The sequence below is a fragment of the Anomaloglossus baeobatrachus genome, chromosome 1 (genome assembly GCF_048569485.1).
Source record: "Anomaloglossus baeobatrachus isolate aAnoBae1 chromosome 1, aAnoBae1.hap1, whole genome shotgun sequence".
NCBI classification, from domain to species: domain Eukaryota; kingdom Metazoa; phylum Chordata; class Amphibia; order Anura; family Aromobatidae; genus Anomaloglossus; species Anomaloglossus baeobatrachus.
The window spans coordinates 298,546,842-299,522,016 of record NC_134353.1 but is presented as its reverse complement, the minus strand read 5'-3'; the positions used below and the strand labels follow the sequence as shown (position 1 = coordinate 299,522,016).

The 975,175-nt window shown below is 43.1% G+C and overlaps 1 protein-coding gene across 3 annotated transcripts; it reads right to left on the bottom strand.

Moving 5' to 3' along the window:
* Positions 1-14,650: 14,650 nt before the first annotated feature.
* Positions 14,651-571,395, bottom strand: UNC5C (unc-5 netrin receptor C). Of its 3 annotated transcripts, XM_075350963.1 has the most exons (19): positions 571,243-571,395; positions 570,820-571,145; positions 439,484-439,519; positions 230,656-230,877; positions 191,371-191,514; positions 170,631-170,734; positions 138,749-138,929; positions 134,115-134,282; positions 133,717-133,881; positions 107,807-107,872; positions 97,135-97,326; positions 92,990-93,334; positions 85,484-85,571; positions 67,665-67,833; positions 45,132-45,365; positions 35,557-35,706; positions 32,175-32,339; positions 29,932-30,113; positions 14,651-23,160 (listed from the first exon to the last, which is right to left on the bottom strand). In XM_075350963.1, the coding sequence occupies exons 2-19, from the start codon at positions 570,932-570,934 to the stop codon at positions 22,995-22,997; spliced, it is 2,892 nt and encodes a 963-aa protein (XP_075207078.1). In that variant the 5' UTR covers positions 570,935-571,145; positions 571,243-571,395; the 3' UTR covers positions 14,651-22,994. The 3 variants fall into 3 exon arrangements, with proteins under 3 accessions (XP_075207078.1, XP_075207071.1, XP_075207082.1); XM_075350956.1 differs by having other exon boundaries at positions 570,820-571,395; XM_075350967.1 differs by lacking the exon at positions 107,807-107,872 and having other exon boundaries at positions 570,820-571,395.
* Positions 571,396-975,175: the final 403,780 nt, after the last annotated feature.

The following is a 975,175-nucleotide window of genomic DNA, read 5'->3' as shown; positions in this document are numbered from 1 at the left end:
TAAAGCGGCGGTATTGTGTAATGGATGCGACAATTCTGGGCAGCTGCACGCTGCTATTTTTAGGCTGGGGGGCCATGGTTATAGAGAACTGAGAAAGTGGCTAAGGGGGTGGAGGACTATTAAAACTAGGGACTGGTGGGAGAGAGTTTACTGTACATTAGGGGAAGATAGGGTAAATAGTGACCTTGGCATAAGTATTGAAATTGGGGATGGCTTGGGGGGAGGGGGGAGGACAATCGAAACACTAAGCAAGAATAGACATACAGAGAAATACATACAGTGCCTGTACAGTGGGAGTTCCATTTCTTGCCTTATCTGGAAAGGTAACTGCTGCAGGAAATAATAATGATGGATTCTGCTGATAAATGTCTGTATGATTGTGAGATGCCCCTTCCCACCCTAATAATACCAGCCTCTAGCTGTCTGATTTACCTTGGCTGGTCATTAAAAATTTGGGGGACCCCACAACATTTTTTTAAAATCATTCATTCATTTAAATATTTAAAAAAAAAGGCATTGGATACCCTCTATTTTTGATAACCAGCCAAGGTAAGGCTGACAGCTTTCTGTTTTACCTGTGCTGCTTATCAAATATAGGCAGAGGCTCAGACCATTTTTTTTTTTCATTTATTCTATATCCATATGTTTTCAGGCCAATTGCCTCCATTTTGCTTCCTTTTGCAGTCCTCTAGCAACCATTTTACAGCATAGAAGTTCAGGTCTTCATTGACTTGTATGGGATTCAGGGTCTACGGTGAAGTCCGGGTCATGAACCAAACTTTTCACTAAAGTTCGGCCGAACCCATTGACCCCGAACTTCCTACTGGTCTGCTTACCCCTACTGTTTCTTAAAAAATGAATGGAAGAAAATAATCTTATCGTATGAATAAAGACCAGCATGTACCAAAGCATATGATTATTGTATATTTGCTTGCATTCATTGTTTAGCTCATGCAGATGAACTGTTGTGTGCTATAATAGATTACTATAGAGTGCATGATAGACTAACTGCTATGATGAGCACTAATGCAGTGAGGACAGAGCTGTAGACTGAGACAGCAGGTCTATTCTTTTGGGAAAACTAGTAGCTTTTTTGATTGAAAAGAATGTATTGATATTCACATTATTGTGCTTTAGGTCATTGACTTGTTTCAGGTTTTGCTTTTTTTATGACATCTACACATACTCTGTTTTCTTACACTAGAATAAAAGCCGTAGAGAGTAGGTTTATCTTGCCTGATCTCCAAAAATGTGCCTCCAGGAACACTTTCTCAATTTGACAACGATACACTATAACCCCAATTCATCAAGCAGTTTTTGCCAAAAAAGCAGCTTGAAATATCCAAACTTGAAGCTGTGAAAATGTTTTTAGAAGAGTACCTATGGCTTGAGTGGGATGTGGCATGGCCAAGTGCAGCTAACAAAATCATTATATTTAACAAAAAATATGCAAATCTCGCTTGAGTGTATCATCTAGCCCTATGAATAGAATAAGATATCAATCAGCATATACTACGCAGAGGGACATGTGTCCTTACTAAGCGTGATGAAAGGCCAACTTGTAAAGATGTCCCCAGAAGTAAAATATGCAGTGCACCTGATTTCCCATAGAAGCCGGGAGAGAAAATAAAGCTATCGGCTCGTCGGCTCTCAGTTTCCTGGTGTGTGGATAATAGGTCGAATGCAGTATGTAGATGATAGGCGTGTGTGGTGCTCGTACAGTGCTCCGGCAAACTGACAACAGTCAATAAAGGGATCTGCACAATGCTGTAATATTACCCACTATGGAATAGCTGTATGTCTGAATATTCACCATTGGGCGGATCCCTTTATTGATTGTGGTCACTTTGTTTTAGCACTGCCGGCTGGAGCGCAGTACAAGCACCATGCACACCTATCATCTACATACTATGTACGCCTATTATACACACACCAGAAAACCAAGAGACGACTTTGTGAATATCTACATTTTCTCTCTCTCCTTCTATTGGAAACCGAGTGATCAACAAATTGGACTTCTAGGGATATCTTTAGAAGTTGGATTTTCACCAAACTCAGGAAGGGCACATGTCCATCTGCATAGTATATGCAGATTAATGTCATTATTCTATTCATAGGATTACGTGGTACACTCTAGTGCGGTTTGCATATTTTATGTTTGATTATTTTATCTGTTTATTATTAAGTATTAGCAAATAGCTTGCTGCTCACTACAGCTGTGTGATCCTAGGGGTAAAAGTGCCAGTATTGGGTTTATATAAATGTATATATCCATCACTAAAGTGATGTAAATTAGGACAAAAATGTATGCCAACCCTTGTGTGCACTTGCGCACAACAGTTGAAAGATGTGCCAAATTCCTTAAGAGGTCATTTCCTATTAATGGATTTGGCGCTTCTTACTCCAGTGTTCCCTTAGTGAAGAATATGAAAAATGCCAGCCTTAAAGTTTTTCTGATGGTGAAAGTTCTGTTGTGTACTTAATTGAACACATTTCTAGTAATTCAATTTTAATAATTTTTTAGAACTTTTTGTGGCTTTCTCGTGTGATGTTCCTAACAGAACAAATGGATCCTCTATACTGCTAATAGTTTAATGATAATTGTATGGAATCTGAGGAATCATCCAATTTTTAATCCTAAAGCCTTGGAATGTCGGTGTCCTAGTTTGGAGTCCAAGAATAGTTGCAGACTCACATTAAGTGCATAAAAGAGCTACACTGAAGCCAGGAATATAGCCAGGTGTTCATCTACTGAAATGTATTTAGGATGCAGCAAACCAGAGGATAAGAGTGAATCAGAGTCAGAAAAAAAGGCAGGAGTTGATGCCTAGAGTACAATCACAAGAACTAGGTGATCCATATAATGAGACAGGAACTTAAAGGGAACCATCCAGCAGTTTTTTGCCATATAAAGTGCAGCCAGTGCCATATTGGTGCTAGGATGCTGATTCAAATCATACCTTTAGTTTAGAGATTGTAAGCTTTATTGCTGAAAAATCCTTTATCAAACCTTCAGAAATTATGTAATTGGTGCTCTGGCTTGAGGATCGAGGCGGGACTTTGTGGGCCGGGTCCTCAGGAATGCTTCCTCCTCCTGGGTTGCCTCCTCTTCTTTATTGAAGTTATGCACCGCCATTGCCATTAGGCTGTTGGCGGCACGTGTGCATTGCTAGTGGGATGGTGTCTTCAATAAAATGCTGCCAGAATTGGCGTATGTGCATACCGCAAACTCCAGCTTCATTTTATTGAAGAGACGAATATGAGCTGATTGGATTTTTTTTGTCCATCAGCGTATACGCTGCCATCGCACTCAGCAGGGCCGAGAGGAGTGTGAGTATGCTGGACTGCAATTGAGGACTTTAGGACACTTCATCCACATGGAGCAGGGAAGGAGAAAGACTTTGACTAGAAGATAGAAGACGCCGAACCGAGACCAGCGACACCCATCGGACCTGATCGTGCTTCAGGTGAGTCTAATAAAAGCTCTTTTTTACGTTACACAGATCAGCCTGGGCTCTTATACAGTGTGTCCACCCATATCCTGTCCACCTCCATTAACTTGAGAATGGCGGCAGCTATAGGCATAGAAGGGGTGTCTAGGTATAGTAAAGTAGCCATGCGCTACCCAATGAAACCACCTACATGCAAGATGTCGATTCATATTAAATTTATGATAGCGTACAATTTTTTAATTCACTTTTTTCTCTATCTTGTTCCGTTTTCAAGATAAAAATGCTAACTCCGTTGTTTTCCACCAGGTGGCGCAATAGGTGGTTTCATTGCGTAGTGTATTGGTATTTTTCTATACTTAGACACGACTTTTATGCCTATAGCTGCCGCCGTTCTCAAGTTAATGGCGGTGAACAGGATATGGGAGGACACACTGTACACAGCATGTTAGAATGCTATATATATGGTCTCACTGATGGTGGCCGCAGCTTATAGTGGACAAATCTGGTGACAGGTTCCCTTTAATGCAGAACAAAACTCTAAGCAAAGGTCAGAATCAGATTCTGTAAGAGTAAAAAAGTAGCAGGAGTAATAGTCAAGCAAAGAAGGAAATTTTACTGTTAGGATGAAGGTGTCCTGATATATTTTATGCTGGTGATGAATAATGTGTACTTATTAGTAGTGATGAGCGAGTATGCTTGTCACTACTCGGTACTTGCATGAGTATCACTGTACTCGGGCTACTCGGCGGGTACCGAGTAATTTCGCAATACTCGTGCTGTACTCGTGGTCTTCATCCCTGCATGTTGGTGCTGTTTTGAGAGCCAGCCCTCATGCAGGGATTGGCTGGCAGACCACTGCAATGCCACAGCCCTGTTAGTTGTGGAATTGCAGTGATTGGCCGGCCCGCACAGTGTGACCGAGCCTTTATACCGGCGGGCGCGCTGTGCTCTGCACACAGCCATCTCATATTCCCTGCTTTCCCCGCCCACAGGCACCTATGATTGGTTGCAGTGAGACACGCCCCCACGCTGAGTGACAGATGTCTCACTGCACCCAATCACAGCAGCCGGTGGGCGTGTCTATACTGTGCAGTAAAATAAATAAATAATTAAAAAAACGGCATGCTGTCCCCCCAATTTTAATACCAGCCAGATAAAGCCATACAGCTGAAGGCTGGTATTCTCAGGATGGGGAGCCCCACGTTATGGGGAGCCCCCCAGCCTAACAATATCAGTCAGCAGCCGCCCAGAATTGCCGCATACATTAGATGCGACAGTTCTGGGACTGTACCCGGCTCTTCCCGATTTACCCTAGTGCGTTGGCAAATCAGGATAATAAGGAGTTAATGGCAGCCCATAGCTGCCACTAAATCCTAGATTAATCATGTCAGGCATCTCCCCGAGATTCCTTCCATGATTAATCTGTAAATTACAGTTAAAAAACACACACACCCGAAAAATCCTTTATTAGAAATAAAAAACAATAACAAAGTCCCTCATCACCAATTTATTAACCCCGACAAAGCCCTCCATGTCCGGCGTAATCCACGGACCTCCAGCGTTGCGTCCAGCTCTGCTGCATGCAGGTGACAGGAGCTGCAGAATACACCGCCGCTCCTGTCAGCTTCACACAGCAACTGAGGTGAGTAGCGCGATCAGCTGCTGTCAGTCAGGTAACTCACGACCACCGCTGGATCCAGCAGTGGCCGCGGGTAACCTCAGTGACAGCTCAGCTGATCGCGATACTCACCTCAGTTGCTGCGTGGAGCTGACCGGAGCGGCGGTGAGTAGTGCGATCAGCTGAGCTGTCACTGAGGTTACCCGCGGCCACTGCTGCATCCACCGCTGGATCCAGGTAACCTCAGTGACAGCTCAGCTGATCGCGATACTCACCTCAGTTGCTGCGTGGAGCTGACCGGAGTGGCGGTGAGTAGCGCGATCAGCTGAGCTGTCACTGAGGTTACCCGCGGCCACCGCTGCATCCACCGCTGGATCCAGGTAACCTCTGTGACAGCTCAGCTGATCGCGCGGCTGTCTTCAGTTGCTGTGTGAAGCTGACAGGAGCGGCGGTGTATTCTGCAGCTCCTGTCACCTGCATGCAGCAGAGCTGGACGCCACGCTGGAGGTCCGTGGATTACGCCGGACATGGAGGGCTTTGTCGGGGTTAATAAATTGGTGATGAGGGACTTTGTTACTGATTTTTATTTCTAATAAAGGATTTTTCGGGTGTGTGTGTTTTTTAACTGTAATTTACAGATTAATTATGGAAGGAATCTCGGGGAGACGCCTGACATGATTAATCTAGGATTTAGTGGCAGCTATGGGCTGCCATTAACACCTTATTACCCTGATTTGCCAACGCACTAGGGTAAATCGGGAAGAGCCGGGTACAGTCCCAGAACTGTCGCATATAATGTATGCGGCAATTCTGGGCGGCTGCTGACTGATATTGTTAGGCTGGGGGGCTCCCCATAACATGGAGCTCCCCATCCTGAGAATACCAGCCTTCAGCCGTATGGCTTTATCTGGCTGGTATTAAAATTGGGGGGACCGCACGCCGTTTCTTTTAATTATTTAATTATTTATTTCACTGCACAGTATAGACCCACCCACCGGCTGCTGTGATTGGGTGCAGTGAGACACCTGTCACTCAGCGTGGAGGCGTGTCTCACAGCAACCAATCATAGGCGCCGAAAAGCAGGAAAGCAGGGAATACGAGATTGTTTAATGAGCGGCCGGCTTTTTCAAAAGAGGAAAAGCCGCCGGAGTTTAGTGAACAGCTGTGCAGCGCCGCGGCAGTGATCGGGGAACGGTAAGTAAGAGAGAGGGGGGAGAATGACCGACAGACTGTGAGAGGGGGACAGACAAGACAGAGAGAGACAGACAGAGCGAGACAGACCGACGGGCGATAGAAAAAAAAAAATGACCGACATAGCTAGTAAAAAGCACAAAATGTGCGTTTTGGACATCGGAGTGCCACATAATGTTTTTACGTAAAATCTTTCATGTAATAATCTCAAAAAGTAACATACACCAGCTCTATCTCACTATTGGGTATGTGCCCTTAACATTTCCGCCATGAAAATTCATTTTGGTGTCATTTTGGAAGGTTTTCTGGCGAGTCCGTAAAAATAGCGTAAAACTCGGACAAAATTGTTCACAGCTGTGACTTTTGAGTGATAAATGCTTCAAGGGGTCTTCCCCATGCTGTTGCCATGACATTTGAGCACTCTTCTGAGACTTTTGTGACATTTTTAGGGTTTCTACATGCTGCCGGGGGTCATTTCATAAAAATACTCGGGTCTCCCATAGGATAACATTGGGCTCGGTGCTCGGGCCGAGTACACGAGTATCTTGGGATGCTCGGCCCGAGCCTCGAGCACCCGAGCTTTTTGGTACTCGCTCATCACTACGTTATTAGCTAATTCCCTAGAAATAAGCACATGAAATGATGGTGAATAAGTATTGTGCAGTACTGTATATATATTCATTACAATGCAGTCATGTAGACGGCAGAATGCACATGCAATATAATACCAACTTTTGGCAATGTTCTCTAAATTATCCTAATTTAACCTAAAGGCAGAAATAAAGTAATTCACTATGTTCCAATTTTTCTTACTATTTAGCTGTTTTGAAATAATTTTATTTCCACCCCAATAGAGGAACTCAGGCTCATAAATACACCCATTTACATGATCACGTAGAATAATAACATGAGCGGTATCCTAATATTTTCTAACTGAATTCTTATGAATTTTTAATGAAAGCTGCAGGTTTAATCCTCCACCTTGTTCTTTTTATATTTTACTATGTAACACATATCATTGATTTCTCAGGCACTAAAATATTCAGACCCACAGCCAAGTATCGAAGAAATAGAAACATTACAAGGTTATTTTTGAACTTTTTAACTGCAATTTGTCTTTTGTAAGGAAAGCAGGGAAGCGGTTCCTACACGATAGGTTTATGGCATTTGTGTTGAAGTCACCGTAAGCACTAAAATTGTATCTATTGATTGAATGCATGAGGTCCTTTTATCTTCCAAATCTTTGTAGTTATCTTTCTTCTTCAAGACTTTCTTGACCCTACAGTTCTATATTGTTCTCTAATGAGAAATCAGGGAGCTACATGGAAATCTTATTTCCTGCATCTTTTTCCTGCCTGTCAGCAAAAATGGGATGTTTTACAAAAGTGCCATAGGCAGAATATGGGTTACCATATTTTCAGGATGGATTCACATGAAACAGCAGGGAATAATTTGTCTAACAGTAATAAGAAGTAAATGGCACATAGAAAGAATGGGGACATGTGGTATCCCGGTGCCCGTTCTACTACTGCTGAGTGAAACATTTGGTATGTGGCAGTAGATCTGTTCTAGTTTGCCAGGATTACTTTGGGCACTGTGAGTTAGGCCTCTGCCACACTCACGTGGAAATCACGCACGTGCCACGAGACACGTATTTTCCCTGCTTGTTGCGGCTGGTAAGTACGTGTCTCCGGTACGTGCGGTCCACGTGTGTTCTCCGTGTGCTATCCGCGATAACACATGGAGAACCGGTAATTTACATACTCAAGTGGTCCTTGCTGCTGTCCAGGGTACTGATCTTCGGCTCCAGCCCCGCCCACTCCCCACTGATGCTGCTTCCGGCCGAGTGGAGGGGCGGAGATTAGAGCCCATGACAGCACGCCCACCTCCTTTACACGCTCATAATGTGCGGCGGTCGGCAGCAACTGTTTGGAGTGGAAGATTCTGCAGGGCTGGTGGAGGTGAGTATGTGTTTTTTTTTATTTTAAAATAATGACACGTCAATATATTTTCTCTGTATTGATTCCTAATTGTTTAATAAAAAAGATCTGATTTTAAAAAAAAAAATGACACATATTTCTCCGGCACATGTCACATGGGATCGCATCCACACTATATCCGTGTGGTACGGGTGCGGGCCGTGTGACACCCGTGCTGCCAGAGAAAACGTGGACATGTCGGCGTGAGGAACACACGGACACATTTTTCCGTTCCAAAATACGTGTGTCCAAACCATTATGAAATCATATGTCCACGTGTGTACGTGCCTCCGGTACGTGAAAAAACTGCCCAACACGTACAGGAGGCACGAACGGGTGACAGAGGCCTTAGGAAGTATGTAATGAATTATGTGCTGTAATGTGCGTACACTGAGGACTGATAAATGTACTTTCTGCTTTGTACTTTGCTGCCATCTACTGGTCAATTTATGTGCATGAAAGTTAGGTATTCAGTCTACTCACCGCAAGCTGCCATAGAAATGGCTGGGAGGAGGCTCCCACCTCAGTGCTGACTTCCTGTGAGCTGGGACAAACCAGGCCAGTCTTGAGTTTTGTCCAGGGAGAGGTTGGAAGCATTATAACTCCCAGAATTTCTATTCCAGTCCATTCTGGGGGGACATCATTCTCCATATAATTGCCTCCACAAAGGAGTGAAGCTTTTCATAGTCAGGAGAGATAAGGCTGAATAAGTGCTCTCCTGCATACTGGTTTTTCTATACGCCACCTGTGTGTCTGGCTGCTTGTAACTGCATGAAAATTACGGGCACTCCAACACTTGCACCCAAACACCACCTCCATAGGAGCGTCCTTGGGGTGTCCTATACCATCTCCATAAGTGCCACTCCCCACTCTAGACATTTATTGTGGACACAAAGGAAGTGTTTAGAAGTCCAGCGATATACTTCAACTACCTTGACACTACCATCTGCTGCCAGTTGAAGTACATCTCCCAGCTGATCCTTCTGCAACATCTGGAGCCTTCCCTATGGCTCCATGCAGAAGCGTCTTCTCAGTCCCTGCTCTGGTGCACAGCATTACTCCATGTAATGTCTGGGAAGGCTATAAAAATTGTTTAAAAGAACTGAGAGTACTCAGTGGTTGACACCTAATGGCTAACTGAAAAGATGATAATATATAGCAAGCTTTTGAGAATACGCAGATCTTTTCATCAGACTCAGTATAACACAAAATCCGAAGAGTCATATATATACACAACAGGACATAGAATGGAGCAGTAAAAAAGACAAGTTATGTGAAGCAGAATGATCACTATGGCAAGAGGACAAACTGTTGTGTCTGTAAATATTGCAGCAGTTCATAGATAAGCAGCGTGAAAGTTTTATTGTCCTCTGATTTAGGTTTGGTCCAGAGTTGTGATGCCCCTAGAAGCTCTGAAGAGCACATTTCTTAATTGATGTAAAAAGACATGAATCCATGGGACACATTCATTCCTGCTCTGAATGTGTCAAAGGCCATCATAAGTTTGTATTCCCATAGTCTCCAGTCTCTCTGGGATTTGAAATTTCCTTTCAATGCCAGAAAAGGTATTGGGAAGGCTATAGTTACACTTCCGTGAAGATTGCATCGCATGTCTCGGACTGGCCGCCAGCTCTCCTGACAGGAGCTGGTCAGCTGCATAGAAATACATGAAGCTGACATGCCCAGGTCAAGAGAGCCGGTGGCCAGTCTGGGCAGTGCGATGTGATCCTTGTGCGAGTCACACTCAAGTGCTACTCCAGTCAAATGCTGACACTCAATACTTATACCCATTATGATTAAAAAAAGAGGCATTGGTGCTTGGGTCATTTGTATTATAGTATGGGCAGGACAAATGCATTTGTTCTTACTTGGCACTTGTCTGCCTTATAGTAGACTGATCATATTATACATGGAACGTTCTTAGTTATAATACAAGAATATCCAAATATATCAACTACCATTGTGTACTAATTTACAACACATAGTATAGCCATGATAACACTAAATAGGGATATCACCACTGACTTAGCAGAATTACATTGCAATCATCAACCACTAGACCTGCTCAGCCCATTGTAATATGATTTATTACTTATTTTATATAACACCACAGAATTTCCCAATCCTAATGACTGACAACCACTCACACACCTACCAACCATGGTTGCCCAGTATCATGAATGCACACAGATAAGGCTGGTATTTGGTGCTAGTCAGACAGACATGTGCATTTACATTTGCGTTTAAAATAATAAGCAACCCCACGATGATGATGATGATGATGATGATGATGATGATGATGATGATGATGAGTGATTGCTCATCAGTACTTTGTACCTGTGCTGCTTCTGCCGTCCTCAAGGTGAATTAGTATTCTGTCCTGTTATTGGTGGGTTTGACTGCATTTTTATCTAAAAAAGGTCACAAAATGAATACAATGCAGCCGCCCCATTGATAAACTCCAGTTCATGAAGGGGTTAGTTGTTTAGTTATAGAATTGCTTGTATGACCCCCATACTATTAGATGAGGCGGCCAGCTCAGCACTATATAAGTGCACCCCATAAGAACAGGCACCCTAGTTTATAAGGTCAACATAGATGTTCTTGGCTGCATCCGCCACAGAAATGAAAAGATAAAATATTTGCACTATGTATGAAATATTATTCGGCATTTTGGCCCAAGTACGCAAGCTCATCATTGTCTTGAGATTCCCTACATAAAAATCGAAAAGACAAACACAGCAAAAAGGCACAAATTTATCAAAAAAGCAGAAAAAAAACAAGTCACGAAACGAATGCACTGAAAGGATGTAGGAGCCCATTGGTAGATGTGAGTGGCTGCTTCATCAGTAACTTGCATCTGTGCTGCCTCCGCCTTTATCGTAGGGGGTTGCTACATTCTGCAGTGTATTCATTTTGTGACCTGTGTTGGTAAATATGGCTGCCTTTTTACTTTTTTTCTATGTTTTTCTTGCATTTTTTGCGTCCTTTTGCATTTTTTCTGTGATGTTTTTGGGTTTTGATGTCCTTTTCAGTGAGTTTCTTTCAATTTTACTGTGAGAACTTGTAAGACAATGAGGGCCATTTGTGTGTTTTGCGAGGTTGCCTGTTTTGGCCAAAATATCAAATAATACCTCATGTATTTTTTACATAGACCCAGATCCTACATCAGCAGCAGGTGTCAACTCTAAACAAGTTAAGATCCCAGATATTTAACCCATTAATTACAATTAATAGTGACTCTGTCTTATGTGGTTGTACAGAATTAGTGGACTCCCTCTGTAAGCTCATCAGCAGCTCACAATGCATGCCTTGCCCATGGCAGGCGGGGTCTAATAATGGCCATCAGGTCTGTTATGTGTGTAAGGTTTAGGCCAGAGTCACACGTGCGAGTGACTTGCCGAGTCTTGCATCGTATCACCCTGGCACGGTGGCACACTCTTCTGACAGGAGCGGGTTGGCTGCATGTATTTCTATGCAGCTGAAATGCTCCTGTCCGGAGAGCATCAGGCCGTGCTGGGTGATGCGATGCGAGACTCATGCAAGTCACATGCGAGACACTCGCAAGTGTAACTCCAACCTTAGAGAGTACCTGTCAGTATAAGGTTATGTTCAGTTGAATATGATCAGTGCTGAAAATAACCATAAGTCTTTACATTAGAGATGAGCAAACCTGTGGAAGTTTGGTTCAGCAGGTGCAGACGGACTTTATATTTGGTTTGGGACCTGGACTTGATCTGAACCCCAATGGAACTCAGTAATTGGGCAACTCAGGTCTCTGGCCACATGCAGCCAGCCATAAACAAATCACTTCTGGAGACATGAGGGTGGGCTTTTTACATTTTTTTGTTTGGTGCACACTACATCTGATCACATTATTTGTGATCATGTTATTACCCCCAATGAGAGCCACTCAAACACTGTAAGTGGCTGGCACTGGGCTGAGCATCGAGTGTACCCGAGCACAGCGATGCTCACGTGAGTGGTTTGCATACGTAAAACACGTGAATTCCAAGTCCATACTCAATTTGTTTTGTAGTCTGTATTTGGTATGAACACTGAACTTCGGGTTTGCCCATCTCTAGTCTTTATCCAAAACCATCTATCTTATCTGATCAACATGTCAGTGAGGAGGGAGCAGGTCCAAAAATTGTCTATGGACCATAAGAGACACTCTGCTGGTCAATAAAAGGACATGTCAAATATGATATTTAGATTTTTCCAAATGGTGATATTGATGGCGCTGCTCGATACTCAATCAAATAAAAGATCAAGAAGCTCAGCACTCAAGGAAGCTTGGTCCTCAATCAAGTATTGTGTGGGTGTTTGATATGCTCGATTTCTGACATGTTCTTTTTGTCAATTTTCTGGAAGTCTCTAACTAGAGGGCTGTTCCGGGCCAGAGAGAGTGAGAGATCATTCCCTGCCTTCTTGTTAGGTAATTCCGGATAATGCTCGGGTTTCCCATTGACTTCTACTATACTCGTTACTCAAATTGCACCCTCAAGCGTTTTCAGGTTTTCCTCATTATTAATCAATACTTTATTACAGTGTTCAGTTGAACAAATCACTTTTGTAACAATTTGAAGGAGTTGAACTAAAGTAGAAACAAATAGCACATTTGTTTAACCTAAATCAGAATTTCTAATGCCTATGGGCTTGTCTGGTACCAGTAATCCCTCTAAGCTGAGCGATGTTGAAAGGGAAAGAGCTAAGACTAACTAATAATGAGGTTAAAAGCCCAATTACCAATAAATCTCTCTGCACAATCTGGTATTTTTTGACGCTATCATTTCCAGAGCTAATGGTGAACAGTAGCTGATATCGCAGGTTAGGTTTACTATTAGAGATAGGATAATTGATTTAGAGGACCCTGGTCCCTCAAGCAAGTCAGTACTCCATAACCACTGCCCAGTGAATTACCATTCATCTGCTATCATCCCTGGCTCTTCTTTTGATTAGCGGCCATTCATCTGCCATCATCTTTTGCTCATCATATGATTAGCAGCCGTTCACCTGCTGTCATCGCTGGCTCTTCTTTTGATTAACGACCTTTTACCTGCTGTCATCCCTGGCTCTTCTTTTGATTAGTAGCCATTCACCTGCTGTTATCCCTGGCTCTTCTTTTGATTAGCAGCCATTCACCTGCTGTCATCCCTGGCTATTCTTTTGATCAACGGCCTCTTACCTGCTGTCATCCCTGGCTCTTCTTTTGATTAGCAGCCATTCACCTGCTGTCATCCCTGGCTATTCTTTTGATCAACGGCCTCTTACCTGCTGTCATCCCTGGCTCTTCTTTTGATTAACATCCTTTTACCTGCTGTCATCCCTGGCTCTTTTTTTGATTAGCAGCCATTCACCTGCTGTCATCCCTGGCTTTTCTTTTGACTAGTGGTCATTCACCTGCTGTCATCCCTGGCTCTTTTTTTGATTAGCAGCCATTCACCTGCTGTCATCCCTGGCTTTTCTTTTGACTAGTGGTCATTCACCTGCTGTCATCCCTGTATTTTCCTTTGATTAGCGGTCTTTCACCTGATGTCATCCCTGGCTCTTTTTTTTTAGTGGCCATTCACCTGCTGTCATTCCTGACTCTTTTTTTAATTAGCGGTCATTCACCTGCTGTAATCCTTGGCTTTTCTACACATTAGTGGTCATTCACCTGCTGTCATCCCCGGCTTTTCTTTTAATTAGCAGTCATTCACCTGCTGTCATCCTTGGCTCTTCTTTTGATTAGTGGTCATTCACCTGCTGTCTTCCCCGGCGCTTCTTTTGATTAACGGCCATTCACCTGCTGTTGTCCCTGGATTTTCTTTTCATTAGAGGTCATTCACCTGCTGTCTTCCCTGGCTCTTCTTTTGATTAGCGGCCATTCACTTGCTGTCTTCCCTGGCTCTTCTTTTAATTAGCGGCCATTCACCTGCTGTCATTCCTGGCTTTTCTTTTCATTAGCAGTCATTCACCTGCTGTCTTCCCTGGCTCTTCTTTTGATTTGTGGCCATTCACCTGCTGTCATCACTGGCTTTTCTTTTGATTACTAGCCATTCACCTGCTGTCATCCCTGGCTTTTCTTTTGATTACTAGCCATTCACCTGGTGTCATCCCTGGCTCTTCTTGATTAGCTTGGCTGATACAATGTTGCCGAAATGGTGACGTCACACCAGCTCAGCTAATCAAAAGAGGACCTGGGGATAACAGCAGATGAATGGCAATTTACAGAGGTAACAGATTACTGACCTAGCTGCTGGATCTGGGTCCCACGGTCAATTCTCCCTTTTCTGATAACTACCTTTGTGAAACTCTCCGTCCAGTTTTAAATATCTTGGTCTTGGAAATAGTTTTTCACTCACTTTTTTAATCTTTATTTTATTTTGTTTTCATACAAAGAAAATGAACACATCCAGACAATGGGCGGTTGCTTATAAATATAATTTATTACCTTTTTAAAAATTTTTCTTACACTTTGTACATGTCAGATCGACAGAATAAATGCAGGCATTTACAAACAGTGAAAAAAGAAACCAGGCTAAGGATAAGGAGGATCGGGGGAAATATGAGGCACACCTAGAGAGTAAACTACATCTCACTGTACAGGAATACAAAGAATGCAATGGATAGCACTTCTTTCTTAGTACATCTTTAGAAAAAAGGAATTGCATAGTAAATACAGCTGGAGGGAAATAAAAGACAAAAACTAAATTGGTTTCTATATTTCTATAGCCAAAAAAGTAAGTAACACTTTTGCAGTAATACTGCTTTAGTAAAAATACTTGAGAGACTAAAATCCTCAGCATAAGGAATCCATTGGGTCTGTCATTGCCATTACAACTCACACTGTTACCCATTAAAGATCTCTGGACTTTTCATTTCTGCTAAATCCATGAAAATCAGGAATTGAGGTGGCCAAAGCATGTCACAGGCATAATGCACATGAACGTTCGCTCAATTTCCCTCACAAGTCTACTCGCCTCTGAGAGATACTGTCTGCCACCTACTGGTCACTTAAGTAATTGTAAGACAGCAGTGAATATACTGTATATATATATATATATATATATATATATATACGGTATATATATATACATATATTTATATATATATATATACAGTATATATTCCTACCGTATATATATATATTTTTTTATATATATATATATATTTATGTATATATGTATATATATATATATATATATATGTCAATTAGCTTCATAACTATATAGTTAGCAGGGCGTTATCAATGAATAATGTACATGTAAAAAGTAATGCAGGAAGCTAATGTAAATTTTAATTAGAAAAGTAATAAGTATTTTATGCTTGTGTTTTTGTATTTTTAAACACAACTGTAAATTCTTCAGGTATCATTAATTATGCAATCTAGCTACCATAAATGACTGTAAGCAATGTGCACACTTATATATATAGAACCAAGACCATTTTTTACAGGGATTACCTGTGCAATCAGTTACTTTTTCTATTGCTTTCTATTTCAGAATGAGTGTTTAGTGATCCAGCGATAACACACGTCAATCTCCATTCACATACTGTAGGGAAATCAATGTACTTTTTTTTCTCGCCGTGATCAGATTCCTATACAAATTTTAGATTGCAGTGATTTTTACGCGCTGCTCATGGATATCACCATGCTCCGTGGGCGGCACGGTGGCTCAGTGGTTAGCACTGCAGTCTTGCAGCACTGGGGTCCTGGGTTCAAATCCCACCAAGGACACCATCTGCAAGGAGTTTGCGTGGGTTTCCTCCGGGTTCTCCAAAGATATACAGATAGGGAATTTAGATTGTGAGCCCCAATGGGGACAGTGTTGCTGATGTATGTAAAGCGCTATGGAATTAATAGCGCTATATAAATGAATAAAATTATTATTATTATTATGCTCCTTAGTTTTAGGGTTTTATATTGTTTACTAGTAGGGATGATCGAATACCTCAAATATTCAGCTGCCCCCATATTTGACGAATAGGTCATCACTATTCGACTATTTGCTAATATTCGATGCGCAATGTAAGTCTATGGGTAACCCAAATAGTTGTCGAATAGCAACGATTCGGGCTTCCCATAGACTTACATTGCACATCGAATATTCGCATAGCGGCGACATATTCGTCGAATATTCGTGAAGCCGAATATTGCCGAACATTTGTGATATTCGATCATCCCTATTTACTAGTCATCCTTAGCTATATTTCTGATATCTAATCTAAAATATTCCACATTTAATTCCATTATTGAACATTTCATGGGTCTAATACATGATCATTTCACAGTGCGGTCCATAAAACAGAACCCATAGATTTGCATAGGCTCGTGTTTTTGGATATCTTTTCTTGCCTCTGATTTTTTTCATATAGGTTTTCATGAGAATTTGTAAATAAAAAGTATTGCGCTACATTGTGTGCCGTAATGCAGAGATCCTTATTCTCCGCACACAGAGGTGCGTCACCACATTGTGTTCATGCAAACAATGCCATGGGCAGAGATCCATAGACCCATCATTGCAATTTGAGATTTTATTTTTCATTTCTTGTTTTTTTTTCTGGACCTGAAACAGTGTTATTTAAACTAGACCTTTTATAATAAAAAGGTGATTTTTCCAACTTCTCTAGAATTTGTAGGTGACATGGACAAAGAGAAACTAAACTTTCCCTTTATTAATAATGTTGGCCATCATGACAAGTTATAAAATTTAGCAAATTATTTATTTATGGGATTTGTCTTAATTCCTGTAGAAATTGCAAATAAATCCTACTTTTTCCCAGTTGCTATGTCTGCTATCAGCTGCCTTGATATCAGAATGGACTCCTTTGCAGTACTGATGATGGCAGTGAAAGGGTCAGCACAGTATACTGTGCAAGATTATCCCCAAAGTTAGTGAGACACTGATGCTGACCCTTTCACTGCCATCATCTGTACTCCAAATGCAGCTAAAGGCAGGCAAATAAACAGGGGAAAGTAGGGATGTGGAATCCACTTGCATGCAATTTATTTTACAGGACTTCCTTGATAATTTAACTTGCAAAGTTTCAGACCTTTCATTGTTAGACAACATTATTGAAGAAATAAGGGTAACTGTCATTTTAATTTTTATTTCATAAATCAATAGTACAGATGAGAATAGTCAGCTTTTTAATATATCTTAGAGAAATCAGCTTTTTTTCTATTCAGGCTTTATTGTTCAGTGTCAATTCATTGATAAAATCTGTATTCAGTGTAAACTAATTTTCCCATTACTGCAAAAGTACATAGAAATAGACAGTTAGTGTATGCAGCATTATATGGAGGAGCTAAAGCCAGAAATAGATAGTTAGTGCATGTAAAATTCTATGGAGGGAGGAGCCAAAGGCTGAAATAGACAGTTAGTACATGTAACATTCTATGGAGGGAGGGGCTAGAGTTAGAAATAGACAGTGCATGTAAAATTTTATGGAGGGAGGAGCTAATGGCAGAAATAGACAGTTAGTGCATGTAACATTCTATGGAGGGAGGAGCTAAAGGCAGAAATAGACAGTGTATGTAACATTATATGGAGGGAGGAGCTAATGGCAGAAATAGGCAGTTAGTGCATGTAACATTCTATGGAGGAAGGAGCTAAAGGCAGAAATAGACAGTTAGTGCATGTAACATTCTATGGAGGGAAGAGCTAAAGGCAGAAATAGACAGTGTATGTAACATTATATGGAGGGAGGAGCTAATGGCAGAAATAGGCAGTTAGTGCATGTAACATTCTATGGAGGAAGGAGCTAAAGGCAGAAATAGACAGTTAGTGCATGTAACATTCTATGGAGGGAGGAGCTAAAGGCAGAAATAGACAGTTAGTGCATGTAAAATTCTATGGAGGGAGGCGCTAAAGGCAGAAATAGACAGTTAGTGCATGTAACATTCTATGGAGGGAGGAGCTAAAGGCAGAAATGGACAGTTAGTGCATGTAACATTCTATGGAGGGTAGAGCTAATGCCAGAAATGGACAGTTGGTGCATGTAACATTCTATGGAGGGAGGCGCTAAAGGCAAAAATAGACAGTGCATGTAAAATTCTATGGAGGGAGGAGCTAATGGCAGGAATGGACAGTTAGTACACGTAACATTCTATAGAGGGAGGAGCTAATGGCAGGATGTGACAGTTAGTACACGTAACATTCTATAGAGGGAGGAGCTAATGGCAGGAATGGACAGTTAGTACACGTAACATTCTATAGAGGGAGGAGCTAATGGCAGGATGTGACAGTTAGTACATGTAACATTCTATAGAGGGAGGAGCTAATGGCAGGATGTGACAGTTAGTACACGTAACATTCTATAGAGGGAGGAGCTAATGGCAGGATGTGACAGTTAGTACACGTAACATTCTATAGAGGGAGGAGCTAAAGGCAGATACAGACATCTTTCTGCAAGGTTTTCCAAAACGGCAGTTCCAGTTCTCCATCAAACTATATGTTATTGCCTTTCTTAGTAATGGAAAAGTCTTCACTAAAGACAGATTTTGAGAATGAAAGATCAATCCAAGAGGAGAAAGAAGCAGATTCCTCCGATAAGATATATTACAAAGTTTCAGATTTTGATGTGTACTATTGAATTATGAAAAAAATAAAATAAATGCTGACTACTCTTAATACCAGTGGCTGCCATATTTGCAATCATGTAGACGTTTTTCTAGTCCTAGCCATATAATGCAGTTGGTTATAGTTTTAGACTATATGTAGCTTTAATAATAAAGGAATAAGAAATACTAAATGACACTGATAAATGTCAGCATGATAAATGGACATGTATGGTACAGAGATTAATGGCGATGGTGTCCCCGGTCTGATAGTATAACCCTTTATACCAAAACACGTAAGATCTCTCTGTCTTGTGATATATGGAAGCCATGTGTATTTCTGGTTTATTACTTACTATATCTAACAAATGACTAAAAGAAAATGCTTTCATCCTTTCCATACTGGTTGTGTCTATGGATCCCATTCTGTATAGGAACACAATGTGGTATACGGCTACTTCCCTGGCAATCACTTTTAGTATTCTAGATACATACAGACGATTGTCATTGTGATCCATTCATCTACTGTACCAGGCTTACTATTGATTGCATGTAATACGAGAGATGGCATATAATGTCTTAATGTCCTCTGCCAGGAACTTTTACTTTATTCTTTAGACAGGATATATTTATATTTAGGATTTCCAGTCTTTTCATAAATCTGTACTTCTGATTAAACTCCAAAGTGCGCCTTGTGTTTCCCAGAGTGAATGTACCTTTAATGAGTGTATTAAGTTAATGAGCCCAATTTGGAAAGGCAAGATAATACCTTGATTCTATTACTGTATCCTGTCACAAAGCATTGATCGTTCCTTAATTTTATGAACTCAGACAGAATCTCTCGTAATTAGTTAACTAGCCTGTTAGGACGCCTAATGAATAGCTGTACATACAGGAGCTTTTTATTTCAATGCTATGTTAAGACGTCGGGGTGGCGGCAAGAAATACCTGAAAATAAGGTGGTTTATTATAACATTGGAAAAGCTCTTTTTTTCCATTGCCTTGTATATTTCCAAACTTTATCAGTCTTTTAACGAACTCAGAAATCTATAAAAAGCATATGCTTACAATCACCACAGCCCCAGATATGGCAGGTAGCAACCATGGAGAACAAGGTGCCCACATACTATACATCTGTATTAGACATACTTTCCAGGAGATGACATATGCAAACCTCATATTGGAAAAGCACAAGCATTGTTTAATATAGTACACACTTAAATAATAGATCAGGGTGATAAATTAAAGTAAAAAATAAAAACGAAAAAAAAAATAAGAAAATACACAACATAAATGAAAAATATATGTATATTGGCCCCACATGCCTGCTAAAGGTATTTTTATACATTTTTTCCCATTTTATTAGCAAATGGATTTATAAAGGCAAGCAACATGTAACAGCGTTTCCAATGCAATACGTTGTAATAAAATAACATATTTGGCATAATGTGTAACATAATATTAACTGTGAAGCCAGATAATGTGATAAAAACCTTGTGACAGGCACACCTAAGGTATAAACAAGTCTAGAAGAGATGATAATAAAGAATGTAATGGCACCCTATCACCACTAGAGGGCAGCCTGTATATAAAATGTCCTTGGACAGTTCGCAGTCTGTAGACTGTTCCAGTTTGGTCAGAATCCTGTTAATCCCACACTGCACAAAATTTGCTTGTCTAAAATCCTGCGGATCAGCATGTCTTTTCCACTACCCTTCATAACGTTGCCATATTCATTGTGGTCATAATGGCTTAGTACAAGCAACAGGAAAGGATTCCAAGAAAACGTCTATCAACTCCAATTCCAAGCCCAATTGCTATCTGCTTGTTGCAATTTGGAAACATTTAATTGATAACACTTCTAGGGAATGATGATTCACTGCAATACGGCACAAGTGATGCATATACGGTAATACTCGGTTTTCATAGTTTTACTGTCATCTACTGTAGGGATTTCACTGTACCAGATTTTATCTACGGAGAAGTAAATTGTAATTCTCCTACCTAAAGGCCCCGAAACATGCAACGACATCGCTAACGATATGTCGCTGGGGTCACGGAATTCGTGACGCACGTCCGGCCTCGTTAGCGACGTTGTTGCATGTGACACTTACGAGCGACCGCTAACGATCCCAAATACTCACCAAATCGTTGATTGTTGACACGTCGTTCATTTTCAAAATATCATTGCTCGTTCTGGATGCAGGTTGTTCGTCGTTCCTGAGGAAGCACACATCGCTACGTGTGACACCCCGGGAACGACGACCAACAGCGTTCCTGCGTCCTCCGGAAATGAGGTGGGAGTGTCATTAATGCGGCTGCTCTCCGCCCCTCCGCTTCTATTGGTGGCCTGCTGTGTGACGTCGCTGTGACGCCACATGAACCGCCCCCTTAAAAAAGAGGTTGTTCGCCGGCCACAGCAACGTCGTTAGGAAGTTAAGTTGGTGTGACGTGTACCGGTGATATTGTTCGCCACGGGCAGCGATTTGCCCGTGATGCACAAACGATGGGGGCGTGTGCTATCGCTAATGACATCGCTAGCGATGTCGCTGTGTGTAAAGCGGCCTTAAGAATCTGATATTTGCCAATCTCATTGAATGTTCATTAGGCGTAATAAATGATATTTGTAGGTTCGGAACATAGGAGTCCTTTAAGGATTTGTCCTTCACTTAGAATATCCTTCCCTTCATCGAGGGCTACTATCATTGTACGTGAGGACGGACCTGCGATAAAGATATTCACTGTCCTATCGACATATTTTTAATTTTAATTGGACAACATTAATTACAGTATTCCTTTAGCTATCTCATCAATTCCTAGATCATTTATGAAAGTAATATGGTCAACTATGGTCACATGTGGTATTATTGTAAAGATCTGTAATGTGGCACACTTAGAAGTCTAAGGACCCAAGCCATGCGTCCAAGTTTGTCGAATGTCCTACATATGAATCTGTGGGAATACAGAGTGACCACTTCTATAACATGCCATATTGTGGAAGCCTTCTCTACAGGTATTGCTTCTGATGGAGAGTTCGTAACCATAATCTTGTGGCAGAAGGAGAAATTAAGAATATAATATAGACTCATAGAGATTCTGTAGGCCACCTTGAAGGCTTTGTGGAGCCTTACAGAGTCCATGACATCACAACTAACTCTCCAAATCATAAAGAATTGCCTAACATCTTGTCATTACTTACGTTCTGACCAACTGGAAGTCATTTACTACAAGTGAACACCAAAAAATTAAGCCAAAGCTCACAAAGGCACAAAGAGCCTGAAAGAAACAATGTCCTGTCACTCACTGGCGAAGACCGTACCTGACCAACGATTATTATTGAAGAATGGATCTGACTTTTCTAGTAAGTGATGAATTGATAAAGAATAAAAAAAACAAACATTGCGTTAATAAAAAAGCGCTTTTTGTAGAAAGATGATTAAAGCAGAGGATAAAAATACCAATAGTCAACTACTGCCGGCATTGCTAACACTGCCGATGAATACTGTAGAAGCACGTTATTAAAACGTATGGGTATTCAGCAATGACAGCTTTTGCCGTATCCCCCCTAAGATGTTAGCGGCTGATTGTGATATCGCTGAAATAATAATAATAAAAAATATAATCAGGTTTTGCCACCTACATTGGCACCGACTTACTGCTAAGACTATTGGATTTCCTGCTCTTTGTGTGAATGAAAGAACTTGGGACGGACGACCAGGACACGGGATTAATGGACAATCAGTGCACCCAATCTAAACACTGTTGAACAAAAAAATACTGTAGCTTTCCTTAAAATACCCTGGAAAAGCACACTATTGTCACTTAGATGGCTTGCACAAAATAGAAATCGTCTCGGGACAGAATCAATAACCCCTGTCCATTAGTGGATGTAAACAATGTCCATTTGAGCTGGGATTGTATAGAAAGTTTATCCATGTATCTGGATAGCAATAAATTTCGTTTCCTAGGAAACTGTAAAATCCTCTAACAAGCCACACACTGAATGTACATCAGGTTGGTTTATAATATTTGAGATACAGCTTTGCATGTTTTCTTCCCTTTTCGTTTCATGTTATTATACAAGAAAGGTCCATTTTCTACAAGTAGTGAAACTCATTGGTCAGTATTCTTCTTGCGTAGGTCGTCTTTATAACTTGGTAACTTGATCTATTTATTACTTCCTCCGTCTTCATCTTTCCTACTTATCATCAATATTTATCTTCTCCTGTCAAAGATACTACTGTCTCGTGTCTGCCCATCGCCTCTAAGACGGCAGCCAGGGTGCTGAGGTTTCCATCAGGGTAGTTCTGCGCCTCCCAGAGATCTAGGATTACTCCGGTTGGGCTAGGTTTTGTGGCAAAATAATTCAGATACCTGTACAGATAGAGAAAGAGAGGCAATGATCAGATATGTGAATCTATGGACACATTTTTTTGGCACCAAGCACATTATACCACAACCTCAATTATCATGGACTATGGTCACTTTGAGTGAAGAGCAGCAACCAAACATGGATACTGGTATCCCCACATAGTACTGCCTGAAATGAGTGCAGGGGAATTCTCAAGTTGTCTTTTGATCAGCTATAAGTTTTCCTTAATTTCCTTCCTTCTTGCTTTCTGGTAGGGCAGACACTATTTCTTGAGAGACATTTCTGGTGAATAGTACTGTAGTATTAGTAGAACTATAAAGCTCAGCACAAGTTCTGCTGTAACCCTTTCCAGTATCATGGTTTGTTTTAAGTCTACACAGTTATCCCTTTATTTACACATATGGGACACTTAAACAAGAACACAGCTCCAGACATCAAAATCAGAGAACTGTGATTAGTAGACCTGCTGTGAAAGCTATTGGACTGGAGATTTATAACTCCATCTCTCCAGAAGATGAGAGGGAAGGGGAGGGAAGTGAGCAGCTAACTGCTGTATAGAAATCGATAGGCTGGAGAAAGCTGACTGGAATGTTACGAGTTAACGCCTCTCTTCGAATGTAATTACTGCACGCTATTGGCGAGAAGGCCCAGCTCCATGGAAACCAACCATATACTATGTAAGATAAAAGCTCAAGCTCACATTGCAGGAGAATGACAGTAGTTAGAGAACGCAAGTCAATTGCAAAGGTACATATTTTTATGCTGTGTAACTAATAAAATCAATTTAAAAACTCTAGAATACCACTTTCAATAAAGACCCGTAATGGAATTATAGTAAGTAGCTATAAAATGTGATTATGAAGTAATACAGACTTGTGTGTTCTGTATGCTACTATTCCCAATATACCAATGGAAAAAAAAATCTGATATTCAATAGTTTGCATCTTTTAGATCTAAAACCACAGGGAGTAGTATGGTTACCAGTTTTTATGGCACTAATCGGACATATGAATTGAGCTGTGTATTAAAATACATCAGGCAGATGCAATTCCGATTCATTTTGCACTACATCAAAATTGTATGTATTGATGTAGAGGAGAAAGGTAACATTTCAGCTGCCTGATGTCTCCAATAGAGGGAGCTGAGGAGCTTAATGCTTACTGTTTGACTATAGAGTTTTATGCATGCACAGTATTCAACATGATCCTAAGCTCCCTCTAGTGATGACTGCATGAAGATAGAATGTTAGGATTCCCTCTAGATATGTTCAGAGTATTTGGAGATCTGTTAGGAATAAAGATATACTAAGACATTTATCAAAACAGTATCTTAAATTATTTAAGATAAAAAATATTGCAGATCCAGGTAGTGTAAAGGACACATTGAGTAGTCTATGTTAGTGCAATAAAAATTACTTACGGCCATAGGATGCTATAACTCACTTCTCAAGTTTGTTTTCTGCTACTCAATCATCTGCCATTCATTACATTATTGAATAGGAATAATAAATAATGGGAATAAATATGAAATATAGAGATAAAATAATCAAATAATTTAAGTTCATTTCTGCGCTTGCCCCAAAATTGAATTGACCAGGGCAGGTGCAGTATTCATGATAATATAATCCTATTTCCTAGTAAATGGATTGGTTTAGTATTGGCTCCAAATAGTAAATTGCTTTCTATTGTGAGCACCTGTTACATTTTAATGTTTGAGTGCCAACAAGTCCCTTTTGCAGGAAAATGACAGAATATACGGTATTTCATAAATACAAAATAAATTTAGGCTGTAGAATGGTTACGCAGACAGTGGTGCTTGGAAGTTTTTAAAGCCAACGTTTTGCATATGCTGCTTAAACTAAAAAAGATCCCAATAAAACAAATTAATAAAAAATATTGCCTCCTCCCTGATGAAGATTTATACAAAGAAAGTTGAAACGTACGTAGGTTTATCTTTGAGGTCCTCCCAGTGACGTGGCCCCCCATACTAAGTCTATTTGCACTTGCTGACAAGCTACAGCAAGGTTCTTTGCCTGTGCACCCTTGCTTGTATATATGTCCTCATGGGACTGTTGGTGATCTATAGTCATATGTATATACATGTTCTGGTTGGTTTGTCTTTCCTGGCCTCCACATGGAATCTAATGATATTATGGATAGCTAATATCGCAGTAAGGGTCTGTATATACCTATGGACCCTATAATACATATTCAAACTTTTGATCCAACATGTCCCAATATGGACTATTTTTGACTCCACGGGGGTGCTTTTGTCCTTGATTCTTTTAACATGCTTTTATGATATTTGGATGTTCACTCTGTGTCTTGTAATATGAATAAAATTATTTGTACTTTTTTGCACTAAAAAAACTCTTGTCTCTTGCTTCTTATGACATGCTTTTGAGTTTGTGCCTCATGTGGAGATTCGGCAGAATCAAGACCCACAGCATTCCTTGTATGGTGCTGTGGAGCATTTCCTTTCTAATTGTGGTGGAAGTAGTATCATAGTTGGAGCCTGTTTTGTTACATCTGGGCCAGAATGTCCTGCCATCTTTGACGGAACTATGAATTCTGAATTATACCAGCAAATTCTAAATTAAAATGTCAGGACATTTGTGAATGGGCTAAATCTGAATTAGCTGTCAATGAGAAAATATGAGTCATGTAACAAGACAATACCCCAAAAGCACTTGTTATGAGCGCACCATTAGTAGTCACCTGGCGGCTCCAAAATAGCTACCACAAACAGGCTTGGCGCAAGTTATTCAGTTTCCCAGAACCAAGGGGTTTGCCCTGGCCTTCACCCTTTAACCCCTGTACATAGATCTGGAATTAAACAGAGGTCCCTGGGTCAGGGCCATAGAGTCAACTGCTGCTCAGTGGTGTATACTGGCAGGGCCGGCGTTAGCACCCGGCAAACCCGGTCAAATGCCGGGGCCCTGAGCTGCCGGGGGGCCCACTCGTGGTGGCAGGAGTGGCGCATCGCTACTCAGGGGGGCCCGGTGCCCGCACTGTCACCGCCCCCCTGCCGGGGATCGTGCTTTCAATTGCATCGGCATCGCAGTTGCCGATACAACTGAGAGCAATGATGAGAGAGTGAGCGGCGCACTCCCTCTCTTATCATCTCTCTGCTGTAACTGTCGGCGTTCTGACAGCTCTGCAGCAGAGCGCGGTGACGTCATCACTGCGCGCCTGCTGAGAGGTCAGAAAAGCGACAGCAGTGGATGCGCCGAGGAGACCGGATCAGTGGGGGAACGAGGAGAAGTGAGTATTAATCACTGTATCCTACATGAGGGTGCCTAATGCTCTCTGGCTCTACACTGTGCTGTATACAGCTGTGCTATATACAAGCTGTATACTACATGAGGGTGCCTACTGCTCTCTGGCTCTGCACTGTGCTGTATACAGCTGTGCTATATACAAGCTGTATACTACATGAGGGTGCCTACTGCTCTCTGTCTCTGCACTGTGCTGTATACAGCTGTGATATATACAAGCTGTATACTACATGAGGGTGCCTACTGCTATCTCTGGCTTTGCACTGTGCTGTATATAGCTGTGCTATATACAAGCTGTATGCTATATGAGGGTGCCTACTGCTCTCTGGCTCTGCACTGTGCTGTATACAGCTGTGCTATATACAAGCTTTATACTACATGAGGGTGTCTACTGCTGTTTCTGGCTCTGCACTGTGCTATATACAGCTGTGCTATATACAGGCTGTATACTATATGAGGGTGCCTACTCCTATCTGGATCTGCACTGTGGTATATAGGGGCTGTATACTACATGAGGGTGCCTAATGCTATCTGACTCTCCAAACAAGAAGCCTCATGGTTAAACCTTATGGTCTCAAAAGGGTCATACTGGTAAAAGGTATGATTTAACCCACCAGAATGTCCCAGAGACAGCACACTCCAAAAGGACTAGTATATAAACAAGAGAAACTGAGTATTTGCCTGCAATTATTTATTAATTTTAATATGGACAATTACAAATACATGTAGAAAACATTTAAGAAGCATAGATCCAGGAAAAAATACATGTGGTCCCCGTGAATCACCCAAAATATTAAAATGGACGTAATTGGGAGAAAGTCTCAGTATACAAAAAATATGGCAACTGGCTGCGGCTATATACAGTGCAGTGTAGTAAAAAAGATAGGAAGGCTATATCAAGAATCTCATATAATATATATTGAATTATAATAGCCACCTATTTTTAGTAAATCTATATACACCCACCCAGAGAGTACTAAATAGGTGCATGGCCACATATGAAACAAAGTGCAAGGGGAGTAGAGTGTTTCATACTAAAAAGATCAGCTCCATAAGGGACCAAGGCAAATGGAGACAGCAGAATTGCTTACCAATAGGTCCCCTCTCACTGGTCCCCCTGAACCACCTATATATTGGTAAGCAATTTTTTACTGCACCGCACTGTATATAGCCGCAGCCAGTTGCCATATTTTTTCTATACTGAGACTTTCTCCCGATTACGTCCATTTTAATATTTTGGGTGATTCACGGGGACCATATGTATTTTTTCCCGTATCTATGCTTCTTAAATGTTTTCTACATGTATTTGTAATTGTCCATATTAAAATTATTAAATATTTGCACGCAAATACTCTGTTTCTGTTGTTTATATGCTATCTGACTCTGCAGTGTACTATATAGGGGCTCTGCACTACATAAGAGTGCCTAATGTTATCTGGCTCTGCACTGTAGTATATAGGGGTTGTATACTACATGAGGGTGCCTAATGCTATCTGGGTCTGTACTGTGCTATATGTGGGCTGTATACTTCATGAGGGTGCCTATTGCTATCTGGGTCTGCATTGTGCTATATGTGGGCTGTATACTACATGAGGGTGCCTATTGTTATCTGGGTCTGCATTGTGCTATATGTGGGTTGTATACTACATGAGGGTGCCTATTGTTATCTGGGTCTGCATTGTGCTATATGTGGGCTGTATACTACATGAAGGTGCCTAATGCTATATGTTTCTGGATTGTGCTATATAGGGGCTGTATACTACATGAGGATGCCTAATACTATCTGGGTCTGCATTGTGTTATATGCGGGCTGTATACTACATGAAGGTGCCTAATGCTATATGGGTCTGCATTGTGCTATATGGGGGCTGTTTAATGTTATATGGGGGCTGCATAGTGCCATATGGGGGCTGCATAGTGCATATCGGGGCTTCATAACACTATATGGAGGAATATGGGGGCTGCATACTACTATACCCCCAGAGTTGTATGTCCCCTCCACCCAGGTGCTGTATACCACCTCAGAGCTGTATGTCCCCCCACCCCAGTGCTGTATACCCCCCAGAGCTGTATGTCCCCCCCCACCCCAGGGCTGTATACGCCCAGACCTGCATGTCACCCCCCACCCCAGAGCTGTTTGTCCCCCCACCTCAGAGTCACTGCCCTCCTCTACAGCTGTATGCCCCCCATTGCTGTTACCCCTTTCATCAGTAATATGTATTCCCCCAGTAATGTGTATGTCCCCAGCCTTGCTTGTGATGTATATACAGCAGTGTTAGTGTGCTCTATGTGCGCCCATGTCTGTTAGACAAGCGGGGAGGTGAATGAGGCTGTTGCCAGCTTCCCAATATTAGAAATATATATACAGTATAAATATATAAAAATAATGTGTGTGTGCATGTATGATGTGTATCTATGTATGGCAGTGTATATGACTGTGTACAGATTTATGTCTGTTTATATGTGTGTTTGTGAATTTCTCTTTAAATAAGTATGTGTATGTATGCCTGTATGTGTATGTATCTGTGCATGTCTATGTGTGGATGGGGCCCACTGAGACTCTTTCGCCCAGGGCCCACAAAAACCTAGAGCCGGCCCTGCATGCTGTCAACAAGGATAGTCATGAAGCAGGGTCAGATCCAAGAGTTCACATCAGGAAAAGAACAAAAAAGTGAGTAGTCAAATGTCAAGCCAAGGTCAATGAATGATAATTGGCAGGTAAAGCACAAACCAAGATAGAATATCTATTGACTGTCATTGGGAGCTGGCTCTCTGAGGTTTATATGAACAGCCCCACTCAGTGCTGGCAGCAGGTAGAAATCAAAATATCATATTAACCCCATAGCTTCCAGACTGGACAGAACCACAAATCCCAGGAATAAAATTAGATTGATGCTATCAAGCATCACTCGCAACAACAGGGTGCTGCCGCATAAACCGACACAGGTATTAGAGCACTCAAGTAGTTCTACAAAAACAAAATAATGAAGAATAAAGTTTTTGATTGGCCATGTTAATGTCTTGACATAAATCCTAAAAAATTTTTTGGGAAGGACCTGAAGTAATAAGTTCATAAGAGACAATCCACCAGTAGTTGACTTTGTTTTGTAGAGAGGAATAGGATAAAATTCCACCAAGTCGCCATGCCGGACTAATGAGTAATAACCAGAAATGTTTAGATTCAGTTATTGCTGTAGTAAAAGCAAAGGTTCACATACTTGCTAAATACATACACAAATAATATTAGAATATTTTCCTGAATAAAAAATGACTATTTTTGCCTCAATTTTTTCATTTGGTTCTCTTTATTTACTTTTAGGACTTGTGGAAAATCTGGTATAATTTTAGGTCAAATTTATGCTGTTAAAAGGAATATTAAGAAGGGCTCACAAATGTTCATACACCACTGAATATATGTTGTGTGTAATGTGTTTTGTCAACATTTTAGAGACAAACAAAAGGTTATAAAGAATTGCTTTTCGGCTGCCATGCTGACCTGTCTAAGTTGAGCTTATGGGCTAGCATCCTCCAGTCATGGCCTCGTGTCTGAGGGGCATCTAAGCTGCTGCACAGTTTCTGTCGAATAGTCAGAGGAATGCTGAAAGCACTTGGTCCTATGATGGTTGTTATGGTACTCGCTGAATCCATGAGAGGATAATCAATAATACAGCTCGGTTCCTGTACAAAGAACAAACAAATAATTTATATTGGAGACGATTTCTGGATATGGATTGGTGCACGTAGTTTATTTCCACTTTATCAGAGTCCCAGAATTAAATTCCAATACTTTCTCGGCTAGCATCATATTTCTAGTCTGAAGAAATTAAATCAAATATTTATAGCCGACTTACCATTAAACCATACCGACCTATGTCCCTGGATACCAGGTCTATGTCTGGCACACAGGCCTGATTCAATTAGATCCGCCCTGATGTATGGCAGGGTTAATTGCACCAACAATACATAGAAAGACGCGACCAGCATGGGCTGAATCTGTTCACTAATTTGTCAGCAGTACAAAAATAGATTCGTAAACTTACTTATCAATTTTTTCATAAATTTTCAGTAGGAATAAGAAGATCTGTACAAAGTGCACAGTTATGATATCATCTGGAATAGCTATTTCTTAGAGAATACAAGTGTTTACTAAAACAGACCTCTTAAATTTACTTTGATTTGTTTTATGACTAGTGATGGGCGAGTATGCCCGCCACTCTTCGTTACTAGTGATGGGTGAGTGTGCTCGACAATCTTCGTTACTAGTGATGGGTAAGTGTGCTCGCCACTGCTCGTTGCTAGTGATGGGTAAGTGTGCTCGCCACTGCTCGTTACTAGTGATGGGTAAGTGTGCTTGCCACTGCTCGTTACTAGTGATGGGCGAGTGTGCCTGCCACTGCTGTTACTAGTGATGGGTAAGTGTGCTCGCCACTGCTCGTTACTAGTGATGGGTGAGTGTGCCTGCCACTGCTGTTACTAGTGATGGGTGAGTGTGCCCGCCACTCTTCGTTACTAGTGATGGGTGAGTGTGCTCGCCAATCTTCGTTACTAGTGATGGGTAAGTGTGCTCACCACTGCTCGTTACTAGTGATGGGTGAGTGTGCTCACCACTGCTCGTTACTAGTGATGGGTAAGTGTGCTCGCCACTGCTCGTTACTAGTGATGGGTGAGTGTGCCTGCCACTGCTGTTACTAGTGATGGGTGAGTGTGCCCGCCACTCTTCGTTACTAGTGATGGGTGAGTGTGCTCGCCAATCTTCGTTACTAGTGATGGGTAAGTGTGCTCACCACTGCTCGTTACTAGTGATGGGTGAGTGTGCCTGCCACTGCTGTTACTAGTGATGGGTAAGTGTGCTTGCCACTGCTCGTTATTAGTGATGGGCGAGTGTGCCTGCCACTGCTGTTACTAGTGATGGGTGAGTGTACCTGCCACTGCTGTTACTAGTGATGGGTGAGTGTGCCCGCCACTCTTCGTTACTAGTGATGGGTGAGTGTGCTCGCCACTCTTCGTTACTAGTGATGGGTGAGTGTGTGCTCGCCACTCTTCGTTACTAGTGATGGGTGAGTGTGCCTGCCACTGCTCATTATTAGTGATAGGTGAGTGTTCTCGCGTCTGCTCGTTACTAGTGATGGGTGAGTGTGCCTCTTACTGCTCATTACTAGTGATGAGTGAGTGTGCCTACCACGCTTCGTTACTAGTGATGGGTGAGTGTACCCGCCACTGCTCGCTACAGATGATGGGTGAGTGTGGCTGCCACTGCTCATTATTAGTGATGGGTGAGTGTGCTTGCCACTGCTCGATACTAGTGATGAGTGAGTGTGCTCGCCACTGCTCGTTACTAGTGATGGGTGAGTTTGCTCGCCACTGCTCGTTACTAGTGATGGGTAAGTGTGCTCGCCACTGCTCGTTACTAGTGATGGGTGAGTTTGCTCGCCACTGTTCCTTACTAGTGACGGGTGAGTGTGCTAGCCACTGCTCGTTACTAGTGATGGGCAAGTGTGCTTGATTGAGCCTCCAGCATTGAAGTTTAAAAATGCTGGAGTTTTCCATTGACTTCTATTATATTTGGTACTCAATTTGCATCTGAGAACCCCCTATGCTCAACAAGTAACAAGTGGTGGTGAGCACGCTCGCTCATCACTATTTATGATGTCTTATAATTTGGCGCTATCAATGTTTTCCACTATGATTGATCAAATTTACATGTAAGTATGCATTGTTTGAAACTGTACCTATACATACCTCTGTGGCTGTACAGTTCAGCTGGAAAATTTGACCTTCACCCTCCACCTGCCTGACACACAGCTTACAGGATAGGTCGGTGGTGCTAAGGCTGAAGCGTTCCAGAGTAAAGGTGCAATGAAGATTCCTTTGGCATCCACTCCACACCTGATAGAATGGAATTTCCTGTGAAATACAACCAATCATAATAAATTATTTTCTTGAAAAAAACAATTTCTTCATCTTTATATAGTCATGGTGCCAATATCTTAGCATGGACTGTAGTGAACAATTCTGGAAGGTGAAAACTCATGACATGTTCTTCAGAAAAGATATATGAAGTTTGGGGGACGTGTGACTAGAAGCTCAACCTAGCTGCTGGTATTACACAAGCAACTAAGTGGCAGACACCATTCCAATAAAAATACAGCTTGTACTACAAGGGCCATCTCTTGTTATTCACAAGGAGTCTGCTCCTCCGTAGTAGAGGCAATCTTCTACTTCTGCCTTCAGCCTGTATTACTTTAGCACATTACGAGCACAGTGCTCAGCTCCCCTGGGAGCGATGGGCTACGGAGTGAAACCTGGTTAATGGAAGCTGAAAGCACTGAAGAGAAGTTGTTCAGCCTTCAGGCAATGGGAAGAAGTTGCTGAACTAGCACTATATCTAATCCATACTGAGCTTCTCACAAAATGCTGCTGAAGCCTTGCCAAGGGTAACTGCTTTGGCCAGGCCAGCAGAATTATTAAACATGATTGTGGGAAATAAGGAAAAGAGGTAGCTGATGGTGAAGACAGGCACAATCAGGTCCACTAAGTGATGACAAACCCAGTACTTAAAGGCTACACCGAAATGGGATGAACATTAATAAAGTCCAAGTCAAAAGCCTGTTAGCAAAAGATAAAGCTTGATATGGTAGAAAGGCCAGACCGTCTACAATGCAGATAGGGAAGGACTCGGAGTCAGTTACAAATCACACTAGGCACTTATGTCCTTCCATTATCGTGATTGGCCTTCTACAGAAGTGCTCTCAAATAATGGCGGCTCATATATCACGCCTACTACATACAGTCATGTCCAAAGTGTTGGCAACCTTGATATTGTTCCAAGAAATTAAGTATTTCTCCCAGGAAATTATTGTACTTACATATGTGTATTTCCTTTGTATGTACTGAAACAACACAAAATAAAGAAAAAACAAAAGGCAAACGCAACACGTGGCCAAAACGTTCCAACATGACTCAAAGTGATTGATTTTTTTGTAAATATTTATTGGGAGTAGCACAGTGAACCACATGTAGCTACAGCCTTAATAGTGCCCAGTAACAATATTTAGCCAGCCTAGTGCTGATTTCTTACATTGTAAAGACCTGTCAAATCATTTTAACCAAATGCAGCAAACAAACTGGACTGAATCAGCAACCAATTTGCCGGTTGAATCAGTACTAGAATTGGAACAAATTGCTTCGTTCAACTTTAATATTGCGCTTGGGCTACACAAAGATCTGACATGATTAAAGGTCAGAATGGTCCTTGGACATTTCCTGTTTATCTTCTGGGCTCTATAATTAAGGCATGATGCACTGGTATATGGAGATGTTTGGAAAGTACTTTGTGAGCTTCACTATAAAGGTCATTTACATTGGAAGAATACTGATGCAGCATATTGTCCATTCCAGTCAGTACATGGCTAGCTTGGCCTCTGTCTACCACCAAAAGAACAGTACTATAGCCTGAATCATGCATATTGGCATTGTACTCTAGAAGCTCAATGCTATCAAAGACCCCATAACATCAGACTTACATCAGCCGAATCCACTGATATCAGCAGGATCCGCCTATGATCTAATGTCTATGGCAGGCTTCCGACTCTTTACCGACAAGAGAGGATTTACAATGGCTGTACCTTTTCTTTTCTGTGAGATGACCCATTCCCAGAGAAGTCTAGAATTGGCTCTATCATAGAGAATACTGGAATACTTGGCCAAGCTGAGCATTCCTGTGTATGGGAAAGTTGTGGTAGATAGCTGTCCACCACACGATCATTCGGCCAAGAACTATCTAATGTGTATGGGGCCTTAAGAATCTGTCAAAATCAGAGACCCCATTGGATGCTTTAAATGAAATCTGTCACTAGGCTTTTACCACAAAATATGAGAGCTGCTTAATGTAGAGACAGAGACACTGATTCAACAAATATATCACTTACTGGGCTGCTTGCTGCAGTTTTGATAAAATCATTGTTTTATCAGCAGTATATTATCACTAGAGGACTAATAAACCTACTGCCATGTACTGTAGTCTTCCATATTAATGAGCTCTATATATTGTAACTCTACCCCACCACTGATTGGTAGTTTTTTGCCTATGCACAGTGTACACAGAAACTTGTCAAACAGTGTTGTGAGGGTAGGGTTAAAGAGAGCTCAGCATTCAGAGAACTGCTATATCTACAGTAGAGAAAACTATAATTTTACTAAAACTACAGCAAGCAGCCTATTAAATGACAAATTGTTGGAATCCTCCTACATCATGCTTTTCTAAGATGGGGTAGCAAAAGCTTGGTAACATATTCCATTTAAAACCCATTTCTCCTTTGAAACACTGAGCAATAAGTGGTGCCAAGTAAAGGAAGTGTCATGGGAGGTTCTTAAGAGAAACAATCTTTTACTTGTACAGATGATATGTCGACACTATAATGATATTTATAAAAATAAATCCACATTCTTTTAGATCATCTGGTTCATTTCGCCAAGCCTCTATCAAATATATGTGTATGATGTGATTTAAGCGGGCTTTAAACACTATGATATATCTAATGAGATGTCGGCGGGGTCACGTCGTAATTGACGCACATCCGGCATCGTTAGTGATATCGTAGCGTGTTACAGCTATGAATGAGCAGAAATACTCACCTTCTCATTCATCGTTGACACGTCGCTCATTTTCTAAAAATTGAACGTCCTGTTGTTCAATGTTCCCGAGGCAGCACACATCGCTCCGTGTGACACCCCGGGAATGATGAACACAGCTTACCTGCATCTCGCCGGCAATGCTAAGGGAAGGAGGTGGGCGGGATGTTTACGCCCCGCTCATCTCCACCCCTCCGCTTCTATTGGCCGGCCTCTGTGTGACATCGCTGTGACGACGAACATCCCTCCCCCTTCAGGAAGTGGATGTTTGCCGCCCACTGCGAGGTCGCGTGGAAGGTTTGTATGTGTGACGGGGGGGTTACAACATTGTGCGACATGGGCAAGAAATTGCCTGTGCCGCACAAACGATGGGGGCGGGTGTGATCGCAAATGCGATCGCACGACATATTGAAACGTGTAAAGCAGCCTTTACAGTGGAAGCCTGTTGATAACCGATTAGGATAGATGACAGTATGTAGCGGAAAGTTACCTGATATTTGGCTAAGAGTTTGCTCTTCCATTGGGAGTGAGGGATGTCATGAACGGAGAGGCGAAGGTTATGAGTGCTCCCTTTAAAATGAAGAGTCTTCGGCTCGTCCAGTAGCTGTCCTCCGACTTTCCTTTCTTGCTGTAACACTTCCTGCAAGTTTTGGAAATGAAAGTTTATCAGTTGCCTTGGAAAGCAGAGAGTATACCCAATTTTCCTTTCTATGAAATTATAATGAGAGATAATGTTACAACAGATCTTTCCCAGCTGAACGATTCAACTAAAATATTCATTAGTGTAATTTGCCAGAAGTAACAAACTTGGAAACAATTTGCAGATAGTAAAAGTGCGTGTAAATTTCAAAGCTCCAATATTAAAGGCTGGGTTCATATCATCGCTTTGTTATCTGCAGCAATAACACCTACAAGATGCTACACTCAACGCTTTCTGAAAAAAAAAATCCTGAGATTCTAATAAAAACTAGTATGAGGGATAACTCAGTAATTTAGTAATTGATTGCAAACCTAATGTATTGCCTCACTGGCAAAGCAGGGCTGAAAACAGATGAAGATTAGTGATGAGCAAACACAAAAGTGCTCAGGTGCTCAGTACTCGAATCGAGCATGTCGGATGCTTAGAAATGCTTGACATGAGAACCGAGCACAATATGAGTCAATGGATGTGTGGCGCCCCTGAGCTTCAGGTGCCACAGGGTATTACACCTCATTTCAGGGGTAATATCCATCCCAGGTTAGGAGGGGGTTAACTGCTGGTGCCTTCATAAACTTACACACATCAACAGTAAGGTGCTTTCCCACAGGGGGTTGGATTAGGGCAGACAGGGTGGTTAGCTATCATAATGCATGGGACTTTGTTAGTCGCTAGGACAACCACTGATGGTGGGCACCACTTGGCGTAGAAATAGGTGCAACCATCACACTAGAGCAGACCTTTCCGGGAACAGCTTGGGATAACATCTCACACGGACAACGAGAGTTTAGTGTTTCACTCTCTTCGTGGGACCCGTGGCTTGGAGCTGGAGGCTCAGCCCAGGTTCCAGATAATAACCGAGGGACACTTCTCTAGAAAAACTTTCATGGGCCCCGGAGTTACCGCCAACTATCCGGGATCAGCTGGAGCCCATCGTGGTAGAGATCGGTACTCTGGGGCAGCGCCTGAAGTATCAGTGAGTAAAAGACCTGGAACTGCAGCCCCTGCCTCTGCCTCTCATTTGCCGGTGTCGTCGCCCAGCGCTGCGGTGCCAACGGAGACTACCACCACCCCCGTCCATTCTCCATCATCCTCCCTGGGGTAATCCCGCTCCACCTGTGGGGAGCGACACCATCCCAGCTACAACTTTCACCATCAGCCCTGGAGAGCAGCACCTGCAGCGACGGCCTGTCCCTGGCCGCGTACCACAGGTGGCATCATGATCATAAAAGACTTTCCTATCCGTCACCCCCATCCTCCACCTCCAACTACCACCACCATCTGTCCTACTACCCTCCACCCTCCTTTTCTGTATGCCTCGGAGCAACGGAACCAGGCCAGGCCACCCCATGACATTGCAGAGGATCTGCATCCACGGCCCAACAATGAGTAGGTTAAAACACCTGGTCCGTGGGGCGCTACAGATGACTCGAGGGAATGTTTCCCAAAGACTTCGGCTGTTTCCTGCTCTGACACAGCCCTCAGCCACCAAAGTCCTCACAGTCCATGTGAAGCAGGCAACAGACATCTCCCAGCAATGTCTATTCCATATTCCTGGCCACCACTGTCCCTGCGCAAGTCCCAGTTCCATGAAATAAATCTTTCTCGTTTCCAGAACAGGGACTCGAGCGTAACTTATCGTACAGTTACTTTGGCATGGCGAGAACATTTGGACTACGCACACAGAACAAAAATTGCCGGGCGATGCCAGATCCAATTAGATGATAAGGACTATGGTGGACGGGAAGATGAAACAGTCGTTGCTGGGTGATGTTTGCTGCCTGCTGCACACAGATGTTGGGGCCTGTGGTTTCCAGGAAGATGAAACAAAGGTTTCTGGGCAATGTCTGCAGCCTGGTGCACATGGATGATGGGGACTGTGGTGTCCAGGAAGAAGAAATGGAGGTTGCTGGACAATGTCTGCAGCATGGTGCACATGGATGGTGGGGACTGTGGTGTCCAGGAAGATGAAACAGAGGTTGCTGGGCGATGTCTGAACCCTGGTGCATAAGGAGGACGGAGTCTGTGGTGTCCAGGAAGAAGAAACGAAGGTTTCTGGGCAATGTCTACTGCCTGCTGTATGCAGATGATAGGGACTTTGGTGGCCAGGGGCTGTGTCAGGGCAGGTAACAGAATGTGGACTCAAGTATTTAGTTTGAGCAACCGCAGTCCCCTATGCTCGATCAAGTAACAAGCAATTCCGAACACGCTCACTCCTCACTAGTGAAGATACCCAGTGGTGTGTACAGTCATATGAAAAAGTTTGGGCACCCCTATTAATGTTAACCTTTTTTCTTTATAACAATTTGGGTTTTTGCAACAGCTATTTCAGTTTCATATATCTAATAACTGATGGACTGAGTAATATTTCTGGATTGAAATGAGGTTTATTGTACTAACAGAAAATGTGCAATCCACATTTAAACAAAATTTAACCGGTGCAAAAGTATGGGCACCTCAACATAAAAGTGACATTAATATTTTGTAGATCCTCCTTTTACAAAAATTAACAGCCTCTAGTCGCTTCCTGTAGCTTTTAATGAGTTCTTGGATCCTGGATGAAGGTATATTTGACCATATATATATATTTGATTGTTTACAAAACAATTCCAGTTCAGTTAAGTTTGATGGTCGCCGAGCATGGACAGCACTCTTCAAATCATCCCACAGATTTTCAATGATATTCAGGTCTGGGGACTGGGATGGCCATTCCAGAACATTGTAATTGTTCCTCTGCAAGAATGCCTGAGTAGATTTGGAGCAGTGTTTTGGATCATTGTCTTGCTAAAATATCCATCCCCTGCGTAACTTCAACTTCGTCACTGATTCTTGCACATTATTGTCAAGAATCTGCTGATACTGAGTTGAATCCATGCGATGCTCAACTTTAACAAGATTCCCGGTACTGGCATTGGCCACACAGCCCCAAAGCATGATGAAATCTCCACCAAATTTTACTATGGGTAGCAAGTGCTTTTCTTGGAATGCCATGTTTTTTTGCCTCCATGCATAACGCCTTTTTGTATGACCAAACAACTCAATCTTTGTTTCATCAGTCCACAGGACCTTCTTCCAAAATGTAGCTGGCTTGTCCAAATGTGCTTTTGCATACCTCAGGCGACTCTGTTTGTGGCGTGCTTGCAGAAACGGCTTCTTTCGCATTACTCTCCCATACAGCTTCTCCTTGTGCAAAGTGTGCTGTATTGTTGACCGATGCACATTGACACCATCTGCAGCAAGATGATGCTGCAGGTCTTTGGAGGTGGTCTGTGGATTGTTCTTGACTGTTCTCACCATTCTTCTTTTCTGCCTTTCTGATATTTTTCTTGGCCTGCCACTTCTGGGCTTAACAAGAACTGTACCTGTGTTCTTCCATTTCCTTACTATGTTCCTCACAGTAGAAACTGAAAGTTTAAATCTCTGAGACAACATTTTGTATCCTTCCCCTGAACAACTTTGTTGAATAATCTTTGTTTTCAGATCATTTGAGAGTTGTTTTGAGGAGCCCATGATGCCACTCTTCATATGAGATTCAAATAGGAGAACAACTTGCAAGTGGCCACCTTAAAAACCTTTTCTCATGATTGGATACACCTGTCTATGAACTTCAAAGCTCAATGAGGTTACAAAACCAATTGAGTTATTTAGTAAGTCAGTAAAAAGTAGTTAGGAGTGTTCAAATCAAGAAATCAGTATCAGCAGATTCTTGACAATAATGTGCAAGAATCAGTGACGAAGTTGAAGTTACGCAGGGGATGGATATTTCAGCAAGACAATGATCCAAAACACCGCTCCATACCTATTCAGGCATTCATGCAGAGGAACAATTACAATGATCTGGAATGGCCATCCTAGTCCACAGACCTGGATATCATTGAACATCTGTGGGATGATTTGAAGCGGCTGTCCATGCTCGGCGACCATCAAACTTAACTGAACTGGAATTGTTTTGTAAACAGGAATGATCAAATCTACCTTCATCCAGGATCCAGCAACTCATTAAAAGCTACAGGAAGTGACTAGAGGCTGTTATTTTTGCAAAAGGAGGATCTACAAAATATTAATGTCACTTTTATGTTGAGGTGCCCATACTTTTGCACCGGTCAAATTTTGTTTAAATGTGAATTGCACATTTTCTGTTAGTACAATAAACTTCATTTCAATCCAGAAATATTACTCAGTCCATCAGTTATTAGATATTTGAAACTGAAATAGCTGTTGCAAAAACCCAAATTGTTATAAAGAAAAAAAGTTAACATTAATAGGGGTGCCCAAACTTTATCATATGAGTGTATGTAACTACATGAATTACACATACATAGTGATCCCTAACAGAGATGGGAAAAGAAAAAAAAATGCTGGAGAGGTGCTTTAAGACTAAATCTTCAAAAATACCTGTCCTATTTTTTATAACTATCAACCACTTACTTAGCACCCTGTGAAGAGCTCTTCCAGGCTGGCATCAATATACAGTATGTATATATGTATAACCATAACCCTATGTATTTATTTATTTATCTATCTTCTTATTCTTTATTATCTTTTATTTACACTATGATTTTTATGGTGATACACGTTGGTAGATGTTACTATCTTATTAGCTCTCATCAGAAAGGATTCACTGCTTGCTTGGGTCTGTGGACATTCTACTGCTTGGTTAGCTTTAAGAACCAGATAAAAGATGTCACCTGCCAATATCTTCCCTGATGAGCACTAATAGGATTGATCTTTATGCACGTTAAGCTGATACGGTAGTTTCATGTTGCACTGATTTCATTCTTGAGAGTAAATGGTTCCAGCTCAATAGTCAGTTGATGATTTGTAGACTAGAGCAAAGAAATAACACTTCCAAATAAAAGTCATGTTTGAATAATGTTTTATAGTATTTTTCAATTTGTTGCAAAACTAACAATAATTGATTCAGATTTAATAGGCTTAAAATTTCAATAGCATTGCGCACAAATTAGGAAGAGACATCCCCAGGACAAAAGTGACAGCAAGAGGCAACTGCATCCCATCAGTATGTAGCACTCCTCAGTATAAAAACCCTGATTTTTAGATATTTACATGATTTATGAATGCACCTACACCAGCAGTGATACAGTAATCTGGTAGATTTCAAGAAAATTAATATGATGCAGCTGTCATGTGATACCCAATCCAAAATATCAAACAGCCGCTTCTTGACAAGGTTTAAGGTCACCCATTGATTAGGTTCACCCAACATATATAAAATATATATATATATATATATATATATATACATACAGTGCCTTGCTAAAGTATTTGGCTCCCTTTTAGACATTTCAGGCTTTAAACAAAAATAAAAAAATTGAAATTTTGTGGTGAAGAATCAACAACAAGTAGGACACAATTGTGAAGCTGAACAGAATTTATTGCTTATTTTAAACTTTTATAAAAAATAATAAACTGAAAATTGGGGCGTGCAATATTATTTGGCACCTTTAAGTTAATACTTTGTAGCGCCACTTTTTGCTGCGATTACAGCTGCAAGTTGCTTGGGGTATGTGTCTATCAGTTTTGCACATCGAGAGGCTGAAATTCTTGCCCACTCTTCCTTTGCAAACAGCTGGACCTGAGTGAGGTTGGATGGAGAGCGTTTGTGAACAGCAGTTTTCAGCTCTTTCCACAGATTCTTGATTGGATTCAGCTCTGGACTTTGACTTGGCCATTCTAACACCTGGATAAGTTTATTTGTGACCTATTCCATTGTATATTTTGCTTTATGTTTTGGATCATTATCTTGTTGGAAGACAAATCTCTGTCCCAGTCTCAGGTCTTTTGCAGACTCCAACAGGTTTTATTCAAGAATGGTTTTGTATTTGGCTCCATCCATCTTCCCATCAATATTAACCATCTTCCCTGTCCCTGCTGAAGAAAAGCAGGCCCAAACCATGATGCTGCCACCACCATGTTTGCCAGTGAGAATGGTTTGTTCAGGGTGATGAGCTGTGTTGCTTTTACGCCAAACATATCATTTGGCATTGTGCCCAAAAAGTTCGATTTTGGTTTCATCTGACCAGAGCACCTTCTTCCACATGTTTGATGTGTCTCCAAAGTGGCTTGTGGCAAACTTTAAACAACACTTTTTATGGATATCTATGAGAAATGGCTTTCTCCTTGCTACTACTCCAAAAAGGCCAGATTTGTGTATGACTGATTGTTGTCCTATGGACAGACTCTTCCACCTCAGCTGTAGATCTCTGCAGTTCATCCAGACGAATCATGGGCCTCTTGGTTGCATCTCTGATCAGTCCTGGTAGATTTGCAGTGGTATGATACTCCTTCCATTTCAATATGATCGCTTGCACAGTGCTTCTTGGGATGTTTAAAGCTTTGGAAATCCTTTTGTAACCAAATCTGGCTTTAAACTTCTCCACAACAGTATCAAAGACCTGCATGTTGTGTTCTTTGGTCTTCATGATGCTCTCTGTGCTTTAAACAGAACACTGAGACTATCACAGAGCAGGTACATTTATACGGAGACTTGATTACACACAGGTGGATTATATTTATCATCATCAGTCATTTAGGATAACATTGGATCATTCAGAGATCCTCAGTGAACTTCTGGATTGAGTTTGCTGCACTGAAAGTAAAGGGGATGAATAATATTGCACGCCCCAATTTTCAGTTTATTATTTTTTACAAAAGTTTAAAATAAGCAATACATTTCGTTCAACTTCACAATTGTGTCCGACTTGTTGTTGATTTTTTACCATAAAATTTTAATTTTTTATCTTTATGTTTGAAGCCTGAAATGTGGGAAAAAAATTTGAAAAATTCAAGGGGGTTGAATACTTTTGCAAGGCACTGTATATATATACACACACACACACACACACACAGTTTTAGTCAGTTGTTGGAAAATGCTGCAATATAAGAATGTTTTTAATAAGTTGAAGTTCTTTTTTCATCAACTAACAAAATGCAAAGTAAAAGAACTAAAGATCAAACTAAATCAAATCAATAATTGGTGTGACCAGACTTTCCCTTCAAAACAGCATTAATTCTTTTATGTGCACTTGAACAAAGTCAGGGATTTTGCAGGATTATAGTCAGGTGTATGAATATCCAGTTATACAAAAGAGGTGATAATGGTCATAATTTTAATATGTAAGTTGTCATTAATTGAAACAGAAACCGCTACAGTCTGTTGGAGGCTTAAAGCAAGGTGAGGAACAGTCAAACTCTGCTACAGTACAAAAGTAAGGTTGTGGAACAAAGTTACTTGTCACATGTCATACATTATAGCAAGAGTTAACAGCAACAAGCTGCAAGGTAGTTATAGTGCATCACCAAGGTCCCTCCAGGACAAGGATTTCAAAACATACTGGGGTTTCAAGGTGGCTGTTCCTGCTGAAAAGTACCAAAAATAGGCAACGTTGCTGAACTTAGATGCCGTGGTCAACCAAAGATCCTTATTATTCCTTTTTGAAATCAGAAAATGTCCAGCAGTGCCATCAGCTCAGAACTGGCAGCAACCAGTGAGGGCCAGCTACACGAATCTACTGCTCAGAGAGTCATTACTAGAAATGGTCTTCTTGGAAGAAATGTGGCCAAAAATCCATACTTTTAACATGAAAGCAAGTTCAAGCAACTCAACTATGCATGAAACCATAGGAACTTTTCTGCAGAAAAATGTTAGCAGTTGTTCTGTTTTGATGAGTCAAAGTGTAAAACATTTGGCCGTAACTCAAAAGGCAAAAGACTGCTGCAATGTGTCCGCTGGCAACAGAGAACATGGTGGATGTTTCTTGCAAGTTTGGGAGCATTTCAGCAAATGGAGATGGAAATTTGATCAGCAAGGATTAATGGTGTCCTCAATGCTGAAAAATGCATGTAAGTACTTATCAATCGTGTAGTGCCAACAGAGAGGCATTTGATTGGCTCCATGTTTATTCTGCAGGAGGAATACAACCCCAAACATACAGACAATGGCATTAAGAAGTAGGTTTAGCTAAAAATAAAACGACCTTGAAATCATGACGTGAACCCCCACAAAACCCTGATCTCAACAACGTCTGTCTGGGATGGAGTGTTTACACTAAATATTCATTTGACATGAGTTTCTCTTCTATTCATTCATTTACTTTGCATTTTAATAATTGGTAAAAGTATACTATTCAGACTTCTATTTTTGAATGCATTCTTGTTTTGCAGCATTTCTTCCTCGCTTACCTAAAACTTCTGCACAATGCAGATATTGCATCATCCGTTCACTTTTTTTTCTTTAGTATGTGCTGGTCAGGTTTATTTTTTGGTAACATATGTTTGGGGTTAGTGACTGGTTCCAATTTTGGTTGACCACTCCTCCTATCAACCGAAGAGGCACTTTGCACACTACGACATCGCAGGTGCGATGTCGGTGGGGTCAAATTGAAAGTCACGCACATCCGGCATCGCAGGCGATATCGTAGTGTGTAAAGCCTTTTTGATACGATTAACGAACGCAAAATCGTCATAATGGTATCATTGGTGTAGTGTCCGTCATTTCCATAATTTGGAAATGACCGATGTTACGATGTTGTTCCTCGTTCCAGCGGCATCACACATCGCTGTGTATGAAGCCGCAGGAGCGAGGAACATCTCCTACCTGCGTCCTGCGGCTCCCACCCGCTCTGCGGAAGGATGGAGGTAGGTGGGATGTTTACGTCCCGCACATCTCCGCCCCTCCGCTTCTATTGGCCACCTGCCGTGTGACGTTGCTATGACGCCGCACGAACCGCCCCCTTAATAAGGAGGCGGTTCGCCGGCCAGAGCGACGTCGCAGGGCAGTTGAGTGCATGTGAAGCTGCCGTAGCGACAATGTTCGCTACGGCAGCTATCACCATGAAATTGCAGCTGCGACGGGGGCGGGGACTATCGTGCTCAGCATCGCAAGCATCGGCTTGCGATGTCGTAGTGTGCAAAGTGCCCCTAAGGCTATCATTAATTATCGCTGGGTCTTACCTGCCTTTTAAATTTGACCAAGGAAAGGTAAGTCTGAGAGTATAGCTCATCATCAACAGGGTCATGGCTGATGGGTACACAAGAATTGGATAATTTCTGCAGCAATTCTATAAGTATATTCTATATAGCAATAGAGCAGTTCAAAATTCAGATGTTCAATGCTTGCGTACATCTTTGTGCACACAGAACACATTTTTTTACATGTATAGATTTGAAGTCCCTGAAGCTTGTATCTATTAACATTCTGCTAGGCTGTGCTGGTCAGATTTTTTTTAAGACATAGATAGATAGATAGATAAATAGATAGATAGATAGAGAGATAGATAGATAGATAGACCACAATAGTGTGATTACCTAGGGTAGCGAAAACTTTCCAAGATGAAAGAAGTATTTACCTTTAGTGCATCCTGAGTATCATCTAAACAATAAACTCGAATGTTGTACTCCAGAGATGTGCAGGATGTTGGCCCAAAAATAGCTAATTTCAGTCGTTTGGCTGATGATTTGCTAGTAGATTGTCCCACTAGTGCATAGGTGCTTAATGTTTCTGTGAGTATGTGACAGGCTTCAGAGTCCATCTGGATGTAGCAAGGCGTCGTAAAGTTCTCTTCTCCGACAACCACAACATCCTAAAATAAAATATAGTTTAATAATTGATTAAGTGCAAAGTAAGAGCTAATTTATAAAGCAAGGAGACTAAAGGCTGGAAAAGAAGGCCAAGTACAAAAAAATTCACAAATGTGATACGGTATCATATATTGCTTTTGAACTCCAATTTAGAGTCCTAGAAGATACATATGCTTTACATTGGGCAAACATGACTTGAGAACTGCCACTCTCAATAGATATTTCTGTAAAAGAATATAAGAGAATATATCAAAAATCTTTCAAAAAAAGTACTGTATTTTTTAGTTTATAAGACACATCGGATTATAAGACGCCCCCTAAATTTACAGGAAAAAAAAGGTAAAAAAAAAAGAAAGGTCCGTCTTACAATGCGGTGGTCTCTTATCGGGGGGGATGGCAGCAGTGGTGGAGCAGGGTCACAGGAGGCAGGGGCGGTGGTGGAGCAGCGCGATGCTGCGGGCAGTGAGGGTGATGTGGGTGTCGGGTGTCCCAGATGCTGTGAGGTAGGCAACTTCCAGAGACTGTCGGCGGTGTGGGCTTCAAAAAAATGACGCCCGGAGTTGGAACGTACTCAGATTGTACTTTTGGCTCAATGACAAGCTGAGATCTCATCTGTGCACGTGCCACCTCCAAGCACCATTTTCCTTAAGTCCACTGCTGGATAATCAATGGGTCGGAGACGGCGCTTGCGCAGATGAGAACTTGAGCCGAGAGCTCCATCTGCGCATTAGCCACCTCCATGCTCCGTTATTTGAGCCTCGCACCTTCAACAATTTCAGGCTGCCCTTGACTCACAGCCCGCCGCTTCACAGGCCCCGTCACAGCCTGCTGCCACACAAGTGCTAGCACAGCCCGCTGCCGCACAGGCCCTTACACAGCCTGCCGCCGCACATGCCTCAGCACAGCTGATCGCTGCACAGGCCCCAGCACAGCCCGCCACTGCATAGGTCCCAGCACACCTCGCTGCCACACAGCGCCCCAGCACAGCTGAAATTTGAGAGCACCTCAAATTTAGGGAATTCTGTGAAAGAGTTTAATAAGTTAAAGGAAAAATACCTAAGAAAAGAGTGCATTTGCATTTATTTCTAAATTTGATGCTGCATGATTTCAACAAACCATCCAAGCCAACAATGGTAAAATATAGACACCCACATGGATCTGAATATTCACATTGCATACAATAGAAGCTTTAATGAAAGCAAATCAGAGGAAGTGATTTTGAGATAGCGCTTCTTCCTTTTCCACCGATACATTATATTAATTCATGAAAAACAACACAAGCCTTAATGTATTCAGAAGTCAATCAGCGACTGCTCCAAGAGTTTACAGATTAAATTTAGCTCACAAGCAAAACGACATTAGGAAACGAGATAATATCTGCAAGTCGTGGGAGAGACAGATATAATTCAGTTCTAAATGTGAACTCTGTACGTAAAAAGGAAAATATTCCCCAAAAAATACATTGTATTTTGCATAAATGCATTGGGTAATATGGAAAATGATTTCAATTTAGAAAATAATAGATGCCTACTAGGAAAATGCTGCACAGAGTATGAAATTCAATTAAGAAGCCTTTCTCCAATAAAGAAGTCATACTCAGTAATTCAGGTGTTTCGTCATCATATCTGTTAATAGAAAATGTAAGTGACAGCCTATATACATATCAGTGCTCTAGAAAAGGTTTATCACTCACTTAAAGAGGAATTGTCACCAAATTTTTCATGTTTAACTGGACACAGGATGTAACAGTGGCTGCAGAATGGAATGAAAACTTTCTTTTTGTTTCTAATTTTACCCCTCTGTTGTGGAGATATTAACAAGCAAAGTATTTGGCACCTAATAAGTTAACTTTTTTGAATTCCAAGTGAATGTTATCAGAGTTTTTACTGGGGGCGTGGAATTCTTCTCCCTGTATGATGATGACCAATCATATGCAGGCAGCAAAATCAAAGGAGAGAAGAACACACCCATCATAGCTAAGTTTTCTCAGTGTGTGAGATGTATTGATAATGCTATGGTATTAGGGTCTAACCTCCTGCACGGGGAGGGAAGCAGAATTTAGCAGTGTCACACTTCTAACCCTTCAGCTCAACTCCACCCCTAGCACTGTTAGCACAGCTGTAGTACCCCTCACCCTATATTGTTTGTCCAGAGATGTGTCAGTTATTAAAATAATGTCTGTTGTTTTCAACTTGTACTCGCTCTTGTAAACCTGCTCTGAGCTTTGGTGGGGGCGTGTTCTTATTCCCTTGAGTTTTTCTGCCTGCTTATGATTGGTCAGCATCATACAGGGGGAAAAAGTACACACCCCCAGTGAAAACTCTGATAACACCCACTTAGATTTTGAAAATGTTAACTAATTAGATGCCAAATACCTTGATTGCTAATATCTCCACAACAGAGATGTTGTTACGGTTGCTGTGACACTGGAGACTATGTTCGGATTTCTTGCTACTGCACATGTGCAAGCACTGGAGACTATGTTCGGATTTCTTGCTACTGCACATGTGCAAGCGCTGGAGGTGCTAATCCAAAAGTCTGGTCTACTGAGACATCCCAGGCTTTTGAAGCAGTAAAAAGACACTTTTCAACTGCTCCCGTTCTTCAATGACCCGATGAGAATAAGCCCTTCCTCTTGGAGGTTAATGCCTCTTCAGTGGGTGCTGGTGCGGTCTTGTATCAAAAGAATGGTGTAGGTAGAAAAAGGCCGTGTTTCTTCTTTGCTAAAACCTTTTCACCAGCAGAGAGAAACTATACCATTGGGGATAGGGAACTGCTCGCCCTGAGATTAGCCTTGGAGGAGTGGCGTCACATGCTAGAAGGAGCGAAACATCCTTTCCAGGTCTATACAGACCATAAGAATCTGACGTACTTACAAACCGCTCAGCATCTGAATCCTCGCCAAGCCAGCTGGTCCTTGTTTTTCTCCCGCTTTCACTTCTCCATCAACTATCTGTCTGGGAGTAAGAATAATAAGGCAGACGCCCTGTCTCGCTCTATGGTTTCTACCCAGGAAGAGATTGACAAACCTCGTCTTATCCTTCCCTCCAGGGTTTTTCATACGCTCTCCCCTGTGACGTTAGACCAAATCCCACCGGGCAAGACCTTTGTTCCACCGGATCGACAGAATGATATACTGTAGTGGGCCCACACCTCAAAGGTGGGTGGGCATTTTGGTATTAGACGGACACGAGAGTTACTCGAGAGGTAGTATTGGTGGCCACACTTAGCCAGCCACGTCAAGAGATATGTTGGTTCCTGCTACTCGTGTGCTCGCAACCGTCCATTACGGCAGAGACCGGCTGGGCTCTTGCATTGTTTACCAGTGCCAGATAGACCATGGGAGGTGGTAGGCATGGACTTTGTGGGTGATCTTCCGTCTTCACAGGGACATAGATTTGTGTGGGTCATTACGGACCATTTCTCCCGGATGGTTCATCTCGTACCGTTATCGAGAATCCTGTCTTCCAGGGTACTAGCCAAACTATTCCTCAAGCATCTCTTTAGGCTTCACGGGATGCCAGATCGTATCATTTGTGATAGAGGCCCGCAATTTGCTTCCCGTTTCTGGCGAGATCTTTGTAGCCTTCTGCAAATTGAGTTGAATCTCTCTTCGGCATACCACCCGTAGACCAATGGTTCGGTTGAGCATACCAATCAATCCATGATTATATACCTTTGACACTTTGTTGCTGAGAACCACGATAACTGGTCCTCTCTCCTACCCTGGGCAGAATTTGCCCTTAACAATTCGCTGGCTGAGGCCACTGGGCAGACACCGTTCGTACTCAATAATGGGCAACACCCTAGGGTACCAGTACCGTTTCCTGCTGCTGTACCTCCTCCTCTTGTGGCCAACTGGGCAACTAATGCCAGAGAGGTTTGGGATCAGACTCAAGAGTCGATACAAGCAGCTAAGGACCGTATGAAGACGGTGTCCGATCGGTTTCGTCGCCCGGCTCCTGTCTTTTCTCCGGGGGACTTTGTGTGGCTCTCTGCAAAATACGTGAAACTTAGAGTGAGCTCTGTCAAATTTGCTCCTCGCTTCCTGTGTCCTTATGAGTAGAGTTGAGCGCGGTTCGTGGTTCGTGGTTCTCCAGTTCTAGGCTCGAGTGATTTTGGGGCATGTTCTAGATCGAACTAGAACTCGAGCTTTTTGCAAAAGCTCGATAGTTCTAGAAACGTTCGAGAACGGTTCTAGCAGCCAAAAAACAGCTAAATCATAGCTTGGTTTCTGCTGTAATAGTGTAAGTCACTCTGTGAATCAAACTATTATCACATTTCAGTGTATAGTGTGCGTGAACAGCGCCTTCAGATCACTGCTGTTTCTATAATGGCGATCGCCATTTTTTTTTTTTTTTTCTTGTCTTCCTTCCCTAAGCGCGCGCGTCTTGTGGGGCGGGCCAGCATGTCAGCCAATCACAGACACACACACAGCTAAGTGGACTTTGAGCCAGAGAAGCAACGGCATGTGTGATAGGATCTGCATGTCACATGTCCCTGCATTATAAAACCGGACATTTTCTTCACGGACGCCATTATCTGCCTTCTGCGTCTTTGGTGTCAGACATCACTGTCGCAGCTCCGTCTTGAGTCCTATCGCTGATACAGCTGTATGCGCTGCATACACAGCGTTAGACAGCATAGGGAGAGCACTTTATAGCAGTCCTTTTAAGGGCTCAAACCGGCAGGGTCAGAGTTAAGGTGACAGGTCCTGAAAACAGCGCCAGCGTCTGTGCAGCCAAGGTCAGGGATTTCCTCCCTGCATTTCACCATTAGGAGGGAATAGAAAGGCAGGCTTCCATTCCTCTACCCAGAGCACCACAATCCTGCCACTGTACCCTCTTGTCCTCTGCACACTCCAACTCATAACTAAGCCATTATACTAGCAAACACTCAGTGTACCTAGTGGCATCCTATCTGTGGCTATTGGACTTTGCTATAGTCCCACTAGTGCAAAGACATTTGCAGAGCATGTCTGCCTGCATTGCACACTACAACTAATTATAACTAAGCCATTATACTAGCAAACACTCAGTGTACCTAGTGGCATCCTATACGTGGCTATTGGACTTTGCTATAGTCCCACTAGTGCCAAGACATTTGCAGAGCGCATCTGCCTGCGTTGCACACTCCAACTAATTATAACTAAGCCATTATACTAGCAAACACTCAGTGTACCTAGTGGCATCCTATACGTGGCTATTGGACTTTGCTATAGTCCCACTAGTGCCAAGACATTTGCAGAGCGCATCTGCCTGCGTTGCACACTCCAACTAATTATAACTAAGCCATTATACTAGCACACACTCAGTGTACCTAGTGGCATCCTATACGTGGCTATTGGACTTTGCTATAGTCCCACTAGTGCCAAGACATTTGCAGAGCGCATCTGCCTGCGTTGCACACTCCAACTAATTATAACTAAGCCATTATACTAGCACACACTCAGTGTACCTAGTGGCATCCTATACGTGGCTATTGGACTTTGCTATAGTCCCACTAGTGCCAAGACATTTGCAGAGCGCATCTGCCTGCGTTGCACACTGCAACTAATTATAACTAAGCCATTATAATAGCAAACACTTAGGGGCACTTTGCACACTGCGACATCGCAGCCCGATGCTGCGATGCCGAGTGTGATAGTCCCCGCCCCCGTCGCAGCAGCGATATGTGGTGATAGCTGGCGTAGCGAAAGTTATCGCTACGCCAGCTTCACACACACACTCACCTGCCGTGCGACGTCCCTGTGGCCGGCGACCCGCCTCCTTGTTAAGGGGGCGGGTCGTGCGGCGTCACTGCGACGTCACACGGCAGGCGGCCAATCAGAGCGGAGGGGCGGAGATGAGCAGGATGTCAACATCCTGCCCACCTCCTTCCTTCCGCATATCCTACGGAAGCCGCAGTGAGGCCGGTAGGAGACGTTCCTCGCTCCTGCGACTTCACACACACAGCGATGTGTGCAGCCGCAGGAGCGAGGAACAACATCGGACCGTCGCGTCAGCGTAATCATGGATTACGCCGACGCTGCACCGATGATACGATTACGACGCTTTTGCGCTCGTTAATCGTATCATCCAGCCTTTACACACTGCGATGTCGCATGCGATGCCGGAAGTGCGTCATTTTCAATTTGACCCCACCGACATCGCACCTGCGATGTCGCAGTGTGCAAAGTGCCCCTTAGTGTACCTAGTGGCATCCTATACGTGGCTATTGGACTTTGCTATAGTCCCACTAGTGCCAAGACATTTGCAGAGCGCATCTGCCTGCGTTGCACACTCCAACTAATTATAACTAAGCCATTATACTAGCAAACACTCAGTGTACCTAGTGGCATCCTATACGTGGCTATTGGACTTTGCTATAGTCCCACTAGTGCCAAGACATTTGCAGAGCGCATCTGCCTGCGTTGCACACTCCAACTAATTATAACTAAGCCATTATACTAGCAAACACTTAGTGTACCTAGTGGCATCCTATACGTGGCTATTGGACTTTGCTATAGTCCCACTAGTGCCAAGACATTTGCAGAACGCATCTGCCTGCGTTGCACACTCCAACTAATTATAACTAAGCCATTATACTAGCACACACTCAGTGTACCTAGTGGCATCCTATACGTGGCTATTGGACTTTGCTATAGTCCCACTAGTGCCAAGACATTTGCAGAGCGCATCTGCCTGCGTTGCACACTCCAACTAATTATAACTAAGCCATTATACTAGCAAACACTTAGTGTACCTAGTGGCATCCTATACGTGGCTATTGGACTTTGCTATAGTCCCACTAGTGCCAAGACATTTGCAGAGCGCATCTGCCTGCATTGCACACTCCAACTAATTATAACTAAGCCATTATACTAGCACACACTCAGTGTACCTAGTGGCATCCTATACGTGGCTATTGGACTTTGCTATAGTCCCACTAGTGCCAAGACATTTGCAGAGCGCATCTGCCTGCGTTGCACACTCCAACTAATTATAACTAAGCCATTATACTAGCACACACTCAGTGTACCTAGTGGCATCCTATACGTGGCTATTGGACTTTGCTATAGTCCCACTAGTGCCAAGACATTTGCAGAGCGCATCTGCCTGCGTTGCACACTCCAACTAATTATAACTAAGCCATTATACTAGCACACACTCAGTGTACCTAGTGGCATCCTATACGTGGCTATTGGACTTTGCTATAGTCCCACTAGTGCCAAGACATTTGCAGAGCGCATCTGCCAGCGTTGCACACTCCAACTAATTATAACTAAGCCATTATACTAGCACACACTCAGTGTACCTAGTGGCATCCTATACGTGGCTATTGGACTTTGCTATAGTCCCACTAGTGCCAAGACATTTGCAGAGCGCATCTGCCTGCGTTGCACACTACAACTAATTATAACTAAGCCATTATACTAGCAAACACTTAGTGTACCTAGTGGCATCCTATACGTGGCTATTGGACTTTGCTTTAGTCCCACTAGTGCCAAGACATTTGCAGAACGCATCTGCCTGCGTTGCACACTCCAACTAATTATAACTAAGCCATTATACTAGCACACACTCAGTGTACCTAGTGGCATCCTATACGTGGCTATTGGACTTTGCTATAGTCCCACTAGTGCCAAGACATTTGCAGAGCGCATCTGCCTGCGTTGCACACTCCAACTAATTATAACTAAGCCATTATACTAGCAAACACTTAGTGTACCTAGTGGCATCCTATACGTGGCTATTGGACTTTGCTATAGTCCCACTAGTGCCAAGACATTTGCAGAGCGCATCTGCCTGCGTTGCACACTCCAACTAATTATAACTAAGCCATTATACTAGCACACACTCAGTGTACCTAGTGGCATCCTATACGTGGCTATTGGACTTTGCTATAGTCCCACTAGTGCCAAGACATTTGCAGAGCGCATCTGCCTGCGTTGCACACTCCAACTAATTATAACTAAGCCATTATACTAGCACACACTCAGTGTACCTAGTGGCATCCTATACGTGGCTATTGGACTTTGCTATAGTCCCACTAGTGCCAAGACATTTGCAGAGCGCATCTGCCTGCGTTGCACACTCCAACTAATTATAACTAAGCCATTATACTAGCACACACTCAGTGTACCTAGTGGCATCCTATACGTGGCTATTGGACTTTGCTATAGTCCCACTAGTGCCAAGACATTTGCAGAGCGCATCTGCCTGCGTTGCACACTCCAACTAATTATAACTAAGCCATTATACTAGCACACACTCAGTGTACCTAGTGGCATCCTATACGTGGCTATTGGACTTTGCTATAGTCCCACTAGTGCCAAGACATTTGCAGAGCGCATCTGCCTGCGTTGCACACTCCAACTAATTATAACTAAGCCATTATACTAGCAAACACTTAGTATACCTAGTGGCATCCTATACGTGGCTATTGGACTTTGCTATAGTCCCACTAGTGCCAAGACATTTGCAGAGCGCATCTGCCTGCGTTGCACACTCCAACTAATTATAACTAAGCCATTATACTAGCAAACACTCAGTGTACCTAGTGGCATCCTATACGTGGCTATTGGACTTTGCTATAGTCCCACTAGTGCCAAGACATTTGCAGAGCGCATCTGCCTGCGTTGCACACTCCAACTAATTATAACTAAGCCATTATACTAGCAAACACTCAGTGTACCTAGTGGCATCCTATACGTGGCTATTGGACTTTGCTATAGTCCCACTAGTGCCAAGACATTTGCAGAGCGCATCTGCCTGCGTTGCACACTCCAACTAATTATAACTAAGCCATTATACTAGCAAACACTTAGTGTACCTAGTGGCATCCTATACGTGGCTATTGGACTTTGCTTTAGTCCCACTAGTGCCAAGACATTTGCAGAACGCATCTGCCTGCGTTGCACACTCCAACTAATTATAACTAAGCCATTATACTAGCACACACTCAGTGTACCTAGTGGCATCCTATACGTGGCTATTGGACTTTGCTATAGTCCCACTAGTGCCAAGACATTTGCAGAGCGCATCTGCCTGCGTTGCACACTCCAACTAATTATAACTAAGCCATTATACTAGCAAACACTTAGTGTACCTAGTGGCATCCTATACGTGGCTATTGGACTTTGCTTTAGTCCCACTAGTGCCAAGACATTTGCAGAACGCATCTGCCTGCGTTGCACACTCCAACTAATTATAACTAAGCCATTATACTAGCACACACTCAGTGTACCTAGTGGCTTCCTATACGTGGCTATTGGACTTTGCTATAGTCCCACTAGTGCCAAGACATTTGCAGAGCGCATCTGCCTGCGTTGCACACTCCAACTAATTATAACTAAGCCATTATACTAGCAAACACTTAGTGTACCTAGTGGCATCCTATACGTGGCTATTGGACTTTGCTTTAGTCCCACTAGTGCCAAGACATTTGCAGCACGTCTGCCTGCGTTGCACACTCCAACTAATTATAACTAAGTTACATTGTCAGGGATATTTATTCTTTATTATTCTGCTGTTAATAAAGCTAGACCACCACTGCAATCTTCAACACCTCTCAATTTTTACTACCACATTTTCAGTCCACAATCTTGTCGCAATCAACATGAGTGGCAAAATGACAGATGCTGGTGGAAAGGGGAAGAGGCGTGGTGGAAAAGGCAAAAAAGGTTTTGTCAGTGGGGAAGGTGGCAAAGCTCCATTATCATCTGCTGCAGATAGACCATCTACTAGCAAAAGTAAGATGTCTACTACTTATTGTGGACAATCCGATGTGCTCCCTTTTTTACGGACACGAACAAGAGGAACAAAGGTAGATGATGGGCAAAAAAGGAAAATGCTTGAATGGATCTCAAGTGGTCCAACAAGTGCCCTCTCAGCCACTTCAAGTACCGCATCCAAAAAACACCAGTCCTCTGAGTTGTCATCCCAATCACACTTGATTTCTCCCAGCTCTGAAGTCTCCATCAGCCCTGCACAGTATGGTGGAACTGAGATGGCTGAGTCTGCAGAGCTGTTCAGTCACACTATAGCCTGGGAATCAGAGGTCTGCTCCCAAGCTACAGTGAGTACAGAACAGGAAATGGTCTGCAGTGATGCCCAGAACCTTTGTGACTCTGATTCATGCCGTGAGGACCAAGTTTCTGAGCATAATGTTGACCCTTTGTCACAAACTGTAACACCTGTGGTTATAGACAATGAGGAACATACTGATGAAGATGAGACGCAGATACCCGATTGGGATGACAACTTAAATATTCGGTCAGGGCAAGAAGAGGCTCGGTCTGAGGGGGAGGGGAGTGCAAACACAACAATTGATGATGACGTTCTAGATCCCACCTACTGTCAACCCCCAGTCAGGCACTCGAGGAGGTCAACAGAGGCGGTGGAGGAGGATGCAACCGACGACGAAGTTACCTTGCGCCTTCCTGGACAGAGTCGGAGCACTGGTAGCACGTCTACAACTGCATCCTCAGCCACCACTCTGCCTATGAGCATTATTCGGGGTGGATCAACAGGTCGCATGGCCTCTAAGCCTTGCCTAGCCTGGTCCTTTTTTCACATCGAAAAAGATCGCCCAACTCATGTGATATGTAACATTTGTCATGATTCTGTTAGTAGAGGTCAAAACCTCAGCAGTTTGACAACTTCTTCCATGAATCGTCACATGACTAAATATCATAAGTCCCGGTGGGAAGCTCACCGTGCTGCAATGCGGCCTAGCGGAGCGAACCATCCACCGCCCGCCCCTTCCAGTGCATCCGCGCGCTCTTCATCTTCTAGGACTGTGGGGACAGCTGTCACACCTGTTTTTCCACGCAAAACTTCCACCACTGTAACCGCAACAGGCAGTTTGCTTGTAAGGTCGTCAGTTGGTTTGGAAGGGGAAACAAGTGAGTGTGTACAGCTCTCTCAGACATCGATAGCACCAACGTTGGATGAAGGCAACATCATGTCTCCGCCTGCACTTTCCTCACAAAACTGCATTTTTCCAGGGACACCCTACTCAACACCGTCTACACACAGCAGCCAGATCTCTGTCCCTCAGATGTGGTCAAATAAAAGGCCACTTCCTCCGACCCATGACAAAGCTAAGAGGTTGACTCTATCCCTCTGTAAGCTGTTGGCTACCGAAATGCTGCCTTTCCGCCTAGTGGACACACAGGATTTTAGAGACCTTATGTCTGTCGCTGTGCCCCAGTACCAGATGCCTAGTCGCCACTACTTCTCTAAGAAAGGTGTGCCCGCGCTACACCAGCATGTCGCACACAACATCACCGCTTCCTTGAGAAACTCTGTGTGTGAACGGGTGCATTTCACCACCGATACTTGGACCAGTAAGCATGGACAGGGACGTTACATGTCGCTGACTGGGCACTGGGTAACTATGGTGATAGATGGTGAAGGGTCTGCTGCACAAGTCTTGCCGTCCCCACGACTTGTGTGTCAATCCTCTGTCTGTCCAAGTTCCGCCACTGCTTCTGCATCCTCCACCTCATCTGGGTCCTCCACCTCCGCCCCAAGCCTGCCTGGTCAGGCCACCAGCGTTCTCACTGCGCAGAAGGAATCACGCACCCCTCATTACTATGCTGGCAGCAGAGCGCAACGGCATCAGGCGGTCTTTAGCTTGACATGTCTTGGTAATAAGAGTCACACAGCTGAGGAGTTGTGGTCAGCTCTGCGGTCCGAGTTTAATAAATGGTTGTCTCCACTCAACCTGCAGCCTGGTAAGGCCGTGTGCGACAATGCTGCAAACCTGGGTGCGGCCCTTCGCCTGGGCAAGGTGACACACGTACCTTGTATGGCTCACGTGTTGAACCTTGTCGTGCAGCAATTTTTAACACACTATCCCGGCCTAGATGGCCTTCTGAACAGGGCACGAAAACTGTCTGCTCACTTCCGCCGTTCAAGCGCCGCAGCTGAGCGACTTGCATCGCTCCAGAAGTCTTTCGGCCTGCCGGTTCATCGCCTGAAATGCGATGTGGCGACACGCTGGAATTCAACTCTCCACATGTTACAGCGACTGTGGCAGCACCGCAGAGCCCTGGTGCAATACGTCATGACGTATAGCCTGGGCCAACGAGATGCAGAGGTGGGGCAGATCACCCTGATGGAGTGGTCTCAGATCAAGGACCTATGCACCCTTCTGCACAGTTTCGACATGGCGACGAATATGTTTAGCGCTGACAATGCCATTATCAGCATGACGATTCCAGTCATTTACATGCTGGAGCACACGCTAAACACTATTCGGAGTCAGGGGGTGGGACAACATGAAGGGGAGGAACTACAGGAGGATTCATATGCGCAAGGGACAACAACATCACCAAGGTCCAGACGTTCATCATCACCAACGCAGCAGGCATGGGACCAAGGGGGACAGGGATCGACAAGGGCGCATAGTAGCAGGCGAAATGTTGAGCAAGGTGCAGGAGAACATGAAGAAATGGAGGACGAACTGTCCATGGACATGGAAGACTCAGCGGATGAGGGAGACCTTGGTCAAATTTCAGTTGAAAGAGGTTGGGGTCAGATGTCAGAGGAAGAAAGAACGGGTAGCACCTCTATGCCACAAACACAGCGTGGACTTGGTCCGCATGGCTGCGCAAGACACATGAGTGCCTTTTTGTTGCACTACCTCCAACATGACAGTCGTATTGTCAAAATTAGAAGTGATGATGACTACTGGATTGCCACACTATTAGATCCCCGGTACAAGTCCAAATTTTGTGACATAATTCCAGCCATAGAAAGGGACGCACGTATGCAGGAGTATCAGCAGAAGCTGTTACTAGATCTTAGCTCGGCTTTTCCACCAAACAACCGTGCAGGTGCAGGGAGTGAATCTCCCAGTTGTAACTTGACAAACATGGGACGGTCTCGTCATCTTCAACAGTCTACCCGTACCAGTAGGACCGTATCTGGTGCCGGTAACAGCAATTTTATGGAATCTTTTCATAATTTTTTTAGACCCTCTTTTGCAAGGCCACCAGAGACAACAAGTCTGACACATAGTCAACGGCTGGAGAGGATGATACAGGAGTATCTCCAAATGAACATCGATGCCATGACTGTGCAACTGGAGCCTTGCTCCTTTTGGGCTTCAAACCTAGAAAAATGGCCAGAGCTCGCAACTTACGCCTTGGAGATTTTGTCGTGTCCAGCTGCCAGCGTTGTCTCTGAACGTGTATTCAGTGCTGCTGGGTGTGTGCTGACAGATAAGCGCACGCGTCTGTCCAGTGACAATGTGGACAGACTGACGTTCATCAAAATGAACAAGTCATGGATCCAGAAGGAATTTACTACCCCTGTGTCATCCTGGGGAGAGTAAATGCTTGTTGATTTGGAATGTGCTTGATGCAAATCAAAACATCCTGTTTGCAACTAGGGCACAAGTGCTGCCACTGAATGGGTGGGTGTGTGGGGCCCAATTTTTGGAAAAAAAGGGAGACTCCGCTTGGAGTAACCCTTGCTTACATTGTTTTTAAAAGAAGCCAAGATGAACAGAGCTGGGATCAGGAAAGACTTTGCTACCTACCCTGGTGTCATCCTGGGGACGGTTAATTATGGCGTATTTTTGAATGTGCTTGATGCAAATGTAGCTGTGAAGTGTACAACTTGGGCACAACTGCTGCCACTGAATGGGTGGGTGTGTGGGGCCCAATTTTTGGAAAAAAAGGGAGACTCCGCTTGGAGTAACCCTTGCTTGCTGTGTTTTTAAAAGAAGCCAAGATGAACAGAGCTGGGATCAGGAAAGACTTTGCTACCTACCCCGGTGTCATCCTGGGGACGGATAAGAATGACGTATTTTTGAATGTGCTTGATGCAAATCTAGCTGTGAAGTGTACAACTGGGGCACAACTGCTGCCACTGAATGGGTGGGTGTGTGGGGCCCAATTTTTGGAAAAAAAGGGAGACTCCGCTTGGAGTAACCCTTGCTTGCTGTGTTTTTAAAAGAAGCCAAGATGAACAAGTCATGGGTCAGCAAAGACTTTGCTACCTACCCCGGTGTCATCCTGGGGATGGATAAGAATGGCGTATTTTTGAATGTGCTTGATGCAAATGTAGCTGTGAAGTGTACAACTAGGGCACAACTGCTGCCACTGAAGGGGTGGGTGTGTGTGGGGCCCAATTTTTGGAAAAAAGGGAGACTCCGCTTGGAGTAACCCTTGCTTGATGTGTTTTTAAAAGAAGCCAAGATGAACAGAGCTGGGATCAGGAAAGACTTTGCTACCTACCCCGGTGTCATCCTGGGGACGGATAAGAATGACGTATTTTTGAATGTGCTTGATGCAAATCTAGCTGTGAAGTGTACAACTGGGGCACAACTGCTGCCACTGAATGGGTGGGTGTGTGGGGCCCAATTTTTGGAAAAAAAGGGAGACTCCGCTTGGAGTAACCCTTGCTTGATGTGTTTTTAAAAGAAGCCAAGATGAACAGAGCTGGGATCAGGAAAGACTTTGCTACCTACCCCGGTGTCATCCTGGGGACGGATAAGAATGGCGTATTTTTGAATGTGCTTGATGCAAATGTAGCTGTGAAGTGTACAACTAGGGCACAACTGCTGCCACTGAAGGGGTGGGTGTGTGTGGGGCCCAATTTTTGGAAAAAAGGGAGACTCCGCTTGGAGTAACCCTTGCTTACATTGTTTTTAAAAGAAGCCAAGATGAACAAGTCATGGGTCAGCAAAGACTTTGCTACCTACCCCGGTGTCATCCTGGGGATGGATAAGAATGGCGTATTTTTGAATGTGCTTGATGCAAATGTAGCTGTGAAGTGTACAACTAGGGCACAACTGCTGCCACTGAAGGGGTGGGTGTGTGTGGGGCCCAATTTTTGGAAAAAAGGGAGACTCCGCTTGGAGTAACCCTTGCTTGATGTGTTTTTAAAAGAAGCCAAGATGAACAGAGCTGGGATCAGGAAAGATTTTGCTACCTACCCCGGTGTCATCCTGGGGACGGATAAGAATGACGTATTTTTGAATGTGCTTGATGCAAATCTAGCTGTGAAGTGTACAACTGGGGCACAACTGCTGCCACTGAATGGGTGGGTGTGTGGGGCCCAATTTTTGGAAAAAAAGGGAGACTCCGCTTGGAGTAACCCTTGCTTGATGTGTTTTTAAAAGAAGCCAAGATGAACAGAGCTGGGATCAGGAAAGACTTTGCTACCTACCCCGGTGTCATCCTGGGGACGGATAAGAATGGCGTATTTTTGAATGTGCTTGATGCAAATGTAGCTGTGAAGTGTACAACTAGGGCACAACTGCTGCCACTGAAGGGGTGGGTGTGTGTGGGGCCCAATTTTTGGAAAAAAGGGAGACTCCACTTGGAGTAACCCTTGCTTACATTGTTTTTAAAAGAAGCCAAGATGAACAAGTCATGGGTCAGCAAAGACTTTGCTACCTACCCCGGTGTCATCCTGGGGATGGATAAGAATGGCGTATTTTTGAATGTGCTTGATGCAAATGTAGCTGTGAAGTGTACAACTAGGGCACAACTGCTGCCACTGAAGGGGTGGGTGTGTGTGGGGCCCAATTTTTGGAAAAAAGGGAGACTCCGCTTGGAGTAACCCTTGCTTGATGTGTTTTTAAAAGAAGCCAAGATGAACAGAGCTGGGATCAGGAAAGACTTTGCTACCTACCCCGGTGTCATCCTGGGGACGGATAAGAATGACGTATTTTTGAATGTGCTTGATGCAAATCTAGCTGTGAAGTGTACAACTAGGGCACAACTGCTGCCACTGAAGGGGTGGGTGTGTGTGGGGCCCAATTTTTGGAAAAAAGGGAGACTCCGCTTGGAGTAACCCTTGCTTACATTGTTTTTAAAAGAAGCCAAGATGAACAGAGCTGGGATCAGGAAAGACTTTGCTACCTACCCCGGTGTCATCCTGGGGACGGATAAGAATGACGTATTTTTGAATGTGCTTGATGCAAATCTAGCTGTGAAGTGTACAACTAGGGCACAACTGCTGCCACTGAAGGGGTGGGTGTGTGTGGGGCCCAATTTTTGGAAAAAAGGGAGACTCCGCTTGGAGTAACCCTTGCTTACATTGTTTTTAAAAGAAGCCAAGATGAACAGAGCTGGGATCAGGAAACACTTTGCTACCTACCCCGGTGTCATCCTGGGGACGGATAAGAATGGCGTATTTTTGAATGTGCTTGATGCAAATGTAGCTGTGAAGTGTACAACTAGGGCACAACTGCTGCCACTGAAGGGGTGGGTGTGTGTGGGGCCCAATTTTTGGAAAAAAGGGAGACTCCGCTTGGAGTAACCCTTGCTTACATTGTTTTTAAAAGAAGCCAAGATGAACAGAGCTGGGATCAGGAAAGACTTTGCTACCTACCCCGGTGTCATCCTGGGGACGGATAAGAATGGCGTATTTTTGAATGTGCTTGATGCAAATGTAGCTGTGAAGTGTACAACTAGGGCACAACTGCTGCCACTGAAGGGGTGGGTGTGTGTGGGGCCCAATTTTTGGAAAAAAGGGAGACTCCGCTTGGAGTAACCCTTGATTGCTGTGTTTTTTATAAATGATCCAAGCTGCACAGAGCTGGGATCAGGAAAGACTTAGCTACCTACCCTGGTGTCATCCTGGGGACGGTTAATTATGGCGTATTTTTGAATGTGCTTGATGCAAATCTAGCTGTGAAGTGTGCAACTGGGGCACAAGTGCTACCACTGAAGGGGTGGGTGTGTGTGTGGCCCAATTTTTGGAAAAAAGGGAGACTCCGCTTGGAATCACCTTGCGGTGTTTTACATGATTTTAGAAGGGCGTGCCATGCCTATATCTGTGTGTCCTCCTCTTTTTCCTTGTCCAGCTGTTTTGTTTTCGCATGAGTATATGTCCTTGTCACTTTCCAATGTGTTTGAGTTGTTTGTCACCTTTAGGACACCTTTGAGGGTGTTTTCTAGGTGTTTTTCTGTGTTTGTGATTGCCTGCCATTGTTTCCTATGCAGTTCGAGTTCAGTTCGTCGAACGTTCGACGAACCGAACTCGAACGGGAGGTCCGTTCGGCGAACCAACCTCGAGCCGAACCGCGACCGGTTCGCTCATCTCTACTTATGAGGTTCTTCAACAGGTAAATCCTGTAGTCTACCAATTGAAGTTACCCGTCCATCTTTTGATCCATGACAATTTCCATGTCTCACTGCTAAAGCCGGCTATTTTACCTCACACTCGTGAAGTGCACTCTCCTGCCTCTGATTCCTCTCACTCTAGCTATGAGGTACGAGCCATAGTTGGCTCTAAGATGGTTAGAGGGCGCAGGTTCTTCTTGATAGATTGGGAGGGCTACGGCCCGGAACATCGCTCTTGGGAGCCTGAGGAGGCTGTCCATGCTCCCGACTTAGTTGCGGATTACCTGCGTCGCCGGGAGGGGGCCCTTGAGGGGGAGGTACTGTTACGGTTGCTGTGGCACTGGAGACTATGTTCGGATTTCTTGCTACTGCACATGTGCGAGCACTGGAGACTATGTTCAGATTTCTTGCTACTGCACATGTGCAAGCGCTGGAGACTAAGTCCTATCTTGGAGCCATTGCACATGTGCGGCTGACATCATCGCTAACACGAGGTCACTTGTCTCTGACACCTTCTAAGCTGATTGGCCGCTGGTCATGTGCTTGTGACATGTGGTCACATGTCTCTGATACCTTCTATGCCGATTGGTCCCTGGTCATGTGCTTGTGATGCTTTGCTCGGTGATAGGCCAGCGTGACGTCATTGCTGTCGTTCTAGCAGCGGATTGGCTCTGGTGTCCTCCATCTTGGATGAGGCACAGAGTCTATATAAGACCCTGACGTACGCCGCCCGGCGCTCAGTCCTCTTGGTTCATGCATGAGAGTAGACGCTCTGTGCACGTCCCTCTAGGCATCTCTATGTCTATGCTGGGTGAGCGCTACCGGCAGGGTAGCGTTCTTATACCTTACAGCTTCGGCTGCGGTCCGTATCCTTACATCTTAGTGGAGCGGACATAGGCAGGTGCCTGAGGCACATGGTCCGGCTGGGCCTTGTGATTCTACTCGTAGGTGGACGTTGCCGCTAGGGTAACGTTCCTTATACTGCGTCTGGCAGTTGTTCGTATCCTCGCACATTACGGGAGCGAACATAGGTAGGAGCTTTGTGCGGCTTATGCTGCTGTCCGTCTCTTTTGCACCACTAGTGGAGCGGACCTAGGCAGGTAACATATCTAGTGGTTCGTGTCCTTACACACTAGTGGAGCGAACGCAGGTAGGAGCTTTGTGCGGCTTACGCTGCTGTCCGTCTCCTGGCACCACTAGAGGAACGGACCTAGGTAGGTGCCATTTCCCACTCACTGCTTTTGTCTCTGTGACCATTAACAAAGACCATACCACACACCCTCCAAGCAAGGGAGGAATTGCTTTATTTCCTAATTATATTCCTCTGTGAGTTTAACAGAGGTATTGCACTCTGCACTTGTGCTATTACTATTTACAGTGGCACACTTATATACCCCTTATCCTCTGCCATAGTCTGCAGCAGATTCTTTGCACGGTGGACCCTGACTGTCTGATATTCCTTTGGGTTTTATTATCAGACAGCCCCCTGTAACAGATGTAGTATTAAAAAACAAACAAAAACATTTTATTCTGCCTTACAGCTACTATCGCATTGTGTGTCCAGTTCAACATGAAACATTGGTGAAAAGTCCTCTTTAACTTTGTTAAGACCCTGAATAGCAGCTACACTTTTCTCTAGTAACATTGTCTTAGATTGTTTATATTGTTGAATATATTGATTGACCGTGATTGTTAACGGAGGGAACAACTTAAGCGGGCTTTACACGCTACGATATTGCTAGCAATTGCTAGCGATATCGAGCGTGTAAGCACCTGCCCCCGTCGTGTGTGCGATATCATGTGTTCGCTGCCGTAGCAAACATTATCGCTACAGCAGCGTCACACGCACTTACCTGGTCATCGTCGTCGCTGTGACTGCCGAACAATCCCTCCCTGAAGGGGGAGGGACGTTCGGCAGGACAGCGACGTCACCGCTGTAACCGATGTAACATCCCGCTCACCTCATTCCTTCCGCATTGCCGATGGAGGCAGGTAAGGATATGTTCCTCGCTCCTGCGGTGTCACACGCTGCGATATCGTTAATGACGCCGGATGTGCGTCACTAACAACGTGACCCCGACGATAAAACATTAACGATATCGTAGCATGTAAAGCCCCCTTTACAGCTGGATATGTAGAAATATTAATTAATAGAGAAGGGGTAAGTGGCTGCCAGACAATATCATTATCTGACAAAAATCTCCAGCATGGTAGACCTGACTTGGTGCTGAGAATGTATGGGCGGTAGCCATATATAAACTACTATCACAAAGTTGATGATTGCCAGCTTGCACCAGCAGCATGGCTGCGCTGCTGCCCCAAGCTGTGATCTCTCTTAAGATGCTTGAGATTGAGGTTTGCCTCTGCAGCATCAATGAGCACAAGGAACCTGAGGTTGGCTGGATCCAGTTATCTGGCTGGATCCATTGATCCAGCCACCACCGAAACAGCACTTACAAACTGCATAGCATACAGCTTGTAAGTGCTGCACTACTTGCCTTGAAAATCAACCACCAATAGTAGACTCTAGATGAAACCCATGCAACAAGCAGTAAAAAAATGAAATAAAAAGATCCCTCTATTCTTGAGAACATTGATTTTAAAAAAAAATAAATAAATAATAATAATAATAATTGCAAAGTGGCTTGTTTTTAGGAGCACTTTGCTCTTTTACCTATTAAAAACAAAGATTAGACAATGCCTTTAAGTTATTGATGTAATTCATTGCACGTTTGCAAATATTGAGCTAAATTTAATATCAATCAAACATAAGTAAACAAGCCATCAATAAATCCTCACTTACTACAATTATACACTATGGCCACTAGGTGTCACCAGTGGCAAGTACACCAGCCTATCTATACCTATATAGTAGCTCAGATGTAGTAAATCAGCCACTAGATGCAGGGAAAATCTAGAAATAGTATTTAGATTTTTTTTTCTTCTGAAGTACATGGAAAAACATTTAAAAATATAGCAAAAATATTTGAGGAAAGCACAAATAAACATATTCTCAACCTATATATTCTAACATTTACAACCACCAAAATGTACCATGGGGCAGGAATAGCCATTATTTGTTACATAGGGGTGATTCGACTTCTGTGATTCAAAATCTGAACATGTGGTTATAGATTTAGGTTATAAAAAAGTGTCTTCTGATTGGCATTTGTTGGGCCAAGTACAGGTGTGATATTATAGCTAGTATTAGGGCTGAACATTTGGACAAGCTGTGTTTCTACTGAGCGGAGCTCGGATTATCATATGGTTGTACTGTATAGTGATCTGAGGTCCATCCAGCAGAGTTGTGCAGGGCATGTGTAATATGGAGCCTAATGAGATGCATATTAGGGATTAGCTGCATATACAGGTAATTTACCTGGGGAAAGGGCAGACTAGAACAAATTAAAGGAAAAAAGGAGAAAAAAAGGATACTGACAATTCATACATACAGTGTGTCCACCCATATGCTGTCCACCACCATTAACTTGAGAACGGCGGCAGCTATAGGCATAGAAGTGGTGTCTAGGTATAGTAAAGTAGCCATGCGCTACACAATGAAACCTACTACAGTGCCACCTGGTGGAAAACTCGAAAACGGAACGAGACAGAGAAAAAAAGTGAATTACAAAGTTGTAGGGCATCATCAATTCAATACGAATTGACACTTTGCATATAGAAATGCTATGATTAGAATGTGTGAAACTCACAAGGCTGTGGACGTGAAGCAATACCTCATGGAGACCTTCCTACAAATCATTGGGTATGGTGGCTGCATGGAGTGGCCTCCACGCTCACCTGACCTGACCCCATTGGACTTCTTTCTGTGAGGTCACATCAAACAGCAGGTGTATGCGACCCCTCCACCAACATTGCAGTACCTACGACGACGTATTACCGATGCTTGTGCAAATGTGTCACCTACTATATTGCACAACGTGCAGCAAGGTACAGTATGCTGTCCAGAGTCCAGATGTGCATTGCAGCTGACGGTGGCCACTTTGAGCATCAAAGTTAAATGAGCACCATATGCGTGACCAGCATTCAGTGTTTTGGGGGGGGGTCATGGGTTTTATATCATAGCATTTCTGTATGCAAGGTGTCGATTCATATTGAAATGATGATGCCCTGCAACTTTGTAATTCACTTTTTTTCTCTATCTCGTTCCGTTTTCAAGATAAAAATGCTAACTCCATTATTTTCCACCTGGTGGCGCTATAGGTGATTTCATTGCGTAGCGCATGCCTACTTTACTATACCTAGACACCACTTCTATACCTATAGCTGCTGCCATTCTCAAGTTAATGGCGGTGGACAGGATATGGGTGGACACACTGTATATAAAAATAAAATGCAATGTATTCATGTACAGTATATATACTAGAGATGATCATATTGATTCTCAGGACCCTGGCCAAGTGGTCATGTCAGTAGTTCTTTGCTACCCGATGGGAGACCTGCAAACCACCTTCTACCTGCTGGAAGCCCTGACTCCACTTTTGATTTTTAGGTTGCAAGTAGTGATGAGTGAGCACTACCATGCTCTGGTGCTCAGTACACATAACGAGCAGTTGATGCTCAGATCGTTGTGACTGAAGTACCCAAGTATAATAGAAGTCATTGGGGAACTTGAGCATTTTCCCACTTTTCCAGGAAAAATGCTTGAGTTTTGCATTGACTTCCATTATACTCTGTACATGAGTCACGCTCATCTGAGCATCCAACTGCTTGTTACGAGAACTGAGCACCCAAGCATGTTGCAAGCATTTGAAAAGGGTCCAGTCTTATGGCCACAGATTACTGACAAATCGGTTTAATCATCGCAAATGTATACCAATGATAGGCAGCCTGACAAACAGATGGGAGATACACACAGGCTAGAGATGTGATAGAGAGATAGATAGATAGATAGATAGATAGATAGATAGATAGATAGATACATGAATAGATGGATAGATAGATAGATAGATAGATAGATAGATTGATAGATAGATAGATAGATAGACAGATAGATGGATAGATAGATAGATAGATAGATAGATGGTCAGACGGATAGACAGTCAGATAGATAGATAGATAGATAGATAGACAGACAGTCAGACAGACAGATAGATAGATAGATAGATAGATAGATAGATATAGACAGACAGACGGTCACATAAATAGATAGACAGTCAGATAGGTAGTTAGGCAGATAAATAGATAGATAGATAATAAACAGGTTTCTCACCTCCCACTCTCCTTGTATAGACTGCTCTTTTAGCTGGATCTTCCAGTCTTCTTCGTTGATTTCAGTACAGTGGTGCATTGTTATAATGACCGGTCTTGTCATCAATGCACCTGGAGGTCCACAAGATACTACTGTGGTCAGGAGCGTTTGACTGTCTTCTATGGGTGGTCTGTAGTAAACAATTCACCAGTTAAAATCCATCAATCAATTGACAACTCTTATATTTACTACTTTGGTAGTGAGTGGCAGCTGTGCCCCCAGACTAATTAGTGAGATATGGCACGGGAGAATTTTATTTCTCTATAAAGCAGGATTTTTCTGTAATATTCTATTTTGTGTAGAAATGAATGGTATGTATGTCAGCAGACACTCAATGGAAGTATCCATCAAGGATGGATTCCGGGGCAGCACCCATCACAAAGACTTTGCCTATCTGAGGCAACCATAGAAGACTCAAGTCACCGCACCTTGAGCGGAAGGGTATAAGATGATGGCATTCCTGGCTACATTAGTAATTCTCAGACTGGCACATGCCATGATTTACATAAGAAGCCAAGCATCAGTAGTATGTAAATATGATGGAAGCCGCTGCAGATCATCACTACCATCTCCATTCTGCAGTAGCATCTCACATCTGAATACTTTTATCTAAAATGTGACTATTGTCTGGAAATTCCTTTGCAGACAAACACTATCTTGTAATTTTGCAGCCTTTTATTTCTCCGTGAGTCATACATTAGGCTTCCTGCTTTCATTTATTTTGTCTAGACCATAATTAATTCTGTGTTTCTCCATAGATAATAAGACTTTCTGTCTGACTCCAGTAACTTTAGTGTCGCAGGAGCTTTCCTGTTACATGCAGCAAAGAGAACAAATCTGAGAGAGCATCTAGTGTATCTTGTGTAATCGTGAACTGTGACTGCTATACCAGACATAACACAAACATCAATATATCCCAGAGGTCATCTAACCAGTGCTAAGGAGAAATGATAAAAATGTGTGTAGACATAGCAAATATGGATAAGCCGTGGCGTGCAGAGCGGAGTGACAACCATGACTTACAAAGCGGCACAAAAGTGGCACAAATAGACTTGAAGGATAATACTAAAAGCAAAACAATATATTATCACGTTAAAGAGGCCCTGTCCCTCGCCATAATTCTAACATTTTACCTGGTATAAATGCTGCTGATCTCTTAAATCTGGCATGTTTTATGTTATGCTCTTGTGCCTTCCTCTTCCCTGTATATAAATGGAGTCTTCTCAGCCCAGGAGGCATGATCTTCAAGTTTCTTACTTCCTTAGGCCTCTTTCACACGTCCGTGTCTCCGGTACGTGTTTTGTCCTTTTCCTCACGTACCGGAGACACGGGCCCATGTAGACCCATTAAAATCAATGGGTCTGCGCTCACGTGCGTGTTCTGCCATGGACCGTGTGTACGTGTGGAGCATACGTGTGTCTGTGTGCTCCACACATCGACATGTCCGTTTCTCTCCGGCATCACGGGTGTCACATGGAACGCAAATGGACAACACGGAGGTGTTCCGTGTGACGCGCGCCGGAGAAAACACACGTGTTTGAGAAAATAAAAAAAAAATTAACTCACCTTCTCCAGCCCTCCTGTCTCTGCCGCTGCTGTCACTTGCTTCCGACCGCCGCTCATTATGCTCATTGAATATTCACTTCACTGCGGCCAGAAGCAGCAGCAGCGGGGAGTCAGCAGGACCGGAGACCAAAGATCAGCACCACGGACAGCGACGCCAGGGACAGGTGAGTAGAAAGTTCCCGTTCTCCGTGTGTTATCACGGATAACACACGGAGAACACATGTAGGCCATAAACACGGCTCACGGAGGGCAAAATGCACCTTTGACACATCCGTGAAAAACGTGCGTGGTTTTTCACGAATGTGTGAAAGAGGCCTCAAGGGGTTTTCCCCCAAAACAAAGTTCCTTTTAATCAATCTAACTTGGAATACTAATAATTTCCACAATTGGATGTGTTTTAAAAATGTTCCTGTGCTGAGATAATCTTTGACATGTGTCCCTGCTATGTACTGTGTAATGGCTGTGTCTGACTGTACAGGGACATGGCCTGATCATACCACAGCTCTTGGGCAGGGGAGGATGTAGAAGAGTATAATGACATTACAGCATGGGATCACAGCTGATTCTTTTTGTGAGGTAACTGCCTGTTTTTAAAAATTGTTTTACTTCAAAGAAAGAATTATTTACGATTCCGCACTGTAATATCAGTTTATATTTTTACTTACTTATGATCAGACCATCTCTCTGTATGGTTAGACACGGCCATTACACAGTACATAGCAGGGACACATATAGAAGATTATCTCAGCTCAGGAACATTTTTTTAAACATATCCAAATGGGGAACTTATTATTATTCCAAGATCTATTAATTAAATGAACTTTGTTTGTGGGAAAATCCCTATAAGGACTAAGCTCTAGAAGAAAGTACCTAAGATGTTCAAGATATGCAGGATCCTACAGGATTGCGAGTAGTGGGTTAATATTCCAACCAAGTCAACAGTGTATATGGTGGGGTTCATAATCCTTACATCTACAGGAACCAAAGCTGACTGTGTGGTTAAAGAAACACTGTGACACACTGTGATAGGCCTCCTTAACATGTCCATGTTTCCAGTATTAGTGAAATCTGATTTTTTTTTTCATTTGTACCATACATATGCATTATAACCTCTGCTGATAGTCACATGTCAGTGTTTTCATACAGACTGTTTATCCGTGTGAAGCACATGGAGACATGTTTTTTTTTCTGACAGCATGGATGACAAGGGACATTAAAAAAATTGCACAGCACACGGATGGCATATATGTGTCCTCTGTGTGCCATCCGTGTGCTGTATGTGTTTAACACTGCAAAGTATAGGAGAGGTTTTGTAATTTAATTAATTATTTTCTTTATCCGAAAAACATGATGAAACATGGATGACACAGTGATGACACAGAGGTGTCGCACTGATGATAAACTGATGACCCATGTAGGACACACTGATGACACAAAAATGACACATTGATGACACACAGGTGACACACTGATGATACCCTGATGACACACAGATGACACACGGATGACACACGGATGACACACAGATGATACACTGATGACACATGGATGACACACAGATGACACATTAATGACACACTGACAATGATGAAACACGGATAACACACTCATGACACATGGATAACACACTCATGACACAGATGACACATTAATGACACAAAGGACACACTGATGATACAATGATGACACACGGATAACACACAGATGACACACGGATGACACAGTGATGACACAGTAATGACACATGGATGACACAGTGATGACACAGTAATGACACATGGATGACACACTGATAACACAGAGGACACACTGATGAAACACTGATGAAAGATAGATGACACACTGATGACACACTGATGGCACACTGATTACACATGGATGACACACAAGTTACATGCAGATGGTATACGGATGACATACAGATGACACACAGATGACACACGGATGATACAGTGATGACACACAGAAGACACACAGATGACACATGGATGACATACAGATGACACTCGGATGACATATGGATGACACACGGATGACATACAGATGACACACTGATGGAAAACACTGATGACACCTGTACTGTTTTTTAATGTATATGTTTTATACGTATGTGTGAAGAAGGCCTTACACAATAAGAGGGGGTAAATGGCACAAGGATACTTCTTGAATCTCGGTGTCATGCATCATCCCCTGGACCTTGCACTTGGCATAACACAGTAAAGTAATTTTATGCAGAATATTCCTTTTAGTTCAACACTTCTGTCCACATACCAGTAACTTGTGGCAAGTAAATTCTATAACATTTGTCTAATGGTACAGATTTAATTAGATGTAATACAACAGGGACAATCAGCATGGGGTATGTATTTTCTCTATGTGACCCTCATGGGTTTGTTTCTTAGATTTTGTCCCTTATTGCCTAAATCATCTATGGGGACATGAGCTGATGTTAATGAAAAAATCCATTTACAGCACACCAGCAGTATATCAATAATACAATATAAATAAATTATACAGGAGCCTATGTTGCCTTGCAGGTAAGATATGAGCGGCGTTGCCATATTTTTACAGAAAATGTTTTCCACAAACTAAGTCCCAGAGTTGTATCTTCCTTAAACCCCCCCAATATGTTATATATATTTAATTGACCAACTGTGTGTACACACAATTTCCAATAAAGGCAAAGCATGATAAAGCAGAGGCTCTTCGTTCTTTCCGACATAGTCGATATATAATATAAAAATACATGACTTGAGATATATCCCTATGACAACTGAAAGAATGCAAAGGTTATCTCTGTAGAATGGATACTATTGAATATATATCTCCTTTTACTATATGGAATATTATGAACAAAGGCTAATTGTGGGGAGATAAAACAGGACGTGGCTTTAGTGTTGTGTTATGTTTGATGTGTCGTGTAGAATGCCCTTTTTGTCCTCTTACTTTTATGTGTATTTTATGATATTTTTAGCTCAAGTGGCTTTCTCTCTCTTTGTTATAATCCAAATAGTCTTTTTTTAAAGACCATTATGACCCTAACGCCACTTCTACAGTAGAGGCGGTCACTTGAGAGATCATTTTGACAAGTGCATAGCAGAGTGATCACCAGGGATCGCATTCAGTGGCAGCCACACATTACAACAAGAACATGAAATTATACTGAGACATGAGTCTGCAGAAGAATGTCAGAACTGTAATGCCTTGAACAGTGAAGCCTTCTTCTCCAAAGATGGGAAAGCAAATAAAAAAAACTATAAAATCATGGTCAAATGGAAAACTAAAATGGGACTGTGCCACTTGAAGCATATTTTCTGTCAATTTATAAGCCTTTGTAGTTTTGTAGTCAAGGAAAAGTATTGTAAGGCTATGTGCGCACACTGCAGTTTGGTATCTTCAGCAAAAAATGCACCCTTTGGCAGAAAAACGCACCTTTGGCCATAAAAATCATTAATTTTTGCCGCGTTTCAGTGTGTTTTTGGTGCATTTTTGTCACTTTTCAATGCATTTTTTAGTGCGTTTTTCTGTACGTTTTTCACTATAGTCAATGGAAAAACGCAGGTCAAAAACGCAGAAAGAAGTGACATGCTGCTTTTTTTCTGAGACCAAAACGGCAAGGAAATAAGAAGCAACGTGCGCACAGCCTTTCTGAATCCTCATAGACTTTGCTGGGAGGAGAGACATGCAGTTTAGGGCAACAAACTGCACCTAAAACTGCACCAAAAACTGCACTGTGTGTGCACATGGCCTAACCTTTCTTTTCGAAGGCCTAACATGCATATTGAAAAATTGGAAATAGAAATGAGTGAATCAGGCAAAATTAAAAAATTTGTCTGTGTGGATTTTATTGGGAAATTCGAGTAGCGGAGAAATTAATATATTCAAATGTAATGTCCCTTATTATGTTTTGGGGTCTCTGGAGACCCCAGGGTAAAATAAATGTAAGATGTAAAAAATAAAAAAAATACTTAAGAGTCATCTCACAGCTCATGTATCTAGCCACTCCTGGTCCTTCGTCTTGCCACATGTCCAGTCCAATATTCACTCTATGGCTATGCTCACACTTGCGTATGACTCGCACGAGTGCAATGTGACAAAATCTCACATTGTACTTGGCCCCATGTAAGACAATGCTGCAGCTCAGATCAGCGATTTTTTCTCAGCCCTAAACGGACTGAGGAAAAAATCGTAGCATTCTGCGATTTTCTGCAAGAGCCATATCACTCGCACCCATTCAAGTGAATGGGTGCGAGAGAAACATCGGACTGCAGTTGGATGTTATCCCAGTGCAGTGCAATATACGCACAGACTAACAATGGAGGAGATGGGGGGGATTAACCCCTTCCTCTTCTATGCAGCGCCCATCCTCAGCTCTGCAGCTGTGACCCGATCGCAAGATCGGGTCACAGTCGCATGACACTCGTCTCACGCTCGCAGCAGAGCCTGAGCCGTGGAACATTAGCATATCCCTTCCATTCCGTTACTCTCGCATCGGATGCCATATGCTAATGTGTCTGCAGCTTTAGTCCGGATGTCCAGCTGTATGTCCCAAAGCATGCACGTTCACCTCCAAGGCCTGCTCATTGTTGTACGCACAGACTAAGGGGCACTTTGCACACTACGACATCGCAGGTGCGATGTCGGTGGGGTCAAATTGAAAGTGACGCACATCCGGCATCGCAGGCGATATCATAGTGTGTAAATCCTAGATGATACATGATTAACGAGCACAAAAGCGTCGTAATCGTATCATCGGTGTAGTGTCGGAGTAATCCATAATTACGCTGACGCGACGGTCCGATGTTGTTCCTCGCTCCTGCGGCAGCACACATCGCTGTGTGTGAAGTCGCAGGAGCGAGGAACATCTCCTACCTGCGTCACTGCGGCTCCCGTAGGATATGCGGAAGGAAGGAGGTGGGCGGGATGTTTACATCCCGCTTATCTCTGCCCCTCCGCTCCTATTGGCCGCCTGCCGCGTGACGTCGCAGTGATGCCGCACGACCCGCCCCCTTAATAAGGAGGCGGGTTGCCGGCCAGAGCGCCAGGTGAGTACATGTGAAGCTGCCGTAGCGATAATATTCGCTACGGCAGATATCACAATGATATCGCAGCTGCGACGGGGGCGGGGACTATTGCGCTCGGCATCGCAGCATCGGCTTGCGATGTCGCAGTGTGCAAAGTACTCCTTAGAATGAATATTGGGCTGAAGGTGAGACGTTAGACAGTAGACGAAGAGCAGTAGGTGCGGCTGGAGAGGTAAACCGTTTGATGAGTATGTTTTTTTCTTTTTAACCTTTAGCTGGAAAAATGGTGGCCGCAATAATGTTTTGAATGCAAGCATAGTGAATGGAAAAGAATTCCGTATTTGGAAGAGTGCAAATTTTTGTAAAATTCAAGTAGAATTCAATTTCACTCAAAGTCGCCCATCTATTTTACTGGGAATTATTTGCTTGCTTATATTTAAATGTCAGATTTGACTATGTAAGTCACATTATCATTAACATCAGCCTGATATTTGTCCAACGCTCATATGAGACCAATCCTAAACAATCCAGTATCCAGATCATATCCTTGATCAAAACTTTGTATTTATTTTAGCAATTTAAGAACCACAGTAATCACATGTACCAAAAAGGAAAACATCTTAAATGCATTTCACAACACATGAGGACATTTTTTAAGACTCTATGTTGATATTACTGGTGCATGAGTGCATTACGTGCACCACAAATGCAAATCTACCGCAGCCATAGATTGCGCTACAGTTTGTGCTACTTTCTGGTTTAAACTATAATAAAATTGTTGGGCCGTACAGGACCCAGCCCTATCCACTAAAGTTTACCTACTTTTTTAAAGTGACATAAGAGGCATGAGCGGCAGAGAAAGTTTAAAAGTAGCAAATTATGGTGTACAAATGCTGTGCAGCATAATAGATATATTTTTTTACACTAGATTCCATCATATTCGCAATAATTAACGTCTGCTAGTATTTTTAACCTCTTCACAACATATGAGGAACTGTTACATCATATGTCATGTCCCTGCCTTTGACGTGGGCTCGCACACAAGCCCGTATCTTTCCCGACATATAATGACTGAATTATTCAGCCATCATCTGCCCCTTACAGCCGTGGTTGGAACACAGATCAGCCCACTAATATTAACATGTTAAATGCTGCTGTCAATCTCAGACAGTGCCATTTAACATGTATAAGCAGGGAGCACCCCATTCTAGGTACCCATTGGCGCACAAAATGAGACGTCAGGAAAGTTAGTGCTGAAGAACCCCGTGCTTGCCATGATGATTCTTCTGTTAGCGCCAGTGTTTAGCTGGCATCCATAGGAGACTGTGATTTATTTATAAGCACAGCTGTGTTGAAGCATTGCTATGTATAGTAAAAGCGATCAGATGATTGCATGTACAAGTCCCCTAAGGGGACAAACAAAAACAATAAGCATTGGAAAAAAATATATAAAAAAAATCTAAAAGTTCAGATCACCAGCCTTTTGCCCCATTAAACATAAATCATTTTTTTTTTTTAAAAATGCACATATTTATTATCGCTGCAGTTGTAAAAGTCTGATATATCAAAATATAAAATAAATGAACCCGTAATTAAGCATAATGAGAAAAAAAAATCGCCAATACTATGTTTTTTTGGCCGTAGCAACATTGCAAAAAAAAAGGGGAGAACAATACATTGTATCTACTATAAAATGGCATCAGTAAAAATGTTAAATATATAAATGATAAAATAAATGGTGTCATTCAAAAGTACAACTTATCCAGCAAAAACAAGCCCTCTTATAGTGTTGAGGACAGAAAACTAAAAGATGTATGGCTCTTAGAAAAAGAGTACAAATTTAAAAAAAACCAAAACAAAAACCTGTAAAAAAAGCCCGATAATGAAGCCGCTAATCATTGCATGGGGATGTCCCTGTCAAGAGGTGGAGGTACTAAGGTAGCTCTGACAGCAGTGTCATTTTTAGTGAAGGTCCCAGAAGAAATATTGAAGGGTTCATCTGATCAATATATTCGAATAAAAGGTACCAAAAAAACAGGTATTAATGTTGTTTGCATACACATTTTCCATAATTATACATAGTGGGGCTGTTCATTTACTTTATGTAGCAATGGCAACATTACATGAATTGCATTGGGCCAAAAAAAGTGTGGTTAGATTAAAGGTAATTTTACAATTGCCACATCTGTATGTCAATACAAAAACCATAGAGCTGTAAAATAGTGGTAAAAAGTGTTAAAAAATAACACCACTAGATCAATGGGTATACTGTACCCCAAAAAAGTAGTGCAGCATATACAATGGCTATATAGTATATTGCTGATACAACAGAATACATGTAATTTTTAATGTGAAGCTCCATTCTATAGAATAGAGAATTACATTACTAGCAATTCTCAAATATAACAGTATTATAAAAATCACACCCCTTACAAGACTCCATTAATAACCATGGTGGCCTGCGGAGAGGTCCGTAGCATGTAAATATCTCAATTATATTGCCTTTGAAATAATGAACTGCTCTGGTGTGCAAAAGTCTCCTACGAGAAGCGGTTAATGAAGTAGGTCAAAAGGACATTATCTGGGGAAGTTTAGTGGCACATTTCACTATTGGATTGGCTCCCATTGCAGTATATGCTTCGATGAGATGTAAGAAGATTAGACTGTGTCTATAAACCAATTCATTGTGAAGAATGCATCTGTACTACACAGTCACATGAAAATAATAAGTTTTGGCAGGACTGCCACTTGAATAATAATTTGCCGCATTGATCTAGTTGAATAAAAATAGCCAAGCATATAATTCTGTTACTGAACATGAAGAAGCCGAGAGAGTACAGTTTATACAGCGGAGACATACGGGAGAAAGTTCATCTGGTTAATGTAGTCACTGAGACTTCTATTAAAGGAACAGGTGTGATTAAGAAACAGTACAGAGATATGATACTTACGGTAATGGGGTTGGCCATTTCCTTCTTATTTTAGCCTATACCCTATGTTATGGATATTATTTTGTGGCACTTACTAATATATATTAGAAGTTCTCTTCCTTCACTTGTAAGTGCAGCTTTCCACAGACTGCACTGCTGACATAATGGCTGCTGGTGGGTTAGCATTAGAGATGAGCGAATCTGAGGTTCGATGTTCAGAGTTTGGATTCGGAAACCAACTTCCAAAAAAAACAAAGTTTGGATTCAAAGTTTGAGTGAGGTACAAGTGCAAACCACTCAAGCGAGCATTGCTGTGCTTGGGTATGAGGGATACTCAGCCCTGTGCGAGCCGTGTGCAGTGATTGAATGGCTCACACTAGGGGTATAATCAGAATGATCAGATGCAGTGTGTGCACACACAAGGAAAAAAAAAATTGAAAAATACTGCCTACCTTCCCCCAAAAGTGATCTGCTTATGGCTGGCAGCATGTGGGTGCAGCCATGAACTGCCCAATTACTTACTTCCATTGAGGTTCAGATGAAGTCAGTGTTAAATACCAAAACGTGCATAACACTCTTCACTAATTAGAATGTTAAAAAAACGACTTACTGTCCCTATGCTAATTAGGCCTTTGACTAGTCACGGGGCATTGTTTCCCCTAGCTAGTCAGCCCTCTCTCCATCTTATCACACCTCTGTGGGCATTATAACATGATTTCCATGAGCCGGCATCACCTACAGCTCCTGGAAATCTTGCGCATGCGCACGGTTCATTTTGATGTCGTTTTTGTGCACTTCAGAAGCAGGATGAATGCTTCCCGGATTCATTAGAAGCACTGCGCATGACAAGAAATTCAGAAATGTCTCAAGTACACGTATTCTGAACTTCCGATCATGCGCAGTGTGCCTAATGAAGCATTGAAGCATACACTCAGCTTCAGAGGCGCACTGACATGGCCAAAATAAGCCACTTGCATGCGTGAGATTTTCAGAAGCTGGCAATGACAATCATTTTGACACGTCCACAGGGGTGTGATAATATGGCAGACTAGTCATGTGAAACAATGCCCCTGCAACTAGTCACAGGCCTAATTAGCATAGAAAAGCAAGGTTTATAAGTAGTTCTTTCATACTAGCAATATCATTATACAGGGATGGTTTGAGTATATACAGCCATGAATGTTGCTGGGTTGGAGGGTATAGGGGATCTGATAGATTCCCTTTAAGGTTTCCTTCCCTTTAAGGGAAATATATGTAATTTTGGTAATCCTAATTGAAACGGGAAAGGTTCTGGTTTCAACTGTATATATACATGTATGGTCAATATCAAGGACTAGCACATTCCTTCCAAAGACAATACTAAGGACCACGGGACACTTACTGCAAGTGGAAGAAAAGCGATTCCGACAGCTAAATAGGAATGGGTTCTTTACAGTTAGAGCAGTCAGACTGTGGAATGCCCTACCACAAGAGGTAGTAATGGCAGATACTATAAAAGCTTTTATAAAAGGGCTGGATGATTTCCTCAGTACACACAACATTGTTGGTTATAAATGATCTAATGACAAAATGTATAATTGGTGGAGGAAGGTTGAACTAGATGGACCTAGGACTTTTTTTCAACCTCTGTAACTATACAAGTATGTAAGAAACGAACAACAAGTAACATTGAGAACTGTAGATGGTCCGCCAAGGAAACTTAGGGCAGCAGATGAAAGACACATTATTCTTACCTTCCTCAGCTTAAAAATGGTAACAAGCAATTGTGAAGGCAAAGGGTGATCACACCAAATATTGATTCATTTTTTTTATTTCTTCTATTCATTCATTCTCTATGTATTTTGTGAATTAATAAAAATAAACTAATAACACCTCTATTTTTGAAAGCAGAGCTACTTTGCAGCATCATTTCCACAGCTGCCTAAAACTTTTGACCAGAACTGTAAATATACAAATGTTTGGGTCATGAGTAGTTTGCAAATGTATTTTAGTCCAAGCTAATGTCATGGGAATGACACGTTAACCAGGGGTATGGGCACCTAGACTGATCCTCAGACCAGGGGGCCATAAACTGTCCCTTATTCAAGGGGAAGCCAGACCTGGACCGCCAACTGACTCCTGAGCAGCCCTGGTCTAAAGGCCCCGTCACACACAGAGATAAATCTTTGGCAGATCTGTGGTTGCAGTGAAATCATGGACATATTGTTCCATTTGTACACAGCCACAAACCTGGCACTGATTGCCCACAATTTCACTGCAACCACAGATCTGCCATAGATCTGCCACAGATTTATCTCTGTGTGTGACAGGGCCTTAACACACCCTCTCTCCTACCCCCCAGGGAGGGCTGGGATCGTAGTAAAGAATCCCACAAATACCAACAGACAACAGAAAAACAAATTTTAAACTCACTGCAAGCACACACAGGGAAATGACAATAAGTGCTCAGGAAGAAATAAAGTACAAGGACAAAATAAACAAACAACAAGGATATTTCCACCGCACACCAAATAGCATACAACAGTTCACCAACAACTGGATCACCATGCACAAAGACTGCTATCGCTGGAGCAAAGGCTAGAGCTATCTTTGGCATTTGAGGCAAGGTTTCACCATCTTTTAAATGGCGGGGGTGGCTGTGATAGGATGTCCGCAACCTGTGACCCCAGCAGCCATTCATCAGCCAGCAGGAATTAACTCCTGCTAAACCGAAGATCAGAGAGCACAAAACAGTCGCCGCTCGACTTTGGTTGAGCAACTAAGAAGCATCAGGTTGCCTGCCAGACTCTGTAATGTGAATAGACTCTGGAGTCACTATGACAGCTAAACACTCAAAGCTGCCATGCAATAGGGTCAAAGAATAAAAAAAAAAATCAAAAAAGGTATTGCATACAGTTGTCCCAAACTTTGATGAGGTCGTTATATGATATTGTTGCGCATATGCACTGATGCGCTATGCAATAATATGAAAGGTAGGAAAAAAGCCAAATTAATAAATGTTGATGGCAGTAATAACAATCCTAAAGCAATCTTTAGATAATAATCACTAAAGTAACCTTGTTGTCATATTTTCCCATATTTTTTTTGTTAAATAGGATGATCTTTCCGTATTGGAGATAGAATATATAACACTAAATATGCGATAAAAGCGAGCAGTAATCCAGAAGTTCATGGTCGTACATTATTCCGAGCGATATGACTTTGAGCTTGAAATGAACATCTGTCCAGGACTCACACATTGAAGGTGATGTATTCATCATGATGCACATAGAACACATTCTAAAAATAAAATGTCATCCTGTAAATTGTTACAGAGAAGGTATAAATTGCAGAAATACACAGGCCAAATTATAAGAGGAAATATAATTAAAAACATAGCCTTTGAGATTTGAGGTTGTCTTTTGAGATTGAAAATGACATAGCAAGGCTATCGACTCATCAGCACTGTGAGTCTTGAGAAGAAATCCTTTAATCAACAAGTGCATTGTGTCAATGACTGTGAAGGTGAACTATAGTGTAGATTAATTTAAAACATTTTTCTTTCTCGGATGCCTCTGTTCCCATGGACACATGACATCAAAAGTTTCTATCTTCCTTTCATTCACTCAGCCCCAATCACATGCTTCATTTAGAGGTGCAGACCCTTAGTCCATTTTCTTTATTTTTCCTTGTGATTGATAGCATTTCTATCTGACTGAACTAAATTCCCGGCTGTAATCAGTGAACAGAGACTTAAATCATGTATTATATACCATTCATTCTGTGTCTACTGTATCACTGTAAAAGCTTATTCAGCTATGTAAAAAAAATACAGAGGTTTTACCTGACCATACTTATTAAAGTTGTCCAAACCAGGAGATTTCAGCAACAGTATGTATAGTGTATTAACACACCACATGATATTAGATGTCGTGGCAATGAAGGATCAGACATGCTGAATTTCAACATGCCCAATTCTTTGTTAGCCATTTATTTCCTTCTACTATTGAAAAACATGCAGCAAATGCATTGTCAATGAAACTAATATAATCTATGGGAATTGCTTATAATGATCCTAGCGATCAGACAAAAAAATCCAACTGTCGCCAATTTTTCTTACAATTTGGGAGACTAGAGCCTGCTTTACATGTTACGATTCTGCATACGATATCGTATGCGATCGTAACCGCCCCCATCGTATGTGCAGCACGTTCAATTTTGTTGAATGTGCCGCACAAACGATTAACCCCCGTCACACGTACTTACCCGTCCATACGACCTTGATTTGGGCGGCGAACGTCCACTTCCTGGAGTGGGAGGGACGTTCGGCGTCACAGCGACGTCACCCGGCAGCCAGCCAATAGAAGCGGAGGGGCGGAGCTGAGCAGGACGTAAATATCCCGCCCACCTCCTTCCTTCCGCATTGTGGGCCGGGAGCCGCAGGATGCAGGTAAGATCTGTTCATCGTTCCCGGGGTGTCACACACTGCGATGTGTGCTACCCTGGGTACGATGAACAATCTGATGTTCAATTCATGAGGAATGAACGACGATTAATGTTTTACCGTTCAATCGCAATCCCACGTAGCTGTTACACACTGCAATGTATCTTACGATGCCAGATGTGCGTCACTTACGACGTGACCCCGACGACACAATTGTAAGATACATTGTAGCGTGTAAAGCGGGCTTAGGTGAGTTGCTGGTGCACCCAATGCACACATAGACATAAATGTACTATTGCCAGAAAACAATCTTTTAATATCAGTATACCTTTATGGTACAGAATTATATTTTCGTCTGGACTGAAAATTTTAACCTCTGAATAATCTTAGGAGATTGCACAATTATTGATTGCAGCTCCATATTGGAGTATACGACAGCTGCAGGCTTGTGCAGAGGTAGCTGAAGGAAAGAACGGAACCCTAACTGAAATGATCAGATATATGCTAACAGATTATTGACTACCTGAAGATGCAATAACAGTAATTTATTTACAAAACAGACTCTTCTACAAGACAATGGAGAATCCTTCCTATGAACTGTGGCATGGGGAAAAGTCAAATGTAAAGCTCATAGGAGTTCTTGGTTGAAGAGAAATTACATATATTCCAGAAGAAAACATATCAAACCAGAAAATAGCCCTGAAGAAAGGATATTAGTCAAATACAGTGAAAAGTGCAAAAGCTACAGAATCCTAAAGGCTGCTTTACACGGTACAACCGATTGTGCAATTTCACAATCAATCGTACCCGCCCCATCCTTTTTGCGTCACGGGCAAATCGCTGCCCGTGGCGCACAAAGTCGGTAACCCCCATCACACGTACTTACCTCCCGTCCGACCTCGCTGTGGGCGGTGAACGTTCACTTCCTGGTGTGGGAGGGATGTTCGGCGTCACTGCGACGTCACACGGCCGCCGGCCAATGGAAGCGGAGGGGCGGAGATGAGCGGGACGTAAACATCCCGCCCACCTCCTTCCTTCACATAGCCGGCGGCGGCCGCGTGACGCAGGTGAGCTGCTGTTCATCGTTCCCGGGGTGTCACACGGAGCGGCGTGTGCTACCCCGGAAACGATGAACAACTAAATTAAACGATATTATGGAACCTAGCGAGCAGTACACGACTCACGATTTGTGAGCGATACTGCGTCGCTAGGAGGTGTCACACAGGCCGGCATCGCCAGCGATGCCGGATGTGCGTCACAAAAACCGTGACCCCGATGATCTATCGCACGATAGATTGTCTGGTGTAAAGCAGCCTTCAATCCCAACACAGATAGAGTTACTATTAGCAATAGTCATCTGAACAATGTGATGCCATCATTAGAAATAGCAAAACTGCCAGTGATCATACTACTTCTATAATCAAAAGGTAGAAGCCCAAATATTACAAATGAGCAGTTATAACTGAGGCATTCAACAAGAGAAAACACAGGTAAATCATATGTACGTCTCTCATTAAATGAAGCTGCAGTCAATATATATGACTTCACAACTTGGTAAGACATATCTCATCTCTTAGAAAAGGAAGCCAAAAAATGGATAAAGGCCGAAGAGGAAGAAATGAATTCCATGCATAGAGATGGGCGAGTAGTGAAATATTTGGGTTGGGATTATGCTATCTGAATACCCAGCACAGATACAGCATATGGCTACAGGCTGCAGCCCCCAATGGCTGTGTATCAAAATAATAGAAACCTCATACGGTTTAAAAAAATAAATAAATAAATAATTTAAAAAAGATGTGCCTTTCCCCCTAATTTTGATACCCAGCCATAATAAAGCCCGTTAGTAGGGTATGGTATTCTTAAGCTACGGAGACCCATGGTGATTGGACCCCCTGAGCCTAAAAATAGCAGTCTGTAGCCACCCAGGATTATCACATCCATTAGATGTGACAATTCTAGCTCTTTACCCAGCTCTTCCCTATTGCCCTGGTGAGATTGCAATCGGGTTAATAAGGGGTTGATTAAGGCTCACAGCTGCCACTAAGCCCTAGATTAGTAATGGGAGGCATCTATGAGACCCCCCCTTACTAATCTGTAAGTGGAAATAAATAAACACAAACACCCAAAAAATCCTTTATTTGGAGTAAAAGACAAAAAAAACACATACGGCTACATGACGATTCAGCTCTGTTGCATCTGAAATTACAGCACATAATCATGGAAAATGTCCACATGCTATAACTTCAGGCAAAGAATGAGCCGCGATCAGCGGTGACGTCACTCAGGTTAGTTGTGGTCACAGCTCTAGGTTCCCACGGTCCTCCATCTGTGTCCATGGGTAACCTGAGCTCAGGTTACTTCATTAAACTCAGTGGCCCCACCTGAGATCAGGTTAGCTGCAGTCATGGGTGGAGGACCATGGGAATCTCCAGCTGTGACCGCAACTAACCTGAGTGATATCACCACTGATCGTGGCTCATTCTCAGCCTACAGTTACAGCATGTAGACATGTTCCATGATCATGCACTGTATTTCCAGATTTAGCAGAGCTGAATCAGTGTGGGACCTCGTGTGGATTATGTCAGACCTGCAGGGGTGTTTTGGTGGTTAATAAAGTGGTGAAAGAGGGTGTTTTTTTTTCTTTTCCAAATAAAGGATGTTTTGGGTGTTTGTGTTTATTTACTTTCACTTACAGTTTAGTAATGGGGGGTTTGCATAGATGCCTGCCATTACTAATCTAGGGCTTAGTGGCAGCTGTGAGCTGATATTAACCCCTTATTACCCCGGTTACCACCACACCACACCAGTGCAATCGGGAAGAGCCGGGTAAAGTCCCGGGATTGTCACATCTAAAGAATGTGTCAATTCCGGGCAGCTGCAGGCTGCTATTTTTAGACTGAGGGCCAATAAGCATGGGTCTCCCCAGCATGAGAATACCAGCACCCAGCTGTCTGACTTTATCATGGCTCAGTACCAAAATTGAGAGGGACCACATAGCGTTTTTTTAAATTAGTGTTTTAAATAATTTAAAAAAAGCTGCATGGGGTTCCTCTTACTGTGATACACAGCCACAATAAGCACATGACTAAGTGGCTGCAGCTTGTAACTGTGGGCTTTATCTGTGTTGAGTATCATAATTTGGGGGGACCCTACACCAAATGTATTACTTATTTATTTTTACTGTATGATATAGACCTGAGACCAGGTCTGTGATTGGAAGCATCAGACTGCTGTCTCTCAGTGTGAGGGTGTATCTGTCTGCAACCAACCACAGACTCTGATGGGTGGGGAAAGCAGTGCATATGCATGAAGGCTAATACGTGGTCTCGGAAGTGAATGAGTGGCTGAGGGAGCAGTTACAGACGCATCGGAGGCTTGGTAAGTATTGCGTTACTCAGTTTATTATTTTTTTCTTTATTTTTTCTTCATTTTTTTGTATTACCCGAGTTTGGATCATTAGTTGGAATTCCCTGAGAATTTGGGCGTGAGGCAGTCACTTTGGTACGTTTGAAACCGCGCAGTTCCATACTTTTGCAGTCTGGGTCTGCATTTCACTAGGCTTGAGCCTAGTGGACAGATGTGGCACTGTTTCAGGGATATATCAGCTCTTTTTCTCTACTCCTGTGTATTAGGGCTAGGGTGTCAAATTGAGAGTACCAAGAAGGTGTAAAACAAGTACAAAGAAGTCAATGTTAAAAAGTTAAAGGTACAACTGACTAATAAGATCTTTCCTGTCCACATCAAAGTAACAGATTTGCTTTTGTTTTGAGAAGAATTGACCACCAATGTAGCTGCAATGATCTTTTCAGATTAGCGAGACGTCTGAGCAGTTACCTCATGTTCTCTCTCCGGTGCACTGTCACATACATTTCATAGACTCTTCCCTGAGGGACGGCACCAGCAGGAATCAGCAGGCTCACTCCTACAGAAAAATAAGATAAGAGAAGCAAATAAATGAAGAAATCAATTAAATAATAAGAAATTATATTTGTAAAGAGAAGACAGGCAATGTATGTTTGAAGCTCGCATTCATGTTTCCATAAAAAGAATTCATTTTACAGGGCAATGTTGGGTTTAAGTCCTCAAAGCCAAGATGAGAAATGTTGCCATGGCAATAGAAGTCCTACTTATGGCTCTCAAAAGCAAAATAATTGGTAGAAGGTGAAATGGTAGGAAAAGGCTATAAAAGAAACATAGTCTTTTTTTTCTTTTTAGAGAAATAAACATTCGCTCTCGTGTTCCAACAACAAGTACAATGAAAGTGAATGGCAGAGAAAAGTTCAGTTTGGGAACTATTTTTATTTTCCTAGAATAAAGGAGAGATACATTGGTTTTATGTTAGACACAGCCATCATGGTTTTTCATTTGTTGGTCAGTATCCAAGTTTATTTTTATCTGTCAATAGGAGGTGTTACAGAATATTTAACACTTTGCAGAGAAAAAGTTTATTCTTGCAGAAGGCACATTTCTGTAATTTTCTAAAGTGCCCATGCAAAGAAAATAGCTTTTTAAAGATGACTTGTCAGCAGCCTTGACATGTCAGTATTTGTAAGTACCTGCATTCCCCATGGAATAACAATTCTGGAAAGTCTTTTCTTACAACTATGTATTGTGCCATTGCTCTGTTATTGCGCCTACAAATTTATCACTAAACTGACAACCGGGTGTTACCAGTAGGGGGTGTGTCCTGACAGTCTATAACCGGCAACTCTGATAGGACGGTATTAGAATTTAGCGACATAACCAAAACTAATAACACCCAATTTTCAGATTATTAACAGAGTTCAGCGAGTATCTAACTATTCGTACTTGCTATACTCATAACGAGTACTGTCTAATAACCGCGTATTCATTCCGAATAGCATGTGCAATGCAAGTCAATGGGGAATAATCGCAATGTAACAAGTAACCTCAATGCTATGTGAGTAGCGAATAGTGCGAAATTCCAGTTACTCGTTACTTTGCGTTTTTCCCCTTGACTTGCATTGCACATGCTATTCAGAACGAATACGTGAGTAATAGACTGTACTCATTATGAGTATAGTAAGTACGAATAGTTAGGTACTCACTCAACTCTAATAATTACTACATTTCTAGGAGGATTGACAGAAAAATGGTTCAGCATAAAGTTCAAGATGCTTCAGAAATGATAGTATATGGGAATATAATGATTTGCTAACATGGGTAATTCCCATATTAACATGTACAATCAGTTTAGGAAGTTGGACCTTCCTGCCAAAACAAGCTAAGAGCAAAACCTGAATTTCCTAGGGAAATCCAGAACACAGGAACCACTAAGTCAACTAAAATCTCCTGGTATCATCCAGAGGTGAATGCGGTATTATTTAGAAATTGAATTCCATAACTACATGGTAAATGTATTATTATTATTATTATTATTACTACATTATTTGGGCACTTGGTATAATTATTATGCAATGTACATGGCTGGATTTTCATTGCATTTTATTGTGTAACTGCAGTATTCTATGGGCTTAAAAATTAAGAAATATTAAAAATGGTAAGCAAGGGGAGGTTAGGGGGTGGCAGTTTTCAACACGTTTAGGGACTTACTTTCTTTAACTCTTTCATGACCTAGTATGTATAAATACATCCTAGGTCTCCTACCCTTCGTTTGATGTTGGCTTGCAAGGCAAGCCCACATATTTCTCCATACTTGTCTGCTGATCTGATCAGCAGACATGTGCAGCTAACATGTGTGGCTGGAACTCCAATTCACCCGTGTCTTTTAAACACCTAGACCGCACTGTCAAACTCTGACAACATGATTAATGCGCTCCGGCGGGGATCGCACTGTTCCCTCACCTTTGTGGCCCCAGGACTCGATCCTGGGTCACCAATGGGATCTCATTACAGCATGGGGTCAGCTGATGACCTTTGTCACTGCCATGACTCACTTCCTGTGAATGCCAGCAGAGCGCTGGCACTCACAGTCAGCATTTCTGCTGTTCAGAGTGTGACGCCCTGGACCCCAAGGGTCACAGGTAATTACACCAGCCACATACACACACACCCCCACCCCCTGTGAGGTCACACACATGTCACCCGATACGGAGACCTGATGCCCCCCCCAGGGCAAGTAAAGCACACCAGGTGGGCGGAGTCAGGCAGAAAGACATGCCCACCGAGGAGACTACTGTCCTGGGGCAGGAAGTTCAAACAGTTTAGTGAGGAGAACAGTTGAGAGAGGAGTTTGAAGTGGTAGTAGAGCAGCTGTCAGGGACCCGGGTAGGAGCCTGGGTCCATTGGAAAATGTCAGGCAGGCAGGTGGTGGTGGCCAGCTGCAGGAGTACCGGTACAGCAACCGGCGGAACCATACGGACCAGGCCTGGGTTGTGGCCCGCTGGTCCCGAACCGGGGAGTCAAACGTGTACCGGAGCACCAAACAGAAGGGTACTCAGACCCTGTCCTAGCTTAGAAGCCACTGAGTATAGGCGAATTGACTGATTGCTGGCTGGCCCTCAGCGATTCATCCACAACCAAAGTCCCGAAGGAAGGCAAAAGCCCACCGAGACCGGGTGAGCGCCACCGCCAAGGGCCAAGCACCCGATGGGCCAGTGCCTGCGGGCAACCGAGGGCTCCTCCGGCAGCTCAACGCCGGGGAGCAGGCTACCACTGCTGAAGCAGGGGGAGCGGAAACACAAACATCCAGAGGTGCACAGGAATAGGGGCCACCATCAACCCCACAGGGGACATCAGCAGCCGGCCACGGGGACCGACCACTACCAAACTTTGGTTTACCAGTGACTCAGTGTGAATTAATCATGAGTACACTAGTGCCATCCGAGCACGACGCACTACACCGCGGCACGGCGCCCTGCACCCCGACTACAACAACCACCAACCCGTACAGTCCCCCACTGGGCCCCCATGGGGGGGCTAACAACTCAGCTGCGGCCACAATACCGATCCCGGACGAGCCTGCCATCACTTCAGCCACAGCGGTGGTGCTTCTCCCTTCACCACGACCCGTGGGTGGCGTCACGACCCGTTACACGACCACCATCCTTCCACCGCCTAATCCCCTTAACAAGAGTGACGTGGCCCCCAGTCCGGAGGCGCTCGTGCCACCGACAACCCGAGCCCGGACCTCGAGCGGCTCGGCCCGAGCAAGCGGAGGAAGCGGCCCCTCTCAAAGCGGTACAAGAGCAGTACTCAAGCATTGTTCTGATCAGCAGAAGCGATCAGACAGTGTAGGTGTACAGCTCTCAAGGTGGACTAGTAAAATCAGTAAAAAATAGAATAGAAAAGGTTAAAAAAATGAAAAAATTAAAAAGACCCTAAAACTTCAACAAAACAAAAAACACATATTTGTTATCTCTGCTTTCAGAAATGCCCAATCCATCAAAATATCAAAATACCACAATTCCGTTTTTTTGGTCACTGCAACATTGCAAGAAAATGCAATAACAGGCGATCAAAACATCATATCTACTAAAATATGGTATAATTAAAAATGTCAGCTCAAGATGCAAAAAATAAGCCATCACTTTTACTAAGTAGTTAACACTATAAATAAAAAAAACAAAAAACAATTGAGTACTTGTTATGCAATTTCTCAGCACTTGGAATGTTTATCATTTCCCTGTACAATATGGGGCAGAATGAACGGCATCATTAAAAGTACTGCAAAAAACAAGCCTTCATATGGATATATTGATGGACAAATTACAAAGTTATGACCCTTGGAATAAAGGGAGGAAACAAATGAAAAACAGAAAATTGTTGTATGGGGATGGGGTTAAAACTGTTCCTGCTTGTAGCCTCAATACACATTAGACCAATGATGTGGTGATGGATATAGTAAAAATAATGGGATATACCAGCATTCTTCCAATGGAGACTCTAAATGTATATGGGAAGTACTTAACTATTCATACACCCTGTAGTCACATAATTTATGTGAATATATTAACTAATCATTGCATAATCTATATATATAATTGCCTTATTCTGTCTGTCTGTCTGTCTATCTATCTGTCTGTCTGTCTGTCTGTCTTGCTCCAAAATTGTGTCCTTACAGTGACACAAAGCTGATTGGCCGCTGGGCTCGCCATGGCCCCGCCCCCCGCACGGATTGGCTGCTCACCCAGGCTGCGCCCCCACACGTATTGGCCGGCCGCTCGACCAGGCTCCGCCCCTCCCCCCCAGATTGGCATCTCGCCCCGGCACCCTGCAGGCATTGGCAACTCGGCCACGCCCCGCCCCCCTCACGCAATGCACGCTAGCTCTGGCCCCGCCCCCCCACGCATTCCCCGAACGGACACGGTCACGGAGCCACGACTCCCAGGTGAGTACTGTACCCCCGGGAGCCCACATCAGCGTACGCCGCAAACTCAGCCGACACATACCCTCGCATTGCTGGGGCTGGCCGGCGTATGCTGGTGTGGGCTCCCGTGCGAGCGGGGGACAAGATACCATGCTAGCATAGTTACAAGCGCATCAAGGTCCTGCAGCGGCGGAACATACACACACGCACGCACATAACAGCACACACATAACAGCACACACACATCAGATCACACTCACTCTCACACACACCTCACACACACATCACATTGCATCCACACACACATCACATCGCATCCACATACCCACAACATCCTGGGATATCACTTGCTTCTCGGCGGCGATACTGTGCTGTGAGCTTCCAGGACCTGCCGGAGGATCACATGGCCAGAAGCATGTGGTATCTCCAGATGTTGTGAGTGTGAGCGCGTATGTGCAATATCGTCAATGTGTGTGTGCGTGAGTGTATGCGATCAGGTGTGTGTGAGTGTATGCGATCGGGTGTGTGTGAGTGTATGCGATCGTGTGTGTGTGAGTGTGTGTGTGTGTGAGTGTATGCGATCGGATCTGTGAGTGTCGGCAGAGGAGCACGGCGTGCTGGAGGAGGCTGGGAGGAGAGAGGCTGATCCTGGGGAAGGCTGGGATGGGGAGGCTGAGAGAAGAGAGGCTGATGCTGGCGAAGGCTGAGGCTGGGGTAGGCTGGAAGGAGAGAGGCTGATGCTGGGGACCGAAAAGGCTGATGCTGGGAGGAGAGAGGCTGATGCTGGGGGAGGCTGAGGCTGGGGTAGGCTGGGAGGAGAGAGGCTGATGGTGGGAGGAGAGAGGCTGATGCTGGGGGAGGCTGAGGCTGATGCTGGGAAGAGAGAGGCTGATGCTGGGAGGAGAGAGGCTGATGCTGGGGGAGGCTGAGGCTGGGGGAGGCTGAGGCTGGGGTAGGCTGGGAGGAGAGAGGCTGATGCTGGGAGGAGAGAGGCTGATGCTTGGGGAGGCTGAGGCTGGAGTAGGCTGGGAGGAGAGAGGCTGATGCTGGGGACAGAAAAGGCTGATGCTGGGAGGAGAAAGGCTGATGCTGGGGGAGGCTGAGGCTGGGGTAGGCTGGCAGGAGAGAGGCTGATGCTGGGAAGAGAGAGGCTGATGCTGGGAGGAGAGAGGCTGATGCTGGGGGAGGCTGAGCTGGGGGAGGCTGAGGCTGGGGTAGGCTGGGAGGAGAGAGGCTGATGCTGGGAGGAGAGAGGCTGATGGTTGGGGAGGCTGAGGCTGGGGTAGGCTGGGAGGAGAGAGGCTGATGCTGGGGACAGAAAAGGCTGATGCTGGGAGGAGAGAGGCTGATGCTGGGATGAGAGAGGCTGATGCTGGGGACAGAGAGGCTGATGCTGGGAGGAGAGAGGCTGATGCTGGGAGGAGAGAGGCTGATGCTGCGGGCAGAGAGGCTGATGCTGCGGGTAGAGAGGCTGATGCTGGTGCAGCATGGGGGATGGAGCACGTTTGGGAGTGCGCAGCATGGCGGATGGAGCACGTTTGGGAGTGCGCAGCATGGCGGATGGAGCACGTTTGGGAGTGCGCAGCATGGCGGATGGAGCACGTTTGGGAGTGCGCAGCATGCCAGATGGAGCACGTTTGGGAGTGCGCAGCATGGCGGATGGAGCACGTTTGGGAGTGCGCAGCATGGCGGATTGAGCACGTTTGGGAGTACGCAGCATGGCGGATGGAGCACGTTTGGGAGTGCGCAGCATGGCGGATGGACCACGTTTGGGAGTGCGCAGCATGGCGGATGGACCACGTTTGGGAGTGCGCAGCATGGCGGATGGAGCACGTTTGGGAGTGCGCAGCATGGCGGATGGAGCACGTTTGGGAGTGCGCAGCATGGGGGATGCAGCACGATGGGGAGTGCGGAGTATGGCGGATGGAGCACGTTTGGGAGTGCGCAGCATGGCGGATGGACCACGTTTGGGAGTGCGCAGCATGGCGGATGGAGCACGTTTGAGAGTGCGCAGCATGGCGGATGGAGCACGTTTGGGAGTGCGCAGCATGGGGGATGGAGCACGTTTGGGAGTGCGCAGCATGGGAGATGGAGCACGATGGGGGGTGCGCAGCATAGGGGATGGAGCACGATGGGGAGTGCGCAGCATGGGGGATGGAGCACGATGGGGAGTGCGGAGTATGGCGGATGGAGCACGTTTGGGAGTGCGCAGCATGGCGGATGGAGCCCGTTCGGGAGTGCGCAGCATGGCGGATGGAGCACGTTTGGGAGTGCGCAGCATGGGAGATGGAGCACGATGGGGGGTGCGCAGCATAGGGGATGGGGCACGATGGGGAGTGCGCTGCATGGGGGATGGATCACGATGGGGAGTGCGCTGCATGGGGGTTGGAGCATGATGGGAAGTGCACACCTCCCCCCAACACACACACACACACACACACACACGCGCGCGCGCACTGCACAACACACCACACACACACACTGGGAACCACAAACAACTGCCCTACACAGACACCCACATACACAGACAACGCTGCACACACACAACACCCAATACACAAACACCGCGGCACACACAAATATTCGCACATACCGCACAACACACACATTGCACAAAACATACCTCCCCCCAAAACACACCACACACACACAAACCGCGCAACACACACACACACAACGCTACAGACACACAGCGCTCCACAAACAACGCAACACACGCAACACACATACAACACCTCTCTCACCCCCCGTCACACCCAGACAACACCCAGAACATGTACAGCGCCCTACACAAACACTTGGTAACTACACACAACAACATCTATATATATATATATATATATAACAAAAATAACAAAAATCATACATGAACTACACAATACGTAAATTCTAGAATACCCGATGCGTAGAATCGGGCCACCTTCTAGTAATATTATAATGATTTAAAAATATTTAGTATACATACAATTTTATATGAAAATATTCTCCATTTCCAATTTGTAATTGTTAATGAATATGCTTGATATTGTAGGTGTCATTGCTGTACCTACCAGAATTGGGAATGATCAGGTGTCCACCTAATGAGTTGAATGTTCCAAATGCAGTACATGAAGGATCCGTTTGCCTTGCAAGACTTTGGTTCTTCATATTTAGGGTTTCATTTTCCAGTAAAGATTGTGTAATCTGAGGAGAAAGTTTTGACGCATAGTCCGACAGATCATCTTGAGGTGTTACGGCACCAGAGGAGTTGTATACTTTGATTTTCAAATTAGGAAGAGGGTCAAGGAGAGGAGAATTGGTCATTGGAATCTTGTCAGAGACATCATGTAGAGCATAAACAGGCCCTCTGTACATTGCTGCTGCAGATGTTAGATCTGGGGGAATTGCCAAGAGATCTGAAGACAAAACGAAAATTTTGATGAGCGGTTAAGCACATGTATTAGAAACTCATGCCACGAGCAGTATAAAGATGACCTTGTGGCTGAAAATACCAAATTTGTAAAAATACTAATAAATATATACTTTGATGTAAAGTAGTCACTATACAGCTTGCATAGTGGTGTAAATTTGGTGTGCCTGCTAAATAATTCAACACACATCCATTAACCCCTTCACGACCTTGGACGTATAGATGCATCCATAGATTGTGTTCCCCCGGTTACCTTGGGCTCCGGCAGCGAGTCCACAGTAATCCCTGAATATGTCTGCTGATCCAATCAGCAGACATATGAGCCTAACAGGTACGGGTGGATCTCTCCACTGAGATTGCGCTGTCAAAAACTGACAGTGCAATTTAAATGGTTGCGGCGGGGATCGTGCCCTTCTCCGCCCCATCGGCGGCCCCATGACACTTTACAGGGCGCTATGGTGTTGCTGATGACCCCTGATGCTACCATGACTCTTTCCTATGAGATCTGAATGCAGCATTGCTCTGATCAGCACAAGTGATCTGACAGTACAGTGATACAGTCCCCTAAATGGACAAGTAAAATCAATAAAAAAAGTAGACAAGGTTTTCATTCAAAAGTACAACTTGTCCTGCAAAAAAAGCCCTCATATGGGTATATTGATGAAAAAATAAAAAAGTTATGGCTCTTGGAAGAAGGGGAGAAAAAATGAAAAATTAAAAATTGCCGTGGAGTGAAGGGGTTAATGCCTAAACCACTGGCAACAAAAGTGAGTACACACTTGGATGAAAATGACCAAATGGTGCCCAAAATGTCAATATTTTGTGTGGCCATCATTATTTTCAAGTACTGCCTTAACTCTCTGGGGAATGGAGTTCACTAGAGCTTCACAGGATCCAGTGGCATTCTCTTACATTCCTCGATGGTGACATCACAAAGCTGGTGGATGTTAGAGGCGTAGCATTCCTCCATTTTCCATTTGAAGATGCCCCACAGTTGTTCAATAGGGTTAAGGTCTGGAGACTTGCTTAACCAGTCTAGCACCTTAACAGTCTAGCAACTAAGTTTTTTTAGCGTAGCAAAGCACTGGTCATCTTGGAGGTGTGTTTGAGGTTGTTATCATGTTGGAATACTGCTCTGCAGGACATTTTTCGATAGGGGCATCATGCCCTGTTTCAGTATGTCACAGTGCCAGTTGGCATGTATGGTTCCTTTAATGAACTGTAGCGCCCCACAGACGGCAGTACTCATGTAACCCCAAACTATGACACACCAACATGCTTGATTGTAGGCAAGACACACTTGTCTTCATACTCCACACCTGGTTGCAGCCCCACATGCTTGACACAATCTGAACCAAATAAGATCATCTTGGTCTCATCAGACTAGAAGACATGGTTCCAGTAAACCATGTCAATAGTCTGTTTGTCTTCAGCAAATTGTTTGGGTGTATTCTTGTGTATTATCTTTAGAAGAGGCTTTCTTCTAGGATGACAGTCATGCAAAACAATTTTAAGCAGTGTGCGTCATATGGTCTGAATACTGACCGTAAGCCCTCCACTCTTTTAATCTCTGCTGTAATGCTGGCAAAACTCATACATCGATATTGAAAAAACAAACTGTGGATAAAACATGTGCACTCAACTTCTATGGTCAACCATGGTGGCGCCTGTTCTGAGGGGAACCTGTCTTGTTAAACTGATGCATGGTCTTGGCCACTGTGCTGCTGCTCAGTTTTAGAGTGGTGGCAATCTTCTCATAGTCCAGGACATTGTTATATAGAGCAACAATTCTTTTTTTCAGGTCCTCGGAGAATTCATCATGAGGTGCCATGCTGAACTTCTAGTTCCATTATGAGAGAGTGTGTGAGTGAATTTAACACACCAGCTCCCCATTCACACCTGAGATTTTATAACACTAATGAGTCACATGACACTGGGGAAGAAAACTTGGGAGCTTAAACTCACACAGATTCTACAGTACAGAATCAATTGGAAAAAGATTGGTATTGTTTTGCAGTAGGAGGTCCAGGGCAGGGGCAGAGACTGCAGTCCCAGGGACACTAATGTTATCAAGTTGTGCCTGCCTGGGCATAAGTACACTGTATGTGCCGTATGAGCAGGCATAAGCCAGTTATGTGGGAAATAAGTAAAGTAAAGCTGGTTAGCTGTAGTTTATATAGAGGAGCTTTGGTTGTCTCCAGTAAACATATCTTCTTTGGAATGTCACCAGCACATTGAAGTCAGCAGTTTCCTAATAGTGTGCACTACGGGAAAGAAAACCGACAGCAAGATTTAGTATTTGCTGTTCATCTTCAATTTACAGTACTTCCCCTGAAAGCCATTATGTGATGAGGAAATGTAATTTGCTTATTAGACCTTTCAGCAATGAAGCGGATAACATTTTGTGGAGCTTCTTCATCGTAGTCTTATTCTTTTCCTGTGTGATGGCACATGTGGCCCATATTCACATTTCATCTCTTCTGCATGTGGAAACTGAGAGTTATTTGCTTTTCATATAAGCACTATGCGGGAAGAGTGATGCAGAAGCGGTGCTGTAATAGTCACTGGCTGTTCCTCTCTTTTGACAATGACATACACACACAAACAAGATACAGAATTGTGTTTGGAAAGGAAAAAATATTCTTTATTCAAATTTTGGACCAAATTGATTGTTCTGTCAGATGTAAGCAAAATTTAGCTGTCAAATCTGACACAACTGGAGTCAATTTAGAGACACATTGCAACAACGCAGCATGGCATCTTCAGACAACACCAATAATTTCCACAAACATTCTTTTCAAAGCCTTCCGCTCAGCCTACTTTATAAGGAAAGCTGGCATAACAGTTGATGACTGGCAGATATAATTTCCTTGAAATCATATGTAGAGTATGCCATGAGCGTTCACTTTAGTTCTTGGTTTCTTTCTACTGCTCTAGCGCTATAAATCAAGCCAGTGCAACACCTGAACGCCTACATATTAGTCCCCCTTTTTTATTAAAGGGCTTGTCTCATTATATGTTTTCAGGAATATATAATGTAGAATCACTTACACAGTTTTAGGCCCCCTTCACACGTCAGTGATTCTGGTACGTATGTGCTTTTTTTTATACGTACCAGAATCACTGACATACGCAGACCCATTATAACCAATGGGTCTGCTCACATATCAGTGATTTTTCACTAAACGTGTCTCCGTGCAGCATACATGCGTGTCCATGATCTGCACGGAGACAAGTCCGTTTTTTTCTGGCATCACTGATGACCCACGGACCACACTATGTTGTGATCCGTGTGTGATCCGTGAAACACGTACCAGAAAAACACTGACATATAAAATAATAAACATTTTCAACTCACCTTTCCAGCGATTCGCTGTGCAGCCTCCGCTCTCGGCAGCTCCTGCCTGGCTCATGAATATTCATGAAAGCAGGAACAGCCGACCTGGAAGTAGCTGCAGAGAGCGGTGGGCGGATGCTGCAGAGCCGAGGAGTTCAGCACCATGGACAGCAGGAGCGAAGGCAGGTGAGTAATGTCCATTTGCAATCACGGATCACGAATCACGGTTCATGGATTGCATATGGACAACCCACGTGTGCCGTGATTCACGGAACACGGAGGGACATGTGCGTGTTTTACACGTCAGTAAAGAACGTCAGTGTTTTTCATGAACGTGTGAAGGGGGCCTTAGAACTTTATTAGTAACTGGTAGACAAGCTACTAAGCTAAAAAATAAGAGAATAGAAAAAATGAAGAATACTATAACTTCGGCAATTCCTAACACTCACCTTGTCGTGCGGCTTTAATGTTGACTGCTTGGAATCCACCATTCAGTGCAGAAGTGTCGATTATGTCAGACTCAAAACCTCGATGGTTCTTCCGATAGACAAATAAAGCTACGATGACAGAGATGGCGAGGCATACGATCACAGCAATGACGATTCCAACATAGAGGGCGACATTGTCTGAGGTTGGAGCAGCTGGAAGAAACAATGATGCTGCTGTTACCACAAGGTAAAATGTATCTTTACTGGGAAGATAATTGAGCATTAACTTTAAATATTATGAAAACCTTTTGGGACTTTTTTTTTACTTAAATTAATGTATTTGGGTTAAACAATATTTTTTGCTGCTGGGTTTCAGGAAACATTTTCCACTGTTTGGCTTTACAGGCACTTTGTCTATTTCGCTGGCTACAGAACAAGATAACTGAGAACCCAGTAGTTAGCTGTTTTATGGCCACATCAAAGCTCTGCTTCACTTTTATGTGGTCTGTGGTCATAAATCAAGAGTTCAGAAAAAGACAGATGAAAATGTTATTATATGGTAGTATACTGGCAGAGGATACCTTTGTAAAATAGTAGAATTGACCCAAAAAATTAGTGTTTGTGGGCAGTGAACCTTCTACTACATGTTTGATTTTCCTCCAGAAACTGGATGAGACTCACCCATACAAGTCTATGGGTGTGAGAAAAAAATACAAAAATGGCACAGTATGGAATCCAACTTTTATGGAATCTTTGCAATTCTGTAACATAAGAGGCTATAAATGGTATTATAATAATAATAATCAGAAGTTACATAATAAACTGTTCGAGATGGGATTTGTAAGGAGAATGCGGGGTCTAGAAGGCTCCATCTCCATTGGTGTTGGGATATGTTAACACCATCTTTTTCTGATGCTTTGTGGCTGGATCTACTCATAAAAGCACCAGAAAAAGCCCTAAAAATACTAAAAAGAATTGTTCCTTTCATTTGTGGGGAAAATCACTTGCTATTCATATGTATATAGGTGTACGGCACTCCTGGAGTTATGATTGGTGCTTAGATAGGGTCCAACTCCGAATTCATGTAGAAAGAAGAATCCAGCACTCAATATTTTATGATGAAATGAAAGATCCCTTTAATTAGTGTAGTGTGTAATAACAATATCGACATTTCGGTCTATAGACCGAAACGTCGATATTGTTATTATTCACGTTTTAAAGGGATCTTTCGTTTCATCATAAAATATTGAGTGCCAGATTCTTCTTTCTACATTGCTATTCATATGTTCAGGCTTTTTGTGCATCTTTTAAATGCTTTGGGCTTTCAAAAAATACAAAAATACAAGTATTTAACCCATGACCGACTCTGACCTGGGCTTGCAAACCGAGCCCACATTTTTTCTGGCACATGATGGCTGATATTCAGAAATAATCTGTTTCTTACTGCCGTGTGTAGACAGGAGCTCCACATATGGCTGTTAACCTGTTTAATGCTGCTCTCAATTGCTGACAGCTGCTTTTACTGCACACAGGCATGGCGAGCATCATTGTATCGACCCATCTGGGCACCCATGACGTGATTGTAGCTTGCCAATAGGTTGACATGATAACTGGTGGTCTGCTGAAGACCCTTGTGTCTGTGATGATGGTACTCTTGTGAAAGCCAACCTATCACTGATATTCAAAAGAGACCATAGTTTTTATTATTGTGGCGTCCCTGAGGCTTCAGTCGCCACAGAGTATTGCACCTTATTTTAAGTTCGATATTTGCCTTGGGTCTGGAGGAGGTTAATCACTGGTGTTCCACATTCACACTTTCCATAAAGCTCAGGAGCCTTCTCCCAGGGAGGCATGGCTCTGAGTAGGCAGGGGGGTGGCCATTATGAGTCATGGGATTTGTCCTGTCTCTGAAGCCAGCCACCTGGGGGGCGGGTTCCACTTGGGGTAGAAGTAGGAGCACACTCACACAATCTTCGTTCAGTCTACCCGGGACACCTGTTCTGGGACACCATCTCTTCCTTCATCTCTCTTCTCAGGGCTTGGGGCTGGGAGCGTAACGCTCAGTCCAGGTGCCTCACAGATAAGAGGGGCAACTCTGAAAAAGGACTTTATTTTTCCTTCAAACAGTGGTGACGTCTTCTAACTTTTCCAGGGTCGATGGAGCCCATCACAGCAGGTGACCAGTACTATCCGGGCGAGCGGCACAGCACAAACAGTCTGTAAAGACACCTGGAACCACAGCCATTGACTCGAACTCTTATAACTGGCACCGCTGCCACACGCCTCGGCGCTTAAACACCATCACAACTCCATTCATCATCCTCCCCGAGGCCCACTCCACCTGTGGGGAGTGATACCATCTCTGGCTGCTACTACTATCCACCCTGGAGGACAGCGACAGCAGTGGTGGCTAAATCCCTGGCCGCATACCACAGGTGGCATCACGGCATTCATCCTACTACTACCCCCACCATCTTCCCTTCTTGTTGGTGTACACCTCAGGGCATGAAGCCGGGCAGGCCACCGTGACATCCCGGATCATCACACAAGCCTGACAACGAGTAACTCAGGTACGAGACTCCCTGAGCCTGATTCCCCCTGCCCCCTGGGTGCTACATTTTGCACAGCAGTACTGTAAATACATTGGGAAAATAAAGAACCATTTTGGAACACAAAAATCTTTACCGTGATATCATCCTCCTCTATTAGTTTTTACAATTTTGATGCATTGGGAATTTTTAAAAAATTAATGTTGAGACTCAAAAGTACAACTCATCCTGTGAAAAATAAGCCCTCATAAGGCTATGTTGATGGCAACATATAAATGTCATGGCTCTTGGAAGAAGGAGAGGAAAAAAATGAAAACTCAAAAACAGAAAATAGTCATGGCGGGAAGCATTCTTATAGCGCTTTTATGTTAGGAAGATGCTCAATATTTTTTATTATAAGTCAATGGGAAAGCTAAGAAGATGCCTGGGCATTTTTGTCAGTATTTGCAAGACACCCGGGGATCTTTTTCAACATTTAGTAGGGATTTTTCCCTGAAAAAAAAAGATCATTTTCTTCATTGCTTTATGGATTTTAAAAACCACCTGGAAAATGCCAGTAAAAGGAGACCCAATGACTGCTGAGAACAAAATGTTCAGGAAAGAATAAAAAAATGTGAAAAAAGATGCTTTGGGATTATAAAATGCCATAGAAAAGGAACAATTTCTGAAGTGTTTTCTACTTGAAGTACAGACATTTTTGACCACCGGAAAAAGACATAGTGTGAACTTACGCTTACATAATAAGCCTATTTTTACAATTGACGGGATTCTGCCAATGAAAACAGCATCCACTTGGCAGGTATATGTAGAGCAGTATGGTTTATACAATCAGAAACATGAGCAATGATTTCAAGCGGACACAACATATGACACAAGTATCATTAATGAACATGTTGAGCAATATGGAGCGCGAAGATGGCCGGAGCTTAGTAAAAGCCATCTGAACTTCATTTGAAACTGGTTTATGACCATGCCTTAGAGAATATAATCCGACGGCTATTACTCTGCATTTCCTTCCAAAACTAATTCAATGCAAATGGCAGCTGGCACATTTTAGATCCATGTGTTGATACAGTTAAAAACCGTCTCTAATCTATGCCTACTGTAATCTAGTTTATTTCTGTTGTGGAAACTCCTGCAGGGAGAAATCATAATGAAGGCTGATACATCTAACTGCGCTAAACTGAATGTAGGTGATCATTTTAGGAAATAACCTCCAAATATTATAAATGATATAGAAAATGTATAATTTTGCACAAGAACAGTTTACTAGCTGAACTCCGGAATATTTAGAAATGAAGCACAAAATACTAGACTTAGTTAGGAATGATCAGACCCGTGGATGTTCAGTTTCACCAGGTTTGGCTGAACTGAAGTCAACTGTTTGGTTCGGTACCCAAACTTGATCTTGAACGCCAAACCCCATAGAAGTCAATGGGGATCAGAACTCTTGTGCTGTAAAATGGTCATAGTATAGGGTAGGGGGCTGCAAAAGGAAGCAAAATGGGAAAAAGAGCAGGTCAATTACCCTTCAAATAAATGTGGATAGGCAAATTACTTAAAGGAGTATTCTCATCTCAAAGATCCAATTCCAATATGTAGTAGGTATAATAATAATTATATTAGCAAATATCTTGAATTAGAAATTTATCATAGTTCTCCTGATTAGCTATGTCACTTACCTCATGTGCAGGGCATTACAGTAGTTTAGGTATCCATGGTTACAGCCACACATGTAGAGACAGTTAGTTGCCAGTGGTCGCTATGCCTGCACATGAGGTAAGTGACATAGCTTATCAAGAAAACTACACTACATTTCTAATTGAAGGTATTTGCTAATATTCTTATTATTACACCTAGTACTCACCCGTGCCTGCGGCAGCTGAAGCTCCACTATTGCCTACTGCTGCTTACACAGTCTCTTCAGCATTTGCAAGGTGGAGTTCCACCATGTGGGTACATCACATATGAGGCACTGAGTGGGAAGGCAGAAGTGATGCTGCAGCGCAGACAGGCGACCAGCAGCAGGGAGAGAATGCCAAAAGTGATATCCCACACTTACAGTAGCAGCTCTGACATCTTGGGGAAATTTTTCAAGAACCTCTACACCACCAAATTCAGCACATGTGCCAGGCAAAGAATGTGCGTTAAACCGGCTAGGGCAAGAGCTGCTAACAGATTTCACCTGTTATTGCATAACACCAGGCCAGGATTGAAGTTCAGCTGCACCAACCATTGATCAGTCTGTTGTTGGATCTTCATCCACAGCTCCTGAGCAGTGTCGAATGTTTCCACTGAACAGATGAGTTTCAGAACAGCCTGCTATTGTGTTCCCCTGGTTGTGCTGAAGTTGGTTATGCAGGTGTTACGCTAACCAGATGAGGAGATGGTGGACGAAGTGGTGTATGAGGGGTAGGCAACATGGACAGAGAAGCATTCAGAAATCTTTGGTATTGGTAGGACGCGTGCCTTCCGCCTCAGGCCAGGCCACCACTACATTTAACCAGTGGGCAGTTAAGGATATAATGTCCCTGCCTTTGCTTACTGGTCCATGTATCGGTTGTCATGTGGAACTTGCCGCTGATGGTGTTGCACACTGCACACCTGATTTGGTCAGCAACATGTGTGTGCAGGGCAGGGATGGCGGCTGGGAATAACGTAGTGCAGGATAGCCAAGGCCATTATTTTTTTAAGTGGCCAGGAGTTTTGAAATACTGTTATTCAGGACTAGGGCTTATGAGTCGGTTGGGGGGTACATTCTCTTTTTCTACAGAGTTTGAAGGTTGGATAGTTGAATGATTCCATAGGACGGTGTAGAGATATTTGGTGACACTGCTGGTGGTGGTGCTGTCACATCTTCTCTTTGTGGGTAGCAAGGTAGCCCTGCTGCTCAGGAGCAGGAAGAAGAGGCCATCACTACAGCAGAAGAGCTAGCAGCAGGAGCCTCAGCTTTTCCTGATTTTTCAGGTGTCTACTTCACTGCAGCTTGTGCTTTGCATTCAGATGCCTCATCAAGCCTGTGGAGATCAGGTTTAGAACATTTATGCCTAGCTTAGGCTGCTTTCACACATTAGTTTTTTGGCATCTTTTTTTTTTGCCGTATTACACCGGATCCGGTGTCCATTGGCTTCCATTATAAAACACGCTGTATGGCGCCGGATCCGGCGCAATCTGTTTTTTAACCGGAGACAAAAAACGTTCACTTCAACGTTCCATCCGGCCGCAGGACAAGCAACTTTTGCTGGATCTGGCAAAAGCTGGATGGAACGTAAGTCCATCCGGCACAATCCGGCACTAATAGAAGTCTATGGGGGAAAAAACGGATCCAGCAGCAACAGACGCCGGATCCGTTTTTTCATGTTTTTGCCGGATTGTGCCTGATGCCAAAAAACTGATATGTGAAAGCGGCCTTAAGGCTCTGATGGCACAGTATGCAAACTACCCGTGTCTTGTCATCAGCACATTGGATGAAGAAATGCCATGCCAGGGAGATCATTTGGGCTGTCTTTGGTGTGCTCAGTTTGACAGTGTGGTGGGACACTGGCTAGGGGCCTGACGCTGGGCTTTTGCACACTACTCCCTCTTTTGCTGTGCAGCTGGGGAAGTGAAACCATCTCCTATTTTCCGAACTGAGGACATCACTCTGATGGCATTCATTCCATTTGGAGTCTAAAGGGGGCTTTACACGCTACGACATCGCTAATGCGAACTCGTTGGGGTCACGGAATTGGTGACGCACATCCAGCCACGTTAGCGATGCCATTGCGTGTGACACAGATGAGCGATTTTGCATCGTTGCAAAAACGTGCAAAATCACTCATCGGTGACATGGGGGTCCATTCTCAAAAATCGTTACTGCAGCAGTAACGAGGTTGTTCCTCGTTCCTGCGGCAGCACACATCGCTCCGTGTGACACCGCAGGAACGAGGAAGCTCTCTTTACCTGCCTCCCGGCCGCTATGCAGAAGGAAGGAGGTGGGCGGGATGTTACGTCCCACTCAGCTCCGCCCCTCCGCTGCTATTGGGCAGCCGCTCAGGGACGTCGCTGTGACGCCGCACGGACCACCCCCTTAGAAAGGAGGTGGTTCGCCGGTCACAGCGACGTCGCCGGGCAGGTAAGTATGTGTGACGGGTCTGGGCGATGTTGTGCGGCACGGGCAGCGATTTGCCCGTGTCGCGCAACAGATGGGGGCGGGTACCCACACTAGCAATATCGGGACCGATATCGCAGTGTGTAAAGCCCGCTTAAGACTTCATCCCAGCATCATTTTCACTCCTGCCCTCCTTGACAGTCTGCATACTGCAAAAAGCCGCAGCAGTTGGCAAGTGTGTTTTGTCATCATCAGAGATGATGGCTTAGGAAGTGACCATAGCTGAAAAGCTTGCTGACTAGTTGCACTGCAGTCTTTCAACAAACTTTATTCTGCATCCAGTCTGTGTTCGGAGTTCAGAACCAAACACTAGGTGTCCAGTATGAACCCCAAACTTTACAGTTCGGGTTTGCTCATCACAAGTCTTAAGGCGGCATTATACGCTACGATTTATCTGACGATATGTCGTCGGGGTCACGGATTCCGTGACGCACATCCGGCATCGTTAGCGACGTCGTTGCGTGTGACACCTACTTGCGACTGCGAACGATCGCAAATAGGTTGAAAATCGTTGATCATTGACATATCGTTCACTTTCAAAATATTGTTCATTGTTTGGAACGCAGCAGACATATTGGTACGTTTGACACCCTGCCAACGACGAACAACATCCACACAACCGCCTTGGTCGAACGATATATCGCTGAAGGATTTTGCGTCGCTTGTTAGAGCGTTACGTGAGACCACTAATAAACGACCTATGTGCGATCTCAGCAAATCGTAACTATGATCTGGGCGTGTCACATCACTAATGAGATCGTCAGATAAATTGTAGCGTGTAAAGCGGCCTTTAGTAAATACTTTCCCAAAAAAAGTACTAAATAATCTTTGTCAAAGAATTCTATATTTTAATATCCCTCTGTTATTCCTCCTAAAAATGTATGTATACATAGACACCTGGTCAGTTCCATTCCATTTGTTATCTATGACTAGTCTGACAATGACAGAAAGGCATGCCTAGTGGACAAGAGCAATGCTGTTAAAGATTGTACAAATTCTTGACTGATTTTACATGAGGAATAATAGAGGAATGCCACATTGCAGAGTTCTTAGAAAAGAGGCTCCACATTTTTTTTAATGGGAAATCCAATTATTTACTAAAAACAAGACTTATCCACAACCCCTTCCCACCACTGCCAATTTTCATTTTTGCACTTCCCACCCCGGCCAATTAAATCTTTACATTACTTTTACCTCATAGGATAAATCTACTCACATTTTTATATTTTCATACATTGGACTTTGTAGATGTGGCAATAGTTAAAATTCTTATTTTTAAAATGTCTTTATTTTGGAGAAATGTGTACATTTGAATTTTTATCTTTTTATTAATATTTTTATAACTTCTTTTACTGTACACTTTATTTTTTAGCATTCATAGGTGACTTAAACCTTTAATTGCTTTATCACTTGCTGTGTGTTATAGAATATAGGATATTTTACAGAATCCTATTTTAATCTTCTAATCCTCTAATTTACAGTCTCTTTAGAGTACCAAGGTGGCGGTGATGGCAACCCATCGAGACTCTGAAATCATATCAGAGAGGGCTAATGGGCCCAGAGGGAAAGTGACTGACAGCAGCCTGTAAGGCTTTATGCACATGATGAGCTTTCAGTGAGTTTTTGAATCTGCTTATTTTTGCTGCATCTTACATTTCTAGCAAAGGCTGTTTCTAATCCACAATATGTCAATTTTTTGGGGGTACATACTGTTTTATGGGCAGATTTTTCCCATAGAATGTCCTTAGATGTGAGAAATCCGCAGGTAAAAAGCGCATATGCATTTTTAGCGTATTTCCACTGCAGAAACGCACCAAAAAAAGCTTGTAATACGCACATGACTGTATCAATTAGGTTTCTCCAAATACCAGGGAGTTTCTAAAACAAATTAGATTTATTTAAAGCATGACAAACAAAAAAGACACAAAAATCACAGTGTCACAAAATGAATAAAAAAATGCAGTGAAGAAAATGCAAGTAATCTGATTTACATATCAGGTGCAGAAATGTCTCAGAATTTCTGCAACATCAAAAACATCACCAAAAGCTCATTGGTGCAATGTTGTCTAAGGCCACAAGTGCACGTTCTGTATTTGGTGAGTTTTTTTACCTCAGTATTTGCAAGCTAAAACTAGGGATGGGTGAAAAAATTCAGAAGTGGTGACATGTTCCTATTATACTTTTCCTCTGATTGTTCCACTCCCTTTTTTGGCTTACAAATACTGAGGTAAAAAACTGTCACAGGTGACAGACAGTCCTGTGGTGTCCAGCTATAGAAGGTCACAGTGTTTGGATGCACAAACTGCTCCCTGACCTTCTATAACTCCAGCTTGTTTTTCATCCACTTCCTTTTAGGACCCTGTTGTTCAGCCTGTCCGCTGCTGTTCATCAGCACTGGCCTGGTGGCTTTATATACCGTCACTTACTATTACTTGGTGCTGGTGCTATTTGATACATCTATATCAAGTCTTCAGTACAAGCAGGCGACTTGCATACATCTGGAAAATCTTGGTGGTTGTTGCAGTTTCTCTCCCTGAATCAACTAGAGATAAGTTGTTTGTTGTTTTCCCTTGTTTGTTAACTCTGTGTGTCGTTTAGCGCCTAGTAGGGTTGACAAAGAGCTCATCCCGTCTGCTTCCTATCTAGTGCCCAGTTCAGGGTCAGACTAGAGTCAGGTGTCTGGCTTAGCACATAGGTGCGAAACCTATCTAGGGCAGTGAGAAAACCAGGGCCCAGTGGTAGGCTTGGTCAGGAGTCACAATTTCTCCCTTCCCTAACCACACGGTTTCCCTTCCCTTTTGCTGTTTTCTTGGTACCTCCCTGTACCTGGCATGACAAAAACTCACCAAATACTCAATGTGTGCACTTGGTCAAACGAGCTTAAACAGCAGCTCCTTTGTTGCTGTTAAAGGCAGATGCTGTCTGTATAACACAGTTGGCACATGCCCTGACATTTTTTTTCTATCTCTTTTCACATAACCCGCTCTTTTCTTTGGGTTTTAATGTTACATAAAAAAGGGAGTTGTGAAAAATAGTGATCTCATATTTAGGATCATGTGTTTTCATCATTTGAAGCACAATTTGTAAAAATCTTCATTTTTAGAGGCAAAATGCTTTGGTTTTTTTGAATTCTTGAACACTGAGATGATAAAAAACTTGAAAGAACAGCATAAATATTCACTATCTCTGTCTCCAGGCTAAAAACATAAGTGGTCATGAGCCTTCTACATCGCCCACGTGTACCTCCACTCAACATATGTCCAGTAATTTCAATGGTCATGTATAACCATTGCAGATAAAATAGAATATTTCAGTTCCATAGTAACCTTCATTTTTCATAATGTAAATGAATGATAACTCAAAGCAATATCAGTGCAGGAAAGCTATGGTTGGCCTAAGGCAGGAAAATGTGAACATGCTTGATGTAAGAAATGATAAATAATGAAGCCCGCTCCGCTTACATTTTCAGTTCCTGACACAATATAATGTAAATGTAGGATTTACCATATAATATACAATATACTTTATTCAGTATTTAACCCCATTTCATGTGTTCTTTCCTCTACAAAGTCCATTGTGGACATTGTCTATAATGACTTACAGCTCCATCATGTTTCTGTCCTTAATGCATTCCGTATTTACAGTCACATTATCTGCAGTAAACATCCCGAAGCTTTACATGTTGGCTTGAGGTGACAAGAAAGGTGCTAAAAAGATAAGGCAAACCTATGGATGTCTAGGAGTTCTGCATACTTCATTATATTAGTAAGATTACATGACTGGGAGTGGTGAAAATAGGCAGAAAATGATCTTCTCGTGTACTGCATAGTAAATGCAGAGGGAAAGTTCGGAGATGTTTGTTGGATAGCCCAAGTCTGCTCAGATCTTGTTTTCCGTCCCTCACATGTACAATCTCTTTTAACACAATAAAAATCGTAACATAATCATAATAATTATAACAGAAAAAAAGGAAAAAAATCAAACAAAAACTTACAAGGATATCCAAACTCCTTCTGTGTTTTCTGCTCATTGGTTCGAGGTGAAAGAGGTAAAATCGGGCCTTAAAAAGGAAGAAAGAAAAAAAAACAAACAAAAGAAACAAAAATCATATGAATAAAATAAAAATTGTAAAATAACTCAAATGAAAATAAAAAGATTGACATAAAAGGCAAATAAATAATAGAAATACTAAATGTTCATTGTTGACATCGAGTCCCAAGAACCAACGTACAAAGTTTAGTGCTAGAAACATTCAAAGGTTGTGTTGTGGATCCCTGGTATAATGTAAAAGGCACACACACAGGCACACTTCGGACACTCGGGTAGTGTATAGAAATCAATCAGAAATCTGGTTTAAAAGAAATGGAAGATAGACATAGAGTGGTTGGAATGATTAAAGGGAATGATTAAGAAGATATTCTATTACCACCAACCCTTTTCATTATAAGAATGACCTACACGATGTTGCAGGGAAAAGTTTCCTTCTATAATGTCTACTATATAACCAGTATGTAGTACACCCTTTATGTATACTTTTATTCCTTTTAAGAGATTATGGTCCATGGCTCATGTTTTTTTTTTTTTTTTTTTTTTAAAGCTTCCAAAGACTGAGCCAAGTAAAAGAATATCCATGTTAATATTCAGGTACTGTTTTAGGTGCCTTCCTCAATTCCACCATCGTCAGAATGATATCAAACAGGCTCCCTGTTAGGTATGACATATAGCAATGTTCATCCTCAAGCTTTCAGCTCGGGAATAGAGTGACAGAACAACATTAAAGTCTGATACATAGGTGGTGCATTAAAAGAGACAAAAAGGGGGCAGAGGATGATATATGACAATATATTGTTAATATCACATTGATGTGCCGATAGCTGTCATTTAGGGTTGTCAGCCAAATCGCTACCTGTCTAGCAGACTATGCCTATAGAAAAGGTTGAATAGAATATTAAAATATAATGATTACTATGCAGGGCAAAGGTGCAAAACAGGACACAAAATATACTGAAGCCATTTTTAGAGATTGCAAGAAAAGGATAAAGGATTTCCACACACTGTTCCTCATAAAATTCTTCAAGAAGACAAAAGGACAAGGACAGAGAAGGGCAGTACCTGATAAAGGCAGACACGGCCGAAACACGTAGTACAGCAAGCAATGTTTTTAAAAAATGTTTAAAAATTTTAAATTTATAATAAAAACAAGATTAGTATAAGTGGAACTGGTCATTTCGTACCTATACGTCTAAGCCACCAGATTGTGAGCGGACCACCCTTCTTCTTCTGTCTTTTTGTTTTCTGCTAGGAACCCAGTTAAGGACTCTGATTCAGTGGGCCGACCAGCCGCCGCCAAATAGATGGGTTCCGTGGATTACATGCACGATCCATTTTACCCCAAGGTAAGTGCATTACCAGTCAAGCACACCTTGTGATCATAAAATACTACACCCAGAAAAGCGCTGCCTTTCTCTCTTCCTTTCTAGGAATTTATTCTCACTCTAAAAATTCTTCAAGACTTTATTAACACATTAAAATCCTTCTTTAAAATTACGTATTCCGGGCATCCAGTCCCGCCTTATGCATTTCGGACATATGTCCTTACTCATGATGCATGCATGATCAGTAAGGACATATGATCAAAACGGGTAAGGCGGGGCTGGATGCTCGGAATACGCAATTTTAAAGAAGGATTTTTATGGGTCCATAATGTCTTGAAGAATTTTATGAGGAACGGTGTGCGGGATTCCTTCAGCCTTTTCTTGTATTGAATTGTGGACGCCAGTCACTTCATCCCATCACCTTTGGATCCAGATCACTGAGTGGTAAGCCTGATAATTTTTTTTATTTTAAAAATTGTAGTCACCAAGGTTTAGTCGCTGAAGAGCAATGAGAGATATATCTAGTCTTGAGTTTGATCTCAGGGTCCAGGTGAAATCACTTTTCGAGCATTTACATGATATTCCATGCACAGACGTTTCTCTCATTACCTGGTAATCGCAGCTGAGCTATCCGCTCATCTCAGCTTAAGGCTAGCCATGATTATACTGTTATTAAATATGTCAGTGTCTTTACTGTGCCTGTAAAAATATATGTTTAATCTTCAAAGCACTACATACTGTGTGCACATCCATAATTAATGCACACATAATAATTCTATGATAATTACAACTGGGAAGTGACTTAATCATATACATGTGTAGAAGGGTTAGGAGGATCTTTACTCCGCTAAAGCAGATTCATGACTATTCTGTCGTGCACCTTTTATCAAATTCATGAACAAGTATGGACAAGGATGTCACTTAGTTGCTAAAACAGCAGAAATATGACAACCTGGAAAGCTAATTGGCTCATGCTAATTATATAAAAATGGAGCAGCTGCTCTTCCTGTGATAACAAATTTAGGGAGAGTGTTGTCACATTGCACTCAGCAATAGGTAATGGGGTCCATCAAATGTTTAATACTCATTAAGACCTTGCAGACTATACCTGCCGAAGAAGCCCTAAAGGTATAAAGCATAAAAATATAAGCAGCTATCTTACCACTTTATTGGCCGTGTCTACAAGAATCAACTAGACTAACACTCACCAGTCAGTATAAATTATGCTTTTTTTTCCTATTGGCACAAATTCCATCCCATATCTTTCAGAAGAATTTTGAAAGATGGTTGGCAATATATCCCACTGGTATGCAAATTACCTCTCAAGAGAGGAAGAGGACTTGAACTCTAAAGTAATCTATTGCAAGTAGAAGGTCTAAAAGTTAATATTCACAAACACAATTTGCCCAAAGGGCAACTAGAGGTACCCTAAACTAAAGATAAATAAAACGTAACTTTTAATCCTAACAAATTAACACAGATCAATCTAAAATTAGTAGCAGGTAGAGCAATCAAACATATACTAAATCACGTAACCGGCCGCGGACCGGACTATATGAGTAAGTGAACAACTGTCCTACAATAATTGTCAGAGTGATATTGCCCTTCTCTGCCTAATAAAAGCTAACTAATAGCCTCCCCAACATGTTTCACCATGTCTGGCTTCATCAGGGGGCTAAGGCTATACTGAGCAAACAAAATGGCTGAAACCATAGAACAAAGAGAGACAGGGCAGCACTCACCAATAAACTGGGACTATTTTATTTTTCAATGCTGACAGGTGAAACAGACATGAGGGAATGCAGGGAGGGGAGCACGAAGACGACGGTACCGTTTCGCACCACTAGGGGTGCTTTCACGGGTATGGACCCGTGAAAGCACCCCTAGTGGTGCGAAACGGTACCGTCGTCCTCGTGCTCCCCTCCCTGCATTCCCTCATGTCTGTTTCACCTGTCAGCATTGAAAAATAAAATAGTCCCAGTTTATCGGTGAGTGCTGCCCTGTCTCTCTTTGTTCTATCGTATGGACCCGTGAAAGCACCCCTAGTGGTGCGAAACGGTACCGTCGTCCTCGTGCTCCCCTCCCTGCATTCCCTCATGTCTGTTTCACCTGTCAGCATTGAAAAATAAAATAGTCCCAGTTTATCGGTGAGTGCTGCCCTGTGTCTCTTTGTTCTATGGATATACTTGTTTAAATTGGGCAATAGCACCTCGATAAGGGACTTTGTTGGATCCATCAAGATGAGAAAAAATGTTTTTCTGTGACAACTGAAATCTAATGGATATAATCAAGGAAACTTCACACTGAACTGTGTTTGGGACAGAAAACACTACCTCCAGGTTAGGTAAGCAGTGCGGTGCACAATCTTTTCTTATTTTTCAAAGTGAAAATGGCTGAAACCCCACTTAAAGGTTCTGTTGATGATGTCAGACACAGAACAACCAATCACCATCAACCAATCAGGTATTCCCTCCTATAGGATCCCCATAGTCATTGGTTTATCATATCACAGGACCACATTAGTCACATATCAATTGGTCCTCAAGATGCCATTCAGGTTCAGCAAGCGGACTCAGCCAATCAATGCACATATTACAGTCCAATGCATACATAGTAACCCACCAATCGTTCCGGGATGAAGATACATTGGTCAAGAGAAACTTCCATCATGCAACATAGCCAATAAGCATATAGACACACCCACCAATCATTAAGGGCTAACAATATATTGGTCAAAAGGAGCGTTCATCATTAATCAGTATCAAATTAACAGGCATCTTCACCCAACTACTCACATTGCTATTCCTCCCTCACGTCCGGGTATCAGCTGTTCACATGGGCTGTCACATGTCCAACAGGCATTAATGCACCAGCACCAATCAATTCAACAGTCATTAATGCACCAGCACCGATCAATTCTGGCTTCCATAATAAGCGGTCATGTCATGTAAACACTACACCACATGACCAGGAGAAGTCATACAGCCACTACTGCGGTGCTAAAGCTATTGTCATATGATGCGCACATACTTGGTACAAAATATGCTGTGGAATAGCATTATACATGCTCGTAATCCAGAGCTTAGCATTTCCGCCTTCCTGTTTCCACCGCCGACCCCAAAAATAGCTGATTGGCAGGGGTTTCAGGTGTCGGACCCCAGCCAATTAGACATTGGGACCTATCATAAGGATAGGACATCAATATTAAAGTAGTGGACAACCTCACCTAGGCCCCTGCACATAATTTGTAACAGGGAGTGCATGAAGAACCATGTTTTTTATTATGGAGCATTGAAGTCTTTGATCCCCATTGGATCCAAGACTCTGTTGTGGCCATACCCTCTGCACCTGCTACAAAATTTGCGAAAAGCCCCATTTTGCTGGGAGAATCCCATGGTTTCACCCTCGAAAGGTACAAGGCTTATGTTTACTCCATTACTCCATTCAACAAGCCGTTTTGAAGGCATTCTAGTGTGTATTGGGAGAGTTATTAGACATTTCAAGGGTGAGGCTTAAAGGCATTGATTTTAGACATTAAAAATATTGATAAATATTCTTAGCTATGCCACTGGTTACTTCTAGGACAACTCTTACATGGGTTACCACCTAGGTTGTTTAGGTGGCAGACTTGTGCAATGTGGAAATGCAGGTGATGCCTTACTAGAATATTGGATTACATGGTGAAAGGGAACAATTTTCATATATTTTCCTTTGGCTTTAAATATAGCACTTTCCTTATCTTGCTCCCCCTTCTCTTTCAGTATTGACAGATTGGATTAATGCTGCATATAAAATTGAAAAATGTCTGGCAGAGGTAGATTTGCGGCAGGAGTCTGACAAATCAGCATGACAATCCCTGCAGGAGGTTTATTGACAGCTGTAATGGACAGCACGAAGTTTTTCCAGAAACACATATCAATAGAAAGTTGCTGAAAGAGAATACTTTCTAAAATGACAGAAGAGGACAGTTTTAGGATTTATTATGAGATTTAATGGTGATTCCTTCAATCTTTGGAGACATTTAAGTCCTCATGCAGTTGGCTGTATTACTGTTCTGTTTTGTAAGGCCATGCTTGTGAATCTAACAAACTTACGGCATTCTCCATGGTAAGGGAAAATATTTCCAGTGTATAGCATTTGACTGAACATTGTATGGCGGCACACGACTTAGGTCTACCAAGCACATGCGAATTAAATGATTTTGTAGAATAAAGAAAACATGGCTGACTTCTTCTAGAAACAAGGCCAAGCCATGTTGTTTGTGTCTGGTTTGGTGCTCTTATAGGAATTAATCAATAATATTTATATTTTAACCCCTAATGGCCCATAATAAATATATCCAACATGGTGTGGGTTGGGATGTGTGGAGCGAGCACACGTTAAATAGCCAGCATCTGCCTCTAAAATAATTGAGCTCTAGTTATAGCTGTTAACCATTTAGAAGCTGCTGTCACTGTCTGATATGGGTTGGTGGCCACAGCGCACATCAGCTCCCACCGGCTCCCCAACACTCGATCATGGAGAAACAGGTAGGTGCTACTGAAAATCCTCACGGCTTCCATATTGGTACTATTTGAAGCCCAGCCACAGACTGAGCTTCATAGCAGACTGCAATTTATATTTTAGACTGCAATAAATTTGTTTACTGTATATAGTATAAGCAATCAAAATAGCACAGGTTACAGTCCCCTGAGATGACTAAAAATAAAGTAAAAATAAAAAAAGGATATAACAATATAAAAAGGAAAAAAATAAATACAAGTTTTGAATCATATACAGTTTTCTTCATTAAAAATAAAAAAATGCAAAAAAAAACCATATTTGGTATCACAGCATGCGAAATTGTCCAATCTATGAAAATATCAAATTAACCTGATCAGTATATGCCATAATGAGAAAAAAATTGAGACTTTGGCACCACGGACAGCAGTAGCTTGGACAGGTGAGTATAAGTGCCTGATCTTCGAGTATTATCATGGATCGCACACGGAGAACACACGTATGCCAAAATCATGGCACAGGGAGGGACATATGCATCTTTATTACGTCAGTGAAAAACATGTGTGTTTTTCACTGACGTGTGAAAGGGGCCTTAAGGTTGTAACGGCAGACACTATAACACCTTATAAAAAAGGGCTGGATGATTTGCTCAGTACACACAACATTGTCATAGATGATTTAGTGACAAAAATGTACAATGAATGATATAAAAACAGAACCCAAAAAACGATGAGGAAATTGCATTTTTTTTTCACCATTTCATCCTTCTTGAAATTATTTTTTTCCCCATGTTTCAGTATATTAAATGGTAAAATGGATGGTGTCAGTCAATGCTGTAACTCGTTCCATAAAAATAAAAGACCTTAATATGTCTTATACCACTTGGAAAAAGAGGAGGATAAAACAAAAGCGCACAATCAAAAATTACCCAGAATTAGTTTCCTAATACTAACACGATTTATAATGAGTAATAGTATTAAACCTTTGGAAACTCACGACCTTACTGCCTGTCACTCTGAAATAATCTTATTAACAAATCATCTATAATCATAAGAAGCATGAATAAAAGTATTCCAGCAAATTAACACTAAATGCCATATTAGTTAACATTGCCATGATTTAGCTCCCTCCACTTTCCTAACAGTGTGCGCTAATGAATTGTTTAATAACACCTAATTACATAGAATAAAGTACAGCTTGTCAGATTACTGACAAACACTCTATAGCAAACACCAAACTCTTTATTTGTAATAGATTATCAAATGCGAATGTTACAACGGAAATAACAGATGTTCCAAATATCAGTTGTCAAATTACTTCTTAAATTTAGATGCAAATTGTAAATTTTTAATGCAAAAGAACATAATGGTAAGAAAAGCTTATGTGTGAAGACTGCGCATGGAAAATGCTTTGTGATGAAGGCTGCACTGATCAAAGAGAATATAAGAGGGTTTGTCTGCCATTTTAGCTAATTCTACATGTAGTTGGGCAATGTCTCGTCAGTCTCAGTCTAGATGTGAATTAGAAGGCTTTTCTCATTTTTTGTCTCCTGACTTTCTGCTTGCGGGCCCTGAAGCCAGGACCAGAACCAACTTGAGCTGGTTAATTAACCGATTGAGGCCAGGACTAGAGGTCCTGTCCCACCCAAAGTCCCTCATAGAAGACAACAGCCCACCGATTAGGGATAAGAGGTCACCGCCAGGGCCCATAGATCCCACGGGCCAGCATCTGCGGGCACGGCTCCTTAGGCCACATCCAGTCCATCTTACATATAGCAGTGTAGGAAAAGGATAGAAAACACCAGCCGGGTGGGAGACCAGAACACAACTGGCCACGGCACCGGCCACCATCACCTTGGTTTACCAGAGACTTGTGTGTTTTACTAACTGTGAGTACACCAGCACCCTCTGCGGTCGCCATCCCCTGCACGCACCAACCGGGTCCCGGGGCCACCATCCCTGCCCATGGAGGGGTTAACAACTTGCTGCACAACATCTCCCCCGAGTGCCCCGTAACAGCAGCGGTGGTGTCCCATCTCACCACACACCGTGGGTGGCGTCACAAACTTAATACGGCCCAGCCCGTACATATATGTCCCCCCATTTATTCGGCGTGTCCGCGAGACCCCTGGGTCCGGAGACCCTCGAGCCACCACCCCTGAAGGCCCGGATCCGAGCAGCGCCGGCTGCTGGCACGGGGGCGGCACACTAACCAGGACCACAACACGTTTCCTGTAAAGTGGGGCCAGGGCACCTACCAGAAAGAATCTCTTGCCCGCAACTGCCGCCCCTGCTTTTTTTTTAACTAAAAACAAAAACTTGCTTTTTTGCTTGCTATTTCATCCTTGGGCAAGTTTATAAAGAGAAGTAATCAAGAATGAATAGTCACATGAATGGTCACATGAGTATTGCCCTATATTCATGAACATGAAGTTGGTCAAACTAGGATAAATAATTTAGCACATGAAGGAGCAATGAACTCCCTCATCATTTGTATGTCTCTATCTATCTATCTATCTATCTACAGTATCTACAGTATAATACCATTATATATATAAAATATCATGGAGAGGAGTGGCTGGTTTCATGCTTGCTTACTTCTACAATATAAAGAAGTCACTGGTCTCCCAGCCATACACAATTACCTGATTTACGGACACGCATATAGGGAGTTGGCATATGCTGCTTTGCCTAAGCTTTTAATTGATTAAATGATAAAATGATTATTAATCATTTGCTATTGAGCCACTGAACATAAGTTTTAATGGTCTGCCATAACTCAGAAAAGTACAGCAATTATCATTAAGCTGTAGTTAAGAAGGAAAGAGAAAATGCAGCTCTCTGTCCTTATACAACTATACCCTTCCACATTCATATATTATAATATATTCCAGGTTTGAAGAATATTATTCACAGACCCCTCACTTAGGTCATAATAAAGCCGTGTGCCATAATACTAACAAAGGATCCTGTCATAAGAGTCACTTGTAAAATCCAATACAGAGCCTGTCATGATTGCTTCATACTAAAACAATCAAGATGGAAGGGAATGTATGTTCATGAAGGCAGTGTCAAAGGGTCTCACAGCTCAGACAATGGTGAGACCCCTGCCTGTCATGATTGTAGCATGCAGTGGAGACTTGCTGTGCGTCTACAGCTCTACATATTCTAGAAGTTATGAAAATGTGTTTAAATAACAAAGGTTTATCCAAAAATTATATATGTTCATTTATTGTCTTTTCTAATAAGAATAATACTATTAAAATATACCTTTTATTATTTCTTTAAAACAATCTACTTTATCTATGAATTTTAACTAAATTATCTACACACTGCCAGTCCCTGGCGACTCAAAGCAGTATCCAACTATTGAAGAAACGCGTAGACCACCTAGCCCCTCCTTAATCAGGTAGTGGAACTCCAAAGTAGGATTACTGCTCACTGACACTGCTCATCTGGCTAACTGATCGATCAAATAAAAACATAAAGCTTAAGGACACCCGACATGTAAAACAGAGCAAGTGGAATGTGAGAAAAATTTGTATTCCACTCGGAGCAATGTTACTCTATGGGGCAGCTCCCGTGAGCGATTTTTTTCTCAGCCGTAATCGGACCGAGAAAACAATTGCAGCATGCTGCGGGTGGAATTCAATTTGTTTTCACTCATACCCTTACAAGTCTATGGGTGCCAGAGAAATATCGCACTGCACTCACATTAAAGCAGAGTACAGTGCGCTATTGTGACGCCCTGGCAAAACCAGGTAGTCACAGATAGGCCCCCGCATAACACCCTTCCCTCGCTTAGGAAACACACAGCCGACCTGAGACCCCCCCTTAGGGAAAAATAGGCACACCAGTAGGCGGGACCAGGCGGTTGGACACCCCCACCCAGAAGTCTAGACAGCCCGGGGTGGGAAACAAGGCAGATAAGTTTGTAGTTCAAGTTGAGAGGAGTGGAGCTGGGGCTAGGTGTAGTCCCAGCAGGAGGAGAAGTTCAAGTTGAGCGGTGCCAGGGTTGGAGCCCTGGTACCTTGGCTAGGTAGCAGACAGTGGTCTATGTCAGCAGGATACAAGAAGACGGCTCAGCAGAACCGAGGTGGACCGGGACAGGGTTGTAGGCCGCCGGTACCGACCTGGGGAACCGACCCGGAAACCGTAGCACAGAGGGGGTACTCGGACCCTGAAGCCAGGACCGAAACCAGCGTCCTAGCTAATTAACCGATTGAGGCCAGGATTATAGGTCCTGTCCCACCCAAAGTCCCTAAGAGAAGACAACAGCCCACCGATAGGGATAGGAGGCCACCACCAGGGCCCATAGATCCCACGGGCCAGCGTCTGCGGGCACGGCTCCTTAGGCCACATCCTGTTTGTCATTCATGTTTCTTTGAATACAGAAGTCATGTGATTGCTGGATACAGAATGAAAGAAGGTGCTCCTGAGGAAAATATACTATCCACAGTTACAAGAAATATCAAATAAAAAGTATGTTAATGTTGAAATGCCCCCAAAAGGTCTTTTATGATCTGAAATAAATGAAAAATAAATAAAAAGCAGGAGGAAAAAAAATAATTATACAATCCAATGCCAATCTAAATCACTGTAACTATCCCAGCTCCTGTTGAAAAAAAAAGGTAATCTTTTGTGGTCATAAATAGGGATGATCAAATATCAAAATATCCGAGTTAGCGAATATCCGACGAATAGGTCACCGCTATTTTCTCTCTCTCTTTCTCTCTCTCTCTCACTCTCTCCCTCCTCCGTGGTGCTGGAAGCCGGAGCAGTAAGGACTATATATATGTATTGTTCCCGGAAGCTGCGTCAATGTGTATGTAGATGACGCTGTGCGGACAAGCCAGTCACAGTAACACCACAAAAAAGATGGCTGCAGAATTACTATGAGAGCAAGCAACATCAGATGTGTTCATTGGCTGGAAAACAGGCGCCAGGAAGTCAGAAATGAAAATGAAAGCATTGGAGCGGATGTTGTTTTATTCATCGGATACCAAATGGCACGAATAGCCTGTTATCCGTCGAATATCAATAGTGGCGAATACATTCGCTGATCCCTAGTCATAACAAAAAGAGAATATGAAAATAACAAAAATTAGGCATCACATGCAAAAAATATTTGGAAATGAATTTTTTTTTACCACTCTTTAAACCAGAGGCACAGAAGATCCCGAAAATGTGGCTGGTCACGAACGGTGGAAATTACCTTGATCTTGCACTGGTTAAAATAGCTTTTTATGGCTATTTTATTCATTATATTTGCTATCAATAAGACATGCTGCCATTATTTATAGAATTTGGAAATATATTCAGAATAGTTTGCTATATACAGCTAAGACACAAAAATACAAATGTGGCTCTGATGTAAAATCTAGAGAGCGATGTGATGCTGGCTGCAACTAACATGCCGCATCCTACAGTATTACTTGCTTTATTAGATCAGTGAGTGCGATAATAACAGGAGGAAACTGGAATAATTCATAAATCATTTTAGAGAATAATTGAAGTGTGATCAAGGAGACGAGGAAGATAATTAGGAGCTCAATGTTCTTGTGTACGAGCCACCGCTACATTATAATGAAAATGTACATTAACAACAACAATTCAATATAATCAAAACTGTCAACCTCTGCGGAGCTGCAGTAAATGGGCCAAGATGTTCAGGGAAACCCAAAGCATTCGCTGAGGAATTCTGGAGTTAATTCCAAACTATCTGAATTTTTAGTTCCAAATTCATTCTCTGCATGACTACAGCGCACGACCGGCCAAGAGCTGTAAAATAGGATGAGAGCTGCACAAGTCGATTTGTGATGTGGCAGCAGGCAGAAAACAAAATCTCTCAATATATACTGCAAATTCATGCAGAAATTCAAAATACATCCAATTTCTGTCTAGGATAAACCTTACGAATAATGACAAAGAGCCTCGTAAAGGTTTCTGAAAAGCATTGGGATTTAAGTAGAGAAAAAGAACACCCCAGATATTTAGAGTAATGTGGCTAGCATAAGTAATAATGATTTAAAGGGAATTGTAAGATTCCAAAATTTGTACTATGTTCTCATAATATTGTAATTTGGAATGTAGGAGTTGTTAAAAAATAATTGTTATTGCTGCACTGGATAGTGGATGTTGAAAATAACAAAAGCAATATCTATATCCCTTTGCAAGGTCCAGTGATAACTCCATGTTACTGCACACATCTCTGTTGATGAGCTGCAGAGGTGGCATCATGATGACACCACCACTGCAGTCAACCGCTGGGTTCAGTGGGGATGTAGATAGCATGAGTCACTGATTGATTGCATCGGTCAAGTGTGCTATGGTTGTAAAATTATCACTGCAGCCAGTCATAAAAGACCATAGTGGTGGTGTGCCATTAAGACATGTGTAGTAGTGGGAAGGCAAGTTAAGTGAATCATTCATTGACTCATGAGTGAACACTGCAGAATTGTGCCACACAGATTGAGTATAGAGAGAGCTTACTGGTCAGAGATGGCCTAACAAGGATACAATGAACCATGGAGTATATTTATCAGAAAGTCGTTAAGCTATAATGCGCATGATCAGAGTTTGGAGCAAGGATGAGGATCCATGTTTGAATTGGGCCTGCTGAAAGGAATACTGACCATTTGACCTCAAAACAGTAGTTTATACTGCCCTGTTTTAGGACAGTGGCTTGAGATAGTCTGCTTAACCCTAAAATTATCTTTTGAAAGTTACATTCTCAATTGTGCCAAGAGACAGTTCCTATAACCCTGGTAATTGCCAAGTTATGTGCCTCAACTCTGATGAGTAACCACCACTGTGTGTAATTGCCGGTAAAGGTGAAGTGTTTGCCGAAACCTCAGGCAGTTCTTAATTGGGATGGACAGATCGGCACACTTTATGTAAGTCACTCTGTTAAGAAGGTCCAAGAGATATCCTTTAACCTCTATGTAGGAAGTTGGATGAACAATAGGCACTACCGAGTTACACCCCTGAAATAGCTGCTGGTTAGCTGAGTGAACTCCCAGTGCAATGTTGTCTAGCTAGATCCAAACCAGAAATTGCAAATAAAAGCTAAAATCAGAAAACAGAGACAAGGTCAAGAGGTAGCTGACGTTAGAACTAGGAGGTCAAAGGCAAAATCATCAGACAAACAGAGAGTTAAAGGCCATATCTCACTAAGCAACATCGCTAGCAACATCGCTAGTTGCTAGCGATGTTGCTGTGTGTGACATCCAGCAACAACCTGGCCCCTGCTGTGAGGTTGCTGGTTGTTGCTGAATGTCCTGGACCATTTTTTAGTTGTTGCTCTCCCGCTGTGAAGCACACATCGCTGTGTGTGACAGCGAGAGAGCAACAACTGAATGTGCAGTGAGCAGGGAGCCGGCTTCTGCGGACGCTGGTAGCCAATGTAAATATCGGGTAACCAAGAAGCCCTTTCCTTGGTTACCCGATATTTACCTTCGTTACCAGCGTCCGCCGCTCTCACGCTGTCAGTGCCGGCTCCCTGCACACATAGCCAGACTACACATCGGGTAATTAACCCGATGTGTACTCTGGCTAGGAGTACAGGGAGCCAGCGCTAAGTGGTGTGCGCTGGTAACAAAAGGTAAATATCGGGTTGGTTACCCGATATTTACCTTAGTTACCAAGCGCAGCATCGCTTCCACGCATCGCTACACGTGGGGGGCTGGTCACTGGTTGCTGGTGAGATCTGCCTGTGTGACAGCTCACCAGCAACCCATGTAGTGACGCTCCAGCGATCCCTGCCAGGTCAGGTTGCTGGTGGGATCGCTGGAGCGTCGCTTAGTGTGACGGTTCCTTAAGTCAGTCCAGGGTCACCAACTGTTATTAAATAAGATGGGTCATGTAGCATGGTATAATAGGAGCCACAAACCAAGGTCAGTATAAAATTCTAACTGGCAACTCTTAGCATACTACAGGCAGATTAAGTAAGGTGTGGTGCAGGACCTACAGATCAAAGCAGTGAATCTAACTACAACTATGGAAAAGCTTTTCTGGAGAACTATACACATTCCATGGCTGGGTGGCACCACAAGTCCTTGCCAATACAAGTTGCTGAACTGTGCCAACGCTAACCAGTGATGATGGTATTACCACCTTCTCCATTGTCAGCACCACCGATTATTGTGGCAGAGACAAATGTTATTGGAGCAGAATCTAACATGAATGTAACACTGAATAATGGTAATAGACAGATGCAAAGTTTACCTACTTACAAACATACTGTACTTCATAGATACTGTGATGCTAGACACTACGAGCAGTATGAATAGAAGAGTAGTCAGACAACCCGGGATCATAAGCCAGGAGGTAACGTCTAAGGTTCAAGGAGCAGACAGAGACATGGTCAGGAAGTGGTCCGAGGTCAGAAGTCGGGAGGTAACATATAAGGTTTAGGTAGCAGACAGAGACATGATCAGGAGGACATCCAAGGTCAGAAGCCAAGATCAGAACACTTACACCAGACAGGAGGCAAGAGCACACAGAGCAAACCCAGTAAAGAACAGAGCAATCACCAGGAATGTGGTGCATCTATGAAGGCACCTCCTAATACCAGCCTGCCTGGGCCCTAGTGCTGAAAGACAACCTATCAGCAAGTGCACAAGACACATAGCAGAGCATTTCAAATGCAAAATGCTCTGCACAGCGGAACTGTGACACAGGCATTTCAAATGCAAAATGCTCCACACAGCAGAACCGTGACCGATACATTACTGGTACAGCAGGTACAGGCAGACCACTGGTGGCATCATAAAGACAAGGCTGGGTGACCTGTCAGTGGGTGCTATTACACACTCCTGTATAGTTTTGTGATCTTACACAGGCTCTAATAAAAGAGCACTAACAACAAAAAGAACATTCATCTGAATTATAGCGATATTAGCGAAACACCACAGTAAGCATGAGACAAAAACTACAGCTTCATGGGTAAAACACTTCTCCATGCAGAAATCAATGCTTCTATAGATTGTGGATTTATGGCGGAATACACAGCCTAATAAAAGGCCATATTGATCTGTCGCAGTGATATTAATGAAGCCCTGATGGATCCGCTAATCAGGAGCCAAAATGCGGCAATAATCCAATTAAAGCTTCCTTACAACTGTGCTGCTATATTCTGTATTCCAGAGAACGTTACTTCCTCCTGCGTCTGAGGCATTACTGTCAGTAATAGTTTAAGGAACATAGATCAATAAAAACAAAAAGTAATAGGGGAAATGAAAATGTAATTTCATGCAGGATTTTGATTCTATGCAGTTATCAAAATAATCGTTCACACAGGCATAATACACATGCTGAGCAATTAAACAGACTGTGAGGGCACACGCTATTTCCAGGGTGTGGAGAAATTAGTCCGCGGATTAGCATTTTTTTCAGTTTTTTTGCTTATAAATTGGTTGAATAAATAATTTGAGAACAGGAGTGTGAGTTATATTAATAGGCTTCACTTCTAAAGACATCTCTGCTGGCGCAGTTGGCAAACGATGAGGAAGCACGCTGGGTTTTAAAACGTTAATTATTGTTATTGTGCTATGGAATTTATAATATTGCGGAGAGTGTATCCTTCTCTTAAGCATTGGTAATATCTCTATATACAGAATTTACTCCTGTCATCACAGAAAATGGAAAATGTTTCATGTTAAGTATCTGGAATTTCCTTTTAAGTGATGAATAAAAGTCATCCTAAGCATAAAGATAAAACCAGAAACATGGCATTGCTTCTATGAAGAAATCCAAAATACGGATGACAATGCATTATAATATAATGAATCAGAATGTCTTTTTAGCCTCGATATCAATCTGAAAGTAAAGTATGAAATGTTGTTATAGAATAAGGGTAAAGGATAAACAAAATACAATAGGACCCTATGGACAAGGTAGTCCATTATATGTCAGTACATCAGGAGTACAATAGGACCCTATGGGCACTACAGCCAACAATAATAGGACCCTATGTATGGCAGTACACTAGGAGTACAATACGACACAATGCGCAATGTAGCCCAATATAAGTCAGTATATCAGGAATACATTAGAACCCTATGGGCACTACAGCCCACTATAGGTCAGTACATTATGAGTAAAAAAAGATCCTATGGGCAATGTAGCCCCCTGTATGTCAGTACACTAGGAGTAAAATAGGACCCTATGGACAATACAGCACACTATATATCAGTACACTAGGAGTACAATAGGACCGTATGGTCAATATTGCACACTGTATGTCAGTACTTCATGAGTACAATAAGACCCTATGGGCACTACAGCCCACTATAGGTCAGTACCCTAAGGCTGTGTGCACACGTTGCGTTTTTTACCGCGGAAACGCTGCGTTTAGAACCGCAGGGTTTCAGTGGCAAATTGCATGCGTTCAGATTTCCCAGCAAAGTGTATGAGAAAGCCAAAAAATCAGTGCACACGCTGCGTTTCTAAACGCAGCGTTTTGGATGCCAAAAATCGGTGCGGAAAGAAAAGCAGCATGTCACTTCTTTTGTGCGGTGTAGCTGCGTTCTCTCCCCCATTGAATCAATGATGTGGGTCAGAACGCAGCTACACCGCAGTGAGCTGCTTTTTTGTTGCGGTCCGCGGGCTTTGTCGGCATGCCAGAACGCAGGCATTTACCTGGAAGTGAGGTCAAGAGGTTTCCTGTTGACCTCACTTCCTGGCAAAGTCCTGGAAAGCCCCCGGTGTCGCCAAAGTGCCCGCCCCGACCCCCGACCCCGCTCCCAAAAATCCAACATGGCCACGCGCACAGCAGCGCACCGGCCGCAACCTACTCCTATGATTTCTGTCGCATGTGCCTTGAGACATGCGACAGAAAAATGCCCCCCAGGCCCTGCCAGGTCACCCCCTATTCACCCTTACCTGTCCCGTCGCACCGCTGATCCCCCGCGGCCCCCTCCTCCTTCACAGCAGACGCCGGTCAGTGCGGTCACATGAGCAGAGCAGCTGACAGCCAGCGCTGTGTTCAGAGAGCTGTGCTGGCTGCTCGCACTCTGCAGCTGTGACCCGGGGAGAGTGGGTGCAGATTTTTGGCACCCACTCTCCTCAAATGGAGGGTCTGCCCTCCTAGAAAATGGAGGATACGTTCCCTGAACGTGCCCCCATATTCTAGAAGGTCCAGAGCCGACGTGGGACGTCCAAATGGATTTCTGCGGACCCATTTTTTTCAAATTTTTTGATTAAATTGGTGAACGAGGGAATGATTTGGGGAGTGTTTTTTCTAATAATTTTTTTTTTGTCATTTTTTTTGCTTTTGTTTACTGTCAATTAGTTATGTCTGGTATCTGATAGACGCCGTGACATCACTAATTTCTGGGCTTGATGCCAGGTGACATTACACATCTGGTATCAACCCCATTTATTACCCCGTTTGCCAACGCACCAGGGCGCGGGATGAGTTGGGGCGAAGCGCCAGGATTGGCGCATCTAATGGATGCGCCACTTCTGGGGCGGCTGTGGCCTGCTATTTTTAGGCTGGGAAGAGTCCAATAACCATGGCTCTTCCCACCCTGAGAATACCAGACCCCAGCTGTCAGCTTCACCTTGGCTGGTGATCTAATTTGGGGGGGACCCCACGTTAATTTTTTTTTTAATTCTTTATTTATAAATAAAAAAAAAAGCCTGGGGAGCCCTCCAAATTGATCACCAGCCAAGATGAAGCTGCCAGCTGTGGTTTGCAGGCTACAGCTGTCTGCTTTACCCTGACTGGCTATCAAAAATAGGGGGGACTCCACGCCATTTTTTTCATTTTTTTTTTGGATAAATACTAAGCTAGGCACCCTTTAGTGCCACATGAAAGGTACTAAAGGTGCCATCTTAGAATATGCAGGCGGGGGTGGGACGTTATATATATTTGACATCCATTCATCCATTGACGCTTTTTTGGCTGTGTGCCCACAATCAGGTTTTGCAGTGGTTTGGGCGCTGAGTGTTTTCCTTGCGTCCATAATGCTGCGTTGTGCAGAAGAAGCACAGTGGAAGGATTTTTGGAGATCCCATGCCCACTGTGCTTCTTTTCTCCGCAGCATAAACTGTCCGGTGGCGTGGCTTCCCGAGCCTCAGCATGTCAATTTATGCTGTGGAAACGAGAGTGCTCTCTACAGGTAGAATAGAACTAAAGTCCACAGCAGCCTGAAACCAAATCGTGGGCATGGGCAGCTGAGTTCTCCCGTGGACAACACTCACATCTCTGCAGGAAGGCTGACACTGTGTACTAGACGCCGTGTCACTGGATCATGGCCACATAGCCTAAAAGTGAGAATATTGTTGCTACAGCAACATTTTGGGTGAAGTAGCTGTGGATTTAAAATGCTAAATATACTCCTGAATAAAATCCTTGAGGGGTGCAGATTCCAAAATGGGGTCACTTGTGGGGGTTTTCTGACGTATAGGTACCCAAGGGGCCCTGCTAATGTGACATGGTGCGCGAAGTTTATTTCAACTTTTCCAAAATTCAAATGGTGCTCCTTCCATTCCAAGCCCTCCCATTTATCCAAACAGAATGTGGAGAAGGAAATAACATCACAGGTTTTTTTTTCCAAAAGGTCTGTGTTCAACCAACTTTATTAACACTGACAAGTCTTAAAAAACGCACCTAAAAAAACGCATGGAAAACGCATGAAAAACGCATGCGTTTTCGATGCGTTTTTCTCAAAAAGCATTGTTTACAATTCTCCCCTCTGCCAGAGGGTGCGTTTTTTTCCGCGCAGAAAAAAAAATCAACGTGTGCACATAGCCTAAGAGTACAATAGGACCCTATGCTCAATGTTGCGCACTGTATGTCAGTACATCAGGAGTACAATAGGACCCTATGGGCAATACTGCCCACTATATGTTAGTATACTAAGAGTATAATAAGACCCCATGAACAATGTAGCCCACTGTATGTCAGTACATCAGGAGTGCAATAGGAGCCTAGGGTCAATGTTGCCCATTGTATGTCAGTACATTACGAGTACAATAGGTCATAATGGCACTACAGCCCACTATATGGCAGTACACTATGAGTGCAATAGGACGCTATGGGTAATACAGCCCACTATATATCAGTACATCAGGAATACAATAGGACACTATGGGCAATGTAGGCCACTGTATGTCAAGACACTAGAAGTACAATAGGATCCTATGGGCAATACAGCCCACTATTTGCCAGTACGCCAGGAGTACAGTCAGACCCTATGGGCAATACAGCCTCCTGAGAAACGTGCATGCGAAACGTGCATCATGACTACAGACTTACACACAAAAACACACTGTGACATGGTTGAGCATTATACTTCATATGTACTGCTGCTGTTTCCACTCTTATATCTATTAGATTTATCAGTTATCATGTCAGTATACTAGCAGTACAATAGGACGCAATGGACAATGTACACTGAAAAATGAAGCTCTGCTGCTACCATAAAAATACTGGTGCCCAGAAAAAATAGGACAATTGTATTAAAGATTTCTGGCACACAAGGGAAGTACGAGATAAATGGAAATTTTGTTTATAATTTTTTATTCTGCAAAAAGGGTCAACCAAATGCCAACGTCTCGGCTCACATCTGAGCCTTTCTCAAGGCATATATCATGGGGCAGGTAGATATGAGTATAGATACTCAGCAGAATACAAATTACAATCATAAATACCAGAGGATGGAAGGAGGTAGAGGTGAGTCATAAGAGACCAGTGTAGATAAGTAAATGGTGCCTGGAAAAACAGCGGGGTGTAAATAGGACTGTGTCCAGTGGGCTAGCTGTCTAGCGGCATATATGATATATGCCTTTAGAAAGGCACAGATGTGAACTGAAACGTTGGCATTTGATTGACCCTTTTTGCAGAATAAAAAGTTATAAACAAAATTTCCATTTACCTCGTAATTCTCTTGTGTGCCAGAAATCTTTAATCCAATGGACAATGTAGTCCGCTGTATGTTGGTACAGTAGGATACACTGTATGCTGTATGTTGAGAGCTTCTACTAGGCAAACACTCTAAGCAGAGATTCTTGTAGGGGTTATTCTCTACATTAAAAGTTTTCACCAATCCAAAACATATCAATGGGGGTCCAAATGCTTGTTTACCACTTATACCAAGAAGAGGGTTCTGCAATCCATGCCACCTCATGTGCACCACTGCTACATTCATTTTTATTGGACTGACAGCACTTGGAGGCATTTTCAGAGGGGCCATTTCCAAGTCTCGTTATCCTTCCATCCTTGATATCCCCACAGATGCACACGATATCATTTATTCTATTGTTTGGTGATATCTTTCAATGTTGGGAAGAACCCCGTTTTCTGATCATAATCAAGGCTAATGCATTTGGTCCTAGTTTGAAGTCCTTGGGATCCATCCAATTATGGATTCATCTATTGATCCATAATTTAAAAAAAAAACAAAAGCAAAAAAAAAGCCAAAACACTGCAAAAATGCAGATGTGAATTGCTCCCTTTTTCACATTTCTCCTTTCTTTAGATCTGCAATTTAGCTGTCCACCAGGAGAAACAACACGTTCTACTCAACCTGATGGTTTCTAAAAGGAAAACATTACCCCCCAAAGCTCCTTTCGACAGAAAATGGATTTAAAAAACATTTATTTATCATTTTTCAAATCAGTAACCCTGATTTTATGAAAAGTAATAGAGTACACAGAAAGAAATGTCAGTACACACCACCCCGCAAGCATGGCATTAATAGCGGCACTCTGTCCTTTAATCTGTACACAACAGTGCGTGCAATCTCCTATAACCTATTCTTGATGATTACTGTTACCCCCTTCAGGAACCGAGTAAATATGAAATGCTGAACTTATTATATAAAAGTGACAAAACTAATGACAGAGCCAAGAAATAGAGAGGAGGAAAAAAAAAGAAAGACAGAGAAAGAGCGAAGCAACTTGTTAGTTTCAGACAGAGCTATAAAGCATGACAAATCAATCTTCTCAGCAGTGATGGATCATAGAGCAAGATTATACGTTCCTGACTTGTATATAGCAAACCATTAAAATATTACCATTAAACCCAGACGCTAAGGAACTGGAAACACCCTAGGGCTAAGCGTGCCGAAATTCAACTGGGTTTTTCATTATGGAATTCTGTGTTACAGGGTTTTATGAAAGAATAATGGTAATGGGAAGCGCTCTTTCTCTCATGTCATGTAAATGCATTCAAAGAAACAGGCAAACCTAGAAAATACATAATACATTTCCATAAATAGTCTCCCCTTACAGTATGTCTTTTATTACATTCATCAAACACTACCAGACACTCCTGGGGAAAATCAACTTGGAGAAAGGTTTGAAGACTGGAAGTAGATTTTATCATTTCTCATTACAGGGATTGTTTCACGAGATGACTAGGGTGTGCCATCAGTGCCCGGTTGGCAGTCTCTCGCAGAATAAAGTATGGCAGTAGTATTATACTACATGAGATTTTGTCTTCTGTGTGCGGAAGTGTAGCTTTTTCCAAATGCTAGATGATTGAACCCTTTAGGCTGAGGCAAGATGTGATGTTGGCTATGACACAGGACAAGAAGCCAGAGATTCCTCTGTGTAGATCACAGCATAATGAGAGTCAATGGGGTAACATTAATAAGACAAGCAAGTGGAAAAAAGTCAGAACAAGTTCAATGTTTTCTTACTTGCTTGTCACAACCTTAGTACCTTGTAGGTTTCATTGTGACCCCTTTCTGTGCATTATGCTACGGCACAGAGACACCTTTGACCACAGGACCTGTATTGCAGCCAAGTTCACCATTTAGCCCCAGCCTTATAGTCAATGACTGATTATGCAGTCTTTCATAGACAAAGCGTGTTTATAGTTCTCCTTCCACTTCATTGTAGAGCAGCATCACAGTGGTCGGACCAATGCTGATAAGACATTCATAGCATATCCAAGATTTTAGTCCATGTACATGTGTTCAATGTGGGTAAAATATTACCAGATCCAAAATTCAATGATAATGAGTTATTATATCCTTACTGTGGTTGGTTAGGGCTCTATTGTTCTGATACATGGTGTCAAATTCCCTAGAAGGCTATAAAGTATAAGTGGTTGTCAAGTGAAAATAAGTTATCACGGATCTTGAGCGTAAGGGGTAACTTGCTGATCAGTGGGAGTTCCACTGCAGGGACACAAGCCAATATCCAGATCGGGAAACATTCATCCCCGTTACAAACTGTTGCGACAGGCTGGATGTCCTTCCTCTGCTCCATGCATTCCCTATGGGGCTATTGGAGAAAGTCAATTGCAGTGCTTGTCAGCACCACAGGATAGAATGAAGCAATGGCTGAGCATACCTACTGCTGCTCCATTCTAGCAGGGACAAAATTTTCCACTTTGTCGAACGGGTCAGATCCCAGTGGTTGGACACCCATGGATCAACAAGTTATCACTTATCCTGTGGATGGGTGACAGCTGTTTTTGATTGGACAACCTCTTTAAAGGGGTTGTCCATTACTACACAACCCCAGTAAATCAAGTCTGTCTAGTTTAATCTATTCAATCTCATATAAAATAAAAACAGTGTATACTCACCTCCTGAATAATGCTGTCTCCGCAATGTCAATGCTGTTGTTCCTGGAAAGTGATATGGTATTAATATGTTGTGCAAGCTGCAGCCAATGAGTGGCCACTCGCCAGCTGCAGCCATTACTATAATTTCAGAATGGAAGCCAGCCATGATGAGATATTTGAAAGCTGAAGCTGATGAGCTGCTGCTTATTGGCAACAACAACAAAGTTGCGTCAGGCACGTCAGTCTCCGGAAACAGTGGCACAGACATCACAGGAACAACTATGGAAGGTGAGTGAGCAAGGTGAGCATATACTGTTTTTATTTTATTTAGGGTCCTGAATTGATTAAACTATGGGTGTCCAATAGCATAAAAGATCCTTAAAGGGGTTGTCGGGTCCAAAGATACAAGTTTGCAGTCACTGTATGTGACTGTAATTACAGTCGAGCGAGTACCTAACTATTCGTACTTGCTATACTCATAACGAGTACTGTCTATGTCGCGGGCGGAGGAGGGGACGCTGCGCTCTCCCACTGCTCGGGTACGGCCGCTGCTCGGTGGTGGCTCGAGTGGTGGGCCGGATCCCGGGGACTCGAGTGGCGTTCCTCGCCCGTGAGTGAAAAGGGGATTGATTGTGGGGATTTATTGTCCGTGACGCCACCCACGGTTGTGGTGATATTAGTGACACCACTGCTGCTCTGGACGGGGATCCCGGGAGCGGTGACAGGGAGCAGCTTTGTTGTTAGTTCTCCCCTCCGTGGGTAGGGGGTTGGTTGTCCCGGGGCCCGGTGATGGGGTAGGGATGGATGGCAGGCGGGTTACGGGGCCTGGTGAGGTGCAGGGTCGCAGGGGCAGCACTGTGCCGCACGGCACGGTGGTACTCACTCAGCCCAGAGATGAAGACACAGTTCTCGGTAAAACACTCGGCTGGATGGACGGGTCCCACAGACGGCTGTGGTGTTGTTTTCTCCCGGCAGGTTGATGGTGACTGCCTTTCCCTGCACCTATGTACGGTTGATAGTTCCGATGGGTTCCCACCGGTAGCCCGCTCCCCAGCTTGGATGTGGGCTGGAGGAGCCCTTTCTTGCCCGCAGGCTCTGGCCCTGAGAAACGGTTGCCTTGGCGGTGGCGGTGTCTCCCTATTCTGGTTGGACTGTTGCCTTCTGTCGGGACTTGGCTGTTTGGAAACCCAGGAGGTCCCCTTCACTAATGGATTCGGCAAATTCACGGCGACTCCTAGCCTTGCCGGGGTCTGTAAGCCCCTGCCAGATGGTGCTGACTTCTCTTCGTGTACTGGTCCGGTACCGCCCGTCCACGGTCCTTACGGTAACTCTGATAGGCCACTCCTGCAGACGGTCACCACCGTCTGCCAACCTTGCTGTCTCGCCCGGGCCACACACCCGGACGCTGTCAGTCAGTTGCTCCACTACTACACTTTCCTCCTTCCACTTTCACTGTCAAAACTTATCTGAGCTCTTTTCCCGCCTCCATGACTGTGAACTCCTTGGTGGGCGGGACCAACCGCCTGGCCCACCCCCTGGTGTGAACATCAGCCCCTGGAGGAAGGCAACAAGGGTTTTTGTCTGACTTCGGTGTGCCTGCGGTGAGTGTGGGGTGTGTAGGGTGTTGTGCTCTGTGGCCCCTGGCTTGTCCAGGGCGCCACATCTACTACTCGCATATTCATTCCGAATAGCATGTGCAATGTAAGTCAATGATGAAAAACTTGCAATGTAATGAGTAACGCGAATTCCACCCTGTTTGCTACTTTAGTACAGCATTCGGGTTACTCATTACTTTGCAAATTTTTCCCCATTGACTTGCATTGCACATGCTATTCGGAATTAATACACGAGTAGTAGACAGTACTCGTTATGATGAATACAGCGAGTACGAATAGTTAGGTATTCGCTCAACTCTAAGGGGTACTTTGCACGCTGCGACATCGCTAGCCGATGATAGCGATGCCGAGCGCAATAGTACCTGCCCCGTCGCACATGCGATATCTTGTGATAGCTGCCGTAGCGAACATTATCGCTATGGCAGCTTCACACGAACTTACCTGCCCTGCGACATCGCTCTGGCCGGCAAACCATCTCCTTCCTAAGGGGGCGGGTCATGCGGCGTCACAGCGACGTCACACGGCAGGCAGCCAATAGAAGCGGAGGGGCGGAGATGAGCGGGACGTAAACATCCCGCCCACCTCCTTCCTTCCGCATAGCCGGTGGAGGCAGGTAAGGAGAAGTTCCTCGCTCCTGCGGCTTCATACACAGCGATGTGTGCTGCCGCAGGAACGAGGAACAAAATCGTACCTGTTGCTGCAGCGAAATTATAAAAATGACCAACACTACACAGATCAACGATTTACGAATTACAACGCTTTTGCGATCGTTTATCGGTGCATCTAGGCTTGACACGTTGCAACGTCGTTACTGGCGCCGGATGTGCGTCACTTTCGATTTGACCCCGACGACATCGCAGTAGCGATATCGCAACGTGCAAAGTACCCCTTACTGTAATGCAAGATATATGCTAGCTGAAAGGGTTACAATGTATATAAATGGTTGTTAAGACAGTTCTGTCAGCTACAGAATGCAGGGGCAGAAATAGTTAAGTGTGAGATAAGCCCACCCTGGGAAGGGTTAGTGTGCAGGGACAGGAGTTCCAACCAATATAAGGATATATTAAGATAATAATCAGTGCTGCTGTATATGTATGTCCCAAAATTCACCTAGTGACAGTGTTACAATGTGTGCGTTCACTTTATGTTTTCCTCTCAGAAAGACTGAGCAAAAACCATTCAGACTTAGAGGCGTAATGTAGGACTTTTGTATTTTTTCTAATGGTGCTAAGAACGTACAAACAAGAAGTTACTAACTACCTGCTTGGTCTGCCCAGCACAGATCTCTGCCAGCTCAAAGTGGTCATGTATCCCTCCTGTCGGTGACTTTAAGGCTCCTCATGATGTCATGTGAACAGAGCAGCTTCTCCTTCTTCCCTTAACTATGGAGAGCCGTCTGTAATCACCATGATGTGGGCAATGATGCCTCGACGACAGAGCAGATCAGAAAAGGAAGAGCAGCTCTGTTGACCTGAGGTCAAACGAAGCAACAGAATCACCGGCACTAGCCGTTTGTGACCATTCTGAGTGGGCAGAGATCGGCACAACAGGACTATAGTTAGCAACTACATGGTTGTAAGTTCTTACCCCATAATAGAAAAATACAAAAGTCCTGAATAACCCTTTTAAGACTAAGAAAAGAAAGTACTGGAATAAAACAACTTTATTTCATCTTATATTACACCAAACTGAGAGGGAAAAATGCCTTTTAGTTATATTGGGCTAATGTAAAACATATTTAGAATGACTCCTAGCTTAGGCAGAGATACACAAAAGGATTTTAGAGTAGGAAAACTAAAAATCCAGGGATTAATAAGGATCTATGGTATTAACAAGGAATAAACAAGTCACTCAGCTAGTATTTAGCAGTCATGCAGTCTTGTCCTTACTTTGCATACATAATCCATCAGTGCAGTTCTTTGACTGTAATACAGGGCCATCACAGTCTTTCCCTCCATTTCTTGGTGGAGGGTTGGCACAATCTCTACGGCGCCAATGCGTGCACTCTGTCCCACAGGTTGACCATTTGCTCCATGTTGTCCATTCACCATCCTCTGAAGGCGAAAAAAAAAAATAAAGATGGAAAATTTGATAAACTAATAAGGGGGAATATACTTAAAGGGGGTAATTGAAATTAAAAATTGACCAAAAATGGTGTAGGATTAGTTTTTGTACTGTACTATTCCATTTAGGGTGCTCGGTATTGCCGCATTACGCTGATTAATGACCAGCAGGACCTTTCTAACCACACAGATGGGGTTTGGTTTCAATGTCACATCACCTTTACCTGGGCAGAGAGTAGTACAGCTCATCTTCTGGACACTTTGGCCATCACAGACAGATCCTCCATTAAGTGGGGCAGGATTTGTACACATTCTTGTACGCTTCTGGTAACCTTTGCCACATCGATTACTGCATGAAGACCACTCTGTCCATGTGGACCAACCTCCATTCACTAGAAAAAGCATTGCAACACACTATTAGATATAATACAATAACACAGTAATACAGTTTTTTCCAACTTTTTTCTACCATAAAATAAGTAAAATGGTGGGGAATGTCTTCATATACCCATTTACCCAATTTGTACTTCAGTTTAAAGCAGAAACTTGCCACATTTATATGTAATATAAAGTAATTTAGATATAGGATAAAGCGTTCCCTGACATCATATATCAACATGTGTAAATTGTCATGTGGGTCTGTAACCATATAAAAGAATGGACTGGAATCTGTTCATATGGCCAAACGCTAGACCTCATCTTCACTCAAATCTGTTTCCTATCTAACCTCTCTAACTCACCTCTCCCCATGTCTGACCACAACCTACTTACATCCTCCTCCCTCTCTTCTCCAAGTACACAACCCTCCCTCCACAAACTGTCACATTCTCGCAGAAATTTCAAGCACCTTGACTTATGTTTGCTCTCTGAGTCTCTCCTCCCTCTTGCTGACATTGCTTCCTTATATGATGCAGGTGCTGTTGCCACTTTATATAACACCACAATCTCTGCAGCTCTCGAATCATCTTCCCCCTCATGCATATCAAATCCCACTCGATCAACAGGCAACCTTGGCACATGAGCCAGACTAAAGAACTGAGATGAACTTCTAGAATTGCTGAGCAGTGATAGAAGAGGTCTCATTCCACTGAGCACTTCATTGCATACAAACAATGCCTCACCTCAATTTCAAGTCCACACTCACTGCTGCAAAACAAACCTACTTCTCATCTCTCATACACTCCCTGTCTCACAACCCTAAACAGCTATTAAACACTTTAAACTCTCTCCTCCACCCCCCAGCACCACCTCCCTCTGCACGTACCTCAGCTGGAGACTTTGCCTCTTTCTTCAAGCAAAAGATTGATGACATCAGAGCAAGCTTTGGCCGACAATCCCTACAGCCCCTCTTCATAACTACTCAGCCCTCTTCCTCCAATTCAGCTTCTCCATCATGACAGAAGATAATCTTTCCACTCTACTCTTAAGATCACATCTCACCACCTGTGCACTTGACTCGCTTCTTTTCCACCTCATCCCCAACTTCACCGCAGTCCTCATTCCAACCCTCACCCATCTTTTCAACCTATCTCTAACAACTGCTGCTTTGCTTTAAACATGCCTCCATCATGTCAATCCTAAAAAACCCCTCCCTTGACCCATCCTCTTTGTCTAGCTATCGCCCTATATCACTTCTCCTCTTTTACTCAAAACTACTGGAAGAGCATGTCAATCTTGAACTGTCCTCCCACCTCTCCTCCTGCTCCCACTTTGACCAGCTACAAGCTGGCTTCCAACTGCTTCATTCCACTGAAACTGCCATAACTAAAGTCACCAATGACCAACTAACTGCCAAAGTCAAGCAACACTACTCTTTCCTCCTCCTGGACCTGTCCTTTGCCACAGTGGACCATTCCCTCTTATTACAGATTCTCTCATCTCTGGGCATCACAGACTTAGCCCTATCTTGGATCTCTTAATACTTATCAGACCAAACTTTCAGCAGCTCCCACTCTCACACGACTTCCTCATCTTGCCCCCTATCTGTTGGTGTCCCCAAAGGTTCTGTTCTTGGACTCTTCCTCTATTCCATCTACACTTTTGGCCTGAGACAGCTCATAGAGTTCCACAGCTTTCAGCATCACCTCTACACTGATGATATGCAGATCTACCTCTCTGGACCTCACATCTCCTTTCAACTAACCAAAATCCCACAATGTCTGTCTGCTATTTCATCTTTCTTCTCTGCACAATTCTAAAGCTTAACATGAACAAAACTGAATTAATTATCTTTCCTCCTCTTTCAGCCTCCCCAACAAGCCTATCCATCAAAGTTGATAGCTGCTCACTCTCCCCAGTCTCGCAAGCTCGTTGCCTCAGAGTAACCTTCGATTCTGCTCCATTCCACACATCCAAGCCCTTTTCACCTCCTGCCAACTCCAACTCAAAAATATCTCCTTGATTCATGCATTTTTTTTAACCAATAATCAGCAAAAACACTAGTGCATGCCCTCACTTATCTCCCATCTCGACTACTGCAACCTGCTGCTCTGTGGCCTCCCTTCTAACACTCTTGTACCCCTCCAAGCTATCCCAAATGCTGCGGCCCAATTAATCCACCTTTCCCCCCGATATTCCCCAGCCTTGCCACTCGGTCAACTCCTTCACTATCTTCCCATTGCCCAAAGACTCCAGTTCAAAACACTAGCCATGACATACAAAGGCATTCACAACCTGTCTCCTCCATACATCTGTGACCTATTTTCTCGGTACCTACCTGCACACAACTTCAGATCTTCCCAAGATCTCCTTTTCTACTACTCCCTTATCCTTTCTTCCCACAATCGCATACAAGATTTATCCCGTGCCTCCTCCATACTCTGGAATGCTCTACCCTGGCATATCAGTCTCTTAGCTACCATGGAGCGCTTCAAAAGAAACCTGAAGACACACTTCTTCTGACAAGCCTAGAACCGACAATAACCCTCAGTCCAGTACACCACTGCGCAACCAGCTCTGTCCTCACCTATTGTACCCTCACCCATCCCCTGAAGACTCTGAGCCCTCACGGGCAGGGTTCTCTCTCCTCCTGTACCAGTCTGTGACTTTTATTGTTCATAATTATTGTACTTGTTTCTATGTATACACTTTTCACATGTAAAGCGCCATGGAATAAATGGCGCTATAAAAATTAATAATAATAATAAGAATAATATGGAGTCATATAACTCTGGTGTGATTCTTTATATTATGCTACTCAGCACCATTGATAGGGCATTCACTATCTATGTATGTGCCTATGTCATTGCATATGAACAACATAATTAGTGAATATTAATACTATCTATTAAGTAGTTAATAAACAGATAATACTAAATATGAGCAAGTGCCGTTAATATTGATTAACCCCTTCAGCCCCCGGGCACTTTCCGTTTTTGCGTTTTTGTTTTTTGCTCCCCTTCTTCCGAGAGGCGTAACTTTTTTATTTTTCCATCAATCTTGCCATATGAGGGCTTGTTTTTTGCGGGACGAGCTGTACTTTTAAATGAAACCATAAGTTTTACCATATAGTGTACTGGAAAATGGCAAAAAAATTCCAAGTGCGGAAAAATTGCAAAAAAAGTGGGATTGTACAATAGTTTTTGGGATATTTTATTCACCGTGTTCACTATATGGTAAAACTGATGTGTGGGTATGATGCCTCAGGTCGGTGCGAGTTTATAGACACCAAACATGTATAGGTTTACTTGTATCTAAGGGGTTAAAAAAAATTCACAAGCTTGTCCGAAAAACGTGGCGCACGTTTTGCGCCATTTTCCAAAACCCGTAGCGTTCTCATTTTTCAGGATCTGAGGCTCAATGATGGCTTATTTTTTGCGTCTTGACCTGACGTTCTTAACGGTACCATTTTTGCGCAGATGCTACGTTTTGATCGCCTGTTATTGCATTTTGCGCAAAATTTGCGGCGACCAAAAAACGTAATTTTGGCGTTTGGAATTTTTTTGCCGCTACGCCGTTTACTGATCAGATTCATTGATTATATATTTTGATAGATCGGGCATTTCTGAACGCGGCGATACCAAATATGTGTGTATTTTTTATTTTTTTAACCCTTTAATTTTCAATGGGGTGAAAGGGGGGTGATTTGAACTTTTAGGTTTTTTTATTTTTTTTAAATTTTTTAAAACTTTTTTTTTTACTTTTTTTTTTTATTTTACTAGTCCCCCTAGGGGGCTATTGCGATCAGCAATCTGATCGCTTTGCACAATCTGCAGATCTCAGCTACAGAGCTGAGAACTGCAGATTTGCTGCTTCACTTTCAATGCCGGCTGTATTCCGGCATTGAGAGGAAGTGACTCATGTTAGCCACAGGCGTCATCACATGACCCTGTGCTACCATGGCAACCGCCGAAAGTCACGTGATCATGTCACGTGACTTCCGGCGGGGGCGGGGTAAGTCACTGTCATGGCGGTGCCCATATACATATCGCTGCCAAGACTTTGGCAGCGAAATGTAAGGGGTTAATGGCCGCGGGTGGAAGCGATTCCACCCGCGGCTAGCAAGCACACATATCAGCTGTTGATAACAGCTGATATGTGCGCCGATCGCCGCCGCCCGCCGGCGGCAGGGGGCGGGGCTTACCGGAACACGATCCATGACGTATCTAGTACGTCATGGGTCGTTAAGGGGTTAACAGTATAATGATTCTGCTCTATGCTTTGGCACATTGTGTCTGACTATAGTAGTGCATATTCACAGGGGTCATGCTCCGAGCCCATAAATATATAGCTCACTAATGGAATTTAATAGATGGCCCCAAAGATTCATGAATCCTATATATATATATATATATATATATATATATTCTAATCAGCTTACTACAAGATATTATTTTCAAGAAATACATCAACACCTTACCATATACTATTACAGTTGCTGTAGTACTTCTTCTTTTGGCCACAATATTTTTGGCAACGCATGTATAATTGGCAGTGTCCGAAAGCCGCGCTTGTTTGATGATGAGGTTATGATCAATTGTGATGTAGAAATTCCGATCTTCTACCGGATCAATGATATCCTCATTTTTCAACCATTCCACCTAGAAAAGAATGCATTTGAATATATTATTATTGCCTACTTGTCATTTCCATCAAACTTTTCTCAGTAAATGAAACAGTTCTAGAGCAGATTTTTCACTTTATAAGAATATTATATTTTGGAAACAATTTAATGATCACTGTGCATGTAATTGCAAAACTGAACGGCTCTCGGCTCAGTACTGTGGCCAAGAGTGCACTGGTGAGCAAAAATCCATAAATGACTTCTTCAGTCTTGTCATAAGCCATTAATAATAGCCCAATGTCCTGAAGTAGATTGATACCAGCAGCACAAATAAAGGCAGAACAAATAGATGCAGAGCTCTCGAGTCATAAATAAATACCTCTCCCTTCCTTAAATTGGTTAATTTTATGTATTATCTGCTGAGCTTTGTGTGACGGATCAGCCGCTATCTGGAAAGGTCCTATCTATGTAAATTGCATCCTAAAAAGAATGTTTTAGTATTAGCAATAGATGAAACTATTAATCTAAAGCACAGGAGAAATAAAAACAAGGAGCAGAAGGATGCTCACTTGTCTAATGAGAACATTCATCCAGCTTTTATTTCTCTTTCTTCATAGACAGTTTTCTATTATATTACAGACACTTGGGTGAAAAAAAGAAACGTCGGCTCAATTAGTTAAATGTGTAAGCAAAGTCTTGATAAACTGATCCAGGCCAGCCTGCCTTTAGAGACCATTTAATGAAAAATTACCCTGTAGATGTGTTTTCCTAGTGTTTCTAAAAATGGCCTTGTTCATTCTAATATATTGATGAGAATTGAAAGAGTTCTGGAACCCAAGCTATAGGATATATTAAGCTAAGTGTGTCAGGACACTGGGCCCAATTAATCAAGACCGATGTTGTTCTTGCCGGCCGGTCTTGATGAGGGGATGTGCTGGAGTCAGGCGCTACTGATTCATCAAGAGGTCTGATGAGTGGTGTGGACCTCTAAGCATCACGCCAGAAATGTCCCCTTAGTCAGGCACTGAAGTGAGATTTCTGATGTAAGGAACACTACAGCTAATCATGAATTAGATGAACTGTGGCGTCTTGAAACCGCAGCACCTCTGTCCAGACCCAAGTCTTACCATTTTGCCAGAGCTGGGTGAAACTGGTATGGTGGCTCCAAAAGTCACAACAATATTGGCATAACTCTGCGTCACTCCTACATTTTATGACTTTTCACAGTTTTTCTGACAAAATTCAGTGTGAAAGCTTTGATGAATCAGGGCCTATTGTCTAAAACATTGATTTATATATCTTAAAGCACATTTTATAGAAAGTTTTTGTGAGTTGTATATTAAAGAAGTGGTTTAGAGAGAATAAGGGTATGGCTTTGTCAAAAAGGTGAAACTTAAATCAAGAAGCAGGGAGGGAGAAGAAGAAGAAGAAGATAGGAGGCGCTGGACCAAGACCAGCGACGCCCATCAGACTGGACTGCGCTGCAGGTGAGTATAATTAAAGTTGTTTTTTTACATTATACAGATTGGGCTGGGTACTTATATACAGTATTCTAGAATGCTGTATATAAGCGCTCACTGGTGATGACCGCAGCTTATAGCGGACAAATCTGTGACAGATTCCTATTCAAAAATCATAAGAGTGAATGGGGACCATTGATTAATATCAAATTCATCATGACTTCATAACCAATATCTTAATTTTCACAAATGCAAAATCCTTCCAGAAGGCATCCATTTCTTAGGTCATATACAACCCATTCTCAGCATTATTGGAGCGTGAGGCAACACTAAATGGGTGTAATGACCTCTAGTATCTAAGAAACTGAGGCATAACAGGTCTAATGGCCCCCATGCACTTTAGATAACTGTCAGTCAAACGAATATTCAACCATCAGCTACGTCGCCCAACTGTCCCATACACTGGATTACTCTACTCAGTATTGAGCTGATTGTCTATGAGAAATCCTCTGGCAGTAGCTTATTTCAGTGCAGAACAAACGGAAATTCAACAGTCTGGATCCATCTCTCCTCCAACATCATGTTTTGAGCTTGCATACTTTGACCAAAGTATCAACCAATTGAGTATTTTTTCATTTTTTGAAAGATACAGCCTGGCCTTGTTGTCTTAGGCCTCTTTCCCACGTTCGTGAAAAACCACACACATTTTTCATGGACGTGTCAGAGGTGCGTTTTGCCCTCCGTGAGCCATGTTGATGGCCTACGTGTGTTCTCCATGTGTTATCCATGAAAACACAAGGAGAACAGGAACTTTATGCTCACCTGTCCCTGGCGTCGCTGTCCGGGGTGCGGATCTTCGGTTTTCGCTCCTGCCGACTCCCCGCTGCTGCAGCTTTCGGCCGCAGTGAAGTGAATATTCAATGAGCATAATGAGCAGCGGTCGGAAGCAAGTGACAGCAGCGGCAGAGACAGGAGGGCTGGAGAAGGTGAGTAAAGTTTTTTTTTTTTCTCAAACACGTGTGTTTTCTCCGTCACACAGAACACCTCCGCGTGGTCCATTTGCGTTCCTTGTGACACCCGTGATGCTGGAGAAAAATGGACATGTTGACGTGTGGAGCACACGGACACACGTATGCTCCACATGTACACACGTCCATGGCTGAACACGCACGTAAGCGCAGACCCATTGATTTTAATGGGTCTACATGTGCCCGTGTCTCCGGTATGTAAGGAAAAGGACCAAACACGTACCGGAGACAAGGACGTGTGAAAGAGGCCTTAAGGCCGCTTTACGCTCTACGATTTATCGTGCGTTCACATATGCGATCGCACCCGCCTCCATCGTTTGTGCGTTACAGGCAATTTGTTGCCCGTCTCGCAAAAAGTCGGTAACCCCCGTCACACGTACTTACCACCCGAACGACCTCGCTGTGGGCGGGGAACATCCTCTTCCTGAAGGGGAGGGACGTGCGGCATCACAGCGACTTCACACAGCGGCCGGCCAATAGAAGAGGAGAGGCGAAGATGAGCAGGACGTAACATCCCGCCCACCTCCTTCATTCCCCGTTGCCGGCGGCCGTAGGTAAGCTACAGTTCATCGTTCCCGGGGTGTCACACATAGCGATGTGTGCTGCCTCGGGAACAATGAACAACCGGCGCGCAGAAGGACGATCGATTTTTTTGAAAATGAGCGACGTGTCAACGAGCAACGATAAGGTGAGTATTTTTGCTCGTTCACAGTTGCTCGTAGCTGTCACACTGTACGATATGTCAAACGATGCCGTATGTGCGTCAATACCGATGTGACCCTGACGACATATCGTTAGATATATCGTAGCGTGTAATGGGGCCCTTAGTGGAAGAAATTGGTGTGTGAATTGGCATCACCAATAGCCTGTAACTAGCACTTTATAGAAGCCTTAATTGTGTGCATTTATTTTACTAGACAACCCCCCACACCCACACATATGGTAGTGAAGTGAGATGTAATTTTATCAGAATTTTGCACCTACACTGTCCTATTATCATGGGGCCTTTTGCATCCTCTAGTATATTGGTATTATAAGTGTGGCTGTTTTATTCTGTGATTTGTTTTGGATTTGACGTGCCTTTCAGTCAATATCTTTTACCTTCTAATGATATAGTAGCATTGGCAGCAATAAAAAACTAGAAGCGTCAATATAAAAATTAATTACATCAAAATTTGAATGTACACACTATGATTATTTCATAGGTTAGAAAGTGGTGACATTTCCCCTTTAATGCATTGTTCCCGTTTACATTAGTAAATATTACATTGCAATTAGGAAAAAAAAACAACAACCCAGTCAGATACTGAACAAGACATTCTCATTAAATCCATGAAAATATGTGGGCTGAACAGTACCCAGTGTGCTTCTTTGGCAAATGAAGGGTACAGAAGCACAAATTTCACACAGTTGTTCCAAGTACATTTGTCTGCGCTCACCTCCTTCCTCCATTCAGAGACAGATGTGTTATGTCTAATTATTCATTGATTGGTATCAAGAGATGAATCTCCATAATTGGCACATTTGTTCCAATTAACAAAGGAAAACTGCCACATGCCACGAAAATGAAGTGTTATATAAGCATACGTAACTATGAGAGGTGAAAACGGCAGCTAACTGTCTACTGCGGGCTCGTGTAGCCCTAGGACATGTACAATCACGGCATTGAAACAAGAGGGGAAAAAAAAGAAAGGAATTGCAATCCAGAACAGAATTTCATTACATAAATAAACGCGAACAGAGTACATTAATCAAACAAGTGATTATGTGAATGAGAAGAGCAATTATCAGATGTAAACTCCGCCACGCCAAGCTAATGTCATCTTGAAGTTGAGCACTTTTGGCAGACGCCCCGTGTTTAGAAACAGAGACCTGTAGGGTTTGTACGAGTAATTACAGAGTTTCATTTTCGACATTAATGTTAATTGAGACAGTTCTTCATGTACTAGGGAGATGGCACTTGTCTGCGCACTCTGCTGTCTGTGTACGATCTCTTCAATTTGACCAATAAAGTTATTGAAAAGCAGCCAGGACTAAATGCAATCAAAAGCAAATTTCATTAGCTGTTATCCAGCAGGCGCTAACTAACTTCAGAGCTGGAAAGACGGGAGTTCTTTATTTGGGAATGGTTGTTGCAAGGTATCAAAAAAAACCTCATAACCAATCATGAAAGGTAGAAGGAAATACAAGGCCAAAAAAAAGTTGACTTGCACATTAATACAGTATTGGCACGCTGCCTCCCTGTGCGGAATTTACCAGAAAGTCGATGGCACGATATATGAAGACAGATTACACTACAGGAAGAAGCAATACTCCAGAATTTACATAAACAAATCATTCCTCAACTTCAAAGGCAGCGTATGCCGTTATTTTCCCTAACACAAAGAGGAATTTGCACCTTCCCTCTCGGGGGATCAAATCCGATAGTAACAATGCGGTATATTCCATTTAAGTGTGATATCCATTATCACTTGCTAACAGACAGTCACTTAAATGTCCATTAACGAGTGATAATGGCATCAACGCTTTAGAGGATATGTCTGGAACATGGATTATTTGGATTGTTTTAGGTTGCAGGTGAAAATGTAATAAAGTAGTCAGTGCGGCCTGCCAGACAAAATTCCCAGCCAAACACATATGTATTTATTAGGTATCAGTCTTCAAATGGTATCTGGATGAATATGACATTATTGGAATACTGTTCAGGGAGTATATAGCTAAATAAAGTCTATTAATGTCTGATATTTATACTGAAGCCAACCTAGATCCATAAATTATAGCATGGGTATAGCTTGAATATATTCACTATCTTTTCAAGAATGCTTTTTTTTTTTTTTTTTTAGAAGAAACGTTTTGGTGACATCTTTGCCATCAATCTGTACAGTAAACTAAATACCTCTCTGTCGGCGACCCCTTTATTAGCCGACCCTAGCCCAGTCCCCAGTGGGAACAGGGCAGCCTGGTGTGTATTTGAGTGTGTAATGTGGTGAAACCGGAACTGACTTCCTCAGGAACCGGGTTTAGCATTACACATAATTTGGGTGGAATACTGTGTGGCGACTGAAGCCTCAGGGGCGCCACACATATACTTAATTAACAGCATGATCTCATTTCAAAAAGCCCTTTGGATAATCTGTAATTGTCACTGGTGACAATATCTTGTGAATGCGCAGTAGATTTCTTGCCAGGAACATGTGCAATAGTCTCACTAGCGAGGGAAATAACCTCCCTGAAATGCAAGGAACATGCGCGGTAGAGCTATCAATGAAAATGACATAACGGAGCTTTAGAGACATTGATTCTAACAGTGAGGTGTTAGACAGAATTTATATGAACCCTTGGAGTGTTTGCCAGCTTATTTGTATAAAGTTAATTTTCTCTAAATGTGGCCAAAAAGATATGCTTTAATTTTTTTTCTTGTTTTTTGTACGATGTTACTTAGTGCAGTTATTACTTTCGTAGCTAATACTAAATAAACTCTACATCCCTACCAAAATACACTTTGCTCATGACATGATTCATTCTCTAAGTGATAATTCGGCATCTGCTCCATCATCCCTTGATTGTCAAGAATTGTATATTTATGAAAGTTTTTATTTTAGATCTTTCCACTTGCATTTTGAGTTTACCATATCTTCTAGGAAATCACAGTCACATATTGTACGATCTTATATGTGTCACTCGCTTTTCATTAACACTCTTTTTATCACTGGAAATGTGATCAGCATAACTAGAACGGTTCTGACATATTAATATTTCTTTGCTTCGCCCATCAAACTCTGACAATACTTAAGCATGCAGAATACTAGGTGTTTGATGCTAGGGTTTTTCCAAAACTTGAGCTCTTTATAAATCCTGAATTTTGCATGCCAATATATCATAATATAGTCTTTCAGGCCTTATGTGGGGAGAGGGTCCATGACGATTGAGCAGTGAGTCATCAACGTTGGACAGCATGTCAGGTTGATAATAATTTCCAAGCTGTTGTAAATGTCAGCAATACTAAATAATGATCACAACACTGCAAAAGAATATTCACTATGTCAAGAGAGGGAATGTGAAGACGTGCAACGTGGCAATTACCCAACTTTTAGTCCTTGTGTTGTGGGCATCTCAGCCTGGCATTATATTGTTTTTGTAGGGTCATAATTTATAGGCATGTCCAACGTATAGTTTTCTTAATAAAAATATTAAATGAACTGTTTAGAAGTTCTTACAGTAGGACGTCAGATTTATTTTATTGCCTCTTTGCCATTTATCAAATGTCAGCCATGGGTGCACTAGTTACTAGTTAGTGTAAAATGATAATAATCACTTACCATAATGCAGAATTACCAGATTTGCGTATCAAGAGCTTACCAGTACAGTATGTCACCACTGATTATCATAAAGTCACTCTTCACCCCACATACTACATATGACCATACATTACTAATGCATAGTTAATATCCTGAAAGAGAACCTGCCATGTTGAAAATGGGTCTTATACTTGATAAAAAGCATAAAAGTGTATTTGTGAAATAGCTCACCTGGATCTGTTGGGAAAGGTCACAACCACCACAATCGCATGTAGACAAACAGCTACTGCAGCCCCCAAAAGACAGGACAAAGCAGATTGGAGATGAAAGGGTTAAACAACTGTGCTGCCGTGGACAAATACAGTGGAATCAGGATGGCTTGATCTTGCTTTATTCTACATGTTTTGGAGACCACAGCCGCCTCCTGCATCAAATTCCCACGTATATAAAGTATCTATACTATCGACATACTGTACTTGTGTTATCTCCTGAAGAAGGAGACTGTGGTCTGCGAAACATATAGAGTAAAGCACAATCAAGCCATTCTGGTTCCACCTTATTTTTCCATGGCAGCGCGGTTGTTTAACCCTTTCATCTCCCACCTGTTTTATCTTGCCCCTTGGGGGCTGCGGCAGCTGTTTGTCCACATGCGATTGTGGTGGTTGTGACCTTTTACAACTGACCCACGTGAGCAATTTCAAAGATACACTTTTCTCCTTTTTTATCAAGTATAAGATCTTATATGCACCATTGTGTTTTTCCAGTTATCACCTTTCATGTTGAAAATGGTATCTGATCTTCAGACAGGATTATGTAGAACAGGAAGAACAGATCAGAGTGATACACATTTTTGAGGGAGAACTTTCAGTAAAGCTGGATTTTATCTTGAAATCCCTAGTGCATTCTGCATATAAGTCTAGTAGGCGGTCCTACTCAGTGATTGACAGTCTTTCCTATGTGACTGTGCATGCAGATAGCTGTTAATCAATAATATGAGCACCCACTGAACTCATATCAAAAAAGGTCCGTGGAGCATCTCTTAGGAGTCTCGACATGGAAAATAGCCAGATATCTCTCCAGGAAGGACCTAACCAAGGAGTGGCTCTTTTTAGGAGACCACCATAACCACCATATTATGTGGCTATTTTAGTTAATATAGCAGCTCTTGACGAGTTTAAAGATATGACAAGGGAAATACCAAGGCCAGGTATCCATCCAGAGACAGCTGTTTTGGGGTGTTGCCCCTCATAAGTGTGGAGTAGGATTCTGGCCAGGTGGGAGCAATGCCTAGTAGACAAGCAAGACAAAACAATCTCTGATCACGGGGAGACCAGCCAGAGAAAACACTGCCGGCAGCCAGCAAAGGCGCTCAACACAGTGAAATCCTAGGTGCATTGATCCCTGGGAAGCATGTAAATCAAAAAAGGTCCATGGAGCCTCTATTAGGAATCTCGACACGAAAAATAGCCAGATATGCCTCCGGGAAGGACATAGCCAAGGAGTGGCTCTTTTTAGGAGACCACCATAACCACCATATTAAGTGGCCCTTTTAGTCAATATCCAGCTCTTGGCGAGTTTAAAGATATGACAAGGGAAATACCAAGGTCAGGTATCCATCCACAGACAGCTGTTTCGGGTTATTGCCCCTTATCAGTGTGGAATAGGATTCTGGCCAGGTGAGAGCAATGCCTAGTAGACCAGCAAGACAAAACAAACACCCGGATTTCAATGGACAAAATCTGAGTTAAACTGTTTTCTAACAAACCTGTAAATCATTCTGCTTAGCTCCTCGTTCTCTATACCATGCTGTCCACAGATTGTACTATATCTACAAAATGACAGGTTCCGTTTAAAGTCCTGTGTTTTTCATATTCAAAATGGCCACTGCAGTGGCATGGAAAGCATTGCGGAAAGTCTGAAGCAGTTCTCCGCTGCCTTTCCATTGGTGGGATGGACTAGCATGATGATGGTTCTGTTTGCATCCCATGACAGTAAACAAGCAAAGGAGGCGTGGTTCAGCCTTTCCATAACAGTCCCCAAGCCTCTGCTGTGGCCATATTGAAAATGAAGTCACGGCACTGATCTCAAAAATGGAGACAACAATAGAACAATGCAGGACATTAGATATAGTGACTATACGTTAGAATGTAGTCACATTTAATATAGGGGTGGAGGGTTACTTAAAGTAATGTATAATGACTTCAAAATGTTTCTCCGATCCAATGAAATAATACAGAACCTCCACCCCTTTCTGTCACCTTCCCATTGCCCTTCCCATGGTGGCCTACTATTGCTCTCCTTCTGCACATAACTACACATTGTTCAGCGTATTCATGTGTTTCTAAATATATATGGGGATGACTGTGAGGAAAACATTAATATGTACTTAAACCCAATTGGAGAATGTATTAATTAATTAATACCAAAAATCTCAAATATTAGTGGCTGCTATACCTAAAATAAAATTTGCTATTATTTCTCTCGATTTTTAACCCCTTCCGTTTCTTCTGTATTTACACACTAGCCTCCACCATCTGACATACCTTAGTATGAACCCATATAGCCATTATCCAAAATCTGGAAGAAGGTTTTAGTAGAAAAGTAGAAACCCATTCCTTAAAAATAGAGATTCTAATGTTACAAATACACATATGATACTTGGGTGACCAAAACGTTAGGCCATTTTTGAGATCCTCTGATCCTTGGTATTAGTGTCAAACTGAGCTCTACCTCTCTACAGAAGGCACACTCACATATCAAATTAGTTAAATAATTTATAAGAAAAATATATAAATTGTCGCAAATCTAGCTCCAAATTAACCAGACTGATCTTTCACAGTACCAAATAAAAACATCACCATTCCATCAGACCGTTAAGGTCTTTGGAGATGTTGTGAAACCCTATTGACATCGAAGGCAGGTATGTAATATCCCTTCTTCTCATTCAGTAAAAACAAGAATAAAGTTTGTTCCATTTTCTTGTATCTTTAGCAAGTTTAGTTTTCATGAAATAAATGGGCTAATACCTTTATACATCTTAGCACATTTATTAAACTTGTAAGCCATTGAGTACGGTGAGGATGGGTTGATTAAGGCGCTAATTTCATCTTCACTTTAATCAAAGTCCTATTTTATGAAAATAATACACTTTTAACAACCGCAATAACAGATTATGTCAGGTACAAACGCATTGGGGAATTCTTTTGGAGGCTCTGCAGAAACTTTGCCTTTAGGTGATAAAAGGCAGAAGTTCCAATTAAAAGTCTTCTAACTGGAAGAAAACATAAGCTGTTCTCAATAAACACATCTAACAGAAGTCATATTAATAATCAATTACATTGAAGAGCCACCTGACACTGCCTGTTTGAAGGCGTTACCATCTGCCCATGGCATTTTATACTCCCAGTAAAACTGCTACCAGTTAAGTACACGCTCGTTGTCCAATTTTCCCTGCAAACACTGGAAAGCAGACAAGATTCATTTCCGACAGAGAATGAATGTATCCTTGTAATGTACCATTTACTCTTTATAGAATGATCCAGTAAACTTTATTTTATTAAACCAGAGAGTTTTGGGCTACATAATGTTCCAAATGAACTAATAAAACAGCTCGTTGCTTTTATGTGTGTTAAAGTAAACCTGGCAATTATCAAATGGTGCTTTTTATGATGGGAGCCCACTAGAGCCATTTTTGTTTTTTTATAGCTTACAATCACATTTTCTGGTAGTGTTACTGTAGAGTCACAACACCCCAAAAACCATAAATTTCCATAGAACTTATGACGGATAAAATGACCTGCTATCAGCATCGGACTGGCTACCGGAGAAACCACCAGTAATACCAGGCCTGGCTGCGTTACCTACATTGATCTCCGGAGCTCTCACCTGAGCTCCAGAGTACAGACTGGACTGAACTCAGGGTTTGCAGGACTGAACCGGGAGCGCTGGGTGATTCCTCGGCAATTGTAGTTCAGTTCATGACCGCTGCAGACACGCTGGGCTGAACTCCGGAGCTCTCACCTGAGCTTCGGAGTTCAGCCTGGCCTGTCCGCAGCTGTGACATGAACTGAACCAAAATAGCTGGGGAATCAGTCGGCGCTCACGGTTCAGTCTTGCATACCCTAAGTTCAGTTCAAGCTTTTCTCTGGAGCTCAGGTGAGAGCTCCGGAGTTCAATGCAGTTAACCGCAGCCAGGCTTGGTATTACTGTTGGTTTCTCCGGTAGCCAGTCCGACACTGTCTGCTATGATCCAGATACATTAGACTTTGTTGTTTTTTTTTTTAATGAGACAGTGTTGCCAACTTGATTTTTTATTTTTTTCTGGACATGTAATGAAAAAATATAGGACAGGCAATATTTTTTTCTGGACACATTCAAAGACCATAATAAATCATTATGATTTTAAGTGATCCATGTATACAGTGTCAGGTTTGGTTTTTTGAATCTTGGTGGGCATCATTGCAGGTCTCCAGGGGTCGGGGGGGTTAATCCTTTTCACACCTCTTCACACAAGCAGATCCCGCCCACTCCTGTGCGTACTTCAGCTCTCCATCGGGTCACCTGTTACCCTCACTTGCCATGGATAGCAGGGTGTCGCATCTGAAGCCAGTGCATGGGTGGTGGTGGTGGTGTTTGGTGCTCTAAGATACTTATTTTAGGTTGTGGTATTGTTGGGATGCGGAGCACTGTCACTCCCACCAATTATGCGGTGCAGTGGTCCCAGGACGCTGGGTCCTCTAGCGTCAGCAGTTGCCAGGGGATGTGGGCAACTGTCTTCTGGCTCAGCAATGTGGTGGGAGGTTCCTTACGCCCAACCTTGCTCACCTCCTCCTTTGCCACTCAGGGTTGAAGGTGGAGACTGGGCTTTGTCTCAGCAGTGTTAGCTGATCCAAGAGAGGGATATTTAAACCTGCCATCTCCTCTGGGTCAGTGCTGATAATTTTCATTTGTGCTTGGGCAGTAAGATTAGTAGTTATTGGGTTTAATCTGGTTTGTTCTCTTGCTTTGGTTCTATGGTCTTGGCATTGTCCATAGGCTTGTCTAATACTTGCCTAGTTTAACACACCTTCTCCTGTTTGTATTGATGTGTTTGATCCAACTGTGGTCTGTGTGCCAAGCTACCAGCCACCCCGCTATTGTCTACTGGCAAGGGCTCTGCCTAAGTCCCCCCTCTAGGACCAGAAGGTGGGTGAAAAGTACCCCAGCCCTTTTAGGTGGACAGCTGCGTGTCGGCTAGTGCAAAATGTGTCTGGCATACTGCGTTTGCTGGCCAGCACTCAGCTCATCCAATCACTACCTTACATTACATAAAGCCCATAATTCTCATATGAAGACATCAGCTGCATTTACTCTAAGATGTAGAATGATGATAATTACAGTCACAATATTCTACAATTCCAAAAAAATCATGCATGCCTTACATTTTTTTATGGACAGGGTAAAAAAGTGCCCTATATTTATGGACTGTCCTTGAATTCTGAATGGTTGGCATTTCACATGGGAGCAGAGTTCCAATCTAATATTTCAAATTCCCGGTGATCTTTCCTCTGCTGTATCCCTTTTTTTAGCTAAATAGAATATCCAAAATACTACCGCACACGTTTCTGACGTTAAAAAGGCAATAGAAACCAAGAAAAAAAAATTACTTGTCATGCTTTTTTCCCATGGACTTTAAAATTATGCGCAAATGTCAATAATATGAGTGGTTCGCAGGAGCAAATAAAGACGGTTTAGAAGCTGCGCTGTGATAAGTGAACAGGACTTCTTGAAAATCACTTCAATAAAACATCTGGCTGTAGCAGTAAAGTACTCCATGTGATTGTTTCCTTAATGTGTTTCTTATTCCCTATCCCATACTTAAAATATATAGCTGAACTATCATGAGATCTCAGTATCATTACCGCCAGAAGTGTGGTAGACTCTGAATGTGGATCAATGAATATTTATGATGGAACCATAATGTTTACAAACAATATGGCTCCTTCTTCTTCCACTTATCTAAAGCTGCTCATAGGCAGACATGGTTGTCTGATGTAGAGACCAGCCATACCATAAAACACATGCTAAGATTGCAGTGCATTACACTAGGAGTCCTACCTCTCCTACCAGTGTACACTTTATGTACAGCCCTATGGTGTCTATATTATATAGTATCCAATGGAACATATTTCTTCCATTCAAATCTATAGCCTAATATTTCTGTTTGACATCTTGAAAATCAGAGACATGACATTATTTCTCATCGGCAAAAATTGATGACAAAAATCTAACATATGATCACTTTGTATGAGAAGTCCTGGTCAATAAGGAATGATGTACAGCAAAAAGTAGCTAAAATATATGGTCATCTTTATCCGGAATGTAATAGCTGACAGAATGAATTAAAGGGGTATTTCCATCTCCAAGATTCTATCCTAATATGTAGTAGGTGTAATAATAATAATAATAATAATAATAATAATATTAGCAAATACCTCCAATTAGAAAGTAGTAGTAGTAGTATAGTTCTCCTGATATAGCTAATGTCACTTACCTCATGTGCAGGGCATTGCAGCTTAGTATATTCATGGTTATGACCACTCATACAGTGACAGTTAGTTGCTATTGGTTATAACCATGGATAACTGTATCCATGGTTATAGCTGCATCCATACATCCTTTGGGCATCAACCCTCTCTTCTGGCCTCTTGATCAACCTTGAAAGGGCCATGCTGTAGGGTTAATTTCTTAAGTGAATAACCCACTTAATTTACTGGTTCTCTGACTTACCATGTACTGGCTTTTGGGCATATTTTAGGGACATGTTTAATTATTGTGAATAGCCTATAAAGTCTTATGAAATCTATGTGGATTAATGAACTAAGGGATGATAAATAGGAATGATCGAATACCTCAAATATTCGGCTTCGCAAATATTTTTCGAATAGGTCGCCGCTATTCGACTATTCGATTAGCAATGTAAGTCTATAAGAAACCCGAATAACAACTATTCGGAACTATTCGGGTTTCCCATAGACTTAGGGGCCCTTTGCACACTACGACATCGCAAGCCGATGCTGCGATGCTGAGCGCGATAGTCCCTGCCCCATCGCAGCTGCGATATCATGGTGATAGCTGCCGTAGCGAACATTATCGCTACGGCAGCTTCACATGCACTCACCTGCCCTGCGACGTCGCTCTGGCCAGCGAACCGCCTCCTTCCTAAGGGGGCGGGTCGTTCGGCGTCATAGCGACGTCACACGGCAGGCGGCCAATAGAAGCGGAGGGGCGGAGATAGCGGGACGTAAACATCCCTCCCACCTCCTTCCTTCTGCATAGCTGGCTGGGACGCAGGTTGGAGATGTTCCTCGCTCCTGCGGCTTCATACACAGCGATGTGTGCTGCCGCAGGAGCGAGGAACAACATCGTAACATCGGTCTTTCCCAATTCATGGAAATGACCGAGGCTACACCGATGATACGATTACGACGCTTTTGTGCTCGTTAGTCGTATAAAAAATGCTTTACACACTACGATGTCGAGAGCGACGCTGGAAGTGCGTCACTTTCGATTTGACCCCACCGACATTGCACCTGCGATGTCGTAGTGTGCAAAGTGCCCCTTACATTGCGCATCAAATATTCGCATATCGGTGACCTATTTGGAAAAAAATTGCGAAGCCGAATATTTGAGGTATATGATCATCCCTAATGACTAACTATGGATTCTCATGTTTCAGTCACATACTTTATATGAACCACATGGATTAATCGCTACCGCAAGGCGTCAACTAATGGACCCTGGATTGATATCATATATATTGAGCCTCTCATCCAGGAACTAGGGGGTTATACAGAAGCTATTTGCTGTTGGTTATGCAGTTTTTCATAATTGTTTGTTTATTGGTCTTTCAGTATCATCTTCGGTTTTCAGGGTTTTAGAATAGATAGTAAAAATTAAGCAGGAGCACCATTTTGTGCTTATTTTTTTGTGTGCCAACCTTCGCGGTCAAGTAGGACATATCCCTAGGGTCTTTTAGGGTCAGCATACTAGGAAATATATATATTCTGCTGCATCAATTATCCTGTAAACCCTGTTACACTGTTTGATAACCATCCTTACCAATTTTCATTGGAAGTTCTATTTTTGCATACTGTATTTTTAATGCATACCTAATAAACTTTGTAATTTTATAGGCCATTTTTTCCTTATGGATACCTAAGCTGCTGCAATGCCCTGCACATGAGGTAAGTGCCATACCTAAACAGGAAAGCTATACTACATTTCTAATTGGAGGTATTTGCTAACATTATTACGCCTACTACATAATGGGATAGGATCTTGGAGATGGGATTAACCCTTTAACACCTTCAAGATTAAGGACATACCGGTACGTCCTAAATCATGAAGTGGTGATCACTGCCAGCTGCTGCATTGAGCCGGTGGTGATTCCTGCACATGTCTGCTGATTGGAACAGCAGACGTGTGGAGCTATCAGGCACATGTCTGTTAACCTCTTAAGGGTGTTTTACAGGCTGCAATATCGCTAACAATTTAACATCGGGGTCACGGTGTTTGAAACGCACATATCGACATCACAGCGTGTGACACGTACGAACGACCTTCAACGATCGCTAAAGTGGTACAAATAGTTGCTTTTGGAGAGGTCGTTCAAACACCAAATATCGTTGTCTGGTGAGTAGTGATGTTGTTTGTCGTTCCTGCATCGCTGTGTGTGGCACCGCAGGAGTGAGGAACATCTCCTTACCTGCGTCCCGCTGGCAATGAGGAAGGAAGGAGGTGGGCAGGATGTTATGTCCCGCTCATCTCCGCCCCTCATATGCTATTGGGCGGCCGCTTAGTGACGTCGCTATGATGCCAAACGAACTGCCCCCTTAGAAAGAAGGTGGTTCGCCGGTCACAGCGACGTCGCTAGGCAGGTAAGTCAGTGTGACGGGTGTAAGCGATGTTGTGCGCCACGAGCAGTGATCTGCCCATGATGTACAACCAACGGAGACGGGTAGGCTCGCTAGCGATATCGATACTGATATTGCAGCGTGTAAAGTACCCTCATGATCGTGCTGTCAAAATGTGCAGCTGTAACAGGAGAGCAGCATTTCTGCTGATCAGAGCTGTCCAGGTCTGATCAACAGAAATGAATGAGTGATCAGACTCCTGATCCTTATGGTCCCCTAGGGGAACTAGTAAAATAAAAGAAAAGTAAAAAAAAGTTCAAAGAAAAATAAATAAATAAAAAACCCGAAAAGTTCAAATCACCCTGCTTTCGCCCCATTGAAAATTAAAGTGTAAAAGTACAACTTGTATCACAAAAAACAGCCCTTATACGGCAAGATTGATGGAAAAATAAAAAAGTTACGTCTCTCGGAAGAAGGGGCGCAAAATAAAACAAAAAAAAAAACGGAAAATCACCCAGGAGTGAAGGGGTTAAAGCATGTCTGTAATCCTGTGCATATGTGCAAAGATTACAGAATGAGCTTTTACCACCACTGTTATTAAGCTTGCAAGTACTGAAGAGCCTGGCAATTGCTCCAGCCCCCCTCAGTAAGTTCATGACCAACCCTCCGGAGGGGCGGAGATGAGCGGGACGTAACATCCCGCCCACCTCCTTCCTTCCTCCTTGCCAGTGGACGCAGGTAAGGTGAGGTTCCTCGTTCCTGTGGTGTCATAGGAATGACAAACAACATCGTACCTGCAGCAGCATTGATATTTGGGAATGGAGGAGCATGTCAACGAGCAACGATAAGGTGAGTATTTTTGCTCGTTAGTGGTAGCTCATTCGTTTCACACGCAACGACATTGCTAACGAGGCTGGATGTGCGTCACGAATTCCGTGACCCCAACAACATAGCCTTAGCGATGTCGCTGCGTGTAAAGCGGCCTTTACTCAGTGTTGGTATTGGTCAAGTAGCCGTAAACCATTTGACGAGCTTCCCTAATAGAGACACTTAGCAGTAAGGGTACCGTCACACATAACGAGATCGCTAGCGAGATCGCAGCTGAGTCACGGTTTCCATGACGCAGTAGCGATCCCGTTAGCGATCTTGTTATGCGTGACACCTACCAGCGATCAGGCCCCTGCTGTGAGATCTCTAGTCTTTGCAGAATGGTCCAGGCCATTTTCTTCAAAGGCGATGTCTTGCTGGGCAGGATACATCGCTGTGTTTGACTACTAAGATCGTTATACAGGTCGCTACTGCGACCTGTATTGTTCTGCATCGCTGGTAAGATCTGGCTGTGTGACATCTCACCTGCGACCTCTCAGCGACTTACCTGCGATCCCTATCAGGTCGCATCGTTTTCGGGATCGCTGGTAAGTCGTTGTGTGTGACTGGGCCTTAAGCCTTTAAACCATTATTTATGTTATCATGAGAAATAATAGTGTTGAATACATTCTGAATTCTAATGTGCTAATTTTATTGCATCAATAATGACTATACGGTTATCAGAAATGTCACTTGTATGGCTTTAACAGATTAAACTTGTATCCTGCAATCAAAGGGTTGTTTTGCTGGGAGACATCCACCCAATTGACACAAGTCACTTGGTTGAACGAACATGGCTCATAAGGAGAGGAGATAACTTGACTTTCACTGGTTGTCAACCCTCAGGGCTTACTATGAATAACTACCCATGATCTTACTTAATTCTTATAACCAGGAGACCCCTGGGGCCCAGTGCACTACTCTGCAAATTAACAGTGTGAGAAATGAATTGCAGCTTCTGCAAATTTGTTTTGTTTATACCTGAAGCCAAGTCTAAATGTAGCCCGACTCATGGACATGCGACTGCTCTTCACGTACTGTATGTATTTTCGCTAATTTACCGTCTTTAAATCCAAGCAGTAAAGAATCATTTCTAATATTGTTTCCTAAACAGAATTTTTCAGTTAGTAAATTTAGTGAAATGGTTATTTCATCCTTAAATCCTCCAAGTTACCTGACATCTTTTTTTATTTAAATTGCCTTCCTAGCCTTGGCGCACTGCATTAATAAGAAGCGTGTTACGGGATTCATATTCATTAGTGTTCTCTCCTTTGTGTTGGTAATAGTATTGAATGGATTCTACAAGGAAGAACCATTAAGCTGCTCTCAAATCTGAATGTTTGATCTTCTGCATGACTTCAAAAGTTAGAAAGAAAAAATGAGAATAGCTCTTTTGAAAGTCAAATGTGCATGCATTTTTTAGTTTGCCAAGTGTTAATTGGTGCCTGCTCTAAGCCCTGGTACAAATGCAATTCGAAGTCAATTAGCTGGCAATCAGGAACCCTTGCTTCTTGACAAAGTGTACTAGTATGTTATAAAGTATTAAAGGAACAATCATTACCACCTCATATAAGTCTTTACATCCTGATCTCCTTTAGATGCACTCACCAGCCACCTGGGCCACACTGACACCGCAATCATAGCCGTGCTGACTAATTACCACACCAAAGGAAAAGCTTTATCATTTCTTATTTTATTATCAAAGAGTTTGGTGGCGCATCCTGAGATGTCCCTGCCGTGTGAATCTGGGACGCCTTCATTTGAACAAAGTTCTTTTCAAGATTTCCACCTGTGACGCGCACATTGGGGAATTATGAAGGAAAACAAATATGATACACTCATACATTAATTTCTTCTTCAAGTCAATTTGGCATCTCAGCTGCTGCTATTTATCATGTGCTCATACATTACGGTTCTGTTCGGAAAAGATAAAGTCAAAGCTTAGAATAAACTGGGCAAGTCACACTGGTTCTACTAGTGATGTGTACAGGGACTACTGAGAGCTAAGAGAACACATATTGGGCAGATAATATGAATGCTGTATGCTACTGTGTGCATAAGAAATGACGTTAGAAAAGATGGCACTCATTACTAAGGGAAATTCACACAATACATTTCTGTGGCTTATGGTGAGTCTGTCAGCAGTTTTGACCCTTCTAAATAGAAGAGGTATATAGAAGATTAACCCCAATCCTTTTATACTGCTTTAGTGTCAGCAGAAGAACAGAAGAAAATTTCATTCAACCTGCTCCTTGAATGATCTAAAACCGGCCCCTAAAGATGAAGTGTTCCTGGATCTCTGCTTTATGGGCTGTACTACACCTCTGCCATGCTCTTGAGTGACAGTTGTAGTGTCCAATCAAGAACCCATTATAGTCATAACAGGCCAGGAGCACTTCAGTCATAGTGCTTGCTGGTAAAACAGTTGAGAAAGGTATGTGAAATACAGGTCTTCTATATAGCACAGTCAGCAATTTTTCAGGGTCAAAACTCCAAGAGAAAAACCTTTTGAAGGCCAATTAGCTTTATTATTTCTATCATGATGATTTTAATCGCTTCACACCATTTGATGTACCTATACATCATAGTCGGATAGGGAATCCTGACCAATGACGTATAAGTACATCAAGGCAATCATGCAGAGTACAGGAACTGTGCCCCTGCGATTGCTGCCAGGAGATCGGCTTCAATGACAGCTGAGACCCAGCTTTCACAGACAGGGGGGCTGATTAACCTCTAAATGCCACCATTAATTTCGATTGCAACATCTAGGAGGGAGGGTGTTCTGATTGACAATTCACAGTGTCATCGCAAAGGCCCTATAGTTGCCAAGACAACTTGAGGTTGTGATGTCGATCTCTGGGTCAATCAACTACAGCAAGCCTGGTAGACCATGTCTGAAGCATGGTCTGAAAGGCTTCTGTCAATATCTTACTGCCAGGCATAATGTATTGCAATGCAATTAAAAAAGTTATATTAGAGATTCTTAACATTAATGTTCCTTCCCAGGAAACGTTTACACTACAAGGTTCACTTCCCTTTTAATGGTGCTCCTTCTCAATGAAATACTTATGCGTACATTTAGTACCAGATGTCTCTCAACTTTATTATTACAACCACAAATTGTTGCTTGCTCAGGTCGCAAATGATCTTAAATTGTATGACATAACGCACCTGTCATGGTTCGATAGAATTAATGTGCTAAAGATGAATATACTCCCTAAAATGCTTTATCTATTGCAGGTGGTCCCTATAGCACTACCCAGTATATTTTTTCAACAGCTCAACTCAGCTTGTTACAACTTTATTTGGAGAGCCATCACGGCTCGATTAGCATGCAGTATCTTAAATAGATCTAAGCTCAGAGAAGGCGCTGAACTTTTAAATCTTTGGTCTTATTACTGACTCGCATTTTTGGTACATCTTGTGCATTGGCTTCATGGAGCGTAATAGAAGCAGTGGGTCTCGCTGGAGTCCTCTCTTTCTCCATTAACATTGACCTCCTTGCCCTAGATTCCCAGACACTCTTGCCCTTTAATATTGTCTTTTCACTAGTTAACTCATGATCTTCTTCGAATTTGGGACCAACTTATTTTAAAGCTTAAACTTTCTAAAATACCGATTCCTCTGACTCCAATTTTTGATCATCAAATTTTACCCCAGGAATACGAGTTAAAAGATTTGGGCATTTAATCATAAAACTAGACTACAACATTTCCTCATATTCACTTACTCTACTGACCCTAGCTGAACTAAAAGATTCTTCCCCGCATCAACCATTATCTTGGTTCTGGTACAATTACAATCCTTCATCTCAACCTTCCAACCGATCTTAGAGTTCATACCTAATCTAAAGGCTGCTTTACACACAACGATATCGCTAGTGATCTCGTTAGCGATGTGACACACCCAGATGGTTGTAAGATTTGCCGAGATCGCTCATAGGTTGTTTTGTAGCGGTCACACGTACATATCTCACAAACGACGCTACATCGTTCAGCGATATATTGTTTGACTAAGGCGGTTGTGTGGATGTTGTTCGTCGTTGGCAGGGTATCAAACATAGCAATATGTCTGCTGCATTCCAAACGACAAACAATATTTTGAAACTGAACGACGTGTCAACGATCAACGATTTTCACTCTATTTGAGATCGTTCGGAGTCGCACGTAGGTGTCACACGCAACAACGTCACTAATGATGACGGAAGTGCGTCACGAAAACCGTGACCCGGACGATATATCGTCAGATAAATTGTAGCGTGTAAAGCCGCCTTAACTCTCTTCAAATTGATTTTGCTCCAGGATACCTCACCAGCATGTGCAATTTCTCAGATTTATTCAATCCTCTCCCCATAGTCTAGTGAAGATTGACCCTGGTTTATTAATGATTGAAGAGGGAGATCGGTTTTCACAGAAGAGCAATGGAACAAAGCCTTCTTTTGTGCACATAGACTACCTTTAGCCTGTAAGGCACAGGGAAAAGCTACAAAATTATTACTAGGTGGTATAAATGACCAGCTGACCTGCATAGAATTTACCCGTCAGTCTTGGACTTCTGTTGGAGATGTGAGTCTGCAGGGGGCACTATGTCCCACATCTGGTGACAATGTCCTTCAGTTTTATGTCTGTGGAATCAAGTTTTTGATGTGTATAAATGCATTTCTGGAGAACACCTGCCCAGATCTCTTCAAATTATAAGTTTTTTATGATTCCAGGTTCTTTCAAATCTATGAAACAGGGTGTTACGGGGGGGACCAGCAGATTAGGACCAGGGGGTATATATCCCAATCGCCAGTCAGGGCCCACCGTGCTCCAGATGGCAATGGAGCTGATGGCACCCTGTGGGTTAGGCGGAGACTATAGAGCTGATGACTCAGAGATAACCCAGGAGACCTGGGAACCGGTCACGTGTGTAGGGACACGTCAAACCGGATGACAACCCAGTTAGCGTTTCGGTGGAGCAGGCACTACTCCGACCACGTGTGTAGGGAACACGTCAGGCCGGATGGTACCCAGTTAGCGTTGACCAAAAAGACCGCTGCAACAGCACCCTGTCGGCCACGTGCGTAAGACATGTCAGGCCGAGCGATCCTTCAATTAGCGTTTCTGGTCACCACTCGACTGGCCACGTGTGTGAAGGACACGTCAGACCAGGTAGTCACACCAGTAGCATTTAACTGGGAAGCCAAGGAGAGAAATAGGGTTCACACACCCAATCCAGGAACACCCTGTTAACTCCACAGGGGTTCTGGAATACGCTGTCCGTGCGCGTAGAGGGCACTCTCGGACAGGTGACGCAGCAGGTATGCTGTCCGTGAGCGTAGAGAACACAACCGGACAAGTAACGCAACAGGTATGCTGTCTGTGTGCCTAGGAGGCACAAACGGACAGGTGACACAGCAACCGCAGTCCAGTTAACGCCACTGGACTGCTATAGCATAACGGGAATGGCAGCAAGGAAGCACGGCGCCTGACCCTGATGTGCCGCGCCACGAATCTTGGCGTGACAGGCACCGCTTCCAACAAAGCTTATGCCACCATGAACTCTAAATGAAGACTGCGCACCTCCAAACCTAGGGTGGAACCACCAAAGTCCAATAGCAGAGTGCCATGTCAGCAGCAACGTCACCAGCGGCCTATCCGGAACTGCCACGTCATTGATGACCTCATGGCAGCCACGCCCCAAACACTTCACCAGTCATCGTCTGATGACCAATGGTGAGGTGCCAGATCATAGGGGCGGGCCTCTGCGAGCCAGTCCGGAGTGGCTATGTCATCAGGACACCTGACACCCTCTGCCCTATCAGGGACTGCCACCTCACGGACATGCTCAGTGCGGTCCTTACCGGACCTAGCCTCGGATGCACTAAGTGCCTGAGCATGCTCAGTTGCCTGAACAACAGACTCAGAAATCAGACTATCTGCCTGAGCATGCTCAGTAGGAACATCCCAGAACTTAGACACAGCACGAAGTCCAAGTACCTGTGCAAACAGGCTGTTAGGATTAATTGTGGGAGCATGCTCAGTAGCCTGAACTGAGGACTTAGTCTCAGAAATTACACAATCAGGCTGAGCATGCTCAGTAGGCAAAACACCAGACTTAGACTCTGGCTGGGGTAAATTGGCACATGCATGCACACTAGCCGCCTCTCCACACTTAGACGTGGTGGAAGGAGCAGCCAACTGGATGACCCGAGGCACGGCCAAGAACAGCAGCCGGTGCCTGGGCGCAACAGGAACCGCAGCAGGCTGCTTGCGGCTATGACGGCGCCGGTTCGTAACATAATGGCTGCTGAAACATTGCCTGAGAGCTAATCGCTCCATTATTAAAAAAAAAAATGAAAAATGGTGCATTAAAATAAACCTTTCCATACAGGAGTGGGCAGCAGAAATGGACTCAGTGTGAAGAATGGAGAGAGTTTCAGCACATAATAAGGCAAAACCTGAGAGCTTCTTTCAAATCAGGCAAGATTGGATGATGTTTAGGAAATCCACGGATCCAAAGAAGACTACTTTATAATATGATAATTATTGACACTCATCCCCTCCCTTTCCCCCTCCTCATTTTTTCTTCTTTCTTTTATTTTATCTTTTTTTTTCCATTTTTTTCCTTTGTTTTTCTTTATTTTCTTTTTTCTCTTTTACTTAATAATTTCATATAACCAGAAATCGATGTGTTATGAGTTTTAGAATGATATCCACGTTTTGATAAGTAACTACAGTAAGTGACATTATAGATCTTGTATATCTTTGAAGTGATTTTATATGGAATATATTGCATGATATGTACTATGCATGACAAGATTTTCTTCCTTACTATGTACTTAATTTATTCTAATTAATAAGCAACTTTATGGAAAAAAGGTCAAGTGTAAACAGGTACCTATCAAAAGACACTACACACACCAGCTAATGTGGTTTATCATAAAAACATGTAGATATGTAGATATCAAGCTTGCTGACAACTACTGTACATAAGAAAGAGAGGATAAATTATGTTTCAGTTAAATTAAAAGACACAATGATCAAAAGAGATTAAAGGCTGCTTTACACCAGACAATCTATCGTGTGATAGATCGTCGGGGTCACGTTTTTTGTGACGCACATCCGGCATCGCTGGCGATGCCGGCCTGTGTGACACCTCCTAGCGACGCAGTATCGCTCACAAATCGTGAGTCGGGTACTGCTCGCTAGGTTCCATAATATCGTTTAATTTAGTTGACCATCGTTTCCGTGGTAGCACACGCCGCTCCGTGTGACACCACGAGAACGATAAGCAGCTCACCTGCCTCCCGCGGCCGCCGCCGGCTCTATGTGGAAGGAAGGAGGTGGGCGGGATGTTTACATCCCGCTCATCTCCGCCCCTCCGCTTCTATTGGCCAGCGGCCGTGTGACGTCGAACGTCCCTCCCACTCCAGGAAGTGGACGTTCGCCGCCCACAGCGAGGTCGCACGAGAGGTAAGTATGTGTGACGGGGGTTACTGACTTTGTGCGACACGGGCAGCGATTTGCCCATGACGCAAAAAGGACGGGGGCGGGTACGATCGATTGTGAAATCGCACAATCGGTCGTACCGTGTAAAGCAGCCTTAAGCCTCAAATCACCATCAATGTATGGAGACAGGAGCGCTTGGTAAGTAGTAGAGAATGTACACAAAAAATATGTTTATCGTAAGTGATCAAAAAAAGATCAAGTGTGAACATGTACCTATCCAAAGACCCCAACTAATATGTTTTGTCATTACAGCATGTTAACATATAACTACCCTGTCAACGGACAATCTAATATATAAAGCTGAGTATATGTGTGTGTGTGTGTCCGCTACTAAAGGAATCCGTACTGTCGCATTTATAATCACAAAATTTTGCACAGACATCCCATATGACTCAGGGAACGTCATAGACTATGTTTTGATGGGAAAATTTAACCCCGTGATTTACAGTTAGGGGCACATTGCACACAACGACATCGCAAGCCGATGCTTGCGATGCCGAGCGTGATAGGCCCCGCCCCTGTCGCAGCAGCGATATCTTGTGATAGCAGCCGTAGCGAACATTATCGCTACGGCAGCTTCACATGGACTCACCTGCCTTGCAATGTCGATCTGGGCTGCGACCCACCTCCTTATTAAGGGGGCAGGTCGTGCGGCGTCATAGCGACGTCACACGGCAGGCGGCCAATAGAAGTGGAGGGGCGGAGATGAGCGGGACGTAAACATCCCGCCCACCTCTGTCGTTTCGCATAGTCGGCGTGAGCTGCAGGACGCAGGTAGGAGATGTTCCTCGCTCCTGCGGCTTTACCCACAGCGATGTGTGCTGCCGCAGGAACGAGGAACAACATCATACCTGTCGCAGTCGCGTAATTATGGAATTCCCAGGCACTACACCAATGATACGATTACGACGATTTTGCGCTCGTTAATCGTATCATCTAGGATTTACACACTACGATGTCGAGTGCGATGCCGGAAGTGCGTCACTTTCGACATGACCCCTCCGACACCGCACCTGCAATGTCGTAGTGTGCAAAGTGCCCCTTACTCTCCAAAAAAACTGCCTCCATTAAAGTCAATGGAGCTGCGAGCTATAGGTTATGAATAGCAGCTGGGATTGGTTGCTATAGGAACAAAATAAATTGTTAGTATAAGAAGCTTATGTGTAAGGTAATAAGATGTTGGTGGGGGGACGGATAGAGAGAGACAGAAATAGACAGATAGACATAGACACAGTAAGAGGCAGATAGGGAAAGAGACAGAGAGAGAGAGAAACAGACAGTCAAAGAGACAGACAGAGGCAGACAGACACAAACAGACAGGGAAAGAGACAGGGAAAGAGAGAGACAGACAGACAGAGACAGGCAGACAGGGAAAGAGACAGAGAGAGACAGACAGTCAAAAAGACAGAGGCAAAGTATAAAAAGATAACTTCGGCACTCAAAGGTAATAGAGAAACATAAACAAGAAAATTTGTGTTCTTATTTTATTATGAGCAGAAAAAGTTTTTTGAAAATAACATTCCTATATGTTACCAACGTTTCGGCCCTAACAAAAAGGCCTTAATCACGGTGATAGGAATCTGTATGTAAATGAAATAATCACAATTAACAGTGTACAAAGTCATGGAACAATCCAATGTCAATAAGAAATACAGAAAGAAATCACAAAAAGTATAAGTACTCAGTACAAATGCAAAAATTATGTATATAAGGCGGCAAAAGACGAGCATACAGGGAAAGAGACAGGGAAGGAGACAGGGAAAGAGACAAAAAGGAAAAGAGACAGACAGGAAAAGAGACAAAAACATAAAAAGAGACTGAGACAAGGAAAAAGACAGGCAAAGAGACAGAGACAAGGAAAGATACAGGGAAAGAGACAGAGACAGATGGGAAAAGAGACAGATGGGGAAAGAGACAGACCTGGAACGAGACAGAACTGGAAAGAAACTGACCTGCAAAGAGACAGACCTGGAAATAGACAGACGAGGAAGGAGACAGACGGGGGAAGAGACAGATGGGGAAAGAGACAGATGAGGAAAGAGACAGACCTGGAATAAGACAGACAGGGAAAGAGACAGATAGGGAAAGAGACAGACAGGGAAGAGATAGACGGGGAAAGAGGCAGATGGGGAAAGAGACAGACGGCGAAAAAGACAAACAAAGAGACAGACACAAAGAGACAGACAGGTAACGAGACAGACAGAGACAGACAGAGACACACAGAGACAGACACGCAGAGACAGACACACAGAGAGAGACTGAAAGAGACAAACAGAGACAGACAAAGACAAACAGACAGAGATGGACAGAGACGGACAGAGACAGACAGACAAACAGACAGAGACTGGGAGAGAGACAGAGAGACAGTTACTATCCCGGGCAACGCCCGGGTACTATAGCTAGTTTATAATAAAATTTGATAAATCATAAGCGATCAGAATAAGTTAAATGTGTAAAGGTATTTATCAAAGAAACACTATAAACACCAGCAAATGTGGTTTGTCATTACAGATGTAGATATAGAAATACCACACTTACTGGAAAGTAATGTACGGCAAAAGAGGAGAAATAATATGTCAAAAAATGTAAAAATCACAATGGTCAGAAGACTTTATAACGAAACTTACTAGACACATATATACCAAATTGCAACGGCTTCGCTCTTACCCATAGGGAATAGCATCAAAAAGGCCACCAGAACTATCCCCTCATTAATAGATCCTTTTGATACAAAGGGGTTAAACATATGTGGTACATAGTGACTTTTCACTAAAATTGCACCTATTACTATACCCCCTCTCCATAAATCTAGCCCTCAAATCCCTCGCTTGATCCTCAAATCTATCCTCAGATGAACATGTCCCCCTCATCCTGAGGAAGTGACCAACTGGGACAGCTTTGATGCTAGAAAAATTGTGTGCTGATGTAGTGTACAGTTATGAATCAACCAATGTTGCCTTTCTAAATGCATTTGTATCAATAGTCTATGGCCATCGATGGTCCTCAAACACTATACAGATGACTAAGAACTCAATTTTTTTCACATCATGTTGAAAGGTCAATTTAATATTAAAGTTAATAGCGTTGAGTTGGTCCATGAACTCCCACAACTGTAAAGTTGTACTCTGCCACAATATCAAAAAGTCATCTATCTACATTATCCACAATTGGACATGGACCACGGCCTTCCTGCCTCCATCACCCAAATTTTCCCTCTCTTAGAATCCCAGAAAGAGGTTAGTGTACTAAGGTGCACATGGCGTGCCCATCGCAATACCTCATCTCTGTAAATAAAAAAATGTTCTTAAAAGAAAAAAATATTATTTTTCCAAGATCTATTTATTAAAATGAACTCTGTTCATGGGAAAAACCCTTTAAGAAACAAAAAGATACCAAAGGTGGCTTTTAAGGCTTGATTTAAGTATTGTTTAAAAAACTAATTTTGTTATGTCATTTTAGGGGTTTTCTGTTTATTTTTTTTTCAGGGAATCTGTGTAAGCCCAGCCTCACCACTGATTGTCAGCTATCCTAGACTGCAGAGTGTACATAGAAAGTTGCCAATCATGGGTGTGGGTGGGGTTATACACAGCTCAACATTTTTAGAACTGTTACAATTACAACAGAGAAAACAGGGTTTTTATAAAAAGTTCATCAACCAGCCCAGGAAGTGATACATCGCTGGAATCAGGGTATGTGCCCCTACACCATTATGTTCTCAGATTACATAGCAAAAAACTGCTGAAGGATTCCCTTTAAACTGACAGAAAGGAAAGATGTACATATTACTCCTTGCTCCACACAACTCTTCACAGCACAATGCTGTAATATTCTGCTAAATGTATTACTTTATGTTACTTTAGAGACGTTTCCCAGCATAATTTTATACTTGATATGATGATGAAAAGACAAGACAAACCACCAAAATACGCTCCCTACTCTGACAGTCTCTGCTGGACTGAAGCAATAATATCCTGACCACCAACAAATTAGTGGCCTCAGCCATCATGCCACTGGTAGTCATGGGATCACCACTTCTGGTCTGGAGAGTGTCAAAGCATCAGCACTTCAGCGAGGAGTGGATTCTGGCGGTAAACATGTCTGTCATCAAGCTGGATTCCCCCTGTGATGCATAAAAATATACCAAAGAAACAGTTCCAATAATTCCTTAATAAATTGTATATAATGTCCGCGTGATTGGATATATAACAAAGTTCTTGAAGGATGAAATTAAAAAGTCTATAAAATAGAAAAAAAATACTTATGACAGTCCAAGTGGACTTTTACTATTCATAGTTTCACAGTGTTTAAGGTTGAAGGTAGACTTACGTTCATCAAATTCAACGCATGACCTAACATAGCATGTTGATCTAGAGGAAGACAAAAAACCCACGGGACAGTAAGTGCCACATTAGGGGAAAAATCCCTCCTGACACCACATACGGCAGTCAGACTAGTTCCCTGGATCATCGCCCCTTCACAGAATCTAGTGCACTTAACCTGTAATATTATATTTTTCAAGAAGGTCATCCAGGTGTCTCTTAAATTTTAGTAGTGAATCAACCATTACAACATTATGTGGCAGAGTTTCATAGTCTGCGTTGTGATTACGATTAAACCTTCTTTCCTCTAGATATAGTGGATGTCCCCTTGTCCCCACTGCATGTCTAGGTGTAAAAAGATCATTAGAGAAGGCTCTGTATGGGTTCCTCATATATTTGTATATTGCAATATAATCGCCCCTTTGCTTTCGTTTTTCCAAACTGAATAACCCCAAGTTTAATAACCTGTCTTGGTATTGCTTGCATTCCTCCCATTCCTTTAATAACCTCGGTTGGTCTTTTCTGCACCTGCACTAGTTCACCTAAAGCTATGTTCTTCTCATGAGCATGTAGGCCTCCCATTATCTTATTAGACATGGCAGTAGCTGCCCGATACTGGTCAGTAAAGATAAGAATGCCATCTACCCATACACCCAAATCTTTTTCAGTAACAGTTTTACCCAGTGTTTTATATTTTTAATACATAGTTATACATTTTATTACCTTTAGGCAAGTGCATGAGCTTACATTTATCCATATTAAACTTCAATTACCATTTCTCAGCCCAAGTCTAAAGCAATTCCCAAAATCCCTCTACAGTATTAAATTATCCTCCTCTGTATTGATTACTTTGCTTAATTTAGTACCATCTGCAAATATTGAAATTCTACTCTGAATGCCCAAAACAAGTTTATTAAAAAATATGTTAAAAAGAAGATGGCCCAATACTGATCCCTGTGGTACCCCACTGTTAACTGTGACCCAATGCAAGTGTGTTCCATTAATAGCCACCCTTTGTTTCCTATCTTTGAGACAGTTCTTAACCCAGTTACACATATTTTCCCCTATTCTTATTAATCTAATTTTATGTATCAACCTTTTGTGTGGCACTTTATCAAACACTTGTTGGTCATCTGTAAGAGGTGAGGAATTGATCCACCTTGTTACTTCAAAGTTCTACTTAAGTCCATTAGAAGCAATTTTTGGGAGCGTAAAAAGTGTATTTCACAATGCCTTTAATATTCCCAATAGAGACTATGTCCTAAGAAGTCATCTGCGCCTTAAATGCTCACAGCATAATACTTTTTTATAACAGGTGAACATGTCCCTGTATGTGGAGATATAGAAAAGATCAGACTACAGAAGAGATTAACATTACAGCTGTTGTGACGATGACCTGCTACATAAAATGTATTAAGGATCAGCGACTATATTAGGAATAAAAAAATACTCCTTCTATAATCTGCTGGTGAGTGTTTTCTTACATATTCATCTAATCCATGCGCTTAGATAAGAGCTTTAGCCTATTTCTATGACTTTCATTATATACATGCAGAAAGTTAGATATCATCAGAATAGGCATGACAACAGTAAACTAAGTAAAGGAGCAGCACATGTACAGAAGAAAACCTTACAAACAAGGTGAATTATACTAATGATTATCTAACCGTCTCTGCTTATTCTTCCCTGTACTTCAAAGGGGACATAAGAAAAGTATATCACTTTGAAGTGGATCAAAGTTTGTCGTGAGGCCTGGGAATTTTCAGTTTGGTAGAGACGGAGAATTTTTCACTTGTCATTTAACCCGTACTTATTTGGGAATGTACTTCTAAAAGTTAAAGTTGAGTTTTCCACAACTGATCCTGATAATATACATAAAAATAATAATTAAAGGAAGTTTAAAAAAAACCCTCGTTTCCACTGGGTGAGATTTGTCTAACTCACCCTCCCCAGGTCCAGTGCTGATTCTCAACCATCATTGCTCCCAGTGACTGTCACTGTCTCCAGCTCTTACCTCACTTATATAGCAAAAAATCAATTAATCCAATCAATTAACAACATTTAAAGTGAATATTATTATTATTATTATTATTATTATTATTATTGATTTGGTTTAGATTTCTCTTTTGTCCATTCACTTTGCATTTTGTGAATTGAAAAAACAAACAAACAACAAAAAACAGTAACACTTCTATTTTTAAAGCATTCTTACGTAAGAGAATTAGTTGGAACACCTGCCTAAAACATTTCCGAAGTACTCAAGCAAGCCCATATCAAATTTCAAAAGCACTTTATTTGTTAAAAAAAAATAATAAACACATAAAAAAACCCTGATTGGACCACCCCAATTGACGGATGGTATGGGGTATGGGGTATGGGGAGCCAGCACTCACAAAATAGATATCAAAATCTACAATAGTATTCAGTAAATTACACCCAATTTATATAAACAATGCATGTCAGAGGAAAAAGTTGCCTGTTGTAGATTTATATATGACAAAAATTATTATCCATATGTGTAGAGAAGATAGAAAGAAATATAACAAAATCATACAAAGGTAACCAATATTAAAAACAGACAGCTGATCCAGGCGCTCCTGGATGAAGCACGCATGTTGCGAAACGCGCGTCAGTGTTAGGGGCTGCCACACCACTCTTGGCACTGGATCAGCTGTCTGTTGGTTATATTGGTTACCTTTGTATGATTTTATTATATATCATTCTATTTTCTCTACAGATATGGATAATCATTTTTGTCATATATAAATCTACAACAGGCAACTTTTTCCTCTGCCATGTATTGCTTATATAAATTGGGTGTAATTTACTGAATACTATTATAGATTTTGATATCTATTTTGTGAGTGCTGGCTCCTCATATCAATACCATCCATCAATTGGGGTGGTCCATTTGGGTTTTTTATGTGTTTATTAATTTTTATTGAACAAACAAAGTACTTTTGAAATTTGACATGGGCTTGCTTGTTGTTCATCGGTGTTGATATCGTTTATGCATATAGCCTTCCATACTAATTGTGGCATTGGTGTTAATTTCCGAAGTACTGTCAATTCCATCTATCTACTATCTCTCATATATATCTATCGATCTATCTATCTCTCATATCTATCTATCTATCTACTCTATCTATCTATCTATCTATCTATCTCTCATATCGATCTATCTATCTCTCATATCTATCTATCTGTCTATCTGTCTATCTATCTATCTATCTATCCATCTATCTCTCATATCGATATATCTATCTCTCATATTTATCTATCTATCTATCTATCTCTCATATCTATCTATCATATACACATAATTACTTAAATCAATCCAATTAGACGTTAGCTGAACAAGTTGCCCGTTACTTACTTCAGCTATCGGGATACCTTCAGGTGGTCGACATTGTAATAGAACTTCTTGTTCCAAAGACACCTCCTTTCCGAGAGGCTCCTGCTCGAACGTTTTCCTTAAGTCTAAGAAAACAAGACAGATGTATAAAGATTTTTTAGCTATGTTTTACTTATTGGTTATTGTACTCATTGATAGTACCTTATAAAAAATGCTTCTGTTTAATACAGTTTTTCTATTATTCTCAGCATAACGTGCGCAATGCAAATTAAAGATCTAAACTTGCTCACTTTATGTAAAAAAATGTTATTTATAAAGTAATTAAAATGCTAGTAAATATTGAGAAAGATTTTCCTAATAGTAAGTGCTTTTATCCTCAATATTAAAGGGGTTGACCAATGTAAACAATCCCTTCTCCAAAAACTGCAACTGATCTCATTATGATGGGGTTATTACCAATTTAATATAGGATCACACTAAGTAATAGTTGTATTTTGCTGATGCTCTTTGTTCTGCCTCCTAGAGAGTGAACCAGATTGGGTCATATACCCCTTATATTATATAGATGAGAACAAATTGAATACTTGTTTGGAATATTAGGTTTTGCATAGCTTGGAGTCAGTGTCGGGTGGGGTGCCATTGGAGTAACGTTAGCTCTGGAGTGCCATTGGGGTAACATTAGCTCTGGAATGCCATTGGGGTAACGTTGGCTCTGGAGTGCCATTGGGGTAACATTGGCCCTGGAGTGCCATTGGGGTAACATTAGCTCTGGAATGCCATTGGGGTAACGTTGGCTCTGGAGTGCCATTGGGGTAATGTTGGCTCTGGAGGGCCATTGGAGTAATGTTAGCTCTGGAGTGCCTTTGGAGTAACGTTGGCTCTGGAGTGCCATTGGGGTAACGTTGGCTCTGGAGTACCGTTAGGGTAACTTTGGCTCTGGAATGCTTTTGGGGTAACATTGGCTCTGGAGTGCCATTAGGGTAACGTTGGCTCTGGAGTGTCATTGGGGTAATGTTGGCTTTGGAGTGCAACTGGGGTAACATTGGCTCTGGAGTGCCATTAGCGTAACGTTGGCTCTAGGCCCCCTGTTTAGCCGTATGTGAATATTACATTACAATCATTCACAAATTGCCTATGCTTCTGTATAATAATATGCTGGGAAGTTTGTGAAATGATTGATAAGATGCTGACTTTTCTGTGCATGGTGAACGAAGTATATTGTGCCCACTGCTGCTCATGTGAATTGGTGGGGGGCTACCGGGGGGCTCACCTGTTCCCCTGGGGGCCAGTCTGAACTTCCTTGGGGTAGTGGAACTTTTATGTTTTGTAGAAAGTATGAAAAATGTTGAACGGTAAATGGATTTTTTCTTTTCAGAAAGCAGTCTTTAATAAAGTGCACGAGTTATAAACAGTTTATATCATTTTTTATCATTTCCAAACAGTGTCAAAACCCATATGCTTTATACAGAGGGTTTAATTATGAAGCCTAGGAAGCCGAACTATAGATGTGTCAGACAGAAGTTAAATGTCAATTTTGATAGTTTACATTAAACAAAAAGTCAAATGCCACAACTGTGCAATCCTTATTGAATTCTCCATGGATGGTTGGAGAATAGATATATAGCGGGTTATGTGCAAACAGTATGAGACCTCACAAAGGGATATGACACTCTGTGCAATGTTAGGCATCTACAACTAATCTTTTATTATTATCTTGTATAGATGCAAAAATAAACAAATACTTGTATTTTTATCACAATTTTAATGCGGGTACATCCTTTCATAGATCCCTACAAGATCCTCTGCTATTGCTCCTGGAAATATATGAAATCATTGAACACTGGGGTAACAACAGGAGTGAACATATCATTGGTGGAACCTGTGCAACCGCACAAGGGCCCAAGAGGTAAGGGGGGCCATTTCTCCTTCCAAAACATGTGGAACTGTGAATTTTGATGAATTATTGGACTGAAAAGGGCCCATATATTGTTCTGGCCCAAGAGCCCTTTTCTGTGTGTGTCCACCAGTGGGTATCCACTAGGGATGTTCGAATATCACAAATATTCGGCAACATTCAGCTTCGCGAATATTTGATGAATAGGTCGCCACTATGCGAATATTCGATGCGCAATGTAAGTCTAGGGGAAGCCCGAATAGTTGCTATTCAGCAACTATTCGGGTTTCCCATAGTCTTACATTGAGTATCGCATATTCGCGAATAGCGGCGACCTATTTGTCGAATATGGGCGAAGCCGAGTATTTGAGGTATTCGATCATCCCTAGTAACCATGTCAATGGATGTGTCCATTCAAACTCCAAAGCCAACCAATCAGTGTTGTCATCCAATTGGCAAAGGGATTGGTAAAACCCAGTCGTCAATTTCTTCATACATTAAGGAGAGTTATCACAAGACAATGGTCTAAGAAATGGTCTTTCTATATAATTTCACTGGAAATGCAATATTTTATAATAGGTCCTCTATAACGTTACGTCAAGCAATGGAAGTGCACATTTCTGTATAGTCACTGTGGAAAAGAAATAACCAGATGGCACTAATTTGGAAGTTACATGTTGAAATTCCAGTGGTTTCTCTCCATCTGTATGTACAAAAGGTTAGTGCCCGTAATGAACTATTTATTAGATTTACATTAGGGCCGTCTGTTTACTTAACTGCCATCTGCAGGTCAATGATTTACACCGGCGAGGAATGACCTTCTGACCCACCACTGGCACCCATATTTCAGCTAAGTAATACCTTCTCAGATTTACAGATTCCAGTCATTAGGAACACATGGTTTTGGGATCAATGAAATATAATATCCTTTCTTGCCTGGGCTTCTGATGGTTTACTGGTACATGTAATATTCCCATTTACTCATTACACATATGATACCAATGATCATGTTTGCACATGTCCTTCAGACCCCTAACTGACAACATCATCACTGATATTCTATCCATTTTTATTCATGGCCGTCGTTCAGTAATTCCTCCATGTAATACAATGATACATTTGTACAGGAAGGCATGGTAATTTTGATGGAAGTTTGTGGAAAGGTTACAGAGTTTGTAAATATTCATTGTAAACAGGAGCATATATGTAATATTTATGTTGTAGCCCCTCAAAGGACCCCTTGGAAAGTTTTCTGTTCTGTTTGGTTTGTATAGAGGATTCTCTGAAGATCTCTTCCCCCAAGCAAATATCTATTCTTCTTTTAGAGATGTACAGAGAATGTACAGCAAAAAGCTTCAATACAGGAAAATAAATGCATAGAAACTGTATGTTTTGTGTTCACTATGTGGCACACAATACCTTTGATATTCAGTATATAAAATAGTTGGATGAAAGAGAATATACGCAAAGGGGTCATCTTTACTATAATGTTCCCACTAATAAATCAAGAAGGGTGATTAATGCACTGCTGGTATATTATAAAATTAAATCCATATATTGGACATACAGTATTTCTGCCAGTTAGGGCTTTTGCATACAAACAGTTTTCTCTTCCGAGTGCTATCCGTGGCTTTCCCGGATAGCACTCGAACCTATGATATTCCATGGAGAACTGCTGATATCCAGTTTTTGCCCCAGGTCACTTCGTGGCATGTCTGATTTTTTCCCGGGAGCACTTGGTGACGTGTCAACATTTTTCCCCAGACCACTTGGTGACATGTCTGATTTTATATGCTAGACCACTTGTTGACATTTCCAATTTTTTCACCAGACCATTTGGTGACATATCCAATTTGTTTTCCCTAGACCACTTAATGACATGTCTGATTTTTTTCCCCAGACCACATGGTGACATGTCCAACTTTTTCCCCAGAGCACTTGGTGACATGTCCGATTTTTTCACCAGACCACTTAGCGACATGTTCGATTTTTTCACTTGACAACTTGGTCACGTTGTAATTTTTTCCTGGAACCACTTGGTGACATGCCAAAATTTGTCTGCAGACCACTTAATGACATGTCCAATTTTTTCACCAATCAACTTGGTGACACGTCTGATTTTTCCCCCAGATCTCTTGGTGACATTTAATTTTACTCCCAGACCACTTGGTGACATGCCCTATATTGATCCAAGTGTTGGATCAAACTCAACAATGCAAGTCTATGGGTCCAGAAAAAAAAAAATCGGACCACATTCGGATAACATCTGAGTATGGTCTGATTTTCATGAACTGCTATGTAGAGTGATACCTCCGTATTGCACATACAGCACACTTCTGGTATGTAGAGTGATACCTCTGCATTGTGTGTCGCCCGGAGACCAGGGGGTACTCAGATCTAGGCCACGGGGTCACTTCTGTGGGTATCACGGTGGCGTGACCCGGTCTGTGATCCCAGGCTCCACAGTAAAAGGGGATTTTGTAAGGGAGATTGTCCGTGACGCCACCCACGGTTGTGGTGATTGTGTGGACACCACCGCTGCTCTTTATGGGGATCCCGAGAGCGGTGACAGGGAGCAGCTTGGTTGTTATTTCTCCCCTCCGTGGGTAGGGGGATTGGTTGTCCCGGGGCCCGGTGATGGGGTAAGCAGGGAGCAGGGCGCAGTGCTGCGGTGCGGTGCCCGAGGGCACGGGCGTACTCACAAGTATTTCACACAGAGTCACTGGTAAACTAGGAATTGCCGGTGTCCGCAGCCTTCGGTACGGGGGTGTTAGTGTCCCACACACGGTGCAGCAGCTCCTGTTCTTTCCCTGCAGCCAGGTGCCTTTCTCTCCACTCTCTTCCTCTTTCTCCTCAGCTGGGAACGGGGAATCCACTCCCCTGCAGTGATCCGGGTCACCCTAGGTACCGTCGGGCCACTACCCTGCTCCGGCTACCTCTGGCCCCTTCCTCACTGCAGCCTGTCCTGGCCCTTTCAGAGCACGCTTCACTATCAGCCTGGGAGCTACAACTCCAGACTCCTCTTCTGTCTGTCTCTCTAAACACTCTGCTCCAGCCCCTCCCCTCTGCTCTGCTTTTCTCTTACCCCGGGGGGATGTGGTTTGTCCTGCTGCATCGGTGTGGGATCAGGTTACCAAGGAGGATTAACTCTTTCTGTGACAACCTGGCTTTGCCAGGGCGTCACACACCCCCTTGGTAAAACATGGCCCGTCCTCGGGCCGTCTGGACACCAACATTTATTGAAACTGGAAAAATCAACACATTACAATCATACATCTTCCCACATCGGGAGGTACGTTTTCTAAAACTTTAAACCGTTCTGCCACCCCACACCTGCGGAGCAGATGGCCTCCTCCTGAACTTGAGGGCGTTCAACAGGGGTGACAGTCCATAAAACAGTCAACTTTTTAACTTGTGGGTAGCCGTCCATGCTCCACTACCACTGCCGCTGCCGCCACTCCCAGTACGGGGCACGGGTTCCGTGCTCTGCCTCCTGCTCAGAAGCCAGGCCCACTTGGATGCCCTCGGTGCCGGCTACAACCGGCTTCGCTAACTGCCGAGGGCTCCATCTCTCACTGACCTGCTCCTCCTCTCTGCAGGTGCACTCCGGCTGCTCCACAGCCGTGACGGGGTACCTGGGAGCGGCTGGTGCCACATCTGGGGCAGACTTCCAATCGGGTGCCACCTCCGTTGCTGCCGGGCGGACTGCCGGAGCCGACGTCATCACTGTGGCGGCTGGGCGGACTGCCGGAGTCGGGTAAGATGTCATCGGTGTTGCGGCTACTGCTTGTCCAGGAACGGAATTAGGCAAAGTCCTGGCGTCCCTGCCTTTACAGTCCTGGTCACATAAACTGCGGTTCCTTCCTCCTGCTCCCCCTTGGTACTCGGAAGCAGTCCTTTCAGCAACTTTTAAAGTCTTCCTTTCGCTTCCGGTCCTCTGGAGCTTCACTTCCGCCCGCGTTCTCAGGGGGCGGAGCCTCTTTTTTGCGCCCACCGCTTGGGGAAGAAGGTGCTGGGCGGGAGATTTTCGCGCCCAAAATGGCGGCAAAGATGGCGACTTTCAAAATTTTTGCAGCGGATCACCGCTGACAGTCCAGAATAAGGCGCACTTCCTCCAGGTAACTGGATGGGTTTGATCCTGTTCGTGATGCCAAATGTGTCGCCCGGGGACCAGGGGGTACTCAGATCCGGGCCACAGGGTCACTCCTGTGGGTATCACGGTAGCGTGACCCGGTCTGTGATCCCAGGCTCCACAGTAAAAGGGGATTTGGTAAGGGAGATTGTCCGTGACGCCACCCACGGTTGTGGTGATTGTGTGGACACCACCGCTGCTCTTTATGGGGATCCCAGGAGCGGTGACAGGGAGCAGCTTGGTTGTTATTTCTCCCCTCCGTGGGTAGGGGGGTTGGTTGTCCCGGGGCCTGGTGATGGGGTAAGCAGGGCGCAGTGCTGCGGTGCGGTGCCTGAGGGCACGGGCGTACTCACAAGTATTTCACACAGAGTCACTGGTAAACTAGGAATTGCCGGTGTCCGCAGCCTTCGGTACGGGGGTGTTAGTGTCCCACATACGGTGCAGCAGCTCCTGTTCTTTCCCTGCAGCCAGGTGCCTTTCTCTCCACTCTCTTCCTCTTTCTCCTCAGCCGGGAACGGGGAATCCACTCCCCTGCAGTGATCCGGGTCACCCTAGGTACCATCGGGCCACTACCCTGCTCCGGCTACCTCTGGCCCCTTCCTCACTGCAGCCTGTCCCGGCCCTTTCAGAGCACGCTTCACTATCAGCCTGGGAGCTACAACTCCAGACTCCTCTTCTGTCTGTCTCTCCAAACACTCTGCTCCAGCCCCTCCCCTCTGCTCTGCTTTTCTCTTACCCCGGGGGGATGTGGTTTGTCCTGCTGCATCGGTGTGGGATCAGGTTACCAAGGAGGATTAACTCTTTCTGTGACAACCTGGCTTTGCCAGGGCGTCACAATTGCACATACAGCACGCTCTTGGTATGTAGAGTGATACCTCCGTATTGCCCATACAGCACGCTCCCGGTATGTAAAATGATACATCCGTATTGCACATACAGCACGCTACTGGTATGTAGAATGATACCTCCGTATTGCACATACAGCACGCTTCTGATGTAGAGTGATACCTCCATATTGCACATACAGCACGCTCTTGGTATGTAGAGTGATACCTCCGTATTGCACATACAGCATGCTTCTGGTATGTAGAATGATACATCCGTATTGCCCATACAGCACACTCCTGGTATGTAGAGTGATACATCCGTATTGCACATACAGCACTCTTCTGGTATGTAGAGTGATACCTCTGTATTGCACATAGGGCACACTTCTGTATGTAGAGTGATACCTCCGTATTGCACATACAGCATGCTTCTGATGTAGAGTGACACCTCCATATTGCACATACAGCACGCTCATGGTATGTAGAGTGATACCTCCGTATTGCACGTACAGCATGCTTCTGGTATGTAGAATGATACATCCGTATTGCCCATACAGCACACTCCTGGTATGTAGAATGATACATCCGTATTGCACATACAGCACTCTTCTGGTATGTAGAATGATACATCTGTATTGCACATACAGCACGCTCCCGGTATGTAGAATGATACATCCATATTCCACACACAGCACGCTTCTGGTATGTAGAGTGATACCTCCGTATTGCACATAGAGCTAGCTCCTGGTATGTAGAGTGATACCTCCGTATTGCACATACAGCACGCTTCCGATGTAGAGTGATACCTCCATATTGCACATACAGCATGCTTCTGGTATGTAGAGTGATACATCCGTATTGCACATACAGTACGCTTCTGGTATGTAGAGTAATATCTCCGTATTGTACATACAGCACGCTTCTGGTATGTAGAGTAATACCTCCGTATTGCACATACAGCACGCTTTTAGCATGTAGAGTGATACCTCCATATTGCACATACAGCACGCTCCTGGTATGTAGAGTGATACCTCCGTATTGCACATACAGCTAGCTCCTGGTATGTAGAGTGGCTATGTATTGTGATTTCTTCACTTGCTTTATTTTTACCTGACTATTTACAGTACATCCCAATGCATTCTACCATCTAGACTAATGGAGTTATACCTAAGCTTTTGTGTGCTGATTTAGACAATCATACGAGCTGTGATCCTTATGTACTTTTTGCCCCTGTCCCTTCATGTGCAGTGACACTTTATGGGCTTGTAGCAATGTCTCTGTGATCATTTGAATGATGTATATATTTTTTTTCATTTTTGAATGCGCTCCACAAATGACTCTGCACAATTTTCCCAATATGTGTTTTTAAATTGCACCATGTTTCATCTGTTTGTTCTCAATAAATGTATGACTTTTTGCGCTATACTCTGTTTTTCTCCTATTTTCACATCATGGATGGAGTGATTGCTGTACCATCAGTACACGTTACCAGCGTTCAGTAGGACTATTTTAAGCATATTTCTTATGGATCTAATCATCATTAAGAGTGATACCTCTGTATTGCGCATACAGCATGCTGCCGGTATGCAGAGTTACAGTATATCTATATTCTACTTATTGTCCTGCTAAATTGTGGATAGGATTTTAAGTAATGTCGATGGAGTCTCCCTAGGGGTTAAAAGTGTCTAGAGAGGTATTTCATGGCATGTGGCTGACCTCCTATTAAATAAATATAAGCATCTTCTGCGGCAGACACATTGTTCACACATTCAAATTACTCCTCGGTTAATTCTATTACATGCTCAATGAACAGAAATGTTCAATACATTTTTTCTGTTTTAATGGACTATAGTCGTAGAGTGCTCGGCGCTCTGGAGGGTAAAATAATTTTTTTAATCCTACACAATAGTTGGTGATCAGTAAGGGAAAAGAAAAGTTTTAAAGCCCATGATAAAGGAAGCTAATTACGTATGTCATCAGACTGAAGTAGCCTGTACTGAGCAAGTAATATTCGGCAATTATTGATGAAAGAGCCATGGGGAAAAGCAAAGTCCTATTTTTAGAACAAATTAATTTTAGTTTTTCTTCTACTTCCGAAGATGAATAATACTGCAGAGAGTAGTAAATCACTCTCGACTAATTGTGCGGATTTCTAGGAACTGCTCTTGTGTATTAGTTATATTTACTGAAGATACAAACTTAGAAAAGTGGCTAGGAAAAGATAGATATCTAACGTGAAATGTTCATGGTGGTCATTAGAATAGATACAGATTATCAGAATATAGAACCTTAGTGTACGTTGCATGTACTGTTATTTGTTTTTGATCTGGGACTGTAGATTTGGCAGGTTTTATGGTATACAGAGTTCTAAAGCCTATTCTCAAGACTGGAAGAGGCTTTTGTAATTAAATGGTGGTTAGTAAACATGGGCATCAAATCAGCGCCAGCTTTACGAGTTCTCTAATTTACTCAGCGACATATCAACAATGGGTGCAGAGGTTACAAATGCACCCAGACCTAGATCATACACCCAGAGTCTAGGGGGCCCCAAAAGTCCCTTCGGCCTAATGAAGAGACCTTTGCAGTAATTGGGGCCCCCATTAAAGTTTTCACATTGGGGCCCATGAGTGCCTAGTTACGCCACTGAATATACTGTTAATAAAATAAGCAATTCAGTACTTCCTACTCCATTAATTTAGGCATGGAGCAGATGTGTAATTTAAGATTCCCAGTAGTTCCCCAATTATAAATGTAAATTACCTTTAGTAAATCAACTAGTATGGTTTACAATATATATAGACATTAAAGAGTTTTTTCTGATTCAAGCAGTGATGTAGTTCTGGCTTCATGCAGTCACCAGTAGTGGGATATAACTGTGCAGGGATTTATGCTGCACCTGGTGGAAAATTTTAAGGGAACCTGTCAGCCATTGCATGCTGCCTAATTTACAGGCAGCTTACATCAGAGCCTGGCTGGATTTCTTTGAATCACATTTCTGAGAAAACATAGTTTGAAGAGCCATCTGGAGACTATAGAAACAGACCTGACTAGTCCAGCGTTAGTCCACCCCCAGAATGCTACTTTCCGCAGTGTTTTAGTTGATTGGTAGGTCGCTGTTGTGTATGTAGATCAGGAGAAATCTGTCCATCAACTAGAGTAGTGCAAAGAGAGGCCTGAAAGGGGTGGCACCGGACTAGTTGCAACTCTGCTTATGGTCCCCAGATGGCTCGTTAAACTATGCTTTGTCTCAGAAATATCATTCAGAATATAATGGTAAAAGTAATTTTTAACTGGTGAATCACAAGACTTTTAGTTTTACAGCTAAGTATTTGTTTCAGTTATAATATACATTATGGGTATGTGGTAATATTGTAAATTTTGGTATTTTTCTATAAAGCAAGAATGTTTAAAATATATTGGAACTACTGTATATAGGTCATTTATGAAAATTCTCCTTAACATCAGTCAGGTTCTTGGAAAAGGGCACATGCTGGGCATTAGAGAAACCTCCCAAAACCCCCAAGTAGCACTCCTAGAAGATTTCCTGGGTCCTTCATTATTAAACTGAGTCCCAGTATCTTGGCGCATATTCAGGAGAAAGAAAATTGGGCGTGCCTGGGGATGAGGTCTGCATATATATAATTCTGAGACTACATAATCTATTGGCTCAAAGACATAACTTGAAGATTTTGTGCCACAGTGCGAATCTATAAAACCTCCCTACATACAGCATGAGTCCTTAAAAATACGTGTGCCCAGTAGCGTTGCGGAGGGCCCTTTAAGCTCTCTTAGGCATTGGAAGACAGGTGTCGCTCTTACCTCCAAATGCCTTATTGGCTAGCACCTTTGGACACTTTCATTTATTGGTTTCAATTCACAAGAACTGTAATGATTTTTATACTACACAGTATAGTGAATAACTCAGAGGCACATGTATCATTGATGCCTGAGAGGTAAGGGGGCTAGTAGAATTGTGCATTAGGATGGCTTATTGGAGAGCAGAGGGTCCACATATTGATACAGGGGCTCTCATCTGTCTATGTCTGAAAATTGAATAATTTACATATGTGCACCTGGTACACGTACAGACAGGAGAAACTAAGTACACGGAGATGACTAAAGCCTTACGAAACTATTACTGTTGGCTGGCACCATTGGCGCTTCTTTTAATTAGTAGGCCTGGCATGACGTCATCTGTACATTGCGCTACAACTTATCAGGTGCAATATGCACCCAGAACCACGAGCAATTCTGGGTGCATATTGCTAATCCCTGCCTAGCAATCCTAGTATCTAGTAGCTTACATAAAGAGATCTTTAGAAAAAGTATTTCTAAAGATCCTTTATGATGTGCTAATTAGGCCAGCGACTAGTCGCAAGGGTGTCAGTTCCCTTGGCTAGTCGGCCCCCTTAGCATGTAAGTATGCCCTTGTGGGTGTGCTAATATGGTAATGAATGTGCAGCGTCAGAGACATGGTCCCGCTCACCTCTGCTGCTACCGCGCCAAACGTAGGAATTTGGCTCAGTGCGCATGATCCCCGGACTTCCGGTCATGCGCACTATGAAGCCGGGTGTACGCGTCCCGGTTGAAAATTGGTGTAGTGCACATGACTGAAAGTGCTGGGGACTTCTGATTATGTACACTGACCTTATACCTGAAATCTAAGGCAGTGCAGACACAGGTACACGTGTCACTGCTGATGATGATGCTGGGAAGTGGCATTGAATAGCATCTTAGCACGGCCCTGTAGGCATGCTAACATGCTAAGAGGGCAAAATGAGCACAGGAACTAATGCACTTGCGACTAGTCTTTGCGCTCATTAGCATATCCTAAAGGATCTTTAGAAATACTTTTTTTTAAAGATCTCTATCTATGCTAGTGTATACAGGGATGGTTAGGCAGGGATTAGCAATATGCACCCAGAACTGCTCGTGGTCCTGGGGGCATATTGCACCTGACAGGTTCACTTTAACGATGTTGCGGGGGCCTACTGATTAAAAAAGGTTTCGGGGATTCCGGAACAAGGTAGGAAGTTTGCCTTTCTCTACTCCTGTGGTCAGGGACTCAGTTTACTCTACTTTAATATGTCTGAGTTTTCTGTTAGTAAAAGGAAATAGTGAAAGACTTGATAGAAAAGCTGTGATTCATCTTTTTATTATAGCAGTGGCTTTGCGTCAATGAGACTTGTTTTCATGTATTAAATCCAGCTCTTCAGACTGTTACAAGCATTTCTACAAAAGGACAGTGTAGAGTAGATACCAGTGAGGCTGGACAATGGCGATGCAAATGAGAGCATTATGAATTCAGACAAAGGAAGGAAAGCCGCAAAAATAATGTTCCTTAAGCTCCTGTAAGAGGAGATATCTACTCTGGATTGAATAAGTAAAGTATTTTCTCTGTAATTCCAAAAACAATAAGATAACTGTATATATCTCAAATATTAGCACTTTTCATATTAAAATAAAGAGTAGGATTAGGAAGAATTTGTATAATGGAAATGCAGCAAAAATTACATTTTATTTTTCTCCAGGAGAAAAATAAATTTGAACAAGTGAGAATCGATATAAGTAATGTGTATCTTGCACATGCCCAGACTGAAACAGACTCCAACATTATTCTATTTACTATCTGCATTGTTGTTTTATATATATATATATATATATATATATATATATATATATATATATACCATCCGTGTGCATTTTTTTAGTGAGCGATGTCAGTCAATCTATTTTTTATGTGGTTGTCAGTCAATATCCCTTTTCTTCTGTAGTTGTCAGTCAATATCCCATTGTCAGTCGGTCTGTATCTCCCCCTGTCTCATACTTACCGATCCCCGATCACTAGTGCAGCAAAAACAGCTGTGCAAAAGATACGGCGGCTTTAACTATTTTGAAAATGCTGGCCGCTCATTATTCAATCTACTATTCCCTGTATCCCCCGCCCACCGGCGCCTATGATTGGTTGCAGTAAGACACGCCCCCACGCTGAGTGAGAGCTGTCTCACTGCAACTAATCAAAGCAGCCGGTGGGCCTATCTATATTGTGCCATAAAATAAATAAATAATTTAAAAAAACGGCAGGCAGTCCCCCCCCAATTTTGATACCAGCCATGGTAAAGTCACACGGCTGAATGCTGGTATTATCAAGATGGTGATCCCCACATTATGGGGAGCCCCCCAACCTAAAAATATCAGCCAGCAGCCGCCCAGAAAAGCCGCATCCATTAGATGCGATATTTACGAGACTCTACTCGACTCTTCCCAAATTGCCCTGCTGCGGTGGCAATCGGAGTAATAAGGAGTTAATGGCAGCAGCCCATAGCTGCCACTAAGTCCTAGGTTAAACGTGGCAGCTGTCTCCCCAAGATAGCTTCCATGTTCAACCTGTTATTAAAATTAAATAAACACACACATTCAAAAAATCCTTTATTTATAATAATTAAAACAAACAAACACTCTCTCGTTCACCAATTTAATAAAACAAAAAAACCCATCCAAGTCCGCCATAATCCATGGATGTCCCACGATGCTTTCAGCTCTGCTACATGAAGGTGACAGGAGCGGCCACACACAATGACCACTGAAGTGAGCTGCGCGATCAGTGAAGAAGTAACAGGTGAGTTGTGGTGTCGGGTGGGTGACTCCAGCTAGCCGCGGGTAACCTGAGTGACGGCAGCACTAATGTCGCCGCTAACTTCAGTTACTCAGGGGTTTAGTGGACACCGGTGATTACATCACGGATGTCCACTAATCAGGACGCCACACACAGACAGAGCCATGGTATGACAATGAAGTCGGGTGAGGTTCACCCGAGTTCATTCTTATCACTTGTCTCTGTCTGTGTCGGCTGTCAGCGGGTATGTAGCAACGACATTTTACAACACACACAGATCAACACATACGGACACCACTCGGACAATACACGTACGCATACATGGACATTCCACACGCACACACGGCAAGCATACGCACTCACACGGATGTCACACGTACCGGAGAAATGCCCATAGCAAAACGGAACACGGACCCGAAAAACGGAACGTGAGACACATACGTTTTTTATGCGGAAGTGTGTTTCAGGCCTAAGACACTCTTCAAATCATGAAGGTCCCGTGAGCTCAATCTATGAACTCTGAGCATTAGTTTCTTCCATAAATTTCCTATTTCATTCAGTTCAGGTACCATAATTCTATGGCTCAGTCATTCTAGCAGCTTTATTTTCTTTCTCTAAAAACAAGTGAGAGTTTCCTTGGCTGTGTGTTTGGAATTATTACTTTGCTGAATTGTCCACCTCAGTTTTATCTTCATCATCCTGGTAGAGGGCAGCAGATTTTCATCAAGAATCAGTAGGTACATTTGTCCATTCCTCCTTCTCTTTTCTTCCTATATGAAGTTTGCTAGTGCTGTATACTGAATAAGAGCCCCACACCATTATGATCCCACCTTCAAACTTCACTGTTGGTAGTTTGTTTTTGGGGTAATATGAGTGCATTTTGTCCTCAAAACATGGTGTGTATTATGGCATCCAAAGAGTTCAATTTTTGTCTCATCTGACTAGACTATATTCCCCCAACATTTCACAGGCTTTTCTAAATTTTGTTTAGCAATGGAGTCTTGCATGGTGAGCGTGCATACTGACCATGGAGGTTGCGTGCATTACTAATTGTTTTATTTGAAACAATTGTACCTGCTGACTCCAGGCCTTTCTGTAGCTCTCGACAGGTTTTTTTTTTGGCTCTTGGAAAACTCTTCTTATAATTTTTTTCACTCCTCTGTCTGAAATCTTGCGGACAGCACCTGCTCATGGCTGAATTATGGTAAAATTATGTTCTATCCACTTATGATTTATGACCACTATCAGTATGTCTTTGGAGTATGGGAGGAAACTGGAGTAACAAGAGGAAACCCACACAAACAAGCAGAAAATATATGAACTCCTTGCAGATGTTGTCCTTGGTCGGATTTGATCCTAGGACCCCAGTACTGCAAGACTGCAGTGCTAACCACTGAACCATCATTAATTTAAAGGACTAATTAGGATTTGAATTGCTTTTCTTTTATTGGCCTTTGTTTTATTGGGATTTCTCACCCATTTTCAGGCCTGATTGATTGAGCTGCTAAACCAAAATGTGTGCTTTCCGATGTTGCAAGCAAAGGCAGTGATCCGGCCAGCTTCACAGCAACCTGTAAAGGTACCGTCACACTAAGCGATGCTCCAGCGATCCCACCAGCAACCTGACCTGGCAGGGATCGCTGGAGCGTCGCTACACGGGTTGCTGGTGAGCTGTCACACAGGCAGATCTCACCAGCAACCAGTGACCAGCCACCAGCCAGCAGCGCCGCGTGGAAGCGATGCTGCGCTTGGTAACTAAGGTAAATATCGGGTAACCAACCTGATATTTACCTTGGTTACCAGCGCACACTGCTTAGCGCTGGCTCCCTGCACTCCTAGCCAGAGTACACATCGGGTTAATTACCCGATGTGTAGTCTGGCATGTGTGCAGGGAGCAGGGAGCCGGCACTGACAGCGTGAGAGCGGCGGACGCTGGTAATGAAGGTAAATATCGGGTAACCAAGGAAATGACTTCTTGGTTACCCAATATTTACATTGGTTACCAGCGTCCGCAGAAGCCGGCTCCCTGCTCACTGCACATTCAGTTGTTGCTCTCTCGCTGTCACACACAGCGATGTGTGCTTTACAGCGGGAGAGCAACAACTAAAAAATGGTCCAGAACATTCAGCATAACTAGCAACCTTACAGCAGGGGCCAGGTTGTTGCTGGATTTCACACACAGCAACATCGCTAGCAACATCGCTAGCAAGTTGTGCCTCAGCAGCGATGTTGCTTAGTGTGACGGTACCTTAAGCTGTAGAGCTTTTAAAGTTTGAGCCACTTGCCTCGGAGACCGGCCACTGCTAATAGACTGCAGAGGTAGCAAGTAGCCTTGGAAACTATTGGGAAACAATACAATGAAAAATGCCTTTGTTCTTTTGTTCTTGAGAATGCATAGCATTTTTAATAACAAGTAAATTGCAAAGTTGCTGATTTTTACAAGCACTTTGTAATTTTAATAATTTATGATGTTGACAAAACCCCTTTAAGTGGTTATTGTACTATAACATAACTTTATATCTGATTGTATAAGCACTTTTTTTTATTTTATGGTTTGTTTTCAGCCTGTATATGGCTCACTTAGTTCCCTCATAGTATAAAAGAATATTCCGCAACCGGTGACTCTACAGATGTTGTAAAACTACAAATCCTATCCTTTCATGACCTAACAGTGCCTGGCTGGCTATCAGGGCATGATGGGAGATGTAGTTTTGCAATAGCTGGAGAACCATATATTGGGGCTTGTGGAACGCATACAAAGTTTACATGTGGCCGCAGCCAGACAGGGGGCAAAAGGTAATTAAACATGCTAAAAACATCATAAAACAGAATAAAAGAAAGAGAGTGTTAATTACAATCAACTATGAAGTTATTTTAACTCAACTAAGGTTGGACAGTTCTGGCCAATAGAAAATCCCAATCTCCTTTCATTTACGTCTTTTGATCATAGAACGACATGCAAACTGTACACAGCTATCATTATGGATTAGATTAATGGCCCGTCACTGCGGGCTAGAAATCGTAGCCACTGTGCCGCTGATACACACTGTGACCTTGTGTAACCATATGTTTAAGTGTTTATTGGTAAAATGCCAAGCTGCAAAAAAAAAACCCAGCCGAGTCTATTACACAATAAAACTGTTCAGCCAGCAGTTTATTCTGGCCGTAGAGTTTACAGCTTAGGTAAATCACCATGTTTATGCACGGCAAAATGTTTTCTTTTTTTTTCCGCTTTCTTCCCATACAAAAATCCAATCAGTTTCTGTCTGCTATCAGCTACTTCCTAATTCAGTGATACTCAGTAAGAAATATGCTGAAAAGCCAATGAAAACAAAATGTGGAGAAAAAAAATTCCATTGATTCTTCTGGATTTTTTTGTTTTTTAAAAAGTATCTATCAATTTGTAAATGTTTAAAAAATAGTGAAAAGAACAAAGTCAATCTGCACCTACTGTACTACTTTTTTGTAATAATCTAATATAATCTAACTATACTGTAAGGAGCTAATTCATTTTAAAAAAGTTGTTTTTTTCTCTTTAATGTGCAAATATATATTGCATACATGTTAATATATTCATAGGTGGAAGAATGTGAACTTGTCACCTCCTGTGAGATCGTGAGCATGATGCAGAATTTTTCAACAAAGGAACAAAAAAGTTCAAACTTTTCCTCTACTTATCATTACATATCAAATTGTTGCAGTCATATAACTTGCCCCGATACGAAATACATGCCTCCGGCATTATTGACTCTAGTCTAGTGAATAGAGGGTCTACAACATGGAGAAAAGGAATCTGTCAGCAGGTTTTTGCAACTTCATCTGAGAGCAGCATGATGTAGGCAATGAGATTCTAAAAGTAATGATGTATAACATAGATTAATTACTGTGTGTAGCTGTTCTGAGCTTATCAAGAAATTCAGTTTAGCAGAGCTGGGAGCTGTTCCTACCCACACCAGGCTCTCAGTAGAGATTGTGCACTGACTGTAAATCACAGCAGGGGGTGTGGTGGACTGCTGTGCACAAAGCATGGAGTCACACCAATGTTAATCGCAGAGCAATAAACCCTTTAGTTTAAGTAAACATTAGTTTGCACACAGATAAGAGAAGCACAGTTGTGTTTTTTTTTTAACTTTTGCAGCATGCTGTCCTCAGCTTACATTGCAGAATCCTGCTGACAGATTCTCTTTAATAGAGAAGCTCATGCCCACTTTTTAACATATGAGATTTTGCAAACGTAATGAACCACTTCTTCTTTTCTCAGCAAGACTCCCATAATGTCTTTAGCAGAAATCCAAGCATTGTTTTCTGTATGGTTTAGGCAAGTTCAGCAGAAAGTAGTGCCTCAAAAACTTATTTTATTGGATAGTAATCAAGTTTTTATTATGGTTCAGAAATGTGTCATTGCCTTAAATTTAGTTATATGTCTCTTTTGATGAAGGAGTGCCACTAGCGTCAAATATCCTGGGCGCTGTCCCCAAACCTCTTGCCTGGAGCCCTGGATCTCCTGCAACCGCCCATTTGCACAGTGTTAGTGCCACTATGATACTAACACGGTTTAGTTCCATGATAGAGCATAGAGCAAAGGTTCTCTGCTCTATCACTGTCCATCTCCTAAGCCACAGCCTGCTTGCCTGCTGCTTACGAGATGTCAGCATGCCCTCAAAAGAAATATATAACACATTTAAGTTTCTCAGGACTTTATCCAACCCCTTTTTGGTTCTGTAACCTAAACACATCCTTAGTATTGTCAAGTTTACCTTACCATAGAAACAAATGCTAATCTGTTAGTAACAAAAAGCCCATTTAGTAACAATACACTGACAGACTTTTCATGTTGGTTTGAAATTTAAAAAAAAAGTTTAAAAAATTATTCCTTGTAGTCATTTGTGATCAAGCAGACCATTCTTTGCAGAAACATTGCAACTGATGGTGTTACTGTTAGAGGTAACCTCATTCTGTTCTGTCTGAGACAAGCAATGGGCCAAATTTCATAATGCCTTCCGCTTCCTCTCTACTAATACACTTGCTACAGGCAAGCTGTGATCTGTGTTTGGTAGTACTACTGGTTGTGCTTCTGCTGATAATAGTGGCTCCAACCTTCTTAGCCATGTTATTTACTTATATATGTTTTACATTACTTTTCCGTTTCATACATTTTTCACAACACCGTAATTACATTTTGATAATTTTTTTAACCTCAATCATTTGACTTTTATCAAAAAGAACATAAGAAAAAATGCTAAAGAATCAGTGGGCGATTTTACTGCATCAGCATTTTTGCTGAAATTATAGAAGCTGGGACTTTGTTTCTTTCACTTCTAAACATATATAATTCCTAGCATTGTCCATTGGCTTTGCCTACCACAAACTGAAAGCTCTACTGTCTGTTACATCTCTAAGTTATTTTGACTAACAGGAGACCAATAGAAAAGAGACAAAGTCTCCCGCACACTTTCCCTGTGTCTATGCTGCTGGAGACGGATTACACTTTACAACTGCAAGTGAAAAAAGGGAAAGACAAAGGGGCCAATTCACTAACAATGGTGCTGGTGCTGCACAAGCCAGTTTTAATGAAGAGGCTTGCTGGAGTGAGCCTAATTCATGTTGCCTATTGTGTGCTTCTGCCCAAAATGTACTCCAGCCAGTGACCGGAGGACATTTCTGGAGTCAGTTATGCCACTAATGTAGTGTAACTTATCATGAATTTGATGGGTGAGATAGCCACGTGCCATCCCACACATGTCCCATCCAAGTTCCGGTCCTATTAGAGTACTTTATTGGGAATGGAATGTAAATGCCAAATGTCACAATATTTTGCCCAATTTCAGAATTGTGTAAAAATATTGTAACTTATACTCCAGAATTCTGGTATAAACACCTTACTGAATTACCTCCCTAGTTTTCAGCTTTTTTGGGAATTATTTTTTTCAGGGGTAAAATAACTTTTTCATTTTTAAACATGATTTTCAATTTGAATGTATAGCTCATAAACAAATGAAACCAATTTGTGTGACAGTACAGCAATCATTTAAATGTTTTAACCAAAAGATATAACATTAAAAAATAAATTAGATGAGTGTAATAAAAGTCATCCTGGGTCATGTATATTGCCAAGAACACAACAGAAAGCAAAATATAAAGAGGTTGTCAAAAATTATAAAAAGTGTTTTTTTGTTCCAATAGACATTACCATTGTGATCCATTGGATGTGTTTAATGTTCAATAATTTCCTTATTCACTTAAAAGGAATATTGTCATGATCTAGGCTTTTCCCTGCTGTGGTTACACTCAGCTCCGGTTCTGGTCATGTCAGGGGTTAACTTCCCTTGCCTCTTTCCGGATCCCAGGACACTATATCTTGCCTCTCTACCTATGGCTCAGTGCCAGTGATATTTCTGCCTTGCAGCGTGTATACTGGCTCTGGTGAATGTTCCCGATCTATTCTGCCTCCCCGCCACTGTGTGCTGACTTGTACCCTCCCCCATTCATCTGCCTGTCCTGGTCCCTAACTATGAATTCCTGTCTGCTGTTTTCCCCTTTCCCAACCTGTTTGTCCTCCTCCTTTATCTGTATTTGGACTTCCTTGCCGCTGTCCTGTATCCTCGCTCCTGACTCCACCATTCGTCTCTCCCTTTTGGTTTTCACATTACTCTTCGGCTCCTGACTCTTTGCTAGCTCCTGACCACGATTTGTCTCTCTGCTGACCCTAGTGGTTGCTTGCTAAACTGCACTCTGAAGCTACATTTCCTGTGGCTCAGTAACTTCAGTAATGCAGTGTGACAAATATGTCAGGTAAAAAAACAAACATAAAAGGTTAATGTGCAGGTAAATAGTGTTCTGAAGCTGCTTGGTGTCTGCACTGAGAGCCTCGCTGCTTGGAGAAAGTAAACTTTTTCCCTCCCGGCAGCCTTAGGATTCCAGTCAACAGAGTGGCTCTGGCAGATATTCAGTAACTATTCTATGAATAGTGAGCGGCAGCTGTAACCGCCTTCCGCACTGACTGACAGCCGGCTCTAATGCTGAGGTCTAAATTTCATTCACTCCCAACAGTGGGGCTCTACATGTGGACACTGAGCAGCTTCAGAATGCTTTAAACCTGCAGATTAACTCCATATTTGAAGGTAATAGCATTTTATTTTTACCTGAAAGGTTCCCTTAAAATCTGCAATGTCAAACATAGCCCCTGGATCACTGTGTCACTGTTATTGGACAAAATTAGGACATATGTACACCTTAAATAATCATGAGCTATAACTGTCACTATACATAGTGAAATTCTTGGCAATACTTACATGCTATTCTAACATACGCTTTTCTGCTTTTGGTGGTTCCTGCGGAGCTCCAGGCAACACATTGGCACCAGTAATCTTCTAGGCCAAACAACTCTTCTACTTGTTGTCGTGAGATCTCAATACTCACTTCTCGGACTATGAGACCTAAAAAAATATAGAATAGATATTATAGCATATAACTATAAGAAATACATACATCAATAGTAGTATATAATCGTTCAGCCATGATTGCACTAAGAAATGCTATCTCATAAAAATGTGTTATGCTTGGCTACAGAGGACACCCTCATGCCTTGGGATACGGGATCATTTCTACACATCTGCCCCAAATTATAGCAACAATTCATTCATTTTAGTTACTGACTAGACATGAACAAATTTAGAAAATTGTTCTCCTCCATTAATTTGCAATTTGTGATTATCTCAAATTCACCCCTATGATATGTTTCTGCGTTATCTCTTCTTGAGTTACAACATCTTCCAAACGCAGTGAACAAGTTAAATGGTTTATCCAGTATTAGAAGAAACATTTTCTACCTTTTTATCAGACTGAAATAGCACCACACTTGTCTATAGGCATTGTCCAGTAATGCAACCAAGCAGCATTTAAAGATGTTATCCACTACTTTTACATTGATGGTCTATCCTTAGGATAGGTCATCAGTGTCTGATTGGCTGGGGTCTGACATCCCAACATCCCCACTATTCAGCTGTTCCTGGTGCCAGTGGTGGTAGGCAGCCATAAAAGCTCAGTTCTGGATCTTTCCTGTCACCTGTTAGTGGCCATGGCTAGGTGCTGTAAATCCATCTCCCATTCAAATCAACAAGAGGAGATGTGCAATAACTGGCTGCGGCCACTATCAGAAGCTCCAAATCTGAGCATTTCCGGCAGCCTGCTGCCACCGGTGGTGCCAAAAAGAGCTGTTCGGTGGGCATGCCGGGTATCGGACTCCAGCAAATCAGACATTGGTGACCATCAATGTAAAAGTGGTGGTTAACCTCTTTAAAGAGGTGGTTCACCCCTTTTAATTACTAACTACATCAATATTATGTTGAGAAACAAGGTTTCTCTCAAATACCTTGTGTTGGCAATTCTGCCTGTGAGCTGCGCTATTACGGTCTGCTCATCCCCTTCGCATGACCCTTGGGCTCTGTGACCTCTGATGTCCAGTGATGTAACATCAACTTCTTACTGCCTTGACATTACTGCCGTTGGCTATAGTCTCCATGAGTCACTAGGCTGTGGGGGGACTTTCACTGCTCGTCACAGCCCAGCATCGCTCCTGCTTGTGGCTCTCTGCAATGAAGAAGGGAGAAGAGAGGTGCTGGGCTGTGATGAGCAGTGAAATGCCGCCCACAGCCCAGTCACTCAGGAAGACTGCGGCCCGCCTCAGTTGATGTGACATCACCGGACATCAGGGGTCATGGAGCCTGGTGGTCATACGAAGGGGGTGAGCGGACTGCAAAAACGCCACTCAGGCATTATTGGCAACAAAGTATTTGAGAGAAACCTAGTTTATCAGTATAATATCGATGTAGCCATCAATGAAAAGGGGTGAACCACCCCTTTAAGTTAATGAGCCGAGCTGCATTACCAGGAACAAACCTTACACAAGAGTGGCACTCTTGGACAATTTTTTTAAGGTTTTGCTTTTTGTAATACTTGACAGTCATATTTATTATTCAGTCATCAAAAATCAGTTTTTTATCAATATACTACAACAGAAATCAATAGCCATGAGTATAATCTTAGTTTTATAACACTAAGCTCTTGAAACTTTCCCGATAGAGATGTAAATTGCGGTGTGTTAATATAACACCGTTATGTATCACACTTTGAACTTGTTGATCAAATACTTGATTTATAAAAAAAGAAAACCCAACAGAAAAGTGGATATCAACAAGGATGAAAGGGCTCTTTCACAGTTTTCAGGATACCGCGTCATGTAACCTAAGGCTGTAGCTACACAAACCTTGGATTCAAGGGATGAATGATCCTATTTGTGATGCACCAAGAATCCTAACAGCTATCAAAAGCCAAGCCAATCCTTTGATTTCTCTTTAGCCACATAGAGAGCTCCTATTCACAGCGCAGGCGATTAATTGCTGTTTGTGCACAGTTGTATACGTACATTCATGTTGCATGCTGTTTATTTCTAAAGTGCACTTCCAAGCATAACAGCTAATAGAGCATGTAATATGTGAAAGGCTTCTGGTGGGAATATACTTTAATGAGATGCATAGTACCTATAACCTCCCTGCATAATTAACCAGGATATTATATTTGCAAATAAGGAGATACATTTAAAAAATATTAAAAAAAAGACAATAAATAAATAAAGGTAAAGTATTATCTTGAGAAATTATGGCAAATTATCGAAATAGCCTAGGAAAAAAAGAACATAAAGGAAAAAATGCATCTCCGGAGTGAGCCTCCATGCATCCCAAAAGATAATTTGAAGTCAATTTGATGCCTTTTGTGAAGAAAAAGTAGAAAAACAGTTGATAACACAAATATAAATTCAAAGAGCATGTGTGTTTAACCTGCCAACCTCCCTAACAGCAAGCATGAGAAACAAGCTTCTCCAGCATGCTATGGGAATGTTTTAATAATGAGGGTAACAAGCAAGTTCAAAGCAGTTTGGTGGTTTGGGAGTTGAGGTACTTAAATATCAGAGTTACATTAGTAGCAGTCGAATGCACAGTCACCTTGCATCAGAGATTTACATAAAAGTGGAAAACTCGAAAACTGTCGCTAGAAAAGAAATAGGCCTGTGTTCTGAATAAGATAGTGCTGGACCGCCAAACTTTTAATGACCCTCAAATACGGGTTATGGTTAAATGTAATAAAAATAAGATGATGAGAATCAATTATTTAGGGCAATTTACTGTATTCAGTACTTCAATTATGAAAGCATCCCCTATTTTAGGAAAGTTTGCCAAGACTAGTCTGTGTTTTTGCTATTCTACACTTCTGCAGAAGGGGGACTTGGTGAACAAAACTAGAGTACTGAAAAGTGTCTATGGCACTAATAATAAAGTCATAGCAGTAAGTAACGATGGAATATAAATGGTCACAGCAGCCTTTATTAAGTACAATATGTAAATTTTACCTTAGGACATTCTGAATGGCCAACCAACACTGAACAGTACAAGAACACCAAAATCCCCAGTCGTACCACTCCATCTCGGGGGTTGACAAACCATCATGGTACTGTTCAAATTACAACTTCCTTTTATGCAGGAACCACCCCAGCAGGAACTAACCACTTGTTAAATAGTTGACACCTAATGATGAGTGAGCTTTGAAATACTCGGATTCGCGAAACTCTTAACGAGTACTGTCTAATACTCGCGTATGCATTCCGAATAGTGTGTGCAATGCAAGTCAATGGAGAATACTTGCAATCTACTATTCATGTGAGTAGCGAATAATGCGGAATTCGGGTTACTCATTACATTGCGAGTATCTCCCATTGACTTGCATTGCACACACTATTTGGCATGCAATCGCGAGTATTAGACAGTACTCATTACGAGTATCATGAATCCAAGTATTTTGAAACTCGCTCCTTATTATCCAAGGCCATCCCTGACCTCCTCACTTCCAACTGCTATGACAAAATTTAACCAACCACTAAATCCTACCCCCACCACCAAAGTTTAGTCGTTACAACTAAACCTAAAAAAGGGAGGGCGAGATCTTTGGTGGTCCTGGATCCCAACTGTAGGCTCTTAAACAAAGCTCTTGCTCATTTAAGGCAAATTGGTATATATCTCCCCTAAATCTAAAATGGGTAATGCTAACCCACTCTCTCCCATGTGACCCAACGTCCTGGCCCCTTACCCTCCAACAGACCCCTCTAGTGTATGTGTCAATTTCCTAGTTAACCCTCTCCTTGCCTTTTACTTTCAAATCCCTGTGTTTTCGGGGTTTCCACTAGCTGCTCTTTTTCCAGCCTTACCTTTATGCTTATACTGTTACACGTTTAGGACATGTTTAGTGAGATAGGTATTCCAGTACTGAGAACAGTTAGCTGTCTTAGGCACGCTTCTGACAAAGCACAGTGGCTTTTTGGTGCTTGCCCTTACACCCGGTATCCAGAATACATGTCTTCCATCTAGCTGCCTTGTTGCCTACTACTTACACTGCCTGCAATGGACAAGCTTAGTCAGTAGAGTCTCAGTGGAGTCTCCAAGTCAACCAGAGCCATAACATTAAAATTATTGCAGAGGCTTAGAAAGTAGTCTGCTTTTTTCAATAGGTACTATATACAAAAAAAGGCTTTAAAGAGGGTAGTGCTGTTATGTCAAATACAGTAAGATAACTTCCTTCTAATTCTATGAAATCTAATTTTAATACTTTGGGAGTTCTATAGTTCTGGCCCTTTAGATCACAACTATGATCAATCTGAAATACTTTATTTTTAGCAGAGATTCCAGCTTTTGATCACACTTCCTTAATCAGTTCAGGACTGGGACATTTTCATTACTCCTGACCAGGCAAAGTTTTGGGTTTTATCTTACATGGTGGTCTGAAAAAATGTTCTTTTTCAAATATTCGATTCATTTCTGCCTATTTTCTTCACAACACATGGGGCTGAATGCTTATGTCATTCTTATATTCCAATTTGTTTTCCTTACAGTATATTAAGGAAAAAAGAAAAGAATAATATAAAATAAGTGTCTCTTTTTTATTTAGTTTTTCATATTTAATTATTTTTTCAAATTTTATTTTTTTTCATTTATTTCACACAGTGTACCTCCATAGTTTTTTAAAAGACCTTTAGATGCAGGAAAGGGGCATTTTAATACATTGTTTTTATTGTTTTTTTTCCTCTGTAACTGGAGCTAACAAATTCATCTTCCTGTCTGCATAGCAAAACTGATAGGATATCCTAGACTCAGCAGCTCTTGTTCTCTCCTTATTAAGGTACCATCACACATAACGAGATTGCTAGCGAGATCGCATCTGAGTCATGGTTTCCGCGACACAGTAGCGATCCCGTTAGCGATCTTGTTATGTGTGACACCTACCAGCGATCAGGCCCCTGCTGTGAGATCTATAGTCGTTGCAGAATGGTCCAGGCCATTTTCTTCAAAGGCAATGTCCTGCTGGGCAGGATACATCGCTGTGTTTGACACTGTGTGACAGGGTCACAGTGACTGCTGAGATCGTTATACAGGTCGCTACTGCGACCTGTATTGTTCCTGCATCGCTGGTATGATCTGACTGTGTGACATCTCAACTGCGACCTCCCTGCGACCTCCTTGCGATCCCTATCAGGTCGCATCATTTTCGGGATCGCTGGTAAGTCGTTGTGTGTGACTGGGCCTTAAGTCGCTACGTGGTCGCTGGTGAGATGTCAAACAGTAAGATCTTCCCAACGATGCAGCAAAGATACAGCGACCGTAGATCTTGGTCACAAGAGGTAGGAGCAGTGTCGTCACCGCATGAGTGGGACAATGCTGCGAACCCTGGGATAGGGAGAGGTGGGGTCCAGCTATGCGAAGCAAGGGAGGCAGAATCGGAGTATGTAACTTTTATTACTCTACCTTCTCCGGTTTTCTTGCTGTAAGCTCCAATAAATTCAGTGTCACATGCCAGCTAGTGAAGCAGATGTTGGTCAAAAAATATTATTCACTGCTCCTCATACCCATAATCCTGTCCACATCTTTGCGTTTGCGTCAGTGACAGTCCACAATTAATTTTCAATGCTTCCCACGCCCATAATTCTGCCCACCACTCGACACCGAGGTCAGTGATAGTAACTGACTTTGAAGATTTTTACTATCATTGAAACCTGAGCCTAGAGGTTTATGCAAGACGCTGGCAGTAAGAAGTAGCCAGGAATATGGGCAGTGGGAGCCAGTGAATATTTATTTTGGATTAACATCTACTTGACTAGCTGGCAAGCAACACTGAATTTACTGGAGCTTACAACAAGAAAACCAGAGAAGGTAGAGCAATAAAAGTTACATATTCTGCTCCTGCTTGACTTGCTTCACACGGGGTATGCCCAAGCCCTATTTCAGGATACCATTAGTATAGTACTAAAAAGTCATCTAAAAGATTCCCTTTAACATAGGCAAATTCCATGCAGGGCTACCTGTCAATGTGGCCATGCAACAGTTACAAAACAACAACTCCCATTGACACGCAGAGGCCGGGGCCGTGGGGCACTCCTTACCTGGCTGCAGTTCCATTTCTGGGACGCTGCAGTGGCAGCAAGGCCTGGTTCCATGACCCTGGCGGTGTCAGTTGAAAGGGGAGATGTGATAATAATAGTTTGTGACACCACCTACGGTATGTGGCAAGTTAAGTGCCACCTCTGTGGGATGGGGACCTCTGGGGCAGATGGTGACACAGCTTGGTTGGTCTAGCTCTCCACAGGTAGAGCCCCCAGGGCAGATGGGAGTAGTAGTGATGGTGGGGATGCAGGGCCAGAGGCACAAGCAAATAACGGAGCAACACAGGGACGCAGTGTCAAGGTTTTTACTCACTGTAGCAGGTTCCAAGGTAACACGACTAGTCAGTGACCGCCTTTGGAGTTCTGGGTTCCACTGTGATGGGCTCCATTCGATCCTGGTAGTAATTCGGAGGTCAAGACTGGTGCAGTGTACCTTTCTTATTTTCCCTCCCTGGTCGTCTTCCTTTGCTGACTTCTCTCCCGCCTGTCCCACGCCTATGCACACAGTGCCCTGAGCCAGTGTTCGTGGGCCCTGTCAGGTGGCTTGACGCTTTATTTTTTGATCCTATGTGGTCACCTTCCAGTGGATTTGTGTGCAGAGTTGGCTTCGGTACTAGATGTATCCTCAGCCTCTGGTTTTACTAGTGGAGCATGTTGATTCTTCTACTCTAGTCTAGGGACCAAACTCGTTCTGTGGCCAAGTCCCTCCACTCCAATATTTCAATAGGAGTATGGTGCACTTCCTGTGGGCTCTAGTACCCTTTCTGTCTTGTGTCTGGGTCGAACTGCACCAGCTCCAGACCACAGGTCTTCACTCCTCCACTGCTCCTTCTCGACTCTCTAACTTTCTGTCACAGACTGCACACACTAACTAGACTCCACCCTCCAGGTGTCAGATTAGGGGGAGGGAGATGCCATCACAAGTGGTGTCTATACATAGCATTAATGGCACCAAACCCCAACCCTGACCTGGTGGTGTGCTATTAACTAAGAGTGTTGTATGTTTTTGTGTTCAGTGGATGACCTCTTTCATACCCAGGATGGGATACCACACCTCTGGATAAGGTGCAGTACCTCTGTGGCGATTAAAGCCTCAGGGGTGCCACAACATCATGATTGACATGTTAGGATTATGGAAGCTCTAGTATGACAACAGCTACAGAGCCACACAGGGTGTGAAAAACTGCTGTCCCCATACAAGTGTTGAACAACATGTGGCCCTCCAGCAGCAGACCACCCTCATAACAGTGAATCAGCAGCATATCCCCCCCAATAAAAGTGTCTGTAGACCACTCCCATAAAAGTGCATCAACAGACCACCCTTATAACAGTGCATCAACAGACCACCACTATAACAGTGCATCAACAGACCACCCCATAACAGTGCATCAATAGACCACCCCCTTTACAGTGCATCAACAGACCACTCCCATAACAGTGTCAGCAGCAGATCCACCCATAACAGTGTCAGTAGAAGATCCCCCATAATGCTGTCATCATCAGCTCTCCCCCATAATTGTCAGCATTATTAAATATTGTACTACATTTTTTGCTTCAATTTTTTTCCTATTTTCCTCCTCTAAAGCCTAGATATGTCTTATGGTCCTGTGTGATATGTAGTTTGAAAAATACTGAATATTAAATAGCATAAGTTCAGTTCTATATAATTGCAACCTTTATATGTAGTTTTTATTTTGAACAATTTACTAGAGAAAATAAATACAATATTATCCTCTCCTTTCCACTTACTTTTACCCATATGATTAAGGAATAAACAATAGAACATTATTACAGAAAATTCAAGGTGAAATTGCAGTCGATATTAGCAAAGTTCACACAAGCTCGGCCTTAGAAATTCATTGAATACCAGAAACTGCATCACCAAGGTTAAACAAAGTGTTTTTCTCAGCATTTGGCAACATAATACAATCATATGAGCTTCTGGCTATAATTCTGTATACATAAATGTGTCATTAAGATGTAGCACAAGAAAAATTAAAATACAGAATGTCTCAGCTTCTCAAAGTCCTAGAATAACTGTGGCCTTTTAAATGATTTTTTTACAGTGGATTCTGCAATTATCGATGCCACTCTAAAAGCATTTTGATGTACTTGAAAATTTATGTCATAGACACAAATAAAATGTACGTCGTAGGCCAAAAGTGACAAGCCAAGTATGGCAATTGGTAAATCAACTAAAGCCATTAGAAACAAATGTCACAGTCTGTTGGTTGATTCTAGTCAGGAGAGGAAATGATCTATCATGCTGCAGTACAAGTACATTATGCAACCCAATGAGAGCACTAAATGCCAAAGAGCAGCCTACTGACCAAGCTGAAAAACAGAGGAGAGCCAAAAAAACAGTGCTAGCGCTAGTTGAGTTGTTCCTAAAAGTAGTTGTTTGGTCTAATTTCACATGTGTGCAGTCACTCTACTCTATGGTACTGCAGACTTGTGAATCCTCACATCGCGTGCCCTGTGAATTGTGAGGATTCGCTAGTATCCAAGCTCATTCTGACTCCAGATCAGAATCTGACTAGATGGGCACAACTTCACTCAATACACTTGCATTGGGCAAAGCTGTACATTTCTAATTGGATTCTGGCCAGGAGCATGCAAATCATGTGCTTGCGCCCACCTGACTGCCGTTCCCAAATCTGACACTGTATCCTCACAGTACACAGTGAGCGCAATGTGAGGATTCACAAGTAGAGATGCACGAACCCAAGGTTTGGTTTTCGAACCAAACACCAACTTAAAAAACAGAGCTCAGATTTGGAGTTCAGTTGCTTTACATGCAAACTTAACTCATGCAAGCAGAACTGTGCTCAGGTACGCTGGGTGCCCAGCCCTGTGTGAGCCGCTTGTAGTGTTTGAACGGTTCATACTGGGGGTAACAACAGGGTGATCAGATGTAGTGTGTAACAAACAATAAAATTGAAAAAGATAGTCATAAAGTTTAGGTAGCCATAAATTACTTGAATCATCAGGAAAGGATACCTTTTTTACCATGTGCTTTTGCAGGAGTTCTCAAAGTTACAGAGGAAACCTCATCTTCCTCTGTAACTTTGCTGCAACCAGATATCTAAATATCCTTTCAACTCTTGTTTGTTTTCCAGAATCACTATTTTTACTTTCTTAACTTTTCTTAATCTGTCTACAAGTTGAAAACTCCTTTCTGATTGAATAAATTGTACTGTGCTGCTAGTGATTAAATGGGCCCCACAGAGGCCTGATATCAGCATAATCAAGTTTGTCTAGGATTATACGAAGTGATAGAAAGATTTATGCAAACCTGCATCTACAGAAGATGTGGAGTTTGTTCTCCAAGATGTTTGGAAAAATGTTACTGTTGAGTTCCTCCAGAAATTGCGTGCAAGTATACCTAGGAGAATAGATGCTTTTCACGCTGTTTTAAGTCAAAGGGTGGTCTCTCCAAATATTGATTTAGATTTCATTTTTGTTCATTCACTTTGCATTTTGCGAATTAATAGAAATAAACTATTTACTTTCTGTTAATACTTCTATTTTCTAAAACCATTCTTACTTTGCAGCATTTTTTCCAGAACTGCTTAAAACATTTGGACAGTACTTTATGTCTCTGCAAAGCCTGCTATGAGTTCCGGATTGCACATTCATCTCTGCAAATCTTGTGGTTAAGCAGATCCCTGCTGCAAGTTCCTATTTGCATATTCATCTTTAACAATCCTGTGGTTAACAATTGCTCTGCTGCATAGTTCCTGACTGTTCCTGAGGTTAACCTTAGTCATGCTGCAAGATACCTAGTTGCATATAACTGTCTTCCAACTGCATCTACTGCTTGCAGATTTCCTTGCCCATCTGCCATTCTACATGTCCTGCTGTCCTGGTCCCCTCGTATCCATGTGCTGTTAATTTCATCTGCATCATTGCCTCCGGGCCATGCAGTTCTGACCCTGAGAACCCATCTTACCAGTTTAACCCTTAACATTAAAGACCATCAGCCATCACTCTGCAAATATAGCACTAGGATAAATGGTAAGTGGTCAATGGACTATCTTTGGCACCAGATTCCATGTACAATCCTCATTAGAGATTGATGGATATTTTTAAATTTGAATTTGCTGACTTTTTCAAATTTTCCCCACAAAATAATTTTTTCCTTAATCTAAATACTGGAAAACTTGTAATTGCTCAGAAAATACACTGAGTGGAGAGGAGAGAGAGAGAACTTAAACTGACCATAAAAGCTTACATTGTACTAGAGAGAGACAACCCTATTAACCATAAGAGCTTACACTCTACAGGAAAGAGAAAACACTACTGAGCAAAAGAGCTTATACTCTACTAGACATAAGAGACAGAGGACATCAACAGGAAAGAGAACCTTGCTGACATTCTAAAGGCCCCGTCACACTAAGCAACATCGCTAGCAACATCGCTGCTAACGAACAACTTTTGTGACGTTGCTAGCGATGTTGCTGTGTGCGACATCCAGCAACAACCTGGCCCCTGCTGTGAGGTCGTTGGTTGTTGCTGAATGTCCTGGGCCATTTTTTAGTTGTTGCTGTCCCGCTGTGAAGCACAGATCGCTGTGTGTGACAGAGAGACAGCAACAACTAAATGTGCAGGCAGCAGGAGCCGGCTTCTGGGGAGGCTGGTAACCACAGTAAACATCGGGTAACCAAGAAGCCCTGTCCTTGGTTACCCGATATTTACCTTTGTTACCAGCCTCCGCCGCTCTCACTGTCAGTGCCGGCTCCTGCTCTGTGCACATGTAGCTGCAGGACACATCGGGTTAATTAACCCGATGTGTGCTGTAGCTAGGAGAGCAGGGAGCCAGCGCTAAGCATTGTGCGCTGCTCCCTTCTCTGTGCACATGTAGCTGCAGCACACATCGGGTAATTAACCCGATGTGTGCTGTAACTAGGAGAGCAGGGAGCCAGCGCTCAGTGTGCGCTGCTCCCTGCTCTCTGCACGTGTAGCTCTGTGCGCTGGTAACCAAGGTAAATATCGGGTTGGTTACCCGATATTTACCTTAGTTACCAAGCGCAGCATCTTCCACGCGGCGCTGGGGGCTGGTCACTGGTTGCTGGTGAGCTCACCAGCAACTCGTGTAGCGACGCTCCAGCAATCCCTGCCAGGTCAGGTTGCTGGTGGGATCGCTGGAGCGTCGCAGTGTGACATCTCACCAGCAACCTCCTAGCAACTTACCAGCGATCCCTATCGTTGGTGGGATCGCTGGTAAGTTGCTTAGTGTGACTGGACCTTAAAGGAAAAAGAGAGCTAGAGGACTCTTTTGATCATAAGAGCTTGAACTCTTCTGAAGAGAGAGACTTACCCATTGACTTAGCAGATGGAAAACAACTCCTTCGTACATACTGTACTCCTCTAGGAACCATAGCTGCAGGGCATGATGGTGAAGCCTGTGCATCAACAAAAAATGACATTAGCCCACTCTCTCATGCTTCAGTAGTATGGGAGATGGTGCCTGTCAAGGTTTCTTTGGTGAGTCAGATCTCAAATTTTTTGAATTTGTGTAAAGCTGCATATTTCAGGAAATTTTACTTGAACGCTATCCTTTGTGGATCAATCTGCTTAACTCCAGTTATAATCCTTGTGCACTCTATAGCTATGAGCTACTATATACTAAGGGATCCAGGGAAATATTTGTTCCTTGGACCTTAGGGAGCCAAAATGGGTCCTGGAACATATGAGAAGATGAAAACTATTGAAAGCCACTTATAGTTGGGTGCCTTGTTGGAGACTTTGCATTGACACCCATAAATGTCAAGTTAGGCTACAAAATGGATGTTTTAAAAGAGAAGAGTTAGCATTGACTTCCTTGCTTCTCATTATAAGGAATTTTTTGTGCTATTTATCTAGGGTAGTGTTATAAAATTCTTGATATTTAACACTTTTTATACCCTTACCACTGGCATAGGATCTTTTCACAATATTTGTGATTTTTTTTCTTTTGTTACATTCTAAAATAAATATAGTAACTCATTTTTACTATGTCTTTTCATAACCTGATAAAACAATATATTGCCATTTTTAAAATATCAGTTTCATTGTTTTCGGCTTGAAATTTCCGCAATATTATTGCTGCTTGTTAATATTTCTCTACTTTTTCACTGTGAAGCAGATTTAGGTCTACGGGAGTGAGGTTTCTTTAAATGGTTTATTCTAGCCCATTAACCGGGCTTTGTAATTGTTATATCTCCTCCAGCGTTAAAACTGACACTAGTTTAAAAGGATCAAATTAAAATACTTTCACGCCTTTGGCAGGTGTTATTTTCATAAAAAACACACGCACAGATGAGAGAAAATAAAAAATAATAGGCTGGATAATAGCGGCCAGTGGTTTGAGCTTTGCATTAAAACTGTAGTAACCGGCTCACAAAGAAAATCTGTGCACTTTTTACTTCTGGTTCAGAGGATTTACATGCTCTCTCTAATGATCTGGGCTGTCAGCACTCAGTAATGCTTCCCAGTCTTCAGATTACTGCTCATGCAAAATTGAAGCACTTTTGAGGCCGCTAGAAGCAGCAGATGAATCTCAATGCACAGCACAAGGTGTAACGGCACTACAGCACTTGTTAGACAGAGGGTAGGGGAAAAACACCCCAAAACTGATAGGAAACTGTCATCATATTGTCATTTTATATAAAATATACATTCATATATGAGGAAAAAACCTAATTAACAATTACCGATCATTTTTCACTAATACAAATGTGACACACTAAACCGCAATCATAGCACAACTGTGCTGTTTACATAAGCCGCCACCTATTTATGTTGTATGCGCAGCTACCAGGCAATATACAAATAGAACACGTCATCTGTGAAATAATGCTATCTTTGGCCTATTTATTATGCAATATTTTTATTCAATTATTGTTTTTCTCCCCCCAAAAATGCCACCAATGTTGTCCACAGGCTGTGTACAGCATAGCAGCTTATCCGCATTCATAAGACTGTAGCTTATAGACATAAGTGATTCTGCTTCAGCAGGTTTAGCATGGCCTAGAGTTTTTGATACGAGGAAGCATTGAAAAATATTCTGTTGTCTCCTAAATAATTCACAAGACATGCAGGAAGGTATGGAGTATTTTATCAGCAGTGCTTAATGCTGATGCATTAGTGGATTGCTCCTATATACGGTATTAAGGAATGCATAATCAGATAAACAGTTGTAGACATTTTGGTGATGTTTTCTTTGTGTGCCTATATAAAGTATAATAAAAAAAATGTAGAAATGTTCCATGTTTCATTAAACCTCATAATATACCAACAAACATTATTATATATTGTTTACATTATTCTACAGTGATCACTTATTCAGCAGCTGACTTTCTATCATTACAGACAGGATTTCAACAAATTGTAACACACACATTATATATATGTGTATATGTACAGTATATATATATATATATATATATATATATATATATATATACATACACGGTATATATATATATATACAGTTAGGTCCAGAAATCTTTGGACAGTGACACAATTTTCGCGAGTTGGGCTCTGCATGCCACCACATTGGATTTGAAATGAAACCTCTACAACAGAATTCAAGTGCAGATTGTAACGTTTAATTTGAAGGTTTGAACAAAAATATCTGATAGAAATTGTAGGAATTGTCACATTTCTTTACAAACACTCCACATTTTAGGAGGTCAAAAGTAATTGGACAAATAAACCAAACCCAAACAAAATATTTTTATTTTCAATATTTTGTTGCGAATCCTTTGGAGGCAATCACTGCCTTAAGTCTGGAACCCATGGACATCACCAAACGCTGGGTTTCCTCCTTCTTAATGCTTTGCCAGGCATTTACAGCCGCAGCCTTCAGGTCTTGCTTGTTTGTGGGTCTTTCTGTCTTAAGTCTGGATTTGAGCAAGTGAAATGCATGCTCAATTGGGTTAAGATCTGGTGATTGACTTGGCCATTGCAGAATGTTCCACTTTTTTGCACTCATGAACTCCTGGGTAGCTTTGGCTGTATGCTTGGGGTCATTGTCCATCTGTACTATGAAGCGCCGTCCGATCAACTTTGCGGCATTTGGCTGAATCTGGGCTGAAAGTATATCCCGGTACACTTCAGAATTCATCCGGCTACTCTTGTCTGCTGTTATGTCATCAATAAACACAAGTGACCCAGTGCCATTGAAAGCCATGCATGCCCATGCCATCACGTTGCCTCCACCATGTTTTACAGAGGATGTGGTGTGCCTTGGATCATGTGCCGTTCCCTTTCTTCTCCAAACCTTTTTCTTCCCATCATTCTGGTACAGGTTGATCTTTGTCTCATCTGTCCATAGAATACTTTTCCAGAACTGAGCTGGCTTCATGAGGTGTTTTTCAGAAAATTTAACTCTGGCCTGTCTATTTTTGGAATTGATGAATGGTTTGCATCTAGATGTGAACCCTTTGTATTTACTTTCATGGAGTCTTCTCTTTACTGTTGACTTAGAGACAGATACACCTACTTCACTGAGAGTGTTCTGGACTTCAGTTGATGTTGTGAACGGGTTCTTCTTCACCAAAGAAAGTATGCGGCGATCATCCACCACTGTTGTTATCCGTGGACGCCCAGGCCTTTTTGAGTTCCCAAGCTCACCAGTCAATTCCTTTTTTCTCAGAATGTACCCGACTGTTTATTTTGCTACTCCAAGCATGTCTGCTATCTCTCTGATGGATTTTTTCTTTTTTTTCAGCCTCAGGATGTTCTGCTTCACCTCAATTGAGAGTTCCTTAGACCGCATGTTGTCTGGTCACAGCAACAGCTTCCAAATGCAAAACCACACATCTGTAATCAACCCCAGACCTTTTAACTACTTCATTGATTACAGGTTAACGAGGGAGACGCCTTCAGAGTTAATTGCAGCCCTTAGAGTCCCTTGTCCAATTACTTTTGGTCCCTTGAAAAAGAGGAGGCTATGCATTACAGAGCTATGATTCCTAAACCCTTTCTCCGATTTGGATGTGAAAACTCTCATATTGCAGCTGGGAGTGTGAACTTTCAGCCCATATTATATATATAATTGTATTTCTGAACATGTTTTTGTAAACAGCTAAAATAACAAAACTTGTGTCACTGTCCAAATATTTCTGGACCTAACTGTATATGCAGACATATTCTATCACCATCTATAATCATCTCCTCTGTATACAGAAATATAATAATGATAATAATAATAATTAATCAGATTAGAAGAATAAATTCTTAGTAACAGGTAGAGATGGAGACTCACTGGTTCTGGTAAATATGAATAACTTAAATTTTATTTTCAGGAATGACTAAAAATTTCATTTTTCACCAAGCAGCAGTTTGCATTAGGTTGGAGTCATACTGGCGAATGACTCGTGCAAGTCTTGCGTCGCATCACCTGTCAAGGCCTGATGCTCTCCGGACAAGAGCGTCTCACTTGCATAGAAATACATGCAACCAACCCGATCCTGTCTGGAGAGTGTGCAGCCGTGTCAGGTGATGTGAGACTCAACGAGTCACTCGCAAGAGTTACTCCAGCCTAAGTCAAACAATGATCCAATAACATCAAGTGCAGCTGTGTGGGATTCTCCATAATGCTTTGCAGCTATCACATCACACTGCCAGGTTCAGCCATACCTAGACTGCTTCCCTTCTCCCACAGATATCCTGACTCCAAATCTCATAGACTTCTGGTTCAGCAGATTGGACAAGTGCCAAATAATTGTCCAAGTTTGCTGTGGCCAAACTTTAGGCCCCTTTACACACTGAGACTTTCTAGCGATCCCACCAGCGATCCCAACCTGGCCGGGATCGCTACAAAGTCTCTGGTGAGCTGTCAAACAGGCAGACCTGGCCAACGACGCAACAGCGATCCGGACCTGCAGAACGACCTAGCTAGTCATTGGGGACGTTGTAAAGCAGCTTTTTGAAAGGGAAGTTGCTAACGAAGTCACTGTAAAGTCCCCTTTACACACTGAGACTTTGCTGCACAGCGGGAAACAAAGGACCAAAGAATGGTCCTGAACGATTTGTAGCGATCAGCAACTTCACAGCAGGGGCCAGGTCGCTGATGTGTTTCACACACTGCAATGTCGCTGGGGAGGTCGCTATAACGTCACAAAACCGGTGACGTTACAGCAATGTCGTTTGCGTTGTTGCAGTGTGTAAAGCCACCTCATGTACAGTCTCTAGTGTATTGTCAAAGAGGGTAATCAGCACAGCAGGAGACCTTTCATTTCTCAGTGGACCAGACTGTCCTCCACAAGTATCAAAAACATTACTTTTTTCCAAAAATAAACTTGCATGGTTATGTGCTAATTTTCATTCATCTATGTTCGCTACTATCAATAATTAGATCAGCATAACATTTTGGCTACTGTACCTTGTGATCTATAATATTGATCTATAATATTCTGCTGCCAGCAAGCCTAAGGCTGGCATCACACGGGACGATCTATCATTCGATCGCAGGAGCAATCGTACCCACCCCCGTCGTTTGTGCGTCACGGGCAATTAGCTGCCCATGGCGCACAAAGTCGTTAACCCCCTGTCACACGCACTTACCCCCTGTCACGTCGCTGTGGGTAGCGAACATCCTCTTCCTGAAGGGGGAGGGACGTTCGGCGTCACAGCGACGTCACAGAGCGGCCGGCCAATAGAAGCGGAGGGGCGGAGATGAGCGGAACGTAACATCCCGCCCACCTCATTCCTTCCGCATTGCCGGCGGGACGCAGGTAAGCTGTGTTCGTCATTCCCGGGATGTCACATAGAGCGATGTGTGCTGCCACGGGAACGACGAACAACCGGCGCGCAGAAGGAGGAACGACATTATGAAAATGAACGACGTGTCAACTAGCAACGATAAGGTGAGTATTTTTGCTCGTTCACAGTCGTTCATAGCTGTCACACACTACGATATGTCTAACGATGCCGGATGTGCGTCACTAATGAAGTGACCCCGACGACATATCGCCCGATATATCGTAGCATGTGACGCTGGCATAATTCTGCATGCAGCTGGGCATCTCCTGTCTGTCCATCATATTATAAGTACTGGTATGCTTCTTCTTTACTTTCTTAAAAGCAAACCTCTTTCTGCTCCCAAAAAAGGGATAATTTCAGACCACCTTGTTAAAAAGTCATTGCTTATTCACTTTCCAAACACCAAACCTATTGTTTTACCAAAAAATGATAATTTAAAATGACTTGTTGCAAATGTATTGCCTCTTCAATTTTCAAACAGTAAACATGTTGCTGATTGCAAAATAGAAATAATATGTGGATGGCTTGTTTAAAAGCCATTGCTTCTCCACGTTACAAAAAGAAAATCTATTGCTTCTTCTAGAAAGGGTTCATTTTTTTAAGTCTTGATAAAAAATATTGCTTCTTCATTTTCCGCAAAACAAACCTGTTGCTAATTAGCAAGATCTACCCTCAAAAATGAAAAATTGGGGCTATTTTTACATTTTAAAAATAATAAAAAAAAGTCTTCTATCCAGTGTATTACTAAGAAGCTGTTGGATACTACTGGTTATGATCCAGTTACCCATAGCCGGCTGTCTCGAGGTTACTTTGACAGTACTAAGGTTGTAATTGCAATAAAAGCTTGAAAGGGGTCAGTATAGTCTTAGGAGACCTCAAAGTGTTACATATGTCTTTTCAGAGCAGTTAGAGGCTTGGCAGTATTTCCAATTTACAGATAATTGTCTCGCTCTCTCGCTAATCAATTTTTTTTCTTTTTAGCTTTAAACATTTGACAAAGTTGTCAAATCTCAAAAAAATTCACTCATGTCTGGTAACTTGTTATAGTTAAGAAAAGAAAATAAAGAGGATAAGTTCCTGTTAATATATTTATGTAAGCACATATACCTAGACATATATATTTGTCTATAGCCTTAGATTTTGCTGAAACAGAACATAGATCATTACTACATACCATAGTTGTTGAGTGTCCCAGAAATAAACTTACCAGAATTGATTAAGTTTATATTGTTGATTCTCTTGTTTTTGCACCATAAAGTAGTAAGAATATTATGTGTTTGTCTTCATCTTACAATTAGGACCTGCAGAACATCATGCCACATAACAGGGAACGTGGCACGTAAAAAAAAAAGATCTATTTTGAAAGCTCTTTTGTCCTGGTTGCTGTCAAATGAAATATCATTTTGACAAGGACTTCAGGTGTTCTGCCAAAGTGTATATAAGGGCTCACCTCTCATTGAGAACGGCATGTATTGTTCCAAGAACAGTAACTGACAATAACTATGACAACTGGTTATATAACAGTAATGTTCTACCATTATATTTCAAAGCAAAGAGACACAAAGTCATCAGCACAAGGGTTTCCCTAGATTACTGTGGCTTTATCTAGGAATATATAATACTGCAAGAGCTCATGTCTGTCCGTCTAACTACAGTATCTATTTATCTATCTATCTATCTATCTTCAAAAAAAGCAAAGGCAACACTCCAGGTTCAATGCAAAAAAAGTGTGAACTTGATTAGAGATGAGCGAACCTCTTCGGTAAAGGTTCAAAGTTAGGTTCAACAAATGTACCACTTGTTTGGTTGGGCTCGGCGAATCGAATCTTGAGATGCTCTCTTATCTTTAGACTTTATTAGCCCAGACTTTGCATCAGATTTATCTGTTCTATCTATCTATCTATTATCTATCTATCTATCTATCTATCTAATATCTATCTACCTACCTATCTATCCATCCACCCATCCATCCATCTATCTGTTTGTATCCATTCTACTATTTGTATTTATTTACTAGTGCCTATCTTAACATGAAGCCTGAGCTATATGAAGCATAGTAGTTGCATCAATCAACATTACAAACAAAAAAAAGCCCTCCTCCAAAAATAAGTGGAACGCACACCCACACACATCAGATTGTGCACACAATCAGATTGCACACCCACACACATCAGATCACACACCCACACACATCAGATTGCACACACACACATCAGATCACAATCAAAATCACACATCAGATCGCACACACAATCATAATCGGCTTGCACACATGCACTCACCACACACGGCGATACCAATTCCTTCTGGCCGGTAGGTGAGCCTTGGACACAGTGCAGTGGAGCACGGGGACCTGCCGTGGAACGTATGAAGGACCTTTTGGTGGAATGCATCGAAGTGTTCCACCGCAGGTCCTCACACTCCAGTGCACTGTATATCTCATCTTCCCCTGCCAGCTAGAAACAATCGGTATCGCCAGATGTGGTGAGTGTGTGTGTGCCATCTGATGTGTGATTGTATGTGCGATCTGATTTGTGTGTGTATGAGTGGGTGTGTGTGCAATCTGATGATATATGTGAGTGTTTTGGCCAGAAGCAGGGGTGGACTGCATGAAGCATACCTGCTGGGAGCACCAGCTGAAGATTGCAAGACTACCTTGGAGCTAAGCAGATGTACAGGGTCTGTTAAGTATGAGCCTCCTGTTTAGGAGGACTCTGTTTTTTGAGGGGTACCCTTACCCCAACAGAGTTTACCCAAGAATAAGATCTACCTGAAAAAAAACCCTAGTGCTTTTTTCGGGGCAAAAAAAAATATAAGACAATGTCTTAATTTTGGAAAACACAGTATGAGTCCTGTGTCATATCAAAAGTAAAAAACCCTGAAAACATTCATGTATGTTGTTGTGTTTAAGTTAATGAGTGTGGGCTCACTCCCTAAGAACACAGCTAAAAATAAAAAATGGCATCTAAATATTCCCCAAGAGGAACTTCTACCAACAATTTAGGAACAATTTTATGATGAACAATGCTTTTTCCAGCATGATGGAGATCATGTCATCAGGCAAAAGTGATAAACTATATGGGTCAGTGAACTGAATATTGAAATTGTGAGTCAATGGCCAGAAAAATCCCCTGGTCTCTAACCTATTGAGAACTTGTGGTCAATCCTCAAAAATCAGACGGACATATAAAAACCAACAGAAATAGTGATTGTGTCCAAGCACTGACTAGACAATAATGGGTTTGTAATAAATGAGGATTTGGCCCGGAAATTGAAATCAAGCATGCAAGGGTGAAATGCAGAAGTCTTGAAAAATAAAGGTCAATACTGTAAATATGAGTCTTTGCAGAAACTTGATATATATACATATATTTTTTAATGAAATGCTCATAATTGTACTTCAGTAACCATAGAAACATCTAACAAAAGATCAAAAAACACTCTAGAAGCAAAATTTGGGAAAAACAAAATGTGTGTCAGTCTGAAAATTTTTGGCCATGGACTGTACAATAAAAAAAAGCGATATCCATTCCTCAATCAATTGTGCTCATATATTTTTGAAGATTCTCATATAAACCAGCAAACATTGATTAATATGGATTCATGTTGAGCAAATGAAAGGGATGATGCATATAAAGAGGTAAAATGTGCTGCTTTCCATGGGTGACCTTCAGCTACACTGGCAAGTTTATGGATAATACAAATTCCATATACTGTGTATAACCTATACATCTACACATGTCATTAACAACTTTGTATGTATACCAGGTCAAGGTAAAATGAATCAAAAGAACAGTTTTGTCGGGAAGAAACCACAGGAACCACTTCTTAGCAATTCAGAAGAGCACAATAAAATAGCAAACATTATGTGTATGTCTGAGTGTGTGTAAGTCCCTTGGTAACCATGTTTTACGGGCTGGTGGCTGTCTGATGCTCAATATCCAGACAGTAAGTTAATAGGAAAGCAATGAGTCACCCCATGTCTCCAGTGGTTGGCGAGCCTAGTCTCTGTCACTTCCTATATGATAGAGTAGGGTAAGGGGCATCTCATGCTGGAGTCTTCAGACCTCACATGCTGGAAACATCAGCGTCACCTTACCACACCTTCTATTGCCAATTGGGGTCTCCTAGTCTCCTACTGGTAACATAAAATTAGGTGATGGAACACATGCATAAATTATATTATAGCATTTTCTTCTATGTGACCTGATTTTCTAATCTACACAAAAACAAACAAGGCTAAGTCCTTGTTATCGAAGCTTACGTCTGTTGATAGAGTCCATTATTTTACTTTGCTTATAGCTCCAGGGAAATAACATTAATCTATGTGGGATTCTGCACTGGATGGCAGTACATGACAATCTTTGAATATATATGTTGTTTTAACCGGTTTAGGAACAGCTGCATCCCTTTTTTTTCTCGTAAACCTATTATTCTACCAGATAGCTTATACTGCACTCTTGGCAGGTAAATTAACCTGCAAAACCCAGGAGACATGAGTTGACTACATTATTTTACTTAAGCCAGAGAAAAGATACACTCATAGTGAGTTAGGAATGACAGATGGTAGCCTATGTGCGACACAACATAAATACACAATGAAAGCGGATCTTTTGTAGTATTTGTGGAGTAGTTTAACCAAGTGCTGAGTTATGGTAATACTTGTCAAGTTTTCTCCACTATCACAAAAATTTCATACACTTTCACCTAGGGTAATTTCTAAACTGACAATTCACTGATCTATACATATACATTACAATGACCATTATAGTATGTTACACTCAAACTGCACACAAGGAAAAGTGTAGTAGGATATGGTGATAATACATGAGGCAGTTTTTGGGGTCATGTAATTCCAACTTAGGCTCACATCAGCGGTATTTTGCCGCAAAATCGTATCCGTTACAAATGCGTTTCAGTTGATTTCACTTCCAATGGAATCGGGGCAAGATGCATTTGTAACGGATCCGGTTTTGCAGCAAAATACCACTGATATGAGGTGAGCCTAACATGAATGAAGAATGAAATTTGACTTATGAAGTCACCATGACTTGTTTCTAATGTATGTTGGTATATAACGTATGATTTACAAAACAAGGGCTTAAAGGAATTGTCTACTACTGTACAACACCTTATTAATAGACCCAGGAAGGTAAAAATAAAAAATACTTTCCAAACAAGGTCTACTCCTTAATATTTCTTTAAAGAGAAATAGTCAGCTCTCCTGATTTCTCTAGTTGGGTAAACTTATATTCTGAAGAAGAGTGTATTATTAGAACTTTGTACTGTACTAATGTTACTTCTCCTAGATGTTTATGAATTAATTGACAACTGGGTGTTTCCTGATAGGGGTGTGTCGCCACACACTGTAAAACTGTCCAATCCGCCCAGCTAGCACCAGACTGTGTAAAGAGTGGCACACGTCTTTTAAAATGGGAATAGTAATGGCCAGGATTCTGTCATAAATAGCTTTGAAAAGTTGCATAATGTTGGCATACTTCGACGCTGTACTAATATTTTGCGACTTTTGATGTTCTCACTCCATTTTCACCCAGCTATGACAGAGTGAGCAAAGCTTTGGTGGGGTTCGGATGTGTGTCGCCTACTGCTTATCAAAATCATGATGATTGGTGGTGTTCGCAATACAATATATAGTGTGTCCACCCATATCCTGTCCACCGCAATTAACTTGAGAATGGCGGAAGATATAGGCATAGAAGTGGTGTCTAGGTATAGTAAACTAGCCATGCGCTATGCAATGAAACCACCTAATGCGCCACCTGGTGGAAAACAACGGAGTTAGTATTTTTATCTTGAAAACAGAATGAGATAGAGAAAAAAAGTGAATTAAAAAATTGTAGGGCATCATCAATTTAATACGAATCGACACCTTGTATACAGAAATGCTATGATAAGAAACCCATAACCCCCCCAAAACATTGAATGCTGGTAACGCATATGGCTCTCATTTAACTTTGATGCTCAAAGTGGCCACCATCAGCTGCAATGCACATCTGGACTCTGGACAGCATACTGTATTTTGCTGCACGTTGTGCAATATGGAAGGTGACACGTTTGCAAAAGCATCTGTGATACGTCGTCGGAGATCTTGCAATGTTGGTAAAGGGTGTCGCATACACCTGCTGTTTGATGTGACCTCACAGAAAGAAGTCCAATGGGGTCAGGTCAAGTGAGCATAGAGGCCACTCCACGCAGCCACCATACCCAGTGACTTGTAGGAAGGTCTCCATGAGGTATCGCTTCACGTCCACAGCCTTGTGAGTTTTACACATTCTAATCATAGCATTTCTGTATGCAAGGTGTCGATTCGTATTGAATTGATGATGCCCTACAACTTTGCTATTCACTTTTTTTCTTTATCTCGTTCTGTTTTTCGATATAAAAATGCTAACTACGTTGTTTTCCACCAGGTGGCGCAATAGGTGGTTTCATTGCGTAGCGCATGGCTACTTTACTATACCTAGACACCACTTCTTGCCTATAGCTGCCGCCGTTCTCAAGTTAATGGCGGTGGACAGTATATATGTGGACACACTGCATTTTAATTCAGAAGGGACTTGTCAGATGCTCCTGATTTATGAAGAGGTGCATGCCTCTTTATAAAATAGAAGCATCCGATTGCAGCACATCTTCTTATCAAGACAACATCGGTCTTAATGAAACGGGTCAATGTTATGAGAAAATATATTCTTAATTCAGGCTCACAGCTCTTGACTAGAGATGAGCGGACCCATGAAAGTTCGGTTCTGCGCGGTCAGACAGGCTTTAGCTAATGTTCGATTTGGGATTTGGACTTGACCTGAATCTCCATGGAAGTCACTAATTGGGTTTGAGTCTCTGCATGTAAAGCAGACAGCCATAAACAGATCACTTCCAAAGCAGGGTGGGTGGGGTTTTTCTCTTTTTTTGGGTGCACACTACATCCAATAATGCCGCTGTTACCCCCTGCGAGAGCCGATTAATCACAGCAAGCGGCTTGCACTGGGCTGAGCAGTGAGGGTACCCGAGTAGAGATTAGCCACCCCCCTAGAGTTCGAATTCGGTTCGCCGAACGGTGCCCCGTTCGACGAACAGTTCGTCGAACCGTTCATCGAACTCTCGAACCCCATAGGAAACAATGGGAGGCAATCACAAACACATAAAAACACATTATGAATGTACACATACAGTTAATAAACATTGCCATAACACTTACCTGTCCCCGCGATCCATCCTGCACTCTGTCTCCCGCAGCTTTTCCATCGGATAATTGCTGCGTCCTCCCGGTAACCAGCAGTGATGACAGGAGCTATCGTGACGTCAAAATAGCATGTGACCAGTCACTGTCTATTATCTCATTGGCTACAGACTGGTCACATGGCTTGGATGTCATGCTAGGTCCTGTCATTGCATCTCTCCGGTACACGGTGCACGTTTGTGTATCTCCGTGTATCAGCGACATGCTCTGGCACACGGTCGACTTCCCGTTCTGCTTCCCCGTTCCCTTATTGACCGGCTGACACAGCCGGTAAATAACGGAGATCACCGTTGCCATAGCAACGCGCCTGTTAGCAGTGACGTCACCGCTAACAGCCGCAGCGGCACCGGGAATCACGTGATCGGAGCACCATTGCTATGGCAACCCGTCTGTTAGCGGTGACGTTACCGCTAACAGCCAGCAGCACTGATCACTCACGGAGTGAAAATCCTGCACGGGGAGCAGCGTCTTTCTCCCATGCAGTGCTGCTGATGGAGCAGAGCTGCATGTGTTGAAGGAGAAAGAAGACAGAAGACCATGGATCGTGGAGGGATAAGAGTAATAAACATGGAGTCTCTAAGTGTGTCTGTGTATTTATTTCTATTAAAGTATTTTTTTTCTGTGTGGTGTCTTATTTTTTAATCCTTTATTGGAGATTCTTAATGGCTTGGTCAAACTTGCCTGACATGAAGAATATCTGGCTTAATACTAGCTAGTAAAACAAAGCTAGTATTAACTCATTATTACCCAGCAAGCCACTGTCACCAGGGCAGCTGGAAGAGTTAAATACAGCGCCAGATGATGGCGCTTCTATGAGAGCGCCATATTCTGGGGCGGCTGCGGACTGCAATTCACAGCAGAGGGGCCCAGAAACCTTGAGCTAACCTGTGCTGCGGATTCAATCCCCAGCTGCCTAGCTGTACCCGGCTGGACACAAAAATGGGGCGAAGCCTATGTGGTTTGTTTTTTTTAATCATTTCATGAAATTCATGAAATAATTAAAAAAAGGGCTTCCCTATATTTTTAGTTCCCAGCTGGGTACAAATAGGCAGCTGGGGGTTGGGGGCAACCCGTACCTGCCTGCTGTACCTGGCTAGCATACAAAAATATGGCGAAGCTCACGTCATTTTTTTTTTATAGTTTTTTGGACAAAAAAAATAAAAAAAGCATCCCTGGATTTTCCATTGACAGTGAAGGTAACACCAAGCAGTGGGGGTTAGCAAGCAGTAGCTACTTGGATTACCCTTATCTAGCAATACAAAAAATGCAGCGGGAGCCCATATATTTTTTTATTAATTATTTAAATAAATAAAAAAAATGGGCTTCCCTGTATTTTGATTGCCTGACATAACAGTGCTGTAAAAATAAATCATTAAAAAAAATGAAGTAGCGCCCCGCGGTATTTTTGATTCTCAGCGCAGTTAAAGCAGACAGCTACGGGTTGCCACCCCCATCTGCCTGGCGTTACCTTGGCTGGCAATCAAAATACAGTGAAGCCCATTAATTTTTAGTTAAAAAAAAACATGACGTGGGGTTCCCCCATTTTTGATAGTCAGTTAGGGTAAAGCAGATGGCTGTAGCCTGAAAACCACAGCTAGCAGCCTTACCGTGGTTGGAAATCCAATGTGGAGGTCACCTCAGGCTGTTTTTTATAATTATTTTATAAATAATAATAATTACAAAAAAAAGTAGGGTCCCCACCAAATTGGATCACCAGCCAAGGTAAAGCGGACAGCTGTGGTCTGGTATTCTCAGGGTGGGAAGGTCCAAAGTTATTGGCACTTCACAGCCTAAAAATAGCAGGCCGCAGGCGCCTCAGAAGTGGCACATCCGCTAGATGCGCCAATCCTGGCGCTTCATCCCAGCTCATCCCGTGCCCTGGTGCAGTGGCAAACGGGGTAATAAATGGGGTTGATACTAGCTGTAAGGTCACCTGACATCAAGCCCAGCAGTTTGTGATGTCATGGCGTCTATCAGATACCCAACATCACAAACTGTCAGTACTAACAAAAAAAATAGACAAAAAAAATGTATTTGAAAAAACGCTCCCCAAAACATTCCCTCTTTCACCAATTTATTGTAATGAAAAAAAATAAGGGGGTCACACGATGACTCTGGACCATCTAGAATATGGGGGGACACGCTCAGGGAACGTATCCCCCATTTTCTAGGAGTGCACCCACTGTCCCCGGGTCCACAGCAGCAGAGTTCCTGTCGTAAGTGTTGCTACCAAAGCTGCAATGCCCTGCTCATGAGGTAAGGGCATGCCTAATCAAGAGAACTATTCTACATTTCCAAATATTGGTATTTGCTGATAATATTGCAATTCCACCTACTATATATTGGGGATAGGATCTTGGAGATGGAATACCCCTTTAAGTCCAGTTATCCAGCTGAATGAATACTAAACAACAGAGCTTGCTATTTAGACATGTTTTCTTGTGGCGTATAACAGACTCTACCATTTGGAAATATTGTATAGCTCTCCTGATCAACTATGTTCCTTACCTCCTGAGCAGGGCAATGCAGTTGCTTACAGATGCATGGTTACCGCCACTCATTGTGTCTGAAGACAGGAAGCTGAGCTGACAGCCGCTGTTTGCATGCGGCAGCATATATTGTGAAGGAGGGGCCGTGGGAGATCAACGCTGCACAGGTACAGGGGTCACTGGGGAACACCGGTGGGGTTATAGGGGGTGACCTGGCAGGGCCTGGCGAGGAGTTTTCTGTTGCATGTGTCATGGCACATGCGACAGAAATCAGAGGAGTAGGGTGAATGTGACCGGCGCTCTGCTGTGCGCGTGGCCATCTTGGATTTCTGGGAGGGGGTGGGGGGCATTTTGGCAACACCGTGGGACCGGAGGGGATCGGGGAGGAGATTTATCTCCCATCTGACATGTTTGTTCATGCCAGATGGGAGATAAATAATTTTTTACCGGCGCTGTGATTTACTGTAACGTGATCATCGGTATATGGTGTATACCTGTGATCACGTGAGCGGGGACCGGAAAAAACGGCCTGAATCATGATCTCCAGGGTCTCAGCTACCCCCTGAAACCCCAGAGATTTTCTGACGCTGGGGGGCGCTATTCACTTATTTCTGCCTGCTGTTTATAAATGGCAGATCAGAATAAGGCTACATTCACACGACCGATCCGTTTTTGCGGTCCGCAAAAAACGGTCCTTTTTTTTCACGGGTGCATCCATGTGGCATCCGTTTCCGTTCCATATACAGTCCATATGTCATCTGTTTGTCATCCGTGTGCTTTCCGTTTTTTTGCGTACTGCAAAAAAAACTGAAGGAGGGAAAATACATAAATTTACCCAGGATCCATAGCTTCAATCTGCATGAGGCAGTCACATGTTCCCTCCAGTGCCATTTTCTACTGCTTTTCACAGCATAGAGCTTTCTGGTGATTTTCTTGTGCTTGTACACTTGATAACAGTATTTTCTGTCATTATAATGGCAGAAAGACACATAATGTCCCACTCTCCTGCATTTTGTAATTTTTCACCCTTTGGTGCCTTTCATGTGGCACTAAGGGGTGCTTAGCCTTGTATTTATCAAAAAAAAATCAATTTAAAAAAAAAATGACGTGGGGTTCCCCCTATTTTTGTAGCCAGCTAGGGTAAAGCAGACAGCTGCAGCCTGCAGACCACAGCTGGCAGCTTCACCTTGGCTGGTAATCCAAAACTGAGGGCACCCCACGCTGTTATTTTAAATTAAATAAATAATTACAAAAAAAAAACACGTGGGGGTCCCCCCAAAAATGGATCACCAGCTAAGGTAAAGCGGACAGCTGGGGTCTGATATTCTCAGACTAGGGAGGTCCATGGTTATTGGACTCTCCCCAGCCTAAAAATAGCAGGCCGCACCACCCCAGAAGTGACGCATCCATTAGACGTGCCAATCCTGGTGCTTCCCCCAGCTCATCACGTGCCCTGGTGCAGTGGCAAACGGTGTAATATATGGGGTTAATACCAGATGTGTAATGTCACCTGGCATCAAGCCCTGGGGTTCGTGAGGTCAGGCATTTATCAGATACCCGACATCACCAACCCAGTCAGTAATAAAAAAAAATTGACGACAAACACATTTTTATTTGAAAAAACACTGCCCAAAACATTCCCTCTTTCACTAATTTATTAAAAGAAAAACAAATCCAGGTCTGCTGTAATCCAAGGGGTTCCCATGATGATCCATACCATATAGTCAATGTCCCAGTCAGTGAAGAACAGAATGTTCCCCATTGACTGGGAGAGCAAAGCAGTGACCTGAGCTAACATCAATAGGTCAGCCCAGGTCACTGCAGGGCATGACGAGTGCTGCTGTCAGGAGCGAGGGACATTACCTGCGGTGACGATCTCCTGCACTAGTGACAGCAGACCTGTCACTGCCTTCAATGACCGCCGCCTTCACAGCCAATTATCGCGGGAGCCTGTGACATCACCGCTAGTCACAGTCTCGGGTCAATAGCGAGAGGAAATGTGAAGCGGCGGCCATGGAAGACAGTGACAGCGCTGAGGTCGGGAGGGCAGAACTTCATCACCGCAGGTAAGCCGAGCGGGGTAATGTGTGCGGAGTGCAAGGTGGGTGGAGCCAAGCGGGGTAATGTGTGCAGAGTGCCAGGTGGGTGGAGCCAAGCGGGGTAATGTGTGCGGAGTGCGAGGTGGGTGGCGCTAAGTGGGGTAATGTGTGCAGAGTGCAAAGTGGGTGGAGCCTAGTGGGGCCATGTGTGCGGGCGGCGGAGTGCAAAGTGGGTGGAGCCTAGCCGGGCCATGTGGCGCTGAGGACGTCAGTGCCGGGGACTGCGTGGCTGGGGACAGGTGAGTGTGAGTGTGTGTGTGTGTACATGCCGAGTGCAGGAGGAGGCGGAGCCTAGCGGGGAAGTGTTGGCTCCCTGCACACGTAACTAGGGTAAATATCGGGTTACCAAGCAAAGCGCTTTGCTTGGATACCCGATATTTATCTTGGTTACCAGCTTACCGCAGGCTGCCAGCGATGGCTCCCTGCACACTGTAGCTGTAAAAAGCCCTGCTTTTGGTGATCAAACTGTTCTCGAACGTAATTCGAACTGTCGAGCTTTTAGCAAAAAGCTCGAGTTCGAGTTCGATCTCCAGCACCCCCAAAATCACTCGAACATGAAATTGGCGAACCTTGAACCTCGCTCAACTCTATACCCGAGCACAGCGATGATTGCTTGAGTCGTCAACATACGTAAAGCACTCGAACTCCGAAACCAGACTCTGGTTTCTTTTTTGGTAAATTCTGTATTTGGTATGAACACCATAGTTCGGGTTTGCTCCACTCTTGTCGTGACTAAGTAGGTTGTCTTTGATTTCTGAAAAAGGTCCCTAGAAAAAGTGTCATATTTGTCTATGGGTTTTATCTGCTCCTGCAACTGCCATTCAATAAATAAAATGAACTTTAATGCCAGAAACAGCTGATGTATGCATGTATGTAGCTCAGTTTATGTTTTTGAGTTTATTGAATCTCTTTTATCTAAAATGCTTCAGTGACAAGCTTCCAGAATCTATCTAAGGCCCGTTTCACAAGTCAGTGAAAAACACAGACGTTTTTCACTGGCGTGAAAAACACGCACATGTCCCTGCGTGTGCCGTGAATCTCGGCACACGTGGGTTGTCTAAGTGCAATCCGGGCTCCGTTCTCCGTGGCCCGTGATTGCACTTAGAGATTCACTCACTTGCGCCCGCTCCCGCTGTCCATGGTGCTGATCGCTCCTGCGACCCAGCATCCGGCCGGCGGTGACCCCCGCAGCAGCTGCTTCCAGGTCGGCTGTGTCGCGCATAATGAATATGCGCAACAGTAATCAGCCGGCTTAGAAGCAGCAGGGAGAATGGGCTGCAGAGGACATCGCTAGACGCCGGGTGAGTTAAAATGTTTTTTATTTTAAAAGCACGTTTTTTTCTGGCACGTGTTTCACGGACCACACCACTGCGAGGTCCGTGGGACATCAGTGATGCCAGAAAAAAATGGACATGTCTCCATGCAGCAATCACGCACACGCGGGTACGCCGCACGGAGACACGTGCAGTGAAAAATCACTGACGTGTGAGCAGACCCATTCATTAGAATGGGTCTGCGTATGTCAGTGATTCTGGTACGTTTTAAAAAAAGCACAAACGTCCCAGAATTACTGACATGTGAAAGGGGCCTAAGAAAAATCTTTTCAATGTAATCTGTTCCAGATGCCCTACTCCAGACAATACACAACACTATTAGCAGCGATATCTGTGATATGGGCCATAGGGCCTAACTGCTTTAGGAGTGAAAAGTTCTTCCTCACAATGCACATTACATACGTCCATTCCATGCTTATTCCATCTGGACTGGCTCATAACGGCATCCACACAGATCCAGATATTACTTTCTTGGCCTCATTAAAAAAAATTGGGTACTGACTCAAATGCTTCCACACTACTAGATGTTTTTACCTACCGAGCCTTATGGTTTTTCATAGCTTAGCTTTCTTATATAGAACATAAAGTCATAAAATGTGAGGTCTCAGACAAGAATGCTAAAATACCTTTGGTTTTTACTTGTGCTATACTTTGACATCTGGTTAGAATGAAGTGATTTACCAAAAATGTGCAATTGTTGTAGTAAAACTCATACAGAAAATAATTCCTGGCTTGTTTAGGAGCTTTTACTTTGCTTGAAATAGATTTCTCTTGGATTTAATTGCCTAAAATTCTGCAAGTCTAAATCATACACGTATAGCAAACATGCAGATGTTAGAGTTTTCCCATATAACCTACTTTTTATTCAGTATATCAAATTTAGGCACAACTCAGTTTGAGATGCGGCACTAATGAGGGCTGAAATGACAATGTTGGGTAAAAGAATAAGCAACGTTTTAGAAACAGCTGCATATAAGTCTAAATCAAACTAATGGGGAAAAAGCTTTCCAGTCTAATTGTCTTCTTGTTTTTCAGTAGCCTTGTGTGATACCAATTACAAAAACAGTTTACTGATTTAGTGGCAACACTTTCTTAGAATTCAGAATACTTACAGTACACACAACTCATAGCGTGTCTGACGGCTGCGTACAAATAGAAGGAAACAGGCGCAATGTGCTCAAGACCAGAAGCCTTTCTTATGCTATTTCTCTGAATAATTATACTTATTGGAGGTGAAAATCCCATAATAAGGATCTACCTCCTTGCAAACAAATCGTGTTTTTAAAACATCAGCAGAAATGGAGAATGGTACAAGAAATAGCCTATTCATTCATTGCATACAACATAATATTCATATTTATTTTCTGGACAGGAGTAAAGGGTATAAGCCTACTCCAAGCCGAAACTGCCAACTAGACTTCTACAGTAATCTATGTTCTTAGAAGAAAGAAATTTGCTGTTAGATAAGGTAAGTAATGTAAGTAACATAGGTTTGAAAACTAGTCTTAATTAGAGATGAGCAAACCCAAGGTTTGGTGTTCGTTGTTTGTACCAAATGCCGACTTTACAAAAAAACAGAGTTCGAGCTTTTAGATCAGTTTTTCAGGTATGCAAATGAGAGCATTGCCGTGCTCGGGTACACTTGGTGCTCAGTCCAGTATGAGCCATTTGCACTGTTTGAATGGCTCGCACTGGGGGTAACAGCAACATGATTGTATGTAGTTTGCACCAAACCTCCTCAAATTGAAAAGTCCCAACACCCTGCTCCAGAAGTGTTCGGTTTAGGACTGGCTGCATGTCACGGAGACCCAAACTGCCCAATTAATGACTTCCATTGGGGTTCAGATCAAGTTCAGGTCCCAAACTGAACTTTATCTAAAGTCCAGTTGAACCTGCCGAACCGAACTTCCGCTCATCTCTAGCTTTAATATTGTTAATAATTTAATTATTTATTGGAAAATATAATTTTTTAAATATATGATATGGTAAAGAGGTTGCCTTAACTTCACCTATTTATGTGATCTTTTAAGATATACAGTACTGTGCCAAAGTTTTAGGCAGGTATGAAAAAAATTATGCAGATTAAGAATGCCCTAAAAAATAGATGTGTTAATTTTTTTAACCTTTAAAAAGATAAAGTGAGTGAACAATATATAAATACTCCCCCCCCCAATATTTAGCCAACAACATAGCATCAATTCTGCCAGGCACATAGATTTGAAGGAACTTGGCAGGGAGGTTGTTCAAACATCATGAAGAACTAACCACAGATCTTTTGTGGATGGAGGTTTGTGCAAAAACATCTGTCTTTTTGTATAATTTCAGGATTTCGGCAAGCCTACATCCACAGGTTATTACTACTTCAAAAATTGTGTCCAAGAATTGATACTTGAATACTGAACTGCAGTTTTCTTAGCTCCAGCATTACAATAGAAGAACAAGTAATGGGAGTTCCTCTAGCCTGTGCAGTCGACTGCCATTAGAATATAAATACCAGCATTGTGTTACATATCAAGGGCCATATACTATATACCATCATTCCTCATTGATTTAACAGAACAATGTAGCTTCTGGTACTATATAATGAAAACATTACAATCCATAAGGATTAATCCAGAATTTCAGTGATGTCAGTGATGATAATTTACAGCAACAAATTCTTCTCTTCTTCAACCCCTTTTTTACTTGCAGAATAATGAAGGGATCAAAACTGGAGCCGATAAAAAGATTGGTAATTGTCAACCAGATGGTGTGTTCTATGTTTAATGCATAGATATAACAAGTGCATAATAAACTAAGTGAAAAGTACAATGATTACAATTAGGCTCGATGTTTTTCTTTTTTTTACATAAAAAATCCTAAAAGATTAAACGTTATTTCAGATTAACTTTTTCCCAAACTAATAATATGCAGAGATAAAAAATAAATAAAAATTGCTTTTTGCAATTCTCACTGCGGTGTGATGCAGCAAAGTTTCTGGTTTACTACTTGGTGGAAGAAGGAAATGTGTCGATGCTTAACAATAACAATATAAAACAGCCAAGCAAGTGGTATGAACGATAGTGGGGTGACAGTTAAAATATAACTTTTAATAACTAATAATTAAAATATTTTCCACACAATATAAACCGTTGTATAACCAACCTAAAATTCTGATCGGAGCAAGTGTAATATAAAGCTCCCACTATTACCAAAAAGGACAAAAACGGTGAGGGATGCCATGCCTGGACACACTATGCTGGAAGTCCGTACTATACTGAAGCCTTTGATTTCTTGACCACAGTCCCCTGATGACTACGTGAATTAAGAAACGCATTGGGAGGTCTAAGAAGGTATAAGGTCAGACAGTTGCCACTTGAGGGGTATTGTGAGGCTGTTGTTTCTGCCCCCTCCTCTATTGGACAACACTTATTTTTCTATATTAACCGCAGTGATGTTTAACCAATGGTTTTGGTGATATTCTGAACACTGTAGGGTATGTTCAATGTGAATTATATCTTGGTATCTTGGCGTACACATTGGTGTGACAATTATCTAATTTTTGTCATCTCTAATAGTTTCATGCAGAGTGAGTGAGTCCCTCACTGTTTTTGTCCTTTTTGGTAATAGTGGGAGCTTTATATTACACTTGCTCCGATCTGAATTCTAGGTTGGTTATACAACCGTTTATGTTGTGTGGAAAATATTTTAATTATTAGTTATTAAAAGTTATATTTTAACTGTCACCACACTATCGTTCATACCAATTGCTTGGCTGTTTTATATCTTACTACTTGGTGGCTCCAGAACAAGCCTTTGCTGTTCCTTTGAAGATAGTCATGTGTATAGCTTCCTACTGTGCTAGCGGTAATGTGTTGATTTTGAATGGGTGATCTAAAGCTTCTGCTGAATCAGGAAGGTGACAGCGTTCACTCGATTTAGGTAATGTAGTGAATGGATATTGGTGTAGAGGAATTGAATAGAACTTAAATAGATCATCTATTTCTCATATTAGGAAAATATTATTTTATTTACGCATTAGATTATGACAAATACGCCAAGTCAAAAGCAGAAAAGTTAGGATATGTCTCTCACTAGCCAATTATAAGGAAACTGCAGATAAAGCTACTCTTGATAGGGGGGAAATGGTTGATAACCAATGGTAACCAACAATGGTTTTCAGTGCTATGTGGGACTAATATTTGACTATTAAAAAAATAAAGTGTGCAAAAAATGTTTTTTCTGTCTGAGGTAGACAGTTGTGTTTACAATTTTGGAATGTGGAGATTTTGCTTTTGTCTATTTTAAAATAAAAATATGACTTGCCCATATCATAATTCAGAAAGCACACTTTCTGTGACACACAAGTCTTGCTTTCAGGATTTTTCTTTAGTGGCAAAAATATGACAAATGAGTATTATATTGCTCTCTTTCTCATTCAGTTTAAGATGCTGTTAATGCAGTATACTGTAGATCAATAAATTCCCATTTACACTAACTCTACAGTTTCGGTACCTCCCTATCCCTTGAATCTTTGGCGTATTATTCACAGAGTGAGACTGTCCAATCAATTGTCAATTAGATTTAGCAATGAAGGGTTGCATCACATTTAGACCTTTCTCAATCATTATTGTGAAATTAGGTGTGACTTCCCATACCTAGGTTCTAAAACCTTTTAATGGCATTGCTTGGCCAGCCCTCACCTTTTCTAGTGTGTGTGTCCCCCCCCATTGGCTGCACTAGACCATGTGATGTAATAGCTGCAAGGCATTATTGGAAGCTGGCCCAGCAGTCTTTGACATCATTAGCTTGCGTTGTGGCTGCTGTATTCTTAAGCAGAGTGTAAAATGGTGTCATGCAGTATTTCTTTTGATCAATGTGAATGGATTACCAAATTGTTCATATTTATGGGAACCTGAAAATGTCAGGAAATTTGACTCCAAATCAATCCACAGCAGATTGATCCATAGAGCTCTGTTCATTGCATATAACATCACCAGGATACTTGTGTTTAGTGAATGGGAAATGACTAGGGTGTGGCTGCTCTTCATGGTTTTTCCCTGTAAGGTATACACATTAGTTCTGTTTCCATGTTTTTAAAGCACTACTACAGCATTTATTTGTTTTTCCAGTGCTGGAGAGGCACTTTAAAAGCCCGCTGTCATATAGTCACCTTCCGACGTAGTGCCATTTTGTGACTTTAACCTCTGACTGGTCGTAAATGAGAAGTTACATCACAAGCTCCCCATGCAAATCTATGAAAGCAAGAACGAGGACAAAATGAGGCTCTTATAGAAGTGTATTGAGTTGTGATGTCCGGCGTGCTTCAGGAAATACTGGAGCACACTGGCAGTTTGCAAATAGCCAAAGACCGACCAGTGTGGCAACAAACAAGACTGCTGGGAGGTAAACATAATACATGTGGCACGGGACTTACATTTAAAGCACCAGCTGTGCAATTAAAAGAAAATATGCTGGAGTGTTGTTTTTAGCATTGTGTCTTATAAAGTATAATATAAAGTATATAAAGTATATTGATGTTATTATCTGATTTCTGTACTCGCATCTTTTGGAAATATAGCATATGGTTCAGAAGTGTTTTTTCACATTAGGACGATCTCTTCTTCAATCAGTATTGAGAAAGATCTAGCGCCACTATTGTATATGATGACTTGAAGAAAATACATAAAAAAACAAGATGAAAGTGAGTGCCGATCTTTGGCAATTCATTCTTTAATCAGTCATGATAATTGTTCTATTTCAATTTTCTATGTTCTATGTTTTCAGTGTTCTATTCTTCAAATTTATAAGTGTCCATTTTCACCCTCTTTAATACTTTATTACTGGCCAAGCTATCCTTTTAAAATTCTAACAGTGTTTTGGGAGGCTATTTTATAATTATAAAGTGCATCAATCTAGTGTGCTGTAATGTTGCTAAGGGTGGCTTTACATGCTGCGATATCCGGCCCGATATCGCTAGCATGAGACCAGCCCCCATCGTTTGTGTGCGACGGGCATATCGCTACCCGTCGCACACAAAATCGCGCACCCCAGTCACATGTACTTACCTGCCCTTCGACGTCGCTGTGACCGGCGAACCGCCTCCTTTCTAGGGGGTGGTCCGTTCGGCATCACAGTGACGTCACTAAGCGGCCGCCCAATGAAAGCGGAGGGGCGGAGATGAGCGGGATGTAACATCCCGCCCAACTCCTTCCTTGCGCATTGTGGCCGGAGGCAGGTAAGGAGATGATCCTCGTTCCTGCGGCGTCACACATAGCGATGTGTGCTGCCGCAGGGACGAGGATCAACTTCGCCCCAGCGACAGCAGCAATAACTGGCAGCGGACCCCCATGTCAACGAGGAGCGATTTTGGACGTTTTTGCAATGATACAAAATCACTCCTAGGAGTCACACGCTACGACATCGCTACAGCGGCCGGATATGCGTCACAAAATCCGTGACCCCAACGAGATCGCTGTAGCGAAATCGTAGCGTGTAAAGCCCGCTTAAGTATCATTTTTCCATTGAAACCAATGGATAGATGTGAGACTGAAGGTACCCCAGCCCAACACTGACTGGAGTTCACGAGATTAAAGTAACATTTCTATTATTGAAATACTCTATTCTTTAAGGAACTTTATTAATTTTTCAAATGCTATCTTTTGATGTAATAGAATTAAATAAAAAAGCCTTAAAGAAATTGTTTTCCAGCATCTAATCAATTCTAAGAATACAGGAATAGTCAGTAAGTTGACTAAGTCTTTCAATTATGGAATAAACTTATAATAAACATTTTTATTACAAGCTATCTAAAATATTTTGCCTTTATGTGAATTACGTTGCCTGCCTGATGACAAAGTATTTCATCTCAATGTGTGTTACCTTGTATTCTCTAAGCAGTCAAGTTATATAATTGTATAGGGAGTACAATATTTGCAATTATGGGATTTCCTTGCAAACCTGGTTCCTAGTAATTGCTTATGGGAAATCATTATTACATTTCTGATCATCTATCTGCACTCCTTCATTTTTGGGATATTAGGATATGAAGAACTGTACAACCATTAATTATCTTTCAACATTTTGTTGGATTCTGCATTTTTTAAAATTGAAGCATATGTTCTTACTTTGTAATACTGTAGACACGGCAATAAATTGTTCTTGAGAGCAGATCGACAAATGGCCGTGCATAAATCTATTAGGCATGTGTCTGGACTCTGTCCTGGGTGTGCGAGTGTAATGCAGAGGAACATCCGTGTAATGTCTCTGTATATGAAATGTACCTGCCTACACATATTTGGATCAAGCGTATTGATATCAGTTTATTCCTGACTTATAGGGGCTACGAACCGGTGAATAAAGAGAATGAAAACATTTTTTCAGAAGCATTGACTGAATGGCAAACAATGACCAGTGACCTGCTGAAGAAGAGACTTGGCAGGATTGTCACTGTCAGCACTTTGTGACCTTGAACAGTATTTAGTTCAAAAGGGAGCAAAATAGATTAAAAATGTTGCAAAGTCATTTTTTCAGGGTGAAAATAAAAAGCTACATGGCAATTCTGAAGGCATTTTGGCTAGAAAAAAGGTTCCAGATTTAATCAACCAATCAATAGAATTAGAAATAAAAGTATCATGCACGTAAAAAAAACACCCATAATATTTTAAAGGATTTTTTTAGATGTGGATTTTTAAGTCAGGAAATTCTGCATCAAAATATTCTATGTGATCATAGCCTGCATAAATATAATAAAAAAAAACATACTTGACCAAACACTTGTCAAAAATGAACAAAAAGATACAAATATTTATTTTCTATACTGTTTTTGTTGTGGGTATGGTTTTTCAGCCAGAAAATCCAATTAAAAACCTCTATATGAGCATACCCTATGATTATAATTGATAGTTAGACAGATAGACTTTGATAGGTAAATAATAGTTATAAATACTGTATCTCTCTCTCTCTCTCTCTCTCTCTCTCGATATGTAAAACTGTATTTATACATATTTAAATTTACAATATTTTTATATATATATATATATATATATATATATATATATATATATATACTATTTATCTATATTATAAATTCTAGATGTTAATGGGGTTGTCCACTACTTGGGCAACCTCTTCTGGTTCCCCTTGTTTGCCCCTGCAAAAATGAATAAGCCTATACTCACCTCCGATGCGTCCACAGTTCCAGCAATGTCTGAAGCTGCATTCCTGGAGCCCACGTGACATTGTTATGATATGCGAGCATCATGACCAATCAGTGCCAGCTACCTTGTCCCGCCTTCAGACGTTTGAACAAGGAGTCAGCGTAGCGCCCACATCCTGCTCAAATGTCTGAAGGTTAAGAGACAGATGCTGTGCGTAGCTTGGTCATGGAGCTTGCGTGTCATTACCATGTCATGTGGATCCTGGGAACACAGCTTCAGACATCGCTGGAACCGCAACTGCAATGGAAATGAGTATAGGCTTATTTATTTTTACATGGGTGAACATGAGTATGGGTTGTCCAAGTAGTGAACATCCCTATTAAGAATATACTGTAAGTAACCTGTCTTCAGCATAGAGAAGAACAATGAGTCCAGGAAGTGATTATATGGCCCCACAGAACTCTGATCTCAAAATCATCAAGTTTGTCTACTGACTACATGAAAAAAAAACACAAGCTTTTGCACAAGTATACATGCCCAGCTCTGTGGTTAGTTCTCCATGATGTTTGAACAACCGCCTTGCTGTGTGTTCCTTTAAAAACTGAGTGAACGTCTACCTAGAAAATATGATGCATTGATGCTGTTTTGAAGGCAAAGGGTGGTCCCACCAAATATTGATTTGATTTACATTTATTTTTTATTAATTCACTTTGTATCTGAATTGTACATTGCCACTGAATATGTTGGCGCCATAGAGATAAAAATATTTTGTTATTTGATATAAATAAACTTTTCACACCTGCATTCTGAAATCGTTCTTACTTTGAAGTGTTTTATGCTTCGTGCTTGCCTAAAACTGTTGCACATTACGGTATATATAGAGAGATTGATTTAGATATTTGGATTATTTTACATCTGTTTTTTTTCAGTATTTACTTAGCTCCAGAATTGGTGTTGGGATACCAGAGGATCCAATAAATGTTTAAACTATCTAAATATATCAGGAAAATGACTTGTCAAGTACCTGAGGTTTCATCCACTCTTTCATCCACGATATGGTCCTTCTGATGAACCCATTCACTGTTGCACTTGAAGTAGATTTGCGTGGCTGGGCTGGCCTTGCAGTAAAGATTTACTGGCTTATTTTTCACAATGTAAGCTTCTTCAGGTTCAATAAGGAAATGAGGCAATGGTTCTGGTGGATCTGATGGGAACGTCTCTGGTAGTTCGTGAAAGAAGTCATCATCTGCGGTAAAAGAAATATATCATTTAGATAGATTCCATGCCTCATTTTTTACATTCTTTCTATTCTGGGAAGATATAACAGTATACGTCTCAGAACTGAGAAATATAAAGGTTTGGCTTTTACAGTGTACAGTTAGACAACACATATCAAACTAATGCAGTAGATGACATTTCATTTTTGACCGAAGCTTTATTTTTATTTTGTCGCTTATATCGGAGATTTCACTCATTGGATTATGTACCTTCTGAATCCTGTCATGTTCAAATGTTTTCCTTTAAAACCATCAGTGAAAAATGATACAATCAAACAGACTTGAAAGGTAAAAGGTTTAGTAAATCATTAGAAGTAATGTGATACTTCTCCGGGGAGAGGGAGAATATATTACTAATAATTACATTTATAGATTTTCTTTTGTGACCTGACTGCATCCACCACTTAGTCAGTAACACATTCCCAGATGCAAAACTGGCAATAGGTTTGTTATAATCTACATTAATTTTGCACTTCTTTTCATATTGGAAACTTGGTTTATTTCTATAATATAATTATGATGCTGAGGACTGTATTCCTATGATATATTAAAGTAAAGCCATACACGTGAAGCCGGTCAACCATGTGCAAACAGTTTATTAACCTCTTGACTGAAGGCCATGGAAGTTCACTTAGCTGAAATTACATAAGCTTGATAACGCAACCGTTTCTGATCATAGGGCCTACAACACTAACATACAAACAACTTTATGAGCCTCGGTTCAATCAATCCTTCCTCTGCATATCTCCTTCATAATGATGTCTATCTCTCACAAAGTATTTAAATTTAAATACGCTGCTTCCCCAATGTTTTTTACCTGCCAATGGATTTTTAATGTGTTGCCCCTTCTGTTATCTGATGTGCTAAAAGCTAATTTTTAAAGAGGTTCTCGACACGTGACAACCACTGAAACTGGCTAGCAGAGCTGAATCCTATCAGTATGTATATTTTCCATTTTTAGGATTTGGAGAGTTGGGATTTTTTTTGTTTAGGTGCCTTAGGCGTACTTGAGATTGTAAACAGATATATTAAATAATAAGTATTATGTACTGGCTATTATGATAAAAAATTGTTTAAAAGAATAAAAGGGGGCTTTACACACTGCAATATCGTAACGATATATCGTCGTGGTCACATCGTTAGTAACGCACATCCGGCGCTGTTACCGACATCGCAGCGTGTAACACAAATGAGCGATGATCAACGAGCACAAAACGTGAAAAATCGTTGCTCGTTGACACGTCGCTCATTTCCTTAATATCGTTGCTGCTGCCAGTACGATGTTGTTCTTTGGTCCTGCGGCAGCACACTTCACTTTGTGTGACACCGCAGGAACGACGAACATCTCCTTACCTGCCTCCACCGGTAATGCGGAAGGAAGGAGGTAGGCGGGATGTTACGTCCCGCTCATGTCCGCCCCTCCGCTTCTATTGGACGCCTGCCGTGTGACGTCGCTGTGACGCCGCACGAACTGCCCCCTTAGAAAGGAGGCGGTTCGCTGGCCAGAGTGACGTCACAGGGCAGGTAAGTCTGTGTGACAGGGACTAACGTGGTTGTGCGACACGGGCAGCAATTTGCCCGTGTCGCACAACCGACGGGGGCGGGTATGATTGCTTGCGATATCGCTAGGGAGATCACAGCGTGTAATGTACCCTTAAGAGTACTCAGTTGTTGATACCTTTTAATGGCTAACTGAAAAGATGGTAATAATAGCAAGCTTTCCAGACTACTCAGGTCTCTTCTTCAGGCTCAGTATCTGACTAACACGGTACAAAGATATATTTTACCTGTATGGCTATTAGGATAATTTTTTTCTTCTGTTATATACTTCTTTAGACTCACACTCAAATTACTAAAATTACTACATTTCTTTCCAAGAAAGTGAGGTCCATGTGTCAGGAAGATATAGGCACAGAAAGAAATATAAACCGCACATTCTGTTGAACATTTGCACCTGGTGATATATACTATTATATATACACGTATACATATATTTGTGGAACATAACTGGCCATGTTTAAAAGCCCAAATGTGCATTTTGGCCTAGAAAAGAAGACGGGTGGCAGGATTCACCAGTAACATTGACTTTTTGTACCACTATTCAGTTACACACAAATATTACTTTATACTATCTCCCAAATTTACCTATACTTCTATATAATAATAAACTGGATACTTTGATAAATAAATGATAGGATGCTGATTTTGTCTATACATACTAAATAAAATGTATTAACCCAACTACTGCTCTTGTTGGTGAACAAGTGCCTTAATCCTGTACATGGGCCCACCGGGGAATTCACCTGTCCTCCAGTGGGCCAGTCCGAGACTGCAGACACATGTGAGTGGTAGCCATTTTTGGACATTGGTCTCCAATAGTATTACATACTATAAAACATATTTAGAATCTTTGCATAACACAAAATGTATTCTCAGTCAATAATACAGTATATTGTCATTTATTGCTATTTGTCTTATAGCACAGAGAATATCATTCTACGTCATCTCAAAATAAATCTAACTTCTCTTTTATTTCAAATCTGTTTTATTGATGAAACTGTTGTCAACATACAAACATATCATTTGTGCAATTACAATACATAAGCATCATTTTCTCAATGCCGGGATAACATCCAGAAATTGTTACATTACTAAATTTCTTGGAATTCTTCAAATTATCTTTGTGCTATTACCATACAACCACTTGTAAATTATAGGTCAGAATTTTACTTCTTTTGACTTCCCGTATCCTAATATACTCATTCTCCTTGTGTGTCTATTGTCTTATGAATTATTGATAAATCTTTTCATATAAAAAATGAAACTAGAAAAATGCAGATTAATGTTCAGAAAAGAAAGAAAGAAGAGGCAAGATATAAGCATAAAGAAGAGGAAATTAGAGAAAAGGGGGGAGGGGGGGGAAGCAAGAAAAGAAAAGAAAAAAGGGGGGGGAAGGAATGAGACTCCCCACCGTTTCTCAGCTCAAAAAGCTCGCCAAACTCTCCACAAACTCTGGGGACTCCATGAACATAATCCATGGTCTCCAAACTGTAGTAAATTTTTCTGTGTTCCCATTTAGTTCTGCTGTCAGCTCCTCCATTCTCTGGAGGTTTGTCATCTCCTCCAACCAATCCAGCACCGTAGGGCATCTAGTCTGTTTCCAAAATCGTGGGATAATCATACGGGCAGCCGCCAGGCAAAATCGCAACATGTCCCTTTTTTGTGTTTTAATAGCTCCTGGGAGCATAGAAAGAAGGGCAACCTGGGGGGATTTTTCTATTTCACCTCCGCTCATCTTTTTGTACAGGTAGAACACTGAGTCCCAAAAGGGTTGCAGCTTAGTACAGCTCCACCATATGTGTAGCATTGTACCTGTGTCTGTGCCACACCTCCAGCACACATCAGACACAGAGGGAAATATAGCATGTAATTTAGTCGGGTAATGGTACCACCTTGTGAGAATTTTATAACTTTTCTCTTGAGCGGCGCACGCCAAGGAAAGCTTGTGGGTCCACAGGTACGCTCTGCTCCAATCGTCCTCTGCAATATCCTCTCCCAGTTCCTCTCCCCACCTACAGACAAAGTGAGGTTTATCCACCCTATTTCTCTGGTTCAGCATTTTATAGATGAGTGAGATGCCATGTCCAGGTGATGACCCCTGTAAAAATATTTTCTCAAAAGGAGTAGGGGGTGTCCTCATCCTTCTCTCCCTGTCCTGGTACGAGAGGAAAGATTTCAACTGCATATATTCCATCCAGGAAATCTCTCTCCCTGTGGCCTGCATGGAAGTATAAGTTGGTAGGGTGTGTCCCTGGAGCACGTGACAAAAACGGGTATCATCCGCCCGAGTAAATCCCCCGAATCTATGGGAGTGGAGTCCTGGGGGGAACTTCTTATTACCGAATACGGGGGTAAGTGGGCCCTGCTCCTGAGAGAGAGATCCCTTTTTTATCTCTCCATCCCACATCCCCATCGCTGTCCGCGTGAACTCCATTCCTTTCGCTATCTGGATCCTACTTTCTTTCTCTAACCATGGAAGTAAATGTAAGGGAGTTCCCAGTACATCCTGTTCAATCACCACCCATTGTTTCGAATTACCATGAAAATGCCAGTCCAGTAATCTCGTTAGGATAGCTGCCTTGTAATATAACTGAAAATTTGGGAGCCCCGCCCCCCCGTCACTTTTGTGTCTGGTCAGAGTTTTAATTCCTGTTCGGGGTCTCCTGTTCCCCCAGACAAACCCAGACAAGGCTGTCCGGATCTTGGAGAAGTAACTTAGCGGTAGCTGTATGGGTATTGTCTGAAACAGGAACAGGAACCTCGGTAACACATCCATTTTTATCGCGTTTATACGCCCAAACCACGTCAATCTCTTTTTGTCATATTTCTTTAAGTCCCTGATTGTCCTTTCTAATAAGGGGAAAAAATTGTGATGTACAATTTTTGCTGGATCCCTAGGTACCATAACTCCCAGATATTTTAAAACTGACGGTTGCCACTTAAAAGGGAAGTTTTGTGATACTCTCGCAAGGTCTTCTGCCGATAAAGTCACGTTCATGGCCTCTGATTTGGAAAAATTTACTTTGAAGTTGCTTAAGTTGCCAAACTGTTCGAACTCCTTAAGCAAGGACGGGAAGGATATGTGTGGTTGGGAAATGAACATGAGAAGGTCATCCGCGAATAGAGCCAGCTTACGGCTCTCCCCCCCGCCTCTATCCCGTGGATGCTTGTGTTGTTTCTCAGGGCGACCGCAAGGTGCTCCATGACTATGACGTATAAGAGGGGCGACAGTGGACATCCCTGTCTCGTTCCATTGTGGACCAGAAAGGATGATGATAGAAACCCATTTGTCCTGACTTTTGCTGAGGGTCTCGTATACAGGGACGCAATTCTACCCAAAAATTTCTGACCCAAACCCACCTGTCTCAAGGCTGCCATCATAAAGCTCCAACTGACCCGGTCGAAGGCCTTCTCCGCGTCCACTGAAAGTAAACACATGGGGAGAGACTGAGCCCTCGACCGAGCCATCAGGAGGAACAATTTGTTGGTGTTGTCCCGTGCCTCCCGGCCTTTTACAAATCCCACCTGGTCTGTATGTATTATCCCAGGCAGGGACAGGGCAAGTCTGTTGGCAAGTGCTTTAGAGAAAAATTTCAAATCTAAATTAATCAGTGAGATGGGTCTGTAATTTGTAACCAGCAAGTGGTCCTTTCCCGGTTTGGGGATAACACATATGTGTGCTTCAAGAGATTGTGCTACCCACTGGGAGTTTTCAGATATGGAGTTAAATACTTTGGTCATGAACGGGGATAACTGAGTCTGAAAAATTTTATAGAACTTGGGGGTAAACCCGTCCGGACCTGGGCTTTTGCCTGAAGGAGAATCCCTGATAATAGATGCCACTTCTGTCTCTGTAAAGTCTGCTTCTAGGTTTTCAACCTCAGTATTGGGTATAGTCGGCAGGGCTGTTTTAAGTATGTAATCATTTATTTTAGTCTCCAAAGCTTCTTGTGGCATATCCCCAAATTTGCCCCTTATGTTGTAAAGGTCACTATAATATTTTTGAAACTGCTCCGCTATGTGGATTGGGTTCTGAGTCAAAAGGCCGTCCGATTTTTTGATCGTAGGGATGTGACTGGGGTCCCCCCTCGGATGTAATAACCTAGCTAGTGGTCTGCCACATTTGTCCGCATATTCATACATAAATCTTTTTAGTCTATTCCTGTGGCGCTCGTATTGTCGGTCCAGAATGGATTTAAGTTCCTCTCTGTTTTTAACTAGCTCTGTCAGTGTCACCGGGGATAATGTCTGCTTATGGATCTTCTCTAGGTCTGAAATATTCTGAAGTAGAGACAGAATGGTTTGGGCTCTCTCCCTCTTAATCCTAGCCCCATGTTTGATCAGAATCCCTCTCAACACACACTTTAGTGTCTCCCATTGAACAGGTAGGGTAGTAGTGTCTCCTGAGTGTATCTCCAAGAATTCATCTATTGTGTTCTGCAGGTCTTTCAAGCATCCCTGGTCCCTCAGCAGACTATCATTCAACCGCCAAGACCACGGCCTCCCAGGCCCATCCGGCATAGTGAGGCTCAAAAATATGGGGGCATGATCTGACCAAGAGATACTGCCTATAGAGGCCTGTATCTGCCATGTCAGGGCCTTCTGACTTACAAGGAATAGGTCTATGCGGCTGTATGAAGAGTGAGCCGGGGAAAAATATGTGTAGTCACGGTCTACTGGGTGTAGTGTTCTCCATACATCCACTAATCTGAGTTCCTGTATACAACGTTTAACCTTCGTTAGTTTCCTTATTGAGAGAAAGTTATGTCCCGACGTTGTGTCTACCTTAGGGTCCAAAGTGAAGTTTAAATCACCGCCCACGATCACGGTCCCTTCTGCGAATTCATCCAGTGATGACAGGAGAGAGGAGCAGGTCGTCGCCGGATCTCTATTCGGTAGATACCAATTGACAATGGTAAAGATGGATGAGTTAACATTAATTTTCAGGAATATAAATCTTCCCTCCGTGTCCACCCGTGTATCTAGAACTGTGTGCACTAGGGACTTATGGATGCCTATGGACACTCCCTTGGATTTTGACTCTGGGTTGGAACTGTGGACCCAGTTAGTGTAATATCTGTCTCTAAAGATGGGGAGGTGGCCCGTTTTAAAATGTGTTTCTTGGATCAATAGTATATGGACTCTTTTTTTGTGCATGTCAAAAAATATCTGGGAGCGTTTTTGCGGGACATTAAGTCCCCTCACATTTAGTGAACCCCAATTAATCTGCGTCATTTCAATGCGGAGGAACGGTGGGGACTCTAGGGATAGGTTCGGGGATTAGGGAGAGAGAGAGAGAGATGTGCAGGCAAGTAGGATAGGAAGAGCAGGGAAAAAGAAGAGGAAATAAAAGAGAAGAGGTAAGAAGGTCGAGAATACAAAAGAAACTACCAACAAAGCAGTAGAAACCAAAGGCAAGGAGGTCAGAGTGCCTCCCGCCTGCAAGGTTACAGCAAGACCCTAACGTCGGGTCTAAAAAGACTAAAAGTAACTGTATAGGTATAAGAGAATACCAAACTGTCTAACCTAGGGATGGTGAGACTACGCCACTCCTTTATGGCGTGTTATCCCAATCAGGGAGGGAACTTTCTACAAAGGAGCCCCCTGCCCCGGACTAACAATAAGCAATTATTCAACTTAGTTTGTCAGCCAGAGCCCTATATAATGTGAGGACACAAGGTCTAGAGAGAATATTGTGCTATACACCGTCAGGGGGTGCCCCCCCGCCCCCTCTTCCAGGAAGGCGGGAGGGAACCCCCCCCCCTCATAATCAGAAAGACTTAATCCCCCTGGCAAAAAAATTATAGCAAAACTGGGAGGTACATTCTATTGAGAAACAACCCAATGAATTTTTGTTTATGAACCAATAACTCCTTAAACATCAGACTGGTCTTCCTCTTCGAGGGCCACGCATCCGATCACCATCTGGGGCAGCACCTCAAACCCCCATTGGAAACACCGGCCATTCCTCTATAGGCACCAATGGAATGTCCAGGGCTGCAGCAAACGATGGCATATCAGTCGGGTTCCTAAGAACATACATTCTTCCCGCATGTCGGACCTGCAGGCGGAAGGGAAATCCCCAGCTGTATTGAAACTCATACGAACGGAGCATGTCCAGGAGAGGTTTCAGTGCTCTCCTTCTTTGTAAAGTGAAACGGGATAAGTCCTGCAGAATCTGGACTTGGCTCCCCTCGTATGCTGGTGAAACTCCACTGCGCAGCTTAAACAGGATGGCCTCTTTAAGGACATAACGGTGGACCCTGCAAATCACATCTCGTGGTCTGTCATTCTGTGTAGGTCTAGGGCCAAGCGCTCTATGCACTCTGTCTAGCTCCAGGGGTTGGCTTGATGGTTCACCCAGGATCTCATTAAACATCACTTGGAGGGCTCTCTGGAGATCCTTAGGTTCAACAGACTCTGGTAAACCCCGGACCCTTAAATTGTTTCTCCGGCCCCTGTTTTCAGCATCGTCCATTGCTTCCACCATATATTGTATTTGGCAGGAGTGTTGATCCAAAATGGCCCCTTGTGCCTGAGTGGTGTCTTCTATATTCTGTATTTTAGCTGCCTGTATTTGGTTCTGAGTGTCCACTCTTTCCACCTCCCCCCTCAGGGCTGACAGCTCTGTGCGGTATGCCTGTTCCAGCCTTGCTATATATGTCTCCATATCTTCTCTGGTGGGCATAGAAGAGATGTGTGCCCGGATTTCATTAAGTTCTGTTAGCACTCCTGGTTCATGTGATCTTATTGTACTTGTGGCAGGCTCTAACTCTGCTTGCATTTCCATATCATACACATTTTGACTCAGGCTGTGTCTCACTGAAGATAGGAGATTTCCACTAGCAGGGCCCTGTTTCCCATTTGCAGCATTAACAGCCTCTGCTTGAGATTTATTATTGTCCTCCTTCTGTGACAGGGGTAAGGGCACCTCTCCCCCCTCCTGAGGCCTCCCCACTGCAGGTCTGCAATCAGCAATGGTGGGGGTTGTACCCATGCTCCCTGCTCCAGGGCTCCCCTGTACCTGGACACGCTGGCTGTCTGGGGTTATCAGCTGCCTCTCCTCCACTGCCCGGGTGCTTTCCTCCCTCTGTCTCTGCTGCTGCTGGGGCTTCCCCTGCCTCTCCATCTTGGGAGATGTCTGCAGTGCTGTCCTCTGCTTCGGCCCGGTAAGGAAGCCTCTAATTCCCTTCTCCTCTGTCCGTGACGCTCCTCTGCTGGGCCCCTGGGAGCTCTCCCTTCTCCTGCGCTGCATATCCTTTTCTTCCAGGCTCTTGGGCTGGTTTAATTGTCAGTAGTGTAGTCCGGTGGCAGGAGCTGAGACAAACACGTCCTCACTCCTCCATAGCCAGGACACGCCCCCCTAACTTCTCTTTTAAATTACAAGAGTGAGTAAAGTACTGTGAATTATAGTGTCCACTATACATGGTTGAAGTTTAAGGCAAATACACTTATAATAGGTTTTAGTGACTTATACTTCAACTCCATCTGAAGCACAGCTAATTTTACATGCATCTGATGCTTATCACTCTGGAAGATTAAGATGCATTGCGGGTTCTGCAGTTCGGTTTACTGTGAGCTACACATATACTTTGATTCACAGGATTACGGAAAGCCTAGGCAATACCTTGTGAAATTAGAATGAGCAGGTGGTGGTGGTGTTACAGCAACGGATCACCTTTGATCGCTGCGCTTATTAACTGCCAAGTCTATGTTGTACGAGGTCTGAGGCTGGAATAGTTTTGTGGAAAGCATTATACTCAGGAGAATTTTGCTTTTAACAGTCATCAATATCTATAATGGTTGTAAAATAAGTTAAATCAAATATCAAGGTGAAGATGTAGAAAATTCATGATCCTTAGGAGGCTTTTTAGAACACCCAGCACTGCTTTACATGTATATTTAACTTTCAAAAGGAATTGAAGATAAGAGGGTCAAGTATATAAAATGGTAACATTTAGAGAGGTAGAGCAATGGTAAGCAATAAGGTTCCACTTAAAAAAAAAATCCAAATTTTAGTCTTAAAAAAACTTTCCATGTACGCTAATATTCCATTTTTAGACATTTTACCTATTTTTGTTAATCGAAAGTTATATATTTTTTATGTTAACCTTATACTATACATTAATAGTTAGGAATTAGTGATGAGCGAGCACTATCATACTCGAGTGCTCTGTACTCATTAAGAGCATTTGGACGCTCGGATGGGCACATCTTGAATACCTGAATTTAATGAAAGTCAATGGGGAACTCAAGCATTTTTCCAGGAAATCTTTGGGAAAAATGTTTGAGTCTCCCATTGACTACCATTAGACTTGGGTACTCGGGTTGCGTTCATCTGAGCATCCAACTATTCTTTATGAATACCGAGTACCCAAGCATTTTGGTGCTCACTCATTACTATTAGGAATCTGTCATAATTAATATAAAATGGTTAATAGGTTTAGAAAATCATTTTGAAATACAGTTAGAACAGTGAGTGGCTATAAAAACTGCTCTTGATCTGGAGGACCTGACATGTTCATGTAAGACATGGGCAACCCATTAGTTTTGAGTACTGTGCAATACTTTGTTTCTCCTCTGTTGGTACTGCAGATTAAATAAACCCATGGCTTCAAGTTTCTTCATAGATTACAGCTAACGTCTTGGGGGTCCAGGGACAAAAATCACCATATTAAGTGGCTTATCTAGTTTTAAAATTGTAGTAATTCCATGAAAGAATAGTTTTTATGTAAATCACTTATAAATCAGGAAATTGCAATAATTCTCCCATCTCTTAACAAGTCACGTCTGTGTCCCTGCAGTTTCTTCAGACTATCAATGTAGATCATATGTTGCTTTTCAAGCACTTACTGCTCCAAGAATGTGAAACAACACTGATCAATTGATATTTCGTCCTCAGTATGCTGATCCCCTATCCAATTGAACTGCCATGTGACTTATCTCCTCTGTTTCCCGCCCTGTAGAAGGAAACATTACAGGGGGAAATGACCAGGAGACTACAGTGGTGTAAGAAATTTGCAGGACTGTTAAGGATAGAAGTGAAGACAAGACTGATGAGAACTTTAAGGCCACATGTACAAGTTGAGTATTTGGTGAGTTTTACCTCAGTATTTATAAGCCAAAACCAGGAGTGAGTAAAAAATGCAGAAGTGGTGCCCTTGTTTCTATTATATCTTTCCTCTGATTGTGCCACCTTGGCTTACAAATACTGAGGTAAAAAAAACTCACCAATAAAGATAAGTAAATCTTTGGAGGTATGGTTTGCTGGTAGCAAACGAACCGAACCTGCACATGTCCGAACTTGGCTTGAGTAGGTTCATAATCACTGATTGAGAATTTGAGTTTCCGACTACATACAGCACATAACTTCCAGGAGAGGGTGGGCAGGCTTTTTCAAAATTATTTTTGTTGCACACTACATTGGATCACGTTGTTGTTACCCCCAGTGTGCCCCGTTCAAACACTGCAAGTGGCTCGCATAGGGCTGAGCACCAAGATTACCTGAGCACAGCAATGCTTTTGCAAGTTAAGTTCGCACGTAAAGCATCCGAACTCCGAACCCGAACTTTGTTTTTTTAAGTTGGTGCTCGGTTTGAAAACCAAACCTCATTTATACTCACCAAACACTAAAGCCCGCTTTACATGCTGCAATGTATCTTATAATGTGTCGGCGGAGTCACGTCGTAAGTGACGCACATCCGGCATTGTAAGGTACATTGCCATGTGTGACAGGTATGTGCGATTGCGATTGAACGGTAAAACGTTCATCGCACACACATTATTCATTTCTCTAGAATTGAACGTGAGGTTGTTCAATGTTCCCGAGGCAGCACACATCGCGGTGTGTGACACCCCGGGAACATTGAACAGATCTTACCTGCGTCCTGCGGCTCCCGGCCGGTAATGTGGAAGGAAAGAGGTGGGCGGGATGTTTATGTCCCGCTCATCTCAGCCCCTCCGTTTCTATTGGCTGGCTGCCGCGTGACATCGATGTGACGCCGAACGTCCCTCCCACTCCAGGAAGTGGACGTTCGCCGCCCACATCGAGGTCGTATGGAAGGGTAAGTACGTGTGACGGGGGTTAATCGTTTGTGTGGCACGTTCAACAAATTGAACGTGCCACACATATGATGGGGGCGTTGCAAATTGCATACGATATCGTATGCAAAATTGCAACGTTTAAAGCAGGCTTTAATGTGTGCAAAAGGCCTACAATTATCATGAACAATTTCTCAATATTCATGCATTGCCAATCATCTGACGAATGAGCAAAGCACTCATTTTCAGGTCAAATTAACTTTTTTGCTGCACAAAAATATTGTCATTCTCAGCAGCACATCATTCTGCGTAAACAGGACTTACACTACTGAGAACAATGGCAGCCTATGTACAGTCAGGGCCAGAAATATTTGGACAGTGACACAAGTTTTGTTATTTTAGCTGTTTACAAAAACATGTTCAGAAATACAATTATATATATAATATGGGCTGAAAGTGCACACTCCCAGCTGCAATATGAGAGTTTTCACATTCAAATCGGAGAAAGGGTTTAGGAATCATAGCTCTGTAATGCATAGCCTCCTCTTTTTCAAGGGACCAAAAGTAATTGGACAAGGGACTCCAAGGGCTGCAATTAACTCTGAAGGCATCTCCCTCGTTAACCTGTAATCAATAAAGTAGTTAAAAGGTCTGGGGTTGATTACAGGTGTGTGGTTTTGCATTTGGAAGCTGTTGCTGTGACCAGACAACATGCGGTCTAAGGAACTCTCAATTGAGGTGAAGCAGAACATCCTGAGGCTGAAAAAAAAGAAAAAATCCATCAGAGAGATAGCAGACATGCTTGGAGTAGCAAAATCAACAGTCGGGTACATTCTGAGAAAAAAGGAATTGACTGGTGAGCTTGGCAACTCAAAAAGGCCTGGGCGTCCACGGATGACAACAGTGGTGGATGATCGCCGCATACTTTCTTTGGTGAAGAAGAACCCGTTCACAACATCAACTGAAGTCCAGAACACTCTCAGTGAAGTAGGTGTATCTGTCTCTAAGTCAACAGTAAAGAGAAGACTCCATGAAAGTAAATACAAAGGGTTCAGGCCAGAGTTAAATTTGCTGAAAAACACCTCACGAAGCCAGCTCAGTTCTGGAAAAGTATTCTATGGACAGATGAGACAAAGATCAACCTGTACCAGAATGATGGGAAGAAAAAAGTTTGGAGAAGAAAGGGAACGGCACATGATCCAAGGCACACCACATCCTCTGTAAAACATGGTGGAGGCAACGTGATGGCATGGGCATGCATGGCTTTCAATGGCACTGGGTCACTTGTGTTTATTGATGATATAACAGCAGACAAGAGTAGCCGGATGAATTCTGAAGTGTACCGGGATATAATTTCAGCCCAGATTCAGCCAAATGCCGCAAAGTTGATCGGACGGCGCTTCATAGTACAGATGGACAATGACCCCAAGCATACAGCCAAAGCTACCCAGGAGTTCATGAGTGCAAAAAAGTGGAACATTCTGCAATGGCCAAGTCAATCACCAGATCTTAACCCAATTGAGCATGCATTTCACTTGCTCAAATCCAGACTTAAGACGGAAAGACCCACAAACAAGCAAGACCTGAAGGCTGCGTCTGTAAAGGCCTGGCAAAGCATTAAGAAGGAGGAAACCCAGCGTTTGGTGATGTCCATGGGTTCCAGACTTAAGGCAGTGATTGCCTCCAAAGGATTCGCAACAAAATATTGAAAATAAAAATATTTTGTTTGGGTTTGGTTTATTTGTCCAATTACTTTTGACCTCCTAAAATGTGGAGTGTTTGTAAAGAAATGTGTACAATTCCTACAATTTCTATCAGATATTTTTGTTCAAACCTTCAAATTAAACGTTACAGTCTGCACTTGAATTCTGTTGTAGAGCTTTCATTTCAAATCCAATGTGGTGGCATGCAGAGACCAACTCGCGAAAATTGTGTCACTGTCCAAATATTTCTGGACCTAACTGTACACTGAATAATCTATTACAAATTGCTCAGTGGAAATCTGAAGCCAGGACTTTTTTTTATAAATACTCTCTTAGTTTTAGTTTCAGAGCAGAATATGAACAAAGGCATCATAGGGTGTGTGATGTGCATTGCTACTGGATACCTGCAACATGCACGTTGTTCGGCAGTCTTTTAATAACTTACACAAAAGATAATTGGGTGATTGGTGGCCTGTTTACACGTCAGAAACAAGTGTTCTTCATGATATTTATGCAGTGTAAATGGATCTTAAGACAGATCTTGAAATAACTCACTAAAAATTATTCAGGAGCGGGTAGTAAATATGTATAAATGATAAACAAGCATTAGCTTAGAATTTAATGAATTTGGATATGCTTCTAACGCAGAATGTTGTTATAGACTACAAAACCCCTTTAATGAATGGTCATTTCATGCTAAGTCTTTACATAAGATGAAATATCCATGTGGCACTTTGCTGCATTCAATATTTTTATATGGAAGGATTTAGCTTTTACTGTACTTCAATATTTAATGAGTTCAATGTCTTACTATCATTCTTGGAATAATCGTGAAAATACTGATTTTATCATACTAAGACTACAAACATCAAGAGGGTAAATGCTACCATTGAATTTTCTTACTCTGACGGCTGAGACTCATGCCATATCTATCCTGTATAATTGTGGCCATAAAGGGCTTATTTGAAGCATCCATATAGCAGGATCCATTAGCAGTCATAGCATATGACACCGGGTCAAGGAATTATCAATTCTCCAAGGAGCAGGGTTTTCTGTTCACTACAGTCTTGGATACTTTTCCTTTCCATGACATACTAGCCCTGAAGCTGCGGCACTGTTTTTACCCACCTTACATCTTAATATCTAATTAAAAAATGACATGGAACAGGAGCAAACTAGAGTCTGTTCAATATATGGTCCCCCCAAGCCACGAATAAATCTTTCATCCTACATTACAAATCCAGCAATTCATTCACAGTCCATCCTATTCTATATGAACACATAAATATTGACTTGGCTTTTGACGAGGCCCAGCCAAGTTACTAAATAAAGTATCTCTTTGAAAACCAGAAAGGAACATTTTCCTTGGGAGAGGACCTGAATATCCACAGTGTTCTCACTGTATACAGTCTCAGCATCTGTCTGGAATATATTGATGCTCTTTTATTTCCTCTGTACAGTAGACAACTTGTGTTTTAAAGCGTGTCCAAGTCTTAAGCAGTTCAATGCAGTTACTTTCAGGGTTAATTGGCCACATATAACTATTGTGTTAACTAAACTAGTAGAAAACTCTTTTTCCTTCAATATACGTTTGCAAATGCAAATATATATAAGGATCCTATATTGTTGTATTATTGCTGTATTGGCATGAGTCGAGATGTAGAAAGATGCAGGGATTTTTGCCATGTGAAACTGTCACATGGTCTGTACCTTGCTCAGTGTTAAGCAATGGAAACACCTGGATACAAGAGGATGAGTCAAAATTCAAATTCACCTGTTTGCATGGATTTTCCTGAGAAATTTTATTTATATATGATTTTTATACTTTATATGCGATTTTATACTTTCAAGTTGCTCTAGACCCCAGAACCTAAAAAAACATTATTTGGAAAAAAAAATCCTTCTAATTATCTTACTGCTTACCTCCACAGCTTCACCAACACCCATTCAATCCTGGAAGCATCTTTTGGTCCTCAGTGCCCACGCTAAAATCTTCAGGCATCTCACTAGCCAAGACTTTTGGCTTTGATAAGGCCCAGAAGGGTTTGGCACATGGAAGGACATGCCATCATGATGTCAAGACACACGCCGAGACCTTATATGAGCATGTATTTTATTTATTATTATTTATTTATTTATAGAGCACCATTAATTCCTTGGTGCTGTACATGAGAAGGGGGTTACATACAAAATACATATACAGGTTGCAGTAGACAGACTAGTACAGAGGGAAGAGAGCCCTGCCCTTTCGGGCTTCCATTCTATAGGATTACGGGGAGGAGACAGTAGGTGGGGTGTAGATTGGGCGGCAGCTCCGCACGGTGGTCGGGTTAATTCTGCGGCCCGACTGATCCACCTCTCTCCTCAATACCATCCCGCTTCTCCTCTCTGCGTGTTCATTGTAGATTGTAGGCATTTCTGAACAGGTGGGGTTTCAGGTTCTGTTTGAAGTTTGCAAGGGTAGGGGCTAGTCTGACGTGTTAAGGCAGCGAGTTCCAGGAGACTGGGGATGCTCGGGAGAAGTCTTGGAGTCGGTTGCGTGAGGAGCGAATGAGAGAGGAGGAGAGAAGGAGATCTTGGGAGAACCGGAGGTGACGTGTTGGAGTGTAGTGGGAGATTAGTTCAGAGATATAGGGAGGAGATAGATTCTGCACAGCTTTGTAGGTCAGTGTTAGTAGTTTGAATTGGATATGGTGGAAGAGTGGGAGCCAGTGGAGGGACATGCAGAGAGGAGAAGCGGGATGGTATTGAGGAGAGAGGTGGATCAGTCGGGCCGCAGAATTAAGGATGGACTGGAGAGGGGCGAGCGTGTTAGCAGGGAGGCCACAGAGGAGGATGTTACAGTAGTCGAGGCGGGAGATTATGAGGGCATGCACTAGCATTTTTGTAGATTACGAATTGAGGAAAGGGCGGATTCTGGAAATATTTGTGAGTTGAAGACGGCAGGAAGTGGTGAGGGATTGGATGTGTGGTATGAAGGACAAGGCAGAATCAAAGGACACTCCGAGGCAGCGAACTTTGGGTACTGGTGAGAGCATGGTATTATTTATTGTAATAGATAGATCAGGTGGAGAGTGTAGGTGAGACGGAGGAAAGATGATTAGTTCATGTACAGAACTATCCTGGACCTCAGCAGAGCCAGAAGTCCCAGGTCTCTGAGAAACCAAGAGATTTCAGCAACACGAATGGCAGGGACCAGAAGAAATGGTCAGGAACGGATGGGTGATGGGGAGGCGGGAGAGTTCAGCAGTAAGACCAGTACAAGGATTTTTTTTATGTTTTTAAATGTATGTTAGTGGGCCCTTTTTGCTGAACCACGCAGAAGCCAATTACAAAAAATCAGTGTGATGCCAATTATTGCAAAATTTGAGTACAATTCCAATCCACTTGAATTTGTTCACTCATCTCTGGATACAGCTAATGGATAGTGCTGGTAACATGCCCCTCTATCAACGGCCAGACTTAAGTAATGCATGGGTAGGGGTTCGCACTTTAGAAACATAGAAGATTAGTTCTGATCAAATATGACATTATATTAGCCCAATGTAAAAAATAAAAGCATGATGGTCTGCTCACTACAAAATAGCAGATCCATGCAATCAATCTACGTACATGCTCCGAGGTGGCAACCACGGTATAAGCTCCAGGTAAAAGACATCCAATCATTAATGTGTTGTTATCTAGAGCACTCATAGTGAGATTGTAGCATCCAAATTTATTTCACATGGTTAAAAACACCAATCCAAGTAAACATTGATGCTTTTTGAATGAAACAAGTAAATTAGTGATCCAAGTTTTTGTTTAATTCTACTACACTTAAGACTGCAATGTATTACTAACTGAACATTATATTAGTACTTAAATACACCGTGTGCAGAATTATTAGGCAAGTTGTATTTTAGAGAATTTTTTTATTATTGATCAACAACTATGTTCTCAATCAACCCAAAAGAATCATAAATATCAAAGCTTAATATTTTTGAAAGTTGGAGTGGGTTTTTTTTAGATTTGGCTATATTAGGAGGGTATCTGTGCAAGTAACTATTACTGTGCAGAATTATTAGGCAACTTAATAAAAACCAAATATATTCCCACCTCACTTGTTTATTTTCCCCAGGTAAACCAATATTAATGCACAAAATTTACAAATAAACATTTCTGACATGCAAAAAAAAAACAAAATTTGTGACCAATATAGCCACCTTTCTTTATGATGACACTCAACAGCCTACCATCCATAGATTCTGTTAGTTGCTTGATCTGTTTACTATCAACATTGCGTGCCGCAGCCACCTCAGCCTCCCAGACACTGTTCCAAGAGGTGTACTGTTTTCCCTCCCTGTAGATCTTATATTTTATGAGGAACCACAGGTTCTCTACGGGGTTCAGATCAGGTGAACAAGGGGGCCATGTCATTATTTTTTCATCTTTTAGACCTTTACTAGCCAGCCACGCTGTGGAGTAGTTGGATGCATGTGATGGAGCATTGTCCTGCATGAAAATCATGTTTTTCTTGAACGATACCGACTTCTTCTTGTACCACTGCTTGAAGAAGTTGTCTTCTAGAAACTGGCAGTAGGTCTGGGAGTTGAGCTTCCCTCCATCCTCAACCCGAAAACATCCCACAAGTTCATCTTTGATGATACCAGCCCATACCAGTACCCCATTTCAACCTTGCTGGCATGTGAGTCAGAGTGGAGCTCTCTGCCCTTTACTGATCCAGCCTCTAACCGATCCATCTGGCCCATCAAGAGTCACTCTCATTTCATCAGTCCATAAAATCTTTGAAAAATCAGTATTAAGATATTTCTTGGCCCAGTATTGATGTTTTATCCTATGTTTCTGGTTCAAAGGTAGTCGTTTATCAACCTTCCTTACCTTGCCCACGTCCCTGAGTATGGCAGACCTTGTGCTTTTTAATACTCCAGTAACATTGCAGCTCTGAAATATGGCCAAACTAGTGTCAAATGGCATCTTGGCACCTTCACTCTTGATTTTCCTCAAATCATGGGCAGTTATATTGTGCCTTTTTTGCCCAACATGCTTCTTGTGACCCTGTTGGCTATTTGCCATGAAACGCTTGATTGTTCAGTGATCATGCTTCAAAAGTTTGGCAATTTCAAGACTGCTGCATCCTTCTGCAAGACATCTCACAATTTTCGACTTTTCAGAGCCTGTCAAATCTCTCTTCTGACCCATTTTGCCAAAGAAAAGGAAGTTGCCTAATAATTAAGCACATCTTATATAGAGTGTTGATGTCAGTACACCACACCCCTCCTCATTACAGAGATACACATCACCTGATTTACTTAATAGGTAGTTGGCTCTCAAGCCTATACAGCTTGGAGTAGGACAACATGTATAAAAATTATCATGTGATAAAAATACTCATTTGCCTAATAATTCTGCACACAGTGTAGTACATTAGTACCATGATTAATTAAATATTTGCAGCACATTTTCAAAAGTTAGAAAGTGGTGAATTCCTTTAAAGGGTTATTCCCATCTTTTTAGATGGGTCATTTTGAAAATTACCTGTAAAGCAAGTAACTTTTTAATTTTCTGACTAACAAAATATGGTCCTCATTATCCATAAATGTCTACATTTTTATTTAATTTAATTATAAATTATTATTTAAAGATGCATTCTTATCAAAGTTTTTATTTTCTTAATGTATTGCAATAATCATATTTATCCCTTCTGCCCAGTTAATTCTTCTGTTTTCCATTAGGTATATGACATCTTGTGATTAAAAACTTCTAAGCTCTTTGCAGAAACTTGATTCAAAACTTCAGAAGTCCCTGGGGGAGCAGCTGGGTCATATTTTGAAGAGGGGGATGATTCATGCATGGACAAGAGACTTCCTGTTTCTATACAGAGCAGAAAAACGACAAAAATAATTTACTGGGTAGAAAGACGAAATGAGATATTGTAAGTATACAGTGCTATAAAATTTTATCATTGCAATATATTAAGAGGATAAAAATTTTTGATGGGAGTGCTTCTTTAATTATTTACCGATGTTTTGCTTGAGTGCCGTCCACCACTTCTGTCTAGAAGTGGTGGCGAAATTCAGCAGTGCTGAACCGGAATTGCTGGAACGCTTTGTTAGCTATAGATCCGTGCCAGCTTCAGTTCCACTGCTGCAAAAAAAGCTTCCTCATATAGCAGCATCAGAGACAAAAGGTCTGGCCATCAATGCTGTTTGGCTTAACCGTCAATCAAGAATAAGCACCTACTCCACTGTAATAAGGAATCTCCTGAAGAGAAAAATATAGGACCAGCCTTTAAATTCAATTCCAAAAATAATGAAAAAAAGGAGAAAACTAAACTGAAAAATAGTTCACTTTGAAAATAGGAATTGCTTTCAAATAAACATATTCTGAAACATTTTTATGACTTATTAAACAAATCCATCATGCTACATTTTTTATTCCTAACACCAAACCATTCCATTAAACATGATCATTATGTGAAACTTTTGAAGTTTCTTCAAGTTACCGTAGACAAAAAAATTCTTGTCTGTGCGTAATTTATCCCAAAGAACTTTAAATTGTGTTAGAGGTCCATTAGATACATTTTGGAGAATAATAATATCTACCAACCAAGCTTGGCAAGGAAACAAAAAAAGCCTTCATAAAATGATAACCATCTCTTTACAAAACCCTGAATCCAGCTATCAGAAACATGAACCGCATCTTTTAGGATGGGAAATTCTCAGCTAAAGCTTTATCTTGCTAACTCCTGTTTGTACAGCCACGGAGGAGTTTTCAGTGAGAGAATACATTGCTCTACAGGAGTTCTGTGGCTTCTATGATGAAAGTGCTTATATTTGGGGACAAAAGGACACTTTGTTAGAACAAGACATTGTTGTGATTTTATTGACATTGCTTCAAGGATTGTTTATGCAAAGCAGGTCAAGTAAGAAGGACACAGTGCATACCAAAAAAGACACAGTACAATGCCAATGGATAAAAAAAAATCCACTTCCTTTCCATTTTCAAATAAAATACTGCATACTTAAAAGTATCTCTGCTTTTATGACAATTTTATGACTATTCACGATGCAATTTTCTTTTTCTCTGCATAGAAATAGAAACATGTTTAAAGCTAATATCTAATGGTATATAATCTCTAGAACATTTTTTTAATATATAGTCATTATTGCATTAAATGTACAAAGCATATGTTGTAAGTTCCTTTGCTCCACCTAGTGGTGATTGCAGGAGGACAAGATTTTACTATTTAACTTTGTGTACGCAGGTCATTGTGGAGCACTATAGCAGAATGCATAGTTTTCTATTGTCTTCAATATTGACCTTTTCCCTACACTGGACATACTAGTATGTCTTATATTGTGGTATGTTCCCACAAATATACATACCGAAGAATAAAATCATCTTATCACTTATTTAACCTGCTGTTGATTTGTTTATTTTGCCTCACAAAGATTGCAGGAAGGCTCAGCTTGGCTTTGCTCACATTTATCCTAACTCTACGCTGAGTGCTTACACTATTGTTACAAGTAAAGTTCTGAAATTTGGGATTCAGATGGAATTCTCAATGGAACATTACTATAATGAGATAGATGGAGACACTGTGAACTCTCTCTGGTCTATAATCCAGCAGTGTCCATCTTTTTAAGTGTTTATACAAGTGCAGATGGACACAGTTTTGTGCACTTCTAAACAGACAGACATTGCTGAACAGAGGCAAGACAGAGTCCAGAATAACTCTGCTGCCTCATTATATTGAATGGATACCTTGGGGGTATTATCTAAACCGTGTAATCTGGAGATTTAGATGTAAACCCCAATACAAATACTCAGCATAGAGCACAGGATAAATGTGATCCAAAAAGTAATTTAAATGTTTCCAATAAAAGCTTCAACAAAAAGAACAAGCCTCCACTCAGGTACGTCATCTGACAATGGAAATATAGGGGTATCCACATCACTGGTAACCCAAAGGATCTGAAAAAGCACCATGGCTTTCCCCAAAAATAAATCCAACAAAACCTGCACTTCCAAATCCAAATGCCCCCTTCCTTTCTGAGCCCCACAATGTGCCTAAACTACATTTAGCATCCATATGTTTTTCATGGAGAGAATGCTTAATTTACAAGATGTGTGTCTCCAGAAACATGAGCTGGGCACAATCTACGGGCACTACAATGCACGGGCAATACAATGGCAGATTTGTAATTTTCACTCAGCAACATCTATTGCTGCTTTTTCCTGGAAAACATCCATGAAGTTAAACTAGTCATTACACCAGTAGACAAATTCACATGCCAACATAACAGCAAAATTTGGTCTAAATTATGGTGTTACTTCCTTTCTGAGCTTTCCACTGTGCCTGAAACATAGTTCCCAATTACATGTAGGATATTGACGCTCTCAAGAGAAATTGCACAACAAATTGTGGGGTCCATTTTCCTATAGACCGTTATAAAAATGATAAACTTGAGGACAAACCTTTTAGTTCTAAGAATGTTCATATTTGTCTAATGTACAAAATAGAATTGATCTCATTTAGAAGAGAAGCTTATCTGCATGAATAAATGTAATACACAGCAACATTTCTCATTTTGCAAGTGTTGATTTTTAGCTAACAAACTGTGTATATTGAAATGTTGACAAATTGAATTATCATATGGTATTAAACAGATTATTCACCCAATCAAGCTCATATACAAAGTTCCAAACTGCTATGAAAGAGGACTTGTGATATGGTCAAAAATGGAAAGTGTTTGCTCTTATTTTATCCCTCTTACTACCCTAATGCCGGTGTCACACGGTACGATATATCGGGCGATATGTCGTCGGGGTCACGTCGTAAGTGACGCACATCCGGCATCGTTCGAGATATCGTACAGTGTGACACCTCCGAACGACTGTGAACGAGCAAAAATACTCACCTTATTGTTGCTCGTTGACACGTCGTTCATTTTCAAAATGTCAAAATGTCGGTCCTCCTTCTGTGCTCTGGTTGTTCATCGATCCCGAGGCAGCACATGTCGCTCCGTGTGACACCCTGGGAATGACAAACACAGCTTACCTGCGTCCTGCTGGTAATGCGGAAGGAAGGAGGTGGGCGGGATCTTTACATCCCGCTCATCTCCGCCCCTCCGCTTCTATTGGCCAGCCGCTGTGTGACGTCGCGGTGACACCGAACATCCCTCCCCCTTCAGGAAGAGGATGTTTGCCGCCCACAGCGAGGTCATCCGGAAGGTAAGTACATGTGATGGGGGGTTAACGACTTTGTGCGCCACGGGCAACTAATTGATCGCACGATAGATTAGATAATTAATCGATTGCACGATAGATCATCCCGTGTGATGCCCGCATAAGTATGACATTTGCTTTTTTTTTTAAATCCACCATAAGGTTCCAGAGAATTAGTGCTAATTTTAACACTCATTCCCAAGAGACCATTGCTCACAAGATGCTTTGGGCACATTTCTGTATTATTATTTTGTAAGCAACGCCTTCTTAGTAAAGTGCATAAATGCTAGCACTAAGTAAGAAATCTGAAATAAAGAGACCCACATCTCTGGAATGTATGGCGGATTTTAAGAATTAAAAAACATACCCAGGAGAAGCGGATAGAGCTGAGAGGTAATCATTAATTGGAATTTTTAACTATTAAACTTTCTTGTATGTTTTCATAACAAAAATGTACTGTTTTCATCTTCTTTTCCTCTATCAGCACACTGCTAATATATGCTACTGTGATCATGACCATTTTTTTCTGCCTACAACTCTCTAAACCCTTTGCCCTCACTATATAATGTCTTTTATTACCTCCTGTGTATATCACCACAAGTAATATTTGTAAACCTAGTCCCAAGTCATTTCTCAAATCAAGGTCCTTCTCCCACTGGCAGCTATAATAGTAATCAGTGACTTCCCGTGCAGATAATAATTGTACCCTTGCTAGTCTCAATCCCCCTCCCATCCACCCCCTGTCTCTGAACATGTGTAACATATATTATATAAGATTACATTCTAGTCTATCCTCAGAAGTAATTTTCTCAACTGTGGTGTACATTGCTGTGATTCCGCGCAGGGTAGAATAAATTTGTATATGTTGCTAATCAGTGGATGGTCAATCACTAACAAAGAATATGAATGAGAAAAGTAGAACCTGCATATCCACCAGCACGCAGCTCAGTAAGTGGATATACACATTAATATACATTTGAAAACCAAGGGGCATCATCATTTTTAAGAAAATGTACCATCTATTCCATGTATGTACAATCACTATAATATTAATTGGCAGGACAATCCTCTTATGATATTACTATGTAAGTAACTAAAAGTATTTCTGAATTTTTAGAAATGTTTAGAATGGTGAACTCACATGAAAAACACACACAAATATTTGTTCCAATATGTTCTGTTGAGTATCTGGATTGAAGAATTTAGGAGGTAATTTATCACAGTGTTTATATCCCACTTATATGTACTACTATAAAAGCTTTATCAGCAGATTATTATCCAGAAACTTAAATCAGCAAGAATAGATTTTCTCCTTTATTATATTGTCTACTTAATTTCTCACCTAAAGTTATAACAAGTTAACTTTCTATTATCACCAATTTATCAAATTTAGCCATAGAGGTTGTCTCAGGAATTGAGCAGTTAAGGCTACTTTACACACTGCGATATCGGTCCCGATATCGCTAGTGTGGGTACCCGCCCCCATCTGTTGCGCGACACGGGCAAATCGCTGCCCGTGCCGCACAACATCGCCCAGACCTGTCACACATACTTACCTGCCCGGCGACGTCGCTGTGACCGGCGAACCGCCTCCTTTCTAAGGGGCGGTCCGTGCGGCGTCACAGCGACGTCATGGAACGGCCGCCCAATAGCAGCGGAGGGACGGAGATGAGCAGGACGTAACATCCCGCCCACCTCCTTCCTTCCGCATAGCGGCCAGGAGGCAGGTAGGAGAGCTTCCTCGTTCCTGCGGCGTCACACATACCGATGTGTGCTGCCGCAGGAGCGACGAACTACATCGTTACTGCTGCAGTAACGATAATCGAGAATGGACCCCCATGTCACCGATGAGCGATTTTGCACATTTTTGCAACGATGCAAAATCGCTCATCGGTGTCACACGCAGCAACATCGCTAATGCGGCCGGATGTGCGTCACAAATTCCGTGACCCCAACGACTCCGCATTAGCGATGTCGCAGCGTGTAAAGCCCCCTTTAAACTCTATCAGCACCAAGGCATTTGTACCTGAATGGGTTAAACGTGAATGGGTTAAAATGCACAATATTATAAACTGACTAATTCTTAGATCTTTAAGTTCAGCTCCAAAAAAATGGGAGCAAAAACAAACGTTTTTTGTTTATATTTTTGCTTAATGTACAAGATTCCAAGCAATTTCTTCACCACATTAACAATTTCACAAAAATAAAAAACAAATACCAGCAAAAAGTGCATGAGAAAATGAAAAGAGGGAGTCCTGATGAAAACTATTTACAATAGCAACTAAAAGTTTTGATTTTTTTTTTTTTTTTAAAGTGTGATTACTTCTGTCTGGTTGTTGTGATGCCATTTTCCTTGTGATTTTAGCAATCCGGAAGAAAATCATTGTCATCTCTAAGGATGATAATTGTGTTTCCCATTGTTTTATCCCTTTATGTGTTAGTATTCCAAATTTGCATAATTTGTCATGGGTAGTGTAAGTTTGCCTAAAATTTTTTTTGTTTGTGCATATTTTTGGACAAAACTTGGCAAAGACAAAGTCAAATTTATCACCAGACATCAGGAACCTTATAATTCTGAGAGGGAAGTCAGGCAAAAGCCAAAAAGAGGTAGCTATGGAATTCAACTGTTCTCAGAATCAAGTGTCACATATAATAAAGTTATAATAAAGAAAAATAAGGTTATGGAACATCTGACAAACCTAGAAGTCGACAACCATATTAAACTTCCTCCAAAGTTGCTCACATTATTAAGAAAAAGTCTGTATCTGATGTCCATAGAAAGGCTGTACAGAGTTCGCAAACAAAGAATATGGTGTCAAAGTAAGTTGGCAAAGTGTGGTGCGACGGCTATGACCAGTATGCTTGAATGTGCGAATTCCAGTCAAGAAGACGTTCATCACTGTAAAGAACTGGAAGCTTCGACTTGAGTTTGCCAAAGAACACAGCCAATGGAAAGAGACAGATTGGTCTAAGGTGTTGTGATAGAATGAATCCAAGTTCTATCTGTTTGGTTTTGATGGCAAGCACAATATAAACTGCCTAACTGGAAAACGTAATGATGTAAGGTACCAAAGACCTACAATGAAACATGGTGGTGGCAATGGCATAGTTTGGGGCTGCATTTCTGCATCTGCCATTGGCCCTCTGCATAGAATTGATGGAATTATGACTGCTACCATGTACAAGGATATACTGGAGAATGTAATGCTGCCACAGGATAAAACCAAAGCAGGCAGGGTCTGGAAATTCCAGCAAGACAATGATCCTAAGCACACATCCAATTTAGTAAAAAATTGGTAAGCAAAGAAAAATGTTTGCCTGTTGCAATGGCCAAGATAATCACCCGATTTAAACCCTATGTAGCACTTTTGGGGTGAGTTAAAGCAATGAGTTGTGACCGTACCCATAGTAATAAAGATGAATTGTTTGCAGATTTGCAATTGGAATTGCGCAAGATTCCTCAAGACGTTTTGATTACTCTAGTGGCTTCAATGCCCCGTCGTTGTGGTGCAGTAATTACAGCAAGACGTTATACTATAAAGTACTAAGTTATGGCATTGTAAACAATGGATTACTCTCTATGTTGTGATCAATAAATAGTATAGGCAAAACTTTTGGCAGTCAGTTTTCTTTAACTAAATATCCATACCTATATTCAAAATTATTTTTGCTAAAATTAAGATATTTTATGATGACTTCATGCACTTTCAATTTATACCCAAGAAATGGCATCACAACAACCATACAGAAATAAACACACTTGTTTAGAAAATGCTAAAATTGTGGTCGCTACTGTAGCTTCCATTGAGAGGGGCTAACAGATTTCTTTTCAAGGCAATTATACATGTGTGATCTATTTGTGGCATCTTCACACCAGTTTCCTAACAAAGGCACTATTAGACTGTCACCCATGATCAGCTAAAGAGTATGAAGAGCCAATTCTGCAATGCCTTGTTGCTGCCAGTCTGTAGGATCTGAATAATGGCATAGTCACTGTGAACTGTCTTTTATACTTATCATCTTGTTCTCCAACGGAGAACAGTTATTACTTAATTTTGATAGAAAGAATGACAGAAGAACGGCTCTGGATGTCCTTTATTATATTCCATTAGATGGAGGAACAAAGCAGACTATTTTATGTGATGTGCCTACACAGGATATGGGCCCTCCTTCCTCCGTTAGGAAATTTAACAAACCGTCCAACTCGATTTGGACAATGTAGTGTTTTTCAATAAAAAAAAAGCTTTTCTGCCAGACTGTCACAATGGATAATTTTATTGGCCTCCTGCCCTGCAGGAAGCATGGCAGAGCCCAATGTGCTCAATATTTAATATGCCACAGCTGCCTTGCAATGTAATCTAGAAGAATACAAAATGCCAATGCACATTAGGGTGAAGGATTTTTTTTTATTACGAGTTCTATTATTTCTTGGCTAGGCGTTGGCTAAAAGAAGATATTCATTTTGAAGACCTTTCAAAAATGCCACACATATTAGCAGTTATTGGGTGGAGGGGGTGCAGCGGGCATTCGGATACAGCTTCATCTATCATGGAAGGTCAGCTGGTCATTTTTGATGACTAACGCTCATGTTGATGAGGCTGACCAGGGCTGAGATTAAATCATTCAGGCTAAATGATAATGTAAAGTTTTATTTATTTAGTGTTCACTGTACTCGGAGAAAATTTGTAAAGCAGACTTCTTTTCCTTCAAGTAATCGCTTGCAATTGCAATGCCAGTTTCTTTGCAGAAAGATATTAAATCTTAATCTAATCTGGCAGAGACCCAGGCAACCTCAATTTGTTTTACACATAATTCTGATGGCATTGCAGGCCAAACATATCAAGCTCTTCAATTTCAATATAAAACTTGAGTTACATGGACGGTTAAGTGGGAGGAAGCATTAACAGGAATGGGCAGAGCATTATGTACTTGGGAGCGATTATAGAACCTAGTACTTGGCGCACACAATTTGCTGGCTTTACCATATCATTATGCAACCCATTTTAACATGTTGTTCATTTCTTCCTATAAGCAGATAAGAAATGTGTTATTAAAGTCAGATTTTCACCTTTTTGAAAGTTTCATATAGTAAAGTACTTGTAGATATGAATTTATATGATGATATTGCAACATTCATTTTTATCCATCTGTAGCAATGGCCCTAATAAGAGATCTTTATCAGGATCTCCATCAATCACCTTCAATTTATGTGACTAAAGTCTCAGTCCCATTTGCGTTTTGCACGGACGAGTGCAATCTTTAACCCCTTAAGGACGAAGCCAGTTTTGTACTTAATGCCCAGGCCATTTTTTGCAATTTTGACCAGTGTCACTTTATAAGGTTATAACTCTGGAACGCTTCAATGGATCCCGGTGATTCTGAGATTGTTTTTTCGTGACATATTGGGCTTCATGTTAGAGGTAAATTTAGGATGATATTTTTTTATTTTATTTGTGAAAAAATCTGAAATTTGACAAAAAAATTTAAAATTTTGCAAGTTTCAAACTTTTAATTTTTATGCCCATAAACCGGAGAGTTATGTCACACAAAATAGTTAATAAATAACATTTCCCACTTGTCTACTTTAGATCAGCGCAATTTTTGAAACAAAATTTTTTGGGGTTAGTAAGTTAGAAGGGTTCAAAGTTCATCAGCAATTTCCCATTTTTTCAACAAAATTTACAAAACCATTTTTTTAGGGACCACATCCCATTTGATGTGACTTTGAGAGGCCTGGGTGACAGAAAATACCCAAAAGTGACACCATTCTAAAACCTGCACCCCTCAAGGTACTCAAAACCACATTCAAGAAGTTTATTAACCCTTCAGGTGCTTCACAGGAACTAAAGTAATGTGGAATGAAAAAAAATAAAAATTAACATTTTACCTAAAAATGTTACTTTAGCACTAATTTTCTTACTTTTTCAAGAGGTAACACCAAAAAATTGGACCTCACACTTTGTTACCCACTTTCTTATGAGCGCGCCGATACCCCACATGCGGTCAGAAACCTTTGTTTGGGTAAATGGGAGAGCTCGGAATGAAAGGAGCAATATTTGATTTTTGGAAAGCAAATTTGGCTGAAACAGATTGCGGGCACCATGTTGCTTTTACAGATCCCCTAAGGTACCTAAACAGCAGGAACCCCCCTCAAGTGACCCCATTTTGGAAACTAGACCCCTTAAGGCTTCTATCGAGGGGTATACTGAGCATTTTGGACCCACAGGTACTTCACAGATTTTGATAACGTTACTTAGTCATATTGAAAATTGTAATTTTTTTCTCAAAAATGTTGCTTTAGCATCAATTCTCTCACTTTTTCAAGAGGTAATTCCAAAAATTTGACCCAAATGTTTGTTACCCACTTTTTTATGAGCGCGGTGATACCTCACATGTGGTCTGAAACATTTGTTTGGACAAATGGGAGGGCTTGGAACGAAAGGAGCAATATTTGAATTTTGGAAAGGAAATTTGGCTGAAAAAGATTGCGGGCACCATGTTGCATTTGGAAGACCCCGAAGGTACGTAAACAGCAAAAAACCACCACAAATGACCCCATATTGGAAACTAGGCCTCTCGAGGAATTTATCTAGATGTTTGGTGAGTACCCTGAACCCCCAGGTGCTTCACAGAAGTTTATAACGTTGAGCCATGAAAATAAAAAAATAACATTTTACCACAAAATTGTTACTTCAACCAGGTAGCTTTTTTTTTCAAAAGGGTAACAGGAAAAAAATCACCATGCAATGTATTCTGCAATTTCTCCTGAGTTTGGTGATATCTTATATGTGGTGGAAATCAACTGTTTGGGCACACGGCAGGTCTTGGAAGGGAAGGAGTGCAATTTGACTGAACATTTGGCTGGAATAATTAGTGGACGCTATGTCGCATTTGGAAAGCCCCTAAAGTGCCTAAACAGTGGAGGCCCCCCACAAGTGACCCCATTCTGTAATCAAGAAACCTCAAGGCTTTTATCTAGGTGTATATTGAGGATTTTGAATCCACGAATACTTCACAGAATTTGATAAGCTTAGGTTGCCATATTGAAAATTTTCATTTTTTTCACAAAAATGTTTCTTTAGCATCACATTTCTCACTTTTTCAAGAGGCAACAACAAAACGTGGACCCCACAGGTTGTTATCCAATTTCTTGTGAGCTCAGGGATACCCCATATGTGACCAAAAACCTCTGTTTGGATATATGAGAGGGCTTGGAATGGAAGGAGCACCATTTGAATTTTGGAAAAGTTGAAATAAATTGCGCGCACCATGTCACATTAGCAGGGCCTCTTGGGTACCTATACATTAGAAACCCCCCACAAGTGACTCCATTTTGGAAACTGGACCCCTCAAGGATTTTATTCAGGAGTATAGTAAGCATTTTGAATCCACAGGTACTTCACAAAAATGTTGCTGTAGCAACAAATTTCTCACTTTTAGGCTATGTGGCCATGATTCAGCGACACGGCGTCCAGTACACAGTGTCAGCCTTCCTGCAGAGATGTGAGTGTTGTCCACGGGAGAACGCAGCTGCCCATGCCCACGATTTGGGTTCAGGCTGCTGTGGAGCTCTATGCTACCTGCAGAGCACACTCATCTCCGCAGCATAAATTGACATGCTGAGGCTCGGGAAGCTGCACCACAGGTCAGTGTATGCTGCGGAGAAAAGAAGCACAGTGGGCACGGGATTTCTAAAAATCCTTCAACTGTGCTTCTACTGCACAACGCAGCATTATGGACGCAGGGAAAACACTCTGCGCCCAAAACGCTGCAAACCCTGATTGTGGGCACATAGCCTAAAATGCTACAATGGATGAATGGATAGATGTCAAACATATATAACGTCCCACCCCCCTGCATATTCTAAGCTGGCGCCCTTTAGTGCCTTTCATGTGGCACTAAAGGGTGCCTAGCCTTGTATTTAGCCCAAAAAGAAAAAAAATAATTAAAATAAATGACGTGGGGTCCCCCCTATTTTTGATAGCCAGCTAGGGTAAAGCAGACAGCTATAGCCTGCAAACCACAGCTGACAGCTTCACCTTGGCTGGTGATCAATTTGGAGGGCTCCCCAAGCTGTTTTTTTTTTTTTTTAATTATTTATAAATAAATAATTAAAAAAAACAAACAAACGTAGGGTCCCCCCAAATTAGATCACCAGTCAAGGTGAAGCTGACAGCTGGGGTCTGGTATTCTCAGGGTGGGAAGAGCCATGGTTATTGGACTCTTCCCAGCCTAAAAATAGCAGGCCGCAGCCGCCCCAGAAGTGGCGCATCCATTAGATGCGCCAATCCTGGCGCTTCGCCCCAACTCATCCCGCGCCCTGGTGCGGTGGCAAACGGGGTAATAAATGGGGTTGATACCAGATGTGTAATGTCACCAGGCATCAAACCCAGCAATTAGTTATGTCACAGCGTCTATTTGATACCAGACATAACTAATTGACAGTAATAAAAAAAAATTGACAACAAAAAAAAAATTTATTTGAAAAAACACTCCCCAAAAACATTCCCTCTTTGGCCAATTTATTGAAAAGAAAAAAAAAAAAATCGGGTCCCTGCTGTAATCCATTGTGAAAGTCCCGCGGCGATTCTGGATCTTCTAGAATATGGGGGGCACGTTCAGGGAACGTATTACCCCATTTTCTAGGAGTGCAGACCATCCATTTGAGGAGAGTGGGTGCAAAGAATTTGCACCCACCCTCCCCGGGTCACAGCTGCAGACTCTGTGCAGCAGCAGCAGCAGCCAGCGTCTGAGTCACAGACACAAGAAGCTGACAGCCGCGCTCTGCAGTGTGACCGGCGTGCAATGTGAAGGAGGAGGGGGCCGCGGGGGATCAGAGCTAACAGGTACGGGGGACACCGGGGTACACCGGGGTGGGAATAGGGGGTGACCTGGCAGGGCCTGGGGAGCAGGTTTCTGTCGTATGTGTCATAGCACATGCGACAGAAACCATAGGAAAGGGGGAAATGCGGCCGGCGCGCTGCTGTGCGCGCCGGTATGTGCAGCGCCATGTTAGATTTTCGGGAGGAAGGGGGGGTGGGGGGACACTTTGGCGACACCGGGGGACCCGAAAGGACCGAGGGATGAGATTTATCTCCCATCTGACATGTTTGTTTATGCCAGATGGGAGATAAATGATTTTTTACCGGTGCGGTCATTTACTGTAACCTGATCATCGGTATACGGTGTATACCGGTCATCAGGTGAGCGGGGACCGGAAAAACCAGCCAGAATCATGATCTCCAGGGTCTCAGCTACCCCCGGTAGCTGAGACCCCAGAAATTTTCTGACTCTGGGGGGCGCTAGACCCTTTTTTCCGACCGCCGTTAAAAAGCGGCGGATCGGAAGAAGTACCCTAATTTGTCGCCGTTAAAAGGCGTATCGGCGGTCGTTAAGGGGTTAAACATCGGATTGCTCTAAGTCTAGTGCTAAACTATGGGGTAGTGTACATTGGCGATTGATTTTTCATGCCATAGCGGCATGTGAAATGAATTGCAGCATGCTTCGTTTGGCAGCGAGTCTCTGCTCACGTACCCCCATACAAGTCTATGAGAATGTGTGAAACATCGCACTGCACTTACATGTAATCCAAGTGCAGTGTGATATATGCAGACAGGCAGTGGAGGAGATGGGGAGAAAGTGATGCTTCCCTTTTCTCTGCAGCTGTAACCCGATTGCAAGATTGGATCACAGTCACATGACCCTCGGCTGATGTTCGCAGTGGAGGGTCATTAGCATATCGCTTCCAATGCTCTCGCTTCTGAAGTTATGCGCAAGTGGAACTGAGGCCTAAGGCTGAAGTACATGTGCAACTTCTCAGATCCCAAAATCTCAGGTGTTCCTTCTACATCCCCTACAACAGAGCTCCTAGTCTTCTGGCTAGTAATAGAATATTTTATACTTTTATCTCCTCTGAAGCATCATTCACAACATGCTTTTATGCATCTGATGTATATGTCAGGAGGATTTGTTTATGTATAGCATGGTATAGCCAAACTGTCGCATACGTCAAGTACATCTCAAGCAATTAAGTCCACTTGTGACATAATGCTAGAACTATAGACTCTGATTGGAAGCAATGAAGGTAAGTGGCAATTTAATGCCTGGCAATAAAGATTTCTTTAAGAGGTTGGATTTGTGCTTTTCTTACAAACTCAATTAAATTGTCATTGAATCAAAGACAAATTCAAATAATACACAGTTAAAGAGTTATTTGCATGTTTAGAAGTCATCATCTATCCATGGTATATTGTGAGGATTCATCATAGCCCTGTTCTTGGAAGGAAGTGTTGGCTGGACATAAGCACCTCCACTTCATTCACTCTATAGGCACTGCCAGAAAAAGCTGAGTTCTGCACTCTGTTATCTTTAGCAGTCTCATAGAGCCCCTGTACAAGAACAGCACATGGGCCCTTAATGCACCTCCACCCCTTTGTGTGCTTGTGACAAATTGCTCACTTTCTTACCTTTTGGGCCCCCTGCTTTGCCCTGTGCGAGCCACATGGAGTGTTTGATTGGCTCACTTTTGGGGTAAAATCAGCGTGATCATCGTAACCCCCACAAATTTTTATATAAACTCCACCCACCCTGCTCCATAAGTGTTTTGCTTATGAGGCATTAGCAAAACATTTCAAGGGGAGGGTGGACGGGGTTTATATATATATATATATATGTATATATATATATATATATATAGTTAGATAGATAGATATTTATTTTTTTTTTGGGGGGGGGAAGGTTGTGAATCTACACTACATTTGATGCTTCAGCCAAATAAACCATTTTGCAGTTTTGATTATGTGGCTGAGGTTTTTGTTGCCATTTACCTAGATTTTAAAATGTAAAAAGGAATTGGACAGCATTAATATCTTTCCACTTGCAGATTAGAGGACAATTAGTTCACATAAACCCATCAGTTTATGCAGATTGAATAGGAAGTCGTATAATAGATTTAATCCAGTGGGAACAAATGAACAAATCTTGGAACCTCTGATTATATAATTTCACAGGACACGGCGCACATCCGCAGCATATCAGTGTGGTACCACATAGAGTGGCTATCTCTGGTCGATACTAGCTCAATAATGTGAAGTGGTTTTATGTATATACAGTGTACGTTGCAAATGTTGGAAATGTACTGTTTTATATGAGAGATGCAGCACACATACTAAGAGTTAATTCCCTCACTGAGCTGGTAAATAGGAAATTAGCTTGGATGGGTGGAGTTTTAGTGCACAAAAGTTACTGCAGGGAGTTTTGCAATCCATAGTAGTCTGAGCAGCCAGAGGGAGAAGAACAGAGAGCGGCCACAGCAAACATGTAAGCCCTGTTCCAGCAGGACGTATTGCCAATAAATTTGTCAAAGGATCTATGAAGGCCAGATACTTATAATTTTGGTGGTGTGGAATAACTTGGTCCCCTAGAGTGCACAGTCTATTGAAAGTATGCCAGGAACGCAGGAGAGTACTTAGCCAGAAGTAAGTCACCCACAATGGAGATTGGAATATTACATCTGACCATAAGCCTGTGAGGGAATACTACCCTAGTAGGGTGGAAGGATGCCCTAGTGCCAGTATTGGACTTCAGTTTAGACACCTTATAGACTTGCTGTTATTACACTCTTCATAAACATGATTCTCATTTCTGCTGCTGAAAGCTTCTGTTTTGGAACTTGCCATACATGCAATATTATCTGCTGTAACCATCTGCTGCCGTTAAGTAAAAGTTTACACTTGGTTTAACATCATGCCTGCCTGCTGACTCTCTCCTGTTTCCCTCCATCAACATTATAGGGAATGCCACTAACCACCTAGCTACATGGAAACAGTTATTTCTGTGTTAACCTCCACATATCCAAAGCCATGTGCCTTTCACTGTCATCGCTGTCAGGTGCCATTGCTTGTCCACCACCATCTGTGACACTTCTAGAGGATCCGACCCATAACCGGTGTCCTTGGTACACAGCGCATCGGATATCACAACAGCACTATATACCAATGTTTTACTGCTACAAAGTTTAACATTCTTCCAAGTTATTCTTAGGTAAATCTTTAAGCTTTTCCAGCATGAAGTCATAATGTAGTTCATATTAGCTTTTCAACCACGTGCAGCTTTTAACTCGGTCTCCAATCAATAGACTAGGTAGCTTGTAGGCCCTGGGATCAATATTAAGTGCATTCATGGCTTTGTCCTTGATTACAGAAAAGAAAAGCAATTCATGTTATGGCACTTAATGACAACAAAACAAGCTAAGTAATTCACCTGCGACACAGGTCCTTTCCTATAGAACTACTCATAGCGCTGTAAATCAGGGATTACGGCTCCTCATTGTGTTTGTGTCACCAGGTCTGAGTGCTGGGAGAGTCGTCAGCAGACGGGAAACTCCGTATGGGAAGAAAAAGCCACAAGTGTATCTGGAAATAATTCCCCATTATTCTTAGCAGCAGATCACATCATTAATAATTAATACTATGACCAGACAGAATGCTCAGTGCTAAAACATTCTAACTTCTATTGTTACGTAACATAATACAGACATATATATATATATATATATATATATATATATATATATGTATACATATATATACATATATATATATATATATATACACATATATATATATATATATATATATATATATATATATATATATATATATATATATACACATATATATATATATATATGTCTGTATTACTATGTGCACTGTTTCTATAGCAACATGAAGGAATGATGTTGAAATAATACATATATATACCTCTTTATTGGATTTGGATTACTGCTTGTTGCTTAGCAGTTGCTTACTAGAAGATAACAACTTTAGAGATAAGGAGTTCTGATTCACCCACACCAAGAAAAGTGGTGGTTTTTGTTAATTATCGCTCTCTATGCCGCCGGTGTCACTTATCAGATATGCAAACATGTGACAGCTACACTGCACCCAAGGTAAGGAAAATTTTACAAATGAAAACTGGAAATGATGCATCATTAGACCCAACTACGTGATAAAAATAAGGAAGTTTTACATTGGCTGTCAAATCATCTTTGTGGTATTTGGGGTCTCGTGAAGATAATATGTAACAAGTGAACGTGTGCACTATAATAAAACTTATTTCTGATAAAGGGTAAAGCTTGAGAAATAATTACATTCATATCCAGGTTTAACATCTGTTCTTCACCTATATTTATAACCATGATGATAATCCCTCCTAATAATAGGAAACACAACTGTATAGAGGGAGCAATCATACAGCACATACAGTACCCAATAGGGTAGCTTCCTCTATGGAGCCCACTAGCTGCGGGACCCTAATTTTCTTGATTAGAGGAGTCTCAGATAGGAGGAAAGGAAATTATGACTTTATTTTTGGAGAGGAACTCAGAAGTAGGCAATAAGAGTTATCAACCCTTCGAACAGAGGACATCAGATAAGCTCCTGAATGAATTCTCAGTAAATTTGTTGTGCAGCCCACAAAACAATGCCTCACGAGGCTATAGAAGACAAACGCTGCAAACATTTTAATGAAAACTAATTGAAAAATAATTTTTAGTCTCAAAGACACACATTTATGTAAACATCTTGATATTTTCCCCAACAACCTCTTTTTCATGTTGTAATATAGGGTCAAAACAATATTATTTGAAAGATGCCTCTTTCTTCAACTGGCTCCAAGATTTTTGGAGGAGTTCCTAGGTAATTTTCTGTGTACATACATACTCTATAGGTTTCATCTGTACTTTACCTATCAGACATACATGGCATAAATATCTGATAGATGAGAGTCCCATCACCATACTGACTGCACACCATTTTTGGAACTCCATATTGATTAAGAAAGCCATGCTTGCACAGCTACTTCTCTCTTCCTCTCAGAGTCAGATGGGCCCCATTCTCAGAGGCTGGACATACAGCTGTGTGACATACATATCTAAGATGGGAGAACCCCATTATTGGTTTATGTTTCAAGGCACTGATTTAGAAACTTGCACAATTAAAGATATTAATTAATGAAACTCTCCCATTAAGTTTTTGTCACTAGTAAATGTGTGTATATATGCATGTAGCGTAGTATGGGTATATTTCTATACTCAGGATCCTGTGCTGTTCTGCTCCTCTTCTCAGTGAAGTCACTGCCCTTCAGATTCTCTAGGCCACTCTGCATTCTGCATAACCCAGAAGTGTCTTTTACAATGTAAGTCTATGGAGAGTTAGAAACGAGGCTCAATAGACTTATATTGTAAAGAAGACTTCCAGTTCAGGACCAAAGAGTGATGACATCACAAAGAAGAGGAGAACAGCGCTAGATCCCAGAAAGGTGAATACATTATACACTGAATGCATATAGACATGGATTTATAGATGTCGATCCATGTGTAGATCCTTGGAAGCTATGTTTTAGCTAAAGTTCTGTTCTGTACCCAGACTTGATCTGAACTCCAATGGAAGTCACTGATTGGGCAGTTCGGTTCTCTGTCTCCATACAGCCAGCCATAAACAGATAACTTACGGGGGACGGAAGGAGGTTTTTTTTTTGCTTTTTATTGGACACACTACATCCAATAATGCTGATTTTACCTCCAGTGAGAGCTGATCAGAGACTGCAAGCGGCTCGCACTGTACTGAGCACCGAAAATTCCTGAGCACCATGATGCTCGATCGATTGGTTGGCATACGTAAAGCAACTGAACTCCAAACTTGGACACTGATTGTTTTTGAAAGTCCATGTTAGGTACAAACCCCAAACTTTACAGTTCGGGTTCACTCATCTGTACATGGATTTAATGGAAAAAAAGGAAAAAAAAGTTCATAGGAGGGCATGAAAATACACTAAATTAGCATAAAGCAGATGTCAGGTCTGAGAAACTGATGATACTTCATTAGATTTGGGAAATAAGAAATAACCCAATAAGTTACGATAACATACCAACTTTCGAATTCAGCATTACTACATTTGTGCTTCACACTAGAGCAGACTCATGCATTCTCCCTCCCTGTTGCTAGTTTAATTACATATGATTTATGAAGATTGATTATGATCATCCAACAAATAATGTTATATTGCATTTAGTTCTAGCAGACTTTAAATTAAATACATTGATTATGAGTTGCTCATTTCATAAAATTATGCATTGAACTTCGGCTGCACAGACGGGGAGCAGTGTGTATTTTACAAGGTGACGTTTGATGGAATTACATTTATTCCTTCTGCAAACGCATGACAAGTGTAAAATCTTGATGATCTTTAATTATGAGAAAAGTGGATGTATTCGGCAATCAAATTCCAAAGGTTGATACACTCCAGAGAAAAACTATTTTTATTCCTTTGACATTTGAACACATATTTAATTAAGTAAAATAGAAGCTTCTTATTTTAAGATAGCAGGAGAGAGATTCTAAATCGCTCCCATGAGACCTGGAGGGAGGCATGCCAGTGACAATCAGATACGCTGCCGGCACTATTCCTGCAGCACACAGATCGGTTTATGGCCAGGATATCTCCTTGTCGTAGGGTTATTTATCAGCAGCAATAACTAGGTTCAAATATGTTTACGTTCATTGTTAATTATTTCTACTTTATCTGCGGGTGGAAGGAAGCTATAAAAATATTTATGGGCAGTGAGAAATTAGAGTTTCTGCAGAAAATGCCTCAGTGGTATTCAGAGGATGCCAGGTTCTCCATTATTGTTATGTGGATGCGAGATGTTCTCAGCTGAAAATATTCTGTACTTATTAAAAAAGTTTATTTCTGGATGAAAGCAATAGACATATTAAGTTTAACCCAGATAGCTCTGCAGAAGCTCTACATGCAGACGGCAAGATATTTGGCATCTAATATATGGAATTGATCAATTGATAAATGTAGCTCTGCCTTATCCATACATGCCTTGCTAATGAATGCATTACAAGATGGAAAAATAAAATTTTAATTAGATTCTACATATGCTTTAAAGGAATACGTCAGCAAGCTTTTCCTTCCTACTCTGACAGCAACATATTGTAGGCAAAGAGACTCTGAATCCAACAATGTATCCCTTAGATTACTGATTGCAGTCATTCTGACACAATCAAAGCTTTTAGATTCAGCCAAGTAAAGGCTGCTCTACATGCTGCGATATCATTACTGATATCGCTAGTTTGCGTTCCCGCTCCTGTCGGTTGTGCGTCACGGGCAAATTGCTGCCCGTGGCGCACAACATCGCTCGGACCCGTCACACTACTTACCTGTCTAGCGACATCGCTGTGACCGGCGAACCGCCTCCTTTTTAAGGGGGAAGTTCATTCGGCGTCACAGCGACGTCACTAAGCGGCTGCCCAATAGAATCGGAGGGGCGGAGATGAGCGGGATGTAAACATCCCGCCCACCTTCTTCCTTCCTCATTGCGGGCTGCCGCAAGTAAGGTGATGTTCCTCGTTCCTCCGGTGTCACATATAGTGATGTGTGCTGCTGCAGGAACGGCGAACAACCTGCGTCCTGCAACAGCAACGATAATTGGGAATAGGGGAGCATGTGAACGATTAGCGATTTTGCACATGTTTGCAACGATTTTCAATTGCACGTAGGTGTCACACGCAACGACATCGCTAAAGCGGCCGGATGTGCGTCACGAATTCCGTGACCTCAACGACATCGCTTTAGCGATGTCGCAGCGTGTAAAGCGGCCTTTATGGCATCTTTATATCCCATGGGTATATCCACAAGACTATGATTTAATAATCTATCAGCTAGCTAATATTTTTACTTTACTACAGTGGTGTGGAGAGCAGTGTTTTTCTTCTTGAAAACCTGCTATATGCTCCACTATTGTTAAGTGGTCTGTTGATGGTGAATTCATAAACATTAACATTAGTTTCTGTTTGAAAGACCTTTAGTTACTTAGAGGTTACCTTGGGTTTCTTTGTGACCTTGCGGTCAATAATATACATTGCTCTTGGAGTGATCTTTGTGTGTTGACCACTCCCGGGGACGAGAATAATGGTCTTGAATTTCCTTCATGTTAATACAATCTGTCTGACTACAGATTGGAAGAGTCCAAACTATTTAGAGATACCTTTGTAATCTTTTCCAACATGGTGATAATAAAAAATTCTTCTTTTCATGTCTTCGGATATTGCCTTTGTTTGTGCCATAATACATATTCATAAACGTGTTGTAAAGATTAGACTTTGATAGATCAGTGTTCTTTAAATAAAACTGGTCTCCCACTCACACCTGATTATCATCCCATTGCTTGAAAACATCATCATAATCAAATTTCTTCTTCAATTTATCTGCTAATCCTAAAGGTTCAGATTCTTTTACAGATAACAGACATGTAATATTAAATAATTTTCCTTGAAAAAAAAGACATTATAATATTGTTGACTCATGTGTTTGATTTGCTTCTCTTTATGTAGTGTTAGGACTGGTGTGAATAACTGATTTACTTTTGGATCATATTTATGCAAAAACATGGAGAATTCTGTAATGTGCACAAACGCTAAAGTATTACTGTAAATACTGGTATTCCACCATGATAAAGCCTTCCACCTTGAACTCTATATTTACTATTCTTCTATTATTCCTACTGGAAATGTATCAACAAATTGACAACTAATATCATTATTCTCCCTATCAAAGGGGTGTGTTTGGAGGCAGCAGCATGGATTAGACAATGTCAGACTTTGTGGTGGCATACCACCCAACTGGTAGCAATGAGCCATTGGTAAATTATTCAAGGAAGAATAGCAGAGGATTGGCAAAACACAGAAATATAAGCAAAGATGATCCACAATGATTTTATCATTTATTATTAAATATATAACTATTTTTTAAACAATATTGACTTAAAGTTTAAGCAAAATCATCTCACGGTGGCTCAGTGGTTAGCACTGCAGTCTTGCAGCGCTGGGGTCCTAGGTTAAAATCCCACCAAGGACACCATCTGCATGGAGTTTGTATGTTCTCCCCGTGTTTGCGTGGGTTTCCTCCGGGTACTCCGGTTTCCTCCCACACGCCAAAGACATACAGATAGGGAATTTAGATTGTGAGCCCCAATGGGGACAGTGTTCCTGATGTATGTAAAGCGCTGCGGAATATGTTAGCGCTATATAAATATAAAGATTTATTTATCACATCCTACAAAGTTTCACTAATAATGCTAATTTCTTCTTATGTAGCAAAGGGGCACTTGACTCCTCTCAGGCCCTTGGTCCAATTGATATATTTGTATTTTCAGAGCCCTAATAATGGGGTAATGTTAAGGGGCATCCAGATAATTATTGTCACTATGACTATGGGATAGCAGGGAACTAACTGGAGATCCAAAGCTGTCCCTCAAGCTAGGGGACCCTATGATAGCCCTAATCTCAGGGATACTCCTGAAGGTGGAGATGTCTGACCAGTCCTGATCTGATTCCCCTTCCCCCAGGGAGGGACAGGACAGGAGTGTTATGGAACCCACAGATAAAGACAGATAAGGGAAAACCAAAACTCTGTCACACAGCACACACACAAAGATTAGACAATAAGAGATTCAGAAGGAAACACAAAAGCAGGAAGGAAGCTACAAAACAACAAAGGAAATCTCAACAACCACTCCAAGTAATAAGCATAAGTATCTTCAAAAGGTATGGGACACCACACCCCATAGACTAACAAAGACAAACTATAGCTGGCATGGGTGGAAGGATTTAACCAACATAAAGAGAAGCAGATGTGATAGGCCTCCCCACAACATGTGATCAAAGGAGCAAGCAGACCAGCAAAGATTAATTCTTGCTAGCCTGCCTATGAATCAGCACACAGCAGGTTGATGCCCGAGTCTACCTTTGTTAATCCCAGACAAACCATCAGGCAGAGTGTCAGAATCTGCAATCTGATCAGAGCCCAATGCCATCATGATAGTCGGCGAAGTTTGTGTAAAACTCTGTGTGACAATTATACTGTATACTGTAAATGTGGTTTTTTTAGCAGGGTGAGCTCCATTTTGGTGCATCCTTCATCCTACTTTTATCTGTTATAATTTGACCACTGCATTTTTCAACAGCATCCTTTTCCTTTTCTTTTTTTTTCTTAAATCAAATTGCATGTTGCCAGCGCTCTCTGAATAACAATGGGGGTATCTTTTCCCACCAACCTCTACAACCATGTCATTTATAAAGCCCAATACAGATGCTTGTTTGAAGCTAATTTTGTTGAGCTTGCCAAGAGAAATTGCTATTGACTGCTTCCATTAGGAAACTATTGACCCTTTTCAAGGAAGGGAAAACCAGAAGATGCATACATATTTCATCTTTTCAACGTCAAGCTGTAAAAGGCAAAGGAAAGGATACGGTTTATTTAGATTGAAATTAAAATATTGCAGGCTACATTACCTAAAGTTAATTGCTTAATCAATTTAAGAGAACAACTGCTCTCGAGTTTGGGAACTGTGGTTTGATGCCCAGATGACACTAACATATTCACGTGAGAATTGTAACTACACTGCATATTCTTTTCTGATTAAATACCAAGTCAAAAGCGCTATTTTCCCCCCAATGAATCTTATTGCTCTCTGCCAAATGAGCATAAATGTATTCAGTAAACAGAGCAGCATAAGTAGAGATAAAAGCTCTCGATAAAATACAGAATACAGTCTCTGAAATCAAAACTATCCTCAGCTTCATTACGCCTGAGCATTTACATATTTAGCAGAACGGTAGAGATTTCTATCACTCTCATTATTGCATATCCGTAATCGGGCTCCAAATCTAGGTTTTCCATCATGAACACAAATATGAGGCAATTAAATGGAAAGCCACTTAACTCCTTAAGGACAGGGCGATTTTTCATTTCTGCGCTTTCGTTTTTTCCTCCCTTGATTCCAAGAACCATCATTTATTTATTTTTCTGTCGATATAGCCATGTGAAAACTTGTTTATTGCGGGATGAGTTGTACTTTTGAATGACACCATCCATTTTATCATATCATGTAATAATAAAATCTAAGTGTTGCGAAATAGAAAAAGAAGTGAAATGCTGCAATTTTTTCTTATTTACAGTGTTCATTTTATCTGAATGAAATGATTCTCTAGGTCAAAACAATTTTATAGACTCCAAAACTGTATAGTTTTTCTTTTATTTGAGTGGTAAATAAAAATACAGAAAGTTTGAAAATAAAAAATCTTGGTTGTGTTGAGACTTTTCAAGAGCTGTAACGTTTTACATTTTTGGCATGTGGAGCTGTGTTAGGGCTTATTTTTTTTGTCCACTAAGTTGATGTTTTTATTTATATTATATTGGTGTATATACAATGTTTAGATCTCTTATTGCATATTTTTACTTTTTTTACGGCAACCGAAAAAATGCAATTTTGGCGTTTTGATTTTTTTTTCATTACGCTGTTTACCAATCGGATATATATTTTTATATTTTGATACTTTTTTCATTTTGTTTTACTTTTTTATGTCTTAATTTTTAATGTGGTAAATGGGGAGTGATTTTAAGTTTTATATTTTTTTTAAAACATTTTTTCCAATGTTTACTACATTTAATAGTTCCCTTGGTAGACTTGAACCTGTAATTCTCTGGGCACTTGTTCTACACACACCAGTGAATTAGCATTGCTGTATATAGAAGAAAGCACAGTCTCCTATGAACACCGGCCATGGGCTGGTTTTCACAGAAGTACTAAGATGACAGACACAATTATAATCAGCTGAACTCTGGCTGTCATGAAAACTCATTGGCATCTTACGATTGCATTGCAGATGTACCAATGATAAGTCATAAGTGTGTGGCCCTGCCGGCACATGTTAAATGCCGATGTCAGAGATTGACAGTGGAATTTATCAGGCTAAGAGCCATAAGTGGATTATTACTCCACCCTTGGCTGTTAGAGGATAATGAAGGCTGAACGATTGAGCCTTCATCTGCAGGGAAAGATATGGGCTTGATGTGCAAACCCATATCAAAGGTAGGTAGACAACTTATGACATACCTAACTCATCATAAATTGTTAAGGGGTTAAACTTACAGTACATTTTTGGATTTTAAAGGTGAAAAGAAGTGTTAGGAACCAAGCTCACCAAGCTACGACTTGCCTACTTTGGACACATCTTATGAAGAGAGCAATGATTAAAGAATAGAAGGAACAAGGCGAAGAGGAAGACCAGCAACCTGATGACTTGATTCCATCAAGTTAACAGTGGAGAAGACCCTGGTGAACCTATCTAGGCTTGCACAAGATTGATCTGAGCATTCATCCATCATGTCGTCATGGTTCGAGATCAAGCTGAAGGCCATTTAAAGGAAAAAAGAAAGGTAAACAAACATCTTCAAAAGCTGTTGGACAATATTCCCAGGAATAACCATGCATGCTCAGTTTAGCCACACGGCCATGTGTTTTCAATAGAGAGATGGAAATAACCCATTTTTCAGAGATCTCTATAGGTGAACATATCTTTCCTGAGAATATAGGCTCAGGTATTGAAATTTAATATGCCTGATATTCTTTTCCCTGGCATAATTTGTCAGGAGATTTGGGCAGCACATATTATAGTCTACCAATCCTATTGAAATTGTTGAGTTTGGAAAAATTTGCCTTAGGATGTATGACCATTTTAAGAAGAAACTAGAAGAAAACTCACAAAAACAAAGGGAGAACAAACTTGTGAAATTCTCCCTTGGTCTGATGCAAACACAAGGCCCGAGTCCAGCAAGAACACTGCTGACCTCAAATTGTTCAATGTGTAAACAGTGAAGTATAATTACTCTGTACATGAATATATTGTTGATTTATGGAATGCATACTTCTATAGAAATGTATCTATCATTAAATGTTATATGAACTATTGGCACAGTATTCCAAAGGCAATCAAACACAAATATACACTGATCAGGTCAGTGCCCCGGTCTTGCTGGTCTCTTTCTATAGTTTATTCAATATTTAGACTAAGTAAATTGATCCTGAAGGTCCTGGTTAGTGCAGTGAAGTGATGGCCTCTCACTAGCAGATGACATTAATTAGCTCCACTAGATCAGCAGTATGGCTCATTTTATTCATCTAAGTATACATGGCAAATCAATCTATATTAATGCAAGTGAATTATAACATTTCTTTAAATATATATTTTTTCTATAGTTTAAAAATTCTTAAATGTTATTTGATACAGTTTGGATTTTACTAAACTAAAGGAAAACTGTCACCTACTCACCTGTGGGCGGTCCGGTCTGGTCCGATGGGCGTCCAGGGTCTTGACCCAGTGCCTCCTCTATCCTTGCAATCGCTGTCCTCCTTCTTGCTTAATGTGGATAATGCATCTTATATCATCCTCACAGTGTCCTCCATTGTGCTCATGTGCCAGTGCACTTTTCTCTGCATCGCAGATGGCAGATTCAAAAGTATTGAAGTGCACAAGTATGGGCAACCTTTGACCTTTCTCTACACCTGCGCATTACAGTACTTTGCTCTGCCTGAAGCAGCGAAGAGAGAAGTGTGCATGCACATGAGCGCAATGGAGGACACTAATATAGGATGCATCACCCACACAAATCAAGAAGTAGGATGTCTATCGCAAGAGAGGAGGTGCCAAAACAAGACCAGTGATGCCTATAGATTCAGACTGCAATGTAGGTGAGTAGGTGACAGGTTCCCTTTAACACATGCAAAAGGTAATCTGATTTGGCAGCAGAGAAGCACAGTGATTTACATAGCTACCTTGTAAATTTTAATCATATGATCAGTTCTGGGCAGTACAAATACAGTGCCTTGAAAAAATATTCATACCCTGGGAGCATTTCAACTTTTTTTTACGTTACACCCAGAAACTTAAAATGTATTTTTTATTGGGATTTTGTTATACAAGAACACAAAGCAGCAAGTGCTTGGGAAGTGTAAAGAACATAATACATGGTTTTCTAAATATTTAAAAACATATATCTGAAAATTGTGACATGTATTTTCTATTCATACCCCTGAGTAAGTACTGTGTAGAACCATGTTTCACTGCAATTACTGCTGCAAGTCTTTTGGGGTATGTCTCTTCCAGCTTTGTAAATCTACGAGTGGCTGCTGATAAATTTTTGGCTTTGTGATCTTTTTTTTGCGTCTATGGTAATGAATGTTACATCACATGAAAGCCTTATGTGTCTAATATATGTTTTCAAAATTTTGTGTTTGTTGATTATGGCAACAGTGTTCTACGCACACAGGGAAACAAAATGGTGGAGTCTAATGCGATATTCACAGCATCTGAGAGCAGAGGAGTGATAAAATTCTTGTTTCTGCAAGGAAAGTCCACAAAGGATATTCATGGTGATATGTCACAGACATTGGGGGATCAATGCCCTTCATATTCCATTGTTAAGAACTGGATTGCCAAATTTATAACGAGCCACTTCAGCACCAATGATGAGGAATGTCCTGGATGACCGAGAGTGGTTGTTGTTACGAAGATCGTCGATGCTGTGCACAACCTCATACTGGAGAATCAACGAATTTCAGCTAAAGCAACAGCAGACATCATGGGGATTTCCCGTGAATGCACTTGTGTCATTATCCATGAACATTTGGACATGAGGAAGTTATCTGCAAAGTGGGTCCCCAAATGTTTGACAACAGATCAGGGAAGCATGCGAGTGAAAACTTCCTGGTCCATTTGTCAGAGTTTCTGGACTGATAAGAACTGGCAGAGCTGGGCTTCCAGCTGGTTGACCACCCACCTTATTCACCAGATCTAGCTCCCTCCAATTATAATCTGTTTCCAAACCTGAAGAAACACCTCAAGGGTACCAAATGCCACTCCATTTCTGATGCCAAGGCTGCTACAGATGCCTGGTTTGAGGCAAAACTGAAATCCTTCTTTTTGCTAGGCTTACAGAACTTGGAGTACCAATGTAAGAAGTGTGTTGACATCAGTGGAGACTATGTGGAATAAATGTAAAGTTTCATCATCCTTTCTCGTTTCTGGGTAAAGCCAAAGACTTATCAGCAGCTCCTCGTAGAAGCTGAAATTTTTGCCCAATCTTCTTTATAAAATATCTCTAACTCAGTGAAATTGGATGTAGCGCATCTGTGAACAGTAATTTTTTCAAGTCTTTCCACAGATTCCCACAGAGATTTAGGTGTGGACTGTAACTGGGCCAGTTAAACACATAGATATGCGTTAACATTAATGTTTCATTTATAGCTCTGGCAGTATATTTAGGGGTTATTGTCCTGCTGGAAGGTGAAGCTACGTCTCAGTCTCAAGTATTTTGCAACCTCTAATTGTGGCTTTTACTAGATGAGAGCCTGTGCTTTAAACAAGATGTGGCTATGTCATGTATATGGGGCTTGATGGTTTATGCTCGATATAGCTTTGTGGCTTACACTAGGTGTGGCTCTGTAGCTTAAACTAGATGCAGCTCTGTGGGTTATACTAGATGTAGGCCTGTGGTTTATATTAGATGAGGCTCTGCGGTTTACACTAGATGGGGCTCTGTAGCTTATAAGATGGGCACTGGGGTTTATACTAGACTAGAAATAGGCCTGCTGCTATCGCATCGGGAGTGCGGTGAAACGAACATGCTTAGTGGTGCTGACAGGAGCAGTTGACATGTGTCACACTGTGCTTTCCAACATATCTGTTGTATGTCATCCCTCCACATTTGTGTATTATATGTGTTGCGTCATTTGACCTCTTTCACCCCAGTGCACTGTCTCTTCATTGTTGTGTGCTGTATATTGGTAGCTGGTGTTGTGTTTCTTGAGCTGTGTTCACAATTTGGTGTATCCCTGTGTGCTGTGTGTGTTTTTTACACTCTATGGTCTCTTGTAAGCTGTTGTGACTATAATTGGAGTCTCTGTCTCTCTCTCTCTCTCTCTCTCTCTCTCAGTACTGCTCACCATGTCTCTCTCAGTGTCGCCCGCCCTGTCTCTCTCAGTGCCGCCCACCATGTCTCCCACAGTGCCGCCCGCCCTGTCTCTTTAAGTGCTACCCGCCATGTCTCTCTCAGTGCTGTCTGCCATGTCTCTGTCAGTGCCATCCACCATGTCTCTTTCAGTGCTGTCCACCATGTCTATGTCAGTGCCGCCCGCATGTCTCTGTCAGTGCCGCCCACCATGTCTCTCTCAGTGTTGCCCGCCATGTCTCTCTCAGTGCTGCCTGCCATATCTCTGTCAGTGCTGCCCGCCATGTCTGGTTTCCGTCTGCACTGTTGTCTCTTGTTACCATGGCTATGATGTGGGTGTGAACTGCGGCTGCGCAACTGACAGTGCCTCAGTGCATTAAGGGATATGATTACATCCGCAACTGGCAAATATGTCTGTAGATGAGGCTCTGTAGTTTATATTAGATGGGTTGCTGTGGTTTATACTTGATGTGAATCTTTGCTTAGTACTAAATGGGACTCTGTGGTTTATATTGGATATGGCTATGTGGTATATAGACTTGATGTCGCTTTGGGGGTTATACTAAATAGGTTTCTATGGTTTATGGTAGATCGTGCACTATACAAAACAGTGGATTATATTACAAAGATTTATGATGACTGAAACCTATTGAGACATGGTGGCTGAATAGGGCACATATGCAATACAATGTGTGTCCTTCAGTATTTGCAGCAACATTAGTGCTGTTGCAGAACTTCTTTTAAAAAAGAATGCAAAGTGCAAACTTTTACATTAAAGACTGAACTATGTATTAAATCACTGCAGCCATTGTTTATGTCATCAATATGTTGAGGGATCATGTGATCGTTAGTGATGAGTGAGCACTACCATGCTTGGGTGCTTGGCACTAGTTAAGAGCAGTTGGATGCTCGAATGGGTGCAACATGAGCAACCGAGTATTATGGAAGTCAATAAGGAGTCAAGGATTTTTTTGGGAAATCTTCAATAAAATGCTAGAGTCCCCCATTAACTTGCATTACACAAGTACTCGCTCATTCGAGTATCCAATTGCCAGTTATGAGTACCGAGCACCCAAGCATGGTAGTGCTCGCTCCTCACTAGTAATTATACGTATTTTATCTTTTATAAAACACAATTAATCAAGAAGTGAGTGTGAGTATACCCTTGCTGCTATTTTATTTCTTTCCAGACTTCAAATAGATATCTGTGGTTTGTAGATTCGATGTTTCAGTAAGTCACTAAGGTTAAGATTATCATGAACAAGTGTTTGATCATCCAATGAATGAGCAAAATACTTGTTTATTGGATGAAAAAACCTTTTAATTTGCATAAGATCATCACTCTTGGCAGTGGGTTGTCCTGTGCAAACAGGATTCACGATGCCAAGAACAATGGCAGCCTATGTGCACTGAAGTTCTGTTACAGATCCTTCTGTGCACATCGTTAAGCGCAGTCTGAAATAAAATAAATATCAATCAGTAAATATTTATCATTCTGCAGTTGTTTAAAAAGGACCTGTCTGCATAATATTTCACCCCTAACTATAGGAATGAGTGTACAGCCCATTTAATGCTTACTACATCCATAGTTACTAGTAAAACTTAATTGGGGCATTTTTCAGAAATGTATTTTTGAACTTTTATTCCCAAGAGCATCGAGGTGGGCACTTCACTGACCAGCTCTGCTGTAATTTTCTATGCACTGTAGTTTATTGAGAGGTAACTCCTCTCTCAGTGACTTCTCTCCCCTGCGGAGTGAACTTCTAAAGATGTCACAAGATGAATGTACCAGTTCCGTCAACAATTAGGAGCTCACTATGCAGGCGCTGTCATTGCCTGCGCTCATTGCAGTACAGCAGGGCAGGTGCATGAAGTGCCCACCACAATGTGCTTGAGAATAAAACTTCTAAAATAAATTTCTCAAAAATGCAGTGACAAAATTCTACTAGAAAAGTATGAATTTAACAAGCCTTAAAGGGAACCTGTCACCAGATGTTTATAATACTCACCTAAATGTCGGTGCGGCGCAGACTGGTCGGATGGGCGTCTCCATTCTCCGGGTCCGCATCTCCTCTTTTGGCCTTATATGTCCACCTTCTGAACCTAGTGTGGATGACGCATTCTACGTTATACACACAAGCTGACATTGAGGTCCTGCGCAGGTGCACTTTGATCTGCCCTGAGAAGGGCAGATCAAAGTATTGTAGTACGCCTGTGCGGGATTGCAGTGCTAGCTAGTGTAGAGGACGTAGAATGCGTCATCCACACTAGTTTCAAAAGGAGGACAAAGATGGCCGAAAGAGGTGCCATGGATCCGGAGAACGGAGACACCCATCTGACCAGTCTGCTCTTCATCGACCTTTAGGTGAGTATTATAAACATCTGTGGACAGGTTCCCTTTAAACTAAAGGCCGCTTTACACACTACGATATATCTAACGATATGTCGTCGGGGTCACGTCGTTAGTGACGCACATCTGGCCTCGTTTGACATATCGTAGCGTGTAACACAAATGAGCGACTGTGAATGAGCAAAAATACTCACCTTATCGTTGCTCGTTGATACGTCACTCATTTTAAAAAAATTGAACGTCCTTCTGTGCTCTGGTTGTTCATCATTCCCAAGGTAGCACACGTCGCTCCATGTGACACCCTGGGAATGATGAACTGCAGCTTACCTGCGGCCGCCGGCAATGCGGAAGGAAGGAGGTGGGCAGGATGTTTACGTCCCGCTCATCTCCGCCCCTCCGTTTATATTGGCCGGCCGCTGTGTGATGTCGCTGTGACGCCGAATGTCCCTCCCCTTTCAGGAAGAGGATGTTCGCTGCCAACAGCGAGGTCGTTCGGGAGGTAAGTGCGTGTGACGGGGGTTACTGAGTTTGTGCGACATGGGCAATAAATTGCCCGTATCGCACAAACGATGGGGGCGGGTGCCATCGCACATGTGAACGCACGATAAATTGATACGTGTAAAGCGGCCTTCATACCTTTAGTTAGGTGTCAGATATCCTGCTGACAGCCCCTCTTTAACACTGCAAAGTCGAATAATGTAACCCCCCTTTAGCTATATGATTTTGCCCCCTTGACATTTTTCCTAATAGCCCCTATTGCTGCATTTATATATGGATTTTGAATTCATCCATGTAAGACTACTTTTTGCAACGATATATAAACTTTTCCAACCAAAATGACCATTCTGTTAAATATATCGACTGCACAGTTTCCTAAATGTTCCACAAGCTGATTATGTCCTTAAGAAACCGCTCTCCATAGGAAGATCAGTCTCCCATTCACATGTGAAGCCGTAATCTACGATGTGAAGTGATAGCGCTCGGCTCCAGCAGACTGCACATAAATGCTGTCCTCTCCAGTCACTGCACACACACCCACAAAGCCCAACATCAAAAATGACCTTGTTGCTTTTACTAGTAATAAATAAAACAATTACAGCTAGGATAGTGATATATCCATGCTTGACTGGACCAATATTTCTAAACTGGCTAAGTATGGCCATCCATCTGCTTAAATTGAAGAAAAATATAATGGTAAAATAAATACTAACGCAAAATAAGAGTGATAATAAGACAAGACCACTGTGCGGAGAGTGGACGTTAACACCGCCTAACGTCCACTGTCTGACATTTAATTATCCAATTAAATGGCGATTAAATATTACGGTAAAATGATGCCATCCAGAATCGGCTGTTGGTAATAAGCAGCAGGCATGTGCATATAATGAATCGGGTGCAGAACAGTTAAGAGCTAAAGTTTACCTTGTAAGCAATGGGTATAATAACAGAAAAGGCATAGCATTTGTGCCTAACTGCGGCTAATATATCATACCGCACACTTATTTTACTACTACAACAGCTGTCTTGTTATTTATCACGAACAGAGGGAAGGTTTAATGAGCAAAAGACCTTTTCAGCACTTATTATGTGTATTAAGCAAATTGCAGCACAGAGAACATGACATAACATTCACGGACTTATTTTATTTAAGGGCATGTGGTTCCTACCAATTTGGGGATGGTATTTCAGATGAAATTGGTACATGATTATAAACTAATAGTATTGGCTTAGAGGTCAGTACATTTCTAGAGCTTAGTCTTGGTGTCCTTGTGCTTGTCTTATATGACTCTATGCTGTAGAAATATATACACATGTGCATATGGCACTTTTTAGTATAGTATTGGATTAGGAGTTACCAGACCAGTGAGGTCTTACCAATTTCAGGCAGATCTTGAAGCTCAAAGATAAAAGCTATTCTATTTCGAAATTACATGATATGACAAGCAGCAATGGTGGTTGCCGTTCTGAATGTTCAAAATATATGAGCTGGATAAAGCGCCAGAATAGGTGCATCTAATGTATGCATCAATTCTGGAGCGGCGCCGAGCTGCTATTTTCAGGCTGGAAGGGTAAATAATCATGGCCCTTCCCACCCTGAAAATACCAACCTCAGCTGCCAGCTTTAGCTTGGCTTATTGTAAAACATAGGGGGGACCCTATGCCGTTTTTTTTTAATAATTGTTCATTTAAATAGCTTAAAAAAATGGAGTGGAATACCTCTATTTTTGATAACCAGCCAAGGAAAAGCAGATTGCTGGGGGTTGCAGCCCCCACCTGTCTGTTTTATCTGTGCTGGTAATCAAAAATAGGGCCAAAGCCCACATAATTTTCTGTGGTTCACTGGTGGCCAGCTGGCCTTGGGATCTACATGAAGCACAAATTTACAGATTTACAAAAATCTGAATTCAATTCCAATCAAATACATTTTTCCAGCTCTGATAGTTAGTAAATACCTGTATGGAGAAAGAAAAGTGTAGGATGTAAAAGGGGTCTGGAGTGCTGTGTATATCTCCATAGCACACAGAAATGTATTGAGTTTCGTCAAGGGCGAACATACCATTGGTGCAACCTGTGCATCTACACAGGGGCCCAAAAGCTAGAGGGCCCGTTTCTACCTCCAAATCATGTGCAATTTTGAATTCCTATGAGCTCTTCGGTTGCAAAGGGTCCATATATTTTTCTTGCACAGGGGCCCTTTACTGTCTGTTTCTGCCAGAGAATTTAACACTTTACTTTTTTCAGACTAAATACTAAGTTATATCCAGTAACTAAAAATACAATTCAGTGCTATGCTATATTATATATTCCCAGCAGAAAATATTGTAGATAACAGCTTTAGAATACACTTCTGGTTAAAGATCAGTTGTATTGACTGACATAAGCAAACACAGCAGATGTGTTAATATGAACTCTCTTTAAAGTGTCAACTGCTATTGACTACACTTAGCAAGGGAAAGTCTATACCGACTACTAGGCGAGCGGATTCTCCTCTGGGATGCGAAGTTCAAGTTCATTTAAACCTTAACAAACTTTATAGTTGAAGAAATAACTAAAGGAACACAGAAGAGGGTTACATTTCCCAATCCATTGCCATTGATTTTGTCTTGGTCACCAGTAAACAGCATACACCACTCAAAGGCGTTAAGGTCATGAAAATGACTAAAATAGAACAGAGGCAAATGGATCCATGATGCTGTTGTAAGACATTTCTCTATTTAGAATCTCACTGAGGATTTTACCATAAGCTTTGAAAAACATTATTTTACAACAATAGGTATAGGAAAAATTAAACGATCATATTATTTGGTATACTCTAACCCATTGGTCCTCAAACTTTCTGACCATGAGAGCCACATTCAGCTCTAAAAGAGGGTCGTGAACCACATCCAGCTGCCGCCCCCTGACAGTAGTGATGCCCAGAGCCCCATTACCAGTATAAGCAAAGCCAAAGCTTTTCCACACAAATTACACTGAGGCAATATACCAGTATCCAGAAGTTACAACCTTACCCCCATTCAGATTTGCTCTTCTCTGTGGGGCTACTCACAAAAGTCCCCATCTGGAGACCCACTCTTCATAGCTGTTTGCTAGACCTGGTGCATATTTACCAAGCTTGAAGACAGCCGCGAGCCACACATCACGGGCCCGCAAGCCACATGTGGCTCCCGAGCTACAGGTTGGGGACCGCAGCTCTAACCAGCTTGCAACCAGCTGATTTTGAAGCTCTATATGAAGATATAATACTCTTTATTCCTGGGTTACCTATAACTGTGGGAAATGAACAAATATTTGTAGTGCCAACATCCTTATCAGATTTAATTCTCATTTTTTCACATATTTATGAATAAACAACCTATTTTCTATGAATTCTGCTATGTTCTTGATGTTATGTGCTTGACCTTTTGCCCACCGTTCGTCTTTTTATTTTCTTATAAAGCCAGCCCTTAGTACTAAAGCAAATTAAATCAATTTTGGGACATGATAGCAGTTCCACTTGACATTGCCTGTAATCAAAAGGCAATATAATGTACAATAGACATGAGCATAGAAGATGTGACGTACAATAACTCTTCTAGGCAGGACAAGGACGCGTGCAATACAACATAACAGCTGTAAGCATTGGAATTGGTTCAGGGATCTGCATCACATTACGTCTGATGGAACAGAGTTGTGAAATAAATTGTTGACTCACATAGCAATAATGATCATGAGTGTCTAATCATAGTATGGTTCTATCTATAGAACTGTCTAATGACTGATCAAACACTCTGTAATCCCCTCTTCATCTACTTTGTTAATAGAATGTAAGGAACAAGAGTGAAATCCACCTGATAATGACACCAATGCTATATCAAAAGGATAAATAGACACTTGTTTCTTTTGATTGAAAAATGATGCTTCCATTAAGGCAGCTCTTCAATAGTGCTTGATGGCATACAAAAGTGATAGTGATGCCTCCATATTGCTAGTGCTTGACTGCATGTGAAAGTGAGAGTGAGCCCACATGTGATGTGTTATCTGTCAAATGCTCCATTGTCCCAATAACACTGCAACCCTACATTCCCTCCTAAGAAAAAGGATTGTGTCATCCTTCATGATGCTCCATCGCTGCTACATAGTATCATCACCAGCTGCCTAGTGTATTAGAAGCTTGCAACACCTAATGGAGTCATTACCGGCAGAAGTGATATAAAAACTTCCAGTGTGTATATTGTTACAGTGAGAGTGTAATGTGGCTGTGCATTCTGCCGTATATAATAGATCTGCTGTACAATGATTCTTAAATGACAGTAATGCGACTTTACAAAGAATCATTTATCTATACAAAGGTTTTATCCCTTTATTCCATAGATAGAGCAGTAGCCGGATTCACACGACTCAACTCATTAGAAAAAAAATAATTGTTAGTAAAGGATTTTTTTTTAGTGGACTGGTCTATTTATATTACACAATGTGTGCCAATTTACAAAGGAAAAAACCCACTTTGTTATAATTACCAATTTGTTGGATAGTAGTGCACAAAGCCAGTAAAGGAAAAGCTAGTTAAATAAAATACTTTAGCTATATCAGTCTTACATTGGAGTGAAAAGTCAGAATGGTCATTTTAATGGGAAACATAGCTATGGATGTTAATTCTCAAATGAAGCATTAGGAAAAATAAGTGAACTTGCTTTCTTTAGATACAATCAAGTTAAAATAGTGCTCCTATGAAGTATTTTCCATTAAATCTGTGCATATATTCATGTAGTGCATTACGAGTCTATTAATATACTCACCTACCGGATCCATTGCTGTTCTGTTCCTCTTCTCAGTGACTTCACTGCTCTTCAGACTCACTGCGTCATGCTGAGTGTGGCGCCCTGGACTAGCCAGGTCGTCACAGGTAACACACATACACCCCCACCCCCACTAGACAGTAACATCAGCCAAACACAAAACCCTTGTTGCCTCCCTCCAGAGTCTGATGTCCACACCAGGTAGGGCAGAGCCAAGTGGTTGGCCCCTCCCACCGAGGAGTTCACAGGCCTGGAGGTGGGAAAAGTGTCAGTCAGAAGTTGGAGAACAGTTCAGGAGGTTGAAGTGAGAGGAGTGAAGTGGAGAGTGTCTAGGTTTGTGGCCCAGGCACTGACAACAAGGTTGGCAGACGGTGGTGGCCGTCTGCAGGAGTGGTGAATCAACGCGGAACCGTAGGACCGGGGTCGGGCGTCGGCCCGCCGGTACCGACCGGGGAGCGAAGTGAAGCAAGCACACACAGGCAGGGCCATTGGACCCCGACTAGGCTTGGAGTCACCGTCAACAGTCAAATCCGAGTGTGACAGGAACCCCAGGGGTTTCCTAACAGCCAAAGACCCGTTAGAAGGCAACCGTCCACACCGTGAGGGTATACAGCTACCGCCTAAGGCTAGAGACCCAAGGGCCAGCGCCTGCGGGCTCCTCCGGCATCCATACACCGGGGAGCAGACTACCGTTGGGGATCCATCGTAGTCAAACAGTACACAAAGGTGCAGGGAAAGACAGTCGCCATCACATGTCCGGGGAGAGACACTGCAGCCGGCTGCGGGACCCGTCCATCCAGCCGCTTGGTTTACCGAGGACTTTGTGCATCTCTTACTGAGTGAGTACACCCGTGCCATCCGGCACCGCGCCGCGCTGTCCCTGCAACCCTCCACCTCACCAACCCTGCCTCCCTGTCTCACCACCAGGCCCCGGGACCACCAACCCCTACCCACGGAGGGGCAAAATAACATCCCAGCTGCTCCCTACCATCACTCCCGGGATCCCCATCACCAGCAGCGGTGGTGCCCATCTTCACCACAACCCGTGGGTGGCGTCACGGACTAAAATTCCCAAACCAACCACCCTTTTCACTCACGGGTGAGGAGCGCCGCTCGAGTCCCCGGATCTGGCCCACCGCTTGAGCCACCAAGCAGCAGCCGCAGCAGCGCCGGACCCGAGCGTTAGCGAGCGCGGCAGCGGCATCCTCCCGCCTGCAACAGTGAGCTCTGACTGACATGGATATAGTTTTTACAATTTAAGTGTGTGGAGAATCAGAACGAGGTTCCATAGGCTAATATTGTAAAAGAGACCTCTGGCTGACGCATGGACTGAGCGGGATAGCTTGAATTGCGGTGACGTCACTGAGAAGAGGAACAGAACAGTACCGGATCCCAGAGAAAGCAGCGGTAGGTGAGTATATTAATACATTCACTCTACAGTTCATTCACATATACACTCATTTAATAAAAAAAGAAACTTTAATTGGAGTCCTTCTTTAACTTCTTCACCACCTGTGACATTCATGTACGTCAGAGGTAGTGTCTATCATTTTGATGCGGGCTTAAACACCAAGCCTGCATCAATCCCTGCTCATGATGGCTGATTTAACCAGCCATCATATGCCTCTAACAACCACGAGTCAAGCAGCGCTAGGCTCGAATGCTGTGCAACTGTTAAATGCCACTGTCAATCTCTGACAGTGGCATTTAACACTCACTGGTGAAAAGCGCGTCATTTTACGCTCACATCGGGACACGTGTGACATGACTGTGGGTCACCGATGAGTTATCATGACAGCTGCAGATCTGCTGATGAACCCCACGTCTATCTTTATGATACTTCTGTAAACATCTGCTCATAGGAGATCATGAATTTAGATATACATAGCAGTGCTATGTAACACTGCTATGTGTAGCACAAGCTATTAGTCAATCGCACCTTCAAGTCCCCTAAGAAGACTAATAAATAAAGTAAAAAGTTCAACAAAAATTTGAACAAAAAATACAGCACAAAAGTTCAAATCACCCCCCCTTTTCCCTATTAAAAATAAAACAATAAAAGAATACATACTGTATATTTGGTTTTGTTGTGTTTGTATAAGCTCAATCTATCAAAATATAAAATAAATTAATCTGATTGATGAACAGCGTAACAAGAAAAAAATCTACTAATGACAAAATTACAATTTTTTTATGGCCACTTCAACATTGTAATAAAATGCAGTAAGAGGCAATCAAAACATCACATCTACCTAAAAATGGTATCAGTAAAATAGCCAGCTCAGGGCATAAAAATAGGCCCTCAAACAGCCCCAGATCCCAAAAAATGAAAATGTTACTAGTCTTAGAGAAATGGTGACACAAGCAAAATTTTTATTTCTTTCAAATTTCAGGGGGTTTTTTTGACCACTTAAATACAAAAAACTAGACATGTTTGGTATCTGCATTAACATACTGAGCTGGAGAATCATATTGCCAGGTCAGCTTTATCTTATAATCAACATGGTAAATAAAAACTCCAAAAATCAATTGTGGAATTGCCCTGTTTTTGCAATTTCAATGCACTTGGAATTTATTTCCTGTTTTCCAGTGCATCACATGATAAAATGAGTAGTGTCATCAAAAAGTAAGTCTTGTCCCGCAAAAAGCAAGCCCTCATACAGCTATCGGGATGGAAAAATAAAAAGTGATGGCTCTTGGAATAAAGGAAGGAAAACACAAAAGCACAAAACCTGGAAAATTGCAATTCATTGAAGGCATCAAAGGAACCTGATAGACCCCCTAACAGTCTCCAACAGTTTCCTTAGCACTAAGGGTGCAGATTTCTTTAATTTGATTATACCTTTATTATAATTTGTTAATGCTACAATATTTTTATACTGCAGGTTCATATGTGCTAGTGAGGTAGGACTAGTCCAAGAGGTCATCTCTTCTCTCAGACTAATCCTGCATTTGGATCATCTTGTCTCCATTGGCTTACTTCACAAAACTGCATTATGATACTACCATAACCAGTATTCTAAGACTGTCAAACCTACCCAGGAAGGTCTGTTTAGAAGATCCAAGGCAGAACTAATCTGTGGCAAGAGGCACCGATCCGGACTAGTCCTGCCTCATTAGCAATATGTGATGCTGTAGATTAAACATTGATTCTTTAAATATTGCAACTATAGTAAATTACATAACAGACATGAATGCATTAAAGACATCTGCACCTATACCACTATAATAGAGGTTGAGGACCATCAGGGGACTTGACAGATTCCCTTTTGAGGGGTACCTGTTTTATTGAACATTCATTCCTATACGTAATCAGGTGAATATGAAGCAGGAGGATCTAAATTACATATTTTTCGCTTTATAAGACACACTTTTGTTCCCCCAAATTTTGGGGGAAAGTAGGGGGTGCGTCTTATAATCCGAATATACGGGGGTGTGTATGTATATATATATATATATATATATATATATATATACACTACAGAGTCCAGGGGAGGTGGGGTCAGCTCTGGAGCTCTGCTGGGGGCTGGTGATAGCTGCGGGCGGCAGCGTTTGATCTCCTGCTCCCACTCATATAATATGAACAGCCGCTGTCCATCACCATGGTGCTGAAACCGCACCGCGGTAATGTTCTGGGGCAGCGGGGCATATTATATCTGTCTGCGCCCTCCATTGATCACACATGCTCCCCCTGTGTTAGCTATGGCCCCCATGCTGCTGCCCATAGTAAAATAAAACACTCTTTACTTACCCCCTCCAGCGCTGATCTCCCGGTCTCCCTCCTGCCGCAGAGATCATGCACGCAGAGATGATATCACTCTGCAGTGACGATCACATGACCGCCGAGAACCAGGAAATGCAGGAGGCCGGAGCTCAACCCCAAGGAGGGAGTCACGAGGCAGGACAGTGCTGGAGAAGGCAAGGAAAGAGTTTATTTTACTAAAAGCAGCAGCATGGGGGCGATAGCTAACACAGGGTGCCAGCCACAGGGGGCCATGTGCATCCACAGGGGGCCATGTGCAGCCACAGTGGGCCATGTGCCAGCCACAGGGGCCATGTGCATCCACAGTGGGCCGTGTGCATCCACAGTGGGCTGTGTGCCAGCCACAGTGGGCCGTGTGCCAGCCACAGTGAGCTGTGGTCCAGCCACAGTGGGCCGTGTGCCAGCCACAGTGGGCCATGTGCCAGCCGCAGTGGGCCATGTGCCAGCCACAGGGGCCGAGTGCCAGCCATAGAGGACGTGTGCCAGCCATAGAGGATGTGTGCCAGCCATAAGGGACATGTGGCATCACTGGGGGATGTTTGCCAGCACAAGGGGGCTATATTCAATATAAGGTGGCCATATCCAGATTAAGGGGGCTAATTTTAGGATGGGGGGCTATGAGGGACATATACCCTATATGATTTGTTAGACGGACACAGGCATTATAAGACGGACCCCATTTATTAAAAAAAATTCTATTCCTTCACCAAATGTGGGGGTGCATCCTATAATCAGGTGCGTCTTATAAAGCAAAAAATACGGTAATTATCCAAAGAGTTTTTCTACTTACAGATTGATAACCTTCTTGGTATGGGCACTCATAAGACAATGACTAAAAAAAACTCCCACTGGACTCCTTAAAAGTTATTACCCCATTTCAATCTATTACCTATCCACAATATTAGTGAGCCTTGCTGATTTGTAGGGTTCTAACTGCTTGGATCCCCTCTGATAGTAAGAACAAAACTTTGAATTGCTCCATTAGAATTGAATGATGGTCAATCATGTACCCATTTGCTCCATCTATTCAAGAATGGTCAAGAACATCTGTTTATATTGTTTACATTTGTTATAATAGTAAGTGGATCAGTTGAGTGAATTCTAACATTTTCAAAGCCCTGTTCTAGTTATTTGGAGATGCAGCATTTGTTCTGCCATCAATTAACAAGTTATATCATTTATTGTTTGGATAGATGATAACTAGTGATGGGCGAACTCGCAGATATCTGGGATCGGCAAGACTAACCGGACTTAAAAAGAAATTGGTTCTCACCTGGATTTGATCCCAGATATCTGGCTAGACGCCGGTCCCCATATAAGTCCATGGGGACCAGAATCCGGTGATTCAAAATAGTGGTAAAAGGGATAGAGGTATATGAGCAGGCGCTTCATACTTACCGAGACTGCGTTTATAGTACAAGTTATCATTGATAACTTGTACTATGAACCCAGAATGAATAGTAATTCAAATGAATGAATCACGAGTGAGTTAATCTGAAACTTTTTCCATAATCTGTACATCTCCTGTTTATACCATGCTGCCCACAGATCGCTCATGTGTTCAATGGGAGATGTTCTTTTTAAATGAGCTATTCCAAACTTATCTGAGCACCATGGGATGTAGGAACTGAAAATATATCGTAAAGGCTAGTGAGCCAATAGAATATAGCAAAATATTCTCTATCTCTTCTCTCTCCCTGCTTCAAGCCATTACAGAGATAGTGTATATAAAGCAAGGATGCTGATGTTAATTTTCAAACTGTTGGAAAATGTTATTTTCAATCATCTCTCCACAAGTAACTAACCACCAAAATCAAGGGGTGACACATGAAAACTACTATAATCATCATAGGTAAGAAGTTATACAGATCCAAAGATTGTCCTTTTTGATTTAGATCCAATAGAGATGAGCAAGGTTCAGGTGATTTGAATTTGTAGGGAATCTTACTAAAAATGTGGATTAGTTCTGAAACCAAATTTTTGGTGATTCGCTTCATATGAATTCAGCAAAATGGTGGCATTTAGCCACAAACTGTAGAGGGAAGATACATACCAACCTCTCTGCTCACCATTTCCACTGCCAATATAGCCTACTGTCATGACATACACTCTGACAGGTCTCTTTTCCTTTCCTCCCATCAACATCTTTGGGCAACTTCCTTCTGCCCTAGGGAATGAGCACAACGTAGGCCTCCAACATTACAAGACCTATTGAGCATCAGAAACCCTGCTGCTGAGTGAAGAAGGTCAAAGAGGATATCCCAATAAGCGAGAATAAGGAATGAAGCATGTAGCATGATGGAACATGTTAGCTTAGGTCATGGGTTGAACTCGATGGACCTAAGTCTACCTTCAACCTAAAACCCTATGAACCTATAAGGATCAGATGATGAGCTGTGGTGGCGACGGGACACAATGTGAATATCAATTTTATCATTTTTTTTTACATCTTATTTTTTTATGCTCTACAATCTTAAGATACTCCAGAAAAAAATAAGAACTTTGATGGGAATCAAATTTCCTTGCCAAAATTGAGCAAACTGCCAAGTTTGAAGTTCTGCAGATGTTCTCATCACTCAGAATACCCTGAACTGCAATAAAATTTCAATGACTTTCATTAGTTCCCTTTTTGAAAAAGATATAAAAAGAGCTATATCTTTTTCAAAAAGGGAACTAATGAAAGTCACTGAAATTTTATGAAAGTTCCGGGTCTTCATTAGATCCCTCACAATGTTGAGACACCATTTCTGTTCCAGGGACATGGGAAAATCGTGACCACAAATGATTTTCCTTGCCTGGCGATTGGCGATCTACACAATTGTTATTATTATTATCGCTATCACTACTATTTATTTTCCATTGTGTATTTTGTATGCTACCAAGCCAACAAATTTTTCTAGCGGTACATACAGTATGTTCCTCATTGTAACCACAGTAATTGAATGTTATCATTTAAGACCATATTGTGACATATTGTGACTACTATTTAGGCACTTTGTGGAACATTGTTTTAATTTCAGACAGTCATGTGATTTTTTACAACTCATCCAAAGCTATCATTGTATGCTGTGTTCCTGAAATGTTTGCGTATTCATTTTAAACGAAGGGCATTGACATGAGATTGAGCTATATTATTATGTATGTGGACAGCTGTTCGTCCAAATTAACAAAGAATTTTATCGAGTATGAAAAGTGAATTTCAGGCAATCTGCTTTCATAATGTACTGCTCAATGCAGATCCTTCCTCCAAGCCTCGAGGCCCGTAAGCACAGTTTTGAATTTAAACAAGACTCAAATTATGATAATAGGGAACCATTATGATTTGTTCTTGCCTAGTTACACTGAGTAACAGGATTTTAACAATATGTTTTAAACTTGTGCTAATCACTGACTCATAAATAATTTTACTTTAAAGGTACAGGTCCATTAAGCCAGTACTACTTCTGCATATATTACTTCCCATCGAAAAATTTACTACAAGCATGACTTTTAACACAGACAAGGCATATAACTAAAAAATATTGACTTTTGAGTTTTTCAATGTCGTTTGTGGGCTTTATTCTCAAAACCCGTTCATGCCTAGAGCAGTGAAACAAAGTCATCGAGGGCTGTTGTATTATCTTATTATTGGTTCTTTTTAATCATTTTTTTTATTCAGGGGAATTTTTTTCTCCCCCTCCTTTACTATACAACCAGTGTTGTGGATTAACCCTTCTGTCTCCTCTGCAATTAATGTAATTGATCACACCAGAATTTCAGGAAGCATGTTTGTGTTGGAGGTGTATCTAAAATATGTGTGTGGTTACAATACTTCAGATATGAGTAAGGATATGTTGGATCCGAAACGCGTCATCTGTTTCCTTTTTAAGGGAGTCCTAATCATGGAATTTTAAAATGTGAAATAAAGTTTTGAATTTTTTTATTGTTTGGGATTGCTGGATTTTACTTGGATTTTTTTGGATTGCTTCTTCTGGTGACCAGCTAGACTCTGATCCATATCCCTTTCTCTATACCAGGAATTGCAGATGGTGGTGGAGTGGCTTATAAGTATTTTTTATTTTTTGTTCTTATAGTGACCTAGCTGATACATGAGCAATTACAGATGATGTTATATGGAATAAAGAATGCATATAAACTTTCATTCAGAAGGAAATCACTATCTGGTACAAGCCAAAACAAACCCCCATTGGCAGACAACTGTTTCATGATTTTTTCCAAGGTATTCCATAGATATCATTACAGGGCAGGGAAATGATTGGTCCGGGGATACAGAATGTTTGGGGGCACAGTTTTGAATAGTTCACTTTATGGCTACATAGTTTAATGCAATGTTTGTGATAGACTTATTCAAAATGAAAACTCTAGTTTAGACAACTCCTTAAGATCTAGTGACCCTCACTACAAAAGCTGTCATGAGCATCTTATTTATCCAGCCACTCTGATCAGAAGCAGAGGAAAAAGCAGTTTCCAGATAGGTTAACCTGTTAACCACCCTTAATGTTTTATTTAGTCACTGGTCTGGTGCATGTAATAGAGCAGGCTCAAGAGCTGAAACCGCCAGTATGTGTTTCAAAGAGTAACGACCAATGCTGACTCCATTTGCTGCTGTTTAATTATTCACATGACACTGAATCTCTTCCACCACTGGATGGAACCCACGTTGCTGCGCCCTTGAAGATTGTTTTCTTGTCTCTATATTGCAATACTGTTTTATTGCAGAATATAGTGCAAATGATTGCAGGTCAAGTAAAAAAATATTCAAATGTAGTAAAAATGTTTTTAAAAATATTAAAGAATATAAAACATTAGAATTCAAAACAATATACTTTTCATAATTCAAAAATGTAGTAATTAAAAAAATAAAACGCAAACATATTTACTTTTGCCATATCCCTAGACGTCCAATCTATGAAAACATAAACTTAATTCTAAACAAAATGTGTAAAGAAAATATGAGATGAAAATTCCAGAACTATCATTATTTAACAAGTAAAATGAAAAACTATACAAATTTGGTATTATTGTAATCATACTCATCTGAAAATTAATTTTGCCAGTTAAAGACATTTTCCACCAGTAGGACAACCCCTTCTAATTCCACATGTTTCTGCAGGTAAAACAAAAAAGCCTATTCTCACCTCTCATACTGAGGCCATTCCAATGGTATCACGGCTGGCATTCCTGGAACTCACATGATGTTGACATGTCACGCAAGCCCAGTGTCCAATCAGCACCTGGCTTCTGCTTCCCCGCCTTCGTACACAAGAGCAATCAACTGGAAGTGAGTGGTAGTCCATGGCTCACTTACTGTTCATTAACTTGTTTGGTCTGAAGGTGGGGAGACAGAAACTGGCACTGATTGGACCCGAGGCTTGTGTGATATCACAACATGAGCCCCAGGAACATGAGCCATGGCACCACTGGAACAGCGCCATTATTGAAGGTAAGTATTGGCTTATTTATTTTACCTGGGGGAAACATGGAATCATAAGGGTTTGTCCTAATAGAGGACACCCCATTTAATATTTATTTAACAATGAACAACGTAAAAATGAAACCTAAAAAAAAATATTTTTTTCACCACATTCCCCATTTTAATTTTTTCCCCCATTTTCAGTATATTCTATAGTAAAGTGAATAGTGTCAATGAAAGCTACTATTTCTCCATAAAAAATTAGCCCTCGTGTGGTGATGTCGATAGAAAAAGAAAAATGTTATATACTTGGAAAAAGATGAAGAAAAAAAATGACAGCTCCAAAATGAAAAATGTTTGGGTCTCTGAGGAATTAAAGGGTTGAAAATTGGCTTATTGAATAGCAAAATTAACTAGGTGGCACTAGCAAGATAATTTTCTTCAAGATAAAGCTAATTTACATTAAATAAAATATATAAAAAAAATCATAAAGACTACTACAGCTGCAGTAAACCATATGTGGTTTGCACTAGTATATATATAGACGTTCACAAGTCTTCATCAGAATTTTTGATCAGGGATGAAAAATTTCTACTAAGGTGTCTGATAACAATACTTTCCTATGTGTCAAATCAAAAAGTTTCCCGATTTCTGAAACTTTTTTTTATTAATTCATAGTTTATCAAGACAAGAGGGAGAATCACAAAATAGAAAGATAAGTAGAAGAAAATTAGCAGAAAGCAATAATAATTTTTTTTTTGGGTCATGTTATCAGTAATGCCTTCTCAAATCTTCCATACCTCAATCAAGGGGTCAAAATGTCATTTGAGTTCTAGAATAAAATATTTTGCACTTGTTAGAAACTCCAAATTACCGGTGAAAGTGAGTATTTATCTTCACAGGAAATAATGAAAGATACACTTTACAAGGTTAATTACCTTGCCTTCACATAATTGGTTTTGGCAAGGATTTGGTTGTTTGCAATTATGAAAATAACAAAATTCATGAGTCATAAATTCCATAATGAGAGGTGTTAGATATGTTTATTCTGTGCCAACAGTCACTTTTGAGAAAATGTTCTAAGCACATAACAAACACATATCATCCATATTTGGATTGCATTAAGACATTAGCATATTTCCTATATTTAAAAAAAGGTCTAGTAATTATAAGGTTCAATAGCGACCATAGAGTCTCTATATTGGATTGCAATTTAATTAGTTGATAATAAGTAGTGATGAGCGATCACTACCATGCTCGGGTACTCGGTACTTGTTAAGAGCAGTTTGATGCTCAGATAGGCACGACTCGAGCATCTGATTATAATGGAAGTCAATGTGGTGCCAAGCATTTATCCAGGAAATTTTTAGGAAAAATGTTCGAGCCCCCCCCAATGACTTCCATTATACTCAGGTGCTCGAGTGGCGCCCATCCCAGCATCAAATTGCTATTAGCAAGTACTGAGCACCCCAGTATGTGAGTGCTCACTCATCGCTCGTAATAAATATAATGTATATAAGCTAGATTGATGGATAGATTGGCATAGATTGATATAATATATCACAAAAGTGAATACACCCCTCACACTTTTGTAAATATGTTATTATTATTAGTGATTAGCAAACTGCTTGGTGCTTCGGTGCTCGGTAAGCTTAATAAATATTTTAATGCTTAGGTGCTCAGTCATCATTTACAGCGTATTTATTATTAATGTTGGGTGAGTAGTAAAATGTTTGGCGCTCAGTACGTGAAATGATGAGAGTACACTACAGTGCTTGAGTGTGCCTTACTTGAGTGGAGCAGGTCAGATGCTCTGATGGGCTCAACTCAAGAAATGAGCATTAAGGAAGTCAGTGTTACCCAATTCGGCTCTCCACCCACATACGGATAACTATGAACAGACCATTTCCAGAGGAAAGAAGATGGAATTTTCTTTTTGGACACACTATGACCGAAAATGTTGTTTTACCCCCCAGTGTCAGCCATTCAGAGACTGCAAGTGGCTCTAACTGGGGTACCTGGTTGCATCAATCAGTAAAGCAAGTCTCTGCTTTGTTTTTGATCTTTAAAGATTAACACATCCAAGCACCGCAAGTACCCAAGCACCCCGATGCTCAATCGAGTACTGAGCAGTGGCAAGCACACTCACCCATCATTATTTATCATATCTTGGGACAACACTGAAGATATGACACTTTGATACAGTGCAAAGTAGTCAGTGTATAGCTTGCATAACAGTGTAAATTTGGTGTGCCTTCTAAAGAACTCAACACACAGCCATTAATATCAAAACCACTTGCAAAAAAAGTGAATAAATCCCTACATGAAAATGGTCAAATTGTGCTCAAAATGTCAATATTGTATCAATATTGTTGTGTAGCCACGATTATTTTGAGGCAGTGCTTTAACTCTCTTGGTCAAGGAGTTCAGTAGAGCTTCACAGCAACCACTGGAATCCTCTTCCACTCCTCCATGATGACATCACAGAGCCGGTGGATGTTAGAGATGTTGCACTTCTTCACCTTCCATTTGAGGATACCCCACAATTGTTCAATAGGGTTTAAGTCTGGAGACATGCTTGGACAGTCCAGTACCTTTACTCTCAGTTTCTTTAGCAAAGCAGGGGTCATCCTGTAAGTGTGTATGGGGTCATTATTATCTTCAAATAAAAAGGGAGGGGATCATACTCTCCTTCAGTATGTCACAGTGCATGTTGTCATTCATGGTTTCCTCAATGAACTGTAGCTCCCCACAGCTGGCTGCACCCATGCAACTCCAAACCACAACACCCCCACCCCTATGCTTGACTGTAGGCAAGACACACTTTTCTTTGTACTCCTCATCTGGTTGCCACTCCACATTCTTGACGCAATCTGAACCAAATAAGTTTATTTTGGTTTCATCAGACCACAGGACATGGTTCCATTAATTTATGTCCTTAATCTGCTTATCTTCAGTAAAATGTTTGAAGGCTTTCTTGTGCATCATCTTTAGAAGAGGCTTCTTCCTAAGATGACAATCATGCAGACCAATTTGATGCAGTGTGTGGCATAGGTCTGAGCACTGAAAGGTTGCTTCCCATCTCTTTAACTTGTGCAGCAATGGTGACAGCACACATTCATCTATTTTGACAACCTCTGGATATGACGCTGATCACATAGACTGAACTTTTGTGGTTGGCCATAGCATGGCCTGTTCTGAATGGAACTTGTCTTGTTAAACCGCTATATGGTCTTGGCCACTGTGCTGCAGCTTAGTTTTAAGGTGTTGGCAATTTTCTTAAAGTTTAGGCCATCTTTATGTACAGCAACAATTCTTTTTTTCAGATTCACACTGTATATGTCTAACAAGGAACCCTGGCAACCAGTTAGTGCAGGGGATGCAACATTAACCCACTCAAGCCACACAGACCCACTGGAATAATAGCAGCTTTGGGCACCATCTTGGATTAAGGGAAGACTCCCTGTACATAATAAAAATTGCAGGCAATACGGCACTAATTAACACGGGCCATACTGGTGCAATAAAATAATAGTAGACTTAGGCATCATCTTAGATTATATATATATATATATATATATATATATATATATATATATATATATATTTACCTGTTATATATGTCTGAGCTGTTGTTTTCAATGATCCCACATCTGAATATGCAATCCTATCTCTGATATTTTTAACCTTTTATGAGAATAGAGGCGCATTTTTAAATTTGGAGACTTCCGATAAACAGATACCCAACATATGCCAATGTCATCTTGTAATTTTGGTCACTTCATGACTCTCCTCCCCATATCCCAAAATAATTGATATCTTACTGGAGATTTCCTTTTCATTTGTAATATTGAGCATGAGACAGCAATTATACTGCTTGTCTTTCTCTTTCTGATTCAAGAGAAGTCCTTTTGGGTAACCCTTACAATGAATTTCTCAGATAACATGTTTAAGGCCTCTGCCACACTCATGTGGAAATCACGCACGTGTCGCGAGACACGTATTTTCTCTGCGTGCTGCGTGTGGTAAGTATGTGTCTCCGGTACGTGCGGTCCACGTGTCCACGTGTAATCTCCGTGTGCTATCCGCGATAACACACGGAGAACCGGTAATTTACATACTCACGTGGTCCTTGCTGCTGTCCTGGGTTCTGATCATCAGCTCCAACCACGCCCACTCCCCGCTGATGCTGCTTCCGGCTGAGCGGAGGGGCGGAAATTAGAGCCCGTGACAGCACGCCCACCTCCATAACACGCTCATAACGTGCGGCGGCCGGCAGCAACTGTTTGGAGCGGATGATTCTGCAGGGGTTATAGAGGTGAGTATGTGTTTTTTTATTTTAAAATAATGACACGTGTTTCTCCAGCACGTGTCACACGGGATTGCATCCACACTACATCCGTTTGGTACAGATGTAGTGTGACCTCCGTGATACTGGAGAAAACGTGGACATGTCAGCATGCGAAACACACGGACACACATAAGTACGGAACGGACACACGTTCCTTTCCAAAATACTTATGTGTGTCCAAACAATTATGAAATCATATGTCCACGTGTGTACGTGCCTCCGGTACATGAAAAAACTGCCAAACACGTACCGGAGGCACGAACGTGTGACAGAGGCCTAAGGAAGATTGTAATTCATATTCTGTACTTATAATTTTCTTTGCTCTCAAATATTGGCTATAAGGTAATGATTGAATAGTATTTTTTAAGCTTTGCACCCATTATTCAAGACTTTAGTGCTGCTTCATTATTTCTAGGTAGAATGAATTATGGTAAGCCATCTTTTGTGTTGTTGACATATAACTTTAAGACTATAATAGAGGATTATGACTTAAACAATCTAAAATGAACCATTTGATAGGATTTTTAACAAATCACAATATGTACATGTTCAAGTAGACACATTTTGAGAGCAACATTAAAATTGTTTCGGTCACTGGATAAGTAGGTCAAGCATATCTAAATGAAAGGGCAAAGATTATCTGAGCCTACAACCAAAAGCTCTAGACATTTTCACATCATCGCACCTCAGAGCACAGCAACGGCACAAGCCGGACATCACGTCTAACAGGCCATGGTGCTCCCCTGACGCAGAACTCTACAACTCGCCTTCATGTATTCATGTGTCATGTCTGCCATCCTGTCCTCACTACATTTTTTAGTACTCGAGCTAAAATGACATCAAGCACTTTATGACTGAACCACCAGGGAACATCATTAAAACAGCTGTAATTTAATGTTCACAATTTGTGGAGACTGAAAAACAATAAGTAAAAGTCAAGGTGAGTGCTCATATAAGTGAAACATTGGGTAAAATAATCATTTGAAACCTAGAAAAAATGTTACCCACAATGATATTCTGTCAATTAAAGGGTATCTGTCACAATCTTTTGATCTATGTAACCTATTAATATAAGCATCCAGATTATAAAATGCTGAAAAACGTAATGGGTAAATGGTGGAAAAACGTTAAGGAAAGAGTTTATCCAAATCCTGCACAAAAAAGTGGATTGAAATCTTCTATAAAAACATTATTTTACTTGTATACCAAAAATACTGATTGAAATAGAAACAATGGCCTTTACATTTCAAGTAAGAACCGCTCTTAGGGGTACTTTGCATGCTGCGACATCGCTAGCCGATTGTAGTGATGCCGAGCGCAATAGTCCCCGCCCCCATCGCAGATGCGATATTTTGTGATAGCTGCCGTAGCGAACATTATCGCTATGGCAGCTTCACACGCACTTACCTGCCCTGCGACGTTGCTCTGGCCAGCGACCCACCTCCTTCCTAAGGGGGCGGGTCATGCAGCATCACAGCGATATCACATGGCAGGTGACCAATAGAAGCGGAGGGGCGGAGATGAGCGGGACGTAAACATCCTGTCCACCTGCTTCCATCCTCATTGCAGGCGGGACGCAGGTAAGGAGATGTTCCTCGCTCCTGCAGCTTCATACACAGCGATGTGTGCTGCCGCAGGAACGAGGAACAACATCGTACCTGTCGCTGCAGTGAAATTATGGAAATGACCGACGGTACACAGATCACCGATTTACGACGCTTTTGCGATTGTTTACCGGTGCATCTAGGCTTTACATGTTGCGACATCGTTACTGGCGCCGGATGTGCGTCACTTTCGATTTGAACCCGACGACATCGCAGTAGCGATGTCGCAACGTGCAAAGTACCCCTAAGTCATAGCTATAGCTTAGCTCTGACTAAGAACATTTTAAAGGAAAAATACATAGGCCAATGTTTCTATTTTGGCAAATTTTTTGATAGACCAATAAAATAATGTTTTTATAAAAGATTTCAACTCCCCTTATTATTGTGTGAAAGCTGGATACACTCTTTCCTCCATTTATCCATTGAATGCCCAGTAGCCAACCCAGGATCTTTCTGTGCACCACATGATTGGATTAAAATCCATCTGGACTTGGTGAGCTGATGTCTATTATTTTTTTTATACATTTTGAAAAAATATATACCTGTATGTCTCATCTCTTGAGATGCCTTGTTGTGGATAAATGAACTATTATTACTTTATTTCACGCTATGGGAAGGATGCTGCCAGGAAGAGAACTCGGCTTTGAACTTCCATTATCATATGTATCACCTGCCACAGCCTCACTGTGTCCCTGTGATGTTGGCTTTCCATCTTCAAATGTAAAGCCTGCACATTGCCAGTGCCACTGTTTCTCTACGGTATTCTGCCCCACGTTGTGAATTTGCTTCACGTTGCTTCTACGCAGGTGCTGGTGACTCACTGGAACTTTCACTCCCTGTGTTCTTCAGCGTGTAGAAAAGGTGCACTCCCAATATCTTTGCTACCTCCCTGCAGAGTAAGCATGTCTTTTCCGATGCCCTAGCCTTCTTAAAAAACAAATATAAATATAAAACTAAACTACAATAAGAAAAAATCACCGGTGCAGAAGTAATGTAAAGCCAATGCTCAGAGAATGGTTGATTCATATGTCCTTTGCAAAGTTTAATCTGCCCAATTCCAGCCTTTCTTAAGCATGCCCAGATGATCACCGATCCTCCACAAAATTTCACAGTGGGTGCAAGACATTTTGGCTTGTACGCCTCTCCAGGTCTCTGTCTAACCATTAGACAACCAGGTGTTGGGCAAAGCTGAAAATTAAACTCATCAATGAAGATTACCTTACTCTAGAAATTGGGCATATTAAACTTTGCGAAGGACATATGTTTCAAGCCGCATATAAGGTTATCCTGGAAAAACAGTTGCTTCCATATGCTCAGGCTAATGTTCCCCAACACTGAGGACTTGTTTTTCCAGCAGGACAATGCGTCATGCCACACAGCAAGGTCAATCAATGTGTGGATGAAGGACCACCACATCAAAACCCTGTCATGGCCAGCCCAATCTCCAGACCTGAACCCCAATGATAACCTCTGGAATGTAATCAAGAGGAAGATGGATAGTCACAAGCCATCAAACAAAGAAGAACTGCTTACATTTTTGCACCAGGAGTGGCATAAGGTCACCCTAAAGCAGTGTGAAAGACTGGTGGAAAGCATGCCAAGACGCAAGAAAGCTGTGATTAAAAATCATGGTTATGCCACAAAATATTGATTTCTGAACTCATCCTGAGTTAAGACATTAATATTGTTGTTTCTAAATGATAATGAACTTGTTTTCTTTGCATTATTTGAAGTCTGAAAGCAATGCATTTTTTTGTTTTTTTGGTCATTTCTCATTTTCCAAAAATAAATACAAAATTTATTGTTTGGAAATCCGGAGAAATGTTGTCAGTAGTTTATAGAGTAAAAGAACAATTTACATTTTACTCAAAAATATACATATATATATATATATATATATATATATATATATATATATATATATATATATATAATATAAGCAGTATACGTAAAGCTCATAAGCTCCCTCTATTGGTGTTTTCAGGTTGCCTATATTTTATAAGTTAAATGATTGTTTACGCAACAAAATTGAAGTACCATTTGTAACGAACATACATTAGGAAAGTAATCAGCACTAAAGGTTGGATCCATAAAAAAAGTGAATATTCAATTTAGGATGCGGTCGCTAACAGTTCACCTGCATCAACAAGGAATAGTACAATTTCTAGGGAAGTCTTATCTACTTTAATAGCAATAAGCATAAGTAGTACAAATATTTAAAGATAATATTTATATCCAATTCTCTTTGTAAGTGTGAACATTTTGTAACCGAAGAATATTAAAGGAAGCAACAAATATGCGGCTAGACAGATTTTGCAGCAGTTTGAAACATTACATATGTAGTGTTTATATATTGTTGATACTTTATTAAGTTTTCCTCCAACTAAGTCAATGTACGAATTTATTGCAGCAGCTAGAGTCTCAATATTTTTTCAACTATTGCTCCTCAGGGGGCATGGCTGACAACAGCAAGTTATCTTACACAGGATTCTTCTTTGAAATTTACATCCGTTCCAGTCTTTGAGCATTATATGTTTTGGTAAATATCTTGCTTGTATCCGCTATTCAATAAAATAAAGCACCAAGATGAGTCAATTGATTAAGCAAAATGGGTATATTTTATTTCTAACACTATCTTTTTTTAATATATAACTTGAGGGTAGTGGTTGTACATTAATATTAACAAAGTATGGATAGTCAGATGAAAACTTCTTATTTCTACTTACACTGTAGCTTATTGTAATGTGAATACTAAATATAGCCTGTAAAGCTTTGACATTGGTAACTCAACACACTCTATATATTGTAGTAGAGAATATTTAGACTTAATTATGTAGGGATATTAATTCATTTTGTTATCCAAACCAATGTGCTTTCTTTCTAGTTTATAATCATGATATACCAGTGAATTAACAGTCTTTCAACCAATTTTTGATAAAGTAGTCAACCCAACGTATAAAAGCTCCGAAAGAATGAAGGGAGATAGAGAAAACTAAGAAAGGGAACGAATGATGACTCTGATCCTTAGCAAAACTTTGGTGAAAATTTGTCAGATTTACAGTCTCCACAAAGAACAAAAGGTCATTCTTTTCAGCGGAAAATAGAAGATTTATTTTCAAACAGCAAAAAGAGTTTCAGTGCCTGAGTCATGGAATGTGCACCAACATGAAACTGCTAATGGTAGAAATGGTTGGTAAATTTAATACCGTAGTGTGACTTATTTCTTAAGTGAGAGGATATTCCGTCATCTGTTTGATTGACTAGAGGGGAGATAAAATATAATTTTAGGCTCTTGGGTCTCATATACGTCAATAAACCTTTATGGCTAAATGGAGAATCCCTATTCTTTCTTTGCTTTTTGGTGACACAGTGTAACACTTTAATCTCTCTTATGAATACCTCTATATTATGACATGTGAAGGAGTGTACTTTAATTTTAGTGTCTCCCAGATTCCTTGTGAATCTGTTAGAAATTTACTTTAGTGGTCAATTATTACAAACAATATATTATCGCTGCCCATATCAACAAAGACTAATGGGCAGTGTTGGAGTGGGATGCCTAGTGCCCACCAGTAACATTGACACTCAGGACCATCTGTTCAATTACATGCAGATATTACAGTAACCACATTCAGTAAGGGATGGTATTTGGTACTGTGTTACCATTATATAAACCAATGAATGCATCAATGCAGTATGGAAGTAATGCTTTATTCAGTCTATGCATTTCAAAGTCTCTGACTTCTTTGTCAGGACAATAAGCATGGGACTTACATGAAACAAAAAGCATTCTTTTAAGTCGTATACTTATTGTCCTGACAGTGAAGCCTGAGACTTGAAAACGCGTAGACTGAATAAAGCATTACTTCCATACTGCATTGATTGGGTCTTCTATCTGCAGTGCAGTACCAAACATCATCTCTTACCGTATATCCATCTGGTTCGCTGAGCTTATGGAACTCCAACAGCTGTTTTCTACATGCCCTTTTCTTCCACCCAGATGTGAGTACATAGGTATCCAACTAAACCCTCTCTCCCAGAATAGACCCATTGAGATGGGTTTTTTTCAGGATGCATATTCCCAAATTTACCTATGCTTCTATATAATAGTATACTTGGTAATTTGTTGAATGAATCATGAGATGCTGCCTTTGCATATTGTGAATTAGGTGTATTGTGCCAAACACTGTGCATGTAGGGGTTGTGGGGGCATTCCTGAACACTGGGAATTCACTGGTCCCACTGTAGGCCAGTCTGAGCCTGCTAATGAAAAGCAGTGGATAAGTGGCACAGGGTCCATCATGAGGAAGACAACCATATTAAGCCTGGAGACTCTACTAAGGAAACAAACAACTCTTAAGGAAAAGCCAAGTAATTTTTTATCCTTCCTCTTAATAAACTAGGGATTGCGGACGATAGAAAGTAGAGAATATATCCATATGCAATTGTGACTATAAGGTAAAATTGCCCATATTTTATAATATATTTGTAATAGCATTGCAGAGGGCCCAAGAAAAGGATGACAATAAACTTACAGTTACAGCTGCTAATATTCCAATAACTAAAGGGTACTTTACACGTTACAATATTGGCATCGATATCGCTAGCGAGCGTACCCGTCGGTTGTGCAACACGGGCAAATCGCTGCCCATGCCGCACAACCTCGCTTACACCCGTCACACGGACTTACCTGCCCTACGATGTTGCTCTGGCTGACGAACCGCCTCCTTTCTAAGGGGGCGGTTCATGCGGCATCACAGTGACGTCACATGGCAGCCGTCCAATAAAAACGGAGGGGTGGAGATGAGCGGGACGTAACATCCCGCCTACCTGCTTCATTTCTCATTGCTGGTGGAAGCAGATAAGGAGATATTTGTCGCTCCTGCGGTGTCACACACAGCAATGTGTGCTGCCGCAGGAGCGACGAACAACATCGCTACTGTCCAGAAAACGATATTTGGTGTTGTAACGACCTCTCCAACACCAACGATTTTTGTGTTTTTTGCGATCGTTTTAGGTCGTTCCACCCTGTCAAACTCTGCGATTTCGCTAACGACGGCGGATGTGCGTCACAAACACTGTGACCGCGACGATATATCGTTAGCGATGTCGCAGCGTGTAAAGCACCCTTTAGAGTCCAGAGAGAGAAGACTATTTCCTATATAGAGATATTAGGAAAAATGAACTGAGGGAAAATGGTGTTCTCTATTGTAATATTGTTAGGGATATAAAATAAATATAGAGGACGTCCTCTCACCTACTGGATTTGCACTGTTGGCACTTTGGTGCTACTACTTATTTTTGGCCAAGCCAAATAAATCAATGATATCATGTTTTGGAGTAAAGTCAAAGTAAACCACGAAGAAATAGAAAACCCCAAAACATCTGAACTGTAATACGTTCCAAAGAATTTGTTAAATTGTTTACTTAATGAAGCCACAGCTTGCTTAAGGAAATTAAAACTGCCATTTGTTACATATTAGTTCATCAGTATCTTGGTGCTTACCCACAATTGATTTACACATTAGCAGAATTAAGTATAGAAGATAACATAGGTCTTGATTATTCTATCAAAATAACAAGTGAATTTTGTTCTTAGGATACCCACAGGGTTGGGAGGAATGGAGGCAAAAATCTCAAAGCTTGTCTTGACTAGCTCTTATTAGCAAATCTACCCCATTGTGATTAATTATACCACTTTCAGCGCTAAGCCCTGCCAGAGATCTGTATAATTCTACACTATCTTCGAAACAAAGGCTCAGTTCACATTTATAAATGTCACCATGGAAAAAAGTGCAATCAATACATTTTGTGCCTGAGCTGTATTTTCCTACTTACTGTAGGACTAAAATGTACAGAATTTTTATGCTAAATGAAGTTAAATAGTTATTAGATCTGCCAAGAAAACATTTATAACTGGTATTAATGGTGCTTTAAATTGCCATAGGTAATATACATTAAAGGGTTCTCTGAAAAATGTGATATGTGATAAAAGAATTAGTGTTTTAAATATTAAATATTATTCTTAATGACTTTATTTAGAAAAAAGGCATGCTTTATGTAGTGCACTCTGTCAGGACTTTAAGGGTGGCACCTGCTATCTATCAGCATGCACCCATCCTAAATTTTAGAGGACAGGCTGTGTGAAGAGTATCCGCGAGACAGACATCCTCCCTGCACTAAAACTGTCAGGCTGACTGAGATAAATGTTCACACTTAGGGTCTCGTTACATGTAGTGACGTTCCAGCGATCCCGACAACAATACGACCTGGTCAGGATCGCTGGTACGTCGTTACATGGTTGCTAGTGAGCTGGAAAACAGGCAGATCTGTTTTCTAATTAACGATGCAGCAACGATACGGCAATCCGTATAACAACATCGGTGGTTGTTGGGACCCCTTCACACAGCAGCTATTCTGACAACTCAGACCTCGATAGAGGCGTAGTATTTCCACCCAGGTGTGCCAACAAGGTCCCTCGTCATTGTTATGGCGTCAAACACAACGATGCATGCTGCCCAGCGGGGCACCAATGATCAAAAAATAAACCAGGATGTTCAGGTACGATCGGCGATATCGCAGCGGGGGGGCGGTCGCTGCTATGTGTCACACATAGCGAGATTGCTAGCGATGTCGCTGCTATGTCTCAAAACCTGTGACGTTTCAGCGATCTCGCTAATGACATCGCTATGTGTAACAGGGCCTTTAGTCTCCTAAAAAGAGGTGTTTTTCTTCTCCTTTATTCCACTTCGTTCATTGTCCAGCCAGGTTGACTGAACAGAGAAATTTGAGTTCTTGATGCCTGACAGGACACTGCTCTGATCTGACGTCTGTTTCAAGCAAATGTTCTTCACATAGCCCATCCTACTCTGTGTCCGCAGAACTCTAAGATGGCTGCATACTGATATAGATGGCAGTTGCCATCTATAAAATCCTGACAAGGTGCACCAGATAAAGTATAATTGTTAGCGAAATAAGGGTATATATATATATATAAATATAAATATATATATATATATATATATATATATTGTGTTTTATCTAATTGATTTATTTATTTTATAACAATTCTCGGAGAGTTCATTTAAAGTGGAATAATCATTGAGATACTCCTCTTAAAATCTTTCTTCAGGACATTTGCACTTTAAATAAAGTTAATAAAATAGCAAAAGATAGGAAAGCAGTAATGAAACTGGCACACCTTGTACGATTAATTCAGGGGTCAGTTTGTCCAGGTTCCCTTTTCAACCATAATCACATGCGTAATGAGGTTGGAACATGAAATCTAGAAGTAGTCCTGCCCATAATAATAGTCATAGTCAGCGAGAAAACACATGATATCTCACAGATCAGATAAAATAATTTTAAGAATATTATAAAACTGTACAAAGCATTTCAGCAATGAGGCCTTCTTCAAGTGGTATAAGAAGCTTATCCTTATTGTACCTGAAGGAGGCCTCATGGTTCAAATGTGTTGTACAATTTTTATAATATTATTAAATTCTTTTATCTGATCTGTGGGATATCAAGTGTTTTCCCGCTGAATAGTCCACCTATTGTGAACGCAACAGGCGTCAACCACCGGGGGATTGCGCTCTACTTATTCTCTGCTTAGAACACACCGGAGGAGTTCCAAAGGTACCCGGACCAGCAGTCACTGGTTCCCAGTGCGTGGGGAATAATCCCACAATATATTCTTACAATTTGACTAATAGGTGAGTGTAATACCAGTTTCTCACTCATCGTTTGTTACCTATTGCTACGCTCAAATAAGCGTCGCTCTTTTTTGTACTTTCATCTATAGGGGCATTTATCCAGCATTATCATAAACAGTAGTTGATATTTAGTTCCAAAATTGTACAGAAATACATATTTGTGGATGATATTGGCTTTCTTTTTGTAGATAACAAAATTAGAGTAATTTTAACATAAGTTCAGTGCTCCACTCTAACTTCTGATGGATCTACTGTGGGTACTAGGGCTCAGGGGCAGACATATCATATCTGCAACCTGTGCACAGGGGCCAAAAATGAATAGGTCCTTCTAAGCCTAGATGGAATTGTGCATTATGATGAGCTATTGGAATTCAAAGAATCAATATAATGTTCCTGCACAGGAGATTGATTCAGCATTAATATTAGTAATAATGTTTATTTTAAAGCCCCCTTATTTCCAGAGTGCTGTACATGTGAAAAAGGGGTTACATACATACAGCGTTGGACTGGCTACCGGATGAACTGCAGTAATACCAGTCCTGGCCACGCTTACCTGCACTGAACTCTAGAGTTCTCAGCTGAGCTCCGGAGTGCAACCCGGCTTGTTCGCAGCTGAATGCAGGTTACCGCAGCCAGGACTGGTATTACCGGAAACCGCCGGTAATACCAGTCCTGGCTGCAGTTACCTGAATTGAACTCCGGAGCTCTCACCTGAGCTGCAGAGTGCAGCTTGGCCTGTCAGCAGCTGTCATGGACTGAACTGTGATTGCCGAGGAATCAGTCGTCGCTCACAGTTCAGTCCTGCAAACCCGGAGGTGAGAGCTCCGGAGTTCAGTGCAGGTAACTGTGGCCAGGCCTGGTATTACTGCAGTCGGACGCTGCATACATAACATATATATATATATATATATATATATAAATATATATACTGTATGTATATATATATATATATATATATGAAAGAGGTAAGAGACCCGGTGCACCACCTACTCCACGTGTTACTACACGTTCAGCTACTTGAGCCCTACTGAGCCATGGAGGGGATCATGGTGCAGACTTGCGGTGAAGACCAAGATAAATCCAAAGGAGAAAGAAAGTCGCACTCCAGATGATCACCATATCACTCCGTCTTTATTGTAGGGGAAACATGAAGGTACAAGCGGTGGGGAGGGTGAGACAAGCCATACAACGCCGGCGTATATACAGTATATATATATATATATATATGTGTGTAATTTTTTTTAAGAAAAGCCTGACAGCTTCAGAGGGGGGAGGACACTGCCCTCATGGACTAACAGTCTACAAGTTATTGAGGACGGAGACAATGGATCTGAGATCAACAATAATCAATAGTGCTAACAGTTCATTAGATCTCATTCACATGGAAAATCCAAGTCAAGACAAACCTTAATAGCATGATGTAAACATGAAGCTATATAGAGCACTGCATTCGGGCTGGTTAAAATTGTTAATTTTTTTGGCGTATATATGTTACTATGTTATCTACATCTTCATTGAATATATGTCATAGAAATATTATATTTGGAAGGTTTCCTCTACTCCAACTCCAAGGTATTTAAGTCCCAACAATATCAGACCACTGGCATGGAGACAGAGATGGTTTTGTTTCTTTCACTGTAAAGCTTGCCTTTTGCTTTAGAAACCATAAAAAGTAAATTAAAAATATATGGAGAAAGTATTAAAAATAAAAAAACTTTATAAACTTTTCAGATTCGTCAAACCAATTTACAGTGGAAAACCATTCAGAGCTCAATCACAAGTCTTCTTGTATGAAACATTACGTTACATCCATAAGTACTTTGGTGCCAAGAAAACTCACAGGAAGGAAAAACATACCCAGATGGCTCTTAGCTTGGTCAACATACCGAGGAGTGATACAGAACAGCTCATGCATTTGTCACATTCACTGATGTCGGCACAAAACGAGTGCACATAAAGGCGTATTATAAATAAAAAAAGTCTTAAAGATATAAGATGTTTTATAAAACTGCCAACGCTTTCATGTTATGTTCCAGGTTGAATGGTTTGGATGCATTTTTGCGAAGTTTACCTTTTGAAGGTAGGATCAGACCTGGGTTGTGGAATAAAAGAGTTCCCACTCAGTTCAACTAGAAGGGCAATTCTAAGAGATGACTGCTTTTCTAATACCTTTAAACTGCAATGTGTCTGCGCCACGTTCAGCTTCCACTTCACAAAATAGTTATCTTTATGTTACCCTTAGGCTTTCATTTAAGAAGAAAGAAAAGAAAAACGGCTTTTGCTAAAATGTGTTTTAGTACACAGTGTCCATTTACCTGCTCGGTTTACTCCACAACTATAACAAAGATATTGCATAAGAGTACTATCAAAAAGATATTTTTAGAGAATACCATTATGTCTCATAAAATAGAATAGGGTATTCTTTGTTGAAATGACTTCACCGGTGACACTTAGATCTCACAAGTGCATGAATCTGTACAAAGTCCCAGAGCCTTAAAGGGAACCTGTCATCAGAAATTTTGCATTAAACCTAAACGATTCCCCCTCTGCAGCTCGTGGGCTGCATTCTAGCAATGTTCCTGTTGTTTATGTGCCCCCTTTCTGACCAAAATAAAGACATTATAAAGTGGTACCTTTTTGTATTCAGATCTTGATAATAGTACACAAAGGCGGGCTCTCTGGTGTCCGTCAGTCTGCCTCCTGTCGCTTTAGGCCATCCCCCATCGCGCAATTTCAAAGAGGTGACGTGAGGTAAGCTGGCCAGCACTTGCGAAGAACGATGGAGGCGGCGGTGAAAGCGCAAGCACGAGATTATGGGCGGGTACTTGCTGATGAAAATCACAGCGCAGCCCATAATCTTGCGCATGCGCAACACATCACCAGCGGTCACACTGTGCACATTGCACAGTCTCGCGAGAGTGGCACGGAGCATGCACGAGATTATGGGCGGCCATAATCTCGCGCATTCGCCGCGCCATGCCACTCTCGCGGGACTGTGCAATGTGCAGTGTGACTGCTGGTGACGTGTTGCGCATGCGCGAGATTATGGGCGGCGCTGTGATTTTCATCAGCAAGTACCCGCCCATAATCTTGTGCTCGCGCTTTCACCACCACCTCCACCATTCGATCTGCGCAAGTGCTGGCCAGCTTACCTCACGTCAACTCTTTGAAATTGCACGATGGGGGACGACCTAAAGCGACAGGAGGCAGACTAACGGACAACAGAGAGCCCACCCCTGTGTACCAATATCAAGATCTGAATACAAAAAGGTACCACTTTATAAAGTCTTTATTTTGGTCAGAAAGGGGGCACATAAACACAGGAACATTGCTAGAATGCAGCCCAGGAGCTGCAGAGGGGGAATCTTTTAGGTTTAGTGCAAAATTTCTGATGACAGGTTCCCTTTAAAGGGGTATTCCCATCTCCAACATATTATCCCCATATGTAGTAGGCATAATAATAAAGATAATAATAATATTACTAAATACCTTCATTAAATAGATGTAGTATAGTTATTCTGATATAGCCATATCTCATACCTCATCTTATTATTGCAGCTTAGTTATACATAGTTATCCAAGTATCTGTCACTATATGAGTAGATGTAACTATGGATACCTTAGCTGCAATGCCCTGCAAATGAGGTAAGAGTCACGGCTACATGAGCAGAACTATATTTCATTTCTAATTGGAAGTATTTGCTAATATTATTTTGGGATATAAGATGGGAATAACCCTTCAAAACAGTACACAATAGTACAGCCTTCTATGATGCCTATTATATTTCTGATGCCTTCAACTTCTAGCACAGTTTATTTCTCCTGGATTTTAGGGCAAGTAAAGCCCTAAATCATGAAATTAGTAATTAATTATGCAGTTAGTAACATATTACTAGGCTATTCTCCATAGAAGCATTAGTTTTAGGGGTTAATATCTCTGTAATGAGCCTCATAAGGCACCATCAATAGCTTTAGAGATCCCATGTGCCTTCTTATTTCCTTTTCTGATTTTTTCAAGAACAACACCTCTCTAATTACAAGACTAAATATGGTACATGAAGAAAAGTTGAGCAAAAAAGGTTTGCAGGATGGTGGTCTGATGTTCACATCGGCTGTCTGTGACGGCTGGGTCAGGGTCCTATGTACTTCCTTGAATGCCTATTGGGCAGTTCTGCCTCTTTGGCAGGTACAGCAATGTCATGATGTTGCTGGGGGCTTGAAAACACCAAAGGCACCCAGAATGCCAGGATTTTAGTGTCAGTGGAGGAAATTCGCAGGACCCTCAACCAACTGTTACAGAATACTGAAATAGACACTAACCTGCAAATCTTTTGGCTCATGTCTGATTACAACCCAGACCCAATGTCATTAACCTATTTGAAGAGGGAAACAACCTAATTAGCAAGGTTTTGCTTTTACGATACTATCTAATTTATTAATATGAAACAATTTTAGCTTTTGGAACAAATTTTATGGCTGATTCCATGACTTGATAAGTTAAAGCTTATCGAGACAAATGCACATTGATATCCACATCCAGTTTTGCGGAGTAAGAGCTAATGTAATGAAGAATTGCTCTATCAGCAGCTTCTTATTTACTATTGCTAGGTGAATCGCCTTTGCAGCAACCAACTATTCAAAACTAATAAAACCAATTATGCGGATATCAAACTCTTTGGATTTTCAGAGAAGGAGCGAATCTAAAACACAGTAGTCTATAGTAGAGAAATAGATGCAGGTTACAGACTGGGAATAGCCGGTAAAGCTGCTGGGAATTACATTTTACCAAGCGTAGCACGTTCTAAATCCTGCAAGGGAATTGCATAAGGGTGCAGTCATCTAATACATTACTCCATGGACCTACAGACTGAAGACACTCTTTAGAGCCTCTGAAGCAGAAGCTGGATGCTATTCTTTGAGCTTGAGAATAAATCTTCTGATTTCACGTTGAAAAAATTAATTTAAACAAGTTTCATTTTTCTTTCCAGTGCATTGTTTGACAGATTAGTTATTCTTTCCCGCAATCGATATAACTAACTCAGTTTTCTAGGACAGATTGTATTTTCACTAAGTCAAAACAAGAAATGAGAAAACGATAATGGTATCCTTTCAGAAAGGTCGCCCTGCAAACACTGTTTTACATTCAGCCACTGATAAAGAAATGAACTTTTGAAGATGACACGGGTTGTACGAAATATCAGATTAACCTTAAGCAGAAGGAAATGTCTTAAGGTTTTCAGTATATTCAAAATAAGCTTAGGGAGAAGAAGAATCTTTATGCTTCAGAAACACTGTCAGGACTGCACACTGCAAGCACTGACCCATATGTGTTTGGCTTGGTAGACCGTGCAGGGAGACGCTCACTGCTGTCCGCCGTACCTTTGCATGTTAAAGTAATAGTGACAGGAAAGAAGAAAATGACATTTCATTTTCTGAATCTATTCCTTATAGAAACAAATCACACGGATTTCAAGTTTATTCCCAAAAGTGGCAAAACGTGACTGGCGTAATATTGAGTTCTTCAGAAACCCCAAGGAAATATCACAGTAAGCAAAAATGGTCATCAGGTTTGTAACCTAAAGCATAAATTTTAGCTAGTTTCCAATAATGATATGTGACGAGATAAAACTTTCTATCCTAATTAGGTTTTTTTTCATCAAAAATAACACCATTCAATATGCAAGTGCTATAGGGGTTAACTTTTGGAAATCTGATGTCTCTAAAGGGATTTTTATCTGACCAGACAATTCTAGGCAATGCGGAGAAAAATGTAGTATCGCTTGGGAGCCACTACATAGCAACTAAAGTTGTCAGAGCAGGTGATGCTTATAAAGAGTGTATAAAGCTGTGGATAAAACAAGCAGAGATGAGCAAACCTTAGGCTCAAGGGTCAGGGATCGGGCTCGGAAAATAATGTGAAAATCACCAAGGTGAGTAAAGCGCTTTGCTTGTGTGTGTGTGATGCCCTGCATTGCGTGCGCTGCAGTTAGTGTTTGATTGGCTCAAATTAGGCTTACATTCAGCATTGTCAGATGTATTATTCATGGAGAATAAAAAAAACCCCACAAACACCACCCATCCACCTCGGAAGGGTTTTACTTTTGGCCCATAGTAAAACACTCCTGGAGGTGGGTGGTCGGTTTTGTTTGGGGGGTGATTTTCATGTCATTTTCAGAGCATGAAACCTAAGCCTCATGCCTAAGCTTCTCTCATCTCTATAAACAAGCGATATACAAAACAAAAGGGTGAAAAAGCAGGCTGCCCACCTTGTGTGGTTGTGTGACACACAAGTGCAACAAAAATATTAGCAGCTGCCACAAGGTCCACCAGCCCTAAAGTTGAACAAACCATACAGGAACCTGGCAAAACGTGCCTCAATCTGTCCTGCTGTCAATAAGATGATGGTCCAATCCACAGTAGAAAAGATACGCTGCTTTAATTTCAAAGTGATTCCCTACTTTTTAATCAGAATAGGCACCAACACTTTTCAGACTCTTAAAAGAGATAGTTAGGCTGCCCACCACACCAGTGTCTACACCATATGGGGAAAAATATTGGAGAACTTAATAGGCAAATTCATCTGGACCCAGTGCTGGGTTGGTTAACATACAGTCAGAAATTCAACAGTGATTTAGGAAAAGTCAATTAATCCTGCGTATGTGTACTGATGTGTGGTCTTTTTGACAATGACATCAAACAAAGTCATAAATGATGAATATAAAGTGTCCTGAAAACATAATTGCATGGTCTGTGGCTACAATGTGGAAAGATTATTGTATTCATTCATTTATTTATTCATTCATTTATTCATTCATTCATTCATTGAGACATACTAGACCTTTTTTTCTACATTGTTCATATTCAATTGCAGAATAATAGTTGCTGACTTGGGCGGTGTTAATACAGCCATTGAAGATTATATAAAGAAATATATTTAAGGCCTTGCTTCCACCTATGAAGCCATCTGACTTTTTTTTCCCTCTGTCATGACAGTGAAACACCAGAGGGAAACTTTTATAAATTGAGGTACAAGAAAAACTAATCCATACAGCACAGATATTAAGTAAACCAGCCTAACGGAGATGTGACTTAACCTATACAAGCAAAGCTTCCTACATCCCTTATATCTATTCCTATGAAAGAAGTTAGTATATTTATGTAAAAAAAGTTTATGCTTGCATATAAAAGCAGGAAGTACACCAAAAGAAGTCCTAATGAGTGATAAGCGAAAATTACCATACTTGGGTTCTCTGTACTCATTAAGAGCAGTTGGATGCTCGGATGGGCGCTACTCAAGCACCCAAGTATAATTGACACCAATGGGGGAGTCAAGTATTTATCTGGAAGAATTCTCAGAAAAATGCTCGCGTTCCCTTTGACTTCCATTATACTCGGGTATTCGAGTCACACCCTTCCGAGCATCAATTGCTCATTACTAGTGAAGGTCAAATATGCTCTGCACTGCTTGATACATGATTGAGCATAAGGGTATGTGCCCACGATCAGGACTCGCGGCGTCCTGGATGCAGCGAGTCCTGACCTGCGGGGCCGCGAGTCTCCTCCGCAGGTGAACGCAGGAGACCACAGCTGCTCATACCCACAATCAGGGTTCAGTGCTCTGCGGTCTCTTGCTTGTGTTCTCCCTATGGAGGATGCATGCAATTCCACAGCAAATAATTAAGATGCTGTGGTCTGGAATGACAATCCGCAGGTCAGTGTTTGCTGTGGAAAAAACAAGCACAGTGGGCACGGGATTTCTAGAAATCCCATCCACTATGCTTGTACTGTACACCGAAGTGTTTTGGATGCATCTAAAGCAGGTAGCACGTAAAATGCTGAAAACACTGATCATGGGCATGCACCCTTAGGATGCTCGGGTACTTACTGTGCTCGCTGAGTATCTCAGGTGCTCGATTGTGTAATTTGTTAAACAATAAGTACAACACACAGGCTTGCTTCACTGCATGATGTGCGCAGACACCCCAGATACAACCCTTTGCAGTCTCTGAATGGCTTTCTCAGGGTATAAAACAATGTTCTTGGATGTAGTGTGACCAAAAAAAGCCAAACCCTGCCCTGTTTGAAGCCATAAATGTTCTGTTTATGGCTGGCTGTATGTGGACCACGACCTGAACAGACCAATTGTTGACTTTCCATAATGCTCATTCAACTCGTTCAGCTCGTGAGAGGGTCTGACCACCTTGAATCAAGGAATGAGCATTCGAGCATTTTATTGCTCACTCCTCACTACTCGTTACGATTACTGAGCACCTGAGCATGGTAGTGCTCACTCACCACTAGTCTCAGTACAATGTTCAAAGACCGTCTGATTTATAGAACAATTTAGGATCTAAAGATTCTGATTGAAATATTGATAGAATTTTTGCAAATTTTTTTCTTCTCTTTTGGTTTTACATACACGTTATTGCAGACTCCTATATAAACTGGTACCATGCATCTAAAAAAACCCACCTGTCTTTAAAATAAAAATCCAGAAATCAATGCTACGGAATTACAAAAATTGAAAAAAAAGAACCCTGCATGACAAGATGTACAGTTCAAGGCAACATTGCTTGTTATCGTCCAGATAAAGAATGTTTACAGTATGAAATGCAGGCTACTAGGCTGAACCCAAGGGCATCAGATAACTGCTGAAGATTAAAAAGAAGATAATGATAGTTATAGGCTGCCCACAAAGTGTATTCGTTCTTTCCACACATAGCTTTACTGGAGAAAGCCGGTGTGCAAGCCTCCTATATACCTTAGGCTAAGCAAGATACATGATGATTAACCACTCATTATATCACCTGACTCCCTGGGAACCAGCTAATGGGATTAGATAACAAGAGCCAATTTATTTGTCAGAGGGGGAAACAAATGGCGTAATAACACGTCTGATTGAACAAGTTCTAATCTATTTTCCTTATAAGTTTTCAGCAAGAATGCCAACTAGAATGCCAGGTGACTTTTTGACAAAGCCAAGAAATGAAAATGCTACAAATTCCTCTTGGGTTTCTGACCTTTTAACTTGTTTGTAAAATCTCAACGAGACATATCCAGTATGTTCATCTAATGATAAATATCACATTCCCAACTGGACAGCATAAATAAATTATGAAATAATATTTATTAAGCTGAAATGACAAAACATGAAATGGCATATGTAGAATGAATAATACGGAGCACAAGTTTTCGAAACCTCCGTGCAAGGCAAACAAGATTTCCATTTGTCAGAGATTAGACAAGGACATAAAAAAAGTGGCTTTGCCTTGAAAGGTCATTGAAATTGGATCAAGCAGTGCAAAATGTCTGATTGTTATGGCTCAAGGGCACAAACATTCTTTGCAATGCCAGCACTTAGTACAGCAATGAAGGAATTCACAGGAAAGTGCATTGATAGTTTGTTATTAATTTCCTTCAGATTAGTGTTCCAGATCAATACTTCATTACGCAGCCTATTAGAGAGCATAAGTACCTGGAGAAGTACAATTACAATGGTTTAATTGTTTTACATTGACACATATGAATCGTCCACGGTTTTAAGGAGCGTGCTGTCATTTCACAACTTCTTCAACCAAATTTGGTAATTGGATAAATATTTTGCTGAATTTTGAATTTCAATTCATATCTCTTTGCTCATTTAGAGGGCATGTTGTGAATACCTAATTCAGTAGAAAGTCTTACAGGCTCGAAAGATGAAATGGCTCAACTTTATTAGTAAGACATGTCTTACTTTCTATATATAGTGCGCTATTGAATGGGACCAACTCTTCAACCCTGCATTCAAGTACACTGCCAAAGTAGAATGACATTGTAAGAAGCCATCTCAAGAAAACTACTACTCTGGTACAATGTAATTACAATGTAATTTTGTAGAATTTAGCAAAGTTTAGAACTCATTAGCAGCTGGAATAAAGAATTAGCAAGGATTTGTAATGGCTACCAAGGCAAGATCTCATAGTGTAGACTAAGGCGGGCTTTGCACACTACGACATCGCAGGTGCGATGTCGGTGGTGTCAAATTGAAAGTGACGCACATCCGGCATTGCATGCAACATCGTACTGTGTAAAGCCTAGATGATACGATTAACGAGCGCAAAATCATTGTAATCGTATCATCGGTGCAACGTCGGCGTAATCCATAATTATGCTGACGCAACGGTCCGATGTTGTTCCTTGTTCCTGCGGCAGCACACATCGCTGTGTGTGAAGCCGCAGGAGCGAGGAACATCTCCTACCGGCGTCACTGCGGCTTCCGTAGGATATGCAGAAGGAAGGAGGTGGACGGGATGTTTACATCCTGCTCATCTCCGCCCCTCCGCCACTATTGGCCGCCTGCCGTGTGACTTCGCTATGACGCCGCACGACCCGCCCCCTTAGGAAGGAGGCGGGTCGCCGGCCAGAGCGACGGTAGCAGGGCGGGTGAGTGCATGTGAAGCTGGCGTAGCGATAATTTTCGCTATGCCAGCTATCACACGATATCGCACCTGCGACGGGGGCGGGGACTATTGCGTGCGGCATTGCAGCATCGGCTTGCGATGTCGCAACGTGCAAAGCCCGCCTAAGGGTACATACCCACAATAAGACTCACTGTGTCCTGGACGCAGCAGGTCCTGACCTGTGAGGTCACGAGTCTCCTCTGTAGGAGAATGCAGTAGACCACAGCAGCTTGTACCCACAATTAGGGTTTAGAGAGCTGTGGTCTCTCGCTTGTGTTCTCCCTATGGAGGACGCATGCGACCCCGCAGCAAAGAATTGACATGCTGCGGCCTCGGAAAGCTGTACCACAGGTCAGTTTTTGCTGCGGGCTGCACACACATAGTGGGCATGGGATTTTTAGAAATGCCATCCACTATGTTTATCCTGTACAATGCAGCATTTTGGACACAACTAAAACATGCTGCATTCAAAATGCTGCATACTGATTGTGGGCACGTACCCTAAGGATACCATTGAAGATAAAATAGGTTACCCAACTATTTTATGGACAATATTAACCAAATATGGAAATATATGACTTGCTTCAAAGAAAATTGATCATTTCTTATGTCCACATGGCTAGAAGTATATATTTTAAATAACTAAAACATGCAATAGGGCACTTCCATGGTGCTAATCCTTGATTAGTATGACCACATCACTATAACTTAACCATGTCTTTCTACCTACCTTCTTATGGAATAGTTCTCTCTATCTGATGTTGATACAAAAAAGAAGAAAAGGAATTTGTGACTCAAGTATAAATTTAAGATTAAGTATGCGGAAAAATGAATGAATTTATCTATATAAGAGGTTCCACTAATAATGTGTTAGCTCTACCTGCTACAGAACACGTGGAAAACACAAACAATAATTTCCATGTCTGATAGAACTAAAATTTAGGATGTCACAGAACAGAACATTAGTGTGCGTCTGACACAGTGAATTTCCATTACATTTAACTTAAAAAGGATTTTCCGGTATTAACATTGTAATACTTATAGACTAGTAGAGGTATAAAACAATAAAATAAGCTGACATCAAATTTCCCTGCTCCAGTGGAGGCTATCAATCACTGCCCTGGTCTCTGTTTATATAGAATATAGTGCACATAACCGCTGCAGCCAATCACTGAGCTCAGTGACTCATGACATCTAGATAGATTGAGTCACTGAAATCAGTGAATGGCTGCAGTGGTGATGTGATCTGTAGTTGTGACCGCTGGAGAAAGGAAAAGTAACTACCAGCTCATATTATTGTTATATTGATCTACTAGTCTATGGGTAATGAAATAATGATAAAATGTAAAAACTGGAATATTCCTTTAACTCTTTTCTCAACATCCACCAAGGATAACGCAAGTCAGAATTGGGGGTTATGAGCGGGCTTGGGAGCTGAGCCTGCACAAAAACTGTCAGGTACTGGCTGTGTTAATTGATGGAAAAATGAAAAACTCAAGTGTGTCATCAAATGGCAACACTTAAAAAATGAAAAAATAAATAAATTTCACCATGAAAAGAATAAAAAATAAACTGGCCAAGTTTGGTATTGCCATAATCATACTGACTTGGAGAATCATGATGCCTGGTTAATGTACCATAGAATAAACACCGTAAACATAAATCAGTAAAATTAGAATTGTGGGAATTTTTTTCATAATGTCACCTCACTTGGATTGTTTTCTCTTACATTGTATAGTAAAATAAATGGTGTTGTGATGACTTTCACAAGGTGACGCTAGACACTACTTATATGCAGTAAATGTAGAGGTACTCAGACAGGCCAAGAAAATAAACCAGGAGGGCACGACAGTACACGGGGGGGGCAGACAGAGGCAAGGTTAAAATGCAAGCCAAAGGTCAGGGTTCCAGGGGAGTACATACAAAATACAGGGAGCAGGCGGGGAGTTGGTCAGGAAGAATTCCGAGGTCAGAAGCTGGGAAGTCACAACAGAAACAGGGGAGGGCAGGCAGAGACGGATAAACAACAGTCCGGAATCGAGAGAGCAAAATCTGAACACTGAGCACCATGGGAGCCAACAGCACAACTGTAAACAGGAAGTCCGACTGACAGCGTCCTGAGCTAACACAGTCCCTAATAAAGCAGAGCAATCACCAGGAATGAGAAGCATCTGCGAGAGCACCTCCCAGGACCAGCGTAAAACCCAGTGCTTGTGAAACAACCAGCAGAGTATTCATCCTGCAAAATGCTCTGCCCCAAAAGCAACATATAACGGCTCTGCAGGAGAGCATGATAGAACAATACAGAATGTTCTACATAACGGAATCGTGACAGGTCTCATCCAAAACTACAATGCGTCTTGCACAAAACAAGTCCTCAAATGTTTAGATGGATGGAAAATTTCCAAAAATTGGAAAAAGGGAATGGAAAATCAAAAACGCAAAAATGAAAATTGGTTGCATTGGGAAGGGGTTAATTAACACAATGCATATAAAAACATTGCATATGGCAAATTAACAATTTCAATTCACAGATCCATGTAGATCAAATAACAATTTTAGTTTTCTTAGTGCAGGACTAGGTGGAACCTAAAAACAATTAGATAAAAGTGTATGAACTGATGGTCTCTGCTATCGTACATTACTTCATAATATGGTTAGTCTTTGTCCTATACCTTGTTATGACTTAAAAAATTTAAATAAAGAATTTATAAAAAAAAGGAATAAAATACTAGATCACGATCACTAATTTTCAAAATATTAGTGTTTATGGATTAATTTTCATTGTAATGTAACATTACATTACCACCTTCCAAAGCATTGTAGGGTATCGATTGTTTCCATCTTGACTGTCTTGGATCCCATAGATTTCAGGGCAATCCAAGACATGGTTCTAAGCTCTAGCTAATAAAAGTAGGATCCTGATATTGGAGCCCCGTATATCGTAATAGGGATTTCAAGGAAACAACCCCCTTACTATTACTAGGGATTTCAACAAGCAGAAACCCCCTTACTATTACTAGAGATTTCAACAAGCAGACACCCCCTTACTATTGCTAGGGATTTAAACAAGCAGACACCCCCTTACTTTTGCTAGGGATTTCAACAAGCAGACAATCCCCTTACTATTACTAGGGATTTCAACAAGCAGACACCCCCTTACTATTACTAGGGATTTAAACAAGCAGACACCCCCTTACTATTACTAGGGATTTAAACAAGCAGACACCCCCTTACTATTGCTAGGGATTTCAACAAGCAGACACCCCCTTACTATTGCTAGGGATTTCAACAAGCAGACACCCCCTTACTATTACTAGGGATTTCAACAAGCAGACACCCCCTTACTATTACTAGGGATTTCAACAAGCAGACACCCCCTTACTATTGCTAGGGATTTCAACAAGCAGACACCCCCTTACAATTGCTAGGGATTTCAACAAGCAGACACCCCCTTACTATTACTAGGGATTTCAACAAGCAGACACCCCCTTACTATTGCTAGGGATTTCAACAAGCAGACAATCCCCTTACTATTACTAGGGATTTAAACAAGCAGACAGCCCCCTTACTATTACTAGGGATTTAAACAAGCAGACAGCCCCCTTACTATTACTAGGGATTTAAACAAGCAGACACCCCCTTACTATTGCTAGGGATTTCAACAAGCAGACACCCCCTTACTATTACTAGGGATTTCAACAAGCAGACACCCCCTTACTATTGCTAGGGATTTCAACAAGCAGACAATCCCCTTACTATTACTAGGGATTTAAACAAGCAGACAGCCCCCTTACTATTACTAGGGATTTAAACAAGCAGACAGCCCCCTTACTATTACTAGGGATTTCAACAAGCAGACAATCCCCTTACTATTACTAGGGATTTCTACAAGCAGACACCCCCTTACTATTGCTAGGGATTTCAACAAGCAGACAATCCCCTTACTATTACTAGGGATTTAAACAAGCAGACACCCCCTTACTATTACTAGGGATTTCAACAAGCAGACAATCCCCTTACTATTACTAGGGATTTAAACAAGCAGACACCCCCTTACTATTGCTAGGGATTTCAACAAGCAGACACCCCCTTACTATTGCTAGGGATTTCAACAAGCAGACACCCCTTTACTATTACAAGTGATTTCAACAAGCAGACACCCCCTTACTATTGCTAGGGATTTCAACAAGCAGACAATCCCCTTACTATTACTAGGGATTTCTACAATCAGACACCCCCTTACTATTACTAGGGATTTAAACAAGCAGACAACCTCTTACTATTACTAGGGATTTCAACAAGCAGACACCCCCTTACTATTACAAGGGATTTCAACAAGCAGACAACCCCCTTACTATTACAAGCGATTTCAACAAGCAGACACCCCCTTACTATTACTAGGGATTCCAACAAGCAGACAGCTCCCTTACTATTACTAGTGATTTCAACAAGCAGACACCCCCTTACTATTACAAGTGATTTCAACAAGCAGACACCCCCTTACTATTACAAGGGATTTCAAAAAGCAGACTCCCCCTTACTATTACTAGGGATTTCAACAAGCAGGCACCCCCTTACTATTACTAGTGATTTCAACAAGCATACACCCCCTTACTATTACAAGGGATTTCAAAAAGCAGACTCCCCCTTACTATTACTAGGGATTTCAACAAGCAGACACCCCCTTACTATTACTAGGGATTTCAACAAGCAGACAACCCCCTTACTATTACAAGCGATTTCAACAAGCAGACACCCCCTTACTATTACTAGGGATTCCAACAAGCAGACAGCTCCCTTACTATTACTAGTGATTTCAACAAGCAGACACCCCCTTACTATTACAAGTGATTTCAACAAGCAGACACCCCCTTACTATTACAAGGGATTTCAAAAAGCAGACTCCCCCTTACTATTACTAGGGATTTCAACAAGCAGACTCCCCCTTACTATTACTAGTGATTTCAACAAGCAGGCACCCCCTTACTATTACTAGTGATTTCAACAAGCATACACCCCCTTACTATTACAAGGGATTTCAAAAAGCAGACTCCCCCTTACTATTACTAGGGATTTCAACAAGCAGACAACCCCCTTACTATTGAAAATGGTGGGACTCTACAGCACTTTAATACTTTTAATGGCCAAGCAAAACTTTTTACAACTACTTGATATCAAGTAAAGGCCAATTAATTATTGTGTGGGTAAACCAAAAGATGTAATAAATTTATAATCGCCTGAAGCAATTAATGTGGAATATCTATTATTTTTGAAGGGTCGATAGGCTTATTGCTAAATAAGAGGCTTGTTTAATCAGACAAGACATTGTCTAAATGTACTAGGCAACTAGTAATGTAGCACTGAACGATTACCATACATAAAGAAAATGGAAAAACAAATTGTGGGGTTGTAAAAATCTGCCCTGTAGTATCTCATTACACCCAATGAATAGTTTCTCTCTACGTGAAGACATTTGTTTTATGGACTCATTTCACAGGGATCTAATAAAATGGCTGTGGGGATAAAATGCAGCAACAGATTAAAAGTATACAGTTTACATTGTGAATATTAATAGAATGCGATTCAGTAAGATAAAGCTGAGATCAAGACTAAAGTAGTTATTATCAAGTCCTTTTCTAGAAGCTCCAGTGCGAAATCAACACTTGGACCTTCCACCAATCCACTGACTTCTACTGATAAATGGCATTATGCAGAATCAATATTCATTTGTATGGTTATATCTAGTTTGGTTAAATCATTGAAATATTTCACCTATATTGTTTCAACTTTTCTAAAATATTTGGCCCAGTTATGACTAACTAGTAGTGATGAGTGAGCACCACCATGCTCAGCTGCTTGGTACTCGTAACGAGGTATTGGATGCTCAGATTAATGTGACTCAAGCACCCATATAGAATAAAAAACATTGGGGAACTCAAGTATTTTTTGGGTGCCGAGTCGAACCCATCCAAGCATCCAACTGCTCTTAACAAGTGCCGAGCACCCTTGTATTGTAGTGTACACTCATCACTACTTACAACCTATGTAAAGATCCATTGCACTAATGCACAGTCCAATACAACGGTTCTAGAAAATTGTAACTTTTTAAACCATATCTGCTTTAATACATAATTGCAATTGTAACATACTATATAGATCTTTACTGGACAGCGTTTGCATGAAGCAATTAAAAGAAATGGTTAGGATTAACAAATTGATGGCATATAAGTAGGATAAGTCACACATATTAGATTGGCGGGAGTCTGATGCCTGGACGGTATCTGCTCCAGTGGTGGACAAATGTAAACAATGGAAGGAGCCAGAACAGCATGGCCCCATATATTGTTTATTGGCCAATTTCTGCTGCTGTAGCTAATGTTCTAGATAACAGAATTAAAGATATGGGCACTACACAAGAGTAGCAATAAAACAATCTAAGGAGCTGCTTTATTCTGGCTCCATACATTAATAGCATCCTGTCTTGGCTAGCAGAGGGATAAAACAATAAACTGATACTTATCTTCCCTTGTTCTAGTGGTGGCTCTGGATCACTGCCCCACTTTCTCTTTACAGGCTGCCTTTACAATCATAAAATGAATATAGTGCACATCACCGCTGCAGCCAATCACTGAGGTCAGTGACTCGTGCCATCTACTAGCGCAAACACAGCCTAAAGCGGGCTTTACACGCTACGACATCGCTAATGCGGAGTCGTTGGGGTCACGGATTTTGTGACGCACATCCGGCCGCATTAGCGATGCCGTTGCGTGTGACATCGATAAGCGATTTTGCATCGTTGCAAAACAGTGCAAAATCGCTAATCGGCGACACGGGGGTCCATTCCCAATTATCGTTACTGCAGCAGTAACGAGGTTGTTCGTCGCTCCTGCGGCAGCACACATCGCTGCGTGTGACGCCGCAGGAGCGAGGAAGCTCTCCCTACCAGCCTCCCGGCCGCTATGAGGAAGGAAGGAGGTGGGCGGGATGTTACGTCCTGCTCATCTCCGCCCCTCCGCTGCTATTGGGCGGCGGTTCAGTGACGTTTCAGTGACGTCGCTGTGACGCCGCACGGACCGCCCCCTTAGAAAGGAGGCGGTTCGCCGGTCACAGCGACGTCGCCGGACAGGTAAGTATGTGTGACGGCTCTGGGCGATGTTGTGCGGCACGGGCAGCGATTTGCCCGTGTCGCGCAACAGATGGGGGCGGGCACCCACACTAGCGATATCGGGACCGATATCGCAGTGTGTAAAGTAGCCTTTATGCTACATTCATACATCTGTGTGTAGAGATCCGAGTATATGAGCCAAACCATGTAATGCAATTTTTGCTCACCTCGTGATACACGGCTGTGTGAATGTACTGTAGTCTTCGTATTATCAAAGTGACCTAACTATATATAGCTATGAGTAAACAATCTTTACTGCTGTATTGTAACACAAACTATCTGTATAATTTTTATTCTATTTTGTTACTTTTTCTCCCCATCTGTATTGCCAAGCTAAAATTTGTAACTTTTTATCATGATCAAGATTCCCCTCAGAATGGCTGCTGCACTCCCTGTTTTGGCTTTTATATAGGCTGTAATAATCTTCTGCATTGGGAAGCAAATGTAAATTGTTCAAATTTGAAAGGTCCAGTGAAGGAATATATCTTTTTCTTAAATTTGCATAGAATTAATTCACTCATCTTTAGTAATAATCACACAGTATCATTTGGCACGGGTAGTTCATCTAATGATCTAATGAGGTTGTATGTATATAATATATATATATATACATATATATATATATATACATATTATATATTTAGATACATGTTTTCTTAGTTAATTTTCATATTGTTAGCATCTATATCTATTTATTTTGCTGTAAATGTTAAGGGATGAAATTGTATCTTGAGGTTGCATATTCTGATAGATTTTTTTATATATGTATATATATATATATATATATATATATATATATATTGTAGATTCTTTTTTATATATATATATGTATATATATATATCTATATTTATATAGATATATATATATATATATATATATATATATATATATGTATATTAGAATGTGCATTTTTAAGATAGTTTCATCTCTTAACATTTACAACAAACTGAGTAGATATAGATGCTAACAATATGAAAATTAGCTAAGAATACATGTATCTAAATACCATTAAGTACCTGCAGCACATGCTGCCATTGCCCTGACATGTAATTTTAGTACCTAATTGTTAATGTCATTTGAACTTGACTTTTAATATACTCAGTTTAAAAGATTTTTCTGCTAATTCAATATAAAGTTATGTTTACCCATGGAATGTAAATGGATCTTGGTACGCTTTGTGCACATCTCAATATGCTCATTTCACGGTCCTGGTTATATAGCTCTAAGCCATGACAACTAACATTTCATAGCAAAGTCCCCAGGTAGCAGATATATTATAGCAGATATAATGTGCAGTAGCAGAAAAATAAGCTTTGGGATCTCACTTAGGGCATCACCCTTTTAAATAACATTGGGGTTAACTGCGGCAGATCCCACTATCTTACACTTGGCTTCGTAGATGGCGGATGATACTTGTCTTCATTTGCATACTAATAAAACGTAGCGTCCTTGTGCCCCGCGCTGGCCTCAATTAACAATTCTATCTCAGAACATGAGGTTTCCAGGGGACGTAAAACAGGGTGGGACTCTATGGAAATTTTCCCTCCGGAAACAGAAACATTAATGGAGCTTATCACTTCCATCATTAATTTAATCAAAAAAGCTTCAGGCGGCTTTCTGCAGCAATCTGTTAAGAAAACATTTCCATGTATGCAAAAATGTCTCATTTCAATTACACCCTCGCCAATTTTTTTCATTTATTTTTTTTCTTTCATAAACAAATATATTGTAATTTATTATCCTAAGCAGCAGGGCACAATGTAACTGTATATGGAGCCGGCTGCAGCTGGAGAAGGAGAAATATTTTTGGAGTATGCTGCTGACAATTATATATTAGCATCCCTTTAACTCAGATTAATAGAAGTTATTTTACCATATAATGAGGTTTTAAGAACTGCTGATTTCATTAGAGAACAAAACTTTAAGATGAGAACAAATCAGTGACCTGTTAACCCTTTAACTACATGACTAAGTTGTAAAAATGTTTTAGTAATTAACCGAATAAAGAAGCTGTCTAGAAATAGAAAAAAAAAGGGAAAAAGCTAAAACAAAAATTCATTATGAATAAATTACTAAATACTTTTAAATTGCAAATCACAGTCATTTTGTCTGGAGAGGTAATCACTATAGAAATTAAATGGTTGCCATTTTGTTTCACTGACAGAAACATGTCCTGGAGTAACAATAGGTCAGGAGCCTGGGATCATGTCCAGTATCGAGCTCCCACCTTCTTGTGTAGCCAGTTGGCATGGGGATATTTGGGGAAGCTTTTCACACTGCTGTCCACCATGTCTTTCTGATCTACAGTAATACTGCAAGAGCAGGTGGCTGACATAAGAAAAGGCTGCTCACACTGCTGTCTAGCTTGTCTTTTTGATTTAATACTGAGATAGTAGATGGTTGATGAAAGAAGAGGCTGCTCACACTGCTGTCCAGCCTGTCTTTCTGATCTAATACTGGGATAGCAGGTGGCTGATGTAAGAAGAAGCTGCTTACACTGCTGTTCAGCCTGTCTTTCTAATCTAATACTGTGATATCAGGAGGCTGACATAAGAAATGGCTGCTCACATTGCTGTCCAGTCTGTCTTTCTGATCTAATAAAGTGATATCAGGCGAATGATGTAAGAAGAGGCTGCTCACACTGCTGTCCATTCTGTCTTTCTCATCAAATACTGCGATAGCAGGAGGCTGACATAAGAAAAGGCTGCTCACACTGCTTTCTAGCTTGTCTTTTTGATCTAATACTGAGATAGTAGATGGCCGCTGAAAAAAGAGGCTGCTCACACTGTTGTCCAGCCTGTCTTTCTGATCTAATACTGGGATAGCAGGTGGCTGATGAAAGAAGACGCTGCTCACACTGGTGTTGAGCCTGTATTTCTGATCTAATACTGGGATATCAGTTGGTTGATGTAAGAAGAGGCTGCTTACACTGCTGTCCAGCCTGTTTTTCTGATCTAATAATGGAATAGCATATGGCTGATGTAAGAAGGGACTGCTCACACTGCAGTCCAGCCTTTCTTTCTGAATGACATTACATGGCATAGATATCTTTAGATCACAACAGTGGAGTTTCATACTGCACATGCTCACTGGCACTTGTCCTAACATTCTAGGTCAGATTTGTCAGCACAACAATGTGGCAGCCATTTTAATTCTATAGTCATAACCCTAGATTGTGATTTGCTAATGCCTTAAAGAAACTCCTTTAAGGAGCTAGGAATGCTTCATATTTGCACTTTTGTTTTTTATTTTTCCATCAACATAGCAGTATGACAGTTTGTTTGTTTGCAGTATGAGTTGTAGCTATAAATTACACCATTCATTTTTCCATACAATGTACTAAAAAATATGCAAAAAATTCCAACTGCAGTAAAATTGTGAGGAAAACCCTCACAATTACTCCATTGTTATTTGGGTTTTGTTTCTAAAGTATTCATTGGGTGCTATAATCAACCAGGCAACCTCATTCTATAGGTCTGTATTATTATGGCAATACCAAACTTCTCAATTTTTTTATTATTTAACTGATGAAAAAAAAATCAGAAAGGCATATAAAAAAAACTTGCTTTGCTTCGTTCTGAGCCCGGTAACTTTTCTACTTTTCCCATCCATGGAACTATGTGAGAGCTTGTTTTTTGCGCTTTGAGATTACATTTTTATTGCTAACATTTGATGTACATTGTTGGGTACATATGATATTTTGATCAGATTTTATTGCATTTTTTGAGGCTTATGGAGACTAACATGGCAATGCTGGCATATTGACTTTTTTCTTCTTTTGTATGGCTTAAATAATTTAATCAAACTTTTTTGACAAAGCCAAATATTTTTTTTTTCAGTTTATTTTTGAAGGGGATAAAGGTTTAACTTATATTTGACAATTTTTGAGGCACTTTTTTTATTCTATTTTTTAGTCCTCCTTTGGGGAATTCAACTTTCAGTTGTTCAATAGCTGATATTATAGGCTGCAATAGCACAATGCTTCAGTATATAGTGAACTTGCACATCTCCTATGAAGCTCAGACAGTTACTAAACTTCATAGGAGGATCAAGAGAGCAGTTATGGAGGCCTTCAGCAGGGCCCAGACTGCCATGGTAGCCCCCACGCATGCAATTGCGTCACAGGGGAACAATGGAAGCCTAGAGGGATTGGCATGTGACCTGCCCATTAGCTTCCTCCAACTGAAAAAGCTCTTTTGATGTGCAGAGTCTGGTAACCAACACTTCCATTAACTTCCATTATGCTCTGTGAGGCCACATGAAGGTCATTGCTCGAGACTCCTCTAGAAGCAACAGCAAAGGTTGACTACATCTTACCCTTGTGCACCAATGTAATACATAGTATGAATGGTTAGGGATAAGAGAGGATGAGGGTAAAGTTAAAGAATTACTCCTTGATGAGCCCTTTTCAGAAAGCGCACGTGTCCTTACAGCTACTTTGTGATCTCATTTGGACACAAAGACATTTTATATAAAAAGAGCATTACTTAAACGTATTAATTTTCTCAGCTGTCTGAATAGTGGTCTATTTTTACTCCTGCAGTTTTTGTAAAAAAGCAGCTGTTGTATTGTCTTATTATGGAAATATGTCGGAATACATAAAGCACTCTAAGTCAATACTACATTATTCCTTGGAAATCATTCTCTGTGTAATAAAATCTCAGTTAAATGTTTAGGATAATTTGTGCACATATTCACTGTTTTTCTATTGATCTTCATAAATTATGCAGCTGTAATTGTTGCATTTGCATAACTGTAGCACGCTGATGACTAAAATAAGTTTATTGTATTTTATTAAACAAGCCAATTAAAAATTCTGACTCCCAGTGCTGATTGCTTGATAGTAAAATGTTCTTATTACCATAGCTCTTTTGTCTATATACTTCACTGTTCCCAAAAGACTAAATGGCTGTCTGTATAAATGGAGGCAATGATTAATATGCATACTGTTGGGAAAAAAGGCAGAATTACCATGGTGCATAATTGGCCTTGTGGTGTAGACCAAAACCTTTGTGTTGGCACAGTAGGGTTAATCAGACATACTTGCATATCAGAACTAGTAAAAGTAAGGTTTGTTCACAAAAGGAAGACTAGAGTAGTCTTAAGCGGGCTTTACATGCTGCGACATCGCCCGAGCGATCTCGTTGGGGTCACGGAATTTGTGACGCACATCCGGTCGCTTTAGCGATGTCTTTGCGTGTGACACCTATGAGCAATTTTGAATCATCGCAAAAATGTTCAAAATCGCTCATCGGTGACATGGGGGTCCATTCTCAAATATCGCTGCTGATCGGTGTACGAAGTAATTCGTCGCTCCTGCGGCAGCACACATCGCTATGTGTGACACCGCAGGAACGAGGAACCTCACCTTACCTGCGGCCGCCGACAATGAGCAAGGAAGGAGGTGGGCGGGATGTTACGTCCTGCTCATCTCCGTCCCTCTGCTTCTAATGGGCTGCGGTTCAGTGACGCTGCTGTGACATCGCTGTGATGCTGAACGAACCGCCCCCTTAGAAAGGAGGCAGTTCGCCGGTCACAGCGACGTCAGTAGGTAGGTAAGTAGTGTGACAGGTCCGCGCGATGTTGTGCGCCACGGGCGTCGATTTGCCCGTGTCGCACAACCGATGGGGGCGGGTATGCACGCTAGCGATATCGGTCACGATATCGCAGCGTGTAAAGCGGCCTTTAGCTATATTATATCAAATAGACAGATTTGATTAAAATTCTGCATAAAACTTTCTATCTATCTATCTATCACATATCAATTCAATTCAAAGAAGATTTCTTGTCAGGATTAAATACACATTATTTTTTCAAATACAAGAATACTATAGGGAATAAGTATAGGGACTGTAGGAATGATGGATGGGGGCACATCCAGGGTGGGGCTAGGGAAGTCCATATCACAGTTCTCTCATGAGCTCACATACCGTGATGCTATCTCCACTTTGCTTGCTTCTTCCCCCAGCAGGATATATTTTTTCTCTTCCTCCTTTATGGAGTTGAAATCCAGGAAGAGATCGGAGTGAGTGTCCCTCACGGCTGAGTATTTAGTGCAGTGTAGTAGGAAGTGGGTTTCATCCTCCAGACCCTCCAGGTCACAGTGTGGGCAATGCCTGTCCTCCTTGAGCTTATAGCTCTGTCTGTGCTTGCTGAATTAAATGGCTAGACTCAGGATCTCAGTGTAGGATATTTTGATAAGATCATTGGTCTTTCCTAATATTCTGCTCTCCAGCAACTTTAGGAATAAGGCTTGGTGCCACACTGAGTCGAAGGTCTTTTGTAAAGTCCACAAAACAGGTGTACTCTATATCTTCCTGTGCTTTTCATTGCGCACATGGCTTTGAATGAGGCTTTGCAGGGTGTAGATGCTATTGTTGGTGTGGTGCTTTGGCATGAACTCTACTAGGCTCTTGCTGAGGACGTTATGCTTGATGAGGAAACTGAAGATCCTCTTGTTCAGGATGCTTTAAATGATTTTCCCAGGTTGCTGCTAAGACATACAGTATATTTCTGTAGTTGGCAGTGTCATACCTGTCCTCATTGTTGTGGATATGTCTGATGAGGGTTTGGTTTCAGGTATGAGGGAAGTAGCCAGCTTTCATCACAATATTAAACAGTTTAACCATTTCAGCCTGCATTTTTGGTGGGCTGTACTTCAGAATTTTTGGTGGGATTCAATCCAGGCCACTGGCTTTTCTATACCTTATGGAAGAGATTCTCTCTACAAGTTCCTGTAATGTAATTGATGTACCCACAGGATTTAGTAATTATTTGACGTTTTCCTCCATTGCCTAGTTGTAGTTATGTTTTTCTGTTCTTGGCTTAGTCCTTCCTTTTGGAAGTCTTTGTAGTGGTTTCTGAAATACTGCAGCTTAAGTAGCTCTTTGGATATGGATGTTGTTTTTCTCTCTATTTGTGCCCCTGTGGTTCCATAGTTCCTAGAAGGAGTTGACTTAGAGGGGGTCTTAAGGATACTTTACATGCTGCGGCATCGCTAGTGATCTCGCTAGCGATGTGAAATTCTAGATCGCAAGTGCGATCTTTCGAGATCACACATAGGTCATTTTATGCATGTGCGATCCGAAAGATTGCACTTGCGATCTAGAATTTCACATCGCTAACGGGATCGCTGCCATGTTGCAGCATGTAAAGTACCCTTTACTCTTAGATCTATCTATCTATCTGTCTATCTATCTATCTATCTATCTATCTATCTATCTATCAGAGTGGAATCCCACAAACTTCAATCACCTTCTACAGGGAAGCATGAAACCCTGTATGGTATTGTGAGATCTCATCAATTGAACTAAACAAGCGCTGCTGACTTCTCTGGCTAAGATGCCCTGTTAAACAGAGCAGACTGAAACAGTGTAATAAAGACACATGAACATTAGTCCAACCTGGGCATTCATGTATATGAGATGGTCCAGCTGGTTTTCGCCAATATTTTGGTTTAAGTTAAAAAACATTGAATACAGTTTTAGTCATGTCTCAAAAATAATATTAATATTTTTGGGTAATTGAAATACCTATATGATAATTAGTGATGAGTGAGCATGCTCACCAATGTTCAGTATGCAATCAAGCATCAGGGTGGTCGAGGACTCACTGTGCTTGGCCGAGTATTGCGGATGCTTGGATGTGTTGTCCGTAAAAGAAGAACACAAAGAGCTGTATCCCTTCACTGAGCCATTTGCAGTGTCTGAACGAATCTCACAGGGGATAAAAAGAATGTTTTTGACTGCCCAATCATTGACTTTTATTATGCTCGCTACTTGACTTGAGCACTTTCAGAGCATCTGACCTCCTTGGCTCGAGGATAGAGCACACGAGTATTTTAGTGCTCCATCATCTCTAATGATATCCACAAAGAAAATATGAACAATGTTTCTAAAATACCACTGAATCATAACCAATAGAATATTTCCTGTATACAATTTTACATGAGTAAGGCCCCTTTCACATTGTGCTTTTACATTGCCCCAACGGGACAACTGAACGTAAGTAAAAATCAATGTGAACGTAGCCCAATTGTAATTGTACTCAATCCAAAAAATCGTAGTAATAACATAGATAATTTAGATTTATGACTGTATTCTATCAGGAATAGGGCAACAGAGTATGACAATACATCTTCTAAGATTAGCTTCTTTATCAGAGAAAGCTTGGTGAAGACACCATATTTGTTATGTAAACAAGCTCATAGTTGTGCACTTAGAAAGTCGTTAGAAATTGTATTAGAACCAGCAGCATAATGTACAGCCATTGACAACTATTCTGAAATGGATAATGCACAGGAAACATGTGATATGTGCTGAGATTACATTAGCACAGCTCATCATGTGTCATCCTTTGGGCCACTGGGATAAGCTTTGTCTGTCTGCTCACAACCTACTCAGCCCTCCAAGTTATTGTCTTGCAGAGGTTATGCCAATGGTTTTCAGTGGAAAAAAGAGCAATGGATGAAAGTGTGGGGAGAACGCTGTTTCTTACTAATATATAGATGGTAGATATAAAATAAATTAGATAGATAAATAGACAGATAGATAGGTAGATTGATAGATAGATAAATCATAAATGATAGAGAGAGGTATAGAGATAGCTAGATAGATATGTGACAGATAGATAGATAGATAGATAGATAGATGATGAATCTCTTCACTCGATTCCCATTGTCCAAAGACTCCAGTTCAAACCACTAACCATGACATGCAAAGCAATGCACAACCTATCTCCTCCATACATCTGTGACCTAGTCTCCCTACCTGCATGCAACCTGCAATCTTCACAAGACCTGTCTTTCTCCTTTCCTCTTATCACCTTTTCCTACAATTGCATACAAGATTTCTTCCGCACCTCCCCCATACTCTAGAACTCTCTACCACACCCTATCAGACTGTTGCCTACTGTGGAAACCTTCAAAAGGAACCCACCTATTCTGACAAACCTACAACCTGCAGTAACCCTTAAGGCCCAGTCACACACAACGACTTACCAGCAATCCCGAAAATGATGCAACCTGATAGGGATCGCAGGTAAGTCGCTGGGAGGTCGCAGGTGAGATGTCACACAGTCAGATCTCACCAGCGATGCAGGAACAACCTGTATAATGATCTCAGTAGTCACTGTGACCCTGTCACACAGTGTCAAACACAGCGATGTGTCCTGCCCAGCAGGACATCGCCTTTGAAAAAAATGGCCTGGACCATTCTGCAACGACTAGAGATCTCACAGCAGGGGCCTGATCGTAAGGTAGGTGTCACACATAACAAGATCGCTAACGGGATCACTACTGCATCACGGAAACCGTGACTCAGGCGCGATCTCGGTAGCGATCTCGTTATGTGTGATGGTACCTTTAGTCTACTATATCACTGCATGACCAGCTCTATCCTCACCTACTGTATCCTCACCCATATTTTGTAGATTGTGAGCCCTCATGGGCAGGGTCCTCTCTCATCCTCTGCCAGTTTGTACCTCGCAATGTTCATATTTATTGAACTTGTCTATAGATGCCCCTACCCTTTTCACACATAAAGTGCCATGGAATAAATGACGCTATAATAATAATAATAATAGTAATAATAAATGATAGATACAGAGAGAGAGATCTATAGATAAATATGTGTGTCGACTGCCTGGAACCACAGTCTAAAGAAGGCTGTCACGGACACTAAGCAGGATCCTGAGAACCCCGAAACCCTTTAACCCCTATACATAGATTTGGAATTACTACAGGGCTCCGGAGATTGCTACCTGTGGAAGGCTCCAATTCCAAGAAGAGTAGTTGACAGGCAGGGTCAAACCAGGAGATACGGAAAAGGGACAAAATCGTCAGACAAGAGCGTAGTAAAGAAATAGGCTAAGGTCAAAAACCGGAGATGGTAGCGAGGTACAAAAACGACATACAGGAGAGTAGTCAGAGAGCAGGCAGAAGTCAAAACACAGGAATCAATATTCAGATCAGTGCAGGAACCAGAGACAAGCAGTAAACTACCAAACTGTATCTGGCAGTGACCAGCAGAGGGGATGTCTTTCAATTGGCTGTAGTTGAAAGGTGGTAACTTCAGCTGGAAGACACATGCCACAATCGTCAGCCAGTGGTACTGCAGGTCCCAGAGAAATTCAGCTTAGTGGATGGACGGAGCCTGCGTCAACCAGAGCCACTGGTACCGACTCTTCTCCTACCACCAGCATCGCCCACGCAGGAAATATGCATAACACTATGTGATAGATAGATAATAGATATAAGATATATAGATAACTAGATAGATAGGATATAGTATATAGGATGGATACATAGATAACAGCTATATGGTAGATAGATCAATCGATAGTTAGTTAGATAGATAGATACATAGATAAGAAGATAGATGATAGATAAATAAATATTATAAATATAGATAGATATGTCATAGATAAATAGATATGAGATACATTAATAAATAGATAATAGATAGATATGAAATAGATTAATAGATAAACAGATAATAGATAGATATGTGCTAGATAGATAGATAGATAGATAGATAGACAGACAGAAAGACAGACAGACAGACAGATAGATAGATAGATGGATAGATAGACAGACAGATGTGATAGGCAGATAGACAATAGATAGATATGTGATAGATATGAGATAAATACTGTAGATTAGTAGATAGAGTCGAGCAATGACGTTGACCTTCTTTATCTTCCATAAAATGCTAGCGGCATAGCACGTGTCTGCATTTTTCTACTGCCATATCCTGGCTGCCACTTCTCCCTTTACAGCCAAGTCGGTGCAAAGTGTCAGGAATCTAGCAATTTGCAGTCATTTGGCAGTTATCTGTTTTGTTTAAGTGTGCATATTTTTAATCGTTCTGCCGGCTCCTGTAAAAACACATTTCCAGCACTAGGGATGAGCCTTTTTAGATTTATATTTATAGTACAACAGAGACCTAACGCAAATGCCAAAGAGAAAAAAGTGGCATGCATTGTATTATATAAGTGCCACTAGCATTAGCCAGAATACTTAATCACTTTGGTAACCCTTGAAATGACAGTTCTGATCTTGTCATCAGCAAAAAAAGGCATATTTCTCCTAGAGATCAAAAAGGGGATTAGGAACTTGGCCTAGTTTCGCATGCGGCAGGCATTAATCAGGTAGTAGTACTATATCTCATTTAATGCTCCTCTCACAGTTTTGTGGATTTTTTTATATTTTGAAAAAGTGAACACAATGAAAACCATTGTTGGCCATCCTGATGTAATTGAAAAACGACAACAATATATTGCAGCAGCTTGACTTGGAGAATGCTTTAAACCAAAAATAGAAAGAAATCTATATTTATCAACACTTTTCCCATTGAAGCTTGAAATAATTACTATGGAAGCAGAAGCAGATCCTTGAAACTGTATAAGGAGCTGGTGGATTTGTTATAAAATTATATGCCTTAAAAGTCAAACTGAAGATTTTATATCTGACAACTCACTTTTATATTAAAGAAAAGAATGAATATTATATTGTAAAACATACAGTAAAGACTTCAATGTAGAAATATATTTTATTTCATTCCATAGAATCGAGGCCATTAGTATGAAAGTGATACAATCCTTATATCAAAATGTGAAATTCAGGAAATCTATGTATGGCTGTCTATATTAGAAATGTAAAATAATCATAGCAATAGCAATTTCTGTCTCGTGTTTAAAGTTTAAAGGCTTTAGTCCAATCATGAATATTTTAATTATAAGAATATGTTTGAACGAGCATCCAACAGGATTTAAGTTCTTATTGGATTACATTTTTATGTATAGAACTATACCTAGTGAATAATGTAGAGGATCAACAGCTCAATAAAATACTATAGACTGATTAATTACATGATTGTTGGGGTGCCAAAAGTCATACTTCCAGGATCTGATATAGTTGACCTCTTCTAAGTATAGGTCATCAGTATTAAAGTCCCAGAAACCCCCTCTAAGGTATTTAAAGGAAACTAGAGAAGGACTTTCCATAGCAAAAACCTTCCAGCTGTTGTTTATTCAAAATGGCTGCCTATTCCCAACTCTTAAACTCATCTGCAGTTAAAATGAATGCCAATGTATTCCATAGTTTATAATATTTGAGTGTATGTGATGATCTGCACAGGTTCCCTTGACCCATAGGGAATGGGAAGTAAAATTTCCACATGGGTGCCACCACCTTTAAGGAACCCATCGTAGCCCCACGAACTGTTTACATTTTACAACCTTGGCAATCCTTTAATGTTAACCAAAAGTTTAATATTTGCCATATAATCCAGAGGAGCATTTTGGTTTACAAAAAACTCATGTTTCAAGAACAAAGTGCATTTTATCAGAAACGTTAGAAGAGTACATGGACAGCCTATTAAAATAATAGCGATATCGATCATATGCAGAAAAGTAACATCATTGCATGGCTAACAAAGGTAGGTCTGCTCAGGTGACCAGTTCCTGTACTGCACATGAGTCGTCATTATTTTCCAAGGGCAAAGAAATCTTCAATAAATCATCACCTTGGTTCTTAGTAGGCCATGGCTGCTGATCCATAGCCCTGTATAGATCCCCTAGGTTCCAGCATCCCTGGTTTCTCTTCTGATATGTAGGCCCAGTGTGACAGCATTGTGGCAGTGTGATGCACGCATGATGGGCCTACTAATCAGAAAAGGTTCGGGAGGTAGATTTAGATTTACAAAATTCTGGTTCATCAGCCATTGACCTATGAACCAGATAAGTTCATCAATGATGGCCTCTAGACAAGTGTCTTGAAAATCTTTTTGCTTAACTTATTTTTAACTGCTTTCTAACTCATTGCTTTGATTCTTGTCATTATCTATGAAATGAACAGAAACACCAATGGAATATTATACCATTGAAATTCCCTCACTTTTTGTAAAACGTGATAAAAATCAAATCAAAATCTTTTATGGACAAACAAAACTAATATCATAGGAAATTTCCACATAAATTTTGTAGGTAAAATTAAGACATCCAGATGGGACATGTCATGTGACTATCGTGGCTAATAGAGGCATGCTCTGAAGATGCTCTCCTCATGCTCATGTCAGATGAGGGTGATTGGCCACTCTGGTCACTCGAGGTGACATCACATCGATGTCATGTTATAGTGTAAGCTAGTAAAAAGAATGACTAGGAAATGACAGTGCATTGTCAATTAAGCTTACTGGCTAATTTGTGCTTTCTATTTTAGACACATTAAACCGCTTTAACAAGAAAATACATCCTTCTAGCTGTTGTAGGAGATAAATAACATCAGTTTTGTGGTCAGTAGGATAAGCATATAAACTGATATAAGATTCTTGGATGAGGAAGCAGTGTGGAGCTTGTGAGGGAAAGTCTATTTCCTATATAATATATAGGGTCATCAAAGAAAAATTGGGGAAATTGAAGATTTATTTCACGTCCTGTTTTGTTTTGGCTTCATTAACTGTTAGTAGGTCAACAAACTCATTGGTTCATAATTCAAGCTAGTACAGAGAAGCTCAAAGTGAGCCTGGTTCTTGTTTACCACCTAGAACAGAAGGGGCTAGTATTTGTATTCTCAAGGCTCTTTCCCCTTACCATAGTTTTGCAACAATACATTTCTTCTAGAAAGGAAAGCCCTATTTAGTGCATCATATCCCAACAGCTAAAGTGAGGAAACTAGACAGGACTGGACCCTTCTCTACCCTGTCGTAGGGTCACAATCTGCCTTCATGGTATATTTGCCATTGTTACAATTTATCTTCATTTATTCACAACACAACCATATAATCATGATTTCCCAGTAAGAAGTATAACTTCTATGTAGAAATGACTGGTTTCATCTTTTGTATCGTATACTTGCCTGCCTGGAGGATATTCACTTTAAAGGTCTGCTGCAGACAGTATCCATATTTTAAAATATCACCTCAAACTGCTAAAAAACAGAATCGAAACAACATATTTCTCTTTGCTTTCAAGACATAGCAATGATGGAGTTCCCAGAATGCCCTGGCATGTGGCAGCATTCATAAAAGCGAATGGCCTATCACTCACGGCTAAACGTTCATATGTCAAACAAGGTACTCCGCAGATCATTGGAAGAAATCTCAGAAAAAGCAGGCTGTATTGAAGGGCTTTAAAAAGTGCTATAAAGGCTCACTAAAATAAATAACATGAAATCTGATATTTATGGAAATAACAAAGCATGAACAGAAAGCCATAAAAAGACTACAGATACGAGAATGAGTCCGCCAGCCGCAGGACTGGGGTTTTCTTTCTTTTTAATTATCCCCTTACTGTTTGCTAAACTTCAGGGAAACTATACATTACTTATATGCATTTGCATTATTGCATTTAATTTTCTTTTATGGAATGAAATAGAAAACCTATGCAAAGAGATAAGACCTGTGAAATAAAAGTTAATAGTATTGCTCTGGATCCTGTTCAAATATTTGTAAGTGTCTGATGCAATTCTCTAAAGGTTGTGTCTGAGTATAAAGGCTAACGGTGTTACAGCATCATCCATGATTAATCTATATTTACATATTTTAGCTGGACACTAATCATCAGTGACAGCTCTACAGCAGCAGGTAATAGAGCCGGAAAACAAAGTCACCAGCTAATAAATTAGCAGCAATATTTTTCTAAACATTATGAAGTCTTTTAAGACTCAGCCATTTCTGGGAACTGCAACCTATGTCATATTGATATGACTTAATATGACCTATATGACTTAATATCTATCTATCTATCTATCTATCTATCTATCTATCTATCTATCTATTATCTATTTATCAGGGGCATACATAGAAATCATGGGGTCACATAGAAGATGTTCATTTTTGTGCCCCCCTCTCCCCTGGGTCACACATAATTGCATATCTCACAAAGTTTCAGCCCTTACAAATTAATTTTCCTCCTATTGAAGCCCCAAGATTCCATTTTCATTGCACCCTTAAAGTATGATGTGAATAAAGTGCCCCTCAAACCCTGTATAATACCCCCACAGTGAATTTCTCTACAATACCTCCCAAGTGCACAGTATAGTTACCCTACAGTACATCCCTTCAACTACATGAGTAAAGTATGGTGACCCCCCAACACAGTATACTCTCCAACTGAGACCCACTACACAGCCCTCCATGCAGTAGAATGGGCCTACATACAGTACAATGGCCTTCACACCACCTCCCACTGTATAAAGGATCTCACTAGCCCTCCTAACAGTGTAATGGCTCCCACATAGCCCTCAGCACAGTATGAGGGACCCCAATCTATTCTTCACACTGCTATATGGAATAATTAGCCTCAAATAGCACTCCAAAATGTATAAAGGCTCGCTCATAGCACTCCAAAAATGGCCCCCAAATGGCCCTCCCAATAATATATTGGCCTCTATATAGCCTTCCAAATATTATAATCACCCTAACATAGCCTTCCATATAGTATAATACATCCCCCATAGTCGTCCATATAACATAATTGTCCCACAGAGTTCTCCATATAGTATAATGCACTCACCTGGGCCTCCATATAATACCATGTACCCTCCATCATCCTCAATATAGTATAATGCATCCCATGATCCTCTATATATAATGCATCCCATAGTCATCCATAAAGTATAATGCACCCCCATGATCCTCTATATATAATGCACCCTCCATAGTCTTCCATATATTATAATGCACCCCATAGTCATCCATACAGTATAATTCACCACATAGTCCACCATATAGTAAAATGTACCCCATAGTACTCCGTATAGTATAATGTACAGCCCATAATACCCCATATAGTATAATGCACCCCCATAGTTATCCATATAGTATAATGCATAGCTCATAGTCCTTCATATAGTATAATGCATCCTCATATTACTCCATATAGTATAATGCACAGCCCATAGTCCTCATATAGTAAAATGCCCCCTATAGTCCTCCACATACTACAATGTACCTCAATAGTTCAGCATATAGTATAATGCACCCTCTACACTCCTCCATATAGTATAAAGCACAGTTCTCCATATAATATAATGCAATCTCTATAGTCCTCCATATACTATAATGCACCCTCATAGTCCTCCATATAGTATAATACATGGCTGATAATCATCTATATAATAAAATGCACCCCATAGTCCTCCACATACTACAATGTACTCCCATAGTCATCCATGTAGTGTAATACATAGTCCTCCATATAATATAATGCACTCCCACATAGTCCTCCGTAGAGTATAATGTACACCCATAAACCTTCTTATAGTATAATGCACCACATAGTACTCCACATAGTATAATGCACAACCCATAGTATTCCATAAAGTATAATGCACAGCCCATAGTTCTCCATATAATATTATGGCTACTGTGTACTATCAGATTTGAAAATAATAAATACCTCTCCTTGGCACTACTTCGGTCTCAGCAGGGAGCATTCTGATACTGCATCTTCACTGCTCTGAACAGTGGGTGTGATGAAGTGACGTCATTGCACCCGCTGTTCAGAGCAGTGAAGATGCAGTATTAGAACGCTCCCTGCCGAGAGCTTTCTAATACTGCATACTGAATATTCTATTCTGAATATCTGTCTATCTATCTGTCTATCTGTCTGTCTGTCTGTCTGTCTATCTATCTATCTATCCATCTATCCCTCTATCCCTCTATCTATCCCTCTATCTATCTATCTATCTATCTCATATCTATCTATCTCATATCTATCTATCTATCTATCTATGTATCTCATATCTATCTATCTCATATCTATCTCCTATCTATCTATCTATCTATCTATCTATCTATCTATCTATCTATCTCATATCTATCTATCTCCTATATATCTATCTATCTATCTATCTATCTATCTATCTATCTATCTATCACACATCTATCTATCACACATCTATCTATCTATCTATCTATCTATCTATCATCTATATATCTATCTATTTCCAAGAAAAATAGGCAGCACTCCAATACTAAAATAGCAAAAATGCAGTAGTTTATTAGCCCATGTGCAAAAAAACTGAGATATTTTGACTTCCAAATAGCTGAGCCTTTGTCATGACTTCAAATCTTCAAAAGTTATTTGGATGACAACTAATGGGCGTGCACAACGACTACTTGGAACTGCATCTTTTTATTAGTTTAATATCTATCTATATCTCGATTTATCTAATTACAAAAATGAAAGGCGACATGAAACATTCAGGGCCCGTGCCCACGATCACTGGTCGCAGTGTTTTGGATGCAGTGTTGTCCAGTACAAGCCTAGAAATCTCCTGCCCACTGTGCTTCTTTTTAACGCAGTGTAAGGCTGGTTTCACACTACGTTTATTTAACATCCGTCCTTAACGTTATTTTAGCGGAAATACGGATCCTGCTTTTACAGCAAATAACGTATGCAAACGCATGTGTTATTTTGCAGGATCCTGCACTGGATGTTTAGGGGCGGGCATTGGAGTCATGTGATCGGGAGTGAGGGGAACTAGACTGGGAGCCGGCTTCTGACAGCTGCAGACGCTGGTAACCAAGGTAAACATCGGCCTTGGATACCCGATATTTATCTTGGTTACGAGTGTCTGCAGCTGCTAGGAGCAGGGCTGCCTGCACACGTAACCAACGTAAACATCGGGTAACTAAGAGAAGTGGTTACGCGATATTTACCTTGGTTACGAGTGTCCGCAGCTCTCAGGTGGGAGAGAGAGGAAGGGGAGGAAGGGGGAAAGACAGAGATAGAGAGAGAGAGGGTGAGGGAGGGAGTAGAGAGATAGACAGATCACGCGAGACTGGTTCTGGGCATGCTCAGTACTTTCTGGGCATGCTCAGTACAAAAGCAGGATCCTGTCTATCAGCACGCCAGCGTTCACCTGCGTTCGCGTGCTGTTTAGTCAGGATCCGGTGACTTGCAGTATTTTGACGCAGCTCAAAAACGCTACAAGTAGCGTTTTTGAAACATGTTAAAAAACTGCAAGTCACCGGATCCGCACTATAACGCACGCAAACGCAGGTGAACGCATGTTAACGCGAGTCCATTGCAAATGCATTGAAATGAAAACGCATTTGCACTGGATCCGTACTTCCGCTAAAATAACGTTTTCAACGGATGTTAAAAAGACGTAGTGTGAAACCAGCCTAATCTGACCTGCGGCGTGGAGTTTCTGAGCCGCATGTCAATTTATTCTTGCAGCAACACAAGTGTTTTGAGCAGGAGAACTTTGCGGAAATATGCTGTGTTAGTAACCCTGATCGTGTGCACGGACAGCGCATTCTCTCGTCCAGGACACTAGCGTCTCCGAAAGAGAAAGCAAGCTGAGTCCGGAAACGTGAGGAAGCCTGATCGTAGGCACGTACCTGAAGAGTCAGAAATTGTAGATGCTTTATTCACTTAATATTATGTTTCAGCCTTGCTCTGTCAGCCAGTTTTCAAGCTCCTCACAGAAAATCATAGCTAAACCAAGGATGAACAAGTGCATGAAGTGAAAAAAAGAATCCACCATTTTTGACACTGAACATTAGGAGTGCTGCCTTACAATTTGGAATTCTATTATATCAAACATTGAGTCAATAGTATTAGGGTAAGTTCACACAGTGCGTTTTTCGCGGCGTTTTTGCGCGTTTTTCGGGTGCATTTTTGGCCTCAAAACTGCATGACTTTGCTTCCCCAGCAAAGTCTATGAGTTTTCATTTTTGCTGTCCGCACACAACTATTTTTTTAAGCTGCGTTTTTGAACTTAAAAAAAAAGTTAATATGTCAATTCTTTCCTGCATTTTTCTGCGTTTTCCCCCCCATGCAATGCATTGGAAAAACGCAGAAAAACGCAGAGATCAAAAATGCAGCAAAACGCAGCCAAAAACGCACCAAAGTTTTTTTTGACGCGGGTGCGTTTTTGTGCGTTTTTAGCAGCCAAAAACACACAGAAATGCAGCGTCATAAAAACGCAGCGTGTGCACAAAGCCTTACAGGGATTTGCAGCTGCCTTTCATTCTGTGCTATCTATCTACCTACCTATCTCCCTACCTATCTACCTATCTATTTTTCTATCTATCTACAGTATCTATCTATCCATCTATCTATCAATCATCTATCCATCTATCTATCTATCTATCATCTATCTATCATCTATCTCTATCTAGAATCTATCTATCTATCCATCCTTCTATCCATCTATCCCTCTATCTATCTATCTATCAAATCAAATCAAATCAAATCAAATAAGCTTTATTGGCAGGACCAAATACAAATTAGTTTTGCCAAAGCAAGTGTACATTAGGGACTGGGACTGTGGGGATGATGGGTGGGGACTGTAGGAAGGATGGATGGGGCACGTCCAGGGTGGGGACTGGTGGGGGCACATCTAGGATGGGAGCTATGGAAGTCCATGGCTTATGATGGGGCATATCCAGGGTGGGGACTGTAGTAAGGGTGGATAGGGCACATCCATGGTGGGGACTGTGGGGTCACATCTGGGATGGGGGCTATGGAAGTCCATGGCTTGTCATAGTTCTCTTTCTCGAAGTCTATGACATTCACGAACATACTGCGCTGCTATCTCCACTGCGCTCTCTTCTTCCCCAGCAGGATATATATTTTCTCTTCCTCCTTCATGGAGCTGAAATCCAGGAAGAGATAGGAGAGTCTCCTGACGTGAGTGTCCCCCCACTGCTGAGTACTTGGTGCAATGTAGCAGGAAGTGGGTTTCATCCTCCAGGGCCTCCAGGTCACAGTGTTGGCACAGTCTGTCCTCCCTGGGCTTGTAGCTCTGCTTGCGTCAACCGGATTCAATGGCTAGACTGTGGGCACTGAGTCTATATTGACTCATGGTTCTGTGGTCTCTGGTGTCTGGGAGTTTTTCCACATATGGGGCCAGTCTGAAGTCTCTCTGTAGACTCTGGTACGTGGTCAGTTTCTGTGAGGTGTTGATGTCGGTCCTCCAGTCATTGACAAACCTCTCCTGGACCTCATCTACCATCTTCCTGATTCTGGTTTTTGTCAGGCTGGTGTGATTGGTCATTTTGTCCAGTTGGGTTTGGGAGAGCTGTGCCAGGGGTTGGTTTATCTATCTATCTATCTATCTATCTATCTATCTATCTATCCATCCATCTATCCATCTATCTATCTATCTATCTATCTATCTATCTATCTATCTATCTATCTATCTATCTATCTATCTATCCATCTATCTATCTATCTATCTATCTATCCATCCATCCATCTATCCATCTATCCATCTATCTATCTATCTATCTATCACATATCTATCTATCAAATGAAATCAAATAAGCCATATGATATATGTACTACAGGGACTCGGACTATGGGGCTGATGGGTAGGGACTGTAGGAAGGATGGATGGGGCCACACCCAGGGCGGGGACTGGAGGAAGGATGGATGGGGTCACACCCAGGGTGGGGACTGGAGGAAGGATGGATGGGGCCACACCCAGGGAGGGGACTGTAGGAAGGATGGATGGGGCTACATCCAGGGTGGGGACTGTAGGAAGGATGGATGAGGCCACACCCAGGGTGGGGACTGTAGGAAGAATGGATCGTAGATGAAAATATATTTGATTTATTTACAATCTCATGTGAAATAACTCACATTAAAAGTACACAGCCATGTCTGGAGGACGAGGCCAGCAGCCATCAATTTCTTAGTGATATGGGGTTACACATTCATGCTCATTTCTTGCACAATGTCTATAGGTGACTCCATCCTAATGAATCATATATCACCTAATTTTTTATCCACTTACATATTACCCCTAGATAGGGCCCTTCTCCTGCACCTTTTTTTCCACAGACTCTTTCTCTTTGGGGACTGACTTTCCGGTGAAAAGCCATGAAACCAATGCTTGGTAGCACCTCATGGATAGAGGATAATATGTTTTAATGTTTGCTCTTTTCTCATTAACTGTTCATTTCTTCATACATTAGAATCTACAACCATAATGAAGTCCTATCCCTAAATTACATTTCACACATTGTCATTTGGGTTTTGTTTGACTTTTATAATTACTATGCTGATCCTTAAAGATTTCTACAACGTGGCATTTTCTAGCCTGTTTTCTTTTTTAAGAAGTTAAATTGCAGGTTGTGAAATTTTTGAGAACTCCTTATGCTGTAAAATGGAACTGTAGGTAAATAAATCCACTTTTAAAGTAAGGATTTTCTGCCATTGCCAGCCTGAATCTGCATACTGTGTAATAGGCAATCTCCCTCCTCCTTTGCTTTACTGTATCATGCTGTTTTTTTGCATATTACCTAACACGTCAGGAATGCTCTGGCCCTATAATAATACATTTGACTTTCCTAGAGGCTGAATGAGTGTAAGCAATGGAAAGCCACATATGCGCATACAATTCATTTCCCTGTAGAGCAGTGTGAGATTTGCAATCCGCAGTCCTAACACATAAAATATTAAGAGCCAATTTTCAGCTGCACCTCTGTCACTTCCATTATCATTCTACACGTCCGGAGGTGATAATGGACTCTTGAAGTTGTAGCTTCCATCCATCTCACACCACTTGGGGTTTGGCTAAGGGATACTTCTGCACAGATGGGTGGCCCCATGTAAGAGAAGCCCCTAGAATGATGCAGAGACAATAGATATCTATTGAAGAGGTTTTTTATTTTCTGTGCACATATAAAATAATTTGCCATTGTATTTTTCTGTAATGGAAAAGTCATTTTTGATATAGGATTTTTGTTTTCATGCATTGATACATTTTTAATTAGAAATATCAAAATACATCTGGTGTATATAAAAAATATATTGTGAAGAGTAGACTTGAATGCATTATATAAAAATCTTGCTTTATTCCATGCACCACTCCACCATTCATTCTCCTTAGTGTAACCCTCCATAATCTACAAACTTGTAACAACCATGAAAGTATCCAAGCCACCGAAACTCCTTCGAAGGGGTTTCGGTGCCTTGGATACTTTCATGATTGGATGCATTATATGGTTATACTTTTTGTCCTTGTATTAAACCCCTGAAAGCTAAACATTTGTTACAGTATATGGCAGGGAGGGATCGCATGGACATGCAAACAGGAACCCTTAGATGTCAATCAATAATGCTGGAAAAAGCTGTCAGCTATTGATGTCCCAACTACTGGACTTTCAACGAATATAATGAGCGATTTGGAGCTTAGCTTTTAGTAAAAATTTGGGTAAGTACAAAACATCTGAGGACAAGTTATATGTAAATTTGGTTCTATGAAATATCTATTTACTTATATATATGCATCTTAGGTTTATGAGTACAGATGAATGAATCAAGTTTCCAAAAAATTGGACTTGATAAAATTGGAAATTTTTACAATTCACTTTGGGTGAATCAACCAAAATGGTAAACCAGCCAACCAACCTGTAGCTGGATTATACAGGGCTGAGAAGTTACAATTCTTTATTAAAATATATTTATATGACCCTCATCTATTATGACACATGGTCTCACTCTAACCCTAATGACCAACCCTCACACAACGATGCAACATTGAAGGTCTTAGTAAGTGCTGGTGGTGCCAAAGATGTCAGGCGAGGTACATTGTGGGGCTGGTGAGAGCTGGAAAGTTTTATATATATACAGTATTATGCAAATGTTTTATGCAGGTGTGCAAAAAATGTGGCAAAGTAAGAATGCTTTAAAAATACAAGTGATATTTTTATAAAGAAAATGCAAAGATGAACAAAAGATAAAGCTAAATCAAATACTGTACATTTTGGTGTGACCAATTATTACCTTCAAAACAATATCAAAGCAACAATTCTTTTAGGTACACTTGCACACAATTTTTGAAGGAAATCGACAAGGGAGGTTGTTCTAAGCATCTTGGAAAACTAACCACAGATCTGTGCAAATCCTTCTGTCTCATCATGTAATCCCAGATAAATTTCATAATGTTGTTATAAGGGCTCTGTGGTGGTCATATCATCAATTCTAGGATATCTTATTCTTCTTTATACTGAAGATTTGATGTATGTCTGGAATCATTGTCCAACTACAGAATAAATCTGGAGTCAATCAGCTGCCTCCCTGATGATATTGTATAATGTATAACCATTTGACTATTTTTCTCAGCACTGAAAATACCAAGGAATGGGAAACGTTAGTTGGCCAAGGAACCTTAGAGCAGCAGATGGAAGACTCATAATGCTTATTTCCCATCCAAAGTGGAAGATGTTCAGTGCCATCAGCTCAGACTTGGCAGCAACCACTGGGATCCAGCAACACCAATCTACTTTTCTAAGAAGTCTGGCCAAAATTAGTCTTGATGGAAGAATTGTGACCAAGAACAAAATTTTTGACCTGGAAACAAGGCTAAGTGACACGTCTATGCATGAAACATATGAGGTGCAGAAAAATGGCAGCAGTTGATCTGCACCAATGAATCAAAATATGCACTATGTGATTGTAACAAAAGGGAGGTTTTTTGATGATGTGCTGGAGAGTAGTACAATAATGAGTGGTATGTAGGAAACAGTGAACATGATGGAGGGTCCTTGCAAGTTTGGGGCTGCATTTTAGTTAGTAGGTGACATGGGGACTCGGTGGTTAGTACTGCAGTCTTGCAGCGCTGGGGACCTGGGTTCAAATCCCTCAAATGACAACATCTACAAGGAATTTTTATGTCCTCCACTTGTTTGCATTCATTTCTTCCCATGTTCTCTGGTTTCCTCCCACTTTCCAAAAACATCCTGAACTTAGATTGTGAGCCCCGATTGGGTCAGTGTTGCCAATGTATGTAAAGTGCTGTGCAATTAATAGCGCTATATAAATGAAGAATATATATAATATTATGTCATGGCTAAAAGTGTTGACACCTTTGAAATTGAATATTTCTTGCACAAAATTGTTGCAATTACATGTGTTGTTATGCATGTTTACTTCCTATGTATGTATTGGAACAACACAAAAAACTGAGGAAAAAAATGGCAAATTGGACATAGTTTCATGCAAAACCTTCAAAATTGGCCGGACAGTGGGTCAGTAATATCACAGGGGTCGAAGGTGGCACTTATAATATTTATAACAACTTTGTGCAGCAATTTGAAGTCTTAAAACAATATACACTTTAATTATCAACATAGAAATGAAGGTGAATCAACATAGACAAACATGGAAGTAAAAGCAATCTCCGTTGTGTAACCTTCAAGTATAATACATAGGAGAATATGGAGATGAAGGGGGTAGTATATTTAAATAAATGATGGACATATTTATTTGTCACTCCCTATCTCTATTTGAATTAAAGAAACTAGATTACCAAGACATTAAATAGCAAATCATCTGCTAAAATATTAATGTTATAATGTGCATATTTATAATCCCAAACCATGTTGTTTGACCCTTACTTGCCCTTCATCACGCAGGAAAAAATCCCTCTAGAATGAGGCTCTTAGTTATTTAGATTGTATTTGTAGAAAACATTTATTTCCCTCTCCTATTATAAAGTGCCATAAAAAGCTTTAGAAGATATGTAAAAGAAGCCAGACCCATGTTTAGAGGAATTACAATATCCTTAGTTCAAAAGGTTGCCCGACTCTTGCCACATTTCAACAAGTACTAATTTTGCATGTGCCTGTCTCCTCGCAAAATTTCATTTCTATGAATTTTTAATGACGCAAAGTAATTTTTCAAGGTCACTGGCAGAGCAAGTAGTTATTCAGACATTAAATTTGTTCACAGTTTCTTGGCAGCTGGGCTGGAAAGCAAGCAAGAGGGGGTAAGACTCCAGTGATGAGTACAGGGAATAAAAAGAGAATTAAGAGAAACAGAAAAAAAAAGATTTCATATACAAATGACTTTGTGAAAAATTGTTAAAAGAAAATCCCAGTGGTAGGCCGGTAGGCAGTTCATAGCATGGAATTTTTAATTCCGCTTTGTTCTGTGAGTTTTCAAATAGTCGAACACAGCGAAACCCCTTTTTGCTCCAATGCTCCTATGAATAAATGTGTTTATATGCATAACACCATTTTCAACAAAAGACATTTACACATCACTGTCATCTAACTAATGCAATGAAAGTAACTAAAAAATACACAAGACAACAAAGTATGGCTCCTCGATTCCATCTTATTTATCTTGTGGTTTAAGAAATCCAAAGATATAAAAATGTTGTTTGTGTCAAGACCTTTGACTGTGCCTACAGTGTTTATTAGTTATCCCTAAAAAATCATAACGTGTCAAAGAACTAAATTTAAAAAATCCACAACTCCCATTCATCCCAATACCATTTATGTTAGAGCACCATTCTTCTGGAAAGGTGCTTCTAATCTAAAGGCCCCGTCACACGCAACGACGTATCTAACGATATATATCGCCGGGGTCACGGATTCCATGACGCACATCCGGCATCGTTAGCGACGTCGTTGCGTGTGACACCAACGAACGGTCGTTAACAATCAAAAATACTCACCTTATCGTTGATCGTTGACATGTTGTTCATTTTCAAAAAATCGTTGATTGTTGAGGACGTAGGTTGTTCATCGTTCCCGAGGCAGCGCACATCGCTATGTGTGACACCTCGGGAACGACGAACTATAGCTTACCTTCGGCCGCCGGCAATGAGGAAGATAGGTGGGTGGGATGTTACGGCCGCTCATCTCCGACCCGCCGCTTCTATTGGGCAGCTGCTTAGTGACACCGCAGTGACGCTGCACGAACTGCCCCTTTATAAAGGAGGTGATTCGCCGGCAACAGCGACGTCGCTAGGCAGGTAAGTCCGTGTGACGCTCCTAACGATTTTGTGTGCCATGGGCAGCGATTTGCCCGTGACACACAAACGACGGGGGCGGGTGCTTCACCAGCGATATTGCTAGCGATATCACTGCCTGTAAAGCCCCCTTAAGTCCCCTGCCCCTACTCTTATACTCACCTTTTGTCATCTTCATCTGTTTTTATTGCCGCTCCCATCTATCTTCTCCAGTTTGTGACCTGCCGGGTTTTCCAGTATCTCATGTAGCGCACCAAAGGTTATAAGTCAATATAAGTCTATGAGAGCTCATTCTGGCTCTCATAGAGTTGCATTGAAAGCTTGTGATGTAACATCTGACGTATGGACACAAAATGGTGCCACAGGACCAGAGCAATGACGAAAAAAGGTGAAAACGCCAGAGGTTGAGTATAAGAACAGGCTCTGGGGACTTAGATTACAAGCATCACCCCAGTGCTGAAAAAAATCCTGATGAAATTGTGCTTTAACAGCAGAATGCAGCTGTTTTGATATCCCTCTAGTGCTTGGGACAGAGATTAGCTATTTCTTTCTTAGTCAAGAACAGCAGAGATGGGCAAAGTAAACATTATAAAGTAGACCATATATTTATATATATATATATATATATATATATATATATATATATATATATGGTCAGATCAATGCTTGTTATTGCACCTAAATTTAAGCTCTACTAAAAATAAATCAATAAAATCAAGTAAAACTGTCCCACTAACTAAGACAAAAGCTACATTTTCAGCATATAATTGAATGCGGGAACATTTTTTGTGTCTACCATATTTTAGGGTACATTCACACGACCGTACAGTACTTTTAGTCTGATTGCTGTCTGTGATAAAAACTAACGTCTCGCAGACAGCACACTATTATTATGGTTTTGCTTATATAGCGCCAGACAAAAGTTATTCAATTGTGCTGTTCAGGTGACAGTTATTTCACATGGACTGAATGCCTGCATAACAAAGCACAGGATACAATAGTCTTTTCTGCATTTCAGATGAGACTCACCTATTCAAGTCTATGTGTACAAAAAAAAAAAAAATCTAATTTAATAAGGATCAACCATATAGCATCCAATTTTTTTATGGCTACATTGTCATTATTAACATAGGAATGTATATTTGGTCTTGAAAATGTACTTAACTGTCAATACATAAAAACGGATGTCATACAAATAACAATACTCATTAAATATAATCCATTTTTTCTAGATGACTACCGTATTGAACGATTTTGATCATTTGAATTTAGCCTTATAGCATAAATTAATTTGTGCATATGTGTGTTCCCACATTGTGTTATGTTATATGTCATCTATTTATACTGCGAAAGTAGTGTTTATACTAAACATATTGTATATAGTGTCGATTGCTATAAGTGTGTGTTAATATGTATATCTTGCTAGCAGAGTGTAGGTTTCCGATGTAGCAGAGCCGGGGCTGTCCACCAGCAGGTGCCACCTAGCGAACAGGCTGGAGTAGGGATGAATTAGATATAAGATAGGACAGGATTAAGTCACGGTAGAGGAGGAATGACAGATGGCAAGAGAGTTGGCTAATAACACAGGCCTCGGGGGTGCCAGTTCTGGATAGGGTTTGAGTAGGAGAACACTTGGCCATGGTGTCTGGGCCAGAAAAGGACCCATGAGGTAACCTCGAGAGGTCCAGGGCCTATGCCTCACCCCGACGGGCTTAGAGAGTTGTGCCATCAGTCGAGTCCCAGAAACGGACAGGGAACAGGGAGAATGGTACATAAACCTGGTAGCTTGAAGACAAAGTCCAAGATAGCAGAGACAGGATGAGAAAAAGAACCCCATAAACAGTAGAAAGAGAACCAGAACAAGTGAGGCCATGTCTGTTATAATGGTGAGAAGATTAAACTGAGCAGGTTTGGTTGCCAAGTGAAGTCTGGTGATGAGTGTCACTATTTCGTCTACGACAAGGATCGGTAATGGGGTGATAGACACCAGCCTGAAAAAAACATCGAAAGTCAAACCTGTCTATTGAGTCTCCTTGGTAAAGGAGCACAGCACACGAACGGCCCGGCATTTGTGCCTTCCATCACTTAAGTAATATGGAAAAGAGTTAAAATAACAATTAGTAAGAAAGATATCACATGCTAATATCCCAGAGAATAGGTGTTCTGTCTTGTCAAGGTTGTTATCCGCTGAGTTATGTGTGATATAACAATTAACCTTCTTATTTATCTTTTTTGTCTTCTTTTCTTCCCTTATATATAGCATAATGATATATGCCTTGAGAAACCTTATGACCTCAACACTGCAATCATTCTGTGCTATAAAACATCAACGTTTGATGCAGAATAGACATAAAAGAGCAATATTTAAGGATGAGGACATTTCTAGACCCATTACATTATTTCATGACATAGAAGGGAAAATGTATGCACTTGTGTGATGATCCTAGGCTTTGTGAAATCCTCATCCAACTTTGAAAACAAATTGTTAGTTGCCTTCTTCTAATTGTTTTTGGCTATTTCAAAGTAGATGACATTTGGCTAAAATAGAGTTAGGGAATATAGTTTATTCCTAAAATAGAGGAGCTAGAAGACTAAAAATCACAAGTTACTATTGCACGTCTTAATAACAAATACTACTAAAATGCAAGGTTCATTTTTGCTGTCCCAGTTTTGCTGAGAACTTGAATGTAGGTGTGATTTACATAGGGGCTTATGATAGTGACTAGGAGTATATTGGATAAAAGAAGCACCTGTAAGGGATGTACGTTTTATCTCTGTTGTGCCCTGCATTATGTATGCAGCCATTATTCTCAAATACTTAAATGGGTTTTCCCCACAAAATTCATTTTAATCAATAGATCTTGGAATAATAATAATTTCCACAATTGGATGTGTTTAATTTTTTTTGCTGTGCTGAGATAATCTTATCTATATGTCCCTTCTACATACTGTGTAATGGCCGCTTCTGACTGAACAGGGACATGGCTAGGGAAGAAGTAAAAAAGTATAAATACATTAAAGCATGGGATCACAGATGATTATAAAACATTTTTTATAAACAGGCAATAAAATGTTTTATGTTATGATCCGGAACCATCGAAGACCACCATAAATCATTGGTAAAAGGTGACAAGAGCATTGGCAACTAATCTGGCCGCCATCCCCTTACTAACCATCACAACTAGAAGTAGCCGAGGGGTGAACTAACATCCTGTGCACCGCGGACCCAGCCGGAGAACTAGCTATCCTAAAGGAAGGAAAGATTAATAACTCTATGCCTCAGAAAATAGATAAAGAATAGCAAGCCCCCCACATTCAAAGACTGCGGTGATATAGGAAAACACAATACACAGATAGATGATAGGATTAGGAAAAGGTGAGGCCCTACTGACTAAATAGGACAGGATAGGAAAGGTACTGATGGTGGCCAGAGAAAAACCCTGCAAAAATCCAAAAATCCAAAAAAGGCCCTCAGATCACTAGATCTGAACTCCATCCTATACCAGGCGCTCTTGTGATACCAATGAACAAAAAGCAGGAACCATACAAATTTAAGAAGCAACAAACACATGGACTAATAGGAGCAATACTCCAAACATAGCTGCAGGGAGCTTCCCAGCTAAGCAACTGAGAGGGAAGATCCCTGCATGCAAATAAACTGAAAACAACCAAAGCAAATCACAAACTCAGATAAGAGTAAAAAGAACCAAACAACAAATAAAGAGCTAAGCACTTATCTGGGGTAGATGTGGTCTGGAGCAGGATGAAGCAGACTGGTGAACAAAGAACAACTGACATCTTGTATAGCCTGCTAGCAGACCAGGGTTTAAATAGGCAGAGAGTTAGCAATGGAAATGCCCAACACACCTGGTCTCTGTCCAAACCATTCCTGGCCACAAGAGGGAGCCTCACAGCAGCAAAAGCATAACTGACATTCACAACAGTTTTACCTCACAGAAAGAATCATTCATGATCCTGTCCTGTAATGTCTATATACTTTTTTACTTCCTCCATTACCCAGGAGATGTGGTATGATCAGACCATGTCACTGTACAGTCAGACACGGCCATTACACAGTACATAGCAGGGGCACATATATAACATTATCTCAGCATTTATTTTAAACACATCCAAATGTGGAACTTATTATTATTCCAAGATCTATTGAATAAAATCCACTTTAAAATTAAGTTTGTTCATAGGAAAACACCTTTTAATTGATCCAATCTTGTCTACATCAATATGCTGTAAGGAATTAATATATGTCCAGCCTTACCAGTCTACAAATATTAAGGACACCAATTTCAGAATTCCCTAAACAAGTCTTCCAGCAAACAAATTTACAATTACCCAGTAGCAACACTTAAGGCTGCTTTACATGCAATGACATCGCTAATGAGATATCGTTAGGGTCAAGGAATTCGTGACGCACATCCGGCCTCGTTAGCGACGTCGTTGCATGTGACATCTTCGAGCGACCGCTAACGATCAGAAATACTTACCAAATCGTTGATCGTTGACACGTCGTTCATTTTCAAAATATCGTTGCTCGTGCTGGACGCAGGTTGTTCGTCGTTCCTGAGGCAGCACAAATCGCTACGTGTGACACCCCGGGAATGACGAACAACAGAGTTCCTGCGTCCTCCGGCAACGAGGTGGGAGTGATGTGAATGCAGCTGCTCTCCGCCCCTCCGCTTCGATTGGTGGCCCGCTGATTGACGCTGCTGTGACGCTGCACGAACCGCCCCCTTAAAAAAGAGGTTGTTTGCCGCTCACAGTGACGTCGCTAGGAAGGTAAGTCCGTTTGACACGTCCTAGCGATATTGTTCGCCACGGGCAGGGATTTGCCCGAGACGCACAAATGACAGGGGCGGGTGCGATTGCTAGCGACATTGCTAGCGATGTCGCAGCGTGTAAAGCAGCCTATAGACTCATATATGTCAAAGGATCTAGGTCCACTCTCATCAAGATGTATCAAGCCTAGATAAAAGATAAAGGAGGACTCTTCTATTTCTGTATGGGGTTTGTTCAAATTGGAAAATTGTCTAACTTTAACACATGTACAAGATTAAACTGCAAAATTGATATTCATATAATGACATAAAAAAATCTCCTGCTTTACAGGGGAGTGCCTCCGAGAAGCGCTGGACTGGTTTTCGAATTTCCAATTCACCTGCTTTTCATTGTCTTCATATTTGAGCAGTTTTACTACCAGGGTTAAGCTGGAACTTTGTTCAATCAGTTTCACACTGAAATGTCAGCCGTTCTGCATTGTTGTCTTTTTTGCCTTCTTTGTCAGGAGTGGGAATAGAAAAGGTCACTGTCCTTTCATTGATAGACAGTAACTTCCATGATGTTCATGAGAGATGTTCTTTTATTAACACTTTCACTACGTTAGTCTATAAGGACTTTGTTCAGCCGAGTACATCTCATGGAAATATCAAGCAAATACTGTTTGACATTTGCTATTATTAATATCCTTATAGCCTTTGCCACTAGGGTATTTCAGAGTTGCAAAGCTTAGAACAACTTTAATTCTTCAAAAAAAATAGAAATATTGAAGAAAAAAAGTAAAAAAATGTAAGTTCAATAGTGAAAACATCTTAAAACAGAGATTCAGATTACTACTGCTCTAACGATAATAATCACATATGGAAATATACAATATCACTATATAATACAGATCACTCTCCTTGTAGGTGGGAGGCTAATAGAAGAATCTACACAACCTCTATGGAAGGTTTGCTACAAATATCACAATAATGGGAATTTCACCTACAGACTGGCCCTAATATGTTATCATTAGTGTTGAGCGAACCCGGATCCGCAAAATACGGATCCGCATGGTTTGAGCGCCCGATCCGAGTCCGACCAGTACCCGGGATTTGGGGTGCACGATCCGGATCCGTTTTTTTTCTTTTTCTCTCTCTCTCTCTCTCTCATCCCGGATCCAGCTCCCCATTGATTTACATGGCCGCGGATTCCGGATCGGATCCGGACTTCGGCGGAAACCCGATCTGGATCCTCCAGACCCGGATTATCACCGATCCGCTCAACTCTAGTTATCATACAATTACAAAAATTCTAATTAGGCAGCATTCAAATATTTTACAAAAAGGGCACCTCTGATGTGAGTTTGTGAGTTTACCTGTCTATAGACATACAATAGGACCACCTAGAGTCCCTTCATTCCCATGCAGAATTGTTAAATGAGATAGGTAGGTGGATCTCATGATACATAGATGGAGAAATATAGATAAATGAGATAGATAGATAGATAGATAGATAGATAAATAGATAGAGGATAGATAGAGGATAGATAGATAAATAGAAAGATAGCTAGATAGAGGATAGATAATGGATAGATAAATAGATGAATATATAGGCAGATTGATAAATAGATAGATAGATAGATAGATAGAAAGATCTGGAGGACCAACATTAACATCTCACAGAAACTGACCATGTACCAGAGTCTACAGAGAGACTACAGACTGGCCCCATATCTGGAAAAACTCCCAGATCCCAGAGACCGCAGAACCCTGAGCCGATATAGACTCAGTGCCCACAGTCTAGCCATTGAATCTGGCCGACACAAGCAGAGCTACAAGCCCAGGGAGGACAGACTGTGCCAACACTGTGACCTGGAGGCCCTGGAGGATGAAACCCACTCACTGCACCAAGTACTGAGCATTGAGGGACACACACCAGGAGACTCTCCGATCTCTTCCCGGATTTCAGCTCCATGAAGGAGGAAGAGAAAACATATATCCTGCTGGGGGAAGAAGAGAGCACAGTGGAGATAGCAGCGCGGTATGTGAGTGAATGTCATAGACTTCGAGAAAGAGAACTATAATAAGCCATGGACTTCCATAGTCCCCACCCTAGATATGCCCCCACAGTCCCCATCTTTCCTATAGTCCCCACCCTTTATGTGCCCCATCCATCCTTACTACAGTCCCCACCCATCATCCCCACAGTCCCAGTCCCTATTGTACACTTGCTTTGTCAAAAATATTTTGTATTTTGTCCTGCCAATAAAGCTTATTTGATAGATAGAAATGGGATAGATAGATAATGAATAGATAAATAATAGATAATTAGATAGATAGATACATACATAGATAAATAGATAGATAGATAGATATATAGATAGGTAGATAGATAGATATATAGATAGATAGATCATATATATATATATATATATATATATATATATATATATATAGATATATATAGATAAATTAGATAGATAGTTAATGGATAGATAGAGAAAACATATCCTGTTGGGGGAAGAAGAGAGCGCAGTGGAGATAGCAGCGTGGTATGTGAGCGAATTTCATAGACTTCAAGAAAGAGAACTATGATAAGCCATGGACGTCCATAGCCCCCAACCTGGATTTGCCCTCACTAGTGTTGAGCGAGTAGTTGACTATTTGTACTCGCTATGCTGTTAGCTAGTACTGTCCACTACTTGCATATTCATTATGAGTAGTGGGCACAATGTAAGTCAATGGAAATACTTGCTAAGTAGCGAGTAATCTGAAAGCCGTACTATTCGCTACTGGCACAAAAAGTACAGCTTTCAGATTTCTCGCTACTTAGCAAGTATTTCCCATTGACTTACACTGTGCCCGCTACTTGTAACGAATTTGCGAGTAGCGGACAGTACTCGCTAACAGCATAGCGAGTATGAATAGTTAACTACCCGCTCAACACTAGCCCTCACACACCATCCCCACAGTGTCAGTCCCTATAGTACACTTGCTTTGGCAAAACTAATATGTATTTGTTCCTGCCAATAAAGCTTCTTAGATTTGATTTGATACTAGATAAATTAGACAGATAGTAGACAGATAGATAGATAGATAGATAGATAATAGAGAGATGGGTAGATGGATAGTAGATAGCTAATAGATAGCTAGATAGTAGATAGATAATGAATAAATAGAAAAATAAGACAGATATGTGATAGATAGATAGATAGATAAGGTAGATAATAGATAAATAGATAGATAGATAAGGTAGATAATATAAAAGAAAAGCGCGCTCCTGTGTAAAACCAATGATAAAAAATTGGAAACAGTGTGATGGACACACTCACCTGATTCTGTTGTACAACAGGTACAACGCTGGGGAAACAGCCGAAGGAAGATTCCGGGTGTACCACTAAGGCATCAGCGGGGAACACGTCCTCTAAAGCCCGCAGGAATTTCCAGCCCAGGCGGCCGCTCACACGATCGATAGTCCACGTGGAGCGCTCAGCCGCCAGACCAGCGTTAAGCTGCAGTTCCTCCTCAGGGATGGACGGACCCGTAACCAAGATGCCAGTGACTCACCGACCCTTCAGAAGCGTGGATGGATTCAGGCAAATCCTCAATTAGCTGCAGCAGCCCCGTGAGCTCCAGCATGGAGATGAAGGATTTGGGGATGAAGAAAAAAAACACGGTATCGGCTGCGCTGCTAGGAAAGTTCATAGGGATGATGGTATTATTTCAGAAGTTTTTATTTACAAATAAATATGCCACAACGCGTTTCGGGGATAAAAATTCCCCCTTCCTCAGGTAGACGCTACCGGAGGAAGGGGGAATTTTTATCCCCGAAACGCGTTGTGGCATATTTATTTGTAAATAAAAACTTCTGAAATAATACCATCATCCCTATGAACTTTCCTAAGGTAGATAATAGATAGATAGATAGATAGATAGATAAGGTAGATAATAGATAGATAGAAGACAGATAGTATAGAAAAAATGGATAAGTGGATAGAAATGAGAGAGAGGGCGACATACAAACTATTGGTTGTGTTCTTGTAAGTATTCAGTTTGCCTTTGATAGCCAATACTCAAGATATTCAAGTCCTATGAAGGCGCTAACATTGGCAAACATTTTTGTTATTTTGTGCTCTTAATGTGTACATTGGGTAAGAAACGTTATTAGCAAAAGCTGTTTTCTGAGCTTTGTACTGTGCTTTCTTTTATAGCAGCAAAACTTTCATCCGTGCTGTTCCAGATAATATCTTTGCTTTGATTTGAAAGCCTGAAATGAAGTAGATTATTTGTGTGGGTTGATTAAAAGTGCAATCTGTAATATCCAATTAAAGAACAAAACGCCGCTTGTCGCTGCTGCCTTCTCTCAAGGTTTATTATGCTCAAGTTAAGATATACTTGTTATACTGTGACTTTTCAGTCTTCTTTTATTTTATGCTACATTTAATACAAATAATGCATTTTGCCTCACCAAATCATTCAATCTGCTGATTTCTTATAAAATATCAGATAAAGTAGAAAAACACAGCAATCACTGGTGATGAATTTGTTAGGCAGTTTCCTACGCAATTTTAATTGCATTCAGTGAAAGCTTTCCTTGTCTGTTCTAATTTACTGAAATCATAGCTTTCGGTAATGCTTAAATACCAGTATTAACAACAAATTAATTAACAGTGGCAGTTGGTCCTACTACTAATCCATACTAATTTCCAGGATATGTTTCAAAGAATATTGAGTGATTATTTACAGTCATTCCAGAATTAGTTAAAATTAGTTCTTATTCTGCATCATTAGCTTTGACCTCGTAATAAGGCGACTGTTTGATTCTTTCAGAATTTCTTTACCTCTAACTAGTTAATGTTCTCTATTTAAATCAAGCATATCAATCATTTATCTATCATCTATCTATCTATCTCTCTATCTATTTATCTATCTATCTATTATCTATCTATCCATCTATCATTTATCTATCTTTCTATCAATTTATCTTTCTATCTATCTATCTATAATTTATCTATCTATCTATCATCTATTATCTGTCTATCTATCCCTGTATCCCTCTATCTATCTATCTATAATTTATCTATCTATTATCTATCTATCTATTATCTATCTATCATCTATTATCTGTCTATCTATCTATCTATCCATCTATCTATCCATCTATCCATCTAGCTATAATTTATCTATCTATCTATCTATCTATCTATCTATCATCTCTTATCTGTCTATCTATCTATGTATCTATCTATCTATAATTTATCTATCTATCTATCATCTATTATCTGTCTATCTATCTATCCCTGTATCCCTCTATCTATCTATCTATAATTTATATCTATCTAACTATCTATTATCTATCTATCTATTATCTATCTATCATCTATTATCTGTCTATCTATCTATCTATCTATCCATATATCTATCTATCTATCTATCTATCCATCTATCCATCTAGCTATAATTTATCTATCTATCTATCTATCTATCTCGCTGTGATCTTTCTATCTACTTACTCATTAATCTATTTATTTAAGAAAGATAAAAGAAGGAAAAACTGTATTGGTAACGTAACAGGAAAAAAGATGGTGCAAGCCTAAGGAGCCTGAAACAGTGTCCCTCAAAGTGCAAAAAAACAAACCAGTGAACAGCTGGTGAGAAGTATGGGTTTTTATTAGCCTATATGTTCAAGGTTTTATCTGGGCCTTATTCTAACACTAAAGAGTTTATGATGTATAGGTTTGATGATTTTTTTGTCCTAGGGCTAAGAACTTACAGGCATACAGTGTCAAACTACCTCCTCTTCTGCCCAGAGATGATCTCTGCCAACACAGAGTGATGATTATCTTCTTAATTTCACCACACATTAATAGAGCAGCGTCTTCTCATTTCGTCTGCTTTGGAGATGGGCTGTCACTGTCGACGTCACGAGGATTTACAGCCGGCTACCCACACATAGACAGCAGGGAGCCAGCGGTCAATCATGATGACATTGGCAGTGACAGAGCAGAGTGGAAGAGAATAAGCTGCTCTATCGACATAACATAACCAGAAGCAGGAAAATCGATGGAAGAGTGGTACATGACCGCTCTGAACCAGCAGAGATCATGCCCGGGTAGTAAAGGAAAGTAGTTGGCAACTAATTGCTTTGAAGTTATTAGCACTATGGCAAAAAATAACCAAAGTCCCATATAACTTCTTTAACTTTGTATACGGATTTAATTTTTGTGTCAATCAAAATAACATGTAATTAGTGCCAGCCATATTAGAATAGCTTTAAAAAAGTACAAAATTACATATATCATACTTATTGTTCAATAGTATACGCAAAATACCATATAGTTCAATATACTTAAAAAGTGCACAAAACTGTAAGGATTATTTTACTGATTTTGCATTCACTTTCATGTTAACCTGAGATCAATCAGCTCCCGTCAGCCGGCTTTAAATCTACATTTATGCTACTCTAAACTCTATCATTAGATTGTAGAATACATATCTGAACAGCCTATAATTAAGGGTAGATTTACATATTCCTTTCTTGATTATAATTATTTCTGACCACAATTTACAGATAATTGCTGCCTGTAAATGACCTGTAATATTGATAATGATTGCAGCCATCATAAGTGAGACGAACCTAAGATGTGCAAAATTGACTGTCAGAAGCTCAATTGATTGGTAGGAAATTGCTACTGGACTGGGAATAGTTTTATAAAAGAGATCATTTACTTAACGTAAAACATAATTTCATCAAAATATTTATTAAACCCCCAGTTAGTGGGTCTGAATTGCCTAAATGATGGTCTGTTAAACCCAAAATCGATCATACACATAAGTATAGTGACTTAATAAATCAAATGACTACAGTTAGGCTAGCTTCACACATACCTATTTAGTATTTCAACATGCATTTTTTGGGTCTATTTCTTAATTAATGTCTTTCAATTTCCAATTGTTTTGGCTGTATTTTTAGTGGTCATATGAGTAATAGTAATTTTAGCAATCCTCTTAAAATCAAATGATTTATAATGTAATAAAGGCACATAAATCACTGAAAAAACTCCAAGACATATCAACATGTGTTTTTAGCATAGGAACCAAAATTTAGGTCTAGGGGGAAAAAAGGCTAAAGTTGTTGCCAAGGTTGTTGAACAATTTTAAAGAGCTATATCTGTATAGAAAACCAACAAAAAACTAACATTGATAGAAAAAAGAATCAAAACAGAAATAAAAAATGGGGGTCTTAAAGAGAATGTCCCCAGATCTAAGAAAAAAATCTGTATCCATTGTGGAATATATTGCATAGTCCTGATGAAGTGTAATAACTTTTACAATACAACTTTGCCGAGTTAAACTATACACATATTATTTATCAGTTTACCAATAACTATGGAGAGTAGACATGCTGATGATCACTCGATGAGGGAGCAAAACACAAGTTCATCAGATGAAATGATCTTTTGGTTTGCCCAAAAGATTATCGTTCTTGTAGTCACATGCAAATAGAAATTGTGCTTGTGGGACAATGGCAGCCTATGTAGCCTGAACTATCTATTATAGATCTTCCTAAAGCCAAGTTGGCCTGTGTAATCAGGCCAATAAATGCAAACTGGCAGACATGTTGGCTGTCTTTTAACATTGTTCCGATAAGGCTGCTTTACATGCAGCGACATCACTAGCGATGTCGCCCATGAAAGCACCCGCCCCCATCGTTTGTGCGTCACGGGCAAATCTCTGCCCGTGGCGCACAATATCGCTATTACCCTTCACACGAACTTACCTGCCTAACGACGTCGCTGTGGCTAGCGAACTGCCTCTTTTCTAAGGGGGCGGTTCGTGCGGCTTCACAGCGACATCACACGGCAGGCATCCAATAGAAGCGGAGGGGCGGAGAGCAGCCGAATGAAAGTCACGCACACCTCGTTGCCGGAGGACGCAGGAACGCTGTTGTTCGTCGTTCCTGGGGTGTCACATGTAGCGATATGTGCAGCCTCAGGAACGACGAACAACCTGCTTCCTGCACCATCAACGATATTTGGGATTTGAACGACGTGTCAATGATCAACGATAAGGTGAGTATTTTTGATCGTTAGCGGTCGGTCGTATGTGTCACACTCAACGACGTCGCTAACGAGGCCAGATGTGCGTCACGAATTCTGTGACCCCAACGACATCTTGTTAGCGATGTCGTTGCGTGTAAAGCCGCCTTAAGTGTTTTCAGGCTGCAAACTTTATCTCCTCCTAACTATCTTCAATGACGAGCTGTTTTTACTTTCCTTCTCATGTTACTCTAATTCAAAGTCTGTACATGCTCAGTAGAAGCTGCAGTCTCATTTCAATATGAAAAGCCCTCCGTTTATTTGCACATTATATCTAGGAAAGAACATAGATGAAAAAAGAAGGCAGCAATCCTATAGTAACAAAAATATGGACTTTATTAGCCCATGTGGCAGTGTTTTTACACAGCTTGACAAAAGTTGGTTTAGAACTGAAATGGTGCCACATGGGCTAATAAAGTCAATTTTTTGTCACTTTTGGAGTGCTGCCTTCTTTTTTCATCTATTTGCCTTGGATAAAGCTTAGAGTTGAGTGAGTACCTAACTATTCGTACTCGCTATACTTATAACGAGTACTATCTAATAATCGCGTATTCGAATAGCATGTGCAATGCAAGTCAATGGGGAAAAACTAGCAATGTAATGATGAGTAACCCTATTTCCGCACTATTCACTACTTGTACGAAAAGTATGGCATTCAGGTTACTCGTTATATTGCGTGTTTTTCCCCATTGACTTGCATTGCACATGCTATTCGGAATGAATGCATCAGTATTGGACAGTATTCATTATGAGTATAGCGAGTACAAATAGTTAGGTACTCGTTCAACTCTAATAAAGCTGTTTTGGAAGGCTTTGCACCCACTATATCCTATGTGTTTTGTGCTCTTATTGTTTTTTTTTTACTTATGATAGAACATAGATATGTTTTCCTAGACTTCCGGAAAATTTCTTAGCAGTCAATAATAGTGTTGAAGGAGGGAAGGAGGAGATGAAATGGAATGTTGATGAAGCATAAGACTGAAGAACCACCTCCTTAACATCAGTTATATATTAAAAGAAGAAACAGATTTTAGAATACATAGGGAGTGAAGAAATATTCTAACAGCACAGGAAGTGGTATTTAATGAACCTGACACTGCGGTGACATTAGATGGACACGGTTGATCTAGTGACAATTGCACTTTAAAGTTGTTAAAAACTTCTATAGAAAATACATCAAAGAAAATTGTCTCCTGAAAACTACTTTATGTGTATGGCACATCTTAACATAAAACTTGTGACAGAAATAATCAAGTCTGGATAAAACGTACTTGTCTTTGAAAAAAATTTCTAAAGACTTTCAAAATGTCCATGCAACATAAAACTGTTTTCCACCTTGGGTATAAGTTATGTTAAAAGTTTGAATTCTAAAATCCACGGCCTTTTTTACCTCCATAGGAAATTTTTAAAACTTGCTTAAATTTGATCATTTCAGACAATAATATTATTATAGGCAATTTCTATTTTTTTCTAGTAGTGCAAACTTCTTCTACTACAAAAACAGGAAACTATATGAAATATAAAAATTGAAATAGCAACCTGAACGATTAACGTTAAAAGTTTTAGCTATATTAAGATATTAGTAGCTTCAAATATTAAGTTTAAATACGTTGATGCTTAAGACATGCCGACAAGTCTTTAATGTAAATTAATTTTACCAGTTCTTGGACATTTTTCTTCACAGTGCCTTTAAAGAACTAAGGATCTGTTAAACCTGTTAGACTGGTGATATTAATTAAAGAAGATGTGAAGCCGTTCTTTGCTTCTCGCTAAGGGATATCGCTGTTAGAAGTGACGCTGGAGACACAAGGCTGAAGTATGACTTCTACACAGTGTCAGAAAATGCATTACTATAAACTGGCACAATGTCAAACGGAATCAGTATGGGTCAGCTGCAGGTTAAGCTAAGAAAACAATAAAAAATTAAAAGGCAACAAAAGCACTCAACAGGAAGGTTTATGGAGAATTCAGGCGAAAAGTCATCCAGTCTACTAAAGAACAATCTGTCAAGTTCATCCCAACTTTACAAACTATGGTATCTAGTGTCTAGCAAAGCCAATTCTTTTTAGCACAATATATGGAAAAGTAGGTTAAACATTGTAATGCACAACGTGTAGAAATTCTCATTTCACCAATCTCTACAATACAATGTATACAATAGGTATTCGCGCATCTCCTGTAGACTTCCTGTTCCTCTTTGATCACAATATGTAATTAATTTCTTTTCTTAGCATTCATGCAGTATGTGTTATTGTGCTGATTTAGCTACTGAATTGCCAAACTGCGATTAAAAACATTGCATTACAAAACAGAACATATAACAAAGTATTCTTTTACTCTGACAAAAAACAAAAACACAAGTATTGTATATTTTTCTTTATATTTTTAGTAGGTCATTTATATAAATGCTTCTGAAGATATGATGTAAGATAGATAAAGCAGAGACAATGAGTTCAGATGTTTTGCGGACTTTTTGGTAAATGGTTCTGTTGGCCTTTACAAGACCTGAAAAGGCTGATATCATGAATGATAAGCTCTTAATGGTACAAAGGAAAAACAAAATAAATTGGATGTACAGTACTTCTGGCAAGCCAACAAGATTATGGTAAAAAACTTATAAACAAAAAAAAAGAGTTTAAGTAATTTTATATGCACACTTAAGATTATATACAGGATCTAGTAAATAAATCAATGACACCACTTTCAAAAACCTTTTAGAGACATCCCTTAAGGCCACCAATTTTCCTAATGAAACGGAAGGTCAGCAAAAACTTTATTTCTGCTTCATTTGAATAAATAAATAAATTAAATAAAAAAATAAAAGAACAGAATATTAAAATTAAGTGGAAAAAGAAAAGAAAAATGAAACACCTACTTAACTCTTTAACTTGTGCATTTAAGGAAATATACAATGTAGACTCTACAAATATTGTATATACTTTACATTGTAGAACATATACAATATACAACATATACAATATTTTTCAGAATACAATGTTAAGATATCAGTATTTTTCTGTAAATACAAAATAGCCAAAGTATCAGAATATTAAACTCTTCATAGTAAATAACAAAAAGTAAATTAACTTAAAAAAAATAGAAAAACTTAAACCCCATTATATTGGAAATCAAATAATGGTTACCGAAAGGTAATAAAGAATAAATGACTCTGTAAATGGCAAAATACAGAAAGAAGACCAGATATTAATTTTGAGGCAAAAAACAATTTCTCCAAAAATTGAGCTTCATTCATTTATATTAAAAATTAATATCTCAAATATATAACTGCTTAATGTTAATCTTCTGCTAAATTACTTTCTGCAAGTCTTTATTTGGTCTTCATTGACTCTAACCGCCAGGATTTGGACAGACACTTGGAATATCACTCAGAAGACAAATTTTTAGAGTTTCTTAAGAATAGAAAATGATAAAAACATGGAAAATGTATTCACCTTCTGGAAAGCAACAACGTAAACTTCTAAACGGCCTTAAAGTTTGTGAACACGTAAATGGTACAGAATACTATAGACGATCTCATGCATGTCCTAATGTTATTACAAGGATCATAAAAATGCTTAATATCAAAGTAAACCTGCCAAAATAGTTCAGTGCTCCTTAGTACAATAAAAAATGTCTTGGAAATGAAGTTATAAATATAATTTTTGATAATAAGATAAATGTATAGTTAGTATATATTCCAATTAAATGGTTTCTTACTGATCATGATGATATATGGCAAGTCAAAATGGAACAAATATTGTTCAACATTGACCTTGATTGATGTTGCAAATATAAAAATCATAGATCCGTCACTAGGTAAAAATAGTGTCCTGACGAGGAGGAAATTACTTCTTGCCAGCAGTGACCACTAGACCATCAAATGACCACTAATCAATCATCAACAAACAGCGATTAGCCCATTTGTGCTTCATTGAATCGTGACTTTGACTTTTGCATCTGTTTGAAATAGTACAATAATATTCCTATGTTTCTTAAATGTCCTCTAGATGCACCTTGTATGGTCCCACTCATAAGTCTACTGGAGGCAGAAAATGTCCTATACTGGCTATAACTGGCCCAATATAGTTCTGTATAATAATATAAAGAGTTCTTTTATGAACATAATTCTATTGATCTTTCTTATGTTTAACCCGCAAACCGTTTTATTCATAAAGACTTATTTAGAGTTGACACTGATTCTCCAACAGTGAGATTGTTTCTTCCATCAGATGAGTATACCTTTCAATCATTTGCATGGGTTAATAACACTGACTAATAGCACATTAGCAAACTGATGTTGCAGGCACCACTCAGGCATGACAAATAGATAATCTGTGAATCGCTTGAGAATAATTTTCCACCAAGAGAAATGCTGCAGGGTTTATTATCAGACGAATCTGCATACAGAGCAGTGTGCATCAGATAGCTGTCCATAGAAGAAGCAATCTATCTCATTAATAAGAATTTATATGGATATTTGGACGCTATGATTGTTGTAAAATTAAAAATAATATGACTTTGTTCAGTGATGCTCTGCTTTATTTGTACTAATGATTTATGTCTTAAGTTGTCATTCATGGCTCTTATCTGCTCCCTTTGATCTTGAATGTGCTTTGTGAAATGGCCTATACACACTTGATGAAATAGAGTGGTGTTTTCATTGTGGAAAATTTATCTGGGTAATACTTAAAGATGAGGCAATAAGCCATGCTCTGTCTCACCAATCCTTTTCACCACTTACAATCTTGTCCTTAAAATCTAATCTATTCAAATCATTTTTAATAAAACATAAAAACTATTACATATGAGATGAAAAATCTAGATTTTCATTGCGTTATAATGTAAGGAATATTTAACAATTGCCAACACAATTTATGTGTGTTCCCTCTGCGAACTAAAGGCCTCTCACTCTGCCAACATTAACCCTCTCTCATTTTTTTTAAAGGGTTAGAGGGGAAGTCTATCAGCATTATTTCACCAAACAAAACACTTTTACAGTGACAAGCAAAAGGGTAACAATGTTTTAATCATTTGACTTTTAGGCTCCATATTTCACCATTCACTATAGCTTTGAACATGAGACTACCATCATTTTATAGACAAACCTCTTGGCTATCACATACATAAATTTGACTTGTAATTCTTTAGCGTATGATTAGTTATGCAGATTCCTGTCAAGTTACTACAATGTTACTGCTTTGCTCTTAGTGTTTGAATTTTTTTTTTATTTTTTTATACTACAATTAAAACCTGTTTTCACATTGCCTTATAGCTCAGTGTTATTAGGTTGATTCTCAAGTGAAAAGTCACTGGTCAAATGATGGAGCAGCAATGAAAAAGATTTCTCAAGAAATGACAAACAGCATCATCCAGTTCATCGATAGTGGTCTCTTGTACAAGAAACTTGCTAAACTGCATCATGTGAGTGCCATGACAGTTGGAAGGATAGGAAATGAAGTTTGTCCATCCATTCAAAAATGAAAAAATGGATGTCCAGAATATTGGAGTCAACAAGTCAGCTCATCACAAGTTCTATCAGTTCTGGGGCCACAAACACGGCAGTGGAGGTGGCTCGTATGCATCTTAATGGTGAGATCACAGATGTCCATTAAAGCACTGTGTGATGCATGTTAAACAAGCCTGGAATGATGGCCTGAAAAAAGGTGAAGAACCCTCAATTTATATAATCTTAAGGAACGTTGGCTCCAATTTTCAAAGACGTTTGAAAAGTGGACAATAGAAGGTTAGAAACGGGGGACTTCAAGCAAAGAGAAGAAAATCAATAGATTAGGCTCTGATTGGTGCAAATGGGTCTTGAAGAAACCAAGGAAAAAGTGCTAACGGATCGAGAATTTGAAGGAACTGTCAAGTTCAGTGGAGGAAGCCTAATCATATGGGATTGTTTCACAGCCAAAGCCATTGTATACTTGACCAGGATCAATGCAGGTCTCAGTGCTGAGGTATATGCGAGTACTCTACAAGACAAGTTACTTTGTACACGCCAGTACTATGAGAATGAAAAGGACGACATAGTGTTCCTGCAGAACAACTACTTCAAGCATACATCAAAATTGGAGCAGAAGTGGTTTAATTATAATGAAGAACAGCTTGATTGTCCACCACAGGCCTCAGACTTTTATCCAATCAAATACTTGTGAGTAGAGTTGAAGAAAAAGCTGTATACATGCCCAAGTGAATCAACCAGTATGCACCAATATTGGGAATGTGTAGAAGAGTTCCAGAATCCGATTTCGGTAGAGACTTGCCTGAATCTGATGGAGAGCATGCCTGTACGGATTCAGGCAGTGTTGAAAGTCAAAAGAAATTTACAAAATACTAACAAAATAATAAAAAGTAAGATTTAGAGTTTTAGGAGCAAAACAGTAACAATGCAGTGACATGACAAGAATCTGCATAACTAATCATATGATAAACAATTGCAAGTTTAATGTATGTATGAGATAGCTAAGATGATTGTCTATAAAATGAGGTTAGTCTCATGCAGAAAGCTGTAGTTGATGGTGAGATATGAAGCCAGAAAGTCAAAAGTTCAAAACATTTTGCTTGTCACTGTATTTGCATGTAGCTCTTTCAAAATGAAATCCAGAAATACTTTTACATGGCTGGTCTATTCCATTATTGATATGTACATGAGGCTGAATGCTATTGAAGATCTAAAATCTCTGTGACTCCAGTTTTATTCCCCTTCCAACACTCCCTCTTCCTGCTTGACTGAAAGCTTTCATAAAGTGTTACTTACGGGAAAGATACTATTAATTAAGAAGAAGGCTGCATAGGGTGTGGGAAAGAGCTGGAGTGAGAAAGGTTTTAAATCTAAAGCCTCGTTTGGATATCAGTTCTAACATTTATTTTTCAGTGATGGAGGTATGGACCGACCATGTCATGTACAGGTGTTGCTGGATTTTACTTTTACGTGTGCATATAGTTGGGGTGTGAAATCATGCTGACAGATTCTCTTTAACTATGTGAATGAAGTGATAAATAATACGTCGTTTTGAAACCTTGATCCCTCTGAAAATGATTTGCATAGCCAAAGTAGTAATGTGACCAAAGGAAAAGGTGTTACAAATTTGTTTCATTTCATAGTTGCCTCCAAATAATTACCACTTATCTTACTGCATAAATAGAAAATGAGTAGTAGAAATCCATCAAGTTTTTGGCTTTATCCATTGCAAATCCAATTGAGTGTGCTTGGAACTGCAATGAAGAGCAGCCTGGTTTTTATCTTGTGATTATGGTGAACATCTCTAGTTATGGTCTTAACGTTTCTCCATGAGACTTTATGAAGAATGAAGACTTTCAAGTAGAGATAAACTAATTGATTCAAATTTATAATGAATTTTCAGTAATTTGCTTTACCCATTGAATTTGAACAATTTGCATTTTGCTTAGTGCAAATAAGCTAAAATGGAACTCATCATTTTAAACAGTGCAGACGATTGAATCAGCCACAGAGGGATCACAAGACCTTGTTCAGGCTTCTCCACATTGCATGGTAGGTATCACATCCCATATAATAGAGCAGGCAATCAAGAGGCACTATCAGGGCTATACAAAAGCAGAAGTGGGGAATGCAGCAGTCATTTTGTGGTGAATCTGGATGATGAGAGTATGTCTGAGCTCATAGCTTAACCATAAAGATAGGGAAGAAAGTAAAAACACGCTGAGGATACTGTACAGTAGGTGTGTGACACTATAGCAGGGAAGAAGACATTTTTTTTCAGGACAGTTTAAGGCTTTGAAGCACTTTAGATCCATAGTGAATTTAATTTCTTGGGAAAATTTGGTCATTCTAGTAAATCCAAATTTTAATAGATTTGCTCATGTCTATCTCCAAGACTTTGATAAGTGAAGACAAACTTCTATTACAAAGGCTTTTTTTTCATTGCTTGCCCTACAAACCTTTTTCAACCAAGTCTAATACAGTCTTCAGCTTGAGAGTATGTAGTGCTATACCTAAAGACACTACTCCTCTTATTTGTTGACACAGTTTGTGTACACTACTCATAGCTCAGAGACAATTGCACTATTATTGAAGGTGTGGATATACAAGGCCACAGCATTTATCTAGAAAATGTGTATAGTAGATATCACATTCTATAACAAACATTCTCACTGAAGATACTTATCAAAAGTAGGCACGTGTATGTTAAGATCAGACCATGCTATGTCAGACCACTGGTTACTGTGACTCTAGAGATTGATAAGACTTCATATAAAAAGTATTACTGATATTTTCATGTACCCATTGATTTATAGGGGTTATGATGGTTATTTTGAAAATATTGTTCCATGGAAACCTGGTAAGAGACAGTGCAAACATGAATGCACATAGTACAATTGGCCAATAATTGTAATCAGGAAATATCAATTAACCCAGCTGTATATGATGGAAAACTCCTCCCTGTCCTATTAAACAGGCCAGACTACCGCTCTGTGCTCCTGATGAGTAATTTAAATAGCAGAGTACATTACTTAATGCACACGACTATCGTAACTTAATATGTTTTTTTCCATTTTAGAAATTTTCCTTGACTTTCTCTTTATTCATTTCCGAGTCATTATACTTTCCATCTGCTAAAATTATACACAAAGTGGAATGATTGATATGAGCTGGAATATTATTATTATTAGAAAGCTGTAAACATCCATTTTTTTCTAACTTCATCTGCGGAGTAGTGATTGAGGGCACTAGTACATTTTATGAACTACAAATATAAGCATGTCCTACTATTTCTTGCTTTATCCCTGAACTCTTTACCAACATACAATATGATGTACAGTTACATCAAATGTTGGCTTACTGACTTCCATGCATGTTTAAAATCCAAACCCAGCAGATGATAGCCGTGATAATCAGTCATCATCTGCCTCTACTAGTCGTGGGTGAAGCATTGCTCTACCTGTGGCTGTTAACCTGTTAAATACCAATGTCAATTAATGCATTTTTTTGCTATTTTGCCATACTTGGAATTTTTTTCCTACTTTCCAGTACATCACATCATAAAATAGATGGTGCCATTCAAAAATACAAAGGAAATATAAAAAAGTTATGGATCTTAGAATAAGGGGAGAAAAAACTAAAGTGCAAAAATGGAAAATTGCTTGGTTGGGAAGGTATTAAAGGTAATTCAGAAAACAAAGTGTCTGAATTTATAATCTACTTGACATATTCCCATCTCCTAGAATTGTATTGAATTCCTTTTGAGTTCAAATGCAAACTATGAAAGAGAGGTATTAAACTGACCTCCTTGCTTGTAGGGTGTCAAGAGTTAGGAAAAAAATATGTTATTAGGTACTGTTACTGCAGTATATCACAGATCAATCAATTCACAGTTATACGGACTCTAAAGGTCCAGCACCTCCCTATCCCTTGGCTCTTTGCAATATTAGTCACAGGGTATGCTCACAGTAAGGTATAACTGGGATGAATGCAATGCAATTATTTCTAATGATGAGTTTTGCGTTCTGATCTCCTATCCCTTAGTTATAAAATCCTAAAATGGACCTTATCCTTTATTGTCCTGTGATAATCCCTCTGGATTGTCTGTGTTAGACCATGTGCTGTGATAACTGCAAGGCATTATGGGGAAGCCTACTTGGCTACGCCTGATGTCGTCAGCAGTATGTGAAAAGGTGCAGGTTGTTTTTTTTCTGATGCTTGCAATGTGAATCACTAATGGAGAGGAGTGAACCCGAACTTTAATGTTCAGTCTTTGTACCGAATACAGACTTTACAAAAAAATCAGAGTTTGAGTTTGGGTTCTTTTATGTATACAAACCAATTGTGCAAGCAACGCTGTGCTCGGTTGCACTCAGTGCTCAGCCCAGTGTAAGCCGCCTGCAGTATTTGAATGGCTCTCAGTGGGGGTAACAACAGCATGATAGGATGTAGCGTGCCCCAACAAAATGGAAAACTCTGCCAACCTCCCCCGGAAGTACTCTGTTTATGGCTGGCTGCATGTGGGCGGAGACTTGAACTGCCCAATCAGTGACTTCCATTGGAGTTCAGGTCAAGTCCAGGTCCCAAACCGAACTTTATCTAATGTCCAGCTGAACCCGCAGAACCCCAACTTCAGCGTGTGCGCTCATCTCTAATCATTAAATCATTAATTGTTTGAAATTGCTGGGCCATGGGAATTTCAGGAAATTCAAACAGAAGTCAATCTGCAGTGGATCAACGCTTTCTTCTGTATTAAACATATGAACTACACATTTTTATTAGAATAAGTGAAAATATGTCATCCATTAAGAACAGACCCAGATTGGTATATTTAGTACTAATCTGAAAATGTTATATAATTTAACGAAAATTACTACATTTGGCTAAAGAAAATCTCTGTACAACTCATCTCTTGAAGCTTCCTGTAGCTCGGACACAGCTGGTGTGATAAAACAATGTGCATGGTATTTCCGAGAAGTCTCATAAGACTTATGTGCAATCCTTCGGCTACGTGCGCACATTGAGCATTTGGTTGCAGAAATTTCTGCACCATTTCTGCATTTCTTGGCAGTAAAAATGCAGTTTAAAAAACACACATTTTTGCCTAGTTTTTGCTGTGTTTTTATGTGTTTTGCTGCGTTTATGATATTTTTTATGCTATTTTTGCATTTTTTTTATTGATTTCAATGGTAAAAAACATTAGAAAAATCACTGAAGTAATTGAAATGCTGTAGATTATTTTCTGCACCAAATCTGCAAGGAAAAAAAAATTAACATTGAATTACACGTTAGATTTCTCATTGATTTTGCTGACATAAGGATTTGCTTGCAGTTTGTAGCAAAACTGCACTAAAAAATGCATTAAAAAATGATAAAAATGCACTGTGCGCACACAGCCATAGAGTGGTCACTGTATTGGGCAAAGAAAGGACCAAAGAGTTATTAGGCTGGTTATCCAAACTAATCTCAAGTGGGCAACAGTGTCACACCACAAATGCCACATCAGCATTGGCAAAATCAAATTGCTTTCACGGACTATCTTCGCAGGATACACACAGTGCCGTCATTCTAAATTGAGTTAGTAGGTGTTTAAACACTGCACATGTGAGAAAGATGGAAGTGAATGGCGCAGATGTAAGAATATGCAGAGGAGGTGAAACTGCTGGTATGTATTGCACCCCGTCTAGAAATAAATCACAAGCCTTGATGACAAAGTGGCATTTTGCGAGTATGGCACCTTCACATGACAAAGTGGCATTTTGCGAGTATGGCACCTTCACATTTTATCAGGTACCTGTTATTTTCATGCCATGTCTCTATGCTAGAATAGCATAAGCAGTCATATATGCTGGATCTGAGTGGGAACTGCTGCTAGGCTCCAGAATGAGGGCATGCTTAAAGTATTTTCTGCCCACCTGTTGGGAATCACGGCATTGACCAGGCATCACCAGGACATTGATTGAAAAGAAAGGACATCCACTGTACAGAGACAAAGGCATTCCTCTCTCCGTCTGAACAACACTCACATCCACTGTCAAATGAAGTTAATTAGGTATTTGTTCAACAGTCATACACCACAATGGAGGCACCATGCTATTCAGAACGCTCTATCTTCTGTTTATAAACCATGAGAAGTAACCAGCAATGTGTGGGCATGGAGGGCACTGTGCTCAATACAGAGCCATAAAAGCAGTCGCCCTGCGATACACACCATTGACTAGAAGTGCCGTGTGTTAATGGCTCGCACAACAATGAACCGCTTACATATTTAGAAACAACTGTGCGGTGTAACAATTGCTTGTTTCCATTTCATCAATCAAACAATAAACTGAGGTGTAAGCGTGTCATACTGCAACTTTTAATAATGTAAGACCTATTGTGACAACATACAGGATTACAAAATGAAAAGCTCAGCTTTACGGCATCTATAAAATATCATACAAAAGTCGTGGAAAGTTTATGGGCAACATTCATAACAAAATGGAAAAATACACAATTGAATTTGAAATCTCTCAAATTAGTTGATATATATTTCTTTCATAAACCCGAAATTATTGGGTTTTCAGAGTCCCTTTAATGCCTAATTTTAGGAATATTTTAACCTCCATGATGCTATCAGTATATAATAGTAACTGCTACCGCCAAGAAATATGAAGCCACATGCATGGGGTCCAACAGTGACTGGTTGGTAATAGAGATGAGAGAAACTTTGTGAATTCGGTTCACCAGGTGTGTTCGAACCTTAAAGAAGTTAAGATTTTGACCAAGACTTGATTCGAACTTCAATGGAAGTCAGTAACTGGGCATTTTGTGGTTCCACCCACATGCAGCCAGCCATAAGCAGAACACTTCCGGGGGAGGATGGGCTGAGTTTTTAATTTTTTTTGTGTGCACACTGCATCTGATCACGCTGATTTTACCCCCAGTGTGAGCCATTCAAACACATGCTCGCACAGGGCTGAGCATCACCCATACCCAAGCACAGCGATGCTCACTTGAGTGATTTGCACACGTAACTCACTCAAACTTTGAACCCGAACTTTGTTTTTTTGGAAGTCGTTTTCCAAACCCGAACTCCAAACATTGAACCTCAGGTTCTCAGCAATTGCTATGCTTTTCATTTGTGGAGAATCTTGTCCGATATACAGTATGTGTCTTTTAACTCTACCTTTTTTGCAGAATAATAAGTAAAGGAGCTATGGTAAGATTATGCGTCAGCTTTAAGAGTTGTCTAAAGCTTTATCTTTAGAAGCAGACAGCTCCTCTGCCTCCAGGTTTCCTATTTCCTATTATGGCGAACGATTAGAGATTGCCAGCATAGGCCAAAATGTGCTGTCTGAGATGCTGTAGTAGGACCGGAGGAGTGCAGTAGGCCAGATTGTGAGCTCCAGTGATACGGACAGCTTTAGATTAGTACACATAAAGGCCGGATTCACACTTACGCGTTTCTCACATGAGTCTCGCACCGCATCACCCGGCATGGCCTGATGCTCTCTGGACAAGAGCGTCTAAGCTGCATAGAAATATATGCAGCCAATTTGCTCCTGTCAGAAGAGTATGCGACCGGGGGATGCAGTGCGAGACTCGCGAAGTGTGACTCCAGCCAAACTCTAAAGAGAACGTGTATGCTCGGCTAGACTGCAGATTTCGCCGGTAAGATAAACAATCATTTAAAAACTTCCTCCATTCTTGAGAATATTAAGGATTTTTAATAAGAATAACATTCCGGATTTGCTTGTTTTACAAGACCTTTGCAATTTTACACATTATTGATGTCGAGACAACACCTTTAACTGCAGTGCTATGGATAACACAGGTAATATATTGTAGGATGTTAAAGAATGACACATTCAACTCTGCTACATCACTATTTTTATCCCTTCCTTATACAGGTGCTAATAAATTCTATCATTGTGCCTATGTGAGAAAACGGCATTGTACACCTTTTTAGCATATAATAAATGATCTCCGCTGTGTCACCATGCCTGCTCAGTTTAATCAAGTGATGCAACTCCAATTAGCTCCACACTAAAGAGCATGTCAGCACAGACCATGTCTGGGAGGATCGTCAAGATGTCAAAGATTCATCATTTACTTGCCATCTATAGACTGTCTCATTAAAATTAATATACTCTCATCTCTCCGATTGCATTGCAGTAGAGGATTGCGTGTCTGCAGTGCAGCATTACGGCCATACTTGAACATTTTATCAGGAGTGAGGCACAATAAAAGAGAGAGAAGCTATAAATAATAGACACAGAGAGTTCTCAGGGTTTTATAAACATCCATTGTCAAGTTCTGTGATCTATGTTTAAAACCAGAAATAGAACTATCAAATTTAAAACAGGCAATAAGAAGTATTATTCCCTAGAAAAGTAACAATGCGTTCCCAGAAAAAACCTACCTGCTGGTCATCAGTCCACTGACTTTATGGAAACTTCAAAAAAGACGCAAGGACAAAGATTTCCCACTTTGGCAGTGACTTTTTAAAGGTCTTTCACATTGATTTCTGATAGAGTACTTGTCCTGTCAGCAGCTTTGCTATTTATGTTTTATTTCTAATTTTATGCACATGAAGTCCATTTAACATATCATGTAAAGCTAGCCAACTATCAGATTTTATATCCACTTTTTTCTACCTGTAATTGCTGTTGCTGAACAGAAGTAGAATTGAGTATGCGCAGTGCCTGGAAACATTTTGTGATCATATCCACATGAAACAAAGCTGTCAGCAGATTTTTGCTATGTAAGTGTGAAGCCCACCTGCAGTAGTCGCCCCACGGACATCATTCCACCTTCAGGTATGCCACAGGGTCTTCTTTTGGGTATATAGGGCAACAGGTATGTCGGTTTTGTATATATATGAGTCGTGATGCCACTCACGGTTTGCGGTCAGGGATATGGGTGACCGCCACTGCAAATTTAACGAGCATCTGGGGCTGATGGAGTCTGCAGTCGGATGATATGGCCTCCCGTGAGTGAGGCTGGCCCCAGGGGCTCGGATGTGTAGAACAAAAGGTTCCAGAATAACTCAGGCTCAGTCCGGAAAGTCTTTCAACTTGTTTTTACTCACTTTTGCTGTTATCGTGAGGTAACCCGGGCGATGCTGAGACAAACCAGGTGGAACCAAGTATCCTTCAGGCCGATGTGAGGGTAACCATTAACTTACCTTCCTAGCACTTCTTTGTTCGGATAACCCCTGACTTGAAGTACCGTGGGGTCTATCCAGGGAAGTCGCTACTGCCTTTTTTCCCTTTTTGGCCCTTTTGCCGGCAGCGTGGACCAGGTGTGATGACTTCAAGCTCGGTCTCCTTATGGGTCCCTGCGTTGCTGCTGAGGCTCGGACTCTCTATGGTTGGTGAGGTACCTCTAGTCCCCTCACCGGCAGGTTTAGCAGATTAATAAGTGGACGTCTACTAGGTACCTGTTCCCCGTTCATGCCTAGTCACCAGCAGTCCCCATATTCGATTGCCTCTCTCCAGGTGTCTTTCTGACAGACTAACTGGTAACCGTTCTCCCCCGCTAATGGCTACTTCACAGGGTCTCACTAGCGTGTGCGCGCGTCTGCATCTCCTAGCAACTGCCGCTCACTGCTACCAGACTGGCTCGCTCCACTTCTTTCCTGGCAGCCTCTGCAGCTTAGCTTCCAGCCCTTCCACTACACCCCTTGATAAGAATTGAAGGCTAGTCTCCTCTAGAGGCTGCCCAAGGGTCCCACCTAATAGTGTGGGAGACCTGGTTGCTATGTGTCTGTGCATGCACACCTCATTCTGGCCTTTGGAATTACCTGGAAGCACTGTCCCAGCATGGGTACAGTACTCAGTGGTGCCTGACTAGGTCTGGGGTGCCACATAGGATGAAGCCAGCATGCTGCAAGGGTTAACACAGAAAGTTCAGGCATACCTGTTTTGTCAAAGTCCAATCTGTTGGTTATTTGCTACGTTTCTTTAAGCAGCAGGACCCTTATCATTACAGCAACAGACACTCATGTGCATGGAAGACCAGCATGCCCCCTCCTCTGATTGGTACAATCTCTATAGAGAGTCTGGTGTGGACAGGCATTGCTCCCTGGGTTGTGCTACATGGCTAAACCTAAAAATTCTAATTGTGTCAGAACAGCTGCAGCTAGTAATCTAAGTGATGCATCTTCTTAGTCAGAATCTCCTTGCCTACTTTGCTACCTTATGCTGCTCTCAGATGAGGTATGAAAAACCTGCTGACAGATTCTCTTTAAATATATTTCAAAAAGACAATTGATGAAACACAGATTTGATAATGTAGCCAAAAGTTTTAAATAGGGCTTATATCATGGTTAAAGGTCCAAGGGACAAATTCAATACTTTGAAAACTTGCAAAGACTTAAAAAGTCTACTTTGCTCAAAAATATTAAGAAATTTGGTGTCTTTGCCCCATCTTTGGGCAGCACCACCAAAATACACAATACTAGGGATGAATCAGGATTGGACGGGCTGTGCATACAACCTCCATTAAATTGATTTGTAGTGCCAGAGTTTTTACTTCATAAATGTAACTCCTGTTCCCAATCAGAGTAACATTTCTGCCAATGTGCCCAGAGGTGCACGCCACTGAGAAGAGGTGTCAAATTCATTAAGTGGTATAAGACTCTTAATGAAATCACATCTTATTCCTGCATACCCCTCATTAAAGGCCGCTTTACACGCTACGACATCACTCAAGTGATCTCACGGATTTTGTGACGCACATCCGGTCGCTTTAGTGATGCCGTTGCCTGTGACACCTATGAGCGATTTTACATCGTCGCAAAAATGTGCAAAATCGCTCATTGGTGACATGGGGGTCCATTCTCAAATATCGTTACTGCAGCAGTAACGAAGTTGTTCCTCGTTCCTGCGGCAGCACACATTGCTCCGTGTGACACCGCAGGAACGAGGAACCTCACCTTACCTGCGTCCCGGCCACAATGCGGAAGGAAGGAGGTGGGCGGGATGTTACGTCCCGCTCATCTCCGCCCCTCCGCTTCTATTGGGTGATGCTGCTGTGACGTCGCTGTGACGCTGAACGAACCGCCCCCTTAGAAAGGAGGCGGTTCACCGGTCACAGCGACGTCGCAGGGAAGGGTCCGGGCGATGTTGTGCGACACGGGCAGCGATTGGCCCGTGTCGCACAACCGATGGGGGCGGGTATGCACGCTGGTGATATCGGAATCTGGTTTAATTGTCTCTTTTTTTATAAGTTTACGACAGGATCAATTTTCTCAACAGGACAACAGGAAATGTTCTTATTTCTTCCTGTTGGATATCCATGTTTTTCACTGTGTAAATCTCATCTGTCTAGTTGCTGTTTCAGTGCCATGCCCTCCTATATCCTATGTGACCACTGTGGCTAATCACTGACCTTTAATGTCTTGTGCTCTATGTTACACAAGCTCGTGATTGGCTGAGGTGAATACAAAGGAAGACTAGTGATAAGAATAAGGGGCATGGCACCGTGATACAAATTATTGCATAACTGTATATATCAGTGGTCTCCAGCCTATCTAACCTTGAGCGCTGCATTCAGCTTTTAGAAAGAATCATGAGTCATATCCAGTTCCTACCCCCTTCACAGTAGTGACATCCAAAGCCCGCATTACTGGTAATAGTGACAGACAAAGCTTTTCCCCAGAAATCACACTGATGCAGTATATCAAGATCTGTGGGTTTCTACCTTACCCCCATTGAGTATTATCACACCAAGCCCTCCCACCACACTGTAACATCCAGCTTCAAACACCTCCTCTGACAAGTAGTATCATCCTGTATCTAACCTAATATACCTAAATAATCTCTAACCCCCAATGCCTGTGTATGGAACTACGAGCCATGTGTGGCTCCCAAGCGACAGGTTGGGAACCCCTGGTACATATATTCCACTAATTTTGTTAACAGGAAGACCAACTTAAGCCCCACAGATAGCCCCTTTCCATGCTGTTTCAAGAGGAAAATATTATATATATACAGTACAGACCAAAAGTTTAGACACACCTTCTCATCTCTAGAACAACTGTTAAGAGGAGACATTGAGCAGCAGGCCTTCATGGTAAAATAGCTGCTGGGAAACCACTGCTAAGGACAGGCAACAAGCAGAAGAGACTTGTTTGGGCTAAAGAACACAAGGAATGGACATTAGACTAGTGGAAATCTGTGGTTTGGTCTGAGTCCAAATTTGAGATCTTTGGATCCAACCACCGTGTCTTTGTAGAAAAGGTGAAAAGATGGACTCTACATGGCTGGTTCTCACCGTAAAGCATGGAGGAGGAGGTGTGATGGTGTGGGGATGCTTTGCTGGTGACACTGTTGGGGATTTATTCAAAATTGAAGGCATGCAGAACCAGCATGCCTACCACAGCATCTTGCAGCAGCGTGCTATTCCATCCGGTTTGCGTTTAGTTGGACCATCATTTATTTATCCGGTGACTACCTCTTGAAGCTCATCAAGAGAATGCCAAGAGTGTGCAAAGTAGTAATGAAAGCAAAAGGTAGCTACTTTGAAGAACCTAGAATATAAGAGATATTTTCAGTTGTTTCACACTTTTTGAAGTATTTAATTCCACATGATTTAATTCATAATTTTGATGCCTTCAATGTGAATCTACAATTTTCAGAGTCCTGAAAATAAAGAAAACTCTTTGAATGAGAAGGTGTGTCCAAACTTTTGGCCTGTACTATATATATATATATATATATATATATATATATATAGATATACACACAAATATATACAGTATATATGCCGTATATATAAAATTCTATCTGATATTATATCTAATATAATATATAATATATATACATCATATATATATATATATATATATATATATATATATATATATATATATATATATATATATATATATATATATATATATATATTTAAAATACAATATATTTCAATAATTCAATACAAAGAGGGAAACGCATGTATTATGTAGAGTCATTAGAGTCATTACAAACAGAGTGATCTATTTCAAGTGTTTATCTCTGTTAATGTTGATGATTATGGCTTACAGACAATGAAAACCCAAAAGTCATATTCTCAGAAAATTAGAATAGTTAACAGAAAACACCTGCAAAAGCTTCTTAAGTGTTTAAAATGGTCCCTTAGTCTGGTTCAGTAGGCTACACAATCATGGGAAAGACTGATGACTTGACAGATGTCCAGAAGGCACTGATTGATACACTCCACAAGGAGGGGGAGGCACAAAAGGTCATTGCAAAAGAAGCTGGCTGTTCACAGAGAGCTGTATCCAAGCTTATTAATGGACAGTTGAGTAGAAGGAACAAAAGTTTGGTATAAAAAGAATACACAACCCAAATAACCGCAGCCTTGATAGGATTGTTAAGAAAAGGCCATTCAAACATTTGGGGGAGATTCACAAGGAGTAAACTGCTGCTGGAGTCAGTGCTTTAAGAGCCACCACACACAGACATATCCAGAGCATGGACTACAATTGTCGCATTCCTTGTGTCAAGCCACTCATGACCAATAGACAACGCCAGAAGTGTCTTACCTAGGCAAAGGAGAAAAAGAACTGGACTGTTGATCAGTGGTCCAAGGGGTTGTTTTCAGATGAAAGTAAATTTTGCGTTTCATTTGGAAATCAAGGTCCCAGAGTCTGGAGGAAGAGTGGAGAGGCCACAATCCAAGCTGCTTGAGGTCTAGTGTGAAGTTTCCACAATCAGTGATGGTTTTGGGAGCCATGTCATCTGCTGGTGTAGGACCACTGTGTTTTATCAAGACCAAAGTGAGTGCAGCCGTCTACCAGGAAATTTTAGAGCACTTCATGCCTCTCTCTACCAACAAGCTCTTTGGAGATGGAAATTTAATTTTCCAGCAAGACTTGGCACATGTTCACACTGCCAAAAGTACCAATACCTGGTTTACTAACCACAGTATCACTGTGCTTGATTGGCCAGAAAACTTGCCTGACCTAAACCGTATAGAGAATCTATAGGATATTGTCAAGAGGAAGATGAGAGACACTAGACCCAACAATGCAGAGCTATCAAAGCAACCTGGGCTTCCAAACACCTCAGCGGTGACACAGGTTGATCGCCTCCATGCCACACCGCATTAATGCAGTAATTCATGCAAGGAGCCCCGACCAAGTACTGAGTGCATTTACTGTACATTCTTTTCAGTAGGCCAACATTTCTTAGTTTAAAATCATTTTTTCAGTTGGTCTTATATAATATTCTAATTTTCTGAGATAATGATTTTTGCGTTTTCATTGGCTGTAAGCCATAATCATCAACATTAACAGAAATAAACACTTGAAATAGATCACTCTGTGTGTAATGACTCTATATAATGTGTTTCCTTTTTTTGTATTGAATCACTGAAATAAATTAACTTTTTGATAATATTCTAATTTATTGAGATGCACCTGTATATTTTACAAATAATTTACAAGCCATTTATTTATTACCAGAAACTCAAATCCCACAATTAGATATTTTAGCCTCAATTGATACAACCTGAACCCCCATGCAATATGAATTTACATAGGCTTTGTGCTATGTAGCATGACTGTAGCTTAATGGTCTGCTTCTAATTACTTCCTTGAAGGTTCCTCAGGCCAAAAGTTCAATGTGAGACTAGGTTAAAATGAATTCACAAATGAAGTTGTGACAACGATGTAAATGTTTAACATAAAGCCAAAAGAAACAAATACTTGAAATGAGACCATTTGTTTTATCAGCAGACACTGACATATACCATGTGTCAAGAAATCAACTGGTTAAACAATTTCCTGGACTTTTTCAGTCAATTGTTTGCTTTGCCTGGGTCTTCTATGAAGGCAATATATTGTCCAGTCTGCCGGTTTTATTTCGCAGGTAGGAAAATGATGGGCTTGTTACTGAGCATCAAGTCCTTCCATCCACCAGGCTTTATGTCACGTTGGAACACTCAGGATTCATTGTTCACATTATTACTTCCCACAGAACATGGAAGTAACGAGGACACCTTCATGATATAAGAAATAAATGATTTACGCTTCAGAAGTGTCAAAAGTCAATCACATAAGTTTCCAAGAGTAGACACTGCACAAAGCAAGTTGTCCCATGTTCACCTCCCACAGGCAACAGATAGCTGTGCGGAAAATTGGCTTTTGTTGTTTGTGACAGGAAGTGAAGGATGCCGGGATTTCTTACTGATCTACTTTCAAAGAGAAACCTGTGGAAAATACAACTTGTAGAAAGGTGTAGAAACTAGACGTAATACATTGTGACAGCCATGAGCACCTCACGTTTTACTTGTATAATAATAGCGGAATTCATGTATTCATTAATCACAGTGTGGCAGCGCATCGTGTATATTTATATATTGGCTAAAGCATATTTGTGCTCCTATTTGTTAATTTTATACTAAAGGTGTGCTTTATTTTTGTAGTTTGTATTGGGGGATGACGCAACCTTATCTACTAGGGATGATCGAATATCTCAAATATTCGGCTTCGCGAATATCCGACGAATAGGTCGCCGCTATGCGAATATTCGATGCGAAATGTAAGTCTATGGGAAGCCCGAATAGTTCCGAATAGTTGTTATTCGGGTTTTCCATAGACTTACATTGCAAATCGAATATTCGCGAATAGTCGAATAGAGGCGACCTCTTCGGCAAATATTCGCAAAGCCAAATATTTGAGGTATTTGATCATCCCTATTATCTACCCATCTTTTTCAAAAACGTTTTATTACGTGCTAAGCCTCGATCCTATTTGTTCCTCATTTCATTCTTCAGTTTGGGCTCATCAACAAGCCTACAACCTACAATAGCCCTCAGTCCAGAAGACCACTGCGCAACCAGCTCTGTCCTCACCTACTGTACCATCACCCATTCCCTGTAGACTGTGAGCCCTCGCGGGCAGGGTCCTCTCTCCTCCTATACCAGTCTGTTTTGTACTGTTGATGATTGTTGTACATATACCTTCTTTCACTTGTAAAGCGCCATGGAATAAATGGCGCTATAATAATAAATAATAATAATAATAATAATAATGAAGAAGTGAGCCATTTGCGTAAGGGTGCTTGGGTGGCTTTAACAGTTTTTGATAAAAAAAGTTATCTAAGTGCCTTACTTGTAAAGCAATAGTGCAATGCCTGTCTTCATTAATGGATCCATAATGTATATTTATTTGCATGAGTTAAGTTAGGGACATTATTTTTCTTTCTCTTTTGAGAAAGGCTCTGCAGAGTGGAAACATTATCTGTTGTACATATGGCTTATTATTAAAAGTTTTGAGACAAAAAGACTGACGGCACTCCCAAAATGCAGTCTGAACAGGTGCAAAACTGAACATGACATAACAAAAAATGGATTCAAGAATATACATATTAATTACTGCATAAGGAAATCTAAGAAAAATTGAGATATTTAGCATAGAAAAATGGCCATTTCTGTATCTGCCCAGCAGCTACATCAAGGCATATCTCATATACTGGGAACCTACACTGAACTGAAGCCTATCTATCTATCTATCTATCTATCTATCTATCTATCTGATTTACTAAATATTTCTTTTTCATATAAATTAATTTCTTCTATGTTTCTCTCTATCTCTTTTTAACAGAAGTGAAGAAAATAGAGAATCTGTTATTCGCCATGTGTAAATTCTGGAATCAATCTGTCCTTGTGTGGCCTCCACAATGTAACAGAACTCATTGTATGTAGATCATAGCTCATTATTCCATCTGACAAGTATGAGTATTGTACACTGAATGCACATAAAAGTATATAAACCAAAGTAACATGTGTAAGCAATTACTAGAGTATGATTGTTACATTTTAGATGATTACATTCCCTAATGATTGTTGAATCAATTTACGTAGACTTAAGTCTCTACATAAAAACTTCCAAAAAGGTTTTAGCAATGATATTGAGATAAGGTATCAAATAAGGTAACAGTACATAGAATGTACAATCTTGCAGTTGTTATATTTGTTTGCCAAAAACTAAATTAACCAAATGGTCTTTTTGATGAACATGTATGTGCTCATTAAGAAAGGTAAAATAAGGTGAAAAACAGCTGCAGATGTTGGACAATGGAGAACATCTGATGACTACTGCATTACCTTGCACTCCCCAGGGTCATCTTAAGAACCTCAATCAGATCATAATCAATGGACCCACTTAAATTTTGGTTGCATATTATTGCATTGATTAAAAGTGTGCTTCTCCAACATTTCCTTGAAAGAAATACAGATATGATAGAACAGTAATTCATTATTAGAAGCAGACAAGAAACTCCCAATAGCCAATGCAAAAAGGAGACCTCAGCCTAGACCTATTCCATATTTTCTAGAATGAAGATTACTTTTCTAGTATTCCTCTGTTATTGGCATGATGGCCACGGTGGACATGTAAAAAAGCTGTATAAAATATTCCAACATCTGACCACAATCAGGATTTTATACTTTCTCCTTATGACAGGTCTTGTAGGAAAACAAGTATCGGGCAAGAAAGTCTTTAAAGCACCACTCCAGTGGGGTTTTTTTCCAGCACTGGAGTGGTGCTTTAAATGTAAGTTCACTTACCCCTGCCTTATACTCATGCAATGGTGGCTTCACCTTTCTTCAGCGTCGCTCCATTTTGTTATTGTACCTTCTGACTGTCCGAAAGTCCAAAGTTATGTCACAAATGTTTAATTTCAGTTTACAAAAGCCAGAAATATGCTGTCATAGATTTGTATTGATAAATGACCTCCGGGGTGCTTCATGAAAAACTGGAGCTGCCGGCAGATAATCCGAGACCATCCAGGTTGGTGGCAATAGCAGAAGAAGATGGTGGCAGGTGAGTATAAGACTAGGAGCAGGGGCCTTAAATTTAAAGCACCACTCTAGTGGTGAAAAAAAATGGTGCTTTAATACATGCCAGCCTTATTCATTAGTGATGAGCAAGAAGCGAGCCATAGACTAAAAGCCCCGTCACACACAACGATATCGCTAAGGAGATAGTTGCTGAGTCACAGTTTCTGACTGGAGATCGCTAGTCTTTGCGAAATAGTCTGGACCATTTTCTTCAAAGGTGATGTTCTGCTGGGCAGGACGCATCCTTGTGTTTGACACCTACGAACGACCTCCTAACACGGTCCCAACACCCGCCGAGATCGTTATACAGGTCACTGATCATTACTGTATCGTTGGCAAGGTCTGACTGTGTGACATGTCACCAGCGACCTACCAGTGACTTACCAGTAGAGATGAGCGAACCGGTCGCGGTTCGGCTCGAGGTTGGTTCGCCGAACGGACCTCCCGTTCGAGTTCGGTTCGTCGAACGTTCGACGAACCGAACTCGAACTGCATAGGAAACAATGGCAGGCAATCACAAACACAGAAAAACACCTAGAAAACACCCTCAAAGGTGTCCTAAAGGTGACAAACAACTCAAACACATTGGAAAGTGACAAGGACATATACTCATGCGAAAACAAAACAGCTGGACAAGGAAAAAGAGGAGGACACACAGATATAGGCATGGCACGCCCTTCTAAAATCATGTAAAACACCGCAAGGTGACTCCAAGCGGAGTCTCCATTTTTTCCAAAAATTGGGCCACACACACACCCACCCCTTCAGTGGCAGCAGTTGTGCCCCAGTTGTACACTTCACAGCTACATTTGCATCAAGCACATTCAAAAATACGCCATTCTTATCCATCCCCAGGATGACACCGGGGTAGGTAGCAAAGTCTTTGCTGACCCATGACTTGTTCATCTTGGCTTCTTTTAAAAACAATGTAAGCAAGGGTTACTCCAAGCGGAGTCTCCCTTTTTTCCAAAAATTGGGCCACACAGACACCCACCCCATCAGTGGCAGCACTTGGGCCCTAGTTGCAAACAGGATGTTTTGATTTGCATCAAGCACATTCAAAAATACGCCATTCTTATCCGTCCCCAGGATGACACCGGGGTAGGTAGCAAAGTCTTTGCTGATCCCAGCTCTGTTCATCTTGGCTTCTTTTAAAAACACATCAAGCAAGGGTTACTCCAAGCGGAGTCTCCCTTTTTTTCCAAAAATTGGGCCACACAGACACCCACCCCATCAGTGGCAGCACTTGGGCCCTAGTTGCAAACAGGATGTTTTGATTTGCATCAAGCACATTCAAAAATACGCCATTCTTATCCGTCCCCAGGATGACACCGGGGTAGGTAGCAAAGTCTTTCCTGATCCCAGCTCTGTTCATCTTGGCTTCTTTTAAAAACACATCAAGCAAGGGTTACTCCAAGCGGAGTCTCCCTTTTTTTCCAAAAATTGGGCCACACAGACACCCACCCCATCAGTGGCAGCACTTGGGCCCTAGTTGCAAACAGGATGTTTTGATTTGCATCAATCACATTCAAAAATACCCCATAATTAACCGTCCCCAGGATGACACCGGGGTAGGTAGCAAAGTCTTTGCTGACCCATGACTTGTTCATCTTGGCTTCTTTTAAAAACAATGTAAGCAAGGGTTACTCCAAGCGGAGTCTCCCTTTTTTCCAAATATTGGGCCACACAGACACCCACCCCATCAGTGGCAGCACTTGGGCCCTAGTTGCAAACAGGATGTTTTGATTTGCATCAAGCACATTCAAAAATACGCCATTCTTATCCGTCCCCAGGATGACACCGGGGTAGGTAGCAAAGTCTTTGCTGACCCATGACTTGTTCATCTTGGCTTCTTTTAAAAACAATGTAAGCAAGGGTTACTCCAAGCGGAGTCTCCCTTTTTTCCAAAAATTGGGCCACACAGACACCCACCCCATCAGTGGCAGCACTTGGGCCCTAGTTGCAAACAGGATGTTTTGATTTGCATCAAGCACATTCAAAAATACGCCATTCTTATCCGTCCCCAGGATGACACCGGGGTAGGTAGCAAAGTCTTTGCTGATCCCAGCTCTGTTCATCTTGGCTTCTTTTAAAAACACATCAAGCAAGGGTTACTCCAAGCGGAGTCTCCTTTTTTTCCAAAAATTGGGCCACACAGACACCCACCCCATCAGTGGCAGCACTTGGGCCCTAGTTGCAAACAGGATGTTTTGATTTGCATCAAGCACATTCAAAAATACGCCATTCTTATCCGTCCCCAGGATGACACCGGGGTAGGTAGCAAAGTCTTTGCTGATCCCAGCTCTGTTCATCTTGGCTTCTTTTAAAAACACATCAAGCAAGGGTTACTCCAAGCGGAGTCTCCCTTTTTTTCCAAAAATTGGGCCACACAGACATCCACCCCATCAGTGGCAGCACTTGGGCCCTAGTTGCAAACAGGATGTTTTGATTTGCATCAAGCACATTCAAAAATACGCCATTCTTATCCGTCCCCAGGATGACACCGGGGTAGGTAGCAAAGTCTTTCCTGATCCCAGCTCTGTTCATCTTGGCTTCTTTTAAAAACACATCAAGCAAGGGTTACTCCAAGCGAAGTCTCCCTTTTTTTCCAAAAATTGGGCCACACAGACACCCACCCCATCAGTGGCAGCACTTGGGCCCTAGTTGCAAACAGGATGTTTTGATTTGCATCAAGCACATTCAAAAATACGCCATTCTTATCCGTCCCCAGGATGACACCGGGGTAGGTAGCAAAGTCTTTGCTGATCCCAGCTCTGTTCATCTTGGCTTCTTTTAAAAACACATCAAGCAAGGGTTACTCCAAGCGGAGTCTCCCTTTTTTTCCAAAAATTGGGCCACACAGACACCCACCCCATCAGTGGCAGCACTTGGGCCCTAGTTGCAAACAGGATGTTTTGATTTGCATCAAGCACATTCAAAAATACGCCATTCTTATCCGTCCCCAGGATGACACCGGGGTAGGTAGCAAAGTCTTTGCTGATCCCAGCTCTGTTCATCTTGGCTTCTTTTAAAAACACATCAAGCAAGGGTTACTCCAAGCGGAGTCTCCCTTTTTTTCCAAAAATTGGGCCACACAGACACCCACCCCATCAGTGGCAGCACTTGGGCCCTAGTTGCAAACAGGATGTTTTGATTTGCATCAAGCACATTCAAAAATACGCCATTCTTATCCGTCCCCAGGATGACACCGGGGTAGGTAGCAAAGTCTTTGCTGATCCCAGCTCTGTTCATCTTAGCTTCTTTTAAAAACACATCAAGCAAGGGTTACTCCAAGCGGAGTCTCCCTTTTTTTCCAAAAATTGGGCCACACAGACACCCACCCCATCAGTGGCAGCACTTGGGCCCTAGTTGCAAACAGGATGTTTTGATTTGCATCAAGCACATTCAAAAATACGCCATTCTTATCCGTCCCCAGGATGACACCGGGGTAGGTAGCAAAGTCTTTCCTGATCCCAGCTCTGTTCATCTTGGCTTCTTTTAAAAACACATCAAGCAAGGGTTACTCCAAGCGGAGTCTCCCTTTTTTTCCAAAAATTGGGCCACACAGACACCCACCCCATCAGTGGCAGCACTTGGGCCCTAGTTGCAAACAGGATGTTTTGATTTGCATCAAGCACATTCAAAAATACGCCATTCTTATCCGTCCCCAGGATGACACCGGGGTAGGTAGCAAAGTCTTTCCTGATCCCAGCTCTGTTCATCTTGGCTTCTTTTAAAAACACATCAAGCAAGGGTTACTCCAAGCGGAGTCTCCCTTTTTTTCCAAAAATTGGGCCACACAGACACCCACCCCATCAGTGGCAGCACTTGGGCCCTAGTTGCAAACAGGATGTTTTGATTTGCATCAAGCACATTCAAAAATACGCCATTCTTATCCGTCCCCAGGATGACACCGGGGTAGGTAGCAAAGTCTTTGCTGATCCCAGCTCTGTTCATCTTGGCTTCTTTTAAAAACACATCAAGCAAGGGTTACTCCAAGCGGAGTCTCCCTTTTTTTCCAAAAATTGGGCCACACAGACACCCACCCCATCAGTGGCAGCACTTGGGCCCTAGTTGCAAACAGGATGTTTTGATTTGCATCAAGCACATTCAAAAATACGCCATTCTTATCCGTCCCCAGGATGACACCGGGGTAGGTAGCAAAGTCTTTCCTGATCCCAGCTCTGTTCATCTTGGCTTCTTTTAAAAACACATCAAGCAAGGGTTACTCCAAGCGGAGTCTCCCTTTTTTTCCAAAAATTGGGCCACACAGACACCCACCCCATCAGTGGCAGCACTTGGGCCCTAGTTGCAAACAGGATGTTTTGATTTGCATCAAGCACATTCAAAAATACGCCATTCTTATCCGTCCCCAGGATGACACCGGGGTAGGTAGCAAAGTCTTTGCTGATCCCAGCTCTGTTCACCTTGGCTTCTTTTAAAAACACATCAAGCAAGGGTTACTCCAAGCGGAGTCTCCCTTTTTTTCCAAAAATTGGGCCACACAGACACCCACCCCATCAGTGGCAGCACTTGGGCCCTAGTTGCAAACAGGATGTTTTGATTTGCATCAAGCACATTCAAAAATACGCCATTCTTATCCGTCCCCAGGATGACACCGGGGTAGGTAGCAAAGTCTTTGCTGATCCCAGCTCTGTTCATCTTGGCTTCTTTTAAAAACACATCAAGCAAGGGTTACTCCAAGCGGAGTCTCCCTTTTTTTCCAAAAATTGGGCCACACAGACACCCACCCCATCAGTGGCAGCACTTGGGCCCTAGTTGCAAACAGGATGTTTTGATTTGCATCAAGCACATTCAAAAATACGCCATTCTTATCCGTCCCCAGGATGACACCGGGGTAGGTAGCAAAGTCTTTCCTGATCCCAGCTCTGTTCATCTTGGCTTCTTTTAAAAACACATCAAGCAAGGGTTACTCCAAGCGGAGTCTCCCTTTTTTTCCAAAAATTGGGCCACACAGACACCCACCCCATCAGTGGCAGCACTTGGGCCCTAGTTGCAAACAGGATGTTTTGATTTGCATCAAGCACATTCAAAAATACGCCATTCTTATCCGTCCCCAGGATGACACCGGGGTAGGTAGCAAAGTCTTTCCTGATCCCAGCTCTGTTCATCTTGGCTTCTTTTAAAAACACATCAAGCAAGGGTTACTCCAAGCGGAGTCTCCCTTTTTTTCCAAAAATTGGGCCACACAGACACCCACCCCATCAGTGGCAGCACTTGGGCCCTAGTTGCAAACAGGATGTTTTGATTTGCATCAATCACATTCAAAAATACCCCATAATTAACCGTCCCCAGGATGACACCGGGGTAGGTAGCAAAGTCTTTGCTGACCCATGACTTGTTCATCTTGGCTTCTTTTAAAAACAATGTAAGCAAGGGTTACTCCAAGCGGAGTCTCCCTTTTTTCCAAAAATTGGGCCACACAGACACCCACCCCATCAGTGGCAGCACTTGGGCCCTAGTTGCAAACAGGATGTTTTGATTTGCATCAAGCACATTCCAAATCCACAAGCATTTACTCTCCCCAGGATGACACAGGGGTAGTAAATTCCTTCTGGATCCATGACTTGTTCATTTTGATGAACGTCAGTCTGTCCACATTGTCACTGGACAGACGCGTGCGCTTATCTGTCAGCACACACCCAGCAGCACTGAATACACGTTCAGAGACAACGCTGGCAGCTGGACACGACAAAATCTCCAAGGCGTAACTGGAGAGCTCTGGCCATTTTTCTATGTTTGAAGCCCAAAAGGAGCAAGGCTCCAGTTGCACAGTCATGGCATCGATGTTCATTTGGAGATACTCCTGTATCATCCTCTCCAGGCGTTGAGTATGTGTCAGACTTGTTGTCTCTGGTGGCCTTGCAAAAGAGGGTCTAAAAAAATTATGAAAAGATTCCATAAAATTGCTGTTACCGGCACCAGATACGGTCCTACTGGTACGGGTAGACTGGTGAAGATGACGAGACCGTCCCATGTTTGTCAAGTTACAACTGGGAGATTCCCTCCCTGCACCTGCATGGTTGTTTGGTGGAAAAGCCGAGCTAAGATCGAGTAACAGCTTCTGCTGATACTCCTGCATACGTGCGTCCCTTTCTATGGCTGGAATTATGTCACAAAATTTGGACTTGTACCGGGGATCTAATAGTGTGGCAATCCAGTAGTCATCATCACTTCTAATTTTGACAATACGACTGTCATGTTGGAGGTAGTGCAACAAAAAGGCACTCATGTGTCTTGTGCAGCCATGCGGACCAAGTCCACGCTGTGTTTGTGGCATAGAGGTGCTACCCGTTCTTTCTTCCTCTGACATCTCCCCCCAACCTCTTTCAACTGAAATTTGACCAAGGTCTCCCTCATCCGCTGAGTCTTCCATGTCCATGGACAGTTCGTCCTCCATTTCTTCATGTTCTCCTGCACCTTGCTCAACATTTCGCCTGCTACTATGCGCCCTTGTCGATCCCTGTTCCCCATGGTCCCATGCCTGCTGCGTTGGTGATGATGAACATCTGGACCTTGGTGATGTTGTTGTCCCTTGCACATATGAATCCTCCTGTAGTTCCTCCCCTTCATGTTGTCCCACCCCCTGACTCCGAATAGTGTTTAGCGTGTGCTCCAGCATGTAAATGACTGGAATCGTCATGCTGATAATGGCATTGTCAGAGCTAAACATATTCGTCGCCATGTCGAAACTGTGCAGAAGGGTGCATAGGTCCTTGATCTGAGACCACTCCATCAGGGTGATCTGCCCCACCTCTGCATCTCGTTGGCCCAGGCTATACGTCATGACGTATTGCACCAGGGCTCTGCGGTGCTGCCACAGTCGCTGTAACATGTGGAGAGTTGAATTCCAGCGTGTCGCCACATCGCATTTCAGGCGATGAACCGGCAGGCCGAAAGACTTCTGTAGCGATGCAAGTCGCTCAGCTGCGGCGCTTGAACGCCGGAAGTGAGCAGACAGTTTTCGTGCCCTGTTCAGAAGGCCATCTAGGCCGGGATAGTGTGTTAAAAATTGCTGCACGACAAGGTTCAACACGTGAGCCATACAAGGTACGTGTGTCACCTTGCCCAGGCGAAGGGCCGCACCCAGGTTTGCAGCATTGTCGCACACGGCCTTACCAGGCTGCAGGTTGAGTGGAGACAACCATTTATTAAACTCGGACCGCAGAGCTGACCACAACTCCTCAGCTGTGTGACTCTTATTACCAAGACATGTCAAGCTAAAGACCGCCTGATGCCGTTGCGCTCGGCTGCCAGCATAGTAATGAGGCGTGCGTGATTCCTTCTGCGCAGTGAGAACGCTGGTGGCCTGACCAGGCAGGCTTGGGGCGGAGGTGGAGGACCCAGATGAGGTGGAGGATGCAGAAGCTGTGGCGGAACTTGGACAGACAGAGGATTGACACACAAGTCGTGGGGACGGCAAGACTTGTGCAGCAGACCCTTCACCATCTATCACCATAGTTACCCAGTGCCCAGTCAGCGACATGTAACGTCCCTGTCCATGCTTACTGGTCCAAGTATCGGTGGTGAAATGCACCCGTTCACACACAGAGTTTCTCAAGGAAGCGGTGATGTTGTGTGCGACATGCTGGTGTAGCGCGGGCACACCTTTCTTAGAGAAGTAGTGGCGACTAGGCATCTGGTACTGGGGCACAGCGACAGACATAAGGTCTCTAAAATCCTGTGTGTCCACTAGGCGGAAAGGCAGCATTTCGGTAGCCAACAGCTTACAGAGGGATAGAGTCAACCTCTTAGCTTTGTCATGGGTCGGAGGAAGTGGCCTTTTATTTGACCACATCTGAGGGACAGAGATCTGGCTGCTGTGTGTAGACGGTGTTGAGTAGGGTGTCCCTGGAAAAATGCAGGTTTGTGAGGAAAGTGCAGGCGGAGACATGATGTTGCCTTCATCCAACGTTGGTGCTATCGATGTCTGAGAGAGCTGTACACACTCACTTGTTTCCCCTTCCAAACCAACTGACGACCTTACAAGCAAACTGCCTGTTGCGGTTACAGTGGTGGAAGTTTTGCGTGGAAAAACAGGTGTGACAGCTGTCCCCACAGTCCTAGAAGATGAAGAGCGCGCGGATGCACTGGAAGGGGCGGGCGGTGGATGGTTCGCTCCGCTAGCCGGCATTGCAGCACGGTGAGCTTCCCACCGGGACTTATGATATTTATTCATGTGACGATTCATGGAAGAAGTTGTCAAACTGCTGAGGTTTTGACCTCTACTAACAGAATCATGACAAATGTTACATATCACATGAGTTGGGCGATCTTTTTCGATGTGAAAAAAGGCCCAGGCTAGGCAAGGCTTAGAGGCCATGCGACCTGTTGATCCACCCCGAATAATGCTCATAGGCAGAGTGGTGGCTGAGGATGCAGTTGTAGACGTGCTACCAGTGCTCCGACTCTGTCCAGGAAGGCGCAAGGTAACTTCGTCGTCGGTTGCATCCTCCTCCACCGCCTCTGTTGACCTCCTCGAGTGCCTGACTGGGGGTTGACAGTAGGTGGGATCTAGAACGTCATCATCAATTGTTGTGTTCGCACTCCCCTCCCCCTCAGACCGAGCCTCTTCTTGCCCTGACCGAATATTTAAGTTGTCATCCCAATCGGGTATCTGCGTCTCATCTTCATCAGTATGTTCCTCATTGTCTATAACCACAGGTGTTACAGTTTGTGACAAAGGGTCAACATTATGCTCAGAAACTTGGTCCTCACGGCCTGAATCTGAGTCACAAAGGTTCTGGGCATCACTGCAGACCATTTCCTGTTCTGTACTCACTGTAGCTTGGGAGCAGACCTCTGATTCCCAGGCTATAGTGTGACTGAACAGCTCTGCAGACTCAGCCATCTCAGTTCCACCATACTGTGCAGGGCTGATGGAGACTTCAGAGCTGGGAGAAATCAAGTGTGATTGGGATGACAACTCAGAGGAATGGTGTTTTTTGGATGCGGTACTTGAAGTGGCTGAGAGGGCACTTGTTGGACCACTTGAGATCCATTCAAGCATTTTCCTTTTTTGCCCATCATCTACCTTTGTTCCTCTTGTTCGTGTCCGTAAAAAAGGGAGCACATCGGATTGTCCACAATAAGTAGTAGACATCTTACTTTTGCTAGTAGATGGTCTATCTTCAGCAGATGATAATGGAGCTTTGGCACCTTCCCCACTGACAAAACCTTTTTTGCCTTTTCCACCACGCCTCTTCCCCTTTCCACCAGCATCTGTCATTTTGCCACTCATGTTGATTGCGACAAGATTGTGGACTGAAAATGTGGTAGTAAAAATTGAGAGGTGGTGAAGATTGCAGTGGTGGTCTAGCTTTATTAACAGCAGAATAATAAAGAATAAATATCCCTGACAATGTAACTTAGTTATAATTAGTTGGAGTGTGCAACGCAGGCAGACGTGCTGCAAATGTCTTGGCACTAGTGGGACTATAGCAAAGTCCAATATCCACGTATAGGATGCCACTAGGTTCACTGAGTGTGTGCTAGTATAATGGCTTAGTTATAATTAGTTGGAGTGTGCAACGCAGGCAGATGCGCTCTGCAAATGTCTTGGCACTAGTAGGACTATAGCAAAGTCCAATAGCCACGTATAGGATGCCACTAGGTACACTGAGTGTGTGCTAGTATAATGGCTTAGTTATAATTAGTTGGAGTGTGCAACGCAGGCAGACGTGCTGCAAATGTCTTGGCACTAGTGGGACTATAGCAAAGTCCAATAGCCACGTATAGGATGCCACTAGGTACACTGAGTGTGTGCTAGTATAATGGCTTAGTTATAATTAGTTGGAGTGTGCAACGCAGGCAGACGTGCTGCAAATGTCTTGGCACTAGTGGGACTATAGCAAAGTCCAATATCCACGTATAGGATGCCACTAGGTTCACTGAGTGTGTGCTAGTATAATGGCTTAGTTATAATTAGTTGGAGTGTGCAACGCAGGCAGATGCGCTCTGCAAATGTCTTGGCACTAGTAGGACTATAGCAAAGTCCAATAGCCACGTATAGGATGCCACTAGGTACACTGAGTGTGTGCTAGTATAATGGCTTAGTTATAATTAGTTGGAGTGTGCAACGCAGGCAGACGTGCTGCAAATGTCTTGGCACTAGTGGGACTATAGCAAAGTCCAATAGCCACGTATAGGATGCCACTAGGTACACTGAGTGTGTGCTAGTATAATGGCTTAGTTATAATTAGTTGGAGTGTGCAACGCAGGCAGACGTGCTGCAAATGTCTTGGCACTAGTGGGACTATAGCAAAGTCCAATAGCCACGTATAGGATGCCACTAGGTACACTGAGTGTGTGCTAGTATAATGGCTTAGTTATAATTAGTTGGAGTGTGCAACGCAGGCAGACGTGCTGCAAATGTCTTGGCACTAGTGGGACTATAGCAAAGTCCAATAGCCACGTATAGGATGCCACTAGGTACACTGAGTGTGTGCTAGTATAATGGCTTAGTTATAATTAGTTGGAGTGTGCAACGCAGGCAGACGTGCTGCAAATGTCTTGGCACTAGTGGGACTATAGCAAAGTCCAATATCCACGTATAGGATGCCACTAGGTTCACTGAGTGTGTGCTAGTATAATGGCTTAGTTATAATTAGTTGGAGTGTGCAACGCAGGCAGATGCGCTCTGCAAATGTCTTGGCACTAGTAGGACTATAGCAAAGTCCAATAGCCACGTATAGGATGCCACTAGGTACACTGAGTGTGTGCTAGTATAATAATAATAATAATAATAATAATTTTATTAATTTATATAGCGCTATTAATTCCACAGCGCTTTACATACATTTGCAACACTGTCCCCATTGGGGCTCACAATCTAGAGTCCCTATCTGTATGTCTTTGGAGTGTGGGAGGAAACCGGAGTACCCGGCGGAAACCCACGCAAACACGGGGAGAACATACAAACTCCTTGCAGATGGTGTCCTTGGTGGGATTTGAACCCAGGACCCCAGCGCTGCAAGGCTGCAGTGCTAACCACTGAGCCACCGTGCCGCCGTGGCTTAGTTATAATTAGTTGGAGTGTGCAACGCAGGCAGACGTGCTGCAAATGTCTTGGCACTAGTGGGACTATAGCAAAGTCCAATAGCCACGTATAGGATGCCACTAGGTACACTGAGTGTGTGCTAGTATAATGGCTTAGTTATAATTAGTTGGAGTGTGCAACGCAGGCAGACGTGCTGCAAATGTCTTGGCACTAGTGGGACTATAGCAAAGTCCAATAGCCACGTATAGGATGCCACTAGGTACACTGAGTGTGTGCTAGTATAATGGCTTAGTTATAATTAGTTGGAGTGTGCAACGCAGGCAGACGTGCTGCAAATGTCTTGGCACTAGTGGGACTATAGCAAAGTCCAATAGCCACGTATAGGATGCCACTAGGTACACTGAGTGTGTGCTAGTATAATGGCTTAGTTATAATTAGTTGGAGTGTGCAACGCAGGCAGACGTGCTGCAAATGTCTTGGCACTAGTGGGACTATAGCAAAGTCCAATAGCCACGTATAGGATGCCACTAGGTACACTGAGTGTGTGCTAGTATAATGGCTTAGTTATAATTAGTTGGAGTGTGCAACGCAGGCAGACGTGCTGCAAATGTCTTGGCACTAGTGGGACTATAGCAAAGTCCAATAGCCACGTATAGGATGCCACTAGGTACACTGAGTGTGTGCTAGTATAATGGCTTAGTTATAATTAGTTGGAGTGTGCAACGCAGGCAGACGTGCTGCAAATGTCTTGGCACTAGTGGGACTATAGCAAAGTCCAATATCCACGTATAGGATGCCACTAGGTTCACTGAGTGTGTGCTAGTATAATGGCTTAGTTATAATTAGTTGGAGTGTGCAACGCAGGCAGATGCGCTCTGCAAATGTCTTGGCACTAGTAGGACTATAGCAAAGTCCAATAGCCACGTATAGGATGCCACTAAAAAACACTTAGTGTGTGCAAGTATAATGGCTTAGTTATAATTAGTTGAAGTGTGCAACGCAGGCAGATGCGCTCTGCAAATGTCTTGGCACTAGTGGGACTATAGCAAAGTCCAATAGCCACGTATAGGATGCCACTAGGTACACTGAATGTTTGCTAGTATAATGGCTTACTTAGAATGAGTTGGAGTGTGCAGAGGACAAGAGGGTACAGTGGCAGGATTGTGGTGCTCTGGGTAGAGGAATGGAAGCCTGCCTTTCTTTTCCCTCCTAATGGTGAAATGCAGGGAGGAAATCCCTGACCTGGGCTACACAGACGCTGTTGCTGTTTGCAGGACCTGTCACTTATGGCTCTCTGACCCTGCCGCTTTGAGCCCTTAAAAGGACTGCTAGAATGTGCTCTCCCTATGCTGTCTAACGCTGTGTATGCAGCGCATACAGCTGTATCGGCGATAGGACTCAGGAGGACGGAGCTGCGACACTGATGTCTGACACCAAAGACGCAGAAGGCAGATAATGGCGTTCGTGAAGAAAATGTCCGGTTTTATAATGCAGGGACATGTGACATGCAGATCCTATCACACATGCCGTTGCTTCTCTGGCTCAAAGTCCACTTAGGTGTGTGTGTGTCTGTGATTGGCTGACATGCTGGCCCGCCCCACAAGACGCGCGCGCTTAGGGAAGGAAGACAAGGAAAAAAAAAAAAAAAAATGGCGATCGCCATTATAGAAACAGCAGTGATCTGAAGGCGCTGTTCACGCACACTATACACTGAAATGTGATAATAGTTTGATTCACAGAGTGACTTACACTATTACAGCAGAAACCAAGCTAGGATTTAGCTGTTTTTTGGCTGCTAGAACCGTTCTCGAACGTTTCTAGAACTATCGAGCTTTTGCAAAAAGCTCGAGTTCTAGTTCGATCTAGAACATGCCCCAAAATCACTCGAGCCGCGAACTGGAGAACCACGAACCACGAACCGCGCTCAACTCTACTTACCAGCTATTCTCATCAGGTCGTATCGTTGTCGGGATCGCTGGTAAGTTGTTGTGTGTAACTGGGCCTTAAGACTAGTCAAAAACCTTAGATAGCTGATGTTCACATGTCACTGCTAGAGGTTGTCTCTCCATAGTAAAAAAGGATCAGGTATCAAAAGACAATGCAAGGGACACAATTTTCACCTACATCTGCTGTTTAGAGAAAAAGTAGAAACCCATATTAGATGTTTGGCCATTTATTGCATAATTAATGGGTTTTCAACATAAAAAAGATTTTCCAATGTCATACATTTATGGCAAATGTAAAGGATATGCCAAAAATGTATAATAGATGTGGATCTTACAAACAGGTCCTGCTCTAACTCCAGAAAGGGCCCTAATGTGCACTGTTGTCAGTTGAGAGGTGGTTGGAATTCACAATTATTTGTAAAAAGAATTCTGACTTTCTCAGCTCCTAAATGCATTGGAAGCCTATTATAATGATAGATGGAGGTTTTATTGGGGGGATTTGCATCTGCTGTTATATTTATGGAACGTCTTCTGGATTAGCCATAAATGTTCGAGATGGGAATATCTCTTTAATGTGTTATTATGACACCTAAACTTTCTGTCTCAGAAGTTGGGGAACGGAATGAGGAATCTGTATTGGGAAGTTTTATTTTTCTATGGATGTTCTTCTGCTTTATGGCAGCAAACAATATGTACCAGTGTGTATAAGCAATAAAGCCAAAAAAAGTGCAGGTGCTCTTAGCCATTTATAAAAAATACTTAAAATTGGCCTATGTCAGTGTCAGAAACTCGCACAACCATTAAATGTCAGATGTCAAAGTAATAAAATAACATTGGTTCCAATTTCTTTGTAATTTTGAAGCTAATTCTCCTATCACTGAGAATATGCGGCACCTTAACATTTCCCTGGGCTATCTACCAGCTGCATATTTATTACTACATGGGCAGAGGTCCTTACTTTACTTTCTTCTTTTCATTTGGCCTTTAAGAAATAGCTTACAGCAGCAATATAAGAATTTTGCAGGACGTCACCGAATTGAAATCCAAAGCATTTAGCAATGTAACAGATATTATTCTTGTTTTTTGGACACCTCCCAATTAGAAGCTTCCACATTCCAAACCACTCGTCAGCCTCCTAAGTAAGTATATAAATTATGGTAGCACGTCTACATAATGGTGTAGAGTAATGGTTTATGAAATTACCTGTACCAACAAATCATGGAAAAGTCCAGCTAATGACGGACTTAGTGACCCAGAGAATAAAAAGTAAGCCATATTTTAGAACTTAGAGACTAATGTAGTTCCATAAATGCAAAGTTTTTGGCATTCATTCAAAGAAGGTATTATACAGCCTCAGGATGCATTTTATTAATATGATGACGAAGATGACTATTATTTTCATTCTCATCTTATATATTATTATTATTTTTATCTGAAATTTTTATTTGTCTTGTATATCACATCACTCTCATATATACTGAAACCTCACTAAAACGTCTGGATAATTGCTTTATTTATTGGAAGCTATTAAACAAAAATGTCTTATTGTCTAAAGATGACCAGATTTTTTCAAGATTTGAATCAGCTGGCTTTAGCAAATTTTTCCAAGAATTTCATTTGCGACTAATAAATTTGCGCAAATCTCAATACTGGAAGGCTTATAATTTCTTGGAAAATACAGATATATATGTGGGAGAGAAAGAGTTAACTGCGATGACCACAACAGGTTCCATGTTATAAGAAAGGGGCTCTACTGACCATAAATACTTAAGGCCACGTCACACTAAGGAACATCGCTAGCAACATCGCTGCTGAGGCACGACACGACTTTTGTGACGTAACAGCGATGTTGCTAGCGATGTTGCTGTGTGTGACATCCAGCAACAACCTGGCCCCTGCTGTGAGGTCGTTGGTTGTTGCTGAATGTCCTGGACCATTTTTTAGTTGTTGCTCTCCCGCTGTGAAGCACAAATCGCTGTGTGTGACAGCGAGAGAGCAACAACTGAATGTGCAGTGAGCAGGGAGCCAGCTTCTGCGGACGCTGGTAACCAATGTAAATATCGGGTAACCAAGAAGCCCTTACCTTACCTTGCTCCCTGCTGCCTGCACACATAGCAGAGTACACATCGGGTAATTAACCCGATGTGTACTGTGGCTAGGTGTGCAGGGAGCCAGCGCTAAGCGGTGCGCGCTGGTAACCCAGGTAAATATCGGGTTGGTTACCCAATATTTACTTTAGTTACCAAGCGCAGCATGCTTCCATGCGTCGCTGCTGGCTGGGGGCTGGTCACTGGTTGCTGGTGAGATCTGCCTGTGTGACAGCTCACCAGCAACCCGTGTAGCGACGCTCCAGCGATCCCTGCCAGGTCAGGTTGCTGGTGGGATCGCTAGAGTGTCACTTAGTGTGACGGTACCTTTACTCTCTATAAGTGAGCGAGAAGGGACCCTGCTGAACATTGGAGTTCACACACTGGAAGAGAGAGCGCGAGGACCACAATTATCATGAGAGCTTACACTCTACAAAAGATAGAAATAGAGAGGACCCTGCTGACCTTCACAATTACATTCTATAGTAGAAAGAAACAGAGGACTCTGCTCACAATAACACTTACACTCTACAGGAGAACAAAAGAGAGGACTCTGCTGACCATAACAATTACATTCTATAAGAGAAAGAAAGAGAGGACTCTGCTGACTATAACACTTACCCTCTACAGAAAAGAGAGGACCCTGCTGACCATAAGAGCTTACACGCTTCAGAAAAGAGGGAGAGGACCTCGCTGACCATAAGAGCTTACACTCTACAGGAAAGGGACAGATAACTCTGATCACTATGAGAGCTTATACTCTATAGAAGAGAGAGAGGTCTCTGATGACTATAAGAGCTTAAACTCTACAGGTGAGAGTGAGGACTTTGTTGACCATAATGCCTTATACTCTACAGGAGAGAGAGGACTTTGCAGACCATAGAAGCTTACAATCTATAGGAGAGAGAGAGAACCCTGCTGACCATAAGAGCGTACCTTCTACAAGAGAGAGAGGACTCTGATGATCTTATGACCTTAGGGGTACTTTTCACATATCAAGATCGCTGCTGAGTCACAGGTTTTATAATGTACCAGTGACCTCATCTGCGATCTCGCTGTGTGTGACACTAAGCAGCGACCTGACCCCTGCTTTGAAATCGCTGATCATTACACACTGTTCTGGTTAATTTTTTGCTCGTTGCTCTCCCGCTGTGCAACACACATCAGCGTGTTTGACGACGGGAGACCAACGAGCACCGACTCTGTGTAAGCAGCCTACGCTGGTAACCAGGGTAAATATCGGGTAACTAAGCAAAGCGCTTTGGTTGGTTACCCGATATTTACTCTGGTTAGCAGCGTACACCGCATAGTGCTGGCTCCCTGCACATGTAGCCAGGGTAAATATATGGTAACTAAGCAAAGCGCTTTGTTTAGTAATTCGATGTGTACCCTGGCTACGTGTGCAGGGAGCCAGCGCTAAGTGGTGTACACTGGTAACCAGGATAAATATCGGGTAACCATGCAAAGCGCTTTTCTTAGTTACCCGATATTTATCCTGGTGACTAAGCGCAGAGTCGCTGGTGGCTGGTCGCTGGTCACTGATGAGCTCTGCCTAATTGACAGCTCACCAGCGACTATGTAGCAATGCACCAGTGATCCTAGCCAGGTCGTATCGTGGTTGGAATCGCTGGTATGTCGTTTAGTGAGACGGTACCCTTACACTCTACAAGAGAGAAAGAGAGAGGGGACCCTGATGACAATAACAGCGTACACACTTCAGAATAAAGAGATTTAGGGCTCTCTCACATCATTGTATAACACAGATATGGGCTATCTGATGTTATACTATGAGGCAGTGCTGAGCAAGAATTTTTTTCTCATGACAATTTAGCATAAGAAAAACATTGCAGCATGCTGCAATTGGCAGTGTTTATCAGATAGAGCGCACCCATTCATGTCTATGGGTGTGTGCAAAACGTCCAACTCCACTTGGAACATCTGACTACAGCCTGATTTATGCCGAAACAGACAATGGAGAAGATAGAGAAATTAAATTCTAAAATCTTATCATCACCTGTGCTCTAAATCTCAGATGAAAGAGAATCGGATCACAGTGAATGACACTGGGCTGAAACTCTGATCAAAGATTGAGCAAAGTGTCATTAGCATAATTGGGTTGATTCTCTAACATGAGAGAACATATGCTCGTGTGACCCCAGCCTTACCTAGTGACTCGGGAGATTGAAAATGTCTCTGGCGTAAAAAATACACTTCATTGGGCACCAGTGATCTGTGATATCCTAAGTACAGACCAACACTGTCCAAGTTATGATAATCTGCTAGATGTCATACCTGTGGACAATATGAGAAAGCAGCAAGAAATGACGTTAGCTTGCTCTCTGATGCTTCAGCAGTGTGGGAAATGGAGCCAAAAAAGGTTTTATTTTACATATGGTGAGACACAAAATGGATTTTTGTGAAATGGTGAATATCAGGAAATTCATCTCATACTTGATCCTCCACAAATCGATCCATTCATCTCTACTATTGTTTAATTCAAATTTTTGTGTTGCATGATTTTTTTTTTATAGCATTGTATCTTTTCTCATATCACAGCCATTATTAAAAACATAAGATTAGGAATCTTGCAATTTTCACACTGGCCACTGGGACTTTTAGACTGATACGTTATGTACTTTTATTAACAGTTATAGGCAGGCACCTTATCATCAAATGCTGGATTACAATGGCAGGTGCCAATGGTATACACAGCTTATTGCACAAGACCAACCGTTCACAATAGGCAATACCACGGCTCCTCTTGCTCCACCTCCAGAATGATCTTTGCACACACTCATTAGATGCTTTAATACAAAAGATAGGGATTGGATTCTGATAATTGTGCTGCTAATTTACATGTGTTGTTTCCTAAAATAACAGGAAGTTAAAGTCTAAAAAAAACCCAGTGGTCAGTGTAAACATTTCAAGAATTATATTTTTTATTTTTAATACAGATTGAGCATTGAAAAAAAACTACCAAAAATAAAAAAATATATTTAACAGAAATACCTGATTTAAGCAATCTCATTTTCAGATGATAGCTTTCTTGCATAATAAATAGGGATGATCGAATACCTCAAATATTCGGCAACGTCCATATTCGCTGAATAGGTCGCCGCTATTTGACTATTTGCGAATATTCGATGCGCAATGTAAGTCTATGGGAAACCCGAATAATTGCCAAATACCAACTATTCGGGCTTCCCATAGACTTACATTGCGCATCGAATATTCGCATAGCGGCGACTTATTCATCGGATATTCGCGAAGCCGAATATTGCTGAATATTTGTGATATTCAATCATCCCTAATAAAAAGTTCTGAAAAATGTATTTTCTTTCATTCTTTACACAAGTTATGACAATAATGTGTATTGGACAATATGCTCTGTCGATTCTCTAAGTTAAGTCCTTTCATTTAATTGCTCTAACTGCAAGCAGGATCAATCCAAATATAGTTAGGTAAGACCATATACAGATCTTATAAGAGGGAACATTACAGCATAAAACACTGCTATATGGTGCTAATATATTCCTGTTAAATGTTTTAATACATTTTTAATACATTAAGCCACACCTTCATGCTAGAAAACCCTTGCCTCATGATAGAGGTTCTCTCTTATTCAGATCCAAATGTTGTCAGGCAGAAGAGCATGTGAAAACACACATCACTTATTTAACCACAATAAAAGATGTTATGAATGTGCTAATTTCTTGCACATGGAACATGGAGGATCTGTGGGAGCAGAGAATGGCACGTGTTAAATCCCGCAGTAAGAGATTGCCACACACAGATGTTACAAGCAGAAGATGGCTGATTGTTACGTCACCACCGGAGTCCGCTCCAGCGACTTCTACTCCGATCGCCAGGCGATGCCGTGTTCCTGACGTGGATGGTGCTGATGATGGGAGAGGAGTCGATGCCAGCGGAACCGGTGGGCGCAGGCTCCCATCATCCACTGGGCTGAGTTATCTTGGGATCTGCAGTACCACTGGCTGACTGTGGGTGGCGTGTGTCTTCCAGCTGAAGTTGCCATAATTCAGCTACAGCCAATGGGAAGACACCACACACTTCTTAATTCCCCTCCTGTCTGCTGACCTCTGCCAGAGATAGTTCTGATATTCTGGCTCCTGTTCTGTGATTTTGGTGTTCTGACTTTTGCTTGTGTTCTGACTACGTCTCCTGCCTGCTGTTTTGGTACCTCGCTGCTCGATCCGGTTTTGACCTCTGCTTATTTCTGATTACGTCCTTGCCTACCGATTCTGTCCCTGTTCTGCAATTCCTGGTTTGACCCTGCCTGTCGACTATTCTCTTGGACTGCTGCCTTCCACAGGTAGTGAACTCCAGGACCCTGTGTAATTCCAAATCCCTGTGTAGGGGTTAAAGTGTTTCAGGGTTCTGGGGTCCTGCTTGGTGAGTGGCTTCCCTCTAGCCTATCCATTACAGCCCATATGAGTCTGTGGATCCAGGCAAGCGTTACACTGATGAAATCAGCCTTTACGTGCAGAGCAAGAAGTGGGCTTGGTGTGCAGGCCCACATCAAAGGCAGGGACATGACCTTTGACGTAAATGTACAACAAAGGTTGTGAAGGGAGGTCTACAAGTTGGTGGATACAGGTTATATAGGGATTTGTCCAAATTATTAAATGCATCATCTCCCATAAAGAAAAAAATATTTATATTTTTAAGATATTGGCCAAATAATGGCCTTAAAACATTATATTATACAAGTTATTATGCATTTAGTGGTCATAAATAGAATGTACATCCTCATTTGTACAGCAGATGTGCCTCGTTCTGCAGTTTCCAGGTAAAACGTTGCTTTCTTAGCTACCTGTGTAAATTATGGGCTGCTAATTAGAATTCTAAGCTAATGAAACAAAGTGTAAAGTGGCACTCAGAAATGAAGACGCAAAGTTTACTTTGAAGCCCCGTCTTTGATATAAACCTATGTGTTTTTTTTTTCTTGTATTATTATTTTACATGTGTTTTTCCTCTTTACATGTCCCACTTACAGCCACTTCTAGTGATGTGAACAAATACTTAATGGATATTTCAAAGTAGCAACCTGTCACTTCCAGAACAGAGCGGCATAACGGAGACTGGCGCTTTACACCGGCTTATTTTATAAACAGTTCTATTACAAAAACTTATTTCCAAAAGTGCTTATTTTGCTATTTCATGTGAAATGTGTTGGGAAATAGTCTAGATCAGAGATAAGGAGGAAAAGAACATTTTTCTTATTATGTCTCTGAATTCCTATGTAGAGAGCAGAAAAAAATCTAGTTAATTCTTCTCTTCCCAATGGGAAAAAACACTGTATGAGGTCAAGCTCTTTACAATTTTTACCTACAGATACATTTCTGCTGCTGGTAGATTATAGAGGCCAAAGCCCCGAGGCGATGCTATTACACACTCACTGGCATGACTGTGGGCCACAGTTCCAGACCTTGTGTCGGAGAACGATCATAACGCAAGCACGCTTCCAGCCCTCGTCCCTCTCTTCATCAATAATTCCTTCAGGCCATGCGAGATGGCAAGAAGTACCTTTCAGCTTCATTATGGTTACTTGAGAGACTTCCAGGCCATGCATCAGTGGAGGCAGCCTATTCCTCTGTGGGAAACCCTACCAGTCTATGGGGAGAATCAGGGAAAAGCAGTCAGCGGTGGCTGCTCTCTTAGCTGGAAACTTCACTCCTGTGCACTTTTCGTGCAATCAATCATGAAAGAAGGTCAACAGACAGCTTTCAAATAACTGATCCATTTAACTAGTGACATTGATCTGGACGAGAGCAGTGCTGGTGGGAGGGGGTGTACGAGAGGCCATGAAACCTAAACCCCTTGAAGTGTAGTAGAAGGGCCAAACATATACATTACGGTGAATCTCACAGTAGTTCACTTTCTAATCTTAAGTGCTGTTTACATTGACAAATGAGACCGTGTGCCTAAGTTCCTTTGGGTCTCTGTGGACAATGCTATATTATAATGCTTTGTTCATATAACCATTGTTTACACTCCACCATTTCCACACATTGCGGTTACTACTATAACTTTATTAAAACCTTATCAATATAATCAGTTTGCTTCTTCAGCTCGAAATAGTCTCAGTAGCAGAATGTAATGGATACAATTCTCAGCCCCCCAAGGTAAAAAAATAAATAAAAAAATGATAAAATAATATGTATATACTTAGATAATTCTTATAACTTTGAGAATTTTTCAAACTGAGAATATATCCAGAGACAAGTTAAAGGAAATTAGATCAAAATGATATAAGCTAAATTCACCACACTAGCCAGGCCTCACTATTATCTAATATTATATACTGTTCTTAATAGGGTATTCCCATCTCCTAGATCATATTCCAGTATGTAGTAGGTTTAACAATATTGTCAAATACCTCCAGTTAAAAACGTAGTATAGTTCTCCTGTTAAGGCCCCGTCACACTAAGCAACATCGCTAGCAACATCGCTGCTAACGAACAACTTTTGTGACGTTGCTAGCGATGTTGCTGTGTATGACATCCAGCAACAACCTGGCCCCTGCTGTGAGGTCGTTGGTTGTTGCTGAATGTCCTGAGCCATTTTTTAGTTGTTGCTGTCCTGCTGTGAAGCACAGATCGCTGTGTGTGACAGTGAGACAGCAACAACTAAATGTGCAGGCAGCAGGAGCCGGCTTCTGCGGAGGCTGGTAACCAATGTAAACATCAGGTAACCAAGAAGCCCTGTCCTTGGTTACCCGATATTTACCTTTGTTACCAGCCTCCGCCGCTTTCACTGCCTGTGCTGCCGGCTCCTGCTCTGTGCACATGTAGCTGCAGCACACATCGGGTTAATTAACCCGATGTGTGCTGTAACTAGGAGAGCAAGGAGCCAGCGCTAAGCATTGTGCGCTGCTCCCTACTCTGTGCACATTTAGCTGCAGCACACATCGGGTTAATTAACCCGATGTGTGCTGTAACTAGGAGAGCAGGGAGCCAGCGCTCAGTGTGCGCTGCTCCCTGCTCTCTGCACGTGCGGTGGTAACCAAGGTAAATATCGGGTTGGTTACCCGATATTTACCTTAAAGCGCAGCATCTTCCACGCGGCGCTGAGGGCTGGTCACTGGTTGCTGGTGAGCTCACCAGCAACTTGTGTAGCGACGCTCCAGCGATCCCTGCCAGGTCAGGTTGCTGGTGGGATCGCTGGAGCGTCGCAGTGTGACATCTCACCAGCAACCTCCTAGCAACTTACCAGCGATCCCTATCGTTGTTGGGATCGCTGGTAAGTTGCTTAGTGTGACGGTACCTTTAGTCATGTCTCTTACCTCATGTGCAGGGCATTGCAGATAAGGTATCCATGGTTACTACCTCATATAGTGAGTTAGTTGCTTATGGTCATAAACATGGATACCTAATCTGCAATGCCGTTCACTTGAGGTAAGAGACATACTTTAACAAATCAGGAGATCTATACTAGATTTTTAATTTGAGGTATTTGCTAATATTATTACTCCTACTACATATTGGAATAGGATCTTGGAGGTGGGAATACCTCTTTAAAAGAAATCTGTCAGCAGTTTTTTGCTATGTAATCTGAAGACAACAGGCACTAGAGGCGAAAACACAGATTTCAGAGATGTGTCATCTATTAACCTGTGTGCTGATATACTTACTGTGAAAGTTTTATCACTAGAAGATTAGATTATCATTGCTATAACTAGCTGGCTTGTGCCAAATGGTCCAACCACAGCCCCTCCTCTGATAAGCAGCTCCCTGTCAATAGACAATGTATAGAGAGAGCTGTAGTATGGGCGGGATTAGCTCTCTGAGCACTGCTACATACTACATCTAAGAACTATGTATCAAAGCCATAGCACCCAGAAAACAAAGGGATACATCTTTGGGCTCAGGGATTCTTTTCCTATTTTTTGCTGCTGTCAGATGAGGCAGCAAGAACCTGATGACAGATTCCCTTTAAGAATCTTTGTTGTTGAAATTGTGAAAAAACTGCTGGTATTTTTCATACTTTTATTTTTTTTCTGGTTTTCATTAAGTTCCAAGTGTTAAAAACAAATGTTGTTTAAATATTATATCACTAGATATCCTTATGGTAGGTGCAGACAACATCCCTTAGATGCCAGCATACCCGCCAGTGTTTTTTTCCTGGAATCCCAGCCGCTATGTTTTTGGGGCAGCCCAGCAGCTGTTTTTGCATCAAATTTAATTTTTTGTACTTTTATTTATAAAATAAAGCTTGAAGATTTTTCAGGTCACTTAACTGCTTTGCAAATTTGGAAATATGGAATGGTTAAAAGTAGTTCAAAAGATGGAACATGTGCACAGCAAGTTGTTTTTACACTGCGGTGAATATGCTCATTCTTTCTAGTAATTGTTTAGTGCATTTTAAGGAAGGTTATGCCATTACAATGAAATAGTTTCCACATACCCTAAGTGGGTAGTTCAATGTATTAGTTAAATAAAGTGTACCTGTCATTTCAGGTAGTTTTTCAGTATTAGCTGTCATGAATGGCATTATTTTTGGCCATCATATGACTTTTATCCTGAACTGGTCTAGTTTACTCCTCTGTAGGCTGTACATTGTTACTCTTTTGTGAACTAATGTGTGCAGACTAGCTGCTATGATGTCTCTCCGTGGGTGCAGACTAGCTGCTATGGTGTCTATCAGTGGGTGCAGACTAGCTGCTATGATGTTTCTCAGTGTCCGCAGACTAGCTGCTATGATATCTCAGTGTGTGCAGACTAGCTGCTATGATATCTCAGTGTGTGCAGACTAGCTGCTATGATATCTCAGTGTGTGCAGACTAGCTGCTATGGTGTCTATCAGTGGGTGCAGACTAGCTGCTATGATATCTCAGCGTGTGCAGACTAGCTGCTATGATATCTCAGTGTGTGCAGACTAGCTGCTATGGTGTCTATCAGTGGGTGCAGACTAGCTGCTATGATGTCTCTCAGTGGGTGCAGACTAGCTGCTATGATGTCTATCAGTGGGTGCAGACTATCTGCTATGATGTCTCTCAGTGTGTGCAGACTAGCTGCTATGATATCTCAGTGTGTGCAGACTAGCTGCTATGATGTCTATCAGTGGGTGCAGACTAGCTGCTATGATGTCTCTCAGTGTGTGCAGACTAGCTGCTATGATGTCTCTCAGTGTGTGCAGACTAGCTGCTATGATGTCTCTCAGTGTGTGCAGACTAGCTGCTATGATGTGTCTCAGTGTGTGCAGACTAGCTGCTATGATGTCTCTCAGTGGGTGCAGACTAGCTGCTATGATGTCTATCAGTGGGTGCAGACTAGCTGCTATGATGTCTATCAGTGGGTGCAGACTATCTGCTATGATGTCTCTCAGTGTGTGCAGACTAGCTGCTATGATGTCTCTCAGTATGTGCAGACTAGCTGCTATGATGTCTCTCAGTGTGTGCAGACTAGCTGCTATGATGTCTCTTAGGCCGAAAACACACATCCGTTAAAACCACGTCCGTGTAAAACGGGCCGTTTTTTGCGTCGGTTTTCCGTTTTTTAGGTTCGTTTTTATGGTATGTGTGGCCTGCGTATGTATTCAGTATGCTAGCCGTATGTGCGTGTGAAATGTCCGTGTGTGCGTGTGAAACTTAACTGACATGTGTTTGTGTTGCCCGTGTGTGATGCAAAATGTCGTTTACTACATGTCAGCAGACAGCAGACAGAGTAGCGAGATGAGAATGAACTCGGGTGAACTTCACCCGACTTCATTGTCATGCCGCGGCTCTGTCTGTGTGCCGTGTACTGATTAGCGGTCACCTGTGAAGGATTCACCGGTGACCGCTATTCCCCCGAGTGACTGAAGTGTCCCCCCCTCTCTCATACTCACCGATCCCCGATCACCGGCGCTGCACGACGTTCACACTGCTCCGGCGGCTTTTTCTAATTTGAAAAAGCTGGCCGCTCATTAAACAATCTCATATTCCCTGCTTTCCCCGCCCACCGGCGCCTATGATTGGTTGCATTGAGACACGCCCCCACGCTGAGTGACAGGTGTCTCACTGCACCCAATCACAGTAGCCGGTGGGCGTGTCACTATGGAGTATAAAAATAAATAAATAAATAATTAAAAAAAACGGCGTGCGGTCCCCCCAAATTTAATTACCAGCCAGATCAAGCCATACGGCTGAAGGCTGGTATTCTCAGGATGGGGAGCTCCACGTTATGGGGAGCCCCCCAGCCTAACAATATCAGTCAGCAGCCGCCCAGAATGGCCGCATACATTATATGCGACTTTTCTGGGACAGTACCCGGCTCTTCCCTGGTGCGTTGGCAAATCGGGGTAATAAGGAGTTATTGGCAGCCCATAGCTGCCACTAAATCCTAGATTAATCATGTCAGGCGTCTCCCCGAGATACCTTCCATGAATGATCTGTAAATTACAGTAAATAAACACACAAACCCAAAAAAATCCTTTATTAGGATGGTCCAGCATCGCTTCCAGCTCTGCTGCATGAAGGTGACCGGAGCAGCAGAAGAAACCGCCGATCCTGTCACCTCCACACAGCAAATGAAGAGAGCCACGTGATCAGCTGTGCTGTCACTGAGGTTACCTGGATCCAGCCGTGGATGCAGCGGTGGCCGCGGGTAACCTCAGTGACAGCTCAGCTGATCGCGCTACTCACTTCAGTTGCTGCGTGGAGCTGACTGGAGCGGCGGTGAGTAGCTCCGGTCACCTTCATGCAGCAGAGCTGGAAGCGACGCTGGACCATCCTGGAGTACGCCGGACATGGAGGGCTTTCTGGGGCTGATTAAATTGTTGAACAAGGGAATGTGTTTGTGTTTTTTATTTCTAATAAAGGATTTTTTCGTCTGTGTGTGTTTATTTACTGTAATTTGCAGATCAATCATGGAAGGTATCTCGGGGAGACGCTGACATGATTAATCTAGGATTTAGTGGAAGCTATGGGCTGCCATTAACTCCTTATTACCCCGATTTGCCAAAGCACCAGGGTAAATCGTGAAGAGCCGGGTACTGTCCCAGAACAGTCGCATATAATGTATGCGGCAATTCTGGTCGGCTGCTGACTGATATTGTTAGGCTGGGGGGTTCCCCATAACGTGGAGCTCCCCATCCTGAGAATACCAGCCTTCAGCCGTATGGCTTTATCTGGCTGGTATTAAATTTGGGGGGGACCGCACGCCATTTTTTTAAATTATTTATTTATTTTTATACTCCATAGTGACACGCCCACCGTCTGCTGTGATTGGGTGCAGTGAGACACCTGTCACTCAGCATGGGGGCGTGTCTCACTGCAACCAATCATAGGCGCCGGTGGGCGGGGAAAGCAGGGAATACGAGATTGATTAATGAGCGGCTGGCTTTTTCAAAAGAGGAAAAGCCGCCGGAGTTTAGGGAAAAGCCATGCAGCGCCGCACCGGAGATCGGGGAATGGTAAGTATGAGAGAGGGGGGGAACTGACCGATAGACAGTGAGAGGGACAGATAAGACAGAGAGACCGACCGACAGACATAGAGAGAGCGACCGACGGACGGACTGAGGGAGAGAACGAAACAAAAAAAGACCGACATCACATGAAAAAAGCACAAAATGTACAGGGAGCAAACAGAGATGCGTCCGTGTCACTCGGACGTGCGCACAGACCCATTGACTTTCATTGGGTCCGTGCTGCGTGTTGCGTGCTGAAAATGGACATGCTTTCGTGCAAAACGGAGACACAAACGTAGCACGCACATGGACCTTAATGAAAAACGCACATGTGTCCTCAAACATTAAATAACATTGGTGCACGTTTGGCCGTGTCTCCGGTATATACGGAAACGGACCAAACACGCACGTGAATCACGGATGTGTGTTTCAGGCATCAGTGTGTGCAGACTAGCTGCTATGAAGTCTCTCAGTGTGTGCAGACTAGATGATATGATGTCTCTCAGTGGGTACAGACTAGTTGCTATGATATCTCTCAGTGTGTGCAGAATAGCTGATATGATGTCTCTCAGTGGGTGCAGAATAGCTGATATGATGTCTCTCAGTGTGTGCAGACTAGCTGCTATGATGTCTCTCAGTGTGTGTAGACTAGCTGCTATGATGTCTCTCAGTGTGTGTAGACTAGCTGCTACGATGTCTCTCAGTGTGTGCAGACTAGCTGCTATGATGTCTCTCAGTGTGTGCAGACTAGCTGCTATGATGTCTCTCAGTGTGTGCAGACTAGCTGCTATATCTCTCAGTGTGTGCAGACTAGCTGCTATGATGTCTCTCAGTGTGTGCAGACTAGCTGCTATGATATCTGTCAGTGTGTGCAGACTAGCTGCTATGATGTCTCTCAGTGTGTGCAGACTAGCTGCTATGATGTCTCTCAGTGTGTGCAGACTAGCTGCTATGATATCTCTCAGTGTGTGCAGACTAGCTGCTATGATGTCTCTCAGTGTGTGCAGACTAGCGGCTATGATGTCTCTCAGTGTGTGTAGACTAGCTGCTATGATGTCTCTCAGTGTGTGCAGACTAGCTGCTATGATGTCTCTCAGTGTGTGCAGACTAGCTGCTATGATGTCTCTCAGTGTGTGCAGACTAGCTGCTATGATATCTCTCAGTGTGTGTAGACTAGCTGCTATGGTGTCTATCAGTGGGTGCAGACTAGCTGCTATGATGTCTCTCAGTGTGTGCAGACTAGCTGCTATGATGTCTCTCAGTGTGTGCAGACTAGCTGCTATGATGTCTCTCAGTGTGTGTAGACTAGCTGCTATGATATCTCTCAGTATGTGCAGACTAGCTGCTATGATGTCTCTCAGTATGTGCAGACTAGCTGCTATGATATCTCAGTGTGTGCAGACTAGCTGCTATGATGTCTCTCAGTGTGTGCAGACTAGCTGCTATGATGTCTCTCAGTATGTGCAGACTAGCTGCTATGATATCTCAGTGTGTGCAGACTAGCTGCTATTATGTCTCTCAGTGTGTGCAGACTAGCTGCTATGATGTCTCTCAGTGTGTGCAGACTAGCTGCTATGATGTCTCTCAGTGTGTGCAGACTAGCTGCTATGATGTCTCTCAGTGTGTGTAGACTAGCTGCTATGATGTCTCTCAGTGTGTGCAGACTAGCTGCTATGATGTCTCTCAGTGTGTGTAGACTAGCTGCTATGATGTCTCTCAGTGTGTGTAGACTAGCTGCTATGATGTCTCTCAGTGTGTGCAGACTAGCTGCTATGATGTCTCTCAGTGTGTGCAGACTAGCTGCTATGATGTGTCTCAGTATGTGCAGACTATCTGCTATGATGTCTCTCAGTGTGTGCAGACTAGCTGCTATGATATCTCAGTGTGTGCAGACTAGCTGCTATGATATCTCAGTGTGTGCAGACTAGCTGCTATGATGTCTCTCAGTGTGTGCAGACTAGCTGCTATGATGTCTCTCAGTGTGTGCAGACTAGCTGCTATGATATCTCAGTGTGTGCAGACTAGCTGCTATGATGTCTCTCAGTGTGTGCAGACTAGCTGCTATGATATCTCTCAGTGTGTGTAGACTAGCTGCTATGATGTCTCTCAGTGTGTGTAGACTAGCTGCTATGATGTCTCTCAGTGTGTGCAGACTAGCTGCTATGATGTCTCTCAGTGTGTGTAGACTAGCTGCTATGATGTCTCTCAGTGTGTGCAGACTAGCTGCTATGATGTCTCTCAGTGTCCGCAGACTAGCTGCTATGATGTCTCTCAGTGTGTGCAGACTAGCTGCTATGATGTCTCTCAGTGTGTGCAGACTAGCTGCTATGATGTCTCTCAGTGTGTGCAGACTAGCTGCTATGATATCTCTCAGTGTGTGCAGACTAGCTGCTATGATATCTCTCAGTGTGTGCAGACTAGCTGCTATGATGTCTCTGTGTGTGCAGACTAGCTGCTATGATGTCTCTCAGTGTGTGCAGACTAGCTGCTATGATGTCTCTCAGTGTGTGCAGACTAGCTGCTATGATGTCTCTCAGTGTGTGCAGACTAGCTGCTATGATGTATCTCAGTGTGTGCAGACTAGCTGCTATGATATCTCTCAGTATGTGCAGACTAGCTGCTATGATATCTCAGTGTGTGCAGACTAGCTGCTATGATATCTCTCAGTGTGTGCAGACTAGCTGCTATGATGTCTCTGTGTGTGCAGACTAGCTGCTATGATGTCTCTCAGTGTGTGCAGACTAGCTGCTATGATGTCTCTCAGTGTGTGCAGACTAGCTGCTATGATGTCTCTCAGTATGTGCAGACTAGCTGCTATGATATCTCAGTGTGTGCAGACTAGCTGCTATGATGTCTCTCAGTGTGTGCAGACTAGCTGCTATGATGTCTCTCAGTGTGTGCAGACTAGCTGATATGATGTCTCTCAGTGTGTGCAGACTAGCTGCTATGATGTCTCTCAGTGTGTGCAGACTAGCTGCTATGATGTCTCTCAGTGTGTGCAGACTAGCTGCTATGATGTCTCTCAGTGTGTGCAGACTAGCTGCTATGATGTGTCTCAGTGTGTGCAGACTAGCTGCTATGATGTCTCTCAGTGTGTGCAGACTAGCTGCTATGATGTCTCTCAGTGTGTGCAGACTAGCTGCTATGATGTGTCTCAGTGTGTGCAGACTAGCTGCTATGATATCTCTCAGTGTGTGCAGACTAGCTGCTATGATGTCTCTCAGTGTGTGCAGACTAGCTGCTATGATGTCTCTCAGTGTGTGCAGACTAGCTGCTATGATGTCTCTCAGTGTGTGTAGACTAGCTGCTATGATGTCTCTCAGTGTGTGCAGACTAGCTGCTATGATGTCTCTCAGTATGTGCAGACTAGCTGCTATGATGTGTCTCAGTGTGTGCAGACTAGCTGCTATATCTCTCAGTGTGTGCAGACTAGCTGCTATGATGTGTCTCAGTGTGTGCAGACTAGCTGCTATGATGTCTCTCAGTGTGTGCAGACTAGCTGCTATGATGTGTCTCAGTGTGTGCAGACTAGCTGCTATGATGTCTCTCAGTATGTGCAGACTAGCTGCTATGATGTGTCTCAGTGTGTGCAGACTAGCTGCTATGATGTGTCTCAGTGTGTGCAGACTAGCTGCTATGATGTGTCTCAGTGTGTGCAGACTAGCTGCTATGATGTCTCTCAGTGTGTGCAGACTAGCTGCTATGATGTGTCTCAGTGTGTGCAGACTAGCTGCTATGATGTCTCTCAGTGTGTGCAGACTAGCTGCTATGATATCTCTCAGTGTGTGCAGACTAGCTGCTATATCTCTCAGTGTGTGCAGACTAGCTGCTATATCTCTCAGTGTGTGCAGACTAGCTGCTATGATGTCTCTCAGTGTGTGCAGACTAGCTGCTATATCTCTCAGTGTGTGCAGACTAGCTGCTATGATGTCTCTCAGTGTGTGCAGACTAGCTGCTATGATATCTCAGTGTGTGCAGACTAGCTGCTATATCTCTCAGTGTGTGCAGACTAGCTGCTATGATGTCTCTCAGTGTGTGCAGACTAGCTGCTATATCTCTCAGTGTGTGCAGACTAGCTGCTATGATATCTCAGTGTGTGCAGACTAGCTGCTATATCTCTCAGTGTGTGCAGACTAGCTGCTATGATGTCTTTCATATACAGTAAACAGGATTTCTGATTTTCTCTATTTAAAACATGCTAGATATAGTGTCATCTGCATGAAAACATAATACAGCAGTACTAAGCACTGTAGCTGTGATTCCAGCTCTGGAAGAAGGGCAATCCTCTAACTGCAGCTGATCTGCTTGTCTCTGCCTCTGCTTGTTTCCTCATTCTTCTCCTTGCTGCTTTTCCTCTTTCTAGAAACATTAATCATTATATTTAGCCTAATAGATTTGAGTTTCTTGTATATCATAAATTGCTGCAAAATATGTTTCACTTACACTGGCGATTTAATGGAATTGTCCATGATTTTCACATTTTCCAACAAATTGTATGGAAATGAAGAAAAAAAATATATGATCATACCTTTATCTAGGTTTTATGGCTACTGACTGTCACCATCTTCAACGACCTAAGTATCTTTATGGGAAATTATCCCTACGCTCCACAGGAAAGAAACTAAAAGAAGTAATTTTTTTCTTGTAATTTATGTGCCAAGGGCTGCAGAGAATAGGTGTACCTTGGGGAATCATTGAATTATGAGTATTTTTCTAGAGCTCAGATTTCAGAGTTTTTCTGCTTGGATATTCTATTTTCTGTATTTGCATTGCCTTTAGAAAACATTTTGGACAGATCCCGAAACTAAATCAAACTAATGTTAAAATAAAATGATTTTCTGGTAAATGGTTTTCTGCTCTTAAGAAATGTAAAAAGGAACCAATCTGTGCTGGTAATTTATCCGAGTCTCTAGTTAGACATTCTTGGTTACTGACCTAAGATTGAAAACATTGTGGAGTTTATTTTGCTCCCAATTCTCATTTTCACATGAGTGTTGAGGACAAATGTTCATTCAAGCCAGAAGCCCTATATCTTTCATAATTACTTCCAACTATACCTCGAGGCTGAAAAGTTCTGTAAACAAGTTCCAGAGGACTGTGTGGCGGGCACATTATTTGTCCCTCTACTGGGGTTTGTGGAATGACTAGTTTTGTCTAGAATTTACTAGTAGCTTAAACAGTGTTTGGCCAAATGTTCTCCATTGAAGTCAATAAGAAATATTCCCCAAACTACCTTTTAAGAGCGTACAGAGCTGAACCTTAGTGATGAAAGAAACATCCTTATTAATTTCAGTTGAATGAAGCAGTGTTCTTGGTTTCCTCTAGCACTGAGCTGTGGAATTTCACAGATAAATAACAAAACATGTTTGCAGCCCGCAGTTCAATTCCCATCTACAATCAGGATTCAAATATTAGATTATTAACAGTCCAGTGTTTCATTCACAACACTTTCAATCTATCTCATACTTACAATATGTATCTCCCAAAAAAGTTGAAGCATCACCTCACCAGGTAGAAGAACTGAAGGGTGCAAGCATTCAGACAGGAGTCCCATCATGGGCTATCTATCTATCTATCTATCTATCCATCCATCTATCTATCCATCCATCTATCTATCCATCCATCTATCTATCCATCCATCTATCTATCCATCCATCTATCTATCCATCCATCTATCTATCCATCCCTCTATCTATCTATCTATCTATCTATCTATCTATCTATCTATCCATCCATCCATCCATCCATCCATCCATCCATCCATCCATCCATCCATCCATCCATCTATCTATCTAATCTATATATCTACCTATCTATCTATCTATCCATGTATCCATGTATCTATCTATCTATCTATCTATCTATCTATCTATCTATCTATCCATCCATCCATCCATCCATCCATCCATCCATCCATCCATCCATCCATCCATCTATCTATCTATCTATCTATCTATCTATCTATCTATCTATCTATCTATCTATCTATCTATCTATCCATCTATCTATCTATCTATCTATCTATTTATAGGCATGGTCTTATATTAAAATTTGCTCCTCGAAAGATGGCCTGGGACTTATTTTCAAGGGATGTCTTATATTTTCCCATGAAAAACAATCAACATTTATTCTTGAACAATAAATCAACATTTTTCAAATGTAATATGTCATCACATTCTGGAATATCAACATTTTGTGTTAATCCGATTACTAGCTCTGATGCACATTTTGTTATCTGATCTGCTATCTTCATGGTGCAGAACAAGTCCTCTAGTGGTGGGAACATGCTATATTTACAAAAGTTTAAGTTAGCTGCTTAACTTTATTAATCTCTATGTACTACTAAGTTTACCCCAAAAGACAGCAGACAACCTCTAAAAGAATCGTATTTACTGGACCCCAAATAATTAGAGCTGGCAAGTGAATGGGCTCTCACTTACATATCTGCATCGCTGTCAGGTCCCCCTGCTTTTTACAGTAGTTGTCTCCCCCTGGTGACTGGAAACAGTATCACACATGTGGACTGATACTAGTACCCGATCTGTCTGTGAGAGCTGCAGTGCAATGCAGCTGAAATGGCGAGGGACCTGACAGCAATGCAGATCTCTGTGTGAGAGCCCATCCACCTTCGTTACCTGCCAACTGCAATTATTTGGGTTATAGGGCGTGTGATTTTTTTTATTGGGAGGGGGAGAGTATGCTTTCCTTTGGTGGTGTCTGCTTTCTTTTGGGGATTTCTTCCTTCTTTGATGAAGAGTCAGGTTGAATTAATTAACTTTTTAAGCTGCTTGGATACTTCCTTATTACTTATTTTTGGAGTAGGGAATATATTTTAAGCATACTCAAAAAAGCCCCAAAAATTCTACTAGGGCTTATTTTCAGGGTAGGCGTTATTTTTGGGGAAACAGTCTATCTATCTATCTATCTATCTCATATCTATTTATCTATCTATCTGACTGTCTGCCTGTCTATCTATCTATGATAATCACGTGCTTTAGATTGTGTCCCTTTAAGAGCATAAGTCCCTTACAATCACTTCAGCCTTACAGACAAATCACAATATTAATTTACAGTGTGTGGTGCTGATGTGAAAGTTGTTTCAGAGGTTTAAATATTTATTACCAGTGTCCTGGAACAGCCACCCATTTCATGTTCGCACCTTCCACAGAATGACATCATGTTTCATCAAGAAGAGATTAAATGAATTCAGCGTTTGCCAGAACATGTGTTTCACAAGTACAGGAGTTCAACAATTTCTGTTTCTGATTTTCATTTTGTGGAAGAATTCTGCAGTCACTGCAAATATGTTATTGAAAATTTTGAATACTTTGTAGATGTAAAACTGACCAATGAAATGAGACAATAGGACAAAAAAAGGGGCACACAATATTTTACATTTAAAATTAAATATTGAAATTGTGCTAGACTCAACAGTAGGGATTGGCGAACCTGAACGGTAAAGTTCAGGCTTTGTACTGGACACCATGTGTCTGTGCTTCAAACTGGACCAATTTTGGGGAGGTGATATCATGCCGACAAACTACCTTTAACCCTTTTTAAAAAAAAAAGTGAGAGGCCTTTAGTTCGCAGAAGGAACACACATAAATTGCGTTTGCACTTGTTAGATATTCCGGATACAGTATAATACAATAAAAATCAAAATTTGTAATCTCATCTATAGAGATGAGCAGACCCAAGGAAGTTCAAGTTCATCGGTTTCAGCCAGACTTTAGTGAAAAGTTCAGTTCAGGACTCGGATTTGACTTGAACTTGACCCCAAACACCCAACCTCATGAAAGTCAATGGAGACACAAACTTGTGTGCTCTAATGGCCTGTAATATGGTCACGGCTTGGGCTAGGGGGCTCCAAAATGAAGCAAAATTGGGGCAAGTGCCCTGCAAATAAATGAGAATAAGGAATAAAGAAATAAAAAAGATGTGGCCTCCTGCCCATTTTGGATTATCAGCGCAGATAAAGAAAACACCTATGTTTTGCAATTCTCAGCTGTCAGCTTCACATTGGCTACTTATCAAAAACAGAGGGGAAGTCACGCCATTTTTTAAAATATTTTATTTATATCATTTAAAAAAAAAATGGCATGGGGTACCCCCTCTTTTTGATAACCAGTGAAGGTAAAGCAGATAGCTGGGGGCTGGTATTATCATGTTGGAAAGAGCCATGGTTTTTGGCCCTTCCCAGCCAAAAACAGCAGCCTGCAGCCACCCCAGAGGTGGCACATCCATTAGATGCACCAAATTTAGTACATTGCCCATCTTTTCCCAATTGCCCCGATATGGAGGCAATTAGAGTACTACTTTTGGGGTTGATGTCAGTTGTGAAATGGCCCCCCCATTTCTAACCAGGCAAGTGTAGAGTTAAATACATGCACACAAAGGAAAAAAATAGTATATTTGCATAAAGACTCCCCCCACACTACCTCGTTTACTAACTTATTAATTAGAAAATGTCCTCAAAGTTCCAATGGTGCAATGTTCCACGATGCCCTTCAATTCCTATGGAGCTTCATTCTGAGAATGTTCTTAGAACGAGGCTCCATAAGTCAGTTTGGTCAGCGGCAGGCCCAGAATTTTATATGCTCATGACAAATTACTTGTCTATTACTGACCGGGTGCAGCCCATTGAGCCACTGAGCCTCGTTCTCAGAACAAAGCTCCATAGGAATTGATGGTGTCTTTATTCGCTATTAGATTACATTGGAACTCCGAGGATTTTTTTAAAATTAATAAATTGGTAGAAGAGGTAGTGTGGAAGAGTCTTAATTCAGAAATTTTTATTTGTTTTCCTGTGTGTTTTTTAATTCTACATTTGCCAGCTATCCATTACTAGCCCCTTGGCTTGATGCCAGTTGTCAACTTACAGCTGACATCAACCCCAAAAGTATTACTCCAATTGTCAATGCAGCAGGGCAATCGGGAAGAGCTCGGCAAAGAGCCACAATTGTAGCATCTAATGGATGCACCCCTTTTGGGGTGACTGCAAGCTGCTATGTTTAGGCCAAGAATGGCCAAAAAACCATAGGCCTTCTCAGCCTAACAATACCAGCCTTCAGCTGTCTGCTTTACCTTTGCTGGCTATCAAAAATAGGGTGGAGTCGATACAGTTTTTTTCATTATTTTTTAAAACAATTAAAAAAAAACACAAAATAATTTGTGATCTCCTTTATTTCTGAGAACAAGCCAAGGTACAAAAGACAGCTAAGGGCTACAGTCTGCAGCTCTCTATATTTCATGCACTTGTTATCAAAAATAGGGAGGACCCCACATTATTTTATTTTTTATTTATTCTCTATTCACAATTGTTTGCAGGGCAATTACCCCCATTTTGCTTTCTTTTGCAGCCCCTTAAGGGTACTTTACACTCTGCGATATCAGTAACGATATATCGTCAAGGTCACGTCAGTAGTGACACACATCCGGCGCCGTTACCGACATCGCAGCGTGTAACACAAATGAGCGACGAGCAATGACCACAAAAACGGGAAAAATCGTTGCTCTTTGACACGTTGCTCATTTCCTTAATATCGCTGCTGCGACAGGTACGATGTTGTTCCTCGTTCCTGCGACAGCACACATCGCTATGTGTGACACCGCAGGAGCGACAAATATCTCCTTACCTGCCTCCACCGGCAATGCGGAAGGAAGGAGGTGGGCGGGATGTTTACGTGTCACTCATCTCCGCCCCTGAGCTTCTATTGAACGGCTGCCGTGTGACGTCGCTGTGATGCCTCATGACCCGCCCCTTAGAAAGGAGGTGGATCGCCAACCAGAGCGACGTCGTAGGGCAGGTAAGTCCGTGTGATGGGTGCAAGCGATATTGTGCGTCACGGGCAGTGACGGGGGCTTGTAAGCTCGCTTGCCATCTCGCTAGCGAGATCGCAGCGTGTAAAGTGCCCTTTAGCCTTTACTACAACCATTTTACAGCCATCCTACAGCACAGAAGTTCAGGCCCCCACTGATGTATATCTGGTTCTGGGTCAGGGGTAAGGTTTGACTCAAGTCCAGGTCCCAAAACCGAACTTTTAACTAAAGTCTGGGCAAACCTGCGATCGATGGTCCACTCATCTCAACTCAACAGCAAATATAGTGTTCAAAGCTACAGTTGAGTACAACAAAAAAATTGATTTCCTTAAGGTCAACTCATTATTAACATAATAAAATGATTGCTCACAGGATCCATCTCTCTTATTTTTAGTTGACAGTATCTTACGATCTTAAGAATAATACTTTCCTTGTGTTAGATAGACATGGGGGCCGATTCATCAAAACTTGTATGTCAGTATAATGGTGTGAAGGCTTTGAAAAATTGCAAAATTTTTGCGCAACTCGGAGTAGTGGAAATAATTTGTGACAATTGGCATTTTCACGCCAGTTTGAATTAGCTCCACCGCAATAACAAGAATTGGGGAGGAGCCATGGCAGGACTAAACGTGGTTAGTCATGGCTCATCAATAATGCCAGCATTTTATACAGCAGTAATGCTACTCTAGGCCCTAAGTACAGTAGAATTTCTGGAGAGGCTTATGCCACACAGAAGATGCAACAAATATGTTAAATAGTGTGGCCTAATAATGAATTTGATGCCTTGTACACCAGCAACACATGGTGCAGACACACATGCGCTATGCCAGTCTTGATAAATTGTCCAATTCCGCTTTGGTCCTGCTGCAGAGAAATTGAACATGTTTGCCAAGTTCCTCATCCCATAACTAGCAGACGATCACAAATGATCCTTGTTTAGATATTTATTACCTACTGTATCTGCCTATTATCAATGGATTTTTCCAAACAGAGAAACACAAATGGCTATTTGGGATATTAAAGTATTTTCTTTCTAAAACTAATTTTGCTAGTATGTCAATGTGGTAAAAGTCTGACCACAGTGATGTCAACTAGTCTTGATAAAAAAGTGATGCTCATATGAGCTCATGCAAACATGGCAGGTTATTTCTGCAGTGGGATGAGATAAGTGGGATTCAGATAACCCCTGGCACCACTTATCTCTGGAAAAACAAGAATTAATCTTTATGTCCCCAATAGCCATGCATTACAGGACAGCCGAGCTGTTCTCTTTCACACGCATGGATAGATGTTGTCAAATTGACTATGAAATATATATTTTTGGTTGAACAGTCCAACATTATTTCTTAATCCTTTGAAGCGGGCTGCATTCCTTTCTACAACAATATAATGCAGGATTTGAAATGGACTGTGAGTCTTTAATATACTTAAAGTGGAGCTGAAAAATAAACTCATTAGTAAAGACCGAATAAAAGAAAAAACACTGCCTTAAAACAATTTATCGATTACAGCAGTGTAAACGGAGATGCCAAGGTCCATTAGGTCATCAGATATACTAAACACTAGTCAATGGAAAAAAAACAATTCAAGGCTTCACGACCAATTTCCTTTCATAGTCAAGTCTTTACGAGCAAGTAGGCATGAAAGCAGACCTAGAAAAATAAGTTGTGGAGAGTTTTCACCAACTGCACCAAGAGTTAGCCAAGATCTGAAAGAGCTTATTGTTTCACACGGCTTTCATGAAACCTCACAACTCATTTATAAAGATATTAGTATCTACAATCCAGCAAAACTAGCAGTGGATCTGGAATATGTAGACTAGATAATAAATCATTGCTTTACAAATGTTATTTGACCCTGTAATTTACTCCCCTATTTTAATGTCATATGAATACTAGGCTGCAGGAAGTATATATCTCATCCATGGAAAGCTAGATCAGGTATAAAAGGTCCAGGAGAGCTAGTTTGCTAAGGGCTTTGGTAACTCTGTTTTTTGGATCTGGATTTTTAAGGAACTTTTGGCAGGTTTGGTTGTCATTTTCATCCTTGCCTGGATTTCTTTTTAGTATCAATTATCCCAGTTTTGGTTAACTAGGTTTAGAAATACAGGGTTCACTTTAGTTGAACACCAACTGAAGGGACAGAAGATGCCTGTTTAAGGAACTCATACTGACGACTAGAAGTCTCTAGTTAGTCCTACAGGTGTCAGGTAACATATCTTTTTTCTTTCTTGCTCAGACAGTTGTTGGTATAGACAGTGAATCATTGAACTTGTATTGTGCACCAATAATAAAGAACAGGAGACTGTGTGGTTGAAGTGAACTTCTGCGTCACTGTCCCTTACTGCATTAGTCCTATTTTTGCCTACTGTGAATATGTGAAAGGGGAATTGAATTTGTCTCAAATTTTACAAAACATTTCTTGAGTTCTCCTTAAACCAGATTTTTTGCAACTTGCTTTGTGCGAGTTCAGTGAAATGATAGCAAGCCATCCACAATTTTGCTATCTAATTGGAGAAAGGAAAATGAATACTCACTTTTCTGCTCTCCTGTCCCACTGATGTTGCTGCCCGCCAAATGGTCCTCCTCCTATTCTTCCTATGTCACACAACGTCCTCTCTGGTCATAACTCTACGTGCTGGAGGTGTGGGGCCGAGTAGGTCTCAAAAGTCCTGACCCACTTTCTGATGTCACATTGTGCATTGCGTCAGACACATAACAGAGGCTTTATGGGACACACATCACACATCAATAGCCCTAGCTATTGTGGCATCAGAGGCCTACTTCGTTCAAAGTGAAGATACCCAAACCGAATGTTGTGTAGTAAAGAAAAATGAGGCTGGGAGAGTGCAGGAATGGACCTTGGGCTGCAGAGGTGGAACAGTTGAGCGTCAAGGTGAATATCATTTTTTTTAACACTCTTTCTAGCACTCTACATTAAAAATGTAAACTGTCTAAAAATTAGGAATAAAAGAAACTAAAAATACTTTTTTCATAATTAGAAATTATTATTATTTAGTATTATATTGCCATTAATTCCATGGTGCTTTACATGTGATTAGGGGTATACATAATAAAAACAAGTACAGTACTCATGAACAATACATGGCACAGGCTGGTACAGGAGGAGAGAGGACCCTGCCCACGAGGGATCACAGTCTACAGAATCTGTGTTAATCCTTCTGAATTTGAAAAACCCCTGAGGAATTTTATAATTAAATTTAGCATATCCATAGGATATACCATAAATGACCCAGAGATGTAGGTATGACCTCTAGGACCAAATGAATAACCAAAATGGGGGTATATTGAGCCCCTTTATTTATTAGAGCCACATCCACTTTACCTGGAGAAGCTGTAGCACATGGGCAACTATTTCTCTTTACTTTTATGGAAGACAGTCTTGACATAGTAGAATCTATGGAGCAGACAGTACTATGCAAAAGTGCAGAAAACTTGTATTTGCAATTGATCCACTTTTCTGACATTACATTAGCAATGATGACTACTCAAAATAATGGATAAATTATCATAGGGGAAAAAGTACAACTGAATTGTGAGTTTTTCAGTAGACAACACCACATTACCCATTATTTAATATACTACTGTAAGCTTTGCCACATCTGTACATTTTATTCAATCACATAATAATAATAATAAAAAGCTTCAACATTCAAACCTAAACTTTGCGTTGGGTACAAAATAATAACTATAGCTATAAGAACTCATTATGATCATTCGGCAATGTTAATCTGTCAAAAGCAGCATTTTTTTAATTCGTCAGTCAGTTACGACACCTACACATCGTCTGTTGTGTCTGTCGATTTCAGCTATTACATCTCAGGTACATTTCTATGATTGCCCTTCAGAAGGGAAAAGTTTGAGAGCTGTTAATGATGTGATGTTAACCTGCCTACACAGATCTTAACTGTCTTCTAAGTGTACAAGATGGAAGCTGTAAGTGCGCGGTATAGCGCATAAGGAACCGGAGAGGAAGGAAAACAACTTACTGTAATGCCCTGTACATTTTATGAGATTATGTAAAGCCACAAACCATGCTTTTTATCTCTAAAGTGATTGCACAAACTGGAATTCTCTTGTTAACTTTAAGCTTAACGTTAAATGTTTTATGCTGATGTTTTTCTAGTTCTCAGAATACCATACATTACAAAAAAAGAAACATTTCCGTGCCATCAAGTGCGTTTTTATCCAAAAAACAGTTTCATCCTGGCAGTAAGAAGTAAGAACTGCAGAGAAAAAGATTACAGTATTCTATATGACCCATGGTAGGTGAGGCCAGGTGACAGATTTTGGATTCCAATAAAGGAACCTAAAGATAACTACGTTTTCACATTTATGAATCCATATTAAACACTTTCCAACAAGTAATATACCAATTATGGAAATCTATCAGGAGCTTTAGGGCCATCAAACTAATTGCATTACTTGGCAAGGTTGTAAAAGACAAGTTGAAGCATGAATTCCTGGCCACCAGTGGATATTTCATCATGGAGAAAATCAACTTTGAATCTTTATGTAGATGAGGCTGCAAGGGCAGCAATGACAGAGTTATTCCTTGCTAGTTCATTGATCCTCTGAATGGTTTCCTACTTAGCACCCCTTTGGGACTTGTCTTAAGTCTCCTTTGCACTGAAGAAGGAGAGACTTCTAAAAAACACATGGGGTGGTGCTAATTTAGTGACCGTAAAGTTAACAAATGCTCTATAAACTGCAGAGGCTATACGTTATTAGATCCATATGGCATCACTAAGTGGGAATGGGGTTTTTAGGTAACAAAAGAACATTTTCAAAATAGTTTTGGAGCATGATCACTAATGGCAGAATATATTACTGACTGATAATGAGGGCAAACACAATAGACCCCTGTCTGCCGAGCATGCTGATGTTAGCAGGAGAAGCTTGGCCACCTAATGTGCATGACATGATTGGCAGACAGCCATTTTGGCCTATATTGTGGGAAAAAGGTTCAAGCATGTTTAACTTCAACATGCCCAATCCTGGGTTCTGAAAGAAAATAATTCGCCACTAGAGATGTCTGGAAGTAGCTTACTTTCCTCTTACCATTGATAACACATAATAACCAAACCAAAGGTGAATTAATTGGCAGAAGTTTGTTAGGAATAGTGGTTTGCCGAACAAACGCTTAGCTAAAACTTTTGAAAGTGTATGGACAAATTTAGGGTTAATATTGACTAGAGATGAGTGAACCTGAAAAGTAAAGTTCGGCTGAGTAAACCTGAAAAGTAAAGTTCGGCGCTCATACCAAACACAGAATTTACAAAAAATTGGTGTTCGAGTCCAGAGTGTGAGTGCTTTACGTATACTGACGACTCCATCCAGCAACTCTGTTCTTGGGTACACTCGGTGCTCGGCCCAGTGCGAGCTGCTTGCAGTGTTTAAATGGCTGGCACTGGGGGTAACAACAGCATTATTAGATGCAGTGTGTAGAAAAGAAAAATGGAAAAATCCCGTCCACTCTCCCTCGGAAATGTTCTATTAATGGCTGGCTGTATGTGTGCAAAGAGCTAAACTGTCAATCAGTGACTTCCATTGTGGTTCAGGTGAAGTCCAGGTTCAGAACCACACTTTATCTACAGTCCAGCTGAACCCGCCGAACCAAATTTCAACAGGTCCACTCATCCCTAATATTAACTCTTTCCTTCCGGTTACGCTACATGTGACAAAATATATTTATAAAGTAAATAATATTACAATGATGTCACTGGGTTGAAGCTCAGAGCTATAATACCTATATACTATGGCTTCTGGTTAGAGATGAGCTCATCTGTCAGAATTAAAATTTGCCAAATCATGCTGGGAAATTCTAATGGCAGCAAAGGTTTTCTTCTTTAATTGTATGTCCCTTAACATGCACTGGGATTTTTCATCTCACTGCTCACATGTCCAACCTTTCTGTTGCATTCCGTTGTCCAGGCCGTAAAGCTGCCTCGTATTTCCCCTATCATGTTGGCATCTCCTGCTTATTCACATTGGGCCAGAACGTCTGGCTGCAACCAGTCCTAAGAAGTCACTGCATGTCGCACATCCAAGAGATAAGGTATGTAAAGCAGAAAATAAGAGGCAGCTCTGGGGACCGGTGGGTAGTGAACAGTAAGTGGGCCATGAGGTAGATATATGGTTTTGGTTTTTTTCAAACCATCATCATTTCAGCAAGATAGCAGGCAGGCAGACACCATTTTGCAGAATTCCCACAAAGCGAATATCTAAAAATATGTGTTCTCCAAATTGCGTATTTTTTGTATGTTCGAGTACAAGTCAATTCTACTTAAATAAATGTGCACATTTCTGCTTGTGTTAAGTCTTGATCCTCCTTTACACCTCCTAATAAATGATATTAAGAATACTCGAACATTTTGGATAGAGAGTTAAGAAATGCAGTAATAATGAAGAATAAATATATAAGCTGTATATACTTTATATCTTGAAGCACATTGCCGCCATTGATTTACTGCATCTATAACAAGCAATTTCCCAATATAATATTACTATGGGAATCATTATAGTTTGTGGTCCAGTAATTACTAATACACTTATCTGATACAAAACTAAAAATGAATTGCTTTGGAGAATTGAAATTCCGCTACACAGAAACACAGCAGGCGTCAAAAGCAGAATGCAAGCACCATTATGTTTATGAAAGAGGGTAATTTCAATAACAACCGTTAAGCACTTTCCCGATATACTCATTGCTCTTTAAGATGGCACCAAAAGCTACTCTCAGGGACCCAGTCTGTTTTGTGCATAAACCAATACTTATTGATGAATCCATTTACAGTGGGAAGAAGCAGCCACACTAATTAGTATGTTGTCCACCATTCTCTCGTCTGAGTATGCAATTAAGTCAGCCATTATAGACAGATTATGTGGTGTAGTTAGGCCAACTAGCTTTTCATTAGTAGTGCTTGCAGGATGATTACCTAAGTCAGTGCTAACAAAAACCACAATTGTTAATCCAGCATAATTATTTCATTGTATCTCCCTTTGGCAAGTAGATTAAAAAAATATACTGTGTATACAGTACAGACTAAAAGTTTGGACACACCTCCTCATTCAAAGAGTTTTCTTTATTTTCATGACTCATGGAATGAAATACTTAAAAAAGTGTGAAACAACTGAAAATATGTCTTATATTCTAGGTTCTTCAAAGTAGCCACCTTTTGCTTTGATTACTGCTTTGCACACTCTTGGCATTCTTTTGATGAGCTTCAAGAGGCAGTCACCGGAAATGGTTTTCCAATAGTCTTGAAGGAGTTTCCAGAAATGCTTAGCACTTGTTGGCCCTTTTGCCTTCATTCTGCGGTCCAGCTCACCCCAAACCATCTCAATTGGGTTCAGGTCTGGTGACTGTGGAGACCAGGTCATCTGGCGTAGCACCCCATCACTCTCCTTCTTAGTCAAATAGCCCTTACACAGCCTGGAGGTGTGTTTGGGGTCATTGTCCTGTTTAAAAATAAAATATGGTCCAACTAAACGCAAACCGGATGCAATAGCACGCCGCTGCAAGATGCTGTGGTAGCCATGCTGGTTCTGTATGCCTTCAATTTTGAATAAATTCCCAACAGTGTCAGTAGAAAAGCACCCCCACACAAACAAACCTCCTCCTCCATGCTTCATGGTGGGAACCAGGCATGTAGAGTCCATCTGTTCACCTTTTCTACAAAAACATTGTGGTTGGATCCAAAGATCTCAAATTTGGACTCATCAGACCAAAGCACAGATTTCCACTGGTCTAATGTCCCAACCTTGTGTTCTTTAGCCCAAACAAGTCTCTTCTGCTTGTTGTCTGTCCTTAGCAGTGGTTTCCTAGCAGCTATTTTACCATGAAGGCCTGCTGCACAAAGTCTCCTCTTAATAATTGTTCTAGAGATGAGAAGGTGTGTACTGTATATATATATATATTGGACATAAATGGCAGTGTATTACATTTAAAGGGAACCTATCATGTTAAAAATGTTATTTGCTGTGCAGGCTGAATATTATAGAGCCCAAGGAGCTGAACAGTTTAATACACGTTTGTGGGAAAATATTAGTAAAAGCTCAATTTTTTTCACTAAAATCCCTGTTTTTTATAGCACTTGAGTCTGCTGGGCGGTCCTACGCAATGATTGACAGTCTTTCTTGTATGACCATGTAAGGATGTGGACACATCAGTCTGCTGATTACATCAGATTTAAGAGGATTGGTAGGAGAACACTGCCCTCTCCTGGTCGAGGATACTACCCGGATCAAGACAACAGGACAAGTGTTTCCTGTGGAGAAGAAAAGGAGGGAGACACCATGTCAGGTGATTTGAGGGGTGCAAAAGGAAGATATAAAAAAGCAGGACATTAGCTAAAGGGTGGAATTGGCACTAAGAAGTAGAAGCAAGCAGATTTATGTGCTGGAGTGCAGGACTTTACCCTCCCTGCTTAGCTGATTGCAGACCGTGGATTGTGTGAGTCATGTCATTCTTATGAACCTCCCGCCAACATCACCTGTCAAGCCTGAGCCTAAGTTACATTAGTCGCCCACAGACGTCGCCGGTCAAGACACCTAGTCTTAGCTATATGGTCAAGTCAGATGCTGGCAGTCCAAACCCTGAGACGAGCTACATGGTCAAGCTGTAGATACAACCGGTCAAGATTACGGTCCAGGAGTTACCTGAACACCAGGGACAAAACTGCACAAAAACAAGTTGTATTGAAGCTTCTCCAACAGAACTATATATCATTCTGCTCATCATCTTCTTTATACCATGCTGTTCACAGGTCTGACTGCTTGTACAGCGTTACACTTTCCCTAGTTTAATATATAACATGAATAGTACTGAGAAAAAGATATGTGATCATTAGGTATACGGTGTCAGATGTCTTTCACACATTTTTTTCTCCCTCTGTCGCTGCAATCATTCATTTCTTTAGTACTTACACTCTTACACTACATGTTATGTACAAGCCAGTAAAAAATAAAGCAGTCTTAATGCTATAGTAAACCCACAAACATTAAAAGGTTGGAGCTAAACTGTAAAATTACTAGTTGAACCATAGTAAGCATTATTATTTCCTTTTATGTCACAGTTATAATTACGATATAAAGGGTCCACTACTAGGGTCTATTCATTATTTGCATCTTGTGGAGTCTGAATTACAAATGGTGTAATTAGGGACAAGTCACTCAATGAAGCAATTCTGGCCTGTCAATGTGTAAAATACTATGGAATGCTAGAACTTAAGATTCATTTGTTTAGAACAACAAAGAAATGGCTGATCTAGTGGCAATTAAACCCAGAGACATATGGTCCAGAGACAGACAGGAACAAGGGTGGAATTAGTTATGGTGTGAATTATGTAAGATATATTTCGTAGTATTATTTCCCACTACTTATTAATAGTGTCGTTAGGACATGTATTTTCTTCTAGTGACCTTGAATCTGAAAGACATTTATACGAATGTCCTTCAACGCTTCATTAATCAAGACTTGAACTGAAAGAAACCTGTTCACATGTGAAGTCTATCATACACATAAAATAACTGGAATACTTTGGTCATACATCTGTTGTAAGGCTGAAAGAAAACTGTAGGGTTATCTCTGGGTTACATGTATTAGTGTCAATTTAATGAAAAGTTATTCAACACACCCATAAAAAATATGACATAACAAAAAAATTTTCACTTAGATTTTACTTGACTTCCTATAATGATTGCTCTTATAGATCAACTACGTAGAAAAGTTAATATATATATATATATATATATATATATATATATATATATATATATATATATATATATATATATATATATATATATATACTGTATATACACACTGTATATACAAAATAAATATATATACACACTATATATACCTTTAAGGTATACTTATTTATTTTCACCTCTGTAGTTATGCAGATATAGCATTTCCTAAGAATCATAAACATCTTGTTGAAGAAAAATATAACTGGAAAACTAACTAAACAAATTCTATAGATTTTGTTGTGTTAATTGTTTAAGGCTAACTTTCTGCGATATCTTTTTTGTATATTAATGCCCTACATACATTAGACTAGCATTATCCAAACCCACAGATATTGACGGTTTCGGCTGATGGTCTAACATGTATGGTGACCCCCTTGACAAATGGATTGTCAGGGGAGATAAGAATCTGGCATGATCGTGTTGTTCTCTAAGAGATAAGTCATCGCAAGAAAAGTCTGGTAGGTACTCACGTTTATGGGAGCTGCCGGCTAACAGCTATCTTAAGTTTGTAAGATATCTATATTGTGTATCAGTTTTTGAAATGTATGTTGATATATGTGTATGTATTAAACACACAATATTAAACAGTTATTAAACATAGCTAAAATTATGGACATTTATGGTTTGATATCTTTGCCTGTGTGGACTGGATGGGTTGTTACTGACATCTGGTGAGAAATTCATGTCAATAGAATCTTAGATATCTACTTAGAAAATTGTTTTTGCATTCAATACTTGTTCATTCACTATATTTGTTATATAAATTTAGTTATGTTTAATAATGAGAAATGACGCAAGGAAAAAGTATTGAACATACTGAAATGTATTTATTATTTGTACAAATGTCTTTCTTGGGGATAAATAAATTGTTTAAAAGAACAGAGTCCTCAGTGGTTAATACCTTTTAATGGCTAACTGAAAAGATGGAAACATATAGCAAGCTTTCGAGACTACTCAGGTCTCTTCATCAAGCTCAGTGTATCTTACCTGTATCTTTCTTGGGGCTGACAACTTCAAGACACCTCCTGTATGGAGAAATCAGCCACACGCATTGTTCAGGTGTGATTTTGCTCAATTCTTCCACATAAACACTCTTCAAATCCTGAAGATTATGTGAGCTCCTTCTATGAACTGTGATCTTTAGCTTCTTACATACATTTTTCATTGGATTCAGGTAAGGCGATTGGCTGCACCATTCTAGCAGCTTCATTTTCTTTCTCTGAAACCAACTGAGAGTCTCCTTGGCTGTGTGTTGTGGATCATTGTCCTGCTAAAATGTCCCCCCTCCTTTCATCTTTATCATCCTGGTAGAGGGCAGCAGATTTTTAGCAAGAATGTCTTGGTACATTTGTCCATTCATCCTTCCTTAAATTATATAAAGTTTTACAGTGTGGTATGCTGAAAAACAGCCCAACACCATGATTTTCCCACCTCTAAACTTCCCTGCTGCCTCCAAACATGATGTGTATTATTGCATCCAAAGAGGTCAATTTTGGTCTCATCTAACCAGACGATATTCTCCCAGCACTTCACAGGCTTGTCTATACCATATTTTTCATATTATAAGATGCACTTTTCCTCCCAAAAATTTTGGGGGAAAATGAGGGGTGCGTCTTAAAATCCGAATATAGCTTACCGGTGGGGCTGTCTGTGTGGCTCTGTGTGCGATCGGCCACGTGCGGGTGAACGGGTAAGCAGCCTGCTTTCTGACACTCTGTGCGTGCGGGCAGCTGTGCGGACTATGGTGGCTGTGCGGTGGGTGTCCCAGTGTGTCCGTGGTCCCATTTTCAAATCATGGCGCCAGGAGTCAGCACGTGCGCAAATGCAGCTCTTGGATGAGAGCTCCATCTATGCACGCGCTGCTCCAGGAGTCAGTACGTGCACAGATGGAGCCCTTGGATAAGAGATCCATCTGCGCATGTGCCGTTTCAGGCACCATCACTTGAAATGGGACCATGGACAGACTGGGACACTCACTGCACCGGCCTGCTCCACCACTGACCCATCGCCGCCATTGCCACCACTGACCCACCGCCGCTACTGACCCGCCTCTGCCACCACTGACCACCACTGCCACCATGGACCCGCAGCCATTGCTAGCACAAGCTCTGCCTCCTGTGACCCAGCTTCACCACCACTGCTGCCCCCCTCTGGTAAGACAACACCGGAGTATAAGACGGATCCCATTTTTCTTTTACCTTTTTTTATCTCTAAATTTAGCGTGCGTCTTATAATCCAGTGCATCTTAAAAAAATGAAAAATACGGTATGTTGATGAGTAAACTTTAAACATGGTTGATCATGATTTTTGTTCAGCAATGGAGACTTGCATAGTGACTGTGCATTTCAGGCAATTGAGGTTGAGTTCATTACCTATAGTTTTCTTTCAAATAATTGTACCTGCTGATTCTTTCTGTAGTTCTACACAGGTGGTCCTTGGCTCTTGGACAACTTTTCCTGATATTTTTTTTCCCTCTTCTTTTTGAAATTTTGCGGGGAATACCTGGGTATGGCTGGTGTATAATGAAATTATGTTCTTTCCACTTCTGATTTAGGGACCCAACAATGTTCACTAGAACTTTCAGTAGCTTTGAAATAATTTTCTACCAATGCTATCAGTATGTTTTGCAATAGTAAAGTTGCAAAAGTCTTGAGACAGCTCACTGATTTTACCCATCATGAGATGTTTCTTGTGTGGCACCTTGGTAATGAGACACCTTTTTATAAGCCATCAGTTGAAACAACTGATATTATTTTTAATAAGTGGCAGGATTGCTTTCTAATTACTAATCGATTTCAGCTGCTAACAAATAGCTTTCCATGGCTTTTTGTACCTCTCTTTCAGCATGTGTTCAATACTTTTTCCCTGTGTTATTTAGCATTATGACACATAACCTAATTTTTGGAAACTATGGTTTAATTTCTTTGCTTGTATTGATTGGATGGGTTGTAACAAACACCTTGTTAGAATTTCATGTCAATAGCATATTTAGTAATATATATTTACTTAGTAATTAGAAAATTGATGACATGTTCAATATTTTATTTCACCCGCTGTATATATGCACACACCTGTATATACTGTATATAAATATATATAAATATATATATATATGTATATATATATAAATAGATATATAAATATAAAAAATCATAGCTCTGTAATGCATAGCCTCCTCTTTCTCAAGGGACCAAAAGTAATTGGACAAGGGACTTTAAGGGCTGCAATTAACTCTGAAGGCATCTCCCTCGTTAACCTGTAATCAATGAAGTAGTTAAAAGGTCTGGGGTTGATTACAGGTGTGTGGTTTTGCATTTGGAAGCTGTTGCTGTGACCAGACAACATGCGGTCTAAGGAACTCTCAATTGAGGTGAAGCAGAACATCCTGAGGCTGAAAAAAAAGAAAAAATCCATCAGAGAGATAGCAGACATGCTTGGAGTAGCAAAATCAACAGTCGGGTACATTCTGAGAAAAAAGGAATTGACTGGTGAGCTTGGGAACTCAAAAAGGCCTGGGCGTCCACGGATGACAACAGTGGTGGATGATCGCCGCATACTTTCTTTGGTGAAGAAGAACCCGTTCACAACATCAATTGAAGTCCAGAACACTCTCAGTGAAGTAGGTGTATCTGTCTCTAAGTCAACAGTAAAGAGAAGACTCCATGAAAGTAAATACAAAGGGTTCACATCTAGATGCAAACCATTCATCAATTCCAAAAATAGACAGGCCAGAGTTAAATTTGCTGAAAAACACCTCATGAAGCCAGCTCAGTCCTGGAAAAGTATTCTATGGACAGATGAGACAAAGATCAACCTGTACCAGAATGATGGGAAGAAAAAAGTTTGGAGAAGAAAGGGAACGGCACATGATCCAAGGCACACCACATCCTCTGTAAAACATGGTGGAGGCAACGTGATGGCATGGGCATGCATGGCTTTCAATGGCACTGGGTCACTTGTGTTTATTGATGACATAACAGCAGACAAGAGTAGCCGGATGAATTCTGAAGTGTACCGGGATATACTTTCAGCCCAGATTCAGCCAAATGCCGCAAAGTTGATCGGACGGCGCTTCATAGTACAGATGGACAATGACCCCAAGCATACAGCCAAAGCTACCCAGGAGTTCATGAGTGCAAAAAAGTGGAACATTCTGCAATGGCCAAGTCAATCACCAGATCTTAACCCAATTGAGCATGCATTTCACTTGCTCAAATCCAGACTTAAGACGGAAAGACCCACAAACAAGCAAGACCTGAAGGCTGCGGCTGTAAAGGCCTGGCAAAGCATTAAGAAGGAGGAAACCCAGCGTTTGGTGATGTCCATGGGTTCCAGACTTAAGGCAGTGATTGCCTCCAAAGGATTCGCAACAAAATATTGAAAATAAAAATATTTTGTTTGGGTTTGGTTTATTTGTCCAATTACTTTTGACCTCCTAAAATGTGGAGTGTTTGTAAAGAAATGTGTACAATTCCTACAATTTCTATCAGATATTTTTGTTCAAACCTTCAAATTAAACGTTACAATCTGCACTTGAATTCTGTTGTAGAGGTTTCATTTCAAATCCAATGTGGTGGCATGCAGAGCCCAACTCGCGAAAATTGTGTCACTGTCCAAATATTTCTGGACCTAACTGTATATATATACATACAGTATATATATATATATATATATATATATATATACATATATATATATATGATTCTGTATAATTTTAAAAACCTATGATAATTGTGAGCATATTTATACTAGAAGATAATTGATTGTATATAAGCAATCCTTTCAGTCATCAGATGTCAGTTACATCCACCCTAGACATACTATAATTGTAAGCTTACCACAAAGATCTCCGATTTCACTATTATTATGCACATTCAGCCAAGACAATGCTAATTGTATAGATTGAGTGATATTGTGTGCAATTATAATAACGGTAGATACTAAACCTGTCAGATATTGTTGCTCCATGCAGTCTAGTGCCAAATGAAGGTCTAGTGGAAGATCTACTAATACATTTCTTTGTTCTTACATTTAGTTTGGGAATGGTTCTGCTTGATATACTGATGGATAAATAATCAAGTGAATTTAAGATATAAAGACAGACATCATATGGATGGAAAGTTGAAACTAAATTAAAATCTTGTTCTCCTTACTACAAACTGACCTGGTCTGGGGTCCTGCTGGCCGGGTCTGGGAAACTCTGTAATAAAACACAGATATACATCAATTATACATGGGATTCAGCAATGACTTTGTGACTTTTGTATATAAACAACTGCTCATTAGTGATGAGCGAATAGTAAAATATTCAGGTTTGGATATTTTGTACAGAACACCTAGTACTATTCCAGTTTTCAACATGAGTAATGAACCTAATGCAACTCAATGTGGAATCCATTTCTCTGGAAAATCTTATGAAAAATGCTTGGGTTCCCCATTTACTTGCACTAGGATTGTTATTTGTGCCGAGTACTGGAATAGTACTAGGTATTCTGCATGAATAATCCTAACCTGAAAATTTTACTATTCACTCAATTATTCAATCATAATTACATATGTAAAAAATATATTTCACATCAATCCTACTCTTGAGGTCAATGGTGAGAGCATGAATAATGTATAGTAGCCAGAGCCCTGAAGTCTTCATTGCAGGTATACTACTAACAGTCCAAACAATGCCACTTCAAAGAAAGTCCAGTATACAAGTCCTAGCATAAAGACTTCACTCAGGAGCCCTTCTTACTTCCACACAAAGACATCTAATGATACACCTGGACTTCCTTATATTCATCATACTATCCCTCTGGGGTGGGCAGATATGTGAGCAACCAGTCCCTCCCATATCTCACTGCTCGTAAATACAGCCTTGCCACGCCCTATTAATACTCTCAGTACTAAATCTTCTGGAAATTGTGTTAAGGCCTACATCACACAGGATAACCACCTCTGATACATATCTATGATGTGTCAGGTGGCCATCTTGCAGACGTTATTGGCCATCAACTGCAAATTGAGCTGCCAGCAGTGGATCTTGATGATTTTCATGATCAATTGCATTCCTCAGACAGTACATTCCTCAGACAACCATTAATAAACTCATCGATAGCATGTCAAGGCGCGTAAACATGTATATATCTATCTTTACATAGCATTCAAGCTTGATACTACTGCAATTAACTTGATCATTTTTTTTCCAACATTTATTGATTGCCTTTCCCCAACTCTGTACTAGTATATATATACAGTTAGGTCCAGAAATATTTGGACAGTGACACAAGTTTTGTTATTTTAGCTGTTTACAAAAACATGTTCAGAAATACAATTATATATATAATATGGGCTGAAAGTGCACACTCCCAGCTGCAATATGAGAGTTTTCACATCCAAATGGGAGAAAAGGTTTAGGAATCATAGCTCTGTAATGCATAGCCTACTCTTTTTCAAGGGACCAAAAGTAATTGGACAAGGGACTCTAAGGGCTACAATTAACTCTGAAGGCGTCTCCCTCGTTAACCTGTAATCAATGAAGTAGTTAAAAGGTCTGGGGTTGATTACAGGTGTGTGGTTTTGCATTTGGAAGCTGTTGCTGTGACCAGACAACATGCGGTCTAAGGAACTCTCAATTGAGGTGAAGCAGAACATCCTGAGGCTTAAAAAAAAGAAAAAATCCATCAGAGAGATAGCAGACATGCTTGGAGTAGCAAAATCAGCAGTCGGGTACATTCTGAGAAAAAAGGAATTGACTGGTGAGCTTGGGAACTCAAAAAGGCCTGGGCATCCACGGATGACAACAGTGGTGGATGATCGCCGCATACTTTCTTTGGTGAAGAAGAACCCGTTCACAACATCAACTGAAGTCCAGAACACTCTCAGTGAAGTAGGTGTATCTGTCTCTAAGTCAACAGTAAAGAGAAGACTCCATGAAAGTAAATACAAAGGGTTCCCATCTAGATGCAAACCATTCATCAATTCCAAAAATAGACAGGCCAGAGTTAAATTTGCTGAAAAACACCTCATGAAGCCAGCTCAGTTCTGGAAAAGTATTCTATGGACAGATGAGACAAAGATCAACCTGTACCAGAATGATGGGAAGAAAAAAGATTGGAGAAGAAAGGGAACGGCACATGATCCAAGGCACACCACATCCTCTGTAAAACATGGTGGAGGCAACGTGATGGCATGGGCATGCATGGCTTTCAATGGCACTGGGTCACTTGTGTTTATTGATGACATAACAGCAAACAAGAGTAGCCGGATGAATTCTGAAGTGTACCGGGATATACTTTCAGCCCAGATTCAGCCAAATGTCGCAAAGTTGATCGGACGGCGCTTCATAGTACAGATTAGAGTTGAGCGCGGTTCGTGGTTCGTGGTTCTCCAGTTCGCGGCTCGAGTGATTTTGGGGCATGTTCTAGATCGAACTAGAACTCGAGCTTTTTGCAAAAGCTCGGTAGTTCTAGAAACGTTCGAGAACGGTTCTAGCAGCCAAAAAACAGCTAAATCATAGCTTGGTTTCTGCTGTAATAGTGTAAGTCACTCTGTGAATCAAACTATTATCACATTTCAGTGTATAGTGTGCGTGAACAGCGCCTTCAGATCACTGCTGTTTCTATAATGGCGATCGCCATTTTTTTTTTTTTTTTTTCTTGTCTTCCTTCCCTAAGCGCGCGCGTCTTGTGGGGCGGGCCAGCATGTCAGCCAATCCCAGACACACACACAGCTAAGTGGACTTTGAGCCAGAGAAGCAACGGCATGTGTGATAGGATCTGCATGTCACATGTCCCTGCATTATAAAACCGGACATTTTCTTCACGGACGCCATTATCTGCCTTCTGCGTCTTTGGTGTCAGACATCACTGTCGCAGCTCCGTCTTCCTGAGTCCTATAGCCGATACAGCTGTATGCGCTGCATACACAGCGTTAGACAGCTTAGGGAGAGCACTTTATAGCAGTCCTTTTAAGGGCTCCAACCGGCAGGGTCAGAGAGCCATAGGTGACAGGTCCTGCAAACAGCAACAGCGTCTGTGTAGCCCAGGTCAGGGATTTCCTACCTGCATTTCACCATTAGGAGGGAATAGAAAGGCAGGCTTCCATTCCTCTACCCAGAGCACCACAATCCTGCCACTGTACCCTCTTGTCCTCTGCACACTCCAACTGATAACTAAGCCATTATACTAGCAAACACTCAGTGTACCTAGTGGCATCCTATACGTGGCTATTGGACTTTGCTATAGTCCCACTAGTGCAAAGACATTTGCAGAGCGCGTCTGCCTGCATTGCACACTACAACTCATTCTAACCAAGCCATTATACTAGCAAACACTCAGTGTACCTAGTGGCATCCTATACGTGGCTATTGGACTTTGCTATAGTCCCACTAGTGCAAAGACATTTGCAGAGCGCGTCTGCCTGCATTGCACACTACAACTCATTCTAACCAAGCCATTATACTAGCAAACACTCAGTGTACCTAGTGGCATCCTATACGTGGCTATTGGACTTTGCTATAGTCCCACTAGTGCAAAGACATTTGCAGAGCGCGTCTGCCTGCATTGCACACTCCAACTCATTAAAACCAAGCCATTATACTAGCAAACACTCAGTGTACCTAGTGGCATCCTATACGTGGCTATTGGACTTTGCTATAGTCCCACTAGTGCAAAGACATTTGCATAGCGCGTCTGCCGGCATTGCACACTCAAACTCATTTTAACTAAGCCATTATACTAGCAAACACTCAGTGTACCTAGTGGCATCCTATACGTGGCTATTGGACTTTGCTATAGTCCCACTAGTGCAAAGACATTAGCAGAGCACATCTGCCTGCATTGCACACTACAACTCATTCTAACCAAGCCATTATACTAGCAAACACTCAGTGTACCTAGTGGCATCCTATACGTGGCTATTGGACTTTGCTATAGTCCCACTAGTGCAAAGACATTTGCATAGCGCGTCTGCCTGCATTGCACACTCAAACTCATTTTAACTAAGCCATTATACTAGCAAACACTCAGTGTACCTAGTGGCATCCTATACGTGGCTATTGGACTTTGCTATAGTCCCACTAGTGCAAAGACATTAGCAGAGCACATCTGCCTGCATTGCACACTACAACTCATTCTAACCAAGCCATTATACTAGCAAACACTCAGTGTACCTAGTGGCATCCTATACGTGGCTATTGGACTTTGCTATAGTCCCACTAGTGCAAAGACATTTGCAGAGCGCGTCTGCCTGCATTGCACACTCCAACTCATTAAAACCAAGCCATTATACTAGCAAACACTCAGTGTACCTAGTGGCATCCTATACGTGGCTATTGGACTTTGCTATAGTCCCACTAGTGCAAAGACATTTGCATAGCGCGTCTGCCTGCATTGCACACTCAAACTCATTTTAACTAAGCCATTATACTAGCAAACACTCAGTGTACCTAGTGGCATCCTATACGTGGCTATTGGACTTTGCTATAGTCCCACTAGTGCAAAGATATTAGCAGAGCACATCTGCCTGCATTGCACACTCCAACTTTTTTAAACTAAGCAATTTTACTAGCAAACACTCAGTGTACCTAGTGGCATCCTAAACGTGGCTATTGGACTTTGCTATAGTCCCACTAGTGCAAAGACATTTGCAGAGCACGTCTGCCTGCATTGCACACTACAACTCATTGTTACTAAGCCATTATACTAGCAAACACTCAGTGTACCTAGTTGTATCCTAAACGTGGCTATTGTACTTTTGTCTATTCACAGTATTGGAACGATATTTGCAGCACGTCTGCCTGCATTGCACACTCTAACTTTTTTAAACTCAGCCATTATACTAGCAAACACTCACTGTACCTAGTTGTATCCTAAACGTGGCTATTGTACTTTTGTCAATTCACAGTATTGGAACGTTATTTGCAGCACGTCTGCCTGCATTGCACACTCAAACTTTTTTAAACTCAGCCATTATACTAGCAAACACTCACTGTACCTAGTTGTATCCTAAACGTGGCTATTGTACTTTTGTCAATTCACAGTATTGGAACGTTATTTGCAGCACGTCTGCCTGCATTGCACACTCAAACTTTTTTAAACTCAGCCATTTATAGTAGCAAACACTCAGTGTACCTAGTTGTATCCTAAACGTGGCTATTGTACTTTTGTCTATTCACAGTATTGGAACGTTATTTGCAGCACGTCTGCCTGCATTGCACACTCAAACTTTTTTAAACTCAGCCATTTATAGTAGCAAACACTCAGTGTACCTAGTTGTATCCTAAACGTGGCTATTGTACTTTTGTCTATTCACAGTATTGGAACGATATTTGCAGCACGTCTGCCTGCATTGCACACTCTAACTTTTTTAAACTCAGCCATTATACTAGCAAACACTCAGTGTACCTAGTTGTATCCTAAACGTGGCTATTGTACTTTTGTCAATTCACAGTATTGGAACGTTATTTGCAGCACGTCTGCCTGCATTGCACACTCAAACTTTTTTAAACTCAGCCATTTATAGTAGCAAACACTCAGTGTACCTAGTTGTATCCTAAACGTGGCTATTGTACTTTTGTCAATTCACAGTATTGGAACGTTATTTGCAGCACGTCTGCCTGCATTGCACACTCAAACTTTTTTAAACTCAGCCATTATACTAGCAAACACTCACTGTACCTAGTTGTATCCTAAACGTGGCTATTGTACTTTTGTCAATTCACAGTATTGGAACGTTATTTGCAGCACGTCTGCCTGCATTGCACACTCAAACTTTTTTAAACTCAGCCATTATACTAGCAAACACTCACTGTACCTAGTTGTATCCTAAACGTGGCTATTGTACTTTTGTCTATTCACACTACTGCAAATCTATGTGCAGCACCTCTGCATGACAACCTCGTGCTCTGTTTTTAATAAGCTATAATGATAGCACAAAATACTGCCATTTTGTGGCATCATAGAACTGGCTGTTGTATTCCATTAGTGCCCCACTGGTGACAAGCTATTTCTAGCACCTCTACATCACACCCTCATGCACATTTAGCTACGCTAATGTTATAGCAAACTCATGGAATTCATTGCTGCATTTCATAATTCGGAGGGATAGAAAGTCAGGCTTCCTTTAGCTTTTCCTTCTGTTCATAGACAGCATCTCCAAGACAAATTTCCCCTCCACGTCTAAGTGTGGAGAGGCAGCTAGTGCGCATGCGTGTGCCGATGTACCCCAGCTGCAGCATAATTACAGTGTTTCGCCTAGTGAGTATGCTCAGCCTGACTGTGCCATTCCTGACGCTAAGTCTTCATTTCGGGATACAGCGCATGCTCCCACACTAAGTGTGAAAAGCCTCTTTGCACAGGTGCTTGCATTCTGTGCCGGGTCTAAGTCCTGTTTTGTGCCTAGACACCATGCTAAAGCTGATAGTCTTTTTTCAGAGACTGTATTTCATGCTACTGAGCATGCTCAGGCACTTCCTGCATCAGAGACTAGGTCCGGTAATGAACTCTTTGGCCCTGGCCCTGATGTGGGGGTCCCATATAGACCACAGGGCATCAGGTGTCCTCCCAAATGGCTTGCAGAGGCCCACACCTATGACTTGTCACCGCATTATTGATGGTCAGACGATGACTGGTGAGGTGTTTGGGTCATGGCAGCCATGAGGTCATCATTGAAGTTGCGTTTCCAAATAGGACGCTAGTTATGCCACTCATGACGTGTCACTCTGCTTTTGTCTCCAGGAGGTGCATTGTGGTTCACCCTGGTTTGGGGCGGACCCAGGTTATAAAAGGGGCTGGAGCCAACAAGGAGGTGCGCAGTCTTCTATTATGCTCCGAAAGAGCACACCTCCATGTGTTGAACCCATTGCGGCTTTAGGCCAGAGGTAGGCAGGGATAGGGTGGTGGATGCAGGCCACCACCACAGTTGGTAACGCAGAACGGTTAAGACCAGCTCCTGTCCTAACAGTCCTGCTTGTGCAGCCCAGTGGCATTAACAGGCCTGCTGCTGCTGATGCGCCTGCTGTCCACAGGTGTGGCCCCTACGCACACGGTCAGCGTACTCAATGGCCCCTGTGTTGTTAACAGGGAGTTCCTGGGCTGGGTGGGCATGTGGACCCTGTGACGCTAACAGGGCTCACAGTCTCCAGATCCGAATGGCGTCTAACTCGGTTCAGGCTACTATTAGTTTCATAGCCACACAGCTCTGTATCCTCCACCAAACCTTCAAGTTGCCAACCTCTCCTTTTCCAACTGGGAGCACGGTGGACACTGACTGCTGAAGGTGATATATACCTTTCTCTTTCTTTTCTTATTAATTTTTGTTATATAGCGGTCACAGATTATATACCACTTTATCCAAATCTGCCAGTCCCACTGTAACAGATGTTGTTTCTTCAGCAAATGTTACAGTTGTTTAACCACCAAATCCACGGACCAAAATTTTTTTCCCCTTTCCAACACACCTGTTCCCCTTTCCAACAGCATCTGTCCTTTTTCAACTCATTTTGGGATATGACCAAAAGTGCAACTGTGCAGGGACACCGTACTCAACGCCATCTCAGCACAGCAGCCATCCCTCGGTCCCTCCGATGTGGACAAGTAAAAGACCATTTCCTCCTATCCATGACAAAGTGTTGAGATTCACTCTGTGCAGCACTGGTGTTTAGTGGAAAAGTAGATCTAAGATTGCGTACCACATTCTGCAGATACTCCTGTATACGTGCGTCTATTTCTATGGCAGGAATTAGTTCGCCAAATTTTGTCTTGTACCGGGGATCTAACAGTGTGGCAACCCAGTATTCAGGATTACTTCAAATTCATACAATCCGAGGGTCATGTAGGTAGTGCAGCAAGAAGGCGCTCATGTGTCTTGTGCATCCAGGAGGACCAAGTCCTTGGTGTGTTGGTGGCAGAGAGGTGAGAATCGTGCATCCTTCCTCTGCCCTCTACCCACAACCTCGCACAACCGAAATGTGAGCAAGCTCTCACTCATCTGCTGAGTCTTCCATGCCCATCGCCAGTTCGTCCTCCATTTCTTCATGGGCTCCTGCACTTTCATCAACACTTTTTGCTGATACTATGCGCCCTTGTTAATCCCTCTCCCTCACCATGACTGCCGCATAGGTGCCGCTGACCATCTGGACCTCGTAGATCTTGTTATCCCTTCCGCATATGACTCCTCCTGTACTTCCTCCCCTTCCTCTTGTCCCAACACCTGACTCCGAATAATAATTACAGTGTGCTCCATCATGTAGATGACCAGAATTGTCACGCTGAGAATGACATTGCCAGTGCTAAACATCTTCGTCGACATTTCAAAACTGTGTAGCAGGGTGCATAGGTCCTTGATCTGACACCACTCCAGCAGCGTGATCTGCACCACCTCTGGATCAACTTATCCCAGGCTATATGTCTTACCGTATTTCAGCAGGGCTCTGCGGTGCTGCCACACACGCTGCAACATGTGCAGATTCCAATTCCTGCGTGTCGGAACATCGCATTTCCGGCGTTTAACTGCCAGACCCTAAGACTTCCGGAGTGATGAAAGTTGTTGAGCTGCTGTGTGCGCACGATGGAAGTGAGCACATAGCGAGCGTGCCCGCTGCACAAGGCCATGTAGGCCGTGATGGTGTTTTAAAAATTGCTGGAGAATTCGGATCAACACGTGAGCCATAAAAGGCACGTGTGTCACATTGCCCTGAGGATGGCCCGCAGCCAGGTTTGCATCATTGCCGCACACGGCTGTTAAGTCACCAACGGAGTCCGCTCCGTCAATTTGTACTCCGGTCGCCAGGTGACAACGTGTTCCTTTCATGAATAGTGCTGATGATGGGAGAGTAGTCGATGCCAGCGGCGCAGGTGGACGCAGGTTATGCTCACCCACTGGGCTGCATTACCTTGACAGATGCAGAATCTCTGGCTGAATGTAGCTGGTGGGTATCTCACAGATGAAATACCATCATTCAGCTACAACCAATGGGAAGACACCACACCCTTTTTTATGCCCATCCTGTCTGCAGACCACTGCCAGACATAGCTATGAACCTCTGGTTAATTTTACCCCCAGTTCAGTTTTATGATTTTGTGTGCTTGTTACCTGACTACTTTTCCTGCTTGCTGTTTATGTACCTTGTTGGCCGATACGCATTTCACCTCTGCTTGTTTTCTGATTAAGTCCTGGCCGTCCCATTCTGTTCCTGTTCCTCAATTAATGTTTTGACCCTGCCTGACTACTATTCTCTGTAATAGCGGTGTGACTCACATTTCCCATACATTTCAAAGTAAAACTTTGACCGCCTGATGGCATTGAGCTCTGCTGCCAGCATAGTAAGGAGGTGTGTGGTAGTCCTTGTGCGCAGTTGCAAGGAAGGGTGGCCTGACCACACAGGGTTTGCGCAAAGGTAGAGGACCCACACGAGGTTGAAGAGGCAGAAGCAGTGTATTAACTTCTACATACAGAACAAGGATTGAAACAACTCGTGGGGACGGCAAGACTTGTACAGCAGACCCTTCTCCATCTCTCACCATAGTTTGCCAGTGCCCAGTCAGTGACATGTAATGACCCTGTCTATGCTTACTGGTCCAAGTATCTGTGTTGAAATGCACCCTGTCGCACACAGATTTTCTCAAGGAAGTGGTGATGTTGTGTGCGACATGCCGGTGTAGCGCGGGCATGCTTTTCTTGGAGAAGCAGTGGTGATTGGGCATCTGGTACTGGGGCACAGCGACAGACATAAGGTCTGTAAAATCCTGTGTGTCCACTACGCGTAAAGGCAGCATTTCGGTAGCCAACAGCTTACAGAGGGATAGAGTCAACCACTTAGCTTTGTCATGGCTCGCAGTAAGTGGCCTTTTATTTGACCACATCTGAGGGACAGAGATCTGGCTGCTGTCTGTAGACGGTGTTGAGTAGGGTGTCCCTGGAAAAATGCAGGTTTGTGAGAAAAGTGCAGGCGGAGACATGATGTTGGCTTCATCTTGCCTTCAGATCTGTTCATCTTGTATCATTTTTAAAAAACACAGCAAGCAAGGGTTACTCCAAGCGGAGTCTCCCTTTTTTTCCAAAAATTGGGCCCCACACAGACACCTTATCAGTGGCAGCACTTGTGCCCTAGTTGCAAACAGGATGTTTTGATTTGCATCAAGCACATTCCAAATCCACAAGCATTTACTCTCCCCAGGATGACACAGGGGTAGTAAATTCCTTCTGGATCCATGACTTGTTCATTTTGATGAACGTCAGTCTGTCCACATTGTCACTGGACAGACGCGTGCGCTTATCTGTCAGCACACACCCAGCAGCACTGAAGACACGTTCAGAGACAACGCTGGCAGCTGGACACGACAAAATCTTCGAGGCGTAACTGGAGAGCTCTTGACATTTTTCTAGATTTGAAGCACAAAAGGAGCAAGGCTCCATTTGCAAAGTCATTGCATCGATGTTCATTTGGAGATACTCCTGTATCATCCTCTCCATCCGTTGACTATGTGTCAGACTTGTTGTCTCTGGTGGCCTTGCAAAGGAGGGTCTAAAAAAATTATGAAAAGATTCCATAAAATTGCTGTTACCAGCACCAGATACGGTCCTACTGGTACGGGTAGACTGTTGAAGATGACGAGGCCGTCCCATGTTTGTCAAGTTACAACTGGGAGAATCACTCCCTTCACCTGCACGGTTGTTTGGTGGAAAAGCCGAGCTAAGATCGAGTAACAGCTTCTGCTGATACTCCTGCATACGTGCGTCCCTTTCTATGGGTGGAATTATGTCACAAAATTTGGACTTGTCCCGGGGATCTAATAGTGTGGCAAGCCAGTAGTCATCATCACTTCTAATTTTGACAATACGAGGGTCATGTTGGAGGTAGTGCAACAAGAAGGCACTCATGTGTCTTGCGCAGCCATGCGCACCAAGTCCACGCTGTGTTTGTGGCATAGAGGTGCTAACCGTTCTTTCTTCCTCTGTCATCTCCCCCCAACCTCTTTCAACTGAAATTTGACCAAGGTCCCCCTCATCTGCTGAGTCTTCCATGTCCATGGACAGTTCGTCCTCCATATCTTCATGTCCTCCTGCACCTTCCTCAACATCTCACCTGCTACCATGCGCCCTTGTTGATCCCTGTCCCCCATGGTCCCATGCCTGCCGCGTTGGTGATGATGAACGTCTGGACCTTGGTGATGTTGTTGTGTCTTGCGCATATGAATCCTCCTGTAGTTCCTCCCCTTCCTGTTGTCCCACCCCCTGACTACGAATAGTGTTTAGCGTGTGCTCCAGCATGTAAATGACTGTAATCGTCATGCTGATAATGGCATTGTCAGCGCTAAACATATTCGTCGCCATGTCGAAACTGTGCAGAAGGGTGCATAGGTCCTTGATCTGAGATCACTCCATCAGGGTGATCTGCCCCACTTCTGCATCTCGTTGGCCCAGGCTATACATCATGACGTATTGCACCAGGGCTCGCCGGTGCTGCCACAGTCGCTGTAACATGTGGAGAGTTGAATTCCAGCGTGTCGCCACATCGCATTTCAGGCGATGAACCGGCAGGCCGAAAGACTTCTGGAGCGATGCAAGTCGCTCAGGTGCGGCGGTTGAACGGCGGAAGTGAGCACTGCAGACAGTTTCCGTGCCCTGGTCAGAAGGCCATCTAGGCCGGGATAGTGTGTTAAAAATTGCTGGACAACAAGGTTAAACACGTGAGCCATACAAGGCACGTGTGTCACCTTGCCCAGGCGAAGGGCCGCACCCAGGTTTGCAGCATTGTCGCACACGGCCTTACCAGGCTGCAGGTTGAGTGGAGACAACCATTTATCAAAATCAGTCTCCAGAGCTGCCCACAACTCAGTCGCTGTGTGACTCCTATTTCAAAGACATGTCAAGCTAAAGACCGCCTGATGCCGTTGCGCTCTGCTACCAGCATAGTAATGAGGGGTGCGTGATTCCTTCTGCGCAGTGAGAACGCTGGTGGCCTGACCAGGCAGGCTTGGGGCGGAGGTGGAGGACCCAGATGAGGTGGAGGATGCAGAAGCAGTGGCGGAACTTGGACAGACAGAGGATTGACACACAAGTCGTGGGGACGGCAAGACTTGTGCAGCAGACCCTTCACCATCTATCACCATAGTTACCCAGTGGCCAGTCAGCGACATGTAACGTCCCTGTCCATGCTTACTGGTCCAAGTATCGGTGGTGAAATGCACCCGTTCACACACAGAGTTTCTCAAGGAAGCGGTGATGTTGTGTGCGACATGCTGGTGTAGCGCGGGCACACCTTTCTTAGAGAAGTAGTGGCGACTAGGCATCTGGTACTGGGGCACAGCGACAGACATAAGGTCTCTAAAATCCTGTGTGTCCACTAGGCGGAAAGGCAGCATTTCTGTAGTCAACAGCTTACAGAGGGATAGAGTCAACCTCTTCGCTTTGTCATGGGTCGCAGGAAGTGGCCTTTTATTTGACCACATCTGAGGGACAGAGATCTGGCTGCTGTGTGTAGACGGTGTTGAGTCAGGTGTCCCTGGAAAAATGCAGCTTTGTGAGGAAAGTGCAGGCGGAGACATGATGTTGCCTTCATCCAAAGTTGGTGCTATCGATGTCTGAGAGAGCTGTACACACTCACTTGTTTCCCCTTCCAAACCAACTGACGACCTACCAAGCAAACTGCCTGTTGCGGTTACAGTGGTGGAAGTTGTGGGTGGAAAAACAGGTGTGACAGCTGTCCCCACAGTCCTAGAAGATGACGAGCGCGCGGATGCACTGGAAGGGGCAGGCGGTGGATGGTTCGCTCCGCTAGGCCGCATTGCAGCACGGTGAGCTTCCCATCGGGCCATATGATATTTATTCATGTGACGATTCATGGAAGAAGTTGTCAAACTGCTGAGGTTTTGACCTCTACTAAGAGAACCATGACAAATTTTACAGATCACATAATTTGGGCGATCTTTTTCTATGTCAAAAAAGGACCTGGCTAGGCAAGGCTTAGAGGCCATGCGACCTGTTGATCCACCCCGAATAATGCTCAGAGGCAGAGTGGTGGCTGAGGATGCAGTTGTAGACGTGCTACCAGTGCTCCGACTGTGTCCAGGAAGGCGCCAGGTTACTTCGACGTCGGTTGCATCCTCCTCCACCGCCTCTGTTGACCTCCTCGAGTGTCTGACTGTGGGTTGACAGTAGGTGTGATCTAGAACTTAATCATCAATTGTTGTGTTTGCACTCCCCTACCCCTCAGACCGAGTTTCTTCTTGCCCTGACCGAATATTTAAGTTGTCATCCCAATCGGGTATCTGCGTCTCATCTTCATCAGTATGTTCCTCATTGCCTATAACCACAGTTGTTGGAAAGGCAGCATTTTGGTAGCCAACAGTTTGCATATGATGAAAGTCAACCTCCAAGCCATTTCATGCCCTTCTAAAAGCATGTAAAACACAGCGAGGGGACTCCAACCACAGTCTCCCTCGTTGCCACTAACTGGGCCACACACACCCCACTTGACTGGCATCGGTTGAGCCCCCTTTTGAAAAAGAAAAAGATGCTTTGCATGAAGCACTCTCAAAAATACGCGTGCCTTTCCCGTCCCCTGGCTGACCCAGGGGAAGAAAAGTCCTCTGAGAGCCATGACTTGTTCATCTTGGTTCTTTTAGAGACACAGCGAGGGGACTCCAACCACAGTCTCCCTCGTTGCCACTAACTGGGCCACACACACCCCACTTGACTGGCATCGGTTGAGCCCCCCTTTTGACAAAGAAAAAGATGCTTTGCATGAAGCACTCTCAAAAATACGCGTGCCTTTCGCCTCCCCTGGCTGACCCAGGGGAAGAAAAGTCCTCTGAGAGCCAGGTCCACATTGTCAGTGGACAGACACGTGTGCTTATCTGCCAGCAGACCCCCAGCAGCACTGAAGACAGGTTCCGAGAGAACGCTGGCTGCAGGACACGACAAGATCCTCAAGGCGTACGTGGCGAGCTCAGGCAATTTATCCAGATTGGAAGCCTAAAATGAGCAGGGCTCAAGTTGCACAATAATGGAATCGATGTTTCTTTGCATATACTCATATATCTGTGTGTCTCCCTCTTTTTCCTTGTCCAGCTGTTTTGTTTTCACATGAGTATATGTCCTTGTCACTTTCCCATGTGTTTGTGTTATGTTGTGAGTTGTTTGTCACCTTTTGGACACCTTTCAGGGTGTTTTCTAGGTGTTTTACTGTGTTTGTGATTGCCTGCCATTGTTTCCTATGGGCTCGAGTTCGGTTCGTCGAACGTTCGACGAGCCGAACTCGAGCCAGACCCCCCGTTCGGCGAACCGCCTCGAGCCGAACCGGGACCGGTTCGCTCATCTCTAGTACAGATGGACAATGACCACAAGCATACAGCCAAAGCTACCCAGGAGTTCATGAGTGCAAAAAAGTGGAACATTCTGCAATGGCCAAGTCAATCACCAGATCTTAACCCAATTGAGCATGCATTTCACTTGCTCAAATCCAGACTTAAGACGGAAAGACCCACAAACAAGCAAGACCTGAAGGCTGCAGCTGTAAAGGCCTGGCAAAGCATTAAGAAGGAGGAAACCCAGCATTTGGTGATGTCCATGGGTTCCAGACTTAAGGCAGTGATTGCCTCCAAAGGATTCGCAACAAAATATTGAAAATAAAAATATTTTGTTTGGGTTTGGTTTATTTGTCCAATTACTTTTGACCTCCTAAAATGTGGAGTGTTTGTAAAGAAATGTGTACAATTCCTACAATTTCTATCAGATATTTTTGTTCGGATTTCGGATTATGGATGTTACCTCCAAATAAAATTTCTGAACAATATTTAGAAAGTTAACAAGTAAAATAAAAAATAATTGAATACAAATAACAGAATTGTGCACAGATATTTGATTATTTGGGTTTGTGCTATTACATATTAATACTAGCCAAGGAAAAAGAGAAATAAACACATAGGGAGTGAGCCGTCTGTCTAGTAGGTTGAAACCGGTGGGCATAACTACGTGACTTGTAACTTCCGCCCCGACCATGCTTTTAACTACGTTTTTCTCTAAATGTTGAATCATTTTAGAGTAAAACATACATGTATGTAATGAGGTCGCTGATCCGTGCTCTCCGTGGTTGGGCAGCATGAATTATGTGACATGTTTCCTTTAAATTCCAAGTCTATGAAGCAGTTACTGACTAATATATTGAAAATGTTTGGAACGTGCACTATTCATTCCATTGCAGAACACACAATGTAACTTGACGAGAGGAGGTTTTGTCCACCCCCGCATATCACTATACATATCCTTTCATTTACGGCAAACATTTGGACAATCTCAACATACAATAAGGTAGTGGGAGATACACGTACAACATTTTATTCCTCTCGGGTTGAAGTCCTTGGTGAGCATGTTCTGAGTGACCTGTTCATATTTACTTGTGTGCAATGAGCCGGCGTTAGTTATTCCATTGAACAGTGTTAGTTAAATGAAATCACTAATGAAGCTCTTTAAAGTGTCATTCAGCAGATGCTTTCAGGAGAACGATATGCAGAAAGTTGTGCTGAATGGAAATCTGTGTAACCAGTAAATGCTTTGGAGTTGATTTTCATGAGTGAGTGATGATAACTCAGATCTTTGAAATTTCGGTCTTGGAGGCCGTTAATTGCATTAAAACACCAGGGGGTTGACAATTGACATCAAAGTTATGAAGTAAACGCTTCATTCTTTTGTAAACTTCATTGAGAGCCGGAGTATAATTTTACAAAGGTAGAAGAGACTGGAAAGTTACTGCAAACTTCACATCCTACTGGAGAGTTCTCATTAGTGCAGTGAGATCCTGCTGAGGACAAACTGCTGAAGAATTTATAGGTCTCACCATGATAAGTAGGTCATTTCCAACAAAGGAATTTACACCACACTTTACAGGGCTTGGAAATGACTTAGTAAATCTGAATAGTATTAAAAGGGATGTGACTAGAGTTGAGCGAGTACCTAACTATTCATACTCACTGTACTCATAACGAGTCCTGTCTACTACTCGCATATTCGTTTCGAATGGCATGTGCAATTCAAGTCTATAGGGAAAAACTTGCAATGTAACGAGCAACCCGAATTCCGCACTCACTTTTCGCTATTCACCCGAATAGTATGGCATTCGGCTTACTCGTTACTTTGCAAATTCTTCCACATTGACTTGCATTGCATATGCTATTCGGAATGAATACGTGAGTATTAGACAGTACTCCTTATGAATATAGCGAGTACAAATAGTTAGCTACTCGCTCAACTCTAGATGTGATATAAAAGACATATACTATCTATTAAATTAAATATGTATGATACCCACTGACCACTGGTATCCCCACTGTTGACAAATACGGGGTCCCAAAGTATTTCATGTAAACAAAGTATTAGGAAAGACATTCAATTAGTAAATTAGCTTATATGTTTTTAGGTATTTTATAGACAATATACGGGCACACAGTTCAGATATATATATGGGGTAAGGTTCCTCCATGTGGAGAGGAAAATTCCAATATGAGGCGACTTAAGTGCCTTGCATGTTTCTCTGGTAAATGAAATATGAAAATTGCCTCTTCAAACAAGAAGAGGACTTTCCTCTTTTAGGGCCTATTAAAAGTAACGGCCCTAAAAGTCAATATCAACCCTTTAACGAGCCTTTCATATAACTTAGGATATAGGCCAAACCAGAATCTCAAAAATTAAGATTCTGGTTTGGCTTATATCCTAAATAATATGACAAGGCTCAGTAAAGAGTTAATATTGACTTTTAGGATTGCTACTTTTGATATTTGGCACTAAAGTTCATGTCCTCTTCCTTTCTGAAGAGACAATTTGCACATAGTCAATTCACAGAGCCTATGGTCCCTTTTTTTCTTGGGATCAGTGCGGGTCTCAGTAGCCAGCTCCTAAGGAATGATAAATTTATCAGCCATTCAGTGGCTAATAAATATATATTGTTTATGGGATAAATGTGGTGTAGCATCCTTTATAATCATGTTTTTGAAATGAAAGGATTAGGGCTACAATAGATGACATTTTAGCCATTAACAAGAAGTAGTATTGTGAAAAGCTATGACAGCATCAAAAAGGACAGCATTCATTAAAATTATTTTTCCATATGTTTTATAATTTTATTTTTCATCAGTGTACAGTAAATTACTAAATAATTTTAGAACATCTGCAATCTGGGCCTCTTTAGGCTTCCATGGTGCAGTTACATCCTCGGTGTGGGTCTTCTTTGCTCATATTGAATCAGGTCATTTGTTTTGATTTATTAGCATCCAAAAGTACTCATATTTTTCCATATGTTTTGAGATTTGCACTTTTCACAAAATAAATGGGGTGGTAAGAAGGGTGGTTAATGGTGAGGGATAGAAATTCGTGTAAGCTATAGCGCCAATGTTTGCCACTATATTCCATGTCAATCCTACTATGATTATGAGATGTTAAATAGAGATGAGTGAATCCTTTAAAATTTAATTTTGTTGAAATATTGCAGGAATTTTAATTTGTGGTGGATCAATTTGCGGCAAACTGAAAATCCTCCAAACCCTCCAATTGCCCTGATAAACATGTAAGACACCAATCCCTTTTCCTCACACAATTTTCTTCTTCAACTGATCACTTCTGGCCGGGTCCAGCATCATTTACAGCTGATATTGATAACTTATCCTAAGGATAGGTAACTTGAACAAACCATGTATGACACTCCCAGAGATCCAAACTGATATGTCAAATGGTATTGAAGATCTAAAGTTATAAGGGTTGTTATCATTATTGACAGACCGAATTTACAAAACCTTAATACTGCCAGTGGACATGATAATCTCGCGAAGAGAAGACTTTGCCCAGCGTACAGTTAGGTCCAGAAATATTTGGACAGTGACACAATTTTCGCGAGTTGGGCTCTGCATGCCACCACATTGGATTTGAAATGAAACCTCTACAACAGAATTCAAGTGCAGATTGTAACGTTTAATTTGAAGGTTTGAACAAAAATATCTGATAGAAATTGTAGGAATTGTACACATTTCTTTACAAACACTCCACATTTTAGGAGGTCAAAAGTAATTGGACAAATAAACCAAACCCAAACAAAATATTTTTATTTTCAATATTTTGTTGCGAATCCTTTGGAGGCAATCACTGCCTTAAGTCTGGAACCCATGGACATCACCAAATGCTGGGTTTCCTCCTTCTTAATGCTTTGCCAGGCCTTTACAGCCGCAGCCTTCAGGTCTTGCTTGTTTGTGGGTCTTTCCGTCTTAAGTCTGGATTTGAGCAAGTGAAATGCATGCTCAATTGGGTTAAGATCTGGTGATTGACTTGGCCATTGCAGAATGTTCCACTTTTTTGCACACATGAACTCCTGGGTAGCTTTGGCTGTATGCTTGGGGTCATTGTCCATCTGTACTATGAAGCGCCGTCCGATCAACTTTGCGGCATTTGGCTGAATGTGGGCTGAAAGTATATCCCAGTACACTTCAGAATTCGTCTGGCTACTCTTGTCTGCTGTTATGTCATCAATAAACACAAGTGACCCAGTGCCATTGAAAGCCATGCATGCCCATGCCATCACGTTGCCTCCACCATGTTTTACAGAGGATGTGGTGTGCCTTGGATCATGTGCCATTCCCTTTCTTCTCCAAACTTTTTTCTTCCCATCATTCTGGTACAGGTTGATCTTTGTCTCATCTGTCCATAGAATACTTTTCCAGAACTGAGCTGGCTTCATGAGGTGTTTTTCAGCAAATTTAACTCTGGCCTGTCTATTTTTGGAATTGATGAATGGTTTGCATCTAGATGTGAACCCTTTGTATTTACTTTCATGGAGTCTTCTCTTTACTGTTGACTTAGAGACAGATACACCTACTTCACTGAGAGTGTTCTGGACTTCAGTTGATGTTGTGAACGGGTTCTTCTTCACCAAAGAAAGTATGCGGCGATCATCCACCACTGTTGTCATCCGTGGACGACCAGGCCTTTTTGAGTTCCCAAGCTCACCAGTCAATTCCTTTTTTCTCAGAATGTACCCGACTGTTGATTTTGCTACTCCAAGCATGTCTGCTATCTCTCTGATGGATTTTTTCTTTTTTTTCAGCCTCAGGATGTTGTGCTTCACCTCAATTGAGAGTTCCTTAGACCGCATGTTGTCTGGTCACAGCAACAGCTTCCAAATGCAACACCACACACCTGTAATCAACCCCAGACCTTTTAACTACTTCATTGATTACAGGTTAACGAGGGAGACGCTTTCAGAGTTAATTGCAGCCCTTAGATTCCCTTGTCCAATTACTTTTGGTCCCTTGAAAAAGAGGAGGCTATGCATTACAGAGCTATGATTCCTAAACCCTTTCTCCGATTTGGATGTGAAAACTCTCATATTGCAGCTGGGAGTGTGCACTTTCAGCTCATATTATATATATAATTGTATTTCTGAACATGTTTTTGTAAACATCTAAAATAACAAAACTTGTGTCACTGTCCAAATATTTCTGGCCCTGACTGTATGCAGTGGTTGAAATTAGAGATTCTCGATCAGTAAGGTAGAAATTAGCAAAAAGGTTTAGCAGGTCTCATGGGAGATAACTTGTATTCCCTGTCTAAAACTATTGATTGACTAGGACAGTGGCGGTAGTTAGGATACTTTTTTAGTGACAGATAAGTTAATGATTTAGCGATTAATTCGAGAAAAGCCTATCGTAACAGTTTGCAATTGTTTGTAATGTGAATGATGCCACTTTTGACCTTGTCAAATTAGCAGAAGCCTTATAACTGTATGGAAGCAGCTGCCTGCTAAATATTGATGAGTGCTGCCTGGGAGAATAGTGCACCCAAAGCTATAGACAAAGACGGATAAATACTGGGGAGACATAGACATGTCTTTGAATGCTGAGATAGGCTGCTAGGCACAGGTGGCTCTATTATTACACTTTTACTATGTGAATGAGTGCCAAATCCTATAATATTGTATTCATATGGTGCTGAGAGCTCTCAGCTCTGTTTTTTAGTACAAACATTGTTTTTATGCAAGTCCATATTTTTAAAAGTATATCTCAAGATATACAGAAAAACAATAACAGCATGCGCGCCTGATAAACAATGGCTGGCTGTCCCGCTAAAAATGGCGGGTTCATGTAATATGTATACTCATCCTAAGAGTGGGATCATATAAAGACATGTCAAATATTTTTAACCAATTACATAATATTCGATCTAAAGGGGACCTACATTTTAAGGGTTTGTCAATTTTTTAAACTATTCACCATTTTAATCTTCAACTGCAATCTTCAAACCTCCAATGATATTTATACTTATTGGAAGAGACTTATGACTACTAAAGCAAGACGTTAGTCACATGCCCGTCAAGACTGAGTAGGAGATATAGAGGCCGCTTCTGTGCTTCTGTGCCTACTACTCAGCCTGACAGCAGTGGAAATTATCATGTCTCTGTTAAGGTGGAATATTCCATTATGTCTTCATAACACTTTACGTTTTACGATATTTATAAAATTACATTACACAAATGTATGTAGTATGACTTTTGTCTAAACTTTCAATACTGAGAATGAGCCAATATGTAAGTAGTCTGAAATTGTTGAAATACTGCTTTATTTCCACAAATTTTAAGCCCCAATACAAATTAGATAAAAGTTGGCCGAATAAAGTGATTTTGGGAATTGACAGACCATCTAATGTGAATTGGTGTCTTCCGATTTTCCTTTGACAGATCATGTTGTGTTGGGCGATTGGAATTGAATTGTTCATTCCTTTTGTTTGTAAGGGAGATAACTTGAATACAGATGATTATAATCCTCTCATAATGAACACATGTGAGGCCAACCAAGCTGAAAATTCCTATTCATGGGGAACTCAGGAGAGAAAGTTGTCAGATGAATGATCATTTGGCTGTCAGATATCTAATGCCTATGGTAACCTATAGTTTTCTGCAGCCCCCTAATAGTAAAGAAATTTCATTGCAACGTCACATTGTGCTCTCCCACTTAAATTAGAAATAACAAGCTGGAAAGGGAGTGCACTGTCAGTGTGCATTGTAAAGAGAATTAACCAGCGAGCAGAGGCCAACCCCACACTCACAATTGACCTCATTATCTGGGGTGTGGCTGGTCTCTGTTTGCTGAGTTCTCTCCTTACATTTCTCATTGAACGTGCACTCCCTTTCCAGCTCATTACTCATCTTCAGAAGTGGTGTGAGTGTGCACTGTCACTATGCATTGAAACTACTAATGCACAATGAGCAGAGCTTGCTTATTGATCATACGTCAGAATTGACACACTCAGTAGAGCAGGAACTTTAACTATTAGGTTGGGGCCACACGAAGATTACTGCGATCCCCTCGCATGACACTGGGCTCACGCTGGCAGTACAGCAGAGCCGAGTGTCATGGGAGTGTCCCTGCGACTGAGGTCCATTCGTGCGAGCGGACCTCAGCTGCGGGGGGTGGGTCGGCTCTGCAGAGGGGCGGGCCGGCACGGAGGAGGGGAGAGAGGGATTTATCTCCCTTTCTCCTCCATAGCCGGTTATTGCCATTCTCGCCCTGCACTCGCGGTACACCGGTGTACCGCGAGTGCAGGGCGATTTTTCTTTCGACCCATACACTTAAATAGGTGCGAGAGAAACAAGACTCGCATTATACCTGCAGCATTCTGCGATTGTTTTCTCGGTCCGATTAGGGCTGAGAAAATAATCGCTCATGTGAGCTGACACACAGGCTAATATTGATCCGATTTTATATCGCACTCCACTCGCACCTTTTTTCTCGCCGTGTGGCTTAGGCCTTAAAGTGTATTAGAAAAGAGATTAGATTATTACAATAAATATATAGACATTTAGAAATAAAATCATTATTACTTTTGAACCACCCCTTTGAATTTCCTAGGTGTGGCACAATAAATAAATTCACAAATTAAAACTGATTACTTGGTAGTTGGTTAACAGCAGAGGACTACCCTCTGATTTATTTCCTCAGTTGGACCTTTTTTTTTTTACTGTATAGACTAATGGATTCCAAATCTCATACTAGCCAGGAAAAAAAAGGTTAATGACCAGCCTGTGTGGTGTGCACATTAAGAATACTGCTCTTGTCGTATAATATATATTTCAGTTCCTCTTTCTGTAAAATGCTCTGCAGAATATATTATCATAGTTATAGGGGTGATTCATGTCTTACTCACAGCAAGTTGGGCTGCAGTGTGTACATCGCCCTGGCCAAAAACTGATGCTCTAGCAGGATACAGCTAAACCCCCACTAAGTGGAGGCACCACAGGTGCAGGAGAAGCAGATCACACACACACCTTCATGGAATGGAGGGGAGGTGACTGCTAGATGATAAAACTGCACACAAGTGGCTTGCATAGAGCGCTGTTCACATGCAGATGACACAGTCACAAACCCGCAGCCTATTAGGTAACGCCCTTCTATTAGATCAGGCGGGCTGCCAAGCCGTACTCCACTGTATATCATGCACGGACAGACACTCTACAATGCAAGGCCCAACAGAAAGGGGCCTGGCTGTATCCTGTACAAACAAAAAAATATGAGGTTTTTGTTGGTATTTATGGCCATAAAACGTAAGCCTACACCCTCGTCAAGGGACCTCATGTCTGTAGGTCCCTACACTAAATATAAAAAAAGCAACAATAAGAGGATAATGTCCTCCAAAAATCAAGTATTACTCACAGCAAGTTGGGCTGCAGTGTGTACATCGCCCTGGCCAAAAACTGATGCTCTAGCAGGATACAGCTAAACCCCCACTAAGTGGAGGCACCACAGGTGCAGGAGAAGCAGATCACACACACACCTTCATGGAATGGAGGGGAGGTGACTGCTAGATGATAAAACTGCACACAAGTGGCTTGCATAGAGCGCTGTTCACATGCAGATGACACAGTCACAAACCCGCAGCCTATTAGGTAACGCCCTTCTATTAGATCAGGCGGGCTGCCAAGCCGTACTCCACTGTATATCATGCACGGACAGACACTCTACAATGCAAGGCCCAACAGAAAGGGGCCTGGCTGTATCCTGTACAAACAAAAAAATATGAGGTTTTTGTTGGTATTTATGGCCATAAAACGTAAGCCTACACCCTCGTCAAGGGACCTCATGTCTGTAGGTCCCTACACTAAATATAAAAAAAGCAACAATAAGAGGATAATGTCCTCCAAAAATCAAGTATTACTCACAGCAAGTTGGGCTGCAGTGTGTACATCGCCCTGGCCAAAAACTGATGCTCTAGCAGGATACAGCTAAACCCCCACTAAGTGGAGGCACCACAGGTGCAGGAGAAGCAGATCACACACACACCTTCATGGAATGGAGGGGAGGTGACTGCTAGATGATAAAACTGCACACAAGTGGCTTGCATAGAGCGCTGTTCACATGCAGATGACACAGTCACAAACCCGCAGCCTATTAGGTAACGCCCTTCTATTAGATCAGGCGGGCTGCCAAGCCGTACTCCACTGTATATCATGCACGGACAGACACTCTACAATGCAAGGCCCAACAGAAAGGGGCCTGGCTGTATCCTGTACAAACAAAAAAATATGAGGTTTTTGTTGGTATTTATGGCCATAAAACGTAAGCCTACACCCTCGTCAAGGGACCTCATGTCTGTAGGTCCCTACACTAAATATAAAAAAAGCAACAATAAGAGGATAATGTCCTCCAAAAATCAAGTATTACTCACAGCAAGTTGGGCTGCAGTGTGTACATCGCCCTGGCCAAAAACTGATGCTCTAGCAGGATACAGCTAAACCCCCACTAAGTGGAGGCACCACAGGTGCAGGAGAAGCAGATCACACACACACCTTCATGGAATGGAGGGGAGGTGACTGCTAGATGATAAAACTGCACACAAGTGGCTTGCATAGAGCGCTGTTCACATGCAGATGACACAGTCACAAACCCGCAGCCTATTAGGTAACGCCCTTCTATTAGATCAGGCGGGCTGCCAAGCCGTACTCCACTGTATATCATGCACGGACAGACACTCTACAATGCAAGGCCCAACAGAAAGGGGCCTGGCTGTATCCTGTACAAACAAAAAAATATGAGGTTTTTGTTGGTATTTATGGCCATAAAACGTAAGCCTACACCCTCGTCAAGGGACCTCATGTCTGTAGGTCCCTACACTAAATATAAAAAAAGCAACAATAAGAGGATAATGTCCTCCAAAAATCAAGTATTACTCACAGCAAGTTGGGCTGCAGTGTGTACATCGCCCTGGCCAAAAACTGATGCTCTAGCAGGATACAGCTAAACCCCCACTAAGTGGAGGCACCACAGGTGCAGGAGAAGCAGATCACACACACACCTTCATGGAATGGAGGGGAGGTGACTGCTAGATGTGAGTAATACTTGATTTTTGGAGGACATTATCCTCTTATTGTTGCTTTTTTTATATATGGGGTGATTCATGTCCCAACATATTACCTGCTGCTAATTCAACAGTTGACTACAAGATCCTTACTTCCGAACATTTTAACCCTGCGGATTGCATTGGCTTTATATATAAATGTTGGCAATAACAACATTTTATCATGGAATTGCTATTCAAGTCATTCATTGACTTAAAAGGAATTTGTCACCAGGTTTTTGCTATCCCAACTGAGAGCAGCATGATGGAAAGACAGAGACCCTGATTCCAGCGATGCGTCACTTACTGAGCTGTTTCTTGTCATTTTGATGATATCAATGTTTTTTCTGTTGCAGATCTAACAGTTATACAGAGCTCATGAATATGCTGGACTACCTGGCAGCAGGCGAAGTAGACCGCTAATAATAATCTACTGCTGATTAATCAGGGATTTGATTAAAACTACACTAAGAAGCCCAGTAAGTGACACCTTGCTAGAATCAGGACCTTAGCCCCTATGTTATGCTGTTCTCAGATTGGGTGACAAAAAACTGGTGACAGATTGCCTTTAAGCAGCATGTGCATGACGCGTCAGGATTCTCATTGGTTTTGCTAGCATCAGGATTCGACCCAGGCTTTGTGACAAATCTACGCTGAAAAATACATCAAAAAGCGTAATAAAAACGCAACGTGTGCACACAGCCTTATTCTTCAAAAGAAACTGCAAATTACAGTTACGATTGAAATCTGTCCATAAACAAAGACAAGTTCAATTACTTGCCTCCATAAACAGCATCACTGCTAGACCTAAAGAAGGAATTTGCTTATTTGTAACTTTGCAAGAGGAAGGGCATATAACTCACATTATGCCTTGATCGAAAGAAAACAGCCTCTCATTTATAAACTGCTTATAAAATTAAACATACACTCAAAGTAAGCATTTAAAACTTTAAACGGTGCACAAATGGACTTCAGACGGCTGATTTAGAGCAAAAAAATGGCCATAAACATAGCTTTATGCAGTATTTCTACATTAAATTAAATGTGGCTATATAAATATTTTCTTTCCCTACATATTTATAAGTTTACAAGGACTCGTAAAACCATGCGGTGGCTTTGAAAACTGAACAAGTCATCACATCTGGGAGGGATTAAAGCACCTCCAAGACATCTCATGTTTGATAGTAACAGCTTCTTCTTCCAAAGCGATCCCTTCAGCGGATAATGCAAATAATGGAAGAACGTCTATACCTTATCTATGTGTCAATCTGTGTGTGATAAAAAAATGGGATGACTTCACTTTATGTTAATTACGTCAGAATGAAAGTAGATGAATGTAAAGTCATTTCTCCCCAAAAATACACTGACCAAAAATATTAAGGCAACACTTTTGTTTTTGCTCCCATTTTTCATGATCTGAACTCAAATACGTATATAAGATGTTTTCTATTTACACAAAAGACATTTTTCTCTCAAAAATTGTTCAGAAATTTGTCTTATGCCAGCGTCACATGGTACGATATATCGGGCGATATGTCGGCGGGGTCACGTCGTTAGTGACGCACATCCGGCATCGTTTGATATATCGTAGCATGTGATCGCTACGAGCGATGGTGAACAAGCAAAAATACTCACCTTATCGCTGCTCGTTGACACGTTGCTTATTTTCAAAAAGTCGTTTCTTCTGTGTGCCGGTTGTTCATCATTCCCGAGGCATCACACATCTCTCCATGTGACACCCCGGGAATGACGAACACAGCTTACCTGCGTCCCGCCGGCAATGCAGAAGGAAAAAGGTGGGCGGGATGTTTACGTCCCGCTCATCTCTGCCCCTCCGCTTCTATTGGCCGACCGCTGTGTGACGTCGCTGTGATGCCGAATGTCCCTCCCCCTTCAGGAAGAGGATGTTCGCCGCCCACAGCGACGTCGCTCAGCAGGTAAGTGCATGTGACGGGGGTAAATGACTTTGTGCGCCACGAGCATTAAATTGCCCATGACACACAAATGATGGGGGCGGGTACAATCGCTCGTGCAATCGCACGATAGATCGTCCCGTGTGACGCCGGCATTAATCTGTGTTATTGAGCACTTTTTTTGGCCGAGATAATCCATTGTGTGGCATATCAATCAAGATGTTCATCAGGGAGCATGATTATTGCACAGGTGTTTCTTAGGCTGGCCACAATAAAAGGCCACCCTAAAATGTGCAGTTTTATAACATAGCACAATGCCACAGATGTTGCAAGTTTTGAGGGAGAGTCAAAATAACTTGCTGGGCATTTGTTCTGTCATTTGTAACTTACTTTAATCATCTCTGATTTCGAAAGCTGAGAAATGGCTAGCAGAAGTGATCTGACTACCCTTCAAGTGAAGCCTCCACTATCTTAGGCCTGTTTCACATGTCAATGAAAAACACAAACATTTATAACTGATGTGTTAAAAATGCATATATCTCTCCATGTGCCTTGATACATGGCACATGTGTATTCTCCATGTGCTATCTGTCGTCCTGTCACCGCTACTGCTGTCCGTGGTGCTGAACTCTCCCGGATGCTGTCTCCAGCTGTCGTTGTCTCCCCTCTGCAGTTACTTCTGTATAACTGCATATTCATGACTACCCTTCAAGTGAAGCCTCCACTATCTTAGGCCTGTTTCACATGTCAATGAAAAACACAAACATTTATAACTGATTTGTTAAAAATGCATATATCTCTCCATGTGCCTTGATACACGGCACATGTCTGTTCTCCATGTGCTATCTGTCGTCCTGTCACCGCTACTGCTGTCCGTGGTGCTGAACTCTCCCGGATGCTGTCTCCAGCCGTCGTTGTCTCCCCTCTGCAGCTACTTCTGTATAACTGCATATTCATGAAAATAATTAGCCAGCTTGGAAGCAGAGACAGCAGTGGCCGAAGACAGCATCACTGGAGACGGGTGAGTTTAAAAAGCCTTTTATTTTCAATTTAATGGACGTGTTTTTCTGGTCCGTGTTTCACGGATCAAACCATAGTGTGGTCCATGGGAAATCAGTGATGCCAGAAAAAAACGGACATGTGTCCATGCAAAAATCATGGACTTGCATGTACGCTGCACGGAGACACAATAAGTGAAAAATCACTGATGTGTGATTAGACCCATTGATTTTAATGGGTCTGCATATGTCCGTGATTCTGCTATGTATAAAAACTTCAGCATATGTACCAGAAGCACTGATGTGCGGAATAGGCCAAACACATAATAAAAAAAAGGCAGCAAAATCGCCTCAAAAATAAGGAAAAAGACAACAAAGATTAATACATGAGCTGAATAATCTTACCTGACCCCAAATGAACTTTGGAGGGTAAACTATGCAAATCAAGCAAGCTAGAACAGATGTACACATCACCCTGCCTGTCATCAAAACTCAATAAAGGTACCTAAACATATTGTACATACAACCCTCATGGAAGAAACGGAATAAGATTAGATTTTCTGTGGTAATCTGTTTACAAGCACTAGTTGGGGATTAGGCAGGTTAAAGTCGCAGAATTCAGGTCCATTAGATATGCTAAATGGTGACTGTCATTTTATTTGGTTAAATTCCAGTAATTACTAGGAGAACAGGGAGAATTATGATCAGATTGAATTGTCAGACTTGTTTCTTCACACTTTAATTCAGTTTTACAAACGGGAGGGGGAATATCAATTACCTTAAATGAGCCAAAATGAAAATGAGCCGCACAGTCAACAAGTAAAAGTGAATTCTGGTAGAAAGGAAAGGCTGAAGCTTTCTTACCTTTGCAGATAGCATGCCATATGAGATTAGAAGACTCATTGTAAAGGCCCAGTCACACACAACGACTTACCAGCGATCCCGAAAACGAAACGACCTGATAGGGATCGCAGGTAAGTCGCTGGGAGGTCGCAGGTGAGATGTCACACAGTCAGATCTTACCAGCGATGCAGGAACAATACAGGTCGCAGTAACGACCTGTATAACGATCTCAGCAGTCACTGTGACCCTGTCACACAGTGTCAAACACAAGGATGTGTCCTGCCCAGCAGGACATCGCCTTTGAAGAAAATGGCCTGGACCATTCTGCAATGACTAGAGATCTCACAGCAGGGGCCTGATCGCTGGTAGGTGTCACACATAAAAAGATCGCTAACGGGACCGCTACTGCGTCACGGAAACAGTGACTCAGCTGCGATCTCGCTAGCGATCTCGTTATGTGTGACGGTACCTTAAGATTCAGTGATAAACCATCGACTCGTGAGAAGTTTATTTAATTCAGAGTATAAAACTTGACCTCCTATATTTTACAGTGTATTGTTAATCTGGTTTATCTATTTCACATAAAATGTATTGTGCTGTAAATGTTTTTTGACAATGAACCAAAGCTGAATTTTTTTCTACTGTGTTTTATATATTAGCATTGTAATTTTTTTTTTAGAAGATTCTAATTGACCCATTGCACTTTTCTACCCTTCCAGTGCTTAACTAACATCTCCTGCCTGAGTAGTTAAGCTAGTGAGCTGTCAATCAGACAGAAGGTGAGACTAGGCAAGGAATATAGGTGGAGGCTTGGAAAGTGCTGCGATCACATCTCGGTCACTTCAGCCTCATTAACATATAGAATAAAAGTAAGGAAACAACAAATTGTTTAAAGAAGACCTGCACAAGGTCAAAAGTGGCCAGCATTTGCTTCTATTTTCTTCCCACCACTCCTCTGAGAATTATGCTTTTCTTTCTTTCTTTTAAAGGCTTCAACTCGATATCGAGCCAGTACGACTTGATGGATGAACGCTCTGTAGGAAAATCAGTCTTGTGCAAGCCTAGATAGGTCCACCAGAGTGTTCTCTGCCATTATCTTTAAGGTATACAGTAGGTGACCTTCCTCTTCACTTGTTTCTTCTATTCTTCCAACCATGATGTCCTTCGCCAGTGACTGCTCTCTTCGTATGATGTGTCCAAACTAGGCAAGTCATAGCTTGGTCATCTTTGCTTCGAGTGACATGTTTGGCTTGATTTGTTCCAAAATTGGTTTGTTCTTTTTGCCATTCATGGTATTGATAACATCTTTCTCCAACACCACAAAAGCATTGATTCTTATTCTGTCTTGTTTCTTTATCTTTCAGGTTTCACATCCATATGTTACTACAGAAAAGACCAGACTATGTATGAGCTGTGTTTTTTTCACCAGTGAACTGTTCCTAGATTTGAGGACCTTGTCCAGTGACTTCATTGTTGATTAGCCCTTAGCTACTCTCCTATTGACTTCTGGTGTCATCACTGCATCATGAAAGATCATTGATCTGAGTAGGTTGAAGTCCTTTACAACTCCCAGTTCATCCCCGTCCATCTTAAATGTGTTCCGGTCATACCCGCCAGTAGTCAAAATCTTTAACTTCTTTGTATTGAGTAGGAGTCCCATGTTTGAGCTTTCCATCTTGGCAATCCGTAATAAGTGCTTCATTCCATCAATGCTTGTTGCTATCAATGTTGTATCATCGGCGTATTTAAGATTGTTGATGATTTGTCCAGCAATTTTGAGTCCTTCTTTTTTTTTGGCAAGTCCAGCTTTCCGAAAAATAGCTTCTGCATATAAATTGAAGAGAAATAGTGGCAAGATGCAGCCTTGTCTGACATCTCGCCCTACTTTGAACCATGCCATGTTACCGTTTTCCATTCAAACTGTTGATTTTTCGTCAATGTAAAGGTTCCTGATGAGGCTGATCAGATGGCTGGCTCATTCATATCCTTCATGGTATTCCAAAGTTTCAAAGGATTTGCTGCAGTCGATGAGGCAAACATAGAGCTTAATGTTGTATTCTTTGGCCTTTTCCACCATCCATCAAATTTTAGCAATGTTATGCTTTTAGTTTTATTTAATATCTCCAATATGGTACCAGAGATTTAACTCTTTTTATTCAGTGTTAATTTTTGTGGTCTTTATCAAAGGGGTGGTGCCAAAATGGTAATAAAGCAAACATGCCCCAAAAAAATCATGTGAGCCATGCCCCCTTGGAAAAGCCATAAAAATGAGCCTATGTAAATAAAGTGCAGACTGGCTTATGTACTAAAGACCTACATGACTATGTAAGCAGTGTGGTGGTGGATCACGCTGACATATTCCCTTTAAAACTTCTGCCACATATTTACAACAATTATTTGTATTATGTACTTAATAATATTAATAAGTCATTTGATTTCTTTGCAATACATATGTCCATTTTAATATTTTTTTTATTAGTGCTATAATGATCATCAGAAAAGGAGTAGTTGGGGAGTTGGGAATCAATTTGCAGATATACAACATGTTCCTCTGAAATCTAATTGGAAAGGTTAAGCAATATGCCTGATGTTTAATTATTAATTAATGGAGAAGGGGTAGCATCTGGTGATAAGACTTTGTTTGTTTTTTTCAAACCATTATTTCCATAGGGGTTGAGTGATTTACTGCAAGATGTGCAGTTTTTGTGGGTATGATTAGAAAATAAGCCCATATAACAGTTAAATCTGCGGAAGTATAACGGCATAAGAGGGCAAACAATTTTATGATGACATTTTGTTTAGACATTTATAATAAACCTTAACAGTATTGAGAACTGTTGTTATAAAGCATTCGCTCAGAACGCCTCACCGTAATGAATTTCTTAAAGATGTCGACATTTTGATATTTTACTGTTTTTATTGTCATGTGATTGTCTGGGGTTTTTATAATCTATAACAAAAAGAAATAATATTTTTTTATTAAATAAAATATGCTACGTTTATGTGAACTTTTGTTTTTGAATAATAATTATTACTAATAATTATCCCTGGGAATGTACTATAATGATTCTATGTAAATGGTAACTGAACCATTGATTTCCTCTACGAACAATTAATTACCGTACTTTCTGGATTGTAAGATTTACTTTATGGGGGATAAAGTGGGGGTGAATGTTACAACGCGTATATGGCTTACCGGGGTGGTGGTAGAGCGGGGTCATAGGTGGCAGGGTCAGCGATACTGAGGGTGTCACTGCAGTGTAGCAGCCGCAGAGGGCACATGATATGACTACGGGTTCTATTGAATCGCCCACGGTTGGCGCAATGAACTTCAAGAAAATGGCTGCGGAGGCAACGCATGCGCATATTAACACATAGACTTCAAGAAAATGGCAACGGAGGGCGTTCTGCGCATGTGTCTCCTCTGCGGTCATTTTCTAGAAGTTCATCATGTCAACTGTGGGTGATTCAATGGAGTACACAGTCACATCAGGTGCCTGCTGCCTCAGTGACTCCCTGACACCTCGTCCTGTGACCCTCCTGAGTCGCACCTCTTTAGTGACATCCCCGCAGCACACCGGCAAATCAATCGAACCTGCCACCGTGACACCCCCGAGGCCGCAGTATCGCCGACCCTTTGTCCACTGACCCTCCTGAGACGCAAAACACCCTCCTCTGAGCATCGCTGACCCTGCCTCCTGTGACCTTCCTGAGCTGCTCCACCACCGCTGCTCTCCCCTGGTGAGCATAAGTATTACACTAGGATTATAAGACAGACCCTCATTTTAACATTAACAATTATTTTTTCTTATTTTCCTCCTCTGAATTTGGGGTGTATCTTATAATCCGGGGCGTTTTATAAACCGAAAAATACGGTAAATTTTTGGAGGGCAATCTGTGTTTACGATATATGATTTTGAATAGACATCCCACCAGAATCTTAAAATCAGATGCTTAGTTGTAACCAAACATTATCTATCTTTTTTTTATTTCTTAAAAGGGAATTCTATTCTTTGTTCTAAGAGCAGGTAATGGTATGAAATGAAATGAAAAAAACCCCTAAATTTACCTAAAAAAATGCGTCCGATTGGCCCAACTATTGATATTCCCATGTTACCCACTAATGTGTGTTGACCTTGCTGTATTGATCATGTGAGTCATGATCACAAGAGCCTTGAGGTCAATGGCTGGCTATGTGGCATGATCACTAAAGCACAGTAAAAAAATAGATCTGCAGGAACCACTGGAAAAACAGGGAACTTAATAGGTTAATATTGCCATTTTTAAGCCTTTCCCTGCTATTAGAAACCTTTTTTTTTCGCCTAATGAGTCCATACTTGCATGTTATGTATTTAGCCATGTATATGTCAGATTTGTTTCATTCATGGGAAAGGTGGTATTTCTGCAACATGTGTACGACTTTCTGCATACTCTATTCAGGTGAATGGGCAATTGTGTAAATTTTTTTAATAAGTGTGTTACAAAATTTGTGGAAAGCCACTTAACCTTACACCTATCTCAAGTACTAGAACAAATGGCAACAAACCGATTTGCAAAGAGCCATAACAAAATAATCATATATTATGTATGGCATGCATGACATGTAGGCAGCGTATGAGACCTCTAAACTCATGGGGAGAACAGCTTCTTTGGGACCTATTTCTCTTATTACCTATTCCATCGTTACATATATAGGAAATATAAGGAAAAAAGCTGTTGCATGGGACTGTTTAGGACTAAGAAAACAGCATTAGTAGGGAGATACAAGATTTGATATAAGGCACCATTATTTCCATGTGTAACAGAGATGAGTGAATCATTTAAAATCCAAATTCCACATCACCAAATTTTGCCAAAAATTCAATTCACAGTGAATCAGTTTCCGAGTATCAGAAGTACTATAAAGGTCTAGACTGTATACAACCACTCTGAAACATTTTTTTTAACACTAATACAGCATTATTAATCAAAAAGTGACTTCAACAAATACACACAGTTTCTTCAATGTTATATGGCTTTTTCTATGTATCTCTATGCCTAAGCTGTGAATTGTAATGTTTTCTTATTCAGATTCACCACAAAATGGCTGATGCTTTCCTTGCTTCAGCTTTTATACAGGCTACAGTACTCCTTTCTTATTAGATGGGCTATACCATGAGAAATGAGAAGCAATTAGGTGAAAACTTGTCTGATTGCACCCAATGTTATTGGAGCCCTTGCTGACTAATGTAGTCTCTTGCCATGTGTAAAATGGTTATGACCCCTTTAGGCCATTGTTGCATATTGTTTAATTTTGCCGGTTTCAGCAAATTCCTAACAAATTCACATTAATTAGATTAAATGAAATAGAATTAAATTGCTCAAATTTAGTGTGTATTGCTTATCACACACACTTCTCTGTACCCTACTTCTGATTGTGACATAACTAAGAAGCCATTGGGTATATACAGTACCTCGACATGGTTGGATCTTTTATCTTCTAAATACAATATCTCTTTCAGATGCTTAAAGATTATGTAAATTTTGATTAAGACTCTCTATTTCCTTTCCTTGTAAATAGTTTGAAAAGTCTCAGGCCATGAGACAAATTACGGATAAAATTAGGAACACAAGGGACTCAATAGTCAGGATTGAGGATTGTTTTTAATTAAAAGGAACAAAAACAGTCTTTCCATGGTTTCCCCTTACAATAAACCTCAAGGTGCATGGCATATGGCCTATGCTATATATCAAAAGTCACTCAATTTTACATGCCTGCCAAAAAACATTCAGAAATAGCGGTAATCAGTCACAGTCATCATGTACTGCCTAAAGCCACATTCTAGAGTCTTTGAGGACCAATGCAAATTCACTTGATCTCTACATTTCTTCAGCAACTATGTTTGTGCTCTTAGTTTTATCCTTTTAGTGATTAGTTTTGACTGCATGAGAACTGTGTAGAGTAAACTGGGATAAGCTCTGAGAGTGGGATATTTTCTACTAAAATGATTGCAATTTAATATAAAGCGATCTTTTATTTTGAAGAAGGAAACTTCGGAGAAATGTGCGGAGTATTTGCATTTGTTTTCACATTCCCGACAGAGAACAGCATTTTCCTTTCTTGATACTTTTCACAAATCCAATTTAAATTGGAGTTTTCTGAAAAGTAAGTTATGGGTCAAAATAAGTTTTTATTTACAATACCTTTTTCTTTTATACACATCTTTGCTCTATATTTTTATCTAAAAGGGAAAGAACTACAAAGGAAGCAATGGATGACATAAGGAACAATCTTTTATTTTGTGATTTTATTTTTTTCTCATACAGGATGTCTCTAAGCATGATAATAGGGCCAAAACACAGCAAAACAGAACTGTATACAGATTGTCCCCGAACTCCAAACTGGAGAATTGTTTTTACAATGGGTCCAACAGCAATAAGATCCCAAACTAAAAGATCTTAATATTATGCCATGAAAGCATAATCATAGAAAAAAATAGCAGAGCTCTTTTTTATTTCCATTTCTATCCCAGTTCTCAGTTCCCACCAGTCGTATGTTAAGGAGTACCGTATTTTTCGCTTTATAAGACGCACCTGATTATAAGACGCACCCCCAACTTTGGTGAAGGAAAAGAGATTTTTTTTTTTTAATGTTAAATGGGATCCATCTTATAATGACAGTGTCCGTCTAACAAATCATATAGGGTATATGTCCCTCATAGCCCCCCATCCTAAAATTAGCCCCCTTTAATCTGGATATGGCCCCCTTATATTGAATATAGCCCCCTTGTGCTAGGACACATCCCCCTGTGCTGCCCATGGCCCCTATAGATGTCACACCTCCCCTGTGTTTGATATGGCCCCCATGTGTGCTGCCCATGGCCACTATAGATGGCACACCTTGCCTGTGTTAGATATGGCCCCCATACTGCTGCCCATGGCCCCTATAGATGGCACACCTCCCCCATGTGTGCTGCCCATGGCCACTATAGATGGCACATCTCCCTAGTGTTAGATATGCCCCCCATAATAAAATTAAACACTTTCCTTACCTTCTCAGCGCTGTAATCCCTGTGTCTCCCTCCTCGCAGTTGAACTCCAAGTCCTCCCTCCTCCACTTCCTGGTTCTTGCTGCCGGTCATGTGTTCGGCACGGCAGAGTGATATCATCTCTGCGTGCCTTATCACAGACAGCAGCAGCAGGAGACCGGAGATCAGCGCTGGAGGTAAGTAAAGCTTTTTTTTTTTTACTATGGGCAGCAGCACGGGGGCCATATCTAACACAGGAGGAATCATGTGCGATCAAAGGGAGCACAGGCAGATATAATATGCCCTGCAGCCCCAGCCCCTCAGCGTGATGCGGTTTCAGCACCATGCTGATGGACAGAGGCTGTGCATATTATATGAGCGGGAGCAGGAGATCTAACGCTGCCACCCGCAGCTGTCACCTGCCCCCAGCACCGCTCCAGAGCGGACCCTGAAGTATATTTATATATATGTACACCCCCTCGTATATTCGGTTTATAAGACGCACCCCCTACTTTCCCCCAAAATTTGGGGGAACAAAATTGCGTCTTATAAAGCAAAAAATACGGTATATGTACTTTAGACTAAAAATGATGAACATATTGTGTTTTTCCAAAAATAAGACAGGGTCTTATATTATTTTCATTTCTAAAAAAGGGCTAGGGCTTGTTTTTGGAGGAGGGCTTATTTTTTTCCATGAACAACTATTACAGATTAATTTACCTTGAAATGGTCAGCTTTAGGGTTAGTAACCTTAACCCTAACTTCTATTCACATTTGCTGGTGCAGTGTCAGTGTTTCTTATGGTAACACTTACTGGCATTGCACTTTGTGTGGCAGTGGCACTCTTCTCTATGCGGCTGTGAGGGGTCAGAAGATGGGACTCTAGAGCAAGACCCGGGAACAGTGGTTGTGACATCACACACAGCTGCTTCTGCAGGAGAAATCAGGGCCAGCCAATAGGCGGGATCCAAGAGGCGGTACTTGGGAAGCAAGGCGGTACTTGGGAAGCAAGAGGTGGGACCCTGGAGTGGCAGCAATGCCCACACCATAGCGCCTTAGCGGCCAGGAGGCCAGACTCACAAGGCAGCATTCAGGAGGCAGGATTTGGGAGCGGCAGCCAAGCAAACATCATAGCGCAGTAGCAGCCAGGAGGCAAGAACCAGGTGACAACACTCTGGAAGTGAAACTCGGGAGTGGGTGAGCAGATTTTACCCTGCCATGGTGGGAGGAAGTGGCAGGATGATTTGTGAGCTACATTACGCCTATACCAGTGCCTCCAGCATTAATTTATGTCTCTGTGATGTTAGTGACATAACCTAGCGCTGGGGGTGTTGACTAACTAGGTCTTATTTTTGAAGTAGGGCTTATATTTAAAGCCTACTCCAAAAATCCAAGCTAGAGCTTATATTTGGGGTAGAGCTTATTTTTGGAAAAACACGGTAAATGATTTCAAGCAAGAAACACTTTGAAAAATGGCTCACAAAGTGTCATCATGTGTGACTTTTTTGTCATTCATATTTTTCTCACATTTGTTTTTTAAAGGCATGGCCAGAATGATCATTCATCCTTTGCTTGGTAAGAATTGCCAGCTTGACCTATTGTAACAACTATAGTTGACCAACAGTCTCTCTTTTAAAGAACATACCCAGAAAGACCAAGGTTGACCACCTTTACAGACATGTTTTTAACTAAAAGAGGATGTTTCTATTCAGAAAATCCTGTTTTTTATTTAAGAAAAAAGAAAACAGAATTTACTCACTGTTCCTGGGTCCTGAGCTCAATCTACACCGCTATTTCAGGTATCTATTATGGTTGGCAGTGCTGATGTCATGTTGATATCACTGCAGCTAGTTACCGAGCTCAGCAGCTCTGCATGTGCAGACAGAAGGTCCCACTTAGAGCCACTGTGCTCATGGATTGGCCATCACACTGATATGGCATCAGCGCTATCGACAATAACAGTCAACGGGAAGGCAGCAGGCTCTTAGCCTGGACCTAAGGAGGGGAGCAAGGTGCAGTTTGTTTGTTTTTATATGATAAACTGCATCTGGAGACTGAACTTTCTAAAAGAGCAAAACCCCTTCAAAAGCATGAACATTAGGCAAAAATTATTGTTAAAATTGTGTTTCATTAAAAGTTTTGCACTATTTGCCTTCTATTGCCTATGTGTAGCACTGTCTATTGTTGGCTTCAGAATGAAATTACTGAGAATCTGTCAGTCATCCCGCTATGACAATTGGCAGTCTGGGGAGTTTGTAACTGTTATTTGTATTTTTCTGAACTACTCCATAATGGAGAGAAGCAAAGAGCCTGAGAAACCAAAACGGTGCGACATCGTTTAGGAAATCGAAAGGCTTAACATATTTTTAGCCTCAAACACAGTAACTAAAAGAAGTCTCAAAAAGTGTACAATCCCTTTAATTATACATAGCTGACTATGGTTGAAATGTATGGGCAGTGTACCAGCCAATATGGGCTTAAAGGAGGACTAAGAGCCAACATGAAGAAAATGAGTCTTCCAGCGAAGGACCAGATGCTGTTCACAGAGAATCAATGCGTTTCGAGTATGCCTTAATCATGATAGCAATGATTAAGAAACAGCTGAAAAGTGTCTTTTTTTTTTCTTTTTTCTTTTCCAATGGTGTTTTTCTACGCTCATTTATTACATGGCTATTTTAAATTGAGAAATAAACTGGAACTTCTCTGTGAACACGTCTGGTCCTTCTTATCGTGGGAAGATCCATTTTCTGCATTGAGTGTTACACCTGGCCAAGGTGCATTCTTTGTGCTCTTTAGGACCCTTGGTGACCTTGGTGAGAAGACACAAAACGTTTTATAAGGCACAACATATTGAGTTAGCGAAATAATCGCTCACTAATTTACTTATGTCTCATGTAATCAGAATGGGGATAACCAGAGATGGGCTGTCCACCTCTAACGACATCATAATTAGGCTGCCTACTGTGTCTACACCCTTGGTAAGAGTAGTACAAGTGATTATAACTAGTTATTGCATTGTAACTGATTTACCAACTTTGTATTCTTTATACAAAACAATGAATTACTGCTTGCTAGTTGCTACATGACTTATACAACATATGTTATATATTGTATAAATTGAGTCATAATACATTATTGTGCTACTGCAGAGAGAATATGAAAACATACGTGTACTTCCAGCCATCATCTTCCACTTTAACGTCATGTTACGTCCTACAAGCTAAATCCATGATTCCTTTGGATTAGGAGGATTATCAGAGACAATTGCACAAATCTGTTTTACTGCCCAAGACATCCATAAGGAATGAAAGGGTAGACTTTAGAAATGAAAATTCATCTGACATGGTTGTCCAAGTTTTCTCCTTCAATAATAGATGAGCCCTGGATGTATGACAGACTTCAACCACAATTATAACATTCATGAAAAACATTATATGACCCACCTTACTTTCATTAAGTGTACGCAGAAGAATGCGATTGGAAATGACAAGTAGGATTGCAATATACTCCATGGCATGTCTGAAAAGCCACGTCATAAGGAATGAGAAAACAGTAATGTCTAGCCTATAATCACTCGAGGAATTAAATCAATAGGATCTTTTCTGAAGGCTAATGCAGCACTCTGAAAAGCAAACAAATGCACCAGCATTTATCTCTTCTACAATTCTTCCGAGCCTGCCGGACTGTAATACATGAACTTACAACCCCTTCCCTCTTATCTGCATTTGTGTCTTAGCTAATGTCTAACCAAATACACACAGATGAAAGTTCAGCAGCTAAAACAAACCTTGATGCACTTATCATTATGTGACAGCATAATAAACAGGTATATCAGGCACGGCCACACACATTGTGTCATTGGTGACCAGCGATATCTTCCATTTACTGTTCAGTGGGGCATTGGTCTTCAGGAAAAGCACTTTACTAAATGCTTTATCAGCTAGTGACCAGCAAGGATTAGCGTCAAAATGTTTAGTAATCACGGCTATTACTTTGGTGTTAAAGCTATGGTGTCTTATTAATGGAAGACATCTGAATGTGGCAGAAATATTTTACCAGTTTTGAAAAAACAGTTTAATTGACACTAGTATACAGTTATATATCTAGAGATAATATGTAGGTACTAGACAGGAAACATGGCCATTTTAGTCAATTAATAAAATTGACGATAAAGTGTGTTGATAATAAGGAGATTAAAATGTGAGCACCATTAGACAAGGATGGATGTGATGGCTGACAATCTATGTACAGTGCTGTTTAATATGTTGGTGCTATTTAAGCAATAGGAAATAAATATAATTTACAGGTCACTACTGCCAGAAGTCTTGGCCTGGTGTTCATTCTTGGCCGGAACTTCTGGCTGTGAGCAGGCCACGGAGCATGTATAGTAAACTACAGCTCCTACTTATGGCCAGAAGTCCTGGCCTAGAGTGATCACCAGGCCAGAAAAGGCTACCAACTGAGAGGGAGATGTGGGAGACCAGAAAATGGGCAGAGAGCAGCCGGGGAGGCAGGAGAAATGGGTGTTGAGGAGAGAATAATGTTTTTTTTTCTTAACTTTTCTTAACTTAACTTTTTGCTGGGCTTCCACTGTTCAGCAAAAGGTGGTAATCACAGCTGCCCACCATTTTGCTGAATTCATGAAGAGAGAATTACAAAAAATCTGTTTCCTACAGAATGTGGGTTGTTCGACTATATCAAGTAGAATTCAATTTCACTCAAACACATCCCTAAATATTTATGTATAATATTTACATTATGACCAATATCAACATATTGAGATAGTCTCATTGTAATTATTTGAACCAGAAAATAGTTTAAAAAAATCCAATAATATATTTACATAGAGTCACGATGTGATTGCCGGATAGCGAGAAACTGTCCCTCATGCTAAGGGACTCCAGGCTATCCCTAACCTCCGGTTTACCCCTGAAGGTGTAGAAGCCGGAGTCTTGACCCTTAAAGATTCTGTTGACTAGAGCTAATCAGAGGCAGGGAGTGTCATGGAAACACGGATAAGACAGACAAGGGAAAACCAAAACTCAGACACTTTGCAAACTCACAGTAATAAACAGTAAGAGCCTAAGGAGAAAAGTAAGGGGTACTTTGCATGCTGCGACATCGCAGGCCGATGCTGCGATGCCGAGCGCGATAGTCCCCGCCCCCGTCGCAGCAGCGATATCCTTGTGATAGCTGCCGTAGCGAACATTATCACTACGGCAGCTTCACATGGACTCACCTGTCCTGCGACCGTCGCTCTGGCCGGCGAACCGCCTCCTTGTTAAGGGGGCGGGTCGTGCGGTGTCACTGCGACGTCACATGGCAGGCAGCCAATAGGAGTGGAGGGGCGGAGATGAGCAGGATGTAAACATCCCGCCCACCTCCTTCCTTCCGCATATCCTACGGAAGCCGCAGTGACGCCGGTAGGAGATGTTCCTCGCTCCTGCGGCTTCACACACAGCGATGTGTGCTGCCACAGGAGCGAGGAACAACATCGGACTGTTGCGTCAGCGTAATTATGGATTACGCCGACGCTGCATCGATGATACAATTACTACGCTTTTGCGCTCGTTAATCATATCATCGAGCCTTTACACACTACGATGTCGCATGCGATGCCGGAAGTGCGTCATTTTCAATTTGACCCTACCGACATCGCACCTGCGATGTCGTAGTGTGCAAAGCCCGCCTAAGAGCAGGAAAAGAAGATGCACAGCAATAATACTGAATGGGTTAGAAACAACCACTGAAATAGTCTAATGAAGAGCACTGCACACTCTTTTCATGCAAGAATTTTTAATATTGAATGTTGCACATTTATACATATGAACCTACAACATGAAAACCTTTTAGCCACTTCGGTCTTCTTCACAGAGTTGATACGGAGTATAATGCACAGGATTATATATCAGATCTTGGTAGGGTGAAGCCGTTTTTTACCATATACACAACAAGTTTGTTGTTGTGCCATGCTTGAACGCAGTTTAAGAATGGAATATGCTAGCAGACCCTGCATAGCATAAAAGCACACCTGTTGTGTAGATATTTAATGATGACTTTTCCAGGGTCCTACTATGATCTGGTCAGTAGGGAGCAAATGGTTTGCATTTTTTTAGATTATTTCTGTATGGCTGTTATGATGCTATTTTCCTGGTGATTTTAGTAAACTAGAGGCAAATGGTTGTCAGCTCTAACGCTAGGATTGTTAGTTACTTGTCTAGGGTTAGATTAAAAGAGTTGACCTGCTTCATATAATTGCGGCACCCTGTGCCTGAGTTGCCACAAAGAATAGCTGCATATATTTCAATATGTAGAACATGTATTGCCAGCATTAATTAGATTCGGTTTTCTCTGCTGTTCACCACATACAAACATTTGTCCACACTCTCTTACTGGGGCTATTCACCTGAGCTGCTAAAGCTTGTGTATGTGCCCTAAAGGAGAAAGGGGAGGAGCTTAGGTGAGGTAAATTCAGACAGTGGCAGTTGAAGTGTAAAAGAGGAGTGTAATATGGAGACAGTCCTGTATTGAGGTAACTGTTGAAACCTTTGGAGGGGCCAGCTTTAAATTGGCGAGGTATCATTCCTTAGGCCACCTGGACTTTTAAGGTCAGTGGCAAACTGAGAGACTGCTATTAGCTTTACATAAGGATCAGTAAAATTGCTCGGGAAGTTAGCGACGTGATTGAGTCTGGAAACTTCTAAAAGAAACAATGAGTTTTCTCGCAGGACTCAAGTTACCTGCTTGCTGGAAGGGCCGAAAGAGCCAGAGTTTTCTTGTCTTGGAAATCCCAGGATTTCAAGACATCTATTCCAAGATATGGAAGTAGCAGCAGGAGAAATACACTACCACCACACAGCAGAGAAACCAAACTCTCATTGGGGCAGGTCATACCACCATCATTGTGAATGCTGAAAGGAATCTTCTGGACTGTTCTGCAGGGCTTCAGTAAAATGTAAATGCTCTCTGTCCTGCCCTTGGCTGAATTATTCTCTGCTGCGTCATCCCTACCTCAACATCCCCCCAGGAACCAGCCCTAGTTGAGAGTGGGGCGAAGGGACAACCCTTTGGCACTATGCATCACCACCTAACTCCTGGGGACCTTCAGCAGTGCCCGGCCATACCAAAGCCGAACATCACAACTGGCGTCACAAACTTTTTATTTATTTTACTTTTCTCTTCCTTTTTTAATATTATTACTAACCCCTATCAAAACAGCCTGTTGCTCGTGCCTGGTACTGCCACATTGCCACTCAGACCCACCACCAAGACATCAGCAGTCTACCGGGGGCGGCACATAATCATATTCTATAGGCTCGCAGACTGCACCTATGACCCTTGCTAGGTCCAGCGCTGCCCAGTCTCTTTTGATTGGCCGCAGAGATGACATCACTTGTTCAATGCCCGTACAGCCAATCACTGAGCTCAGCAGTTCTGCTGATGTAAACCGCATGAGTCGTTGAACCGAGTAATTGGCTGCAGCGGTTACGAGTAGAGATGAGTGATTTCATAAAAAAAAAACAAAACTAAAGAACGACAGAGAATAATAATTTCTAAATAAAAGATAAAACTTACTGCACTGTAACGTTACATCAGAAAGTCCCCGGTGATATATATCTGGTCACTCATGCGTATAAAGCCAAAAACAGATAACTGTGTATTTTCTTCTCTGCTAAGCGCCATAAAAAGGACTTGCTGTTCTGCCAAGGTTAACTATACAGTCTTGTTAGGCTTCTATAGATTTCATTATTGGCTCATAAAAAAAAATCAATACCGTCATAGCAAACAAATATATAAAAATGATTCTTTGTTTATTTTTTAGGATGCTTGAAAATTGAAAATCAATAGCTAGCTGTAAAAAAACGGTGTGCTTTCAGTCGAGCCATAATAGATTTACAAGCTCATGCGCTTCTGTCTTGTAAAAACTACAGTTAGATTTTTTTACAAACTAGTTCACTCCAAGAAAACAGCCATCCGTAAGGACGACTTTTAGAAGACATCAAATTTAGAGCGGTAATATTAACAATGTGTATCCTGTGGATGAATTTTAATACTTATTTTATGGATATAATCTGCCTTTCAGAGACTTGGGTTTTATTTAAGCAGGCTTTTGTTTAGCAGTTTATTGCCGTCTTCGCTGATGAAAGTTTATTGGTCTTTTCCACTGTGTTCTCAGTAAGATAGTAGGAGTAAATTAATGTTATCAGACGCAAATATATTGATATGGCTTGGAACAAATGGAATCTAGATTAAAAACATTCTACAATGTTTAGAGGTGCAAGTGAAATAAAGGATAAGGTCTCCAATAATCATGTCATTAGCAATTTTACCATTACCTCCATAGAGCATTGGTTGAGATGTTCGGGTATATTTTGTTCAGACTGTATTGATGTCCGACACCCAGCACCTTCACCAATTATCTGTTATTTTCACCTGCGGGAGCTATGAAGCTGCTTGGCTGTTCCTATTTTTTTGAATAACAGCTGATGTGCTGTACCCCGAAGCAAGAACAGATATACCATTGGAGCAACCTATGCAATTGCACAGGGACTCAAGAGGTAAAGGGCCCCATGCTCACCTCCAAGAGAGGTGGAATTGTGTATCTTGATGAACTCTTTGGCTGCAAAAGGCCTGGATATTGTTCTTGCACAGGTGACCTATTATGTCTGTAACCACCAGTACCCAGGAGCTACCACGGAGCTGCGCTCTACAGCTCCATTACCACAGGAGCTTGTAATGACTAATGACTTGGTTTTGACCCCACCAATTTCATATTGATGACCTCTCCTATAGATAAATTATCAATATATCCTGAAAAGAACACATTAATCTGCGTTTACACGTACAAATTTAACGGAGTTAGCATTTTAATCTCGAAAACAGAGCGAGAAAAAAGTGAATTACAAAGTTGTAGGGCATCATCAATTCAATACAAATCGACACCTTGCATACAGAAATTGTATGATTAGAACGTGTAAAACTCACAAGGCTGCGGACGTGAAGCTATACCTCATGGAGACCTTCCTACAATTCATTGGGTATGGTGGCTGCATGCAGTGGCCTCCACGCTCACCTGACCTGACCCCATTGGACTTCTTTCTGTGAGGTCACATCAAACAGCAGGTGTATGCGACCCCTCCACCAACATTGCAGGACCTATGACGACCTATCACAGATGCTTGTGCAAACGTGTCACCTACCATATTGCACAACGTGCAGCAAGATACAATATGCTGTCCAGGGTCCAGATATGCATTGCAGCTGACGGTGGCCACTTTGAGCATCAAAGTTAAATGAGTGCCATATGCGTGACCAGCATTCAATGTTTTGGGGGGGTCATGTGTTTCATATCATAGCATTTCTATATGCAAGGTGTCGATTCCTACTGAATTGATGATGCCCTACAATTTTTTAATTCACTTTTTTTCTCTATCTCGTTCTGTTTTCGAGCTAAAAATGCTAAGTCTGTTGTTTTCCACCAGGTGGCGCTATAGGTGGTTTAATTGCGTAGCGCATGGCTACTTTACTGTACCTAGACACCACTTCTATTCCTATAGCTGCTGCCATTCTCAAATTAATGGCGGTGGACAGGATATGGGTGGACACACTGTATAACTGACTGTAACTGCACAGCCTTGCTCTTATTCATGCTGTCCGCGGTTTGAACGGCATAACTCAGAGACCAGTTCCCTTTAAAGTCTTCTCTAAACTCGTTACATATTGTTTAACAAACATCTTGATGTTTTTTATTGTATGGTATAAATGGTTATAATTAGTAAAAGGCAAACATTCTGGAAAAATGGGAAAAATTATGTTGGCTATACACATAGGTTTATTGACAGTCTGGCCACAATGATTTTTGGAGCATTGCATGACCATCAAATGCAGATTCTCCCTTTAGGCCATGTGCCCATGAGAGAAAGTAACTGCGGATTTTGCTGTATTAAAACCCGCAGGTTTTATAGATGTTCCAGATAAATCCACGGGTTTACGCAAGTACAGGCACTCCCCATGTTATCCTATGGGATTTGGGGAGTGCTGTATCAAGGCTGCGGTATTTGCGGCTGCGGAAAATGCTGCGGATGCAATGCAGCCGCATATAACTGCATGTCAATTATTCACGCGGAATTACCCGTGGATTTCCTGCCTTTCCACTATGGCACTATGGAGATACAGGGAGGGAATTCCGCAGGAATTTCACACTAAATCTGCACTGTTTCCGCAGGTTTACCACAACAATTCCACAGAATTACCGCAACAGTAAAAAAAACTTTTGATAATATAGGTATACAATAGTACTATCATATAAAATGTAACTTAATCAAAACTATAAATGCTATACTAACCTCAGAGGAAAGGTATAACGGTGGGTAGGAGAGTCGGGTTCACGCTGCGCTAAAAACCACGATGCCAGACGATATGATGAATTCTTTTCTTTATTTAGGACAGGTCAACGCATTTCAAAGGCATGTCCGCCTTCTTCATCAGGACAAGGAAAAGAATATGCTGTTCTTTTCCTCGTCCTGATGAAGAAGGCGGACATGCCTTTGAAATGCGTTGACCTGTCCTAAATAAAGAAAAGAATTCATCATATCGTCTGGCATCGTGGTTTTTAGCGCAGCGTGAACCCGACTCTCCTACCCACCATTATACCTTTCCACTGTATCATCGGGGCTGCTGCTTGACCATTTCTGCATTCATTTTATGCCTTCATAGGAGTTGTGCCTGTCACAACCTCCACAGGTGAGCACCTATCCTATCCTCTACACCCGCATTGCTATCAGATAAGACCCTATGTGCGCTTTCTCTCCATAGCCTCTCTGATATACTAACCTCAGAGTGAATAAAGTAAAATTTTGGACCAATTTATTTATTATGGTTTACTTATATAATGACACAATATCCCACAATAGTTTACAGACCTCACCATCACTGTTCCCATTGGGGCTCACAATCTACATTCTCTATTAGTATGTCTTTGGAGTATGGGAGGAAACCTACACAAACACAGGGAAAACACACAAACTCCTTGGAGATGTTGTCCTTGGTGGGAATTCAGCCCAGGACCCCAGCACTGCAAGACTACAGTGCTAAACACTGAGCTGTTATTCAGTGCTAACCACTGAGCTTCCATACAGTGCTAATCCCTTAGCCATGGAACATCTGCCAAAATAGATACATCTTTCTACAACTGACAGGTAATAGTGTGGCCCTATAATAACCCTAATCAATCCCTATTATTATTTGATAGGCCATATAGTGGGAGGGAAAAAGGACAAGGGGCAGATAATTAATTTGGATGTAGTTGAAGTCACTGTTGTCAGTTACAAAATAGATTAAGCCCCTTTTTGAAGCCAACACAATAAATCAGACTACAATTATTGTATTTTTTCTATAACTTTATTGAAAAAAAATCCCATACAGAAATATCAACAAATTATGACATATAATATAACCCAAGAGGTAAGAATAGCAACTCGTTTCTCTAGCCCATATGTCAGGTTTATCAGGTTCACGCTAATTGGAACACCTCCTTGGTGTTGCAGTTTCAATGTTGCTGAGTATCTATTACTAATATTCTTTACAGTAGTTTCCCTTTCAATACACATACAGGCTCAGCCAAACCAAAACTATTTAAAATGATTTGATTTGTTTTGTCTGGGCTTTTGTGTTAACTCTGCAATATGATATAGTTAAAATGTAGCACATTGAGCATGCTTAGGGGGTGTCGGAAAAGATAGCCGGTCCATCAAGCATTCGCCTCACATCAATCTAATGTTGATGGCCAGTTTTAGCTTCTAATTTTTAGGAGCTATTGAAAAAATCTTCAAAAAATGTGCCAATATTGGCCCAATCAAATCCTAATACTCTGTTAGGGCCTCGATACACATTACACTACTGACCAACTAACATGTATCGGGGCCAACAGATTCTACCCTGATGTATGTGATGGAATCAGACATGCTCAATTACAACTCCTAATCCTTTTGTATTTGACATATATCATTAACTTATTTTCTGGCATCAACCACTTTCCTTACTGAAATCACACACATGCATATGTATGTGACAATAGGGAGAGATAGAGAAAGCTATTAGCCAAAAGCAGCTGGGTAATATGTATTGGCAATTGGGCAGCACTGGGGTTCTGTGCTCAAATCCCACCAAGAACAACGTTTGACCGTAGTTTCTTTGTTCTCTCCATGTTTGTGTGTCTCCTCTACATTCTCCGATTTCCTCCCACACTCCAAAGACATACTGATAGGGAATTTTGATTGTGAGCCCCTATGGGGACAGTGATGAACAACGTGCTGCAGAACATGATGGAGCTGTGTAATAACTGTAGTTACAAACTAAGTGCTATGCAAATGGTTTGTAATGCATTAATTACTGAATTGCAATGTAGGATAGCTTTGCCTAATGAGATTGTCTTATCTGGCCCAATTTTACTAGTACAAAAGTTGCAGTTACCAACATATTACTAGCAGTCTTAGTTTGGGGAAACTATCAGCAACCGCATATTTTTCCCTGTCGTAATAATGCAATGTAAAGGCTGCTTTACACGAAGCGACATCGCTAGCGATGTCGCTCGTGAAAGCACCTGCCCCAGTCGTTTGTGCATCACGGGCAAATCGCTGCCCGTGGCGCACAATATCGCTAGGCCCCGTCACATGGACTTACCTTTCCAACGACGTCGCTGTGGCCGGCAAACTGCCTCTTTTCTAAGGTGGCGGTTTGTGCGGCGTCACAGGAATGTCACACGGCAGGCGTCCAACAGAAGCGAAGGGGCGGAGAGCAGCCGCATTATCAATACGCCCACCTCGTTGCCAGAGGATGCAGGTAAGCTGTTGTTCGTTTTTCCCGTGGTGTCACACGTAGCGATATGTGCTGCCTCAGGAACGACGAACAACCTACGTCCACAACGACCAACGAGATTTCGAAAATGAACGACGTGTCAACGATCAACGATAAGGTGAGTATTTTTGATCGTTAACAGTCGCTCAGGCCTGTTACATGCAACGACGTCGCTAACGACGTCAGATCTGCGTCACGAATTCCGTGACCCTGACGACATATCGTTAGATAAGTCGTTGCGTATAAAGCCCACTTAAGTATATTTTTACGTAGCCTCTTTTGTAAGATGTCCACAGAGCAGGAGATAACTTCTAAACTTGAGAATACCCCTTTAACAAACTTGTATGTTTATTAATATAAAGATATATATCCCTTGATGACATAAAAAAGTAGTAACAGATTACATAGTATCCTCCATCCAACTGAACAGCCTTCAACTAGTTTATACATACCACAAATGAACATAATATATCCATAATTGCATTCTTGTGGGCTGTCAGCTACCGAAACTTTTGTAATTTCACTCTCAGATTTACATAGGCTCTCTGATCATGGATAAGTCCATGGATTCTGTAAAACTAGAACTATATTAAAAAAAAACCCAAAAAACTTTAAAATGTTGTTTTACTTTGTTCGAATTATACCGTACATATAAAACAGCAAGTGAAAGCATCAACATTGCTACATTTAACACGTATGTGTCAGTGAAGGCATGTAGGACACATCTGATGGCCCAAGTGATTATACAACATTGACAGCTACCTGTGTACACGCTCCATGTCTACTCTTCAACAGATAGCCTGCTTCAATTACCTATTTACAGTGGGGAGTGCAAGCAGAGATCCAACTCCCGCATTCTTTGATCTGTACAAGTAGCTCCATTTATGACAACAATAAATGGGAAAATATTTTTTAATAAAATTGCAGCAACTATAGCCACCTTTCCGCTCGAATAGATTGTACATATGTCAGCAGAAATTTTTTGAACAAGCATCAAGTAATATTTGCATGCATCTAAAGCGTGAGATCCCAGAATGACTATCAGGTCTAAGCCACACGGCATGAAAATTGGTGCGAGTGGAGTGCGATAAAAAAATTGCATTCCACTCGGACCAATATTAACCTGTGTGTCAGCACCCATGAGCGATTATTTTCTCAGCCCTAATCGGACTGAGAAAACAATCGCAGCATGCTGCAGCTGTAATGCGAGACTCTTTCTCTCGCAACCATTCAAGTATATGGGGAGAGAGTAAAATCGCACTGCACTCGTGGTACACTGGTGTACCGTGTGTGCAGTGCGAGAATGGCAATGGCCGGCTACGGAGGAGAGGGGGAGATAAATCCCTCCCTCCTCTTCGCGGCGCCGGACCGCCCCTCCTCAGCACTGGCTCGCCCCTCCTCAGTGCCGACCCGCCCCCGCAGCTGAGGTCCACTCGCACGGTCGGATCTCAGTCGCAGGGACACTCGCATGACAATTGGCTCTGCTGTACTGCCAGCGTGAGCCGAGTGTCATGAGACTGGATCACAGTAATCCCCGTGTGGCCCCAGCGTCACTGGTGGGCTCCTGACACCTCAGTTGAACACTGGTATAACATGCATATGGAGGGAGCATGTATCATTCCACCAGACAATATGATATGGTATCTGTGTTGTACTGTAATGAATTTACTCCGAGAGTTCTCACAGTTCACAGCCATTCAGTGTAAAATGACTTATTCAGCTGTAGGTACTACAGCTGCTGTTGAAGATGAATGCTCTGCTAGTGTTACATCCTCTTTACAACTAATAGTAAAATATGGGTCTGTTTTTAAATAGAATTTTGGTTAAACGGGAGTCTACTAAATCAGTTAAATGAAAAAAATCAAAGGTCAAAAATGTGTTCTGGAACAAGCCAGTCTCCATACGGGAGTGTAGTATATCTTTGTGTTTGTAAGAAGACATCTCAGAAGGCAACAGTGTGCCATGTAACTGGATACCTTTACATGATTGTACATATGTTAAGCCTTATTGAGAGAAGTTTGATTTACGATCAGGATATGCGTTCTCAGGTAACCTGTGATTTGAGGAAGGACAAGGGGGAGGTTGCATTGGTTCTTGGAATGCAGCCTTGAATTTACTCTTTTGTTTTACTAATTGTAGACTTGACTGTGAAGCATATGCGCCAGTATATCCCAAAACTCTGTATAAATTAAATATCATATGTAAATTCAAAATCAAACCAGAATCAAAATTGTTATCTAGTCAAATAGTCAAATAGAATATAAAACTCCTAGCAAAATTATTCTTTAGAAGAAAAGTCTTCTCAATCCATTGATTCAGAGGATTGATTGAAATACATGTTTATTGGCCTGATAAGTCTTTATTAATGCGATTTGATGGGAAGGAGCAAGGGAAAGTTAAATTTTAACATGTTATACTTGGTTGAGTCAGACATGAATATTTATGGTGACGTTTGTAGAAATGTTACCCAACTAAGTGTTCATTTGACATCTTTCTTTATTATGTAATCATCCTTTAAACACATTTTGGACATTACATTTGATTCAGTGCAGATGCCATTATCAGGATGGATTGCAGCTTACTTCCTATTCTCATAATAGCTGGTAACAGCAGACACAGTTTCCCCATATAGAGAATAATGGGGAATTAATAAAGTCCCACCAATAATAGCTATCATGTACCTTTAGCCAGAATTATAGTAAGAATGCCAAAGTCTTCTTGATATACCACTGAAATAATGTCTAGTTTAATTCACACATAGGCACCATTCATTAACAAAGTCAGTGATGGAGTAAGATGCAACAAATTATTTGAGTCTGCCAATGAATTGGGTGCATCTTACAACTGATGTGTACCTTCACCAGAAATGCTACCCCTGCCAGGAGCTGGAGTACATTTCTGGCATAATTTACCTTATTCTTATGGTGTAAACACTTATGATCAATTTGATGGGTGGGCTTCATCACTTGTCTGGCGGAACTGGACAAAACTGGCGTAAAAATGCTAAAAGTCACACATTTTTTGTGCTACTCCAAATTGTGTAAGAATTTGGCAAAATTTAAAAGTATTTTACACCAGAATTCTGGTGAATTTACCTTTTTGAATGAGGGATTTAGAGTGCGCCCATTATATGGAGCACCAAGATTTGGGTATTGGGTATTATTATAAAATGTCAAATACTGTATTTTGTAGAGCCTAGGAGATGACCAAGTATACAGAAACATTGTTTGTCGCTGGCCAACTATATGGAAATGTACTCTAATTGTGCAAGTACAATTATAAGCACGAAGGCAAAAAAAAAGGAAATAGAATTTCTGATATATGCTTCAATGTTATAGGAGCAAAATGCATGAATTAGTACCGTTATTATTCGGACTATAAGATGCACTTTTTTCCCCCCAAATGTTGGGGAAAAGTGGGAGGTGCGTCTTATGGTCTGAATATAGGGCTGCAGCCGGGAATGAGGGTGCTGCCGTGGAGCGGTCACCGGAGGCATGAACAGGCTGTAGCAGCCTGCCTGACCATGTGGGCCCGCTCATTACATATGCACACCCATCCTCCCTCAGCGCTGAAGCCAGTGCTGACAGATTGGCGGGAGGATGGGCGGGGGGTGCGCGCATACTAAACAGCCGGCCTTGATCACCACTGTCAACTACAGCCTGAAGTGATCATGTGCGGCTGTATTCACTGCCCTCCGCGCATCATCATTAGCACGAGGGGCAGTGAATAAGTACCGTATACTTATCAGTCACTTCCCTGCAGCACGCGATATCCTAGCGGTGAGCACAGCAATGACGTCATCGCTGTGCGCGCCGTTAGGCTCCACACAAGTCAGCTGACATGCAGACAGGATGACGAGCGATGCAGGAACGTGACCAGTGATGGCTCCACACAGACCAGCGGCGCTGCTGCCGCCACAGACAGGGGGAGGAGCAATGCTGCATGGAGCGAGGAAAGCTGAGTATAAACGTTTATTTTTTTGTGTGATACAGGATACATGCCATATAGCAGGATGGGGCCATATAGCAGGATGGATGGGAGTATACAGTAGGATGGGGCCATATAGCAGGATGGATGGGAGTATATAGCAGGATGGATGGGAGTATAAAGCAGGATGGGGCCATATAGCAGGATGGATGAGAGTATATAGCAGGATGGATGGGAGTATATAGCAGGATGGATGGGGGTATATAGAAGGATGGCTGGGGGTATATAACAGGATGGATGGGGGTATATAGCAGGATGGGGGTATATAGCAGGATGAGGGCATATACCAGGATGGGGTACATATATACAAGGATGGGGATCATATGCAAGGCAGGAGGATCATTACCAGGATGGGGTACCTTAGCAGAAAATTTGGGGACATTACCCCCATAACAGTGTCAGCAACAGATTCTCGCCCCATAAGTGTGTCATGACCACATCTTTTGCTTAAAATTTTATTTTCCTATTTTCCTCCTCTAAAACCAGGGTGCGTCTTATGGTCCGCTGCATCTTATAGTCCGAAAAATACGGTATATATGTGAAGCAAAGGCGAAGGTACCTCTGAGGGGCAGAGTTCATTTGTGGTGCAATAGACAAGGGTCCAGAAACAAGGTAACAGCTGTATTATTGCACAGCAGATAAAGATGTAATTCAACAGTAAAGTCCATATGGTAAGAATAAAGGTAACAAACTCTTGCAGGTTCTAGCTGGGCCACACCAACACTGTGTCATCCCAACTGTTACAAACACAAATGCAGCAGAAAACATTTATATACAGGATTAGCTAGAAACTACTCCATGGTCACGACTAACTGGCATCTGCTATTAGGGCTGAGGCCTACGCTAAACCCTATCAGTGGTGTACACTGGTAAAGGACTCACACTACTGCTATGGAGGGCCATAGGACTGTTGGGAGCTCAATATTTTAGCATTCGACTGGCTCGTCAGTGTACACTATCCTTCTAAGGCAGAGGGGAACTTCTCATCCACAGCTTTTCTCCTCCGGATGGAATGTCTTCTTGTCTTTGGGACTGCCAAACTCAGGAGCATTCCAATTTGATAATGGCTTGGCAGACAACAGAGCTCTGTCATGGTTCAGTTTGCAGTCTCTCACCACAATGCCTGTCTCCCCATTACCATTCTTGGATAGTCTCCCAGTAGTCTCTTCTCTCTCAGTAACGCATGCATCCCAACCAATCCTGTTCCTGCCCTAAGCACTTCTCCTGCTCTTTCTCAGCTTCCCACACTATTTGGGTAGGGTTAGTCCTACTGCACAGAGCAGAGTGGAGCGCCAACTCTGAGGGCTACTCCACAAAGCATGGAGCACAGGGCAAGCACCATCTCTTAAAGTCATAGTGTGTATAACCGTTCATTTGGGTGACACCGCTACAAATGCATGAACTGCTTTCAGAGTCTCTGATTATCTTCTATGTGGTCATAGAATCATAGAACTGCAAGCTAAACATTCCCTAAATCCTATAACCGTTCCTCATCATACATGTTTTGTAGACCGGTCAAAATACTAGTCACTCTTCTCTGAACTTGCTCCAGTTTGTTGATGTCTATTCTAAAATGTGGTGTCCATAACTGGACACAGTATTCTAGATGAAGTCTGACCAAAGAAGAATAGAGGGTGATAATTACTTTATTTGATCTAGAGTCTATGCTTCTGTTAGTACATCCCAGAATTGTGATGGCCTTTTTTGCTGCTGAATCACACTGTTGACTCATGTTTAGTCTGTGATCTATTAGTAAACCCAAGTCTTTTTCACATTTATTGTTGCTTATCCCTAATCCTCCTAATCTGTATATGCTTTTTTAATTTTTCTTACCCTGATGTAGAACTTTGCATTTCTCCATGTTAAACACCATTCTGTTAGCTACTGGCCACTGTTCTAGTTTGTTTAGATCTTTTTGAATCCTCTCTCTCTTCTCTAGTATTGGCTAAATGTATGTGATACTGAATTTATAGGTTAATTTGCCTTGTATAAAATTGGCCAAAATGTGTAAGAAAACTTGTTTTGTATTATTTTATTTTACTGTGTTTGTTTTCTTGATTTGCATAATTTTCTTGTATTACAAAGTTGTTCAGTTCAACTCTTGAGCTTATTAGATCATTTATATAAGGATATTGCAACATGTTCTCTCTATTCTTGTGTTTGTGAAAAATTTCAATAAAAATTTAGTTAAAAAGAAAAATAGGAATATTCAATTTTGAACCACAGTGATCACAATCTGTGTGTAGCAGTGGCAAACATGTCCATGTAATATGTGCAAATGTATGAATGGGGGTATATTAGATCATGAGTTGTTATATATAATGTAAAACGAATAAGTCCTTATATTGTTTCATGTGAAGACGTAGATTCAAAGAATCGCTACAAAGCATAGTTATTTACTGTGCTCCCTCAAACTGCATGCTAAACTTCACTATCAGCCTTGTACTAGATACCGTCGGTCCATCGTAGCACTTAGCTGTCTTTAAACTGAGTCTGATAGCCTTGAAGTCTTTCTGCGCCAGTACTTATCTGCTCAGAAATCACTCCTGCATTCCATTGTGGGCACCTGCTGTTGATAATTATAGGTCTGTCTCCTAACCACTTCCTCTGTTTTATGTCACAGCAATATGCAATCCATTTTATTGCAAACAGGTACGACTGAAAGGGACATTGTGCATCAATTGAGGAGCATAATTACAAGCAGAAATATAGCTTTCTTGCGACTGAGCTTTTACAGACAGAAAAATTCCTCTGTGGTTCCCCATCATCATCCTCAGATATTATTAAAGCGTCTTAGGTACATAATAGCTACTGGTACAACAAGTCGGTTTTAGTTATGCTTAGAATTACAATTTCTTCCGTATTTAGGCAGAAAGTTTTGAGTAGAAATGTTCAAATTGTCTCTCCAGTAAAGGAGACAAACTCTAGCACAGCGCCACCTATTGGAAGTAGCGATCCTAAAAGTCACAAGTGGATTTTCAACAATCCTTTGCAATATGACTCAGGATATATAAGCCAGATCAGAATCCCAATTTGCAGACACGGTGTTTCGGGGTGCTTGCCCCTCGTCAGTGCAAAGTATGGGGGTGTCTGATCTGGCTCATGAGAAAGCTATGTGGGGACCACGGGGGAACACTATTCTCCTTAAGGAGACTTTGCAAGCCAGTCTGGCTGCCAGGTAAGGGGACTTATAGCTGCAATGCCCCTCTGGGAAATATTCAAATTGTCTCTCCAGTAAAGGAGACAAACTCTAGCACAGCGCCACCTATTGGAAGTAGCGATCCTAAAAGTCACAAGTGGATTTTCAACAATCCTTTGCAATATGACTCAGGATATATAAGCCAGATCAGAATCCCAATTTGCAGACACGGTGTTTCGGGGTGCTTGCCCCTCGTCAGTGCAAAGTATGGGGGTGTCTGATCTGGCTCATGAGAAAGCTATGTGGGGACCACGGGGGAACACTATTCTCCTTAAGGAGACTTTGCAAGCCAGTCTGGCTGCCAGGTAAGGGGACTTATAGCTGCAATGCCCCTCTGGGAAATATTCAAATTGTCTCTCCAGTAAAGGAGACAAACTCTAGCACAGCGCCACCTATTGGAAGTAGCGATCCTAAAAGTCACAAGTGGATTTTCAACAATCCTTTGCAATATGACTCAGGATATATAAGCCAGATCAGAATCCCAATTTGCAGACACGGTGTTTCGGGGTGCTTGCCCCTCGTCAGTGCAAAGTATGGGGGTGTCTGATCTGGCTCATGAGAAAGCTATGTGGGGACCACGGGGGAACACTATTCTCCTTAAGGAGACTTTGCAAGCCAGTCTGGCTGCCAGGTAAGGGGACTTATAGCTGCAATGCCCCTCTGGGAAATATTCAAATTGTCTCTCCAGTAAAGGAGACAAACTCTAGCACAGCGCCACCTATTGGAAGTAGCGATCCTAAAAGTCACAAGTGGATTTTCAACAATCCTTTGCAATATGACTCAGGATATATAAGCCAGATCAGAATCCCAATTTGCAGACACGGTGTTTCGGGGTGCTTGCCCCTCGTCAGTGCAAAGTATGGGGGTGTCTGATCTGGCTCATGAGAAAGCTATGTGGGGACCACGGGGGAACACTATTCTCCTTAAGGAGACTTTGCAAGCCAGTCTGGCTGCCAGGTAAGGGGACTTATAGCTGCAATGCCCCTCTGGGAAATATTCAAATTGTCTCTCCAGTAAAGGAGACAAACTCTAGCACAGCGCCACCTATTGGAAGTAGCGATCCTAAAAGTCACAAGTGGATTTTCAACAATCCTTTGCAATATGACTCAGGATATATAAGCCAGATCAGAATCCCAATTTGCAGACACGGTGTTTCGGGGTGCTTGCCCCTCGTCAGTGCAAAGTATGGGGGTGTCTGATCTGGCTCATGAGAAAGCTATGTGGGGACCACGGGTAGAAATGTGTAATCCTGAGGGTTTTGTGTCTTTCTTGGAACAGTGGGCCAGAAAATTGAACAAAAATATTTATAGTTTTTAGTTCTCCAACCTTGAAACTAGAGAAACCTGCTTTTAAAACATATAGACTTGCTTTCTCAGTAATGACCAAACAGAATTACATCATACACTATCAAAATCGGACTGGCTACCAGAGGAATCTCCAGTAATACGAGGCCTGGCTGCGGTTACCTGCATTGAACTCCGGAGCTGTCACCTGAGCTCCGTAGTGCAGCCTGGACTGAACTAAGGGTTTGCAGGAATGAACCGCAAGCACTGACTGATTCCATGGCGATTGCCGTTTTGTTCATGTCACAGCTGGGAATAGGTCGGGCTGAACTACAGAGCTCAGGTGAGCGCTCCGAGTTAACCGCAGCCAGGACTGGTATTACTGGTGGTTTCTCTAGTAGCCAGTCCAACACTGTACACTAGTCAAATATGCACTATTGCCATTACATTTTTCCTATGTGAGCTATACTGGAAATTATTGCATGTTGCTATGAATTTCTACAGCAGCAGAATACCAGGGGGCAGTATGGTGGCCCAATGCTTAGCTATGTAGCTATGTTGCTCTTAGATCTTGGTATCAATTCTCACCAAGAACAACATCTGCAAGAACTTCTCCCCCTATTTGTGTGGGTTTATTTCAGGTTCTCCTGCTTCCTCTTACACTACAAAGACATACTGATAGGGAATTTAGATTGCTCTGTAGGAGACTATAAATAAATGACCAGCATGCCCCAAAAAAACCAATGCAATAATAGCTGGATGCCTATAGGGAAAGCTAGATTATCAGAATATAGGTTTCTATTTATGACAGCTAGCATTGGAATTAAATTTGAAATTTAAAGAATCAAAAATATAGCTTTCAATATCTGTCTATATATATATATATATATATTTATATATATATATATATATATATATATATATATATATATATATATATTTATATCTATATATATCTATCTATATATATATATATATATATATATATATATGTATATATATATATATATATATATCACTCAGCATGACCATAAACTTAGCATAGAAGCCCGAAGTTAAAAGGGATATTGCTATTGTAATGATTTATGGCAAATCTATAAGATATAGCATAGATTTCTGATTTGAGAAGATTTCACCTTTGGAAACTACATATGGAATTATCCCTGACTCTTTTCTTACCTGATGAAACAGCTTATGAGATCTATGTGGAGAATGAATTGAGAAATGTTGATGGTTCTCCCGATTCAATCAAATCTATGGAAGTTATAAAAATAGATGAGCAAGCAAAGGGATATGTGCATTTCAGGTAGTTATGGCTGTAGAGACATTAGGGTCAGTGGGTGCTCTCGTCCACTTTCCTGGCTGTCGCAGTGAAGCAGTTATGTGATCCTCCAGCTGAAACCATTGCTCCTACGCTGAGGTCATGTAGAATATTTTACCCAGCGACAGAGGCAAGGCCTTTTTATTCCCATCAGTTCTCATTTCAGGGTATTGTATAATACAGAAATGGTTAAAGATGGCTGCTCTCTCATTGGTTGCTAGTTCAATCTTACTGCACTAAACACTTGTTCTCCTTCCCCATGGGCAAAACATTTCTCCGACAACACAGGATGAGGTAACCATATATTGGTAAGTCTTTATTGGTTCACCAACAGGCAAAAACAATTTGTACATTCCTAGCAAGAACACAAGATGATACAAGTGACAGAGTCTGACCCTTCAACTGGCCCACCAGGAATTAAAATTTTTGTGACTTGGGGGCTTCTAGGGCCAACTATCCCAGCCAGCAGAATCCAGCTTTTGGTGGGCACCCCTTGAGAGGAGATAGCAGCACATTTAGGAAGCTGATTTAACATAGCAAGGTATATAGCCAGGTAACCGGACTGTTCCAACCTTGGTTCTCCAAGCAAATTCAATGGCTCAGCAATGAGCAGTGAAGCAGTTATGCGATCCTCCAGCTGAAACCATTGCTCCTACGCTGAGGTCATGTAGAATATTTTACCCAGCGACAGAGGCAAGGCCTTTTTATTCCCATCAGTTCTCATTTCAGGGTATTGTATAATACAGAAATGGTTAAAGATGGCTGCTCTCTCATTGGTTGCTAGTTCTATCTTACTGCATAATTTTTCTCTGAGTTATGTAGTCAAATGGGCTGAAGAAATACACATTTAACTGACAATCCGCATTTAACAGGCAATAGGGCTCCAATCAGTCTGACATGAGACAATAGCTAACTTCTCTTGACTTAAACAGGGAACCATACCTCTTGTCTAATTAAGAACAGTTCACCCCCCACACAAGTGGCCAGATGCTGAGTCGTCACAATGGCATATTTGTGGAATATTCCAAAAAACCTCTAATAGTAATATCCTTTTAAAGAAGTATAGATCAACAAATTATATATAACCAAAAATGTACTGTGTATCAGGTTAGCTTTTGCTTTTATGGTTGTGTATTATTTTAAACACTTTCATAAATATATCAATAAATCAATAAATCTTTAATGTTTATATAAAACATATAGTAAAAATTGGAATCAGAATAGAGTAGAAAGTATAAAATTTAGGATGCCTTGAGGTTTGCTGCTCTTCACCATGTACCTTATGTATTCTCAATATGTTTTAAGTTTCAGCCACAACATGACAAGAAGAAAAATGGCTTGTTCTCTGATGTTAACAGAAATATAAAAGCTATATTGATTCTGATACCAGAAATTCATATAAAGCTATAAATCTATTCAACGTTGTGTTTCTTTGGTGTTGTAATGAAATAAGTTATAGTATTGCTTACTAGTTCCATAAAAAGTCAATGTTAAATAATTTGTGGCACTGTGTGAAGAAATAGTTACAGCAATCACAGTAGGAATTTCATCAGAAGTCATATTTTAAGAATTGGCAGAAGTCATTTTAGGGTATACAGCGGAAAAGTGGAATTTCATTATAGGCCGTATGCACACACTAAAGTTATATTCCAAGTCTGCCCATGCACAACGTATGCAGACACATAATGCTACACCATAAGCATTATATATAGCATAGTGTTTGGAGATATTCTCACCTATATGTAATTCAGCATTCAATGGAGTCATATCAAGGACAGTATCATTTTTTTAAGAAGTTTGTATTATTACGGCTAAAACCCCAGCTTGGTCTTCAGTTTCCAGTAGTCCTTGTTCTTAATATTTAAACACCATTCCAGCATTTTAGTTTCACCACTATAGTGGTGTTTTTAATCTAAAGTCCCTGCCCCGGTCTTTGGCTGGTTTCACATCAGCATTTTTCTGCCGCACTGCCAGATCCGGCACAAGTACAGTACAGTTCAATACAGTCCACAGACAGTGCGGCAAGGCCTGGTCACATGCTGTCACATGCTCCGGTCACATGACCGCATGTGCCCGAAGCTTGCAGTGAACTGTATTGAACTGTACTACACTTATGCCGGATCTGGCAGTGCGGCAGGAAAACGCTGATGTAAAACTAGCATTATACTGACACTCCAGTGATATCACCTTTTATTGTTGCCACTCTACTGCCGCAGCACCATCTTGTGATCTCAATTTCTGACTGTCCAGAAGTCATAAGTTAGGTCACAAGCTCTCAATATGACTCAATGAGAGTCAGAAGGAAACCAGAATGAGGCACTCATAGACTTACATTGAAAAGTGGCCTCCAGCGTGCTCCATGAAACACTGGAGCGATCCGAAAGGTCACAAACTGCCTGAAACCAATGGCAGCAATGGTGATAGAAAATGAAGATTAAGGAGGGTGAGTACAAGACTGAAGGCAGGAATCTTAGATTAAATATACCACTCTAACTGTGAAAAACCCACTAATTTCTGTAGTGGGGGTTTAACATATTCAAGAGACGCTAATACTGGTCTCATAACAACTTATAAGGGTTGTCTACTAGTTGGACAACACCTGCTTATTCCCCATGTCCGCTCCCATAAAAAAGTCTATACTTACCTCTGGTGCCAGTGCAGTTCCAGTGGCGTCGGAAGTTGCATTGCTGGGGCTTCCATGAAATTGTTATAACACGCGAGCCCTGCAACCAGTCAGTATATTTCTCCATCTTCGTTAACTAATTAACAGGAGTAAGCACTGCCGTCCACTTCCTGCTGATGGCAGCTGTGTCCGAAGGCGAGGAGACAGAAGCAGCCGGTGACTGGATGCGGGGCTCTGTGTAAGGCCTGTTTCACACGTCAGTGATTCTGGTACGTTTGTGCTTTTTTTTAAACGTACCAGAATCACTGACATTCGCAGACCCATTATAATGAATGGGTCTGCTCACACATCAGTGATTTTTCACTGAACGTGTCTCCGTGCGGCGTACCCGCGTGTCCGTGATTGCCACACGGAGACATGTCCATTTTTTTCTGGCATCACTGATGTCCCACGGACCACGCAGTGGTGTGGTCCGTGAAACACGTGCCAGAAAAAAACGTGCTTTTAAAATAAAAATCATTTTTACTCACCCGGCTCCAGCGATGTCCTCTGCAGCCCGTGCAGCTTGCTGCTTCTGAGCCGGCTCATTGCTGTCGCGCATATTCATGATGCACGACACAGCCAACCCGGAAGCAGCTGCTGCGGGGGTCAGCGCCGGCCGCATGCTACACCGCGGGAGCGATCAGCACCATGGAGAGCGGGAGCGCGCACAGGTGAGTTAATCTCTAAGTGAAATCACGGGCCACGGAGAACGGAGCCCGGATTGCACTTAGACAACCCACGTGTGCCATGATTCACGGCACACGGAGGGACATGTGCGTGTTTTACACGCCAGTGAAAAACGTCAGTGTTTTTCACTGACGTGTGAAACGGGCCTAAGTTCCACTCCTGGTTTTGACATAGAAACAGTGAAGAAAAAATACTGATGTGTGAATTGAGTCTAATAGCTGCACAAATGGTACTGGCATAAAGGTCCAAGACTAGACGTTTTCTACACCAAGTTGTCACTTTTAAAGTGCCCTTCACAGGTGTTTAGTACGCACCTAACACATCATTCTCGCCATTTATAAATTCCCCTTGCATCTCATTAGATAACCTGAAATTAAACTCTTGATGCGCATCAGCATGATTATTCTCAAATGAATGACTAATTCAATAGAAAACATGTTGTAGACAAATAAGTCACAATATAATCCTCATCATGTGAACAAAATGATACAAAATTTGCTTTTACAACCACGGTAATCCATGAAAGACTTTATTTATTGTATGTAGAAGACAGTACATAACCAATATTCCATATTACATTCCATCTAATACTAGGAATACTACTAAGGCTGTATCCAGTCATCCATCAGAGTGTTAGGGGTACTTTGCACGTTGCAACATCGCTACTGCGATATCGTCGGGGTCAAATCTAAAGTGACGCACATCCGGCGCCAGTAACGATGTCGCAACGTGTAAAGTAAAGCCTAGATGCACCGATAAATGATCGCAAAAGCATCAAAAATCGGTGATCTGTGTAGTGTCGGTCATTTCCATACTTTGGCTGCAGCGACAGGTAAGATGTTGTTCCTCGTTCCTGCGGCAGCACACATCGCTGTGTGTGAAGCCACAGGAGCGAGGAACATCTCCTTACCTGCGTTCTGTCTGCAATGATGAAGGACGGAGGTGGGCAGGATGTTTACGTCCCGCTCATCTCCGCCCCTCTGCTTCTATTGGCCGCCTGCCGTGTGACGTCGCTGTGACGTCGCACAACCCGCCCCTTTAGGAAGAAGGTGGGTCGCTGGCCAGAGCGACGTCACAGGGCATGTAAGTGCATGTGAAGCTGCCGTAGCGATAATGTTCGCTACGGCAGCTATCACAATAGATCGCATCTGCGACGGGGGCGGGGACTATCGCACTCGGCATCACTACAATCGGCTAGCGATAGCGCAGTGTGCAAAGTACCCCTTAGCCTCGGAGAGAAACGGAACCATTTTGTTCTCAGTTGTCATCTTAGTTGTATCCTAATTGCTTATTTTTTCTCAACCTTTTTTTTTTCACTGAAGGTGGAGAACTGTCTGAACTTTTTTTAGCAATTGACTTTTTACAATATATCAGTTAAACATGGATGAAACTTGGATGGAACTCTGTAGTACAAGGTCTGTCTTCAGTGTGTCATTCGTTTTACATTGATCTCCATAGATTTAATAGCTGAGCCAGGTCCGTAAAATAGGTAAGGCCGTAGTCACACTTGCTAGTAACTCGCACGAGTCTCGCATCGCATCACCCGGCACAGTGGGGAGCATCTCAGCTGCATAGAGATACATGCAACCGACCCGCTCCTGTCAGGAGAATGTGTGGCCGTACCGGGTGATGTGATGCGAGACTTGCGCGAGTTACTAGCAAGTGTGACTCTGGCCTAAGAATTCAACCGGACTCTTATGGACCAGAAACAAAGACCCATTTTCAATACTGACGTGTTTATAAGGCTATGTTCACACAGTGCATTTTTTACTACGTTTTTGTTGCATTTTTGAGTTCACAAAGATGCAACGAAATGTATGCATTTTATTTCTACCAGCAAAGTATGAGATTTCGATTTTGCTGTCTAAAAAGTGCATTTTTGGGTGCATCTTGGCTGCATTTTTGAAGATGCAGCCGAGGTGCAGCATGTTAATTCTTTTTGCGTTTTTGTCATTGTTTTGAGCCCTTCTAGTCAATAGATTTGACTTAAAAAACGTATTGGGCAAAATGCAGTAAAAAAATGCATGTGTTTTTGATGCATTTTTGCCACAGGTGCGTTTTTTGTGGACAAAAACGCTGCATCTTTGTGGTTAGAAAAGATGCAGTGTGTGAACAAAGCCTAAGGGTGCTTTATATGTGGACAGAATATACCTGCTATTTGGCCTAATTATATCTAATGACTTGACTTCACAATAAATATACTGTATATATAATTTTATTTTTTTACATTTTTTTAATGTGATAATACAAAATGTAATAAGGTTTCAAAAACAATGCTGAGATTTTTGTAGATTCCATGTAGAATCCGCCCCTTTCTCACAATGGAAACGACAAAAACCCTCACCGTGGCCCTGATCCACTCTCGCTTGGACTACTGTAACTCTCTATTAATTGGTCTCCCCCTAACTAGACTCTCTCCTCTACAGTCAATCCTTAATGCAGCAGCCAGGGTCACCTATCTGGCTAACCGCTACTCGGATGCCTCTGCTCTGTGCCAGTCATTGCACTGGCTGCCCATATATCATAGGATCCAATTCAAACTGCTTGTTCTCGCCCACAAAGCTCTCCACAGTGCAGCACCCCCCTACATCTCCACCCTCCTCTCTGTCTATCAGTCCACCCGTTCTCTACGCTCTGCAAGCGACTTTCGACTAACATCCACACTAATTCGAACCTCCCACTCCCGGATCCAAGACTTCTTCCGAGCTGCACCAACCCTCTGGAACGCTCTACCCCAAGAAGTTAGGACAAATCACAACTTACTCAGCTTCAGACGCACCCTAAAGACGCATCTTTTTAGGGCGGCCTATCACACTCCCTAATCAGATTCGATTCACATAGTCCCTCTACAACCTCTCACAACATAGCTCCACATCAAACTCCATGGCACCCAAAGGCATCTCAAGGCTCGGGCCCACTGGTCCAGGAAACCATTATCCAGCCCCATTTCCGTGAGATGGTTGGATTGTCATTGTAAATAAGCACTTGAACCTTGCCTCTCCCCCCATCTCATTGTAGATTGTAAGCTCTCACGAGCAGGGTTGTATTTTTTTCCCCTCTAAATATTGTATTTCTATAACTGTTACTTGCTTGTATATGATCCTCCTGAATTGTAAAGCGCTACGGAATATGTTGGCGCTATAGAAATAAAGATTATTATTATTATTATTATTATAAGACGTAGGAACAGTAAAGATGAGTAGATCTGCTGAGATTTTATCAAATCACCCAGATTTTACAGGTAAATTTGATTTACAGAGAAATTATCCTCTGTGAATTGCATTTTCCTTATTCTGCCCAGAGCCTAATCAAAGTAGAATGTAAAAAAGAAAAATATTTTAATTCTCACTTCACCCCTCACTTGTCTCACCAGCTCCACAGCTTGCGTCTGGTCTTCGACACCTCTTTTCTCCTTCATCCTTAGCATGTTTAAAAGAATCCTTAGCACACATTTTCTTCAGCCTTCTCAAATTCTATCCCTAGCTTCCAGCTCAATAAGGCTACTGATTGACATCATGGCTAGTATTAAGGGTGCTTTACACGTTGTGACATTGCTAACGATATATCGTCGGGGTCACGACGTTAGTGACGCACATCCGACGCCGTTAGCGACATCGCAGCGTGTGACACCAATGAGCGACGATCAACGAGCGCAAAAATGTGACAAAATCGTTGCTCGTTGACACGTCGTTCATTTCCTTAATATCGTTGCTGCTGCAGGTACGTTGTTGCTCGTCATTCCTGCGACATCACACGTCGCTGTGTGTGACACCGCAGGAACGACGAATATCTCCTTACCTGCATCCTCCGGCAATGAGGAAAGAAGGAGGTGGGCGGCATGTTCCGGCCGCTCATCTCCGCCCCTCCTCTGCTAATGGACGGCTGCCGTGTGATGTTGCTGTGATGCCGTATGTACCACCCCCTTAGAAAGGAGGCGGATCGCCGGCCAGAGCAGTGTCGCAGAGAAGGTAAGTCTGTGTGACGGGTGTTAGCAATGTTGTGCGCCATGGGCAGCGATATACCCGTGACGCACAACCGACGGGGGCGGGTACGCTCGCTGCGATATCGGTACCGATATCACAGCGTGTAAAGTACCCTTTAGATAAAGTGGGTCCTGAGCAATAGTTTAACATGGAGCCCTAAATGCTCACATATTGCACCATCACACTCTAACATTTAGGTTGTATTGACTTATACTGAGGTCTGACTGGTAAAGGAGTGTGATCGACAATATTCATGTTCTTCGGTGCTTGTTTCACAGAGATGGAAATTCTGAACACAGGACTTCTTATACTAAATAAGAATTACAAAAAACTGTTTAATAACATAGGTTATATGAACTAGAGAGTCAGTAAGATGAAAGGACCGTAGAAGCGCTATTCCAAGCACGAAACGGCAGCTGTCGTCCTCGCTTCCCGCATCCTCCCTCTGCTTCCTGCTGTCCATGTTAAATAAAGGAGTGTTTTTCCCTACTTTTGGTGAGTGTCCCTCTCTTTTTTCTATGATTTTTTCAATTTGAATTATTATGCACCATCCTGGTTTTCCAAAATCCCTATGATAACACTTCCTGTCTTGTGTTTTATGGGGTCACTAGTAGAAATATTGAGCTTAATGCCTTATAAATTCTGCCTGCCTGATAACTGTCTACAAATTTAGAAATTAAGGAGGTACCCTAAAGGGGGCTTTACACACAGCGACATCGCTAGCGATGTCGCTCTTGAAAGCACCCGCCCCTTTGTTTGTGCATCATGGGCAAATCACTGCCCGTCACGCACAATATTGCTAGTACCCATCACACATACTTACCTTCCTAGTGACATCGCTGTGGCCGGCGAACAGCCTCTTTTCTAAGGGGGCGATTCGTGCGGCGTCACAGCGACGTCACATGGCAGCCATCCAATAGAAGCAGAGGTGCGGAGAGCAACCGCATAAAAGTCACGCCCACCTCGTTGCCGGAGGATGCATGTACGGTCTTGTTTGTCGTTCCTGGGGTGTCACACATAGCGATGTCTCAGGAATGACCAACAACCTGCGTCCAGAACAAGGAACGACATTTGGGAAATGGATGACGTGTCAACAATCAACGATTTGGTGAGCATTTTTCATTGTTAGTGGTCGCTCGTAGGTGTCACACGCAACTACATCGCTAACGATGCCGGATGTGTGTCACGAATTCCGTGACCCCAACAACATCTCGTTAGGGATGTCGTTGCATGTAAAGCCCCCTTAAGCCTAATTACATTTTATAGATTTAACTATTTTTTACTTTGTGAGTAAACCCACCTTGAACATCTGAAGAATGAAACTTGCAGGGAGTGATCGTGCTGCTATAATATGGCTATCACAAGGTTTTTAACCCTTTCACCCCCGGCGATTTTACATTTATTTATTTTTTTTTCTTCCCTTCTTCCAAGAGCGATAACTTTTTTATTTTTTCATCCACATACAGGCTTGTTGTTTTTTCTGGACAAGTTGTACTTTTGAATGAAACAGTTAATTTTACCACATAATGTACTAGAAAATTGAAAATACATTCCAAGTGCGTTGAAATTGCAAAAAAAAATGCAATTTCACAATTTTTTTTGAGAGTTTTTTTAGTTACCATATTAACTGTGTGGTAAAACTGACCTTGCAAGATGATGATCCATTTCACTATGAACACACAGATATCAAACATGTAAAGTTTTTTCTTTTAAGTGGTGAAAACAATTCTGAATTTGTAAAAAAAAAAAATATATAGTTTTTGTTGCCATTTTTCGAGCCGCGTAACATTTTTATTTTTCAGGATATGGGCCTATGTGGGGGGCTTATGTTTTGTGCTCTAAACTAATGTTTTTACTAATACAATTTTGATTGCCTTTATTACATTTTATTGTAATACTGCGCTGGCCAAAAAGGTAATCCTGGCTTTCTGATGTTTTTTTCTTATTGCGCCATTTACCGATCGGACAAATTTACTTTAAAGTTTGATAGATACGACTTTTATGAATGCAGAGATACTAAATATGCATATTTTTTTGTACAATACTATTATCAGTGTAGCTCCCGTTGTTGACCCTAGAGCTCACAAGGGAGTGGGCCCTGGGTAACTGCCCAGTCTGCCCCCACCCGCAATGCTGGCCCTGATGCTGGCCCCACTGTGGAATATGCAGTCCTTTTGGTGATGTGTCGTTAAGTCATGACATCATCATGTTTATATTGATGGCATGACAGTGATGTCTGATGCTTTGTTTGGCTGTGGTGTGGGAGGACAGGTAAGCATTGAGTTGAGTATTTCATTTTGTTTTAAACTATTTGCATTACCATTTATGGTCCAATGGTAGTCTCAATTTTGCTGAATTTTCATGAAGTGGATTGCAAAAAAATCTATATTCGGGAGAGTACGGATTTGTATAAAATTCAAGAATTCATTGCCCCTTGAATAAATTCACTCACCTCCAGGAAATAGCTACAGAGTGTTAAGAGGCAGCATTAATAATAATATTTATACACTTATATAGCACTATTGCACAGCGCTTTACATACATTAGCAACACTGTCCCCATTATTGGGGCTCACAAGCTAAGATCCCTATCAGTATGTCTTTAGGGTGTGGGAAGAAGCTGGAGTGTCTGAAGGAAACCCATACAAGTATGGGAAGTACATACAAACTCCTTGCAGATGTTGTCCTTGGTGGGATTTGAACCCAGGACCCAAGCGCTGCAAAACTGCAGTGTTAACCACTGAGCAATCTGAGGCTCTCATACGATAAGTGGCCAAAAGGTCTCTATTCCATATAGTAAGACACCCTTGGTCATTAGTAATATTGGTTGTTTTTGTATTGGGGTCCAGGACCATAAATTTATGTATTTGCTATAAAATTTAGATTATATTATAGATTATATATAATTTTTCAATTCTGATGAATACAAGTATAAATTGATACAAAGACCAACATTGTATTTGAGCCTATAAACGGTATCCTCCATAATTAAACTAAATATATTATCAGTATTAAAAAATGGCAGTAAAATTCATAGAATGAAATATAAAACTGCTCTGGTGTACTAATCCAGGTGCCAAGAAATTGGAGGCTTCTCTAACCATGCTTTGTGTAAGCTGTAAACCATAAGATAACGATATCCATTAGACGCGTTTATTAAAGCCATACCCCCAATATTTGCTCCACCACCAAATTCCTGTAATGGTTGGTTCATGTTACACATGGCAATCCCACTGCAGGGATCCAGATAAGACAAAATATCCAAGGAATTGCCTAAGGTCACACAAGTAAATGTTCTGTGAGAACGAGATAAATATTAATCCCCACCACAGGAGGGCATGGGGTGAAAGCATTCCTAAAATTCAAGAAAATGTTACCCTTGCTTTTTGAAATAAAAAATAATTATAGTCTTGGCTCCAAAACAAACAGATTATATTCTGAAACAGTCGCAGCCAAACAAGACGGACTGCTTGTGACAATATATATTATGGGCCACAGTCAAGGAAACATGTGGAATGAGTTTATGTGGGTCTGCTCTTTATTTCCACTTTACGGAAATGTTCTTAGATCTTAAATAAAAGCTGCTTAAAAGCATTTTGAATTATGTCCAACTTTTAGAAATGCTGAACGTGAAAGGCTAATGAATACATTGTTTGTACAGGTTTCCCAGCACATTATTCCGAGGCAGTATTTTCAATGACTTAAAGTCACATTGTGACTTTACAATAACAAAAAAGTCATTAAAAGGTAAATAAAAAAGCCCAAAAATGAGTTAAGTACAAATGTTATCGTATAGACATCTTTAGGGCATTGTACCACTCAAGTAAGTTTGGCCCAAGAATTCTTGCCATTAAGTATATCAACCAACGCGGTATTAAAATAGTGTTTTGTGCTACAACAATCCGTATTATAAGATATAATGGTTGTAAGAGATGTAAATCATGTCATTTGCGAATCACGGGGAGCAGAAAATTGCCATGTGTAATTAACAGCGGGTATCAACAGAACTGTATTTTTCATATTACAACAATGTATTTTTCTTCTACAAAAAAAGTGAGGATAATGTATGTTTTCCTTACATGAAACATGTGATTATATATACATTTTACAAGCATTATAACATAAATTAGTCAATGCGGGTGACTTGCAGGCTTAATTTACTCTATTGGAACATGTTCATTGAGAAACATATGTTCATGTTCTCATTAACCCTAGAACGCGCCACCATAGAAATCTACCATAAAAAACAAGTGACCTAGCAGGCCTGCGAGGCCCCAGGTATGCGTTCCATTTTTATGTGTGCATATGGGATACATAGAGCGGAAAAAATCTAATGCCACAAAATCCTTAAAGGCAGACTTCTTTGTGGGTCTTATGCAGAAAGGGCATATGACCTTTTAGTCGCATACCTTTAGGTACTGGGAGGCAAAATTAATTCTTTGTGAGGCAGGAATTTGGCTCATGGAAAAGTGATTGTGGGGGGAAAACCCTTGACCTTTTCCATCTTGGGTTGGATGGAAGTTGAGTGACTAAGGGGTACTTTACACGTTACGACATCGCTAGCATCGGCTAGCGATGTTGAGCGTGATAGTACCCGTGCTCGTCGCACATGCGATATCTGGTGATCCCTGCCGTAGCGAACATTATCGGTACAGCAGCGTCACACGCACATACCTTGACGGCGACGTCGCTGTGACTGCCAAACAATCCCTCCTTCAAGGGGAAGGTGCGTTCGGCGTCACCGCGATGTCACCGTGACGTCACTAAGCGGCCGGCCAATAGAAGCGGAGGGGCGGAGATGAGCGGGACGTAACATCCCACCCACCTTCTTCCTTCCACATATACGGTGGATGCAGGTAAGGAGATGTTTGTCGTTCCTGCGGCTTCACACACAGCGATGTGTGATGCTGCAGGAACGACAAACAACATCGTATCTGCAGCTGGAGCGACATTATGAAAATGAACGACGTGACACAGATCAGCGATTTTTTACTGTTTTGCGCTCGTTCATCGTAGCTCATAGGGTTTACACATTGCGATGTCGCTACCGGCGCCGGATGTGCGTCACAACAACCGTGACCCCGACGATATATCAGTAGCGATGTCACAACGTGTAAAGTACCCCTAAGAGTGGTTTCACACCGGAAGTGCGTTAGTGCATACGCTTCTATAGGGTTTCCTTATTAACATCTGAACTCCCATTTACAAGATATTACAAGCACTAAAGAAGAATCTGTTCATTGAGCTAAACCTTTCCCATGTCATTCAAATTCAATCTAGGCCATGGTGGAAACTCAGCAGTAATGTTGAGCTGGATTTTTCTCTCTATATAAAGTAAAATCTCACCTCATTGTACAGAGTTAATATTGATTTTTACTGCTCGGTCCCTTTTCTTCAATGGATGATACTGTTTCCGATGCCGTGTTTTAATATACAGTTAGGTCCAGAAATATTTGGACAGTGACACAATTTTCGCGAGTTGGGCTCTGCATGACACCACATTGGATTTGAAATGAAACCTCTACAACAGAATTCAAGTGCAGATTGTAACATTTAATTTGAAGGTTTGAACAAAAATATCTGATAGAAATTGTAGGAATTGTACACATTTCTTTACAAACACTCCACATTTTAGGAGGTCAAAAGTAATTGGACAAATAAACCAAACTCAAACAAAATATTTTTATTTTCAATATTTTGTTGCGAATCCTTTGGAGGCAATCACTGCCTTAAGTCTGGAACCTATGGACATCACCAAACACTGGGTTTCCTCCTTCTTAATGCTTTGCCAGGCCTTTACAGCCGCAGCCTTCAGGTCTTGCTTGTTTGTGGGTCTTTCCGTCTTAAGTCTGGATTTGAGCAAGTGAAATGCATGCTTAATTGGGTTAAGATCTGGTGATTGACTTGGCCATTGCAGAATGTTCCACTTTTTTGCACTCATGAACTCCTGGGTAGCTTTGGCTGTATGCTTGGGGTCATTGTCCATCTGTACTATGAAGCGCCGTCCGATCAACTTTGTGGCATTTGGCTGAATCTGGGCTGAAAGTATATCCCGGTACACTTCAGAATTCATCCGGCTACTCTTGTCTGCTGTTATGTCATCAATAAACACAAGTGACCCAGTGCCATTGAAAGCCATGCATGCCCATGCCATCACGTTGCCTCCACCATGTTTTACAGAGGATGTGGTGTGCCTTGGATCATGTGCCGTTCCCTTTCTTCTCCAAACTTTTTTCTTCCCATCATTCTGGTACAGGTTGATCTTTGTCTCATCTGTCCATAGAATACTTTTCCAGAACTGAGCTGGCTTCATGAGGTGTTTTTCAGCAAATTTAACTCTGGCCTGTCTATTTTTGGAATTGATGAATGGTTTGCATCTAGATGTGAACCCTTTGTATTTACTTTCATGGAGTCTTCTCTTTACTGTTGACTTAGAAACAGATACACCTACTTCACTGAGAGTGTTCTGGACTTCAGTTGATGTTGTGAACGGGTTCTTCTTCACCAAAGAAAGTATGCGGAGATCATCCACCACTGTTGTCATCCGTGGACGCCCAGGCCTTTTTGAGTTCCCAAGCTCACCAGTCAATTCCTTTTTTCTCAGAATGTACCCGACTGTTGATTTTGCTACTCCAAGCATGTCTGCTATCTCTCTGATGGATTTTTTCTTTTTTTTTCAGCCTCAGGATGTTCTGCTTCACCTCAATTGAGAGTTCCTTAGACCGCATGTTGTCTGGTCACAGCAACAGCTTCCAAATGCAAAACCACACACCTGTAATCAACCCCAGACCTTTTAACTACTTCATTGATTACAGGTTAACGAGGGAGACGCCTTCAGAGTTAATTGCAGCCCTTAGAGTCCCTTGTCTAATTACTTTTGGTCCCTTGAAAAAGAGGAGGCTATGCATTACAGAGCTATGATTCCTAAACCCTTTCTCCGATTTGGATGTGAAAACTCTCATATTGCAGCTGGGAGTGTGCACTTTCAGCCCATATTATATATATAATTGTATTTCTGAACATGTTTTTGTAAAGAGCTAAAATAACAAAACTTGTGTCACTGTCCAAATATTTCTGGACCTAACTGTAATAGGGAGAAGAGCTAAAAGGTTCCAAAGGGAAAGACTATTGGCGCAAACTTTTTATATATATATCTGCAATCCTGGTATCTTATCTCGGAAGGTTCCTTAGCTGGAGCAGCACAAAAAAAAAACTTTTTTAGGGTGCAGCGCTCCCACCTTGTGGTTTCTTCAGATAGCCATCCGGGAAAAAAAACAAAAATAGGCAGGGAATCTGACAGAAGAAGGTTCAAGTGTGAACCGAAACATCACTATGCACCTATGTGACCACTAAAGGTCAGGTAATTTAAAAAATTGTATAGTGCTGCCTGCCTATTTTTGTTTATTTTATATTTGTATATATAATATATATATACACACAGTATATCCCAATTATTATAAAAATAATCTAAAATGTGTGTGCTACATGCAAGTACAGGCTAAAACTACATAATTTTAGAGCAAGTCTTGTTACAATATTGTTTCCTTTTTCCACACTTCCCGTTTTCTTTACTTATTCAGATTTTCCTTCAAACTTCTATATCATATTTCTCTACTCACGATTACTGTGCAGCATTTTGAGGAAATAGAAATTGAATCCAACCAAAATGCCCATTACAATGATTAAATCATGTGTTAGCAGCTAAATAGTTTCATGCATCGGGAATTGTAGTTACGCAAGGCCGAGTAAAACCTTTTAAGTGGGATTCATTTGAAAAGTGAACAATGCCTTGATCGTTATGGAACCTGGCTAAGAGCAAGAGGCAGAAACCAATCAACATGTGCGTCTGTGCTATAGATTGTGCACTCGCTGGCAATTTAGTCAACAAATAGCTAACTAACTCATTCCATTAATGCACATTGAACATTTTCATTTTATTCTAAACTTGACATTAGACTGTTATTTATACTGTAATTTGTGGATGCATTTTACAGTAAGATGATGGAATCATGAGGACAACAGCACAGGGACCAGGTAACCCTTTCAAAACGATAGGTGTACCTGCAAGAAACATCTCCACATAGAAACAATTGCATACTTGTCAACTGTTCCAGAAACAAGGAAAAAACTTCCAGACTAGAAGAATAGAACAATCCGTTCAGTGCGGCGTTCCAGCTATACTGGCAGAGCCGCTGAGCTTACTAATTGGCTCACAATGTAATGTCAGCACCTCATAATGATTTGCAGCTATCACATCACATGGTATAGTTCAGCCAATCAGGAGGGACTATCATAGTGTATTAAAAAGCAGAGGAATAGAATGCATCACCCATTTTAGGGTAATGTAGAGTTGAAGTGTCAGGATTCACAGCTTAGCAATACAGTTAGGAACACAAAATCCTAAAATATTAGACAAATACTACAGGCACTAATGTGTTGTACAGCTGCAGCACTGAAGAAGATAAGTGTAGTAGTCAGGGAATGATACAGAGATGCAACACATAAAAGAAAAAAGAGATGGGAGGTGCCAGTTTAAATTATCAGCAATTTGATGTAGCTAGCATTTTTTCTGTTGCATTTAAACTACAATTACATATTTTATTTTCTTAATTCTTAATGCACTAGAAAGCAGTAGAAAGTCAGTACAATATTGGAAAACTGTCTACCTCAAAATATGTGTCTCACAAACCATTATTTTTTTTGCACATATGTTTTACTGCTCAATTTTTTTTCCCTACACAACACGCCAATACAGTACCCTGTTGAATGTGTTGGATTTTCAGGTGAATTTTGCTATAAAATAGATTTCTTTAATTTAATTTAGTATATCTATCTTTGCACACTTATGTACTTGTCCGATTTGATGACTCTACATGCCCCATCTATTTAGCCAGCTGCCATATTTTTGCTTTCTTTATGTGTACCTACCTATTTCGCATTTCTTTTTATGTTGTTTTTGGCAAGGTTTGAATAATCGTAGTTTAATAGATTACAGAAAGTTAATCATAGTACTGTGCTAAGTGTATGATAAAAGGAAAAGTGGCAATGGCAATAAAATAAGAGTTAGTGTAAAAGAAAAAAATAACATACCACAGCTAAGAATGTTGGAGCTGCTTGTAGCAGCAAAAGCCCCACCACCAACAACACTAGCACCAGCTGTCCAGACAGTTGCACTACCAAACATAGTGAACAGATGGCCTTCTTTGCCTCCAGTAAGCATATTTCTTGAGTAGAAAAAGACAGTTGTGGAATATGTAGAGTATGTAGTTGTGGAATATCACAGCAGGACAGCGGTATGATGTTACCTCTGAGAGTGACACCATCAAATTGAGTCAGTATTCTGCACTGAACAGTCTGCCTGATTTCTAATTATTAAAAACCTGAAGAAACATTTTCGGACTGTTTTTCAATTTTCAAACACATAAAACATTTGTCAGTATGCTATGCAATTAGATGGGTTGTTGATTACTAACAAGTTACCGTCTGTTTCCATGGAGATGTTATTTTGAAAATAATATGGCTGTGCTTGTGTTAAAGAGCTTAAAAGGAGTTGAATACAGTCCTTGTAGATCTCAGATGTTGCAAACCTCTTTTCAGAACAATTGGAGGTATTGTGGTATTGCAATTAGTGGTGAATCTCTTTGCTGTACATTGTTTTTTTGGGAAAAATTAGTCAAACCTTATGAATGTTGATGACTGAACCTGAGGTTCAAGGTTCGGGTTCGAACACCAACTTCCAAAAAAAACCCCCAAAACACCAAAGTTCGGGTTCGAAAGTTGAGTGAGTTACGAGTGCAAATCACTTAAGCTCGCTGTGCTTGGGTATAAGTGATGCTCAGCCCTGTAGAAGCCGCATGCAGTGTTTGAATGGCTCACACTGGGGGTAAAATCAGCATGATCAGATGTAGTGAGCACATACAAAACAAAAAAAAATTGAAAAACTCCACCCACCCTCCCCCAGAAACTTTGTGCTTATGGCTGAGAGTATGTGGGCGGAGATATGATCTGCCCAATTACTGACTTCCATTGAGGTTTGGTTCAAGTCAGGGTCACAAACTGAACCTTATCATCTAAGGTACGAATGTGCCCTGCGAGCTTAACTTCCAAAGGTTCGCTCATCCCTACTGATGAATTGAAATTCCAAAAGATTTGATCATCTGTACTAAGGACTAGTGATGGGCGAGCGTGCTCTCCACTTCTCATTACTCAATTGAACATTGCGGTGCTTAGATTCACATGGAGCTTGGTACAGTATTGAAGGTGCTTGGATGTTTCATCAGTGAACCAACAAGCACAGTGCACAGGCTTGCTTCACTTCATGATGTGTGCAGACACCCCAAGGAGAGCCATTTGTAGTCTATGAATAGCTCTCACTGGGGTTAAAGCAATGTTTTTAGATGTAGTGTGTCAAATGAAAGACGCTGCCCTCCCTGTCCCCAGAAATGCTCTCTTTATGGCTGGCTGTATGTGTGCATAAAGACCAACTGCCCAATCATTGACTTCCATTATACTCGGTACTAGAGTTGGCCCCTTTCAGAGCATCTGACCTGCTCGCTTGACCACTTTTACAGCGTCTGACTTGCTTGACTCGAGGACGGAGTACCCAAGCATTTTAGTGCTCGCTCACCTCTACTAAGGATCCATTAGACACTGAATAGAAATGCAACGTGCAGTCAACACTACACCACTAGGCGCAGCCAATAGTATACTGTAACCTACAAAAGGAGAATCTACAATTAAACAGGTAGTACATGGCGGGATTTGGGGTTAGAACTGCTTTGGAGGTGGCCTATGTAATCTGTTTGCAGTATAGCAATTTGCAGAAAAGCTGTGTGTGGAGGAACATAAGTACTTATGGAAAGTGGAGCCAGAGCAACAGATCATGCGACAAGGAGACTGGACAATAAGGATATGAGTGGTGTCAACAATACAGAATTCACATTGCAAAATTGAAATAACCTACTTCATTTTGGTTGAGCTGCTATAGCAAACACAGCCCTTGAAAAGAGTGGTGCTGTTTCTGGAAAGTGCAGACGTTCCTTTCTAATCATACCACTAATGTAAGCAGACATTGCTTGCTTGAGCACAAAGAAGCAAAGACATTATGTGAAAAACTGGAATCAGAAATACAGCATTGTAAAATTCCATAACTCTATATAATTCTCTTTAATAGAAACTGAACAGAAAAAAACGACGGTAATAAATTCACTTTACAACCAAAGATGGAACAACTTGAGGGCTTGGATCACACTGGAGAAAGCGCTACACAACATCATCCAAGGCCCTGAAATTACTGTATTGCTTTTGCTGAATCACAGCTTTATGCCCGAGGGCGTATTATTCATCAAAGCTTCATGCCTGGGGCTTCTGCATAATTTAAGGAATAAATAGCATTTTTCAGATAACATCTACCTTACCCGAGATTAAAATCGGGAAATCAAAATTACATCTCTAAATGCCTAGATGTCATGTGAGCTTTGGGACCATTAAACTAACAGCCTAAATATTCAGCACAGGGCTTCCAATTATACAATTAATAAGAGAACATGGTAACTGCATCACTGCATCTGCAGATAACGCTCCTCAGTTCCTACAACACTCGGCTAGACTGCATCATCCAGCTGAACATACGGCCGTACCCAGGGACACAAGTCCTATGGGACATCTCATAAAAATGCACCACGCTGTAAGAACCGTGTGTCAGCATTTCTGAACCCGACATGCCACCTTGACAAATATTCAACTAAAAAACCTACGCTATTATTTTCTATGTTTAGGAACTGAATCCCACTTGTATCTCCACAATTAGTAGCTGGGGAAATATCTAGGGAAATTCCATGTTAAAAGTAACATTATATTCCATGCACTCATGTAGTATGCATAATGTGAACCATATTGTATTCTGTTCTATAGTCCCTCATAGTATTTATGATACCAGGGAAGAAATATAATAGCCTGGGAAGGGAATCCATTCTAGACCGGTCACAAATTTGTAAAAAGCACACAAAGTCCCTCTGGTGACCCAGCCCTTCTTTACAAGCAATTTAAAGCTAAGAGGCCAATGAAACATTTGTGTTTTTGTGTGCCCCCTTTTTTATTGTCTAAAATGGGTTATTAGCAGTGTATGTACCAAATGAATCTCAATGCTACACGTGGGTTTATGAATTTGGTACAAATGAAATCTGGGACTTTTTTTTAACATCATAAATAATAAACTAATCTAAAACATCTGAATAAGATAAATCACAACTGCATTGCTGGGCACTTAAAAAAGTGACAATCGTAATGAAAAATATTGGAAAAAGGCTGAAAGACAATAATGAATTTGTCACGAAACCAAAAGTGCCTATAAGTTAATACAATACTCTAAAAAATGGCGCTAATCAAATGATGAGTTGAGACCTATCCTATAATCTGTTTAAACTTACAAAGTGATCTAATCTCAAGGATTAAAAACTTGTGGCAGTGTAACGAACACTGAATATTTAGTTGTATGGACTGGTCTCTATATAAGAACATTTAAAAAAAAAATATATATATATATATATATATATATATATATATATATACATATATATATATATATATATATATGTATATATATATATATATATATATATATATATATATATATCTATATACATATATATAGATATATATATATATATATATATATATATATATATATATATAGTATTTAAATATCCAGCTCTGAAAAAATTAAGTAACCACTGCAAAATTGTCAGTTTTTTCTGATTTTTCTCAAATAGTGCAAAGAAAAAAAGTTCATAATCATTTAGAAACAACAATACTAATGTTTTAATTCAGGAAGAGTTCAGAAATCAATATTTTGTGGAAGAACCATGATTTTTAATCACAGCTTTCATGCGTCTTGGCATGCTTCCACCAGTCTTTTACACTGCTTTTGGGTGACCTTATGCCACTCCCGCTGCTAAAATTTAAGACACACAGAGACACACACACAGAGACACACATACACAGACATAAAGAGACACACAGAGGTTGATACAGAGACACACAGAGACACACATAGATATACAGAGACTGATGCAGAGACAGAGACACACAGAGGCAGAGACATACAGAGACACACACAGACACATACAGAGACACACAGATACTGATACACAGAGACAGACACACAGAGACACATACAGAGAGAAACACAGAGACACGCACAGAGAGAGAAACAGAGACACACACAGAGAGAGAAACACAGAGACACACTCACATAGAGACACATACACACACAGACACACAGAGACTGATACAGAGACACACAGAGACTGATATAGAGACAGAGACACACACAGACACACAGGCAGATACACACACAGAAAGACACACAGAGACACACACAGAGACAGAGACACACAGAGACTGAGATAGAGATACACAGAAACAAACACACAGAGACAAACACAGAGACACACACAGTCACAGACACAGAGACTGATACAGACAGAGACACACAGAAACAGATACACACAGAGACAGACACAGAGACACATAAAGGCACAGAGACATACAGAGACCCAATTTCACAGAGACACAAACACAGAGACACACAGAGACTGATGCAACAACACAGAGACACACAGACAGAGACACACGCAGACACAGACAGACTGATACAGAGACACACAGAAACAGACACACAGAGACAGAGAGACACGCAGAGACAGACACACAGAGACAGAGACACACACACAGACACACAGACATACACAGACATACAGACACAGAGAGACACAAAGAAAGACAGAGATATAGACACAAACAGAGACACAGACACACAGAGAGCCACACAGAGACACAGACAAACAGAGACAGACAGAGACACAAAAACAGAAACAGACACAGAGACACAGAGACATACAGAGGTAGACACAGACTCAGAGACACACAGAGACAGACTCAGAGACAGAGACAAACAGACACACACACACACACACACAGAGACACACACAGAGACATACAGACACACTCACAGACACATAGAGACACAGACACACAGAGACACACACACACACAGGCAGACAAAGAGGGAGACAGACAGACAGAGGGAGACAAACAGAGAGGGAGAGAGTGGGAGAGAGGGAGAGAGACAGAGGGACACTTAGTTACTGTCCCAGGCCGGGTACTACTGGTAGTATATATATATATATAAATATATATATATATATATATATTTATATATATATATAGATAGATAGATATGCAGTATATATATATATATATATATATATATATATATATATTCTATATATAAGATAAATTGATGTAAAATCAGGCTCTCTCTAGTTTTGGATAATATTTTAGAACATCACACAGTGTGAGGTCATTTTTAATTTATGTATATATATATATATATATATATATATATATATATATATATATACACATGTATATATATATATATATATATATATATATAATTTTATTTTATAAAATATTTGACTATAAATCTTCATGAAAATTTAGGTACGTAGCTGTGGTACAATCACACAGTCAGGAATCAGAGAACTACAGGTTTAAGGTTTGTTGATGGTCTATTCTACACTTTTAAAGCATTTTGAAGATTAATGGACAAATAATGGCTAGTATGGAATAGGGATGGTGGACACCGATTTTCTCTGCCATCTTCTTCTATTGAATGTAATCCTGCTATCTCCTGTGCACAGTCTTTAATAAGGAAAGCAATAAGAAGCAGTTTATGCTGTTTACTAACCATACCCCATTAAGTATTAGGCTGTAATATTTGCTTTACTTACTATGGGATAAGTACTATAGATGAAGAAAAATGACAGAATCGCCATCTCCCCTGTATCTTGTATACGTTTAGATGACATAGCATCAGCTGCTGTTTAAACTTGGCTTAGCTAATGGACTTTTAATGTCAGTGGGGTTGTGAACAGTTCCTGGCTATTAGCGAGAATGATCCCTTTATATAAAAAATCTGTCTCTCAAGTGCGTTATTCAAAGAATCTTTTCCTTGATTTAGTGACTGTCACCCAATATAAAACAAGCCAAGGTCACTAGATTGTGTGGTTATCTGAATAGCTCAATGACTGAGGCTTTTGTAGAGTCCCCGCATTGCTTGAGCCGCCTCCATTTGTGGGTATGCTTGTAATAGAGAGCGGTGCACACCCTGCTACGGACAGAAAATATTTCCTTCCCATTAGCAATACATTTCCGACTGGAAAATGAATAAAGGTCTGATTCTGTTTGGGGAGAAAAGCTGCGCTCCTTGAAGCAGAGTAAAGTTTCATGCAATAACATTTTCTTTTTTTTTTGCTTAATTCTTTATTTTTCTAACTTGGCTAAATTTATGATCATTGGGTCTAATCCACTGCAGAATCATATTTCGTCATGTTCTCATGTGTATAGTGAAAGTCGAATGCTATCAGAAGATAAAGTACCCTAATGTGGGGGGATACAGTGTCATAGTGCAGCATTAAATGTGAAACAGAATTCTACCTAAATAATGCATTAACCTCCATAGTATCTGGTTTCTCTGCGCATTCCATATCATTTGGGAAATACTTTGCTTTGATATTTTTAAGAAGAGGGTGACTTTACCTAGACGGCATCACTTTATCGTCTCAATATAACATTGCGTTGGTTAGAACACAAACCCCTTTTTATTTTTTTATTTTTAATTAATGGGATGTTCCCTATCCCCCCCCCCCCACCTCCCTATAATATTTCCGATTGGGATAGGTGAGGGTCCTATCTCTGAGATTTCAGTCATTAAATCTCAGAGATAGGACCCTCACCTATCCCTATCAGAAATATTATAGGGAGGCAGGGGGGAATAGGGGACATCCCATTAATTAAACATAAAAAAGAGAGAGTATATATCTTGACATTTGTTCTACCATATACGTCTTGGCTTCGTCCATAGCTTCCCCTACTTGAATTGATAAAGCAGTATGTATGCCCACAACCCCCATTCACCCCCCACCTACAAAAAGGGGTTCAAACATTTTTAGGTATCTCCATTCTCTTAGTAGATGGACCTCCCAGACATTATATGTGAGTATGTAACAAAGTATGTTACAGTCACTCATTTTTGCCTCCATAACAAGGAGGCAGTGATGAAACTGTTGGAGGGCAGGGGTGAATTAGTAGTAAGAGGGGCATTGTTACTGTGAAACATAGCAGGTACAGTAGTAGGGACAAATCAGGCTGCAACCAAGGTTTGCCTACTGAACTATTTTTTCTAGACTGCTTATGAAAAATCATGAGATTTCTTTTCCTGAAGAAGGAGATGGGCAATGTCTCTGAAACGCGTAGGATTGTAAAATAAAAGAAATGTCCAATATACCGGCATCAGTGGTTTTTAGCGCGGTATAAATCCGCTTCCCTCTGTGATCTATATGAAAAATCACGGACAGACAATATTTTTTAAAGACACATTGGAAAACCATAATAAATCATTACAATTATAAGTGATATATGACTACAACCCATAAGTCTAATATGAAGACTTTACTGCATTGACTGTGCAATATCAAATTCTAGTAATTATAGTCAAAATAATTGATATCACTTTCTTCAACTTCAAATAAAGATCACAAAAGTCTCCAATTTTATTACAAACAGGGCAACAAAAGTGCCATATTTATATATACTGCACCGGAATTTCTGGACCGTTAGCAACCCAGTCTGCAATTGGATCTGTATTGGGTGTAAGGAAGATTAAAGGGAATCTGTCAACCTTTTGAGATTTTCGAGTCATTAATATGGGCATACATGTTGTATACAGCTGAAATTAGTCATACCATTTAAGAGTTTGTGTGGGTAAGCAATAGATGGGATGCTGAAAGTGTAAGAAATAAAATGTATGTGTGCTTCAAACTGCAGATGAATAGTAGCTGGTAGAATTTTTCATGATGGTCCGGACCGGATGGAAAACAAAGAAAAAATTGAATAACCTCTTCCAACTTACTAGATATGACTGTACTGTAATCTTTTATATGGTCTACTGCTTCATCTACAAGTATTCTGTAACTTTATGGTGGAAATATTGTTCTTGGTCTTTGTATAATTAAAAATTTGGGTGCTCTTGCGTTGATTTTAAGCCTTAACAAATGACTATTGCATCTTTAGGAAAAATTAAGTCTGTTTTATTCATAGCACCACCCGCATAATCTTAGCCATAATCAAATCCAAAAGTACTCATACAAAAGATTAGAAAATACACAGACAAAACTTCTACTTCCAGCATATGGAAATGATTTACATGGCTAAACTGCCAAACCTCGTTAAGGGTTATTTCCTTTGGGTCGATCCCTCTCCCCCTCACTAGAACACTGAACAGTTATTGGATCAGACATTGCAAATATTACATTCAAAAGGATCTTTGTGGACATATTTTCTAAAACATTTAGAGGTTGTAAAAGTCAAATGTTCTTACTACTTAATATCATACAAAATCCATATGTTTCACAGATCATACATAACCTGCAGTAGCTGCTAGTTCCATATGGAAATCTTTCTTCCAGTTGTACTCTCTGATAAATTAATTCCTTACATTAAGATTGGGGGTCATACAGACATAAAAAAATTGTCAGAGTTTCTTCAAGAAAATTTAGATGATTTTTTTATACTTTAACATTTATTAAAATTTACTAGACTAAACACAGTTTCCTATGTCAATGAACTGAAATATATCCATAAAAATAGGATCCTATACGGTGATCCATATGGGAACTAATTTTTTTTTTGCGCACTCATAGACTTGAATAGGCACATCTCATCCGACACTCGAAGGGAACTAGTGAATGCTCCAATTTTTTTCACTGGCAGATTTCGTCAGTGAAAATAATCACTCATCTGCACTTCCCAATTGAATAACCTTGGTCCTAATGCTGTCAGTATGTTGTCAGTTTTTCATGAATAGCACTTGGATAGAAAATATGCTCATGTAACCTACCCATACAAGCATTACTGAATATGATGTATTTTAAAGACTATAAAACATTTGTTTCCCCAAAAACTTTGGAAGGAAAGTGGGGAGTGCTACTTATAGTCCAGATGTACCTAGCTTGCGGTCACATGAAGCAAGAGTAGGGTGGGTGCTGCAGGAAGCCAAAGCCTGAGGCGAACACGTGTGTTTGCTATTTAAGAAAATTAATATTCACTGCTCCCCACACCCGTAATACTGCAACCTCTCAGCACTGAAGCCGAGAGGTTGGCAGGATTATGGATGCGGGGAGCAGTGAACAGTCATTTTCTTTAGTAGTTGGCACACATGATCATCCCATAAGACAGCTTCTTGCAGCAGCTGGGGTGATCACTTGTGTCCTCTATTAATGATTAACATTCACTATTCCCCATGCCCATAGTGAATATTCAGTTTGGATTAGCCAGGAGCTGACATCAGCTTGTGAATGGGGGTGCATGGCAGTGACATCATGTGCTACCCGCCACTTACAAGTCAAAGTCATTTGCCGGCATCAGAAGAGGACACCGTGCACTGGGGCAGTAGAGGGAAGGTGAGTAGAATTGTATATTTTTTATGTGTGCGACATAATGGGAGGCATATATACCAGACTGGGCTCATGATGGGGGAAATATATACCAACCAGAATGGGGGACAAATATACCAGGATGGGGGGCCTATACACCAGGATAGACCACATATATAGCAGGATGGGGGACATATATACCAGGTTGGGCCACATATTTACCAGGATGGGCCACATGTATAACCAGGAAGGGGGGGACATGTGCACCAGGATGGGGTCATTAGTACAGAATTGGGGGACATTAACCCCATAACAGTGTCAGCATCAAAGCTCCCCATAACAGTGCATCATAATCACTTTTTATGCTTGAATTTTTTTTTCATATTTTCTTCCTTTAAAACCTAGGTGTGTGCATGGTCTGATGTGTCTTATATTCTGAAAATATGGTAAATCTTTCCTTGGATTGAGTTGAATTGTTAGTCATGACCTAATTTAAGGAATCTATCTTCAAATGGATTCAGAAGGGAAATTTCCCACTTCTGTGTGATCTACTACAAAATCTCCATGGGGTTTTGATTGAGAATGGCTTCAGATATAGGGCTTATTAACACATCTGTGTGAGTGTTACCATCTAAAGCCACATACACACGTCAAGGAAAACCATGCACGTTTTGCACGGACGTGTAAAAGGTGCATATTGCTCTCCGTGTGCCGTGCTTTTGGCACACGTGTGTTCTCCGTGTGCTATCCTTGATAACACGCGGAGAACAGGAGCTTTCTGCTCACCTGTCCCTGGCGTTGCTGTCCATGGTTGTGATCTACGGTCTCCGGCCCTGCCAACTCCCCGCTGCTGTTGCTTCCGGTCCTCTGTGCCGTGCATATGCGATGATCATAATGAGCGAGGATTATAAGCAAATGACAGCAGCAGCAGAGACAGCAGCGCTGGAGAAGGTTAGTACAGAAATTCATTTCATTTCACAGACACGTGTGTTTTCTCTGGTACGTGTCACACTGATGTCACACATCCGTGCGGTCCGTGTGACACCCGTGCTGCTGGTGAAAATGGACACATGTATACTCCACACGGACACACGGTCCATGGCAAAACACACACGTGTGCACAAACCCATTGATTTTAATGGATCTACGTGTGCCCGTATCTCTGGTACGTGTGAAAATGGATGTGTGAAGGAGGCCTAACAGAAATGGACCAATTTTGTTTTTGGATGTCTTCCTAATTACATCCTAGTTTTTTTCTCATCTCTTTTTTCCACCAAATCAGGAAGATTGAAATTTTTTTACCATTGACGCCTACCCATGTATCAGTTAAGAATAGATGAACCTTGGACGAAACAGTCTTTAGTATGTCATCTTTTTTACATGGATCCCCATAGAGTTCAATGGATTAGTCTGATCCGCAAAATAAATGAGAATAGGACATGAGTTGAGTCTCATGGACTTAAAATACAGACCTGTTTTTAAAATTGATGAATGTATGACTCACTCAAACTATATGGATCCGTGTGTTGCCTGAGTAAAAAACAGACACCAGTAGGATGTGTCACATGTATGTATGAATATAGCCTTCTTCAACAGAAAATCTGCATCAAAATCCATTATTAAGACAATATATATCCCTCCTGATTTATTGCCTTGAAATTGAGGTAATGGCAATAATCAAACATACAACAGTACTTTGCAGTTCATTGCTATGCAAACCTTGAATACTGGAGTAGTTACATTGATATTTGTGTTACCGCTTTTTTATTATTATCCATTATATTATAGTTTGAGCAAATTTTGGTTAAAATGTTTGAGCCAACAAGGCAACCTCATAAAGATGGGTTTACACACTATACCTACAAAACTGAAGTCTAATATTTTATAGACCTAGTTTCAAGAAAGATTTCCCATTTACGGTTTTCTTTAGACTAGAAGTGTTGCTGTTATAATGTATTCAAAGTCAAAGAAACCTTGCTTTTTAAGAGCCTTTCCTGCACGCGATATTTGATACATGCAATCTTGAGTAGTCAACAGTTGAGGAAGATAATCTTCCAGTTAGCGCTTCTGACCTTAATCTTAAGGTCATAAAATCTGAAACTTAATACAAAAATGAACTACACTGAAAATGATAGCCCGAGGGGGTCAATGCTTATATCCAGTATTTACTTAAATGGTTTACACAGAATGTATATATACAATATTAATTTATTATATATATGACTAGTGCAAACACTAGTGCAAACACTGTTTTTATGCCGCCATATACACAAGATGAGAGATGACAGACAGCCGAACCCAATTATTTTGTCAGGACCAGCTGACTAGCTAAGGCAACTCCTCCATTAGGTCCCCTTCACACGTCAGTGATTCCGGTATCTATGATGACTGTTTTTATACGTATTGGAGACACGGACATACAAAGACCCATTAAAATAAATGGGTCTGCACACACATCAGTAATGTCTCACTGACCATGTTTCCATGCGACACACATGCGTGCTTGTGTGTTGTTTTTTTCTGGCATCATTGATGTCACACGGACCACACAGTGGTGTGATCCGTGCAACACGTACCAGAGAAAACACGTATCTTTGAAATAAAATGATTTTTATATTCACCTGTCTTCAGCAATGCTGTCTCTGGCTGCTGCTCTCTCCTGCTTCCAGGCCAACTAATTATGCTCATGAATATTCACTGCACTGCAACCTGGAAGTAACAGCAGAGGAGAGACAGCAGCAGCCAGAGACAGCAGCACCACGGAGAGCACTGCCAGGGACAGGTGAGTATAGGCGTGCCGATCTCCGTGTGCTATCACAGATAGCAAACGGAGAACACACATGTGCCAAAATCACACCATACGGAGGGCCAAATACATCTTTAACACGTCAGTAAAAAATGTAGATGATGACAAGGAAGAGAAGAATCGGATAGTTGGAGTTTTAATCTGAAAAACCTGATAGTTAGCTGTCTGCCAAGCAAACTTTGGCTGACAGATATTTAATATGTATGTAGTGCACTGTAGATTGAAAAATATCAATTACAGGAATTTTACCGAAGTTATATTTAGGATACACTTTTGCTATATTGTTGAAGCGCCCAGTGGTTTATTGGACCACCACTGCATCTAAAATACAGTATCTAATACAATGCTGCAACTTTTCTTTCTTATATATTATACACATTTCTTTGTCCAAAGAAACAAGATTTGACCTATACCCTGGATAACTTGCCAATTGGAGTGTCAAAGCTGGAAAACCTAACAGATTGTCAGAATAGGGACTTTTATCTTCATTAGAATGGGGCAGCAGGGAGCATGCTCAAACGCTGCTCCATTCATTCCCTAAGGGTTCTGCTGAGCACCACACTAATTTTTTTCTGGAGAAAGACTAGAGCTGTAACTGTTCATCCAACCTGCTATGCTACTTTGTAAGAGAAATAAAAGTTCCCCATTGACAATAAGTCCCTGATCTGCCAACTGGCATAGGTCTCAGTGATCAGACCCCCAACCGATAAGCAATTTAACTCTTCTCCATAGGAACTTTTTTTTTTTGCTGTTAACTGTTTGGCCAGACAATGTCACAGCAAAAAAAAATAAATAAAAAAAAAAAAAATATATATATATATATATATATATATATATATATATATATAGAGTACAGACTAAAAGTTTGGACACACCTTCTCATTCAAAGAGTTTTCTTTATTTCCATGACTCTAAAAATTGTAGATTCACATTGACGGCATCAAAACTCTGAATCAAAACATGTGGAATGAAATACTTAAAAAAACTGTGAAATAACTGGAAATATGTCTTATATTCTAGGTTCTTCAAAGTAGTCACCTTTTGCTTTCATTACTACTTTGCACACTCTTGGCGTTCTCTTGATGAACTTCAAGAGGTTGTCACACGAAATGGTCTTCCAACAGTCTTGAAGGAGTTCCCAGAGATGCTTAGCACTTGTTGGCCCTTTTGCCTTCACTCTGCGGTCCAGCTCACCCCAAACCATCTCGATTGGGTTCTGGTCTGGTGACTGTGGAGACCAGGTCATATGGCGTAGCACCCCATCACTCTTCTTCTTAGTCAAATAGCCATTACACAGCCTGGAGGTGTGTTTGGGGTCATTGTCCTGTTGAAAAATAAATGATGGTCCAACTAAACGATGGAATAGCACACCGCTGCAAGATGCTGTGGTAGGCATGCTGGTTCTGAATGCCTTCAATTTTGAATAAATCCCCAACAGTGTCACCAGCAAAGCACCCCCACACCATCACACCTCCTCCTCCATGCTTCATGGTGGGAAACAGGCATGTAGAGTCCATCTGTTCACCTTTTCTACAAAGACACGGTGATTGGATCCAAAGATCTAAAATTTGGAATCATCAGACCAAAGCACAGATTTCCACTGGTCTAATGTCCATTCCTTGTGTTCTTTAGCCCAAACAAGTCTCTTCTGCTTGTTGCCTGTCCTTAGCAGTGGTTTCCTAGCAGCTATTTTACCATGAAGGCCTGCTGCACAAAGTCTCCTCTTAACAGTTGTTCTACAGATGAGAATGTGTGTCCAAACTTTTGGCCTGTACTGTATATCATAGGTAGTGATGGGCGAATTTGTAACTATTCGGGTTCAAATTATTTGTAACGAATCCCAAAGTACTATTCTAATATTCATCACGAATATCAAACCTAATGCAAGTGAAGGGGGAACCTGAATATTTTTCTGGAAATCTTCAAGAAAACTGCTTCAACTCCCCATTGGCTTGCATTAGGTTCATTATTTGTGATGAATATCGGAATAGTACTTTGAGATGTGTTACGAATAATCTGAACCTAAAGCGTTACTATTCCCTCTTCACTTATCATAGGGTCTCCAGGCGTACTATATGGCTTTGTCACACCATAGCAGTCCTCTTTTATTATGGAGAATATTTCACAATTTTTATATCAGACACATTTCAGACCACAAGCTTTAGCTGTTTTTATGTGTAAACTAAGTATAATTAAAAAAATAATAGTTCTGGAGCATAAATTTATACATGTGCAATAACTGCATGCTCACCCCATGGCCATTTCTCAGGCAAAACCCAAAAGAAGAACACAACATGAGCATACACCTTATAATAAAGTAAATAAGCAAATAGTAGTAGTATATGTAAATAACATAGGGTATTTCATTAACACTGATCAAAAATCATAGCCATCCTACCACAACATGGTGTACCCAGTCAAGACGATCCTACTCTAGTATTAAAATCTTACCTTCCATCAGTAACATCCATGTGAATAAGCACAGAGAAGGACAAGATCCGAACTGCAGCCAACTCTCCTGAGAAGCTATATAGACGCAAAGTCTAGCTCAGAGAAAAGGACCATAACCCCATTACTACAGCATACAAAATAAAAAGACAGAACCCCCCAAAAAAAAATGAGCCAGAGCATAAGTTGGTATATGTGCAATAAGAGCATGTTCACACCTTGTCGCACTGGGATGGCTTTTACACTTTTTGAAAAAACAAAGTTAACCAAGTACCCTATGTTATTTAATTGTACTACTACTATTCACATATTTACATTATTATAGGGTATATGCTAATTTTGTGTTTTTCTTTTGGGTTTTGCCTGTGAAATGGCTTAGGTGTGCATGTGCATATGCCAACTTATGCTCCTGATCAATTCTTTTTTGCTTTTTTTTCTGCTTTTTTTGTGCTCTGTACAAATGGTGGTGTGGTTCTTCCCTTTGAGCTTGAGATTGCATCAATATAGGTTCCCATGACAGGTTTCTGTAGTCAGAGCACTGTCATTCTGTGCTCCTATTTACATTGTTGTCACTGATGCAAGATACGGTTTTAATGCTATCCATTCTGATTAGCCACACCTTGTCATAGTGGGGGTTGGCTTTTATGACTAGAGTAAAACTGCCTTGATTTGGCACACCTTTTCATGGTGCGATGGCTTTTACGACTAGAGTAGGATTGCCCTGATTGGGCACACCTTCTCGTGGTGGGATGGCTTTTATGACTAGAGGAGGATATCACGATTGGCCACACCTTGTCATGGTGGGATGGCTTTTATGACTAGAGTAGGACTTCCCCAATTGGGTCCACCTTGTCATGATGGGATGGCTTTTATGACTAGAGTAGGACTGCACTGATTGGGCACACCTTATTGTGGTGGGCTTTTTCAACTAGAGTAGGACCATTCCTATTGGGCACACCTTGTTGTGGTGGGATGGCTTTTACAACTAGAGTAGGATTGCCCTGATTGGGCACACCTTGTCGTGGTGGGATGGCTTTTCTGACTAGAGTAGGATTGCCCTGATTGGGCACACCTTGTCGTGGTGGGATGGATTTTATGACTAGAGGAGGACATCCTGATTGGCCACACCTTGGTGGGCTTTTTCAACTAGAGTAGGACTATTCCTATTGGGCACACCTTGCTGTGGTGGGATGGCTTTTACGTTTTCTGAACGGAGTTAACCAAGTACCCTACATTATTTAATTGTATTACTACACTTAATTATTTTACTATAAGGTCATATAATATGCTCATTTGGTGTATTGTTTTTTTTAATGTATGATTAAAAAGTCAATTTTTTGAGTACGTTGTTTTATCTGTTTGATGTTATGTTTATATATTTAATTTTCTAGATCAAAACTTCACCAAAAATAATCTTTGCAGGTTTGATAGCACAATAACGTGAGATGTGAGAAACTATATATACAACAGGTAGGTAGCGATATCCTGACTTCTCCAGCTTTTGTAATGTGTGATTGTGGTCATATGCAATTTTGTTTGATTATATCTGCTTTAGGCCCCTTTCACACGTCAGTGATTCTGGGACGTTTGTGCTTTTTTTAAAACGTACCAGAATCACTGACATACGCAGACCCATTATAATGAATGGGTCTGCTCACACGTCAGTGATTTTTCACTGCACGTGTCTCCGTGCGGCGTACCCGCGTGTGCGTGATTGCCGCACGGAGACATGTCCATTTTTTTCTGGCATCACTGATGTCCCACGGACCACGCAGTGGTGTGATCCGTGAAACACGTGCCAGAAAAAAATGTGCTTTTAAAATAAAAATCATTTTTACTCACCCGGCGTCCAGCGATGTCCTCTGCAGCCTGTTCTCCCAGCTGCTTCTGAGCCGGCTCATTATTGTTGCGCATATTCATTATGCACGACAGAGCCGACCCGGAAGCAGCTTCTGCGGGGGTCAGCGCCGGCCGGATACTGCACCGTGGGAGCGATCAGCACCATGGAGAGCGGGAGCGAGCGCAGGTGAGTTGATTTCTTAGTGCAATCACGGGCCACGGAGAATGGAGCCCGGATTGCACTTAGACAACCCACGTGTGCCGTGATTCATGGCACACGCAGGGACATCTGCGTGTTTTACACGCCAGTGAAAAACGTCACTGTTTTTCACTGACATGTGAAACGGGCCTTACATTGTTGAATCTTCAGAAGCGGTATATACAGTACAGGATATCAGCTAGTTGTTATGCATGAATAGCTACATTTAGTAGATGGGTATATGGAGAAATTCTCTTAATAGCACACTAGTGAAACATTCCAACAATGGAGCAGTGTTTTTGCAGCCTGATGATTTGCCTTTTTTTCCTTGTACTCTTTCCCAGTGGATTGCAGTTAACCTCATTCCATGCAGCTAAGTTATTTTCTTTCATTCACTAAGCTTTCCAATATAAACACGTATGCTGGCACTTTCCAGAAGGCAGAGCAAATATTACATGATTCTAGCTTATTACAGGAACTCCTTAAGTCACCTAAATCGAACGATTTAAAAAAAAAAAAAAAAAAAATGCTCCTTGTGATGCAATTCTTTCATTTTCCCCTCATGTTTATTAAACTTAAATATTTCCTTTAGTTTTATTTGAGACATCTGTAAAAAATGGGAAATAACAACTTATGTTAATATTTTCATATATTTTGACAACCGGCAACACATATGGTGGTTAGTATGATCCCAAGGTAAGTGTCGGAGAGAAGAATTGATAACTTTAGAATATTTTTTTAGGAAGTTTGAAAGTTAAGTTGAAATTTTAGGTTGCATACAAATAGCCACCGAGCATTTGCTCATCTCCAGCTCTGAACTAAAAGGAGAAATGAAGGAATAGATTTACTTTTCTATTCCATCTAAAAATGTCCTGTGGGGCACGCCAGTCCACTCAAATCCAGATCATTATTTTTTCTGATTTCAGTTGCATGGAGCAGTAAATATTATAATTGCCCATATGAACCTGTCTACTAACTTTGCTCAGAGCCCAATAAATTTAAAGGGTTAATTTAATGGAAAGCCAATCAATCAATCAATCAATCACTGAGTGATTTTTAGATAGTGTGAGGAAATCTAAACAGAACGCTGCATAAACAAGAAGACTATAGATGATCGGACCTGAACTTTAAAGTTCGGTGTTTGTACCGATACAGCTGGTGACAGGTTCCCTGTAAGAAGAAAACAAAATGTGAAATTGCACCAAATAAAAAATCATACTGATACTTTTATTTTTGGTCTACTGCTGAGCAAAAGCTAGATTGGTATATTTAAAGGGGTGGTTAACTACTCACCATTAATGGCCTCATCGATGTAAAACACATAGAGAAGACTTTTGTCAAATAGCTTGTGTAGCACATTCTGCCTTTGAGTGGCGCTATTGCGGTTGGCTCATACCAATCAAGTGGCCCTCGGGTGCTGTGACCTCAGAGATCTGGTGATAATATATCAACTTCTAGTTGACACAAACATCACCGACGCAGGCGCCAGTCTCCCTGAGGGACTGGGCCATGGATGGAGTTTCACCACTTGTCACAGCCCAACATCTTGCGCACTCTCTCTTTCGCTGCAGAGTACCACAAGCTGGAGCATTGCTGGGCTGTGTTGAGTGGTGAAAATCAACTCACAGCCCAGTCACTCAGGGAGACTGAGACAGGCCTTAGTGATGTCAGGTCAACTGGAAGTTGACGTGACATCACCAGATCTCAGAGGTCACAGAGCCCTGGGGTCACTTGATGGGGATTAGCGGACAGCAATAGCGCCGATCACAGGCAGAATGTGCTACACAAGCTATTTGACAAAAGCCTTCCCTATGAGTTTTACAGCAATGTAGCCACTACTGATGGGTAGACAACCACATATTTGTGACCATACCCCCTTGTGTAGATTTATCCTTCTTTTTAGGATTTAATTTATTTATTTTTTTTAGCTTCGAAGCGAGTTTTGATTCCAAAAAAACATAGTTCAAAAATTGCATCAAACTGACACTGTGTGAATACCACCCGAAATTGCAACAGAATGATTTCATCTTAATGACCAAGAAAATAGATATACGGTAAGTGAATTATTTAATTTATCTAATGGTATTATAAATTAAGAAATTGTGACAGAAAAAGGATAGATTAGTAGAAAACAAAAAATGTACATGCTGCAAAACTTGCTTGCTTTTTTCTGTGTTTGAAACACCAATATTTTCCACAATACCATACTCTCAGAGAAATAAATTACTACCGCAAGCTGACAGGAAAGCATTATAGATCCTCCCCAGATGAGGTTATCATTTAGCAAGAGAAGGAGGAAGGGAGGGAAGAAGAGAAAAATGGTTAATGCAACATTAGTGGGCACAGCTGATTCCAATTTGGATTCCAGTAATCGAATAGCTGCACCCTGTTGTAACACACCCTACTTTACATCTCACCACCATTGTCACCATACAAGACGCTAATCACATTATTTGCTAATAGCACAAACTCTCTTGCTATGAAATTTAATTAAAGGCTGATTATGTTTTCCCAGGTCAAACATAGTTTACTCAATTTAAAGTTCTTTTTAAATACAATTGGTGTTCCCAATGGACAAAGGGCTCCACAAATTTACACTATTTTCTTTAAACACACACAATCTTTGTATAAAAAGGGAAAAAGGTAGCATTTTTACGACTTTCAGTATAATCTTGGGCTACTTTCAGAAAGCGCACATTTGTACAGAATTCAAAGGGGCTGTCTCATCTTATTACATTGTTAAAACTACATGTATTAACTTTTATTAAGAACCGTCTCTGTTCCCAACAATGAAGGAATTTTAATTCAGTACTGTATAGCTCCTTTCCAAGGTTGGAAAAAGCCAGTCTTCTAGGCAAGGAGCTACACTTGCAAGCTGTTTGCTGTACAACTTGCGAATGCCTCACTAAAGTTGGCCAAATCCCTAAATCCAATCAGCCTCACTTTTCCTATGCTACCGCTGCCTAAAGCATGGACAAGCGCATAGCTTTGGCCATCAAACTTAGCCATGCCACCCAACATACATGAAACAACCCCTTCAATGAAATGACAACTCATGCTTATGAACAAGGTTAGCTTCAGCAGTATATGGATCTTTGAATGACCCTGATGTATGACATATTTGGCATGACACTATAGGTCATGTGTATCGTCTATTTGTTTGCATCTAGATTCTTTAATTTTTACCGAACATTAGAGCAGACAAATTAATACATATTCATATTTATTGAAACATCTATCATATAAGAGATCAGGAAAAATTAAACTCACCATGCCTGTTGATGTTGAAGAGCCGGAAATATACAAAGGAAACCTGGTGTCTTGCCGCGCTATTCATCACTCAGATGAAGGGATATAACTTAATCCATATCTTTATTGAATTTTGCCAGATACCATACCTGTGAACACGTTTCAGAGGACTCAGCCCCCTTCCTCAGGACATACAGCAATGATAAGAATTTTCTTGTCATTGCTGTATGTTCTGAGGAAGGGGGCTGAGTCCTCCGAAACGTGTTGACCTGTATCTGGCAAAATTCAATAAAGACATGGATTATTTTATATCCCTTTGTCTGAATGGCGAATTGAGTGGCAAGACACCTGGTTTCCTTTATATATTTCCTCCTTGATCTTTTCGGGGCTGCGACTGGTCCACAAAGCCAACACGCAATTATAGGAGCTGTGACTGACACAACCCCTTTAGGTGAGTGTACCTGACTTCCATTTTTTTGTTTTTCATCTGGTAAGACCCTATTGCGCTACCTCTCCACAGCTTTTTCCTGATTGATGTTGAAGAGCCAGATGAAGATGTTGCCGGTTGCTGCTCAGAGACAACTGATGGAGCACAGCAATGTGATGGAAGAAACAAGGATTTCTCAGCACAGCCATCCGGTAGTTACAAATATTTATTTTATTTGAGTCTATTAAAACAAAGTAATGACAAACAGGATAAAAAAACAGATGATGGGCACCTGAAACGCGTCAGTTTTTTATCCTGTTTGTCAATACTTCATTTTAATGGACTGAAAAAAAAATATTTTTAACTACCAAATGGATGTGCTGAGAAATCCTTCTTTCTTCCATATAAGAGATCCTTTATAGTTCATTGGATGCAACTGCATTTTATATACAGTCAGGTGTATTAATTTGACAAATCTTGTTATATTAAAGAAAAAAGACACATAAAAAATGAGGAAGTATTGAAAGCTCTGTTACTACAACCTTTAACATATGACAATGAAAGAACATAGCTTTGTCTGATTTGGACCAGGATTTGTAATCATCATAAAGCCTTACAAGACTCCTAGGAGAAACAGTAAAAGTCTAGATGACTCCACTCACACAAAATATCTGACAGGTTCTCTTTTATTTGTAATCAAGGAGAAAACTGTTAATGGCTGTTTTTACGTAGGGTGACCCGAACTCTCCCTATATCTCCTAGGAGTCCTACTAGGATTTACTCTGCTTTTTACTCAGAAATACTACTTTAAATCACATAAACCATATATATTGGAGATGAGCTTCTCTCCCGCTATTATATTCTGCTCATATTATTCATATTATAATGTTGTTTCTTAAGAGAACCGATCATCAGGCCAAAAGTGGCAGTTTTTGCTCTCATTATATTACCTGCATTAATTCTCTTATTTTGTTCCAGAGATATGAATCTTTTTATTTATTGCTTATTTTTATGGCCTTTATAAGAGGTGTGGATCCCATGATTATTTGGGAGCGTGTGTTTTGGTTGCTCTCCAATATTAGTATTTGACCACTACCTCCTTGTAAAAACCATAAACATAGTCCAAAATAAAAAGGCTCATATCTCTAAAACAAACTTTCAAACAAATGCCAATCTATATATTTTGGTAATCTAAACTAATTTCTTATATAGTTGCATTAAAAATTCCCATCCCTTCCCTAACTATACTATCTTACTGCTATTTTATTTATTTTTTTTATTTCCTGTTTGATGATGCTTTGTTTGAGAATCCCAGTGCATGCTGGGATACTCAAACAAAGCGTCATTAGGGGAAGAGTCTTTGGTGACTCTCACAGCCCCTGCTCATCAGGGAAGCTCATTTCAGTGGCTGGCCCGAGCCTTGCTCTATGCTGTCATTGTGTGATGTGCACAATGACAGCGTGCTCTGTGTTGCCGGTCCAGATCAGCTGTAAGTAGCCGGCAACAGAGCTCAGCAGACAGTCATGGTACGTACATTAATGCCAGACACTTCAGGAGGTGGGTTATTTTCTTGTGATAAAAAAAGATTGGGCATGTTAAAATCTAAACAGCCTTCTTTGAGGAACATCGACTTTTGAGGAAACGTCATCATACCTCCATACATTAGATAATCAATAGATCTCACCAAAATTGTTAGATTTCTGACAGTATTTTAATGTGTAGGTACATTTTATCATAACGTTCATAAATCATTGCTATTGCTTAGGTCAAGGAATGGAGAATAAACATATCCATCTATTAGATTTAATAGTCTACATTGGCTGTGAAAATTATGAGACATCCTCATACAGGAATCATTAAAAAAATTGGTATTGAGAATATACACGTATCAAAAAGAGAAAAAAAATTCTCAAATCCAGCTCACCAGTATGTATGAAGTCCAAAGATGGTGCAAGGAAGATGAATCACGGCCATGACACTAGGATATACAAAAAAGGGAATCCAGCATGACATCCAATGGATAAAAATCTTCTATTTGCTTTATTAATCCATGTTAAAAGGTGAAGTTTAAAATACAGACAAGGATTAATAAAGCAAATAGAAGATTTTTATCCATTGGATGTCGTGCTGGATTCCCTTTTTTGTATATCCATTGAGAATATACAGTATAAAGATGAGCAAACATTTGGCGGTTTGGTTTGCCGGCAGCAAACGAGACCATCTCCACAGGCTCAAGCTTGACCAGAACCCTGGATCAAGTCCCTGATTGGCAGTTTGAGTCTCCACCCACAAACAGCCAGCCATAAGCAGATCAGTTCTAGGGGAAAGTGAGCAGGTTTTTTCAAACTCTTTTTGTTGCACACTACATCTGAGCATGCGCCAGTGTTCACCACCCAAACACTGCAAGCGGCTCACACAGGGCTCAGCACCAAGCGTAACTGAGCACAACGTTGCTTGCACAAATTTAGTTTGCATGTAAAGCATCTGATCCTTGAACCCCGAACGTTGATTTTTAAATTTTGTGTTCAGTTTGAAAACTGAACCTCAGGTTCGCTCATCTCTGAATATATTCAGTTTAGAAGGTTAAAGTTATAACACTTCATAGGGAATCTGTCATCGGGTTTTTGCTACTCCACCTGAAAGCAGCATGATGTAGGAACAGAAACCCAGATTTCAGTGATATACAACTTACTGGGTTGCTTGCTGCAGCTCACTGTTTTAGCTGCTATAGATCTACCAGTTCTCTGACTGCTGAGCTTTTTATAACCCCACCCACATCCCTTCTGTGTACATTATGCATAGGCAGAAAGCTACCAATCAGTGGCGGAGGCTGTGTTATACAGAGCTCATGAATGAAGGACTACATGTCATTCGATTTACCAGTCCTCTAGTGGTAATCTCCTGCTAATAATACAGTGAGTTTATCAAAACTACAGCAAGCAGATCAGTAAGTGACACATAGCGGGAATTACAATTTATGTCTACACATTATGCTGTTACCACATTAAGTGGTAGATTCACTTTATATACTTACTTTAAATTTGTATGCTGTATTACATATATTCACTCCTTACACTTAGCTGTAGGAGTTTACATATTTGTTTGATTACTTTCTGAGTCTTTCCATTAGGCGTGACTAGAAGTTCTAGCCTGGAAATTCTCTTCAGAACGCAACGTAATGAAACATGAAATGCAACTGAGCTGATTGTGATCAACTCGCCTTAGTGATCAAACTGTTACAGTGTTTGAGGGAAACATTTCACATAATTTCTGCCATGTTAATTCTGCAGGACAACCACAAGCGCGGGCCAAGAGGGATTTCCATCATTCGCGTTTGCTTTGATGCGGAATCATTTTCTGGTAGATAAATATTTGCAGTAACACAGTTGGTAACTTTCTAGGGCTTATCTCAAAGGACTTTAGGTAGGAAACAATTTTAATAAAGTGATTGCTGAACACAGGCTACATTTTTCAGTCGGGTTAGATGCACAAATCTTTCATCTGCAAAGATAACTCGTAGAGCAATGAATTATGGGACTTTCTGTTCTCCGTATCCACTAGATAGTTTTGTCAGCAGGTTTCAACACATGACAATAAGAAGAGCACCATTAATAAAGCTGTGAGACTGATGAGCAAGATGAAATACATAGAGGGTATCAGTTTTTGGGTGCACATTTGGCTTTTAAATTATTTGTCAAAACTAGAAACCTGATCACCCGGCATTGTTGACTCAGAGCTTTTAAACATTTGTCGTTCTGTTCTGCATTCTCAGGGAGGGGGTGGTGAAAGAAGAAGAGGCTTTTTCTTTACACTTTATGAAGTGTGCGGCCACAAAATGGACAGCGTCCATAGCACAATGGGTCAAGATCTCACCAATAGCCGTCATCACCTATTTATAAAGCAATGATGACCATATCCAGGAATGATGAGCCCAGGGGACGCTCCTCTACAAATATATAATCATCTATGCTGTCGTTCTCACGGATGCTTGACAAACTTTATTTTGTTGTTTTGGGATAAAATTCTAGTAATTGTTATGATCAGGGTGGAACAAACGGCCTCCTCTATGGAGTATGGCAGCTTAAAATAGGATGAACAAGAGTTTTCTGGTTTGTCTTTTATTTTAATGTATCACATAATGCAATTTAATGTATTGCATCATAACACACAGCGTGTGAGAGCCATTGCAAAGATCAACTGGTTTTACTGGTGAAAAATGTAACCAGCTGCAGTTTCTTCTAAAAAAAAAAATTCACATGGAAAAAGAAGCATTAGATCATACTTGCAAAGCTTTCCCATCTCATAAACTAATGTACATCTCCAAGATACGTCATCACTTTATGATCTGTGGGAGTCCAACTTTTGAAACCCCAACAAAGCTGAGAAGAAACGGGATGTATTGCTGGTGTTGCATTCTGTACTTTTCTAATTTTTCCCTGCAGGGTGGTGCTCCAGTGAAAAAATGAAAACATGGAAGGGTATACCCAACAGATTGACTCACACCCTGATCTTAAAACAATGGAATATCCTAGCGATGGTCCATCAGTTTATTAGCTGGGAAAATCCCCTTTAGGCCCGTTTGACACGTCAGTGAAAAACACAGACGTTTTTCACTGGCGTGTAAAACACGCACATGTCCCTGCGTGTGCCAAAAATGACGGCACACGTGGGTTGTCTAAGTGCAATCCGGGCTCCGTTCTCCATGGCCCGTGATTGCACTTAGAGATTCACTCACCTGTGCCCGCTCCCGCTGTCCATGGTGCTGAATCCTCCCGCGACGCAGCATCCGGCCGGCGGTGACCCCCGCAGCAGCTGCTTCCGGGTCGGCTGTGTCGCACATAATGAATATGCGCGACAGTAATGAGCCGGCTTAGAAGCAGCAGGGAGAACGGGCTGCAGAGGACATCGCTGGACGCTGGGTGAGTTAAAATGTTTATTATTTTAAAAGCACGTTTTTTTCTGGCACATGTTTCACGGACCACACCACTGCGTGGTCCGTGGAACATCAGTGATGCCAGAAAAAAATGGACATGTCTCCGTGCAGCAATCACGCACACGCGGGTACGCTGCATGGAGACACGTGCAGTGACAAATCACTGACGTGTGAGCAGACCCATTCATTAGAATGGGTCTGCGTATGTCAGTGATTCTGGTACGTTTAAAAAAAAGCACAAACGTACCAGAATCACTGACGTGTGAAAGGGGCCTTAAGGCCCCCTTCACACGTCAGTGATTCTTGAATGTATGTTGCAGTTTTTATACGTACCAGAATCATGGTCATACGCAGATTCATTAAAATCAATGGGTCTGCGCACACATCAGTGATTTCTCACTGACATGTCTCCGTGCGGTGTACATGAATGTCCGTGTGTTCACCGCGGAGACAAGTACGTTTTTTTATGGCATCACTGATGTCCCACAGACATCACTATGGTGTGATCCGTGAAACACATAGTAGAAAAATCATGTACATTTAAAATATAAAGCTTGTTATACTCACAGCGATGCCGTTTTCAGCCGCTGCTGTCTCCTGCTTTCAGGCTGGCTAATTATGCTCATGCATATTTACTGCACCGCAACCCAGAAGTAGCTGCATCAGGGAGACAGCGGAGGTCAGACACATCATCACGGGAGACTTCAGGACCACGGACAGCAGCACCGGGGACAGGTGAGTATTAGATCTCCATGTAATATCATGGATAGCACACTTGTGCCAAAATCACAGCACACGGAGGGACATGCTCACCTTTTATCACATCAGTGAAAAACGTTTGTGTTTTTCCCTGACGTGTGAAAGAGACCTATAGTAAATTACCAATTGTACCATAAATCTCACACAACAAAATGCATACCTACACTACATACGTTGTACTATGTTACAGATTTTGAATTGGCACCCGGGCTCTTCAAGAAACACAATAGGTGGCATTGTGGTTGATGAATAATATTCATGACTGGTTATCATGTAATGATCTACTATGTATCTTTACTACTTTTGTCAAGTCCAGCTTTGTTGCTTTTTACAACATATAGTAAACATTTGGTTTACTAATCTTGAAGAAGGTTTGCAATCCCACCCACGGACCGACAAACCGTTGGTTCAAGCTATGCAGCTGGACAAGGATCCAAGAGGTAATGAGGCCACTTTTACCATATAAAGTGGGGCCAGCACCTGTAATCCCTCATACACAGCATGCTGGAATGCTAAATATATCTCCCCAAGCTGCTCTGCATAATGCAAAAAGAGACCTTATATTATACTCACCTAGGGTGATCTGGTATGATAAGTTTTGCTGGTCCTGATTCGATGCCTTCTATCTTTTTGAAATCGCCATCCTCCTTGCTTTACACAATGTTTTCTGTCACACTCCTGCAAAGGTGCCTTACTCTTGGCCCTACCTCGAGCAGAGCAAAGCACTGAAGTATGCATGTGCAGGGGAAGGTCAGAGAACACTGGCGCATGTGCACTACAATACTTTGCTCAGCCCTCAGCAGGGCAGGGAAGAGTGGGCCTGTACATGAGCTTGAGGGAGAACACTATGTGGATGACGTACCATACATCAACCAGATGGAGCAGGGAAGGAGCACAGCTAGTGAAAGAAGAAAGAAGGAGCCAGATCAAGACCAGTGACTCCTACAGAACCGCCCCATAGGAGATTATAATAAAAGCTCTTTTGTGTTGTACAGAGTGTCTTCGGGTCATATATACAGAATTTTTGTATACTATGACAGAGGGCTGGAAAATGCTGGTCCTACTTTATACTGTATGGGTAAAACCTTGTGACAGGTTTTTTTTTAATTAGTATTTTTCACAGGGTGCATTTTGATGAGCTACTGATCTGCAATAGGGCAATAGGCTGTTTTTCACACAAGATCCCACTTTTTGTCTGTGTACCCCATAATCCCACAAGACTGGTTGGTTTGCTTTCTCCAATATTAGGCACCAACTTCTAATACAATTTTGGCACACATTGTGATATTTTCACCTTTCTGCTCTAACAAGCCACTAATAAATGCAGGAGAAGTCTTGCTTGGCAGTTTTTGGGATACATTGAGCCAGACTTCTAGTTCATTGATCTTCGTAAATCTCCACCACTTTGTCTTACAGAGCTGTCTTACACATCCAGAGTCAGGTGCTCTTGTGGCTTTAATTTATGCGGCCTTTTAATGAGACATCTTATAATTTATAACCCTTTAACAATGATTACAAATCAACACATTTTTTTCATTTTATGGGGCCCAAGTAATTAATTTAATCAAGGCAGTTTAGAGCTAATGAGACCTTCTATTATACACATCTTATTGTGCCATGTGAGGAAGTCTTTTTTAATAACCCAGTGTCAACTCCTGATGTGAACTTTCTTGTTTAGTAGATTTAATGATTCTATTTTTTTTTTAACTGAATTAAAATGAAATGGCTGATAGTAGTATTCATGCAAAACAATTAAAAGGGACATTTTACTGTTTGCAGTGTTTTTTGTGCCAAATGACTAATGCAGTCCATTTCTTCTAATATACATTTATATATAACATCAAAGAGCTGGTCATGTTTACAGTGTAAGGTGAAACTCCATCTGGCCTATTCAGAACTAATGGCCACTGGCATATTCTATGTAATGGCTGTAGATGACACAGCTGTTTTGTTTTAAAGGTGCATGTGTTTGTGGGAAGGAGAGGACAAAGATATTATATCTTTCTCAGTACAATTTTTGCATTCACTATACTTAACCAGGCTGTCCACTACAAGGACAACACCTTCTCAATCAGACTGTTTGCCCCTTTAAAATAAAACACTTATACTCACCTCCGGTGCTGGTGCTGTTCCAGTGATATCGGCTTCGCTCTCCCGAAGCTCATGTAAAGTTGTTATGAGCCCAGCGCCCAATCAGCTCTTTTGTTTCCTCGTCTTTGGACATGTTAATCATCAATAGGAAGGAAGCAGGCAGCAACAACTCTAACTTCCTCTTGATAATCAATTCATCCGAAGACGAGGAGAGGGAAGCCGGTGTTGATTGGGTGTAGGACTTGCGTGACGCAACAATGTCACATGAGCTCTAGGAGAGAGAGCACCAACTCTGCTGGAATGGATCCAGCACTGGAGGTGAGTATAAAGGTTTTTATTTTTAATGGGGACAAACACTTTGATGAGTATGTGTTGTCTGAGTAGTGGTTTACAGAAGATCTGTCAACTTCAAATATTAATGCAGTATGGTCCATGGTCCACCATTATCTTAGCCTTAAGCAGATTCTGTCATCAGATTTTTGCTACGTAAGCTGAGGACATTATGCTGTAAGAGTTTAAAAAAACAAACAAAAAGCAACTATGCCACTCTTATCTGTGAGTGAGCTATTATTTACTTAAACTAAAGGGTTTATTACCCTGTGATTAACATTGCTTGGTCTAGATGTCATGTGCACAGGAGTCTGACATGCCCCCTGCTGGGACTTACACCTCATAGTCAATGCATACTCTATTGAGAGCTTTATGTGGGCAGGGACAGCTCTCCCAGCTCAGGTACATGCTTAAAACTCAATTCTTTGATTACAGTTAGGTCCAGAAATATTTGGACAGTGACAGAATTTTCGCGAGTTGGGCTCTGCATGCCACCACATTGGATTTGAAATGAAACCTCTACAACAGAATTCAAGTGCAGATTGTAACGTTTAATTTGAAGGTTTGAACAAAAATATCTGATAGAAATTGTAGGAATTGTACACATTTCTTTACAAACACTCCACATTTTAGGAGGTCAAAAGTAATTGGACAAATAAACCAAACCCAAACAAAATATTTTTATTTTCAATATTTTGTTGCGAATCCTTTGGAGGCAATCACTGCCTTAAGTCTGGAACCCATGGACATCACCAAACGCTGGGTTTCCTCCTTCTTAATGCTTTGCCAGGCCTTTACAGCCGCAGCCTTCAGGTCTTGCTTGTTTGTGGGTCTTTCCGTCTTAAGTCTGGATTTGAGCAAGTGAAATGCATGCTCAATTGGGTTAAGATCTGGTGATTGACTTGGCCATTGCAGAATGTTCCACTTTTTTGCACTCATGAACTCCTGGGTAGCTTTGGCTGTATGCTTGAGGTCATTGTCCATCTGTACTATAAATCTCCGTCCGATCAACTTTGCGGCATTTGGCTGAATCTGGGCTGAAAGTATATCCCTGTACACTTCAGAATTCATCCGGCTACTCCTGTCTGCTGTTATGTCATCAATAAACACAAGTGACCCAGTGCCATTGAAAGCCATGCATGCCCATGCTATCACGTTGCCTCCACCATGTTTTACAGAGGATGTGGTGTGCCTTGGATCATGTGCCGTTCCCTTTCTTCTCCAAACTTTTTTCTTCCCATCATTCTGGTACAGGTTGATCTTTGTCTCATCTGTCCATAGAATACTTTTCCAGAACTGAGCTGGCTTCATGAGGTGTTTTTCAGCAAATTTAACTCTGGCCTGTCTATTTTTGGAATTGATGAATGGTTTGCATCTAGATGTGAACCCTTTGTATTTACTTTCATGGAGTCTTCTCTTTACTGTTGACTTAGAGACAGATACACCTAGTTCACTGAGAGTGTTCTGGACTTCAGTTGATGTTGTGAACGGGTTCTTCTTCACCAAAGAAAGACTGCGGCGATCATCCACCATTGTTGTCATCCGTGGACGCCCAGGCCTTTTTGAGTTCCCAAGCTCACCAGTCAATTCCTTTTTTCTCAGAATGTACCCGACTGTTGATTTTGCTACTCCAAGCATGTCTGCTATCTCTCTGATGGATTTTTTCTTTTTTTTCAGCCTCAGGATGTTCTGCTTCACCTCAATTGAGAGTTCTTTAGACCGCATGTTGTCTGGTCACAGCAACAGCTTCCAAATGCAAAACCACACACCTGTAATCAATCCCAGACCTTTTATCTACTTCATTGATTACAGGTTAACGAGGGAGACGCCTTCAGAGTTAATTGCAGCTCTTAGAGTCCCTTGTCCAATTACTTTTGGTCCCTTGAAAAAGAGGAGGCTATGCATTACAGAGCTATGATTCCTAAACCCTTTCTCCGATTTGGATGTGAAAACTCTCATATTGCAGCTCGGAGTGTGCACTTTCAGCCCATATTATATATATAATTGTATTTCTGAACATGTTTTTGTAAACAGCTAAAATAACAAAACTTGTGTCACTGTCCAAATATTTCTGGCCCTGACTGTATGTGTGAATGACTGCACCCAGTAATATACTGTATGTGATACACCAATGGATAGAGGATCCCTTTGCATACATTATGTTGCTGTGAGATGAGGTAGCAAAAACCTGCTGACAGATTCAATTTAAACACAAAGGCAATCTCATATTTCTGCAGTAAATTACTAATGTATGTCAAGACCAAAAGAAGAGTTCAAGGTATCTGGACTAGGGCCAATTAAAATTTTTACTGAAGACATGCCAAAGTTATAAGAAAACATCATCAAACAAGAAGACATGACAGGAGTAACGTGTGTTTTCCTATCTCAGTGATGATATGTTCTTAGGTCATGCCATAAGTTTACACAAACTTGCTAACATTTAGCAGAGATCCTGTGGGAGACTATGGAGTGCAATGTTGAAAGTTTTTTAAACAAATTTCACCTTTTTAAGGATTGCTGTTTTCATTTTTTTTAGTTTATTTTTTGTCCATTTGCTCAAATTAGTCTGATGACAGAGGATCTCACTTTCTGAATAGATTTACTGTCTCTCTTCAGACTATAAAAAAGTTGACTGGTCTTAAGTTACAAGTCTGCAGTTATCCTATGTAACTGCAGACTTGTGAATCCTTACATTATGTGCTCTGTGAGGATTCTCTGGTGCCGGCGCTGGACTTGTGATTGCAATTATGTGATTTGCATACTCGTGCTCACATGCTGACTAGACTTTATCTATCCTCATTCAATCCAAGTGTGTTGAGCAAAGCAGGATAATGTCTAGTTGGAATGTGTCCGGAAGTATGCAAATAGCTTACCTAACTGCCCCTTCCCGGCACCAGACCTGAAAATTATTATAGAATGCAGTGCACCAGATGTGAGGATTCACTAGTCTGTAGTTACATAGAGTGACTGAAGACTTGTAACTTAAGACCGGACTTCTTTTTTTTTAAGAGAAGGAAGAAAGACTTGATAGGTAGGGGTTTGACCTTCGGAACTAACGCCGATTCTTAAAATTTAGGGTACCCAGCACTGAATCCCCTTCTAATTTTTTCCACAATTCTTGGCCACTTAGATTTGATTTGGGTCCAAGGGAATAGCAGTAATATGGACAAACTGGTATACTAGCATTTTTTTTGATATGCCATCACTTTATAATATCGGAATACCCCCTTAATGGAGTTTTCGCATGCATGAGCTTTCATGAAACCATCCCAAATAGTTGAATTTGACAACAATACAAAAATTCAATTCAAGTAAAGAAACATTTAATTGATGTAAAACTGTTTAGAATGATTTAGTATCTTGAGCAATGAATGTAAATTATGTCCATCGCATCACACAAGGTTTAATATTACAAACTGCTTATACTTAGAAATGGGAGCCATGAATATAAATGCATTTTGAATGATGATTTAGGCATTCTACTGAAATTATGGTTGCACATTACAATTGTTTTCCTCTTTCTTATGGTTCTTTGGGCATAAAAGAAACATCTATGGAGATGATTAGTCATGGGACTTAAAAAATTTGACTTGGTTCATATGATACTTTAAGTCAAATGCTTCTATGTGCTATTCTGAAAGCAACTCTGAACATAAATCACTTTACTTTTTTCGTCTACTTAAAAACAAAGACATTTGAAGGATGGTCTGGTCTTCATGATATTCGGCAACTTCAAGTGCCTATTTTAATAGTAAACAATAAATACTCTACTGAAATTTCAGCAATCGCCAGCACTTCACAGTTTATGGTAAAATATAAAGCAGCCTCCTTGTGACAAGACTATATTCCACAGTAATTTAAAGGGCTATTTTGCAGTTAACTTTTGGTTTCAACGTCTCATCTATTCACTATTTGTTTGTCCTGAAATATTCAGAGACTGAAACCTTTCTGATCATGTGCGACTTACATAGGGACAAGGTTTAATCAGTGTAGGACGTGCACACGTTTGAATGCAAATAAGAATGCTGCCATTTACTATCTGCAAGGTGGGATTGTGTAACTATTGGAGGAATTGCAACATATACTATATTAGACAACTGCAAAATATTAAAATATACAATGATTTAAAAGGTTTTTCAGGATTTTTCAAAATTTATCCTAAGGTAGACATTGTTTTAAAATAAATAAGTATATGTTACTTATTACTCAAATATTACATCTGTGTCGATGCCTGTCCTCCTTATTCCTACTTCAATCATCGGCTGATACAAGATAGCTATTCAGTTGTCCGGCTTTACTCCCGGGTCTTGTGGCTATGGCCAGTTTGCAATCTTTAGGGTTAAAGGGGTTGTCCACTACTACGACAACCACTTTGGATTCCATGTTTCCCCCAGGTAAAATATAAAAGCGTATATTCACGTCTGTGGCCAGTGCGGTTCATCGGTGCCAGTGCTCATGTGACATTGTGACATCACATGATCCCCACTTCTAATCAGCGCCAGCTTCTCCCTCCCTGCTTTTTGGACACAGAAGCAATAAACAGGAAGCTATCCGAAGTTGTAGGGCTCAGTTCCTGTTGATGAACTCGTTTGTCCGAAGGCAGGGAGACAGAAGCTGGCACTGATTGGCTGCATGGCTCGCGTGTCATCACAACATCATGTGAGCTTTGGTGCCATGAGCCCTGGGACTGAGAAACAACAAAAGCCACTGAGGTGAGTAAAGGATTTTTAATTTTATCTGGGGAAACGTAATCACAAGGGGTTATCCTAGTAGTGAACAACCCCAGTAATCCTTGTTAGGGGGGCTGCAAGCTATTTAAACTCCTGAAAAACAGTTCCCACTGCCAGTTATAGCCTAACGAGCTCTTGTGTTAATCTCAGCTCCTTTGTCTTAGTGGATTTTCCTGATTCTGTTTTTCAGCTTTTGTGTACTGGTTTTTCTCCTATCTGACAATTTTGTACCTACAAATACACTGGTTCTGTCCTATTTACTATTTTCTTTCCGGATTGCACTACTAAACAGCAGCAGACTCCATGTCACCAGCCCAAGAGCCCCTGTGTAAGTCCAGACCACTGGTGCACAGAACACAGCTAATGAAAATTGAAGGCCAGGTAACCCCTGGGATCGGGTAGACTAGTTAGTGCCAAGTCTTTTTATGGTAGCAATTTTAAGCGCTGCCATCTGACAATGAGCAATACTTACATGACATGAAATCATTCACCACTACGGGGCACTGAAATTGATAACATTTTGAGCATCAGTCACCTAACTGACAAAGCCATAGTGCTTTTCAGGTGACTGATGAATTGGAAATTATTTCACTGGAATTGATGATGTTCCTTCCAGTGGTCTTAGCAGTCTGCGGTTGGAAAGTCCTTTTTGGTGGCAGAATAGCAGCACTGTATTGGCAGAGGATTTGATTGGTAGCTAATGACAATTTGTTTTTGAAAGATGGTTAACCTAAGGGAAATTTCAGAAAATCACAGAAAACCCCTTTAAGCTTTAATAATGTTAGCCTTTAACTGCAGCAAAAATACCTTTTTGTAATATCTTCAAGTACAGGACTATCCAATATATGGCCAGCTGCATAGGTAACGTGCACATGACTGTTCCCAAATGAGTAGGTCAATTGGACATCTAAGATCATGGCGGAATGGATAATAGACTTCTTATAGATTGCAAAAATAACTTGGTACTGGCCCATAATAGATACATGTAGTCATTTTCTATGAAATAACAAGAGTAACACAATTCTACTCTTTGATTTAGATGTCATAAAAATCCATTTTGCAACAACCTTTTTAAAACGGACTTGGCAGGTTTGTCAGATCTTCACTCCATTTTGTTAATGAAATGGCGGTAAAATTGTGTGCCCAGTATTACAATGAGCGCTCAGCTAAGAAACAGATCATTGTCAGCGACCCAAACCAACATATGCCGCCCCAAATCACATGAAATTAAAAACAACTTGCCAAGAATATGTTTGTCTACGACATTGTGGCCAATCAATAAACCATTTCTTTTTTTACTATTGTTTTTTAAGCAACAGCCAAATAACACTGTAATCATGTATTAGATACAATAATCATCGCCATTGTGAGTAAGCTAAAGCCAGACGGACAAGTAATGTTTTATTTTTTAGCTAAAAAGCTCAATCAAAAGTAAAACAATGAACTACTAAAGCTTTATTGTGGGAACAATGATTTAGGCTAAAAATCACATATTCACAATGCGGGCACAGTTGATGGCAAAGTTGGTCATTGCCAGACGTAGAGTAGGACCAATGCATGTCTCATATTACAAGTGGTTCCAATAGACCTAAAACTGTTAGAAAAGTATAGCTTGTGCTCTAGAGGATCAGTTTTTCTAGCAGATTCCCTACAGCATTTATTTTATAAGACAGATGAAACCATAATTAGAGGACTGAATATATATGAAGAGGGTCACAGTCAACGCCCTTCCCTGATATCAAGTAATTTCAATTATTATAGCTTTTTTGGTATATCTGATTTTTCTCTTTAGAGTTTGGTTCCAAACCTTAAATAATTGCTACAAACTTTGCTTCAGGTCATGTGGAACAAAAGAAATAGAGAAATTATGGGATGAATAGAAAAAACTATAAATAAGTTCTTTTTTTAGTGTAAATTCATATCATACCATTAAAACTGCAAACATAAAAGTCCATTTACATGAAATCCTGTTTAGAATATCACTTTTGGAAAGTAAGAGCCTTATATACATTAAAGCATCACTCCGGCATTTTTTTTTTATTTCAGCACAGGAGTGGTGGCTTAAATCCCCTTCCCCTGTCTTATACTCACCTGCTGCCATCTTCATATTTTTTCAGCATTGCTCTAATCAGTGTCCAGCAATTTGTGACCTGCTGGCAGCTCCAATGTTTCATGGAGACCGCCGGTGGACAAAACTCAGTACAAGTCTATGAGAGCCCTGTTCTGGCCTTGTTCTTGCTCTCATAGACTTGCATTGAGAGCTTGTGATGTAACGTCTGACTTTTGGCCAGTCAGGCGCCAAATAATAATGAAGGGTAAGTGTAATACAGGGAGGAGGGAACGTTCATTTAAAGGGAACCTGTCACCAGTTTTTTTTTACTATTAAACTAAAAGTGTCACCTTCTACAGCTCCTGGGCTGCATTCTATGAAGGTGCACCTTGTTCTCTGACTCCCCTTGCAGACCCCAAAAATAACTTTAGAAAATCTGACCGCCACGTATGCTAATTACCTGATCTATTCGGATGGATGTCCTCTTTTTCAGCTCCTGTCCCCCCTCCTGCCGTTATTCGCTGTCCTCCTTTCTTGATTGACGTAGATGTCACCTCCGTCATCATCCACATTGCTCTTTCAAATCTCGCGCCTGTGCAGTCATGTCCGCTCATGCAGGCGCAGTTCGCTCTGCCATATCGCGGGCAGAGCAGAAAACATATTTGCCCTTGCACGCGCCGGTGATCTATTTGCGCATGCGCGAGATTATGGTCGGCGCTGTGCATGGCGTCACTGCGTCATCATCCTCGTACTCAACCTAATCCTTGTGTCTGCGCATTTAGCTCACCAGCATGTGCTAGGGCAACACTGTTTTCTGCTCTGCCCGCGATATGGCAGAGCGAACTGCGCCTGCGTGAGTGGACATGACTCTGCACAGGCACGTGATTTGAAAGAGCAATGTGGATGATGACGGAGCCGTCATCCACGTCAATCAAGAATGGAGGATGGCAAACAGTGGCAAGAGGGGGGACAGGAGCTGAAAAAGAGGACGCCCATCTGACTAGATCAGGAAATTAGCATACGTGGCGGTCAGATTTTATAAAGTTTTTTGGGGTCTGGAAGGGGAGTCAGGAAACAAGGTGCACCTTCATAGAATGCAGCCCAGGAGCTGCAGAAGCTGACACTTTTAGTTTAACCCCTTCAGCCCCCGGGGCACTTTCCGTTTTTGCGTTTTTGTTTTTTGCTCCCATTCTTCCGAGAGGCGTAACTTTTTTATTTTTCCATCAATGTTGCCATATGAGGGCTTGTTTTTTGCGGGATGAGTTGTACTTTTAAATGAAACCATAAGTTTTACCATACAGGGTACTGGAAAACGGCAAAAAAATTCCAAGTGCGGAAAAATTGCAAAAAAAGTGTGATCGTACAATCATTTTTGGGATATTTTATTCACTGTGTTCATTTTATGGTAAAACTGAGGTATCTATGTGATGCCTCAGGTCGGTGCGAGTTTGTAGACACCAAACATGTATAGGTTTACTTATATCTAAGGGGTTAAAAAAAATTCACAAGCTTGTCCAAAAAACGTGGCGCACGTTTTGCGCCATTTTCCAAAACCCGTAGCGTTCTCATTTTTCAGGATCTGAGGCTCAATGATGGCTTATTTTTTGCGTCTCGACCTGACGTTTTTAACGGTACCATTTTTGCGCAGATGCTACGTTTTGCGGCGACCAAAAAACGTAATTTTGGCGTTTGGAATTCTTTTGCCGCTACGCCGTTTACTGATCAGATTCATTGATTTATATTTTGATAGATCGGGCATTTCTGAACGTGGTGATACCAAATATGTGTGTATTTTTTATTTTTTTAACTCTTTAATTTTCAATGTGGTGAAAAGGGGGTGATTTGAACTTTTAGGTTTTTTTATTTTTTTTAATTTTTTAAAACTTTTTTTTTACTTTTTTTTTATTTTACTAGTTCCCCTAGGGGGCTATTGCGATCAGCAATCCGATCACTCTGTACTATCTGCAGATCTCAGCTACAGAGCTGAGAACTGCAGATTTGCTGCTTCACTTTCAATGCCGGCTGTATTCCGGCATTGAGAGGAAGTGAGTCATGTTAGCTACAGGCGTCATCACATGACCCTGTGCTACCATGGCAACCGCCGAAAGTCACGTGATCATGTCACGTGACTTCCGGTGGGGGCGGGGTAAGTGACTGTCATGGCGGCGCCCATATACATATCGCTGGCAAGATTTTGGCAGCGAAATGTAAGGGGTTAATGGCCGCGGGTGGAAGCGATTCCACCCGCGGCTAGCAGGCACACATGTCAGCTGTTGATAACAGCTGATATGTGCGTGGATCGCCGCCGCCTGCCGGCGGCAGGGGGCGGGGCTTACCGGCACACGATACATGACGTACCCAGTACGTCATGGGTCGTTAAGGGGTTAAGGCTATGTGCCCATGTAGCGTATTTTCATGCAGTTATGCTGCGTTCTGCACCGCAGTGTAACTGCTTGCGTCCTGCATCCCCTGCACAATCTATGAAGATTGTGCCTATTAGAACGCAGAGCTTCGGCTACTGCTGAAGCGCTGCATTCTAAAAAACAACATGTCACTTCTTTCATGCACTTTGGATGCATCCCCCGCTCTGTCTATGGGAGAGGCTGCATCCAGAGCGCATGAAATCGGCTTTTCATTACGGACTGTTTCTGCAACGATTTGAAGCGCATGTGTGCTGTTCAAATCGCTGCAGAAATTTCTGCAGGGACAGAACGCAACGTGGGCACATAGCCTAATAATGAAAAAACTGGTGACAGGTTCCCTTCAAAGCACCATTCCAGTGCAGAAAAAAACAAAAAAGCTGGAGTGGTGGTTTAAATGAATAAATGAAGCTCAGCCTTCTTTTTCTGGCTGACCACTTGATGTGTATGGCAAGCTGCCAACTTTTCCTTAATGGATGATATCAGGGGAAAGGCCAGTTGGCATTTGTCAGAAGCTTTTTTTACTCCCCCTTCTAAAAACACAAGCCCTTAGCCAAGTGCCAAGGCCAAGGCCGAACTGTATGGAGAGGGTTTGAAGAATATTGCAGACTTAAGGCCGCTTTACACGCAACGACATTGCTAATGAGATATTGTTGGGGTCACGAAATTCGTGACGCACATCCGGCCTCATTAGCGATGTCGTTGCGTGTGACACCTATGAGCGACCGCTAATGATCAGAAAAACGGCAAAAATCATTGACTGTTGACACGTTGTTCCTTTACCAAATATCGTTGCTCATTTTGGACACAGGTTGTTGGTCATTCCTGAGGCAGCACACATTGCTTCGTGTGACACCCTGGGAACAACGAACAACAGCGTTCCTGCGTCCTCTGGCAACGAGGTGCGAGTGACGTTAAATGCAGCTGCTCTCTGCCCCTCCGCTTCTATTGGTGGCCCGCTGTGTGACATCGCTGTGATGCCACACGAACCGCCCCCTTAAAAAAGAAGTTGTTTGCTGGCCACACGACATCGTTAGGAAGGTATGTGTATGTGACGTGTACTAGCAATATTGTGTGCCACAGGCAGCGATTTTCCTGTGACGCACGCACGACGGGGGCGGGTGCAATCGCTAGCGACATCGCTAGCGATGTCGCAGCGTGTAAAGTGGCCTTTAGGCCTCTCCTGCATGGCTGTAATTGGATCAGTATGTTGGACATTTGAAAGTCTTGAACCTATACTGTCCTTGGTTCACAAATATTGACATACACCTGGGATAAGGGAATCCTTGATTCTCAATAGGGCCGACATCAGCTTGACTGTTGATTAGCAGCCATAAAGCTACCTTTACGCCTTCTATTAATGGCCATCATCGAATCTATCACAACCTCTAGTATCAGGCTATGTTCACATTACAGCCTGGCTTAGTAAAATGATGGACACTGTGGTCAGATAAACACTTTTTACATGCCCTAACTGCCTTTATTCTATCCTAAATATTATTTACGGTTCTACTATGGGCAAATCCAGAAAATCCTGGGGAAGAAATGACTTTCGTGAAATAATGAGATTTCATGAGTGATACAATGGCATTCTGTCCAGCACTCAGATAAAAAGAAACTTTGTAAAAGTATGTAAATATTTAGGAAACGTTATAAGTTCTAAATTCCTACAGCAAGTACAATGGAATCACTTATGTCTGGCTGCATAATGGTGCCCTGAGACTACGGGGTTAAACCAATAAAAGATGTTATGTCTTGCTTGGGTGAGGTTAGAGGACAAGCATTCATTACGGCACAATTATTGGTCTAACAATGCATTATGTCCCTGTTATGCTCATTCTTCATCTCTGACTGACTACAAACACGCATTCATTTGCATGCCGCCTAATGCAGCCTTATGAATTTGCAGTGATCTGCAGTGCCGCGCTTTATTGACTGATACACGCGAGACACTTCAGAGCTGGATCTACAAATAAAATGCTCTTTTTTTTAACACTGAGATAATTAAGTCTTTCAGAAACAAGAAACGTGTAGGCACTTAATTAAAAGTGTATCCCCAAAAGATTACACTATTCTCATGTTATAATTCACATTTTCCGCACCAAGCACTTTGAAGATGCTGATTTTTTTTTTTTTTTCCTCCTGCTTGAAGAGATCTTTCCCGGTATGACATACGTACACAGATTTATACACTGTGGCCATTTACGTTCTCAAAGTGACAAAATGAAAAATAATGGAAAAGCGCTTATAGAGTCAGTGGAAGGTTCTGCTCACTATAGCAGTGGCTTCCATGCATAATTGCATCATGACAGCAGTGATGGATTTATTTGTTCAAACGGATTTCAGCAAGAAGTGACAGACCTCACAGACTTATAATGGGGTCCGTCAGGCTTTCAATGGCGTTTTCAGATTTTTAACGGCAAGAATGGCACTGCAGACTGCGCGGCATGTGTCACCCAAAAGACTGGAACACATAACGCCAATGGATATAGTAAGGACTGAGGTATACAGTATTATATGGTTTCCCCTACACACTGTACAGATGATTAAAGAAAGGGAACTGGGTAGGGAGTCTCTACATTTTCAGAAAACTAGCTGATACATTGGTGTTTAAAAGTTTGTGAACCCATCCGAATTTTCTATATATCTGTAAATAACCTCTTTAGGCCCTGTGGAATATAACTGTTTCTTATGAAAAATCCGCACCCTCTTGCAGAATACAGCACCCGCGGCTCAAACCGCGGTAAGAACGCACCCACAGTTTTGCCACGGTTTGCTGTGGTTTTGCTGCAGCTTTTCCACGGGTTGGTACCTGCGTTTTTTTTACCATTCTGTAGTAAAAAAAAACACAGTGTGCGCACTTTTTTTTTCCATAGGTTTTGCTGGGGAAGGACTGCAGGAAGGTTAGGAACAAAAAACGCACCTTTTCTGCCGTGAAAACTACGGAAAATCCACGGCAAAAACCGCAGTGTGTGCACAGGGCTTAAGAAGGGCTCGCTCACACCACCCTATACATTGGACGACTGCTATCCAATTTTTCAGATAGCACGCAGACCAATGTTATTCAATAAGACAGCGCCGATGTCTGTTTTTTTTCACTGACCAAATCTTTGATTTCACTGTTAAATTGGATGCCACTCATCCATTCAAGTCTTTGGGTGCGTGGAAATGATCAGATTGAATTTGGAGGACAACAGAATGCAGTCCAATTTCCTCAGATTCACATAACGAAGAAGATGGAGAAATTGTGTTCTGCATCTTCTGCTGACAAGACTCTCTGATTCTCTCATCTGAGTGATTCAGAAACCACTATGCTGAAACTCTGATCAGTCTCTGATCACATTGCATTAGCATAATCAATCCAATTCTCTCAGATGACCCTCACCAAAGGAAGAGGATTTGATCTATGGCAGAAGGACCTAAACCTAACAGTTTATCGGAGATAACCCACTAACAAAACCAAATTTAAGCTGTTTGTAGAGAACAATGCTCTCAAATTCCTTGAATCCAATGTACAGGGCTAATGAACAATTAGGCTATGTGCGCACGTTGCATTCTCTGCAGTGCAGAAAAGAACGCACCCTCTGGCAGACTGGACACTAAGTTTGTAAAAAAAAATGCATCCACGATGCATGCATTTTGGATGCTGTTTCCATGCATTTTGCATGGGTTTTGGATGCATTTTTGACAGTGCATTCCCCCGGCAATTCAGCTCTGCTACATGCCGGCTGACAGCACACACAGACAGAGTCACGCGATGAGAATGAACTTGAGTGAACTTCACCCGACTTCATTGTCATACCGCGGCTCTGTCTGTGTGTGGCGTCCTAGTGGTAACCCGTGAAGTACTCACCGGTGACTGCTAATCTCCTGAGTAACTGAAGTGAGAAGCGTGATTACCGCTGCCGTCACTCAGGTTACCCGCGGCCAGCTGGAGTCCTCCACCCGAGACCGCAACTCACCTGTCACTTCATCGCTGATCGCGCGACTCCCTTCAGTTGCTGCATGGAGCTGACAGACAGCGGTCTGGTATGTGACCGCTCTTGTCAGCTTCATGTAGCAGAGCTGAGAGCGTCGCGGGACCTCGTGTGGATTATGTCGGACTTGGAGGGGTATTTGAGGATTTTAATAAAGTGGGGAAAGAGGGTGGGTTTTTTTTGTCTTTTATTCCAAATAAAGAATTTTTTGGATGTGTGTGTTTATTTTCTTTAACTTACAGGTTAATCATGGAAGGTATCTCGAGGAAACGCCTGCCATGAATAACCTAGGACTTAGTGGCAGCTATGGGCTGCTGCCATTAACTCCTTATTACCTCGATTGCCACTGCACCAGGGCAATTCAGGATGAGCCGGGTGGAGTCCCAGGACTGTGGCATCTAAAGGATGCAGCAATTCCGGGCGGCTGCTGGCTGATATTGTTAGGCTGGGAGGCTCCCCATAACATGGTGCTCCCCATCCTGAGAATACCAGCCTTCAGTCGTGTGGCTGTACCCTGGCTGGTATCAAATTGGGGGGGACTGCACGTCGTTTTTTTTAAATTCTTTATTTATTTTACTGCACGATATAGACCCACCCACCTGCGGCTGTGATTGGTTGCAGTGAGACAGCTGTCACTCAGTGTGGGGGCGTGTCTGACTGCAACCAATCATGAGCGCCAGTGGGCAGGGAAAGCAGGGAATACTAGATTGAATAATGAGCGGCCAGCATTTTCAAAAGAGGAAAAGCCGCCAGAGCAGTGTGACAGCCGTGCAGCGCGGCATCGGTGATCAGGGATCGATGAGTATGAGAGAGGGGGAGAGACTGACCGACAGACAGAGAGAGAGGGACAGACAGAGAGAGAGAGAGAGAGACAGACAGAGCAACCAACTGACAGAGAAAGAGACCAACCGACCGACAGACAGAGGGAGATTCACCGACATCCACAGACAGAGATTGACCGACATTGACAGAGAGAGACTGAAAATACCTGCGTTTTGCTTGTCAAAAAAGCATGCGGAATGCAACAAAAATGCACTCCAAGTGCATTTTGGTTGCGTTTTGACCCACGTCATTGATTTCAATGGGTGGGGAACGCAGCTACAACGCACAAAAGAAGTGACATGCTGCTTTTTTTCCCGCAGCGATTTTGGGCATCCAAAACACTGCGTTTATAAATGCAGTGTGTGCATTGATTTTTTGGCTTTCTCATAGACTTTGCTGGGGAAGCTGAATGCATGCAATTTGGCACTGAAAATGCTATAGTGCAAAACGCAGCGTTTCCGCAGAAAAAAACGCAACGTGCGCACATAGCCTTACCATAAAAGTCTAGATGTAGCTATTTCTGTGCAGAGGGGTTACACCAGATGCTCAAAGCAAAGGATCACATACTTTTTGCCACAGAGATGTGATATTAGATACTTTGCTGAAATGTCTAATATTTTTCATTCATGTGTTTGTTTTTTTTCGTCTGTATCTACTTTTAAGACTTGTGTAAAAATCTGAATAGTTACAGGTCCAATTAATGAAGAAATATGGAATATTCTGAAGGGTTCACAGACTTCAAACACCACTAAAAATGGGTAGAATGAGCAGGATGTATGTGCTTTCCTGAAATTTGTTAAATGTGTGCATCTACTATAAATGTTAAAGGGTATTTTTTAGCAGGTTTTTGATATGTAATCTTAAGACAGCATACTGTAAGGGGTACTTTGCACGTTGCGATGTCGGTGGGGTCAAATCGAAAGTGATGCACATCCGGCGTCGCTGTCAACATCGCAGTATGTGAATCCTTTTACATACGATTAACGAGCGCAAAAGCGTCGTTATCGTATGATCGGTGTAGGGTACGACATTTCCATAATTTTGCAGCAGCGACGGTATAATGTTGTTCCTCGTTCCTGCGGCAGCATACATCGCTATGTATGAAGTCGCATGAGCGAGGAACATCACCTTACCTGCGTCCCGGCTGCAATGAGGAAGGAAGGAGGTGGGCGGGATGTTTACGTCACGCTCATCTCCGCCCCTCCGCTTCTATTGACCGCCTGCCGTGTGACATCGCTGTGATGTCGTACAACCCACCCCCTTAGGAAGGAGGCGGGTCGCCGGCCAGAGCGACGTCGCAGGGCAGGTAAGTGCATGTGAAGCTGCCGTAGCGATAATGTTCGCTACAGCAGCAATCACAAGATATCGCTGCTGCGACGGGGGCGGGGACTACAGGGTGCTTTACATGTTGCGATAGTGATAGTGATTGCTAGCGATGTCGCGAGTGATAGAACCCGCCCCTGTCATTCCAGCGATATGTGGTGATCGCTGCCATAGCGAACATTATCGTTACGGCAGCGTCACACACACATACCTTGTCAGCGACGTCGCTGTGACCGCCAAACAATCCCTCCCTCAGGGGGGAGGTGTGTTCGGCGTCATAGCGACGTCACTGCGGCGTCACTAAGCGGCCGGCAAATAAAAGCGGAGGGGCGGACTTGAGCGGGACGTAACATCTCGCCCACCTCCTTCCTTCCACATTGCCGGTGGACGCAGGTAAGGAGATGTTCGTCACTCCTGTGGTGTCACACATAGCGATGTGTGATGCCGCAGGAATGACGAACAACATTGTACCGATGGCAGCAGCGATATTAAGGAAATGAGGGAGCGTGTCAGCGATCACCGTTTTGGAACAATTTTGTGATTGTTGATCGTCGCTCATTAGTGTTACACATTGCGATATCGCTACCGGTGCTGGATGTGCGTCGCTAACGACATGACCTCAACGATATATCGATAGCGATGTCGCAGCGTGTAAAGCACCCTTAACACTCCCCCTCCTGTGATTAGCATCTCACTAGACTTTGTAGTTAGACAGCCTGGTGTGGACAGGTTAACTTTCTCACATCTGCTGCATTGCTAAACCTAAAAACTCTGTTTGTGTCAGAACCCAGTAATCTAAGTGATACATCATTGGATTCAGGGTCTCTTTTCCTACATTATGCTGCTGTCTGACGAGATAGCAAAAACCTGCTGACAGATTCCCTTTAAGGACATTTCTCAGATGTCCTTCATTAATGGGGTTGTCTTAATTGTTGTTGAATTGAACCTTTTATATTGTGATGTGCCAGTAGTATGTTATGAGAGTCAAGGTTATCTTAGCTATCTCTGTAATATTACACTGTATAGCTACGTGCACTTCATCCTATAATATCACTAAGGACATCAGAAACAGTATCTTCAGTGTTTATTTCATGACTAGACCACCTTTATTGTAGAAAAATGTTGCTATCAAAGAGTATAGGGGTCTTGGCTCTGAGGGGCCCCCAATCAATAACTGTTGATAACTGTCCACTAGAGGAAAGAAGGTTTAATCATAATCACAGATGCAGATTCTTTACTGTAAGAGCAGTGAAATTATGGAGCTGTCTGTTACCTGAGGTTGTAATGATTGATTCACTACAACAGTTCAATGAGGGCCTGGATCCTTTTCTTAAAAAATACAATATTACAGGTTTTGGGCACTAGATTCTGTGATGGGACGTTGATCCAGGGAACATGTCTGATTGCCGTACGTGGAGTCAGAAAGGATTTTTTTCCCTAATATGTAGCTGTCTGCCCCATGGTGTTTTTGCCTTCCTCTGGATCAACATGTTATGCTATGGGTTGAACTTGATGGACTTGTCTACCTTCAACCTTAAAAACTATGAAACTATTATCATCAGAAACAGCAATAATCATGCTGCCGAGGACAATATGGAACTGATAATGTCCTTCAGATCTGTCCCTATTATTATAAAGGACCTTAGTAGAACATGTGACAACTGTTTTCAAGGGCATCCTTCTAAAGATGGCATGATTTGCATTATCTTGTTATCTAGCCTGAGTGTTTCATTTCCCCTTGCATGGGCAGTGTGTGCCAAGGTTAACATTTTGAAGGGGCACCTTGCCAAAATCACTTCAAATCCCATATTTCTATGAGCAGGCTGATTGCATCCATGTGCATTTGTGGCATAGGATTACTTTCTAAGTATGAGTAAAGCATTTCAGGACCACAAAATATGAGTTGATGATCGATTTTGCAATCATCCCTAAACTCATGTGTACACACGATGATTGTATCCATATTTATATGCAGCGTAGGATTACTTTGTGAGGATCCTGGAAACCTCTGTAGACAACCATGTTGACTGTTGAGTGGAAACATCTTAAATGCTGGGATCAAATTCACGGAAACCATAAAAATACTGAGTAATGTTAGCAAGGAATATTGAACTAATTATGTTCCTGTCAGGAACTTTATGACCATGGTCTTCTTACAGACCTTGTAGCTGTCTTCCCGGATCTGAAGAAAACCAGTCAATCCCCTGCAGCCATTCGGCAATCAGCATCTGCCTGGTCACCTGCTTCTAATGTCACCGGACTGGTGATCTTAGCGGTGGTGGTAAATGTCTGCATTTAATTGTCCGGTCTGTGCTCTCTTAACCCCATCAAGGGTTACACTTAGCCCCGAGCACTGAGTCGGAGTAATGAGTAATTTAATTCCTATTTCTACAGCTTTACAGCATCTGTCGCATTGCAATACTGTCCTCTTATGGTAGTGGATATATGATCATTTCCCAATAAAAGCCATATACAATATCTCAGAAATCATTTCTAATATGGAACAATATCCCAGTTTTCATTAGAACAAATGAATAAAAATAGGTCTTGTCAAGGGATGCTGGAATCCCATGCATAATTGAAAGACTGGAGGAAGTATTTACTGGGAGTGGGGAAAGGGAGTAGCTCCTCTTCGGCTTTAATACAGGACATCATTTAAGATCTACTTGCTGAGACTGCTAATGAAAAACACACAGTAGCGCTTTATGTGCCAAGTTCATAACTGCAGACGTCAATACAATTGCAGATCTCTCCAACTGTCACCCCCTCCTGGCACATTGTCATCTATGATGGACAATCTCATGCCTGCCCACTATTCTTACCCACAGATGTGTCCAGAACCTGCCATGCTGATCTGCTCTCTGACTCATGCGGTTTTCCATATCATTGCTTCAATGCTGACTATTAATACAGACAGGCCTTTTAATTAATTAGTTATGCTCATTTTTTAGCGTCCCTCAATTTGTGATAGAGCTTAGCAGGTATATTATAACATTACATGAGATTTATCCTTTATTTTCTGATGAAAGTGTAAAAATAATGTTTAACATAGTAATTCCTACTTAATAGTGTTAGTAATAATATATTACGTTATCACAGGGTGGACATACCACTGGTGCCATCTATGCAGTCACATAAGGGCCCAAGAAAGCACACTATCCCTTCCAAAGCCAGAAGAACTGTGCATTCACTGTAAAGACTGTAAGCAGTGTGACACTTCAAGCCCCTTTGTTTGCGGAGGGCCTGCCTTATATCCAACCATTTACAAATCATTCCTATCATGGTAAAAAAAAATGTCTGATAGGCCTATGGCTCAAGTTGCTCTCCTTATATACCATCTCTCTCACCCCCATACTTTTCTGCATTTTATTTAGCTCCTTCCTACTTCCTTACAATCCCACAGCCTATCCTGACGTAGTTCAGGCCCTACTAAGGATTATTTGTTTTGGGTAATACATACTTGTTAGAAAGAGTGCTTGGAATTAGGTGATCACTATTGGTGATGTAGCGTGCTCAGCCCTGCCTGTTACTCGGGGTACTCTGGTACTTGCGTAGTTAAGCGAGTATTGTGTGTGTTTGGATATTTTGTCTGTGAAACATTGACTACAGTGCACAGGCTTCCTTCACTGCATGATGTGAGTAGGCACCCCAGGGTGAGCCACTCACAGTCTCTGAATAGCTCTCCCGGGAGATAAGACAATGTTCTCGGATGTAGTGTGACCAAAAATTAAAGCCCACCCTCTGTCCCGCTGGAAATACTCTATTTATGGCTAAATGTGGGTAGAGACCTGAACTGCCCAATCATTGACTTTCATTATACTCGTTACTTGAGTTGAACACTTACAGAGGTCTGACCTGCTCCATTTGAGGACCAAGCATCCAAGCATTTTAGTGCTCACCTACCTCTAGTGATCACAAATAATCACAAATAATGAGCTACTGGACTTCAAAGGTCCCATATACTATGTTTGCACAAGGGCCCTCTTTTGTCTATGTATGCCACTGAGTTATTCCCTATCTGTAACTTATCCTCTTTCCTTAAAGAATTACTGGGGGATTCAATTCCTGAGGCCCACAACAATGCCAAGAATGGGGATCTGGAACTTGAGAATCGAACTCTGCGGTGTGGTGCTCCATCTTGAATGGACAGGAGGTGCACCAGCTCCATGGAATGTATGTGACAATCAGCTGGATTGTTTCATTGAATCAATTAAAGTATAATGACTGCACAAGTATAATACTATCAGTACCACATTCAGTGAACAGTTTTAGACCCAAACTAGTAATTTTATAAATGAACACAGAAAAGTACAAATTATGCTATTGTGACGCTCTGGCAAAACCAGGTAGTCACAAAAGTTGTACATCCATCTTGTTACCACCAGTAACCCACACTTAGGCATAGCACACAGCCATTAAACACACAGCGCAGCCTCTGCTGTAGAGGGGGGAGTGGCCGGGCAGCGCCTTCTTCCAGTCAGAAAGCTGAGCGAGCTGCCAGGAGGAGAACAGCCAATCAGGAGAGGGGGAGCTTGTTCAGCACAGCCGCGGGGAAAATGAAAGCTAAACAGTGCAGGAGAAAGAGCCCAGACCTGACAAGAAGATAACAGAGCAGAATAAGCAAAGACCTGACTAGAAGACAACAGAGCAGAAGAAGCAGAGACCTCATACAAGCAGAGACAACAGAGCAGAAGAAGCAGAGCCCTGACAAGCAGAGACGACAGAGCAGAAGAAGCAGAGGAAAGAGAGAGCTAAGCAAACAAGTAGAAGGGAGAGCAGAAGGACCAGAGAGGAAAAGCAGAGGAGAGGAACTGAACAGCACAGCCAGCAGGACCCACAGGAAGTGGAGGCAGAAGCCACTGACATCATCTCTCACAGCACAGGAGCAGGTGAGTATAATAATGTGCAAATGTCTGCCTGTAACACTACAGAAACTGCCCTGTGTTGTGCCATCCCTGTGTGTAATATCTCTGTACTAAAAGGGAAACCATCAGCAAGCCGTATGTAAATGCTCTGTGCTGTACAACAGAGCATGAAGCAGAGCCAATATACCAGATGTGGCACTGCAGAGGGGTATCAGAGTAGGAGGGAAGCCCCATGTATGGCAGCCATAAACGTGCAGCTTCCCTCCTACTCTGATACCCATCTGCAGTGCCACATCTGGTATATTGGCTCTGCTTCAGTCTCTGTTGCAGAGCGCTGCACAGAGCGTTTACTTATGGCTTGCTGACAGTTTCCCTTTTACTCTAATACTCTTTTGCAGCACCTTTATCAGGCTCATCAGGCCTGCTTTATGCTTTGCTGCACAGAGCGTTTATCCCAGTCCTCCACCCCCTTCTCTTAGCCCGGCACATGTTCTGTTTTTTTTGGCAAATTTTTACACTCATTATCCCATATCTATATCTGTACAGGGATTGATAGTTCCTGAGTCACTGGATCATCATACTGGGTATAGGATCCTATGTGTTACTTTTTTCGTTATTAGATTGGATCACATGGATGCCCTGACATGTTAGCAGTGAGCTATAATAACCTGTCATGAAGCTATACGTATGACTCTGTGCTGGCTGTGTAGCACTACACGTATTTAATCTATGTATTGTTATTGTGGATTATTGTTTATGGGAATATTATAATAGTGGGTTATCATAAGTGCCATATCTGATATACTGGGTCTGCTCCAGGCTCGGTTGCACAGAGCATTATTCAGGGCTCCCTGACGGTCTTCTCTTCTGTACTAATCCTTCTGCAGTGCCCATATCCATTTTATTACAGAATGAGTTGAATTTAGCCATACGTATGTCTCTATGCTAGATGTGTGGCACTGCACATATGTATTATTCCATGTATTGAATTGTTATGTGCATTAACTGTATATGGGTATTGTATTGCAGTTGGTTATCACATTTTTGCGGAGGTTGTCATTTGGGATTTGTTCATGCTTTTAAAGGGAACCTGTCACCAGATTTGGTGACTATAAGCTGCGGCCACCACCAGTGGGCTCTTATATACGGCATTCTAACATGCTGTATATAAGAGCCCAGGCCCCTGTGTAGAACGTAAAAATCACTTTATATTACTCACTTAAGGGGCGGTGCAGGCAAACTGGTCGGATAGGTGTCTCTGGTCTCCGGTACCGGTACCTCCTCTTTCAGCCATCTTTGTCCTCCTTCTGAAGCCGGGGTGCATGATGCATCCGATGTCATCCACACTAGCCAGCATTGAGGTCTTGTGCAGGCACACTACAATACTTTGATCTGCCCTGCTCAGGGCAGATGAAACTGTGCATGCACTGGACCTCAATGCTGGCGAGTGTGGATGACGTAGGACGTGTCATGCACCCAGGCTTCAGAAGGAGGACAAAGATGGCTGAAAGAGGAGGTGCCGGTACCAGAGACCGGAGACACCTGTCCGACCCGTCTGCACTGCACCACCCCTTAGGTGAGTATTATAAAGTAATTTTTACGTTGTACACAGCGGCCTGGGCTCTTATATACAATATTCCAGAATGCTGTATATAAGAGCTCACTGGTGGTGGCCACAGATTATAGACCCCAAATCTGGTGACAGGTTCCCTTTTAATGATTTTATTATGTGTGTTTACTGTCCTTTTGGATTTAATGAAGATTGTTATATTTGTATTTAGCATTTCCATTTTCTGGTGTGGGCATCCATTATGTGTGAACTTTTCTCTTCTTCTGTTTTGGTCGTATTGTGATCATGCAGGATGCTGCACTTTGTTTTATTGATTTAGTCCGGGTGTGCACCTCTTTTTTGTATATGTATTATTTCTATACTGTGACATCACTGCGTGTATTATCCCTGTACTGTGACATCACTGTGTGTATCATCCCTGTACTATGACATCACTGTGTGTATTACCCCTGTACTGTGACATCACTGTGTGTATTATCTCTATACTGTGACATCACTGTGTGTATTATCCCTGTACTGTGACATCACTGTGTGCATTATCCCTGTACTGTGATATCACTGTGTGTATTACCCCTGTACTGTGACATCACTGTGTGTATTATCCCTGTACTGTGACATCACTGTGTGTATTATCCCTGTACTGTAACATCACTGTGTATTATCCCTGTACTGTGACATCACTGTGTATTATTCCTGTACTGTGACATCACTGTGTATTATCCCTGTACTGTGACATCACTGTGTATTATTCCTGTACTGTGACATCACTGTGTGCATTATCCCTGTACGCGTCAGGCCCTGCGGTGCTCAGCCAGTGTCAGGCGCTGCGGTGCTCAGCCAGCGTCAGGCTCTGCGGTGCTCAGCGAGCGTCAGGCCCTGCGGTGCTCAGCGAGCGTCAGGCGCTTCGGTGCTCAGCGAGCGTCAGGTGCTGTGGTGTTCAGCGAGCGTCAGGCGGTGCGGTGCTGTGTGAGCGTCAGGCCCTGCGGTGCTCAGCGAGCGTCAGGCACTGCGGTGCTTAGCGAGCGTCAGGTGCTGTGGTGCTCAGCGAGCGTCAGGCGGTGCGGTGCTGTGCGAGCGTCAGGCGGTGCGGTGCTCTGCTAGCGTCAGGCATCACACACAGTCACAAAACAGGGGCACAGGCTCACAGCACTGCCTAGACTGGTGCTCTGCAGACGGAGCCGCGCCTGTTAATAGTCTCCTTACTGGACTGGTAGATGTATAGCCTGGCTAGAATAAAGATTAATTCATAATGTGGATATATGCCCCCAATAACTTGTATGTTCCTCCCAGCAATGTATATGCTGTTTCTTATGTTAATATTTTATTGTATTTTTTAAGTAGGGGGGCCCCATTCAGACTTTTGCTATGAGGCCCCATGATTTCTATGTACGCCCCTGCCCATACATAATGCTTTTCTCAAATGGGGTAACCAAAAAACTGATTACAGATTCCCATTAAAAGCATTATTTGCTTTGGACAATGCTTAGTTCTTTGACAGAGTGCTTGAAAATGAGGGGATCACAAAATATCCATCCAGCAGGAACGCTCAGGATCTACTGTAACCTGTGGGTAAATCTACCTGTAAATGTTCTATTTTCCTCCAGAGCCACCAACAGGGAGCATTAAGAATTACATAGTCCCCATTATAAGGAATGGGTGGGTTTCACAATACAGGACAAGTCTTCCAGTGCAGGAGACATTCTAGCCAAGAGATGGTTATCCTACTGAAGACTCTCCTCTAACATGCAGAAATACCTAAGATCTGGTTTTTATTTCCTTCCACACTCATTGAGTGTACCTATTCAGTCTTAAAATCAATGCATCATGGGACAAAGTATGCAAATGAGCTCTTTTCCAAAATAATGAACTCTCTCTCTAGTGCCACCGATAGGTAACTACTATGGAAGTCAATATCCAATCCATAAAAGTAGCTTAAAACTTGACTGGTGACATATTTGTGTGCTCGCCACTGAAATCTCATGAGTGGAAGAAAATGTATTCAGAGATTATATTCTTCCCAGAATGCCATTGTTTATGACTTGTATTATAATGTGTAATGCATGAGATTCAACATCAAACCACCAGACTGTATCTGTGAAAAAAAGGATTGTTTCACGCTCTTATTGTTCCATAACAGTCTGAATATAAACAACAACAAATAAACAGTATATACAGTATAAGCATACAGTATATAAAGTATAATGAGCAAGAGGTAATAAACCTGAAGATGGAATCTTACTACCATCTTCTTCTATGCAAATGTCAGACGCCGCTTCTAAAGTTATGTCTATGAAGTGTCACCTCCTTTAGTTTTGCCTTTTAATCTACATCCAGATAATACTGTAGCGTACACTGGTTGTGTCTATCAAACACAAATGAAAGCAAAACATGTCTGATGGTGGCTCGGAAAAGCTTGCCTGCCTCCATGTCAATCAGGAAAAACATTTCTTATCTGTATCCAGAATGATGAAACCACAAGGGTAATATCCAAGGCAATGCTTTCTCACCCATATCAAGCATATTAAGCTTTCAGCTTGGCTCCCTCGCAAGCACAGACCACTCACCTGCGCCTGGTCAAGAATTTGCGTCTGCCTTCCTTACATATCTGTCTGCTTGACAACATAGTTGTACCCGCAAAGTGCCCCCTCCTTTTCTTTAAGTTGTCAGCAAATTCTGAGTGATGAGCTTTATAAAATCCCTCTGATGTACTAGGACTTTGAACTGAAGCGATGGTAATAATGAGAGCAAAACGGGTGATCTATAGATAAAGCCTCAACCCACATGTGACAGCAGAACATGAAGTTATCAAGTTTAGACTCTGCCAGCCTTTGTTCCCCTGTCCCATGAGATCAATGAGATGCTTAGATAGCCAGACAGGTTAGACACACTAGGTAAAGATGTTACTTAGAGCAGAAAGACATTACCAAAAATAGGTAAAGTTGTGAAGAACTGGTTTGGCTTTCGAGTAAACTTGGGAAACTCATAGTGTTCATCAGAAAGTTAACCAAATCCGTACATTTGACTCTCTTTTTTTGTCTCCATTACTTATATAGCCCCATGACATTCCAAAACGCTACATATGCAGAGTCATCTCAGTCTCTGTGTGCCTAATGGGGCCCCCAATATAAATTTACGATACCATATGTCTAGTTGTAGAAGAAGTTAGTCAACCTATTAGGATATGGGATGGGAGAAAATGAAATTACTGGAAGTAATAAACACAAACATGCACAATCTCCTTGGCCTTGGCCAGAATTGACCACTGCTGTCATCTTTGTCACCATGATGTCCATCCAGATACCAACTAATAATAATAATAATAATAATGAACAATTTATGAGTTATTCAGATGCTGCGTAGACATGTAATTGAATTCTCCTAAATCGTCATTTATTAATGTTAATGATCATGAACTACTCACGGTCCAACATGTTTTTATTTATTGATTTTTCATTTTTACACTTATTTCTGTTAATTTAAGCAAATTGAATTTAGGATCCTGTCAATGGGCGTCTTCCAGTATCTACTGGATCTATCATTTCCATTTTTCGTCTTTTGTGACAGTCTCTTAAAGAACTAAACTGCTTAGTTCAGCTGATTAAAGAAAAAAAGAAAAGCATTTTTTCCAGGAAACATAAAACAGCTTTCTCACAGGCATTAACAAATCTGCTCATCTTCATTATTTCTGCACCATACTCCCACTCACTGGAACAACTTGCTTCTAGTCCCCGCACTGAAGGAGTTTATCAACAGATGCAATATATTTTTCTTAAGTGCCGAGTAATGCGCTCAAATGAAGCCAATAAAGAATGTACAGAGAGAACCAGTCCACTTTATACTTTCTATAGCTTTTATGTTCACAGCACACTACTCCTACATTTCCATACGATGGAATAGACTATGCGCGCACAATGGACGAGAATGTTGTAGGGTCTGGACCACAAATAGTTTGTTGGTTTAGTCTCTACCCAAAACAAACTGGGCATCTATGGTGAGAAAAGTCCTACTCTACTCTTCTTATTAACACATTATCCATGAAGATCAATGCCGAAACAAAAAAAAGTTGACCAGACTACTTGCATTAGGTATACATAGTTTCCTAATCTGTACTTTGTCTTGGACTCTTTGTAATGTCTGGAGAAGATGCTCTGATATGTATCTCTTCTGACCTTCCTGACATCATGTCTACAGATGAAGACTTGTGATAAAGTGAGGCTATAGACCCTACCTCCTTGAGAATATACAGTTACTGTCTTGACAGAAGCTTCTTTTGGATAAGTGTCTTTTGCGTTGCATAGCCAGCTTTCCAGAGGACAGCAAGCAAACCACACTGTACCTTTAAAACACAGGCAAATAGAAAGAACAAGATCTATAATACACTAAGCTAATGCCAACACTTCAGATCCACAAGGCTGTGTTCAAGGATCTCTTTTCACCACCGCTTTCTGCTTCATATATCTTTTATTTTAGATTCTATGCCTCTTGGATCAAGGTCTTTCTTACTGAATGCTTGTCATAGATTCCTCCATTCCCTTCAATAAACTGTGTGTTTTTTCAAACAATGTAAAAAAACACACAAATAATGGAATATTACCTGAAAAGACCTTGTCCTTGCTGACTTTTTGTTATATCTACTATTATAGATATACAGTAGTATACAAAGTACTGTATGTCTTTCCTTATTGTACCAGTTGATGTTACTCAGCCTGAAATTTAAAATTATGGATTTTATTTTGTATCAGATTTTTATTTTTTTCAAAAAGAAACTGGGTGGTAAACTTTCTACATTGGTTCCTCTAGGTTATAGTGTACAAACAGGCTGAAGGTGTTACCCAATTTCCATATGTCAAAGGAAAGCCCTAGGTTTTCCAACAATTTAGAAAGCCGAGCTGATAGTTAATGGGTTTGCATGCCTTTAAAGGCTTCCTCGGGTTAGAAAATAGTAGATGTAATTTCTGCTCCCCTGGACTCAGCAGATAGAATCCATGAGAACTATCATCACATCCATGGGGGGGATTTGGGTGGATATGAAACGCACTTGATAAACAGCTATCAATTTAAATCCACATGCCTAAGCCTAACGGAAACATGTGCCTTGGTTCTCTTGTCTCATTCTCTTCTCAAGGTAGTAATCCCTTTATCTCTTGGCTGATTGTCTTTATTGATCTTGTTTCCCACCAGCCCATCCTGGTTTCTCTGAAGAATTTTATCTAAGGAGGAAACCTATTTGGAAATCTCCCAGCACTGATTCCCTTAATTTTCAGCAACTGTCTCCATTATCTATCCTCTTACTTCCATCACCAATACCCTAATTTGCCATTAGGAAAACAGATTTTAGCTGGAATATACTATCTTAGTAAAATTGTTTCACCTCAGTGTTGGTAATACAGTGCCGAATCTTATGGAGTAATATTACCCAAACTTACACTTTACGTCTGTGACACTTCTAAGGGCTCTTTGTTGGATGTTCTGTATGTGGCAACAATTGAATATTGTGTATGTATAATAGGCAGGAAGATGCTATTTTTCTGAGTACAAAGCATTTTTCAAGTGTGTCTACTTCAGTTAACTATATGCTATAGGATGTCAGCAAATATGTGAAAACATACAGGTATACTGGATCCGAGCTTCTCGTTAGATATACAGTACAACAATGAAGTGATATTTAGAGGTAATTTTAGAAATAGTAATTTTACTAACTGTATTTACAAAATGCCCGTTATTTATTTTTATTAGTTATCTGCTGTTGTTTATATGGTGCCAACACATGTTATACACTCATGCAAGTATCTTGACTAACTAAATATATATACACATACATATTTCTATCCATCATCCACTATGTATATGTGCCATATATATATATATATATATATATATATATATATATATATATATATATATATATATATGGTGGCACATATACATAGTGGATGATATATATATATATATATATATATATATATATATATATATATATATATACATATATATATATAGAGGGATGCTTAGTGGATCTTCAAAGTATCTTTGCTCACCTCTCTCATATATATATATATATATATATATATATATATATATATATATATAGATATATATGTGTGTGTGTGTATGTATATACACATAGAGCACAGATACTTCGAAGATCCACCGACCATCTTTGAGATATATATATATATATATATATATATATATATATATATATATATATATATAACAAAGATACTTAGTAGATGGATATATAGATGGCCATTCACTATGCTTTTATTTTTAGCAATGTTTTCCCATAGGGTACAAGTGGTGTTAACCACTATGAATCAGTAGCACAGAAAAGAAGCAGTACACTGTCATCTATTAAAACAATCCTAGCCTATGATCTGCAATGTGGATGTAATGATGTCCTGAATGGTTTCTTATGAAACATATTTCACAGCTGAGCAAGCATCAGTAATTAGTCTGGGCAATACCTGGCCCAGTCTATACCGGACAGACAGGCTGGCATCCAGTGTGGTGCCCCCCTACGTTGCTCAGGGGGACTAGTTAGAGACCAGAGCTCTGCCCTCCACTCTGGCACATCATGAACTGAATGCCCTGCTTGTCTCATTCCAGTAACGAGTTCCTGTACACTGCTCAGCTCGGAAACGCTAAAAGTGAGAGGAAAGAATGTGTAATGCTTCACCAAGTCCCCATCACATCACTACAGACTAACGAAGAGGTGATCCCAAGATTGCCTTCTCTACTGATTTCCAATCCAAATCTCTGTCTAGCCACCATAGTCTTCTAAAAACCAACTAAACTCCCTTCTGCATTGACTTGAGATAATGAGCAAACTGATTCACTGCAAGTCTTGAACGTGACAGATTGATTCCACCATCAGTAGCAGAGACACACAAGTCAAGAATTATGTCTGGAAGTCACACTCATTCTAGGAGAGTCCATCAATCACACATACATAGGAAGACATAGAAACATATTGAACATGTCAAACACAATGAGGACCTTCAGACTGAGCTCCACATCCTTATCCACTGCCCTCTTGCCCTACCTGCCCAGGGATAACTTCTTACCTTGAGCTGCGAAAGTACTACTGGCAGTCAGTATGGCCAGGGCAGGTAGGAAACACATTTGCAGGATGTATCCAAGCCTTAGACCGCAGCTGGCAGTTTCCAGACCCTTCCTCATGGTATTGGAAGGCACAACAAGCTGGCTCGCTAGAGCTGGGCAAACTCCACTTTCTTCGACGCTTGGAGAGTCTGCCAATAGTTACGCAGACAATTTCAAGTACATTTATTTCCTCTTTTCAGTCACAAAGATCTCATGCCCAGATGATCATAGCAACAGCCACCACTGACTATTCTCCAGATTCATTAATCCCTTATTGATAGGAGCAAATCTGTGTCAGAAAGTAAAAGAAATCCGTTCAGTGGAAATGAGAACAGGATGAGGGAAAAATAGAAATCACTGGAAAAATGCTTTAAAATCTTGCGTACAAATCTATGGGATGTTGTACGGAGAAGCCGGTTAGGATCCTAAAAGCCCATCGAGTCAGTGAGCGCAGGTAGAGGAGCATGAGGTGCAGCATTAGTAGGACACTGGAGCACATGCATGTGGAAGGCAGAGAGGATGTGTGTCTGCCTCTGTTCTCTGTTACAAGGAGACTGTGAGAAAGTCAGCTCCTGCTACCCTGCTCCCTCTCCTCTCAGCCCTACCTCCCCGGCTGGAAGCGCAGACATGGATCCCTGGATCTGGAATCCGCACTCACTAAGCCCTGGCAACAAAAACACATTTGTCTTTTACTGCACTTCATTAAAATCCCCTTTGCTGCCATATCTCGGTGAGGAAAGGGTTACACTCCGATAAATACGCAGCTTTCAGATTTTTTGGTACATTTTATTCTATTTCTTCTGCTTTCTTTTTCACGCATGGTATTTTCAATCTTTAAAGAGAATAATACAGGGACGACAACTTTTTCTGCAGAACATAAACAATCTAATATCTGTCATCCGGACATAATTGTTTCCATGGATCTTGTGTTTCCTAAACATAATGACTAATTGTAACGCAGCAAATGATTTCTCTTGATCATCTACCAAAAACCATGTCCAATACGTTCAATGTGTCTCGCAGTGGGTTAGTGCTACCGGTCAGATTGCCAGAAAGCGATTACATCACCGCGATCAAAGAGCGCAATATTATCCGCATCCGATAAATCTTCTAGAACGATTTTATTCAGGCACCATACATGCACAAAATTCCATAACGAGAGGTTTTATTAAATGACAAAAGTTCCTATCAGTCCACTATATTTCCCCAGAAAAGTCAATAAAGACTATGGCCATATGTGTCACCATTCCATTTGGCATATAAAAGAACAAAATGAAAACTACGGAAAAAAGACAAGTTTACATGGGAAAATCCATAACAACAAGTCAACTCGAAATTGTGCAGATTTCATTTAAGGTTTCCCTATGAGAAGTTACCTTACCATAGCCCTGGTGCTCTAGTGGCAACACTTCTCTAAAGCCTGTTTTACACCTTACAATGTATCGTGCAATCGCATTTGCGATCACACCCGCCACCATCGTTTGTGCGGCACGGGCAATTTCTTGCCTGTGTCGCACAATGCTGTAACCCCCCGTCACACGTACTTACCTTCCAAACGACCTCGCTGTGGGCGGCGAACATCCACTTCCTGAAGGGGGAGGGACGTTCGGCTTCATAGCGACGTCACACAGTGGCCGGCCAATAGAAGCGGAGGGGCGGAGATGAGCGGGACGTAAACATCCCGCCCACCTCCTTCCTTCAGCATTGCCGGCGGGACGCAGGTAAGCTGCAGTTCCTTGTTTCCGGGGTGTCACATGGAGCGATGTCTGCTGCCCCGGGTACGATGAACAACAGGACGTTCGATTTTTAGAAAATGAGCGGCGTGTCAACGTTGAACGAGAAGGTGAGTATTTCTGCTTGTTCATAGCTGTCACACGCTGCGATATCACTAACGATGCCGGATGTGCGTCACTTACGACGTGACCCCGCCGGCATCTCGTTAGATATATCGTAGCGTGTAAAGTCCGCTTTACTCTTTCTTAGCTTCTGTTCATCCGGTCTCTAGTCATGACTTTATCTACTTGACAGGATGTGTGGCAGGTCTGCATGTAATCTGCAGCAAAATCTCCAATGATAGCCCTGGTGCTCTAGTGGTAACACTTCCCCAACTCTTTCTTAGCTTCTGTTCATCCGGCCTCTTGTCATGCCTTTATATATTTGACAGGATGTGTGGCAGGTCTTCATGTAATCTGCATCCAAATCTCCAATGATAGCCCTGGTGCTCTAGTGGTAGCACTTCCATAGCTTTCTACTGGTTTCTGTTCATCCGGCCTCTTGTCATGACTTTATATATTTGACAGGATGTGTGGCAGGTCTGCATGAAATCTGCAGCAAAACTCCAATGATAGCCCTGGTGCTCTAGTGGTAGCACTTCCATAGCTTTCTACTGGTTTCTGTTCATCCGGCCTCTTGTCATGACTTTATATATTTGACAGGATGTGTGGCAGGTCTGCATGTAACCTACATCAAAATCTCCAATGATATCCCTGGTGCTCCAGTGGTAGCACTTCCATAGCTTTCTCTTAGTTTCTGTTCATCCGGTCTCTAGTCATGACTTTATATACGTGACAGGATGTGTGGCAGGTCTGCATGTAATCTGCAGCAAAATCTCCAATGATAGCCCTGGTGCTCTAGTGGTAGCACTTCCATAGCTTTCTCTTAGTTTCTGTTCATCCGGTCTCTAGTCATGACTTATTTGACAGGACATGTTGCAGGTCTTCAAGTAATCTGCAGTAAAATGTACATTGATAGAATTCTAGATTTTGATATTCCTATAGAAATCAATAGACAGAAGCCACAAATCTTTCCTTTTTCCGCAAGTGAAATTGCACCATAGGACATTTTAAAACGTGTAAAAACTCAGTAGCGTGTGGATGATTTTTTTTTTAATCACTTGCGTGCTAATTACTATATTTTACTGTTGAGTTTCACAGAGCCTGTGAAGAATTCTGCTGCATCTCTATAATGTCTATCCTATATCCTCTATCCTGTGTGTACATACCCTTACTGAATGATCATGAAGACATCCCTGTCATACAGCGAGGTCCAACGCTTACTGATCTTCATCCAAGACCTAGACAGGAGACTGATCGGTAAGAATAACTTTTTTTCTTATGGACTTAAAGGGAATTTGTCAGGTCCCCTATGCCCTCTAACCCAGCAGCATTCATACCTAACCTATATGCCCAAATTGCCCTCCTAACCAGCGCTATATAATGGTATTCACTAACTTGAATGTTTAAAAAACAACTTATAAACCTCGCTATCCCTATGCTAATTATGGTCTTGACTAGTCACAGGGGCGTTTTGTTCCCTGACTAGTTGGTCCTCTTTCCATGTTATTACACCCTTGTGGGTGTAATAACATGATATTCACAAGCCGGAGTCACCGCCAGTCCCTGGAAATCTTGTGCATGTGCAGGGTTCCATTAGGCTGTGTCAGCGTGCCTTTGAAGCAGTGTGTATACTTCCCGACTTCATTAGGTGCACTGAAAATAATTGGAAGTTCAGAAGATGGCTACCGTACCTGTCTGATGCAGCTGGAATCAGCCGCTCGCATGCGCAAGATTTACAGGGGTTGGCGGTGACTCCGGCTTGGAGAAATCATGTTATCACTCCCACAGGAGCTTGAAAAAAATGGAAGGAACTGGAAAGAGGGCTGACTAGTCTGGGGAAACCACTCCCCTTTGACTAGTCAAAGCCCTAATTAGCATAGGAACAATGCAGTCTTTAAAAATTCCTATTAGTGAATAGCATTATACAGAGCTGGTTATGGGGGGGGGGGATTTGGCATACAGCCATGAATGCTTTTGGATTGGAAGGCAAAGGGGACCTGACAGGTTGCCTTTAAGCCAATCATGTATTTTATGGAGAGTCATTCATCTGACTGATCGCCATGATGAATCTGCCATCTCATCATTGCCTGTGGGACGGCCCGAGAAAGCTATTTGTGGTGGTTCCATAGAAAATGAATATGGTGTACACCTTTGCACCATTTATTACGGATATGTAGCTATCAGCAAGTTGTACCTTTATCCCTTAATGAAAAGGGAATTACTTTCTATTTTGGTAATAACTCTTTAGACATAAATCAGTATTTTATTTTTAAGGGAACCTGGCACCAATATTTAACGCTCTATTTTCTGTTCTCCTTCAGATGCTGGTATATCAGTCTCATCACTGTGGGTGTGATCCTAAGGCCCTATAGAAATGATGACAGTGGTTCAGGACTATTCACAGGCATGGAGCATTTAAAGGGGTTGCCTACTACTTAAATAATCTCTTTTCAACTACAACAGTATTGGTTCCGGGTCCCCTGGGACCTGACATTGGCTCTGGGTCTCCTGGGGCTTGCATGACATTGTTGTGTCATGTGTCCCCTGCAGCCAATCAGCAGCTGCTAATGTGCGGCTTTACTCTCAACTCCTTCAAAACTGACATTTGAGGAAGAGAGAACTGCTGCTCTCTGACTTCCTCCAGATGGCAGTTTAATCCAAAGGAAATGAGAGTGGAGACATCCATTAGCAGCTGCTGATTGGCTGCAGGGATCACATGACACAACAATGTCATGCAAACCCCAGGAGATCTGGCATCAATGTTGCTAGTATGGTGCCAGCAACAGAGGTGAGTGTAGACTGTTTTTATTTTACATAGGGGAATACAGCAATTGAGAAGAGTTTGTCTGAGGGGCGGTCAACCCCTTTTGCATCATTTTTAAAAGCACACAAGTAGTGGTTATGTATACTTCAAGGGTTATTAGAAACAGTATAAGGAGGCTGATAAAGCACTTTTAATTCCTCCCAGGAGTAAATCCTGGTGACAGGTTCCCTCCCATTGTCTTTCTAGGGTACATACACTTCTCTACCAAGACACAAATTAGATTAATTGATCAGCAATCCACTTCCGAAGAAAAATGTTACCAAATCTAAATCTGCGTACTGGCCAAGGAAATCATCACTTATACCACTTATAGCAAAAACTGCTTAACATTGGCACTAGTGTAAGATAATCACTTATTGGAGCTTATTACATTAATGAATACAATAGTCTTACTGCTGCCACAAAGTATAAAGTAGGAATCAAGGCTTCATTATGGAGAATTAAACATAAGCTGAGCGGCATTTTAAAGAAGATGTCATGTTATTATTCCCTTATTATACTTTTTATGCTCTGGATATAAGACAGAAGGGAGAATAGTATTATATAGAGAATTTCATTGTTTATTATACTGATGGTTGTACCACAAATGACAGGCACTTTTTACCTTTTGTGTCTCACCTATTGACTGTCTTATTGCACTCCTTTTGTTTAAAGGGTTTGTCTCATTTATGTTAAATTTTGTTTCTGAAAGCAGTTTGGAATAAAAAACAAACTGTGCTGTATTCACCTTCCCCGGGTCCAGTGGCGAGTCTCTACAGCTTCTGTAGCATTGGCTGTGGTGCTGGCATCACGTGACATCGTAGCTGCCAATCAGTGAGCTCCGTTACTCTGAGGGGCGTGTTGTGTTTACCCTAAGATCATTGATTTGTTGCCATTCTCATGGTGTGATGTTACCGCCGCAGCCAATGCCAGAAAACCAGGAGTAGCGGCACCAACTCGTAATCCCAGGGAACATGAGCAAAATGCAGGTTTTTTTTATAACCAACTGCATTTAAGGCAGGGGCGGACATATCATTATGGCAGCCTGTGCCGCCGACAGGGGCCCAAGGTGTAAGGGGGACCATTAATACCTCCAAAGCAGGTGGAATGGTGAATTTTGATGAGTACTTAGGCTACAAAGGGCCATTATTTTGTTGTGGCACAGGGGCCCTTTTCTGTCTGTGTCCGCCAGTGATTCAAGGACACAGTGGGGTCAACCCCTTTAAGCTATAGAATAATGTGCTTCTGTAATGTCTGCCATTGTTTACACACGTACCATCTCAATTCCATAAGTGCTGCAGAATATAATGAAATAATTTCTTATTACCATAGCTTAATATTACCGGACATTGATTATTCAGAAACAATATTACATAGGACATGTGCTGAATTACAAATGTTGCTTTTATCGAAACTTAAATTACGAACGAAAGTGGGAAAAATATTGATTGAACAAGTTATTGACGACAGAAAGGTGATATTGAAATTAGAAAGCTCCTGCTGATGATTAATATCAGACTATTAACATAACCGAGCTCTCCTATGTAGTCATTGTGCGTTCTAGAAGAACGTGGGGACACTCCATATCACCTTGTTTTGGTCAACATTTATCATAGAGAATTTTTCATGAGGAATCCCAGAGGAAGCTGAACATGTCCCTATTAGGCCCCAGTGCTGTTAGTAGACAGCTCCATCAACACACAAGTCAAAAGGGACACCGCTAGTAATTATAGCAATCCTTCAAGTACGAGGAGTAGACATCAATGGGGGGAGCCATTCTTATACATGATGGGGTCAATGTCTCAATTACATTCTCCTCCGTACCCTGGGTGAGTGTAGGAATACTAATATTTGCTTGTTAATTGCTGCCCTCTATGTTTTTGTATAGCTGTATTATTATACAGGTCTTGAATATATTGTTTATTTCTATATCTTAATGTAATAAAAGATATGGAATATAATATATATAAAAATCTGTTACTGAAAAATAATCAGAAATGTTGCATAACCAATTTGTCTGTAGTTCTGCTGCTGTCAATATCTATCTGTCCCACGTGCAGTATAGGTGGCACTATATAGAAGGACTATGGTTTTAGCATTGTGTAGGGGCTCTGTGTTACCAATAACAATGCAATGGTGCTGCATTTTCTGAAAGATCGATATATGACAGATATGACAAATAGATAGACAAAAGATTTAAGGCAGGTAGAAATAAGATGATCGATGGATAGATAGACAGATATGAGACAGGTAGAAATGAGATGATGGATACATAGATAGAGGGATAGATGGGTGACAGATACATAGATAGAGGCATAGATAGATAGATTGATAGGAGATAGATAGATATAGATAGATCGATAGGTGATAGATACATAGATAGATGGATAGATAGATAGATACATAGATAGATAGATAGATATAGATAGATAGACCGATAGGTGATAGATACATAGATAGATGGATAGATAGATAGATAGATAGAGATAGGTAGAAATGAGATGATGGATACATAGATATGTGATGCGTAGAATGAGATTATAGATAGATAGCTAGATAGATAGATAGATAGATAAATGATATAGATAGATGATGGTTTATAGATAGCTAGATAGATAGATAGATAGATAGAAAGGATAATAGATAGATATGTGATAGGTAAAAATGAGATACTGTTACGTTTAGTCCAGGAGTGGACCCACAGGACCATGCACCGGACTCCCCCAGGGAGGCCACCAAGAGCGAACCCCTATACAGGAACTGTCTGGCGACCACCCCAGAGGGCCTAGATGCACAGTAGCCGGAACACAGGTGGAATACCGGGAGCATCTTCGGAAAGTCCGGAGGGACTACTGAGGCCAGTCCCGTGATGTCTTCGGACAGGAGGGAATCGGAATGGATGACCGGAGCTGGGTGAAGACAGCAGGCGGAGTCCAGAACCCGTGACGAGTGCAGGTTGGAGACTTCAGATGTAATTCGGAGCTAGTGGCGGAGTGAAGCAGAGGGACGATGGAGAGGTCCACTGCTAACGGACACGGGGAATCTCCAGAGAGCCGGACCAGCTGTGGCACATATCGGGCGCCAGGTTCTGAGGACAGAGACAGGATTAATCCAGGAACAGAGGGCTTGAACACAATCACAAGATACTAAGCTGTGAGAACTTGTTGAACAAGCACCGCCCGCATGTAACAGGAAGTCTTCTATACCCTGTACCTGCAATCAGCCATCTCCTGTTCCAGCGATGCTGGCCCTTTAAGAAAAGGTGAATGAGCGTGCCCGTGCCCTAATGCGCATGCGCGAAGCCCGGGAGCCAGAGGCAAGCACAGGAGGCCGGGGACAGGACGCAGAGGAGCCGAAGGCAGAGTCCCGAGTCGCAGCAAACCGGGGGGACCGCCGAGCAGGAAGCACGGGGGATGCAGGGGAGCAGGAGCGGGAGCCACGGCCAGTGAGCACGGGGACCGGATCAGTGGGTACGGAGCGGCGCCGGGACACCGAGACCGGATCAGTGGGTAAGGAACGGTGCCGGGACACCGGGGACGTGACAGACGATATTTAGATTTTTTCTTGGGCTTGTTTAGAACTGTGGATATTAACCTGATTGACTGGGATTACATTGACTGGTGTAGCTGAAAAAATGTCTTGGACACAGGATTGAGAGAGTCGAACTATGGAGGATGTTAAGGCCCCGTCACACTAAGAAACATCGCTAGCAACATCGCTGCTAACGAACAACTTTTGTGACGTAGCAGCGATGTTGCTAGCGATGTCGCTGTGTGTGACATCCAGCAACAACCTGGCCCCTGCTGTGAGGTCGTTGGTTGTTGCTGAATGTCCTGGGCCATTTTTTAGTTGTTGCTGTCCCGCTGTGAAGCACAGATCGCTGTGTGTGACAGCGACAGAGCAACAACTAAATGTGCAGGCAGCCGGCTTCTGCGGAGGCTGGTAACCACGGTAAACATCGGGTAACCAAGAAGCCCTGTCCTTGGTTACCCGATATTTACCTTTGTTACCAGCCTCCGCCACTCTCACTGTCAGTGCCGGCTCCTGCTCTGTGCACATGTAGCTGCAGGACACATCGGGTTAATTAACCTGATGTGTGCTGTAGCTAGGAGAGCAGGGAGCCAGCGCTAAGCAGTGTGCGCTGCTCCCTGCTCTGTGCACATTTAGCTGCAGTACACATCGGGTAATTATCCCGATGTGTGCTGTAACTAGGAGAGCAAGGAGCCAGCGCTAAGCGGTGTGCGCTGCTCCCTGCTCTGTGCAGCTGCACCCTGTACTCTATACCCTATATATGTACCCTGTGCAGCTGCACCCAGTGTGCGCTGCTCCCTGCTCTGTGCACATTTAGCTGCAGTACACATCGGGTAATTAACCCGATGTGTGCTGTAACTAGGAGAGCAAGGAGCCAGTGCTAAGCAGTATGCGCTGCTCCCTGCTCTGTGCACATTTAGCTGCAGCACACATCGGGTAATTAACCCAATGTGTGCTGTAACTAGGAGAGCAGAGAGCCAGCGCTCAGTGTGCGCTGCTCCCTGCTCTCTGCACGTGTAGCTGCGTGCGCTGGTAACCAAGATAAATATCGGGTTGGTTACCCGATATTTACCTTAGTTACCAAGCGCAGCATCTTCCACGCGGCGCTGGGGGCTGGTCACTGGTTGCTGGTGAGCTCACCAGCAACTCGTGTAGCGATGCTCCAGCGATCCCTGCCAGGTCAGGTTGCTGGTGGGATCGCTGGAGCGTCGCAGTGTGACATCTCACCAGCAACCTCCAAGCAACTTACCAGCGATCCCTATCTTTGTTGGGATCGCTGGTAAGTTGTTTAGTGTGACTGGACCTTTAGTCTTAGCCCATTGATAAGGGTAATCCAGTCAGCGCTCTGCCCTCTAGAAGTTCAAGTGTTTTAGAAGATTCCTGAGTGTGTTAGATAAGCAAAACCCCAGTGCTCATGTTTAGAGATGAGCAAACCTGTACCTTTCCTGGTCTTCGCTAGTTAGGCAAACATATGCGAACACCATTAATTTCAATTGGAGGCAAAACATATGTGTTAGTATGGGCTAGGGGGGCTGGTGTTAGTAAGGGCTAGGGGAACTGCAAAAGAAAGAATATAAGGAACAAAGCAGGACAGTTATACTTACTGAATCTCCTGCACAGGTGTCGCATTGCTTCTGTGTCCACTCATTAACCCTCATACATATTCACTGCATCTCCCAGCCATTGGCAGTCTTGGTGTCTCTGACACCTTGTGTGACAGTGTCTGTGATTAGTTGGAATAACATATGCTGTCTGGGTCCTCTAATGGAGTGTAAAAATAAAAAAATAAAAAATAAAATTTGCATAGGGCGCACTGTATATTGATATCCAGCAGAGATAGAGCAGACGGCTACAGGCTACAGCCCCCGATCGTGTGCTTATCTTGGCTTTGTGTCAAAATACGAGGGTTCCCATGTGGCATTTTTTAATTATTGAAATAAATAATTTAAAAAAACGGCATGCGGTTCCACCCAATATTGATACCCAGCCAAGATCAAGTGAGGCGCCCACGGGGTTGTAGGTTACCCGTCACCGGGCCACGGTTCTTCTCTTGGGTCGCCGCGGTGACCTTGCCTGGTTCCATGGGGCAGGTAGTGATGCAGCTCGGGTGGTTCAGCTCTCCACATGTAGAGCTAGGCCCCAGGGAGGACTATGGCGGGGCGTGATGGTGAGGGCACCGGCAATGACGGGATGACACAGAGCGTGCAGTTCAAGTTCTCTTTACTCACTGAAGTCACTCTGCCCTTGGTGTGCCATGTCCAGCTGTGATGGGCTGCAGTTGATCCCGGATACTTTGGAAGTCGAGGCCGGTGTTCCCTTCTGTGTGTTTTCGATAGTTTTCCTCCACCCCAGTTCCTCGGCCGTGGAACAGGTCACGGGTGCCTTTTGCACTCCCCACAAACCCTGGGATCCTCCTTCCTTCCTAAGAACCTGGGTTGAGCTATCCATTGAACTATCCATGTCTTTGCTTGCTTTGTTCCCCCGAGTCCGTCCAGACGCTGCTGCACCTGGAGCTTACTTCTGACTGACTTGTGTATGTGTGAGATGGATCCTCACTTCCCCTGTGGAAGCCCTGCCACCCGGATTCCTGAACTAGTGGTCAAGAGGTCCCATACCTCATGATGGCCACCCCATCACCTACCCTAGCCTGGTCCCAGTGGAAGAGCTCCCGTGTTATGTGTTTAATGGGTGTTTTGGTGGTTGTTACCATTGCCGACCTCCTCCATATCCGAGATGAGCACTGCACCTCGGATGAGGTGCAGTACCCTGTGGTACCTGAAGCCTCAGGAGCGCCACACAAGCAGACAGCTGGGGCTAGTATTCTCAGGCTGGGGAGGCCCATGGTTTCTGGTGCATGGCCCATGCAGCAGCCTAGAATTGTTGCATCCATTAAATGTGACAATTCTGTCATGTTACCTGGCTTATCCCAATTGCCCTGGTGCTTCCCATTATTAGTCCTGTAAATAAAAAGAAATAAACACAAACATCAAAAGAATCCTTTATTTCAAATGAAAAACAAAAAAAACACCCTCTTTGACCACTTATTAACCCCCAAAACACGCAGGTCCAACACAAGGTCACATGACGATCTTGCCTCTGCTACATTCCGAAGTGGCCACGCAAAGCACATGATGGCCTGCTGCGGCTTTAGGCAGAGACTGACTGAGCCACAGCTGTGAGCGGTGATGTCACTGAGTTTATGTCACAGCTGGAGGCTCCCATGGAACACCACCTGTGACTGCAGGTAAACTCACTTCAGATGAACTGATTGAACTCAGTGACCTCACCTCAGGTGAACTGAGTTCAGTCAGACCTGCATCTTTTAGCAGAAAACAAATTTTTTTTGCCAAGAAATACACATTTGTTACTGAAATTTATACACAAAATTCCTGCATCAAATCTGCATCTTCTGGGAAAAAAAAATGCATCAAAACCGCATTGCATATAGATGCGTTTTTTTGTCAGAAGATGCAGAATTGATGTTGAAATTTGCTATATAAATTTCAGCACCAAATCTGCATCTCTTTGCAAAAAAATGCACAAGAACATTTATTATGCCATTTTGGTGCAGCTTTTTTGCTAGGATATGCAAATTTGGTGCAGAAGTGTGGAGAAACATTTCAGCACAAAATTTGCATCTCTTGGCAGAAAACCACATTGACACGGAATGAAAACAGAATCCAAACCTTTTTTGTAAATTTTGTGCCAAGAAATGCAGATTTGATATTGAAATTTCTACACCAAATCTGTATCTCCTGGAAAAAAACCTGCATCTTAATGCAATGCGGTTTTGATGTGGTATTGATGCGATTTTCTGCTAAAAGATGCAGATTTGTTGCAGAAATTTTGTGTATAAATTTCAGCACTGAATCTGCATCTCTTGGCAAAAAAAGTGTTTTCTGCCAGGAGAAGCAAGATTGATTGAACTCAGTTCACCTGAGGTGAGGTCACTGAGTTCAATAAATTCACCTGAAGTGAGTTTACATGCGGTCACAGGTGGGGTAGTGTGGGAACTTCCAGCTATGACCGCACATAAACTCAGTGATGTCAATACCCGTAGCTGCGACTCAGTCAGTCTTTGCCTGAAGCCACAGCAGGCAGTCATGTTCTGTACCCAAACACTGCAACTTCCGGATGTAGCAAAGATGGAAGTCATGGGACCTTGTGTGGATAGAATCAGACCTGGGTGTTTTTGGGTTCACTTGGGTGACTTGATTGACCTAGGTCTTTTTTTAACCTATGTAACTATATAACTACTAGAAGGTGGCCCGATTCTACGCATCGGGTATTCTAGAATTTACGTATTGTGTAGTTCATGTATGATTTTTGTTATAGATATATATATATATATATATATATATATATATATATATATGTTGTTGTGTGTAGTTACCAAGTGTTTGTGTAGGGCGCTGTACATGTTCTGGGTGTTGTCTGGGTGTGGCGGGGGTGAGAGCGGTGTTGTATGTGTGTTGAGTTGTTTGTGGAGCGCTGTGTGTCTGTCGCGTTGTGTGTGTGTGTTGCGCGGTTTGTGTGGGTGTGGTGTGTTTTGGGGGAGGTATGTTTTCTGCAATGTGTGTGTTGTGCGGTATGTGCGTATATTTATGTATGCCGCGGTGTTTGTGTGTTGGGTGTTGTGTCTGTGCAGCGTTGTCTGTGTGTGTGGGTGTCTGTGTATGGCGGTGTTTGTGGTTCCCTGTGTGTGTGTGTGTGTGTGTTGGGGGGAGGTGTGCACCTCCCATCGTGCTCCATCCCCCATGCTGCACACCCCCCATCATGCCCCATCCCCTATGCTGCGCATTCCCCATCGTGCTCCATCCCCCATGCTGCACACCCCCCATCGTGCTCCATCCCCCATGCTGCGCACTCCCCATCGTGCTCCATCCTCCATGCTGCGCACTCCCCATCGTGCTCCATCCTCCATGCTGCGCACTCCCCATCATGCTCCATCCCCCATGCTGCGCACCCCCCATCGTGCTACATCCCCCATGCTGCGCACCCCCCATCGTGCTACATCCCCCATGCTGCGCACTCCCCATCGTGCTACATCCCCCATGCTGCGCACTCCCCATCGTGCTACATCCCCCATGCTGTGCACCCCCCATCGTGCTACATCCCTCATCGTGCTACATCCCCCATCGTGCTACATCCCCCATGCTGCGCACTCCCCATCGTGCTACATCCCCCATGCTGCGCACCCGCCATCGTGCTCCATGCGCCATGCTGCGCACTCCCCATCGTGCTACATCCGCCATGCTGCGCACTCCCCATTGTGCTACATCCCCCATGCTGCGCACTCCCCATCGTGCTACATCCCCCATGCTGCGCACTCCCCATCGTGCTACATCCCCCATGCTGCGCACCCCCCATCGTGCTACATCCCCCATCGTGCTACATTCCCCATCGTGCTACATCCCCCATGCTGCGTACACCCCATCGTGCTACATCCCCCATGCTGCGCACCCGCCATCGTGCTCCATCCGCCATGCTGCGCACTCCCCATCGTGTTACATCCCCCATGCTGCGCACTCCCCATCGTGCTACATCCCCCATGCTGCGCACCTCCCCATCGTGCTACATCCCCCATGCTGCGCACTCCCCATCATGCTACATCCCCCATGCTGCGCACTCCCCATCGTGCTACATCCCCCATGCTGCACACTCCCCATCGTGCTACATCCCCCATGCTGCGCACTCCCCATCGTGCTACATCCCCCATGCTGCGCACTCCCCATCGTGCTACATCCCCCATGCTGTGCACTCCCCATCGTGCTACATCCCCCATGCTGCGCACTCCCCATCGTGCTACATCCCCCATGCTGCGCACCCCCCATCGTGCTCCATCCCCCATGCTGCACACTCCCCATCGTGCTACATCCCCCATGCTGCGCACATCCCATCGTGCTACATCCCCCATGCTGCGCACCCGCCATCGTGCTCCATCCGCCATGCTGCGCACTCCCCATCGTGTTACATCCCCCATGCTGCGCACTCCCCATCATGCTACATCCCCCATGCTGCGCACTCCCCATCGTGCTACATCCCCCATGCTGCACACTCCCCATCGTGCTACATCCCCCATGCTGCGCACTCCCCATCGTGCTACATCCCCCATGCTGCGCACTCCCCATCGTGCTACATCCCCCATGCTGTGCACTCCCCATCGTGCTACATCCCCCATGCTGCGCACTCCCCATCGTGCTACATCCCCCATGCTGCGCACCCCCCATCGTGCTCCATCCCCCATGCTGCACACTCCCCATCGTGCTACATCCCCCATGCTGCGCACATCCCATCGTGCTACATCCCCCATGCTGCGCACCCCCCATCATGCTACATCCCCCATCGTGCTACATCCCTTATCGTGCTACATCCCCCATGCTGCGCACTCCCCATCATGCTACATCCCCCATGCTGCGCACCCGCCATCGTGCTCCATCCGCCATGCTGCGCACTCCCCATCGTGTTACATCCCCCATGCTGCGCACTCCCCATCGTGCTACATCCCCCATGCTGAGCACCTCCCCATCGTGCTACATCCCCCATGCTGCGCACTCCCCATCGTGCTACATCCCCATGCTGCGCACTCCCCATCGTGCTACATCCCCCATGCTGCACACTCCCCATCGTGCTACATCCCCCATGCTGCGCACTCCCCATCGTGCTACATCGCCCATGCTGCGCACTCCCCATCGTGCTACATCCCCCATGCTGCGCACTCCCCATCGTGCTACATCCCCCATGCTGCGCACTCCCCATCGTGCTACATCCCCCATGCTGCGCACTCCCCATCGTGCTACATCCCCCATGCTGCGCACCTCTCCATCGTGCTCCATCCCCCATGCTGCACACTCCCCATCGTGCTACATCCCCCATGCTGCGCACTCCCCATCGTGCTACATCCCCCATGCTGCGCACTTCCCATCGTGCTACATCCCCCATGCTGCGAACTCCCCATCGTGCTACATCCCCCATGCTGCGCACCCCCCATCGTGCTCCATCCCCCATGCTGCGCACCCCCCATCGTGCTACATCCCCCATGCTGCGCACTCCCATCGTGCTACATCCCCCATGCTGCGCACTCCCCATCGTGCTACATCCCCCATGCTGCGCACCCCATCGTGCTACATCCCCCATGCTGCGCACCCCCCATCGTGCTACATCCCCCATGCTATAATAGTTCTCCTATTATACTCAGAGAGGAGTATAATAGGAGGAGTGTAATAGGAAGAGTAGTCCTGGGGGGAGAGGAGTATAATGCCGGCTCCCTGCACATGTGTACCGGGAGCCGGTGTACACTGGTAACTATGATATACATCGGGTAACTAAGGGACCTTAGTTACCCGATGTGTATAATGGTTACCAGCGTTCACGGCCTCCGTCAAGATCCCAGCAGCGCAAGGTTATGTCTGGCGCTACTGGGATCCTGACGGAGCCTGTGTACACTGGTAACTATGATACACATCGGGTAACCAAGGGACCTTAGTTTCCAGATGTGTATAATGGTTACCAGCGTTCACGGCCTCCGTCAAGATCCCAGCAGCACAAGGTTATGTCTGGCGCTGCTGGGATCGTGACGGAGCCGGTGTAGAAGCAAGCGATATCCCAGGATGTTGTGAGTGTGTGGATGTGATGTGTGAGGTGTGTGTGAGAGTGGGTGTGATCTGATGTGTGTGTGTACTCACCTGGGAGTCGGAGCTCCGTGTCAGTTGGGCCAGAGCGAGCGTGTATTGCGTGAGGGGGCGGGGCCTGCAGAGAGCCGGGGCGAGAGGCCAATCCGTGTGGGGGGGCGGGGCCATGGCGAGCCCAGCGGCCAATCAGCTTTGTGTCACCGTAAGGACACAATTTTGGAGCATGACAGACAGACAGACAGACAGACAGACAGAATAAGGCAATTATATATATAGATAGCCAGATAGATATATAGATAGATAATTTGATAGATAATACATAGATAATAGATAGATATGTGATAGATAATAGATAGATAGATATAATGCGATAGATCAATAAATAGATAATTGATAGATTAGTGATAGATCAATACTAGATAGATAAATAGATAAATAATCAATAGATATGTGACAGACAGATATATATGTATATATAATGTGATCAATAGTTAGATAATTGATATGTCATAGATTGATACTAGATAGATAAATAGTTAATAGATAGATAGATAGACAGACAGACAGAGAGACAGATAGATAGATAGACAGACAGACAGACAGACAGACAGATAGACAGATAGATAGATAGATAGATAGATAGATAGATAAATAGTGAGAGTGAGAGTTAATACATTAAATATACATAACAGATGTTTTTCATATGGATATTTTATCTTCATTTCATAATGCCACATGATATATTACAGTTCTATTACATAATATTGTGCTGTGTATCCCTGTTCTAGGCTTTATTGTTCTCAGGATCTGGCTTGTAGTTATACATTCTTTCTATAAAAGTCTTCTGACAATCATGAAAGCACAGGCACAGCTGCTGAATGATATTCTGCTAATATGTTCTCAACATGGTCTGCTAATTAGCTACATCACACTCACCTACTGTTTTGTTATGGGTAGTAAAAAGAAGAAACATGGAGTGTTTTTGAGGAACATAGGAGAGATGAGAATGGTAAAAGTACTCTTTACAATGAAATATGGGCAGTACCCCCTGAGGGACAGACAACCTGTGGTTCAACAGCTGCTGTTGTACCACAACTTACATGAACCTTGGTGAGCTACTTAGTTGGCCCCATGCTGTCACTTCTAAGTGATGAGCAAAGGGATACATTACATTGTGCACTATGGTAAGTGATTGATAGGAGTTCTAAACATAGATTTATAGTTCCTAATGTTTTTCTTGCAACATTGCACATATGTTTAGACGCCAGTGATTATTTTAATGGAATTGGAATGTGTTTTGTGGACTGTGTTTTCAGAAAGCATAGACCTAGCATTAACGAGGTTTCTGTAGGAATCTGCAGTGACAGCATCATATATGTCATATCTATGTATGTAATGCCCTGCTATGCTGCTCCCTCAAAAGACGGGAACATACTGACTGCCTCTGTTGTGCACGTGTAGCTTCTCTTTTGGCCTATTGCTGGAAGCCTTGGTATATATAATGCATTCTCCCCTTCTGGGAGGTGCCTGTTCAATATTATTCGCTAGTCTGTCCAGTGTGTTTTATTTACATTGTCAAGTTCTGTTCCTGTGGCAGTGTACCTGTCACCTTGCTGGTAACAACCTGTCTTCCAGCCTGTGTTCCTCTTCCCATCCAGCCTGTGTTTCAGTACCATTACAGTCCGTGTACCTGTTATACTCGTCTCGTTTGAGGTCCTGCAAGTGCCAGCCATCCTGTTGCACCAGAAACCAAACTGGCCCAACCTGTCTGTACCTGAACCCATAGTCTGGTCTGACCCCGAGTCCATTTTTGTCTGTACCAGACGACCCGCAAATTGCAGCTGTCCAATTTGTACCAGAATCTGATCTGGTCTGGCCTATGATCCCGCCTGGCCTATCTGTAAACCCATAGTTCTGTCTGTATTCGATTACGTTCCTGCACTCTCCCATCTGTGTGTCTGAATCAATCTCATCTGCTGCCAGTCCAGACTCCCGCCTGTGCCTCTGACTTCATCTCACCTGTTGCCAGTTCAGATTCCTGCCTGTGGCTCCGATTTCATCTCATCTGCTGCAGGTCCAGATTTGCATCTGTGGCTCCAACTTCATCTCACCTGCTGCCAGTACAGACTCCCACCTGTTGCTCCGACTTCATCTCACCTGCTGCTAGTCCAGATTCCCGCCTGTGGCTCTGACTCCATCTCACCTGCTATTGTTTGAGTCAGCTACCACGGAGTTTGCCTATCATCAAACAAGTCCAACCTCACCATCAGAGGCTCTCATAAATACCTGGTAGGTACTTAGCCTAGTGGGTCTGTAGCGTCCCTAAAGCCATTAGGAGCTATAGGGAAACGCATCCTAGCCAGGATGCAGGGCCTACCCCCAGGGATCCAGAAGACCAGTGCTGGTAACAGTAACACATTCAATATAATACCTGTTATTCCCCATTCCCAAAGTCTGGTGACAGGCTATTGTTGGACCCAAGGGATGGCCACCTAGGGGTGGAACCGATCCAGTCCCTAGACGACAACCAGGAGGGAGGGGTCAGACAGTCAGTAAGTGGAAGTGAGAGGAGACGGACGCAACCGTACTGACAGGAGAGTGTAACGGTGACCTGAGGGCCCAGGCGTGTGGTTGCTGGTGGAGTGCGGTGGAGTACTCCCGGAACCATGTCACCGACGGGTACAAAGCCCTAGGTCAGGCAAATGCTCCAGGCAGACCTGATAAAATCTGCACAGTGGGGAACCATCCAGGACCTCACTGACCGTAAAGTTCGGGACACAGTAGCAACGGGAGGCCTGGGGAACAGGACCAGAGAAACCAACCCCACAGTGTTCAAGCTACCTGTCATACGGACTAAGACTGAGAGACTACCAGGAGGGGACCCCCAGAAGCGCCAAGCCACGGGGACAGGTGCAGGGGAAGACAACCACCAGGTCATCACACTGGCACTGGAACTAAGGGGACCAGTGGTGAGGACCAGCCTTCATCGGGTTGCCAGCTATAACAACGCTGTGTGTAAAAGGAACCAGTTACACTGCAATCCATTGTGTGGCCTACATTCGTTCCACGCCCAACAACATAATCATCCCCTGGGATCTGACCCTACTTGCAGAGGGCCCAACATCCAGGCTGCCACTAACACTAGCCCCAGAAGTGAGAACTGTGCAGCGGCGGCTCCACTAAAATAGCCGCAACCCAAAAGTGGCATCACGACAAAAACTTTTATTACAATTTCCATGTAAATAACCCCCTTTTTAAATCGACCTCCACGGTCACGGAACCGGGCATCGGCTACCCAGTGAACTGTCCCAACGTAACCAGGCCCGGGCCCGAGTACCCATAGCCCTGGGGTGAGTCAGGTCCAGATTCTCATCTTGGCTGTAATACTCAATACCACTATGGCAGTATCTTTCTATCTATCTATCTATCTATCTATCTATCTACCTATCTATCTTCTATCTCCTATCCCATCTCTCTCTCTTTTTTCTAGCTATTCAAAATACAAATATATCTAGTTCCACTTGAAACATAAAAAGTGTTTTGTCAACTAAAGTTTGTCATAGACCTTAGATCAAAGTGAACTCAACCCACAAATTTTGGCTAGACTGGTTGCCTGTCAGGATACACAGGAAAGAGCTTATTTGGCAGTTTTGAAGCATATACTGCCCTAACCAGGAGCTTAAAAATATTGCTAATATAGAGTGTGACTGCAACCAGGCCTATGGAGAAAGATGGCCGTCAATGCAAGCGCCATGCTCAGCTGAATGTGCTTTTTCAGATGCATATTCAGTTAGAAAATATTGTAGAGACCAGCTCCCTGTAATTCAATGGCTACCCAAGCCACCAGCCTTCCAGAACCCAGCAGCTGACATGGGCGTGCGACAGAAGACATCACTATCTAGTGCTGCCCAACCTTGCTTCTCTGGCTATGGAGCAAGAAGAGGACACTAGCCATCATGAGAGCAAGAACAAGAGAGAAGATTCTTTTTTTTAACATGCATTGGAGAAGAACACCAGTACATTGGACAGAGGTATAACTATAATAGGTGATGGGGTTACAAATGTACCCGGGCCTTCAAGACTAGGGGAAGCCAAAACTTTCCTTTCCCCATATGAAAAGTCGGTTAGTATTAATGATCTGTGATAAATTGGGGGTTCTGTTGGAGACTTTACTTTGGTAAAGATTTCCACATTTCCCATTGAACTATCCCCTTGGTATTCCCTTTTTTTTACAATCTACCATACAGTCTCAGAGATGAGGACCTTTTAATTTAGTGATACGTTTTATGGTCTTAACCAAGGGGGCATGGCGTGCAGAATTCCTTGGGGGTGTGTCTTTAGGCTGCTCTGTATTATTCCTTTGTGAACCACACCCTCTTGGATAGATCTGAAAAACAAGCACTAAATATAAAGGCCCATATTTCTAGAACCGTCTGGTGGATTTAAAAAAATTAAAAAAAATAAAATTGGAGAAGCAGGAAAAAAATAAAAACACAAATGGTACACTTTGACCTGCAGACCGATCCTGTTTAAATATGTATTCCCAACTTGGACCTGTATGGCATATTCACAAAATATATCAGAACTATTACTGATGAGAGAGCAGTACCGTGCTCGGGTGCTCGGAACTTTTAATGAGCAGTTGGATGGTCGGATAGGTGCAGCTCGTGTACCGAGTATAATGGAAGTCAATGGAGAACTCAACCATTTTTCTGGAAAGTCTTCTGAAGAAATGATCAGGTACTTGAGTCGCACCCATCCGAGTGTCCAACTTCTCGTTACAAGTACCAAGCACTGGAGCATGGGAGTCCTCACTCATCATTAATTACTAGTGATGAGTTAACCCGTGGATATTTGGGTTTGCCAAACCAGCACAGACTTAAAAAAAAATTAGGCTGTTAAATGGCAGTAGTAAGGGCTAGGGGCTGCAAATGGAAGTTAAATGGTAGCAGAGCAGGATAGTTATACATACCGTGTAGTCAGACTCTTTTCCGGGCCTGCTACTTAAGGTTCATGAATATTCACTGCTCGCACCCTCTGTGCCAGTGTCTGTGATTGGTTGCAGACTGGTATACACGATCTCACCCTGTGTCCATGTCTGTGATTGGTTGCAGTTAGTTTGCTGTATAGTAGTCACAAGGTCTTTAATCACAGTTAAGAGTTGCAGGTTAGCACGGCTAAACAAATGCTGTCCTCGAGGTGCTGAGTCCTGCTGTGATGAGCTCCAGCCGATTCCAGATAGTTCGGAGGCACAACCCGGTACACCCTTCTGTATTCCTTTCCTGGTCATCTTCCTGCGCTGACCTCTCCTGCCTGACCCGCACCTGCACACACAGAGCCCCGAACCGGTGTCTGCAGACCCTGTCGGGTGACTTGATGCTCTATCCCTTGGCCTTATGTGGTCATCTTTTCACTGGATGTGTGTGGATTTGGCTTTGGCACTTCAAGTAACCTCAGCCTCCGGTTAGCTAGCTGAGTCTTAAAGTTCCCCACTAGTTGAGGGGCCGGTCCCCTTCTGCGGCCAAGTCCCTCCACTTCGGTATTTCGTCTGTGGAATGAGCCCACGGGAGTATGGACGCTTCTCGTGGGCTTTAGGACCCTTTCTGTTGTGTGCCTGGGCCAAGCTTCTGTGGATCCAGACCACAGGTCTTGACTCCTCCACTGCTCCTTCTCGACTGGCCAACGTTCTAGTCTTCTCCCACTAACTAAACTCAACCCCCCAGCCTGGCATGGACTGTGCGTTTGTGATGCCCCTAGACTAGTCAGGTCATCACAGGGTACTGCACGCTCTTTATCTTCCAGTGCAAGACTCAACCTCCCATGGTTCTGGGTTCCTAACTTGCAGCGCTGCCTCCACCAGCATCTAAAAATCCTAATCACACCTCGCACCACACCCTGTCAGGCACACCAGTTGGCTGCTAAGCTGGAATAGGGCCACCCACCTATGGGTCAGGCAGGGAGGTGGGAGGTGACAAGTCAATTCTGTGGTAGCCCTCGAGCAGTGAGGAGCTCAAGGAAGCTGAGACTTGGAGCTCCCAGAGAAAAGGTAGATTGGGTTGCAGACGGTGGTCTGGACCCGGAGGAGTCAGAGACCCGGTCGCGGGAGATTGGGACTGGGTGCTGGCTTAGTCAAGGAGGACGGTCGGCAGCTGCAGTCCAATAGCCGGTTTGGGGCCGAAAGCATGTCGGGGTACTGGACCCTAGGTCGAGGAGAAGCTTCAAGCAACTCGGAAATTAACCTGTGGAGGACAGGGCCTTTATGGACTGTTCCCACGAAGCTCAGAGATCGGGGGCACTAGCGCAATGAGAGGGATAGGGCTTTCCAAGCAAAGCAGCCCACTGAAATTCCAAGTGTGAGCTCCTGAGAGCAAGCTCCTCTGCTACCCATAGTAGAGAGCGGGGCCCGGACAGCTCCAAGCTTACGGGCCACCTGAACACTTTCAAATTCTGTGCACAGAGACAGGCTACAGACCACCAGGCAGTGCTGCAGGGGACGGAACCCGGACGAGCTCCCCCAAGAGGGCAGCGGCACCAGAGACTTGGTTTACCACGTTGTCTGCATCTGCTTTCCTTCTGAGTGAGTACCTGATTAACCCCTGCTACCAGAAAGCCTGAACTCCCCCTGCAATCCATCCCACCATTCGGGGTCCCGAGGCCTTTCCCTACCTGTGGAGGGTAACATCATCTGGCTGCCCCATTCCATCACCCTGGGTACTCCCAACGGCAGCGGCAGTACTCCCTATTATCGCACACCACGGGTGGCATCACGAACTACCTAACTCCCCTGTAAATAAACCCCCATCACGTTTCGGAGTGACCCCGAGCCCCCGGGTCCGGAGACCCTCAAGCCACAAGTAGCGACACCCGGATCCGAGCGATTCGACCGCTGCTGGGGCAGCACTCGCCCGAAACACGTTCCTATGGCGTATGAAAGGTGCAACTTGCCCTAACCATGGTCCAGTAGAGTGTTGCTAAGTGAGAGTGTCTGTGTTTTGTGTATACCAGTTTGTGATCCCCTCCTTACCCGGGAATGGGATACCACACCTCTGGTTGAGGTGTGACTCAAGCCTCATCCATGTCACATCTATCAGAAAAAGGTTCCCTTTGCTAGCAGGGTGAGTTTTTAGGGATTCCAATGTTTTTACAGAAATATCACTCTTTATTATTACCTAATAGGGTGTTTCAGCCTTAAAATGTACAGCTCTGCTTCATCTGTAGGTAACCCTTTAATCTTATACACTGGAAATGTGGCTTAGCAGCAGCATCAGTGTCACTTCACTGCTTGGCCATCTTTCTTTTTGAACAAGTGTCTACAATATTGGTCCACTGATTAAATCACACGTGTAGAAGTGTCATTATTCTTTAAGAGATTTAGGCAGCAAATGACATAGGATAGAAAAACACACTGCATGCTGCTATTATTAATTGAAGCGCCAAACTGAACAATCTATCAGAGTCACATAAAAATGAATTAGTATTGGTTTTATTACTGCTGTTATTATTAATCTGCTCGGTGTTTACACTAGAGGCTCCTACTAGTGGCCGGAATCACCACTGATGATTCAGAACACGAGATGTCTGCAGCAAGTAAACAGGATGAATGTCGCTCTGTTGCAATCCTCTGTAGGGTCCGAGCTCAGACATATTATACAATTCGATAGTGTACAAAGACGTCTTAAGGGATAACACAATACCACCCTACAGCGCTTATACCATTATTTTCATGACATGTGGCTTTGGGAGGATGATTCAGCTGCAAAAAATATAATACTACTCCACATAAGAAAATAAAAGGTTTGTGATCTGCAAATGTTAAATTGTAAAAGCGCCAGTCCGCATGCATTTAATATGGTTATGTGGCGCCCCAGGACCTGGTCGCCACAACAGCATTGCCCTCCCAAAGGGTTAATGCTGAGCCTGGAGGTAATTGGGAGATCTATTGGCCAGTAAGTTAACACTCAACACAATTCTCCCTCCGGCCAGCAGAGGGAGCTCTGAACCTGGAACTTCAGGGAGGATTCCTTAAGTCTGGCTGAAGGGAGGAAGTAGTGGTTAGTCTGGAGACAGGAGTGAAAGAGTGCAGACGCAGAGTAGTGCTGCCTTGTGAAACTGGGGCCTAGAGCTTGGATAGCTTGGCCCAGTGAAGCAAGGGGAGCAGAGAGGCACAGCAGAGACTCGGACATCGGAGTCTGTAGTTGCCAGGGCATAAAATCCATCCCTGGTAGCTGAATCCGGAGGGCAGGAGAGCTGCAAGCCCCCTGTCCCAGAAGCAATCTGAAGGTACAACTGCATCCCAAGGGCCTGGTGTGGGCTCCAGCAGAGAAGCACCAGAGAGGGCCTGCGCAGTCTACCACGCAGAAAAGGGGACGAACAACAAGTCCCAGCAGCAAGAGGGCAATTGCAAACCCAAAGTGCAGTGTCCTAAAACAGCAGAGAAAGATTAAGGAGTAGGCATCATACTCAACTGGCCAAGGATCACCCCAGGCACTTTCAGGCCGGCCGGACCCTCTTTACCATCTGTGACGGTCTCCCTGGACTAAGTTTCTGCCGAGTAAAAGAGGAGAAGGTAAAGAGACTACTGTTTGTGCCTGTTTCTTTCATTGCTTGTCGGCCCTGCACCGTGTTAGTCACACAGCACCATAGACTTCCACAAGCACCAACTGTGCCCCGGGCATTGCTCCACCTGTGGGGAGCAGTACCACCATTGCTGCTATAACATCATCCCGGTGGCCTCACACAGCAGCGGCGGCTTAATAGCCGCAGACCACAGGTGGCGTCACGAATACAAACTTAAAGTCATCCGCCACATATTCAACTGACACCCACCAGGGCCACGGAGCCGGGCCCAGCCACCACTGACTACCACCGGACTAGTCCGGCCCGGCACCGGGTGTCCCATAGCCCTGGGGTGGGCGAGTCAACTTTTGGCGTCACGAACAGGATTTCGTGCCCGGTCACACCGGGTACTGTGCGCCTGCAGGAATTGTGCTTAAAAGACTGTGTACTGTCTGTAAACCGCCGCCGCCATTAGCCTCGCCGAGCGCAGGAAGAAGGGGGGCGTGCCTGAAAAAGAGCGCGAAGGGAGCGCGCCATCAGAGCAGAGCGCTGTTAACCCCGCGCGACCCAGAAGGAAATTTGAAAAGTGAACGGAGCCTGGTAAGGTTCACTAAGGGGGAGGAAGATGTCCGACTCAGAGGGAGAGCAGGTGGCTGCCATCGCCCAAGGCGCCGCAGCACCGGCCGAAGCAGTCCCAGTCGCCGTCGCCCCGGCCCCCACTGTAGCGCCGGTAATGCCGATCACCATGCCGTACCTACCGGGAGCAGAATGGCTGCCGCAGTACTCCGGGGAGTCCCATACCTTGAGTGACTTCAGAGAAAGCCTGCACAGCTTATTCCGGGTGTATCCGCTGACTGAGAGCCAGAAGGTGGGCATATTAATGGGACAGCTAGCCGGCGCAGCCCAGCGTGAAGCGAAGTCCTGGCCTGATACAGATAAAGGGACAGCAGCCCAGATACTGGCCAAGCTAAAGAGTACTTTTGACACCCGCACCGCAGCAGAGATAAAGATGAGATTCTTTGGGTGCAAGCAGCGGGCCACAGACAGCATAAGGGACTATGCCTTAAACCTGCAAGAGGCCCTGAAAGCAGTTAAACAGGTGGACCCAGAGAGTGTACGTGAAGAAGACAAACTCCTAACTGAGCAGTTCATAGAGGGGCTCCTGTCAGATGCCCACAGGACCCAGCTGCGTATCCTGGTCCTGCAGAACCCTGCTCTGGACTTTGCAAAGTTTAAGGACCAGGCCATCAGGGTACTGAGAGAATCTACACCGAATGACCCAGTACCCCTCTGGCCTCTTGCTATCACGTACCCCGGGGTGGTGCCTGCAACACGAGCCACTGCAGGGGCTGAGGCGCAGTCCCTGGATAAGGATCCCACTGCAGAGCTCAGACAGCAGTTCCAGGAGCTGACCAAGACTGTGGCTGCCCTTGCCAAGACCGTGCAGTCTCTACAAATGACCCCCTCGCCTGCAAAAATCGAGTTGGCCTCCAGCCCAGAGGACGTCCCATGGATGCGACAGAGGAGGATTCCGCCGACCCGAGGCAGAGACACAGACCGGTATGATTCAACAGGACAACCGATCTGCCGCCACTGCAACCAGGCAGGCCACATTGCACGACGCTGTCCTTTAAATGGGCTGAGCCTGGGGCCAGGAGCCAACCCCCAGGTGTAAGGAAGCCCGGCTCAAACCCCAGCCGCAGCAAGTATGTGGGAGGACGACCGGTCCTTCCCATTGTGCTGGATGGGATCCCTTTGAATGCCCTCCTGGATACGGGGTCCCAGGTAACAACCATCCCCCACAAACTGTACAAAAGATATTGGGCTGATTCAGACATTGACCATGGCCCAGATGATGATTTAACAATTGTGGCCAGTAATGGTCAGCCCTTACCTCAAATTGGGTACAAAGAAGTAACCATTAAAGTGGGGCGGGTGGAATTGCCATGTCAGGGGATGATAATTGTAGATATTGATCGCAAAGAATCTGACCCACTGCTAACCATTGGTACAAATGTGATAGAAAATTGTATTGCCGAGGTGATAATTTTGTTGCAACAGGCGTCTGAAACTGCCAGCTCCGGGCAGCAGCGTGCCCTACAGAGGGAGATCAGAGCCCTGATGAGGAGGCAGCAGGTAGAGCTGGCCGGAGGAGAAATTGGCAGTGTGAGAGTAAGTGACCCCCTCCCCATTGTAATACCCCCAAGAAGTGAAATGTTGATATGGTGTCGGGCAGCAATAGGCCTCAAGGGTCAGGATTACCATGCCTTGGTAGAACCGGTGTATTCAGACAGTAGGCCTGGAGTCCTGATAGCCAGAGGGGTAGCGGACGTCCGCAAGGGGAGAGTGCCCGTCCGTGTCTTGAATTGTGGGGAGGAGGAGGCCAAATTGCCCCGGTACGCCACTGTAGCAAAACTGTACACTGTCAGCAACAATACCATTAAAGCAGTGGAACCCTTGATCCCGTCCGACCAGGCGGAAGACAATGGCTCCAAGGGGCAGCTGGAAGACTGGTGCCAAAAATTACATGTAGGCACCGACTCCACCCCCTCGCACCAAAAGCATGGGGTTTACCGGGTGGTACAGGAGTACGAGCGGGTCTTCAGCAAACACCCCCTAGATTTTGGGCAGGTGAAAGGGGTTAAACATCAAATCCCCACGGGTGATCATCATCCCATTAAAGAGAGATACCGCCCTGTACCCCCCGCACAGTATCAGTGTGCCAAGGAAATGTTACGGGAAATGAAGGAGGCTGGGGTTATCAGAGATAGTTGTAGCCCCTGGGCAGCTCCACTAGTGCTCGTAAAGAAAAAAGATGGTACGATGAGAATGTGTGTAGACTACAGGCAAATTAACCGCATTACACATAAAGATGCTTATCCACTGCCCAGAATAGAGGAGTCACTAACAGCCTTAAAGTCAGCTAACTATTTCTCCACCTTGGATCTCACCAGTGGGTATTGGCAGGTTCCCGTGGCAGAGGCGGACAAGGAGAAGACTGCATTCACGACACCAATGGGCCTCTGTGAGTTCAATTGTATGCCATTCGGGCTCTGCAACGCCCCAGGGACATTCCAAAGGTTAATGGAGTGCTGCTTGGGCCACCACAACTTTGAAACCGTGCTGTTGTACCTGGATGACGTCATAGTCTACTCCAAGACTTATGAGGACCACCTGAAGCACTTAGCAGAAGTGTTTGAGTCCTTGTCGAAATATGGCCTGAAGATCAAGCCGTCCAAATGTCACCTCTTGAAGCCAAAGGTACAGTACCTGGGTCATGTGGTCAGCGCAGAAGGTGTGGCACCTGATCCGGAGAAAGTCACTGTAATCAAGGACTGGCCAAGACCCACCACAGTGAAGGAGGTGCGGCAGTTCCTTGGACTGGTGGGCTACTACCGAAGGTTCATTGATGGTTTCACCAAGATAGCAGCGCCCCTTCAAGATCTCCTGGTGGGCCAGCCAACGCAGGCTAAGAAGCAGAGCCCTCCATTTGAATGGAGCAGCCAACTGGAAACATCCTTTGTCCGGCTGAAAGGGGCTCTCACGGGAGAAGAAATTCTGGCCTACCCTGACTACAGCCAACCATTTGTACTGTATACAGACGCCAGCAACGTGGGACTGGGAGCAGTTCTGTCCCAGGTACAGGGAGGCAGAGAGAGGGTGATAGCGTACGCCAGTCGGAAGCTTCGGCCCACAGAAAGGAGTCCAGAAAACTACAGTTCCTTCAAGCTGGAGTTCCTCGCTATTGTTTGGGCAGTGACTGAACGCTTCAAGCACTATCTGGCATCGGCCAAGTTCACCATCTTCACGGACAACAATCCGTTGACACACCTGGCAACAGCCAAGTTAGGTGCGATGGAACAGCGATGGATGGCCCGGCTGTCTAACTTTCACTTTACCATCAAGTATCGGGCTGGCAAGAAGAATAACAATGCTGATGCGCTGTCCAGAATGCCTCACTTACCCGAGTCTGGAGAAGACCTGGATGAACTCGAAGAGATAGAGTTACCGGCTTTCCATCACCAAGGTGTTTCCCAGTGTGAGCATGCTGTGGGAGTGAAGCGCTCAAGCCAGCACGAGGTCTCGGTCAACCCCTTACTCCACCATAATTGGGAAGAAACACAGAACGGTGACCCGGCCGTGCGATTGGTCAAAGAGAAGCTAGCGCAAGCTGAGACCCATCTTGGCCCAGACGCTCCAGAGGAAGCCCAGCAGCTGTGGAAGGAGAGGGGACGACTGTTCACCTACCAAGGCAAGCTCTGCAAGAGATATGTCAACTGGCGAACAAATGAACTTGTCTGGCAGATAGTGGTTCTGCAGAGGGATGCTCCAATGGTCCTAGCAGCGTATCATGATAACGCAGGACACTTCGGGTGGAAGAAGTTGGAGGCCCTACTCCGTGATCGGTTCTATTGGGTGCACATGAGAAAGATGATCGAGAAGTGGTGCCGAGACTGTGGCCCGTGTAACCTGAGGCGGAAGGATGATGCCAGCCAAAGGTCTCCCCTACAGCCAATTGTCACGAAGCAGCCCCTGGAGTTGGTGGCCCTGGACCACGTGAAGTTAACACCAAGCCGGTCAGGCTATGTGTACGCCCTCACCATTGTGGACCATTACTCTCGTTTCCTGGTAGTAGTGCCTGTGAAGGACCAGACAGCCAGAACAGCAGCTAGAGCGTTCCAGGCATCCTTTTGTCGACCTCACGGTTATCCGGAAAGGGTACTGACTGATCAAGGTCCTGCATTCGAGGCCGAAGTGTTCCAAGAGTTCTGTAACATGTACGGTTGTAAGAAAATCCGAACCACACCGTACCACCCCCAAACCAATGGACTGTGCGAGAAAATGAACCATGTGGTTATTGATATGCTGAAGACCCTACCGCTGGAAGAAAGGAACCAATGGCCAGAAAAGTTGCCAGATCTGGTAGACCTGTACAACCATATCCCAGTGAATTCGACCAACTGCAGCCCCGCTTACCTGATGCGAGCCAGACCTGGCAAGTTGCCTGTAGACTTTGAGATGGGGACTGTGTCGCCTGAGGCGGTTCAAGAAATAGAGGATTGGGATACAGAACGGCAGCAGCGGTACCGTAAGGTCCAGGAGTGCGTAGAGAGGAGCCTGTCTCAAGCAAGAACGAGACAAGAGCAGCATTACAATCAAACAGCCCCAGCAACTCCCTTAGCACCTGGAGAACAAGTCCTCAAGAAGAAGCGGAGGACGCATAAATTGGATGATCAGTGGGAAAACGAGCCCTACACCATTATCCCCTCCAACTTTGACAATAGTAAGGTATGCCTCATAAGCAAGGATGAAGGCAAGACCTATCAAGCAATTTCCCGAGACCGCCTGAAAGCGTGCCCTGAACGGTGCAGAATCCAAAGAGAAATGGAAGGAGTACAAGGAAGTCCCCAAAGTCAAGAGAAAGAAGGGGAGATGATTCAAACCATCCTTGGAAAGTTCCCCAAAACTTGGACCCGAATAAACAATGCTATAGTGGTACCAGTTTTGACGTTTCCGCAGTTGGTCGAGCCAGAAACAGAAAAGGTTCCGGATCCACCTAAAGAACCGTCCGCGCCAGCACGAGATGACACGCCAGCAGTGGAACAGGAGGATCCACCCCCTGTCAGTGGTGAACCTGTCATACCCTTGGCGACTCTTAGCCCACAAAGGCAACCATCACGCTTACCTATTGGGGTTAGGCCCACCTGTAGTGCTGAGATAGAAGACGCACCACGTAGTCAGGGGCAAACACCAGAGCTACGTAGGTCCCAGCGCAGCACTCGGGGACAACCCCCTCCAAGGTATAGAGAGTCAACTGTATAAGGGAAGAAGAAGGAGTATTTATTAGAATGTACATAGTTATGCAAAATGTCTGTAAGGTTGTGTACAAAATGTTTTTCTTTTCTTTGATTGCGAAAATGGACAATTGGGCCACTGGACTATGGGTGGCCAACACCTAAATTGTTCATAGTTAGCACCAGTGTGCTCGACACCCCTGAAGAAAAACCCGTCCGGCGTGCATAGAGTGGGGTCATCAATGCTCTGACGCACGCCCAGAGCCTACGTTGGGGGTTTGATCGCGGCGGGTCCCCCATGGAGCAGTGTAATGGACACCCGGCAGGGAGCCACACTGGACTCTTATAGTAATGTTTAAGTTTGTAACGTTAAAGTATTTGCGCCTCCCATAATGGGATGAAATGTTCTAACATGTCATGTTTGTTTCTACAGTCCGGGAGTACTGAATTTAACTAAGGGGGAGTGTGGCGCCCCAGGACCTGGTCGCCACAACAGCATTGCCCTCCCAAAGGGTTAATGCTGAGCCTGGAGGTAATTGGGAGATCTATTGGCCAGTAAGTTAACACTCAACACAATTCTCCCTCCGGCCAGCAGAGGGAGCTCTGAACCTGGAACTTCAGGGAGGATTCCTTAAGTCTGGCTGAAGGGAGGAAGTAGTGGTTAGTCTGGAGACAGGAGTGAAAGAGTGCAGACGCAGAGTAGTGCTGCCTTGTGAAACTGGGGCCTAGAGCTTGGATAGCTTGGCCCAGTGAAGCAAGGGGAGCAGAGAGGCACAGCAGAGACTCGGACATCGGAGTCTGTAGTTGCCAGGGCATAAAATCCATCCCTGGTAGCTGAATCCGGAGGGCAGGAGAGCTGCAAGCCCCCTGTCCCAGAAGCAATCTGAAGGTACAACTGCATCCCAAGGGCCTGGTGTGGGCTCCAGCAGAGAAGCACCAGAGAGGGCCTGCGCGGTCTACCACGCAGAAAAGGGGACGAACAACAAGTCCCAGCAGCAAGAGGGCAATTGCAAACCCAAAGTGCAGTGTCCTAAAACAGCAGAGAAAGATTAAGGAGTAGGCCTCATACTCAACTGGCCAAGGATCACCCCAGGCACTTCCAGGCCGGCCGGACCCTCTTTACCATCTGTGACGGTCTCCCTGGACTAAGTTTCTGCCGAGTAAAAGAGGAGAAGGTAAAGAGACTACTGTTTGTGCCTGTTTCTTTCATTGCTTGTCGGCCCTGCACCGTGTTAGTCACACAGCACCATAGACTTCCACAAGCACCAACTGTGCCCCGGGCATTGCTCCACCTGTGGGGAGCAGTACGAATACAAACTTAAAGTCATCCGCCACATATTCAACTGACACCCACCAGGGCCACGGAGCCGGGCCCAGCCACCACTTACTACCATCGGACTAGTCCGGCCCGGCACCGGGTGTCCCATAGCCCTGGGGTGGGCGAGTCAGTTACACTGTGCATATTCAGTAAATGCACTGTACTAATAGAGGACCTTTACATTCATTTATTATTAGTAGGAGCAAGATGTCCTGATGTTCAAGTTCAAGGGTTTAAAGGGAACATGTCACAGTGAACAAGCAGTCTGATCTGCCAGCATCATGTTACAGAGCGCAAGGAGCTCCACAGATTGATATATAGGATTGCAGGAAAAGATTCTGCATCACTCATATGTTATTCAATTTAATCCCTGCACATGACGCTGGCATAGTGGAGTCCTGGTGACCCTTCTATACCGCTACCATACTCCCACCCCCAGTAACTTAGCCCCCCACTAAAAATAACCACAAACGCATAAATGGATAAAATGGCCACAGCAGCCTTTATTTAAACATAACTTACAATAACATTAAAAGGGGGTTGTGGTCCTCGAAGCTCAAACAGTCTGGTGATTAACCAATACGCCAATCTTACCTCCCCCTAAACCCCCATTTCTCCCAGCCGCAACCACCAACTCGGGAGCACCAAAACAAAGATGAGGGGGAAGGGTTAAACCACCAAACACGGGAACCGACACCACCAAGCAGATGTTCCCCCATGATCACCAGACCACCACCCAAACCAGTAAATTAAAGGGTTCCACCTCCATTGGGACCCCCAATCCAATTTTCACCAACTTCGAGGACCCCACTCCAACTGCCATAGCTACTATGACCCGAAACAAAACATAAGGGAGGGTGGGCGGGACAATTTCCTATGTAACAACGCGCAGCAATGGCTCCCTCCCCCCTGGGCTTACACTTTTTCCCCTAACGGTCCCTATGACCCCACCTCTCTCCCACCTATCCCTCCTAGCCACGTCATGCCAGCCTCCACCTACCCCCTGGGGAGGGGTGGTGGTGGTTCCGGCCGGGCACTTGACGTCATAGTGGAGTCCCGATGACCCTTCTATACCGGTACCATACTCCCACCCCAAGTAACTTAGCCCCCCATTAAAAATAACCACAGACACATAAATGGATAAAATGGCCACAGCATCCTTTATTTAAAAATAACTTACAATAACATTAAAAGGGGGTTGTGGTCCTCGAAGCTCAAACAGTCTGGTGATCAACCAATACTCCAATCTTACCTCCCCCTAAACCCCAATTTCTCCCAGCCGCAACCACCAACTCGGGAGCACCAACACAAAGATGAGGGGGAAGGGTTAAACCACCAAACACGGGAACCGACACCACCAAGCCGACGTTCCCCCATGGTCACCATAACACCACCCAAACCAGTAAATGAAAGGGTTCCACCTCCATTGGGACCCCCAATCTAATTTTCACCAACTTCAAGGACCCCACTCCAACCGCCACAACGAGAGCACTTTGACCCCCTCAAATGCTCGAGACCCCCCCACCTGACAATCCCATAGCCCGCTCAATACCCTCCTGAATCCCCAAGGACCATAAGTCCATCCCTACTGCGTTCAAGTGGATCCCATCGGCCAACCAGTTATCCTGGTCCACCGCCTCCAAATCAAAATGGCGAACCGCCACACCCCCGTTCCTCACCACAAAGGTCGAAATTGCCCGATTGATTTTAATACGAGTCTTATTCAACCTTTTCACAGACCGGGCCCTACCCACGTCCGTCTCGGGACCATTTCTGACCAGACCGTTCGAAGTCCTGGCACAGAAACCCACAGCCGCAGTAAATCATGTTTGATATCCCTTATCAGTTCCCGGCCCGCCACCATCCCCACATCATTTCCCCAAACATGCAAAAACAGAATATCTGGCGCCAGATCCAGCCGCATTGCCCTGTGCACCTCGGCCAACACCCTCATGCACCGCATGCCCTGGAAACCCAACCACCTGATGACCGCCGCACTTCGTGCAAAGCCCAGCTGATGTCCGTCCAAATGAATGTCCGCCCGGATTGCTGCCCAGTGCTCAAAGGAGTAGCCGAAAATCTAAACTAACTGGGAAATCTCTCCTGCAAAAGAAGACAATAAAAACATCACAGTACCATAACATAACAAAACAGTTCCAACACTTCCCCGCATTTTAAACATACGGTGCACATAACTTGAATATCTCCTGGATTCCCACAGACCTATCCTCCGCACTACTTCAGGACTCAAACCGCACACCCCCGCCTCCGTTTCCGCTCCAATCCTAAAAGAATGAGGCGCATAGCAACCAGGATCCAGACCAAGACCCTCCACACACCTCTGAAAAATTGCCCGAAACTGATAAGTTGATAAAAACAAACCATCTTCGTGACAAAGCAACAAACCGTCCACCCATGGCCCCAACCTCCAAAACTCCCGCAAACACCTTACCGGACACATCACCGACCCAGCCATGATACCCAGCACCACACGCCGCCCTCTGCCGACTTAATCCGTCTTTGACCTCCGAAGCCAAAATTCCACGCTATTATCGAATAAAAGCACGTCTTGCACCTAAATCCCCCCCTTGACCTTGCCGACTAACCGCCACCAGTTCCCCATTACTGATTGCTCCAAAAAATGCGAAAGAAAACGCCAGTTGGAACAAAATAACCTCAAAAACCGAACTGCACACCATACCCAATTGGGCCCACAAGCGTTCTAAAAGAGCAAAGAACACTGGCCTCCTCATATCTACACTGCTCCGCCCCCGGCGAAACCCCTTCAATGCCTGCCGCACTAAAAAATTCTTTGTTAAATACGGCCTGTTCCGCAACTTACAACCAAAGTCCAAGCCCGCTACCACTCGACCCACCTTTGCCTGGGACCAACCCCATGCCGACCATCGCCGACCCACAGGAGCAACACGCCTACCTGATCCTCCATCGACCGAATCAAACCAAAAGACTGAACCCAATCCTCCTATTGTTGCCAAGCCTGCTGAAACGCCGTCCAAGTCACTTCCGCCAACGATCCCTTGATCAAGTATCCAAAGGCCCTCATACCACACTCCAGAGTTCGGGAGGGTACTCCAATCCCAGAGCCATAGCTCCCGGCGCCAATGCCCTGAAGCAGTCTCACTGGAAACGAGAGAGAGCATCAGCAATAGAATTCAGCACCCCTGGCACATGAATCGCAGAAACACAAGCATTGATGGACAAACAAGCCAACACTAACCTCCACAGCACCCTAATCACCGGGGCAGAATTAGCCGAAATATTATTAATTACCAACACTACCCCCATGTTGTCACAGTAAAACTAAACCCGTCTGTTCCGAAAACGTTCCCGCCACAGCGTAACTGACACCAAAATTGGGAAAATTTCCAACAGCGCCAAGTTCTTCAACAAACCCACAGAACACCAAGCTTCCGGCCACCGCTCCGCACGCCACTCCCCTCCAAAGTAGGCCCCGAAGCCTTCACCCCAGATGCATCGGTAAACAGATCTAACTCCGAATTACTCACTAGAGGCTCCATCAACAGTGACCGCTCATTGTAGTCCACCAGGAATTTTCCCCAGACCTCAAAATCCGCCTTAACCTCGGACACCAAACGCACAAAATGGTGAGGTGCTAGCACCCCCAGAGTGGCCATCGCAAGCCGCCGTGAAAAAATCCGCCCCATTGGCATCACCCAACACGCAAAATTGAATTTTCCTAGCAATGATTGCACCTCTCGCAGGGTGTTTTCTAACCCTCAATGCCCTTGCCACCTCCTCCCTGAGGGCCACCACCTTGTCCGCCGGTAACCAAAATTCCCACCTGTCCGAGTCAATAACAATCCCTAGGAAAGAAATGCATGTCGCTGGACCCTCTGTTTTCCTCAGCGCCAAAGGGACCCCGAACCGCCGAGTCACCCAATCAATCGTCGCAAGCAAATTCTGGCAAACCACCAGTCCCCCAGACCAACACAGAAAAAAATCGTCCAAATAGTGAATAACAGACTGCAAACCAGAAACATCCCTAACCACCCACTCCAAAAAAGAACTAAGCGCCTCGAACAATGAACAAGACAACGAACATCCCATGGGCAGGCATCTATCGACAAAGTAATTCCCTTCCCAAAAACAGCCAAGCAAGCGCACACTATCCGGATGAACTGGCAACAGCCGAAATGCCGATTCAACATCCGTCTTTGCCATCAGGGCCCCCTTTCCACACCGCCGCACCCAATCTGCCGCCTTATCAAAGGACATATACACCACCGAGCAAAACTCAGGATCTATTCCGTCATTTACCGATCCCCCTCGTGGATAACACAAGTGGTGAATAAGCCTAAACTTCTTCGCCTCTTTCTTCGGCACCACCCCCAGCTGGGAAACCACCAGATCGGGAAAAGGCGGGGACCTAAAAGGCCCCACCAGACGCCCCAAAGACACCTCCTTTGCCAACTTTTCCCGAACCACCTCCGGATGCTGGCTTGCCGACTGTAAGTTCTTAAAATGCCCCTGCCCTGGACCTGCTCCCGAAAGAATACAAAACCCGAATTTGAAACCCCTCGCCGGTAACTCCGCATCCTCCCTCTTCAGGAACCTACTTAGGTAGGGGAGCATCTCGTGAAGCGTCACCAGAGTCTCCCCCTTTCGAATTACCAGGCCCCTCCTTGACCCTGCTATGCCGGAAACACTTTGTCACCTCATGATTGGTACCACTACAGTGCGAGCAGTGGTCCTTAAACTTACACTGCTTCCCAAACTTGCACTGGCCCTCATTAAAGAGCCAGCAGAGCCCTGGTTTTTGGGATCCCGACTGACCTGTTACTCCCCCATCGGACTGTTGCCTATATCACCCCCCAGCCTGGCCGGAAAACCCGGGCGCCCCAGATAAGGATTGCCCATACCTCGTCGGTGCCATTACCCGTAACCAGAGCCCAATATCCTTCTGGTCCCATCTTATGGACGGCCGAATAGCTTTCCCCTGACAAAACAGTTTGTCATACTGCAACCAGGCCTGCTCTCCATACACTATAGGCTTCCCCAATGCAATCCATATAGCAGAAAAGGTGCAAACAATTGTCCGGCGCCTTTTCTCCTATAATACTGGCTAGAATTGCAAATGCATGCAGCCAGTTTGTGAAAGTCTGCGGGATCAGCCGCCACCGCCGCTTCTCCTCTTTTTTGTTGTCGTCCTTCTTCGGCTTATCCAAATTAAATTTTTCTAGTGGCAGCAAAGAGAAGATTTCCACATATTCATCCCTCCAAATCTTCTCCCTAACCTCCTTCTTTAAATGTGACCCCAGCGGCCCCTGAAAGCACACGAAAACCTTCCCCCTCACCTTATCATCCAAGTGAATCCTGTCCTTGTCGTTCTCCGCCTGCACCGAAACCAAAACGGGATTGTGCCCTCTGGCCAAGGCCTGCCCAGCTGCCAGCCCACATCCTCTGGGGGAGAGCCTCTCCGGAGGCCTAGACCTGCGATATAGCCTCCCCCGTGTCACCGGAGAGACCTCCCCGGCCACCCCAGGAGCCTCACGCGACCGCTGACTTCCACCATGAGCAAGCCACGCCAGCGGCCTAGCTGGGGTGGCCGCACCCGATGCTGCACCGCCGGTCAGGACCTCCCGCAGCTGATCATCCAACCAGCGAGGGGGTTGGCGCCGGGCTGCCTCCCGCAGCTCCTCCATTAAGCTGCTGAAATACGCCATCGGTAAGCTGTATTGTGCCCACTCACTGTGACCACAATTTCCTCTGTAACAACGCGTGGCAATTGCTCCCTCCCCCCTGGGCTTACACTTTTTCTCCTAATGGTCTCTATGACCCAACCCCTCGTCCACCTCTCGCTTATTTCCCCCTAGCCCCGTCATCCCGGCCTCCACCTACCCCCTGGCACTTTCTTTCTTCAGGTCAAATGGATGGTTCTAATCTGTGACTGACAGTTACATAAGCATCCACAGACAGAGACAGCTGTCAGTCACTGATAGCACTGCCCACTTAACTCTACAGACTAAAAAGATCAGGGATTTAAAATAAATAGAATAAAATATTAGTTATATTGAATCTTTCCCTACAAATTTGTATATCAATCTGTCCTGTTCCTCTTCTATTAAAAATGCTGGAAGAGACAGTAAGTGCAAATAGGATCTTATCCAGGGGCGGACTGCGGTGTCTGGGGCCCACAGAGGGAATTGACTCTAGGGGACCACCCTACAGCTAAATGTAAATTCCTATTAGCCGCTATCCCCATCATAGTGGAGCATTGACAGTAAAGGCTGCTTTACACGCATCAATTTCTCGTGCGATCGCATGTGCGATCGCACCCGCCCCCATCGTTTGTGCGGCATGGTCAATTTCTTGCCCGTGTCGCACAAAGTCGTAAACCCCCTTTCACACGTACTTACCTTCCAAACGACCTCGCTGTGGGTGGCGAACATCCACTTCCTGAAGGGGGAGGGACGTTCGGCGTCACAGCGACGTCACATAGCGGCCGGCCAATAGAAGTGGAGGGGCGGAGATGAGCGGAACATAACATCCCGCCCACCTCCTTCCTTCCGCATTGCCAGCGGGACGCAGGTAAGCTGCAGTTCATCGTTCCCGGGCTGTCACACGGAGCGATGTGTGCTGCCTTGGGAACAATGAACAACCGGCGAGCAGAAGGACGTTCGATTTTTAGGAAATGAGCAACGTGTCAATGAGCAACGATAAGGTGAGTATTTTTACTCGATCACAGACACTCGTAGCTGTGGCACGCTACGAAATGTCAAACGATGCCGGATGTGCGTCACTATCGACGTGACCCCGACGACATATCGTTAGATATATTGTAGCATGTAACGTGCCCTTAAGACTCAGGTGGCTCCTGCACATCTACTGTGTGCATCAAAACTGGAATGTATAATTACAGTAGTTTGCATTAAAGGGGATCTTTGGTCAAAACAAGTTATCACAGATCCACAGGTTCGGTAGGTGATAATTTATTAAATTTATTAAATGGTGGAATCCAATCAGTGCAAACCGCACCAATTGGAAGAATGGGGAACCTTTATCCCTGATGGGGCACTTATATCCCCATTATAAAATGCAGAGGTAAGTCGGATGTCTAACCGCAGCTCCATTCATCCTTTTTAGGACTGTCAGAAAAAGCCAAGAACAGCACTCGGCAACCTCTGGGGAATGAATGGATCAGGGGTCGAGTCGGAGATGAGCTCCAGTGTAAGGCTGGAGTCATATTATATTAGTGTATGGCATCCCATGTGAGCGCATCTGATGCGATATGCTAATGACCTCGGCTCAAGTTTTGCTGCAATCGGGTCACAGCTGCGATGGAGAGGGCGGGCGCTGCGGAGGAGAAGAAGGGATTAATCCCCCTTTCTCATCCATTGGTAGCCTATGCATATATCACACTGCACTTAGATAACATCCATCCATTTAGGGCTAAGGAAAAACTCGCAGATCTGAGCTGCAGCATTGTCATACATGGGGCCGAGTGCAATGCGAGATTTTCTCACATTGCACTCGTGCGAGTCATACGCAAGTGTGACTCCAGCCTAATGGAGATAAAAGTTGCACATTTTCCAAATCAGTGTGGATCCCAAGCAATCGGACCCCCACTGATGAATACGTTATCAGTAATCCTTAGGCCACATTCAAACATTCAGTATTTGGTCAGTATCTTACATCAGAATTTGTAGCCCAAACAGGGAGTGGGTGATAATGCAGAAGTGGTGCAGATCTTTCTGTTACGCTTTTCCTTTGATTTTACCACTCCTGGCTTTGTCTACAAATACAGCTGTAAAATCCTTACCAAATACTCAACATGTGCACATGACCTTGGAAAAGGTGACTGAATACTTGTTTTCAGCAGAGAACCTCTGTAAGTGCATATTTGCTACAGTGTAATAGTCACAAGACAGGGATGGGTTAAACATTCAGGCATTTAATCTCTATTGGAAATAATCTCCCAGTAGATAGAGAGAAAAACTGACCTCCATACACAACACAATCCACTATACCAAGACCAATAATACCACATACAAGTGAAAAATACCGCAACACCTTGACCAGACAACATATTACCACCATATAGTGACAGAATACAACCACATACAAGTGAGAAATACGGCAACACCTTGACCAGACAACATATTGCCACCACATAGTGACCGAATACAACCACATACAAGGGTGAAATACCGCCACACTGTGACCAGACCACATAGTGACTGAATAATAACCCATAAAAAGAAGAAATACCACCACACTGTGACCACATGGTAACTGAATAATACCACATACAAGAGAAAAATACCACCATATCATGACCAAACCACATATTACCACCAAAAATTGAACAAATACAACCAAATACAAGGGTGAAATACCAACACCCCATGACCAGACCACATAGTAATTGAATAAGACTATAAAAATGATTATGAATAAAAATATTAATACTAATAACACTAATATTACCTTCAGTACCATTATACGTAGGAGCTTTGTATATAGTGTCAGTGTACAGGTAATACAGTGAGCACTAGTGACATTAAACAAAGGAGCTCTGTATATAGTGTATAGGTAATACAGTGATCACCAGTGACATTATATACAGGAGCTCTGTATATAGTGTATAGTGTATGTACTTGTAATACATTAATTTAACAGTAATGTCTCTAGCAGAAGTTATTCATCTTCATTTCCCTCTTCATCCGGCACTGACCCCTATCACTTTTTCCTGCCATGACTCGACTCTGCAGAAAGTAACACACAGTAACCTATAGCTGATCACTACCAGAGCACATTCCCCACCTTTTCCCCAATTTCTACACTACATCAGACTTTTGTTCCCCCATGGAAGACAGTATCCTCAAAATTAAATTATACTTCAGCAGTAATAATGTGTTACACCTCGTGGCTCTCCGGTTGCAAGGAATGAGGTAGTCTCCCATTCCTTGTCTGCCACGAGCCCTTCTGTTCAGCAGCGCCGAAGGTCTAGGAGACTGCGTGGTCTGCGGGGGATGCCTGCTCACAGACACAGCAGAAGGGTGACACCTAGTGGTTCTCCCTTTGCAAGGAATGAAGCGGTCTCCCATCCCTTGCCTGCCACGTGCCCTCCTACTCAGCATCACAGAGGGTCAGAGAGGTTGCGCAGTGTGCAAAGGATGGATGCTCAGGGAAGCAGCAGGACTTCCCTTATCTCTGCACATTGTGAAACCGAGGATCCCGCCTTTATGACCCAGAGGCAGGAAGATGAGCATGTGCCCACGTGACGTCTTCTGATTCGCTCACTGATATCACACGGCCCGATGACGAGGCTGGTGATGTGCTGAATCCTGACTGGCCGGGCCAGGACGTCACGAATCCTGATTGCGTCACGTCCGTCTTACGCCTGCCCTTGGGTGGAGCTACGCCTCCTTAAAAGCTCCCCCTGCCTTCATGGTGGTGCGGGACTGTCCTTCTATGTTTGGATGTCTGGCAGCGTGCTGCCACGCCACTGTACAGACGTCGTTGTCTTTTGTGGGCTTTGCCCTTGCTGCTTAGGCAGCACCTGTTTTGCAGGTCTTGCCCCTGCCTTGCTGGTCTTGCCCCTGCCTTGCTGCTCTGGCAGTATTCTGTTTAGCAGGCTGTATTCCTGTCCCAGGTGAGCTCCTAGAGTTTCTGTTGGACTCACCTATTACTGAAGCACACGTGCGTGGGCACCTCTGTGCTACCCTCGTGCCATATTCCTGTGACTCCCACTGGCACACGTGCGTAGGCACCTCTGTGCATCCCCGTGCAACAAGTACACCGAACGAGGAGCCCCGAGCCATACAACCCTCACGGGTTAGGGCGGACCGGTGTACATAGATCGTCTGTGACATTCCAGACGATCACTAGTAGCAACCCGCTCACTCTTTCCTGACCATAGCAGCGGTCCCTTACACCGCACAGTGGACCTTGACCGGCGGAAGCTGTCCATTTCCCATCTTGGCACGCTTCGCCGGGTCCCCCTCGTAACAATAATGTCCCCTAATTTGTTCCTACAATAACTATGTCCACCATTTGCCATCAAAAATCAATAATGTATATTCCTCGTTTTGGCCCCATATAGTAATTGTCTCCCATCCTGGCCAGCTTTGTTTAATAATGTCTCCCATCCTGGCCCCCTATATTTAATAATATCTCCCATTCATGCCCCCTTTATTTAATAATGTCCCCCTTTCTGGACCCCTTTATTTAATAATGTCTCCCTTTTTTGGCCCCATGTATTTAATAATGTCTCTCATCCTAGGCCCCTATGTTCCCCCATCTTGGGCCCCTATGTTCCCCCATCCCAGGTCCCTAAATTGCTATAAACTACCCTATTCTAGACCTCTAAACTGCCCCATACTCAGCTCCTATATCCACTACCCTGTCCATTCACAGGGAGGAACAAAAATATTATTCTCACCGTCCTATGCTCACCCTGTGCGGTAAAATATCCACCCCACCCATCTAAGGCTGCGCACTGACGTCAGAGCTAGACGAATAGCAGTGATGTTAAAAGATGTGATGTAGGCACACAGACATATATACACATGGAGACAGATTCACAAGCATTCATGCAGACGAGCACATGCACACTTATGCAGATGCACTGACATGCACAAATATGTAGACACACATATTGTACAAGCACACACATGCAAACACATGCTTACATAATTAGACACAGATATACGCAGACATTCAGACAAATGCATGCAGACAGGCACACAGACCCATGCAGACAAGAAACACACACTCATACATATGTAAAACACAGGTATAAACACACATGAAGACATGAAGACATGCACATAGACATGAAAACAGGCACACCTTTATAGACACAAATTCACACATACATGCTTACATACGTAGATGCACAGACAAATGTACACAGACATGCTGACAAATGCACAGACCGACACACGTACATATAGGCAAACACATGCACACACACAGTAAAAAGTGCACACATTCAGACAAGTGACATAGATGCACATATTCACACAGACATGCACATGAGCGCAGACATATGTGACGCCCTGGGCAAGCCAGGGGTCACAGGTCATCACACCACCACACCCTACATCCCAGTTAGGAACACCAAAGCTAAACAAAAATCCTTGTTGCCTTCCTCCAGAGGCTGATGATTCACACCAGGGGGTGGGCCAGGCGGTTGGCTCCACCCACGGAGGAGTTCACAGCTCTGGAGGCGGGAGAAACCAGGCAGGTTAGCCCAGGCAGGGCTCGAGTGCAGTCAGCTCAGGGACGAGCTTGAGTAAACAGCTAAGTGGAGGAGTTAAGGAAGTGAAAGTAGGAGGAAGTAAAGTGGTAAAGGAGGAAAGCAAGAGTGGTGACAGGAAAGAAAGAGAGTGAAAGCCTGAAGGGTCCAGCTGTGTGTAGGACCGGGTCAGCAAGGTCAGCAACGATGGTGACTGTCCAGAGGGGTGACTGTTCGGGAGTTCCTGGAAGGACCGCGGACGGGTAGTGACCCGGCAGTCTGGAGCAGCGTGCAAAGAGCAGTCATCACCAGGGCAGGGGCCTCTCGGACCCCGGCAAGGCTAGGAGTCGCCATAATTTGCCGAATCCGTCAGTGAAGGGGACGTTGATCCCCCAACAACCAAGTTCCGATTGAAGGCAACAGTCCAACCAGTAAAGAGGAACACCGCCACCGCCAAGGCACCAGTTCCTCAGGGCCAGCGTCTGCGGGCAAAGTAGAGCTCCCCCGGTCCAGCTTGAAGCCGGGGAGCGGGTTACCGGTGGGGACCCATCGCTACCAACCTAGAAACATCAGGTGCAGGTCAGAGGGACATTACCGTTACCTACTGGTCTTGGTAACTGGTCTTTTTCAAAAGGGGGGTCAACCGATTCCAGTCAAGTGGGGTGTGTGTGGCACAGTTAGTGTAAACGAGGGAGACTGTGGTTGGAGTCCCCTCGCTGTGTTTCTAAAAGAACCAAAATGAACAAATCATGGCTCTCAGAGGACTTTTCTTCCCCTGGGTCAGCCAGGGGACGGGAAAGGCACGCGTATTTTTGAGAGTGCTTCATGCAAAGCATCTTTTTCTTTTTCAAAAGGGGGGTCAACCGATGCCAGTCAAGTGGGGTGTATGTGGCATAGTTAGTGGAAACGAGGGAGACTGTGGTTGGAGTCCCCTCGCTGTGTTTCTAAAAGAACCAAGATGAACAAGTCATAACTCTCAGAGGACTTTTCTTCCCCTGGGTCAGCCAGGGGACGGGAAAGGCACGCGTATTTTTGAGAGTGCTTCATGCAAAGCATCTTTTTCTTTTTCAAAAGGGGGCTCAACCGATGCCAGTCAAGTGGGGTGTGTGTGGCACAGTTAGTGTAAACAAGGGAGACTGTGGTTGGAGTCCCCTCGCTGTGTTTCTAAAAGAACCAAGATGAACAAGTCATGGCTCTCAGAGGACTTTTCTTCCCCTGGGTCAGCCAGGGGACGGGAAAGGCACGTGTATTTTTGAGAGTGCTTCATGCAAAGCATCATTTTCTTTTTCAAAAGGGGGCTCAACCGATGCCAGTCAAGTGGGGTGTGTGTGGCACAGTTAGTGGAAACGAGGGAGACTGTGGTTGGAGTCCCCTCGCTGTGTTTCTAAAAGAACCAAGATGAACAAGTCATGGCTCTCAGAGGACTTTTCTTCCCCTGGGTCAGCCAGGGGACGGGAAAGGCACGCGTATTTTTGAGAGTGCTTCATGCAAAGCATCTTTTTCTTTTTCAAAAGGGGGCTCAACCGATGCCAGTCAAGTGGGGTGTGTGTGGCACAGTTAGTGGAAACGAGGGAGACTGTGGTTGGAGTCCCCTCGCTGTGTTTCTAAAAGAACCAAGATGAACAAGTCATGGCTCTCAGAGGACTTTTCTTCCCCTGGGTCAGCCAGGGGACGGGAAAGGCACGCGTATTTTTGAGAGTGCTTCATGCAAAGCATCTTTTTCTTTTTCAAAAGGGGGCTCAACCGATGCCAGTCAAGTGGGGTGTGTGTGGCACAGTTAGTGGAAATGAGGGAGACTGTGGTTGGAGTCCCCTCGCTGTGTTTCTAAAAGAACCAAGATGAACAAGTCATGGCTCTCAGAGGACTTTTCTTCCCCTGGGTCAGCCAGGGGACGGGAAAGGCACGCATATTTTTGAGAGTGCTTCATGCAAAGCATCTTTTTCTTTTTCAAAAGGGGGCTCAACCGATGCCAGTCAAGTGGGGTATGTGTGGCACAGTTAGTGTAAACGAGGGAGACTGTGGTTGGAGTCCCCTCGCTGTGTTTCTAAAAGAACCAAGATGAACAAGTCATGGCTCTCAGAGGACTTTTCTTCCCCTGGGTCAGCCAGGGGACGGGAAAGGCACGCGTATTTTTGAGAGTGCTTCATGCAAAGCATATTTTTCTTTTTCAAAAGGGGGGTCAACCGATGCCAGTCAAGTGGGGTGTGTGTGGCACAGTTAGTGGAAACGAGGGAGACTGTGGTTGGAGTCCCCTCGCTGTGTTTTACATGCTCATCATCTTCTAGGAGTGTGGGGACAGCTGTCACACCTGTTTTTCCACCCACAACTTCCACCACTGTAACCGCAACAGGCAGTTTGCTTGGTAGGTCGTCAGTTGGTTTGGAAGGGGAAACAAGTGATTGTGTACAGCTCTCTCAAACATCGATAGCACCAACGTTGGATGAAGGCAACATCATGTCTCCGCCTGCACTTTCCTCACAAACCTGCATTTTTCCAGGGACACCCTACCCAACACCGTCTACACACAGCAGCCAGATCTCTGTCCCTCAGATGTGGTCAAATAAAAGGCCACTTCCTGCGACCCATGACAAAGCTAAGAGGTTGACTCTATCCCTCTGTAAGCTGTTGGCTACCGAAAAGCTGCCTTTCCGCCTAGTGGACACACAGGATTTTAGAGACCTTATGTCTGTCGCTGTGCCCCAGTACCAGATGCCCAATCACCACTGCTTCTCCAAGAAAAGCATGCCCGCGCTACACCAGCATGTCGCACACAACATCACCGCTTCCTTGAGAAACTCTGTGTGTGAACGGGTGCATTTCACCACCGATACTTGGACCAGTAAGCATGGACAGGGACGTTACATGTCGCTGACTGGCCACTGGGTAACTATGGTGATAGATGGTGAAGGGTCTGCTGCACAAGTCTTGCCGTCCCCACGACTTGTGTGTCAATCCTCTGTCTGTCCAAGTTCCGCCACTGCTTCTGCATCCTCCACCTCATCTGGGTCCTCCACCTCCGCCCCAAGCCTGCCTGGTCAGGCCACCAGCGTTCTCACTGCGCAGAAGGAATCACGCACCCCTCATTACTATGCTGGCAGCAGAGCGCAACGGCATCAGGCGGTCTTTAGCTTGACATGTCTTGGTAATAAGAGTCACACAGCTGAGGAGTTGTGGTCAGCTCTGCGGTCCGAGTTTATTAAATGGTTGTCTCCACTCAACCTGCAGCCTGGTAAGGCCGTGTGCGACAATGCTGCAAACCTGGGTGCGGCCCTTCGCCTGGGCAAGGTGACACACGTACCTTGTATGGCTCACATGTTGAACCTTGTCGTGCAGCAATTTTTAACACACTATCCCAGCCTAGATGGCCTTCTGAACAGGTCACGAAAACTGTCTGCTCACTTCCGCCGTTCAAGCGCCGCAGCTGAGCGACTTGCATCGCTCCAGAAGTCTTTCGGCCTGCCGGTTCATCGCCTGAAATGCGATGTGGCGACACGCTGGAATTCAACTCTCCACATGTTACAGCGACTGTGGCAGCACCGCCGTGCCCTGGTGCAATACGTCATGACGTATAGCCTGGGCCAACGAGATGCAGAGGTGGGGCAGATCACCCTGATGGAGTGGTCTCAGATCAAGGACCTATGCACCCTTCTGCACAGTTTCGACATGGCGACGAATATGTTTAGCGCTGACAATGCCATTATCAGCATGACGATTCCAGTCATTTACATGCTGGAGCACACGCTAAACACTATTCGGAGTCAGGGGGTGGGACAACAGGAAGGGGAGGAACTACAGGAGGATTCATATGCGCAAGACACAACAACATCACCAAGGTCCAGACGTTCATCATCACCAAGGCGCCATGCATGGGACCATGGGGGACAGGGATCAACAAGGCGCATGGTAGCAGGCAAGATGTTGAGGAAGGTGCAGGAGGACATGAAGATATGGAGGACGAACTGTCCATGGACATGGAAGACTCAGCGGATGAGGGGGACCTTGGTCAAATTTCAGTTGAAAGAGGTTGGGGGGAGATGTCAGAGGAAGAAAGAACGGTTAGCACCTCTATGCCACAAACACAGCGTGGACTTGGTCCGCATGGCTGCGCAAGACACATGAGTGCCTTCTTGTTGCACTACCTCCAACATGACCCTCGTATTGTCAAAATTAGAAGTGATGATGACTACTGGCTTGCCACACTATTAGATCCCCGGTACAAGTCCAAATTTTGTGACATAATTCCAGCCATAGAAAGGGACGCACTTATGCAGGAGTATCAGCAGAAGCTGTTACTCGATCTTAGATCCGCTTTTCCACCAAACAACCGTGCAGGTGCAGGGAGTGAATCTCCCAGTTGTAACTTGACAAACATGGGACGGTCTCGTCATCTTCAACAGTCTACCCGTACCAGTAGGACCATATCTGGTGCTGGTAACAGCAATTTAATGGAATCTTTTCATAATTTTTTTAGACCCTCCTTTGCAAGGCCACCAGAGACAACAAGTCTGACACATAGTCAACGGCTGGAGAGGATGATACAGGAGTATCTACAAATGAACATCGATGCCATGACTTTGCAAATAGAGCCTTGCTCATTTTGGGCTTCAAATCTAGAAAAATGGCCAGAGCTATCCAGTTACGCCTTGGAGATTTTGTCGTGTCCAGCTGCCAGCGTTGTCTCTGAACGTGTCTTCAGTGCTGCTGGGTGTGTGCTGACAGATAAGCGCACGCGTCTGTCCAGTGACAATGTGGACAGACTGACGTTCATCAAAATGAACAAGTCATGGATCCAGAAGGAATTTACAACCCCTGTGTCATCCTGGGGAGAGTAAATGCTTGTGGATTTGGAATGTGCTTGATGCAAATCTAGCTGTGAAGTGTACAACTATGGCACAACTGCTGCCACTGAATGGGTGGGTGTGTGTGGGGCACAATTTTTGGAAAAAAGGGAGGCTCCGCTTGGAGTAACCCTTGCTTACATTGTTTTTAAAAGGAGCCAAGATGACCAAGTCATGGTTCAGCAAAGACTTTATCTACCTACCCCGGTGTCATGCTGGGGACGGTTAATTATGGCGTATTTTTGAATGTGCTTGATGCAAATCAAAACATCCTGTTTGCAACTAGGGCACAAGTGCTGCCACTGATGGGGTGTCTGTGTGCCCAATTTTTGGAAAAAAGGGAGACTCCGCTTGGAGTAACCCTTGCTTGCTGTGTTTTTTAAAAATGATACAAGATGAACAGATCTGAAGGCAAGATGAAGGCAACATCATGTCTCCGCCTGCACTTTCCTCACAAACCTGCATTTTTCCAGGGACACCCTACTCAACACCGTCTACAGACAGCAGCCAGATCTCTGTCCCTCAGATGTGGTCAAATAAAAGGCCACTTCCTGCGACCCATGACAAAGCTAAGTGGTTGACTCTATCCCTCTGTAAGCTGTTGGCTACCGAAATGCTGCCTTTCCGCCTAGTGGACACACAGGATTTTAGAGACCTTATGTCTGTCGCTGTGCCCCAGTACCAGATGCCCAATCACCACTGCTTCTCCAAGAAAAGCATGCCCGCGCTACACCAGCATGTCGCACACAACATCACCACTTCCTTGAAAAAATCTGTGTGCGACAGGGTGCATTTCAACACAGATACATGGACCAGTAAGCATAGACAGGGTCATTACATGTCACTGACTGGGCACTGGCAAACTATGGTGAGAGATGGAGAAGGGTCTGCTGTACAAGTCTTGCCGTCCCCACGAGTTGTTTCAATCCTTCTTCTGTATGTAGAAGTTAATACACTGCTTCTGCCTCTTCAACCTCGTGTGGGTCCTCCACCTTGGCGCAAACCCTGTGTGGTCAGGCCACCCTTCCTTGTAACTGCGCACAAGGACTACCACACACCTCCTTACTATGCTGGCATCAGAGCTCAATGCCATCAGGCGGTCAAAGTTTTACTTTGAAATGTATGGGAAATGTGAGTCACACCGCTATTCCAGAGAATAGTAGTCAGGCAGGGTCAAAACATTAATTGAGGAACAGGAACAGAATGGGACGGCCAGGACTTAATCAGAACACAAGCAGAGGTGAAATGCGGATCGGCCAACAAGGTACATAAACAGCAAGCAGGAAAAGTAGTCAGGTAACAAGCACACAAAATCATAAAACTGAACTGGGGGTAAAATTAACCCGAAGTTCATAGCTATGTCTGGCAGTGGTCTGCAGACAGGATGTGCATAAAAAAGGGTGTGGTGTCTTCCCATTGGTTGTAGCTGAATGATGGTATTTTATCTGTGAGATACCCACCAGCTACATTCAGCCAGAGATTCTGCATCTGTCAAGGTAATGCAGCCCAGTGGGTGAGCATAACCTGCGTCCACCTGCGCCGCTGGCATCGACTCCTCTCCCATCATCAGCACTATTCATGAAAGGAACACGTTGTCACCTGGCGACCGGAGTACAAATTGACGGAGCGGACTCCGTTGGTGACTTAACAGCCGTGTGCGGCAATGATGCAAACCTGGCTGCGGGCCATCCTCAGGGCAATGTGACACACGTGCCTTGTATGGCTCACGTGTTGAACCGAATTCTCCAGCAATTTTTAAAACACCATCACGGCCTACATGGCCTTGTGCAGCGGGCACGCTCGCTATGTGCTCACTTCCATCGTGCGCACACAGCAGCTCAACCACTTTCATCACTCCGGAAGTCTTAGGGTCTGGCAGTTAAACGCCGGAAATGCGATGTTCCGACACGCAGGAATTGGAATCTGCACATGTTGCAGCGTGTGTGGCAGCACCGCAGAGCCCTGCTGAAATATGGTATGACATATAGCCTGGGATAACTTGATCAAGAGGTGGTGCAGATCACGCTGCTGGAGTGGTGTTAGATCAAGGACCTATGCACCCTGCTACACAGTTTACAAATGTCGACGAAGATGTTTAGCACTGGCAATGTCATTCTCAGCGTGACAATTCTGGTCATCTACATGATGGAGCACACTGTAATTATTATTCGGAGTCAGGTGTTGGGACAAGAGGAAGGGGAGGAAGTACAGGAGGAGACATATGCGGAAGGGATAACAAGATCTACGAGGTCCAGATGGTCAGCGGCACCTATGCGGCATTCATGGTGAGGGAGAGGGATTAACAAGGGCGCATAGTATCAGCAAAAAGTGTTGATGAAAGTGCAGGAGCCCATGAAGAAATGGAGGACGAACTGCCGATGGGCATGGAAGACTCAGCAGATGAGTGAGAGCTTGCTCACATTTCGGTTGTGCGAGGTTGTGGGGAGAGGGCAGAGGAAGGATGCACGATTCTCACCTCTCTGCCACCAACACACCAAGGACTTGGTCCTCCTGGATGCACAAGACACATGAGCGCCTTCTTGCTGCACTACCTACATTACCCTCGGATTGTATGCATTTGAAGTAATCCTGAATACTGGGTTGCCACACTGTTAGATCCCCGGTACAAGACAAAATTTGGCGAACTAATTCCTGCCATAGAAATGGACGCACGTATACAGGAGTATCTGCAGAATGTGGTACGCAATCTTAGATCTACTTTTCCACTAAACACCAGTGCTGCACAGAGTGAATCTCAACGCTTTGTCATGGATAGGAGGAAATGGTCTTTTACTTGTCCACATCGGAGGGACCGAGGGATGGCTGCTGTGCTGAGATGGCGTTGAGTACGGTGTCCCTGCACAGTTGCACTTTTGGTCATATCCCAAAATGAGTTGAAAAAGGACAGATGCTGTTGGAAAGGGGAACAGGTGTGTTGGAAAGGGGAAAAAAGTTTTGGTCCGTGGATTTGGTGGTTAAGCAACTGTAACATTTGCTGAAGAAACACCATCTGTTACAGTGGGACTGGCAGATTTGGATAAAGTGGTATATAATCTGTGACCGCTATATAACGAAAAATAATAAGAAAAGAAAGAGAAAGGTATATATCCCCATCAGCAGTCAGTGTCCACCGTGCTCCCAGTTGGAAAAGGAGAGGTTGGCAACTGGAAGGTTTGGTGGAGGATACAGAGCTGTGTGGCTATGAAACTAATAGTAGCCTGAACCGAGTTAGACGCCATTCGGATCTGGAGACTGTGAGCCCTGTTAGCGCCACAGGTTCCACATGCCCACCCAGCCCAGGAACTCCCTGTTAACAACACAGGGGCCATTGAGTACGCTGACCGTGTGCGTAGGGGCACACCTGTGGACAGCAGGCGCATCAGCAGCAGCAGGCCTGTTAATGCCACTGGGCTGCACAAGCAGGACTGGTAGGACAGGAGCTGGTCTTAACCGTTCTGCGTTACCAACTGTGGTGGTGGCCTGCATCGACACCCTATCCCTGCCTACCTCTGGCCTAAAGCCGCAATGGGTTCAACACATGGAGGTGTGCTCTTTCGGAGCATAATAGAAGACTGCGCACCTCCTTGTTGGCTCCAGCCCCTTTTATAACCTGGGTCCGCCCCAAACCAGGGTGAACCACAATGCACCTCCTGGAGACAAAAGTAGAGTGACACGTCATGAGTGGCATAACTAGCGTCCTATTTGGAACCGCAACTTCAATGATGATCTCATGGCTGCCATGACCCAAACACCTCACCAGTCATCGTCTGACCATCAATAATGCGGTGACAAGTCATAGGTGTGGGCCTCTGCAAGCCATTTGGGAGTACACCTGATGCCCTGTGGTCTATATGGGACCCCCACATCAGGGCCAGGGCCAAAGAGTTAATTACCGGACCTAGTCTCTGATGCAGGAAGTGCCTGAGCATGCTCAGTAGCATGAAATACAGTCTCTGAAAAAAGACTATCAGCTATAGCATGGTGTCTAGGCACAAAACAGGACTTAGACCCGGCACGGAATGCAAGCACCTGTGCAAAGAGGCTTTTCACACTTAGTGTGGGAGCATGCGCTGTATCCCGAAAAGAAGACTTAGCGTCAGGAATAACACAGTCAGGCTGAGCATACTCACTAGGCGAAACACTGTAATTATGCTGCAGCTGGGGTACATCGGCACACGCATGCGCACTAGCTGCCTCTCCACACTTAGACGTGGAGGGGAAATTGATCTTGGAGATGCTGTCTATGAACAGAAGGAAAAGCTAAAGGAAGCCTGACTTTCTATCCCTCCGAATTATGAAATGCAGCAATGAATTCCATGAGTTTGCTATAACATTAGCGTAGCAAAATGTGCATGAGGGTGTCATGTAGAGGTGCTAGAAATAGCTTGTCACCAGTGGGGCACTAATGGAATACAACAGCCAGTTCAATGATGCCACTAAATGGCAGTATTTTGTGCTATCATTATAGCTTATTAAAAACAGAGCAGGAGGGTGTCATGCAGAGGTGCTGCACATAGATTTGCAGTAGTGTGAATAGACAAAAGTACAATAGCCACGTTTAGGATGCCACTAGATACACTGAGTGTTTGCTAGTATAATGGCTTAGTTTAAAAAAGTTGGAGTGTGCAATGCAGGCAGACGTGCTGCAAATATCTTTACAATAGTGTGAATAGACAAAAGTACAATAGCCACGTTTAGGATGGCACTAGGTACACTGAGTGTTTGCTAGTATAATGGCTTAGTTTAAAAAAGTTGGAGTGTGCAATGCAGGCAGACGTGCTGCAAATATCTTTACAATAGTGTGAATAGACAAAAGTACAATAGCCACGTTTAGGATGCCACTAGGTACACTGAGTGTTTGCTAGTATAATGGCTTAGTTTAAAAAAGTTTGAGTGTGCAATGCAGGCAGACGTGCTGCAAATATCTTTACAATAGTGTGAATAGACAAAAGTACAATAGCCACGTTTAGGATGACACTAGGTACACTGAGTGTTTGCTAGTATAATGGCTTAGTTTAAAAAAGTTGGAGTGTGCAATGCAGGCAGACGTGCTGCAAATATCTTTACAGTAGTGTGAATAGACAAAAGTACAATAGCCACGTTTAGGATGCCACTAGGTACACTGAGTAGAAAAAAAACAAGGAGAAAATTGTAGAAAAAATACCCTGACTATAAATAAATAAATTGCAAGTGCTTAATAAACAGGGTACTTAGTATATACATTTTTGCAAAAAGGTAAGAAGCTGTCTCACCTCGTCACGGTGTACCCATCTGAGACAGTCCCTAACCTACTAAAGTTAAAAACATATTCTGTACCTGACTAGTGTCATGTCAAAACTTCAATATGGATGGTAAAGTGGTTAGCTGGGTCCCAGATTAAATACACAGCAAAAAGTGAGAAGCAGGTAATTGTTCAGCCTCAGTATCAGGAGGGCTGCACCCCCAACTTGCATTAAAGCAGACGTGCTGCAAATATCTTTACAATAGTGTGAATAGACAAAAGTACAATAGTCACGTTTAGGATGACAGTAGGTACACTGAGTGTTTGCTAGTATAATGGCTTAGTTTAAAAAAGTTGGAGTGTGCAATGCAGGCAGACGTGCTGCAAATATCTTTACAGTAGTGTGAATAGACAAAAGTACAATAGCCACGTTTAGGATGCCACTAGGTACACTGAGTGTTTGCTAGTATAATGGCTTAGTTTAAAAAAGTTGGAGTGTGCAATGCAGGCAGACGTGCTGCAAATATCTTTACAATAGTGTGAATAGACAAAAGTACAATAGCCACGTTTAGGATGGCACTAGGTACACTGAGTGTTTGCTAGTATAATGGCTTAGTTTAAAAAAGTTGGAGTGTGCAATGCAGGCAGACGTGCTGCAAATATCTTTACAATAGTGTGAATAGACAAAAGTACAAAAGCCACGTTTAGGATGGCACTAGGTACACTGAGTGTTTGCTAGTATAATGTCTTAGTTTAAAAAAGTTGGAGTGTGCAATGCAGGCAGACGTGCTGCAAATATCTTTACAATAGTGTGAATAGACAAAAGTACAATAGCCACGTTTAGGATGACACTAGGTACACTGAGTGTTTGCTAGTATAATGGCTTAGTTTAAAAAAGTTGGAGTGTGCAATGCAGGCAGACGTGCTGCAAATATCTTTACAATAGTGTGAATAGACAAAAGTACAATAGCCACGTTTAGGATGACACTAGGTACACTGAGTGTTTGCTAGTATAATGGCTTAGTTTAAAAAAGTTGGAGTGTGCAATGCAGGCAGACGTGCTGCAAATATCTTTACAATAGTGTGAATAGACAAAAGTACAATAGCCACGTTTAGGATGACACTAGGTACACTGAGTGTTTGCTAGTATAATGGCTTAGTTTAAAAAAGTTGGAGTGTGCAATGCAGGCAGACGTGCTGCAAATATCTTTACAATAGTGTGAATAGACAAAAGTACAATAGCCACGTTTAGGATGACACTAGGTACACTGAGTGTTTGCTAGTATAATGGCTTAGTTTAAAAAAGTTGGAGTGTGCAATGCAGGCAGACGTGCTGCAAATATCTTTACAATAGTGTGAATAGACAAAAGTACAATAGCCACGTTTAGGATGACACTAGGTACACTGAGTGTTTGCTAGTATAATGGCTTAGTTTAAAAAAGTTGGAGTGTGCAATGCAGGCAGACGTGCTGCAAATATCTTTACAATAGTGTGAATAGACAAAAGTACAATAGCCACGTTTAGGATGCCACTAGGTACACTGAGTGTTTGCTAGTATAATGGCTTAGTTTAAAAAAGTTGGAGTGTGCAATGCAGGCAGACGTGCTGCAAATATCTTTACAATAGTGTGAATAGACAAAAGTACAATAGCCACGTTTAGGATGCCACTAGGTACAGTGAGTGTTTGCTAGTATAATGGCTTAGTTTAAAAAAGTTGGAGTGTGCAATGCAGGCAGACGTGCTGCAAATATCTTTACAATAGTGTGAATAGACAAAAGTACAATAGCCACGTTTAGGATGACACTAGGTACACTGAGTGTTTGCTAGTATAATGGCTTAGTTTAAAAAAGTTGGAGTGTGCAATGCAGGCAGACGTGCTGCAAATATCTTTACAATAGTGTGAATAGACAAAAGTACAATAGCCACGTTTAGGATGACACTAGGTACACTGAGTGTTTGCTAGTATAATGGCTTAGTTTAAAAAAGTTGGAGTGTGCAATGCAGGCAGACGTGCTGCAAATATCTTTACAATAGTGTGAATAGACAAAAGTACAATAGCCACGTTTAGGATGACACTAGGTACACTGAGTGTTTGCTAGTATAATGGCTTAGTTTAAAAAAGTTGGAGTGTGCAATGCAGGCAGACGTGCTGCAAATATCTTTACAATAGTGTGAATAGACAAAAGTACAATAGCCACGTTTAGGATGCCACTAGGTACACTGAGTGTTTGCTAGTATAATGGCTTAGTTTAAAAAAGTTGGAGTGTGCAATGCAGGCAGACGTGCTGCAAATATCTTTACAATAGTGTGAATAGACAAAAGTACAATAGCCACGTTTAGGATGACACTAGGTACACTGAGTGTTTGCTAGTATAATGGCTTAGTTTAAAAAAGTTGGAGTGTGCAATGCAGGCAGACGTGCTGCAAATATCTTTACAGTAGTGTGAATAGACAAAAGTACAATAGCCACGTTTAGGATGCCACTAGGTACACTGAGTAGAAAAAAAACAAGGAGAAAATTGTAGAAAAAATACCCTGACTATAAATAAATAAATTGCAAGTGCTTAATAAACAGGGTACTTAGTATATACATTTTTGCAAAAAGGTAAGAAGCTGTCTCACCTCGTCACGGTGTACCCATCTGAAACAGTCCCTAACCTACTAAAGTTAAAAACATATTCTGTACCTGACTAGTGTCATGTCAAAACTTCAATATGGATGGTAAAGTGGTTAGCTGGGTCCCAGATTAAATACACAGCAAAAAGTGAGAAGCAGGTAATTGTTCAGCCTCAGTATCAGGAGGGCTGCACCCCCAACTTGCATTAAAGCAGACGTGCTGCAAATATCTTTACAATAGTGTGAATAGACAAAAGTACAATAGCCACGTTTAGGATGACACTAGGTACACTGAGTGTTTGCTAGTATAATGGCTTAGTTTAAAAAAGTTGGAGTGTGCAATGCAGGCAGACGTGCTGCAAATATCTTTACAGTAGTGTGAATAGACAAAAGTACAATAGCCACGTTTAGGATGCCACTAGGTACACTGAGTGTTTGCTAGTATAATGGCTTAGTTTAAAAAAGTTTGAGTGTGCAATGCAGGCAGACGTGCTGCAAATATCTTTACAATAGTGTGAATAGACAAAAGTACAATAGCCACGTTTAGGATGCCACTAGGTACACTGAGTGTTTGCTACTATAATGGCTTAGTTTAAAAAAGTTGGAGTGTGCAATGCAGGCAGACGTGCTGCAAATATCTTTACAATAGTGTGAATAGACAAAAGTACAATAGCCACGTTTAGGATGACACTAGGTACACTGAGTGTTTGCTAGTATAATGGCTTAGTTTAAAAAAGTTGGAGTGTGCAATGCAGGCAGACGTGCTGCAAATATCTTTACAATAGTGTGAATAGACAAAAGTACAATAGCCACGTTTAGGATGCCACTAGATACACTGAGTGTTTGCTAGTATAATGGCTTAGTTTAAAAAAGTTGGAGTGTGCAATGCAGGCAGACGTGCTGCAAATATCTTTACAATAGTGTGAATAGACAAAAGTACAATAGCCACGTTTAGGATGGCACTAGGTACACTGAGTGTTTGCTAGTATAATGGCTTAGTTAAAAAGAGTTGTAGTGTGCAATGCAGGCAGACGTGCTCTGCAAATGTCTTTGCACTAGTGGGACTATAGCAAAGTCCAATAGCCACGTATAGGATGCCACTAGGTACACTGAGTGTTTGCTAGTATAAATGGCTTAGTTATAATGAGTTGGAGTGTGCAATGCAGGCAGACGTGCTCTGCAAACGTCTTTGCACTAGTGGGACTATAGCAAAGTCCAATAGCCACGTATAGGATGCCACTAGGTACACTGAGTGTTTGCTAGTATAATGGCTTAGTTGTAATGAGTTGGAGTGTGCAATGCAGGCAGACGCGCTCTGCAAATGTATTTGCACTAGTGGGACTATAGCAAAGTCCAATAGCCACGTTTAGGATGCCACTAGGTACACTGAGTGTTTGCTAGTATAATGGCTTAGTTATAATGAGTTGGAGTGTGCAATGCAGGCAGACGCGCTCTGCAAATGTCTTTGCACTAGTGGGACTATAGCAAAGTCCAATAGCCACGTTTAGGATGCCACTAGGTACACTGAGTGTTTGCTAGTATAATGGCTTAGTTATAATGAGTTGGAGTGTGCAGAGGACAGGAGGGTACAGTGCCAGGATTGTGGGTATGGGTAGAGGAATGGAAGCCTGCCTTTCTATTCCCTCCTAATGGTGAAATGCAGGGAGGAAATCCCTGACCTTTGCTACACAGACGCTGTTGCTGTTTTCAGGACCTGTCACCTATGGCTCTCTGACCCTGCCGGTTTGAGCCCTTAAAAGGACTGCTAGAAAGTGCTCTCCCTAAGCTGTCTAACGCTGTGTATGCAGCGCATACAGCTGTATCGGCGATAGGACTCAGGAGGACGGAGCTGCGACAGTGATGTCTGACACCAAAGACGCAGAAGAGATAATGGCGTCCTGGAGGAAAATGTCCGGTTTTATAATGCAGGGACATGTGACATGGACATCCTATCACACATGCCGTTGCTTCTTTGGCTAAAAGTCCACTTAGCTGTGTGTGTGTCTGGGATTGGCTGACATGCTGGCCCGCCCCACTACACGCGCGCGCTTAGGGAAGGAAGACAAGGAAAAAAAAAAAAATGGCGATCGCCATTATAGAAACAGCAGTGATCTGAAGGCGCTGTTCACGCACACTATACACTGAAATGTCATAATAGTGTGATTCACAGAGTGACTTACACTATTACAGCAGAAACCAAGCTAGGATTTAGCTGTTTTTTTGCTGCTAGAACCGTTCTGGAACGTTTCTAGAACTATCGAGCTTTTGCAAAAAGCTCGAGTTCTAGTTCGATCTAGAACAGGCCCCAAAATCACTCGAGCCTAGAACTGGAGAACCTCGAACCACGAACCGCGCTCAACTCTATTAAGGAAGTGAAAGTAGGAGGAAGTAAAGTGGTAAAGGAGGAAAGCAAGAGTGGTGACAGGAAAGAAAGAGAGTGAAAGCCTGAAGGGTCCAGCTGTGTGTAGGACCGGGTCAGCAAGGTCAGCAACGACGTTGACTGTCCAGAGGGGTGACTGTTCGGGAGTTCCTGGAAGGACCGCGGACGGGTAGTGACCCGGCGGTCTGGAGCAGCGTGCAAAGAGCAGTCAGCACCAGGGCAGGGGCCTCTCGGACCCCGGCAATGCTAGGAGTCGCCATAATTTGCCGAATCCGTCAGTGAAGGGGACGTTGATCCCCCAACAACCAAGTCCCGATTGAAGGCAACAGTCCAACCAGTAAAGAGGAACACCGCCACCGCCAAGGCACCAGTTCCTCAGGGCCAGCGTCTGCGGGCAAAGTAGAGCTCCCCCGGTCCAGCTTGAAGCCGGGGAGCGGGTTACCGGTGGGGACCCATCGCTACCAACCTAGAAACATCAGGTGCAGGTCAGAGGGACATCACCGTTACCTACTGGGAGAGCAAGTGCAGCCGTCCGTGGGAACCGTCTTTCCAGCCGTGTGGTTTACCGTAAAACTGTGTCAACGTCTCAGGCTGAGTGAGTACCACAGTGCCGCAAGGCACAGCGCTGCCCCCGTGTCCCTGCACCCACCAAACCCTGCATCTCCCTCACCATCACCGGGCCCCGGGATCACCAACCCCTACCCACGGAGGGGCAACGCAAAATCTCGCTGCTACACACCATCATCCCCGGGCCTATCGAGCAGCGGTGGTGAAATCACCACAACCGTGGGTGGCGTCACGGACAATAAACAATTCCCACACCCAACAAACCCCTCTTTCACTCACGGGCGAGGAGTGCCGCTCGAGAACCCCCGGGATCCGGCCCACGGCTCGAGCCACCACTGAGCAGCAGCCGCCGGACCCGAGCAGAAGGGGTGAGCGTAGTGTGCTGACACCCTCCTCCCCGCCCGTGACACATACACACATATATAACAATGCAGACAGAAGCACGCACACATACAGACACGCACAAGAACATAGACAGGCACATGCATGCACACAGACACACATATGTAGACATGCACAAGAACGCATACATGCACAGGCACCTAGATACAAACATGCACACAGAATGCAGTGAGGCACATGCACAGACAAGCACAAATATATTAGACACACAGGCACAGACATGCACAATAATGCAGACAGGCACATGAACTTATGTACAGACATACATACATACACATGTACACAGATTATTCTCATTTATATAAAAAAGGTCATATGAACACACATATAAATATACACAAACACATACACACATATTAGAGGAGTTCTTACCTTCCCCCAGATGGTCTTCAATCCTGCCCACAGACTCCACTGAAGATCCTCTCTGAGAAGCAGCAGTGTAGGGCACACTGTGGGATGTCACAGTCATCAGACATGGCCACGTTTGTTAACTGTGACATGGCTGGGGAGGCACACAAACAACTGAAGGTACAGTGCAGCCCTTGCTGACATAGAAACAGGCTGCCCCGCAGCCCTGGAAGAGCCACCTGGGGCCGTATGCCCTAGCCCAGCTCACGGTTACTAGCACTATATGAAGCATGAGGGGGAGCATTGGGGGGCCCACTAAGGACCCGGGGCCTACCAGGGGATCCCCCAGTGCACCGGTGGGCCAGTCCAACCCTGTTCTTATCCTAAAACAATGTCAGCAAAGGTGCTGTAAGGGTGGACCCAACTGGCATGGTTGTGAGAGTCACAGCCACTGTAATGGCACAAGTATGGCTGCAGCAGAATCCACGTGGAGATGCAGTTCAAATTTGGAGACAAAAAGGTTAATGACAAATCATATCTATTGATTTGTCCTGAGGAAGAAGCCATAAGGCTTTGAAACAAGTAGACAAATAAAATAATTTCTTCTACATACATCCTTTTTTCAATTGCGGTCTAGTAACCCTTTTGTCTAGAATTATTTTTATTTTTTTACTATGGGCCTAAGAACTAACAGGCAGTTAGTGGTTACTACCCGCCTGTTCTGACAGATCTCTGCCAGCACAGGATTGTCATGGACCTCACATACCAGCAATTTTGAGGATTATGCAGACGTAACTTCAACATAGCAGCAGTTTTTGTTCTGTTTTGTTGGTTGGACGTCATTGTTGATGAAATTCAAATTCACAGCCACTGATGGGTTTTGTCTGTGAAATGGTCCCAGTGTGAACATGCTCTTACACTTTGCACATATACGAGATTATAGTCAGGCGTATTTCTTTAATTTTGTTGAAAAACACCGCAGCCGCCTGTGGGACCCGTCCATCCAGCCGTTTGTTTCAGCAGAGACTCTGTGTGCATCATTGGGCTGAGTGAGTCCCACCGTGCTGTGCGGCACAGCGCTGCCCCCGCGACCCTGCACCTCTCCAGGCCCCGTAACCTGCCTGCCATCCATCCCTACCCCGTCTCCGGGACCCGGGACGACCAACCACCTACCCACGGAGGGGAGAACTAACATCAAAGCTGCTCCCTGTCACCGCTCCCGGGATCCCCGTCCAGAGCAGCGGTGGTGTCACCAAAATCACCACACCCGTGGGTGGCATCACGGACAATCTCCCTTACCTAATCCTTACCCTTTTCACTGTGGAGCCTGGGATCACAGACCGGGTCACGCCACCGTGATACCCACAGAAGTGACCCCGTGGCTCGGATCTGAGTACCCCTTATCCACGGGCGACACACTAGATACTAAAACAGCCTCACTTAATCTGCTCGCCAGCCACCAGGGGAACTAGGCACTCGCTGTGCAGTGGACAAAGCCATGATTGCCACTCATTGGATTCCCCAGATCATTTGATAGTGGGGAAAGGTGTGACAAAACTTTTGTACACCTAAGAGTTTGCAACCAGGATATCTGGCATTCTGCTCTTTCAGCAAATTACCGTTTACACGTATACATTACGGTGTATGTATTTTGAATTTTTAATGTATACATTAATTAAGATAGGGATATAAACCTATCTGCCATAAGATTAATTCATTTGACAATGCCACCTAAGTCTGAGATACATTAGACATCAAGTGAACAGTGAGATCTTAATAAATAGGCAAGCATTAGAATCTTAGCTACAGACAGGACAGACAACTAGGTAAGCAGACCTTCAAAATAGCAGATCTTGTGGGTGTTCTGTGTATGCAGTTGTTAACACTTCCCAAAAGGGGTTACATGAAAGGTTATTGGATATGCTGATAAATTACTCATTAGGGATGATCGAATACCTCAAATATTCGGCTTCGCGAATATCCGGCAAATAGGTCACCGCTATGTGAATATTCGATGCACAATGTAAGTCTATAGGAAGCCCGAATAGTTCCGAATAGTTATTTGGGTTTCGCATAGACTTACATTGCGCATCGAATATTCGCGAATAGTCGAATAGCGGTGACCTATTCGGCAAATATACGCGAAGCCGAATATTTGAGGTATTCGATAATTCCTAATAACTATGGACCAGTCAAATGGTCCATGCCGATGTCTGACCACCTTTGAAAGTGCTTATATTGGACTTGTTAGCATTAGAAATAGATACACTAGAGCAGGGGTGGGGAACCTTTTTTCTGCCAAGGGCCATTTGGAAATTTCTATCAATCTTCAGGGGCCGCACAAAATTATCAACTTGAAAATGACCCTGCTATATTTGGTCAAACATTTAATTAACTCACCCTACTGTGGTGAATAGAGCTGCTTCTCTTTGTGTGCTTGTGATGTTCAAATACAGTTATATGAAAAAGTTTGGGCACCCCTATTAATGTTAACCTTTTTTCTTTATAACAATTTGGGTTTTTGAAACAGCTATTTCAGTTTCATATATCTAATAACTGATGGACTGAGTAATATTTCTGGATTGAAATGAGGTTTATTGTACTAACAGAAAATGTGCAATCCGCATTTAAACAAAATTTGACCGGTGCAAAAGTATGGGCACCTCAACAGAAAAGTGACATTAATATTTTGTAGATCCTCCTTTTGCAAAAATAAAAGCCTCTAGTCGCTTCCTGTAGCTTTTAATGAGTTCCTGGATCCTGGATGAAGGTAGATTTGACCATTCCTGTTTACAAAACAATTCCAGTTCAGTTAAGTTTGATGGTCGCCGGGCATGGACAGCACGCTTCAAATCATCCCACAGATGTTCAATGATATTCAGGTCTGGGGACTGGGATGGCCATTCCAAAACATGGTAATTTTTCCTCTGCATGAATGCCTGAGTAAAATTGGAGCGGTGTTTTGGATCATTGTCTTACTGAAATATCCATCCCCTGCGTAACTTCAACTTCGTCACTGATTCTTGCACATTATTGTCAAGAATCTGCTGATACTGAGTTGAATCCATGCGACCCTCAACTTTAACAAGATTGCCGGTGCTGGCATTGGCTACACAGCCCCAAAGCATGATGGAACCTCCACCAAATTTTACTGTGGGTAGCAAGTGCTTTTCTTGGTATGCCGTGTTTTTTTGCCTCCATGCATATCGCTTTTTTGTATGACCAAACAACTCAATCTTTGTTTCATCAGTCCATAGGACCTGCTTCCAAAATGTAACTGGCTTGTCCAAATGTGCTTTTGCATACCTCAGGCGATTCTGTTTGTGACGTGCTTGCAGAAATGGCTTCTTTCGCATCACTCTCCCATACAGCTTCTCCTTGTGCAACGTGCGCTGTATTGTTGACTGACGCACATTGACACCATCTGCAGCAAGATGATGCTGCAGGTCTTTGGAGGTGGTCTGTGGATTGTCCTTGACTGTTCTCACCATTCTTCTTCTCTGCCTTTCTGATATTTTTCTTGGCCTGACACTTCTGGGCTTAACAAGAACTGTACCTGTGTTTTTCAATTTCCTTACTATGTTCCTCACAGTGGAAACTGACAGTTTAAATCTCTGACACAACTTTTTGTATCCTTCCCCTGAACAACTATGTTGAATAATCTTTGTATTCAGATCATTTAATAGTTGTTTTGAGGAGCCCATGATGCCACTCTTCATAGGAGATTTAAATAGGAAAACAACTTGCAAGTGGCCACCTTAAATACCTTTTCTCATGATTGGTTACACTTGCCTATGAAGTTCAAAGCTCAATGAGGTTACAAAACCAATTTAGTGCTTTAGTAAGTCAGTAAAAAGTAGTTAGGAGTGTTCAAATCAAGAAATTGATAAGGGTGCCCATACTTTTGCACCGGTCAAATTTTGTTTAAATGCGGATTGCACATTTTCTGTTAGTACAATAAACCTCATTTCAATCCAGAAATATTGCTCAGTCCATCAGTTATTAGATATATGAAACTGAAATAGCTGTTGCAAAACCCCAAATTGTAATAAAGAAAAAAGGTTAACATTAATAGGGGTGCCCAAACTTTTTCATATGACTGTATATTGATCATGTTGCTTTTCACAACTGTTTTTCCAGATTTTTCTCAGTCTGGACTGCAGTTTACTCTTTGTGATAATAAGTTTTGTCAATCATATACATCACACAAGAGATGCTGAAACTGCTGTATATTCATCACTGGAGACATGTGGGCTGCAATATATGCATCACATAGGAGAAGCTGGGGACATATACATCACAGGAGGGGCTGGGGATAGATACACTGGAGATCAAAATTAGAGAACAATGTAATCTATATTGATCAACATTTGAAGGTTTTCAGGTTTTCTGTAAGGGGTGGTACACATGCCACTTGAACAGTGTTTTACAAAATATCCAAAGTTTAGCAACATAAAACCTTTATTTTGCCCAAAACATGATGATCACAATTACAGAACAGCAATGACTGTAGCACAGAGAAAGATTATAAGTAAATTTTCTGAAGGTAACAACAGTAACCAATCAGTAGGAAGTGTACAGGTCTTTGCAGTGAATGACTTCAGCACACCTGAGGCCATAGAACATCACTCGTCTCTTACACTGGTCTGGTGTGATTTTGGTCCACTCATCTTCCAGTCTCTTCCACAGTTCTTTGACTACTGGGGGTTTCTTGGCCATAACTTTGTCATCAAGGGTTTTCTAGGGGTTTTCTATTGAGTTTAGATGAGGACTCTGGGTTGGCCATTTCAAAGTTTAAATGTTTTCTGTTTCAAGGAACTGCTTTATCCATTTTGCTGTGTGAAAGGGGTCTTTGTCCTGCATGAAAATCACTGGCTGATTGAGTGATGAATACAAGTAAGGAACCCCTTGTTGTTGAAGAAGGTTCTGATAACCACTTGCATTCACTCTGCCATGTAGCTGTATGAGAGGTCCAACTCCTGCTGCAGAAAACATTCCCCAAACCATGACACTTCCTCCACCACCTTTTACTGACTTCCTAATACACTTTGGGTTTAGTCTTTCCCCAGTTTGTCGATGAACATAATATTTCTCATCAGATCCAAATAAATTAAACTTGCTTTCATCAGTAAAATGAATTGTAGACCACTTCTCCTCTGTCCACACAACATGCTCCTTTTGATTCTTTCTGCTAATCAAAGGTTTGGTCACTGTAGATTCAGCCTTCAGTCCAAATACTCTTAAATGTCGTGACATTGTATAATGAGACAGATCTTTATCCTGTTCAGTGCTGAACTGCTGGGCAATTCCAGCTGCAGTGTTGAAATGATTACCTATGAACATTCTCCACATTATCCTCTCCTCTCTTGCATTTGTCTTTCGAGAGCGACCAGCCATTTTGGAAGACTTGAAAGAGTTTGTGATGTTATTATTACTAATATTTATTTATAGAGCACCATTGATTCCATGGTGCTGTACATGAGAAGGGGTTGTAAAGAAGCAATATTCTCAAAATCACAGACTTAAAATAACCAACTTCTCTTGCTATAGCTGATAGGGTCAGCCCTTTGGCCTTCATCTGGACAACCTGCTGCCGGATGGTTTCAGTTACTTTGGAATGGCACACTATTTTTGCAAAGTCAGTGGAAACTGGAAAGTTAGGCTACCAGTTAAATAGGGTTTGTCAGATAGTTAAGGAAATTAGCACCAGGTGCCAGATTAACACCAATAACTTGTAGGTATCTGAAAGTGTTCTCTAATTTTGGTCAGTGTTCTTTTACATTGATCTCATTTGCATTTTTAGCTTTTGAAAATATTCAATTTATGAAATAAGCTTACAATACTGCTGGTTTACTCTTGTTAGGATATAATCACATAGGACTACACACTACCTTAACATTTAGGAAATTGTGTGTTTATCTCTAAGGGGTACTTTGCACGCTGCGACATCGCTAGCCGATGGTAGCGATGCAGAGCGCGATAGTACACGCCCCCGTCGCACATGCGATATCTTGTGATATCTGGCGTAGCGAACATTATTGCTATGGCAGCTTCACACGCACTTACCTGCCCTGTGACATCGCTCTGGCCAGCGACCCGCCTCCTTCCTAAGGGGGCGGGTCGTGCGACGTCACAGCGACGTCACATGGCAGGCGGCCAATAGAAGCGGAGGGGCGGAGATGAGCGGGACATAAACATCCCACCCACCTCCTTCCTTCCGCATAGCCGGTGGAGGCAGGTAAGGAGAAGTTCCTCGCTCCTGCGGCTTCATACACAGCGATGTGTGCTGCCGCAGGAACGAGGAACAACATCTTACCTGTTGCTGCAGCGAAATTATGAAAATGACTGACACTGCACAGATCACCGATTTATGATGCTTTTGCCTGTGTGGAGTTCTTGGTAGAGTTGGATCATTCCCTGTTGGGAATGTCTGTGTACCTTGTTCCATGTTCTGCTATGTATTGTGTTTTTTCATGCTTGGTACAAAATTCAGTCTATCCTCTATATCAGTGTTTTTCTTGGATCCCAGTAACACCAGAGTACTGATATAGTGGGGGAGAGCTTGTGTAGGGTTAGTATTTTTACTTATCAGGCGTGCTGGTATTTACTAGGGTTTCTACGTCTGCAGTCAGTGCTCTTTCCTATCCTTTCCTATGCAGATAGTTTGGGCCTCATCTTTGCTGAATCTGTTCTCTAGCTACGTATTGTGTTTTCTGATATCACCGTAGTCTTTACATGCGGGGGGCTATCTATATCTTTGGGGACTACTCCGAGGTAGATTAGCATTTCTAATATTTCTCTCTGTAAGAATATTTAGTTCTCCGGCTGTGTTGAGGTGACCAGGTCATTGTAGGCACGCCCCACGGCTACTTATAATTGTGTTTCAGTATTAAGTCTGCAGTCCGTTAAGGTTCCAGCAACTCTGGTTATTTTTTGGGTTTCTGGTTTTCTAATGTGACCACACCCTGTGACCTCAGGATGTAGCAGGGCTGGGATCATCATAGGATGACATGTCTGTAGATTATGTTGGACCTGCAGTGATTATTTTGGGGGTTAATAAGTTGGAGAAAGAGGGTGGTTATTGTAATGTTTTAAAATAAAGGATTTTTCTCTGTGTTTTGTTTTTATTTCTTTTTAATGACACGATTAGTAATGGGGGATGTCAAAGACCTGGGTGGCTGCATGCTGATATTTTTAGACTGACAGGCTCAATAAGCATGGGTCTCCTCACCCTGAGAATACTAGCCCCAGCTGTTTTTAAAAATTATTTATTTAAATAATTAAAAAATGTGGCATGCTCATATTTTCAGAGAATTAAAATGGGTAACAACAAAAAATGAACACATTTATCTAATAATATATTTCAGACTGCTATTATTTTTGTCTAATGGGTACTTTGCACACTACGATATCGTAGGTGCGATGTCGGTGGGGTCAAATCGTAAGTGAAGCACATCCGGCGTCACTGTCGACATCATAGTGTGTAAAGCCTTTTACATACGATTAACGAGCCCAAAAGCGTCATTATTGTATGATCGGTGTAGGGTCCGACATTTCCATTATGCCGCTGCTGTGACGGTATGATGTTGTTCCTCGTTCCAGCAGGCAGCACACATCGCTGTGTGTGAAGCTGCTGGAGCGAGAAACATCTCCTACCTGCGTCCCGGCCGGCTATGCGGAAGGAAGGTGGTGGGCGGGATGTTTACGTCCCGCTCATCTCCGCCCCTCCGCTTCTATTGGCTGCCTGCCGTGTGACGTCGCTATGATGCCGCACGACCCACCCCCTTAGTAAGGAGGCGGTTCGCCGGCCAGAGCGATGTCGTAGGGCAGGTGAGTGCATGTGAAGCTGGCGTAGCGATAATGTTCGCTACGGCAGCAATCACAAGATATCGCACCTGCGACGGGGGTGGGTACTATCGTGCAGCATCGGTAACACATTGTTACCGATGTCGCAGCGTGCAAAGCCCGCCTAAGAGTCAAGCCACTCAATTATAATTTCACTATACATTAACAGGAAATTTGCTGTCTACTGGAAAACCACCCAAATGCATAATACTCCACTTTATTAAACATTAGTCTATTAGGTAACATGTTTTTGAGTGACATTCAGAAAAACAATTGTCATTTATTATAATTACTCTTACCTGCATCATTGTTTGTTGAATATTGACAAATCATTCAGTTCCAGCACAATGGAAGAATGACACTTGGCAAAGAACAATAAGCATAAATCAATACCCAAGGTATTGTGAACCCTTTCCTGACAGCTTGTTTTCCAGGAAAATAATATCAGACATATTTCCTCAATTTTTGCTGAGTCAGTGCTTTGCTGCTGTTTTCAGTATAAGTGGAAATAGCAAGTCTTAAGCACATACATCTCATAATGCAATGCTAATACAATTCTCAGAAAGGTTATCTTCACTAGAATATACCCTTCTCTATTAGATTGAGAACAACATCCAGTGGATTTAATAATATTGGTATTATTTTACACTGCATTTTATGTACAACATTTAATGGATGCAACAATCCTGGGAGGCTGCAGGTTGCTATTTTTAGGCTGGAGTGCTCAAAAAGCATGGATCTCCCCAGCCAGAGAATACCAGCCTCCAGCTGTCAGTTTTATCACGTTATTTAAATAATAAAAAAAGACACATGGGATCCCTCTTATTTTGATACACAGCCCAGATAAACACACGGCTGGTGATTGAATCCTGTAGCTGTGCGATTTATCTGTGCTGGGTATCATAATATGGGGGGACACTATGTCAATTTTTTAATTTATTTATTTTTACTCCAATAGAGACACACACCGTGTATCTGATTGAAAGCAGTCAGACACGCTGCCACACTGAGTGAGGTGCACCTGACTACAACCAATCAGAGTTGCAGGGACTGCTGGTGGGCAGAGGAAGCAGTGCATATGCATGAGGGATAATGAGCGGTCATGGAAGTAGTGTTACAGCTGCGTGGGAGACTCGGTTAGCATAACGTGTTTGCTCCAATAATCCTATCCCATCTTCCACTATTTTAAAGACCTGGATTCTGGTCCCATAAACTTCTAAAGGGACTGGCATCCAGTCAGATATCCAGGATCAATTTTGGGTCCAAACCAAGTTTTTTTTTTAAACCCAGTTGGACTCACTGATCCTGGGTAGCTGTGAGTCCACCCATCACTAGCTGTGAGTGTGCTGAAGCCCACAAATGTCTATAGGACCTTACTTGTTTGAGCTCTTGATGATCTGTGCTGTTCTATGTGCTTTGTAACAATGGTTAAAGATGTTGTCCACTACTCAGACAAACCCTTCTCAATCTGAGTGTTTGTTCCTGTGTGAGAGTGTGGATGTGACGCCTGCAGTGTATCATCCCGTCCACCAGGGGGGTCTCTGCTCATGCTGGGAAAAATACTCGATGTGAAAGGAAAGAGGAAGTAAAAGAGAGCAGAGTACAGAACAAGGCCGCAGTGTGGAGATGTGTGGTGGCTGGCTCTCATTTCACTGGGCTGATGTGCTAGGATTGATAACGACTGTCTTCTAAGTATGTTAGAGTATAAACCCCAAATTGGGAAAGTGGAAATTGTTATATCCAAATTATATCCAAACCTAACTGCTTATCTCTTTTCTGAGGTGATTTTGCTTTGGTAACTGTCGGTCGCCGAAGACCCTGTTGCTCCTTTGGAAATTGTCAGAACTTCTGTTAATCCGATACTCCATAGACTTCACCCTTGCTTCGAGAACATTAACTATTTTTTCAAAGACTTTGCCCTCACCTCACCCCCAAGTTTTTACACTTGTTCGGAACCCGAATGAGCAAAGTGGACTCTGATTCGTAGCAATTATTAATATGAATTAATTTAATATATGTTTTGTGTTATTTGTATTATGAATATAATGTGTTTTAGGTGCCAAGTATGCTGTTGATGTATTTTATAAAATGACTGTGTGAAGCCCACAGATGTTGTGTAGCATTACCTTCAGGAACTCCACGTGGGATGGTCTGGTCACAGGTAGGTTATCTTCTTTGGATTTTCATGACGCCACTCTCGGTATTGTGGTCAGGGGACCGCTGCTGCAGGTTAGGGGACGCCTGGGGCTGGTGTTGTGTGCAGCTGGGTGTCGTGGCCTCCCGAGAGTGAGGTAGGCCCCAGGGTCCGGTTGGAGTGTGTGTGGAACCACAAGTAGCAGAATGACTCAGGCACAGTCCAGACAGTCTTTCAGGGTTTTTACTCACAATTGATAGCAGGGTGAGTACCCAGGCGTAGCTGGGATGAACCAGAGGAAACCAGGCACTCCGTCAGGCTGACTTTTGAGGGTGACTACCGACTCGCCTTCCTAGCCCTGGCGTTTTTGGGGTGACCCCGACTTGTAGTCCTGCTGGGGTCGCCCAGCGAAGTTGCTACTGCCTATTCTCCCTTCATTTTGGCCCGTTTGCTTGTAGCCTGGACCAGGTCACTCCGGCTGCTTGCCTCCTGTGAACTACGGGCCCTCTCTTTGCTACATGGCTGCGGACTCTGGTGTTATGATGAGGGTCTTAAATGCCCCCTCCAGCAGATTTGGCAGGGAAAACTGAATGAATCTCTGCACTGGGACCTGTAACCCTTACGGGCCTGGTACCTCCCTGGCAGTCCCCGTACTCAGCCAACCCTTTGCTCTTTCTAGCCTTGGGTGGATTTCGGGTGGCACTACCAGGTGACCGATCTCCCCTGACGGTAGCCACTGCACGTGCGCTGTCAGATTGTGCCAGGCTCCATGGTCTGCTTCTTGCGTCTGCTCTCCCTGAGCTGCACTCACTAACTGGCTCACTACTCCCTCCCCACTGTGCCCGCCTACGCAACTTAGCAACCAAGCTCTCTACCACACCCCTTGAGTGGACATGGAGGCCACGCCCCCTCCTGGATTCCCCAGGGGTCCCTATCAAAGGTAGATGTGGGAGACCTGATTACTATGCGCCTGTATAATCACACCTCGGTCAGCCTTCTAGATTACCTGTATTGGACTGCCCCCAGCATGGGTGCAGTACTCAGTGGTACCTGACCAGGTCAGGGGCACCACAACTGTACTGCTAGCAAAGTGCAGGTACCCGATGTAGCAGAGCTGGGATCGTATAGTGGCTGGTGGCACCTAGTGGTCAGGCAAGAGCAATGGTAGATTAGATATAAATAAGATAGGGGAGGAGTGACAGATAGCCAATGAGTTGGTTAGAGAGATGGGCCTTGTGAGTGGAGTACTGAAGAAAGGTTTGAAAAGAAAAGATGTGGCAAGTTGTCAGAAGCCAGTCAGCGAACCCTGAGGTAACCTCTTAAGGTCCAGAACCTTAGCCACACACCGCCGAGCTCAGAGAAGTCGTGCGACTAGACAGCTGTTGGACCCCATAAGCAAACAGTGGTGAGAAGAAGGTTGGGGGAATGTAGACACAGCTTGCAAACGAGATCCAAGATAGCAGGAATAGGTTGAATGAGGGTAACCCAAAAACACTAACCTCAGAACCGTCAGGAGTGATGCCATGTCTGTCATAGTGTGGACTGAATAAATTGTTCAAGTTTTGGTTTGCCAAGAGTACTCTGGTGTCACATGTTTGTCTACTGCATCTTTTACGGGGACCTGCTGCAGGGTGATGTGTGGCGCCCTGGACTAGCCAGGTCGTCACAGGTAAAACACCCCCCCACCACCACCCAAGGCAGTTACATTAGCCAAACACAAAACCCTTGTTGCCTCCCTCCAGGGTCTGATGTCCACACCAGGTTTGGCGGAGCCAAGTTGTTGGCCCCACCCGTGGGTGGTGTCATGGACTAAATCCCCAAACAAACCACCCCTTTTTACTCACGGGCGAGGAGCGCCACTCGAGTCCCCGGATCCGGCCCACCGCTCGAGCCACCGAGCAGCAGCAGCAGCAGCGTCGGACCCGAGCGTTAGCGAGCGCAGCGCCCCGCCGCCCGCAATAGATGGACACCAAACCTAAAGGAAATAGTAAGTGTCGCTCACTGCACCCAATGTCATAAACTCATACTCTCTCTGGTGAAAGAGTGCAGAGCCTCCACGGCCTGGCTTTCATACCATTCTTCAAGAGCTCACAGCTCAGCAATGCAGACAGGAAGAGAAAGCCTGAAAACTTTAGAAAATACTCAAATAGTAATGTGTAATATAAATGTAACAAAGAAGAAGTTAAGAGTAGTAGCCTGACTAATAGAGATGTTCAATTATTAGTTTTTGCATTTCTTGTACAATCATTTTGTGAAAGGGGAAGAATTGTTTTTTAAAAATACAAAATAAAGTTCTCCAAAAGAAAAACATTTTTCGAAATAGTGGATGTAGTGCTACCCTTATATTGTACTTTTGTTTTACTAATCAAAATTTACATCCTTACAAGCCGCACCAATACAATGCTCTATTGCAAGTGCTGGCTTTTTACTTGTGTACCTACCCAGCATTTCTTATTTTGTCAGTTTTGGGAAAGGGGTCAAAAAAGTAAAGAAATAAATGAAGAAATGTAACTGTTCATCTCTGTTTTGGTACACTTCTTTTACTTGTCCATTTTGACAATGGTACAGGCCACTACAATACTGAAATCTGATGTATATTTTGATTTCTGTAGGTGCACCTAGTGAATATTTCTTATTATGTTCTTTATGGCACGGCCTGAAAATTGGGGTTGAAAAGATTGTCAAAAGTTAATTATAGCATTGCACAAAATGTACAATAAATGAAAAATAGTATCGCAAAGGACAGTGTAGTGTAAAAGAAAATAAAAAACATATCATGTAAAGTGCTATGGAATAAATGGCACTATCATAATAAATAATAATAATAGGAAGAACAATGTGGGCGCTGCTACGTAACAGCAGCAGAAGCACCACCACCATTGGCACAAGCTGTCCAGATAGTAATGTTACCAAGCTTAAGCCACAAATGTCTTTCTCTGCCTTTGACAAGTATGTCTTACTTTTTTTAATTTTAATAGTCCTCTTAGGCTATGTGCGCACAATGCGTTTTTGCGCGTTTTTCAGGTGTGTTTTTGTTCAGAAAACTGAATGACTTTGCTTTCCCAGCAAAGTCTATGAGTTTTCATTTTTGCTCTCTGCATACAGCGTTTTTTTTAGCTGCGTTTTTGTGGTGCCCACAAAAACGCAGCATGTCAATTGTTTGTGCGTTTTTCACTGCGTTTTCCACCCATTGAGTTCAATGAGATGTTTAAAAACACAATGAAAAACGCAAATTGAGTTTATAGCTGCGTTTTAGTGCGTTTCTATGACTAAAACGCAGCTATAAACGCAAGGGGTGGGTAGTACAGTCATGTGTACAGGAAGAGGATTCCTTCTGTTGGTAAACACAGAAGCGTGAATCCTCCAGGTACCGCCACCGCTGCTTCCACTTCCCGACCGGTGCCATGTCCGCTCCCGTCCTGCACCATGTCCGGATGGGAGGTGGAAGCAAAGTGAACAGTAGAAAAAAAAAATAAATATCATACTCACCTGTCAGCAGACTCCCAGTACATGTTCGCTCCCAGCTCCTCTTCCTGATACCGCGACCCCTGCTCCGGCTGTGTGCAGACTCCCGGGACATGTCCGAAAACTGATCAGCTGATGCTGATGGAATGGTGGAATCAGCAGGCAGTATAAGTCAAGCTGTGAGGCCGGCTTTTTACTGCCCAGCCGGCTTAAACTATCAGCTGATGCCATCAGGAGACCACATCAGATGATTATCGCCGGGTCCTGCAGCGATCAGAAGGGAGTCTGCACAGACGTCTGTAGTTTTGTTTTGTTTTTTTGCACTGATGTATCATCTGATTGTATAAATGGCGTTTATACATCAGCTGATGTATGATGTGATTCACATCCTTGAACCTTACACATCATTTGATTGCTTTGCTTTCCAGCAAAACGATCAGATAATATTGGATCTGGATTGGACGGCGCGGGACCTTTGACCCAGGATTACTGCGGAGGAGGAGGGTTCTTTATTTCAATAAAGATGGAGTCAATTGTTTTGTGTTTTATTTCTAATAAAAATATGTTTCTGTGTGTTTTTTTTATCTTTACTAGAAATTCATGGTGGCCATGTCTAATATTGGTGTAATACCATAAATTTCGGGCTTAGGACCAGCTGATAATACACAACTAGCCCTAACCCCATTATTACCCAGTGAGCCACCCAGCACCAGGACAGCTGAAAGAGTTGGATACAGCGCCAGAAGATGGCGCTTCTATGAAAGCGCCATTTATTGGGGCAGCTGCGGATTGCAATTCGCAGCAGGGGTGCCAAGAAAGCTTGGGCAACCTGTGCTGCGAATTCTAATCCCCAGCTGCCTAGTTGTACCTGGCTGGACACAAAAATTGGGCGAAGCCCACATCATTTTTTTTTAATTATTTCATGAAATTCGTGAAATAATTAAAAAAAAGGGCTTCCCTATATTTTTGGTTCCCAGCCCGGTACAAATAGGCAGCTGGGGGATGGGGGCAGCCCGTACTTGCCTGCTGTACCTGGCTAGCATACAAAAATATGGCGAAGCCCACGTCATTTTTTTGGGGGGCAAAAAACTCCTGCATACAGTCCTGGATGGAGGATGCTGAGCCTTGTAGTTCTGCAGCTGCTGTCTGCTCTCCTGCATACACTAGTGGATGGAGTATGCTGAGCCTTGTAGTTCTGCTCCCCCTGTCTCTCCCTCCAGCATACAGACCTGGATGGAGGATGCTGAGACTTGTAGTTTTGCAGCTGCTGTCCGCTCTCCTGCATACACCAATGGATGGAGTATGCTGAGCCTTGTAGTTCTGCTCCCCTTGTCTCTCCCTCCAGCATACAGTCCTGGATGGAGGAAACTGAGCCTTGTAGTTCTGCAGCTGCTGTCTGCTCTCCTGCATACACTGGTGGATGGAGTATGCTGAGCCTTGTAGTTCTGCAGCTGTCTGTTCTCCTGCATACACTACTGGAGAATTAATAACATATTGAAGAAGGAAATTACATCACATCTTTTTTTTTTTCTTCATCAATCTTTATTGGCATTGTTCCCTGAAAAAAAACGCATAAAAACGCAGTGAACAGAAACGCAGCAAATCACAGCCATAAACGCACCAAAACCGCATGCATTTTTTGATACGTTTTTTTGCTGCGGGTGCGTTTTTGTGCATTTTTTGCAGCAAAAAACACACAAAAACGCAGCATCAAAAAAACGCAGTGTGTGAACTTATCCTTAAGGGGCAATAAGGATCAGCAGTCTGATTGCTCCATTCATTTCTCTTGATCAGAGCTGCACAGCTCAGACCAGGAGAAATGCTTGTCTTCTACAGGCAGCACTCTGCCGGCAGCAGCATCAAGTGAGTCATGATAGCGACAGGAGTTGATACACATGGCACTTCTGGGGTGGTGTTCAAGTAGGGTCCAAAACCATCTCAAGTAGATGTAGAAACTTGGCACTCAAGATAAATGTAAATAGTGGTCTTTCACTGAGAAGAACTTGTAGAATCAGCACAAGCACAGATGTTTCGATCAAAGACCTTCATCAGTGTGCGTCCAGGGGGTCCTCAGAAGGTATAGAAACTTGGCAACTGGCATAGTCAGATATGATGCAGTGTTCACCACTGTCTATGTGACATTATTTTAAGTGCCAAGTTTCTACATCTTCTATGGTATCGACAGGAGTCATCACATGACCCTGTGCTACCATGGCAACCATCGGCTCCCCTTGATCATGTTACGAGGCTTCTGATGGCAGTGGGTAAATGCGCAAAACCTGTTACGGTTCTTTAAATTGCGCTGTCACATTTTCACAGCGCAATCTAAGGGGTTTACAGGTGCGGGTGGATTGCGGATCCTCCTGCACCTGTGAGGCACACATGTCTGCTGTACAAATCAGCAGACATGTGCGGGGAACACAGCTGGATTACCGCAGCATCAATCGGTAATCACCCTTCATGATTTATGATGTACCAGTACGTCTTCGGTCGTGAAGGAGTTAACTCTGACAGAGACACTATCAGTTTGAGTTTGTGTTCTGCACAGAATGGCCTGATCACATACAACTAAAGGGGGCTTTACATGCAATGACATATCGAACGATATGTCATCGGGGTCACGGATTTCGTGACACACATCCAGCGTTGTTAGCAACGTCGTTGCATGTAACAGCTATGAGCAAGTGTTAACGATCAAAAATACTCACCTAATCGTTGATCGTTGACACGTCGTTCATTTTCAAAATCTTGTTGGTCGTTGTGGATGTAAGTTGTTCGTCGTTCCTGAGGCAGCACACATCGCTACGTGTGACACCCCGGGAATGAGGAACAACAGCTTACCTGCATCCTCCGGCAACGAGGTGAGTGTGTCGTTAATGCGGCTGCTCTTCGCCCCTCCACTTCAATCGGTCGGCCGCTGTGTGACGTTGCTGTGATGGCGCACAAACTTCCCCCTTAACAAAGAGGTTGTTCGCCGCCCACAGCGATGTCGCTAGGAAGGTAAGTACGTGTGACGGGTGTTAGCGATATTGTGTGCCACGGGCAGCGATTTGCCAGTGACGCACAAACGACGGGGGCGGGTGCTTTCATGAGCGACATCGCTAGTGATATCGCTGCGTGAAAAGACCCCTTAAAAGGTAAACATTTTGGAAAATGTTAATTAAAAATAAACATGACAAGTCTGTCAATGCACTGTATACCATATGATTACTACCATGTTACCATTCGTTCCTCTATTAAGGTAGTACTGACAACTAATCTTGTGTTTAGGTTAAAGAGACTTAAAGAGTTTCTACTGTATATAGATTTAAGAGACTTCAGAGCATTATACACATTTTCAGAGCAATTGTGGTTTACAAGAAATATCAAATACACAAATCCATGACCAAACCTTCTAAATTTGAATTTCAAAAGATTTGACTATTTCTAATATCCATTCCAATTGTACGGAGGACAGGACAGTGTCACATAATTGCATTTTGACATAGCTGAAGAAAGGTTTTTTAATCCAATATTTGCAGAAAAGAGAAGACAAGCTATTCAGTTTTGACTTGCTAAGTCAATAAAAAAGGTATAAAGGGAAATATAGGATTGTATGAAAACAATAGTGCTGTCTGAAATGTGCCTCAGTGAATATGTTTTACAATCTCCATGACCAGAGTGCACACATAAAGCATAAACTGCAATAATGATACCTGTCCTTGCCACCAAAGCATGTGCATTTTATTCTTCCTAATTGGATGTGTTACACATCGTATCTCCACAGTTAACTGGCTCATGGCAATGGAAATGACATACACTATATTATATTACACCATAAATTAAGAGCCTGTTAATATCTTATAGGATTGGATAATGAAGGTATACACTGAAGTATACATGATCAATTAACGAAGTAACAACGTTAGAAATTTTAAAACAAACTTTATTAGTATATATTAAAATTCATAAATAAACAGCAAGAAAAGGTGCTAAGTGATAGATATAACATACAGGGTGACAGAGAGAATACATTTTTTTTTATACAGTCCCACATTTACCAAATTTGTGGAAACTAGAATAATTACCACCCTTGAGAAAGCAACAGAGCGAAACACGTGTCGGATTGGGGGGCCACGGACAGTTTTCACCATCCTTATTATTGGTAAATATACTGGTTGATAATTATGTGCTATATGTTACCTTGCCTCTTTTACAGGCCTATGATTGTTTGCTATGCTGACTTATCCACTGGGACTGAATCTGATAATTCCATTAACTATTAGTAAGTGTTTGATAGTTTATTTTTGTAGAAAATACAACAAAGTACTTTTTAACTACAAAATATTTATTAACTGACTAATTTATACACTTTTTAGTATTTATATATTTTTGAAAAATCATGGGTTTCAGCTATTGGGACAAAGCAGCATTGCAATTGTAGTGACTGGTCATGAGGTTATTGGTTTATTGTTGCACAAACTGTATATTTGGGTGGTAGTTATTCTAGTTCCCACAAATTTGGTATATGTGGGACTGTATCAAATTTTTTATTCTGTCTGTGACCCTGTATGTTATATCTATCACTTAGCACCTTTTCTTGCTGTTTGTTTATGAATTTTAATATATACTAATAAAGAGTTTTAAAATTTCTAACGTTGTCAGTTCATTAATTGACCATGTACACATGTTCAATGTTGTTTGAAATACGATATTGAAGTGCGGTTATGTCATTTTTGGACAATTGATTGTAAATTAACTGAAGTATACATCTAGTTTTCCAATGTCAAAATAATAGTGTTTTGTATGTGTTTCCTGTATTAAATAAAAATTAATCAAGATGAACATTCTGCAGGATCAGCATTACTAGCTAAAAATCTTAAAGGGAATCTGTCACCAGGTTTTTGCTCCACCATCTGAAGCAGCATAATACAATCAAACACAGAAACAGAAGAGTCTTTATATTCACCAAAGTATAGAAATACCCCAAAGACACCGTAATGCAAATGTATAAAACATTTTATTAATTATTGATGCACAGGGTATTACAAGGTATACATAATAATGAATTCAAGAAAAACCGGAGTGAGTTGGTGAAGGAAAAGAGGGGAAGAAACCCCACGTGACCCAGGATGGATAACAAATCTCACATAGGACCTGCTGTTACAGATATAGTACTGAGGTAACCTCATGCCCACAAGGAAGGCTGACACAGGGACCTAGGGTCCATTATCCCGTTATGCGGTAGCCTCATGCGATTGCATATGGCCTTCTGTCAGAATATACGTATGATACTAAGGATAACCTCAGGCCCATATAAAAAGGCTGACACAATGACCTATGGTCCACTCTACAGCTAGGCGGTAACCTCGTGTTATTGTGGAGAGGTGCCCAAACAGTAGAACCAGGTCTACCGTCCAGTAAGGCACGAGGGCTTACCTAAACAAACAGATCGTCAGGGAGTCCTGGAGTACACGTGGGTACCGACTTGAAGCAGCATAATGTAGAGACAGAGACCTTGATTCCAGCGATGTGTCACTTAAGGCCCCGTCACACTAAGCAACATCGCTAGCAACATCGCTGCTAACGAACAACTTTTGTGACGTTGCTAGCGATGTTGCTGTGTGTGACATCCAGCAACAACCTGGCCCCTGCTGTGAGGTCGTTGGTTGTTGCTGAATGTCCTGGGCCATTTTTTAGTTGTTGCTGTTCCACTGTGAAGCACAGATCGCTGTGTGTGACAGCGAGACAGCGACAACTAAATGTGCAGGCAGCAGGAGCCGGCTTCTGCGGAGGCTGGTAACCAATGTAAACATCGGGTAACCAAGAAGCCCTGTCCTTGGTTACCCGATATTTACCTTTGATACCAGCCTCCTCCGCTCTCACGGTCAGTGCCGGCTCCTGCTCTGTGCACATGTAGCTGCAGGACACATCGGGTTAATTAACCCGATGTGTGCTGTAACTAGGAGAGCAAGGAGCCAGCGCTAAGCATTGTGCGCTGCTCCCTGCTCTGTGCACATTTAGCTGCAGCACACATCGGGTTAATTAACCTGATGTGTGCTGTAACTAGGAGAGCAAGGAGCCAGCGCTAAGCATTGTGCGCTGCTCCCTGCTCTGTGCACATGTAGCTGCAGCACACATCGGGTAATTAACCCGATGTGTGCTGTAACTAGGAGAGCAAGGAGCCAGCGCTCAGTGTGCGCTGCTCCCTGCTCTCTGCACGTGTAGCTGCGTGTGCTGGTAACCAAGGTAAATATCGGGTTGGTTACCCGATATTTACCTTAGTTACCAAGCGCAGCATCTTCCACGCGGCGCTGGGGGCTTGTCACTGGTTGCTGGTGAGCTCACCAGCAACTTGTGTAGCGACGCTCCAGCGATCCCTGCCAGGTCAGGTTGCTGGTGGGATCGCTGGAGCGTCGCAGTGTGACATCTCACCAGCAACCTCCTAGCAACTTACCAGCGATCCCTATCGTTGTTGGGATCGCTGGTAAGTTGCTTAGTGTGACTGGACCTTTACTGAGCTGTTTCCTGTCATTTTGATAAAATCAATGTTTTCTCTGCAGCAGATATAGCAGTTATACAGAGCTCATTAATATGCTGAACTACCTGACAGCATGCCAAGTAGTCCTCTAATGATAATCTACTGCTGATCAATCAGTGATTTAATCAAAACTACACTAAGCAGCCCAGTAAGTGACACATCGCTGGAATCAGAATGTCTGCCCATACGTTGTACTGCTCTCAGATTAGATGATAAATCCTGGTGACAGATTCCCTTTAACTCAGTGAGAGTAAAGGCCCAGTCACACTAAACAACTTACCAGCGATCCCAACAACGATCCAACCTGATAGGGATCGCTGGTAAGTTGCTAGGAGGTTGCTGGTGAGATGTCACACTAAGCGACGCTCCAGCGATCCCACCAGCAACCTGACCTGGCAGGGATCACTGGAGCATGGCTACACGAGTTGCTGGTAAGCTCACCAGCAACCAGTGTCCCAGCCCCCAGCCAGCAGTGACGCACTGAAGCGATGCTGCGCTTAGTAACTAAGGTTAATATTGGGTAACCAACCAGATATTTACCTTGGTTACCAGCGCACACTGCTTAGCGCTGGCTCCCTGCTCTCCTAGCTACAGTACACATGGGGTTAATTACCTGATGTGTACTGCAGCTACATGTGCAGGGAGCAGGAGCCGGCACTGACAGTGAGAGCGGCGGAGGCTGGTAACGAAGGTAAATATCTGGTAACCAAGGTAAAGGCTTCCCCGATGTTACCCGATGTTTACCGTGGTTACCAGCGTCCGCAGAAGCCGGCTCCTGCACATTTAGTTGTTGCTCTGTCGCTGTCACACACAGCGATGTGCGCTTCACAGCGGGAGAGCAACAACTAAAAAATGGCCCAGGACATTCAGCAACAACCAACGACCTCACAGCAGGGGCCAGGTTGTTGCTGGATGTCACACACAGCGACTTCACTAGCAACATCGCTGCTACATCACAAAAGTTGTTCGTTAGCAGCGATGTTGCTAGCGATGTTGTTTAGTGTGACTGGGCCTTAAGAGCAAGATTTTAGCTATGTCTTATTTTTACACAAGGCACATGTTATATTCTTATTTATTCTTACTTCTAATATTACGTTAATTGGCAAAATTAACGTCTGTTCTCTGTGCATTACTGAAGCACTCCTACACAGAGTCTAGAAAACCACTATTATTTCTTTTATTCAATTTTCATCATTGATTATTAACACAGTGGGAATCACAATCAAGTAACTGCAATAAAACAGCATGTGCTAAATGGAATAGGGATGGCATTGGCCCATGTAGAACTAGTCCACTGGCACATTCAGAGCATAATTCATTGGCCAAGTTTTACAGATGTTCTACTTTAGAAGCCATATGAATGTTTAATTATATTGTTCAAACTCCATTTTGTTTTAGTTACATCCAAGTGTTGGATTATTATGATTATTGTGATGCCTTCTGGTACAAGTCCATGTATTATTCTTAGAATCCTGAAAGCTGTACACTGTTTATGTTTTTGTTATTACGTGTAATTCTTCTCTTGATTATAATTTAAAACATAGATAAAAAATATTTTGAAAAAACAAAGAAAGAAATGATGAAAAGAAAGAATATTGCAAATTCTAAATGCTCTAAATAAAATCTAATATATAAAGCCGAGTCTATGAGTGTGTGTATATGAGTATGTATGTGTACACATGTGTGTGTATGTACAGTATGTGTGCGTGTATGTGTGTGTGTGTATGTGTGTGTATCCGCTAAAGGAATCCACTCCTTCACATTTACAATAATGAAATTTTGCACAGGGAACGTCATAGACTATGTTTTGAGGGGGAAAATTTAACCATACGCTTTACAGATATTCACCAAAAAACCTGCTTACAGTAAAGTCAATGGAGCTGGGAGCTACAGGTCATCTAGTACTGCGAGTGTACTGCGAGTGCAGGGCAAGAATGGCAATAGCCGGCAACGAAGGAGAGAGGGAGATAAATCCCTCCCTCCCCTTCGCAGCACTGGTCCGCCCCTCCTCAGTGTAGGTCCGCCCCCCGCAGCTATGGTCTGATTGCACGATCGGAACTCAGTCGCAGTCACACGCGCATGACACTCAGATGCCGCTGTGCTGCCAGCGTGAGCCAAGTGTCATGCGAGGAACACAGTAGTGTCCCATTTGGCCTCGGCCTAACAGATTGAATAGCAACACAAATACCTGCAATTAACAGAGATATCCCCATCGGGGAATAATGAGTCTGTAAGAAAATGTACAAAAGTGAGCCTAAGTGTCCCCGGTGCTATAACACCACAGCCAACCAGAGGTGGTGTTCACCCAAGACAGTGAGCAGATGTCGCGGGTGGAGGGGTGGGAACGGCGCTCGCCTGGAATCGTTGGCGCTCAGATCTGGTGCTTCTGCTCCTCGGTGGCTCGAGCACAGGGCTGGACCCGGGGCTCGAGCAGCGCCTCCTCGCCCACGAGTGAAAAGGGGAGGTTTTTGGTGGGTATTTGGGATGTCGGTCGTGACGCCACCCACGGGTTGTGGTGATGGTGGGCACCACCGCTGCTGGTGACGGGAGATCTCGGGAGCGATGGCAGAGAGCAGCTGAGGTGTTGACCCCTCCGTGGGTAGGGGCTGTTGCTCCCGGGGCCCCGGTTGGGGAGTAGGGAGGAGGGAGGAGGTATAGGTGCAGGTGCCGAGGCGGGGAGGCAGCATGGGGCGCGGGTGCAACGTTGCGGTGCAGCGCGGTGGGGTGCCGGATGGCATTGTTGTACTCACTCAGACACAGAAGGACAGAGTCTCTGGTAAACCAAACGGCTGGATGGACGGGGCCCACAGCCGGCTGCGGTGTTCTCACTCTCCCCGGACGGGTTGATGGTGGCTGTCGTTTTCCTGCACCTGTGTAAATGTATTTGACTCATATGGCTTCCCAAGGGTAGTCCGCTCCCCGGCGTGTACGTGTCGGGCGAGCCCGGTTGCCCGCAGGCGCTGGCCCTTGGATCTCTGGCCCTTGGCGGTGGCACTTATCCGGACGGGTTGGGCTGTTGCCTTCTGATGGGAATTAGGTGGGAATGAACCCCTAAGGTCCAGACCGCAATCAGATAATTTGACCTTTATGGCGGCTCCTAGCCTAGTCGGGGTCTGAGTACCCTGCCTTAGTGCTTGGCTTCAATCTGCTCCCTGGTTCGCTACCGGCGGGCCACCGCCCAACCCCAGTCCTACGGTTCCGCTGACCTACACCAACTCCTGCAGATGGCCCCCACCGTCTGCCGACCTTGCTGAACGTGCCTGGGCTCCAACCCAAACACCACAGTTTTCATTTCTCTCACTTTCACTGTCTACCACAAACTCTCTCTTGTCTTTTCCCGCCTCCAGGCCTGTGAACTCCTCGGTGGGTGGGGTCAACCACCTGGCTCCGCCCCACCTGGTGTGGACATCAAGTCTGGAGGGTGGCAACAAGCATTTGATTGACTGGTGTCACCTAACCGGGGGAGGTGGTGTATGTGTGATGCTAGTGTACTATGACCCCTGTTGGTCCAGGGCATCACACAGACACATGGAAAGAGAGCTTCAACAGTAAAAAATACAATGCATGATCTCAGATCAGTTAAGTAAAATAGAAGCAGCAATCATCATACCAAAATAGGGAGATACAGTGTGAGGGGCAGGTATGCAGAGGATCCCCAGGTCACATATCCCACTTTTTCCACAACTCTCATTGCCTGTGGTATTATACCACTGAGGCAGGGTCGGACTGGGGTATCTGGGGCCCACAGGGGGAACTGACTATAGGGGCCCACTCTACAGCTATATGCAAATACTTCTTAGTCGTTTTCCACATTATAATGAGGCGTTGGCTGTAAAACATATGAGGCTCCTGCACATTTACTATTTACTGTGCGCACACCATAACTGGGATTTACAATTTTGGTAGTTTGCATTTAAGTGTTATTTCATGAATAGAGATGAGCGAACCGGTCCCGGTTCGACTCGAGGTCGGTTCGCCGAACGGAGGTCCCGTTCGAGTTCGGCTCGTCGAACGTTCGACGAACCAAACTCGAACTGCATAGGAAACAATGGCAGGCAATCACAAACACATAAAAACACCTAGAAAACACCCTCAAAGGTGTCCAAAAGGTGACAAACAACTCACAACACAACACAAACACATGGGAAAGTGACAAGGACATATACTCATGCGAAAACAAAACAGCTGGACAAGGAAAAAGAGGAGGACACACAGATGTATGAGTATATGCAAGGAAACATCGATTCCATTATTGTGCAACTTGAGCCCTGCTCATTTTAGGCTTCCAATCTTGATAAATTGCCTGAGCTCGCAACGTACGCCTTGGGGATCTTGTCGTGTCCTGCAGACAACGTTCTCTCGGAACCTGTCTTCAGTGCTGCTGGGGGTCTGCTGGCAGATAAGCACACGTGTCTGTCCACTGACAATGTGGACATGGCTCTCAGAGGACTTTTCTTCCCCTGAGTCAGCCAGGGGACGGGAAAGGCACGCGTATTTTTGAGAGTGCTTCATGCAAAGCATCTTTTTCATCTTGAAAATTGGGTCAACTGATGCCAGTCAAGTGGGGTGTGTGTGGCCCAGTTAGTGGAAACGAGGGAGACTGTGGTTGGAGTCACCTCGCTGTGTTTCTAAAAGAACCAAGATGAACAAGTCATGGCTCTCAGAGGACTTTTCTTCCCCTGGGTCAGCCAGGGGACGGAAAAGGCACGCGTATTTTTGAGAGTGCTTCATGCAAAGCATCTTTTTCATTTTGAAAAGGGGGGTCAACTGATGCTAGTCAAGTGGGGTGTGTGTGGCCCAATTAGTGGCAACGAGGGAGACTGTGGTTGGAGTCCCCTCGCTGTGTTTCTAAAAGAACCAAAATGAACAAATCATGGCTCTCAGAGGACTTGTCTTCCCCTGGGTCATCCAGGGGAGGCGAAAGGCACGCGTATTTTTGAGAGGGCTTCATGCAAAGCATCTTTGTAAGCTTGAAAATGGGGGTCAACTGATGTCAGTCAAGTGGACCTTTCTTCCCCTGGGTCATCCAGGGGACGGGAAAGGCACGCGTATTTTTGAGAGTGCTTCATGCCAAGCATCTTTTTCTTGTTCAAAAGGGGGGGTCAACTGATGCCAGTCAAGTGGGGTGTGTGTGGCCCAATTAGTGGCAACGAGGGAGACTGTGGTTGGAGTCCCCTCGCTGTGTTTCCGAAAAGAACCAAAAAGAACCAAGATGAACAAGTCATGGCTCTCAGAGAACTTTTCTTCCCCTGGGTCAGCCAGGTGACGGGAAAGGCACGCGTATTTTTGAGAGTGCTTCATGCCAAGAATCTTTTTCTTTTTCAAAAGGGGGGGTCAACTGATGCCAGTCAAGTGGGGTGTGTGTGGCCCAATTAGTGGCAACGAGGGAGACTGTGGTTGGAGTCCCCTCGCTGTGTTTCCGAAAAGAACCAAGATGAACAAGTCATGGCTCTCAGAGGACTTTTCTTCCCCTGGGTCAGCCAGGGGACGGGAAAGGCACGCGTATTTTTGAGAGTGCTTCATGCAAAGCATCTTTTTCTTTTTCAAAAGGGGGCTCAACCGATGCCAGTCAAGTGGGGTGTGTGTGGCCCAGTTAGTGGAAACGAGGGAGACTGTGGTTGGAGTCCCCTCGCTGTGTTTCTAAAAGAACCAAGATGAACAAGTCATGGCTCTCAGAGGACTTTTCTTCCCCTGGGTCAGCCAGGGGACGGGAAAGGCACGCGCATTTTTGAGAGTGCTTCATGCAAAGCATCTTTGTAAGCTTGAATATGGGGGTCAACTGATGCCAGTCAAGTGGGGTGTGTGTGGCCCAGTTAGTGGAAACGAGGGAGACTGTGGTTGGAGTCCCCTCGCTTTTGAAAAAAGAACCAAGATGAACAAGTCATGGCTCTCAGAGGACTTTTCTTCCCCTGGGTCAGCCAGGGGACGGGAAAAAGGCACGCGTATTTTTGAGAGTGCTTCATGCAAAGCATCTTTTTATTTTTCAAAAGGGGGCTCAACCGATCCCAGGCAAGTGGGGTGTGTGTGGCCCAGTTAGTGGAAACGAGGGAGACTGTGGTTGGAGTCCCCGCGCTGTGTTTCTAAAAGAACCAAGATGAACAAGTCATGGCTCTCAGAGGACTTTTCTTCCCCTGGGTCAGCCAGGGGACGGGAAAGGCACGCGTATTTTTAAGAGTGCTTCATGCAAAGCATCTTTTTCTTTTTCAAAAGGGGGCTCAACCGATGCCAGGCAAGTGGGGTGTGTGTGGCCCAGTTAGTGGAAACGAGGGAGACTGTGGTTGGAGTCCCCGCGCTGTGTTTCTAAAAGAACCAAGATGAACAAGTCATGGCTCTCAGAGGACTTTTCTTCCCCTCGGTCAGCCAGGGGACGGGAAAGGCACGCGTATTTTTGAGAGTGCTTCATGCAAAGCATCTTTTTCTTTTTCAAAAGGGGGCTCAACCGATCCCAGGCAAGTGGGGTGTGTGTGGCCCAGTTAGTGGAAACAAGGGAGACTGTGGTTGGAGTCCCCGCGCTGTGTTTTACATGCTTTTAGAAGGGCATAACATGGCTTAGAGGTTGACTTTCAGCATCTGGAAACTGTTGGCTACCAAAATGCTGCCTTTCCAACCTTTTTAACCGAGGATTTTTGAGACCTTATGCCCATCGCAGTGCCCCAAGAGCCGATGCCCAGGCGCCACTCCTTCTCCAACAAAGGCGTTCACGCGCTACACCAGCATGTCGCACTAAACATCACTGATTCCTTGAGAAACTCTGTGTGACAGGGTGCTTTTCACCACAGATAATTGGCCCAGTAAGCATGGACAGGGGCGTTACATGTTGCTGACTGGGCAATGGGTTACTGTGGGGAGAGATGGAGAAGGGTCTGCTGTACAAGTCTTGCCGTCCCCACGAGTTGTTTCAATCCTTCTTCTGTATGTAGAAGTTAATACACTGCTTCTGCCTCTTCAACCTCGTGTGGGTCCTCCACCTTGGCGCAAACCCTGTGTGGTCAGGCCACCCTTCCTTGTAACTGCGCACAAGGACTACCACACACCTCCTTACTATGCTGGCAGCAGAGCTTAATGCCATCAGGCGGTCAAAGTTTTACTTTGAAATGTATGGGAAATGTGAGTCACACCGCTGAGAAGTTGTGGACGGTTAGCTCTGGATACCGAGTTTCATCAATGGTTGTCTCCACTCAACCAGCAGCCAGGGAAGGCCGGGTGCGACAATGATGCAAACATGGGTGTGGCCCTTCGCTGTGACAATGTGACACACGTGCCTTGTGTGGTTCACGTGTTGAACCTTGTTGTCCAGCAATTTTTAAAGCACTATCCTGGCCCACATGGCCTTCTGCAGAGAGCACGGTGTAACGCCTTCCTTGATCCACACACTCAGATGGGCTGTTAATGATAGGCTAGAGGGAAGCCACTCACCAAGCAGGACCCCTAGAACCCTGAAACCCTTTAACCCCTATACAGGGATTAGGAATTGCACAGGGCCCAAGGTGATTAATACCTGTGGAAGGCTGCAGTTCCAGAGAATAGTAGTCAGGCAGGGTCAAAACATTAATTGAGGAACAGGAACAGAATGGGACGGCCAGGACTTAATCAGAAAACAAGCAGAGGTGAAATGCGGATCGGCCAACAAGGTACATAAACAGCAAGCAGGAAAAGTAGTCAGGTAACAAGCACACAAAATCATAAAACTGAACTGGGGGTTAAAGTAACCAGAGGTCATAGCTATGTCTGGCAGTGGTCTGCAGACAGGATGGGCATAAAAAAGGGTGTGGTGTCTTCCCATTGGTTGTAGCTGAATGATGGTATTTCATCTGTGAGATACCCACCAGCTACATTCAGCCAGAGATTCTGCATCTGTCAAGGTAATGCAGCCCAGTGGGTGAGCATAACCTGCGTCCACCTGCGCCGCTGGCATCGACTCCTCTCCCATCATCAGCACTATTCATGAAAGGAACACGTTGTCACCTGGCGACCGGAGTACAAATTGACGGAGCGGACTCCGTTGGTGACTTAACAGCCGTGTGCGGCAATGATGCAAACCTGGCTGCGGGCCATCGTCAGGGCAATGTGACACACGTGCCTTGTATGGCTCACGTGTTGAACCTAATTCTCCAGCAATTTTTAAAACACCATCACGGCCTACATGGCCTTGTGCAGCGTGCACGCTCGCTATGTGCTCACTTCCATCGTGCGCACAAAGCAGCTCAACAACTTTCGTCGCTACAGAAGTCTTTAGGTCTGGTGGTTAAACGCCTGAAATGCGATGTGCCCACACGCAGGAATTTGAATCTGCACATGTTGCAGCGTTTGTGGCAGCACCGCCGAACCCTGCTGCAATACGTTATGACATATAGCCTGGGATAACTTGATCCAGAGGTGGTGCAGATCACGCTGCTGGAGTGGTGTCAGATCAAGGACCTATGCACCCTGCTACACAGTTTACAAATGTCGACGAAGATGTTTAGCACTGGCAATGTCATTCTCAGCGTGACAATTCTGGTCATCTACATGATGGAGCACACTGTAATTATTATTCGGAGTCAGGTGTTGGGACAAGAGGAAGGGGAGGAAGTACAGGAGGAGTCATATGCGGAAGGGATAACAAGATCTACGAGGTCCAGATGGTCAGCGGCACCTATGCGGCAGTCATGGTGAGGGAGAGGGATTAACAAGGGCGCATAGTATCAGCAAAAAGTGTTGAGGAAGGTGCAGGAGCCCATGAAGAAATGGAGGACGAACTGGCGATGGGCACGGAAGACTCAGCAGATGAGTGAGAGCTTGCTCACATTTCGGTTGTGCGAGGTTGTGGGGAGAGGGCAGATGAAGGAGGCACGATTCTCACCTCTCTGCCACCAACACACCAAGGACTTGGTCCTCCTGGATGCACAAGACACATGAGCGGCTTCTTGCTGCACTACCTACAACATGACCCTCGGATTGTACGAATTCAAAGTAATCCAGAATACTGGGTTGCCACCCTGTTAGATCCCCGGTACAAGACAAAATTTGGCAAAATAATTCCTGCCATAGAAATGGACGCACGTATACAGGAGTATCTGCAGAATGTGGTACGCAATCTTAGATCTGCTTTTCCACTAAACACCAGTGCTGCACAGAGTGAATCTCAACGCTTTGTCATGGATAGGAGGAAATGGTCTTTTACTTGTCCACATCTGAGGGACCGAGGGATGGCTGCTGTGCTGAGATGGCGTTGAGTACGGTGTCCCTGCAGAGTTGCACTTTTGGTCATATACCAAAATGAGTTGAAAAAGGACAGATGCTGGTGGAAAGGGGAACAGGTGTGTTGGAAAGGGGAAAAAAGTTTTGGTCCGTGGATTTGGTGGTTAAGCAACAGTAACATTTGCTGAAGAAACACCATCTGTTACAGTGGGACTGGCAGATTTGGATAAGGTGGTATATACTATGTTACCGCTATATAACGAAAATTAATAAGAAAAGAAAGAGAAAGGTATATATCCCCATCAGCAGTCAGTGTCCACCGTGCTCCCAGTTGGAAAAGGAGAGGTTGGCAACTGGAAGGTTTGGTGGAGGATACAGAGCTGTGTGGCTATGAAACTAATAGTAGCCTGAACCGAGTTAGACGCCATTCGGATCTGGAGACTGTGAGCCCTGTTAGCGTCACAGGGTCCACATGCCCACCCAGCCCAGGAACTCCCTGTTAACAACACAGGGGCCATTGAGTACGCTGACCGTGTGCGTAGGGGCACACCTGTGGACAGCAGGCGCATCAGCAGCAGCAGGCCTGTTAATGCCACTGGGCTGCACAAGCAGGACTGGTAGGACAGGAGCTGGTCTTAACCGTTCTGCGTTACCAACTGTGATGGTGGCCTGCATCGACACCCTATCCTTGCCTACCTCTGGCCTAAAGCCGCAATGGGTTCAACACATGGAGGTGTGCTCTTTCGGAGCATAATAGAAGACTGCGCACCTCCTTGTTGGCTCCAGCCCCTTTTATAACCTGGGTCCGCCCCAAACCAGGGTGAACCACAATGCACCTCCTGGAGACAAAAGTAGAGTGACACGTCATGAGTGGCATAACTAGCGTCCTATTTGGAACCGCAACTTCAATGATGACCTCATGGCTGCCATGACCCAAACATCTCACCAGTCATCGTCTGACCATCAATAATGCGGTGACAAGTCATAGGGGTGGGCCTCTGCAAGCCATTTGGGAGGACACCTGATGCCCTGTGGTCTATATGGGACCCCCACATCAGGGGCAGGGCCAAAGAGTTCATTACCGGACCTAGTCTCTGATGCAGTAAGTGCCTGAGCATGCTAAGTAGCATGAAATACAGTCTCTGAAAAAAGACTATCAGCTTTAGCATGGTGTCTAGGCACAAAACAGGACTTAGACCCGGCACGGAATGCAAGCACCTGTGCAAAGAGGCTTTTCACATTTAGTGTGGGAGCATGCGCTGTATCCCGAAATGAAGACTTAGCGTCAGGAATAGCACAGTCAGGCTGAGCATACTCACTAGGCAAAACACTGTAATTAGGCTGCAGCTGGAGTAAATCGGCACACGCATGCGCACTAGCTGCCTCTCCACACTTAGACGTGGAGGGGAAATTGCTCTTGGAGATGCTGTCTATGAACAGAAGGAAAAGCTAAAGGAAGCCTGACTTTCTATCCCTCCGAATTATCAAATGCAGCAATGAATTCCATGAGTTTGCTATAACATTAGCATAGCAAAATGTGCATGAGGGTGTCATGTAGAGGTGCTATAAATAGCTTGGCACCAGTGGGGCACTAATGAAATACAACAGCCAGTTCTATGATGCCACTAAATGGCAGTATTTTTTGCTATCATTATAGCTTATTAAAAACAGAGCAGGAGGGTGTCCTGCACAGGTGCTGCACATAGATTTGCACCAGTGGGGCACTAATGGAGTACAACAGCCACTTCTTGTATGCCACTAGGAACACTGATTGTTTGCTAGTATAATGGCTTAGTTAAAAAGAGTTGGAGTGTGCAATGCAGGCAGACATGCTGCAAATATCTTTACAATAGTGTGAATAGACAAAAGTCCAATAGCCACGTTTAGGATGCCACTAGGTACACTGACTGTTTGCTAGTATAATGGCTTAGTTAAAAAAAGTTTGAGTGTGCAATGCAGGCAGAGGTGCAGCAAATATCTTTACAATAGTGTGAATAGACAAAAGTACAATAGCCACGTTTAGGATGCCACTAGGTACACTGACTGTTTGCTAGTATAATGGCTTAGTTAAAAAGAGTTGGAGTGTGCAATACAGGCAGAGGTGCAGCAAATATCTTTACAATAGTGTGAATAGACAAAAGTACAATAGCCACGTTTAGGATGCCACTAGGTACACTGACTGTTTGCTAGTATAATGGCTTAGTTAAAAAGAGTTGGAGTGTACAATGCAGGCAGACGTGCTGCAAATATCTTTACAATAGTGTGAATAGACAAAAGTACAATAGCCACGTTTAGGATGCCACTAGGTACACTGACTGTTTGCTAGTATAATGGCTTACTTAAAAAGAGTTGGAGTGTGCAATACAGGCAGACATGCTGCAAATATCTTTACAATAGTGTGAATAGACAAAAGTACAATAGCCACGTTTAGGATGCCACTAGGTACACTGACTGTTTGCTAGTATAATGGCTTAGTTAAAAAGAGTTGGAGTGTGCAATGCAGGCAGAGGTGCAGCAAATATCTTTACAATAGTGTGAATAGACAAAAGTACAATAGCCACGTTTAGGATGCCACTAGGTACACTGACTGTTTGCTAGTATAATGGCTTATTTAAAAAGAGTTGGAGTGTGCAATGCAGGCAGACATGCTGCAAATATCTTTACAATAGTGTGAATAGACAAAAGTACAATAGCCACGTTTAGGATGCCACTAGGTACACTGACTGTTTGCTAGTATAATGGCTTAGTTAAAAAGAGTTGGAGTGTGCAATGCAGGCAGAGGTGCAGCAAATATCTTTACAATAGTGTGAATAGACAAAAGTACAATAGCCACGTTTAGGATGCCACTAGGTACACTGACTGTTTGCTAGTATAATGGCTTAGTTAAAAAGAGTTGGAGTGTGCAATGCAGGCAGACATGCTGCAAATATCTTTACAATAGTGTGAATAGACAAAAGTACAATAGCCACGTTTAGGATGCCACTAGGTACACTGACTGTTTGCTAGTATAATGGCTTACTTAAAAACAGTTGGAGTGTGCAATGCAGGCAGACATGCTGCAAATATCTTTACAATAGTGTGAATAGACAAAAGTACAATAGCCACGTTTAGGATGCCACTAGGTACACTGACTGTTTGCTAGTATAATGGCTTAGTTAAAAAGAGTTGGAGTGTGCAATGCAGGCAGAGGTGCAGCAAATATCTTTACAATAGTGTGAATAGACAAAAGTACAATAGCCACGTTTAGGATGCCACTAGGTACACTGACTGTTTGCTAGTATAATGGCTTGATTAAAAAGAGTTGGAGTGTGCAATGCAGGCAGAGGTGCAGCAAATATCTCTACAATAGTGTGAATAGACAAAAGTACAATAGCCACGTTTAGGATGCCACTAGGTACACTGACTGTTTGCTAGTATAATGGCTTAGTTAAAAAGAGTTGGAGTGTGCAATGCAGGCAGAGGTGCAGCAAATATCTTTACAATAGTGTGAATAGACAAAAGTACAATAGGCACGTTTAGGATGTCACTAGGTACATTGACTGTTTGCTAGTATAATGGCTTAGTTAAAAAGAGTTGGAGTGTGCAATGCAGGCAGACATGCTGCAAATATCTTTACAATAGTGTGAATAGTAAAAGTACAATAGCCACGTTTAGGATGCCACTAGGTACACTGACTGTTTGCTAGTATAATGGCTTAGTTAAAAAGAGTTGGAGTGTGCAATGCAGGCAGACATGCTGCAAATATCTTTACAATAGTGTGAATAGACAAAAGTACAATAGCCACGTTTAGGATGCCACTAGGTACACTGACTGTTTGCTAGTATAATGACTTAGTTAAAAAGAGTTGGAGTGTGCAATGCAGGCAGACATGCAGCAAATATCTTTACAATAGTGTGAATAGACAAAAGTACAATAACCACGTTTAGGATGCCACTAGGTACACTGACTGTTTGCTAGTATAATGGCTTAGTTAAAAAGAGTTGGAGTGTGTTATGCAATCAGACATGCTGCAAATATCTTTACAATAGTGTGAATAGACAAAAGTACAATAGCCACGTTTAGGATGCCACTAGGTACACTGACTGTTTGCTAGTATAATGGCTTAGTTAAAAAGAGTTGGAGTGTGCAATGCAGGCAGAGGTGCAACAAATATCTTTACAATAGTGTGAATAGACAAAGGTACAATAGCCACGTTTAGGATGCCACTAGGTACACTGACTGTTTGCTAGTATAATGGCTTAGTTAAAAAGAGTTGGAGTGTGCAATGCAGGCAGACATGCTGCAAATATCTTTACAATAGTGTGAATAGACAAAAGTACATTAGCCACGTTTAGGATGCCACTAGGTTCACTGACTGTTTGCTAGTATAATGGCTTATAGTTAAAAAGAGTTGGAGTGTGCAATGCAGGCAGAGGTGCAGCAAATATCTTTACAATAGTGTGAATAGATAAAAGTACAATAGCCACGTTTAGGATGCCACTAGGTACACTGACTGTTTGCTAGTATAATGGCTTAGTTAAAAAGAGTTGGAGTGTGCAATGCAGGCAGACATGCTGCAAATATCTTTACAATAGTGTGAATAGACAAAAGTACAATAGCCACGTTTAGGATGCCACTAGGTACACTGACTGTTTGCTAGTATAATGGCTTAGTTAAAAAGAGTTGGAGTGTGCAATGCAGGCAGACATGCTGCAAATATCTTTACAATAGTGTGAATAGACAAAAGTACAATAGCCACGTTTAGGATGCCACTAGGTACACTGACTGTTTGCTAGTATAATGGCTTAGTTAAAAAGAGTTGGAGTGTGCAATGCAGGCAGAGGTGCAGCAAATATCTTTACAATAGTGTGAATAGACAAAAGTACAATAGCCACGTTTAGGATGCCACTAGGTACACTGACTGTTTGCTAGTATAATGGCTTAGTTAAAAAGAGTTGGAGTGTGCAATGCAGGCAGGCATGCTGCAAATATCTTTACAATAGTGTGAATACACAAAAGTACAATAGCCAAGTTTAGGATGCCACTAGGTACACTGACTGTTTGCTAGTATAATGGCTTAGTTAAAAAGAGTTGGAGTGTGCAATGCAGGCAGACATGCTGCAAATATCTTTACAATAGTGTGAATAGACAAAAGTACAATAGCCACGTTTAGGATGCCACTAGGTACACTGACTGTTTGCTAGTATAATGGCTTAGTTAAAAAGAGTTGGAGTGTGCAATGCAGGCAGACATGCTGCAAATATCTTTACAATAGTGTGAATAGACAAAAGTACAATAGCCACGTTTAAGATGCCACTAGGTACACTGACTGTTTGCTAGTATAATGGCTTAGTTTAAAAGAGTTGGAGTGTGCAATGCAGGCAGAGGTGCAGCAAATATCTTTACAATAGTGTAAATAGACAAAAGTACAATAGCCACGTTTAGGATGCCACTAGGTACACTGACTGTTTGCTAGTATAATGGCTTAGTTAAAAAGAGTTGGAGTGTGCAATGCAGGCAGACATGCTGCAAATATCTTTACAATAGTGTAAATAGACAAAAGTACAATAGCCACGTTTAGGATGCCACTAGGTACACTGACTGTTTGCTAGTATAATGGCTTAGTTAAAAAGCGTTGGAGTGTGCAATGCAGGCAGACATGCTGCAAATATCTTTACAATAGTGTGAATAGACAAAAGTACAATAGCCACGTTTAGGATGCCACTAGGTACACTGACTGTTTGCTAGTATAATGGTTTAGTTAAAAAGAGTTGGAGTGTGCAATGCAGGCAGACATGCTGCAAATATCTTTACAATAGTGTGAATAGACAAAAGTACAATAGCCACGTTTAGGATGTCACTAGGTACACTGACTGTTTGCTAGTATAATAGCTTAGTTAAAAAGAGTTGGAGTGTGCAATGCAGGCAGAGGTGCAGCAAATATCTTTACAATAGTGTGAATAGACAAAAGTACAATAGCCACATTTAGGATGCCACTAGGTACACTGACTGTTTGCTAGTATAATGGCTTAGTTAAAAAGAGATGGAGTGTGCAATGCAGGCAGACATGCTGCAAATATCTTTACAATAGTGTGAATAGACAAAAGTACAATAGCCACGTTTAGGATGCCACTAGGTACACTGACTGTTTGCTAGTATAATGGCTTAGTTAAAAAGAGTTGGAGTGTGCAATGCAGGCAGAGGTGCAGCAAATATCTTTACAATAGTGTGAATAGACAAAAGTACAATAGCCACGTTTAGGATGCCACTAGGGACACTGACTGTTTGCTAGTATAATGGCTTAGTTAAAAAGAGTTGGAGTGTGCAATGCAGGCAGGCATGCTGCAAATATCTTTACAATAGTGTGAATACACAAAAGTACAATAGCCACGTTTAGGATGCCACTAGGTACACTGACTGTTTGCTAGTATAATGGCTTAGTTAAAAAGAGTTGGAGTGTGCAATGCAGGCAGACATGCTGCAAATATCTTTACAATAGTGTGAATAGACAAAAGTACAATAGCCACGTTTAGGATGCCACTAGGTACACTGACTGTTTGCTAGTATAATGGCTTAGTTAAAAAGAGTTGGAGTGTGCAATGCAGGCAGACATGCTGCAAATATCTTTACAATAGTGTGAATAGACAAAAGTACAATAGCCACGTTTAAGATGCCACTAGGTACACTGACTGTTTGCTAGTATAATGGCTTAGTTTAAAAGAGTTGGAGTGTGCAATGCAGGCAGAGGTGCAGCAAATATCTTTACAATAGTGTAAATAGACAAAAGTACAATAGCCACGTTTAGGATGCCACTAGGTACACTGACTGTTTGCTAGTATAATGGCTTAGTTAAAAAGAGTTGGAGTGTGCAATGCAGGCAGACATGCTGCAAATATCTTTACAATAGTGTGAATAGACAAAAGTACAATAGCCACGTTTAAGATGCCACTAGGTACACTGACTGTTTGCTAGTATAATGGCTTAGTTTAAAAGAGTTGGAGTGTGCAATGCAGGCAGAGGTGCAGCAAATATCTTTACAATAGTGTAAATAGACAAAAGTACAATAGCCACGTTTAGGATGCCACTAGGTACACTGACTGTTTGCTAGTATAATGGCTTAGTTAAAAAGAGTTGGAGTGTGCAATGCAGGCAGACATGCTGCAAATATCTTTACAATAGTGTAAATAGACAAAAGTACAATAGCCACGTTTAGGATGCCACTAGGTACACTGACTGTTTGCTAGTATAATGGCTTAGTTAAAAAGAGTTGGAGTGTGCAATGCAGGCAGAGGTGCAGCAAATATCTTTACAATAGTGTGAATAGACAAAAGTACAATAGCCACGTTTAGGATGCCACTAGGTACACTGACTGTTTGCTAGTATAATGGCTTAGTTAAAAAGAGTTGGAGTGTGCAATGCAGGCAGACATGCTGCAAATATCTTTACAATAGTGTGAATACACAAAAGTACAATAGCCACGTTTAGGATGCCACTAGGTACACTGACTGTTTGCTAGTATAATGGCTTAGTTAAAAAGAGTTGGAGTGTGCAATGCAGGCAGACATGCTGAAAATATCTTTACAATAGTGTGAATAGACAAAAGTACAATAGCCACGTTTAGGATGCCACTAGGTACACTGACTGCTAGTATAATGGCTTAGTTAAAAAGAGTTGGAGTGTGCAATGCAGGCAGACGTGCTGCAAATGTCTTTGCACTAGTGTGACTAGACAAAAGTCCAATAGCCACGTTTAGGATGCCACTAGGTACACTGAGTGTTTGCTAGTATAATGGCTTAGTTATATTGAGTTGGAGTGTGCAATGCAGGTAGAGGTGCTGCAAATGTCTTTGCACTAGTGTGACTAGACAAAAGTCCAATAGCCTCGTTTAGGATGCCACTAGGTACACTGACTGTTTGCTAGTATAATGGCTTAGTTAAAAAGAGTTGGACTGTGCAGAGGACAGGAGGGTACAGTGCCAGGATTGTGGGGCTCTGGGTAGAGGAATGGAAGCCTGCCTTTCTATTCCCTCCTAATGGTGAAATGCAGCGATGAAATCCCTGACCTTGGCTATACAGACGCTGTCTCTGTTTTCAGGACCTGTCACCTATGGTTCTGACCCTACCGGTTTGAGCCATTAAAAGGACTGATAGAAAGTGCTCTCCCTAAGCTGTCTAACGCTGTGTATGGAGCGCATACAGCTGTATCGGCGATAGGACAAAGGATGGAGCTGCGACAGTGATGTCTGACACCAAAGACGCAAAAGAGATAATGGCGTCCTGGAGGAAAATGTCCGGTTTTATAATGCAGGGACATGTGACATGGACATCCTATCACACATGCCGTTGCTTCTCTGGCTAAAAGTCCACTTAGCTGTGTGTGTGTCTGGGATTGGCTGACATGCTGGCCCGCCCCACTACACGCACGCGCTTAGGGAAGGAAGACAAGGAAAAAAAAAAAAAAATGGCGATCGCCATTATACAAACAGCAGTGATCTGAAGGCGCTGTTCCCACACACTATACACTGAAATGTCATAATAGTGTGATTCACAGAGTGACTTACACTATTACAGCGGAAACCAAGCTAGGAATTAGCTGTTTTTTTGCTGCTAGAACCGTTCTCAAACGTTTCTAGAACTATCGAGCTTTTGCAAAAAGCTCGAGTTCTAGTTCGATCTAGAACAGGCCCCAAAATCACTCGAGCCTAGAACTGGAGAACCTCGAACCGCGAACCGCGCTCAACTCTATTCATGAAAACAAGTTATCACCGATCCACAGGATCCACAGGTTAGATAGGTAATAACTTATTGATTGGTGAAATCTCACCAGTGGAAACTGCACAGTTCAGAAAAATAGGGAACTTTTATCCCTGATAGGACACTTTTATCCCCATTTTAAAATGCAGTGGCAGGTCAGTTGTATGTCCGCAGCTCTATTCATCCTCTTTGGGGATTCAAGAAAAAGCCAAGTGTCGTGCTTGTGTGCCACCCCTGTGCCAGCAGCCGAGCTGCTCGGAACCAGATCCGCGGTGGCTCGAGGGGTCTCCGGACCCGGGGGTCGTGCGGCCACTCAATGAAAGGGAATATTTACAGGGGACGGTATATTTACAGTTCATGATGCCACCCACGGGTGGTAATGTGGGATACCACCTCTGCTGCGTTTGGGAAAGCGCCCGGGAGCAATGGGATGGCAGCTTGTGATGTTAACCCCTCCGTGGGCAGGGGGATGGTGTCCCGGGGCTCGGTAGTGAAAGAATGGGGAGCCGTGGTCTGTAGGACTGGGAGACAGGGAGCAGAGAAACTCCCAGTGGTTGTCGTGGTGCTGGATGAGGCTGTTCTGATGTGTGAGGTCAATGAACACACAGGCAGCGATTCAACCAAATGTCCTTGAGTACCGCTGCTGCTGAGGGGGAGCACGTCCAGGTGACCGCTCCCAGTGATGTTACTAGTGTGCTTTGGTCCAGTCTGACCCTCCAGGAAACTCCACTTCCACTGCCCCTCACTCTCAGAGGCTGCACTCACGCTGTCTGGGAGCTCCACCTCCCCAGCCTGCTCTGCACACTGAGAGCTGCTTGAGAGCTTTCTGCTCTCTTTGCTCCCCAGCCGACGACTGCCCAGTTACCTCCCACCCAGTCTGCATGACTATAAGGTGGGCAGCTCCTTCTCTCTTGGACCTCCCCACTGGTGTGTGTGTGACTGAGATTTGCATGCTGGTCTTAGCACATCACTGAGTGGCACTTGGAACCAAGGGAGAGAGATGGATGCTGCACGGAAAGGAAAATTGTGCAACACCCTGTGACGACCTGATAGGCCAGGGCGTCACATTTGCAGCCACTGAGGGTATGAATGGATGAGTGGTCGAGTTATACATGAGCTTCAGTCTAAAGGCCCCGTCACACACAGAGATAAATCTTTGGCAGATCTGTGGTTGCAGTGAAATCATGGACATACAGTATTGTTCCATTTGTACACAGCCACAAACCTGGCACTGATTGTCTACAATTTCACTGCAACCACAGATCTGCCGCAGATTTATTTCTGTGTGTGACAGGGCCTTAAGGGTTTGGTTCCACTTACATTTTGCACTGACGAGTACAATCCGATAAAACATTGGATTGCTCTCACTCTAGTGCAAAACTATGGGGCAGTGTCCATGTGCGATTGATTCTTATGCCATAGCAGCATGCAGAATGAATCGCAGCATGCTGGATTTGGCAGCAAGTCTCGGCTCACGCACCCCCATACAAGTCTATGGGAGCTTTTGAAACATCGCACTGCACTCACTTCTCTTCCGACTGTAGTGCAATATACAAAGAGACAGGCAGCGGAGGAGATAGGAAGAAAGTGCCCCCCCTTCTTTTCTCCATAGCTGTGATCAAAATGCAAGATTGCATCACAGTCGCATGACCCTCAGCTGACACCCGTGTGACGACATGGACACCCAATGCCTAGCATGGGTTAAAGTTTCTTAAAATTCAGCCAGACGTATTGTTCTTCTGTGTGTTAACTCATGTTTGCTAAACTATTGTTTGGGAGCAGACCCTTCCGAGCAATCATTGTAATGTAGTTAATCTAATGTAAATGACCTTAGTAGCCATTGTCTAGTCTTTGACTTGCAGGCTTCATGTAGATATCCTCAGTCTTTCTATCCACATCATTTAAATGAACATTATCCATGCAGCTTGAAATTCATCCAATAAGAGAAGCAAGCTTGTACAACCAATCCGCTGAGGGCACAGTATATCCGAAGGGAAGACTATGGCTATAAAGAGGGACTTCTTTAAGTCCCCAGGTTGTTGGATATCGCATGATCCAGTCTAAGCTCTTAGGAGCTGACTAGAGGATCAGGACGAGGATACCTTGTGGACTCGGTCTAGGGACTTTGGCTCCGACTAGAGGAACACTTGACTACATGACTTCAAACTAAAGACTACTTAAGGAGGAAACTCAGGTTGGGACAATCCAGTCACCTGGTACAGACTTTGCAGACCTCAGCCAGCTTCCTAAATCTGGCGTTATTCCAGTCTCGGTGGGTGCCCGTCAAAAGCGGGGTGCTGCTGGATTGGAGTAACTAGCCCTGGAACCTCTGAGGCATGGACATTCTAAATCCCTGGTGAGCAAGCAGAATGGTGAGACTCTGTTGCCTGTTACATTTGTGTGTTTTGCTGGTTATGTGTTATGTGCCATTAATATTTTGGGGATCCAATAAAGTCTTAATATTGTGATTCCCTCACCCTGTGTTGTTTGAGTAGTGTTCCGCCCACGGTTAAGGAGGTTGTGAGTTCCGTTGGGATGAACCCTGAGCCACGCTGTCTTTCTAAAGGCGGCTGGGCCAGCGGACAAGAGCACCCACTGAGCCCCGTGTCTCCACAACCCGCAGCAGAGGGTCATTAGCATATCGCTTCCGATACTTTCACATCAGAAGCTATACGCAAGTGGAACTGTACCCTAATGGAAATAAAAGTTGCACATATTGCTGATCAGTTCGGGTCCCAGCTGCCAGACCCCCACTTATCAATAAGTTGTCACTTATCCTAAGGCCATATTCACATATTAAGTATTTGGCGAGTTTTTTACGTCAGTATGTGTAAGCCAAAATCAGGAGTGGAACAACCATAACAACATAGGCACCACTTCTGTCACGTTTATCTCTCAGCATGGAGAGATTTATGACAGTTCTGCTTTTTGAGCTTTCTCCCTATTTTGGAGACTATTCTAAAGGTTGCTTTACACGCTACGATATCGTTAATATTTTATCGTCGGGGTCATGTTGTTAGTGACGCACATCCGGCGTCATTAACGATATCGCAGCGTGTGACACTTAACAGCGACCTTAAGCGACCTCAAAAATGGTGAAAATCGTTCACCATGGAGAGGTCGTCCCAAACTCAAAAATCGGTAAGGGTTGTTTATCCATGTTGATCATTGCTCATGCGGCAGCACACATCGCTATGTGTGACACCGCAGGAGCAAGGAACGTCTCCTTACCTGCCACCGGCCGCAATACGGAAGGAAGAAGGTGGGCGGGATGTTACGTCCCGCTCATCTCCGCCCCTCCACTTTGATTGGCCAGCCACTTAGTGACGTCGCGGTGACATCGCGGTGACGCCAAACGTCTCTCCCCCTTGAGGGTGGGATTGTTCGGCAGTCACAGCGACGACGCCGACCAGGTAAGTGCGTGTAATGCTGCTGTAGCAATAATGTTCGCAGCAGCAGCGATCACACGATATCACATGGGCGACGGGGGCGGGTACTTACACGCTCGATATCGCTAGAAATTGCTAGCAATATCATAGCGTGTAAAGCCACCTTTAATGTACATTGCTTTCTGTTGGTGCAGCAAAGGGTTAATGTCAGTTTTCCTTTGCTGGAACAAACACATGACGTCAGATCCCCTTTCTTATAGTGCGACACCCAAAGGAGGATGTATCAGAAACGTATAAAAACATTTAAAAAAATCAAGAAACAATATCAGATTGTAACAATTATAATAAAAACATACAACAAAAGCAAGAAATCTCAGGCTTTTCTAATCTTACAAGAACACTGTGAGATCGTTTATTTTTTTCGTTTAACCCTAGGCGGCCAAGTGCATTATACTTTATTATATATTGAGCTTCTTTTTGTAGCAATATTTTATGGAGACCTCCTACTTCTGCTCTGGGCTCCACCTGCTCTAAACCAGCAAATTTTAATATATTTTTGTTGGCTCTATGTATATCTCTAACATGTGAAATCATTTAAATTGCTCCAATACCTTTCTCTATATGTGCCACCCCCGTGCCAGCAGCAGTGCTGCTCGGATCCGGATCTGCCTTATGGCTCGAGGGATTCTACCGGACCTGGGGGTCACGCTGACACTTCGAATAAAAAGTGGGACATATTTGTACGGGGGTCGTTGAAAACTGTCTGTGACACCACCCAAGGTGTGTGGTGAGATGTAGCACCACTGCTGCTGCTGTGGGACTCCCGGGGGCGATGGTGTGACAGCTGGATGTTAACCCCACCGTGGGTAGGGTTGGATGCCCCGGGGCCCAATGTCTCTGTGCAGGGGATGATAACGGCAGCGGCCGGCGCACCCGGTGAGGCCAGGGAAGTCACTCACTGTTGAATCTATCACACGAGTCTTTTGGTAAACCAAGGTGATGATGGCCGGCTGCCGCAGACGGGTGTATCTAATCCCACACCCGGGCTGGTGGTCACTGCCCCTTTCCTCTGCACTTTGTGTTTTCTTATGTAGACTTCCCGGTGTGTAACGCAGGAGTCCGCTCCCGGTCCTCTGGTTGGGAGCCGTGCCCGTCAAACGCTGACCCGTGGGATCTACCAGGCCTTGGCGGATGCCCTATCGCTCTCTGTGGGTGGTTGTCTACTTTTCAGGACTTAGGTTGGAACAGGACCTGGAATCCTGCCCTCAATTGGTTAATTAGCTAGGCCATCGGTGCTGGTCCTGGCTTCAGGGTCCGAGTACCCCCTTTGTCTGCACGGTTTCTGGTGTCTGTACCAGCGGGCTACAACCCTGCCCCGGTCCACCTTGGATCTGCCGAGCCGTCTTCCCATCTTCTGCTGGCGGTGACCACCGTCTGCCACCTAGCCTTTGTGTCAGGGCTCCGACCCTGACACCTGTCAGATTCTCCTCCTCACTCCTCTCACCTCCAACTCCAAAACTTATCTCCTTGTTTTCCCGCCCCGGGTTCTCCAGACCCCTAGGTGGGTGTTTCCTTTCTGCCTGGTCCCGCCCACTGGTGTGCCTGTCCTTCCCTGGGGGGGTGGCTAGGGTTTTGTCGGCTGATTTAACCCTGTGTGGGAGTGGTGGGCCTATCTGTGTGACTACCTGGTTTTGAAAAGGGAGTCACATATAGATTTACGGTGCTCTCTAAATCTGACAAAAAGCGGCCGAATAGTTTTCCCGATGTAGTACAATCCACACAGACAAAAAATTATATATACCATCATTTTGGTTTTACAAGTGATCAGTTGTTTAGTAACATGCCAATTATTTCCTATTTTCACAGATCTGTCTGTGCAGTGAAACCTGCAAAATGAACAACTGCCACACTTGGAATTCATTTTTGGGCTATAATTATGCAGCCAGGTTGTGGGTGGCACATATCTTTTTTTAACCAAAATATCACCCACATTTTTGCACCTTTTAAAGGCCACTATTGGTCTATGTCTTGCCAATTCAGTTAGATCTCCATCTTTCTCTATTAGATGCCAATTTCTATTATTAATTGACCAAATAGTGTTTTCCAGTGGACCATATTTAAAACAAAATACAAATTTGTTAAACTCTCCATTTTTACGATTGTTTGTCCTATGTAAATTTCCTTTGGTAAAATTCATTAGAGCTTTTTCGTTTGCCTGCTCTTTATTTTTTTCGGGTACCTACGTTCTTTAAACCGATGTTTTAAATCCACTACTAAATCTTGTAACCTTTTTGGGTCATTGATGGTTCTATATAGCCGTGTGAATTGACTATAAGCGATAGAGTTTTTTATATGCCAGGGGTGTGTGCTATTAAAATGGAGCAACATATTAAATGCCGTAAATTTTCTATGTAACTCTTACTGATAACTTTACATCTAGAAACTCTATGGCCTCTGCATTGAATTCAGAAGTAAAATACATATTAAACCGGTTGGTTGTATTCAGATAATTGACAAATGCCTCAAAATCATTTTTTGACCCATCCAAAATAAGCAGGACATCGGCCACATAACGCAGGAACAATTTGATATGTTTGATAAACGGGTTGTCAATACTGTACACTAGCTCATTTTCTACACCTGCTAGAGAAATATTCGCCAAGGTGCAAGCAACCAGAGTGCCCATGGCCACTCCACTTCATTGCCTGTACCAAGTGTTTCCAAATTTAAATGTGTTATGCAAAATGAAAGTCACGGCATTTTGTACAAAATCGATAATCCTTTTTGTTTCCCCCAATTTGTTCATCATATCTACTACCATCTCTACTCCCAGATCTTGCGGTTTCCTGGTATATAAACTCTCTAGATCAAGCGATGCCCAGTGAAAACCAAGTTGCCATTGAAAATTCTCCAAGTATTTCATTAAGTCACCCGTATCCTGTACAAAAGATGAGATGCTGGCCAACATGGGGTGCAACAACAAGTCCAAGTATCTCGAGAGGGGCTCCGTCAAGGAGCCAACTCCCGAGACAATTGGGTGGCCAGGAGGTTTTTCAATAGATTTGTGAACTTTTGGGACAAAATACCAATGCTGTTTTTTTGGAGAATGTGGTAAGAGTTTTTCTGCCTTACTTTTAGCTATGGTCCTTTGTAACACTTGTCTGTTAAGGAGTAAAGTTATCAGTAAAAGATAACATAATTATGCGGGAGTTACATAGAAAATTTACGGCATTTAATATGTTGCTCCATTTTAAGAGCACACACCCCTGGCATATAAAAAAACTCTATCCCTTATAGTCAATTCACATGGCTATATAGAACCACCAATGACCCAAAAAGGTTACAAGATTTAGTGGTGGAATTAAAACATCGGTTTAAAGAACGTAGGTACCCGAAAAAAATATAGAGCAGGCAAACGAAAAAGCTCTAATGAATTTTTTCAAAGGAAATTTACATAGGACAAATAATCGTAAAAATGGGGAGTTTAACAAATTGTATTTTGTTTTAAATATGGTCCACTGGAAAACACTTACGGTCAATTATTAATAGAAATTGGCATCTAATAGAGAAAGATGGAGATCTAACTGAATTGGCAAGACATAGACCAATAGTGGCCTTTAAAAGGTGCAAAAATATGGGTGATATTTTGGTTAAAAAAAGATATCTGCCATCCACAACCTGGCTGCATAATTATAGCCCAAAAGGGAATTACAAGTGTGGCAGTTGTTCATTTTGCAGGTTTCACTGCACAGATAGATCTTTGAAAATAGGAAATAATTGGCATGTTACTAAACAACTGATCACTTGTAAAACCAAAATGGTGGTATATATAATTTTTTGCCCGTGTGGATTGTACTACATAGGGAAAACTATCCGGCCGCTCTTTGTCAGATTTAGAGAGCACCACAAATCTATATAGACAGGTATTAGAGCAACTAAAATGATTTCACATGTTAGAGATATACAGTATATGGAGCCAACAAAAATATATTAAAATTTGCTGGTTTAGAACAGGTGGAGCCCAGAGCAGAAGTAGGAGATTTCCATAAAATATTGCTACAAAAATAAGCTCAATATACTGTATATAATAAAGTATAATGCACTGGGCCCCCTAGGGTAAACGGAAAAAACAATCTCACAGTGTTCTTGTAGCATTAGAAAAGCCTGAGATTTCTTGCTTTTGTTGTATGTCTTTATTATAATTGTTACAGTCTGATGTTGTTTCTTGATGTTTTTAAATGTTTTTATATGTTTCTGATACATCCTCTTTCGGGTGTCGCCCTATAAGAAAGGGGATCTGACGTCATGTGTTTGCACACCTGTTGAAGTGCTTGTTAAGCACGAAACGGCTGTCGTCTGCTGTGCCGTGCATTACCCCCTCCCCCCGCTGTTTTTACTTTTTACCTGATGCTGAAATAAACGGAATTTTTTATACGGCAGCCCAGTGAGTGCCCTCCTATTCTTTTGCTTCTAATTAACAAATAACATTTACTACATGTTTTCTTTACATTAACATCATTTTTGAAAAATTATAAAACCAATTGTTAAAAACCATATCATATTTCAAGTGACTTTGAGGGAACTACATGACAGGAAATTCTCAAAAGTGACATCATTTTTAAAACTGCACCCGTTAAAGTGCTCAAAAACATTCAATAAGTTTACTAACCCTTTAGCCACTTCACAGGAATAAAAGAAGTATAGAAGAAAATAAATGAAAATTTTACTTTTTCACACAAAAATGTTGCTTTAGCTAAAAATTTTGCGTTTTTACTAAAGTAACATGAGAAAAATAAACCTAAAATGTATTGTGCAATTTCTTCTGAGTACACCGATGCCCAATATGTGGTGGAAAAGTACTGTTTGGGCGCACATCAGGGCTTAACAGGGAAGAATTCATTAGCGGATGCAAATTTGCATTTGCAGAGCTACTGATATACCTAGACAGTAAAATTCTGGCACAAGTGACCCTGTTTTAAAACTAGACACCTCATCTAACTAGATGTGTAATGAGCACCTTGCACTTACATGTGCTTCATAGAATTTTAAAATGTTGACATGTGGCAATAAAAATCACATTTTCTCCACAAAAATGTTACTTTAGACCCATTTTGTTTATTTTCACGAGGGTAACAGCAGGAAATGGACCATACAATTTGTTGTGCAATTTCTCTTCAGTACGCCGATACTCCGTAAGTGGTTGAAAACTATTTTTGGGTGCATGTCAGCACTCGGAAGGAAAAAAGCACCATCTGACTTTTGGAACACAAAATTGGCTGGAATCAATAGCAGACACCATGTCATGTTTGCAGAGCCATTTATGTGCCTAAACAGTGGAAACCCCCCACAAGTGACCCCATTGTGGAAACTAGATATATCAGGAAATTTAACCAAATGCATGGTGAGCACTTTGAGCCCCCAGATGCTTCACAGAATTTGAGCCATGAATTTGAAAATGAACAAAAAATATATACATTTTTACCACAAAAATGGCTTTAGACTCAATTGTTTATGTTTACAAGGAAAAAATGGACCTCAAAATCGATTGTGCAATTTCTCCTGACTACATCAGTATCCTGAACGTGGTGGAAAACTACTGTTTGGGCACATTGCTGAACTATAAAAGGAAGGAGTGATGTTTGGAGAGCATACATTTATTGAATGGTTTGTGGCCTCCATGTCGCATTTGCAGAGCCATTGAAATGTCAAAACAATAGAAACTCCCCACAATTGACCTTATATTGAAATTTGAAATTTATCTATGCTTTTTATGGTATATGAATTTTATAATATGATGGCATATGTAGATCAGCCATCTCTAAGTGGTTAGTGTTAATATAAAACAATCAGGTGTCAACTTTATTGATTAACAGGTTTGTACATTTGTTATCTAGATAGCTAGGGACATTAATTTATATTTAAGGCTTTTTCACATAGGCTAATAGCCAAACTAACATTAAACATGCCAAATGATTGCCAAAGAGAGGAGCAAAAACAAGAACATAACTATTGGAGGTGCAAGGTTTGTAGTCACACTTGTTTTCTGAAGCATAAGGACCCCAAATGGTCCCTTCAGCACATATTTATTTTTTCACTTATATAGTGCTATTAATTCCATAGCGCTGTACTTACATGATCATCACGGTCCCCATTGTGGCTCACAATCTATATCCTCTATCAGCATACCTCCCAACTTTTAAAGAAGGGAAAGAGGGACAAAGTTTGCGGCGCGCAACGCGTGCCGAGGTAATTTTTAGACCACACCCCTAACCACACCCATTTCACAAATAGCCACACCCATATCAACTCCCCATCCACACTGATCCAGCAAACTGAAACTGCAGAAGCTGTCCGTGATCGCTCTGAGTCGCCACAGATCAGCAATGTGTAGAAAAAGCAGGGTGTTAACTACAGGGTGTGCAGGCGGCTAAGACCCAGGAGGAAAGCTGAGCAGGGTGTACAGGCAGCTAGGATCCAGGAGGAGAGCTGAACAGGGTGTGCAGGCGGCTAGGACTCAGGATGAGAGCTGAGCAGGTTGTGCAGGCAGCTAGGACCCAGAAGGAGAGCTGAACAGGGTGTGCAGCTAATGTTCAAACATCAGTTTTTTGCCATCAGGCGCAATCCGGCAGAAACATGAAAAAACACATCCGGCGTCTGTTGCCGCCAGATGCGTTTTTTCCCCATAGACTTTTATTAGCGCCGGATTGCATCGGATGGCCTTGCGCTCCATCCTGTTTTCGCTGGATCCGCTAAAACTTACTTGTCCGGCAGCCGGATGGAATGCTGAGGTGAACGTTTTTTGTCCGGCAAAAAAAACCGGATTGCATCGGATCCGGCACCGTACGGCATGTTTTATAATGGGAGCCGATGGACGCCAGATCCGGGGTCATCCGTCATATGCCGGAAGCCGGTTTCCATTTTTTGTTTCTGGGCATGCCCAGACGGTGTGTAAATAGTCTCTCTCTTTCTCTGTCAGTTGGTCTGTCGGTCTCTCTCTCTGTCGGTCAGTCTCTCCCTCCGTTATGCTCACCGATCACCGTCGCGGCACTGCACGGCTATCAAACTTCTCTGGCAGGTTCTCCTCTTTTGAAAATGCTGGCCGCTCATTATTCCATCTAGTATTCACTGCTTCCCCCGCCCACCAGCGCCTATGATTGGTTGCAGTCAGACACGCCCCCATGATGAGTTAAAGCTGTCTCACTGCAACCAATCACAGCCACCAGTGGGCGGGTCTATATAGTGCAGTAAATTAAATAATTAAAAAAAACGGCATGCGGTCCCCCCCAATTTTGATATAGCCAAGATAAAGCCACACAGCTGAAGGCTGATATTCTCAAGATGGGGAGCTCCACGTTATGGGGAGCACCCCAACCTAAAAATATCAGCCAGCAGCTGCCCAGAATTGCCGCATCCATTAGATGCTACAGTCCCGGGACTCTACCCGGCTCATCCCGAATTGCCCTGGTGCGGTGGCAATCGAGGTAATAAGGAGTTAAATGGCAGCATGCCATAGCTGCCGCTAAGTCCTAGGTTAATCATGGCAGGCGTCTCCCCGAGATACCTTCCATGACCTGCAAGTGAAAGTAAATAAACACATACACCTGAAAAAATACTTTATTTGAAATAAAAGACAAAAAATACTCTCTTTCACCACTTTATTAAAATCCCCAAATACCCCTCCAGGTCCGACGTAATCCACACAAGGTCCCACGACGCTTTCAGCTCTGCTACATGAAGCTGACAGGGAGTGCCGTTGAACACGATCGCTCTGTGTCAGCTCCACGCAGCAACTGAAGTGAGCCGCGCTGTCACCGGAGACTTCACTCAGGTATTGCCGGTGTGTGTGCAGGGATGATGATGAGTGCGGTAGTGCATGTGTGTGCGGGAATGATGGTGAGTGCGGTAGTGCCTGCGTGTGTGCGGGGATGATGATGGGTGTGGTAGTGCTTGCGTGTGTGCGGGGATGATGATGGGTGCGTTAGTGCCTGCGAGGATGATGATGGGTGCAGTAGTGCCTGCGTGTGTGCGGGGATGATGATGAGTGCGGTAGTCCTTGTGTGTGCGGTGATGATGATGGGTGCGGTAGTGCCTGCGGGGATGATGATGGGTGCAGTAGTGCCTGCGTGTGTGTGGTGATGATGATGGGTGTGGTAGTGCTTGTGTGTGTGGTGATGATGATGGGTGCGGTAGTGCCTGTGTGTGTGCGAGGATGATTATGGGTGCGGTAGTGCCGGGGTGTGTGCGGTGATGATGATGAGTGCGGTAGTGCCTGCATGTGTGCGAGGATGATGATGGGTGCGGTAGTGCCGGGGTGTGTCCGGAATGATGGGTACGGTAGTGCCAGGGTGTGTGCAGTGTTGATGAGTGAGGTAGTGTCGGGGTGTGTCCGGGGATCATGGGTGCGGTAGTGCCGGGGTGTGTGCAGTGTTGATGAGTGCAGTAGTGTCGGGGTGTGCGGTGATGATGATGGGGGCGGTACTAGTACTGGTGTGTGCAGTGATGATGGTCACTCTCTCTCTCTCTCTCTCTCGGCATGAAATTAGAAAAAAAAAAAGCAAAAAAATGCTCTGTTTTTTGCTGGATCCGTCGCATCTGTTTTTACACAGTCTGCGCCGGATCCATTGGATCAGGCACACGCCGAAATGTGTCTGATGCCAAAATGCCGAATTGTGTATGATGCCAAAAAACCTATGTGTGAACATAGCCTTAGAATGATGCAGCAGCTCTGCCTAGCAGGAGATCATGTGGTCAGTAAGCTGATAGAAGCATTGGCAATGCTTCTATCTTTGCATATTACCGGCCAGTGCTGTGCACCTGCAGGAGAGGAAAGAAGTGGTGAGTACACTGTGTCCTCTCCCCAATGTGTCCTGATCTACCGTGGTGTGTGCCTGCAACATTGAGAAGCAAACACACGGGAGTCAGAGAAACAGCTACAAGAGCACAGGCTCCGGGGCTGGGGAGAGGGGAATCAGCGCTGGAGAGATTCATTACCTTAGCAGCAGCACAGACAGAGACTAGTTTCGGGTAGCATGCTCCGCTCTGTAATGCTCACATCACGTGTTAGGATGGTAGGAGGGAAAAGCAGCGAGGCGGGGAGAGAGTGGGTGGGCGGAGCCACAGGATACAGACCTCACACCCGGGGCAACGGGACAAACCCTGAAAATCGTGATAGTCCCGCTGTATCCGGGACGGTTGGGAGGTATGCCTATCAGTATATCTTTGCAGAGTGGGAGGAAACTGGACAACCCAGAGGAAACCCACGTAAACACAGGGAGGACATACAAACTCCTTGTAGATGTTGTCCTTTGTGAAATATGAACCCAGGACCCCAGTTCTGCTAGGCTGCAGTGCTAACCACTGAGCCACCATGCTGCCCATATGAAAAGATAAATACTATTACATACCCATTATAGCCAGGGGTCCTGCTGCAGATTTTGCATTGGGGCCCCTGAGCTTTAAGGCATACTACTGTGCAATAAAATGGGCTCATCTAATGAATGAACAGCGAGGATTGGAGGCAATGATTGCGTGGAGCTGGACTAGCTGGCAGCACATGGATCAGCAATGACCAGTACAGCAGGACAAGCAGGAAGAAACATGGGCAACCAGTGAATTAGGCATTAGATTCCGCATTAGATTAGATGTGCCGATTATAATGCAAAAACAGAGAATTCCACCTATCACCAGAAAGATGAAAATATAACATACAAGAAGAGCAGGCAAGAAACATAAATAAAATTCATATATATCCAACCAGATTTTGGAAATGAATAATACATACCAAGGCTTCACTGTTCTGAACCTGTCAGCTAATGTTTTGAACCAGGATCAGATTAACGTTTTAAAAAGAAGATTAAATTTTGTTCTAGCAAAACATATTTAATCTTTTTTAAACTTTAATGGATGTGAACAAGTTTGGAAGATGTTCGACAATGAAAATACATTTTTATTCCCAAAATCATTCTGATTTGGATAGAAATAATTCCAATACTTCACATTAAAATGAATACATGAATCTCACAATCATGGTCCAGGAGCAATTATTTTTCATGAATCGGAAATCCCTGGATCTGACAGTGATTCTGACAGTGATCTACAACCTATTGACAATCCTCAATCTCTCCTTATTTAATCTCATAACCCAATCATTAATGACTTTCAAACATTAATTGAAAAAGAACTAAAATTGTTATGTATTAGTTGAGCCAACTCTGGCATTTCGTCCTGGCTCTGTCTGATTGCCCTGGTGCTTCGGCAATAGAGGTAATTATAGTAGTTGGGGTCAACTGACACCAAGCCCTGGTGTTAGTAATGGAGAGGCGTCTATCAGATCAGTCAACCCAATTACCAACTTAGTAAGTAAAAAGTAAAAAACACAGACAATAATAGTTTATTTGAAAAAACACTCCCAGACTATTTCCCTGGTTCAACAATTTATTAAAATATATGATACATCACTCTGCAGCAGCTACCAGCTGGCATTTGGGGGGACCCCATGTAGATGTAGTTTTTTTACTTTTAATTAGTTAAAGTGATAGGCGAGCACTAAAATTCTCGGGTACTTGTTACTTGAGCCAAACACTTTGTAATACTGTCGGGCTTTACTATGGGGGGACTACATGTCATTTTTTTAAAATGATTTATTTAACCCCTTAGTGACGGAGCTAATTTTCACCTTAATGACCAGACCAAATTTTGCAATTCTGACCAGTGTCAATTCATGAGGTTATAACTCTGGAACGCTTCAACGGATCCCGGTGATTCTGAGAATCTTTTTTCGTCACATATTGGACTTCATGTTAGTACCAAATTTAGGACAATATTTTTTGCGTTTATTTATGAAAAAAATTGAATATTGGCAAAAATGTTGAAAATTTAGCAATTTTCAACTTTTGAATTTTTATACCGTTAAACCACAGATTTCTGTGACACAAAATAGTTAATAAATAACATTTCCCACATGTCTACTTTACATCAGCACAATTTTGGAAACAAAAATTTTTTTGTTAGGAAGTTAGAGGGGTTCAAAGTTTATCAGCGATTTCTCATTTTTACATCAAAATTTACAAAACCATTTTTTTAGGGACCACATCACATTTGAAGTGACTTCAATAGGCCTAGATGACAGAAAATACCCAAAAGTGACACCATTCTAAAAACTGCACCCCCAAAAGTACTCAAAACCACATTCAAGAAGTTTATTAACCCTTCAGGTGCTTCACATGAACAAAAGCAATGTGGAATGAAAAAAAGCAAAAATTAAATTTTACTTAAAAATGTTGCTCTAACCCAAATTTATTCACTTTTAGAAGAAATAACACAACAAAATGGACCCCAAAACTTTTTCCCCACTTTCTTATGAGAGCACCGATACCCCACATGTGGTCAGAAACCTCTGTTTGGACAAATGGGAGGGCTCGGAACAGAAGGAGCAATATTTGAATTTTGGAAAGCAAATTTGGCTGAACTAGATTGCGGGCACCATGTTGCATTTACAGGTCCGCTAAGGTACCTAAACAAAAGAAACCCCTCACAAGTGACACCATTTTGGAAACTAGACCCCTCAAGGCTTCTACCTAGGGGTATAGTGAGTATTTTAGATCCACAGATACTTCACAGATTTTGTTAACGTTACGTTGTCATATTGAAAATTTTAATAATTTTCTCAAAAATGTTGCTTTAGCATCAATTTTCTCACTTTTTCAAGAGGTAATTCCAAAAATTTGACCTCAAGGTTTGTTAACCACTTTTTATGAGCGCGGTGATACCTCACATGTGGTCTGAAACCTTTGTTTGGACAAATGGGAGGGCTTGGAACGAAAGGAGCAATATTTGAATTTTGGAAAGGAAATTTGGCTGAAAAAGATTGCGGGCACCATGTCACATTTGGAGGACCCCTAAGGTACCTAAACAGCAGAAACCCCGCACAAGTGACCCCATTTTGGAAACTAGGCTCCTCAAGGAGATTATCTAGATGTTTGGTGAGTACCCTGAACTCCCAGGTGCTTCACAGAATTTTATAACGTTGAGCCATGAAAAAAAAATAAATAAAATTTTACCACAAAATTGTTATTTCAACCAGGTAGCTTTTTTTTTTACAAGAGTAAAAGGAAAAAAATCAGCATAACATTTATTGTGCAATTTCTCCTGAGTTTGGCGATACCTTATATGTGGTGGAAATCAACTGTTTGGGCGCATGGCAGGGCTCGGAAGGGAAGGAGTACCATTTGACTGCAAAATTGGCTGGAATCAATAGCGGACGCCAGGTTGCATTTGGAGAGCCCCTGAGGTGCCTAAACAGTGGCGGTCCCCCACAAATGACTCCATTCTGGAAACAAGACACCTCAAGGCTTTTATCTAGGTGTATAGTGAGCAGTTTGAATCCACGAGTACTTCACATAATTTGATAAGCTTAGGTTGCCATATTGTAAATTTTCATTTTTTTCACAAAAATGTTGCTTCAGCATCAAATTTCTTACTTTTTCAAGAGACAACAACAAACCATGGACCCAACAGGTTGTTATCCAATGTCTTATGAGCACAGGGATACCCCACATGTGGCCAAAAACCTCTGTTTGGATAAATGGGAGGGCTTGGAATGGAAGGAGCAAAATTTGAATTCTGGAAAAGTTGAAATAAACTGCGGGCACCATGTCACATTTGCAGGGCCCCTTGGGTACCTATACATCAGAAACCCCCACAAGTGACCCCATTTTGGAAACTGGATTTTATTCAGGAGTATAGTAAGCATTTTGAATCCACAGGTACTTCACAAAAATGTTGCTGTAGCAACAAATGTCTCACTTTTAGGCTATGTGGCCATGATCCAGCGACACGGCGTCTAGTACACAGTGCCAGCCTCCTGCAGAGATGTAAGTGTTGTCCACGGGAGAACGCAGCTGCCCATGACCACGATTTGGGTTCAGGCTGCTGTGGAGCTCTATGCTACCTGCAGAGAACACTCTTGTCTCCGCAGCATAAATTGACATGCTGAGGCTCGGAAAGCTGCACCACAGGTCAGTGTATGCTGCGGAGAAAAGAAGCACATTGGGCAAGCACATTGGGCATGGGATTTCTAAAAATCCTTCCACTGTGCTTCTACTGCACAACGCAGCGCTATGGACGCAGGGAAAACACTCTGCGCCCAAAACGCTGCAAATCCCGATTGTGGGCGCACAGCCTAAAATGCTACAATGGATGAATGGATAGATGTCAAACATATATAACGTCCCACTCCCTGCATATTCTAAGCTGGCACCCTTTAGTGCCTTTCATGTGGCACTAAAGGTTGCCTAGCCTTGTATTTAGCCCCCCAAAAAATTAATAATTAAAATAAACGACGTGGGGTCCCCCCTATTTTTGATAGCCAGCTAGGGTAAAGCAGACAGCTGTAGCCTGCAAACCACAGCTGACAGCTTCACCTTGTCTGGTGATCAATTTGGAGGGCTCCCCAGGCGTTTTTTTTTAAAAAAAAAAAAAACGTGGGGTCCCCCCCAAATTAGATCACCAGCCAAGGTGAAGCGGACAGCTGGGGTCTGGTATTCTCAGGGTGGGAAGAGCCATGGTTATTGGACTCTTCCGAGCCTAAAAATAGCAGGCCGCAGCCGCCCCAGAAGTGGCGCATCCAATAGATGCGCCAATCCTGGCGCTTCGCCCCAGCTCATCCCGCGCCCTGGTGCGGTGGCAGACGGGGTAATATATGGGGTTGATACCAGCTGTAATCTCACCTGGCATCAAGCCCTGGGGTTAGTGATGTCACGGCATCTGAACAGATACCCGACATTACTAACCCAGTCAGTAATAGAAAAAAATAAAGACAAAAAAAAATTTATTTGAAAAAACACTCCCCGAAACATTCCTCTTTCACCAATTTATTGAAAATAAAGAAATTCCGGTCTCTGTAATCCATTTTGGAGGTCCCACGTCGACTCTGGACCTTCTAGAATATGGGGGGCACGTTCAGGGAACGTATCCCCCATTTTCTGGAAGAGCAAGCTCTCCATGAGCAGTGTGGGTGCAGTAATCTGAGAATACTGCACTCACACTGCCCCGGTCCAACTTAGGGCAAAGTGACCTGTAGTAACCTCATTCCAGAATATGAGGGGCACGCTCACAGAACGTACCTCCCATTTTCTGGAACAGCAGTCTCTCCATGTGAGGAGTGTGGCTGCAGATTACTGCACTCACTCTCCCCCGGTCCACAGTGGAGCAGCCTGTGCAGCAGCGACGTCAGCGTCCCTGCTTGCAGGGATCCAGCTGACAGCCGCTGTCTGTGCATGCGCCGCCAGCATTCAAGAAGGAGGCGGCGTGATCGCGGGACGGATCACCAGCCAGGTAACGTAAGACCGGGGGCGGACGCGGGGGGATGGCGGGAGACCTAGCGGGACCTGGGGACAACTTTCTGTCGCATGTGACGTGTCACATGCGGCAGAAAGAGCAGGATGAATGCGGCCGCACGCTACTGTGCGCTGCGCGCCGCCATCTTCCACGCTCCGGAGGGGGGAGGGGGGTCCGGCTCTGGAGAACCGGAGGGGGCTCCGGTGAGCAGAGAGCTCCGGTGGACCGGAGGAGAGGTCAGGGGGAGGACATTTCCCTCCGATCTGAAATGTTTGATCATTTCAGATCAGAGGGAAATGAATGCAGAGCCGGCGCCGGCGGCAGTTTTCTGTGCGCTTCGGCGCCATTTTGACTGCTCCGGAGGGGGGGGTAGGGGTGGGGGGGGACTCTCCGGTACCGGGGGCTTTGGGGGCGCTAGGGGCTTATATTTCTTTATCATCTGACATGTTTGATTATGTCAGATGAAAAAGACATCAGTTTTACCAGCCATTTCTTTTTTTTTTTATGTGACCGTCAGTATACGGTGTATACCGCCGATCACATTATCGGGGTCCAAAAAAAACACCCCGATTCATAATCTGGGGGGTCTCAGCTACCCCTGGTAGCTGAAACCCCCGAGATTTTCGGTCGCTGGGGGGCGCTACAGGGTTTTTTCGGGCCGTCGCTTTAAAGCGGCGGAACAGAATAAGTACCCTGTTTTGCCGCCACTTTAAGTCGTACGGCCGTCGTTATGAGGTTAAATAACTAAAGAAAAAAAAAAGTCACATATGGATCCTCTTATTTTGATACACAGCCAATATAAGTGCTGGCGCGGGGCTGCAGTCTGTAGTTGTTTGCTTTATCTGTGCTGGATATCATAATATGGGCGGACCCTATGCCACTTTGTTTATTTTTATACTACGATAGTGATCCACAGGCACAGTCTTTGATTGCAAGCAGTCAGACACGCTGTCAAACAGGCGGGTGTGACTGACTGCAACCAATCATAGACACCAGGACTGCCGGTGGGCGGAGGAAACAGTGAATAGGCATAAAGGTAAAGGAGTGGCCTCGAAAGAGGAGTGATCAGCCCAAAAGCAGGTACAGCCGCATCGGAGACTCGGTATGAAACACTTGCTCTAATCCCCCTATCCTTTCTACCACCATTTTTAAGCTCCATATTCTGGTCCCCATAGATTATTTGGGGGACGGCATTCGGCCAGAAATACATAATCAGTTCCAGGCCAGAACTGATTTTTTTTAAGTCCAGTTAGTCCCACCAATCCCGGATATCTGCGAGTTAGCCCTTCACTACCTATCACTCGCATCCTCAATAATCCGAACACTCCCATCTCCAAGACTTTTTGTGAGCTACACAAATTCTTTGGAATGCACTACCCAGGACAATTTGATTAATTCCTAATACCCACATTTTTTAGTGTGCTCTAAAAATACCTGTCTTTATGCTGGCGTATCGCCTCACCTCACTTATGTAACTATTCAAGTTTTGCCCTTACAATTTTTTTCCCCAAATCTGGTCCCTTGTAGCAGTGTTTACATACCTTCCATGCACGTAATTACACTTTGCATCTGTACTTGTATCATGTACTGGCTGAGGACCAGTTTATGGAGCGTTATTTGAGTACCCTATTTATTATATTGATGGAGGAACTATATAATAGAAGCATTTTTACCGTTTACATTTCGTGTCCCCCGTATTTCCTAATAGATTGTAAGCTTGAGAGCCGGGCCTTCACTGTTGAATGTTTTTACTCTGTAATGTCTTTATTGTCTGTATAAGTACCCTCTGAATTGTGAAGTGCTGCAGAATATGTTGGTGTTGTAGAAATAAATATCATTACCATTATTATAGCTCATATAAACGGAAATAGTGCTATGAGTAAGAATTCTTAGTTTGAAATGCCTTGGAAGCTTTCCATAGTTCCTCTTTTTAATTTGCATTTTTTTTTTAACTTGATGCAATAACATTTAAAATCTTATTTTTATAAGGATTTCACCTCTGGACATTATGCTGGATTTTTTTCATTTAACTTTAGATTTGTCTTTTAAAAACAGAAAATTATAGACAAACTACTATCTTGCAACAAGAGTGCAACCGGGATCTTCAGGATTATAAATACGGGCAGCATCTGGATAGTTGAGATGAGTTGATTACAAAGAAATTTGACTCAACTGAGATGAATATCTGGACGGCATCATAACTACTACCTTGATTGCAGAATACAAAGGTGTCATCAGCACTAAGAATAGTTTAGAAGTGTTGGTTATAAAGTATCTTGATAGCAAAAATAAGTTAATTATCACATACCTTGAAAGCAGAACTGAAGATCTGAACACCAACCAGGATAGTTGAAAGGCGTTAGCTGATGTATGTGGAACCTTAATTCAGCAGAGTTGCAGGTGTGGACAATACTACCAGACTCTGGACTGAGCTTTGTAGTAAACCCTGGAAGCTGGATAGAAGTCAGGTGTAAGGCCTGTTTCACATGTTAGTGATTCTGGTATGTATGTGGCAGTTTTGATACATACCAGAATCCCGGACATACGCAGACCCTTTATAATCTATGGGTCTGCGCACACATCAGTGATTGTTCACTGACATGTGTGTCCGTGATTGCCGCACGGAGACATGTCCGTTTTTTTCTGGCATCACTGATGTCCCACGGACCACACTATGGTGTGATCTGTGAAACATGTACCAGAAAAGGTGTGATCTGTGAAACATGTACCAGAAAATCATGTGCATTGAAAATAAAAAAACATTTTGAACTCACTATCTCCAGCGCTGCTTGTCTCCGGCCTCAGCTGCTTCTGCTTCAGAGCCATCTGCTTATTCTCATGCATATTCATGTATGCAGCCACAGTCGACCCAGAAGTAGCAGCTGCGGGGGCGGAAACACAGCAGAGCCGAAGAGTTCAGCACCACGGACAGCAGGAGCGGGGGCAGGTGAGTTTATCTCCATGTGCAATAATGTATCACAGAGTACGATGGATCACAGATTGTACATGGACAACCCACGTGTGCCGTGAATCACGGACCACGGAGGGACATATGCGTTTTTTACACGTCAGTGAAAAATGTCTGTGTTTTTCACTGACATGTGAAACAGGCCTAAATGTAGAGATAACCTGACGAGCTGAATGAATGGAAGGTGGAGCTAAAGTCCTGACAAACGTGATAGAAAAGTATCATGCTGCCGTGATATTCAGGTAGTGCATAGGCACTTGACCTGACTTTAAATGCACATGGATAAGAAGTATACCTATGATGAGCACAGTATTGCCATGCGGAGGAGCCAACTATAAGGGGAAAGTAGATATGGAGCGCAAAGCCAGAGCTAGAACAGGTAATAAGCACATGCTTGCTTATTGGCTAATCTGAGGGCCTAAGAATGATTGTTGCAGTGGCAGCACTCCCCCTTTTGTAAACAAACCTTTGCCGACAATATGGCTAGGGCCCCACTTTGCTTTTTACCTGGTTTTTACCTGCTTTTTACCTGCTTTTTTGCTGCTTTTTCAACTGCAGCGTTTAATGCCAAAATGGATGTGTTCTGCTTTTCAAGCAAAGTCTATGGGAATTTGGGTTTCTTGTCCGCACTATGCAGTTCAAACTGCAGCCTTTTTGTGGCAGAAATTTGGTCAAAAACTCAGCTTTGCAGTGCAAAACCCAAATGGCCCTCCTTGGGACCTCTTTCCTCCTTCTGTCTCACCTATTTGGCTTTTAAACATGTATGTAAATTTATGAACTGTTTATCACATGTGACTTTAATCTATATATATAATTGCCTTATTCTGTCTGTCTGTCTGTCATGCTCCAAAATTGTGTCACCGTGACATGTCCTTACGGTGACACAAAGCTGATTGGCCGCTGGGTTCGCCATGGCCCCGCCCCCCCACACGGATTGGCCTCTCGCCCCGGCTCTCTGCAGGCCCCGCCCCCTCACGCAATGCACGCTCGCTCTGGCCCAACTGACACGGGGCTCCGATTCCCAGGTGAGTACACACACATCACATCACATCACACTCACTCTCACACACACCTCACACATCACATCCACACACTCACAACATCCTGGGATATCGCTTGCTTCTACACCGGCTCCGTCAGGATCCCAGCAGCGCCACACATAACCTTGCGATGCTGGGATCTTAACGGAGGCCGTGAAAGCTGGTAACCATTATACACATCGGGTAACTAAGGTCCCTTAGTTACCCGATGTGTATCATAGTTACCAGTGTACACCGGCTCACACTCACTCTCACACACACCTCACACACACATCACATCGCATCCACACATCAAGGTCCTGCAGCTGCGGAACATACATAACATAACAGCACACACACACACACACACATAACAGCACACACATACACACACACACAAATCAGATCACACTCACTCACACACACACATCACATCGCATCCAAATACTCACAACATCCTGGGATATCGCTTGCTTCTCGGCGGCGATATTGTGCTGTTGTGAGCTTCCAGGACCTGACGGAGGATCACATGGCCAGAAACATGTGATATCCCCGGATATTGTGAGTATCAGCGCGTATGTGCGATTTCGTCAGTGTCTGTGTGTGTGAGTGGATGCGATCGGTTGTGTGTGTGAGTGTATGCGATCGGTTGTGTGTGTGAGTGGATGCGATCGGTTGTGTGGGTGAGTGGATGCGATCGGGTGTGTGTGAGTGGATGCGAACGGGTGTGTGGGTGAGTGGATGCGATCGGGTGTGGGTGAGTGTCGGCAGAGGAGCACGGCGTGCTGGAGGAGGCTGGGAGCAGAGAGGCTGATCTTGGGGAAGGCTGGGAGGGGGAGGCTGATGCTGAGGGAGGCTGGAAGGAGAGAGGCTGAGCAAACGTGCTCCATCCGCCATACTGCGCACTCCCCATCGTGCTGCATCCCCCATGCTGCGCACTCCCCATCGTGCTGCATCCCCCATGCTGCGCACTCCCAAACGTGCTCCATCCGCCATGCTGCGCACTCCCCATTGTGCTCTATCCGCCATGCTGCACACTCCCAAAAGTGCTCCATCCGCCATGCTGCGCACTCCCAAACGTGCTCCATCCGCCATGCTGCGCACCCCCCATCATGCTCCATCCGCCATGCTGCGCACTCCCAAACGTGCTCCATCCGCCATGCTGCGCACTCCCAAACGTGCTCCATCCGCCATGCTGCGCACTCCCAAACGTGCTCCATCCGCCATGCTGCGCACTCCCAAACATGGTCCATCTGCCATGCTGCGCACTCCCAAACGTGGTCCATCCGCCATGCTGCGCACTCCCAAACGTGCTCCATCCGCCATGCTGCACACTCCCAAACGTGCTCCATCCGCCATACTGCGCACTCCCAAACGTGCTCCATCCGCCATACTGCGCACTCCCCATCGTGCACCATCCGGCATGCTGCGCACTCCCAAGCGGATGGAGCATGATGGGGGGTGCGCAGCATGGCGGATGGAGCACGTTTGGGAGTGCGCAGCATGGCGGATGGAGCACGTTTGGGAGTGCGCAGCATGACGGATGGAGCACGTTTGGGAGTGCGCAGCATGACGGATGGAGCACGTTTGGGAGTGCGCAGCATGCCGGATGGTGCACGATGGGGAGTGCGCAGTATGGCGGATGGAGCACGTTTGGGAGTGCGCAGTATGGCGGATGGAGCACGTTTGGGAGTGCGCAGCATGGCGGATGGAGCACGTTTGGGAGTGCGCAGCATGGCGGATGGACCACGTTTGGGAGTGCGCAGCATGGCGGATGGAGCACGTTTGGGAGTGCGCAGCATGGCGGATGGAGCACGTTTGGGAGTGCGCAGCATGGCGGATGGAGCACGTTTGGGAGTGCGCAGCATGGCGGATGGAGCACGTTTGGGAGTGCGCAGCATGCCGGATGGTGCACGATGGGGAGTGCGCAGTATGGCGGATGGAGCACGTTTGGGAGTGCGCAGCATGGCGGATGGAGCACGATGGGGAGTGCGCAGCATGGCGGATGGACCACGTTTGGGAGTGCGCAGCATGGCGGATGGAGCTCGTTTGGGAGTGCGCAGCATGGCGGATGGAGCACGTTTGGGAGTGCGCAGCATGGCGGGTGGAGCACGTTTGGGAGTGCGCAGCATGGCGGATGGAGCATGATAGGGGGTGCGCAGCATGGCGGATGGAGCACGTTTGGGAGTGCGCAGCATGGCGGATGGAGCACGTTTGGGAGTGTGCAGCATTGCGGATAGAGCACGATGGGGAGTGCGCAGCATGGCGGATGGAGCACGTTTGGGAGTGCGCAGCATGGGGGATGCAGCACGATGGGGAGTGCGCAGTATGGCGGATGGAGCACGTTTGGGAGTGCGCAGCATGGCGGATGGACCACGTTTGGGAGTGCGCAGCATGGCGGATGGAGCACGTTTGGGAGTGCGCAGCATGGGGGATGCAGCACGATGGGGGGTGCGCAGCATGGGGGATGGAGCACGATGAGAGGTGCACACCTCCCCCCAACACACACACACACGCGCACTGCACAACACACACACACTAGGAATCACAAACAACGCCCTACACAGACACCCACACACACAGACAACGCTGCACACACAAATATACGCACATACCGCACAACACACATTGCTCAAAACATACCTCCCCCCAAAACACACCACACACACACAAACCGCACAACACACACACACACACAACGCTACAGACACACAGCGCTCCACAAACAACGCAACACACGCAACACACATACAACACCGCTCTCACCCCCCGCGACACTCAGAACATGTACAGCGCCCTACACAAACACTTGGTAACTACACACAACAACATATATATATATATATATATATATATATATATATATATATATATATATAACAAAAATCATACATGAACTACACAATACGTAAATTCTAGAATACCCGATGCGTAGAATCGGGCCACCTTCTAGTATTTATATAATTGTGTAACAATAAAAATTGTATACTAATTTTTTTCACAATTGTGGCACAGTAGTCTTACTTGCAAACATGGTAAATATCCCCCTTCCTTCACCGGTTATTATATGTATTTATGGGGTTCATGTATACTACTAGCAATATGAGGTCCGCTATACTTGGTCTTTGCTTTCTTTAAACGACCTATGAGTGATCTCGGCAAATCGTAACAACGATCTGGGCATGTCACATTGCTAACGAGATCGCTAGCGATATCGTTGTGTGTAAAGCAGCCTTTAGAGTTGGAAGGAACCTCCAGGATCATGTAGTTTAAGGGTACCTTCACACTTTAGCGACACAGCAGCGATCCCACCAGCGATCTGACCTGGTCAGGATCGCTGCTGCATCGCTACATGGTCGCTGGTGAGCTGTCAAACAGGCAGATCTCACCAGCGACCAGTGACCAGCCCCCAGCCAGCAGCGACGTGCAAGTGACACTGCGCTTGCACGGAGCCGGCGTCTGGAACCTGCAAACACTAGTAACTAAGGTAAACATCGGGTATGGTTAACCGATGTTTACCTTAGTTACCAGCGCACACCGCTTAGCTTAGCGTGTGCAGGGAGCAGGAGCCGGCACTGGCAGCGTGAGAGCTGTGGAGGCTGGTAACGGAGGTAAATATCGAGTAACCACCTTGGTTACCCGATGTTTACCTTGGTTACAGCTTACCGCAGGCTGTCAGACGCCGACTCCTGGTCCCTGCACATTCAGGATTGTTGCTCTCTCGCTGTCACACACAGCGATGTGTACTTATCAGCGGGAGAGCAACAATAAAAAAATAAACCAGGGCTGTGTGTAACGAGCAGCGATCTCACAGCAGGGGCCAGATCGCTGCTCAGTGTCACATACAGCGAGATCGCTAATGAGGTCACAAAAAACGTGACTCAGCAGCGATCTCAGTAGCGATCTCGCTGTGTGTGAAGTACCCCTTCCCCCTGTTCACAGCAGGATTCACTATATCATCCCACAAAGATGTCTGTTCAGCCTCTGTTTGAAGACTTCCATTGAAGGGCAATTCACTACCTCTTGTGATTACCCTCACTGTCAAAAAGGTTTTTTTTCTAATATCTAAACTGTTTTTCATCTCTTTGCTTCTATTCTTTCCTTGTGCAAATGACAATAGGTCTGATTCCTCTATAGTGTGAGAGCCCTTAAGATATTTGTAGACAGCTATTAAGCCTCCTCTCAGACTTCTTTTTTGCTGTTCCTCATAGGACATGGTTTGTGGACCATTCTAGTTCCTTTTATCTTAACTTGCTACAGCTTGTTGATGTCTTCAATTGACCTATTTATCTGCAGGCAACACCATGAAAGCTTCAATTGTATTTTTTTCTTATGGTTAAATATTACAAGCACCGCTCAGTACTTGCACAGTTTTACTAAAATGTACTATTTTACGCATAGAACATTAACTATAGTATCAAAACAGAAACTCACAACCATGAATACAATACGACTCACAAGAATTATTCACAGTGCCAAATGTTAAATTCAAGTAAGATTAACCCTAAGTTAAAAAGTATATAATACAAATTATGACACAGGTCGGGGGTCTTCATATTTGTGCCATGTATTCTTCCATTATACAAAGTTGAAACACTTTGGATCACATTCAGAATTGTTTAATGCAACATCCACACTTTGTAAAGATTGCCTTGACTTTCATTTGCACTCTCAAGAAGATGTTGGAAATTATTTCGGATTTTACCATTTTGTTGTAAAGAGTGAGAATTACATTCAAGTAACATCATGTCATGGTTGTATTAGATTTGATTATTAAGAATACTACAGTATATATTTATTGGCATTAAAGTGAAAGAAGAACACAAGAAAAAATAAAATGCATGAAGCTTCAAAAAATAAACATATTTTTAAATGTACATCTTTTTTATCAGATATGCTTGGGACTAATGATGGGCAGACTGTAAAAGCATTGACCCCGGGCACAGAGTTCTTACCTAGGAAATAAAAAAAAAAAAACAAAGAAAAAAGAAAGAAAATAAGAAAAAAGCAAGCATTTCATACTTACTGGTCTCTGTGCGGCTGTAAACTGATTCCGGGGCCGCTCACTCTCCTTTCAGGGCTGCTAATTATCTTTCATGCCTATGCACTGCTCCCCCTCACTGGGAGTCCCCGCGTCAATTGGGATGGTTACTGGGCTCACCAGCCTAAAAATAACAGCCTCCAGCCACCCATAATTGTTGCATCCATTGGCTCTGCTACATCTGACGTAACAGCGTACGGGTATAGAATATGGCATCTGCTTCAGGCAGAGACTGAGCAGTGCGATGAGCTGTGATGCCACTCAGTTTATTTGCGGTCACAGCTAGAGGTTCCTACGGTCCTCCACCTGTGATCGCAGGTAACTTGACCCCTGGTGACCTCATTGAACTGAGGGACCTCAATTGAGCTGTTAATAACTGAGCTGTTATTAACTCCCTATTACCCCGATTGCCACCACACCAGGCTAATTAGGATAATCCCGAGTGGCTGTAGGCTGCTCTTTTTACGCTGGGGGCCCAATAAGTATAGGTCTCCCCAGCCTGAGAATACCAGCTCCCAGTTGTTAGTGTTATCATGGCTGGGTACCAAAATTGTGGGTGAACGCAAGCCAGTTTTTTAAGAATTATTTATTTAAATAATTGAAAAGCAAAAGCCGCATGTTTTTTCTCTTACTTTCATACACAGACAAGGTAAGACATGGCAGGGGCTGCGGCCTATAGCCATATCTGTGCTGGGTGTCATAATGTGGGGGTACCCTACACCAATTTATTTATTTGTTTATTTTTACAGCAATATAGACACACACACACAATCACACAGTGTCTATGATTGAAAGCACACCCAATCAGAGACATGTGGACTGCCTGTGGGAGGGGGAAACAGTGCATATGTATGTGGTTAATGAGAAGCACCGGATCTAACAGAAGACTCGGTAAGTATAATGCACCTGCTCCAATCCCCCTATCCCTTCTACCACCATTTTTAAGCTCCTGTTTCAGGTCCTTATAGACTTATATGGGGAACGGCTTCCAGTCAGATATCCAGGATCAATTCTGGTCCTGAACCATTATTTTTTTTAAAACCTGGTTTGACCTGGACCAATCCTGGGTAACTGCAAGTCTGCCCATCACTTCTGTGAACATAATTTTTTGCCATTAGTATAGAAGTATTACCAGTTCTTCTTTGTAAAGAGCTGCCTGCTTAGTGCAGGATCCTTTACAGATTGAAAAGTGTTCCTGGTCTCAAAATAGCAGTTGATAGAGGGACTTGTGACCAGACCTATCCTTCAGCCTTCACCAATTGAAAAACATTACACATTGGAAAATTGTTTTTTTTTATTGGTTAAAGCTGATGAACTGATCTGGTCACATGCGCCTCCACCAACAGCCATTATGTTGACAGTGGAGGGAGTTGTGCAATATGTAATGAAAGCTGTACTAACAAGTGCAGGAGAAGACCCTCTAATACTTATATGCACTCCTAAATTTGCAGTATAGAATGGTCAGTCATGGGACCAGTGATATGGCCAATATTTCTGAAGTGTCCAAATGTTGCTTGTGCAACTGTGAAAAGCCTAAATGTGCTAACCTAACATGGCTGGCAGTGTCTCTCATCAAAAACATCTAAGGCTTCATTGGTTGGCACTTGCAAAGGGAGATACCAGTGTCGCGGGCGGAGGAGCCGCGCTCGCTACGCTTGGGTCCGCTGCTGCTGCTGCTCGGTGGCTCGAGCGGTGGGCCGGACCCGGGGACTTGAGCAGCGCTCCTCGCCCACGAGTGAAAAGGGGTGATTTGTTTTGGGAGATAGTTTGTGACGCCACCCACGGGTCGTGGTGATAATGGGCACCACCGCTGCTGGTGACGGGGATCCCGGGAGTGATGGAAGGGATCAGCTAGGATGTTGTCCCCTCCATGGGAAGGGGTTGGTGATCCCGGGGCCTGGTGGTGTAATGGGGAGGCAGGATGGCTGGGATGCAGGGTTGCAGGGGCAGCGCGGCGCGGTGCCGGATGGCACTGTGGTACTCACTCAGACACAGATGCACAGAGTCTCTGGTAAACCAAACAGCTGGATGGACGGGTCCCGCAGCCAGTTGCAGTGTTTGTGCTCTCCCCGGACAGGGTGATGGTGCCTGTCTTTCTCTGAACCTTGTTAGAATGTTCTGACTCCTGTGGTTGCCCACTGGTGATCCGTTCCCCGGCGTATAGGTACCGAAGGAGCCCGTTTTGCCCGCAGGCGCTGGCCCTTGGATCTCTAGCCTATGGCGGTGGCTGTGTATCCTCACGGTGTGGACTGTTGCCTTTTGTCGGATCTTGGTTGTTAAGAAATCCCTGGAGTTTTGGTCACTTTCGGATTTGACCGTTGTCGGAGGCTCCAAGCCTAGTCGGGGTCCGATGGCCCTGCCTTTGTGCTTAGCTTCACTCCGCTCCCCGGTTCGGTACCAGCGGGCCACCGCCCGACCTTGGTCCTACGGTTCCGTAGAGATCCACTAACTCCTGCAGATGGCCACCACCATCTGCCGACCTTGCTGTTTGTGTCTGGGCCCCTACCCAGACACCGACAGTTTCTGTCTTCTCACTTTCACCTCCAAACTGAATCTCCTCCACTCCTCAACTCCAAACTCTAACTAACTGCTTTTTCCCGCCTCCAGGCCTGTGAACTCCTCGGTGGGTGGGGCCAACCGCCTGGCTCCGCCCCACCTGATGTGGACATCAGACCCTGGAGGGAGGCAACAAGGGTTTTGTTTGACTGGTGTTAACTATCCAGGGGAGGGTGTGTGTGTGTTGTTATGTCTGTAACTACCTGGCTAGTCCAAGGCGTCACATTCCCCCTTGGTGAAATGCAGACTGTCCGCGGGCTGCCCATCCATCACCAGTTTTATTTTTCTGAAAAATATAAACATAAACAGCTGTACGCATATTTCAAATCTTCCCTTATGGGAGGCATGGTGCTTTAACGTTACAAACATTAATAAAAACATTTTTATTACTAACGGACGGGTTAATGTATTTCCGCTCCCCCACCCAAGCAACCTACACCTTGATGCTGCCCCTAAGAAATGGGCAGCACCCCTTTACCCTAGTCCTGGTCCAGGTTACCCGAGCGGGAACGGGCACGGTGTCTCGCACCCGGCTGTCACTTCAGGGGACCCCACGTCCAGGGGGACCCCTGACCCCCGGAGGATGGCCACCAATCCTGGTGGTGGCCGGACCTCAGCCTACTCTGCTGCGGGTCCTTCCTCCAATCTGCCTCTCCGGAGGTGACAACGGAATACAGCCCACAACTTATATACAAGGCCACAAGTTCGTGGTTGGCCTGCAAGTTCTCGGCCTTGTCTCTGGAAGGGGGTTAGTGGGAACACATAAAGTCCCCACGAAGACAACTTTCTTCACAGCCAACGGGCTACCACAAACAAAACTGTAGGGTCCCAACGGAGACTTGCTGTAGGATCCCGACGGGGACTGTCAGCTGGGTCCCAGGGGCTATCCACAACACTTGACTCCGGTACAGCTTCCTCCTGCAGCTTTCCCACAGTCCACCACCGGACAGCACGAGCCCCCAATGCCACCCTCACTCAGGGGTGACACTGTCCCAAAGGACTCCATTTTCAGCTGCTGGCGGTGCGGGTACGACTGCTCCTCCGACCGGACTCTTTAATCTTAAGGGCCAACTGGAACATCAACAGGGTCCCCACGGGGACCGACAGCAAGGTAGCCAGGAACCGCTACCCTTTTAACTTTTCTTTCCTAAGCAGCAATCTCATGGCGCAGCTGCCGTAGCTGCCGCTTCCAGCATGGAGCATCTTCAACCTGCTCCGGGTCAGCTTGTGTGGGGGATGGGCCCAGCTGGAGTCCATCGTGCTGGCTACGACCTGCACCTTTGGTAATGAGGGACCCCACTGTGACGTGGCCTGTTCTGCCGCTTGGCAGCTACACCCCTCCGTGCTTCAGCCGAGACCAGGTGTCTGGGAGCGGTCAGCGGGACTTGCGGTGCTGGCTTCTGGGCAATGATCGCCTCCGTTGCGGCTGGGCGGACTGCCGGGGCCGTCGTCATTTCCGTCGCAGCCGGGATGGAAACCAGGATGGGTGCCAGGGCGGTGACAAAGGTAAGGCCCGGGGGCCCCAGGTCTGGGCCCTCTCCCACAGATGATGCGGGCTCCGCTACCGGTGACAGGGGTAACGGGTTGGTCGGGGCGGTGGTCGCGGGCTTGGGCAGTGAGGAAGGTGGCGTGGTGGATGGCAGCAGGCCAGGCCCCTCAGCCGCAGCGGCCGTTCCCTCCTCCTCGGTGGGTGGGGCCAACCGCCTGGCTCCACCACACCTGGTGTGGACATCAGACCCTGGAGGGAGGCAACAAGGGTTTTGTTTGACTGGTGTTAACTATCCAGGGGAGAGTGTGTGTGTGTTGTTATGTCTGTGACTACCTGGCTAGTCCAGGGCGTCACACCAGCAATGGATTTTGATGACTTGTATACAAGGATGGCCATACAGGAATGCAGGTTACTATGCTACACGTGGACGACCATGCAGGTAAGCAGAGGACCTAGCAGCACAAGGATGGCCGTGCCAGAAAGAGGAGGGATCAGTGACATGATGGTATGACACTGTAGAGTACCGGCGCAGTGCTGTGTGCACGCTACATATTTTCCCCTTGCAGATTTGGTGCCGAAAATAACCCACAGCATGTCAATTCTTTCAGCATTTTTGCCAGCATTTTTTCACCTCAAACAAATCAAAAACGCATCAAAAATGCTGCAAAAAAACACCCCATGAATGCTCATTTTTTTGCCAGGAGAAATTTCTGCAACCAAATTTGTGAACTCAGCCCTAAAGTTTGTGAACTTAGCTTGTGAACTTAGCACTAAAGTTAATTGTTTATTAATGTTTAATTGACTCTAGAGTTTCTGTAAGTGATAAATAAGAAGACAGCTGTTTTAAACATGCATTAGATACAGTATGTGCATGTCCTAAATTTTTACTTATGAAAATAGGAATAATCTCATTTAATTTGCACAGGTCACTGGTAAGTACGCTTCCCTTGTACCACGTCTGACCTGGATGAAATCTTTCAAAAATCTCTACATTCTACCTGTGTGTGTGTGTGTGTATGTGGGTATGTGTGTGTGTATGTGTGTGCGTGTGTGTGTGTGCGTGTGTGTGTGTATGTGTGTATGTATGTGTGTGTGTATGTGTGTGCGTGTGTGTGTATGTGTGTGCGTGTATGTGTGTGTGTATGTGTGTGTGTGTGTGTGTGTGTGTATGTGTGTGTGTGTGTGTGTGTGCGCATGTGTGCGCGTGTGTGTGTGTGTATATGTGTATGTGTGTGTGTGTATGTGTGTGTGAGTGTGTGTGTGCGCATGTGTACTTGTTTTGCTATACTTGTGGGGACATGGACCTGAATACACACCAACAGTGTGGGGACCTCTGTCTTCGTGGGGACCAAAAATCAGGTCCCCACAAAGCTGCCAATGCTAAGCAATGGAGAAGACCTTGTTTATACACCTAGCATCAAAATCTCAAGTGTCCTCTTTATACACATATATAAGAGAAAGTGTGTATGAGTGTGTATGAGTGCGTGTGCTCAATGTGTGTACACTCCCTCTCTGGTGCCTTTGTGGTACTGCAAGCTGATACACACTTCAGAAAAGCCTCAAGATTCCACCTCTGGCAAACCGAGGTACTGCAGGCTCTCACACAAATTTGTTTAAAGTGTGTTGTGGGGACACAGATACAGTCTTGGTCATATGACTTAGTGGGAGTGGTGTACAGGGTCTTAGCAGTAAAGAGTATTCCATATTTCTGCCAGATACCCACAGAGATATTGAAATCTGAAAAAAGACTTCTGCTGATTGAAGGTAAGAACTGCTCACATAGGGTTAAACTCCACAGCAAACGACTCTCTATTTTATGCTGTATGTTGCTCTTTATATGTTTGGGGTGACTGCACATAGGGTTGCATAATGTGGATTATGAATATAAGTGTACACAAGGTTCGTAATGTGGATGATGAGGGATAGATATCACACATACCCAGCTTTCCAGTAACTGTACTGAGCAAGAGACATAAGGAATGAACATGATATATGTACAGTATACAGTGTAATGGATATACAGTATCCCACATACCCAGCTTTCCAGTAACTGTACTGAGCAAGAGACATGGGGAATGAACATGATATATGTACAGTATACAGTGTAATGGATATATCACACATACCCAGCTTTCCAGTAACTGTACTGAGCAAGAGACATGGGGAATGAACATAATATATGTACAGTATACAGTGTAATGGATATATCCCACATACCCAGCTTTCCAGTAACTGTACTGAGCAAGAGACATGGGGAATGAGCATAATATATGTACAGTATACAGTGTAATGGATATACAGTATCCCACATACCCAGCTTTCCAGTAACTGTACTGAGCAAGAGACATGGGGAATGAACATAATATATGTACAGTACAGTGTAATGGATATATCCTAAATACCCAGCTTTCCAGGAACTGTACTGAGCAAGAGACATGGGGAATGAACATAATATATGTACAGTACAGTGTAATGGATATATCCCACATACCCAGCTTTCCAGTAACTGTACTGAGCAAGAGACATGGGGAATGAACATGATATATGTACAGTATACAGTGTAATGGATATATCCCACATACCCAGCTTTCCAGTAACTGTACTGAGCAAGAGACATGGGGAATGAACATAATATATGTACAGTATACAGTGTAATGGATATACAGTATCCCACATACCCAGCTTTCCAGTAACTGTACTGAGCAAGAGACATGGGGAATGAACATGATATATGTACAGTATACAGTGTAATGGATATATCCTAAATACCCAGCTTTCCAGTAACTGTACTGAGCAAGAGACATGGGGAATGAACATAATATATGTACAGTACAGTGTAATGGATATATCCCACATACCCAGCTTTCCAGTAACTGTACTGAGCAAGAGACATGGGGAATGAACATGATATATGTACAGTATACAGTGTAATGGATATATCCCACATACCCAGCTTTCCAGTAACTGTACTGAGCAAGAGACATGGGGAATGAACATGATATATATACAGTATACAGTGTAATGGATATACAGTATCCCACATACCCAGCTTTCCAGTCACTGTACTGAGCAAGAGACATGGGGAATGAACATAATATATGTACAGTATACAGTGTAATGGATATATCCCACATACCCAGCTTTCCAGTAACTGTACTGAGCAAGAGACATGGGGAATGAACATGATATATGTACAGTATACAGTGTAATGGATATATCCCACATACCCAGCTTTCCAGTAACTGTACTGAGCAAGAGACATGGGGAATGAACATAATATATATACAGTATACAGTGTAATGGATGTACAGTATCCCACATACTCAGCTTTCTAGTAACTGTACTGAGCAAGAGACATGGGGAATGAACATGATATATGTACAGTATACAGTGTAATGGATATATTCCACATACCCAGCTTTCCAGGAACTGTACTGAGCAAGAGACATGGGGAATGAACATGATATATGTACAGTATACAGTGTAATGGATATATCCCACATACCCAGCTTTCCAGTAACTGTACTGAGCAAGAGACATGGGGAATGAACATAATATATATACAGTATACAGTGTAATGGATATATCCTAAATACCCAGCTTTCCAGTAACTGTACTGAGCAAGAGTCATGGGGAATGAACATGATATATGTACAGTATACAGTGTAATGGATATACAGTATCCCACATACCCAGCTTTCCAGTAACTGTACTGAGCAAGAGACATGGGGAATGAACATGATATATGTACAGTATACAGTGTAATGGATATACAGTATCCCACATACCCAGCTTTCCAGGAACTGTACTGAGCAAGAGACATGGGGAATGAACATGATATATGTACAGTATACAGTGTAATGGATATACAGTATCCCACATACCCAGCTTTCCAGTAACTGTACTGAGCAAGAGACATGGGGAATGAACATGATATATGTACAGTATACAGTGTAATGGATATACAGTATCCCACATACCCAGCTTTCCAGTAACGGTACTGAGCAAGAGACATGGGGAATGAACATAATATATGTACAGTATACAGTGTAATGGATATATCCCACATACCCAGCTTTCCAGTAACTGTACTGAGCAAGAGACATGGGGAATGAACATGATATATGTACAGTATACAGTGTAATGGATATATCCCACATACCCAGCTTTCCAGGAACTGTACTGAGCAAGAAACATGGGGAATGAACATGATATATGTACAGTATACAGTGTAATGGATATACAGTTTCCCACATACCCAGCTTTCCAGTAACTGTACTGAGCAAGAGACATGGGGAATGAACATAATATATGTACAGTATACAGTGTAATGGATATACAGTATCCCACATACTCAGCTTTCCAGTAACTGTACTGAGCAAGAGACATGGGGAATGAACATGATATATGTACAGTATACAGTGTAATGGATATATCCCACATACCCAGCTTTCCAGGAACTGTACTGAGCAAGAGACATGGGGAATGAACATGATATATGTACAGTATACAGTGTAATGGATATATCCCACATACCCAGCTTTCCAGGAACTGTACTGAGCAAGAGACATGGGGAATGAACATGATATATGTACAGTATACAGTGTAATAGATATATCTCACATACCCAGCTTTCCAGTAACTTTCCTGAGCAAGAGACATGGGGAATGAACATAATATATATACAGTATACAGTGTAATGGATATATCCCACATACCCAGCTTTCCAGTAACTTTCCTGAGCAAGAGACATGGGGAATGAACATAATATATGTACAGTATACAGTGTAATGGATATATCCCACATACCCAGCTTTCCAGTAACTGTACTGAGCAAGAGACATGGGGAATGAACATAATATATGTACAGTATACAGTGTAATGGATATATCCCACATACCCAGCTTTCCATTAACTGTACTGAGCAAGAGACATGGGGAATGAACATGATATATGTACAGTATACAGTGTAATAGATATATCCCACATACCCAGCTTTCCAGTAACTTTCCTGAGCAAGAGACATGGGGAATGAGCATAATATATGTACAGTATACAGTGTAATGGATATATCCCACATACCCAGCTTTCCAGTAACTGTACTGAGCAAGAGACATGGGGAATGAGCATAATATATGTACAGTATACAGTGTAATGGATATATCCCACATACCCAGCTTTCCAGTAACTGTACTGAGGAAGAGACATGGGGAATGAACATAATATATGTACAGTATACAGTGTAATGGATATACAGTATCCCACATACCCAGCTTTCCAGTCACTGTACTGAGCAAGAGACATGGGGAATGAACATGATATATGTACAGTATACAGTGTAATAGATATATCCTAAATACCCAGCTTTCCAGTAACTGTACTGAGCAAGAGACATGGGGAATGAGCATAATATATGTACAGTATACAGTGTAATGGATATATCCCACATACCCAGCTTTCCATTAACTGTACTGAGCAAGAGACATGGGGAATGAACATGATATATGTACAGTATACAGTGTAATAGATATATCCTAAATACCCAGCTTTCCAGTAACTTTCCTGAGCAAGAGACATGGGGAATGAGCATAATATATGTACAGTATACAGTGTAATGGATATATCCCACATACCCAGCTTTCCAGTAACTGTACTGAGCAAGAGACATGGGGAATGAACATAATATATGTACAGTATACAGTGTAATGGATATATCCCACATACCCAGCTTTACAGTAACTGTACTGAGCAAGAGACATGGGGAATGAACATAATATATGTACAGTATACAGTGTAATGGATATATCCCACATACCCAGCTTTCCAGTAACTGTACTGAGCAAGAGACATGGGGAATGAACATGATATATGTACAGTATACAGTGTAATAGATATATCCCACATACCCAGCTTTCCAGTAACTGTACTGAGCAAGAGACATGGGGAATGAACATGATATATGTACAGTATACAGTGTAATAGATATATCCCACATACCCAGCTTTCCAGGAACTGTACTGAGGAAGAGACATGGGGAATGAACATGATATATGTACAGTATACAGTGTAATAGATATATCCCACATACCCAGCTTTCCAGTAACTTTCCTAAGCGATTAAATAGTTGGTGAATAAACATGATATATGTGTAATATATAAAGGATAAGGGGACCTCTTAGCGGACCTTAAATCTGAGTTAAGTCTAAGGGTACGTCCACACGCTGCGGGTGTATGGCGTCTGGAATCCGTATGGACTTTGGCCGCTAAATGCGGTGGTATTCCAGAGTATATATACCAATTGGTCGGCGTATATATGGCAGTAATAGGGTGGAATAGCGGCGGTAGTTCCTTACCACCGCTAATTCCCGCAAGAAGCTGCGGCTGATATTTAGCCACGGTTTCTGCCATTCTAGCATGTCAAATTATCGGACGGATCCTGTCCGTCAAATTGACATGATGCGGTTGAGAATAACGGCAGTCCAGATCAATTTCCGGATGAAAATAATCCGACCAATGACATCAGTACTGGTTTTGCTGGCGGCTACGGATCAGCCGCCACAAATCCGGCATGTGTGGACGAGCCATAATTCTCATCTGTTAGGTAATTCTGTCACAGACTTCATGCTTGTTATTGCAATTGGCAAAATTAATTCCACCTTTTCTGCAGGTTTTGAGGTGCTTTTTTGGCGCTCTTATGTGCGGCAAAAGCGCCAAAAAATACACTGCTAAGATGTTGCAAGAGCGGTCTGACAGCGGTTCAATTCTAACGTATAAGCAATTTCCGTTTGTATTCCGCAAGAAATCCGAGCGGCAAATTGACAAGATGCGGTTGAAAATTGCCGCACTGCGGCCTGCTTTCCACGGCGGCAATTTTCTGCCCTGTGTGAACTGCAAAAAGCAGTTCACACAGGGTATAATGGAGGGCGTGGACGCAGTGGCATTTCCGTGCAAAACCTTGTGAAAAATCCACCACGTATGAACGTACACTTAAATGACTTGTCAAATTTACTATTTGCACTTCATTCACACTGCCGCTGTTTTTGTGGCCGCATTTGCGGTCCGTTCTTGCAAAAGTGGGACGCAATTGCGGCCGCTCGAAAGCGGAGTATGTGGAATATATATCCCTTACACTATATAGATATCATGTTCATTCCCCATCTATCTTGCTCAGGAGAGCATCTCCCTCCCCCGGCACCAAGAGCAGCTCATACTGAATTGTTACATTGTCTAGTAACACTGCACACAGAAATGCACCTTAATATTTCACTGTTAACCCTTTCCTCCCAGCAGTAACACACAACTCCTCACCTTCATATCATGGTGATTTATGGTCAGAATGACTTCAATGCGATCAGTGATTTCTATTCTAGCTCTGCTCACATAGATTTTATATCCACACTCAACTATAGGCCGTTCTTCATATTTTGGGGGCTTTTAGTCAGATATACTAGCTTGTGCCTGTATAGTATTGGTGTAGATGGGAGTGCAGGGCATGGGTTACATGGCACTGTGGTGGGATACTGATGGGAGGTATTGGTGCTGTGTTTGATGCTTCTACTGGGTATTTTCCTACTAATACTGGAACAGCTCACTGCTTAGAACGATCCTTCCCAGCTCTATAATATATTATATATACCCCACAATGCAGGCTCACACACACATTTGTCGTGTTGTAGGGACACAGATACAGTCTTGGTCATGTCACTTAGCAGTAGTGGTGTGCAGGGTCTTAGCAGTAAAGAGTATTCCATATTTCTGCCAGATACCCACAGAGATATTGAAATCTGAAAAAAGAGACTTCTGCTCATTGAAGGTAAGAACTGCTCACATAGCGTTCAACTCCACAGCAAACGCGTGCTCTAGCCCTGGCATCTCAGCAGGGATATTCCCTACTCCACAGCAAACGCGTGCTCTAGCCCTGGCATCTCAGCAGGCGTATCCCCTACTCCACAGCAAACGCGTGCTCTAGCCCTGGCATCTCAGCAGGCATATCCCCTACTCCACAGCAAACGCGTGCTCTAGCCCTGGCATCTCAGCAGGCATATCCCCTACTCCACAGCAAACGCGTGCTCTAGCCCTGGCATCTCAGCAGGGATATTCCCTACTCCACAGCAAACGCGTGCTCTAGCCCTGGCATCTCAGCAGGCGTATCCCCTACTCCACAGCAAACGCGTGCTCTAGCCCTGGCATCTCAGCAGGGATATCCCCTACTCTACAGCAAACGCGTGCTCTAGCCCTGGCATCTCAGCAGGCATATCCCCTACTCCACAGCAAACGCGTGCTCTAGCCCTGGCATCTCAGCAGGCATATCCCCTACTCTACAGCAAACGCGTGCTCTAGCCCTGGCATCTCAGCAGGCGTATCCCCTACTCCACAGCAAACGCGTGCTCTAGCCCTGGCATCTCAGCAGGCATATCCCCTACTCCACAGCAAACGCGTGCTCTAGCCCTGGCATCTCAGCAGGGATATTCCCTACTCCACAGCAAACGCGTGCTCTAGCCCTGGCATCTCAGCAGGGATATCCCCTACTCCACAGCAAACGCGTGCTCTAGCCCTGGCATCTCAGCAGGGATATTCCCTACTCCACAGCAAACGCGTGCTCTAGCCCTGGCATCTCAGCAGGGATATCCCCTACTCTACAGCAAACGCGTGCTCTAGCCCTGGCATCTCAGCAGGCATATCCCCTACTCCACAGCAAACGCGTGCTCTAGCCCTGGCATCTCAGCAGGCATATCCCCTACTCTACAGCAAACGCGTGCTCTAGCCCTGGCATCTCAGCAGGCATATCCCCTACTGCACAGCAAACGCGTGCTCTAGCCCTGGCATCTCAGCAGGCATATCCCCTACTCTACAGCAAACGCGTGCTCTAGCCCTGGCATCTCAGCAGGCATATCCCCTACTCCACAGCAAACGCGTGCTCTAGCCCTGGCATCTCAGCAGGGATATTCCCCTACTCCACAGCAAACGCGTGCTCTAGCCCTGGCATCTCAGCAGGGATATTCCCTACTCCACAGCAAACGCGTGCTCTAGCCCTGGCATCTCAGCAGGGATATCCCCTACTCCACAGCAAACGCGTGCTCTAGCCCTGGCATCTCAGCAGGCATATCCCCTACTCCACAGCAAACGCGTGCTCTAGCCCTGGCATCTCAGCAGGCATATCCCCTACTCCACAGCAAACGCGTGCTCTAGCCCTGGCATCTCAGCAGGGATATCCCCTACTCCACAGCAAACGCGTGCTCTAGCCCTGGCATCTCAGCAGGCATATCCCCTACTCCACAGCAAACGCGTGCTCTAGCCCTGGCATCTCAGCAGGCATATCCCCTACTCCACAGCAAACGCGTGCTCTAGCCCTGGCATCTCAGCAGGGATATCCCCTACTCCACAGCAAACGCGTGCTCTAGCCCTGGCATCTCAGCAGGGATATCCCCTACTCCACAGCAAACGCGTGCTCTAGCCCTGGCATCTCAGCAGGGATATTCCCTACTCCACAGCAAACGCGTGCTCTAGCACTGGCATCTCAGCAGGGATATTCCCTACTCCACAGCAAACGCGTGCTCTAGCCCTGGCATCTCAGCAGGCATATCCCCTACTGCACAGCAAACGCGTGCTCTAGCACTGGCATCTCAGCAGGGATATTCCCTACTCCACAGCAAACGCGTGCTCTAGCCCTGGCATCTCAGCAGGCATATCCCTAACTCCACAGCAAACGCGTGCTCTAGCCCTGGCATCTCAGCAGGGATATCCCCTACTCCACAGCAAACGCGTGCTCTAGCCCTGGCATCTCAGCAGGCATATCCCCTACTCCACAGCAAACGCGTGCTCTAGCCCTGGCATCTCAGCAGGGATATTCCCTACTCCACAGCAAACGCGTGCTCTAGCCCTGGCATCTCAGCAGGGATATTCCCTACTGCACAGCAAACGCGTGCTCTAGCCCTGGCATCTCAGCAGGCATATCCCCTACTCCACAGCAAACGCGTGCTCTAGCCCTGGCATCTCAGCAGGCATATCCCCTACTCCACAGCAAACGCGTGCTCTAGCCCTGGCATCTCAGCAGGGATATCCCCTACTCCACAGCAAACGCGTGCTCTAGCCCTGGCATCTCAGCAGGGATATCCCCTACTCCACAGCAAACGCGTGCTCTAGCCCTGGCATCTCAGCAGGGATATCCCCTACTCCACAGCAAACGCGTGCTCTAGCCCTGGCATCTCAGCAGGGATATCCCCTACTCCACAGCAAACGCGTGCTCTAGCCCTGGCATCTCAGCAGGGATATCCCCTACTCCACAGCAAACGCGTGCTCTAGCACTGGCATCTCAGCAGGGATATCCCCTACTCCACAGCAAACGCGTGCTCTAGCCCTGGCATCTCAGCAGGGATATTCCCTACTCCACAGCAAACGCGTGCTCTAGCCCTGGCATCTCAGCAGGGATATTCCCTACTCCACAGCAAACGCGTGCTCTAGCCCTGGCATCTCAGCAGGCATATCCCCTACTCCACAGCAAACGCGTGCTCTAGCCCTGGCATCTCAGCAGGGATATCCCCTACTCCACAGCAAACGCGTGCTCTAGCCCTGGCATCTCAGCAGGCATATCCCCTACTCCACAGCAAACGCGTGCTCTAGCCCTGGCATCTCAGCAGGCATATCCCCTACTCCACAGCAAACGCGTGCTCTAGCCCTGGCATCTCAGCAGGGATATCCCCTACTCCACAGCAAACGCGTGCTCTAGCCCTGGCATCTCAGCAGGGATATTCCCTACTGCACAGCAAACGCGTGCTCTAGCCCTGGCATCTCAGCAGGCATATCCCCTACTCCACAGCAAACGCGTGCTCTAGCACTGGCATCTCAGCAGGCATATCCCCTACTCCACAGCAAACGCGTGCTCTAGCACTGGCATCTCAGCAGGGATATCCCCTACTCCACAGCAAACGCGTGCTCTAGCACTGGCATCTCAGCAGGCATATCCCCTACTCCACAGCAAACGCGTGCTCTAGCCCTGGCATCTCAGCAGGCATATCCCCTACTCCACAGCAAACGCGTGCTCTAGCCCTGGCATCTCAGCAGGGATATTCCCTACTCCACAGCAAACGCGTGCTGTAGCCCTGGCATCTCAGCAGGGATATTCCCCTACTCCACAGCAAACGCGTGCTCTAGCCCTGGCATCTCAGCAGGGATATTCCCTACTCCACAGCAAACGCGTGCTGTAGCCCTGGCATCTCAGCAGGGATATTCCCCTACTCCACAGCAAACGCGTGCTCTAGCACTGGCATCTCAGCAGGGATATTCCCTACTCACATATGTGTCTGGGACATAACTCAGGGCCCCCAGACAGAAGGCCGAGGGGAGCCTGAGCAGCTGAGCCTATATGTTGTGAGCATTAGCACAGGCCGGCGATTACAGGGTAACATGACAAATGTCCGGCTTGCATTATGACTAAACATGACAATATCCCTTTAAGTACTAACCTATGATGCGTTCCTAAGCAGTTAATGTTATATGTTCTACATTTCATTTTCTGCATACTTTACAAGTAGTAGAATTTGCTTTGCTATAGGCAACTGGATTTTCACAATGAAAAGGCGAAGGATAACGCCCGAAAAAGACGCCATACCTTATGTCAGTGCCATCACTGACAAACCTGGACTGACCATGAAATACATCAATCCCCTTAAAGGTGAGTTAAAACAAGTTTTAACTAAATTGCCTTAATATTGTCATGCATTAGAATGACTGTCTTAGGTAATGATAAATATTTTCTACAGGAAGAGGAGTGTTTGCTGAAACTGAAATCGAAAAAGGGAGTTTTGTTGCAGAATATCGAGGCGAGCTCATCAATTTCGATGAGAGCCAGAAAATTTTAAGAACTTCGTGTACGAATTTCAGTGGAATGAAAAAATATGGTGGTAAGTAATCAGGTTTTTTAATGCATTTTAGAGGGCATCCATCTTTCCCTAGTTGATAGCCAGTCCTGATTATGTCCTGTCTCTGCTGATCATGTGAATCCACTGCAGTCAGTTACTGAGGCAGCACCATTTTTGAAACATCAGGTAACATAAAGAAGCACCCTTAGGGCTAAGACACACATCGAAAAAAATTTCGGATCCGAATTTCGGGTCTGAATTTGCGCAATTTCGGATCCGAAATTTTTTTTGGACATCCAAAATTCTGATGTAAATTAAATGGGAAAATGAAAAAAAATAAATAAAAATTTCGGCCTGAAATTCGGTTCCGTTTACAAGTACAACCGAATTTCGGACCGAAATTTTTTTTCACATTTATTATAATGGGGCTGAAATTCAGTCTGAAAATGAAAATTCGGACATGCATCCGAATTTTTTTTTGGATCGGCCGAAAAAAATTCGGACGTGTGTTTTACCCCATTGAAATCAATGCATTTCAATGGGGTCCGAATTTCGGATCCGAAATCTGAAATATTTTCAGATGTATTTTAGCCCTTAAGAGGGCAATATGAATAGGGGTTAGTTTGCTATTTAATAGCTATAGCAGGTAGATTAAGGCTGTGTGCACACGTTGCGTTTTTTACCGCGGAAACGCTGCGTTTAGAACCGCAGCGTTTCAGTGGCAAATTGCATGCGTTCAGCTTTCCCAGCAAAGTGTATGAGAAAGCCGAAAAATCAGTGCACACGCTGCGTTTCTAAACGCAGCGTTTTGGATGCCAAAAATCGGTGTGGAAAGAAAAGCAGCATGTCACTTCTTTTGTGCGTTGTGGCTGCGTTCTCTCCCCCATTGAATCAATGATGTGGGGTCAGAACGCAGCTACACCACAGTGAGCTGCTTTTTTGTTGCGGTCCACGGGCTTTGTCGGCACACAGAACGCAGGCATTTACCTGGAAGTGAGGTCAGGAGGTTTCCTGTTGACCTCACTTCCTGGCAAAGTCCTGGAAAGCCCCCGGTGTCGCCAAAGTGCCCGCCCCGACCCCCGACCCCCCCCCCAACCTCCCGAAAATCCAACATGGCCACGCGCACAGTAGCGCACCGGCCGCCCTGCTCCTATGATTTCTGTCGAATGTGCCTTGAGACATGCGACAGAAAAATGCCCCCCAGGCCCTGCCAGGTCACCCCCTATTCCCCCCGGTATTCCCCCTTACCTGTCCGGTCACAGCGCTGATCTCCCGCGGTCCCCTCCTCCTTCACAGCAGACGCCGGTCAGTGCGGTCACATGAGCAGAGCAGCTGACAGCCAGCACTGTGTTCAGAGAGCTGTGCTGGCTGCTCGCACTCTGCAGCTGTGACCCAGGGAGAGTGGGTGCAGATTTTTGGCACCCACTCTCCTCAAATGGAGGGTCTGCCCTCCTAGAAAATGGGGGATACGTTCCCTGAACGTGCCCCCATATTCTAGAAGGTCCAGAGCCGACGTGGGACATCCAAATGGATTTCTGCGGACCCATTTTTTTCAAATGTTTTGATTAAATTGGAGAACAAGGGAATGATTTGGGGAGTGTTTTTTCTAATAAAAATTTTTTGTCATTTTTTTTTGCTTTTGTTAACTGTCAATTAGTTATGTCTAGTATCTGATAGACGCCGTGACATCACTAATTGCTGGGCTTGATGCCAGGTGACATTACACATCTGGTATCAACCCCTTATTACCCCGTTTGCCAACGCACCAGGGCGCGGGATGAGTTGGGGCGAAGCGCCAGGATTGGCGCATCTAATGGATGCGCCACATCTGGGGCGGCTGTGGCCTGCTATTTTTAGGCTGGGAAGAGTCCAATAACCATGGCTCTTCCCACCCTGAGAATACCAGACCCCAGCTGTCAGCTTCACCTTGGCTGGTGATCTAATTTGGGGGGACCCCACGTTATTTTTTTTTTAATTCTTTATTTATAAAAAAAAAAGCCTGGGGAGCCCTCCAAATTGATCACCAGACAAGATGAAGCTGCCAGCTGTGGTTTGCAGGCTACAGCTGTCTGCTTTACCCTGACTGGCTATCAAAAATAGGGGGTACCCCACGCCATTTTTTTCATTGTTTTTTTTTTTTTGGATAAATACTAAGCTAGGCACCCTTTAGTGCCACATGAAAGGTACTAAAGGTGCCAGCTTAGAATATGCAGGCGGGGGTGGGACGTTATATATATTTGACATCCATTCATCCATTGACGCTTTTTAGGCTGTGTGCCCACAATCAGGTTTTGCAGTGGTTTGGGCGCTGAGTGTTTTCCCTGCGTCCATAACGCTGCGTTGTGCAGTAGAAGCACAGTGGAAGGATTTTTGGAGATCCCATGCCCACTGTGCTTCTTTTCTCCGCAGCATAAACTGACCGGTGGCGTGGCTTCCCGAGCCTCAGCATGTCAATTTATGCTGCGGAGACGAGAGTGTTCTCTGCAGGTAGCATAGAGCTCCACAGCAGCCTGAACCCAAATCGTGGGCATGGGCAGCTGCGTTCTCCCGTGGACAACACTCACATCTCTGCAGGAAGGCTGACACTGTGTACTAGACGCCGTGTCGCTGGATCATGGCCACATAGCCTTTGGCCTCTTTCACACGTCAGTGATTCTGGTACGTTTGTGCTTTTTTTTAAACGTACCAGAATCACTGACATACGCAGACCCATTATAATGAATGGGTCTGCTCACACGTCAGTGATTTTTCACTGCACGTGTCTCCGTGCAGCGTACCCGCGTGTGCGTGATTGCCGCACGGAGACATGTTCTTTTTTTTCTGGCATCACTGATGTTCCATGGACCACGCAGTGGTGTGGTCCGTGAAACACGTGCCAGAAAAAAACGTGCTTTTAAAATAAAAATCATTTTTACTCACCCGGCGTCCAGCGATGTCCTCTGCAGCCCGTGCAGCTTGCTGCTTCTGAGCCGGCTCATTACTGTCGCGCATATTCATGATGCGCGACACAGCCGACCCGGAAGCAGCTGCTGCGGGGGTCAGCACCGGCCGGATGCTGCACCGCGGGAGCGATCAGCACCATGGAGAGCGGGAGCGGGCGCAGGTGAGTTGATTACTAAGTGCAATCACGGGCCACTGAGAACGGAGCCCGGATTGCACTTAGACAACCCACGTGTGCCGTGATTCACGGCACACGGAGGGACATGTGCATGTTTTACACGCCAGTGAAAAACGTCAGTGTTTTTCACTGACGTGTGAAACGGGCCTAAAAGTGAGAATATTGTTGCTACAGCAACATTTTGGGTGAAGTAGCTGTGGATTCAAAATGCTTAATATACTCCTGACTAAAATCCTTGAGGGGGTGCAGATTCCAAAATGGGGTCACTTGTGGGGGTTTTCTGACATATAGGTACCCAAGGGGCCCTGCTAATGTGACATGGTGCGCGAAGTTTATTTCAACTTTTCCAAAATTCAAATGGTGCTCCTTCCATTCCAAGCCCTCCCATTTATCCAAACAGAATGTGGAGAAGAAGGAAATTACATCACAGGTTTTTTTTTCCAAAGGTCTGTGTTCAACCAACTTTATAAACACTGACAAGTCTTAAAAAACGCACCTAAAAAAACGCATGAAAAACGCATGAAAAATGCATGCGTTTTCGATGCGTTTTTCTCAAAAAGCATTGTTTACAATTCTCCCCTCTGCCAGAGGGTGCGTTTTTTTCCGCGCTGAAAAAAAAGCAACGTGTGCACATAGCCTTAGGGCTTTTAAACATATTGGTATACCCAGAAATCTCTCATTACAGTGAAGATGTAGCCTCTCTGACTTTACCAGCACAACAAAGGCAGCAAAATGTCTAAATTAAAAGCAGAGATGTATACTTTCCCTTTCCATGGCTGTTGGCAGTTTAGCTAGCATCAAACTGGTGAAAAATTCCTTTAATAGATGTCAACCAGTGTCATTTCTTATGTTAAGATGACTGTAACAAGGGAATTTTGTCACCAGTTTTTCAGTGTGGAGTTCTCTCACTGTTTGGTAGGCACGGTGGTCAGACAGCAGAAACCAACTTAGGTTATTTAATTATAGAGATTTAAAGGAGTTCTGTCAGGGCAAAAAAAGAAATTATACTCCCCTGCTCCTGCAGACGCTGCCAGCAGTCCATGGGTCTGTCCTCTGGTCGGCAGCGCTGTGGTGTCACTGTCCTGACACTGCCTGGTCTGGAGTGCTTCCGGGTCGGGCTGTGTGCAGCGTCTTTTTGCGTCATATGACGCGTCAGGGGCAGGCTCCAACCCCCTGATGACACACTGTTGTTCCCACCCACCAGCGCCTCACAAATGTGAGCAGGGACTACTAAATTCAAAGTCCCTGTTCTTCCCACCCACTTTGACGTGCTGGTGGGTGGGAACACATGGAAACTCCATGTGCGTCAATGTGGAAAGGGACAGCCGGTAAAGCCTTCTGCAGTGACACTGTAGGAGTGTTCCCAGGCTGTCCCCGCCCACCGTGTCTCCAAAGAGTGTATCCTTGGGTTTGCCTTCCATCTGGCACTTTGGTCTGTACGCCAGAGGGCAGGGATACCTTGAGGCAGGCTGTTCCCTGCTAGTAGTATTATCCGGACACCTTCCCCTCTTCTGAGCACTTTGGTGCTTGCTCATCACAATTTATATGCAAATGAGCTCCACAAGCAGGATTAGGGTACCGTCACACTTTAACCTGATGTTTACCTTAGTTACCAGTGTCCGCAGCTTCCAGACGCCGGCTCTGTGCAAGCACAGCGTCGCTTGCACGTCGCTGCTGGCTGGTCACTGGTCACTGGTGAGATCTGCCTGTTTGACAGCTCACCAGCGACCATGTAGCGACGCAGCAGCGATCCTGACCAGGTCAGATCGCTGGTGGGATCGCTGCTGCGTCGCTGAAGTGTGACGGTACCCTAACTCGTGTCCGCAATTATCATTACCCTTTGCTTGCAAGCCCAATAAATCTACGCCACACAATGTCGTAGAGTTTTGGAAAAGGTTGTATTGTATAATTACAATGGACGAGGTTAAATACCTCCAATTATATCATATGGTGAGGTAACAAAACATCTGTTAATTTACAGAAGATAATTGGTTAGTATATATAAACATGGGTTATATTCGTCATGTGGGCTCCATTTCAACGAATTTCAGTTTAGTTATGAGTACACAGTACCAATGCAGCATCCTACCTTTGGAGGCAGTATTGGACAAAGAAATTACTAAGAAAATGATATGGTTACACAGAAAACTGGTTAACAAGTATACTAAGTGTTTATACTTCAACTTATCCTGGGTCTTAATGTCCAACGATAGCCACATAGGCAATATAGATAGACTACTTAGGACATTACAGAATGTGCTGAACACTTTGTGTTTAGAGAAAGCAGAGTTAAAGGTCACAGTCTTCTAGACATCTAATAAGAAACTTGACTACACATTGAACAATACTTTAGAACTATAGAACTTATGTATCTAGTGAATTCATAGATATTTCCACAACAAGGTCATGCATCAAGTGGGGACATTCACCACATCCAGACTTCATTTCCAACATTCAAAGCACCCTGCCTCTTCCTTTCAGGTCACGGTGCTCGTGGGGACATAGTCACACACATTTCAGGTCATGCACCAAGTGGGGACATTCACCACATCCAGACTTCATAACCAACATTCAAAGCACCCTGCCTCTTCCTTTCAGGTCACGGTGCTCGTGGGGACATACTCACACACATTTCAGGTCATGCACCAAATGGGGACATTCACCACATCCAGACTTCATAACCAACATTCAAAGCACCCTGCCTCTTGCTTTCAGGTCACGGTGCTCGTGGGGACATACTCACACACATTTCAGGTCATGCACCAAATGGGGACATTCACCACATCCAGACTTCATAACCAACATTCAAAGCACCCTGCCTCTTCCTTTCAGGTCACGGTGCTCGTGGGGACATACTCACACACATTTCAGGTCATGCACCAAGTGGGGACATTCACCACATCCAGACTTCATAACCAACATTCAAAGCACCCTGCCTCTTCCTTTCAGGTCACGGTGCTCGTGGGGACATATTCACACATATTTCAGGTCATGCACCAAGTGGGGACATTCACCACATCCAGACTTCATTTCCAACATTCAAAGCACCCTGCCTCTTCCTTTCAGGTCACGGTGCTCGTGGGGACATAGTCACACATATTTCAGGTCATGCACCAAGTGGGGACATTCACCACATCCAGACTTCATAACCAACATTCAAAGCACCCTGCCTCTTCCTTTCAGGTCACGGTGCTCGTGGGGACATACTCACACACATTTCAGGTCATGCACCAAGTGGGGACATTCACCACATCCAGACTTCATAACCAATATTCAAAGCACCCTGCCTCTTCCTTTCAGGTCACGGTGCTCGTGGGGACATACTCACACACATTTCAGGTCATGCACCAAATGGGGACATTCACCACATCCAGACTTCATAACCAACATTCAAAGCACCCTGCCTCTTCCTTTCAGGTCACGGTGCTCGTGGGGACATACTCACACACATTTCAGGTCATGCACCAAATGGGGACATTCACCACATCCAGACTTCATAACCAACATTCAAAGCACCCTGCCTCTTGCTTTCAGGTCACGGTGCTCGTGGGGACATACTCACACACATTTCAGGTCATGCACCAAGTGGGGACATTCACCACATCCAGACTTCATAACCAACATTCAAAGCACCCTGCCTCTTCCTTTCAGGTCACGGTGCTCGTGGGGACATACTCACACACATTTCAGGTCATGCACCAAGTGGGGACATTCACCACATCCAGACTTCATAACCAACATTCAAAGCACCCTGCCTCTTTCTTTCAGGTCACGGTGCTCGTGGGGACATACTCACACACATTTCAGGTCATGCACCAAGTGGGGACATTCACCACATCCAGACTTCATAACCAACATTCAAAGCACCCTGCCTCTTCCTTTCAGGTCACGGTGCTCGTGGGGACATACTCACACACATTTCAGGTCATGCACCAAGTGGGGACATTCACCACATCCAGACTTCATAACCAACATTCAAAGCACCCTGCCTCTTCCTTTCAGGTCACGGTGCTCGCGGGGACATACTCACACACATTTCAGGTCATGCACCAATCACACGATTTGTCTTTAGTGTTGAAAATGCTGATTGGTGGGGTGCAGACATCTGACACTCCCACTAATCTGCTATTCATCGATGTCTCCCTGACAGAACCAGAAGCAGATGGCTTTGTTCACTGTGTAATGGATCTGCCAGGTTACTTTAGCTCAGTTCAGAGTCACTAGTATGGGAGCTAAGCTGCTGCAGTCTGGCATGGCCACTGCATAGTAAATTGAGCTATCTGCTTCGGGCTCCTTTCACAATGTAGATCTTGCTATGGTGGCTCTACACCCTCTGATCAGATTCAAGCCTATCCTGACGATATTGCATTAACATGCAAAACTCAAAAACTCATTTAAAAGGAAACCTGTCAGGTGGAATATACACAATAACTTACAGATTGAGAAAAAGAAATCTTGTGTGGCATGGCGCACCAGTGAGAAGCGCTGGTGCGCCATGCCACACAAGGCATTTACATTTGCTGTACAGCTGCTATTGTTCGCTGCACAGCGAATGTAAATAGAACATGGCCGGTTCTATTGAGCTAGACGCGCCCTATTGTATTTGCAGCGGCGAATATAAATAGAACGTGGCCACGATTTTAATGGAACGCGGCCGCTTCTATTCAGCCGTCCGTGTTCTATTGTATATGCAGGACTGCCCGTGGCTAAAGTAAATTTGCCATGATTTATTTACTTTATTTACAGGTTTGTGTCCTGTCTTACTATGTAGGCGCAGAAAACAGACAGGCTGTTGCATTTCCTGGCCGACCCTGCTGGTGCTGGCTTGTTCTCAGCCGACCCAGCACAGGAGGACTGTAGGAGGGCTCAGGGTATCTACAGGGGGGCATACAGGAGGTGACCTACAGGCTGGCTATAGGAGGGCGCAGAGGGGCACAGGCTGGTACATTTCCCGGCTAACCCTGCCGGTGCCGACTTGTTCTTGGCCAACCCAGCATAGGAGGGCACAGGGTACCTACAGGCTGGCTACAGGAGGGTACAGGGGACTTACATACTGGTTACAGAAGAGCAGTGGGGGGCTACAGAGGGGCACAGGCTGCTGTATTTCCCACCCTCGGCTTATATGAGGGTCAAAGTTTTTTCCCACTTTTTTATGTTAAAAGTCAGGGGGGTTGGCTTAAACACGAGTATATACAGTATTTATTTTATATATATATAATCTTTTTCTTCTTTGGAACAAATTCAGCACCAAAGTGAGTCAGAGCTTGGGCAGGACCATAAACTAAAGAAATCAGAAGGCATGTGTTCTTTTAAATTTTATATTGTTGTATTGGAATAGTATATCATGCAATTCTCATATATTGATATGAAAACCGGTATTTTAAAATATATATATTTTTTTTATTTTTCAGGCCGAAAACCTGTAAAGAAGATACCTTGGAACAGGGAGGAAGTGAAGGCTGTAGAGAAACATATGATTAAATTTATTCATAAATGTAAAGTGCCTGGAAAAAATGACTGTGTGGCATGTATCGCTGCAGAACCATCTGCACTGAAAGACAGAAACTGGCTTGCTGTTAAGTTTTACATAAAGAACCGCATAACAGCTCTAAAACGCAATCCGATAGAATACACACAACATTTTGAGCCAGGCACCGGGTTTTAAGTTTGGTTAAATTATAGGTTAGCATACTAGAAAAGAACAAAATAAATTTAATTCTACCTAAAACCTAACAGTTCTATCCCCTACTCTGAGCCTCAAACTCATGGGGCTTATAGTAGGTGGAACAGGAAATCCGGCGATGTATTTTTTATACTTGCCCCCATTCCCATACTGTGCTAGTCCACAGTCAGTAGATGCACAAGAAGAGTGACTCTTTTCATTCTATTCTCTATGGGAAAGCAGAGTGAAAAGTCACTTTTCTGTTTATGCTCAGACTTTGGAACGACACAGTGCAAGAATTTACTATAGGGGTATAAAATGACAGTTGTTACACGGATATAAAATGAAAAGTTTTTATTAACAATAAATACTAGACCATGGTAATGTGGCAACGTTTCGGGCTACAAGCCCTTTGTCAAGCCGTAACATAAAATGCGCAGGGTCTAGAATGATAAAATACATATAATCAATTAAAATATTAATAAACACAAAAGAAGATATAAAAAAGTTTACATGTCGTACATACTATAAATGAAACCGGGGTATCCTGATTCTGAATCATAAACACACAATTATGTATATACACATATACACACATGTACATATGTCGTATCTCCACTAAATAATAGTACATCATAAATCATTTGTTTGTTGAATTAGTCATAGAAAATCCATTGATACACAGATATGCATAGGCTATTACCTTAAGCAGTGTATAATACCATAATATGTCCAGTTACATTATTCTATATAGGGGAGAGAGTTAAGAAACAGGTCCCAGTGACTCCTGTACAATAATGAGTTTTCAAAGATAGTGAGAAATAGCTTACCTAGAGTGCTTTGGTTATGTGACCAACGACCCCATAGTGTAAAGTGTAGATCTTCAGAGCAGTTGATCGGCAACACCTAAAAGTTAGCCAGAGTATTACAGACCGTTGTAAGGCTACGGTACACCCCACGTGGATGCCGGAGCCCGCTGCACCTAAGAGGCACAGGCTCCTTTGCTGCCCACACGCACACGCTGCTGTGACTCCGCATCACCCCTCAGATAGGTAAGATCACTCTTCACCAAGGGTCTCCTGTGGGTCTAATGCTTCTATACACGTGAGGACCGTAGCCTTACAACGCCCTGTAATACTCTAGCTAACTTTTAGGTGTTGCCTATCAACTGCTCTGAAGCTCTACACTTTACACTATGGGGCCGTTGGTCACATAACCAAAGCACTCTAGGTAAGCTATTCCTCACTATCTTTGAAAACTCATTATTGTACAGGAGTCACTGGGACCTGTTTCTTAACTCTCTCCCCTATATAGAATAATGTAACTGGACATATTATGGTATTATACACTGCTTAAGGTAATAGCCTATGCATATCTGTGTATCAATGGATTTTCTATGACTAATTCAACAAACAATGATTTATGATGTACTATTATTTAGTGGAGATACGACATATGTACGTGTGTGTATATGTGTATATACATAATTGTGTGTTTATGATTCAGAATCAGGATAACCCGGTTTTATTTATATTATGTACAACATGTAAACTTTTTTATATCTTCTTATGTGTTTATTAATATTTTAATTGATTATATGTATTCTCATTCTAGACCCTGCGCATTTTATGTTACGGCTTGACAAAGGGCTTGTATCCCGAAACGTTGCCACATTACCATGGTCTAGTATTTATTGTTAATAAAAACTTTTCATTTTATATCCGTCTAACAACTGTCATGTTATACCCCTATAGTAAATTTAGACCTACAGAAGTAATGGTTCCATCGACTTGATCGTGGGTGACTTTATTGGTTCTCTTGTTGTAAACTCTACGGAAACACGTATCAGTTTTCCGGTATACACCATGCGGTCCCACCACCAAGTGTGGGGTAGCCATTTAATTTGGCCAAGTCCTTCCAGGGGGTTATTGTGTGTATATATTTTTTACTGCTTTGGTCATCCCCAAGTGGCACCACTCTTTCCTTCCTTTTTAGTCAACTATTTTTGTTTTAGAACAGTGCAAGAATGGGTGACCATATGAGTATAAAACCCCAGACTCCTTGGTCCCCCTACTTTCAAGAGGTACTGCATTGCTGTGTTGGGCAGAGAGCATGCGCCTGGGTATTACAACCCGACACATAGCAGGCGGGCGGAGAACGGGGCCGTACGTATTGCAACCAGTACGGCATGGCCCCAGCTCTCTATCTTACTTGTCAAATGACAGTACCCCTTTAAGCCCTATATGTTACTTTATGGGATTCATAATAGCTGACAGAGCTCCTTTAATATATCCAAATAAAAGTCCATGTACCTGGGCAACATAAAAATAACTACAAAAATGAACCAATATAAATAGCAAATACACACAGTCAAGCATTGCAAGTGAGTTATTGATATGATAAGGCCAATTAATGTCCCTTTATTGAACAGCTGGCCCTACCCAGCAGCAGGACAACTGCCGCATGATAATGAAATGTTTGTAAGTGATCAATAAAAACAAGCGACCCCACTGATGTTCGGGTCAAACCAGATTGACCTGATTTCACTTATAATCAGGATTGAGATGCCCAAATCTGATCTTTCTCTCTCCAGCATTAATTTGAAAAACATTTTTTTCCTTCAGTCTTCAAAGTCATCCCTAGTCAATAAAACAACAAAAATGTATGGCAATATACAAATGCAAGAGATGATGGGCAAGTAAAATTATAAAAGATTAAGGTGCTGGAAACAGTTATTACAGAAAACATTTGTGGCAATTGTTTAAAAAAAAACCCTATAATCCCAAAAGTGTGTGTAACACATGATGATCAATATGGGCTAACAATAACTGTCGAGTTGTTGAAGGGGTTCTGTTGTCACAACTTTTTTTCTGCAATATGATATGGTAATCTGTGTGCCATAGCATGTTGCAGAAATGCGACTTACGTCCTCCCACCGCTCCTCCAGGTCTTCTCCGGTCCTCTTTGCTGTTGTTTACTGGCAGGTATTCCAGGATGCATTGGTGCGGAGCATTTGACTGCTGTGGAGCAAATCTCACGTTTACAGTGGTCACATGCTCTGCACCACCATCCCAGGCAATGCTTCCACTGTGCATGCCTGGGATTTCGTGAAGGTGCCGCCCCATTCATGGGTTGGAACGCCATCATATGATGTTCGGATACACTGCACCTTCCGGCCTTTAGTCCTTCAGCCACAAGTGGCTAGAAATGCTCAAGAAGAGTGTTTCTAACAGAGGTGCTGGAGAGCCAGGATGCCAGAATTGCTCTGGGAACACCATTATTGTCCGGACCAGGACCTTGGGGCACAACAATAGGCGAGTACACCTGTTTGGTTCCAGAACCCCTTTAGGTTTAATGATAAAAGACTTGTACCTGCATGTCTGAAAGTGGTATAGTACAAGCAAGTGTGCAATATAGCCGCTTGTCCTTTATTTGATATGGTACACTAGGGATATCAATAGGCCCTATTATATGAATAGCACACCTGTAAATCTTGACTGTGCGTTTTGTTTTTCACACTTATTTTCATAGTGCTGTAAGCTTATGTTGCTCAGTTACATAAGCTTTTACTTGGACATATTGAATGGTAAGTATTAGATAGAATGAAATTATTTTTGTTCTCGGTTTCTCTAAAGCATTTTTCCATTGCTAACATTGTGTCTAGTTGTTTAGTCAACATGACTAAATAGTTTTGGGTTAATTTCAACTTAAATTTTAAATGGAAAGAAGGTTTCCCAAACACCCAGGACCAACAAAGGTATTACTAAAAGAAACTCCAAGATTTTGATCTGTTTTACCAAAGGCTTTTTGGGACCTCAGTGTACTCGCCCTCCTTCGAGAACTTGTGAACTGTTCTTACTCCACTCTGTTTCAACCCTGCAACTTCAATTGTTTACATATGTATTTTATATAAAATGTTGAATAAATTTGTTACTTTGGCATTCAATATTTGTCTGTCACATTTATTTATTAATTTACTTACACTGTAGGTCTAACTGTATTACTGTCTAACTTCAGTACTGGGATCATAGTTCGCTCCAACCCCATCCATTGTAGCAATAGCCCAGCTGTATATTAGTACTGCTTTTGTGCTCACTTCATCCAAATCATGTTACCATATGTCAATTGTAAACTAGTCTCTTAAAAACTTAAAGGAGTATTCCGGGAATAGAGAATTCTTGTCAGCCGGCAGGACATCTGTAGGGATAGGAGGCGGACTGGTACTTACCATCATCCGCGGTCTCTTGTCCTGAGCAGGGGCTCCCGTCACCGGCGCTACAAAAACCGGAAGTGTCTGTTACCACGTCATTGTACACGTGATTGCCAGCCACTCACAGGCTTCAGAAGCAGATCGAGCCTAACCAGTGAAGCGTGAGTAGCCGCTGGTAACATGAACGATAGATGCCGGCCCAACACTTTGGGACTTTGCGGCGCCGGTGATGGAGGCTGCTGCATGGCATGGAAGGCCGCCGGTGACGAGACACCAGTCCCCCTTCTCTCCTTACAGGTGTCCTGCCAGGTACTGGGAATTCTGTATTCCCAGAATACCCCTTTAATGTAGAGTTAGGTCATTTTGCGGTAAGGAAATAATACATGAACTTTAAGGGCCTGAATGCAACATCAATGGTAAAATTGGTAAGGCTGGTGTTACACGCACCATTTTCTATAAAAATCCATTGGCATGTACTTATCACTCTGTCTTAATCACCTATACCAACTAATCAGAGGTTGATACCAAAGCTGTGATTGGTTATTATGGGCAAATCAAACAATTTTTGTTCTCAAACAGATTAAATGTTTATACCTGTTTTTTTTCGCAGAAACATGCTGCTGACAGATTGGCTAGCACTGAACAGGGAAAGTATAATAACCACAAAATGAAAAGCATTGTAGATGGAGCATTTTCTCACTTTGTATTTCTTGGGTAATTGGCAGTTTGTTTAAAAAAACAGCATGGTCTTGGTGTGGTTATTTTTTTTTCAACAAGTTAGGACTCTCCCATACGAATGTATTTGCCCGTCTGTGCAGTGTCCGCAATTAGGGACCAAAGCTTTGGTCCCTATTTGCGGACACTGCACAGACGGGCAAATACGCTTGTGTGGGCGAGCCTTAAATGTAATTTCTCCTATAGACCTCCATTGTTAGTGACCTAACAGCAGAAAAATATCTTAGTCCCCAGGTGGTTAAAACCCTGAGATGTGTGTATTTACAGATGTCCTCAGATGGTCATTGTTCATGAAACGGTCCTCACAAGGATAGTAAAAGTCAGGTTCCTTATTTTAAGCAATATTGATTAGCTCAAGTGATAACTGTGGTTACAAATTGCACTAAAATATTCCTATATGATTGCCTTGTTAATATCACTGCAGGGAATGGTAGTCCCCACAATACATGTTCCAGTCAGGTGTCCCTCTAAACCACCAAAAACGAGTATGTGTGTGCGCATGTGTGTATATGTGTGTGTGTGTATGTGTGTGTGTGTGTGTGTGTTTGTATGTGTGCTTTCCTTGGGTATTTTATCTCCCTGCCACACTCCATGAAAACAAAATGTTAAAAATTTTACAAACAAACACAAAGCCGTTATAGAAGAAATATATTTAAGAGATGTATACTAGTTTTGCAGCATGATTGAAAAAAAATAGTGGAAAGATTTGTATTTTTTCATCATAATGTTTTATTGTATTGTGATACTCTGCTGATTTACAGAAAAAACTTGCATAATACTGAAGTTTAGGAACCACCACTAAAAACTTGTTATGTCTCACCATCATTTATAAAATCAATTATCAAGAGACAATAGTCTGGAATTTGTTTTAAAATCCATCTAGAAGACAGAAGAAGATAGAGTCTCAGCAGCAACAGATAACAGAGTGATTAATTGAGTAAGCCCTAGATTTTCTATGGCTGAATTGTATTCAAGTTTCTCTGCTGTTTATTTACCAGAGGAAATTTTATGGCTATGTGTCCACGGTAGAATGTTGCTGCGGATTTTTCTGCATGAAAATCCGCGGCTTTCCCGCAAAATCCGCACCTTTTCAAAGGTGCGGATTTGCCGCGGATTTACCGCGGAATTGCCGCGGATTTTGGTGTGGATTTTTTTTTTCCCAATTCTGAAGCCAAAATCCGGATCAAAATCCGCAACAATAATTGACATGTTGCAGATTTTTCCGGATCAAAATCCGCGGTAAATCCGCCGCGGAAAAATCCGCAGCATGGGCACAGCATTTCCAAAAAGCCATAGAAATGGCTGGGAAGTGCCGCTGCTGCAGATTTTCGGAAAATCCGCGGCTTTTCCGCGAGAAATCTGCGGCAAAATCCGCGCATTTTCCGCAGCGTGGACACATAGCCTTACAGTATAGCTAATCTCCGGTGATCAAGTTCAGTTGAGGTTTTGAAGCTGCAGAATTTTTCCACCATCCTCACACCTCAGTTTTCGTGCGTTTTTTTATTGCGTTTTTGATGCTGCATTTTTATGATTGCTTTATTGACACTGTGTTTTTTGTCTCTCTTTGGTGTGTCATCTTTAAATATAGCACTTTTGTTTTTGAAACTTCAAGGTATTGACATCATTAGGTGCAAATTACGTGTTTTTGGTGCATTTTGGGTACATAAATACATAAAAAAATGCATGTGTGTCTTTTACCTGCAGATTTTCTGCATCTAACAAAAGTCTATGGGGAAAACCCCGCACAGAACACTGAGCATTAACGCTAGATAAATTGACATGCTGTGGCTTGGAAAAATGCACTGCAGTAGAGTGTATGCAGCGTATGAAAGAAGCTCAATAGACATGAGATTTCTATTAATCCCATTCACTCTGCTTGTACAGTACAACACAGCATTTTGGATGCAGCGACAATGCGCTGTGGGCAGAAAGCGAGTAACACCGATTGTACCCTGCTTGAATAAACCATGACTCTGCATATATCAGCTCTTCCATCCAAAATGTCAGCTATGCGATGTTTTTTCCTTTTCCATAGTTATTCATTCAAAAGTATTAATGGTTTCTTATTATTACAGTATCTCCTATTTAAACTACTGTGTAGAGCTACTAAGAAAACAACTGCTACTATGTGTTGTCTTGTGCATTACAGTACATGTTTGGGTATTGATGTTCTTTAGAGTTAGAGTATGAAAAGGACAAAGCTATAATGTCTAAAACGGATGACAAAGAAGAAAAAGTTGTGTGTAATACCAAACATACAGTTCCTTATGGCTATTTTGGGAACCTTGTAGTTAAGGGGTGCTTCACACATAGCGAGATCGCTACCAAAATCGCTGCTACGGCACGGTTTTGGGGACGCAGCAGTGACCTCATTAGCGATCTCGCTGTGTGTGACACTGAGCAGTGATCTGGCCCCTGCTGCGAGATCGCTGCTCGTTACACACAACCCTGGTTCGTTTTCTTCAAAGGCGCTCTCCCGCTGTGACGCACAGATCGCTGTGTGTGACAGCGAGAGAGCGACGAAATGAAGTGAGCAGGGAGCAGGAGCCGGCATCTGGCAGCTGTGGTAAGATGTAACCAGGGTAAACATTGGGTAACCAAGGTGGTTACCCGATATTTACCTTAGTTACCAGCCTCCACAGCTCTCACGCTGCCTGTGCTGCCGGCTCCGGCTCTCTGCACATGTAGCTGCAGTACACATCGGGTTAATTAACCCGATGTGTACTGTAGCTAGGAGAGCAAGGAGCCAGCGCTAAGCATTGTGCGCGGCTCCCTGTTCTGATCGCTGCTTCGGCTGCTGTGTTTGACAGCTAAGCAGCGATCATAACAGCGACTTACAAGGTCGCTGTTACGTCACAGAAAATGGTGACGTAACAGCGATCTCGTTGTCGCTGTCGCTTAGTGTGAACCAGCCCTTAGTCAATTCTTAGATGAGCATTGTCTAAGTGCTGCTTTGTGCATGCACACTGACTACAAAGGGGTCAGCATTATGCACACAGTGCAGGGGTTGAGCCTCTTTTTATCTTTTCACCCCTGTACTGTGTGCGTGCTGCTTACTCTTTCATGGTCAATGTACACAGTTGGGGTTTATGCAGTGCTCCTTATGGGCAAGTAAGCATTGTTAATCACAGTCAAGGAACTGGTAGTATGCAAACTGAGGGGGCCATAAAAATAGACCAAGCTCTTGGCTATGCCAACAGTGCCCCGAAGCCCCTTCATTTACATGTAGAATATAAAGCGTTTTCAATCCAACTACAATGAAATGTATTCTGCTAAAATAATCTGTAAAAGGGACAAGTCCCCTATATAACTTTTTGGGGAGCAGGGACTGACTATGTAGTGCAATGTGGAATATGCTATCACTATGGCAGTAATTAGAAACAGATACTGTAAATCTAAATGTTTTATTTTTGATCCAATGGCTGTATATATAATAAAACAGTCAGAATTTTGTCTGCCAGTTGTGAATTCTCTTCCTGCAAGAATCTGTTTCTTTAAATCAATGGAAGTGTACAATAAAAATTTACTTTTATTAGTTCATTAAAAACCACAAGGACACTAATCCCAAACACATATGCACACTAAAGGATGACCAATAATGCTATATATAAGCTACAAAAGAATCAAGGAAAAGCCACTTCATTGCCCTATCCCTACAAATCAGTTCTTCCTTTGGTTATTGTGAGAGTCCTCAGGGAAGATAGCAATCTAATCTAGGACTTGCTAATAGCAAGTAGTGATTCTCTTTAAAGGTCCAGTCACACTAAGCAACTTACCAGCGATCCCAACAACGATAGGGATCGCTGGTAAGTTGCTAGGAGGTTGCTGGTGAGATGTCACACTGCGACGCTCCAGCGATCCCACCAGCAACCTGACCTGGCAGGGATCGCTGGAGCGTGGCTACACGAGTTGCTGGTGAGCTCACCAGCAACCAGTGACCAGCCCCCAGCGCCGCGTGGAAGATGCTGCGCTTGGTAACTAGGGTAAATATCGGGTAACCAACCCTTTACCTTGGTTACCAGCGCACGGAGCTACACGTGCAGAGAACAGGGAGCAGCGCACACTGAGCGCTGGCTCCCTGCTCTCCTAGTTACAGCACACATCGGGTTAATTACCCGATGTGTACTGCAGCTAAATGTGCAGAGAGCAGGGAGCAGCGCACAGTGCTTAGCGCTGGCTCCCTGCTCTCCTAGCTACAGCACACATTGGGTTAATTAACCCGATGTGTCCTGCAGCTACATGTGCACAGAGCAGGAGCCGGCACTGACAGTGAGAGCGGCGGAGGCTGGTAACAAAGGTAAATATTGGGTAACCAAGGACAGGGCTTCTTGGTTACCCGATGTTTACTGTGGTTACCAGCCTCCGCAGAAGCCGGCTCCTGCTGCCTGCACATTTAGTTGTTGCTGTCTCGCTGTCACACACAGCGATCTGTGCTTCACAGCGGGACAGCAACAACTAAAAAATGGCCCAGGACATTCAGCAACAACCAACGACCTCACAGCAGGGGCCAGGTTGTTGCTGGATGTCACACACAGCAACATCGCTAGCAACGTCACAAAAGTTGTTCGTTAGCAGCGATGTTGCTAGCGATGTTGCTTAGTGTGACGGGGCCTTTAGCTGCAGCTATCAAGTATATGAGCTTCAAACAGTGCTGTATCATGAGGTGACAATGGTCATGGCATGCAAGAAAAGCCCTTTGGGGCTACAGCCTATACCAATGCCCACTTCACCTGCATGCAGCACTGTATGTGCTATTACCCACTATCAATATAAATTAGTGATGCTAACAAATGGGACAGTAAAGGCCCCTTTACACACTGAGACTTTCAAGCGATCCCACCAGCGATCTCGACCTGGCCAGGATCGCTGGAAAGTTTCTAACAGTCGCTGGTGAGCTGTTAAACAGGCAGATCTGGCCAACGACGCAGCAGCGATACGGACCTGCAGTACAACCTTGCTGGAAAGGGAACGCTAGCACGTCTATGGGCTAGGTCGCTAACGATGTCATTATAATGGTGTCAAACACACCGATACATGCTACGCAGCGGGAAACAAAGGACCAAAGAATGGTCCTGAACGACTTGTAGCGATCAGCGAGCTCACAGCGGGGGCCAGGTCGCTGATGCGTGTCACACACTGAAATGTCACTGGGGAGGTCGCTATTACGTCACAAAACCGGTGACGTTACAGCGATATCACTAGTGATGTTTCAGTGTGTAAAGGGGCCTTAAAAGAGATCTATTCAATCCCTTGTTCCTTGGTCTTGTACATGATTATTGTTCTATTCCTAGCAATATCCAAAGTTAAAAACCCTATTTATCAATGCTAGATGTATTTTAACCGTTTAAAGCCATTAAAGGTGTTTTTGAAAGAAAGTAATTTTATTCATAAAACCAATCACAAGGCTGTCTGTAAGAAGCTTGAAATTGAATCCAGAAAATTTGATATTGCATGATGATAATGATGATGAAGAAAGTTTTTAATCTCAGGTTGATCCTTTACAGTAACTTTTTCCACACCTTTCAGCCTACAATTTAATAAAAAAAAATACCTTTCTCAAATATCTTCCTATAGTCAACCAAGATAATGATCTAAAATCAATCGTTAAAGATGAGTGCTGATGTGTAGCCAGATGGGGACGATCACTTGGAAACATATTATCTTCTGGTTTATTACTGGATCTCCACACCAAGCCTACCTGGCTGATGCGTAAAGGTTAATATGTGAAGGTAATGCCTGCAATATTTGCATTTTTGCAAAATTTAAAACTGTATTTCACATCATTTTAGGGTAGCGATATTTATTTGATGATTTCATTAATTGCAACGCTCACCATATCATTTATTGCATTGAGTGTAGTAAATGGAAGGTGAAATATTTGGGATGCACTATTAGAAGATTTAAAAGATGCATCGTATCGCATTGTGGACTCTCCCATATGTCTTTTGGCAAAATCAAAAATGAACCTTCCAATTTTTGGCTGTAAGTAAAGGCTTTATTCATGCTACTCTTCAATAAAGATCCAGTCTGTGGAGAGTATGGCTTAAGGCCCCTTTACACACTGAGACTTTCTAGCGATCTCACCAGCAATCCCAACCTGGCCGGGATCGCTACAAAGTCTCTGGTGAGCTGTCAAACAGGCAGACCTGGCCAACGACGCAACAGCACTCCGGACCTGCAGAACGACCTAGGGGACGTTGTCAGGCCTAAAACACACATCCGTGAAAACCGTGAAAACCACCGTGAAAACTGTCGGCAGACAGCAGACAGAGTAGCGCGATGAGAATGAACTGGGGTGAACTTCACCCGACTTCATTGTCATGCCGCGGCTCTGTCTGTGTGCCGTGTACTGATTAGCGGTCACCTGTGAAGGATTCACCGGTGACCGCTAATCCCCCGAGTGACTGAAGTGTCCCCCCCTCTCTCATACTCACCGATCCCCGATCACCGGCGCTGCACGGCGTTCACACTGCTCCGGCGGCTTTTTCTAATTTGAAAAAGCCAGCCGCTCATTACACAATCTCGTATTCCCTGCTTTCCCCGCCCACCGGCGCCTATGATTGGTTGAAGTGAGACACGCCCCCATGCTGAGTGCCAAGTGTCTCACTGCACCCAATCACAGCAGCCGGTGGGCGTGTCACTATGGAGTATAGAAATAAATAAATAAATAATTAAAAAAAACGGCGTGAGGTTCCCCCCAAATTTAATACCAGCCAGATAAAGCCATACAGCTGAAGGCTGGTATTCTCAGGATGGGGAGCTCCACGTTATGGGGAGCCCCCCAGCCTAACAATATCAGTCAGCAGCCGCCCAGAATGGCCACATACATTAGATGCGACTGTTCTGGGACAGTACCCGGCTCTTCCCGATTTGCCCTGGTGCGTTGGCAAATCGGGGTAATAAGGAGTTATTGGCAGCCCATAGCTGCCAATAAGTCCTAGATTAATCATGTTAGGCGTCTCCCCGAGATACCTTCCATGATTAATCTGTAAATTACAGTTACCTGGATCTAGCGGTGGATGCAGCGGTGGCCGCGAGTAACCTCAGTGACAGCTTAGCTGATCGCGATACTAACCTCAGTTGCTGCGTGAAGCTGACCGGAGCGGCGGTGAGTAGCGCGATCAGCTGAGCTGTCACTGAGGTTACCCGCGGCCACCACTGCATCCACCGCTGGATCCAGGTAACCTCAATGACAGCTCAGCCGATCACGCGGCTCTCTTCATTTGCTGCGTGGAGGTGACAGGAGCAGCGGTTTCTTCTTCTGCTCCGGTCACCTTCATGCAGCAGAGCTGGAAGCGACGCTGGTCCATCCTGGATTCCGCCGGACAGGGAGGGCTTTTTGGGGCTGATTAAAGTGGTGAACCAGGGAATGTGTTTGTGTTTTTTATTTCTAATAAAGGATTTTTCAGTTGTGTGTGTTTATTTACTGTAATTTACAGATTAATCATGGAAGGTATCTTGGGGAGACGCCTGACATGATTAATCTAGGACTTATCGGCAGCTATGGGCTGCCAATAACTCCTTATTACCCAGATTTGCCAAAGCACCAGGGCAAATCGGGAAGAGCCGGGTACTGTCCCAGAACAGTCGCATCTAATGTATGCGGCCATTCTGGGCGGCTGCTGACTGATATTGTTAGGCTGGGGGGCTCCCCATAACATGGAGCTCCCCATCCTGAGAATACCAGCCTTCAGCCGTATGGCTTTATCTGGCTGGTATTAAATTTGGGGGGAACCGCACGCCGTTTTTTTTAATTATTTATTTATTTATTTCTATACTCCATAGTGACACGCCCACCGGCTGCTGTGATTGGGTGCAGTGAGACACCTGTCACTCAGCGTGGGGGCGTGTCTCTCTGCAAGCAATCATAGGCGCCGGTGGGTGGGGAAAGCAGGGAATACGAGATTGTTTAATGAGCGGCCGGCTTATTCAAATTAGAAAAAGCCGCCGGAGCAGTGTGAACGCCGTGCAGCGCCGGTGATCAGGGATCGGTGAGTATGAGAGAGGGGGGGACACTTCAGTCACTCGGGGGATTAGCGGTCACCGGTGAATCCTTCACCGGTCACCGCTAATCAGTACACGGCACACAGATAGAGCCGCGGCATGAAAATGAAGTCGGGTGAAGTTCACCCGAGTTCATTCTCATCGCGCTACTCTGTATGCTGTCTGCCGACAGTTTTCACGGTGGTTTTCATGGTTTTCACGGTTGTGTGTTTTAAGCAGCTTTTTGAAAGGGAAGTCGCTAACGAAGTCGCTGTAAAGTCCCCTTTACACACTGAGACTTTGCTGCTCAGCGGGAAACAAAGGACCAAAGAATGGTCCTGAACGATTTGTAGCGATCAGCAACTTCACAGCGGGGGCCAGGTCGCTGATGTGTTTCACACACTGCAATGTCGCTGGGGAGGTCGCTATAACGTCACAAAACCGGTGACGTTACAGCGATGTCGTTTGCGATGTTGCAGTGTGTAAACTCACCTTTATTGTGGTCGTATTTACAGATACTCCAGTCTCTGCTTGGGAACTCTGCATCTCCTTTAGGGTTACTTTTGACCACTGTACTGCCTCTCTGATTAATGCCTTCCTTCGAAGGGCTGAGAGTTTTGTTGATAGGTTTGTTGTGATACCATGGTCTTCACATTTGATATAATAATGACATTGATGTTGCTGAAATGTCTGCACCAGATTTCAGCCCCAAATTTACACTTCCTGGAAGAAAACTGCAGCAAAACGGCGTCAAAACCATTTTTGTGCATTTTTTTGCTGAGAGATGCAGATTTGGTGCTGAATGTTTTACACCATATTCCTGCACCCAATCTATACCTCCTGGCAAACTATCGCATCACTTCTGCATCATACCACATGTGGTAGTGATACATTTTTTGTCAGGAGGTGTAGATTGGGTGCAGGAATATGGTGTTTTTGGAGTTAATAAATTGGTGAACGAGGTTTTTTTATTTTTTTTTAATATAGGATTTTTGTTGGTGTTTGTGTTTATTTCTTTTCACTTACAGATTAGTAATAGGGGGTCTCATAGACCCTCCCCATTACTAATTCAGGGCTTAGTGGCAACTGTGGGCTACCATTAACCCATTATATCCCTGATTGCAACCACAGCATGGTAATCGGGAATAGCCGGGTAACGTGCCGGGATCATCGCATCTAATGGATGCGACAATCCCAGGTGGCTGCAGGCTGCTATTTTCCGGTTGGGGGGGATCAGAATAACTACGGGCCTCCCCAGCCTGAGAACACCAGCCCCTCCAAGCTGTCGGGCTTTATCTTGGCTGGGTATCAAAATTGGGGGGACCACACATCATTTTTTAAAAGTATTTATTTAAGCACTTAATTTAAAAAGAAGCTAGAAGCGGTTCCTCTTGTTTTGATACACAGCCAAGATAAGCGCATGACTGGGGGCTGCATCCTATAGCCGTGGCCTTATCTGTGCTGATATCAATAGAGGGGGGACCCTATGCCAATTGTTTTATTTATTTATTTTATACCATAATATAGACTTGCAAACATGGTCTGTGATTCCAACCAATCAGACACTCTCTCAGATGGGGGTGTGGTCCAGTGACAGCCAATCACAGATACTGGTGGATGGGGAAAGCAGTTAATATGCATTACTGATAATTGTCAGACATGAAAGTAGCGCTTGCGCCATAGGGACGTGGTAAGTTTTTTCTGCTTTAACCCTTTTACTTTATTTATTTTTTTACAGTGGCCAATCACAGCCATGCCAATACTTGACATGGTTTTGATTGGCAGGGATAGGATAGTTTTTGACATTCAATCATTTACCGATCCTTGGCAGGATGGCCGACTTTTGTGGTAAATGCTCAGATGTCCGATCCCGATCCGATCAAAGATTGTATGATTTTAATATTTTCCAATCTTTGCCAATCAGGATCGCTCATCTCTAAACATAATCACCTTAGTAAAAAAAAACCTTTCCATTGACCAAAACTGTTCTGCTAACCACAGACCTGATTCTAAGCCCTCATTCAGCTCTAAACTCTTTGCTTCATCTACTCCTGTTGAATCCACTATGATTTTCTGATTACTCTCTTCTTGATCATTTGTTACTGCTGTTTATATGCTATAGCAATTTTTCATTACTAAAGACAATCTAATAACTGGTATATCTAAGTCTATTGGATCCCTCTGCAGTATTTGAAACCTTGGATCATCTGCTCCTCCCAATACTCAATTCTTTGAACCTCAACCTCAAATGTACTGCTCTTTATTTGTTCTCCTCCTGTCTTTCCAAAGCCTCCATGTACTCAATAGCACTCTGTATCTGTACTCATATTGATACTGTTTGATAAATGAATGGTTCATGCAGGTTTACATGAATATATCTCATTATTATAAAGATGGCTATTCTACTAATTGTGTCAGCCTTTCCTTAAAGATTGTAAACTTATGAACAGGGCCCTCACTCCTGTTATTTAATTGTTGAACTATGTGTTAAGCCTGCTTTACGCGTTGCAATTTCGCATACAATATCGTATGTGATTTGCAATGCCCCCATCGTATGTGTGGCACGGTCAATTTGTTGAACGTGCCGCACAAACGATTACCCGCCGTCACACATACTTACCTTCCATACGACCTCGATGTGGGCGTATGGAAGGAAGTGGAAGGATGTCCACTTCCTGGAGTGGGAGGGATGTTCGGTGTCACATCAACGTCACGCGGCAGCTGGCCAATAGAAGCGGGGGGGTTGGAGCTGCGCGGGACGTAAACATCTCGCCCACCCTCTTCCTTCCGCATTGTGGGCCGGGAGCTGCAGGACACAGGTAAGATCTGTTCATCGTTCCCGGGGTGTCACACACTGCGATGTGTGCTACCCTGGGTACGATAAACAATCTGACGTGCAATTCTAGAGAAAGGTACGATGTGTATGCGATGAACGTTTTAACGTTCAATCGCAATCGCACATACCTGTCACATACTGCAATGTAACTTACGATGCCGGATGTGCGTCACTTACGTCGTGACCCCGCAGACACATTGTAAGATACATTGCAGCATGTAAAGCGGGCTTAAGTGTGTAATGTCTGGCATGAGGAGGCCTTGGAACTCAGTCCTCGCAGTGGTGATAAAATCATGCAGTGATGATCGACAGGTGACAGTGAGGAACAGAAAAGTAAGAATAAGTTTTTTTTTTTCTTTTTATATCTTACTTTTATAATACTAAAGGGTCTCATAAAACCCCAGAACGTAATATGGGATGTTCAATTTGCAGAGAATAAGATCTCTGTGAATTGAAATTCCAGGGACAATCTGCATGAGCAGGTGAATTTGAACTTTGCCTATCTTTTATATTAATTCCTTAATGCAAAATGACATACATGTATGTTGAGGCATGGGTCATAGCGTTTGGGGGCTTAAGAACTAAAATTTTGCTACAAACGGCAGATAACATCTATCTGTCTCTAACCAGGCAGAGGTGAGCTCCCCCATCACTGCCATCTTAATTCTTTTGTTAAACTTAGTTATAGATTGCAATTTTTATTACATATTGCAATACTTTGCTATTGCAATATACAGAGTTTATCACAAGAGTGAATATACCCCTCATATTTTTGTAAATATTTTTTTTGTTTTCATGGGACAACACTGAAGATATGACACTTTGATACAATGTAAAGTAGTCCATGTACAGCTTGTATAACCGTATAAATCTGGTGTTTCCACTAAATAATTCAACACTCAGCCATTAATGCCAATATCGCTGGTAACAAAAGACAGTACACCCCTAAGTGAAAATGGCCAAATTGAGCAGAATTTGCCCTTGACCAGTGTCATGTGACTTATTAGTGTTACAAGGTGACAAGTGTTAATAGGGTGCAGGTGTGTTAAATTTGGTGTTATCCCTAACACACTCTCTCTGACTGGAAGTCCAACATTGCACCTCATGGCAAAGAATTCTCTGAGGATCTGAAAAAAAAGTGCTTCTCTACATAAAGAAGGAGTAGGCAATAAGAAAATTGCCCACACCCTGAAACTGAGCTGCAGCACAATGGCCAAGACCAAGCAGCAGTTTAAAAAGACAGGTTCCACTCAGAACAGGACTCAACATAATCGATGAAAGAACATGAGTGCATATGCTCAGCGTTATAGCCAGAGGTTGTCTTTTCAAAATAGACGTATGAGTGCTGTCAGCATTGCTGGGTTCAGGCTCAGCCTATCAATGCTTAGACAATACAGTGCACACTGCATCAAATTGGTCTGCATGGCTGTCATCCCAGAAGGAAGCCTATGCTAAGGTGCTAGCTGTAGTGAGCTACAGTTCCTTGAGGGAACTATAAATTCAAACATGTACTGTGACATACTGAAGTAGAGCATCCTCTCCCTTCATATTCCACCATGATAATGACCTCAAACACACCTCCAAAATGACCACTGCCTTGCTAAAGAAACTGTGGGCAAAGGTTTTGGACTGGCCAAGCATTTCTCCAGATGTAAACCCTATTGAGCATCTTTAAGGCAAATGTAAGGGGTTTAATCACTTATGTAATATACTATAGTACAGGTGATTAGATAAATATATAATCTAAGTTTAAAAGAACCTCAAAAAAGTATAAAAATATAATAATCTTTCTTTTTCCCATTAATAAAAAAATAATAAAAAATAAACATTAGTATTGTTGCATGTAAAAAAGTCTGATCTATCAAAATATTGGAACAATTAACCTATATAGTAAATGTCATAAAATAATAAAAACATCTGAATTGTGATTTTTCAGTCACAACTTCACCCCAAAAAAACCCTATATGTGATGTCACAATAACAATGTGGCACCAGCTCAGATAAGGAAAAGTTGTGCCATTTATCCCGGAATGTAAGACGTTTGTGAGGCTCCTGTCCAATGGCCACAGACTACTTATCTGGCTGTTCAACCAGAGTCCTGGAAGTCGATCAGATCATCGCTAGTTTTATATAAATACTGTGTATATATATATATATTTATATATATACAGACAGTAAATAACAAAAAGACCAAAAGTTTGGACACACCTCCTCATTCAAAGAGTTTTCTTCATTTTCAGGACTCTGAAAATTGTAAATTCACATTGAAGGCATCAAAACTATGAATTACAACATGTGGAATGAAATACTTAAAAAATTTTGAAACAAATGAAAATATGTCTTATATTTTAGGTTCTTCAAAGTAGCCACCTTTTGCTTTCATTACTGCTTTGCACACTCTTGGCATTCTCTTGATGAGCTTCAAGAGGTAGTCACTGGAAATGGTTTTCCAACAGTCTTGAAGGAGTTCCCAGAGATGCTTAGCACTTGTTGGCCCTTTTGCCTTCACTCTGCGGTCCAGCTCACCCCAAACCATCTCGATTGGGTTCAGGTCTGGTGACTGTGGAGGCCAGGTCATCTGGCGTAGCATCCCATAACTCTCCTTCTTAGTCAAATAGCCCTTACACAGCCTGGAGGTGTTTTTGGGGTCATTGTCCTGTTGAAAAATAAATGATGGTCCAACTAAACGCAAACCGGATGGAATAGCATGCCGCTGCAAGATGCTGTGGCAGCCATGCTGGTTTAGTATGCCTTCAATTTTGAATAAATCCCCAACAGTGTCACCAGCAAAGCACCCCCACACCATCACACCTCCTCCTCCATGCTTCACGGTGGAACCAGCCATGTAGAGTCCATCCGTTCACCTTTTCTACAAAGACACGGTGGTTGGATCCAAAGATCTCAAATTTGGTTTCATCAGACCAAACCACAGATTTCCACTGGTCTAATGTCCATTCCTTGTGTTCTTTAGCCCAAACAAGTCTCTTCTGCTTGTTGCCTGTCCTTAGCAGTGGTTTCCTAGTAGCTATTTTACTATGAAGGCCTGCTGCACAAAGTCTCCTCTTAATAGTTGTTCTAGAGATTAGAAGGTGTGTCCAAACTTTTGGACTGTACTGTATATATATGTATATACATTTTTAGTTTGATGTCTAATTAGAATGTAAATACAACTGATTTAGCAAGTTAGAGGGTAACTTTAGGGCAGTTTTGGAAATCTGGTCACTTCAGCAAGAATAACAGCAGTATCACAGCATGCAAAAGGTTTTTTATGTATTTAATATTATGTTCTGTTTGTACAAGAATAACACTACAGTAAAATATCAGGGAAGCAACCAAAACCAAAGAATCAAAATAACTATGATAACTGTGGTCACCCTTCAGCAGGGAGGAGCAGATCTTATGCTCACCGGTCATTTATAAAATTCTCAAAATAAATCAAAGCCGAAAAACCAACAAAAGTAACATTACCATGGCAACCTCCGATGCAGGATCTCAGACTCTCTTGAAAGCACATGAGTCATGAAAACTGCCTCTTCAAAAAAGTATGCTGCTAAAAAACAAAGATTTTCCTCCATTTAATTTTTCTGCCCCATGTTTGATCTATCTATCTATCCATCCATCCATCCATCCATCTATCTATCTATCTATCACATATCTATCTATCTATCTATCTATCCCTCTATCTATCTATCTATCTATCACATATCTATCTATCTATCTCTATCTATCTATCTATCATCTATCTATCCATCCATCCATCCATCTATCTATCATCCATCTATCTATCTATCTATCTATCATCTATCTATCTATCTATCATCTATCTATCTATCTATCTATCCCTCTATCTATCTATCTATCCATCCATCCATCCATCTATCATCCATCTATCTATCTATCTATCTATCTATCATCTATCTATCTATCTATCATCTATCTATCTATCTATCTATCTATCCCTCTATCTATCTATCTATCTATCTATCATCTATCTATCTATCTATCCCTCTATCTATCTATCTATCTATCTATCTATCCATCCATCCATCCATCCATCCATCTATCTATCTATCATCCATCTATCTATCTATCATCTATCTATCTATCTATCATCTATCTATCTATCTATCCCTCTATCTATCTATCTATCTATCTATCTATCTATCTATCTATCTATCTATCTATCTATCCCTCTATCTATCTATCTATCTATCTATCCCTCTATCTATCTATCTATCTATCTATCTATCTATCTATCTATCTACCATGTTTCCCTGAAAATAAGACAGGGAATATTACTTTTTGTCTCCAAAACATGCATTAGGGCTTATTTTTAGGGGATGTCGTATATTTTCCCATGAACAACAATCAACATTTATTCTTGAACAAAATGCCAACATTTATTTAATCATGTCATTATATTCTGTAACATCAACATTGTGTGTTAATCCTATCATTGGTTCAGATATCCATTTTCTTATCTGATTTGCTATTCTAATATTACAGAACCAGTCCTATAGTGGTGGGTTCATACCATATTTATGCTATGTGCGCACGTTACGTCGTGCTTCAAATCGCTGCAGAAACACTGCATAATGGATGCAGTGTTTCTGTAGAAAAAATGTCGATTTCATGCACTCGGGATGCTGCCTCTCCCATAGACAGAGTGGGAGCAGCATCCAAAGAGCACGAAAGAAGTGACATGTTGCATTTTTGAATGCAACGATTTGGATCACAATTTCAGCATTCAAATCGCTGCTTTCAAAAAAGCATTGTGCTCAAGGATTATGCACATTCATAGATTGTGCTGGGGACGCAGCATGCATGCATTTACGCTGCAGTGCTAAACGCTGCATAAATGCATGCAATACGCACACGTGCGCACATGCCCTTACAAAAGTTTAAATTATCTGCTTTCATTTATTATTTTCAATGTACTGCTATTTATCCATGAGAAACGAGATGAAATCGTGGCACACGTTATTGCATAAAAGTCCTAACTTTATTGTGGATACATAAAAGGTGATCGGGTCCAAGACCTGATGCTGGCACACCAGAGGACTACAGCTGTTTCGCACAGTCGTCCTTCTACGGGTCCTTGGAAAGCTTTTATGTGCCACAATTTCATCTCCTTTCTCATGGGTCTCCTTTGGACTGGTTTCCTTTCTGTGAGCACTGCTATACAGAGCCTCAGTGGATTTCTGTCACTCCTCCTTTCCTTTGCAGCATTGGACCAGGTAACATGCCAGTGCAGCACGGCATCTGTTTGCTCCTGTATTGCTAAGTTTACCTCCAAAAGAAAGCAGACACCCCCTAAAAGAATTACACTTACCAGACCCCAAACAATAAGAGCTGGCAAGTGAATGGGCTCCCACATGCAAATCTGTGTTGCTGTCCGGTCCCCCAGCATTCTACAGCAGTTGGCTCCCCCTAGTGACTAGAATCAGTATCACACGCGTAGAGTGATCTGTTAGTGAGAGTTGTAGTGCAATGCAACTGGAATGGTGAGGGACCTGACAGCGATACAGATCTTTGTGTGAGAGCCCATCTACCATCGGCACTTGCCAACTGTAATTGTTTGGGATCTGGTGAGCGTGATTTTTTTGGGGGTCGGGGTAAGGAAGGTGTCTGCTTTCTTTGATAAAGAGCCCTGCTGTATTCTTTTTTAGCTGTTTGGATATTTCCTTATGGAACCACAACTAGGGCTTATTTTTTGAGTAAGGCTTATATTTTAAGCATACTCAAAAAAGCTCCAAAATCCTATTAAACCTTATTTTTGGGGTAGGTCTTATATTTATTTATCTATCATCTATCCATCCTATGTATCTTGTGGTAGAAAAAAAAACACTGACACAGAATCAGAAATAGCAAAGATGAGATAGACTTAGCATACGTTCTGATGTTGCATTTTTCACCCTGCGTGTTTTCAGGGGGAGGCCTAAACGCTTATTCTTGATAGACGTTTTAATGCATATCGGGGTCATTAAGGGGTTAAAGCATGACACACCAAACAGAGAGAAATAATGCAGTCAAAAACATGATAGAAAAAATGCACACAAAAACACAATGAAAAAAATGTAAGTAACTTCATTTATATAATAGGTGCCGAAATGCTGCAGAAATTCTTCAAAATGAAAAGCAATGAAAAGCTCATTGTGGGAATGTAGCATTATGTACAAAAAACAGGTCAGTAAAACATGACTGGAGCCATATCTTAGAATTCATCATTTAAAGTCTTTTTATTTCTCCCAGTGTTTGCATGGGTTTCCTCCAGGTTCTCCGGTTTCCTATCACACTCCAAAGACATTCTGATAGGGATCTTAGATTGTGAGCCCCAATGAGGACAGTGATGGTTACATCTGTAAAGTGCTGTTGAATTAATAATGCTATTTAAGTGAGTAAAATAAATAAATTAAAACTAAAGTAAAAACAATGCACCTTTTGCATTATAACATTAGAAGATACTCCAAAGACATACAGATAGGGACTTTAGATTGTGAGCCCCAATGGGGACAGTGTTGCCAATGTATGTAAAGTGCTGTGGAATTAATAGCGCTATATAAATGAATAAAATTATAATTATTATTATACTGTGGCAGTCTTAACTTTCAAACAACAAAACTTGGCAGTGTAAAATTAGAAAAGTTTGTCATGTGTATTTTTGCACTATGAAGAGTATATTTGGAGCATATTTCCATGGTTGATTAAGGATAATATTCATAGTGGTCTTGTTACGGTTGCTGCGAGCACTGGAGACTATGTCCAGATTTCTTGCTACTGCACATGTGCGAGCGCTGGAGACTAAGTCCAGATTTCTTGCTACTGCACATGTGCGAGCGCTGGAGACTAAGTCCAGATTTCTTGCTACTGCACATGTGCGAGCGCCGGAGACTAAGTCCAATCTTGGAGCCATTGCACATGTGCGGGTGACATCATCGCTGACACGAGGTCACATGTCTCTGACACCTTCTATGCCGATTGGTCGCTGGTCATGTGCTTGTGACGTCTTGCTCGGTGATAGGCCAGCATGACGTCACTCCTGTCGTTCTGGCAGCGGATTGGCTCTGGTGTCCTCCATCTTGGATGAGGCACAGAGTCTATATAAGACCCTGACACACGCCGCATGGTGCTCAGTCCTCTTGGTTCATGCATATGAGTAGACGCTCTGTGCGCGTTCCTCTAGGCATTCCTCTGTCTATGCTAGGTGAGCGCTACCGGCAGGGTAGCGTTCTTATACCTTACAGCTTCGGCTGCTGTCCGTATCCTTACCTCTTAGGGGAGCGGACATAGGCAGGTGCCTGAGGCATATGGTCTGGCTGGGCCTTGTGATTCTACTCGTAGGTGGACGTTGCCGCTAGGGTAACGTTCCTTATACTGCGTCTGGCAGTTGTTCGTATCCTCGCACACTAGGGGAGCGAACAGAGGTAGGAGCTTTGTGCGGCTTACGCTGCTGTTCGTCTCTTTTGCACCACTAGAAGAGCGGACCTAGGCAGGTGCCATATCTAGTGGTTCGTGTCCTCGCACACTAGTGGAGCGAACGCAGGTAGGAGCTTTGTGTGGCTTATGCTGCTGTTCGTCTCTTTTGCACCACTAGAAGAGCGGACCTAGGTAGGTGCCATTTCGCACACATTGCCTTTGTCTCTGTGATTATTAACAGAGATCATTCCACACACCCTCCAAGTAAGTGAGGAATTGCTTTACTTACTTATTATATTTACTTACTTATTATATCCTTCTGTGAGTTAACAGAGGTATTGCACTCTGCCATAGTCTGCAGCAAAGTCTTTGCACGGTGGACCCTGACTGTCTGATACTCCTTTCGGTTATTATCAGACAGCCCCCAGTAACAGGTCTAAGGTGGTTTGGGGGGTGTATTGAAGGTGCATTGGTATCACTGTCATCACTAAAGGCCACTTTACACGCTGCGATATCTGTACCGATATCGCTAGCATGTGTACCCACCCCCATCGGTTGTGCAACATGGGCAAATCGCTGCCCGTGGCGCACAACATCGACCAGAGCCATCACTCTACTTACCTGCTCGGCGACGTCACTGTGACTGGCGAACCGCCTCCTTTTTAAGGGGGCGGATCATGCGGCGTCACAGCAACGTCACTAAGCGGCCGCCCAATCAAAGCGGAGGGGCGGAGATGAGCAGGACGTAATATCCCGCCCACCATCATCCTTCCGCATTGAGGGCGGTGGCAGGTAAGGAGATGTTCCTCGTTCCTGCGGCGTCACACGGAGCGATGTGTGCTGCCGCAGGAGCGACGAATTACATCGTACACGCTGCAGCAGCGATATTTGACAAGGGACCCCCATGTCACCGATGAGCGATTTTGAACGTTTTTGCGACGATTCAAAATCGCTCATAGGTGTCACACACAACAACATCGCTAATGCAGCCGGATGTGCGTCACAAATTCCGTGACCCCAACGACATCGCATTAGCGATGTCATAGCGTGTAAAGCGGCCTTTACTCTACTTTTCAGCTTTTATTGAATGCTTACAAAAACCCTCAAATTATCTCTCCAGGAAAGGAGACAAACTCTAGTGCCACCTATTGGAAGCAGCAATCCTAAAAGTCAAAAGTGGCCTTCTGACAAGCCTTTTCATACGACCCAGGATATATGCCAGATCAGAATCCCAATTTGCAGACACAGTGTTTCAGGCTGATTGCCCTTCATCAGTGCAAAGTGTGGGTAACTGATCTGGCCTATGAGAAGCTAATGGGGAACCAAAGGGGGAAGACTATTCTCCTTATGGAGACCTGACAAACCAGTTCGGCTGTCAGTGGTAAGGGGACTTATACAAAATGGATACAGCCGCACACTAAATGCCATCAATGTATAAGGGAACTCTGGTACTGCATTACTGCTATATGAAAAAATGAGATTTTTAGTTTATGAATTGGTCAATGCATGTAAGCCCGGAAACCAACGGCAAGGTAAATCTCAATATTCTGGGTACCTAACTAAAATGCCACTATCTAGGTTAAAAACATCCATGTCAGGGCAGCTAGACTAAAAAAAAAATCTAACTTGAAATGTCACTATCTGGACTAACCGCCATATCTGGGCAGCTAGGACTCCTAGTATAAGGATCATGAACACAGCCTGGTTTATACGGCGGAGAGCTCAGTCAGAAAGAAACTCACTACAAATATTTCAAAAAACTGACCTGCACATCCTACAAGTGTGTATAGGTGCCAGCTGGAAAATATAGCAAATACAGAATGGATACAGCCGCACACTAAATGCTATCAATGTATAAGGAAACTCTGGTACTGCATTACTGCTATATGAAATGAGATTTTTAGTTTATGAATTGGCCAATGCAGGATATATGCTAGATCAGAATCCCAATCTGCAGACACAGTGTTTCATGGTGATTGCCCTTCGTCAGTGCAAAGTGTGGGTAACTGATCTGGCCTATGAGAAGCAAAAACCCTAGGCGATACAAGCATGTTTATAGCGTTTTACAATTCTTTTAGTGCCATTTTTATTTTGTAACATATTGTCTTTTTTGCACCTGTGTTTTTTACACTAGACAGTAGAGCTGTATTACCTCATTAAATCTACTATGCTGGTCTGTTGAACCTTTGAAAATAGCAATGTAGTAAACAGAAACAATTAGAACAAAAGTTATACTCTCCAATTCTATTCATGTTTATTTTAGGAAGTTAACACAGATTGGAATCTATTTTGTAAACCATAACTATATCAGCCTAAAGATCTCTGAAAAACATGATCTAATATTCTAATAAAAAATATTCTGATAGCGACTCATTTCTCATTTTGTAAATAATTGATTCAAATCTTTCATATTGTAATATATTTAAGTGTGTCTTCCAAAGGTGTGAGTATAGTCCAATGGGACTTGGTGTAAATTTGGACCTGGGCTCCCACTTGCATGTTCTTCAGATGTGTGGGCCCTTGTAGTAGTCCAGTTTCTATGAAGACATTTGTGTTTGTCCCTCCCAATGTAATGCCCCACATCCTGTAATAATGTGCCCAAACCCGGGCCCCTTCCTGATACAATGTCTTCCTTTTCTAATATAATGTCATCTTAATTGCGCCCCTTTAATGTATGTCTTTTTTCCCTGACATAATGTCCCCCATCCTGGTATAATGGTCTCCATTCTGGAACCCTTCCTTGCATAATGTCTCTTTTTCCTGGTATAATGTCCTCATACTGGTATAATGTCCCCCATTCTGTTATACAATTTTTTATTCTGGCCCCCTTCCTAGTATAATATCTCTCTTTCCTGGTATAATGTTTCCCCATCCTAGTATAATTTCCTCCGTCTTTGGCCCCTCCTGGTATAATGTCTCCATTTACCAAAATATTTTTCTCTATACTGGGCCTGTAGCGCCCCTGAGGCTCTGGTCGCTAAAGGGTACTGCAACTGAATTAAGGAGCAGTATCTATCTGGGGTAAGTGACAGGTGGTTTGCCAGTGCTCACACCAATACACATAACACATGCAGTTAGGTGCCTTCCCCACAGGGGGGGTGTACTGGGGAGGACAGGGAGAGTTAGCCATCCAGTAGTATGGAACTTTCCGATCACCAGGACAACCACTGGGGGGCGGGTGCCCCATGGGGTATAAGAGGAGGTAACCATGACACATAGTGAGCTTTTTCCTGGAGGGATGTCCCATGAGACTAGATTGGGTGCAGGAGAGCACCAGTGCTGGTGGGACGAGACACAGCTCATCTTTCTGCTGTGGAGTCTGTGGCTTGTGAGCAGGAGCTCAGCCCAGGTTCCTTCTGCTAGTTGCTGGTCAGCGAGGACAAACAGGACATTTACATTGATACCGGTAACCGCCTGGAATTTGCACTAGATAATCAGAGACTTACCAGCAGTGAACCAGGACACTCTCGGCCAATCTCCTAACCAGTGAGTAAAACACCTGAACTGGAGCTCTTGCCTCGTTTCCATAATTTACTGGCGACGCCGTCCCTGCGCTCCGGCGCTCATGGCCCATTACCAGCCAGCCGACCATCCTCCCGGGCACCTACTCCGCCTGTGGGAAGTGACTGCATCTTAGCTGCAATCAACATCGACCCCTGGTGAGAACAACCCTGCAGCAGTGGCCCCCTACCTGGCCGCCCACCGTAGGTGGTGTCACAACAAAAACTTTATTATCATTCCCATGTACATAACCCCTTTTATGCGACCCCCAGGGTCACGGAATCAGGCAATGGTAACCCAGTGAACTGTCCTCGTGAATATATGGCCCGGGACCGAGTACCCCATAGCCCTGGGGCGAGTAAGGCCCCTTCTTGGTATATGACTGTTTCACCATAGAGTTTCTTTTCTCAAGGGACCTCCATGTGCGTGAGCTATAATACTTGGTAATAAAATCAAATAAAACATAGAACACTTAACTAACAACTTAAATAAAATTAGAGTACTGTATTTATAATTGGCTGACTACAATCGCCAAAGTATGAATGTATTACTTAATATACTGTATTGTGTACTATACTACGCATAGCGCTATAAATAATTGGACGTAATTTATGCCCTTTGCACCACATACACATGTAGAAATAACAGAATATATTGTGCCAAATGCAACGATGCTCCATCTGTTTATCTTTTCCACTATCTAGATATCAGGGATTGTCTTCCAAGCCTTTTTTGTATTTTTTATTTACGCTGTCATTTCTGATTGATGAGGCGATGCATTAGTCTCATACATAGGCTGAGAGCTCCTGCTGGGTCACTTAATGGGTGGTGATATTTATGCTCCGAGTGGCTGTCACGTTGAGTTGAGGTGACCAGTTAAGATTTCAGAAGGAATGAAATAATCATCAGCCAATGATCTATATTGCTGTGGTGCATTATATTATACTATACTATAACAAGGCGCTATTTGACTTCTCTGTAGTTTAATGATCTTTAAGTGTATTCAATGGTCCTTCATAAAGACAATAGACCTCAAATAATTTAATATTAATTATATTAAACCTTACATACAGATATGTCTCATTTTAAACAGAGCTACATAAGTATGAGAGTCATTTAGCACCATGCTTTGATTATTGATCCAGGTCAATGTTTAACATTGATTTATGTCCAAAGTCTCTTCTAGCTAAAGGTTTTAAAAATGAAGACCCATAATAAAAAAGACATATTTCCTATAGAAATTCAGAACAAATATGAATGTCTAAATGGTGTTCCACCACTTACAATTGAAATATTAGTTGTTCTTCACATTCAATTTTTCTCTAAGTGTCAAGCCAATATAATTTATTCACTTTTAACAGTCTATAGTCCTATAATAGTGTATATTTTGGTTCAATATGCTTTGGAGGGTCCAGGGTTAAACATAAGTACAATACATTCCCCAAAATGAGGTCATAAAGGTTTTTTCTTTTGCAGCACATAATGTTGATTGAAAGCAATGAAGGATGCTCCAGCAAAGGCACCAGGTAGTAGCGAATATAATCCAATTTATTTAAAGTCCATTAAAATTACGAAAGCCATACTCATGGTTCTACAAAAATGTTATACACTCATTCACAGATATAGAGTCTATCGATGGTGAGCTGATCTTTTTTATTTTTAATTTCATAACATTCATATGTTTAGAGAAGGATTCAGAGGTCCCAGGCATATTACATACTCGTGTTTTTCCAAAAGTAAGACACTGTCTTATATTTTTTTTTTGCCCCCCCCACTAAGCACTAGGGCTTATTTTTGGAGGAGGTCTTATTCTTGGAGAAACACGGTTGGGGGTAAGTTTACCCCCCAAAAAAGCAGACCCCCCTTCCCAGAAGACATACCTACCAGACCCGGACGTCTGAGTGGCTCCCAGGTCCTCCCTGTGATCTCCGGTGGGTACTACACGCCGTCTTCCCCTGATTCTGGCTGACATACTCACACACACCAGATCGCACACACTCACACACAGCAGATCGCACGCACACACACACACGCATGCTCACACACACACACACCACCCATTGTGATGCCCTGGCAAAACCAGGTAGTCACACATAGACCCCGCACAACACCTTCCCTCACCTAGGTAACACACAGCTGACCTGAAACCCTAGTCACCCCCCCTTATGGCAAGACAGGCACACCAGTGGGTGGGACCAGGCGGTAAGGGAACGCCCACCTAGGGGTCTAGACAGGCCGGGGTGGGAAAACAAGCAGATAAGTTTGTAGTTCAAGTTGGAGAGGAGTGTGGGCTGGAGCTAGGTGTAGCTCCAGCAGAGGAAGTTCAAGTTGAATGGCGCCAGGGTCGGAGCCCTGGTACCTTGGCTAGGTGGCAGACGGTGGTCTCCATCAGCAGGAGACGGGAAAATGGCTCAGCAGATCTGAGGTGGACCAGAGAAGGGTTGGAGCCCACCGATACCGACACCGGAGACCCCGACCAGAAACCGTGCACAGAGGGGGTACTCGGACCCTGAAGCCAGGACCGAAACCAGCGACCTAGCTAATTAACCGATTGAGGGCAGGATTATAGGTCCTGTCCCAACCAAAGTCCCGAAAGAAGACAACCACCCACATAGAGGGATAGGGCAGCTGCCAGGGCCCATAGATCCCATGGGTCAGCGTCTGCGGGCACAGCTCCTTAGGCACACAGAAAGCCGGGAGTGGACTCCTAAGTTCTAAACCAGGCAGCCCACAATACACAAAACAGTGCAGAGGAAAGGACAGCGACCACCAGTAGTTAGTTGTTCCACTGCCCCACCTAAAATGATAGTAAAAAGTCAGCCAGTATACAAATATGCCTTTCTGGCTAGGCCAGGCTCAGTTCCCTTCTTATATGCTCTCCGCTCTTTACTGTATTCCACTTGTGTTATAGGAGTTTCAGTAACATCTCCAAAAGCCTCTTAAAGCACAAAAAAATACAAAATTTATTAACAAAGCAGGTGAATATCCTTTTGATTAAAATCGCAGCACGGCGCCTCCCGTGATGAAGATTGACACCACAGATCGAAACGTGCGTTGGGCATTTCTGGAGGTTGCTGACCCAGTGACTGATCTCGGTGATCACTCCATCCTGCTGTGATCGTACACCCCATTTCAGCACTTTCTTTTGGTATGCCTTTAACCCACTGTGGGAGTTTTTCTGCCTTTTGTAAGCACACTTGAATATGGAGATCTGTATGTTAATTTATAGAGTGCTTGTATTAAAGGACATGTGGGAGTTTGTCATACGTATTGACACAATTGATATATTAAAATTAGAGGCCAGGAAGGCAGACTGGGGGCGAGAATAGATAAGAAAACCCGAGCCACATATTAGCTATTCAGAAGCTGTTGTCAATCAAAAAGCAGTGCATTTCTGTAAGTTTACATGCCTGTATTTCAAAAACTATATATCCAATCTGACCACTAAAGGTATGTAGGGAATCAGCCTGATAGCGCCAGTATAGCACTGGATTTAGTTTATATAGGAAAATCCTGGAGATTGGCTTACTTAGGCTGGAATCACACATGTGAGTGTAAAATCGGTCCAATTCTCATGCCAGAAAGTCGGACGATTTTAGTTCACTTTTCATCAGTGTGCTGTCAGTGTGCTGTCAGTGTGCAATCAGTTTTCACCCTCAGCAGCTGCTATTCATGCACTCTTATGTACAGGAGCATTTACATTGTTCTCTGCTACATGCGTGAAATGTATTGAGAAAAACGCATGTCACTAGGATGGTGTATGTGCCGTCCGTGTGACATCCTTTTTTTTTTTCACGCACCCATAGACTTGCATTGAAGAGACTCGTGCAAGAAACTCACCAAAACACAGCATGCTGCGATTTTTTTTCTCAGTTTGATTTGGACTGAGAAAAAAATAGCAGATGGGAGCTGCCTCACTGATTAACATGTGTCCGAGTGCAATGCGAGATTTTCTCGCATTGCACTTGTGCGAGTTAATCACAAGTGTGAAGCCGGCCTTAAAGGTGAAGTTGGAGACACACCCATGTCTTAGTACTAAAACTCTGGAGTTAAATCATAGTTTGCAGCACTCCATCATCCATTCACAATTTTCCACTATCTTGTAATACTCCTGGGATTCCTGTAAATTTTCATTCCTGCTGGTTAACCCTTTGCTAGCCACCTTCTGGATTAACCAATCACTTTTACTAAGTATAACAAACTGTTATGGGACTTTTGTTAATATTGTGCATTCATCTTGCCTTACCTCTATTATTTCTGACTATCTTCACCCCTGTCAGTTAACCCTGTGCTAGCCACATTCTGGATTAACTCATTAGTTGCCGTAAACATTACTGAACTCTTCATTTTTTTACCGTGTGTGTGTGGAGAGTCGGGTAACAACACTTGAGTATGAGCAGGATAATGGGTGCTATTGGCTCTTGATACATTTGGAATTCTAGAATCCCCTAATCACAGAAAAATAGATATATTTGAATAATAATAAAGGATTTCGGATGAAAGAACAATTCATATACATTTCTGTTTTTACTTTTAAGGGACTGCTATTAGAATGATAATCTTTAAATATTGGAAATAAAAGTCATTTTATGGAAGCCAAGGTTCCCGATAGCCATTTGTAGATTCCTTTTAGGTTTATGTAAGCAAATGTTTTGGTTTAGTACATCTGCAAGGAGATTGTTGGCTAGGTAACAGCAATAACTCCTTTGTAAGACAGAAGGAAAAACTGTGACTTTTACAGAATTACCTCATTATTCTTTTACAGGCATGGATGTAATTAAAAGTAAATTGTGAAATAGCATCAAGACTCGAGTACTTTCTTCACCTCATCTACTGGAAAACAGAACACGCTGTAAAACCTGATACAACTTGGAAACAAAACAGACAATTAATTATATGCACGTTTCACATATTTTTTCACTTTCTTTTCCCTAAGTAGGTAGTTATATAAAATATACATCTTTAAAATAGCAATATAGAGTGAAAGCTAAAACACAGGGCAAATAGCAGTGTAACCTTGATGAGCGTCTCCCTACGGCATTGTGCAGCTTACATATGGCATTTCATGACACCTTGCCGAAGTGGATAATTTATGAGCGTGCTACGCTATGAGCATTAAGAAAAATAAAGCTGTGAACACTGACTTGATTAAGTGCATGAAAACTCACATTAACGGAGCAATATCATAACAAAATCTCGGGGCTGTAATAAGCCAAGATATGTAAAAATATAATGTTCCGTATACTCATAGGCGTGGCCGAGTTTTTAGTAATCCAGAGTGCTGTTCTCTAGCAAACTTGTATAGTTTTTTTTCGTATTTTTGTTTTTCTACATTTTTGTGTAAAGTGAAGGAATTAGGTTCTGCTTCACCTACTTCGGCACATGGAGCACTATGCTATGCAGGGATTTTGTTTGCTGCCATACTATGCTCCATTGGGTGCCATCTGCACACAGCTATTTTAACCTGCAATACAAACAATGCTTCTAGCTAGAATATTTCTGTACTTACAGCATTTCATACAGCATGCCTTTTTGTTCTTTCTTATTCATTAGGAATCCAAGTGAAAAAACCTGTATAAAGGCAGAGACTTGCGAAGATACACTAAAGTGTTATACACTGCAATGGACGCTGTATTAACGTTCTGTTCAAAACATAGCAGAAAATGCATAATTATGGAGTATTAGGCTTATATAAGGTATCTGAAAAGTAAACTACCCAATAATGTCCCGGCTTTAGTGCAGGTCTCCATGTCTCCCCATTGCCATGGCCGTCTCTTTGCTCTCATGCCCGTCCACTTATTATGGAAACCCGGTGAGCACTTCTGGGTCATCTTCTTAATCCTCTTAAAAGGAATATGACACCAGGTTTTTGCTTCACCAAGGACAGCATAACTTAGGGGCAGAGATCCTTATTGCAGAGATTATTCACTTACTTTGTTGCTTACTATATTTATGATAAAATAACTAGTTTATCTGCTGTAGATTTATCAGTTCTCTGAATGCTGAGCTCTGTATAACCCGGCCCACATCAATGATTGACAGCTTTCTATGCTCACTGCACAAAAGCCAAAAGCTACCAGTCTCTTCTTGAGTGGAGATATACAGAGCTCAAGAATATAGGAACTATTTGGCAGTAGAAGTACTATACATTAGTGATAATTTCTTGCTGATAAAGTAATGATTTAGTCAAAACTAAAGAAGGCAGCCGACTAAAGGCCACTTTACACACAGAGATAAATCTGCGGCAGATCTGTGGTTGTAGTGAAATTGTGGACAATCAGTGCCAGGTTTGTGGCTGTGTACAAATGGAACAATATGTCCATGATTTCACTGCAACCACAGATCTGCCAAAGATTTATCTCTGTGTGTAAAGTGGCTTTTAGGGTTTATTTAGAGACCACAGTCAATTGATAAACATTTACTGATTGGCGGTCCTTTAAAAGACTAGTGTTCTTTAGCATGCAACAATGTAGAGGTCCAGCACTAATTGCTTACCCATTATCTCCACTTGGCAACAATGTTACTGGTAGAAAAAAGAAGGACTACAGGCGGTGCACTGCACAGAGAAAAGGCTGCTCCCGTGTCGCACAAAGTCAGTAACCCCAGTCACACGTACTTACCTTCCAAATGACCTCGCTGTGGGCGGCGAACATCCACTTCCTGAAGGGGGAGGGACGTTCGGTGTCACAGCAACGTCACACAGCGGCCGGCCAAAAGAAGCGGAGGAGCGGAGATGAGTGGGACGTAGACATCCCGCCCACCTCCTTCCTTACGCATTACCGGTGGCAACAGGTAAGCTGTTTTCGTCGTTCCCGGGGTGTCACACGGAGCGACGTGTGCTGCCTCGGGAACGATGAACAACCAGAGCACAGAAGGACGTTCGATTTTTTGAAAATGAGCGACATGTCAACGAACAACGATAAGGTGAGTATTTTTGCTCGTTCACAGTCGCTCATTTGTGTTACATGCTACGATATGTCAAACGAGGCCGGATGTGCGTCACTAACGATGTGACCCCGACGACATATCATTTGCTATATCGTAGCGTGTAAAGCCCGCTTTAGGCTATGTTCACACACTGCATCTTTTATTGCACTTTTGGTGATTTTTTGAGGTCACAAAGATGCACCTAAATGCATGCATTGCCTTCCCCCAGCAAAGTCTATGAGATTTCTATTTTGTGTCCACACTGCATCTTTTCTTGGCTGCATTCTGGTTGCGTTTTTGAAGATGCAACCAATATTCACCATGTCAATTCTTTTTGTGTTTTTCCAGCATCTTTGAGCCCTTCTAGTCAATAATTTGACTTAAAAAATCCATTAGGCAAAATGTGGTAAAAACACGGCAAAAACGCATGCGTTTTTTGATGCGTTTTTGCCGCGGGTGCATTTTTTGTGCATTTTTGGGGCCAAAAACACTGCATCTTTGTGGTTAGAAAAGAAGAAATGTGTGAATATAGCCTAAAAACTCATGACAATGCAAACATCGAAAGAATTAAGGCTATGTGCGCACGTTGCGTCGGAGTACCTGAAGTTTATTCTGCACGTTTTCCTTCCCTTGGTTTTTGACCAAATGGCTTTTGACTACTTTTTAGCGCTAAAAACGCATGCATATTTATCGCGTTTTTAGTGCATTTTCAGCGCTTTTTACCTGCGTTTTCACCTGCGTTTCTGCAGATGCATTTTGTAGATCAAAACACTGAGAAATAAAGTTGGAATAGTCAAAAAGAATGAAAAAAGAGAAAAAAAGGATAAAATTAACTTTTAATAAAACTATATGGAAAATTATCAATTTTAATGAAATAATAGTGGTTATGCACATTTTAACAGAAAAATAGGTAAAGTTTATTATTTTTTTGCATTTAAATTTTCAGTTATTGTGTGTGTATAAAGGAACATTATAACCCTTTAATTATATGCCAGAAAAGCATGCGTTTTTGAAGCCAAAGACGCAGTGGAAAAGCAGGTAAAAAGCATGAAAAACGCAGGAAAGTTGATTTTGGTTGCATTTTGCCATTTCTCATTGACTCCAATGTTAAGGAAACGCTGCAGAAATGGCAAAAACAACTGACATGCTGCTTCTTTTTCAACATGGTTTTTGACCCAAAATATGCAAATTAAACGCTGCAGAAAAAAAAGCAAAGTGCAGACAGGATTTCATCTTTTCCCATAGACTTTGCTGGAAAACAAAAACGCATGCGTTTTAGCGCAAAAACGCTGCCGCTAAAAACGCTGCAGAAACGCGGGTAAAAACGCAACGTGCGCACATAGCCTAAAGCATCAGCACTCACCATTTCTGTCCACGATTCTTTATTTTAAATCCATAAGATCAACAAATTGCAGGGTACAGGGAAGGGGGAGTGGGGAACGTCCATTTCTACTAATCAAAGCTATTATTTGCATCCTCGGTACTGTTGCATCTAGCAATTCCAGCTTCTGTGCTACAAATCACACTGGAATTGTCCCCATTGTCTCACCTGCTGTCTAGCTAGTCAGGCTTCTCTGCATGGATACCTACAGTTTGTGCTGCTTAAGCTATGGTTTAGTGAATCCCTCTCACCAGGTAAGCACTAGAGTTGGGTGTGGTTCGAGGTTCTCCAGTTCGCGGCTTGAGTGATTTTGGGGGCTGTTCTAGATAGAACTAGAACTCGAGCTTTTTGCTAAAGCTCGATAGTTCTAGATACGTTCGAGAACGGTTCTAGCAGCAAAAAGACCAGCTAATTCCTAGCTGGCTTTCCGCTGTAATAATGTAAGTCACTCTGTGACTCACACTATTATGAAATTTCAGTGTATAGTGTGCGGGAACAGTGCATTCAGATCACTGCTGTATGGATAATGGCGATCGCCATTTTTTTTTTTTTTTTTTCCTTGTCTTCCTTCCCTAAGCGCGCGCGTGTAGTGGGGTGGGCCAGCATGTCAGCCAATCCCAGACACACACACAGCTAAGTGTACTTTTAGCCAGAGAAGCAACGGCATGTGTGATAGGATGTCCCTGCATTATAAAACCGGACATTTTCCTCCAGCACGCCATTATCTGCCTTCTGCGCCCTTGGTGTCAGTCATCACTGGCGCAGCTCCTATCTCCGATACTGCTGTGTACGCTCCATACACAGCGCTGTACAGAATAGGGATAGAAGTTTCTATCAGTCCTTTTAAGGGCTAATCCCGGCAGGGTCAAAGCCATAGGTGACAGGTCCGTGAAAACAGAGTTTAACAGCTACACAAGATGACAGCGTCTGTGTAGCTAAGGTCAGGGATTTCCTCGCTGTATTTCCCCATTAGGAGGGATAGAAAGGCAGGCTTCCTTTCCTCTACCCAGACCCACAAACCTGCCACTGTACCCTCCTGCCATTTGCACACTCAAACTCATTGTTACTAAGCCATTATACTAGCAAACACTGAGTGAACTTAGTGTCATCCTAAACGTGGCTGTTGGACTTCTGTATTGTCCCACTAGTGCAAAGATATTTGCAGCACGTCTGCCTGCATTGCACACTCAAACTGATAGTTACTAAGCCGTTATACTAGCAAACACTGAGTGAACTTAGTGGCATCCTAAAAGTGGCTGTTGGACTTCTGTATAGTCCCACTAGTGCAAAAATATTTGCAGCACGTCTGCCTGCATTGCACACTCAAACTCATTGTTACTAAGCCGTTATACTAGCAAACACTGAGTGAATTTAGTGTCATCCTAAACATGGCTGTTGGACTTCTGTATTGTCCCACTAGTGCAAAGATATTTGCAGCACGTCTGCCTGCATTGCACACTCAAACTCATTGTTACTAAGCCATTATACTAGTAAACACTGAGTGAACTTAGTGGCATCCTAAAAGTGGCTGTTGGACTTCTGTATTGTCCCACTAGTGCAAAGATATTTGCAGCACGTCTGCCTGCATTGCACACTCAAACTGATAGTTACTAAGCCGTTATACTAGCAAACACTAAGTGAACTTAGTGTCATCCTAAACGTGGCTGTTGGACTTCTGTATTGTCCCACTAGTGCAAAGATATTTTGCAGCAAGTCTGCCTGCATTGCACACTCAAACTCATTGTTACCATTATACTAGCAAACACTGAGGAAACTTAGTGGCATCATAAAAGTGGCTGTTGGACTTCCATTAGTGTCCCACTAGTGGAAATCTATGTGCAGCACCTCTGCATGACACCCTCCTGCTCTGTTTTTAATAAGCTATAATGATAGCAAAAATGCTGCCATTTAGTGGCATACAAGAACTGGCTGTTGTACTCCATTAGTGCCCCACTGGTGCAAATCTATGTGCAGCACCTCTGCATGACACCCTCATGCACATTTTGCTACGCTAATTTTATAGCAAACTCAGGGAATTACTTGCTGCATTTGATCATTCGGAGGGATAGAAAGTGAGGATTCCTTTACTGTCCTGGTACCCACAGAACACAGCCACTGTACCCACTTGTCCACTTTTGCCAAGCTATTTAATTTGCCCAAAGAGCTGACTCTTTTTCTGCCTTCCTAAAATTGTCTGTAATACTAAGTTTCCCAAAACAAACAATAAGAGCCATGCATAAAATTGAAATAATAGAACAATCTATTCAGTTGCCTACTACCTGCTAGTCCCAGACTAGGCAAGGCTTACAGCCCATGTGACCTGCATAGCCAACATGACTTATGCTCAGAGGCAGAGTTGTGGCCGAGAACTCAGTTGTTGATGTGCTTCCAGTACTTTGTCTGTGTCCATGAAGACACAATGTAAACTCGTCGTCAGTAGCATCCTCCTCCACCTTCTCTGCTGACGTCATCAACTGGCTGACTTTGGTTTGGCAGTAAGTGGGGTCTCCGACCTCATCATCACCCTGTGTTTTTCATTCCCCTTGTCCTGAGTCCTCCGTGACAACCTCTTCCTGCCTGACCGAATAGCAAAGTTGTCGTTACAATCAGGTATCTGAATCTCCTCATCATGTCCCGGATCCGACTCACCAAGCTTCTGGTTATCTGTGCAGATCATTTCCCCTGTCTCCTGGAACTCGCTGCATCAACACGTCAGATTATCTGCTACACCCGCAAGCTTCAAACGGAAACTGAAAACTCATCTGTTCAGAAATGACTATAACCTTCAATGACCCCACCACCATGCGTAGCTGCCGCCCAACCTACACCCCACCTACTGTCTCCTCCCCTGTAAATCCTTTACAATATATTCCTGCAAGGGCAGGGCCCTCTTCCCTCTGTACCAGTCTGTCTATTGTACCTTATATATGTATTCTGTATGTAACCCCCTTCTCATGTACAACACCATGGAATCAATGGTGCCTATAAATAAATAAATAAATAATAATAATAATAATAATAATAATAATAATAATAATAATAACTTCTTTGTCTGTACTCACTGCAGCTTTGGAGCAGACCTCTGATTCCCAAGTTATAGTGTGACTGAACAGCTCTGCAGACTCAACCATCTCTGTTACCCCATACTCAGCAGGGCTGGTGGAAACTTGAGAGCTGTTATGAAGCAAGTGCGATTGGGTTGACACAACAGTGGAATGGAGTATTTGTGATATTGAACTTGAGGTGGAGGAGAGGCTACTTTATGGCGCACTTGAGATTTATTGAAGAAGATGCTGTTTTGGTGCCTCATCCACTTTTGTTAGTGATTGTCATGTCCGTGAAAAAAGGATTATATCAGATTATCCACGTGAAGAAGTACACCTGTTATTTTTGCTGTTATTTGTTGTTACGAATTGGTGCCGCCGTAAACGCAAGCAACCTGCTGCAGTTCCAGTTGCACCCAGGCGTCTGCTGCCATTTAGGGCTGTGCCTCGGGTTGTCCAGCTGGCTGCTTTCTCCTCCACGTCTAAGTGTAGAGAGGCGGCTAGTGCGCATGCGTGTGCCAATTTACCCCAGCCGCAGCCTAACTCCAGTGTTTCACCGAGTGAGTATGCTCAGCCTGACTGTGCCATTCCTGAGGCTAAGTCTTCATTTTGAAATACAGCATATGCTCCCACAATTTGTGCGAAAAGCCTCTTTGCACAGGTACTTGCACAGGTTCTGGCCGGGTCTAAGTCCTGTGTTGTGCCTAGACAGCATGCTGAAGCTGATAGTCTTTTTTCGAAGACTGTATTTCATGCTACTGAGCATGCTCAGGCACTTACTGCATCAGAGGTTAGGTCCGGTAATGAACTCTTTGGCCCTGCCCCTGATGTGGGGGTCCCATATAGACCACAGGGAATCAGGTGTCCTGACGATGTGGCCAGGCCACTCCCAAATGGCTTGCAGAGGCCCGCCCCTATGACTTGTCACCTCATTATTGATGGTCAGATGATGGGTGGTGAGGTGTTTGGGTCGTGGCTGCCATGAGGTCATCATTGAAGTGGCGGTTCCGAATAGGACGCTAGTTATGCCACTCTTGACGTGTCACTCTGCTTTTGTCTCCATGTGGTCCACCTTGGTTTGGGGCGTACCCATGTTAGAAAAGGGGCTGGAGCCAACAAGGAGGTGCGTAGTCTTCTATTATGCTCCGAAAGAGCACACCTCCATGTGTTGAACCCATTGCGGCTTTAGGACAGAGGTAGGCAGGGATAGGGCATTGATGCAGGCCGCCACCACAGTTGGTAATGCAGAACGGTAAAGACCAGCTCCTGTTCTACCAGTCCTGCTAGTGCAGCCCAGTGGCATTAACAGGCCTGCTGCTGATGATGCACCTGCTGTCCACAGGTGTGTCCCCTATGCACACGGACAGCGTACCCAATGGCCCCTGTGTTGTTAACAGGGAGTTCCTGGGCTGGGTGGGCGTGTGGACCCTGTGACGCTAACAGGGCTCCCAGTCTCCAGATCAGAGTGGCGTCTAACTAGGTTTAGGCTACTATTAGTTTCAGAGTCAGCCAGCTCTGTATTATCCACCTAACCTTCCAGTTGCCAACCTCTCCTTTTCCATCTGGGAGCACGGTGGACACCGACTGGTGATGGGGATATATACCTTTCTCTTTCTTTTCTTCTTAGTTTTTTTATATAGCGTTAACATAGTATATACCACCTTATCCAAATCTGCCAGTCCCACCATAACAGATGTTGTTTCTTCAGAAAATGTTACTGTTGCTTAAATACCAAACCCACGGACAAAAACTTTTTTCCCCTTTCCAACACACCTGTTCCCCTTTCCACCAGCATCTGTCCTTTTTCAACTCATTTTGTATATGACCAAAAGTGCAACTCTGCAGGGACACCGTACTCAATGTCGTCTCAGCACAGCAGCCAGCCCTCGGTCCCTCAGATGTGAACAAGTAAAAGACCGTTTCCTCCTATCTATGACAAAGCGTTGAGATTCACTCTGTGCACCACTGGTGTTTAGTGGAAAAGCAGATCTAAGATTGCGTACCACCTTCTGCTGATAATCCTGCATACGTGTGTCCCTTTGTATGGCAGGAAATATTTTGCCAAATGTTGTCTTGTACTGGGGATCTAACAGTGTGGCAACCCAGTAGTCAGCATTACTTCGAATTCGTACAATCCGAGGGTCATGTTGTAGGTAGTGTAGAAAGAAGGCGCTCATGTGTCTTGTGCATCCAGGAGGACCAAGTCCTTGGTGTGTTGGTGGCGGAGAGGTGAGAATCGTGCCTCCTTCCTCTGCCCTCTCCCACCAACTTCGCACAACTGAAATGTGAGCAAGCTCTCACTCATCTGCTGAGTCTTCCATGCCCATCGCCAGTTCGTCCTCCATTTCTTCATGGGCTCCTGCACCTTACTCAACAATTTTTGTTGATACTATGCGCCCTTGTTAATCCCTCTCCCCCACCGTCCCTTGACTTCCGCCTAGGTGCCGCTCACCGTCTGAACCTTGTAGATCTTATTATCCCTTCTGCATATGACTCCTCCTGTACTTCCTCCCCTTCCTCTTGGACCAACACCTGACTCCGAATAATGCTTACAGTGTGCTCCATCTTGTAGATGACCAGAATTGTCACGCTGAGAATGGCATTGCCAGTGCTAAACATCTTTGTTGACATTTGTAAACTGTGTAGAAGGGTGCATAGGTCCTTGATCTGACACCACTCCAGCAGCGTGATCTGCACCACCTCTGGATCAAGTTAGCCCAGGGTATACGTCATACCGTATTTCAGCAGGGCTCTGCGGTGCTGCCACAGATGCTGCAACATGTGCAGATTCCAATTCCTGCATGTTGTAACATCGCATTTCAGGCGTTTAACCGCCAGACCCTAAGACTTCCGGAGCGATGAAAGTTGTTGAGCTGCTGGGTGCGAAGGATGAAAGTGAGCACATAGCAGCGTGCCTGCTGCACAAGGCCATGTAGGCCGGGATGGTATTTTAAAAATTGCTGGAGAATCAGATTCAACACGTGAGCCATACAAGGCACGTGTGTCACATTGCCCTGACGAAGGGCCGCAGACAGGTTTGCATCATTGCCGCACACGGCTGTTAAGTCATCAACGTAGTACACTCAATCAATTTGTACTCCGGTCGCCAGGTGACTACGTGTTCCTTTCGTGCATAGTGCTGATGATGGGAAAGGAGTCGATGCCAGCGGTGCAGGTGGACGCAGGTTATGCTCACCCACTGGGCTGCGTTACCTTGACAGATGCAGAACCACAGGCTGAATGTAGGTGGTGGGTATCTCACAGATGAAGTACCATCATTCAGCTACAACCAATGGGAATACACCACACACTTTTTTAGGCCCCTCCTGTCTGCAGACCACTGCCAGACAAAGCTATGAACCTCTTGTTACTGTTACCCCCAGTTCAGTTTTATGAGTTTGTGTGCTTGTTACCTGACTACTTTTCCTGCTTGCTGTTTATGTACCTCATTGGCCGATCCGCATTTCACCTCTGCTTGTTTTCTGATTAAGTCCTGGCCATCCCATTCTGTTCCTCTTCCTCAATTAATGTTTTGGCCATGCATGACTACTATTCTCTGGAAATGCAGCCTTCCACAGGTATTGATCAACTTGGGCCCTGTTTAATTCCAAATCACTGTATAGGGGTTAAAGGGTTTCAGGGTTCTGGGGGTCGAGCTTGGTGAGTGGCTTCCCTCTAGCCTATCCTTTACAGCCCATCTGAGTGTGTCGATCCAGGCAGGCATTACACCGTGCCCTCTGCAGAAGACCATGTAGGCCGGGATAGTGTTTTAAAAATTGCTGGACAACCAGGTTCAACACGTGAGCCATACAAGGCACGTGTGTCACATTGCCCTGAAGAAGGGTCGCAGACTGGTTTGCATCATTGTCGCACCCGACCTTCCCTGGCTGCTGGTTGAGTGGAGACAACCATTGATGAAACTCGGTCTCATTCTCCAGAGCTTACCGTCCACAACTCATCTGCGGTGTGACTCACATTTCCCAGACATTTCTAAGTAAAGAGTCGACCGCATCATGCTGTTGAGCTCTGCTGCCAGCATAATAAGGAGGTGTGTGGGATTCCTTGGGCGCAGTTACAAGGAAGGGTGGCCTGACCACACAGGGTTTGGGCCGAGGTGGAGGACCCACACGAGGTTGAGGAGGCAGAAGCAGTGGAGGAACTTGTACATACAGAGGAAAGATTGACACACAACTCGTGGGGACGGCAAGACTTGTACAGCAAACCCTTCTCCATCTCTCACCATAGTTACCCAGTGCCCAGTCAGCAACATGTAACTCCCCTGTCATGCTTACTGGTCCAAGTATCTGTGGTGAAATGCACCCTGTCACACACAGAGTTTATCAAGGAATCGGTGATGTTGTGTGCGACCTGCTGTGGTAGCGCGGGTACGCCTTTCTTGGAGAAAGAGTGGCGACTGGCCATTGGCTCTTGGGGCACTGCAATGGGCATAAGGTCTCGAAAATACTCGGTCTCAAAAGGGTGTAAAGGCAGCCTTTCTGTAGCCAACAGGTTGCAGATGCTGAAACTCAATCTCTTAGGCATGTCATGCCCTTCGAAAATCATGTAAAACACAGCGAGGGGACTCCAACCACAGTCTCCCTCGTTGCCACTAATTGGGCCACACACACCCCACTTGACTGGCATCAGTTGACCCCCCTGTTCAAAATGAAAAAGATGCTTTGCGTGAAGCACTCTCAAAAATACGCGTGCCTTTCGCCTCCCCTGGATGACCCAGGGGAAGAAAAGTCCTCTGATAGCCATGACTTGTTCATCTTGGTTCTTTTAGAAAAACAGAGAGGGGACTCCAACCACAGTCTCCCTCGTTGCCACTAATTGGGCCACACACACCCCACTTGACTGGCATCAGTTGACCCCCCATTTCAAAATGAAAAAGATGCTTTGCATGAAGCACTCTCAAAAATACGCGTGCCTTTCTCCTCCCCTGGATGACCCAGGGGAAGAAAAGTCCTCTGAGAGCCATGACTTCTTCATCTTGGTTCTTTTAGAAACACAGCAAGGGGACTCCAACCACAGTCTCCCTCGTTGCCACTAATTGGGCCACACACACCCCACTTTACTGGCATCAGTTGATGCCCCTTTTCAAAATGAAACAGATGCTTTGCATGAAGCACTCTCAAAAATACGCGTGCCTTTCGCCTCCCCTGGCTGACACAGGGGAAGAAAAGTCCTCTGAGAGCCATGACTTGTTCATCTTGGTTCTTTTAGAAACACAGCGAGGGGACTCCAACCACAGTCTCCCTCGTTGCCACTAATTGGGCCACACACACCCCACTTGACTGGCATCAGTTGACCCCCCTTTTCAAAATGAAAAAGATGCTTTGCATGAAGCACTCTCAAAAATACGCTTGCCTTTCGCCTCCCCTGGATGACCCAGGGGAAGAAAAGTCCTCTGAGAGCCATGACTTGTTCATCTTGGTTCTTTTAGAAAAACAGAGAAGGGACTCCAACCACAGTCTCCCTCGTTGCCACTAATTGGGCCACACACACCCCACTTGACTGGCATCAGATGACCCCCCTTTTCAAAATGAAAAAGATGCTTTGCATGAAGCACTCTCAAAAATACGCGTGCCTTTCGCCTCCCCTGGATAACCCAGGGGAAGAAAAGTCCTCTGAGAGCCATGACTTGTTCATCTTGGTTCTTTTAGAAACACAGCGAGGGGACTCCAACCACAGTCTCCCTCATTGCTACTAATTAGGCCACACACACCCCACTTGACTGGCATCAGTTGACCCCCCTTTTCAAAATGAAAAAGATGCTTTGCATGAAGCACTCTCAAAAATACGCGTGCCTTTCTCCTCCCCTGGATGACCCAGGGGAAGAAAAGTCCTCTGAGAGCCATGGCTTCTTCATCTTGGTTCTTTTAGAAACACAGCAAGGGGACTCCAACCACAGTCTCCCTCGTTGCCACTAATTGGGCCACACACACCCCACTTGACTGGCATCAGTTGATGCCCCTTTTCAAAATGAAACAGATGCTTTGCATGAAGCACTCTCAAAAATACGCGTGCCTTTCGCCTCCCCTGCCTGACCCAGGGGAAGAAAAGTCCTCTGAGAGCCATGACTTGTTCATCTTGGTTCTTTTAGAAACACAGCGAGGGGACTCCAACCACAGTCTCCCTCGTTGCCTCTAATTGGGTCACACACCCCACTTGACTGGCATCAGTTGACCCCCCTTTTCAAAATGAAACAGATGCTTTGCATGAAGCACTCTCAAAAATACGCGTGCCTTTCGCCTCCCCTGCCTGACCCAGGGGAAGAAAAGTCCTCTGAGAGCCATGACTTGTTCATCTTGGTTCTTTTAGAAACACAGCAAGGGGAGTCCAACCACAGTCTCCCTCGTTGCCACTAATTGGGCCACACACACCCCACTTGACTGGCATCAGTTGATGCCCCTTTTCAAAATAAAACAGATGCTTTGCATGAAGCACTCTCAAAAATACGCGTGCCTTTCGCCTCCCCTGGATGAGCCAGGGGAAGAAAAGTCCTCTGAGAGTCATGACTTGTTCATCTTGGTTCTTTTAGAAACACAGCGAGGGGACTCCAACCACAGTCTCCCTCGTTGCCACTAATTGGGCCACACACACCCCACTTGACTGGCATCAGTTGACTCCCCTTTTCAAAATGAAAAAGATGCTTTGCATGAAGCACTCTCAAAAATACGCGTGCCTTTCACCTCCCCTGCCTGACCCAGGGGAAGAAAAGTCCTCTGAGAGCCATGACTTGTTCATCTTGGTTCTTTTAGAAACACAGCGAGGGGACTCCAACCACAGTCTCCCTCGTTGCCACTAATTGGGTCACACACCCCACTTGACTGGCATCAGTTGACCCCCCTTTTCAAAATGAAACAGATGCTTTGCATGAAGCACTCTCAAAAATACGCGTGCCTTTCGCCTCCCCTGGCTGACCTAGGGGAAGAAAAGTCCTCTGAGAGCCATGACTTGTTCATCTTGGTTCTTTAAGAAACACAGCAAGGGGACGCCAACCACAGTCTCCCTCGTTGCCACTCCACACACACCCCACTTGACTGGCATCAGTTGACCCCCCTTTTCAAAATGAAAAAGATGCTTTGCATGAAGCACTCTCAAAAATACGCATGCCTTTCACCTCCCCTGGATGACCCAGGGGAAGAAAAGTCCTCTGAGAGCCATGTCCACATTGTCAGTGGACAGACGTGTGTGCTTATCTGCCAGCAGACCCCAGCAGCACTGAAGAAAGGTTCCGAGAGAACGCTGGCTGCAGGACACGACAACATCCCCAAGACGTACGTGGCGAGCTCCGGCAATTTATCCAGATTTGAAGCCTAAAATGAGCAGGGCTCAAGTTGCACAGTAATGGCATCGATTTTTCCTTGCATATACTCATATATCTGTGTCTCCTCCTCTTTTTCCTTGTCCAGCTCTTTTGTTTTCGCATGAGTATATGTCCTTGTCACTTTCTCATGTGTTTGTGTTGTGTTGTGAGTTTTTTGTCACCTTTTGGACACCTTTGAGGGTGTTTTCTAGGTGTTTTTCTGTGTTTGTGATTGCCTGCCATTGTTTCCTATGTGGTTCGAGTTCGGTTCGTTGAACGTTCGACGAGCCGAACTCGAACGGGACCTCCATTCGACGAACCGAACTCGAACCGAACCACGGCCGGTTCGCTCATCTTTAGTAAGCACATATAATACTTGGGCCATGGATTCCAAAGGGGTAGTAGCATAAACATAAAGAGGACTTATTTGGACTGGTTATGAAATGTTATTTTAGTTAACAGGAGGTTGTGCAGGCTGTGTCTGACTGCTCAGGTCATCTGGATGCACTGTCTGAAAGAGGTGCTCCTTCTCCCCAGGTTTCTCAGCAGTTGCTTCCACCTCCCACATTATTCTCAGAGTATGTGCCCATGATCAGGATCAGGGTCCTGACTGGCTGCGAGTCTCCTCCGCAGGAGAATTCAGGAGACCACAGCTGCTCGTACCTACGATCAGGGTTCAGTGCGCTGCGGTCTCTCACTTGTGTTCTCCCTATGGAGGACGCATGCAATTCCGCAGCAAACAATTGACATGCTGCAGTCTGGAAAGATGCTCCACAGGTCAGTGTTTGCTGGAAAAAACAAGCATAGTGGGCACAGGATTTCAAGAAATCCCATCCACTATGCTTGTACTGTACAATGCAGCGTTTTGGATGCAGCTGAAGCATGCTGCGTCCAAAACACTGCAAACACTGATCGTGGGGACACACTCTTAGGGTGGCTTTACATGCTGCGATATCCGGCCCGATATCGCTAGCATGACACCCGCCCCCATCGTTTGTGCGCGACAGACATATCACTGCCTGTCGTGCACAAAATTGCGCACCCCCGTCACACATACTTACCTGTCCTTCGACGTCGCTGTGACCGGCGAACCGCCTACTTTTTAAGGGGGCGGTCCGTTCGGCGTCACAGTGACGTCACTAAGCGGCCGCCCAATGTAAGCGGAGGGGCGGAGATGAGCGGGACGTAACATCCCGCCCATCTCCTTCCTTCCGCATTGTGGCCGGAGGCAGGTAAGGAGATGATCCTCATTCCTGCGGCGTCACACGTAGCGATGTGTGCTGCCGCAGGGACGAGGATCAACTTCGCCCCAGTGACAGCAGCGATAACTGGCAGCGGACCCCCATGTCAACGAGGAGCGATTTTGGATGTTTTTGCAACGATCCAAAATCGCTCCTAGGAGTCACACGCTACGACATCGCTACAGCGGCCGGATGTGTGTCACAAAATCCGTGACCTCAACGAGATCACTGTAGCGAAATCGTAGCGTGTAAAGCCCACTTAAGGGATCATCTACATATGTGCCTTCTCCAGCTCATTTTGATAAAGATTCTAAGGAATGCCAGGGCTTAATTAACCTATGAACCATTTATTTTAACTTTATTCCTATGAATTGTTTTCTAACCAATTAAAGTGGCCTATATTTTTCTATCCTGTCTGCAGAAGCCTTGGCATGGGCCAAATGTTTATGGGAACAATAGGATCCAATGATGCATTTTCTACCTTCCTTTATATCTGCTTTTTCTTTAGAGTGTTTGATGAACTGGGTCAAGTTTATTATGCTGCTTATTCTGTAGCAAAGACAAAGTAGTAAGTGGGACATTTTACCATCCAATTTCAAAGCTTATTATCAGAATTGTCCTGGAATAAAGATAAACTTCTGACAATTTTAAACCATAGTGTCTCTAGACAGATAAAAGACAAACTTTCTGAGAAAGACTTGTTGACTTCCTTGATGATTTGATTTCTTTTGCTAAACAAGTGTAATTACATTTTAAGGAGAATTCAAGAGATAAAGCTCAATATTCTCGTGTCCTAAATATTATAGTCTCTTTAAAATCTCCTCTCAGGGACCTTATACAGGAATCCATAAAATAACGTAAAAAAAAAACATTTTCAGCCTAAATATCTTATAGCCTAAAGGGCGCTTTACACGCAGCGACATCGCTAGCGATGTCGCTCGTTAAAGCACCCGCCCCCGTCTTTTGTGCGTCACGGGCAAATCGCTGCCCTTGGTGCACAATATCGCTAGGCCGCGTAACACGTACTTACCTTCCTAGCAACGTCGCTGTGGGTGGCGAACAACCTCTTTCTTAAGGGGAAGGTTCGTGCACTATCACAGCGACGTCACACAGCAGCCCACCAATAGAAGTGGAGGGCGGAGACCAGCCACATTAACAACATGCCCACCTCGTTACCGGCAGGATGCAGGTACGTTGTTGTTCGTTGTTCCCGGGGTGTCACTAGTAGCAATGTGTGCTGCCTCAGGAACGACGAACAACCTACATCCAGCACCAGATACAATTTTTTGAAAATGAACGACGTGTCAACGATCAACGATTAGGTGAGTATTTTTGATCGTTAACACTCGCTGGTAGGTGTTACACGCAACGATGTCGCTAAAGAGGCCAGATATACGTCACAAATTCCGTGACCCGACAACATATCATTAGATACGTCGTTGCGTGTAACGGGGCCTTAACTTTAGGACTTTGTCTATTGTCTGTTGCCAAGGATCATTCCTGCATGGAGTGTCCCAGACTGAAGGCCAATCTAAAAAGCATCAGATCTTTGGATAATAAGGAGGGTTCACCTTCGGGTTACCATTATCCTCCACTAAAAACAAGCATGTTGTGCCTATGTCACTTTTCTTCTGTTCCTCTGAGTTTGTGGGACAAACCTTCAATGATTCAAAAACTGCAGAGAGTGTTCTTCATCTCTCATTAACCAGAAGGCTGAACAGTATTTTAGTTTCTCTCTGAAGCTTATTTCTCCTAATGCGTACCCAATTCTTGTTGGCAATATTTAGATCCAGATGAAGAAGTTGACGTTCCTTACTGAGGACATTTCCTTTTTAACTTTTTTCACTTATTCATGCATCAGTGCTATTATGAGTTCCATGACTATGGCTTCATACTCTATATTCTAGTTATTAAATGGATGTCTGACCAGATCAACAGGGCAGATCCTCTTGTTCATGAAACTGAACCTACTAAAACTAAACCTACTCTGACACTTTAGCCTAGTGTTTGCTCTTAATGCATATTGGTGAGTCCCGGGCACCCATGACACTCTGTCTGGTCCACTAGTCATTGTTGCTTGGACTACTTTTGGTAAGCTCCAACCACTGCATACCCCACAGGACTTAGGGGCACTTTGCACACAACGACATCGCAAGCCGATGCTTGCGATGCCAAGCACAATAGTCCCCATTCCGTTGCAGCAGCGATATCTTGTGATACCAGCCGTAGTGAACATTATCGCTACGACAGCTTCACATGGACTCACCTGCCTTGCGACGTCGATCTGGCCGGCAACCCGCCTCCTTATTAAGGGGGCGGGTCGTGCGGCGTCATAGCGACATCACACGGCAGGCGGCCAATAGAAGCGGAAGGGCGGAGATGAGCGGGACGTAAACATCTCGCCCACCTCTGTCCTTCCACATAGCCGGCGTCAGCTGCAGGACGCAGGTAGGAGATGTTCCTCACTCCTGCGGCTTCACACACAGCGATGTGTGCTGCCACAGGAACGAGGAACAACATCGTACCTGTCGCAGCCGCGTAATTATGGAATTCCCAGACACTACACCGATGATACGATTGCGACGATTTTGCGCTCGTTAATCGTATCATCTAGGATTTACACACTACGATGTCGAGTGCGACGCCGGAAGTGAGTCACTTTCAACATGACCCCTCCGACATCGCACCTGCGATGTCGTAGTGTGCAAAGTGCCCTTTACAATTTGGAGAGGCTTATCAGACCCAGTTATTTAGCCATAACAATTTGGTTCTTGTCAAAGTCATTCAGATCTTTCGGTTTAGCATTTTTTACCAGCTTCCAAATCATTAACTAATTGTTGACTTGATGGTTAAAACCATAAAATTCTTGATAGGTGCCACTGTAATGTATCTAGATAATTAATGTTAGTCAGTTCCCCTTGTCAGTGGTCATACAATATCCGCAGTGTAGCCTTAGGGCAGATTTACACGCTCCGACATTGCTAAAGCGATGTCATTGGGGTCACGGAATTTGTGACGCACATCCGGCCGCGTTAGCGATGTCGTTGCGTGTGACAGCTATGAGCGATTTTGAATCGTTGCAAAAACGTTCAAAATCGCTAATCGGTGACATGGGGGTCCCTTCTCAATTATCGTTGCAGCTGCAGGTACGATGTTGTTCATCGTTCCTGCGGCAGCACACATCGCTATGTGTGACACCGCAGAAACGAGGAACCTCACCTTACCGGAGGCCGCCAGCAATGAGGAAGTATGAAGGTGGGCGGCATGTTCCGGCCGCTCATCTGCGCCTCTCCGCTTCTATTGGCCGGCCGCTTAGTGACACGGCAGTGACGCTGTTATGATGCCGAACGCACCTCCCCCTTGAGGTAGGGATTGTTCGGTGGTCACAGAGACGTTGCTGAACAGGTATGTGTGTGTGACGCTGCCATAGCGATAATGCTCGCTACGGCAGCGATCACCACATATTGGCCGTACGACGGAGGCGGGTGCTATCGCGCTCGACATCGCCAGCAAATGCTAGCGATGTCGCAACATGTAAAGCGGCCCTTAGCCTTAATGTTTTGGCTACTTAATGTATAGTGTTCAGTGTGTGAGGAAGCTAATGTAACTGATACCTAGCAATACTGCTCAAACGGTAAGGAGAGTTTGGCTTCATATACAGAACAAATTGGAACAATTCATCATACGGTCTTATCTCTGACCAATTAAGGGGGGAATCCTTAAGGTACCGTCACACTAAGCAACTTACCAGCGATCCCAACAACGATAGGGATCGCTGGTAAGTTGCTAGGAGGTTGCTGGTGAGCTGTCACACTGCGACGCTCCAGCGATCCCACCAGCAACCTGACCTGGCAGGGATCGCTGGAGCGTGGCTACACGAGTTGCTGGTGAGCTCACCAGCAACCAGTGACCAGCCCCCAGCGCCGCGTGGAAGATGCTGCGCTTGGTAACTAAGGTAAATATCGGTAACCAACCCGATATTTACCTTGGTTACCAGCGCACGGAGCTACACGTGCAGAGAGCAGGGAGCAGCGCACACTGAGCGCTGGCTCCTTGCTCTCCTAGCTACAGCACACATCGGGTTAATTACCCGATGTATGGGATCACTTTTCTTTCTCACCCTGATGAAGCTGGTGGTTACCTCACTCTTGTGAAACGTACGTAGGTGTTTTCTCTTGGTTCCAGGATCTATGGTTTGCTGATCTTTTTTGATGGTCCCCTGTGCCCTGTGAGATTTTTTGACTATTGAATTGTGCACCTTTATTTGGAGGCGCCGGTTATACTAATAGCACTTTAGCTCTGGCACGCACATTCAGTCTATGTTTACCTCCCTTTACACACAGGCACTTTATATATGTTATTTAATTCAATGTGTGTCCGTCCGTTTTAATCTTGTACTTGGGCTTTGTGCAATTTATTGTATTTATTGTATTTATTGTCCCTGTATTGGTCGGACATACAGATACCCCTGATTGGCTTGTTAACCATTTTTCCTGGTCCTTTCTTCTCACTCTTTTTCTCACTCCTCTACCCCTTCTGGGGTTTTTTTTAATTGCCTCTGTTATCAATAAAATCATTCTTTCAAGCATTTACTCGTGTTTCTCCTGTTTTTATTGAATTTGAGTATGCTATATGCCCCTTGATTTTAAGGGACATACTATATGTAATCCGTATGGAATTTGTTATTTATATTTATTCTGTGTTTTTCACAGTGGTTCCTTGGATTACCATGGATTTCAGAGCCCGGGACCAGACGTGGCTCAATAAACTTAATGATGAAATGAAAACTGATGGCAATTTTAATCCTGAAACTGAAGACAGTTTGTCCACAGCAATACTTCTCCCCAAGTATAAAGGCCTCCTTTATAAGCGTACAAAAATTTGGTGGAATCGTACTTTCTTAGATAAATACCTGGAAAAAAACCTCATTCCCCGTGGTCTGAGGGCAGGGCCGGCGTCAGCACGCGGCATACCTGGGCAAATGCCGGGGCCCTGGAGAGCCGGGGGGGCCCACTCGGCCTCGTCAGTGCTGCCCCCGGGCCGAGTTCCGCAGTCCTCGGCAGGAATCTGCAGAGCCGTCCCTTTAAGGCGCGCAGACTTCCTGGTTTGAACTTCATCTGTGGGCGGAGCTACCGACCGGCCTGCTCAGTCCCACAGATGAAGGAGTTGCAGTGCCAGCCAGCGACCCCCAGCACAGCTCTTCTCTCCGGCGCTGTGTGGGCCCCCTCTCCGGCGCTGTGTGGGCCCCCTCTCCGGCGCTGTGTGGGCCCCCTCTCCGGCGCTGTGTGGGCCCCCTCTCCGGCGCTGTGTGGGCCCCCTCTCCGGCGCTTTGTGGGCCCCCTCTCCACCGTGACCTGAGAGGTATGTGCCCTCCCCGCCCCCGATTTATGGGCCCTGGGGAGCTGTATGGGCTTCTCCCCCCTTAGGTGTATGCCCTGCCCCCCGGTGCTGTATGTGCTGGCCCCTGGAGCTGTGTGTGTGGGCCCCACAGAGCTACGTGTGTGTCTGTATGTATGTAGCAGAGCTATGTGTGTATGTATGTTGCAGAGCTATGTCTGTATGTATGTAGCAGAGCTATATGTGTATGTATGTAGCAGATTCATGTATGTATGTAGCAGAGCTATGTATGTATGTAGCAGATTCATGTATGTATGTAGCAGAGCTATGTGTGTATGTATGTAGCAGAGCTGTGTATGTATGTAGCAGAGCTATGTGTGTATGTATGTAGCAGAGCTGTGTATGTATGTAGCAGAGCTATGTGTGTATGTATGTAGCAGATTCATGTATGTATGTAGCAGAGCTATGTATGTAGCAGAGCTATGTGTGTGTGTATGTATGTAGCAGAGCTATGTGTGTATGTATGTAGCAGAGCTATGTGTGTATGTATGTAGCAGAGCTATGTGTGTATGTATGTAGCAGAGCTATGTGTGTATGTATGTAGCAGAGCTATGTGTGTATGTATGTAGAAGAGCTATGTGTGTATGTATGTAGCAGAGCTGTGTATGTATGTAGCAGAGCTATGTGTGTATGTATGTAGCAGAGCTATGTGTGTATGTATGTAGCAGATTCATGTATGTATGTAGCAGAGCTATGTGTATGTATGTATGTAGCAGAGCTATGTGTGTATGTATGCAGCAGAGCTATGTGTGTATGTATGTAGCAGAGCTATGTATGTAGCAGAGCTATGTATGTAGCAGAGCTATGTGTGTATGTATGTAGCAGATTCATGTATGTATGTAGCAGAGCTATGTGTATGTATGTGTGTAGCAGAGCTATGTGTGTATGTATGCAGCAGAGCTATGTGTGTATGTATGTAGCAGAGCTATGTGTGTATGTATGTAGCAGATTCATGTATGTATGTAGCAGAGCTATGTGTGTATGTATGTAGCAGAGCTATGTGTGTATGTATGTAGCAGAGCTATGTGTGTATGTATGTAGCAGAGCTATGTGTGTATGTATGTAGCAGAGCTATGTGTGTATGTATGTAGCAGAGCTATGTGTGTATGTATGTAGCAGAGCTATGTGTGTATGTATCCAGCAGAGCTGTGTATGTATGTAGCAGAGCTATGTGTGTATGTATGTAGCAGAGCTATGTGTGTATGTATGTAGCAGATTCATGTATGTATGTAGCAGAGCTATGTGTATGTATGTGTGTAGCAGAGCTATGTGTGTATGTATGCAGCAGAGCTATGTGTGTATGTATGTAGCAGATTCATGTATGTATGTAGCAGAGCTATGTGTGTATGTATGTAGCAGAGCTATGTGTGTATGTATGTAGCAGAGCTATGTGTGTATGTATGTAGCAGAGCTATGTGTGTATGTATGTAGCAGAGCTATGTGTGTATGTATGTAGCAGAGCTATGTGTGTATGTATGTAGCAGAGCTATGTGTGTATGTATCCAGCAGAGCTGTGTATGTATGTAGCAGAGCTATGTGTGTATGTATCCAGCAGAGCTGTGTGTGTATGTAGCAGAGCTATGTGTGTATGTATGTAGCAGAGCTATGTGTGTATGTATCCAGCAGAGCTGTGTGTGTATGTAGCAGAGCTATGAGTGTATGTAGCAGAGCTATGTGTGTATGTATGTAGCAGAGCTATGTGTGTATGTATGTAGCAGAGCTATGTGTGTATGTATCCAGCAGAGCTGTGTGTGTCTGTATGTATGTATCTAGCAGAGTTGTGTTGTGTGTGTCTGTATGCATGTATGATGTGTATCTATGTATGTCAGTGTATATGACTGTATAGATGTGTCAGTTCTATACGTATTTTTGTGAGTTTGTCTTTAAATATGTATATGTATGTGTACGTATGTGTGTGTCTGCGTGTGGATGGGGCCCACCGGGACTCTTCCGCCCAGGGCCCACAAAAACCTGGAGCCGGCCCTGTCTGAGGGTACAAGTTTTTCCTTCGTTTCCCATTGAGAATGATGATTTTAAATTTAAATGGGAACAATATTCACACAACTGTTCCAAAGGATATATGGAACTACTTAGAGACCATAATAGTTCGTCTCTAATCCTTATTGAAAAGGAAATTGACGGTATTGATTCCACCTTAAAGAAGTCGCTTACACCTGAGGCCCTTGAGAAACTAAATACTGAGGTTGAGAATGATCTTACCAAGTGGGAGAAGGAAATTAAGACTCTCAAATTTAAGAAATTTCATAGAGATTCTCAGGACTATCTTTTAAATCGAATTTATAAGTGGAAGAATAACCAGGCACGAGGAAGATCACTCACTCGTCATAATTCATTTTCTCGATCAAGATCTACCTCTTTACAATCTCTAATTTCGATGGACGAGGGGCAGGCTGGGGGTTCGAGCAGAGCATGTGATGATAACCCTGGCTTAGACCAGGGATCCAAAAAGGGTAAAAGTCGCCATCAACCTGCACGATCTGCGACTATGCATAATAATAAACAGCCGACCACTAAATTGCAGGTAATCAACCTCTCATCACGTGCTCTCTCGACGACTCAGATTGATGTCTTATCAAAAGGGTTAAATTTCTCACCCACTAATTCTTTTAACTATTTTACAGCCATGAAGGACGTCCATATATTTGCCCGGAAAGTTATACTAGCTAAGCTGCATCACAAGGGCCCTCTTTTGGAGGATCGGGCTGAGAGGGAGGCTTTGAGGGCATTGGAGGATCTGCTGCAGGAACAATTAACCCCTTCCATTGGTAAGTTTCCTTCATCTTTGTTGCCAAAATCCACTAGGTTCCCCCCCTTCTCTTTGTGTCCAGCTGTCGATGTGTTTGTGAAGCTGGTCATGGATGATTTTAGAGCCATCCCCTTGAGACGCAGTTTCGATAACCTCACACATCGACAGCGAAATGCACTTGAACAACTAAAATTGATGGATGACATAGTTATTAAACCTGCGGACAAGGGGGGAAACATAGTGGTGTGGCCGGTGGAGAAGTATGAGAAGGAGGCATTCCGCTAACTCAAAGATAAAGTAACCTACAGCAGATTACACTTCTGCCCCTTACCCTCCTTCTCCGCCCAGTTAGAAGGGATCCTCACTAAAGCTGTTGACGACGGCATTATTGATAAAAAAATGGCTGAAGGCCTTACTGTCAAATATCCTCGTGTCCCCACATTTTATCTCCTTCCAAAAATCCACAAGGATGCCGCCACTCCGCCGGGACGTCCGATAGTGTCTGGCATCGAGGGTTTGTGTGATCCTGTATGTAAATTTATTGATTTCCACCTTAAGTCATTAGTGGACACACTGCCCTCGTTTGTCAAGGACACTACGGACGTCCTAAACAGGATTGACGGCGTCTTTGTGGAGGAGGACATGTATTTTGTCACAGCAGATGTGGAGACTTTATGCACTATTATTAGACACGAGGATGGTTTGGCAGCAGTACGTTTTTATCTGGAGGCCGCCGGTCGGGATGGCGGGATGGTCGATTTTATCGTGGAGCTCCTCCGTTTTGCCCTGACGCATAATTTTTTTGTTTTTAAGGATGTCTTTTATCTTCAGCAGCGCGGCACTGCAATGGGCGCGGCTTGTGCGCCTTCGTACGCCAACCTCTTCCTGGGATTCTGGGAGAGGTTGGTATTTGGTGACGAGGGCGTGGAGGCTAGCGCCCATGTGCAGTGCTGGCTGCGTTTTATTGATGACATTTTTATGATTTGGCAGGGCACAACGGGGGAGCTTGAACTTTTTATGCAGAATCTTAACCGCAATGATTTTGGTATCAGGTTAACATATAAATATAGTAAGACACATATAGATTTTCTTGATATCAACATTGCGGTTGATTCATGTAGTATGGTACAAACTGATGTTTTTAGGAAGAGTACTTCAACTAATGCATTTTTACATGCTTCTTCAGCTCACGACCCTTCGACCATCCGTGCTATCCCCACGGGCCAGTTTCTGCGCATGAAACGCATCTGTTCTACTTCGGAGAAATTTGAGGCACAATCAACTGATCTGCGTCACCGTTTCTTGGAGAGAGGTTATAGCAAACGCAACATCAAACATGGATATTTAAGAGCTAAAAACACTCCTCGTAATGAGCTTTTGCGGTACAAAAAGAAAACCTCTGTTCAGGATCCGGTGATCAGATTTATCAGTACTTACAACGCACAGTGGGACACGATGCGTTCTGTTCTCAAGCGGCATTGGCCGGTGCTTAGAACGGACCCTATTTTGTCTAGTCTCCTTACTGATTCTCCCTCAATGACCTCTAGAAGAGCACCGAATCTACGAGATGTATTAGTCCATAGCCATTACATTCCCCCCATTAGGAATCCCTTTGGTAGTCGGGGACCTAATCATGGCTGTTTTCCATGTGGCCACTGCGTGGCGTGTCCCAATGTCCTTCGTTGTACCACGTTTCACTCCGCAGATGGCGGACGTGACTTCAGGATTAGACATCATATCTCATGTGGCACAACTCATGTGGTTTATTTTGCCACTTGTGCATGCTCCCTCATCTACGTTGGTCTCACGTCCCGTGAGCTCCGGGTACGGGTGAGGGAGCATGTGAGGGACATTGGGGCAGCCAGGTCAGTGGAAGATGTCTCCCTCTTAAAGACACTGCCACGTCACTTTTTGAACCACCATAACTGTGACCCTAGTTCTTTGAAGGTGAGGGGTATTGATGTTATCCACGGCGGCAACAGAGGTGGAAACCTCAAAAAACTTTTGGCCCGCTGCGAAGCGAGGTGGATTGCTGTTCTGGGGACCCTTACTCCAAACGGTCTTAATGAGAACATTAGTTTCTCATCCTTTTTATGAGTCCACTTTTTGAGTATATTTTTGTTTTGGTCTTCAGTTTTTTTTCCCCCGGGAGTGTTTTTCTATTTATTAATTTCTTCCTCTTGTCACTTTTCCATTTTCCCTCCCTGGATGTGTTTTTGACTTTATTATTTGCTTCTCACGGTTATATTTTCTCTATTTTCCTTTCAGATTTAGTTTACCCTTTCTGTACTTCTCCTGATGACTTTTTTGCCTAGACCCTCATGTCATGGCATCGGCTGTCCCTGAGAGCCCGAAGATATTGGACATGCTATATAATATGGCCTTGGACCACCTGCTGCCTTTTTACATGCGCCGTTATTATCAATAATGTTACTTTTGGCATCGCAGTCATCTGTATATATCTCCCTCTGCATGTCCCGGCTCCTATTACCTCACATTGCTTGTGCGCGTGCGTTCATGCTCCTCTCCCCCCGCCCTCCGCCTTCGGCGTCCTGGGGGCCTCTGCGCATGCGCGGGCGTCATGGCTGTTGCCGTGCCGCCCGCGCGTGCGCACTGTGTCCGGACGGCTGGATCCGGTGGGTGGGGAGGGGGGGACCTTGTGCGCACGCGCCGCCTTAGCACTGTCAGAGTAATATGCACAGCTGACTACTGCTATGGCGTGCGTTCATGTTCCTCTCCCCCCGCCCTCCGTCCTCGGCTTCCTGGGGGCCTCTGCGCATGCGCGGGCATCATGGCTGTTGCCGTGCCGCCCGCGCCTGCGCACTGTGTCCGGGCGGCTGGATTCGGTGGATGGGGAAGGGGGGACCTTGTGCGCACGCGCCGCCCCAGCAGTGTCAGAGTAATATGCACAGCTGAATACTATTATGGCACTTGAAGGAGGGTTTAAAACAGGGCATACCGCATCCTGGGATCACTTTTCTTTCTCACCCTGATGAAGCTGGTGGTTACCTCACTCTTGTGAAACGTACGTAGGTGTTTTCTCTTGGTTCCAGGATCTATGGTTTGCTGATCTTTTTTGATGGTCCCCTGTGCCCTGTGAGATTTTTTGACTATTGAATTGTGCACCTTTATTTGGAGGCGCCGGTTATACTAATAGCACTTTAGCTCCGGCACGCACATTCAGTCTATGTTTACCTCCCTTTACACACAGGCACTTTATATATGTTATTTAATTCAATGTGTGTCCGTCCGTTTTAATCTTGTACTTGGGCTTTGTGCAATTTATTGTATTTATTGTATTTATTGTCCCTGTATTGGTCGGACATACAGATACCCCTGATTGGCTTGTTAACCATTTTTCCTGGTCCTTTCCTCTCACTCTTTTTCTCACTCCTCTACCCCTTCTGGGGGGTTTTTTAATTGCCTCTGTTATCAATAAAATCATTCTTTCAAGCATTTACTCGTGTTTCTCCTGTTTTTATTGAATTTGAGTATGCTATATGCCCCTTGATTTTAAGGGACATACTATATGTAATCCGTATGGAATTTGTTATTTAAATGTGCACAGAGCAGGGAGCAGCACACAATGCTTAGCGCTGGCTCCCTGCTCTCCTACTTACAGCACACATCGGGTTAATTACCCGATGTGTGCTGCAGCTACATGTGCACAGAGCAGGGAGCAGCGCACAATGCTTAGCGCTGGCTCCTTGCTCTCCTAGCTGCAGGACACATCAGGTTAATTAACCCGATGTGTCCTGCAGCTAGCTACATGTGCACAGAGCAGGAGCCGGCAGCACAGGCAGTGAGAGCGGCGGAGGCTGGTATCGAAGGTAAATATCGGGTAACCAAGGACAGGGCTTCTTGGTTACCCGATGTTTACATTGGTTACCAGCCTCTGCAGAAGCCGGCTCCTGCTGCCTGCACATTTAGTTGTTGCTGTCTCGCTGTCACACACAGCGATCTGTGCTTCACAGCAGGACAGCAACAACTAAAAAATGGCCCAGGACATTCAGCAACAACCAACGACCTCACAGCAGGGGCCAGGTTGTTGCTGGATGTCACACACAGCAACATCGCTAGCAACGTCACAAAAGTTGTTCGTTAGCAGCGATGTTGCTAGCGATGTTGCTTAGTGTGACGGGGCCTTTACTGTTTATGTAATTAAGTCTCAAAAATAATGTGATATCAAAAGATAGTGTGGCGCCCCTGAGGCTTCCGTCGCCACAGGTCATTGCACCCCATCTGCGGTGTGATGCCCCATTCTGGGAGAGGAAGAAAGTGAACTCCGGTCCCCTGGTAAATTCACACTACACCCATTGCTAGGGACACACAGGACCAGGGAAAGTGGCAGGCAACCCTCCCATGCTGCATGCTGAGAGGGGCTGTAAGACCCATCCCTGCTCCCATAGGGTGGTAGCTTAGCAACTGGGGAGGTGGGAGGAGCCACCAGAGAGCAGATAGAGAAAGGAAGGTCAAGTTAGTTTCAGTTTACCTCAGGGAGTGAAAGAGTGAGGAGCCAGCATGTAGTTGGAGAAGAAGAACGAGAGCAAGGAGGGAGGAGGAGGCCTGCTGGAGGCAGGCAAGGAGGAAAGAAAGAAAGAAAGAAAGAAGGAAAGAAAGGCTCCAAGTCAGTCAGGAGCAGAGGAACTGAAGGAGACGCTTTCTGGTGAAGATCCTGGGACCCAGAGGTCCAGGTGACACCACGCAGAGAAGGAAAGAAAGGGTCGCAGGGCCGCGGGTAGTCCTGTAGGTACCACGAGCAGTCCTTGTTGGGTACCGAAGCCGAGGGCCCAGAGGCGCTACGAGTAGCTGCAGGCTGCGGTGGCCTGGTCCACAGTGACATCGGTGGAGTGATTAGCTGCGACAGGGGACGGTCCCTAGAGACTGGAGGAGTGAAAAGACAATCTCCAAACAGTAAAAACCGAGGCCCAGGGAATTGCAAGCTCCCAGGGCCAGAACCCAGAGCAGACCTTCAGAAAAGGGGTAATCAGCCGACAGGTGACCCCCCAGCCTGGAGGCTGTAATGGAGGCCAAGCCAAGTCCATCTAACTAAGGCAAGGCTAGTGAAGACAGCAGAGAAAGAGACACTAAGAGAAGGGTACCGGATTTCACGCTCTGAATCATCCAGAAACGGCGGAGGTCCCTGACAGAGGTCCCAGCAGTCCAAGGGTCCTGCTGCCCTGACAAGAACTGTGAGTAAAAGAACTTGAACTGCACCCTTGGAGTTGCCTCTGTTATTTCTGCTGCATAGACACTCACAAGCACCAACTGTGCCCCGGGCATTGCTCCACCTGTGGGGAGCAGTACTACCATTGCTGCCATAACATCATCCCGGTGGCCTCACACAGCAGCGGCGGCTTAATAGCCGCATACCACAGGTGGCGTCACGAACACAAACTTTATTCAACAAGCCACATATAGTACTGACACCCACCAGGGCCACGGAGCCGGGCCCAGCCACCACTGACTACCACCGGACTAGTCCGGCCCGGCACCGGGTGTCCCATAGCCCTGGGGTGGGCGAGTCAATAGCATTGATAAAGATGAGTGAACTGAGACCATCACAGATACAAGCAATTATTGTAACTCAGAAACCTTTCCATGTAAAAAGCTATTGATTTCTGTTATGGGTTGATGCTTGATTACTTTTTCTGCCTACTGGTTTTCTTACATACTTTTAACCTTTAGGAGCAGACTAGAGTTCTATTAATGCACCCATACCGGTGATAAAGAAAATAACCCATACTTACAGTTACTCCACCTTTCCTCTATAATACTGCCAGTATCCCTACAGCTCTCCTAGCTTCCATTTTTGAATAGTAATGTCATATAAGATTCATAAACTGTGGAGGATGCCAGCAGCAGAACAAAGAAGCACTGTGGGTCCTATTAGGGAGGTACAGTGGCATAAAAAAGTTTGGGCACCCGTGGTCAAAGTTACTGTTATTGTGAACAGTTAAAAGCCTGGTTCACCACTTATCATTAGTGGCCACATCAATATTATGTTGAAAAACAAAGTTTCTCTCAAATACCTTGTGCTGCCAGTAGTGCCTATGTCGCGGGCGGAGGAGGGGACGCTGCGCTTTCCCACTGCTCAGGTCCGGCTGCTGCTGCTGCTGCTCGGTGGTGGCTCGAGCGGTGGGCCGGATCCCGGGGACTCAAGCAGCGCTCCTCGCCCGTGAGTGAAAAGGGATGGGATTGATTATGGGGATGTTTGGTTATTATCCGTGACGCCACCCACGGTTGTGGTGATATTGGTGACACCACCGCTGCTCTAGACGGGGATCCCGGGAGCAGTGACAGGGAGCAGCTTTGTTGTTAGTCCTCCCCTCCATGGGTAGGGGGTTGGTTGTCCCGGGGCCTGGTGATGGGGGTAGGGATGGATGACAGGCGGGTTACAGGGCCTGGTGAGGTGCAGGGTCGCGGGGGCAGCGCTGTGCCGCATGGCACGGTGGTACTCACTCAGCCAATGATGAGGACACAGTTCTCGGTAAAACACATGGCTGGATAGACGGGTCCCACAGACGGCTGCGGTGTTGTTTCTCCCGGCAGGTTGATGGTGACTGCCTTTCCCTGCACCTATGTATGGTAGATGGTTCCAATGGGTTCCCACCGGTAACCTGCTCCCCAGCTTGGATATGGGCTGGAGGAGCCCCTTTTGCCCGCATGCTGTGGCCCTGGGAACTTTAGCCTTGGCGGTGACTGTGTTTCCCTCTCTCGGTTGGACGGTTGCCTTCTGTCGGGACTTGGCTGCTGGGAAACCCAGGAGGTTCCCTTCGCTGACGGATTTGGCAAATTCACGGCAACTCCTAGCCTTGCCGGGGTCCGTAAGCCCCTGCCAGATGGTGCTGGCTTCTCTTTGCATACCGGTCCGGTACCGCCAGGCCACCGCCCATCCACGGTCCTTACGGTAGACTCCGATAGGCCACTCCTGCAGACAGTCACCACCGTCTGCCAACCCGGACCAACTTCAGTCTGCTCTACTACCACTTTCCTCCTTCCACTTTCACCTCTCAAACTGATCTGCCTGCTTTTCCCGCCTCCAGGACTGTGAACTCCTCGGTGGGCGGGGCCAACCGCCTGGCCCACCCCCCTGGTGTGATCATCAGCCCCTGGAGGAAGGCAACAAGGGTTTTGTGTCTGACTTCGGTGTGCCTGACCGGGAGTGTGGGGTGTGTTGGTGTTGTTCTCTGTGGCCCCTGGCTTGCCCAGGGTGCCACACCTATCAGTGGCACTATTGCTGTCCGCTCACCCCCTTCGCGTGACCTTCGAGCTCTGTGACCTCTGATGTCCAGTGAGATCACATCAACTGAGGAGGGCTGCAGTCTTCCTCAGTAACTGGGCTGTGGTCAGCATTTCACCTCTTGTCACAGCCCAGTGTCACAGTCCAGCATCTCACACACTCTCTACTTCACTGCAGAGTACCGCAAGCAGGAGCAATGCTGTGTTGTGATGAGTGGTGTATCGCCACCCACAGCCCAGTGATTCACGGACACTGAGGCTAACCCTGGTGATGTCATGTCAACAGGAAGTTGACGTGACATCACTGGATCTCAGAGGTCACGGAGCCCGTGGTTCAGGCCAAAGGGGTGAGCGGACCACAATAGCACCACTCACAGGCACTATTGGCAACACATGATGTTTGAGAGGAACTTGTTTCTCAACATAATATTAATGTGACCAGTAGTGAAAAGAGGTGAACCACCTATTTAACAAGTTGAAAATTAAATTATGTCTCAAAGGCATAAAGTTAAGGATGACACATTTTCTTGTATATTAGGCAAAAAATATATATTTCATATTTTACATTTTTAAATTAATAAAGGAAAATGGGCTGATGCAAAGGTTTGGGCACCCTGCATTGTTAGTACCTAGTAGCATCCCCTTTATTTTTAGTTGCAAAGTGGATGGCTTTTAGAAATGGATAGGGATTCTAAACATACATCAAAATCCACAATAGACTACCTCAAAAAGTGCAAGCTAAAGGTTTTACACTAGCCCTTACTGTCCCCTGATCTGAACATAATTGAAAATCTGTAGCTAGACCTCAAAACAGCAGTGCATGCAAGACGACCCAGGAACCTCATAGAACTGGAAGACTTTTCCAAGGAAGAATGGATGAACATCCCTCAAACAAGAATTGAAACTCTTGGCTGGCTACAAAAAGCAATTACAGTTAGAGTTGAGCGATGTTCAAGGTTCGCCAATTTCATGTTCGAGTGATTTTGGGGGGTGTTCAAGCTCGAACTCAAGCTTTTTGCTAAAAACTCCACAGTTTGAGTTAGGTTCGAGAACGGTTCGATCAACAAAAACGTAGCTTTTCACAGTAAAGCTATGTGCACACGTTGCTATCTGCATGCGTCCTGCATCCCCAGCACAATCCCTCTCTCTTTCCTACTCCCCGATCACGGGTGTTTCGCTGCACGGCTGTCACAAATCTGTCTCACTGCAACCAATCACAGCTGCCGGCGGGCGGGTCGCTATCGTGCAGTAAAATAAATAAATAAATTAAAAAAAAAAATGCGGTTTCCCCCATATTTGATACCAGCCAGGATAAAGCCACACGGCTGGAGGCTGGTATTGTCAGGATGGGGAGCACCACATTATGGGGAGCCCACCACCCTAACAATATCACCCAGCAGCCGCCCAGAATTGCCGCATCCATTAGATGCGAAAGTCCTGGGACTCCACCCAGCTCATCCCGATTTGCCCTGGTGCGGTGGCAATCGGGGTAATAATGAGTTTAATCATGCCAGGTGTCTCCCCGAGATACCTTCTATGATTAAACTGTAAGTGAAAGTAAATAAACACACACAAGGAAAAATCCTTTATTTGGAATAAAAGACAAAAAAACATCCTCTTTCACCATTTTATTAATCCCAAAACAACAATCCAGGTCCGAAGTAATCCACACGACACTGTCAGCTCTGCTAGCTCTGCTACATGAAGATGACAGGGAGTGTTCTGTGTCCTCTCCACATGAAGAAAATCGCGCTGTAGTCTGAGACTTCAGTCTGCAATGCAGAAGTCAAGATTATCAAATCTGCCCATGTTTTCCATTAGAGCCGATAGTTCAATGGTTAGAGCGCTCGACTCAGAAGCATTAGTTCACAAGTTCTAGCCCCCCAGCCGTTCCGGTAAAAAATTAAATTTATTTTTAATTTTAAATTAGAATTATTTATTTATAATTCTAATTTAATTTAATTATGCACTGAGGGGAGGAGCCGGACATCAGCTGTGAGCAGCACCTCTGAAATCGGAGCAGTTCACGGAATGAGGCTGCATTGCTCTATTTCTTTCTCTCAGTCAGTCAGTCAGTCAGTCAGTCTCAGTCAGTCTCAGTCAGTCTCAGTCAGTCTCAGTCAGTCTCAGTCAGTCTCAGTCAGTCTCAGTCAGTCAGTCTCAGTCAGTCAGTCTCAGTCAGTCAGTCTCAGTCAGTCAGTCTCAGTCAGTCAGTCAGTCAGTCTCAGTCAGTCAGTCAGTCAGTCTCAGTCAGTCAGTCAGTCTCAGTCAATCAGTCAGTCTCAGTCAGTCAGTCTCTCTCTCTCTGTCTCCTCTCTCTTCTCTCTCTCTCCCCTCTTCTCTCCCCTCTCTCTTCTCTCTCTTCTCTCTCTCTCCTCTTTCTTTCCTCTCTCTCTTCTCTCTCTTCTCTGTCTCTCTTCTCTCTCTCCTCTTCTCTCTTCTTCTCTCCTCTTCTCTCCCCTCTCTCTCCCCTCTCTCTCCCCTCTCTTCTCTCTCTCTCTCTTCTCTCTCTTCTCTGTCTTCTCTCTCTCCTCTTCTCTCTTTTTCTCTCCTCTTCTCTCCCCTCTCTCTTCTCTCTTCTCTCTCTCTCTCTCTCCTCTCTCTTCTCTCTCTCTCCTCTCTCTTCTCCCTTCTTCTCTGTCTCTCTTCTATCTATCTCTCCTCTCTCTATTCTCTCTCTTATCTCTCTTCTCTCTCTTCTCTCTACCCTCTCTCTCTTCTCTCCTCTTCTTTCTCTCTGTCTTCTCTCTCTCCCTCTCTCTCTTCTCTTTTCTCTCTTTTTTCTCTCTTTTCTCTGTCTTTTCTCTCTCTTTTCTCTCTCTCTCTTTTCTCTCTCTTTTCTCTCTCTCTTCTTTCTCTCTTCTTTCTCTCTCAGACGTGGCGATGATCAGCTGATACTATCACCTGATGGAATCAGCTAAGTCGAGCGGTGAGGCCGGCTGTTTACCGACCGGCCGGCTAAACTATCAGCTGATGCTGTCGGACAGGAGTCTGCACAGAAGTGTGTAGTTTGTTTTTTTTTTTTGTACTGATGCATCATCTGATTGTATAAAAGCCGTTTATACAATCAGCTTCTGTGTCATGTGATTCAGGCCCTTGAACCTGACACATCATCTGATCACTTTGCCTTCCAGCAAACCAATCAGATGATATTGGATCCGGATTCGACGGCGCAGGACCCTTGACCCAGGATTACTGCAGAGGAGGGTTCTTTATTTCAATAAAGATGGAGTCACTAATTGTGTTGTGTTTTATTTGTAATAAAAATATTTTTCTGTATGTTGTGTTTTTTTTATCTGTACTAGAAATTCATGGTGGCCATGTCTAAAATTGGCGTGACACCATGAATTTCGGGCTTAGGGCCAGTTGATAATATACAACTAGCCCTAACCCCATTATTACCTAGCGAGCCACCAGTCACCAGGGCAGCTAGAAGAGTTGGATACAGCGCCAGATGATTGCGCTTCTATGAAAGCACCATTTTCTGGAGCGGCTGCAGACTGCAATTCTCAGCAATAGGGCCCAGAAAGTTCAGTTCGGTTCACCGAACGGTGCCCCGTTCGATGAACCGTTCGTCGAACCATTCGTCGCACTCTCGAACCCCATAGGAAACAATGGGGGGCAATCACAAACATATAAAAACACATTATAAATGTACACATACAGTTAATAAACATTGCCATAACACTTACCTGTCCCCGCGATCTGTCCTGCACTCTGTCTCTCGCAGCTTTTCCATCGGATAATCGCTGCGTCCTCTCGGTAACCAGCAGTGATGACAGCACCTATCGTGACGTCAAAATAGCATGTGACCAGTCACGTGTCTATTATTTCATTGGCTAAAGACTGGTCACATGGCTTGGACGTCATGCTAGGTCCTGTCATTGCATCTCTCCGGTACACAGTGCATGTTTGTGTATCGCCGTGTACCGGCGACATGCTCTGGCACATGGTCGACTCCCCATTCTGCTTCCCCGTTCCGTTATTGACTGGCTGACACAGCCGGTAAATAACGGAGATCACCATTGCTATGGCAACCCGTCTGTCAGCGGTGACGTTACCGCTAACAGCCAGCAGCACTGATCACTCACGGAGTGAAAAGCCTGCACAGGGAGCAGCGTCTTTCTCCCATGTGTTGAAGGAGAAAGGAGACAGAAGACCATGGATCGTGGAGGGATAAGAGGGAGTAATAAACATGGAGTCTCTAAGTGTGTCTGTGTATTTATTTCTGTTAAAGTATTTTTTCTCTGTGTGGTGTCTCTTTTTTTAACCCTTTATTGGAGATTCTTAATGGCCGGGTCAAACTTGCCTGATATTAAGAATCTCTGGCTTAATACTAGCTAGTAAAACAAAGCTAGTATTAACTCATTATTCAGCAAGCCACCCGGCTTCAGGGCTGCTTGAAGGGTTGGATACAGCGCCAGATGATGGCGCTTCTATGAGAGCGCCATTTTCTGGGGCGGCTGCGGACTGCAATTCGTAGCAGAGGGGCCCAGAAACCTAAGGTTAACCTGTGCTGCGGATTCCAATCCCCAGCTGCCTAGTTGTACCCGGCTGGACACAAAAATGGGGCGAAGCACACGTGTTTTTTTTTTTTAAATCATTTCATAAAATTCATGAAATAATTAAAAAAAGGGCTTCCCTATATTTTTAGTTCCCAGCCGGGTACAAATAGGCAGCTGGGGGTTGGGGGCAGCCGTACTTGCCTGCTGTACCTGGCTAGCATACAAAAATAGGGCGAAGTACACGTCTTTTTTTTGTAGTTTTTTGGCAAAAAAAATAAAAATGCTTCCCTAGATTTTCCATTGCCAGTGAAGGTAACACCAAGCAGTGGAGGTTGGCAGCCAGTAGCTGCTTGGATTACCCTTAGCTAGCAATACAAAAAATGCAGCGGGAGCCCATATATATTTTTTTAATTATTTATTTAAATAACTAAAAAAAAAAAGGAATAAAACAAAAAGAGGGTGCTCCTGTGTGAAATCCTAAAGTCCCCCCCAGAGTCCCTGGACCAATTATGACTGGTAAGCTGACAAATGGGGGTGGGCATAACACGCCAGTAGCGACCAGAGTGTTCCTAAATTCTAATAAATATAGAAATCCAAACCCTAGGGTCTCTGATATGCCTATTTATAATAAAAGAGGAAAATTGCCCTTAGTTGTACCAGAAAGAGATGAGGGGGCAACCGATCTTGAGATCATGGATATACTAAACTCCTCCATTTGTACACTCCACGATACAAATGAGCCAGCGGTATGTGAGCCCCATGATATCCAAGTGATTCCAAAAGATATCAACAGTAAAATTCCTTCCCCCAAATTAGGGGGTCCCGAGGGGGCACAATTGAATTTAAGTTCCAAACCAGCAAAACCCCCCCAAATTAATTTAGGGGTAGAAATCACTGAACTGACCCCATCCTTATCCATACCCTCTCAAGGAGCTATGGAGAAAAAAATTACTGAGTTTTTTCACCTGTTACCCTCAAAGGCCCGACTAAAAAGAAAAATAAGAGAAGAGGCTGCCGAGGGGGAGGAAGAAATGGAAACAGGGATAAATCCAGTCCCAATAAAAAGGTCAGCACTCCAGCCCACCCAGGACACAAGGATTTTGGAATATTCAACCTCTCCAGCCACCAACTAAAAAAAGGTGAAATTTTATTGTTTAAACGGGGTCTCTCGTTCTGCCCCTCTAGCAATGTTAACACATTTCGCCTCTTCTTAGACATTAATGATTTTGTGAGAAAACGTACCTTGAGACTGCATTTCCTAATATTATCCAAACAGATTGGGGTGAATAAGGTTAGTACTGATGGGGAAACATCAGATGGGTTTGTACATGTACATGTTAAGGGGAATAAGAATTTCTACCCCCACCATCACAGGGGTAACAGTATTGAAACCTTCCACCAACTCTTACTTAAAGAAATTAGGGAATTTCAGTGTAATTTTAGAAATGATAATCTACCAAGGGATGAAAAGCTGGCCATTAATTCTCTTAAAAACAATCACAATTTGATAATAACGAGTGCAGATAAAGGGGGAGGGGTGGTACTGATGGACAGGGAATGGTATGTGAGGAGGGGTTGAAGCAACTAGGGGATATAAAATATTATGAAACTTTAACAATTGATCCATCCCCTGAGTATTTCCTTCTTTATAAAACCATGATAAAAAAGGCATGTGAGGATAAAATATTGAATAAAAGGGAGAAACAGTATTTGGATATAAAACACTACTCTGTGCCCTTCTATTACTTCCTCCCCAAGGTTCACAAAAGCCTTACCAACCCACCCGGAAGACCAATCATTTCTGGAATTAACTCCATTACAGCCAACTTGTCGCATTACGTTGATCTCTTTTTGCAAAAATATGTCGGAAAGTTGGATTCACACTTAAGGGACTCCTCACACCTTATTAGTCTGCTGAAGAAACTTCCTGCTACTACAAACTGCCTCCTTTTTACCCTGGATGTAGCCACACTGTATTCTAATATAGATCATCATTTGGGGTTGAAAAGTGTGGATTCATATTTGGCAATGGATGACTTACTCCCAACCCCTCAGAGGGAATTTATTTTACAGTCTATTAATTTTATTTTAAATCATAATGTTTTTACCTTTGAGGGAAAAATTTACCGTCAGCGGAGGGGCTGTGCGATGGGGACGAGATTTGCCCCCAGTTTTGCGAATTTGTACATGGGGGGCTTCGAGTCCATCTACATCGCACAGTCCACTCTAGCCTTGGAGAACATAGTTTTTTATCGTAGGTTCATTGATGACCTGTTCTTCATCTGGTCAGGGTCCGAGGAAAGTGCATTAACCTTTATTAGTTCACTTAATCGAAATGATTGGGGACTACGTTTTACAGCCACTATATCCCAAGAATCGATCCAATTCTTGGATTTGAATATTAATTTTAATTAACAAGCCACTATTGAAATGTCCACTTTTTTTAAGAAGGTGGATGTCAATAGTTATCTTGAGTTCTCAAGCAGCCACCTTCCTACATGGATAAGGAATATACCATATGGACAGTATTGGCGCATTAGGAAAAATTGCACCAACACTGCATCCTTCAGGGCTGAAGCTAGAACATTACAAAACAGGTTCATCAGCAAAGGTTATAAAAAAAAATCTTAACAGATGCTTTTAAAAAAAGCCTTCAATTAGATCAGGATAAGTGTTTAGATAAAATTGAGGGGAAAAAAGCTGACACAGTGGTGAAAGGGGAGCAGAATAGTTTTGATAGTTTTCTAGTGACTACCTACAGTGACTCTTACGGGAAAGTGAAGGAACTAGTGGGTAGACACTGGCACATCTTAAAAAGCGACAGAATTCTTTCAGGTATTTTATCCAATAAACCCCAAGTTATTTTCAGGAGGAGTAGAAATCTTAAAAACATTATTGCTCCCAGTAAAACAACACGGGGAGAAATCCAGATGCCCCAAAACGGGTCAGATACCAGGAAACCAATCGGTAATTTCCACTGTGGTCAACCTCGATGCTTATGTTGCAAAACATTGAAACACGGGGCAAAATCCTTCAAATCTAATATAACAGGGGAGGAATTTTCAATAAAGCAACATCTTACCTGTATTAGTTCTTTTGTCATCTATTTATTGGAATGCCCCTGTGGCCTACAATATGTAGGCCGCACGACACAAATGGTGCATAACAGACTAAATGGTCATAGGTATAACATCCGTCATGGTATAGTAACCCATAGTCTCTCCAAACACTTTCTAATTGAGCATGATAAAGAGAGGGACAATTTTAAAACGATAATTATAGAACAGATTATGGCTGATGACACAGCTAGATATTGGAGACTGGTGGAACGTGAATCCTTTTGGATCTTTAAACTAGCCACCTTGAACCCTGAAGGCCTCAGCATCATGACGGAACAGATTAAATAGAATAACAATACCCACTATTATCAACAAATATATATCTTTTAGGTATAAATCGATGGAATTGATATATGGAGATATATATATTTTTTAACTTTATGTGTCATATATCTGTAATTGATATTGAGGTATATTTTTTCATTACCTTTTTCATTACCTTATAAAATACATCTGTCATACACTATTATTTATTTGACATTAACTATTTATATATTTGACATGAACTTTTGATTACATCCTCCCCCCCTTTTTTTAACAAACCTTAACAAACTCGTCGGAGTATATATATTTTTTAATAAAATTCCATGGTTTTCACAACATTTTTTATTATTTTTTTTTTTTAATTTATTTATTAATTTATGGTACTGTTGATGCCTCCCTAATTTTTATTTCCTTATTAAAACGATTGGTTTTCTTCAGCCTCCCCTTATTAGTTTGTCATAGCTAATTCCTTCAATTTTACTAGCAAAGTTTAATCAAAATGATAAATAATAACAATAATGATGATTTAAGACTAAAACTAGAAATGAGAATATTAGATCGAATATAGAGCCAATAGAAATATTGTTTATCATTTGTGTCTTTTTACGATCTACTTCATCAGATTTATTTTTTCCAAAATGTAATGGAATACAATACTAATATTGATAACTTTGTTAAATGTATAATTTTATCTGTATCTAGTTAAATTTTTGAATACATATTTTATGTTTAATAATGATGTTCAATATGACTACATGAATTGATCTTTGTCAGCAGTGGTCCCTACAAATCCTGCTAATTGATTGATTTTTTTCAATGCTTTCACTATTTCGTGTGTTAAATTGATTGAAGGGTGTGGGGACCGCTAATTTAATCAAATTCTATGTATATAAAGGATATTACTCTGTATGAATGCTGCTACCTGAGGAAGGGGGAATATGTATCCCCGAAACGCGTTGTGGCATAGTTTTCTGTGATTTTATTAAATCCTTGAGAATATACCATCGAATTCTTCTCTAGCAGCGCAGCCGATACCGTGAATTTTTTTTCTTTTCAATTCTTAAAAAAAAGGGCTTCCCTGTATTTTGATTGCTGGACATCACAGTCCTGTAAAAATAAATCTTTAAAAAAAGACGTAGCGCTCCGCGGTATTTTTGATTCTCAGCGCAGATAAAGCAGATAGCTACTGGTTTCCACCCCCATCTGCCTGGTGTTACCTTGGCTGGCAATCAAAATACAGGGAACTCCATAAATTTTTTTTATTTAAAAAAATAGTTAAAAAAAATGACATTGGGTCCCCCCATTTTTGATAGCCAGCTAGGGTAAAACAGCCTGAAAACCACAGCTGGCAGCTTTACCGTGGTTGAGGATCCATTGTGGAGGTCACCCCAGGTTTTTTTTTTATAATTATTTTATTAATATTAATAATTACAGATGTGAGGAGTGTGGGTGCAATGAATTTGCACCCACTCTCCCCGGGCCCACAGCAGCAGAGTCCATGTCGTAAGTGTTGCTACCAAAGCTGCAATCCCCTGCTCATGAGGTAAGGGCATGCCTAATCAGGAGAACTATTCTACATTTCTAAGCATTGGTATTTGCTGATATTATTGCTATTCCACCTACTATATCTTGGGGATAGGATTTTGGAGATGGAATACCCCTTTAAGTCCAGTTATCCAGCTGAATGAATACTAAACAACAGAGCTCGCTATTTAGACATGTTTTCTTGTGGCATATAACGGACTCTCATGTTTGGTAGTCGTTCAGCAGGGCAACTATAAAATCAAATACCTCCATTTGGAAATGTAGTATAGCTCTCCTGATCAACTATGTTCCTTAACTCATGAGCAGGGCATTGCAGTAGCTTACAGATGCATGGTTACCACCACTCACTGTGTCTGAACACAGGAAGCTGAGCTGACAGCCGCTCTGTGCATGCGTCAGCGTCTATTGTGAAGGAGGGGGCCGCGGGGGATCAATGCTGCACAGGTACCGTGGGACACCGGGGAACACCGGTGGGGTTATAGGGGGTGACCTGGCAGGGCCTGGGGAGGAGTTTTCTATCGCATGTGTCATGGCATATGCGACAGAAATTAGAGGAGTAGGGTGAATGCAGCAGTCTTGGATTTCCGGGAGGGAGTCAGGGGGGCGCACTTTGGCGACACCGGGGGACCGGAGGGGACCGGGGAGGAGATTTTTCTCCCATCTGACATGTTTGTTCATGCCAGATGGGAGATAAATAATTTTTTACCAGCGCTGTCATTTACTGTAACGTGTTCATCGGTATACGTTGTATACCGGTGATCACGTGAGCAGGGACCGGAAAAACCGGCCTGAATCATGATCTCCGGTGTATCAGCTACCCCCTGAAACCTCAGAGATTTTCTGACGCTGGGGGCGCTATTCACTTATTTCTGCCTGCTGTTTATAAACGGCAGATCAGAATAAGGCTTCATTCACATGACATTTGTTTTTTTGGTCTACAAAAAATGGTCCGTTTTTTCATGGGTGCATCCGTGTGGCATCCGTTTCCGTTCCGTAGACGGTCCGTATGTCATCCGTTTGTCATCCGTGTGCCTTCTGGTTTTTTTTGCGTACTGCAAAAAAACTGAAGGAGGGAAAATACATAAATTTACCCAGGATCCATAGCTTCAACCTACATGAGGTGGTCACATGTTCTCTCCAGTGGCATTTTTTATTGCTTTTTTTTACTGTGATTTTCTTGTGCTTGTACACTTCATATCAGTCTTTTCTGTCATTATAATGGCAGAAAGACACATAATGTCCCACTTTCCTACATTTTGTAATTTTGCACCCTTTGGTGCCTTTCATGTGGCACTAAGGGGTGCTTAGCCTTGTATTTACCAAAAAAAAAATATAAATTTAAAAAAAAATGACGTGGGGTTCCCCCTATTTTTGATAGCCAGCTAGGGTAAAGCAGACGGCTGCAGCCTGCAGACCACAGCTGGCAGCTTCACCTTGGCTAGTAATCCAAAACTGAGGGCACCCCACGCTGTTATTTTAAATTAAATAAATAATTAAAAAAAAAAAAAACCACGTGGGGGTCCCCCCAAAATTGGATCACCAGCCAAGGTAAAGTGGACAGCTGGGGTCTGATATTCTCAGACTAGGGAGGTCCATGGTTATTGGACTCTCCCCAGCCTAAAAATAGCAGGCCGCAGCCGCCCCGGAAGTGGCGCATCCATTAGATGCGCCAATCCTGGTGCTTTGCCCCAGCTCATCCCGTTGCCCTGGTGCGGTGGCAAACGGGGTAATATATGGGGTTAATACCAGATGTGTAATGTCACCTGGCATCAATCCCTGGGGTTCATGAGGTCAGGCGTCTATCAGATACCCGACATCACCAACCCAGTCAGTAATAAAAAAAATAGACATCAAACACATTTTTATTTGAAAAAAACATTCCCTCTTTAATTTATTAGAAAGAAAAACAAATCCAGGTCTGCTGTAATCCAAGGGGTTCCCATGACGATCCATACCATAGTCACTGTCCCAGTCAATGAAGAACAGAATGTTCCCCATTGGCTGGGAGAGCAATGCAGTGACCTGAGCTAACATCAATAGGTCAGCCCAGGTCACTGCAGGGCATGACGAGTGCTGCTGTCAGGAGCGAGGTACATTACCTGCGGTGACGATCTCCTGCACTGCTGATAGCAGAGCTGTCACTGACTTCAATGACCGCCGCCTTCACAGCCAAATATCGCGGGAGCCTGTGACGTCACCGCTAATCACAGTCTTGGGTCGACAAAGAGAGGAAATGTGAAGTGGGAGCCATGGAGGACATTGACAGCGCTGAGGTCGGGAGGGCAGCAGTGCCGGGGACTGCATGGCCGGGGACAGGTGAGTGTGAGTGTGAGTGTGTGTGTGTGTACATGCCGCGTGCAAGAGGGGATGGAGCTTAGAGGGGAAGTGTCCGCTCCCTGCACATGTAACCAGGGTAAATATCGGGTTGCTTGGATACCCGATATTTATCTTGGTTACCAGCTTACGCAGGCTGCCAATGATGGCTCCCTGCACACTGTAGCTGTAAAAAGCCCTGCTTTTGGTGATCGAGCCGTTCTCGAACGTAACTCGAACTATCGAGCTTTCAGCAAAAAGCTCGAGTTCGAGTTCCATCTCGAGCACCCCCCAAAATCACTCGAACATGAAATTGGCGAACTTCGAACCTCGAACGTCGCTCATCTCTAGTCACGGGTCCTGTCCCTTTGGTGTTGCTAAGAACAGGTATACACAAATCCTGAGGAACACTCTGCACCACACCCACCAAACACCCATTGGGCAGCCTGAGGGGAATAGGGCCGCTCAGATGGAGGGGTGGTAGAAGGAGGGTGAGAAGTGTCAGTAGTAGTCAGAGAGTGTCAGTGAGCAATGACAGGAAAGGTCACGCTGCGGAGCTGGGCTCCTGTACCTGTCCCAGGTGCCAGACGTTGGCCTGGCCTGGAAGGAGCTGGAACCCCGGTCACAGGGGGTAGTGGCAAGGGGCACGGTACTGCCATGGCGGGCAGGCCGGCGGCCTTGTGCTACAACCGGGCAGGGGCCAGGGCACGACGGAGTACGCAGACCCTAGGCTGGGAAGTAGCTTTATGCAGCCCAGTAATTCACCCGACGAGGACGGAATCTTCATGAACCGCTCTCCACCCATCTCCAAAATCGGGGTACTAGCGCAACAAGGGGGATAGGACTTCCCATAATCGTTGAGAAAATCCCAAGGCGTGAACCCTGAGAGCAGGCTCACCTTGCTAGACACGCAGGTGAGCGGGACCCGAGTAGTCTTAGGCGAAAGGGATCCACCAAGTTAAACACAGTGCCAAGGGACAAGGATTCAGACCAACCAGCAACGCCAAAAGGGCACGGACCCAGCGAGTTCGGCCTAAGGCCGCAGCACATTCAGGAATTTGATTTACCCGGTGTCCGTGTCAGCATCTCTGGACTGTGTGAGTACGTTGTGACCCTTTGCCTCCATCGGGTCCCCAGCCTGCCCAGCACCAAGCCCCGGCATACCTTCCCCTGCCCACGAAGGAGTTAACATCTCCAGCTACCATCACATCGCTCCCGGGTGCTCTCCCTCTCTCCTAAACGCAGCAGCGGTGGTATCCCATTTTTACCACAACCCGTGGATGGCGTCACGAACACTATCCATTCCACCCTTTCCTTCCCCTTTTTATTTTCGAGCGACCGTGCGACCCCGCCTCAGGTCCGGAGACCCCTCGAGCCACTGCGGATCCAAATCCGAGCAGTCCGATGGCTGTCGCGGGGGCGGCACACTAACATATTGTGCAATGCAATACAATGCAGTGGAGAAACTGTCACAATTCATACCAGCTAAAACAATTGAAATTCCTTATCTCAAAAGCACAATAAAAGTACCTATAAGCATTAGATATTTGTCAAACATGTTGGAGTTTACAACAGCTGCAGACAAGGTCAAAAATGAACCTTGGACCATAGTGCTACAAGGAACAGAGCTAACCACTGAGCCCTATGCTGCAAGATTCAGATTAGCAATGTGTTGATTAACAAAGAATCCAGTGTAGTCTAAAATGTATTGTTTCACACTTAATAAATTGTATAAACTACAGCTGAGCAATTTAATAAGGTGATCTTTTGATCAAACAATCTCTATTGTACAGTGATGCAGTAACTGCATTCTACTGCAAGTTGTTGTAGTCTCACAAGCAGCTCACCACTAGGTGAATTTATCCAACCTGTATTATTAATTTTTTTCATAGTGTTAAACTATGAATCTCTATTTGTCTTACTCTTTTTTTTTTTTAAACATAAAGCCAGTATATAGGAACCTATGATGTAAGACAAATAGAAAATGTCTACATTCCCCAACAATGAAATTGCAACACCAAAAAGGAAAAGTGGAACTATGGAAATCACAGGATTAATAGATATGTCATCGAATTATAAAAGCATGGAAACATTTTCAAAACACTGCAATCTGTTCAGTGTCGATTATGAACACTATACAAAGAAATGAGGTTATTAATGGTTCTCAGGAATGTTGTGCCACAATGAATTCATTTTGGCATGAAAATCATCAAATTCCACTGCTGTCAGCTCCTTTTGCAACTGACAACCAATAATATCAAACATGTGCTCAATGGGAGAATTGAGGATATTCTGCAGGTGATGGTGGCACATTTAGGCCACACAGGCTAGTCACAGTAGCATGAACAGCATGTGGTTTTGTGATGTCAAGCTGAAGAATGGTTCCTGTTACACTTTGGAGACATAGCTATAGTGCTGATTCCATGAGAAAGAAAATCAATGTAATGCTAAGCTGTTAGTGTAACTGAAATGAAGATTAGAAAGGTCCAGCTACCATACATTATGCCATGGTAGGACCAGTGAAGACCTCTTTATGGTGATGCTCATGTGTTCCCCAGAACAATCTCTGGCTATAATTGTCCCCAATAGTTAAGACCTCCATTCCGGCCTCTGGTCTCTAGCTGAAATGCTGTATAATCCTTCTGATAGTTTAATTTTAGCAAGACAACGGAAAAGTTTGTGCAATTAATTGTCTTCATGAGAATAATACAATCTCCATCCACTAAGGAGATAGGAGGTGTCAATCAGGCTTGGTGGTCGGAGATTGACTTTAGCTAATGAAGACAGTGGTTCTCTAGTATTTTGGAGCTGTACATTCAAAACACATTATACAGCTATTATGACATGGTAGTCAGTACACAGCTGCAAAGAGCAACGTGTTTCTGTATGTAGCTCGTAATTAACCTAAAAAGTTAAGAGAGACAATTTTAAGTTGTGTTATATTTTATATACCATTTAATTTTGTACATGATTTTGAAATTTAAAAATGTGCATCTTTTGGAAAAGTATGAAATACAAGTATTGTGAGCCTATGATTAATATTTACATTATTAACATATTGTCATAAAAATGTGCATAAAATTATGATATATTAACTAGACCCTCTGAGAAAATTCCATGCTTGTATTCATCAGCATCTCTGGTTATTTCATGTAATCCTTCATATAAACTCCATCTATTATATGAATTGTAGCTATGCCCCTGGAGTGCTACCTTTTATTAAAACACACTGGCACAAAATTTGTCAACAGATTGTATCCAGGAAAGTATCTATTTGGATTTCCTCAATGCTGTCACCTAGCTATTGTGACAGAAAGTGATGGAATTTTCAATGTTATGCTCTTGGACTCCTGTGGTTTCTAAGCACCTGTGCCTTAGGGCGAGGATACAACCAACCTGCAGATTGGGCAGCGTGCCATTATAACAGATTGTTCCAAATGCCAGCACAGTCCATCAAGTATAGAATGTTTTATACAGAGCACACAACACTGGTGCAAAGTATGTTACCAGAATAAAGATGCAAATGAGAGACTTCATGCTAAATGAATATAATCAGTAGATACATAGTATACGGATGTATTCATAAGCTTCCATATTGATTGGCACAGGCATGAGTCTTGCCGTTGATCTTTATTTTTCAGTAATATACACCACCTGAAATGGAGACCACTATTTATTGATTTTAATGGCTAATGGGTTTCCCTGAAAGTCTAATGACTGAAAAGTCAATAATGCCTATTTACTAACATCACTCAGACATTTGCACTAAACTCGTCAGCATCAGGTGCTTGGTCACATAATTTACTTGCCAAAAAAGAAAGCAAATGCTTTGTGGTTACTATGTGATACCACCTATTATGTGCCATTATTATCATTAATCCATGTCTACTATAAAGACATGGAGTTTGCTAAATAAAATAGATATCCCAAACCATAGAAGCCTCACAACTATGAAATAAGACACTGAATTAGATCAAAATCAGATGCTTTGAATCACCTGGCCAATCATCTGACCTTTATGCATGGAACTAAAGCTCAGAATTCATAGAATGAGCCCACAGAGCTTTCAGGATTTAAAAAGTATGAATGGGATATGAATGGGTCAAAATGACACTTGAGCAATGCATGTGACTAGTTTGTCCATACAGAAGGCATCTTGAGGCTGTTATTGTACCGCCCCTGCAGCAGTCGAACTGCTCGGATCTGGGGTCGCTGTGGCTCAAGGGTCTCCGGACCCAGGGGCTTGCGGCCACTTCAAAGTGTGAAAAGGGGATATTTACAAGGAAGAGTTCGTGACCCCACCCATGGTTCACGGTAAGGGGAGTACCGCCGCTGCCGATGGGAGTACCGGGGAAGATGGAGCAGGGAATCCAGGTGATGTTCCCTCCATGGGTAGGGGAGACCCCGGGACTCTAGAGGATAGGTGAGAGGATGGCGTGGTCCGGGCTGTGGGGCAGGCAGAACGCAGGGACAGCAGTGTACTCACTCAAGCTGTGTGGATGTTGGTGCAATCATTAAGCAGACTCTGACACAGAAGTAAACCAAGTCTCTGGGTGCCGCTGCCACTCTGGGGAGCTCGTCCGGGAATCTGTTCCCGCTGGTATTGTCTGGTGGACTGGAGCCTGCCTCCAAGCACATGTAGATAGATGTTTCTGAGTGACCTCTCGGCCTGAAGCTGTCGGGGTCCCGCTCTCTATATTTAATAGGGGAGCTGTGCTCTTGATGGCTGACACTTGAGATTTCTGTAGGCCGCATAAGCTGGAAAGCCCTATCCTCCTCGTTGTGTTGGTGCCTTCGATCTCTGAGCTCTTGGGGAAAGTTCATAAAGAGACTATCCTCCACAGGTGAATTACCAGGTTGCGTGAAGCTACTCCCTGATCTAGGGTCCTGTACCCTACCGTGCTCGTTACCAGTCCGGTTACTGGACTTTCCGGTGCCGACCGTTCTCCAAAACTAAGTCTGGGCACCCTTCTCCAATACCCTGCGACCGGGTCTCCGACTCCACCGGTTCCAGACCACCGTCTGCGACCTAACCAAAGTCTTCCAGGGAGCTACAACTCCCTCAGCTCCTCACTTTCTGAGGGCTACTCTAAGACTCACCATGTCCCTTTTACCAGTCTGCCTGACCCCTAGACGGGTGGCCCTTTTCCAGCTAGACCACCCACTGGTGTGCCTGACAGGGTGTGGTGTGAGGTGTGCCTAGGATTTGAGTGTTGATGGGAACAATACCAGAGTTTGAATCCCAGAACTATCCAGGATGAGTTCTGCACTTTAAGAGAAAGGAGTGCAGTTCCCTGTGACACCCTGATTAGGTCAGGGGCATCACATTATCACCAACAAATGCTTTTGTACAAAGTATGAAATAAATTTCAGTAACCAGTAACCATACTTTTTCCCTGTGTCATATTTCATTATTACATATGACTAAATTTATGGACATCTATGGTTTGATTTATTTACCTGTATTGATTGGATGGGTTGTTACTGACATCTGGGGATATTCATGTCAATAGCATCTTTAGAAATATATATTCTTAGAATATTGGTGAAATGTTTAATACTTATTCACTTGCAGCATACTTTGAAGGTGTGATTTTAGTCATTGTCCAGTTGCAGCACACTTATTCCCACTAAGTGAAAAGCAGATAGGACGTCATTGCAATATGCTGTGGTAGCTATAGTGGGTAGTTGTCTTTTGAGACAAAAAGAAAGAACAGAATAGCTCAATAGATATAGAGGTAGCTATCTTGGCCAGCTGTTTTGCAGCATTTTTATTTTTTAATAAAAAAAATGACATGGGGTCCCCCCAATTTTCATACCCAGCACAGGAAAAACTAAAGCCACTTTACACACAGAGATAAATCTTTGGCAGATCTGTGGTTGCAGTGAAATCATGGACATATTGTTCCATTTGTTCACAGACACAAACCTGGCACTGATTGTCCACAATTTCGCTGCAACCACAGATCTAGAGATTTATCTCTGTGTGTAAAGTGGCCTTATGTCTGGGCACCCTTCTCCAATACCCTGCGACCGGGTCTCCAACTCCTCCTGTTCCAGACCACCGTCTGCGACCTAACCAAAGTCTTCCAGGGAGCTACAACTCCATCAGCTCCTCACTTTCTGCTTCTAGGTTGTCGATGCAGTGCATATGCAATGAGCATAATGAGCGGAGGTTGGAAGCAAGTGACAGCAGCTAAGAAGACAGCTGCGCTGGAGGCATGTGAGTATAGAAATTAATTTAATTTCAAAGACACGCGTTTTCTCTGGTACGTGTCCCATTAATGTCACATGGATCACATCAGTGTGCAGGCCCTGTGACACCCGTGCTTCTGTAGAAAAAACAGACATGTCTCCTTGTGTGCGTGTCGGCTATATGGTCTGTGTGAAATCACAGCCGTGTGGGTAACACCACAAAATAACATGGGTACATGTGGCATCCGTGTTAAAAACGGATCTCACATGTACCTTAAACACGAACGTCTGAAGGGGGCCTTAGATTATCCAGTTCTTTAGGTAGTCTGGGAAATTCCATGACTCATTTTAGACCTTCTAGAAGACTTGGAATATATGAGTCAATATATGTTGAATTTGCAGTACGCAAATCCAGTATGTGTGATCTTACCTTTAGATGCCAAGACAGCATTATATCATCTTAAGAATTCACAATTGATAGAAGAAGCTGGTTAGACTACACTGTGTTCAGAATTATAAGGCAGATGAGTGTTTTGATCACATGATACTTTTTATACATGTTGTCCTACTCCAAGCTATATAGGCTTGAGAGCCAACTACCAATTAAGTAAATCAGATGATGTGCATCTCTGTAATGAGGAGGGGTGTGGTGTAATGACATCAACACCCTATATAAGGTGTGCTTAATTATTAGGCAACTTCCTTTCCTTTGGCAAAATGGGTCAGAAGAGAGATTTGATGGACTCTGAAAAGTTCAAAATTGTGAGATGTCTTGCAGAGGGATGCAGCAGTCTTGAAATTGCCAAACCTATGAAGCATGATCATCGAACAATCAAGTGTTTCATGGCAAATAGCCAACAGGGTCGCAAGAAGCGTGTTGGGCAAAAAAGGCGCAAAATAACTGCCCATGAATTGAGGAAAATCAAACGTGAAGCTGCCAAGATGCCATTTGCCTACAGTTTGGCCATATGTCAGAGCTGCAACATTACTGAAGTATCAAAAAGCACAAGGTGTGTCATACTCTGGGACATGGCCAAGATAAGGAAGGCTAAAAAACGACCACCTTTTTACAAGAAACATAAAATAAAACGTCAAGACTGGGCCAAGAAATATCTTAAGACTGATTTTTCAAAGGTTTTATGGACTGATGAAATGAGAGTGACTCTTGATGGGCCAGAATGATGGCCCAGAGGCTGGATCAGTAAAGCGCAGAGAGCTTCACTCCAACTCAGACGCCAGCAAGGTGGAGGTGAAGTACTGGTATGGGCTGGTATCACCAAAGACGAACTTTTGGGACCTTTTCGGGTTGAGGATGGAGTGAAGCTCAACTCCCAGACCTACTGCCAGTTTCTAGAAGACAAGTTCTTCAAGCAGTGGTACAGGAAGAAGTCAGTAGCATTCAAGAAAAACATGATTTTCATGCAGAACAATGCTCCATCACATGCATCCAACTGCTCCACAGCGTGGCTAGACAATAAAGGTTTAACAGATGAAAAAATAATGACATGGCCCCCTTCTCAACCTGATCTGAACTCCATACAGAACCTGTGGTCCCTCATAAAATATGAGGTCTATAGGGAGGGAAAACAGTACACCTCTCGGAACAGTGTCTGGGAGGCTGTGGTGGCTGCTGCATGCAATGTTGATCGTAAACAGATGAAGCAACTGACAGAATCTATGGATGGTAGGCTGTTGAGTGTCATCATAAAGAAAGGTGGCTATGTTGGTCACTAGTTTTTTGGGGTTTTGCTTTCGCATGTCAGAAATGTTTATTTGGACATTTTGTGCAGTTATATTGGTTTACCTGGTGAAAGTAAACAAGTGAGATGGGAATATATTTGGTTTTTATTAAGGTACCTAATAATTCTGCACAGTAATAGATACAAGCACAAACAGATATCCTCCTAGGATAGCCAAATCTAAAAAAAACCCATTCCAACTTCCAAAAATATTAAGCTTTGATATTTATGAGTCTTTTGGGTTGATTGAGAACATCAATAATAAAAAAATCCTCTAAAATACAACTCGCATAATAATTCTGCACATGGTGTACTTTTACTATTCCAAGAACTACTCAACTGATACCAGCTGTATATTTTGACCAATAATGCCACATTTCTGTATTTTTGAATTATAGACTACGCATTATCTTCAATCATGGTAATGTACAAGCTGCTGGACATGGCGAGTTATTTATTAAGTTACAGTTTCTGACTATTAATCCATTAAAATGCATTGTTTAGCATGCATTGCTTTAAACACGCTGACATTTTTAATAAGTGATTACAGGAAACGTTTAGTGCTTGAATCAGCACACAAGTAATCAAATGGGAAGGAATAATTTTACATCTTAAAATGTAAAATTCTCATGTATTCTCCAGTACACCAAGTAAGGGAAGTGCTGTGATATGGCCTTTTACATTCATTCCACCGATTGTAATTGGATATTCTAAAATATTTTCCTATTTAAACTGATAATCATTGTAGCTAGTAGGCTAGAAGGTCTCAGTGTTCTCCATCACTCTGTTCTCTGCAAATATCACAAATTAGCTTTTTAATGTTTAAAGAGGATATCAGTTACTCTCACTTTCCATAAAACATGTAGTGCTGGTAGTCTCCTGCTTACAGGAAATGTGTCTTTACATCACTCAAGGTAGCAACTCAGACCATATGTACAATACACTTGGGAACATTTATTAAAAAACTGAGAAAACTAAGCTTACAGAAATTGATTACATGTACATAGTATCAATAATTTGCCTCTTTTGGCAACATTTTTAATCAGGACTGTTTTTTGTAGTATACTGTAGGTGTTCTGGGAATTAGCTCTGGTAGGCAGTAGTAGGGACTGAGTAAAGAGGCACACCCAGGTTTTCAGTCCAAAACTCAGTATTTTATTCACATTGGTATCAAATATAAAAAAACCCACAGTCTTATTTCAGACAGATATGTACAGCAAAAATCCAGCTTACCAAACAGCATAGTATAGGTCCCATATGTGACAGTACATTTGTGACGCCCCTGCACTAGTCAGGGTGTTATAGGGAACTGCACTCCTGTCCTTATAGCGCAGAGCCCACCCTTCTTGGTTCCAGGTGCCACCTAATGATATTGCTAACATCAGCATGCAAATCCCAGTCACACACACACCAGTGGATAGGTCTAGTGGAGAAAGGGCCGCCCACCTAAGAGTCAGGGAGATTAGTGGAAGGTAACTGGTCAGTCGACATCAGAGGAGCAAGGAGAGAGGAGAAGAGAAGTAGATCTCAGGGGGAGAGAAAGCTGGGGAGTTGGAGCTCCCAGGATAGCGAAGCAGCAGCCCTCATGGTGTGAGGGGCTGAGGAGTAGAAGCTCCCGGAAGGTCGGGCTAGACTGAAACACAGCAAAGCAATATCATTGGGAGCGTACACCTGGATGGGCTCCCTTCCTGAGCAGCAGCGGTACTCCAGGACTTTTGGTTTAACTACAGCTCAGCTGCTGGCACGGGGGCATCACACATTCATGTATGCTATTCTTACAAAACCTACTTCAACTTTCCAATTCTGGCTGCCTATTTATGTGTCCTAATCCTGCAGCTGTGCAACTTGTGCATTGCCCCCAAAAAAACGGAATATCACACACGATTCAGGCCAGATTTGACCTCATTCCCTGCTGCTCACCAGTGTAAAAGGCACTCATTGGGAGAAATGTACCTTCTATCCAGCATCACAGCTTTTCACTTTGTTATATACCCCCGTTTGCTCAAATCTGAGGAGGTGGGCACATGCCAAACAGTGAACTCAGGACAGGGCATCTGCATTCCACTGTAAACTTGAAATTTTGAAGGGACAGAAACCACTTCATGACCCGAACATTACTTTCCTTGGCTTGACTTATCCACCCACATAAAAGTAGAATGATCGGTTACCAAGTGGCATGTCCTCCCCAGCAAATAATAGTGAAAATACTCGAGTGCCCACTTAACCTCTTCACGACCGGCCGATTTTTCACTTTCCGTTTTTTTTTGCCATTCTTCTTCCGAGAGACATAACTTTTTTAGTTTTCAGTCAATATGGTCATGTGAGGGCTAATTTTTTGCGGAACAAGCTGTACTTTTAAAGGAAAGCATAGGTTTTACCATATAGTGTAATGGAAAATAGCAAAAGAAAACAAATGCGGAAAAATTGCAAAAAAAGTGCGATAGCACTATTGTTTTTGAGATATTTTATTCACTGTGTTGACTATATGGTATAACTAATGTGTCAGTGTGATGCCTAAGGTCAGTGTGAGTTTGTTGACACCAAACATGTATAGGTTTAATTTTATATAAGGGGTTAAATAAATCAAAAATTTATCCGAACAAATTGGCGCACATTTTGCATCATATTCCTTGACCCGTAGCGTTCTAATTTTTCAGGATCTATGGCTCAGTGACAGCTTATTTTGTGCATCTCACTCTGCTGTTTTTAACTGTATCATTTTTGCGCAGATGCTATGTTTTGATCGCCTGTTATTGCATTTTGCGCAAAATTTGCGGTGACCAAAAAATGTAATTTTGGTGTTGGGAATTTTTTTGCCGCTACGCCGTTTACTGATCAGATTCATTGATTTTGGATTTTGATAGATCGGGTGTTTCTGAACGTGGCGATATCAATTGTGTGTATATTTTTTAATTTTTTAACCCTTTAATTTTCAATGGGGCGAAAGGGGGGTGATTTGAACTTTTAGTTTTTTTTCTAATTTTTTAAAACTTTTTTTTAACTTTTTTTTATTTTACTTGTTCTCCTAGGGGGATATATGGATCTCTGCCATATCTGCTGAACACAGCTATACAGCTGTAAACAGCAGATATGCTAATTTTCTGCCTCACTCAGCTCCGGGCTGAGTGAAACCGAAAGTAATTCATGTGAGCTACAGGAGTCATCACATGATCCTGTGCTACCATGACAACCACCGGAAGTCACGTGATTCCATCACGTGTCTTCCGGTATCGGGCGGTAAGTAAATGTTTACCGCCGATGCCATTATAATGGCACTGTCATATATTGACAGTGCCATTTAAGGGGTTAAACAGCATGAGCAGATAACGATTCTGCTCATGCCTAGCAGGCACACATCTCAGCTGTGAAAGTCAGTTGAGATGTGCGCCGATCGTGGCAAGCTGCCGGCAGAAGACAGCGGGCAGTAACACTATGACTGCAAGGACGTAATATTACTGCTCGCGGTCGTTAAGGGGTTAATAGCGAGGCACTCCCTCTCCACTATACTGTACCTGTTTTCGGCTGGGGTAAGCTTTCGGCTCAGGAAAATGATGGGATGCTCTTCCCTGCTAATCTCCTGAGACAGCACTCCATCTAAACTATCCACTGATGTGTCTACCTGCACGATAAACCATCTTTTGAAGTCTGGTGTAATCAGAACAGGTGTTCCGCACACCTTTAATGACATGAGAGTCTCCTCAGCCTGATCATTCCATCAGACCATCATGGACTTCCTCCCTTTTAGACAGTCCGTCAATATACCCAATAATGTGGCAAAATTGGGAATAAAGCAGCTGTAATATCCGACTAACCCCAAGAAAGCTCTTACTTGTTTTGTTGTGAGGGGACGGAACTAGTTCTGAATTGCCTCTTCCTTGTGTACTTGTGGTTTCATGACTTCTCGCACAATGTTATACCCAAGGTACCGAGCTTCTTCCATCCCAAGGATACATTTTTGGGGGTTGGTGGTTATCACTGCTTGTCGGAGAGAGTCCACTACCACTCCATTCATTAGGTGATTCTCCCAATCCGCTCTAAATACCACAATGTCATTGAGGTATGCTGAGGTATGTCGGCGATGAAATCCATTAACCATTGGAATATTGCGAGTGCGCTATGCAAGCCAAAAAGTAACACTTTAAATTGATACAGCCCTTTGAGTGTTACAAAAGCCATCTTCTCCTTAGCAGCCTCTGTCAGGGGCACATGCCAGTACCCCATTGTGAGGTCCAGGGTTGAAAGCTACCAAGCTTTCCCTAAAGGTGTCAAATTTTGATATTCCATTAAGTTCCTGAAAGTCATTACAGAACCGTAGCATTCCATTTGGCTTAGATATTAGGACTAAAAGGCTATCCCACTCAATCCGGGACTCCTCAATGACCCCTAGCTATATCATTGCTTTCACCTCCTCTGACATGGCTTGCCACCGATTCTCAGGCATCCAATACAGTTTTAATCAGACTTTAGCCCAGGGTTGAGTGTTAATGTCATATTGGACTACAGCGTTAAGTCGAGGAAGTTTAGAGAAGACATTCATATTCGGAGTAAGGAATTCTAGGGCCTCCTGAACCTGTTCAGGTAACAAAATTTATACTACTTTTTCTACTGCAGAGACACCTCCCAAAATTATTGGAGGTAATGGAAACTTCACTGCAAGACATGCCAACAGCGCATTGTCCCCACCAAGGCTGTCCCTATCATTTAAATGCTTTGGCAAATTTTAATGGTAGATCTGTTCTTGTTTTCTTCACCCTGGTTGGTTTCCGTAGTAGTTTGCTGGCCTCACCTTTCTATTATCTCGTAGGCTCCGTGCCACCTTGTGAGGAAATTACCATCAATGGTATGCACAAGTACGGTACCAACACCTCAGTCCTCAGTGTTAAATGTTCTTACCTTAGCCACCAATTTATAAACCTGACTCTGAGCTAGTTGCACTACCTTCATATGCTCCCATATAAGTGGTAGAACTGTCTCTGTTGTTCCCTGCATTTTAGTGACATGTTCTATCACATTGTTATGAAGGATGGTCTGGTGCTCCCATGCCTCTTTGGCTACATCTAGCAACATCAGGGATTACTGCTGTGCAATATCTCCAAGGGCGAGAACCCACTGGATGTCTGGGGCACCTCTTGCACCACAAACAAGAAAGGGGGCAGCAAAAGATCTCAGTCCTTCCCGTCCTTGGATACAGCCTTTTATTAGCATTATTTTAACGTTTTGTTGAACCGTTCCACCAGGTCGTATGTTTGGGGATGATAGACCAATGTGCGCAAATGTTTAACATTTAACAGCCTTCAGAGTTTCTTCATTATCTTGGGCCTAAATGGGGTTCCCTGGTCTGTTAAGATCTCTTTACAAATCCCCACCCTAGAGAACATGCTCATGAGTTTACCTGACGTATGACGCAGAGGAACTACCTCAGGATACCAGGTGGCTTAATCAAGAACTACTAGGATAAACTGGTGACGCTTACAGACTTATTTACCTGACCAACGGTCACTGTATCAATTAGTACCTCTATAATCCACAGAGGTACCAAGGGGCTTCAAAAATGTAGCTGGTGACATGTCACTTGACACACTGGACAGGACTCACAATACGTTTCTACTTCTTGGAAGACCCCGGGTCAGTAAAAATGCTGCAGAATTTGGTCCAGAGATTTTTTATGGTCCCAGTGACCGCTAAGTGCATGTGGATGGCCCAGGTCCATTACTTGCCTGTGATAAGCTTGTGGCACCAACAACTGTTCTACCATCTCATCCCGTAATTTTATGACTTAATATACCAGGCTGGGGTCACCTCATAGGTCGGAGACATGGTATCTGCCCCAGTTTGTTGAGTTTTCCTATTAACAATTACCACATTTTCCCTGGCCTGGAACAAAGTAGAGTCTCAGAGTTGTGCCGTACAAAAATTGTCACCAAAGTAATTTAAATCTGACAATTCGGGTCCTGGCGGCAAGTCCTCTATTTCCCTGGGTATCATTTCCATGGGAGATTTCTACCTTTTCTCCACCTCCCACTGGCACCGACTCCTCAAGGCCACTAGACTCTTGCATCACTTCTATAGAACATTCTGGGGCCCTTACCGATGCAGATTCATGCTCACCGGGTGGCAAAATCATTGGCCATAGGGAAGAGATATAGAATAGTGGAAAATCCTTCTCAGCTATCAGTTCATAGTGCAAATTCGCAACCAACCCCACCTGATGGCATCATCTTCTGATGGGTGTGGTTATTATCACTAGTGGGGTGGGATAGTCCTTTAATTTGTTGTGAGTGCACAGCACATACAATTTCTAGTCAGTGAGCTCAGTGAGTAGCACCAGGTTATCTTGCACCAAGGTCACAAGGTTCACTGAGTCCAATAGATTCACAGCCGCAAGGCCCTCAACCTTAACATCATGCAATGCCCATCACTGGGTCCCTCCTGGGTGCCCATTGCACTGAACTTTTTAGCATACAGAGACTGCTAATACCCAAAGATGTGTCCATCAGAACTTATGAGCCATTATGCGGTCCATTATGGCCATGTGAGTCAGTACCTTGGACTGCAACCACTTCTGTATCAGGTGCAGCAAGTCATAATGTTGGGACCTTGCCAGGTTGGAAGGGTTAAACTCCCACTGATGTACCCACTGAGCCCAAACTAACAAATTTACACCAACTCCTGCCAGGATCTCACTCTTGATGACTGCATAGTCCACCATTTGCTTTGCCGGCAGGTTATAATAGGCCTTCTGGAGTCCTGATGCTAAAAATAGAGCAATGACCGCCATACATTAGTGTTGGGGTCGATCCTCCCTCTATGTCACTCTTTAAAACATGTCCAGATAAGACTCGATGTCAAGGGAGCCGTACAAACCACTTTCCTGGCATTGTGAATGACCTGTGGAGTTCCTGCTGACTGAGATGGCGTCATGTGCTGACCCAGCAGTTGGTTGGTGTCCTGCTGTTTCTAATTAAATAACTGTTGCTGTCTGGTATCCTTCTTACTGCTGACAGAAAAAACAGTGTCTCACTTTAGATAGGTATGGAAACAATAATCCAGCTTGTCAAACAGCATATCATAGGGCCCAGATACTACGGTATTCAGGTATGCTGTTCCTACAAAACCTTTGCAGTTCGGGCTACCTATTTCTGTTATCCTAATCCAGCAGCTGTGCAACTTGGGTGTTGCCCTAAAAACCCAGCATAACGGAGAAGGTCCAGGCCAGGTTTGACCTGCTTTCCTGCTGCTCACCAGTGTGAAAGGCACTTACTGGGAGAATTATACCTTTCACCCAGCACCATATACTTCACTGTGTTTCAGTGTGCTTATTCATTTTAAGTCTGGCAGTAGTAGGAAGGGTGTATCAACACAACCATCTACCCAGGCCAAGTGTGTACTTGAGCAAAAGACATATACCATCAGGGGGAGCAGTCATCCTAAAATAATCTCAGGTATTGCCCGTGAAGATTTGAGAGTTGTTATGTGGCGCCCCTGACCTGGTCAGGCACCACTGAGTACTGCACCCATGCTGGGGACAGTACAATACAGGTAATCCAGAAGGCTGACCGAGGTGTGACTACACAGGCGCATAGTGATCAGGTCTCACACATGTACCTTTGGGAGGACCCCTGGGGATCCCAGGAGGGGGCAAAGCCTTCACCTCCACTTGAGGAGTGGAGGGGGCGAAGCCTCCATCTCCACTCAAGGGGTGTGGTAGAGAGCCTGGTTGCTAGGTGGCGTAGGCAGGCACAAGGGGAAAAGAGAAGGAGGAGTAAACAGTCTGAAGCAGAGTGTGGAGGAGTGAGGAGCATGGAAGTGGAGCTCAGACAGGAGCAGCAGTGCAGGTCCCACGAGTGAGCCAGTTTAGTGCAGCAGTCCAGGAAGAGCAGAAGCAGACCCTGGAGCTGTTGCAGTCTAACAGCGTCCGCGCAGTGACTACCGACGGGGGAGAACGGTCACCTGGTGGTGCTGCCCGAACACCACACACAGCTGGAGAGAGAGCAGTGTAGTGGAAAGTAAGGAGACTGTCAGGGAGTACCAGGCCCAAACGGGCGGCAGATCCCGATGCGGGGATAGATCCACCTTTCCTTGCTAAACCTGCCGGTGTGGGGCCCTTAAAGCCCACGCCACAACACCACAAAAGCCGCAGCCACGTAGCCACAGTTAGGGCCCATAGTTCACAGGAGGCAAGCAGCTGGAGTGATCTGGTCCAGGCGACAAGCAAACGGCAAACAAACGAGGGGAGCAGCTACTTCCCTGGGTGACCCCCATAGGGACTAAAAGTCGGGGTTACCACAAACCACAGAAGGGCTAAGGAAGGCGAGTCGGTAGCCACCCTCATCAGTCAGCCTGAAGGATACCTGGTTCCAGCCTGGTTCATCCCAGCTACGCCCGGGTTACTCACCCTGCCATCAACTGTGAGTAAAACCCCTGAAAGACATTCTGATTGTGTGGAGTTATTCTGCGCCTTGTGGTTCTACACACCTACACAGGGCCCTGGGGCTTGCCTCACTCTCAGGAGGCTATTACAACCGACTGCACCCACCATCAGCCCCAGGCATCCCTTAATCTGCAGTGGCGGTCCCCACTGACCGCAATTCTGAGAGTGGCGTCACGACAAAAAGAAGATCTCCTACCTGTGACAAGATCCAGCTGAGTGGAGTCCCTGAAGGTAATGCACCGACACTGCGCTTGCGGGGCTTCACATCTGGCGTCACGAACAGGATAAGGACTAGACCTGTTCAGACAGGTGACCATGTGCCTGGGCGGTCCGCTTGAAAAATTGGAAGCGCCGCCATATTGCCACCATGAAAAGCGCTCTGAAAAACAACAGCAGCCCGCGCTGGGAGAAGTTACCGCCCACGAAGAGGTGTGGCTACCCAGAGATCCCCTGCAGAGTCCTGACCTCGCCAGTGAAGGGAGCGGAGGCGTTCAGAGACGTCGGGACAGAAAGGGAGCCAGAAGCCTGCTGTTGTAGGAAATGGCGTCTGGATGCAGAGATCCCGAGCCAGGCTCCGCTGCCTGGTGGGCCTGAGAGCTTGCTCAGTGCTGCAACCAACTAGAAACCAGGGTTCTACGGCAGCTCAGCGAGGGACGCAAGGAGCTCCTGGGGATGGCTACGGCGGTACAGGCCTACGAGGAGAGGGCCACGCGACGAGTGCCAGACCGAGCGGCGACGACTCAGACCCCGATGCTGCTACCGATGGGTGAGTCCAGTGTTGCCCCTGCCAGCATGAGTGCCCCGACCCCTGCTGCCACGCCCGTAGTCCCCGAAGAGGCGCCCGCCGCGGCGACGCTGAACCAGGCCGCAGCCACGCCAGGTGCGGCCCGCCAAGCCCAGGCCGCCGCAGCGATGCCTTGCCCGGCCCGTAAAGATCCGGCTGCCACCGCGACCCTCATCCATGCCGCGGGTGTGACGCTGACCCAGGCCGCCGCCTCGCTAGGCCCGGCCCGCCAAGACCCCACCGCAGCAGCGACGCTCATCCACGCCGCAGGCGAGGTGCTGAACCAGGCCGCAGCCACGCCAGGTGCGGCCCGCCAAGCTCCGGTCGCTGCAGCGACGCCCAGCCCAGCCTGCACAGATCCCATCGCAGCTGCGACGCCAATTCAGGCCGCCGCAGCGATGCCCTGCCCGGCCCGCCAAGAACCGGCTACAGTAGCGATGCCCGCTAAGACTTCAGCTGCAACAGCGACGCCAATTCAGGCCGTCGCAGCGATGCCCTGCCCGGCCCGCCAAGACCAGGCCGCCGCCATGTCAGGCGCGGCCCGCCAAGACAAGGTTGTATCACCATTTACCCTGGCCTGCCAGGCCAGAGCAGACACCGCTCCCCAGTCCAAGGAGGTCCCTGCTAGGAAGTCTACGCTGGGGGAGGACCCCGAATACCAGAAGCTGAAGGCTGACCTAGAGGCCCAGTTCCCAAAGGAGATGGTGGACCGGTATCTGCTCCCTCCACATACCCCTCAGAAGACTCTGGAGATGTCCACGCCAAAAAGTCCACCGCCCGGGCCAGCTGATGAACACTCATCCCCAGCGCTGCCACCAAAGGAGTGCTCAGAAGAACTAAGGGGGAGAGGAGGCCAGGAAGCTGAGGAGCTGACCCCGGAGCCATCAGCAGTGGATCCATGCCCAGAGCCAGAGATGTTGCCATATTCTCGCTGGGATGAAGAGGAAGATTTGTACAGCAACCTCACCTGGGAGCCTGCCAGCAGTGAAGCAGCCACCCAGCAGAATCAAGCCCGCAAAACACGGCGCCGCAGTAGAACCAAGTTTTCCCCTGCACCGCAGTCTCCAGAGAATAAAGATGAAGTCACGGCCAGAGACCTGGAGGAGAAACGGTTTCTGAGGAGAGCCAAATCCCAGGTTAGAGGACCACTTTGTCGTGGTGTAGTCGAAGACTTCAGTTTGAAGAGTGGATATGGTTTTATAGTAGCTCCTGGTATGAAAGAAGGCATATTCGTGAATAGAAGAGACGTTAGAGCTCATTTGCCCAGAGGACATCCAGGCAGAAATCTGCGAACAGGAGACTCAGTGGAATTTACCATGCACCAGGGAGAAAGAGGCTGGTATGCATTGGATGTTACCCCATGTACCAGAAAGCCTTACAGCAGTCCTGCAAAAGAAACAGACACAGAAGAAGACGGAGATAGAGAAAGGAGAGATAAAGAACCCACTGATGAGACCACCACAGACGATGAAAGAGATCGAGAAACCAACAGGTGCCGCAGCCCTACAGGCCCAAGCCCTGGTATGGAGGAGTAGAGGAAAGTAAAGTCAGAAGTACAACAAGTTACTGTTTTGACCAGTTTGAAGTTTTTGCAACGTTTATAAGTTTAAGCATGTGCCCACATAAACTAATGTGAGAAATGAACCTTAAGGCTATGAACTGGCTATAGCCACAAACTCTCGCAGTGTAAATAGTTACACCAGAGGGTACCACCACCAGGGCCAGCCTGTTTAGGGGCCTGGCTCGCCTGCAACCAGGGAGCACGTCCGTTATGGGGCCTTGGCTCACCTGCAACCAGGGAGCACGTCCGTTTATGGGGCTTTGGCTCGCCTGCAACCAGGGAGCACGTCCGTTTATGGGGCCTTGGCTCGCCTGCAACCAGAGAGCATGCCTGTTTATGGGGCCTGGCTCTCCACCACAAAGAGGGTACCTGGTCAGCACCAACTGTGGAGGCCGCCTCTACATCCTGCCAGAAGAGGCTGAAGGCGCGGCTCCACCAGGCCAGGTATGCCCTGAAGACCACTAGACCATGAAAGCCGCCTCTACATCCTGCCAGAAGTGGCTGAAGGCGCGGCCAACGGGAGAGGAAGATTGGAGGAAAGGTCTGGGGAAGTGGATGGCCCAGACCTGGTTACCAAAAGAAACCGGTGACCTGCCTCCTGAAAGGGTTTAGGGTGGGTTAACGGACTTGTGGGTGGAGGGTGGTGATGTATGGTACCTGGTGGTTTTAAAAGTTTTACCATGTTTTACTGTTTTATGCATTTTAAAATGTTGTCTTGCAGCCCGAGGACGTGCTGGTGATAACTAAGGGGGAATGTGGCGCCCCTGACCTGGTCAGGCACCACTGAGTACTGCACCCATGCTGGGAACAGTACAATACAGGTAATCCAGAAGGCTGACCGAGGTGTGACTACACAGGCGCATAGTGATCAGGTCTCACACATGTACCTTTGGGAGGACCCCTGGGGATCCCAGGAGGGGGCAAAGCCTTCACCTCCACTTGAGGAGTGGAGGGGGCGAAGCCTCCATCTCCACTCAAGGGGTGTGGTAGAGAGCCTGGTTGCTAGGTGGCGTAGGCAGGCACAAGGGGAAAAGAGAAGGAGGAGTAAACAGTCTGAAGCAGAGTGTGGAGGAGTGAGGAGCATGGAAGTGGAGCTCAGACAGGAGCAGCAGTGCAGGTCCCACGAGTGAGCCAGTTTAGTGCAGCAGTCCAGGAAGAGCAGAAGCAGACCCTGGAGCTGTTGCAGTCTAACAGCGTCCGCGCAGTGACTACCGACGGGGGAGAACGGTCACCTGGTGGTGCTGCCCGAACACCACACACAGCTGGAGAGAGAGCAGTGTAGTGGAAAGTAAGGAGACTGTCAGGGAGTACCAGGCCCAAACGGGCGGCAGATCCCGATGCGGGGATAGATCCACCTTTCCTTGCTAAACCTGCCGGTGTGGGGCCCTTAAAGCCCACGCCACAACACCACAAAAGCCGCAGCCACGTAGCCACAGTTAGGGCCCATAGTTCACAGGAGGCAAGCAGCTGGAGTGATCTGGTCCAGGCGACAAGCAAACGGCAAACAAACGAGGGGAGCAGCTACTTCCCTGGGTGACCCCCATAGGGACTAAAAGTCGGGGTTACCACAAACCACAGAAGGGCTAAGGAAGGCGAGTCGGTAGCCACCCTCATCAGTCAGCCTGAAGGATACCTGGTTCCAGCCTGGTTCATCCCAGCTACGCCCGGGTTACTCACCCTGCCATCAACTGTGAGTAAAACCCCTGAAAGACATTCTGATTGTGTGGAGTTATTCTGCGCCTTGTGGTTCTACACACCTACACAGGGCCCTGGGGCTTGCCTCACTCTCAGGAGGCTATTACAACCGACTGCACCCACCATCAGCCCCAGGCATCCCTTAATCTGCAGTGGCGGTCCCCACTGACCGCAATTCTGAGAGTGGCGTCACGACAAAAAGAAGATCTCCTACCTGTGACAAGATCCAGCTGAGTGGAGTCCCTGAAGGTAATGCACCGACACTGCGCTTGCGGGGCTTCACAGTTAAATGGAAACTCTGTGCCACTTATACAGCCTGCTCAAAATAACTGTTTGATTACTCGCAGTTAATAGCACATAGCCGCCAACAGGAAGCTTTTTCATTGGCTGAAAAGACTAGATTCTAACCATAATCACTATTCTCTTTAACTGAAAATTGCAATTATTGATATTTTATTTAAAGAGGTTTTTCCTCGAATAAAGTTCATTTTAATCAATAGATTTCATAATAATAATAAGTTCCACAATTAGATAATCTTATATATGTGACCCTACTATGTACTGTATAATGGCCATGTAAGACCATACAGGGACATGTCTGATCATACCACAGCTCCTGGGCAGGGGAGGAAGTAAAAAGGTATACAGACATTACAGCACGAGATTGCAAATTATTCTTTCTTTGAGGTAAAACATTTTTTTAGAAACCGGCAAGGAAATATTTTACCTTCACAAAAAGCCTCATCTGTGTTCCCATGCTGCAATGTGTTTATACTCTTTTTACTTCCTCCCCTGCCCATGAGCTGTGGAATGATCATACCATGTCCCTGAATGGTCAGACACGGCCATTACACAGTACATAGCAGGAACACGTATATAAGATTATCTCAACACAGGAACTTTTTTTTTAAAGACATCAAATTGTGGAAATTATTAGTATTACAAAATCTATTGATTAAAACCCCTTAACCCCTTCACGACCGGCCAATTTTTCGCTTTCCGTTTTTGTTTTTCGCCATTCTTTTTCTGAGAGACGTAACTTTTTTATTTTTCAGTCAATATGGTCATGTGAGAGCTCAATTTTTGCGGAACGAACTGTACTTTTAAATGAAACCATCAGTTTTACCATATAGTGTACTAGAGAATGGCAAAAAAATTCCAAATGCAGAAAAATTGCAAAAAAACTGTGATAGCACTATGGTTTTTGAGATATTTTATTCACTGTGTTCACTATATGGTAAAACTGATGTGTGGGTGTGATGCCTCAGGTCAGTGCGAGTTCGTAAACACCAAACATGTATAGGTTTACTTTTATATAAGGGGTTAAAAAAAAATCGGAAGTTTGTCCGAAAAAAGTGGCGCACGTTTTATGCCATATTCCGTGACCCGTAGTGTTCTCATTTTTCGGGATCTATGGCTCAATGATGACTCATTTTTTGCGTCTCGAGCTGACATTTTTAACGGTACCATTTTTGCGCAGATGCTACATTTTAATCACCTCTTATTGCATTTTGCGCAAAAGTTGTGGCAACAAAAAAACATCGTTTTGGCGTTTGGAATTTTTTTGCCGCTACGCCGTATACTGATCAGATTAATTGATTTTATATTTTGATAGATCGGGCGTTTCTGAACTCGGCGATACCAAATGTGTGTATATTTTTTTATTTTTTTAACCCTTTAATTTTCAATGGGGCGAATGGGGGGAGATTTGAACTTTTAGGTTTTTTTGTTTTTTTCTAATTTTTTAAAACTTTTTTTAACTTTTTTTTTTATTTCACTAGTCTCCCTAGGGGCTATTACAATCAGCATTCCGATCGCTCTGCAGTATCTGCTGATCACAGCTACACAGCTGTAAACAGCAGATACGCTCTCTTTCTCTTTTGCTGTGCCGCTGGCACAGCGAAAGTAAAAGCAAGTCAGGTGTAGTACAGGAGTCATCACATGACCCTGTGCTACCATGACAACTATTGGAAGTCACGTGATCGCGTCACGTGACTTCCGGTATCGGGCGGTAAGTAAATGTTTACCGCGATCGCGCTTATAATGGCGCTGTTACATATTGACAGCGCCATAGAAGGGGTTAAACGGCACGAGCAGATAACGATTCTGCTCGTGCCTAGCAGGCACACGTCTCAGTTGTGAAAATCAGCTGAGATGTGTGCCGATCGCAGCATGATACTGCCGGCAGACCGCGGGCAGTCAAATTATGACCGCAAGGACGTAATTTTACGGCCTGCGGTCGTTAAGGGGTTAAGGGCCAGGAGATTTTTTTTGTTTTAGTGCTTTTGTTTTTTTCCTCCCTTATTCCAATAGCCATACCATTTTTTCTGTCAATATAGCAGAGCTTATTTTTAATATACCGATACCAAGTATGTATAGTTTTTGTTTTATATAAGTAGTGAAAAAAAATTCAGACATTTTCAAAAAAAAAATAAATCTTTCTTGTGTCTTGACTAGAGATGAGCGAACCGGTCCCGGTTCGGCTCGAGGTCGGTTCGCCGAACGGAGGTCCCGTTCGAGTTCGGCTCGTCGAACGTTCGACGAACCGAACTCGAACTGCATAAGAAACAATGGCAGGCAATCACAAACACAGAAAAACACCTAGAAAACACCCTCAAAGGTGTCCAAAAGGTGACAAACAACTCAAACACATGGGAAAGTGACAAGGACATATACTCATGCGAAAACAAAACAGCTGGACAAGGAAAAAGAGGAGGAGACACAGATATATGAGTATATGCAAGGAAACATCGATTCCATTATTGTGCAACTTGAGCCCTGCTCATTTTAGGCTTCCAATCTGGATAAATTGCCTGAGCTCGCCACGTATGCCTTGGGGATCTTGTCGTGTCCTGCAGCCAGCGTTCTCTCGGAACCTGTCTTCAGTGCTGCTGGGGGTCTGCTGGCAGATAAGCACACGTGTCTGTCCACTGACAATGTGGACATGGCTCTCAGAGGACTTTTCTTCCCCTGGGTCAGCCAGGGGATGGGAAAGGCACGCGTATTTTTGAGAGTGCTTCATGCAAAGCATCTTTTTCTTTTTGAAAAGGGGCATCAACTGATGTCAGTCAAGTGGGGTGTGTGTGGCCCAATTAGTGCCAACGAGGGAGACTGTGGTTGGAGTCCCCTCGCTGTGTTTCTAAAAGAACCAAAATGAACAAATCATGGCTCTCAGAGGACTTTTCTTCCCCTGGGTCAGCCAGGGGACGGGAAAGGCACGCGTATTTTTGAGAGTGCTTCATGCAAAGCATCTTTTTCTTTTTCAAAAGGGGGCTCAACCGATGCCAGTCAAGTGGGGTGTGTGTGGCCCAGTTAGTGGAAACGAGGGAGACTGTGGTTGGAGTCCCCTCGCTGTGTTTCTAAAAGAACCAAGATGAACAAGTCATGGCTCTCAGAGGACTTTTCTTCCCCTGGGTCAGCCAGGGGATGGGAAAGGCACGCGTATTTTTGAGAGTGCTTCATGCAAAGCATCTTTTTCTTTTTCAAAAGGGGGCTCAACCGATGCCAGTCAAGTGGGGTGTGTGTGGCCCAGTTAGTGGAAACGAGGGAGACTGTGGTTGGAGTCCCCTCGCTGTGTTTCTAAAAGAACCAAGATGAACAAGTCATGGCTCTCAGAGGACTTTTCTTCCCCTGGGTCAGCCAGGGGACGGGAAAGGCACGCGTATTTTTGAGAGTGCTTCATGCAAAGCATCTTTTTCATCTTGAAAATTGGGTCAACTGATGCCAGTCAAGTGGGGTGTGTGTGGCCCAGTTAGTGGAAACGAGGGAGACTGTGGTTGGAGTCCCCTCGCTGTGTTTCTAAAAGAACCAAGATGAACAAGTCATGGCTCTCAGAGGACTTTTCTTCCCCTGGGTCAGCCAGGGGACGGGAAAGGCACGCGTATTTTTGAGAGTGCTTCATGCAAAGCATCTTTTTCATTTTGAAAAGGGGCATCAACTGATGTCAGTCAAGTGGGGTGTGTGTGGCCCAATTAGTGCCAACGAGGGAGACTGTGGTTGGAGTCCCCGCGCTTTGTTTTACATGCTTTTAGAAGGGCATGACATGGCTTAGAGGTTGACTTTCAGCATCTGGAAACTGTTGGCTACCAAAATGCTGCCTTTCCAACCTTTTTAACCGAGGATTTTCGAGACCTTATGCCCATCGCAGTGCCCCAAGAGCCGATGCCCAGGCGCCACTCCTTCTCCAACAAAGGCGTGCACGCGCTACACCAGCATGTCGCACTAAACATCACTGATTCCTTGAGAAACTCAGTGTGACAGGGTGCATTTCACCACAGATAATTGGCCCAGTAAGCATGGACAGGGGCGTTACATGTCGCTGACTGGGCAATGGGTTACTGTGGGGAGAGATGGAGAAGGGTCTGCTGTACAAGTCTTGCCGTCCCCATGAGTTGTTTCAATCCTTCTTCTGTATGTAGAAGTTAATACACTGCTTCTGCCTCTTCAACCTCGTGTGGGTCCTCCACCTTGGCGCAAACCCTGTGTGGTCAGGCCACCCTTCCTTGTAACTGCGCACAAGGACTACCACACACCTCCTTACTATGCTGGCAGCAGAGCTCAATGCCATCAGGCGGTCAAAGTTTTACTTTGAAATGTATGGGAAATGTGAGTCACACCGCTGAGAAGTTGTGGACGGTTAGCTCTGGAGACCGAGTTTCATCAATGGTTGTCTCCATTCAACCAGCAGCCAGGGAAGGCCGGGTGCGACAATGATGCAAACATGGGTGCGGCCCTTCGCTGTGACAATGTGACACACGTGCCTTGTGTGGTTCACGTGTTGAACCTGGTTGTCCAGCAATTTTTAAAGCACTATCCTGTCCCATATGGCCTTCTGCAGAGAGCACGGTGTAACGCCTTCCTTGATACACACACTCAGATGGGCTGTAAATGATAGGCTAGAGGGAAGCCACTCACCAAGCAGGACCCCTAGAACCTTGAAACCCTTTAACCCCTATACAGGGATTAGGAATTGCACAGGGCCCAAGGTGATTAATACCTGTGGAAGGCTGCAGTTCCAGAGAATAGTAGTCAGGCAGGGTCAAAACATTAATTGAGGAACAGGAACAGAATGGGACGGCCAGGACTTAATCAGAAAACAAGCAGAGGTGAAATGCGGATCGGCCAACAAGGTACATAAACAGCAAGCAGGAAAAGTAGTCAGGTAACAAGCACACAAAATCATAAAACTGAACTGGGGGTAAAAGCAGAGCTATGTCTGGCAGTGGTCTGCAGACAGGATGGGCATAAAAAAGGGTGTGGTGTCTTCCCATTGGTTGTAGCTGAATGATGGTATTTCATCTGTGAGATACCCACCAGCTACATTCAGCCAGAGATTCTGCATCTGTCAAGGTAATGCAGCCCAGTGGGTGAGCATAACCTGCGTCCACCTGCGCCGCTGGCATCGACTCCTCTCCCATCATCAGCACTATTCATGAAAGGAACACGTTGTCACCTGGCGACCGGAGTACAAATTGACGGAGCGGACTCCGTTGGTGACTTAACAGCCGTGTGCGGCAATGATGCAAACCTGGCTGCGGGCCATCGTCAGGGCAATGTGACACACGTGCCTTGTATGGCTCACGTGTTGAACCTAATTCTCCAGCAATTTTTAAAACACCATCACGGCCTACATGGCCTTGTGCAGCGGGCACGCTCGCTATGTGCTCACTTCCATCGTGCACACACAGCAGCTCAAAAACTTTCGTCGCTACAGAAGTCTTTAGGTCTGGTAGTTAAACGCCTGAAATGCGATGTGCCCACACGCAGGAATTTGAATCTGCACATGTTGCAGCGTTTGTGGCAGCACCGCCGAACCCTGCTGCAATATGTTATGACATATAGCCTGGGATAACTTGATCCAGAGGTGGTGCAGATCACGCTGCTGGAGTGGTGTCAGATCAAGGACCTATGCACCCTGCTACACAGTTTACAAATGTCGACGAAGATGTTTAGCACTGGCAATGTCATTCTCAGCGTGACAATTCTGGTCATCTACATGATGGAGCACACTGTAATTATTATTCGGAGTCAGGTGTTGGGACAAGAGGAAGGGGAGGAAGTACAGGAGGAGTCATATGCGGAAGGGATAACAAGATCTACGAGGTCCAGATGGTCAGCGGCACCTATGCGGCAGTCATGGTGAGGGAGAGGGATTAACAAGGGCGCATAGTATCAGCAAAAAGTGTTGAGGAAGGTGCAGGAGCCCATGAAGAAATGGAGGACGAACTGGCGATGGGCATGGAAGACTCAGCAGATGAGTGAGAGCTTGCTCACATTTCGGTTGTGCGAGGTTGTGGGGAGAGGGCAGAGGAAGGAGGCACGATTCTCACCTCTCTGCCACCAACACACCAAGGACTTGGTTCTCCTGGATGCACAAGACACATGAGCGCCTTCTTGCTGCACTACCTACAACATGACCCTCGGATTGTACGAATTCAAAGTAATCCAGAATACTGGGTTGCCACACTGTTAGATCCCCAGTACAAGACAAAATTTGGCGAAATAATTCCTGCCATAGAAATGGACGCACGTATACAGGAGTATCTGCAGAAGGTGGTACGCAATCTTAGATCTACTTTTCCACTAAACACCAGTGCTGCACAGAGTGAATCTCAACGCTTTGTCATGGATAGGAGGAAATGGTCTTTTACTTGTCCACATCTGAGGGACCGAGGGCTGGCTGCTGTGCTGAGATGGCGTTAAGTACGGTGTCCCTGCAGAGTTGCACTTTTGGTCATATACCAAAATGAGTTGAAAAAGGACAGATGCTGGTGGAAAGGGGAACAGGTGTGTTGGAAAGGGGAAAAAAGTTTTGGTCCGTGGATTTGGTGGTTAAGCAACAGTAACATTTGCTGAAGAAACACCATCTGTTACAGTGGGTCTGGCAGATTTGGATAAAGTGGTATATACTATGTTACCGCTATATAACGAAAATTAATAAGAAAAGAAAGAGAAAGGTATATATCCCCATCAGCAGTCAGTGTCCACCGTGCTCCCAGTTGGAAAAGGAGAGGTTGGCAACTGGAAGGTTTGGTGGAGGATACAGAGCTGTGTGGCTATGAAACTAATAGTAGCCTGAACCGAGTTAGACGCCATTCGGATCTGGAGACTGGGAGCCCTGTTAGCGTCACAGGGTCCACATGCCCACCCAGCCCAGGAACTCCCTGTTAACAACACAGGGGCTATTGAGTACGCTGACCGTGTGCGTAGGGGCACACCTATGGACAGCAGGCGCATCAGCAGCAGCAGGCCTGTTAATGCCACTGGGCTGCACAAGCAGGACTGGTAGGACAGGAGCTGGTCTTAACCGTTCTGCGTTACCAACTGTGGTGGTGGCCTGCATCGACACCCTATCCTTGCCTACCTCTGGCCTAAAGCCGCAATAGGTTCAACACATGGAGGTGTGCTCTTTCGGAGCATAATAGAAGACTGCGCACCTCCTTGTTGGCTCCAGCCCCTTTTATAACCTGGGTCTGCCCCAAACCAGGGTGAACCACAATGCACCTCCTGGAGACAAAAGTAGAGTGACACGTCATGAGTGGCATAACTAGCGTCCTATTTCGAACCGCAACTTCAATGATGACCTCATGGCTGCCATGACCCAAACACCGCACCAGTCATCGTCTGACCATCAATAATGCGGTGACAAGTCATAGGGGTGGGCCTCTGCAAGCCATTTGGGAGTACACCTGATGCCCTGTGGTCTATATGGGACCCCCACATCAGGGGCAGGGCCAAAGAGTTCATTACCGGACCTAGTCTCTGATGCAGTAAGTGCCTGAGCATGCTCAGTAGCATGAAATACAGTCTCTGAAAAAAGACTATCAGCTTTAGCATGGTGTCTAGGCACAAAACAGGACTTAGACCCGGCACGGAATGCAAGCACCTGTGCAAAGAGGCTTTTCATACTTAGTGTGGGAGCATGCGCTGTATCCCGAAATGAAGACTTAGCGTCAGAAATAGCACAGTCAGGCTGAGCATACTCACTAGGCGAAACACTGTAATTAGGCTGCAGCTGGGGTAAATCGGCACACGCATGCGCACTAGCTGCCTCTCCACACTTAGACGTGGAGGGGAAATTGCTCTTGGAGATGCTGTCTATGAACAGAAGGAAAAGCTAAAGGAAGCCTGACTTTCTATCCCTCCGAATTATCAAATGCAGCAATGAATTCCATGAGTTTGCTATAACATTAGCATAGCAAAATGTGCATGAGGGTGTCATGTAGAGGTGCTAGAAATAGCTTGGCACCAGTGGGGCACTAATGGAATACAACAGCCAGTTCTATGATGCCACTAAATGGCAGTATTTTTTGCTATCATTATAGCTTATTAAAAAAAGAGCAGGAGGGTGTCATGCAGAGGTGCTGCACATAGATTTGCACCAGTGGGGCACTAATGGAGTACAACAGCCACTTCTTGTATGCCACTAGGTACACTGACTGTTTGCTAGTATAATGGCTTAGTTAAAAAGAGTTTGAGTGTGCAATGCAGGCAGAGGTGCTGCAAATATCTTTACAATAGTGTGAATAGACAAAAGTACAATAGCCACGTTTAGGATGCCACTAGGTACACTGACTGTTTGCTAGTATAATGGCTTAGTTAAATAGAGTTTGAGTGTGCAATGCAGGCAGAGGTGCTGCAAATATCTTTACAATAGTGTGAATAGACAAAAGTACAATAGCCACGTTTAGGATGCCACTAGGTACACTGACTGTTTGCTAGTATAATGGCTTAGTTAAAAAGAGTTTGAGTGTGCAATGCAGGCAGACGTGCTGCAAATATCTTTCCACTAGTGTGACTACACAAAAGTACAATAGCCACGTTTAGGATGCCACTAGGTACACTGACTGTTTGCTAGTATAATGGCTTAGTTAAAAAGAGTTTGAGTGTGCAATGCAGGCAAAGGTGCTGCAAATATCTTTACAATAGTGTGAATAGACAAAAGTACAATAGCCACGTTTAGGATGCCACTAGGTACACTGACTGTTTGCTAGTATAATGGCTTAGTTAAAAAGAGTTTGAGTGTGCAATACAGGCAGAGGTGCTGCAAATATCTTTACAATAGTGTGAATAGACAAAAGTACAATAGCCACGTTTAGGATGCCACTAGGTACACTGACTGTTTGCTAGTATAATGGCTTAGTTAAAAAGAGTTTGAGTGTGCAATGCAGGCAGACGTGCTGCAAATATCTTTCCACTAGTGTGACTACACAAAAGTACAATAGCCACGTTTAGGATGCCACTAGGTACACTGACTGTTTGCTAGTATAATGGCTTAGTTAAAAAGAGTTTGAGTGTGCAATGCAGGCAGAGGTGCTGCAAATATCTTTACAATAGTGTGAATAGACAAAAGTACAATAGCCACGTTTAGGATGCCACTAGGTACACTGACTGTTTGCTAGTATAATGGCTTAGTTAAATAGAGTTTGAGTGTGCAATGCAGGCAGAGGTGCTGCAAATATCTTTACAATAGTGTGAATAGACAAAAGTACAATAGCCACGTTTAGGATGCCACTAGGTACACTGACTGTTTGCTAGTATAATGGCTTAGTTAAAAAGAGTTTGAGTGTGCAATGCAGGCAGACGTGCTGCAAATATCTTTCCACTAGTGTGACTACACAAAAGTACAATAGCCACGTTTAGGATGCCACTAGGTACACTGACTGTTTGCTAGTATAATGGCTTAGTTAAAAAGAGTTTGAGTGTGCAATGCAGGCAAAGGTGCTGCAAATATCTTTACAATAGTGTGAATAGACAAAAGTACAATAGCCACGTTTAGGATGCCACTAGGTACACTGACTGTTTGCTAGTATAATGGCTTAGTTAAAAAGAGTTTGAGTGTGCAATGCAGGCAGACGTGATGCAAATATCTTTCCACTAGTGTGACTACACAAAAGTACAATAGCCACGTTTAGGATGCCACTAGGTACACTGACTGTTTGCTAGTATAATGGCTTAGTTAAAAAGAGTTTGAGTGTGCAATGCAGGCAGAGGTGCTGCAAATATCTTTACAATAGTGTGAATAGACAAAAGTACAATAGCCACGTTTAGGATGCCACTAGGTACACTGACTGTTTGCTAGTATAATGGCTTAGTTAAAAAAAGTTTGAGTGTGCAATGCAGGCAGAGGTGCTGCAAATATCTTTGCAATAGTGTGACTAGACAAAAGTACAATAGCCACGTTTAGGATGCCACTAGGTACACTGACTGTTTGCTAGCATAATGGCTTAGTTAAAAAGAGTTGGAGTGTGCAGAGGACAGGAGGGTACAGTGCCAGGATTGTGGGGCTCTGGGTAGAGGAATGGAAGCCTGCCTTTCTATTCCCTCCTAATGGTGAAATGCAGCAACGAAATCCCTGACCTTGGCTACACAGACGCTGTCTCTGTTTTCAGGACCTGTCACCTATGGCTCTCTGACCCTACCGGTTTGAGCCCTTAAAAGGACTGATAGAAAGTGCTCTCCCTAAGCTGTCCAGCGCTGTGTATGGAGCGCATACAGCTGTATCAGCGATAGGACTCAGGACGGAGCTGCGACAGTGATGTCTGACACCAAAGACGCAGAAGAGATAATGGCGTCCTGGAGGAAAATGTCCGGTTTTATAATGCAGGGACATGTGACATGGACATCCTATCACACATGCCGTTGCTTCTCTGGCTAAAAGTCCACTTAGCTGTGTGTGTGTCTGGGATTGGCTGACATGCTGGCCCGCCCCACAAGACGCGCGCGCTTAGGGAAGGAAGACAAGGAAAAAAAAAAAAAAAAATGGCGATCGCCATTATAGAAACAGCAGTGATCTGAAGGCGCTGTTCCCGCACACTATACACTGAAATGTCATAATAGTGTGATTCACAGAGTGACTTACACTATTACAGCAGAAACCAAGCTAGGAATTAGCTGTTTTTTTGCTACTAGAACCGTTCTCGAACGTTTCTAGAACTATCGAGCTTTTGCAAAAAGCTCGAGTTCTAGTTCGATCTAGAACAGGCCCCAAAATCACTCGAGCCTAGAACTGGAGAACCTCGAACCGCGAACCGCGCTCAACTCTAGTCTTGACATTCTAAGAGTCAAAACGTTTTAAATTTTTGGAATCTGAAGCTGTGTTAACCCCTTAACGACCGCCAATGCGCCTTTTAACGTCGGTAAATAAGGGTACTTCTTCCGATCCGCCGCTTTTTTGCGACGGTCGGAAAAAAGGGTATAGCGCCCCCTAGAGTCAGAAACTCTCCGGGATTTCAGCTACCGGAGGTAGCTGAGACCCTGGAGATGATGATTCAGGCCTGTTTTTCCGGTCCCCACTCACGTGATTACCAATATACACCATATACCGATGATCACATTACAGTAAATGACAGCGCTGGTAAAAAATGATTTATCTCCCATCTGGCATGATCAAACGTGCCAGATGGGAGATAAATCTCCTTCCCGGTCCTCTCCGGTTCCCCAGTGTCGCCAAAGTTCCCCCCCGATCCCCAACCCGTTCCCAAAAATCCAAGATGGTGGCACGCACAGCAGCGCGCCGGCCGCATTTACCCTACTACTCTGATTTCTGTCGCATGTACCATGACACATGCGACAGAAAACTCCTACCCAGGCCCTGCCAGGTAACCCCCTATTCCCCCCCGGTGTTCCCCCGTGTTCCCCCGTACCTTAGCCTCGGCGATTCCCACGATCCCTTCTCCTTCACAGCAGACGTTGGTCACATGTGCAGAGCACGGCTGTCAGCTCGGCTTCCTGTGTTCAGAAATGCTGGCTGGCTGCTCGCACTCTGCAGCTGTGACCCAGGGAGAGTGGGTGCCGATTCTTTGCACCCACTCTCTTCAAATGGAGGGTCTGCACTCCTAAAAAATGGGGATACGTTCCCTGAACGTGCCCCCCATATTCTAGAAGGTCCAGGATTGTCATGGGACATCCAAAATGGATTACAGCAGACCCGATTTTTTTTTTCTTTTCAATAAATTGGTGAAAGAGGGAATGTTTTGGGGAGTGTTTTTTCAAATAATTTTTTTTTTTGTTGTCAAATTTTTTTTTTATTACTGTCAATTAGTTATGTTGGGTATCTGATAGATGCCGTGACATCCCTAACTGCTGGGCTTGATGCCAGGTGACATTATACATATGGTATCAACCCCTTATATTACCCCGTTTTCCACCGCACCAGGGCACGGGATGAGTTGGGATGAAGCGCCAGGATTGGGGCAGCTGCGGCCTGCTACTTTTAGACTGGGAAGAGTCCAATAACCATTTTAATTATTTATTTATAAATAATTAAAAAAAACAGCTTGGGGAGCCTTCCAAATTGATCACCAGACAAGATGAAGCTGTCAGCTGTGGTTTGCAGGCTGCAGCTGCCTGCTTTACCCCTAGCTGGCTATCAAAAATAGGGGGAACCCCACGTTATTTATTTTATTTTTATTTATTTTTTTGGGGCTAAATACAAGGCTAGGCACCCTTTAGTGCCATATGAAAGGCACTAAAGGGCACCAGCTTATAATATGCAGGGGGGGTGGGACGTTATACAGTATATGTTTGACATCTATCCATTCATCCATTGTAGCATTTTAGGCTATGTGCCCACAATCAGGGTTTGCAGCGTTTTGGGCGCAGAGTTTTCCCTGCATCCATAACGCTGTGTTGTAGTAGAAGCACAGTGGAAGGATTTTTAGAAATCCCATGTCAATCCCATGCCAACTGTGCTTCTTTTCTCCGCAGCATAAACCGACCTCTGGTGCAGCTTCCCGAGCCTCAGTATGTCAATTTATGCTGCGGAGACAAGAGTGTTCTCTGCAGGTAGAATAGAGCTAAAGTCCACAGCAGCCTGAACCCAAATCGTGGGCATGGGAAGCTGTGTTCTCCCATGGACAACAGTCACATCTCTGCAGGAAGGCTGACACGGTGTACTAGATGCTGTGTCGCTGGATCATGGCCACATAGCCTAACAGTGAGAATATTGTTGCTACAGCAACATTTTTGTGAAGTACCTGTGGATTCAAAATGGTTGCTATACTCCTGAATAAAATCCTTGCGGGGTCCAGTTTTCAAAATGGGGTCACTTGTGGGGGGTTTCTGATGTATAGGTACCCAAGAGGCCCTGCTAATGTGACATGGTGCGCTCAATTTATTTAAACTTTTCCAAAATTCAAATGGTGCTCCTTCCATTCCAAGCCCTCCCATTTATCCAAACAGAGGTTTTTGGCCACATGTACATGTGGGGTATCCCTGCGCTCAAAAGAAATTGGATAACAACCTGTGGGGTCCACGTGTTGCCTTTTGAAAAAGTGAGAAATGTGATGCTAAATCAACATTTTTGTGAAAAAAATTAAAATTTTCAATATGGCAACCTAAGCTTATCAAATTCTGTGGGAACTTGTGGATTCAAAATGCTCAAAATACACCTAGATAAAAGCCTTGAGGTGTCTTGTTTCCAGAATGGGGTCATTTGTGGAGGACCTCCACTGTTTAGGCACCTTAGGGACTTTCCAAATGCGACATAGCGTCCGCTAATTATTCCAACCAATTGTTCAGTCAAATGGCACTTTTTCCCTTCCGAGCCCTGCTGTGCACCCAAACAGTTGATTTCTACCACACATAAGGTATCAGCATACTCAGGAGAAATTACACAATAAATTTTATGCTGATTTTTTTCCTTTTAAGTAACAATTTTGTGGTAAAAATGTATTTTTTTTATTTTCACAGCTCAACATTATAAACTTCTGTGAAGCACCTGGGGGTTCAGGGTACTCACCAAACATCTAGATAAATTCCTTGAGGGGTCTATTTTTCAGAATGGGGTCACTTGTGTTTAGGCACCTCAGGGGCTCTCCTAATGCAACATGGCATCCGCTATTGATTCCAGCCAATTTTGCAGTCAAATGGCACTCCTTCCCTTCCGAGCCCTGCCGTGTGCCCAAACAGTTGATTTCCACCACATATAAGATATCACCAAACTCAGGAGAAATTGCACAATAAATTTCATGGTGATTTTTTTCATATTACCCTTGTGAAAAAAAACTACCTGGTTAAAGTAACAATTTTGTGGTAAAATTTTATTTTTTTATTTTCATGGCTCAACGTTATAAACTTCTGTGAAGCACCTAGGGGTTCAGGTTACTCACCAAACATCTAGATAAATTCCTTGAGAGGCCTAGTTTCCAATATGTCAATTCTGGTGCTTTTTTGCTGTTTACATACCTTAGGGGTCCTCCAAATGCGACATGGTGCTCGCAATCTTTTTCAGCCAAATTTCCTTTCCAAAATTCAAATATTGCTCCTTTTGTTCTAAGCCTTCCGATTTGCCCAAACAAAGGTTTCTGACCACATATTGGCTATCAGCGCGCTCATAAGAAAGTGGGTAACAAAGTGTGAGGTCCAATTTTTCGTGTTACCTCTTGAAAAAGTAAGAAAATTAGTGCTAAAGCAACATTTTTAGGTAAAATGTTAATTTTTATTTTTTTTTAGTCCACATTACTTTAGTTCTTGTGAAGCACCTGAAGGGTTAATAAACTTCTTTGATGTGACTCAGTACCTTAAGGGGTGCAATTTTTAGCATGGTGTCACTTTTGGGTATTTTCTGTCACCTAGGCCTCTCAAAGTCACTTCAAATGTGATGTGGCGACCAAAAAAATGATTTTGTAAATTTTGTTGAAAAAATGGGAAATTGCTGATGAACTTTGAACCCTTCTAACTTCCTAACCCCAAAAAAATTTATTTAAAAAATTGTGCTGATGTAAAGTAGACAAGTGGGAAATGTTATTTATTAACTATTTTGTGTGACATAACTCTCTGGTTTATGGGCATAAAAATTAAAAGTTTGAAAATTGCAAAATTTAAAGTTTTTTTGTCAAATTTTAGATTTTTTCACAAATGAAATGAAAAAATCATCCTAAATTTACCTCTAACGTGAAGCCCAATATGTCACGAAAAAACAGCCTCAGAATCACCAGGATCCATTGAAGCGTTCCAGAGTTATAACCTTAGGCCTCTTCTCCACTAGCGTTTTTTAAATCACAGCGATACTCGGCTCAAAATGTGAGTCGAGTGTCCTGCGTGTGATATGCGTATGGTGTGTGTTTTTTTCCTCACATAGCATCCGTATGACATGTGAGCGTCATGCGGGTGCTATGTCAGTTTTTATGCATATCGCGTCAGACTGGCTACGGGAGAAATCTCCTGTAAAACCAGTCCTGGCCGCGGTTACCTGCACTGAGCTCCAGAGCTGTAATCTGAGCTCCAGCGTCTGCCTGATCTGTCTGCAGCTGTGCTGACCTGACCAGCAGTCGCCGGGGAATCAATCACTCGGCGCTTGCTGTTCAGGCTGCACTCTAGAGCTCAGGGGACAGCTCCGGGGTTCAGTGCAGGTAACCGCGGCCAGGACTGGTTTTACTGGCGATTCCTCCGGTAGCCAGTCTGACCCGGTATGCAAGTGTCAGGATCCGTGTGACATGCGCATGCCACCCGGATTCTGACTTGCATGAGGGTGACAGAGCTGAGAATCGCATCAAATCGCAGCATGCTGCGATTTCATGGAGAGCCTGTGTAGAGTCCTTAAAAAACGGGGAAATGGAGACAGCCTCATAGGAAACCATTTGCAAGATTGCAAACCATTTCTCAATGCGAGGGAATTTGCAGGACAAAAACGCTAGTGGAGAAGAGGCCTTATAAAGTGACACTGGTCAAAATTACAAAAAATGACCTGGGCATTAAGTACAAAACTGGCTTCGTCCTTAAGGGGTTAAAGCCTGGTTTTTACACCACAAGCTTGTTTTTATTGATATTACATTAAGGTGTATATGACATTTTCATCACCAGTGATGACATACTACTCTGCTATTGCGACAGCCAAAAAACTATTTCTGGCATTTTGTACTTTTTTCTCTTTATGATGTCTACAGATAAGATTAATTAATTTTATATTTTGATAGATTGGACTTTTACAACTGGAGTTATATCAAATATTTATTGTTTTTTTTATTTCTTAAATTTTCATGTGGTAAAGGTAGGGTGATTTGAACTTTTCTATAATTTTTATCCATATTTTTTAAAAAAAACTTTTTTCAACTTTGTACTGTACTGTATAGTCCACTTAAGGGACATGAACCTGCAACAGTCTGATCACTTGTAACATATATACAGTAATGCTACAGCATCAGCCAAACTAGTTGCATTGGCCCATTTTCCATTTTCCAGTTTTTGTTAATTTAAAAATGTAAAAGATGAATATATATATATATATATATATATATATATATATATATATATATATATTTATATATACATACTTTTTTTTGCCTAAAATACATAAGAAAATGTGTCATCTTTAGCTTTCTGCCTTTTAGAGATCATTTCGTTGTCATCTTGCATAACTGCTGAAATAGCAGTAATTTTAACGATGGTTGCCCGAATGTTTACACGTCATTTTAGGTAATTTAGGATTTTCCAGAAGGCTTTATAGTGTGTACACTAACAGCATTATTGTCAAAACATTGGCTAAATTTGTCTATATATAAAAAGAAAAAGTCAAGTTTTTTTGCCAAGTGGACAAGTAGTGGATTCTTGATTTAAAGTGTCTATACCAAGCCTGGAAATGAAAGAAAGTAATCTATTTGCATCACCACTGTCCATGCTCATATTGGTACTCTATATTTTCCCATGGAATGTGATCAGAACCATATAGATCCGATGCCAGGCAGATCGCTCATCACAGAAAGTGATGAAAGCAGAATGTATGCAATGTAAGCATTATCACAAAGTATAGCCTGTACATAGCCAACTATTGCATAGATTAATAATGTCTTTTTTCATTTGTGTAAATCATAACTAGTGATGAGCAAATATATTCCCTCCCCTGCTGCCTTCAGTGAACTTAGTTGGGCCTACCACCAGATTGCTGAACTGTTGTGCGGGTTCAATTGAGTTCACTGAAAGGCATCAGAGGAGCTCCTGAGTGTGAACTCCAGTGACCTGCAGTCCGGCAGTGGGGCTCAATTGGTTACCTGGTTGACAGACATCATGAGACCCAGTGGCTGTGAGCTCTGGTAACCTAAAAAGTTACCGTAGCTCACAGCCACCGGGTCTCTGGGCAGCTGTGAAGCCCGGAAACTATAAAAGAGTCTTAAAGGAAGCTTTAAAGATTCCTGGAGTTCCCAGCTGTTGGGACACTAGGAAGCTGTGATCTTTCCCTAGAATATGCAGCCTCCAGATGACCCAAAAGCTGGGAACTGCAGGAACATTAAAGGCTTCTTGAAAAGCTCTTGTAAAGTTACCAGGTTGACAGCTGCCATGAGTCCCGATGGCTGTCAGCTCCAGTAACCTAAAGGTCACAGTGCATTGTGAATCGCAGATCAGCTTTAGTGCCCACTAGTTATTTACCCTGACTTGGAGCGTATTTAATTCCATTTATTGCTGACGTAGTTAAGGTGCATTTCTTTCCTGCAGTGTACTAACATGTTGTTGTAATCTTAGCTACAGCCACTCCCTGCTGCTATAAATATTCACTCCTCACTCCTCCTTATGCTGGCTGTAACTCATTCCTATGCTGACCATGTTGAAGGAACTCATCGCTGCATAGCTGTGGTGTTGTTACTATTGCAGCTGCAAAGTTTCCTATGGAAAAATCCAAGGAGTGCTTTTTGTTATGTCTTTCCCAACCCATTTGTGTTACCTTTCTCATGTTTTCTTATTGTAGTAGCGAGACTAGCGTCTTACTGGCCTTTACAAGTCAGGGTGAGTTCAGGGCCAGTGAGGATGCATGTACAGGGGGGAAAGAACCCGTCTAGGGTCATTAGTGAGTACAGGTATAAGCTTCAGGTGAATGTTAGGAGGTTACCCAGCTCCCCTCTCACTAGTAACAGGGCCTACCATTGTATCGTTTACCTGGTGTACCCTTTGTGTTGCGGTGCTCACTGGAGGTCCTCCACCAGTGTGAAATTACTCTCATTTTCCTACTGTGTTGCGCCGCTTTCTGGAAGTCATATCATGACAGTAAGAAGGTGGATCCTGTCAGCTACATACAGTAAGTCTGACAACAGTAGTCTGCAAAGTTTTTATAAGTGATGAACAGCAGAAATATATTGCAGAGAATAATATAACTGATAAGCAACATAAATTTACAAAAGATAAGTTGTGCTAACTAACATGTTAGATTTCTGAGGCGGTAAGTGCAAATTTGGATATTGGTAATGCCGCTGATGTGATATATCTGGACTTTGCAAAGGCATTTGATACTGTACCACATAACAGCCTTATAAAGAAGTGTCAGAAGCAGGGATTAGGGGATTCTATAAAAAAGTGAGTAACAAACTGGATAAAAGATAGGAATCAAAGGGTTGTAGTAAATGGTATATTCTCTAATTGGGCTATAGTCAGCAGTGGGGTACCCAAGGGATCTGTGCTATGATAAATTCTGTTTAATCTCTTTATTAAATACTTTTTGGATGGATTAAGAGTAAAGTATGAGTCTGTGCTGACAACACCAAACTATGTAAGATATTAAAAACTGACTTTAACAGTACAATATTACAAAATTATCTAGATAAGATGTCTGAATGGGCAAATACTTGGCAGATGAGATTTATTGTTGATAAATAAAGAGTAATGCACTGAGGACAGAGTAATACCCTTGAAATATATACAGCAAACAAAAGTATACTCTGGAGCACAGGACAGGAGAAGGACTTGGTTTTATTACTTACAAATAAGCTGAGCAGCAGCACTCAATATCAAGCAGCAGCTGCAAAAGCAAACAAGATTTAGGGTGTATAAAAAGAAAGATAAAATCCTGTGAGCCGAACATATTTTTACCCTTGTATAAATGACTTGTAAGGTTCCATCTAGAATATGGGATCCAGTTTTGGGATTAATATTATAAAAAGGATATTCAGAAGTTAGAGTCAGTTCAAAGGCAGGCAACTAGATTATTACAATTGATTTAAGGCCTCCCTTATGATGAGAGGTTGAAAAAGTTGAGCTTGTTTAGCTTAGAAAATAGACATCTCAGAAGGGATCTCATTTATATGTATAAATAGATGTGTGGTCAACATAAAAGCCTAACATATGATTTATTCCTTCCAAAAACTATATTAAGGACTAGGGGGTACTCATTATGGATGGAAGAAAGGTGAGTATGGTTATTTTTTATTTAATGACATTCAGCTCAATCTCAAGCCATGGCAACTTGATGCATGAATGCTTTGTTGGAAGATTGATCTTGTGCAAACCTTAATAGGTCCACCAGGGTGTTCCCCACCATTATTTTGATAGTATGAAGCCATCAGGTTGATTTTCTTCCTGTAAGTCTTGTTCCTTCTATTCTTCTGACCATGACATTCTTCTCCAGTGATTGCTCTCTTTGTATGATGTGTCCATAGTTAGCCAGTCATAGTTTGATGATACTTGATTCAACTGACATGTCTGGCTTGAATTGTTCCAAAATTGATTTGTTTTTTCTTCTTGCCATCTGTAGTATTAATAACATCCTTCTCCAATACCACATTTTGAAGGTGTTGCTTCTTTTTCTTCTGTCTTGTTCCTTTATTGTCCAGGTTTCACATCTATATGTTACCACAGAAAAGACGAGAGTTTGTACAAGCCATGTCTTCATCACCAGTGAAATGTTGCTCGATTTGAAGACTTTGTACAGCGACTTCATTGTTGATTTGCCCATAGCTATTCTTGTATTGACTTCTGGTATCATCGCTGCATCTTGAGTGATCATTTTCGATTCCGGCAGCTAAATAGGAAAAAGTTCCTATAGTTAGAGCACTCAGACTGTGGAATGCCCTACCACAAGAGGTTGTAATGGCAGATACTATAACAGCTTTTAAAAGAGGGCTGGAAGATTTCCTCAGTACACACAACATTGTGAATTATAGATGATGTAGTGAAAAAATATGTATCATGGGTGGAAAAAGGTGGAACTTGATGGACCTAGGTCTTTTTCTAACCTATGTAACTATACATTAATCTGTAAAAAAAGAGGCACTGAAAACTGCAGCTCAATTTCTGTATGTGAATAGACAGTGGAAAATCTGCTGTGTTTTTGCATCATAGCAACTTAGGGATTTCTCCCGTTTCAAGACTGGTGCAGCAAAACCATTTTTGTGGACAACAATAGACATATTAGATATGTCTCGCAATATTAAAAAAAATACTGCAACAATAAAGTGCAATAAAAGATACCTAGTGGATTTATGAATAAAAGTGTTAACATGTAAAGCGATATTTTTAACCCCATTCTATTTCATGTGCCCTATTTCTCTGCCAAGTTCTTATCTTTATATCATGTCTTTGCACTTGGTTGACAAATTTTTCTGTGATTGTCAATAATTGGATCAGCCAGATCTATGTAGATAAAGATTTTTCACAAATATTTTAAAGCTTAAAGCTTGTATTACTGCACAGGAAGGTCATCATGACCCTTATGTACTATGTAACAGGCATCCTACTATATGAATAATAGGTAGACCAGGGACCCTATCTGCCACTATAGCAGGCTCAGCAATAAATAGAAATCATATTATACTTACTTGTTTCAGCATTACTAAATGGATAATTGGGGATATAAAAAAGAAGTTTCATTCTTCTGAAAAAAGCATATAGGTTTGCGCACAGTGGCTGCAGCAGAAATTCAGCTCCAGGACTACATTACACATTCACATTACAAATTCTAGCTAAACGACTTATTCCTATGGGAGTTGAGAGGAATTGATATCTACCCCCACCATCCTGCTAAACATACCAGTTTAAAGACATCTTCTCGGAAAATTAAGTAGTAGATATCTTTGCACATATTAGCCAGTAGATAGGTGAAGGCTCAATTACAATTTCTGTATTTGTTGCTTCTAAAACATCCGATATTACTCCTATCACCCAATTATGTGATCATATACATTTGTCAAATATTTGAGGAGCTATCCTCCATGCCAGGGGTTGATATTGAATAATGTAAGCATTGAAGGAAGTGTAACAAGATGGCCATTACCAATGGGAATGAATACATGGGTATACACACTGCTTAAGGTTATATGTTCTACCAAAACACTGTGAAGCCCCGCATGTGTAGTGTCGGTGCATTACCTTCAGGGACTCCACTCGGCTGGATCTGGTCACAGGTAGGAGATCTTCTTCTTGTCGTGACGCCACTCTCAGTATTGCGGCCAGTAGGGACCGCCACTGCAGATTGAGGGTCGCCTGGGGCTGATGGTATGTGCAGTTAGTTGGAATAGCCTCCTGAGAGTGAGGCAAGCCCCAGGGCCCGATGTAGGTGCGTAGTACCACAAGGCGCAGAATAACTCCACACAGGCAGGATGTCTTTCAGGGTTTTTACTCACAGTTGATAGGGTGAGTAACCCGGGCGTAGCTGGGATGAACCAAGTGGGAACCAGGTGTCCTTCAGGCTGACTTGTGAGGGTGACTACTAACTCGCCTTCCTTAGCCCTTGGTGGTTTGGGGTGACCCCGACTTTGAGTCCCTATGGGGGTCACCCAGGGAAGTTGCTGAAGCCTCACTCCCCTTCGTTTGCCGTGTGCTTGTTGCCTGGGCCAGATCACTCCAGCTTCTTGCCTCCTGTGAGCTATGGGCCCTAACTGTGGCTACGTGGCTGCGGCTTTTGTGGTATTGTGGCGTGGGCTTTGAGAGCCCCACACCGGCAGGTTTAGCAAAAGAAAGCTGGATCTATCTCCGCTTCGGGATCTGCCGCCCGTTTGGGCCTGGTACTCCCTAGCAGTCTCCTTACTTCCCACTCTGTGCTCTCTCTTTAGCTGGAGATGGGTTTCGGGTAGCACTCCTAGTTGACCGTTCTCCCCCGTCGGTAGCCACTGCGCGGACGCTGTCAGACTCCAGCAGCCCAGGGGAAGGGGTCAGCTCCTCTCGGAGCTCCCTTTACTCTGCTCTGAACTGGCTCACTGCTCCTCCTCTCCTGTTCTTGCCTACGCCACCTAGCAACCAGACTCTCTTACCACACCCCTTGAGAGGAGATGGAGGCTTTTGGCCCCCTCCACTATTCCAGTGAAGGTGAAGGCTTTTCCCCCTCCTGGGATCCCCAGGGGTCCTCTCATGGGTACATGTGTGAGAGCTGATTACTATGCGCCTGTGTTCCACACCCCGGTCAGCCTTCTGGATTACCTGTGTTGTACTGTCCCCAGCATGGGTGCAGTACTCAGTGGTGCCTGACCAGGTCAGGGGCGCCACATTCCCCCTTAGTTATCACCAGCACGTCCTCGGGCTGCAAGACAACATTTTAAAATGCATAAAACATTAAAACATGTAAAACATTTTTTTTTAAAAGCACCAGGTACCATACATCACCACCCTCCACCCACAAGTCCGTTAACCCACCCAAAACCCTCTCACGTTGGCCGCGCCTTCAGCCACTTCTGGCAGGATGTAGAGGCGGCTTACATGGGCTGGTGGTCTTCAGGGTATACCTGGCCTGATGGATCCGCGCCTTCAGCCTCTTCTGGCAGGATGCAGAGGCGGCCTCCACAGTTGGTGCTGACCAGGTACCCTCTTTGTGGTGGAGAGCCAGGCCCCATAAACAGGCATGCTCTCTGGTCGCAGGCGAGCCAAGGCCCTATATACGGACGGGCTCCTCCTGGTTGCAGACGAGCCAAGCCCCTAAACAGGCTGACTCTGGTGGTGGTGGTGCCCTTTTGGTGTAACTATTTACACTGCGAGAGTTTGTGGCTATAGCCAGTTCATAGCCTTAAGGTTTATTTCTCACAATAGTTTTTGTGGGCACATTCTTGAACTTTTAAAACGTTGCAAAACAAACTTTCCAAACTGGTCAAAACTTGCTGTACTTTACTTAAACTTATGCAGACTCCTCTTCACCAGGGCTTGGGCCTGTAGGGCTGCGGCACCTGTTGGTTTCTTGACCTTTTTCCTCATCTGTAGTGGTCTCATCATTAGGTCTTTGGTCTTTTCTTTCTTTATTACTGTCTTTCCTTTCTTCTTTGGGACATGGTACTACATCTAGGGCATACCAGCCTCTTTCGCCTCGATGCAGGGTAAACTGTACGGAGTCTCCCATTTTTAAGTTTCTGCCAGGGTGTCCTCTGGGCAGATGAGCTCTCACATCTCTTCTATTGACGAAGATACCTTCTTTGATACCAGGTGCAACAATGAACTCGTATCCTGACTTTAGGCTGAAGTCTTCCACTATTCCTCGACAAAGGGGTCCTCTGACCTGTGCTTTGGCTCTTCTCAGGAACCGTTTTTCTTCTAGGTCTCTGGCCGTGACTTCTCTCTGCTCTGGGGATGGCGGTGCAGGGAAAGACTGGGTTCTACTGCGGCGCTGTGTCTTGCGGGTTGGATTCTGCGAAGTGCAGCTTACAAGCTCCCAGGTGAGGCTTTGGGGCAGGTCTTCTTCGTCAGCAGGAGGTGTCAGGTCTTCCTCGTCCCAGCGGGAATATGGCAGCATCTCCGGCTCTGGGACTAGCACTGCTGCTGGCTCCGGGGGCAACTCCTCAGCTTCTTGCCCTCCTCTCCCCCTTAGTTCTTCGCTGCACTCTGGTCGTGGCAGCGCTGGGGATGAGTGTTCCTCAGCTGGCCCAGGTGGTGGACTCTTCAGCGTGGTTGCTGCAGGGGTTGCCTTAGGGGTGTTCGGAGGGAGCATGTATCGGTCCACCATCTCCTGTGGGAACTTGGCCTCCAGGTCAGCCTTCAGCTGCCAGTATGCGGAGTCTTCACCTATCAGGGATTTCCTAGTAGGGACTTCCTTAGGCTGGGGAGCGGTGTCTGCTCTGGCCTTGCAGGCCGGGGAAAATGGTGATGCAATCTCTTGGCGGGCCGCGCCTGGCATGGCGGCGGCCTGGTCTTGGCGGGCCGCGCCCTGTATGGCGGCGGCCTGGATCGGCGTCGCAGCTGCGATGGGATCTGTGCAGGCTGGGCTGGGCGTCGCTGCAGGGACCGGGTCTTGGTGGGCCGAGCAGGGCATCGCTGCGGCGGCCGGGGCTTGGCGGGCCGAGCAGGGCATCGCTGCGGCGGCCGGGGCTTGGCGGGCCGAGCAGGGCATCGCTGCGGCGGCCTGGGCTTGGCGGGCCGAGCAGGGCATCGCTGCGGCGGCCTGGGCTTGGCGGGCCGCACCTGGCATGGCTGCGGCCTGGCTCAGCGTCGCCGCGCCGGGCGCCTCTTCTGGGACCGCGGTCGTAGCAGCAGGGGTCGGAGCGCTTGCGCTGGCCGGGGCAACTCTGGACTCACCCATCAGTGGCACCATCGGGATCTGAGTCGTCGCCGCTCGATCTGGCAGGCGTCGCGCGGCTCCCTCCTCGTAGGTCCTAACCGCCGCAGCCATCTCCAGAAGCTCCGTGCGTCCCTCACTGAGCTGTCGCATGATCCTGGCCTCCAGCTGATCGCAGAAGATAGCAAGCTCCCGGCACCACCAGGCAGCAGAGCCTGGTTCTGGGTATCCACGTCCGGACTCCATCTCTTCTCTCTGCAGCAGCAGGCTTGTGGCTCTCTTTCCTTCCCGCCGTCTCTGGACGCTTCCGCTCTCTCTACAAGCGAGGTCAGAACTCTGCAGGGGATCTCTGGGTAGCCACACCTCTTCGTGGGCGGTAACTTCTTCCAGCGCGGGCTGCTGTTGTTTTTCAGCGCGCTTTTCATGGTGGCAATATGGCGGCGCTTCCAATTTTTCAAGCGGACCGCCCAGGCACATGGTCACCTGTCTGAACAGGTCTAGTCCTTATCCTGTTCGTGACGCCAGATGTGAAGCCCCGCATGTGTAGTGTCGGTGCATTACCTTCAGGGACTCCACTCGGCTGGATCTGGTCACAGGTAGGAGATCTTCTTCTTGTCGTGACGCCACTCTCAGTATTGCGGCCAGTAGGGACCGCCACTGCAGATTGAGGGTCGCCTGGGGCTGATGGTATGTGCAGTTAGTTGGAATAGCCTCCTGAGAGTGAGGCAAGCCCCAGGGCCCGATGTAGGTGCGTAGTACCACAAGGCGCAGAATAACTCCACACAGGCAGGATGTCTTTCAGGGTTTTTACTCACAGTTGATAGGGTGAGTAACCCGGGCGTAGCTGGGATGAACCAAGTGGGAACCAGGTGTCCTTCAGGCTGACTTGTGAGGGTGACTACTAACTCGCCTTCCTTAGCCCTTGGTGGTTTGGGGTGACCCCGACTTTGAGTCCCTATGGGGGTCACCCAGGGAAGTTGCTGAAGCCTCACTCCCCTTCGTTTGCCGTGTGCTTGTTGCCTGGGCCAGATCACTCCAGCTTCTTGCCTCCTGTGAGCTATGGGCCCTAACTGTGGCTACGTGGCTGCGGCTTTTGTGGTATTGTGGCATGGGCTTTGAGAGCCCCACACCGGCAGGTTTAGCAAAAGAAAGCTGGATCTATCTCCGCTTCGGGATCTGCCGCCCGTTTGGGCCTGGTACTCCCTAGCAGTCTCCTTACTTCCCACTCTGTGCTCTCTCTTTAGCTGGAGATGGGTTTCGGGTAGCACTCCTAGTTGACCGTTCTCCCCCGTCGGTAGCCACTGCGCGGACGCTGTCAGACTCCAGCAGCCCAGGGGAAGGGGTCAGCTCCTCTCGGAGCTCCCTGGACTCTGCTCTGAACTGGCTCACTGCTCCTCCTCTCCTGTTCTTGCCTACGCCACCTAGCAACCAGACTCTCTTACCACACCCCTTGAGAGGAGATGGAGGCTTTTGGCCCCCTCCACTATTCCAGTGAAGGTGAAGGCTTTTCCCCCTCCTGGGATCCCCAGGGGTCCTCTCATGGGTATATGTGTGAGAGCTGATTACTATGCGCCTGTGTTCCACACCCCGGTCAGCCTTCTGGATTACCTGTGTTGTACTGTCCCCAGCATGGGTGCAGTACTCAGTGGTGCCTGACCAGGTCAGGGGCGCCACAACACCATGCGGCCTTCTAGTATTCCTCACATTTCTATCAATGTAATCTTCCATATTTCTTTATCCCTTGACATGAACAGATCGTTTTAAATTCAAATATGTTGGGTTCACCAAAGTCTTCACCCAAAAAATTGATTTATGACAAATAAATTTGTTACAAATTGCAATGCTGAGAAAAGAGAAAGGAAGAGAGAGAAAGAAAGAATGAAAGAAAGAAAGAAAGAGAGAAAGGAAAGAAAGAAAGAAAGAAAAAAAGAAAGAAAGAAAGTGAGAGGGAGTGGGGGAGAGCTAAAGGGAGAGTTTAACAGAGTCTAAATTATCACTGAGGGGTTTAATATTGCAGTGTGTAAATAATAAAAAATGCCTATTATATTAAGGTGTTGTTACTGCAGTTTAACACCGAATGACTATACAGCTACAGCACTTCCCTACATATCAAGAGAGTCTTTGGATTAGTATTCACAGACTGAGCCCATCTCTCCCATTTACAATATACTGGAACACTGAGAGTAGTACACTTGATCAGGTTACGCTTTTTTCTATCCTTGGTGGAATGAGGAGTGTGCTTTAATCTGCCATCCGATATTGTACAAGCATAAAATTGGCTAGTCCCCAACCTATATGCTGTATAGGATATCCCTCCTGATTGGTCACTCTACACTGTGTGCAGAATTGTTAGGCAAGTTGTATTTTAGAGGATAGTGTTGATCAATAATAAAAACAATGTTCTCAATCAACCCAAAAGACTCATAAACATCAAAGCTTAATATTTTTGGAAGTTGGAGTGGTTTTTTTTTAGATTTGGCTATCTTAGGAGGATATCTGTTTGTGCAGGTAACTATTACTGTGTAGAACTATTAGGCAACTTAATAAAAACCAAATATATTCCCATATCACTTATTTATTTTCACCAGGCAAACCAATATAACTGCACAAAATTAACAAATAAACATTTCTGACATGCAAAAACAAAACCCAAAAAAATTAGCGACCAATATAGCCACCTTTCTTTGATGACACTCAACAGCCTACCATCCATTAATTCTGTCGGTTACTTGATCTATTTACGTATCAACATTGCGTGCAGCAGCCACCACAGCCTCCCAGACACTGTTTCGAGAGGTGTACTGTTTTCCCTCCCTGTAGATCTCACATTTTATAAGGGACCACAGGTTCTCTATGGGTTTCAGATCAGGTGAACAAGGGGGCCATGTCATTATTTTTTCATCTTTTAGTCCTTTACTGGCCAGCCTCGCTGTGGAGTAGTTGGATGCATGTGATGGAGCATTGTCCTGCATAAAAATCATGTTTCTTTCCGGTAAGCACAAAACATTCACAACTTCACAACTACACTACACAAACAACCTAGCTGGCGTCTGCTACTTGAGCTATGCACCCTGACTACTGAGGCCTATGCTATGTTCTAATAAGTGTGCACACCAATAAAAAAAGTTTGTTTAACCCCTTAACGACCCATGACGTACTGGGTACGTCATGGATCGTGTGCCGGTAAGCCCCGCCCCCTGCCGCCGGCAGGCGTCCGCGATCTGCGCACTTATCAGCTGTTATCAACAGCTGATATGTGTGCCTGCTAGCCGTGGGTGGAATTGCTTCCTCCCGCGGCCATTAACCCCTTACATTTCGCTGCCAAAATCTGGCAGCGATATGTATATGGGCGCCGCCATGACAGTGACTTACCCCGCCCCCACCGGAAGTCACGTGACATGATCACGTGACTTTCGGCGGTTGCCATGGTAGCACAGGGTCATGTGATGACGCCTATAGCTAACATGACTCACTTCCTCTCAATGCCAGAATACAGCCGGCATTGAAAGTGAAGCAGCAAATCTGCAGTTCTCAGCTCTGTAGCTGAGATCTGCAGATAGTGCAAAGCGATCGGATTACTGATTGCTGTAGCCCCCTAGGGGGACTAGTAAAATAAAAAAAAAAGTAAAAAAAAAAGTTTTAAAAAATTTAAAAAAAATAAAAAAACCTAAAAGTTCAAATCACCCCCCTTTCACCCCATTGAAAATTAAAGGGTTAAAAAAATAAAAAATATATACATATTTGGTATCGCCATGTTCAGAAATGCCCGATCTATCAAAATATAAAATCAATGAATCTGATCAGTAAACGGCGTAGCGGCAAACAAATTCCAAACGCCAAAATTACGTTTTTTGGTCGCCGCATATTTTGCGCAAAATGCAATAACAGGCGATCAAAACGTAGCATCTGCGCAAAAATGGTACCGTTAGAAACGTCAGGTCGAGACGCAAAAAATAAGCCATCACTCAGCCTCAGATCCTGAAAAATGAGAACGCTACGGGTTTTGGAAAATGGCGCAAAACGTGCGCCACGTTTTTTGGACAAGCTTGTGAATTTTTTTAACCCCTTAGATACAAGTAAACCTATACATGTTTGGTGTATACAAACTCGCACCGACCTGAGGCATCACATAGATACCTCAGTTTTACCATATAGTGAACACAGTGAATAAAATATCCCAAAAACTATTGTACGATCACACTTTTTTTGCAATGTTTCCGCACTTGGAATTTTTTTGCCGTTTTCCAGTACACTATATGGTAAAACTCATGCTTTAATTTAAAAGTACAACTCGTCCCGCAAAAAACAAGACCTCATATGGCAAGATTGATGGAAAAATAAAAAAGTTACGCCTCTCGGAAGAAGGAGAGCAAAAAAACAAAAACGGAAAGTGCCCGGGGGCTGAAGGGGTTAAAAGAACTGAGAGTCCTCAGTAGTTGATACCTTTTAATGACTAACTGAAAAGATGGTAATAATAGCAAGCTTTCGAGACTACTCAGGTCTCTTCATCAGTCATGGTATAACACAAAATCTGAAGAGTCACATATTTATACACAACAGGACATAGAATAGTGCAGCGAAAAAAAAACAAACAAAAAACAAGTCCTTTGAAGCAGAACTATCACTATGGCAAGGGGGAAAACTGTTGTGGCCATAAATATTGTTGTGGTTTATAGATAAGCAGTGTGAAAGTTTTATTGTCCTCTGATTGGGGTCTGGTCTGGGCTGTGTTTTCTTTTCTCTTTTTTTCACTGCACTATTATATGTCCTGTTGTCCATTAAAAGGTATCAACTACTGAGGACTCTCAGTTCTTTTAAACAAACTTTTTTTTATCTCTACTGGCTAACACGGTACAAAGATATATTTTACCTGTATCCAGGGCCGTATTTGCCATTAGGCACTTGAGGGCACGTGCCTAGGGCGGCGCCTTCCAGGGGGGCGGCGCCCAAACCAAAATTTAAAAAAAAAAAAAAAAAAAAAAATTTTTTTTTTAAATCTTCCTCCCTCCCTCCTCCAAACTCTTTATTAAATCCGGCGCCTTTTTGGAGGAGGGAGGGAGCGCACAGTCATTTATAGTCGCGTCTATAACACGCGAATATAAATGACACTGTGAGCGTGCCGGCACTTACTTCCGGGGTCAGAGGAGCTGTAATCAGCTCCCCGCCCCGACGTGCTGCCGTGCGCTCACTGTGCAGAGGTCACAGGAGCGTGAGGCCGCGCAGAGGAGGACGGGAGCCGCCGCCGCCGGAGATGGAGCCGCCGCCGGAGATGGAGCCGCCGCCGGAGATGGAGCCGCCGCCGGAGATGGAGCCGCCGCCGGAGATGGAGCCGCCGCCGAGCAAGATGTCAGATGCCGCCGCCGCCGCCACCGCCACCGTGGAGAACGGGAGATGCAGCCTGGAGCAGGTAAACGCTTTACAGCCGAAGACAGCGCCGAACAAGCAACCCGGGGGGGGGCGCAACATGGAGGATGGGGGGATGGAACATGATATGGGGGCGCAACATGGAGGATGGGGGGATGGAACATGATATGGGGGCGCAACATGGAGGATGGGGGGATGGAACATGATATAGGGGCGCAACATGGAGGATGGGGGGATGGAACATGATATGGGGGCGCAACATGGAGGATGGGGGGGATGGAACATGATATGGGGGCGCAACATGGAGGATGGGGGGGATGGAACATGATATGGGGGCGCAACATGGAGGATGGGGGGGATGGAACATGATATGGGGGCGCAACATGGAGGATGGGGGGGATGGAACATGATATGGGGGCGCAACATGGAGGATGGGGGGGATGGAACATGATATGGGGGCGCAACATGGAGGATGGGGGGATGGAACATGATATGGGGGCGCAACATGGAGGATGAGGGGATGGAACATGATATGGGGGCGCAACATGGAGGATGGGATGCAGCATGATGTGGGGGTGCAACATGGAGGATGGGGGGGATGCAGCATGATGTGGGGGTGCAACATGGAGGATGTGGGGATGGAACATGATGTGGGGGCGCAACATGGAGGATGGGGGGGATGCAGCATGATGTGGGGGTGCAACATGGAGGCTGGGGGGGGATGCCACATGATATGGGGGCGCAACATGGAGGATGGGGGATGGAACATGATATGGGGGCGCAACATGGAGGATGGGGGGATGGAACATGATATGGGGGCGCAACATGGAGGATGGGGGGATGGAACATGATATGGGGGCGCAACATGGAGGATGGGGGGATGGAACATGATATGGGGGCGCAACATGGAGGATGGGGGGATGGAACATGATATGGGGGCGCAACATGGAGGATGGGGGGATGGAACATGATATGGGGGCGCAACATGAAGGATGGGGGGATGGAACATGATATGGGGGCGCAACATGGAGGATGGGGGGATGGAACATGATATGGGGGCGCAACATGGAGGATGGGGGGATGGAACATGATATGGGGGCGCAACATGGAGGATGGGGGGATGGAACATGATATGGGGGCGCAACATGGAGGATGGGGGGATGGAACATATGGGGGCGCAACATGGAGGATGGGGGGATGGAACATGATATGGGGGCGCAACATGGAGGATGGGGGGGATGCAGCATGATGTGGGGGCGCAACATGGAGGATGGAGGGGATGCAGCATGATGTGGGGGTGCAACATGGAGGCTGGGGGGGGGATGCCGCATGATATGGGGGCGCAACATGGAGGATGGGGGATGGAACATGATATGGGGGCGCAACATGGAGGATGGGGGAATGGAACATGATATGGGGGCGCAACATGGAGGATGGGGGGATGGAACATGATATGGGGGCGCAACATGGAGGATGGGGGGGATGGAACATGATGTGGGGGCGCAACATGGAGGATGGGGGGGGATGCAGCATGATGTGGGGGCGCAACATGGAGGATGGGGGGGGGATGCAGCATGATGTGGGGGTGCAACATGGAGGATGGGGGGGGAAGCAGCATGATGTGGGGGCGCAACATGGAGGATGTGGGGATGGAACATGATGTGGGGGCGCAACATGGAGGATGGGGGGGATGCAGCATGATGTGGGGGTGCAACATGGAGGCTGGGGGGGATGCCGCATGATATGGGGGCGCAACATGGGGGATGGAACATGATGTGGGGGCGCAGCGTGGAGGATGGGGGGGATGCCGCATGATGTGGGGGCGCAACATGGAGGATGTGGGGGCGCAACATGGAGGATGGGGGGGATGAAGCATGATGTGGGGCGCAACATGGAGGATGGGGGGGATGAAGCATGATGTGGGGGCGCAGCATGGAGGATGGGGGGGATGAAGCATGATGTGGGGGCGCAGCATGGAGGATGGGGGGGATGAAGCATGATGTGGGGGCGCAGCATGGAGGATGGGGGCGATGAAGCATGATGTGGGGGCGCAGCATGGAGGATGGGGGGGATGAAGCATGATGTGGGGGCGCAACATGGAGGATGTGGGGGCGCAGCATGGGGGATGGAGCAGAATGGGAAAATGAGGGAGGGTGGTGGACAGTATAGCAAATGGGAGTTACAGTATGGAGAATGAGAGGCATGGTATGGAGAATGGGGTAGCATGGGGGGGGCATGGTATGGAGAATGGGGTAGCATGGGGGGGGCATGGTATGGAGAATGGGGTAGCATGGGGGGGGCATGGTATGGAGAATGGGGTAGCATGGGGGGGCATGGTATGGAGAATGGGGTAGCATGGGGGGGGGCATGGTATGGAGAATGGGGTAGCATGGGGGGGGGCATGGTATGGAGAATGGGGTAGCATGGGGGGGGCATGGTATGGAGAATGGGGTAGCATGGGGGGGGGCATGGTATGGAGAATGGGGTAGCACGGGGGGGGCATGGTATGGAGAATGGGGTAGCACGGGGGGGGGGCATGGTATGGAGAATGGGGTAGCACGGGGGGGGGCATGGTATGGAGAATGGGGTAGCATGGGGGGGGGCATGGTATGGAGAATGGGGTAGCATGGGGGGGGGGCATGGTATGGAGAATGGGGTAGCATGGGGGGGGCATGGTATGGAGAATGGGGTAGCATGGGGGGGGGGCATGGTATGGAGAATGGGGTAGCACGGGGGGGGCATGGTATGGAGAATGGGGTAGCACGGGGGGAGGCATGGTATGGAGAATGGGAAAGCATGGGGGGCTCGGTATGGAAGGGGAACCATGGTGGGCTTGGTATGGGGGGTCTTGATATGGAGAAGGGGCAGCATGGGGAGCGCTCAGTTAGGAGCCTGGGAGGGCTCGGTATACAGAATGCGAAGCATAAGGCTCATTATAGAGTGGGGACATCACGAGGGGGACAGTGAAGTGGGGGCTGCATGGAGAGGTGGGGACAGTGGAGGTCATAGTTCATAAGTGAGGAAGGTCTGGAGGGTGTAATTCAGTGGGGAGGACAGTGGGGTTTTCATGTGAGGGGGCAGTGTAGTGGAAATGTTATAGGAGAGAATGTGGAGGCCGTATACTGTAAGTGACACGGTGTGGGGTCATTCTTTGTGCTGTGAGCTCAGTGATGGGCAGTTATTCATTCTTGGGCACAGCCTTGGGCTTACTTAGGGTGGTTACTCTTTAGTGAGGTGAATTATGAGTCTGTCACCAGGTTTTTGCCACCTAATTTGAGAGCAGCATAATGTAGGGGCAGAGATCCTGATTCCAGTGTTGTCACTTACTGGGCTGCTTAGTGTAGTTTTGATAACATCACTGTTTAATCAGCAGTAGTTATCATTACAGGACTACTTGGTGTGCTGCAGGTAGTCCAGCATATTCATGAGCTCTGTATAACTGCGAGATCTGCAGCAGAGAAAACGACAGCAAACAGCTCAGTAAGTGACACATCGCTGGAATCAGGGGCTCTGTCTGTACATTATGCTGCTCTCAGATGGGGGAGCAAAACCTGGTGACAGATTCCCTATACGGGCACCATTGCAGTATGTGCTGCAGCAGACCAAACAAGAGGGGAGTCTTGGGAGACGCTGGACAAAGTGTTGCTAAGAGCGATGACATTTTACTTTTACTCCCAAAATGGCAATTAATCTGCAGACACATTTATACAGGGGACGTCGCTCTGGCATGTACAGTTTTACCTTAATATTATATATATGCAAACTGTTCTGTCCCCCCTGGTGCGGCCGATGTCTTGGTGCAGATGTGCACCGTCCTATTTGCATATTAAAGGCAGTCCCTCGCCCTTAGGTGAGTCAGTGCTGTTTAAAATCACTTAGCATTTCTGCACGTGTCCTGACACTGGAGGAGCAGAGTAGCACTCCAAGTGTCAGTGTGTGTGCGCACGCAATGTGACTGCAGTGTCCGCGTGGGTGCGCCTGCAATGTGACTGCAGTGTCCGCGTGGGTGCGCCTGCAATGTGACTGCAGTGTCCGCGTGGGTGCGCCTGCAATGTGACTGCAGTGTCCGCGTGGGTGCGCCTGCAATGTGACTGCAGTGTCCGCGTGGGTGCGCCTGCAATGTGACTGCAGTGTCCGCGTGGGTGCGCCTGCAATGTGACTGCAGTGTCCGCGTGGGTGCGCCTGCAATGTGACTGCAGTGTCCGCGTGGGTGCGCCTGCAATGTGACTGCAGTGTCCGCGTGGGTGCGCCTGCAATGTGACTGCAGTGTCCGCGTGGGTGCGCCTGCAATGTGACTGCAGTGTCCGCGTGGGTGCGCCTGCAATGTGACTGCAGTGTCCGCGTGGGTGCGCCTGCAATGTGACTGCAGTGTCCGCGTGGGTGCGCCTGCAATGTGACTGCAGTGTCCGCGTGGGTGCGCCTGCAATGTGACTGCAGTGTCCGCGTGGGTGCGCCTGCAATGTGACTGCAGTGTCCGCGTGGGTGCGCCTGCAATGTGACTGCAGTGTCCGCGTGGGTGCGCCTGCAATGTGACTGCAGTGTCCGCGTGGGTGCACCTGCAATGTGACTCCAGTGTCCGCGCCTGCAATGTGACTCCAGTGTCCGCGTGGGTGCGCCTGCAATGTGACTGCAGTGGGTGCGCCTGCAATGTGACTGCAGTGTCTGCGTGGGTGCGCCTGCAATGTGACTCCAGTGTCTGCGTGGGTGCGCCTGCAATGTGACTCCAGTGTCTACGTGGGTGCGCCTGCAATGTGACTCCAGTGTCCGCGTGGGTGCGCCTGCAATGTGACTCCAGTGTCCGCGTGGGTGCGCCTGCAATGTGACTCCAGTGTCCGCGTGGGTGCGCCTGCAATGTGACTCCAGTGTCCGCGCCTGCAATGTGACTCCAGTGTCCGCGTGGGTGCGCCTGCAATGTGACTGCAGTGGGTGCGCCTGCAATGTGACTGCGGTGGGTGCGCCTGCAATGTGACTGCAGTGTCCGCGTGGGTGCGCCTGCAATGTGACTGCAGTGTCCGCGTGGGTGCGCCTGCAATGTGACTGCAGTGTCCGCGTGGGTGCGCCTGCAATGTGACTGCAGTGTCCGCGTGGGTGCGCCTGCAATGTGACTGCAGTGTCCGCGTGGGTGCGCCTGCAATGTGACTGCAGTGTCCGCGTGGGTGCGCCTGCAATGTGACTGCAGTGTCCGCGTGGGTGCGCCTGCAATGTGACTGCAGTGTCCGCGTGGGTGCGCCTGCAATGTGACTGCAGTGTCCGCGTGGGTGCGCCTGCAATGTGACTCCAGTGTCCGCGTGGGTGCGCCTGCAATGTGACTCCAGTGTCCGTGCCTGCAATGTGACTCCAGTGTCCGCGTGGGTGCGCCTGCAATGTGACTGCAGTGGGTGCGCCTGCAATGTGACTCCAGTGTCTGCGTCTGCAATGTGACTCCAGTGTCTGCGTGGGTGCGCCTGCAATGTGACTCCAGTGTCTGCGTGGGTGCGCCTGCAATGTGACTCCAGTGTCTGCGTGGGTGCGCCTGCAATGTGACTCCAGTGTCTGCGTGGGTGCGCCTGCAATGTGACTCCAGTGTCTGTGTGGGTGCGCCTGCAATGTGACTCCAGTGTCCGCGTGGGTGTGCATGCAATGTGATGCAGGTACGTTCTGACACCTGGTTGCTGCCTGTATTTGACTGCCGATTCAATGAGGAAGGTTGTTGAAGTGAGCAGACAGCACATCACAGTGGGTGCGCCTGCAATGTGACTGCAGTGGGTGCGCCTGCAATGTGACTGCAGTGTCCGCGTGGGTGCGCCTGCAATGTGACTACAGTGTCCACGTGGGTGCGCCTGCAATGTGACTGCAGTGTCCGCGTGGGTGCGCCTGCAATGTGACTGCAGTGTCCGCGTGGGTGCGCCTGCAATGTGACTGCAGTGTCCGCGTGGGTGCGCCTGCAATGTGACTGCAGTGTCCGCGTGGGTGCGCCTGCAATGTGACTGCAGTGTCCGCGTGGGTGCGCCTGCAATGTGACTGCAGTGTCCGCGTGGGTGCGCCTGCAATGTGACTGCAGTGTCCGCGTGGGTGCGCCTGCAATGTGACTCCAGTGTCCGCGTGGGTGCGCCTGCAATGTGACTCCAGTGTCCGTGCCTGCAATGTGACTCCAGTGTCCGCGTGGGTGCGCCTGCAATGTGACTGCAGTGGGTGCGCCTGCAATGTGACTCCAGTGTCTGCGTGGGTGCGCCTGCAATGTGACTCCAGTGTCTGCGTGGGTGCGCCTGCAATGTGACTCCAGTGTCTGCGTGGGTGCGCCTGCAATGTGACTCCAGTGTCTGCGTGGGTGCGCCTGCAATGTGACTCCAGTGTCTGTGTGGGTGCGCCTGCAATGTGACTCCAGTGTCCGCGTGGGTGTGCATGCAATGTGATGCAGGTACGTTCTGACACCTGGTTGCTGCCTGTATTTGACTGCCGATTCAATGAGGAAGGTTGTTGAAGTGAGCAGACAGCACATCACAGCGCCGTGTCCCCCTCCTCACTGTGCTCCTCCTGTGTTGGATGCACACATGCACTGACGCTTGGAGTGTGCCGCTATGCTCCTCCTGTGTTGGATGCACACATGCACTGACGCTTGGAGTGTGCCGCTGTGCTCCTCCTGTGTTGGATGCACACATGCACTGACGCTTGGAGTGTGCCGCTGTGCTCCTCCTGTGTTGGATGCACACATGCACTGACGCTTGGCGTGTGCCGCTGTGCTCCTCCTGTGTTGGATGCACACATGCACTGACGCTTGGCGTGTGCCGCTGTGCTCCTCCTGTGTTGTGTGCACACCCGCACTGACGCTTGGAGTGTGCTGCTGTGCTCCTCCTGTGTTGTGTGCACACCCGCACTGACGCTTGGAGTGTGCCGCAGTGTTGGGTGCGGTGCAGTCAGGAGATCTGGTGTTACGGTGCTCACTCTCACCAATGGATCACTATTAATCAAGACACAGGCCTGGCTAGTATTTTCCTATATTAGGTGGTAATTGTGCACCAGGCTTAGGCCGCGCAGAAATGTCCTCATTTTCATATCAAATGTGGCTTTCTCAGTGAACATTAAAGGGAACCTGTTACACCCTTTTTCAATTTTAAACTGCCCCCCCTCTTGTTAGTGACGCAATGTAAGTGATGCACATTTTCTGACTATAAGGACAATGGAGCAGTTTAATATTAAAGGTCGTGACCAGTTCCTTTTAAGCTGACCTATATGGGTGGGTTTATTTCTCCACAGATCATGTCCCCCATATAAATATTTCCGCAGTCTAGGTGTCATTTTGGGGTGACAGATTCCCTTTAAGTCAGCTTAAAAATCATCTCACCTGACGAATGAAAGTTTTTTGCTCGTGCATCGGGTGATGGACACTGTTTAGATAAATCAGGTTCCCATCTTTGGCTGCAGTGTTAATGCTGCTTTTAAAGGGGTTTTCTCACATTGGGAACTTGCCCCCTATCCTTGGGATGGGGAATAACTTTCCAATCGCTGGGGGTCTGACTACCGTGGCCCCGAGTGTGTCCCAGAACCAGAACATGCAGACAGAATGGATTCCGGGAGTAAAATTTCATAGTCCTGTCTCCTGAGCTGTGCACTTAAGAGGTCTTTTGAGCAATTTGTGGGGGTCTCAAGTCCCACCCCATGATGCCCCTTCTCCCTACTGAGCCCACCTCTGCCCTACTAATCTCCTCAGAATTAATGGACCTAAACCTATAAGATCTCGTCCAAAAGTTAAGTCTACTGCCTGGGACTAATCAGTATTGTGGTTCTTATATGGTCCACAGTCTAATGATGGCTGGTAACAACTACCAGCATCTCCTTACCATTGTTAAGGACATACTGAGAGTTGTACGTTAATGCAATACATAGATGTATATGGGTCTAACCTGACACTGCACTTGATTGCTGTGTGAATTTGGCATTGTATTCATGTACTGATGGTGGTTTTGGCGATGTATTGTCTTCAGGGTGGGTTTGGTGATGTGTTATTGTGTTTAGGGTGGTTTTGATGATATTACTGTATTGACAGTAGTTCTGTTGATGTATTACTGTACTAACTGTGGTTTTGGTTACGTATTATAGTATGTAGTGTGGTTTTAGTTATGTATTACTGTACTGATGGTGGTTCTGGTGATAGTCATGTGGCTGTTGTAATCTTTACCTTATCAGTCTTGATCCTAAAACATAGGGTCAGCGTGCTGGACTAAAAATACAGCTATCTGCATGTCTGTCAGCCGAATAAGTAATAGACTAAAGCCCCCATACACTATAGTCTGATTTTTAGGCCGGCAGCTATCTTGCTCGGCTCTCCCATATACAGGAGCACTCATTCTGCCAAGTGTTTCTGTGTTCTTTATTAGAGCCGCTGCTGGACATCTCCGACAGCAGCTTATCATTTAGAGGATAATAGGATCTACACTCCGTAATCGGACATGCTGGATCCTTATTCCCCTGACAATCAGAATTGAGAGCCCCTGTTCACATTGGGCTATCAGCAGAACCTGTCGATATTGGCGGGTTTAGACAACTTTAGGTTAATGTGTATGGAGGTCTTAACTACTATCTGAAGGCTCTGGGCTCTATCAGGGCATGTGCACACGTCTTGTAGATGTCTGTGAACCCCCGGAATTATTGAGACAGAAAACACTTCAGGACAGTCATCATTTTATCCTGAAGCAAATATTTATTTTTTTTGCTGTGGCTTTTTGGTTGTTTTTTCCAACATCTTTTAGCTACTGGATTTTACTTATTTTTTTAAATGAAGTAGTAAGCGGTATCCAAGCAGCAGCCGCCATATAATGGACCGGTCACAACTAGTAAGCGGCATCCAAGCAGCAGCCGCCATATAATGGCCGGTCACAACTAGTAAGCGGCATCCAAGCAGCAGCCGCCATATAATGGCCGGTCACAACTAGTAAGCGGCATCCAAGCAGCAGCCGCCATATAATGGACCGGTCACAACTAGTAAGCGGCATCCAAGCAGCAGCCGCCATATAATGGCCGGTCACAACTAGTAAGCGGCATCCAAGCAGCAGGCGCCATATAATGGCCGGTCACAACTAGTAAGCGGCATCCAAGCAGCAGGCGCCATATAATGGCCGGTCACAACTAGTAAGCGGCATCCAAGCAGCAGGCGCCATATAATGGCCGGTCACAACTAGTAAGCGGCATCCAAGCAGCAGGCGCCATATAATGGCCGGTCACAACTAGTAAGCGGCATCCAAGCAGCAGGCGCCATATAATGGACCGGTCACAACTAGTAAGCGGCATCCAAGCAGCAGCCGCCATATAATGGACCGGTCACAACTAGTAAGCGGCAGCCAAGCAGCAGGCGCCATATAATGGCCGGTCACAACTAGTAAGCGGCATCCAAGCAGAAGCCGCCATATAATGGACCGGTCACAACTAGTAAGCGGCATCCAAGCAGCAGCCGCCATATAATGGCCGGTCACAACTAGTAAGCGGCATCCAAGCAGCAGCCGCCATATAATGGCCGGTCACAACTAGTAAGCGGCATCCAAGCAGCAGCCGCCATATAATGGACCGGTCACAACTAGTAAGCGGCATCCAAGCAGCAGCCGCCATATAATGGCCGGTCACAACTAGTAAGCGGCATCCAAGCAGCAGGCGCCATATAATGGCCGGTCACAACTAGTAAGCGGCATCCAAGCAGCAGGCGCCATATAATGGCCGGTCACAACTAGTAAGCGGCATCCAAGCAGCAGGCGCCATATAATGGCCGGTCACAACTAGTAAGCGGCATCCAAGCAGCAGGCGCCATATAATGGCCGGTCACAACTAGTAAGCGGCATCCAAGCAGCAGGCGCCATATAATGGACCGGTCACAACTAGTAAGCGGCATCCAAGCAGCAGCCGCCATATAATGGACCGGTCACAACTAGTAAGCGGCAGCCAAGCAGCAGGCGCCATATAATGGCCGGTCACAACTAGTAAGCGGCATCCAAGCAGAAGCCGCCATATAATGGACCGGTCACAACTAGTAAGCGGCATCCAAGCAGCAGGCGCCATATAATGGCCGGTCACAACTAGTAAGCGGCATCCAAGCAGAAGCCGCCATATAATGGACCGGTCACAACTAGTAAGCGGCATCCAAGCAGCAGGCGCCATATAATGGCCGGTCACAACTAGTAAGCGGCATCCAAGCAGCAGGCGCCATATAATGGCCGGTCACAACTAGTAAGCGGCATCCAAGCAGCAGGCGCCATATAATGGCCGGTCACAACTAGTAAGCGGCATCCAAGCAGCAGGCGCCATATAATGGCCGGTCACAACTAGTAAGCGGCATCCAAGCAGCAGGCGCCATATAATGGACCGGTCACTGTCAGCCGCTTCATGTCTGAGGAAACCTGACGCGCTTAAAAAAACTCCAAAGACTGAACATATGGACAGCAAGTCGTTTTACATTGCAGTGTATGAGTTCATTTCTTTAATATTTAGAGTTTGGGTTTTTTGGGCGGGTTATAGGGCGGATCTGTCTGGAAAAAAAAAAAAAGCTGTGTGCATATAACCGTAATCTGACTGATCAGAAGGGGGCGCCACCACTGACAGTGCCTAGGGCAGCAAAAACCCCAAATACGGCCCTGCCTGTATCACACCAATAAAGACTCATGGTACAGTGGAAGGGGAAAAAGTTCACTCGAATGAGCTTGGTGCTGTGATGCTCACTGGTGAACACTTCTCCTTGCAGGGCAGGGGGAACTCTTCTTCTCTCATAGGACCGGGGTCTCTTGACTCCTCCGGGTGACGTCTTCCTCTGTCTGTATTCACCAACTTAGGAGCGTCTCAGTCCAGTACTTGCTCGATGGTGACAAGGGCTCTCTCATGTTCCGGCTCACTGTATGTCTCACAGCCAGCACTATACCTTTTTTCAAACTGCCATCGTCAGACAGACCACAAGCAGCATTCTCTCTCCCTCAAACTCTCAGAAAACCCAACTTTTCCTTTTCCTGCCAAAGTCTTCTTTTACTCTATCTCTCTTTCATGCAGTTTTTGAGCTGGGTAGGTCTGCACTTCAGAGGGGAAGCACTGGCTTAACCGGACAGTTCATAACACACAGAAAACAGGGGAGGACCGCCTCTAAGTCATAGCACTCTTAACCGTTTTGTAGGGCAATACCCCTGCATCTATCATAACTGTGTGAAAAATAAATTAAGCAAGTTTGGTCGCCAAGTGAATTCTGCTATTGCGCGTGTTACTATTTCATCTACGAAGAGGGCCGACAGTGGGGAAATGGACACCGGCCTGAAGAAACTAGTAGGTGTCTTGCAGCTAACACGAAATCACACCCATACACGGAGTCTCCTTGATAAACAATAATAATAATAGTTTATTTATATAACGCCAACATATTCCGCAGCACTTTGCAATCAGGTGGGGGCTTGTATAGACAAAAACAAAACAAAATAGCACATAATTCAACAGCTACAGTAGGAATGAGGGCCCTGCTCGAAAGCTTACAATCTATGGGGAAGAAGGGGGACACAAAAGGTGAAGCACATGCAGCACCCTGGGATATGCTACCCCAATGATCTGCAGGATCCTAAGGCTTTCTGGAACACCCTATGCTGACAACCCACACCTCACACACAGGTAGGGGCACATTCCCTGAGACCTGGGCGCAGCATGTAGAGGGTTAACAGTGGTCAGAATTTGAGAACCAATCCCTTAGCTGTTAGCCTGGGAAAGGGGTGTGGCTTGTGTGAAGCAACAGGTGTTGCTAGGCAGAGTTGGCAGAGAGGAAAAACGACAGTTGAAGGAGTAACAGTTGAAAGGAGCCAGTGAGTGAGAGGGGTGTGAGGATTGTGAGGAGACCCCCAAAAGGCGACTAGGAGGTAATAGCCTGAGGTTAGATAGATCCCAGGCACTACGCACGAGGGGGTACTGGACCCCAGAGTAGACAACAGCTCCAAGCGGTCTGCTGATCCAGCCGTGTGTGGGGACTTCCAGGGTACCACACCACCCATAGGCTCAGGGACACAGCCTCATATATAGGACCCGGGAGAGGGCACAGAGAAGTAGCCTACCCCACAAGGGACCGCGAGGCCTGTCATACTGGGCCTGGAAAACAAAGGAGCGGAGCGCCGCAGGTCACCAATAGCTTCAGGCAAGGGGACCATCAGCTCTGCATGTGCACGGAGGGCTCAACTGGGACTCACGTCAGCACTGGGACAAAGGAAAGTCAGTTGACCAGCCGTGCCAAACTGCATTTGCCACATCCTGTGAGTAAATTACCAGTTAATCTGCAAGAACTGTGTTGTGTTTATTACTGGTGCACCGCAAGGCGCAGCACACCTACATGGGACTTAAGCCCCTACTGGCGGAGGGTGCGAACACACTTGCTGCTATACCATCTGTCCCTAAAACCACTGCAGCGGCGGGACATCTTATTACTAGTGATGAGCGAGCATGCTTGTCACTACTCGGTACTCGCACGAGTATCGCTGTACTCGGGCTGCTCGGCGGGGACCGAGTAATCTCGCGATACTCGTGCTGTACTCGTGGTCTTCATTTCTGCATGTTGGCGCTCTTTTGAGAGCCAGCCCTCATGCAGGGATTGGCTGGCAGACCACTGCAATGCCACAGCCCTGTTAGTTGTGGAATTGCAGTAATTGGCCGGCCTGCACAGCGTGACCGAGCCTTTATATCGGCCGACGCGCTGTGCTCTGCTCACAACTATCCAGACAGTCAGTGCAGGGAGAGTGTCGCTGATTCAGGGAAAGCTTTGCGGCCCTTTATAGTTAGTTCCGGAGCAGGGCTGCAAACAGTGTGACCAGAAGTCCTTCTCAGGACTATTCTAGTTGTATACAGGCAGGCAGGGTATAGCCAGGTCGGAGTACAGTAGCAGAGTCCTTCTCAGGACTATTGTTGCTATATACAGGCAGGGTATAGCCAGGTCGGAATACAGGCTAGTGACCAGAAGAGTCCTTGTCAGGACTATTGTAGCAGTATACAGGCAGGCAGGCAGGGTAGTGGTGACCGTATACCAGCCTTCATCATATCTGGGGCTGGTGTACACAGTGTAAAACAGTCCAGATAGTGTCAGACTTCTCAGTAATTGTCGCTCCTAAAAACCAGTTAGGTTCTTATTGCGTCCGTGCTTGCATTTAAAAACAGCACGTGTGTGGCAGTCGGTGGCAGGGTACAGGTGCGCGTTTTGCACAAACTATTATATAACGCACAAGTCTAGTGTATAATACACGTCAGTCAGCAGTGTCTGATAGTGTCAGACTTCTCAGTAATTGTCGCTCCTAAAAACCAGTTAGGTTCTTATTGCGTCCGTGCTTGCATTTAAAAACAGCACGTGTGTGGCAGTCAGTGGCAGCGTACAGGTGCGCGTTTTGCACAAACTATTATATAACGCACAAGTCTAGTGTATAATACACGTCAGTCAGCAGTGTCTGATAGTGTCAGACTTCTCAGTAATTGTCGCTCCTAAAAACCAGTTAGGTTCTTATTGCGTCCGTGCTTGCATTTAAAAACAGCACGTGTGTGGCAGTCGGTGGCAGGGTACAGGTGTGCGTTTTGCACAAACTATTATATAACGCACAAGTCTAGTGTATAATACACGTCAGTCAGCAGTGTCTGATAGTGTCAGACTTCTCAGTAATTGTCGCTCCTAAAAACCAGTTAGGTTCTTATTGCGTCCGTGCTTGCATTTAAAAACAGCACGTGTGTGGCAGTCGGTGGCAGGGTACAGGTGCGCGTTTTGCACAAACTATTATATAACGCACAAGTCTAGTGTATAATACACGTCAGTCAGCAGTGTCTGATAGTGTCAGACTTCTCAGTAATTGTCGCTCCTAAAAACCAGTTAGGTTCTTATTGCGTCCGTGCTTGCATTTAAAAACAGCACGTGTGTGGCAGTCGGTGGCAGGGTACAGGTGCGCATTTTGCACAAACTATTATATAACGCACAAGTCTAGTGTATAATACACGTCAGTCAGCAGTGTCTGATAGTGTCAGACTTCTCAGTAATTGTCACTCCTAAAAACCAGTTAGGTTCTTATTGCGTCCGTGCTTGCATTTAAAAACAGCACGTGTGTGGCAGTCGGTGGCAGGGTACAGGTGCGCGTTTTGCACAAACTATTATATAACGCACAAGTCTAGTGTATAATACACGTCAGTCAGCAGTGTCTGATAGTGTCAGACTTCTCAGTAATTGTCGCTCCTAAAAACCAGTTAGGTTCTTATTGCGTCCGTGCTTGCATTTAAAAACAGCACGTGTGTGGCAGTCAGTGGCAGCGTACAGGTGCGCGTTTTGCACAAACTATTATATAACGCACAAGTCTAGTGTATAATACACGTCAGTCAGCAGTGTCTGATAGTGTCAGACTTCTCAGTAATTGTCGCTCCTAAAAACCAGTTAGGTTCTTATTGCGTCCGTGCTTGCATTTAAAAACAGCACGTGTGTGGCAGTCGGTGGCAGGGTACAGGTGCGCGTTTTGCACAGACTATTATATAACGCACAAGTCTAGTGTATAATACACGTCAGTCAGCAGTGTCTGATAGTGTCATACTTCTCAGTAATTGTCGCTCCTAAAAACCAGTTAGGTTCTTATTGCGTCCGTGCTTGCATTTAAAAACAGCACGTGTGTGGCAGTCGGTGGCAGGGTACAGGTGCGCGTTTTGCACAAACTATTATATAACGCACAAGTCTAGTGTATAATACACGTCAGTCAGCAGTGTCTGATAGTGTCAGACTTCTCAGTAATTGTCGCTCCTAAAAACCAGTTAGGTTCTTATTGCGTCCGTGCTTGCATTTAAAAACAGCACGTGTGTGGCAGTCGGTGGCAGGGTACAGGTGCGCGTTTTGCACAAACTATTATATAACGCACAAGTCTAGTGTATAATACACGTCAGTCAGCAGTGTCTGATAGTGTCAGACTTCTCAGTAATTGTCGCTCCTAAAAACCAGTTAGGTTCTTATTGCGTCCGTGCTTGCATTTAAAAACAGCACGTGTGTGGCAGTCAGTGGCAGCGTACAGGTGCGCGTTTTGCACAAACTATTATATAACGCACAAGTCTAGTGTATAATACACGTCAGTCAGCAGTGTCTGATAGTGTCAGACTTCTCAGTAATTGTCGCTCCTAAAAACCAGTTAGGTTCTTATTGCGTCCGTGCTTGCATTTAAAAACAGCACGTGTGTGGCAGTCGGTGGCAGGGTACAGGTGCGTGTTTTGCACAGACTATTATATAACGCACAAGTCTAGTGTATAATACACGTCAGTCAGCAGTGTCTGATAGTGTCAGACTTCTCAGTAATTGTCGCTCCTAAAAACCAGTTAGGTTCTTATTGCGTCCGTGCTTGCATTTAAAAACAGCACGTGTGTGGCAGTCGGTGGCAGGGTACAGGTGCGCGTTTTGCACAAACTATTATATAACGCACAAGTCTAGTGTATAATACACGTCAGTCAGCAGTGTCTGATAGTGTCAGACTTCTCAGTAATTGTCGCTCCTAAAAACCAGTTAGGTTCTTATTGCGTCCGTGCTTGCATTTAAAAACAGCACGTGTGTGGCAGTCGGTGGCAGCGTCAGGCTCCATATTGTCCCTGGATAGAGACGTGCATGATGGCCTGTAAACATGAAGTGCCCATTGTAAGTAAGTGGGTCTATTGTAGTATAGCCCTTAGGCAGGGCAGCCAAAAATTGGGAGGCTCCACGTTGTCCCTGGATAGAGACGTGCATGAGGGCCTGTAAACCTGAAGTGCCCATTGGAAGGAAGTGGGTCTATTGTAGTATAGCCCTTAGGCAGGGCAGCCAAAAATTGGGAGGCTCCACGTTGTCCCTGGGTAGAGACGTGCATGAGGGCCTCAAAACATTGTTCCCATTGCAAAGGAGCGGGTCTCCTGTCGTTGTAATGTCCATTCTGCAAAGAATGGGCGAAAAAATTTACCACTGGGGGTATACCTGAAACAAAGGCCTAAGTATTGCAATTTGTAACGGTCATCATCATGGTGGCGCATGAGGAGAAGGAGGAGCAGTCCAGCGATTATCCAAAGTCCAGAAGTGTGTACCCATGGGTGAGTGGAGGTACATGGCAAACTTTAAATTCCGCTCTCATTTGCTGGTGGTGTGGTGAAGTCTGGCCCAATCCAACCCTTGTTCATCTTGATCAGAGTCAGCCTGTAAGCATTTTCAGTTGACAGGCGGGTGCGTTTATCTGTAATGATTCCACCTGCGGCACTAAAAACACGCTCTGACAAAACGCTAGCAGCAGGGCAGGCCAGGCCTTCCAAGGCGTAGAGAGCCAATTCATGCCACGTGTCCAGCTTGGATACCCAATAATTGTAAGGCACAGAGGAATGTCGGAGTACAGTTGTTCGATCTGCAAGGTACTCCTTCAGCATCTGGGCAAACTTAGGATTTCTTGTGGCACTACCCCGCACCTCAGGTGCTGTGGTACGTGAGGGGCTGAGAAAACTGTCCCACATCTTAAAGACTGTTCCCCTACCTCTGGCGGATTGGACTTGTGCCTCTCTCGGCTGTACGCCTCGGTTGTCCACTGATTCATGACCTATGCCGCTAGCGTTTTGTGAGGGGAATGCTTTGCCTACTTCCGTGACTATGGCCTTCTGGAACTGCTGCATTTTGCCTGACCTCTCTGCCTCGGGAATAAGAGACATAAAGTTCTCCTTTTAGCGTGGGTCTAACAGTGTTACCAACCAGTAATGATTGTCGGCCAAGATGTTCTTAACGCGAGGGTCACGAGACAGGCAGCTTACCATAAAGTCAGCCATGTGTGCCAGACTCTTAACAGCCATCACTTCAGTATCCTGACCAACACGATGACTGAACATGCTGTCCTCCTCCTCCTCCTCCTCATCATCTACCCTGTCCTCTGGCCAGCCACGCTGAACCGAGGATATGACTGCATGTCATATCCTCAATTTGGCCAGAGAGTTGCTCCATGTCTTCATCCTCCTCCTCGTCATAGTCCTCCACTGCACGTTGTGATGAGACGAGGCTGGGCTGTGTGTTATCATCACCCACACCCACTACTGTTTCTTGCTCAAACTCATCGCGCTCCGCCTGCAGTGCATCATGGTTGTTTTTTGAGCAGAGACCATTTTAGAAGGCAGAGAAGCGGTATGGTGACGCTAATAATGTCGTCATCGCCGCTCACCATCTTGGTGGAGTCCTCAAAGTTTTGGCGGATGGTGCATAGGTCGGACATCCATCTCCACTCCTCAGGTGTTATGTGTGGAGTTTGACCCATTTCCCGATGGCTTAGGTGATGCAGGTACTCAACAACTGCCCTCTTCTGCTCACATATCCTGACCAACTTGTGCAGAGTTGAATTCCAACGCGTGGGGACATCACACACCAGTCTGTGTGCCGGAAGATGCAAACGGCGTCTTAAGCCGGCAAGGCCGGCTGAAGCAGTAGGTGACTTTCGAAAATGTGCAGACAGGCGGCAATCTTTTACCAGCAGATCAGACAGCTCTGAGTATGACTTTAGAAACCGCTGAACCACGAGGTTGAGCACATGGGCCACGCATGGAACATGTGTCAGCTGGCCTCGCCTCAAAGCCGCCACCAGGTTCCGGCCATTGTCACACACGACCTTTCCTGGCTTTAGGTTCAGAGTTGTGAGCCAGTGATCTGCCTGCTGTTTCAGAGCTGTCCACACCTCTTCTGCATTGTGGGGTTTGTCACCTATGCAGATTAGCTTCAGCACTGCCTGTTGCCGCTTCGCCGAGGCAGTGCTTCTGTGTCGCCCTGGACAAGCCAGGGGCCACAGAGCACAACACTTAAACACCCCACACTCCCTGCAGGCATATCACAGTCAAAACACAAAATCCTTGTTGCCTTCCCCAGGGGCTGTTGTCCACACCAGGGTGTGGAGCCAGGCGGTTGGTCTCCACCCACCGAGGAGGAGGGAAAACACAGGCAGTGAGAGTTAAGCTAAGGAAGTGGAAGGAGGAAAGTAGTAGAGAGGAGAAAAGTGACAGCAAAGAGCCTGAAGTTGGTCCGGGTGTGTGGCCTGGACAGGACAGCAAGGTTGGCAGGATGTGGTGACCGTCTGCAGTGGAGGCCGATTGGAGTCTGCCGTAAGGACCGTGGACGGGTGGTGACCCGGCCGTACCGGACCGGTATACAAAGAGAAGCCAGCACCATTGGCAGAGGACTTTCGGATCCCGGCAAGGCTTGGTGTCGCCGTGAATTTGCTAAATCCGTTAGTGAAGGGGACCTCAGGGTTTCCAAACAGCCAAGTCCAGATAGAAGGCAACCGTACAACCGTGAAGGGGAGACACAGCCACCGCCAAGGGCAACCGTCTCCCAGTGCCATCGCCTGTGGGCTAAAGGGGCTCCTCCGGCCCATATCCAGGTCAGGGAGCGGGTTACCGTTGGGAAACCATCACTACCAACACTTAACTTAGGTGCAGGGAGAGACAGTCATCACTAACCTGCAGGGAGGAACAACCGCAGCCGTCCGAGTGACCCGTCCATCCAGCCACTTGTTTTACCGTGAACTGTGTCATCATCATTGGGCTGAGTGAGTACCTCCGTGCCGTGCGGCACAGCGCTGCCCCTGCGACCCTGCACTTCATCAGGCCCCGCAACCCGCCTGTCATCCATCTCTACCCCATCACCAGGCCCCGGGACAACCAACCCCCCTACCCACGGAGGGGAGAAATAACAACAAAGCTGCTCCCTGTCACAGGCTCCCGGGATCCCCGTCCAGAGCAGCGGTGGTGTCCACACAATCACCACAACCGTGGGTGGCGTCACGGACAATATCCCCAAAACCCAAACCACCCCTTTTCACTCACGGGCGAGTAGCGCCGCTCGAGTCCCCGGGATCCGGCCATCGCTCGAGCCAACGAGCAGCAGCAGCCATAGAGCTGCGTCAGCCGGACCCGAGCAGTGGGAGAGCGCACCGTCCCCTCCTCCGCCCGCGACACTTCCAGCTTGGGACTGGTGTGGAGGGTAAAGTGGATCAGGATGCGCAGGAGGAGGAGGAGGCTGAGGAGCATGACATTCCGGAGCTGTAGAGTGTGTGTGAAACCCTGACTGAGGTAGGGCCTGCAAAACTTGGTGTGTGAAGGACGTGTTCCGTCCCTCGCTCAGACTGGGTCCCAGCTTGCACAATATTAACCCAGTGTGACGTCAACGAGATGTAGCGGCCTTGCCCACATGCACTTGTCCACGTGTCTGTGGTTAGGTGGACTTTGGCTGAAACAGCGTTGTTCAGGGCACGTGTGATGTTTTGTGACACGTGGTTAGTTATGCAATGCGGGGACGGCACACCGGGAGAAATAGTGGCAGCTGTGGACCGAGTAACGTGGGACAGCTGCCACCATCAGGTCGCGGAATGCTTCTGTCTCAACCAGCCTAAAAGGCAACATTTCCAGCGCAAGCAGTCGCGAAATGTTAGCATTTAGAACTGTGGCATGTGGGGTGTTGGCAGTGTATTTGCGCCTGCGTTCAAAGGTTTGCTGAATGGATAACTGAATGTTGCGCTGGGACAAGGACGTGCTTGATGATGGTGTTCTTTCTGCGTAGGCAACTGCAGGTGCAGGAGTGGAGGAGGCTTGTTCGCAGGCAGCATGGACAGGGGATTGGCTCGCATGCACAACCAGCGAAGACGTAGCAGTGACATCAGCAAGCACTGCTCCTCGACTCTGTTGTACTTCCCACAAAGTCGGGTGCTTGGCTGACATGTGCCTGATCATGCTGGTGGTGGTCAGGCTGCTAGTTTTGGTACCCCTGCTGATGCTGGCATGGCAGGTGTTGCAAATGGCCTTTTTAGAATCATCTGGAGCCAACTTAAAAAACTGCCAGTGTCAGAGTTCCGGGTTTTCCAGTTTTCTTTTGAAAGAGCTTGCCCTTTGTTAACATGGAGTTTTCTGTTCTGTTGCCCTACTTCCTGTCCATCTGTTTAAAAGCCGCCCCTAAAGCTTAGTCCAGTGCCTGAGTATACTGCTTCCTGTGTGCTCCTGCCCTGCTGCTTTTGGTTCCTGATTGTTATTCGGATCCTCTTGGAAAACAACCGACACCGACTCTGGACTTCATCTGGTATCATCTAGCTGTGCCTGGACTCCGTTTGCCGTCTTTGGTCGGCACTTCTGCCCGGTTCCTTCCGTTTAATTCCGGTGCGCGGTCCCGGGAATTCCCTTTCGCTCAGTCCCTGGAAGGTATTTCCTGTATTTATGTTCTACTGTGTTTTTGTTCCGTTTATGTACATATTTGCTGGTTGCATATTATAAATGTCTTGCACCAAGAACTCGTCTCTGGTTGTCATTGCCCTAACGCAATCGAAATCCTCAATACATACAATAGTATTACAGCCAGACTCGGGAAGACCTAACATTTGTACAGGCACCTTGCGTCGTGTTGTTCCGGGGAACAGTTGCCTGACGTCTGCCTGGGGCCACCACTCTGCTTCTTACTGCCTGTTGTGATGCTACGCCTCCCTCCCCCTGTGCACTGCTGTCCTCGCTCTGCATATCCTCCTGCCAGGTTGGGTCAGTTACTGGATCATCCACCACGTCGTCTTCCTCTTCCGCACCCTGCTCCTCCTCCTGACTTCCTGACAATTGTGTCTCATCATCGTCCACCCCTTGTTGAGACACGTTGCCAACTTCGTGAGAACGTGGCTGCTCAAATATTTGGGCATCTGTACATACAATCTCGTCATGGCCCACTTCAACAGGAGCTGGCGAGAGGCCAGAATTTGTGAATGGAAACGTGATTGAACAGCTCTTCCGAGTGTCCAAGTGTGGGATCAGTAATGTCCGTGGACGTGTACTCGGCCTGGTGGTAGGAAGGAGGATCAGGTTCTGAAATGTGCGGTGCAGTATCACGGCTACTGACACTTGACCGTGTGGAAGACAGAGTGTTTGTGGTGGTGCCAATCTGACTGGAAGCATTATCCGCTATCCAACTAACAACCTGTTGACACTGGTCTTGGTTCAAGAGCGGTGTACTGCTGCGGTCCCCAAGAATTTGGGACAGGACGTGCGAGCGACTAGATGTGGCCCTTTGTTGTGGCGAAATTAGAGCTTGCACACAACCTCGGTCTCTGCCTGCACCACCATCACGTCCACTTCCTTGTTCGTTGACAACGCCCTTGCGCATTTTGCAATGCTGTGCTGATGTGTATTCACTAGACTTGTGCGTTATATCCAAGTTTTTGCAAAACTCACACAAATGCAGCGGAAAGCTGCCACCAACAGGCACACACGTGCGGTTTTTAAATGCAAGCACGGAGGCACTAAGAACCTAACAGGTCTCTATCCCAGGGACAACGTGGAGCCTCCCAATTTTTGGCTGCCCTGCCTAAGGGCTATACTACAATAGACCCACTTCCTTACAATGGGCACTTCAGGTTTACAGGCCATCATGCACGTCTCTATCCAGGGACAATGTGGAGCCTCCCAATTTTTGGCTGCCCTGCCTAAGGGCTATAATATAATACACCCACTTCCTTACAATGGGCACTTCAGGTTTACAGGCCCTCATGCACGTCTCTATCCAGGGACAACGTGGAGCCTCCCAATTTTTGGCTGCCCTGGCAAAGGAAAATACTACAAAGACTCACTTCCTCAAAATGGGCACATTAGACTCAAGAGGCCTTCATGTACGTCTCTTCTCAGGGACATCGGAGTGCCACACAATGTTTTCACGTAAAATCTTTCATGTATTAATCTCAAAAAGTAACATACACCAGCTCTATCTCACTATTGGGTATGTGCCCTTAACATTTCCGCCATGAAAAATCATTTTGGGGTCATTTTGGAAGGTTTTCTAGTGAGTCCGTAAAAATGGCGTAAAACGCGGACAAAATTGTTCACAGCTGTGACTTTTGAGTGATAAATGCTTCAAGGGGTCTTCCCCATGCTGTTGCCATGTCATTTGAGCACTCTTCTGAGACTTTTGTGCCATTTTTAGGGTTTCTCCATGCTGCCGGGGGGTCATTTCACAAAAATACTCGGGTCTCCCATAGGATAACATTGGGCTCGTTGCTCGGCCCGAGTACACGAGTATCTTGGGAGGCTCGGCCCGAGCTTCGAGCACCCGAGCTTTTTAGTACTCGCTCATCACTACTTATTACCGCAACCCGCCAGTGGCGTCACAAGTGACATATAAAATAACCCTGTTAACGAGCGCCCCCCCCAGGTAACGGAACCGGGCACGGCTACCTGTGACGGCGATCCCCATTATCCACCACCCGGAACCGAGCATTCCAAGGGCCTGGGGTGTGGCAGCGCTCTGCACACACTTGTAGTATCTGGTCCAGCCATCGTTATGCTAGTTTATTGGTTACATTTAAAGATGAATGATCTGGTCTTTAGACAGTAACCTTTTGGGTGCCCTTACGTGCTATTGGTTATATGTAGGATGTGAGGACAGAAATAGGAGAGAGAAGGTTATGAATAGCATTTAGAAGGTGAGACAGGGGAGAGTTAGGTTAGTAAGTTATGATGATAAGCTTTTCTGAAGAGATGTGTTTTTAATGTACGCTTAAAAACTTGGGGGCTGGATATTAGTCACATTGTTTGGGGTAGTGCATTCCAGAAAACTGGCGCGGCACGAAGAAAGTCTTGGATAAAGAAGCGCCACGCCCATACCGACCGGCGTTCATGCCTTCCTCAAAGACATCCTTAGATCCAGCATGGTATTGACATTTGAAAAACGATGCAAAATATTAGACAGATGCTGAATGTCAAAGTTATCTATATTGTGTTGTAGATGTTTGATTAGATATCACTCTGCATATAAGCCACACAGCACCTGTAACCGTAATTGACGATCCCATTTAAAATTCGGTGTCCAATCCTCTCATAGTAATTTAAATGAGAACATTAAAATAATGTAGGGACTCTTAAAATGATTTTAACAGCATTTGTTTGATTTAATATAATTGGTTTCATATTCAATTGATTGATTTTGTTTCCTTGAACCTCGTGTATATACAAAATTAAATTCACTCAAATGCAGAAAAAAATCTGATAGAGGATACAAGATGCAATGGTAAAACGGAACAGAAAACATTCTTACTCATCACTTGAAATAGAAATGGCAATGTGTATTTAGAATTATTATAGCTGCAGTATTTCACCGAGCCAGTAGAAGGAGCATTCACAGCATGTGGAGCTCGGGAAGCCTAGAAGACAGAATCAGAACGTAGATCTGCAGCCATATGATACAGCTACTTGGTGAGATTTTATGAGCTTTTTATAGCTTCTTGATCATGTGCTGCCAAGTGAATAATAAAAAGTCTGGTTTTAGAAAGCATGAAGCTAAGGCTAAATGCTTACATATCCCTAGACTATGCCAAGCTGCGCACTTTCCATAATGCTTTATAGAATGTAAAAAGCATCTTTTCATTTCAGAACGTAATAAGCAAATGCCTTAATATCTGATCAAGGATCTGTCTGCCTTAAATAAGGCTGTAGTCTGGCTGGAAGAATCTATTTGGAACGGTGTATGGAAGTCGTCACACTAAGTTTACTGTCAGTGCACAGCACTGCAGAATAATACACTTTATGTGAAAAAAGCCTTACAGCATAAAACATAGAATATTCTTCATGGCTTTTTACAATATACATTTAGGTATCATACAATCTCTGATATTGTACATTTAATGTCATGTTGCATGAGAAATTAACCTATTGTCAAATGAAATAATTTTATTTTATATACCGTATTTTTCATATTATAAGATGCACGGGATTATAAGATGCAGCCCAAATTTAGAGAAAAAAAAAACAAAATATGGGGTCTGTCTTATAATCCAGTGGTGTCTTACCGGAAGGGTGGCAGCAGCGATAGTGGAGCCGGGTCAAAAAAGACAGGGGAGGTGCTGGAGTAGGGCAATGCTGCTGTGAATGCAGCGGGTGTCTCAGATGCTTGCCGTGGACGTGGCTCTGCTGCGTTACACTGTGGGATCTGCTGTGTTGCCGGTGGTGAGTCAGGGGCCGTCATCCTTAATGTCGGCGGTGCGGGCTTCAAAGAAATGGTGCCCATAGTCTGCGCATGCGCAGATTGAGGTATCTGCTCAATGACAAGCCTAGATTCCATCTGCCATTTTCCTTAAGTCCGCTGCTGGGAGACCAGTAGGCAGGATGGAATGTGTCCGCAGATGAGATCTTGAGCCGAGAGCTCCATCTGCACATGCACTGACTCTGGGCACCATTATTTGAAGCCCGTCCTGCCAACATTCAGGATGGCAGCCCCTGCCTCGCTGCCTGCAGCGCAGCAGAGAACACAGTGCACTGCAGCAGAGACCACAGTATAGCACAATCCACAGCATAGCCCGCAGCATTGCCCCTGTATCCTGTGACCCCTCTCCCGCACCCGTTGGTAAGCTATATTCAGCTTATAAGACATACCCCTCATTTTCCTCCCAAATTTTTACAATCCGAAAAATATGGTATATTTTTAACAATTTTACATTTTTATTTTTTAGTTTTACATTTCACAATTTATTTATTTATTTTTTTTTTAAACTTGCTATTGTTGCTCTAGCCATTGCGCTTAATAATAATCTGCTATTTTCTGTTTTGTAGATATTTTTCAGGAGACATTTAATTACATAATGTTACAATAACAGGTAACACCAACTATATACAGTATATGTTTATATAAAGATAACACAGGATTCGACAATGACAATAGGTGATAGTCACAGCTCACTTTTTCCCTCTCCCTGCACAATGACCTCTGGAAAGGTCACAGAGCATGCCTAGTAAACTTTCCCAAAGCTTTCCACAATCATTTTGTAAGTGTAACTTAGGATAACATAAAAGGCAGTAATGTTTAAATATAGCATATGGCACATGCCTGTCTGAGTGTGGTCTATCAGCGCTAGTGCCGGTAGGATAGTGGAAAATGCAGTCAATGTACAGTCGGTAGACAAGCAGATGGTATAGCCAATTTAATCTTTTTCATCAACCATTGGTGCCTGAAAGTCTGCACTGACTCCAGCCTGTTTCATTTTGACAAATATTAAGTTTTCCACACTTGTGTCAGATCACCTGGTCTGTTTTGGTGTGACAAACCTACCGGCCGCACTGAACACCCTTTTTGACATGGCACTGGAGGCTCGAAATGACAGGACGCCCATAGCAAACTGGGGTGGCGGATTAATAAACTAGTAAGTATCTGTGGCTGCCCCCTGGTTACGTCCTGTTCCAAGAGGGGCGATAGATACTGTGGGGAGTGACTGCAGCTCCAGCTTTCTGAGTCATCACGTTTGAGACTCCTTCTCAAACGAGATGTGACAGGAAGTATAATTAAAAAAACATTTTTAGGGATTAGATAGATAGGGGAAAAGTATAGGGAATTAAATAATAAAGATAATGACAAAAATGGTTAGGGGGTTAAGATATATAGTTAGAAAATAAATTTTAGGTGTCACCCCCGCACCCCCCTTAACTATCTGTGAGTTTAGTTGGCAAACCAGTGAGTGACTAGGAGTGACACTTGAGTCATTGACATACAATTGGGGATGTTTGCCATTGCTATGGAGAAGGAAAAAGGGGTGTATTCTGTTTACAAAATGCAGTAGAAAAGGATGACAATGATGATGGTGGTGCTGATGACACTGACCAGGTAGTATTTTTGGGTGTAGCTTGGCTGGCAGAGAGATGAACATGGCAAGAAGGGAGACGATGACAACTTTTAGTTTGCCCTGATTGCTGGCCGACGTGACCTTGCCAAATGCGCAGATGATGTTGCTGCAAGCACTTTATAGAAAGCAGTAATTGTTGAGCTATTCGAGCTGGGATGTCCACAGCTTATTTTCTTTTTGCAGAGCCTGCCTATTGTCAAAGAATAATCTAGCAGCAATGTAAAAAAACCTCTCACACAAACAGCCCACATATGCGATTCACCAATATCACCATATCTTGCAAGTGCTGTAGAGTCTCCTAAACCAACAGCATGAGCGGCATCGCATTGTCCAAAGCTGTATGCAAAAAAAGTTGCTTTATCCCCAGAAAAACTTTTGATAAATGACAACTGGTGTGTATCATTGATATCAGCAATCTCATTCTCTGATGATCCCATCTCCCCGTCAACCGTCTAATTCCCAAGTTTTGTCCAACACACAATTATTATCATCATCATCTTCATTACTATCCTTAATTCAGCTGACAGGTACAATAGTGTCCAGAAATGGCCAGCACCTGATGCCCAACCTGATATTTGCCCAAGCGACTACCACTGACAATGTCACTAACATGATAAGTTGCAACAAAGCCTGACATAATAAGGATGTTCTCCATCTACTCCAATGCCATGTCTTTCGACAACAAAGGCTGTATGTCCACCTGTTCTACTAAATCAAATAAAAGCATTTTTTTTGGCGTTCTATGTTCCTTAGCCCCCAAGGTGCCATGGATTCCTGACTACTGGGCAGAAGGTAAAAAGGTGTCATTGATGTTCGGAAATTCTGCTATGTAGAACATTAAATATTAGTGAGGTAGACTTTCTCCAATTGATGGTGTTGCTGTCAGAGGCTATATCATCCATGTGATTGAGAAGACTGATGGGACATAATAAATAATAATCATAATAATAATTAGGGTACTTTCACACTTGCGTTAATTTCCTTTTGGCGCAATCTGCCCTTTTGGAAAACAGCAGAATCCGTTAACGGATAGCATTCCGCTGTTTCCCATAGACTTGTATGGATGACGGATTGTGCCAAAAGTACCTGCGTTTTCTTCCGCTCGCCGACACTGCGTTGCTTCCGCTGGGCGGAAGGAACGCAGCATGTAACGTTTTTTGAGCGGTGGAATCCTTGATTTTTCACTGCGCATGCTCATCTTTTTTTTTTTTTAATCACAGAAACTTTATTTTGTCTCTTGGTGGCCGAATGTTCAGCTGATTGTCCGGCAGCCGGCTATTGAGAGCGCTCAGCTGATCATCCGGCAGCCGGCCATTGAGAGCGCACAGCTGATCACCTGGCAGCCGGCTTTTGAAAGCGCTCAGCTGATTGCCTGGCAGCCGGCTTTTGAGAGCGCTCAGCTGATCGCCTAGCAGCCGGCTATTGAGAGTGATCAGCTGAGCGCCCGGCCGCCGGGTGTTCAGCTAATCGTTCACAATAGTCTGCTGCCGGTAAAACTGTAAAGAAGAAAACAAAAATTAAAAAAAAAAAAAAAAAAAAAAGCTTTCCGTTGTTTTGTACGATCCATTGCATCCGTTGTGCCATTATATGTAACGCATCTGTTGCATCCGTCACACAACGCAATGCAACGGATGCCGTTCAACGCAATTGTGAAACTAGCCTTATGCCACCTGCTTTCTCCCTGCTAATATGCTTGTCAGAGGCAAATAAGGCCAAATGTGACCTGCGTTTGGTACTTCTACTACTGGGACTCTCTGCTGTTGCCCAATGACTTCCATTGACCACACCATGTTTTGGGTTTAGCACACAATGTTACATTTAATTAATTTCTAAACTTTGCTAACAAACTTATTTAACCCCAGAAAATATGACATCATCCAGAGACGCTAGGTATTGGCAGGATTCACGTGGCGGATAAAAAGGATAATTCAACAATAGCCTACCTATAATATCAGCATGGCCTGCGTTTGTCTTCAATTTGACAATTTATACACGTGTGGCAATACAAACCTGCACAGTTGAATGTGTTTATTTACCAACAGAATGAATTATTTAAAGGAATATTCCAGGCTCCAAGATCCTATCCCAACATGTAGTAGGTGTAATAATAAAAATATTAGGAGATACCTCCAATTAGAAATGTAGTATAGTTCTCCTGATATAGCCATGTCTCTTACCTCATGTGCAGGGCATTACAGCTTAGATATTCATGGTTACGACCACAAGCAACTAACTAACTGCCACTATATGAGTGGACGTAACCATGGTTACCTAAGCTGCAATGCCCTGCACATGAGGTAAGAGATATGGCTACATTAGGAGAACCATACTACATTTCTAATTGGAGGAATTTGCTAATATTCTTATTCTTCTTCTTATTATTATTATTATTATTACTAATATAACCAACTTGCTACAATGGTTATATAAGTAAAACAGCCAAAACAAAATATGAAAATACTTTTTGCATTACAGCTGAAAATAAATTGAAAACACAGCCATGTTCCTTTACAAAATATCATGGGGCCTGAAAATCTAGGTATAATCACATCCCAAAAGCACAAAAGCAAGCACCTGCAACTGTAATGGAATGGAGATAAGGACTTATGTTCCTGAGTAGACGCATGCTGCATCTTTTTCTGACCACAAAGATGCAGCGTTTTTGGCCCCAAATAAATGCACAAAAACGGACTGACACAGGAAAAACGCATGAAAAAATGCATGTGGTTTTGCAAATTTTTTTATGCTTTTTGGTGCGTTTTTTTGCTGCGTTTTCGTCCAATGTATTTAATGGGGGAAAAACTCAAAAAGAATTGACATTCTGCATTTTTGTGGCCACCACAAAGACGCAGCCAAAAAAATACTGCAATGTACGGACAGCAAAAATGAAATCTCATAGACTTTGCTGAGGAAGGAAATTCATGCAGTTTTCAGACCAAAACTGTACCCAAAAAATGCACAAAAACATGACAAAAAACACAGCATGCGCACATAGCCTAAACAGATTTTAGCAGGTATGCACTCACAACTGAAATATACTGTACATACCTAGACTATTGGGCCCCATGAAATTTTATAAATGCATGCCACCATGTTTTTATTTTAATTTTTTTAACTCTAATACAAAAGTCTCTTTCCACTTTTTTATTACCTGTTTAAATTATCTCTTTTAGATAGCGAACACCCCACAACCATATTACGTGCTGTTGCATGTTGGTTTCTGAATATTAACCTACCTGTGAGGTTAAATATATACAAGGTCTGTATATGTGTATATATATATATATATATATATATATATATATATATATATATATACATATATATATATATATAAAAATATATCTGTATACTATTATATGATGTTTTATAAAATCATGCATATCTATATATCTATATATATAATTGCCTTATTCTGTCTGTCTGTCTTGCTCCAAAATGAAGTCATTACAGTGACAACCGTCGCCACACCGCGCGCTGAAGAGCCTGCGACCAATGGTTCAGCTGACTGAACAGCCCAAATGACAGCCCGACAGGATGATGCCCGACACTTTTTTTTTTTTTTCCACACCCCTCCCGCACTCCGCCCTCCGCATGTATACACTGAACACACACACACATGCACACACATCTGGATAGTCACCTGTCCCCAGCCATGCAGTCCCCGACACTGACGTCCTCAGCGCCATGGCCCCGCTCGGCTCAACCCACCTTGCACTCCGCCCCCCACACACATTAGGCTGCTTTCACACTGCGTTGTGAGGCATCCGTTACAGTGCGTTGTGTGACGCATGTGACGGATGCATTGCAAATAGTGTGCTAATAAAGCAACGGATTCCTGTAAAAGAACCTAGAGCTTAGTGGCAGCTATGGGATGCTGCCATTAACTCTTTATTACCTCGATTGCTACCACACCAAGGCAATTCAGGATGAGTCAGGTAGAGTCCCGGGACTTTCGCATCTAATGGATGCGGCAATTCCGGGCAGCTGCTGACTGATATTGTTAGGCTGGGGGGCGCCTCATAATGTGGGACTCCCGATCCTGAGAATACCAGCCTTCAGCTGTGTGGCTTTATCTTGGCTGGTATCAAAATTAGGGGGGACCACACGCTGTTTTTTTTCAATTATATATTTATTGTTTGTACTGCACGATATAGACCCACCAACTGACGGCTGTGATTGGTTGCAGTGGGACAGCTGTCACTCAGCGTGGGGGCGGGTCTGACTGCAACCAATCAAAGGCGCCAGTGGGCGAGGAAGCAGAGAATACGAGATTGAATAATGAGCGGCCGGCATTTTCAAAAGAGGAAAAGTCACCGGAGCTTTGTGACAGCTGTGCAGCGACGCGCCCGTGATTGGCGAGTATGAGAGAGGGGGGTAGAGGGGGGAGAGAGACCAAGAGTGATTTTAAGCGATTTAGATCGTTCTGCTGGACATGCTGAGCATGCTCAGTAGAACGTGACGGAATTTGTCAGCGGAATCTGCCACCATAGATAATCATTAGACACCTTGGCGGATTCCAATGAAATCTGTCAAGGTGCGTTATTTTAACTACCCAAAAAACGCTACATGTAGCATTTCCTCTTCCCGACACTGCATCCAAATAACGACTCAGCGTCGTTCAGCGGATGCAATGCAGACACTTGCGTTACAGTGCATCGTCAATACAAGTCTATGGAGAATAGCGCGGTGCGTTAAAGGACTGCGCAATTCTCCATAGCGGCAGATTGCGCTGAACGCAAGTGTGAAAGCACCCTTACCCCATAGGATGGGGGCACATTTCAGGATGGTGGCTGCACCACGATGGGGGCACATACCAGCTTTGGGCCACATCACAACATAAGCATATTTTCACTTGACTTTACACTGTTCATGGCCTTCTTTCATTACAAGCCATGGACATCATTAAACATTAGACTCATCTATTAAAACTGTTCCTTCTGTTGTTTGTCATTTTAAAACCAATAAACAATTATAACAATACTAAATTAAACCTAACCCATCCAGTCCTTTTATTACCTTATTATTCGATCTGCTAACCTACATACATATTCTAGACTACCGGATACGTTAGAATCGGGCCACCTTCTATATATATACAGTACTGACCAAAAGGTTTGGACACACGAGTTTTCTTTATTTACATGGCTCTGAAAATTGTAGATTCACATTGAAGGCATCAAAACTATGAATTAACACATGTGGAATGAAATACCTAACAAAAAAGTGTGAAACAACTGAAAATATGTCTTATATTCTAGGTTCTTCAAAGTAGCCACCTTTTGCTTTGATTACTGCTTTTCACACTCTTGGCATTCTCTTGATGAGCTTCAAGAGGTAGTCACCGGAAATGGTTTTCACTTCACAGGTGTGCCCTGTCAGGTTTAATAAGTGGGATTTCTTGCCTTATAAATAGGGTTGGGACCATCAGTTGTGTTGTGCAGAAGTCTGGTGGATACACTGCTGATAGTCCTACTGAATAGACTGTTTGAATTTGTATTATGGCAAGAAAAAAGCAGCTAAATAAAGAAAAACGAGTGGCCATCATTACTTTAAGGCTCTGTGCCCGCGTGTGCGTATTGCATGCAGTTACACTGCGTTCTGCACTGCAGCGTAACTGCATGTGTCCTGCGTCCCCAGCACAATCTATGAAGATTGTGCATGATCCATGCCCATGTTGCGTTTTAGAACGCAGCGATTTGCATGCTGCCAAATCGCTGCATTTTAAAAAGCAACATGTCACTTCTTTCGTGCGCTTTGCATGCTGTCCCCATTCTGTCTATAGGGAGAGGCAGCATCCAGAGCGCACGAATTTTGCAGTAGACAAAGTTTCAGAACGGAGCTTTTCAGCTGCGCTCTGAAGCGGACCTGCAGTGACAAAATGCTTCAGTGCAGAGCGCACACACGTGGGCACATAGCCTAAGAAATGAAGGTCAGTCAGTCCAAAAAATTAGAAAAAGTTTGAAAGTGTCCCCAAGTGCTGTGGCAAAAACCATCAAAAGCTACAAAAAAAATGGCTCCCATGACGATCGCCACAGTAAAGGAAGACCAAGAGTCACCTGTGCTGCAGAGGATAAGTTTATCCGAGTCACCAGCCTCAAAAATCGCAGGTTAACAGCAGCTCAGATAAGAGACCAGGTCAATGCCACACAGAGTTCTAGCAGCAGACACATCTCTAGAACAACTGTTAAGAGGAAACTTTGTGCAGCAGGCCTTCATGGTAAAATAGCTGCTAGGAAACCACTGCTAAGGACAGGGAACAAGCAGAAGAGACTTATTTGGGCTAAAGAACACAAGAAATGGACATTAGACCAGTGGAAATTTGTGCTTTGGTCTGATGAGTCCAAATTTGAGATCTTTGGATCAAACCACCATGTCTTTGTGCGACGCAGAAAAGGTGAACGGATGGACTCTACATGGCTGGTTCCCACCGTGAGGCATGGAAAATGAGGTGTTATAGTGTGGGGGTGCTTTGCTGGTTATACTGTTGAGAATTTATTCAAAATTGAAGGCATACTGAACCAGCATGACCACCACAGCATCTTGCAGCGGCATGCTATTCCATCCGGTTTGCATTTAGTTGGTCCATCATTTATTTTTCAACAGGACAATGAGCCCAAACACACCTCCAGGCTGTATAAGGGCTATTTGACTAAGAAGAAGAGTGATGGAGGGCTACGCCAGATGACCTGGCCTCCACAGTCACCAGACCTGAATCCAATCGAGATGGTTTGGGGTGAGCTGGACCGCAGAGTGAAGGCAAAAGAGCCAACAAGTGCTAAGCATCTCTGGGAACTACTTCAAGACTGTTGGAAGACCATTTCCGGTGACTACCTCGTGAAGCTCATCAAGAGAATGCTAAGAGTGTGCAAAGCAGTAATCAAAGCAAAAGGTGGCTACTCTGAAGAATCTAGAATATAAGACATATTTTCAGTTGATTCAAACTTTTTTGTTGAGAATTTCATTCCAAATGTGTTAATTCATAGTTTTGATGCCTTCACTGTGAATCTACAATATTCAGAGTCATGAAAATAAAGAAAACTCTTCGAATGAGAAAGTGTGTCCAAATGTTTGGTCTGTACTGTATATATATATAGTACTATAGTAGTATTGCATATATATATATATATATATATATATATATATATATATATATATATATATATATAGTAGTATTGCATATATATATATCCAATATATAAAGCTGAATGTGTGTATGTATGTGTGTGTATGTGTGTATGTGTGTGTGTGTGTATGTCCGGGATTGGCATCCTCACCGCCGCAGCAACAGCCACAAAATTTTGCACACTCACACTTCTGGACCCCGAGAGCGTCATAGGCTATGTTTTGGGGGGAAATTTTAACCCTGCTCTTTACAGTTATTTACCAAAAAACCTGCCTCCATTAAAGCAAATGGAGCTGTGAGCCACAGTGCAGCCAGAACTTCAGAAGAATGCGCAGCCACGCCCTTATATGGAATGTTGGCGTGTCACAATGCAGCCAGAGAAAGAGACAGACACAGACAGGGAAAGAGGCAGACACAGACAGGGTAAGAAACAGACATAGACAGCGTAAGAGACAGACACAAAGAGACAGACACAGACAAAGAGACAGACTGACAGGGAAAGAGACAGACAGGGAAAGAGAGGGAAAGAGAGAGACAGGTAAAGAGACAGACACAGACAGGTAAAGAGACAGACACAGACAAAGAGACAGAGACAGACACAGGGAAACAGACAGACAGACATGGAAAGAGACAGACAGGGAAAGTGACAGAGATAGATAGACAGACATGGAAAGAGATAGATAGACAGACAGACAGACAGGGAAAGAGATTGAGACAGACAGACGAAGAGACAGAGACAGTCAGAAACAGACAGGGAAAGAGACAGACAGACAAAGAGATAGAGAGAGAGACAGGAAAAGAGACAGACAAAGATAGAGAGAGAGACAGGGAGATATATACAGAGGGGGTGACAGACAGAGAATGGGAGAGAAACAGAGAGACAGTTACTATCCCAGGCATTACTATATTCTATTTATACATTCTATCCCGGGAATGTCAATACATTCTATTTTGTTAACAGCAGTTATTAACCCGGGCGAAGCCGGGTAGTACAGCTAGTATATATGTAGATATATATATATATATCTATATATATATATATATATATATATATAGATATATATATATATATCTATATATATATATATATATATATATATATATATATATATATATATAGATATATATATATATATATATATATATATGCATTATTTTATAAATCATCTTGTACATTGTATGGAAATTCATAGTTTAGAAACCTGTTTCATAGTATGTTTTACTACAAGCAATATGGAAGTAGATGCAAGAAAGATTGCAAGAATTGTGAATGTTTTGCTATTACTAAACGTTTGTACACCAGGTTCTACAGGGAAATAAAGGCAAAAATTGCATTTGTACACACTCTTAATGCAAGAATACACAGAGGAGCGGGTGTTTAGCTATTGAAAATCATCATAGCCTTGTTTGGTTTCCAGACTGAAGCTATTTATGTAGACTTAGTGACATTGTATGTAAACAGAATATGTGATTACTTTAGGAGGTAAACAGACGCTCAACACATTGAAATGCACTATGCTTGGGAGGGGGCATAAGGCTGACACATTTTTCTCTGATTTTGAAAGGACTTTTGTGTGTTTTCAATCTTGTTTTTATTGCTATTTGATGTTAGTTTTCTGCAGACATTCCCAGCAGCACTACATTATTACTATTATAATCTTCATTGATACAGATTACTGTTGGTATGGAAACTTGGGTGTGAAAAACGACATGAAATCATTATGGACATAGCAGTTTGTATTTCTGAGTTCGAAGAGCTGATTTCTGAGATTATTGCTTCTGTAAAGTAGACAATTTTTACAAATGCCGCACTACTGTTTGTACCATTGGCGCTTTCATTTGCATGTAAAATCCTAATAGAAAATCAAGAAAAGTAACAATGGAAGAACATACATTCATTTGCAACATACAATCCTGTTAATTCATATAGAAAACAATTGCTTTATGCATTATTATTAATATTTATTGTTTATTTTTATTTATTAAAACTATATATTGATTACAGTTTAGTCATATTTTCCTATAACATAAAAAAAATCTGTGATATACCAAAATAATGACGCAAACAAAGTAGCTTACATTATTAACCCCTTAACAACCACCAATATACATAAAAATGGCCTTATTCCCACTTTGCCATTTGAAAGCAGCAATCGGGAATAAGTAAATAGCGCCCCCTGCAGTCAAAAATTCCACGGGTGACACCTATATATGTATTTGACACCTGACACCAAAACTGATTCTGGCTGATTAACCCACTAAACACTGTGTCAATCGTGACAGCAGTATTGAAGAGGTAAAAAAATGAAATGTCATAAAAAATGATGCAGATGTAAAGTAAAAGTAGACATATGGAAAATGTTGTTATTTATACAGCATGACTAATCTGTTTAATGATACAAAAAAGTTTCAAAATTGCAAAATTTTCTAAATTTTCTTCAAAATTCCAATATTTTTACAAATAAATGTAAAAAATATCAACCTAAATTTACCACTAACATAAAGTACAATATGTCTAAAAAAACCATCTCAGAATTACTGGGATTTGTCCAAGCGTTCCAGAGTTATTACCTCTCAAAGTGACACTGGAAACATATAAAACATTTGGCCTGGTTTGAAAGGTCAATATCGGCTTGGTCACTAAGGGGTTAAATATTTTTCAAGTATAGCTGGTTTACATACAGTGATATATTAACAATTCCCTTATGATTAGTGTCACTTATTTTTAGTATACAGCCTATACCAATATATTTTTTTTCTATGTGAAACAATGGGACATCAGTGCAAGTATTGGTCTGATTTTTAATAAAAATGTAGGTGAAACAAAACTACATTTTTCACTTATAAAGGAGGGAAAATGACTTAAAACTTTCAAGCATTTTTGTTCCACCTTTTCGCAAAAGTCTTGTGTAATGAGGCAGGTAATAACTAGGACACACAAAGATACTAATCAACCTGGATGTCATCACTGTATTACTGAATTACTTTCACAGCCAATGTAACGGAATCAGAAAATTTAATTAAATTTCTAGTGTTGAAAATTCAAATGTATTTTTACTGGTGAATACTTTACATTGTGCAGTATATAGGGATATTTACATTCTTTGAAGCACTGCTTTTCTGGGCTTCAAATATGATAGCAACAGGGACCTTCAGCGAGCCCCTGGATGACATGGTAACTAATAACTAATAATACATAATAATAATAATAATAATAATAATAATAATAATAATAATAATAACTAGGGATGATCGAATACCATAAAATATTCGGTTATGTCCATATTCGACAAATAGGTCACCATTATTCAAATGTAAGTCTATGGGAAACTCGAATAATTGCCGAATAGCAACTGTTCGGGCTTCCCATAGACTTACATTGCGCGTCGAATATTTGCATTTGGTGACTTATTCGTCAAATATTCGCAAAGCCGAATATTTGTGATATTTAATCATCCCTAATGGTAACCCATGGACACACCACAATCTCTGCAAAATAGAATATTCTAATGACACTGTAAGTAATTGACAGGGGCATCTAAATGGTTAAACAGCAGTGATCACAGCTAGCTCCAGTTGCTGCTGCTGTAAGAGGGGAATGCCAGCTCCATACAAGCGCAGACTGACAGTGATGTACTATTATGTCAGGGAGCACAAAGGGGTTCATTCTCCTTGTTGTGGTGTTGGAGGAAAATTGAACACTGGTGTACATGGTCTCTTATTGCTGTGGTTCTCTGCCACCTAGTACATTGTGATCGGATTATTTTGTGTCAAATCTTTGTGCCTGTTTTACTAAATTATCCCCAAATGCTACATACTATAATTTTCCCCTTTCTGCCTGTTGTGTTCACCATTCCGCAACAGGTAGTGTCAATTGTCCCAGCAGAAAGCCAGGATTAGACAAGGATTTGAGAAATCATAGGGGTTACAGCCAGAAAACTCCAAATATTTTTGTCTGTGTTATCATCTGTATTTTATATCTGTGTGACATCCACATGAGAGTTGTATTTATACATATACAATGGACATGGTAAAGTTCAGTTTCCAAAGTTAGTGTCACGCTGAGTGCGAGAAGAAATTATTATTATTATTATTTATTATTATAGAAATCTGATTAATAGCGCAACACAAAGTAAATACCAAGGAAGATATAACAGAAGGCCCTCATGCTAGGGAGAAGGAAGCAGGGTCACCTCCTAACACTCACCTTAGTCTGATTCTTGCATTCCCTAAAATCACTAGATGGGTCCTTCCCCTTGTGCTCCGTCATGTGCCTGCCCCGTAATTGACCTTGGCTAGTCTGTGGGTCAGCAATAAAACAACATGAGGAAGATAAGTGTAATGAACCAGCAGGGGGAGTTGGAGCACCAGGAAAGTGCTGACAGCAACCCTCCACTAGATGGCACAAGTCTTGCTAGTGGAAGAAGTGGATGGTCGTTCTGGATTGAGTCAGAGCCAGGAGGTCGATGAGGTACCAGGGGTCAGACAGAGACAGAATCTAGGGAGAGCCAAGTCAGGAAATCAAGAGAGAAAGTCGTCAAAGACCGGGGGAGCATGGAAAAACAGAGTTTATTAACAAGTCGGGAGCCGGGATAGAAGGTAATTGCAGGGAGTACAGGAGGGCAGAACAACAGATGAGGGAGGATGGGAGTCAGAGAGTAATGGAAGCGGTCAGGATGGAAATCAGGAGGACAGAAAGTCAGAACGAGAGGAAGGGAGAACATACACAGTCAGGCCAGAAGGCGGGGGAACAGACACAGTCAAGACGTGAGGCAGTGAGGAAGGACATAGTCAGGACTGGAGACAGGATCAGAACTTACAGGGACAAGCAGCACACTGCAGAGCAGATTTATAACTGACACCGCATGAACGGAAGTGCCCTGAAGATAAGGCGCCATGATCCCGGGAACGAGGCATGGAGGGGGGCCCTCCCCCCGGCCACGCTCCGGGAAACACTGACGGCCGGGGTCATGACAGGAAGACAAACAAGTGGAGAAAGACACAATAAATAGCACTCTTAAGTTTCTCCAGTAGGAAACATCACAGCTGCAGCTGAAATGAACATCTCAGCTTCTTCAGAGACAGGCTTCTTCAAAGAGGTCAGTAGAGAAGATCTTTCGCAGCACGTAAATAAAGCTGAAGGGTGTGATGATAAGAAGATGTAGCTGCAATTAAAGGCCACTTCACACATAACGAGATCGTAAACGAGATCGTTACTACGTCACAGTTTCTGTGACGCAAGAACGACTTCAATTGCGATCTCGTCACGTTTGACACGTACCAACGATTCACCCCCTGCTGCGAAATCGCTGATCGATGCCGAACAGCTTGGGCCATTTTTGGCTCATTGGAGTCCTGCTGGGCTGCATGAATCTGTATGTTTGACACCCTATTAACGATTTTGTTGACGACCTAGATGAGATGCACGAAGGCGTGTTGTTGCGTCCCCGTTTCCACGCCCCTTCTGCACCCATTGGTTGGTGAAAAACACACCAACAAAGCGACCGGGTACAATGGAGACGCAGGTTCTATCTCAAAGCAAAGCGCAAAAGAAGTGACAAAGGGTGACGCGATCCAAAAATTAACCGCTAGATACGCCCCCTGCATGCCCAATCAGAACGCAGTATTGGACACCAATCAGAGCGGAGGGTGTGGAAAAGGCGACGCCCGCCCGGCCGCCCAATCAGAACGCAGTATTGGCCGCCAATGAAAGCGGAGGGGGGTATGGAAAAGGCGACGCAAATGCACGCCTACGTGACTCACTGCATTTTACTACGCCCCTAATGGGATTGGAATCGTTAACATAGTTGCTGGTTGACAGGGTCCCAACGATTTGAAAGATCGTTATACGGGACGCATGCTCGTTCATAAACTCGTTGTGTGTGACACCCAACATGCGATTTCAACAACGACTCATAAACGATCCAGAAAGTGTGACGTAGTAGCGATCTCGTTCACGATCTCGTTATGTGTGACTGGACCTTTAGGCTATGAGTAATCTCAGCCAAAAAGGAAAATGTCCTTTTTGCTTTCATTTAGTGCTGAAGGGTTAAAGCAAATCTACTTCAATACTCTGTTGACTCCACAAAGGACCTGCAATCAATTAAGCATTAAGACCTGATCCCAGACCCCACAAAGGTAACATGTACATGCGACACACTTGTGACAGTCAGTAATCACCTTGTATCTGTAAAAATCGGATTCAAAAGGAATGTTCTGCATGAGATCTTATTATTATGCATGCATATTCTTCAATAGGCAAGTATTATCCAATATATGAAAGAGAATAGTGCACACTGGGGTTTTTTACAAGGACAGTTGGTCTTTATAAAAAAAGCTGTCATCTAAACAGCCCAACTGAATTGCATTAGTTATTATGTAAGTCAAATTGTACCCTATCCTACCCTACATCTAATAAAATTTGTTTGACAATACATGTGCAGTTTTATATTTGTAGAAGTCATAACTACATGTTATAATTATTTATTAATTTACGTAACAGTAAAACAGAAACTTTTCGATTTCATGGAAACATGAAAAAAGCAGCCTTCAGCAGCCCCACAATTGGCGCCTCCATTAAATGTGCCAATTGTGTCACTTTACCCAGTTCATCCTGATTTTCCTGGTGCAGTGGAAAACGGGGTAATATATAGCGTTGATGCTAAATGTGACTTGTCTAAAATCACAGCTGCCATCAACCCCTGCATTGGTAATGGAAAGGTGTCTGTGAACCCCCTATTACCAACACTAAGTAAAAAGAAAAAAACCCATAAATGCACAAAAATCCTTTATTTTAAATATAAAAACACACTCTTTTTCACCAATGTATTAACCCCAAAGCATCCCTACAATCCAGACGTAATCCACATGACAATCCCGACTCTACTAGACCTGGAGGCCATAGTGTGCAGTAATGTTAGAACATGTGACTACTCACCACGGCCTCCGGGAGACACTGAAAGCAGTGAGAGTTAGCAAAAGTGACCTCAGGTGAGCTCAGTGCCTGACTGTCAGACTGCATGTCAAGGAAACGGTGCAGTCCGGCACTGAGTTCACCTGAGGTTACAGCTAACGGCTTACACAGAAGGTACTGTGAAAACCACCAGAAGTGACCTCAGTTGAACTCAGTGTCAGACTTTCAGACTGTGTGAGCCTCTAAGGAACACTTTAAGATTACTGGAGTTCACAGCTGTTGAGACATATGGAGGCTGTAAACTCTGGTAAGAGTTCAAAGCCTCCAAATGTGTTAGCAGCTGTGAACTCCATGAACCTTAAAGTATCATTTAAAGGCTCATTTACGGTTTATAGGGTCCACAGTTCACAGCCACCACACAAGGAAAATCGGGATGAGCTGGGTAATGTGCCACAATTGGCGCATCTAATGGATGCACTAATTGTGGGGCAGCGATAGGCTGCTATTTTTAGACTGGGGAGGGCCCAATAACCATGGAGCTTCCCAGCTTTAGATTACCAGTCCCCAACTGTCTGCTTTATTTGCACTTGTTATCACAAATAGCCGGAGGACCGTACGTCATTTTGTTTTTTTATTTCACTGCGCCTGCTAATCACAGTAATGAAAGTTGGAAAGATGACTACAGCAGTACTGTGATTGTCAGGCAATCCCACCATGTTTAGTGGCTGAAACGAAGGTGCCAAACATGCAGGGAGGGGACTTGAAACTTATGAGGTGAATAACAAAATATTCAATGAGTAACGAATAACCTGAATACCTAAATATTTGTACGAGTAACGAATAGTGGCTTATATATTCGCTCATCACTAATGACCATCATTTAAGCTGGAAGATTATTTTATACTGTCATTTAGGTAAAGACAAGTTACTTTTGAGACTATATAGTTAAAGGTGCATATCTTTTTTGAGGACACTTCTAGAAGCCGTTATTAGAGTCCTGACAGTTATTACATACTGCTCACTCATTCATTAATCTTTTCCAGTTATGCAGCAGTCAACAGATGTAGAGCCTGCAACAGTGTCTTCCTGGCTATATACCAACTTCGCATAATTAATCAATGCCATGTCAGTGTAAAAGGCAGACTGCTGTGCAAGGGGTGACATGACATTGTCTGTTATATTGTGTCTTGTTACATTGTTTCTAGATATAATAAATTGTCAGTTTAATATGGGAGATTTTTATAAAAAAGAAACAAACTTTTGAAGGGAGAAAATTGTCTTTAAGTAATAGCTCAACCTGTATGGTATTTATTAGAGATGAGTGGACCTGTGGAAGTTCGGATACACTCACCCCAAGCATTTATATGTGCCATTACAACCTAAATAATAGGCTGAATTCTTGTTTAGCCAACAGCTCTCTATCCTTTCTGGCCCGTCATACAGGCAGGGCTGGTTTGACTAATTGTGCATGTATTTTCAGTACATGGAATAGAGGTAGGTTAGGTTACGTTCCCACGATCAGTATTTGGTGAGTTTTTGATGTTGCAAAATTTCTGCATCTATTATGTAAATTAGAATACTTGGTTTCTTGCGGTTTTTCATTGCATTTTTCTGTGCGTTTTTATCGTATTTTGATGCTTCGGTTCTTTGCCTCTGTTTGGTGTGTCATGCTTTAAATAAAGCTGCTTTGTTTTTGTAATTTCCTGCTATTTGGCTTTGACAAATCTTTAATGAAATATATAGATGCCGATCACATGCGTTTTAATGCATTTCCGCCACGGAAACACACTAAAAACACATGCATATTTACCAGTGGATTTTCCACATCTAATGCAAGTCTATAGGGAAACTCAGCGAATCCGCAAGAGAAATTGACTTGTTGCAGGTTTTAAAAATGATTCGCAGGTCAGTTGTGGTGGTGGGATAGCTTTACGCTTTTTTGATAAAAAACAGTGTTTACTAAGTACCCTATGTTTATTTATATGCATTATGCTTTTAATTAGTTATAGCAGGGTATATATTTATATTATTTTCATCTTTGTTTTTTTTATGTCTTATGGCCAGTGTGAGCATGAGCCAACTCATACTCTGGCTCACTTTTTTATGTAGCATTAAACAGAAACATAGTGAGAATGAGATTTCTCTAAATCCCATCCACTTTTCTGGAATTGTCAGATGCTGCGTTTTTGAAGCACCAAAAACATGCAGTGTCAAAAGCTCACCAAATAATGCTTAAGTGCAATGTCTACTCCCCTCTGCTCCCGTTGAATTCACTTTCCTGGTATACAGTGCTGGCCAAAAGTATTGGCACCCCTGCAATTCTGTCAGAGAATACTCAGTTTCTTCCTGAAAATGATTGCAGTCACAAATTCTTTGGTATTATTATCTTTATTTATTTTGCTTGCAATGAAAAAGCACAAAAGAGAATGAAACAAAAATCAAATCATTGATCTTTTCACACAAAACTTCAAAAATGGGCCAGACAAAAGTATTGGCACCCTTAGCCTAAGGGCGGCTTTGTACGTTGCAAGATCGCATGTGCGATGTTGGTGGGGTCAAATCGAAAGTGACGCACATCCGGCGTCACTTTTGACATCGTAGTGTGTAAATCCTAGATGATACAATTAACGAGCGCAAAAGCGTTATCGTATCATCGATGTAGGCTCCGACTTTTTCATAATTATGCTGCCGCGACAGGTATGATGTTGTTCCTCGTTCCTGAGGCAGCACACATCGCTGTGTGTGAAGCCGCAGGAGCGAGGAACATCACCTTACCTGCCGCCGGCGGCTATACGGAAGAAAGAAGGTGGGCGGGATGTTTACATCCTGCTCATCTCCGCCCCTCCGCTTTGATTGGCCGCCTGCTGTGTGACGTCGCTGTGATGTTGTACGACCCACCCCCTTAGGAAGGAGGCGGGACGCCGGCCACAGCGACGTCGCAGGACAGGTGAGTGCATGTGAAGCTGACGTAGCGATAATGTTCACTACGCCATGAATCACAAGATATCGCTGCTGCGACGAGGGTGGGGACTATCACGTGTGACATCGCAGCATCAGCTTGCGATGTCGCAACGTGCAGAACCCGCCTTATACTTGGTTGCACAACCTTTAGTCAAAATAACTGCGAACAACCGCTTCCGGTAACCATCAAGGAGTTTCTTACAATGCTCTGCTGGAATTTTAGACTATTCTTCTTTGATAAACTGCTCCAGGTCCCTAAAATTTGAAGGGTGCCTTCTCAAAACTGCCAGTTTGAGATCTCTCCAGAGGTGTTCTATGGGATTCAGGTCTGGACTCATTGCTGACCACTTTAGTAGTCTCCAGTGCTTTCTCTCAAACCATTTTCTGTGCTTTTTGAAGTGTGTTTTGGGTCATTGTCCTGCTGGAAGACCCATGACATCTGAGGGAGACCCAGCTTTCTCACACTGGGCCCTACATTATGCTGCAAAAATTTGTTGGTAGTCTTCAGACTTCATAATGCCATGTACACGGTCAAGCAGACCAGTCCAGTGCCAGAGGCAGCAAAGCAACCCCAAAACATCAGGGAACCTCCGCCATGTTTGACTGTAGGGACCGTGTTCTTTTCTTTGAATGCCTCTTTTTTTTCCTGTAAACTCTATGATGATGGCTTTTCCCAAAAAGCTCTACTTTTGTCTCATCTGACCAGAGAACATTCTTCCAAAACATTTTAGGCTTTCTCAGGTAGGTTTTGGCAAACTCCAGCCTGGCTTTTTTATGTCTCGGGGTAAGAAGTGGGGTCTTCCTGGGTATCCTACCATACAGACCCTTTCCATTCAGACACCGACAGATAGTACGGGTTAACACTGTTGTACCCTTGGACTGCAGGGCAGCTTGAACTTGTTTGGATGTTAGTTGAGGTTCTTTATCCACCATCCGTACAATCTTGCGTTGAAATCTCTTGTCAATTTTTCTTTTCCTTCCACATCTAGGGAGGTTAGCCACAGTGCCATGGGCTTTAAACTTCTTGATGACACTGCGCACCGTAGACACAGGAACTTTCAGGTCTTTGGAGATGGACTTGTAGCCTTGAGATTGCTCATGCTTCCTCACAACTTGGATTTGGATTCTCAAGTCCTCAGACAGTTCTCTGATCTTCTTTCTTTTCTACATGCTCAATGTGGTACACACAAGGACACAGGACAGAGGTTGAGTCAAATTTAATCCATGTCAACTGGCTGCAAGTGTGATTTAGTTATTGCCAACAGCTGTTAGGTGCTACAGGTAAGTTACAGGTGCTGTTAATTGCACAAATTAGAGAAGCATCACATGATTTTTCAAACAGTGCCAATACTTTTGTCCACCACCTTTTTTATGTTTGGTGTGGAATTATATCCAATTTGGCTTTATGACAATTTTTTTTTTTTTCATTGAAGACAAATTAAATGAAGATAATAATACCAAGGAATTTGTGATTGCAATCATATTCAGGAAGAAACTGAGTATTCTCTGACAGAATTGCAGGGGTGCCAATACTTTTGGCCAACACTGTATATCTCTGATTACTGTGACTTATGCAATGTCATCTTTACATTATGTTTAATACTCACTGATGTATGACTGTATCTTATGCTTTGTAAATCTTATCTGATGGTGGAAGGTGTGAATCTGTGTAGACTAGAGTCCGGGCGGGTGTCAAATGTTCTGTTCCCTTTGATTCCTTAATCATTCCCTGATGTAATCACCTTTTGTTAATTTTCCCTTAACAAGCTGACTTCCCACAATCCCTCTCACCTACTCCTCTAGGTTGCTTTATATATCTGGGGCTTTCTTAAGGGGTGCACGCGTGTGGGGTGCCTGCATGCGTGTGCCATCTTATGCAAAGTGCCATCGTTGCTAAGTGCTGGGCAGTTATTTCAATGACAGTCAGGGCAGGAGGCAGGTAAACTACTCTTTGACACTCTGTTTCCACCATGACTATTTTTCCTATCTCCATCATTCTATGTGCCTTTACTGTCCACTTTCACTGCCCTATCCCCCCTCCATCACCACTCATCCACATCAGTCCCTCTCTCCTCCCCTCTCCTATGTACAGCTCCCAGGCTCTCTTCACCTATCTGATTAATCTCAAGCCATCATGCTCCAGGGTCTTACACAAAAAGCCATGCCACAAGTCCAAAAACCATCTGATCTTTCTCCTTATACTCCTACTTCTTTCAGGTGATATCTCATCTAATCCCGGTCCACCCCATGCTAACGTTACCTCCTCCCCCACCTCCCATAGAAACCCTGCTAACCTTATTAACATTAGTTGTACACCCTCACTTCCCTCTTTTAATTGTGCTCTCTGGAATCCACGGTCTGTATGTAACAAGCTTCTCTACATCCATAACCTCTTTCTCAATAACTCTCTTAATCTACTAGCCCTCACCTGGATTCAGGATTCTGACACTGCTTCCCCTGCTGCAATTTCTCATGGTGGTTTACACTTTACCCATTCACCAAGACCTGGAAACAGACATGGTGGTGGAGTCTGTTTACTCCTGTCCCCAAAATGCACTTTCCAGGTCATCCCCCCAGCTCCATCACTCTCACTCCCATCCTTTGAGATCCACACCATCAGGCTCTTCCATCCCCTCTCCCTCAGAGTAGCTGTCATATACCGTCCACCAGGCTCACCCACCCAGTTCCTTGACCACTTTTCAGCCTGGCTGCCAGACTTCATGTCCTCTGAATTGCCAACTCTCATCTTAGGAGACTTCAACATCCCCATGAACAGCCCCATGAACAGCCCCTCCTCCCCATCTGCATCCCAGCTTCTATCTCTAACCACCTCCCTTGGCCTCTCACAGCTCTCATCCACTGAGACACATGAAGATGGTAACACCCTTGACCTTGTCTTTTTCCGATTCTGCTCAATCTCTCACTTTGACAACTCACCTCTTCCCCTCTCTGACCTCAATATCCTCTCCTTCAAGTTCACAAACCCTCGTCTGTCCCAGCATACTCCCACCTATCACACATTCAGAAACCTACAGGCCATTGACACTCAGACACTTACAGATGCTCTACACTCATCACTATCCCCTATCTCCTCACTTTCCTATCCTAAGCTGGCTGTAAAGCACTACAATGACACACTCAGAAGCACCCTGGACCAAGTAGCACCCCTCACCCTCAGAACCCCCAAACACCGAGTAAAACAGCCTTGGCTCACATCACAAACTCGATTTCTCCAGTGATGCTCTAGGAGTGCAGAACGCCCGCCTATGGAGGAAAACCCGCACACCAGAAAACTTCATCCACTACAAGTTCATGTTAAGGACCTACAACTCTTCCCTTCACCTCGCCAAACAGACCTACTTCACCACCCTTATCTCCTCACTATCCAACAATCCATAAAAGCTCTTTGACACCTTTCACTCCCTCCTCAGTCCCAAAGCACAGACCCCTATCACAGACCTTCATCCTGATGACCTGGCATCGTATTTCACAGAGAAAATAGAAAACATCCGCCGAGAGATCAGCTCCCAGCAACCAAGCTTTGTGAATCCCATCCCTCCCCATATCCCATCAAGCTCACTTTCCACATTTGACCCAGTCACAGATGAGGAAGTCTCCAGGCTCCTCTCTTCTTCTCGTCCTACCACTTGCCCTACTGATCCCTTTCCCTCACACCTTCTCCAGTCCCTCTCTCTGGTTGTCACTACTCACCCAACTAAAATCTTCAATCTATCTCTCTCTTCTGGTATCTTCCCCTGCTCCCTCAAAAACTCTATCATTACTCCATTATTAAAAAAACCTTCTCTTGATCCATCCTGCACAAGCAACTGCAGACCAGTCTCCAATCTCCCCTTCATCTCTAAACTCTTGGAGCGCCTGGTCTACTCTCGTCTCACCCGCTACCTCTCCTCTCACTCTCTTCTAGATCCTTTACAGTCTGGCTTCCGCCCTTTACACTCAACAGAAACTGCCCTTGTCAAAGTGACCAATGACCTATTGACAGCAAAGCGTAACGGTGACCACTCTCTGCTTATTCTTCCTGACCTTTCTGCCGCTTTCGACACTGTTGACCACCATCTCCTTCTTTCTATGCACCATTCTATCGGCCTAAAGGACACTGTTCTTTCCTGGTTCTCTTCCTATCTTTCTAGACGCTCATTCAGTGTATCATTTGCTGGCTCCACATCTTCTCCTCTTCCTCTCACTGTTGGGGTCCCTCAAGGCTCAGTCCTTGGCCCTCTTTTTTTCTCCCTCTACACTGCCCCTATTGGAATGACCATCAGCAGATTTGGCTTCCAGTACCATCTTTATGCTGATGACACACAGCTATACCTCTCATCCCCTGAGCTCACCCCCGCTGTACTACAGAACACAAGTGACTGCCTGACTGCAGTTTGCAACATCATGTCTGCTCTCTATCTGAAACTTTACCTTTCCACAACTGAACTTCTTTTCCCTCCATCTCCCAACCTTCCTAAACCTGACATCTCCCTCTCTATGTGTGGCACAACCATAACTCCTAGGCCGCAGGCCCGCTGTCTGGGTGTTATACTTGACACTGATTTCTCCTTTCTCCTTCACCTCCCACATACAATCTCTTGCCCGCTCCTGCCGCTTGCACCTCAAGAACATCTCTAGTTTCCGCCCTTTTCTCACAATGGAAACTACAAAAACCCTCACCGTGGCCCTGATCCACTCTCGCCTTGACTACTGTAACTCTCTATTAATTGGTCTCCCCCTAACTAGACTCTCTCCTCAACAGTCCATCCTCAATGCAGCAGCCAGGGTCACCTATCTGGCTAACCGCTACTCGAATGCCTCTGCTCTGTGCCAGTCACTGCACTGGCTGCCCATATATCACAGGATCCAATTCAAACTGCTTGTTCTCACCCACAAAGCTCTCCACAGTGCAGCACCCCCCTACATTTTCCCGCTCCTCTCTGTCTATCACCCCACCCATTCTCTATGGTCTGCAATTGACTTTCGACTAACATCCACACTAATTCCAACCCCCCACTGCCGATCAAAAACTTCTTCCGACCTGCACCAAACCTCTGGAATGCTCTACCCCAATAAGATAGGACAAATCACAACTTACTCAGCTTCAGACGCTCCCTAAAAACGCATTTTTTAAGGCGGCATATCATACTTTCTAGCCAAACTAATTTCACCTAATCCCTCCACAACCTATCAGAAAATAACACCACGTCAAACTCCATGGCACCCAAATGCATCTCAAGGCTCTGGCCAACTAGTCCAGGAAGCCATTATCTATCCCCCATTTCTTTGAGATGGCTGGATTGTCATTGTAAATAAGCACTTGTACCTTGCCCCTCCCCCCATTTCATTGTAGATTGTAAGCTCTCATGAGCAGGGTTGCCTTTTTTCCCTTTAAATATTGTATCTTCTATAACTGTTACTTGTTTGCATATGATTCTCCTGAATTGTAAAGCGCTGCAGAATATGTTGGTGCTATAGAAATAAAGATTATTATTATTATAAATAATGATCGTGAAGACATAGCCTAAGCCATTTCCGGACACCTCCACAGCTAAAGACAATGTAAACTTTGATTAGACAGATTTTAAATGTGCCAAATTTATCAAAGTAGCTCATGTTTTTCATAAAGTTTGCGCCTTTTTTGACTGTTTAGTCAGTTTTCACCTGCTGGCTTACTTTGCTTCAGAAATTAGCTCCAAAAACATTTTTTTGTCCTTGGTTTTGGATCCTTTAACCTCTTTCCTTCTGTAGTGCCCCTGAAACCCTCAGGGCACTACAGGGAACTGCATCCTCTTGGGAAGCAGGACCTACCCAATAGGACCTGGAGTACCAGTGCTGATTCCATCAAAATATGACAAAAATCCTAGTTCTCCATTTCACACTGGACATAGAGGGTTACCCATTTAAGGTGATGGTCGCCATGGGAACGAGTCCCTGGGTATAGCCTGGTGGGAGGGGTCAGTCAGTCAGAAGTGAGGAGAGAGTTGAGTAGCACACAGGAAAGGTGTGCGGATGTGCCTGTGCTGGGTCCGTGTAATGGTGACCCCGGGGGCACATGAGAGAGGTCTCCAGGACGGGTACCGGAGATAGCGCTGGGACCAGAGCACGCATGGGGCACAGGATACTAGGTCAAGCGCAAGTTTTAGACTGTTTGGCAAATACCTGCCTGGTGAGGACACCTTCATGGACTTCATCGAACTAAATAATCCTGGGGCATCAGCAGTAAACTAGGATTGGGGTTTGGACACTTACCTCCCCACAGGGTCCACACTGCCCGCCATACGGAGAAGGAGACTGTACCCCAAAAGGGACTGTCGGGGCCCCCAAACACTCCACACTATGGGGTCCCAATCAACTGAAATTGCCGGGGACAGAGCACAACCTGGGTCACTACATTGGCAATGGTCCTTCAAGGGACCTGACCCAGCAACCCCTGGGTCAACAGTGAGTAGAGACTGTTAAAAACAACCTGGTGTGGTCTCCGTTATTGTCCCCGTTAAATCTCCCAGACCCAGCTCTACCTGCGGAGGGCCTATCATCACAGCTTTCACTACTATCAGCCCTGGGAGTACCCACATTCAACAGCGGCGGTTCTCCATCCTTAACCGCAACCCACAGGTGGTGTCACATGACAAAAACTCTTATCTCCCCTGTAAATACCCTCCATTAACAAAAGGGGCCCAGGGCATGGAACTGGGCAACGGCCACCAGAGTGACATTCTTATTTGTTACTGTCCGGGACCGAGTACCCCATATCCCTGGGCGCTACACTTCTATACCACAGTTTTTCCCAATAAAAGCTTGCCCCTTTGAAGTGAATCATTAAAAAAAGCCAGTATTTCAGAGTATTTCCCTTTAGGCCTCTTTCCCATGTCAGTCATAAACACACACATTTTTGACCGACGTGTTAAAGATGCATATGGCCCTCCGTGAGCCGTGATTTTAGCACACGTGTGTTCTCCATGTGCTATCCGTGATCACCTTACCACACCACTGCTCTCTGTGGTGCTGAAGTATCCCGTGCTGCTTTCTCCAGACACTGCTGTCTCCCCTCTGCTGTTATTTCTGGGTCTGCGGTGCAGTGCATATGTATGAGCTTAATTAGCCGACCTCGAAGCAGGAGAAAGCAGCACCGAGAACAGCAACGCTGGAGACATGTGAGTATAAAAATCATTTTATTTAACAGATTCGTGATTTATCTAGTACGTATCACACGGATCACACCACTATGGCGTCCATGGGACATCAGTGATGCCGGAGAAAAATTGACTTGTCTCCATGTGCCACACATGGAGACGCATGTGCATCCCATGGAAACACGTCAGTGAGAGATCACTGATGTGTGCGCAGACCCATTGATTTTAATGGGTCCGTGTATGTCTGTGATTCTGGTAAGTATAAAAACATTAACATACGTACCAGAATCACTGACATGTGAAGGCCTTAGTAAGTCTCATTCATTGTCATTGTGTCATGTTTTATTGGATGACATTATTGCAGATATTAGGCAGATATTGTCATCATATCCATTGCGGCCATAAAAATACTGTATGCTACTATAAGGAAATGATGAAGAAAGCAACAATATTGTAGTGGTGTGTTAATGGTTAATAGTAGAATTGCACCAGAGGACACACTTTACCTTATGGACTCTCTTTTTGCTTTGTATTTTGCCATGTTGTGTCTGATACTTTATTATGGAACCAGTGATGTAACTTAGAGCTTATGAACACCATTGCAAAATTTCCAACAACATACCCATTATCATTGGTGATTTATAGTATTGATATTTTCATATAAGCCAAAGGGTCCCTTTTGCCCCCTTAGACTCAGGTGCTTATGTATGACTGCAACATCTTCATTTATTATATAGTTACTCCACTCAATGTAGCCACTATTTCCAAAGAATGTGGCACATGCAGATATGAGAAGTGTCTATGGTTCAATAGTATAAAACCATTAGGATTTCAAAAATCTTTTAGGCAGTTAGTTTTGCCAGAAATAAATTTGTCAGCAGCTATGAATCCTAACTTCATTTGTTTGAGATAAAGCTAAACCTGCATATTTTCGAAGTAGAACATAATAAAGGAGTATTTGCAAGACATTTTTTTTTTACTGGGAAACAATAAGACTAAAAGCATAAAAATCCTAATTTTTATACAGTGTTGAGATCTGGTCTGCCATCCTCCATAGTTAAGAGTTTTAAATCCATTCTCATTAGGGCTGAAGCCGAAGATAACAAATCCCTTTCTAAACTTACCAAATGGCTAGCAACAATGTCCACTGATGTCGCTTTACATATCAGTGTTTCTTGGAAGGGTGGTATCTGCTTTTTTCACGGATACCACATACATCCATTATAACATATGATGATCTTTACATATCCATGTTTTCACACAGACCGTGTGCCGTGGTTCGTGTGAACCACGTGTGTCCGTGAGAACCACAAAGGGACAAGTCTGTTTTTTATCAACAGCATGGATGAAAAGGTAGATAGCAATCTATGGGTCCATGAAAGCCACTTCCAGCACACGAATGATATATCCTTGTGACATCCGTGTGACACATATCAGAATTAAATGAATTCAAGAAATTAATCATTTTTTAGTTAAATGCAAAGATGATAGATAATAGATAGATCAATAGATGATAGATAGATAGTTACATTCATAGATAATGATAATGATATACATAGCTAGATAGATAATATTTAGATAGATGGTTATTGGGCACTTCCCAGCCTAAAAATACCAGCCCGCTGCCGTTCCATAGGTTGGGCATCACAAAATGCTCCAATTCCAATTATCTTCCCAAGTGCCCTAGTCCTTTGGCAAGCGGGGTAATGGTTTTTAGGGTTGAAGTGTCCTAAAACAAAGCTGGCATCAAGCCCTGGTATTAGTAATGGAGAGCTATCTATCAAACAACCCCATGTAATAACAAAAGGACACATGCACAAAAAAATATTTTGCTGACATTAACACTCCAAGAAACTTTCCCTTGTTCAGAACTTTGCTGAAAAAAAAGACTGATATATACAGGGAATCAGAAGTAAAAACACAGAGAAATAAAACAAGACACTTTCCCATATTCACCACTTTATGGAAAGAAAAAAAAAATAATTCTCAAGTATGTCTGAAGATGTCCAGCGATTTAAGACAGACAAAGTCTATGGGGCATCATTCTGACACCCCATAGACTTTGTTGACAGTCACTTCTGAGTCACACTGTGCTGCGTGAGACCTAGCATCTCCAAAGAGCGATGACATCAGTAACATTACCGCTTTTCAGAGATACCGAGTAATGAACAGCAAAATGTAACCCTGAAAATGTTTATTTCAATAAAGTATTTTTTTTGGTATGCATGTCTTCCTTATATTACTACTGTGCTGGCAATGGAGGTGTCTGATAGACACCTCTCCATTACTAACACCAGGGCTTGATGCAACCTGACAGTATGACACTACACAACCTAAAAAAATGTCCCCGATTGCCACCCCACCAAGGCAATCAAGAAGAGCTGAGGCAAAGCTTCAGTTCTGGGATGGCTTGGGTCTGGTATTTTTAGCCTGGGAAGGACCCAATAACCATAAACCTTCTCAGCCAGATAATTTCAGCTCACAGCTGTCTGGTTTACCTTTGCTGGTTAGCAAAGATGGGGAGAACCCACATAGTTTTTTCATTTTTTCATATTTTTATTTGATTAATAGAAAACTGTGCACACTATCTATCTATCTATCTATCTATCTATTTCTCATCTTTGGACATTTATAGCACATAAAAATAATTAATTTCTAAAATGCATTTCATTCTGGGTCATGCCACATGAATAGCACGCAGACGACACAAAGGAACACATGGATAGCCAAATGGATGATCAGAATAAGCCGTGACACACGCGTTTTTTTATGTGCACTTGTGAAGGGGGCCAAATACAAAGTCTATTTCTATATTCTCCACTTGTAGTGATTATAAAAAGCTAAAACAAATGTATTGAAGCCCAGGCACTGACCAGAATACTTCACCCTATAAAAACAAACCATAAAAGCCTTTTGTGACTGGAATCCTATGAAAACACTGATTGATGGATTGTTTAAAAAGCCAAGTTAGTGCTACGGAGCTGAATTATGGAGCTGTTGTTTAAGTGGATATTGACAGTGAAATCAGTTATCAGAGTATAGTGAGCACAGTTCATTGTAACACATTCAGTAAATGTTAAGAGGCATGTTGAACTAAAATAATGAAAATGTCACTTTAAAGTGAGAATAAGTAGTTCACATAAACGGGCATTGGTAAAACAAGGATAAAATGTACCTAGCTATAATAAATACAAATGAAAAGTTTGCTTGAGTGAAGATATATATACATATATATATATATATATATATACTGTACATACGCACGCACACACACACACACACAAACACACACGCACACACACACACACACGTTGCAGCCATAGACCCATAGACAATTAATCTCTAATTCTAATTATTCTGATTCTGATTCTTCTCTAGTTTTCAATTTTATTAGTGTCCTTGTCCCTACTGGTGGATTGAGAGGTTTGTGCCATCCATTCAGGTTGCACAGGTAGTCCAGCACCTTCAGGATGGAAGATTTATATGTGCTGCACAAATAGGTTTTCTGTGTCTCCCAGGACCGTCGTCATAACCGAAAGGAGATAGGTGGACATGGGCCGATACACGAAGACAGTCATAGAGTGCAACAATACAGAACATAGACTGGTATCTGGGGTTTTTTTTGAGAGGAAGGGGAGCACTGCAGGAGCCATAAAAAATGAGCTCTACGGTACTACTGGTCAGACTAACTTCATGAGTGTGGCATGAGGGCTTGAAATCCTTTAGTGAGGCCTGTGCTCACAGCTCATAACCATGCAACTCAATTAGCAATTGCAAGAGACAACTAGAATTGGCAGATGTGTTCAATCTCTTCACAAAGAGATATGGTTTACACTTAGCTTTTGTGACAGATGTGAAAGAGTCTGGAGATGCTATGGGGAATAAAATCCTGTCTTGAACATTATCCAGCATAACTAGTTTAAAGGTGAGTCAGTTATGGTCTCGATAGACATATTTGATATTGCATAAACATCCACTTGACAGCCAATAGTACACTGATTTCTGTTAGCAACTGAGATGAAGTGCTGTAACTCCAGTGTTCTTGTGGGGACACCGATTTACTCACCTATCCGGCCAAGTCACATCCTCCCGCACACTCCCTTAGCCATTCACATGTACTGCTGCCGCCTTGCCCTCCCAGGGCCTGTGTACGCAGCCCAGGTCTCCTGGGAGCGTCCTTAGGGCAAGCGCATGCTCACTGACCCTCCTATGGCTGAGAGGCACGATGTATTTAAGGCACTCTCCCATTGGGGGAGGTACCTGCGCAACGTTCTCAGTTAGTATACTAGTCTGCTGCTAGTTAGTTGTTAGAATCCTGTGATCTAGTTCCATTATCCCTGTGTTCCTCACCCTGTACTTGCCTTTACATAACTATTTGTCCCTGCAGTCCCCATCATACCTGTCCGTACCTGCCTGCCTGTCTGCCTCAGTCATCCTGCCTGTACCTGTATCCATCTCCTTCCCTACAGGTCAGCTGCCAATTACTGCCCTTATTTGTATACCATGATACTGACCCATAGACAGCGCCTGTGATTGGTTGTAGTCAGATGCTGTCACACAGTCTGGGGGGCGCATCTGACTGCAATCAATTACAGATGCCAGAACGACCGGTGGGTGGGAAAGCAGTGTATATGGATGACCAATAATCAGCAGCCCAGGACATGTAGGAGAGGCTGTGGAAGCAGTGTACAGCCGCGCTGGAGCCTCTGTAAGTATCAAGTGCTTGCTTCATTCTTATTAACTTTGGTTTTTCTTTATTTCTTAAAGATTTCACCAGTGCCAGAACTGGATCAATATCTGAAATCCTGGGCCTGGGTCCGGCATTCTTTGAAACCTTGGATCCAAACTTTTACAGTCCACCCATCACTAGTCATGATCCAAAGCACACCACGTCCTCTGTAGAACATAGAGGAGGCAGTGTGATGGCATGGGCATGCATGTCTTCCAATTCACTGGGTCACTAGTGTTTATTGATGATGTGAATAATAACAGGAGCAGTGGATGAATTCTGAAGTGTACAGGGCTACACTATACTTTCTGCTCAGATTCAACCAAATGCAGGTTGATTGGATAGCGCATCAAAGTACAGCTGAAAAATGATGCAAAACATACTGCGAAAGCAACCCAGGAATTTTTTAGGCAAATAAGTGGTATACACTGTAATGGCTGAGTAAGTAACCAGATCTGAACCCCATTGAGCATACATTTCATAAATTTAACACAAAACGTAAGGCAGAAAAACAAGCAACAACTGAAGTCAGCTGCAGTAAAGAACGAAGCCCAGTATTTGGTGATATCCATGGCTTCCACACTTCAAGCATTAATTGCCTACATAGGATTTTCTACAAATTATTAAAAATGAACATTTTATTTGTTGATAAAGTTAATTTGTCCAATTAATTTTCCGGCAATGAGGAGGTTTTGTAGAAAAATGGTTGCAATTACTAAACATTTCACAGAATCATTTTGCTCAAATCCTTTAAATAAACCTGAATTCTACACTTCAATTGCATCTAAGTTGTGTCATTTTAAATGATAAATAGTGGCATGCAGAGGCCTCATCACGAAGATTTGGCCACTGTCAAATATTTCTTCTCCTAATGGAAAATCAGTAAAGATTTCAAAGTTTAATTTCTTTCATTGTGAATCAATGTGTGATTTAAATATTACTTTCATTTTTTTATATAATGTCTTTACCCTAGCTAAAACTAATACATACAGAACAAGATTTCTGCATGAAATCTGCAGTATGCTGAAATGGATTATTACTTTAGTGTGTGTTATACTCCAGTGAATAGCATCAAACTATATCCACAGGAAAATGCTGAACTAGCTATGAGTGTCCAAATGGTAATAATGGTTTTAAAGGTGACTCCTGCAGCAATTAATTTACATAGCAGGCCTGTCCAGGTACTAGTTTTTGACTGATGATTACATTTTGTGAGCCAACTTGATAAATAGTTTATTCTCATGTTCCTGGATTATGCAAATGAACAGTTAAACTGTTGGTTCAGAAATAGCGTTTTTTTCAAAGCCATTATATTAGGAATCTAAGCTAGCTACATAAATACGTAGATTCCAGACTTGTTTTACTTCGTCCATAAAGTATAATTTAATTTAAAGGTACAAATGCTTTTAATGGCAAATTAAATATATTTAATCTGTGCTGCTGAATTGACAATCTGGAGCCATCTGTCCCCATTACATTGTTAGGTTGTTAATGCCGCTTTTGTTTAAGTGCTAAATAATTTTTGTGTTGTATTAAAGTCTGAAAGTGAATGCTCAATTCTTCTGAAATTGACAGCTTGCTCAAAAGAGAATGGTGCAGGGATTTGATTTGCAAGCAATAATGAATAAAATAAAACCCGCTAAAAACTGTCAGGTATTCTCAGCCGCCTGCCCTACATGTGTCATGTTCACAATTAAAGCCTGATTTCATTTAGTTAAGAAATTAAAGACTAGGGCATGTAAATTGTCCTTTATGGATATCTGGTGCTACTTCTTATTGTAAAAAGTTATGTCATCATGAAAAAAATATACACCAAATCTATGTATTATAATATGGCAAAATCTGCGCTATTCAGTTTGTCTTATTAATGTGAATAAAGATGTTATATTTTACAATCAAACAGGTGCAGTTTTGATTTTTAGTTAACCACAAACTTGACCTATATCATAAACCTTTAGGTTACATCTAGTGATCAACAAAAAGTATAAAGAGATTATATATTTTCCCTGGCCTACCTATGACTGGTGGAAATTGCTAACTTTCCCTGAAATTGTTAGACAAAGGCTGTCTCTTCTTCTTGCATCGGTAAAGTCCAACAATTGTAGCATTGTGTTGCCATTACAATTTTTTTTTATATTTCAGAGCATTTTTCAATTAAGTGGGAACAGGTAATGGCAATGAAGTCATTATAGAATATGATAAACAGTTATAGGAGGAGTGTTGGCCCTGCTCATAAGTGTACAATCTATAAGGAAATAGGCGAGACGCAATAAAAAGTACTGTGTGGTTCAGCCATCAGTATAATAAAGAGGGGTTGTCAAATAAAGCAGTGGAAACCAATCATCAGTCAGTATCTTAGTATGCAAAGGATGGCACTTCTGACTAGAGATGAGCGTACATGTTCGAGAAAAGGTTTGTAAATCTCAAATTCAGCACGAGCCTTGCCCATTCAGATTCGAGTTTGGTTTCCCAAACAGTTTTCTCAAAATCGTTAAAATTTGGCCCTTGTTAAGTAACTATTTGCGGCTGCACCAATGCTTTTCTTTTACCGTAGTAGCACTTTGGCTAGAATAGTGCTGTATGATCAGCAGGGGGGGTGTTTAATGAGGGGAGGGGTGAGAGAGAGCAGAGGAGCGGCAGACTGTTTTGGTTTTTTTTTTCTTAACTTAATGTGTGGATGTTCAATCAAGGCGCAGAAACCATCCACAACATTCAGACACAAGGGCTTGTGTCATTGACTGCGTAAGTCAATTGTCTCTCTGCATGTAAGAAGTAGACATGAAATATTGCACCATTTTGAAAGTGCTACAGATTGGGAAGGTGCTGATGCATATATGTCACTTCAGATAAATAAAAATTCAAAACTCTGTGCTCCTGCACAAATAGACATTTTAGCATCTAAATACAGATTGCTAATTCTGTGGTCCGGCCAGCAATTGAAATTTCAGCATCTAAATTCTAATAGTTAAATCTTTGGTCCTGCGGCCTGCCACAAATTGACATTTCAACATATAAAAAGTGATTGATAATTCTGTGGTCCTGCCACACTATCTGGGCAGAGATAAAAATATTTGGACACTTGTGTGGGCTTTCAACACACACGCACACACACACACACACACACACATATATATATATATCAGTGCAGATAAATACAAATTCATAACTCTGTGCACCAAGCACAAATAGACATTTTAGCATTAAAATACTAACTGCTAATTCTGTGCTCCTGCCAGCAACTGAAATTTCAGCATCTAAATTCTGATAGCTAAATCCTTGATCCAGTAGCTTGCCACGAATAGACATTTCAGCAAATATATAGAGATTGATAACTCTGTGGTCTTTCCACACTAGCTCAGCAAATAAATATTGATTGCTAATTGAGTGGCAGGTGACTGACAGGTGTAAGCCTAGGGTTGTGAAGCAGCTGGTTAAAAGAGAGGAAGGATACACCAAACATGAGAGGGGCATCCCGAGGTCGTGGTGGAAGGGGGAATAGGTGTTGTATTTGCGGTGTATGTAGTGTAGTTACTAATGTTACCAAAAGCTCTACTGAACAAACATCAGCTCATCCTATCAAAAGACAACTGACAACTTCTGTTACTGGACAGGCTACTCAACTCACTTTCATTCTCAGCTGCACAGTGGTATGACTTGTAGATGAGGCCCAGAAAAAGTATGTGCTACATTGGATGGCAAGTGCTGCATCAAGTGACCTCTGCTTCTCTTCCTCCACCTCAACACCACACACAGTACAGTACTCAGAGATGACACCCCAATTAACCTTGTTTCCCCCCACATCACAACTCTACAACCGCTCAACTGACTGTGGGGAACCACAGATGGACGAGATGACAGAGCTGTTTACACATTCTATACAATGGACATCAGAAGTCTGCTCCAAAGATTCAAAGACTAAAGAGGAGGAAGGCATCTGCAACGATGCCCAAAATCTCTGTCAGTTGGATCTGGGGCCACACGAAGAAGGACCCAGCATAATTTGGACTTTCGTCACCAGATGTTATCCCCTGAGGTGGCAATGATCATGCTGAGACTCAGATACCTGAGGAGCACATATACTGTACTGTGGTTTCAGGGCTGGATGAGGAAGAGGATGACTGTGAGGGAGAAGAATGGGATGAAAGAGAGGATGATGAGGCTGGAGATGCCGCTTGTGGTGAACCCAGAGGCACGCAGCTGAAAAGTGAGGTGGAAAAAGCACAGACATGGAGTGATGAAAACCACAGCAAGCACTGCATCGATGGCCACAATTCTGGCTGTGGCCTAAAGCTGTTTGCAGGTCTGTACTTCGCATAGGCGGCAAAGGCTAGCCTGGACCTTTATTGAGACCATAAAGGATGACCCAACTTAGATTATCTGCTGACTTTGTAAAAAAATGTCTCAGCAGAGACAGAAATTCCAAAAATTGGATTACAACATGCATGAATTGGCACATGTGCATGCAACATGCATTATTCTGGGAATCTTGCTGCTCTAAAAAGTGGCCTAGTGGGTCCCTCCAACCCTGTATGCTGTTTCTTCCTCCTCTATCACCTTGTCAATTGTTCTCACTCAGGTCTCCGGCAGCAGAACCTCATCTTGTTTTTCTGCTGCAGTGGGGGAAAGAGAGAGAGTGGACATGCCTACTGTTTTTGACCAATATCAGACACCAAGCCCACCACATCTTTCTCAATCCACCATAACAACTCTGTCTACACCTCCCTCACAGTTGACCATTTTGTCGTGTACACCCTACGCCACCCTCTTATAGCACAGCAGCCAGCCCTTGTCCTACAGTTGTGGTCACGTAAAAGATTAATTCCTACTACACATGCAAAAGCTAAGAGCTTGAACCTCACAATATCCAATCTGTTGGCCACGGAAATGCTGCCTTTCCACCTGGTGTATAGAGATGGCTTCCGAAAGCTAATGACCATTGCAGTCCCCCAATACCAGTTGCCCAGTCACCAATACTTCTCTAATGAAGCTGTGACTGCTTTACACTATCATGTCACAGACAACATCACCCATTCCTTGAAAAACTCTGTGTTTGACAGGGTGCATTTCACCACTGACACCTGGATGACCAATCATGGACAGGGGCATTATATTTCACTGACTTGGCAATAAGTGACTCTATTGGCTGCTGGGGAAGAGGCTGCTCCACAAGTCTTGAAATCCCCAAGGCTTCCAGAAAAAACTTTTGTATCTACCACCTCCTCCACTTCTTCTTCCTCCTCCACCTCCTCTAGAGCCTCCACCTACGCCCGTGACCTCTTCCTTAATGTGACACGCATTCCAATAGTGAAGAGAGAATTCCCCCCACTTCCGTACTGTGAAACCAGGGCTCACCGCAATGAGGCAGTGTTGAAATAAAAAAGCATTAGATAATGCAGTCACAAAGCTGCAGAGTTGTGGACAGCTATCCAGGCCAAGTTTCAGCAATGGCTGTCTTGACTAAACCTGCAGCCAGGGAAGGCAGTGTGTGATAATGGTTAGAAACTGGTGGCGGCCCTCACGCCAGGGCAGACTCACACACGTGCCTTACATGACTCTGATCCTCAACCTGGTTGTACAGCAATTTCTAGGCCACTATGCCGGCTTGGATGTGCTACTGCATAAGGCACTATAGCTGTGTGCTTACGGCCCCCATTCACAACCCACAGCTCATCGACTTGCGTCAGTAACGTATTACCTTGCCACCAAGACACCATGGACTTGGACCTTATGGAAGCATCCAACACATGAGTTCCTTCTTGTTGCAACAGCTCGTATTGTAATGACATTGTTCAGTTATAAGACAAGATGGACATTATAGGAACAAAATGGATTTTGTCTTGTCACACTCCTATTCAAAAGATAAGCAGTACTTCTCCCTCTATATTTTATAATTGTATGTAAACAGGTCATTGTAAATCTTCCATATGGTTGTGAAATGAGCTTTGTGCTAATGCTTACTTGCTTCACCCAGTGTTTAGAGAGAATGTAAATGATATCCATTTTGAATACTGGTATGATTTATTTCACAAACAATTTCTTATGTACCTATCCAGTGTACCACAGGCACCACTAGATTATAATGGGTCCATATAAAATGTTTGAATTATGCTTCTGTCACCATTACATGTTTAACCCTTATCCTGTTCATCATCTCATCATTCCTAAGACCACACTTCCCCTTACACACAAAACACTTTTCAATCTGTGGCACATCAACCCCTGCTCAGTAGCTTGCTATTCTGTAGCAATTGCTGTGAGACCCCAATTTTACTTCTCAATATGTAGATAGACTAACAGACCCAAATCTACATATATTAATTGCACCTGTTTGAACTTATTATCTGTATAAAAGATACCTGTCCACACACACAATCAATCACACTTCATCTTCTCCCCAATGACCAATACCAAAGAGCTGTCTAAGAACACCAGGGACAAACTTGTAGACCTGTTCAAGGCTGGTATGGGCTACAGTACAATAGCCAAGCAGCTTGGTGAGAAGGAAACAACTGGCGCAATTATTAGAAAAAGGACAAAACACAAGACGATTGTCAATCTTACTTGATCTGGGGCTCCATGCAAGATCTCACCTCGTGGAGCAAGGGTGATTCTGAGAAAGGTCAGGAATCAGTCCAGAACTACATGGAAGGACATGGTAAATTACCTGAAGAGAGCTGTGACCACAGTCTCAAAGATTACCATTAGTTACAAACTACGCTATCAGGCATTAAAATCCTGCAGGGCTCACAAGGTCCTCCTGTGCACATGTGCAGGTCCCTTTGAAGTTTGCCAATGACCATCTGGATGATCCAGAGGAGGCATAAGAGAAGGTCATGTGGTCAGATGAGGCAAAAATAGAACTTTTTGGTATCAACTTCACTCACCGTGTTTGAAGCAAGAACAAGCATGCAGGTGGAAACATTATACTTTGGAGGTGCTTTTCTGCAAATGCAACAGGGCGACTGCACTGTATTGAAAGGAGGTTGGATAGGATCATGTATTGCAACATTTTTGCCAACAGCCTGTTTCCTTCAGTAAGAGCATTGAAGATGAGTCATGGTTGGGTCTTTCAGCATGGCATTGACCCAAAACACACAGGTAAGGCAACTAATGTGTGGCTTTGTAAGAAGCATTTCGAGGTCCTGGGGGGCCTAGCTCATCTCCAGATCTGAACCAATGGGAAATTTTTGGAAGCAGCTGAAGCATAATGTTGCCTAGCGACAGCCCCGAAGGCTGAAAGATCTGGAGAAGATCTGTATGGAGGAGTAGGACAAAATACATGCAGCAGTGTGTGAAAACTTGGTTAAGAACTACAGGAAAAATCTGATGTTTGAAATTGCAAAGTTTTCTGTACCAAATATTAAGTTCTGTTTTTCGGTTGTATCTAATACTTACTTCATGCAATAAAATTCACATTAATTATTTAAACATAATATAATGTCATTTTCTGGATTTTTTTTTTTAAAAGTGAACTTGTCAGATCTTGAGCAGTTCTGGGTGCATATTCCTAATCACTGCCTAACTGTCTCTAGCTATAGTAGCATACATAAAGAGAACTTTAGAATAAGTATTTCTAAAGATCCTTTATGATATGCTAATGACTGCAGAGACTAGTCGCTAGGGCATTTTTTTACCCTGACTAGTCCGCCATTTTAGCATGTTAGCATTAGGGTTGAGCAAACCTGAGGTTTGAGGTTCGGATTCGGGATCGGAAACTGTTTTAAAAAAAAAATCAAAATTCAGGTTCTAAGTTCGAGTGAGTTACGAGTGCAAAACGTTCAAGAAAGTATTGCTGTGCTTGGGTATGAGTGATGCTCAGCCCTGAGCAAGCCAATTGCAGGGTTTAAACGGCATACACTGGGGGTAAAATCAGAGAGATCAGATGTAGTGTGCACACAAACAAAAACATTTGGAGGATAAACCCCACCCAATCTCCCCTGGAAATGTTCTACTTATGTCTGGCTGTATGTGGGTAGGCACAAACTGCCCAATTACTGACTTCAATTGAGGTTCGGTTCAAGTCAAAGTCACAAACCAAACCTCATCTAAGATTCAAATGTGCCCTGCGAACGGAACTTCCAAAAGTTCACTCATCTCTAGTTAGCACGCCAACATGGGCGTGCTAACATGCTATTCAATGCCCATTGCCCAACGTCATTGGCCATGATGGGCGTACCAGTGTCCATTGTGTCAGCCACAGAATACCATCTGAACAATATTTCTTGACAGTATTGTAAAGAGTAGAATACCATAATAGTCCCTCCATTGGCAGAAACAAGCAAACAAACAAACAAAAAGCTATACAGGTCATCAATAGATATACAATATAGGGAAAGGTTTAAAATCTTAGTCCCCAAAGTAAAGTTTTATCTACCATTGTTGGATGTGCTATTTTTTTACAAGTGTCTTACTGCAGAACAAATGTCCTAGTAGGTTGATAACTTGGTATATAAGCTTCCATTTCATACCCTACATCTACATCCCTCATTTTTCATACTAATGATCATGCATCATTAATTATAAAAGATGTCTCATCTTCAATTTAAATTACTACTCCACATCATGAGAAGGCATCTACTGAGTATTGTTAAGACTGATATTAACAAAAAGATATAATTTTACTGACAGGTTGGCCAATTGTCTCATCTTTTTTCCCCATATTAATATGATTTCTTTAATGATGACGGCGTTTACAGCAACATACTTACATGTAAAGGACAATATCTCATTCTTCCATGAAAGTGGTTTTAACTGGAAATATTTGTTCATTGAATTAAAAATCAATCAGAATAGATGGGTTTCTCAGAGGTTATGATTTTCAAAAGTGAAGCAGTGATTATATTTAAGCTGTCAATGTTGTGATGCTGCCAGAAACTGGTAGTGTCAGGTATATACAATTACATAATGCACTGTCTCAGCACTGGGAATCTATTTAGAGGAGGACACATTACTGATTTCTCCGAGACAAGTGCAGAAGTAAGAGTCGTTACAATAAGACCCTATTCAGATGTCTGTTATTTTCTTTTTGCTCATGCTAAAAAAAATGAACTGTTATTCAGCAGTGTTCTGGATCCAATGATCAATAATCTTTGGCACATGAATCAATTTTTACCATCAAAGTGCCATCTTTTTTGTTTATAGCAAATTAAAACTTCTCCAGAGACCACACTACGACGCAGCACAGATAGCATTCATGTGCTGCATTGTCATGGATTCATAGACTTTAAAGTGCGATTTTAGTTCATGAATAGGATCAAAATCAGACTGTCTCTGACTTTTTTTCTTGTGCAGAGACTTAACTCTTAAGAAAGCAATAACATGCGAAAGAGCTATGTAGAACTATATCTGAGAAAACCATAGTTAGAACATATGCAGGAATCCTAGATTTCTGAATGGTGTATTGGTTCCCATATATATATGTATATAGATATACATGTGCCGCCCCCGTGGCAGCAGCTGAGCTGCTCTGATCCGGGTTCTCAGTGGCTCGAGGGTCTCCGGACCCAGGGGTTGTGCGGCCCTCAAATGAAGGGTATTTACAAGGGATTTATCAAGTTTGTGATGCCACCTGTGGTGTGTGGTAATTAGGAGTAACACCGTTGCTGTTGGGAGTACCCGGGGATGATGGAACGGGGCAGCAAGGTGTTAGAACCCTCCACGGGTAGGGGTTATGCCCCGGGACTCGGTGAGTGGGGAAAAGGCCGTGGGATGCAGGGATCACTCTTGTACTCACTAAGTCCATTAAGCAGACACCAACAACCGAGTAAACTAAATCTCTGGACACCGCTGAGGGGAGCTAGTTCGGGTCCTGTCCCCAATGGTGCTGCCTGGTGATCCGTGATCTGCCTCCTGGCACTAAGTTTACTTCTCTGGTGGTCCTGGTAGTATGGAACTTGCCGGGTCCCGCTCCCCACTGTGGCTAAGTGTGGGAGCTTGCTCTCAGGGCTCACGCTTGGGATTTTCTGGAAAGTCTGATCCCCTCGATGCGCTAGTGCCCCGATTTTGGAGCGGTTGGGAACGAATCTTGAAGGCTCTGTTCTCCACATGTAAATTATCAAGTTGCATGCAGCTACTCCCCGACCTAGGGTCCACGTACCCCGTCGTGCCTTGGTCCCAGCCCAGTGATGGTGCAAGGCTGCCGGCTGTCCTGCTCGACAGACCCGAGCCCCTTGCCACGATCCCCTGCGACCGGGGGTCCAACTCCTCTAGGCCCAGACCACCGTCTGCCACCTAGGCAGTTTCCTTATGGGAGTCCCTGCTCCCGACCTCCTCAGAGCTCCTCACAGCTCGAGGGCCTCTCTCTACTCTCCTTCCCTCTCACTACTGACCTACTGACTACACTCCTCCCCTCCCTTCGCTGACTCCCCAGGTGGGCGACTATTCCACTCAAGCCGTCCACTGATGTATCTGGTGGGTGTGGTGCATGGTGTATCTAGGATTTGATTAGCTGATGTAAGCAACACCATTTTGTTAGGCACCCATAACCAAGAGGGAGGTGGATACTGCTTGGGAGGGCAGATGCATCACTTGTTTTTGCTCCTATTTTTTGTAATCTGAACTCTAAGATCTAAGACGTTTTTTCTATGTACACAAAAGGCCTTTTTGTCACAAATACTGTTTATAAATTTGTCTAAACCTGTGTTAGTGAGAACTTCTCCTTTACCGAGATAATCCATCCACCTCACAGGTGTGGCATATCAAGATGCCAATTAGAAAGCATGATTATTGCACAAGTGTGCCTTAGCCTGGAGAAAATAAAAGGTCATTCTAAAATGTTCAGTTTAAGGCCTCATGCGCATACTGCAGTTTTTGATGCAATTTTGGTGCAGTTTTAAGGTGACTAACCTGCATCTAAGGTATATGCTTCCCTTCCCCAGCAAAGTCTATGAGATTTCAGATTTGCTGTGGACACGTTGCTTTTGTTTTTGGCTGCAGTTTTGTGGTGACAGCAAAACTGTAGCATGTCAATTTTTTTTGCCTTTATTGCCTTTATTCCCTGCGTTTTTCATCCATTGGTGTTAAAAAAAACGCATAAACAATGCATAGTCAAAAAACGCAGCAAAAAAACATGCATTTTTTGGATGCTTTTTTTTACCACAGGCTGTGTTTTTGTGACCACAGAGTGCAGTTTTGTGGTGAACACAAAACTGCTGCGTGCGGATATAGGCTTATAATGTTATAACGGTCTGGGAGAAGGGGAGCAGAGTCAGTTAGTATCTGGTATGACCATTTTTCTCATGCCGTGCCACATATCCCTTTGCATAGACTTAATCAGGTTGTTGATTGTGGCCTGTGGACTGCTGGTCCACTCCTCTTCAATGCCTTGAGCTTGAACATGCTGTCACATACGCTGATCCAAAGCATGCAAAACATGGTCAATAGGTGACATGTACAGTGAGTATTATGGCCATGCAAGAACTGGAATGCTTTCAGCTTCCAAGAATTATGTACAGATCCTTCCAACATGGGGCCATGTATTATCGTGCTGCAACATGAAGTGATGGTTGTGGATGACTGGCAATACAATGGGCCTCAGGATCTTGTCATGGTATCTTTGAGCATTCAAAATGGCATCAATAAAATGCACCTGCGTTCGTTGTCCATAGCATAAACTTGCCCAAACCATAACCCCACTACCACTATGGGCAACTTGATTCACAACATTGACATCAGAAAACCACTCACCCACACGATGCAATGAATGCAGGCTACTATCTGCCATGTACAGTGAAAACTAGGATTCATCTGTGAAGAGAACATCTCTCCAATATGCTAGACACCATTGAATGTGAGGACTTGCCCAGTCAAGTCACTTTCGACAAAAAAATGCAGATGAGGAGGATGAGCATGCAGATGAGCTTCTCTGAGACAATTTTGACAGTTTGTGCAGTAAATATTTTTGCACAGCCAGCTCTTGGTGTATTAATAGTCAGTACCTAGTAGAACCCCTTTTTGGCAAGTATCACAGCTTATAAATGCTTTTTGTAGCCAGCCAAGGGTCTTTCATTTCTTGTTTCAGGGATTTTCATCCATTCTTCTTTGGAAAAGTATTGCAGCTCTGTGAGATTCTTGGGTTGTCTTGTATGCACTGATCTTTTGAGGTCTAGCCACATATTTTTCAATTGTGTTCAGATTATTACAATTTAGTTTTGCTCACCACAGGGTTCACCAAACCAAAGTTCATATACTTCATTCAAGGAAACAAATTATATTTATGTTTCTAAGTAATATAGGACTAAATGCTGACCAGGTTTCCTACAGTTTCATATTATATACCATATTTACTAAAACTAATGTATTATTTGGCTAACTCTGCTTGAGAAACAGTACAGAATTCATTTTAGAACTGTGAAAGAGAGAGAGGTTAATTGGTTATAACAGCTTGGGGGCTTCGCACCAGTCAGCAGCTTGCTGGTGAATAGAAGTGCTAGAGACAAATGAAACAGCTCAGAAGTTCATGGATAAAAATATCCAATAACTATATTGAGTAAAACTATGTTTCACGTATTATAAAGTTTGTAAAATAATATTGGAAAGGTTTAAGATATTAAAGAAATTATCTGAAACATTTGGTGAAATTTTCCACTGTTTTCATAGGTTGTACATTATTCAGAAAATGTTCTTACCCCTTTGTGTGCCCTTCTGTAAATGTATGCCATAGGGAAGTTTTATTTGTCATGCCATAGTGTACAGTGCTAAATGACCCCAAGTCCCCGGTCACGCATAGAGTACCTAAGTATTTGCCAAAGCCAAAACTAGGAGTGGAACAATCCAACGAAAATTATAAGCCTGGAGTCACACTTGCGAGTGATTCGCACGAGTCTTGCATCTCATCATCTGGCATGGCCTGATGCTCTCCGGACACAAGCATCTCAGCTGCATAGAAATACATGCAGCCGACTCGCTCTTGTCAGGAGAGTATGCGGGCACACCACGTAATGCGATGCGACACTTGTGTGAGTCACGCATGAGTCACTCACAAGTGTGACTCCGGCCATATAGAAACACGTGTGCCACTTCTGAATTTCTTACCCACTCCAAGTTTTGGCTTACAAATACTGAGGTAAAAAGCTCACCAAATACTCAATGTCTGCAGCTTCCCTCTGCAACAGCCAGAATCCCAGCTTTATCCATTAATGACTTTATTTCTTTACATGTTGTTCTGACTGTAAAAGCTTTGACAGACAGATCACTACTTTTGTCTTTGTATTGGCACCATGTAATAGCAGACTAAAAATGGCCTCTGGTCTGCCATATACAGCTGTCAATCAGATCCTTGTCAGTCTTAGTAATGCACTCTACAACATCGGTTCTACAGCGTATTAGCAATTCGATTTTAGGATTGTAGGTTCATTTACCTTGTAGATCTAGTAAATCTTGTAAAAATGTAAAAACTGTCAAAAAAATAGAAAAACTAAATCCCAGTATTTATTTAAAAAAAAAATGCTGTATTTGTTAAAAAATTTAACAGCACAAAACCAGCAGATATATACTATATCAGTGTTTGCTAACCACCTAAAGTATAAAACTGTTTAATTTTTTTTTATCTCAGTCGGTGAATGCCACTAAAAAAATGGAAAACAATACCAGAAAAAAATTTTACTTTTATCCATATAAAAAAGAAAATTGAAAAATAACAAAAGGCATCACACACCCTAATATGGTTTTAATAAAATTTACAGATCGCTATTAGGGTTGATCGAATATCACAAATATTCGGCTTCGCGAATATTCGACGAATAGGTCGCCGCTATACGAATATTCGATGCGCAATGTAAGTCTATGGGAAGCCTGAATAGTTGCTATTCGGTAACTATTCGGGTTTCCCATAGACTTACATTGCGCATCGAATATATTCGCAAATCGTCGAATAGCGGCAACCTATTCGTCGAATATGGGTGTAACCGAATATTTGAGGTATTCGATCATCCCTAATCGTTATACATAAAATCCATATACTGTATGTTATAACGTGGAAATATGATGAACTCACTCTCCCCCCCAAAAAATATTACTAAGAGATTTCCTACTGCAAAAGTAATACATTCTTATATATTTAAATAAATTGCAATTGTAACAAATTGCAGATTGTAGATATCAATGATATTTTTACTGTGTTGTGAATTCTGTACAAAAGACATGAAACCACTTTTCTAGGTTTGCTTGGATTCATCCTTGAAATAAAAAAGATGTAATAAAAGGTAATTAGTAAGTTGTATGTATACAAAATTGGTACCAACTACCGTCTTGAAGCTCTAAAATAACTCTGTTCACTGAAAAATAATAAATAATTTTTTATCAACATAATAAAACTGATCTATTGAATGAAGTTAAACTTAAATTTGGGTTGCATAGAAGATGGTGTAAAATTTATAGTCTAAAAAAAGAATGGCAGGATGGATGGTTTTTTTTGTCCGTCTTCATCGAAATTTAGTAAGTTTATTAATACGTTATATGTACCCTAAAATGGTGCACCTGATAAAAACTGTCCTTATATGCTTATGTGAAAGGAAAAATACAAATATTATGGCTCTTTGAATATTACAATGACAAAAAAAAAAGATTGGTCCTGAATGCCCAATGTAAGCCAGTCCAGAAGGGGTTGATAAAAATAATATAATATGTCTTGCTCATGGTATAAAATACTTACCATTTTTGTTTATGACTTGCAGCAAATTTTCAAATTCTCATATTGCTATATTTTGCTTAAAACATTTGTCAGTTTTTGAAAATAGTTTTATTTTTGTAATTTCAAAGGTTAGAATTTTGATTTGCTGCAGTATGCTCTTTAAAAAATTAGTTAGAATATTCAAATTTTCAATATTTATAATCACTGCAGTCTTCGTAGCAAACTGCTTGAGTAAAAGAAATATGAAATATATTAATGATAAACATAATATTATCACATCAGAAAGATCCTGCGAAGGGAATCTTGATGCTAGCAAAGTCAATGAGAACCCTGAAGTTTCATGCACACGTTGAGTATTTTCTCCTTGCAGATTTGGCACAAAAAATTATCTGCAGCATGTCAATTCTTTCAGCGTTTTTGCAGCGTAAAAAAATATTTCACGTTTGCTGCAGTTATATATAACTTTTGCTTGTGTTTTTTGCATGAGTTATTATTCTATAGAGATTGATAATAGACAATATTACTAATGTGATAGATAGATAGATAGATAGATAGATAGATAGATAGATAGATAGATAGATAATGGATAGATAGATAATTAGATAGATACTAGATAGATAGATAGAGAGATAGATAGATAGATAGATAGATAGATACAGTGCTGGCCAAAAGTATTGGCACCTCTGCACTTCTGTCAGATAATACTCAGTTTCTTCTTGAAAATGATTGCAATCACAAATTCTTTGGTATTATTATCTTCATTTAATTTGTCTTCAATGAAAAAAAAAAAATGCCATAAAGCCAAATTGGATATAATTCCACACCAAACATAAAAAAGGGGGTGGACAAAAGTATTGGCACTGTTTGAAAAATCATGTGATGCTTCTCTAATTTGTGTAATTAACAGCACCTGTAACTTACCTATGGCACCTAACCGGTGTGGGCAATAACTAAATCACACTTGCAGCCAGTTGACATGGATTAAAGTTGACTCAACCTCTGTCCTGTGTCCTTGTGTGTACCACACTGAGCATGGAGAAAAGAAAGAAGACCAAAGAACTGTCTGAGGACTTGAGAATCCAAATCCAAATTGTGAGGAAGCATGAGCAATCTCAAGGCTACAAGTCCATCTCCAAAGACCTGAAAGTTCCTGTGTCTATGGTGCGCAGTGTCATCAAGAAGTTTAAAGCCCATGGCACTTTGCCTAACCTCCCTAGATGTGGAAGGAAAAGAAAAATTGACGAGAGATTTCAACACAAGATTGTGCGGATGGTGGATAAAGAACTTCGAATAACATCCAAACAAGTTCAAGCTGCCCTACAGTCCGAGGGTACAACAGTGTCAACCCGTACTATCCGTTGGCGTCTGAATGAAAAGGGACTGTATGGTAGGATACCCAGGAAGACCCCACTTCTTACCCCGAGACATAAAAAAGCCAGGCTGGAGTTGGCCAACACTTACCTGAGAAAGCCTAAAACGTTTTGGAAGACTGTTCTCTGGTCAGATGAGACAAAAGTAGAACTTTTTGGAAAAAGCCATCAACATAGAGTTTAAAGGAAAAAAAAGAGGCATTTAATGAAAAGAACACGGTCCCTACAGTCAAACATAGCGGAGGTTCCCTGATGTTTTGGGGTTGCTTTGCTGCCTCTGGCACTGGACTGCTTCACCGTGTGCATGGCATTATGAAGTCTGAAGACTACCAACAAATTTTGCAGCATAATGTAGGGCCCAGTATGAGAAAGCTGGGTCTCCCTCAGAGGTCATGGGTCTTCCAGCAGGACAATGACCCAAAACACACTTCAAAAAGCACTAGAAAATGGTTTGAGAGAAAGCACTGAAGACTACTAAAGTGGCCAGCAATGAATATAGACCTGAATCCCATAGAACACCTGTGGAGAGATCTTAAAATGGCAGTTTGGAAAGGCACCCTTCAAGTCTCAGGGACCTGGAGCAGTTTGCCAAAGAAGAATGGTCTAAAATTCCAGGAGAGCATTGTAAGAAACTCATTGATGGTTGCCGGAAGCGGTTGTTCACAGTTATTTTGGCTAAAGGTTGTGCAACCAAGTATTAGGCTAAGGGCGGCTTTGCACGTTGCAACATCGCACGTGCGATATTGGTGGGGTAAAATCGAAAGTGACGCACATCCGGCGTCACTTTCGACATCGTAGTGTGTAAATCCTAGATGATACGATTAACGAGCGCAAAAGCGTCGTTATATCATCGGTGTAGGCTCCGACTTATTCAAAATTACGCTGCCGCGACAGGTACGATGTTGTTCCTCGTTCCTGCGGCCGCACACATCGCTGTGTATGAAGCCGCAGGAGCGAGGAACATGACCTTACCTGCCGCCGGCGGCTATAAGGAAGGAAGAAGGTGGGCGGGATGTTTACATCCTGCTCATCTCCGCCCCTCCTTGTTGATTGGCCGCCTGCTGTGTGACGTCGCTCTGACGTTGTACGACCCGCCCCCTTGTTTTCGTTCTCTCAGGACCTGATCCCACCTTATTTACGACCATAACAAGGGGGGAAAGAGACAGAATTTTTAATTGACACTGGGGCAGCCGGAACTGTGGTACATAAAGACCTGATAAAGCCAGACATGATTACTGACGAGACTGTGGAGTGTGTTGGGGTGGAGGGATTGGTGTCTGAAACTCCCTTGACAAAACAGATGAAGCTGAAATTACAAGATAGCCAGGAAATTGTCACAAAGTTTATTGTTAGTGAAAATACTCCTATGAATTTGCTGGGGGCTGATGTATTAAGTGCTATCCAGGCTACCATACAATACACCCCAGAAGGTATTACAGTCACAAGTCCCCTCTCTGACAAACACTTGTGCAAGATTGCAGCAATGGTGTACATGTCCAAATCTGCGAGAGTGTCTGATATCAGAACTAGTGAAGACATAGCAATGCAACAAGTTGCAGACATCATATGGGCAAAGGGAAAAACTGATGTTGGTTGGCTTCCTATTCCCCCAGTCATGATAAAATTAAAAGAAGGCTCCACTCCTCCTTGTTTAAAACAATATTCCTTAAGCCCAGCCAAATCAATGGCCCTGACCAGAGATATAAGAGAATATGTGCAAGCAGGGGCTCTAGTACCAAGGTCCTCCCCCTGTAACACTCCCTTGTATCCAATCAAGAAAAAAGGGCCCAAAGGTTCCCCTGACATGTACAGAATGGTGCATGATTTGAGAGCTGTCAATGCTGTCACTGAGAGTGTAACATCAATTGTTCCAAACCCACATACCTTACCGTCACAAATCCCAGGGACCTCCAAATGTTTTACAGTAATTGATTTGGCAAATGCATTTTTCTCTGTGCCTCTACACCCTGACTGTCAGTATCTTTTTGCCTTCACACATGAAGGGAAACAGTACATGTGGACAGTCCTCCCGCAAGGAGGAATGAATTCACCTACCATTTATTCTACAGCTATGGCAGGAATTCTGGAACAGTGGCAACCGCCTCATCCACAAGTTACGCTATTGCAGTACGTGGATGACCTTTTGCTCTGCTGTCCAGACCAGATGTCCTGCAAGGAAGCCACAATTTCTTTGCTGTGTTTTCTGGCAGAGAATGGTTGCAAAGTTTCACGTGAAAAATTACAGTACTATAAGCAAAAGGTAACATTTTTGGGTCACTGTATCTCTGAAGGTACAAGACACCTGACTGAGGAGAGAAAACAAACAGTCCAAAATCTCTCCTTACCCAGGTCCCACCGGCAACTGCGCACCTTTTTGGGCTTAGTGTCATACTGCAGGCCTTGGATAAGGTCTGCCTCACAAATGATGCAACCCCTCTATGATTGTCTGTCATCAGACCCCTTTGACCTCACTCAGGAAGCTATTGATTCCTTTCATTCCCTTAAACTACTCATTGTATCGGCCCCGGCCCTAGGTATTCCGAATTACGATCAAACATTTTTCTTGTTTTGCACAGAACAGGGAGGGCATGCGACAGCTGTCCTCACACAGCAACATGGTGACAAACAGAGACCAATAGCTTACTACTCAGCGCGATTGGACCCAGTTGTCAGAGGGTCTCCCACGTGTGTCTGTGCTGTAGTGGCTGCTGCAGTACTGCTAGGGAAGGCTTGTGAGATCACATTGACATTTCCCTTAACAATTTACTCCCCGCATGACATCCATGCTATACTTCTGCAAGTCCAACCGAAACACCTGTCTATGGCCAGACAGCTCAGACTTGAATGTGCCCTTCTGATTCCTGAGTATGTCACCCTCAAGAGGTGTAATGTTCTGAATCCAGCCACCCTTTTGCCAGTAGATTCAGAAAAGGGGTAATTGGTGACAATGGTAGCAAGTGAAGATGAATACTTTGACATGACTCACAAACATGACTGCATAGAGCTGATAAGTCACAAAAGCAAAGAACCTGTGGAAAAAAAGCGCATAGGGTCTTACCCTGATAAACATGGGGTATAATAAGAGAGTAATCCTACTCACCGATTAGGGTTGTGAAAGGCACAACTCCTGTAACCGCATATAATGGATCAACGGCAGCAGTACCCCAGATGGCAGATAACAGAGAGAGATAGTGGAGAGGGGCTTTAGAAAACCGCGCCAGAGATCCCAGATGTAAGCTTGAATCAATGTATTTTTATTTCGGCATAGGTCTACGCGTTTCAGGAGTCTCAGCTCCCTTCCTCAGGACCAGCAAGCACAAGATACATCAAATTTGAGATTTGATGTATCTTGTGCTTGCTGGTCCTGAGGAAGGGAGCTGAGACTCCTGAAACGCGTAGACCTATGCCGAAATAAAAATACATTGATTCAAGCTTACATCTGGGATCTCTGGCGCGGTTTTCTAAAGCCCCTCTCCACTATCTCTCTCTGTGATCTGATAAGTCAGGAGACAGCAGGTTTTCCACATGTCTATGATACACCTATTACTAATGCAGATTTTGAGTTTTTTGTAGATGGCTCCAGATACCACCTGGACGGGAGATTCTACACTGGATATGCAGTAGTATCCTCACATGAGGTAATTCGAACTGAACCACTCCCGCCGCACATGTCTGCGCAGGAAGCGGAGCTAACAGCGCTCATTGAGGCGTGTAGAGCGGGATCAGGTAGGAAAATTAATGTTTATTCAGACTCAAATTATGGATTTGGGATCTATCACGATTTTGGCCCTATCTGGAGAAGTAGAGCTTTTCTTACGTCAGCTGGTAAGCCTATTAAAAATGCAGAATTGGTAAAATGGTTAATGGAGGCACTAATGTTACCAGTCCAGGTTGGCATCATTAAGGTGAAAGCCCACACAAAAGGTGACTCACTGGAGGTAGCGGGCAATAGAAGGGCGGATGCGGCTTTGAAAGCAGCCGCAAAGAGGCCTAGGGAACAGAGGATAGTGGCAGGGAGCCAGCAAGTCCCAGCCACAGTGAGTCTGGATGTCCTGAAATCCCTCCAGCATCAGGCTGCCCAAACAGAGAAGGAACACTGGGAGAAAATGGGAGCTAGGCTGAACTCGAATAGAGTATGGGAAAGTAAGGATAGGTTGTGTTTACCAAGGTCCCTGTTCCCTATGATGGCACAAGCAACACATGGCCCCACTCACGCCTCAAAAAGTCACATGTGTAACCAGGTGAATGCCTTCTGGATCGCTCCTGGCTTCAGTTACGTAGCCTCCAAACACGTACAATCCTGCATTATCTGCGCACAACACAACCCAGGTAAAACAGTAAAAGTCCCTAGGAAAGCAACACCCAGACCGCTCTACCCCCGTTTCAACGACTGCAAATAGACTACATACAACAACCCAAGGTAGGAGTGTATGAATACGTCCTGGTATGTGTAGATCTCTTCTCAGGATGGGTTGAGGCCTATCCAGTAAAATGTGCAAATGCTAAAACAACTGCAGATAAATTGATGAAGGAACTAGTCTGTCGGTATGGCATCCCAAAAGCCATAGAAAGTGACAGGGGTACACACTTCACTGGAGAAATAATGAGGGACATTATGCAGGCCCTGGGAATAGAGCAGGCATTCCATACCCCTTACCATCTGCAGAGCAGTGGAAAAGTAGAGAGATTAAACGGGACACTTAAACTAAAAATTCAAAAGGCCATGGCAGAGACAGGAAAGAATTGGGTAGAGTGCTTATCCCTGGCACTCTTTTCAGTCAGACACACTCCAAATAGAAAGACAGGCTTGTCTCCTTTTGAAGTCCTTTTTCGTAGTGCCCCAAAAACAGGTCTCTACTTTCCACAAGTGTTACAGATGCAACACGGCACTATGACAGCCTACGTCCAGGCCTTACAGGAAAGACTTAATATGGTGCATAAACATGTCTTTTCATCCATTCCAGATCCCAATGCAAGTGCAGATGTGCATCAGCTGAATCCAGGTGATTGGGTGGTCGTGCGCAGACACGTGAGAAGGAGCCTAGATCCACGCTTTGATGGCCCATTCCAAGTCCAGCTGACCACATCCACCTCAGTGAAACTGGGTAAATGTAGTGGTGACACCTAGCCAGGAAGCGTAAAGGCTGCTTTACACGCAACGTCATCGCTAAAGCGATGTCGTTGGGGTCACGGAATTTGTGACGCACATCCGGCCTCGTTAGTGACGTTGTTGCATGTGAAACGCACGAACAATCACTATCGAGCAGTTTTACTTACCTTATCATTGATCGTTGACGCGCTGTCCACTTCCCAAATATCGTTGCTGTAGCAGGACGCAGGTTGTTCGTCGTTCCTGCGGCAGCACACATCGCTATGTGTGACACCGCAGAAATGAGGAACAACCTCGTACCTGTGGCTGCCCGCAATGAGGAAGGAAGGAGGTGGGCGGAATGTTTGTTCCACTCATCTCCCCCCCTCCGCTTCTATTGGGCGGCCACTTAGTGACGTTACTGTGACGCCGAACGAACAGCCCTCTTAGAAAGGAGGTTCGCTTGTCACAGCGACGTCGCTAGGCAGGTCAGTAGTGTTTCGGGTCCGAGCGATGTTTTGCGCCAAGAGCAGCAATTTGCCCGTGATGCACAAATGATGGGGGTGGGTACGCATGCTAGCGATCTCGCTAGTGAGATCTCAGCGTGTAAAGTGGCCTTAAGGCATTCTGGCACATGTCCTACCAACACCGATGATTGCTGGACATTTATTGGTCCATCTTGCATCCTCCTCTTACTTCACTGTGCCTGAGTAATGACTGCCTAGTTATCAGTATTGTGACTGTGCTTATTACTGGTTTACCACCCTGATGGATCCATGCTGCAAGAACAACGTACCATCATTACGTCCATTACTGGAGTGGGATTTAAAAATTTGTAAATACAAGCGAATGCCGGCACTACTGACATTGTTCCCACCTGACAATGAGGGCACAGTGGAATAACAAGGCGGAAGAAGTGGCCCATGCATCTGGTGCACCACCACCACCACCTTGGTTATCATGGCTGAAATGTGGGAAAAAATCAGCAGCAGCACTCCCCAACATACAGCCTCACCATCACTCCATTTTAGCAGGAAGCAGCATATCAACAACATGCTAAGTAGTGGGTGTGCCCCATTTAACTTTTGGGTCTTCAAATTGGACATGTGGCCTGATCTTTTTCTTTATGCCGTGGAGGTGCTGTCCTGCCTTACTGCAAGTGTATTGTTGGAATGTGTGTTTAGAACAGCAGGGGGTGTTATCACAGACAGGTGCTTCCGCCTCTCTACAGCCAATGTAGGCAAGCTCACAATAATTAAAATGAACCAGGATTACACAGGATTTGTGACTGATTAGACAACTATACCAGCAACACAGCCATTGGTATACTTAATTTGTCATTCAGAATGTTTTGGGGCCTTCCCCCAAAAATAAGTATATAAAATTAAATAACATAAAAAAATAAAAAAAATAAAAAGTTGCCTACCTACTTCTCTGCCTCTTCCACCTACACCACCACATCCACCTCAGCCTCATCCTCCTTCACTTGGACAGGTTCAAGACTTTTTTTCATTGGATCTTAATTTGTCATTTACCTAAACAGAACTGACAAAAATGAAAAAAAAAAACAGTATTGGCTACCACCTCCATCTACACTGCCATTCCCACCTCCACTTGGACTTCTGCTCCTGGTTGAAGATACAGTATATATATTTTTTATGTTATTTTAAAGGGCTTCAGGGTGCTCTGTGGGTCAACTGTGAAAACAGACTCTGTAACGCCCCTTTTGAAAAAAAATTCTGTGGGTAAATTCTGCCAATCTTGACTGTGTGGGTCAACTCTGAAAACTAGCTCTGTACGGGTCTTTTTGAAAATTATTGCTCTGTGGGTAAACTGCCAATATTGTCTGTGTCGGTAAACTCTGAAAATAGACTTTTAGTCTTTTTAAGAGCATAGAAAATTGTTTCTACAGTATGTGGGAGAATTCTGCAAATCTTGTCTATCTGGGTAAACTCTGAAAACAGGTTCTGTATGGGCCTTTTTGAAAATTCTTACTCTCTTGTTAAACTCTGCCAAAGTTACTTCTCTTGGTGAACTCTGAAAACAGGCTCTATAAGGGTGTTTTTTAATCTTTTTCACTGTGAATAAATTCGGGCATTGTTGTCTGTCTGGGTGAACTATGAAAACAGGCACTATAAGGGTGTTTTTGAAAAGTCTTGTCTGTGGGGGAACTCTCCTAAGCCTGACCACCGCCTCGATCTAAAATCCAATAACCAGATTTTTAAGTGCAATAGCTATAGTGTAAACTACTGGAGCTGAAATTTTGATTCTGTATAGGAACTATGAAAACAGAGATTCTAATATTCTAATGGGCACTCTCTCTCTCTCTATATATATATATATATATATATATATATATATATATATATATATATATATATATATATATATATATATATATATATATATATGTAGTGACCCTGAACCTATCATGGCACTACAAGGTACTGCATCCGCTAAAAATGCAGGGCCTACTCTCAGGGACCTGGAAGACCAGTGCCGGTAACATCAAAACACATAAATATCCCCAATTTCCTTTTCCCAATCATTGGTGACTGACTAGTTTGGGACCCAATGGATGGCCACCCAGGGGTAGAGCCGATCCAGTCCACTAGATGACAACCAGGGGGGGAGGAGTGAGACAGTGGTTCAGTCTGTAGTGATAGTGTAGTGACAAGGTTCTGATTTCGTTCTTTTGGGGGGGTTTATGAATCTACATGCAAATATTGCTCTTGGAACAACTGATATGGGACTAGTTTATCTATTAATTTAAATAATGATCTTACAATTAACTAATATTGAGTGTTTTTCTCTGATTCTCATCACTTTGCACTTCGCACTGCGCACTTTTATTCACTTTTTCACCTTTGGATATTCTGTATATTTCATTATTGTACCCTATATGGCTTGGTTTCACCATTCATTTTTTATCTTATTTATATTGAAGTTCATTACTGTACACTATACAATATTGGTTTGCAATATATTGTTTTATGTTAGTCCTATGATCTCTTGTTAACAGGTGTGGTTCTTTTAGGTGCATAGTCATTTTTGATAGAGTTTAGACATGTCTAAACATATGGGATATCTTTATATCTAAATACTTTTGCGCTTTTTGTAATACCCTTAAATTTATGATATATTTATGTTTTCTCTGCTTAAATGGAGTTACATCTAAATTGTTGTTAAGATATCATAGTTCAAAAAGCCGGATTGTCTATTTTTTACACTCTGTACATATTACACTTCATTTCCGTATATGTGGAACGCTATTGTGTTCCACCTGTACTCTCATTGTTTGTCATTTCCTTTAAGTGGAGCGCAGTTGCGTTCCACATGACGTTTCCTCAGTGCACGTTCTCTTTTTCATTACTTCCGGTTTTACGGAACCTTAATAATAGAAAAGGGAATCCATTCCTAGTTACCACACACATGCGCAATGTGCTTACTTAGTTTGTGCACCTTTTTTCTTTGTCACTTCCTTTGTAATGGAACCACTTTTACATGCGGGGAGGTTAATTTCCTCTGCACCACTCTTTCTTATTTCCAGCTTTTTGTCTTAGAATGCTGAAATCCAGCTTATTGTAAAGTTCACCTGTGGTGAGTTCATTATCTATGCTAATACGCTTTGCATTTTTTGAATTCACCAATGGCAAGACCTTAGCACTTATCTAATCCATGTTCATTGGTTTATTTTTTTAATCCTATTACCTTTTGGCCTAATTAACTGGTACATCAGCATTATAAAAACCCCACTCAGATCACTCCACTCTATGCGCCCTTGGAGAAAGCCACGGCGAAACGCGTCAGGGTGTGAATGGTGAGGCTGTATTTCCATCTAGCACTGTGAATAATATTTTTCCAGCAGGCATGTTTTTTGATGTTATTGTTTCCTGAGTTTTTTGGGCTCCATTTTTAAGCCCTTTTCATGTTATTTTGTTACTCTAAACATCCCTGCGTCTATAACACCATCTAGTCATAGTTGCTAACACATTTAAAACCTGTGTCCTTTCTTGTGAAGTATTTTTTATTAGGATATTTGTCATCATGAATTAACATTGTATTGTCATTAGAACTATTACCTTGAACTGACAGATTGTCTTTTGCTAACATTAATGGTGTCTACTGTGTGACACTTTTCTTCACATATTTTCTGCTGTACTACCTTTTAATATTTTTTTAAAAAAATTTTTAACAATAAAGTTTACATCTTTTCTATGTACTTGTTGGTGTCTTATTCAGGGTAGTATTTTTAGGTTTAGATTTTGCCACTGTGTTACTACCTGGTTATATTTGTACTTGAACTGGCTTGCTATGGTTGGTGGCCAAATTGTAGGTTAATAGTTTATACCTTTTATAGGTTTTCTCCATCTATCATAATGGATTTCAGAGCCAGAGAAAAAGATTGGCTTCTTAAAGCTGATTCACTTTTCAGCTCGGATGTACAGCAGAAAGAGGATAAAGGCACTACAGATAAGAAAAATACTATCAAACAAATGAGCGATCTTATACATCGCCGGATGAAACTATGGTGGAACAAGAAAACACTGGAACAGTATTTAGCAAGAAATCTCATCCCAAGAGGACTTCGTGTCCAAATTTAGCCATCATTCGGAAGGGAAGAATTGGAATTTTCAAAACGATGGGAGGATATCTGTAATCTTTGTTCTAGGAGCTTCATGCAAGCCATTATTGATTATGACAAGGTACAGTTGGACTCTCTGGATGTGGAGTTGGAAGGTATGCAGTGCCAAGTCACCAACACCTGGACTAAGGAGGATATTACTTTTCTTAATAATGATATTGATGAAAAATCTAAAACATGGGAAAAACAGATCAGTGAAGTTAAGAATAAAACTCTTCAGAGGGATCTGTTGGATGATCAGACTGGACGGGTCTATAAGTGGAAATTTGGTAGGATGGAGAGACACTCAAGAAACCCTTCCATCTCATCAGCAGCTTCATCCACTAGTGATTTATCAACTATGGACAGACAGTCTGGAAGAAATGAACAACGGGGTTATCTTAAAAAGAACGAATCATGGAAAAAGAAGAACAACAAAAGGAAGTTAACTCCGGATGAGGAACAGGAGCGGTCACCTCATTGAAGGTAATTAACCTTTCTAATGTCTCTCTATCTGATGCACACATTAGTGTTTTGAGCAAAGGATTATCTTTTTGTCCCGCCTCCAAATTTGATTGTTTTTCAGCTGTCACGGATTTGAATCTTTTTGCGAGAAAGTTATTATTCAAGACGTTTTTTCACGATGAGGATCTGCGCTCCATTTTTCCAACGTCCCGGGAGAGGGAAGCCATCCAAATCCTTGAAGAATTACTAAGGGAGAAAGATGATCAGAATGGAGGTAAGGTGCCTCTTTCACTTATCACCAAATCCAAGAAATTTCCTTTACTTACTAAATGTCCCACTGTAGAACTTTTTGTGCGTCTTGTGACTAAGGATTTGAAAACTGTTTTACCAACTGTTTTGCATGACAATTGTACTAAAGCTGAAAGAGAAGCATTACAGGATTTGCCTAAGATGAATGATCTAGTGATCAAACCATCTGATAAAGGGGGTAACGTGGTCATTTGGCCACATGCCCTCTATGAAAAAGAAGCTATGCGCCAGCTACATGACCCCCAATGTTACAGACGTTTATTGTTTAATCCCCTGACTGATTTTCAGTCTATTTTGAAAAGGATCCTCACTAGAGGGGTTGAAGATGGCATTTTGACTACAGAAGAAGCAGAATCCCTATATATTGATGATCCTACTGTTTCGACCATATACTTTTTGCCTAAAATACACAAGAACTCATTGGCACCCCCTGGGCGACCAATTGTTTCGGGCAATGGAAACATCTGTGAAGTTATTTGTAAATTTGTGGATTATTATCTACAACCACTGTTGAGACCTTACCTTCTTTTCTTAGGGATACAAAGGACATTTTGAGGAAGATGGAGGATTTGCATCTTGATCAGGACATGCTACTCATCACAGCTGATGTAGAACAACTATACACTTCAATTCGTCATAAAGATGGTCTATTGGCGGTGAGATTTTTTCTTGATTCTTCTAATCCTGACAGGCGTTTGGCAGATTTGATTATGGAACTCCTTGAGTTTATATTACAGCACAATTTCTTTTTCTTCAGAGATGTCCTCTACCTACAGCTCCAGGGAACAGCAATGGGGGCAGCTTGTGCCCCCTCATACGCTAACCTGTTCCTGGGGCTGTGGGAGAGGAACATCTTTGTCACAGATCCATTGCCCTTATCTGAGAAGGTTCATATGTGGTCAAGGTATATAGATGATGTCATTTTTGTTTGGCAAGGCAGTCGGGAGGAACTTGAGTCCTTCATGCTGGCTGCCAATCAGAATGACATCAATCTCAAGCTCACATACCGTGTGGGAACCAATGTTATTGATTTCTTGGATGTTAAGTTTCATATTGGCTTGGATGGGACTATACATTCTGATCTTTTCAGAAAGGAAACTGCTGTTAATTCGGTTTTACACGCTCATTCGTCCCATCCAAGGCATGTGATCAGAAACATTCCAAAGGGACAGTTTCTGAGGATAAAAAGAATTTGTTCCAATGATGTATTTTTTGAAACCCAGGCTCAGGAGCAGAAAAGAAGATTTCTATCCCGAGGTTACCATCCAAGAGATGTGAACCATGGTTATCATGCTGCTAAAAATGCTGAACGGCGGATACTTTTGAATGATCCAGGGAAAGTGAAACCTCCTGATGATGTCATTCGGTTTATTACTACTTTCAATTCACACTCTGAAGAGGTACGTACCATTTTAAAAAAACATTGGGATATTCTTTTGACTGATAATGTTCTTAGTCAATATTTACCATCTAATCCCAATATTACCTTTCGGAGGTCAAGCAGTCTGAAGGACTTGTTGGGACACAGTCACCACAGGGGACAGCAGGGAAAAACATTTTTGGATCTCTCCAGGATTCCCTGGGGCTGTAAACCCTGTGGTGACTGTGTGGCATGTCCTAACTAGAGTTGAGCGCGGTTCGTGGTTCGAGGTTCTCCAGTTCTAAGCTCGAGTGATTTTTGGGGCTGTTCGAGATCGAACTAGAACTCGAGCTTTTTGCAAAAGCTCGATAGTTCTAGATACGTTCGAGAACGGTTCTAGCAGCAAAAAGCAGGGCTTTTTACAGCTAGAGTGTGCAGGAGCCATCGCTGGCAGCCTGCCAGAAGCTGGTAACCAAGATAAACATCGGGTATCCAAGCAAAGCGCTTTGGTTAGTAACCCGATGTTTATCTTAGTTACGTGCAGGAAGCCCACACTTCCCGCTCAGCTCGCTCTGCCCCCTCCTGCCCGCGGCATGTACACATATACACACACGTACACATACATACACACACACACACATCATCCCCCCCCGCTCGGCTTACCTGCGGTGATGAAGTCCCGCCATCCCGACCTCAGCGCTGTCACTGTCCTCCATGGCCGCCGCTTGTCACATCACCTCTCGCTTCCGACCCGAGACTGACTAGCGGTGACGTCACGGACCTCTCGCGATATTTGGCTGTGAAGGCGCCGGTCACTGAACTCAGTGACAGGGGCTGTCGGCAGTGCTGGAGATCAGCGCAGGTAATGTACCTCGCTGACAGCAGCACTTTTCATGCCCTGCAGTGACCTGGGCTGACCCATTGATGTTAGCTCAAGTCACTGCACTGCTCTCCCAGCCAATGGGGAACATCCTGCTCTTCATTGACTGGGACAGTGTGGATCATCATGGCAACCCCTTGGATTACAGCAGACCTGGATTTGTTTTTCAATCTAATAAATTGGTTAAAGAGGGAATGTTTTGGGGAGTGTTTTTTCAAATAAAAATGTGTTTGTCGTCTATTTTTTTTTATCACTGACTGGGTTGGTGATGTCGGGTATCTGATAGACGCCTGACCTCACCAACCCCAGGGCTTGATGCCAGGTGACATTACACATCTGGTATTAACCCCATATATTACCCCGTTTGCCACCGCACCAGGGCGCGGGATGAGCTGGGGCGAAGCACCAGGATTGGCGCATCTAACGGATGCGCCACTTCTGGGGCGGCTGCGGCCTACTATTTTTAGGCTTGGGAGAGTCCAATAACCATGGACCTCCCTAGTCTGAGAATATCAGGCCCCAGCTGTCTGCTTTACCTTGGCTGGTGATCCAATTTTGGGGGACCCCTACGTGTTTTTTTTTTTAAATTATTTATTTAATTTAAAATAACAGCGTGGGGTGCCCTCAGTTTTGGATTACCAGCCAAGGTGAGGTTGCCAGCTGTGGTCTGCAGGCTGCAGCCGTCTGCTTTACCCTAGCTGGCTACAAAACTAGGGGGAACCCTACGTCATTTTTTTTTTCATTTTTTTGGCAAAATACAAAGCTAAGCACCCCTTAGTGCCACATGAAAGGCACCAAAGGGTGCTCCACTTTTTCTCCACTTTTTCTCCATTTTTTCTCCACTTTTTCTCCACTTTTTCTCCATTTATTCTCCACTTTTTCTCCACTTTTTCTCCATTTTTTTCTCCACTTTTTCTCCACTTTTTCTCCACTTTTTCTCCATTTATTCTCCACTTTTTCTCCACTTTTTCTCCATTTTTTTCTCCACTTTTTCTCCACTTTTTCTCCACTTTTTCTCCACTTTTTCTCCACTTTTTCTCCACTTATTCTCCACTTTTTCTCCATTTATTCTCCACTTTTTCTCCACTTTTTCTCCACTTTTTCTCCACTTATTCTCCACTTTTTCTCCATTTATTCTCCACTTTTTCTCCACTTTTTCTCCATTTTTTTCTCCACTTTTTCTCCACTTTTTCTCCATTTATTCTCCACTTTTTCTCCACTTTTTCTCCATTTTTTTCTCCACTTTTTCTCCACTTTTTCTCCATTTATTCTCCACTTTTTCTCCACTTTTTCTCCATTTTTTTCTCCACTTTTTCTCCACTTTTTCTCCACTTTTTCTCCATTTATTCTCCAATTTTTCTCCACTTTTTCTCCATTTTTTTCTCCACTTTTTCTCCACTTTTTCTCCACTTTCTCTCCAATTTTTCTCCACTTTTTCTCCACTTTTTTTCCATTTTTTTCTCCACTTTTTCTCCACTTTTGCTCCACTTTTTCTCCACTTTTTCTCCACTTTTTCTACATTTTTTTCTCCATTTTTTCCAACTTTTTCTCCACTTTTTCTCCATTTTTTTCTCCACTTTTTCTCCACTTTTTCTCCACTTTTGCTCCACTTTTTCTCCACTTTTTCTACACTTTTTCTCCACTTTTTCTCCATTTTTTTTCTCCAATTTTTCTCCACTTTTTCTCCACTTTTTCTACATTTTTTTCTCCACTTTTTCTCCACTTTTTCTCCATTTTTTCTCCACTTTTTCTCCACTTTTTCTCCACTTTTTTTCCATTTTTTTCTCCACTTTTTCTCCACTTTTTCTCCATTTATTCTCCACTTTTTCTCCATTTATTCTCCACTTTTTCTCCATTTTTTTCTCCACTTTTTCTCCACTTTTTCTCCACTTTTTCTCCACTTTTTCTCCATTTATTCTCCACTTTTTCTCCACTTTTTCTCCATTTTTTTCTCCACTTTTTCTCCACTTTTTCTCCACTTTTTCTCCACTTTTTCTCCATTTTTTCTCCACTTTTTCTCCACTTTTTCTCCATTTATTCTCCACTTTTTCTCCACTTTTTCTCCTTTTTTTTCTCCACTTTTTCTCCACTTTTTCTCCACTTTTTCTCCATTTATTCTCCACTTTTTCTCCACTTTTTCTCCATTTTTTTCTCCACTTTTTCTCCACTTTTTCTCCACTTTTTCTCCACTTTTTCTCCACTTTTTCTCCACTTATTCTCCACTTTTTCTCCATTTATTCTCCACTTTTTCTCCACTTTTTCTCCACTTTTTCTCCACTTATTCTCCACTTTTTCTCCATTTATTCTCCACTTTTTCTCCACTTTTTCTCCATTTTTTTCTCCACTTTTTCTCCACTTTTTCTCCACTTTTTCTCCATTTATTCTCCACTTTTTCTCCACTTTTTCTCCATTTTTTTCTCCACTTTTTCTCCACTTTTTCTCCATTTATTCTCCACTTTTTCTCCACTTTTTCTCCATTTTTTTCTCCACTTTTTCTCCACTTTTTCTCCACTTTTTCTCCATTTATTCTCCAATTTTTCTCCACTTTTTCTCCATTTTTTTCTCCACTTTTTCTCCACTTTTTCTCCACTTTCTCTCCAATTTTTCTCCACTTTTTCTCCACTTTTTTTCCATTTTTTTCTCCACTTTTTTTCCACTTTTGCTCCACTTTTTCTCCACTTTTTCTCCACTTTTTCTACATTTTTTTCTCCATTTTTTCCAACTTTTTCTCCACTTTTTCTCCATTTTTTTCTCCACTTTTTCTCCACTTTTTCTCCACTTTTGCTCCACTTTTTCTCCACTTTTTCTACACTTTTTCTCCACTTTTTCTCCATTTTTTTTCTCCAATTTTTCTCCACTTTTTCTCCACTTTTTCTACATTTTTTTCTCCACTTTTTCTCCACTTTTTCTCCATTTTTTTTCTCCACTTTTTCTACATTTTATTCTCCACTTTTTCTCCACTTTTTCTCCATTTTTTTCTCCACTTTTTCTCCACTTTTTCTCCACTTTTTCTCCACTTTTTTCCATTTTTTTCTCCACTTTTTCTCCACTTTTGCTTCACTTTTTCTCCATTTTTTCTCCACTTTTTCTCCACTTTTTCTCTACTTTTTCTCCACTTTTTCTCCACTTTTTCTACATTTTTTTCTCCATTTTTTCCAACTTTTTCTCCACTTTTTCTCCACTTTTTCTCCATTTTTTTCTCCACTTTTTCTCCACTTTTTCTCCACTTTTTCTCCACTTTTGCTCCACTTTTTCTCCACTTTTTCTACACTTTTTCTCCATTTTTTTTCTCCAATTTTTCTCCACTTTTTCTCCACTTTTTCTCACTTTTTCTACATTTTTTTCTCCACTTTTTCTCCATTTTTTCTCCACTTTTTCTACATTTTTTTCTCCACTTTTTCTCCACTTTTTCTCCATTTTTTTCTCCACTTTTTCTCCACTTTTTCTCCACTTTTTTTCATTTTTTTCTCCACTTTTTCTCCACTTTTTCTCTACTTTTTCTACATTTTTTTCTCCACTTTTTCTCCACTTTTTCTCCAATTTTTTTCCACTTTTTCTCCACTTTTTCTCCACTTTTTCTTCACTTTTTTCTCCTCTTTTTCTCCATTTTTTCTCCACTTTTTCTCCACTTTTTCTCTACTTTTTTTCCATTTTTTTCTCCACTTTTTCTCCATTTTTTTTGTCCACTTTTTCTCCACTTTTTCTCCACTTTTTTTCCATTTTTTTCTCCACTTTTTCTCTACTTTTTCTACATTTTTTTCTCCACTTTTTCTCCACTTTTTCTCCACTTTTTCTCCACTTTTTCTACATTTTTTTTCTCCAATTTTTCTCCACTTTTTCTCCACTTTTTCTCCATTTTTTTCTCCACTATTTCTCCACTTTTTCTCCACTTTTTCTCCACTTTTTCTCCACTTTTTCTCTGTTCTTTTTCTATGGTCGGTCTACCCATTAGCTCTGCCATGCATACTGTAGCTCTACACCTACTGCACATGTTACTTTATGATTGACATCTCTTTCGTACCAGAGCTGTCTAAGTCTACTCTGACCCCATATTTGTCATTACTATATTGTCCTTGTACTGTATTATGACATTTGTATCATGTGTTTCATTTCTTGCTGTGTTGCAATTTTTTTGCTGCATCCCAATTGTACCTCTACATTGTTCTAGTTTATGTTATTGTTCTCTCACTCTTATGTGATACTGATTATTGTCATTTTTCATGATTACATGCAGATAAGTCCAATCTGACGAAGGCTCAGGCCGAAACGTCATTTGTAACTTGTTTTGGACAAAAACATATATGCTTATGAAAAAATTCTTTTTCTTAATACGGACCAATAAAGAGTGATTTTGCATTACTATCCGTTGTGACTTACTGACTTAGTCTGGGAGATTTAGAGTGCCGATGTTACTCACTAATTTTATCTATTATTACCTCTGAGCACCTATATACCAGTGAGCAGAGCTTCCTCTACAGTAGTTCTCCTGATTAGGCATGCCCTTACCTCATGAGCAGGGCATTGCAGCTTTGGTAGCAACCATTACGACATGGACTCTGCTGCTGTGGACCCGGGGAGAGTGAGTGCAGATTCATTGCACCCACACTCCTCACATGAAGGGTCCGCACTCCTAGAAAATGGGGGATACGTTCCCTGAGTGTCTCCCCCCCATATTCTAGACGGTCCAGAGTCGTCGTGGGACCCCTTTATTTTTTTTCTTACAATAAATTGGTGAAAGAGGAAATGTTTTGGGGACTGTTTTTTCAAATAAATTTCTTTTGTCGATTTTTTGTTTTTGTTAGTACTGACAGTTTATGATGTTGGGTATCTAATAGACGCCATGACATCACAAACTGCTGGGCTTGATCTCAGGTGACTTTACAGCTAGTATCAATCCGATTTATTACCCCGTTTGCCACTGCACCAGGGCACGGGATGAGCTGGGGTGAAGCGCCAGGATTGGCGCATCTAGTGGATGCGCCACGTCTGGGGTGCCTGCGGCCTGCTATTTTTAGGCTGTGAAGGCCCAATAACTATGGACCTTTCCACCCTGAGAATACCAGACCACAGCTGTCCGCTTTACCTTGGCTGGTGATCCAATTTGGGGGGGACCCTACTTTTATTGTGTAATTATTAATATTTATAAAATAATTATAAAAAAGAGCCGTAGGGGACCTCCACATTGGATCCCCAACCACGGTAAAGCTGCCAGCTGTGGTTTTCAGGCTACAGCCGTCTGCTTTACCCTAGCTGGCTATCAAAAATGGGGGGACCCAACGTCATTTAGTTTAGTCTAGTTGTACCTGGCTGGACACAAAAATGGGGCAAAGCCTACGTCATTTGTTTTCTAATTATTTCATGAAATTCATGAAATAATAAAAAAGGGCTTCCCTTTATTTTTGGTTCCCAGCTGGATACAAATAGGCAACTGGGGGTTGGGGGCAGCCGTACCTGCCTGCTGTACCTGGCTAGCATACAAAAATATGGCGAAGCCCACATAATTTTTTCAGGGGGCAAAAAACTTCTGCATACAGTCCTGGATGGAGTATGCTGAGCCTTGTAGTTCTGCAGCTGCTGTCTGTCTGTATGGAGAAGAGCAGACAGCAGCTGCAGAACTACAAGGCTCAGCATACTCCATCCAGGACTGTATGCAGTTTTTTGCCCACCAAAAAAATGACGTGGGCTTCGCCCTATTTTTGTATGCTAGCCAGGTACAGCTGGCAGCCACGGGCTGCCTCCAACCCCCAGTTGCCTATTTGTACCCGGCTGGGAACCAAAAATATAGGGAAGCCCATTTTTTTTAATTATTTCACTTATTTCATGAAATAATTGAAAAACAAATGACGTGGGCTTCGCCCTATTTTTGTGTCCAGCCGGGTACAACTAGGCAGCTGGGGATTGGAATCCGCAGCACAGGTTAGCCCGAGGTTTGTGGGCGCCTCTGCTGTGGATTTCAGTCCGCAGCCGTCCCAGAAAATGGCGCTCTCATAGAAGCGCCATCATCTGGCGCTGTATCCAACTCTTCCAACAGCCCTGGAGCCGGGTGGCTTGTTGGGTAATCATGAGTTAATACTGGCTTTGTTTTACCAGCCAGTATTAAGCCAGAGATTCTTAATGTCAGGCACGTTTGACCCGGCCATTAAGAATCTCCAATAAAGGGTTAAAAAAAAGACACCACACAGAGAAAAAATACTTTAATAAAAATAAATACACAGACACATTAGCGACTCCATCTTTATTACCCCCTGTCAGCCCTCCACGATCCTGCTCTTCTGTCTTCTTTCTTTCTAGTGTAGTAGTAGTGACGATTGTAGTGAGGATGAGATTCACCAGCTCATCACTTGGGGCTGGGGAACCTCCATCCTCACTACTATCCTCACTAGTGTAGTAGTAGTGACGATTGTAGCGAGGAAGGATGAGATTCACCAGCTCATCACTTGGGGCTGGGGAACCTCCATCCTCACTACAATCATTACTACAATCGGCAAGCAGCGTGCAGCCTTCACTCCGTGAGTGATCACTGCTGGCTGTCAGCGATAACAGCGGTAACGCTGACAGACGCGTTACCATAGCAACGGTGCTCTCGGAGCCGCGGTTAGCGGTGACATCACCGCTAACTGCGTTGCTATGGCAACGGTGATCTCCGTTAATGACCGGCTGTGTCAGCCGGTCCCTAACGGAACGGGGAGTCGACCGTGTGCTAGAGCATGTCGCCGGTACACGGCGATACACATATGTGCACCGTGTACCGGAGAGATGCACTCGCAGGTCCTACATGACGTGTCATAGTCATGTGACCAGTCTGTAGCCAATGAGATAATAGCCACGTGACTGGTCACATGGCTATTTTGACGTCACGATAGGTCCTGCATCTCTGCTGGCAGTGCAGGTCACCGGGAGGATTCAGCGATCATTGGATGGAATAGCGGCAGGAGACAGAGTGCAGAAGGGATCGCGAGGACCGGTAAGTGTTATGGCAATGTTTATTAACTGTTTGTGTACATTTATCATGCATTTTTATGTGTTTGTGATTGCCTCCCATTCTAGCCTATACATTCGAGTTCGACGAACCGAACTCGAACGGGACGGGAAGCCTCGAGCCGAACCGGGACCAGTTCGCTCATCTCTATTCCTAACATTGAGAGGACAAAAAATTTCTTTGACTCCGAAAATAAGAAAGAGTATAAGATCACGTATGCCCTCACATGCAGCACTAAGGGAGTGATTTATATGGCATCCTGTCCCTGTGACCTAAAATATGTGGGCCTCACCACTCGACAGTTTAGAAGAAGAGCTCGAGAACATGTCTTATCTATTACAGCAGCTCAGGATGAAGATGATGTGTCTAAACTTAACTCCATCTCCCGACACTTCAAGCAATTCCATCATTGTAATTCTACACTTCTGAAGATCCGTGCGATTGACAAGGTTCTGGTAAGTCAGAGGGGGGGAAAATGGAAGAAATTCCTTGCACAAAAAGAATCTCGTTGGATTTTTACGCTAAATACCTTAGTACCAAATGGGTTGAATGAAAATATTAGTTTCTCGCCTTTTCTATGATTAATGTTACGATTATTGCTCTATTTGTGTAATATTTGTGTATCTTTCGTGTTTATAATTTTTATGCCCACTAATTTTATTCCTTTTTTTTCTTCATTGTTTTTAGATTTCGTTCTTTTGGGGGGATTTTATGAATCTACATGCAAATATTGGTCTTGGAACAACTGATATGGGACTAGTTTGTCTATTCATTTTAATAATGATCTTACAATTAACTAATATTGAGTGTTTTTCTCTGATTCTCATCACTTTGCACTTCGCACTGCGCACTTTTATTCACTTTTTCACCTTTGGATATTCTGTATATTTCATTACTGTACCCTATATGGCTTGGTTTCACCATTCATATTTTATCTTATTTATATTGAAGTTCATTACTGTACACAATACAATATTGGTTTACAATATATTGTTTTATGTTAGTCCTATGATCTCTTGTTAACAGGTGTGGTTCTTTTAGGCGCATAGTCATTTTTGATAGAGTTTAGACATGTCTAAACATATGGGATATCTTTATATCTAAATACTTTTGCGCTTTTTGTAATACCCTTAAATTTATGATATATTTATTTTTTTTGTCTGCTTAAATGGAGTTACATCTAAATTGTTGTTAAGATATCATAGTTCAAAAAGCCGGATTGTCTATTGTTTACACTCTGTACATATTACACTTCATTTCCGTATATGTGGAACGCTATTGTGTTCCACCTGTACTCTCATTGTTTGTCACTTCCTTTAAGTGGAGCGCAGTTGCGTTCCACATGACGTTTCCTCAGTGCACGTTCTCTTTTTCATTACTTCCGGTTTTACGGAACCTTAATAATGGAAAGGGGAATCCATTCCTAGTTACCACACACATGCGCAATGTGCTTACTTAGTTTTTGCACCTTTTTCTTTGTCACTTCCTTTGGAATGGAACCACTTTTACATGCGGGGAGGTTCATTTCCTCTGCACCGCTCTTTCTTATTTCCAGCTTTTTGTCTTAGAATGCTGAAATCCAGCTTATTGTAAAGTTCACCTGTGGTGAGTTCATTATCTATGCTAATACGCTTTGCATTTTTTGAATTCACCAATGGCAATACCTTAGCACTTATCTAATGCATGTTTATTTGTTTATTTTTTTAATTCTATTACTTTTTGGCCTAATTAACTGGTACATCAGCATTATAAAAACCCCACTCAGATCACTCCGCTCTTTGTGCCCTTGGAGAAAGCCACGGCGAAACGCGTCAGGGTGTGAATGGTGAGGCTGTATTTCCATCTAGCACTGTGAATAATATTTTTCCAGCAGGCATGTTTTTTGATGTTATTGTTTCCTGATTTTTTTGGGCTCCATTTTTAAGCCCTTTTCATGTTATTTTGTTACTCTAAACATCCCTGCGTCTATAACACCATCTAGTCACAGTTGCTAACCCATTTAAAACCTGTGCCCTTTCTTGTGAAGTATTTTTTATTAGGATATTTGTCATCATGAATTAACATTGTATTGTCATTAGGACCATTACCTTGAACTGACAGATTGTCTTTTGCTAACATTAATGGTGTATACTGTGTGACACTTTTCTTCACATATTTTCTGCTGTACTACCTTATAATATTTTTTTAAAAAAAAAATTTAACAATAAAGTTTTCATTTTTTTCTATGTACTTGTTGGTGTCTTATTCAGGGTAGTATTTTTAGGTTTAGATTTTGCCACTGTGTTACTACCTGGTTATATTTGTACTTGAACTGGCTTGCTATGGTTGGTGGCCAAATTGTAGGTTAATACTGTAGTGATAGTTGCAAGAGATGGACGTGTCTTCAGACGGGGTTGTGTAGCAGTGAGCTAGGTGGTGAAGGAGAGTGGTTTCCAGGGAGGGTATTATGAGGTACCCCTGGAACCATAGCACCGACGGAGTACAGGACCCTAGGTCAGGTGAACACTTCAGGCTATCTGACAAATACCTGCACAGTGAGGGGACCATCCAGGACCTCACTGACCGAAGAATCCTGGGGCACCAGCATTAACGAGAGAGCCAGGGACTGGAACAGAACACCGACCCTACAGGGTTCACACTGCCCGCCGTAAGGACCAGAGACTGGATGACAAACAGGAGGGGACCCCCAGACACTCCAAGCCATGTGGTTCTTCTAACCAGTGAGAGGTGCAGGGGAAAGAAGCCACCAGGTCACCACACCGGCATTGGGAGTATGTGACCAGGGGTCGAAACCAGCCGTTCTCAGTGAACCAGCATTACCACCTCTGTGAGTAAACACCAGTTGCACTGCATTCCCATCATGTAATCTCCCTTCTTTCCATGCCAAACTCCATCATTCACCTCCTGAGGCTCGACCCTACTTGCGGAGGGCCCAACATCCAAGCTGCCATCACTATCAGCCCCAGTGGCAATTGACTGTAAAGCTGCAGCTCCATCTACCTAGCCGCAACCCGTAAGTGGCGTCATGACATAAACTCTCCAATATCCTCTGTATATAACCCCTTGTCAAATGACCCCAGGTTCTATGGAACTGGGCATCGGCCATTACGAACCCATGACACAGCATTCCCGTACATATTTGGCCTGGGACCAAGTACCCCATAGCACTGGGTGGCTCATATACATGCCATGTAATACTCTACACTTTTTGGGGGTGGAAAGAATGTGAACAGCATCAAATAGGGGATGTGGCCATGGTGCTGCTGCTAGTGGTAGAGGAGGTGGAGAAGGTAGAGGACATGTTCAATCTCTGCCTTCAACATGCCCATATGACACCCCTTCCACTGGTGCGCGCACGCAACAAGACGTTCCTCAGCATGCCACAACATCCAGAAGCACCATCTGATACACTTTGTATTATCAGGAGGCAGCATTTAATCAACATAGTGGGAGAGCAGTTGTCTACGTGTCTCAACGTACTGATGGATTTTCCACATTTAGTTGCAGTGCCTTCCCTTCAACTTCCACCAGACCACTCTAAATCATGGCACCAATACCGACAACAAACAAAATAGAAATAAAGTTCTAGTGCATTATTCCTAGCTGTAGTATTTATCCATGGCTGCCTGCTTTCAAGGATAGTTTTTAAACTAAACACTTCGTGACCTTGGGACACTCAATCAACAGCAATGGGGAGGTGCCTAAAGGCAAAGTGGCTGGTGCTGGCAGTAGCAAGGCTAGTTGGTGGACCGCCAGCATGATCTTAGATCCAATTACAAGATTTTTTAACTGCAGCTGCTGTAGTGTACGCTACTGGAGTTGAAATTTAGGTTCTGTAGGAGGAACTTTGAATACAGGGCCTTTTTTAAAATTGTTGCTTTTTGGTGGAACTCAAACCATCTTGACTATGTGGTTGAACTGGAAAAACAGACTTTGTAGGGTCTTTTTTAAAAATTATTGCTTTGAGAACTATAACAATCTTGACTGTGCTCTTGAAATTGTAAAACAGGCTTTATAGGGGGCCTTATTGAAAATTGTTGCTCTATGGGGAAACTATAACAATATTGGGTAAACTCAAAAAGCAGTCCAACTGGGAAAAAAGGTCTGTAAGGACCTTTTTGAGAATTATTGCTCTGTGGGGAAACTCTAACAATCTAGACTGTGTGTGTAGACTAGGAAAACAGGCTATGTAGGGGCCTTTATGAGAGTTCTTGTGGGGGCACTCTTAAAATTTTTAGTTTATTAATTTTCTTCCTATCTCACTATGATTACTCTAGTGAAAGAACCCATTAAAGTAATTTCCTTAACCAGATTTGTTTGCAGGCCTATTGTACAATCTTACCCCCATTTTCCTTCCATTTTACAGCACACAAGTTTATGTCGCCATAGACTTATATGAGGTTTGAGGTCCGAGGTAAAGTTTGGGTCCCTAAGCCAAACTTTTTTAAAGTCCAGCCGAACCCACTGTACCAGAACATCCACAGGTCTTCTCACAACTATTTATATTAAAGAGGAAAGAAAGAAGCTCTATTAAGGACCTTAGTAAATTAGACGCTAGCAAAAATGCCAAGGGCGCTCACCTAGGGGGTTGCACACCCTTGTACTACAGTGGTGAATTGTGAAACAAAGTAAAACAATAATTCAGCCAGACGCTGACAATTCCTCTGTCTGTGTTTCTGTGGGCATGTCCTTCAGAAGGTCATGTGACCAGTCACACGGGATTGCATCACCACAGGTCCTAGCAGCTCACAGAGGATCACGTACTGGCCAGTGAAGTAGTTGATTTAACTCAGGCTGCTCCTGCCATTGATCCCACAAGGGGAATAGATGAATGGAAGGCGGAAAAGAACAGTCTGGCGAAGCGCCAAAAAGGAAATTTTCTTTTGTCTTTTCAAAGCCTTTATTGAGCATAAACCATAACGTGGCATTTAAATAGGCAAGCTATCTTCATCAGATAAAGCCTTTATTGAGCATAAACCACAACGCAGCATTTCAATAGGCAAGCTATCTTCATCAGGTGGAAAGCACCTGATGAAGAAAGCTTGACTATTGAAACGCCGCATTGTGGTTTATGCCTCGCCGGACCGTTTGTTCTTTTCCGCCTTCCATTCTCATAACTATTTGGCACATTTCCAAAATTGTGGGTAAATTATTTTGTTTGAAGCTTGTGATTAGAGATGAGCAATGTTCGAGGTTCGGCAATTTCATGTTCGAGTGATTTTGTGGGGTGTTCGAGATGTTTGAGGAACTTGAACTTTTTGCTAAAAGCTCAAAGTTCGAGTTACGTTCGAGAATGGTTTGATCAGCAAAATGCCTAGCTAGTTACTAGCTGGCTTTTCACTGTAATAGTGTGAGTCACTGTGAATCACGCTATTATCAAAATTCAGCATATAGTGTGCGGGGGGGATGGGGTTTAGATCCGTGCTGCTGCTGAGTGGTGAGAGAATGCCGTTCGCCATTTTTTTTTCCCTAACCGCACGTACAGTGGGGCGGGCCAGGCTGTCATCAAATCACAGAGACACACACTGCAAAGTGGATTTTTGCCAGACAAGCAAAGGCATGTGTCATAGGCTGTGCATGTCACATGTCCTTGCCATATAAGACACGGCCATTTTCCCCGTCGCCGCCATTATGTCTCTGCTGTGTGAGGGTGACAGTCACCGCTACTGCTGCTGCTACTGCTGCTGTGTGCGAAATAGAGATACAGTGCAATCTACACAGCGCTTTAGGGATTAGGGACTACTGGTTATTTCAGCCCTTTTCAGGGCTGAAATACAGGCGTTCATGGCCATAGCTGCTAGGCAGGTCCATGCAAACACTGTGTAGGGCTTTAGATAACAGCATCTGGCTACCTCTGCTCAGGCAATTCCTTGCTGCATTTTTTCATTAGCAGGGATAGAAAGTGAGGCTTCCTTTGCTGTCCACTGACCCACAGCACCCGTGCATTCTACCCACCTGCCCATTTTTGCCACGCTATTTTATTTCCCCAAAGAGCTGACACTTTTTGTGCCATCCTAAAAGTGTCTGGAATACTAAGTTAGTGTTCCTTTGCTGTCCAGTGATCCACAGCACCCGTGCATTCTACCCACCTGCCCATTTTTGCCATGCTATTTTTTTTCCCCAAAGAGCTGACACTTTTTGTGCCATCCTAAAAGTGTCTGGAATACTGTTAGTTTTCCTTTGCTGTCCAATGACCCACAGCACCCGTGCATTGTACCCACCTGCCCATTTTTGCCACGCTATTTTATTTTCCCAAAGAGGTAACACTTTTTGTGCCATCCTAAAAGTGTCTGGAATACTAAGTTAGTGTTCCTTTGCTGTCCACTGACCCACAGCACCCGTGCATTCTACCCACCTGCCCAGTGTTGCCAAGCTATTCTAATTGCAAAAAGTGCTGCCACTGTTAGGGGCATACTCCAAGTGTCTGGAATACTACCTTAGTGTTCCTTTGCTGCCAAGCAAGGTACACCACATGTACATTCTAAACTCCTCTCCATTACTGCTACGCAATTTTAATTTTCAAAAGTCCTGCCACTGTTAGGGGAATATTCCAGTTGTCTGGGATACTACCTTAGTGTTCCTTTGCTGCTAAGCAAGGCACACCACATGTGCATTCTACACTCCTCTCCATTACTGCTACGCAATTTTAATTTACAAAAGTGCTGCCACTGTTAAGGGCATACACCAGTTGTCTGGGATACTACCTTAGTGTTCCTTTGCTGCCAAGCAAGGTACACCACATGTGCATTCTACACTCCTCTCCATTACTGCTACGCAATTTTAATTTACAAAAGTGCTTCCACTGTTAGGGGCATACTCCAAGTGTCTGGGATACTAGCTTAGTGTTCCTTTGCTGCCAAGCAAGGTACACCACATGTGCATTCTACACTCCTCTCCCTTACTGCTACGCAATTTTAATTTACAAAAATGCTGCCACTGTCAGGGGCATACTCCAGTTATCTGGGATACTACCTTAGTGTTCCTTTGCTGCCCAGCAAGGTACACCACATGTGCATTCTACACTCCTCTCCATTACTGCTACCCAATTTTAATTTACAAAAGTGCTGCCACTGTTAGGGGCATACTCCAGTTGTCTGGGATACTACCTTACTGTTCCTTTGCTGCCAAGCAAGGTACACCACATGTGCATTCTACTCTCCTATCCATTACTGCTACGCAATTTTAGTTTACAAAAGTGCTGCCATTGTTAGGGGCATACTCCAGTTGTCTGGGATACTACCTTAGTGTTCCTTTGCTGCCAAGGAAGGTACACCACATGTGCATTCTACACTCCTCTCCATTTCTGCTACGCAATTAATAACTGCAAGTAGTCCATTCAATCTGTGACGAAGGTGCAGGCGTTGATATAATGTTTCCTTCATCCAAAGGTGGTTGTCTTGATGTCTGATAACGCTCAACACGATCAGCTGTTTCCACTTCCAAAACAACTGACGACCTGCCAATCACACTCCTTGTTGCGGGTAAAGGGTTGGAAGGTCAGCGTGAAAAATAATGTGTGACTGCTGTCCCCACAGTCACAGAGGATGAAGAGCATGCAGATGCACTTGATGGGGCAGCCCTGCTATGCCGAATTGTAGCACAGTGAACTTCCCATTGCGACTTATGCATCTTTTAAAGTCATGTACAGGGTGGGCTCCCCAGTATACATCAAAACCACGCAACAGGAAAAGGACTCTAGGCAGTTAGGTTGATAAATGATTGTTTAACGTTCCCAAAACAAACAATAAGAAGCATGCATAAAACTGAAAGAATAGAACAATCTATTCACAATTCCAAAAGCCTACACACCTATGCTGCAACACTCGTAATGGCGATTTATACACCCTGCTCACAAAATTTGTACTAACCAAGGGACTGTGTAAACAGTTGCCTACTACATGGTAATCCCTCTGCGTTGCAGGAGTAATTGTGTGTGTGTGTGTGTGTCCGAACACGACTTCCCAGTGGCGAATCACAAGAGCTTACAAGTCACCTACACAAACATAGACAAAACCCATTACCCCCTGAATACCCTTGTTAGCTGAAGCCTCACAGATGAGGCAGATGATAACAGTGTGAATGCAAACCACACAGCTCAGCAACACAGTCCTGGAAATCTTGTAAAGCAACAGTCAATGCAAACATGTGTCGCTGTCCCTCTATGATTTTTACTGTAAGTGACAATTTGACAGTGCAGAGGCAGCAAGTCTTATTGTCTATATAGTCGGCCTAACCAGATCAGATATGTGTTTTGCTAATAAAACAAAGTGTTGCGTGCACACATTACTGTATGGGCCCATCCTACCGTACCCGGGTACTGTGGTGTCCATTTGCCATAAATACAGACTTTATGCTCCTCTCACTGTAAACAGTATAGACAGCACCGGAAGAATGTTGGTCTCTGGCACAGGATGCTGCTCACAGGCGTTACGGTCCTCCTCACCCAACTCCAACATGACTCCCCTCACAATTGACCGAAGTGTTTCCGCGGTGGCTCCTTGCTGTAACGCACACCTTTAGCTTTTCCTTCTGTTCATAGACAGAATCTCCTCCGCTCTCCAAGTCCACAGCTGAAGACCGTTTTGCTATTGCTATAGTGACCAAACAAAGGCAGATGCAAAAAAACAGCAGCCCCTTGTGTGTAGTCTGCAACAATGCATGCAATAAATGGCAAATAAGTATGTTGCATTGACATTGGAAAGAGCTGATCAATGACCTCACGCTATCAATTGATATCCATGTGACACTTCATGGACGAAGGACTGAAAGTAGTGATTTTTTTGGCCTCTACTTAGAGATTGGTGACAAATCTTACAGATTATATGACTTTGGTGATCCTTTGCGATGTCAAAAAAGCCCCAGGCTAGGCAAGGCTTACAGCCCATGCAACCTGCAGAGCCACCACGACTTCTGCTCAGAGGCAGAGTTGTGGCTGAGGATTCAATTGTTGACGTACTTCCAGTACTTTGTCTCTGTCCAGGAAGATGCAACGTAACCTCGTCGTCAGTCGCATCCTCCTCCACCTCCTCTGCTGACCTCATCGACTGGGTGACTTTGCTTTGACAGTAAGTGGGGTCTCCAACCTCATCATCACCCGCTGTGTTTTCATTCCCCTCGTCCTGAGTCCTCCGAGATAACCTCTTCCTGCCCTGACTAAATAGCAAAGTTGTCGTTCCAATCAGGTATCTGAGTCTCCTCAGCATGTTCCCCATTGTTTCCACCAGGAGGATTTACAGTTTGGGAATGAGGGAGTACATTATGCTCAGCACCTTCTTCTTCGGGGCCTGGATCTGACTCACAAAGCTTCTGGGCATCAGTGCAGATCATTTCCTTGTCTGGACTCACTGCAGCTTTGGAGCAGACCTCTGATTCCCAGGCTATAGTGTGACTGAACAGCTCTGCAGACTCAACCATCTCTGTTACCCCATACTCAGCAGGGCTGGTGGAAACTTGAGAGCTGTTAGGAAGCAAGTGCTATTGGGTTGACACCACAAAGGAATGGAGTATTTGGGATATTGAACTTGAGGTTGAGGAGAGGCCACTTTATGTAGCACTTGAGATCCATTGAAGCAGCTGCTGTTTTGGTGCCTCATCTACATATTGTAGCGATGGTCGTGACCGTGAAAATAGGGATCATATCAGATTATCCACGGGAAGAAGTACACCTGCTATTTTGGCTAGTAGTTGGTGTTACGCATCGGTGCCGCCTTAGACGCAAGCAGCCTGCTGCATTTCCAGTTGTGCCCAGGCATCAGCTGCCATTTTTGGCTGTGCCTCGGGCCGACCAGCTGGCTGCTTTCTCCTCCACGTCTAAGTGTGGAGAGGCGGCTAGTGCGCATGCGTGTGCCGATTTACCCCAGCCACAGCCTAAGTCCAGTGTTTCGCCTAGTGAGTATGCTCAGCCTGACTGTGCCATTCCTTAGGCTAAGTCCTCAGTTCGGGCTACAGTGCATGCTCCCACACTTAGTGCGAAAAGCCTCTTTGCACAGGTACTTGGACTCTGTGATGTGTCTAAGTCCTGTGTTGTGCCTAGAGAGCATGCTGAAGCTGTTTTTTTTCTGAGACTGTTGTTCAGGCTACTGAGCATGCTCAGGCACTAAGTGCATCAGAGGCTAGGTCCAGTAATGAACTCTTTGGCCCTGTCCATGACGTGGCAGGCACAGATAGACCACAGGGCATCAGGTGTCCTGATGATGTGGCCAAGCTACTCCGGACTGGCTTGCAGAGGCCCGCCCCTATGACTTGTCACCTCATTATTGTTGGTCAGACGATGACATGTGAGGTGTTTGGGTCGTGGCTGCCATGAGGTCATCATTGAAGTGACGGTTCCGAATAGGCCGCTGGTTATGCCACTGATGACATGTCACTCTGCTTTTGTCTCCAGGAGGTGCATTGTGGTCCACCCTGGTTTGGGGCGGACCCAAGTTATAAAAGGGGCTGGAGGCAAAAAGGAGGTGCTCAGTCATCTATTATGCTCAGAAACAGCACACCTCCATGTGTTGAACCTATTGCGGCTTTAGGCCAGAGGTAGGCAGGGATAGGGCTTCGGTGCAGGACACCACCACAGTTGGTAACGCAAAATGGTTAAGACCAGCTCCTGTCCTACCAGTCCTGCTAGTGCACCCAGTGACATTAACTGGGCTGCTGCTGATACGCCTGTCCACAGGTGTGGCCCCTACACACGCGGACAGCGTACCCAATTTCCTCTGTGTTGTTAACAGGGAGTTCGTGGGCTGGGTGGGTGTGTGGACCCTGTGACGCTAACAGGGTTCCCAGTGTCCAGATCCGAGTGTCATCTAACTCGGTTCAGGCTACTATTAGTTTCAGAGCCACCCAGCTCTGTATCCTCCGCCTAACCTTCGTGTTGCCAGCATCTCCTTTTCCATCTGTGAGCATGGTGGACCCCGACTGGCGATTGGGATATATACCACCTTATTATAATCTGCCAGTTCCCCCGTAACAGATGGTGTTTCTTCAGCAGATGTTACTGTTGCTTAACCACCAAACCCACGGACACAAACTTTTTTCTACTTTCCAACACACCTGTTCCATTTTCCATCAGCATATGGCCTTTTGCCACTCATTTTGTATATATGCTAATTTACAACTCTGCAGGGACACCATAGTCAATGCCGTCTCAGCACAGCAGCCAGCCCTCAGTCCCTTAAATGAGGACAAGTAAAAGACCATTTCCTACCAGCAATGACAAAGCGTTGTGATTCACTCTGTGCAGCACTGGTGTTTAGTGGAAAAGCCAAGCTAAGATTGCGTACCTGCTTCTGCTGATATTCCTGCATACGTGCGTCCCTTTGTATGGCAGGATTTTGTTTGCCAAATTTTGTTTTGTACCAGGGATCTAACAGTGTGGCAACCCACTAGTCAGCATTACTTCGAATTCAGACAGTCCGAGGGTCATGTTGTAGGTAGTGCAGCAAGAAGATGCTCATGTGTCTTGCGCATCAAGGAGGACTTAGGCGGGCTTTGCACACTACGACATCGCAGGCCGATGCTGTGATGCCGAGTGCGATAGTGCCCGCCCCCGTCGCAGCAGCGATATGTGGTGATAGCTGGCGTAGCGACAGTTATCGCTACGCCAGCTTCACACACACACTCACCTGCCGTGCGACGTCCCTGTGGCCGGCGACCCGCCTCCTTGTTAAGGGGGCGGGTCGTGCGGCGTCACTGCGACGTCACACGGCAGGCGGCCAATCAGAGCGGAGGGGCGGAGATGAGCAGGATGTAAACATCCTGCCCACCTCCTTCCTTCCGCATATCCTACGGAAGCCGCAGTGAGGCCGGTAGGAGACGTTCCTCGCTCCTGCGACTTCACACACAGCGATGTGTGCTGCCGCAGGAGCGAGGAACAACATCGGACCGTCGCGTCAGCGTAATCATGGATTACGCCGACGCTGCACCGATGATACGATTACGACGCTTTTGCGGTCGTTAATCGTATCATCCAGCCTTTACACACTGCGATGTCGCATGCGATGCCGGAAGTGTGTCATTTTCAATTTGACCCCACCGACATCGCACCTGCGATGTCGCAGTGTGCAAAGTGCCCCTAAGTCCTTGCTGTGTTGGTGGCGGAGAGGTGAGAATCATGCCTCCTTCCTCTGCCCTCTCCCCCCAACCTCGCACAACCGAAATGTGAGCAAGCTCTCCCTCATCTGGTCAGTCTTCCATGCCCATCGACAGTTCGTCCTCCATTTCTTACTGGGCTCCTGCTCCTTCCTCAACAGTTAGGCTGATACTATGCGCCCTTGTTAATCCATCTCCCCCACCGTCCCATGCCTGCCGCCTTGGTGCTGCTGACCATCTGGACCTTGTAGATGTTGTTATCCCTTGCGCATATGACTCTTCCTGTACTTCCTCCTATTCCTCTTATCCCACCACCTGACTATGAATGCTGTTTAAAGTGTGCTACAGCATGTAGATGACCGGAATTTTCATGCCGATGATGGCAACATCAGCGCTAAACATTTTCGTCGCCATTTTTAAACTTCGAAGAAGGGTGCATAGGTCCTTGATCTGAGACCACTCCAGCAGCGTGATCTGCCCTACCTCTGGATCTCTTTAGCCCAGGCTATACGTCATAACGTATTGCAGCAGGGCTCGCCAGTGCTGCCTCAGACGCTGAAATATGTGAGAGTCGAATTCTAGCGTGTCGGCACATCGCATTTCAGGCGGTGAACCGCCAGACCGAAAGACTTCAGGAGCGATGCAAGTTGTTGAGCTGCTGGGTGTGAATGGTGGAAGTGAGCACATAGCGAGCATACCCGCTGCAGAGGGCCATGTAAGCCGGGATAATGGTTTAAAAATTGCTGGACAAACAGGTTCAACACATGAGCCATACAAGGCACGTGTGTCACATTGCCTTGACGAAGGGCCACATCTAGGTGTGCATCATTGTCACACACAGCTGTTAAGTCACCATCGGAGTCCGCTCCATCAATTTGTACTCTGATCGCCAGGTGAAAACATTTTCCTTTTGTAGATAGTGCTGATGATGGGAGAGGAGTCGATACTAGCGGCGCCGGTGGCCGCAGGTTCTGCTCACCCACTGGGCTGGGTTACCTTGAGATATGCAAAACCACTGGCTGACTGTAGGTGGTGGGTGTCTCACAGCTGAAGTACCATCATTCAGTTACAACCAATGGGAAGACACCACACCCTTTTTTAGGCCCATCCTGTCTGCTGACCACTGCCAGACATAGCTCTGGACCTCTTGTTCCTGTTCCGCCCAGTTCTGTTTTGTGATTTTGTGTGCTGACTACGGCTTGTTTCATGACTATGTCTCCTGCCTGCTGTTTATGTACCTCGTTGCCCGATCCGCATTTGACCTCTGCTTGTTTTCTGATTAAGTCCTGGCCGTCCGATTCTGTTCATGTTCCACAATTCATGGTTTGACCCTGCCTGACAACTACTCTCTTGGACTGCAGCCTTCCACAGGTATTGATCACCTTGGGCTCTGTGTAATTCAAAATCCCTATATAGGGGTTAAAGGGTTTCAGGGTTCTGGGGGTCCTGCTTGGTGAGTGGCTTCCCGCTAGCCTATCTTTTACAGCCCATCTGAGTGTGTGGATCTAGGCAGGCGTTACACCGTGCCCTCTGCAGAAGGCCTTGTAGGCCGGGATAGTGGTTTAAAAATTGCTGGATAACCAGGTTCAACACGTTAACCAAACAAGGCATGTGTGTCACATTGTCACGGCGAAGGGTCGCACCCAGGTTTGCATCATTGTCGCATCCGGCCTTCCCTGGCTGCTGGTTGAGTGGAGACAACCATTGATGAAACTCGGTCTCACTCTCCAGAGCTTACCGTCCACAACTCCTCAGCGGTGTGACTCACATTTCCCAGACATTTCAAAGTAAAGAGTTGACTACCTGATGCCGTTGAGCTCTGCTGCCAGCATAGTAAGGAGTTCTGCGGGATTCCTTTACACAGTTACAATGCCGGTGGCCTTACAATACAGGTTTTGAGCGGAGGTTGAGAACCTAGATGAGGTTGAGGAGGCAGAAGCAGTGGAGGAACTTCTACATACAGAGGAAGGATTGACACACAACTCGTGTGGACAGAAAGACTTGTACAGCAGACCCTTCTCCATCTCTCACCATAGTTACCCAGTGCCCAGTCAGCGACATGTGACGCCCCTGTCCATACTTACTGGTCCAAGTATCTGTGGTGAAATGCACCCTGTCACACACAGACTTTCTCAAAGAAGAGGTGATGTTGTGTGCAACATGCTGGTGTAGCGCGGGCATGCATTTCTTGGAGAAGGAGTGGCGACTGGGCATCGGGTCTTGAGGCACTGCGATGGGCATGAGGTCTTGAATATCCTCTGTTCAAAAGGTTGGAAAAACAGCAGTTCTGTAGCCAACAGTTTACAGATGCTGAAAGTCAACCTCAAAGCCATGTCATGCCCTTCTAAAATCATGTAAAACACAGCAAAGGGACTCCAACCACAGTCTCTATCATTTCCAAATATTGGGCAACACACACACCACTTCACTGGCATCAGTTGTCTTCCAGTTGCAATCTTAAAAAGATGCTTTGCATGAAGCACTCTCGAAAATTCACCAGCCTTTCGCCTCCCTTGGATGACACAGGGGTAGAAAAGTCCTCTGTGATCCATGACTTGTTCATCTTGGTTCTTTTTGAAAAAAAGCAAGGGGTCTAGAGTTGAGCGATGTTCGATGTTCGAGGTTCGACAATTTCATGTTCGAGTGATTTTGTGGGTGCTCGAGATCGAATTCAAACTCGAGCTTTTTGCTAAAAGCTCGACAGTTCGAGTTACTTTCGAGAACGGTTCGATCACCAAAAGCAGGGCTTTTTACAGCTACAATGTGCAGGGAGCCATCGCTGGCAACCTGCGGTAAGCTGGTAACCAAGATAAATATCGGGTATCCAAGCAAAGCTCTTTGCTTGGTAACCCGATATTTACCCTAGTTACGTGTGCAGGGAGCTGACACCTCCCCACTCGGCTCCGCCCCCTCCTGCACTCGGCATGTACACACACACACTCACACTTACCTGTCCCCAGCCATGCAGTCCCCGACACTGACGTCCACAACGCCACATGGCCCCGCTAGGCTCCACCCACTTCGCTCTCCGCCGCCCGCACACATGGCCCTGCTAAGCTCCACCCACTTCACACTCCGCACACATTACCCCGCTTAGCTCCACCCACCTCGCATTCCGCACACATTACCCCGCTTGGCTCCACCCACCTGGCACTCTTCACACATTACCCTGCTTGTCTCCACCCACCTCGCACTCCGCACACATTACCCCGCTTGGCTCCACCCACCTGGCACTCTTCACACATTACCCCGCTTGTCTCCACCCACCTCGCACCCCGCACACATAGCCCCGCTTGGCTCCACCCACCTGGCACTCCGCATACATTACCCCGCTTAGCTCCACCCACCTCGCACTCCACACACATTACCCCGCCTGGCTCCACCCACCTGGCACCCCGCACACATTACTCTGCTTGGCTCCACCCACCTCACACTCCACACACATTACCCCGCTTGGCTCCACCCACCTGGCACTCTTCACACATTACCCCGCTTGTCTCCACCCACCTTGCACTCCGCACACATTACCCCGCTTGGCTCCACCCACCTGGCACTCTTCACACATTACCCCGCTTGTCTCCACCCACCTCGCACCCCGCACACATAGCCCCGCTTGGCTCCACCCACCTGGCACTCTTCACACATTACCCCGCTTGGCTCCACCCACCTGGCACTCTTCACACATTAGCCCGCTTGTCTCCACCCACCTCGCACTCCGCACACATAGCCCCGCTTGGCTCCACCCACCTCGCACTCCACACACATTACCCCGCTTAGCTCCACCCAGCTCGCACTCCGCACACATTACCCCGCCTGACTCCACCCACCTCGCACTCCACACACATTACCCCGCTTGGCTCCACCCACCTTTCACACATGGCCCCACTCGGCTTACCTGCGGTGATGAAAATCCGCCCTCCCGACCTCAGCGCTGTCACTGTCTTCCATGGCTGCCGCTTCACATTTCCTCTCGTTTTCGACCCAAGACTGTGACTAGCGGTGACATCACAGGCTCCCGCGATACTTGGCTGTGAAGGCGGCAGTCATTGAAGTCAGTGACAGCTCTGCTGTCAGCAGTGCAGGAGATCGTCATCACAGGTAATGTACCTCTCTCCTGACAGCAGCACTTGTCATGCCCTGCAGTGACCTAGGCTGACCTATTGATGTTAGCTCAGGTCACTGCATTGCTGTCTCAGCCATTCTGTTCTTCATTGATTGGGACAGTGACTATGGTATGGATCGTCATGGGAACCCCTTGGATTACAGCAGACCTAGATTTGTTTTTCTTTCTAATAAATTAGTGAAAGAGGGAATGTGTTGGGGAGTGTTTTTTCAAATAAAAATGTGTTTGTTGTCTATTTTTTTTTATTACTGTCTGGGTTGGTGATGTCGGGTATCTAATAGACGCCTGACCTCACGAACCCCAGGGCTTGATGCCAGGTGACATTACCCATCTGGTATTATCCCCATATAATACCCCGTTCGCCACCGCACCAGGGCACGGGATGAGCTGGGGCGAAGCACCAGGATTGGCACGTCTAATGGATGTGCCACTTCTGGGGCGGCTGCGGCCTGCTATTTTTAGGCTGGGGAGAGTCCAATAACCTCTCTAGTCTGAGAATATCAGACCCCAGCTGTCCGCTTTACCTTGGCTGGTGATCCAATTTTGGGGGGATTTTTATTTTAAAATAACAGTGTGGGGTACCCTCAGTTTTGGATTACCAGCCAAGGTGAAGCTGCCAGCTGTGGTCTACAGGCTGCAGCTGTCTGCTTTACCCTAGCTGGCTACAAAAATAGGGGGAACCCCACGTCATTTTTTTTAAAATTTATTTGTTTTTTTTTTAGTAAATACAAGGCTAAGCACCCCTAAGTGCCACATGAAAGGCACCAAAGGGTGCAAAATTACAAAATGCAGGAGAGTGGGACAATATGTGTCTTTCTGCCATTATAATGACAGAGAAGACTGTTATGAAGTGTACAAGAACAGGAAAATCACCAGAGCGCTCTACGCTGTGAATAGCAGCATGTAGGTTGAAGCTATGGATCCTGGGTAAATTTATGTATTTTCCCTCCTTCAATTTTTTTGCAGTACGCAAAAAAAAACGGAAGGCACACGGATGACAAACAGATGATATACAGACCGTATACGGAACGGAAACGGATGCCGCACAGATGCACTCATGAAAAAAGGACCGTTTTTTCCGGACCGCAAAAACGGATCGGTCGTGTGAATGTAGCCTTATCCTGATCTGCCGTTTATAAACAGCAGGCAGAAATAAGTGAATAGCCACCCCCAGCGTCAGAAAATCTCCAGGGTTTCAGGGGTTTCAGGGGTAGCTAAGACCCTAGAGATCATGATTCAGGCCGGTTTTTCCGGTCCCCGCTCACGTGATCACCGGTATACACCATATACCGATGATCACGTTACAGTAAATAGCAGCGCCGGTAAAAAATTATTTATCTCCCATCTGGCATGAACAAACATGTCAGATGGGAGATAAATCTCCTCCCCGGTCCCCCGATGTCGCCAAAGTGCCCCCCAGACCCCCTCCCAGAAATCCAAGATGGCCACGCGCACAGCAGCGTGCCGGCCGCATTCACCCTACTCCTCTGATTTCTGTCGCATGTGCCATGACACATGCGATAGAAAACTCCTCCGCAGGCCCTGCCAGGTCACCCCCTATAACCCCACCGGTGTTCCCCGGTGTCCCACGATACCTCTGCAGCGTTGATCCCCCGCAGCCCCCTCCTTCACAATAGACACTGCCACATGCACAGAGCGGCTGTCAGCTCAGCTGCCTGTGTTCAGACACAGTGAGTGGCGGTAACCATGCATCTGTAAGCAACTGCAATGCCCTGCTCATGAGGTAAGGAACATAGTTGATCAGGAGAGCTATACTATATGTCCAAATGGAGGCATTTGATTTTATAGTTGCCCTGCTGAACGACTACCAAACATGAGAGTCCGTTATACGCCACAAGAAAACATGTCTAAATAGGGAGCTCTATTGTGTAGTATTCATTCAGCTGGATAACTGGACTTAAAGGGGTATTCCATCTCCAAGATCCTATCCCCAATATATAGTAGGTGGAATAGCACAAATATAATCAAATACCAATATTTGGAAATGTAGAATAGTTCTCCTGATTAGGCATGCCCTTACCTCATAAGCAGGGCATTGCAGCTTTGGTAGCAACCATTACGACATGGACTCTGCTGCTGTGGAGGAATTCCAGAAGATCCAGCAACTGAGTCGAGGAATTATATTAAAAATTTTGTTTTTTATTGAAACATATTAAAAAGTCCATACAGGGTTCAGAGACAGACTAAGAACTACACAGTTCGAAACGCGTCCTCTCGTTTTTGCTCTGAACCCTGTCTGGACTTTTTAATATGTTTCAATAAAAACCACAAGTTTTAATATAATTCCTCGACTCAGTTGCTGGATCTTCTGGAATTCCTCTACACAAGATTGCCAGCTGTTTTTCTTCCTTGCACGAGTCCTGGAAACATTGGTCTCCTGCAAATCTCAGGTGAGCGGATACGAACACTTCTTTCTGGACTCTGCTGCTGTGGACCCGGGGAGAGTGGGTGCAGATTCATTGCACCCACACTCCTCACATGGAGGGTCTGCACTCCTAGAAAATGGGGGATACGTTCCCTGAGCATGTCCCCCCATATTCTAGATGGTCCAGAGTCATCGTGGGACCCCCTTATTTTTTTTCCTTACAATAAATTAGTGAAAGAGGGAATGTTTTGGGGAGTGTTTTTTCAAATACATTTTTTTTGTCTATTTTTTTCATAGTACTGACAGTTTGTGATGTCGGGTATCTGATAGACGCCATGGCATCACAAACTGCTGGGCTTGATGTCAGGTGACCTTACAGCTAGTATCAACCCCATTTATTACCCCGTTTGCCACTACACCAGGGCACGGGATGAGCTGGGGTGAAGCACCAGGATTGGCGCATCTAGTGGATGCGGCACTTCTGGGGCTCCTGCGGCCTGCTATTTTTAGGCTGTGAAGTGCCAATAACTATGGACCTTCCCACCCTGAGAATATCAGACCAAAGCTGTCCGCTTTACCTTGGCTGGTAATCAAATTTGGGGGGGACCCTACTTTTTTTTGTAATTATTATTGTTTATAAAATAATTATAAGAAAGAGCCTGGGGTGACCTCCACATTGGATCCCCAACCACGGTAAAGCTGCCAGCTGTGGTTTTCAGGCTACAGCCGTCTGCTTTATCCTAGCTGGCTATCAAAAATGGGGGGACCCCACGTCATTTTTTTTTAACTATTTTTTTAAATAAAAAAAATTAATGGGCTTCCCTGTATTTTGACTACCAGCCAAGGTAACGCCAGGCAGATGGGGGTGGCAACCCGTAGCTGTCTGCTTTAACTGCGCTGAGAATCAAAAATACCGCGGGGCGCTAAGTCATTTTTTTTAATGATTTATTTTTACACCACTGTCATGTCAGGCAATCAAAATACAGGGAAGCCCATTTTTTTTAGTTATTTAAATAAATAATAATCACAAAAATATATGGGCTTCCGCTGCATTTTTTGTATTGCTAGATAAGGGTAATCCAAGCAGCTACTGTCTGCTAACCCCCACTGCTTGGTGTCACCTTCACTGGCAATGGAAAATCCAGGGAACCATTTTTTATTTTTTTTTTCCCAAAAAACTAAAAAAAAAAGACTTGAGCTTTGCCATATTTTTGTATGCTAGCCAGGTACAGCAGGCAGGTACGGGCTGCCCCCAACTCCCAGCTGCCTATTTGTACCCGGCTGGGAACTAAAAATATAGGAAAGCCCTTTTTTTAATTATTTCATGAATTTCATGAAATGATTAAAAAAAAAAACCACGTGGGCTTCGCCCCATTTTTGTGTCCAGCCCGGTACAACTAGGCAGCTGGGGATTGGAATCCGCAGCACAGGTTAGCCCGAGCTTTCTGGGCCCCTCTGCTGAGAATTGCAATCCGCAGCCGCCCCAGAAAATGGCGCTTTCATAGAAGCGCCATCATCTGGCGCTGTATCCAACTCTTCCAACCGCCCTGGAGTAATTACGCTTGCTGGGTAATTATGAGTTAATGCTAGTTTTGTTTTACTAGCTAGTATTAAGTCAGAGATTCTTAATGTCAGGCAAGTTTGACCCGGCCATTAAGAATCTCCAATAAAGGGTTAAAAAAAGACACCACACAGAGAAAAAATACTTTAATAGAAATAAATACACAGACACATTAGAGACTCCATGTTTATTACTCCCTGCCAAGCCTCCACGATCCATGGTCTTCTGTCTTCTTTCTCCTGCAACACATGCAGCTCTGCTGCATCAGCAGTGCTGCATGGGAGGAAGACGCTGCTCCCCGTGAAGGCTTTTCACTACGGGAGTAATTAGTGCTGCTGGCTGTTAGCGGTACCGTCACCACTGACAGACGGGTTGCCATAGCACGTGATTCTCGATGCCGCTGCTAGCGGTGACGTAACCGCTAACAGGCGCGTTGCTATGGCAACGGTGATCTCCATTATTTATCGGCTGTGTCAGCCTGTCAATAACGGAACGGGGAAGCAGAATGGGGAGTCGACTATGTGTCAGAGCATGTTGCCGGTACACGGCGATACACAAACGTGCACCGTGTACCGGAGAGTGCAATGACAGGACCTAGGACAGGACATGACGTCAAAGCCATGTGACCAGTCTTTAGCCAATGAGATAATAGGCACCTGACTGGTCACATGGCTATTTTGACATCACGATAGGTCCTGCATCACTACTGGTTACCGGGAGGATGCAGCGTTTACCGATGAAAAAGCGGCAAGAGACAAAGTGCAGAACGGATCGCGGGCACTGGTAAGTGTTATGGCAATGTTTATTAACTGTATGTATACATTTATAATGTGTTTTATGTGTTTGTGATTGCCTCCCATTGTTTTCAATGGGGTTCGAGAGGTTCGTCGAATGGCTCGTCGAACGGCTTGATGAACGGGGCACCGTTCGACAAACCGAACCGAACTCGAACTCCAGAGGGGTGGCTCATCTCTAAAGGGGACTCCATCCACAGTCTCCCTTGTTTCCAAAAATTGGGCCACACACACACCACTTCACTGGCATCAGTTGTCCCCCAGTTACAATCTTAAAAAGATGCTTTGCATGAAGCACTCTCAAAAATACACCAGACTGTATGACACAGGGGTAGAAAAGTCTTCTGTTATCCATGACTTCCTCATCTTGAGTAAAGTTAGTCTGTCCACATTGTCAGTGGACAGATGCGTGCGCTTATCTGTCAGCACACACCCAGAAGCACTGAAGACACGTTCCAAGAAAACGCTGGCTGCGGGACATGACAAGATCCCCAAGGCGTAAGTGGTGAGCTCAGGCAATTTATCCAGATTGGAAGCCTAAAATGAGCAAGGCTCAAGTTGCACAGTAATGGCATCGATGTTCACTTGCATATACTCATATATCTGTGTCTCCTCCTCTTTTTCTCATCCAGCTGTTTTGTTTTCGCATGAGTATTTGTCCTTGTCACTTTCCCATGTGTTTGTGGTGACTTGGGAGTTGTTTGTCACCTTTTGGACACCTTTGAAGTTGTTTTCTATGTGTTTTGATGTGTTTGTGTTTGCCTCCCATTGTTTTCAATGGGGTTCGAGAGGTTTGTCAAACGGTTCATCGAACCAAACTCAAACGGAGCCTCCGTTCGATGAACCGAACTGACCTCGAGCCTTCAGAGGCTTGCTCATCTCTACTTGTGATGCTTTTTCAACTCACTTGTGGCAAGTAACAGGTGTAGGCAATATGAACCTGAAATCAGATAAAAAAAAGGAGACGTTCGCTCCATCTTTGCATTGTGTGTCTGGGTGTGCCACACTAAGTATGGAGAACAAAAAGAGAAGAGAACTGTTTGAGGACTTGGGAACCCAAATTTTTTAAAAATATCAACAATCTCAGGGTTACAAGTCCATCTCCAGAGATCTTGTTGATCCTTTTTCCATGGTGCCCAACATAATCATGAAGTTTACAACTGAAGGCAATGTAGCTAATCTCCCTGGAGGTTGACGGCAGAGAAAAAGTGATGAAAGGTTGAAATACAGGATAATCTGGATAGTGGGCAAGCAACCCCTATCACATTCCAAAGAAATTCAAGCTGTCCTGCAAACTCAGGAATAATTAGTATCAGAATAAACTATCCATCAACATTTGAATGAAATTAAATGCTATGGCAGGAGGACCCCACTGCTGACACAAGGACATAAAAAAGCAATACTGCAGTTTGCTAAAATGTACATGAGTATGACAAAATACTTCTGGGAAAGCATCTTGTGGACAAATAAGACTAAGATAGAGCTTTTTAGTAAAGAAAATTATTTTATTGTATACTGAAAATGGAATGAGGCCTACAAAAAAAAGAACAAAATATCTACAGTCATTTTGTCACCATGTGACTAGGTAAATAATGAGAAAAAAGGGCCCCTGTGCTATCCCTAACCTCAGAGATAATCCTGATAGTGAAGAGACCTGCTCCTGGTTCTGCTCATGACCAGACCTAATCTGATTTCCCTCCTTCTTCCCACCAGGGAAGTATGGGGCAGGAGTGAGATGTTAAACACAGATTTAGTAAGACAAGGGAAAACCAAAATTCTGACACACTACACACACAGACAGGATAGAACAATAAGAGATTCTGGAAGAAAATAAGAGCAGGAAGAAAGCAGCAAAGGACAACTGGGGTAAACTCCACAACAGCACAATGCAACTAGAACTACAAGCACCAGATAAACTGGGACACCACACCACACTAGACCAACCAAGAAATTATAGCTGGCAATAGGAGGAAGGACCCAGCCAGTATATTTAGGCGGGAAACAGATGTGACAGGCTCCCTCACAACAGGGGATAAAAGAGAGCAAACAAGCAGACTAGCAGAGGTTAACTCTTGCTAACCTAGCTATGAATCAACACATAGCAGGTTGACCCCAGAGTCTGCTTGCGTTGCTCTCAGACACCAGAGAATCTGCCAGGTGCAGTGTCAGAATCTGCAATCTGAACAGAAGCTGATGCCGCCATGACAGTCAGTGAAGTTAGTGAAAATCTCTGTGTGACACAAATATGGTGGAGGTTCAAATATGTTTTGGGATTGTTTTGCTGCCTCTGGCATTTGGTGGAGTGGCTGTGTGGAAACCATAATTAAATATGAAGATTACCAAAGGATTTCAGATCGCAATGTACTGTCCAGTGTAAGAAAGCTAGGTTTGTGTCCTAGTTAATGGGTCCTGAAATATAACAATGACCCTAAATATACTTCATGAAGCACCTAAAAATGGATGCAAACAAAGCACTGAAGAGTTCTGTAGTGGCCGGCAATGAGTCTGGATTTAAATCCCATTGAACACTTGTGGAGAGATCTTAATATTGCTGTTGGGAGAAGGCAGCCTTTAAATATGAGAGACCTGGAGCAATTTGCAAAAGAAGAGTGGCCCAAATATTAAAGTTAAGAGGTGTAAAAATCTTGTTGATAGTTATATAAAGCGATTGATTGCAGTTATTTATTCTAAAAGGTGTGCAACCAAATATTAAGGCGAGGGTGCAAAACAATTTTGTCCAGCCCATTTTTTGAGTTTTGTGTGATATTACGTCTAATATATCTTTTTTTCACAGTTTTTGTGTGTTGTTCCATACACACAAAGTAAAGTAAATGTGTATGACAAAACATGTGTAATTTCAATAATTATATTGGAGAAATACTTGATTTTCTGGAACAATTTCAAGAGTACCAACACTTTCAGTCATGACTGTAATTGCACAGCCCATATATATATGTCAATATAATAAAATTGCACACTATAAAACTTATTTGAAAACTTTTCGGGATTAGATAAATAAATAAATATAATTGCATCAGGTCCCTCCAATTTTTGTGACCAACAAAGGTAAAGCACACAGCTGAGAGCTGATCTTGTCGGGCTGGGAAGGCCCGTGGTTATTGTGCCCTTTCCAGCCTAAAAATACCTGTCCACAGTTGCCCCAAAAGTGGAGCCTCACATTAGATGCATTAATTCTGTTGCTTCGCCTTAGCACTTCCTCATTGCTCTGGTGCTTTGGCAAATGGGGTAATGGTTATTGGGATTGATGGAAGTTGTGAATTGGCCAAAAATAGAGCTGGCATCAAGCCTTGGTGTTAGTATTAGAGAGGTGTCTATCAGACACCTCCATTACTAACCCTGTAAGTAATAAAAACACACAAAAGTGCTTTATTTAATTAAACACTCACCCAAACATTCCCTGGTTCTTAATTTATATGAAATAAAAAATAAGTTTCCAGGCCTGACTTAGTTCAGGGAATCCGACATAGTCCACAAATGAAAATCTGAAAACATAAACAGAGAGAAATGACTTTCCCTTGTTCACCAATTTGTTAAAAGCAAAGTTCCCTTGCAGCTCCTCCACAGCCCATAGCATCCAGCATAGTCCAAAGTGCAGAGTTAGCAGGAACATCTGAAGACTTATGTCGCCACTCGAGAGACCTTCCACCTCTGCAGAATAGTGACGTCAGTAACATCACTGCTTTTTAGATGTTCCTCTGCACTCTGGACTACATAGGATTCAGGGAACTAATATTGCTTTTTTTCTCTCTAATTATGTTTTTCACGTTTCTATATGGTGACTACTTTGGATTTCCTTTACTACATTGGATCTGTATGGAATTTTTATTGTTAGTAAAATAGTGAACCAGGAAAAGTGGGGGAGTGTTTACTTATATAAAGTATTTTTATGTGAGTTTTTTTATTTTTACCTACTAGGATAGTTAGATTGTAATCCTTCCTTCGCCTGTTAACTAGTTAGCTCGTGCTGTCAAATTCTGACTGCATAATCTAACATGCACCGGAGATCCACCCTTGCCTTTTAACTAGTTAGCTTGTGCTGTCAAATTTTGACTGCATAATCTAACACGCACCGGAGATCCACCCTCGCCGGTTAAGTAGTAAGCTCAAACTGTCAAATTCTGACTGAATGATCTAACACACACTGGAGATCCATCCTTGCCTGTTAACTAGTTAGCTCATGCTGTCAAATTCTGACTGCATAATCTAACATGCACCGGAGATCCACCCTTGCCTGTTAACTAGTTAGTTTGTGCTATCAAACTCTGACAGCATGATCTAACACGCACTGGTTGAGACCACGTCGTTCCTCACCCCTATTGATGGCCTTGTGACAAGTTATGGCTCTTTGAAGAAGGGGAGGCAAAAACTAAAACAAAAAATGGAAAATTGCAAGGTTTTGAAGGGGATAAAGTAACCATTTTGGTTATGCAGCTTAACAAATTAGATTGGGATGTCTTTGTTGTCTTTTACACTTCTGATTTAGTTTAACCCTATATTGCAAAGGCATATGCTTGCAAGGAATATTTATTAAGGAATCTGAATTGTTTTCCACTAAACCAACATAAATGTGGAATCATGTTTCTTGTCTAATGGTTCTAATGTTTCTTCTTTAGAATCTGTCATTACAATGGATGTCTTCCTTATAAAACAATTTAATGTTTTAGATAATTCTCATTGCTGCAATTCCCTAAATCTTTTCATCTGACTTTACCACCCAGCTTGTGACCTGTGGATATGACTCTCCCTTATCACAAACTCTCCCTCCCATCTCCAGGACACAGACATGTGCTACCTTTGTATTCATTCTCAATGACCTTGAACCTTCCAAGCAATAATTATTCTAAGGCAGCTGTCCTTTAACAATATCAGCATCCTTACTCTTTATGACCAGATGGGGTTGGTTAATGAGAACCACTTTTCCAAAGGCCTTTTCCTCTTTTTTATGAATACAACTTTATCTGATTTTAATGGCATTCTTAGAATTCTGCAACTTTAGAAATAAAGAAGAATATTATTATTCTTAAGTAAGCATTGCTGAAAAAATTGAAAGGATTTAAAAGTAGCATAAATGACAATATCCTAGTTGTTTCCATGGCATTAAAAAAGCATAAAGAAATGGAAAATAATTCACATAAGTATTAGACCAAGTCTGTGCGTAATTTCACACAGTGACTCTCTAATCAACTAGTTTTCTCCCTACATACTTACATTTACTTACATCTCAAGAATTGAACGATCTGTGCTGATGTAGGAACAGTAAAAAAATACAATTGCCCATACTTTAAATAAATTAAATTGACTGAGACAAGGGAAAATGTTGCATTCAAATAAGTTTTTATCCTTTTGTTTTCCACTATGCCATGAACTATTTGTAAGATACAAATCCGAAATTTAATCACACAGCTAAACAACAATCTAAACCATAAACTAAACATTTTTAGCTTTAAACATATTGCAAAGAGCTCAAATGGCAAAGTGATATTGAGCAGCTGACCTATATGACAAGCTCCTTTTATGATGGATGATCACAGTCAACTTGATTAGACATACCATAATCTTTGCCGACCTACTTAGTCATCGCCTCCACTAAAAGAAAAACAAGAAATACTTAGATAAAGTTAAGTAAATAAACTCATTAGAGATTTTATTCCATGTGCCTCATTGAGATGAGGGGGAATTTCCTGTTCGTGTGGTACAGCTTTTTTTTAGAAGCTAATTTCTCACAATAATTCATCATTGTGTCTAGTAAAATATATCTTTGTACCGTGTTAGCCAGTAGAGATAAAAAAAATTGTTTAAAAGAACAGAGAGTCCTCAGTGGTTGATACCTTTTAATGGCTAACTGAAAAGATGGTAATAATTGCAAGCTTTCGAGACTACTCAGGTACAGCCAGGCTATCAGGTACAATCGGATATGTTCCAACAGTACAGATAGAGACAATCACCTTGAGGGCCTCAGAAAAACCTTTTTGAATCAAGGCTACCACCCAAGAACAATTGAAAACCAGATTATAAGAGCCACCAGAATATCAAGAAACCATCTTCTACATTATAAAACCAAAGAAGAGAACAACCGGGTCCCTCTTGTAGTCACCTACAATCCACATCTGGAGGTGTTTAGAGGAGCTGCACGGAAACTACAACCATTACTGCAAAAAGATGCCCGGTTAAAATCTATTTTTCCAGACCCCCCACTTCTGTGTTTTAGACAGCCCCCAAATCTAAGAAGCATCATTGTCAGAAGCTCCCTGTCCTCTCCAACACCAACAGGAACATTTCCCTGCAACCAGAAAAAATGCAAGACCTGTCCATTAATATTGACAACGGACAAGATAAAGATTCCCAGATCACATCAGGACTACAAGATCCCAGGTACGTTCAGCTGCACCACAACCAATGTGGTGTACTTAATTATATGTACCAAATGTCCAACTGGGGGTCTGTATGTAGGGGAGACAGGACAACAGCTCAGGACAAGGATGAATTCTCACCGCCACACAATTAGAGAAAAAAGGATGGATCTACCTGTGGCCAAACATTTTTGTAACCCAGACCACAGCATCATGGACATGAAATTGTTGGTATTGAAAGGAAACTTCAAGTCCCAGAGAGACAGGAGACTATGGGAGTACAAACTTATGATGACCTTTGACACATTCAGAGAAGGAATGAATGTGTCTCATGGATTCATGTCTTTTTACATCAGTTAAAAGATGTGCTCCTCTGACCATCCGAGCATGTCACAGCCCTGGACCAGACCCTTATCAAAGGACAATAAAACTTTCACACTGAACTGCATCAGTATTTATGGCTAGAACAGCTTGTCCCCCTGCCATAGAGATAGTTCTGTTTCATATAACTTGTTCTTTTTTTTTTTTTTTTTTTTTTTTTACTGCACTATTCTAAGTCCTGTTGTGTATAAATACGTGACTCTTCAGATTTTGTGTTATACCATGCCTGATGAAACGCGCACAACTGGACAGCGACATATTTTTCTTATCCAAATGCAAAAAGGAGAATCTGATCCCCAAAGGACTCTGGATTACAAACCCAATTCTACATACCTACAATACCCATTATGCACAAAACCTTTGTCACAGGACTTCTGAGAGACTAAGGAATCACCTTTTGCATGTCTTCTACAGCATCAAGAGTAAAATCCAGAGGGAATTTGAAACACAAAGGAAGACACTTCCAGAAAGCACAGAACAAGAAGTACAACAATACTACTACAGACTACGAACCCTTCTGATCCACAACAAGGAAAAGAAGCTACACAGACTGCGCCTCAATTCAGGACTTAATACAAACAGGTGGAGAACAAAGCCAAAACCTGACAACTTGGAAACCAAGTCCATTCAAGGCACAAAAGCATCTAACTGTGTTATCAATCTCTCGGATTACAAACCAAACAAAATGGAAGTTGCTGTGCTTTCTAGAGGACTCTCATTTTGTCCGACTAAAGCTCTAGACAAAATTGAACTCTGCAGCGACATGGAAGATTACTTCAGGAGACTACGTCTGAGGGAATATTTTAGCGATGCAGATGTTTCAGAATCCTCCCAGACTGAAGGAAGACGGATCTTGACAACCAGGAAAAGATCAGATTGGACACCTCCACCAGGACGCAACCCTCATCTGGATAACTATATAGACACTTTCAGACATTTGGTAAAATCCACTTTCCTAGACACACACAGGAGGCAACCATCCAACATCAGTGCCCAGGAGAGAAGGGCCATAAAATCTTTGAAAACCAACAAAGAAATCATCATTAAACCTGCAGACAAGGGGGGTGCAATAGTCATGATGAACAAATCAGACTACATGAAGGAAGCACACAGACAACTGATGGACACACGCTACTATAAGAAATTGGAGTCTGACCCTACACAGGACTATTACAAGGAACTTAACAAGTTGGCCTCTTGTCTGCCTGACATATCCATAAGAACTGATGAACTGATACCGGTGAGTCCAAGAATAGGCACATTCTACATGCTTCCCAAAATTCACAAATCTGGAAACCCAGGAAGACCCATCATTTCATGTGTGGGCACCCTCACTGAACAAGTCTCTGGATGGGTAGAGGGTATCCTTAAACCCTTGGTAAGGGATACAAGCAGCTACATCCAGGACACTACTGACCTATTGAAAAAACTATCAGCAATAGGTCCTCTTCCAGAGGGAACCATCCTTGCCACCATGGATGTGGAATCCTTGTACTCGAATATTCCACACCAGGATGGATTAAATGCTTGCAAAATTTTCCTGGAAAATACAGGAACTGATGCCAATTCTGTGGTGAAGCTTACAAAATTTATCCTCACCCATAATTACTTTGAATTTGACAATGACATATATCTACAGGAGACTGGGACTGCAATGGGAAGCAAAATGGCACCACAATATGCAAATCTTTTCATGGCCAAGCTTGAGAGTGACTTTTTATCCTCTTGTCCTATCAGGCCTCTGGCCTACTACCGTTACATTGATGATATTTTAATCATCTGGACAGAGTCTGAGGAGCAGCTGAAGACCTTCCATGAACAATTTAATCAGTTTCATCCCACCATCAACCTAACACTCAACTACTCCTGCACGGAAATCAACTTCTTGGACACCATCATTAAACTACGGAACAATGAAATACAGACATCCCTGTACAAGAAGCCAATTGACCGTCCAACATACCTGAAATGGGACAGTTTTCATCCAAAACATATAAAAAACTCTATTGTATACAGCCAGGCTATCAGGTACAATCGGATATGTTCCAACAGTACAGATAGAGACAATCACCTTGAGGGCCTCAGAAAAACCTTTTTGAATCAAGGCTACCACCCAAGAACAATTGAAAACCAGATTATAAGAGCCACCAGAATATCAAGAAACCATCTTCTACATTATAAAACCAAAGAAGAGAACAACCGGGTCCCTCTTGTAGTCACCTACAATCCACATCTGGAGGTGTTTAGAGGAGCTGCACGGAAACTACAACCATTACTGCAAAAAGATGCCCGGTTAAAATCTATTTTTCCAGACCCCCCACTTCTGTGTTTTAGACAGCCCCCAAATCTAAGAAGCATCATTGTCAGAAGCTCCCTGTCCTCTCCAACACCAACAGGAACATTTCCCTGCAACCAGAAAAAATGCAAGACCTGTCCATTAATATTGACAACGGACAAGATAAAGATTCCCAGATCACATCAGGACTACAAGATCCCAGGTACGTTCAGCTGCACCACAACCAATGTGGTGTACTTAATTATATGTACCAAATGTCCAACTGGGGGTCTGTATGTAGGGGAGACAGGACAACAGCTCAGGACAAGGATGAATTCTCACCGCCACACAATTAGAGAAAAAAGGATGGATCTACCTGTGGCCAAACATTTTTGTAACCCAGACCACAGCATCATGGACATGAAATTGTTGGTATTGAAAGGAAACTTCAAGTCCCAGAGAGACAGGAGACTATGGGAGTACAAACTTATGATGACCTTTGACACATTCAGAGAAGGAATGAATGTGTCTCATGGATTCATGTCTTTTTACATCAGTTAAAAGATGTGCTCCTCTGACCATCCGAGCATGTCACAGCCCTGGACCAGACCCTTATCAAAGGACAATAAAACTTTCACACTGAACTGCATCAGTATTTATGGCTAGAACAGCTTGTCCCCCTGCCATAGAGATAGTTCTGTTTCATATAACTTGTTCTTTTTTTTTTTTTTTTTTTTTTTTTTACTGCACTATTCTAAGTCCTGTTGTGTATAAATACGTGACTCTTCAGATTTTGTGTTATACCATGCCTGATGAAACGCGCACAACTGGACAGCGACATATTTTTCTTATCCAAATGCAAAAAGGAGAATCTGATCCCCAAAGGACTCTGGATTACAAACCCAATTCTACATACCTACAATACCCATTATGCACAAAACCTTTGTCACAGGACTTCTGAGAGACTAAGGAATCACCTTTTGCATGTCTTCTACAGCATCAAGAGTAAAATCCAGAGGGAATTTGAAACACAAAGGAAGACACTTCCAGAAAGCACAGAACAAGAAGTACAACAATACTACTACAGACTACGAACCCTTCTGATCCACAACAAGGAAAAGAAGCTACACAGACTGCGCCTCAATTCAGGACTTAATACAAACAGGTGGAGAACAAAGCCAAAACCTGACAACTTGGAAACCAAGTCCATTCAAGGCACAAAAGCATCTAACTGTGTTATCAATCTCTCGGATTACAAACCAAACAAAATGGAAGTTGCTGTGCTTTCTAGAGGACTCTCATTTTGTCCGACTAAAGCTCTAGACAAAATTGAACTCTGCAGCGACATGGAAGATTACTTCAGGAGACTACGTCTGAGGGAATATTTTAGCGATGCAGATGTTTCAGAATCCTCCCAGACTGAAGGAAGACGGATCTTGACAACCAGGAAAAGATCAGATTGGACACCTCCACCAGGACGCAACCCTCATCTGGATAACTATATAGACACTTTCAGACATTTGGTAAAATCCACTTTCCTAGACACACACAGGAGGCAACCATCCAACATCAGTGCCCAGGAGAGAAGGGCCATAAAATCTTTGAAAACCAACAAAGAAATCATCATTAAACCTGCAGACAAGGGGGGTGCAATAGTCATGATGAACAAATCAGACTACATGAAGGAAGCACACAGACAACTGATGGACACACGCTACTATAAGAAATTGGAGTCTGACCCTACACAGGACTATTACAAGGAACTTAACAAGTTGGCCTCTTGTCTGCCTGACATATCCATAAGAACTGATGAACTGATACCGGTGAGTCCAAGAATAGGCACATTCTACATGCTTCCCAAAATTCACAAATCTGGAAACCCAGGAAGACCCATCATTTCATGTGTGGGCACCCTCACTGAACAAGTCTCTGGATGGGTAGAGGGTATCCTTAAACCCTTGGTAAGGGATACAAGCAGCTACATCCAGGACACTACTGACCTATTGAAAAAACTATCAGCAATAGGTCCTCTTCCAGAGGGAACCATCCTTGCCACCATGGATGTGGAATCCTTGTACTCGAATATTCCACACCAGGATGGATTAAATGCTTGCAAAATTTTCCTGGAAAATACAGGAACTGATGCCAATTCTGTGGTGAAGCTTACAAAATTTATCCTCACCCATAATTACTTTGAATTTGACAATGACATATATCTACAGGAGACTGGGACTGCAATGGGAAGCAAAATGGCACCACAATATGCAAATCTTTTCATGGCCAAGCTTGAGAGTGACTTTTTATCCTCTTGTCCTATCAGGCCTCTGGCCTACTACCGTTACATTGATGATATTTTAATCATCTGGACAGAGTCTGAGGAGCAGCTGAAGACCTTCCATGAACAATTTAATCAGTTTCATCCCACCATCAACCTAACACTCAACTACTCCTGCACGGAAATCAACTTCTTGGACACCATCATTAAACTACGGAACAATGAAATACAGACATCCCTGTACAAGAAGCCAATTGACCGTCCAACATACCTGAAATGGGACAGTTTTCATCCAAAACATATAAAAAACTCTATTGTATACAGCCAGGCTATCAGGTACAATCGGATATGTTCCAACAGTACAGATAGAGACAATCACCTTGAGGGCCTCAGAAAAACCTTTTTGAATCAAGGCTACCACCCAAGAACAATTGAAAACCAGATTATAAGAGCCACCAGAATATCAAGAAACCATCTTCTACATTATAAAACCAAAGAAGAGAACAACCGGGTCCCTCTTGTAGTCACCTACAATCCACATCTGGAGGTGTTTAGAGGAGCTGCACGGAAACTACAACCATTACTGCAAAAAGATGCCCGGTTAAAATCTATTTTTCCAGACCCCCCACTTCTGTGTTTTAGACAGCCCCCAAATCTAAGAAGCATCATTGTCAGAAGCTCCCTGTCCTCTCCAACACCAACAGGAACATTTCCCTGCAACCAGAAAAAATGCAAGACCTGTCCATTAATATTGACAACGGACAAGATAAAGATTCCCAGATCACATCAGGACTACAAGATCCCAGGTACGTTCAGCTGCACCACAACCAATGTGGTGTACTTAATTATATGTACCAAATGTCCAACTGGGGGTCTGTATGTAGGGGAGACAGGACAACAGCTCAGGACAAGGATGAATTCTCACCGCCACACAATTAGAGAAAAAAGGATGGATCTACCTGTGGCCAAACATTTTTGTAACCCAGACCACAGCATCATGGACATGAAATTGTTGGTATTGAAAGGAAACTTCAAGTCCCAGAGAGACAGGAGACTATGGGAGTACAAACTTATGATGACCTTTGACACATTCAGAGAAGGAATGAATGTGTCTCATGGATTCATGTCTTTTTACATCAGTTAAAAGATGTGCTCCTCTGACCATCCGAGCATGTCACAGCCCTGGACCAGACCCTTATCAAAGGACAATAAAACTTTCACACTGAACTGCATCAGTATTTATGGCTAGAACAGCTTGTCCCCCTGCCATAGAGATAGTTCTGTTTCATATAACTTGTTCTTTTTTTTTTTTTTTTTTTTTTTTTACTGCACTATTCTAAGTCCTGTTGTGTATAAATACGTGACTCTTCAGATTTTGTGTTATACCATGCCTGATGAAACGCGCACAACTGGACAGCGACATATTTTTCTTATCCAAATGCAAAAAGGAGAATCTGATCCCCAAAGGACTCTGGATTACAAACCCAATTCTACATACCTACAATACCCATTATGCACAAAACCTTTGTCACAGGACTTCTGAGAGACTAAGGAATCACCTTTTGCATGTCTTCTACAGCATCAAGAGTAAAATCCAGAGGGAATTTGAAACACAAAGGAAGACACTTCCAGAAAGCACAGAACAAGAAGTACAACAATACTACTACAGACTACGAACCCTTCTGATCCACAACAAGGAAAAGAAGCTACACAGACTGCGCCTCAATTCAGGACTTAATACAAACAGGTGGAGAACAAAGCCAAAACCTGACAACTTGGAAACCAAGTCCATTCAAGGCACAAAAGCATCTAACTGTGTTATCAATCTCTCGGATTACAAACCAAACAAAATGGAAGTTGCTGTGCTTTCTAGAGGACTCTCATTTTGTCCGACTAAAGCTCTAGACAAAATTGAACTCTGCAGCGACATGGAAGATTACTTCAGGAGACTACGTCTGAGGGAATATTTTAGCGATGCAGATGTTTCAGAATCCTCCCAGACTGAAGGAAGACGGATCTTGACAACCAGGAAAAGATCAGATTGGACACCTCCACCAGGACGCAACCCTCATCTGGATAACTATATAGACACTTTCAGACATTTGGTAAAATCCACTTTCCTAGACACACACAGGAGGCAACCATCCAACATCAGTGCCCAGGAGAGAAGGGCCATAAAATCTTTGAAAACCAACAAAGAAATCATCATTAAACCTGCAGACAAGGGGGGTGCAATAGTCATGATGAACAAATCAGACTACATGAAGGAAGCACACAGACAACTGATGGACACACGCTACTATAAGAAATTGGAGTCTGACCCTACACAGGACTATTACAAGGAACTTAACAAGTTGGCCTCTTGTCTGCCTGACATATCCATAAGAACTGATGAACTGATACCGGTGAGTCCAAGAATAGGCACATTCTACATGCTTCCCAAAATTCACAAATCTGGAAACCCAGGAAGACCCATCATTTCATGTGTGGGCACCCTCACTGAACAAGTCTCTGGATGGGTAGAGGGTATCCTTAAACCCTTGGTAAGGGATACAAGCAGCTACATCCAGGACACTACTGACCTATTGAAAAAACTATCAGCAATAGGTCCTCTTCCAGAGGGAACCATCCTTGCCACCATGGATGTGGAATCCTTGTACTCGAATATTCCACACCAGGATGGATTAAATGCTTGCAAAATTTTCCTGGAAAATACAGGAACTGATGCCAATTCTGTGGTGAAGCTTACAAAATTTATCCTCACCCATAATTACTTTGAATTTGACAATGACATATATCTACAGGAGACTGGGACTGCAATGGGAAGCAAAATGGCACCACAATATGCAAATCTTTTCATGGCCAAGCTTGAGAGTGACTTTTTATCCTCTTGTCCTATCAGGCCTCTGGCCTACTACCGTTACATTGATGATATTTTAATCATCTGGACAGAGTCTGAGGAGCAGCTGAAGACCTTCCATGAACAATTTAATCAGTTTCATCCCACCATCAACCTAACACTCAACTACTCCTGCACGGAAATCAACTTCTTGGACACCATCATTAAACTACGGAACAATGAAATACAGACATCCCTGTACAAGAAGCCAATTGACCGTCCAACATACCTGAAATGGGACAGTTTTCATCCAAAACATATAAAAAACTCTATTGTATACAGCCAGGCTATCAGGTACAATCGGATATGTTCCAACAGTACAGATAGAGACAATCACCTTGAGGGCCTCAGAAAAACCTTTTTGAATCAAGGCTACCACCCAAGAACAATTGAAAACCAGATTATAAGAGCCACCAGAATATCAAGAAACCATCTTCTACATTATAAAACCAAAGAAGAGAACAACCGGGTCCCTCTTGTAGTCACCTACAATCCACATCTGGAGGTGTTTAGAGGAGCTGCACGGAAACTACAACCATTACTGCAAAAAGATGCCCGGTTAAAATCTATTTTTCCAGACCCCCCACTTCTGTGTTTTAGACAGCCCCCAAATCTAAGAAGCATCATTGTCAGAAGCTCCCTGTCCTCTCCAACACCAACAGGAACATTTCCCTGCAACCAGAAAAAATGCAAGACCTGTCCATTAATATTGACAACGGACAAGATAAAGATTCCCAGATCACATCAGGACTACAAGATCCCAGGTACGTTCAGCTGCACCACAACCAATGTGGTGTACTTAATTATATGTACCAAATGTCCAACTGGGGGTCTGTATGTAGGGGAGACAGGACAACAGCTCAGGACAAGGATGAATTCTCACCGCCACACAATTAGAGAAAAAAGGATGGATCTACCTGTGGCCAAACATTTTTGTAACCCAGACCACAGCATCATGGACATGAAATTGTTGGTATTGAAAGGAAACTTCAAGTCCCAGAGAGACAGGAGACTATGGGAGTACAAACTTATGATGACCTTTGACACATTCAGAGAAGGAATGAATGTGTCTCATGGATTCATGTCTTTTTACATCAGTTAAAAGATGTGCTCCTCTGACCATCCGAGCATGTCACAGCCCTGGACCAGACCCTTATCAAAGGACAATAAAACTTTCACACTGAACTGCATCAGTATTTATGGCTAGAACAGCTTGTCCCCCTGCCATAGAGATAGTTCTGTTTCATATAACTTGTTCTTTTTTTTTTTTTTTTTTTTTTTTTTTACTGCACTATTCTAAGTCCTGTTGTGTATAAATACGTGACTCTTCAGATTTTGTGTTATACCATGCCTGATGAAGAGACCTGAGTAGTCTCGAAAGCTTGCAATTATTACCATCTTTTCAGTTAGCCATTAAAAGGTATCAACCACTGAGGACTCTCTGTTCATTGTGTCTAAACATTTAGATAAGCAGAAAAAGATTTACAGACAAGGCCTTCATTTCCTCATTTTTTAGTACTCACTTGAAATCCAAACCCCAAACTATGTCACAAGGGCACATAATAAATAGCTTCTTTTCTTGGGCCATAAAACAGTTAACGACTTAAATCTTTAGCTTTTTACTAGCCATGCTTCTTATAGTAAATCAAAAGCAGCTATAATTATGAGTTCTTGTTTTCTACACTGTATGCAAAATTATTGGTGTTTAGTAGGAGATATACAGTATAGCTATATATATATATATATATATATATATATATATATATATGCACACAGCATATATATGTGTGTGTGTGTGTGTGTATGTATATGTAAGTGTATATATATATATATATATATATATATATATATATATATATATATATATATATATATATATATATATATATGTATGTTCTTCATAAATAAGTCTTTAACTACCGCAAAAAAAAATCACAAAACGTTTTGCTATCATTTTAAAAAATAAAAGGCCTTTTTAGCTTCTATCAAAAGTTCTTCTTTTCATATTAATACATTTGTTTTACTAGAAAGACAATTTATAAGGTAAAAGGTTTTATTTAATAAGATAATCCCTGTTCTGGACTTCCTGCTTTGAGCTGGAATAGTGAACGGCTGTGTAAGAGTGACTTAATTTTCGGAACAAAAAATATGATTGTATTACGTGAACAGGACACCTAAATTTTTGCCATGTAATAATATGTTTTTCCAAGCAGTGGTCTTCACCCATAAAATGAGCTTTCTGCTGGGGACACCCAAAAAGCTACTTTTTAAAAGAGGCTTTGTCTTATGTGTTAACTTTTTTAGACCCAAATTAATAAAACATAAAGAGAAAGTTTGGAAAGTTTGTAACTTTAAAAGCATTTTATGAAAAAGATTCAAGTGCTTCCAAAATATTTGTGACCTATAGACTCAGTCTCCTATGCTATTTGGCACCAAGATGTGAGCAGTAGATGGCTTCAGTCCTGAAGGTTGTAAGGATGGCTATCATAGATCATGCTAGTTTTTCTAGTGTGTCATGCATGCAATACAACCACAAACACAAGATTACAGTACCCTGCATGTACTGAGTATTTGAATTTTTCTACTAGACAAAGAGGCTGTTAATGCATATGTTCGTAAAACTTTGAGAGACCTGCTGGCTTCTTTTAAGTGGCACGCTATACTAAACACACCTCTTTTTGGGCACAGATAGCTGTAAAAGTGGTGGACCGCGTTCCTACTTCTGGAGACAATAATTGCGTTGTGTAGTGTAAAGTGAATGCCTTGCATCTTTTGCATATTATATGTAATGTGAACTGTGTTTGTAATGTGTGGATTGTATTATGATGTGATATATTGTAATATGTTCCTGTGATATGCAGTGTTGATAATGCATGGTAGAGTATGCAGTAAGTGGTAATGTGTTGCATAGCACTTATGTAGGAAGCCTCTAGACCAAAGGGTAAGCAATAGTTGAGTATTGGGTCTAGCCCATAATAGGAGGGGTTAGTTGATAGGGTAAGAAAAGGTTGGTTTAGAATGTCAGTCAAGATCTACTTAGTGACCATTAGGGACATATGGTTGGTAGTTCATGAAGGTCGCATACAGTGGGTGGTTTGTGGCAGCAGAGAGAAGAAAGGAGAATTTTATGAGATAGCGTAATCCTCGAGTGTTGACTGTGACAGGAGCACCACAAGGACTAAAGAACAAGCCTAAAACGGAGAAGCCGTCAACAATAGGAGCTGCAGTACAGATCTCTAGTAGCAAGGCACATTACTGTAACAGTAGCGGGTTAACTTTACTGGTGTGTGAATGTACTCGACAATCCTAGCAGATCTCCTCAGATGTCTGAGAGCACATAGTTTTACTCTGGGTATAGAGATAAGACCCCTGAGCTTCACCTCCCAGGAAGACTAGATGTTGAACTGCTGGAATGAAAGGTGACCATTACAAACTTTATTGTAATGTTAGGCTGGGTTGTGCATGAACTAACAAGATCAGTAATGTCAAGAGTAGAAATGAGCGAATCTAGAGGCTCAAATTCAACTCGATTCATCAAACGGAGGCCGCGTTTCAGTTTGGTTCGGCGAGCCGTTCGATCAACCTCTCAAACCCCATTGAAACCAATGGGAGGCAAACATACACATAAAAACACATTATAAATGTACACATACAGTTAATAAACATTGCCGTAACACTTACCTGTCCCCGCGATGCGTCCTGCAATCTGGCTCCTGCCGCTTTTCCTGCCGATAATCGCTGCATCCTCCCGGTAACCAGCACCAGCATAGGACCTATCGTGACGTCAAAATAGCCATGTGACACGTGTCTATTATCTCATTGGCTACAGACTGGTCACATGGCTTTGACGTCATGCTAGGACCTGTCAGTGCATCTCTCCAGTACGCGGTGATCGTTTGTGTATCTCCGTGTACCGGCTACATGCTCTGGCACACGGTCGACTCCCCGTTCTGCTTCCCCGTTCCGTTATTCACCGGCTGCCACACCGGTCAATAACGGAGATCACCATTGCTATAACAACGCGCCTGTCAGCGGTGACATCACTGCTTACAGGCATCAGCTTCTGGTCACTCACGGAGTGAAAAGACTGCTCGAGAACAGCAGTGTCTTCCTCCCATGCAGCACTGCTGATGTAGCAGAGCTGCATGGGTTGAAGGAGAAAGAAGACAGAAGAGCAGGATCGTGGAGGGCTGACAGGGAGTAATAAACATGGAGTCTCTAAGTGTGTCTGTGTATTTAATTCTATTAAAGTTTTTTTTCTCTGTGTGGTGTCTTTTTTTTTAACCCTTTATTGGAGATTCTTAATGGGTGGGTCAAACTTGCCTGACATTAAGAATCTCTGACTTAATACTAGCTAGTAAAACAAAGCTAGCATTAACTCATAATTACCCAGCAAGCGTAATTACTCCAGGGAGGTTGGAAGAGTTTGATACAGCGCCAGATGATGGCACTTCTATGAAAGCGCCATTTTCTGGGGCGGCTGCGGATTGCAATTCTCAGCAGAGGGGCCCAGAAAGCTCGGGCTAACCTGTGCTGCGGATTCCAATCCCCAGCTGCCTAGTTGTACCTGGCTGGACACAAAAATGGGGAGAAGCTCATGTCGATTTTTTTTTTTTTATTATTATTTCTTGAAATTCATGAAATAATTAAAAAAAGGGCTTCCCTATTTTTTTTGTTCCCAGACGGGTACAAATAGGCAATTGGGGGTTGGGGGCAGCCATACCTGCCTGCTGTACCTGGCTAGCATACAAAAATATGGCGAAGCCCACGTCATTTGTTTTTTAATTATTTCATGAAATTAAAGTATGACAAATGAGGTGGGCTTCGCCATATTTTTGTGTCCAGCCAGGTACAACTAGGCAGCTGGGGATTGGAATCCACAGCACACGTTGGCCTGAGCTTTCTGGGTCTGCTGCGAATTGCAGTCCGCAGCCGCCCCAGAAAAGGGTGCTTTCATAGAAGTGCCATCTTCTGGCGCTGTATCCAACTCTTACAGCTGCCCTGGTGACGGGTGGCTCGCTGGGTAATAATGGGGTTGGGGCTAGCTGTATATTATCAACTGGCCCTAAGCACGAAATTCATGCTGTCATGCCAATATTAGACATGGCCACCATGAATTTCTAGTACCAATAAAAAAAACCACAGCACACAGAAAAATATTTTTATTATAAATAAAGCACAACACAATTAGTGACTCCATCTTTATTGAAATAAAGAACCCCCCTCTGCAGTAATCCTGGGTCAAGGGTCCCGCGCCGTCCAATCCGGATCCAATATCAACTGATCGGTTTGCTGCTCCCTGACCTCCTAATATTTTTGCTTGATTTTCATCCCTTTCCTTTTTTGTCTCCACGGAGTTCCTCAGCCTTTGCGCTGTTTTTCATCAGCACTTCCCATGGTTTCTTTATATACTTTCACTTCCTATTACTCGTTGCTATTGATAGCCCTTATACACTCAACAAGTCTTCAATGCAAGCAGTCGGCTTGCATACATCTTTAGAATCTTTGTGTTTTTTTCAGTTCATCTTCCTGAGTCATCAGTAGATAAGTAGTTTGTTCACTTTCCCCCTGTTTGTTATCCCTGTGTCTTAATGCTAAGTAGGACTGACTAAGTGCTCATCCCATCCACTCCCTACCTTTGGCTTAACTCAAGGTCAGCCAGGGTCAGGTATCCAAGTAGGCGCATAGTTGCGGAACCTATCTAGGGGTGTGAGGAAATTAGGGCCCAGTGATAGGCTTAGTCAGGGGTCACCATCTCTCTCTTCTCTAGATACAGCATTTCCTTTCCCTTTCACTGTTCGCTTGGTACTTCCCCATACCTAGCGTGACACTTTGTAGCACTGGTGTTTCTGCACAAACGCCAACTTACCCCCACTGCAGGGTTTCATCCTCCCCCTTAGCTCTGCAACAACCCATGTGCTCTTCTGCCTCCCTCTCCCCCCGGGGCCTGTGCATGCCATACAAGCTCCTTGGGAATGCACTTAGGGCAAGTGTTTGTACAATGTCTCTAGTTAGTTAGTCTGTCTGCTAGATAGTTTCTGGGTCCCATTAACCCTGAGTCCATTACCTGTAACTGCCTACCCATACCTATTTTTCCCTGCCATGCCCACTATACCTGTCCATACCTGCCTACCTGTCTGCTTCAGTCATCCTGCCTGTACCTGTCTGCATCTGTGTCTATATCAGTGTCTATACCTGACCTGGGATTTATGCCATAGTCTCATTCCCTGCCCTGGGAGTGTTACCTGGTGTCAGCCTCACAGTAGGCACTAAGTAAGTCCCTCCTGCTAAATGGTAAGCCCGGATCCTCCTGTAGTCCAGTGGGTCTACTATTCCTGCCTCTTCCCCAGTGGTGAACGTTACACACTTACTGTGATAGTTTAGCATCTGGCCACTTTTGTGGGGGGTTAACTGTTCTTAATTAGATTAGACAAATGGTTCCTTTGCTTGAAAAATCAAGATAAGTTAGCCATTGCATTATGTCAGACTCATAGTAGCCCTATAATATGTTAAATGCAGATTATATGTTAAATATGTATTGCCTCAGCCCTTTGAACTACATGATTAAGAGGAAAATTATGGCGTTAGATTGAATTAGTGACGGATGAGAGAGCATCCATCTCGCATCATTCCTGTATGACACAATACCTTGAAATAAGAACTGAGGGGTATAAAAGGGCCTTGCTTCTATCACCAATTGGATAATCTACAAGACTTCAACCTAGGATATATGGTTCCAGCTGAAGGATCACAGAACTGCTTCAAGATTCATGTATTCTACAAGATTTCAGCCTATGATCCGCGGTTCCAGCTGTATGATCACAGAACTGCTTTACTGCTATGTTCAGTCAGTTTCCTACACTTGCCAAGACAAATCAGGAATCTCACAGAAACAAGAATTGTCAAATGGGGGGCTATTAGGTATTAACTAAATTGTGCCCAAAATTTTAC

Excerpts from the sequence above, each read along its gene's own strand:
- UNC5C (XM_075350956.1), bottom strand. The coding sequence starts at position 570,934 with ATGAGGAAGGGTCTGGAAACTGCCAGCTGCGGTCTAAGGCTTGGATAC. Across the intron at positions 170,735-191,370 it reads AGCGTATGTTAGAATAGCAT|ACTTAAGGAAAACGTTCGAG; the intron begins GTAAGTATTGCC and ends TTGTTTTCTTAG. Across the intron at positions 97,327-107,806 it reads GAAGGAGTTTGGATATCCTT|CTGCTCCAACCTCAGACAAT; the intron begins GTAAGTTTTTGT and ends TGTTTCTTCCAG.